The 1,153,433-nt window shown below is 46.3% G+C and overlaps 1 protein-coding gene across 3 annotated transcripts; it reads right to left on the bottom strand.

Annotated features, from left to right (window-relative positions):
* Window positions 1–178,744: 178,744 nt before the first annotated feature.
* On the bottom strand, window positions 178,745–721,596 carry ACER1 (alkaline ceramidase 1). Of its 3 annotated transcripts, XM_069649552.1 has the most exons (8): window positions 634,253–635,393; window positions 634,064–634,152; window positions 531,385–531,488; window positions 272,212–272,326; window positions 208,957–209,095; window positions 206,674–206,811; window positions 204,468–204,605; window positions 178,745–180,180 (listed from the first exon to the last, which is right to left on the bottom strand). In XM_069649552.1, exons 3-8 carry the CDS (start codon window positions 531,475–531,477, stop codon window positions 180,003–180,005), a joined length of 801 nt encoding a protein of 266 aa, XP_069505653.1. In that variant the 5' UTR covers window positions 531,478–531,488; window positions 634,064–634,152; window positions 634,253–635,393; the 3' UTR covers window positions 178,745–180,002. The 3 variants fall into 3 exon arrangements, with proteins under 3 accessions (XP_069505653.1, XP_069505651.1, XP_069505652.1); XM_069649550.1 differs by lacking the exons at window positions 634,064–634,152; window positions 634,253–635,393 and adding an exon at window positions 721,205–721,596; XM_069649551.1 differs by having other exon boundaries at window positions 634,064–635,393.
* Between the last annotated feature and the right edge of the window lie 431,837 nt (window positions 721,597–1,153,433).

Here is a 1,153,433-nt window from a genome sequence, read left to right as displayed (position 1 = left end):
CCCCTTTGGACCTCTCCCACGGCCCTGGTGTCCAGAATCTATACGCAAGTTATACATCGAAGGCCACTTCATCTACCGTTACTAGTACACCAATCTCTAGGTGCTGCCCTTAACCTCCCCCAGGGATGGAGATCCCAGTTCAACATATTCCCCCTCCACCCTGTCCTGATCCGTAGCCTCCCTACACCATACCCCCCATAACTCACCCCTCACAGCACATAACCTGCACTCTAGCACCCAACTTCACGACCCCCCCTTTTATCTCCCACCTGATCGCAAACCACAACCTCTTCCCTCGTACAACAATACACCCAGACGCCGCCCGCCGACTCTGCTACCATCATCCTTCGTCCAACTCTAAGATCAGAGGAGCACTCTGGCATGCCAAATACCTGCCTCCTCAATCACTCATCCCCCACTCCTCATCCTGTCAATCTGGAAAAATGAATACCCTTCATTTGAATGATAGACGTAACTTGATGGCCGTGGGCCAACCGTCTTATGCACCGAATTATAGAAATATAAACTGCTATGCTTGACCAACGAGCGGCCATTTTAAATGTAGCAAGAATCGCCATTTTGCTTGTTAACCATTGCTCATTGCTTTCTGTCTAAAAACTGCTTTGCAGCTTGTAACTCTTGTGGATTCTGCTTACTCTGCTCAACTGTTAACATTGTTGTCTGAATATGAAAGGACAAGGTCGCGGGACAGAAGAGTTTGTTGAAACTCCTCATGAGTAGCCCAGAGAGGAATGCCCACGCTCCCTCTCTGTAGCCTTGGGAGAGAGCTGCAGGGTATTTAATCACTTCACAGCTGCCAACCAGTCTCCTACGATGGTAGAATATGTTAGGATAAAACAGCTAAAGGCTTGAATTATGCTCTTCCTACGGCCCCCCTTCGCAAAACCCTTTAGAACGTGTCGGCTCCCAGGACATGAATAGTACCTCATAGATAGCAAAGCTTGGAATGTGGCTCTTCCCCCGTGTGCAGCTTGCTTCCAAGAACGGAACCACCATGTTCTGTTCAACAACTAAAAGATGCCTCCGCACTTTCTAATTGCACATTGTTACTAGAATAGACATCGAAAGTGTCATAATCGTCATACTCGTCGGATATGTCCATCGTCATCCTGAGTTCAAAGGAACTTAATAAAGAGGGGTGTTAAACATGACATTGCTGATTGTATGATATGCATTTTGTATATATGTAACAGATGTACATAATTCGCTCTCTTGCGTCCCTCGAGGTCTAGGAAACTCACGTCGCGGGGAGTGAGATCAGAATTGGCCAATTGATACTATTTTTTGCTTGCAATAAACCCTAGCATTGGGAATTTGAACCTTGTGTCTGGCGCATCTTTTCGTGTATGGTTATTGCCTTGTTTCCATAGCACGAGGGACCCCTATGGGCCCCTTTCAAGATGGCACCCGAATAGGCACCCTCCCCCACTTGCCCCATCGTATACGTTGTAATGGAGTAAAGGCGGAAGAACGGCGAGGACGGGACGGTCGAGCCGGGATCAAGAAGTGTACAGGGCGCCCTGTAGAAGTGAGGAGAGATTCCTTCCGCAGATCTGCACACATCTGATCCCTGATCGACGTACCGGGCCAGAGGGCAAAGGAGGCGAGGGTCCGGAGACGAGGCAGAAGCCAGAGAAGCGCAGACACAACTTTGGGAGAGGTTGCGTTAGAACAGGCGACTTGTTTTATCAGGTGAGTCATTCCCCGATTCAAAGAGAAACCTGATTTTTGGTAGAGTGTTGATTTTGCAAACTCAAACGTCCAGGTAAAAGTTGGCTAACCAAAGGGGAAGGTTAAAGAAACATGCCTGGAGTACTGTCCACTTTAGCGGGGCTTTTCAGCTGCGGTAGACAGTCCTTGGAATATGGCCAAAGTACACCGCTTTGGGGAACGCCGGCTTATGATATGTATGCAAAATATGGTTTGGATGCTATAATATTTTGTGAAATTTGGCATAGGCAAACTAGAAAGCAACCTGACCATCAGTGGCCGATTAATGGTAGTCTTGAGATTGGGAGGATAGATAACCTAGAAAGGGTGCTAATTAGAAAGAAAGCGCGACCTGCAGCTTTTGACACTGTCAAAGATTGGAGGAGGGAAGCAATGCTCCGACTTAGGAGTAGAGAGAAGCATGCGCGTAGGCACACAACGAAGCTTGAGGTAGCAGAGGAGAAGGAAGAGGAGTGGACGGCAAGTCTAAGACGGGAAGGGAGACGTAACCAGATGAACATAGAAAGAATATACCCGCAGCGGGAACTACACATAGTAGACGAATTAATGGAACATTTGTTAACTAACACGGATCGAGGCCCAAAACCAGAATCGAAACCAAACACGCCAGCAGTAACTGTGCAGGCCCAACCAGTAGCTCTCAAACCCCCTGCCGTAGCCCAAGCACTTCCCCCTCATGCAAGCGTTAACCCAAGCCCCGCCCACAGCGCAAGCACTCTCACAAGTGCAGACCGCGGACACACAATTTCCCAGCATCCAGGAAGGCCCTTCACAGATGCCACCTGTGTCACTTGTCCCATCCGCATCTCCCGCTCCAGAGACAGATTCTGCACCATCCGCCCCTCCCGAAGTCGAAATTGAGACCGGGGAGGCGAGAGGCGGGGCTGAAGGAACAGGATTTGGACGGGTAACTTGAAGCGCGATCAGCAAAGAAAGAAAGATTGATTTACGGCAAGAGGCAGAAATGTACATAGAAGGAAATGATGAGACGGCAGCATTGGCCTCATTGTATGGGTACCAAAGAAGCGACGAGAGACAGGTAGTGTTGGAATGCATGGGGACATTTTTGGTGGGAGAATGGAAAAAGTTACTTGACAAATTACCACCACAATGATTGTTAGATTTGAACCAATTAGCATGTTGTAGAATAAAAAATGAAGAAGTGAAGGAACATGTGAATAGACTTTTTGATCTTAAAAATGAGTTGGATAATGAATATGCTGAAATGTTTGATGCACCTGGGTACAGGGGTTGGGATATTAGAAGAGAGGGGAGAGGGATGGTAGAATCATACATAGAGCGGAGACATTCAACGTCATCTGTACAGAAGGGCGAGGAGTTGAAAGTATGTATACGAGAAGCGGTAAAATGGGTATCAAATCCTAGTATTTCAACAATGGTTATGATATATTTGACGAATATTCCATGCCAATGAAAAGAAAAGCACTGCAATCGATGGCTGAACATTTGATGGAGAAGGATATAAAAAATAATAAGGCCAGCCCACCTGAGATATTAGCGGAATACAGGAGAGCATTTGAGCGAAGTACAGGAGAAACGGGCTTATCACTGGACTTAGGAATACTATTGAACCTAAGGGAAGGGGGAGGGATCGTGAGTGGGGCATTTCCAATGAGGGAGATCCCGCCCACATTTGTACCAAAAGTAGAGATCCCTGCGACGGGTACAGTAGGAGCGCAGGTAACACCAGCCCATTTCACCGCTCAGTATGTGCATGTCCCCTTTTCCAGGCAAGACGTGAATACTATAAAACAGACGATTCCCGATATAAGAAAGAATCCAGCAGGTTTCTACAAGGAAGTAGAGTCAACCGTGAGATCAGCAGTGCTTACTATGAGCGATATAGATTTGATTTTCCCAGTCATTTTGCCAGCAGATATATGGAAACAGATGAGGACGGTAGATGACGCGGGGGCTTTTGGCACCACATGGGCAGAGTTACTATTGGAGGACAAAAATAGGAAAGTAGGGGAAAATCCGGGAACCCGCATGGCAGACCTACCAGAACAGATAATGCGGAGATTGAGGGAAATAATTCCAGAAAAAAGGATTCAGTGGGACAAATTAACTACATGTGTACAGGGCAAGGATGAGCCAGTAACGGATTATTTCAATAGATTTGAAGGAGTATTCACAGACTTCAGTGGGCAGGATGTGAGCACAGAGTCGGAGAAAAGGCTATTTGTTGATAAATATGTGAGGGGACTAATATCACCAATTCAAGATATGTTAATGACGTCGGAAAATTCCTGGGAAGCGAAACCGGTGAGTGAGATATTACACATAGCCCAGTATTACGAGAACAGGGTAGATGTGGCGAAAGAAAGAGAGGTGAAGGATAGAGTAAATTTAAAAACAAGGGTGTTACTGCAGCAGGTCATTGGATACAATAGAGGTAGAGGAAACGCACAAGGCAGAGGAAATTTGAATAATATGCATGGGGTGTCATTGGGATTAAATCAATGTGCGTATTGTAAGGAGGAAGGACACTGGCAAGCGCAATGCCCGCACCTACAGAATAGAGGTGGGTTTGGCCAGAGGAGGCCTCATAGAGGACATCAGGGGTCAAACGGCCCAAGCAGAAATAACATGCAGCAGCAGCAGGGATATACCAATGGAGGTACTCAAACCCAATCCTATGGTCAAAACCAAGCGCAACAGAACCAGGCATTGAACCAAAGTGTTTCTCACCAAAATCAGAGCGGGCAGGGCCAACCGATAAATGATCAGAGTGGAGGACATCGAGGGGGAAATGGGAATATTTTTGATACACAACCAAACATGTATTATAGCAGTAGCGGTGACTACACATCGGACGATGTGTTATTTTCGCGATAGGACAGCCCACGGCAGGGGTCGGAACCAGTGTCTATTCCCGTGAATCAGAGAGGACCCTACGTAGAAATGAGAGTCGGGAATAAGGAGCACCGTTTCCTTGTAGATACAGGGGCACAGAAGTGCTCAATAGACAACCACTTGGTTCCAGAGATACCACTGTCGGGGCAGAAGACTGTTTCTGGTGGGTTCGCAGGTACACCAGTAATTAACCCCATGTCTGAAGCTGTCCCAATTACAATAGGACCATTTACAGAACAGTGTCCATTTCTTTTAACAGACAATTGTGGAGAGAACTTGCTAGGATTAAATTTGTTGAGAAAATTGGGGGCAGTCATACATTGTACGGCAGACGGGGTGTTCCTCACGATGTGGCCTCATGATGCACCGGTGACAGAATTTATGTCAAAAGAGTTGCCAGAAGAGCTAAGTAGAGTACCAAAATGTCTGTGGGCAATGCATGATAACAATGTAGGATGCTTGAAAATAGAGCCAGCAAAAATAACTTTGAAAGAAGGTGTCACACTACCACGAATTCCCCAGTATAAAATTTCTGTTGAAGGTGAGAAGGGATTGAAAAGCATTGTTACTGACCTGATGAGATTGGGGGTGGTTGAGGAAATTGCAGGTAGCACGTGCAACAGCCCGATTCTTCCAGTTTACAAGAAAGGAGGCAATGAGGTACCCTATCGTTTCATAATTGATCTGCGCGCATTAAACAAAGTGGTAGACCCACAATTCCCTTTGGTCCCAGATGTCACAACAATATTGACAATGATACCGGCCACTGCAGAATACTTTAGTGTAGTTGATTTGAAGAACGCATTTTTTAGCATTCCAGTGGATAAAAGCAGTAGATATCTGTTCGCGTTCACTCTAGCAGGTCGATCATTCACATTCACACGCATTCCACAAGGATACACAGAAAGCCCAAGCATTTACAGCAGAGCGCTAAAAGAGCAGCTAGACATGCTAGAATTACCTGAAGGTTGCGTACTCTTGCAGTACATAGATGACTTGTTATTAGCTGCCGACACGAAAGAGATCTGTAAAGAAAGTACTATATTACTATTGACACACTTAGCGACCCATGGTCATAAGGCAAGCTTGAAGAAATTCCAGTATAATCAGAAGGAGGTGTCTTATTTGGGTTACCTACTTTCGAAAGAAGGGAGAAGATTAACACCAGAACGCATAGAAAGTATTTCTAGTATGCCTATTCCAAAAACTCAAAAAGGAGTGAGAGCTGTAATAGGCATGGCCTCTTATTGTCGGCAGTGGATCAGTAATTTTGCGTTGATTGGGAAGCCGATGATAAATTTCACTAAAAAGGATGCAGAGATGCCTTTACAGTGGGATGAGGAATGTCAGAAAGCGTTTCAACAATTGAAAGCTGCATTGTGTGCTGCGCCAGTTTTAGGCACTACTAACTATAAAAAGATCTTTAGACTATTTGTGAGTGAGAGTGAAGGATGTGCATTGGCGGTTTTCACACAGGACCAAGGTGCAAGAAATAGGCAGTGCGGCTATTTTTCTTGCGCGTTGGACCCTGTAGCGCGCGCACTACCACGATGTTTGCGATCTGTCGCAGCGGCTGCTGCATCAGTGAAACAAATGGAAGGAATGGTATTGGGGCACACTTTAATTCTGATGGTGCCACATGCTATAGACGTTCTATTAAATAGGACACAGACGCAACACCTCACCTCAGCTAGACTGACAAGATATGAGCTCATCTTGTTTGCACCCCACATCCAAATTATGAGGTGTAGCGCATTGAATCCTGCAGAATTAATGCCACTGCCCATAGCAGAAATTGGTGACAACGAATCACCACCCCATGATTGTTTAATGATCACTGAAGAAGAAACAAAGGGAAGGATTGATTTGAGCGATATCCCACAGAAAGAGCCAGATGGGGAGTTATTTTGTGATGGCTCTTGTTTTAAATTACCTGATGGCACATCAACGGCCGCATATGCAATTACTACCCTAAAGAGTGTTGTAGAAAGCAGAAGAATCCCCTACAATTCGGCGCAAGCAGCAGAAATAATAGCACTGACCCGAGCCTGTGAACTCTCTGAGAATTTGAACGTGAATATTTATACTGACAGCCAGTACGCCTTTGGCGTGGTTCACAACTTTGGCCGACTTTGGGCTGAGAGGGGTTTCTTGACATCACATGGGGCCAGGATTCAGCATGGCCCTTTGATTGTGCGATTGTTGTCTGCACTCACGTTTCCAAAGCGCCTAGCTATAGTGAAGTGCGAGGCGCATAAGAAAGTAACATGTAGAGTGGGAGAGGGAAACGCATTTGCAGACAGGATTGCGAAGCAAACAGCCACAGATTTGGGGAATAAAATGATGACAGTACAGACTGAGGAAGTACCTTGTATGATAGAGAATGGAGTTGCCACAGTCAAAGAAATGCAGGCTGAGGCCACGACCGAAGAGATTCAGGGGTGGGCTGAGGGCTCTGCTGAGTTAGATTTGGAAGGATGTTGGGTGAACAAGGAAACAAAGAACTGGATGTTGCCAAATTGTTACGTGACTGCAATGGTTATAATGGTGCATAGCCCTACCCACATTTGCGCGAAGAAGATGGTACAGCATTTATCCACAGTATGGAAGAATGAGCACATAAAAAAGAATGCAGAAAGAATAGTGCAGAATTGTATTACGTGCCTGCAACACAATGTAGGGAAGGGAAACGTGACTCCAGCAGGTAGTTTCGGCCCGCCCTCTATGCCATTTGAGGTGGTCCATTTTGATTTCATAGAAATGGAAAGGTGGCAGAACTACAAATATGTGTTAGTGGTAATTTGTGCATTCAGCAAGTGGGTGGAGGCATACCCTTTAAAAGACTGTACTGCCATGTCCAAAGCAAAAGTAATGTTAAAAGAATATTTCTCCCGGTTTGGGTTGCCCCGTGTCCTGTGGTCAGACAACGGCCCGCACTTTGTAGGCGCAGTAGTGTTACAGATCTGTGCAGGTCTGCAAATAGAGAAGAGATTCCACAGTTCCAGGCATCCCAGTTCTGCCGGGCTTGTGGAGAGACATAACGGAATCTTGAAGTCAAAGATGGCAAAAATCTGCGCTGGGAGCAAGTTGAGTTGGGTGGCTGCATTACCCCTAGCACTGTTGTGTATGCGCACGTCTGTGCAGGCTAAGACTGGGCTCTTCCCCTATGAGATTATGATGGGGAGACCAGCAAATGTATGGCGCGCACCGCAGCCCAAAAGATTATGTGAGGTCGAGCATCCTATGTTAAGCACGTACTGTGAGCTTTTAATACAAAAGTTGCGTTTGATTCATGAGCAGGTGCAGGAGGCGTTACCAGTGCGATATACCGGACCGGGGCACTCGCTGGAGCCTGGAAGCTGGGTCTTGATTAAAAACTTCGAACGGAAGACAGCATTAGCACCCAGGTGGCGCGCCCCCTATCAAGTACTTTTGGCAACGCAAACGGCCATCCGAGTAGACGGACGGAAGGCATGGATCCATGCAACACATGCAAAAAGATTCCCAGGACTGCTGACAACTTCCGACGACCAGAGAAAGGAAACGGTCTCGGAAACTAAAGAAACTGTTGCCAGTCCAATGCCACAGCATCAGCCTGAGCGAGAAGTGAAAGTTGAAACAAAGCGCAAGCGAGAAGTGAAACTCGAAACAGGGCCTGAGGAGGCTGCCAATAAGGGGAAAGGGCAAAAAGTGCCCCAACGGTGCTCAACAGAAACAATATCACTGCCGAGCGACACAAACCCTGCATGGCAAACACGAGCAGAAACAATGCGTGTACCCCTTTGGCGCCCCCCAGTTTCTGCAAATGCACCAAAGCCAAAGAAAGAAACTACATTATTGCCACGGCGCTCATCGCTACCCATCATTATGCCACAGGCTGACTCTGAGCCTAATACTGGAAATGCAACAGCACTATTCACGGATCATACAATACCAGGAGTGAATCGGTATAATTTGCAGCCTCGACAGGCAAAGTGATCCACAGATCTTTGGTGCTTTTCTTTTTGCCTTTGGTTCCACTCACGGACAGAGTAGGAGCCAGGGGCGTAGAGGAGAGAATTGTGAGAATTGTGCAAGTTGGACAATTCAAGACTCACAGCTCCTTGGTGCGCTTACAAAAGTACATGTGTCCTAAGCCAGAGCAGGACAAGCTGGATGCACATAATACTCTATCAATAAAGAACTGTTTGGAAATCGTCTGAGCAGTGGGAGAAAGAACCACTAATCTTGCTCGAAGTGGATAAATGATCTAGGCTGTGAAAAGGCTGGCAGAATTGAACTGTGACATTTTTCGTTGAACTTTTCTGGAATCAAGAACGAGAGACATTCGCGACGAACTTTGCCAGCAAGAAGAAGGACGATGAAGAACAAGTCAAGACCGGTTTCAGCTTCCTCCTGCACCCCTGCTGAAAAGATAATAGATTTAGAGACTGTAAATTTAGGGAAAAAGCATGGTAAAAGGAATAAGGTACTGATTTGGACATTGGTCCTGTGTTTCTTAAGTATGATAGTACCAACAATAACAGCTATTACACTATGGTTCCTGGAGTACGTACACCCATTAGAAACACTTTTGCCAAAAACAGCTACTGAAAGCCCGGTTCATGCAATCACTGGTACTTTGGAAGAGAGACATAGAGAAGGATACAGCAACAATACATTGTTGCTCATCATGAACATGACCCATGCAGTTTTAAAGAAAAAAAGATTGCTGGGTTTGCGCCCATTTACCACAGCACGGTGGGAAAGGGATAGGCTGGTATGTACAACCGTTGACATTGATTTATTCATGTGAGGTAACATTAAGTGCAATGTACTTTGGAAAATGGAACAAGAGAAATACGGGTCAGCTAGATGAGACCAATATGAATGAATTTGAGGAAGTGATCATGAGACCTGTGGGTTGTTCCATATTCCAAAAAGCTTGCGTGTTTCCTCTTGGAGACAGCAGAAGTAGCCAAACAAACAAAAGGTAGAACTCAAAGGAGTAGCGAGGATGGAATGATAGCAATGGATATAGCCAAATCATTTATACCGTTCTTGTACCAAATAGAAAATTCTTACAATATAAGAAAACTGTCTGGAATATTACAAAAAACAATAGATTCCACAACGGATATTTTATTGAATATGACGTTAGAAGAAAAAGGAATAAGACTAATGGCACTTCAAAACAGGATGGCTCTCGATATAATATTAGTTGATCGTGGGGGAGTTTGCAAACTCGTAAAAACTGCATGCCGTGTGTATATAGATGACTACTCCCCTACGATATTTAAAGCGATCCGGAAATTACATGTCATAAATTCCACACTCTCTACTGAAGAAGGGGGTTGGGGTATAGGATCCTAGTTTTGGGGATTATTGCGGTCTTGGGGATGGAAGTTAATTTCGATACTAATGATGGTACTTGGGATATTCATAACATGCTGCTGTTGCATACAATGCTTACCAATAGTCTGCACTGAAATAACTGATGAATGTACTAAGGGATGTATGCACATGGTGTCGAGAGGAAAACAAACGCGAAATAACAGACACTGAGGAAACAAAAACAGTAAAACAATTCATGGCGATAGACATTAATGATGAAGATGGTTCAGACATAGATACCCCAGACTTATCCTCATTGGAGGAGGATACAATGAATAAATAAGACATTTGGCATACGGCCAAAAGGAGGGTTTGTCAATCTGGAAAAATGAATACCCTTCATTTGACTGATAGACGTAACTTGATGGCCGTGGGCCAACCGTCTTATGCACTGAATTATATAAATATAAACTGCTATGCTTGACCAACGAGCGGCCTTTTTAAATGTAGCAAAAATCGCCATTTTGCTTGTTAACCATTGCTCATTGCTTTCTGTATAAAAATTGATTTGCAGCTTGCAATTCTTGCAGATTCGGCTTACTCTGCTCAACTGTTAACATTGTTGTCTGAATATGAAAGGACAAGGTCGCGGGACTGAAGAGTTTGTTGAAACTCCTCATGAGTAGCCCAGAGAGGAATGCCCACGCTCCCTCTCTGTAGCCTTGGGAGAGAGCTGCAGGGCATTTAATCACTTCACAGCTGCCAGCCAGTCTCGTACGATGGTAGAATATGTTAGGATAAAACAGCTAAAGGCTTGAATTATGCTCTTCCTACGGCCCCCCCTTCGCAAAACCCTTTAGAACGTGTCGGCTCCCAGGACACGAATAGTACCTCATAGATAGCAAAGCTTGGAATGTGGCTCTTCCCCCGTGTGCAGCTTGCTTCCAAGAACAGAACCACCGTGTTCTGTTCAACAACTAAAAGATGCCTCCGCACTTTCTAATTGCACATTGTTACTATAATAGACATCGAAAGTGTCATAATCGTCATACTCGTCGGATATGTCCATCGTCATCCCGAGTTCAAAGGAACTTAATAAAGAGGGGTGTTAAACATGACATTGCTGATTGTATGATATGCATTTTGTATATATGTAACTGATGTACGTAATTCGCTCTCTTGCGTCCCTCGAGGTCTAGGAAACTCACGACGTGGGGCATGAGATCAGAATTGGCCAATTGATACTATTGTTTGCTTGCAATAAACCCTAGCATTGGGAATTTGAACCTCGTGTCTGGCGCATCTTTTTGTGTATGGTTATTGCCTTGTTTCCATAGCACGAGGGACCCCTAGGGGCCCCTTTCAATCCCACCCATACAAATCGACTTCCACACTCCCTCTGACATCTATTGAGAACATCCTGATACACCACGCCCATTATCAAACTCCCAAGCCAGAGGAGCCCTCTGGAGATACAAACAGCGCAAATCCACCTCCACTACCACACCACCCTTGTGCCCACCGAGGAACGCCCACCCTCTCACCTTACCTTCCATGCCGCCCTCTCCCTCCCCCTTAACCCCTACTCGACCCCGCCAACAAACCCCCCCCCTTCATATTCCTTCCCGTCTCTGAAAGTAGCTTGCCCTGACCTTGCTAGAACAGTATCCTCATCTTCTGCCCCTTCTCACCCCCGCCCACCCTCTCTCACACCCCTATGGCACCAAAACCCACAAAACGCAGACAACGTGACTGGCCCTCTCCCTCGACCCTCCACACCTCACTGCTTCTGCTTCAGCCCAACCTCCCAGCCTCTCCCTCCCATACCCCCAAACCCTCCGCTCTCCCAGTTTCCACCCCCTTTCTCTTGACTTCTCACCCTGCACACCCAATCCCACAGCACCTGAAATTCAACACACAAACAAACAAACAAACCCTACAGGCTAATTCCAAAATCAACTGCCTAAACCCCCACACCTCAAATGATTCTATCACCACTCTCCCAACACCCTGTGACCTACCCTCATGTCTCACATACCTACCTCTGCCCACCTACTCTTTCCGCACCCCCATCGACGTAATCCTCTCACCAGACACTCAAAGTCCACAAACACCCATCCCCCACATACCCTACCATAACCCGTCCCAACCACCCTGAATGTTCCTACCACACCCACCACCCAACCGGGCACCCATGTCCCCCAGACTCCCACTACGATGAGCATCACAAAAACCATCTTCCCTCACAAAGTCGCATGCATCCTTTTTAATGCCTGCTCCGTAGCAAGAAACAGACACAGCATTTTTGACCTCCTATCCTCTGATAATCCCGAGCTCATTTTTATTACCGAAACCTGGTTCTCCGATGACTTCATTCCAGTAGCACACAAAGCTTTCCCCCCTGGCTACTCGCTTATCGCCCACAATAGACCCTCCAGTGGTGGCGGAGTTGCAGTCCTCTTCAAACCCCATTTCATTGTCTCACTTGCTGAATCCCAGACATGCAATGCCTCCTGTGAATCCCTTCTAGTAAAACTCTCTCTACCACCGACTTTCACCCACAGCTTCCTACTCATATACAGACCCACTGGGTATGAGAGACATTTCGCCAACAACCTCTGTGACTCAATGGCTACTATTCAGGTAAATCACCCCTCTCTTGCACTCATGGGAGACTTCAATATCTGGTTCGATATGCCCAACAACCCCATGACTCATCCGTTGGTTGACAGTCTTGATGGGCTCAACCTCTCCCAACATACCAGTGGTCCAACCCACTCAGGTGGGCACACCCTTGATGCAATTTCCAGCTCCCATGACTTAGTTTATATATCCTGTCCCAAACCACTCATCTGGACCGACCACCTTTACATCCCTTTCTCTAGCCACACACCTGCCCCATCTCCTACAGCCTGGAACAAAGTCAAGATCCTTCCTGACCTCACCGAAAGCCCTGCTTCTCTGTCCCCCTGCAAGGCTGCCCCACGATAGACCCTTAACCATTGACTGCTTTGACTCCTGGCTTAATGACTCACAAATTCCTCTCACCCCTCACGCACCGCTTTCTCACGCAAAGGTCCTTTCCCCAAATGGTTCACGCCCCACCTGAGGAATGCCAAAAAACAAAATAACTCTCTTGAACACAAAGGGCGAGCATTTAAAACCGACTTCAGCAGATCCATGTTTGCCCTACACCACCGTAACTACAAATCCGAAATCCGAAAGGCCAAAAAAGCCTATTCCAATAAACAAATTCTCAAATGTGGCAAACGCAGCAAAGAACTCCACATCATCATGTCAGAATTTGTGAAACCTACATGCACCTCTACCCAATCCACCCCCACACAATCACTCTGCGACTCCCTCTCACTACATTTCTACAACACCACACTTGACAGGACGGCAACCCTTAACAGCAAACTGTCCTTGCTCACCCCCTTCCCTTCACCGACCCCTCCTGATCCCATTGCCCTGACGCCCAATCTTCCTACTTTCGACTCCTTCAAACCCATTTTAAGAGATGAGTTCCTTGACCTACTATCAGCCAGCAAACCCTCTGGGTCGCCCCTCGACCCCTGCCCCAACTTTGTCCTTTAAGAAATAATCATGTCTACCTGCACAGGAGAACATGCAAGAGTCATACTAAATGTCTCTGTAACCTCTGGCATCATCCCTGAATCTTTCAAAATAGTGCATGCCAAGTCACTTCTAAAAAAAGGCATCCCTTGATGCCCTTGGCCCCAAGAATTACAGGCTGATCTCCAACACCAGATTTCTCGCAAAACTCATTGACCAGACAGTATACTCCCAGCTCAACTCCTCTGTAGAATCCAACTGTCTCCCCGACCCTGCACAATCAGGCTTCAGTCCACGACATGGAATAGAAACCACTCTGATCTCGATCTGGGATGATCTCAAGGTCACTGCAGACTCTGAAGGCTGCGCAGCACCGATTCTCCTGGATCTATCAGCAGCCTTTGACATGGTTAACCACTCAATCCTCCTTGACCTCCCTCACTCCATAGGAATCCGTGGCACTGCTCTCAAATGGATTGCCTCCTTCCTCAGCAACAGGAAACAAATAACCTTCCTCTCCCCTTTTGCCTCAACTACTTGCTCGGTGCACACTGGAGTAGCCCAAGGCTCTTGCCTATCTGCTCTCCTGTTCAACCTCTATATGACCACGCTACTGACTTAGCAATTCGGGCTGGACTGCCCCTTTTGGGGTGGGACCAAGCCTGATTTGCATACGGTCTTTCCCCTTCTGTAATGGCTTGGCAGGTGAAGAACGATGGTCTGGAGGGTTGCCCAGAGCAACGCCAGTGGTTCAGATTAATTCTAAACCTTCCAGCCATCACCTCTGTGTTTTTGCTTTGTCACCCCGAGTGGCACGGGTGTGCCCAGACGTGGGTCCCGTGCCTGCTGGGCCTAGAGACCCAAGCTACTCTTCACTGATGAGGCCCAACCAGGCCGAAACATGTTTGGGGTTGCTTGAGGTCTCATGCAGAAGGGATGTGACTTAGCAGTTTGGGCTGGACTGCCCTTTTTGGGGTGGTACCAAGCCTGATTTGCATATGGTCTTTCCCCTTCTGTAATGGCTTGGCAGGCGAAGAACAATGATTAAGATTAATTCTAAACCTTCCAGCCATCACCTCTTTGTTTTTGCATCAGCCGCAAGCACATCATCTACTGTTACAACTACGCTGACAATACCCAACTCATCCTAAGAATCCACAAGACATGCTCCAAACCCCGCCCCGACCTTTAAGCTTGTCTCTGCGATATTGACCGATGGATGGCAAAAAACCACCTCCTTTTGAACGCTGAAAAAACTGAAATCATGTTGTGCCGCAATACTGCCCTTCTCCCACATCCGCTACCATCGCCCCTGTCCCTCGACCCTTCGATATAGTTAAAAACCTAGGCTGTACTATGGACTCAGGCCTAACCCTCTCCTGTCAGCTCAACGACGTGTCAAAATGCTGTCTCTACCACCTCAAACTTCTCAGACGCATTTTTCCCTACCTCTCGTATCCGAACAGACTTGCCGCAGTTATGTCTATTGTAATGTCGAGACTGGACTATGCCAAATCACTATACTTGGGTGAACCGGCATACCAACTCGACAAACTCCAAGAGCCCAAAACGCTGCTGCAAAACTGCTCCTCGCCCTGGGTCAAAGAGACCACCTCTAACCCGCTCTACGAACCCTCCACTGGCTCCCAGTCGGACGAGGGGCCACCTTCAAGACCCTATGCATCACTCACCGAGCAGTGCACAAGACCGGCCCGACATTCTTACAGGAAAAGATAAAACCCTACCTCCCATCTTGCACCCTAAAATCAAGCACTGCCCTCTTTCTAGTGATTCCAACCTCTTACTCTGTCAGGAATGGAGGATCCGCTTTCTCAGCCCTGGCCCCAACTCTATGGAATTCACTCCCCCCACATATTGGACACACCCAAGACGATATGACCTTCCGCAAAGCTCTAAAAACGTGGCTCTTTCCTTAATACCCAGTATGGCCATCTGAGGCGACTGAGTCCTTTCAACATGGTGACAAATGCTCAATGAGATCCCGAGCAATGACGCTACTGAAGACGCTTAATAAGTCACTATTAAGCAAACGCGCACTTGAAATCCAGAATAGCGAACTCCTGGGATCATGACTTCAACCAAACACTCATCTCCCATATCACTATGCTTACTCTCTACACCACCACACAATTAGAATGCAGCTACACCCATCGATCAATTTCGGCCTAGCTGCTAACATACAAACATTACTCCATGAACACCTCATCAGTCTAATAAAACGCAGCTACATCCCATGACAACCGGCCTAGCTGCACACATAAGCGTCCTACACAGGCCTACATGGGCCTAACGCAGCCCGAACCCAGTCTTGATGTCCATCCTCCAGACTGCACACATTCAACTGATATCAATACCACCACACCTAATGCTAGGCGGCAGCTACCATCAGGCAATTGCATCAGCTGCACACATAACTGGTGCACCCACGCACCCTATAACACCTTACTCTCTCAACTGACCTGGACTATGGTCCCAGAGGGCATTCAACCTACCAGCACTTTGAGGTCATACCAATGATATATAGAGCACTATATAAATGCCAAATAACATAACATAACAAGGTGATGGTACAGTGGCACTACACGCCGGAAAGATTACATTCAATGTACCCAGGTGTAACTCAGGAATGTTGGCGCGGATGCTCGGAGAGAGGAGACTGGAGGCTTGTATGGTGGGAATGCCCGATAAGTAATGGATTCTGGGAGGAAATTAAAGGGCAGATACAACAAATGGTTTGCAGCCCCCCATATTCCTTGAAGGAATGGATGTGCGATCCCTTTGACCGTGAGTTCCAAATTCCCACGAAACCTCTGTGGAAAGCATTCATGATTCTGTTGATAGCGGCCTGGCTAGTACTGGCTAGAAAATGGAAATAAAAAACACCCCCTACGAACATTGAATGGCTGCATAAAGTTGGGGATTCTGGCCATGGAATAGGTGACTAATGGGAAAAAGGGGAGACAGACACATTTCACAAAGACTGGGGAATGATATTGAGGGGAGAGTATATCCCCAAAACTTGAAAATACTGGACATAATGTAGATACTAATCTATGACTGGAGGTGACAAATGGGCATGGTCTTACTGGACTAGAAGCCGGTCACAGGGATGGGGGGGAAGGAGTTGGGAAAGGGGGAGGGAATGTTTATATATGTTGAAAATGCCAATCATTTTTTTTTTTAAAGAAATCGATGTCTCGTATTAACCATCCACTAGGTGGACCACGGCTGTACCAGTATGCATGACACCCGTGTCCTGGTTGATTATCGCTGACCCATCAACAAAGATGATCTCCCACCCTTTGTGTGCTCTGTCTTGTGCTTTAAGGATGTCATCCTCCTCCCCCTCGTACATCACATAATCATGTCTGACCAAGTCCTCATCAGTGCACATTTCGGTTCTGAATGTCGCAGGGTTGACTGTTTTACATAGTACAATGTGTATATTCAGGCTGGAAAGAATTATCCCATATGCAGATGCTTTTTGAGTCATCAGGGTGATTTCAACCTTTCCAGAATGGCAAAGACGGTATGGTCCACGTAGAGCATGATTAAACAGCCCATTACAATTGTGGAGCATTTTTTGATAGCAAATGCTGCAGCTGTTTCCTGTCCTTGTATTACTGAATCTAACGTGCCACTGCAATAGGCCAATGGCGTGTGGCCCATCGTGCTTTTCTGTGTTAGTACGGCAGTCATGAGTTGGCCGTTGGAGTGTGAGCACAAGTAAAATTCCTGTGTATAATCAGGGGTCGCTAACACAGGTGCGTTGAGATCCCCTTTATTAGGTCATCAACATTTTGTAACATACAATTTTGTCGTCAGTCCTTTGTGCCTCTTTGAGGCCTTGTAAGAATGGCCTTGTGTATGTTGTGTAATCAAGAATCCATGCCATGCCGTAGTTGCACAACCCCAGAACATTTTGCATGTCTTTCACTGTTGCAGGCTGTGTAGTGGCGTGCGCAGAGGCAGCGCAGTCAGGTATTATACGCTTCCCATGTGCTCATATCTACTGCCCTAGATATAACACTTCTTGTAGACAGCATTGCATTTTTGCCTTGTCAACCTTGTACCGCTTGCGAGCCTGAAGCTGTAAGAGTGTGTTCAAGTCTTGTCTGCAGTGTTGCTCAGTGTCGCTGCACACCAGCAGATTGTCCACGTGCTGAACGATCGTGCTGGACACTTAAATGTTGCCTAAATCTGCATTTATTATTCTGTTAAAAATACTGGGGGTCTCACAGTACCCCTGAGGTAATCTTTTATGTTCAAACCTCATCCTTTCCTCTCTCTCTATGGCCGCCCACTGGGGGCCCTCTTCCTGCTCCTACCTGTGAGGCTAAGAACCTTGGGGCCATCTTCGACTCCACCCTCCCCTTCTCTCCTCACATCTCTAAGAAGTCAAACTATCAGCTGCACCTCCTCAGAGTTATTCTTACTTTTCTCTCTTTCCCTCAGAAGCTCACTGTCTCCAGAGCTCTGGTCTTCTCTAGGCTGGACTACTGCAACAGCCTCTTTCTAAATCTTTCTGCTTCTACTCTCCGACCTCTACAATTTATCCAGAAAAGGACAGCAAGACTTGTCCTTGGCCTCAAGCCCAGGGATCGTATCTCCCCAGCTCTGAAATCTCTTCACTGACTCCCTGTGGCAGCAAGGACCAAGTTCAAGACCCTTTGCATTGTCCACACGGCTTTCTGGGGCCTGAGACTGCACTACCCCCAACTCTCACTTCCTAAACATCTCCCTTCTTGATCTCTCCGCTCCTCCTCCAACTCTCTGAGGGTCAGTCGCTTCTCCAAGCAGAGGGGTAGATCTCTGTCTTCGGCTGGGGCCTCCTTCTGGAACAGCCTCCCTGCCTCTCTCAAACTTGAGCAGAACCACCTCCAGTTCCGGAAGCAACTCAAGACCTTCTTTTTCACTTCCGCTTTCTCTCTTCCACTCCTCTGCTGATGCCCGACTGCCCAATTCACTGGTCACCTGGTTACCCTCTGAATTTCGGCTCAGGCCCCTGATGTCCAGTTGCCCTTTGCACTGCCTCCTGGATCCCCAGCACTTGTAGCCTGTATCTGCAACCCAACAGTCCCCCCACTCTGCACTTATTAGCCACCCGCTGCCTGTACTTGAGTTTCCTGCACTTCTCCCCCCCTCAGCGCTTTTCTCCTTCATCTTCCCTGCACTTTTGCAATCTGAGTGACACAAGGCCTAGTAAGATCGTTGTTTTGTCCTCAATCTGTTTTCTGTAAGGTGGCAACAGTAAACACTGACACAAGTGATCACAGTTCAAGGGTGTTTATTAAACTGTATGAATGGGTTAGAAAAATGCCTGCTGGACCAAAATAACAAACAAAAGTTCCTTCGGTGATGTTGCACCTTTTGGCGATTCCTCTTTGCCCCTAGGATCTCCGTCCATCGGGCTTGGATCCTTCTTGTAACGTGGGCCTCTCTCCGTCAGATTCACAACAGCTTTTCACTCTTAATAGCAACACAATGTTCTTGGGTGCATCATGCTTCAGCCTGATTTGCATGCATCTCTCAACTCAGTTCACATTTACCAATTTCTCAGTTCACTTTGTTTTATCACAATGCAGGATTTACTTCTCTTAGCTTTTCCCTTGTCATCTCTCCGTCGGGTTCACATAGCCACTTTAACACATGTTCATGAGTTTCCAAAACAGTTCATGATTTGCTTCAACCCTTCAGAAAGCGTAGTTTCATTTTCTCTAGCTTCCTCTTGGCTTCCCTCCATCGGGTTCATACTAGCCTTAATGCACAATTTCACAACCTTTTTAGAAAGCAGGGTTTTCCTTCCCCTAGCTTTTCTTTGGCATCCCTCCATCGGGTTCACACTTGCCTTAGGCCACAATGTTCACTATTTAATCAGAAAGCGAGAGGGGTTCCCGTCCCCTAGCTTTCTTCCGGCAACTGGTCAGAGACTTTCGATTGTACAAGGGAATTTGACCCTTGTAGGACCACTCTGACTCCTCAGCCCGCCCCCTCCTAGGGCCTTGTGGTTCTGGTAGTTTCAACACAAAATGAAGGGAGCAGTCATAGTCCTTCAAATGAGCACTACTGCTGCACCTGACCGCACTGTAGCTGGCCCTTCTCTAGACTTTCCCAAAGGTTCAAACACACACAAGTTCTTTGTTCATAAGTTTCTTGCCTTCACAAAATGTTGACAATTGCAACCTTGGGCTCAAAACTGTTCGGTTTGCTATCAGCTTTCTCCGACTCACCGGCTGTGCTGAACCCGTTGGCTTGTTTTACTTCTGGAGTCAAGGACGGTACCATGGTAGCCAGCGTGCCTCCATGCTTGTGTTATCAATGCGGGAGGCTCCTGTGCACAATTGATACCTGTCATACCACACACCAGCTGTACTCCCCGGTCTTGCGATTCCCCTTTTGGAGGCTCTGCAGGTCTCAGTTTAAACGGGCAAGGGCAATTCCCTACTCGTCATCCTTTCAGGTCTTGCTGCTTTTTTCCTATGTTTGATTTGCCGGTCCGGAATAGCTGTCTCCTCATGCGTTCAGCTTTGCTTGTAGTGTGCTCTCGTGCTCTGCCGTTTATCCCTGTGGGGGAAGGTAAAGGCCCGCCAGGTGTGTGTGATTGTTGTCAATTGCCTGACTCTGCCTGACCCTTGTGTTGGTACATGTCAGGTAAACAGCTCTGGTTTTAGTCAGTTGTCTGCCATGGTGTAAGAAAGTGTTTGTGTCGGGGCGCTGTTGTGCACGCACAAAATGGCTGCCTCACTGTCGACCTCTGCACCGGCCAAAATCCTTATCTATGAAACATCCTATTTGGGAGCCACCCAGAGAAGCAATTCAGCTTGGTACCAGCCAGAGATGTGTTGAAGAGCTCCCGGCAAACATTTTGAGTAAATCCGTCGACATTTAGCCGAGATATCCACGCCGTGAGAACTGGGTGGGAGAGAGGGAAAGCAGTGGCCGGTTGCAGGCACCATAAGGAAATTACTTTAACCCGCAGGGAGAGCTGTGTCCCTGGGCCGCGCAGTGGGAGGAGCCTAGGTGGTCACCAACTCGTAGTTGAGCGTGAAGAGACCTCTCACCCTCGTGCGACATAGCCTCGATAACGCTCCTGCGGCCCCCACGTGTGGAGGGTGTGCTGAATGAACTTGATTACATCCTGTGGGATTGGGGCGACGTGCCGACCCTGGTCGAGAAAAACGGGTGACCTACTACCCACCGCGGGTGCAACCGGAGTTGCCCTACACACAAAATGCTGGGCCCCACGGAAACGAACGGGCAGTGGCCGCCTATGAAGCCGCGGTATGGTCTGTCGCATCTGCACTTTTGGCCCATGTAAAACTACTGCGGTTGGCTAAGAAGATCCTGAGGCAGAGATCGGAAGAGGAGGTTGGCCCGGCGATGTGCACTCAGCTCGTCTCCACAGGCCCTCCACATCCCCAACGTTGACCCCGGCCCTGGAGGACAATAAGACCCGGCAAAAGATCCGAACCGCAGAGGTAAATGGGCGGTATTGCATCCCCTACATGAACGCTGAGGGTCAGCCTGCTACAGCCTGATACTGCGCCGGATGCACGATGGGTGCAAGGCCCGCCGACCAGCCTGCACCCCGCACATGGGGTAGGGGCTTGCAACCCTAGTTGAGAGCGGGCACCGAACCACAGAAGCCGAATGGATCAACCCTCCCACTGTGGTTGGCACGGGCGCCTGGATTTTTGAAGTACAGGTAGCCATGTGGCAGCCAATGGGGGGAAGAAGGAGTTAGGGAAAAGGGATGGACTAATAAAGGTAAGGAAGGGAAAACAACTAGACAAACAGCAAAAATCACATATTCCTGACTTGATACTGTAACACCCTGAAAACCTAACCTGACTCTCTCTACATAAACTAGTAGGACATAACATAGGTTTTCACAAAACACATGGAGCAATATACATGACCTTTCGAATGTTAGTGACCATGACTTACAAAGCAATGACTTAAAGCTACATCAAACATATAGCAAGCAATGACACTGACAACAACATGCCCCAGTTATGGGTTGACACAAACTCCTGTACATAGCACAACGCTTTCCCCTTGTGGAGAAAACAAGGTGACTGAGGAAAGCAGACTTTAGCAGGCTTTTGGTCGTTTCTGGTTTGCAATCATATCCATGCCGTAATTCAGACCGTAGCATCAAAACATAGGTTTCATAGTAGCAAGTAGCACAAGAAATACGATTAAGAGGGCACACTTCAAGGAAGCACACTTAACTAATGGCCTTGACGTTTTCTCATAACGTCCGGACATCAACGAGTTGAAGCGTTGCTCAATACATGTCGCCGCCGCGGCCCAGGAGGACACAGAACACACATAAACACTTAACTGAGTGTCCGGGCGCCTCCTCCTCTCACTTCGCCGCTCTGCTGCTGCTGCCGCCGGCCGTGCTCTCCAACATCAATCATCAGCACCTGAGCATGGGCGGGCAGCCATTAAGAGCACATTCTCCTAATGCAAAGTGCCTGCAGCTGGTTACCAGCGTGCTTGAGAAAACTACACCCATTCCCCATTCCTGCTGGGAATTGTAGTGTTTTCCCCTATCTAGGCGATACACGTCTTCTCCTGTACCACAACCCCCGATTCCTGACACCTTACAACACGTTACCCGACTCTGATCCTCTGAAACGGAAGGGGACGATACCGAGCTACATCCATCCGGTAAACCAACCTCTGGAGCATTATAAATAGTAGGAGCACAGAGTCTGACCGTATAAAGGACAATCATTTGAAAGCCCTGCCCGCCTCAATGAGTATTCGGCATAATACACATGCTGGTTGCCACTTGTGAGGCCACAGTCTGTCCTGGTCCCTGATCCGAGGATAGCCCTGGGGGATTGCTGAAACCTGTGCTTCGTTGTTTGCAGGGCTACTTAGGCCCGAGTACTGCCAAGTACCGTCTATTGGTGTCATTGCCATGGCGGACACCAGATTATTGTTTTTAAACACGCTGTGCTGCACGCGGGGGATGTAGATGGAGCTGCGAAGCGGAGCCACATGCTGATACTACAAACACAGCAGTAAGAGGGAACCCTCCCGCCCAAACCCCTATGATGGTTCAGACACTTGGAAGCCTACCAGCTGCGTTGGCCTGTGGCGCGTCAGACGGGAGTTTGTTTCAAAGTACGTGCCCCTTCCCTTGCTGACTATTAAGGTTGCTGGGCCCTGATAGCACAAACACTTGAAGTGCAATCAGTAACACACTGGCTCACGGACATACGACGGCACAAAACGCAGTGGTGTTATACAACGTGCTCTGAGCGAGATAAAGGGAAGGCGTGGACGTAAAACATTGTATAAGATATTGGTGGCGGATACAGGGACACAGTCAATACTGTTTGATGTAGGAGAGCACAATCCATCCATTCAAACAGGGTGCAGTGGAGGAGGCATAACGCAGAACAATTAGGTGCCTAATCTTGATTGTCCTACATACTACAAGTCGGCTCTACATACAGGTGCGCCAAAGGCAACACATTGGAAGCAGCGGCAAGACAAGTAAGAGACACTGTGGTGGAACCACATAGATACATCCGATAGGTGCATCATGGTTAGCTGTTTGACGCCCCCTCACACCGCTGATAACACTGCCTGAACAAACCACGGGCCACATCCTAAACTCCTGCACGCAGATACGCAGCCGGGGCATTGCATCTATGCAGATTTATCCTGTGGTTGGCACGGTAGATACCGAGCCAACATCCTTAATCTCGGTCCATACGCAGGACCCCACGGCAGTGCTACAGTCCCGTGTCCCCGACAACTTGGTACCTACCACTTGACTGCACTAGGGAGTGGCTGCTGAAGAGGGGATTTATCCTAGCAATATTAAGGCAGACATGGTGTGGAGAAGCCTCAACGGAGCGTTAACACACAAATACTCTTGTTGCAGTACGCATTCAACCCCTGGGTACATCTCTGCTATTACATAACTATAAGCAGGTGCAAACGACAGCATACGCACCTCCGGAAGGTTCACAAGTTCCGGGGGGAATGTCATCATCGTGTTGGGGTTGATGGTGTGGGCGGGGGAGGGGGTGGGGTTTACGCTGTTCGACCCCTGACATTTTACGGGGTCGAGTTTGGGATGTTAAAGGTTATAAAAATTAGAGTCATGTCGCTGCGAACGGTATTGACCTTGATTATGCATGTAAAACATATGATAAACATTATGAACACAAATGGCACACAACACCCACACGGGCAGCGGGCTGACAGTTAGGCTGCTCTCTTGGAATGTATGGGGTCTTAACAACCCAGGTAAGGCCAGAAAGGTGGCTGCATACGTGACAAGGCACAACCCACAGATATTGATTGATGCTCCAGGAGACGCATGCACTAAAAGTTAAATGTTAACTTCAATACATGCTGGGGCCCAATTCAATAGTATACAGAATATTCCACGCAGTCCAGCGGGGTCCTTACCCTCATTCATCCATCCATCACTAGGCTTCCAGTATTTAAACAGTAAAATAGACGCTATGGGTAGATTCGTATTGGTGTGGGGGGGAACTGGCCGGGCATTCCGTGGTCCTGGTCAACACATACGGGCTGTATGTAGATGATCCGGAGTTCTACCGAACTGTGCTGGACATGCTAGTCCCGCTGGAAGAGACTTCAGTGATTTGGGGTGGAGACTTTAACACAATCCTTGACACTACGCTGGATAGGTCGTCCATTGCCCCCCGCAAGCTCTCGAAGGTGGCCACCACTTTGCAACAAATATTGCTACAGACACCTCTGATAGACGCTTGGCGTATGCTTCACCCGACAGACAAACAATACATATACTATTCCACGATCTATGACTCAGAGTCTCAGATAGACTACTGGCTCCTCACCACCTTGCTTTCAAATGCGGTGTCGGCATGCGACATCCACCCCGCGTACACTCTCAGATCATTCTCCGATCTCCCTATGCCTTGAACTCCCCAATGTCCCCCCGCAAGCTAAGCGCTGGAGGATGCCCTCTTCTACCCTCAATGACCCTAATGTGTGCGAATCCCTACATGCGGAGATATAGGAGTTTTTCAAGATTAGCAAAGGCTCGGGTGGCTCCCATGCAACACTGTGGGAAACATTCAAGGTGTGGGTACGTGGGATCCTTATGGCCAAAACGACTGGGCTACTCAAGTCAGTCAGGAAAGAACTGAGTCAGACAGAGTCTCAACTGCTGAAGCTTGTACAGATCTATAGTGTTACACACAATAACGATACCCTTGCAGGCAGCCATAAACTACTGAGTGAATTTCACAAGCTGGCTGATAGGGAGGTGCAATATATGGCTGCCCCAGTAAGGGCCCGCAGGTACGGTGAGGGCAATAAAGCAGGTAAATCCTTGGCCAATAGGTTGAAAGCGGAAAGCTATCAAAGTCCGATTGCGAGTATTCAAACGACACAAGGTGGGTGGGGGGTGTACCAGGAGGCAGATATAAACACCACATTCACACAGTTTTACACAGCGCTGACGGCTAATCGCGATGAAAGATTTGATGAGGAAATATCCGAAAATCTACATGGACTTGGGCTCCGTGTCCTTTCGCCGGAGGTTCGATCCAATGTAGAGGTGCCTATTTCCCTAGAGGAGATAACGAACGCTATCAAGGTCCTGGCCTCTGGGAAAGCTCCCAGTTCCGACTGTCTCAGTGTTGAACTGTACAAGGTATGCCACAAGACACTGGCCCCCGTATTGCTGAACGTGTGGGAAGAGGCTATGGACCTGAGTATACTCTCAGATTCCATGCGTGAAGCTATAATAACTGTGCTGTTGAAGCCTCGGCGCCCCTCCCACGACATGTCCTCATACAGGCCCCTCTCCCTCATCAACACAGACGCCAACATTTTTGCTAAAATCCTTGCGACTAGACTTCTCCCTAACATGCCCAGCCTGGTACATCCGGACCAGTCGGGTTTCATCCCAATGCAGTCCACAGACCTTAATCTCTGTATAAGGGGTGATGGCACAGATCTACCCAAATGCAAACACAGGAGTAGCTGCGCTCAATGTCAAGAGCGCATTTGATTCAGTCTCCTGGACATATTTGTTCTCGGTGCTTGAGTGCTTTGGCTTGGGGGCGTACTATGTAAAATGCGTCTGATTACTCTACACTGACCCAGGTGCTAGAGTCCTCACTAATCATACTCTATCCGCGTTTTTTCCACTTGGCAGAGGTACCAGACAGGGTTGCCCCTTGTCCCCCATATTGTTTGCCCTTACAATTGAACCAATGGCTGAGTACGTCCGTAAGAAGCACGCTCATAGGGGCATCAGGATGACAGGCCCGCTGCAGATAATATCCCTTTGCGCAGACGATATGCTCCTTTATATTCGAGACCTCAGATGAACCTGGAACCCATCATGGCAGACATACATGACTTTGCACGCTATTCTGGGTATAAAATCAATAACTTCAAATCTGAATTGTTTCCACTCACTCCCATTACCAAGTGCCACCCCAATATCAACAGATTTAAGTGGACTCCTGTGCGAGTCTGATATCTAGGCATAATTGTGCCTTCAGAAAAACATACATTATATGTGGGTAACCATGAAGCTTTTCTACAAGTACTAACAGTCAAACTTCAGCTGTGGGCTAAGCTCCCCATCTCCTTGTATGGCTGAGTGGCACTTCTTAAAATGGTTATTCTTCCCAAACTACTGTATTATTTTGGAAATGTCCCCCTCTGGCCACTTATAGTCCCTAGCCACTTCATTCATATGGGGAGGGTGGGGTGCAAGAATGAAATGGGACAAACTGGTGGAGCCATACTCGAGCGGTGGTATTGCTGCACCAGACTTCGAACTTTATTACTTGACCGCACAGGCCCAATTCGCTAAACACTGGTATGACCCTGAAGATACAGCCACACATATTCCTATAGAGAAGTATGCAGCTTCCCCAACCGACCTCAGATCTGTCATTTCAGCGCACCATAAAGACTCCTGCAAAGTCGACCTTGCAGCACTGCCGCTCATGCATGGTCCAGAATATACAAAAGAATTCAAGTGGAAACACCCTACGACCCTGAGGTCCCACTATGGCATTTCCCTGGCATTCCTCCCACATTCGATGGGGTGCTGCAGAGGGTATGGGACCCAGATAAGCAGTTTAAGATGCAGGATATGTTTCCAGAGGGCTTGAGGGACTTTATGGACACTATTGGGGGTGGACAGCTTAAATTGCTTGAGCATCACCTCATGAAGGCTGCGTTTGCAGCGAGATGGTCAACCTTCCCTCTAGAGCCGGCCACACATGAGTGCACGCACGCAACAATAGCAGTGAATGGGGTAAAGAAGGGGGTTTCCAATTTGTATACCGTGGTGCAAAAGCATTCCAAATCCCTGTATACCATAAAACTTACATGGGAGGCGGACTTGGGCGTAACAATAGGCGAGGATCAATGGCTCAGATACTGCCAACTAATGAAATCTGTGCCTTTAAACGCTGGCCTATGCCTGATCCAGTTCAAGATTCTCAATCAACTCCATTATACCCCTGTCAAGGTGGCCAAGTTCATGGTGACCTACTCCGGGAAGTTTCTGAAATATGGTGAACCAAATGCAAACGCTTTTCATATGTACTGGGCATGCACTCTGATAACTGGGTTCTGGGGTTCTGTTGCAAAGATCCTCGAGAAAATAACATCAATCCCAGAGTCACTATCCCCCTTGAAATATTTGTTCAGAGACATTGGCAAGGTGGCCGAAACCTGAAACCACCAGACGTCTGTTCAATGTGGCTTGTGTTGTTGCATATATTGAAATGTTGGAAAGCCACAAACGCCCCCGAACTGATGATTTCCTTTCGTGAACTTACATTTGTTAACGAATGCGAAGAGCAATATGTGCTTACTATTCCTGTAACAAGTGAGTAGAATAGAATAACCCAGAATGACACTGCGCCCAGTGTTCCAAAGTGGTTTAATAAATTTCACAAAGTGCCCTTTATCATAAATATTTTATTTTTATTTTAAATGTATTAAACCACTTTGGAACACTGGGCGCAGTCTCTTTCTGGGTTATTCTATCATACTCACTTGTACATGTGGTCCTCTCTTGGCTAAACCACAAACCTAGTGAGACGCGAACTACTATGTCTGACGGAGCTAAGCTAAACAAATAGAACTAGTACGAATATGTCGCCATGTTCGACCAGACCCGCATAGCCAAGAACCTGTGTAACATATGCCTGTAACAAGCCACCCTAAGGACATCTGGGCACCATTTAGAGACTATCTGTGTGATATGATATCCGACAATGACTTTTCTTCAACCTCCACACCATGAACTACTGTTTTTCTTTCATGTATTTGATACTGCACGCATGTTGCACTGACGTTCATATACTTGTAATGTGTTGGTACCCATATGACTCTCAATAGAATAACTTTTTTTTTAAAAAGAAAGTGTTTGTGTCGGAAAACGGGGCCAGGGGGGTAGAGCTTCTAAATATCCTATGGAGTAGGAGGGGGTAAGGGTGTTATAGGAAAGGGGGTACTGCGTCTCACCCATCGGTGTCCCACTTCCACTCCCCAACTGGTCCACCCCCAGGAACTGGATCCAATAGCGATGGCTGTATCCTGGCCACCTGGATGACAGATCCCCAGGGACTAGTAAGTGAGACACCGTTCGGTTTCTCACATTTCCCCCTCCTTGTCTTGTCGCGAATAGAAACACTTGTGTACAGGCGCGTTATAAATGCCATATCATATCATATCCCCCCATGAGTAAAGGCAGTGAGATATTGTGAGTTTGGGTGCAATGGTATGGAAAAGAATACACTGAAAAATGTGTCACCACCTTGGGGATGCTATACAAGATCGTGGCAGGGTTGGGAACTACAGGAAATTCCTGCTGTACAATTTCATTTAGGGGACGCAAATTCTGAATCATTATCCAATTGCCCCTGTGCAATTATGCCTTAGTTGAGTAGGGAATTGACGGTGTCCTTAATTCCCTCCTCTGCCTCCCTATAAAGTGAGTATTGTTCCTCTTGTGGTAGCATTGTTCCTGGTTTCAATGTGATGTGTACTGGGGTCACTCCATGTAGGAGCCCTACGTCATGGGCGTTTGTTGTCCATACCTTCTCAGGCATTTTATCCAAATCTGCCTCAACAAACTCGGGTCGGGCCATAAGGGTCATCATGGGACACTGTACCTTTCTGTATTGTACCATTATGCCACAGGGTATACATATTGCTAGTACAATCTCTCTGTCATCTGGCCTGTCTTCGAACAATTCTGCATCAGTCACCTCCTTCAGAGGTATCGTAGGGTCAATGCAAAGTACTGTGCGCCACTCGCACCCGTCCTGGTCAATCCCTATCACAACAATCCTCTTTGCTGAATCCACTAATCCTTGTAAATCTAGGGACCATATTGTACCGGCCGCCATTTCAGGGGACACAACAGGATCAAAAATGTAATCTGTGGGCACTCGCCAGCACCCTTTGCCAATCTTATGCACTGCCTCAACAACCACTGTGATTCAATATACAAATATGTCCGGATCTATGGGAATACCACAAACCATCACTTTTCCTCCCATTGCATGAATAATCAACATTGCTCTGATGGCGCACATCCCTGGCATTGCGCAAACTATGCCACTGTCTCTGAATGATATCATCATGTTGAGCTTGCTGAGCAGATCCCTGCCCAGCAAGTTCACTGGCAAACTTTCTGAATATAGTAAGAGGGCGTGCACCACCTTCCCCCCTATTTTGATGTCAACCTCTTTAGTGTATGGAACCGTGGAGACAGTCCCAGATATGCCCTGCATTTCAAGAGTGTGGCCCGATAGTGGGAAGTCTCCCTCACTGATGCACGATTTTGTGGCACCTGTGTCGACCATAAAAATTATAATGTTTGATCCCTATCTCTGCGCCCACCAAGAGTTCCTCATCAGGGTGGACTGACATAGACAGGACTGGGCACGCAATTGCTCTCTGTGGGCTGTCCTAATCCGGTATGTTTTTGAGCAGTGGAACGTGAACAGATTGTTTCCTATCAAACTCACCCTTATCATGATGCCTGCCCCCAGACATCAGGAGCAGACCGGTCTGCCCAGAATACTGGCACCCATGGGAACCTGTAAGGCCCCAAAGGATTGCCTAAGGGCTTCCTGGACTCAGCCCTGGCATAGTTGGCGCCAGACTCATATTGCCTTTTTCAGGCAAATCAGGTGATCAAGTGGAGAAACCATGTACAGGCCACCTTGAGGCCCTTGAAGGGATTACTTTATTCAAGGGACTATTTCCTTTGGTGTGGTACTGGGACTACTTTACCTGGGAACTACTTCTGGGTGGCTATTTAAACCATGCCCGGAGAACAAAACACGCTTCGCGTTATTCTGCACTCCTGCAGCAAAACACTCACCGTGACTGGAGCTCCAGTATCCAGTCCTCAGCCACGCCTGTCTTGTTCTTCACGATCCGAACCTGCAAAGGAGAAAAGGAAAAGCAGATTAGAACAAGAGCCTTACCATTCGTCATCGCAATCATCCGGGAGTCGCCGCACCTGCAAGAAAAGGAACACCAGTTACCGCGCTAAACAGTCAGCATCAGCGCCGCGGGGTACTCACCGATGCTCCATTCATCCATGCGATCCAGCCCGGAACTCTGACGAGATCGCCGCTCGGAGCATCTGCATCTGCAAAAGATAAGAAAGTTAACAGGTGAGCTGCGCCTCGCTAAAAGACATTCGACCTCACACCGCAAGATTCTTACCCGAGGTAATACTTGCTCGAGGTCTCGCGAGTCACCATCATACGTCCCTCACTCTAGGGAAGCACTGCACCTGCAGAATAAAGAGAGGACAATTGATTAATCACACAAATGAACAATATCGCTTGCTAAGACTTTTTGGCTTGGTACAAATACTGAATCTTACCTTGGCGCTACCTCGTTTCTTTCGGAGAAGAGACACCTGTCTTGGGCAATTCTGCAAGAGAAAGAAACATAAAGAAAAGGTACAAGAGTGAACTATAAGACAACCTGAACTCACTTTGGATTGGCATAAGACTTACCTCCGAGTCATTGTTGTCTGGAACTCTGCCATAAGATTACGGGATCAGTGAAGTTAACTGGATTCCCAAGTTTCAGCGCACCCCTGCATTCCGATGCAGGATGGAGAGCCCATCCTTCTTAAAAATAAGGTGAGACATAATAAGGGGAACACAAGTGGTTACGGAAAGCAGAAGTTAAACCTCCTTCTAGCGGTCGGCTAACTTACCATTTTACCACTCTAGGAAAATCCTCCTACATTCCAGACAGAAGAAACTAAGTGGGCAAGTGCACTCGCTCATCGCTACACTACGAGTCACATTGGTGGAGACCGTTGCAGTCCAGCTTCGCTCGGCGCCCCTGTGGAACCCAGGTGAGCGTAACATCCCTCTGTATGACACTAATGGTGCCATTCAGTACTTGTTGCGCGTGTGCATGTTTCCGTTTTGGGGCATCGTTTGCTCTGCATACTGCTGTTGTGGGTGCTGCTGCTACTATGTGTACTGTTGTTGTGGGTGCTGGTGATGCTGGTGATGAGCCCTCAGCGGCTGGGGTGGGAGTTGTGTGTATGCCTAGTGTGGCTAATAGGGTGTGGAGGTCTTTCTTGGTGTCAGCAGTTGTTGTGTATTCTGCGGTGGTGGATGATAATTATTTCATGTGTTGTACCAAAAATGTCCCCACTTCCCGCAGTTCCAACACTGTGAGGAACCCATACCCGTCCCTCTTGGTCACATATCTCCAAAGCCCCCTCCTCCTCCTAAATCCACCCCTACCGCAGTGCTGACCTCCTTGCTGCCACTCCTGGGTAGGGTACTGCTGTCTGTATCTGCACTGCCCTTGTCTTCCTTCTGGCCAAAATGTCGCTATTCTGACATTTGTGGTTCCCTGCATGCTCCCTGTCACCTCTGTCCACCCCTTCTACAGCTACCTTAGCTAACTTCCTATGTTTCACATAATTTGCCTGTAATTGTTGCGCTGTTCCCTTTTCGCGTTCCTTTATTCGCTTGCAGTCGTTTATTATTATACTCCAAATTTTCGGCCACCTCTTCGCTTAAATGCCAACAATTTTGTCTAGCGCCTTCTGCACTTCCTTCGGTAAGCCCCTTTTGATAACAAAATAGAAAAGAGGAACTGATCAGTCCCAATGGTCCCCAGTCTCCGCTGTCCACAGCTCGTGAACCTTAATAATGTAATGCACGGGGTCTTCGTCTTCGCCCATAACATATTGCATGATCGAATGTATGTCATTATAGGTGCGCTGTAGTGCGCCCCACACCTGCACTCTGATGTTATTGAACGGTGCGCCATCATGCGCATCTTCATCCAACCTCACTCCCGGGTACCCTGCTTTAATCCACACGTTTCCCGCTTGGTCCCCCACTATTGCCACTAGTAAACCTTTCATATCACTGTCAGATAAACTCCTACTTTCTCCCAACTTCACCCCTGTTCCCCATCTTTCTTTAATTCCTTCCTGCTCACCTGGGGGTATCTCTTCCGGTTCTGCTCCAAATCTCCTTCTCCAGACCGCTTGCTCTCTTGTCTGATGATAAGACCTACCCCGAGAGGAAGCCACCCTGCCCCTCTAACTCGGGGCAAAGGGGGCCCCGAACCGGGGTAGACCGGTGTAGGGGAAAAAGCTGAGCAGGCACAAAAAACCCCTTGTTGCAGGTCTTGTAGTAGAGCTTGGCAGGACCACTGGGCAGGGCAAAGGCAGGAGGACCTACTTCAGAAAGCAGAGCGGCTAAGCAAAGAGGAGAGCCAGCAGGGAACCGGGCACAGAGAGAGTGCACGGGGAAAAAACACACGCTAGCCAAGACGAGGGAGAGGAAGAACGAGAAGGACGTGGGAGGCAATGAGGAGTGGAAGGAGAAGGTATGAGAAGGGAAGAGAAGCAAAGGGAGAGAACAGTGGCAGCAGCCACAGAACGGAAAACTGCAGCGTACCAACCCGGAGCCTGACGCGAAGGTTGCAACGCGCGGGCTTCCGGGTTGGATGACGTTAAATGGGCTCCGCAGAGGAGGGGCGGAAGACTAGACCGCTACATGCGGACGCCGGCAGCGTGACGGCCGAATCAATGGCCGCCCCATCGCCAGCGTCTCCACAGCCGCCAACGGCGGCTGAGCGTGACAATCACCCACAGCGAGGGCCACACCTGCAGTCTGTTTTTTTAATGCATATATCCACGTTTCCACCCCCGACGGGAGTGCCTTGATCAAGTTGTTCTTATCCATCTGCGCCACTGTGCCCTGCCTGGGCCTTTGTGTATCAATGGCCTTTGTTACCCTACTTTTGTTGCTTCTCTTCTCTTTACACTTCCCTTTTTCGTTGCTACTGTCATCCGGCCAAACCTCCTTACCCGCTCATCCCATAACCCTTCCACCCGGGGTGTTCTTTCTGGTCCCTGCTGCATTTCCTCTACACCGTCATCCTCAAATTCAATTTTGTGTACTCTGCCCTCTTCACCTGGGTCTCCACCTAAGCATCTCTCCAAACGTATATTGTCATACCCTGTACTGGCTGCTCATCCGTTCTCCTCTTTCGCTATATGCACATCTTTTATTGCCGTACTATCTAATCTGAACAAAATGTCCCCCACGCTCCACTCCTCTAGGGTGCTCACTTTTGCCTCACCCTTCTGCTGTTTGCAGTCACTCTAGCTCTGCTTGCACTGACTCTAGGACCTCTTCTAATTCCCTCTGTCCTGCGTACTCTGGCTGTGGAGCGCTTGTTGGAGTGGGTATAAATGGAGGCAGTGGGACCGTTGCCCGTGTGGACACATAGGTCGGGTTACTGTACCCTGTCGCTGGGAGTGCTGCCAATGGATATACCCCTTTGCGCTCTGTCAAAGTCCGGCCCTCCTCTGCTTGCTTGCCCCCTTCATGGGTGTTCTGTGCCCCTCTCTCATTATGGTCCTCCACGTCCTCAATCATCTTCCACAAATCTAGAATCTCCTTTCTGTTCTGCAACTGTTTACCCTTGTATTTTGCTGCTAGAAATGTCATGTGTTCCATATTCTGTTATTATGGGTGCCTTGCTCTGGCCAGGAGCGTGGCATCCCCCTGTGTTCTTTTCACCCACTGTTTGTGATAGTTCTCAATCTTCTCTTGCAACAAGGGCAAAACCTTGTACATGTACTCAAAAGGCATCCCCCCCTCCCGTTGCAGCGCTGTATGCGCTGTACGGCGTACCTACGCTACTAATTGCGCGCTGCGCACGCTGCAAATATCACAACCAAAAAAATCAATTTGTTGTTCCCTCCTCCCCTTCAGCCCACATTGTCTTTCCTCCCCTTCACACGCCCGGCTCTCACACTCCACACACTATTATTTACACAACATCCCTTTTTGGGTCTACACCCTACACAATAAAAACATGAAAACAATAAGCTAAAATAGCAAGCTAAAATAACAATCACTACTATTCCCCAGCCCACTAATTATGCAGGGCTCCTATTTATTTCCCCTTTTCCCTGTTACACAATAAAAGTGGTACCATCATTTCCCCTCACTCGGGGAGGCTGCTGACACTCCTGTTTTCCTTTTCTGTAATACTCCTTAAAAATGCAATAATAATAAAAAACAAAAAGGCACACCCACATTACACAACCGACTTCGTTCTCCATTTGCTCACAACCCACTCTTTCCCATAAACCCTTGCCCTACTTGTTATCCCTTGCAAGGGTACAGTCACATAAGCGTGTTCACCCGAACTCCTCTGTCACGGGGTTCCAACACCAGCCTGCACTCTCTCCGGAGCTGCGTCCTACTTCAAAGAGCAGACAGGAATTCCGCAAATAAGGCTCCTGCAAACTTCTGTGAGTTTACGCGTTTGGGACTGGTCGCTGTGGGTGGGCATGACCCCTTGGTAGAAGCAGTATGGAATCCTCTGTCAGTGCGGGGGTTGCTGGGATCAGGCCGGGGATACCAAATAATGGCACGCCCCTGCACGCTCACACCAGATAAAATACAGCCTGCTAGGGAAAAAGACCCAAGACACTCTTGCAAGGATAACAAGTGTTTATTTCTACAAAAATAGGAAGCATCAGCTTGCCCAAACGAGATAAATGACCTTCAGTGTTAACTGTTCTGTAGAAGCAAATTATTCACAATACTAGCCAAAAGGTTTACCACTTGAGTTAATCCAGTTGAAAAGGGATCCATATGCCTTGAAAGGCACCAGCGAACCCAGGTCTTACAAACTGTGTCATAGGCTCTAATCCTCATCTGGGCCCAAGATTGTTGAATTAATTCCAAAGCTGATGCTGAAATACCCTTTGGGACCCATTTATGTCTGAGATCATTCAGGCCATGAACTGAAAAAAAGCTCTCCAGTTCTAGAGAAAAAGAGTGGAGGAATGGATCCACCAACAAGTCCCTGAACAACGGAAATAGGAGTGTGCTGACATTGTCATTTGTGCGACCAGACTGGCAAGGGGATAAATCCTGTGGTAGCTTGTGTGGCCAGCCCACACAAGGCGAAAATCCCAGTCTGAGAAAAGCGAAGCAATGACCCAAGGTGAAAGATACAGTGTAAGAGCAGCAGCAATTCACCCGAGTCTAAAGACTGATGGTAGGATGTGGGGACAACACCTCAGGCCTCCTCCCAGTTTTAGGCACGGCATACCTGTTAGCGTAACAGCTAGTACTTTACACATCACCTAGAATGCTTTCGCGCTGAAGTCTCCAAGGCCACCTCAGTGAGAATCTCAGCATCTTTGGAGGGCCTACGATCCACCAGAAGGAGGGTAATGTGCAGCATTGAACTACGCTGGTGCAGGAAGGAAATAACCAGAATGCATACCTTCTCTGTCTACACCCCAAGACTCTGGAATGTCCTCACCAGTCAGCAACAGACTAGCCCCCTCACTTCTACATTTCAGGAAGATGCTCAAAACCCTCCTCTTCATTGAATGACCCCCCCCCCCACCCAACACCTAGGGTCACACACCCTCCTCTACCCACCCAACCAGAGATTGGGTGATCTGCTACTCCATTTCCTCCCCTGATTGCTTGTAGATCCCTTGCTGCCAAATTGTCTGTCCCCTCCACCTGTTGGTAGCTCCCCGGTTCCTTGTGTCTGTTTCGCACACCATGTCCTTCCCCATATGATTTGTAAAGCGCTCCATTGCTTCGCAAACCTAGGTCCGCTCTCAATAAATACCCTAATAATAATACAGATAATTCAAACCTCCTGGCTCAGTATAGGGTTGAATTACTACTTCCCTGTCCAGTGATCAATGGGGAAAATAGTCATCTCACCAGAATGCTTGCAACAAAATGATCCCCTCATCTTTCTAGCAGAGAAGGCCATGACTTATCTCTGGCATCATCAGGTGGATAATCAATTCCTACCTGCAGAGTCATGCTACAATGGCCCTGCAAGAGAAGTGGTTACAAAGTGTGCAGTCCATCCATAAATGGGTAGGTGCCCAGGCATTACAGGCACGGAGTGCGTGGGCCAGAAGCCACAAAGCCACAGACAGGTAGAGCTGTAGAATCCCTATCAAGTTTGGTTAATATGTGCTGCTTGCCTTAGTGAGCTAGCATAATTTGGCTAACGGGTGGCCCTTTACCACCACCATTAGTTTTGGCCTTTAGAGCTTTAGCATCGCCACTAAGTTTCACTCATAGGTGGCTCTTTAGCACAACCCATTGAGTTTACATATTTTTGGCACATAAATGACGCTTTAGTGCTCACATTAGTGTTGGCCCTAAGATAGTGCTTTAGCACCACCTAGTGAGGCTCCATAGTTTTGGCTCATAGATAATGCTTTAGTGGAACCATTTGTTTTGTCTCCTAGAAAAAGGTCTAGTCAAGAAGACAAGGATATCGCTACTGAGATTCTGGATGTGGCATGCAAATGAACATTCTCTGGGATACGGGAGGTGGGCAGGGTAGGTGGAGTGCAGAGATGCTGCACTCCTCTCACGTGGGAATATACTGTTGGCAAAGCAAAGAAGACCAACTTCCTGGTCTTTCTGCCTGGGACCGGGGAGGAGGCGTACATGCTTGAAAGAGTTCTCTTCAGCAAAGCCACACCTGTTGAGATTTTCAATGCTTGTTTTAATAGTGCTGAATTACAAGGCCGAAAGGTAGTACTTCTAGGGAGGAGAAGCTAAGAATGGCTTTTGCTAAGTTTCAACAAACTTTGGCAAATCTAGGGTAGTTGTCACTTCTTCCCAAGTGGGAGCCACCCCCTTTGGGGCTGAGAGGTGAGCCTGCTACGTAATTATAACCCCTAGCAGACAGGGTAAGGGGGATCCTACTAGGGATGACCCCCTCTGGTGAAAAGGAATGCCCAAGTAAGGATTCCATTTCACCTACCCTTACTGCAAAGTCCCAAGCATGTATTGGTTATATGGGAGCTGAACAGTGTTATTTGGTACAAAGCCCCTATAAGGTGGATTACTTCGTTCTGACCTGTTTGTGTTGTACATCATCGTGATTCTCAGGACCAAGGGAATCCTTCCCTCCATTACAGGAAGGGTCCTAAATACACCTGTAAGTCAAGAGAACAGGAGATAATCAGCTGGGGAACGAGAAATGCTGGTTTACGCTGAAGCACAGAGGTGGGAGCCACTCCCTCGCACGAGGAGCTGAACGGGAGAGCCATGCAGTTGGCGCGGTGACTGGAAACCCAGGGCAACCCAGGGAACACTGCGGCTTCGACGAAGGGGGAAACCCTAATGAGCCTGAGCCGATTAAAGAGGAAGCAACATTAAGCAACCAGAGACGTACTGGCGTATTGTACCTCCAGTGTAGGGAATAACCGGAGTGAAGAAGCAGACTGCTCAGTCCACAGCCAGGACGTGTATGTAGGCCCAGCTGGCCAGAGAGACGGCCTCCACAACTGTGCACTGCCACTAGAAGGAAGTTATATGGTATTACGCAAGTGATGGATGGAGGGCAGCGAGGCCACACCATAGCACATGTCGGGCTAATAATCAGAAGACCTCAGAAGGGGGTGACAGAAATTGGAATTAAACCAGGGATGAGCCGGCCCATAGCCCATGCTGGGCTGCTAATCAGAGGCCCCAGGACGGGGTAAGAGAAACTGGAAGACCCAGCTGGTGATCTCCAGGCGACAAAGTAGAGTGGTTATGGAATTGGCTCATTTGCACTTAACTTTCGGTCACCAGGGAGTGACTAATACTCAAGACCAAATACTTTACAAGTTCCATTGTAGCTAGTGTGATATCTGCCAGAGGGCCTCCGACGCCCCTTACAGCCATTGATGGTTATTGATGTATCTTTTTCGACACTCACAATTGACATATTAGGTCCCCTTGAATCATCTAAATTAGGAAATAAATACATATTGGTCATACTAGATTATGCAATTCATTACCCGGAGACCTTCCCCCTCAGAAACCACACCAGTCAGCAAATTCTTAAACACCTCATTCCTTTCCTCTCCCAGGTGGGATTTCACTATAATGGTGTGTTATGGTTCTTTGGAACCTGCCCAAAACATGCACACAAACCCTGCTATAGGTTCGACTCTCATGGAACAGCAATGTATTCACCCGGGAGAGACAATAACTCACGTATTAACTTGGCATTTATTTAGCGATGCATGATAACACCACAATTTGGCATGAATGGGAAAAATGCAAGTTATATGTCACAGATACATAGAGCACAGTCTTACATTGCTTTGGACTGCCAACCCCCAAGGACCCGTTCAGTTTATGAACTGACCTCCCTCTCAGGCACTGGACTGGCCTTGCGCTCTCTTTTCAGGCACTGGACTGGCCTTGCACGCTCTTTCAGGCTCTATTTTCAGGAACACTAGCAGGCTACTATATTAGATTCAAACCTAACTTCTCGTCCATCATGGCTGATCTTACCGATAAGCTGCAGAACACCCACCCAAATAAGCTTATCTGGATCCGCCATGACCAAGAGAGTTTTGATGTATTCAAACAAATACTATGTGCTGAAGCTATATTAAAGATGCAGATTACACCCGAGAGTTAATTTTGCAGACGGACGTGTCCAAAGTAGGCCTAGGAGCCATCCTCTCATAGTTGTATGAGGACCAAGACCATCGGGTCCTGTACACCAGTAGAAAGCTGTTAGCTTGCAAACCGGTATTAAACTGTAAAATGGGTGCGATAAACACCTATTCTAAATCTAAGATGGGAGCAAGCTACGACCATCAAAAAATGATAATACAGTCCTAGTGGAGTCTAGTCAAATAAAAAGGGCCTATACTAAAAAACCTATTGCCAATCCTTACCGCTATGTTACAAAATAGTGTGGATAATGTTCACAAGAAAAGAAAGAAGTGTTCACAAAATGATAAGTCAGGATGTTATGGTCAGGGTCTCCCTTCCCCACGTTTTTTAGCATGGGACAAGGCGGGACTCTTGAGCACAGCACACTCCTGGGCTTCTCTGGTACAAACTTACAGTTCCTTTTCTCTATATCAGGGCCTTTGCCCAAGTCTCTTGTCATGCAAAGTCTCTTGCTTCAGAGGGCCGATATGCTGAAACCAACAAAACAAAAGTTCTTTCTGCTAACCTTAACATTGTGCGCTTACTCTTCACCCTAGGATCCCCCTCAGCCGGGCTTCGATCCTTCTTTCAGCGGCAGCCTCCCAAAGCACTTGCCAATTTAAACAGAGACTTCCGAAGGGCGATCACGTCTCGTTGGGTCACTCTGTTATTCTATGGCAGGTGCATGCTTCACACTATCACAGTTCGCATGGCGTTCCCCTCAGCCAGGTGCAAATGCCAGTTTCACAATTCCCTCAGTCAGGCTCCCACTTACCACAGTTCACAATTTCTAAATCCTATCAGAAAGTGGTGGTTCCCTTCCCCTAGTTTTCTCTTGGCATCCCTGTGTCAGGTTCACATTTGCCACAGTTCACTTTTCAACAAAAATACATTCTAGACCCCTTAGGTTCTTCCTTTTACCTAAGTCTGGGTCTCAGTCCCCAGTCAGGCTTTCTCTAAAGCCCCCAGTCAAGCTTTGCACAGTTAATTCATCACAATGTATACGCAGGCGTCCCTCAGTCGGGTTCACGTCTGCCTCCACAACGTGTCAAAACTTCTACGTGTCAAGGACTTTTGATTGTACAAGGGGTTTGGCTTGACCCCTGTATGACCAGACACTTCACGCCAGCCTTCCCTATGGCCTCTTGGTACTCGTTGTTTCTCCTGGTTAGGGGGAGGGGGCACCAGCCAGAGACCTTCGAATGAGCACCCATGTTGCGCCGGACCATTCTATCTCTGGTGCCAGTTTCTTTCAAAGTTCACAGCGGTCTCCCTCTGCCGGGCTTATACCCTTCTCACAAACTTCACAAGGGTCTCCCTCTGCCGGGCTCGGACTCCTCTCACAAAGTTCACAATCTTCAGAAAGGGTTTTGGGACTTTGCACTGTCAGGATTTTGCTCCCACTTCTCAGCTCCCCAAAACAGCATTTGGCATTGGGAGATGCAGGAGATAAAAGGGGATATTGTGGTAGGGGGAAGGTCTCTTTTGCTGACCCTCAGAGACCTGGGTTCGCCTGACTGGCCCAGGGGAGGAGTCTTACTGTGGGTACTGCCGGGCAACCCCAGCTGCCCCTGGTCTTACCTTCTGAAAGTACAGCTCCCTCCCCCCAATGCAGTCCCTCCTGGACTCACAGGGCCAGTGTCAGGGTGCTGTTCTTCCTCCTCCAGGTTTCCCAGGGTCTCTGAAGCTCTTCTTGTCTTCCTCTGGCTTTGTGCACCTTCCAGCATCCCCAACTCGCAAAGTGTGCTCTCCTGCTCCGCCTTGGGAGTAGTGATTGGATTCAGGTGTGAGTGGTTGGAAGGGAATACCTGACCCTGCCTGTCCTCTTTAGCGGAACAACATGGCGGTCGTCCATAGGACTTAATGGCCCAGGGATTCCTATGGGTAATCCTTATTCCTCCTTGTTGTTTCCTCCTCTTCACAGTCTTTAAAGGACAGAGTGAATGAAGGGGATACTGGGAAATGTAGTGAGTTGCAGACTTTAGAAGAAAATTGGTTGGATATTTAAAAAAAGGTTTGTCAACAAAAGAACAGGGATAATGGGGTTTATAGTATTCAACTGAATAGGAGGGAAGGTTATTGTCAGAAAGGGGAGAATAGATGGGTCATTGTGGATACATATGTTTTCTCATGCCCTTTCTTAAAGGGACGTACTGTGGTAGGTTGGGACTGTGGTGGCAATATCCCATAAAGACAGAGGGGTTGTTGGGTAGAGGTATCACAGAAAAGGGGATAGTGCTTCTCGCCCAAGGGCATTCCTTCCGCGGTCCCCAACGGCCCCTTGTCCAGGTGATCCTCCCTCGCTTGTGCCCCTCCCCAGAGTCGGGTCCAAGCGCAATGAGCCTCCCCTGGCCACCTGAACAAAGGATCCCCGGGGTCTACCAGTGAGAACACCCTCAGGTTTCTGACAGTGCCCACCTGGCTTTCTGGACTATTTAGAGTGACTGTCGTCGTGCTGGTGCTGCTTCTCATCACCTTCTGCATTATTAAAAACACTCTTAAAATATGTTTTAATAAACAAAAAGGACATTCGCTGTTACCCTTGACTTCTGATAAAAATAACTTTGAAATGAAAAGCAGGAAGAAAATAATGGGGCAAAATTAAGGGGAGGATCCTGATGGATGGGTGTTTACACAGCCTGCTGATATCGAAAATTATAATCAGTATCAGATCCAATGCCTAAAATAAGGGACAGGGTGTGTCTGGGTTGGAGAAGACCTGAATGGCCTTGAAGGGACTGGGTGTTACGCTCACCTGGTTCCCATGGGGGCGTCGACCGGAACTGGGCCGCTGTTACTTCCAACAGCGTGACGTGTAGCGCCGAGATGATTGACTGGACTGGCCCGCTCAGCCTGTTTTGTCTGGCTCGCAAGAATATTCTTCTGCAAAGGAGAAGAGGAATTAACCACCCGTGGAATTGAGTGTCAACCCACCTTCCCCACTCCCGTTGTCTTCCCTCTGATCACTCTTGATGTCCCCTCCTTAGTCTCACCTGATGGTTTGGAAGGATGAGCTCTCCATCCTGCGTCGACCACAGGGGCGCGTTGATGACCAGTTACTTCACTGGCGTAGAGGAATTGGTGAGTTCCAGTATTGACTCTAAAGTCCAATTGTTCATAAGAGTTCAAATGTCTGCTCTTCAATCTGTCCGATTCCTTGCAAGCTGCCGATTAATCCACTCGAAGATTTCCAAATGGCACTCGGTAAGATTCAGGTAAGTCTATTGTGTTTTTCCCCTTAGGGGCCGGGGTACGGCGATGAAGCAGAGTTGACTGTGCCAACCCGAGATGAGGTGAGAGCCCCGTGGTAAATCAGGTAAGTTTTGTTGGGGGGTAACTGGTATTGTCCTTGCTTTCTCCCCTTAGGGGCCGGGGTACGGCGATGAAGCAGAGTTGACTGTGCCGACCCGAGATGAGGGGAGACCCCCGTGGTAAATCAGGTAAGTCCTTGGGGGTAGCTTGTATGGCCTTAGAGAGTCCCCTTGCTCACCTTGCTGTCTTTGTCTCCTGAGGTGTCGGAGGGCGGCCGCGAGATGGAGAGAGCGTGATGGAATGCTGAAGTACCACCAAGCAGGTGAGTTCAGCGCGGCGCCGTAGGAATGCGAAGCAATGCTTCAAAGACTTCTGTCTTTCAGTTCCGTGGCGAAATGGATCAGGATCCAGGTAAGGATTAAAGTTAAAACTCCTGTTCTAACCTTTATCCTTTTTGTCTTCTTGTTTCAGGAGTCCCAGGACTGAAGCGGGCGTGGCTGAAGACTGGAGCTGCTGAAAACACGGTGACCGTTACGCTGCAGCAAGCAGAATAACGCGAGGCACGTGTGGCTGTCCGTGCGTGGTTTAAATAGCCTTGGAAGAAGATCCAGGTAAGTATTCTTCCACAGCCCCACCCAAGTAACAAAATAGTCCCTTCAGTAAAATAGTCCCTCCTAAGCCTCATTTGGCTTGAGTCTTCAAGCAGCATGGTCTGCCTCAGGTGAGTATGCAGCATGGTCTGCTTCAGGTAAGTTATCAATAATGAGCCTGGCACCCATAGCGCCAGGACTGACTTTATCTTTATGAGCCTGGCAGCATAGGCGCCAGGACTGTACCCAAACGGCCCCTAACTGGGGCTTTTGGGCATGCTCCAATTGGCATGATGCCTGCTTCCGGGGCTGCTGGGCCTGGTCTGGTCTTCCGGGGGCAGGCATCATGACACTGGGGGCGACATAACCCGGTTAGAAAAGATATGGATCCATAAAGATGAAGTGGCTAAAAAGGAAAGAGAGCCCCAAAAAGATTTACTTATTAATAAATTAATAAAAGGGGGAATAATGTAATAAAAAAGCAAGTCCAGCGCGGTATGAAGGAACGCACTTATGAGCTCAGAGAGTAGCACTCTAAAAGGGGAGGGGGCCCTTTATCATATAGGCAAAGTTCAAAGCCTAATAAGACTAATCCATAAATCCTGGGGCACAGGTAAGTGTAAATAAACTTAGTAGTAGAATGAAGCACGGTAAATAAGCCCCAAAAGCCTGATTTGTTTTAAATGTGTGAGAGCATTTTGTTTGTGGCAAAGGCCACTGCAGATGGTTCATTAGCACAGAGCATGCGATCCTTCGCCAAGTGTACTGAGAAGCAGACAGAGGTTGTTATTTTTCAAGGTGATCTGAGTAGAGAGCACAGGGTTTGCCACTGAAATAGGAATATATGACCATTTTGGAATTCCAAATCATTTATGAAATGTGAGTTTCTAATGAAGTCGGCAAGTCCCATGGCAGTTTCAAATCGCCCGCAGATCATTTTCCCTGGGAAGAGGGCTAGAATGTTCCCAATATGCAACAATCCTTTAAAAGTATGTCTGTGGGTCAAAGCTCTGATGGTGTCATGAGGGGTAGCTATTCCCACGGGAGACAGGAAGAGGCCACCAGGGCAGAATAATAAAGTTCCGCTGGTCGTCTCAAATGTTTCAATCATGTAAGTTTTTGTTGTGAGAATTGGGTGTGGATTGTGACGTCACATTATTGTAATTGAGGGCAGTGTGGAAAGGTTCATGGACCCAATGATCCAGAGTAATGTACACAGTTCCATATGAGTCCAAAGTGCAAGAACCAATCATTTCAGTGTGGGGAGATTTTTTCTATATCACACGATTGCAAAATGCTAATTCTTTTACTGTCTATAAAGGATTTCACTTCGAGGGCGGTTCTTTGAAGGCGCCTTTTCATGCAGTTCTGTTCCACGCTCTGTTTGAATTTGCTGTCCCAACTGCATCTGGGGCCCGGAATAAAACTTTGTTACTTCTTGCACCGGTGTACACTCCTTTTTGACTACTTTTGTAATGATTTGGTGAGTGCTACTAGGCGACCCCCAATACACATGCTCCAATGTGAGTTCTGAAGTGCTACAATTTGCAGTCAAGATTATATTGACGATATGTGGGACAATACACCAGGAGGTCAAGTCCCAAGGAGCTGCAATTACAAATTTAACAAAACTACTAAAGGATGGGTCAGCAGTGAAAACTGGTCTTGCATCTAAGCCAACTAATTCTGCAAATGAAGTCCCAGCGATCCTCTGTCAGTGCCCAGGAGATGTCATAGAGGTGGCTGAAATAGAGGACGAGTCTACAATATTTCAGACGCCAAAAACAGAGGTGGCTAGCTAAACGCAGCCTAGACAGTGGAGTCGAATTATTCACGGCTGTTAACTCCCCTAAGTGTGTAGCGCAAAATGAGTCATTACATTACACCATCACATGGCTCAAATCACGAAAGACTGGGAGGAGAGAGTTTAGATGGAAAATAAGATCTCTGAAGGGCCCTGCAAAGCTTACAAGTTGGCTCATAAAAGACAAGGACACAGACTGTAGTGTGGAACTAGCAGGTGATGCAACTTTAACCTCCTGTGACTCATTTCAGAGCAATTTGAGTAGACCTCCTGTAGCTCTAGCAGCCCTGGACAAAGCTAGAGAAAACAACCAGCTGGGTTTTAGCTTTACGCCTGACATCAAAGCGAAATATGAAGATATCACCAGAAAGGAAAACCCCAGAAACACTTTCACATCAAATTTCAACCAAGAACATCCGAGAAAACCGTCAAACAAGAGACATAACCACTCAAATAACCTTCCAACTGTGTCTGACCACCTTAAGAAGACCGCGGGCCTTAACTTCAGAACTGAATATAATAACGCCACCGACAACAACGGTGATCGCCAAGTCAGACGGCAGCATACCCTAGAAGACAGCATACATAACCAAGACGAAACAAGGATGAGCTACAACAACGATCGTCCGATCAGACGTCAGTATGCATCGGAAGACAGCCTAAATTTCTCAGACTCCATACAGCTGAGCAATATCGCATAACCATCAACCGACGGCTTTCTAGCCTTCCTAAACCCAGCCCCAACAAGAACCAAAGGAAGACCCTCATCAGGTCTACTAACGCTAATCAAGATTGACCCTACATGGTCAATACTGCACACATCAAACATCAACCCGTGGATACAAAATACAGTCATACAAATAACGACAAAGGAAGGCCTAGACTCTACTACGACGACACCCAAACACGAAAGAAAAATTGCAATCATGAATCTGTACTGGAATCCAGTGGCAATCAACAATGAAGCATTCTTGGACGGTGTCTTTCTAACAGTTGACAACCTCATTCTCAAACATACAAGAATTGAATTCATATTATGTGGCGACCTAAACCTACACCTATGGCAACAAGACGGACAACCACCTCCTAACGAAAAACTAACAATTCGTGCCAAAAAATGGATCAAAGAAACCAGCATCCGTAACCTACTATCTATTGATTATCCTAAAGACGAACCAGGCAAGCCGCTTCCCACCTGGTCCCAAGGCAAATCATCCAGCATAATTGATTACATTTATCTTTCCAAAGAGCTAAGAGCTGCAGTACAAACAACAAGCACAATTGCAACAACAAAGAGCGACCACAACCAACTTGTCGTACATGGACAAGACATGCCGCGCCAACCTCAGCCTAATCGTCCTACACGGTTAGAAGTCTGCACAGCTGGGAAAAAACTTTGCATAACCTAACAAGCAACAAGCTCACTCACAAGACAATTTATCCAAACTACTCTACCTGATGACCAGAAATTAAACTACGGATGGTTACTTCAACCTCACTACAAACCAGCTAAACAGCAAACCTTATAGACTCACCAACACTCCTACAACAAGGAGCTACTTGAAAGGAAAAGGGCACTGAGAAACACAGTGCGGCAATTGATGAAAAAAAAAGACAAGGAATCATTCGCCAAAATAAAAGCGGCCAAACAAACCTACAGAAACTGGATCAAAACGCACAAAATGATGCTACTACAGGCAGACGCAGAAGCAATCTTAGAAACTTACAAAACACACAATCTCCGAGACCTATGGAATCTTCTGAACAACAATGCAGCACAACAGCAAACACTGACAGGAAATGTGACTGAACATCGATGGATTGAACATTACACAAAAACATAGAAAGCTTGGCCATCAGAAACTAGAACAAATTCACAAAGACAGAATATAAAGTGGACAGTAAACTGCAGCTATCAAGAAATGTTTGAGATGATCCAAAAACTCAATACATCTCGTGCTCCAGGCCCTGAAGGAACATCAAATGCAATGATAAAGAAAGATCCACACTCATGGGCCAATCTCATGAGGAACATCATCACGCTCATAATTAAGCTTAACCAGATACCAACATCATGGAAAACTGCGACCATCGTACCTATCCATAAACAAGGTCCGAGGGACGACCCGACAAATTTCCCCCCAATTGCGTTACTGGATCCGTTAGGAAAGCTGTTCGGATCGATTCTTCTGGAAAAACTTAATCAGTGGGCAACTGACACAAAGCGCTTCGCAATAAGACAAACTGGTTTCACCGAGACAAACATCAACTTACTATTGCTAAATCTGATAAAACACGAAGCAATCCACAACAAAACGCCGCTTTCATAGACCTCCACATGGCCTTAAATGGGATTTCCTGGCAAAAACTTTGGAATAAACTCGAAAAATGGGAATGTCCTAACGACATACTAGGCCCAGTCAAACAACTTTATTCAAACACCACCATAGCAATAAGACTTACAAGAGAAGGTCACACAACACCAAAAATAAAAGCCGAAAATGGTCTCTAAAACAAGGATGCCCTCTAGCAGCCACATTGTATAATCTCTTTACTGCAGACATCGAGACTCATCTACAGTCCGATGCCCTCAATCCCCCAAAGATCAACTCAACACCGGTAACAATCATGACATATGCGGACGATATCATTCTCCTGGACAAGACACCATCAGGTCTACAAAACAGCCTCAGCCAACTAAGCCTCTATATGAATCTTAACGAACTCACCATTAATACAAAAAAGATAAAAATCATTCAACTGTCCAGACCGACCATTAACAACGGAAAACAACTAAAAATCCAGTTAAATGACAATCGGCTTATTCAAATACTTGGGCATCCACATAAACCAATCCAAATCCGAAAAAGAGTGGACTCTGAAACTGGAACAACGGATTCAATCTCTGGCAAGGCAAGGTTGTGTGATCCAGCGCAAATTTGGCAAATACTCTTTCAAACCAATAACCACATACTACAAGCAAAAGGTGATTCCGACAATAGTCTATGGAGCAGAAGCCAAGATACACGCAACGGACTATAGTTGGACAAAACTAGAAGCCCTTTTTTGGCGTAAGATCTTGCAGCTGCCACCTTCTTTTCCAATGCATAGGATCAGACACGAAATAGCATTACAGTCCATCAGTTCAATTGTCTTATGGAAACAATTAGACCTATATCGCAAGCTCCTCACCGATGAGAGAACACCAGCAATGCAAATCTTGAAGTTCCACGACGGAGCAATGAACAACACAATCCTCGCTAAGTGGAAAGGTAATCTGGATCAACTCATGCAAACAGAAGAAATCTCATATGAAATGCTTACGATGCGACCTCAACATGCAAAAATAAAAATAATGGAAAATGACTGGATAAAAACCCTTGAGGAAAAAACAAAATACACCTTCAACCTACAATGTGACAGACATTCGACCCATTAACGAATTAACAGCCTACCTGACCATCTTTCCTGATGCCAAAATCCGTGCAATATATCTGAAAGTCCAAACGAACACCATACCAACACACTTCTATCTAGCCAAAACCAGACAAATCGCTCCAACAGAACATTTTTGCGGCTTCTGTTCAGACACTCAAAAATCTGAAACACTGTTCCACCTACTAATGGAATGCAACAATCTCTCAGAACAAAGATCTAGATTCGGCAGCCATTATAAGATCGGAGAGCAAATAATGGAGACAGAAGAGAGTTGGATGGAGATGCTCAACGGCAAATCGCAAAAACTTATCTTGACAATATGCCAATTTCGACAAGAAATTCTAAGTCTTGGCAAACCTGTAATAAGTTAAAAAGAAACCTTGGAAAACTGGAGACAAATGAAAAGGTTAAAAAATTAAACTATAAAATTAAAAAAAAAAAAAGAAAACAACCTACGGCATGAAGTTCCTGTGAAATACTAGGATAAAATTGCCAGCACGGAAGTGGTTAAGCGTTAATTGGATGCGAAGACGTTCACGACGGAGACAGGCCACACAGATCCAACCAAAAGGAGGGTTAATCGTACTGAACTGCTATGTATTCTCCACCAAATTCCTTTCCTCAGAGTATTAAACTCGAGATTTTGAGTTTGTGGAGCCTTTGGCTCATAACAGTGGTTCAATCTCTCGCATTCACTGTGTACTTCCAGAAATTCCTCACTTGATACGTACACATGAATCCACTCTGTTAAACCTCAGTTATGCACTGGGTAGTGTGAGAAATGTAAGGAACTCATGGTGGCACCAGTAAAGACAGACACAAGTGATCACAGTTCAAGGGTGTTTATTAAACTGTATAAGTAGGTTGGAAAAACGCCTAATATACATTTAAATCTAAGATGGGAGCAAGCTTCGAGCATCAAATAATAATAAAGCAACACTAGTGGCGTCTTGTCAAATAAAAGAGCCTATACTATGAAAAACCTATTGCCAATCCTTACTACTAAATACAAAAGAGTGCGGGATAGAATTCACAAGAAAGAAGTGTTCATGAATAATGAGTCAGGATGTGGTAGCCGGGAGTCCATCCTCCCCACGTTTTCAGCACGGGACAAGGTGGGATTTTGGAGCACCGCACACACTTGAGCTTTTCCCAGCATGAACTTACAATTACATTCTTAGGTGTCAAAACATCTGGTGATTGAGTCTCTTTACTATAAAAAGTCTCTGGCCTCCGAGGACCTGCTGCATTCAAAATAATGAAAAAGAGTTCCTTTCCGTCTGCTTGCCGGGTGATGACTTCTCACTCCTGGGTCCCCCTCTTCCGGGCTCAGACCCTTCTCACAGATCAGCCTCCCTCTGTCGGGTTCAATGCGGCTTCTTAACACAATCTCATCTGCGACATTCACAAATCTTAAGGTCTTTTTAAAAGTTCACTGTGGACATCCCTCTGCCAGGTTCACTCTTGTCCCCTTGATTGTTAGCCTCCCTCAAACCGGGTTCACTATGGCTTTCCTCAATCAATTTCACTTATGGCATTAACAAATCTCAGTGTCTTTTTGAACAGTTCACTCTGGACATCCCTCTGCTGGGTTCACTCTTGTCAACACACTATTCATTGGGACTTCAGCCTTCGCCCCGTTTTCATCAGATTTTACGATGCAGGATTTACTTCCCTTAGTTTTTTGATCATCTGCCGGCCAAAGACTTTCGACTGTACAGAGGATTTTACTAGATTTTATGACCATTTTTACCCCATTTCTCCAGTGGTCAAAGTGTATGGAAAGAAGTAGTGGAACTATGTTCCCTGCTGGCCTGCACGGCTCCCCACAAACCCCATTGCAACGCCCCCCCCCACGCACAATACACACCCCCAAACACATGCACCTGCTGTTTAGGGGAACGTTCAGTGCAGTGCACTGAAAGTTCAAGTTTCAACTTCTTCCTACACTTTTATTTTAAAACAAAACCATTCTGGAACGGTTTAATTTCAAAATAAAAGTATAGGAACAGTAAAACTTAATCAAAAGAAGTAGAGGAGCACCGCTTGTTAGGGAGAATGCTCATAAATAGCTAATTTCCCTTACCTACTGAGTCCCTCAGCAGCTTTGCTGGATTCCTAGGATTTATTTGTTTCACCTGGTAAGAGTGTGAGCCTTTTTTCCCACTCTTACATGTGTTTTGCTGAGTGTATTTCTACTTTTTGTGTGATCTTGGGCAATGGAGCCTCACCTGCTCCATAGCACCATTTTCTTCATGTGTGTTACACAGCACCGTCAGTGCATTGACACAGGGTTGTCTTTGAGACTTCCCACCGACTCCATTTTCTGAGGCTGACTACTGTTCCCCAGAAAAAGTAAAGTTGCCATTAACTTTACAATAGTCACTTTAAACCACAGACCCAGTACAACCCATCTTACATGGAGTATTGGAAAGGATTAATTCTTATCCCTTTTTGTCTGTGTCTCTTGGAGCATTGTTTCGGTCCCTTTACACTAAGACTTGGCTGGTGGCAGTGGTATCTACTCTATTTTTTGTACCGCGGTTATCTTTAATAACCATGGTATTGTTTTAGGCTATTACATTAGCCTCAAAAATAAACCCGCTTGACCATATATATTTTATTACAGTTCCGGCTGGGTCTATTCGCCATTTCTTTTTGTAAATGTCTTTCTCGTGTTTTACTCTGTGCGCCAAACCAGGTTTGGTCCCTTTGTTCATCGCCTTTTCGCAGGCTTCCACACAGAAGCCCTCCTTTAGGCGCCTGAAAATCTGGGTAGGCAGGATGTGAGAGGGGTTTTAGGATCCCTACCATGGGTTCCCTTGGTAACCCAAGTCACACTCCTGTTTGATTGCCTGCATGGTGTCTGTCCTTGCAAGGACAGCCACCATGCAGTGTGATTGACAGCCAGGCTGTATAAATGGGGGAAAACTGAATAAAAAGCAGGTCTCTGGGACTGGAAAGGCAGAGTCGCCACTGGAACGAGAGAACCAACGAGGAGCTGATGGACCAGTACCCCTACAATGACTGAACTGTCCTGTGAAGCCCTGCTACAGGTCTGAATCTTCATAATCCGACGACAGAGAAGATCCTCCAGGAAACTTCTTCCCTTGAGCTGGTGGGATCAACCAGTTCACCCAAACTGCAAACCCCTCCTCTGGTTGAATTCGCTGTACAGAGCTACAGTGGGCCGGATAGCCAGGAAGGTCGGACCCTGCTTGGGTTTTAAGGAGCGCACCTTTTATTTGTTGCTTTGCTCAGCTGCTGGTTTCTTCCCTGGGTAGTGCAGGACCCTCCAGTCTTCCTACTTCTGAGCAGTCCGACAGTCGCTTCAGGAACCGTGAGCCTGCGGGAACTACCAGGAACGTCTGCCTCAGCTACAGTTCTCTCTCCATTTTAAGGTACTGGGCAAATCCGGTTGTTCGTTTCATTCAGCTCCGGTGAAAGTGTTTGAAATCTTTCTCCAATCCGAGGGCTTGCCCTTCTCTTCTCTTTAAACTAACTCTCTTTTCTACCTCGTCCTGAATCCGTGGCCCGAACTTTACCGCAAACTACACTGAATTGTATTATCTTGAGCAAAAGACTTTTGAACCATTGACTTTGGCCCTAAGCCTTTTCTATCTGATTTTATCATTGTAGTCTCTCCTGTTCAATTGCCCTGGGTACTTACCTGTTGGTGTGATTCAATTTCTGTTAACGTCTGTCTTTCCCTCCCTTTTAAATTGCTGGAGTGCCATTTTGCTCCCACTTCATTTTGTGAGCTTAACTTGTCTGGAACTTATTGGGAGTTGTGTGGTGTATTAAGAGTGTGATTTTTAAACTGCTTATAATAGTGAAATGTTATACAACTGAAGAGTAAAATAAATATATATTCTTTTACTTGAAAACCTTGAGTCAGTGTTTACCTGATTCATAGTAATTGCTGTCCTTTGTGTAACTATTTGATACTGCTCACTTACTCTTGAGATAAGTCTGGCTGCTCAGCCACTGCTACCACTTTAAATGTGTAGTACATGCTTATACCAAAGGTGAATTTGTACTGTCACTTGTAGTCTTAATTGTGTGTGGTGTTCCCAAAGGGTACTGCATATAATTCTGCCTAACAGTGCTTCCGAGCCTGAGGAAATGCAGAAATATGGCAGCAAGGAGGGGAGAGAGGAGGAGAGAAGGCAGGGGTGAAGGTAGAAAGAGAGGAATACGTATTGCTTAAACAGCAAGGAAAAACTAGCATATAGGCGTGGTAAAGAGAAACAAAGCAACGCACCAGTCTCACCTCTGTGACTGCTTGTATTAATTTGTGGACCTATCGGTCTCCACCTAGCAGCCTAGCTCACTGCTGCCATCTTGTGAAACAACTAGAGAGATTTTTCTTGATCAACAAATGAGGACCCACTCGCCGCCATCTTGGGAAAGTGTGAGTGCCATAAGGATGTCTTCTACGCCAACGCTCCCAGAGGAACCAGGACGACGCAAATTCCTAACATGACCAGTGACCACCTTGTGAGGTGACAAATGGTGGTCTTTGCTGGGCTGTGTGCATATACTAAAGAAGGACTGGGTCAAGCAGTGCACCCAGTTCTTATTCAACGTGGTACACAGTTTGGACAGTTTGCTTTTGAGGAGTCTGTTGATCCTCTCCACAATGCCGTTGGCCTGTCACTGACAAATTGAACACGTCCGGTGCTTAATGCCAAGTAGTGCTGTGACGTGCTGAAACAGTGCATTGAAAAAATGTGTGTCATTGTCTGACCTTAAAACCTCGCACTCACCCCATTGAGGGAAAACCTTGCGCACCAAAAATCTAGCAGCACATTTGGCATCCAGATGCGTGCAAGACCCTGCTTCCACACACCTTGAGAAAGGGCAAACCACTACTATGAGATACCTGGAGCCATTGCAATGCTCCCCCATGTCGGCCTAATCTATGTGTAATTCATGGAACAGCCCAGTAGGGTTGGGCAATGTGCCCCGTAACGTCCGTAGTGTCATCCCTGTATTGAAACTTTGACATGTGGTGCAATGTACAACCATTTCTGTGATGTTCTCCTGAATGTTTGGTATGTACCAGTCCTCCTGTATATCTGCTGTGATGTGCTGCTTCAAACTGTGGGAGGGGTAGTGTAACTGGTCAAATAGTACTTCTAGCAGCTCCTGGGGCATTACTGTTTTCCCAGAGCTCTCTTGTCTTCACAATAGATCTGTTGGGATTGCTTGCATCCCCTTTGTAGCCACAATTCCTCTTCCCTTTCTGGTACCCTTGACTGTAATTCAATTATCTGGGAGATAGGCGTTCCCTGCTGTCGATAATGAAAAATGTACTACAAGACGGTAATAATGACAGTGTGCAAACATTTAAGAAAACAAACACTTCTTTGATAAGATATGTTGGTCTCCACATTGGAAAGAGTTTGAAGGACTGCTCTGCCTCTCACTAAAGAAATGTGCAACACTGTGGGATTTGGTGGACAATCATGATTATGTGGCCACTAAGGACTCATTGCTGACCTTCTCTAAGCTATACTACACACTTAATAAACCATAACCTTACTTTAGACTAATTCCTTCTCCAGTTACAAGGAAAATATTACTGTACCTACGGCTTAATCGTTTGAAAATTTGTGAAATCACAGGAGCCTGGCAAAACATACCTGTGGAGAAAAAAAACATGCATGATCTGCATGGATACCAACTGTATTGAAACCGCAAGACATGTCCTTACTTCCTGTGTTAATTTAAAATCCACATATGAATGTTACCTATTAAAATACATGAGTAATCTGGAAGATTTAAGTAAGGAAAGCTTTTGGCTGAGAAGCCTCTCTGGTTCAAGTCGGGGCCTTATGATTGCAGTCACGCAAGTTTGGAAAGTTGTAGAGAAATTGCTACATAAATTCGAAACAAAAGTGAGATTACTGGAAAACCTCTAAACTGTATAGGAGGAATGTGTAGCTTTCTCTACCAAAATGTTAATATGTCAAGTTGATCAGAACTTCAGTGGTGCTATACCCCATGTATGTTTTAATGGGGGTACTTGTGTTAAAGTATTGCTAAATTTTAATGATATTTTAATGATAACTCTTTTGTTGCCTCTGCTTTCTTCTCTTTAAGAATCTTAATTTCATGATACGAATGAGTGAATTATATGCATGATTCAATTTATGCTTTTATTGTGTTTTCTTCTTTTTGTATAGTGTGGTTAGTATGTTTGTTGTATATTTAACTACTCTGTGATTTTATGTAATGTGTTAAAAAGTTTTATTATGAACTAATATACACAATAAATAAAAAAAAATAAAAATGATGTGTAAGGTACTGGATGTTTGCTTGCTGGTGGGGTGATCACGATGTACTCAGCAGGCATTCTATTTGGCAGATATGCCACCATTTGGGCTACCACATCGGCAGCTGCATTTCCCATTGAGATTTTGTCTGTCGCTTTAGTGCGGGTGGCGCAATTGATGACCGCCACAACATAAGGCTGGGATAATGCTTCTATTAGTGTTTCTAGCAGTGCTGCATGCTGCATTGGAGACCCATCTGCTCTCCGAAACCCCCTCCTCTTCCAGCGGGAGAGACCAGCATGCACAGTTGTGATATATGCACAGTCTGAATATATTGGGACATGGCACCCTTGGGACGCTCTCAATGCTTCGATGAGCGCTATGAGTTCCGCTACCCGTGCAGAATAATGCCTAGGCAATCTTTTCATAACCACCGTCTCGTACTCCCCTTCTTCAAGTCGTACCATGGCTGCACCAATATGTCTCTGTCCACTCTCTTAGTCAATTGTGGATGACCCATCAAAGAACAGTACTGCACCTTCCGCCAATGTGGCGCAGTCATGCACTGTTAGATCTTTGGCAGTGGGCATATCTGTTAGGTAGGTGGCAGGATTAACTGTTTTGCATCTACCCACAAGAATGTGGGTCTTTGAAATAATAATCTCATACGTCGAAGATCTCTGTGTAGTCGGGGATTTTGACCTTTCCAGGATGGCAAATAGACATACAGCATAACTGAGCACCTCATTACAATAGAATAACTTTTTTCTATTGCAAATGCAGCAGCTGCTAATGCTTGTTTGCACACAAACTGCCCTTGTATCACTGAATCTAGGGTGCCTCTGTAATAGGCCAATAGTTTATAGCCCACAGTGCTCTTCTGTGTCAACACTGTGGTCATGAGCTGGTCATCTGAATGTGAGAACAAACTGAATTCCTGTGTGTAGTCTGGGGTGCTGAACTAATAACTTCTATTAAATCCTTGAACTGTTTGATCGTATCTGTAGTCCATTGTAGCTTATGATCCTTTGTTTTTTGTGCTTCCTTAAGGGCCTGCAGAAGTGGTCTTATGTATGCAGCATAATGTAGGATCCATGCTCTACAGTCGTTGCACAGCCCCAAAAACTTCTGCATTTCTTTAACTGAGGCAGGTCTGGGGTGGCGCGTACTAACGCTGCCCTATCTGACAATATTCTTTTACCATTCGCTGATATGAACTGCCCCAGATAGAGCACCTCCTGTTGGCAGTATTATAACTTAGCCTTGTCAAGCTTGTACCCCTTATAGGCCAGCAATTGTAGGAGTATAATGGAATCCCATCGGCAGTGCTGCTCACTGTCACTACACACTACCAGATCATTAAAGTACTGGATAATCGTGCTGGTTCCCTGAATGTTCCTTAAATCAGTGTGCTGTTACGCTCACCTGGTTCCACGGGGACGCCACCCAGCAGTTGGGACTCTGGTATCCTTCTCTGCAGTTCCCAGGTGTGACCAGCGGGAGGGTTCTGCCTGGAATACAGGTGGGCTATGTTCAAGACTGGGCAACTGGGTAAACAGTCCCCCGCCACCCCGTATACCCGCGGCCTCACTGGACCTCTCCTCACCTTGTTTTTAATGCAGGTGTGTTCTCCGTCCTGCCTTCTTGGCAGGGGCGCGTTGTGCTTGGTGGGCGTTTGCGATCGAGTTACTGATGCCGGCCTGCTTTGAGTCTTTCAGGTAGGTCTTATTGCTGTGCTATATTATTGTCTTTGCATGCCTTTTTGGTTTAACTAATGTCTTTTCTCTTCCTTAGGTGCGTGGAAGTCCAATGTGTGGCATAGACTGAATTGGGTCTCGCCGGTAAGTAATGGCATTTTTAGAGCGCCTTGATGCGGTGAGTAGGCGCTAAGTGCAGCGCTATGATGCCTTGCCTCTTGCTAACCTGTTGTCTCGTCTTCCCACAGGTCGCGGTGCTCACCCAGTGCATGGAATTCCTGAGGCGATGCTGGTCAAGGAGCAGCTTGCGAGGTAAGCTTTTCGGCACAGTTCATTAAATTGTAAAAATGTCTAATGCCTTGTTTCTTCCTTTTTGCAGATCCGTCGGTTCGGGAGGAGCGCTGGTTCCAGGATACTGATCTCAAGAGCTGTGGACAGCTAACGATGAAATTACAGGTAAGCTGCTGTCGGGTGTGGTTTAAATAGCTTCAAGAAAGTAGTCCAGGTAAAATAGTTCCTATGGTACCACACCCAAAAATACTATACCGCATAGCTTGGTTCCACAGAGCCAAGCTATGTGGATGCCTCCATGTTGATTGACACTGAAATAAAGTAGTTCCCAATACAAGTCCTTTATCAAGTATGAGCCTGGCGCCAAAGGCGCCAGGACTTGCCCCAAGAAGGCCTAGGCCAAGGATGCCTGGTTTTAGTGGAGACCCTTCCTGGCCCATGTGCTTGCCAGGGGGTCTTCTGGATTGGGTTCGTGACACGTGCTGTATTCCGTTAAAGATGCTCGGGCTCTCACAGTACCCCTAAGGTGACCTAGTATGTTCAAAACACATTTGGCCCTTTGTAAATGCTGTGAGGTACCTCGACTCAGGATGGAGTGGAATCGAGAAGAATGCATTCTTCAAGTCCACTACTTACACGTAAGTATGTGGCTTCTTTCGGGATACTGCATAGAAATGTCGCAGGATTAGGAACGACTGGAAATTCTTTCTGTACCATGTCATTGAGGGGGATGTAAGCCCTGAATCATTCTCCAATTGCCCCCTGTGGATTTCTTGACAGGGTATATCGCTGTGTTACACGGGGACGTAGATGGCACGATGATCCCCTGGTCCAGTAGGGCCTGTATTATATTTCTAATACCCTCATCCGCCTCCCTTGATAGTGGATATTGTTTTACCCTGGGTAGCACTGCACCTGGCTTCAGTGTTATATGCACAGGGGTCACGTCTTTCAGTAGTTTCACATCGTGTGGATTTGGAATCCACAAATGCTTAGGCACGTGTTGTAAGTCTTCGTCAAGAAATAGAGGTGGAGTTAGTACTGCCATCAGGGGCCACTGCACCCTTCGGTACTGTACAATTATGTTGCATAGGATAAAAATCTCTAATATCTCCCCATTTTTATCATTGTTCTCAAACAGCTCTTCGTCTGTCACTTCCTTTAACTGTACTGTTGGATGTATACAGAGCACTGTGCCCCACTCACACCTGTCCTTGTCTATTCCTAGCATGACAACCCTCTTGTCAGAGACTAACAATCCCTGTAGATCCAGCAACAATATTTTTCCGCCACCACCTCAGGCGACAACTGGCCAGAAGATGAAACCTGTAGGCATTCGCCAACACTGCTTAGCAATCTGAGGCACCGCTTCCACCAACACAGTAATAGCTTAAATGTGCACGAACCACCACCTCCCTAATCATTGTGTGTATTATCAGCATTGCCCTTATTGCGCACATTCCAGGTGCGGAGCAAACTATACCGCGATTTGTGAATGATATTGTCATGTTTAACTTTCTGAGCAGGTCCCAGCCCAGCAAATTAACAGGGGAACTTTCCGACTATAGTAAGGGAGCCGCCACCACCTTCCCTCCCACCTTTACATCCAGACCCTCATCATACGGAACCATGGAAATAACCCTAGAGAATTCTTGCATGCCAAGTTATTTGCCTGATAATGGGAAATTGCCTTCCATGATGCATTATTTTGTTGCACCTGAGACCCCCATAAATTCCAAGGCGGAATTACCTTGGTATAATGGCTAACTCATGGTGACCCCCAATCCCTTCAATGTGTCCGTTGCAATGATCCATTGGCCTCAACATTTACTGGCAAAGTTATGGGGATTGAGAATAATGCGACAACCATTCATTTTAGTTTGCATTATACAGGATAGTAGGATGGTTGTGTGCATTACTTTTAATATCTCACTAGAGCGCTGAACATCCTGTGCTGCTGTTCTGGTATGCAGAGGCTAACAGGCAGTAGTGACATGGCATGTGAAGTTGCTACTGTTCGAGGGTACTCTCAGAAAAGGAGCATAAAAGCCATCAAAACAGTCCAACACAGACACCATCCATGCCAAGCAATCTCAAAACTAATCTGAATAATGTCTTACTGCCTTCCGTGAGAAACCAGAGGGTGTCTCACTGTCAGGAATCAGGTTGGGTCTGGCCGGAATTACAAAGGACAAATGCCATCCCCATCACATAAACAACAGAGACATGCTAGAATGCGCCCGTTGCACCATACCCCACTGTTACGGATTTATTTTCCCCACCACACCGCAAAACAAAGGTCAACGTCCTGTCGCACCGAATATCGGAAGGCTTGCCCTTCGGCTTGGTGGCATTGGCGGTTGCCATGGCGATTGGGGCAAGCACGCCGAATCCGTACGTCAGACGCACGCTAGGTCATGTGACTTCGGCTTGATAAAACTATGCCGTCTGAGTTGTTCGTTGCTTCTGAATTTGCTGAAGTACGCTACGTATCCTGGATATTGTAACCTGTTATCTCGCTTTTCCTGGTATTCCTTGCCAAGTTCCTAGCCCTTCTGTGTTTGGTGTTTTTGTCTCCATGTCCTCCCTTGAGCGCTCTCTCCCCGTTCCTTACCTACCTGTTCTTCTCTTGTTCTGCCTTAGTCCTTCCCCTGGCTGACCTCCCGGAACTGTCTTTTGCTTTACCTTGGTCTCACGTTCTATCATTGGAAGGATGCCCTGTTGCCGACCCGGACTCCATTTGGACTGCCTTTGCTTCACGTTGTGTCATCGGAAAGATCCCTGTTGCTGACCCGGACTTCTTTTGTACTGCCTTTGCTCCACGTTGTGTCATCGGAAAGATCCCTGTTGCCGACTCGGACTCCTCCTGGACTGCCTTTGCTTCACGCTCTGTCCTCGGAAAGACCCCGTGTTGCCGACTCAGACTTCTTTGGATTGCCTTCCTGGATCCACGCTCTTGGAAGTGTCCCGAAAAGACCGCTGGTGCTCTTCTCCTCCCCTCGCCCTAAAACGAACTAGAGACTGCAGGAGTATTCATGTAGGGTGAAGGGGGGAGCATCCTCGTGCCGTCGGGTGTTCCCTACTGGACTTACTGCCCCCAGGTGTCCGCGTGCCGGCGGGAACAGTCCTAGTCACCTCTGCACCTGGTGGTCTTGCAGGGAGCACTTGCATCTTTTTGGAAGATCATTACTCCTATGGTAAGAGTGTCTGCCTTACTCCTAAATTCATGTCTGTGCATTCCTTCTGGGTTTTCTGTAAGTACTAAGACTTCTTGTTTGTTTGTTGTGACAGAATCTCTGCAGTATTTCTTGGTGTTGATTGATTGTAAAACAAGGGGTTACCTGGAAGATCGTCTCCTTTCAAGAAGAGGTTCTTCGGCATCGCGTCTGGGTCCATTCTTCCAAGTAATTGATCCCTGGTGCTGGTTTGTTTTATCCAGACACAGGGTTACATTGCAGGGCAGAAATTCATCGTCTACACCACGTGGGCAACTTGGATCGGCTACTCTGACACTCACTGTCTAATCCCCCGGGGTCACTTTGTGGGCGCAGTAGTGCTACAGATCTGTGCAGGTCTGCAGATAGAGAAGAGATTCCACAGTTCCAGGCATCCCAGTTCTGCCGGGCTTGTGGATAGACATAACGGAATCTTGAAGTCAAAGATAGCAAAAATCTGCGCTGGGAGCAAGTTGAGTTGGGTGGATGCATTACCCCTAGCGCTGTTGTGTATGCGCACGTCTGTGCAGGCTAAGACTGGGCTCTCCCCCTATGAGATTATAATGGGGAGACCAGCAAATGTATGGTGCGCACCGCAGCCCAAAAGATTATGTGAGGTCGAGCATCCTATGTTAAGCACGTACTGTGGACCTTTAATACAGAAGTTGCGTTTGATTCATCAGCAGGTGCAGGAGGCGTTACCAGTGCGATATACCGGACCGGGGCACTTGCTGGAGCCTGGAAGCTGGGTCTTAATAAAAAACTTTGAACGGAAGACAGCATTAGCACCCAGGTGGCGCCGCCCCTGCCAAGTACTTTTGGCGACGCAAACGGCCATCCGAGTAGACGGACGGAAGGCATGGATCCATGCAACACTTGCAAAAAGATTCCCAGGACTGCTGACAACTTCCGACGACCAGAGAAAGGAAACGGTCTCGGAAACGAAAGAAACTGTTGCCAGTCCATTGCCACAGCATCAGCCTGAGCGGAAAGTGAAAGTTGAAACAAAGCACAAGCGAGAAGTGAAACTCGAAACAGAGCCTGAGGAGGCTGCCAGTAAGGGGAGATGGCGAAAAGTGCCCCAACGTTGCTCAACAGAAACAACATCACTGCTGAGCGACACAAACCCTGCATTGCAAACACGAGCAGAAACAACGCGTGTACCCCTTTGGCGCCCACCAGATTCTGCAAATGCACCAAGACCAAAGAAAGAAACTACATCATTGCCAGAGCGTTCATCGCTACCCATCATTGTGCCACAGGCTGACACTGAGCCTGGTACTGAAAATGCAACGGCACTATTCACGGATCATACAATACCAGGAGTGAATCGGTATAATTTGCGGCCTCGACAGGCAAAGTGATCCACAGATCTTTGGTGCTTTTCTTTTGCCTTTGGTTCCACTCACGGACAGAGTAGGAGCCAGGGGCGTAGAGGAGAGAAGTGTGAGAATTGTGCAAGTCGGACAATTCAAGACTCACGGCTCCTCGGGGCGCTTATAAAAGTACATGTGTCAGGAGCCAGAGCAGGACAAGCTGGACGCACATAAGTACTAAGGCTGATAGAGTACATGTGTCCTAAGCCAGAGCGGGACAAGCTGGATGCACATAGTACTCTATCAATAAAGAACTGTTCAGAAATCGTCTGAGCAGTGGGAGAAAGAACAACTAATCTTGCTCGCAGTGGATAAGTGATCCAGGCTGTGAAAAGGCTGGCAGAATTGAACTGTGACATTTTTCGTTGAACTTTTCTGGCATCAAGAACGAGAGACATTTGCGACGAACTTTGCCAGCAAGAAGAAGGACGATGAAGAACAAGTCAAGACCGGTTTCAGCCTCCTCCTGCACCCCTGCTGAAAAGATAATAGATTTAGAGACTGTAAATCTAAGGAAAAAGCATGGTAAAAGGAATAAGGTACTGATTTGGACATTGGTCCTGTGTTTCTTAAGTATGGTAGTACCAACAATAACAGCTATTACACTATGATTCCTGGAGTACGTGCACCCATTAGAAACCCTTTTGCCAAACGGAGCTACTGAAAGCCCGGTTCATGTAATCACTGGTACTTTGCCCCAATGGAAGAGAGACATAGAGAAGGATACGGCAACAATACATTGTTGCTCATAATGAACATGACCCATGCGGTATTAAAGAAAAAAGATTGCTGGGTTTGCGCCCATTTACCACAGCACGGTGGGAAAGGGATAGGCTGGTATGTACAACCGTTGCCATTGATTTATTCATGTGAGGTAACATTAAGTGCAATGTTCTTTGGGAAATGGAACAAGAGTAATACGGGTTAGCTAGATGAAACCAATATGAATGAATTTGAGGAAGTGATCATGAGACCTGTGGGTTGTTCCATATTCCAAAAAGCTCGCGTGTTTGCACTAGAACTCACGAGAAAGAACACACGAAAGATCACAAGACTAGATAGATTACATAGGCAAAATAGACCAATCCCGCCAGCAGAAAAAACATCAGTAATGACATTTCGAATGAGGGATGAATGGAATAAAGATGCTGTGCCCCCTGCCTATACAGTGGATCACAACCCCAAAACTGCTCCCTATGTCTACAGAAAAAGGGTTCCTATAAAGTAGGAACGTTTAGCAACTGCCTGAACACAGTGGTTTTAAAACACGAAATTGAACCTGTGTACGTAGGAGACCCTGTTTACTTTATATGTGGAGAAAAAGCATATCCATGGTTACCTAGGAACTGGGGAGGTACATGCTACCTAGGTCTACTGTTTCCAGGAGTGTTCCTCTTGGAGACAGCAGAAGTAGCCAGACGAACAAAAGGTAGAACTCAAAGGAGTAGCGAGGATGGAATGATAGCAATGGATATAGCCAAATCATTTATACCATTCTTGTCCCAAATAGAAAATTCTTACAATATAAGAAAACTGTCTGGAATATTACAAAAAAACAATAGATTCCACAACGGATATTGTATTGAATATGACGTTAGAAGAAAAAGGAATAAGACTAATGGCACTGCAAAACAGGATGGCTCTCGATATAATATTAGTTGATCGTGGGGGAGTTTGCAAACTCGTAAAAACTGCATGCTGTGTGTATATAGATGACTACTCCCCTACGATATTTAAAGCGATCCGGAAATTACATGTCATAAGTTCCACACTCTCTACTGAAGAAGGGGGTTGGGGGATAGGATCCTGGTTTTGGGGATTATTGCGGTCTTGGGGATGGAAGTTAATTTTGATACTAATGATGGTACTTGGGATATTCATAACATGCTGCTGTTGCATACAATGCTTACCAATAGTTTGCACTGAAATAACTGATGGATGTACTAAGGGATGTATGCACATGGTGTCAAGAGGAAAGCAAACGCATGGCCGAAATAACAGAGACACTGAGGAACCAAAAACAGTAAAACAATTCATGGCTATAGACATTAATGATGAAGATGGTTCAGACATAGATACCCCAGGCTTATCCTCATTGGAGGAGGATACAATGCATGAATAAGATGTTTGGCATACGGCCAAAAGGAGGGTTTGTCAATCTTGAAAAATAAATACCCTTCATTTGAGTGACAGACGTAACTTGATGGCCGTAACATTGTTAACATTGTTGTCTGAATATGAAAGGACAAGGTTGCGGGACTGAAGAGTTTGTTGAAACTCCTCATGAGTAGCCCAGAGAGGAATGCCAGCGCTCCCTCTCTGTAGCCTTGGGAGAGAGCTGCAGGGCATTTAATCACTTCACAGCTACCAGCCAGTCTTGTACGATGGTAGAATATGTTAGAATAAAACAGCTAAAGGCTTGAATTATGCTCTTCCAACGGCCCCCCTTTGCAAAACCCTTTAGAACGTGTCGGCTCCCAGGACACGAATAGTACCTCATAGATAGCAAAGTTTGGAATGTGGCTCTTCCCCCGTGTGCAGCTTGCTTCCAAGAATAGAACCACCGTGTTCTGTTCAACAACTAAAAGATGCCTCCGCACTTTCTAATTGCACATTGTTACTAGAATAGACATTGAAAGTGTCATAATCGTCATACTCGTCGGATATGCCCATCGTCATCCCGAGTTCAAAGGAACTTAATAAACAGGGGTGTTAAACATGACATTGCTGATTGTATGATATGCATTTTGTATATATGTAACTGATGTACGAAATTCGCTCTCTTGCGTCCCTCGAGGTCTAGGAAACTCACGTCGCAGGGCGTGAGATCAGAATTGACCAATTGATACTATTTTTGCTTGCAATAAACCCTAGCATTGGGAACTTGAACCTCGTGTCTGGCGCATCTTTTCGTGTATGGTTATTGCCTTGTTTCCATAGCACGAGGGACCCCTAGGGGCCCCTTTCAAAGTGATGTATGCTTTTTGTGACAAAATCACATTTGACCGGCAGGTCGATGGGACCAGGAGGCTCTGGGGTCAGGGGTAGCGTGCAGCTACTTGGAGCTACCCTAGTTGCTGCATAAGCGTGCTGTGTAAGAGAGCCCCAGTAGAGTTGAGAGATTGTGCTTGGAGACAGGGTGAGGTTAATAGCAGGCACACTTGACAATCGCATTGGGCAAGGGAGCAAGGTGGTTGGCGCACGAGCCAGCTCGCATTGAGGGTGCACAAGGGAAAGAGCAAGTGTCTCAAGAACCCACTCCACACACTTACAAAACACCAGTGAAGTAACACAAAATATGGCCCCCCCCTGCAAGCTTCTTCCATCCGCCATGCTCGGCAACAAAGCACAGGCCACGCCACACTCTGTACACTCAATGTACATGATGATCATGCTGCTGCAGGGAAAGGTCATCCAAAGCAGTAGGCAAAAGATGGAATTATGTTTTTTTTATTAAAACTTACATCTTTTACCTAGTGTAGAAACAAGGGGTCTGTGCCTGGCTCCCGAGTCCTGTCAACCAAATGTACCAGCCAGTAATACTATGCACAGTTATGATACCATAATAAAACATGTTCATGCTGGCTCTGCCAGTATCCCCATGTATGAACATTTGCTTGTTGGCTTTGTCCTTAATGCCAGTAAAACTCTCCTGCTACAAGAAGAAAACATGTTACTGCTGATGCACAAATTGCTTGCTGAACACCCGTACCACCATGTAAGAATACTCATGTTGACTTTGCCCTCAATGCCAGTAAAACATGCAGAGATACAGTAAGGAACAATTTCCTTGTTTGGCTGCACATATGCCTCCACCCAATATGTAAGAGCGCTCATCATGTTGTCTTTGCTTTTAAGACCAGTTAAGCATGCAATGACACAGTAAGAAAACATTTACTTGCTGACTGCACAAGTGCCCCAAGAACACACATCTTGTTGGCCTTGCCCCTTATGTGAGTAATAAATGCCATGCCAAAGAAAGAAAATGTCCAGTCTGTCTGCCCAATTGTGCTATCAATTCCCACCCCTCCATCTAACATTCATCAAGTTGGCTTTGTCCTAAACTACCAGTAGAGCATGTAAGAAAACATCCATGATAGAATGCCCCTTGCCTGGGCCCCAGCCTTGCATGCACACATTCATACCCATTCACCCACCAGTCACTCACCCATTGGTGGTTGGTGAATAAGGTTTAAGTTACTTACCTGTAACTATTGTTCGCCAGCATGGGTCTGGCATGGATTCACATGCTCATGAATATTCACCGCCGTCAGGCTGGGAATACTCGGTAAAAGAATAAACTGTTTCACTTTCCCTTTAAAACTGTCTTTCTCCTCTAAACCAATCACTGTCCTCTGGATCATACCGCCCCCATGCAATGACAGTCTTCTCGCTAAGGCCCGCCTCTGGCAGCCATCTTCAGATTTGGTAAGCACGTTAAGTAGCAGTATGACCAAGAAGAGTCGCAGAGGGGCCGGAGGGAGGGTTTGCATGTGATTCCATGCCAAACCCATGCAGGAGAAAAATAGTTACAGGTAAGTAACTTAAACCTTCTCCAGCATGGGGTCTGGCATATATTCACATGCTCTTGAATAATGAATACACAGCAGTACATCATCACACAACAGATCGGGGTTGAAAGATCGAGGTAGAAATGTTCGAGGGAGAAAAGACCGAAGATAATTTTTTCAAAATAACCTTTGGTCTTTTCTCCCCTGAACATTACTGATTTGGCCCACACCCCGGCCCACACCCCTACCCACACCCCAACCCACACCCCCAACACACCCCTACTACACCCCCGCTTCTGACTCGTTGGTCCCTGCAACGCCTGTCCCCTTTCACTTCCGTGATCGGGAACCAGCACCGCAGGGTCCTTTCCTTTTTTTTTTGGGGCAGCTGTGGGTCCCCCCCCCCACAACCCCTGCTCACAATATAGTGAGCAAAGGTGCGAGAGACACCCCCATAGCCCCCAGCACCGAATGTGTGATCTGGTCTAACTTTTCAGCCGTTCGGAATTTTTGAACGGCTGAAATTCGGCCAAATCACACATTCAGTAATTTTGTTTCGTCATTTTGGGTAATTCCTCACACAACCACGGGAGATAGCAAGGCTCAATAGAAGCAATTAACACTTACCTCTGGAACAGACTTACCTCAAGTGAACAAGGGTGCGTAGTACTGCTTGGCAGACTCTGGACTCCTCCCTGGAATCCCTCTCGATGCAGTAGAACTTCGTGAAGGTGCACGTAGACCTCCACATAGCAGCCCTGCAGATGTCCAGCAGGGGCACACCAGAAAGGAAAGCCGTCGTCACAGCGATCGCTATGCTGGAGAGGGCTCTCGGACGACCTGGCAACGGTCGGTTCACCAACCGATGACAGTGCATGATGCAGCCCAAGCGCCACCTCGAAATGGAAGCCTTGGACAAGGCCTTTCCATGGTTCACAGGACCAAAGTTCACAAACAACTGAGAAGTCTTCCGAAAACTCTTTGTGCATATAACGTAGAATTTCAAGGCACGAGTAACGACCAGGGAGTTCAAGGCTCTTATCTGCCAGCGACAAAGGTTTTCGGAAGAAAACAAGCCACACCAAAGGCCCGTTGAGGTGGAATTCCGATGGAACCTTTGACATGAAAGAGGGGTGCATACGCAGTACCACCCTTGATTTGTGGAAAGTCAGGTACAATTGCTTGCAGGATAGGGTCTGGATCTCACCCACACATCTGGCAGAGGTGATGGCCACAAGGAAAGCCATCTTCAACAAGAGAAACTTGAGTGCGGCCTGACGCATAGGCTCGAAGGGGGCTCCCATGAGCCTCGTCAGAACCACGTTGAGCTCCCACGCCGGGGCCAGAACCTTCAATGGCGGGAAGGATCGGAAAAGTCATTTGAGAAACTCCTTGACGAGTCTGTGGGAACACAGAGAGGATCTCTCTGGGGATCTGGTGTAGCGTGAGATGGACGCCAGATGTACCTTGATGGATGCGTGAGCCAGCCCAGCTTTTGCCAAGGACAGCAAGTAGGGAAGGATCTCTGGAGCCGTGACCCTTAGAGGGGTAATCTTCTGCGACTGGCACCATAGAGCAAAACGGTTCCACTTATGGCCATTGCAAGTCAATGACGCCCGGGCCTTGTTGAGGACATTGCTACATTCTACTGGCAACCCATAAGCTCCAAACTCTAAGGTTGCAGCAGCCATACCTTCAGGTTCAGCGATCCTGGTTCATGATAAAGGATTGCGCCTCCTTCTCTGGTGAGCAGATCCGGAAACACTGGCAACTTGACTGGGGGCAACGCTGATTGGCTGAGAAGATCCGGATACCAAATCTGCCTTGGCCATGTCTGGGCGATGTGCATCATCCTGCATCGAAACTGTCTGAGTGTGTTGATGACACGTAAAAGGAGAGGGAATGGGGAAATGTGTACAGAAACAGCCCTTCCCAAGGGAGGGAGAACGCGGCTCCTCGGCTGATGGAATCTGCTGGCAAATATCTGGCATTTGAAGATTGCCGCCATGGCAAACAGATCAATCTGGGGTCTGCCCCATTGGACTAACAGGAGGTCCACCTGATCCTGACGAAGATCCCACTCGTGGCAGGAGAGCAATTCCCTGCTGAGGGAGTCTGAAATGGTGTTTTTTACTCCCATCAGGTGGAGAGGGATGAGGAACATCCCCTGTCGGACGGCCCAGTGCCACAAGTCCTGCGCTTCCTTGGAGAGCACTGGGGACAGAGTTCCCCCTTGCTTCCTGATGTAGAACATGGTGGTGGTGTTGTCTGTGAAGATCCTCACCACCTTGCCTTTCAGAGAATGTAGGAACGACTTGAGGGCCCAGAACACTGCTCGTAACTCCAGGATGTTGATGTGCAGATCCTACTCCTTCAGCAGTCACAGGCCTCTGGTGTGCAGACGTTCGGTGTGCGCCCCCCAACCTTCCAGAGAGGCATCCGTGGTGACCGCCTCCTGGTATGGAGGGTTTTGAAATCCTGTACCTTGTGCAATGTGGGTGGACACCTCACCACTCTATCGCCCGCCGGAACACCTCATTGAGAGAGATCTTGTCTGCGAAACTTCCAGACACCTGTATCCAACGGGCATCCAAGAACTCCTGAAGGGGTCGCATCTGCAGCCTGCAGAGACGGACGAGGTAGATGCAGGATGGCATCATGCCCGGTAACGACTTGATGGCTCGCACCGTAGCCGTCTTCGCAGACGACAGTAGTTGCACCTTTCCCTGAATGGCTGCTATCCTCTCCTCAGAGGGCGACGCCAAGCAAGCCACTTTGTCGAGTCTGGTGCCGAGAAACAGCATGTTCTGAGATGGCGTTAAGCAGGACTTTGGATAGTTGATGGAGAATACTAGATCCATCAGCAGTCGGACGGTCGCCGTTGTGTGTTCGGTGGCCAGCTCCTTGTGAAAATAGATTCAGTTTGGTGACTCATAATGTATGCATGTTGGCCTAAGCACATTTGCATCACACCACAGTTGCTGCCATAACGATGGCCATGTTGCCATTTTGTTTTATCCGCCATCTTGCTGCATTATTCAGTACCTTGCTCCTTCTGCCTTTTCCTCAAAGCGCGATAGGAGACCGATGCACAAACTTTCTGACACAGACAGGAATGCACATTCTGCTGCGTGTGTTGTTTGTTTTACACTGTAGAACCTTGAAGTCCTCGAAGAAGCATAGCTAATCTGCAAGTTAGGTGCCTTCCTGTCTTTCCCATGTTTTCCCCGCTGAACTGTTAATTATAATAATGTGCATCTGAAACGTGCTCCTTTAGAGAAACCATATTTCCAAGCTATAGAGCGGACTGACCTTACGCTCTAGGAGCAACACAGATAAGCTGCGCAAAGAATGTTACCTTGTACTAGAGAACACAATATGCCCCATGCACTGCAGTACAGAGGGCCCCTGCAAAAGAGACGTGTTTTCTCGCAAACTGCTACACCTGATCTCCAGCCGATTGCAGCACCTAGAAGCCATCAAGGTGAGGGTTCCCGAATCAAGGCTTGTTTGGAGGGAATCGCCAGCCACGACAATTGTTCATTGGACTTGATTTGAAATCAGGCGAGTCTATTTCAGACCGGAAATATCCTGATGGTTTGATTGGTAATAGTATTTACGCATAAATATTTGGGCCAGGTAAGACAGTGATTTAAGTATGCCTGGTAAGTTGTCATCCTGTTTAGCAATGTTTTGTTGCCGTGGAAGACAATCTAGTAACTTGGAACATGGTCAACCCGCGCCGCCTGAGGGGTCGCCGGCGTATGCATATTGATTACGGCCTTGGCGCTCTTGTGTTTAGTACTATTTTGCATCGACAAACCAAACATGCTCTGAACCTTCAGTGGCCAGAGTTGGGTAGTTTCGAGGTGGCCAGAATAGACTATTTGGAGACTGTATCGTTACGTAAGAAAGCCAGACCAGCTGCATTTGACGCTATTAGAGATTGGAGGAAGGAAGACAATAAGCGACTTAAAAGTAGAGAGAAGCATGCACGTAGACATATGACGAATGCCGAAAGCCTTAATACATGATCAGCAGAAACAAGTAGAAGCCATTAGGAGCATGGATAGAGCCTTTCAATTAGATTTGCAGAAAATATACCCATCACAAGATTTGCATGTATCGGACGAATTATTGAATAAATTGTTGAACGAAAGAAGGTCTGATTCAGGAACTGATCCAACTGCACCACCTCCTTTAGTATCTCCTCCTGTTCTTCCATCTGCACCTGCACCCATTCCAATTGTAGTGGATGCTCTGCCACTGTCTCCATCTGCATCGACAGCGGCATTTCCTCCACCGCCTAGCACACATGATGTGCTTTTGCTTTCGTTGCTGACTAGTTCCACTCCACTTTTAGTGCATGATGTGATTGATGCTGATTCGAGAATAGTGAGCCGCAGCACGATAACGACAGACAGAAAAAGGGAATTTTGTGAATGGGCTGAGACATATATAGAAGGGGGTGATGAAAGGGCTGTTGTAAGTGCGATGTCAGACCATGGGGGTATTCCGGAACAGAAGATATTGATAGAACAAATGGGGATATATCTTGCTGAAGTATGGAGTGATTTGACTGATTCAGCTATTCCACAAGAATTGCAGGATTTAAATTTTTTGTATCGTTCAAGGGATACCGCGACAAAAGTATGCAAGCATGTTGCAAAATTATTTGCATATAAGAGGGAACTTGGTAATTTACATAAAGATAAATTGGATAAGGATAAGCGACAAAAATCGTAGGTGCAGAAACGATTTTTGCCTCTGTTGAAGCCCATTAGTGAAGAAGTGCGCATTTGCACAAGAGACACGCTTAGATGGATTTCAGATGTTTCGATTTCTCCTATTGAAGTGCATGATACCTTTAGTCAGTACACATCGGATATGCAGCGGAAGGTGTTACAGGTGATGGTTGAATATTTACAAGATGAATGCATGAAGAAAAACATGTGTTGCCCTGCAGATATAATGGTGATCTATAAGAGAGCATTTTCACCCGACACCGCGTTGACCTCTTTGTCACTCGATCTGGCTCTATTACTTAATAAAAGTTCAGAACTTCCTACTGTAAAATTGGCGATGAGAGAAGTACCTCCAACACTTGTCCCAAAAGTAGAAATTCCATCTGTAGGGCAGACACTTGCCTCCACTATTCCAGTACACTACATTTCACAATTTGTTCATGTACCGTTTTCAAGACAGGAAGTAAATACTATTAAGCAATCCATTCCCGACATTAGGAGATAGAATCCGTTTTTAATTTGTCGGTCTTTACCTTGGGTGATATTGATCTATTGTTTCCCGTGATCCTACCTGCAGACTTATGGAAGCAGATTAGGACCGTGGACGATCAAGCAGGGATGGGTGATACTTGGGATGCCTTAGCACAAGCTGATGGGGCTAGAAAAGCAGGCGAGAAACCACCTCAGGTTATATTGATGTTACCAAACCACAGTCACCAAACTAAAGACATTGGTGCCTGAGAAAAGGATTATATGGGACAAACTGACAGCATGCATTCAAGGAAAGACAGATGGTGCAACAGAATTTTTCAACAGGTTTGAACAGGTATTTTTGGACTATATTGGGCAAGATTTGAGTACAGAGCCAGGGAAAAGATTGTTTGTTGACAAATTTGTACGAGGATTGTTGCCTGACATACAGAATCAGATCATGACATCTGAGGGTGCATGGCAAGCAAAATCGCAATCCGAAGTACTAAATATGGCCCAGTATTATGCGAATAGGGTAAATACTGAGAAGAAGAAGCTGGAAAAGAAGAAAGGTGACCTGAAGACTATAGTCCTTTTTCAGCAGATAGCAAGAGGATCGAGGGGTGGGAATATACAACCAAGAGGTCAGTTTGTGCCGCAAGTGGGAGTACAAATGGGTCCTGTGCACATGAACCAGTATGTGCTTGTAGACAGGAGGGTAATTGGAGGGCACAGTGTCCATCTCTCCAACAGCGAACGAATGGTACATATGGTACGATAGGGAGGCGATTAAGGGGTCACCCTGGTATAATGGGTCCTGGTAGATACCAATTTGCGCAGAATCAGCAGATTCAACCACAAGATACGAATGTGAATCAGCAGGAAGGACAGCAGCAGAACGCAAATAGTAGAAATGTTTTTGATAATCCTACCCACGCTTACTTCACTGAAGATTTTACATCTGACGGCCCAAAGCAGATTCTGCAACCAACACCTATTCCCGTAGATCAGAAGGAGCCCTACATCGAGATGAAGGTGGGGAATAGGGAGCATGTCTTTTTTTGTAGATACCGGAGCACAGAAGTGTTCCATTGACCATCTGCGGGTTCCAGATATTCCACTGTCAGGGCAAAGCAATGTTTCTGTAGGGTTCTCTGGTATGCCAGTGGTAAGTCTGTCTCTCGGCTGGTGCCGATTGCACTGGGACCATTTACTGATTCATGCCCGTTTCTATTAAGGACGAATTGCGGCGAAAATCTGTTGGGGTTAAATTTGTTGAAGAAATTGAATGCTGTAATTTATTGTTCTCCGGATGGAGTGTATTTGACGATCCCTCCTCAACAAAATTCCGCTTCACAATTCTTGTCTATCCCTTTGCCGAGTGAGTTAAGTAAGGTACCCACACATTTATGGGCGGTAAATGACAACGATGTAGGGATCCTTAATGTTGAACCAGTACAATGAATATTGAAATTAGGTATTACACTGCCGCATATTCCACAGTATAAGATCTCAGTAGAGGGAGAACATGCTTTGAAGAGTATTGTTTCTGATTTGATACACCTGGATGTGATTGAGGAGATTTCTGGGAGTGTGTGCAATAGCCCGATTTTGACCGTATATAAGAAAGGGGACAATGCTTTAACTTACCGTTTTGTAATCGATTTGCGCGCAATTAACAAGGTTGTTGCGCCACAGTTCCAGATGTGCCTGATGTTACCACTATTTTGACTATGATTTCAGTGTTGTTGATTTGAAAAACGCCTTCTTTAGCATTCCTGTACATACTGATAGTGGGTACTTGTTCGCGGTTTCCTTAGGAAGACGCTCTTTCGCATTTACACGTGTCCCTCAAGTTACATCGAGAGTCTGGGCATATACAATAGGGCATTGAAAGAACAGCTTGATACGCTTGAGTAACCGTCCACCTGCACGTTGCTGCAATACATTGATGATCTGCTTATTGCTGTAGACTCTTAGGACGCTTGCAAGGAGGGTACTGTGCTGCTGCTTATTCATCAGGCTACGCATGGACACAAGGCTTCTTTGAAGAAGTTTCAATATTGCCGACAGGAAGTCGCCTATTTAGGCTATCTCCTGTTGAAGGAGGATAGGCGTCTGAGACCTGAACGTATACAAAGCATCTCTGACATGTCTGTTCCAAATGCACAGAAGGAAGTCAGAGCTTTTATTGGCATGGCTTCATATTGTAGACAGTGGATCCCACATTTTTTGCTTCTGATTAAACCTTTGCTGGCACTGACAAAGAAGGATGTTCCTTTGCCTTTGCCATGGGACATAGATTGTCAAAATGCTTTTGATCTGCTCAAAGCTGTGTTGTGCTCAGCGCCAGTATTGGACACACCAAATTATGAGAAGAGTTTTATTTTATATGTGCATGAGAGAGAGAGTTGTGCTTTGGCTGTCTTGACACAGGAACATGGGGGAAAAAGCAGACCATGCAGCTATTTTTCCTCCATGTTAGACCCTGTTGCATGCGCTTTGCCGAAATGTTTAAGAGCTGTAGCTGCTGCCGCATCGGTAAAACAATGTGAGGGTATGGTTTTAGGTCACTCTTTAACCGTGATGGTACCTCACTCTGTTGATGTTCTATTAAACAGAACACAGACTCAGCACCTCACTGCTGCTCGACTAATGAGATATGAGTTGATTCTATTTGCACCGCACATCCAAATTAAGAGATGCTGTACTTTGAATCCAGCTGAACTTTTGCCGTCCCCACAAGAAATAGACTGCACAAATACAATGTCCCATGAATGCCTATATGTTAAAGAACAAGAGACAAAAGGCAGAATTGATTTGATTGATACACCCTTGAAGTCTAGAGATGGGGAACTATTTTGCGATGGTTCTTGTTTCAAACTTCCTGATGGTACTTCCACTGCTGTCTATGTAATTACTACATTCGACACTGTTGTTGAAAGCAAAATAATACTGCATAATTCTGCACAGGCTGTGGAAATTGTTGCATTGACCAGAGCCTGTGAGATTTCTGAAGGGCTTAGCGTAAACATCTACACTGACAGTCAGTACGCGTTTGGAGTGGTTCACAATTTTGGACGATTATGGGCTGAGAGGGGATTTTTAACACTGCACGGCACCAAAATCCAATATGGTATTCTGATAGTACAATTGTTATCAACACTAGCGCTTCCTACACTGCTAGCAATAATCAAATGCGCCATGCACCAGAGGGTGACGGACGACATAGGGAAAAGAAACGTGTGCCGATAGAATTGCCAAACAAACTGCTTCGATCCACACTCAGGGATGTATGTGTTGGATTCGGCCAGATGGGTTGCCGACACCAGTATGATATAGGAAGGGGTTAACAGCATGGAAGAAAGTCAGGCAGAAGCAACAGCAGAAGAGATTAAACAATGGAGTGAGGGTCGGGCTGGGTTGGATGTTGAGGGTTGTTGGGTGGACAATGAGAAACAAAGATGGATGTTGCCCAATGCATACGTGCCTGCAGTAGTTACTATGGCTCATGGGCTAGCACACACATGTGCAAAGAAAATATACCAGTATTTAGATCCTGTATGGCACAATGATAATATTCAGAAAATTGTAGAACGTTTAGTTCAGAACTGTATGATATGTTTACAAAACAACATTGGGAAGGGAACGGCAATGCCAAAGGGTAGTTTTGAACCTCCCTTCATGCCATTTGACGCGATTCATTTTGACTTCATCGAGATGGAGCGTTGCCAGAACTGTAAGTACGTGTTAGTTGTAATCTGTGTGTTTAGCAAATGGGTTGAGGCTTTTCCACTGAAAGATACCACTACTATGTCAACAGCTAAAGCCATGTTATAGGAATATTTTCCTAGGTTTGGCCTGCCGAGAGTCATTTGGTCCAACAACGTACCACATTTTATCGCTGCTGTCATTCTGCAAGTATGTGCGGGATTACAGATTGATAAGTGTTTTCACTCAGCGAGACATCCACAGATTGCCGGTTTGGTGGAACGCCACAACAGTATTTTGAAGAATAAGTTAGCAAAGGTGTGTTCACACAGTAACCTAAAGTGGCCTGACTCTTTACCAATAGCCCTGCTTTCGATGCAGACATCCGCACAGTCAAAGACAGGACTTTCCCCTTATGAAATTGTAATGGGAAGGCCTGCTAATGTATGGAATGCACTACAGATCTAAAACGTTGGCTGAAATTGAGTATCCATTATTGTCAGACTATTGTGACCAGTTGAATCAAAACTTGCGTTTGATTCACCAACAGGTTCGAGCAGTTTTGCCAGTAAAATACGAGGGTCCAGGCCATCGAATTCGGCCTGGGGACTTCGTAGTGTTGAAAGACTTTGAGAGGAAGACGTGCCTTGCACCTCGTTGGAAGGGGCCTTACCAAGTCCTATTGACCACGCAGACAGCTGTATGTGTGGCTGGCAAACGCCACTGGATACACGCTATGCATGTGAAACGAGTGCCATTTCCTTTGCCCCAGGACAAGGGGGACGAAAAGGAGATTGATCATTGTGTACCTATCCTGATCGACGCTAAGAGTGGTACAAAAACACTTCCTGAGTCCGTGAGGCTTGGGGAGACCGCTATTTCTTCTTCTTCATCGACTCACATTGTTTCCTCAGAGATTGACCGTCCCTTGTTCATTGATCATTCTGCACCTGGAGGTTTGAGGTACAATCTTCATACATGAAAACGGATTTAGTTCAGGGATTGACATTACATTTTTTATAGAATAGGAAACTACCTTCTGTAGTAGCAATACTGCACCCACAAGAAATCAACGCTTGTAATCTGTGTGTTTAGCAAATGGGTTGAGGCTTTTCCACTGAAAGATACCACTACTATGTCAACATTCCCTCGTCATTCCCTTTCAGACAGGATAAGGGGCAGGGAACGGCAAAGAAGACTTCAAGCTAGATTGGCCAAGCGGTCCGGTGCCACCAACGGATTAACTTATAGAGCCTATTAGTGAGGCTTCTTAACAGATGCTGAAGGACTATACCCGTGTTTGGGGCTGCTTGTAAGAATGAGGACATGGTACAATTCCAGACTGATGGGCCCGCTTACCAAGGGCCATGGTCCCTGAGGGCCAAATGGATAATAATTCTAGTGATAACTTGTATTATGGTCATATTGATACCTGTACTATGGTATCTGGAGAATTTACATCCGTTGGATACTCTATTAACGACTAGTAGTGCATCCACTATGTCTCCACTACATGTGTGCGCACACACTCTTCGTCCAGGTGAACTCAGCCATAGAGGGGATTATCATAACAACACCCTCATTATGATAATGAATGTCACACATGCTATTCTGAATAAAACCAATTGTTGGGTTTGCTCTCATCTGCCACAACATGGTGAAAAGGGGTTAGGTTGGTATGTACATCCTCTCCCTCTGTCCACTACATGTTATGCCTCCTTTAGGGCACTGTTTTTCAGATGTTGGAACGACAGTGCAAATGGTAACTTCGATGGTAAACATAAATGAATTTGATCGATTTTGTTGCATCTTGGATGTTCGGTGTTTGCGACCAAAAGCACACTCAATACTGCCACTGTTAAGCATTCCGACAAATATTCCAGACCATACCAATCAATTATCTCTTTCAAAATGACTCCAGTAGGGAATAAGGAGGTTGCTCCTCCATCGTACACCATTAATCATGACCCTGATTCTGTCCCATTTTGTTTACGAAAAGAAGGTTCCCGACCTATGGGCTTGTATGATAAATGTATAACCACAGCCGTTTCGGTGAAAGAGGATAGGCCTCTGTATATAGGGGGCTCCATCTATTTTGTCTGTGGGAGTGAAGCTTATCCTTGGTTACCTAAAGACTGGAAGGGTACATGTTATTTGGGAATACTTTTACCTGGAGTATATATAATCTATACCACAGATATACTGAAAGCTCGTCCTAGGAGGGATGAAGAAGGCGACACTCCCCTGCAGATACTGGGGGATATTGCTAAATCCATGGTTCCGTTCTGGGGACAGATAATTAACTCTCAAGACATAGGAAACTGGCTAGAGTTCTGGAGAAACTATTAATGAGACTACTGATATTATGTTCAACATGACAGAGCAAAAGGCTATTAGGTTAGTGGCCCTTCAGAAAAGGATGGTTCTAGACGTCATCCTGGCTGAGTGTGGTGGTGTATGCAAAATGGTTGGGTCCGCGTGTTGCGTTTACTTACCTGACTCCTCCCCCACCATTTTCCAAGCAATCAAGAGACTGCACATTTTGGGTTCAGAAGTACACATTCCTCGAGGGGCCTGGGATCTCAGTAAATGGTTTTGGAGCTTATTGCGAACTTGGGGTTGGAAGATATTTTCTGTGCTAGCTGTTATCCTTAGCATCGTGTTATTCTGTTGTTGCTGCATTCAATGCTTACATGCTCTGGGTTCTATGTTAGGTGATTGTTGTGCACGTACAATGGTCAGATTTAAACCTAAACCGCACATGCCACCTACATGTCACTAACGCACTGATCATGCAGGACGTTGCTATAAAAGAGTTATTCGGGGTGTTCTGATGACGACACTGCATCATGGTCGTTTGAAGATGCAATGTATGGATGATGCTCTTGGCTTAGGCCAAAAGGAGGGTTGGTGAAAATATATTCAGTTTGGTGTCTCATAATGTATGCATGTTGGCCTAATGTCATGATGCCTACCCCCGGTCATCAGGACCAAGGCCCTCAGCTCCGGGAGCAGGCATCCAGACATTTGGCTAAACCTCAGCAGCCCTGGCTAGGGGCTGTCTGGGTTCAGTCCTGGCACCAGGCTCATCATAAATATCAGTCCTGGCGCCATTGGCGCCAGGCTCATAGACTTTACTTACATGATGCAGACCATGCTGCAAAAGAGTCCAAGCCTACATGAGGCCTGGATGGGACTATTTTGTTACAGGGACTATTTTTTACTCGGGCGTGGCTCTAGGGAACTTCTTACCTGGAACTACTTTGGAGGCTATTTAAACCACACCCGAACAGCAGCACATGGTTCGCGTTATTCTGCATCCAGCAGCGTGACGCTCAACGTGCCTGCAGCCAGCATCTAGACTTCTGCCACGCCCGCGTGCCTGAGCCAGCATCCAATCTTCTGCCACGCCTGCCTCGAATCCGGAGCTCCTATAATAAAGAAGAAGAAAAGGACAAGGTTAGAAAACAAACTTATTTCAAATTCCTCACCAAATTCCGGAACCATTTAATCTCCGGACCTGGAAAGTACATCTGTCCTGCACGCGTCGCTTCGCCAGCTCCAGCACGGCGCCATACTCACCAGTTCCCACAGCATCTTTCGATCCGGCACTGTCTCCTTCATTTCTTTGCCGTAATCCGGCACCTAGGGGACACAAGAAAAAACAAGGTGAGCCAAGGGAATCAACAAATACAACCTCTTACCACCATAGACTTACCCGATTTACCCCCAGCGCTATTATTCCATAACTCTCCACATTTTCATATGCTGCATCTGTAAAGAGGGAGAAAAACAACACGTTAACGCATGCAATAGTTACCGGACAGCGTTGGGTAACACAGACTCTTACCTGAACGCCAGCAGCAGCTACGAGACCTTCTTCTCACGAACTCAGTTGCAATTTAAGGAAGGAAGGGGACAAGAGTGAACATCGGGCACATTGAACTCTTTGAACTTGATACTTACCAATCCCGCCAGGGACTTCAGAGTCAATACTTACCGGAACTCTCCCAACGCCTTCAAACCAGTGAAGTAACTGGTATCTACGCGCCCCTGCAAGACACGCAGGATGGAGAGCTCATCTTTTACGAACATAAGGTGAGGTTACTAAGGGGATATCGGAGGTGATTAGTGGGGGAGAGCGAGAACAGTTGGGAGGCCATCACTAAAACCCACAGGTGGTTAATCCCTGTCTCCACTTGCAGGACAATACTTCTTCGGGTCCAGCAGACAAGACTAGGCGGGCCAGTCCAGACAGTCATCTCTGCACTACGCATCACGTTGAAGGAGACCGCAGCTGTCCGGGTCCGATCGACACCCCTGTGGGGTCCAGGTGTGCGTAACAGAACGCAAAGCCTCTCTACAAATACCCACCCGGGTGTTATGGAAACCTCGGAAACCGACCAACTGGCCCAATTATTGGGGGAACTTGGGGCGGAAGTAAATGCCGCTCGCCAAGAGACTAATGCCCTCAGGAGAGAACTGATTGTCTCAAAGGAGCGCACGGATGATCTGGCTAGGCATCTACTGCAAAACCAAGCTGGGCAAACACCCCTACCTGGATATGGGGGAAACCCAACCCCCGTTTCATCAAGCAAACCTGTGCAAGTGGTTTTACCAGGAAATATTCCGTTAGCTCCACCCAAACGCTTTGTTGGGGACCCCAAAATGTTTGCCGTATTTATGAACCAATGCCGCTTGCACTTTTTATGCAGACCGGGAGCCTTTCCAAATGACCAAGCAAAGTAGCCTTTGTATTGTCATATCTTAGTGGCAGCGCAGCGGATTGGTCCATTCCATTAGTCAACCAGGATGATCCTCTTCTCCGGGATTTTCAGGGTTTTCAAAGGAGCATGGAAAAATTATTCGCCAGACACTCACAGGGTCAAGCCCTGGACAACAAACTTTTATCCTTACGACAAGGTAACCAGGATCTGCTAACCTATATTGCAACCTTCAATAGGTTGGTGGTGGAAACCGGGTGGCCGGAGGAAAAACGAATTACATTGTTTCATCATGGACTTCGGGGAGAACTCAAAAATGTCTTGGCTCAAGTTGTGAACCCACCTCAGGATTGCACAGAATTTATAGACTTAGTGGTCCAGCTAGACCACGGACTTCAGAACCGAAAGACTGATCGAGCTAAGTTCGAGAACTGGGTATTGGTTAAACCCAACGTTGCCCCCAAAGGAACAGATGCATCTGAACCTATGCAGATCGGGGGGGTTAAAGGACCCTTAACTCAAAAGGAAGGAGAAAGAAGACGACAGATGCAGTTGTGTCTGTACTGTGGAACCTCAGGACATTTTCTACGGGATTGCCCTACAAAACCACCCAAGAAGGTGCTAGGAGTTGCTGATAAAAGCCACATAGAGCCTGATTCGGGAAACGACCACGCCCGACAAGCGTAGAGGTCCTCTTACCGAGTTTAAAGGTGGACACTCAGACCTCGCATCTGATCATCTCAATGGTCCTACTTGATCCTAGGCAGCCATCACGTATGCACGCAGTAAGGGCATACATAGATAGCGGGGCCATAGGAAACTATATGGACCACGAATTGGTGTCAAGGATGAATCTACCTCTTTGCAAAAAGACCACTTCGGATGTCATCACCACAGTTGATGGAACTGAGATTGCCTCGGGGCCGGTAACTCATTCCACTACAGAGATGACACTGTTGAGTCAAGATGGGCATCGAGAGACTATTGTGTTTGATCTAATCAAAGCCCCACAGTTCCAGATAATACTGGGGATGCCATGGTTGGAAACACATAATCCTTGTATAGACTGGCGAGAGAAGAGAATAACCTTCCCGGATTGTGCACACACCTGTTACCCGGAGACAACTTTGAACAAAGGCCTGGCTACAGTCGTTAACCCAATCGTGCAGTTACCTCAGGAATACCAAGAATTTCAGGATGTTTTTCAAAAAGAACAGGCCAATACATTACCTCCTCACAGATCATACGATTGTCAAATCGACCTCCTACCCGGTGCACAACCCCCATGCAGTAGAATCTACGCCCTCACGGAACCTGAAAATCGTCACCTACGGCAATACTTGGACCAATACCTTGCTAATGGCTTTATTCGTCCTTCCAAGTCTCCTGCATCCTCAGCTTTATTCTTCGTGCCAAAAAAGGAAGGTGACCTTAGAACGTGCATAGATTACTGTGCATTAAATCAGATCACGGTAAAAAAAACAATACCCATTGCCTCTGATCCCCGAATTACTAGACGAAGTAAAGGATGCTTGTATCTACACTAAGTTAGATCTCCAACGGCCATATCATCTCGTACGTGTCAGGAAAGGCGACGAATGGAAGACTGCCTTTCGCACCAAGTACGGATTATTCGAATATCAGGTGATGCCATTCGGGTTGTGCAATGCACCAGCAGCCTTCCAGTATTTTATGAACGATGTCCTTCGTGAACTCATTGACGTCTGTGTCGTCGTATACATAGATGATATTCTAGTGTACTCCTCCTCAGAATCAGACCATGTTAAGCACGTGCGTGCAGTCCTTGAGAAACTACGCCAGCACAAGTTATATGCAAAATTGGAAAAATGTGTTTTTCATGCTATGGAAGTTGAATATCTTGGATTTATCCTGACTACAAAAGGAGTCCGAATGGACTCTCGAAAGGTGGACGCAATTCTCAAGTGGCCATCACCCAGTTCAGTCAAAGGGGTACAAAGCATGCTTGGATTTGCTAATTTCTACCGCAGATTCATTCCGGCCTTCTCCCATGTTGTACACCCCATCACAGCACTTTTGCGAAAAAACAAACGCTTCTTGTGGACCGAAGAGGCTGAAAATGCCTTCCAAGAGCTGAAAGCGAAATTCACATCAGCACCTGTTTTAAAGCATACACGCCCTGAGCTTCCATACATAGTAGAAACTGATGCATCCAGTTTAGCCATGGGAGCTGTCCTTTCCCAGAAGGATCCTGAAACTGGTCAACTTCACCCAGTAGCGTTTTGGTCCAGAAAGTTCTCAGCACCTGAGTTAAACTATGCGGTTACCGATAAAGAGCTATTAGCCATCAAATCCACCTTTAAGGCTTGGGCGCGCTATCTTCTTGGTGCCAGGCATACTATTACCGTAATCACTGATCACCGGAACCTGCAGTATTTAAAAACAGCCAAAGCCCAATCATCGTGACAACTTCGATGGGCATTGTTCTTTGCCGAATTCGATTTCGTGATCACTTATCGACCAGGCTGCAAAAATGGCAAAGCAGATGCCTTATCCCGAATAGGGATGGCAGAAGCATATGCAAACCCGGAACCGGTGCCAATAATTCCCGAGCAAAGAATTCTTGGCAAACTACTCTACAGACACTAGACGATATTCATTCAAAAATCCAACAACTCTTTGATCCAGCAACCCTGCAGGACTGGGTAAAGAAAGGCCCGGACTACTCAGTCGTCAATGACCTACCTTACTATCAAGGACGACTATTTCTACCACACAAGGAAATACAAGAACTAGTCATCTCCAATTACCATGACACCCTGATGGAAGGGCACCCAGGTATCGCAAAAACTGAAGCGAAAATTAAGAGACAGTTCTGGTGGCCCACTTGGCGAAAAGATGTAAAGTTATTTGTGATGTCTTGTGGCATTTAAGCCCAAAACAAAAGCCAGAAGAAAGAACCCGCTGGACTTTTACAACCTTTGGATATTCCACCTACACCATAGCACACCTTGTCTTTAGACTTTATTACAGATCTACCTCCATGTAATGGATTTAACACCATCCTAGTTATTGTGGATCTTTTTTCCAAGATGGCCCACTTTATTCCTTTAAAGGGGTTACCTTCTGCTTCGATTCTGGCCAAGGAGTTCCTCGAAAACATTGTTTGATTACACGGATTCCCTTGCATATTGGTTTCTGACCGAGGTAGTCAATTTATCTCGCATTTTTGGAGGAAATGTTGTCAACTGGCACAAATCGACGTGAGGCTATCAACAAGTCACCATCCTCAGATCGATGGTCAGACGGAAAGGACCAAACAGACCCTTGAACAGTACCTACGCTGCATGCTACACCAGACCGAAAGCAATTGGAAAGATATTTTATGGATTTCCGAGTACGCATACAATAACTCTGTACATTCAGGAACCGGACAAAGCCCTTATTATACCATATATGGACATCACCCTCGAACCTCAGAACTCGATTCGCCTCAGCACTTAGAAATGCCCGCAGTTAGTCATTTGCACTCTACTATTACACAAGCCTTTAAGGAAGCCACAGAACATTTGAAACAAGCAAAAGAGAAATACAAGAAAAATGCTGATCAACATAGAAGTGAAACTCCACAATACCAGATTGGGGATCAAGTTTGGCTGGCTACAAAACATATACCTCTGAAGGGAACTCAGACTTTTAATCCTAGATATTTGGGACCTTACACCATTAAGGCCATCATCAACCCGGTGGCCGTCAAATTGGAATTGCCCTCTAATATGCGAATTCATCCTATCTTTCATGTTTCACTTCTAAAACCAGTTCAACCAGGGACAAGATTAACCAAACCACCTGACCCCATCTTGATAGATGGAGAACCTGAATTCGAGGTAAAAAATATCCTGGACTCCAAGATGATTAAATCAAAACTTTTTTTATTTGATCGATTGGAAGGGCTACCGACCACAAGAAAGATCATGGGAGCCTAGCGACCACGTTCATGCACCTCGGTTGGTGAAAAGATTCCATCGGAACTTCCCAGACAAACCGGGGCCAGGGGGAAGAACAACTTTAGGAGGGGCCTTGGGGGGGGGGAGTGCTGTCATGATGCCTACCCCCGGGCATCAGGACCAAGGACCTCAGCTCCGGGAGCAGGTAACCAGACATTTGTTTAAACCTCAGCAGCCCCGGCTAGGGGCTGTCTGGGTTCAATCCTGGCACCTTAGGCGCCAGGCTCATCATAGAAATCAGCCTGGCGCCATAGGCGCCAAGCTGTAGAGCGGACTGACCTCAGGCTCTAGGAGCAACACAGATAAGCTGTGCAAAGAATGTTACCTTGCACTAGAGAACACGATATGCCCCACACACTGCTATGCCCTGCTCCCAGACAGTAAATTGTCTGTGGGAGGACGGGGAAATATGCAAGCAAGTTGTCATGGTAACACCATCTACGTGGATAGGTCACAAACCCTATGGTCCCTATCACATGAAGGGGCTGAACAAGCACATTGTATGTTCTTCTTATTTGTATATATGACTGATGTTTTCTGGAACTCTCTCACTCTCCCTCCACAGTGTTTGTGTGCATGCATCGTGGGCTGCGCAATTGTAATGAACATTGTTTTTTGACCTCTTGACTGGCGTATTTCCATTTCTTTTGAGTAAGCCTCATTTTGGTCTTTCATCCTGTGAGTGGGCACGTATCATCCAATCATCCAGTTACGGGTATATGTGTATGCCCTGTAGAAGTAGGTGGTCCGCCACCAGTGCAAGGCATTTTGTGAACACTCTTGGGGCCAACTTCAAGCCGAATGGTAGGGTCTTGAACTGGTAGTGCTGCCCCAGCACCACAAAACATAGATGTGTTCGATGTTTCTTGAGAATGGGGACATGGAAATAGGCGTCCTCCAGGTCCAACAAGGTCAAGAAATCCCCTTTTTCCAGCTGGCCGAGCTCATGCTGCAATGTGACCATCCTGAATCGTTGGAATTTTAAGTACCTGTTCAGACGGCGTAGGTCAAGAATGAGTCCCCAACACCCTGTGTTCTTTCTGACTAGCAAGTATCTGCAATAGACTGCGGAGCCCCGGAGCCGTTGGGAAACCAGCTCTATCGCCCCTTTCTGTGGTATGGCTCGTACCTCTTCCAGGAGCTGAGGGATGTGTTGCTTCTGACGGGGAACAGCAGAATACGAGGACACCTGTGTTGGAACGCCAGGTGTGCCCCTGGGTGAGAGTGTGCAGCACCCATCTGTCGGTGGTGATCTTTCTCCACTCGCTGAAGAACCTCATCAGGCAGCCTCCCACCGGGGTGCATGAGTGGGGGCGCAACATCTTGGCCAGTTCAGGCTTGCTTGGGCGGTGGCATCCTGCTTTGCGGGCAACAGCGATGCTGACCTCCACTACCGTATGCCTGGGAGCAGCCCCTGTAGGCTTCTTACATTGAGGAGCGGGAAGGCTGTCTATAGGACGTGGAGAAACCCTTTGATGACCTGCTCAATTTTACCCTTTAGGAGTGAAAAGAAGACAAGTGGTGCTGCATCGAAGGGCATGCCAAGCACCTTTGCTTGGACCTTCTGACGGAAGTTAGTGGCCTTCATCCATCCCTGTCGACGAAAGTGGACACTGTTTCCCATTTGCCGAAAACCTGTGTCCACTGTGATGGCATGGTCCGATGCCACTTCCCCTTCCTGAAAGAGGGCTTCCATCTTCTTATCGTCTGGTAGGAATTCCAGTATTGGTCCTAGCTTGTGCCACAATTCCCTGTCGTACCGGACCAGGATCGCCAAGGCATTGGCCGCCTTGATTGTTGACGCCGCTGTGTAGATCACTTTCTTCCTCATGGTGTCCATCCTTTTTCCCTTGCTGCCTGGAGGGACAGACGACGATGAGGCTGGGTTAGCCAGTCCAGTGATGGTTGCAACCTCAGGCCCTTGTGTGCGGAGTCCGGCACCCTATACTTCTTCTCCACCCTATCCTGCTTGGCTGTAGCCGTGTAAGAGTTCTTCATATGGGCCAGGCCCTCTTCCCAAATATCGTCCAGAAAGGGCACTGCCATGATCGTCTTCCTTTTGGCCTCACGCCTTTGATACAATAAGCCCTCCTTCTTGGTATCTTCAGGCACAAGCTGGAATAGCTCGGAGGCCCTGGTAATCAAGGAGTGAAAAGATCCCACCTCGTCCGGTGGGGAAACTCTATTATAAGGATCATCCAAATGTGGTGATTAATTGTCCGCAGGGACGAAGTCTTCATCTTGGTCCGTACTTGTGGCCGTATCCGGCCCAGTACCAGTCTCTGGGTCCGGTGGAGGAGGTTGATCAGCAGCCTCAGGTACTCCGGTTGCCGGTGTGAACCTCATCTGGATCTCCGACACCAAGGTCTGGAGAGTTGACAGAATGTCCGAGAAAATGTCCCTCGACTGGGAACATAAGGAGGAAAAACTAGGCCCTGCGCCGCCATCGTTGTCGTCGTCCACGTGGACAGTTTGCACAGACTCTTGCTTGTCGTTGTACGTGGACGAGACATCCATAGGTAGAACAGCGACCTGGAAGGCCTATTTTGGGGCCTCCTTGGCCACGCCCTTTTTTCGTCCCTGAGGAGTCTGAGCCGGGACCTGGTCCAGTACATTTAACCCTTCTGGAGTGCCTGCACCCTTTGTCAAGGCCTCTGCGGTGTTGTTGCATCATTGGGGCAGGGACACTTTTTCTGCTGCAGGGGGCCACCCTTGTAGAATCAGCACCCTTAGCTGCCGTAGTAGTAGTAGGTCACAAAACAAAAAAGTGTCCTGACAGGTTCACTAAACATATATATAAATTTAATTTATAATAAACTTCTCAATACCAGAAATATGGCACAAGCTATCTAGTTTTCTGTGTCCACCTAAGTTTTCATAGGGATACATTTTACAAAAATCACCATTTCGTACTTCTGTTTAAGCATTATACAGAAGTGACTTTTTATTATTTCAATTATTACTCATAAGCAAGGTCTGTCAATTACCAAGCACTATTAACTCAACATAAATTCCAAATCAAGCACAATATGTACAAAAAAGAACCAATAAATATCCATGTTCATGTACACAGTATTTCATACAATGCAAAAGACAGTTATATACACACATTAGAAAAAAACATTTGAAAAAACGTTTTCTCAGAATAGTCAACACTATATAAATTTTGAAGTTGATAGGCCCCCACTCAGAGGTTGAAACCATATGTCTCTGGATTATACATTTTCAGTTCCATTGGGGGCATTTTCAATTGGTTAGCTAAACTCAAGGTCTACTAGCTAAACTCGGGGTCAGCAGCACTAACACGCTACTGAAACCAGAAAGTGCAAAACATGTGTGTGTTCCAAAATGAAACTAGTAGAATGTATACTAGGGAAGAAAAAAGAGAAAGAAAAGGGAACAAAAAATGAACAATGGAAGAAAACCCTAAAGACAGCCCTGGCTGTCAGAAAGATAATGCACTAGAGGGTATATCCCTACTCTGTCAAGGACCGGGAAATCACTAAACCACAAAACAAAAAAGTGTCCTGACAGGTTCACTAAACATATATATAAATTTAGTTTATAATAAACTTCTCAATACCAGAAATATGGCACAAGCTATCTAGTTTTCTGTGTCCACCTAAGTTTTCATAGGGATACATTTTACAAAAATCACCATTTCGTACTTCTGTTTAAGCATTATACAGAAGTGACTTTTTATTATTTCAATTATTACTCATAGGCAAGGTCTGTCAATTACCAAGCACTATTAACTCAACATAAATTAGTAGTAGTAGTAGGTGTCAACGAAGTTGCCGACGAGGTGAGCCTCAAACTAAGTGTGCATTGCATGCTCAGAAGGAATGCACATTGTAATTGCTATCATAGACATGTTTGATACATTGGTGGTCATTCGTATGTTCCCAACATGCACTTTGTTTTTTATGCAAAGCAGCCAGCATCCTATAGTCAGGGCACCCCCGTTATTCGACACTTGGCTCGCCCCTTAGTCTCACCCACACCACTGACAATCTGCTTCCAGCCACCTGATCTCCCATATGTCCTTTTCCAGCACTACACACAGGAAAGGAATTCGGCCAGAACAAGACAGAACTGTGCTCTGGCAAATAATATCCTGCCGGTGCGCCGTTCCATGTAGACCCGAGGCCCAAACCCCCTCAAGTTGAGGAATCTCTCTGCCCCTGACTGACACCAGTCTCCTGAATGCACACTGTTAGGGAGAATTCTCCAGAATAGCTAATTTCCCTTACCCACTGCGTCCCTCAGCAGCATTGTTGGATTTCTAGGATTTATTTTTTTCACCTGGTAAGAGTGTGAGCCTTTTTTTCCCACTCTTACATGTGTTTTGCTGTGTGTGTTTAACATTTTTGTGTTCATAGACTGGAGCATCACCTACTCCACAGGCATCCTCTTTTTTACTGTGTGTTACACCGCACCTTCAGTGCAGTGACACAGGGTTGTCTTCTTTCAGGCTTCCCAACTCTAACTCCATTTTTCTGGGACTGACTACTGTCTCCCAGAAACATGTAAAGTTGCCATTGACTTTATTAGACGTTTAATCTCACAGACCCAGTGCAAACTATCTTACATAGAGTTCTGGAAAGGGTTAATAGTTATCCCTTTTTGTGCCTTTCACATGGAACATTGTTTCATTCCCTTTTCATTAAGACGTGGCTGGTGGCAGTGGTAACTACCCTATATTTCCTACTGCGGTTATCTTAAATAGCCCTGGTAGTGTTCTAGGCTATCTTAGTAGCCTCAAACTTAAACCTGCTGGTCCATATGGATTTTTGTATGGTTCCAGCTGGGTTTAGTCGCCATTTCTTTTTGTAAAAGTCTTTCTCGTGTCTTTCTCTGCGCGCCAAACCGGGTTTTATTCCTTTGTTTGCTGTCCTTTCGCGGGCTTCTGCACAGAAGCCCTCCTTAGGCGCCTGAATGTCTGAGAGGGACAGGATGTGAGGGAGGGGTTTGTGACTCCCTGCACAGGGTCTCCTTGGAGACCCATGTCGCACTCTGGCATGATTGGCTGAGGTGACTGTCCCGACGGGACAGCCACCCTGTTGTGTGATTGGGGGAAAACTGCATAAAAAGCAGGTCTCTTGGCTTGGAAGTCAGAGTTGCCACTGGAACGAGAGAACCGAAGAGGAGCTGACAGAAGAGTACCCCTACTACGACAACCTCCCGGTGAAGCCCTGCTGCAGGTCCAAATCTTCATACTCCAATGACAGGGAAGATCTGAAAGGAATCTTCTCCCCTTGAGCTGGTGGGAACAACCAGTTCGCCAAACTGCTCGCCAGGCCTCCCTCCTCTGGTCGAATTTGCTGTACACAGCTACAGTGAACCAGATAGCCAGGAGGAACAGACCCTGTTGCGTTTTAAGGAGTGCATCTTTTATTCGTTGCTTTGCTCTGCTGCTGGTCTCTTCCCTGAGCAGTGCAGGACCCTCCAGTCTTCCTACTTCATGTCAGTGCGACAGTCGCTTCAGGAACCGTGAGCCTGCAGGGTCTGCCAGGAACATCTGCCTCTTCTACATTTAAGGTACTGTTCAAATCCGGTTGTTCGTTTCATCCAGCCGCGGTGAAAGCGTGTGAAACCTTTCGCCAATCTGAGGGCTTTTCCTTCTCCATTCTTTAAAGTAACTTTTTGTCTGACCAACTTCGTTCTGAACTCTTGGCAACGATTTAACCACGAACTACCCTGAACTGTGTGATCTTGAGCAAAGACTCTGTTCCATTGACTTTGGGCCAGGTCCCTTGAATTTGATTGCCTCACTCTAGTTCCTTTTTCTAGATTGCCCTGCTTAAATAACTTGTTGGTGCTGCTCAATTTCTGCCTAACCTTTGTCTTTCCCTCCCTTTTAAATTGCTGGAGTGCCATTTTGCTCACACTTCATTTAGAGCCTAACTTGTCCAGAATCTATTGGGTGCGGTGTAGTGTATTAGTAACGTGAGTTTTATACTGCTTGATAATAGTGAAATGTTTAATAACTGATGTGTAAATAAATGTATATTCTTTTACTCAGAAAGCTTCAGTCAGTGTTTGTTTGAATCATAGTAATTGCTGTCCTTTGTGTAACTATTGATACTGCTCACTTACTCTTGAAATAAGTCTGGCTGCTCAGCCATCGCTACCACTTTACTGTGTAGTGCAGGCTTGTACCAAAGGTGAATTTGTACTGTCACTTGTAGTCTTAATTGTGTGTGGTGTTCCCAAAGAGTACTGCATATAATTCTGCCTAACACTGGTGTACAGCGGTGAGGATCAAGTATAGTGATTACACTTAGAGTGCTGCTATTACCTTGTATCAACTAACCACAAGGCTAAACATCACTAAAAAGCAATATTAATCATGTCTGATATGGAAAGCTACAGGTGACCCCCTTAGTTACACTGTGGATCATCTGAAAAATCTGTGTAGAGAAAGGAATCTCTCTGTTAAAGGCAAAAAGTCTGAATTGATTGAAAGGTTGTTAGAGAAACAAAGTCTGGAGGGTGGGTCTGAAATACCTGACCCCTCGGCAAATGTGGAAAATAATGAGGATGATAATGTGTCTATTATTGATGAGTTAGAAGAGGCAGAGATGTCTAATAATTTAGGCCTCACTGCTCCCTTACCTGCTCAGCAACCTCAACCTTTGTCCACTAAGACCCCTACAAGTCCTACACTCAGTCCTGAATTCATTGCTCTAGAAAAGATGAGGCTTGAATTGGAATTTAAACGTTTAAATGCTCAAACTGAACAAAAGCATCAAGAACTTATGCTCAGAGAAATGGAGATGATCCATGCACTATAAATGAAAAAGTTGTCTATTGAAAATGCTCCTGTCCCAGAGTCTTCTAGGTCTTCCAGTCCTAAGAGACCCAGTATGCCTAAAGAAATTGTGGGTATGTATGAGGTTAAGCTTGACATTTTGGATTGGTTTGCAATGTTTGAATATAAGCATGGGATTCAAGACATTACATGGAATCAGTTGCTTCCCTGGCTCTTCTCTAGGCTACCCACTGCTGCAAATGATGTTGTGATGGAGTTTGGGGAGGTGGATAGGATGGATTATGAGTGTGTGAAGCTAGCTTTAATTGCTAGATTTGGGAGCACCCCATCCCAGTGCCTTAAGAGGTTTAGGACCCTCAAAAAGCATGATGATACCCCTTGGGCTACCTGGGTATGTGAATTTTTGAAAAACGTAGATGGTTGGGTTAAGGGTTACAGATTGAACACTTATGAAGGTATGAGAAATCTTGTTATGTTGGAGTCAATTTATGATGCCTGCTCTCCTGAGCTCAGACAGCACTTGGCGGATTCAAAGGAGATAGATCCCAAGAAGTTAGCTAAGGCTGCTGACATGTGGGTTGCCAACAGAGATACTCACAAGGATTCTGGGGCAACTCAGAAGAAGGATGAGGGAAAGCAGCCAAAGAAAGATAACAAGGAGAATTCTAATACCTCCAATCCAAAAGAGGGCCACACACAGCAACATAAGGGTAAACCACAGAGAAAACCGAATCAGGCTAGTGCACCATCTGGACCCAAACCAGATGGAGGTCAGAACAAACCCCCATTCATCAAGACATTTGGGAAATGTTATGTTTGTGGGTCAGCTGACCATGTGAAAGGGGATCCCAGATGTAAGGGTAAACCTTCAGGGGTCCACACTGTCTCCTTAGCCTTCTCCCCAGAGGAAGAAGTACCTATGGCAAGTGGAAACCTTCAGCTACTGGCTGATGAACCCATGAGAGTCTCAGCTAGTGTTTCTTTAGTGTCCCTGGGCTTGTGGGAACAACAGAATTTAGAGGTCTATAATTCCATCCCAGATAATACTAAAGAGTATTATAAAGATAGAGTTCTTGTGAATGGCCAGGAGACCCCTGCCATCAGAGACACTGGAGCCAGCATAACTGTGGTGGATGAATCATTTTTCAAGGTGGAGGATGTTGCTAAGGCACCCAAACGCCTCACCAAGTTAGCTGGAGGCCCTGTGCAAATGCTTCCCCGGTTACCAGCTCTCATCCAGTGTAATGATATGACTGTCAAGATACCTGTTAGTGTCCAGAGTGAAGTGCCTGGGAGAGTCCTGTTGGGCAATGACCTGAAAACTTTTGGAGTTGTGTCTAGTACCCCCAGGCCTCCCAGTAAAAGGAAACGGGAGCTCACTAGGCCTGCAAGGGAGAGGACTTTGAGAGGCTCTCCAGAGGAGTTTATAGAGGAAACTATCACTTCCATCCACTCCACAGGAGTTGTTCACTGCTATTTATGAAATGAAAGAGGCAAAGGGGAAACCCAAGACCTCAAGGAAAAAGACAGATGGCACCCCTGTGCTACCAACAAGGACATCACCAAGATTGTCCAAGGTCACACCTGTGACTCCTGCACCTGCTGAGGCATAATGTGAGGTACAACCATGTATGGTTGATCCAGTTTCTGAGGAATCAGATCTGGAGGAATTCACTGTTTTGGTTGGAGAACTTGACCATGTTGACCATCCTGAGCTGCAGTCTTTACTGGCAGAAGGTGGACCCAACAGGGCAAACTTCAGCAGAGGACAAAGAGAGAGTGTTCTACTCTCGAAGGTCTTCGACAACAGGCTGCTTCTCAACTTGATGGGCAAGAAGTTGGAAAGCATAGGTTAAGCTGGGAAGATGGCCTCTTCTACATTGAACCGACTGAGTCTATCCCTGGGCACTGCAAAGGAATTGTAGTGCCCCTTGCCAACAGACTCCAGTTCCTACAGTTGGCCCATGAGATACCTTTGGCTGGTCATTTTAGTTTCAAAAAGACCAAGGAAAGGCTCTCCTTATACTTCTACTGGCCTAGGATGGGTTCAGAAGTTGACAGATTCTGTAGGAGCTTTCACCACTTACCAAACCTCTGGCAAGAGTGGAGCCAATAATGTGGCACCCCTGGTGTCTCTCCCAGTGGTGGAAGTTCCTTTTGAGAGAATGGGCATCGACTTTGTTGGTCCCCTTGACCCTCCCACATCTTCAGGGAACAGGTTTATCCTGGTTGTAGTAGACCATGCTACAAGACACCCAGAAGCAATACCTATGAGGACTGTTATGGCTCAGGCTGTGGCTAAGGCTCTACTTGGTATTTTTACCAGAGTAGGGTTTCCTAAGGAAGTGATATCCGACAAGGGATCCAATTTTATGTCCCACTACATGCAAACCATGTGGAAAGACTGTGGTGTCACTTACAATTTCTCTACAGCCTACCATCCACAGACAAATGGACTGGTAGAGAGGTTTAATCGTACTATGAAGAGCATGATAGGTGCTTTAGAGGAACCCCTTAGAAGAAAGTGGGACCTTCTACTGTCATGCCTTCTCTTTGCTTATAGAGAAGTCCCTCAGGAGGGAGTTGGATACAGTTCCTTTGAACTTCTTTATGGCCATCCAGTCAGAGGTCCATTGGCCCTGATTAAGGAGGGGTTGGAGAGTGCTCCTTCCCCCAAGCCAGTCAGTCAGAGTGACTGACTATGTGATAGGTCTCAGGAGGAGAATGTCACACATGACGGCAGAAGCTAATGATAACTTGAAAGCAGGTCAGGCTCTGGTCAAACATTGGCATGACCAGAAGGCCAGCATGGTTGAGTTTACTCAAGACCAGCTTGTATTAGTTATGGTGCCAACAAGGCAGAGGGCCTTGCAGGACAAAAGAAGTGAACTATTTGGTGGACTTAGGCAGACCTAAGGAGGCTCCCAGAGTCTTTCACACCAACCGTTTGAAGGCATATGTTTCGAGACCAGAAGTGGAAGCTTTGCTTCTAGCTTCAGCTCAACAGGAAGAGGAGAGTGAACCTCTACCTGACCTCCTCAGAGGCCAACCCTTGGATGAGAAAATAGAAGGAGTCAATCTCTCTTCTCAACTCACATCTGAACAACAGGAGGAGTGCAAAATTCTGTTAAATCAATTTGCCTCCCTGTTTTCACTTTCCCTTGGCTTGACCCCTTGGGGCCAGCGTGATATTCTCACTGGTGATGGTCTACCTGTGAAAAGCAGAGGTTACAGAATGTCAGAACATGTGAGATCTCACATCAAAGGAGAGGTCAACAAGATGCTTTATATCGGGGTTATAGAGCCATCTACAAGTCCATGGTCTAGTCCAGTTGTTCTAGTACCAAAGGCAGGATCCAAGGAGTTGAGATTCAGTGTGGACTATAGAGCTCTAAATGCAGTCACTAAGACTGATGTCCATCCTTTTCCAAGGAAAGATGAACTGGTGGATAGACATGGTTCAGCCAAGTACCTCAGTACATTTGATCTGACGTCAGGCTATTGGCAAATAGCCCTGACAGACCATGCCAAGGAGAAAACTGCTTTCTCAACCCCATCAGGCCTCTACCAGTTTAAGGTTATGCCTTTTGGCCTAAAGAATGCACCTGCTACATTCCAAATAATGGTCAATCAAGTTCTGAATGGATGGCGGACTTCTGCATGGCATACTTGGATGACAATGCAGTATTCAGCTCTACATGGAAAGAACAAATTGATCACTTAGGATATGTTTTGCAGGCTCTTGAGCAGGCTCATCTGACCATAAAGGCAAGCAAATGTCAAATTGGTCAGAGCAAAGTGGTCTACCTTGGTCATGAGGTAGGAGGAAGTGTAATAAGGCCATTGCCTAGCAGAGTACAAGCTGTACAAAACTGGGCCACCCCTACTACTAAAACCCAAGTGAAAGCCTTCCTAGGTCTCGCTGGGTACTACAGGAATTTCATAGAGAACTATTGGACCATAGCTTCTCCCTTGAATGTGATCTCCTCTCCAAAATTCCTTAAAAGGGTTAGATGGAATGAGGAGTGCGCTCAAGCCTTTGAAAACCTGAAGAAAGCCCTCTGTCAAGCTCCAGTCCAAAGAGCTTCTGATTATCACCAACCCTTCATTGTGCAGACAGATGCATCCAATACACGTATAGGTGAAGTCCTTAGTCAACTGGATGAGAAAGGTAGGGAGCACCCCATTTGCTTCATCAGTAGGAAACTGAAGGAACCAGAAACAAGGTGGGCAACCACAGAGCGTGAATGTTTTGCCATTGTGTGGTCTTTGAAGAAGTTTAGACCATACTTGTATGGATCTACTTTTGTGATTCAAACAGACCACCAAACCTTGAGATGGTTTCACCATTGAGCACAGAGCAGGATGTCACCACCAAAATGCTGATGGTCTCTCTAGGATGATTTAACCGACTAAAGGTAGAGATTAATCCAGGAGTGGATTAAATCCTCCTGTCCCTTAGTCTGGGGGGGGGGGGGGGCGAGTGTTAGGGAGAATTTTCCAGAATGGCTAATTTTCCTTACCTACTGAGTCCCTCAGCGGATTTTTAGGTTTTTTTTTCACCTGGTAAGAGTGTGAGTCTTTTTTCCCACTCTTACATTTGTTTTGCTGTGTGCGTTTAACATTTTTGTGTTCTTAGACTGTGGACCTCAACTACTCCATAGGCATCCTCTTTTTACTGTGTGTTACACAGCACCTTCAGTGCAGTGACACAGGGTTGTCTTTTTTCAGACTTCCCAACGCCGACTCAATTTTTCTGGGACTGACTACTGTCTCCCAGAAACATGTAAAGTTGCCATTGACTTTATTAGTCTTTTTAATCTCACAGACCCAGAACAAACTATTTTACATAGAGTTCTGGAAAGGGTTCATAGTTATCCCTTTTTGTCCGTTTCTCATGGAACATTGTTTCGTTCCCTTTTCATTAAGACTTGGCTGGTGGCAGTGGTAACTACCCTATATTTCCTACCACGGTTATCTTAAATAGCCCTGCCAGTGTTTTAGGCTATCTTAGTAGCCTCAAACTTAAGCCCGCTGGTCCATATGGATTTTTGTATGGTTCCAGCTGGGTTTAGTCGCCATTTCTTTTTGTAAATGTCTTTCTCGTGTCTTTCTCTGCGTGCCAAAATGGGGTTGATTCCTTTGTTCGCCGTCCTTTCGTGGGCTTGTGCACAAAAGCCCTCCTTAGGCACCTGAATGTCTGAGGGGGACAGGATGTGAGGGAGGGGTTTGAGACCCATGTTGCACTCTAGCATGATTGGCTGGGGTGACTGTCCTGGTGGGACAGCCACCCTGCTGTGTGATTGACAGCCAGGCTGTGTGAATGGGGGAAAACTCCATAAAAAGCAGGTTTCTTGGGCTTGGAAGTCAGAGTCAATGGTAACAATGGTGTAGAGGAGCAAACCTTTTTTGATTTTACCTTATGGTTTTGAAATGATTTCTCATACAGTTTTTCAAGTAACTTTCAGAATCACTAAGGTGCTAACAGAGTCAGATTCCGGGCTACAGAATCCAATATGAACAGAACAGTTTTTGGGATCACTTAAGCAAAAATGCCCTTGGCTCCGTGCACACTTTTGAGCATAAAACTATGCAAAATGAGTACTCTCTCTGTTTATCTTGCAATTTTTCTCATATTCTAATTATTTAACCACAAAGTATAAATGATGGTGGCAAATGTCGCATCAGTTTTCAAGTTGCTTGACTACTGAAAACGTAAATCTTTCTACAATTTGGCATTACCTCATGCTTTACAATACTCAATCTGAAAACAATATTAAAACAAAAATACTTGAAACATTTTTATATGGTTCACATATCATGCGAAAACAATGTCACACTTTCTTCATTTTACAGTCCATTTCCTATGGCTCAGAGAAACATTGGTCCATATATAAGACTTTCCTTTAGCTTCAGGCTGAATGCCCTTTTGTTCGTGGAATTCTCTAATGCACGACGCGTTTCGGGCTCTAAACGCCCTTCATCAGGTGCAGACCAATGTCTTGTTTCAATGAAATATGTTCTGAAAATTAAAACATATATTTCTGATCAATACCTTCAAATTATATTTTTTCTTTTTTTATACTTTTTGTGAGTATTCACTTTGACCTGGTGTACCTGTAACATTGAAGTCTTCTTTAAAACACCTTGAACGTATCAGTTCTGCTTGTTCAGTGCAATTTGCTTCTACGCCTGCTCCCTTCCTTAAAGTGCAGTGGCAGTTTTCTGCGTGGTGTGTTGATAAAACGAATACCGTTCGTTTTTATAACTCTGTTGTTTGAATGTGAGTGGGTTTTGTGCTGGGAGCAGTCGCTAGAACATTGCGCTGTGTCCCAGTTACAAAGCCCGGATTAGCTAATACTTAAAGCAAGTTGCGTTTTTATAAAATCTGATTTCAGTTCTCACCTCAGCGTGGCGGTCAGCCCGGGTGGCTTTTTTTGTCCTTTTCACCCGGTCACGTTTCTTCGCCTCGGGTTGTTTGTTTTGGGCTATCTCCTTCTGCTCATCCCCATTCGGTTCTGGCTCCGCTAGTCCTCGCGTGTCCTCTCCTGGAAGTGGAGCATGAAGTGCTCGTATCGCCTCTAGCTTGCTTGGCGTACACGTTGTTTTTGTTTGTTGCAATGGTAACCGTGTAATGCTAAGTCCATTCTTTCTATGTATGCGGAGGTGTCTAATCCTATGCATTTCTCCGGGCGCCCTCTTGTGGTGTTCTTGGATGATGGAATCTCTGTATCGAATTGCGTTCCTACTTTCTCATGATGTGTATTGACGGCACCTTGTCGGGTGTGTTCAGTAGGTTCATATAACAAACTTGTATCTTGTAGGCCACAGTTCAATGTGATAGGAGTTGTCTAAGTTTACACTTATACTTTCTCGTAATGTGTATTGGCAATCCCTTGCCAGATGTATTCAATAGACACATTCTTCTATGATCACTGTGTGGTTGGTGGAATCTCCATTTTTTCATGTTGCATAGTGTTTTTCAAAAAAATACATTTTTTGCTTATATGTTATAGAAAACAACTTAGATCCCATTCTGCATTCATCCCATTCGGCTGCATGGAGTTCAGTTTTTCTATCCAGTACGTTTCTTTCTGTGACAGCATTTTGTTGATGTTTCCCCCTCTCCTTGGTACTTTTATTTGTTCAAGAATAATGAACCTTACCTGGGCGATGTTGTGTCTTTCTTTTTTAAAATGTTGTGATACTGGAGAGCTTTGATGGCTCCAGTCCTTATGTTTGACTTGTGTTCAGACCATCTTGTTTTTGCCTTCCTTGTCGTCATTCCCATGTAATATATACCACAGGGGCATCTAATGCCATGTATTACATTTTTAGAGTCACATGTGGATAAGTGATGGAGGTTTATCTTATACCCTTTATGTGAATGGGTGGTGGTGTTGCCTTTAATTAAGTTGTTGCAGTTATAGCAAGGTGTTGTTCCTTTAAAGTTTTCCTGAGTTTCTCTTTCAGCGGAGAAATCTGCTTTGATCAGGTGTTCTCTGATCGATTTACTTTTATTGTAAGCGAAAAGTGGAGGTTCTGGAAAAAGTCTTTTCATCATGGGGTCAAGTGTCAGAGAATGTGCAGAACTATACCGTATATGAACATCACAGTGTTTATAGATAAGATAGCCGCTGAAGATGTTCCAGAGATTAATTCTCAAGCCAAGAAGGAACAAAACATGTTGTGCAGGCTGCAATTTGGATTATTATCATGTAATGGTTTTCAGTATAAAAAACATTTATCTGATCATTGTTTGATATCTAGCACTTTTTCCCTTTATAAATGTATGAATGTGTATGAATGGAGAATGTCAGTGTTTATTTATAAAACCGTGTAGACATTCTGAGTCGTCTGAAATAGTGGTTGTTTATATATGTTTTAAAGTAATTTAGATAGGATGCTTTGCAGATTATATAAAATAACGGTATGCAGAATTCAGATTGTTTGATGTATTTGGTTTTCGACACCGAGTATTTTACATAATCCGATTAAGCTAATAAAATAATACATACCCCCCTTTCTCAACAGTATTTATCCAGATTTTCCTAAACTTAATAGTGAAAACTACAATACCCATAATTCCTCCCTTCTGTTCTTTGTTAAAGTCACTGAGATGAGGAGGAGAGAGATTGGGAGGATGAACAGGGTACTACGGACAAAGAAAACATACTCTTCCCCTTTCTACAGCAGACTGTCCCATTATTGAGGGCAGGCTATGTCTGGCCTCCCTCTTTAATTACTCGCACCTGACTCCACTGGCTCTGCTATTTGAGAACACACTGCAGTGTGGAGCAGGGAGCTGTACTTCCAGAAGGCAAGACCACGGGCAGCTGGGGTTACCTGACGGTACCTGGGGCCAGACAGGCAAACCCAGGTGCAGGAGGTAAGACCCTGACCTCATTGAAACATCCCCCTTGTGGCTCCTACAGCTCCTAAAACATGGAATGCCGTTTTGGGGAGCTGTGAAGTGGGATCAAAAGTATTACAAGTGCATTCTGGGAAACATACTTTGGATGATTGTGAACTTTGCGAGAGGGGTTCCAACCCCGCAGAGGGAGACCGTGTGAACTTTGTGAGAAGGGTCCGAGACCGGCAGAGGGAGTCCTTGTGAACTTTTGTGAGAGAAACTGGCACCAGAGATAGAGTGGTCCGACGCCACCTGGACGTTCATTCAAAAGGTCTCTGGCTGGTGCCCCTCTCTCACACCAGGAGAAACAACAAGTACCAAGAGGCCTTAGGGGAGGCCGGTGTGAGATGTCAAGGTGGTCATACGAGGGTCAAACCAAACCCCTTGTACAGTTGAAAGTCTTTGACACGTTGTGGAGGCAAACGTGAACCAGACTGAGGGATGCCTGCAAATTGGGGTGAACCCTAACACATCCTAGAACATTGTGATGAATGAACTGTGTGAAGCCTGACTGGGGGCTTTCGAGAAAACTTGACTGGGGCTTTAGAGAGAGTCTGACTGGGGGCTTAAGGGAAAGCCTGACTTGGGACTGAAACCCAGACTTAGGTAAAGGGAAGAATCTAAGGGGTCTAGAATGACTTTTTGTTGAAATGTGAACTGCGGTGAATGTGAACCCGACAGAGGGATGTCAAAAGAAAGCTAGAGGAAAGGAACCCCTGTTTTCTGATGAGATTTAGAAAGTGTGAACTCGACGGAGGGAATTGTGAAAGTGGTGTTTGAGCCCAGCTGAGGGGAACGCTGTGCGAACTGTGATATTGTGAAGGACGCACTTGCCATAGAATAACAGAGTGACCCAGCGAGATGTGATCGCCCTTCGGAAGCTTTTGTTTAAATTGGTAAGTGCTTTGAGAGGCTAATGCTAAAAGAAGGATCCTAGGATGAAGAGTTATCACCTGACTTGAAGGTTACCAGAAAGAACCGTTTGTTTTGTTGTTTTTGGCATATCATGCCCTCTGAAGCAAGGGACTTGGGCACAGAAGGCCTGGATATAAAGAAAAGGAACTGTAAGTTTGTGCCGGAGAAGCCCAGGAGTGTGCTGTGCTCAAGAGTCCCACCTTGTACCGTGCTAAAAACGTGGGGAAGGGAGACCATGGCCATAACATCCTGACTTATTTTGTGAACACTTCTTTCTTTTCTTGTGAACATATCCAACACTATTTTGTAGCATAGCAGTAAGGATTGGCAATATGTTTATTTAGTATATGCCCTTTTTATTTGACTGGACTCCACTAGAACTGTATTTTTATTGTTTGATGGTCATAGCTTGCTCCCATCTTAGATTTAGTTTAGATTAGGCGTTTATCTCACCCATTTTTACAGTTTAATAAACTCCCTTGACCTGTGATCACTTGTGTCTGTCTTGCTTTGATACCCTGCCTTCCTTCCAGAGGGTACAAAAGATAAACCTCTTTCTAATACTCTGGTTTGGTCTGTATTTAGTACAATATGTGAGAGATTAAGGATTAGGGAGTCTGATATATTCAGGAGTGTCCTAGTTGCCAAGACTTCTGGATTCTGCAGGGATTTGATTGCTGGTTCCACCAGGGGCCTCTGCTGCGGGTGATTCACAGTGGATTGTCTTGCCACCTCTCCTGCCATCTCACTCTCCCTCATTGGTGTAAAAAGGCACATTGTTGGAATTTCTTTCTTGAAAATTAATGCTTCCATCTGCTATCTGGTCTATGGGTTCACTCGTAGAGGGACCTGCGCCGCTGTCATCTGAGCTGCGCTTGAGAATGTCCAATTCTGTAATCTAGAACGTGGTTTGAAAGGGCAGTGTTTTTGATTTGTGTTGTTGTTTATACACAGTTGCCATTTTGTTCCTCATAATATGTGTTAAAAGTATATGGATATTTTTTATCATGAGAAAAAACAGCTATATCCTTTTTAAGCTTGATGATTTGTTAACCTAAATTAAATTCCTTGAATACTTTAATGGCTGCATTAAGCTCATCCAGACTTTTTTGTAATTCGCCAAAATGACCCGATTCTGCAAGGAATCATGTTTAGATTCTATTTCACGCATTAATCTTTCAGAGAAGTTTTCTGCAGTGGCGTAATACATCATTTGGGGGCCCCCTGCGAGACATGCTGAGGGTCCCTCTCTCCCCACCCCCGGTTCGGCAACAAATCATGGGTTGCGCCACACTCGGGCCGGCTTAGATTACCACGCTTGAGCAAAACACACTAGCATGCTGCTTCAAGGGTACACTGCACAATTACTAGGAGCAGTACATATATATATTTTGCCACAAACCCCATCAAAGAAAAATCAAAAATGAAACGGGGGGGGGCAGGAGTAACTAAGGAAGATCTAAGCACACTATCCACTTTAATGTTTCTTCAAGAAGGTGGAGAAGCCACCTTTGATGACATTGAGATTGATTTGGAAGACATGGAAATAAATATGGAATGGTACAAAACAAGCAAATTTAAGGCAAAATCTAAATTCAATCCACCCATGATGACAGGTAGCTTGATGGAGACTTTTCAGAACCTTGTCATAGACGATTTGAAGCAAATAATGTCAAGAGAATTAAAGAAATACAAACCTAATATGGTAAATGAACACACTAAAGCACTCAGAGAACTAAGTCTCTTGCCACAGTGCATTATCAAGGTCTCCGACAAAGGCTGAAATATTGTACTTATGGACAGAGATCAGTATATCCATGAGGGCCAGTATATCCAGTGGGTTACCTTGTGAACCTAATTACATCTTGGCTACGATGGACGTAGCATCATTGTACACCTCCATAAAACATGAACAGGGTATGAAGGCCTGTGCACACTCTCAACACCAGATCTTTGAACTACGCCAGACATTCTGAAATGATTCTGGCGATGATCCATCTCTGTTTGACCAATAATGTGTTTTTATTCAATCATAAATACTTCAAACAAAAACAAGGTACGGCGATGGGTACGACATTGGTCCCCCTCCTATGCCAACTTAACGATGGGGTACTGGGAAAAATATGAGGCCTGGAAAGAAGAAAACGAGAGGTTCACAAATAAAGTCGTAATGTGGCATTGCTACATTGACGACTTATTCATTATATGGAAAGGGCCCTCTGTGGAATGGACAGACTTTGTGAGAAACATCTGAATATTACTAATTTAAATCTAAAATGTACAGAGACACATAGTCCGAAAGAAGTGGTTTTCTTGGATGCAATGGTCTCATAGAAGATGGTTAAATCAAAAGTCAACTGTTACGTAAACCGACTGGAGTGAATACTCCACTACATGCTAAAAGTGCACATTGTAATAATCTGATTTGGAGTATTCCCTATGGAGAATTCATTCATTTACGAAGGAATTGCTCCAAGATCGAGACGTATGACAAGGAAAGTAAAATGACAGCCTGGCGTTTTAAGAAACAATGTTATCCCAACCAAATCATAGAACGGGCTTATGTGAAGGCACGACAATGTGACAGATTGTCACTACTACTCGATCAGAAGGGCACAAAAAAGATTGGAGGAGATAAAGAAACAACACGCCTGATACTAACATACGGACAATCAGCCAAGACAGTTAAAAATATCATTCGGAGACATTGGAACTCACTTATGGTTGACAACAAATACTAGGTTGCCCACCCCAACTTTTCATTACGGAAATGCAAATCTATCAAAGATAAGCTAGTGAGTAGCTATACGGCACCCAAAGTGATTCTCAACCAACAGACTTGGCTTAAACAAAGAAGTAGGTTTTTTTAAAAATGTACATAGGGTAAAATCTGCAAATTTGCGGATGAATGCTCCCTATACCAGCACCCTATCCTAAATAAGACCACTGCCATCACAGAAAGGATTACTTGCGAGTCAGAGTACATTGTTTATGCATTAAAATGTACATGCAAGAATGGTATGTAGGGAGCACAACATGCAAACTAAAGATATGCATTCTGCAGCATGTCAGAACAATCAAGAACAAAGATTTTGCATACCCTATAGCTAAGCACTTTTGGGAGAAACACAATGGGAAGTTATGTGACTTTTCTTTCTTTGGATTGCAACAAATAAACATTGGACCCAGGGGAGGAAACAGGGAAAAACTTTTGAGACAACAGGAGACTTGTTATATCATCGATTTTGAGAGTAAGACCCTGTCACGTCACAACATCGATGAGGAACTTTATACTTATTTGGGAGAATAACAACACATGGGTCCCATAGGTAGAGACATTCTTAGATGGTATATCTGCCCATTATTGGTGGTATCTAATGTTAATTCACACTCCATCCTGATTATTCTGACTATTTGTTACCAATTGCAAATCTCATCCTTATGCTTGTGGTTATCCATAGAGTATGGAATTGCCTGCCGACGTATTAATGAAGCTATTCTTTTTTTCTTCTTCTTGTTTTCTAAAATTAAATTTAATGGCTCCCATCATTGAGGTTTAATTGATGGGTGTCTTTTAGATAATGCAAACGGCACGCATTTCATCTCCAATATGGGATTTGGACATTGTATATTTTCTGATTGCGAGGTACTTTATAAGGCATGATGCATTTTATGATGCCATCTAACAATATAGGAAATAGGATATCCAACTAGGGTATTTCTAGCAGGATGCAGTATATGGTCAGATTCAACCTATCGGAAAATACAACCTTAATTCTATAGATAAATCTTGAAAGTATGGGTATGCACTACACACTTTCAATATATGGAACTGCACATTGCACCGTATGACTGAGGGATCTCACTGGCACTAAACACTTTATTATGCCTTTAAATGACATAGGAAATAGGAGTTGGCAGTATTCTTATATTTTTAAATATGTTCTGCTATTTTGCACAGTGGCATTAGCATCATTGAAAATACGAGTCTGGATATTTCTGTATATGTGACTGCACTCTGCACTTTATGATACCACCTAATAATATAGAAAATAGGATATCCAACTAAGGTTAATTCCATTATTATGCAGTATTTGGTCAGATTCAATATATCAGAAAATACACCCTTAACTCTATAGATAAGGTATGAAAGTATGGGTATGCACTATGCACTTTCAATATATGGAACTGCACATTGCACCTTATGACTGTGAGGGACATCACAAGCATTAAGCACTTTATTTTACCAATTAATGACATAAGAAATAGGAGTTGGCATTATTCCTATATTTTGAAATATGCTTTGCTATTTTGCACAGTATGACATAGGAAACCTAAATTTGTACTTTATTGAAGTGTTCATATAATTGCATTAGCGTCATTGAAAATAAGAGGTTGGATATTTCTGTATATGTGACTGTACTTTGCACTCTATGATGCTATTGAATGATACAGATACCTATATCGTACAATTGGAAATACCTGTTGAATCACCATGCCTATCTGCCATATGCCACTAGCTGTGGATAAATGGCACTCTGCATTCCAGGGTTGTGCAGCATGGAACAATAACAGAAATGAATGCCTGTAATTGCGATCTAACAGAGCCAATAGGGATCTGACTATGTCCTCTTTCTGTGTCTATGAGAATTGGACACTTGAGAGAATCTAATGCGTGCCTGATACGTGGACAAAACCATGTGACCAAGCAGTAGCGAAATGCACCATTTTGTTGCTGGCCCTCCGTTGTTTGTATGCTGGGCACCGGTTTCTAGCAATGATTTTAATGCGGTTTAAATAATAAAAAGGAAATTTTAAAACACTATATTATGGTGGACTGAGATGCTGTCTTTCCAGTGAACCGTAACTTTCATTACCATTCTGTGAGTGCGGCTAGTCACTACACCGAGGGATTGGTGGAGAAATTTCGAGATATATATATATATATATTCAGTAAAAAAACTTTGTTAAAGGGACGTTATGGTTCAAAGTAAAACCAAAAAACCCCTGAAATTCGGCAGTTATGGCAACATAAGCAACCGTAACTCGCGCCACTGTGCACTGCTAACACTAACACCCAGGACATCAAAGATGACATCACAAATGTCATTGATGACATCACTGATGACATCACGTGTGCATTTACTTTTCATAAAAACTCTGTACAAGGGATTCTTATAATGCTGACCAAAAACTGTCAAGGATCATTGGGATAAATATCATGAGCTAATTAGTGCATTAAGAAATGCATTGATATAAATAGCATTCTATTATGAAGTTCTATCCAGTATACTAAGCTACTCATGCAGAAACATAGGCAGTGTGTGCAGCATACATGATGAAGGTGCCATATTCATAATCTTGCCATGTTGAATACTGAAATGATAACTGCTTTCTAATTAGAGTTTTGCGTACTGTGAACATGTAATAAGTAGATAATAAAACCCACTTAATACATAATTATTACAGACCAAACACAAAGAGACAACAACACATACAAATATGAGTATATACAGGGACAGTGAAGTAAACAAAAAAGCAGAAATAGTAGCAGAAAGAGTTCATAACCTAACTGATTGTCTTTATGCAGAGAAACTATTGCTCTGTTTCAAAGCTGCTACTTACCATATGTATGTGTATCACATGATGTGACTGCACCCAAAGGAAAGGAGAGTGAGTATAATGTATACAAATATGAGCATATACAGGGAAGGTAGAGTAATAAAAATAAAACTATGAGAAAGTGCTGATAACCCTAATGATTATCTTCATGCACAGAAATGATTGCTCTTTTTCAAGCCTGTGTCTTCTGCTTTGTATATGTTTCATATGATGTGAGTTGACCCTAAGTCTACAAATATAGTACCTTTTCAATTTTTACTTCCTGACTGTTACTGAAGAAAACTATGTGGCTTCGATATGTCAGTAAAGGATAAAAAGGGAGAGCCAGCCATGTGATGTCATCAGTGATGTCATCAATGACATTTGTGATGTCATCTTTGATGTCCTGGGTGTTAGTGTTAGCAGTGCACGGTGGATCGAGTTATGGTTGCTTATGTTACCATAACCGCCGAATTTCAGGGGTTTTTCGGTTTTACTTTGAACCATAATGTCCCTTTAACAAAGTTTTTTCACTGAATTTCATAGGTTTTTAGTAGCACAACTTAACCATAATATCCCTGACTTCATATACATGTAACATAGAACATACTAACCCCCCCTCATAGTGATTTTCATGTCTGCGGACTACCGCCATGTCCGCGGACTACCGCCATGTCCGCGGACATATCGAAAATCTGAGCGTGGTGAATGTAAATTTAAATAGTGTGCCCCATTTCCCCTTTGAAGTTGGCTCTGAAAAGAGCATTTTTTTTTTTTACAGATGCTTGACAGACACCTGTTATTTTGTATTTTTTTTCTTGTATTTTTTTTCTTACTTTACTCCTAAAATCTTCACATAACCTTCTCCAAAGCAACCCTTACATTCCAAAATAGAAAGGCATTTCCCGTAAAAGATAAAGAAATGCCATCTTCTTTAAAATTAACAAACAGCATTACTGGCATCAATATTCTCATTATTACAGAAGAACATACCAGCTCTAAGCATGAAGGCACACATGCCTCGGTTGATGACACACCTAGCAATGTTTTGCAGAGGACAAAAAACTGAACTATTGTCCCATATTGCCCTAGGTAGTAATCCAGAAAAAATTACTTTTGCATTTGGAAGGATCTTCATTACGGCTTGAACCAAGCGTTCCAAATCAGCCAACAAAGTAGGGGCACTGACGTTGCCCAAATGGAAAGCACCATAGTGCAAAACTACCACATGCAGACTGTTCATTGTGGCCATATCCTCACAAACTTGTACAATTCCCTGTACATTGCAATCAGGCACAGTGCTCCACACCACCTCCACTCCTTTCACATCAAAGTTCTTTGCAACATGCCTGCATTGAGCATACTGCTGTAAACCATGCACAAACATATCTCCGAGCACCAAAACCCTGATTTTCTCCACTTCTGCCATCTTCACTACACACAGTCTCTTTCAAGACAAATCCACAACCTCGACATCCGATTGGCTGAGCCGTACAGTTTTCTTTCCATGTTGGATTTCCTGGAAAAACCCGGATGTAGCACGCCCTGTCCACGAACAGCTGTGGTGTCCGCGGACGGCGTCCACTTTACTCTCTGTGCCATTCCCTCATTGCATACAGCTAAGCAATCACACAATACTAATAACGTCCTCAGAACACCCCCATTTTCTGAATTTTCGAACATTTCAGGACAATTATCATTTCATTATTCAACATATTAACATTACAAATATACTTTCATCTTGTACTCTGCACACAATGCTATGTTTCTCCATTAGTAGCTCAGTATACTAGATAGAATCCCATAATACAATGCTATTTATATCAATGCATCATTCAAAGCACTAATAACGGTATATTTATTGCAATATCCTTGACACTTTTTTCGCAACATTATAATAAAAATCCCTAGTACACAAATTCCATGAAAAGTACATACACATGTGATGTCATCAGTGATTTCATCAATGACATTTGCGATGTCATCTTTGATGTCCTGGGTGTTGGTCTTAGCAGTGCACGGTGGTGGCGCGAGTTATTTTTCATAGCTCACCATAACTTGCGATTTTCAGGGGTCTTTCGGCTGTACTTAGAACCATAACGTCCCTTAAACAAACTTTTTTTAACATCACGCAAACAATATACAAACATGGCGTGCAAAAACCAACTTCTCACATATGGCTTTACACAGAATGTTGCAAAGTAAGAATTTATTCTCGTTCACAGTGAAGGTCAGCTGCTTCCATTTTATTCTTGGGCCCCGGAGAGGCTCACGAAGCGGACTGTAAGGTTGTATTGTGTTTTGACCTTGACAGACAGAGATTGTGATGAAAGATTTCTTTTGAAGGAGTGTTGCTAAAACGTAAGAGAAGATAAGGATGAAATTGCTGAAACGAAACCAGTTTTATATATTATATCATTATGTGAAAGATCGTTCGCACACGCGGAGTCGTATTTTGGGACTGCACTACTCGTAGACAATGGAAATTGCAATTGTACTGTAAGTAACCCTTTAGATTATTTTATACCAAATATAATTACAATAGCGTAGCATTAAAGACCGCTCAAGTTGAACTTGTTCGTTGAAAGTGGCATAAAGTTTTCTACCGCGCACTATCACCGCCGAATTGATCCCCTGTCGTTTAGAGGGCTCTGAAAAAGGCAGACAACACAGGGTGGGTTAATAGAAATAATTTAACCGGTCTATAGGCGGTCAAGCGCTCCACTCGCTGTGCCACTTCACTGTAGCCTGTCAAGTGGCACAGCGAGTACAACGCTCGCTTTGACATCCGTGCACACCTTGCTAACGCAAGTTCGAATCCCGGCAAGGCCAAACTCAGCCTTTCATCCTTCCGTGGTCGATAAATGAGCACCACACACCGTGGTTAATAATAAGCACCGCTTAGATACCTCACGGTTCTTAGTGCTATATGAATGGGAAAATATTATTATTTTATTATTAACATACTCCGTTGCACTATCTTCGATAGCAAATAGTTTCACGCCCTAATAAATAAAATGATTTTTAATGAAGATCGGCTGGTGAGACTAATTTATGTTTTTTAAAACAGGTATGTGGCCCCATTTTGCCTGTGTCACGACTTACAGACTCCAGCGGATGGGGTCTTCAACTGCCAGGTGCAGGTCCAAATATGCAACTTCATGTCCCTCACCATTTTATGGGACAATCGCCAAGGACCAATATGCCCTTACGCAGTACTAGCAGCTACAAACAACATACTAACCAATAGGGTGGTCTAATGGCTCGTTGTTGGAGCAACCTTCCGATTATCAGAGCGACCATTTACTGCTTTTATCATAAACCAACAGCCTATCTACCGCAAAGGAACAACGCGTGGCTCAAAATAAACTTTTGGTGATCGACAGCAGAGACAATAGCAAATCGCTGAATATTCACTAAACATTTCATGTGAAATAAATGTACTTTACAAAATTTACAATCTTGCTGTTTACTTTTAAACAACAGTTTCATATTCCGAATTGTGGCGCACTGAGTTGTAAGCTGATCTAACACCCTCTGTACCGCAAAGTAACATCGCGTGCCTCAACATGAACTTTTGCGGATCGACAACAAAGACAAATGCAAATTCCTGAATATTCTCTAAACATTTGATGTCAAATAAATGTACTTTACAAAATTTACAATCTTGCTGTTTGCTTTTAAATCACTGTTTCATATACCGAATTGTGGCGCGCTGTGTTGTGACATAATATGTGTTGTCTTCCGGGTTCTGTGTAAACTCACTTGGGACTGCAGAGGACTGGGCACGTTTAATGACGCACCCTGTAACGTCACGGAGTGAGGCGGGGAATATGAATGCTTTGATAATATCAGGCTTAGGGGCGGGAAATATGATTTAGTGTCGCAAAAGCAAGTCAGCCAGGTCAATAGCGGCAGTCATAGGATTATCACATAATGTCGGCGCACACCAGCCGGATTTATCGTTTCTTTAGTGGACAAAAAGTCGGTTTCCGCCCATAGGAAATTGTACTATTAGCGGACAAAAGGAGTGGTCTTAAAACACTTTCACCCTGACAACGAACAATACAAACAACGTTCTCAGAACACCCCCATTTTGTGTAATTGCAACCATTTCGGGACACCGTGAGTGTTCTTAGAACACATTCAACTAGACATATTACAATACGGACAGCGTCCTGAGGACACCCCCAGTTTGTGTATTTACGAACAATTAAGTACACCGCGAGTGTTCATAGCTCATTTTTACCTTCCTTGCGAACAAAAATGACACATACTCCGTCCTCTAAACACCCCACCATTTAGTTTATTTACAAAATGTCAGAACAGCCGTGTTCTCCGCGGACAAATCGAACGCAACAAAAACGTCTAGCACATAAAAAAACAAAACATTGAACCTATCTCATACTCCACCATCCTCCCCAAACACTCTTACACACCAACACACGGCATTAAATACAATTTTTTATCCACGTTTCACCGCGCTGTACGCGATTGACAGTGAATACAAGATGGCGGGCGCCACAGAAAATCTGACGCGCTCCACGCCCCTCGCCGTCCAATCAGCGAACACGTTGCATGTCCGCGGACATGACGCAAGGCCATGGGCCAATCGGGGTGCTGTCTGCGGAGCGAACAGGGAAGTCCGTCCGCGAAGCGAACACAGATATAACAATTTTTTTTGCCTTACGTTTTGCTCATTATATAAAAAACTACTGGACGGCTTTACATCAAATTTGCAAAAGCACGCTTTCGGGACATACACATGTTTACGTTTTGCTCATTATATAAAAAACTACTGGACGGCTTTACATCAAATTTGCAAAAGCACGCTTTCGGGACATACACATGTGATGTCATCAGTGATTTCATCAATGACATTTGCGATGTCATCTTTGATGTCCTGGGTGTTGGTCTTAGCAGTGCACGGTGGTGGCGCGAGTTATTTTTCATAGCTCAAGCCCCCACTCCTGCCGCAAATTTGGTGTAAATCCGTCAAGCTGTTTGGCCTGTCGCTGTGCGCAAAGTTTTTTCCCATTCAGTCCATGGGAAAAAAAAAGTTTTGGGACCCCCCCTATAACTTTGCCCCCCCTGGACGAATCCTCACCAAACTTTGCAAAACAATTCAGAGTGACCCATATACTTTTTTTGCAAAGTTTGGTGAGGATCCGTCCAGGGAGAGCGAAGTTATAAGCCGCCCAAAAAGTGCTCTTCCTATGGAAACAGCAATTTAACCATAACTACATAGCCACTACCGTGGCCATGTAATATATATACGATACATTACTCACCGTAATCGTATTTCTGATGCTTGTATCTGCTTAGATTCACATGCTGTGCATAGGCCGACATCTAGTGGAAGCTGCGGAGTATTACAGTTTGTTTTTCAAAACTCAAAAATGGGCGTCGACACAGGGCGCCCCAGTAATACTATCCCTAGTGTGACGTCCACTGTACCCATGATCCCTCACGCGTGTAGGACCCTCAGATTGTATTTTTTCTGACATGAGGTAGCATGAGGAGAAGCGCGAGTACAGATAATCCAAGCAGATAGATAGATAAGACTACAAGCATCCATGCGCCTTCTCTCAGAGGGGAGGAAGGGTGGGTCGCATGTGAATCTAAGCAGATCCAAGTATCAGAAATACGATTACAGTGAGTAATGTATCCCTTCTGAGGCTTGTGGAATCTGCTTAGATCACATGCTGTGCGTAGATTAGCGAGCAGTGTTAGAAGAAGGAGGTGGGATGTGAGAAGGGTCATGAGCAAATAAATGTCTTAAAACCCCTTGTCCCACTTGAGTATCTGTCTTGGAATGGGTGTCAATGCAGTAGTGCTGAGTAAAAGTGTGAATAGAGCTCCAAGTAGCTGCTTTGCAAATGGTGTCAAGGGGCACATTTGCATTGAAAGCCAGAGTGGCCCCAATGCCTCTAGTAGAGTGGGCACTTGGCGTGAAAGGCAGAGTTTTTTCAGAAAGAGGGTAACACAGCTGGATACAGTTAACAATCCACTTAGAGATGGCACCTTTAGAGACGGGATCTCCCTCTCTGCCTGTAGCTACGGAGACAAACAGCTGATCTGTTTTCCTTAGCGGTCTGGTTTTGTTTACATAATAGAGGACCGCGCTACGCACATCTAGAGTGTGTAGTTTCACCTCAGCCGAGCTTTGTGGGTCTTGGAAGAAAGCCGGAAGCTCGATGGACTGGTTCACGTGGAATTTAGAAATAAACTTAGGTGAGAAGCTAGGGTGTGTCCTTAAAACCAGTTTATCTTTATGAACTGTAAAGAATGGATCCTGCACTGACAAAGCCTGAATTTGTTTGTTTGTTTGTTTAGTATTTTTTTATGCGCACCGGACCCTGGGGTATAAGGGCGCAGGAAGTAAGAAGATGTACAGCTTAGAGCATAAATTACAGGTTACAGTTACATGTTACAGATAATTACCAGTTACAGATGCAAGTTTACAATGCAAGTTTACAATCATATGGTACAGATGCTGTGTAGCAAACAGGCGTGAGCATTATCATAATTTCAATTAGCAATAGCTGTCGTCAGCCAGTTAATTACAATTTGCCTGAATTTGGAAAGAGAATGTTCTAGCCTCGCGGTAGTGGGTAATTCGTTCCACAATTGAGCAGCTTTGACTGGGAAGCTAGCTCCGCCTATGGTGGTCAGTTTAAAGCGAGGTACTTGGAGGCGATTGGTGTAAGCAAGTCTGGTTTGTCTTGTGGGGTGTGATCTGGTGAATCTGTCCTTAAGGTATTGAGGGGCTTTGTTGTGTAGAGATTTGTATGTGAGAGATGCAGTTTTAAGTCTGATTTTCTCATGGGTGGAGAGCCATTTGTGTTTCCTTCTTGTTTCTGTAATGTGTTCTCTCCTGGGGATATCCAGTGCCGCTCGGAGGGCCTTGTTTTGCTGTATCTGGATTTTGTTGATGATGGATTTAAAGGCTCCTATGTACAGTGCGTTACAATAATCTAGTTTAGAGATGATAAGGGCTCTGGCTAGTGTTAGACAACTGTGCTGGGATAGGAATTGTTTTCCTGCTCTAATGAGCTTACATGTGTAGGCTGTTGAGGAAGCTAGGGAATTTACCTGTTTGGAAAATGATAAGGTAGAATCAAGGTAGATCCCTAATGTTTTAACTTCTTTAGCAACTTGTATGCAGTTCCCATCTATGATGAAGGAAGAGTAATTTGTGCTTAGTTTATTGATGAGGGGTGCGGTGCCTAGGATAAGAAGCTCAGTTTTATCATCGTTCAGGCATAGGCCGTGGGTTGCCATCCATGCCTGAACGATGCTGTATATTTTGTTCACCAGTGCTAGATCTTCTTCGTAAACCCCCGTGAGTGGGAGGAGGATCTGGGTATCGTCGGCGTAGTTAGTATACGTGATACCCAGATGGTCCAAATCATCAAACAGGGGCTTAGTGAATATGTTATATAGCGTTGGTGAAACACACGATCCCTGTGGCACACCGCAGGTAATAGGGATGGGGTCTGCAGCTGCTGTAGGTGAGAAAACCCTCATGGTGCGGTCACTAAGGAAGGATTGTATCCATGCTATGGCCTCAGTGGAGAAGTGTGCTGCTGAATCTAGGTGGTTGCATAGGACTTTATGGTCCACTAAATCAAAAGCGGCCGATAGGTCTAGTAGCAGGAGGAGTGCTGGTTTTCCAGAATCTCGTACTTTGTCTATTTGGGCTTTAAGGTCAGTCAGTGCAGTTTCTGTGCCGTGAAGAGGGCGGAAGCCAGATTGTCGGGAGCCTAATAGTTGGTTTTGTTCCAGGAAATTCTGGATTTGGATATATGCCACCTTGTCCAGTATCTTCAAAAGGAACGGTACCGTAGTAATAGGTCTATAATTGGTGGGTATAGTGGGGTCTAAAGTAGCCTTTTTTAAGAGTGGGAGCACCCAAGACTCTTAAGTTACTGGGGATAATGCCTGTGGTAAAGGAGGCATTAATTAGCTTAGTGATAAATGGTGCTAGATCTCGTGCGGCATCTTTGATGAGTTGTGCTGGACATAGGTCTCCTTTGCAGTTGGACGGTTTTAGTCCAAGTATTACTTTTTCTACTTCTAGTATGGAGACTTTGGAGAAGTGGAATTGCGTAGTGGGTTTGAAGTTAGAAAGTGTCTTAGTAGGCGGTAATATATTGGATGCTAAGGTCTCGTGTTTTAGTTCTATTTTCTTTTGGAGGTTTCGGACTTTGTTAGAGAGAGCTTGCTGGATTTCAGAGCACCACTTTTTATCTTTAAGACAGTTATCTTGAGGTGTTATTGGGTTTTCCAGTTCTCTGAGTATGGCGAACAGTTCTTTTGTGCTTGATCTAGCTTGTGTAATTCTGTTATTGTAAGTCTCTTGTTTAGCTAAGATGATTTCTTTTTTATAATGAGAGGAGATATTAACTAGTTTTAGTTTATTTTCTGGAGTGGGGCTAATTTTCCACATATTTTCCCATTTCCTTTTTTCTAATCTCAGATTTTTTAGGAGAGGGGTGAACCAGTTGTTCAGGTGGCTCTGTGGTTTGCTGTTTCTGAGCTTGAGTGGTGCGATGTCGTCAAGGGTTTTGTTCATGATGTTGTTAAATTCTTCCACTAGGCTGTTAGGGTTAAGGTTCTCAGGTAAAGCGTCCAAGGTGGGCATGATGCCAGGGAGTAGTTTGTCTAGTGTCATGTTTTTTTTGTTTCTGGTAAGTGCGGGTGGTGCACACGGTTGTTTCAGTTTAGGGGTGACGGTGTCCAAGGAGAATGAGATAAGATGGTGATCTGACCAGATTTGGGGTGAGATGGTGAGAGTAGATATATTGCAGTTGTGGTCAGCAATCCAATCGAGGGTTCTCCCTTTGATATGGGTGGGCTCAAACACTCTTTGGGTGTATCCCAGTTCTGTTAGGGTGTTGGATGCTGCTGTGGCGTGTGAGTCGTTGATATCATTGAAGCCAATATTGAGGTCACCTAATAGTATTGATTGAGTAGTATCTTTGAGGTTTTCTGATAGGATGGTAGTTAAGTCTTCTATGAAATTCTTGATAGGACCTGGAGGTCGGTATATCAAGTGAAGGTTAAGAGTTTGAGAGTTAGCTGTTGATGTCTTGGTAGTCATTATCTCACAAGATTCAATGGTTGGTGAGGGGGTGAGTCTCATCCCAAGTTTAGTTTTGACGATGATGGCTAGTCCGCCACCTCGAGCTCCGCACCTATCCGTTCTGAGGATAGTATAATTGTTGGGCACAGCTAGGGATAGTGCTGGGCCTGATGCCTCATGCAGCCAAGTTTCTGTAATGGCTAGGAAGTCGTAGTCTTCTGTCGAGATGACTTCAGATATTTCTATGGCATGGGCAACTAAGGATCTAGCGTTTATTAAGGCTCCTTTAAGTTTAGGTGTGCGGTTAGGGTGTGTAACAGTATTTATTGCTGCATTAGGAGTGGCATTTGTTTCTTTATTTGTTTGGTAATTGTTGTGTTTAATGTAGTTATGGGTGAAAGGTTTGCGAGTGGGTTCCTTTTTGGCTCGAATGGTGTTAGTTTCGTATTTGATGAGCGGATCAAAGATTCTGGGTAGTCTTGCTCGTAGTCTTAGGTTTCTGTCGGCTATGTTACATTGTATGGTGGATTGATGTATTGTGGTTGCTATAAGAGGCGACATGGTGAGTCGTTCCAATAGGGCGAGTGAAGAGGCCAGGTATACTAGATAGGATAGTATAAGGAGCATTGTATAATGTGTGAGAGTCCTGTATCTAGATGGATGGCTAGAGTTCTAGTTTTGGGTAGAGTGCAGGCAGAGTAGCTGCTACGTCTGCTGTGTTAAGCGACCAAAGGGCACAACATAATTACTGTGGTCTATGAGCGACCAAAGGGCACAACACAATTACTGTGGTCTATGAGCGACCAAAGGGCACAACATAATTACTGTGGTCTATGAGCGACCAAAGGGCACAACACAATTACTGTGGTCTATGAGCGACCAAAGGGCACAACATAATTACTGTGGTCTGTGAGCGACCAAAGGGCACAACACAATTACTGTGGTCTATGAGCGACCAAAGGGCACAACATAATTACTGTGATCTGTGAGCGACCAAAGGGCACAACACAATTACTGTGGTCTATGAGCGACCAAAGGGCACAACATAATTACTGTGGTCTATGAGCGACCAAAGGGCACGACACGGTTGCAACGGCATTAATGGGGTGCAGCGCGATATGGCGCATAAGAGTAGTAGCAATCGCACCATGCACATGAGCAACAAAAGTTAGCAAGAGTGAATTCGCCAAGTTTGTATGTATATGCTAGCAATAAGCAGTTGACATTCCCATGAGGACCGTAGGGTAGACTAAGCGACTAAGGGTATTATGCTTTACTCACAGCGGGTTGAGTCCAGACCATGCAGATAAAGAGTACTGGTTCCACGGCTCCAGAGGCGAACAGGGGCAAACAGGAATGGGCCTTACTCTCGAGGGCCTTCCTCGAGTGGGCTGGCTTCCGCCTGCCGGTGGCCTTCTGGGTCAAATGAACGTGTTGCTAGGCAACGCGATAAACAATGATGGCGGCGGCCATCTTAGGATCGGGTGCCTGCTAGGCGGATGCGCGGGGTGGAGCGCACCGCCGGTGGGCTTCAGGCTCACCTGCAGTGGGCAGAAGGAGGGCTACAGATGATGCACGGCTGCTCCAGCAGACCGTGTTGATGTAGGTCGGGCTACAGATGATGCACGGCTGCTCCAGCAGACCGTGTTGATGTAGGTCAGCAGGATTGCAGAGGTGCATCGGGTGCACAGTGAGGGGCTCCTGCCCTCTCAGGCGTCTGGATGGAGTGGGAGACAGGGGCAAACAGGAAGGGGCCTTACTCTCGAGGGCCTTCCTCGAGTGGGCCGGCTTCCGCCTGCCGGTGGCCTTCTGGGTCAAATGAACGTGTTGCTAGGCAACGCGATAAACAATGATGGCGGCGGCCATCTTAGGATCGGGTGCCTGCTAGGCGGATGCGCGGGGTGGAGCGCACCGCCGATGGGCTTCAGGCTCACCTGCAGTGGGCAGAAGGAGGGCTACAGATGATGCACGGCTGCTCCAGCCGACCGTGTTGATGTAGGTCGGCAGGATTGCAGAGGTGCATCGGGTGCAAAGTGAGGGGCTCCTGCCCTCTCAGGCGTCTGGATGGAGTGGAAGACAGGGGCAAACAGGAAGGGGCCTTACTCTCGAGGGCCTTCCTCGAGTGGGCCGGCTTCCACCTGCCGGTGGCCTTCTGGGTCAAATGAACGTGTTGCTAGGCAACGCGATAAACAATGATGGCGGCGGCCATCTTAGGATCGGGTGCCTGCTAGGCGGATGCGCGGGGTGGAGCGCACCGCCGGTGGGCTTCAGGCTCACCTGCAGTGGGCAGAAGGAGGGCTACAGATGATGCACGGCTGCTCCAGCAGACCGTGTTGATGTAGGTCGGGCTACAGATGATGCACGGCTGCTCCAGCAGACCGTGTTGATGTAGGTCGGCAGGATTGCAGAGGTGCATCGGGTGCACAGTGAGGGGCTCCTGCCCTCTCAGGTGTCTGGATGGAGTGGGAGACAGGGGCAAACAGGAAGGGGCCTTACTCTCGAGGGCCTTCCTCGAGTGGGCCGGCTTCCGCCTGCCGGTGGCCTTCTGGGTCAAATGAACGTGTTGCTAGGCAACGCGATAAACAATGATGGCGGCGGCCATCTTAGGATCGGGTGCCTGCTAGGCGGATGCGCGGGGTGGAGCGCACCGCCGGAGGGCTTCAGGCTCACCTGCAGTGGGCAGAAGGAGGGCTACAGATGATGCACGGCTGCTCCAGCAGACCGTGTTGATGTAGGTCGGCAGGATTGCAGAGGTGCATCGGGTGCACAGTGAGAGGCCCCTGCCCTCTCAGGCGTCTGGATGGAGTGGGAGACAGGGGCAAACAGGAAGGGGCCTTACTCTCGAGGGCCTTCCTCGAGTGGGCCGGCTTCCGCCTGCCGGTGGCCTTCTGGGTCAAATGAACGTGTTGCTAGGCAACGCGATAAACAATGATGGCGGCGGCCATCTTAGGATCGGATGCCTGCTAGGCGGATGCGCGGGGTGGAGCACACCGCCGGTGGGCTTCAGGCTCACCTGCAGTGGGCAGAAGGAGGGCTACAGATGATGCACGGCTGCTCCAGCAGACCGTGTTGATGTAGGTCGGGCTACAGATGATGCACGGCTGCTCCAGCAGACCGTGTTGATGTAGGTCGGCAGGATTGCAGAGGTGCATCGGGTGCACAGTGAGGGGCTCCTGCCCTCTCAGGCGTCTGGATGGAGTGGGAGACAGGGGCAAACAGGAAGGGGCCTTACTCTCGAGGGCCTTCCTCGAGTGGGCCGGCTTCCACCTGCCGGTGGCCTTCTGGGTCAAATGAACGTGTTGCTAGGCAACGCGATAAACAATGATCGCGGCGGCCATCTTAGGATCGGGTGCCTGCTAGGCGGATGCGCGGGGTGGAGCGCACCGCCGGTGGGCTTCAGGCTCACCTGCAGTGGGCAGAAGGAGGGCTACAGATGATGCACGGCTGCTCCAGCAGACCGTGTTGATGTAGGTCGGGCTACAGATGATGCACGGCTGCTCCAGCAGACCGTGTTGATGTAGGTCGGCAGGATTGCAGAGGTGCATCGGGTGCACAGTGAGGGGCTCCTGCCCTCTCAGGCGTCTGGATGGAGTGGGAGACAGGGGCAAACAGGAAGGGGCCTTACTCTCGAGGGCCTTCCTCGAGTGGGCCGGCTTCCGCCTGCCGGTGGCCTTCTGGGTCAAATGAAAGTGTTGCTAGGCAACACGATAAACAATGATGGCGGCGGCCATCTTAGGATCGGGTGCCTGCTAGGCGGATGCGCGGGGTGGAGCGCACCGCCGGTGGGCTTCAGGCTCACCTGCAGTGGGCAGAAGGAGGGCTACAGATGATGCACGGCTGCTCCAGCAGACCGTGTTGATGTAGGTCGGGCTACAGATGACGCACGGCTGCTCCAGCAGACCGTGTTGATGTAGGTCGGCAGGATTGCAGAGGTGCATCGGGTGCACAGTGAGGGGCTCCTGCCCTCTCAGGCGTCTGTTATAGATGTTATTGCTACTAAGAAGGCCGTCTTATAAGTCAGGTGTTTGAGACTGCTTTTATGCATGGGTTCGAATGGAGGGCCCATGAGTTTAGATAGCACCTTGTTAAGGTCCCATCCTGGTGGTGGGTTTGAAATAGGAGGGTGAAGTCTCTTTACTACTTCCATGAAAGCTTTAACCACTGGTATCTTCCACCACGACACCTTGTTATGGGATGTGGTGTATGCTGACAGCACTACCAGGTGTACCTTCAGTGAGTTAAATACCAGTCCTGCATCCAGCAGGTGGAGCATGTATGTGACAATTGTGGAAGGAGTGCAATCAACTGGGTTGATTTGCTTATTCTGGCACCAGATAACAAATCGTTTCCATTTGTCAAAGTAGCAGTGCCTCGTGTTTGGCTTCCTAGATTCTTTGAGGATGTTCATACATCTCTGTGGTAATTTGAGATGTCCGAACTCTATGACCTCAGGAGCCATGCTGCTAGGTTCATTGAGTTGGGTTGGGGATGCACTGTTTGACCTTGGTGCTGGGACAGTAGGTTGTGCCAGCCCGGGAGTTTGATGGGTTCGCACACCGCTAGTCTGCGTAGGTCTGGGAACCACGGTTGTCTCGCCCACATGGGAGCAACTAGGACGAGCGTCAGTGACTCTCTGTTCATCTTGTTGACCACCTTCCTGACGAGAGGTGTTGGTGGAAAAGCGTACGCAAACATCCCTGACCAGTTCATCCACAGGACGTTCCCCTGGGAGTCTGGCTGGGGGAACCTGGATGCAAATCCTGGGCACTGCCTGTTTTCGCTTGTGGCGAATCGGTCTATAGTGGGGAAACCCCACTGAGAGAAGACATCTTCTACGATTTCTCTGTGTAGACACCATTCGTGTTCCTCTGGGAGGGGATCTCTGCTCAAAGCATCCGCCAGAGAATTGAGATCCCCTGGAACATGTTGAGATGACAGGAAGATCTTCCGTCTGAGTGCCCATATCCACATTTTCTGGGCAAGCTTGGACAGATTTGGCGAACAAGTCCCTCCTTGCTTGTTTAGGTAAAACATGGCTGTAGTGCTGTCCGTCCAGATCTGCACTGACGGATTCAGCAGGTAGGGCTTGAACGCTTGAAGCGCTCTGAATACTGCTAGAAGCTCTAGCAGGTTGATGTGATTCTTGGCCACTGAGTGAGACCAGAGACCCTGAGCTATGTTGTGGAGGTGGTGAGCTCCCCACCCTGTCAGGCATGCATCGGTTGTGACTACCGCCTGTATCTCGGGATCATAAAAGGGTTTCCCCTTGGACAGATTTTCTCTTGTCCACCAGTGAAGGCTTTGTACCAATGTTGGCGAAACGACCACTAGATCGTCCCACTGACCACTTGCCTGAGACCACTGTTTTGCCAACCATTCCTGCATGGGACGCATGCGCAGGCGCACGTGGGGGACCAGGTAAATACATGACGCCATCATGCCCAGCAAACACATTGCTTTGCGTACCGTTATCTGGCCACCGGCCTGATATTGCGGAATTTGCAGCAGTATATTCCAAATTCTTTCCTCTGATGGAAAGGTCAACCCCTCTTGCGTGTCTAGGATAGCTCGTAGGAACTGTTTGGAGGTGCTTGGAACCAGACTTGACTTCTTCTCGTTTATTGAGAAACCTAATTCGAAGAGGAGGTCGATCGTCCTTTGAATGTTTGTTCTGCAAATTACTGGGGTCTCCCCCGTGATGAGCCAGTCGTCCAGGTAAGGGTACACCGGGATTGCCTCCCTGCGTAGGTGTGCCGCCGCCACCGCCAGTACCTTGGTGAATACCCTTGGAGCCGAGGCTATCCCGAAGGGCAGTACCTTGAACTGGTAGTGCCGACTGTCCACCTTGAAGCGCAAGTACTTTCTGTGCGCTGGGAACATGGAAATATGAAAATAGGCATCTTTCATGTCCAATGTTGCCATGTAATCCCAATTTTTTAGGAGGGGGATTACCTCTTGGAGAGTAGTCATGCGAAATGTTTGGGGCTTGACATACTTGTTTGCAGGCCGTAAGTCCAATACTGGGCGCATTGTCAAATCTTTTTTGGCACAAGGAAGTAAGTTGAATAAATACCCTGGTTTACCTGTTGTCCCGGGACGAGTTCTATCGTGTCCTTTGCTAGAAGATTGACAATCTCCTCGGGAGGATCTTCTGGTGGTCCAAAGAATGTATTCTTTGTCGTGGAGGGTGGTTTTGGGGACGCTCTAACAGTTCTATGCAGTATCCTGCGGACACCGTGGACAGCACCCATCTGTCTGATGTGATCCCTTCCCAAGCTTGGGTGAAGTTGGAAATGCGTCCCCCTACTGGGGATGCGTGAGAAGGGACCCTGAACGGAGCATCACTGTTTTGGTGAAGGCGTGCCGGCGCCTCTACTGGGGCTGCCTCTACCTTTACCACGTCCTCTCTTATTACCCCTGCCATAACCCTGGGTAGACTGCTGGCTGTTGTTGTTCCATTGTGTACCCTGCCCCTGGGAATAGTTAGAACCTCTCTGGGAATTTTGTCCGCGTGGGCGACGAAAATTGCCATTCCCTCTCTGGTTTGGGGGTTTATTGGTTAGTTGGCCTAGGGATTTGAGTGTCTCATACTCGTCCTTGGCATTTTTCAGCACGTCCTCGACCGCCTTTCCAAACAATAGATCCGGCTCCACCAATTTATCTGTCAATGATGCCTGGGTTTTGGCTTTGAACCAAGACTGTCACAACCAAGCATGCCTTTTGATAACAGTACCTTCTGCTATCAATCTGCCGACGTTATCCGCGGCATCAAAGGTTGCTTTTAATATGCAACCGGACATGGCTCTTCCTTCTGCTGAAACTCGTGCCAATTGGCTTTTTAAGGGTTCTGGGGCGGAATATATGAGTGCTGCGACTTCTTCCCACTGGTGGCAGTTGTAACTCGCCAGCAGGGTGGTGGAGTTGGCAATCCTTGCCTGGTAGGCGGAAGTGGAGGCTACTTTCCTGCCCAAGCCATAAATCTTCTTGCTGTCCTTGTCGGGAGGAGCTTCCGACGATGACAAGGGTGTTCCCACCCTCTTACGGGTGTTTGTAACTACCAGGGAGTCTGGTTTCAGATGCCCTCTTATGTACAGTGGGTCTGTTTGGGCTTCCCTGAAAAGCTTCTCAACTCTGGGTTTACCGCCCTAGTGAGATAGGGATTAACAAGGGAAGGGTCTATCCTTCTTTGTATTGACTTAAGGATAGGGATGGCCTGGGCAACAGGTCTCCTTTCTCCCACTAACTCCTCGGCAAAGTCCCTCTCTTCCTGAGCACCCTGGGTGTCAATGTGGAAGTGTTCCGCCGCTCTGGACAGCACTTCATTCAAGAGAGGCTGGTTATCGACAGGGGAGTCGGTAACCGGGGGTTCTTTATCTACCGGGGAATCTAGCCTGAAAGTTTCTGGGTTGTCCTCCTCCTCCTCTTGGTCCTTGTCATCCCCATAGTAGCCGTCCCAGTTTGTTCTTCCAACATGCCCAAATCTGGATCCTCACAAAGGGATGGATCTCCCTGATATTGAGAATAGGGCTGTTTACTGAAGGGGTCTGAAGTAGGAGCTTCAACCCAGAACTTCTTACCTGGGGGTATAGGATCCTTAGAGCCTGAGGGAGTAAAAGAGATAAAGTGTTCAGGGTTTGGGGCGTAGAAATCTGCCAATGATGACATCCTTGACATGACTCTGTCTATGTCATCACTAGACCATTCTCTTGATCTGGGAATGATTCTTTCTTGAAGGCCTTTCCCTGTTTTATCTTGACTAGACCTACTGGTTTGAACAGGGGTCTTTGGGATAACAGAAGACCGAGACTTGTCCATCTGTTTATGTGGGGTAGAGGCTGAGACGGCTTCCTCTGGTGTTTTTCCCCTTCCTGTGGGTGTAAGAGTGTTTACCCTGTTTTTTCGCCCCTTCGGAGCCTTTCGACGCCTGGCGCCGAGGTTCGGGGGTAGTGTCCCTATCTCTGGAGTGTGGTGGTCGGGAACAGCCGTTGCGCGGCCTGTTGACGCCGACTCCTCGAGTGCGGTCTGGGGATAGAGGTCGGCTTTGTCTTCTGACGATCGAACCTCCATTACCTTGGGGAGCGAGGCACTTCTGGCAACAGTGGATGGTTGCCTGGAGTCATGCGGCGATCTAGATCGAGAACACCCAGAGGATAACGATTCGGACCGTTCTCTATGTGCCTCTTTCTGAGTACTCGACGTGCGCGTCGAGTCTCGGTTGGCCTTAATGTGTTTTGTGGAAGTGCTGTGGGTAGCGCTTGTGTTGCCGGGGGTCTTCCCCATAGCCGCCCTGCCGGACGACCTTCCGAGGTCGGGGACTTGCGCTTGGCTGTCAATTGACACCATGTTGCCCTCGCCGTCCGAAAGCACAGCTATGCTGCCATCGCTGAAGGCGCCCTCCGCTACCATGGCCTCTTGACGCCTGGCGTGGTGGGCCCAACGCTTGATCGAACGGTCCTTGAGTGTTTTCGGTTTGAACCTACTACACGCTCTGCAGTTAGCCTCAGGGTGGTCCCTCGGTAAGCAGAGATTGCACGTGGCGTGTCTGTCAACCCAAGGGTACTTGCGGTTGCACTTGGAGCAAAATTGGAAAGGGGTACCCTCCATACACACCTTGTGGCAGCGGGATACCAAAAGAGTGTAGAGTATGTCCACCCCCCACTCTCCCTACTTGCAGGGCCAAGGCCAGAGGCCTTCCTAGGCCTGGGCTGAGGCCAAAGGCCCAAATCCGTCGTGCAGCTCTCGACGGTTGATTCTTTCTCCGTGCCAGCGTCGAGTGTGGATGTTCAGTGACTCGGCGTTGGGGTGGAGAAATGGGGAAATATAACAATATTTTAGCAAAAGTATGGCTAAGGCCAGGGAACTCCGCGGAATGCTTCCGACCAGTATGGCGGAAAAAAACAATCTGAGGGTCCTAGACGCATGAGGGATCATGGGTACAGTGGACGTCACACTAGGGATAGTATTACTGGCACGCCCTGTGTCGACGCCCATTTTTGAGTTTCGAAAAACAAACTAATACTCTGCAGCTTCCACTAGATGTCGGCCTATGCACAGCATGCGATCTAAGCAGATTCCACAAGCCTCAGAAATATGTGTGTGTGTTTTAATGCATTATACAGCACACTTTCTGAGAAAAATTGGCTAAAACGCCAGAGCATTTGCAATTGTTTTGTAGGGTAACACCAGTCCAAAAATCCAATACATGCAAGTCACCAGCAGTGCACAGGAACATTAATGCTTTCATTAATTAAATGCTTTGCTATTAAAAATGCCATGCCACAATCAAAACATGTCCAACTGGCTGTGCAGTGTAGACTAGTCTAGACACGTAATAACACATTACAGTAAAGCATGCCAGGCCATATTTAGACATAACTAGACTGGTTGCACCAAAATGGCAGTCAAAGCAATAACTCTTATCATGGTTGTTTTATCACAGATGCCCAGAACAATATACAATGCCACAGTAAGAAACTGCGAGACTGGCAGCAACCAAATGCCAGTCTAGCCAGGTAATTACACTTAGCAAAACTGCTTTATCAGGGATGCCCAGTTGAAGAAAGTCAAGCCAAACTAAGAAATGACTAGACTGGCTGCACCAAAATGCCACTCTAGCCACTAATACTACATATCATGCCTGTTTAGCCTGGAGATGGATTGCCATTACGATTTATTTGTATTTATTGTTTTAAATAGCGCCTTAATCCGAGGCGCTTTACAGTTAGCAACAAAACACACATCAAACATGGAACAGTAGAAGCAATAACAGTAAACATGAATCAAGCCATAAAGTCAGCATGTAGCACAATTTGCATGTAAGAAAGGAGAGGAGGGGGTGGGGAAGGAAAGAGAAGGAAAGAGTGATGAGTAAAGTGAGTAACAGAAAGAGAGGAGATCTTAGGAGAGACGAGAAGAGATAAAGAGAGAGAGAACAGGGAGAAGGGTATCTGTTACGCTCACCTGGCTCCCACAGAGGCGTTGATCTGAACTGGACAGCTGCGGTCTCCACCAATGTGACGCGTACGGCCGAGATGACGGACTGGACTGGACTGGCCCACCTAGCTTCGTTTGCTTGGCCCTTAGAAATATTCTTCTGCAAATGGAGAAAGGGAATTAACCAACCGTGGAGTTGAGCGTAAATCCCCCCCATCCCTGATGTTGTCCCCACAGATCACCTTTGATATCCCCTTTTATAGTCTCAACTGATGGTTTGAAAAGATGAGCTCTCCATCCTGCATTGAGCGCAGGGACGCGTTGATAACCAGTTGCTTCACTGGCTCAAAGGAATTTGTGAGTTCCAGAACAATATTGACTCCGAAAAGTATGTAGTTCATAAGAGTTCACATGTCTGACTTTCACTCTTATCCGATTCCTTGCAGTTTGCAGCTTGACCCCAGCGAAGAGTTCCTCGTGGTAGCTGACAAAGTTCAGGTAAGGATTTGGCTTATCCTATACAGTTCAATAAAATAAGGCCAGAATGTAACCTGTTGCTTGCTCTCTTATTCAGGTGTGGAGAGAAAATATGAAGTTCGGGGAATAATGCCTCCGACGGTAAAATTAGGTAAGTCTATTGCGGTGAGAATAGTTCCCCTTGTTTGTCCCTTTGTCTCACCTTGTTGTCCTTTTGTTCTCCTTAGGGGCCGGGGTACAGCGAGGATGCAATGGAGACTGCGCCGACCCATGAAGAGGAATAGTACCCCCGGCGGTAATCAGGTAAGTCTATGGGGGTAGTTACTATTGCCTCTGTTTATTCCCTTGGCTCACCTTTGCTGTTCTTGTGTTCCCCTTAGGTGCCAGAGTGCGGCGGGAACGTGCAGAAGGATGCGGTGGATCGTGAGGATGCTGCGAAGGCCGGTGAGTTCAGCGCGGCGCTGCAGCAGGCAAGGCGGCGCGCGTAAAATGCTTCTTTCTTCCAGCTCGAAGGCACAGTGGATCCGGAATTCAGGTAAGGGTCGAAGGTTTTGCTCTTATTCTAACCTTTTCTCCTTCTGTTCCTTCCTTTTTCTAGGAGCTGCAGACTCGAGGCGGGCGTGGCAGAAGACTGGATGCAGGCTTGCAGACACGGGGAGCGTTACGCTGCTGGATGCAGAATAACGCGAAGCGTGTGCTGCTCTTCGGGAGTGGTTTAAATAGCCTCCAAAGTAGTCCCAGGTAAGTATTCCTCCCCAGCCCCACCCGAGTAAAAAAAATAGTCCCTAGGTAAAATAGTCCCTTCCAAGCCTCATTTGGCTTGGAGCTTTGCAGCATGGTCTGCATCAGGTAAGCTTGCAGCATGGTCTGCATCAGGTAAGCTCCACTCAATGAGCCTGGAGCCATAGGCGCCAGGACCGCACCCAAACAGCCCCTAGCAGGGGTTTTTGGGCTTGCTCAAAATAACGTGATGCCTGCTTCCGGGGTTGCTGGACCTGGTCTGGTTCCCCGGGGGTAGGTATCATGACAGCACTCCCCCCAAGGCCCCTCCTAAAGTCGATCTTCCCCATGGTTTTGGTTTGTCTGGGAAATTTCGGTGGAATCTTTTCACCAATCGAGGTGCATGCACGTGGTCACTAGGTTCCCAAGACCTTTCCTGTGGTGCCTAACCTTGCCAGTCGATTAAATAAAAAAGTTTTGTCTTCACCATCTTGGAGTCCAGGATGTTCTTAACTTCAAATTCGGGTTCCCCGTCTATAAGGACGGGGTCTGGTGGCTTGGTTAGTCTTGTCCCTGGTTGCACTGGCTTCAAAAGTGACACATGAAAGACGGGATGAATTTGCATATTAGCAGGTAAGTCCAACTTGACGGCCACCGGGTTGATAATGGCCTTAATAGAGTAAGGTCCCAAATATCTAGGGTTAAAGGTCAGCATTCCCTTGAGAGGTATGTGTTTTGTGGCCAAGCATACTTGGTCCCCTATCTGGTACTGTGGAGTATCACTTCTATGCTGATCAGCATCTTTCTTATATTTCTCCTTCGCCTGTTTTAAATGTGCAGTTGCCTCCTTAAAGGCTTGTGTAATCGTAGCGTGTAGATGGTCCACTGCGGGCATTTCTAAGTGTTGGGGTGAGTTAAGGTCCGAGGTTCGAGGGTGGTGTCCATATAGGGTATAAAAGGGACTTTGTCCAGTTCCAGAATGTACTGAATTATTGTATGCATATTCGGCGATCCAAAGAATGTCCTTCCAATTACTCTCAGTTTGATGTAACATACAACGCAGGTATTGTTCAAGAGTCTGGTTGGTCCTCTCCATTTGACCATCGGTCTGGGGGTGGTGACTGGTCGATAATCTCATGTCGATTTGCGCCAATTGACAACATTTCTTCCAAAAATGTGAAATGAATTGACTGCCCCGGTCAGAGACCAACACGGACGGAAATCCATGTATGCGAACAATGTTTTCGAGGAATTCTTTTGCCAGGATTGAGGCTGAAGGTAGTCCTTTTAAAGGAATAAAGTGGGCCATCTTGGAAAAAAGATCCACAATAACTAGAATGGTGTTACACCCATTACAAGGAGGTAGATCAGTAATAAAGTCTAACGATAAGGTGTTACATGGTGTAGGCGGAATGTCTAAAGGTTGTAAGAGTTCAGCTGGTTTTTTCTTTTGACTTTTGTTTTGGGCACAAATACCACAAGACATCACAAATGATTTAATATCCTTTTGCCAGTTGGGCCACCAGAATTGTCTTTTAATTTTAGCTTCAGTTTTTGCAATACCTGGGTGCCCCTCCATTAGGGTATCATGATAACGGGAAATGACTAGCTCTTGTAGTTCCTTGTGTGGCAGAAATAGTCGCCCTTGGTAATAAGGCAGATCATTGGCGACAGAGTAGTCCGGGCCTTTCTTTACCCAGTCCTGCAGGGCTGTAGGATCAAAGAGTTGCTGGATCTTTACTTGAATGTCCTCTAGTGTCTGTAGAGTTGTCATGCCAAGAATCCTTTGTTCGGAAATTATAGGTACTGGTTCTGGGTTCACTTCTGCCTCTCCCATCCCTATTCGGGATAAGGCGTCTGCTTTACCATTCTTACAACCTGGTCAATAGGTTATCATGAAATTGAACTCGGCAAAGAACAATGCCCATCGGAGTTGATATGACTATTGGGCCTTGGCTGTTTTTAAATACTCTATGTGCCAGTGATCGTTGATCACAGTAATGGTATGCCTGGCACCGAGAAGTAAGTGCTGCCAAGCCTTGTAGGCGGATTTAATGGCTAATAACTCCTTGTCGGTAACCGCATAGTTTAACTCGGGTGCCGAGAACTTTCTGGACCAAAATGGTACTGGGTGAAGCTGGCCAGTTTCAGGTTCCTTTCGAGACAGGACAGCTCCCATGGCTAGACTGGATGCATCAGTTTCCACTATGTATGGTAGTTCATGGCGCGGGTGCTTTAACACAGGTGCAGACGTGAATTTCGCTTTCAGCTCTTGGAAGGCTTTTTCAGCTTCTTCAGTCCACATAAAGCGTTTATTTTTTCGCAAGAGTGCTGTGATGGGATGTACGACATGTGAAAAACCTGGGATGAATCTGCGGTAGAAATTGGCAAAGCCGAGCATGCTTTGTACTCCTTTAACTGAACTTGGTGATGGCCACTTAAGGATTGCGTCCACCTTTCGTGAGTCCATTCGACTCCCTTTGGGGTCAGGATAAACCCAAGGAATTCAACTTCTGTGGCATGAAAAACGCATTTTTCTAGTTTTGCATATAGTTTGTGCTGGCACAATTTCTCAAGGACGGCTCGGACGTGCTTCACATGGTCAGATTCTGAAGAGGAGTATACTAGAATATCATCGATATACACGACAACACAAACGTCAATTAGTTCACGAAGGACATCGTTCATGAAGTATTGGAAGGCTGCTGGTGCATTGCACAGCCCGAAAGGCATCACCTGGTATTCGAATAACCCATACTTAGTGCGGATAGCAGTCTTCCATTTGTCGCCCTCTTTTACACGTACCAGATGGTATGCCCCCCGGAGATCTAATTTAGTGTATATACAAGCGTCCTTCACTTGGTCTAGTAGTTCGGGGATCAGAGGCAATGGGTATCAGTTCTTAACAGTTATCTGGTTCAATGCGCCGTAGTCTATGCACGTTCTGAGGTCACCTTCCTTTTTGGGCACGAAGAACGAAGCTGAAGATGCAGGGGACTTGGATGGGCGAATAAAGCCATTGGCAAGATACTGGTCTAAGTATTGTCGTAGGTGAAGGTTCTCAGGTTCCCCAAGGGCATAGATCCTGCTACAAGGGGGTTATGCACCGGGTATGAGATCGATTTGACAATCGAACGATCTGTGAGGAGGCAAGGTGTTTGCCTGTTCCTTTTGGAAGACATCCTGGAATTCTTGGTATTCTGGAGGTAGTTGCATGACTGCTGTGGTTACTGTGGCCAGGCCTGCGTTCTTATTTTTCTTTGGGTAACAGGTTTGTGCACAATCCGGGAAGGTTATTATCTTCTCTCGCCAATCAATACAAGGATTATGTGTTTCCAACCAAGGTATCCCCAGTATTATTTGGAACTGTGGGGCTTTGATTAGATCAAACACAATAGTCTCTCGATGCCCATCCTGACCCAATAGTGTCATCTCTGCGGTGGAATGAGTTACAGGCCCAGAGGCAATTTCAGTTCCATCGGCTGTTGTGATGACATCTGAGGTGGTTTTTCGGCAGAGAGGTAGATTCATCCTGGAAGCCAATTCATAGTCCACATAGTTTCCTATGGCCCCGCTATCAATGTATGCCCTTACTGTGTGCATACGCGATGGCTGCCCTGGATCTACGAGGACCATTGGTATGATGAAATGCGAGGTCTGAGTATCCTTCTTCAAGCTCATCGGGTGTGGTCGTTTCCCAAGTCTGACTCCATATGGCTTTTAGCAGCAGCTCCTACCACCTTCTTGGGTGGTTTTACAGGGCAATCCCATAGAAAATGACCAGAAGTTCCACAATATAGACACAATTGCATTTGCCATCTCCTTTCTCTTTCCTTCTGGGTTAAGGGTCCTTTAACCCCTCCGATTTGCATGGGTTCTGAAGCATCTGCTCCTTTGGGGTTAGCGTGGGTTTTGACCAACAACCGATTCTCAAACTTGGCTCGATCAGGCTTTCTGTTCTGAAGTCTGTGATCTAACTGGACCACTAAGTCTATATATTCAGCGCAGTCTTGAGGTGGGTTCAAGACTTGAGCCAAGACATCCTTGAGTTCTCCTCGAAGCCCTCGATGAAATAACGTGATTCGTTTTACCTCAGGCCATCCAGTTTCCACTATCAACCTATTAAAGGTTGCGATGTAGGATAGAAGGTCCTGGTTACCCTGTCGTAGGGACAAAAGTTTGTTATCCAGGGCCTGTCCTTGGGAGTGCCGGGCAAATAGTCTTTCCATGCTAGTTTGAAAGCCCTGAAAATCCCGAAGAATTGGGTCATCCTGAGTAACTAGTGGAATTGACCAATCAGCTGCACTGCCGCTGAGATATGACAATACAAAGGCTACCTTGGCTTGATCGTTTGGGAAGGCTCCAGTGCAAGCGGCATTGGTTCATAAACACGGCAAACCTTTTGGAATCTCCGGCAAAGCGTTCGGGTGGAGCTAATGGAATATGTCCTGGTAGGTTTATTTGCACAGGGTTACTCGATAACACAGGAGCTGGATTTCCCCCGGAACCAGGTAGGGGTGCTTGTCCAGCTTGGCTTTGCAATAGTTGCCTAGCAAGGTCATCAGTTCGCTCCTTTGACAAAATCAGTTCTCTCCTAAGAGCATTGGTTTCTTGACGGGCGGAATGCACTTCAGCCCTCAGTTCCCCTAGTAACTGGGCCAATTGGTCAGTCTCCGAGGTATCCATAACGCCCGGGTGGGAATTTGTGGGTAGGCTTCGCGTTCTGTTACGCTCACCTGGCTCCCACAGAGGAGTCGATCTGAACTGGACAGCTGCGGTCTCCACCAATGTGACGCGTAGGGCCGAGATGACGGACTGGACTGGCCCACCTTGCTTCGTTTGCTTGGCCCTTAGGAATATTCTTCTGCAAATGGAGAAAGGGAATTAACCACTCGTGGAGTTGAGCGTAAATCCCCCCACACCCGCTGTTCTCCCCACAGATCACCTTTGATGTCCCCTTTTATAGTCTCACCACAACACAAGAGTAACAGGGGATACCAGGGATATCTATGTACTGTGACCTGGCCTGGAATGAACATATAGAAAATAACATAGAAGGTCAGAGTACTGTTGTGTTCAGATAACAGGTGCTAGTGTACTGTCCATGTCTACAAGGTCGAGCTGATTTATTGGTGCACAAACTTACTGTCAAACACCAACATCCACCAATGAACAAAAACCTGAGATGAAACAATTGAATTCAACCCAGTGGACGCTCAAATATAATTAAATATTTTTATTGACATTATTAAACATATCATTAAAAAAACTGATTTTTCAACAATAAAAACATACAGCAGTATTAGTATCAAAAATTATGTTCATGTGGATCAACCCTGTCAATTCATCATTGGGCTGACCTGATACATCATTCCCATCTAAAAACCACAACCAACCAAACTACACTATAGTCTCACCTGATGGTTTGAAAAGATGAGCTCTCCATCCTGCATTGAGCGCAGGGGTGCGTTGATAACCAATTGCTTCACTGGCTTGAAGGAATTGGTGAGTTCCAGAACAATATTGATTCCGAAAAGTATGTAGTTCGTAAGAGTTCACATGTCTGACTTTCACTATTGTCCGATTCCTTGCAGTTTGCAGCTTGACCCCAGCGAAGAGTTCCTCGTGGTAGCTGACAAAGTTCAGATAAGGATTTGGTTTATCCTACACAGTTCAATAAAATAAGGCCAGAATGTAACCTGTTGCTTGCTCCCTTATTCAGGTGTGGAGAGAAAATATGAAGTTCGGGGAATAATGCCTCCGGCGGTAAAAAAAAGTATATTGCGGTGAGAATAGTTCCCCTTGTTTGTCCCTTTGTCTACCTTGTTTTCCTTTTGTTCTCCTTAGGGGCCGGGGTACAGCGAGGATGCAATGGAGACTGCGCCGACCCGTGAAGAGGAATAGTACCCCTGGCGGTAATCAGGTAAGTCTATGGGGGTAGTTACTATTGCCTCTCTTTTTTTTAATATTTTTTTTTATTTTATTTTAAAATCAAACAAACACACTACAACTGTTTCAAAACATAGAAAGCATCATATTCCAGCACATTTTCATCAAAACTCCCCAACACCCCCCTGCCCCCTCAAACTAGAGCCGATTCTCACATGTCGTTTACGGGAGCATCATTGGGTAGCACAATACTTAGGCAGTCATCATCCGGGTCCTCTGTTTCGTTGTCACCCTGGTGAGGGTTTGCCAACGAGGCCACCAGTTGCCGCCAGGCCAGCAAGGGCCCTACTTCCTCCTCGCCCCCCCTGGTGACCGCTTCAAACCAGACTACAGATTCAGCTTCCGCCCACCTCAAGAGGTCCGTCCACCATAACTCCACCCTAGGCCTGTGGGCCGCCTTCCAGCCCATGGCAATCCTACGTTTGGCCAGAACATAAGTCAGGTCCTTCATCTTGCTTATGTGTTTCAAATGCCGGGGTCTAGGAAAAAGCCCAAGCATGCATGACCAGGCCCATTCCACATCCAGCACCACCCGCCCCACCTGCCAGTTTCGTCTTGACCTCGTCCCAAAATCTATGCACCTCCGGGCAAGCCCAAAACATGTGTAGCAGTCCCGCATTCACCTCCCCACACCTGGGGCATTGCTGTGTAGTTGGTCCCCCAAACTTTGCAATCTTCCCGGGGGTTAAATAAGCCCCGTGGGTAACGTACAATTGAAGCTGTTGGAATCTCACGTTTCGGGACACCTTTTTGTGGTACCTCTGGGCCCGTTCCCATTGCCCATCCGTCATGGGTCCTCCCACCTCCTCCTCCCAATCTTGTCTCAATTGGAGCAACTCCCTCCCTGCCCTTACACGCAGGAGCTCATATATCCCCGATATTTCGTGCCCGCCCTCTGATTCATCATACATGGTTTCCAGGGAGGCGTCTGGGTCTTCCGCTAGCACTGTCTCAGGCCATCTTTCTCTAGTCTTTTTCACAAGCCTAGTGTAGGTTATATATTGGCCACCATGTACTCCCGTCTCTTCTTGCAACCTCTGAAAGTCCAGTGCCTCCCCTTCCTGCCATATGTACCGAGGGTGGCTAAGCCTACCGGTTCCCAGTATCTACGGACCGATTCAAGTAGTTGAGAGTCACTCCCGCACAGCGCCGCCAAAGGGGCCTGCTGGGAGTACGGCTCCGAGTCCCCCCCCAATCTTCCATGTCCTGTGCCAGATCTCCCAGCCCAGCCTCAGTAGCCGCCCCTTGCCCACCTGTTTGTCTCTGCACAACCACACCACTTCCATCAGAAAGAATGGGGCTGTATCTCCACGCAGGAGCCTGGCTTCCGCCGAATCTTCAGCCGAGAACCACCTGGCCACGTACTGCAGCTGCCCCGCCAGGTAATAGAGTTCAAAATTGGGCAGGCCTATCCCCCCCCTGTCACATGGGTTCTGGAGCTTCCACAGAGCAACCCTATTCCTAGAGCTGCCCCACACGAAACCCCTGCACACGCTATGAAGTTTCGCGAATAGGCTCCTAGGTATCAGAAACAGGACGTTTACGAAGAAGTGCAAAAGTCTAGGCAGGACCACCATCTTGAGCAAGGCCGCCCTCCCCATCATGGTCAGGGGCAATCTGGACCATAATACCATGCTGTTCTTGATCCCCTCTATCGCCTTTTCCGTGTTGTGCTTGTGTTCTGCCTCGACCTTGTGGTAAATGTTTATTCCCAAATACCTCAAATACCTAAATGTCACAGGCTGCCATGGTATTGGCAGGACAGGCAGCCTCTGCACCGGGACATTCCTATATCTGCCCAAAGGGAACAGACTGGACTTTCCAGGGTTCACCGATATGCCCGAGAGGATAGCGTACCGTTCTATTACCTCTAGCACGTACTGTAGGTTTTCCTCTGGGTAACGCAAATAAAGGAGCATATCATCCGCATATAATGATATCAGATGCTCTCCACTGGCAGTGCTTATACCCACCTCCCCATATTGTTGTCGCAGGCATATTGCCAGCGGCTCGAATGCCAGTATATATAGCATGGGTGACCAGGGGCATCCTTGTCTGGTACCCCTGCAAAGTTGCCAAGAATCTGAGACTGTGGACCCTGTCTTGACCCTCGCCTTCGGGGTGCTATAAAACAACTGGACCCATCTGAGGTATCCAGGTCCCATTCCGTACCCCTTCAGGACCGCTTTCAGCCAGGGCCATCGTACCGAGTCGAAGGCCTTGACGGCGTCTAACGACACTATAGCCAGCTCGCCCGTGTCCTCCTCAGTTTGGTCTATGACATGGTGTAGCCTCCTGTGTTTATCGGTGATGTTCCTACCTGGAACATATCCCGTCTGATCCAGATGTATCAGTTTCTTAATCAGCCTCTTCAGTCTATTAGCCAGCACCGCCGTGAGTATTTTGCTGTCCTGGTTAAGCATAGACAGCGGTCTGTAAGACCCGCACTCCACGGCCGGCTTACCTGGTTTCAGGAGTGGGAAGATTACAGCCTCACGGAGGGACAATGGGAGTTCTCCCTGCTCATAGGCCTCGTTGAAAGTGGCAAGCAGTGGCTGAAGCAACTCTTGCTGGTATGTTTTGTAGAACTTGCTGGGCAGCCCATCCGAACCCGGCGCCTTGCAAGTGGGCAAGTTCCAAATTACCACCTCCAGCTCATCCGAGGTGACGGGTGCGTCTAACTCAGTGCATTCTAGATCATCCAAGGTGGGCAGCTCAATGTCCCCCAATGTGTCCAGTATGTCTTGACACATATCCTCCCCCGTGTCCTCATAACAAGTGTCTGTAAAACTTAAGGAATTCCTCATTTACCTCTTTCTGGGTGTTGCATATGCATCCTCTGTCGTCCTGAATCTCACTAATCACCGAGCGGGGGGTCTCACTCTTATACAGCCAGGCCAGCAGTCTTCCTGGCTTGTCGCCCCCTGCATGTATCCTGTCTGTATATTTCCTGTAGTTGAGCCTGCACAGTCTATCCCAGAGTGCGCTGCAGGACAACTGTAGCTCCTCTACTTTGGTTCTATTACCATGAGCGGTGCTCTCGCAACGCGTGAGATCCTATAGCTCCCTTTCCACCTCCTGGAGTTCCCTTTCGACCCCCCCCTGTAGCCCCTTAGCTTGGGAAATAGCTACCCCACGCACCACCACCTTAAAAGCTTCCCACAGTGTGCCCACAGAGCTTACGCTTCCCGTATTTATATCAAAGTACTCTTCGATGGCATCCCTCCAGAAACCCCTCGTCCTGCAGAGCTTCGGTCCTAAGTCTCCATGTAGGGATCCACGGTCGTGGGGGCTGGTGTCGCCAGTCTACCACCAAGGGCGAGTGGTCCGATAGTACTCGGGCCTTGTATTCCGCCCCTTCTATGTCTCTCACCATCTCGGCTGTTACAAACATGTAATCTAACCTTGTGTGCAAATCATGTGGCGCTGCGTAGTGTGAGTACTGTCTATCCGTGGGATGCAGCCTTCGCCACGCATCCTCTAGGCCAAGGTCTTTCAGTAAGGTACTCAGCGATTTAGCCGCCGGTGCTGTTTTTCCTGCCCTGTCCTTGGACCTGTCCATTCTGGGGTCTACGGTACAGTTAAAGGCCCCCCCACACTACCGTACTCCCTGTAAGGGAGCCAAGTTTACCATAGAGGGTCCTAAAGTAAGCCGCTGTATCATTATTGGGGGCGTACAAATTTATGATGTGTACATCTCTGTTTTCCAAGAGACCCGTTACCACCACCATTCTACCCTCCGGGTCCACCGTAGAATCAAGCACCCAAAACGGCACATGCGGCGCCACCCAAGTAATAACGCCTCTAGCATACGCCGAGTACGCCGCCCCCACAACAGTGCCCTTCCATTTCCTCCTGACCACCTCCAGCCTTTCCCTAGTGAGGTGGGTCTCTTGCAGCAGGGCTATGTCTACGCGCATCCTCTTTAAATACAACATCACTTTGTTACGTTTAAGGTAGCTGTTGAGGCCCCGTACATTCCAGGTCACAATTCTGAGATTACCCGATGCCATCCGGTCGGTCTATCTCCATCCCATCCCTTCCCATAATGCTCCCTACATAGGGTCGTTCCATGGCTCTTTCCCTTCTATTCACGAACAGTGCCCTCCTCCCCCCTTCCCCAACTTCACACCACTGCACACAATTCCCCCCCCCCTCCCCGCCAACCCCCAACAATAGCCCAGCTCCATCCCTGGATCTCAGGCCTACCCACGTCTGGACCCGTCTCGTGTCTGAGAACGAGGACCCTGCGGGGTGTCACCACTCTAACAGTGACCAACTAAATATACTACTATTGGGTGCAGAGGTTGCTCCCCAGGAGCTCCCAGTCTATTTAGGAGAAGTGAATTCAACGGGACCCGCCGGCAGATACTGTGTCTTCCCCCCACAAGCACAATATCATACTATATTCCAGTCCCAATGTCATAACTATGGCCTCACGGGCGCCTCTGCAATGTGCTACTTATCTCCAGCCGCTTCTGTCTTGGCACCCGATTCCTGAGGTCGACCTTGCATATCCAACCATTCCATCGCTTCAGTCGGCGTCTCAAAGAAGAGGGATCTGTTCTTATGAAACACCTTTAACCTGGCGGGGTAGGACAACATGTAGCGGTGGCCTGCTTCTCTAAGCCTCCTCTTCACCGTTCCAAAGTTCATTCGACTCCGTTGTACGAGCAGCGTATAATCCGGATACGCCGTTATATTCGCGGACCCCCTTTCTATCGTGCCTCCTTTCCGGAAAAATTCGAGAATCTGCTCGCGGTCACGATAGTTCAGGATCTTCGCGATCAACGGGGGGGTTCCTGGGGCCGGTCTCCTGGTCAGGGCCCTATGCGCCCTTTCGACCGCGAACCCCTGGGTCAGCTCCCCGCCTGTAATCTCCTGCAAGAGCATAGTTTCAACGAAATCCGTGGGGTTCGATCCTTCCATTCCCTCCGGAACTCCCACTATGCGAATGTTGTTGCGCCTGGCGCGCCCCTCTGCCTGCTCTGCTCTGTCCTCCAAATTGCCCACTCGCTGCACAAGGGCATGAAGCTCCTTGGCGTGAGTATTGCACGCCTCCGTGGTCGGGGCCAACTCCTTCTCCAGTTCCCCAGTGCGCTCCGCGATCGTTCGCACGTCCTGGCGCAACAGGTTCACCTCTTCTCGGACCGCTCCAATCTTAAGGTTTAGGCCCTCTTGCAGCTCTTTCATGGCCAGGCCTAGCTTCGTCTCCCAGGCTACCTTCAAGTCGGCAATTGCCGCCAGCACCTCCTGGATAGTACCCGGTCGGTCCATTGCCGCCGCGGGGGTGTCTTTGCTCTTGCCCCCTTCCGCGCCCGAGGGCGACCTAGCATAGGCCTCCATCGTGGGCTGTTTGATCCGGGGTCGCACCACCTTGGAGGACATCCTGCTGCGTCGGTTGGGCCCGCGCGCCCAGCTGTATCTTCGGCGCTGCCCGCCACGATCCAGGGCCTCCTCCATGGGGGCTCGCCATTATGTTCTTTCCTTCAGCCAGAGGCTCATGCGACACGTCTATCTGGTTGGGCTCGCCCGCGTTCCGACCAACTTTGTCTTCCTCAGCTCCACGGACCATTTATGGCCCTTTGTCCGCAGGCGGCCATCTTGGGTGCTGCCCTTCCATTGCACGACCACCACCTTCCTCGAAGTCTAGTTCCGTGGCTATGCAGTCTCGCTAGTGGGGAGGGCACTCACCATGTGCCCCCCACTTTCATGCGCCCTTGGATGCACCGTGGGCTCGAAAGTCCGCCAATAACCATCACTTCTTCCCAGGATCAAGATTGGATCATCGGGAGCTCCTCCAAAGAACGTCCTCTCACGTAACCATCAAGCCACGCCCCCTACTATTGCCTCTCTTTATTCCCTTGGCTCACCTTTGCTGTTCTTGTGTTCCCCTTAGGTGCCAGAGTGCGGCGGGAACGTGCAGAAGGATGCGGTGGATCGTGAGGATGCTGCGAAGGCCAGTGAGATCAGCGCAGCGCTGCAGCAGGCGAGGCGGCGCACGTAAAATGCTTCTTTCATCCAGCTCGAAGGCGCGGTGGATCTGGAATTCAGGTAAGAATCGAACGTTTTGCTCTTATTCTAACCTTTTCTCCTTCTGTTCCTTCCTTTTTCTAGGAGCTGCAGACTCGAGGCGGGCGTGGCAGAGGACTGGATGCAGGCTTGCAGAAACAGTGAGCGTTACGCTGCTGGATGCAGAATAACGCGAAGCGTGTGCTGCTCTTCGGGCATGGTTTAAATAGCCTCCAAAATAGTCCCAGGTAAGTATTCCTCCCCAGCCCCACCAGAGTAAAAAAATAGTCCCTAGGTAAAATAGTCCCTTCCAAGCCTCATTTGACTTGGAGCTCTGCAGCATGGTCTGCATCAGGTAAGCTTGCAGCATGGTCTGCCTCAGGTAAGTTCCACTCAATAAGCCTGGCGCCTATGGCGCCAGGACTACTCTCCATATGAGCCTGGCGCCATAGGCGCCAGGACCGCACCCAAACAGCCCCTAGCAGGGGTTTTTGGGCTTGCTCAAAATAATGTGATGCCTGCTTCCGGGGTTGCTGGACCTGGTCTGGTTCCCCGGCGGTAGGTATCATGACAGGTACTAGAAAAAGGGTGAGAAAGGAGAGAGGGGGCAGGTGTCATGGAGGGGAGTGAAGAAGAAGTGATTTCAATGAGGAGCGGAAGGAGGAATAGGTGGGGGAGGAGCGGATAGAAAGAGGTAGGGAGTGCCAGTGTAAGGGGGCAATGAGCTGAAAGGAGCAGAAACGAGAAGAGGCACAAGGTGGTGGGGGAACAGAAAGTAAGAAGAGATGAGCAGAACGAAGGGAGCGAGAGGAGAGAGGAGAGGTAAGGAGGGGCAAGGTCAAGAGATTTAAAGACAAGACAACGGAAGTGAAATTTAAGTTGGGAGTAGAAAGGAAGCCATCATAGGTAAGAAGTGAGTTGGAGATGGAGTCATGGGGAGAGAGTAGACAGAGGGTGCAGATGGCAGAGTGGTAAAGGGACTTGAAGGGGGAAGATGGGAAGCGGGGAGACCGACGAAGAGAGAAGAACAATAGAAAAGGCGAGAAAAGATGAGGGAGGAGATTAAAAGTTTGGTAGCATGGAGGGTGAGATAAGGAGAGACTTTACAGATTTTAAAAAGATGATAGTGACATGCCCAAGAAGTGAGGGAGATATGATGAAAAAAGGAGAAGGAAGAGTCAATGTAAATGCCTAGATTATGAGCCTTGTTGGAAATAGGAAGATTAGAAGGGGGAAAAATGGATAGAAGGAGGTGGAGATGGTAGGGTGTTGAAGGAAAGAACAAGACTTCAGTCTTGTCAGTGTTAAGAGAGAGATAGTGAGATGACATCCAGTCTCTAATGGCAGTAAGACAGGAAGAGAGGTTGAGATGTAAGTCAGAGGTGAAGGAAGAAAAGGAGAGGAACAGCTGGGTGTCATCGGGGTAGAAATGGTGAGAAATCCCAAAGGAGGAGATGATAGGGGCAAGGAGTGAGGTGTAAAGAGAGAATAAAAAGGGTCCGAGAACAGAGCTTTTGGGGACGCCGTATTTGAGAGAGAAGGTAGTAGAGGTTCACCCGCCCCATGAGACGGTGAAAGAGCGGTGGGTGAGGTAAGAGGAGAGCCAGTTAAGGACAGAGCCTTTGAATCCAAGGGAGGAAAGAGTGTTGAGAAGTAAGGGGTGATCAACAGTGTCGAAAGCAGCAGAGAGGTCAAGGAGGAGGAGGATTGAGGAATGCTTAGAATAGCGAGCGGTAAAGAGAGAGTTAAGGACATAGGTAAGAGCGGACTCAGTGGAGTGTTTGGGGGCAAAGCCAGATTGAGAGGGGGGAGGAGAGAGTGGGTTGTGACAAAAGTTGAGAGCTGAGAATTAGCTAAGCGTTCGAGTAATTTAGAGAGAAAAGGTAGAAGTGAAATTGGGCGAAAGAGGCGAGAAGAGGATTAGCAGGCGGCTTTTTCAGTATAGGGACGATAGTGGCGTGCTTGAAGGCAGAAGGGAAGGTGGCCGTGGAGAAACAAGTGTTGAAGAAGGAGGTTAGGTAGGGAATGAGAGGGGGTAAATCCTGGGAATAAGAAGGGTTGGGATGGGATCAGAAGGGGCGGCAGTAGTGTGGGATTTAGTTAAGAGGAGAGAGACATCAGAGGGAGTGATAGGAGAACATGTAGACATGTGAGCCGAGGGGAAGTGTCAGGTGGGGGCAAGAGGGGACAATAAGAAGGAGAACAGACAATTTTATGGCGAAGAGAAAGAATTTTTTCAGAGAAGAAGTTTGCAAAGTCAGATCAGGAGCGGGAGAGGAGATGAGAGAGGGTTTGAAAGATATGAGGATGAGAGGCTTGGGAGTGAAGGAGGTTAGAAAAGTATGCGCGTTTGGCAGAGTTAAGGCAGGAGTCATATAGGGAGTGATAGGAAAAGTAGGAGGTTTGGTTAGGAAGAGTGGGGGATTCGAGCCAGCAACGCTCAAGGCGACGAAGGAGACGACGCATGGACAAGAGGTGAGGAGAGAGCCAGGGTTGGAAAGGTTTACGAGTAGGGCGGAATGAGGAGAGGGGGTAGAGTTGATCGAGACTAGATGAGATAGAGGAGGATAGAGAGGATACGGCAAGGTCACCCGGGAGGGAGGAGAAATCAGAGAGGGGAGGAAGAGAAGAAGAGCAGGTATCAAGGAAGAGTGAAGGGCTAATGTTCCGGAGGTCGGGTCGAGTAAAAGATGTGGAGGAGAGTAAAGGAGAGGGAGGTGGAATGCTGGGAGTAAGGGAGAAAGAGAGCAGAGCGTGATCAGATAGATAGCTGGGTAAGGAGGAGACAGGAGAGGAAGAGTAGGTGGAAATAAAGATGAGATCAAGAGTGGAGCCAGAATAGTGACTCGGCGAAGAGGGAAGCGGAGAGAGAAGGTAGGAGTCGAGGACCGAGAGAAGAGGTGAGGGGAAGTAGGAAGGTGAAGGTTGAAATCACCAAGTACAGTGAGGGGACGAGGGGAGGGGGAGATAAGTGTCACAACTTTCAGGCTTGTCTGCAATGTCCAGATCACTCCCTGCTAGAGACTCCTCCCACTCCTCCTCACCTGAGGGTATGTCCTTGGTCGTCTTCCTGCTCCACTCTTTGACGGGCGACCTTTTTTTTTTTTTAGGAGATACGGCCTACCACGGAATGACGCCACTATGGTTGCCGAAGATTCCGGAAACCCAGTGGCCCCGGATCCGTGATAGCCCGCGGGGAAAAAGCCGAACCGGCAAAAAACCCCGAAACGTCAGCCGTTGGTTAGAATTCCAGAGGTCTCCTAGCATGGACGCGGAACTCCAGCCGCAGGTAAGTCTTGGTGTAGTATGCAGCAGGAGGAGTGCACTGTAGAATTGAGCGAAGGGGCTCCAGAGGAGGATCCGAAGGGCACACCTTTGCGAGGAGAACGCAAAGACAGCGGGAGACCGTAGGAACCACTGCGAGAGAGAGAGAGAGGGAAGAAAGAGGAGAAATGAGGGACCAGGAAGGGAAGCAGCTCCGAGGCAGGGGAAACGAACGAGGAGAAAAAGTCAGTGGGGCAAGGTAAGCCCTGTAAAGGGAAGAAAAGGGGGGCTCAGCAGAGCCAAGGGAAATAATAATGGAGCGTAGCAACAACAGGGTAGCCGAAGCAGTTGCAACGCGAAGAATCGAGTGAAACTGAATGTTGATAACGCCGGCGGCGGCCATCTTGAGAAAGACTAGACCGCAACCTAAGATTACGATCCCAACGTGACGGCACTAGCAATGGCGGCCCAGTCTCCATCGGTTCCATTGTTTGACAAAGAAGGGGCGCATGACAATAAGAGAGAGGAGGTGGTCAAGGTCATCTTAAAAGGGGACAGGGCCAGGAGGTTTATAGATAATTAGGAAGGAAATGGGGTGAGGATAAGTAAAGGATTTGTACAAGTATTCAAAAGAAGAGAAAGTAGGAAGGGACAGTGAAGAAGTAGATGAAAGGGATGCCCACTCCACTGCCATGACCAGTGGGACGAGAGACATGAGAAAAGGACAAGGAAGGGGTGGTAATGGAGGCAGGGACAGTTGAGTTGTGAGGTGGGATCCAAGTTTCATTTAGACAGAGGAAATGAAGATTGAGACGAAAGAACATGTCTAAGACGGCTGCAGTCTTATTATAGAGGGATCTGGCATTCCAAAGAGCAATATTAATTAGGTTGGAAGGTTGGATTGGAGGGTAGATGAGGTTCAGACGATAAGGAAGGGAAGAAATGGAAGTAGGTGAACAGGGAGGGGGTTAAGGAAGGGGATGGACATAAGGACAAGGGAAAAGAGGAGGAGGAGAGGAAGGGGGAAGGTAAGGGGGAGGGAAGGAGAAGGTGAGGAGAAAGGTGGAAAAGAAGGGAGAAATCTAGCGACGCGTATGAGTGGAGAGGGAAGAGGTCCGTAGAGTGAGGTTGAGACGGATGGGGAGAGTGAGAAGAAACAGTAAGGAGGCGGGGGTAAGAAGAGGGGGGACATAGGAGGCAGTAGGTGGGATTAGAACAGGAGGGCTTGGGAGGGGGTATTGGGAAGGTCGAGGAGCAGATTAGTGGACTATAGTATAATGGGATCAGGAGGTGGCAGGTAACCAGTATGATGGAAGAGAAGGGATGGGAGTGGGTAGCAAGCAGACAGGGAGAGCGAGTTGGTAGTGGGAAAGGTAGCAAGTGGATTGCTGAAGGGTTGAATATTAAGGATAAGTGGTGGTAGGGGACCAGTTAGGACAGAGGTCGGGGAGGTAGAGGGTAGTTGTAAGAAGTGGGCGACAAAGGGATTGTTGAAAGGTTGATTATTTAGGACGAGTAGTGGGAAGGGACAGTTAAAGTAGGGGACATGCAGGACAGAGGCCTTGGTGGTAGAGGGTAGCTGCAAGTAGGGGGCAACAATGGGTAAAATGGGTCGCAGCCAGTGGCAGTTAGATTAGGGAAAGTTGGATGGGGCTGGATGTGAAGGCGACCATGAGGTAGTTCACTATCCAGAGGCTTAGATGACAGGACCCAAGGTAATGCTGGCACTGCAATTAGACAGGAAAAGGATTAGCAAGATGATGTTATGTTATACACTAGCAGACCATCAAGAAGAGAGAAGCGAGCGAGGTGCGGAGAACACTAAGGTCACTCTTCTATGTTACCAGGAGCCAGATCAGTCAGTTACAGTAGACAAATGTAGCAAGGGACAGTGACTTCGGAGAGACCAATGGAGGTGAGATAGACTGATATAAAGGGAGAGGCAGTATAGGTGCAGTGAGATCCAGATGTCACCTCAGTGGCCGTACGGGCAGGGGCAGTAGCAGGCGAAGGCTACCAAACAGAAGGACGCTGACTAGCAGTACCCCCAGTAGGGACAAGTCAAACGGATTAGAGAAGACGACTCTCATATGAGGGGCCCATTAAGTTCGGGGCGCAGGATTCAAAGCCAGAGCAGTCAAGGCACCCCGATGACCTGGAGGATGCGCTGGAGTCCCCACCGAAGAGACGGGGTCCAGAGTCAGGCCAGCCGCAGCACCCCCGATGGTGTGAAGGTGGTATAAGAGACCCAACCGAAGAGCCGGGATCCAGAGTCCAGGTGACAGCAGGAAGCAGGCGGAGGAGGACTGAAGGGCCGGGGCACCGAAGAAACTCAGCCAAAGGAGGGGTGACCAGCCGTTGGAAGTAAGGCAGATGGAAGTGAGGCCAGGGTAGTTGCAGTGCCCCTTATGGTGTGGGGGGAGGTGCGGGTGTCAGGAAGGAGCCGCCTGCAGGCAGAGGAGGACTGAAGGGCCAGAGCACCAAAGATACTCAGCCGGAGGAGGGGTGACCAGCCGTTGAAAGTAAGGCTGATGGAACTGAGGCCAGAGCAGCCACGGCACCTCTGGTGGTGTGGGGGAGGTGCGTGAGTTCAGGAGGAAGCTGCCTGCAGGCAGAGGAGGAATGAAGGGCCGGAGCACCAAAGAAGTCAGCCGCGGCACCACTGATGGTGTGGGAGGAGGTACAGGCAGAGGAGGACTGAAGGGCCGGGGCACCAAAGAAGTCAGCCGCAGCACCCCTGATGGTGTGGGAGGTGGTGCAGGCAGAGGAGGACTGAAGGGCTGGGGCACCAAAGAAGTCAGCCGCGGCACCCCTGATGTGTTACGCTCACCAGGACCCCACAGGGGTGTCGATTGGACCCGGACAGCTGCGGTCTCCGTCAATGTGATGCGTAGTGCAGAGATGATTGTCTGGACTGGCCCACCTAGTCTTGTCTGCTGGACCCGAAGAAGTATTTTCCTGCAAGTGGAGACAGGGATTAGCCACCTGTGGGTTTTAGTGATGGCCTCCCAACTGTTCTCGCTCTCCCCCACTAATCCCCTCCGAAATCCCCTTAGTAACCTCACCTTATGTTTGTAAAAGATGAGCTCTCCATCCTGCATGTCTTGCAGGGGCGCATAGATACCAGTTACTTCACTGGTTTGAAGGCGTTGGGAGAGTTCCGGTAAGCATTGACTCTGAAGTCCCAGGCGGGATTGGTAAGTATCAAGTTCAAAGAGTTCAATGTGCCCGATGTTCACTCTTGTCCCCTTCCTTCCTTAAGTTGCAACTGAGTTCGTGAGAAGAAGGTCTCGTAGCTGCTGCTGGCGTTCAGGTAAGAGTCTGTGTTACCCAACGCTGTCCGGTAACTATTGCATGCGTTAACGTGTTGTTTTTCTCCCTCTTTACAGATGCGGCATATGAAGATATGGAGAATAATACCGCCGGTGGTAAATCAGGTAAGTCTATGGTGGTAAGAGGTATTTGTTGATTCCCTTGGCTCACCTTGTTATTCTTGTGCCCCTAGGTGCCGGAGTACGGCGAAGAAATGATGGAGACAGTGCTGGATCGAAAGATGCTGTGAGAACTGGTGAGTATGGCGCCATGCTGGAGCTGGGGAAGCGACACGTGCAGGACTGATGTACTTTCCAGGTCGGGAGATGAAATGGATCCGGAATCAGGTGAGGAATTTCAAATAAGTTCGTTTTCTAACCTTGTCCTTTTCTTCCTCTTTATTCTAGGAGCTCCGGATTCGAGGCGGGCGTGGCAGAAGACTGGATGCTGGCTGCAGGCAGGCGGGCGTGGCACGTCGAGAGTCACGCTGCTGGATGCAGAATAACACGAAGCATGTGCTGCTGTTCGGGCGTGGTTTAAATAGCCTCCAAATAAGTCCCAGGAAAGAAGTTCCCCAGGACCACACCCGAGTAAAAAATAGTCCCTGTAGTAAAATAGTCCCATCCAGGCCTCACGATGGCTTGGATTTATTTGCAGCATGGTCTGCATGAGGTAAGTAATGTCTATGAGCCTGGCGCCTATGGCGCCAGGACTGATTTTTATTATGAGCCTGGTGCCTACGGTGCCAGGACTGAACCCAGACAGCCCCTAGCTGGGGCTGCTGGGGTTTTTGTAAATGTCTGGATGCCTGCTCCCGGGGCTGATGGGCTTGATCCAGAAGCCCGGGGGTAGGCATCATGACAGCACTCCCCCCCCAAAGCCCCTCCTAAAGTTGTTCTTCCCCTTGGCCCTGGTTTGTCTGGGAAATTCCGATGAATTTCTTCACCAACCGAGGTGCATGAACGTGGTCACTAGGCTCCCATGACCTTTCCTGTGGTCCGTAACCTTTCCAGTCGATTAAATAAAAAAGTCTTGATTTAACCAACTTAAGAGTCCAGGATATTCTTTACCTCGAATTCAGGTTCTCCATCTATTAGGATGGGGTCAGGTGGTTTGGCAAGTCTTGTCCCGGGTTGAACTGGTTTCAGAAGTGAAACATGAAAGACAGGATGGATCCGCATATTAGAGGGTAATTCCAACTTGACAGCCACCGGGTTGATAATGGCCTTAATAGTGTAAGCTCCCAAATACCTAGGATTAAAAGTCTGAGTTCCTTTTAGAGGTATGTGTTTTGTAGCCAGCCAAGCTTGATCCCCAATCTGATATCGCAGAGCATCGCTTCTATGTTGATCAGCATTTTTCTTATATTTCTCTTTCGCTTGTTTCAAATGTTCTTTTGCCTCCTTAAAGGCTTGTGTAATAGTAGAGTGTAAATGACTAACTGCAGGTATTTCTAAGTGCTGAGGCGAATCGAGTTCTGAGGTTCGAGGGTGATGTCCGTATATGGTATAGAAGGGGCTTTGTCCGGTTCCAAAATGTACTGAGTTATTGTATGCATATTCGGAAATACATAAAATATCCTTCCAATTGCTTTCGGTCTGGTGCAGCATGCAACGTAGGTACTGTTCAAGGGTCTGGTTGGTCCTCTCCGTCTCACCATCGGTCTGGGGATGGTGACTGGTTGATAAACTCACGTCGATTTGTGCCAATTGACAACATTTCTTCCAAAATTGTGAAATGAATTGACTGCCTCGGTCAGAGACCAATACGGAAGGAAATCCGTGTATTCGAACAATGTTTTCGAGGAACTCCTTGGCCAAAATTGAAGCGGAAGGTAATCCTTTTAAAGGAATAAAGTAGGCCATCTTGGAAAAAAGATCCACGCTAACTAGGATGGTGTTAAATCCATTACATGGAGGTAGATCTGTAATAAAGTCTAAAGACAAGGTGTGCCATGGTGTAGGTGGAATATCCAAAGGTTGTAAAAGGCCAGCATGTTTTTTCTTCTGGCTTTTGTTTTGGGCGCAAATGCCACAAGACATCACAAATGACTTTACGTCTTTTCGCCAAGTGGGCCACCAGAACTGTCTCTTAATTTTCGCTTCAGTCTTTGCGATACCTGGGTGCCCTTCCATCAGGGTGTCATGGTAATTGGAGATGACTAGTTCTTGTATTTCCTTGTGTGGTAGAAATAGTCGTCCTTGATAGTAAGGTAGGTCATTGACGACTGAGTAGTCCGGGCCTTTCTGTACCCAGTCCTGCAGGGTTGCTGGATCGAAGAGTTGTTGGATTTTTGAATGAATATCTTCTAGTGTCTGTAGAGTAGTTATGTCAAGAATTCTTTGCTCAGGAATTATTGGCACCGGTTCCGGGTTTGCATATGCTTCTCCCATCCCTATTCGGGATAAGGCATCTGCTTTGCCATTTTTGCGGCCTGGTCGATAAGTGATCACGAACTCGAATTCGGCAAAGAACAATGCCCATCGAAGTTGTCGCAATGATTGGGCTTTGGCTGTTTTTAAATACTGCAGGTTCCGGTGATCAGTGATTACGGTAATGGTATGCCTGGCACCAAGAAGGTAGTGCTGCCAAGCCTTAAAGGCGGATTTGATAGCTAATAGCTCTTTATCGGTAATCGCATAGTTTAACTCAGGTGCTGAGAACTTTCTGGACCAAAACGCTACTGGGTGAAGTTGACCGGTTTCAGGATCCTTCTGGGACAGGACAGCTCCCATGGCTAAACTGGATGCATCAGTTTCTACTATGTATGGAAGCTCAGGGCGTGGATGCTTTAAGACAGGTGCTGATGTGAATTTTGCTTTCAGCTCTTGGAAGGCTTTTTCAGCCTCTTCGGTCCACAAGCAGCGTTTGTTTTTTCTCAAAAGTGCTCTGATGGGGTGTACAACATGGGAGAAGTCCGGAATGAATCTGCGGTAGAAATTAGCAAATCCGAGCATGCTTTGTACCCCTTTGACTGAACTGGGTGATGGCCACTTGAGAATTGCGTCCACCTTTCGAGAGTCCATTCGGACTCCCTTTGAGTCAGGATAAATCCAAGAAATTCAACTTCCGTAGCATGAAAAACACATTTTTCCAATTTTGCATATAACTTGTGCTGGCATAGTTTCTCAAGGACTGCACGCACGTGCGTAACATGGTTTGATTCTGAGGAGTACACTAGAATATAATCTATGTATACGAGGACACAGACGTCAATGAGTTCACGAAGGACATCGTTCATAAAGTACTGGAAGGCTGCTGGTGCATTACATAACCCGAAGGGCATCACCTGATATTCGAATAATCCGTACTTGGTGCGAAAGGCAGTCTTCCATTCGTCGCCTTTCTTGACACGTACCAGATGATATGCCCCTCGGAGATCTAACTTAGTGTAGATACAAGCATCCTTTACTTGGTCTAGTAATTCAGGGATCAGAGGCAATGGGTATCGTTTTTTTTACCGTAATCTGATTAAATGCACGGTAATCTATGCACGCTCTAAGGTCACCTTCCTTTTTTGGCACGAAGAATAAAGCTGAGGATGCAGGAGGCTTAGAAGGACGAATAAAGCCATTAGCAAGGTATTGGTCCAAGTATTGCCGTAGGTGAAGATTTTCAGGTTCCGTGAGGGCGTAGATTCTACTGCATGGGGGTTGTGCACCGGGTAGGAGGTCGATTTGACAATTGTATGATCTGTGAAGAGGTAATGTATTGGCCTGTTCTTTTTGAAAAACATCCTGAAATTCTTGGTATTCCTGAGGTAACTGCACGATTGGGTTAAAGACTGTAGCCAGGCCTTTGTTCAAAGTTTTCTCCGGGTAACAGGTGTGTGCACAATCCGGGAAGGTTATTCTCTTCTCTCGCCATTCTATACAAGGATTATGTGTTTCCAACCATGGCATCCTGTGAGGCTATGCCTCGGCTAGAGCCGCGGCATGCTTCGAGCACGCCTCAGCTAGAGCCGCAGCAAACACCAAACACGCCTCGGCTGGAGCCACGGCAGGCTACGCCTCGGCTGGAGCCGCGGCGTGCTCCGAGCGCACCTCAGCTACAGCCGCAGCGTGGACCGTACGTACTTGGTCCCAGGAACACGGGATCTATAGTAACGGGACCTCCCGGCAGGTCCCGTCCATTTACTCAGCTACAGAAGCGGGCGGGGAACCCGCTTCCGACGGTACTGGTGACGCCGCACTTGGCTTACCTTGTCTTCAGGCCTGCCCGGATAGGGGTGAGCGAAGGGAGAAGTGGCCGACCCGCCACCACCGTGCTCCTCATGGCGACCCCAGGGCTAACCATAGCGGGAGGGAACCACCCAGCAGCCGACCATGCCCCTAATCGGCGCGGCCACGGGCACGTGACCGACGCGAGGGTCTTCCATTGCTTAAAGGGGAATGGCAATACGCCGGGACGGCGTCCTTTAAGGGAGGTGGGTCAAAGCCTCATGAACCAAAAGAAAGGGGGCTAGGCTGGACGCTCAGTGATTGGTGGGTCCCTGAGCCCAGCTGTTATGATAAAAGTCCGCCAAGCCATTCTGCTGGGTGTTCGTTCTCTTTCCACAGGATATCGGGAAGAGAGAGGAGGGAGAGTCGGAGTGGTGGGCCTATCCGGATACTAAGGGATAGAACCAAGCTGGGACTAAGGCCAGCATACTCTGTGAAGGCAAGACACCCGTGAAGCAAACCGGAAGGACTTGTTTATTTTGTTACTGTGAGAAGTTTTCTGCCTTACCAAGAATAAATATACTTTCATCATCCGCCTGTCTCCCGTCTATAATTCCACACATCCCCAGTATTATCTGGAACTGTGGTGCTTTGATTAGATCAAACACAATAGTCTCTCGATGCCCATCTTGACTCAACAGTGTCATCTCTGTAGTGGAATGAGTTACAGGCCCCGAGGCAATCTCAGTTCCATCAACTGTGGTGATGACATCCGAAGTGGTCTTTTTGCAAAGAGGTAGATTCATCCTTGACACCAATTCGTGGTCCATATAGTTTCCTACGGCCCTGCTATCTATGTATGCCCTTACTGCGTGCATACGTGATGGCTGCCTGGGATCAAGTAGGACCATTGGGATGATCAGATGCGAGGTTTGAGTGTCCTTCTTTAAGCTCGGCAAGCGGACCTCTACGCTTGTCGGGCGTGGTCGTTTCCCGAATCAGGCTCTATGTGGCTTTTATCAGCAACTCCTAGCACCTTCTTGGGTGGTTTTGTAGGGCAATCCCGTAGAAAATGTCCTGAGGTTCCACAGTACAGACACAACTGCATCTGTCGTCTTCTTTCTCTTTCCTTTTGAGTTAAGGGTCCTTTAACCCCCCCGATCTGCATAGGTTCAGATACATCTGTTCCTTTGGGGGCAACGTTGGGTTTAACCAATACCTGATTCTCGAACTTAGCTCGATCAGTCTTTCGGTTCTGAAGTCGGTGGTCTAGCTGGACCACTAAGTCTATAAATTCTGTGCAATCCTGAGGTGGGTTCACAACTTGAGGCAAGATGTTTTTGAGTTCTCCCCGAAGTCCATGATGAAACAATGTAATTCGTTTTTCCTCCGGCCACCCGGTTTCCACCACCAACCTTCCTGTCGTAAGGATAAAAGTTCGTTGTCCAGGGCTTGAGCCTGTGAGTATCTGGCGAATAGTTTTTCCATGCTCCTTTGAAAAACCTGAAAATCCCGGAGAAGAGGATCATCCTGGTTGACTAACGGAATGGACCAATCCGCTGCGCTGCCACTAAGATATGACAATACAAAGGCTACTTTGGCTTGGTCATTTGAAAAGGCTCCCGGTCTGCATAAAAAGTGCAAGCGGCATTGGTTCATAAACATGGCAAACCTTTTGGGGTCCCCAGCAAAGCGTTTGGGTGGAGCTTACGGAATATTTCCTGATAAAACAACTTGCACAGGATTGCTTGATGAAACGGGGCTTGGGTTTCCCCCATATCCAGGTAGGGGCGTTTACCCAGCTTGGTTTTGCAGTCGTTGCCTAGCCAGATCATCAGTGCGCTCCTTTGTGACAATCAGTTCTCTTCTGAGGGCATTAGTCTCTTGGTGAGCGGCATGTACTTCCGCCCTAAGTTCCCCCAATAATTGGGCCAGTTGGTCGGTTTCCGAGGTTTCCATAACACCCGGGTGGGTATTTTTAGAAAGGCTTCGTGTTCTGTTACGCTCACCTGGACCCCACAGGGGTGTCGATCGGACCCGGACAGCTGCGGTCTCCGTCAACGTGATGCATAGTGCAGAGATGACTGTCTGGACTGGCCCGCCTAGTCTTGTCTGCTGGACTCGAAGAAGTATTTTCCTGGAGACAGGGATTAGCCACCTGTGGGTTTTAGTGATGGCCTCCCAACTGTTCTCGCTCTCCCCCACTAATCACCTCCGATATCCCCTTAGTAACCTCACCTTATGTTTGTAAAAGATGAGCTCTCCATCCTGCGTGTCTTGCAGGGGCGCGTAGATACCAGTTACTTCACTGGTTTGAAGGCGTTGGGAGAGTTCCGGTAAGCATTGACTCTGAAGTCCCAGGCGGGATTGATAAGTATCAAGTTCAAAGAGTTCAATGTGCCCGATGTTCACTCTTGTCCCCTTCCTTCCTTAAGTTGCAACTGAGTTCGTGAGAAGAAGGTCTCGTAGCTGCTGCTGGCGTTCAGGTAAGAGTCTGTGTTACCCAACGCTGTCCGGTAACTATTGCATGCGTTAACATGTTGTTTTTCTCCCTCTTTACAGATGCGGCATATGAAGATTTGGAGAATAATACCGCCGGTGGTAAATCAGGTAAGTCTATGGTGGTAAGAGGTATTTGTTGATTCCCTTGGCTCACCTTGTTATTCTTGTGCCCCTAGGTGCCGGAGTACGGCGAAGAAATGATGGAGACAGTGCCGGATCGAAAGATGCTGTGAGAACTGGTGAGTATGGCGCCGTGCTGGAGCTGGCGAAGCGACGCGTGCAGGACTGATGTACTTTCCAGGTCGGGAGATGAAATGGATCCGGTATCAGGTGAGGAATTTGAAATAAGTTTGTTTTCTAACCTTGTCCTTTTTTTCCTCTTTATTCTAGGAGCTCCGGATTCGAGGCAGCCGTGGCTGGATGCTGGCTGCAGGCACGGTGAGAGTCACGCTGCTGGATGCAGAATAACACAAAGCATGTACTGCTGTTCGGGCGTGGTTTAAATAGCCTCCAAAGTAGTCCCAGGAAAGAAGTTCCCCAGGACCACACCCGAGTAAAAAATAGTACCTGTAGTAAAATAGTCCCATCCAGGCCTCACGTTGGCTTGGATTTATTTGCAGCATGGTCTGCATGAGGTAAGTAATGTGTATGAGCCTGGTGCCTACGGCGCCAGGACTGAACCCAGACAGCCCCTAGCTGGGGCTGCTAAGGTTTTTGTAAATGTCTGGATGCCTGCTCCCGGGGCTGATGGGCTTGATCCGGAAGCCCGGGGGTAGGCATCATGACATGATGTTGTGGGAGGAAGTGCAGGAGTCCAGGTGGGATCCACCTGCAGGCAGAGGAGGACTGAAGGGCCGGAGCACCGAAGAACTCAGCCAGGGGAGGAGGGGCCTGCCGTTGGGAGTGAGGCCGATGGAGCTGAGGCCTGAGCAGCCGCGGCACCCCTGATGGTGTGGGGGAGGAGCAAGAGGCTCGACCGAAGCGCTGGGATTAAAATTCGGTGGCGGGCAGAGGGAGGGGCAGATCCAGTCAGGAGCAGGGCTGGGAGGCCAGTCCGATGCCGTCAAGTCCGCGGTAGGGTGGGGCGGGCACAGCAGAGAGGCCCCCGAATCTCACAGCGCAGGAGCTGGATGAGGAGGCAGGAGAGAGGCAGCAACGTTGCCCAGAGAAGCGACCACTGTAAGTGCAAGGCGGATCCCGAGAGAAGGCAGAAAAGAGGCAGCAACAGAGTCTAGAGATGGGACCACTGCAGGTGTAGGCAGATTCCAGGAGGGAGGCAGCAGACCAGTGGAGGAGTCCCGGACAACCAGCAGAGGCCCAGTGCGACTGCCCAGGGACGGGAGCAGGAAGGCCCACAGTGGAGAGGCGGCCGCCAGACAGCGAAGTTTGATCCAGAGGTGCCCAGAGGTGAGAGCACAGGAGTGAAGATAGCGACGCTAGTAAATTGTAATAAAAACCAACTTTAGCAGCTTGACTCAGCCTGAATTTTGGGGAGACCTCGGCTCAAGCAGCCAAGCTTCTGCAATCCCTGCCCCCCACACATCCCCTCTCCCTCCAACCCCCTGCTCCAAGCCCCAAAAGCAGCACATCGGCCCAGAATAACCTCCATGTCCTTCTTCCTTGTCCCAGTGCTGATGTATGAGGCACCTTACCTCATAGGTAAGTACAAGGCCGAGGAAGAGTGGGGCTAGAAGCAATGAGGATTACAGGTAACTAAGCCAAGCATCACTTCCATGTCCCGCTACCTCATCCAAGTACTTGTGTATGAGGCAAAATGCCTCATACACAAGTACTGGGATGAGGAAGAATGGGGTTACGGGTAATGAAGATTACAAATAAGTAATCATGGCATTAAACACAAGCAGTGCCATAACACCATTGATCTGACTGGGCTTCTGTCCTCTCCCTGAGCTCCTAAAATGTTGGGCTATGTTGACTCAACCTGGCTGACCTACAATGAATGCCGTTGCCAGACAGAACAGGACACAGATGTTAAACGGCACCTGTGTTTCGTCGCTAAGGCCCAGCAAATACTAACATAAAGCATTTCAGTGTTCATTTTTAGGCAGTTGAAATCGTGATGTGGGTTTAGTACTTGCATGCCAGGGGAGTGATTGGAAGGGTAGAGAGGGGACAGGAGACTGCTCATTCTCACAGCAGTCCATAAGTGGGTGCTTTCAGACTTAAAGGAGAGAGTTAACTGCTTGTAACATTGAAGCTGCACTAGAATAGTCTCATTAGAATGCGTAAAGAAGTTAGATGCCCCCACACAAATAAGTTTGCCCCTCCCCCATGAAGTTAGCGCCTCTCCCAACATTTGAAGGGTTAGCGGTCTCCTGAAATTTAGGTTTTGTTGAGGCCCTGAACACAAGCACACACACCATTCACATACATGCACACCCAGACACCCATACATTTAAGTGTGTACCCATTCATCATACACTCACACCCCCAGCCACTCATACGTGTGAGTGTGCACAGTTTCACCATACACTTACACAGGCATAACCAGGCTGCATCATGCACTCACTCATTAATTACATTATATACATACATATACATGCACGCACACACCTTTAATCCGTTGGTCCAGGGAATGAGACCTTCAGCTTGCTACAATAGCTAGGAATGCTTGTTCCCGTCTTCTGTAGAGGATGGGGAGCCCCCCGTGGCATGGGGTGAAGGGGAGTCCCATTACTTCAAACAGAAATTGTTTCTTTTTGAAGTCACTCGGACTTCATAAAGAAATTATTTCCGTTAAAGGACCAAACCGGAACAGAAATAATGTTTTTGTGAAGGCAGAGTGACTTCAAACTGAAACTATGGGCCTCATTATGAGTATGGCGGTCTGGAAACAAGGGTGCCGGTAGGCTTACCGGCACCCTTGGTTCCGAACCGCCACACTCAGAGTCTACCTGCTGGGGCTGCTGTGCCTGACAGGTCTGACCCTGGCAGGCACAGCAGCGCCAGTAGGCCGACTCATCACAGAAGCACCGGCACCATTAGTGACGGTGCAGTGCTTCCATGAACTCATGGGGACTAACATTTTCCGGCACCTAGCTTCCCGGTCTGCCGGGACTTGTAATGTCCCAGTAGCACTGGGAAGCTAGGTGTCGGAAATGGTGTTAGGAGGTTGGTGGCAACCCGCCGGTCACACCGGCATGTTACCGCCAACCTCGTAATGAGGCCCTTTTTCTTTTTGTAGTCCTAGGGCTCCCCAACCCATGCCTTGGCTGCCACTAGCCTTTAGGCTTCCATGTCATGAGGTGGGGGAGCTCTCGGACTTCAAAAATAGAATCTTTTTTTGGCACTCTGCCTTCGTAACGAAATTATTTCTGTAAAAAAATCTTTATGAGGGCAGAGTACTCCAAAAAGAAAATTATTTTTTTTCTCTTTAAAAAAAAGAATTGTAAAAATCTGAGGGGCCCCTCCCAGGACATGGACGGGGCCCCTTGCACCGCAGGGGTTGTGGGGCCCCAGTTACACCAGTAGTTGTTTGCTGTATTTATGATTAAGGTTAACCAGTCTCTTGTGCATTTGTTAGCAATATAACTGCAGTCCTTGCAGAACTGGAGCTGATCGAGGAAAATGCATGGTTCTACCCTTATTATGAGGCCATTAGGTGCTGTATGTGAGCAGATATATTCCGTCATATAGTACCGTGCAATTCAGTTCTGATTCGTTTTTGTCTAAGGATCTCAAGTTCAGTCCACTCATCTCCAGAGGTGCCACCTCCTGTTTGTATTTCCAGCTCTAAAATGGACAGATTTGAAGGAATTCCTTCCACAAGCTCTTCCGCATAGGCCAAATTGATTTCGGCCATGTTTGGTTATTTTCTTTATAGTACTGAATAATATGTAACCAGGTAATGCAGGAATAACCAGTGGACATCACTAACAGCACAAAACATATCTCTTGTAGGTGCAACAGAATTAAAGAGAAATAATAAGAAGTAGAGATATTTGTGACTGCACCAATTACAAGCCAATGGTGAGTACTGTTTACATATTTAGAGAGTCTGGAGTGATACTATTTAGATTGCATACTCCCTTACTCTGGCACTACTAAGAGTAAAATTATCCAATTTTTGGTTCTGCCTGTAGGAACATGACAGAGGGTTGTGGGTTGTATTGTTTTGACCCAAGAAAAATCTGAAAGCGACCACAGATATTAAGAACAGTGATTTATATTGGGTCCTGAAGAAAGTGGAAGACAAGAAATGGAATACCACTGAAACCAGTCGACCATCTATGCGAGGGATGCCTAGACACCCACAAAACAGTTGTTTTTAAAAGTGGCAACACAAATATTTTGTTTTTTTAGAATAGAGCAGATATACAGATAGAAATAAATGTATCCTTAACTCCTGCTGTGCTCATATCCTGGGACAACCCAAACATTTTATTGAGCAACATACGCAGTGGCGTTCTTTTGCGTCTGATTGAATCTGTACCCAGAAATATTTCAGGGTCAGTCTCTCTCACTATCTCCTCACCCTTGATAGGCGGCGCTTCAGCGCACCCTAGGGTGAGCTATAGAAAGGACAGTTAGAAAATGTTAGAGGGCAAGAATAAGTTAGCTTTATTCAACATAATTGTATAAGTAAGAATTGCAACCTGAACTCCTATGTGTGCAATAAGTGTGGGCCTTTGGTTCACGCCTAGCGGCCCGCATTGGGTCCCATTTGTGTTTTGTGTCAATTCAAGAAATTAAAAGGTGGATTCTGGCAAACAGACTGCAACTTAATCCCTCCAAAATATAGGTCATCCTGTTTGGCCCCAAACACCTTCTGAAAGATTCACAACATCTTCCCCTTTGCCCTGCACTATCTGATCTGCCCACTGTCTCCTCACACAAAGTAAAACATCTTGGCTGCATATGCAACCAATACATTTCCTGGACGAACCAATACATTTCCTGGACAAGCGCCTCAATGCCCCCGGGCTGCTAGTGCGCTTTATATATGGAAAAAAAAGAAATGGCAGTCTAATTTGACTTAGAATCTGCAGGACAAGGCTGCAGTGTTATGTGCCGCAGGTCGACAGGAGACGCTGGCCGTCTGATATGTTGCGCTATGTCCACGCAGCGCATCCTTTAAGAACCGAGGATCAGACCCTTTGCTGCAAACCCCACGCAGATCAATGCTACTGTATTGTGAGAGGCTGGCTGCCTGATACGTTGCACGTTGTGCTACATCCACGCAGCGTATCCTTTAAGAAACAAGGATCGTACCCTCCGCGGCAAAGCCTGCACAGGACAAGGCTGCAGTGCTGTGCGCAGTCAGCAGGAGACGCTGGCCATCTGATATGTTGCATGTTGCACTGCGTCCACACAGCGTATCCTTTAAGAACCGAGGATCGGACCTTATGCGGCAAAGCTTGTGCAGGACAAGGCTGCAGTGTTGTGCGCATCAGGAGACGCTGGCAGTCTGATACGTTGCGCTACATCCATACAGCGTATCCTTTAAGAAACAAGGACCGGATCCTCTGCTGCAAAGGCCAGGCTGGACAAGGCCGCAGTGTTGTGCACAGCAGAAGTTTGGGACGAAGGGATAGCTGTGCAGAGTGCGAGTACGCTGCGCAGTCGTCGACCAGCAGCGGACAAAAGGTAAGAAAGGTGCGGGCAGTGGGAGCAGCCACTACTGCTCTCTACTAAACTGCCCGGCCTTGCACGTACTTCTACCTACTGCATGGCTTAACATGCTCTGTCTCTGCGCAACCCTAGTCTTTCCGCTCTTGCGGTTAGCTGTACTTTGTGTTTTGGGAGTCATGGCTAACTGCTGTGTTCTAGCTCCGTTCTCCCTCCTCTAGGTTGCCACCCCATTGGTCTCTTTTGGTTAACTGTTGTGCTCTCTTGGACTGTTTTCCCCCTCTAGGTTCCTCTTCCACCGTTGGTATCTGTTGGTAACTGTGTTTGCTGTGTCCACTAGGCTCTCTCCGACTCTCTAGGTTCTCACTCCATGGTGGTTACTGTTGATTACTGTCTCTCTGTTGATCCACTAGGCTCTCTCCCACTCTCTAGGTTCCCACTCCACTGTGGTTACTGTGTCTCTGCTATTCCACTAGGCTATCTCCCACTCTCTATGTTCCCACTACACTGTGGTTACCGATGGAACTGTGTTGTTCCCCTGCCTTGCTTCTTTTTGTGTTCCCTACTGTGTGATTTCCCCCCTCCTTTTCTGCACATCTTGCGTTGTGCTGGGCTGTGCTCCTCTCCCTCTCTCTCTCACTTCCTTCAACTTTCCTCCTTGCACCCTCTATGGTGCTCTCGATTTCTCCAAATTTCTCTAACTGCTACTCTATCTCCTATACTATCCCTCCCACTAAGTCTGGTTGGAAAAAGTTCAAGAGGGATATCCTGGTCTCCAAACCAGGCCTTCCTATCGCTGATACCTACATAAGCGCTTCCTCCAGAAAGCCTCTCACCAACCTCCTCTTTGTCGTTCCCTCGCCAGACCTATGGACCGCTCATATGGTCTCTGTTCTCTCTCATTTCTCCTCCTCTCCCATTGATGGTGGCACCTGTGGGAGGTCCTTTCGGCCTTCTCTCATTCCTCCAAAGCCTTTATCAATGTGTATCTCAATGGTAGTGTCGTGGTCCAGGGATCTCGGTCCAATCTCCTCCTTCTGGATAGGCGTCTGCCTCGTCTGATCAACTTCCTCCCTTCTCCTACTCCTTCTACCACCCCTCTGGCTCCTCTGCCACCTCCTTCCTCCTCTACTGCCTCTCTGGCACCCCCTCCTCCTCATCTCTGGCCCTTATGCCACCTCTGCCCACTCTCAGGATCATCTACTGCTTCGTCTGGGTGTACCTCACTCCTGTACCCAACCCCGGAGGTCTTTCAAATGTGGCAACCTGCTCCACGCCGCTACTCTCAACACTCGCTCTGCTGTCAAACACTCCTGTGATATCCTCCACTGCCCCGAAGGCCTTCACCTCGATGCCCTTGCTCTCACTGAGACATGATTCATGGCCAGCTCTGTCACAAGTTTTGACACTCTCCACCCTGAGGGCTACAAGATCCTCTCCAAGCCTAGAACCAACGGGCCAGGAGGTGGAGTGGCCCTGACTTTGCCAGAGTGGATCCCTGCTTCTGTCATTCCCACGCAGGCCTTCTCCTCCTTTGGATGCCTGGTCTGCAGGCTCTTCATCTCTTGTGACCTCTCTCTGACAGTGGCCACCATTTACAGGCCACCTGGCGAGGTCGCCCTCTTCATCTCAGAATGGGCGGACCTCTCCTGTTCTCTCCTTGTCTCTACCTCTCAACTTCTCCCCGGAGATCTCAACATCTGCCTGGATGCTTCAAATCCCGACCTCTAGGCTCTTCCGCATCCTTTGCGGCACTCTCTCTCTTTCCATTCTATCATCTGGTTAGGCACACTCTGCTGGACACACCTTGGATGTTCTCATATCTTCAGACATCCCCCTCTCTAACCCTCTCACCACTCCTCTCTTGGACCAACCACTTTCTCCTCTGCTCTGTCATGAGAAAAGCCTACCTTCAAGTGCACCTCTTGCTATGACTCTGACCTCGCCACCCTGAAACGCAAGCGCAGGGTGGCTGAGAGAAAGTAAAGGGCTTCCGGCGCATCCTCTGACAAAGTGGCCTGCAGCCCGCTCCACATGCACTACAGACTCTGTCCTCTACAAGCAAGAAGAGGGTCCATATTCAAGCCTGCGTATATGCGGCCTCTAACAATAAAGCTGAACCCTTTAAAATCTGCAAGGAGCTGGCCAATTCTACTGCAGTCTCCACCTCTCCTGTTCCCTCCCAGGCCCTCTGTACATCTCTGGCCTCATTTGACAAGTAAAACTCAGGACATCTTTTCCTCGCTTTCTTTTTCCTCTCCCTCCCTCAGGCCCCCTTTGGCAGCTTCTTCCCCCCTCTTCCTTTTTGCTCCTTCTCTCTGATAATACCGGAAGATATAGTCTGATCTATGAAATTGTCGTCCAAACAGGTGCTCAGCTGCTCTTCCAGAACCATCAAAGACAACATTGCCACCCTTGCTCCAGTATTGGCGATATCTGCAATCGCTCTTTCGCCTATTCCCCTCTCTCCTCAAGCACATCCTTGTGCACCCCTCCTAAAAAATCCTTCTGCCGATTCTACCAGTCTGGCTAACTATCGCCTGATATCTATCACCCCTTTCCTGGGCAAACTCCTGGAAAAGCGGCCATCTCCCACCTTACTCTCCACATTGAATCTGTTAGTTGTCTCCATGATCACCAGTCTGGCTTCAGAGCAGGCACAGAAACCGATCTCTTGAACACCCATGAAGATCTGCTCTCTAATCTTGACTGCAGCTCTCCCTCTGTCCTCATCCTCCTTGACCGTTCCTCTGCTTCTGACATGGTCAATCACGCCATCCTCATCAATCGTCTCAGTGAGAACCTGGGCATCACGGATCAGGCCCTGACGTGGCTGACCTCCTTCCTTCTGGACCGACTCTCCCAGGTGCAACTTGGGTCCTTGCTTTCCACCACCTCTGTCTCTCCACATGTAGTGTCCCCCAGGGCTCTATCCTCTCATCCTGGCTCTTCAATGTCTATCTGGCCCCTTTGGCCCACCTGATCTCCACCTTCTCTTCTAACTTTCAGTGTTATGCGGAAACTCAGCTCACTTTCAGGATTCCTTAACCTCCCCTCCTCCCTCACTCATTCCTGACTGTCTATCCACGATTCAGGATTGGTGCGCCTCAAACGATCTCTGCCTTAATGTCAGTAAGATGGAGATCCGTCTCATTGGACCCCTGCTGCCGCTTCCCCTCTCACTCTGGCTGCCCTCCTTGGGTGCTCTACACTTGCCTTCCTGTGAAGCAAAAAACCTTGGTGTCATCTTCGACTCCACGCTCTCCTTCTCTCCTCTCATCACAGATCTTGCCAAGAAGGCCCACTCTTCCAGCTGCACCTCCTCAGAGTTAGTCTACATTTTCTCACTTTCCCCCAGCTCCTCACTGGCTGAACTACTGCAACAGCTTCTTTCTCAATCTGTCTAACTCTACTCTTTGCCCCCTGCAAACAATCCAGAACAGGACAGGACTGTAAGACTTATCCTTGGCCTCAAACCCAGGGACGGTTTCCCTCCAGCCCTGAAATCTCTCCACTGGCTCTCGGTGGCTGCAAGGAACAAGTTCAAGACCCTCTGCATCATCCACAAGGCTGTCTGGGGTCATGGCCGGCACTACATCCAACGCTCTCAGCCAAAATACCTTCCTTCTGGAGTCCTTCTTCACTCAGCTATCTCCAACTCCTTGAGGGTCAGATGCTTCTCCAAGCAGAGATTCCTGAGAAAGATCAACCAGTAGTCGTTGGGGCACTAATGAACTCCAAACTTGATTGCTGCAATGCCATCCTCGCCGGGTCTCCAGCGTGTCAAATCCACCACAAGCAGGTTGCCCAAAATACAGCTGTTAAGACTCCTTTTCAATTTGCCAAAAACCATGTCCATGTCTCCCCTACGTAGATCACTTCACTGGCTACCAGTACAACAGAGGATCATATATATATGACCAAGCTACAAGCCGTAGTGAAACACGTCATCGTCGTGGGATTTTCCTTTTTGGCTGGGCGAGGGCTGGAGGTTTCCACACGGACTTTTAACATTTGTAACATAATAAAGAAGAATCTTTTAATTCGAACCTGGCTGCAGTAAGTTTTGTGAGAACGTAAGGATTGACTTTTATGCTGGCACACAACTCCGCGAGTGCGGCTCAAGACTGCACCGTGAAGGCGGTGCGGAGGATTGTGGATATATATATATTATATATATATACATATAAATACACATAGACCCCCCCCCTCACACCGAATGGCTCTTGGCTGCCAGGCAACAAGAAATATCTCATCCGCGCACGGCTCCTTTCCCCTGAATCAGAACACGAGATGGGACTGGCAGAGCCAAAGCATGAGGAATAACTTCATCAAACTACAGCTCCTTTCGTGTGGCTCAGGGCTGAGTCTGACAATGAGGAATAACTTTGGCTAGAAATGGGAGCCTGTCCTCCCAGTTCTGAACTTTAGAAAATGAAAACGACAAACAGAGCTTCCTATTGGGAAACAATTTAGTAAATACTGTTTGTATATACCTTTGTTGAAAGGTAGGATGCCTGAAGAATTAACACTCTTAACATTAAATGTCTAGTAATGTGAGTCAATTTGTTACTAAACATAGTTGTAGCAATTCTTCTTATCCAGTTGTGCAATCTTTTATCTAACGCAGCCATAATCTTATAAATATTGTATGAGTTCAACTAAATATACATTGTATCAAATCTGTGGATGTCATCCCTTCTCCCCAAGGGGGAGACCTTTCCCATGGGGCTAGGGCGGTGCCTCCACAGTACAATAGCCCCCATGGGGGTGGTGCACAGGAGGAGGACCACATGGGAAAGGAAGCCCGATATGGGATTAGGGATGACAATCTCCTGAGGACTCCATCCGCGACTCTGGCAAACTAGCCCAAATGCACCAGAGAGAGCTAGTCGACCAGAATATACGAGGCCACTACCGCAAATCGAAACCAACACTTCCACTTCTCTCCTGAAGTCTCCACTTTGATCAAATCGTTTTTCAGAGGTCGCACCACGTGGGTATTCATCGGGGAATCGACAGCCAATCCCATCCCCGCTCCACTAGGGGTCCCGCAAGGCTCTTGTCTCTCTCCTACACTGTACGACATGTACACAAAAATCCCTATTCAATCTTCTGGTCTCTAGGGCAGTGGTCCTCAAACTTTTTTGATCTGGGCCCCCCTCAGCAAAATTTGGGCAGGCCGGGCCCCCCCCCCCAAATGTGCCAGATGAACTTTTGCATGCCGTCACCGCACCCTACTCCCAGTACAGAACCTGGCCTCTCCCCACCCTGCTCCCACCAAAATCCCAGTGCTCCCGCCCATCCTGCTCCCACCACAGTCACATAACAATCATACACGCATCCATACATATTTAAATAAAAAATAAATCACCATAAACGTACCTTCTGCAGCAGCCTGCGCGTGGTTGCTAAAATGCCCCGCTCCATCTTGCTCTGCCCATATGTGCAAGGAGGCGCAGGAGCACCCTCTCGCAGATACATACATGCAATGTCCCAGCCAACATTTCCAATGAGCTATGCAAGGCTGGTGAAGCAAAACGCCCCCAGCATTGCATGGCTCAGTGATCATATGCGGCTGTGGAACTGAACTGTCAAAGGCAAACAGTGTTTCCCTTTGACAGTTCAGCTAGCCCAGGAGCCCTCCCTCAGCTGGAAAAAGCAGCTGAGGGAGTGCCCAGTGTTTCACTGGGCTGGCTCCTCCATAATGGGTGAGGGGGCAAGTGGGTGGACACCCAGTCACCCATTATAGATGAGCCGCCACACTTGGACTGGCCTATAGGGCAATAAGGCGATGACCGTACCAAAAATGCAAAATGCTAGTGTAGGCCAGTCAAAATGAGACACTTTTTTGGCCAATGTGGGCCAGTTTGAGGAGTTACTTCACTATGCAGCTAGTAGTTTTGACCATTATTGCTGAATAAACATTCTTTAAATATCACAATTTGTTTACATTTGAACAAAAAACACCCCCTTAGGTACTATTCAAACAGTCAGTGACTAAAGGTCTGAATATCCATTTGCAACTGCTGGCCACTTTTGCATTGGTGCCTAAGGCCGTTTTATGGTCCAGTCTGACCATGTGAGCTGCTCGTGCCCATTTCCTCCAATCTAAAATTTGTAAAAAAAAGTAAACTTTTTTTTTCACATTTCATGCTGGGCTCTCGAGCTCCCCCAGGCCCCTGCGAAACGGCCGCGCCCCACTGGGGGGGGGGGGGGCGTGCCCCACAGTTTTAAGACCTCTGCTCTAGGGAGATCATTTACACCAACTTTGTGGATGACACCCAAATACGAAACTCTATCACGGGCGACCACCTCCATGACACGATCACAATCAACACACTATACAGCACCATCCAAAACTGGATGGCCACTCACAATGCCTAAATGTTGAAAAAACAGAGCTCCTATGATTGGCTCTCCATACCGGCTCAAACACCTGGATGCTACCTTTTCCTGCTTCTGTATTAACGGCATGACCATCCCTGTCCTGAAATAAATTAAAACCCTTGTAGTCTACCTCGTAGCAGACCTAGCCATGACCAGGCATATTAATGCCCTAGCATTGTTTACTCCTTACCCTGCAAGACTCATCTATCTGAGTAGGCAATACCTCTCACCAAAAACTGCCTCACACTCGCATAAGCTTGGATTCTTACAAAACTGGATTATTGCAATGTCCTACTCATGGGCACTTCAACTGCCGACACGTCCAAACTCCAACTACTTCAAAATAAAGCACATTGCGCTGTCCTTGGGCTAAAACGCTTGGATGGTATTACAGCTACAAAACGTGAGTCGCATAAGCTCCCCATCAAAGCTTGTGTGGATTTCAAAACCTTGTCTATTGCACACCGTTGCATCCATAAGGAGGCCCCCTATACCTCAACAACTGTATCACCAAAATTGTCCCTGTGCAAGCACTCAGATCCACCACTAGCACCTTACTGGTCACCCCCCGCTTTAAGAGCCGACGGTGTCAGCTTCTGCATCACGGCTCCATCTCTTTGGAACTCTCTGCTTGAACACATCAGAAATAAACAATCCTTCACCACCTTCAAAAAAGTAGCAAAAACCAGGCTTGGGAGAGGAGGACCCAGGAGGTTGTGGAGAGGAAGACTCAGAAGGCTGGGAAGAGAGAAAGACCCAAGGAGTAGAAGAGAGAGAAAGACCCAAGTGGCTGTCAAAAAGGAAAGCGAGAGACCCAAGAGGGCGAGGGCTGAAAGTGGCACTGGCTATGGTGATGCCTCATGAAAAGGAGATAAGAGGAATTAAACAAGAAGTGGTAAGAGGAGGGAAGGGGGTGGCGAGAGAGTAAGGAGGAGGACATAAGACGAGTCCAGGAAACGGAGGTGAGAGATGTTAAAGAGGAGTGTTTTTTTAAAATGTGTTATTTATACCACACATAATACAGTCCTCTTCCAGCTTCTAAGTGCAGGATCAGGGATGTAACCTATGTTGCAAGGAATGGCCTTGTTTCCAAAACAAGCACGCTTTCCCTGAGAAATCCTCCCTTCTATAAGAGAAACTAAGGAGGTGGTGGTGAGGGTAGTCAAGCAGGAGGTAGTGAAGAAGGCGCCACTGTGGTGCCAAAGAAAGAGGTATTTAAGCATGAGGTGGTAAAGAGGAAAGTGAGGAAGATGTGAAAAACAAGAGTTGTAGAAGAGAACGTGGCAAGAAGAGTTTGGGAGAAGGAGATTGGAGGAATCATGAGCCCCACTTCTATGGGGTAAGAGTAAGCAGAGTGCAGGAATGAGCACCAGGAAGAACACTGAAGAAGCACAAAAGAAGACAAACCATCTCAAGAAAGTGGAAGAGATGTTAAATAGGAAACCTCAAGTATGAACTTGAAAGGAGATAGCAAGGAGGATAGTTTAGGTTGGAGAGTCAGAGACACAAGGCCCTGAGGGAGGTAGGCAAAGAGCCCCAGAACGATCCCCATAGAGTCTAGAGTAGTATGATGTCTTCTTATGGCTAAGGCCCCCAGCTTAAGGCCATCCCCAGCTTGGTTCCCACTACAGAACAACTATCAGGCTCCAGTCTTCACCATCGTCCTTTAGCTGCACAAGAACATTGCTAAGGAAGCTTTGAGTTCTAGACCTGGAATGCTGCTTACATACTGAGACCGGCAAGGAGGGACCCGGGAGCCTAAGAGAGGAATCATGAGGGACATTTTATTTGGCATTCTTTTGCTTCAATTAACTTACAAATACTTACCATTTCTGTTTTGTTGTGGAAGGCTGGAACCCAGGCTTCACAACAACTGAAGAACATTTACTTTGAACACTGACATCGGAATCTGTCCCAAGATCTAACAACATCCTGGTGAACGCCTATCGCCTATCCTGAAACAGATTTGTGCACAATTTTGTCCTGAGGGAGTTGATTTGGTTTTCCCTCGTAAGATAACCATAATAAAGAATTGTGAAGATAATTTGCATCTGGCCTGTTTTGATACCATTCATCTTCATAAAATCTTCTGGAAGTACATACAGTGGGGTTCTTTCTCACCCACTTTTTCCCAAAATAAGCAGTCAGGGCACACCGGTTGATACAAAACCGGCGTTTTTAGTCGCTTTTTATGTATTTCAAAGTGAATTAAAGAATATGTTCTGTTAAAGTTTAGCAGCCATGACCAATGAGGCAAACTTGATGGCCTTTCAACAAGGATTCTTTCAATTGATTGTGACCGCTTACTCAAAGTAAACATCACCAAGAAGACCCAAGCAGCATGGTACAAGTCTAGGCTTGTCCGCGAAGTCGAGCCTTTCAATAATGCCTTGAGTTTCAGAACAGTAATCGAGCCCTGGTCACCCCCAACTTGGATGGTAGCAACACCCTATTTCAGGAGTCCAAGATGCCACGTTGGTCCCTATGAAAGCCATCCACGATGCTGCATCATGGCTAATCACAGGAATAGGAAAATGTGACCACATCACTGCAACCTGGAGTTGCACTAACTACTCTGATAAGTTTAACAATAGTGTAGGAGCACCTGTACTGAGATCAAACATGGGTCATATTTACCAGGTTACTCACCGTAGTGACCACCTTACTCCTAGTCCATAGTCCCCTTTCCTCCAAACTTATGGGACATCTCTCCGTCCTGTGGGACGGGACCGGAGCACTTTGTAAAAAGCATCCACATTTTTCCAAAAATGTGTCCTTCCTCTCTTTCCTGCGCGGGGCCCGGCACGCGGCCGTAACCCCGGCCACCTTGGCTCCGCCCCGCGCATCGCCCATCAGTCCTTTTCTATTGCAGGGTCCAAGACCCATCAGCAATAACAGAGGAACCTTATTAGAGGGGACGGCGGGCGGTCGTATGGAGGAAAGGGGACTATGGACTAGGAGTAAGGTGGTCACTACGGTGAGTAACCTGGTAATACTCCTATGTCCCGTCCCCTTTCCTCCATACTTATGGGAGATTCCCAAGCACTCCTTACAGGAACTATGGGTGGATGGAAATACTCCTTACTGAAACAGGTTCTTCAGCACAGCCTGGCCGAACTGAGCGTCAGCCCTAGAGCTCATATCGAGGCAGTAATGCTTACAGAAAGCAGATGGGGAGGCCCAAGTAGCCGCTCTAGCGATGGACTCCCAGGGAACATACTCCTGAAAAGCAACCGCAGCTGCCTTGCCTCGCACCTGATATGCATGGATACTCTTAGGAGGTTTCAGCTTTTGGACGGTGAAAGATTCCGTGATACAGGCAGCAATCCGGTTTATAGTCAAAAAGTCGAAAACATAATGTTGAATAGCAAAAATGTCGAAAAAAAAATGTCGAATGTAAAAAAGTCGAAAAAACATACATATAATAGGAAAAGTCATAATTTCGAAAAAAAAATGTCGAAAAAAAATCGAAAACCCAAAACACTTTTTTTTTTTTTTTTTTACCCAGATAGTAACATTTATTATGGGGGGGGGTCCCCCCCAACCCCTCCATCCCAAACCCCTACCCCAACCCCCCCCCCTCCTCCCCATCCCCCCCACCCCCCATAGATATACCTTTAATTATTTTTAAAAAATCTTTAATATATTAAATAATTAATTAATTATTTAAAAAACCCTCCCAAACCCCTATCCCCAACCCCCCCATCCTCCCCATCACCCCCACCCCCCATGGAAATACCTTTAATTATTTTTTAAAAAAAGTTTAATAAAATATTTATTATTAACACATAAAATCGAAAAAAGTCGAAAAAAAGTCGACATTTTTGTTTTTCGACATTTTTGTTTTTCGACTAAATATTTTCGACATTTTTACTTTCGAATATATTGTATTCGAAATTATGACTGGATACCCAGCAATCCATCTGGAAATGGACGCCTTAGACGCCGGCCTGCCCTGGGGTTTACCGAAGGCCACAAACAGTTGGGAAGAACTCCGAAGTTCGGCAGTCCTGTCCAGGTAGAACTTAAGAGCTCTTCGGACATCCATGCAGTGTAGAACCCTATTCGTCTCCGAGGCAGGGTTCGGAACAAAGACCAGAAGGGAAATCGACTGGTTCAGATGGAATTCGGTCACTACCTTTGGTAGGAAAACTGGGTTTGTCCGAAGGACTACCTTGTCCTTGTGAAAGACCAAGAAAGGATGCTCCACCGACAATGCCTGGAGCTCACTCACTCTCCTCGCTGACGTAACGCTTACCAGAAAGGAAACTTTCCAGGACACGTACTTGAGGTCAACCGTAGCCATTGGCTCAAAACGTTTATGGCACAGCGCCGTCAGGACTACATTTAGGTACCAAGGCGGGTGCGGACTACGAACCGGAGGGGAGAGTCGTGTCAAACCAGCAAAATGTCTCTTCACCACTGGGTTAGTTAACGAATAAGAACACCCGTCTGAAGAGAGGTAGGCGGAAATCGCCGAGAGATAAATCCTGCAGGACAAGGCATGAACCCCTGACTCTGCTAGGGAGGAGACAAAGGACAGCACTGTGTCAATCGTCGCCACCCTCGGGTCCAATTCTTTCTCCAAACACCAATGACAGAACCTGAGCCATTTACTCTTGTATTGGGATCTGGTCGAGGGTTTCCTGGCTGCCTCGATAATGCGCATGTTATCCGCAGACAAACCCAAAGGCTCTAGAGCCGTGAACTCGGGCACCATGCCGCCAAGCTGAGCGATTGTGGGGAGGGGTGCCACATCTGCTGTTCCCCTTGGTGAAGAAGATCGGGAGTTACTGGTAACCTGATCGGCGGACACACCGACAGGTGTTGAAGTTCTGAGAACCAAAACCTGGCCGGCCACCACGGAGCCATCAGTAGAAGAGAACAGTTGACAGAACTCTTAAACTTCCAAATTGCTTGTTGAACCAGAGGAAGAGGCGGGAAGGCGTAAGCTCTCATGTTGTGCCATGCGATCTCGAGTGCGTCCCCCAGAGAGGAGGCTCCCAGCCCCCCTCTGGAGGCGTACTGAGGAAGCTTCTTGTTTATCGCCCTGGCGAAGAGGTCCACCTCCGGTGTGCCCCAACGCGAGAAGATCCATGATAGGATCTCCGCCTTCAACTCCCACTCGTAGCTGACCACTGTCCGTCGGCTGAGGGCATCCGCGGTGACATTCAGCCGGCCCGGGATATGCACTGCAAGCAGCCAGACCCCATGAAGCATGGCCCACTCCTATATCTGGATGGTCAGATCAACCAAAGTTGCCCACCCCGCAGGCAACAAAAATTGTGCGGAAGGGGTATCCGAGCATACCGGTCATAAACTGACCGATAAGGATGCGCACAAGGCTGAGAAACCAGCCCTACACCTGAGGCCGATGGCGCAGCTGTAGGGGTAGCGTTCAAAATGGCCGCTGCGGTCGTGGCGGGAACGGGTGCCATTTTGTCATCACCTGAGGGGAACTGCGGCACGTGAGGAAGTGAGGCAGGGGTCCCCGTCGATGGATCAGGGGTCTTAACTTTAGCCTTAACATAAGGAACCTCGGCAGAGCCGGTACTATGAGGCATGGAATGTTTCTGCGACATACCAACCGCCAAATTAGCCTTCTCAGGAAGGACCTCGGCGCTGCCGGTAAAAGAAGACTTTCCCTTCTTTGCCCCCTCAACAGATCTGGTGTCGCCGCAAGAGCAGGAACGGTGAGAAACAACCTTCACCGATAAGGCCTTGCCAGACCCTCAGAAATGTTGGTAGCTTTAGCCACTGTACGAGGGACCTCGGACCCAGGTCCAGTAACCTCCTTACTCGCGCGGGCCTCGAACATCCGTTCGGTAGCACCAAGCCCCACCAAGGCCTCGGGCGCACTCCGGCATAAGAGCCAGTCGTCCAAATAGGGATACACATGGATACCCTGGAGACGAAGATAGGCCGCAATCACCGACATCATCTTCATGAAGACATGCAGCGCCGAGCTGAGGCCAAAAGGAAGCACCCGAAACTGGAAGTGCTCCTCTCCCAAAGAGAAACAGAGGTACCGCCTGTGTGGAGCCCAAATCAGGATATGCATGTACACATCCTGAAGGTCCACCACGCTGAGCCAATCGCCTGCCTGCAACGAGGAGCGAATCTGGCCGGGCGTGATCATCTTGAATTTCTCTTGGGGTAAGGAAAGATTGAATTGGGAAAGGTCTAGGATGGTGCGCAGGCCTGTCTGGTTGGGTTTGGGCACCGTAAACAGCCAGGAGTAGAAGTTTCTGAACCTCGGCCTTGAGGGAGGGTGAGCCTGACAGCTGAAAAGGAGGGATGAGGGGTGGGTTAGGGGGTAAAGGTAAGCAGAAACCCGCCCGAGCGACTGACAAGACCCATGTGTCTTCTGTGATGACCTGCCACGCCTCCCAATGAGACGCAATGCGTCCTCCCACCGGGGTCTTATGCGAGCGCGGAAAACCCTCATTTGACAGGTTTATCAGTGGCGGTGCCACCTGAACATGATGAGGAGGCTGAGGAGCGGGAGAACTACCGCGTACGCTGTTGTCTACGGCGGTTATTCCCCGCAGGAGTATCCACTCTGCGCGATTTGCGGTCGAGGAAGCCCCTGAAACCAGAAGAAGGTCGACTCTGCAATAACGGTCTCTGAGGTTTGAAAGGAGCTTTAACCAGAACAGACAATGATTTAGCCGTCTGAGTGCTATCCTTGGTTTTGGTGAGCTCTACATCAGTAGGAGAATGAAAAGCTCCTTACCATCGAATGGAAGGTCCAATACTTTGTCTTGCACTTCCTTTGAAAACTTAGTGGCATGCAACCACGCTTGCCTCGAGGTATCAACCCCGAGCCTCATGCCCCAAGCCGAGGTGTCTACGTGATGAGCCGAGGCCTCCAGGAGATCCTGGGCCAAGACCCTGGCATCGGAAAGGCCACCTCTGAAATCTTCCAACTTCTCGTCCAGAATGTGCTCCTCAAACTCCGACAGACCTTTCCACATTCGCATGTTAGCTCCCGCCAAAATCAATTCGGCATTGGCCTACCTGAGCTGCAAGCCCGAATTGGCAAAGATCTTCCTCCCTAGGGAGTCCAGGAGCTTGTCCTCCTTTCCCAAGACCTGAGTAGCCGTCGCGGAAGGGGATGCTGCAGGTTTGGACTGCAACGTGGCCGCAGCCACCACTGTGGAGGAGGGAGGTGGACAAGACGACAAGGCCACTTCCTCCGAAGAGTGTAGCCTGCACCTCGCGTCAGTCTTTTTATTGACAAAAACTCCTGAGTGTGGCTTCGCCCAGACTCTTCAGACCTCGGCCAAAACATCGTTCTGCAGGAAAAGGCCGGTACGCTCCGAAGGAGACAGGGTGAACGCCCCAGAAAGCACGCCCTCCTGTGGAGCCTGTGCCTCGGGAACTGGAACATCTAAGAAATTCATCATGTCCAGTACCCGGTCATGAAAAGCTCTAACAGAGCGGGGAAGGTCCTCGTTGTCCTGCTCGCCTTGAGGGTCATCTGACAGGTCAGGATCCTGCTGAACCGTGTCAGGCACTGCCTTGTCCACTGGGGACAACGGTGGCAAAGGCGGAAGAGCAGGGGCAGGCACCACGGGCAAAGGAGGCGCCGGTGGAACCACCAGAGGAACGGGTGGAGCCGGGGGCGCTGGTGGACAAATTTCCTTAAAAAGCCCTTTGAAATACTCCCTCATGGGGTCGGTGCGCATAAGCGCTTGAAATTTACCGAAAAAAGCGTCCTCAGGAGATTGCTTCGGAACCTGAGGCCTCTCATGAGGTGGCCAAACCCAGGGACGTAACGGAGAAGGGTGCCACACCGGGCCCTCCGCCGACGTATCCACATAAATCAGAGGGGCCGCCCCTGCAGGCAACGAAACATTGTGCGTAAGAGGCATCCGGGCGTTCCAATCATAAACGGGCCGGTAAGGATACGCACAAGTGACTTAGGTTCACCCAAAGGACCGAACCCTACACCAGGGGCTGATGGCGTATTTGTAGGGGTAGTACCTAAAATGGCCGCTGTGGTCGTGGCTGGAACGGCTGCCATTTTGTCTTCATCTGAGGGGAACTGCGGCACGTGAGGAGGTGAGGCAGGGATCCCCGTCGATGGATCAGATGTCTTAATTTTAGCCTTAACATAAGGAACCTTGGCAGAGCCGGTACTGTGAGGCCTGGAATGTTTCTGCGACATACCAACCGCCAACTGAGCCTTCGAAGGAAGGACCTTGGCACTGCCGGTAAAAGAAGAACCTTGCTTCTTACCCCCCTCAACAGATCTGGTATCACCACAAGAGCGGGAACGGTGAGAAACCGCTTTCACCGACAGGGCCCTGCCCGGACCCTCAGAACTGTTGGTAGCCTTAGCCTCGGTACAAGGGACCTCGGGCCTAGGCCTGGTAATAGCCTTATCGGCACGGGCCTCGAACATCCGTTCGGTAAACACAAGCCCAGCCAAGGCCTCGGGGCGCATCCCGGTCTTGTTTTTGAGGGAAGCCGAAAGAGGGCCTCAAAGCAAGCTCCGGTACCCTGTGACTCAGTAGAACTGGGTCTACACACAGCCCCCACAGGAGGGGCCTCGAAAGTTACTCCGGTGTACACAGGTCCCTTACTGAGACCCTCGGAGAAAACTCCAGTAGAATTATTAGGCCCGACAGGCACCTCAGGGCGAACCCCAGTGACAGAGCGATCAACGCCCCTCCCGGCTCGAGAGGAACCCGGAAAGGTATCCCCCGGCCGGGGTGCTCTGAAAAGTAAAGAATTTAACGGCCGTTTCTTCTTCTCGTCGAACGCCTGAAAATGAGATGGGGGAGTGCGTCGGAACACCTCCTCCCCCCGTTCCAACCGACGTTGAAGAGCCCGGACCGAAAGGGAGTCACAGTAAAAACAGGAGTCCCAACGGTGTTTTCCGGACCCAAACGCTCTAAACAGAGGATGGGGATCCGCCCTCGCGAAGCGACGATGACACGAAGAACAGTCTGGAAAGTCTAATTTAAAAGACAGACAGACTAGAAGACGAACGCTAGCGAGAGCCAGAGAGGAAAACAGGGAAGAAAGTCTTCCGAGGATGCAAGTGCGTCTGGCCCCGATCGAGCGGAGAAAAGGACTGATGGGCGATGCGGAACCAAGGTGGGCGGGGTTACAGCCGCGTGCCGGGCCCCGCGCAGGAAAGAGAGGAAGGACACATTTTTGGAAAAATTTGGATGCTTTTTACAAAGTGCTCCGGTCCCGTCCCACAGGACGGAGAGATGTCCCATAAGTATGGAGGAAAGGGGACGGGACGTAGGAGTAACCCAGTTCTATGGAATTCCTTCCATTCAGGAGGGTCTACAACCATGTATTAGTTCACTGCACCCTTCACAGAGAAGAAATATTTGTTTGCATATTAGTGCGGTCCCACCCACACGGGCAGTCTAGCACTAAAATGCTAGGCAGTTCTCCTCTGAACAAAAGTACCATCATCAACCCTAGACACGTTTTTCTGCCTTGTTGGGCCTCCTCAATGAGGTGAAGCTAAGCCTCTCTAAAGGCACATTGAGCAAGGAGCCGAAGTCTGGACTACCCGGGGTTACTTAGGGTGAAACCCCAAGTTTTACAAATTAAACAAGAGTGTGGGAGCCGTTCTGAGAATTAACATGGGTAAAATACCCTTTTCTATAAACTTTCTTCCACTGAGGAGAGTGTACAACCAGGTTTTAGCAGGTGCAGAAGGAGGAGACTGAGACACAGGTGGCTTGCTGGTTGGCATATACATTTATAGATAAAATAAAGAGGAAACCTAACACTAAAAAGGGTTTCCCAGCCTCAACTAAGGTACTAATGATTCAGTCAGAATGTCCAAGTGAGTGAAAAGAGTCCACCGTCTTGTGTCAAAATACCCACTTCCGTCATCACACTTGTAACTAAACTAAAGTGAATCTTCTTGGTCCAGAAGAATGGCTTCCTTCTTCTGGACAACAGCTCATAGTTCCAATTGCTAGGTAGGAACTTCGCCTAAGAGAATTACTCCCTTCCACAGGTCTCAGTCCTTTCCAAGATACAAGACAACATTCCAGGTTGTGGTGCTGTAAAGTTCTCTCTTCAAACTCGAAATATAAAGTTCCAGCTCTAACATTAACATTCCTTATTGTCCATACTTTTCCTCACTATTGGGTTCCTGGAGAAGGTCTCCCTTCTCCAGGTATCTTGCTCTCAGAATTTCACAGTGCCAGGGGAATTACTCCATTCCCAGGCCTTAATTGGCTTTGCTTCATGTTACACAACCCCAGGGGGTATGACTTCCTTCCCCTGATCTCTCTTGGCTTGTACTTTCACTGTATTAGGGGGAATGTCTTCCTTCCCCTGGCCATTTTCAGGCTCTTTAACATAGTTCACGAAGACTTGGGGAATGACTCCCTTCCTCAGGCCCTTCCGAGGCTCTTGGTCACAGTTCACAAAAACTGGGGGTTGACTCCCTTCCCCAGGCCCTTCTCAGGCTTCTTATTGCAGTTCACAATAGTTAGGGGAATGTCTCCCTTCTCCATGCTTGTTATTTTGGGTGCAAGCCCCAGCACCTGGTTTACTTTCTTGCCAGGTACTACGATGAGGAAAAGTGATTATGATGTTCTCCCTATGAGGGTGTGTGCGACAGACCTGTGTTGGCAGGCCTGGGGTAGTTTCTGGCCAGGTACTGCAACAAGGAAGAGATTATGATGTCTTCCTAAGAGGATGCAGGTGCCAGACACGTCAAACCCTTCTAAAGCCCCACCAAGCATTCCGCAACCCTGGTACCTGCTAGGGCCCTGCTGGTGGGGTGCGGCTTGTTCAGGTCTTAATCTGAGTCCTTCTAGGCTTTGCTCACTTTTCCATATGTCGCAGTGGCTCTGTAGCCCTTTGCCTCCTGTTGGCAGTATGTTGGTCCCTGCCCGCACCTGCCAGGGGCCTTTGGGTTCTAGAGGTGTTCTCCAGCAACCTTCAGGCTCATCTGCTTTCGGCGAACGGAGTGGGAGCTCCTTAGCAGGCCGGAAAGTGTCCCAGATGTAGTCTTTGGATTCCTATGCTTTTCCGCATTCACAATTGCGGTTCCTCCAGGGAGGGCTTTTCCTGAAAAACTAGACTGATCCATAGTGGTTTGAGCATTGCTCTTCATACCTCTGCACCTCCTCCTCGTCCCAGTACAAACCTGAGAGTTCTTTCCAAGGTAGACCTGACTCTTCTTAGTCTCAGTATCTTTACCATAGATATCTCTTGGGTCGACTATGTTCACACATTGTCCACATTCATTTCTCTGCCCCTCTTCTTTGTCTTGCCTTCTTCTTCGCCACAGACTTTGAGAAGATGTCAAATGGGTATTCCCTATTCTTCCTTGTCTCGGTACTGGACAAAAGGATTGAATTTTCTACCCTACAAACACACACACAAATGGGAGTAGGCATTGCTGAAGAGACTTGTGTGGAAAATGAGGGTGTGGTGAAGTGTGGGAATACCGCGTTCTCTGTGGTTAGTCGTCGCTAGTCCCACAGGGGGAGGGGTTCCTCCCCATGAGATCCTCCCGCTGAGTACCCCCCCCCTCCCCAGGGGCACTATTGGGTAGCAATCTCACCTTTCTGGCCTCATGGGGAGGGGCACCCCCTCTGGGAGAAGCGACGACGTTCAAGGATTTCTCACAGCACCCTTCACAGATAAATAACCATTTGCATATCAGTCTGGTCCCACCCACAAGAACAGTCCAGCACTGAAACGCTAGGCAATTCTCCTCTGAGCAAGAATACCATCAGCAACCCCAGACACGTGTTTCGGCCTTATTGGACCTCCTCAATGAAGTGAAGCTGAGCCTCTGTAAGGCACAGAGAGCAAGGGGTCCATGTCTACATTACTGACAAGTTTGCATCATATTCAAGACAGCCTGCATCACCTCCAAAATAGTCACAAACAAAACATCACTATAACTGGCCAAGAACTCACTTCTCCAAAGTCAACACACTAGCAGAGGCCACTGCATCATCAGGCTGAAATCAAGGAACTGAAAGAACGCCAACAAGGAAAGCGGCACTTTTCCTGCTATGCAACCGGTCTCTGGAACAAGTTATCAACATAGATAAATAAAGTATACTGCTGACTCTGTCCCATCGCCCTCTATAAAAAGACTAAGATAGGAAGCAAGGCTATGCGAAAACATAAACGGGAAAATAATTGGCCCGGATAATCAGCTCATAGATACAATTCTAAAGCCTACTGACTCTCCAGACGCAGCCTTAATTGCTTATTTCGACCCTATTCCTGTAATGTCAAGTTGCGTTTCTAAGCCGATAGGACTTAATAGGAAACCGAAACCAGTAAGCAGGTTTAATAATGACTGTAAACACGGCCGAAAGTTGCTTTACTCAATACATTGAAGCCATCTGTTACTGACAGGGCTGGAATTGTAAGAGCTAGGGCATGGTATACAAGGGTCATTAGTGACCAAAAACTTGAGCGTGAAGCAGCGTGGGAAGAACTTCTGCTAGCTGCCAGTAAAATTAACCCCAGAACTTTTTGGAAACTTGTAAACAAAGGCCCATCAGTAAAGTAAGATCATTATCGGGTATTTACTAATGTTTCTGACACTGCAGGGTTAATCATTTTTCACTACTATATGGTAAGGTAATCAAGGCATAGATTCCAAAGACTAAATGTACTTTCTCTTAAATTGTTATAGCCTTAGCGAAGCAGGCAGCATGGAAGAGTCCTAAGCCCAACATTATACCTACAGATCTTTTTAGATCTCTTGAAGGTTCTGGGCCGCATTTTTGGTATTTACTTTTAATTGCATGATTGTACTGAGCACTTTCCCTAGGTCCTGGCACAAAGCCCTTAACTATCCAATTTTTAATAAGGGCAACAGAGAACCGCTGTCAGCCTAGAGACCAATATACTTGCTTGACTCCCACTTAAGAATATTCTGCCTCCTCCTGAATCTACCATCTTCCATTCTGTGACCCTTCCAGCTAATCCAGAATAGGGCAGCAAGACTTATCCTTTGCCTTAAACCCAGGTACTGCATCTCTCCTGCCCTAAAAAGTCTTCATTGGCTCCTCGTTGCTGAACAGATTAAATACAAATCTGACTGCATCATCCACAAGGCTGTCTGGGCCCGGGGACCACACTATCTTCAACTTTATCTTACTAAATACTCTTCCTCTAGACCACTACGTTCCTCTGGCACCAACTGTTTGTGTGTAAAGCATTTTGCTAAACAGAGGGTAGGTAGTCTCCCCCTCGAGCAGGACTTCCTTAAATTCCGGAAGCTCCTTAAAACTTTCCTCTTTACATCTCCTTCCCTTCTTCCCTCCTATGCTAATCCCACTGTTGCTGTGTTTAGTGTCCGGGACCCTTGTGCATCCTCGGGGTCCCTAACCTCCCACACCCAATCAGCCCAGCTCCTGTCTACCCTCAGCACTTGCATTGGCACACCCTCCGCCCTGGAGGTTCACACTTACACCTAACGCGGCTCCATGCCGTGTACCATTCAACAATCCTAGCACTTCATCTGTGGCTCACTCATGAGCTCGGACTCCCCAGCACTTACCCACTCTGCCTTCTTCCTTGCTGCACTTGCACGTTCTGAATACTCACAAAGCATAGTAGGCATGTCCTTTTTCCTTTTTTTCCTCCCACTGATTAAATATTGCATCTTGTTCCCTCCCTTCACCCTGTGGGCGCTTTGAAACAGTATTTTACTTGCGGTATAAGCGCCTAACGAGCAAACAATAAATAAATATGAGTAGTGCAGGCTCGCCTCCAAGATTGGTACGAAAAAGATAACATTTTAAGCGTTTTACAATTATGTTTTAGAGAAGGATTGTGTGCAGACTCTCAGGGGTATCTCCCATTTTGAAACAATATACAAAGCCCAGCCCATCCCGATTTTATGGAGAATGTACAAAAACAAACCTAAAGCAGTGGCAAAATATGGGGCAGAAATGTGGGGATTTGTAGCTAACTGCCTGTTGGGTACTCTGGAAAATACATATTTCAAAACATTTTGGGCCTACCACAAACAGCCCCAAATTTCGCAGCACACATGGAATAAAACATACTTTATCTTGTAGACGAGCAAATGTTAAGAGACTATTCTTCTCTGGCAGAAGGTTTGGGGCAGGGATAAAGTTGTCCTCACCAAATCTATACTGAGCCACATTTTAAACTTGGTGGGTAATTGCTTGAAAATACCATGGCTTTCCAACATTAAGTGCTCTTTGTTTTTTTGCCCAGTACATGTGGAACCTCGCAAACGCCTTTTATTACATGCTCTCAGATTGGTTAACCAGTACTTTATTATCTGTTGTTGGCTGGTACTCCAATAACTGCTTGGTCATTATTGTCTTTTCTGCGAGGATCGGCACAAATTATAAATAGTCTGTTTAAAAAAAAACGTTTATTGTGAGTGTGAGTGTGTGTGAGAGTGTGTGTGTGTGTGTGTGTGTGTCTGGCTATACAAATCCACACCGTTGAACCCACGTCTACTAATTTTTGCATGGATTTCTCTTTGGTCTGGAGCAAGATCGTAGTCTATGTTTGGGTGCAAAAATCTTATCTGCCAAACATTTTTTGTATGTCTGTGTATGTCTGTCATGCTATACAAATCCACACCGTTCAACCAACTGCTTCCAAATTTTGCATGGCTTACTCATTTGTCTGGGGCAAGATTGTAGTCTATGTTTGGATGCAAAACATTTACTCCGTAGACACCCTCATTTACTGATGCTCACCCAGATTCGCTACAGTAGGTAATAGAAGGAGGAATAATGTGGCAATAATCCATGTGGTGGCGGGCCAATATCGCCCCAGGTAATGCCCCCGGGGACGTTTCGGAACAGAAAAAAAGATAAAAGGCAAAAGAAATGGCCACCGCCATGGAAAGGGAAAATGTAGTTCATTTTCCCTTTCCATGGCGGCCATCGGGAGCGGACGCACGGGGAACAGAAGTGTTCCCAGGACGTTCGCTTCCGAGACCAGAAGAAAAAAGAAGGTAAGTGGGGTCGGGAGGGCGGAAGGGAAGGAGGAAGAAAAAAATAAAAAAATAAAAACGTACCGCGGTCTCTGGCAGGGGACAATGGAAGCCTCCAGCCGTGTGGAGGCTTGGATCGGGGATGGCCCCACACCGAGTCTCCACACGGCTGGGGGTTTCCATCGTTCCCCCTCCGGAAACCGCAGGATAGAAGGTAAGTGGGGTGGGGAGGGAGGTGGGAGGAAACTAGGCTGGGGAAAAAACAAAAATCTTACCTGCGTCCCCGGAGGGGGACGAAGGAAGCCTCCAGCCATGGGGAGGCTCGGAGCGGGGATTGCACCGTTTCGAGCCTCCTCATTGGCTGAGGGGCTGCCACGCCCCTCGCCGGGAACAGAGCAGCCGGCACGCACGGCATGGACGGGAATACCATGTGGTATGGCTCGCAAATGAGCCAATCATCACACAGTATTCCTGTTCAGCCGCGCGTGCCGGGTACTAATTTGGAAAAGTGTCTGAAACAAAATGTTCGATATGTTGGTTATTCCTTTCAAATGTATTACTACTGTATACAGTTAAAAACGGTTCATTAAATCATTTTTAAAGGGAAGTAAAACAAAAAAGAATTTACAATTTTTTTTATCACGCCACTCCAAATATAGGAAATGCCAAGGTTACAGTTTATCAATCTTTCGTGGACATTTTCTCAAATGTGCTGAAGCCATTAAGTGACTGAAACATGCTGCACAAAAAACCAACATCACTTTGAAAAGCTCCATCTGATGCAAAGCGAAAATCAATATCAAGAGCTTCTGAAACACAACAACAAACAGCAGTGCGACTTGCCGACCAGAGGACAAGTGCTACTTTCTCCAAGGAAAATGAGATGCCAGAGCAAACTGAAGGAAGACTTGCTAACATGAGGACAAGAGCAACATCCTCCAGGGCACAAGAGACACCACTCGATCAGGATACAGGCAACGCTGGGTACCCCAGCTAGTGTTTAATATGCCACACTGCTTTTAATTTTTAACACGTTTCATCTTTTAATACCTGTTCTTGTAATGTGTTAAAAACAAATGTATTTGTATGGTTTTATGGAACTTGTTTACCCAAAATAAACTCCAATGACGATCATATTTTCCCCTTCCATCCTACACTTCAGGAAGGACCCGAGGACCCTACCTGAGACCATCTTTCCAATTGCTGATTGCTACACTTAAACATAATTCTCCTCCTTCTGTAGGCCTCTCTCCATGCTCCATCTATCCATCTCAGCTCCTCTGATACTCCAGCACCCTTAAGGGCAACCCCTTGGGTACATGCCCTATGCACAGCAATTTGGTGTGTCCCAGATATGTTTGCGCTTTATAAATCCCATGAATACATAGAAGGATCTATTGACCTATGGATGGATAGTATCCAGTACCAAGACTTTACAGACAGGCATAGAATGGAGCAATACACTGCTCTCCACGAAAACAGGCAGGGATTAAGGGATGACATCAAGGATGGGTTGAAACATTATCAATGGTCTCATAACTGAATCTGCCAACAGTACATAACAGCTCTCTTGCTCTTTTCTCCCACTCAGTCCTACTAACGTACCTGCTTCCCCCTTGCTTTACAGATCCGCCAGAGGGCGAAGAGACCACAAAGGTGGCAACATCGCGCATTTGAAGAACTTTTAACATACCATACCCTGGCCATGGTAATTGAGTTCACCATCAGGATTTATCAGAGACCACAAGAAAGAATCCACTGTGAGGATTTTCTTGCCACCTGGTCCTATGCAAACATAGGATAGCATACATAGCCATTGAAAACAAAGACACAACACCTCAAACCCAGTGCTCATTATTTGCTACTAAACGGTGCTTACATCGCTCGGTACATGCAAAGTATCAACACAGGAGCACAAGCAGAGGAGCAGATGAACTGGACTGCAAGATGCTTGTCTTCTATTTCAAGTTTGCTGAAAAGGAAATAAATTATACATTTGAAAAAAAACATGTTTAATATGACTGACAAAAAAAGGCGCATATGAGCCAAGAAATTGACACATTTATTTTTTCAAGATGGTTGTTGGTGCAAAATTCCATTACTCAAAGTAGAAAACCAGTGCTGGGGCATGTGACTTAACACTTTGGCATGAGTGAGAGATGAGCTTTCTTTTAGAAATCCAAGTCCCACACAACCTTCATGGCTAGTAGTCTTCGTGGCTGCACCTACATCAGCAAAGCCTTAGAAATCTGCATGATCTTTGGTAGCATCAATTGAATACAGGAAAAAATGGCACTTGTATCCCCCCATAGAGACATGGTCGGTGCCGGAAGGGATCTACAAACAACAAATCTGCCAACGTTGCAAAGGGCGATGGAAGGAGCGGGAATGGCAAGATGCCACTTTGTCCGAAGTGACATATCCATAAACCAGTGCGGCATATGCCTAGGCTTTTCCTGTCATGGTCCATAGCATCCTTTGATCACGGCCAACACGCCAACTTCCCATCCATCATTCTCTGCCAGCCAATATGTATGATTTTCCGATGGATTAAGGCAGAAGGTGCGAGATACAGGCCCAGCCTACAGGTTCCTTCATTAGACCGTCCTACAGGGGTTTGGAGAGGCTTCTTGAGAAGGTGGTGCCACAGAAGGCATGTAGATTGGGGATGAGTCAATTACCTCAGCACTGAAACTTGTGAACTGAATACTTCCAAAGGCGAAATTCCATTAATACCACTTCACAAATAACAAATGGCTCCCATAGCTTTCCTAATATATTAAGCATCCTTATTAGTGCTATAGTGATATGTAAACCATGGGCCAAAGACACATGAATAAAGGCTCGTAACGGTACAAAATAAAAAGACAAGTGTCTTAAAAATGGATCTCTTGACAAGAGAATCCAATATGCAAGCTGATTTTAAACAAAGTGGCCATTTTTCAGTCAGTAACATCCTCGAGGTCATCAGACACACTTAAATACAGTGATGCAGTCAGACAGAAGCAGCACACCTGTGCCACTACTCAAATATTCAATAAAACTCCCTTTCCAAGGGCAACGTACAAAAAAACCATTGCATAGTTTTTAAGTTAAAAAAAACCCTGAGAGGTTGTTCTGAAGATTGGTCCACTATGTGTGCACGTCCTATCCAGCTCCGGAAAACTTTTTGGAATGGATTCGACTATGTGGACCTAAAATGAAGGCACACAACATACACGCTTGATCAGCACACACTCGCACGTGAAAATATAATGTGTGCAAAAATGAATTAAAAGTCTCTTTATGCTTGTGCCCTTTCAGCATGATTTCCTGGGTTTTTGGTTTCTGTAAACGGCCAGGTATGGCAGCCCCAACTGCCAGCGACTGCAGGGCCAGTACTGGATCTCAGGCTGGCAAAGCGGGATTTCGTAGATGGCGTCGAAGTAGGCAAACAGGGTGATGCTGTGCACGACGGTTATACTGATCAGCACGTGCCTGTGAAGTAAGCACAAGGGAGCGTTTAGGGATCGTGGGGGCATAGGAACAACACAGCAAACCGTAAAGACTGCTTCAGAGCACAGGGCTCCTTTCCTACGATTGCCTTCAAACCATCATGGTGGTCAACTCACCACCCAGTTTTTACGAGAACACTGAAAACATGCATGTTCAAGGATTCTTTACAAATACCCATATACTGTTGCTGTTGGAACAGTCCCCATCACAGTGGAAACCCACCGCCCTCTACCTTGACACAAAATAACCTTCATCCCATCCATTTCAGACCACACCAGTCCAGCCATTAAGTGATGACCATCATGAGCCTCTTCGTTGCGACAGCAAGTAAATATTTGGCGACTCACCCAACGTGTACTTTAAGTGAATAGGAGTCTGGTCAAGTTCTACAGAATTCTTTATTAGAATCTGTGCATTTTGTAGCAGCCCTACGCACAGGCTTTATGTGGAAATAGAATAACTGCAATAGTTGAAGCTATCATTTCTTACCAATAATTGTATTGGGTATTTTGTCATTTAAAGAGGCAATGCAGTTTGGGCCATATTTACCAGGTTGGTGAAAATAAAACACACTTATGGGTTAAGGAGAGTAAAGCAACCAATAATATTGACAAGACAAACATTCGCCCCATCTCTGTTCACCTTTAGGTTGTACGCTCTCTTCGGTGTAACAGGGAAATGGCTTCTATTGCCGAACAATCCTGCACTGCAATTGTTGTGATACGCAGCAACTCGCCACCGTCATTAATTACATTTTGACATGGCAATGGGATGGCCTCACTAAACAGCTGCTCCCTCAGCTTTCTCCATAATAAAATATTCTGCATCTGTGTGTGAAAAAGGACTATTGTCCACTGAGAGTGGGCCACTGAATTTGCGGTGTCCCATTCAGAGGCTTGACTCGCACAGTAAGCCTTTCACATTGTTTGGATCTCTTTTGAGCTTTGTAAAGATTCTAGGCTGAAGTGGGGGAACTTGAAAAGCCTCTGACCCACCTTTTTTCAGGGCTGTATTTCTCAGGATGGCCCTCTTCCTGAAGCCTCTTGATGTCCCATCAAAACTGTTCTTGACCTTCGATGAGGCAACTGTTTCCAATTTTCAAGAGCCCAAAGGCTTCGAGAGCATGACATGCAACCTGCCTTTGCCAGCAGCTTCTCCTTCTTACACTCCTCCAACCGTGAGCCTTCATCACTGTGATATGGTAGTTTGAAGACACTCCATTGTAAACACAAGTTTTACTATGGAACCAGCAGCACAGGTTACAGTCCCACTGGATGCTATTTCTCAATTTTAAAACCCACTTAATACACATTGGTTATCAGGCAGCTTAATCTAGTAGGAATTGCCCCCATGGCAAACATTTTGGCATTCATTCCACCTGTTCTTTGTGGAGGACCTCTAACGAGGCCAAAAGGACATCCTCTTTTTGTTTGGCGAGATACAACAGCCATGCCCCGTCCAAATAACCCTTCACTTACAGCTCCTGCAGTCGAGGAGAGTCATTTGCAGGAATGCTCTTTATTAACTGGTCCACACTCTTTCAGGAAGTGTGATCACTGTTTGTTGCTAGAGAAACCAGTCCTCACCATAGGGCATCAAGGTATCCATCTCCTCAGAAGTACATTACCTGAAGGCCAGCACAACTGAGATGCCGCCTAAGATGCACCACTACTGAGTTGTTGCTATGGCCACACTGAAAGAATGCTTCAAGTTGACATCAGGTAAGTTGATATCTGGCCTTCTACAAACTTACCTGCACCAACATTGTCAACCCCAATGCTCAAATACACTGTACGCATACCAAATAATGAATTACAATTGTTCTTTTATAGCGCGCAGGATTTGCACCTGTGTTGCTATGGTTGTCTTGCTTTCAAGACACGCGCGTTTCGCCTGAGCTATCCTCCCGGTCCAACAAACCTATTCACACACCCACACGCACACCGAATTGAATAACCTTCCCACAGGCCCACGAGGTTCCATTCTTGACACAAATGCGTCTGTGCTCTCAACACAGAATACACAGAAACGGACCTGCACTTTCTTAGCGTAGTTCTGGTCTGCACGCATCAACACAACTTGCATTTTCCATCACTCCCAAATTAGCCAATCCACTCCTCTCTCTTTCAGGTTTGTAAATGGCAGTGCTGAGAGGTCGCAGTAACATAACTGTTGGTTTGAGTGCCCTTCATTCAAGCAACCTTCACCGTTTGAACAGATGTCACTCGGATCACCCCACCTCAATCTGTTAGCGGTACGGTTTTATCTTTGCGTTCAGAGAAGACCCCCTCAGTTTCTAAAAGAAGCAAGTCCCATTTGAGTTTTTATGACCCTATTCACCATTCAATGCACTGTGACTAAGCGTGGGTGAATAAATAAGTCTTAACCCTGAATCTCCCGAATTTCTACTGTGTTTAGGTTATGCCGAATTTACCAATGCTTTAAGAGATTTGGGTAATGGTTTTCAGGTTCAGGATTGCTTGTCTATATAAGGAACTTCCTTCTAGGGCTCTTCAGCAGTCCCTGTAATCTTTCAGAGAAGGGGGAGGGTGATGTCTGTTGATATTTGAGAGGTAGAGCTTTTTATTTTAGCAAGAGCTTTTAGGCATTGATATTTTTAGTGCTGAACAGAATATACTTATAATTTTGCAAACATCTTTAAAAGAAATTATCTGTATTTCCTAGAAAGGCAGACAAGGCAAGACTTGCTATGGAATACAGATTTATTTGCAACAGATTACACTTTGTCTGCCAGGCCCATCACCAACTTGCTTGCATATTTTGTGACGGGGTGGCATGCATGCACAAACATACTCACACATGGCTAAGCTGACAAAGGCCCATTAATTTATTTGAACTCGATTAGTGGACTTTGAGGAAAGGGAAAACGTGTCTGGAGCATACTGAGAACATAGGTTTGCAGGATTCTGCTGATCATTTTTTTAATGGGGTGCCACGATTAAATGCACATTCATACATGACTTGATTTAGCACAATAGTTGATAGGAGGACCTCTTTTAATTGTATTTGACCCGTTAAAGGAAGGTAAAAAGGGGTTGGGGCATATTAGAAAAATCTATTTGCAGTGTCTTTTCGATCACTCAAGCAGTGGCATTAGTGGCCACTGGGCGATTGGGTGAGTAAAACAACACACCACCTGTCTAGATGGAGAATGAATTTTTGTTGGGGCAGCTTGATTGAACGCATACTCAGACACAGTGAGATATTCATATTTATTTATTTATATTGCGCGTAAAAGACAGGCCCGCAGGCATAGTAGCGCACACATAACAAACGCACATAAAAACAGCCACCTCTCAGTCTTCAGCCTTTGGTTAAACTTCGGGAGGGACCGACATAGCCTCAGGTTAAGTGGAAGGTCATTCCAGCTCTTTGAGGCAGCATAGCTGAAAGACCCTTGGGACACCATCTTCAGCTTAGCCTCAGGAATCTGAAGGAGGCCGGAATTGTTAGACCTCAATGACCTACAAGCCGGCAGCCAGGTAAGCCGGTCAGATAAATGTCCTGGGCTGGTCCCAAATAGGCACTTGTGCGTCAGACACAGTATGCGAAAAGATATCCTGCTGGTAACAAGAAGCCAGTGCAGCGAGCGCCGGGCTTCCAAGACATGCTCCTTTCTACTCAAGCCCTCCACTACTCTCACCGCATTGTTTTGGATAGTTCGTAGATGCCTCATTTAATCTTTGCTGATGCCCTGCAACAAACTGGAACCATGGTCCAGCTTGGCACCAATCACCGCCCTAGCAATGGTAGCGCAGTTCTCCTGTGACAGGACCGGCCTGAATTGTGCCAGACGTTTGAGGTAATAGGATGTCGATGCCACTAGACTGCTCAAGTACGCCCTCATACTCAGTTCCTGATCAATAACTACACCTAGAGTCTTAACCTTAGGAAGAGTGGAAATACTGCAGCCAGCTATCTGAAACACCTGGTAGTCAGGGGTAAATCCGCACCAGCTTCGCATAGACAGAGTACACCTACATATGGAAAAGCAACTTAGAATTCCTGCAAAGCCGCTTGTGATTGAAACTAAAGGAACTGTTGTGTGACGGAAACTAAAGAAATATAAGTTCTGAAATTGGTGAAAAGTAACCAAACCAGTAGAGCTGGGACATAACCCCAGAAGTTGTGTTTTGAAGAAGTTGAAAGCCTTGAAAGATTGGGAAAGGGAACCCTTTGCATTGTGAACTCTTTTGAACCTTAGAGATGAGACCTTGAACAACCAAGAGCTGGAAGAAGCTCTGAACTGTTAATTGAACACTCATTATTTTGATGCTGACATCCCTACACATTGTATACAAATAGATGTAAGGGCAAGCATAGGTTTTGGACACAGGCAGACTTTTACTTCGGACTTCCTGACAAACTATCCTTAGTTTCATTTAGGTAGGGAAATGCCACCTTAGCATAGGGCAAGTTAGGCCTTCGACCAACCCTTATTTTTGTTGAATAAAACTTTATAACCCAAACTATAATTCTGTCGTCTGTATCTACTTCATGATGCCTTCGCAGAAACCCATATGGATTTCTGCAAATGCCATCTGCTTCAGACAGCATTTGCGTTTGTTTTAGGGAAACGGTCTAATTAAGGCACATAAACAGGGACCAACAGGAATTACCTGTCTCAACACTCCTTCCTTAAAACAATCAAAACTGCACAGCAAGGACTGCTGACATCACAGAACGGGCCCGCTCCCTGCTCCAGTATCCACTGTTAAAAAACGTGGGTATTAATATTGCTGTGTCTCTCTCTGCAGCACCATAAGTCAAGTCTAGATGCAGTACCGCTACTTAGCAATGCCAATCTGCTCGTACATCCTAAAACCCTTTGTCATCGCTTGCAGGTTGTGCAAAATACAGCTCCCCGTCTGGCCATGGGACTGCCTAAATTTGCCCATACCTGCTCCGGTGTGCTTCGGAAGCTGCATCGCTCTCGATTGCCAGTCGGATTGAATTGAAAACTTTGTATGGTTCCTCTGGCCTTTTACAGTATTGGGACCTTTTTTTTGCGTCAAAAGATTAAGAGATACTCGGCCTCATTACAAGTATGGCTAGCAGAAAAGAATTTGCAGTAACGGGAATTACTGCCATTTTTCCCGCTCCGCCATATTACAGGTATGTTCCTGGAGTTGAGAATTTACCTCTGGCAAAATGTTGGAGGTAAATCCTCCAGCTCTCCACTGAAAAATCATTAATTCTGCCAAATAATCCCCATAGAGTCCTATGGACTAGAAAAGAAAATGGGCATTTACACTGCCACGCCACTTGTAATCTGGCAGTAATTCCGCCAGACCAAGTGGCGGTAACAGTAATTCTGTTTGGTGGTATCTGGGTGGATTTACCACCAAGATACCAGCAAACTGGTAAACTGGCCCATTGTCCCTCCTGGAATCTTCGTTCCCCAAATCAGTGTTTGCTGCATGGCCCTTGTTTACGTAAATCTACTGCTGGTGGTAGAGCCTTCCCAGTGGTTGCTCCCACTCTGTGGAACTCTCTCCCCCTGTCTCTTAGGACTATGGATGACCACTTGGTGTTTTCGAAAAGCCTTGAAAACTTTCTTGTTTAAACACTGATTCGTTGTGTCTTTTTAGTCTTTACACTATTTTCTTACGGGACACCTTCGGGTCACCACTGCGCTTTACAAGTTTTTCTTAACATAACATAACATAACATAACATAACACACGTGTTACCAATAATGGTCGTCTTCTTGCAATTTACATGAGTAATAAAATTAGCACCATAGTTTATAGCAATGCCACAAAGGACTTCAACCTCAAAACTGGATGCAAAAAAGTGGACATTCTGAAAAGCGATCTGATACGAACAGTAGCCCTTGCAAATAATCCAGTTTATAGGCATCGTTGTGGTCCTGCGACCGCCTATTTCTTGCTTTTCTGTACCTTGCTGGTGACTTTCAAACATATGCAAAGGCAGAAAAAGAATTCTGAAGATGGCCCAGAGGCATGGGGCACTTCTGTTTTCTGGTCAATGCCACAGAGGAGTTTCACTGAAGATGAGGTCTGCTAATTTCCTTGTCATTTTACAGGATACTACATACAATTCCGCATTCTACCACTAGAGGGCAGTATACACCACACAGTAGAACTCGGAAATGGGTCGCTCAAGCAACAACAAAAAATGATTTCCTGGAACAGGGACGCAAAAAAGGAGAGTTAAGATCTATTCCCAAAAATCTATAAACGCTATGAAACCATAACATAATACTTCAAAGAGAACATTTAACTCCAGACGACACGAGTTCCCTAAATGAGAGACAGGGAAAACGAGGGTCAGAAACTAAGGAAAGGTTTACTATAGGACATACAATTTTGGAAACCAGTTTTAAATGGTACATGAGTAGAGGCAGTTTAAATCTGCTGAATATTATGTGAAAAATGTGGAGAAATACTTCTCAAATGTACTTGGCAAGTAAAGTCACATCCGCACCGGCCGGGGGGCGGGGAGGCGGGGGGCTGAAACTCGACAGACACGACTGTGAAAAGGGCCATTCTTTTTTCCGCAACGTGTAATGCTAAAAAAAACAAGCTACATCAGACTCATTCACAATATTTATTTTCAACATTCTTAAATGTTAGGAAAACGGTGTCTGCTGTGTTTCTAGTCCATGTCTATAGCTATGCAAATTAGTTCAAATGTAAGCTTTTCACCACAGAAAAGGATATCAAATCACACTGCACTGATGAGCCCTAATAAGGATGACACGTATATGCAGTTGACTGTATCCTTGAGAGCCGTCTCTCTTGGGTTGAAAAAGCTATGTATAAAATAGTACTACCCAGGGGTGTTGCTAGGTATGGAAAAGATCTGGGACTATGCTAATTTTGGGACTGTCTGGACTGGGAGCTAGCTAGCCATTTTGGGTGTAACCCCTAAGGTTCATTCCGGGGCTATAACCAAAAGACCCAGGGCTACAGCCCCTTCAGCCCCCTCCCCACTTCCTAGCAACGCCTCTGGCACTACCCTTTAGGACAAATAATTTTCTGGAGCAAAAAACGTATATTTGCGCTAATTTGCATGCCCACAATGGAGTGCTCAAGGGGGTCTGAAATGGAGATAAACTTCCAGTGACGGCTACCGAGTGGCGGTATGCTATATGTGACGTGGCTGAAATGGCTTATTCTACTTTCTAAGGTGGAGTCCCCTCCACCCCAAGATTTTATAAACCTACCATAACTTTGCACATACACAAAAACACACACATCCTCCGCCTTCATTACAATTTCCATGCACATCCCAAACTCATCCATGACACAGTCCCTCATTTCCCTTACCCTGAAATCCCTCATTCTTGTCATACCCTCATTACCCCCATATTTGTCATCCTAGACCCTCACCACTCCCACATCCCTCCATTAATATCACAGCCCTCCTCCAGGTCATGGTCCCACATTACCCCCACCATCATCATCCTCATCATAGTACCTTATTACCCATGTAACCCTCATCAAAGTGCCTCATTACTCCACAATGTCACAGTAGATCATAACCCCCATACTCCTCATCTCAGCCCCAAATTATTTCCACAGCTCTCATCATCACCATCCCTCTGAACCTCTGAATCCTTCATCCTGATCACAAGTGTTCATTACCCCCAGCATCCCCTACCCTTGTCACAGCCCTCTCCTCTTAACAACCACTTATTACCCTTGCCTGGCATCCCTCATCTCGAAACAGCCCATCATTATCCTCACACTCCTCCACATCATCATCAAAGTCCCTCATTACCTCCACAACCCTCATCCTCATCAAAGTCACTCATTATTTCCGTATCCCTCATCCTTTTCAGTGTCATTACCCTCCGCATTTCCCATTCTCATCATAGCCCATCATTTCCGCTGCATAACATCCTCATCACAGCCCTCTTTATCTGAACACCCTCATCCTCGTCACAGTCCCGTTATCCATCCCAACCCTCATTACAATCACTTGTTAACCCCCACAAACCTCATCTTCTTCACAGTCCCTCATTACCTCTGCATATCTCAACTTCACCACAGTCTCTCATTACCACTGACTCCCTTGTTCTTGTCACAGTCCCCCATTACCACTGCATCCCTCGGCTTGATAACAGTCTATCATTACCCCTGTTAAAGGTATCCTCCTCACAGTCTCTCTTTACTCGTACAACCTTCATCCTTGTCGCAGTCCTTCATTACCCCCACAAACATACTCCTGCTCAGTCTCTCATTACCTCACAACCTTCATCCGTGTTACAGTCTATCATTATCCCCCATCCCTCATCCTCAACACAGTCCCTGATTATTTCTGTATCCCCTGATCAAGGCCCTCATTAACTCTAACTCTGCTTCCCTAATTCTTTTCACTGTCCCACATTACCCCTGCATTCCTCATTCTCATCGTGGTCCATCATTGCTGCTACATCCCTCATCCTCATCACAGACCTCATTACCCAAACATCCCTCATCCTTCTCAAAGTCCCATTATCATCCCAACCCTTGTCCTCATCATAGCCCCTCATTACCCCCCACAACCATCAGCTTTATCACACCTCATTACTTACACATCCCTCATTCTTGTCACAGTCCCCGATTATCACTGCATCCCTCATCCCAGTTCCCCATAACACCAGCATTCCCCTCCTTTTTAAAGTCCCTCATTACCTGTCACCTGGCATTCCTTCTCCTCATCACAGTCCCTCATTGCCCTTATCCCGAGCTCCATCCTACTCTTCACTACTCTTTTACCCCAGCAATCCCTATCCTGTCAGAGTCCCTCATTACTCTTGCATCCTCAGAACAGTCCAGAATCCCCCTTTCCTTGCCACAGTCAATTATTACCACTCCATCCCTCACCCTTGTCACTGTCCCTAATCACACTGCATGCATCATCCTTATCACAGTCCCCCATTAACCTTATGCCAGTGGGCCCTATCCCTCAATTCCAAATCCTTAATTCTTGTCACAGTCGCTTATTATCCTGACATTGCTCATCCTGGTCAGTCCCTCATCCTCATCATCACAACCCCTCATTACCCCTGTAATGCTCATCATAGTAACTCATTACCCCCCACAACCATTGGACTCATCGCATTCTCTCATCACACCCACATCTCTCATCCATTTCACAGACCCTCAACACTACAACCTCCCTCATCCTCATCACATTCCCTCATTACCGGCTGTGAGACAGGCATGGTATCAAGAGAGGACACAGACAACTGATTTAAATTTTGAAAACATTTATTTTAAATGTCAGGATGGGTGTAACACCTAACTTGCCCCATGACTATGGTGGGGATTGCCCTACCAAAAGAATGCCCAGAAGTCCAAATCAAAAGTCTGTCTGTGTCAAAACCTAGGCTTGCCCTCACATCTAATACCTAAATCTAGTGCATGGATATTCAAACTCAAAATGAGTGTCCAACAAAGTCTGGAGTAATCTCTGGCTCCCTTCTCCAAGTTCAGGATACAGTTCCGGAGAAAATGTTCTCAAGAAACCCGGGCTTCCCTTCCCCAAGCTTCAAGCACAGATTCACAACACAAAGTTCCAAAGGAGCACGGGGTTCCCTTCCTCAAGCTTCAATCACTGGTTCACAACACAATGTTCCAAAAGAGCTCAGGGTTTCCTTCCCCAAGCTTCAATCACTGGTTCACAAAACAATGTTCCAAAAGGGCTCAGGACTCTTACCCAAGCCACAGATGCTGGTACACAACAAATAGAGTTCCAAAGAGAATGTTCCCAGGACGCTCAGGACTTCCTTCACCAAGCTTGTAGTGTTGATTCACAAATAATCTCTCAATGTTCAGAAGGAGTTTAGATGTCTCTTTCCCAAGTTTGTTGTACTGATTCAAACCAATAGACAGCTCTCTCCGGTTTCTAGATGGATTTGACAGTTCTTTTTCATTATAGTTCCTTTTTTATATGTTGGGGCTCTCTGGTCGAGGCACAGTTGACAGAACGCATGGTCCACCCACTACAGGTCACACAACCAGTTAACCTTGCCCAAGCACTTTATCCCCGTAACTTAGGGTTGTTCAGTTATTCACACTTTTTTAGATTCAAATGCAGCTGAAACCTTCGATTTGGCATTTTTCTCCCACTTCGCAGCTCCCTTCGACTGCTCACTTGCAGAAAACTCTCTCTCATAATTTCACTAACTTGCGTTGCTTTAAAATTGTCCTTTAACGGTTTAGAGTCTTTTGAACAGGTATATTTCCTTAGACGTGACCACTCAAACATTGTTATACATTAGCCCTTCGCGGGCCTTGCATTAATCTATTCCATCATTCGGTTTTCACTGGAGGCTTTTGAGAAAGTGCAGCCTGCATGCGACCACTCTGATACAATGTAGCTTCACTATCGTACATATGCACACTGGCTTTCTCTCATTCATTGCCACTCACCGGTCGCCTAACTGTTCTTTTTCGGTTTCAGATACCCCTAGACTGCTGTTTCCAGTCAGGGGAATGAGCACCTCTTGGCCACAGCACAGGTACTGCCTACCTTCTCTCATTCTCTCCGGCTCCCTGGAGACACAGCTCCCTCACCACGCACTGACACTCTGAAAAACAGTGTCTTCCTCCAGCTTCTCGGCATCCCGTTCTCCGGTTTCTTGCTGGCTGGGCTGGCCTTCCTGCTCCTCTCTCATCCCACTGGCCTCTTGCTCTCCTTGCTGTTTGTGGACTCCACCTTTTATACACCTGTGAGCCTCGAACAGGCTCAATTGCCTGACCACAATCACTCCAATTAACAGGACATGCCTGACCTTAAGCTCTATAGCCTTCAAACTCCCTCTTCTTCATCCCAGTACTATAGAGGGGTCACCTATAGGTAATCTGCATTACTCTTGGGGTTAGCTTCTTCTTCTAAGTACTTGTTCTAACTTCAGGGGGAAATGTAGGATGGACAGAAATATCCTACAAAGGCTGAGGGAGGGTAAAGTAAGTCACTGTCAGGAAAGGGGGAATACCGTGTCTCGCCCTCTGACACCCTCTCCCCAATCCCCCTCTGCCTAGGTGATCCTCCCTCGCTAGTCCACCCCCAGTGTCAGTATCCAAAAGCAATAGCTCTTCCCTGGTCACTTGAACAGAAGGTCCCTGGGAAGTAGGTTTGAGAGGGCCTTCAGGTTTCTCACACGGCTCATCCCTCAATCTTGTCAGTCACCCATTACACTGCATCCCTTGTCCTCATCCAGTCTCTCTGTATCACCACATTCTTCATCCCCATTACAGCTCCTCGTTACCACCACATCAACCCTCCTCATCACAACCCATCATTACCCCCTCAACCCCTATTCTAAAAGTCCTCCATTATTCCTGCATCCATTATCCTCACCACCATCCTTTAATACCCTTGTATTCCTCATCCTGGTCACATTCCCTCATTTCCCCCACATCCTTCAACCACTTCACAGCCCCTCAATGCCTCAGCATTCGACATCCACAAAATCCCCATTACCCTCATTCTTGTGTGATGAATTCCTTGATGTTGTCACTTCTGCCCGAGGGGGAGCTCCTTCCCATGAGGTCTAGGAGGTGAGGCTGCTACCTGAAAGTCCCCCTGAAGGTAGTACTCAGTGAGAGGATCTCATGGGGTGGGATCCTTCCTGTGGGACTAGGGACTACTATCCAGGGAGAACACTGTATACTTCCCCTTTAATCCCCCTCACCTAACCATCCCATGTACATGTGTCATGTACATAGTAGTAACAGTACTGGGATGATGAAGTACATAGTCGGCCCAAGAGATCTTTGGTAAAGGTAATGGGACTAGGAAGAGTCAGTTCTAATTTAGAGAGAGCTCTCATGGAAAATACTGGGACGAGGAGGAGGTGCAGAGGAATGAAGAGCAATCCTCAAAACACTATGGAGCTGTCCAGGGTTTCAGGAGCTCCGATTAGCAGGGAGAGAGGCCCAAGCATGGAGAGGGGCCCGTCCTGGAGATACCTCAAGTGCAGATGCCAAACGGAGCAAAGAAGTGACACGGTTGTTAGCCAGAAGCCAGGAGAACTTTTAGAGGGGTTCCAAATCTGCCCAGCGATGAAGGTCCAACCGGTGACCAGAGAAGCCCAGCGTCGAGGTGAGAGCAGTGGAATTACACTGCCGAGGGAAGCTGCACAGCTCCAGAGGAGCAGAACGCTTCAGAGATTCTGCAGCCCCCAGTGAACAACAGGAAGCCGCAGGGAAGCACGCAGGAAAGCCCAAGACTGACCAGGGAGGGCTGGCCAACACCCCAAACGTAGCTGGGTGACCGGGATAGTTGATGGGCTTGCAAAAGAGAGAAGCACAGGTCTGGTACCCGCACCCAACTGAGAAGAGCATCGCAAATCCTCTTCTTCGGCACAGTACCTGGCAGAGGGGTGAACCAGGCTGGCTAGAGCAATCCGAGAGAAACAGGGGTCTGGGACCCGCACCTAGTTGAGAAGAGAACCACAAATTATATTTTTCTGTGCAGTACCTAGCAATAAAGTGAACCAAGACGGCTAAAGGAAAGCAGCTGAATTCTATGGGTCTGGGACCCACACCTACAGACCAGTAAAACAAGGTGAAATGCTAGGGGAAGAGAAGCATTCCCCCTGGTGGAGCAGAACTGTGAGAATACAGTACCAAGAGAAGGGAGACATTTTCTTGGCAACCCAAAGCCAGGGGAAGGGGTTCATTCTCCCTGGTATTACGAACTGCCTCGGAAAGACCCTGAGAAGTGCGTGGGGCAAAAAGTCATTCCCCCAGCCTTCGTGAACTGTTGTAAAGAGCCTGAGAAGGGCCAGGGGAAGGGAGACATTCACCCGACTTCAGTACGACTGAAAGCCAAGAGAGATCAGGGGAAGGAAACCATACCCCCTGGTCCCGTGTACCGTGAAGCAAAGCCAAAGAAGGCCCGGGGAAGGGAGTCATTATCCTGGCACTTTGGAAATACTGAGAACCCAATAGTGTAGAAAACTATGGGCAATAAGGAATGATGTTTGAGTTGGAACGTTACCTTTTTTGCTTGAACTGAGAACTTTACACCACCACAATCTGGAAATTGTTCCTTAGTTGAGGCAGGGAACCCCTCTTGTAGTTAGGAATAGAAAGGTTCCCTCTTTATTTTGATTAAAATAGAACTTTATACCAACAATCATGCCACCTGTGTGTCAGTGTCCTCCTTCTGCATCCTTACACTTGTCATAGGTCCCTTGCTATCCACATCTTCATCACAGTCCCTCATTACTCTCACAACCCTCACATAAATCACATATGCTCATTACCCTTGCAACCCTCATCTTCAACAGTCCCTCATTACTACTGCATTCCTCATTCTCAAAGTCATTATCACTTCATCCCTCCTCCTTGTAACAGTTCCTCATTACCCTTACCTGGCATCCGGCATCCTCATCAAAGACCCTCACCATGCATACCCCGGCAATCCCCCTCCTTGTCACAGCCCAGATTTACCACTGCATCCCCCATCCTTGTCACAGTCCCTAATTAGCACTGCATCCCTCATCCTGGTCACTGTCCCTCATTACACTTAAGCCAGTATCTCTATGCATTACTCTTACCTCGGCACCCCTTATCACAGTCCCTAATTCCCGTTATCCCAGCATGCCTCAACCTTGCCAGAGCCCCTCAGTCATCATCTAGTCATAGTCCATCACCCCCACAACCCTCATTCTCCTCACGGACCGTCATTACCCCTGCCATTCTCATTCTTTTCTCAGTCCCCTCATTTCCTTCGCAATGTGCATCTTCAGCATAGTACTTCTTTAACCCTGCATCCCTCATCCTTGGCCCTCATTACCCCTGCAACCCTCATCGTGGCCCCTCATTATATCATGTAACTGTTATCTTCACAGTCTCTCATTACCCAAGAAAATCTAATCCTGTCACAGTCCGTTATTATCCCATAACTTTCATCCTTGTCAGAGTCCATGGTTTCCCACACATCCCTCATCCTCATCACAGTATCCTGCCACAGCCCATCATGACCCCCATAACCTTCATCCTCGTGACAGTCCATTGTTTCCCATGCATCCCTCCTCATCACAGTCCCTCATTCTTTCTGCATCCCTCATCCTTGTCGCAATCCTTCACTGTCTCTGCATCCCTTGTCAGTCGTTTATTATACCCACATCCCTCACTCTCATCACAGCCCCTCATTACCCCAGCATCCCTCATCTTCGTCACCACCCCTCAATACCACATAACCCTAGTCCTTACCACAGTAACTCATTATTTCTGCACCCTTCATCTTTATCAGTCACTCATTATACTTGCATACCTCATCACAATTATCACTGCATACCTCATTCTCGTCAGCCCCTCATAGCCACTGCATCCCTCATCCTTGTAACAGTCTCTCGTTACCACCACCGGATCCCACATCAGTCTCAGAACCACTGCATCCCAAATCTTCATCACAGTCCCTCATTACAACCACATCCTCATCCTCACAACAGTTCTATATTATCCCTGTATCACCACTCATCGTCACAGTCACTCATTAGCCCAACATCCGCCATCCACTTGACAGCTCTTCATTACCCTTACCCGGCATCACTCGTCCTCGTCACAGTCCCTCATTACTCTTCTCCTGGCATCCATCCTCCTCATTGTGGTCCTTCACTACCCTTTGCCCGGAAATCTCTATTTGTGTCATAGAGCCCTATTACCCTGGCTTTGCCCATCCTTGTTACAGTCCTACATTAACCCTGAATCGTCCATCCTTGTAACAGTTCATCATTACCACTGCATTCCTCATCTTTGTCACTGCCCCTAATTAGCACTCATTACCCTAATCCTCATTACCCTTATCCAGTATCCCTCATCGCCACAGTCACTCATTACCCTGGCAACCCCGTTCTTGTTGCAGTTCTTCTAACTCTTACCCCAATATCCCTGATCCTCGTCACAGTCACTCATTGCCCTGACAGCACCATTATTTCCCTCATTACCCTGCATCCCTCATCCTCATAACTGTGCCTCCTTACACCTGCAACACTCATCCTCGTCAGGACCTCATTATGCCTGCAAACACCCTGATGTTTACAGCCCTCATTACCCCAGCAACCCCCAACCTAGTTACCATTCCTGAGTACCCTACAGCCTTCATCCTCATCACAGTCAATATTGCCCCCTACATATTCAAATTCCCTCATTAACTCTGCATCCCCCATCCTTGTCACAAAACCCTATTATCCTCACATTCCTCAATCTGGTCACAGTCTCACACTGCACCCACATCACCTTACGTCATCACAACCCCTCATTACTCCAGCGTCGCTCATTAACCTTGCAGCTCTCATTTTCATCACATTCTCTCATTGCACACATATCCCCATAACAGTCACTCATTATCACTGCCTCCGTCATCCTTGTCACAGTCTTTCATTACCACTGCATCACTCATTCACGTCACATTTCATCTTTACCCTACACCTTTCATGCTCGTCACAGTCCATCACCCGTACAACCCTCATCTTCGTCATAACCCCTCATTTACCCAGCATATCTCCACATCACATATCCTCACTACCCCGTAGCTCTCATAATCAGTCCGTTACCCACCGGAACCCACATCCCCGACACAGGCATTCAGTATTCCTGCAACCCTCATCTTCATCACAATCCCTCATTATGTTATGTTACTTTGCATTTATCACAGCATCCTTCATCTGCATCAGCTCCCTCATCCCTCATCCTCCTCACAGTTGCTCCTTACCCCCTAAACCGTCATCCTCACAGTCATTCATTACACCTGCATCATCCCTCCTCATGACAGGCCCTCATTATACTTACCCAGAACCCCTCCTATGTCACAATCCCACATTACCCTTACCCTGCCATACATCCTCCTGATTACAGTCACAAACTACTCTTACAATCCCCACCCTTGTCACAATCCTTAATTTCCCTAGCATCACCCATTCACGTCACAGTCCAACATTACCACCATGACCCTCATCCTTGTCATTGTCCCCAATAACCATTCTGACACAGAGCGGTCACTGTGGTTGGTATAAACTTTTATTTCAAAGATAGAAAATTAAAAGCAAACCCTATTTTGCCCTAACTCTAAGATGCGTAGAATTACTAATGTCACGATCAGGATGTCAAAAAACAAAGCGTTCACAGTCCTGTGTCAGAATCCTAGCTCTGTACCTCACACTCGATGTTAAACTAAGTGAAAAGAAGGATGCCTTAATAGTCTGGAGAAATAGCTCTCTTCCCCTGGACAAAAAGGCAGTTCTTATTTTATAAAGTTCTTAAACTTCAAACTCAAGTGTTGGGTGGAATCTCTCCATTCTCCAGCCTTCTTCAGGTCTTTGGTACAGCTCATCAACTGCTTAGGGGTCGGGGGGACCTTTCCCTTTCCCAGCCTTTCTTAGGCTTCTCCAAACAGTGGTGGGTCCCAGACCTGGTTCCATTCTACCAAGCACTGCGACAAAGAGGAGGAGTTTGGATGCTTTTCCAAACTGTGGAGGGTCCCTGATTCTGGTTGTTAGACCTGGTTCTCCCCTACCAGGTAGTGTGACTAAGAGGAGTTTGGATGCTTTTCCAAACTGTGGAGGGTCCCTGACTCTGGTTGGCAAACCTGGTTCTCCATTACCAGGCATTGTAGCAAAGAAGAAGAGTATGGATGCTTTTCTAAACTGTCGATGGTCCCGGACACCGTTTGGCAGACCAGGTATTCCACTCTCCCAAATCTCTCAGGCTCCAACACAGACTTGGTTTACTCGCCAACCAAGCACCGTGTTCATGCATATCACTCTCACAGTTCTCTTCACAGTATCTCTTGGCCTCACATACAGACTTGGTTTACTCTCTTGCCAAGTACTGTCTTCATATATCTTATTCTCACAGTCCACTTTGCCTTCTCTTCTCTTAATTGACAGCCCTGGGTCACCTTCCCTCCAAGTACTGCCACGAGGAAGATTAGGTATCCTTGTTCCGTAATATGTCCCAGGCCCTATTCTCTGTTACATTGCTTTGCTGGTGCTTCTGAAATCAGAGGACCAAAATCAGTAGAGCCCTCTACCTGGTATTTGCCAATAAAGAGACAACACAGAGTGGATTGTGGTATGCCAAATGCCAGGTAACCCAGCTTTATTGGAAGTATGCGAAAGCTGGGCAGAACACAAGATCAATAGCAACGCTGTCTCTCTCAAATTCTTCTCTGTTTTTAACAGAAATTTATACAGGTTATATAATGCAAATGAGTCACTCTGATGTCATAATCTCTGAGTAATGAAAACCTATCTCTACTGCTCATTGGTCCTAATTAATAAGTTACATATAGCATCTATATGCCCCACCCTACTGATTGGGTAACTCTCTATCTAAGGTCCCACCCATAAAACATCCCATACAAATGTAGGACCTCATCATGCTTCAATATTATTGGTAAGCTCTAAATTACTTCAACGGTGAACAGGACATATGCTTATCGGTTAACATGTGGTAACACTCTCCGTGAACTGGCGGCATGATTACATGTGTATGTAGATAGGAGGAGAGGACAAGCGTACCGCCTTTATTCTTAATTAAATAAAACAGGCCATGTTATCTCCGCCATGATGTCTCTGGGTTTCAAGGACTTTGTTCTTGCCCAAATTGCAGTAATTTCCAGCCCTCCCTGTTCATGCAACAGTAAATGCGCCATTCTGTCCTTGATACTCAGTGAGTCATGCTACTTCCACCATATTAAGATTTCGTTGCAGCAATTATTTGCCTTTTTAGCCGCATCCGCGTTTCTCTGTCACGCCTAGCCAATTGTTGAGACATTCATCTGTCAGCCACTTAGGAGATTTCCCGAGATGCTCCTCTCGTCCCATGGACTTCAAATAGTATGCAGTGTTGTCGTAACTGATTCACCTTAATGGTTGAACTGTCAGTGCCCAGATACTGGTACCTTGTTCCATTATGTAAACTTGGTGTCAACTTTTGAACATTCCTTTGAGACAGCTATCATACAGCCACTGCAGAATCTTCTTGAATTAAAATGTATATGTTTCAAATAGCGTGCGTTGCTGGGTGCCCTCTCTTTTTTGTGTTTACGTAACTTTTAATTTGCATTTTTAAACATAACGTTTCAACAATGGTTGTGCCGCTCCCCCTCCCTGCCTTCTCTTAAAGCTACATAGCTTAATTCTCTGCTGTGCAATTCAAAATAGCAACTGCTTCCCACGTTATTATCCTCTGCAGGACATATTTGCTTTGCTATCTACCGATTTCCTGGTGCATGCCTGTCACATTATTTCCCTTCCTATGGATAGTAGCAACCTTATCTACCTACAATTTTCTGACCCACTTGTGTAGTGAGTCCCTATTTTGTGTACACGCCACCTAATCTATTCTAGTTTAAAACACACAAATTGTGCAAACTAATGCCTTATCTGTCCCCAACTTGTGTAGCGCAAAAATAACTATTCTTTGTGCCAGCTGCATTTCCATGAGAATTTAAAGTGCAGTTTCAAATGTGTCCTTTCTTATCTCAATTTTGTTTCTTCTGAGGAAGGAAGGGGGGCAGAGCTTGAACATGCACTCTAGTCAATAACTGCCCCACTACATTCTCCCCTCTGGTCGAGTCATCCACCACTCCTTCATTTTGTCTCATCATATTATAGGCATCCTTGGCTATTCTTACTGATTTTCCATCTGCAATCCAGGAGAAACCAAATGCTTGGAACAATATTAGCATAACTGCTATTTAACTTAACAAATGGCATCAGCCATGGCCATCCCTCCTCCCTAGGAGCCACCACCACCACCTAAAGGGCCTCCACAATGGAAAAAGTGCAATCATGCAGAAAACAATCAAGAGGACCAGGAAGATGAGAGAGGGCAAATACCTACTTCCAGCATCTAGTGAGAATCATAGGTGTGGCAGTTATTTACCACCGTTGGGGATGTACCGAAGGCTAAGGCTACAAAGGTTAAATGCACTGAGTGCAAACTCAGTCGTGGACAACCCGGGTAGTACTCCTACGGGACCACCTCTATGTGAACCACACCAAATCCAACCACTGGGATGCTGTTCCTTTCTCAGGAAATAGTAGGCTCTCTTGCTCTGCCTCATCTTCCTCAGCCGCTACAGCCACAAAACAGGCCACTCCTGTGGGGCTGAAGATCCCACCAGCTACTTTCCAAGTCATAAAAGAGGCTGTTGATCCATATATTTACAAGACAACTGTACTCTGTATATACTGCAACACACCGCTCTGCAGGGGGGAGCAGTACCAAAGTACCTTCGAAGCTGTAATCAATGAGCATGAGAAACACTGCCCCATACCTTACATTTAACACACGCCCAACATCTTGTCCCATGCACTTGCCCCTCCTTATCTGTGGTTGGTGTCCCTTACCTCACTCTCCCCCCCCCCCCCCGACTTTATATAATGGCCTCTCCTGGAAAAAATTCAAAAATCCAAAATAAAACCTTCCCCCAGAAAAAGGTTCCTTTAGGAACCACCTTTCACAGTTAAAAAATAGAATTAAATAACTACTTTACTGAGAAATGTAAAGTAGATGGAGTCAGTAAGATTATTTTATGACTCAATAAGAGTCTCCAATATTTCAATTCACATTTTGTATTATGCTAATGAAAATAATAAGGCCATAAACCCTGAGCCGGCAGGCCATTACCGCGTAAGGTAATGCCCCCGGGGCCTTCGTTAAGGCCCTCGCTGGTAATGGGCTGCCAGTCAGAAGCTTATTGACATTAGTACCTAGGCCCATTAGACCGGGGTACTAATGGTGTGTTTTATGTCGGTTGCGAGACGCCTCGCGTTTCTCAGCCGGAAGAAAAAAAGAAAATGGCTGTCACGGACTGGGAAACATACTCTGTTCTCCCTTTCCTTGGCAGCAATAGTAATCAAAGAAATGGCCGCCAAGGAACAGGGATAAGGGACAACGAAGACAGCCACGAGGGATGCGCAACAACGTGTGCAGGCTTACCATGTGGTAAGGCTCACAAACGCACCAATCAGTGCATTTGTTACATTTATAATAACCCACGCTGGGTACTAATGGACAATTGTATACTAGAGAACAATATAAAAAGGACAAACATGTTCTGTCCCAAATACTTTTCTCAAGCATACAATAGGAACCATAATCCATGGACTTTTATAACTATCCGCCCCTTTCCAGGCCATGCATCCTAGAAAAGACCCGGATTGCACATGAACACCATCACACAGAACAGCCCTTCTATCCTTTTTACTTTTATATTTGTAACACTCTATCATTGCCTGCTTTCAAACAGTCACACACCCATCCACCAATCACTTTAAAAACTCTACATATGACCCTATCAACATATTAAACCTATTACACTTCTACACGCCAACTGCCACTTAACAAATGCACATATGCATTGTACAGTGAGACAGGTACATAAATAGAAGGGGCAATACGGATAGGCAAGTACTCATGGGAGCCCAGGAGATGAGTGCCAATGGATGCCAAGGTGGGAGAAGCCACTGGATAACTGCTGAGGCAGAGGAGTCCCAAGCGTGGGGTGCATCTTAACCATAAAGTCCCTTTAACAATGTTTTTTCTGTCACCTGAATAGGTTTTTATAAGTGAAAATGTTAAATGTTACATCACTGTATATAAGTTATTAATAATTCCTCTTTTAATATATATATATGAAAGAACTATAAACCTCCTTTAACAAACATATTTTTTGCAACTCATACTTATGTCAGTCATTATGAGCAGGGCATGCTAGGGATACAAATCATCATTGAATTGCCTACGGCATGAGGCTCAACCAACCCCCCTATTATTCACTGCACCTACCTTGCATCCTAGCTCAGTGTCCACCCTCCAAATCCACGGGCTTCAGCCATGCCGCATTCCCCAATAAGCAAATCAGAGTACACATTTGCTTTTGCTGAGGGCCAGTCCCACTACCCAGACACCACATTTATATCACTAGTTTTTCACTTACATTCTCACACTTTGAGAAAAATAAAACACAAAACAAATTTGCAAAAACTTGCTTTCAGGTCCTTGCTGATGCTTGTTGCACAGGTTTGTTGTAATCCAGTCCAGAGCTTCAGGCTGCAACCACAAGCAAAATATTTGTTCCCATTCAAACCAACGGCTTCGACCATGGCGCATGCCCCAATAAGCAAATGACAAAAGAAACCCGGCAATCAGGTTTCAGACCACAGCATGGGACTGAAACAGCACTCATTGACCTTAAGGCCCAGGTTGATGAGCTGAGAGACCCGGATAATGTGCCTTATTACTTCTTTTGGATCTGTCAGCAGCGTTTGACTTGGTGGATCACAAGGTACTCTGCAACCACCTAGAGTCAGCAGCGCAGTTCTCGCAACAAGCTATAGCTTGGGTTAAATCTTTCTTAAGTGAAAGAACCATGAGAGTCTTCTCCATTTCAGCAGCAGCTGATCCCATTCCCATCACCTGCGGTGTTCCTCAGGGGTCCTGTGTCTCCCCTACTATGTACAAAATATTTACCAAGCCCCTCTTTGATGATCTGGACTGTCTCAGTGTCACCTACACTAACTATGCAGATGACACCCAGATTCTCATCCAATTTACAGGGGATTACAATCAGGATTTGGCCTTGGTGAATAGAATATACCTCATCATCCAGGCATGGATGGCACTCCATGGTCTATGCCTGAATGATGACAAAACGGAACTCATCATCCTGGGGACTTCACCCAACATTAACAAACTTGGCCATAACTATACCTCATTTGATATTGATAGCAACACGATTAAGGTTGCCAAAGAGGTAGGATTTTACCTCGACTCCAACCTTACCTTGGCGAAACAGGTGAATGCAATGGCATCATCTACAGCTTACACATGCAAGCTGATCAGATCGGCCAAACCCTTCCTCTCAACAAGCAGTTGCACCACACTGGCAAGAGCACTTGTGCTGTCCAAGTTGGACTACTGCAATGCCCTATACCTTGGGTCTAACAAAAACATTACCAGGAAAATTCAAATACTTCAAAATAACGCCTTGTGAGCAGCGTTAGGAATGACCAAAAGAGAACATATCTTGACAGCAAGGAGACAGGCAAACTAGCTTTCCACTATAGACAAAATAAGATTAAAAACTGCCTCACTTACATTCAAGTGCCTTAATAACGCAGCACCTCGCTTCTTGACAGAGAGATTCAATAGAAGACTTACGCTCCGACCCACCAGAGCGGCCTACACTAACTGCCTCATAGTCCCCTCCTTCAAACTCATGACAATCGGCGGCAATAGCTTCCCTGTCAAAGCTGCCCAACTCTGGAACTCCCTTCCACCTATCCTTAGGGCGGAACAAACCTACCATCAGTTTAGACTAAATATCATCAACTGGTTTAAAGTCAATGATCTCTAACCCTAGACCCGTTACTTCCTTTACACTTCTCTCTCCACGGAAACTAACTAGATCTAATGCACTGTTTATAGCTACAATTGAGATAACTTGTATCCTAGCTGCTGCATCTCCCCAGACCGTGCACTTGGTATCTCACATTCTGTATCACATGCTTTGATGACCACTATTGTAACCTACACTGTACCTCTGTATTGTATCTCTTTACCCTTGTAAATTACCCTATATTTTTTATCATACCTGTAACTATGTATATTTTGCATCTCACCTGTAACTATGTAAGCTGAAAATGTCCTTGTCCTCATGCCCTGATACCCTCGGGTCTGGTGCGCGTTACAAATAAATAAACAAACAAACAGTGCACATTACTCCTTGCTGAGGGCCAGACCCATTGCCCAGGCACCAAAGTTCTATCACTGTGTTGTGTACTTATATTTTCACACTTTCAAAAAAATAAAAGACAGGACCAATTTGCAAAAACATGCTTTGAATATTTTCTACAATCCCATCTACCACTTCAGTCTGTAGCCACGAGCAGAATTTCTTTTCCCATTCAAACTTATCTCTATTTCGAAAAACGTTACCACATAGCCGGTCCCTGGTGGCCATGCCCACTTTAGCCCCATAGCCACTCCCTAGTGGTCATGGCCACTAGCCTTTGGCCATGACCCGGACAATCTGGCCACTGCCCATGGCCACAGGCTATACCTCAGTCACAAAAGGTATATCAATATTTTTTTTGCACCTACGTTATAACACTTAAGTCATTGCCAATCCTCCTTGCACAAGTTTGCTGCAAATCCATCCATATTCTAGTTTTTCAAAGGTATCAAAATGTATGTACAAAACATTGTCATATTACTTAGCCATATCTTGACAAAATCCATTCACACTTTGCACAAACATTCAAGGTTGGGTCTATATTCTTTCTGCTAACTTAAACGTCAACAAAGTTATAAGCCATCCAAAATATTGAGACCCCACTCTCTAATGCTGCCCCCTCTTGACAAAATCCCACTAAAGTTTGCAAAAACATTGAAATCTGGGTCTAAAATATGTGTGCAAACATTTGCGCCGATTCGTCAAATACCACCAAACGTATAAGCCTTTCACATATTTTCGAAACCCCTACTCTAATTTAGCCCCTCTTGACGAAACGCTGCAGAACTATTCAGGGTCCAGTCTACAATAATATTGCAAAGTTTCAAGCAGTTTCATGGAGTTGCGTCAAAGTTATGAGCCATCCAAAAACTCAATTTCACTGAACCTGTCATGCAGAAATATATATGAAAGTCCCTGAACATCCGAGATGTCTGCGGACATCAAGAGGAAATAACTGCTCGAATTTAGGCTTTTTATGGCCATATCCCATCCCATTTTCATCACCCCTCAGCTCCCCAGACATAGTTCCACTAGTTTGACAAGTGCAATGGTGCGTTTTTCAATATATTTTTACTCCGCTATCTGCTAGCACCGCCGGCTGTCTGCGAATCCAACATGGCAACCGTTTGAAAAGCTTTGACACACCTCACATTTTTTATTAACCAAACAGCAGGCGCGTTTCATGTCTGCGGACATCACGACAGCCCCAGGACCAATCAGGGGCCTGTCCGCGGACCGGATAGGGAAGTGAGTCTGTTGACCAAACCCAGATATCATTAATTTGTTTTTATCCACTTCTTTGTCATAAAAAAAACCTACTGGACGGATTTACACCAAATTTACAAAAGTACGCTTTCGGGACCAAGTCGCGGTTCCTGCTGCGAATTTGGTGAAAATACGCATCCTTAGCGAGTATTCACTTAGATGTGCTTAGAGGAGATTGAGTTTGCAGTTCTGCATTATAAAAGGAATCCTCATTTGTTCACTCGCAATGAGCTTCAAACTGCTTGAGAACCCCCCCTGCTAGCTTACCAGAAGCTGTGAAGGTAGCAGAAATTGATCCGTCTCCAAAATCCACAGAGTAAGCGGTCACTAAGCCAACAGGAGATGGCTAGCAGCCACAGGCAAACGGACATGAATGCCAGTCGTTGGATCTGCGGGAGAGAGCACCTGCAGAAAAACACAGAGAAGACACTCAAAGAAGAGGGCTATGCAGAAAATGGCTCTTTCCTCAGGATATACGTGTCAGTGCTACGAGTCCTGTTTGGTTATTCCTTTAATTGACCTGATTAAAAGCCCCAGACAACCCAGGTGGCCTGCCTTATGATTTTGCAAGGTAATGGACCCAATATTGTATATAGGGGAACAAGGTAAATATTCCTGGTCACTACACAAGAAAAAGACACTCCTTCCTGTGTCGCTATAGAAGCCTATTGATGGAGGTTGAATATCATCTTGGGTATAAAAGAACTGCACTCCAAAAACCATCAATTATGCAATATGAGCTCAATAATCCCGAATAGCTCTGCATACATGTAATTATAAAACATTTATACATTAAATGTATTGACATATGAAGTTATTATCCAATAGTATTGTCCTATACAACTTGTTCTACCAATCGGCCTGTCATATCCATTTGATATGCAGTAGAAAATAGTAGAGAACACGTGTTTTGAGTCTGATGTACTCTTCTTCAGGTCAAAAAGTATTTAACCACATTCAATAATATCAATAACTTTCATTGAACAATCCCATTCTATCAATATGACAATCATTCTCTTATGAACAAACTGTCCTGCATGGTCCTCCCTATTATTGATGCTATTAGTCATATTTTATTACTCTCCTTTCATGCATAATTAATGTTGAGATGACTTATCACTGTGTTAAGGCTGTCCCCATTTATTTTTGGTTTAATTCCTAGTTTGTCGATTTCCAAACTTCCAAATTCATGGAATGTAAGACAAGGGACAACCGATGACTGAAAAACAATTTGAAACATGCAATTGAGACCTCGAAATCGACAAACTAAGAATAAAAATAAATATTTTTTCTGTCACACTGAACACTAAATCAATCACTCAACTGATATAACCAAAACCACACCACATTGCAACCACATGCATAACAATCTACTGGTACTGGTAAGGAATAGCCTACTGTATTCTGCTGACATGTTAATCTATCCTACATGCAATTTTGTATTATTGCCCATTTGTATAAACATGGCAAACATTTTACCATTTTACAATTGCCATTTATCAGGCACTGGTGAACTACAGCGATTGAAGGCATCTGTGTCATTGCTTCATCCAAAGAAAATCCGAACGGAGAACTAACCTTTGAGCCACCTTATCCAGCACACCACAGCAATATTCCATGCCAAGGATCCTTGACCACAATCTCAAAGTACATGCCCAGCATGCATGAACCCGACAGGGTGCCACGAAAACAAACTGACACTTAACATCTAACATACCCAACCAAAGGCATTCCCAAGCCAGAGAGCTCACCCGAAACTGCACCTCCAAAATCTCCTAGAAACGTACCTTCATACAGATCCCATTCCGAGTTGTTTCGTTCTGCATGCAAGGCCATTTCAGGAGCAGCTTACCTTGCTTTCCTCCTGCTAACTTTCCCCCCAAAAACCAACACCAATTGGCGAGAGGCCATGAACATTGAACAATTTGCCATGAATAATAGTCGATCATGTTTTGATTTTTCTCAGTAAACACATTCCTCCTGGTGCAAGACTGAGCACGTGCAGAACCACATATGCACGAGAACAGAAGTGCAATCCCACAGACAAAGTATGAGCAGAGCTCCTTGACAAATGGTTTACGCTGTGCATTGGAAAGCAAAATAATCACATCTACTTATTTGAAAGAACTGAATGTCCATCATGTCTTAATAAATTTACTTGGATACTATTTGGTCTAAAATACAAGGTTTTGCAAAATAAATGTTTTCAAAGTGTTTGGATTGGTGAGGAGGGCTTTACTTCTAGCATTCTACTTTCAAACGCTGTATATAACACAAGTTTATTAGCACACTATTTCTTTTCATGGGGCGACAGGCCGGGGTGTCACTTGGTAGAGGATAATTAGGGCCTGACCCACCACTGCCCCCAAGTTACCTAGGATGTCCTTTCGGACTTCTTTACCCTCTCACACCCAACCCCCCCCAGCAGACTTATAAACATCTTTACTTTATTCTAAAAAGTGCAGCCTCTTACTTTTTCATTTCCCGCACTAGCACATAGATGATGTGGAAGGTGACGCAGTTGAGCACGTAGGCATTGACTGTTGGTTTGGCAAAGGACATTAAGGTGCTGATGCAGGCAGTAATTGAAACAGCTGAGGCGAACTGTCTCCTGAAAAGCAGAAGAGAGGAATTTAACTCAAGGCGACAACACAAGCGACTCATGAAATACCAGTGACACAGCAGGAAGCAATGCCCCCCACTTTTGGCACTTCATCCTCCTATACGACTCCACATCCTAAAACAGCAAAAAGAAGGGACTGGGAGATGATAATATGCTGGCCACATGAGGTTATTGTAGTCAAAAGATTGACATGTCTCTTTAATTCATGTAATTCAGAAAGGAGCTCAAGACCCTCCTCTTCAAAGAACACCTTCTTCACGCACCGTTCACCCCACCCCCGATGCCACCTCGCCCCTAAATACTGCTCCTGTTGCGTAAATGTAATGTAAGACAGTCCTGGTGAAACTTTGCCCTCTAATGTGTAATCCTTTTAAATTCTGATGTATAGCACTGCACTGATTTTCGAAGCTAGGTTCACGCTCAATAAATACCCAAAATAAAATAAATAGATCTACATTAATATAGCCATCCTACTGGAGGGGGACGGTCAACTGATGCATTACATATTTGTTTATAGCATTGTGCTTGCCCCTATTCAACAGACGTAATAATTAACATTATGTCAGGATAAAAAGTAGCCTTAATATTCAGAAGAAAACTTCAGAAAGGTAGAAAACTAGAACCAAGGAAAGGTTAAACAAAAAAAGGATGCTATAGAGTCGAATGAAGAGATGGACAGACATCATGGGGCGTAGATGTACTTGCCAATCGAGTGTTTTTAGAAAGACATTTCCAGGTGTACAGTCGACTCTCATCTTGGTACATATCTGTGGTTACAGGAGTCCCACTTTGGCGTTTGAGAGTACTGGATGCACTTTGATCCTGAGCCCCAGGACTCTCTGATTTCCCAGTCCACAGACCTCTCAAACTCTAAACATGTACATAACTATTGCTCATCCCGAGTTTCCGCGTGGCTTTTTCCAAAGCTCTTGAATTTGAGGCCGTGGTAACCTCCGCTATACGAGTTCTCTATTGGTCCTTGTCACCACTGTCCTGCCTCCCTGCCATGGTATCAATGTACACCATAGAGTGCAAATGACAATGACACATGTATTATGCGATCAACCATCCGATGTCACTCTTCGACTTTCTGTGGGGCTGTCGTCTGTACACCTGCAGCATCTGTGCAAAAATGTAACACATCCCTTCTGTGACAGCTTTGCTAAATTTCTAACAAGAAAGGGAGCAGGCAGATTTAGCTTGAGGCCCTTTTATATAACGATTTCTGCACTAAGGTCAAAATGGAGCAGAAGTGATTGTTAACTTTTGCTACTTACGTAATAGAAAATGCAGCAAACACATTGTGCTAGAAACTTGATTCGATCTTTCACAGGTGGAAAGCCGAGCCATATTTATTTGCTCTGTTGCACTGGTAAAGATCTATACTAAATGAGGTGCAGGAAATGTTTGGCGGGAAATCAGATTGCTCTATTGACTACCAAACAGGCAGTAAATGTTGAAAAACATGCTGGCTCCAATTTTGCCCGAGTGCAAACATCTTTATGTAATGCTGATTGAAGCGCAACACATTTTCCTAGTTTCCTATTAAGCAAGTAGCAAAAAGGGTGCTTAATGCAATTGCTTTATGTAATGGCAGGTCTTTTCCGACTGGTAAAGCTATTGGAATTGCTTTAGGCTCAATGTTACGATATAAATATCCAAATACACCAGGCCCATACACTGTGCTAATTTCCCAACAGAGCGGTCAACTTGATCTCCAATTCTGCTATTGTTCCAGCATCCCACCTGCAGCTCCTCTCAGTCTGTTGCAACCATCCCCCTCATTCCTGCCCAACCCCAAAGCCCTTTCTGCAATACGATACGATACGATGCCAAAATCACATTACAGAAGATGCAACCAGCTGGCTGTAAAATATCAAGAGATTGCTAATTTCTTGGGCAGAATTGCTATGAGGTGCATTAATTAATAGGTGTACTTCCTATATATTTATGTTATGAAAATGAGCTTTCTTTTTGGTAATGAACAAGTGTGTATGCCCCCCAATCTTTTCCCCAACAGGACACCAGCTGCCTATTTCACATCACATGAATTTACCGCATAGTAAATTGATTTTGCTTCTAAGCGTCGATCCTCGGCCGCGTTCAGCGCCTAAAGTGACTGGCCCACTGTACCTGTCCTTGATGAAGCTGGGGAAGTGGGGTCGTGGAAACCAGATGGAGTATCCCACCGCCAGAATCCATAGGATTGAGATTTCATCGAGCAGCTGTCCCAGGTAACTCAGTGTCATGTGATAGTAGGCAGAGAAGATCCCTAGAGTCAAAGAAACAGAGTGAGGACTTCAACAATACAGAGAAACTTGCAGCAAACTGCATCCTGCCACCATGCTTTCCCTGTAACACGTGGCGCTTCTTCAGTGATGGGGGCACACGGGAGAACGGGGGAGGAAAGAAAACCGTAGTCTTCAAGAGGAGCAAAAGCCACAACAATTTCATGTCACATGGTCACATGTGGAAATTCGCACTTTGTTGACAGAACTTGAATGTATCAATTTACAAACGGGTGATTCCTCAGCACTAAATCCTATCTCTGAAGAAAAGGAAGGGGCAGGAAGTGCAGCAACATCAAGGTTTCACTTCCTGCATTGCTTTCAAGAGTACAGACATAAACTGGTCATGTTATAGCACAGGTTGTGGCGTGGGGGTATGGGGAAGTGCACAATACTGCAGTGGTGCATACGTTTCAAATGTGAATATCACTGCGCATCTAAAGTTGTGGGTGGTCCACTAAAATTAACCAAAGTGTACGAGAAAAGTGCATGAAGGCCCCTGTAACCAGAAAAAGAAATCTCGGTCATGATGTGATTTCAGTTTTACAAAGTCGGTCTAATATTTGGACAGCTTTAATTTACAAGCGCAAGCAAACTTCAGAAAAAGACACGCAAACCCCTTTCGGAGTATCTATCTAATGAGAGCAATTTATTTTTAACTATTATGTCGTTTCCTTTGTTCCACATCGACATATGGATCCGATAAACATCTGCAACTCCCCTCTCCCCAAACACAGACATGCTGCATCTCCCCAGTGTACATAAATAGACCTAGCAATTTCCAATAACGGCTGGTAATTTCTTTCAGTGGAAGGGCTAGAATATTGTGCATTAATGTGCATGAGTTGCCAAGCGTAGTGTCAGAGCCCCAACTAAGAAAGTGGTGTTTCAGCCCCTCTGCCCACCTCACTTCTTTTTAAATAATGGTGCAAAATGAAGCATTTATAGCACACTTTTTGTGAAAAACTGTAAAACGTCATAAAATGTACAATTGGTTTTGTAGGAACATCTGACGGCCTCAGCTGCTTTCTACAGCCAGGTGACCGTCTGAGTCCAATCCTTCCTAGCCGACCAAACCACCCGGGTCTTCTCACCGGGGGCTTCAGCCCACCCCATCCCCATCCCCTGTGGCGTCCCACAAGGTTTGTGCGTCTCACAGACCTTATACAATATCTTCACAAAGCTTTTTTCGACCGCCTTGATAACCTAGGTGTCACATACACAAATTATGCTGACGATACTCAGGTTCTCATCTCCCTATCAGGTTGCTATGAAGAGGACTCCATACGGATCAACAACCTTTACCTGGAGATCCAAGCCTGGATGGCAGAACACGGCTTGTGCCTCAACGACGAGAAAACTGAGCTCCTTCTCGTCGGCTCACAACCACAGCTAAACAAACTGGACTCCTGTTACGCTAGTGCTCTCAAAAATGGACTACTGCAATACTCTCTTTCTTGGCACCTTAGAGCGCAATTTTAACAAACTACAGATGGTGCAGAATAATGCCCTCAGAGCGGCTCAGAGTATCCCGTGGCACTCACACATCTCCAGCTTCAGACAAGACACCCATTGGCTCTGTGTACGAGACAGAATTACCCTTAGATCTCTCGTCACCATCCACAAATGCCTCTCTAATGAAGCCCCCAAATACCTGGCAGACAAGTTCAACAAACACACTTCAACTAGACCAACCAGAACGTTGTACTCTCACTTCCTGTGCATCCCCAAATTCTCCCTAAAAAAAGCAGGCGGCTCCAGCTTTCCTGTCCTAGCTGTCAAACAATGCTACGCTATACCTTTGAACCTTAGAGCAGAACCATCCTTTTGGACCCTTCAGAGCAAAAACTAAGTCCTGGCTTGCCAACAAGAACTCTACCATTGTCTGAAACACTAATCAATGTACTTTTATCCTGTGTCTGCCTCTCGACCACCATGTAAACCCGGTCAACTGCACTTACTGTTATCATCTTGTATGTCTATATTCTGTTGTAACCTGCTCTAAGTCTCCGACGCCCAGTTACCACAGGGTTCGGTGCAGTATAAATAAACTAAACTAGTATAACACATGAAAGAATTCAGTAGATGCAAAGTCAACAACAGTACACAGGAGAATTTCCAATACAGTTTCTTGATACCTTTACCCATAACATATGCCAGTATTTGTCACACTGCTGAGACCGTGGAAGTTATGGGCAAGATGGAGGCGCTACTAGGTCCCAACAGTCTGTCTGTGAGCGGTCCAGTCTTTTTTTTGCTGCTGCATTTAAGGAAGCCACGCCCCCTGCGAGTCGCGTTGCAACTCGCTATGCTGACTTTCGATTTTGTGCCTACTACCGTTCCTGACATACCGAGCTCCTCTTTTGTTTTCTCGGTTAATCTCCGCGGCCCTTCGCCTTCTCGTTAGGCGATGGCCGTTCTCTCTTGCCTTTCCTTTCCTTTCCCCTTATCTGGTCATCGGTTCCAGCCTAGCTTTGCCCCCCGTAGTACCCTCTACCTCGCTCGGCTGGTACCTGTCTTCCCCGTCGGCGAGGTTCCGGTTTTCCGGGTCTTTTCCGGCTTCCCTCGGTCTTGCCATCCCTCTCTTTCACCCCCTCTTTCTTTCGCACTCTCACATTCACTCGCTCTCTCATTCATACTCTCTTGCATTCACTCGCTCTCTCATTCGCGCACTCCAGCATTCACTCGCACTCTCATTCATACTCTCTCGCATTCACTCTCTCTTACTCTCACGGACTCACTACTGCTCTCTATTGCTCACGAGTTTTCTCTCTCTCTCTCCCCATACCTTTACCTGTCTATCGAAACAACTTACCTCCGTTTGCAGTCTTCTGTGCCTATGTTTGATCCTTCGGAAGCATAGAAGTTCTCCTTTGTGGCTCCACACTCCATCGCCTCTCCCAGGGCTCCTTCATCCAAGCCAAGGAATCACAGTCCGGTAGCTGTCATCCATTGGAGTATCAACTGGACATTGACCTCAAGACTTTTAAAGCCTCTGGATCCGCAATTCCTCCAATCTATCCTCGCCTGCAGCCTCACAGGGTTTTTTCTGCCTTACTGGCTTTTTCCCTGTTTTGGGAGGGGCGGACTCCCCAGGGTTCACCTGACGGTTTATTCCAATAACGGTCAAGGTGGCCTCCGGAGGAGACCGCCCCTATCTCTTCGAACGCAAGAAGGGGAAAGGACTCCTTAAGAAGGATACTGAAGAGGAGAGAACCCCGAAAGACCGGAGGAGAAGACAGAAAGTCGCCAGTCACAGTGAAGACCAAGGTGAGGAGACTCCTGGGGAAGGAACTGTGGGAAGTGGCTTTGACAGTATTCTGCTAGTGTAAGAACACACGTTCATGCTGCATGTGGCAACATATGCAAGTAATGTCACATAAGAGCACACTCATGCTAGTTTTGCCCATAATGCCACTGTAAGAAAGCAGGCCCAAGATGGCTGTGCCAATATATACCAGTATTCCCAAGAATGAACTTCGGTTGGATTTGTCCATAATGCACTAATGCCAGTGTGAGAAAACAACTCGATGCTGCTTATGCCACTAGATGAAAGTATACCCACGTAAGAAGAAGTTAATTTGGCTCTGGCCATAATGCACTATGCTGATGTAAGAAGACATGAACAGGCTGGCTGTACCAATATATGCCAGTATCCCCACATAAGAACATACTCATATTGGCTTTCCCCATAATGCAGTAATAAAGCCAGTGTAACAACATAAGTCCACGAATGCTGGACCAGTATATGTCAGTAGTCCCACTCAAGGACATATGTTTGTTTTTACCATAATGCACAAACGCCATAGTTGCGGAAGAAATTCCATGAATTATTGGAGTATTGTATAAGATATATAAACTCTCAAATAAAAAATATGTATATTCATATATAAGATCCTTAAAGGCATGGTCTAGTAAACATTTTTATTGTCCCTACGGGTCGGCCATGTTTTTTAAGCCTAAGTGGCTCGATTTTAGAAAACTTTCCTATGGACCTTACCCGAGTTTTCGTCCATTAAACGCACGCGAAAACAAGCACCAGGGAGCCGCCATTTTCTGATAATCCTATCTTTTCCCCCATCGCCCTGGCTGACCTGCTTTTGCGGCACTAAATCAATTCCCTCGCCCCTGAGCCTGACATTATCAAAACATTCATATTCCCCGCCTCTCTCCGTGACGTTACTGTGCTGCGTAGGCAAACGCGCCCAGTCTTCTGCGCAACTCCACACAGAACCCGGAAGCCAACACAGATCAACTCACAACACAGCGCGCCACAATTCAGAATATGAAACTGTACTTTAAAATGAAACAGCAACACGGTACATTTGGTAAAGCACATTTATTTGACATTCAATGTTTAGAGAATATTCAGCAATTGCCATATGAACTCCGAAAGCCATTTATTTTCTTTTATCTGTATCCGCAATAACTGTTCCGTTTCATCTTGAGTCACGCGCTGTTCCTTTATGGTACACAGGGTGTTCATTTTCGTAAAAAGAATCACTTTGGAAGCACGGTGAACGCAAGGCTGTTCCATCAACTAGGCACTAATCCAGCCTAAAGGTTGATCTGTTGCTTTAAGCCACTAGTAAAGCGTAAGGGCATGTGGGCCCTTGGCGATCGTCCCATAATATGGTGATCATGCTTGAGTTGTTGACACGAAGCTGCAGGTGCCTGCTGAAGAATCCATCCGCCGGTGTCTCAAACAGATGGCAGTGGCAGAATGGGATCAAATACCTGTTATGAAAACAAAAAAATTATAATTAGTCTCGCTAGCCGAACTTCATTAATATTACTCATTTTATTTATTACGGCCGATCAGAAACTATTTGCTTGCAAGGATAGTTCAATGGAGTATGTTCGTCTCTAAAATCAATGCGAAAAGTAACAAGATAAATCGAGGAAAACACACAATGATAAACGACAGTTAGTCTACATGCGTGAGGAATGATATGATATATGATATGGCATTTGTAACGCGCCTATACTCAAGTGTTTCTAGGCGTGACGAGGCAGGTGGGGAACAAGGGCAGACAGACAACGATCCTACTAGGCCAGGTGCCTTTCTGATCGCGCATGGGAAGGGCTGTACATGGTTAGTTGAATACAAATTAAATAATAGGGCCAGCTGGTGGCAAGTGCAAGGTAAATGCCGGGAGAAAGGGCTGAAGGATACAGAGACAGTCCTGTAGTGCAGGTAGGCAGTGCAGGGAAAAGTGGCTGGGCAAAGGACCGAGATCGGTGATACCAGTGGACCTGCACGCCCATGTGCCCACTACAAACACGTTTTACTTGCTTTCCCTAGCTCTTCATTCATTCATTTATTCATGAAATCTTCATTCCGGTATAAAAGCGTGTAAAGATTTACTTACATTATATTTGAAATTTCCATTGTGTCTCTTCGTAATGCAGTCTGTAAAACGGACCGTGCTCTTGACAACGATATTTCGTATACTGATCTAAAATGAAACTCTGTCTAGTTTCTGAATTTTCTGCCTTATCGTCTCTTACGTTATTGCGCACTCCCTTCAAATGTAGTTCTTTCGGCATGGTCCCTGTTTCAAGGTCAAAAAACAATAGACCCTTATACTTCCAGTGCGACTTGTGGGCCTCATCTGGGCGCTGTCCTTCGCATTCTTTATTTGCAACATCAGGTAGTATAGGCATCTGTGAGAACTTGAAGTTTAGAATCCGTCTATGTAGTGCGCCTCAATGTGCAAATGCGAACTGGCTTCTCTCCCAAATGCCACGGCCCGCTTGGCTGGTGCGTTCTAAGTACCCCAATTTTGTCCCCGTTGTCTGCAAACTTTGCAGCCCAAATTGAGACATTTCATTTTTTGCGGAAGGTCAGGGAAAGTATAAAGTACCACAGGAGTTGAGTTAAAAGTGAGATTTATTGTTTGTTTGTTTGTTTTATTATTTGCAATACGCAAGCCTCCCCTCAGTTAACAGTGCGCAGCATTTACATTTACATGAGATGAGACATGAGAAAAATATATACTTACACATATGTGAGGTGAATAGAGAGAATTCAAAGATGACACCCAGCTTGTTCACCACCCATGATGGTGAAGGTAGGGGTTAGGTTTACAGGTACACTGTACAATAACATTTATTTACAAAAAGACAATCGTATTGCAATTATTTAAACCGGGATTTGTACTTCACAATCAGCTGTGCTTCGGGTGGGCATGGCACAATCGCAATGTTCAGTGGCAATGGATCACTGCTCTGCACAGAAACGTCCAAAATTCCATATCTGTGCTTCTCTAACAAAGCAACAATAAGGCCTTTCACAAAGTCGAACTGCATTTCATCATAGATTGGTTTGATCACCCATTGCTTACGTCGTTTTGAAAACACCTTAGTGTAGCGAGGCATCCTTACTTTACCTCTAGTCCTAGATTGTTCACGTCCGACATTGCTGTTATGGACCAAGACCGCTAGTAGAGTGCGATGTTTCATGCCCCGAAAGCTAAAATGCAAGCGCTTTGGCCTGTACTTTAGGCATATATTGTAGAACACCTCCAAATCTCCTGTGTGACAGAATTCTGTCAGTCCTCTCAAATCTCTCGATAGAGATTTGTCGAAAACAATCTTCTCAATGGCTTTGTGTATCGGTGAAGATCGAATCAACCACTTCCTCTTCCATGCCTCCTCTGGGGACAAAGGGCCATGTTCACATTGGTGGAAATGTTCATTAGCTGTCGAGCGGTGAACGTTGGTACAGTGGTGCATCAGTGACCGCCATTTTTCAAGTAGTATTTCCACTGACCCCTCACAAGTTTTTGAGATCCACCAAAGATGGTTGGTGATAGAATGGGACCACTGCAAAATACTTTCAAAACCTTTTTTTTCCCTGCAGCCGAGATTTTCTTATTGATTGATTTAGCAAGATGCCATACGTCAAATTGATGTTTAATATGTGGGAACTGCTCTCTCATTGTCTTGGCAATTGAAACGTGTCTATCCGTGGCTATGAGGTCGATGTGCATTCCCCTTGATTGTAGATATTCCACTGATTTTATAAATCCTAGTTTCTCCATGGCCACTGACGATGTACATTGTGTTACCTGCACGACCACCGAACTCACAATTTTCTTACTATCCATGTCCTGAAAGTGGTAGGTGCAGTAGCTGGCAGATAATCCAGGGCTGTCGCACTGTCCATCGCTGGCTAGCCTGAATCGTTTGCCTTCAAATGTACTTGCTAGAGACAATTGTTCAATTTTCCAAGCATCACTAATGGCCGGAAACAGATAATCACGTTGGTATATGTAGTACAGCGCTTTAGAAATGAAATGGAGTCCCACAAACTGAAAGAAAGCCTCTAACTTTCTAAAACTGGAGCCACTAAAAAGTGATGCAGCTGCACACAGTAGATTGCCTGCTGGCAGTTTCCCCAGCATCGGTTGTGCAGACCATGAGAACCTATGATTTAATCTACAGGCGGCATTAATTTTGACATTACTGCCTTTTATTTGACGAGTCACATTAATCAATGGCTTCCCACATACTTTCCCTCTAATGGAATGCACACATTTCAGCATACTTATAATTTCCATCAAACAACTGTCGAATACAATGTATTTGCTCTCTTTCATTAGACTGTCATCCTGCGTCAACGTTTTTTCGGCCTGTGACGTTGTGGAGATTTCAACTTATTGGAAAGTAATATCGCTGATATCAAGTTCTGATGCGTCTATGGATGCTGCGGCTGGTTCATTCTGTCATTTCGACATCTATTACTTCAACATTGATGGGAGAACACAACAATGTCGACATGTTTTTTGGTGGCAAATTTTTGGCGGGTGTAGATTGTGTAAATTGATCTGCAACTACTTCAGAGCTATCTTCAATACATTCAATAACATCATCTTGTGGTGGTGCGGTCGCACTGTAGCTATGGTCCAATGCAACTTTGCTGTCGTCTCCAAACACAGTTAATTCATGTTCTGGCCATTGGACATGAGCATCTCGAGCCTGAACACGCCTCGCCTCAATTAATAGTTCCTCCATAGTGTACACGGTCTGGCAAGCCACATCTCTCATTCGCTTCACTGTCTGTGTGTGTATAGTTCTGACACCCACGGGTAACTGGAGGAGAGATTGGAAAAGGGATGTTCAGTTTAAACACAAGATGGAGTGTAGTAGAATTGACTGGAAAAAAACATAAAATAGTCCCCAGCACAAACATTTTTTTAAAGTTATGAACTGTTTGTAACAAACCTTTTTTTTTGTTTTTTTTTTTGCAACTTTTTTGACTCGACCTTCAACATCTGCACGCTGTAGCTCCGATTAGTTTCCGCATGTCCTCCCTTCCTCTTGCGCTGCAACGACTATATTTTCTGTATCTGCATAGACAGCACGGAATGAGGCTCCATCGTCTCCCTGAAACATAGTACTTTCATTACTATGTATCAAAATATTGTTAGCATAAAACACATGTGAGGACGAACACACAGGTACATCTCAATAGCCAAACACGATTTAAACATTGTGTGCAACAATCAAAGGACAAGTATTCGACCAGTGATGATCTATTTCGATGGAACTGTCAGTATCCATACCTCTGGCTCTGCATGGATTGCCATTAATGGTTGTATTGGAGAGGAGGCATCCGCATCACCCTGAAGCACATTACTTGCATTAGTATGCTGTTCAATATTCGAAACACAACACACACTTGGGGTCGACGGCACAGGTACATATAAAGAGATAACCACAAATGATGCATTGTCCAAAAGAATCAAGGAAAATCCAAATATGATCACATTTCATCGACTTATTTCAACGATTCCTTTACATCTGCATCATCTAAATGAGATGTTGTGATTGTGGTGGAAGCTCCGTCGTCTTCCTGAAACACAGTACTTGGATTAGTATGGTTTTCAATATTGGAAACATAACACACACCTGGGGTCGAACGCACAGGTACATATAAAGAGATAACCGCAAATGATGCATTGTCCAAAAGAATCAAGGAAAATCTAAATATGATCACATTTCATCGACTTATTTCTCCGATTTATTTACATCTGCATCATCTAAATTGGATGTTGTGATTGTAGTGGAAGCTTCGTCGTCTCCCTGAAACACAGCACTTGTGTTAATAGGGAAGAAAGTATAGCAAATGTAATCACGTTATATGATCACGCATGATGGAGCAGTCATTAGCCATACCTCGTGCTGCTGAAGAATATCTATGGATGTTGCAAATGTAGTGCGCACTTCCGAAAGCTGTTGCGCCGATTCGTATACGCATGGTCCCGCTTCCACTTCCCCTGGAATTACTTGAATGTCAGGCTCTGCATCAAGTGCAGGGGTTGACACTCCATCAACTGCATGAAACATAGTACTTGCATTAGTGAGGATTACAATAGTGAAAACATAACACACCTGGGTCGACAGCACAGGTACATATCAACGGCTAACCACGAATGAAACATTGTGTAGAACAATCAAACAACAAGAATTCCAGCTCTGATGATGACGCTCGATGGAGCTGTCAGTATCCATACCTCCTGCTGTTGAAGAACATCTAGAAATGTTGTAGATTTGGCGGACGCTTCAGTATCTCCCTGAAAGACAGTACTTGCATTAGTATGGATAGCACTAATTATAACCGAAAACAAACACCAGTGGACGATAACTAAGGTGTATATCAATTGGAAAGCACTAACCAAACATTCGGTAAAATGATTACACGATAAAATAAAAATATTACTTGACATGCATAAAACAGGTCTGTAGCGGATTAGCCTAGTAAGATTACCTGATACGCGCTAGAAGTGGTTGATAACTGCAACCACGTCAAGGATGTAGAATGTTCTTGCTTCAGATTCAAGGGATAGTCAAGAAGTTGTAAAGGTAAATTAATGATTGATAATGAAATGTCAATATTAAAAATAGCCATGTAAGGCGACAGAATACTTGTAAAATGCTCAATACAGCACAGTTCCCTGTTCCCATATATATGCATTGCGTTTGTGGGTTATGAAATCGAAAAAAGAATATATTGGTAAATGTCATTATTCAAAAAACTATACAATCATATCAATATCGAAATTATTACAAGGGATAGAACACCTACAATATCAATTAATCCGTTCGGATACCTACACACTACCGCAAGACCTAAAGCTAAATCCGGACACTTGACTCACCAGTGGCGGAATGTGGTCGAAAAGAGTGGGAATAGCGTTTGAGCAATTTCCGTGTCGTTCGCTGTTTATTCTTCTTTGTTACCCAAGATGTTTTGTACATGTCCAAGGAAAAGTGCAGGCTGAAGATGCGGTATCGATCACCCCTCTTGTCCTGTAAGACTTGTTGGACTCTACTTTCCAGCTCATCCAGTGGATATCCGCAATGTCTGACCCATTCTCTTATTCGATCAACAGTTTTCGGGAATACATGCATTGTAGTGCCTTCAGATTTTGCATGGGTCTTCGAAGGGCAGCCGCTAATCGAACAGGCAGGCATTGTTGATAAATCTGAAAAGTAAATATCGACATTATTATACAATCTTCAAGAATAAAGATTTGATACAAAAGTAAATGAATCATACAATGATCAATGCAAGGTTTGTTTTGGTCGCAGGAAGTATACCAGTTCATTATGTGCGGCTTAGTATTTGCATAAGTTGCAGAAATGTATAAATGATGTGACTAAAAACTGAACATGTGACTCATCCCTTGGATGTTCTGTATTGCACGAGAAGGAAACATGCTTACATCATAGACTGGACCCCCGAAGGATGCAATTCGATGACAATTGACACAGATGAAAATAAATAGATCTATTGATAGCATAGCAATGGAAATTCAAGTGAATAGCAATGAGACCAATGAACATACCACTGTTGGGTACTCTACTCGCAAATAGATAGAAATTTTAAAATCTGCGAAATATGACCAGGATACATGGCCTTACCTTGACCAGCAAACAGTTGGATTCAGCAAGCAGAGCAGTATGTTGCGGGAGAATAGGTGGATGGCCACAGGTAGCGCACTAATAGGTATGCTCGAAGCGGTCACAGAAGTTCACGGATAGCACGATGACGAGCAGATTAGCATAGATCTCAGTGGTTCCCAGGTAGCACGTTCAGGAGTTGACTTGCAAAGCACAAAGATGTTCTCATGAGACATATCGAGTGGTTTTTAAAGTATTAGAAACTGGGGTGTGTTTGTGAATGAATGACGTATGTGTCGTGGTATTAGGGGGGCGGCCTGCTTGAAGGGGAGGCCTGCCTGGAGACACGGGGTCTGAGGAGACCATGTGAACAATGGCCCCTTGGCATGGGACACCTTTTGAAGTGTACATGTAGTTTGGCACCTTGGCCGTTTGCGCCCGTCACAGCCCCCCATGCCAGCGCGCATCCACTGGCGCGAACCGCCTTTGATACAGGGGGGTAGGATGGATGGCCCTGGGGCGTGCAGATAAGGCAAAGGAAGACTGCTGAATGGAGACACACTTATGTGGATTGCAGGGGGGCGGCCTGCATGCATCAGGGGAGGCCTGCCTGGAGACACGGGGTCTGAGGAGGCCATGTGACCGATGGCCCCTTGGCGTGGGACACCTTTTGAAGTGTACATGTAGTTTGGCACCTTGGCCTTTCGCGCCCGTGACAGCCCCCCATGCCAGCGCTTACCCACCGGCGCGAACCGCCTTTATATCAATGATAGTATATCATTGCTTATCAATAACAAATGCCACATACCGGAGATTCTTGTGAGCACAGACCCACACTTCAACCGGTGTATTAGTGGTCAAGACCCTAAGGCCTGTATAATCCAATGGTAATTGTTAGTATAGATATATGTGTGACTTTTATAGAGATATAACCTACTGAAAGACTTTGAACAAGTGTTATTTAGTGCATGCATTATCGAGAATATGTTATGTTAGCTTAGATAGATAGTGACCACCCTGATTCACAGCGACCAGACCTTCACCCATTCGGAGCACAGATGTCTGACGTCCATCCTTGAATGGAGACACACTTGATTCATTTAAAAAATCGAAACAAACGTTAAAATATATGTGGTGTTTTATTTTGTATCTTATTTTCATGACACAAAAATACAAGACTTTAAAGATTATACAGGTCAGGTTGCAGCACAGCGAGAGAAAATCCCCTGTACTGACCGCTGTCACTTGGGAACGTTTCTCTAATGGCACGAACGGCACATGCGGGTATCACTCTTCGAACGCGGTGTCCAAGCCTCCCGTGGAGCCACCATGTAAAGGAACGATAGGCCACCAGCCTGTACCACCTGTGAAAAGGAATGAAACAAACTGTTTTTAAATGACCAAGATAAGTTTAATAAACGTTTGTTGTCAATGACAATTCTTGTAACTAATGGCATTCTGCACGGACAAATGCTATCTAGACAATGCACACTATTCAACGACTTACATGCGTTACAATGATATGTAGATGTAATTTTGGATATAGTAGAAGAACATGAAATAGGAGTGGCATGACAAGCAGAGTATACTTACTCGTTACTCGGATTACGAGGACGAACAGTTGCGCGAAGTTCGTGCATAAGCACCATCATTATTCTCAACACGGCCCGTGTGAGGCAGGCTGCCCTGAAGTCTGGCAGCTCGGTGATGCATTGCGGTTGTGGCTCGCCTTCCGAAATGTAGGCCAGGCATCCCGAGTTTTCTCGGCAGCAGCAGTTCTCGTCCTCAGTTGGCATTAGCTTGCACCGATTGCATGTGCACCAGGTGGAGACGCCGTCCATTCGACTAGGCCCAGGCTCTTCATCTGTTGATTCGTCCTGCCAACTGCCGTCCGAATCCCCATCGTTTTCGCGTGCTTCCCTTTCCAGTAGTTCCTCCTCGGTATACTCGGGCTCGTACATGTAGGGCATTATTGTAGCCATTGTGTGGTAAACAAGAGTAAAATAATTTACCGAGATGGTACAGGTGTTCACACGAGCTACAAGCGGCGAAGGTAGCTGACCAGAGCACTGAAACGAGTCACAGAATACTCAAAGTAACACAGAGAGAGGAATGGAATCGAAAATATGCTGCTGTGTGTTGTGAAACCGTCTGTTTATACTCATTGAGGAAAGAGGCGTCCTGCCATTTCCATGGCGACACGTCATTAGCTGAAGCGCAGAGAATGTTGACACGAGACGTGCTTTGGCGTTGGGAAATGGGCGGTACGAGTCTGCTGATGACAGGCTCAGGGGCGGGGGAATTGATTTAGTGCCGCAAAAGCAGGTCAGCCAGGGCGATGGGGGAAAAGATAGGATTATCAGAAAATGGCGGCTCCCTGGTGCTTGTTTTCGCGTGCGTTTAATGGACGAAAACTCGGGTAAGGTCCAGCCACTTAGGCTTAAAAAAACATGGCCGACCCGTAGGGACAATAACATTTTTTACTAGACCATGCCTTTAAAGATATACATTTAAACACAAGCCTGCTTGCTAAGTAGACCTTCAAAAACATTATTAATCTAATATTATACAAATAATCTCAGAAGTACTGAAGTAACTGAAGATCTCACTTCAGAACCAGGTGCAACCTACCCGTGCTTTGCTGTGCACATTCCTTTAAGATTACATGTGCCTGCATTGTGAGACAAAGAAGGGCTCTGTCTTTATTGATAGAATGATCTTCTAGCTTATCGCCTAGGATGAGAACAGGGATGGAGGTTGGCATTCTTGCTGAGGCTAGGCCTGAGGCCTACATCCATTATTTTTTAGTACCGGGTCCTCGCCTGGCCGTGCTGGGCCTAATTTCCAAAATGGCAGTGGTTCAGTATACTTTTTTTACCGCTTGAAAAGCCTACCGTCTACCGACTCTACACTTCCTACAATGTTCTACATACTATTGACCCTTCTATACACCTCTCCCGTCCCCCCCGCCACCTCGTGCCATTAAGTGTGCACACTCTTAGCGTATTGCTCTCAGTCTCAACCACTTGGGGGGACAAAGGGGCTGGGCATGCATCCCAACATTCACCCCCTTTAGTTAATCCTACATTAACTAGCCAGGTCATTCTTTGTGCTGCCTCATACCTGTACATCCCTTCCTTTGGCACCCAAACTCGACATACATCATGCAAACCTTCTCCTGCCTGGGCATACCGTTTCAGAGTACATTTAGGGTAAATGCATCCTCTATCACCTGCTAAATCTACTCAATGCTCAGTGCAATTCTCTGGGTCTGGTTGGGCCGTAATCACTGCTCTGGGAGGGGGGGGTCAATACTTTGTTCGAGCCTCACCATACAGGGTTTGCTAGGATCATCCGTTTGGGCCTGCCCATCTTTTGTACCATGAAGAGTGCCACTTACCCCAATTGTAACCATCATCATTGCGCTATTAAGGAGTGACATTATGCAGCGTCGAAGGATCATCTGGTACGTCCAGAACATCTCCAACAGGAGCACTTCAATAGGGACCAGCATCTTCACCAGTGCTCCCATCGAGGATGGCGCCCACAAGAACATGTTATCGAGCCAATCGTCTGTGCCAATTCCACCCTCGGTTTGCATATTCGTATTCAACTTGTGTGGGGCCCCTATAATGTGCATCAGGGACCCATTTTCTGCATTATTTCGGGGTAGGTAGGTACAACATGATAATCTGATTTTCCTACAAACCCCCTTTCCATTGCGGGGAGCAGGTCAAGGACGTAGTGATTCTGAAGTCTCATCAACCTAATCGCCCTCTTTTCACGCTTGAGGGAATTTAGTTCTTGCTCTGTATAAATGGCCAGGGGGGTCACTTTCCACCTCACTATTTGCCGCCATTTTGCATTTGTGGCTGCCTGCACTCCTGGTAGCTATATTGACATGAAGACCATTTGAGCTTTGTTTTATAGCCAATATTTGTCAGGGATTTATTTTAGCAATTTGGAAGAGTCCTCAGACAAGTAGTTTGAACGCCTCTTATGTTATCTGAGTGAGAGTTTATTTGTTCTTCGTTGTGGAGGCTGGGGTGTTGGGTGTTCGGGTTTCTTTGCGCCACTGTTTGGTGCTGTCACAAGATGCGCCTCAGGAACCACAAGGATCACTGAATGCAGGGTGCACAACGAACATGTGCCCCTCCATGATGGTGGGAGGTGCAAATATGCCTGCTGACTGCACACCAAGTACATATCCATAAGTGTTGCAATACCCTTTTTGAGATCTGGAATAAGCAAAGTCTTGTTACATATTTTATTATTCCCTACAGGAACACTTGTGACTCCTTGGAAGCACACCTGGTATTCTTCTTGCACTTGCACCTGCACTGGAGATTCTTTTGCTTCTAACTATGTTAGTTTAGAAATGCGTGCTGTCCATAGGTCTTGATACAGGTTGTTTACTTCCCATATGAACCTTTGCCAAACCCCACCAGGCCTCCAATAATACACCATCAATCTTTATGAGTGAATGCGGCATACACTATGGGTCTTTACTGTTCTTGGCACACTTTTCACTGTCTTAATACAACACAAGTCGAATCCCATGCGCCTAAAACAAGCTTTGCACTCTGCACAACTCTAAATGGCCTAAGCACTGCATGTCCAATGAGAGCTTTTTTTGGGGTAGTAACCTTTTGGGGGCCCCCAATGCATGGGGGAAATCAGGGAGCACAAATAGCAGCTCCCATTTGCCCTCACTTTCCCCACTGAGTGCATGTCAATGTACCACATATTACTAAATTCAGGATGGTGCACGTCCTCCATTCTAAACCAAGGCCTCTGTATTCATCATCTTTTCTTTTGGTGTACATTTCTCTTTTAATTCTATGTAGCCCTATAACAGTACTACTTCTTTGCACAATGAGTAATGATTCAGAATATATGTCAATTGTTACCTTCGCTTCTATGTCTACACTCACTTGTAAACATTCCCAGCTATCGCACGCCTCCTTTATATGCCTCCACTATATAAAATGTGTAAAACCTATAGACATTGTTAATGCAAAGAAACCTATCATCACTGTTATATACAGCACACAATTGTAATGTGAGCGATACCGCACAGTAACTCTTTTAAAAGTGCTGTACATTCCTGATAGTGAAGGAAAAGAAACACGTGTATTAGTAATACTCATGATGATGTCAACAAATACTAACGTTTGTGGGTACTTGAGTGCGCGGAACATAGGTTGTGTAGATGAGGTATGTTTGTTGTGCTAGAAAAACAAAGCATATATATAGACCTTGATTTTTTCAGTTATTCTTTGTAGAAGAGTGCACCACTTTAAATATGTTTATGCAAAATGATTGAAAACAACACTATTTGTCAGCTGGTATTGTACCAAATTAGAAGAGGAGCGAGCGGCATCAGGGGCTCGTCGGACATCCGATAAGTGCTCCCAAAAAATGCAGCTCCTTTACCTTGACCGCAAATGGAGTTGCCTACACGACCGTGAAGGGAGCGTTATATCTGGGCTCACTCCACCTGCGGACAAAGTTTCTAACATAAATTGAGTCTCCAGGTGACAGCTGAAGGGGTGGCCAGCTTGTGTGTTCCGGTGCAGCGCTAGTTTCTTCTTCCCCTCGTCACAATACTATCTGTTGAGAGATAACTTTGATTGAGTGCATCAAAACCGACAAATACAAATGATACACGCGTGTGTATACACCGGCCCATCACTATTTCGTGGAGGGATAGGTGGTGATCCTTACAGGGCTGCGCTCTGATGCTAAACAGGGGTAAGGGCAAACAATGGACCCAGTTTTTCCTGAGGGTAACACACAACTTGGATAGTTTTGCATTTAAGAAGCCATTGATCTATTCCATTACGCAGTTGGCCTGGGCTTAGTAAATTGAACACATTTTATGCTTTATGCCCAATAAATCAAAAAGGCTGTTCTCTCCTTAAACAGCTCATTAAAGAAGTGCATGGCATTATCCGATCTTAAAGTGTCGCGCACACCCGATCGAGGAAATACCTCTCTCACCAGGAACTTAGCATCTGACCCAGCATCGATCCAACGGGAGAAGGGGCATACCACCACAATGAGAGATCAATACTTGTTGCACTGTTTGCACATGTCTTCGTAATCGATATGGAGCTCCGGAACAACCCAGTAGGGTGGGGCAGGGTGCCTCATATTGTCCAGAGTGTTTGCCCAGTACTATAGCTCTGGCACACAGTACAGTACAGTAAAAAATAAACACATTCAGCATTTCCTGCAGGTTGGGGACAAGCCAGTCCTGTATGTTGTGAAGAATTCTATGAATCACTCACTGAAACCCTGCCTAAAGTCTCCACCCAGGTGGCCAGGCGAAGGCAGATGCTTCCTGATCCCAACACTAGTGGTGGTGTACTTCAGGAGGATCACCTGGGAGGAGACAAGGCTCAGGGTTGTGAGCAGATTTCATGGGGCGAGACACAGTAGCCTTCCTCTGTAAGGAGTAATGTTCCCAAGATACCTAAAGAGGTAAGGGTTTATTGTCATTTTAATATCTGTAAAGCTCATATTAGATCTAAGGTTGTGAACCTACGTTTGTAAAATCTGAGCAAACTTACCAAAAGAAAGGTCTTTTGGGTTATTTTACACTAAACACCTTCCTCAATCCCAAGGGTACGATGTGACGGGATATGGAAATGTGTTTAATAAATTACCTTCCTCTAACAGCTAATCTTCATAACCTATCTCTTAATAACTTTAAGGGAATTAAATCTACCTAACTCAAATGTGGAAGAAACTAACTTTGCTGAAAGAAATTGCAAGTCCCAGAATCCTAGAGGGACTGAGACGAGGAAGAGGGCTGAAGAGGCATGCAGTTGTCAAAGTCAGGCAATTAAGCCTAGTAGCATTTGCAGTAATTAGGCAATTAAGGCTAATAGCCCACACCTGAAGACTATTACTGAACCTGGGAGGCATAAAATGCCCCCCCAGGGAGATAAAGGAGGAATGAGTGAACGGAGCTGGAATGTTGGCTGCAGTGCAGGCTGCAGTAGTAGAAGCAAAAGGAAGGCACTAGGCTGGCAAACCCGGCACAGGTAGGGGAACAAGAAGGGCACCGGAACGTGGAGATAGCAGATTTCACCTGCATGTTCTGAGAGTCCTGCCCTCCCAAACTCTGAAGTGCAGAGGCTGTGCAGCGGGAGACGTGCGGAAGAAACGGTTTCCCTCATGTGATACTGATTGCAGTGGTTGCCGAGCTGCTGGCGTGCCGAACACTGAGGCAAGAAGCAATTATGTTGAGGGTGTCGGGAGTAGAGGAGACTCCCAAGACGTGTGGCCGGACCGGAGACACCTGTTCAGGAGAAGGGCGTGGGTCCCCAGCAAGCCAGAACAAGTAGAAGTTGTAGTAAAAGTCAGGAAAGCAGTGCAACATGCAGAGCAAACACATCAGAAGTCAGTGAGTGAAGCACAGTGTTCTAAAGCATTGCGTGAGCCTTGCTGGTAACAGTAACCAGATCCTTTGCTACTCGCCTGAGACTTTCTGCGAGTAGAAGTGGACCGCTGTATTCAGAGTTCATTGAACAATGGAACTGTAACACATACGTATAAAGTAAAAAGCTTCTTGCTCGTATAGGAAGCTAACGCTATTAAAACCCATTGTTCCACTAACCCGAAGACTATTATTGTTCAGAGAGTGGTCGTGTGTCCCTAGTTAAGAAAAGGGAACACTGCGATGACCATTGCAGAACATTCAACAGTGACAATATCAAAGTCACAATCTTTACTGTTGAAAAAAATAGATTAACGAATGGTCGCGTATGCCTTATTGTGATTCCCCAAGGAGGCCTGAACTCTACCCTTTGCTTCTACAGGAATACAATTATGCAACCACCTTTAAAGCTTGAAAATTACATCAAAGAGTGGTCGTGTGTGCCTAATTGTGGTTTCTCCTGAAAGACTGAACATTATACTTTGTATAAAAGTGACATATCTTTCATTTACAAGAGTATAAACGACTGAAGAGTACAAGCGTTTCCTAAGTTAAGAGGTACCCTATACTAAGCGCGAAGCTGACCCTTTCACAGATTTTAGAGCAATCCACCTACATTGTGAAGTTACTAACAATCAAAAGGCCTAAGATACAAGTGCACCAGTATTACCTGAAGCTAAGAGAGCGGCACCAAGGCTTCTGGGTAATTGTATGGGCTGATAGCTGGGAAAAAGGCAAAGGTGAAGTTGGGGAAAGGGAATTGGCAGCTTGTAAAGACTATCCCAAAGTAGACTCAACCTGTAATGCCCAAGACGGTCACAGACAGAGAAAAGTGAGTCGAGTCTTGAAGACAAACCCAGATTACCATTGTGGCAAGAAAGGCAAAGAAGCTGCCCCTTTGAAGAAAGCTATTCAAAGGAAGGGTGTCTTGCCCACCTGAGGAGGTTGAAATAATTTGAAAATGTATCTTGTCGAAGTCTGTCCAAAGGTCACTGAAGCTGTGGCAGTAATTTAAAGTATTGGAACTATAGAGGTATATCTGATTGGCAGTAGATGCTACATTGCAGTTGGCAAAGCCAAGGAGAAATACTATGAAACAAGAGATGTCTTTTCTCATGGTGAAACAAGTAGAAGTATCATTGTTGGAGTAGAAGTAGCAGTATTAAGAATACGTCCTGACAAACATACCCTTTTGAGTGTCGCAACTATAATACAGTAAGCCCTAACTGTTAACCAAGAACAGTGTGGCTATTACATTTCCTTTGAACTGTGGCGCATCTACCTGTGGGAGTGATAAAGCATTGTGGCCCACGATTACCATTGTGGCTATTTTTCCTAGAAGTGAAAAGTGTTTTTTCTAGTTCTATGCCAAACGCCATCATTAGGCATGACTTGGGACTAATCTCCTTATATACCAGATACCGTTGGAGGCAGCTCTTAGATGGAGCAACATTTCTAAACCCGCCTTGTAATTCACTATTTGTTGACTTGGGACTAATGTTGGTGGAATCATACTCTAAATCTGTTAATTTATATAGGCTGAGGATGTGTTCTCTTCTTCGTGATATTTATTCAAGTGAAGAGGAACTCATCAATCGTCAAGTAGTGGGAAAAATAAATGGTACAGTCATGATTGGCTCAGCACTGTTGAAATCAAAAGGAACCTTTAGTCTATACAGGGAATATGCCCAATTGCCTAGGAAGAGGCACCACCTTTGCACATATATAAAACGTTTCCGATGCAACAAAGCACGCACACTTTGTATGCGCTTTTGGCTCAATCAATTTGCAACCAGGGAATGGACCAAGTATTGGGCATCATTTTAGGCATTAGGTCCAACAGTTGAATTGTCGTTTCTGCCATAATAATGAACACCTGAAAACATTAAGAAACTTGGTAATTGACTGTCCCCACTTTAGATCAACTAGATTCAGACTGTTCAAATCAGAGATATATTTTGAACCTGGATGTGCTCAAAATCTCTTTTGGTCTAGACTTATGTGGGGCGTGAATACTGCCTTGAGTTTATCCCCAATTTGTTTTTTAACCATCATTCAATCGCTAATTATAGGGCTGTGAACCTGTTGGGTACGAAATTTTATTTTGTTGTAGTTCTAGTTGATATGAGTTCTTTTATACATTTGTATTGTTTAGGGATGTGTTCTGTGCTTTTTGATGGAAAGATTTTAAGAGTGAGAGAGATGAATTGAAATATTTTGATAACACTGTTTTAGATTTTATGCTTTCTTGTATATGTTCCTAAAAGTGTGATTTTTTTTGTCAATGTTTAATTAAACCAGATACAAATAAAAATAATAATAAAAGTGGAGGACTTCACCCAAAAGAGATTTGTTACCATTGGAACAATTTGTTGAATGTTTGTTTTGACTTTAAACTAAGTTAAGATATTTTCTTTCCAGGGTTTAAAATTTTTCATGGAGTGAATTTAAATCTCGGGGAAGGGAGATCACCCAGGACATTACAAGGTCATTGAGGACATTTCATAGTTTCAGTGTCATAGTGAATTGCCATACCTTTTATTTATGTGTTTGTTGTTCAGTATGAGGACCAGTTATCCTGTTTTAGAGTGTGTTCCCTTACCTTTTAGAATAGGCAGGGAGTTCCTCAGCCGAGTAGGAAAAGTGAGGCATAATGATATATTTTCTTTAAAAATAAAATGGCATATTTTGAAAGATTTATGACTGCAGCAATATGTTGTTTGGAAACTTGAGAAACATAGTGGAGTTGCTCAAATGCAACGACCATCCACTCATATGGCATAACCACCTTTCCCGTAGTACTCTCCCTCCACAATGAGTCAGTAGGGGATTGTGCACACCCTCTTCTACCACAACAATTTCCCCTCCTGGGGAGCCCGCCCCTGTAATTCAATTACCTCGATGGTTGGTAAGGACGTATATGGCGGCGACAACTGCACTGGCATATTTGCAACCTATGCCTATCTATGTCTATTCAGCTATCTCGGGTATGGGAAGATACGCTGCATGTTTGGCCACTGTGCGTTTACGAGAGACATTTAATCTGTGTGGTTAGTTTGGGTGGCGCACTTCAGCACTGCTACCAATGTGGGCAGGGATAGGGCATATATTAATCTGTTTAGTAGGGTGGCATGCTGCATGAGGGACCCATCTGCTCTATTAAATCCCCTCCTTTTTCATTGAGCCATACCGGAATGCATAATAGTGGTGACGCACACCGGATCAGAGTAAATCTACACCCCTGAGATGCTTTAAGTGCTTCTATCAGATTGCTGCCTGGGCCGAATAATGCATGGGCAACCTCTTTTGTACTAGGGTTTCATACTCTCAATCTACTAAGCGGACCACAGCCACACCTGTGTGTCTTTGGCCTGTCTCTTGATAAATGGTGGTCCACCCGTCAAATAAAAACCCCTCTCCTTCATTTAGGCACATAGTCGCGTGCTGGCGGAGTGTCTTCATCTGGTCCTTCATAGGTGGCACAGTCATCAACTTCGTCATCGTCAGTGATACGTTCAGTCAAAAAGGTTGAGGGATTCACTATTTTGCAGCATATTACGTGGATGTTGGGGCTAGACAATATAATCTCGTATGCGGATGCTCGCTGTTTAGTGAGCGTGGATTTAGAACTTTCTAAAATAGCAGAAAGCACGTGTCCCATAAACAAAGTTACTGAGCACCCCATGGTAATTGTTGCAGGTTTCCCTATGGCAAATGCAGCAGCAGCAAGCGCTTGCTCACATAGAAATGTAATATGCCTGGGGTTTGTGGCCCATTGTGATCTTTTGTGTTAGCAAAGCTGTCATCATTTGGCCGTCAGAGTGTGAAAAGAGATAAAAGTCCTGTAGTGAGGGGTAGCTAACACTGGTGCTGTGGTAATAACTTCCTTCAGCTCTTTGAAACTAGTGAGCATCTCCTCCGTAAAGTCGATACTAGTTTTTGTCCTTTGGGCTCTTTGAGCGCCAGCAAAAATGGTTGTATATGTGTTGAAATTAAAAATCCAGGCCCTGCAATAGTTACATAATCCCAGAAATGTGAGTATTTCTTTGACTGTCGTTGGCTGTGGTGTGAAGTGCACAGTCGCTGCATGGTCAGGTGTAATTAGTTTTCCGTGGACTGAAATGAGATGACCCAGGTACAATACTTCTTGCTGGCAATACTGCAATTTTCCTCTGTCCACTTTGTAACCCATGTCAGCTAGTAGTTGCAAAAGGATGATAGAATCGGCTCTGCACTGTTGCTCACTTGTGCTGCGAACCAGCAAATTGTCCACATACTGGATAATGGTACTGGGAACGTGCATGTTGCCCAAATCTGCACGCAGCAGATTGTTGGAAATGCTGGGCGACTCACAATACCCACGGGCAGCCTAGTCTGTTGGAATTTATTTCCGCCATGGGTAAACGTGGTGAGATATTAAGAATCTGGGTGTAAAGGCACAGAGAAGAACATATACTTGAGATTGATGACCGTGAAGTGGGTAGCTGCCTTAGGTATATTGCAGAATATTGTGGTGGGGTTCGGGACACCGGAAATTCTGCCTGCACTATGTCGTTCGGATGGCGCAAATCTTGAACCATTCTCCAACTGGACCCTTTGATTTTCTAATAGGGTATATAGCCATATTACAGGGTGAATTGGACGGTACAATAATCCCTTGATGTAGGAGCGCATTGATGGTGTCATTTATCCCTTCCTCTGCTTGTTTAACTTGGGGTAACACTGTGCCTGGTTTGAGGGTGATACGTATTGGGACAACTCTTCGCAGAGACCTACATATCATGAGGACTAGTCTTTCACAAAACAAACATGGGGCACGGGTCCTGCTGATATTAGACCATAATCTGACAGGGAACAGATACTGCCATAACCATCTCCCCTACGTCACCCCTGTCTTCAAACAGCTCAGTGTTTAACCCACTATTCCAGCCCTACCCTCCTGTCCACGTAGCAGCTGTTCTCATGTCTGCCTGCACTGCCCTGTCCTTTAATGGCTTGGTTGGATCAATGCATAACAGTGTACGTCACTGCGTTCCATCTGGGTATATCGCTATCAGAACGATTTTAGTCTTTGACACCAACACTCCTTCAATATCTAGCATGAGGATTGTCCCTCCAACGTGCCCGTGGGGTACCGCAGGTCTAAAGATAAAGTCGAAGGGTATTCTCCAGCACCCATCTCCTAGGTTTGGAATTGCGTGCAACAACAGTCAATCCGTAAACAAACAGGTTTGGATGTAGCGGTACTCCTCGAGCTGACAGCTCACTTCCTAGGGCATGAATAATTACCATGGTTCTTATGTGGAGAACACCACACCTCTTGTGGTAAATGAGAGTCATGTTGAGCTTACTGAGCACATCTCGTCCCAATAGGTTAACAGGGGAGGTTTCACGGCCCCAGAGAAGCCCTGCATGTCCATGATTTCTCCTGATAAAGAAGAGAGTCCCTTGATTTGGTGGCATCTGTGCCCACCATGAAAATAAAGGGTTTGCCACCTATCTCTACGCCCACCAAGGGTTCATCTTCTGGATCGGCAGTGACAGACAGGACTGGGGACGCATGAAGTCTCTGTGGGCTGTCCTAATCTGGATAGGTATTTGTCCCAGGGAAAACAAAAGGGATCCCCCTCCCCGCTGGACACTCTCTCCCCGATAGTGTGTAACCATACCATTGGGGATCGTATTACTATTAGGTATTTGAGGCACCGGTGGAGGAGCAGGGTGTGCTGCGTATGCCGCCAGACTGTTGGCACTTGGAGGATGCATCTGTGGAAAAGACAAATACTCCCCATCCTCCTCGGGGGCCTGCAGAACCCCCCTTCCACAAACGTATACTCCCTGGGCCATCCTTAGTATTGGGTTGAAACCCACTATTCCAGCCCTACCCTCCTGTCCACGTAGCAGCTGTTCTCATGTCTGCCTGCACTGCCCTCGTCTCTGTCTGTGGATCTGTAATGCAGCGATCAGGGGCCCTTCCACTGATATCTTTGCTAATTTCTTTTGTACTTGTTTTGCTTCCTCTGACTGAAGTCGCTGGGCCACTTCCTTATCCTTTTCTCTCAACCATTTACAGTGATGTGTAATATTAGATTGTATCTCCACCCAACCCTTTGCTTCTATCCCCATTATTTTGTCGAGTACCTTTTGAACCTCTTTGGGAAGTCCCCTCTTTACCACGAAATAAAAGAATGAAATCGACCTATTACACGATTCCCCCGTTTCAGCCCTCCACATTTCTTGAATCTCTAAAATATATTGGGCGGGTTCTTCATGGTCTCCCATCGTGCGTTGCATAATCGATTGAAGATCGGGCATATCGGGATAAGCATGATGCAAGACTGCCCCGACCTGTGTTCTGATGTCGTTAAAGTGGGCGCCATCATGAATATGTCCCCTAATCATACATCCGGGTACCCTGCTTTTACCCAAATGTCATTTGCCAGATCTCCAAGTATAGCAACAAATAAGCTCTTCAAATTCACCACAACCAAGGTAACCCTCGCCGTTTGTTTCTCAAATGCATGAATCCATTTCCCTGCCCCAGCAGTAAGGGATGGCAAATTATTTATGTCCATCTGTGGCCACAGAATATACTGTGCCCTTCCAGGTCCTTTGGGCAACAAGGGGAACTGTGTCCCCATCACCTTCCTCATCTTCTTCCTCTTCGCACCCTTCCCTTTAGCCACCGCTATGCGCCCATATCTGTTCTGTAATTGGGGCCCCTGTAGACTTTCCACTTGCATTCATATCACGGGTGGGGCCCCTCCTTCCCACCACCTCATCCACTGTGTCCCACTCCTCCTCTCCTGGGTATCCAACCATCTCGTCTTCCAACCTCACTGTCCCGTAATCCAAACTTCCAGTTCGCTGTCTTCCATTCCCTTTATCCTCCCTTTCCAAATATACGCCCTTAATGGCTGCACTATTAATCCTAAACATTTCTCCTACTCTTCACTCGTCCAGTCCACATAGTGCTTTCTGTCCTTCCCTCTTCTCTATTCTCAATCGAGCCAATTCTTCCTGCGCTGTTTTTAAAGCATCTTCTAACTCCTTCTGTGGTTTTGTATCAATGCCCCCCCCTTTCATTTGGCTTTGCTGTGTCTGAAGGCATAATATTAGGAATATTTTGATATGAAGTTTGTGGCAATAATGCGGTCGGGGCAGTGGCAGGCAGGGGAACCTACGTGTGGTTGGTGTTTCCTAGCGGGGACTGTGGCATGGTAGTGGTCTTTTCATTCTCTATACCTGGTCCAGATGGGGTGGGACAAGCAGGCCCTGGTGGCGCTGTGGGGACAGTGTTGCTTTCTTTCGTGGGCGTTCCTGTGGGTGATTTTGCCTGACTGGGGGGTGGCCTCCTCTAAGTCTTCTACTATTTTTCACAATTCCAACACTTCATTCCTATTCTGGAGCTTATTACCCTTATATTTAGATACCAAAAACGTTGGCATGTGTCCCAATATTTCTTTGTTTTTCGTACCCTTCTCGGGCCAGGACTGAAAGAACCCTCCCTGTGTCTCGATCACCCACTGCTTAGGGTATTTAAAAATCTTGTCCTTATACAGAGGGTAAGCGGCAGACATATCTTCTAACGGGGTACTCAGCACCATCTTTGGTGCCACCCCTCTTGTCCCTTTTGTGCTAAAGAAATGTACTCTCCTCTCAGGAGTTGCCTTACCAACTCCCCAATACCTTCCAGTCGCCCCCTCACCTTCAGTCACCCTCCATACGATTACCTTTTCCCCAGCGCCCCACCCTTCTTTTTCCCCCCACTCTCACTCCTCCAAATCAGCACTTTTCCCAGCATCCACCGCACTAACCACTCATACCTCTATCTCACACACCCTATACCACAACATCAACACCATGGACCCCTCCTAGGTCCCGCCTAAACCAACAACAAAATCAATAAAACACAAAAACTACTACATATCGTTCCAACACCCACTTTACAACAGGCGAGGAGAGCCCAGGCGCTCTAAATACATGGAGCCTCTACCCTTTTTCCTTTATTTTATCTCATCCCCTTAAGATACAACACTGTCTTCTTCCCCACTCGGAAAGGCTCCCGTACTCCTGAATCCTTGTATTCCATAATAATAATAATAAAAAACAGTGGTCTTTTCACCCACTCAAATGCACCATTCACCTCACTCTCCCAATCTGAACAGCCACAACCACATGCATCCTGTGTCCCCTCTTTCTCCCTGCCCCACGATGTTCTCTCCTGCAAAAGGTGCACTTATGTATGTTTGTTCTCCTGAGGTCCCATCAACGGCTTGGAACATCTGTGAGCTGCGACACACTCCAAAGAACATACAAGAATCCTGGCAACACGGCTCCTGAAAACCACTCCAGGTTGTGCACAAGGGACTGGTCGCTGTAGGTGGGCGTGGCCCGTCCAGATGTGCAGCCAGGAAACCTTTGCTGCTGCAGAAAATGTGGAATCAAGTCAGGGTCACCAAATTTGTGTGGCAGACCTCCTAACAAATAGACACGGAATAAATGCAACCCTCTAGGGAAAAAAGCTAGGAACACCTTTTCTTTTGCAAGGATAAAGTTTTTACTTCCAAAAAGAAAAATACATGTCAGTAGGGGCATTCAAACCCTACTGCCAGGGAGCGCACTGTTTAGTTCAAGGCAAACAAAGCATTTTAAGAAACAACGTCACTCATGACGCAAATAGTGTACAGTATCATCTCATTATCATCATTGGTGGGGCCCCTATTTGCATACAGTTGTCCCCTTATTGACCACCAGATGATTTGCTGTGAAGATTGCTGGTGCTGATTATCTGCACACGCGGTCATCGCGAACACTCTCTGACAGGCTCCGTGTCACAACAAGAGCACCGCCAGCATTGGGAAGGCCACACAAAAGCAGTAATGAGCTGCAGTGGTAACCGGCTGTTTCGATAGTGAGCCAGCTCAAGATCATCTGTTCGGGGTAGCTTGGAGGCGCCACAAGCCTGAGATAAGTGCTATGTGTAAAATTGTATGCATACCTGTGGGTTATTGTGATGTTGTATATTCGTTACAGTGAGCATAAATGTATGCCCAGTATTCAATTATGCTTGTAAGAGTTATGTGTGCCCTATGTGCTGAAGCACGAGACAGGAGCTGAGAGTTTGTAGCCACCCCAACAGAGTTATTCTGACGTTTAGAGAATGTTGTGTTTTTGGGAAAAGTCTGTGTTTTTGTTGCTCATGTGCCTATTGTTTGGGACTGTGCCAACAGCAACTCATGCATTCATTTTAGTGTGCTAACCCATGGTGTGTCCTTCATTCATCATTACAGGTGTCTTGTGTAGCATGATACGTTATGTTGTATGTTTGGTCACTTTTCTATGATGCTCATACAGGCTCCCTAGTCAGGAGATTGGAGTGGAGTGTGCAAGGAGGTCAGGGGCAAGCAATTTGCATAGAATTTTAGTATGTATTGTATGTTTCCTTCCCCATATTCCCCTTTATATCCAATTAAGTGCCCTAATCATCTTCCCGGTTCCCTAATTTCCACTTACCCATCAACTTCTCCCCTAACCCTCTTCCCCCAATTGGCTGCCTCGGAGTGTCCTTTTTTTTTTATTTGTATTTTACTCTCCTAACAAGTAAGAGAGTCTTTGCAAAAAAAAGAGAAATACAGTCAGATATAGTGGGAAAATCATTACAAAAGAATACCTTCAAACATGGAACATTGCAATATATAATCATATAAAAACCATCATTCAAGTAAAATTACAGACCAGGAATACCTATAACATATTACTAAAGCAAAAAAAGGGAAAAGAAAAAGGTAGACGATAAAAATATCTACACGTTAAAATGGGCATACATCATCAATCTTGTACAGATTTGCAAAGGGTAGAGAGAAAAAGAATGGATGGTTCATGCGATATTCATGTAACAGTCCTTTTCCAATTCTCTTGCAATTACTTTACATAGTTTCGTTAAGGCATATATCTGCGGTGGGTGGTTGCCTTGCATCATTCTGGCCCAAAGGAAAGGCATACAGTCAGTATAGTTAATATTTACGAATTCAATCAATAAAATCGTTCTTTGATTCTTAAAATGGGGACAATATAGAACCAGATGTTTTAATGTTTCAATGGTTTCGGTGCACATAGGAAATCTGCAATGAGGACTCGTGGCATACAACTTATGACCAACCCATTTTACTACTCTTTCTTTGGTATGAAACAAATTGAACTTAAACCAAAGAAACATCCTCCGAGTAGAATTACAAGGAAAAAGCACAATATAATCGTATCTAGGGATACGTTTGCGTGTAAATAAGTGATATTCCTTGTAAAGTTTGTATGATCCCATTCTATCGAGGGTGGTACACCAATCGAGTTCACACAGCTTTTTTTTGGCATATCCTGGTCTAGAGTGAACATCATCCACAGTAATGTTGGCCATCTTAAGTATGGCAGCTATTTTTGTCACATAGAGAGCCATAGAGGACGTAGGCAACAAGTTAATGGTACGATTCAGCTCAACATATAAGGAGTTCGCTATAGGATGTCCAATCTTAGCAAAATTGGTTAAAAGCCGCCATTTCCAACGAGTGGATAGTGCGACTAAACCTAATTCATGCCTCAGGATTACGTTGGGTAAGGACATTGGAAGCGACATGGCACGTTTCAGGGCAGTTCCTTGCAATTGGTCCAGAATTGGGCCCATCTCACCCATACATATGTCGAGAGAGTATAGAATTACACTTTCAATTTTCAAAGTTAAAAACTCGATGAGGGGAGTTAGTGAAAACTTACAGTATTTCGCATAGATTACTTTGGATTGTGATATCAGAGGTCTAATCTTTTTGTTGAGTAGGTCAGTCCAATTACGATAGAGTTTTTCTCTGTTAAGTGACAGCCCAAATAGATCGTTTCTGTAATGAGAGGGATGGGGGTCTGCATGATGTGCCATTGCGACTTGCCAGTTCGCTTCCGAACACCAAATTGCATTACTGCTGTTTTAGCAGGATTAGGCATCAAATTGTGTGCTGATGCAAATTCCTCAAATAGCCGTAGTTTGAGTTGGAGGCCTGACGAGGTGGGATCAAATAAAATAATGTCATCTGCAAAGGCGAGCCATTTGAGATGGATCAAGCCAATTTTAGCAGAGAAGAGATTTTTTGCATCCCAACCTTTATCGAGATCGGAGAGGTATAGATTGAAAAAGGTGGCGGCAAGGTTACAGCCCTACTTTAGGCCTACCTCTGTGCTGATAGCTTTAGTAATACGTCCCTCTGAGGTGAGCTTAATTCTGTAAGAGGTGTTGTTATGTAAGGCTTTGAACCAATAAATAAGGACAGATGGAATTCCCATATTGGTAAGTTTGGGCCATAATAAATTACGGATCACTGTGTCGAAGGCTGAGGACATGTCGATGAGAGCAATATAAACGGGGTTAGATGTTAATTTCTTGGCTTCTGCGATGGTAAATGCCATAATCATGGCATTAAGCGAGGTGGACATACCTTTTCTAAATCCAGTTTGGTATTTGGAGAGTAGTCCTAGTGCTCCGATGTGATTCTCCAAGTCGTGAAGGAGGAGAGAGGCGAATAATTTGGCCGCAGTGTCAATTAAGGCAATGGGTCGATAATTCTGCGGCAACGCAGCATCTCCTTTTTTAAAGATCGGGATGATATTGGCAGTTAGCCATGAGACAGGAATAACTCCTGTATTAAGAATAGACTGAAACTTGGTATTTAGGATACATGCCCACAAATCTGGGTCTTCTTTGTATAGACATGGAGGCAAGCCATCGGGGCCGGATGATTTAGAATAGGTGAGTTTAGATATCGCCCACTTAATGTCAGCGATAGTCCAAACCAACCGCGGCAGGTCATGATATCTTAAAACAGGGATCGTTATATTCGGAAATCGCACAGGAATCTTAAATTTATGTCTGATATACTCATACCAGGTGGATTCCGATATAACATTCGGCGTAGAAAACGATACTTGAAAGGTATGGCTCTTGATCGTTCGCCATATAGTTCGAGTATAATGAGATGAAATGGCTCTAACAAGTTTGCAATTTATTTCATTATGTCTTATTAGCCTTATCTGCTTCAAGCTGCGTTTGTATGCTGACACGATAGAATTGCGCCGCATGAGATACTTTTCCCGTGAAAGATCGGTAGATTTTTTCAAAGCTCTAAGAGCCTTGTTTTTCTCATGCTTCTGTACTTTGCAAAGTGGATCAAAGGAGTGACGATTTTCAATATCAGTTTTTTTCTTTATGCTAAAGTATGTTAGTGCTGCATGCGTTATTTCAACATATCGCTGCTCAAGAACATTCGTGGGCATTCGTTCCGAGTTGTTCCAAAGTGTTATGGCTGACTTTATAAATTGAGTGAATTGCTTGCACAGTGCCATAGACCATCTAATAGAAGTCATAGGACGATCTACTTCACACAATGCAGTAGAATGGTCAACTCCAGTAATGGGAAAGTCGAATTTCAAGTTGCCTAATAGCACAGCGTGGTCACCAAAAGGCAACATGGAGATTCTTAGAGGAGATGATCGTAGGAGCAAGTTGTGACTGACAAATATGAAGTCAATTGTTGACCTTTTTCCATCCCTTGACCATGTAATCCAATTTGACGGGTCAACGGGGGGAATAAGATCTAGATCCCAATCTTTCAAGAAGGTCCTCCATATGTTACCTCTATTTTTCGAGAGTAGGTTTCTGGGAGATCCTCCAGTTTCATTGACGGTTCTGCAGTCGCAGTTAAAATCACCGCCAAGGATGATTTCAATATTATCATATTCATGAGTTACAAATTCTAAGCAACTCTCAACTGTCTCAATCATCTCATCAATGGGGGTATTAGACGGATTCCAATAAATGGTCACGATAATTAAAAGACGATAGTTATAGGTGTTAGATTCCAGTAATATTGCTAGAAGATTGTTAGCATGCCAGACAATTTTTGAATTAAACATGAGAGCATTGTCTATAGCTATCATAATACCACCAGATGGACGGCCGGCCGGAGCTCGTATAGCAGGGATCTGATGCGTTGAGTAATCAGGCAAAAAGAAGGAAGTGGTTTTCATGGTCTCCTGAAACATGAGTATTGATGGACGATTAAGGCAATCAAGGGTTGAGTGCCATTTCATGAGGTTAAGGTAGCCACATGAATTCCACGATTGAAAAGAGAGTAGAGTTTTAGAAGACGGCTATGAAGTGGATGAGCGAACCGTAGTTTTTAAAAAAGAATTGAGCATGGGGACAAGCCATGACAAGTCATGAGAAATGCTTGCTTTAAGCAGAAGCTCAGTGATTAAGTCATTGGCAGCCCCATGATTTTCGGATTGCGATGAAGCATGCGATTTGGGGCTCGGAGCCTGGGGACATTTAAATTGAATGAATTTGGTGGCCTCTTGTTCATTTTCCAATGAGTTTAAGATGAGGCCTTCTTCATAAATACCTTCCCTATTAAACCATAGATATTTCTTTACAGCCTCTGAAGCTAAGTGAATTACAGCACAATAATTATTGTCCGTGGCTAATGACACTCTCAGAATGTCTGCTGATTTAAACATCCGTAGTTGAGGGATGCGACTGAATAGTGCTAAGATAAAGGCCCGATTAATTCGATTCCTACCAAGTAGATCGCTTTTCCCCTCAAATCCTATTAAATGGTGCTTTTCTGGGATGATTTGTTCATTAGTATCAGATGACTGATCAAATGCTTTTATGTGGGGATCAGAGGCGATTTCGCTGGAGGGAACATGGTAAGAGATCATAGATGGATCTTGATGAGAAGTTACATTGAGAGAATTAGATTTCGATGATCTTTCATTAAGTTCCTTCCTAAGGATGTCTAAAATTTCATGATGGGATAACATGGTAGCAGCTTGAGGATCAAAGTTGCAGCTACCTGTTAGAGCGCCCTGCATAGAGGTGCAGTTCTGAACATGAGATGGAGGAATAGTACATTGTGGCTGACCGTTAGGGGGAAGAATAGAAGGTTCCCTAACAAATTGGGGAGCCAGCGGTGTTACCTTTCCTAGTCCGTTGCCGGACATCCCAGAGCTAATTCTACTGGGGAAATCGGCATTGTCGTGCAAGATAGGACAACAGTTAGAATCATTGATCGATTGAGAGAGTGCAGGTAATGGCACCTTATTACTGCTAGAGTGTAAGTCGATCGAACGTACAGGTGCTAAATGCACAGGTGGCGAACAGAGGTTATTTGGTGCATTTTCTCGAGTCTTGACATCGTTCATTGGATTACTAATGTTGACATTAACGTTGGTTCCAGAAAATGAAGTACATACTTCACTATATGTTCTAGAAATGGAATTAGATGGACAATCGACAAGTACTATTTCATCATGCCGGGTAGTGCGATTTCTCCCACAGACCGGGAAGTAGGTGGCCAGTTTCGATTTAGCTCCTACCAATGGTGATAATACTTGTCCTTTGAGAGACGAATTGCTTGGTATTACATTATTATTTTTCGTTTTTCGTTTTAAGGTGGATGTTTCAGTAGAGTCAATTCGCTGTTTTTCGACTCGATTAGTATCAAAAGTAGTCAATCTAGCGTCATCAGTTGTGGGTATTCTGGCGGGTAGCCCAATCGTCTCACAAGAATGAACTGCAACATAACTTGCAGACAAATCTGATATTAAAGGTGAAGTTAAAACATCTTGGCTTTCTTTCGAAAGTTGATTGAGGTCAATATGATCCTCATCTATTAGTGGTTCGACAGAGATCTTACTAGTCGAATCGGTTGGGGGATATGGTCCTTTTATGGCGGTATTCTTCTTTTGTCCTTTTTGTATCACACGATGCGAGGGTGGTACTCCATTTGGCTTCCGTGGTGTGATTGTCTTGTTGGCTTGCGTTGTGGGGCATGCAAGTGCACCCATTAGCTGGCGTTCAGTCTCTACAGCACACCATTGCTCCTGCCGGTGGGGTCTCTTCTCACCAGTAAGCAGGCGGCTAATGTCTCCCTTCTCCGTGGGAGTTCATCCTCTATAGCAGGGGCCATCCTGCATAGAGAAGAAACACTTGGCTAGCATTGTGGGTAACAGGCAGGGGGTAATGCAGCGATATTGCTTGCATGCAACTTGTCACATGGGAGGGGAACAGAATAGGGGCCCTCTTTGTTACCACCACACCTTTTTGAATATGATAGACCCGAGGTCCTTCCTGAAAGGGGGTTGAGCGAGTTCTATATCCCCTCCTGACAAGGTCGGAAGACGGACCTTGCCACACTTAACATATTCATCAGGCGAATATTTGAGCTGAAAATCAACCAAAAGCAACTCCTTAATCTAGCAAACAATGTTATTAGGGAAAAGTGGCGGAGCCTCAATGTTCTCTTTACATTGCAGCATTACAATGATTGCTCAGTCTGCCTTAGTCATCGCCTGATCAACATACGTAATCCAAAATCAATTTGTGGCTCAAAGTAACCCCTCAATTTGGATGTTGCAACACAGGGTTTGTTTGCTGATTTGGTAACATCAACGTTTGCCTGGTTTATTTTCAAGTCCAGGTATTTATCTCTTACCTAGGTTACCTAGGTTTAGCACCAAATGAAAGCATACCTTTGTTTTATCTTCACTTCTGTAAGAAAGGCCTTGCATATCTCATTTGGTGCCATTTCCCCTCCCTTTTGGTTATCACTGCCAGTCCCATTGCTGCATAAGTCTGGGTGCCTGATTGCTAGCTCGGTCCGAGTTGGACAGGGACAGAAAAGAGGCTTGCACACCAAAAAATAGCAGTACCCAGAGGACATGGATTTAACTGCATATTAAACAGATCGACTGCTAATTCCTTTGGGGGTACAAGGACCCTGTGTCCAAGACCTTGCTCACCATTTTGGTCTGGTGGAGTTTTGGAGAACCAAGCATTCTGTTGAAAGAGGTTTCTCCTTCTGGTCCAATGTATATGACATTTACCAGAACTGACTTTGTTTGTATGGGAATGTGACAATCACAGTTTATATACTATTTGGGTAGGACAATTTCGGATACTTTGCCACTGAAGGTAGTGTTACACAATGGAGTGTGGGAGACTTAATGGCATATTTGAAGACTGAATGTTGAGGCTCTTGAATACTTTGGCTTTTCTCATACATTAAGGGACGCCATTTCCAAGTACTGCTGGGAGAACAACAACAATGCTATTAGCAGTGCAACAATACCTGAGGCCTTCATTGTCACCATGAGGGGCATGTGTATTTTCCACCTCATCTACTTCAGCAAGATTGTAATGAATGAGGCTCAGAAATGGACTAAGATGTGTATGCTGTAGACCACCGCGAAGATAGGGAGTGATTAAATGGGAACATTGGCATGCTGTATCTGGCTAGTTCTAGGCTTGAAAAGTTTTAATAAAACACACATTTGACCAAAAAAACCTTCAGTGAGAAAGGAGCAGACAAGTGTATATGGTTTTAAAATAGGAAATAGGGCCCCTGAGGTATCACCTCAATAAGAGGCCACAACAGGGCCTTCATTGTGAGCCACAGTTGAATAGGGCTTTTGTGAAATTTGAGAACATAATATTCTTTTGGAAGAATTAGTAGATCAGTATGGGTACAGAACAAATAGTTAAAATGCTAGAAAAAGGTAAATTGTCACAAATCAAAAGTTAGACAGAGTTAATCTTGGTCAGAAGCTGACTGTGGAAGATGTAAAGTGGGCCATGAGCAACACGTGGAGATGCAAAAGGTGCCCAGAGAAATGCATGGATCTGTTGGCGCCACAGCTGTTTAAAGTATATGCGGAGGTGACTGGTGGGGCAGTAAACAGAATCTATGAGGAAGGTGTTGACAAGCAAATTAATATGTCATTGATAGCTACTCGCCCCTCCCCACCCCAATATCGCACAGGTGAGAAACGATACTCACAAAGGCCACCGTACCAGCCCTATCCCAGGCAGGTACAACAGAAAATTGACCTAATGTAATTAAAGATGCCAAGAATAAGCAAACTCATTGTGAAATAACACACATGCATGCAATAGACACTAAGCAACATGCACTCACCATGAAGAAACACAAAAACACTAGATCAAATATGCATTTATACACAAGGAATATCGATTGCATCCATTTAAACATGGAGAATATTAACATAAAGAATGTATAAGTTGAATGCAACATGAATTATACACCTATCTAGCTCATTAACATAGAAACACAACAGTAAAGGACAGCCATATTTTCCAAAATGGAAGCTGCAGTATGTATTTAAGTAGATGAAAGGCCTTGAGACTCCATAAATAATCAAACGGCTGAATTCACTGAAATACAGATCCGTACAGGGCCCAGAGTGTAGCAATCCAAGCTAAGGTTACAGAGAAATTAGGGAGGGTCTGGGCGGCTCATAGAGAACACGAGATAATAATTCCCAAAGCATAAGCGATATGTTTCTAAGATTAATTAGAGAACAACCGGGCTTGAAGAATTATGTGCTAAAAACTCCATAGGTAACAGACCAAGCAAGCCCCTAGTGGTTGACAAAGTAATAACACTCACACTTATATTAGCTAAATTCCCAATAAATACAGGGTGAAATCATTTCAAAACACGGTCTCAACACACGTGACCCAACTTGAAGAACAACGTCCATTCATTAGTCCCGGAACCAGATAGGACACATGCTTTACTCCTCATGCATATTTCCAGGCCTGAGACGCCTCACAATGTTAACTACAAAGAAGTTGCTCTGGCATGGCCTAGGAATAAGGGATAGCATCTTTTTAAATTGAAAGGAAGGCAGTTTGCGGACTTCTCTCCCCCTACTCCCATTTTGGCGCATGTGTTGACAACCTGTCAGTTGGCCAAGGTTGGTCAGTAGAATGGCAGCCAATCAGGACCTTCAGTGCTAGGCCGCCCCGTACATGTTATATTAACCAATTATATATTTTAGAGAATACATGCATTCACTATTATCAATTTAGAGGTAGTCTCAGCTGAAAACAATCAGATATGTAATGTCAAAAGACGACTAACCCGTATATAGTCAATTCCCCTAACCATGTCCCCTTAACCCCTAGCTTTTTTAGTATTATGTCATCATCATGACATGTTTTTTGTTTATAATCCGTTGTTCTGTATGAGAACCTCAGAGATGTACCTATATTGCTTGTATGCGGTCTCTGCTTTATGTTGGGTTGTCAATAAAGCAGGTTTTGCCTTTCACTTTGACTATTTCCGTCATTGAGTCTAGATTTTACTGGCTGCACGCCTTTTGCATAATCTGGGGTTTTCCAGGCCATCATTACAGATGGTAGGAGAGGATGGTTGGCTAGGACACTCAGATTGTTGAAGTTTCTCTCGCTGTGGCCCGAAGAACTACGAGGTGACCTCTGGAGAGCTGTATCACGTGTGAATTGAGAGAGATTGAGAGAGATTGACAGGAGCCACCTTGGAGAAAATGCCTGTCTGATCCTTGCGGTACTCCCCGTAGGGCAAAGGGCGGCTGACGATTGAGGGGGGACTCGATACTGATGCACTGAAAGTAAGTAAGTATAGCATTGGGTTGGCAAAACGAAACTGTTTGTATATTGAGGGAATTGTGATAAAGGATCACAGAAGACTATGCAATACACATTGTATGAGTTATTAATGGAAATGAAAGGTAGATTGCATAGTACACCTCATGTCGAGCTAACGAAAGGAAAACCTCACTAGGCAATGGAGAGACAGCTGTAGTGGGATTATTTGTGTAGTCACTGCTGGCGCCAGCGTTCTGTTATAGGGCAGTTCAGGTTGTGTGAAAAGTGAATTTTTATCTACATTGATGTATATTATGGAGGAACAAGGAGGAGTGGCTTAGACCCGAAGGATGTGGTCCGGTGCAGGAGCGTTAAGTTGGTGCTGCCCCGGCTGTAAACGACATATCTGGTGTCGTTTGGGAGTACTGGGTGACACGGTAGGAATGATCTTGTGGAGAGCTGCACAGAGAAGACTATTGTTGGGGAAGAGTGTGATAAGGGAGGTAAAGAGAGAGTCAAAGGTGATTGAAAGAAATATTGGGTAAGTATATTGGTAAAGGCATACTTGTAAGATAAAGTGTGACATATTATGATGGGGGATACTCCCGTTATTCAATTGAGTAAAGCATTTAAAGTAGTACCCCGGTAAAAGGACAACATTCTTAAATACCACACCCAATGGGTGCAGGACAGTGCAGGCAAGATGTTCATGCCCTGGCCGCAGGAGGGCACTGACTCCAAATCAGTGCTGCAACAGATGACGATGTTAAGATGGATTTCTGAACTCTGACCTGGTGGGCAGAGTTCAGAAAGCCAGCCTAGTTTCTTGGAACAGGGTAACTCAGGAGGGGTGAGGGTGATCGAAAGCCCACAACGAACATACACAGTGAAGGACACTACAAATTAATCTTAGTCAGGTGTATATCAAAAATACATATACATTTATTAAAGCCCTTTTAAATCAAACACAAGTAAAGATCAGCAGTAATGCTTAAACCTACACAACACTACTATAAAACATATATACAGTTACATTTGGGTAAAAGGAATGGCACACAATAAGGGTCCACAACCTGTAAAGGAAAGGGGCATACAGTACGAATATACTGTAGGCAATTCTTCACTTATCAAATCCTAACTAAGAGGCAGTCCAGACCCTAAGAACAGTGAAGCGTAGCGCTCAATTGTACTTTCAGTGTAGACACACACGATCGCGAGGTAGAGCGAAAATCAGGGTCTCTTGCAGGGGCTGTAGTAACTCAGGAAGGTGGGTGAGGCAGTGAAGAATAAGTTCCCACTATTCATGGAGGGTCTCCCCAAGAGGGCAGAACAGGATACAAGAGTTGGGAATAGGATGGTAGCACAGGCTACCTTGGATAAATGTGAGTGGCCCTCAGGAGACACTTGTGCATAAAAATGGATGGATGTGCCGGGGCCACCGGTAAGGGTTGCAAGTACTCACTGACCCAAGGCACACTCCGGACCAAACTTCGGCAGTCAAGTCCACTTCGATTGCGGGTTCAACTGCTGCAAGTGTGCAGCTTTCAGCGGCTGAGTTCCAGTGATGATTCTGTGGGGGGGGGGGACAGTGACAATTTATCCTCTCCTGGTGAAGAGATCGACTCAATTTTAGTGCAGCTCGTCTCTGGGCAAAGGGGGGGCACAGCAGCAGCGCACCCTCAAAGTTAGTCACCACGGCTGGGCGACACAGTGACCGTGTGCACTCGGGTTCAGGCATACTCTCTTAATTCCAGACCTAGGGCGCCTATGTGTATGAAACTTGGCGCGAGAGTGCCTTATACCCTGTGCTTACGATCTCCAAGTCTCAAGAGTCAACTGGAAACAGCAGCGTTTCAGAGCAAAGATCCTGCACAAGCTGGTCAGTTCACTGTTTGGCCTTGGAACACTTCCAAAAAGGTTTGCTTGCAGGTTCAGGTGGAGGTGCCGTGAATAGTTGTTCCCACTATTCAAATGTGTCGAAGCGCCTTTGCAAACCTAAGTTCGATCCGATGCAGAGGGGTCCTGCGGGACAACAGCGGGCTCAGGGTGCCAAACCTTCCAGTGGGTCACCAGAGGTTCCTCGACTCGGCTTCCTAGTTTGAGGATGCTTGGATCCTATCCTAGGTTCAGTGAGAACTCAAGAGATAGACCTGGTATGGGTGTTTGGGCCCTTCTTTTATCCAAAATCTCCTTTGTGCCAAAACAAAGAGGACCCAATAAGAGACCTGCTCACATACAGCTATGCCAGACGTGGACTAATCACAGACCACAGTGGTCCCAGTAATTTCCAGCACACAAGACTCTCTGGCACCCAGGATGTGTATTAGAACTAGACAGTTCACCCCACATCCTGGAGGCACACACACAAGGCATGCAGAAGCCTGAGAAAGCTTGGCGTTTTGTGGAAGAATGCATGACCAAATAAGTACTGTCCCGGGCCTGCTCGATCTGGGGAAGGCAAAAGGACAAGAAGCCAAAGGACAGAACAAAGGACCTTGTGGAATGGCCATTTTGGGGCCAAGCCACTGTCCAGGGCCAAACACAGTAAACGTGATATGCACCAAAAGAAAGGGTAAAAATATATAAAAAATAACATCTGCCCCCAGCTCTGTCCAAGGCACATTTGTACTTCTACCGAAAAATCCTTTGATGGTGTCTAGGGCCTTAAAAATGAAAGGAAGACCCCAGCGCACTGTACTGTAAGGTACTTTGTGCACTGGTAAAATGTTGCAAAGAACTTGCAACAAAGTGAAAGGCTAAGGGAAACAAAGTCTCCCAGTACTGACTGTCTTTAAGGGCATGTCAGTTTCCCCATAACAGAGTGAGCGAAAACCCAGTTGAGTGCAGCAGAATGCTGTGCTCCACTGGCAAAAATCAGGCTAGGATGGTCTGACAACAGCAAAAAGTTAGGGGGTTCACAACTGGAGGGAAAATTACACATAAATGGGAATCTTTCCTAACAGACATATTTACACGTTGCGTACAAAAGTAAAAATGTGCAGAATAGACTAGCCATTTTAGAATTGTGGAAGGTGTATGGAGAGGAGAGGATGGAACCAGCAGTGAAAAAAATAAAAAATAAAAATTTAAAAAAAAAAAAAAAAAAAAAAAATCGATGCTCAATCAGCATGACGGGGCGACACAGAGCCCACGGCTGCTCTTCCTCCTCCCCAGAGTAATGATCCATCCCCTGAAGTGCAGGTATTATACCCATTACGAGAATTAAAAGCAACGGCAGGATACACTTACCCCACATATGTGCTTCCCGCGTATAGCAGTCAAGTTATTATGAGTGGCTGAAAACAGACAAAGACCAGCGCAGAATATGACAAGTGCTACGATTTGCAGGCAAAATTGGCAGAAGCCGAGGAGGAGGTCCGGAGAGCGAGAGACCGACAAGGTTACAGAGATAAAACGGCAAGGGTGCCGAATGAGCGGGTAGGACAGATAATTCTCAAACTAGATGGAAAGGGCATGGCTGATTTTAAAGAAAGAAAATGGGAAGCCAGAGAAAGGTAAGAGAAAGAAGAAGAGAAAAAGGAGCAGGAAGAGAGCGAAGGAAAGAAGTAATGAAGAAGAGCAAGAAGGAGAAAAGAAGCCTGAGGCAGATAGAGAAAGAGAAAACAGACAAGAAGAAGAGAAAGGGAGAGATGAGGAACGGAAAGAGAAAGATGGAAGGAGGAAGAGAGGGACAAAGAAAGGCACTGAGAAATAGAAATAAGCAGAGAAAGGAGGAGAAAAGAAGTTGATATTATTAGGGGACCTACACTGCCAGACAAGGAGAGGGACCAGAGATGACAACAGAGAAAAGAAAAAGAGAAAGAAGCTTCGAAAGATGCCGCAAGAAAGTAGATGAAATAATTGAGAACCATACTTTTCCACATGAAAGAGAAAACAGGCCATACGAAAGAGGATTAGTAACCTGTACAGGAGCAGAAGGGATGATATTAACAACATGATGGCAAATAGGAAATGGTCTCTGCAAGGTACGAGGAGGATTGTACTGGAGGAAACAATGGGTGAAACATATAGGTTGAGTTCCATTGAAAGACTAGACTTCAAGGACAAGGAAGATAATGAAGGGGGTGAAAGTGATGACACTATGTTTGAAGATGAAGAGAGAGAGGAAAATGTAGTGGAGAGAGACACACAAGTCCCTTCTATAAGCATGGGGCTAGGGAAGGAGATAGCATGGTTATATTTGGAAGAACCAGTAAGGCTGTCAGAGCACAAGCAATATCCTAAACATCTGATAGCGATTGAGCAGTTCAGAGGATAAAAAACTATATGTAAAAAGGTTGAGAAGTTTACTGGGACGGAAGCTAATTAGCACGACAGATGCAGTGACAAAGACGAAGGATGCGGCTGTGCTTCGACAGAGCTGGGGGATTACACAGTTACCCTTACTAGAGAAAAGGGTAGTACTGCCACAATATATTCTGTGTCTATAAATGGACGAAAAATAAATTGGTCTGCAAACTCTCAACCCTGACCTCGGGGCAGGCAAATGGATTTATGAATTATAAAGAATGACAGCTGGGATGACGTTAACAGTAGGTGGCATCAAAAGCTTGCTTGCTGTTATATTGGGGGAGAGGTCAGATGACATTTGGACGTGGGTCCTGGACTGCACAAAACACTGACCATGTCAGAGCAACCTTTAATAATTGTCTAGCTAACGTTTGGAGGGCACTTAGGGTCCAATATCCATACTCATCAGACATGACATGAGCGCTACTGTGAAGCGCAAAATGAGACCGGAAGAAGTTCGGACAGCTTATATTCAGTAAATTCAGGAAAAATGGTGGCTTAAAACAAAAGAGTCGTGGGCCAATAATTTAATGATCTTCTATGATATTTTATGTCGGGCTTCCCGACGTTGTGCAAAGGAAGTTGAAAAAGATTGTGGGGATTTAAGTAAAGCCATGGGCAGAGATTGAAATGACAGAAAGAAAGAGGAGGAGAGGAAGGTGGAGGAAGCAAAACTAGTGCTGAAGAAATTGTCGAAATTGTCAAGGGAAGGGGCAGTATTGACCAGTGGAGAAGTTGTTAACACACAAGGGCACAACAGCCAGCTAACAGGAATTTAGCAGGAAGAGGAGAGTATAACTATTAGCCACGAGGTTGGGGGAGTAGCCTCCGCCTGGGGATTATCTGAAGGGGGACAACCTAGAGTTGGGGGACCACCACTGCAATGTTGGATATGGATATGCAGGAGGGTGGGGCACATTTCACAACAATGTAGGGGCAGGGGAGGAATGCAGCATAACTGGTAAGGGACTGATACAAGAGGGGGGGACAGCTTATCCCCACCATATACAACAGAGCCGCCTGCATATTATGCCAAAGATCGCACACAATATCAGACACAAGCACCACAAATACAGCCTGTACAGCAAAGAAAGCTGACCCATATGCAACCAGCACCAATATAAGTACAGAAAACACCAATGCATAAACAGAAAACTCTGGTACAGACACGGCAGATAAAAGCGCAGACCCAGAAAACACCTGCAAATACACAGGAACTGGTACACCAGAATGCTGTGTCACAATGGAACATGAACACACCGAAGCAGGCACCTACTCCTAGGATAGGAGGAGTAACAGTAGTGGGACAGAATTCTTTCACCAGCATAGGACTGAACATGTACCCACAGGAGGACAGCCCACAGGAATACTTGATGTGTTTCATCCTATCAGTTACACCAGACCGAGAAAATAAACTGAGGGCCGGAGTGACCATAGGTGACAAAACATTCTCCTTCTTAGTAGAAACAGAGGCGACTCGGTCTTGTGTTAGAGAGGGAACATACCCAATGTCAGGCATTGCCATGAATGCACACAGTTTTTCTGGGACGACAAGTATAGTACCTTTCACTGATGACTTACCTATCACCATAGCAGAACACAACCTTTCTATGCCACTTTTATATTCTGGCAAGACACCAGTTAACACTTTGGGGAGAGATTTGATGAGCAAACTCGACAGGAAGATATTCACTGACCAGGGAATAATATGTTCAACTCCACGGATACATCATGTAAATGCACAAGAATTTATAACAGTATTTTATGGTCAAGAAGCACAACGTAGTGTGCCATTAGACCCGGAAGTGTTCCTTTATGGAGTACATATGTTGCTAGCATGGCTCCCGAGGATACAGGATTCAATATTATGATTGTCTATTGAATTTTTTATTTAGACCACAAGTACCCATGGATGAGGAGGAAGGGCAGGTGATTACAATAGAACTGGAATCAGCAATAGTTCCTCTTTATTATTCAAGTAGCATATACCCATATACTCTTCTATCCTCGCTTTTACTTTGCTTTTCGCAATCTCACAATGTTCAAAAATCTTCTGCCCCTTTTAGTCATAAGCAATCTTCTTGTTTCAATTTTGTAACTTCCCAATGTTTTAATTTGATTCAGGGCGTTCGCAGAAATGCCCCGGGGGCCCCATTCTGCTCTGGCAGACTCACCGGCTTACTGTAGCGTTTCAGGCTCCCTCGCGCTTACGCAGCATACCTTCACTGCCGGTTTCCCACTTTGCCTGGATCCGATATCTCTCCAGGTTCTCTTGCGGCTCCGCTCCTGCATGCTGGCTTCCCTCCGGCTCCCAGTAAGGTTGATGCTGCTTCTCTTGGCTGCTGGATGCCCAGGGACCATTCAGTGGTTCCTGGCATCTCCATGACCCGCCTTGCTCACACCACGTTTATTTCCTCCTCCTCCGCTGGCAAGCCCTTACTCTTCACCACAACGACTTGCATCCACAGCTCCTGCACGCCGACTTGCGATTCCAGCTTCTGAGCACTGGCTTGTGCCTCCAGCCTCCGGCCGCTTACCCTGGAGAGGTCACGCCTTCTCCTGAGCCCTTCCTCTCAGTGAGATGACCATTTTAGAGGTCCCACACACTGATGCTTTCCTCCAATGACTCTCACGTTCATTCCGCTTGCTGCTCATTATCAATTCCTACATTCTCCTCGTATCAGTACTTGGGTTCTTGTGGGAATTGAATTCTACTGATATTAACTGACAATTTAGGTGGTTGTGGGAATAAAAGTCCATTGATGGTTTCTGATGCATGAGTCTTGAAAGGTCTTTCTTAATGAGCTCTCATGGAAGATCATTTATACCTGAAGGAGAACTAACATTGCAATAAGCAATTAGGGTATTGAGCAACATTGAATATCCCCATTAGAAAGTGGGGGATAACGCATCTCATCCAATGAAGCCATGACATTCCCCCGGTGGCTATCTCCTCCCATGTGACCCGTCCCTCATAAAGCCGGACCCAGGTTCAGGATCAGATAGCGGCTGCCATCATCAGCCAAAATGGAGGAGGCTACCGCTGGTGAATCCGTGATGACTCTATTGCATTTGCACCCCCTGAACAATATAGATGAGGCAGAGTTCCCATTGGTTCCAAACACAGCTACGATATTGTGCAATATCGCACCCACAGCACATATGTCAGATGACTTTTAAAAGGACTCAAAGAAGCACAGAAGGACAACAGTGACATAGCCTGGACAGGTGAAATGATAGATGCTTTCTATGAATTAGAAATGGCAATGAGCACAGCACCCGTGTTAGGGATCCCTGATTACAATGTGGAATGTTTTCGATTTTCCCATTTGAATAGAGTGGTGATGACAGCAGTCCTCACGCAAAAGACCACCCAGGGACACAAACCATTAGCATATTACAGTGGGATCCTCGATCCAGTAATGAGAGGCCATTACCCATGCAAACTAGCATTGGTGACAGCACCATTTGTGATTGAGAAATCTGCCAGCATAACCATGGGTTGCGCAGTCACCTTCTATGTAGCGCATGCCCTATTCACCATCCTCGAAAATCCCAAAAGTACATTGACCACACACAGAGCCTCCAGGTCTGAGGTAATCATAGCCAACTCCTCTATTAAAATGTTCAGGTGTCGAGTGGTAAATCCAGCGACATTTGTAGCAGAGCCAGTGGAGGAAGGGGATTATGTACATGACTGCACAAAATATACTGAATATCATGATGAGATACCACAGGTTAAAGAGAAAACCCTAGGAAGGGGGACAATCCTTTTCATTGATGAGTCCTCATCGATTGACCAGAGCGACACTGTGGGACAGCAGCAATAAAAGTAACACTGACTGACGACTTTGAGACAGTGACAAGTGTGTGATCGCCATTGCATTTCCCTGCACAGGCAGAAGAATTGGTAGCACAGATTTTGGCACTTGAAGCGCATGAGGATAAGGCGGTGAAGGTGTACTCTGACTCTTCCGCCTACATGACGTCAACAGTACATGCAGGACTGTCACGATGGAAGAGGCGTGGCTTCATACACGCATACAGCACGCCAGTGCAACATGCGGCATTACTGGAGAGGCTCCTAAGTGCACTACAGCTCCAATCAGCCATCCCTATGGAGAAGCACGCATCCGTTTTTGGTTGCAACTTCCATCGTCGCTTACTGGAAGAGTATTACTAACTTAAATTATTGTGCTCACAAAGACTGCTACATATATTTCAGTCGATGTGTGGTAAAATCCCTGAATCTTTTTTTGATCACTGGATTTGCTACTTAACGGTTTGTGTTGGGCGAGAAATGGCTATCCTCTGAGAAAGGGGCATTGGGATTGATTTTAGGGGTTACTATAAGGCAGCGTCAATGCAGAACACCGTTACATTGTTGGTGGGGATGGATATTGACTGGCACACTATAATGGTTCAAAAAGCGGTGGAGCCCTCTATCCTTGGTGAGTTTCTCCCTACTGGCAAGGTGTTAGGTCAGTTTTTCTGAAGTCCAATTAAGGGTTTAGTAAAACCATTCAACTGCGATAATACAAGACTACACTCTTAGTATATGGCTGTACCACCTGAGTTTATGGTACCGTAGACAGAGCAGCCAGGCTTATCTTAGGAGGGAGAGAGGGCTGTAGAGTCAGTATAAAGAAACTTTATTATATATATGGTCCAAAGAACCACTGACACAATATGTATTGTAAAAATAAAATGTTTATGTTATATACAAGCAGGCCAAGAGATTCTTGTATAAGTAAATACTATCATAAAGCATAGAAACACATTATAAAAAAAAAACACTATGCTTTCAATACACAGATCAAAGCACATACCTTATTTAGAACACCTAACAGTATTTCTAGCAAAGTCAGACCGTTGCATGCACAGTCAGTATATGATATGATAGGTTATTTATAACGAGCTTTATACCCAGAGGTTTCTAAGCGCGGACCCAGGGAATGAACCTGTGGTGCTCCATGACGTCTTGCTTCCAAGCACGGTGCCCCTGAGCTATCCTCCCGAGACCACAAGGCACAGCTATTCTTGGGGATTAAAACCAAAAGTTAATTTCAGATTACCTTACATTCATTCAAAGGTAGTAGACCCCCAGCAGTTGTACTGTGACACTCAGCAAGGAGATCACATAGTTAATCAACTGGATAATATACTTTTCAGAATAGTGGGACACTTATTCCAGGAATAGTAAAACAAAAACCTATAACTACATTTGTGATAACACACAGTTTTACTAGGTGAGTAAAACCTAAGGGTGTAAAATACTATCACAGGTGATTTTTGAGATCTGTGAAACACAGATTGAGATGAGCAATAACTCTTGTAACTTATTTTAGGATGACACACAGCTAACTCAAGGCAAGTAAAACTTACACACTTTTTAAAGGAGGTACGGGCAACTTAAAGGCAGGTGCAAACCTAAGACTCTTTTTGTGTCCGTCTAAAACAGACCAGGGAAAGCAAAACCCAGTGTTACACTTTATGAATGACTCAAGGTTATTCTAGATAGGTAAAACCTAATGCCAATTTATTCTGAACAGGCTAACAGCAAGTCAGGGGAAGCAAGACCCAGTTGGGAAACTTGTACACCTATTCTGTGAAAGAAATAGTTAGTGAAGCCAACAGCATTACTTTTGGGAAAGAGGCACATCCAATATACAGGTGAGTAAAATAACCTTACATCTACTTTCTATTACAACGACCAAACAGTTTCTACGGAAAGAAAGAGGTTACATATATTTTTCAGAATGGCAGAACATTACTAAGGTAAGTTAAATAACCTTACATATACTTTTCAGAATAGCAGAATATTTCTAAGGTATTAACTTTTGTAACTGTTACCTCTCAGATTTACAGTTAAAAACCAACTTCTTTTGCAAGTAACTTTTAAACACTTATTCTCTTTTCTTGGTAAAGGGCCCAATCCTTAGAAGTCTTCCCCTTATTCTTGGAGCATGAGTGTTCTCAGGGGCAGAAGGGGGCTCACTAGAGTCTAGTGTCCAACAGGCAGGACAGGATGGGATGGGTTCTTAAGTAGAAAATGCCAGAGTTCCTAAGGAAGATTGTTAGAACAAGTAAGTACTTTACTTTTAGAGTTAGTTGAGGGTCCAGAGGCTTCACATAAGACACCCTAGGAGGATTGCGCAGTGAGCCTGGGTGAACTGGATGAGATATCTCCCAATCACAGAAAACACCCCAAAATTATACAGGAATCACAAGATAAGGTAAGTAAATACCCAAGTCAGCACAGTAACTCAGCACAGAAGACGATTTTGCAGCAGGAGGACTTTAGGATCTGCAGCCAAAAACCTGGTTGTTGAATTCCTTCATTAAGAAGACAGGACACTGGAAGGACTTTTGCAGCAAGGATCACTGGGAAGTCTCTAGGCAAGGTTTTCCTTGCGGCTGGATGTGACTATGTTGATTTGGCTCCTTTTACAGGAGCACAGAAGAAGACAGAATGGCGCTGGTCGGATTCTCGTCCTTTGCAAGGTCCAGCACTCTGGTGAGGGGACTTTTCGGACTGGAATCGTGCCTCTGGAGATCCAGCAGGATGCCCACGAAGTTTCTGCGAGATTCGGAATTTGTTAGACCGTGTACCGCACAATGGCTCGACGTCCCAGGGTATTGGAGCCCCACAAGGTTGCCGCACGGCGTGGGATGGCTCAAAATGTAGGTCTTATTGAGTCTAGTGGGTCTCACCAGGCTCTGGGTTGGGGTCGTCATTTTTGGACTCCCCAGGTCGATTGGAAGGAAGGGTAACAGCAGGCTCTGGTTTGACAGCAGGCTCTCTGGTCGCTGGAAATCATTTCAGTGACAAATCCCTCATCTTCCTCTTCGGTTTTGGTTCCAGTGGTCGATTACCTCTTCAGCTTCCAGGTTATGACTTTTATGCAGGAACCCAGCCATCAAACAGGCTTGCAACATTCAAACTTGGGGGGGTTGGCAATACTTTCAGGCCAGCCAGCCTTCCAGTTTGAACTGGATTCTCGCAGTCAGACTTGAAGACAAAGGGCTGCAGAGTTTTGCACTCCTCCCTTGCTTCCTGCCTTCACAGACACTCTGGAGACTGGGCAGGGAATCCACAGAATTCCTGCCAAAGATACAATCACATAAAGAAATGTCCTGCCCTGGAGGTTAGGAGACGGAACAAGAAAGGACAGGAAACGCTAAAATGGCGAAAAAAAGAGGACGGCCATTTTGGAAAAAATGAGTACCCATGGGTGCCTTTTCTGGGCTGTGGAAACAGCCCGCGGTAAAGGTGCACTGAATTAATAAAAAGGTTCACTGCCACCAGCCATTAAAGGTATGTTTGTCCTTATAACATAAATGTTACATTTAATATGAGAAAGGGGATACTCTGTATCTCCCCAGCACTCCACATAAGGGGTTGGGGGGTGCTGGTCTCACCAAATAAAATTTAAAAGAGATCCAAAAATCCTTTCTACCCTTGGGAACTGTAGTTCTCGCCAGGATAACCAGAGAAAGTTAAAAGGGGAGCCCTGAGGGCAATCCTGCAACAATAGGCACTTATTGGCAAAATGTTGTCAAAGAGGATAACTTTTAAAAGACACTATGGAGAGTCTTAAAATTGACACCCATAAAAAGTTTAAAAGATTCTCTGAGTGTAGAAAAAGGTTCCTACTCACAGAGGTAAAAGCAAAATGTTCTGGCGTTGACCCAGGTCAGGAAGATGTATCATTATTATGAAAGTCTTAACACATGGTGTGTCACAAAGTAAATCAACACAGATGAGGGCTATAGCTTCTGAGACCGGCAATGGGGAAACAAGAGGTTTCAAGGGGAGGCAGCCCACCTGCATCAGTGCAGCTGTTAATTTCGTACAGTTCTGTAAAGATGGGCGGCTGTTGAATGTTAGTAAGGCTTGCATTAAGTGGGGTATGGGAGGCAGTAGATTATTTTTAAAAGATGCCAAGATTGCCACAGAAGTTAGGACTACCTGGCAGGACTGTCCAGAACATCGTCAAGTACACCCCCTAAATGTTACATTGGGAAATCTAATCTCAGGCGGTAGATATAGCTCTACTGTATACACTGCTTGTAGGTCCAAAACAGCAAAAGCAATAACGAGATCCAAGGAAAGGTGAGAGGCTGATTTTGGCGGACCAGTGGAGGAAAATGTATGGGCTACTGCTTGTGCGCACACCAAGGAGGCCCCCCCTAATATCCATTTTAGAGTCATATAACTTAAGCGGTATAACTGGGCATACCACTCTCCTCATACGATACACAAATTAAATCCGGAGATCGTTCAACATGTGCCCGTTTTTAATGTGGGGGTGTCTTCTGTCCTATGTGATGTGTGTGGTTGGTGGTGAAGTTAGCAAGCAGACAGTTAAAACTTCCATCACAGGGCTTGTTTCTTGGAAATCGGCTGCTTGCAACTGCTTGCAGGATCATAGCCCTCATAAATGGACAATGTGGGTACAGAACTTAATAAAGTGGATGTTGTAATTGGATGTATGTGCTGGCGCGTGTGGAATGTTGTTCCAGCTTCATGGATCAACATTTCACACGGGTCAGTTGGTTTATGAGCTTCTCCGGTGGCGGCTGCCCCGGGGGTCCAGGAAATAAAGCTGTTTAATGACCTACCTGTGTCAGCTTATTTCACTGGAGACGAGGCTGGACCCCGCATCCACACGTGCTGGAGTGGGCAGGCCTGTAGCCCTGGTCCGGTTGGCAGGGAGAAGGCACGACGAGGCCAGGCTTGGGCCGGAGGCGCTGCGGATTCGAGTGGCATCCACCCTCGAACTACGTGGGCAGGAGGACCGCAGCAGTCTGCCAGGTCCAGGGCGCAGTGTTGCTCCCAGTGAAGGGGTGAGCGTCCCGCCAGGCGTTCCGGAGGGCTGCGGCAGTCCACCAGGCCCAGGGTGCTGTACGGACACATCGGAAGCTGGGGAATTCGTCCGGAGCGTAGGAGGTACTGCTCCGCTGTGTTGCCTGTGTGATTCGCCCAACTCTCCAGGCTCCAGCGGGGTGCGCGGCTCCCAAGAGGGGCGGCCGCAGATCCACCTGCGAATCATACGCGGCGGGTGCATCGACGCGTGACCATGACAGTGGCAGGGCACCCTCAGCTCTGCTGCGCCGGTGTTTGTTGTCCTGTCGGCCATCCCGTCCCCCTGAGCATTGTTGGTTTCGCCGGCTCCGGTGACGATTTCCTGGGACACGCTCCCTCTGGGTGTGGCTAGCAGGAGCTGGCAGGGGAAGTGTGGCTGGCGTTTGCAGTGCAGCGTGGGAGGGGCCAGCCCTGGTGAGATGACACTGACGTGTTCGAGCAGTGGTGGAAGAGGGTGCCAGCAGAGAGTGCTCCCGACGCTCTCACCGTTTATTTTGGATTGCTTGGCATTTGACTGCCCTTTCAAGGCGAGCTGCATATATCTTGGGGTCTGGCGCAACTTCACACCAGGTGAGCATATGCAAAGTGAGCATAGTGAGGTACATTTTGCCTAGTGTGGCGACTGTTGAACCGAAAGAAAAAAAAATACAGTCACCACTGCATTTGAACACAAGTACCTGGTTACTGAACATGATGCATACAGCGGCCAGACCTCCACTTGCATTTCTGCCGACACCAGGTGAACCTGCTGCTCCTTGGGACCAGTGGGTTGACTCTTTTAAAGTGTACTTGAGAGCAGCTGGTGGTTCCAAGTTTAATGATGACGAGAAGGAGGCAGCATTGTTAAACTGCATTGGCACTGAGGGATTAAGAGTTTTCCGACATCTGCCTGGTGAGGATGTGACCATTCCGGGCAGTGGTGAAGGGGAGAGGATAGTGAGCGCAAATCAAACTGCATTGAAAAAACTGGAAGTTCGCTTTGGAAAAATAATTAATGTGGTACTGGAGCAATACAAGTTCTTTTCCAGAGCACAAGGATCTGGAGAATGCATTGATGCTTATGTGACTGCATTGTGAGCCCCGATGGCTACTTGTAGATTTTCTGGGAACTTGGATGAGTACATTAGAGACCAAATAATGATGAAGACAAGCAACCAGAAAATCAGGGAAAGACTCTGGATCGAAAGTGATCCGCCACTGGAAAAGGTTTTGGAGATTGCCAGAGCAATTGAGGCTTCCAGGGCAAGTGTGTAGATTGTCAACGAAAGAGAAAGCTCCAGGGAGGGGGTTCAAGCTGTTTTGCCTCGGAATAGGGGTGGGGGAATGGAAAATAGAAAAGGGGTTGAAAAGAGTGGCATCCAAGGTGGAAAATGGTCTAAGGGGAAGGAGTTTTGCTGAAAATGTGGTTGGTCAAGCCACTCTACCGACTCTAAATTATTCCCCGCTGGTAACATGGAATGTACGAAATGTAAGCGTACTGGCCATTATGCCTGCATGTGCAAATTCAATGGGGTGGCCAATGTAATACCGGAGGAGGGTGCTTCTATTCAGGAGGTTATGGCTATCAGTAAGCCTGAGCAAGGTGTTATTCTGCATGTGGAGAGGATGGCTCGCAAAGGTCCATGGGTCTCAGTATTAGTGGATGATCATCCCTTACAGATGTTAGTTGATTCGGGGTCGCCTTATACCTTGGTGGCTCCAGAGGCGTATGTGGAAAAATTGGGAAAGGAGATCTCAACATTGCAGGCGGCTGATATTAACCCTAGTGCTTATGGGCAGAATCCCATTGAATTGTTGGGTTATAATTTGTCCAACTTTGAATTCAAGGGTCGACAGGCCACTGGCAAATTGTATGTGGCACACAAAGGTACCAGTATCCTGGGTTGGGAGGAACAAGCGGCTTTGGGTATGGAGATACGCCCGGGAAGGGAAGTGCCCGTACTTAGTGTTCTGGAGGTGGGAGAAGGTGGTGGTCAATGGACAGCAGAGTCACTCAGAGCAGAGTTTCCAGAGGTGCTTTCCGATACCTTGGGTAAGCTCAAGGGATTTTCCCATTGCATTATTCTAAAGAGGGGTGCCATACCCAAGATACATAAAGTGAGAGGTGTCCCAGTGATGGCAAAGGAGGGTTTAAAAGTGGAGTTGGACAAATTGATGGGGGCTGGGATCATTGAGCCTATTCAGTCCTCAGAATGGCTGTTTCCTGTAGTTCTGGTTAAAAAGGGGGATGGAAACATCAGGATGTGTGTGGAGCTCCGAGAATTAAATTCAAGTATTTGGGGTTGATCGCCATCCCTTGCCGAACATAAATGAACTGCTGTTAACTCTTGGTAAAGCAATATGTTTTTCCACGTTGGACTTGTCTGCTGCATACCACCAGATTGATTTGCACATTGACTCTAGACCTCTTACTTCCTTTGTGACTCCATTTGGGGCTCATCGCTTTTGTCGCATGCCCTTTGGACTGGCATCGGCATCTGCCATGTTCCAACGTTTGATGCAAGAGCTGTTTGGAGGTTTGCCTGGGGTGTGTTACTTTCAGGATGACATATTGGTGTGGGGTAGTTGCAGGGAGGAGTATGACATCAGGCTTCAGGAAGTAATGGAAGTGTTGAAAGAAAAGGGTTTAACTGTGAAATTGTCAAAGTGTCAGATAGGAGTGGACAAGGTAACGTATCTGGGCCATACCTTGAGCGCTGAAGCAGTGAGTCCTAAGGCAGGACTGGTTCAGACGATGAAAGATACCCTGGTCCCCACCAGCAAAGATCAGCTGAGGGCATTTCTGGGTTTAGTGGAGTACTATGTAAAATGTATACCTAATTATTCTGAGAAGACCGTGGCCATGAGAGCATTGATGAAGAAATCAGCCAGGTTTGTGTGGTCTGATAAGTGTGGTGAGGAGTTTGTTGCAGTGAAGAACGACGTTGAGAATGCCCCATGTCTAAGGTCCTTTGACCCCAAATTCCAAACCACGCTCACTGTTGATGCTAGTGAAGTAGGATTAGGGGCGGTTTTGGAGCAATGGAGTGATAGGGAGCGCAAGTCAGTGGCATTTGCATCGAGGACATTGAGAGAAGTTGAGAGCAGGTACTCCGTGATCGAGAGGAAGGCGTTGGCTGTGGTTTAGGCATCAAAACACTTCAGGACGTTCCTGTGGGGCATTCCATACGTGGTTAGAACCGATCATAAACCTTTGGTACAGGTATTTTCCACTCGTGGTGTTGTCGCTGCATCTCCAAGGATAGCTAGGTGGTCTGTTGAATTGCAGGAATACAACTTTACCATGCAGTATGTCCCTGGGAAACAGAATGTGGTAGCTGTCTGTCTGTCGTGGCTGCCTATGTTGGAGCAGGCAAGGTGTTATGGTAGTGATGTCGATGAGGAGTAGAAGTTACAAGAATGTCAGATAGCTTGTATCACCCCAGCTGTGGATATGTCAGTTTGGGACGCTGAGAGCGACAGGGATGCAGAACTGAACTGGATAAGAGAGGGTCTCAGCAAGGGCCGGGAATCGATTAAGATAGACCAGAAGGGAGATGGTACATCCAGGTGCTGAGTGAGTTGGCTGAAGGCCCTTGGGGTGTGCCCAGAGGTGTTAAATTGGTGCTGCTGGTTAGTTTGAGGGGCAGGATCGTGGACTTGGCCCATGCTGGACATCTAGGACGTTCCCTAACCAAGAGGAGGCTACGGGAGTAGTATTGGTGGCCCTCCATGGATCGGGATGTTGAGACAGTAGTGAAGGATTGCCTTGCATGTGCCTCTAGCGATAAGAGCAAGGTGGTGTATCCCCAGCCCGTTCACCCTGTTGAAGTTCCTAGGGGGGTCTAGTCCAAGGTAGCGTTGGATATCATGGGTCCTTTCGTGTTTGCAGCAAGAGTATAGGTTTTTGTTGGTCCTTGTAGATTACACGTCCAGGTGGATAGAGGAGGCAGCATTTGGAAGAGTTACCACTGATTGCGCCATTGCTTTTCTAAAGAAGGTATTCGATAGGGAAGGGATACCAGCTAGTCTGGTCACTGATAATGGCGTGCAGTTTACCTCAAAAGCCATGAAGGAGATTTTGGGGCGGTGCGGGGTGGAACACCATTGTACGGCTTTGTATAATCCAAATGCCAATGGCCTGGTGGAAAGGGCCAATGGTACCATTAAGGGTGCCATACAATTGGTTTTGGCGAATGGACTAGATTGGAAAGAGATTGTTTCAGAGTATTTATTTAGCAGCATACCGCAGAACCCCGTCAGTCAGTACAGGGAGATCACCTTTTGAACTCTTGAGGGGAAGAAAACCGGGTACCACCCTCAGACCTTTGGCATTGGGTGGCGGTGGCCCGTGTGGGATGGATTTTGGAAAATGTTCATCGAAGAATTGTGGCCCGCCAGGAGGCTGTAAGATTGTCCGAAAAGAATAGGAAGGAGTTGCAAGTGGTGGTGGGTGATACGGTTTGCATAAAAAATCCCAGATTTGTTCAGAAAGGTGGGAGTGCATTTTTACCTGCCAGGAGAGTGGTCAAAAGTGGGAAAGGGCATGCACGGTTGGAGGATGGTTCCACTTGGAGCAAGAGACGTGTGGTGGTCCTTGATGGTGGTAAGAGCCATGCCAATGAAGATGTTACTTATGAAGCAACTGGTATTTTGGATTTTACGCCCAAGAGTGTGGATGAATCAGTGGGCAAGGAGGTTGGTTGTGGTGCGAGTGAGGCAGGGGCGGAACATGCTGTGGCTGGCCAGGATGGTAGTGATATTGGAAGGATGGCTGAAGAAGAGCGTGTTGAGGAGGGGCGTCCGGCTAGACGTTGTGGACCTCCTGTCAAACTCAAAGACGCACCATTATTCCTTATCATAAAGGGTGATCCACTGCTATTAAGGTGGTGCACAAAAAGAACAAGTTACTTAACCACTGTAACGTTCTTTCGACTGGATGTTCCTCCCACGTATTCCTCATCTTGTGATAATCGTTATCTCCAACTTCGCTGCTTTGGAAAAAAAAATTCTCAGCAGAGGGCGCTGTGCTCGAGGTTGTGGCGTCGATTGTCCCTCGACGTACTCCGTACTCTGTCGACGTCACCGATGGTATAAGCAGCTCGAGCCGCGCCCGTTGCTTCAGTCCTATTTTTTCGATGAAATATATATAGGAGGAACACCCAGGCGTGTCCCATGACCGATACATTCTTCGTGAGAGGAAGTTGTAAGAACATGTAAACTGTACTGTGGGGTTGGATGGGGGAGTCTATGAGGAATACGTGGGAGGAACATCCAGTCGAAAGAACGTTACAGTTGGTAAGTAACTTGTTCTTCGAATGGATTGTGTCCTCCCACGTATTCCTCATCTTGTGATAGGCTCCCATAGCAGTATCAATTTTTGGAGGTGGGAGTACCATTTCAGTTTTCGTGGACAGAATGCAGATCTGCCCTTGCAAATAAACCCTCGTTAGAGGAGGCAGTGTCCAGACAATAATGTTCAACAAATGTATGTATTGTGTTCCAGGTTGCAGCTGTGCAAATGTCTGCTGCCGGAACTCCCCTCTTTAGAGCCGCAGAAGTAGCCATTCCCCTTGTAGAATGGGCACGAAGCCCATCTGGTGGTTCTTTTCCCGCTAATCTATAGCATTCAACTATAGCTAATATGATCCAGCGGGAAATAGTCTGTTTCGTTACAGATCAGCCTAATTCTTGACCAGTGTAACCCACAAACAGTTGGTCATCTTGTCTCAATTTAGCCATCCTTGATATGTAAAAACTAAGAGCCCTCTTGGGATCTAATCTGTGTAATCTCTCCTCTTCTTTGCCCAGGTGAGGAGGAGGATAAAACGTAGGAAGTACTATTTTTTGTGACAAATGGAAGTCCGAGACTACTTTTGGCAAAAATGAAGGTTTAACTTTAAGGACTACCTTATCTTTATAAAAAATAGTATATGGTGGTTTGCATGAGAGAGCCTGAAGTTCGCTAACCCTGCGGGCTGATGATAGGGCCACAAGTAGGACAGTTTTTAGGGTCAAAAGCCTCAATGGACATGAGTGCAGAGGCTCAAAAGGTATGCAAGTCAAGAATTTTAACACTAAATTTAAGTCCCAGGCTGGTACATGAAAAGGGACTGGAGGGTACACATTAGTGAGCCCCTTTAGGAATTGAACTATTAACGGTATTTTGAAATATGAAACCTCTTCCGAGGAGCGCTTAAAAATGGATAGCGCAGCAAGGTATTCTTTTATTGTTCCTATCTGGAGCCCCAGATTAGCTAGATGTAGCAGAAAAGAAAGCACCATTGGGGTGCCACACTGAAAAGTGTCCACATCCTTGTCTTTGCACCAGTTACTAAACCTATTCCAACGACATCGGTACAAAGATTTTGTTGCTGGTCTTCTGGCCGAAAGCAAGATTTCCATTACGTCATCCGGAAGATCCCAATCCTTGTATCTCAACCTCTCAGAAACCATGCGTGAAGGTTGAGTGTTTTGACCTCTGGATGGAGAACCCGACCTTCCTCTTGCGAGAGAAGATCCTCTCTTTGCGGAAGACGTATTGGAGGGAAGATGGACATGTCTAGAAGGTCCGGGTACCACGTCCTCCTGGCCCAATCCGGGGCAATTAGGATCATGGTTTTCCTGAACTTTCTCAACCTCCTGATTACTTGAGGAATCACAGGGACTGGGGGAAACGCGTACAGCAGTGGAAACTTCCACTCCACTACAAATGCATCTCCCAGAGCTCCTCTTTGAGGAAATTCCCTTGAGCAGTACTGATCACACTTCCGGTTGATCGCAGTGGCGAACAGATCCACTTGAGGGGTTCCCCAAAGGGCGAAGATCTCCAGAAGGACTTCCTGAGCCAGCTCCCACTCGTGAGAGACCGTGCTCTGCCTGCTCAGAGCGTCTGCCACCGTGTTCTTCTCTCCGGCTAGGTGAATTGCCGACAGAGAGATTCCTTCTCTTATTGCCCAGAACCAGAGCTGCATTGCCTCTCTGCACATTGGCAGTGACCCTACTCCTCCTCTCTTGTTGAGATAGTACATGGCCACTGTGTTGTCCGTCATTATCAGAACATTCTTTCCCTGTACAGAGGGCAGAAAGGCCTTCAGAGCTAGTCTGATTGCCCTCAGCTCTAATAGGTTGATGTGTAGTTTGGACTATGATGGAGACCAACGACCGCTGATTGTCAGATCGTTGGTGTGTGCTCCCCACCCCGTGAGTGAGGCGTCCGTCACTACCGTTATCTCTGGCCATGGTTGCCAAAAAGACTCTCCCTTGAGAATGTTGTCGTTGCAAGCCCACCATAGAAGATCCTGAGCAACTGCGCTCGGGACTTGCAGAAGATCCGGCATATTCCATGAGAACTGGGACCACTGAGTTCTGAGTGCCCATTGAAGGGATCTCATTCTCAATCTGGCCTCTGGTACAAGAAAAATGCAGGACGCCATGAGGCCGAGCAACCTAAGAAAATCTAAGGCCGGTAGACGTTGGGCATTCTGAAACCTCGTTAACATCTGCTGGATGTGGAGAGCTCTCACTTCTGGAGGCAAGGCTTTTCCCGATGAAGTGTCCAAGACAGCTCCGATAAACTGGAGTTTCTGGGATGGTATCATGTGGGACTTCTTGAAATTGAGGGAGAAGCCCAGTTTGTGGAGGAAGTGGCAGGTGATCGAAAGATGTTCCTGAGCTTGTTCTGGAGAACTTGCTCTGATCAACCAGTCGTCCAGGTAGGGATATATGTGAATACCCCCCTTCCTGAGACTTGCTGCCACAACCGCCAATAGTTTGGTGAAAACCCTCGGGGCAGAGGTCAACCCGAATGGCAGAACTCGAAACTGATAATGAGAATTGCCAATCGCGAACCTCAGGTACTTTCTGTGCTTTGGATGGATTGGCACATGAAAGTAAGCATCCTGAAGGTCCAATGACACCAACCAATCTTGGAGTTGGATAGCCTGAAGGATCTGAGAAAGAGTCACCATCTTGAACTTGTCCTTCCTGAGGAACTTGTTCAAGTTTCTCAAGTCCAAGATGGGTCTCAGTCCTCTGTCCTTTTTTGGGATGAGAAAATATGGGGAGTACCAACCCCTGTTCCTTTCCGCTACAGGTACAAGTTCTATGGCACCTTTCTCTAGCAGGGTTAAAATTTCCTGCAATAGGAGCGGATCCGGAATTTTGATGGAATTGGCTCCCGGTGGATGATTCTGAGGCCTTTTTAGAAAGGGGAGACAGTAACCTTGGGCTACTGTTTCCAGTGCCCAAGCATCTGTGGTAATGCCTCGCCATTCCTTCAGATGTTGAGGGATCCTGCCTCCCACTGGTGTTTTGTGTAACAAGGTCTCAGAGGGATTTGGAGGCGGCTGCAGGAGTGGCTGAGGGTACAGATGCCGCTCCTGAGGCTGATTTTGCACCTCTTCCCCGTGTTCCACGAGGGAAGTTCCTTTTTCCCTTTTGAGAGGCCTGTCCTCTTCCTCTACCAAAAGAGGAGTAGTATCGAAAAGAACGACCCCTCCAGGAAGATGAGCCGGAATACGGTTTTAGAGGCTGGCGCAAAGAGGTGCTAAGTGATTTAGCTGCCGCTTTCGAGGTCTGAAGTTTTTCAAGGCTTTCATCAGCCTTTCTGCCAAAGAGCCTTGAGCCATCAAAGGGCATGTTGAGGAGTCTAACTTGCACATCCGGTGCAAACCCCGACTTCCTCAACCACGCAAATCTGCGTAGCACAACGCTTGCAGCCATGGATCTGCTGATACTATCAGCAGTATCCAGTCCAGACTGGAGGCATTCCCCCATTGCCTCCTTCCCGTCTTTGACTATATTCAGGAAGCCTTCCCTTTTCTCGCCTTCCGGAATATGATCAGCCACCGCCGAAATACAGTCCCACAGGGTATGGGTAAACCTGGCTAGGGTACAGGTGACATTTGCCGACTTAAGTGCCATACTGCCTGACGTGAATACTTTACGTGCCCAGGCGTCAATTTTTTTATCCTCTCTATCTGGAGGGATAGTAGGATAAGCAGTTTGTTTCGAAGTGGATGCTGCTTGAATGAGTAGGGTGTTTATTCAAATATTCTGGATCTGATCCAGTTGGTCTGTATTTTCTTGGAAAAGTGCTGTCTGCAGCAGCAATGGTTTCTGGTTTCTCCCAGTTTTTCTCCACAGTCCTTTGAAGGGCCCTGTGAAAAGGGAGAACAGGATCCTTCTGAGGTCCCTTGACGATAATATCCGTCGTATCATCTTGTTCAAAAATGGGTGAAGTATTACCCCAACCCATGTATTCCACTACCCTGTCATAAGACCCCTGTACCCAGCATCTGCATGCTCTGCAGGATCAGGTTTGGCGAACTCTAATTCTGGGGATGTGTCAACTCCACTGGCAGAATGTAGAGTATCACTCAGGTCTCTCATTCTGGATTCCTGGTCAATACGTTCTTCAGGAACTTGTCTTGTCCCATAAGCAACCCCCAAACGAGTAACTTCGTCTTCTTCTTCTGAAGCAGACTCTTCATAAATTGCAGACATACACTTGAAAAAGTCTGATCTGGGCAAAGGAGTGAATCTCCTTTCTTCCTCTTCCATCTGGAAGGAAATGGCAAATCCCTTGAGGTTTTCGAGGGTGTCTTCGAAGTTTTCAAGATGTCTTCGATAATGGCGTCGATGACGTATGTGGTTTTGGTGTCGAAATTATCGACGTCGAGGGCGTCGACGAAGTCGTCGAAGTCTTCAACGATTTGTGTTTCTTGGCCGGCACCGGAGAGGTGCTCGACTCTCGAGGTTTCTTCGATGGCTTTACGTCGACTCGAGGATTTTTGTATTCCTCGACGCTACTGGTCTTAGCCATAGTAGCCTTGGACTTCCCTTTGTCGTCCAACGGAGCGACCTTAGGGGTATGGCTTTTTCGAGGTTCTTTCGAGGGGGTCGAGGCCGCATTCTCGAAAACCTTCATCATCTTTTTGCAGAATTCTTCCCACTTACTGGGAGAATCCGATTTAGTCGGACAACGAATTTCTTCGGTCGACTCTGATGAAGAAGATGACGAGTGAGATCTATGTCTCCTCTTCATTTTTTTCGATGACGACGAAGAATGTCTCGATCTACTTCTAGATCGAGATCTCTTCGAGTGTCTATGGCGATCCGATCCCTTAGAATCGGTCGCTTTCTTATGTTTTTTCGATGAAACCTTTTTTGAGGCCTCCCTCCCCACAGACAGTTTACCTCTCCTCTCACGAATAGCTTTTTCGGTCATCGATTGACAGGAGCCGCAGTCGTCGGTTCGGTGACTGGAACCGAGACACCAGAGACAAATCCGGTGGGGATCGGTAATCGACATCTTAGATCCACAATCTGCACACTTCTTGAACCCAGTCCTGGGTGTCGAAGATGATGACATTTTCTTCACAGAAAATAGAAGCGCGCCGTTCTCGATAGCGAAGCGATCGGAAAAATGGAACTGAAGCAACGGGCGCGGCTCGAGCTACTTATACCATCGGTGACGTCGACAGAGTACGGAGTACGTCGAGGGACAATCGACGCCACGACCTTGAGCACAGCGCCCTCTGCCGAGAATTTTTTTTTCCAAAGCAGCGAAGCTGGAGATAACGATTATCACAAGATGAGGAATACGTGGGAGGACACAATCCATTCGAAGCCACTGTTTTACCTGAAGTATTTTAATTTTTGTTTCTCTGTTCTTTATTATTATTGCTTCTGCTGTTTTATCTTTGTTGTTCACTAGATGTATTGTGTTTTTGCATTCCATTGTTGTTGAAGGGAAGAGGATATGTTGTAATTGGATGTATGTGCTGGCGCGTGTGGAATGTTGTTCCAGCTTCACGGATCAACATTCCACACGGGTCAGTTGGTTTATGAGCTTCTCCGGTGGCGGCTGCTATGGGGGTACAGGAAATGAAGCGGTTTAATGACCTACCTGTGTCAGCTTATTTCAGTGGACTCTCTAGGACAGATCGTTAAAGAACTTAAGTCACTCTAAGTCAAGTAGAGACAAAACTTCCCTTGAGTTGACAGATTACCGATTGGACTTGATGCCTCCTTGAAAGGTCAGACACTTCAGACAAGTGAATGGTATATATGGGATTATTACTAGACGAGTGGAATCTAAGCGCAAGGTCACAATAGAGTGAGGGGGCAACCACTCTGTACTTAACCCAGGCCCCTGCTGAACTGAGCACACTTGTCCCCCTCCCTCGCACTTCCTGTGCTGCGCACTTGCACGCCCTTGAATGTACTAGGCCTAGCAAGTCTGTCTGTCCCATCCTCCCTCTTTCTTCCCTCTCTAGCTTGGTTGTGCTTGAATTACTCATGCATCGGTGCATTGGATGACCAACCACCAAGTTATCTGAAATGTCGCCAGGCCGGTACTGTAGTTTATTGATCTGTATGTCCCCCCACCTTCTCCCCTCACTCGTCACACACTTCACTAGTAGATATGCCCCTGGCCTAGTATGCTAGTTATTGTTGTTAGATCATTCAGCATCTTGAAGGCCTAAGGTTGAAGGCCTAAGGATGATGACTGCATTCCCTTGTTCCCTTCCCACCTTGAAGCGCTTTGAAGCACTTCCCTTGTGTACAAGCGCTTTACAAATAAACAATTACAATTGAATTGCTTTTAGAACCGTAGAGCAACTTCCGGGGGTGTACATGTCTTTTCTTGAAAAAGAAAGTGTTATGCCAATACGCCTCAACTGCAGAACTACAAAACTGAATGGCAGACAGGGAAAGAAAAAAGGAGGATCGCGGAGGAGAGCAAAGGATCTAAATATGCAGCAGGTACGTTAATTTGAATGTTTCCTCTTAGTTTGGCAGAGAGGGAATGCAGGTAGTGGCACAGGTGGCAGTGGGTGTATGGGCAGCACTCAGACTGTCCTCAATGTTGGTTTTTACCTGGGAAGAATGCCTGCATTCCAAACAGACATGTGTCTGCCACGCCCACCATGGGTACTCGTACAGGGCAACAAAGCCTTTGTAATCTGTATTCCCTTCCTCACAAACGAGAGGAATGAGGTCCCCGGGGAATTACCCTCCCCCACCCCCATAAAGAAGGTGAGCTGTGACACAGTTTCATTATAGAAGTCATACCATTAGCAGTTACCACAATGTAAAGTGTGTGTCATGTGCCTCACTTAACACTCAATTAAGTGGCAGACAGTTTTTCCTAGAAACAAATTTATATACCTGACCCTGGAATTGACAACGTCATGGTCGGCGGTAGTTCATTTTTACCAGCTCCTACAGTGTCTATTACGCAGCAGGAAATGTGGAAACGTGTGCATTTTGTCGGGAGTATTTTACCATCAGTTGCATGTCCTGGGAGGATAGCTCAGCGGCAGCGTGCTCACCTTGGAATCAATAAGACAAGAAGCAACGCAGGTTCGATCCTCGTGTCCACGCTTAGAAACCTCTGCATATACGCAACTAAGACATATTCCTGTAACAGTGCCTCGATGCCGCCGGGCTGTGTGAGCGATTTAAAAATGCAACTAAATTAAAAATTAAATTAACATTAAGCATAGATACATACTAGAAATGCCACACTATACGATGGTGATGCAGGGTATCATCACAGTTTCATGGCATATCAGCAGTAATGGAGATCGAAAATGTACACTGGAAGAAATACTTCCGGAATGAGGACCTAAGTGTTGAAAATTTCACAGAATAATCACATTTACAAACATGGTGCGTAGTTTGAAAGAACACGGCAAGGATTAAATGGGCGTAGAGACCATGCGGCCATTGCAGACATACCCCGGATCAGGTGGAATTACAGTGAGGTAAAATGTGCAGGTAAGGGTTAAATACTGCCATTTTGTGCAGCCAAACATGAGTTTCGAGTGCTTTCAGTAGACACACAAAAGCATTAATCTACACAAGGGCATTGCTATATTTCACTCAGCTGGCAGCATGCGATGGACCGGTCTGCACACTCACTCACCAACAAGCCAACCAGAACCCAGCCTTGGCTTTCCCTCCAATGCATTGAATCGCTATTTGAAATAGGAGAAGATGTGACAAACTTAGATTTAATATACCCATCAATTCCTCCTCAGCCCTCAAACACGAAACTTTCCACGTGGGCCTTCCGTTTGACTTTAACCGTCTGAAGACATACCTACTACCATCAGCATAGGCCAGAAGAGGTGTACCGCCCAGGTCCGCTCGCGGGCATAGGGGTGCATGAGGTACATCATCAAGGGGGCCACAATGAAGAACGTAACATTGCTGATCTGAAGGAAAAGGAAAGCAAAGTTAGATGGGCCAGTATACATCGAGTCAAGCACACAGCAAAAGATACAAAGCATGTGGGTGGTGTTCGGTTATTTGTTTTATGAAAGTAACTGAGATCACACATACACCAAAGAATGCCCAGTGGTATTAACTCAGCATGGAGTTGGGCAGCAAGGGACCTTGAGGCTCCGACTCATGTCCCTCTGTACCCCCACCCACCCAGCAGTGACGGGCATCTGCCAGCAGGCACCGACTCATGTCCCCCACCCACTCACCCACCCAGCAGTGATGGGCACCTGCCAGCAGGCCCCGACTCAAGTCCCCACCCCAACACATCATTACGATCCACACTCATGGCCTATATGGCCACACAAATACCACCCCACGCCACCCCAGTCCAAACACCCAAACAAGTATTCCATCCACCCCACGTTGAAATCCCCATGTCATGATAGATCCCAAATGGCAAGTATGCACATCAATATATGTCCGTCACACACACACAATGGGTGCAAGTGAATGAGAAAACCCACATTGTGAAATGCATGAAACCAATGAGAGAATACCACACAAATGAAGTATGAAACCAAAATGTATTAAATACAAAATCAAGGGAATGAAAGAAAATCACACAATAATAGAAATAATAAACAAAAGGCTGCATGTCCAAAATGAAAGAAAAATATATGAATGCAGAATCCAGATAAATCCAAAAGCAAAATGCTCCAAAGTGTTCGTACATCAAACCAAATCCAAAGGTAAACAAAAAAGAAAACCATTGCTCCATGGTGGTAAAAAAAAAAAAACAAAATCAATCAAGTCAAATCCAGTCCAGAACTATGTACAATGTAAAAATCCAGGGTTCATGAGCCCAACAATCCAAAGGAAACCTACAAAATACCCTACCTAACTAATAACTATATACAAAAAGGTGGGGCATAGTCCATGCACCCCAAAAGAAAGAAAAATAGAAAGGAAACCTAACGCTAATTAACTATATACAATGGTGGCGGGCAAGTCCTACGGCTCACTCGTTGATTTCCCGGGCCAGGGCATCATCGAACTCCCGTTCTAAGTCTTGGAGGCGGCCCTGTTCCCTGGCCCCGAGGTCTTGCAGGGATAATGCCATATCCAGCTGCAACTCGCTGCAAATTCCCTCGAGGAACTCAGCCCGCCTCAGCGCCCTGCACGTGGAGTTCTCCGCCCTGACCATAGTGAGCCGTGCCTCTTCCGCCCGCCGTCACTCTGCATCTATTTGCTGGCCCAACCGCTGCCACACGGAAGACACTGCCAATCCAGGGTCCTCCTGCCCTCCGGCCAATGCCTGCCCCTCTGATCTTGATGGCCCCGAGCCATCATCGCTCCCACCTTGAGCCTGCTGCTGCCGTGCAAGTGCCCTGCCTGTTGATGCCTGCACGTCGTCGTCCTGCTGGGGTGCAGTTGTTGGGGTGGCCACGCCTGCCGGACCTCCGACTCCCGACTGTGGCAGGGATGTGTCCTCCATCAGCCTTGCCGCTGGGTCAGAGGCAGCTCCACAGGGTACCCAGGTGATACTTGGGCCTGAAGATGGCACGGAGGACGACTGGCACATAGGGGGTTCAGTTAAGGAGGGGGTCGGCACAAGGTCCAGCACACGGAGGAACCCAGCAGCGGTGATCCCTCCTAGCCAGTCGACGCGGTCAACGAGGCATCTGAAATAACGTGCAGCGTCCTCACGAGAACCCTGCACATTATCCCGGATGCCAAGTTGACGCAACGCCATCCCAGCCAGGAAAGGCTCAACACGCTCCCGGATTGCCACGTCCGCAGGGAGAGGAAGGCCAGTTGTTGTTAGCAGATCCCCTCCCTGAAAACTGGTCTGGACGAAGGCATCCCTGCTGGTGCGGGATGATGCAGTCACAGGATCGGGGACAGGATTACACACAGGCACCTCCGCGGCCGCCTGTGCTGCCTCCTGTCCCTGCTTCTGGACTGGCACCAGTGGAATCCCCCCCCCCTCCAGACCCTTTGTGTGTCCCTTCCACAGCCTCCTCCTCAACTAAACCCTCCACCAACCTGGATGACTCGGTGCCATCTTCCTCCACAGGCCCCTGTGGGGTCTCAGCTGCCCCTTCGGCTGCCGAGGAGTCCACCTCCGATCTCCGCCTCTTGGACCTACCCTCGGCAGCTGCGGCCGCGGACGCGTCACCAGACCCCTCACTCCCCGACGATATGACAACATGGGAGGAGGGCTGGGCCTTGCATCTCCGGCTGGCGGTGGGATCCCTGCCGCTGTGCTCCCCAGCATCGTCTCCGCCCTCTTCATCAGTTGACGCTGCAGACAGGGAGAGACAGAACACAAGCATCAGGGCACTGTACAATGGTCTGATACACACATGACAGTTGCGCATGAGTGGCAGTCTCAAACTTCACACATGGCATCACACTCCCCAACACACATCATTTGAACCCACACACATATGCAAATCAACAGGAATGTTGCAGCAGGCAGCACCATCCATACACATACAACAGCATGAGCATCCGAAGGTTAGCCTGACGTTACATGCAACATGGGGAGTGCCAAACACATGCACACACGTCACCAGACATACATGCATCTGTACATCTCCACCATCTGTCGCAGTGAAATCATCGGCATCCATGTCACATCTGCCAACCAGCCTCCTACATGGTGTCACTTGCATCCATGGTGTATCACAGTGGCACACAGGTCAAATACACACGCATGCACATGTACATTGTGCACATACATGAAGGTGGAACCAGCATCCATGTGTCACACCACAACCATGCCACAGTACAGCCACATAATTCAAAACACGTGTGTACCGACACATGCATTTGGGCACCATGCATACGAACACATACACCATTGATGTGCCTCACACATGACTGGACTCACATGCGGCAGGCTCATGTCCCTGTACATACACATCCATACATGGGCCTTCCAAGACATATGTCCAACCTGCACACTCATGCCACACCTCGACATGCACAGCGTCCAATCAGTAGGCCTGGTCACTTACCGCTCGACTCCGGACGGGTCTGCCTCTGAAGGATCTGGTGGTGGAGCGCTGGGTTTATGCGTTCCAGGACCCTCATCTGGATGTTGCTAAGGTGGACCCGGCACCCATCTGCATGCTTTCCTTCAAGAGGCACCAGGCTTTGCTGAGGGTCCTGGACCTTAAGATCTCCCAGAGCTTCCGGACGTGTTGCATGTCGCAGGCTGCCACCCCCTCCACGTAGATGGCAGCCATGATGTCCTTCCAGATTCCCTTCCGTCCTTCATTGTCGGCGCGTGAACTTCCAAAGAGGGCATCATAATGCCCCAGGACATGCTCCACCAGGATACCAACTTCTTCTGCACTGAAGCTGGTAGCCCTCTGCCTCTCTGGCTGGGGGTTGCCAGTGGCGCCAGATGGTGTTGTGTCAGACATGGCAACCCCCGAGGCAGGTGTGGGTAGGCAACTGGGTCCTGGGGCTAGGCTGTGGAGTGATGGAATACCAGACGGGAGTCTTCTGTTCCAGCAGGGGTGGTCACAGCAACTGGACCCCTGCAGATGGCTGACGTAGAGGCACCAAATAGCAGGGCACGTGGCCAGCAAGCAGGCAGCAAGAGCAGATGGCAGGTGGGAGCATGCTCGGGGCTCTGGGGGCAGACAAATGGCCTTCTGGGTAGGGGCGTGGTCTTCCGTGTGTTATTGCGTGGCCAGCTTGATACAGAGTAATTTGGCATGTGAAAAAACTTCACGTCAGCGTGTAATTCAAGGAAAGGCCTTTAGTGCGTAAGCGTGTCTGTGAAAATCGTCCGAGTTGGTGCCATAGCTCCTGGCCACTGCAGGAGCAGTGGTCCACAGCTGCCACCTCTAGTGCAGGATTGCACTAAGGTATGTCACCTGCAAAGCAACGAAATTAGCCCTGTATCTTGGTTATTCTTAGCGCATTAGGCGCGGTAACCACTGGCATTTATTTTTTTATTTTTTACTTATAACAATATGGGTAATTGAAAGGCACGTGTTCTTTTCACTTGTGCAAGCTAATGCAAGTTGTGGCCACCCATTTAACTGAGGTATTGCCCATGATCGCCATTGCAACATACGTGTTTGAAAGCACTCCAAGATGGCCTCCGGTGCCATTTGAATCATCCCTTTCATTCTGATTCCTCATCCGACGAGAGGCGCCGGATGATTGGCTTCTTTTTAGGGAGAATTCTCTCTTTAGGCTGAATTTCCTAACCTAGTGAGTCCCCCAGCAGCTTTGCTGGATTTCTGGAGTTTGTATTTTTCTCCTGGCAAGAGTGAGACTCTTTTTCTCCCACTCTTGGACATGATTTATGGTGTTCCTTTGACTGTTAATGTGTTTTATGGGCTCTGGGGTCCTTTACTCCATAGGGTCTCATGTGTTTTTACTATGTGTGTTACACAGCACCCTCCATGCAGTAACACAGGGGTGTCATAGGGACACCCCACCATAGACTCCATACCCTGGGACTAACTACTGTCTCCCAGGGCATGTAAAGTCACCATTGGCTTTACTAGTCCCAAATTATGAACAGAAACCAGTACAAACCATCATATTGTGGGCGTACTGGTCGGGGCAATTCGATTGCCCCGGGGTCTGTTAGTCGAGGGGACACGTATCCGTCCCCCCTGATCGAGTTTTGGCTGGTGGCAGTGGATACTACTTTTTATATTCGACCGCGAATATATCCCCATGGGATTTTCCCATTGTTCGAGGCTACCAACTTTAATTATTTAATTCTCATAGCCTCGAACATACCGCCGGGTTATTTATTTAATATTAATTCGCAGGTTGGTATTTTTTGCCAGGACTCAATTCTAAAATGGCGTTTGTGTTCTCTTCTGTGACTCCAACCCAAGTCGAGCCCTTTGTTCCACTTTTTGGCGGGCTTCACAGAAGCCTCCAAAAGTGGTGCCACTCTGTCTGGGTACCACAGGGAGTGTGGGAGGGGGTTTAGGCACCCTGGACTGAGTTACTTGGTAACTCAAGTCGCACTCTTGTGCGATTGGCCCAAGTGGTGAGCCGGCCGGCTCACCACTTAGCATGTTTGATTGACAGCTGGGCTGAGTGAATGGGGGTGTGCTGCATAAAAGCAGGGCTTTGGGGACTGGAACTTCAGAAGTCGCCACAGGACCTGAGAATCCGACGAGGGAGAAGCTGAGTCGACCTACCACGACGACACCACCGGTGGAGCCCTGCGGAACCGACTCAGCAATTCCCGATGACAGAGAAGATCTCCCGGCTGGGGAGGCTTCTTCCCCTGACTGGTGGGCACAACCAGTTTACCTTCTTCTCTTCGCATCCCAGGCCGTCTTGTGGTCGAATTGCCCGTGCCAAGCACCCCGGTAACCGGATAGCCACTTACCACTGGACCGCGAATAAAGGGACTGCTCCTTTTACCTGAGAACTCCGCGGCTGGTTTCTTCTCTGGCAGTGCAACGGACTCCTGTCTTCCTCCCCGACGAGATCCTCTCTTCCCCCGGACGAAGCACCGACTTGCATCCGCTGCCAGGAACAACTGCCCCCGCTGGAGTATTCTCACCACTTTAAGGTACCGTGTCCACCAGACCTCCCTTTCTAAAGTTTGTGTCATGATGCCTGCTCCCAGGGAGCCGGTTCAAGCCCTGTGTCCCCGAAAGCGGACATCCAGTCCCCAAGGAAGGACCCAGCAACCCCATATAGGGGCCCTTTGGACAGTGTCCTGGCGCCTATGGCGCCAGGCTCATAAAAGACATCAGTCCTGGCGCCATAGACGCCAGGCTCATTATGGGAGTGCTTGGGTGCACTTACCTGATGCAGACCAGGCTGCAGGATACCGGCCTCCTTGAGGCCTGAAAGGAACTACTTTACCTGTGGGACTAATTTACCATCCGGGCATGGTCGGGGAAGGATACATACCTGATTGGAGGAAGGATACATACCTGGAACTTCTTCCAAGGCTATTTAAACCCCACGCGAACAGCCGCACATGCTTCGCGTTGTTCTGCATCTAGCAGCTGGACGCTCACCGTGTCTGCTCCTGCATCCTGACTTCTGCCACGCCTGCCAGCATCCTGTATCACCTGCAAAGGAAGAGAAGAAGAGAACAGAAGAAGGAAAAGTCCTTACCTGCTAAAACCGCATCCTGGAGACATCTCGCCGACAACCCTGAAAAGGAAAACTTTTATTTAAAAGCTCATCGCGTCGATTGCTGCAGCGCCGCATTCCACTCACCTTTACAGGGCGCCTCCATGTTCGGCAGTGATCATCCGGATTCGCAGTCACGCCCCAGCGCCTAAGGAGAAAAAGACCAGAACAAAAGGTGAGAGAGAGAAGGGAATAAGGAAAGCTAAATCTCCATGTTAAGACTTACCTGTTGATTCATTCCCTCTTCATTTGGGGTCCGCGAGCATCCTGGCATTTCCGGACCCCAGCCCCTAAGGGGAAAAAAAGACATCAGTGTTAATGAGCGAATGAAAAGACATTACCAAAAAACGCTCATTAAAGACTTACCTGATTTTTACAAGGATTTCACCTCTCATCTCGGGTCGGTGCCTGTTCCCCGGCATTCCGTACCCCGGCCCCTATGGGGAAAAAGACACTAGCATTAGTACATTAATGCATGGACACAAGGGGAACCTCTTATCAAAAAACTTACCTGGAAGCCAAGCAAGTTTGGTTCTCACCAATCCGAAAATCCAGTGAAGTAACTGGATACCAACGTGCCCCTGCATCAGAAGCAGGATGGAGAGCTCGTCCTTCCAGACCCTAAGAAGGATACTTCTGCGAGCCAGACAAGCCAGATTTGGGGGCCCGGTCCAGTCCGTCTTCCGAACCCTGCGCATCACCTTAGAAGAGGTCAGCAGCGCGAACCAGGCCAGCGCCTCCGTGGGAGTCAGGTGAGAGTAACAGATTGCTCCAAGGTTATAATAACCCCTTAACCTTCTGGACTGGGCTGGCCGTCTTGACCCTCTAACTGGTCCCTTTCTCTTGGTCCAACTCTTTTTGAACCTTTGCAAGACTCTTGTGCACTTCAACCGTGTGACCTTGGACACATTTCGTTCTGATCCTCTTAAATTGGATACGGCCTTCTGAACTCTAACTTCACGGTGTTACTTGCCTTCCTCTCTTGTTTTGTTCTTATGAAAGTGTTGGGATCTGTTTCATATTATACTCTGCTTTTCTCTCCCCTTTAAAACGAATTATTAGAGTGCCATCTGCGTTAAGCGCTCACCGCTGTCTGAAAATAAGTGGGGCTTTGCTTAAGACTTGTCTAAAATTCTTCTAAGGGAGTGTATATCTTTTAGTGACCGTGTTTTTGAATTGCTTACTATTAGTGCCTGTGTGTTTTTCTAGATGTGGTTTTAAATAAATAATTATATCTCTTTTACACCAAGCTCTGGTCAGTGTTTACTTGTTCTATTGTGTTCTTTTGACCTATTGTGAATTCTCTGTATACTGCCTAACTCTTCTTGAGGGAAGTCTGACTGCAGACTGCTACCAAGTGGGTATACTGCCAAACACATGTAGTCTTAAATCTTTTGCAGTGGTCCCAGAGGGAACTGCACATGTTTCTGCCTAACACTTCTGCAGCCTGCCTCTCCACCTATCCGATGCTGAGGTGTGAGCCAAGCCCCTGGAAAGGCTCTGTGAGGCAATCCAACAGTGCCCAGTGTTCAGTACACTCGAAAATCGTCTGAGTTGGAGCCGGAGCTCCTGGCCACTGCAGGAGCAGTGGTCCACAGCTGCCACCTCTAGTGCAGAATGGTCACCTGCAAAGCAACGAAATTAGCCCTGTATCTTGGTTATTCTTAGTGCATTAGGCGCGGTAACCACTGGCATTTATTTTTTTCTTTTTACTTATAACAATATTGGTAATTGAAAGGCACATGTTCTTTTCACTTGTGCACGCTAATGCAAGTTGTGGCCACCCATTTAACTGAGGTATTGCCCATGATCGCCATTGCAACACACGTGTTTGAAAGCACTCCAAGATGGCCGCCCGTGCCATTTGAATCATCCCTTTCATTCTGATTCGTCATCCGACGAGAGGCGCCGGATGATTGGCTTCTACAGCCTACTTCTTCACCTATCCAACACCGGGAGGCGCAAGCCGCCCCTTTCTGGTAAGGCCCTGATGGCAAGGCCAGTAACTGTCCAGAGACTGTCCCGAGCTGACCAGAGCCCAGGGTCATACTCCCTGTTCGTGCTCCTGTGACTGTGAGCTACCTATGATTGACTAAATTCCCTGCCTCTGCACTCTCAACATAACTAGCCACCTGGAACTTACTCTCCCATTCAACACTCAACCTGCACTCACTTGCCGGCCCACTTACTGCGACAACACTAGCTTCAAAAACCTGCGCTCACTTAGACTTTAAATGCTTATTTGCTGACCATGCACAAATATGCCCACTTATTTATCACTCTAAGCCTACATTGTAAAAACTGGATTTAGGTGTTCCATTACTATACGGCTAATACTTTAATACTTCTGAGTGTTATTCAGTGACAGCCCCCACTACATAACCGGAATCCAGATGCACATCCGACTGCACACTCTGCATTTTGCTGTACACTTACACCTTGCCTTTCCGCATTGCAAATATGAATCAAGGTGATCCATTGAACTGCTGCCTTTCTGGCTCCCATTGCTAAAATTGAATCTAGGTGATTCATTGTTTGCGCCTACCGAACCGCTGTCTTTCTGGCTCCCATTGCTAAAATTGAATCTAGGTGATCCATTGTTTGTGCTTACCGAACTGCTGCCCTTCTGGCTCTCATTGCAAACGTATACCTATCATGTGCAGTACTTGCTTAGCCCCCATTGTATTACACTAGGTTTCCATGCATCTTACTGTGTCAGAACTGCTAGTTCTAAGCTGCTGCGTATGCTAACTGCCAGCAGTCCCACTCCATAACTCCTAATTAGCTCCACGTACAAAATGTATCTCCCACTGCTTTACACTGTTGTACTAAGATCACTTTTATATATTTTCAGATTACAGCATCCCAATATCACACTCAACTTACTTCCACTAGTGCCAGTGCACAATTTCCTTAAACAGATCGACATGATCACTATACCTTGTACTGTACTACAGAGGAACCTCAAACTACGCGCTAGACTCCCAAGGCTCTATGACCCTTTAACCAAATCAGCACAAAGCAATGCCACTATTAGTCCTCGTAACGCTAGCCATTCCCAGCACCCCCTCCAATTTAACAGCAGACTTTTCCGAGAGCCAATCATCGCCCCGAAAGGCATTCATAAAATTCAGCCATCACTTTTGAAACCAGTACAGCCTGAGACAAAGGGCGCACTAATAAATGCCTGATCTATGGTAGCCCACGCAACAGATATTGGCGACAATACTACACAATGAAGATTTAGACTTCCTAGCTGTGACCGAATCTTGGCTCCACCCAGCAGCTGGTCCAGCAATTATGCTAGCTTTACCAGACGATTATATCCTACTAAGACTTGATCGTACCACCTCTCGAGGCGGAGGTCTTCCCATAATAGCTAAAACTAAACTAACATTGAAAATCTCTCCTCCTCACAACACAGGTTCATGTGAATCCCAAACTGCTAAGTTAACCTTAACTATTACGCAGTCTGTATTTATTCACCTTATATACCGACCTCCTGGCCCTTTAGGATCTTTTTAAGAGGACCTTACAAATATCCTATCAAACAATCTCAAGAACTCCTCCCAAAGCATCCTACTGGGAGACTTTAACCTTGGTTTCAGCGACCCCACAGATGCTAATGCCACGCTAATTAACAACACCTTAGAGGAATTAGGCTTTACCCAGAAGATCACAGCTCCTACCCACATCAAAGGCAGAACTCATGATTGGTAAGCTGTGCATAATTGCCCAATTTTGGTCTCATCTATAATATCACAGCCCTGGTCTGACCATTACTTGATCACATTCTCCCTAGAAGCTATACCATCGCAATCTGACAGTATAGCTCCAGCTGTCCCGACCAGAAACAAAAGAAACATTACTCCTGAAAACCTTATCCCCTTGATCCTACCTACTCTCAATGCCATTCCAGGCCACGCAGATCCCTCCATTATGGTAGACCTGCATAATAAAGTATTGCTATCTTCCCTTGATGACATAGCACCTATGAAGATGCGAAAGAGTAAACCTCGCAAACATATGAATACCTGGTTCTCTCCCCCATCTTAAGGCAATCAGACAGGAGAAACGACGCTGCGAAAAAATCTGGAGGTCAGATCCTACAGAAAACAATAAGAAAAACCTGAGCAAACTAGCCTCCCAGTACAAAAAAGAAATTATCTTGGCTAAACAAACTTCCTATAACCTTCGAATTTCTCAAGCCAAATCTAACACTAAAGAGCTTTTTGTAATTCTGAAAGAGGTAGAATCCCCTGTACAGACGCCTGACTTTTGCATTAAGGATAAAAACTGGTGCACATGTGTACAAAATGCTCTAGCTAATAATATCACCTCCTTGCAAACTAAGATTAGTCTAAAAAAAGACCCCCTTCTCTCCACCTCCAAACCTAGCATCACTAGCTCCTCATTGTCACAATTCAACTTGACGCCTCCTCCTGTGCCGACTCCCCACTTCAACTTCCGTAAAGTATCCACCAAAGAGGTTGAAAATGTTATTCTCACTCTCAAACCTTCGAATTGCCATGGGTACCTACGCCCTGCACAATTGATAAAAGATGCAGCTCGTGAACTTGCACCATTTATCACCAAACTAATAAATGCATCCTTCACATCAGGCACCATACCTAATAATCTGAAACAATCTTGGGTCCTCCCACTCCTTAAAAAACCTAATCTAGATCCTTCCACCCCCACAAATTACCGTCCCATCACCACAGTGCCGTTCCTACTCAAAATCCTTGATAAAATAGCATACCAACAAATCCAACACTACCTTGAACACTACCACCTTCTAGGAGTCAGGCTTCAGACCCCAACACGGAACTGAGACTGCACTCATAGATCTTAAGGCACAGATAGATGAGCTGAGAGACGAGGGTAAGACAGCATTACTGTTGCTTCTTGATCTTTCAGCTGCATTCGATTTGGTCGACCATGAGATCCTTTGCAATCACTTACAATCGGCAGCCCACTTTTCCCAAGAGGCAACCGACTGGATCCAATCTTTTCTCAACAGCCGCACCATGCAGGCCTTTTCCCCACTAGCAGCTGCTGACCCAACGCCTATCACATGCGGTGTGCCTCAGGGCTCTTGTGTCTCCCCCACCCTGTACAACATTTTTACGAAGCCCCTTTTCGATGATCTAGATGGCCTGGGTATCACCTACACTAATTATGCTGATGATACCTAGATCCTCATCCCGCGGACGGGGGATTATGACAAGGATTTGGCCTTTGTAAATAGAGTGTACCTCATCATCCAGGCATGGATGGCCTCACACGGTCTATGCCTGAATGATGACAAAACAGAACATTTATGCACTACATCCTACCTTAATAAACAATGGCCAAAATTACTCTTCCTTTGTAATTGACAACAACATCATCACCGTAGCCAAGGAGGTCAAAACCCTCGGCTTCTATTTAGACTCCGCCTCTTACCTTAAAAAAACAGGTTAATGCTATGGCATCCGCCACATCTTATACATGCAAACTTATTAGAGCAGCCAAACCATTCCTCTCTCCCACTAACTGCATCACCCTAACCAGAGCTTTGATCCTGTCCAAGCTGGATTATTGTAATGCTCTATATGTAGGCTGCAACAAATACATCACGAACAAAATCCAAATTTTACAAGAGCTGCATTAAGCCTCCCGAAGAAAGCCCACATATCTCAGAGACTAGAAGATCTGTCAACTGGTTCTGAACGAAAGACAGAATATTCCTTAAAACGGTCTCTCTGACTCACAAATGCCTCCACCAAGCTTCTCCTCAATACTTGATAACGAGATTCACTAGACCAGCATCCTGCCGCCCTTCCAGAAAGGTCAACTCTAACCTCCTTCTGGTGCCAAGATTCAAACGCACTATGTCGGGAGGGAATAGCTTTCCTGTCAAAGCAGCACAATTCTGGAACTCCCTACCACCATCCATCAGGGAAGACCTTCCCTACCCTCAATTCAGATCTAATACCATCCTCCAGCTCAAGGAACATGACACCTAACGCTCTTCCTTGCCGCGCTATACTTAACTACTGTAAATTGTGTTTAACTATGTACATCTACTGATCCTCTATGTTTAGACATATCATATAACCTGTAAATATTGTATATTTCCTGTAATTATAATTTGAGGTATCGGCTTTCATTGTTCTTGATGTTTTCCAGCAATGTAATCTCAGTTGGACTCCATCTATTGTGCTCCCTGTAAACTAAGCTTTACAATCCTCTTGTTGCTTTTGCACCCTGCTACCCTTGGGTTAGGCGAGCACTACAAATAATTAAAAAACAAACAAAACACGCAAGGGTTTTTCTCTCAACATGGGTGCATGTTGATTGTACACGTGCAAAAACTGCACGTCCGGGTGTCACTGCGTGTAATTGGAGGAAAGGCCCTAAGTGCGTACGCGCGTAAGTGACGCCGCACATGTGGGCTGTGTTAAAAGGTACGCATAGGATGCCATTTTCTTGTACGTGCTTTTTGTGGAGAGCGAGTGGGTGATTCTTGTACTTCTTGTTGTTTCACACGCGATTACTTCACAACGGTTCCAGTGCGTACCCCTTGTATACTCAGGCGGCGTTCAATTCTTCTTTTGGTGGGGGTGTTGCCAACGCGCACACGCTCATTTTTTTCACGTTCTTTTTCCAGGCAGACGGTGAGTCGCGCACATATTTTTCAACTGTGATTGCACCCGTGTGTCGCGTACCAATTCAGAGGTCATTGTAGCCTGCGTGTACCACACGTACGCTTATGTTTGTGTTTCTGGGTGCCACAGCGTAGTGCGGGTTCTCTATTCCACGCACGTGGGCTACCAGGGGTCGCGTGCATGTTAAATTTTGTTTTCGGGGTGCCCGAGTGTTGCATGACCCGTCATCTTCCCCCAGGGGTCACAGACAGCCTTGCTAGAGCACTAGGGTACATATTCCATCTAGTACCCTACCCCTTTCACCCCAATTGCCCAGGACAATTGTTTACTGCACCTCCCATTCGCACAACAACATCAGTGCCATGGTTGGGAGGCGACCAAGCAGTAAGGGAGGCAAAGGTGGCCGACCTCCAAGAGGTGTGCGCGGTAGGGGACGTGGCCAGGATGTGCAGGGTGGCCCAAGAGGCCAGTGTGTGGAGGACCAATCAGGGACACCTATGCCACCCCCATTCCCCAATGGGTCGGGGAGATGCAGCTGACACCATCCCAGCTCAGGCCTTGTTAACCCGGCCCATATTGTAAACCGAACCGGCACAGGATGACTCCCAGGCTGACTTCCGTGTCACCAAGTCAAAGCCACGTGTGGCGGTGAAAGTTGCTGTCACCAGGCCACGTGGATCTGGGGCAGCAATGTCATCTGCTGCCCCAAGTAGCCAGGGTGAGGAGGCTGCAGGGGCAGCTGCAGCTCAATCCACCCCAGCTCCGAGTCTCCCAGCCGGGACAGTGGTGGTCCAAGTCCATCACACTGGGGTTGGTCCTGCCAACATCACCCAACAGCCAATGCTTGCAGTGAGACCTTTGGTCATCGTGCCTTTGGCTACTTTCAGTGCCCAGTCCACCTGCGCTTCAGCCCCTACCAACCAGAGCGGCGTAAACCACTCAGGGCCCGCACCACCTTCCAAGAGGAAGGAGGGTGCTCTTGCGGTACAGGCTGGGACCCCAGACACGGCTACCCACTCCGGCACATCAAGGAAGCGTAGTTTCAATGATGCAGAACTAGACGCACTTGTGGGCTACGTGTCGGCCCATGGCCGCGAAATGCTGATGACTGCAGGGTGCAAGACTACGACTGCTCAACGTAGGGCCCACTGGCAGTGGATCGCGGACCACATTAGTTCCCTTGGATTTGTGAGGCGCACAGCTGATGATTGCTCTAAGTGGTGTAATGACCTCAAACGCAGAGCAAAGAACAAGCTGGCTTCCAATCATGCCTCTACTCTGGTGACTGGCAGTGGGTCTCCACCAGAGGAGGAAGTACTCACAGAACATTAGTCTATCGCTGGAGGCTTCATCACAGAGGATCAGATCCAAGGCTGGCCCAAGAGGCCAGTGTGTGGAGGACCAATCAGGGACACCTATGCCACCCCCATTCCCCAATGGGTCGGGGAGACCTACCAGATCTTGAGGCAATGTGCGGTGAGTGGCCATGCATGTGTGTGCAAACCATGTGTATGTTGCTTGGGTGATGTGTTCTGATTGAGTGCCAGGTGAGGCTGTGTAGTCATGTCTACTATGGGTCACCCATGTGGTGCCTCCAAACCATACCCCGGCCTTGGGTTTGGGTTTTCAAGTATCCCTTCTGACCGCAATAGACAATTTGCACCAGATTACTGCACTTGCCCTTCAACTGCCATCTTGCCACAACATTGTTCATACTGTTTTCCTGTTCATTCTGCCTGATTGATGAAATCCTTAGCATTTTTACCACCTTTTTGTGCCGTTCTGTCCCAAATGTAACATACTTCAGACATAGATTACATCCCAAAACGGCCCACATTTGTTACCTTATTATGGGAATGATTTCACCAATCAGGCTGATTGAGTAATGTGCACCTACACATGGCCTGCACACAATCACTTCAGGGCTCTGTTTGAAGGTTCAACATGACAATTGTCTTCTGTCATTGTCGAAGTGACCAACCATTGATGTATCATGTGCCTGCCATCACTGCATCAGTGAACATTGGCTTTGTTGCAGCGTGTGGCGCATGTGTGTTTTGTCACACTATTTTGCATTTTCAATTTCATGATGTCCATCTCACATGGATGGGTGACAGTACTGATTTGCTACCATCTGGGTGTCCTTGTCAAATCTGCCATGGCTATGCTAGATGCCATCTGTGTGCTGGCATGTGTCATGTATGTGGATTGTCCATGCCACTCACAGGCTAATGTGTGATGCCAGTGCTATCCAGCATGCAGCACATGTGTTGCTTTTCCATCTTGGAGTCCTCCGTGTCTGCTTTTTACCTCCCCTTCCAACTCATTGCCAGTGCATGCATGCCAGAGTTATTGTCATGTGTGACATGTTTCATTTATGTACTGGATGTCTGCCTCGTCATGCCTATGTGTGTGGGCTATGGTGCTCATGCCTGTTTTAATTACTTTTCTTTTATGTTTTTGCAGGTGATGAGGCACTTGATGCTGTTGAGGAGGAGGAGATGGCGCAGAGGCAGGAGTACTCACAGCCACAACCAGGCACCACTGGAGGACGTGGGGTGGTGGTGGGTGAAAACCCATTACTCCTACAGACCATACTTTCCACGGGTGTCTCTGGGTACACCTCCGGAGAACTCTATGAATCAGGTGCTGAATCGGACATTGAGACATATGTCCCGTCGCAGGTGAGTGTTTCTGGCAGGGATGCTGTTCTGTCCAACCCACCTTCACTGGGGGTAGACCCCTCTACGGGGCATTAAGTGTTGGAATGTCCGCCTGTGGCAGTTACGGATGCCGGGTCACACTCTACAATATTTGCTACTGTTCCTGGGCCAGCAGATCAAAGGAGGAATGCAGTCCTGCAGCCTGAGGCAGTGCCAGCGCAGCAAGGTGCACATCACCTTGCCCCAAACCAGGCAATACTGTGTGGGAAAACTCCATGTACACTATAGCAGCACAACAGGGGGCATCGTGTGAGATGATGGCTCAGGCCGTGGATAGGGTGGCCACTTCCATTTTCCCCCTGAAAGGCAGGTGGAGCTCCAGCAGCAGGCAACAGAGTCCATTTGCCACTCACACAGGGAGGACATGTTGGCGTCCGACAGGGACCGACGGGCTGGACTGGAGACTCTGCGCACAGCCATATCTGCAGAGTCACAGGCCCACAGGGATGCCCTGAAGTTAGAACAGAGGTCCCTCAGAGATACTCTGTGTGAACTTGAGGAGTCCCGGAGTACAAGGTCAGAACAGCAGCTGGAGCAGCTGACACTGACACTCTCAGCTGAGCTCCAGGCAACCCGTCAGGAGATCCGGGCATCAAGCGAGGCCATGCAGGCAGAAAAGCGTGCTACCAGTGAGGTGCTGCATGGGATCTCTGTACCATCATCCTGCAGAACCAAACCTTTCACAACCGCATGCTTGCTGCCATGGAGGAGCATGCCAGGGCTTTGCGTGGTCTGCCTCCCATATCACACACACCTTCTGATGTAGCACCAGAGGGTGATGACAGCGACGGCAGTTCTCCCACTGTAGCGTAGCCGTGCAGGCCAGGATCCCATGAAGGGTTATTTTTTTTTCTCAACATCCTCACATGTGGGTGTTGGGGTGCACCCTGTACCTCGTCCCTCCTGGGTGGCCTCCCCACCCCCCTGGTCCACACATGGGCATTTTTTATTTTATTTTTGTTTTTTTGACATTTCATTCCGATTTGCTAAATGAAAATAGTATTCAATTCATTTGTTATCTTTATTTCTTCTTCTTATTTTTTCTCTGTTTTAAATTTATTTTATTTTCTATCTTGATTTCTTATTTTCATAATTTGTTTTGTTTTGGTTATGCTTCCGATTTTTACTTTCTTATTTTAATTAGTTTGTTTTACTTTACATTTACTTTTGCTTTTTCTATGTTTCATTTGCATTTACATTTTTGTTCATAACCATTTTCTTTACGATTGTGAATTAATGTTACAGTGTGTTCTTTGTGTGGCTCCCGTAGGCATCCACTGTGTATTCCAGCTGGGCACATGCAGGCTTGTCCTGTCTTTGGGTTAGAAACTTGGGTTCCTGACACACACACCCCTCCTGCTTCCCCTTTCCATGGGCTCGCAAAGGGTGTGACCAAGTGACAGTAACTTACACAGAGACACTGGGCTCCCATAAATTGTGTGGGCAGTCTGTAGTCCAAACTGTGTATACATCCCTAGTGGGGATTGTTGTTCATTTCTCCACTGCATGGTGGATTTATATATGGTTTTATATTCAGGACTTTTTCCTTATATACATGTAGCTTGTTCATGTCTTAACAAGCCTGTCTCCTTTGCAGATGCAGTTCATGTTGTATGCAGTACACTGCTACATTTGCCTACCAGCAACACTCTGCAGTTGGAAGGGGTTGATGTGCTGCCTTAGTCAGGTTGTGACACTTGCACTACTTTCATTTTTTACTGTCATATGTTGCCACTGTTGGATCCTGTACTGATGTTTTATCTTGCTGGTAAGTATGTGTTCATGTGTGTTGTTTTTTTATTCATTACTGAGAGGAAATTGTCTCTGGCCTGTTTCCATTTGGGACAGTGCACTTTGTGACACTTGTGGCATGTGTTGTGCATTCATTTGGTTGCTTTCACATTGCATGTCATGCCATAGTGGGTAGTTGAGATGGGGAGGTGTTGGGTGACATGCCACTATTTGGATGTAGTATTTTGCAAGGGGGTAGTCCTTCATGCTGCATCAATGTGTGCCCTTTACTGACACAAAATTGGGTGTCTTTAGCTAGGGATGCACACAATGTAGCTCTTCCAGGTGAACAATCTCAGGGTGGTATGGCTGTGACAGGTGACTGTCCCTTTTGTCGTCATCATCATCATTGTCAGCTGGTATGTACCAGGCCTGTGTGCACTCCGCAGGGGTGGGATTTTAGGTGAAGTAATTTGCCACAAGCTGGGTATGGGCTGCCTCACCACATGCCCTTTCACCTCCCATGCGCAGCAGCCGTGCATGTGGTTGGGGTTCTGGGGGCACCACCATCTCCACCGGCACGCCCCGCCGGGTTGCAACGTTGTGCAGGATACATGCTGCCTCTATGATCCTGCACACTACTGGGGGCGCATATAGCAGCTGCTCACCAGAGTGGTCAAGGGAGCAAAAGTGTGACTTGAGTACTCCGAATGTGTGCTCCACTATGCCCCGGGTTGCAATATGGGCTGTGTTGGATCTTACCTCGGCTGGTGTGGTGGGTATCCAAAAAGGCTGGTCCTGGGTATCCTCCTCCTGCGGTGTCCCACGACCACTGCTGCGAGGAACGGTATATTCATCGTAGCGTATGAGCTTGTTTGTCGTTTGCACGCACTTTTATGCTGCGCGGGGCTGGTTACGCCGTCTTTTTTGGTGCACAGGTTTCCCCTGTTCGATTCCATGAATACGTGTTGTTAGCGCGTGTGTGGGCGTTGCGAGCATTTCCCTCCCGTACTTCCCCATAATGCCCACATTTTCACGCATTGTTCCCCATTCCCCGTGTTACGCCCCGTGTTCCACCCACTTTTCTTGTGTGCGCTACATGATGTGCGCTTTCCCTGTGCGTGTCGCGCATGCCGTTTAGTGACGTGTGAGCCCGCGTGCGCCACCCACGGATTTGGCGCACATCCCAGGTTTTACAAGCGCAGCGCATTCCATGAATCGATGAACGGCTGTGTGCGCTGCAGTTTTTCACGCATGCGCTCCCCTTTTCGGCACACATTTATTCCATGAATTACTCTGTAAGTGTCCCTGGGCATGCAAAGTCATGAGCACACAGGAATGATCAGCGTGTTCGGAATGAGCGAATGAAAACTCATTCCTGTGTGGTGACGATGATGCTGCGGCCGCCTTGTGAAAAATCGAGCTAACGGACAACAGTGCTTACCTTCACAGTGACAAGTACCGAGTCCCCCGGCCCTGATACTGGTAGCCCCTGCAAGACTCGGTAAGTAGTCAGCGGGACGTCTGGCACGGAAGCGCTGCAAGGATTGGAGGAGGGGGCAGAGTGTTCCGCTGCAAGTGACTGTCAGGATCAATGAAGTGGATTGCGGCTGAGAACTGGCAGGGCCGCACACACGGGCGTAAGCGCATGTTTAGCAATGGCTGTAGGGCCAGAGTCCGCGCAGTGCTTTGTGCTGTGGTGGGTACCTTTCGCCTGTGCTTTTGCCTGTGTATGCTGTTTACCGGTGGTCCTCCTGCTGCAAACACGGATGCCTGTTACTCTGAGTTGAGCTCAGGCACTTGATTGGGGGGATACATAGACACTGCCACAGTATGTGGTGAAATAAAGTTTTTTTCCCACCTGCTTATTGGCACCCATTGGCGCAGTCTTTCATGCCTTGCAGGCAAAATAAGGGATAGACCAAGAAAACTAGGGGGGGCATGGTGAACCCAGTGCCATACTACAGAGCATGGAAGGACTGAGGTCGATGGGGCTCTGACTCAGTATGGGATAGCTGCTGTTAAGAAGCAGATAACGGCAGCTGGTTTCTCGGACAGGCAAAGCATCCCAATCATCTAATATGTGAAGACTCTCCATGCATCAAACCACCCACCCTGCTTTTGGCGACCTGGGACGTCCTGTGTACCTGACTTGTCTGCCACTGTCTTGTTGCTAGGCCACCTGGTGAGTTCATAGTGCATTGTGCAGGTTTGTCTCTCTGTCTCTTTCACCCTCTTTGCATCTTTCTGCTCTCTCCCTCCATGGTGCTCTCCATCTCTTCTATTTACAATAACTGCTTCTCTATCACCTATCCTTCCTCTCTCTCGAAGACTCGAAGGAAAAAGTTCAAAAAAGATCTCCTGGTCTCCAATCCAGGCCTGGCCATAGCCGACACCTAAGTCAATGTTTCTTCCAGGCAGACTGACACAGATATCCTCTTTGTCACTCCCTCTCTGGACCTATAGACTCCCCCACATGGCCTCCGTCCTCTCCCTTTCTCTTCACCGCCCATTAATGGTGGCAACAGACGGGAAGTACTCTTGGCATTGTTCTCATCCTCTAGGTGCATCATTAATATCTATCAGAATGGCACTATCATGGCCCAGGGCTCTCCGCCCAAACTTCTTCTTGATGGGCATCGTCCATCTCTCATCAACTTGCTCCCTTCTCCTGCCACTCCTCTGTCTGCCACACCTCTTGCCCCTTCTCCACCACCGACGGGTGTACCACATCCCTGTACCCCTCCTCAGAAGACCTTCAAATGTGACAACCAGCTTCTCCTAGCTAACCTCAAGTCTTGCACTGCAGTAAAATAACTCCTCTGGTATCCATCTCCTTCTTGAAGACTTTGACATTCTCGCTCTCGCTGAAACTCGGTTCACTGCCAGCTCTGTCACTGCTTTTGACACAATCCTCCCTGAGGGCTACAAGATCCCCCCTAAGTCCAGGCCTGACTGGCCGGACAATGGGGTGGCCTTGATCTTCCCTGCATGGGTCCTTGTTACTATCATTCCCACTCAGACCTACTCTTCCTTCAAATGTCTCGTCTGCAGGCTTGGTGTCTCTCCAATCCTCTCGTTGACTCTCGCCACCATCTACAAGACCCCTGGTGCAATCTCCCTCTTCCTCTCGGAGTGGTCTGACCCCAAGTCTTCTCTTCTTGCCTCCACCTTCAAGCTTCTCCTCAGAGACTTCAATATTCACCTTGACTCTCCTGATTCGGCCACTGGTCTCCCCCGCAGCCTGTGACCCTTTCCCTTACCATTCATCTCTCTGTTCCAACCCACTCAGCCGCACATACCTTTGATGCTCTCATCTTAGCAGACATCCTCTTCTCCAACCCTCTCACTACACCTCTCTTCTGGTTTGACCACACTCTCCTCTCCTCAAACCTGGATCTCTTAGGTCCTCCGGCTAAGCTTCTGCCTGCACTGCCAGTCTCCTTCTCCATCATTCGATCAATGAAGCGAGTGTCAGTTGCTGCTTTTGCTGCCACCTTCATTCCCCCTCCCACTCCTGCCACGGACTCCCACACTGACTCTGCCTTTGCTAATCTTCACTTCTCTATCACCAACACCCTGGACATCCTTGCCCCTGTCATTAGGATCCGCTGGAAACCTGCCTCCAAGCCTAAGACCTGGTATGACTCCAACCTAGCCTCTCCGAATCGCAAGTGAAGAGTTGCTGAGAGGAAGTGGCGGGCATCAGGCGCATCTTCTGACAGACTGGCCTGTGGCCTGCTCCAAAGGCAATACAGACTCTCCATCTGAGGGCCCATATCCAAGCCCGCATCTATGGAGTCACTAACAACATAGGCAAACTGTTTAAAATCTGCAAGGAAATCGCCAATCCTACTGCAGTCTCCACTTCTTCCCTGCCATCCCTGACCCTCTGTACTTCACTAGCCTCCCACTTCTTAACCAACACTCAGGACATCCTGTCCTCACTCGTCTCTACTTACCTCCTTCCTCCCGCCCAGCTCTCATGCCTCCCTTGGTCCCCCTGAGCCCTTCCCTCCTATCCTCTTTCTCGTCCATAGCACTGGATGAGGTCTCTCAATGGACAACTCATCTCTATGAAAGTCTCCTCCAAACAGGTGCTCCCCTGCTCCTCCAGAAATATCAAGGACAACATAACCTCCCTTGCGCCAGCCTTGGCCAATTTCTGTAATCACTACTTTGCCACTGACTCCTTCCCGCTAACCCTCAAGTACTCCCTTGTGAATTCTCTCCTCAAAAAGCTCTCTGCCAACCCTGACTTCCTGGCTAACTACCACCCCCTATCTCCATTACCCCCTTCCTCCACAACCACCAGTATGGCTTCAGAGGCACAGAAACTGCTCTACTGAATACCCGTGATGACTTGATTTCAAATCTCGATTCCAGCTCTCCATCTGTTCTTATCCTTCTGGATCTTTCCTCTGCCTTCGACACAGTCACTCATGCCACCCTGACAAATCGGCTCTGTGACACCCTTGGCATCATGGGCCTGGCACTGGACTGGTTGACCTCTTTCCTCTCTGACTGACCTTCCCAGGTTCAACTGGGCCTTTTTCTCTCCCCCATCACACGTTTTCCCTGCAGCAGCCCTCAAGGCTCTATCCTATCGACGTGGCTCTTCAACATTTACCAAGCTTCTCTGGCCCATTTGATCTCCTCTCCTTCTCGCCTCACTTCCAGTCTTATGCAGACAACACACAACTCTCTTTCAAACTTCTCTCTACTGCCTCCTCTCTCATCCCCGAGTGCCTGACTTCTATTCAGGAATGGTGTGCTGCCAATCATCTCTGCCTTAATGCCAGTAAGATGAGATTCTTCTCATTGGTACACCAGCTCCCTTCTTCCTCTGGCCACCTTCTATGGGTTCCCTCCCCTCACCCTCTTGTGAGGCAAAAAACCTTGGTGTCAACTTTGACTCCTCTCTCTCCTTCTATCCTCACATCGCGGACCTTGCCAAGAAGGCCCACTATCAGCTGCACTTCCTCAGAGGCAGTCTCCCTTTCCTGAACTTCCCCAGAAACTCAATGTCTCTATAGCTCTGGTCCTCTTTAGGCTGGACTACTGCAACAGCCTCTTCCTCAATCTTCCTGTATCGCCCCCCAAACTAATTCAGAATAGGACTGCAAGACTTATCCTTGGCCTCAAGCCCAGGGACCGCATCTCTCCAGCCCTAAAATCTCTCCACTGGATCCCAGTTGTTGCTAGGATCAAGTTCAAGACCCTCTGCATCATCCACAATTCTTTCTGGGGCCCGGGACCCGCTACATCCAGCTCTCTCTCCCTAAATAACCTCCATGCTAGAGCTCTTCTTTCTTCTAGCTCCAACTCTCTGCAGATCAGATGCTTCTCTAAGTAGAGAGTGGGGGGTATATCACTCTCCTCCGCAAGAGCATCCCTCTGGAATGGTCTCCCTGCCCCTCCGAGGCTTGAGCCCGACCTCCTTAAGTTCCTGAAGTGCCTCAAGACCCTCCTTTTCTCTTCTTCCTTCCTTCTCACCCTCCCCTTCTTACACCCCTGTCTGCTGCAGTGACTGGCTGCCTGGTTCCCTCCGAGTTCTACAGGGGACCTGCCCAGTCCACCCCCTTCCTCGCACTAGCATGTGAACCCTCACCCCCTGCAATCACTTGCCCTCCTGGCATCCCCATAGCACCCGTCTAGCCCCTGTGGCCCTCTCCCCCGCCATCTCCACCCTCCCTTCACTTGCACTCTTCACTTTACCATGCACTTCCCTTCCCACAATAGCACTTTGCATTTCATGCAGACCGGAACTCCCCCCGCCCAACCCACCTGCGCACTTCTTGCTACCGCACCTGCACGATCCGAATGCCACAAGGCCTGGTAGGACCGTTATTATCTTTCTCTCTTGCCGCCCTCCTCCCGTCCCGCCCTGTTCTTGTCTTGTGGTACCTTGAAACACCTTTTGTTGTATAGGCGCTTTTACAAAAATCCAATAAATAAGATAAATAAAAATAGACCAGCCCACCCCACATCTACCTCAGGGCTCCCTGGCAACACCCGGTAGACAGACAATGGAGCCCAAAATCTGCTGTATGATCCTCTGGTCACAAACTCAGATTTCAGGTTAATGCCTACTCCCCAGTGGCAGGATTGTCAGTGCCTGGGCCATGGAAGCTCCTATAGAAATCCCTAAGAGTTTTTTTTAGAAGGAACACACTGTCCTTTCAGACAGAATGAAAAGCAGAAAATGTAGTGGTACTCAGCTAGAGGGGCAAGTTGGTGGAACCATAGAATTTAAATTCCTTTTAATTTTAAAAGAGATACTGATGAACCGTCTTCAATATTGAGTACTGGGATGAGGAAGAGGGATCTAGAGGTACTGGCTTTACACGTTTGTCCTCAACATTTGCCTCGTTCAAATGTTTTTTTAAAAAACTTTATTATAATTGACATTACAATAGAAGAGCAAGCAATAGGTAGTAATCAGCAATTACAGTAATGAAACAAACAGTTGATGAGCGGTATCAATAATCAGGTAGGGGAGACTTTACACCAGACTACATTCAAAGCACATATGTAATACAGCAGTTAGTGCCATAGTTCAAGTGGAAACCTTGATAGGAGAAGAAGACAAAATTGACCCATCATCATCATTGGTTGAGATAGAGGAAATGTAGGAGCGAAACGGGGACCAGATATTCCTGGGTTTGGACATTGGAAGTTGCTGGACCGCCCACGCCTCCTCCATATCTGAGGCCTGGGTCACGGCGGTGAGCCACTGTGAGTGCGCGGGCAGTCGGGCCGGAGCCAGCATAGCAGAATACAGCGCACTGCTAGAAGCATGCAGAGCCCCGCCAATTTTTTTGGAGTACCGGCCAAGACCAGTACATTCGACACTTTAGTGGGGATGGGGTGATATCTTGATCCAGGATATCAGACAGCGTGGAGCAGATCTCTACCCAGAATTGGGCAAGGCAAGGGCAGGACCAAATCATATAGATATAAGTTGTATCCTCGGAACCACACCTGGGGCACCTGGGGGAATGATCCGGTGACATGCGGTGTAATCTAATTGAAGTGTAGTGAAATATATGTGTCAAATTGTAAATCGAATAAGTTTAAAGCAGGAATTAAATTATACATTGTGAGTGCGAGCACACATCCGATTTCAGCATTGATCAGTCATGTCGATCTCTAGGTCTTCCGCCCAGGAGCGTTTAAACTTATCAAACAGAGGAGTAGCTTTGGACTGTAGCAAAGCATACAATCTGGAAACCTTCCCTCTGGAGACATTAGCATTCAGGATTTCAGTTAAATAGGATCATCAGGGGGTATGATGGAAAAACTCAGATAACTCCTCCTGAGGAAACGACAGAGGTCTGAGTATTGAAGCCAAATGGATGACCATAAGGCTTCCGGCAGGTCCGCCCACTCTAGGAAATTACCTTGGTCGAAGACATCCTGAATGCTTTTGAATCCTGCATCCGCCCAGAGGCGTACTACAGGCGGGGGAATACAAGGGGCTCCCGAGAGGAAATTCCAGAGAGGTAAACTGCTGTGAAAGGGGCGAGAAATGCTGGACAGCGTCCATATTTTAGACAAAGCAAGGAACGTGGTGCCTACAGGATCCAAGGGATTACATTTAGGATTTGGGGGAGAAAGAACCAAAGAGCGAATATCCCATCCTCCAACCGCATGCCGCTCAAGTCTGACATGTGGAGGAGGATTCGCAATGGTAAACCAGTGTGATTCGAATTGCGCCTGGGCGACCAGCCAATATTTTTCAAAGTTTGAAGCTCCAAAGCCGCCGCCATCCATAGGAGCCGCCAATGTGTCAGGTTTGAGGCGAACTGCACCGAAGTGCCATAGCAATGTGTTGATCGTGCGGTTTAGAGACTGGAAAAAATCCTCTACCGGGCCACAGAGAAAGTTTAAGGCAACGATAAAGGAGTTGAGGAAGCACAATCATTTTCAAAATACCGACCTTGCCAGCTAGGGAGATTGGGAGTTTGGCCCAGCCCAAACATTTCTTGGTGAGCGTAGTCAAATATTTCTGATAGTTAGCCTCAAACTCTAATTCGGATTGGCGGGCGACCACTGCCCCGAGATAGGTGAGTACAGATTGTGACCAGGCGAACCCCATAAGGTTGAGGGGGAAGGGTGGCGTCAGTAAGTGGAAAAAGAGTTGATTTAGAACAGTTAACCCCGAGTCCCGATATCCATCCAAAGTGGATGACGTCTTTTAGGACCGGGACAAGGTTGTGCTAAGGTGAGCGAATGAAGGGTAAGGAGTCATCTGCATATGAGGAGATAATGTCCGGTGTCCCCAACAATCTCAGACCCCGGTGTGAATGGATCTGCCGTATCCTGTCTGCTAAAGGTTTTATAGCTATAGCGAAAATCAAGGGGGAAAAAGGGCAGCCCTGCCTTGTGCCCCAGGCTATGTGAAAGGGGGGCGAGCATCTGTCCTCAGTATGGACGCTAGCCACCGGATCTGAATATAATAATTTAACCCAGGACAGAAAACGGGGCCCAAAATTGCATTTCTCAAGCACTCGCCAGAGGTAGTTCCATGCGACAGAGTCAAAAGCCTTCTACATGTCGAGGGCAGCCGCCAAAGCCTGAGTGTTAGGGTCAATTTGACTGATAATATTAAACAGACGACGCAGGTTGAGGGAGGTGGATCTCCCAGGGATAAATCCCGACTGGTCCGGTTGAATAATGTGGGACATATAAGGAGTCAATCGCAGGGCTAAAATGTTTGCATAAATCTTAACAGGGCGATAAGACCCGCACAGAGTGGGAGGTCTACCCGGTTTAAGTAGAACAGTTATAATGGCCTCGCGGAGGGAGGGGGGGGAATATGCCCACCTCAAAGGATTCCTCCCATAGCGCCTGGAGTTGGGGGGACCAGTCGAGATCTATATTGTTTATAAAATTCGATCGGGAGGCCGTCCAGGAACCGGGGGCTTTACCTGAAGCTAGGGAATCAATGGCTTTTGATATCTCTTCGGCCGTAAATGGTGCATCAAGACAGCTGCTAGTTTCGTCGGAGAGAATGGAAAGGGGAGGCCATCCAAGTACGCGTCAACCTCAGACATAGGAACGGTGTCAATGTTTGAACATAAGGATTCATAGAAAGAAAGGAACTCTGCATTAATATCTTGTGGAGGAAGGGCCAAGGAACCATCATATTTCTCTATAGCCGGGATATGAGGAGAACCCATTTCCTGGCGGAGGAGCCTGGCCAAAACACGGCCAGGCTGTTCACCCTCCCCGTATCGGCGAGCGAGCCCTGGGTCGTCAATGCATTTCCTTTCCCGCTCTGCATGAATGCGGAATGTGACTAACTCTGTACCGATATTGGGAAGGATACTATAACTATAACTGAGCGTATTGGGCCTCAAAGGAGGAGAGTGCTGTTTCACTCTTTGAGATGTCCCTCCGGATCACTTTGAGGATCCAGGATTCTTTGGAAATGGCTATGCCCCTAATGTAGACTTTGAACGATTCCCAAAGGGTAGCTCGTGTACGGACCGATCCAGTATTTAGTGCAAAATAATCATCTATGGCAGATTCCAGGTTCGCATTGAAGGCTATGTCTGATAGAGATTGCGGCTTCATTCTCCGTGACCGGGTTTTATAAGGATCTGAGCCCCAACTAAGGGAAATGGTCACCGGGGAATGGTCTGAGTGCGTCCTGAGGAGGATTGACATATGTTCCTAATAAGTATGTCTGATGTGAGCCACCCATTTATCCTGGAATGTGAATCGTGCACTGAAGAGTAGAATGAATACATTCAGCAATCGGGATTTACTAGTCTCCATGCATCCGAGACCGCCAATTGAGAAAGAGCATCCATAATTACTTTAGCTGCTCTGGAACGTTGACGGGCCTGGAACCCAACCTATCCCAGTCCATGTCAAGGATCGTATTGAAATCCCCTCCCGAGAGGATCGGTACAAGGGGAAATCCGTCCAGCAGGGAAGCCAGGTGCATCTGGAACTCAGGGTTATCAATGTTGGGCCTGTTGATGTAGAGTAGCACAACCTCTTTATTGTGTAGTCTGCCGCAGAGCAAGACATAACGCCCCAAGGGGTCTATGTGGGACACAATGTGTTGAAAGGAACAAGTTACTTACCTGTAACTGTTGTTCTCCAGCATGGGTCTGGCATGGATTCACATGCTCATGAATATTCCCCGTCGTCAGGCTGGGAATCCTCGGTAAAGAAAAAGCCAGTATCAGTTTCGTTTCTGATCTGTCTTTCGTAGTAGTAACCAATCACTGGTCTCTGCGTCATACTGACCGCAGCCAATGACTGCCCTCTACCTAAGCACCGCCTCTGGCAGCCATCTTCAGATTTGGTAGCACGTGAAGTGGCAGTATGACCAAGTGAAGAGCCGCAGAGGGGTAGGCGGGAGGGTTCGCATGTGAATCCATGCCAGACCCATGCTGGAGAACAACAGTTACAGGTAAGTAACTTGTTCCTTCTCCAGCATGGGGTCTGGCATGGATTCACATGCTCATGAATAAAGAATACATAGCAGTACACACATGCACAACCACGGGAGGTGGCAAAGGCTCAACATTAAGCATCTTACCTCCTCACCAGGCTCACCTCAGGCGAACAGGTTGCGCAGCACTGCTTGGCCGACCCTGGACTCCTCCCTGGAATCCCGATCGACGTAGTAGAATTTCGTGAAGGTGTGCGTCGACCTCCACGTAGCAGCCCTACATATGTCCAGCAGGGGCACACCAGAAAGGAACGCCGTGGTAGCTGCGATCGCTCTGGTGGAATGGGCTCTCGGACGGCCAGGCAGCGGTCGGTTTGCCAACCGGTGACAGTACATGATACAGCCAGAGAGCCATCTGGAAATGGAAGTCTTCGAGAGAGCCTTCCCCTGATTGACAGGTCCAAAGTTCACAAAGAGTTGTGACGTCTTCCGAAAACACTTTGTGCGGTCCACGTAGAACTTCAGCGCTCTAGCCACATCCAGCGAGTGCAAAGTCCTCTCAGCCGGCGATGAAGGCGGCGGGAAGAACACAGGCAACACCAAGGGTTCGTTGAGATGGAAGTCCGACGGTACCTTGGGCATGAAGGAGGGGTGCGTCCTGAGCACTACCCTCGTGTCGTGAAAAGTCAAGTACGGGGCCTTGCAGGAAAGGGCCTGGATCTCTCCCACCCGTCGTGTGGAGGTGATGGCCACAAGAAACGCTGTTTTCCACGACAGAAACTTCAACGGGGCCGAGTGCAGAGGCTCGAACGGAGGTCCCATGAGCTTGGTCAGCACCACGTTGAGCTCCCACGCCGGGGCCGGAGCCTTCACCGGCGGGAACGATCTGAACAGTCCCTTCATGAACTCTTTCACCAGACGATGAGACCACTGGTGTATCAGGAGATCGCAGCAAGATGAATCTTGATGGACGCGTGTGCCAGTCCAGCTTTGGCCAGCGTCAGCAGGTACGGCAGTACCTGGGGAGCCGTAATCCATAGAGGGTTAATCTTTTGTGCGTGGCACCAGACAGAGAACCTCTTCCATTTGTGTCCGTAGCATTTAAGAGTCGAGGACGCCCTGGCCTTTGCAAGAACCTCTCTGCAGTCGGCCGGTATGTCGTATCCTCCAAACTCTAGCGCTGCAGGAGCCAGGCCTGCAAGTTCAGCGATTTCGGATCGTGGTGGAGGATGGCGCCTCCTTCCCTGGAGAGTAGATCCGCGTCCACCGGCAGCTTGATTGGCGGGGACGTTGACAAGTCCAGAAGGTCCGGGAACCATATCTGCCTCGGCCACGCAGGTGCGACGAGGATCATCCTGCACCGTGACCTCTTGAGCTGGTTGACGAGCCGGATTAGCAGTGGCAAAGGAGGGAACGCGTAGAGGAACAGGCCCTCCCAGGGGAACGAGAAAGCATCGCCCATGCTCCTCGCCTGGGGAAACCTGCTGGCGAACCTCCGGCACTTGGAGTTCGTCGCCGTCGCGAACAAGTCGATCTGGGGTGTGCCCCACCGTCGGAAGAGGCGATCCACTAGATCCTGCCGTAGTTCCCACTCGTGGCACGAGCGCAGCTCCCTGCTGAGTGAGTCGGCGATGGTGTTTTTTTATCCCTGCCAGATGAAACGGCACCAGAAACATCCTTTGGGCGACGGCCCAATGCCACAGGTCCTGCGCCTCCTTGGACAGTGCTGGGGACCTGGTTCCGCCCTGTTTCCTGATGTAAAACATGGTGGTGGTGTTGTCGGTGAAGATCCTCACCACCTTGCCCTTGAGGGACGGAAGGAAGGACCTGAGGGCCCAGAACACTGCACGGAGCTCCAGGACGTTGATATGGAGGGACTTCTCCGTCGGGAGCCAAAGGCCTCTCGCGTGCAGATTTTCGGTGTGCGCTCCCCACCCTTCCAGGGAGGCATCCGTGGTCACATGTCTCCTGGTGGTCTGGGGTCTGGAAGTCCATGCCCGCCGTCAGATGTGCGCGGGTGCCCCACCACCGGACCGCTCGGCGGAAACTCTCGTCGAGTGTGATCCTCTCCTCGAAGCCGCCCGTCGTTTGGATCCAGCGTGCGTCCAGGAACTCCTGCAACGGGCGCATCCGGAGCCTGCACATGGGAATGAGGTAGATGCAAGAAGACATCATTCCGAGGAGGGACTTGATGGACCTCACCTTGGCCGCGTCGGAAGCCAACATCCGCTGTACCTTGCCCAGGATGGACCTGGTCCTTTCCTCCGACGGGGAGGCCAGAAGGGACACTGTGTCGAGCTTCGCTCCCAGAAACAGTGCATTTTGCGCGGGTACCAGGTGGGACTTGGCGTAGTTCACGGAGAATCCCAGGTCCGTGAGAAGTTGGACGGTCCTTGCCGTGTGCTCCACGGCGAGCTCCCTCGTCTTGGCTCGGATGAGCCAGTCGTCCAGGTAGGGGTAGACGTGGATCCCCTCGCGGCGCAGCTGCGCCGCCACCGGTGCAAGGCACTTGGTGAATACCCTGGGTGCCGACCGTAGTCCGAAGGGGAGGGCTTTGAACTGGTAGTGACACCCTTGGACCACAAACCTGAGGAATTTTCGGTGCCCCTTTAGAATGGGAATATGGAAGTAGGCATCCTCCAAATCCAACGGCGACAGGAAGTCTCCTTCCTCCAGCTGACCCAGGACCTGCTGGAGGGTGACCATCCGGAACTTCTGCGCCTCGATGAATTTGTTCAGACGTCGCAGGTCTAGGATGGGGCGCCATCCTCCCGTCTTCTTCTTCACGAGGAAGTATCTCGAGTAAACTCCGGAGCCCCGAAGCCTCTTTGGGACGAGTTCGATGGCGCCCTTCCTGAGCATCGCCCTTACCTCCAGGAGAAGCTGAGGGACGCTTTCCTGGCCACGGGGGGGTTGCGCAGGCACCTTCTTTGAAACTCGAGCGCGTGGCCCCGGGCTAAGGCGTCCAGCACCCAATGGTCGGTGGAGATGGACTCCCACACGCTGACGAAGCTTGCCAGCCGGCCTCCCACCGGGGTGCATCGGTGGGGGCCCGACCCCACGGTCGGTTCAATCCGGTTTCGACGAGGCTTTGCCGCCTTGACCTCCTTGGCGACGACGGCGGGGTCCGCCGGACTTGCCTCGTCCTCTGTAGGCCTCCTGAGACGACGAGCGGGCCGCTTGACGGTAGGCGGAGAAACCGCCGCCGGAACCTTTGGAGGCGCCCTTGCCTCCGCTGCTCCGTCGTTGCTGCAGAACCCCAAGGGCCCGGGCCGTCTCAGTGTCCGCTTTAATGGCCTGAAGGGAATCGTCCACTGTTTTCCCAAACAGGTTGTTCCCATCGAACGGCATGTCCAGGACTCTGGTCTGTACGTCTTGACGGAAGTCCGTAGCCTTGAGCCATCCACGCCGCCTAAGGCACACGCCGTTGCCCAACTGGCGAAACCCAGTGTCGGCGATGTCCGTCGCAATAGTGATGGCGTGGTCCGACGCCACCTCACCTTCCTGTAGGATCTCCAGGGCATCCGCCCTCTTGTCGTCCGGTAGGAAGTCCAGCAGGGGAGCCAGTTTGTACCATAGCTCCCTGTCGTAGCGGGCCACGATAGCCAAGGCGTTGGCCGCTTTAATCGTCGTCGCTGCAGACGAGATGACCCTGCGTCCCATAGTGTCCAATTTCTTTCTCTCGCCGTCGGGTGGGGAAGTCGATGTGGAGGCCGCACCCCCCCGCTTTCTTCCTGGCCGCCGCGGAGACGACGGAGTCTGGGGTAGGCTGCGCCCGGAGGCACAGGGGGGCCGCGTCCGGGACCCGGTACTTCTTCTCGTACCGGTCTCTTCTAGCTGGCGTAGTGGAAGGGTTCTTGAGGAGGGCGAGGCCCTCATCCCAAATGTCGTCCAGTAGAGGCACCGCGAGGATCGTCTTCCTCTTGGCCTCGCGCCGTTGATAAAGGAATCCTTCCTTTTTCTTCTCCTCAGGGCAGAGTTGGAAAAGCTCGGATGCCCTGGCGATCATGGAGTGGAACGAACCAATCTCGTCGGGCGGAGAAGCCCTGGTGGGAGGTGACGACGGTAGATCCTCGTCGTATACCTCGTCGTCCGTACCCGTCGCTGCCGTGTCAGTCCCCGTATCATCCCCTCGGGTGGACTGGGAGGAGGGCTGGACGGTGCGCGACGGCTGAAAAGGAGGTGAAGGGTGAATTCTTCTTTTCTTGGGCGGGGGAACACCAGAAGGTCCCGGTTCAGGCTCCCCCGACGGGAGAGGTTCCTCCGTCGGCAACGGTAGTCTCGTCCTTATCTCTGAGCATAAGGACTGTATAGCCAACAAAATGGCCGCCGAGTTGTCCTGCGGCGCTGGCAGAGGGGAATCCGACGGGCGATCAGGGGCCCCGTCGGCACCCTCGACGATGTCGTCATCACCTGCGTCGGGATCCATCCCGACGGGCCGGTCTTCTTCCACGCCAAGGCCGTGGCTTAAGACCTCGATCAGCTCTTCCTCCGAGGTTGAAGCCGAATCTACGACGACGCCCTGCCCCCCCTTCTTCTTCCCCGCCGGGGATTTCACGGGGGTCCTATCGATGGGCACAAAAGAGGACTCCCTCCGAGGTGGCAGGGAGACTCTGAGCCCCGAGGTCGCCACCACTGGTGTAGCCTCCACAGGCTGAGCCAGGGTCGCCGCGACAGTATCGATAGAGGGCTTGGCCGGATGGATTAAGGCCTTCACCACCTTAGGTGCGCTCACCGTCTTATCCTTGAGGGGGGGGGACACTGCCTCGCTCCCCCTCCGATGGGGCCTTCGAGCTCGACCGGGGCCTCTCCAGGAGCTTTGCCGGGTGCTCGCCCTTCCTCTTACCCGACCCAGAGCGTTGGCTCGTGGTTGATGGTGCCGGGGAGGGTGCGCCCTGCCTGGCGCCCGTAGAGCCCGACCGTTCGGCGCTCCCGGTGCCAGCGGACTCGCGGTGCTTGGCCTTGTGTTGGACCCCCGTCGCCGGGGCGTCCTCAAAGGTCTTAGAAGACCGCTCGGATTTCTTCCTCTTCTTCTCGCCCGACGGTCTCTTCCCTTCCAGCCAGTTGGCGAGACGTTGATGGCGGTCCTTCATGGTCCGCTCCGACATATTGCCGCAAAACGCACAGTCCTTCTCCACGTGCGTCTTGTCCTCATGTAAGCAGTAGAGACAAAAGGAGTGCTCGTCCTCCTTAAAGACGTTCTGCAGCTGGCATCCAGGGCAGACCCTGAACAGCTTTCCGGGCGTCGAGCTTCCCTTCTCCTGGGCCATGTCCGGGCCTGAGAAGCTTCTGGAGTCCTCCAAGCGTAGCTCGACGAAATCTTCACCCTTGAGGGGCGCAGATGAATCAGACACGGGTCTGATTTTTGAGCAAAAAACGTGAAAAAATAGCACTAACGCCCGAGAGCAATAGCACGAGGATCCCAACACATGAACGTGCGGTATAAATCTGAAGATGGCTGCCAGAGGCGGTGCTTAGGTAGAGGGCAGTCATTGGCTGTGGTCAGTATGACGCAGAGACCAGTGATTGGTTACTACTACGAAAGACAGATCAGAAACGAAACTGATACTGTTTTTTTCTTTACCGAGGATTCCCAGCCTGACGACGGGGAATATTCATGAGCATGTGAATCCATGCCAGACCCCATGCTGGAGAACTTAACACTCTTATGAATCGGGATCATGACACCCCTGTTTTGAGTGGAATAATCAGTGTAGTACCTTTGGGGGCCACATATCTTTGCAAATCTTATGCAGCCCACAGATTGGGTGTGCGTCTCCTGTAAAAAAAAGTAACCCCATGTTGCTCAACATATAACTGCACATTCTGCATCTTCCTGTAATTACCGAGTCCCCTTACATTCCAACTCATGCAGACCAGGTTGTGATCAGCCATCAGGGTAAACAAGAATCATGGACATTACTAGATGTTGGATCAGAAGTCGGGGTTCCAACCCAGAAAACAGTAGGTGTGTCTATTAACAGAGTACATACACCATAGTACAATCTCCTACTCCTCTTCCACTTTGTATGTCAAGCATTTTTTGTCATAACCCCCCCATCCTTCCCCACCCACCCACAGCCCTCTCCCAATCAGAGGAGTCAAAACCCAACTCCCATCTAACAAAACCAAAAACAACGGCATCAACGCCTGGGGGCTTGTGCACTGGTTGGGCGGTGATGCTTCCGAGCTGGTAACAGGTTAAGGATTAACGTGGTACTTAGTACAAGTAGTAAACAAAACTGGTGATCAAAGTACAATAGTGAGGTTAAACTATGAATGAATTAGTAAAGATACGCATTCAAAATAAGGATTAGGACGAGGAACGCTCAACACTAAAATTTACAGGATCCAAAGAACACTTGAGCCCAGCATACATTCCTTGGCGATTTACTCAGCATGGACATGGTGGTGTGAGCAAGTTCCGTCAGCCAGGGAAATGTTCATCTATAAATTTGGAGGCCTCCTCCGGGATAGTAAAAAAGAAAACCTGGTTAGAGTGTTTGATCCTAAGCTTGGCTGGATACAGCATTGAGTATTTGACCCCCATTTCTCGCAAACCTTTTCTTGGCTGCTAGGAAGGTTTTGCGTTCCTGCTAGACAGATACCGAGAAGTCGGGGTATAGGTGGATTCTGGAGGATCCCAAGAAGAGTTCTCCCTTAGCTCTCGCTGCTCTGAGCAGTGTATCTCGATCCCGGTAATTTAAGACCCTTGCAATGATTGGTCGCAGCGGTGCACCAGGCTTTGGTTTCGCTATCAGGGCATGGTGGGCCCTCTCTATCGCAAATTGTGGTGAGAGCTTGGGGGAGTCCAACAGCATGTGCAAGGTACGTTCAATTAAGTCTTTCATGGTTCCTTCGATTTTGTCCTCCAGGACCCCGATGATGCAGAGATCGTTACGTCTAGAGCGCGATTCAAAATCCTCATTCATCTTAGCAACATCAAGCACCTGTCTGGAGAGCGAGGAGACTTCCATCCGTAGGGCAGCCAAGTCGTCCTCCAGAGCGGCCACCCTCGTCTTGACCTCTATGACCCGGTTGTCAGTCTTCTCCATGTGGGCTTTGATGGACGATATGGTTCCATTCATATCGTTGAGCTTGGGGTGTAGGGTGGTGAACCCTTCCCGCATGAATTCCATCATCTTCTGCGATTCTGTGGATACAGGAGATGCTGAGGTGGTAGGATCAGGCTCCGGGATATCGTCAGCTGGTTTAGATGGAGCTTTTGCGAATATTTTGATGGAGCTTTGTTTTTTGCCGGTTCCTTTTGTCATGGTCTCAGCGAGGTCCTACGTCAATGACCAGCCAGCGTAAGAGCACCATAAGTGACACCGTCAGGCAGGCCCCTAGTGCGAACCAAAGATCAGTATCCAGTTGAGTGGATTGGAGCGAGTATCAAGAAGAAGTGAATTCTAGGTGATGTTTCAGACACTAGCTTTTATGTAATAAGTGGACCCGGGCTCGGCACCGCAATATATATCAGCTTATCAGCTCATACCGTCAACCAGTGGTTTGTGGTCTGATAGTCTCGTGTGTAGGTCCAGTGTGAGAATTCCGAGACAAGGACTATGCAGGAAAAATATGTGCAGCGACGCCCTGGGCCAATAGGTATATTAGAGACTAAAGGCCGGATGATTATGTACTCCTTGGGCGAGGTGGATGAGGCGAACAGAATAGAGTTCAATTGTGCGGATACTTAAACACAGAGTAGGTGGTCCCCTCATGCACAGGTATCAATCCGTTTTTTCAGTATATACCTCAGAGATGTGTGAGGTAGACAGCGTGATCCACTTCGCTGCCTGGTGTCTCTAGTATGTAGTTAATTCTGAGCAAGACCAGTCTCACCCCGATCGAGATTCGTTAGAAGAGCCCACGTTATGCTGGTTAGTGGCCCAGGGGACTGGATAAGTCAGTGATCGTTCCTTTGTGTTTCACAAACGAAGTTCTCTGCAGGAGCCAGAGTTGCCCAAGAGGTTTCACTGACTGGTAGTGACATGGTAAGCAGTGTCATTTGATCCAGCTGGGCCTAGTTATGTCCGACTGTACTGTGCCCTCTCACGTAGTGTGAGAGGTGCGGCGATACTCAGTCCCTCGGTCAGCATTAGGCTGCTGGTGCGCAGGTGAGCCGCACACCCTCAGATACTTAAAGGTATATAACAGGGAGCTGAAAGGATTCCGGCCAACCCGCCGAGGGAACACACACCAGGAGTGCCGCCGTTGGGAGAGAAGGTGCAGCTGCACGTCCGCGATTACAAGCTAGAAAATGGGTGAGTCAAGTTCAGCAGCAGCATATCGTGAATAGACACGTTAGGTTATGGCAGCAGGATAATCTACCCGCAGCCCAGTAATGTCGCAAGGACTCATTGTGCAGGAGAGGTTAAGGTGCCCTCGCTCATGCAACTTCTTCAAGGCTGTGTCTTCCTCCTCAGCAGCTCAGCCGGGACAATCGATGCACCGTTGTTGGAACTGGCCCCACGGAGCCGCGGCTAGGAGAGCCGCCATCCCACAGGCAGCTGGCCGTCTTCAGGAGGTCCACCAGTGTTGGCCCAGACCCACGGAAAGCCAGGCTGCAGTTCAGGTGGCAGCGGTGTCCGGGGAGCGACGGAAGATGGAAGCCCACCAGTGCTTCCAGGGTTGGTGCCAGTCACCGCCTCCTACCGGCACCCGGGGAAGCGTGGAGCAAGCAGGCACTATGCCCATCCCCCACAGCAGGCCTCGCCACCAAGGGCCGCATCAGAGTGGTGTCACCTCCCGGTCTTTTTTAACCAGCAGTATCTCCGGTTCTAGGCTGAATTTTCGTTCAGGAGTTGGATTAAAGGTGCAGAAGGGTACAAGCAGTTATCCCCCAGCTTTCTTTCTTCAAAAGTCGCTGTACATCCGCGGATATGGATGTAGTCAGCAGCAGGGAGCTTCCATATTAGGCAGCCATGCTCAACCAAGTGCAACAGCGCCCCCCGCATCCTTCCCATGTTGATTGTGCATGAACAGGTTCCTGCACAAAGGTATTTCCTTGCAGGGCTCGACACTGTGCGGGACCTCCTCATGTCCTTTGGGCATCATAGTTCTGATCCCAGCATACCGGCATGATCCCAGCAAAGTGAGCCCGTTTTTCCTGCATCAGGAAAATTCGGGTAAAATCATTGGAATCAATGAGCAACAACGGTCCTTAGGGTTTGTCATGTCAGGGTCCAGTTCAGGTCTTTGCTGTACGCACATCACATTGGACTCACTAAATGCGTGCAGGGTAAGACATGAACATGCCAGTTGGATCTCGGATTTTGCACATGTAGCAACAGGGAGTCTCTCTAGTGCAGTGCATGTTTGTATGCAAGCCTGTAAAGTCTCAACTCCCGACTTACTTATTTTCATATTTCTTTCTAGCCATTGGGCACAGTAAGAACTGAGTCACCCATCGGCACATCTCAGACTAGGCACGCTACGTTATGTCACTTAACCTTGGTGGTAGTTCCAGATGCAGAAACCTTGCAGCCTATGCTCTGTGGTCCCAGCTCTTGTTAAACATACTTATACCCCAAAATGCAAGGGACTGAAACAAAAGATGTAAAGGGAAAGGAGGACCCTATTAAAGGATCTTTGGACAGAAAGCGGGGCACCTCGGGCACTTGCCCAGTAATGTGCATTGGAACCAAGCCACATCAACGGTCCTTGGACATCCCGTAAACAAGATTCCCGAAGCCATACACCATAATGTAAATCTCCTAAAGAAGTATTTATAATGTTTTTTAATGTATTTTATGCATGTGACGTAAAACAAAGTCTACAATGGATTCACCGACTAGTAATAAGAAGGGAGAATGCATTATGGTCTGATTTGGCTTTTTAGAAATGAAAAAAAAAAAACGAAGAGACATCCTTTAAAGATGGCAAGTCAGAATCCAAAGGAGAAGCGCTCATACCTGCCCGCTATTGTTTAGCAAGCCCCGGAAGAGGTTATTGTTGTCTGTTTCACTGCTACACAATCTAATAGCTACTTTTAGTTAAAAAGTCTTCCAACCTACCTTCATGGAATCACCATTTGATATGATTGAGGACCATATGAACTAGATTGTGCCCTTGTTTACCTCCAGGTGTGGGCATATGCACCAATAAACGCTCTCTGCATTAGACGGCTCAGCATTAAAAGCAAAATCAGAGCAAGTATATTGAAGGAAGATTAGGGTAAAGAAGAGTCCTCACCGACAGATGCTGAATTTTTAATGTGAAACTAAATTCCTTGTGAAACTCCTTTTGCAATAGTGATCTACTGTTTTAATGGATTCAGGAAAAACGTATCCACCCTACATATGCCTCTGGAAGTAGTTCCTACAATGCCACCAAGGAAGGAAACGTGTTAGGCAGAAAGACAGCTAAGCCACTTGAAACACAAAACTGGAGTGCCTGGAGCGGACTAGAGTGCCTGGAGCGGACTAGAGTGCATGGAGCGGACTGGAGTGCATAGAATTGCGTGACTTACATGGAACGTTTTGGAGTGCATGGAACGTCTGAAAGAGCATGTAACCCATCATATCACATCACCACGCTTACTCTCTTCTTTACACCACCATTCAACTAGAACACAGAGATACTATGACACCATTCGGTATAACTGTTCTCATACTAACATCCGCCGCATACTCCCCATCACTCTAAGTAAACACTGCTGGTCACACATCCCCCAGCCAGGCGTTCTCCTCAGGCCCATTGCAGCCACATTCGGCCTGGATAAATCCTGCCAGAACGAACACATACTCCTGATCTCTCAACCACCACACCTACCGCTAAGAAGCCGCTATTACACAAATACCACACCAGCTGCACGCATATCCGGTGCTCACACGCACCTTTGACTCTCTCTACTCTCTCTACTGACCTGAACTTCAGTTCCCAAGGGCATTCAACCTACCAGCGCCTTCAGACCATACCAATGTTACATAAGGCGCTATATAAATGCAAAGTAACATAACACAACATAACATAACAAGTCAACAGAAGACATTGAAATGAACTAGAGGCCCCGGTACAGTATGCATATTAACATAATGTATGGAATGTATTGCTTGCAAGAATATGAGGATACAGTATAGGGGTTATGAATTTAAACGGCTAGATGAATAATGGTGATACAATCACCAAAGGTTTGTGTATTTGTTATTTTGTACACCGTTTTTTTTAACCTGTATGAATAAAATATGTTTAAAAAATAAATCAAAATATAAATACGTGTTTAGATACTGGGCATTTCCATTACAGTATACTGTTTCAGAACCAAGGGAAGGTATTTGTTGCTCTCCATGTCTCCCTGTGTCGATGCTGAGTCAGAGGATCCAGTTTTCTCAACGCCCACTTCCATCAGCAGACACGGTGAGTGCAGACCCTGCCCTGATTATCTGCAATATTACACCCTGCCTTCTGCTGAGGGAAACAATCTACAGTAGCACAGGTCAGGGAGACCTTGAATGAACTAGCCTTTTCACGTTAAATACAACAAACATTGTCAAAGCCAATGGTTCTGGCTTTCGTATAGACATTTGTCAGTCACTACCATTATACAGTGATATGATATGGCATTTATAACGCGCCCATACACAAGTGTTTCAAGGCGCTTAGTCTGATACACACACCATTTGCCAGACGTGTCCACCTTATGGCGAGGTTTTACCAACACGAGTCATGTATATTGCCATTATATAACCGTGTGATCACATGCCACAATATCTGGCAGGTATTGCTGTCATGAAGGAAGGATAGCTCTGTGGCAACACGCGGGTCTTGGAAGCAAGACCAGGCTGAGCAACACAGGTTCGAATCCCAGATCCGCGCTTGAAACCAAGCTCATTATAAAAAAAACCTGCAGTTGCACGATCTGAATGTACAATGCCTTGTAGGATCGTTCCACCCTCACACCCGTGTATAGGCGCATAAAGAATTACCAATAATAATTTAAAAAAAAAAAAAAATATATATATATATTTGTTAGGCACTGGCATTCCATGCTCAGGTGCTATCATCATTGGAAGTTATTGCCACTGAAGGTCAGGTAAGAACACCATTGTAATTGCACAAGGAGTGTTAACGTGCATCACCATACGCGCTTGCTGCTGTACAATGACTACCGCCAGTTTGTACATAAATCCTTATTTATAGCTTCACTCGGCACAGAATTAAAAATAGGTGTATGCCAAGTTAGAATGGACAGAGGGGCTATCTGGTTTGCAGCAGCAAAAGCTCGGCAACTTAATGGCATAGATGGCCATCTCATCTTTTGTAGACGCATTACTGCATGGCGGTTTCGCAGTTAACGCGGATAGCCGGTGGTACCAGTTCAGCATGGTACCCCGCACCCTAGTCAGTCAGATTGTAGGGCTATGCACGGCTATGACGGTGAAATTAATCTTCAAATTTGTTTTTTGCATTGTTAAAGAGAACACTGTACAGAAAAGCACACTAACTGTTGCTGCCACGTATTATTTTTCATTTATTTGCTAATTATACACCCTTATTGCAAATTAGATAACACACAACACGAATTATTAAAATCCCTAAATGTTTGAATTATTATTTACATATTGGCTAACAACTGTATACATTTTCCTTTGAAACAATGTGTTCATTGTTCAGTGTGACCGGGACAACGTAAAGTAGAAAATGGAAAACACACATTTAAAATGAGAGTACGACAATATTGTCAGTCGATATCTTGGACTGATAGTGTTGATCAAAATCCACCTTAAACCTGGCAAAGGTGTCAGATCCTTAAAGTACAGCCGGGCGTTTCCATTGGTGACATGTTGCACGTGCCTGGATAATCTGATCTGCAGAGCCACTGGGGCACCAGGTACACACACTGGAAATGTGGACTGGATATTCACAATACAGACACCAATGAACAGCAAGTTACAAGGGTGCCTGGGCAAACCTATCATAGTAACTTGTAGGGGAGAACAAGGCACAAAACACTTAAACCTGCATACTTGCATGGCTAGCCTTCAAAAAGGCAGACAAAAGCCGTGATAGTTCCAGCTGATAACCTTGACAGTATGCAGCATCACACAGATATTTCAAGCATCCCAAGATATACAAAGCAACCCCAAAGTCCACTTACAGAAGTCAGTTTTACTGCAGCAATTTTAGTTCCCACGGTGTCATTAGGAACCAATACGATGTGTTGTCACTTCCTGTGGTGTCATCAGGGAGGATGGCCAAAAGGCAGCGTAATGTAATTTCCACTCCCCATAGCATTTTGGTGATCTGGTGTCCCCGGACTCTCAGACCACGGAAGTTGCGTTTTAAAGCGGGCAGAGTTGATTATAAGCCAACAGTGTTATCCGAAAGGAAAGCTCCAAAAGGCTAAGTTAGTGGGATTTACACACTAAATAAACATAAAAACAACCATCACCCAAAATCATCCTTTACTTACGAGTTTGTTAGAATTGCGACATGATCCTGTGGTGGAAAAAGCTATCTTTATCGGACCCGTGTAAAAGTTAAGCATTAGCTTAAAGGTCGCCGTTAGACAGCATGTGATGAGGTCAGTGTGACACTGGTATTGGACCACTTGACTCAATCTGTGCAGTAGAAACGTTGGGCACCAATGGACAGTCAAATGCTGGACACGTGATATAGGTGGCACAACGACATGTTGCTTGCTTTCCAATATTGCCAATGTGCCCACCATGCCACGTTAGTGAGCTTTCAGACAATGCAGTATCAAATAAGTACTCGGACAGAAAACAGAGCATCATTTCTAAGAAATCTTATTTTGTGTTGTGCCAAAAGCATAAACATACCGACTGCTTCCAGGGTGGCAATTCCCTATGCCAAGGCTGCCTGAAAAAGTATGCCGAGGCATCCTTTGCAATCGAGGGACAAAGAAAGAATGTGGTGCCATCAGACCTGCACATTTCCATTCCCAGGTCTACCAATTACCCTGTGTGGTCTCTAGCTTTACACCTGCTTTGTTGGTGCAATTGTTGTATGAGACTGTACCAGTTTTAATGTACATCTCTTGTTCCAGCACACTTGTGCGGGTTAATTTTGTCAGACAAACAGTTTAGGGCCATGCCAAAAGATTGTATTTAGTAAGAGGGTGCCAATTTTAATGAGCATTTGGGATTACGATGCGAATAATGTCATTGTTCGTACCGGACATGGAATTCCTTCGATTGGTCTCAATGCCATAGTACAGACCTCATTAGTTTTCTGTAAGAGAGCTTTGGCAGCAGAATAACATGGTGCAACGGGTTGTTTGCTCTTAATATTGCCCTGCGTGTTGCTTGCCTGCTCCAAAAATGTGTGCTTCTCGCATCCGTAAGAGGTTTCTATTCTGTTTGGGACGACTTTGCACTTTATTCATCAAAAGTCAAATCAACGATAGCGTTTACATTTGCCAATAATAACACTTTAAATTACAGCGCTGAAGAGTTCACAAGACACGGATGGGGCAAAATGCACTGAAAGGATTTCTAATGTTTTACTATTTGTATACAATAATTTAGGTAGCTTTTTTACACCAAGGTGCACCTATTATATATCCTCTTACAGTTACAATATCTCAAAACGTATATAACTTTTTATTTAATAAATAACTGGTTTTATACTATAGCTAAAGTTGAATACATACATTTTAGTCACATAGTGACAAAAATAAAACCTAATACTTAGAAAAAATGTTAATAAAGCGTCAGCTTTAAACACTCACTCACCATTGCCCGTTATTCACAAAAAATAGACATGTAATTTCGAACCTCCACTTAATCTAAAAAGGTTGGCGTTGCCATCCTACGGCACTGAAAATTTTCCCAGGTATGTGATAGATATATTACTGCTCAGAGTTGTTACATGGCTCAACAAAGAAAACTGTAAATTCTACTTCAGCAGACCATTACCTTGTGCAGGGGTGTGGATCGAGGAGACTGACAAACAGGTGGCATGCTTTTGGGTATAGACTTTTATTTATACCAAAAGAAAGAAACTATCCCTAACTCAAAGAGGGGTTTCCCTGCCTCAACTAAAACTGGGGAAATGTCAGAATGCCCGTAACTAAGTCCACCGTGTTGTGTCAAAATCCTACTTCTAACTCTCACACTTATAATAAAACTAAACTGAAATCATCTCTTCAAGGTTCAGAAGAATGACTCCCTTCTTCTGGATGGTTTGGTTTGCAAAGTAGGGGGAATGTCTCACTTCACCATGCCCTTTTCAAGTTTCTCTCGACAGTTCACTGTGGTTGGGGGTATGTCTCCCTTCTCAGGACTTTCTCAGGCTTTTCCAGGATTCACTGTGTTTGGGGGGAATGTCTCCCTCCCCCAGACCTTTCTCAGGCTTATGACAAGTTGATGTGGTTGGGGAATGTTTCCCTTCTTCAGGCCTCTCTCAGGCTTCTCTAGGCGATTTACTGTGTTTGGTGGAATGTCCCCCTTCCCCAGGCCATTCTCAGAATTATGACAAGTCAATGTGGTTGGGGGAATGCCTCCCTTCTCCAGGCCTCTCTCAGGCTTCTCTTGGAAGTCAATGGGTAGCCCTGGATTACTCTCTCTAAAAAGGGACTGCCTTTCTCAAGTGCCGTTCCCAGACACCTTCTTGGGCTTCTCTTGGATGCTCGATAGACAGCTGTGGTGTGCTCTCCTGCCAGGGGCACCTTTCTCTAATGTGGGTCCATGAGCCCTTCTTAGGCTTTTCATACATGGTCCCAGACCCCCTTGTATTGGTTTCTTAAATGCGGGTCCCAGACCCCTTTGTATTGGTTTCTTATGAGTCCCAGAGGTTCCTGGGCAGCCCCTGGACCTTAGTTCGGGGCTCCCGGTCATTTGCCTCCTTCTCGGGCCTCCGTGCGTTGCTCCTCAACACTTCTGTGAAGCCGTGCTGCGCGTACCTGTTCGCCTTCGTCGTGCGGCTCTCTCCTGCAGCCAGGACTTCTGCCTTGCCAGTTTCCAGCACTTCGTTCTTCGGTAAAATAGGTAGGGACTCCGGAACGCTCCGTTACGTCCTGGTCAGCAGCTGCAGACTCCGCTCTTCCTGGTGCGGGAAAGGGCCTCCGCTCGCAGTGTCTCCAAGGAGGGACTGACTACAATGTTAGTCCCTCTTCCATCTTTAAGCTACTTGAGAGTTGACAACTAGAATATTCAATCAGTTTCTCTGTGTGGCTGTTTAGGTCTCCATGTATCATCCTCGTCACAGTACTTTGAGGGGATGGCTCAGTTGAGTCAGGCCTAATCTTCCTCACCCCATTAGTAGTGGTATCCCTGCTATAGCATAAATACATAGAGGAACTTATATAGTCAAGGGAAGGTAAAGAAGGTGGAGAAGAAAGGCTGGCGATTGTGTTTGTACCGCATTATCCCATGATGTCCTCCTGTATCCCAGAGGGGGAATTCCTCCCCATGAGACCCACCTGTTGAGTACCACCCCTAGGGGGACTACAAGGTAGCAACCTCACCTCCATGACTTCATGGAAAGGTTCTCCCCCTCAGGGAGAAGGGCCAACACATTTGCCACAAATCACTTTAATGTGACAATACTGAGACCAAAATGTGTGATGCTTTATGAAATAAAAAAATCAACTTCAGAGTTTGAAACAGTTCTTTCTATCATAGCAGTAGCAAGGACAACCAATACAAACGACCACACACACACAAATAGCAACAGGTTACAAAACTGGAAATGTGGAGAGGGCAGATTGAATGTTAGCTTTTCCTTTCAACACAACATACCAACAGTACTGGTGCTGATCAACAATAGGCACCATTTGTTCTGCATGCGCCTTGTGGAGAACCATGCCCCAGCCCATTAGGACTCCCACATATTCCATTCATACCCTACACGGTTGGTTAGTACAGACTATCCACAGCTTGTGTGCAGTCAGGTGGGGCCGACAGATTGCTAAACTCTGTCTATTGATGGTTTGATTTTGACAACTGTCCTAACGCCTCACAGAACTTAAAATGAATCTCCAAGCAAGTCTCTGGGAGGCCGCTATTTATTTAAATTAGGTAGATTGGATCCTCAATGGACTATACCACTCTTACTTTTTTAGTATTGGATAATCTGAAAACACGTTTTATAGGTTATTTGATCCATTATGATCATTATATATACATATATATATGTTGATTTAATGTTTTTGTTATGAAAGGTTAGGTGTTACTGATGTTTTAGCCTGTCTACTTGTATGAAATGCATGATTGCATCAAACTTTAATGGAAAGTATTTTTGCAGAGTAAAGATTGATTGACTGACTATACCACCCTCCCAAAGTCTCTCAGATATAGCCACCTTTGCGGATTGACCATGTATTGCCTCTACCTGATCGCTTTTTCAGGGATCTAGAAATGTCTGCTGTATTTACAACACAGTGTCTACTCCACTTTCTAGAAAACCCTAACCATTTCCCTCTGATAAATTGAACCCAATCTTCCTCATTGCCAACACGGGAGTCCAGGGGGCACCTTGGCGTGGCCTACTCCATATCTTAGCACTGACAACCCATTAATTTGTAATTAGCAGACATTCAGACAAGAGCTGAAACAATGTTTGAGTGTTGATTTTCCAGAAAGCAAAAAAGAGAAGAAGAACTAATGGTAATACGCCTTCAGTCGTGAACAATACACTCCAAGAGGTTGAATAATGAGTTTTAATGAACAGCACAGCAAAGGCAGCAAACCAGCTGAGTTACCAGTGAACCTTGAAGAGCGGACAGAAACATAACGTTCTCTTATAAACTATTCAGGGCAAGAGATTAAAGCAGTAGAGGGATCAATCGAGGGAAGAACAACGGAATGCAGAACAATGCACAAGATAAACAAATACAACATATCTCGCTTCCTCCACCAAAGTGATTGCATATTTGAATAAGGTAGGGAATGTCCAGCTGGGTCATGGTTCGAATCGAGTTACTTTTTTGGGAATGTGATTTCTGCTCTTAACCCTATTGGCTACAGACTCTTGACCCTCCCGGGCAATACCTGTATACCCAATGACCACACCTTCAAGCCCGGGAGATCATGGAGTATTTGCTGGCACAGTCATACCCTCCCTATCGGAAGAGGTGATGGACACCAGACTTATCCTAGTAACTTGGATGGGGGTCACTGTAGCAGGATTGACCCATTACAACATGATGCAGTAATCTGTTTATGTCGCTGTCCATCACACGCTACCAAGATAATCTGCCACAGATTTCGTTCCGAATACAGCTTGATGGCCAGCATGAGCATTTCTAACAATTTTGGGACACGGCTCCTCAGGAGGAATACACCGCTCAACTTTCCAGAAGATTGCAGTCTCAATGCAGAGTTCCTCTGCAATATGAGCAAACGGTCTAAACGCGTTGTCAAGTCTTGGCATTTGGCTAGCCTTTGACTAGCCATACCTTTGTGCAGGTGAGGATGGGATCTTTAATCTCTCGCTCAAACCGCTCCTGCTTGGAAATGGCATGGCCATGCCAAATCTTATCCCATCATTTACACACCAGACTTTAATTCTCATTCTGTCCCACATCTGCCTTTGAAGAGAGTTGAAGGCTTTAAAGGCAGTTGGCTATTAGGTTGTTTGTACTCTCTTGTGTTCAATGGTGTACTGGAATTCTTTGAGCCTTGAGGCTATACGGACAAAGCAGGAAGACATGCGAAGTGGGAAGACACTTCTCTAGCCCCATATCTTTAAGATCTGAACCAAGGGTTTACCATTGGTTTTAAGGTGCATTGTGCCACCCAGTACTTCTGCCTCAATCACAGAGTCGTTTCTTTTCATAGGCTACGATTACTTGTCCCCTTTTTGCATTTGGGTGAAGACATCTCCCAGTCCTTTGCCACATTCATGTTCTCCACATATTCAGTAGTCTCAAGTAGCAAAATGTTTGAGTACTGGTGTGTTCCTATGAAAGCCTTTGCACAAAGAAACACTTCTTGTTGTTCTGGGCCCCACAAGAAAGCGGTCCATTTCTTCACAATTCTCTGCATGGACTTGACCACAGTGGGGAAACCCTTAAAGAAGTTGGAGTAATATACACATGCACACAGGAAAGGGAATTTCATCTTTCGTAATGGGAGCAAAGGCTTCCAATATGCGTTTGACTACCGTCTAATTTGGCTTAACCACTCACCTAAGGATTTTACCGAAATAATTTACCTGTTCCACATTCAATGTACATATCAAAGCTTTTAACATGAGTCCATGGTTATGTAGTACCACCGTGACATGCTCTGCAACGGCCTCAGAGTAAACAAAAATGTTAACTTGAACGAACATGGTGTCAATGTGCTTAAAGATCCTGTCCATTAGGGGTTGTAAAATGGGGTGCTATTGAGGCTAGGCCAAACAGCATTCTGATGAATCTGCACATGCCGAAGGGCGTGATGAAGGTGGTGGTGGTCTGTCTGCAGGATTATACCAATTCGACCTGATGATATGCACTCCTAAAATGGAGTTTGGAAATATGCTTGCTAATCCAATCTTGTATAGAAGTTCTCATATGTTAGGGAAGTGATGACAGTACACAATGATGTTGGTATTCAATCCTCTCAAGTCTGCAAAAAGGGTTATGGAATCGTCAGGCTTTGGTGCAATCACTACTGGAGCAATCCATTCTGAGGATTCAGTTTCCTCTATTATGTGATCTGCAAGCATATATCACACCAGTTTTTTCTAAAGTACTAGTGAAACTTTTCTGGCAGTGTGCATGATGGAGTCGCATTAATTAGTTTAGTTTCATGTTTGTAGCCTTTCGAATTTCCCATTCTATCACTAAATACTTCTCTGTATTTGGCTATCAACTCTGTCAAGCATATCTGAATAACTTGCGCAAGGGCACCCAAGAATAGGGTCATCCAAAAGGCAGCTTGGTGTCTCCAGCTAAGAACCAAAGGACCGTTCCTGCACCCCCTCCACTGTTATTAGACAGATAGGATGCAGAGGACTAATGAATTCATTCTCTGACTGGTTTGCCTATGGTTCAGACCCCTTCCCTAATGGCAGGGCAGCGTTCTTCCAGATTCTCATAGTTCACAGAGAGAGTTTCTTGCTCTTCCAGCACTGCAGCCACTCTGGGGGTCTCTTGCCCCTTCCCATCAGGGCATGAATTTACCGAAGGTCTTGCAGAATTTAGCGTCCTCTTTGGCCACATTCCGTCTAAGTATTTGCACGTGCAGGGCACCCCATGTACATTGCAATGTGTTTGGGTTCACTGCATTGATAGCACTTGATGAGGGCATTTTGCGGGAACGTGTTGGGACCTTTTTGATTTGTCACTGTCAGAACAAACAGCATTGCTGGTTTCACTCTTCTCCTTCTCAATCACCATAGGATAGTTATTTGATGTTTCAATAGTCTTTCCGAGATGTATTGCTTCTTCTAAACTTTGTCAGTGTCTCGACCTAATTGTGGGGGTTACGCGTGTGTATGACTAGTTGGTCTCTAATAACTACATCATGGATCTGTTCGCACTTGCGTGAAGCAGCCAAGGCCCTGAGTGCCGTTAAAAAGTCATCCATTGATTTGCCAGATAATTGTTCCCTGGAATAGTAATTGTGGAACACCACTATTACATTTGGTGGAGTATTTCAGATCCATTTTGCCTATGAGTTCCTCGTAAACATTAAGGGATTCTCCCTCTCCTTCCTGGGTCAGAGGCAACAGGTGACTGTAGACATTGTGCCGAGCAGTGCCAAGCCAGTGCATGAAGACAGCCTTCTTACAGACTGCAGTAAACCTGGTAACCCTCTATGGTATTGAGGTAAGTTTGGAATTACTCCTTACATTGTTTACAGGGCATGGGACGGTTTCTGGGTAATGAAGAAACTTTGGGGGTGGCTCTGGGTGCTGCATGGAACAGGCAGTTGGAGCCGTGCTTTTTACTCTTACTCCTTTGTCTCCCTCTTTTTTTGTTTACATATCCACTATTTTGTGTGCTTCTCCGACACCACCACCTTACTGCTGGCTGATGCTTCTGTTCGCTTAGATGTTTTTCTGTATTAAGAGTGCCACTGCCGGCTGCTCTGTCATCTCTGCCTGGGGCCTTGCAGGCAGAAGACTGCGCCTCACTCCTCTCTCTGCCTGTAGAGGTCACAGGTCACCTTTGCAGTTGGAAGGCTTCAATGACAAGATCATTTTTTCTACTTCCAAAGTAGACATTTTAGAGAAGTGGAATGTATTATTGTGAGCTGTCAGTGATGCGCTAGGCAAATGGTTATCTGACGAGCACTGTAGATTTAATGCTTCTTTTTTCTGTAGAATTTTATTTTGGAGCATGTTAATTTTATTAGCTAGCTGTTGAATGTCTGCACACCATGGTTTGTCTTTAATGCAGATGTCCGGTATCGGTATTGGGGATTCGAATTCTTTTAGAATAGAGAAAAGTTCTTTCATACTAGAGTTAGATTTAGCAATACGCTCATCGTAGGAATTACGTTTAACTTTGCAGATTTCCTTCTTGTAATGCGATGAAAGTGAGGATAGATTAGCTTTATTCTCGTTGGAGGGGCAGAGTCTCCAGTTGGTTTCACTCTTTCTCTTCAAAGTGTGAAGGTCTTTGAGTTGTGGCATAAACCATTTGTTTAAGTGAGCTCTTGGTTTGCTGGCTCTTAATTTAGCAGGGGCAGTTTTGTCCAGAGTTGTGAGCATGATGTTATTATATTCATGGACTAGGGTACTGGGATCAAGATTTTTAGATAGAGCAATAAGAGTAGGGAGGATAGCAGGGATTACTTTCTCAGCTGTTACACTTTTTTTTATTTCTAGTGATGCAAGGTGGTGCTTGAGGGGCAGCTGGGGGAGTGGGTCTTGTAGTAGATAAATGGAAGGACACCAGTGAATGGTCTGTCCATGAAAGCGGCAAAATGGATGAGATGGTGACTAGGCAGTTGTAGTCTACTATCCAGTCTAAGATTCTCCCTTTTTGGTGGGTAGGTTTATTTACATTTTGAGATAGTCCTACTGAGCTAATTATGTTGGCTACGTCTAATGCATTTTTGTCCAATTGGTCATTGAAAACCTAAGTTAAAATCACCTAATAGGACTAATTGTGAAGATGGTTTAAGGTTATTTATAAGTAGATTGTGCAGATCCTCCTGGAAGGTGCCAAGAGGACCAGGAGGTCTGCAAATTAAATGGATGGTGAGAGATTGTGAGTTGTTTATCTGGAATTTGGCCGAAAGGAATTCACATGATTGTGACATGAGAGTAGGGGCCAATCTTAAGGAAAGACATGTTTTAGAAATGATGGCAATACCGCCACCTCGGGCACCGTCTCGGTCTTGTCTCACTATCGTATATCCATCCGGGATGGCTATCATAAGTGAGGGTCCTGCTGCATTATGAAGCCATGTCTCGGTAATAGCAAGGAAATCAAGGTTATCTTCTGTGATGTCAGCTATGTCAATAGCATGGGCCACAAGTGATCTAGCATTAAGAAGTTAAGAAGCACCCCTTTAAGATGAGGAGTCTCACTGGCTTCTTTGACTAGGCTGAGGTGAGCCGAGTTGTTATCAACATGTAATTCGTCCTTGCGGTTGTTAATCTGGGGGACATTTATATTAGAATTCAACAAGGATTAGGATCGCTTAGGATAACTCAGTTTGAGGCTGGGCTTGTGATTATTTTTAGGATTTGTAGGTGGTAGAGATCTTCTCAGTGGTTCGTATAATTTAGTTAATCTTGCACGAAGTCTAATATTTCTATGAGATGTGGCACATGGTAGTAATGTATAGGTTACTACCTCAGATGCACAGGGGGCATTATTAGTAACTGTTTGTTGGTGTGAGCAGGTCTGAGATAGGTGCTAGCGGGCGCTCAGCAAATTCTGCTAGGCTTCTAATGCCCATGTTTGTTGTAGCCGTCATTATACAGAGCAGAACTGTTAGCGTTAACATCTTTTCAATTAGGGTGTTAGGATACAAATGGATGTAATTGTCGAGGGAGTTGTGGAAACTGTCGAAGGAGCTTTCGAAGTTATCGATCGTGAACTCGACGTAACTTCCTTCGAAAGAGTTGTCGACTGGAGAGCCTTCGAAGTCTTCGATGGCGTTGATGTCGACTTCGATAGCGTATGATGTTTCAACGCCATTTTGTTTCCCTCTACCTTTGATTTATGCACCGATAGGTCTTTTTCACAAGGTGATCGGGAAGAGTCCCTCGATGACACCCTCAATGACATTTTATCAGCTTTTCTTGTTTTGGACCTTCCTCTGTCATGTTTTTCGTGAGCAGGGGCATGGTCTTCTTTAGCCTTTTTTGAAGGGGTCTGGGCCCGTTCTCAAACATTTTAAGCATGGAAACTCAAAAGGCTTCCCCTTTACTCAGGGAGTCATGCTTTGATGGGCATGCTATCACCTCCTCCGAAGACGTTGAGGAAGATGAGGGAGATCGATGCCGTCTTTTCTTTGTCTTCTTGGATGACGAAGAAGACTTTCTCGATCTACTCCTTGACAAGACTCGGCCGAGTCTTCCCCTTCGAAGAAGACTTCGATGAACCCTCCCCCATCGCCAGTTTACCTCTACGTTCTTTTAAGGTATTATGGGTCATCGACTGGCACAAACCACAGTCTTCAATTCGGTGGTCGGAACCGAGGCACCAAAGACAATCCTTGTATGGATCGGTTAAAGACATTTTCTTTCCACATTTCAGACATTTTTTAAATCCTGTCTTCGGTGTGGAAGGGTTTGAAGAAGACAACATAGTTTTCTTTCACCAAAGATTGAAGCGCCGTTTGAAACGATCCGAAGCGAAGCTAACGGAAAAACGGAACTGAGGCCAACGGGCGCGCTCGAGGCTCTTATACAGTGGATGACGTCGGTGCTCCACGGATGCCACTGAGGGACATCGATGCCGTGGCCTCGAATGGAGCGCCCTCTGGTGTAGAGAAGAAAATGTTTTTCCGAAGAAGCAAGCTGAAGGTAAGGATATATCTAAGATGAGGAATACGTGGGAGGACACAATCCATTTGAAATGCATTTACTTGCTTCAAATCGTTCGATATTCGAGAATGTGCTTTATCTTGCTTTTAATTAGTTCAGTATTCAAAACGTGCTTTCAGTTCATTCGGTATTCATAATGCACTTTAGCTTCATTCAACATCACTACTTGCCCGCCGGGTGTTCTCCCTCTCTCTGGTTTCACTCACCCTTCGTTCTTATGGCTCCTCGCAAGTACTTCCGCCGCCACGGGTACATGGTTCTCTGTGCGGTCGCTCGAGCCTTCTCCCCGCGGTTTCCCTGTGGCTCGCACACACCCAGCAATGCTTCCACAGCGAAGCAGGATACCTCGGACCACTTCCATCGGTCCGGCCGGCCTCCTCACGGCTTGCCACCGATCTACAGCTTCTTCTTCTGCCGCTTCCCGCTGCATACACTATGCACTGCTTCCTGGGCCTCCCGCACTCCTCCTGTGAGGCAGTAGAGGTCTCCCTGCACCCATCTGTCCGCGCTCTCACAGCTGATCGTGCTACAGCCGACAACTCCATTTCTGCTGAGCTTTCCCTTTTTAAAGTTCCTGACTCCATTACGATTACACAAAAGACAAGACTGCTCACCAGCAATGGGGCAGTCCCTTGTTGTTCTCATTTTCCTCATCGTCCCAGTACTTGGCTCGAGCTAATGTTCATTCATTTTCACAAAATTATTTCAGAAAATTAGGATGTTTTGGTCTAGTTGTCCTCTTCTTCATCCCAGTATCAGATTGATGTCATTTGGGGGATATGATAGGGGATTCATAATAAGATGGCTGACAGAAACCTATGAAGGTTTGTGGGATGGAGGGTTCCTGTTCAAGGAGAATGGGGGTACCATGTCTCGCCTGAGGATGCCCTCTCCCCACCCCCCAAGTCTGCTCCACCCAGGTGAGCCTCCCTCGCATATTCATACCCAGGGTCGGGATACAAAAGCAATGGCCTTTGCCTGGCCAGCTGAGCAGAGGATACGTGGGGAGAAGACGCGAGTACGACCTCAGGTTCCTCAAAGTACACACATCATATGCTAGGAATAAAATAAAATTCTAGGTACTCATATGATATGCTGAGTGTTCCCATTAATTGCCCAGGTACTCACATCTTATGGTAACAATTCCCATAAAATGGCAGGTGCTCAAATCCTACACCTAATGTAATAATAGAGAAGAGGATTGCACCAGGTAAGGCCACGCTCCCTCCTGTTCCTGAGTATACACGAAGATACAAGCTGAGAACTGGTCTATAAACAGTTAGTAAAACAGTTAAGTAAAACACTACACGCCTCATTATGAGTATGCAGGTCCGGCGTACTCCGAGTTCTGCGAGCGGGTGCCTTTCAGCCCGCCAGCTCTGACCTGGCGGGCGGAACGGCACCCGCTTGCAGACCTTGACATTAGCACCGGCACCATAAATAATGGTGCGGGTGCTACCATCCTCCCCATTCCCATTCAGTCCAATGGGACTTGAATGGGGAGTCATTTTTTCCGGCATCCCGCAATAGGGAATTATCGGGACCGCCGGGGCTGTAATACCCAACTAAGTCTCCATTGCCAGGCGCCAGAAAAATAATGACTCTGGCGCCAGCCGTGCCGTTTTACCGGCATGGCTACGGCCGGGGTCATAATCAGGCCCTAAGAGCTATGTAGTTATTATTAAGAGTAGAATACACTGTGTGACACAAGAAAGTAGTGCGATAGGTAGTTGTATTTTACTTAATGTACAGACAGGAAATAATTAAATGGCAACACACACATATATGAAGAGAATAATGGACACAAAGAACACTCACACATAGACATGAAGAACACTCACACAGACATGAAGAACACATACATGAAAACACGAAGAACATTAACATACAAGACATGGGCGGTGCTGTTGCGCAGCAGGATGATATAGACTTATTCTCATCTTGCTATGCTCTGGCAAGACTGTTGTGGGGCGCTTTGGAGCCCCTGAACCAGGGCACATCACCCAAAACAGTCGTAGGGGCTGGCGAAATACCCAGGGAGCTTCATCGGCTCCGTGGCAGATGTGGATGGACCCTCATTAAGGGGACAGAAATGCTCCACGGAGGTCACCAAAATGGCAAGATGGCAGCAACACTGACTGTGGGGAGACAATATCGCGATGCAGACGCAGCTGACAAACTGAGGGCTGGGGCCGCAAGCGGAGGACAGTCGAAGAGAGCGGAACCGGAACATCACTGTCTCGAGGATGGAAGTCAGCCAGAGGCGAAGAGATGCCGAGGGAACTACATAACATACTGGTGAGGAGGACATCAGGAGGCATGACTGCAGGATGGCAGCAAATGTGGCTCAGAGAGACCGTACAGGAACGGCGGAGGCAGCCCCTGGTTGCCCAGACAACATTTGGCAAGTGACAGGGGCAGCAGAGGAGGTCACAAGATAAGCAACGCGTAGAGGACTTGATTCAGACACGGGTGGCCGTACGTGACCAGGGACAGGGGAAAAGGCCTGTGAGGCAGTGAGGGAAGGCCGCTCCCCTTCCAAGTCAACTGAAATAATCACAGAGAGCAGCTGCCAGAATCCCCAAACCCCTCTTCTCTATTTGTTGGTCACAGGCTCGCTCTGGGGAGAGACAATGTGTAACATTTCTTACAATCTGCATACTTTCTGTGTGTGCACCTCCCTCCCTTCATGCCGATACATATACCCATATTCAGACCTTGCTGGTGACTCAGGGGGGAGATGTTACAATATTCGGTGGGGATTTTAATGATACATCTCTCCAGAACAAGATAGGTCGTTGTATATTGGAGGGCAGGGTGGACCACATACAAAGCTGTACACCCTCTTAGATGCGCTGGGACTGAGCGTCACCTGGTGAGCTCTACATCCCATGACGAAGGGGTTCTCTTTTTACTCTAATGCACATAACTCCTTCTCCATTATCAATTATCTTCTGGTACCCACCACGATCCTGGACAGGGTGACCAAGGCAGCGTTCCTGCCACTGGGAATCTCAGACCATGCCCCCCTATCTTTGCTACAGACGGGAAGGGGAGAAGGCATATTGGGGGTTGGAGATTGAGAGTATGTTGGCTTGATTATAGAGGGGGGATAAAGGGAACCGATGGGTCACAGATTCGGACGGACACGTGACAAACTGTGACCGAGACCGAGGAGATCACAGATGCCTTTGTGCAATACTATCAGGCGTTATATGGCGAAAGAGGCAGGAAGAGGACGGAGGAGACTGAAAGGTACTTGGAGGCCGTAGCTCTACCTAGAGTGGCAGTGGCAGAGAGTAAGTCCCTGGAGGCAGAACCCACTGATGAGATTCAAACTGCGATTGGGCACCTGCAATCAGGGAAGACCCCAGGGCCTAACGGTTTTTCTATGAAATTCTGGAAGGCTGCACGCCAAAAAGTGATGGCAGCTATGAGCATTAGGTTCCTGGATAGCCTGGAGCCTCGGCAGCTGCCCGAAGACCTTAGGCAAACCGGGGGTTTCACCTTCTTGTGAATGACTACAATATCGGACAGCTAAGGTACATATAGACCAATGTCCTTGCTGAACGGGCAAGCTTAAATCTTAGCAAGAGTATTGCCCAATAGGCCGATTGGGGTTATGGGCAGATTAATCCACAGTGATCAATGTGGCTTTCTGCCAGGCAGGGCTACTCAGATGAATGTTAGGAGAGTGCATAATGCCTCGGGCATGGGGGCGATGTTAGAGGGGCCACATGCCCTCATTGCCCTAGATTCAGAAAAAACCTTTGACTCAGTGCGCTAGGGGTTCCTTTGGGCTGTAATGAGCAGGATGGGCTTTGGCCCTAAATTCCAGAGCTGGGTGAGGTCACTATATGCCAACCCCTCTGCGAGGGTACAGGTGAACAGGGTCTACTCAAGAGAGTTTCTACTGCAAAGATGGACTGGGTCCGGGGTGCCCGCTCTCCCCTCTTCTGGTTTTGCTGGTAGTGTAACCCCTGGTGGCCAAGATCGAGGCGGACCCTAGGATCAGGGGCTTTAAGTGGTCCAAGAACCGGGAAGATCGGGTGTCCCTTTACGTGGATGACATTTTGGTATATCTGGTTGCGCCCATGGTTTTGGGCCCAGTTCTCATGGACATAAAAGAATTCGGGCACTATAGGGGCCTCTGTATCAACTGGAACAGATCGGAGCTGCTGCCGGTGAAGGAGGGGATGGCGCCGGACCCAGTGGGGTGCCCCTTAAAAGGTGGCTCTGGGGACGATCAAATATTTGGGGATCTACAATGCCAGGGACGAGCAATGCTACCTCAGGAATAACCTCGATCCAATCTTAGTGAGGCCAATGCAAACAATGGGCATCCTGCCAATCTCGCTATTGCGGCGGGCCAACCTGTTTAAGATGCTAATGCTCCCAAGGCTGCTTTATGTTGAGTTGAAATGAAAATACCCCCGTAAAGGTTCCCTCAACCCACAATGGTTTTCTGCGTCATCGAGGGATTGTAGGGGATCGAGGTCCCGAGAATCGCTGTCTAGGCTGGTCAGGTCGGTGTGGGAGGGAGAACTGGGGCTCCCTGATGTTAGGAAGTACTATTGGGCATCCAACTTGGTTGCTGTGAACGATTGGCTTTACGAGGAAGGGGGGGGGGGCTTCACATATTTAGCTGGAACGGCACATGATGGGGAATCTCCATCTGCCACTCATGCTGTCAAGACACCCTCAGAGGGTCTCACTGCTACCGCACAGTCGAAGTGTGGTCCGCACCCCTTAGAATGGTGGGCTGGAGCGGGTTGGTGATCTTGGAGGCATTTATCTGGGGTAATCGTGACCTCCCAGAAGTGGGTAAATTGTACTACCATGCTGTGTGGGTCGCAGTGGGCATTCTTCAGAGGACGAAACACATCACCCAGAAACACCTCGCCCCCTTCCAACTGTTGCAGGAGTCCCATGGGCAGCTCAAAAGCGATCACTTCACATATGTACGACTACGGCAAGCAATGGGACACAAGGGCAGGGAAGAGTGGGATCACCCTGAGCACTCCCCTTTGGAGGCCAACTTGCTGGAGGGAAGAATGGCAGAATGGACTACTGCTATGGCATATGAGTGTATAAAGATAGGGGATGCCCCCAGAAACGAGATAAATGCGCAAGGCGAGTTGAGGGATGTTGGCTAAGGAGGGGATTTCCAAAAGGTCAAGTGGGGGTAGAGGTGGGGAAATAATGAAGTTGGGAGGTGGTGGAGATGAATCGGAGGATGATGGGTTATTCGGGAGTATTAATGAGGGGGAATGATATGTGGGTAGGGTAGTTCAAGATAATATGGCATGTTGATTCTCTGTACAGTTCTGTGACTTGGTTTATAAAAGAAAAACATAGAAGACGTGAAGACAACAACGTCGTGGAGCATGAACTACAGTACCGCCATTATTCAGACTAAACTCTGCTAGGCCTAAATTCAGAAATACTGCAGCCTGACATATAATTACTTATGATACTACAGATGCGCGTCTCCCTTCCATTTGGACGCGATACAGATGACCGGAGCTAACAGCGAACTCTGGGTCTCGCTCGAGTAACGGCGATGCACTCTGTGGGATGCTCTCTGCAGATTGGAGCCCAACTGCAGCTATCTGCCTTGCAGGATCGTCTATTAGAAACATTGCCAATTTGTATGACAGTGTTTCTGTTCCGTACAAAAATGACTGAATGGATTGACTCCTACCACAATTGACAAGACAACTACCCTTAATCTCCTGATGAAGACGTACTAAACCATCTTTTACACGTCAAAACCGGTCGAGAAAAACCTAGGATAAGGCCGCTTATGAAGACTCTGTTTGGCCTATCCTGATTGTTGACCACTGCTTTCAAAATCTACTATGGTCATGCATTAAGTGTTGTTGCTGCTGACCACTTAAAAATGTATTGTGGCCTTGCACTATGCGTTGTTTTGCACAAAAATTGATTGTATAATTATGAAATTGTGTATGAATTGTTATATTTCCTATATGTTTTTACCTTGTAATTGTTGATGAGGTGTATGAGCGGGTAAATGTTTGTATGATTTAATAGGATGAATTTTATCAAACTGTTTTGTTTTTAATTATTCCTGCTATGTAAAATAACAATTGCTACAGTACAGATTAATTTGTGACTAAATTCACAAACAAAAAATGTATTGGGTATAATAAAATCCTTAATACGCCCTCCTTTTTTGAGAATTATTTCCTCTGGATTTTGTTTCTGAGATGAAAAATATAATTACTTAAAACAAGTTTTCAGACCTTACGATGCTCAGACGAGCCCCAGATACCAAGGTCAGTGCACCAAGGGGAGTTCTGCTTAGCACGCTGAAACCACTCCAGATAACGTTTCCCAGGGCATACAGCATACAATTATTAAAGTTAATTAGTTTCAATTGGTAACAGTGAGAAATGCACCTGGCATTCAAGGATATATGTAAGTGGCTACCGTGCCAATTCACCCCATAACGAATGAATACACAGCGCCCCAAGTGGTGGCCAAAGGAGAGCACACACTCATCAGGATAATAGAAAATCCAATAAATACATAGAATTGCACTCCGAACAGTGGTCCTCTACCACGTGATACACACAATGGTTATTTATTCCAGGCCAAATTAGAGAAGGAGAATACATTTATGTAGCACATACAAGAACACTATGCATTTATTTCCTTCTTAAAGTACACTGAGAAGGTTACACATTCCACCTTTGAGACCTGTTGTGAGTGGAATTGGAGGGTTAATGAAAAATGGATTAGAATGTGCTGATGGCACATAATAATAATAATAATAATAATAATAATAATAATAATAATAATAATAGGTTCTTTTTAACGCCCTTAATACCCAGGGTTTTCTAAGCGTGGACCCCCGGATCGAACCTGTGTTGCCCCTCGTAGTCTTGCTCCCGAGCTATCCTCAGAGACAAAAATGTGACACAACTTACTTTATACAGGATGGCATACCATTACTTAGAATAATAAAATATATAATCTGAAAATCGGATTACTACTGTGATGAATCCAATAGAGTCATCACAAATTCCCGGTGATAACCTCCTCCCATGTGCCCAGGAGTCGGTAGACGCTACCTGACCGCGGTCAATTCGGCCGTGTGAAATTGTGCCACGGCCAAAACGTATACATCCACTGCAAAAGGAATCTTGGGCATCCAGCAGCTGGGAGAAGCAGCGTTGTCTTACCGGGAGCCAAGAGGAAGCCAGCGTGCAGGAGTGGAGCAGCGAGAGAGGCTGGAGAGACATCAGAGCTGCCCATAGAAGTAAGCAAGCGGCAAAGGTTACACAGAGCCAGTGAGTCTGCCCAAGCAGAGTGGGGATTGTGGGGGCCTTAAGCAACTGTGCCAAACAGGAGTTGCATATTGTGAAGTTGCGGAAAGAGAAATACTAAGAAGATTAGGGCAGAGTGCCAACCCGAACCCCAATAACAAGTGAATGCAAATGTGGGGGTAAGTTTAAAATAACTGAAACAAGCAGATATACCAAACTAATAAAGGTATGTGCTACTTGAAATTAAAGAGGAACTATAATATATAAAAACTCCTGGCAAGCATACACCAGGCAGAAAAAGTGCAAGTAGAGAAGTCCTGGCAGGGGAGTATACCAGGCAGTAAGTACAAGAGAAGTCCTGACAGGAGAGTACATCAGGCAAATTGCAAACTTAGGAGTGTCAAGCAGAAACAATGTTTGTTAAACAAAGGAGGAACTTTTGTTACAGAATAACTTACAAGGCTGAAGAGCTTTTATCTAGCAGGATTGTTGTGGGTCAAGAAGGACACCAAGAACTGTTAGACCCAGACATTTGTGATACCAGTGAAGAATCCAGGAGAAGGGAATCACACTCTGGAATTAAGGTATTTTCTAATTTGGAGAACATTTACGCTGGAGCTATTCTATTTTTATTTAAGAAAACTTTTTGCAGATACCAGTTACATACATTTCCTTGTCACTTCATTATTTTGATTTAGTTTGAGGGTCAGGATAGAACTTTGGACGCAAGGGCGGCTTTTGATTTATGACATCCTGACAAAGACAGATCCTTAGTTTTTCGTTTTTAGGTAGGGACATTGCTATTTAGAATAGGGTCAGAGAGGCATTTTCACAAACCATTTAAGTTGAATTAAAGTCTTTAACCAAAAACATGACTACTTTGTGTCTGGCTTCTATTTCTGATCGCTCACACTACCTAGAAACTATAGATGTAGCAAATATTTATATTTCTATGAACATGAACTAGGAATCCAAAAGGTCCAACATTATCTAGACCAACAGTCGGCCAGTCTGTTTGCAACGAACAAAAGATTTTTGTAAATGATAATTTCATTGAATGTAAGTAGTGGCTATGGGGGCAAAGTGTGCCCATCAGTATAAAGCCTTTTTTATGTCATATTTTGCAGAAATGCAAGAAACACCTTCATTGGAAGATAAATACAAAGAACATGTCATTTTTTGGACTAGATACATTGATGATATACTGTTATGGAGGGGAACATCAGAAAAGTTTGAAATTCTTATAAGAGAAGTGAACAAAAAAAGTTTCGAGATATCATTAAGAAGGCTATTTAACAAAAAAGTATCACTTATTTGGAAATTGTTGTGCAGACTGTCTACATACAAAGAATTTCAGAAAGAAATGTGATGTTAACCCTGTTTAACATGCCCTAAGTGCAGATAAAAGATCAGTAATTGATATTCCCAAAGGAACATTTTTACGGGAAAGCATTTGTAGGACCGAGTTAGAATTTTAAAAAGCAGCTGATTTCTATCACATCAAGGGTTCTAAGAAAGGCTGTGATAAGAAGAAAGTATATGAGGCCAGAGGACTTGTGGAAATGTACCTTGTAATAAACCTCTTGAGGGACAAACTGTACCCAAAGATACACCAGAAAAGTGATATTTATTACTAAGTTCTCAAGGAATAACCACAATGTTTACAAAAACACTGACACATACTCTTATCAGACAGGAGTTATATCCTCATTTAGATATTGATCTGAAAATATCTTACAAAAAGCAGAAACTTTACAGAACAAGATGAGTCCCAACTACCTTAGGCTGATGATCACGAAAAGCCATTTGGTTAAATAAACCAAAAGGTTCTTTAAGTGTGGGGAATGTAATGTATGTATTTGTGAGCTTGATAGTACAACGGAAATTCTATTACCAAACGGCCACAAGATTGTAATCAAAGGCTTCATGAATTGCAACACAACATTTGTGACCTATGGAATCAAATGTATTTGTGTTAAGTATTATACAGCAAGTACTATTTCAAGAACCCACCAATAAACATATGAGGGGCAATCAAAATAAAGACTTAATGGCAACCACTCAGCATGCACTGGGACATTGTGATGTTAGTCTTGCTCATTTGAATTGTTTTAGTTATGCTTGGAATAGACTAAACCATGGGTAGGAAAGGGAACAGGGAACTGAAATGAAGGAAAAGAGAAGCTGCTTGGATCTAAAATTTAGAGTTATTGAAATAGGGTTAAACCAACACCATGAACAGCATGTCTTTAACTAATAAAAACAGTAATCCTTGACAGATGTGGGTAAACTGCACATTTTCTATTGCTACAATATATGAAAAGGTATATAGCAGACATGACAGATAAATGAAGTTGCTCAAAATGTTTAATTGATTTGTCAATTAGGAACTATATAGAATGTGCACCTAATTGGACGCAATAGATTTAACTCATCTATAGAACCTTAAATATGAAATATTATAATTAGTCCAAATTGTAGAAGGCATGTCAAGCAATAAGGGAAATACATGTTTGGCTTTACACAGTACTGTTTAACAAATTGATACAAATAATAGTTTGCTCATATTGACGATGAATGAGAGGGATTTTCCCTTCTAATAAAGTCCTTTGGAAATGTGAGACAATTTTCATGGTCTATGAAATATTGTTTCATTAATACAAATAATTTCAAATTCATTCAATATACATTAGGAAAGATGCTTTTTGTCAAATGAGAGTCCAAATTAAGTTAGCTATGCTTCTGCAGTGCATAGTAAGGTAGAATTTGGAGAAGCAGTGATGATAAATAAAACATTATTCTCACTATACTAGATTTATAAAACATAATTATAAGTGAAACATACAAATCATGGATTACGAAAAAGGTTTTCTTCTGATGCCACTCAGATCTTTCCAAGAGGCGAGGCTTTGCCAGAATGTGCACTCATATTTATTTTGTCATTCATGTTTGCTTGCATCCCTGAAGTAGCCCCCCAAAACATGAGGCAAGGCTTTGCCAGAATGTGCTGTAGCACCTTTGTACCATGAGACGAGGCTCTGCCAGAATGTGCACTCATATTTATTTTGTCACTCATGTCTGCTTACATACCTGAAGTAGCCCCCAATATCATGAGGTGAGGCTTTACCAGAGTGTGTTTTCAAGTTATAACCTTATTTTTGTGACCCTTGGTGCTTTTGCACTTTGTGGACTGTGCTATTGCACTTACTGTAACTAGCGCCTAGATGCCCCAGGGCTTTGTGCGCTGCTATAAAGGCAAAATAAAAAAAAAGTGCATGTGGAGAATGCCATTTTTGCGTCCTCAGAATGCAAGAAATGTAAGTACAAAAGGGGTGGTAAGTGAAGGCATACTTCCACTAAAACAAATGTGTGCTTAACATTGAGAGGTTCTTCATTCATAAAGTTAATAAGGGAAGAAGAAAACAATATTATTTCGTAAGATCACCACAAGTGGTAATAGAAACTACTGTCCTTACAAATGTTGAATTCTACAACGAATTCACACACCAACGTAAAATTATCAATACTCTACCACATTGGAGATTTTAAAAAGTTACTGCCACTTAACAACAGATCTGATGTATAGTTGCTTTTAAGAGTATAAAGGCACTATATTGATCAGTTAGGAAATTAAACTAAAACTTGCTTCTTTACTCCATCTCACACAGCTGAAACTCATCTCTCCACACCAAGGAAGGTCCATTAATATTACATTTATGAGACAAGGAATCAATCAAAATAAGAAAGGTTTGGCTCTCTGGTAAGATGAGGCCAAGTATTCTACTGCTTATCCGTCTGTAATCAATTATCAAGAATTTAAAAATACATATGAAGTCATAGGCCCTCATTACAATACTAGCGCTAAACCATGACGCTATTAGCACTCGGTTGGTGCCGGTATCGTAACGAGTAACCAATGTTCAATGGGGAATTACCACCCGATTCCAAGGTTGGCGGGGCGGTAATTCTCCATTGAACATTAGCCCTTCTCCATTCCCATTTTTGCCCCATAGGGCTCAATGGGACTGGGGAAGGCGCTAAGTACGGTACCGCAAATTGCTGTACCGTACTTAACACCAAGGTCCCTTTGCGGGTCCCTAGTTTAACAGCTGGTCTAGACCAGCCGTTCAGGTCGGGTCCCGCAAAGGGACCTCGTAGTAAGGCTCTAATGGGTTAACGGTGTTGCAGCCTTTTACGGCGCCGTTAACCCATTAGCGCCAGGGTCTTAATGAGGCCCATAGTATAGAAGTGGGTTGTGCTAGGGATTTTTTTAATTTATTTTTTTAGTACTTGCAGCAAAGAAATGTAACTTTTATGGCTCTTAACATACAGAGTAAACAATTGCAGCAAGGATGTTTTGTATTCGAAAAAAAAGTTAAGAAAATTTAGAACCAGCAGAACCAATAAGAGAACCGTATACCCTAAAAAGGAAAATATAGGGTTCTTATGCTACAAAAGTAAAACTTATATTTGCGGGATTTTGTATGGCAACATTTGTTTCTTCTGCTTCTTGATGCCTATGCTTATTCTGCAGAATGGCTCCATTTTTCTTATTCAAAATGCAATGTTCTCTCTAGGGTTATCTTATAAGCCTCTTTGATATTTTAGCAGACCATCTGATCTCACGCATACGGACAAACATATTTTGTGAACCTTTTACTCATGACCACATCTATTCTTTTCGATGCTTGCTTCATCAAAATGGCTCTACATTGAGGAGGGCGTGGGGGGATTGAGTGAAAGACAAAGAAGGCGAACAAAGGGAGGGTGGAATAATGAAAGGAAGGGTAGGATATATGTATTGATGGATGCCCAGATCACTTAATTAACTGCTCATTACTCTAAATACTACTCTTCCTCGGCCCAGTCCTAGTGGAGTGCTATATGCACCCCCGAAACAGGAACTTTGTTTTTTTTAAAAATTCTTTTATTATTGGCGTCCTCCTACTAAATGACAGCATATAGGCCTCACCCTCCACAGTACGATCCGAGTGGTCCATGCCAGTAATCCAAGCCTATCCATATCCCCTGATCAGAGGGGTGGGGGTAGCAGGACGAGGACAAGGAATGTAAGACTTGTAATGAGAATTACTGGTAAGTAAAAAGGGCATTTTCCCTTCCTTCCTTTTCCTCGTCCCAGAGTGCTACTAGCAGTTAAGGATACAGTAACCATGACATAAAGCTGAAACGCAGTCCTTTGCATTTATGGATTTGTTTTGAAATGCATCACATGCATACAGAATACTACAGAGAGCCAGTACTGTTTCATCTACATCGAGATAGATGGTAACTTTAGGAGGACCTAAGCACAAGCCTCTCAGCGCCGGAGGAAACTGGCACACCAGCTGGCACTGCTCAATGCTTGTCCTCAAATCCACAGACTCACAAAGTGATTTTACAGCTGCAGGAATGCATGGGAAACATGCTGCACTATAGACCATCAACGAGTCTTGGTTACCTAACGAGCCTCATTACGAATTTGGCTGTATTTCAGTGGTAAACCTGCCAAAATACCACCAACATTCAGAATTACAGTCACTGCCATTTGGCCCTTTGGATTTACTTCAGGATTACAAGTGGTGGTAAGGCAGTGCAAGTTTCCATTTTTGGAGTCCATAGGACTCTAAGGGGATTTTGGCGGAATTGCCAACCGCTGTAATTCTGCAGATTTTACAGATTTGTGGCAGTAGAGTGGCAGATTCACCGCCAGCTTTGCTGGCGGTAAATCCTCCACTCCACCACCAAACCTGTTGTAGGACGGAGCAGTAATGCAGTGGTACAATTGTTTTTTCCCTGCACTGCCGTACTCGTACTGAGGCCCAATGTGTGTACTGGAGAACAGCAATTATAGAGGATTCCAGTTCATCAATTCAGTGGTGCTGTTTGAAAGACCTGTCCCTCACTGTACCCAAGGAGTAGTCTGCCACACCATGGGGTGGCGGGAAAAGAGAGCCAATTTATGTTGAATGCTGCACATCAGTAGATATATGTACTCTTACCTCAAGTTTAGTACAGTTACAATGTATTGATGCAGTTCAACATTATATGCTCTGCATTTTCCACATATTTAGTATTCAAATACTATATTTAATACAGTGTTCCACCTGCTTAGTAAAGTAATTTAATTGGACATAGCTATTTCCAGCATAACGCAAAACCAACAGTTAGGACCACCTCTCACATCTCTGGCTGGGGGCACCGAGTATTGCTGACAACTTTGGAAAGAAAGAACAAGTTACTTACCAACTGGTAACGTTCTTTCGATTGGATGTTCCTCCAACGTATTCCACATCTTTGACATGTAATGTCCACAGCTGTGTACTTCGGATAACCTTTTCGGCAGAGGGCGTCCTGCATCGATTCGATGTCCCTCGAAGGCCTCCGTCGAGGGCGACGTCACCAGATGTTATAAATAGGACGCACTGCGCCCGTAGCCTCAGTTTATGTTTTTTCCTCCATAACGTGTGACATGCACATATCCAATGCCTGTTTGACTGCACATAACCTTGCAGAAACGTAAGCTGCAATCGCATAGGAAATTCTCCAGAGGGGCAGGCTGGGAGGGCAATGTGGAATACGTTGGAGCAACATCCAATCAAAAGAACGTTACCAGTAGGTAAGTAACTTGTTCTTCGAATGGATTGTGTCCTCCAACATATTCCACATGTTTGACAGACTCCCAAAGCAGTATCAGAAAATGGAGGAGGGAAAAGAATTTAGATTGCCCAATCAGATGGTGGAATAAAGAACCGCCTTACCAAAGGCCATATCTTGACCATGGACCATATCCAGGGAGTAATGCTTAAAAAAGGTGTGGATAGAAGCCTATGTGGCTACATCACAAATATTCCTAATAGGAACTCCCCGTTGTAGGGCTGTGGAAGTAGCCACGCCCCTAGTGAAATGAGCTCACAACCCTTCAGGAGGGTCCTTACCCGCCAACCGTTAACATTCAGTAACGTTGAGGATAATCTACCTGGACAAAGTCTGGTTGTTAACGGTGTCCAGTATATCCCACAAAGAGTTGATCGTCCACTCTGACGCTGGAGATGCTAGAAAAATAAAAGCTCAGAGCTCTCCTAGGATCCAACCTATGGAGATGCTCCTCTTACTTACCAGGATGAGGAGGAGGATAGAAAGATGGAAGAACCACTTTCTGGCTTAAATGAAATTCAGACACTACCTTAGGTAGAAAGGAAGGGCCTACCCTCAGTACAACCCTATCCTTGTGAAATACAGTAACGGGTGTCTTAGATGAAAGTGCCTGCAATTCACTCATTCTGCGAGTGGAAGTAACCGCAACCAAGAACACCGTCTTGAAAGACAACAGTCTCAAAGGACAAGAGTGCAAAGGTTCAAACAGAGCACCTATCAGGAATTTCAAAACCAAATTGCGATGCCAAACCGGCACCTGCAAAAGGGACCGTGGGAACACATTAGTGAGCCCTTTACGAAATTGGGAAATCAAAGGAATCTTAAAGTAAGAACATTCTTCAGATGAGCGCTTAAAGATAGACAGCGCCGCCAGGTAACCTTTAACGGTACCAACTTGAAGGCCCCTGTTGGCCAAAGACCAACGACCGCTGGCGGTCAAGTCTGCGGCATGAGCTACCCATCCTGTGAGGGAAGTGTCAGTCACTACAGTCACCTCCGGCCAACGGTTGCTAAAATGGCTCCCCTTTCATCAGGTTTCCCTTGTTGTCCCACCACAAAAGATCCTGGGAGACCGAGAATAGAATCTGAACGGGATCCGACATTTTGCCCGAGAACTGCGACCACTGCATCTTGGGAACCCATTGCAGGGATCTCATCCTCAGCCTGGCCTCTGGCACCAGAAAAATGCAGGATGCCATGAGGCCGAGCAACCATAAGAATTCGAAAAAGCCAGGAGACTCTGGGCATGTTGAAACTCGTCCACCATCTGCACAATGTGATGAGCCCTCACCTTGGGAGGCGAGCATTTCCCCAAGGATGTGTCCAACACAGCCCTGATGTACTGGAACTGTTTGGAAGGTGTCAGATGCGACTTCTTGAAATTGAGGGAGAAGCCCAGCCTGTGGAGGGAGCGGCAGGTGAGACCAAGGTGATCCAATGCTTGCTCGGGAGAACGTGCACGGAACAGCTAGTCGTCCAGGTAGGGGTAGACGTGAATCCCCCCCTCGCCTGAGATACGCTGCCACCACTCCCATTAACTTGGTGAATGGCAGGACCAGAAACTGAAAGTGCGAGTCGCCAGCCGCAAACATCAGGTACTTTATGTGCTTGGGATGAATCGGCACATGAAAGTAAGCATCCTATAGATCTAGAGACACCAACCAATCCTGAAGTTGAAGCTGCCTGGAGGACATGAGAAAGAGTGACCATCTTGAACTTGTCCTTCCTGAGAAGTTTGTTCAACCAACGCAAGTCCAGGATGGGTCTCAATCCCCCGTCTTTCATTAGAATCAAAAAATAAGGGGAAAACCATCCCTTGTTCCTCTCCGCTACAGGCACCAGTTCTATAACGCCTTTCTCTAGCAGGGTCAAGATTTCCTGCACAAGGAGCGGATCTGGAAGCTTCAAAGAGGGATTCCCCGGTGGATTGTCGTGAGGGCGCTTTAGGAAGGGAAGGCAGTAGCCGCAGGCCATGGTATCCAGAACCCACGCATCCGAAGTAATGGCTCACCACTCTTCGAGATGCTGGGATAGCCTGCCCCCCACCGGCGAACCATGGGACATGGCCTCATGACTGTTTTCGAGAAGGCAAAGAGGCAGCTGCCTGAGCGGCTTTGGCACCTCTATTTCCCCGACCACCACAGGTACTTTTATGCGGACCCCTTTGACTGGTGGCTCCTCTCGCTCTTCCAAAGGAGGAGTAGTATCAAAAAGAACCTCCCCACCACTGCTGTCCCCTAGGGCAAAAAGGCAGAGGTTGACGCACAGCTGCGCTTAAAGATTTTGCCACAGCTTTTGAGGTCTGCAACCTCTCAAGGCTCTCGTAAGCCTTGCTGCCAAACAAATGCGCGCCATCAAAGGGCATGTTCAAAAGACAGGCTTGCACATCTGGAGCAAAACCCGTCTCTGCAACCACGCAAATCTGCGTATAACGGTGCTCGCAGCCATGGACCGGCTAGCACTGTCGGGCGTGTCCAAACCCGAATGAAGGGATTCACACATGTCATCCTTGCCATCTTGTACGAGAGCAAGGAACCCATCCCTTTCTTCCCCCTCAGGAATATGCTCCGCCGCAAAAGAAACACAGTTCCACAGAGTGTGTGAAAATCTTGCCAAGGCACAAGTGGAGTTGGCTGCCTTCAACGCCATACTCCCCACAGAAAACACCATGCATGCCCAACCGTCAAAGCGTTTGTCGTCCCTATGAGGAGGGATTGTAGGGTACGCCGCCTGCCTCAAGGTGGCCGTAGCCGCCTGAACCACCAAACTCTCGGGAGTGGGGTGAGACGAAAGGTAGCATGGGTCGCTACCGGAAGGGCAGTATTTTTTAGTTCATGATTTGTTAACAGCTGGAAGAGATTCCGGTGACTGCCAAGCAGCCGCCACCCTTTTCTGTAATGTCAGATGAAAAGGTAACACTGGGTCAGAGGACGGACCTTGATCTAAAATGTCCATTAGATCATCTTGCACAAAGGCTTCAGGATCACTGGACCAGCCCAGATACTCCGTGACCCTAGCCATGAGCCTCCTATAGGACGACTCAGCATGAGCCCCAGGCTCAGGCCCGCCAAATTCCACTTCCGGAGAAGTGTCCAAACCACTGGTATCATGAAGAGTTTGCCTCAACTCTTCCAATTGACTGTCTCCAGAAAGGACAGGAGCCATATCAGGCTTAACGGGGTCCATATCAAAGTCAGACCTTTCCTCGTCCTCATATATGTCCTCCAGAGGGAGGTAAAAGCCCTGCCTCGGGACAGAAGAGGGCCTGGAGTCCACCACAGGCCTGACAGACTTAGAAGTAGCCTTCCTTGGAGGATCCACAGTATCAGGGATCTCCAACTGTAAAATTCAGGCAAAAAGCCCCGAAGGCGTCAAGGGCGCCGAAGGCTCCGGCATCAGAACGCTGACGGCTTCGGCATCGATAATGGCGCCGAGGGCTGGAACGAAGGCAAAGCTTCAACGCCGGTATCCGATGGGCACTGCACCGACAGAGTCGACGCTGACCGTTAGCCCTTCCCAGGTTTCTGCGGTCTCGCCGGAGACGAGGACCGAGACCTGGAAGCATGTCTCTTGTGACTATCCTGAGCCTTGTCCGAGCGGGACCTCAAAGGTTGCCAATGAGAGTTGCGTCAAGGACCCGAACCCGAAGACGTGCGAGCAACGGTACGAGACCGTTCCTTGCCGGCTTCAGCAGAAGGCACAGACTGAACTGTGGCCTGCGATTGAAAAATCGCTAACATCTGCACTCTATAGGCAGCCCATTCCTGCGGAGTCGACGACTTGGTTGGACAAGCCACTTTCCTCACGGTTCCATGCTCCGAGGAGGACGGGGAAGCGACCGGTGACGGTGCTTCCTAGAATGCCGAGACGAGGACGACGAATGGCGGGAACCACTCCAGGACTGAGATCCCCGGGACTCCTCCCGACGCAGGGAGTTGCCCCTCGAATCGTCGGTGAACATCCCCTTGGACTTAGATTTGCGGGGCTTACTGGGTTTAGAACCCCTACCTACCTGAAGCTTCCCCTTACGCTCCCGTAAGGCCTTAATTGTCAGCGGCTGGCATTTGGAACAGTCATTGGTGTCGTGACTCTAGCCCAAGCACCACAAACAAATGCAATGCGGGTCGGTAATCGACATTTATGACTTGCAGTCCCGGCAAGTCTTGAAGCCAGACAGCGGAGTCGGAGGGGTTGAAGAAGAAGACATGTTCACGAGGAATACACAAGGCGCGCTGAGTCTCCGAAGCAAACACGTTTGCAGAAAAAACAGAACTGAGGCTATGGGCACTGTGCGTCCTATTTATAACATCCGGTGACGTCGCCCTCGATGGAGGCCTTCGAGGGACATCGAACCAACGCCATCGATGCAGGAGGCCCTCTGCCAAAAAAGTTTACGAAGTACAGAGTTCAGATACACTGCTTAACTTGCTATAATGTTCTTTGATGCAGCTCTTTTACAGCTGTTTATTTCTATTAGCCGCATTTTGAAGCACTCTTTAAATAATTCAACTGAAGTAACGACATACATCCTCTTTATATGCCAGCCTCGTTTTGGGGCTGCTTCCTAATACCAGATTGGTAGTAAGGATACATATGTACTTTTTTTCTCGATACGTGGCGCACGTTATACACTTCCAACATGGAGGTTCCACCTCATTTCCACCACGAGTCCCCTTTCCATTGTTAACCTCCAGCCACTACTTAGCCTCTAAAATGGCAGGCAGCGTCTCCTTGGCAACATCCACGAACGCCGGCTGTCTAAACCCGACCCGACAAACAACATTTTGCCGAGCAGAAGGTACGTGCGAATATGTCCCACCCTTTAGGGACCCTCTATAAACTCTCTGACGCTTATCTACTCTACATGTATTTTTTCAGAACGTTGTTTCTAATACGGCGCGTTTCCACGCCTGACGCTCTTCTTTATAAACTCCTGGGCATAACGAGAAACGCAATATACACCAGCTCTTCTACTAATTCAATTCATTTTCTTTAGGTATGTAGTAAGTGTCAATTATATTTTCACATGACATAAGTGGCCACAGGACCTCAATCCATTATATTTGAATGACCATGGTTTATTTTTCAATATTGTTCTAGATGACGTGGACTAAACCAACTACTGGGGATAACGTGGTTTTGGATATTAAGACCCAATTCATACGATTTGTATGAACGGATTTCAACCATTATTGAGATACCAATTAGGTATGCCTCAGCAGGCAGATAGGAGCAGGTGACCCTAAGCTAGATTCCATCTCTGCTAGTTCTTTGTTAACAGCATCTTTCTTAACATATTGCTCTATCTTTTTTAAGGCTGGACCTTACCCGTGGAATTAGCTTATGACCATTCTTGGAGGAATTTTACCCACGTCTGAGCGCGTGTGTCTAATCAAGACTGACACTTAAACTTTATTCAAACTGTGCTTTCTAGCACGTATCTCAACTGGCAACTATGCTCGTTTTTCTACTCCATGAATTTGTGCACTACTTACCTCAGTTCAACTAGAAGATACCCTATCCACAGTACCTACTGAACTACTATGAATTTAGCCCATTCTCCTTCTAGGTTTTACTTGACTATATTATATCTAGAATAAATCATTTATATAGTACCTACACTAAATCGAATCACCTATACAAAACATTACAGTCCTGTGTCAATCCTGGAACTTCATTTGAACTTTGACCATCCAGTTAAGTGCAGTAATCAAGAGTACTTAATTAGTCTCTATTTGAATAGACATGTTGAATTGTTTTAAACACAGTGGAATATTTTGATTGCAATACTCTTACACTACTGTTTCCTTCCTTTAAAGAGTCCGTATTTGCCATTTGAAGAAGAGCAAAGTCACCTCGAAACGCGTCGCCGATTATTACAGACTTCATCTTTCTTTACTTATTGTATCATTTTCTTTATGTACACTGTGATGCTGTATTGTTTTCTTCCTTGCAAAACAAAAAAAACATTTCCATTGAATTTGACATTCAATAATGTACTTTTTTAATGAAAACTATCCTTTGTTAAGTTGTTGTTTTTCACCACAACAGATCAAAATGTGTATAATACTGTACCAGACCTTTCTGATTAATTGCAGTAGTGGACTTTGAGTCCAAACAATTGAAAGTGTGCAGGGTATGGGAGGATTCCTAGGTAGAATCTTCTTTCTCTCATTGTCTTTTGTCGGGGTTTTGTGCCAAGATCACAGTTCCTCCCCCGCACCTAAAACATATAATTAGTTGTAAATCTAAAATATCTATTAAGACTTTCTGTGCTGGATTCCAAGATGGCCGCCGACACCAGATAGACGTGTGTCGACGGCGCTCCAGTCTCCTCCAGCTAAACTATGCGGTTCCACCACCCCTAGCAGGCGAACGAGAGGCTGACAATATCGTGCGGTGTCCCCCACACAGGAGTGCTTCCACGACCGTGGCAACGTCCAGCAAGGACGAGAAACAGGAACCCGAAGTCCGGAGCCCCATGGAGGCAGGGGACACCCCAGGCATGGTGGAGGAGGCGCCCCTGCTCCCACTTCCCCGGACGGCAGGCGGAGGGGAATAAGCCACAGGAGAGTGAACGGGAGCCCCCGCCATCAAGCGTGTGAGCCTGAGCCCCCGATCGTCAGCAGAGGCAGCGGCGGGCACAGAGCCCTGCAGGGAGAAGGAGAGGCAGGCCCAGCACTGATTTTGGGCCGAGAGGGTCCGCTGGACTTGGCCGCGGCGGGGAGGCTCTGGGGCACGGAGCACGCCCACCCGCGGGGATTCGGATCGGCCAGCGAGAGGGCACATGCCAGATCTGGGCCCAAATTGAACGGGCCCCCAGCTGACATCACTGCGCGGGAGGCGGGCAAGGACCTGGAAGCCGCCTGCCGGCGCGGGAACCGGCGGATCCCACCGGAGAATGGAGGACTCCCATCGGGGAAGCGGGCACACTACTGGCCCCAGGAGGACGTCGGCCGGCGCAGGTGAGGGGGTGAGGGCTCCCGCTGGGAAGGAGACCAGGAGTGCGGCAGTGGGCGCGGGGCTCCAGGGACCCCAGCCCCAAAGGAGCACTCTGAGTGGGCCACCCCCCAATCAGCCGAGGCCCAGAGCGAGGCGGCGCGGGAACCCCCTGCGGGCTTGGGGCCCCCCTCGTCCAGCGCCATGAACTAATAAAAAATAATAAAAAAAAAATATTATATACGCGCAACACACCTCGGCCCTGTGCCTGCTCCCGCCGGCCACCAGAACTAGAGCATGGCGCAAAGAGGCTGATAGGCCCCCTCTCCCGTTGCTCGACCATCCAGGGGGCCACGGCACCAGGACTCAAATAAGTTCAAACCCGGAGCGGGGGGATAAGCGCAATACTTCACGGCTCATTAACTGCTATGAACAGTCACAAACAGAGCTTAGCATCCAGCTGTGGAGGGTCTCCACACCGGTGCTGGCTCTCCCCGGATCCGCAGGGAGTCTCTCACTCCGGGTATAAAGCCCAACTGGTCATTAAAGGGAGAGACATTAAGGGGACAATCTGTGAGCCACAGCCAGGGAGCTCGCTTTGGGGGGGCGCCTGCGCGCTCGGGGGGGCTCTCCAGCCGGGGGCCCTACCACTGCAGCAGAGTTGCCTGACCACCCGTACACGGCTGAATCCCATAACCATGGCCTCCAAGAACAAGAGCAGGAGAAACAAAAGCGGAATGCCGCAGGTTGACGCATCAGGCCCCCTCGTAACTATGTGGGCGAATAAAGATACTAACGAAGAGCGCAGGAGTACACAAGAGGGAACCACGGGACAGGAGCATCTTGGGAATCCGGACCTAACAGCACAAATCTCACACCAGGACCTATGCGGGGAGATGCTCTCCCTTCAAACCTCATTGGGAAGAACATTTCAGGATCAATTCCAACTGATGAGATCTGACATAAACCAGGCAATGGCAGAAATTAAGCAGGAAGTGGGTCAGCTGGGAGAGAGAACGGACCTTGTCGAAAAAGGCCTACAGGAGGTGGCTAGAGAAACAACAGAGAATAGCGAAGCAATCGAGAGATTGGACACAGCGACGCGGAACCTGGAAATCAGAATGGAAGACATGGAAAACAGGTCTCGTAGGATCAACATCAGGTTGAAATTTCTGCCGGAAACGGTACAGGACAGAGACTTAAAAGAGACCATCCAAGGGATCTACGCAGAGCTGCTGGGGGAGTCCTCCCCTGACAAGATAGAGCTGGACAGGGTTCACAGAATGGGCCACCTCAACAAGAACCCGAGAGCCAGGCCGCGAGACGTGCTGGCTGCATTCACAAGGTATGCCCAAAAAGAAGCGGTTCTCAGGGCGGCCAGGCAGAAAGGGCCGATATCATAACGGTCAACGGATCGAACTCTACCAGGATCTCGCCAGCAGTACCCTACTCAAACGGAAACAATGGAGCCCAATCACTTCCAAACTTAAAGCACAAGGGATCAAGTACAAGTGGACCTTTCCATTCGGGCTCCTGTTCGAGTGGGCAGGCACACAAAAGCGGATAACTACGATGCAAGAAGGGGCAGACATCCTGCAAATTGAATTGGATCAGGAGCTGGACCAGGAGCGCGGAGCGACCGGACCGGGAAAATCATCGGAAGCAGGGGCTGGGACGAGACCCAGACCATGGGAGTGGACGGTTGTGGGGGAGGGGAAAAGGAGGAGACCCGCCCCGAGGGGGCCTGCCGGGAAGGGAAAGGAAATAGAACCCGCGGCGGAGGGGACGGCACGGGAGGAAGAGGGCTGACATGAAATCGGGACAATCATAAGGGGTGGTGGACAGAAAGGTTTATTCAAGGAGGGGAGGAGAGCAAACATCATGGGATTAGCGAGGGCGAGGAAGCCTGGAGAGAGGAGGAGGGGGGGACGGGAAGACCTAGTGGCAAGGTCTTCAGGGGAGGGGGGGTTGGGGAAGGGAGTCAGAGGGGGACTGGGATCCTCCAGGTGCTGCCAAAGGGACACAGTGTACATTGCAAAACATCTGGGATCTCGGAGCGAAGTGAACGTAGGGAGAGGCAAAAAGTGGGGGAACACACTAAGCAGAAACAGGAGACAAATCACCATTCAAATGGGTAACCCATAATGTCAGGGGGCTCAACTCCCCGCTGGAAAGGAAAAAGCTTGAGCAATTCACGAAAAGGGGAAAACCAGACTTCCTGGGGCTACAAGAAACACACCTTCTCCGTAAAGACCAGGGCCGACTCAAGCTAAGGGGGTTCGACTAGGTGTACCAGGCATCAGGACCCACAAAAACGGGAGGGGTGGCGCTAGCTATCAGGAACTCGGTAAACTTCAGGGAAGAGGAGACCCTCAGGGACAAGGAGGGCAGATACATAATAGTGAGAGGCAAGATAGCGGAAGTGACTTGTACCATTGGGGTCATTTATGCACCCAACTCGGGGCAGGACTCCTTCCTGAGGAGCATCCTCGGAAAACTAGAGGAGTGCGCAAGGGGTCAGACAATCATAATGGGGGACCTGAACATAGCTTGGGAAAAGGCCAAAGATAGATCAGGGGGGGCCAGGAGCACGGGCGGGGAGCAGTGGCCTCGACAGGGCTGAGAGATAAAATGGCGATCATGGGGCTGAGAGACGTCTGGAGGGAACTGAAGGGGAACGCGGAGGGCTACACCTTCCTCTCTGAGGTTCATGGGACACAGCCCAGAATAGACTATAGCTGGGTATCAGCGACCTTGGTGGGAAGGGTCAAGGAGTAGAGGTGGGACCCATGGGAATAGCAGATCACAAAATACTATCAATGCAGCTGGAACTGGGAAGAAAGAGTAGGGGGGTGTGGGGATGGAAATACCCGGAACACGTGCTGAGGGACCCCATAATAAGGGAGGAGATAGAGGGAAAGATGAGGGAATTCTTCAACAATAATAAAAGGGGAGACACGGCAGAAGACATAAGATGGGATGCGTTTAAGACTACTATGAGGGGGGAGATCATAGCACTCAAAGCACAAAGACACAAGCAGCTGCTGGCCCTGGAGACCCGGCTGGAGGCAGAGGTCGAGGAAGCAAGGAACAAAGTAGCCGAGACCCCCAGTAGACCCAACCAGAGGGAATACAGGAGGGCGGTGGGGCAGTAGGGGATCTTACGAACCAAAAAAGCAGAAGGGGGCCCTACTTTACGTGAGACAAAAGTTCTATGCTAACGGGAACAAAGCAGACGCTCTTTTGGCACGCCTCCTCCGGGGAGCGTCGTCAAGAAATACAATCTTGGCCCTAAAGACAGAAACAGGCGATAGGGTTACTCAAACAGAAGATATTCAAGATACCATGGCCAAATTCTACGAGACATTGTACACTTCACAAAACCCCCACGCCCAAGCCCAGGATGCATTCCTGGAAAAGGTAGGCCTGTACAGAATAGACGTAAACGCGCAGACGGGTCTACACCAAGAAATAATGGAGGATGAAGTGAGGGGGGGTTATCAGGAACCTGCCAGCAGGCAAAGCCCCTGGTCCAGACGGGTTCTCAGCAGCATTTTACAAGTCCTTTGCTGGGCTGTTGGTACCACAATTGACCTATCTCTTTACCACCTTTGGAGATAGAGGGCAAATAGCGCCATCCATGAAGGAAGCTAAGATCTCCCTGATCCTGAAAACGGGTAAGGACCCCCTGGAAAGATCTTCCTACAGGCCAATAGCGCTCATCAATGTAGACGCTAAGATCTACACAAAAATCCTAGCCAATCGGCTGGAGGGGCTCCTCCCGGACCTGATTCATCAGGACCAGGCGGGATTTATAAAGGGAAGGCACACAGCGGACAATATAAGGAGGGTGGCACACCTAGTGGAAAAGGCGGAAAAAACTCACACCCCGGCGGCCCTACTATCTCTGGACGCTGAAGAAGCGTTCGACCGGGTAGAGAGGTCATTCTTGTTTAAGGTTATGGAAAAAATGGGTCTTGGAGGCGCCTACTTGCAGATGGTCAAGGCAAACTATGAGGGGCCCCGAGCGAGAGTGGTAGTGAACGGCAAGACATCGAGACCGTTCCAACTCCAAAGAGGCACGAAGCAGGGATGCCCCCTCTCGCCCCTCCTCTACGCAATCTATTTAGAACCCCTCCTACAGGCCATTCGGGAGTCAGAGGGAATACAGGGAATCCCATTTGGGGGCAGACAGCATAAAGTGGCGGCCTTCGCTGACGACATGCTACTCGCCCTGACTAACCCCATAGAATCATGCAGGCAGAGTAGACTATTACTCGAGGAATTTGGGGTAGCGTCCGGATTACGCATAAACATGAACAAATCCGAGCTGATGGACCTGACGCTGGGGAAGGAGGAGAGGGAAGAGCTAAAAAGACTAACACCATTCGCATGGCGGCCTGGGGGGATAACATATTTAGGAGTAATGATTACCCCGACTCTCACAGGATGGTATGCAGCAAATTACCCCCCACCCCCCTAATGAGAAGTATTAAAAAAGACCTCCACAGGTGGCGGAGTCTCCGGATCTCCTGGCTCGGGAGGCTCGCAGCGATAAAAATGGTCACACTGCCAAGAATGCTCTACCTATTTCAAGCCATCCCCCAAAATGTTTCAGCAAGCTTCTTCAGGGAGCTCCAAGCAGCAACGAACGAATTTATCTGGGAGGGGAAAAGAGCAAGGATAAGCAGGCAGCAACTCATGGCCCCGAGGAAAGAAGGGGGACTAGCCCTCCCTAATTTCCGTCAATATTATGAGGCAACCCAGCTAAGGGTCATTAGGGAATGGCTCCATGAGGGGGAAGAAAAACACTGGGTCAAAATGGACAGGGCCGTCACACAGCATGATCTAGGGGAGGTCCTGTGGCTACCTAAGCAGCACCGACCAAAACACATGTACGAGAGCTCCATCACTAAATTAGTGGCGGATAACTGGGACAGGCTGGTTAAACACAGAGATCACAACCTACCCGTCCCCCTTCACACCAAAGAGTTCACTCCTGGGCTGGAGAGGGGGGCATTCAGGAATTGGCGGGAAGGGGGATGCCGGAGAATGAGAGACATGTTCATAGGGGGGGAAATCAGCACCTTTATGGACTGTAAAAGGGACTTCGCCCTGGGGGAGGGCGAGAGACTGAGATATTCCCAGCTGCGCCACTGGCTTCTCCACCTCACAAACAAGGAGGCGGCCACTAGATCTCCGACCCACTTCGAGAAATTCTTAATGACCAATAACGGCTCGAAAGGGCTAATCTCGCAGCTGTACAAGATTCTAGACGAAGCTGTTCCGAGGGCGCAATGGGCATATATGGCAAGATGGGAACACATACTGGGCAGGGACATAGAGAAGAGGGAATGGGAGAAGCTCTGGAGGAAAATCCCCAAACTAGCGAGAGCCTCGCAAACCTAGGAAGCCTGGTACAAAATACTCTATGGGTGGCATTATACTCCTGCCCGCCTGCGCAGGATGTACCCGGAGACAACGGGAATCTGCTGGAGAGGCTGCGGGCAGGAGGGCACAGCGGAACATATCTGGTGGAGGTGCCCAAAGATAGACCCATTCTGGAAGGAAATCCGTCAAGCACAAAAACAGGTGTTCGGATCAGGGGGGAACACGCCCCCGGAATGGACCCTCCTGGGCCTTCGGCCCGAGGAAGCGGCAGGAGAGCCGAGAGGCAGAGAAAGAGCGCGGGCGATACTTACTATAGCCGGAATGACAATGATAGCCCAGAGGTGGAAAAGCTCTGACATCCCGACATTCCAGGACTGGCTGCGTAAAGTGTGGGAAATCGTGGCAATGGAATGGGCCACATATGCAATGAACAATGTAATGCAGAACTTTGCAGGCGAGTGGGGGGAAGTGTTAACTTTCCTCAGAGACGACTTCAGGATCGGATGGCGTCCGCAACGCTTAAGACTGTTAGATCTGCAATGACCCCGAAGGGACACATGGAAATTACGGGAAACAACGGAAAACCTGAGGCAGCACCGCGGGGAGTGGGTGGGAAGGGGGGGGAGCTATGGGGAATGTTATATCTGTTGAAAAAAAAGACTTTCTGTGCTGTTAATGGGCCAAGCAAGCTGACATCGAAAGGAGTAAGTGCATTTTCAGAGGCATTCAACAAACAATGTGGGTACATTGGTTGCATTGCAACAAAAAAAAAAGGAAAGGTGCCATTCCCGTGAAAGCTCCAGTGAGTTTGCATTTATTAATTCACTGACATAAAACGTCCACAACAACAGTGTATGCGCAATCAATATTCAAATGAAAAGTCCATGATATCTTAAAGTATAACAAAAACAATTGCATTACATAAAATCAACAGTTTAAATAACGTGTAGCCTCTCTGCTACCTACAATTACACAAGAGCAAGCCTAAATCGGGCCCAAAAACAATCGGTCATAGGCATCCCTTTCCACATATTACTTTCAAAGATGATTGGGGCAGATGGGTAAAAAGAACGAGTTAGATCTCCGTGCATGCAAATTGCATGTTAGTTTGTGGAAGTTGCTGCAGATGCGCAAGGATGGAATCATTGAGGAGCTCGAACCCCTCTGAGCGGGCAATACCATTACCCAATATAGAAGAAATGTTATTCACGGTCTGGAAGTACTCAATGTTCTCAACGCCAGATTTGCGTGCTATTGATCACCATCCCAGTAAAGGAACTTGACAGCATTTGTCATTTGAATCAAATATCAATAGTAGACTGTCAAGTGAAAATCTGTTACTGCTTAGAACCGTAACTGAACCCGATTGAAGCGTTTCTTGCAAAATGGCTATATCCTAATATGAGGTCAGGTGTACTACCTTTGAAATGCTTTACATCCAAGAGGCAAGTCACGGTATTAGTGATGTGCATTGCCTGTTGCCAAACGTTATTTATATGAACATGTTATTTATTTATTTATTGCATTTGTTATACGCCCAAACCCGGAGGTGTCACAAATGTATCTCATTTTTAGTTTGAGCTACTAGGTGGCGCTTGATCCACCTATAAGCCAAAACTTTTGCATTATAGTACAGATAGGGAGAAATGTAAAATGAGGAGGGACAAACAGCTTGTAGGTGTTTGCTTATTTGCCCACACATTGACTGTCCATGGCCAGGCTAATCCCTATGGCCATTCCCACCCAGTTCCTGCCCAGTCTCCCCAGAAACAACTCCTCATGGGAACTCTTTGACGTCTCTTTAATCAAGCCTTATCATGAATCTTTGTGTATAAGTATTAGGCATTTGCCAGGCACTGCCATTAGATGACTATGTACTCTTATCATTTCACACCTGCTAGTATTAATGTCCAGTTAATACCACTCTGGCAGTGTCTAACAAGTGCCTTTCACATGTCTACACAGAAGTCCAAACTTGTTCACTTATAGGTCCCCCATATTTCTATGTTTGATTATGATGTATGGCAAAACCGATTCTTATTAAAAGGGGATGCTAAACTGTTAATGAGGCAATGGGTTTATGCAGACAAAATTATGATAAAATGGTAACGTTAACGAGTCATTTAAGACATGCCTTGTGGGTAAGAAAGAAGAAAATATTTTGACACAGCGAATAATTGAGGGGATAGGACGAGGTTCATGGATTGCTTACTCATCTTGCAAAATATACACACTGCGAACCTGGGTCCGAAGGAGTGGAAATGAAGCAATTAGGTTTGACAACTGAAAGTAATGCAATGTGGAACATAGAGATAACGTATGAGTTTGGGAGTGATTGTACAATGTGTCCATGAATTTTACTCATGTAATGTTTGCTTTTAAGTTTTATTGAATTTTTTACATATATATATATATTGACTAAAAAAACTTTGTTAAGGGGACGTTATGGTTAAGTTGCACTACTAAAAACCTGTGAAATTCACCAAAAAACCTTTATAAACGTGACATTATGGTTTGAAGTAAAACCGAAAAACCCCTGAAATTCACCAGTTATGGTAGGCTAAGCAACCATAACTGGCCGCACCACTGTGTACTGCTAACACCAACAACCAGGGCATCAAAGATGACATCACATGTCTGGCTCACTCTTTTTTCCTTCACCGATATATTTCGGGCAGTAACAGGCAGGAACTAAAAAGTCACTATACTATAGTACAAAGTACTATGGTGATAGAACAGATTACATTACATGTGTAGCAGATTCTTTTTTGTTCACTGACATATGTAAGCCAGGCGGCTTTCTTCACTGTCGGTCAGGAGTTTAAGAAGGTAAAAGTTCTATATTTGTATTCCTTACCCTTCTCATTTGTTCTAACAATACTTTCCTGAAGTTACGGTTACATCATATCATACATGTGCATAGAAGAAGAAATCCAGAAACACAAAAATGTTGTCTGTTCATGAAGTTAATTAGTTCGGGTATGAACATTTTCTATTAAAACTGCACTTTTTGGTGCACGCTTTACGCTCCCTGTATATGGTTATATTTGTATGCATGGTGCTCTCTATTTGTTTTTGTGAGCAATAGTGCAATTATGCAGTAAAGGAAGCATATGTAGATACTTATGTTTCACAGTATGTAAACATTTGTAAAGGTACCATTTATCAATGTGGTATGCAACATGGGAAGATTACAAATATTCCACCTCGGTAGTGCGTGCTGCAGACAATGCCTACATGTCTTCATGAGTTTGTTCATGTACTGAAAGAAATGCGTAATGGAATTGTTTTTTTCATCAATGCCTTGGTTAATGAACTACGTGGCATATCTTAGTTCTTCAATCATCTCTGATACTTTTCTGGCAAAGATATAATTACAATTTCTTGTGGAGCCTCTGCATGAAAACTAAATTTACATGTGATGTCATCAATGACATTTGTGATGTCATCTTTGATGTCCTGGGTGTTAGCAGTGCACAGTGGTGCGGCCAGTTATGGTTGTTTAGCCTACCATAACTGGCGAATTTCAGGTGGTTTTCGGTTTTACTTCGAACCATAATGTCACGTGTATAACTTTTTTTTGGTGAATTTCACATGTTTTTAGTAGCGCAACTTAACCATAACGTCCCCTTAAAAATGTTTTAGTGAATTTTATGGGTGTTTAGTAGGGCAACTTAAGCATAATGTCCCTTTAACAACGTTTTTTTTACTGAATTTCACAGGTTTTCAGTAGAGCAACTTAACCATACCGTCCCTTTTGCAAAGTTATTTTGCTAAAGATCATCGGTTTATAGCAGTGGCACGTAACCATAATGTAAAGTAACTTCTGACTTATTTACACACCTTGCGGAGAATACCACATGACAATATACTGTTGCATAGCACGGTAACGTGTCCCAGAATCCGTAAGCACTTAACAGTAACACGTTTGCCTTGTGGACAGTGTGCAAACAGATTTTATATTGATGTAGGAACGTCCAACAGCGCCAACACGTATTGTTAGTCAGCCATTAACAATGTAGTACACATTACATACTTTTAGCAAAAGTTCTAGTTATCTGAAAATGACCTCAGCTAAGGCCATCCCTCCTCCCCAAGAAACAGCAGCACTGCTGTAATAAAGGAGCATGACAAACACTGCCCCAACCTTACAAATAACAAACACACAATATTTTTGCACCATCCACCTACCCCCCCAAATCACTGTTTAATGCCGATGTCCTCATTTCCGTTCGCAAATGGCCTTATTAGCTGTCCTACCAAAAAAGAAAGCCATCCGTTAAAGTTAATGTTGCGCTAAGAACCACCTTTCACAGTGGAAGTATATTAAAAAAAAAAGAAAAAAAATCGCATATACTCCATGTACATATTTCTCAGTAAAGGACATACACGCAATAAGATTTGCCAGTAATAGTATAGATTTGCAAAGCAATAACGTGCGCTAACGAAAAACAGGATTTCTGGTTATAGTCCGGCCCGCCGCTTCTGGCCAGATTACAAATCCCTTTTCAAGATGGCCACCATCGTAAGGGAAGGCGGTTGTTCCATACATGGACCATACATATAGAGCATTGCGTTTTACAACAGCCTGTGGAGAGGCCACCCAAGTTTGAGAATCCTACACGTGGAGAAAGAGCCTAGTTTTTTTACAGCACAAAATTTTACATACAGAGCAGTGCGTATTGCAGCAACACCAGGGCAGCACAGCGGTGCTAGGGTGTCTGTAGGGGAGTAGACAGGGAGGCTAGTGGGACTGACCAGGGCGACTGGCTGGCAACTGGCGCCCCCTGCAGACACACAGGAGCTGCAACCGTGAGAGACGCCCTTTGCCTTGAGGCCCTTAGCCGTGGGGGGGCTGCCGGGCAGGGGGCTTCTGCAGTCCGTTGAAAAGCACTCCCCCAGTCAATGAATGTTGCTTCAGGAAACCAGGATCAAAAAGTTGTCTTTATTAAATAAAAGCGCGCAACATATGGCTCATGAAATCCACTAGCATCGTGGTTCTCCCAAAACATACGGCTCTTTTTTTTTCTCACCGCTTGATCACAACAGGTGATCCATGTTTCCAAACATTTAAAATACCTCATGTGGCATGGTTTTAGGCATAGAAAGAGGATCAATTCTTGTGTGTGGTTAGTTGTCTGCCATCTCAGATTGGGCAAAACCAAACATGAAAGAGGGACTAATTACTTGCAATTGCATCTATTTGCCCAAATGTCCGCCATCTTTCACTGTGAAACCCCTGCTTTAAGATATAGTGGTGATCTTTAATTGTTGTCGTAAGCCCATTAAAAAATTACTTAGTGCTTATGCATTTTGCTGATAGGGTAATACGTTGTGTAGGCATAAGTGAGCAACAATATGTTACTTTCAATGTTGCTTCATACTTATAACTATAGACGATATTGTATGTGTCATTTTATGTCTTTGTCATTATCATGCCTATAACTCATTTGCAAAATAAAGTGCATAGTGCCTTAAAAGTGCAACATACTCATCTGCTTCCAGACATTCCTATGTTCATACATTAAAGTGCATAGTGCTCCAGATATTCCTATGTCCATACATTAAAGTGCCCAGTGCTAGCAGCCATAAAGGACACAATCATATACTGGTTGGTAGATACTGGGTTATAGCTACCCAATAAACGCACCATTTACACAAAATATCGAATATTACTCTAATATACATGATAAAAGGCTGCAACAATGGGTTTAAAACAGAGGATCTACAATTAAAAGTCTTGGTGGCCATATTTGATATGCTGGTTAAAATACATGAGAAAAAAGATTAGTTTGTATCCACACTTCCTCGTCACTACCTACTCTCACCATACACATGTAAAATTCGCCAAAAATAGTTAAAAAATCACCATAAGTGTACCGGGGGGGCAAAGTTATAGGGGGGGTCCCAAAACGTTTGTTTCTTCCCATAGACATAATGGGAAAAAACTTTGCGCACGCCTACAGCCCAAACCGCTGGACGGATTTAAACCAAATTTGCGTCAGGAGCGGGGGCTTGGGGGCTTTCGCAAATTTGGTGTAAATCCGTCCAGTAGTTTTTTAAAAAAAATTACCAAAATGTAAGGCAAAAACATGAGTGATATCTCTGTTCGCTCTGCGGACAGACATCCAGGTTCATGCGACGTGTTCGCTGATTGGACGGCGTGGTGCGTGAAGCACGTCAGATTTTCTGTGTCGCCCGCCATCTTGCATTTCCGGACGACCGCGGACAGCGCGGTGAAACTTAGATTAAAAATTATATTTAGTGGAGTGTGTTGGTGTGTAAGAGTGTTTGGGGAGGGTGGGGGAATATGAGATAGGTTCAATGTTCTGTTTTTTTTTATGTGCTAGACACTTTTGTTGTGTTCGATTTTTCTGCGGACAACACGGCTGTTCTGAAATGTTCGTAAATAAACAGAATGGATTCGGTGTCAAGTTGAAAGTGTTCTAAGAAGACTCGCGGGGTCCTGGAATGTTTTCAGGGGGTGTCCTGAAGACGTTGTCTGTATTGTTCGTTGTCAAGCTGAAAGTGTTCTAAGAACACTCGCAGTGTCCTGAAATGTTCGTACATAAATAAAATGGGGGTGTTCCGAGGACGTTGTCAGTATTGTTCGCTGGCAAGTTGAATGTGTTCTAAGAACACTTGCGGTGTCCTGAAATGTTCGAAAATAAACAAAATGGGGGTGTTCTGAGGACGTTCTCCGTATTGTGTGCCTGCTTAGCTGTATCCAATGAGGGAATGGCACAGAGAATGAAGTGGAAATGGTAGAAGGGCTGTCTAAGAGTTATGTGGTCTGCGGACAGGGCGTGCTACATCTGGGGTTTTCCAGCAAATACAGCATGGAAAGAAGACTGTAGGGATCAGCCAATCAGATGTTGAGGTTGTGGATTTGTGTTCAAAGACACTGTGTAGTGAAGATGGCAGAAGTGGAGAAAGTCAGGGTGTTGGTGCTTGGAGATATGTTTGTGCATGGTTTACAACAGTATGCTCAATGCAGGAATGTTGCAAAGAATTTTGATGTTAAAAGAGTGGAGGTAGTGTGGAGCACTGTGCCTGATTGCAATGAACAGGGAATTGTACACGTTTGTGAAGATATGGGCAGAATCAACAGTCCCCATGTGGTAGTTTTGCACTATGGTGCTTTCCATTTGGGCTATGTCAGTGCCCCTACTTTGTTGGCAGATTTGGAACACTTGGTTCAAGCAGTAATGAACATCCTTCCAAATGCCAAAGTAATTTTTTCTGGATTAGTACCTAGGGCAATATGGGACAATAGTTCCGTTTTTTTTTCCTCAGCAAAACAATGCTAGGTGTGTAATCAACCGAGGCATGTGTGCCTTCATGCTTAGAGCTGGTATGTTCTTCTGTAATAATGAGAATATTGATTCCAGTAATGCTGTTTATTTTAAAGAAGATGGCATTTCCTTATCTTTTATGGGAAATGCCATTCTGTTTTGGAATGTAAGGGTTGCTCTGGAGAAGGTTATGTGAAGATTTTAGGAGTAAAGTAAGAAAAATAAAAATAAAATACAAAATAACAGGTGTCTGTGAAGCATCTGCAAAACAAAAACAAAAAAAAGGCTCTTTTCAGAGCCAACCTCAAAGGGGAAATGGGGCACACTATTTAAATTTACATTCACCAAGCTCAGATTTTGGATATGTCCGCGGACATGGTGGAAGTCCGCGGACATCAAAATCACTAGCTAGGTGTTCAGTATGTTCTATGTTACATGTATATAGAGTCAGGGATATTATGGTTAAGTTGTGCTACTAAAAAACATATGAAATTCAGTAAAAAACTTTGTTAAAGGGATGTTATGGTTAAGTTGCGCTACTAAAAAACTTTGTTAAAAGGGACGTTATGGTTAAGTTGCGCTACTAATAACCTATTAAATTCAGTAAAGAAACTTTGTTAAAAGGACGTTATGGTTCAAAGTAAAACCGAAAAACCCCTGAAATTCGGCAGTTATGGTAAGATAAGCAACCATAACTCGCGCCACCGTGCACTGCTAACACTAACACCCAGGACATCAAAGATGACATCACAAATATCATAGATGCCCCTTTAGACCGGTTCCCACGTCGAGCTCGGCGAATGACTTTCCTGCCTGTGATTTCTGTCCTCTTCCTTTTCCTTTTGTTTGGCCGCGACCTCTGCCTCTTTTTTGATTTTTACCATCCTGACATAGAAGTCGCATTTCGTCTAAATAATTCATTTTAGGTATAGGTTCATCAGTCTCTGATGCAGAAATATCCGACTCAGATGTGGCAGGACCTGGGTCGCCAGACGGCGCGAGTGCAGAGTGTGTAGCATTGGTTTTACGGAGAGAGTCAAAATGTTTAGCAAAGGTGAAGACCCGACCCGTCTCAGTCAATTTTGTCTCTGAGAAATGTCCTATGTTTACGTTGTTTTATCTCATCCTCGTATGCAATTAAGCCTTCCTCAATTTTAATGCGTAATTGCTTGCCTTCCTCTGTGGTAGGGACTTTGGTCAATTCAATCTCAATTCTGGCTAGTTCCTTAAGTGCCAACTCACGGTCTAATTTTGCATAATATATATATATATATATATATATATATATATATATGTATATATATATATATATATATATATCCCTATCTCTCTCTCTCTCTCTCACACATGTGCGCTTGACGCACTTCAAAACTCTGGCGCCTATGCTGAACCTTGAGACACCCAGGGACGCCTGTGGCATAGGAGTAAAATGCTGTGGGGAGACTCGGTATGTAGCACCAGACCACACGTGTGTCTGAGGAGCAGGACCGGGTCCCCATCAGGTTGAACCTGCCTAGTCACTCGTCTCGTAGCACTTAACTTAGAACTCTGTGCCTTCTACAATATGTACTATCATGCATGTATAACCAGAATTGAAAACCCTAAGAACCTGAGTTTAAACTGATAGGACTTAAGAAAATAACCATTTGCTGAACGTCTCACTACTGTGGGCACCATGAGGTGTTCTCAGAAATAAAGGACAGTCTTCTTAAAAATATAGGGCGCACACATACTTTAGTTTACCTAAAAACCCACATGTGGTAACAAATCTGCTACAGGAGCATTTAAAAGCACACGACTGGTCATAGCAGAGTGTGAAGAGCAGTCACAAAACCTGCTGGGAGCATGAGTTCTTGATGGAAACTGCATAGCTGTCAAGTGGTCCCATATCATGCCCGATAACACAAGCCTTTTCTTGCTTTTGACTTTACATGCTGGAACTTGTAGGCCCATACTTAGCAAGGGAAACATGAAACTACAAATCCAATCATGTAACGAGAATAGCCAGGAATGGCTCTTAGTGCCGCACATGGCAGCTATGCGCTTGGACATCAAGTAGTGGCAGGGAGTTTGGAAATGCAAGCAAGGCTCAAGAGTGCACTGACTGGACAGCAGGATAGGAAGACGACCATTAAATGGAGCGTGAAGCATATTGGACTGAAACCAATGTTTGGCAGATTAGTTACTGATACAGTGATTGGAAGCATGTGTGTATTTATGCATTGAAACAACTTTCTTTATAACACATAAATCCTCCTTCGTCGTGTTTGAAAATGCCAGCATAGTCAGTTGTATACAACCTCTTAGAAGAGGTCTGCTAAGTAGGCTCACAATGTGCACCCCCTCAACAGACAACTCTGTGGCATTCCTTTTGTAAATGCCTGTGCATTGTAAAGGTATGTGGACATTGGATCCATCAAACACCTGCGATGACGCTTGTATCACAGTATTGCCAAGCAATATGATTTACCCATACCTTTTACCTCTCTCCATCTTACTAGCCTTACATTTAGTTGGTGCAAGATCCACATTTGTAAAGTGAACTGTAGAATTGAAGTCATACTAACATGCCTCTTTCTATAACCAGTTTTCAAGAGAATGGATAACATATTTATGTTGGTGAATAATACATTGTATGGTGGGAATATTCTGCAGGGAAGATCAAGCAGGTGTAATTAGTTTATTAATTATAAACATAGCCCTCCCTGAATCACGCCTGCAAAATGCTATAGTAAGAGGGTCTGTGCTCATCTGCACCCAAGTTATGTTGTTGTCATTTTTTGTTGCGGGGAGGGGCACCGATGATGCTTCCTGCCTGGGGTACAATCAGGTGCAAGACCGGCCCTCCTAATGGAAGACACCACACTTCTCTATATAAACAAATTATTACCCATTACTTTATGTGTACTTTCCCAAATTATTATTTTTTTTAAACACACCATACAGACATTAAAAATAATACAGAAACAGACTTTAGAAAATCATCTGCAACAAATGCATCAAAAAATGCATCTATTAAAATAATAGTGCACAAAATATTATTTTCCCAAGTGTTCGGGCATGTACTTCTAAGCATACATTGATCGATCGTACAAACATTTCCTATGCACCTTACCGTAATTTTCCTCTTTTTTACACATGCGAAATCAGGCAGCAGGGCGCGGCCATCTTGTGATAATCTTATCTGTTCCCGCATCGCCCAAGGTGGACTGCCCTGGCTGCACTAAATCATATGCCACGCCCCTGAGGCTAACATCACCAAACCTAGTGATATGCTCCACCTATCTCCAGAACATTACTACTCAGCGTAGTAAAACGCAGCCAAACCATACTTTTAAAGGAAATAGCAAAACTGTACAATTTGTAAAGTACTTTTATTTCACAATAAACGCTCCGAGAACATCTGGAGACTTACATATGCAAGCAAATAGGTAATTTTTTTCTTCGTTCTCCATCTACAAATATTTATCGAGAGTCACGCGGTGTTCCTTTTCGATATAAGAACCCATTGGACGCACTGTGAATCGCAAGACTTTGGCATGAACTTCGCGCTAGGCCACCATAAACGATATCAAGTTGCTCCTTATCGCTGGTATGGGCCTGTGTCGATCATCCCAAAAAAGCATCAATATGAACCACCCATTGAAGTGTATCTGTAGCTGACGGTTAAAAGAAACGTCAGTTGGTATCTGGAATCCATGACAATCGCAGAAAGTCAAGATGTAGCCGTTTAAAAAAAGATAACAGAAATGTGACTCAGTAACCGATCTTATTTCAGTTTATCATTTTAACCATTAATTTGGGCCCGTTTCAACTACTGATAAACAAGGACGTCAAACAATGATAACTCAAACAAAACAATATGCAAAGTACTCTTCAGTTTGCTGTACAAGTTACTGCTAAGGTGTATGGTCAGCTCGAAATAGGATGCTAAGGCTGACGCTGCAATCAGAGAGCTAAATAAAACCAAGAAGAAAACATACACAGAATTTTAATTAAATATTAGCGTTCAATCACGCGTTTGTGAACCTGGGGGAACCCACTACTGAACTACACCCATCTCGATGCTGCACTGCCCATGTGCCCACGGCAAAACAAACTACACACACAAGTTTTAGTTGCGTGTCATTGCAATATAACACACACAACAAAAAATACAATGCACCCCACCAATAATGTCACCGAGTTATAGTTTGACTACTTTGTGCATAAAATCGTCCAAAGTAAAACTTACATAATATTGGGCATTTCCAGTCTATCGGCGTAAAACACACACTCCGTTCACTTCACCGATTTTTCATAAAATGAAATAACATGTTCCATTGTCCAATATTTGAATGGTGAACATTATCATATTTGAAAGTCTTACATCCCTCCCTTCATGCATTCCGTTCGCAATCCTCCCCTTGTTTCAAGGTCAAAAAACAATTGAACCTTATACTGTGTACCATGTGTGGGTTTGCTCAGCTAGGAAACAAAATATGGCGCTGACCTTCACTCAGAATGGGAGCCGATAACGCTTCACACCACAGTGGCATTACAAATATTTTTGAAAAACATTAATTGTTTGCTACCATTCACCAATGCAGACAATTGTACGGATTTATTTTGTTCCTCTGGAGAACTTTGCACTCTCCCAGCTACTCCCACAGTCAGGCCAAACCACCTGTCACCTCATCGCATCTCCACTTCACACGGCAACTCATGTAAACATTTTTGAAAGGAGCAAGTCTCGAGCCCTGACAAAAAGTGGTCGTATGAGAATGTCCGAACAAACCCTGCTACAACCCCCTCCGACCACGCCGCCGACCCTGACCCCAATGACCGCACTTATATTAATGGCCTATAATTTGCACATGTGTGTTTGTACTATCCCACTTTCGGTCACAAGCGAAATGAACGATGTGGGCTTCTTACCACCTTACAAATACAGACACACAGTAAATACATAATATTAGTGCTTTCACGTTAGAATGCAAATGGTACCAAAAACAACTGCAAGCTAACTGGATTTACAAATAGTAAACTATCACTTGATAGAAAAAACCTTCACACCATTAGGTATATTCTACCACGCAGCAGCCACAACCAATACACGTCACTACACTGCCTATATAGAATAGAATTGTGGATGGGTCAAATATAATGATACCAACATTACTGTAAAACAGAGAATGAGAAGTTCTGCCACCTACCTCAATAAACCGCACCCTACATCATCTTCTTTCCACCTGCTGAGCACAAAAAACAAAACTATTGTCCCATATTCCCCTAGGTACTAAACCAGAAAAAATAACCTTAACATTTGGAATTATTTTCATTACTGCCTGAACCAAATATTCAAAATCTGCCAACAAAGTAGGGGCACTGACATACCCAAAATACAAAGCACCACAATGCAAAACAACTACATGTGCAATGTTTACCCTGCCCATATCTCCACAAACTTGACAAATTCCCTGCACATTAAAACTAGGCATAGTGCTCCACACCACCTCCACTCCTTTAACATCAACATTTTTGCCACATTCCTACATTTAGCACACCACTTCAAACCATGCACAAACATATCTCCAACCATCAACACCCTGATTTTCTCCACCTCTACCATTTTCACTACGCACAGCCTCTTACAACACAAACCACAACCTCGACATCTGATTGGCTCATGCCTACAGTCCCCTTTACGTGCTGCATTTGCTGAGAAACCCCAGATGTAGCACACTCTGCCCGCGGGTAGCACACTCTGCCCGCGGACGCCCATGATGTTCGAGGAGTGCGTAACACTGGGGCAGCCCTTATACCCTTTCCACTTCACACTCTACACCATTTCCTCATTGGCTACTGTTAAACAGTCACACAATCATCCACCAATCACATCCAAGAACTCTACATCTCACATCAGCACTTTAGATGTACTATTGATCACTCTCAGTACAATTCTGCCGTCAATGCAACAGACCTACAACAACAACTACTATAAAACTGGCCAATATTTCTACTTGCAGATTCATGCACATCCACATGCATGAACACAGACTACAGGCATGAATATTTGCTACACAGTACATGTACAGCTCTTCTAAGAATACATATAAACAGAGTAACTTCCACTTATCCTGTATAAACTGTAAAATTACTTTACTTCATTTATCCCATCTGGTATGATGAAGTATCAATTGTAAACCTGTCTCCTCTCCAAATTTTAGTTTACTCACACAGCTATCTAAAAATGTTTTATTTCATATTAAAAGATGGGAGAAATAACAGTATAATTCTGAAAAAGACTGTCCAGTGTGTTATAAAATTACACGCAGCCAGGATGAGTACATGCATGTTCATTCAATCACACACACAGACAATATAATTACAAAGGCTCCCAGCTCAAACAACACCACTGCCTCTATATGAAATCCTACTCCTTTATTTCCCACACCTTCACAAATGCATACATTGCATGCTTCTCTGTACAATCTCTGCCATTTACCATGTAAAAATAGCAATAAATGATTATTTCTTCCACCTCTTACCATCCAATAATAAAACATTAAAAAAACAAGTGTGCTCTATACGTTTACTATTATACTCATTTGTAAAACATATTCAACTAACAGATTCTAAATAAAATATACAAGATACACATGGACAAAGGAAAGTGCATATGCATACTATGCTTAGTTGTAAGAAAACACTACTACTACAAAAACAACAAAAAAACAAAATAAAACAATGTCCACATTAACAAAAGTGCTATAAACACACATATTCACTAACTTCTTTCTTTTACAATTGCAGTGAAGACCACTCTCCTGAAAAGCAGCAGTGTCTAAAGTAAAAACAACGACTTTGAAGAAACCTACTCTTTCCATACAAAAAAGTAAGTACAATACTTACATACTTTTCTAACTGTTAATCAAACACACTAGCATTTTACTGTTGTAGAACAAAGAAGTGTATTAACCCTTTCACATTAGATGCATCATTACTGCTTCCCCTTACCAGTTGTATACTTTATATTATCATTTCAAGCCACACAAATACAAGAATAACCTTCCCAACTTAATATAGCTGCCCATTGCACAATCACACACCTCCACAATCATCCTTACTATCATACTCGGACACTCATGCACAAAGCACGCATACACTGCACAACAACCCAACTCCATAGAAAGCAACACAGAAGTAGAGCAAATCAAAATAAGTGTCCAAAATAATTATCCATCTCTATCAGATTTTGTACAAAAAGTTCAAACAAAACCGCTAATACATTCATTACGTTAAACGAAACAAGCTTCCACTACAGAAACTTTCCCTCCTCTATCAAAATGTAAAACGAAACAAAAAGTGATTAACAAGACTTCACTTACCACTACGTCCAACGCACCTATAAATCTTGAATTGTAGCAACTAACCATACCAAAAAAAATATTTTACAAAAAATGTTCCGCCACAGACTCTTTCAGAACCTTATAAAAACAGGAGAGAAATCATGGACAACCCTTAAAACCTACCACAGAAAAGTAATCCTAAAAACTCTCATAAACAGTGCAATCCTTCTGAAAAGGAAGTTAGTTATTTTATTTTAAACAGAATGAAACCACTAACAAAACTAACTACTAAATTACAAAAAACACTTCTCAATAAACTGAATATCAACAAAAATAACTCCTTAAACATCTGTGGAGGTGAATGGCGTCCCACCACGACCACAGAAACATATTTTCATGAAGAAGCATATAAACAAAAGCAAACAAACCCAATTGCCATACATAGCAGTGAACAAGGGTATGAAAAACATAATAACACCATTATGAAACAAGAAACTCTGCTCACAAAAATATCCCCAAAAAACTCAGTATCACCTCTCCATTCTAATAAACCAAAACGTCCAGTCTACAAATGGCTGTGCACATCAATGTGTAACATTGCCAAAAAATCTTTCAAATCTTTATGCTTCTTCCTCAATCCGTATGTAAAAAGCAAAGACAAAATCAAAATGAAACTACTACAGAATATGGATACCTGTCCAGTGCGCAAATACACAGGACTACAAGCACATTCATTAGCCTGCATTTCAGGAACTATTTGCAAAACCACCTTCCATCATATCAAAATGATATCAACACATCATGCAACTATAAAAATCAGGTCCATAAACTCTACTATGCTAAAAGTCCTGCTTTAGCACTAGTCAATTTAAATAACAATCTTCTACATGGTACAGTTAAACAACTACTCGAAGAAATAGAGCATATCCAGAGAAAATATTTTGGAACTGAAAGCCACTTACAAAATGCATTAGCTTTACCACAAACTACCAACTACTGTATAAATAGCAACATTCTATTAAACACATACGAAAAAGAAATACTAAAGTTTAAAAGTACCTCCGCTGAAGTACCAAACCATATGTGTGTGTGTTGCATAACACACCTATAATACCATACATTTTCAATATGGTATGTTGGCTCCCTATGGGGGATATTAATTACAATCAATCCTCTACTAACAACCCAAAACCAACATCATACTAAAGTGAAATAGCCAGTAGTGCATTGATTATATCCACAGACATCAGGGGCACCTGACACCTAAACAAATACAGTATTTGACCCATCTCTTACTCCCCAACCCTCCCCAAGCACTTCTGCACACCAACACACTCCTCAAAATTGCATTTTGCCTCTGTTCGCCGCAGCGCTGCCAGTACGCCTTCAACAAAAACAGCAAAATTACCTCCCTCTAAATTAGTGAAAGGCATTCGTGGCAAAGTAGTTTATTTACCATTAGATCTCAAAGAAAATGTACACAATCAAACACAAAATTCCAAAATATTTACTTCCAAAGGTATCTTATAACGCAATCCTATTACAAACTCTGCAATCTTAAATGCATAGCCTAGCCAAAACTTCACATACAAACTCTACAAAGAAAACAGTACACAAACTTTTGTGTTCTGGATATTTGATGGGTGTTTGTTCCTATGGGTGTGTTATGCTGCGGTGGTTGTGTCCAGGGCGTACAGTCTAGGGTGCATGGCCTTTGGCCATGCACCTAAGACTCTAGGCCCTGGCCCCAACAGTAGTGCATTGATTATATCCGCGGAAAACCGATACAACCGCGGACATGGTGTACACATCAGGGGCACCTGCCACCTAAACAAATACAGTATTTGACCCATCTCTTACTCCCCAACCCTCCCCAAGCACTTCTGCCCACCAACACACTCCCCAAAATTGTATTTTGCCTCTGTTCGCCGCCATGCTGTCGGCGGATTCAAGATGGCGGGTGCATCGAAACAATGTGATGCACCTCGCGCCTCACCCCAGCCAATCAGATAATATGTTGCCTGTCCGCGGACGGGACGCAAGCTGACTAGCCAATCGGTGTCCTGTCCGCGGAGCTCACCAAACGAATCCGCACCAAACTTTGCAAAAAAAGTATATGGGCCACTCTGAATTTTGCAAAGTTTGGAGGTGTTTGGTCCAGGGGGGGCAAAAGTTATAGGGGGGGTCCCAAAACGTCTTTTTTTCCCATAGACTGAATGGGGGGAAAACTTTGTTCACGGCTACAGTTCAAACAACTGGACGGATTTTCACGAAATCAGCGGCAGGTACAGGGGCTTGGTCCAGAAAGCGTGCTTTTCTAAATTTGGTGACCTTCCGTGCAGTACTTTACTTTAAAATTATCAAAAAGTAGGTCTGAAAAAATTAGTGATATCTATGTCTGCTTCGCGGTCACACTTCCCTGTTCGGTCCATGGACAAGATACCGATTGGCTAAGGGGCTGGCGTCATGACCGCGGACATGCGACGTCTCTGCCCATTGGCTGCTGCGAGACTTGTTCTGCGTCAGATTGTTTGGATGCGCCCGACATCTTGGATCCCCCGAAAGCGGAGCAACAACCAGCGTACATATGCTCTATTTATAAAACTCTTTTGCTGTGTCACAGACCGTTGGGAAAGGTTCAGACAGTAAGACATGGGTGATCAATGCATTTGTTCTGGGGGTCGGTCTTCATGATGTACTTTCCATGGACAGCTTGTACGCACAGAAAATTAGGGGTGTAATAACGATAGCACTTCAGTACATGCAGTGGACAGGAAACGTATAACTGTTGAAAGCACACGCGTAGTGGTAGCCAACATTGAAATTGACAACATGCCGTGATTGCATTACTTTTCCCGATGGCTATTACTATATTCATTAGTACGCCACCATGGGTGTCACATGCTACAGTGGTTGTGACCAGGGCCTAGAGTCTTGGATGCATGGCCGAAGGCCTTACTTCCAAGACTGTAGGCCCTGGCCACAACCACCGCAGCATGTCACACCCATGGATACACCCGTAGTATTGCGTTTCAATTGGCAAGTTGTGGGGAGTGCGTGCAGTCTTTGGTGCATGGCCGAAGGCCATGCACCCAAGAACAAAGTTATAAGTACTAAACGTGGATGCCACAGTACACCCATCCCATGTAAAATGTATGGACATACAGCTAGGAGTGAAGCCTCTGGCCAGAAGCACTGAAGGAGACAACACCTATAGAAAACCCCCTCTACCACACATCACTGAGGTGGTTGTGGAGAGACCCTGCACACATCACTGAGGTGGTTGTGGAGAGACCCTGCACACATCACTGAGGTGGTTGTGGAGAGACCCTGCACTTTTGGGTGCATGGCCGAAGGCCATGTACCCAATAACACAGTTAAAATCTCTTCATGATGTATTTCCTATGCCCACCTTGTACGCACAGAAAATGAGTGGTCCAATAAGGGCAGTATTTCAGTCCATGCAGTGGACAGGAAACTTCTTACTGTTGAAAGCACACGCGTAGTGGTAGCCAACATTGAAATTGACTGCCGTGATTGCATTACTTTTCCCGATGGCTATTATTATATTCATTAGTACGCCGCCATGGGTGTCACATGCTACAATGGTTGGGGCCAGGGCCTAGAGTCTTGGATGCATGGCCGTCGGCCTAAGGCCTTACTTCCAAGACTGTAGGACCTGGCCACAACCACCGCAGCATGAAACACCCATGGATACACCCGTAGTATTGCGTTTTGATTGGCAAGTTGTGGGGAGTGCGTGCAGTCTTGGGTGCATGGCCTAAGGCCATGCCCCCAAAAGTACATTTGTTGGTAGTGTATTTATATGCCACAATGGATGTCATATGGTGTGGTAGTAGTGGCCAGGATGCAGAGTATTTGAACAAAGTAATAAGCACTGCAGTTGTAAGTAACTATGCATTTTAAATACTGCATTTTAAATACTGCATACCCATACATTCATAATGCTATGGCCTCAAACTCACCTCTGTAGCCTGTGGCTACAAACTACTGCACCATATCACAGCTATTTGTACACTTGTACTATGCAACATCATTAAGATGGTTGTGGGGAGGGCGTAGTGTTTTGGGAGCATGGTCTTTGGCCATGCTCCCAAAACCAAGTTTGTTCATAGTAAAATGACAAGGCACAATGGTTCTGATATGCTGTGGTGTTTCTAGCCAGGACCCAGACTCTTGACTACATGCCCAAAGGCCATGCACCCAAGACTGAAGTCATAAGCAGTGGAGTTATAAGTGAATATGGGTGTGGTGTAATGCGCTAGTTGTGTGGACGCCTTAGTGTCTTGCCTGCATGGCTGCAGACGATGGTCCGAAAAGTAAATTTATAAGTAGCTAATTTACAAGGACCATGGTTTTGATATGCAGCGATGGTTGTGGCTAGGACCTATACTCCTTGTACCTTGGTCGTAAGGCTTAGATGGTATGTTACACACCGAAGATGCAAGGGCCAACCTACAGGCACTGCAGCATATTAGTACCATAGATTAGACGTGTAGATTCGCATGTGTAGAAAATGACTGCCAATATACTTACTCCTTACTTTGTTCAGAATCCACATACAATCTGTAAATGGTTGGCGGAAGTATCCCTTTTTCCATTTCTTTGATAAAAGAAACAGGTATGTTAGCCTTTGCATTTTTTGAAAATGTACTACATTGCTTAATAGACAGTTTACCTTTTTTTTCTACCCTCATATTTAGTTTACAAACCAGTGTACTGTGCATTGCGCTCAGTTTCTGTGTTTGCTTTTCTAATCCTTGGGTATGGGAAAAAAAATCCTTGTCGGATTAGAATAAAACATCATTTAATATGGTACTAACTACTTCCTTGTTTCCTTTGAGTGTTTCCTTCATCTTTCTTATTAATGTTATGTTTGTTGCCTTCCTGCCAATTTTTAACAACAGTTATACCTGTAGGCGTATTCTAACTGTGCATTTGTTCCTACAGCTTTGTGATATTCATTTGTGTCGTTGTTATATCCTGTTTCCTTCATCTTTCCCATTAATGTTATGTTTGTTGCCTTCCCGCCAATTTTTTAACAACAGTTAGATACCTGTAGGCGTATTCTACCTGTGCATTTGTTCCCAACGATCTGTGATATTCATTTATTTGTGTCATTCTTACATCATCTTGGGTAGTTAGATACCTGTTGGCGTATTCTAACTGTAGTCTTTCACATAATTTTTTTTTAAATCTTGAAGTACACATTATTTCGTAAATTTTGGCTTTAAGAAAATTAAATACGCATTTGTAAGATTAGCTGGCAATCTCTGTTTTAGAGTAATGGTGCTATCATTACATTCAAACCATCCACAATTCTTTTTAATGTATGCAGTGTAGTGACCTGCATTGGTTGTAGCTCCTGCATGGTAGATTATACCTACTGTTGTAAAGGTTCTCTTTCCAAGTGCCACTTGACCGTGTGTGAATCCAGTCAGTTTGCAGTTGTTTTTGGTGCCATCTGCATTATAACGTAGAAGCATAAGTATTATGTAGGCACTACGTGATTGTATCAGTAAGGTGGAGCGATTGTCTGAATTGCAAATAGTACATAATCTGCCATGGTTTGCATTTTGTACAAGTTGTTGAAATGGAATGCTCTCACAATTTGGTATGGAAACATACACAAATCGCTCATTTGGGATTTCTTCCTGTATCACTTTGCTACAGAGAGTGCATGTATGTTTCCACATGTACGAAATCTGGAAGACTTCATTTACAGGTATGCTTTTCCAATACTAATAGTATGTACATTACAAATTCTTGTGGATCTTCTTGTGAGTTCATAGTGAATCTCACCATTCCAGCACAGTCGTCCAATTGTTGCCTTACTCCATGAACACTGTTTGTGTTGTCAGGATTGCTTGTTGCATTTCTATGCAGCACTAACATTTGCAAACACAATTGGTCTGTACTGTGCAGGTAAATATTGTTAGCAATTGGTGCAATTGAAATAGAATATTCATTGCTACATTTGCATAGCAATTTACCCCACTTTCATTTGCAAATTTGAATGGTCCAGCAAGTTCTGTATCAGAGTGCATTTTTCGGAATTTCTGTTGCTTCTTTGCCGACGTCCCTGGTCTACATTCCCTAATAGGTTCTTCTATGTTTACGGTAATTGATGAAACTTTAGCTTCTTTTCTTTCCGGAATTTGCTGTTGGATTCTGTTGCATTTCTGTTTAATTTAGTTTTCTTTTACCATGTTTTACTTTAATACAATCTATTGTATTCTAGAATGCAAGGACTATCAGCTTTGACTTTACTTGCATCAAAGTTCATTAGCAATAGACCGTCAAGTGTACGTAAACGTGATAATGCTACGTAGCTCATGACTTCCTTAAAGACTGTGTTTCCTATATCTATCAATGCTTTGTCTAGGGTAAGACCTTGGGATTTATGAATGGTAACTGCATATGCAAGAGTTAGAGAAAATTGCTCTCTACGTACAGACATGTCTTTGAAGAGAAGGAATCGAGCAATTGAGCGCCCTATCCTTTTCACTTCTGAAACTTTATCAAAGCGAATATTGACAAACGGAATGTTGCTATCACGTGGGTATGACTGAAAGCCAACAATTGTGCCCAGTGCTCCATTAACTAGCCCTTGCTCTACGTCAAGGTTACGTTTAAGCATGACTCTACAATTTAAGGATAATTTCAATATTTTTTCCTACCCAGCTGTGTTGGAGATTGAATTTTCTAAACTATTTAGTCTTGTTGTGGCTTGCTCACACATGGGTACCGTCATACCCTGTACGTCTAGTTTGTCTGTGGCGCTAATTTCCAGTATTGGTTGCATTTCTTTATTTAACATTGTTTCATTGAATTTGAAACAGCTTGCAAGAGTTGGCATTAAGGCCATACAATTGACATTTTTGTGCGCCATTTGTTCCTTAACATCAGTTGCACATGCATTGTCGCCATAAAGTGCATGTATGTGCCGGTTTTTCAATACAACTTGTGCTTCTTGCGATAATACACCAAATCTAATACTTTTTAAGATGTTGGCATAAGTGAGATCTGGAGATTGCTGCATGTTCTCAGTTAATTCTCTATATTGGAAATGTTGCCAAAGGTTAGCATTACCTATGCTACCAACAGTTTTCAGGCAGAGTTTGTGGTCTAAGGTTTTAAAAATCGGTTCACCTTTTACTGGTGTCAATTGTAGAAGATCTCCGAAAACTATAATGTGTTTCCCTGCAAAGAGTTCTTCGTTGTTACTTTTAAGTACTTCTTGCAATCTGAGATGAATCAAAGCCAACATTAGGTTGGAGACCATGCTCACTTCAATTATTAGTAGCATTTTCATATGTTTCAATACTCTGAGTAATTCCATTGCAGCTTCTGAAGAAAGTTTGTAGTAGTCTAATTTATTTTGATGCTCTACTGGAAGCAGTAGTAATTGGTGTAAAGTGACACCGCCTATGTTGTAGGCAGCTAAACCTGTGGGGGCCGTTACAACAGCTGGCAGTTTTTTGTTTGTCAATTGTTGAAGGAACTTGCTGATGATTTTGATTAAGAATGTTTTCCCTGATCCAGCTTCACCACTGACGTACAGCAGTACAGGTTTGTAATTTTGACAGGTACATTCTTTATTTTCGTGTTGTACACCATGTACAATTGTTTTTGTTCGTCTTCAAAAATGGTGTGCTGAACGTTGTTAAGTTTTGCATGTTGTACAGTTAACTCTTCTGCATCTTCTTGATACTGATACATGGTGTTTTCTACTTCTGCCATAGATACTTCAGACTCATTTGCTATTAGTGGTTGTACTAGTGGTTCTTGACTTCCTGTTACAGAAGGTTGACTACTGTCGGAAGAGTTCTTATCTAGTTGAGCCTGAAGTTCTTCCTGTTGCTGCTCATTGTGTAACATTGTTTTGTACTGCGTAAAGTTCACATCGGTGATAGCGCTTTCATTTGCTTTGAAAGCATCTTCATAGCAGTCATAGTTATCTAGTATGTCTTCCCCTTTTCTCCATGGTTTGAAAAGTTGTAACAGAGACATGTAATATAGTTTTTTCTGTTGTGGAGTTTTTAATGACAATTTTACATGATTAATTAAGCTTCGTTTCACTAAGCTCCCTTCACAATCGGTCACTCTATGGGCCTCATTACGACTCTGGCGCTGGACCATGGTGCTGTTAGCACCATGGTCCATGCCGGAGTCCGGCATGGTGGATGGCGGAATTACCGCCCCATTCCAAGGTGAGTGGGGCGGTAATTCCCCATTCACCATTTGCCCTTCCCCATTCCCATTTTTGCCCCATAGGGTATAATGGGGATGGGGAAGGCGCTAATTACGGCACCGTAAATTACGGTGCCGTAATTAGCACCAAGGTCGCTTAGCGCCTTGGACTTTAACGCCTGCAAAAAGCAGGCGTTAAAGTGTGAATCAGGCGTTAAGGGTTAACGGCGCCGATAAACCCTTAACGCCTGACTTGTAATGAGGGCCTGTATCTACGTTTGCTTTTATCGGGTTTTACATTATTTTTGTATGCAAAGTTTTGAGCTATTTGGTATAGACACATGTTTTCCAGAGTGCTACTCCTGTTTGGATAGTATGTGTCCAGTAAATTGTTTTTTAGAATGTCTTGGCTTTTGGGATCATTTCTGGCAATTGTTTCTATGTCCTCAAATGATTTTAGCACTCTTTCTAGATTTTGCAGGACCAAGACTGAGCCATACTATGTTGTCTGATTTTCCATACAAAGCAGTACCGGTTAAACGATCTGCTGCTTCATAGGCGTCACATTCTCTATGAGAGAGCATTTTTATGGCTAGGCTGTACAATTTCTGTGATAATGTTTTGCCTGATGCTAGGTCATCCCAGAATTCTTGAAGCTATGTTTTTTCTGCTTTTGTTAAGTAGGCTGTAACATATCATGCAACAGCAGTTGAATTGTCTGTAATGTACTGCACATCTATGTTTGCATTCCATAAGAGGGCAATGATTGCATTGTAATCATTGATATATTTTGATTCTTGCCTTCTTTTTATGTAATACGTGTTCTTAGGTGATTTACCTTTAACACTATGTCAAACTGAAGACATGAAGTTGTTCACTTCACCTGTTTCTGTAACTGGTCTAGGGAAACCAAAGCGGCATTTGGTGTAGTATTTACCTTTGGTTTTGTATTTGCGGCGACAATATTTGTCACATTTGTGTCTTTGAAATAGTAAAATCTGCCCATGCAGCTCACTATGTGTCTGTTGAGAAGGGATTTTACAAGTGACATATTTTTGGATAAACTGCAAAACAGTGCTGTCACTGTCGTGACCAAATTTCGGTGCACCTTTGATCCATAAGAGCATGTGAATATGTGGTGCTCCTCTCCTTGATATTCTTTTCTCCAAAAGAAGTGTTGCACCTCTCCAAGGGGAGGAACAGTTTTATTGCAAATAAAGTGTAGCATGGCAATGAAACGATGATGGAAATATCTTGACACATTAACTGGATCTAGAGAGCAAAGTTTTCCAGGTGTTAATATATCTATGTTGTTTTTGTTGCTGTTTGCTATGCATAGGAACTCATGTAAATCTTCACATGCATATTCGGCACAACTTAGCGTAACAAACCAAGTCGGTGGTCCAAGGTTTCTGATCATACAACGGACGTCTCTGTGCCGTCGGAACCAGTATTCCTTTGTACCAGGCAGGTTTGCAAACAAATTTGTTATACTGGATTGTAAAACTTCATCTTTTTCCTGTATTTTTTGTATTAACTGCGTAGCTGACATTTTGAAAGTGGGTACCAGATTTAAGAATGTGTGCAACTCCGTAACATAGTGTTGCCAATTCACATTCATAGAGTAGGTGGAATATGTATTCCACATTTTGTCTAAATCTGGGATCTTGCGAATACATTCGTAATGAACGGTATTCTGATGCCCCAATCTGAGTGGGTCTATCATCGTATCTTCCAACTTTGCCAGTAGGAAATAGCAGTGGAAAAGCACATGCTTCTATACTTTTTTCCCCATATACTCATTGGTGACCCTTTGGTTTGTCGCATTTGATAAGTTTCTAGTGAATCATCTATGCTTTCATTGGAATGCAATGGATGAATTGTGTAATGGTCCAAAAGAGTGGATACTGTAGCAGGATCCAGAAGTTCGAATTGTCCCGTTTCTGATGGATCTTGAATTATTTCAGTTGTTTCCCTTAAGCTTTCATCAATATTTATTACCTTGTAGTACTCATTATTGTCTTTTAGATATTGCAATGCTTGTCTAACTTTGTGTAAGTCCACTAATTGTTGCCAAATGTTTGTGTCCTTTGTTGGTACTCCATTTACCAAGACTATTAAAGAATGCTCTGTTGAACGTTCCACTCCTAGAGTGTGTACATTTTCCGTTAGATCTAATTGCAAATAAACTACTTTGCCACGAATGCCTTTCACCAATTCAGAGGAAGGTAATTTAGCTGCTTTTGGATGAAGGCGTATAATTGCTTGAAATGGGTGAACTGTTGAATTATTATGCTCTCATACAAATTGAGCTGTTGCAGGATTTTTGGTAATGGAAACAATTCCAAATTATTTGTAATAGCACGTGAAGGAGTGTGGTTGTCTAATTTTGTAGTACAGTAACTGCAACATATTAGGCGTTCAGTTAGTTCATATTTGTTTTCTGCTAAAAGGTAGAGAGCTAATTCAAACCATTTAGAATCTTTATTGTCTTCTATTTTGTATGCTATGTCCACATTTTTTTGTGTTCCTTTTGTAAAATGTTCTGCGGCAACAAACACACACATGGTTTGGTACTTCAGCCGATGACCTTTTAAATTTTACTATTTCTTTTCTTTTGTGTGTAATAGAAGGTTGCTATGTGCAGAATTGTTGCTACTATGTTCTAAAACTGTTGCATTTTGTAAGGGGCTCTCACTTCCAAAATACTTTCTCTGAATACGGTCAATTTCTTCTTGTAAGTATTTGGGTGTACCATGCAGAAGAGTGGTATTTAAGTTGCCTAATTCTGAAGCTGGACTTTTTATATAATATATTTTATACACTGGATTTCTTACATTGGAATGATGTATTGATATCCTTTTTATATCATGGAAGGTGCTTTTGCAAATAGGCCCAGAAATGCAGGCTAATGAATGTCCTTTTAGTCCTGTGTATTTCCGCACTGGACAAATATCCATATTTTGCAGCACTTTCATTTTACTTTTGTCTTTACCTTTTACATACTGATTGAGGAACTGACGTAAAGATTTGAAAGCTTTGTTTGGAATGGCACACATTGATGTGCACAGCCATTTGTATATTGGACGGTGTGGTTCTGCTGAATCGAGAGTTAAATCTGAGTTTTCAGGGAATACTTTTGTAAGCAGTGTTTCTTGCTCCATGATGGTAGTATTGATTTTCTCATACCCTCGTCCACTGCTATGGATGGCAATTGTGTTTGTTTGATTTTGTTTGCATGCTTCTTCATTAAAATATGTTTCTGTGGTTGTTGTGTCACTCCATTCACCACCACAAACATGTAAGAAATTATTTCTGTTCACATTCCGTTTATTGCTGAGTTTCTTTTGTAGTTTAGTACTTAGTTTTGTTAGTGCTTTCATCCTATTTAACACTAATATAAACAACTTCCTTTTGAGAAGGATTGCACTGTCCACGAGAGCGTGTAGGATTAACTTTCTACAGCAGGTTTTAAGGGTTGAGGATGATTTTGGTCCTCTTCTTAGTAGATTCTGAAGGACTCTGAAAACATTTTTGATAAAATATTTTTTTTACTATGCATTCTTGTTACACTATCAGGATTATTAGCTGTACTGGTAGTTGTTTTTTTGACAACATTTTTGTGTTTTGTGACACATTTTAATGGCGGATGTAAAGTTTCGGTAGTTTAGACTTCCTTTGTTTTGCTAACCAACTGCATTAGCTGGTTTGTTCCAAAATTCTCTACAAACTCTACAACAGGTGGATGGTTACATTGGGCACTTTTATTTTCATCTGCTCTACTTTTGCGTTCCTTTCTACTGAGTTGCTTTTTGGTAGGCATTCTTTGGTGTCTGTTGAAAGAAAAAGGTTTACTTTGGTCTGTTGTCCAATGTCTGTGTGCTGTGTGCATGTGTGCATGAGTCTGATGGGGAAGCTCTTTGTCATGGTGTGTCGATGTGCATTGAACTCTTGCAATGATTTGGTAAGGCTACTTTATTTGAATACTACTACAATGTGCTTCAGATGAGAGTACAAAGTGGGCTACTTGTGACGAGAACCATTATTAATAAACGGAATGCCATAAACTTGCAACAGCAACTTCTTTTCTAAATCTAACCTTCTAAGGATTACATATGTTATTTGAGTTCCAAACACACAGGGCTTTGTGAGCCATTCTGCCTATTCTGTGTTCAATAAATGGATATTTGTAGGTAGAATGGTTTAGAAATCAATGTTTGCTTTGGCACCCAAAATAAAGAAATAACCCACACAGCCTCTTTGAGGAGTAGTTACAATATAAAGGTAGTACTGTACTTACTTTTTTTTGCAAAATAACCAGGTTTCTTCGGATATGTCGTCTGCAGTGTAGATGCTGTTGATTCTCAGGAGAGTAGTCTTCACTGCGGTGCAAAAAAACAAAATCAATTACAATTGGGAAGTGCCCAGAAGTGCCTGTTAGCCTGGACGTTACGTTGCTGCACCGTGCTTGTGAAGACTGGACTTGTCTATTTGCTCTAAGGATAAGGTCCGCCCCCTGCTCCCAGAATTCCATAACAAGACCGGGCCGCGCGCACCTGCGTGCGTGGACCAAGGAAGTGCCCAGAAGTGCCTGGCAGCCTGGATGTTACGTTGCTGCACCCTGCTTGTGAAGACTGGACTTGTCTATTTGCTCTAAGGATAAGCTCCGCCCCCTGCTCCCAGAATTCCATAACAAGACCGGGCCGTGCGCACCTGCGCGCACGCACCAAGGAAGTGCCCAGAAGTGCCTGTTAGCCTGGACGTTACGTTGCTGCACCCTGCTTGTGAAGACTGGACTTGTCTATTTGCTCTAAGGGTGAGCGTCCTTCTGCTCATATATGGACACACTGAACTCTGATATACACCTGTATAGCTTAGAAGTTGTAGACTATAAGGTAAAAAACAAAAAAGTGTTTTGGGTTACTGTTTTTCTTCTGCGCCCTTATGGATGAAAAAAATATGCATACCAAACTTTTTATTGATTTTATAATTCATAGATATCTTTTATTCAAACATAATGTTATGTATTGTTGAATTGCCCTCTGTGATAACACGTGTTTCGGCGAAACCATCGCCTTTTTCAAATCAGGGCTAATGTTTTAATTTGGATATTCATAATATTTGAAACGTTCATTACTATGGACTCGAATAAGTCATGGGTTAAATCCCTTCAGCCGGGAATACTGTGTCAAATGGTCCTTGCGGTTCTTTGTCGTCTTCCTATTTACTTTCAACATGATGTAAAGACCGGGCCGCGCGCACCAAGGAAGAGCCTAGAAGTGCCTGATAGCCTGTTAGCCGGGAGTAGGGGGCTGGTGGCTGTAAGCAATGAGTGCTTGCTCATTTGTTCGCCCTCTATCTAACATGTGGCGAGGCTTTGACATGAAAGGCCTGACTGATTTCTTTTCGCCGTCTACAATACCTTCCTAATGGAAGCCTTTTTGAGGTATGTGGTAAAAGTAAACACTGTTTTCCCCGCTAATGACCAAACAAGCCTCGTAGAATTGTCGCATTGCAATCAATCTGAACCCGGGTTCCGGCAGAGAAAGTGAATGTTTCAACGCTCTGAAAACACAACAGGGGCTATGCCATAAGGTGGACAACTAAAGTTTAAATTGAAATGCAACCGGAAAGCCTCTTCTTAACTAAGCTGCATACACGTGTGTTTAAACGGTTCTGATATCGAACTAATTAGATTCAATTACGGTGAAAACCACAGTGACTGTAGCTGCTAATCTAAAGGCTTTTGAGTTTGAATGAAACTGGACAGCCGCTGCCTGTTCAACACGCATACATGTGTGACCTGATGGTAGAGGAATTGAGCGGAGTAGATTTTGTTATACTTCTGCCAAAAGTGAAGTAATCTATTGGTCATTTATCTTCTTGCTGTTGCATAGTTTAAGTCGGGAAACCTATTACACATAATACAGCTTGTTGGATGTGCAATTGATGTGTTGTGCTTCTAGTTGAACAGAAAAATACCACACATCAAATAAAAGGTGTATACAAAGAAGGAACTCAAACTAGTTTCTTAGCCTGTAGACTTAGGAAATATCCGCTAGGGGTGTCACGGTATTAATTTTATGACGGTACAATAACCTTCTTGCCAAATGACGGTATATCATGGTTATCGCGGTATAGCAGGTGGAGTTAACTAATCTTAACAAATATTTTCTAAAAGGTCATAAATTGTCAGATTTATCATCACAAACAAAACCAGGCACCCAGGGCCAGATTTGGGCTTTTCAACATGCTTTCCACTGAAATGCCACCCCTTGCTTCCACCAAACACAAACACACGTGTGGAGAGGAGGAGGTGGGGGGGAGCCCTGCTGCCACTGGAAAAGCGAACTGAATAGCTTTTCTTAGGTTATCATTTTTAGGCTTTTAGCTCCCCCACTGGCTACTGGTGAAGATGAACATGTTGCCATCTTGATAACCTGCATGCCACAGATCAATGGAGTCTGGTGGTAGTATATGCTTGTGCGCATACACACACACATGCACATGCACACGCACTCTCTCTTTACGTTACAGCCTTTAGTTTACTTCCGGGCTAAAAGGTGTTCAGTAATCACGGACATGTTACCCTTTGGTATGGCAGCAGGGAATACCCACAGAGATGAGTAAATTTCGCAGTGTGACTTATTATATGTAAATTCAATGATAGAACCAGGGAAATCCCCCATTGTCATATGTTTAGAAAACCTTATCCATTATAAATATATAAACCCCAAAGTCTTGGGAGGATAGCTCAGCGGCAACGTGCGTGCACTGTAAGCAAGACGACACGAAGCAACACAGGTTTGATCCCCGGGTCCGCGCTTAGAAACCTCTGGGTGTTTAAGCACGTTATAAATACGCAACTAAGACAAAAACAATTACGCAACTAAATAAACAAAAATAATTTCTTTAACATCGCCTCGATGCCCGCGGGCTGGGTGAGCACTTTAAAAAAAAATGTAAACAACAAAAAAAAAGCAAACCCTTTTCCTTCTTGGCACCATATTTATTCTTCCTATTGCTAACATACTGATTTTGTGTCAGGCACGTGTGGTTAATGGAATGGCATTAAAAACTGCTCAAACTGAAACTACTTGGCAGACGGCACATCCAACAGTGCAAGACCAAGATTGCGCAGCACTTGCTTACTGCAGCCTTTCCAAATCAGATTGAAAAGCACACTTAACGGTATGAACGGTATACCGGTATAAACAATGTGACGGTTATTATTGTTCGATTAATTGGTTCACGGTATCTTTAACGGTATACCGTAATACTGTTACATCCCTAATATCCGCACTTTCCTTACCTAGCCTTTTCTGAAAAACGATCTAAGATAGTAACTTTTTCCCCAGTATTAAAGTAGGCATGAAGAAAAAGATAATATGTTCTAAAAAGGATACTGGACTTGGCCCCATTGTTTTCAACACACGTAGAAGTACTTTTTTGAAAGCCCTAGCGATGCCTTTACCACCTTCACCAAGCCAAATAATAGACACCTTAGATGTTCGCTCAGTGAGTGAACCTCCACAAAGTACTGATGTTGAATTAGCTAAAATGGCAGAAGAAATGGAGGGAGAGAAAGGTGAATGGGAGGAATTGGAACCTGCCCAGTCCCAGCTTCTCTTTGAGGATGAGGGGGACGGAGGGTGCTTTCAGAAGCAATGCATTGAAAATCTTGCCGCTAGCGCAGTAATTATAGACTCACAAACTAGTCCTATGTCAGACACCCCTTTTATATTCACAAAGGGAAGAATAACACAGTTGGCTATGATGGGGGGAGATATAGACAGCTCACAGCGGGATCTAGTGGGAAGAGAATGGCTCAAAGAGGGCAACTCTAACAATGCAAGTAGGGAAAGGACTTTCATAATTGTTACACTATGGGAACTTAAAGAGTGGCTTCACAGTGAAATTACTAAACAAACAGTATGCTTGGGGCAAATATCTGAGAGATTAAAGGTGATGGAAACCAGAGGTGCCAATGTGGTGAAAGCCCCTTTGGAGAATAACATAGATTCTACAGTAGGAAAAGCGAACAGTGAAAAAGGAGCTGTAAATAATAAGGAAGCTAGCATAATCAACCCACAGGATGATAATAACAATAAAGACGCAGCACACTCTACACACCCAATAGAAGAAATGGTGGTAAAAAGTAAGAATATGGAAGTTGAGGCGGATGACTTAAAGTTAGTAGTCTCATAAAATTCAAAAAAAGGGAGAAAAAAAACAGACTGTTAAAAGCGGCTGAATTAAAAACTGGAAAGGCATCCTCACTAAAATGTTTGCGTAATATAGGAAAGGGTCTTACTGTACAACAAGCCATCAATGAAAATGATGAGCACGAAGTGAAAGCGGGATCCAAGGTAGGAGTTTCCAACGAAAATGGTCCTGAATATGAAAACTCAGACATAAGACTTAGAGACGCATTGAAGTGGAAAAAGTCTGACAAAATGACTAACATTTCCAATGAAGGAAGACCTAAGCCTAAAAATGGAGATATAACATCTAAGGAGTTAACTAAGGGTAAGAAGTCTGAGCAAATAATAAATAAAGTAAATGAAGGCAGACACACGGTTGACATACCCAAACCTCCTACTCCGGTAAAGGAAGGAATAGCTGTATATGACATATTTAAACCCCCTGTTCGCATGCTTCCTAAACAACAGCACACGACACCGAACAGTGACGGGAGGGAGAGCATATGGGAAATAAGTGGAGAAGTTGAAAAAGAAGAGGAATACAGATATCCCAAAGGTAGAGAAATAAAAATGGGTGAAAGTAGTAATGATAAACAGAAGTATGTAAATCCAGAAAGTAAAAAACAAGTTGAGAATATGAAAGTGTCAGGAACATAGTAAGGGATATATTGAAGGATAATAACTGGAATGAACCACAACCTACTATAGGTATAAGAAGTGAGGAACTAAGGAGTAAGAGAATAGAGGGATGTAGAGAGTATGAAGGGGAGATGCAAGGGATGAATTTAGTGAAGAATACCCTAAGAATGGTAACCAACAGAACTATAATGAACTAATGAATGGAGGGGGAGATGTAAGCTATGGTTTGGGAGTTTGTAAACTTCGTAAACCTAAATACCCACATGCACCGGGATTGATACTACAATACCTGTTTGAGGAGGGAGGTCCTGTATCCCTAAATAGGAGAAAAATACTGGAGTTATTTGATGAAATCTCTGAACTCCCTTTAATAACATCTGAGGACATACAACTTGTAGATTTTATACATGGGTGGCGGTATGACTATGTCAGGCTTGTGATATACTCTCGCCTGGTTAGAAACATTATAATGAAGGAGGCGGAGAGCCTTCACAAATATGGTTATGATGTAGGCCCATGGGAAATTGAAAAAGAAGTGATCGAAGGTAAAAAGCAAACACGGTGGAATGGTAAAAAACCTGAAAGGCAGGATGGAAACTATATAGACAAAAATGAAAGTTTGAAATTCAGACAGGTAGCAGAAGTCCTAGAATAATCTATTGCGCAATTGAGAGCTTTAAGCCAACCATTTTAGGACTGAGTCAACATTAAAAATTTTGAGTTGGAATTCTAGGGGAAACAAGCATTTACCATGCAATGGTGAAATTTGTGAATTCCTCAAATTGTCGGACCTCCTATTTATACAAGAAACATGGCTCACATAAAAAGCTTCTCTGGGATAGCTTTGACACTGTTTCTATCCTGACCATAAAAGGTGTGCTGGGTAGACCCAAAGGAGGCATTACTACTCTTGTCAAAAAAGAAATTGGAATGTCAAAGTGTGAAGACATGTGCGATATACATGGGGAAATTCTTGGAACAGTTTGGACATGAGTAGTGGATCATATGAAAGAAACTCTATTCCTGTTGAATGTTTATAGAACTATGGATTCTAATTTCAAAAGCATTTTGGCAAAATTGGACATAAATCTACATGAATGGTTCTCTAAATATGGTGACGCTAGTATCATACTTGCTGGGGATCTAAATGCTAATTGCCATTTGAACGAAGTGGAAATATTGGATTGTTTCTCGACTGACCACTTTAACATCAAAATGTGTAAAAGAAAGAAAGTTGAAGGTGGAATGTAGATGAGTTGGGCTGCAGGATGGGGTTTACAACGCTTGGAAAACGATAAAGCCACTTGGGCTGCTAGGGGTCTAAGCTCTGTAATTGACTTCATCTTTTTATCCGCCAAGCTTCTCTCTAAAGTAAAAAATACACAAGTGCGAGAAACAAGCACGAGTGACCACTCAATGTTATTGTTGGAATTAAAATGGCTTTCGATCTACCCCAATAGGAAGGACAGAAATCTAATGGACCTACGTGTGAATACTAGAGGTAACCGTGTTCGGTGGTCGGAGAAAAAAAATCAATAATTTCAACAAATGTATGTTAACAGAATTTAACACTTGTGAGCTAGAGAGTAAGATTGCAAGATATTCTGTAAAGGGTTTCCCTGTATATCTGAAAAATGTTTTAGAAGCAAATCTTATGCCTCATCCTAACCAAAACATAAAACATAAGCACGAATACTCTATTGAAATTAGAACTAAAAAAAATGAACTTAGAAGGGAGATAAGGAAAATAGCCAAGAGCTCTGACCTTGACATGAATGGTGTAGAATAAATTAGGAAGTTAAAACAGAGATACACCAATTGGTTAAAACTGGAACGTATCCGAATACTCCAGGTTGATGGGGAAAAGATGTTAGAAAGCTTGCAGGGGAAAAACACTAGGGCCTTTTGGGATCTCATAAATCAAAAAGATGATAATAACTGGAGAAGAATGACAAATCCCATAACTGAAGATGCGTGGCTAAAATATATTAAGCAAATATTTACATCTGAAAAGGTAGTAGAGTATATGCAAAAAATGGAGAAATGGGACCTAGATATCACTACTGACATAATTGAGGCAAAGATAAAAAAATCTAATACCTCTCGAGCCCCGGGGCCCAACAAATTTACCAACAACATTCTGAGACACTCCTCTCACCTATGGGCCAAGATTCTATATATCCAATTTCAAGACATAATAGAGTCTCATACTATTCCTGACTCATGGAAGCTCTCTTATATGGTTCCAATTTTCAAAAGGGGCGCAAGGGAAGATCCAGTAAATTATCGAACCTTAAGTATAATGGACGCAGATTCCAGAATATTTGCCTCCATTGTACTGGAACGTTTAAATGACTGGATAGAAGAAATGAACATCTTAGATCCCAGAATAATAGGATTTCGTAAAAATATGGGGACAGATTGTGGAGGCCTCCTGATAAACTGCCTTCAGTCCTTCTTCGCCTGGAAGTCCATGGATGCCCCAATTTATGTAGCATCCATGGATTTAAGCAAGGCTTTCGACTGTGTGAATCGAAACTTGCTTTGGCAGAAGCTGGATGACTACGGAATATCTAAGGGCTTGTTGAGCATGATTATTTTTCTGCATAATGAATCTAGAATACAGATAAGATTAGATTCAGATGGTCTCCTGTCTAGAGAATGTACCACTGACAATGGAATTAGACAAGGATGCATCCTTGGACCAACTCTGTACAATCTATAAGTCGCAGGAGTTGGAATAGCCCTGGACGCTTCGGCACTGGTCTCTCCTAAAATTGGCAACCTGAAAATTTGTTGGGCAAGCTATGCAGACGACTTTCTTCTCATAGATACTATGCCTGTTGGCCTCCAAAGACTAATAACAACTTTTTGGCAAATATATGCTGGGATTGGAACTAAAGATCAACCCAGGCAAATCAGTTGTTATTAAACTCACAAAGCAACAAAATACCAAGTTTGGTGGAACTGGGACAACAATAAACTGATAGTTAAAGAAAACTGTCAATTCTTGGGGTACCCTGTAGTGGCTACGTTTAGTAAGACCTTTCTGGTAAATTATGTCAATTCAAAAGCTAATTTTATGTTAAATCAAATGAAGAATGGATAATAAATATGGTAAATGTTCCCTTAAACCTTGCAGAGAATTCTACAAAAGCAAGGTACTGCCAACAATTATGTACGAAACTGAATTTTGGCCTAAAACAATGGAGATTGAATATAAAGCAGTAGAAAGCAGAATTTGGAAATCAACACTGTTCTTACTCCGAAATGTATCCCAATTGAGGTAATAAGATACCAACTGGGCATACAATCTCTTGTCAGTCTGATCCAGTGGAAGAAACTTTGCCTCATGAGCAAATGTGAATTCTCTAAAAAAAAAAAATACACTATATTTTCAGCTTAGAGTGAACGATACTGATGGATGCATAGCAAGTCTAAGGTTGGAATGTGAAGCTTTACTTGAAGAAATAGGCATGACAATGGACATCCTGGGGAAAAATCCCAATATGGTAAAAGAAAGACTTAAACTGAATGATGGGAAAAAACCCGTTTGACAATTTGTGATTCAAAACTATATACACAAGTATTAACAGCAGGAAAACGAGCAACTGAAATGGAACACTATCTACTGAAATTTCCTAGTAAGAAAATGAAAATTGGCTATATGAGATTTCGTATGAATGTACTGTCAACTAATCAAATTAAAAGTATAAGGGCACAACAAGATGGGGTTGTAGGCTCATGCAGATTTTGTAAAGATGAGGATGAACTGGAAACCCTATGTCATCTGATGTCGGAATGCCCAGGATTGCTAGACAAAAGAGAAATGTATTTTAAAGAATTTGTACATAATGTATGGCTTCTGAGAGAACTTCTATGGACTAAAATGCTACATGGTGAATCCATTTCCATGAGAATAAGAGTGTTAGCATTCATAGAACATGTATGTGAAATAGAGGAAAGTCTGTTTTAATATCACTATGTAAAAAAATGTTTTTCAAAGATGTTATATTTCTGTTTATGCTGTCAGACTTAAGAAATGGTATTCTGTAAAATGTAAACTATGCATTTGCAAAGTTTTCTTTTAACTATGAATCTCTTTTTTATTATTTTTTTTATTTTTTATTTTTGTTAAAAAAAATCAATTACTTTGTGTGTTTACAGCAGTGATGATACTGCACACATTAATTGTGCTTCTTTCGTCACAGCATTGTACTTTCATAATTCAACCCAGTGCATGTGTGCATTTCACTTCACTCTGTGCAGTGTTTGCATGGTATTTGCAATATGGTACTTGAAAGTCCTTCAAAATTGCTAACCATTTTAAGTTTATGGAAATGCCTTGTTTTTTACACGGTGCACTATGCATAGGAGAGAGGTTTGTAAGCGATAGGGCACAGTAGTAGATGGGGAAACATTTTCTACTTGCGAATTAAAAGCACGATGCCGAGAAATCGGGAGACCCTCAGAGGGAGATGTCACCACAGCAATCGGGAGCACTTACTTTTCTCATACGATTACATTGCAAGTACCATTACTGTAGCATAGGTTATGCGGAAGACAGTAAGCAGTCGTGCGGTTTGTCAATGATAAATCGGACATCTTGCACTTAAAAGGGGGGAGCGTTGGTATGTATTGCCTATGCACATTTACCGACATTAATTTTTCAAAATTAAATCATAAGGGTTGCACATGTTCTCTGATTACAATATACATACCTGTATTCTATACTCATGCATGTGCACATGCATGGAGCTGTACGTAGAAATTTGCAATACTTGAACAGTAGCTTGTATAGTAGGTGCTTTGCAATGATATGCGACTTCCATTCAGAAACATCGACAGTCATTTTGAAGTGCGCAATGTTGACAACGGAGTTAGAATTAGCGATGTTTAATGTGTTTGGTGGATGGATGTGTGACTGCTTAGTTGTTTCCAATGAGGGACTCTACTTGCTACCACTGTGGAAAGGGTGGAAGGACTGGGTAAAAGTTACGTGCCGCACGTGGGCAACGCTTGTCCGCAGGTAGGGTGGATCACATACGGGTTTCTACAGCAAATCCTGCATGGAAAGGGGACCGTAGGCATCAGGCAATCAGATGTTCATATTACTCTTTTGTGTCGAAAGACGGTGCGTACACTGAAGATGGCAGAGGTGGAGAGGGTCAGGGTTTTGGTGCTTGGAGACATTTTTGTGCATGGCTTACAACACTATGCCGAGAGTAGGCATGTGGCACACCATTTCGATGTGAGAGGAGTGGAGGTGGTGTGCAGCGCTGACACTGATGCCAATGCGGCAGCAATTCTGCAAGTTTGCAGAGACATGCGTACAATGACCACTCCTCATGTGGTAATTTTGCTCTACAGTGCTTCCCATTTGGGATCCGTGAGTTCACGTACTTTGTTGGCAGATTTGGCACAGTTGGTTGAAGCACTCATAACCATCTTCCCAACAATTAAAGTAATTTTTTCTGCTTAACTCCCTAGAGTAAAATGGGACAACAATTCTGTTTTCTGTCCAGATCAAAGTATTGGGAGGTGTATCATCAATCACGGCATGCGTGCATTCATGTTACGAGCTAGTATGTTTTTCTGCAGCCACGATAACATTGCTTCAAGCAATGTGGATTATTTTGAAGCAGATGGTGTTGCGCTACCTTCTTTGGGAAATGCAATGTTCTTTTGGAACATAAGGCTTGCTTTAGAGAAGGTTCTGTAATGGTTGTAGGAGTAAAGCAAGGACAAAAAAAACAAATAAAATACCAGATGTCTGTACGGTATCTGGCCTAAAATAAAGAAAATGGCTCTTTTCAGAGCCCACCTTAAAGGGGAAAATGGGGGAACAACACTTTAATGTACTGTCGTCACGCTCTGATCCTATACATGTCCGCGAACATGGCAGTACTTTGCAGCCAGCGCATATCACCAACTGGGATTCAGGGGTGGAGACGCATGCAAATGAGAAAGAGCGGAGCTAGGGATTGGTCCATAAAGTTCAGTAGGTGTGTTCTGAATGGCGCACTTTAGTAAGATCGTCTTCTCCCTGACAGGAGACCACACAGCCATGGCTTTCCATGCTCGAAAACAGATTATCTGGATTTTGGGAGACTCATGGATACATTGGTTGAAGGTGCATGCAGATAGCTGCAGTTTATCTGAAGATATCGGATTTCCTCATGTGGAAGTGCACTGGCATGGCGTGCGTGGCATGAGGTGGCTGGACTTGGTACCTCTCTGTGTTACTTTACTGACAAAGCGTCCTCCAGATATACTTATCATTCATTGTGGAGGAAACAGTTTAGGCCATGTCTCTGGAATTTCATTGCAGTTTGCAATGAAGGAAAGACTTGCGAAGCTCATGGACATGTTTCCAAATTGTCAAATACTTTTTTCCTGTATTGCACAAAGACAAATATGGCTGCGTTCTTCTGCTTTTGGTCCACAAATGGAGAAAGCGAGACGCAATGTGAATAAGGCTGTTTGTGCCTTTTAAAGAGATGTTGGCATGTCCTCCTTCCACAATGAAAACATTTTGTTTCGCAGCTCTTTCATTTTCCGCAGAGATGGAGTCCACCTCACATATGCTGGCAATCAGATTTTTCTTCGCAATGTACAAAATGCATTGCAACCTCTTTTGAATTCACACTAACCTATCTGACAATCCGTTTTCTCCAATCCACAGTTTTTGACCCACACAACACACCACCGAAAGGCTCTTTTCAGAGCCACCACTTACTCCCAGCATACACTTCATTGTGTTTGCTCCGCTTGCACCCTCCCTTTTTTCCCCTACGACTGTCCGCGAACTTTTCCACCACTCCGCGGGGGTCTACAACCATCAATTATCTTTACACTGAGGAAGGCGGCTCTGAAAAAAGCCTTTTCAGAAATTTTTGTTGCTTTCACGTTTATTGCTTCACAGCACTCGACACACTAGGAGAAGAGGCCAAAGGAGGGTAAGGAAGAGAACCCAGCCACGGGGATAAGAAACGCCAAGTGAACAGAGAAAGATATAGGGTGAGCTTTATTTAGGTAAGGAGCAGATCTTCTGGTGCTCTGTGACCGTAGCCTCAAAAGCACTTCGAAAACTCCCCCCCCTGCAGAGTACTGCGTCACAATACTTACACACTATTGTCACCTTTGAAAGGTAAGGGTCAACAGCATTACGAATGGCTTGTGAGGCAGCTGGAGGGAGGCGCTCCCCCACAGGAGTGTCTCTTGTGGTGGGAGGATCGGACACGGAGATTGCTGTGGAGGAACTCAATCGACTACGCTCTTCACATGGCAGTGTGGAACAAAGTGAGGTGTCGCTTCATGGTTGTCGTACCAAAGCTGTACGAACCAAGTCTCCCACGACTTAGCACCACCTCGCACTGGTTACACTTCACCAGATTCGCACGTGCTTTTGGTACGTTCCCATAAACGGAAAACAACTGCCACACCCACGACTCCCGGCGAGTGCTCCTAGTGCCGAGTTCCTCCACTTCATTCTCTTCCTCTTTTTCCCAGCTCTCTACATCCTCACCCATATATCTCTCTGCAGGCCCTTGGGGAGGTGGTGGTGGTGGCAGGTTTGGGGGTGGTGCAGAGGCTAATGAACCAACAGCAGCCATGGAAGCTATACCGATTAGTTTCCTTTTGGTCACTACAGCAGTAAAGGCAGTACACATCAAACTGCTATAGCTAGAAGGACAATGAAGATGCGCTCGGGGTGTGGCCATTTGTAGGGGTGGAGGGGTGTGCCTCGTGACCGTCTTCATCAATACAAAGCGGTACAAACATTTTACACATCAAGTCCTCAGGTCAGCTATTGTCTGGGATATGTGAAATTATATTTTTACACTCTACAGTACTTTGCCTTGTGTCTACAAGTTCTTTTGGACTGTTGTGGAAGCACACAAACTGCGCAAGTTAGTCCACACGCTCAGCGTGCGTGCGGTCACATGATTAGGTCCTGAACACATCCGCGCCAGAAACTGGAGTCCGCTAGACAGCAAATGCAGAGTACCAAACGTGCACATGCGCGCAAGTGCCCTACAGACAGTGTTTGGGTTCTCAAACTAATTCAAAGTGCAACACAAGTGAGACGGACAGTTAGGGACAGGCGTGATGTTCGCTATAATTAAGGTTGTACTGCGCATGTACATACACGATATGTTCACTGTACAGTTCCAGTGTCCTTAGGACAACTCCATTTTGTTTGCCTACGAACTTGCCGGCCACCGCGTCTGTTCTACGGACGGCACCATTTTGGCTGCGCCCGATACGGACAGGTATACTGTCCTTCACACACTCCCATTTTGCTTATTTACAGCCATCCCGGACATCTGGTGTGTTCTACGAACATGTTTCATCTCGTTTACAAGCGGTACGGCGAGTGAATGTCCTTAGGACGTCCCTTTCTGTTTATGAACGCACAACTTCAACAGATGGCGCGGTCAAACATCAAGTCCATCTTACTTGACATTAGTAAGGGTAGGTGTACTGCCTTTACAGCACCCACATTCCATTCCTTACGGATAGGTCGAACAGGCGCGCTGTTCGCGACCATTTTACATCTTTTTTAAAAAGAAATGTTTTGACTAACACTCTTTCACTACAACTACTGTACAAAAACATTCCAAACACACACACACACTTCAATCCAAAGAAATAGCGGGGGAAGTGGACACTGACACAAATATGGGGGAATTATGATTCAACACGGGCTGGTTATGAGGAGAAGATTTGTGAGGGGAAGAAGGGATGGATATTTCGTCAAAAACGTCTATTTTCCTCTTCAAGGTTTGGGGGAGGTTCACTACGGAATGGAGAAGCGGGACAGGTACAGGTGGGGCAATGGTAAAAAACTTTTCCTCTCACACAGTCCTCCACAAACTCCCGGAAACTTTTAAAATTCTCAATTCAATGTGTCAATTTTCTGCTCAATCCTTTTTATCCTATCTTCTGTCTCATTTGTTGCCCTTTCTTCTTTTCTTTTCTGGTCTGTTCACAAAAAATATACATATGCTAAATGCCTATAAAATACTGGTCATTTTGCATATGCAGAGCAATGTGTACCATTATTGTCGCCGTCTTCAGACATTTCTCCATGCAGAAAATACTCCTCCAGCCACTCCAAAGTACTAGCCATTTCTGAGTCAAAACAACAGAAAAAAAATTATTATTTCTGCACCACATTCCAACCCTTTTGGGTAATGTTGATCCTGTCCGCCTCCGTCCGCAAACAGGCACTCAGTCCGTCCCTTTCTATTATCAATAGGGAGCGGGTGTTACGCTCACCTAGTATCCACAGGGAAGCCACCCAGCCGGGTTACTCGCTGGTATGCTTCTCAGCTTTGCCCTTATGTGGTCTGCGGGGAAGGTTCTGCCTGAAAATACAGGAGGACTGTGTTCAAGACTGACCGAGTGGGGTAAGTATCCTCCCTCCTCCCCGGTATGATTTCAGTCCCTCTGGCACCCTCTCATCACCTTGTGGTAGAATTAGGCGTGCTCTCAGTCCTGCTTTCTTTGCAGGTGCGCGTTGTCTTTCATGGGCGAGTGCGGTCCAGTTACTTCACTGACGCCGGCCCGTTTGATATTTTTCAGGTAGGTCTTATTGCGGTTCTTTAGTTCTGTTGCTATCCTGCATGCCTTTCTTTGTTTAAAATGTCTCTTTTTTTCTCCCTTAGGTATGCAGGGCTTCAGCACGGCGAACTGGCTTGGTTGAGCCCCGCTGGTAAATGTTGGCGCATTAAGAGCGCTATGATGCGTTAAGTAAGCACTTTGCGCAGCGCTGCAAAGTCTTGCCTTTGCTAACCTGTGTTTTCCGTCATTGTAGGTCGCTGTGTTCTTTAGCGCGAGTGGAATGTCCAGAGTGGTGCCAGCCGAGAGGTGACCAGCCAGGTAAGCCTTTTGAGCAGTTCGTAATTTGTAAATGTCTCAACTGCTTCCTTTAATGTTGCCTCTATCTTCCTCTTTCATGTTATTCTGTCCGGGAGGCATGCAGATTCGAGGAAGGTGTTCTCAGTAGCTGTGAGTGTTTAAGGATGAAGGCTGCAGGTGAGATGCTGCTGCTAATGATGTTCCTTTTGTCTCCTTGCAGGTTCCGCTTCTCTGAGGTTCGAGGGAATAGCTGGACACGGTGAGCGTCACGTTGCAAGCTGCAAAGTAACGCGAAGCGTGTTGTCTTGCTCGGGTGTGGTTTAAATAGCCCCAATAAAATAGTCCAGGAAAACTAGTCCCTAGGCTACCACACCCAAAACACTAGACCGCATAGCTTGGTTCTTAAGAACCAAGATATGTGGATGCCTCCATGTTGGCTGACAATAATAAAGTAGTTCCCAAGCACATTGTTTATTCATGGTGTATGAGCCTGGCGCCATAAGCGCCAGGACTGGCCCCATGAGGGCTTTTGAAGAGGATGCCAGGCTCTAGAGGTCTGAGTCCTGACTCCACCTGGCCAATGGGTTTGCCAGAGGGGGTTTGGGCGAGGGTCGTGACAGGGGGATCTGTATGTTCTATGTTAAATGTATATCAAGTATGTAGATTATACTACATATCTCCCAAAATCACATCATCACAGTGTATATTCCACACAACACCTTCATTGACACACTGGCCCTCATTACGACCCTTGCGGAAATCGACTGACCGGAGCGCCACAGCGTGAATAGCGTTTCCGCCATTGCACGAAGGAGCAAAGTGCGGCCCATTCCGACCCATCGGGCACGAGCACCACGGCATGGCGGAAGTGCAAAGTCCGCGATGGCGGAAAAGACCCCAAAACGGCCCACACCGCCGCCGTACGGCGCCCCAGGTGCAATACCGCCACCCCTCTTAGCGGTCACCGCAGTGTGCGCCTACCGGAAAGTACGGTGTCCGGAAATATACGGAAACGGAAGTTAAAACACGGGCCCGGAACGGGAAACATCCCGGCGTACACCTATAAATACACTAAAACCACACAACCACTAAAAACACTACCCTGAGACACACCCCACCCCGTCAACCACCCTAGCGAAACCAAGAAAAATGGGAAAAGCAGCGAAGAAAGCGTGCGACCGCAAGCGGCAGGTCCACTTCTCCCGTGAGGAACTCACCGTGCTAACAGAGACCCTCCAGGAGAATGCTGCCGTGGTCTTCTCCACGCAAATGACCAGGACGGCACTTGCAAACAAGAAGGCCATATGGGCTCTGGTGGCACAGCGGGTAAGTGCGGTGGGGACCGCACCCCGCACCCCACAGCAATGCCGCAAGCGATGGGACGACCTGCGGATACGCGTCCGCAGCATACTCTCTGCCAACCGCAACATTGCCACAGCCACCGGGGGAGGTCCTGAATCACCCATCAAGTTGACCCCCTGGGAAGAAATCTGTGCCTCCACCATCGGAATGGAGAGCATTGAGGGAGTCGGAGGGATGGAGAAAGGAGTGCAGACATCCGAAGATTCAGGTAGGTGGGCCAGATATATCAAGCCACACAGTCCATCCATGTGAAGCACCATGCGTCCACATAGTGCAACAGAAACACATGTCCAGGATAACGTCCACACACATCGGCCTGATAGCGCACGTTAAAACACATAATAAATACATAAATAATTAAAAACCCCTAACACACGCACTACACGTGCAGCAGGCACACCCAAACTGCAGGCTGCCAAACAACTGCACCCTCACTCCACACACAAATCAAAGCACCTCCAAGGCCCCGACCCAAATCACCCTCAGGTACCACCCCAAAGCATGTGATACAATGCCATTCCAATTCCCACAGACCCATCAATAACCCTCGCCCTCCTTTACTCCACCACAGGGTCCGATCCAAACGACGAGCCACAGGACACCCCTACCAGCACACCTGCAAAGAGGGCCAAGACCAACGGCCAGAGACCCTCCACCTCAGCTGCACGCATCAAGACACGGCAGCAGCACAAATCAGGTGGCAGCACAGAGGAGGGAACATCAACAGGCACCCCAGCAGCCAGCATGGCCACAACACCACCACCACCACAGGTCCCCCCAATGGATGCCACAGAAGGCACTGCCTCTGGTGGCAGCAGCACCATAGGTGACACCCCATTGATGGCAGCATGCTCGGACACAGAAGACGGGGATGTCGAGGTCAGATCCATCCATGACCTGTCCCAATCCCCCTGTCTGTCCCATCCCGTACAACATGAGGATACCACGCAGGTGCAGCCACAAGACGACGACTGGCCATCCCCCACAAGCCCTGTGGCAAGGCAACATGAGGACAACAGCCCCTCTGTGACACCCCCGCAAATGGGCATGGCCCAGCAGAGGCAACAGTCCCTCGACAAGTTAATCGTCCAACAGCAGCAAATGGCCACACTCCTCAAGGACCATGCCGATGAATGTGGGGGCACCAAGGCAGACATAGAAACATCAACAGAGACACTTAGGGCAGAAATGGAGAGAGGTACAGAGACGCTAAGGGCACAAATTGAGAGTAGCACCGAGAGCCTGAGAGTCCAAATGGAGAGTAGCACCGAGAGCCTGAGAGTCCAAATGGAGAGAAGCACCGAGAGCCTGAGGGGGGAACTGCATGCGACGTCCAAAGACGTATGTGCCGAACTTGCCGCAGTGCGCCGTGTGCTCACTGAGCTCTCGCAAACCCTTAGGGACATGCATGGACGTGAGCAGGCAGACACATCATCCGTTGCAAGTTCCGTCCAGGGCAGCCCCCAACGTAGATCTGGGAGGACCCGGCGCTCCACGGCCAGGGGTGCCCCTGATACCCGCAGAGGGGGCATGCAATAGCGACAGCCCACTGACAATGAGCATCTTTGAACACTGGTGTTCGGGGGGGAGGTAGGAGGGTGGAGGGGGTGTGTTGGGCTCACTTGGGTGGCGGGTCGATAGGGTGTACAACATGATATCACATATGCCATAAACAGTGCACGATCAACCAATGAGATGTGTGGACATTGATCTTTGTGTACTAGGCCATCATAGGCGTACAGTCCATTTTGTGCATGTTCCAGACACACACAGTGCCACGTGTCCCGTGTCCATGTATCAGCCACCAGGCATGAGTGCTAGAAGCATACATCAATGAGATGCTGACGGATGTCACGGCCCTCCGGTGCCTCGCAGACTCCTTGAGGTGCTGCCACATCCCCACCCTCATCATGACCATCATCCGGTGCTTGCAGTTCAGCGTCAGGGGGCATGGGCACATTTCTACGTACGCACATGTTGTGGAGCATGACACATGCCATGACCATCTTTGCAACCTTCTCATGGCGGTACAGGAGTGCCCCGCCAGACCTGCTGAGGCAGCGGAAACGAGTCTTCAGTAGGCCGAATGCCTGTTCTATGACTACACGGGTACGTGAGTGGGCATGGTTGTAGTCCTCCTCATGCTGGTCCCGTGGGTTCCGGACTGGTGTGAGGAGCCATCTCTTCAGTGGATATCCAGCATCACCTGTATGTGGACGATAAACGTAGGATGTGGAATGCCATTGATACGTACGCACACCCCCCCCCCTTCCTGCCAGTACATTGCCAAATCACATACCCCACATCATCATGCATGCAATGAGACTCACCGAGTAGCCAGGATCTGTTCCCTGCGTGTCGCTCCATGTAGCGTGGTATGGTAGAGTTCCTCAAGACCATGGAATCATGGGTTGATCCAGGGAATCGGGCACAACAATGCGTAATGATCCTGTTGGAGTCACACACCATTTGTACATTCAGGGAATGAAATTGTTTTCGGTTGCGGTACTGGGCCTCCATGGCATGTGGGACGACCAATTCAACATGGGTGCAGTCGATGGCACCAATGCAACCCGGTATGCCGGCAAGTGCATGGAATCCCACTTTTGTGTTCGTAATTTCCTGCTCCGAGCGTGGTAGGGAGATGTAGTCGTCTGCGTGCTGCAGGAGGGCATCGAGCACTTGGAATAGTGTCCGTGAGAACAGTGGCTGAGAAATGCCATGCAACTGTCCGACTGTGTGCTGGTAGGTGCCTGTGGCCAGGAAGTGGAGTACAGACACCACCTTCAGTAGGGGTGGGATTGCGGTTGGGCTATCTATCATGCCGACTAGGTCAGCCTGTGTCATGTCCACAATGGCGGCTATGGTGTCCCGGTCCAGACGGTAGAGGGTGTGGATCTGCTCATCAGTGAGGTTGAACGGATGTGCACGGAGGCGTGGTATTGCGGGCTGCCTGCGTGGTGGTAGTGGCTGTGCTGCTGGGCCTTGCTGGCCCTGCCTTGGCCTCCTCCTCCTCCTGCGTCTCCTCCGTGCGGCTGGTTGTAGTTGTTGTTCGTCTTCTTCTTGGAGTCGGAGCACTTGCAGTGCTATCAGGTCCCCCAGGGCCAACATCGCGAGTCCTGCCGGTAGCATTTCGCTGTGGTTGTGGGAGGAGACTGGCTGTGCAATTTATGTGTTTTCAGGCTGTATGGCCTCCACCTGTGGTGATTGATTCCACCTGTGCAAACTGCTCTCCCCTTTGGCCGAGCACGTCCCGCGCACTACGCTGCAATTCGGGGATTGGTATCTTGCTATTGCAATCATGTATTTGTACCCGATGGGCGTGTAAGATTGGTGGATATGTTCATTCTGCTGTGGTCCCATTGTTTCCCATACTATCTGTGCAGTCGCGAACGGACTTGTGAAGGGTCAGTGGAACGTAGTACTCGAGTAACGGTGGGCCCTCATGCATCACTGTACCGAGTTGCAACGACGGGCGGGGCGTCCCATTTGTGGGTGAAGGCAGTTGCCATTTTCACACACAGCCGCACTCGATGGAATAATTAGTGATTTCAAACGGCCAGAGATGCCTTTTCGACGTGATGTTGCAAATGAGGAATTCGAAGGGCGGCGCTTTCGGTTTCCAGCTAGCGGCGAGGAGATGCCCACAGGTCTGACTGCAAATATAACGTTCTATTGTTCTATGTCCTTGAGACAGGGCCCATGGCGAGGGAGCAATGATTGATCTGAATAGTTTGGGATGCGCAATAGCTACGTGGGCGATGAGGCCGGCCATTCCCAAATACATGTTACTTCACAACACTGGATTTACGGGCTGGGGCACTGTGGATTTAGCAGGCTGCATTACGCACAGACTCAATGGACGTTTCTAATGTCATGTGAGTAATTATTCAGGCGTTTTGATCCCGGGATGAGGGAATGATGAATGGATGCATGGGCAGGTGATTTGGTGCAGAGTTTGCCATGTACAGGGCTTCTTGGGATCTATCCGCCTCCCCTACGCTATGTGATGCAGGGCTGCCATAGTGGGACCATCGTCTATCTGGCCTTGTTGAGCCCTCCCTGTCTCGACGCGCCCTCAGACACTTGTGTCCATGCACGTTAACATTCCCATCTGATGGATTCTGTTTTGGCAGACGCATGCACAGGTACACTCGTTCGTGATGGTGTTTACACCTAGGTATAGATGGTTATGAGTCGCAAGTGGCTTTGGGGTGTTGATGATCCTTTGGAGTGGGCTAGCATGCATATGGCTGTGGATTTCGTGTGCTCATTGAAGTGAGTTGTTCGAATGTAGTTCTGATGGCCATTCTGTTCTTGTTCTTTTCTTTTGGTTGACAGGTATCTCCTCCCCTTTTGCAACTGCCATCTGTATGCCACTCCTGCAGATGGATTTTACTCCCGACACCTGCTGCTTCGTGTTAATCGGTGGAGCAGCATTACGATCTTATGGGACGATCGCCAGTGGCCCACATGCCCTTACGCAGTACTGGTGGCTCGGAGCAACATTTCGGCCTTTCAGCTGGACTAGTGCCTCCCCATTGGGACGGCCCTGCGGTTGTGTGCGCTTCCTTTTTGCCTTTTCGTACGTGATTGTGGCTCTGTGTACCATGATGGGACAGGGCGTCACACAAGTAGTGGCTGGTCATTTCTTGCGGATGCAGCCCACAATGGTGAAATGTGTTTTGGAGTTCATGGCCTGATGGCTGTATGGGCTTGGTGATTTTGTTGTGCATTAAATTTCTATTCTGATTTGGGCCGTGTAGCGTTTTTCTTTGCAAGTGATGTGGCATGTGCCTATATGTGGGGCGATGTATTGTGAGGAGATCTGCATTGGGTTCCTGCTTCGGGGTTTAGTTGCGTGGTACTGTGCTGGGCGCGTTTGCCTACTGAGCCCGTGAGGTCAGGGATGGGGGCTGCCTATATGACAGTTTGGATGTTGTCATGCTCAGGGGCGGGGGATTGGGTTTTGTGGGACAGATGGCGGTCAGCCAGGTGGACTGGTGGAATGATGTGATTTTCGGAATGTTGCTGGTCACAGGTGCCTGTGTTTGCGTGCGTTTCGGGGGGGGGGACTGTGGTCATGTCCATTGGGATGGCTTCTGTATTCGTGCCATCTGTGCCCTGCAGCTCCCATTGGCCCCTCTTGTGTTTCTTTTGTTCGTTGGCATGCATGGGTGCTTTGTACATTTCAATGGTTGCATTGTGACTTCATTGCACCTACAGGGAGTTGTACTTTGTGGGCAGGGAGCGGTGTACAGGCACTCAGTGGGGCCGTTTACGGTTGATTCGCGATGCCGTACTTCTCGCCATGGCGGAATGGTCCATTCCGCCATGCCTGATGGCGTTAGGTACATGTCCGCTAGGGTCGGAATTGGCGTACCGTTGCACCATGGTGGTGTTTGCGGTTTGGCATGGCGCGCGCGCGCGTGCTTAGTGCAGTTAGCGTTCACTACGGTGTCGCTAATGGCTTCGTACTTTGCGGTGACGGGTCATAGTCGCACCGAGCGCTATTCGATGGCGGTATTGCATTTCCGCCATCGTTTTCCCCTTTCCGCCAGGGTCGTAATGAGGGCCACTGTCATGATTAAGTTCCCCTTACAAAAAAAACTTTGTTAAGGGGACGTTATGGTTAAGTTGCCCTACCAAAAACCTTTGCAGTTCACTAAAAAAAGAATTTCAACCTCCCCTTTATGGTTGAAATTAAAACCGAAAAACCCCTGAAATTCGACAGTTATGGTAACCTAAGCCCCCAAACCTGCCACCGCCCCTGTGCACTGCTAAAACTAACACCTAGACCATGAAAGATGTCATCTCAAATGTCACTGATGACATCACTGGCGGCATCACATGTTCAGTCCCTTTGTTTTCGTACCCTGCCATATATATATATATGTACATTCAGTAAAAAAACTTTGTTAAAAGGAATTTCATACTTCACAGCGAAACCAAAAAACACTGCTCATTCCCCCATTATGGTAAGCTAAGCAACCATAACTCGCACCATCTACGCGCATTGCTAAGACTTAACACCCAGGACATCAAAGATGACATAACAAACATCATTGATGACATTACATGTGAAAAGAATGTTGATGAAAAGTCCCTACCCGCAAGGGGTGCTTTCTATTATGTTGGGAGCAAGATGTCAGGGGTGATTGTGTAATGTTAAACATGTAATAACTAGCCAGTGGCTGAGAAGGTTTACTGTGCAGGGAACTGCAGTGCGCCCCTCTCCTCTTTTTCACCACATTTGCAAGTTTTCTGAAGGGTGGAATCTTATATGGTGCTGCACCGGGGTGACATATGCCCTACTTTGGCGTGCCTCTCTGTAGGCTACTCCCTCCCCCCTTTCCCCACTTAAGGGATTGGGTGTGCGTTTGTTTCTTGCAAACCTGATGACTACAGCTCCCAGAAGTCCTTGCAGCAGAATCATCACTGATTGTTAACACCTGCACTTGCTGTGAACTGCAAGTTAAGACTGCCTCCCTGACGATGTGAATAACACAGAAACCGGTAGGAGGAGAACACCAGTGGCTGAGAAGGTTTACTGTGCAGGGAACTGGAATGCGCCCCTTTCCTCTTTTTCACTATGTATATGTATATATATATATATATATATATATATATATATATATATATATATATATATGTAAAAGAAATTGTTAAAGGGACGTTATGGTTAAGTTGCGCTACTAAAAACCTATGAAATTCAGTAAAACAAGTTTGCTAAAGGGATGTTAGGGTTCCAAGTAAAACCGAAAAACCCCTGAAATTAGCTAGTTATGGTAAGTTAAACAACCATAACTCGCGCTACCAATGTGCACTGCTAAGACTAACACCCAGGACATCAAAGATGACATCACAAATGTCATTGATGACATCACTGATTACATCACATGTGCATTTACTTTTCATAAAAAGTCTGTCCAATGGATTCTTATTATAATGTTCACAAAAAAGTGTCAAGGATCATTGGAATAAATATCATGAGCTACTTAGTGCATTAATCAATACATTGATATAAATACATTCTATTATAAATTCTATCAAGTATACTAAAGTACTCATGTAGAAACATAGGCATTGTGTGCAGCATACATGATGGAAGTGCAATATTCATAATTTTGCCATATTCAATACAGAAATGATTACTACTTTCTTATTACAGTTTTGCATACTGTCAAACATGTAATAAGTAGCTAATAAAACCTACTTACTACAGACAAAACAAAGAAATAACAACACATACAAATATGAGTATATACATGGAAAGTGAAGTAATCAAAAAAGCAACAATAGTAGCAGGAAGTGTTCATAACCTAATTATCTTTACGCAGAGAAATGATTGCTCTGTTTCAAAAGGTGCAACTTACCCTATGTATATGTATCACATGATGTGACTGCACCCTAACAAAGTATTGCGAGTACAATGTATACAAACATAAATACATACAGGTAAAGTATAGTAATAAAAAAAAAGAACTATCAGAAAGTGGTGATAACCCTACTGATTATCTTCATGCACAGAAACCATTGCTGTCTTTCAAGCCTATGTCTTCTCTTATGTATATGTTTCATATGATATGACTGGACCCTAAGAGAATTACTGTAAGAACATACTTGAGAGATAACTCTACAAATATAGTACCTTTTCAATTGTTATTTCCTGCCTGTTACTGAAGAAAACCATGTGCCCTAGATATGTCAGTAAAGGAATAAAGGGGGAGCCAGACATGCGATGTAATCAGTGATGTCATCAATGACATTTGTGATGTCATCTTTGATGTCCTGGGTGTTAGTCTTAGCAGTGCACACTGGTGCGCGAGTTATGCTTGTTTAACGTACCATAAATGGCGAATTTCAGGGGTTTTTCAGTTCTACTTGGAACCCTAACATCCCTTTAGCAAAGTTTTTTTTACTGATATATATATATATTTAGTAAAAAAAACTTTGTTAAAGGAACGTTATGGTTAAGTTGCGCTACTAAAAACCTATGAAATTCAGTAAAAAAACTTTGTTAAGAGGAAGTTATGGTTCCAAGTAAAACCGAAAACCCCCTGAAATTGTAATGTCATCTTTGATGTCCTGGGTGTTATGTCTTAGCAGTGCACCGTGGTGGCGCGAGTTATGGTTGTTTAGCTTACCATAACTGGCGAATTTCAGGGGTTTTTCGGTTGTACTTGGAACCATAACGTCCCTTTAACAAGGTTTTGTTTACTGAATTTCATAGGTTTTTAGTAGCACAACTTAACAATAATCAGGGTAATTCATAGAATTCAGCGCACAAGTGGCGCACGCGGCTGGCGCACAGTGTGCGCGTGCAACTTTCTGCGCCAGCCGCGTGCGCTAAAATCCATTTCCGCGCACAGCGTATTCATGGATTTTAGCTTCCAAAACCAGCCGTGGCGCAGAGTGGCGCAGCGACCCTGCAGCAGCGTCAGTTACGCCCCGAACCCCTCCCCGTGCGCCATGCACAGCGCACAAATCCCGTACATGGCGCACAGGCCCCCAACCACGAAAACGCCTGTAAAACTCCCTGCGCACCCCTCTGAATAAACGTACCCTGCTGCAAGGGGAGTCTCACACGCGATTGGAGCGGGGGTACGTGTATAACTGGGGTTTGCAGGAAGTTTCACACGCGATTGGAGCAGGGTACGTGTATTTTGGGGGTGCGCAGGAAGGTTCACACGCAATAGGCCGTGTGCAAGTGGGGTACGTGTATTACTGGGGTGTGCAGGAAGTTTCACACGCGATTGGAGCGGGCTACGTGTATTTCGTGAGTGCGCTGGAAGTTTCACACGCGATTGGAGCGGGCTACGTGTATAACTGGGGTTCGCGGGAAGTTTCACACGTGATTGGAGAGGGGTACGTGTATAACTGGGGTGCGCAGGAGGTTTCACACGTGATTGGAGCAGGGTACGTGCATTACTGGGGTTCGCAGGAAGTTTCACACGCAATAGGCCGTGTGCGAGTGGGGTATGTGTATTACTGGGGTGCGCGGGAACTTTCACACGCGATAGGCCCTGTGCGAGAGGGGTACGTGTATTACTGGTGTGCGCGGGAGGTTTCACACGCGATTGGCCCAGTGCGAGTGGGGTACGTGTATTACGGGGGTGCGCAGGGAGTTTCACACGCGATTGGCCCAGTGCGAGCGGGGTATGTGTATTTCTGGGGGTGCACGGGAAGTTTCACAAGCGATTACGCTGTCACAGCGGGGTACGTGTATCCAGTGGGGTGCGCGTGGAGTCCCACACGTGAATTAGCACTGTAGGTCCTCCCAGGTGTCCCCTCTACCCCTTCCACGGCCCCTGCAGGCAGCCCACACCTCAGGGGACTACCCTGCACCCTTGGTCATGTGCCGCAGCCAGTCCATCCACCATGGGCATGCCCCCCAGCCAGGCCACATGTCACCTTGCACTAGTGATCACCAACTCATGTCCCCCAGCACCCCCACCCCCCAGCAGTCAGGGGCACCTGCCAGCAGGCCCCCACTCATGTCCCCCAGCAACCCCATCCCCAGCAGACAGGGGCACCTGCCAGCAGGCCCCCACTCATGTCCCCCAGCACCCCCACCCCTCAGCAGTCAGGGGCGCCTGCCAGCAGGCCCCCACTCCTGTCCCACTCATGTCCCCCAGCACCCCCACCCACCAGCAGTCAGGGGCACCTGCCAGCAGGCCCCCACTCATGTCCCCCAGCAGTCAGGGGCACCTGCCAGCAGGCCCCCACTCATGTCCCCCAGCAACCCCACCCCCCAGCAGTCAGGGGCACCTGCCAGGAGGCCCCCACTCATGTCCCCAAGCACCCCCACCCCCCAGCAGTCGGGTCACCTGCCAGCATGCCCACACTCATGTCCCCCAGCACCCCCACACCCCACCAGTCAAGGGCACCTGCCAGCAGGCCCCCACTCATGTCCCCCAGCACCCCCACCCCTCAGCAGTCAGGGGCGCCTGCCAGCAGGCCCCCACTCATGTCCCACTCATGTCCCCCAGCACCCCCACCAGTCAGGAGCACCTGCCAGCAGGCCCCCACTCTTGTCCCCCCCTACATGAAATACAGATGCACAATCATGTCCCACTTCTACACCAAAATACCACAGCACGCCACCCCATTCTTAAGGCGCCACCCCCACCCACCAGCAGTCAGGGGCACCTGCCAGCAGGCCCCCACTCATGTCCCCCAGCACCCCCACCCCCCAGCAGTCGGGTCACCTGCCAGCATACCCACACTCATGTCCCCCAGCACCCCCACCCCCCACCAGTCAAGGGCACCTGCCAGCAGGCCCCCACTCATGTCCCACTCATGTCCCCCAGCACCCCCACCCCTCAGCAGTCAGGGGCGCCTGCCAGCAGGCCCCCACTCATGTCCCACTCATGTCCCCCCGCACCCCCACCCACCAGCAGTCAGGGACACCTGCCAGCAGGCCCCCACTCATGTCCCCCAGCAACCCCACCCACCAGCAGTCAGGGGCACCTGCCAGCAGGCCCCCACTCATGTCCCCCAGCAGTCAGGGGCACCTGCCAGCAGGCCCCCACTCATGTCCCCCAGCAACCCCACCCCCCAGCAGTCAGGGGCACCTGCCAGGAGGCCCCCACTCATGTCCCCCAGTATCCCCAGCCCCCAGCAGTCAGGGGCACCTGCCAGCAGGCCCCCACTCATGTCCCCCAGCACCCCCACCCCCCAGCAGTCGGGTCACCTGCCAGCATGCCCACACTCATGTCCCCCAGCACCCCCACCAGTCAAGGGCACCTGCCAGCAGGCCCCCACTCATGTCCCCCAGCACCCCCACCCCCCAGCAGTCAGGGGCACCTGCCAACAAGCCCCCACTCATTTCCCACTCATGTCCCCCAGCACCCCCACCCTGCACCAGTCAGGGGCACCTGCCAACAGGCCCCCACTCATGTCCCACTCATGACCCCCAGCGCCCCCACCCCCTAGCAGTCAGGGGCACCTGCCAGCAGGCCCCCACTCATGTCCCACTCATGTCCCCCAGCACCCCCACCCCCAGCAGTCAGGGGCACCTGCCAGCAGGCCCCCACTCATGGCCCCCAGCACCGCGACCCCCAGCAGTCAGGAGCACCTGCCAGCAGGCCCCCACTATTGTCCCCCCCTACATGAAATACAGATGCACAATCATGTCCCACTTCTACACCAAAATACCACAGCACGCCACCCCATTCTTAAGGCGCAATGATTTCCCAATCCACCCCACACTGACATGCCTATCTCAAGACACAAACCAATAGTCAACTATGTACATCAACACATGTCCGTCACACGCACACACACACACACAGGTTGGCATTGATTGTGTAAACCCACATTTTCACATGCATCAACCCAATGAGCGAATCCCACACATGGAACTAAAATATGAAAATGTATTATGTACAAAAAAAAAATCAATGACATGAAAGCATAACAAAACAGCAAACATGAAATGAAAAGCATGTGCAAAAGATGAGTAAATGAAAAGTATAACCAATCCAAACAAATCCGAAAGAAAAATAGTTCAAACTCTCCCTCCAACAACGCAAATCCAAAGGAAACGTAAAAAGAAAAATCCATTGATCCATGGCGAAATCAAATAAAAAAGGTCAAAATAATCCATTGTCCAACTATGTACAATCCATTGTCAAGGGTCCATGAGCCCAACTAAAGAAATGAAACCTACCTAATAAACTACCTAATAAAAAAACTATATACAAATGTGTGTGGCATAGTCCATTCACCACAAATCAAAGAAAAAGGAAAAGGAAACCTAACTCTAAAATCTATTTACAATGGCAGCGGGCTAGTCTGACGGCTCACTTTTTGATGTCCCGGGCCAGGGCATCATCGAACTCCCGCTCAATGTCCTGGAGGCGGTCCTCTTCCATGGCCCCGAGGGTTGGCAGGGACGACGACATGTTCACCTCCAACTCTCTGCGAATTGCCTCGAGGCACTCGGCCCGCCTCAGTGCCCTCCGCATGGAGTTCTCCGCCCTGACCATTGTGAGCCGTGCCTCTTCCGCCCGCTCTGCATCTATGGCGTGGCCCAACCGCTGCCACACGGAAGACACTTGAAATCCTGGGTCCTCCTGCCCTCTGGCCGATGCCTGCCCCTCCGATGTTGAAGGCCCCGAGCCATCATTCCTCCCACCATGTTGCTGCTGCTGCTGTTGTGCCTGCGCCCTGGCTCTTGCTGCCTGCACGTCGTCCTACGGCTGGGGTGCAGTTGTCGGGGTGGCCACCCCTGCTGGACATCCGACTCCCGACTGTGGCATGGATGTGTCCTCCACCAGCCTGGCCGCTGGGTCAGAGGCAGCTCCACAGGGTACCCAGGTGATATATGGGTGGGAAGATGGCATGGAGGACGACTGGCGCGTAAGGGGTTCAGGTGAGGAGGGGGTCGCAAGAAGGTCCAGCACACGGAGGAATCCAGCACCGGTGACCCGTCCCAGCAGGTCAACGTGGTCAAAGAGGCATCCGAGATGACGTGCAGTCTCTTCACGAAAAGACTGCAGGTCACCTCGCATGCCCCGTTGATGCAGCGCTACCCTGGCAAGGACAGGCTCAACACGGTCCCGGATAGCCATGTCTGCAGGGAGAGGAAGGCCAGTTGTTGTGTGCTCATCCCCTCCCTGAAAACGGGTCTGGACATAGGCATCCCTGCTGGTGCCAGATGATGCAGTGACAGGATCAGGGACAAGATTGCACACAGGCACCTCCGCGGCGCCCTGTGCTGCCTCCCGTCCATGCCCCTGCACTGCACCACTAGCACCTGTGGAAACCCCACCTCCAGACCCTGTGTGTTTCCTTTCCGCGGCCGCCTCCTCCACCAAACCCCCCACCAACCTGGGTGACTCCGTGCCATCTTCCTCCGTTGGACCCTGTGGGGTCTCAGCTGCCCCTTCTGCTGCCAATGAGTCCACCTTCGACCTCCGCCTCTTGGACCTACCCTTGGCAGCTGCGGCCTGGGACACAGCACCAGACTCACTCCCCGACGAGATGACAATCTTGGAGGGGAGCCGGGCCTTGCGTCTCCAGCTGGTGGTGCGATCCCTGCCGCTGTGCTCCACAGCACCCTCTCCGCCCTCTTCATCAGTTGACGCTGCAGACAGGGAGAGATAAAACACAGACATCAGGGCACTGTACAATGGACTGATACACACATGACAGTTGCACATGAGCGGCAGTGTCAAACTTCAGACATGGCATCACACTCCACGAGACACATGTCATTTCAACTCACACACATGAGCATTTCCACAGCAATATTGCACCAGGCAGCACCATCCATACACATACAACAGCATGAACAGCCGAAGGTGAGCCTGACATCACATGAAACACAGGGAGTGCACTAGACATGCACACACGCCACCACACTTACATGCATGTCTACATCTCCTCCAACTGTCGCAGTGATGCGATCGCCATACATGTCACATCATCTGGCATTCAGCCTTCTACATATCAGTGTCACATGCATCCATGTTGCATCACAGTTGCACACTTGTCAAATACAGACACATGCACATGTACACAGTGCAGATACATGGAGCAGGAACCACCATCCATGTGTGACACCACAACCATGCCAACGTACATACACAGAAAATCAAACATGTGTGCTCCCACACCTGCATTTGCACAGCATGCTTACCAACACATACACCATCGATGTGTCTCACACCTAAGAGGACTCACATGTGGCAGCCCCACGCCCCTGTTCATACACATCCCTACATGGCCCTACAAAAACACATGTGCAACTTGCACACTACTGGCACACCACCACACGCACAGCGTCCAATCAGTATGCATGTACACTTACCGCTCGACTCCAGATGGGTCTGCCTCTCAAGGACCTGGAGGTGGAGTGCTGGGCATATGTGTTCCAGGACACTCATTTGGTGGTCGGACAGGTGGCCCCGGCACCCCTTGGCATCCGCTGTCTTCACGAGGCACCGGGCCTTGTTGAGGGTCCTGGACCTGAAGTCCTCCCAGCGCTTCTTGACATGTTGTAAGTCGCAGACTGCCACCCCCTCCGCGTTGATGGCAGTCACGATGTCCATCCAGATCCTGGTCCGTCCTTTATTGTCGGCGCGCAAACTTCCAAAGAGGGCATCATACTGCCCCAGGACTTGCTCCACCAGGACACCAACTTCCCTGGCACTGAAGCTGGTGGCCCTCTGCCTCTCTGGCTGGGGGTTGCCAGTGGTGCCAGATGGTGTTGTGCCCGACATGGCAACCCCAGAGGCAGGAGTGGGTGGGCAACTGGGTCCTGGGGCTGGGCTGTGGAGCGATGGTATCCCAGTCGGGAGTCTTTCGTTCCAGCAGGGGTTGTCACAGCAACTGCACCCCTGGCTGAGGTGCAGGCAGCAAATAGCAGGGCACGTGGGCAGCAGGCAGTCAGGCAGCAGCAGATGGCAGGTGGGAGCGTGCTCGGGGGTCTGGGGGGCAGTAATTCGGCCTTCTGGGCAGGGGAGTGGTCTTCCGTGTGTTGTTGCGTGGCCAGCTTGATACGGAGTGATTTGGCACGTGAAAATCTTGCATGTCAGCGTGTAATTCGAGGAAAGGCCCTCTGCACGTAAGCGCGTCAGCACACGTACGCGGTTTCATTGGACCGAAGGCCCTTAGGGCGTAAGCGCTTCTGTGACGTGACTCACACGGGCGGGTCCCTCGTGACCTGGACATAGTGGTTCAGCGCGCGTGAAAAAACTGCACGTCCGCGTGTGAATGCGTGTAATCCGAGGAAAGGGCCTACGCGCGTAAGTGACGTGACGCGCGCAGGCGTTTCCATCAACACGGGTGCATGTTCATTGTCCACGTCCAAAAACTGCATGTCCGAGTGTCAGCTCGTGTAATTGGAGAAAACGGCCTTAGCGCGTACACGCGTGAGTGACGCTGTACGTGTGGGCTGCTTCAAAAAGCTACGTGTAGGACACCATTCCCTTGTACGTGCTTTTCGTGGAGAGCGAGTGGGTGAATTCTGTACTTCTTGTCGGTTCACACGCGATTACTTCACAGGGTTTCAAGTTCGTACTCCCTGTTACCTCTGACTTCGTCCTTTATTTTTTTTGGGCCCGTTTCCTCAAACAGCGTTCACTTCTTTTGTCCTGCCTCCTCAGACAGCGTACAATTCTTCTTTTGGCGGGGGTGTTGCCTACGCGCACACGCGTGTTTTTTGCACGTTATTTTTCCAGGCAGACGGCGAGTCGCGCACGCATTTACCAACTGTGCTTGCCCCGTGTGTCGTGTACCCCTTCAGAGGTCATTGTAGGCTGTGTGAAACACGCGTACGCTTGTTTTTGTGTTTCTGGGTGCCACAGCGTAGTGCGGGTTCATTTTTCCATGCACGTGGTCTATGAGGGGTTGCGTGCACGTTACTTTGTTTTTGGGGTGCCTGTGCGTTGCGTGACCCGTCATCTTCCCCCAGGGGTCACAGACAGGCTTACTAGAGCATTTAGGGTACGAATTCCATCTAGCACCCTACCCCTTTCACCTCTAATTGCCCAGGACAATTGTTTACTGCAACTCCCATACGCACAACAACATTAGTGCCATGGTTGGGAGGTGACCAAGCGGTAAGGGAGGCAAAGGTGGCCGACCTCCAAAAGGTGGGTGTGGTGGGCACGGTGGGGGCATGGCCAGGATTTGCAGGGTGCCCCTAGACCCCCATGTGTGGAGGACCAATCAGGGATACCCATGCCCCCCCCATGGTTGAGGGAAACGTGGCTGACACCATCCCAGCTCAGCCCTTGTTGGACCAGCCCACTGTGGCACCTGACCCGGCACAGGATGACTCCCAGGCTGACTTCCAGGTCAGCAAGTCTAAGCCATGTGTGCCGGTGCAAGTTGGTGTCACCAGGCCACGTGGATCTGGGGCAGCGATGTCATCTGCTGCCCCAAGTAGGCAGGGTGGGGAGGCTGCAGGGGCAGCTGCAGCTCAATCCACCCCAGCTCTGAGTCTCCCAGCCGGGACAGTGTCGGTCCTGGTCCATCAAACTGACGTTGCCCCTGCCAACATCACACTTCAGCCAATGCCTGCACCAAGACCTATGGTCTTTGTGCCTTCGCACACTCCCCCACCTGCGCTTCTGCCCCTAATGACGAGAGCGGCGCAAGCCACTCAGGCTCTGCTCCACCTTTGAAAAAGAGGAAGAAGGGTGCTCTGGCACTACAGGCTGAGACCCCAGACACGGCTACACAGTCCGGCACGTCAAGGAAGCCTAGCTTTAATGACCCCGAACTTGATGCACTTGTGACCTATGTGTCGGCACATAGCCGCAAAATGGTGCTGACTGCAGGGTGCAAGACCACACCTGGTCAACGTAGGGCACACTGACAGACCATCGCGGACCGCATAAGTGCCCTTGGATTTGTGAGGCACACAGCTGATGCTTGCTACAAGCGGTGGAATGACCTGAAACGCAGAGCAAAGAACAAGCTGGCCTCAAATCATGCTGCTACTCTGGTGACTGGCGGTGAGTCTCTGAACATGAGTCTGTTGCTGGGACCTTCGTCACAGAGGAACAGATCCAAGGCGTGGGAGAGCTACCGGATTACGAGGCATTGTCCGGTGAGTGCCCATGCATGTGTGTGTAATCCATATGTATGTTGTTTGGGTGACGGGTTCTGATTGAGTGCCAGGTGAGGGTGTGTATGCCTGAGTGTAATGGGTCACCCATGTGCTTCCTCCAATCCATTCATGTGCCTTTGATTTGGGCATGACATTATCCCTTCTGCACACAATAGCCAATTAGCCCCACATTACTGCTGTTGCACTTAAACTATCATCTTGCAACAACATTATTCTGATTTTTTCTGTGTTCATTCAGGCCGATTGTTTAGATTATCCCATTTTTCATATGCTTTTTTCATCCCTACTGCCACATATGTGACATGCTTCTGTCATTGTTTACACCCCACATTGTGCCACTTTAGTTACCTGGTTATGTGAATGTTTAAACCATTCAGGGTGAGGGAGTATTGGGCTGCTGAAATTTATTTTTAGGGCTTGTTTGCATGTGGAACATGATAGTTGTTTCCTGTCATGTTGAAGTGACCAACCATTGATGTGTACATCTGCCTACAATCACTGTCTAATTGTACACTGGATGTGTTGCAGTGTGCGGCACATGCATATTTTGCAACACTATTCTGCATTCATCTTCTCATCATGTCCATGTGACATGGATGTGTGACAGTACTCATTCTCTGACATATCGCTGTAGTTGTCTAATTTACCATGGCTATGCTACATGACATCTGTGTGCTGGCATGTGTCATGTATGTGTATTGGACATGCCACTCACAGGCTGATGTGTGATGCCAGTGCTACACGACATGCTGCGATGGTGTTGCTTTTCCATCTTGGTGTCCTCATTGTCTGCCTTTTTGACTCCCCTTCAGAATCATTGACAGTGCATGCATGCCAGGGTTATAGTCATGTGGGACATGTGTTAACCATGTACAGGATCTCTGTCTTGTCAGGCCTATGTGTGTACTATGGTGCTTATGCCTGTTTCCATTTCTTGTGTTTCATGTTTTTGCAGGTGACAACGCACTTGATGCTGGTGAGGTTCAGGAGATGGTGCAGACCCAAGAGGATTCTCAGCCACGACCAGGCACCAGTGGGGGACGTGGTGCGGTGGTGGGTGAAAACACTTTGGGACTGCAGACCATACTGTCGTGGGGTGCCTCTAGGTGCAGCTCCCCAGACCTCTATTCAGGTGCTGAGTCGGATGATGAGACTTATGTGCTGTCGCAGGTCAGTGCATCTGGCAGGGATTCTGTTCTGTCCAACCCACCTGGACCAGGGGTAGAACCCTCTATGGGGATGTCAGTGTTGGTAGATCCGCCTTTGGCGGTTACGGATGCAGGGTCACACTCCACAGCATCTGATCCTGTTCCTGCCCCAGCAGATCAGAGGGGGATTGCAGTCCTGCAGCCTCAGGCAGTGCCAGCACAGCAAGGTGCAGATCGCCTTGCCCCAAACAGGTGTGGTGCCCACGGACGCGGTGGGCGTGAGCCACCAGGAAATACTGTATGGGAAAACTCCATGTACGGTATGGCAACCCAACAGGCAGCATCAAGTAGAAATGATGGCTCAGGCAATGGAGAGGGTGGCCACTTCCATTATCCCCCCTGAAAGGCAGATGGAGCAACAACAGCAGGCAACAGACTCCATTTGCCAATCACACAGGGAAGACATGTTGGCGTCCAACAGGGACCGACGGGCGGCACTGGAGACTTTGCGCAAATCCATATCAATAGAGTCACAGGGCCACAGGGAAGCCCTGTGGGTGGAACTCCATAACCTCAGGCAGGGTCTGCTTGAACTTGAGGCTTCCCGAAATGTTAGGGCAGAACAGCAGCTGGAGCAGCTCACACGTTTGCTCTCAGCTGAGCTGCAGGCAACACGCGAGGAGATCCGGGCATCCCGCGAGGCCATGCGTGCAGAAGTGCAGGCAACCCGTGACGTGCTGCATGGGGATCTCCACACTTTAATCCTCCAGAATCAGACCTTCCAGACCTGCATGCTTGCTGCCATGGAGGACCATACCAGGGCTTTGCATGGCCTGCTTCCCATAGTGCCACCACCTCCTGATGCAGCAGCAGAGGGTGAAGAGACCAACAACAGTTCTCCCACAATGGCATAGCCGTGCAGGCCATGAGCCCATGAAGGCATTTTTTTTTTCGCAACATCCACGCAGGTGGGTGTTGGTGTGCACCCTGTCCTCGAACCTCCTGGGTGGCCTCCCTCCCACCCCCAGCCCCCACATGGCCATTTTTATTTATTTTTTTTTTTTTCACAGTGTGTTGCCTTGTGTGGCTCCAGTGGGCATCCACTGTATTCCGGCTGGGCAGATGCAGGCTTGTCCTGAGTTTGGGTTAGATGCTTGGGTTTATGACGCACACATCCCTCCTGCTTCCCGTTTCCATGGGCTTGCAAAGGGTGTGACCAAGTGACAGTGACTTACACAGTGACCTTGGGCGCCCATGGGCTGTGGGCAGTCTGTAGTCAATACTGTGTGTACATCCCTAGTGGGTAATGTTGTATTGTACACTACATGGTGTATTGATATGTGCTTGTGCATCCATGTCTTCCTCCTAATTTGCAAGTTCCTTCCTCATGTCTTCACAAGGCCATCTCCTTTGCAGATGGAGTTCATGTTGCATGCAGTACACTGACACATTTGCGTGGCAGCAACACTCTACAGTTGGAAGGGGTCGATGTGCTGGCTTATTCAGGTTGTAAGACTACCACTACTTTGACTTAGTACTGTCATGTTTTTGCAATGATTCATGGTGTGTTGCTGTATTGTGTTGGTGGTAAATATTTGTGTGCTGTTTGTTATTGATTACTGGGAGCATATTATCTGTGGGCAGTTTCCATTTGGGACAGTGCACTTTGTGACACTTTTGTCAGGTCTTGTGCATTGCTTTGTTTGCTTTCACATTGCATGACATGCCATGGTGTGTTGATTGGCGGAGTTGGGGAGGGGTTGGGTGACATGGCGCTATTTTCATGTTGTATTTTACAAGGGGGTAGTCATTCATGCAGCATAAATGTGTTTTTTTTTGTGACACAGCATTGGTTGTCTTTCGGCAGGTAGGGATGCACACGATGTAACACTTCCAGGTGACCAGTCACAGGCTGGTATGGTTGTGACAGTTGACTGTCCCTTATGTCATTATCATTGATTGTCAGCTGGTATGTGCCAGGGCTGTGTGCACTCCACAGGGGTGTGATTTTAGGTGAAGTAATTAGCCACCAGCTGCGTACGGGCTGCCTGACCACGTGCCCTTTCCCCTCCCATGTGCAGCGGCCGTGCTTGTGGTTGGGGATGTGAGGGCACCACCATGTCCACGGGCAGGCCCCGGCGTGTTGCAACGTTGTGCAGGACACATGCTGCCACTATGATCCTGCACACTACTGGAGGCGCGTATAGCAGCTGCCCACCAGAGCGGTCAAGGGAGCGAAAGCGTGACTTGAGCACTCCGAATGTGCGCTCCACTATTTCCTGGGTTGCAATATGGGCTGTGTTGTATCTTACCTCGGGTGGTGTGGTGGGGTTCCGAATTGGCGTCATCATGTGGGTGCTCAGTGGGTAGGCACCGTCCCCTGGGGAGGTGATGATGAGTATCATTAGTGGGGTTGTGACACTTAGTATCTGACATGATTGCATGTGCTGGGGCATTTATACTCACCAAGCAGCCATGTATCACCATGCCACCCAGCTTCTATGTCCCGGATTAGGGTTGACATTCTGTAAATGAAACTATCATGGGTGGACCCTGGATAGTTGGCATATACTGAAGTGATGATTCCCTTGGCATCACATACTACCTGCACGTTGATGGAATGCCAGTGCTTGCAGTTTCTGTAGATGTGCTCAGTTGCCCTGGGAGGACGTAGAGCCACATGGGTGTAGTCAATGGCACCTAGCACTTTGGGGAAGTGTGCCACCCCGTAAAAATCCTGGACGACAGCCTGCCTTTCTGCAGGTGTTCTGGGCAGGTATATGTGCCTGCGGACTGATGGGCGTGCAGTCATGATGGCCAACACCTGCTGCAGGCAGCGTGACTGCGTGGCCTGTGAGACCCGCCCCCACTATGGCAGTTGTCCGCTGGAATGAACCAGTGGCCAAGAAGTGCAGTACATTGAGCACCTTTTCGAAGGGGCTCAGTGCTTGGGAGCACAGGGTGGGTGATGTGAGGTCATCCTCCCACTCGCTCACCAGGTTCCAGTATTATGTGAGGTGGAAACCTGTACCTCCCATACACCTGGTCATCAGGCATCCCAAAAAGGCTAGTTCTGGGTGTAAAAATTCTGGGCCTGACTATCCTACTCCTCCTCCTGCAATATCCCACGACCACTGAAGCGACGAACGGTATATTCATCTTGGCGCCTGAGCTTATTTGTTGTTTGCGCACACTTTCATGCTGCGCGGGTCCACGTACGCCTGCTTCCTGCTGGCGTACATGTTTCCGGATTAGTGCGTCTTTTTTGGCGCACGCATTGGCCCCGTTCCATTCCATGAATATGTGTTGTAGACGCGCGTGTGACCGTTCCGTGCATTTGGCTCCTGTACTTCCCCCTGTGACGCCTACATTTTCACGCGTTGTTCCCCATTCCGCGTGTTACGCCCCCTGTTCCGCCTACTTTAGTTGTGTGCGCTGCGCTATGTGCGCTTTCGCTGTGCATGTAGCGCATGCTGTTTGGAGACGTGTGCGCCAGCGTGCGCTACGCAGGATTTTAGCGCACATCCAGGGATTGACACGGCCACTGACTTCCATGAATCGATGTGCGCGGGTTTCGCTGCGATTTTCGCACTTGCGCTGCGATTCGCACGCTTGCGCAGGAATTTTCAGCGCACATTAATTCCATGAATCGGCCTCAATATCTCTGACTTTATTTACATGTAACATGTAACATACTGAACCCCCTCTACTGAATTTGATGTCCGCGAATTCTACTAATGTCCGCGGACAGGTGCGGACAACAGCAACACTACCCAAAAAGTCTAGGGGGTTTGTTTAATTGTTATATCATAACATATGAACATTGTACAAATTCACAAACCAGCACACATACACATTATATGCAGTAATAAATAAGAAGTGTAACCCATATATATATAACACATCAACCATTCATTTAAATACAATATGTTCTGAAATGGAATATACCAAAAGAAGAAAGATAGGCTTCCAACATGATTACCTCACAGAAACTCCACAACTAAGAGCAACAGCAGATCTACAGACCAGTAAGAACACACCTTACCAGAAGCTAGTAAGTGTACTGCATTTTACTCATATTTCTAAACTTTCTGTATTAGATACAAAAAAGTGATATTTTCTTCTCTCACAGAAATGTCTAGTACTCTGGAGTGGCTAGAGGAGCTTTTCCCACGTGAGGAAATGTCTGAAGATAGTGAGCCTAATGGTAGACACCTTTCTATATAAACCAATTAATAAATATTAATTTATATACATTTAACATATACATTTTATTTTTGTACAGACCATACAAACATTGAAAATAGTAAACAAAAAGAAATATTGGATAAGACACTCCAGCACATGGAAGAAAAAATGGACCTACTCATGGAAAATTTCAACAATTTAAAAAACTTTGTGGAGGATCACTTGAAACAAAAAACTAGATATCATTGTCCCACATGTACCTTTCCCCCTCACCATATCCCAGTCAATTATCCCCAAACCCTCTCCATGAACCAAAACTTTTGATGAGACTTCCATCCCTTCTTCACCTCATATGAATCCTCTTGAAACCCCCAATTCTCCTGTGTTTGTCTCAGTTTCTGCTTCACCTTCTCTGTCATAAATTTAACATCCATATATAAAGTAAAATTTTTATATTGTGTCCCAATTCATTTTTTTTTTAAAAGCAGTTCAGATGTCCGTGGACAGCGCGGGTGTCCGAATGTCCGTGAAGAAACGAAAATGGAGGTGTCCTAAGAACACTATACCTGTCCGTACTGTTCGCTAGCAAGTTGAAGAACACATTCTGTATCCGAGATGTCCGTAATCAAACTAACACACGCAGTGTCCTGAAAAGTTCGTAAATAAACAAAATGGGGGTTTCCTGAGGACGCTAGACCTGTCCGTGCTGTTCGTAGGCAGGTTGAAACTGTTCTAAGAACACATCAAGTGTTCCGGAATGTTCGTAAATAAACAAAATGGGGGTGTCTTAAGGACGCTGTCCGTATTGCTCGCAGGCGAGTTGAAACTGTTCTAAGAACACAAGCAATATCCTGAAATGTTCGTAAATAATCAAAATAGGGGTGTCCCGAGGACACTATGCCTGTCCGTATTGTTCGCAAGCGGATTAAAACTGTTCTAAGAATAAATGCCTGTTCGTAACTGTTCGTTTCGCTTGTGTCACACTTTTAATTAGTTTCAGGACCCAAACAGTGTCTGTAGAACACCAACGCGCATGCGCAAAACATTTCCCGTGCATTTGGAGTCCTGTGGACACCGGTTCCCTTCGCGGACATGTTTGCGAAGCTATCATGTGACCGCGCCCACGCTGAGCATGTGTTCTAACTGCGGACACTGTTCGTGTCCCCGAACAATTTAAAACGACCTTTTCAGGCAATCCACAATATTTTTCAATAATAAATCCATATAGCACAAGTCCCAGACAGTAATCCTGACTTTCTACATACTTTTTGGGACTTTTCGATCCTTTTTTTGGTGTTCAATCTGTCCAGGGACAGCGCGGGAGTCCGCAAACCGCCCCTATAAAAGGCCACACACCAGAGCTCATCCTCATTGTGTTTCTGGCTATCTTACAGAACACAGTGCCTTTCTGCTGCCAATTTTCCAGATTTATTTCCGAAACCTGATGGCATCCATGGCTGCACTACTGCCACCTGGTGCTACATCTGCCTCAGAACCACCCGTACCCCCTCCACCACCACCACCTCCCCAAGGGCCTGAAGAGAGGAACAGGAGTGAGGATGCAGATGAGGATGAAGAGGATGATGAGAATGAGGTAGTGGAAGTCCCTACTACCAGCACTTGCCGTGAGTCTTGGGTGTGGCGATTATTTACCATTCATGGTAACGGACCTAAGGCGTGTGCGAACCAAGTCACCTGCAAATATTGCAAAATGGTGCTCAGTCGCGGGAGGGATGGTTCGTACAGCTTTGGCACGACTACTATGAAGAAACACCTAAGGTCGTTCCACACTGGGGCCATTCGCAAGGTTGTACCTTGCGAAGAGTGTAGTAGGTTGACTTCCTCTACTACATCCCCCATTTCCAATCCTGTCACCACATGAAACACTCCTCTGGGACAGTGTATTTCTCCAGCTGCCTCACAGGCCATTCGCAATGCTGATGACCCTTACCTTTCGAGGGTCACAGTTGTGTGTATGTACTGTGACGCAGTACTCTGCAGGGGGAAGATCTGCTCACTACCTAAGTAAGACCCACCCTACATCTTCCTCTCTCCACCCGCCCTTTCTTATCCCTGTGTTTAGTGCCCCCTACCCTCCTTTTCCCTCCTCTCCTAGTGTGTCGTGTGTAAAAAAACAAAAAAGAATTATAAAAAACAAAAATAAAAAAAAGGCTCTTTTCAGAGCCACCTTTCACAGTTTAAAAATAGAAGTGGAAAATAAATGGAGCAGGGCCTTGTGTATTTTTTAGAAGTCCGCGGACAGTCCGCGAACATCTAAAATTTTGCGGTGCTGCCCTATCATAACCATTGCAGTTTTGTCTGGGAGGAAGTGGTGGCTCTGAAGAAAGCCTTTTTTGGTGCTGTTTGTTTGCATTTGAAAAACTTGAAATGGTCAACACCTACTACAAAATGGATGCTGTAATTCCAAAAAAGGTCACAAAGCATTTTGTACATTTCTCAGAAAAATCTGATTGCCAGCATAAGTAAGATGGACTCCATCTCTAAGAAAAATGTATGTACTACGAAACATAATATTTTCATTATGAAAAGAGGACATGCCAACATCTCTTAGAAAGGCACAAACAGCCTTATTGACATTGCGCCTTGCTTTCTACATTTGTGGACCAAATGAAGAAGAACGCAGCCACATTTGTCTCTGCGCAATCCGAGAAAGAATTACTTGAGAATTTGGAAACATGTCCATGACCTTCCAAGTCCTTCTATCATTGTAAATTGCAAAGAAATTCCAGACACATGTCCTAAACTGTTCCCTCCACAATGAATTACAATTATGTCTGGATGATGCTCTGTCTCCAAAGTAGCACAGAGAGGTAGCAAGTCCAACCACTTCATTCCACGTACTCCAGGCCAGTGCACTTCCACATGTGGGAATCCAAGATCTACAGCTACTCCACAGCTTTCTGCATGCACCTTCAACCAATGTATCCACGAGTCTCCCAAAATCCAAACAATCTGTTTTCTGAAACACACAGCCATAGCTATCTGCTCTTTTCTCAGGAAAAAGAGTATCAGACAAACTCTCTCCTGGCACAACACACCCACTTAACTTTACTGACCAATCCCTTGCTCTGCTCATTCTCATTTGCATGCCTCCCCACCCCAAAATCCCCGGATGTAACACGCGATGTCCGCGTACTACCGTCATGTCCGCGGACATATCGTAACATGGATAGTCCTTCTACCATTTCCATTTCACTTTCTGTGCCATTCCCTCATTGGATATAGCTAAGCAGCCACACGACCATCCACCAATCACATCCAAGACCTCTACATCTAACTGCACTACATCTAACTGCATCATCATAGATCAGCACTTCAAATGTACTGTTAATCACTCGGAGTACAAGTGTCATATCATTGGAAAGCACCTTCTACAAGAAATACTGTACAAGTCTCCAAGATTTCTACTTGCAGCTGCATGCATATCCATATGCATGAACACAAACTACAGGTATGCATATTTTATGTATAGTACATGTACAATTCTTATACATTCATATAAACAAATTAACTGACTTTAAGCTTGTATAACCTATAAAATGAACTTACTGTCATTTTTTCCATCTGCTATAATCAACTGTCACTTTCAAACCTATCTGCTATTTAATTTCTTTTTACACACACATTTGCAAAGCATCTTGATCTAACATATTTAAAGTAAAATATAAAAAGTGCACATAAACAAAATTGCATGCACACATTTTGTTCAAATATCAAACAACAATACTTGTACAAAAACATAAAAATCAATGTCTGCTATATACAAACAAAATTACTAATTTGTTTCATTTACAATTGCAGTGAAGACTACTCTCCTGAAAACCAGCAGCAGAATTTGAAGTACAAACAACAACTAAGAAGAAACCTGCTCATTCCACAAAAAAAGTAAGTTAAATACCACCATAATATTTGTATTATTACTCAAACACACTTTAGGGTTAATTCATGCTATTTCTGCGCCTAAAAACAGAGATTGGGCACCATTCTGTCCACAAATCCCCATTTGTTAAACAGAGATTTACAGGCAGAAGGGCGCACAAATTCCCATTTTTCGGCGCACAAATTACACAACTCAGCCCATAGAATTTTGATATTATAGAACAAACAACTGTTTTAATTGCATATCATTAGATTTACTATTTGTGCTTCTCCACATCACTAGCTTACTTTCTACTGTCATCTGAACCCCAGTTTAGTAGCACATAAATTCAAGAATACCCATCCCAACTATTTGTAGTTGCCCAATGCACAATCACATACATCATTATCATACTCAGACACTCATGCACACAGCACACACACATTGCAGAAAACCCCAACCCATACATTCTTTATTTTTTTTCAACAGACCCTAAAGAATGCCTACCAATAATCAAGTCCGTAGAAAGCGACGCAGAAGTAGAGCAAATGAAAATAGTGTCCAAAATAAGCATCCATCTCTAGCAGAATTTGTAAAAAAAGTTCAAACAAAACAGCTAATACAGTCATTTAGCGAAACAAAACAAGCTTCAAGTACAGAAACTTTGCCTCCACTATCAAAATGTACAACGAAACAGAAAACCACAAGAATTCAGCTACCACCACTGATAAAACTGCTCCTATAAATCTTGATATAGTGCCAAGTAAGCATACCAAAAAAAGTATTTTAGCAAAAATGTTCCGCGACAGAGTCCTTCAAAATCTTATAAAAACAGGAGAGAAATCATGCACAACCCTTAAAACCTACCGTAGGAAATTAATCTTAGAAGCTTTGATAGACAGTGCAATCCTTCACTAAAGAAAGTTATTTATTTTAGTGTTAAACAAAATGAAACCACTAACAAAACTAATGACAACATTACAAAGAAGACTTCTCAATAAAGAAAATGTCAACAGAAATAACTTCTTAAATATCTGTGGAGGTGAGTGGAGTCACACTACAAGCACAGAACCATATTTTAATGAAGAAGCATACAAACAAAAGCAAACAAATACAATTGCCATAAATAGCAGTGGACGCGGTTATGAAAAAGTTAATAATACCATAATGGGACAAGAAATACTGCTTACATAAATATCCCCAGAAAACTTAGAATTACCTCTCCATTCAACTGAATCAAAACGTCTAGTATACAAATGGCCATGCACGTCAATGTGTAACATTCCCAAAAATTCTTTCAAGTCTTTACGCCAATTCCTCAATCAGTATGTGAAAGGCAAAGACAAAATCAAAATTAAACTACTGCAAAATATGGATACCTGTCGAGTGCGCAAGTACACAGGACTACAAGGACATTCATTGGCCTGCATTTCAGGACCTACTTGCAAAACCACCGTCCCATCATATCAAAATGATTATCAACAGATCATTCAACTATAAGAAATCTAGTCTATAAACTGTACTATGCTAAAAGTCCTGCTTTAGTACTAGCCAATTTAAATAACATTCTTCTACATGGTACAGCAAAAGACCTGCTTGAAGAAATCGACTATATCCAGAAAAAATATTTTGAAAGTCAAAGCCATTTACAGAATGAAATAGCTTTAAAACAAATTAGCAACAATTCTATGCATGGCAACCTTCTACCACACACATGCAAAAAAGAAATACTGAAATTTAAAAGCACATCTGCTGCAGTACCAAACCATGTGTGTGTATGTTGCCGCAGAACTTTTTATAAAAGTAACACAAAAACTGTAGACCTAACATACAAAATAGAAGACAATGAAGATTCTAAATGGTTTGAATTAGCTCTCTACCTTATAGCAGAAAACAAATACGAAATAACTGACCCCTTAATTAATTGCAGTTACTGCACTACAAAACTTGACAACAACCAAACTCCTTCATGTGCTATCACAAATAATTTGGAATTATTTCCGCTACCAAAATCCCTACAACTAAATTTCTATGTTATATGAGAGCATCATAATTCAAACAGTGCACCCCTTTCAAACAATAATACGCCTTCAAGCAAAAACAGCAAAATTACCTCCCTCTGAATTGGTGAAAGGCATTAGTGGAAAAGTAGTGTATTTACCATTAGATCTAAAACTAAATGTGCACACTCTGGGAGTGCAACGTCCAATGGACAATTTAATTATCTTAGTAAATGGTGTACCTACAAAAGACAAAAGAATTAGGCAACAACCGGTAGATTTACATAAAGTTAGACAAGCCTTGCAATATCTAAAAGACAATAATAAATACTACAAAGAAATTAATATTGAAGAAAACTTGAAGGAAACCACTGAAATAATTCAAGAGTCACCAGAAACTGGTCAATTTGAGCTTCTAGATCCTGCTACAGTATCCAATACTTTAGACCATTATACAATTCATCCATTGCACTCTAATGACACCGTAGAAGATGCACTAGAAACGTACCAAATGCGACAAACAAAAAGATCACCAATCAGCATATGGGAAAAAAGTATAGAAGCAGGTGCTTTCCTTCTACTCTTTCCTACTGGCAAAGGAGGAAGGTACGATGATAGACCTATTCAAATAACAGCATCAGAATACCGCTCGTTACGGATGTATTCTGAAGATCCCAGATTTACACAAAATGTGGAATACATACCTACTCTTTGAAAGTGAACTAGCAACTCTATGTTACGGAGTTGCACACACATTAAAATCAGGAACCCACTTTCAAAATATGTCAGCTACACAATTATTAGAAAAAGTGCAAGAAAAATATGAGGTTTTACAATCAAGTATTACAAATCTATTAGCAAACATGCGTGGTACTAAAGAGTACTGGTTCCGACGTCATGGAGATGTATGTTGTATGATAAGAAACCTTGGCCCACCCACTTGGTTTGTTACATTAAGTTGTACAGAATATGCATGGGAAGATTTACATGATTTCCTACGCATATCAAACAAAAACAAAACAAACAGATGTACTAACACCAGGAGAACTTTGTTCTCTAGATCCTGTTAATGTTTCAAGATATTTTCACCATCGCTTCATTGCTATGCTACACTTTATTTGTAATAAAACTGTTCTTCCCCTCAGAGAAGTGCAACACTTCTTTTGGAGAAAAGAATACCAAGCCAGAGGAGCACCACATATCCACATGCTTTTATGGATTAAAGATGCTCCTAAATTTGGTCAAGACAATGATGCCACTGTGTTACAGTTTATCACAAAAATATGTCACTTGTGAAATTCCATCGGAAGCAACAAATAGTGATCTTCATGCACAAATTTTACAATTTCAAAGACACAAATGTGGCAAATATTGTTGTCGCAAAAACAAAAACAAAGGGAAATACTACACCAAATGCTGCTTTGGTTTCCCTAGACCAGTTACAAAAACAGGCCAAGAAAACAACTTCATGTCTTCAGTTAGACATAGTGTTAAAGGTAAATCACCTAAAAATACATATGACATAAAAAGAACAGAAGAAGAAAAATATATCAATGTTTACAATGCAATCATAGCCCACTTATGGAGTGCAAACATAGATGTGCAGTACATTGCAGACAATTCCACTGCAGTTGCAAGATGTGTTACATCATACTTAACCAAAGCAGAAAAACAGAGCTCCAAGACCTCTGGAATGACCCGTCATCAGACAAAACACTGTCTCAGAAATTACACAGCTTGGGCATACAAATGCTCTCCCATAGAGAATGTGGCTCCATTGAAGCAGCAGATCGTTTAACTGGTGCTGCTTTGTATGGAAAATCTGAAAATATAGTATGGCTAAGTCTTGGTCCTGCTAAATCTAATTCTGAAATCATACGACGATATAGAAACAATAGCCAAACATGATCCCAACAGCCAAGACATTTTAAAAAACAATTTGCTGGACACATACTACCCAAACAGAAGTACCACTTTGGAAACCATGTGTCTATACCACATAGCCCAAAACTTCACATACAAAAATAATATAAAACCTGATGAAAAAAAAAAGGTAGATACAGAGTGTCAAATTGTGAAGGCAGCTTAGTAAAACTCACCAAACCAAATGTAATTAATCATATCAAATTGTCATTAAAGACTCCTCAACATAAAGAACTATATTACATGTCCCGGCTACAACTATTTAAACCATGGAGAAAAGAGGAAGAAATACTAGATAACTATGACTCCTACGAAGACGCTTTCAAAGCAAATTAAAGCGCTATAACCGATGTAAACTTTAAACACTACAAAACAATGTTGCACAATGAACAGCAACACGAAGAAGAACCCCAGGCCCAACTAGATAAGGACACTCCTGACAGTAGTCAACCTTCTGTAACAGGAAGCCAAGAACCACTGGGACAGCCACTAATAACAAATGAGGCAGAATTAGCTATGACGGAAGTAGAAAACACCATGTGTCAGTATGAAGATAAAGAAGACTTAACTATACTACAATCAAAACTAAACAATGAGCAACGTAGCATTTTTCAAGAACAAAAGAAATAGCACATGGTGTACAACATGAAACCAAAGAATGCACCTGCCAAAATTACAGACCTATACTACTGTACGTCAGTGGTGAAGCTGGTTCTGGAAAAACATTCTTAATCAAAATCATCAGCAAATTACTTCAACAATTGACAAACAACAAACTGTCAGCTGTTGTCACTGCCCCCACAGGTTTAGCTGCCTACAACATAGGCGGTGTCACTTTACACCGATTACTACTCCTGCCAGTAGAACACCAAAACAAATTAGACTATTACAAACTTTCTACAGAAGCTGCAATGGAACTACGCAGAGTATTAAAACAAATGAAAATGCTACTAATAGATGAAGTGAGCATGGTCTCCAACCTAATGTTGGCTTCGATTCACCTCAGATTACAAGAAGTACTCAACTGTTGGCAGCATAGGAAATGTCAACCTTTGGTAACATTTCCAATACAGAGAATTAACATAAAACATGCGGCAATCTGCAGATCTCACTTATGACAACATCTTAAAAAGTATTAGAGTTGGTATACTATCTCAAGAAGCACAAGCAATATTGAAAACCCGGCACATTCATGCACTTTATGGCGATAATGCATGTGCTACGGATGTTATGGAACAATTAGCCCACAAAAATGTCAATTGTATGGCCTTAATGCCAACTCTTGCAAGCTGTTTCAAATTCAATGAAACAATGTTAAAAAAAGAAATGCAACCAATAATTGAAATTAGCGCCACAGACAAACTAGACATACATGGTATGACACTACCCATGTGTGAACAAGCCACAACAAGACTAAATAGTTTAGAAAATTCAATCTCCAACACAGCTGGATTAGAAAAAATATTAAAATTATCCTTAAATTGCAGAGTAATGCTTAAACGTAACCTTGACGTGGATCAAGGACTAGTTAATGGAACACTGTGTACAGTTGTTGGCTTTCAAACATACCCACGTGACAACAACATTCAGTTTGTCAATATTCTCTTTGACAAACTTTTGGAAGTGAAAAGGATAGGATGCTCAACAGCTCGATTCCTTCTCTTCAAAGACATGTATGTACGCAGAGAACAATTTTCTCTAACTCTTGCATACGCAGTCACCATTCATAAATCACAAGGTCTTACCTTAGACAAAGCAATGATAGACATTGGTAACACAGTCTTTAAAGAAGGCATGAGCTATGTAGCACTATCACGCTTACATACACTTGACGGTCTATTTCTAATCAACATTGATGCAAGTAAAGTAAACGCTGATATTCCTTGCATTTTAGAATACAATAGACTTCGTGCACTATACACCCCCCATCTAAAAACATATCCTGTTCCACAAAAAGTAAAATGTTGTAAAAGAAAACTAAACCAAACAGAAATGCAACAGGATGTCACTGCAAATCCTCCAAAGAGAGTACAAAAAACAAATACTTCATCAAGTACCACAAACAAAAAAGAAACTGTCAGGGAAAGTAAACCAGGTACTTCTTCAAAAAAGGAAGACAAACTCAAAAAAAAGCACTCCGATACAGAACCACCTGGTCCATTTAAACTTTCAAATGTAATTGGTGTAAGTTGCTACGCAAATGTAGCAATGAATATTCTCTTTCAATTACCACCAATTGTTGACATTTACTTACACAGTACAGACCAATTGTGTTTGCAAATGTCATAGAAACGCAACAAACAATCCTGACAACACGTATAGTGTTTATGGAATAAGACAACAATTGGACTACTGTGCTGGAATGGTGAAATTCACTATAAACTCACAGGAAGATCCACAAGAATACTTACTACAAGTACTGGAAAACAAAAATATACCTATAAATGAAATCTTCCAGATTTCATACATGTGGAAACATACATGCACTCTCTGCAACAATGTGACACAAGAACAAATCCCCAATGAGCGCTTCGTGTATGTATCAATACCTAATTGTGAATCTGTTCCATTTCAGCAGCTTGTACAAAATGCAAACCATGGTAGATTATGTACTACCTGCAATTCGGATAATCGCTCCACCGTACTAATACAAACACATAGTAAATACGTAATACTAATGCTTCTACGTTACAATGCAGATGGTACCAAAAACAACTGCAAGCTGACTGGATTCACACATGGTCAAGTATCACTTGGTAAGAAAACCTTCACAACAATAGCAACAATAGGTATAATCTACCACACACGAGCCACCATAACCAATGCGGGTCACTATACTGCATATATAAAAAAAAAAAATGGTGGATGGTTCGAATGTAATGATAGTATTATTACTCTAAAACAGAGATTACCAGCAAATCTTACAAACGCTTATTTAATCTTCTTAAAACCAAAATTTGTTAACTAAACTGTACTTAAACATTAACAAAACTTATATTAAAAAACTATAAACTGTTAGAATATGCCAACAGCTATCTAACTGCCCCAAGATTCTACAACAACTAAACAGATAAATGAATACCACTAAATTATATCATACAATAGACAGTTAGAATACGCCAACTGGTATGTAACTGCCCCAAGATTTTAAAATAACCAAACAAATAAATGAATACCACTTCATTATAACAAAAGAATAGTGTGTTAGAATATGCCAACAGGTATCTAACTGCCCCAATATTCTACAACAACTAAACCGATAAATGAATACCACTAAATTATATTAAAAAATAAACAGTTAGAATACGCCAACTGGTATCTAACTGCCCCAAGATTTTACAATATCCAAACAGATAAATCAATACCACTTCATTATAACAAAAAATAGACAGTTACAATATGTCAACAGATATCTAACTGCTCCAAAAATCTGCAACAAGCCAACATATAGAACATTAGCCAGAAACAACGAGAACACTGAAAACAAACAAATAGACTGTAGCATAACAAAAAAAGTTTTTTTTTTTAATCCAACAAGGATTTTTTTTCCCACAGACCCAATGATTTTAGCAACAAACACAGAAACTGAGCTAATTGCACAGTACACTGGTTTGTAATCTACTAAATTTGAGGGTAAAAAAAAATGTTGATTATTCAATGTTATAAGTCGTTACAAACTACCAATACTAACATGATCTTTTCTTTTATCACATAAATTAACAAGTAATACATGTACTCCAGTTACTAAACCAAAGAGTAAGTATATTATAATAAGTATAACCATCGCAGCAAATCACACCCACAGTGACTTATAACTTCAGTGTTTATAAATTTGGTCTTGACCATGCACCCAAGACTCTAGCCCCTGGCCACAACCACCGCAGCATACCACACCCATAATAGTTTATAACTTTGGTGCTTATAAATTTGGTCTTGTCCATGCACCCAAGACTGGATAAAGCAACTATGGGTGTGATATGCTGCAGTGTTTGTGGCCAGGGCCTAGAGTCTTGGGTGCATGGCCATACAGCCATGCTCCCAAGACTCTAGGCCCTGGCCACAACCACCGCAGCATATCACACTCATAGAGTCAAACATTTTAACTATGCCATATGGGCACTTTTAATGTCCGCGAACATGACGAGTGTTCTTAGAACAGTTTCAACTTGCCTGCGAACTGTACGGACAGGCATAGCATCCTCAGGACACCCCCATTTTGTTTATTTACAAACATCCCAGGACAAATAATGTGTTCTTAGAACAATTTCAAATTGCCTACGGACAATACGTACAGTCATAGCATCCTCAGGACACACCCATTTCGTTTATTTACGAGCATTTCTGGACACCGTGTGTGTTCTTAGGACAGTTTCAGCTTGCTTGCGAACAATTCGGACCGGTCAAGCGTCCTCAGAACACCCCCATTTTGTTTATTTACAACCATCCCAGGACACTGTGTTCTTAGAACAGTTTCAACTTGCCTACGAACAGTACGGACAGGCTTAGTGTCCTCAGGACACCCAATTTCCTTTATTTACGAACATTTCAGGACACCCGTATTGTCTGTGGTCAGAACGAACACAACAGGGGTGCCTGCCACCTAAATAAATACAACATCGAACCCATCTCTTACTCCCCCACCCTCCCCAAACAGTCTTACACACCAAAACACTTTACTAAATAGTATTCTTCCACCAAGTTTCACTGCCCTGTCCCCGGACGTCTGCGAATCCAAGATGGTGGGCTTTTCCAAAAATCTGATGCACTTCACGCTCTCCACCGTCCAATCAGTGAACACATTGCATGTCCGCGGACATGAAGCAAGCCGATTGGCCAATCAGGACACTGTCCGCGGAGCGAACAGGGAAGTGTGTCCGCGGACCGAACATAGATATCACTAATTTTTTGTGACCTACTTTTTGGTCATTTTTTAAAAAACTGCTGGACGGATTTTCACCAAATTTGCAAAAGCATGCTTTTGCGACCAAGCCGCTGCTCCTGGTCCAAATTTGGCGAAAATCCATCCAGAGGTTTGGGCTGTAGGCGTGAGCAAAGTTTTTTTCCCCATTCAGTCTATGGGAAAAAAAGAAGTTTTGGGACCCCTCCTATAACTTTGCCCCCTGGAACAAACCTCACCAAACTTTGCAAAATTCAGAGTGACCCATATACTTTTTTTGCAAAGTTTGGTGAGGATTCGTCCAGGGAAAGCGAAGATATAAGCCACCCAAAAAGGGCTCTTCCTATGGAAACAGCAACTTACCATAACTACACAGCCACTATTGTGGCTGTGTAATATATATATATATATATATATATATATATATATATATATATATATATATATATATGATGGGAAAAATTGCTGCCATTCCTTCAATATACTTTATTTCCCTCCAAAACACCATAAAAGCAATTATATATATATATATATATATATATATATATATATATAAAAAATTGCTTTTATGGTGTTTTGGAGGGAAATAAAGTATATTGAAGGAATGGCAGCAATTTTTCCCATCATTTGGGTTGTACGAATTAAACTGGATGCCCTTTGTACTAACATTAATGGTCTCTTTTTTTTAAGGTTGATGGGGGAATGTTTTTAAGGGTTTCATGTCTGTGAAAAAAAAGGTGCTTGCAGGGAACTTCCAGGGGCGTTAGGGAGCAAGGCAGTAATGAGACAGCAGGTGATGGTGATGAAGGAGGAGAAGGGGCGGGCCAGCAGCCGGGGAAGGGGGAAGAGAGTAAAGAGGTGATGGGACAGGCGTGAGGCAGTGAGCCTAATAAGAGGACTGCTTTTTTGTATTCAGGGGGACAGCAGGAAAGCCGGAGGAAGAACGCAGCAAACAAGACCCAGAGGCGAGTGCCGGCGAGGAGGCGTTCGGGTGGGCATATTAAGAAGAAGCCGGCCGTCCAAGAGTAGGAGTCGGTCAGGAAGCCCACAGCCAGGGACACCAGGAAAGGAATTGGACAGCAGAAGCAGGCACCTGCAGCTGAGCTGGCGCCTATGCGGAACACCTCCACCGAGGGACTACAGTGTTGTTTTTATTCTTTGGGCAAGGAAAAAGAGGGACTGGAGGGAAGTGATTTCTAATTCCCAGGCGAGCTACGTGAAAGAACCTGGAGGAGCGGAAGCCACAGAACGCCACCCCTGGGGGAGGTCGAGCCAGGCCCGACGAGGGTAGGACTGGTCTAGAAGGCTGGACCAGACATACCCCGCTACCGAGAGGGAGGGGATGAAGAAGAACCCTCTCAACCACGGAAACCCGTCTACCTGGGTGTTACAGTAACCCGAGCTAGAGAATGGTCTACCGCAGAAAGCGGGAAAGGTGGGGTGGGGGCTTATTGTGAATTAACAACAACCCCATCCGGACTGGTACCTAAATAACCCCTACTGTGTGAGTGGTACAGCTAATAAACCTGAAAACCGAATTTCCCTTGTCTGTGTTTTCTCTTGGCCAATCCCAGCCAGTAACAAGTGATGGCAGTAGTGAGATTGAGAAGAGAAAGTCCTGGAGGCCATATTAAACGCCCTGGGCGAGGGCCAAAACCAACTACAGCAGGTATTGCAATTACAGAATCTGCAGGCTCAATCTAATCAGCAGACCTTTCAGCAGGCATTACAGATGCAGCAAACAAAGTTATTGGAGTCAACTAAAATAAGGAGACAGGCACAGGTGCCTGCCAACAACATGCAAAAATATATACCGGGGGAATTCCCGGCTCATTTTTATTTTTTTTTATCTCGAGAGCGTAGCCCGGAATGCACAGCGGCCTCAAAAGAGATGGAGTCATTATATTGCGCCCTTGATGACTGGGGAAATTCAGAGCCCCTACCAGGCCCCCAATCCCACAGGGGACACAGCGTATGTCGACATGAAGAAAGTTGTCTTGGAAACACTTGGCCATGACGAAGACACTTACGGGGTGAAGTTCCGGGAGACGAAACTACTGCAGAATGAAACCCCCCCCAAACTATATTACCGGGAAAAAGAGTTGGCCACCAAATGGCTCCAGACGGCCACCACCACTAATAATGAGATGGCTTACAGGATAGTCCTGGAGCAGTTCATAGAAGCTCTACCAGATCCCGTCCAAAGGTGGGTGAAGCAACATCATAGACCTATCTTGGCAGAGGCAGTCAACATCGCCTCGGCTTACCAAAAGGCTGGCCAAGGAAGAATGATGGTGTACAGACCGGTTAACCGTGGACAGAATATGACCGACTGGCCCACCCAGATCCGGACCTTGGCGAGAATGTGAATGGGTGTGTGGTGTATTAGAAAAATTCAAATAAATAAATGTCTTGCCTGGTAACTGTTCACTCCGTTACTCTTCCTCCAGTTCTTTTTGTTGTTGTTAGTCTTGTTCCTTTTATGTGCACACTGAAACCTTTGGGTGTGTGGCGCGTTTGAAAAATTAAAATAAATAAAATGCATAAATAAGACTAAGGCTAAGGCATAAATAAGACTAAGGCGGACCAATGGAAATCGGGCTCTTTGATGCGCCTAGAGGTGGATCTTATTTAGAGGATGTCCAAACCCTTCAACGATCAGTGTATCAGTATACATGCGAGGCTGAAGTGGACGGGATTCCAACCAGAGCGATGTTGGATTCCGGAAGTTTGCAGACGGCGGTCAGCGCCCAAATGGTAGGTGGGAATGCAGGGGCAGAGGAAGAATCCCAACTAGATGCGTGCATGGGGATGTAAAAACCTATCCTACCAAAGAGATAAGGGTTAAACTAGTGGGGAACAGTTAAAGACCAACACTACTGTCCTGCGCGTGCTCCCTGAACCTCTGGTGGTGGGATCAATATGGCTGCTATGCCAAGAATCATTCAACAGATCGAAGAAAACTGGTTGGACAGTGCACCCTGTCATGAAGCAGCCATCGAAGCCAGGCCAGTGGGGTTGAGGAAATGTCGAGCGGAGTAGAGGGACTTGGAGGACAGGTGGCATTAGAAGGTCATGCTGCCAGTGACGGTGGACTGGAAACTCAATAAGCAAGGGGACAGTTACCGGTTAGCCCAGGAATTGGATCCCACCTTATGGAATGCTAGAATGGCAGTACAAGAGGAAAGAAATTGCAAAGCCTGTATTTCACTAACAATAAAGGCCTCTACTACCGAGTGGTACCACAGACAGACCCCAGTCTGTCTTTGAGACAGTTACTGGTGCCCATCAAATTTCAAACCACCATTTTAGAAGTGGCTCATGTGCAGATAGGAGAGGGTCACTTGGGAACGGAAAAAACAGTACAGAAGATCCTGGCACGTTTCTTTTGGACTGGGATATATGGACAGACTGCTTGGTTCTGCCAATACTGCAAGGAGTGCCTGAAGAAGAGTAAACCTAATGTGCCAAGGGCCCCGTTACAGACCATGCCTTGATACTGGAACCTTTACAAAAGATAGGAATGGATATCATGGGACCCCTGGATCCAACCAGCCGAGGTCATAAATACTTACCAGTCATCGTCGATTATGCCAATCGGTACCCGGAAAGCCTTTCCATTGAGGTCCATCACCGCGCAACAAATTGGTGAAGTGTTAATGTCTTTTATTGCCAGAGTGGGAATTCCCAAAGAAATCATAATAAATCGAGGCACTAACATTATGTCGGCCATCCTCAAGCACACATAGAAAGGCTGAAGACCTTGCTATATCATCCCCAGACCGATGGGCTGGTGGAAAGGTATAACCAGACAATCAAACAGATGCTAAGGAAAACTCTGACTCCTGCGGAGAAGAATTGGGACTAGCTGATTTCATGGATCCTCATGACCCTGTGAAACACCCCATAGTCGTTTACCGGGTTTGCTCTGTTTGAGGTATTATTCGGAATAGCAGTCATTATCTTGCTTGACACTCTGAGAGAGGAATGGGAAGAACAACCCCAGCAGAGTACACGAACCAGTTAGCGGAAAGAGTGGAAAGGTTGCAAGAGGTGACCCACACTCATCTACAGCAGGCCCAGTGGATACAGGAAGCACAGTACAACAAAGGAATAAGGATGCAGAGCTTCCAAGTGGAAGACAAGGTGTTAGTGCTACTACCCACCTCAGAGAACAAGATGTTAGCCTCTTGGAGGGATCCCTATACAATAGAACAAGTGGTAGGACCAGTTACATACAAGGTGAAACAAGAAGACCTAAAAAATTCCTGGTTCAAACTTACCATGTCAACCTTAAAAAATTGGGTAGAACCCACTCCTACGATAGCCATCATCGGTACAGGAGTTTGTATGCCTTCGGAGAGGCCTTTTGGATAGGACAAAAGATGGAAAAGAGGCCTGGCACATCAACCTGGTACTACAGAAGCCAGAACGTGGACACCCTTATACAGGAGTTTAAGGAGATTGTCTCATCCTTACCAGGATGCACCTTACAAACATATCACAGGATAGACACAGCTTCCGGAACCATAGTGACACTCCGGCCGTACTGGATCCCAGAGGCTGGAATTTAAGCAGTCAACCAAGAAATCCACACAATGTTGAAGTTGGGGGTCATAGAGCCCTCCTGCAGGAAATGGTGCTCGCAGCATCAGATTCTGCATGCACTTCAGAAAAATGAACGAGGTATCCAGATTTGATGCCTACCCCATGCCCCGTATTGAGGATCTCTTGGACAAACTGGGACAGGCGAAGTACCTCACGACTAATGACCTTTCAAAAGGGTATTGGCCAATTCTGTTACGAACTAGCGACAAGGTGAAGATGGCCTCTGCCACACCCACTGCTCTTTACCAGTTCATGGTACTTCCCGTTGGCTTGCTTGGGCCACCCGAGACCTTCCAATGGCTGATGAACTCAATTCTAAGAGGACATGAAGCCTACGCTGGTGCATACCTGGATGACATCATTGTCTATAGCACATCGTGAGAGGCACATCTGAAACATATGATGGCCGAATTTGAGACCCTTAAACAGGTCGGACTCAATGTCAATCCCAAGAAGACCTCTGTGAACTTCGCTCACACTAAATATCTGGGATATTATTTGGGACAGGGAACTATTTGACCTCAGCAGGATAAACTTGAGACCATTAACAGACTGCCTTTTCCAGCTAATGTCAGATAAATCCGGCCCTTCCTGGGCTATGTGGGATACTACAAAAGATTTATTCCACACTTTTCGACCCTGATAGGTTACAGTCTTCCAAGCCCGGAAGAGGGACGACGAACCTAAAAGACGTCGAACAGGCCTTCGAGGCCCTTAAGAAAGCCCTGGTCGACTATGTGGTGCTGCTTTGTCCAGATTTTTTGGCACCCTTCTTCCTTCATACTGATGCCTCCGGAGTGGGTGTTGGAGCGGTGCTGTTCCAGAACAAGAATAATGTGGAGCAACATATCCTCTTCATCAATCGTGAGTTGTTGTCACATGAACAGTCCTATGCTATGATTGAGAAAGAGTGTCTGGCAGTTAAGTGGGCCGTTGAGTCGCTGAGGTATTATCTTCTGGGTCGGCAGTTCACTCTGGTTACTGACCATGCCCCACTGGTCTGGATGTCGAGGAACAAAGATTCTAATAAACGTATTCTGAGGTGGTTTCTGTCGCTACAACCCTTTTCTTTTGACACTGCACCGTTTGGGGAGACTATTGGCTCTGGCGGATTTCCTTTCTCGACCCCATGCCCTGCCCGAAAACCAGGGCTTGGTGAGGGGGGGTCTGTGAAAGAAAAGGTGCTTGCAGGGAACTTCCAGGGGCATCAGCGAGCACGGCAGCAATGAGACAGCAGGTGATGATTATGAAGGAGGAGAAGGGGCGGGCAGGTAGTCGGGGAAGGGGGGGAGAGAGGAAACAGGTGACAGGAGAGGCATTAAGCAGGCAGCCTAATGAGAGGACAGGTTTTTTTTGCATTCAGGAGCAGGGGTGAGGTGTGTGACAGGGGAGAAGCCGGAGGAAGAATGCAGCAAACAATACCCAGAAGCAAGTGTCAGCATGGAGGCATTCGTCTGAGCATATTAAGAAGGAGCAAGGCCGGCCGTCCAAGAGCAGGAGTCAGTCAGGCAGCCCATGGCCAGGGACACCAGGAAAGGAGTTGGACAGCAGCAGCAGGCACTGGCATCTGAGCCGGCACCTATGCGAAATACCTCCACCGAGGGACAACAAGGTTGTTTTTGTTCTTTGGCCAAGAAAAAGAGGGACTGAAGGGAAGTACTTTCTAATTCCCAGGCGAACTACGTGAAAGAACCCAGAGGAGCTGAGGCCGCGAAACGCTGCAACCGGGGGAGGTCGACCCAGGCCTGACAATGGTAGGACTGGCCTAGACCAGACATACCCAGCTACCGAGAGTAGGGGAGGAAGGAGAACCCTCTCAACCGCAGAATGCCACCTACGTGGGAGTTGCTGTAAGGACTGCCTGGATTCATTTGTTTGAAAGGGGGTTAGGGGGTCTGGAGAGGAGAGTCATGGCCACTTGTGGAGAAGATGGGGAAGGCGTGGACTAGGGTTTAACAACCCCGAGCTAGTCTGGTCTACTGCAGAAAGATGTGGGAGTGCTAGTAAGGACTCTCTGGATTCATTTGTTTGGAAGTGGGGGGTTTGGAGAGGAGAGTCATGGCCACTTGTGGTGAAGACTGGGAAGGCCTGGACTAGGGGTTGACAACCCGAGCTAAAGACTCGTCTATTGGAGAAAGAGGGAAAAGGGGGGATGTCATTGTGAATTAATAACTACCCCACCCAGACTGGTACCTAACTGACCTCTACTGTGTGGGTGGTACAGCTAATAAACCTATAAACCGAATTTCCCTTGTCCATGTTTTCTCTTGGCCACTCCCAGCCGATAACAATGTCCCTTCAAGATCATAGAAAGATCTGTGAACTAGTAGGATACCCCAACCAAATATCTGTATGTAGCCAGGATTTTACGTAGTTGAGCAATGTGGTTTCATGAAGACAGGAAGATTAATCATCACAGAATGTAACACAGAATGCATTCTGATAATCGCTGGTGAGAACTGCACATTTCTTACTAACCACTGGGCACTTTCTATAGGTAAAGACTATATTTTAACTGAACATTTGTAAGTGTTCAAAATACAAGAGGAGTCAGTAAAGAGATCAGTACAAATGTACTGGATTCTGTGATGATTAATGCTTCGGTCTTCATGACAGCACATTGCTCACCTTTGTAAAATCCTGACTACATACAGATGTTTAGGGTGGGGTATCCTACTAGTTCATAGATTTTTCTGTATAGTACCCCTACTATGCAGGCAGGATCATTGAATATGTGGTTTGTTTATGTTTGTCACCATACTCATTCTCATCATACAATTCTTGAGAGGGCTTAAGCACTACTATAAACACATGACTTCAACTTGAAGGAAAGGCAATATACATTATTTCAAACTGAAGTAGAATATCTTGAACACACAATTATGTGAGGGAGAATTACGCCCAAGCAGAGTTTAGTGGCGCCAATGACATTGAAAAAGGTGTAACAGTTATTTGCCTTTGCGAGTACTATTCAAAATGTCTGCCTAACTTCACCAGCGAGTGTTGTGGAGTACCAGCAGAGTTTACCAAAGAAAAGGGCGAGGCATACTTTGTTGATACCTTCGGTACCGTGCAAGAGTGCGGCGGAGCAACACCACACAACACTGGTTCATTTTTGGGAGGGCGTTTTACAGTGGTAAACTGAGTGTTCTCAATGCCTCTACACTCCCTCCACCCCACACTTCAAAAATCTTTCATGTTAAATGCATGTGAGAAGGGGTGAACGTGAAGTTGACTCAGGAAGCTGATGGCATCAAAAGTTACTATATCCTTTGCTTAAACCTTTCTGCTTAGTGTGGAAAAAGCGACATTGTAATATGGCGTGGGGCACTTCTTCCATTTCCTTTGGACGGTTTGGTAAAATGGTGCTTAAAACAAATCACATACTGCTCATGGATGTGCTAAAAGCTGTAGGGGAGGAAAGGTATGACCAGGGTTAGCACACATTTCGTCCCCTCTGTGAAGAATTTCACCATTACCTAGTACATAAAACAGGAGACAGTAATTGTATGGCTGGTTGCCTTTCCAGGTTTCCTGTGACCTCAGGTAATGAAAATCAAACAGAACAAGTGACTGAATTTTGTTTGAACGACACTGTGAGTGGGAATGCAGTGTCCAAAGAGGAGTGGCGAGACATGGAACTAGCTGATCCAGTTATTAAATCGGTAAAGAAATTTGTTGTAAAAGGTTGGGCATGTTTGAAATATGCAGATCAAGCGTTGTGACTGTTCATGCAGGTGGCAGGAGATTGGGTGGTTGAAAGAATCGAACTCTTGAGGCATAAGGCTTGGTTTCCTGAAGTAGCAACGCTGTGAAGAATAAAAATTACCCATGTTGGCCATCCAAGAATTACAGCCAGCAAATTACTTGCAAGAGAACTTTTGGTGGCTGGGCATCGGTAGAGAAGTTTGTTAGAAATTGCTCCAATCACAGAGAAAAACATTGTGTTAATCAGAAAGCATGTGTAGTACATGCACAAGAGGGACCACATCACAAGATAGCTTGGCTGTAGCAGTACTCTTAAATAAACTACTGGCAGGCCACATATTAGATTTCAAACACAGGAATTCATTCAGGAGTCTCCCGTAACTTGGGGAGTTGGTACATGTACACTTTCCCGTACAATATTCCTTTTTTTGCACAGCGGAGCACAAAAGGAAAGGGTAAAAAGGCAGTATACACTCTGCCGTGCAAATTGAGTAAATGCCAGCTGTCATGTACGCATGGCAGGCAGTGTTTACAAAGGATTCCTAAGGAGTCCGCCTACTTTTAGCTCCTGTAAAAAGCTGACAGGCTCCACAAGAATCCCCAGAATTTGTGCCAGCATGAAAATCCACATCGGCACAAATGATGGAGAATTTGTACGGCGAACAGGAAGGGAGCGGCGCAAGGCTTTTACATCTTTCATTTATGTTATGCCCCATTCAAAATGAGCTCCATGCTGTTACTGTAGCAGTAATGTTTCATCAGATAGAAATAAAATATCAATATCAATCCCGTTTGCTATCGATTACAAGAAATACTGGAATGGTTTAAGTTACTTACCTGTAACTATTGTTCTCCAGGATGGGTCTGGCATGGATTCACATGCTCATGAATATTCCCCGTCGTCAGGCGGGGAATCCTCAGTAAAAGAAAAAAAAAATGTTTACTTTCACTTAAAAACTGTATTTCTCTTCTAAACCAATCACTGTCCTCTGTGTCATACTGCCCCCATCCAATGACAATCCTCTCCCTAACCTCTCCACTGGCAGCCATCTTCATATTTGGTAAGCAGGTAAAGTGGCAGTATGACCAAGAAGAGCTGGAGAGGGGCCTGGAGGGAGGGGACGCATGCAAATCCATGCCAGACCCATGCTGGAGAATAATAGTTACAGGTAAGTAACTTAAACCTTCTCCAGCATGCGGTCTGGCATGGCTTCACATGCTTATGGATAACAAATATATAGCAGTACAACATTACACAAACACGGGAGGTGGCAAGGCTCAACAGAAGCAATTAAACTTACCCCTGGAACAGACTCACCTCAAGCAAATAGGTTGCGTAGCACTGCTCGTCTGACTCTGGACTCCTCCCTGGAATCCCTGTCGACGCAGTAGAACTTCGTGAAGGAGTGTGTGGACCTCCCCGTAGCAGCCCTGCAGATGTCCAGTAGGGGCACACCAGACAGAAATCCCATTGTCGCAGCAATCGCTCTAGTGGAGTGGGCTCTCAGACAACGGTTATTCACCAACTGATGACAGTGCGTGATGTAGCCGCAGAGCCACCTTGAAATGGAAGCCTTGGACAAGGCCTTCCCATGGTTCACAGGACCGAATTTCACAAACAGCTGTGAGGTCTTCTGAAAACTCTTTGTGCGTACCAAGTAGAACTTCAGGGCACGAGCAACATGCAGCGAATGGAAGGCCCTTTCTGCCCGCGACAACGGTTTTGGGAAAAAACAGGTAACCCCAAAGGTTTGTTGAGGTGGCATTCCCACAGAACCTTTGGCATGAAGGAGGGGAGCGTACGCAGCACCACCCTCGATTTGTGGAAAGCCAGGTATGGTTGCTTGCAGGATAGTGCCTAGATCTCACCTACACTTCTGGTGGAATTATGGCCACAAGGAAAGCCGTCTCAATGAGAGGAACTTGAGAGGGGCCTGATGCATAGTCTTGAAGGGAGTCCCCATGAGCCTCATCAGAACCACGTTGAGTTTCCACGCCGGGGCATTAGCATTCACCGGCGGGAAAGATCAAAAAACTCCTTCGAGAAATTCCTTGACTAGTCGGTTTGACCAAAGCAACGATCTTCCTGAGATAGCCGCCAGATCCACCTTGATAGATGTGTGCCCTAGTCCGGCCTTGGCCAAGGGTAGCAAGTCTGGAAGAACCTCTGGGCAGTCACCCTGAGAGTGGTAATCTTCTGAGACCGACACCACATAGTGAAACGCTTCCACTTGTGACCATAGCTCTTCGTGATCGACTACGCCCTGACCTTGGCGAGGACCTCCCTGCAATCCGCAGGCAACTCATATCCTCCAAACTTTAGGGATGCAGGAGCCAAGCCCACAGGTTCAGCGATCCTGGGTCGTGATGAAGGAACATGCCTCCTTCTCTGTTAAGAAGATCCGGAACCACTGGTAGCTTGACCAGAGGTGATGCTGACAGGCTGTGAAGGTCCGGATACCAAATCTGCCTCGGCCACGCGGGGGCAATGAGTATCATCTTGCATGGACACTGTCTGAGTGTGTTGATGACTCGTAGCAGGAGCGGCGGAACCATGTACAGAAACATCCCTTCCGACGAGAAGGAGAATGCGTCCCACCAGGCTTCTCGGCTGGTGGAATCTGCTGACAAACTTCTGGCACTTGGAGTTCGCTGCTGTCACAAACAGAAAGATCTGGGGCCTGCCCCGTTTGACGAATAGGAGGTCCACCTGATCTTGCTGGAGCTCCCACTTGTGGCAGAAGTGCAGCTGCCTGTTGAGGGAGTCTGCGATGGTGTTCTTGACTCCCGACAGGTCGAGAGGAATGAGGAACATCCCCTGTCTGACGGCCCGGCACCACATGTCCTGCGCTTCTTTGGAGAGCGACGGGGATCGATTACCCCCTGCTTCCTGATGTAGAACATGGTGGTGGTGGTGTTGTCCGTGACGATCCTCACCACCTTGCCTTTTGAGACAGTAGGAACGACTTGAGGGCCCAGAACACTGCCCGTAGCTCCAGGATGTTGATATGAAGATCCTTCTCATCGGCAGCCACAGGCCTCTGGCATACAGACGTCCTTTGTGTGCTCCACAGCCTTCCAGGGAGGCGTCTGTGGTGACGTCTCCTGGTATGGGGGTTCTGAAATCCTGCGCCTTGACCGATGTTGGAGTGGACGCCCCACGGAACACATGGTTGAGAGCGATCTTGTCCGTGAAGCATCCAGATACCTGTATCCAGCGGGTATCCAGGAATTCCTGTAGAGATTGCCTTTGCAGCCTGCAGAGCCAGAAGAAATAGATGCAGGACCACATCATGTCCAGTAACGACTTGATGGCCCGCACCGTGGCCATCTTCATCGACAACAGCTGTTGCACCTTTCCTTGAATGGCTGCTAGCCTCTCCTTTGAGAGAGATGCCAGGCAGGACACCGTATTGAGTCTAGTACCTAGGAACAGTGCGATCTGCTATGGCGTTAAGCAGGACTTTGGATAGTTGACGGAGAATCCTAAATCCGTCAGTAGTCGAACAGTCGTCTCCGTGTGACCGTCAGCCAGCTCCAGATACTGGTATACATGTATGTCTTGTAGACACAGATCGGCCGTTGCTGGAGCCAGGCATTTCGCGAACACTCTGGGTGCCAACTTCAATCCGAAAGGTAGGGCCTTGAACTGGTAGTGCCGTCTCTGCACCACAATACACAGAAACCTCTGATGTTTCTTGTGAAAGGGGACGTGGAAGTAGTTGTCCTCCAAGTCAAACAACTTCAAGAAGTCTCCCTTTTCCAGTTGGCCGAGCACGTACTGTAACATGACCATCCTGAACTTCTGGGACTTTAGGTATTTGTTCAGACATCGTAGGTCTAGGACGGGCCTCCAGCCCCAGTCCTCTTTCTGACCACAAATTATCTGGAATAGACTCCGGAGCCCCAGAGCTGATGGGGAACTAGCTCTATTACCCCTTTTCGGAGCATGGCCCGTAACTCTTCCAGGAGCCGAGGGATGTGCTGCTCCTGCCGGGTTACAGGTGTATGGCCTGGAGAGACTCGTCGACGACCTTCCCAAATAGGTTCACTCTGGCGAAGGGCATGTTCAGCACCTTCGCCTGGACTTCCTGATGGAAATTCGTGGCCTTCATCCAGCCTTGCTGACGATGGCAGACACAGTTCCCCGTTTTCTCTGTCTGCAACGTCAAATGCCACTGTAATGGCGTGATCAGTTGCCACTTCCCCTTCCTGGAAGAGAGTGATTGCCTCCATCTTCTTATCGTCAGGGCGCAACTCCAGAATAGGCCCCATTAGGTATTAAAATAAAATCACTTATATTTTTCTGTACATTATTTCTTCTAATTGGATAGCCATTCTCTTTGAGCCTGACCAGGATCCTTCCCACAATGCAAGACATCATGTCCTGGGCATCAACGGACTGTGTGCCAATTGGTCAGCACCACAACATGCTGACAATGTTACAATACTGGTGCCTGTTACTGATGTGGCCTTGGATATTATACTTATCCACAACAGTCCAATTAACTTTTGGTGGGAAAGTAGAGATTGAAACGCTGCCCTGGCCAAAGAACTATCAAACGCACTTCCATCTCATTTTCCATGCCGGGCCCCAATCTCCAAAATAGTTTGCTCAACCTTGGACAACTTGTCCTGTACTCCCTTCCGATACATACTGCTGCTTGCAGGTGTTTGATCTAAATGGGTCATGACGTGCATAGCTTATCCATTGTAATGTGAGGCCAATGTATGAGATTTTGCCTTCAATTTATTCAACCTGGTAATGTGTTCTTTGTGCACGCGTTTTCACCATTGGAGGCGCTGTGAGTATATCTTGCTGGCGTGTTATTGGCAATGTTAATGCGTGCACCTGGCAATTAAACTTTGTGTATTTCTATCTGGTAGCAACAGAACTAACTCAATTGTTGCTTATCTAAACTGGAACCATGAGAGGGGTAATCTTCTGAGACCGACACTACATAGTGAAACACTTCAACTTGTGACCGTAGCTCTTCACGATCGACTACGCCCAGTTTCAACCAGTTTCAACTATTCTTCCTTTTTCTTAGCCTTGGCACTTTCAGTCGGTTGAACACCTCCATGAACCAACTCAAAAATCCCTATCAAGCCATTTAAACCGTAATGATGTGCTTTCTTAACCATGTGCTGTGCATGGCCTTGCAAACTTAAAAACTGTGCTTCACTTGCCATTTATAATGCTGCTTTACATATATACCCTACCTGACTGTGCATACCACCATTTACTATATTTCCTCTCTGTATTCAGCAACCTATCCCTCCCTATAATGAGACACACTAGCTCACTACAGTGTGGCAAAACTAACTCTATCCTGCTTGTGTTACATTCTACATGGCGGAAGCATACACAAAATGATACCTTATTCTAGTTTTCTTATTCTATTGCTCTCATTTGGGAACAGGTGGGGCGTGGCCTTGGGCAGCACTGGTTTCATCTCCACCATCACATTCCCTCCTATGGTCAAGGCATTGACCAAAGGTCCTTTATCTGCCATCCTGTCATACTCATCTTTAGGAAACCAAGCTCCACAGACCGCACTAAAGCTTCTTGTTCTTCTTACATATTCGCCAGGTCCACAAGTCATAAAACAACCATCAACATCGCTGTCACAATCTACCCAGTGTTGTGCATAATTCTCAGGATCATAGGGGGGCGTACACCTAGTTCCACGTAGTCCACGAGGCCTCCCTATCGGAACCATCCTACTTTCACCAGAGGCAAATAGAGCATCTGTCTGTGTATCAGTGCACACCAGGCCTGCAGTACCTTCTACAGTAGCAATAGTAAAGGGATAGCATGTTACTTTCTTCCATCCCCTTTTTTACTACTTTACAATAGCCATTTATAATGTGCAGGATGCACATACTTACTAGTAGTCCAACAAGAGAGGTACTACAACTTTAAATATCTCACCCAACTATGTAGGCACCCATGAGAATATTCAAAGCTACCAGTCCTCATCTACAACTTTAGTACTCTCCTTCTCCATAGTCGTGTGCAGGGTGTGCAAGTCAGACATATCTTCTATTAAACTGTCATTCTGTCATCGTATGCCGGTAATAGGGTGCATCAACTTGCCCCAATTTCTGCACACACCTCTCCCTCCATAGTAGTGAGGAGGTCTAGCACATATCTATTCTGGAGAGCAGTTAGACCGACAGCCCATAATTCTTCATTGATGGCGCTCAGACCTCTGTGTGGCATTTGTCAATTGCAACAACTACCCCCTAGTTATTTGGATCCATTTCGCATTTGCAGCCACCTGTACACCAGGGGCTAGCAGGGATGCAAATAATACAGCTGTCTTACTGAACAGCCTGTATCTTGCCGGTATTGCTGCTAATCTGACTGCGGAATCTTGTGAGAAATAATTCTCCCTCTTACTCCTTTGCAAGCTTGTATTCTAAAGACCACCCTTCTTGTTGACTTCCTCCATTACTGAGGGATTCTCATTGATAGGCACAACGTGGCTTTGGGGCACCACAAGTGCTGGTGAGTGTAGGGTGGTAAGGGAAAAATACTGTTCCACCATGGCTGGAGGTGCATGTATGCTCGTCTGCCACAAGACCAATAATGGTCCATCAGTACTGCAGTGCCCAAGTGCATACCTGGCAAATTCATAAATCGTTTGCATCCTGTATTTTCACTATATGTATTGTGCTGTTATTTCCGAAACATAACAGAGTCGTCATTCTTAGTATATGCATGGGCATTCTGTCGAAGTCAACCCATGTGTTCAAACTAGCGTACTTCCTCAATTCAGCAAGGCACTTACTGTTCAGGAACACAACCATTTCTTCCGCTAGCCCAACCATCACTTCTGCAAGACATCCCATCACTCCATCCGTCCAACCTGGTTTTGTAAAACCGTTCACCATTAAACCGAGCTGTGGCCTTGTCCAACACCATGGCAGCAAAGCTCCTGCGACATAAGTGCATTTTTTAAGTTTGTGCCGCTGATAAGTAACCTCCCCTCAATGTGGCCCTTGCAAAGTGTATTTCACTACTGTGTGTTTTCCCGCTATACTAGCCAGCATCCTCTGTTTCTTAATATAATCATCTGTAAAAACGTGAAAATAATCATCAATGGCTACCCATTTAATGTAGGCCCAGTGGCCTTAGAACAGCCCTCTTGTTTGGCAAACTGAGATATGGACCAAAGAATGTGCTGTAATGTGCCTAGTTATGGAACCCTTAGGTGGAACTCTGTTATGCATTCAATGTTGGAGTTTTAAGGGAAGGAAAGTGTTAGTTGGAGATCGAAGAGGTGGCTACTACCTGTGCTGGGGTTGCTGCGCTGTATGATCTTAATAAAGATGTCTGATGACACAAGCCTGTGTGTGAGGGACATCATTTCAAAACTCATCACCCAAAATAGTGGCGGTACGGTGGTGTGGGAAACCACAGGTTGTCTCAACTGCTAGTCCCCGAGGATCGCTCTCTCAAGTGACCAGGGCACAGCCATCGTCTTTGAATCCAGACCTTTGAGGGTGGACCGGTGCGGGTGGATCACCTGGGTGAGGGGTCTTCGGGGAGTGGGGGTGAGACAGCCGATGGTGAGATGCGCTATTCCCCCCTTTTTTGTTCATCTACCCCATCCTATTTTGTAGGATTTTCCGAAGTCCCAACTCGCCCCCCCTTTTTACACAAACACTGGGCCGAGGAAGACGGTGACGAAGAGTAACCAGACTAACTCTCTCACATTGTACTGGACATGTCCCGTTATTCGGGTCAGGCAAAGTCAGCCACTTTACACTAAGTGCATACACCTGATACCATATAGCTGTCCTCACATGAATAAAAGGAAACACATAAAGACACACTCCGAGCAAGGCAGAACACGAGTACAAGCAGAACTTCCGAGACGAAAACCCCAAGGGTTCCCTACTGGAGGTTGTTGCTTCCGATAGACCGTGAAAGACACTTGGAGAAGGCCAGATAACACAAGTGAAGATTGCATTGTGTTTCAAGGATGCCAGCAACCCTCCCGGGTGAACGTCAGAGTTGGGGAGACGAGGCCAAGCCTGTTGTACTAACCCTTGACTAGTGAAATTGGAAATAGAAAAACAAAAAAGCAGCGGACAAAGCCGGTGAGTTGGTAGGTGACCGGAGAGACCTGTGTGTGTTAAAGTGAATGAAGTAGCAACATTATATCACAAGTGAAGGCTGAACGCGTGTGGATGAGACGCGAAGATAGGCAGACCTGTGAATGAACTTTGAAGTAAAAGGCAGCTGTGAGAACAGCGATAGTAAGTAACAGAGTGGTCCGGTGAAACGAGGGAGCCCATTCAAAAGTCTCTGTGAAAGGTACATTGTTTGAAGTTGTAAAGCGAACAAACCGCAAAAGTGAATTAAGCGAGAGTAAACATGAGCATTGAGTCGAAGTGGTCCTGCGGTGGTCTGTAAAGAAAGCCACGCACATTCGAAAGTCTGACATCCGAAAGGGGTACGAGCCCGATTGAGGGAGACCCTAAGTACAATAAGCTTGGCGAAATGAGCACCCTTGCAAGTTTGCGTTGAACTGTGACATGAGAGGTCTGAGCCCGACAGAGGGGGACCTTTGTGAACCTCGATGTTGGGAATGCAATTTTGAAAGTCAAGAAAGAGTCTTTAATGTAGAAGGCCAAGCAGGCAAAAATCCTGGTTTAGAACTGCTTAGAGTGTTAGAAACTGAGCCAGAGTGTGTCATCCTGCCTACAAGGACAGCCTTACTCTGTGATGTTTAACCTGAGGAGGAGAGCTGGTTCAACTACCTTTAATCTTTAGAACACTTATTTTTCCTTTGCATACATTTATCCTTTTTACACTTTTTGTACAAGAGATAGGGCCGGCATTAGGTTTTGTTAGCATAGGCCATTTTGATTTGACGGACTCCGCTACGACTGTATTGTTTATCGTTTGATGGTCAAGACTACTCCCATCTTAGTTATGGGCAAAATAGGAGTTTCTCCGACTCCAACATTTTCAGCAAAGGTTTTACAAATTGTATTCATTGTGTCAGTGTCATACTTGTGATACCATGCCTCCCCTACATTGGGCATTAAAATTTACTAGGTGCAGAAGCAAGGGGAACATTCATTCTTCTGCCAGTAACAAATTCAGGAGGGGCGAGGTGGTGATCTGAACCTGGCTGATTGCATATGGCAAAAAGAGCCTGGGGTAAACAATAGAAGCCATTTTTGCAGTTTAGCGATGCACTCTTATAGTAGGCCGTTGAGACGTTGTACTACGCTGTTCACCTGGGTGATACAACATAACTTATGGTTTATGCCCAATAAGGTGACAATTTCTTTAGCCAAATCATTTTTAAAGTGCTGTCCATTATCTGATCGTAACACTTCACATACCTCCCAGAGGGGAAACACCTCACGTACGAGGAATTTGCCTGCTGATTTTGCATCTGGATGAACATACAGACCTGCCTCTATGCAGCATGAAACTGGACAAACCATGACAATCATGTACTGATAGCCGTTACATCGATGTGTCATATCAGCGTAATCAATATGTAAATGCAAAAATGGCCCTGAAGGGCGAGGTAATATGGTCTTCACAGTCCTCAATATATGCCCCACTAAAATTGCTGACAAACTGCACAGTTAACAAGAACATTTTGAAAATGCTCATGCAAATTGTGAATAAACAACTGCTCATGCAAATCTGTGGCAATATATTCCCTAGACACATGTGCAGGATAGTGTAGCTGTTCTAATGCTATTGCCAACAATTCCAACAGCATAACAGGCTTTCCCATGATAATCTGCCGCCACATCAAGTTTGTAGGGGACAATGAACAGCCCCTCTTGGTCCCAATTCCTGCTCTTCCTGTGATGCGCGTCCGTCTAATTTTATAATCTGTGTCAGGGGTAATGTATTATATGGTTCCGCTATTTCCTTTTGCTGTACCTTCTCATCAAATGTTAATATCACTAACTCTAACATGTCTGTTAAATATGCTGCTTCTTTGGCCGCCATGTCTGCTGCGTCATTGTCACGTGCTATAAAATCAGTACCATTGGAGTGGGCGGAGCACTTTGCGACTGCCACTGACAAAGGTAGTGAGAGCGCATCAATCAATTTAGATATCAATGCGGAATGCTGCACTGGCGTGCCTTCTGATTGCTGGAACCCCCTTCGATTCCAGCAGGACAATCCGAATGTATAGTGGATTTCACATATGCGCCATCAGAATCGATCATCACCTCTGTTAGCGTACAATTGTAGGAATGTTATTAATGCCCCTAGTTCCGCTAATTGTGCCGAGTTGTGCAACGGCAATCTCCTTCTCGCTACTACCTCAAGGTTTCAATCCACACTATGTACAACTGATGCACCCGTGTGTCTCAATCCCATGCTCTGATCGATTGTCAAGGAACTGTCAACCAACGCAATCTCTCCCCCCATAAGTTTATTTTCTCTAACCTGGGGTATGTCATATACATCAGTATATGTGGAGCAGTCATGTATACATTTGTCTTCCTCTACCGGTTCAGCGATAAAGGTGGCTGGATTCACAGTGTGAAACCTTACAATCTTAACTGCAGGATTGGATGTGATCACTTGATGTTTGGTTTCTGCAAAATCACAAACATGGCATGCTCCACATACAGCGTCACTGCACAGTCCATCGTTATTGTCGCTGAATAGCAAAGGCTGCTGCAGCCAATGCTTTCCCACATGGGAAATGTCCCTTCATCACTGGATCTAACAACCCGCTGTAATATGCTAGGGGTCTGTACCCCATTGAGGATTTCTGTGTGAGGACAGCCATCGTCACATACTCATTTGAATGGGAAAACAACAAAAACTCCTCTGCATAATTGGGTATTGTTAAAACTGGGGCAGTTAATGCTTCAATCCTCTCTCCTGTCCATTTGAGTGATTCATGCTTTTTCTGTGCCTCTTGTAATTCTGGAAACAGGGTCTGATATATGTGGTATAATCAAAAACGCAGGGTTGACAATAGCTGCACAATCCCCAAAACAGTTGCATTTCCCTCACCGTGGTTGGGCGGGGCATATTATGACCAGCTTCTGCTCGTTCTGGTGTCACCTTCCTTCCTTCTGCTGATATTATTTGTCCCAAAAACGTATCTTTTTTCTGTCAGTACTGTACTTTTTCTTTGTCATCTTTGTATCCCTTTTCTGCCAATAACGTTACGAGTGTCACTGAATCTGCCCTACAATGATCTTCCATGATGCTACACACCAACAGATAGTTAACATATTGTATCACTGTGATCTGTGTCTGTATGTTTGCCAAATCTATCTGTAACACTCTTTGAAACACACTAGGGGATTCACAGTACCCCCGTGGTAAGCTTGGATGCTAGAATTCTTTCCCTCTATAAGTAAACAAAGTGAGGTATTGCGAGTCTGGATGCAATGGAATGGAAAATAAGTTGTTTTTTAAATTAATAACTATAAAAGAATTTGGCAATAGTATGTTACTCAAAATTATTTCTGGATGTTAAACAACTGAGAACTCAGCTTCCACAATATTATTCAAGGGGAGCATCTCTTGTATCAATCTCCATGACCCTCTTGCTTTTTTCACTAGGTATGCAACCGTGTTACATGGGGAATAGGATGGTACTGTTATGACCTGCAGTAGCAGTGCAGCTGTTGTCTTGTATATTCCTTTGTCTGCCTCTCTTGACATGGGATATTGCCTTACTCGGAGTAATATTGCTCCCTTCTTCAATGTAATTCTAACTGCCTCTATGCATTTAAGGAAACCTATACTGTGGGGGTTACTGGTCCATAATTCTTTTGGCACTGAATCCGATGGCGTCATCACTTCTTTCCCGGCGGTGACTTCTCCGCATGTGGCTGGCAGCCGCTACCTGATTCTGATCCTGGGGTTTGCTATATGCGTGAGGATCATATGGGGGAGAACCCCTCTGGGAGAGTATCACAGCGCCATCAGATGAGACATTGTGTCCCCCATTTTATCTTGGAAATAACCCTCCCATATCCAATTCCCTCATGGCCTATCGTTAGAAATCATTCTCTTCAGTTGCAAGTATCATTCATTCCGAACCAATTCACCATTTGAAACCACTAAGAATGTTTCTTCAAGTTTTCAAAGACAGTTCTCAAAAGTGGGCTTCCCTTTCCAGAATGACTGAACTACTTGGAAGAGAAAGCGGGAACGATTAGTGCAGAATGCAGGAAGAAACAACCTCAGTGAGCATTCTAGTGGTTGTGTATACACACCAGTGCCCGGGTAGTTTAAAAGGCAGATGAAGCAAAGTTTGGAAGTCGGCTGCAGCTGGCGGGAGAGAGCTAAGTCTCTCTGTGAGGTTGAGAAAACCAATAGCTGATTTTTGGCGTGGTGGAGCCAATAGGCTCGCTATAGAGGAAAAAGGAGCGCTGCCAAGAAAAGACACGCTGCGAGAATGCCAGAAGCGGGCGAGGGACTCCTGGGCATTCGCAGGTGATTGCAAGCAGCATGTTGCTTAGCACAGAGAAGCAGATTTGTGGAAGGAAAGTCACGAGAGCCAGAGAAACCAGGAGGAAGCGTTCAGGACAGAAAAACTGATGGAAGCGCTTTACGGGCTGACCACGACAGAGCGCAGTAATGCAAAGAAGTGCAGGTGAGCCTGCCCAGAGGCAGTGAGACCCCAGGGTGTATCAGTGGCTATACTGAATGAAAGTAAATTAAGTACTAGCAACCAAGAAAGAATTGACTTAATATCAAAATAGGAATTTGAATTACGAACAAAACCCTTACAAACACATAAATATGAATTCTACAACTATAGAAGGAACCTGGAACTGATAATGCATCCGAGGGACATAGTGAGAGATAAACTATATTTTGGAGAATGACAGAGAGCCTGAGTGATTACAAGTGTGAAAACAAGAAGCCCTGGCAGGAGATTTTACCAGGCAAATCACAAGGGTGTAAAAACAAGAAACCTTGATAGAAGAATATATCAGAAGGCTAAACCTGTGTGTAATAAAAGAGGCCCTGATAAGAAACATCAGGACTGAGAAAGATTGTGATGATTAATAAGGAGCTGCTGGGAAAAGACAAAGAGGTCCTGAGAAGGAAGATCAGCACTAGAAAAGAAATTGCGTGAACCAAGAAGGAAAAAAGCCAAAAGCCGGTCAGGAAGGCATACCAGGTGTTCAGGAAGTAACATTGCAAAGTCAGACAAGAGGCATAAGGAAATGTGATATGTGAAACTTTATAGACCAAAGAAAAATCCTCTGGAGCAGAGACCTCTTGTCCCCAAAGAACATTTGTGTTGGAACCATTTATTCTCATTTTGTGAATACATTTTAGAACCTCCCAAAGATTAAAGACATTTTCAGTTTCACCTTAGAGTGTAATTTTAGCACTAGATCAATCGCTAGAACGAGGCCTCCAAGTAAGGTGCGTACAAGGCCTTTTTACGCATGAAAATCTTGTAAATACGACAGCTTTATTATTTTCCTGTGTACATTTACACACATCCTTAGAGCAGAGGGCAGTGCAAAGGTCAGGTTACTTGACAGAAACCAGAATTCTTCTTTTGATTTTTATCTACATGGATGTAATTGCAAGCCATGGAGAAAAGCCTCTGAAACAGAATGCATTTCTCTGAATGCATTCTCTGAAGCCTTTCAAAAAAAGAAACAGCACACTGTCATAAGTGGAATGGTTTCTTTCCATTCAGCTTCTGCTGCGTTGATGCTCATGGAGCAAACAGAAGCACTGTGCATATTTATTCTCCTAGCATTTTAGGATTGTATTATTAATAAGATGTAAGACTAAATTGCAATTGTGAAATTATCTTTAGTAACAAATTATGCTTTTTTTTCTCCAGTATTGTACAACTGTATTTTTCAGAGTTCCTGTGCTTTGTGCATAATCATGCAGAGGCAGATAATTTTTGTTCTTATCATTTATTTTACACTCTAATTAAAAAATATAGTGTGTAAAATGATGAGTATGCACGGTGTAGTTTACATTCATTCAACCTTGCAGTCAATGGGGTACATACTCCTATTTCCTGTCCCCTTTCCTCCATACTGTATGGGCGTCCCTCGCTAGGGACAGGAGGCAGAACCCTTTTCACCAGTAAATCATAATCGCCTTTAAATTTAGATGCGCCCACCAGTGCCACTCCTCAGTCCTCTTTTCCGCATCGACAGGAACGGACCGCTTTCACTCGCGCTCCTGGGTTACGCCTCCGGCCTTGTAATTCCAAGTGCTCTTCCCCGGAGAAATATTCTCTTTTTCTCCTCCAATTGTTAGGTACTGCTCTGTCCTCTGGCGCTACGCTCCTCCCAGGCACATGTCGATGACGGCGGGCTTCAGCAGGTGTCCAGCCTGCTAGGGTCCCTTTCCAACGTCCGACCCTCACATACTCTGCCTCTGGTGCCTTGGCCCAGACCACGGCTGGGACGGCTGTACCGCATGCAACGCCTTCAATCCGCGTGCGCTGAAGAATCGACTAGCCAGGTGGCAGGAGCACTTGGAAAGATCGCCGCCAGAGGACCTTAAAGCATACGTGAAACAGAAGACCGGGCCCAAGGCAGGTGCCCTGTTCTCCTCTGCACCCCACAAGAGTGACTCCTTCCCATCGAAGTGCCCAAGCAGGAGGGGCCTTTCAGGTTCTAAAACCAGAAGGAATACGGAGGCTGCCCCAACTATCGGCCCACGGGCCAAGGGGCCGCAATATCCTACCGGTGCTACGGCTGAGGGGCTGCAAGGCTCTATTACTGGGTCCAGACCCGAGAGTCTCTGCCCAAGTACCAGACCCATGTTTCGACCTGAGGTGCAGGGAAGGCTGCAAACACCGCTGCTCAGCATACTGGTGGAGGCCGGACCCAGCTCAGCAAGCACAATGAAAGGCATGTGGCGTGTAGCAAGACAAGATGACCGCCAGACCGGACAAAATGGCGCCCTTCCCATTCGGAGATCAGGCAGGGGAGCACGCTTCCAGGTGGGATTGGACAATGCCCATCACCTGGTTCACATCCTATTCCTCCGCTTCGTAGGGAAGATGCACATCCCCAACTTGGCGAGACAGGGCACGCCCAGGACATCGCAGGCTCAGGGCCCGACGCCTGCGCCCGCTGGTGCTCCTATCCCATTAAGCACACCTCCTGTGTGCCAGGACAGGTTCTTCGAGACCCTCATGAGATCACTGCAGATGATACCATCCTCAGGGACGTAATCAGGAACATGCTCCCTCCGGTACAGCCACAAGCACCCACTGCGGTACCACCCGTGGGTCCAGCTCAGCCTCTGGCTCCCATGCCTGTACCAATCACGGCAGCTCCGGCTCAGCCCCCTCAGCAGCCTCAGGCACTGATAATCAGCACGCCACAGCTGCCTGCGCTCAGCACTCATCCAGCTCTCCCAGATCCGCAGGACACAACAGTGGACACAGACGAGGAGGAAGACCCGGACACTCCATTGTCAGCCAAAGCATTCCATGAGAGACTGGCAGGCCTTGCTGAGTACCTAGGCATCATGCAGCCACAGTTGGTACAACCCGAGGTGGGGGACCTGGCTGAGGTATTACCTTACGTCCTCCTATTAGAACTGGAAATCCACTTGAAAAGGATGTCAAAGCCTTAGCCAAATAAGGCTGAGTCAAGCCACACTCTACCCAGCCTACCAACAAACGTTGCAACGCTAAGTACAGGCAAACGGAAGGGATTCCCTTCTATTGTTGGTGCACCCCCAACCGCACTCCTTGGTGATAGCAGCAGCATCACTATACTCCAAACCGCAGTCTTCCTCAGCGGCTTTGACATCTGCACTCCTGGGCAAGGAGGAAAAGCTCTTGGAAGCATTTGGAAAGAAAATGTACCCAAAACGCCACTCTCCACCTGCGCCAGGCCAACGCCGATGCAATGTTGGTGGCTGTCAAGCAGAAACTGTGGCGGGAGATTGCAGACTTCCTTCCAGAGCTCTCAACCCACAGCCAGGCACGTTTCAAGGCTGGGTTGGAAGAGGCCAAAATCGTGGTCCAGGATATGATGGAGTCCACTGTTGCCCACATTGACACACATTAGGCTGAGCCATTTGTATTGCCACAGGCATGAGAAGGATGGCCTGGCTCAAGGCGACAAAATTCAACCCTGAAATGCAACAGCGCATTCTCGACCTGCCTTTCGAGGGGGAGCGACTTTTTCCATTCGACAACGGATGAGGAACTTGATAAGATAAAGAATAGCTCTGAGACAGCGAAATCATTATCTATTGTAAGTCCACACCCAAGACCTACAGCCAAACGCACCAGCGCTTGGATAAAGGGCGGGCTTTCGGAGGCTTTAAGGTCTTCCAGGAGAGACAGTCCGGACAAGCGGACAGATCCCCTAGCCAGCATAGATGCAAGCAGCTTAAGGCAGATGACAAGGGCTTTTTCCAATCCCCCTCCTCAGCACCAATCTCAGAGGGAAAAAAGTTGCAACGGGTCCATCCGTATACACGCGTCTCCTGTGGGGGGCAGGCTTGTCCTTCACTTACACTGCTGGTGGGAAAAGTTTGCGGACCCATGGATCCTCTCAGTGGTATCCATGGGCTTCCGATTCCTCCTTCCTCCCCTACCGCAGACTGGTACAGCAACTCTATTGGCGGAAATCGGCTTGCTTGCAGCGAGCCAGGCAGTGGCTGAAGACCCAGCCTCACAGCGGGGCGAGGGCTTCTATTCACAAATTTTCGCCATGCACAAAAAGAACCAGGCTGGCCTGAGAGTTGTGTTGGACCCTTCTTCCTTGAACTTTTCCCTTTCCCTGCAAAAGTTCAAGATGGTTACCCCAGCCTTCATTGCAGAAACCTTGTGTGTGGGAGACTGGATGTGCTCCGTGGATCTGAAGGATGTCTACCTACACGTCCCGATCTGGGAACCCCATCGGTCCTTCCTGAGGTTCAGGATCATGGGTTTTCACTTTCAATACAGGGTTCTATCCTTTGGACTAAATTTGGGGCCCCAGGGTCTTTACAAGACTAATGATAGCAGTGGCAGCCCCACTCAGGGCACAGGGCCATCACGTTTATCCATACCTAGACGACTGGCTAGTCAGGGTGAGATCTCCGAAGGCGATGCAGTAAATGGCCTCCGTCCTCATGGACACGCTATACAATCTGGGATTTTCAAGAAGTCACAGTTGTTGCCCACGCAGAGTCTGACCTTCCTAGGTCTTATATGGGACACAAGGGCCAAGAAGATCATCCCCTCATCGGACAAGATCACAGATATCAAGAGGGCCACTGGGCATTTTCTCAGCAGACCAACGACCTTGGTGTGGTGGTACCAGAACCTGTTGGGAGTCATGGCGGCATGTCTCCTCGCAGTGCGACATACAAGGCTCAAAATGAGGAGGCTGCAGCTGCACTTCTCAGCCTCCTGGAATCAGGAGAAGGGTTCACAGGCGGAGCAAGTCAGCATACCTCAACATCTCCACCAGGATCTAGTCTGGTGGGGTACAGACACTAACCTGTGGATAGGCAGGCCCTTCTGGCAGCCGGCACCAAAGGTCAGCATTGCCACAGACTAATCTCTAGAGGGATGGGGGGCTACCCGGGACAGCCAGAGTGTCCATGGAGTATGGTCACGTCAGGAGCAGCTGGAGCACATCAACTGGCTCGAGATGATGGCTATCTGGATTGCCCTCAAAGCCTTCCTCCCAATGATCACAGGCAAGTCCATTCTCATTTCATTCAGACAGACAGCTCCACCTGCATATATTACATCAACAAGCAGGGTGGCACCAGGTCTCCTCCCCTCTGCAGACTGTCGATCGACATTTGGGAGCAGGCTCTGGCGAACAACATTCACTTGTCAACAATCCACCTCCCTGGGGAGTCCAACCTAGAGGCAGACAGGCTCAGCCCCCCAGTTCATCTCATGGCTGTGGCGAGGCAGGGGTTCGTTAGACGAAACGATGCTGATCCTGTGGAACAACATGAACGTGTACGCTCCCCTCTCCCTTGGTGCACAGGGTCATCTGCAGGGTCAGGGAGTCACAGAGCCTTCGGCTCATCCGGATAGCGCCATGGTGGCCAGCAAGACCCTGGTTCTCCGAACTATTCAGCCTGTCAGATCAGCCCTCGATTCACCTCCCGGTAGGCCCAGCCCACTTACTCTCCAAACAAGGGGGCACAGTGGTTCACCCCGCTCCGCAAAAGTTAGCTCTCGCAGCTGGGTTCCTGAACAGGTTACCCTGAAGCATCTGCACCAGTCCCAGACTAACCTGTCCATCAAACAAGGGGCCAGGAGCGAAGCTACAGGAGTCAGTACAAAATCAAGTGGACAAGGTTCTGCCACTGGGCAGAATCAAAGGAAATTGATCCATTGACTTGCTCGTTGGACGACTTTCTATCCTTCTCAGCGCACCTCACCCACTCAGGGGTGCAGGTAGAAGAACAAGTTACTTAGCCCTAGTAACCTTCTTTCGACTGGATGTTCCTCCAATGTATTCCCATCTTTGACATGTAGTGTCCAGAGCTCGGCAGCTTCGGAAAACATTTCGGCAGAGGGCGCCATGCGTGGGTGGCGTTGGGTCGATGTCCCTTGGAGGCCTCTGTCGAGGGTGATGTCATCAGATGTTATAAGTAGCACGCATGGCGCCCCTAGCCTCAGTTCTTGTTCGCCCCCTCTCCTCATGCAGCAGAAGTGGCCACAAATCGGGCCTGACCGTACCCAGCCTTGTTGGAACGAAAGCTGTAATAGCATGGGATATTCTACAGAGGGCTAGGCTGGGAAGGCGATGAGGAATACGTTCGAGGAACATCCAGTCGAAAGAATGTTGCCAGGAGTAAGTAACTTCTTTGAATAGATCCTCCAACGTATTCCTCATCTTTGACAGACTCCCAAAGCAGTATCCGTGATTGATGGAGGGTGAAGAATTTAGCAAAATCGGAAATTAAAGGACAGAAGAAAGGAATGCCTTACCAAACGCCACATCCTGAGCATAGGAAGTATCCAGGGAATAATGCCTGGTAAACGTGTGTATGGAAGACCATGTTGCAGCATCACAAATGTTTTTTATATGGACACCCTTTGCAGGGCTGTCGACGTAGCCAGACCTCTAGTGGAATGAGCACGCAAGCCCTCCGGTGGGATCTTGCCTGACAAAGTATAGCATTCAGAAATAGCGAGGATGATCCATCTAGACAAGCTCTGTTTGGACACAGCCTGGCCGAGTTTGTGTGTGGTATACCCCACAAAGAGCTGGTCATCCACTCTGACCTTGGACATTCTGGAAATATAAAAGCTCAAAGCTCTCCTAGGGTCCAACCTATGAAGCTTTTCCTCTTCCTTACTAGGATGTGGAGGAGGATAGAAGGCAGGTAGTACAATTTTCTGACTCAAATGAAAGTCTGAAACTACTTTAGGTAGAAAGGAGGGTCTGACTCTCAACACAACCCTGTCATTGTGGAACACAGTAAAGGGTGTCTTGGAAGAAAGTGCCTGCAACTCGCTCACTCTGCGTGCAGACGGAAGAGTAACCAACAGAACAGTCTTGAAGGTTAACAACCTTAACAGGCATGAGTGCAATGGCTCAAATGGAGCACCCATCAGAAATTGTAAGATCAAGTTAAGGTCTCAAACCGGAACCTGAAACACATTGGTCAGCTCTTCCAGAAATGGAGCAACCAAAGGAATCTTAAAATAAGAGCATTCCTAGGACGAGCGCTTCACGATAGAGAGCGCTGCTAGGTAACCTTTAATGGTCCCCACTTGAAGGCCCTTGTGGGCTAAAGAAAGCAAAAAGGATAGAACATCCGGGGTTGAACACTGAAAAGGATTAACATTCTTTTCTCTGCACCAGTCGCAGAACTTATTCCAACGGCAACGGTACAGAGACTTTGTTGCCAGCTGCCTGGCCGAAAGCAGCACCTCCATTACGCCATCGGGGAGGTCCCAATCATTGTATCTCAACCGTTCAGAAACCAAGCGTGAAGGTTGAGAGCCCTGACCTCTGGATGGAGAACCAAACCTTCCTCTCGTGAGAGACGATCCTCTTTTTGGGGAAGACACATGGGAGGACAGATGGACATTTCCAGAAGATCCGGGTACCACAATCTCCTGGCCCAATCCGGGGCATCTAGTATCATGCGAGATCCGAACTGTCTTAACCTCTTGAGAACTTGAGGAATGACGGGGACTGGAGGAAACGCGTAGAGTAGCAGGAATTCCCAATCCATCACAAATGTGTCTCAAAGAGCTCCTCTCTGAGGAAATTCCCTTGAGCAGTACTGCTCGCACTTCCGGTTGGCCCAGTCACAAACAGATCCACTTGAGGGGTACCCCAAAAAACAAAGATCTCTTCAAGGGCTTCCTGAGCTATTTCCCACTCGTGAGAGACTGCGCTCTGCCTGCTCAGAGCATCCGCCGCCGTGTTCTCTTCTCCGGCCAAAGCGATCCCACGCCTCCCTTCTTGTTGAGGTAATGCATAGCCACTGTGTTGTCTGTCATTATCAGGACATTCTTCCCCCGCACAGACAGCAGGAAAGCCTTCAGTACTAGCCTGATTGCTCTCAGCTCCGAAAGATTGATGTGCAGTTTGGACTCTGATGGAGACCAACGACAGCTGATGGTCAGATTGTTGGCGTGAGCTCCCCTTCCTGTGAGGGAAGCGTGCATCAATACAGTGACATCCGGCCATGGTTGCCAAAAAGGTTCTCCCTTCATTAGGATTTCCTTGCAGGCCCACCACAGAAGATCCTGTGCGACCCTGACTGGAACCTGAAGGTGATCCGTCATCCTGCCTGAGAATTGTGACCATTGAGTCCTGAGCACCCATTGAAGGGACCTCATCCTCAGGCGGGCCTCCGGCACCAGAAAAATGCAGGATGCCATGAGGCCGAGCAACCTTAAGAATTCAAAGGCCGGAAGACTCTAGGCATTCTGAAATTTGGTTACCATCTGGAGAATGTTCTGAGCCCTCAGCTTGGCAAGTGAGCACTCCCCCAAGGTCGTGTCTAAGACAGTCCCGATGTACTGGAGCTGTTGGGAAGGAGTCATATGGGAAGTCTTGAAATTGAGGGAGAAACCCAGTCTGTGAAGGAAGTGATAGGCTACGCTGAGATGATCCAAGGCTTGTTCGGGAGAACGTGCCCTGATCAGCCAAACGTCCAGGTAGGGGTAGACGTGAATCCCCCTCTCCTGAGATGCGCTGCCACTACCACCAACAGTTTGGTGAATACCCTCGGGGCGGAGGTCAATCCGAATGGCAGGACTCTGATAGTGTGAGCCACCAACCTTAGGTATTTCCTTTGCTTGAGATGGATCGGCACATGGAAAAAAGCATCCTGAAAGTCCAATGACACCAACCAATCCGGAGGTTGGAGGGCCTGAAGGATCTGAGAAAGAGTGACCATCTTGAACTTGTCCTTCCTGAGAAAAGCATCTCAAGTCCAAGATGGGTCTCAGTCCCCGTCCTTCTTGGGAATCAAAAAATAAGGGGAGTATCAGCCCTTGTCCCTCTCCGCTACAGGCACTGGTTCCACAGCACCTTTCTCTAGCAGGGTTAATATTTCCTGCACAAGGAGCGGATCTGGAACCCTCAAAGAGTGTGCTCCCGGTGGATTGTCATGAGTCCTTCGTAAAAAAGGAAGGAAGTACCAGTGGACTATTGTTTCCAGAGCCCAAGCATCCGAAGTAATGGCCCGCCATTCGCCGAGATGCTGAGACAGCCTGCCCCCCACGGGTGAGCTGTGACTGAAGGCCTCAGAGCGGTTTTGAAGTGGCAGTAGCAGAGCCTGATGTCAAAGTGGCTGCTGCTTGAGCGACTTTGGCACCTCTACCTCGTCCACCACAAGGAAACTTACATTGGCCTCTTTGACTGGCCATTCCTCTCACCCTTCCAAATGAGGAGTTGTAACAAAAGGAACTACCCCTCCATTGCTGTCCCCTAGGACGATAAGGCGCAGGCTGCTGGACAGTTGCGCCCAAAGACTTGGCGGCTGCCTTAGAGGTCTGCAGCTTCTCAAGGCTCTGGTCAGCCTTGCTGACAAAACGGTGAGACCCGTCAAACGGCATGTTCAGAAGACGAGCCTGCACATCAGGCGCAAAACAACACGTCATCTGCAACCACACAAATTTGCGTATGACGGAGCTCGTAGCGATGGATCTGCTGACACCGTCAGCAACATCCAACCCAGACTGAAGGGATTCACACATGGCTTTTTTGCCGTCCCTAGGAAGCCCTCCCTTTCCTCCCCTTCGGGAATATGCTCAGCCGCCATGCAGATGCAATCCCACAGTGTGTGCGAAAATCTTGCCAAGGCACAAGAGGATTTGTCTGACTTCAGTGCCATACTCCCAGCCGAAAATACCTTACGAGTCCATCCATCCATGCGCTTATCATCCCTATCCGGAGGGATGGTAGGGTATGCTGCCTGCTTCGAGGTAGCCGTGGCTGCTTGGAACACCAGACTCTCAGGCGTGGGGTGAGTTGACAGATAGCCGGGGTTGCTACTGGAGGTGCGGTATTTTCATGTTAAAGACTTGTTCACCGCCGGATTAGTCTCCGGGGTTTCCCAATTCTTAGCCACCAGGTTCTGCAGAGCAAGATGAAATGGCAATATGGGATCTGTAGGAGGACCCTGATCCAAAATGACCGTAAGATCATACTGATCATAGTGGGCAGTAGGCCTGGCCCAGCTCAAATACTCCACCAATCTCGACATAGACGGCGTCGGTAACAGGAGTCGGCAAGCTCACCAGGATAAGGCCTGCCGAACTCCAGCTCCGGAGACGTGTCAATACCACTAGCATTATGCAAGGTATCACAAAGGTCCTGCATACGACTCTCCTCCGAGATGAGGCATTCCGGCACATTAGGAGTCCCAAACTGGAGACCAAAAGGAGCCTCACCCTCATCAGACTGCTCCTCCTCCTCAAAAACGGAGGGGAGGGACTTCAAAAAAGTCTTTCTTCGGCAGTTGAGCACACCTCTTCTCAGGAACCACAGTCAGAGGCTTCCGAGTCGGCTTGGAATTAGCCACCGGGCTGAACTGGTAACTTTGGCCCCAACGGCTCCAATGACATTGAGGGCCTGAACGGGGTGGTGGACCCAACAGGCACTATAGCCTTCCGTGGCGCCGAAAGCTTCGACGGAATCGAGGATTTCGATGGCGACGAAGACCGTGACCTCTCCCCACGTCTCGAGCGATCCTTATGCACCTTGTCTGATTGAGGCCTTGAAGGCTCTCAATGAGGATTGCGCCGTTTACCCCGGGCTCGAGGGTGTGCAAGTATCCGGCTGAGAACGTTCCCTGCCGGCTTCACCAAAAGTCGTGGACGGGGCTTTGTGTTTGTTGAAAATGTCAAGCATTTTCAACCAGAAAGCTTCCAACTCCGCTGGCTTTGAATGTTTGGACAGCCAACTCACCCTCTTGGGGGTGCCCCAGAAGACGAGGAAGTCGACTGGCGGTGCCTTCTCCACCAGCGCTTCCACGAGGAAGACGATTGGCGGGAGCCACTCCTGGACCTTGAGCGCTTCGCCTTCTTTCTCTGAGGAGACTCACCTCTTGACTCATCGGTCGAAGGCCCAGCAGGTCGGGATTTATGGGGCTTGGACACCTTCGCTGCCTTGAGGTTCACCTTTCGTTTCCGCAAGGAAATTCCGGTCTGCCTTGAGGTTCACCTTTCGCTTCCACTAGGAAATTCCGGTCATCGACTTGCACTTAAAGCATGTACATGATGCAGATCCATGATGGACATCTTATATCCGCAATCCTGGCATTTCTTGAACCCGGACTGAGGTGTCGTCGGAGTGGAAGACGAAGACATATTGAAGAAAATCTTCACAGCAACAGCAGAAAGTACGAGGCACGTCGAGTTTCACGAAGCAAGCACGTTTGTGGAAAAAGAAAAAACGGAGGCTACGGGCGCTGTGCTGGCTACTTACAACATTCAATGACGTCACCCTCAACGGAAGCCTCTGAGGGACAATAACCCAACACCATCGAAGCAGGGTGCCCTCTGCTGAAAATGTTCGGAAGCAACCGAGCTGTGGACACTACATTCAAAGATGAGGAATACGTTGGCGGACACAATCCATTAGAAACACGCTGCACGTATCTGGCAGCCATTGGGGCCTACAACAAACCGGGAAAGCAGGTCTTCTCATCCTCAAACCTGGTGGTTAAGAGGCACTTAGCGGGTCTGACCAGACTGTATCCACAAACCACACCTAGTCTGGGACCTTAATGTGGTTCTGGGCGTCCTGGTGCATAAACCATTTGAGCCAATGGCGTCCGTGGACATCAAGCTAGTTACCATCAAGACGGCCCTGCTAGTGGGCCTAACCTCGGCACGCCGAATCAATGAAATCCAGGCCCTTGTTGCATCAGAGCCATATACTACATTTCACAGGAACAAGGTGGCGCTTAGAACACACCCCGCATTTCTTCCTAGGGTTGTCTCATCTTTTCATCTGAATGAAGAGGTAGTATTAATGACATTCTTCGTGGACACTAAGGCTGAGGCTCAGACGGTATTGCACTGCCTGGATGTCAGGCGTGCGCTAAGATTTTACTTGGACAGAACCAAGAGCTTCTGTAAATCTAACACCCTCTTCATCACCTTTGGGGGATCAAAACCAGGCTATCGGGCCTTCCAAGACTTCCATAGCAAGCTGGATGATTATGGCCATCAAGGAGGCGTATGAGGGGCAGCAAAAGCCCTTGCCAGCAAACATGCACACCCACGCCATCAGAGCCAATGCCACGGTGGTAGCTTTCCAAAGACACGCCCCGTGGCAGACTATCAGCAAGGCGGCGACGTGGGCTATCCAGTCTGCCTTCCGCAAGCCCTACGGCCTGGATGCCAGTGCCAGGTCGGACGCAGCATTTGGCCTGACAGTGTTGAAGAACTTGTTTTCGTAAGAGGGGCAACTCTCCAGCCGGGGCTACATTCAGTTGTAATCGCCCATACAGTATGGAGGAAAGGGGATGGGACGTAGGAGTAATTATAAGTTACTCACTCTAGTGACTAACGTACTCCTAGCCCATAGTCCCCTTTCCTTCATACATCCCACCGCCCTACCCACTTATAGAACTAGTGTCATTAGGCAATGTTAATATTGTCGACGCATCAAAGGGGACTGAGGAGTGGCGCAGGTGGCCGGAGTCAGGGAAGCGCATGCTCCCAGGGCCGCACCCCTGCGCACATCTAAATTTAAAAGGGGAAGATGATTTTTCTGGTTAAAAACGTTCTGTCTCCCGTCCCTAGTGAGGAACACCCATACAGTATGGAGGAAAGAGGACTATGGACTAGGAGTATGTTAGTCACTATGGTGAGTAACTTATATAATTTACTATAAATGGTGAGTGGCAGCAGAGTCTTTGCTCATAAAAACATCCAAACCCTGACCCTCCAGGAAGTGCAGGCGCTGTTCAAAAACAAACAAACAAATGAAAGTTACATTTGTAATTGAAATAGAAATTCAGCTAAACCTGTACCTGTGATAATCCAAACAGGTATTTAACTTTATATAGCACTTCATACATGGTTCATACCTCAGTCAATACTACAGTTTACCGACCCCCTGAAGGATGGTAGCCAATAACATAGCTCAGCCGATTGAGCGCTCTTGCTGCGATCTGTGTGTGATCTGTAGGTTGCAGGTTTGAATCCCGGCAAGACCAACTCTGCCGTTCATCCTTTCGAGGTTGATAAAGGAATACCGACTTCGGTTGGGTGACAATAGTAATATGTTCCATCTACAGCGCTTTGTCAAAAGCGCTATATAAATAACCATTTGACCATGAGATTAGATATAGAATTTAGCATCGAGTCCTTGCCTCTCAGAACTGTTGTATCAAAACATAATTCTGCTATCGAACCTCAAAACACACAATACAATTCATGTTTGCTTTACTATGTATTTGGCTAGGTTTTTTGTTAGCTATCCTAGGCTATGGAAGCTGTGAATGGCCGTAGAGGCAGGATTGCATGCACACTAAACAAATCAGCTTCTAATCTTATCTGCCATTAACTACCACACCCGAAGAGCATGAACTGAGAGGGGAAAGAAAATGGGCAGGACCTTGGGAAGAACCTGCAGCAAACAAGATTCCACAGTTGGCACGGAAACGCAGATATGCAACTCAGTACATCAGAATCAATGCCAGCCGGGCTCCAACATCAGGGCCTTTGATTGCTGATGTCATGCACATGATCTAATTCTCTTCCAGGTAGCAACTTTTATGGGCATGGGACCCCAAATGACAGCCAGAACTGCAGTTAAACCACATGACCTATGAAGAAGTGGGAGATACTGGTACAACCAGTGACTTGCATCGGTGTCCAATATTGAAGCAAACCCAATGCCTAGAGCACTCCACCCACAAGGAAACTATGATGGTCAGAAGAACACAACATGGGAGCGCAAATCAAGGTCACACAATGTCAAACATCAGCAACAACAAACACTACTCACCGAACAGGATGTGTGGAAGGGTAGTGTATCCAAGAGTCGGCTTCTTGTTAAAGCGTTTTGAAGAGCTTTCCATCAACATTGTTCAAGGAACGAGGAAGGACATTATGTGAAGTGCCAGCAACTGCTCGGCCCTAAAACCCATGTAAACAAATCAGCCCAAAATATGCAGGAAAAACAGACGTGGATACTCACTGCATGTCATAACTAGACATGCAAGCCCTGAAAAAATCCTCATAAAATGTTTGAGGGAAGCAACGTGCAAGCTACATAAACGCTCCTGAATTTGGAACAACACAAGCCCAGTCCCCACAATCCCTGAAGAAGGGCCAAAGCACTAAGTGAGAATTTGAGGAGGTGAATGCACCATTACACCTGTGGCGCGATGATGGCCCCTATAGGGACTATGATAGCAAGACATGAAGGCCTGCAAACAAAAACTAGCCAAGGTTCCTTGACAGCAAAAACAAGACATTGGCCTCCCAAACGAAAGAACCCTTTGCAGAAATAGATATGGGACCATTTTGGAAGTGCTTAGCAATTGTAAGCATTGCCAAAGGGAGCCACCAACAGTGCCTTCAATGGCAAGTCACAGCAAGGACAAGCCAGTGGAACCGCTTCTCTGTTATGGCACAGATGGCTTGAAATAACTGGAGGATTTGGGTGCACAGTTGAGGGTTTTAATTTATTTTCCACAGGAACACATTTTTTTGACTCTTCAATGATGGTTGGAAAGCAAGACTGGGGGGTGTTCCCTGAACTAATCCCTCGATTACCGTAGCCCATGATTCCCTTTTACCCAGCAGGATATAAGGCACAGTCTAGCAAGTAACCCCTACTGTTTAAGCAAATCCTATCCTTTTGATGATGACCTAAAGGATTAAGCCATTTCTATCTTACTCCCTTCAGTGTCTCCCTATTCTAATCATTTCCCACATGGTCGCAAATGATGGGCAACGTGGTCCCGCTAACAAAAAAGAGAGACTCTGGTCAGAAAAGAGGCTAGAAAGCATGGTGCAACAGTCAATGGAACTAATGCTTGAATAGTACAAATGCTGCTGGGTGGGGGGGGCAGGGACAGGGCCCCCAACTCCCTCACCACGCCATTGGGGTAGATTGTCTCTGGCATGCTCCCTGGTAGCCCACAAATGACAGTTCCTGCATCAGCAAGACAAAGATTGCCTTCAGCCAGTATGTCCTAGTGGGGCCTGCAAATGAAAAGCCATAGCACAGTTAATGCTTCAACCTTAGAAAGACAATAGAGATTGCAACAGAAAACCTATTGGAGTGGCACGTCTTCTACACCATAAGTAACCACTAGCAATGATTGCAAATGCAAGTTGCAATAGCCATTTATAAGCATTTTCCAAATAGGCCAGTGGACAGGTACGTATTGTGGAGTCAATGGACACAGTAAGAGAGATTCTGTAGCGACTGTGGGCATACTAACATACACTGAGAGTCCCAGGCAAAAGAAGGGGCCTCCTCATCATAGATTGGGCCAAAATAGGGACTGGCTCTACAACTATAAGGTCCTACAAATAGTATGCAGTGACAAAACCAATTGAACTGGCTTATAAGCAAACATTGTTGTTTATTAATGGGTTAGTTTGTGTGTGTGGATGGGAAAGTGAGCTGATGGGTGAGTGGATATGAGTGGATCTTGGGCAAGAGGGTGGATAGGTAGTTTAGAGGGTGAGCAGAACAATGCATGAGAGGATAGGTGGGCGTGTGAGTAGACAAATGGGTGTGGGAAGATGATGCTTTGGTTGATGAATGGGCGAGTTTGTGGATGGCTTCATGGATAAATGGAAGAATTAACTGATAAGTGAGGGGACGCATAGACATGTAGTTGGTTGGGTGAACCATAGAAAAAAGGCCTTCTCAGTCTCCCGGAATATCTAAACCTCAACACAGGAAATCTTCATGCATCGACCAAAGCAAACACTTCTTACCATAGCGCAACCAACAGAAGAAACAATTTGAAAGCATTATGGTAACCCCAGGAACACTCCAATTTTTTTTTTAAATAACTCATTTTCTTTCCACTTTAGGCACCACACAAAAATGCAAACCGCCCACTTGCACACAGCTTTTAAAAAATACCTTCTCCCTGGACTTCAAACATCAGAGACTTGCACCTCAAACAACAACTGCCATACTCAGTCCATGACCCACACCTGCCCACACTATGGGCATGAGACCGCCCCTCTGAACGCAAACCTTCAATCGACACCTCACACATAAAAAGCTTAAAAACATGCAGAGCTCAGGGTACCCCCGATCTGCAACCTCATCACAAAGCACTGCAATCTCAGGTTTCCCTCTAACCAAACCCACCCAATCTCTTCCAGATGTGACACAGTGCCTGGAGATCATGCAAATGGCCCTGAAGCACGGTACACATCCTTATATCATATCATTTATGGGGGAGCGGTTGGATGGAGCAATGGGGATGTGTGTGATGGATGCCTGAATCAGTGCACAAGTGGATAAATGGAATGATGAGTGGGTGAGTGGTTGAATAGATAAATGAATGGGTTGGCCATGTGGATGGCTGGATAGCTAGATGGCTGGGTGAATAGATGGTTGACTGGACAACTGGATAAAAACAATGGTGGGATGGGTTAGTAGAACACCAGGGAAGGTGCAAGCACTAGGTAAACTAGGCCTCTGCTAGGGTGCTTGTCAGCAGGGCATGCAAGGAGCAGGTTTTCCCCTCTGCTTTCATGCAGTACACAGGAGATGTAAACCAATCTGAGTTAAAATAGCTGCATAATGACCTTCTGTAATTAGGGGGTGCTCTGATGTAAATCACAGTGCTCACATTTCTAGGATTCTCTAACATGGCAGTGGTAGTAAAGAGTCATGGTAGAACCCTCCTGGAACTTCTGCAAGCAGAGCATAGGTCAGGTGAAGTACACCTCACAGGTAGGAACAGTAGAGAGATGGGATCAGTGTAGGGGCATCATGCAACTTCAGCAACAAGGAGTTACAGGGCCTTATTAAGATAATCTCAGAATAGGTCAACCTGCAGCACATTTACTCTGAAACATTTTTAGCAAGAACAACCTGATATAGATATGACTTTGGGCAACGGTGGAAGGGCTAACTGAGTACTGACCCTACAATTGATTTTCTGCAGTGTTTCCTCTTAAGTGGAAGTATTGCATATTTATTTATGCAACTTTAAAAGTAGTTCATGAATAAATAGAGTTTATTTTGGGCAGACACGCTATTTGAAACTTAACATTCTTTGTATCTGGGTGAATTCACAGCGGCAAGCATAATCTAGCATTTCTTGGAAAGTTAAAGATGCCCAATTCATTATTAAATTGTTGTGCTAACCTTTAAAGACATACTGAAAGGAAGAGGTCAAGCCTTTCTGTCTGTCCGTAAAACCGTAAAACCTGTCAATGGTTTATGTGGGTCTTCTGGGGTTAAAATGCTTCAAAGAGTAAATTACAGTAAAAGGAATTAGGCAAATTGAATATTTTGGAAGGTCATGCTAGCAATTTGATGATAGAAAAAAGGCCTGACCCTCCAAATTGATGTCACTTAAAAGCAGGACCGGAGAAACTAATAATACATTGTGAGTACAATTGAACATGAAGAATGCTGATGGCACTTTGTCTGCAGTGCCATTGCGTTCCCTATGCCCACACATGTTATAGCCAAGCTGCACTGCCCTGTAGTCTTAGGACTAGCCTGAGTTTGGTTAATGGGCATACTTGGGAGTGGAGACTTTCTGCAATGGGCAGGTGTATGTGCATGGGTGTGTGTTGTGCTGTCCAACAACAGCTGCACTTACCAACCCATCGTTTCCACATGGCCCTTCCACCCCACACAAGTACATCTGGTAATTAGCCATTGATTACACCACTGCACATTGTCCAATACCGATATGTTCTAACTGGTCAAAATGTTGACATGTATGTTTTATCTCTAGTTTACATTTTAACTAATGTTCTTTTATGATGATGCTTCAATAAAATGTGATGTGTATATGCACTCCACCCACTGGACCATTTTTTAATTTAATTAACATTAAGGTACAGTACTTCCCTTGTGACTCTTCCCCTCCACCCCTCTATGAAATAGCCGGGTAGCTATCTGTGGAAACTGTGTACATACTACAATACATTCTCTACACCATGTCTCTTCGATAGCAAACAATTTTCTAACATCAGTAACAAACGTTATCGAACCCTTAGTAAGGCATAGCCACTTCTCCTAGATGGAAAGCGATCCAGGTATGGGACGCATATGCCTAATCTTTTATGTACCCTTACCAGGTCAGGAATAGGTTTATATTTAGCCAATTCTTCCCTGGTTTCATACCAGTCGTGTCTCCATAACTGGGCCTTGTATACTGTGATGAATCCTGCAGAGTCCTCACAGAAATCCAGAGCAAGGCATACGCTTCCTGATCCAGACCCTGGGGGTGGTATAAGCTGGTTGGGTCCCCTTAGAGGAGAAGCACCCCAGGAGAACAGGAGGACTTTGTGGGACGAGGCGCGGTTTTTGCCTTCCTCAAGGAATGGAGCTATTATCGGAATATGTAATGGCTTGTTGTCAGCAAGAACCTTTATTTTCTCAATCCAACCGTCAGACTGGAGGTGAAGATCATGGTAACCGAACAGGTGTTAAGAATATGAAACACCCTTTTAAGATCACTGGCATTTATAGAAGTGTGAGCTTTTATAAGTCCCAGAAAAATGAGGAAGAGAAGTCTGTAACTGCCACCTTTTTGAAACCTGAGAAATCCCATTCTTTAGTCAAGCCAAACACTTTGTGTAACCGTTATGGGATTCCATTAATATATATGTATGAGAAGAGTAGTGAACGTAGTGATGTTAATTTCACTGGGAAAACTAAACTTCGGGGACTTCCAATCCCATAATTCCCAGAGTACTGGGACGAGGAAGAGGACTGAAGAGGCACAGGACTGCAAGTTGCAATTAATTAGGAGGAATGACCTACAATTGAGGAGGCTGGGAGGCGTAAAACACCCCCTCAGGTGGAGGCCATAGAAGGAGAGAGCAGTAGTAGCAGGTGGAGTAGTGTTTCATCCTCCACGTGGCAGTAGAAGCAGAAGGCAAACGTGTGCAGAGACGCCATGGCCATAGCAGTGTGTAATTGTGATGCCGGTCCTGAGCAGGTCTCAGAGGCTCAAGTTTGCAGCTGCAAATGTCACTCAGCCGAAGGCGCACCATTTTTCAGCTTTTCCTACCGTCAGATAAGCACCGGAGGCAGAGGAGCTGCGAATTGCTGTTGGAGCCAAGCAAACGCTGAAACTGACAAACATGAGCCGCATGAAGCCGTGCAGAGGAGATTGCTGGAACGCGGAGGGAAACCAAAGCAGAAAACCTGGAGATGGCGAGGTGAACAGATGCGCACGCCAGACCCAGTAAGTTCACTTCTACATTGTGCATCTGAAGCACTCCATAACCGCCTGCTGGCCAAACCAAGGCAATTGAATCTCACAAAGCGGAATAAACTACCTTTTGAATATCGAACGAAGACAAAGCAGCTTAATACTTCTAGTGTGTACCAAGCTGATTTAAGGCGGCGCAGGAGCCAAATTAAGAACTTCATAATCATACCAGAGAAGGGTCATTGTGACATTGTGGGGGATAAAAAGAGCCAAGAACCAGAGAGGGCAATATTTAAATGGAAAATCAGTGACATTGTGTGGCCTAAAGAGAACCAACAACAAGGGGGTGCAATATGCATAAAAGAAAGGAGACATTAGAGAAATAAACCTAGGCAAATGCGAAAGAACCAGAATTGCCCAAGCCAAAAAAAGGAAGTTAGGCATTATGGCAATGATCAAGACTGTTGCCCATATAGAAAAGTGGTCCCAAAAGAAAATGGTTTACAACCACATTGGCAAAGACAAACGAGTGTGGAAGTGGAGCAGAATCCTTATCAGCAGTTGGTTAACAGTAAATGGGAGAAACAAGAGTGGCAGGCCAGCTGCACATCTGAGCAAAGCTATTCAGAGAGAGAGGAGCATTACCTGCAGATAGTGTGGCTCCCACACAGGTGGAAGAAACAGCACCAGTGTGGTTCTTGTTTACTTAAAAGAAATGTGAAAGTGGAACAGAATCCTTATCAGCAGTTGATTGATGCACAAAGGGGAGAAACAAGAGTGGCAGGCAGGCTGCCCCTCCTGAGGAGAATATTCAGAGGGAAGGGAGCATAACCTGAAGAGTGTGTGACAAATACACAGGTGTACAAAACAACACCAATTTGGTTCTTGTTTACCTTAAAGCATTTCTTATACTTGACATTGTTAAACAAAAGAAATTGCTTACCTGGTTGACTTTTACTACTGAAGTACTTCCAAGTGGTAGGTTGTTCTGGCATGGTAGGAGAGTACACCAGGTCAGAGAATGTCATAGTACATTGATCTGTGACGACAGTAGAACACTCCAGTACAGAGAACCTTGTAGTAAGCCTGGCAGGTGAGTGTCATGACCCTTGCCTCAGGCCCTCACTGGCAAGTCAGCCTTCCAGTTAGGGCCAGGTCAAAGGCCTTAAAACCTCATCCAGGACTCTCTTGGGTGTCAGTCCTGGCGCCTTTGGTGCCAGGCTCATAACCATCATGAAGGCCAACATTAGAATGGGACTATTTACTTGGGACTATTTAACTTGGGGGAGGGTTCAGCCAACATGGAGGCACACACATAGCTCAGTTACAAGGAACTGAGCTATGCGGTCTAGTCTTTTGGGTGTGGCAGGCCTGGGACTACTTTACCTGGACTACTTTGGGTGTGGCAGGCATGGGACTATTTTACCTGGACTACTTTACCTGAGACTATCTAAACCGCGCCCAAAGAGCAGAACATGCTTCGCGTTATTCTGCTGTGGGCAGCGTAACGCTCACCGTGTCCAGTTCTTTGATGCCAGCTTACCTGAAACCAAGGACCTGCAGAGAGAGAAAGAAAACTACGAAACTTACCTGGAACAGTATCCTGTCTTCAATCCATCGCCGACTTCAGTTCCACTCACCTGAAGGTACGAACTCTGTCATCCGGCACCGCATGCATCCTGGAACACCATAACTTGGAAAGAGGAGAAAGAAAGACAGCATTAGTAAGCGTTTACTCACGTTTCCTCCCGAATGAAGAAAGCCACACAATTCTTACCTGGGTAGTCATCTCCTGGTCAGTATCATCGCTGGAACATTACGGCCGCTCGGCGAGGAACATCGCAACCTGCAAGGAGAGGAAAGACACAGGTTAGCAATATAAAAGGCGAAACAGCGCCGCACATCGTGCATTACTCACCGGACAGCATCGCGCACACTGCGCTTTCGCCTACCGGCCCATGCTCATCTTCAAACTGCATGACAACACCAAAATACCTTTCCATAACTAAAAGGAAAGAAGCAAGACATTATTATTGGAACTAAGAGGAACATAAGAACTGCATATTAAGACTGTAAAGCAGCAAACCTACGGAGTCGCAGCAAGCCTGGATTCCCAAAGGGTGGCTTGCACCAGTGAAGTAACTTGGTCGCTGATCGCCTCCCACATCTACGCCTCCCTGCCACGAGGAGCAGGATGGAGAATCCACCTTTTCCAAAATTAAGGTGAGGAGAAGGCCCAAGGGGGAGAAGGAGTTGAGGCCAAGGGAGGTGGGAAAACAAAGACAATGTGGTATTGAATCCAGCTCTCCTATATTGCAGGCGCATCTTTAACCAGAGGCCTTACCAAGAGACCGGGAGAGGGTTTGAGAGTGCAAATCATCCAACCAGGGCTGGGTGGCATCCCCATGGATACCAGGTGAGCGTAACAGTGAGTGGACCTGGTGGAAGCCATTGAAGTACTGTGGTGTGGTTAAAGGATAGTTCCGGGACTTTTTTTTTATTGTCCCTACGGGTCGGCCATGTGTTTGTAAGCATAAATCGGTAGATCGTAGGAAACTTTCCTATGGACCTTACCCGACTTTTCGCCCATTATCGCACTCGAAATCAGCCTCCATTTTGTGATAATCCTATCATTCCGTCGCATCGACCTGGCTCACCTGCCTTTGCGGCACTAAATCAAATCCCCCGCCCCTGAAACAGACTTTATCAAAACATTCATATTCCCCGCCTCTATCCGTGACGTGACTGTGCTGCGTAGGCAAACGCGCCCAGGCGTCTTCTACGCGACTCCACACAGACCCCGGAAATCAACACAGATCAGCTCACAATACAGCGCACCACAATTCGGAATATGAAACTGTACTTTGAAATCAAACCGCAAGATTGTAAATGTGGTAAAGTACATTTATTTGACATCAAATGTTTAGAGAATATTCAGCGATTTGCATTTTTATTTGCTCATGTTCCAAAAAGTTCGTATTGAGGAACGCGATGGTCCTTTGCTGTACACAGGGTCTTAGAGCATCTCACAATACAGCACCACAATTCGGAATGTGAAACCGTGGTTTAAAAGCAAACGGCAAGATTGTACATTTGGCAAAGTACGTTTATTGGACATCAAATGTTTAGAGAATATTCAGCGATTTGCATTTTTCTTTGCTCTCGATCCAAATTAGTTCGTCTTGAGGGAAGCGATGTTCGTGTGCAGTACACAGGGTGTTGGTTTACGATAAAAATAAGCTCTTCTGTCGCACTGATAATCGCATGGCTGTTCCAACAACGAGGCACTAGGCCACCACAACGGTAGGTATGTTGCATCTAACCGTTAGTACCGCGTAAGGGCATACTTGTACTTGGCGATCGTCCCATAAAATGGTCAGGGTGGTAACGTTGTTCACGCGGAGAAGCAACTGGCGGCTGTAGAAGCCGTCCGCCGGTGTCTGGTACTCGTGACACAGACAGTAGTGAATGATGTACCTAAAAACATAAAAAATGAAATTAGTCTCACCATCAGATCCTTATTAAAATTATTCATTTCATAGCGAGGACAGCGCTACTGGGTGTACACAAGTGTTTAAAGGCGTGGCGAGGCATGGAGGGGGGGGGAGTGGAGTACAAGGTAAGTAGCATAAAATAATAAATAAATAGGACCAGCTGGTGGCAAGTGCAAGGTAAGTGCAGAACAAGTGCTGGGAAGGGGGGGCTGTAGGATACTGAGACAGTCCCCCAGTGCAGGGGTTGACAGGGAGGCAGTGCAGGTGGAGAGTGGAAGGGCCCAGGACCGAGGTCGCAGACAGTGGACCAGTTGTAGCAGGGGAGAGGGAGAGAGAAAGCAGAAGCAAAGAGGAAGGTTTTGAGGTGCTTCAGTAAAAGAAGATGGTTCTCCTCCAGATAGTGCGCGGTAGAAAACACTATGCCACATAGAACGAACAAGTACAACTGAACCCGTCTTTAAAGCCACTGTATAGTAATGAAATTGCGGTATAAACTCATCAAAAGTTACTTACATTATATTTGCATTTTCCATTGTGTCTCTGTGTAGGGCAGACCCGAAACACCACTCCTTCTTTGCCGACGTTACTTCTTCTAATGAACGTGGCTCATCGTTTCGTTTCTGAAATTTTATTCATTATCTTTTCTTAGTCTTTCAGGATGGTCCCGGCCTGTCAAGGTCAAATCACAATAGAACCTTATATTGGGTCGTGGGCCGTTCCGCCACCCGAGCAAAACATCAAAGCAGCTGACCTTCACTTTGAGCGAGCACACATTTCTAGTTAGCTCCAGTTAGTGTAAGGGCATCTTGTCTGCGTGCCTTTTTTTTTATTGTCCCTATGGGTCGGCCATGTGTTTGTAATACGGAAACATTCTATAATTTTTGTAAAAATGATTTATATTACTGTTTGGTTTAATTGCAATGGGCCTGCAACATGAGGAGACTCGAGAGAACAGACAATCGAATTACAATCATTTAAACCGTGATGTGTATTTCTCAATGAGCTCTGCTTTTGGTGGACATGGAACAGAGGCAATGTTGGGTGGCAATGCAGTTGTCCCCTGCATAGGTTCGTTCACCACTCCATGTATGTGCCTATCGAGGACATCTACGATAAGTCTCTCAATAAACTCATATTGCATATCCTCAAACACTGGTTTGATCACCCATTGTTTACTTCTTTTAGTGAAGGCCTTATTGTAGCGAAGCGTCCCTAAAGTTCCGGTCGTCCTACTTTGTTGACGGCCAACATTATGGTTATGTGCCAAGACCGCTAGAAGAGTCCGATTTATCATGCCTTCCATGCCAAAATGCAATCTTTTGGGCCTGTACTTTAGGCACATATTGTGGAACACCTCCAAATCTCCTGTGTGGCAGAATTCCGTGAGTCCCCTCAAATCTCTTGTTATAGTTTTATCAAATACAATCTTTTCAATGGCCTTGTGAGTGGGTGATGAAGGAATCAACCACTTCTTCTTCCGTGCCTCCTCTGTGGACAAATGGCCATGTTCACATTTGTGGAAATGCTCATTTGTCGACCATTGATGTACGTTGCTACAGTGCAACATTACTGACCGCCATTTTTCCAGTAGAATTTCCAACGACCCTTCACATGTTTTTGAGCTCCACCAAAGATGGTTGCTGATTGACTTGGACCACTGTGAAATACCTTGCATATCTTTTTTTTTTCCTGCAGCCGACAATTTTTTATTGATTGTTTTTGCAAGATGCCATACGTCAAATTGGTGATTTATATTTTTGTACTGTTCTCTCATTGTCTTGGCAATTGAAACGTGTCTGTCCGTGGCTATCAGGTCGATCACCATTCCCCGCGATTGTAGTTCTTGCAATGATGTCACAAAGCCAACTTTCTCCATGGCCACTGAGGATGTACTTTGTGACACCTGCACGACCACCGAACTCACAATTTTCTTACTTTCCATGTCCTGAAAGTGGTAGGTGCAGTACTTGGCTGAAAATCCTGGACTGTCGCATTGTCCATCACCGGCTAGCCTGAAGCGTTTGCCCGCGAATGTACTTTCCATTGACATTTTTTCCATTCTCCAAGCTTCGCTGATGGCTGGAAATAGATAATCGGTTTGGTATTTGTAGAACTGACTTTTCGCAATGAAATGGATTCCCACAAACTGAAAGAAATACTGTAACTTTTTAAAACTTGAACCACTAAAAAGTGCGGCCGCTGCACAAAGTAGATTGCCTGCTGGCAGTTGCCCCAGCATGGGTTGTGCAGACCATGCGAACGGATGATATTGTGTACAGGTGGCATGTATTTTAAGGTTAGTGCCTCGAATTGCACGAGTCACATTAATCAATGGCTCCCCACATACTTCCCCACCAACCCAATGCCCACATTTCATCATCATAATAATATCCATCAAACAGCTATCGAATACAATGAATTTGGCCTCTTTCCTTATACTGTCACTCTGCATCCCAGCTGGTTCGGCCTGTAACGTTGAGGACATGTCACTCGCATGAAAGGTACAATCTCTGATATCGTCTTCCGCTATGCTGAGTGATATTGATGGTGTTTCATTGTCGTCCACTTCATTCTCTTCCATTGCAACATCTGTTCCTTGTCCGGAGATGGGAGAAAAAAACAATGTCTTCAACTTTCGCGTGCTCTTATTTTTTGCGGGTGTGGATTCTGTGAATTGATCTACGACTGCATCCAAACTACCAGGAGGACATTCACTATCAATGGCTGGTGGTGGTATAGCTCCGTTGTCAATCACTTCATATTCTTCCCATTGGCACGATGCATCTCCAGTCTCAAGTCCCTGCCAAAAGGTTTGACAAGCAACATCTCTCGTTCGCTTCACTGTCTGTGTAGATCTAGTTCTTACACCCACTCGCAACTAGAGGACAGATTAGAAAAGGGATGTTCAGTTTAAACACAACTTACAGTATTGAACTATTGACAGTGAAAGACAACATAATATAGTGAACAGGACACTAACCTTCTTTTGCTTTCTTTTCTTTGAAACTTTCTTTCCTCGAACTTCAACATCTGGACGCTGTTGCTCCGACTCGTGTGTGCATGTCTCCACTTCCTCTCGCGCTGCAACGACTATACTTTCATGATAAGCACATCCATCACTCACTGAGGCTCCATCGACTCGCTGAAACATAGAACTTTCATTAGTATGTATAATAATATTGAAAACACAAAATGTACTTGGGGACCAATACCCATACGTACATCTCAATAGCAAAACACGAATGAACGCATTGTGTAGAACATTCAAACGACAATAGTTCACGCATTGTTGATCTAGTTAGATTGAACTGTCAAGATCCATACCTCGGGCTCCGCATAGACTTCCATTGATGATATTATTGAAGATGACGCTTCAGCAACTCCCTGAAACACAGTAATTGCATTAGTATGGTTTTCTATTTTGTTTAAAAGAACATAAACTTTCTGCAGGCGTCAACGGCTCATCTAAATAGACCTGCACAAATGATCAGTTGTCTAAAATAAATAATGGATATCTAAATATGATTCGATTTGCTCCATCGTTGGAAGTGTCACCACCCAGAGATCTGCATCAACTACTAGGGGTGATGTTCTTGTTGAAGAAGCTCCGTCAGCTCCCTGAAACATAGTACTTGCGTTAATAAAGAAGGAAGTATAGCGGATGTAATCACGTCATTTGATCTCGCATGATTGATCTGTCAGTATCCATACCTCGAAATGCATAAGAACATCAAGGGACGCTGTAACTGCGGTGCACACTTCTGCAAGCTGTTGCGCCGACCCGTAACTGCATGCTCCCCCTTCCTCTTGGACTAATGCTCCATCGACTCCCTGAAACATAGGACTTTCATTAGTAATGAACACAATATTGAAAAAAGAAGACACATAGGAGGGCGACGACAGAAGGACATACCAATGGCTAAAAACGAAAGAAACATTGTGTGTAACAATCACGCTACAAGAATGCAAGATCTGATGATCTCCATCGATGGAACTGTCCGGAAACGTACCTCGAGCATCTGAGTGACATCTACGGTTGTCGTCAATGCGTTGGACTCCTCAGCATCTCCCTGAAAGACAGTACTTGCATTATTTTGGATAACAATAATTATAACTGAAAACAAAGACTAGAGGACGAGTACTGTGGTGTACCATTAGGTAAAATAATTACACGATCAATTAAAACTATTGATTTACATGCCTAAAACAAGTCAGTGTCAGAATAGCTAAGTAAGATTACCCGATAGGCGCTTGAAGTGGCTGATGACTGCAATAACGACACGGATGGAGAATCTTCAGCCTTCATATTGAGTGGATACATAAATGGGGAAATTATTGTTAGCTAATGCTACACACTACCGCAATGCCGAGAGATAAATACGTAAACTTGACTCACCAGTGGAGGGATGTGGACGAATAGAGTGGGAATAGCGGTTGAGAGCAATTTTCGCCTCGCTCGCGGTGTTTTCGTCCTTATTAGCAATGATGTGGAGTACATGTCTGGGCTAAAGTGCCTGCTGCAGATGCGGTATCGATCACCCCTCTTGTCCGCAAAGACTTCTAGGACTCTACTTTCTATCTCAGAGGCTGGATATCCGCAATATCGGACCCATTCTCTTATCTGATCTATTGTCTTAGGGAAAACATGCATTATAGTACCTTCAGATTTGTTATGGGTCTTCGAAGGGCAACCGCCAATGGAACAGGCAGGCATTATGGAAAGTTCTGAAAAGTAAAGATCAACAATTCTCTATGAATACCAATGTGTTAAAACATTAAATGACACATAAAAGGTTCAATGCAAGGTCCGTTTTGGTTCTTGGAACTATACATGTTATTCACATGCGGATAAGTATTTCAATAACTTTCAAAAAATAGAAAAAGTAATTTGACTAAACTCAGAACATGTGACTAGTTCCTTGCATGTACTGTCGTGAACGAAAAGAAAACATGGATGCAATTTGATGACTACTAGCAAATAGATATAAATTAAAAAATTGGACGCAAAATGATTATGGTACATGGACTTACCTTGACGAACAAACAGTTAGATGCAGGGATCAGAGTAGTTTCTTGTCGTAGAACAGGGAGCAGTTCACAGGTTGCAAACTGACGAGTTTGCTCAAAGTGGTCACGGAAGTTCACAGAGACGAAGAGCAGATAACCAGCACCTTCACGGGTTGACTAGCAAAGCGCAAAGAAGTTCTCATTAGAAATATGAAGTGGGTTATAAAGAATTCGAAACAGGGGTGTGTTTGTGAATGAATGACGTGTATATGTCGTGGCATTATGCGGTCTGCAGGGGGCCGTCCAGCGTGAGGGGGGATGCTTGGCAGGAGACACGGGGTCTGGAGGTAGACATGGGAACAACAACCCATGCTCTATAGACCACTTTGAAGTGTACATGGTCTTTGGCACCTCTTGGCCTTTATCGCTCCCTGACAGCTCCACTTGCCAGCACAAGTACCCCGGTGCGAACTGCCTTTGATAGGGCGGGGGGTGGATCGGGGCGGTGGTCGTGCAGACAAGACACAGGAAGACTCGTGAATGGAGACACACTTATGTGGATTGCAGGGGGCCGTCCAGCGTGAGGGGGGATGCTTGGCAGGAGACACGGGGTCTGGAGGTAGACATGGGAACAACAACCCATGCTCTATAGACCACTTTGAAGTGTACATGGTCTTTGGCACCTCTTGGCCTTTATCGCTCCCTGACAGCTCCACTTGCCAGCACAAGTACCCCGGTGCGAACTGCCTTTGATAGGGCGGGGGGTGGATCGGGGCGGTGGTCGTGCAGACAAGACACAGGAAGACTCGTGAATGGAGACACACTTATGTGGATTGCAGGGGGCCGTCCAGCGTGAGGGGGGATGCTTGGCAGGAGACACGGGGTCTGGAGGTAGACATGGGAACGACAACCCATGCTCTATAGACCACTTTGAAGTGTACATGGTCTTTGGCACCTCTTGGCCTTTATCGCTCCCTGACAGCTCCACTTGCCAGCACAAGTACCCCGGTGCGAACTGCCTTTGATAGGGCGGGGGGTGGATCGGGGCGGTGGTCGTGCAGACAAGACACAGGAAGACTCGTGAATGGAGACACACTTATGTGGATTGCAGGGGGCCGTCCAGCGTGAGGGGGGATGCTTGGCAGGAGACACGGGGTCTGGAGGTAGACATGGGAACAACAACCCATGCTCTATAGACCACTTTGAAGTGTACATGGTCTTTGGCACCTCTTGGCCTTTATCGCTCCCTGACAGCTCCACTTGCCAGCACAAGTACCCCGGTGCGAACTGCCTTTGATAGGGCGGGGGGTGGATCGGGGCGGTGGTCGTGCAGACAAGACACAGGAAGACTCGTGAATGGAGACACACTTATGTGGATTGCAGGGGGCCGTCCAGCGTGAGGGGGGATGCTTGGCAGGAGACACGGGGTCTGGAGGTAGACATGGGAACGACAACCCATGCTCTATAGACCACTTTGAAGTGTACATGGTCTTTGGCACCTCTTGGCCTTTATCGCTCCCTGACAGCTCCACTTGCCAGCACAAGTACCCCGGTGCGAACTGCCTTTGATAGGGCGGGGGGTGGATCGGGGCGGTGGTCGTGCAGACAAGACCCGTTTGCCGCAGGGCCTCACCAAGGAGAGGCCATCTAACTGAATGTAAGAGGATGGCTGCAGGATCTACTACATGGAATGCAGGGGGGTGAGTTTATAAATACCTCACCCTCCCAGGAGAATATACACTAGATTCATTTAAAAAATCAAAACAACCATTGTTAAAATATATGTTGGGCTTTATTTTAGATTTTAATTAAACATAAATAATAAACATTACACATTGTAAAGTTGAGGTTGCAGCACATCGAGGGAAAATCCGCGGTATTGTCCACTGTCACTGGGGAAATGTTGTCTAATGGCAAGTACCGCACAGGCAGGTATTACTCTCCGAACGCGGTGTCCGAGCCTCCCGTGAAGCCACCAAGTGAAGCAACGATAGGCCACCAGCCTGTACCACCTGTGAAAAAAAAAGATGCAAACTGTATTAAACTGACCAAACTTTCTTATCAATGTCGATTCAGGTAACACATGTCATTTTTCTTAGAAAAAAATTATATCTAGAAAATGCACTATATGGAACAAATTTACATGCGTTCGAATGATATGTAAATGTAATTTTATATGTGGGAGACGACCATGAAATAGTGGTGGCATCACTGACATCACAAACAGAGTATACTTACTCGTTACTCGGATTACGCGGACGAACAGTGCCGCGAAGTTCGTGCATAAGCACCATCATCATCCTCAACACGGTCCGTGAGAGGCAGGCTTCCCTGAACTCTGGCAGCTCGGTGATGCATTGCGGACTTTGCTCGCCTTCCTGCAGACTTTGCTCGCTTTCCGAAATGTAGGCCAAGCACCCGGAATTTTCACGGCAGCAGCAGTTCTCCTCCTCAGTTGGCATTAGCTCGCACCGATTGCACGTGCACCAGGTGGAGACGCCGTCCATGCGACATGGTCCAGGCTCTTCATCCGTTGACTGGTCCTCCCAACTGCCGTCCGAATCCCCATCGTTTTCGCGTGCTTGACTTTCCAGTAGTTCTTCCTCGGTGTACTCGGGCTCGTACATATACGGCATTATTGTGGCCATTGTGCGGTAAAGATAGTAAAATAATTTACAGAGATGGTACAGGTGTTCACACGGGCTACAAGCGGCGAAGGTAGCTGACCAGAGCACTGAAACGAGTCACAGAATACTCAAAGTAACACAGAGAGAGGAATGGAATCGAAAATCTGCTGCTGTGTGTTGTGAAACGGTCTGTTTATACTTATTGGGGAAAGAGGCGTCCTGCCATTTCCATGGCAACACGTCAATAGCTGAGGCGCAGCGATTGTTGACACGAGACGTGCTTGAAATGGGCAGTACGCGTCTGCTGATGTCAGGCTCAGGGGCGGGGGATTTGATTTAGTGCCGCAAAGGCAGGTGAGCCAGGTCGATGCGGCGGAATGATAGGATTATCACAAAATGGAGGCTGATTTCGAGTGCGATAATGGGCGAAAAGTCGGGTAAGGTCCATAGGAAAGTTTCCTACGATCTACCGATTTATGCTTACAAACACATGGCCGACCCGTAGGGACAATAAAAAAAAAGTCCCGGAACTCTCCTTTAACAATCTTGAAGAAGTTGACGAATCACTAAAGTGTTTTGTGAATAAATGCTGAAACATCCTGACAGATTAATAACGTTGATGCAAGGGTTGTGTGAACTGCTGCAGAAATATTTAACATTGTCAACCAAGTGGTTTAGTGTACTGTGGCTGAAATATCCTAACAAAGACCTTTTTGTTGAAACCAATGAAGAAAGGAATTATTCTGTGCTGATGAGAAGAAGTTGTTTTCAAGGTCTTTGCCACAAGTAGAAAGAGGAAACTTTGTTGAACACTTATGAACTGTTGGCTGAATATAATATTGGAACCTTTACTTTGAAAGTGGAACAAAGAGACTTCAGCTGGAACTTTGTCACGAGACAGGATTTCCTCAACTTTTGTTTGGTACTTTTGAATCCTGCTTAAATCTGGGGAAGGGGAATTTACCCCAATTGGAAGGATAAACATTGATGGTGATGTGAATTTAACTATTACGTTGATTATTACTGAACTGCCATATATTACCTTGTTAAGTGGGTGTATGTTAAAGTGTGAGGGACAGAATCCTTTGTTAAGAGTGTTTTAGTTAGTTTATTTTAGGCAGGACAATACTTGTCAAGGTACGGACAGTGAGCCGTTTATCCACCCTTTTGAGTTAATAAAACAGAATCTTTTGAAAAACCTTCACAAAGTTGTCCGCCTCCAATTTCTGACCCCTCACAATGGCCATGGGTTAGATAGCACCCTGCCGGAATTAGACCCCAAGGCTTCTAGTTCTTGTTGACAGAAGTTCACATGGCAATTTAATGACTTTGGTTAACTTATTTTGAAATAGGGAACCCTGCAGTGGTTCCAAAAATGTTCTACGCAACAAAATACATTTTCATACCATGGTCCTTTTTAAGAATAGCCAACCTAGTTTGACTCGTATTGCTGCCATTGGGGTTGAAGCTGGTAAAGAAAGGACAATTTTCCAGAATATTCCCTCCACCAGAGTAAAATCAAATGAAAACAATGAATGATGAATTTCCAGACCGTACAAAAATGCACCATTTTAGCATCAGATAACTTAAAGGGGTAGTTCGGTCAGGAATGTTATTGGCCCAATCGATCGGTCATGTATTTTAGAGCATATATCGATCGTTCTTAGAAAAATTTCCAATGCAACGTGCCCGTGTTTTTCTCAATTTCACACATGCGAAAATGAGGGGACGGGAACCTCCGTCTTGTGCTAATCTTATCCGTTGATGCATCACCCTACGTTCAAGTGCGCTCGCGGCACTAATTCAGATCACCCGTCCCCTAATGCGGACATCAATTGAAGCACACAATGAGCTCCACCTATTTTTATGACGTTAGTGGGAAGCATATCCAAACGTACCCTGTCATCACCAACATCATAACGTTATCTAATGCAGAACCATGGAACATAAACACACACACACCCAGAACAGATGCAAAACGATAAAAAACGTTTTTTTTTTAAGAAAACAGCAATAGTCGGAAGCATAACAAGTACGTTTAATTTTGACACGCTGAAAAGAGGTCATTAAGTCCACAAAAACATGGGTAACTTTTTCCAATAGAGGCTATAGCCAGCGAACATCGCATGTTTCTCATTTTTTGTTTAACAGTGATCTTATCATGCTGATTACGTTTGTTGGGGTAGTTGATAAGGGTCCCACGGGTAAAGAGAAGTTTGAATTGCATGCCCCATATTGGTGGCTGGGGTGACAGCGATGTTGACATGATATGGCAATTTAGCATGAATCCAGTGTGCCTAATGCGAATGAGATTATGTGTTATTTGTAGTGTTGTTTGTGTTTTAGTTGATACATTTTCAAATTGTATGTGCGCAGCAAGATAATTGTCAAAACTGCTGATATAATATAAATGCAAAATAGGTGTGTCATGCCACATAGTGCTTAACAACCAGGCAACAAGGAGCTCTACTTGTGCATGCGAGGTAGGAGATTTGCAATGGGAAAATCAGTGTAAGAGGATGCCGCTGTCCTGAACATAAATGTATAGGTACACATACATGGGGTCTCTAGGGAAACAGGTTTTAGGCAGTATGAATAGACAGGTCTGTTTTGCCGCAGAGTTCTCTGATAAATCAGGAATTGTGCTGGCTGAAAACCTGGATTGGGAAATTGAACTCCGTTTGACTGAGAAACTAGTTTTACAAGGTTGGGGAAAAACAGCAGAAGTTGCAATGAATATCAGATGGTAGATTTCGGACAGGCCCTTTTTTATAGCCTAGGTGCATTGTGAAGGGGAGATGCAATCTCTGTAAGTATATGGGAGTCTGTTATTGAATCACTGAGGGATTCCGGACACCTGGTAGGGCTGGATTTTAGGGTGGACAATTAAACCTGAAGCAGGTTGCTTGCGGGGAAAGGAGCACCGATAGATCATGGATTTTCAATAGAGTTGTCAAGGTGTGGGTTGGGACCATGTGGGCTGGAATGCTAAGTCGCATAGTTTAGAATGGAATGTGGACAACAACACGTTTGGACGATAAAACCAGCAACATCAGAACAAAAGGAAATTTGTTTATTCCCCTCCTCTTCATATCAATGGAATTTCCATAGAATAGTGGTGTGCGTCACAAGTAGGGGTAAAGGTTTCCAACTAGATGGAAACTGATAATTGAAATTGTTTGTAAGTTGTGTAAACTGTGTAACTAGGAGATGGGGCTATGACCAAATATGGAAATGCCCCAGTGTAGTGTAAATATGAAACATGCAATTTTAAGTTAAAGAGTATGGTGCTTAGATGAATATATCCAATAAGAAGTGTGGGTACTGAAGGGAAGGAGGTTACATTTGTATAGGTTTAACCAATCATGTATGGGGGTTGACTCTGTAACAACCTCTGGGAGTGTTTTAACTGTTGCAAATTGCATAAAATGTGTGCGCTTTGTGTGGTTCAGGGAGACAGGTTAGTTTGACTCTAGGTTTGTCATCTAACCCCACCCGGCCGTTTGTAAAATAAACTTGCTTTAAGGACAAACGGTGTACTTACTCTTTAAGGATGGGCCTGCTTTGAGTTATGGTAATCTAAGGCCCACTCCTACACGTTCATCGATCGATTAATCCCAGTCTTTGCATTCTTCAAAGAAGGTTATTATCTTCCATCACTGATTTCTGATCGAGGAACATAACATTCCATTACAGAGAAGAAATTAGTGATTTAAATTTCAAATGCAACACTTTCACATCTGCATGTTTTCAGAACCTATAGGCTGCCATGTTGCTCTTTATTACTGCAACTAAAGGACAGACTGGTGTCTGGCGATCGTCCCAGATAATGTTTAGCACACGTGCGTTGTTGATGATTATTGTCCGCTTGCAGTTAAAGAAGCCGTTGACCGGTAAACTGTACCCATGACAGACGCACATTGGTATAATATAACTATGGAAAATCAAGAATGGTAAAATATATTTCAGTACCGAATTTATGATTGTATATAAAAAGTACATATTCATTTTAGCTATCAATTTAAGTTACAATTAACACGCACAAGGTCTATTTGCATCACATTTAACATTCATCCATCACAACGTAAAGCATGTAGCATACAGCATGCTTGCCATCCTCACTTGCATAAATATTATTGAAATGTTTGCTTACATTGGGCCTCATTACGAGTCCGGCGAGAACCCTGCCAGTGCTACTGGCGGGTTGCCGCCGGACCGTGTCTTTTTACCGGCCCCTAGCTTGCCGGTGCCACCTGGACATTACAAGTCCTGTTGGACCAGCATGCTAGGTGCCGGTAAATGTTGTTCTCTATTCCCGTGGAGTCCCATAAGGCTCCACAGGAATGGTTTCACGGAAGCGCCGGCACCGTTGGTAACGGTGCAATAGCTTCCGTGAAGAGTCTGCATAACATGGCCGCTGCTCCCGGCAGAGTCAGGCCTGTCGGGCGCAGCGGCCCCAGCAGGCAAACATGTAATTTGCCGGTCAGGAAACAATGGTGCCGGTGAGCTTGCCGGCACCCTTGTTTGCGGACTGGCGAAGTCGTAATGAGGCCCATTGTGTCTTGATTTTCCATTCTCCCTATCTGACGGGTGACCAACCTCTTCAAAAGACAGATCTCAATAATAGAAACATTACATTCCTAAAAGGTTTTCAATATAGTGATCCTCATCACTTCTTTGTGGATATTCGACATATTTTGGCCTTCAAATTGTTAGTGTGGTGGATTTAAGGGCACATAACAATGCAACGCTTCCTCCAGCGTTAACAGCGTGTCAGAGGAAGTTTCATTTTGAACAATATTAATTGCAAGCTGTGCAGTGAAAAACAATGAAATATTTCAAGTATCCCACAAATGAAAATATTGAATTACATTTCACCGGTATCAAAGCGCCTGGACCCACAACATGTACGTATTCTTTCAAAGAGGACACTAGGCGAGGTGCAAACAGGCTCAGATTTCCCTATACTTCAACAGGGCAATGCACGAAAAAACAAATACATGAATAGTGTGGGGCAGTTTGTTTGGCCAAAGTGGGCCACTTCTTTTCTGAAATAGAGAAAATGTGCATACAAAAGCAGTGGAACAGACTGTGAAGGGCAGGGGGGGCGATTTCACACCAGGCTGGGTGGACTGTTGCAGCCAGGACAAAATGTGAGCAACAATAAACATTAAAAAGTTTACATCACTAAAATTCCAGCATGCCTCGAATGAGTGCAGTTTGGAAAGGCTTACTGGCTTCTTTGTATATCTATTACAGCAATCATATTAGTTTCTGCATTGATGCATGCACGCCTGGATGGCCTCCACATGTGGGCAACCCACAGTGAGATGTAAATGTGCAAAGGCAATAGGCGCATGTTCATAGTGCACATTGGCACGACATATTCCTTTGCTTGTTATTTCAATGTTGGCTAACACTGTGGCACATAAACCGTTGGTATATTGCTACCTGCAGCCACTTAACATGATTCCTCCTTTCCAGAGAGGTTAGACTTCATTTTATTTATTTATTGGTTATTTGTAAAGTGTCTATACAAGAAATTGGTTTTCAAGGCGTCACAAGACAAAAGGGGGGGGGGCAAGGAAGAAAAAACCAAGAACAGTCCTAATAGGCCTTGTGTCATTCGGCTCATGCAAGAGCTGTAACAAGAAGTGCAGGGAGGAAGGAGTAGGGAAGGGGGCTGGTGTAAGTCGGGCAGAAGGGAAAATGCTAGGGTGGGAGGGAAGTGTGTGGCAAGAGGAGGTATATGAGTGCAGGGGGAGAGGGGAAGAAGAGGGCCAATGGGGCTAGGCAAGTGCTAAGGGGAGGCCATGTGAGCGAGTGCCAAGGGAATCAGGGAGTGAGGACCACATGTGAAGCACAAGGACAGGGGTGGACCAGGCTCGGTAGGGATACACACCCAACCAGGGAGGTCAGGGAAAAGGGGCCCGCGAGGGCAAGTGCAGGTTGTAGGGGTGTTCTGCTTGAACTAAAATGGCGCTGGTGTGCAGTGTATTCTGGGAGCGCTCGGAGCCATGATGGATATTTACTTCATGCCGCAGTGAAAAGCTGCACACATTTTGCTGAGTGTTAAATTTATGGTGCTGAGGAAAACATGCTTTCCAAACCTGGTATGCGGTCAAGGACATTTCTGCTGGGAAAGCTAACTTTGTTATGCTTTGTTACTGTTCTCTGTGGAGCGTGTTTTTAGAGGAGGGAGGCACTCTGCTCCTTGAGGGTAGCTCTCGATTGACCCAGCTGGCAACCGACGGCTGCTCATCAAATGCGCAAGTGCCATTTCCAGAAGGTTCGAGAACTGCCACCCCTTTGCGGAGTGTGTATATATGCGGAAACCCGGAGGTGGTCAGGTGAGACTTCAGCCGGAGGAGGACGCTTACGTCCGGCACTCCTGTGAGCTGTGGTGCTCTCGGCCTGGCTGTTCCCGGAGACTTCCAGCCGCTTCTGGTCGAGATGAGGAATCCAGTTACGCTCACGGTGATGTATTTCCTTTTTAATTCTTTGCTTCTTCTGTGATTTATGTCTATATTATTTCTGTGAGTTATTTCTATGTTATTACTGGTTGCTTTTAAACTTTGAATAAATAGCCGTATAAGTGCTGATTATCTTCTAAGAGTGTGTGGAGTTATTGCGTTTTTCTGCATTCAAAATATTGGCTCTATAATTGCATTGGTGATTTATGAGTTTCCGTGCACTTTGGGGAGAGCAATACATTTTTGGCGTCACAAACAGGATACTTGTGATGAGTTGTTCCGAGTATTCAAGAATCTGTTTGAACGTAGATAGGATTCGGTTATCTTGCAAGTGAAAGTAAGTGGGTAGTGAAGAAGTTTTTTCCTTTGCCGGTGTGTGCGTGCCTGTGGGAGTGATTGCAGCGCGGAGAGAAAAAATATATAGATATAAAGAGGTTTTATTTTGTTTGTGATGATGAGTAGTTTGTTCAGGAAAAAGAGTGTTACCGCTGGCGGTGACTGTTCTGATGTTGTTATTCCAGGCTGGACTAAGAGTCCATATGATAAGTTGGCCCAGGCGTGGGCATGTGGTGCAGGGCTAAGTGAAACATGGGATCAAGGATTGGGAGATGCCGATCCATCTGATGTAATGGCATGCTTGCAACAAGTGGCAGAGAATGTGCGGCATTGGGCAGGCGAGGTTGGGTTCTTTTGCATCCTTAGAGGAAAATACATCAAATGAAGGTGGAAATGAAAAATGAAGTTTTGCGATTAGAAAGAGAGTTGGCTGCAGAAAGGCAGACTGCGTTAATGCAGCAGATTCAAATGAAACTGTTTAAAGATAAGGCTGACACATATCAGGCTGTGGCCGAGAGGGCAGCAGTCCGAGTAGCCCGGTTTAAGTATAGGAAAAGACGGGGGGGTCAATAAAAGAAGGGTGGCAACTATAATCGCTACCGCTGGTGTGGACTGGGATCCGGATAAGTGGGATGGTGATATTTTTGATTCAACCAGTCTATAAAGTAGTTCCGCAAATGAGTCTGACCCCAAAATGGAAGTGAAACAGAAAACAGTAGCGGCTAAGCCCGTTAGAAGACGGCGAGCCAGACCCCACCTGCAGAAATCTGCTGGTGGAATGGTGGATTTAACCACGCTGGAGGATTACACACAACAGGAGGTTGGGGGAATTATTACCCGTTTGAGGCCAAAATCAGGGGAAGCTTTATTGACATGGATGGTGAGATTACTAGATGGGGTGCTGCAGGGTTGTTGGTAGATTCTACGGATTCACCGCGTTTTTTACCCCTGTCAATTGACACCAATGTACAGGAGGTTTTAAGGGCAGGACCACCCCCTGACGGAAATGGTCAAGATACAGAGGTGTCTTTGTTGCACCCGACAGCCCAAGCATGTAACCGTAAATACCCTAGTACCACAGATTGGCCTAGCGAAGAAACAAAGTGGTATACGTTGAGAGAGGCAATTCAAAAAGTCAGAGAGCATGCTATGAAAGAGTCTATTCACATAGATGCTCCTGATCACATGGGAGCCGTGCCGCTCTCAGTATCAACTCGAAACATGGTGATTAGAACCGCACCACCCGCATACAAAAGTGTCATTATGACTTTGCTCGTAGGTATGACGGGCAAAGCTACTGATGAGGTAGTGGATGCCATTCGGCAACTTGTAGATTTAGGGGAGTGGGATAAGAGCGATAACAAGCCACGGGAGAGAGAGGGGCGTAGTGAGAAGAACCGAAGGCAGGTGGCAAGATAGCAGAGACTCCCGCGTGTCCCGAAAAGACATGTTTTTGGCTTTGTTAAAAGATGCTGTGCCACACGAAGAAATTGATGGCATTGAAACCAGAGTAATGTATGAATTATACAAAAAACGAGGACTTTTAGCCAAAGAGCGCTATAAACAGGTTAAGAAACAGGTGGTCACCATGCCGCAGGGGGACACCTCACCTTCTGCTCCCCCTGCGGAAGAACAAGACGAAGGGTCTATGGGGGCACCTTCCCCGTACCAGCCAACATACGCTGATTTGAGAAAGGTGGTGAGTGCGATGTTAGAGGCGGAGTCGAGTCACACTCATTCGAAGTTTGACTAGGGCTTCGACCAAGCTCCGGCAGCGTCTGCCCGCATAAAAGTGGATAGGCGGCCTCATGTTGATGTTAAGATTTTTTGGGGGCCAGGAAATACACAAGGGGTGCGAGCATTGATAGACACCAGGGCGGAGGCCTCTTTGATTCATGGTAATCCAACACGATTTAAAGGCAAACAGTTTACTATTACAGGTCTAGGGGGAAAGGAGACCCCGCGGTACAAAGGAAAGTGGAGATGAAAATAGGCAATTTGAATAGGCAGAAATACCAAGTGTTGATTGTCCCAATACCTGAATATATAATTGGCTTTGACATTTTGGAAGGGTTAACCTTGGGACTTGGCAGTAAAACGTACCAGTTTGGGGTGAGTGCATTGATCTGTACACCCATTACCGTGGGCAAATTGAAGATGCCCCCAGTGCCAGTGGCAACCAAGCGGTTAGCAATGAAACAATACCGCATTCCTGGGGGACACAAGGAAATTTCAGACACCATCAAAGAGTACGTGGAGGCGGGTGTATTATGCCCTATTACCATCGCATGGAACAATCCTCTCTGGCCTATTAAAAAGGGAGATGGGTCGTGGAGGATGACGGTGGATTACAGGGAGTTGAATAAACACACTCCTCCCTTAGTGCCCGCAGTCCCAGATGCCATTACCTTGATTGAGAATGTCCAAAAGTTTGAGGGGACTTGGTATGCAGTGATCGATTTAGCCAATGCATTTTTCTCTGTGCCAATTGCTGGTCCAGTGTGCCAATATCAACTGCATAGACCTATCCCTCAGATTGTTCAAGGCACATTGAGAAGAGGAAAATTACCAGGTCAAATTTGGCAGATTGATTACATCGGCCCCATGCCAATCAGTAGAGGTTGTCAGTATGCATGTACTATTGTGGATACATACTCAGGATATTTGATGGTTTTGCCGTGCAAACGTGCAACACAACTGAACACCATCAGGTTGTTAGATCAGATCATACTACATTATGGAGTGCCTTTGCAGATTCAAAGTGACAATGGGTCACATTTCAAAGGCAAATTAATCCAGGAGTTTTGTCAGGAAAAGAGCATAGAGTGGTTGTACCACGTACCCTATTACCCAGCTGCTTCAGGGTTAATTGAACGAATAAATGGGTTATTGAAAGAACAGCTGCGCAAATCTGGAGACGGCAGTTTGGTAGGCTAGCGTGATCGTGTGTTTGATGTGGTGCAAATATTAAACAATAGGCCTGTGTATGAACATGAAACTCCTTTGATGCGATTAATGACTCCTACTTTACAGGTTCAACCCAATTCAGTCAGAGAAACACTATTGTACTGGGAAATTACTCCAGGTTCTTTAGCTCCCTATCGAGCAACTCCAGAATCAGCAGGGGTAGACTTGCATTCCCATGAAGAAATCAGATTAGACCCAAGAGGGATAGTTGTAATTGAAACAGGGATTGGAGTACAAATTCCCCCAAAGCATATGGGATGGATTGCCCCTAGATCTGGCCTAGCATTGAAGGGAGTTCAAGTGTTGGGAGGGGTAATTGATGCTGATTTCCAAGGCGAGATTAAAGTCATCCTAATGAATAGTGGGGACCAATTGTTATCAATCCACAAGGGTGATCGAGTGGCCCAATTGATCATTATTCCCGTTAAGTTGTCCATGATTAAGAAGGGGGAGCCTCATACAGTGTTAACTACCCGTGGGGACTGCGGTTTTGGCTCTTCAGACAGTATGGTACCGGGTGCAAAGGTGTGGGTGGAAAAGTCAAGTGGCCCACCAGTGCATGCAGATGTCATTGCATCAGGCAAAGATCAAGTAGTTTTAGTTACGGAGCCTGGTAGAAAGAAATGGCAATATGTGCCCGCAGACAAATGTTACCTGAGAGAGTGATGTGCAACACTGAGATCTCTTTTCTGGGTTTGCCTTGTAGATCCTGTGTCTGGCTGGTGTAATTGTGGTACTAAATGGACTCCATTTGGGAGAGTTAAACAGCCTGCTGCTACCAACGAAAAATGTCACATCTGTGCCAGTGATCAAGGGGATACTGATAGTGATGAATAATGTTGTCCCAAAGCAGCCTTATGCGATGCCGAAAAGCCAGCCAGACCGAAGACATGGATTCGTGAAATGCGGCAAACACATCAGGTGCAAGTGAAAACAACCTTGATGCCAGTCATGCAAGACGTATTTTCAGGAAGGCGAAAACATTCTCCTATGATCACCCAGACGGAGAATATGTGGATATATCTGGCACAGCAAGTACTCAACATATCACACTTTTGTCTTACTGATGTGCCCAATGCTGAAGCTTTATTGACTACATGTTTAGTAGCAGTGCCGACGCCTGTTCCGGTTTTAAAGCATATCTTCGGCGTCACACACAATGATTCTTTGGTTCAAGACTCGGATATTAGGCAATCATTTTCCGTTTAGTATTGTAGGTTCTGCAAAGAGACCGATCGTAAATGGAGAAATTTGACACGTGTTATTACTTATAATATAACCCAAGGTGATGTATGTTATTTTATGACCTGCAATGCACAAGAAATTGGCAAATGCCGACATATCGATTTAACCAACTAGCACAATCATACAATGTTTGAGAGACGACTATGTTTGCGAGTGCCACGCAAATGCACTAGTGTAAATAATACAATGTCTTGTAATCATACAGTGATAGCTGCCAGTCATTTGAATCATGTGAAACTTCCAACAGGATGGCTCTTTTCATGTGGTAACATTACATACACTTATATTCCAGCTAACATTTCCGGATGTCCATGTGCTTTAACTCGATTAGGACTAATGATGTTTCCTTTACACCCCGCGATAACTTGAGGTAAAAGGTCAACTTTCGAATCTGTAGATCTATCTCCTGATTGTGATTCACATGTACACTTGTTATCAGAAGCTGAGGTTCTAGCATTAACCCTTTCATTAGTGGGAGTTTGGGGGTTTAGCTGCTGGAGGGTACAAATCTTTGATGAAATTAGCATGTTTAGTAGTCAAAAGCCTTAATCATACTTCTCAGGCATTAGAAGAATTATTCCTTGATAGTCAAGTTATTAGAAAAGCAACTTTGCAGAACAGAGCTGCTGTTGATTATCTATTGCTAAAGCATAATTTAGGGTTTAATGCATTTGAAGGTATGTGTTGTTTCAATTTAAGTGACCATTCACGATCTATTGAAAGTCATATTTGGGGTTTGAGGGATCTCATTTCTCAAGTGTCTCAAGATCGTACTGGGAATTGGTGGGATTGGTTATTTTCATGGATACCTGATATTGGGTTACACTACGTTACGCTTTTGCTTGCATTTTCATTATATTGTCTATCATAATAGCTTGTTGTTGTATTCAATGTATTCCCAACTTAGTTTTAATGTTTCGTAGGTTTCAGAGACCAGCTCCTTTGCCACCGGGCTATGGAAGGTAAATATCCAAGGGTGGAATTGTTATGCTTGAACTAAAATGGCGCTGGCGCGCAGTGTATTCTGGGAGTGCTCGGAGCCATGATGGATATTTACTTCATGTCGCAGTGAAAAGCTGCACACATTTTGCTGAGTGTTAGATTCATGGTGCTGAGGAAAACATGCTTTCCAAACCTGCTATGCGATCAAGACATTTCTGCTGGGAAAGCTAACTTTGTTATGGTTTGTTACTGTTCTCCGTGGAGCGTGTTTTTAGAGGAGGGAGGCACTCTGCTCCTTGAGGGTAGCTCTCAATTGACCCAGATAGCAACCAACGGCTGCTCATCAACTGCGCAAGTGCCATTTCCAGAAGGTTCGAGAACTGCCACCCCTTTGCGGAGTGTGTATATATGCGGAAACCCGGAGGTGGTCAGGTGAGACTTCAGCCGGAGGATGACGCTTACGTCCAGCACTCCTGTGAGCTTTGGTGCCCTCGGCCTAGCTGTTCCCAGAGTCTTCCAGCCGCTTCTGGGTGAGATGAGGAATCCAGTTACGCTCACAGTGGTGTATTTCCTTTTGAATTCTTTGCTTATTCTGTGATTTATGTCTATATTGTTTCTGTGAGTTATTTCTATGTTATTACTGGTTACTTTTAAACTTTGAATATATAGCCATATAAGTGCTGATTATCTTCTAAGAGTGTGTGGTTGCGAGTTATTGCGTCTTTCTGCGTTCAAAGTATTGGCTCTATAATTGCATTGGTGATTTATGAGTTTCCGTGCACTTTGGGGAGAGCAATACAAGGGGTGAGAGTTGTGCAGGCAGGCAGGGTGCTGGGGTATACTGGCGAGGAGGACCTGATGCCCTGTGGAGCTCAGAAGGGACCAGGCAGCCAGTCAATGCAACATAGGGGGGCATTAGCAGGGGAGTTGAAGAAGAGAAAAGTTGGGTCTTGAGGATCTTCCAGAACTTAAGGAGATCAGTCAGAAGCCTGAGGGGGGCACGGAGGCCATTACAGAGGCATGCTCCTGCCGAAGAAAGATCTACCTCACACTCTCTGCTTGGAATAGCATCTGATCTGCATAGAATCACAGCTAGATGACAGAAGGTCTCTAAGAGGGAGGGTATTTAGGGATAGAGTTGGATGCAGTGGGGTCACTGACCCCAGAAAGCCTTGTGGGTGATGCAGAGGGTCTTAAACTTGATCGTTGCAGCCACCGGGAGCCAGTGGAGATTTGTGCTTGAGAGATGTAGTCCCTGGGCTTAAGGCCAAGGAAAAGTCTTGCAGTCCTATTCTGGATTAGTTGAAGGGGGCGAAGGTAGGATTTAGGCAGATTGAGGAAGGGGCTGTTGCAGTAGTCCAGCATGGAGAGGACCTGGATGAATTTCTCTATATCTGCTGCTCTAATTTTCTGCTTAGATTCTTCAACTATTGTGAGTTCATTACAAACATGGCTCGAAATTACGATTCGATAAATAGGAATTACAAGCAGTGCCTCAGTATCCATCAGTAACTGGTCACCCGGAGCTACCATTGTGGAACAAGGAGCTAGCTTATAGCGTTACATTAGCTGACTTGGGGAGCCAAATGTAGCTCCTGGTAACTGTTGGTTTTAAGCTCAACAGTCTCTTCTACATTTCATTTCATTTGAGTTACATACTTGAAATTATCAGACTGACATTTATTGTTACAATACAAATCAATTATACTGATGGTAATAAATACACAAATCAAATAAAAATAGACATTTTATGGCCTATCTAGTGACATTACTTCAAACAGTAATTAATTTAAAAAATATTATTTAACAATTACATCTCAAGTGACATACTATTCCATGTATTGTACAATGAAAACAGTTTCCACACATTGTGCAAAAGCTTGAAACTGGATTTGTCAAACATTGTGAAGAGAGCCACACAATTTGAAACGTTAAGTCAACCTTTCAGTAAGTTCAAGTTTGGGTTGCTATCACAAGTATGACACTGACACAAGAGGTAGTAGTTTCAAAACCTTTATTCAATTCTTGGGGTTTGAAAAATCTACTTTGCCCTATAGCTATGATGGGAGTAGTCTCTAGCATCACATAATAAGGAAAACACAATCCTAGTTAGTCTATGTCAAATCAAAATGCCTATACTAACAAAACCTAATGCCTGCCCTATCTCTTATACAAAACGTGTGCAACAGGGGAATGTCTATGCAAAGGAAATTCAGCGTTATAACATAAAAGATCAAGGTGGCCGAGTCAGCTCTCCTCCCCACATTGGAGAGCATGGAGTAAGGCAGACCCCCGTAAGCTGGATGACACATTCTGGCTCAGGGTATCAAAAAAAGGCAGTTCAAAACGTGGGTTGAAGCCCCGTTGGCCTTCCACATTATATTCACTTATTCCAGTTTTCCAAAAGTTCTTTCACAGTTCAACAAAAGTTCACCTAGGTCTCCCTATGGCGGGCTCAGCCCCTTAACCACAAAAAGTACCTGATTCAACGTCACGTATGTCTGCTACAGTCGGGCTCGGACCTCGCAATCACAGCACTCGCAGGGGTTCCCTTCCACAAGCTTTATCCAAAGTCCTTAGTGGTTCCCTTCCCCCATCTTATTTCATATTCCATGTCTCCCTCGGTGGGGCTCAGACCTTTCACGGATGTCGAAGACTTTCGAATGTGCAAGGCTTTTTCCACAGGCCTCTGCAGGACCACTTCAGCTTTCACTTTATCTCTCCCTTCCGGTATTTTCCCCAGTGTCTCTTGGTCTCAGTAGTTCCATAACACAATCAACCAAGTTCAATGAGACCCTTTCTCTTAAAGCAATCACCCTTTTAACCTCCACTTTGACAGGGTTAATCTTGACCATTGCGTATTTCAAAGTTCATTCACTTTGTCGCTTGTTAGCATGACATTACACATTTTGCAGAGGTTTTAGAGTGGGTTACTTCCTTTCGCCGGACCACCCCGCTACTCTGTTATCACTGGCTTCACAGTTATCAGGATCTTTAAAGGTCACTACTGATTTGCTTTCTTTTGCGTCTCATAAGCACATGTGCAACCTTCAATTGTAAGATACACTGTTGAGGCTTCAACATTTCCTTGATATAAACCGGCCTTCCATTTCTTTCACTAACTCACCTGCTGTGTGTAGTCCTTTCTTCTCTCTGCTGCTTTGATTCATGAGTCAAAGTTGATACCACAGGCTTGGCCTCGCATCCCCAACTCTGCCGTTCACCCAGGAGGGTCGCGGGCGTCCTTGAAACAAAGTAGGCTTCTTCTCATCTGGGATTTGGCTTTCTCTGCGTATCCTTCAGTTTCCCTGAGGCAACGACCTCCTGCAGGAATCTTTGGGGTCTCTCTATCTCTTGTTCTAGTCCCTCATCAATCATCCTGCCCCAGTGGGTTCGCCTTGCCCCAGAAGATCTGCTCGTTCTCGTGTCTCACCTTCCTCAGAGTGTGTCTCTATGTTCCGCCTTTTATCTGTGTGGGGGTGAGCTGATGGGTATAAAATGTATGTGATTATGGTTAAGTGCCTGACTTTGCCTGACACGATTAACAGGACATCTTATGCTATGTTATTTGGCATTTATATAGCGCTCTATATATCATTGGTATGATCTCAAAGCACTGGTAGGTTGAACGCCCTCGGAGACTGCAGTCCAGGTTAGTAGAGACAGAGTGTCGTAGGGTGCGTGGATGCACCAGTTGTGTGCAGCAGATGTAATTGCCTGATGGTAGCTGCATCCTAGCTTTAGGTGTGGTGGTGAAGATATCAGTTGAATGTGTGCACACTGGTGGGTGGACACCCAGACTGGGTTCTGGCTGCGTTAGGCCTGTAGAACGCTTATGTGAGCAGCTACGCCAGATTGTCATGGGATAGCTGCATTTTAAGTGGGTGATGAGGTGTACATGGGGTAGTGTTCGTATGTTAACAGCTAGGCAGAATTTATCGAGGGGTATAGCTGTGCTCTAATTGTGTAACGGTGTATAGCAGAGAGTAAGCGTAGTGGTATGAGCAGATATGATGGTTCATCTTTAATAAGCCCGAGGCCAGGCAAGTGAATAGGATGGCAGGGGTACGCAGCGACACACGTGGTACGCAGCGACACACGTGGCAAATCTGACAGAGGGCTGGGCTTACAGCAACAGGAGGGGGTGCCAGAGGGATATATAGCGGCATCATGGGGAAACAGGAAGGTAGGGTACACCACGGCATCACGGGGACTAGAGGGTACGGCAGCACAGTGGGATACATAAGGGCAACACAGGCACACAGCGACATCACAGGGACTAGAGGGTAGGGCAGCACAATGGGATACATAAGGGCTACACAGGAACAGGAGGGCAGGGTACACAGAGACATACGGGCAGAGAGGGGCATCCAGCGACAGAAGGCTGGGCTTACTGCGACAGGACGGTGGCGGCAGTGTCATACATAGCGACATCATGGGGAGGAGGTCTTCACGGCTGTAAGGACCAAAACAGTTGTGATGGAGTCGCGGTTGGTGGGTGGGTATGTTGGGGATGGTCCTTAGTGGGGTAAGTTAGTTGGGGCCTGGTTGGTTGGTTGGTTGGTGGGTACATTGGGGAGGCACGTGTGTACTTGATTTCTATCCAATTCCCGTCACCCTTGTTAACTTGAAAATATACTATTGTGAAAATGCAAATGACGAGTGGACAATCTTGATTTCTTGTCTCTACAAACCATTTAATGTTGTGCCACCACATGAAGTGCTGAATGTGCTTAAGAAGTGTATCAAAAATAATTGTATATGAGTGCTGCACGTGCATGTTCTCCATCAATGGCACCCCGGACTGGCAGTGCACCCATCCCATCACCATCATCATCATCGTTATCATCATCCTCGTCAGCATTGATGTCCGGGGGCAGTGGAATGTTCCTGCGTATGCACATATTGTGCAGCATCGCACATGCAATTTCTATTTTCCCTGTCTTCACCGGGCTGTACTGCAATGAGCCACCAGATCGGCTCAGCAGCAGAACCTGGCCTTCAGTAGTCCAAAGGTATGCTCTATCACGCCACGTGTGTGTATGTGTGCCCTGTTGTAGACCTCCTCATGCCTGTTTCCTTGGCCTTCGTATAGGGCGTCATCAGCCATGGTGTGACTGCATATCCAGCATCACCTGCATGGGAGTGTAAGCAAGGGCACATGTCAGTGTTTGTGGCATTACTGTCTGAATCAGATGCAGTACAATGATGCCCCATTTGGTAATCCGTTGTGCGATACATCTGTTGAGCACACTTGGATCACATTAGCATGCAGAGTCAGTGATGGTTACATTTGTGGATTGATATTGGGCAATGACATGTTGCGCACATGTCAATGCCCATGGGTTCAGATGCGGTGGGTGACTATGGAATTGTGATGTGATGGGCAGACCTGCATCTGGCAGACACAGGTCACTGTACAGATGCGAGCAATGCACACTGCACGGGGGGAGCACACATTGTGTGCATGGAGGAAGCACAGGTACATTGGGCAGGGGAGGGACTCACATCCTCATGTCGATATTGCATGTAGGGCCACCCCATGGCTAGGGTGTGCATGGAGGTAGGCACGGCATGTACTTGCGCGTTGTGACAATTTCAAATTGTACGCGTTGAACTGTGTGGAATCTGGTGCTTGTCCATTACATTGAGCAGGGGTCATGCATTGGCAGTTGGGACACTGTGGGCCTTCACTACCCCCTACACCGCAATACACAGGGTTCATGAATTGGCAGTTGTACTCACCCAATAGCCATGTGCTTTGTCCCGCATAGCGTTCAATGTAGCGTGGCAATGTAGAATTCCGCAAGACCATAGAGACGTGTGTAGAGCCCGGGAAACGTGCACAGCAATGGGTGATCACTTGTCCAGCATTGCAGAGCATCTGGACATTCAGTGAGTGGAATTGCTTCTGATTGCGGTACACCGCCTCGATTGCATGTCCAACTGTCAACTCCATGTGCGTGCAGTCTATTGCACCTATGCAATTGGGCATGCCTGCAATCCCATGGAAGGCTAACTTGGTGGCAATGACCTGGGCAGGAGTACGGGGTATGGAAATGTACTCGGACGCATGGCGCAGCAGCGCATCCAGTACCTGGACCGGTATTCTGGAAAAACAGGGTTGTGACAGCCCGTGCAGCTCCCCAACAGTGGGCCGATATGTTCTGGTTCCGAGGAAATGCAGTACCGAGACTACCTTCAGCGGGGGGGGGGGGTGATTGCAGTCCGGATGCCAACGCGGCTGCTGATGTCATCTTCAATCAGGGTGACGATGGATATGAATGACCCGGTCAAGCCTGTATAATGTGTGGATTTGACCTGGGGTCAGGTTCCAGGATGAGGCCCTGATGCAGGGTATTGGTGGTGCCTGCTGCACATTTATGTTTGGGATGGGCATTGGGTTCACGTTTTGCCTCCTGCGCCTGCGCCGCCGCCTCCTCCTCCTCCTCTGCCCCATGTGCACTGCTGCTTGTAGGTTCCCTAGCCCAAATGCTGCTGCGGCGGCTGATAGCATGGTTGTGCTGGAAGGGGGCGTGGGTGTGGCCTTTTTGTAGGCTCCCAGTGGCCTATCAGGTGCTGCTGGCCTCATTTTGCACACCTGGGGCCTGATTCAGCTCACCTGCCACTGTTTAACGACATGTCCGCGGTGCCGGTGATACCGGCACGATGTTCACTGTGTTTCCACCATTTTCATGGCGGTGTTTCCATGTCCGTGCTACTTGTAATGTGCGCGGTGTTGAGCATTGCCAGTGACTGGGGGTGCGCCAGCGAGTCATCGTGCTGTTTTCGCAAACAGAGCTACCGGGTGCGTTGACACCGCGGGAGTCGCTTTGCAGTGATGGTGTTTCCAGGTGCACGGGTCGGGAATGAGCCAGTCCGGTACATGTTGCTGGTACGGTTTTACCGGCAACTTACAATCCGGACCAGGCAACTCGTCATGAGGCCTATGTGTCTTAACTAAGAATTTGTCATTGTTATATCAGAATATATTTTGTAAAGGTTTATTGTACAAACCAAACAAAAATAAATCTTCAGCTGTATGCTGCACAGAAGACCATCTTGCAGCCAACGTTAGACAGGTTTTTGCAGCCTCTTTGTCGATGGTCAACTATGATGTAAAAAGGGGTGTACCTGACCTTTTCCGAGCTGTTGAAACGTCTAGAGAGTCGGGAGGTAGCTGACCTCTAATGTACCCTTGATCAGAGGGTAGGACCTTATATTTCTTTTGTAGCCAGACATTTGCTACCCAGCGAGAAGCAGGTTTTAGACGAGTGGTGCTTGTTTGCAGTTTAACAGAATTTAACAGGGGGGATTCAGTGACCGACAAGATGCTGCTCCTCCAACGTCTGCTCAATGAAATCCTTTTCCCCTTCTAGGTCTTACACCTTTATAGTAAACCTATCTGCAGCTCTTTTTAAGAGGGAAGCGTCAGATGCATTGTTCTCCAAAGGTGAATAGGTTACTGAGGGCATTGGATTATAGAGGGAATATATGGGTTACTTCTATGGATCAAAAATAGGTTACATTTGCACACATCATTCAAAAAAAGAACGTATGCATCAATTGTTTTAAATAATTGTTGATGCCGGTATTATTAGTCTTCAGCTATTGACTAGTCTAATCTATATCACAAGGTTTCACAGAATAACTGTGCAATCGATACCACACTCCTATTGCGAACTCACAAATCACACTGCCGGGTTACATTCATATACAAATCGTTATTAGGAGAGTGAAGCCTTCTAGAAGATGGCAGTGCTTTCCTAATAACGATTTGTATATGAATATCTGAATATGAATATAACCCGGTAGCAATCCAAAGATATTTTCTAACCAAGGAAAAACAGGTCTGTTTTTTGCAAGATGCACTTGTATTTTAGGCAACTGCCGAAACTGTACAGTGACATTATGATTGCACAAAACAAATTAATTAATGTGTCTGAACCTACCAATCTGCAACAAACCTTGACAATGCTTTCAAAAATGGTTTTACTAACACAATAATTGAAAATAACTAGACCACCCAATGGCTAGTGTCATATTTTTTTCTTTTATTAAATGATATAGTTTATAAATAAACTTTTCATTTCTGCACATCATACAAATCAATTTTCTTAAAACCAATAATATATCACCAAACAACATTATTAAGGAGCAAGCAGAGAAAGTAGAAAAAAAAGGAAAAAAAACCAGGCTCCACATCGTCATTCCAAGTCTCCCAGTGAACATAGTCAGTTAACTTCATTAGACTGTTTCATGACCAAGTCTAACATGTTAGCAATTAATTGCGTGAGTGTAAAAATTGATTTTTGTCTTGCCCACTCAGCAATTGATCCCATCTTGAGGCAGGCTCTAGTTGATATGTTGCAATTCCAAAAAAAAGTACCAAATAGGGCTCTAGGGCTTTAGTGTCATATAAATTGTGAAGTAACAGTTTATAAAGAATAGATTGATGACAAATCGACTGTGACTTATACAACAGGCTTTTCTGTTTATAACATTGTTTTGATTCTGTAACGCCATAATAAAGCCTGCTAAAGGGAGAAACATTAGCACGGGCCACAATTAGGTTAATGTTGGCTCAAAGATGGGTTTCTAATAAGGTCGAACGCCTTCATAAAGCCTGCTAAAGGGAGAAACATTAGCACGGGCCACCATTAGGTTAATGTTGGCTCAAAGATAGGTTTTTAATAAGGCCTAACATGACTTAGGACTGAGGTCCAGTACCTAATGATTCTAGATTGATGATTAATAAATCGACTTTAAATACAACCATCTTGTTTTGATTTTCTATAACCATGGCGGAGTACTTCACCTAAATATTTGTGTACTATTCTTATAAACAATATTCCTCCAATTTTATATAAAACATGACTTAATTTTTTTTTCCCAACTAGATCTTTAATCGCATTAAGAGTCAATGTCAACTTCAGCCACGCTTTCAGTATGGCAACCTTTCTCCATTAAAAAATCATACAATTCATCAACATTAACTGTACCATCCCTCCCCACATAACTGCCCGCCCACTCCCAGGTCTAGGGGGAAAGTATGTTTAGTCTCGACGGGATATACAAAGGAGTATAGTCATTCAGAGCATAATTCAGAAAGGGCGACCACACCTTGCCCAACCTCCTCACTGATTATTGCCATCATGTTTTCCATGCTTATAGTGCCCCATATTGCATAGTACCATTGAATAATGGGTGGTGCCTCCCTCTGCTTCCACTGCTTATACAGCGCCTGGTGCTCATTAACAGGTGTGCACACAGCGTTCCTGTTCTTTCCCCTAGTCTTAGTTCCCCTTCCACCGTAATGTTAAGGAGTGCTAAAGCTCCACCCAACTCCAAATCAAACCCTAATCTCCTAATCTCCTGCCAATTCTCGACTTCACCGCTTTCCAGAAATGCTGGTGTTGTGGGCATCCCCACCAAACATGCTTGGTTGTTCCCTCCTCCCTGCATTGCCACCAACACAATGGAGAAATAAAGTTGTACATTTTATGAAGCCACTCCGGTGTGTAATCTCACCTATTTAGCATCTTATATTGTAGCTCTTGGTGCTGCGCTGAGGTACCCCCACTCCCTGCCCGTGAACTCTCCCCAAGCCTGCTTCCCATTTGCCCATGCCCCCTTGTTCTAAAAGGATCTTGTATATGGCTGAGATTAGCTCCCTATTAGTTTCATAAAATGAGAGTAGTCTTTCCCACTCAAGTCATGTCCCTCGTGGCTCCTTCCATTATTGTTGGGGTGTTTACCCAATGTTTTATCTGCTGGTAGGCATAATAATCCTCCTTTCCCAACTCATACTCTCTAGAGCACTCCAAGAAGGTCTCAAGATGCGCTGCCTCAAAGAGATCCCTGATTTCCTGCACTCCCCCTGTTATCCACCTCTTAAAACTATATGTTCCATCCTTGTGGGAAGGCATGGTTTCTGAAAAGAGGAGTCGGTGGCGATGGCCACGGTGCCAGATGAAACCTCTTAATTAGCCAGTCCCAGATTCCTAGCATATTTTTTGTTATCTGGTTCTCCATGAGCCCTCTCAGTTGGTCAATCCTCTTCAAACAGTGAATCTTCCAAAGATATTCTCCCACAACCGCCTGTTTCATGTCCACCCAATGCTTCTTGTTGTCCTCCCTACCCCATTCCAGTAAGGCTCTCAGCTGTGCCGCCTTTTGGCATCTCACCACAACAGGACACAGCCCACTCCCCTCACCATCTGCGTCTATATAATCTTCCTCCCTATTTTTTTTTAAAGTTTTATTGGTTTCAAACTAAAAGCAAGTTATAGTACAAAAGAAACCTTTAACACTTTAAAAGAATCAAAGCAAAATGTTCAAGATTCCACAATTTCAGTCAGAAAAAAAGCATTTCACTATCTTCACAGCATACCCTTTTTTCAATCCGGTCAGCCCTGGTTATTTCACCCCCAATTTTTGACCAATCACTGAGTTAATAAATTTGAGCATAGCCAAAATATGCCCAATTTTTTGTCCAATCAATAGCCAATCCCAGTATTTTTCCAAGGTTAATGATCCCTTCAAATAATTTCCCATGTGGTATAATCGTTCCATAGGAAGACTTTCACATTCCATTGCGATGTGGTAGAGCGATTCCACCGCATCTTTCGTCTTGCGGAAGCGACAAACATTCTCAATACCACTCTGCTGGTGTTCGAACTGAACTTCTCTTGTGAGCATTATGTTCATACGACAACGGAAAAGGAGATCCCTATAGAATGTAGATGGGAACTTAAATAGATACATAGGGGTTACCATTTAAACATTTTTTTTCAACCCACCTTTTGAATGAATGCAGGGTGATTGGTCTTGCTTCACATGTTTTTATCAAATCAGCTCTTTCCAGAAGAGACTTTACTTTCAAAGGGTTTCCCCTTAACAAATCAATATCCACCTCAAGGGAGTGTAGTGTCTCCCATATCACTTTGGACCAGTGTATTAGCATTTTTCATTTGAGTCCTTATCTGGGCATAAGACAGAAAAAGGGGCAGGGGAATCGAACGATGCATTTACTGAAAAAAAGGAATTTCTTTCCACACTACAATGGAAGCCATTGAAGGGAGGCGCAGCTCATGATGGATTTTTGCTGTGGATAGACACACAGGTAGTCATAAAATGTTCTGCCAGATGTAGCCTTCCAATTGTGGCCATTTTTTTTACTTACATTTGTTAAAGTCTCTGCACCATAAGTGAGAACTTGTATATCTTTTTGCAGATAAAAGGTCAAGATTGGTAACATGGAATAGACCCCATAACATCTGTGGATAGCAATTCCTTGATTCGTCAAGGTTTGTAGTTTCATTTTCAACCAGGTCACATGAGCAATTTCATTAATATTTCTATACAGTTTTACACCCTGGTATATGATGAAATCTACGACATCCATGCGCAGGTCTTCAACCTTCCATGAGAAGTCTGTTATTTTCCTTTTCCTAGCAGTTACCATGATTAGAATTTGGGATTTCCTTACATTCATTTTCATTCCATTGGTGTTCAGATAGTTGTTAAAGGCTGTTAATCTGCACTGTAGACCAATATCCGTTTATCGTCTGCATAGAGTACCCATGGCAGCTCACATCCATTCAGCTTAGGAAGAAAAGCATGAATGTCAGTTTGTGAGATGCCTAGCTCAGATAGATAGAGACTGAATAAGATGGGTGCAAGTGCACAGCCCTGCTTTAGGCCGAAGAATGTCAAGATTTTTCTAGACATTCGGTCATCCGATCTTAGTCTCATCTGTATAGAATTATCAGTATACAGTGCTTGTATTACCTCTAGAATGTCAGCTGGGCAGTCCCAGGCCTTCAATTTAGCAGATAGGCGATTCCTGTCAACTCCATCAAAGGCTTGATGTTAGGAATGCCATATATATTGTAGTGTTACTGGCCAGCGATCTCCGTTTCAGCAGATTCAAGATGTATAGGTTTACAGAGGTCCCCGACCCCTTCAAAAAGCCTGTTTGTCTAGGGTCAAGAATTCCCTTTGCGGTTGCCCATACATTGAGATCTCGAAGGATCAGAGAAGCAAAAAGCTTTCCTAGGGAGCCCAGGAGGGCGATAGGACGATAGTTCTTAGGATCAGTCCCATCGCCCTTCTTAAATACAGGTCACCCAGGCCTCTCTCCAAGATTTGGGCACCTGCTGGTTTAACATTACCTGTTTAAACAGGGAAAGGGTGGATTTAGCCCAGGCCTCGGGGTTGCTTTTCATCTCGCTGTTAGAGACCCCATCAGGACTTGCAGCTCTGGATGGGCTGAGCTTCTTGATCACAGACCTGAGGTCCTCCTCGTCAAATTAAAAAATTCAACCATTAACACTCCTTCTCTTTGGCGTCAATAATTTACCAGAAGGATCCATAAACAATTTGGTGTAATGGTTGACCCAGCTTTCTTCTGTCACGCCCCCTATCAATTGGTGTTTCTTGCTGCAACCCCCATTATTAAATCAGGTCCCACAGATTGCGGAAATTTTTCTTGCATACTGCATGCAGCATTTTCTCAGCGTCATTTTGAGCTAGCATTGGTCTGTGACTTTTTACCCAGTTTTTATAAGCTTCCTCCATATCCGAGGCTTATTCCCATTCCAGATGAAGTCCATTATGCCCTCTTGGATCTCGCCTAAGGTAAAGTTCTCACTGGCAATGGTATTGCCTGAAAGAGATACAAAAGACGGGGAAGAATATTCATGTTCACAAATGCTATCCTCTTTAACCATGAAACTAAGAGCCCTTTCCACCTTGCCAGGTTCGCTTTAATTGGTTGCACTAGAAGGGGGTAGTTTGCCTTGAATATTTTACTTATGGTTGGGGTCACATTTATCCCTAGGTACCTGACTAGTACTTCTGCCCCCTTTGAACGGGGTATTGGCTACCAATCGCTCTCGCTTTTCCTTTTCCTCTGACAGTTTCAGTATCTCAGTCTTCAAGAAATGTACCTTAAATCCAGATACTTTGGAAAACACTGCTATTTCTTTCATTATCGCCAGCAGTGAGAACTTGCCCACCTAACCCTGTGCACATCCACATTCTCCCTCACATTCCCCCTCACTCGTTGCACGCACAGCTCCATCACAACTGCACAATTCACAGGGAAAGGGAGCAACCCTGCTTGGGTCCCCTACTAACTGGAAACGGATTTGTCAGCCCACCGTTGACATTAACCCTTGCCTTTGGGGATCGATAGTCTGCCTGGACCATCCTGCTTAGCGTTTGAATCATAAAGCTCCAAGTTACACGGTCGAACGCCTTTTCAGCATCAAACATGAAGGAGCTACTGGGCAAAAGGCGTGTAAACTGCTGCTGTCAACCCATCCTCTGCCAGGCTTTTATGAGGCTTCAATCTAGTAATCTCCCATTGCACCTCCTCCCATGATATCTGTCCCTCCAGTTGCTCTCTCTGGGCCTCAGTCAGCCTTGGCCCTGTCCACCCTGCCAGATATGCCTGCTGCACCTCAGTATCATATGGCTCCTCCATGAAAAAACAAGCTTGACCAAAGTTGAATTATCAGAGAGACTACATCACTAGGACAGTCCGAGGGATATCGGGGAGACTGAGATATTAATGCCAGTATATCATTACCTTCCTGTGCTTGATGAAATCTGCCTCAACACTGAGAATCATCTTGTTCTAAATATTTACCATTAACCTCATTGAAATTATGTCAGGTTTTCTTGTTCATCTATCTCATTTATTGGGAGCCGGGCCTTGCATCTCCTACTAGGCAAGTATTCTCTCCTGGTCTCCTGCCTGCCTAGCAGTCAGCTGGTCATAAGGACCACCTTCTGGCACTTATGGCTCTATAGCCAACAGTATTTAGGACTCTGGGAAGTCTAGATTCACTTTTCCTATTGTAAGAATGGGGCTACCATTTCTGGAATCATATTTCAGCTCAAGGACGTGCCCTTATTTTAGGACGCTGTTAATAGCTTTGCATTTGAGCCTGATGATGTTGAGACAGAGGGTCCAATTTACATGGAGCCATAATGAGGTGATATGCTCAGAGGCTGGCAAGTTAAGGGTACGAGGGGAGTGAGGGTCCCTTGATGAGGGCGGCATTACCGTTACCAACAGGGTTGGCCTGCCGCTGAGGAGCATATCGCCATTAGGACCCATGTAGTCCCCAGCAAAATATGTGTTTTGCAATGTGCTTATATTTCCGCATACACCTCTCAAGCTTGGAGCTAAACACAACCATACCTCTACAGCACCACAAACCGCACGTAATTCAGAACAGCACAATGAAACACACCAGACCTAATCTCGCCCAACACCACATGGCAGCCACCAACTGAAAATCACACCTACGCTCAGTGAACGGTGGGTGTATCCGAACTGAAGCTGCCCACAGCGCATCACAGTTCTCTTCTTGCTCTTTGTTCCCGTCAATCCCCGTAACCACCCCCCTCCCCGCCCCCTTGCATTATAGATCCGCCAGAGTGCCAAGAGACCACTCAGTTGGCAACAGAGCGCGGTATAAGAACCTTTAACATAACACATTTTTCGTAGAGACCCCAGAACAAAGGGGGTTGGTGGTTCCAATCTTTTAATGGGTTAGGCAGAGTCTGATGAATAAATCAATGGAGAAATACAAAATAAAGATTTACAATATCAATATTTTAAAGTTCTGAAACTGTAACATTCTGGTCGTCTTCAGCCAATCGTAGCTCTGTCCTCAGATTGCATTACGGCTGCCTCCATGGGTGCGCGCGCACCTTCATGGTGAGCCAGTGTAGAGTAGACTCACCAGCTCCCGCTGTTATCAGTGTAAGATACTGATCAGTGAGTCCCACACACGCCCAAGTGCATAATCGAAGGGCGCGGCTATGACCGAGGGAAACACAAGACACCTTTAACCCAGTGGGCGACTTTTAGTCCTATATCTAAACTGCCGCTCCCTTCTTTTCACTGGTCGCCAGGTTTGCATAACACCTTTTTGTGACCCTTCTCCCCATTACAATTACCCGACGACTGCCTTCACCCTTCGGTGTACATCTCTTTATGCCCTGTCTGCAGGGCTTCAAATGAGCCGGTCCTACAATGCCCCAGTACCTGAACTTTGTATTTTCGAGCATTTGAGTACCTACACTTCTCAAAGCCTGAAAGACGGTACCAGTACTCAACAACTGTGGCGAAGTGAAAATAAAAGCTTTTCATTTCACCTTATCGCAATGAAAGGCGAGCTGCTGGAACCTTTGCTGTGGAAAACAGCGCCGTCTCCCTCCTGTGCCCACCTCCCGCAGTGCCCCACCCAGCAGAACGAAAGGATATAGACAGACATCCATCCCTGTCTGCCCCTGCAAATAAGCAAACCGTCACAACGGACCCTCTCCAAAAAACGTTCAGTTCCCTTTCAGATCTGAAGACCCCTGACTCAATCGAAACACACAATGACCAGATACTCAAAACGCAGCAATAAAAGTCGCCTCTCCACCAAAAAAACTCGCCGCCATTTAATTGAGAGACAGCGCGAGGCGTGCGTGTGCATGGAAGTCAAGCGCTGACGGGAAATGGGCGCTACAGCAAGAGCCTGTCAAATCCCTCACCTCTGAAAGCAGAGGGTTTGTGTATACACATATTTAACAGTCAGCAACAATAAATATGCAGTGGCAGAGGACAGAAGCTTCCCCCCCCCCCACAGCACATGATGAAGTCACAGACCGGCGGCGCCAGAGGTTAGACGGCTCACACATCCGTATTATTAGCACATATTTGTGAAACTAAATATCGTCTCTATTGAGGTGAAAGGTGGATCCAATGGGTGAAAGGAGGTTTAATAGATATTAACACCTGGCGAATGGCGCTCGGCCAATCACGTGGCTGCAAACAAGGCGGAAACGGCCAGTGTATGTCTGGGTTCCATCCCTTCCCCGGCGCTGCCATCTTTGTCTCAGCGAATTGGTCCTAATCCCTCCCCTAGCCCTACTTCCTTCCCACCGCCCCAGTCCACAGGTCACCCCCTCTAATTTATCTGTAGGCCCGGCGCTGCAATAGAAGTAGGGCAGGCACAGTTTAAAGTGTGCATGCAGGCATATTTTTTAATGGGATTTTGGGTACGATCAAAACGTGCGCAGCGCTTCTCCTGTTAAAAAAACGCATTAATATAGTCGCACCCCGGATTAAACCACGGGGCACAAATAGCTATCACTCCCACATCCCCTCGTCCAGGGGTGTACTCGGCCGATAACAGGCATGAGGGAACGCAGGAGGGAGTGCTACATTCAGTCGCCTGGTCTCAGAAGAAAGGGGCGGGAAATGTGGTTTGACAGCCCAATGGTTTATTACACCTAATGTAGCTATATATATGGTATCCATTTATTATAACTAATAGAAAAGAAAGAATTACACTTTAACGAATCAGAAAACAACGAACAAATACCGATTTTTTAAATAAAATATATGTGGGAGTGTGGTAAGGGGCTAAATCTGGTGGTGAGGGGGTTGGGGTGAGGGTTTTAAACACAGGGAAACTGGGAGTTTGGGGGGGAACACGCCTCCTCCTCCCCCCAAGAAGAAAAAAATTGAAATTTGATTTTTTCCGAGATTTTGGATTCGTTAAAAATGCATTCTCCATTTTTAAATTCCCATCCCAAGTGACTTAACACTGACCTCAATTTGTTTAGGTCAGTTGGGAGTAGAGAGGAAGCTTATATACGAGAATTACCACAGCTAGTGTGCATGCAGGTACTTGGTGGGGCATTGAGTGTTCACTTATGGCCCCACTCGCGGCCAGCTCTATAAACCTATCCTCCAGCTTTCCTACATTTGGAGGCTGGCTCTGCCTCTGATGCAGTGTCCGTTGGCGGCCATTCGGTGAGGCCTATACATCATAGTGTCTCCTTTTCCCACCATCACTATGGCTCCGTGGATAGGAGTTGAAGGATTCCTCTCTCCCCGTGGCCTTGCTACACTTTCAGGCTCTACCGGCTCCTGGCTCCCGCATTTAACATATCACCAGCCAAGGAATGTTCTCTTCCATTTCCAGCATAGCAGCGCTTTTCCCGAACAGATTAATTCAAATACAGAACTTTCACTCCTACCTCCCCATTTGCAGTTTATCACTGCTAAGTGTTCAAGGAACTTTCTCTCCAGGTTCCATAGCAACAGCACTTTTATCAAAACCTTCATTCAATTGGTGAACTTCCTTTTCCAGCTCCCGCTTGTAGCATATCGCTAGTAAGTGCCCTGGTAAGTTTCTCTTCCAAAAACCGCCTGGCAATGCTTTTCACATTTCTGGGGAATGCTTTGGTTCCTCTGACTTCGCTTTGCTTCAACCACTTCTATCCACATATGTGTCTTCTCTATCAACAACAGCACACCATTTAACCACTTCTCTCTGTTTTCAAGGGATCTTGACGTCTGGCTCTCACTCCCTTTCCCATTGTTTATCACTTGTGTCCAGGATCCTCAACAACATCAAGCTGGTTGTGGCATCAACGCCTTACTGTTTTTTCTTGTGGGCTCCAAATAGGACTCTGTCTCTGCTGTATCCTGGCAACCTTTTCCCCAGGTGTTCCTTCCTTGCCTTCAACCTTTTGTGGTGCCCCACAGATAAACCAGCCTTGTTGACTGATACCATCTTCGGTATTCGTCCTCATTGCTCTCTGCAGAATCCATGTCAGACACTGAATGGCCTCCTTCCAGTAGGTCAGGGTCTCCAGACACCATCTCTGATGTTCCTGTTGATTGGGATATCAGTTTAGCCAGGACTACACATCAAATTGCAATTCCAACACTGGCACCAACATCAACTTGCCCTCTCCTATCTGTTACTTACCTTTCCAGTCCTCGCAGAGCTTTGTTCCATGTCAGCTGACCACTGAAAGGAAAGAAATACTTATTCATCAGCTTCCATATGGGTGTTTCATCACACGTGTTTTTAACACATACGAGCTAAAACTGACAAAAGAGCAAACATTATTAATTGGAAGATTACCTCATGGCATAGGAAAAAGAGAAAAACATATTAAAGACAGATAAAAAAAAGAAGAAAGGCAGAGACCAACAGAGAGGCTAGCAAAAGGCCTTTACCTGGAACAACAACAGGTCTCCTGCTTGGGTATCTCCTATAGAGTCACAGGATGTATATATTTTCCACTGCCACAAGTGATCCCGGAACACTTAAGAGGTAAAGTCTTTACATCATTTCACAATCCTATATGGTGTTTTTCCTTTTGTCACGTCGTATGAAGACTTAAGGTCATGCATTCGTTTGCCCCAACACATCTTAGTTTCCTTAAAAAATTGAACTATGTACAGAAAAGCCTGTGGGTAGAGGAGTAGTGTGGGTGGGCGCGAGGAAGTGATTGGAAGGCACTCTATTGTCACGTATAGCGTTTGGAAAACCTTTATTCAACAATAAGTCATCAGGTTCAAATGATATTAATATAATAAAGACACACACAAGTAAGCATTAAAAAAAATGAATTCATATCTCAGGTTACAACATCAAGTTCTATGTTTAAAAATAGGTTTAAAAACATAGCCATAAAAGGTGAATGCAAATATTTCACTTTCACTTTAAAACTGTATTTCTCCTCTAAACTAATCACTGTCCTCTGCGTCATACTGCCCCCATCCAATGAGTCTTCTCCCTAAGCCCCTGCCCTGGCAGCCATCTTTTGCAAGCACATAAAGTGGCAGTATGACCAAGAAGAGCTGCAGAGGGGCCAGATGGAGGGTTTGCATGTGAATCCATGCCAGACCCATGATGGAGAACAATAGTTACAGGTAAGTAACTTAAACCTTCTCCAACATGATTTCTGGCATGGATTCACATGCTCATGTATAACGAATACATAGCAGTACAACATTACACAACCACAGGATGCGGCAAGGCTCAACAGAAGCAATTAACTCTTACCTCTGGAACAGGCTCACCTCAAGTGAACAGGTTGCGTAGCACTGCTTGGATGACTCTGGACTCCTCCCTGGAATCCCTGTCGACGCAGTAGAACATCGTGAAGGTGTGCGTGGACCTCCACGTAGCAGCCCTGCAGATGTCCAGCAGGGGCACACCAGACAGGAATGCTGTTGTTACAGCGATCGCTCTGGTGGAGTGGGCTCTCAGACAGTCGAGCAGCGGTTGGTACGCCAACCGATGACAGTGTGTGATGCAGCCGGAGAGCCACCCCGAAATGGAAGCCTTGGACAAGGCCTTCACATGGTTCACAGGACCAAAGGTCACCAATAGTTGTGAAGTCTTCCGAAAACTTCGTGCTTTTCACATAGAACTTCAGGGCACGAGCAACGTCCAGCGAGTGCAAGGCCCTTTCCGCTGGCGAAAAAGGTTTCAGGAAGAAAACAGGTAACACCAAAGGCTTGTTGAGGTGGAAATCTAATATAACCTTCGGCATGAAAAAGGGGTGCGTACGCAGTACCACCCTTGACGGTTGCTTGCATGATAGTGCCTGGATCTCACCCACACGTTTGGTAGAGGTGATGGCCACAAGGAAAGCCATCTTCCATGAGAGAAACTTGAGTGGGGCCTGATGCATAGGCTCGAAGGGGGCCCCTATGAGCCTTGTCAGAACTACGTTGAGTTCCCAAGCCAGGGCAGGATCCTTCACCGGCGGGAAATATTGGAAAAGCCCTTTGAGAAACTCCTTGACGAGTCTGCAGGATCATAGCAAGGATCTTCCTGGGATCTGGTGTAGTGGGAGATAGCCACCAGATGCACCTTGATGGAGACATGCGCCAGACCAGCCTTTGCCAAAGAGTGCAAGTATCGAAGGATCCGAGTAGCTGTGACCCTCAGAGAGGTAATCTTCTGAGACCGGCACCACGTAGCAAAACGCTTCCACCTATGTCCGTAGCACTTAAAGGTCGACAGCGACCACCCTGCAGTCCGCTGGTAACTCATAACCTCCAAACTCTAGGGCTGCAGGAGCCAAGCCTTCAGGTTCAGCGATCATGGGTCGTGATGAAGGATTGTGCTTCCCTCTCTCGTGGGAAGATACGTAACCACCAGCAACTTGACCTGAGGTGCTGCTGACAGGCTGAAAAGGTCCGGGTACCAAATCTGCCTCTGCCACACCGGGGCGATGAGTATCACCTTGCATTGGCGCTGAGTGTGTTGATGACTTGTGGCAGGAGAGGGAACAGGAGGAGGGGTGCATATAGAAACAGTCCTTCCCATGGGTAGGAGAACGCGTCCGAGCTCCTCGGCAGGTAGAACCTGCTGGTGAACGTCTGGTATTTGGAGCTCACCGCCGTCGCAAACAGATCTATCTAGGGTCTGCCCCATTCGGCGAACAGGCGGTCCACCTGATCCTGACAAAGCTCCCACTCGTGGCAGGGGCGGAGTTCCCTGCTCAGGGAGTCTGCAATGGTGTTCTTAACTCCCGCTAGGTGACGAGGGACGAGGAACATCCCCTGTCCGACAGCCCAGTGCCACAAGTCCTAGGCCTCCTTGCGGAGCGCCGGGGATCGAGTGCGCCCCAGCTTCCTGATGGGGATTGAGTGCCCCCCTGCTTCCTAATGTAGATGTAGGTGTTGTCTGTGAAGATCCTCACCACCTTGCGGGTAGGAACGAATTGAGGGCCCCGAACACCGCCCGTAGCTCCAGGATGTTGATATGGAGCTCCTTCTTGTCCGGCAGCCACAGGCCTCTGGCGTGCAGACATCCAGTGTGCGCTCCCCAACCTTCTAGGGAGGTATCGCTTTGGCCGATGTGGGAGCTGACCCCCCACCATTCCATCGCTCGTCGGAACCACTCGTTGAGAAGGATATTGTCCGTGAAACATCCATACACCTGTATCCAACGGGCATCTAGGAAATCTTGTAGGGGTCGCATTTGCAATCTGCAGACGAGGCAGATGCAGGATGACATCATGCCCAGTAACGACTTGATGGCCCGCACCGTGGGGGTCTTCACCTGTGCACCTTTCCTTGAATGGCTGATAGTCTCTCTTCCGAGGGAGACGCCAGGCAAGACACTGTCGAGTCTGGCGCTTAGGAACAGCGCGTTCTGCGATGGCATTAAGCAGGACTTTGGATAGTGGCCGAAAAATCCCACATCCGTCAATAGCCGGACGGTCGCCTTTGTGTGCTCATCGGCCAGCTCCCGCAAGCGGGCGTTAATCAGCGAGTCGTCCAGGTATGGGTAAACATGTATGCCCTGTAGACGTAGATGGGCTGCCACTGGTGGCATGCACTTCGTGAATACTCTTGGGGCCGACTTCAAGCTGAATGGTAGGGTCTTGAACTGGTAGAGCTGGCCCTACATCAGGAAACGTAGAAATTTCCAATGTTTCTTGTGAATGGGGGCTGGGAAATATGCATTCTCCAGGTCCAACAACGTCAAGAAGTCTCCTTTTTCCAGATGGCCGAGCACATGCTGCAACGTGACGATCATGTCACAGGTCCAGGATGGGCCTCCAGTCCCCTGTCTTCTTTCTGACTAGAACGTATCTGTAATCAACTGCAGAGCCCCCAGCTGAGGAACTAGCTCTATCACCCCTTTTCGTAGCATGGCAGAATAGAATGACACCTATGTTGGAACTCCAAGGTGTGCCCCTGGGCGAGAGTATCCAGCACCCATCTGTTGGTGGTGATCTTTCTCCACTCGCTGACGAACCTAGTCAGCCGGCCTTCCACCGGGGTGCATGAGTGGGAGCCCGACATCTTGGCCGGTTCAGGCTTGCTTGGGCGGCGGCGTCCTGCCCTGTGGGCGAAGGCGACACTGTCCTCTACTACCTTAGGCCTTGGAGCGGTCTCTGTAGGCTCCTTGCACTGAGGATCGGGAAGGCTGTCCGTACGACGTGGAGAACCCTTTCGACGACCTGCTCGATTTTCCCCTGGAGGAGCGAAAAGATGAGCAGTGCTGTTGGAGAGTGCAGAGGGTGTGGGCTGTCTCTGTATCCACTTTGAAGGCCTGGAGGGACTCGTCAACAGCCTTCCCAAACAGATTTTCGCCCATCGAAGGGCATGTCCAGCACCTTCTCTTGGACCTCCTGACGGAAGTTAGTGGGCTTCACCCATCCCCGCCGACAAAGTCAGACACCGTTCCCCATTTGCCAGAAACCTGTGTCAACGACGTCCACCGCCACTGTGATGGTGTGGTCTGATGCCACTTCTCCTTCCTGGAAAAGGGTGCAGGCCTCCATCTTCTAATTGTCTGGGAGGAACTCCAGGATCGGTCCTGGTTTTGTACCCCTGCCGTACTTGGCTACGATCGCCAGTGCATTGGCCGCCTTGATTGTGGACGCCGTGGTGTAAATCACCTTCTTCCCCATGGCGCCCATTCTTTTTCCCTCACTTCCCGGAGCGACCGAAGACGACTAGGATAGGTTAGCCGACCGTTTCCTCGCGGCCACCAACACCACCAAGTCCGGCGATGGTTGCAACTTCATGCATTTTGGTGCAGAGTCTGGCACGCTATACTTCTTGTCCAGCCTATCCCGCTTGGCTGGAGCTGCGCAAGGGTTCTTCACGAGGGCTACACCCTCTTCCCAAATATCGTCCAGAAAAGGCACCGCCATGATTGTCTTCTTCTTGGCCTCTCGCCTTTGATGCAAGAAGCTCTGCTTCTTGGTTTCCTCGGGCACCAGCTGGAATAGCTCGGAGGCCCTGGCCATCATGAAGTGGAACAAACCCACCTCGTCTGGTGGGGAAGCCCTATGCGGGGATCCAGATGTGGCGACTACCCGCCCGCTGCGATGATGTCATTGTCGTCATCCGTCGTCATACCTGTATCTGTTCCCATACCCGGATCTGGGTCTGTTGGGGGAGTTGGGTCCCGATGCAGTGGAGGAGGTTGATATGTGGGTGTCAGATGATGCTTCCTCTTCTTTGGCGGAGGCTGACCGGGGACCTGGGGGACAGTGCCAGAGGCATTGTCATTTGGTGACACCAAGGTGTGGAGAGTCGACAGAATATCCAATGAAATGCCCCTCTGTTGAGAAGGCAACACAGGGAAACCAGGCCCTGTGCCGTCATCGTCCTCGTGGACAGTATGCATGGACTCCTGATCTTTGTCGTCCGTGGACGAGACCTCCATGGATTAGGAGACAACCTGGGAGGGCTGTTTTGCCCCCCCCCCCTTTTTTCCTCCATGAGGATTCTGTACCAGGACCTGTGCTGGTATCTTCCAGCCTTTCTGGCGTACCAGCAGACTTTGCCAAAGTCTCTGCGGTTCTGTCGCACTGTGGGGGCAGGGTCACTTTCTGCGCCGTGGGAGCCACCGTCATAGGATCAGCACCCTTTAGCTGCCGTGGTAGTAGTAGCCATCGACAGAGTCGCTGATGAGGTCGTAAAACACGAAAAACATACAAATAGTTCAGAGACAACTCGAGGACTCCCAACACTGAAGCGTGTGGTAAAAATCTGAAGATGGCTGCCAGGGGAGGGGATTAGGGAAAGGATTGTCATTGGATTGGGGCAGTATGACCCAGAGGGAAGTGATTGGTTTAGAGGAGAAATACAGTTTTAAAGTGAAAGTGAAACAGTTTTTTCTATTATTGAGGACGGGGAATATTCATGAGCGTGTAAATCAATGCCAGACCCCATGCTGGAGAAACATTGTAATTCTAGGAGTGCTGTGCTCGCAGCCTAAAACACTATACATTTCAAAACAATAATACAACATTGGCAATGAACATCATCACATTATCAGCGCCCTCCTCCTCTGCAGCCAAGCTCTGTGCATACAAAGAGCAGCAGCAAAGACTACTAAAGGAAGGGAACTTTGGATTAAAAATAGCAATGCAGGACTAAGCGAATAAATACCAGCCTCCAGCAAGATAGGACTCAAATACACATTTCTTAATCGAAATATATTGTTATCAATAACCACATTTCTTCTGCAGCACTGGATTTGCAGCTTCTAAATAATTACGGCCATCCTCACTATGGGTGATCACAACTGTCTATTCTATTTCAATCTCCTAAGGAGTGCACCTTCGCCTGCAACAGTGAAATGAATTAAAAGATGAAAGTTAACACAACGTAAACAGTGTTGTGTCAGGAGCTGGCAGGATTTGGGCCCACAAGATGTGCTAGGTGGTTCTCTTCTTACACCAGTCTATATGTTTTATGTGCACAGGTTTCTATGGATTACACACCCTAGGCATCAGAAAAGAACGAAGACAAGGCTGCCATGCATAGGTCAATAAAAGAGACGTTACAGTGTATGCAGCAGTAGCAACTTTACCTCCGATAGGCTTGGTCCTCAGATGACCAGGTAGAGGCGAGTGTCGTTTTGTAGAATCTGGGATACTTAGAGCTAGCCTGCCTTCATCACATTGCCCCCTCACTCCTCCTACTCAATATGGAACAGACTTCCTACAGAGCCTACTGACAGAGGAGAAGACCTTTCAATCCAAAGCTGTAGATTTCCCTGCACTTGCTGCACCTGTATGTGTGTGTGTGTGTCTCAGGGAGTGGGCTAGGGCACTTGAGAGGTTATCATGAGGGACAGTTGACATTACATTATCTCGTTTTGGGGCAAACGATGGGAATGGGCTGTTTGGAGGGAAGTGGGCATGGCAATGGGCAATTCCGGGGACAAAGGATGTGACATGGGTACTTCTGGAGGCAATGAACATGGCAATAGGTAGTTATGAGGGGACAAAAGAGGCAATTCTAGGCGCAAAGGAGATGGCATGGACAGTTGTGGGGCAATGGACCTGGCAAATGACAATATGTGACATGGTGGCTCAAGATGTTTTCAGTCCACTGCTATATGGAAAATACATCATGGTTTAAATCGAAGAATTTGCCACTTTTCTAATAATCGGGTACTTGGGATCAACCAGTTCTTAGAAAGTAATTTCAGCTCTAGAAAACATGTTCTTGGCCTGGGAAGGACCTGACACAGGGAAGACAGACACTCGCCCATCTTTCAGTGGATACAAATTGATACAATTCAAAGAAAACATGAACGTTCAACTGAGGAAGATCACACCTGACTGTCCAGAAATGAGCTAGAAAAAGAACTATCATCACAGGGTCGGAATCAGGGAGCAAAGTAACGCACAAAATATCACAATTAAAAAAAGACATACACCAATACAAGTAACCGTCACGATTAGGAAGCATGAATCCTACCCAACAACACCACAGATATATAACTGTCAAAAGAGCGCCAACATACACCACCCACTGCAACACGCATGTCAAAACGCCTAACTGAAAGCATGCAATGATGAGACGCATGGCACCGTAGATCAAATTGTAAGTAAGACGATCTCATGTCAAAAAAAGTTTTTTGAAGGGCTGGAATCTAGGACCCTACAGAAGGAGAGGGGACAAACAGTACAACATAGCAGACTGTAAGGAAGGCATGGTATCAAAGCAACACCGATACAAGTGATCACAGTTCAATGGTGTTCATTATACTGTAAAAATGGGTGAGATAAATGCCTAATCTAAAACCTAAATCTTAGATGGGAGCAAGCTACGATCACCAAATAATAATAACACCCCAAGTGGAGTCTAGTCAACTAAAAAGGGCCTAAACTAAAAAAATATTGCCAATTCTTACCGCTACGCTACAAAAGAGTGTGGGATAATGGTCACAAGAAAGAAAGAAGTGCTCACTAAATGATAAGTCAGGATGTTATGGCCGGGGTCTCCCTTCCCATGTTTTCAGGCTGGGACAAGGCGGGACTCTTAAGTACAACACACTCCTGGGCTTCTCCAGCACTAGTTTACAGTTCCTAGTTTACAGTTCCTTTTCTCAATATCAGGGCCTTCTGTGCCCACGTCTCTTCTCATGCAAAGTCCTTTGCTTCAGAGGGCCTGATATGCCAAAACCAACAAAACAAAAGTTCCTTCTGTATCTCCACGTTGGGCGATTACTCTTCACCCTAGGATCCCCCTCAGCCGGGCTCGGTTCCTTCTTTCAGCGTTAGCCTCCCATAGCACTTGGCAATTTAAACAGACTTTCGAAAGGCGATCACGTCTCGCTGGGTCACTCTGTTAGCCTATGGCAAGTGCAGGCTTCATAAAATCAGTTTGCACGGCGTTCCTCTCAGCAAAATCTCATCAGAAAGCGGGGGTTCCCTTCCCCTAGATTATTCTAGGCATCCCTCCGTTGGGTTCACATTTGACACAGTTCTAGTCATTATAGACCCCTTAGGTTCTTCTTTTTCCCTAAGTCGGGGTCTCAGCACTCCGTCAGGCTTTCTCAAAAGCCCCCAGTCAGTCTTTCTCAAAAGCCCCCAGTCAGGCTTCACACAGTTCATTTATCACAACGTTCGAGGGTGTGTTAGGTTACACCTCAGTTTGCAGGCATCCATCAGTCGGGTTCACGCTTGCCTTCACAATTTTAGACTGGACAAGGGGCTTGGTTTCACCCTCGTATGAATACCTTGACACTTCACGCCACCCTCCCCTAAGCCCTCTTGGTACTTGTTTCTCCTGGTTTGAGAGAGGGGGCACCAGCCAGAGACCTTCGAATGAGCACCCACGTGGCGCCGGACCACTATCTCTGGTGCCAGTTTCTCTCCCAAAAGTTCACAAGGTCTCCCTCTACTGGACTTGGATCCTTTCCACAAAGTTCACAAAGGTCGCCCTCTGCCAGGCTCGGACCCTTTTCATGAAGTTCACAGGGGTCTCCCTCTGCCAGGCTCAGACCTTTCTCACAAAGTTCACAGAGGTCTCCCTATGCCGGGCTCAGACCCTTTTCACAAAGTATGTTTTTGGACTCCCAGTCATAGAATGCATTCCATGTCTTGGGAGCTGTAGGGGGCACAACAGGGATGTTTCAATGAGGTCAGGATCTTACCTCCTGCCCCTCATGGACATGGGTTTGACTGTCTGGCTCCAGGGGAGGAGTTCTGCTGTAGGTACCGCCAGGCAACCCAAGCTGCCCCTGGTCTTGCCATCTGGAAGTACAGCTCCCTCCACCACACTGCAGTCTCCTGTCAAATAGCCGGGCCAGTGTTTGGGTGGGTTTCTCCTCCTCCAGGTCTTCCAGGACTTCTGCAGCTCACTAGGGCTCTCTCCTTCTCTCTGGCACCTTCCAGCATCCCTGGCTCGCTCAAAGTGTGCTTTCCTGCTCTGCCTTTTTATGCTGCATGGGAGAGACAAGTGAAGTCAGGTGCGAGTAATTACAGATGGAGGCTTGACTTAGCCTGGCTCCATTAAGGGGACAGTCTGCTGTAGAAAGGGGAGAGTCTGTTTCCTGTCGCTGTGGCTCCCTGTTTGCAATCTTCATCCTCCCAATCTCTCTCCTCCTCATCTCAGTGACTTTCGAAAAGAAGAGAGGGAGGAATTATGGGGATTGTAGTTTTCACTAGTAAGTTTAGGAAAATAAAAAGAAATACTGTCGTGAAAGGCGAGTAGTCCTGTTGTCACTCACGGTGAGATGTCCGTGAGAAAGTGTCTGTCGGTAAGGGTGGGAGAGGGGGGGGGGGTTGAGTTCCTAAATATCCTACTGTGCAGAATGGGGAAAAGGTGTCACAAGGAAGTGGATACCACGTCTCACCTGGGGTATTCCCCGGAGTGTAACCCCGTGTTCCCCTACCCAGGTGATCCTCCCTCGCTCATCCACCCCCAGGGTTGGGATCTGAGAGCGCCAGCCCTTCCCTGGCCACCTTAATAAGGGATTCTTGGGGTCTACCTGGGAGAAAACCCTTAGGTTTCTCACAAGACGGAGAAAGGGGCAGTGTGGCGAAAGGAAATCCCCCTTTGTACTTGATTGACATTCGATATTACATGATGGATTCGGTACTATCTTTGGGTCGAGGTGGTGAGGATGGCCCTATAGACGATTATTTTCACTTCAATGTGTTCTATGGGCCTCTAAAACACAACATAATAGCAGGTGTACTGCCCTTGATCAATTCCACTGTTTAAATATGAACCATTTCTTTGGGGTGCAATTCTGGCACTAGTTTTCAATATTATCCAAAAAAAGGTGTTAGTCCCGGATTTATGGAAAATGGTGGAAACAGGTCCCTTTTTAGATATAGGAAGGAACACATACTCAGGCTGCTATCTGTTGATTTACTTTTAAGATAGACATCTCAAACTACTTGGGAAGTGCTGCAGGGAAGGCTGATTATGGTAGCCTGTCTATTGCACTTAGAACATTTATGAGTTAGCCAATCTATTGCGCATAGAAGACCTATGCGAGTAGCCTTGGTATTGCAGTTAAAAGATTTCGGAGGGTAGCCTGCCTATTGCACTCAGAAGATGTATTATGTCGCTTGAAGATGGACTAGGATAGCCTGTCTTTTCATGTTTAGTAGATGCATTAGGATAGCCTGTTTGCTGCACTTAGCCTTGGTATTGCACCTAGAAGATTCATGATGTTAGCCAGTCTATTGCGCTTGAGGATGTATTAGGATTACCTGTCTTTTGCACCTAGAAGATTTATAAGGGTAGCCTGTCTATTGCACTTAGAAGACATATGCGGGTAGCCTTGATATTGCACTTAGAAATCTTTAGGAGTGTAGTCTGTCTATTATACAGACGATCTGATCACACAGCTACATCAAAGGCAAAGCTCCACCTGAGCCTCAAGATACGTATTCACACACCACTTCACTGGACATTTTCTACATGCACGGCTACCCACCCGCATACATCAGATCGAGCGACGGCCTACGACAAGAAAATAATGCGGTCCAGCTGGAAACACAATGATTAGTCTCCATACACCAGACGAAAACACAAAGCACACCACCTCTGCCATCAGAATGCAGCAACGACCTATGACATAAGAATTCGGTCTAGCTAGACACATAACAAGCCTCTTGTACTTGCACACTCTCCTGACCACCTCAGCACCCATCCACATGCCTGACATTCATGGATAGCTTACTGGAGCTCGGCCAGTCCACATGTCTCCCTATCATGGCTAAATGCACACACTCATGGGATAAAGGTGCTATATAAACAACAAACTAATACTACTACTACTACTACTACTAGAAATGCAAAAGAAATGCATATCCTTCACTTGTTATTAGAAAAAAGCCAGCATAGCAATGGAGGAAACTTGTTGGGGTTTTTCCTAGACCTCCACACACCTGGTCAATATGAGTAATAGGCTGGTCTGGAATAACAGGGATGTGCCAGCGGCCCTCTAGAGGTGTATTGTTGCCCTTTATATTGATAACACAGAATGTGTAAAATTCAGTCCAATTGGGCAACACACCAAATCCTTACGGTCACACAAAGGATTGTGGCTTTGCTACTCTTTTGCTTTTATTGTAAATCAATGGTTTAGAATTAACTTTGCGGTTATCGACCAGAAAAATCCCAAAGATTAAGAGGGGGAAACATTGCTTCTTCTCTTTGCAGACAATGCTGTTCCCCTGACAAAACAGTAATGGTCCTGGTTAATCTCTTGAGAGCTGTGATGAGTTTAGTTAGGTGATCTATATACACAAACATGCATCATGATTGTGGGAAAAAAGGAAGTACTTAAAGGTGAAAATTATGAGGAAGGGTCCTGCCCTGGATAGTGCCCACCTTTGAATATCTTCGAGTCTGTTTTTCTGCTAGTATGTCTTAGGCATCCCCGATTAGGTATGCAAAACTGAGACTGAATTAGACTTCAGCAGCAATCTTGTTTTTTCTTTACAAGAAAATGCGAGTAGATCTGTCCAGGTGGCTCTAAAGGTGTATAATGCCCAGGCTTTACCACACACACAGTTTTTGAGACTAATTTCCTAGAGCAATTGCTGAGGGTTACTGCCTCAGTTGCAAAAATATTTATGCAAAATGAATCAAAAATGCCCAGGCTACTTGATAGGCTTTAGCTGAAAGGAGCAAATCAGTGGATTAAACTAAAGCACGAGAAAAGGACTTCCTTTTGCAGTGACCTTATGATGGAACTATATCCCCAGGATCAGCCACACAAGATATTATGGCTACTCGTGCAAAAGCCATGGGTAAGGCAACAGTGGTAGCAGATGGAGAGAATGTGAAATGGCGTCTTTCAAAACTGTTCTGTTAGATACCTCCAGGTGACAGAGAACAGGTTTTCCTGCCCTGTTTGTGTGTAGAATCTCAGCCCATCCTCAATGAACAACAGTGGCGACCCCTTTAAGTATCATGCTCAAGACAGCATCACCTACAAAGCAGTCGCAAACAACCCACCATTATCTGGTTGAGAAACTCACCATCTCCATTGGCCAGCCCACCACCAAAAGCCACAACAACGCCAGCTTGGAAGAAGGAAACAACTAAAAAGAGACCTTTTCCTGTCACAAACACCCTGTCTCTGGAACACAATACCAATGCAGAGAAGACTGCCCCCTCCAACCTACACTTCAGGAGGGTTTTAAGATCCCAGTCTTCAAAGAACATCTTGCCAAACTCTAAACTTCCCACTCAACCCTAATTCTCCTCTCCGGAACCTTTTTCTCCTCTCCTGGCTCCCCCAATCCATCCCAGCACTTTTGCTAGCAACTCACCTTTACTTGTAATGCGTTGGTTGCGTCCCCCATGTACACCGGTCCATTGCTTTCCAGGTGGGTTTGCGCTTCATAAACCCCATACATACATAAAATCTGGATAATAGAGCTCTGCCTCAATCAGATAATTGTATTTAGAAACTACGGCTAGCTGGCATGCTGGTCAAAAGATCTGTGGCATAACTGCTTGGAATTGGTCTGCCGTAGAACAGAATGTATTGGTCTTGTTCTGTGTCTGGGGCCATTAGATTAGATAGTCCCTTTACTGGTGGCAGGAAAATGTTGGAAATATAAGGTGGCCATCAAATGTTTGTTAACACTGAAATGCTATGGTGATTGCTATAGATTAGTGAAACATAATGTGTAGTAAGAAGTAAGGGTACAAGAACATTTTTTGCAGCTGATAACCGTCTAACTCGTGTTGCACTTTTGCCTAGTATGTAGGTACGGGATCTGCGTGAAATGACTGAGTTTAAAAGTCCAACCACCAAAAGTCCGATTTTGTTTCTTCTTTTTCCCCCCATTTTTATTATATATATATATATATATATATATATATATATATAGAGAGAGAGAGAGAGAGAGAGAGAGAGAGAGAGAGAGAGAGAGAGAGAGAGAGAGAGAGAGAGAGAGAGAGAGAAAGAGAGAGAGAGAGAGAGAGAGAGAGAGAGAGAGAGAGAGAGGCCCCCCCACCTTACGCTTATACATTTTATATTACCTTTATCCCCCCCACATATATCTATGTGAACAAATGAGGGTCAGACTTTTGGTGCTTAGACCTTTTAACCTCTGTCATTTTGGCCTAACCCTAGGTACGTACGCACGCATGTATGTATGTATGTGATTTATAAAGCGTGAGCCTAGCTGGGAAGCAATAGAGCACTCTACAAAGCAGACGCACCCACGAGTTCAAGTAGGGTGCAAGGGTAGCAGAGGGCAATGGATGGGTACTAGAGGACGGGTGGAACTGTAGGGAGGTGAATCATACAGTGGAGTAACTTTGCTGAAAACGTTGGGGCGATATGACATCTAAAGGAAACGGGCTCCTGCCAAATGAGGGGGACAAAATGGTGTGCCACGAAAGATGGTGGTTGGGGGGGACAGACAAACACCTAAAATGACACCCATGGGTGAATGAGGTTTGAAATAGGGTGGAGTGAAGCAGTCAGTAATTGGCAAGATGTTCTTTGGAGCGTGGGGTCTTTCAGTCCTTCCTGAAGTGTTCAATGCGTTGGAGCCTAGAATGTATGGCAGCTTTTAATGTTGCTCGGTTTAAAGTTAATTGTTGCTACCCTTGAGCTTCATTAATGATGACTCGCCTTATTTATTCATGAATTCAGCAGCTGTGCTAGCTACTAGTCTCCGCAGGTACCAGTATTACTAAGACGGTCTTCCTCTTTTTCCCTAGCTCCCCATCTCTTGTCTGCTCATTCCTTATAATACCAAGTTCTGCTCCTCCTCCCTGCGGCCATTTTTTAATTCTGACCGCCCACTCCAATTACACGTCTTTTAGTCGTAACAAATTATCTCTTTGTAGGATGCTACACTTAGCATTTGCACTTTTTTATGAAAAGTCACATTTTCAAAAGCAATTTTTTTTTCATTCATGGTTTTCCCCTTGTAATTGATTTGCATTTTAGGTTTTACCCAGGTGTGGGTTGATGCTATTCGAATAGAGAATCTATGCATTCATAACATTTGACCGATCTTAACATGATAGAAATAGTGATATTGGTCAGTTTTTATATGTGGTTGTTAAAAATATTGTGCTTAGTATATTTTAGTGTAGGGTTACAACAATTGTTTGTGCCAGAGGTTTTTGTAATGATTGGAAACAATCTTATGAACTACAACTAGAGTAGTGGTATTCAAACTGTGGGTCGCGACCCCCTAGGGGTCCGCGGGTGCATCCCAGGGGGGCCCTGAGAGCTCAGCATGAAAAAAGATTTTTTTTTTTTTTTTTAGATTGGAAGAAATGGGCAGTGGTGGCCCACATGGGCGGGCTGAAGCATGAAACTGTCTCAGGCAACAATGAAAAAGTGGCCCACAGTTGTAAATGGATATTCATTCCTTTAGTCACAGACTGGGCCTCATTACTACTATGGCGGACCAGTAACAACGGTGCTTGTAAGCTACCGGCACCGTTGCTACCGTTCCGCCATAGTAAGAGTTGTGCTCGTGGGTGCTTGACAGCCCCCGCCAGGTCTGACCTCAGCTCGTCGGATGCACCGGCACCGTTATTAACGGTGCCGGTGCATCCGAGCTCCCCATTCCCATTTGAGCCATATGGGGCTCGAATGGGGATCTACCGGCACCTTCGAAAGGGCAATTATCATGTCCGCCTACCTCGGCATGACCTAGTAATTGCCCATTCGCGGGTGCCAGACCCGGATGCAACTCCAGTGGCAGCCGTGCCGGTTTTACCGGCACAGCTACCGCCAGAGTAGTTATGAAGCCCACTGTTTCAATAGTACCCAAAGGGGTGCTTTGTGTTAAAATGTAAGTAAATTGTGATATATTCAGCAACAATGGTCAACATTACTAACTGCATAGTTAAGTAACTCATCAAAATGGTCCACATTGGCCAAAATGGTGGCCCATTTTGATTGGCCCAAACTAGCATTTTACATTTTTGGTACAGGCATTGCCCTATAGGCCTGTCCGAGCCTGGCGGCTCATCCATAATGGCAAGAGGCGCCCACCCAGTGGCCCCTCACCCATTATGGAGGAGCTAAGGAGCCAGCCCAGTGAAACAGTGAGCACTCCCTCAGCTGCTTTATCCAGCTAATGGAGTGCTCCTGGGCTGGCTGAACTGTCAAAGGGAAACACTGTTTCCCTTTGACAGTTCAGTTTAGTTCCCCAGCCGCACATGCTCACTGAGCCATGCAAGTGCTGGGGCGTTTTGCTTCGCCAGCATTGCATAGCTCATTGGAAATGCTGGCTGGGGCACTGCATGTCTGTATGTCCGAGGGGGAGCTCCTGCGCCTCCTCGCACATACGGACAGAGCAGCTGGAGCAGGCCGTTTCAGCACCCACACACAGGCCAATGCAGAAGGTACGTTTATGTTCATTGTTTTTATTTAAACATGTGTATGGATGCGTTATGAGTGAGTGTATGGTGATGGATGCTCATGTGAATTATAGAGTGATTGCTGTATGAATGTGCAGCGCCTTGCATATACACATAATCATGTTCATTGTGTTAGGACCAGTGGGGCCCAGGGGACAGGGATGGTATCTTTTTACCGGACATCTATCATTCAAAACCCTCTGCCTTGTCCACAAGGCTTTCTGGGGCCTGGGTCCAAAATACCTTCAGCTATTCCTCCGCAAATACCTCCCCTCTCGAGCTCTTCACTCCTCTACCTCCAACTCCCTCAGGGTCAGTCGTTTATCAAAGAAACGAGCTGGGGTAGATCTCCGTCTTCGGCTGGGGCCTCCCTCTGGAACAGCGCCCTGCCACTCTAAAACTTGAGGAGAACCATCTTTCTTCCTGCACTTATCAGACCTACTCTGTCTGCTGCCTTAAACGTAGCACTTGCAAATTGCTGGCTGCACTACCACTGTTTGTTGCCTTTATTATTTATTTATTGTTATTGATCTGTTTCTCCTCTGCTTCGCACTTTCCACTTCTCCCCCCTTCCATGCACTTTTCCCCTCACACTTGCGCGTTCTCAATGTCACTGGGCCTAGTAAGATCGCTGTTTTATTCTCCTCTGTTCCCCTCCCTTGCCTTGGCACGCTCTGAAACACTTGTGTACGAGCGCGATAGAAATAAAATATCAATGCCTGCCCCCTGGACTCCCAGCAACAATTGCAAACTGTTTGGCTATTTACCCATTTTTTGTTAAAAGTATGCTCTACAATGCAACATTTTAACCTATTATTTAAAAAAAAATTCACAGGGGGAAACCCCCCCGAAGCTCCCCTTAATGCCCCTCCACTTAAAAAAGATTCACCAGCCGCCACTGGCCCTCAGACTGTGTTGGGAACGGGATGGGGGAACCGAGGGACTATGGTGGGAGCACAATGGGCGGGAACCATGGGATAGTGATGGGAGCAGAGTGGGGAGAGCCCTGGGTGTGTGATGGGGTGGGGAGAGACCAGCGACTGGGTAGGAGTGGGATGAGGGAGCCCAGCGACTTTGATGGGAGCAGGTGACGACGCGCAATATATACTGTCCATTTGGCATTTCTGGGGGGTCCCGACCTGCCCAAATTTTGCTCAGGGGGGGGCCCTGGCCAAAAAAGTTTGAAGACCACTGAACTAGAGGGACATTTGTATTTCGAGAGGCACTGCTAACACAATGAAGTACTGAGGGTAACTATGTCAGTGTGTGAATGAATGCTGATGAAAAATGCTGTTGGTATATTCCAATACAACCACCTCCACTAGAGTCCAAGAGGCAGCTTGAATTTTACTAAGCGATAATATTCATTGTAACCTGGCAACACGAAGCCAGGCCGGGACACACCCGTTACCAAGAAACTCTGACAGTCAGATAAGCTGGTGAGCAGCGCTTATCTTATCTCCATATTTTTTCTGTGATATGCATTGCAGGGAGTGGTGCAAAGAGTCTAAGAACTTCCACAAACAGGCCTTTGGAAAACTCGGCCTACGTTTTACCCTTGTGCATGAACTGCGGGAGGTGGTATTGTATTGTTATTCTGTAAAAATAAGCACCGACAAAAGTGATTGGATGGTATGGCAGCGACCGCTTCATGACAACCTTTTGTTTGCCACAAATTCTAGTTGAGACAGAGTAAATGGTGGATTCAGGATTTCGTATTACCATAAATGGAGGGAATTTTACCAGCATATAATTTCTGAGGAAATACCGGTGTTGCCGTGGAAATTTAAAGTACAAAGTTTGCTGCAGAAAATAAACATTCCCCATAATCATCCATTTGCGACCTCCTACCCCCCATTACCGGTCACCATTCACCAAGTAACTGGAATAGACTGCAACTACCGTACTACGGAAAACAGAACTAAAGAAAATCTGGCACCCTGGTCCAAGCCGCTCTGCTAGAAATGCAAACAAAAGAAGCAATAATCGAGGCACGTGCAGAAGCTGTGGGTACACAGCTGTTCTGGGGACGGCTCAGAAATTATAAAATTCTGTGTAGGTGTCATAACCTTTTCAATATGCGCAGTTGTAAAGCAAAATAAAGCCTCAATAGTGCAGTAATTGACACCATCCTAGAATGAAGTGTTTTACACAGTTCTGCAGTACTTAAGGATTCAAACTACTTGCATTTTAAGTTGCTTTTAGAGCGCTTATTGGAAACTACTCAAAATATAAAATAAAATGAAGACTCGAAAAGTTGAATGGCTACTCTAGTAAACGGAGTTTTGAATTCCAAAATCAAAATTAACAGGGAAGTCGAACTTTAAAATAAACAGTCAGAGGTTGCATGAAGAGGCCACCCGAACAGTATTGGTCTATAGGGGTTAGATGAGGTTAAGACAGACACGGGGCGAGGGGAAACCTATTACAGAAGGAATGTAAACAAAAAGAAAGTTAATTAGTCCATTTGTGATTGAGGAGAACCATCTCCGGTTCCGGAAGCACCTCAAAACCTTCCACTTTGCCTCCGCTTTCTCTCCCTCTCTCCCCTGCTAAAATCACTGAACCTGCACTGAATCTGCAACTGGCCACTCACCGATCTCGGTCCTTGGCCCTGCCACTCTTCCCTGCACTGCCTACCTGCACTACGGGACTGTCTCTGTATCCTACAGCCCCTTCTCGCGGCACTTACCTTGCACTTGCCAACAGCTGGCCCTATTATTTATCTTGTATTCTACTAACCATGTACTGCACTCTCCTTGCACTTGCCACCAGCTGGCCCTATTACTTATCTTGTATTCTACTAACCATGTACTGCACTTCCCCTCTCCCCTTCCCCTTGCACTTTTCCCAGTCCCCCTACCCTTGCACTCGCGCGATCTGAATGACACCTGGCCTAGTAGGATCGTTGTCTGTTCTCCACTTGTGTATAGGCGCGTTACAAATGCCATATCATATCATATCATTTGCCTTTTAGAGGATTTTTCCAATTAACCACACGTAATACTACCCTGAGGCTGTAGGGGACCAGGGTAAAGTGTTGTACGGCAAAAGGTAAAAGTTAAGGGGAAGAACTAAAGGCAGCACTAAGAAGTATCAATCGCAGATGATGCCTAGTAGTGTTCTGAAGTTACCTCAAAGAACTAGTAGGGAAAAGCAGAGGCAGGTCGAAAGGTTAGGCGGAGAGTGAGGTAGAGCAGGAAGGAGAACAATTATGAGTCTTGAGTTCCTTCCTGCATTGAAGGCAGGTTGGAGCCGGTCCTACCGTGATGTTGCTCCAGAGCCTGGGAGCATAGATGCAGAAGGCTTGTTTGCAGGATTTTCCTTTCCTACAGTTCTGGATTTCTGATCAATGCTGGAGTTCCGACCTCCCCTTTCTTGACCTCCAGTTTCCTGACTAAAAGATCTAATTTTTTGTCTTCCTCTATGGACTTTCCCTCATGACGGTTGAACCCTAGAACCATCCATTTTTACCCACCACTATATCTTCACCCCCGCAACCCTTTGCACAGATGCCCAACTGGCCATATATATATATATATATTTTTTCACTGTTCACATTAACAAACAGCATTTCTTGGCAAAGTATTCTCTTAAATGTAATTTGTTAACATACCATTGGGTTAATAACAGCATTGGATGAATATCTGACTGATCTGTCTGTGGTGGTTAGTGGTGTTTAGGACCAACAATGGAGGGTTTACTATAGCCTTGTAAATGATTCTGTAGGATTTCTACAGGGTACAATGTGCAGGGGGAGCCAATGAAGTGTCAATTTTATTGCATGTGGTCAACCATGCCTTGTCCTTTTACCTAATGGATAGCCACAGGCAAGACTTCTTTTGTAGATTCAACAGTTATGTTATGTTACGTTACTTGGAGTCATACCACCTTAGTATGGTCTCCAGGCACTCTGGCAGATCTGAAAGTGGGGGGGGGGGGTTATGTTAGTGAGGAGAAATGGAAAATGCTGAGTAAGAGTTTAATGCCATGCAACTGGGAGAAGATAATGGCTTGGACAGTAGACAAAGTTGATTGTGGGTGGCAGCAGTTCATTTTCAAGAATATAGTAATTTTGAATCGGGGAGTCTAGTTTTATTTTTGAGATCTGCCTATAGAAAGAAAGGTAATGGGCCAGTCGTGGGAGTAGTCTCACTGGCTCGCTCCAAAGAGCCAGGCGTGGGTTGCCATTTGTAGTTCAGTCTTTGTTGGGTTTAGTTTTAGGTAGGTACGGACATCCAGTTTAAGACAAGAGACACGTCATATTTAAAGGTGGTCAATGTCACTGGGTGACAACATTTTGCGGTACAGCTGTGTGTTGACAGCAAACTGGTGGCTCTAGATTCGCCGTTTGATTTGGAGAGTTTCCAAAGGTTGCATGTTCCATGAAGATGAAAGTCATGGCAGGCAGGGATCTGTAGGGTGCATCTGAACAACTGGTGGCGATTTATTGGGAAAGAATTCATCCAGTTTACGACTGTGCCCGTGTGACTTCAGAGCTGGTTGGGCAATAGTGTTGCATGCTGCCAGTAGGTCTTGTTGAAGGGAGGGGGTTGAGGTGTTGGGTGCAGAGAATTCGCCTGCAGTATCTCCGGCCAGTGCCATTTCACCTCCATCCCAGACTCTGCTGCTCAGCTTTTGCTGTTTTGTTAGGACCTTTAACACTCTTCCACCCTGTAACTAGCGTGTACCAAAACAAAAGGAAACAATGACGGGAAGGCATTGTTCTGTCAAAAGTGATGAGAGCTTTAGATGCTGCTTGGGAATCGGGAGACGGTGGCGGAGGGAGGGGGGGGACGGGACAAATGCTGCGCTCACGCACAAGGATTAGTCTGCAAAATGCATTTTAAAAAAAGTGAACTTTCTTAAATGTGAAACTTTATATAAATAAGTGTCATTGATTTAGCTGTCTTGAAGCACATGGAGTATTAACATTTCTTCCATTACATCAAGCCTTGATTTGATGCCAAAGACAAAGCATTGGTCAAAACGGATGAAATGCATTGAAATAGAATAGTTGTTCCTTGGAGGCATTTGCTTTCCAGGCTGATAATCAGGCACTCTGCAGCTCATGATTCAAAGGAGAAGCAGTGAGGCTCAGAGGCAGACTGGCCTTGAGGGGAACCACAACACTTGCCAACATGAAGGTGCCCCTTAAAGACCATTTGAACTGGGGAGGATCCCACATGCCAAGCAGACCCTAACATTTGACTGGCTCTGGGCAGTAGTAGCGTGCCCACCTAAAAGTGGATGATGGGAATGTTATTCCCAAATGGACAAGGGCGAAGCATCCCAAAGTGAACCTAAGGAGTTTAAAATGCTGCATTTCTACAGTGCAATGTTTGGCGGCAAACGTTGGTAAAAAGGCAATTTACAAGCAATATTGTATGAAAAATTAAATATTCAAACACTTCTGATGCCAGGGCGGAAAATGAAAGCACAATGCCAATTGTGCCCCATGGGTCGGTATGAATTACACCAGTTGAGTGCTGTCAATTCAGGGTGACCCGTGTTGCTCTAGCGAGTTGCTAATTAAGGTACCAACCTTCCCGGGGTAATGTTTAAATACACCATGGTTCTCACAAAAACTTCAATATTCAGCTAAATGATCCAGCCTGCAAGTTAAGCATAGCCTTACCAGTTTCAAACAACTCTGCTTAATAACGGTGAACATAAAACCAGGTCCAACAGTCCCATGCCAGCCTTGCCGAAGCCTGCCCCTGCATGACATCTTCTGATGTAAGTTCAGCCTCATATCCACCAATAATGCCATCATATCCCTGGTCAGCCACTATACGTAATGTATAGCCTGAGCTGCAATCATTTGCCAAGTGCAGCTTCAAATGCACCAATAAAGCCATTTTATGGTTGGTAGAGTCAACATATGTAAGGTAAAGCACCATAAGTCCAAACTGAAGTGACCCAACACAGACCTTGCATACTCCCCCCCCCCCGCCACCACCCACAGCATATGCCCTATACCTGGCATCCTGCCCCCCGCACCTCCAAGCAAGACTGCAAGGCCCATACCTGGCATAATGCCCCTCCACCACCCAGGCCACACGCCCATACCCGGCATTCCCACCTCCTAGAGCTCAAGTCCATACCTGTCATCCAGCCACCTCCCCACCCCCATCACCCAGCGCACAAGCCCAATACCTGACATCCTGCCAACACCACCCAGTACACAAACCCTATGTCTGGCATCCTGCGCCCCGCCATTAGCAGGATTTGAAGCCCTATACCTGGCCTCCAACCCCCTTCCACCTAGAGCATAAGCCCCTTACCTGTCATCCTGCCCCACCACACAAATCTGCCCGCCTACCACCAAGACTGCAAGTCCCATACCTGGCATCCTGCCCCACAACACTAGAGCAGAAGCCCCATACCTGGCCCCCGTTAGCCCAAGGAGTCAGCCCCGAAGCGCATTCCCCATAGAGAGGCAGCAAGCACAGCAACCTGAGCCCACACATGTCTCCAGGGGAAGAGGGCACAACATTTTGTAGAGGAGGCAGGTTTCCCACCCCACCTCCCCCCCCAGCCCCGGCCTAGCCTAGATGTGCCACTGCTCCCGAGGGAAAGATGGCAGCATTGACAGGCAGACTATGAAAACAAGCGACTACAGACAAAAGTAGACAACGTATACAATTAAATAGGGACAATGTACTTGCGGTCCCTCGCGCTGAATGCCTATACTTCATGGCAGTCAATTGCAATCAAGTAAGAGACATCATCGGTCAGTACTGGCTTTTTAGTCAAGGGCCAGTTGGATTCTGGAGCTTGTAGTAGCATATTTACCATCAAGTCCCAGCGTGCAAGGGGCTGTTATCTAACAAAACGGGACTGGCTGAACGTGAGCCTGCCGACAGGGGGTACCGTGATTGTTCTGCGGAATGTGATCAAGCAGGTGCATCTGGTTTAAGCGGCTCGAGCGAGTGGGAAGGACAACATGGACCGGCTGGGGCCCTGAACAAGTAGCCCCCCCTCGGGATGCTCACTCACCGTGTTGTAGAATTCCGCCACGTGCAGCGAGTGCTGGAAGTTGCCCTCACACCAGTCGATTTCGGAGCTCTGGTACGTTAGGATGTGCCCCATCGTGAGTCCCTCTGAAAAAGAAAGAGTGATCACTCACACGAGAAATGCATAGCCACTGCAAGCCCAACCTGCCGGCCTGCTCCAATAGCAACAAAACCATCCACACCCTGCCCTGTCATTATCAGAGCCTGCAAGAAGCCAGGTGTCTGCTCCGCACATTCTAAGAGCAGTCCAGTACAAAGTGCAAACCCAGGCCGAAACGCATTGGGCATCATGTTGACAAGGAGTAACATAACATGCATGGATGTGTATACGTTCTGCATAAAACGTTTATGCATTCATTTCACGCTGCTCCTCATTTTCATGCATTTCAAATGCAGAGAGGGGGCACAGATTGCATATGTACGATTCCACCCCCTCCTTGCACTCCACCATACAAATGCGATAGGATTTTTGCCAATATGCCATTTTCATGCTGTGGGAAATGCGGTGGGTTCCTCTACCTGCTTATAAACGCTGGCGTGCCTAAACGACGGGTGGCGTGCCTAAACGACGGGTGGCGTTTACTGAATAGGCAGTGTGGAGTGCAAACGGGACGTGTAAAGGCATATCCGTCCCCTTACACCTCTTTTTTGCAATCCAACATGCAAATGATGAAAATGAGGCAGAGGGGACCTGTTTTCAACAAAGTGTAAAAGCATCCGGTACCTCAGGGTGATTTGTGGGGTTTTAAAAAAAAAAGCCAATTTTATGGAAAACAGAAGCTCAGGTGTTGGGGCCACCATTTGAAACCGGCAAAGACGTATCTGGGAGGTGTCCAATGACGTCAAAGTCTGCAGAGAATTCACGCATCTTATTTTATACAGAATTTGATTACATGGAGGGGACCACCAACGTTAGCACTTGTGTACTATGGCAAGTGTCGTCGCCAGGAATCAAATGTAGGAGGCGCACAGAGGGGTCCACTGACAAAAGTAGGGGGGCTGCCTATAAAAGGGCAATGTGTGATGTCAGAAGCACTCATGTGGAGAATCTTTTGTGCACACCAACTACCACACCCCTTTTGTGCACCTCCCCTCCCATCACAATGTAGGCACTAAGCCATTAAGTCACTAATGACACATCATTAGCGGTTTTGTGAGCTACATTGGAGGGGCTGCTTTTGGCTGCAGGGTGACTTCTCAACTCTTCATTGTTGTGCAGCAGCATTCATTGCGGCCCTGTGTGTGCTGTGCTGGCGGACACAGCAGTGCAGAGAAAGTAGCCCAGTTGAGTTGGGGAGGAGAGAAAGGAGGGGATGGGGGCGCAGGATTTCAGAGGAGGGGCCCAACCCCCACCCTCCAACCTAGCGACGCCACTGACTGCGGGTAATTTTAAACATTCACAAGGTGGAGTGGAAAAGTACAAGGCAAGGCAAATTACGCCGTTTGCCTTGTTTTGAGCCGGTGCAAAACCGAGGTGGATTCTATAGGAATCCATTCGTAGTACGCCTGCATGAAAATGTTATGCAGGCATGAAATGAAACGCACAGGCAAGATGGACTAGGAATGCATGGCAGAGATCTGGTGTCTGCTACATGCTCCATCTCGGTCTTGTCACTGGTTCAAAATGGGGGAGGGCATTGAATGGAGGTGTAAAAGCATTACGCTTTGCTTTAAACTGCCCTTTTATTGCACCTCCCAATTAAAATGAGGCCCAGTGTATTCACAGAAAAGTGGTAAATAACTTCAGAGTAACACCAGGCTCTCTTCATACCAGTACCCCCCTTCCCCAAGGACACAGGCAATCAGAGGCCACTGGCCGCTGCATTCCACCTTCCCATCACTATGCAAGTCCTGGAGTTGAATACCAATGCATTCTGAAAGTTATAGTCTTCATCAAGTTCTATTCAACATCCCCAATACTAATTAATTTTTATTTTATTTTTTAAAAAGGTGTCTCTGAAAGCTTGTTGGGCTGGAGCAAAGTTTTTGAGTCATTCATGTGCCTTACTCTGTCTCTGCCCTGCACATACATGCACACATGCCCCATTCCCCTATGGAGATACCAGTCCACTCCTGTTTTAACTTTGCATTCTAGGTCTTGTACTCGTGAATTTCCCCATTATGAATCCAGGACGCAGAATGCAAAGTAAAATCAGAACGGGCCCAGCATCTCCCAAATGGATTAGGGCATGTTGCCATGTACACTTCAGGCCTTTCGTTGAGACGAAACGACCGAAAAATATTCAAATTTTCCTACAGTTCAACCACCTTGGGAATCAATTATACATAAATAACTTCGATCTTAAAATAATGCTCATTAAAAAAACGGAAGGTCCTCTGGATGTTTTGATAGGCGATGCAAGGATTTGTGCGTCCCAAGTGAAGTGACATTCAGCCTGTGGGTAATGTTGCCTACCATTTAGACACATCTGGTGCCTCCTGCTATCTGCACCAAGACAGTGAGTTGGTCTTGCCCTAGAGATGCTAGGATAGTCCATCTCAGTGGGCATACTGAAGCTGTCATGTCCCTAGAAGGTGATCCTTAGCTACCATGTTACAGGCGTTAGTAAATAAGGTGGATTCTGGTTCATTACAGACTTCATCCCAAAGATCCCAATTTCTTACATGATCCCCACTCGGTGTACAATCCCACTATTCCCTTGTATCCCGGACCTGTACCATTTGCAAGCTCTGTAGTAGCCAAAGCTGCTTTCCTGGAAGGGCCAACAGGCAGAGCCCTAAGGACAGAAGAGACACAGAAATATTAGGACTAATGAAGCTTCTCGATCAATCCAGGCATTACCCCCACGTCCCACCCCCTCATTCATTCCTTTCTAAAATAGGTCTACTCATGGCTGAAACAGAACCCATATAGTAAGTGTTATGATGTGCTGTCAAGAATGTTGACAGCAAGGTTCCTAATGGGACGTGGAATGATTGGAATAAGGGTCAGTTGATGGAAGCTGTAGATGAGGTGTGAGCATTTTACCTGTGATCCACAGGGTTAATAAAGAACCTACCTTTCAACGCTTGGCAGACTCATCATTTCATTGGCAACGAGGATGGGATTGTTGGTACATCGGACCAATTGATCTCTTATTAGTGAAATGTCAAGAGGCCCAAACCACATGTGGGGCTCAGAGACCGAGTGCGGCCACAGCATTTTCTACCGGTTCTTACAGATCTTGAACCCTCTCTCAAAATTGGTGTTCCTCTTTGAATCAAAACGGCTCAGAATTTTCTAAACTGCAACGCAGTACTCAAACCATTCACCTTGTCCTTCAATAGGTTCTGCGCCCCTCTGCACCCAGGCTATGTAGAAGAACTGCCTGCTTCCTCGCAGCCACAAATTTGTCCCCACCAATAGCCACAAGGTAGGTGTCAAACATGCGCTTCCACCTATCCCAACAAATAGGGGGCGCACCAGGTTCAGCAAGAAACGGAGGAGGGGGAACATGCTGGCCGCTGCCATGGTTGATGTAAATACTAGAAATATGAATTTTCTTTTAATTTCAATATTTCCTTGAGGATTTCTTTAATAATTCTTGAATCGTCCCAATACCCTGTAAACACCTATACTGGGTAAAATGACTGGGACGAGGCGTAATTTATCGTCATGTCCGTGTCAATCCAGTACGTATGAATGCTCAGCGATCCAAAGTAATCAGACTTGTTGTATCCAATTAATCTCTCTTGTCCGAAGCTCGTCTTGAAACAAATTTGCATTCAGTAGAGTACACGCAGCGCCAGTCTCTATTGCTATGGGTGCTCACTAGAGCCAGTGTCCCAGTTGCTATGGACGCTGTGTGCAGGGCAGTGCATTTGCCATGCGTCTGCAGCCTTTCCTCTAAAGCTCACCAATACAGGGCCAATTCACTGCCTCCACAGGGCCACTGCATTGAATCAGGAGCATAAATCAGTGCCAGCGGGCTCACCGCACAAGGGAGAGCTGCTGAAGGGTGCTCCGGGGCCACGCCAGAGCACAGAGCACCCCAAGAAGCATCAACAGCATAGCAGAGCAACAAAACCATGGGACACAACCACAGGGTGATTCTCAGGCACTGACCATCCCCTGCACAGCCTTCCGAATCGTCGCCAATGAAATAGCTTCCAACGCCTGGTAGATTCATCATTTCAAGAAGGCATTATACTAGTGTTATCAATGTGAAATCCATGATTTATTGGAACAGTACATCATCCTGTTTTCATGGTCCTCTCGTACAGGCACGTTGTAGTGTAAGACAAACTTATGGGACACAGTCCTCGTTGCTGCCATGCAGATGTCAGTCAGTGGAACTCTCTGGGACTCAGCCGGAGAGGCCCTCATCCCTAATGTTGATGGCCCCTGAATACTCCTGTTATGGTAGATTTCTTCGAATAGCATTTCACCTAATGAGATTTCACCGAATTTATTTCACCAAAAACGGTAGGCCAAATGGTAAATGGGTAATGCATAATAGGTGGGGTAAGGTTATAAATTAGGGTAGGGAGGGTTGAGGGAGGATGTCGGGGGTCTTGCCCGCATTAAAAAAATAAAAGTCGAAAAAGTAAAAAGTAGATTTCGTTTTTCGGGGAAATGGATTCAGTGAAATCTCCATTAGGTGAAGTATTTTTGAAGAAATCACATACACCCGAATACGCCTTGGAAGGGGAGCCTGATATAGGAAGTAGGCTGACAACTTGACAGTTGATCTGATCCGCCTGCTGAAGGTGATGATTAGTTTCTCGAACCCAAAGAACCACGTATTACAAAATGGTTTTCTGAATTCTGAGGAGAGAAAGTCTTTTGCTGAAAGATTAAAACCCCCCTCTTCACATCAAGGGAACAGAGAAAGTCCTCATCATGTGAAGAAGATGGGAAAAGGCAAAATAATCTCCTAAAATCTGTGGTAATTTGACTAAAATCGTATTAAAGGTCAGATTGGGGTGCTTCCAGAATGGCAACCAGAAGTGGGTCCATTGGTAATAAAGCCCCCCAACTCTCTGATTCGAAGAAACGAGGCAATGGCTACTTCAAACAGGGTTCTTAAAGAAAGAAACTTTGTTGAATCCATTAGTTCAAAGGGTGAACCCTGCAAAGAACTCAACAGCATTCGGGAAACCCAGGAGGTAGATGTCCCAGAGAAAAACTCCTCACCAGGTCTGCACCCATGTAAACCACGCCTCTGAACCACCTCGTCCCATTATCAAGGACAACTCAATGCCCTAAGGGAAACCCATTGGCTTCTAAAGGTTAAAACTGTTAAACCCAAAAGGGGATCCGTATTGGTGGAATTGAAGGCTTGATGGGGGAAGAACAAGAAAGACTAAACCACCTGTAGACGTCCCCATTTCCCAAAGAACTGATCCGCTCCAACCCAGAAGAAATGTTAGCAAATGGTCTGGACCGTCGGGGTAAGTAGGTTAACTACCTTTAATAACCCTATCTCCGTAGAGCCACATGCTGTATTTCCAAGTGGCTACCTGAAGGGGCTTTTGAACCTTCCCTTTGGCCTAATTACCTGGGTGGAAGGCAACACACTGGACCTTTGGGATCAGGCCTCTCGTGATGCGGAGTACAGGCCCTTTCGTAGGTCAAGGGAGAAGGGGCCAAGACAGGGATTGCCTTATACCTTTATGCTCCAATGACTACACTCTATGATGAGAACAATACTGGCACATTGTCTAACCCAGTGGTGCATTTTAATCTCAAACATTGCAGGTAGTGCACACATCTATATAAAGTTATATGCTGCCCAATCTAGAACTGAAAGTAAGGGAGTCTCTCGTCAAAGCAGACACTGATGTAGATACTCTTATATGCAACCCATTGAAGACAAAATCATTGGAGGTGTTGGATTGGATCACAACGATTGATCACATGCGGCTATAACACCCGTGAATCAATTCCTGAAAGCAGAAAAGAAAGTGGGGACCCTTCCGAGATACCTCATTAAGTTCCCAGATTGGAAGATCAGGAATGCATTCCTCAGAACTCATCTAAATGAGTTGCACAAAGGTGAGGTCTTAGCAAGAAGGGGGCAGGGAGAGCTGACCATTACTTTGTGCAACATATGTAAAGACCCAGAAAATCAATCACTCAAACACCTGTTGATGGCCTGTGAAGGCACTTGGCTTGCGAGAGCCTCCTTCCTTATGAGATTTGTACCCAGTGAAGAGAGGATCCTATCGGAAATGTTCTAGGATGGATTGAATTCTGGGCACGATACAATGCTGACAATTGCTGTTGTACAAATGTTGGAAAGATGTAACATCATATCTCGAAACTGATACGAAAGCATTAATTGAGTATAGGTGTAAGAGAAGGAGGAAGGTGAGCTGTGTTAATTGACATCATGGGCAAATCTACTATCTGCTCATGATTATTCTTTGCTGCCATTAAGGCTAACTCAAGTGAATGTTTAAGGAGTATAGCTCACTCTGACCTTTATTGCGATTAGAATTGAGGTTGTGTGGTTCGGTTGTTGAATTCTCTTGCTTTATTGTTTTTTAACATGGTATATGTATAGATTGGGACTCTGTACTGCTTTTCTCTTTTTCGTATTGTTAGTTTTCTTTTTATTAGCATTTTTGATATTATAAATGTGGGATATGTAAATCAGATGAAATAGCTTTTCTGTATATTTTATGCTCTTTTTGTAAAAGGTTATGTTAACCAGATACAAATAAAACATAAAAAAAAAATTATAATAAAGTTAAAAACACAATTACGTTCCTCTTATCATGGATATTCCAGAGTGTGGAAAATAACCAGAATTTGAAAAAAAGATTAAAGTAAAAGGAAGATGGACTATAGGCACAAATATTGGTGAGAACCTTGACAGTCCTTCATTGAAAGTAAAGTACAGCGATTCCTGAGGCGCACCCTTCATTTAGTGTGTCCATCCTGTGAGAAATCAGAAGGTGTCTCACCCACTAGTACCCAGGCATCTGTCAACCAGGTGGCCAGGACACGACCATCGCGTTTGGCTCCAGTTCCTGGGGATGGAACAGTGCGGGAAGATCACCTAGGTGAGGGGTTTTTGGGGAGAGGGACACCGGATGGCGAGACGCAGCGTCCCCTTCCCTGTAACACCTTTACCCCATTCTATCAGATAGGATATGTAGAAACTGTACCCTCCACCCCCTTTCCTATACGAAGACTTTCACACGGACAGCCCGTTCTGGGAGAAAACAGACTAACACCCGAGCAGTCTACGTGGAGGAGGTTCGGAGACAGAGATAAACAGGACAATGGGGAGGAGGCAGAAATTGCATCGAATGGGGGGTTAGGAGGACAAAATGCTCAAATTAGATGGAAGGGGCATGGATGATCTAAAGAAAGGGAAAAGGAAGTAACAGAAAGGCAGGAGAAAGAAGATAAAGAACGAGAGAGAGAAGTGAGAGCGAAGGAAAGAGGATACAAAGAAGAAAAGGAAAGAAAAGAAATGAGAGGCAGAGAAAAGGAGAGAAAACAAGGAGAGAGAAAGGGAAAGGCAAAGCGATGCAGATAAGGAAAGACAACGAGAAATTGAAAGAAGCAGAAAAAGTCACTGGAACGAAACTGATGAGATTATCAGGGGATATACGCTCCTAGACAAAGGGAAGAACCGGAGACAGGAAGAGTGAGAAAGATATGATATGATAGTTTATTTATATAGGGCCTATACACAATGTGTTTCAAAGCGCTTCAAGGCAAGGGAGGCAACAAGGGAAAATACAATGACATTCTTACAGGCCATGAACAGTAAGGATGTGAAATTAACTATCGTACTCGGCCTGACTAAGACCCAGATAAGGAAGGGAGGGGTGAGAGTAGGAAGGAAATGGAAACAGACAGGCGACTACCGTGCTAGGCCTGACAACATTTCTGGTAAAACCAAAGAAAAACAAAAGGTGAGGGAGAGGGGTGCCGAAAGGGAGGGGAGGAACAAAACAAGTGACTATCGTACTAGGCCTGACAACATTTCAGATAGTGCTTGAGGGGGGAAACGAATAAGGGGAGGGGAGAGGCGACAGACGAGGTTGCTATCATACTAGGTCCAGGGACAATTCTCATAGAGTAAGTGCATAGAGGGGAGGAGGGGAGGAGATAGGAAAAGGGAGAGGAGGAGAGAACAGGGAGTAAGCAGTCAAAAAGAGTGGAGAAACAAGAGGGGAGAACAAATACAATTGCAGACGTCAGTAGTAACACACAATGTTGCAAGCCAGGATACAAGATGAAGATGGGAACAGCATAGTTCAGGGTCACCATGAGTACAGGATGCAAAGGAAGTCCAGCATGAGAGTTGAGAAAGGGTAACGCACCGTGAATCAATGAAGTCCATAAAAGTAAAAACCAGCATTGGCCACAAGACAGTGATGGTGAAACCAGAATGTATCAGGACAGACTCCTGCAGAAGTACGATGGAGGGGGGCTGAGGGGGAGCAGGGTAGAAGAATTGAGCAAAACAGGAAGCACCCGTGTGTGAGAAGGAGGGGGGGCATGAGGGAACATCACAGGGGGAAGAGAGGGGGTCGGGACGGCCTGTGGGGACAGAGGGAGTAAACACATGTTGGTGCATGCTTACCGGTTGACCGAACAGGGGGTCGGGCCCTGGGCCATGCTGGTCCAAACAGGAATTGCTCTTTTCTTCGTCAGCCCTTCGCATCGGATACCCTTGATCTAAGAGTTAAGAGCAGGAAGGAAGAGGCAGGGCTAAGAAGGTGGGCGGGGCTTAGGCCAGGTGACCTAGATCCACTTGCACCTGCTCCCCATCTGCAAAGGAAAAGAGGCTGGAGGGAAAAGAGAGGAGTTTAGAAAGATGCTGCAAAGAAGTCGATGAGATTCTTAGACAGCATACCCTTCCAGACGAAGGAGAGGGAGAGGCAAAACGAAGGAGGATTACTAACTTGTACAGGAAAATATGGGATGGTACTGGCAGTATGATGGAGCGCAGAGGATCCTCACACAGTGGGGGAAGAAATGTATTGGAGGAGGTGATGAGTGAAAAGTATATATAATTAGTCCCCTCAGAAGATGTGATTTTGAGGACAGGGAGGATGATGAAGAAGATGAGTGATAATATGTTTGACGATGAAGAAAGTGAGGAAAGTGGAGAGGAAGAAGCTGCACAAGTCCCTTCTACAGGTATGGGGCTAGAGAGAAAGATAGAGTGGCTAGACGTGGAAGAACCAGCGAGGAGGCCAGAGCCCAGTCAATAACCTAAGCGTCCTAACAAGAAATTTGGCAGTTCAAAGGATAAAACACCACATGTAAATACTTTGAGAAATTTACCAGAATGAAAGAAAAATAGTATGACAGAAAGTGACAAACATGAAGGGTGCTGCTGTGCTCGGACAGGGCGCTGGGTTTACACAGTGCTCTTTATTAAAGAAAGGGGAGGGGCAACACAATATGTACCACACATGGATACAAATAATTTGGTTTGTCAACTTCCAACACTGGCTTCAGGAGCAGGTGAATGGATTTACAAATTGGAGACAATGACAGCAGTAGGGGACATAAAAAGCTTGCTAGCTGCCACAATAGGGGAGAGATCAGATGACATTTGGACACAAGCGGGCTATCCTGGAGTGACTGCACAAAACACGGACCATGATGGAGCACCCTTCAATAATTGTTGAGCTAATGTGTGGAGGGCCCTTGTTCAGTACCCAGACTCATCAAATAGGAGTGCTATTATGACGTGCAAAATGAGAGCAGAAGAAGACCCGACAATGTATGTTCAGGACATTCAGGAAAAATGTCGGCTAGAAACGAGAGAACCGTGGGACAAAAATACAACCATGTTTTAACATATAATGCGAGAGGATGCCAGAACCAGTACAAAGACAGTTGAGAATGATTGTGGGAATGGACACGAAGCCATGGGCAGAAATTTTGCTGACAATCGTTAACCATTGCCGACTACACCAAGGGAAGGACAGAAAGAAAGTTGAAGAGAGGAAGATGGAGCAAAAAAAGATAGTTAAGAAAAATGCCGAACCTCTCAGTGGAAGGGGCAGTATTGACAAGTGGAGAAGGGTTTCATACACAAGGGGCACAGCAGGTACAACCACCAGCTAACTGAAATAATTGCAGAAAGATGAGAGTATAATTATTGCCCACAACGGTGAAGGGGGGCCGCCCAGAGGTAGATGGTACAGATTTCAGGCTCCACAGGAGGTGGATTTAATAGAGGTCAACCCAGGTTTGGAGGGCAGACACAGCAATGCTGGACATGTGGTAAGATGGGGCACATTTCACACATGTGCAGAAGCAGAGGTGGGATGCAGCAAAATTGGCTGCCGGCCTGATCTAAGGGGGGCGGGGACACATATCCCCCACCATATAGCACAGGGCTACCTGAATATTATGCCCAAGATCACACGCAGTATTAGACTCAAGTGGAACAAATACAACACACACAACAACGATTGCTGACCCACATGCAAATAGCAAGATTCAATGGAGGCACAGCAGATACCAATGCAGATGCAAGCACCTGTACAACAGAATGCAGTGGGGCTGTGGAATGGAAACATATTGCCACAGGCACCCACGCCTAGAATAAGGGGGGTGGCATTAGTGGGGGTAATTCTTTCACCGACACATGAATGGATTTATAACAACAATAGGACAGCCCACAGAGAGACATTCTCCTTCCTAGTAGACACAGGGACAACTCGGTCTTGTGTTAGAGGGAAAATACCCAATGTCAGGCACTGCCATGAATGCACAAGGTATTTTCTGGGGCGACAAGTATGGTTCCTTTTACTGATGACATACCTAATAATGTAGGAGCACATGATCTTTCCAGACCAGTAGTATAATACTGCAAGACACCAGTCAACATATTGGAAAGTGATTTGATGAGCAAACTATACATGACAAGATCATTCACTGACCAGGGAATACTATGTTCCACTCCAGGGATTCATTATGTGAATGCACAAGAATGTATAACAGCATGTTATGGTCAGAAAGTACAAAGGGCTGTGTGAGGGGACAGAAATGGGAGACAAACAGAAAGATGATGTATTCCAGGTTAAAGACATTTTTATTAAATAAAAATGGGTTGGGAGAATGCCTCTCTAGCCCTATTCTTAAGCAGAACCTCCCTACCTAGAAACTCAAACTAAGGATCCGTCTGTCAGGATGTCATTAACTGAAAAGTCGTCCTTGTGTCCAAAACAACCGATCCTGACCTTTACATAAGGTTCAAGGAAATGTCTTTGACTTGATGGTAGAGAAAGTATTCAAAACCAAAAGTATAAGAATAACTCAAACGAAAAGGTTCTCTAAAGTAAAGACCCTGGGATTCAGAGTGCGGTTCCCTTCCCCTGTGTTCTTAAAACAGAATGGCAAAAATGTCTCTTTAGCTAACAGTTCCTTTGTGTCTTCAAAAGTTGAAGTCCATAACTTTCTTTGGGCTGATAACTCTGGATGGTTTTTCTCAGGGATTTCACACAAAGGCACATCAGAAACAAAAAGGTGTAATGTGTGAGTTGTGGGGGTTTGAATGAAAGGTGGGGGCCCGACTACAATACTGTAAAGAAAAGGGTTCTTGACTTCCTCTATGGGGAGGGACTGTTAGCGGACAATAGATAGATGATGTTCTCATCATATGGACAGGCAATCATAGCCAACTGAAGGCTTTCAACCTTTGGATCAACACCTTAGATACCAATTTAAAGTTTATTCAGATGGAGAGCCAAACCACCATCTCCTGTTTAGATCTTTTGATTAAAGAGAATCACAGCGAGCTTGCGGCTACCCTTAATCGCAAAACAGATAGGAACACCATCTTGCACCAACTAAGTCAGCACCCGACCAGTTTGAAAGTCAACATTGCATTCAGCAAGTATTTAAGAGCAAGAAGAAATTGTACCAGCCTTAAAGACTTTCAATATGAATCTGAAATCATCACAAAACATATGACCAGAACAGGATAATCCAAACACATTCTCAAATGGGCTTCCAAAAGGGCCAGTTTTTACAATCGAGAAACTCTGTTTGAGCCAAAAGAAAAAACAGCCAATCAGGGAATTACATGTGCCATTACGTACAGACCAAACAGCAACAAATTCTGCAATCTCATCCTCAACAATTGGAGGATCCTCCAAGTGTACAAACCTCACCTTCCCAAGCCCTTATTTGCTTTAAAAAAAGGCAAAAATGTAAGGCAGTCATTAGTACACGCAGTTAGAGAAGGAGAAACAACAACCATGGGTTTACATAGTCACCTTAAATTGCAACCCATTACAGGCCACTAACTATGGCTTCAGAGCGGCTAGAGGCACGGAAACTGCTCTCCTGAACACCCGTGAAGATCTGCTCTCTAAACTTGATTCCAGCATTCCTTCTGTCCTCATCCTCCTTGATCTCTCCTCTGCTTTCAACACGGTCAACCACACCATACTGATCAATCTAGAACCCGTGAGAACCTGGGCATCATGGGTCAGGCCCTGGAGTGGTTGACCTCAATCCTCCTGGACCTCCCCTCCCAGGTCCAACTTGGTTCCTTTCTCTCCGCCACCTCTCTCTCCACCTGTGGCGTTCCCCAGGGCTCTACCCTCTCACCCTGGTTCTTCAACCTCTACTTAGCCCCTTTGGCCCACCTGATCTCTACCCTCGGCTCTAACTTTCAATGTTATGCTAATGACACTCAGCTCTCCTTGAGGCTCCCCTCAGCCTCCTCTGCTTCCTCGCTCATTCCCAACTGTCTATCTGCGATTCAGGGTTGGTGCGCCTCCAACAATCTCTGCTTCAATGCCAGTAAGACGGAGAAACTTCTCATTGGGACCCCTGCTCCCGCTTTCCCACTCTCTCTCTGGCCGACCTACTTGGGCCCTCTTCCTTCGCCTTCCTCGGAGGCAAAAAACCTTGGTGTCATCGTCGGCGCCACACTCTCTTTCTCTCCTCCCATCTCGGATGTCGCCAAGAAGTCCCACTACCAGCTTCACCTCCTCAAAGGTACTCTTTCCTTTCTCGCCTTCCCCCAGAAGATCAGTCTCCAGAGCCCTGGTTCTCTCTAGACTGGACTACTGCAACAGTCTCTTTCTCAATATGCCTTACTCTAATCTCCACCCTCTGCAACTATTCCAGAACAGGACTGCAAGACTTGTCCTTGGCCTCAAACGCAAGGACTGTAGCTCTCCAGCCCTGAAATCACTCTACTGGCTCCTGGTGGGTGCAAGGATCAAGTTCAAGACCCTTTGCATTGCATTATCCACAAGGCTTACTGGGGTCGGGGCCTGAACTACATCCAAAGTTCTCTTCCTAAATACCTTCCTTCTCAAGCCCTTCGCTCATCTACCGCCTTTTCTAAGGGTCATACGCTTCTCTAGACAGAGAGTGGGTGGTAGCTTTCTCTCCTCTTCAAGTGCCTACCTCTGAAATGGCCTCCCTGCCCCTCTCAAACTTGAGCCGGGTCACCTGACGTTCCGTGAACAGCTCAAAACATTCCTCTTCTCTGCTTTCTCTCTCCCCCTCCCCTGCTGACCAACCTGACCGACCTGTCTGCTGCACTGACTGGCTGCTTGGCTACCCTTAGACTCTTACTGGGTACCGGATTCTCTCTTGATCAGTCACTCCTGCACTGCCTCTGGGCCTACCATGCACTTAGGGGCTGTAACTGTAACCTCCACAGTCCCTTGCCTCCTTGCACTTACCCAGAGCCGTGCTGCACTACCTAGAGCATTGCTCCCTGTTCCCCTTCCCTCTCCCAGGCACTCCCTCCCCTCCCCTTTCCCCTTGCAATTCTCATTCTCGTACGATCTGATGGACACAAGGCCTAGCAAGATCGTTTGGCTTGTCCTGTTTTCTCTCCCTTGTCTTGTCGCGCCTAGAAACACTTGTGTACAGACTCGTTATAAATGACATATCATGTGGGAACTGTACAACTGTCAATATTCTATGAAAATCAAAGAGTTTTATCATGACGATAAAACATGGAGCATAAAAGGACACACCAATTGCAATAGCAGCAATATAGTGTATATCATCCAATGCCCATACAAACAAATCTATGTGAGGAAAAACTCAACATCCAGTTAATTTCAGGATCAATAAACTGGGATTACTTGGGGTTTGTCAGCCTATCAGCCACTTGTGGCGATCCTGATTTTTAGTCACTTAGTTGTTTTAATGCTCGTTAGTCGGAATGTGTCTGGCAGCAGATATGGATAATGACGGTTCTTCAGGAGGGTTAAGTCTTAGTTCAGAATGTAATACATAACTACTGAATAATAAAAAGGAAAATAAGAAAGGATAAAGTTATGATTGATACATAATTTATAGTTCCATATCAGTTGCATGAGTACACTGTAGTTACTTTTGAGCTCTGGACTTGTGTAGTAAAGTTATACTCACTATTTTGGGTGTGCCGGTAGCTTCCCAAAATAACTTGTTGTTAGAGCTGTGCTTTGGTAAGTATTTCTTTTACTTTGTACTGGTAAGCGTGCCTATGTCGGCAAATTGCTTGTTCTAAAGTAAAATACATATAGACTGAAATCAAATTACCTAGTTTGCTTTTGTTTTGCTAAATTTGCCTTTACTTTTGCCAGTAGAAACATTCATGGAATTCAAATAAGGCCTGTAATGGATACATTGTAGACCCAGCCTTTCGCTTACCTCAGATTTTCTTCTGTATCTGTTTAGAAATGAGAGTAGCATTTTGGAAGAATCGCAACATGATAACCAGCGATATTTTTACAAAAAGGATGCTTTTTAAAATCTAAGTGATGATGTGTTCGCACGTAGTGCAGAATCATGTGATCGCATGTCCGCCATCTTAGGTTGGGGTATAGTGGCTGCTAGAGCGTGCCTTGAAGTTAATGAGTATGCAATCTAATGCAAACAGTTAGTCCAGAATTCAATAGTATGTGTTTCAAGCTAAATTCAGCAGTGTTATTAATGTGTGTACACAGTCTATAATAGAGCTGAAATAATTTGCTAAAGAAAAAAGAACCAAATTAAATAAGTTTTCAATTCAATTAATTATTACGTGCAACTGATTGACATTATTTCTTGTTCCATTTTATAATGATATAACTGGAGGCTGCACAGTCAATATGTCCATTTGTTAACTTTGTAAGGTTTCTTTAAAGAAGGTGATCATCTCAGCATCCACATTAAGACCGCTTTGGCACGTATCCAGAATACATATCCAAAAAGCCTCTCTGGATCTAAGAATTTTCCCTATGTTACCTCCTCTTGGTGGCATACTTATTCTTTCAATGCCAAAGAATTTTATATTGTTTTTTGGTTCTCCTTTATGTTCTTGTTGATGGAGGTATCCTAAAGGGAATCTTGTGTCTTCCTTAACAATTGTTCTGAAATGTTCTCAGATTCTTATTTTGAGGGGTCTTATGGTACTTCCTACATATAGTTTTCTGCATAAGCATTGGATGGCATATAAGACATATTTTGAGTTGCAATTGATGAATTGTCTCACTTTCTTTTACTGTTCCATTAGGTAATGTTATTTCTTGTTTGCCATTGACTAAATTGGGACACATTTTGCATTTGCCGTGCTTGTAGCTCCCTTTGAGTGATTTGGAATTCTATAATTAATGCAGACCCGATTACGTTTTTCTTGTTGAAGAAGTGCAAATGGCTTAATGAATCCTGAAAGCTTTTTGCTTTTCGAAAGGTGATATTTACCTGGTCAACGAGGTAGTCAGCAATGTCATTGTCCAATTTTAGCATATGCCAATTTATCTTCAATGCCTGTTTGAGATCTTTAGTATTAGAAGTATATGTGGTGATGCATCTTATTTTGCTGAAGTAATTGGGAAGAGAGTAGGTCCGCTCTTGGCCTATTTATGGTTTTGAGATATGTTTTATAAAGATGAGACTGTTCGTAACCTCTTGCTTTTTTCATTGATTCTATGGCATGTTTTTCATATTCTTTGTATTCTGTACAGTTCATCTTTAACCTGAGTAGTTCCCCATAAGGAATGTTTTGGATTACGTGGTTAGAATGATTGATGTTTGCATGTAGGATTGTGTTCCCAGCTGTAGGCTTTACAAATAGAGTTGTTTTTATTCTTTCGTTTTTGATGTAAAGTTCCAGATCCAGAAAGTCTATAGATGTTGTGATTTCTGTAATGGTAAATTTCAGATTGTATTGATTATTATTCAAATAGTCGTAGTACTTTTGTTAAGCAGTTTGGTCTCCATTCCATATTATCAAAACATCATCAATGTAGCAGCCCCAGTAGATGATATTGTTGGCAGTAAATGCTGTATGTTGCCAGGCGTGTACTATCTCGTAGTGGCCCATATAGAGATTTGGGTAAGAGGGCGCACATTTTGCACCCATGGCAGTTTCCTGCCTTTGCCTATATATTTGTTAATTGAACGTAAAGATATTGTTATTCAATGTGAAGTGCTACATTTCTAGTATCATTTTGTTTTGCCGAGAGAAAGAAACTGATCTTGTTTTGAGGAAATCGTTGGTTGTTTCGAGTCCTTTTGAGTGTGCTATACTGGTATACAAAGAAGAAACATCTAGCGTGATGAGTCTATAATCTTTTTCCCAAATTATTGCTTCCAACTGTTGGATTACGTGTTTAGTATCTTTTATATAGGAGGCCAGACCCGATAATGGAGGCTGTAGGTGTTTATCGATATATTTTGAAATGGGTTCAGTAACTGAACCTATGCTATTAATGATACGTCAACATGGCGGAAATTTGTTGAAAGTTTTATGTATTTTTGGGATGAAGTATATGGTTCCTAAAATTGGATAGGGGTTACGTAGAAATTCTTTTTAATCTTCAGTCAGTAAACCTAAATCCAACCAATGCAAGATCATCAGGTTCCAATCATGCACTAGTGTTGGTAGGGAATTGGTAGTAAGTGTTTCATAGCAGCTTTGTTGGTTAAGGTGTTCTTGTGCTGACTTAAGATATTCATCTGTTTTCATCAAGACTAGATTTCCCCCTTTGCCTGCCTTCTTGATTGTGATCTCTAGATTCCTGCTGAGTTTATCAATTTCCATTCTTTCTTTGAGTGACATGTTATGATATATTTTACAAATGTTTCCTGAAAGGTATTTTTCCTTAATTCTTATAAAACAAGTCAATGACGTTATCCTGGGCCAAGTATGGGGTACATTTTGACTTTGGTTTTCATGCCGTTTCTTCACTGAGGCCCGTTTCTATAGCTAGATCCTCTGAAAGTGATTGAATTGTATATATATCATCTTGATCTCCTCCACAGTCCCTTGCATCCTTGCACTTACCCAGAGCCGTGCTGCACTACTCAGAGCATTGCTTCCTGTTCCCCCTCGCTCTTGCACTTCTCTTTCTCGCACAATCTGAATGACACAAGGCCTAGTAAGATCATTTGTCTTGTCCTTCTGTTTCCTCCCCCCCTTGTCTTGTCACGCTTAGAAACACTTGTGTACAGGCTCATTATAAATGACATATGATGTGGGAACTGTACGACATGTCAATATTCTATGAAAATCAAAGAATTTTATCCTGACGATAAAACATAGAGCTTAAAAGGACACACCAACTGCAATAGCAGCAATGTAATGTATATCATCCAATGCCCATACAAACAAATCTACGTGGGAAAAACTCAAGGTCCAGTTCATTTCACGATAAATGAACATCGGTCCAGGATGGATCCGCACAGGTAACGAGCAAGCGCATTTGGTATCCCACTTTTTGGAAAAGGAATATCAGGTTGATGACCTTTACTGGTTCATTATAGAACAAGAAAAGAAAGCCAATGCACACACTAATATCCAAGCAGTTCTGGCTGAGTGTGAACAAGTTTGGATATCAACTTTGAGATTGTATCTTAACGGTCTCAACAAAAAGTGAAGATTGGGCACCTGTAAACTAATTAGACTTTGCACTGTATTCCATCTAAGATTAACCCACGCAAAGAGTGAATCTTTTGATCTCTTCTTACAGGTTGTTCACAGGCGGATGGATAGCCAGGTCTCGCACCTTCCCCCATAGCCCTTTAAACTTAATCAGCCAAGTTTGGGTAGCTCCCATACGATTGCTTCATCTCAGCATGGCGTACGTCTGAAAAAAATCAAATCTTGTTTTCTAGTATAGGGGAGCAAAGCAACATCCATAGGCCCCCAATTAAGCTATATCCAACAGACAGCTAGAGAACCAAGTCGATCCAGCGTTCTCTCTATTAAAGGACATGCACGAAAATACTAGCAGCAGTCCTTATCCATAAGTCCTTTTATTTAATAAATTGCAGGTACTTTTCCAAAAATACAAGCTCTGTCAGCAGCCCTGTATATAGGCTAGCATTTCATTGCCACATAATGCTCCGTTAAAAGATGGCCGCTGGCTTGTTTCCTCTTTTCCTAGGGGCCATAGAGACCCCGGTATCGAATCTGAACATGAAATGAGCAAATCTAATTTCAGTCAGTCTACAATAAAGACGCAAGCGCCTGCTTCCAGGCATAACACTACACAGAAATGCTGGGACTAGCTGGATCGGCATAGCCCAGCAGGTAAGCAATCAGTATTCTCACGCAAGCCTGTTAGGTCTATATTCATACACTTACTGGCCCTTAACAACTCGTGTCACTTTGCAGCAACACGGAAGGCCCCATAATTTTCAATCACTGCGCCACACCATTGAGGGGAGCATATTTGCACGGTATCAACGCAGTGTTCCTCAGTTGAACCAAGTTTAAAAACCAGCAGGTAATCACGAGACAACATGTACATGGCGATATATTTCACCAAAGGAATATTCAAACCGTATGTACTTTAGATGGGTTCATTCGATATATTTGTGAGCCCAGTAATCTGAGGCTGTATATCTTGCAGGGGACATTATTTCATCTTGCCACTGGGAAGGCATGCATTAAAAAAAAGATATGACCAGAGAGAAACCAGCATTCCACAGTGAGAAAAGTTTGCAGCGAGCCATTTAAATCCATCCTGCAAAGAAAATTACACAAAAAGGCAGGTAATTATAAAGCCAATTAGGGCATTAGCTAGTCACTGCTCTGCAATTTAGCGACCAAACAAATTGCAAGAGGGGGGTTGATGTAGTTGCTGTTCCTTAAGGGTACATCAATCCCAAGGTAATATTAATAGCACCCACCGGGTGATCCAGAGCACAGCAGTAAATTGCTATCGCAATGAAGCTAAACTGTTACTTATTCGTTTAATAAGTCTACCTTATGGACCTTTGAGTCCTAACGCCCATGTATTCTCTGCACAGAAATCAACACTTGGTCCTAACTGTATGCAACAAGACTCAGCATGGAAGAGTCCCTTCCAGCCAGTCTTATCAGAATCCAGAAGGCAGCAGTTCCTTCTGGACACCAGATGAGTATCATAAAGGCATAGGTACTCTATGTATTTTTTTTATAAAACTCACATGAGTCCAGTAGCAGTTTTAGATAATTGACTACATTTATTCATCGTGCCATTACTCAAACAAACACACGCTTTTGTATTTCAGCACAGAGGAAGATTAGCCTGGTGAAGACGAGGTTCTCGTCAAAACTAGCCCATGTTCAGACCAAGAGACCAGTACAATCTGAACGCAGCCAGTCATACTATAATTAATTTACCTAGTAGGCATTGTGCACTTTAATACAGGCACTTAGCACTTCATTAGATCTTGGACAATTCTGCAACAGGTCCAAGACGTGCTGCAGTATGAACATTTTACCTCCTAAGGAAAGGAGCACTGGCAAGCACTGAAATTAGTATCATTATGCATGGGGATTACAAAGAATCGGGAATGGCATAGAGATTCATCGAGAAACAAGACAGAGACTCAGCACCCATGCAGTTTTAAACATTGTATGCATTTCACACAGTATATATTGTATCCATGTATTGATTATGTTGTCTAGCAGCTAATGGAAATAATCGAGTACGTCAATATGCACTTTATCTGATGAATAAAAAATTAATTTATGCTACTCTAGTTCTTCATTTAGAGTAGAACTTAGAACAATGCTGGATGAGCCACTAGAGATCACTTGTCAGCATTTCTAAAATAAATATAGAACCAGATCAGAGGGCAAAAGAAATATAAAGTTATAAACACTCCAAAATTGAGTTCAACAAGTTCATCCATACACTATTACAGTGTGGTTCTTCATGAAAGGGTTTCTTGACATCCTCGGCAGGGGGAACTGTTAGCTGACAATAGGCCATTAAGGTCTTGGGTGTTAAGGGGTCTTTTTCATGGAAAAGCAGGGAATACTGTGACTGATCCAATGAAGTCATAACATCTCCCCGGTAGTTATCTCCTCCCAGTGGTCTTCCATCATATAACCGCTCCCAAAGTCAGGAACAAGTAGCGGCTGGTAACCCCTAACCACATGGGAGGAGGTTCCCGCCGACGAATCTCTGATGACTTAATTGGAATCATCACATGTGTGCCACCGGACCCGGAAGTATTTCTTTACGGGGTACACATAGTATTAACAGGGCTTCCAAGAAGACTGGGCAGATTATTAAGACTACCTACATAATTTTTGGTCTGACCAGAAATAACTATGGACGAGGAGGAAGGGGAGATCATTGCAATAGAACTAGAAGAAGCAATAGTAAGGGAAGACCAAGTAATTCAGCACAGAGTTGACGAGGAAGGGATAAACTGGAGAACAGTGATAGCTCTTGATGAAGGATCTAGGCTGACTGACCCAACAGATGATGTGGCAGGATTGTTATGCTACACTATGCTGTAGCCATTACACCTAAACATTAGACCTCTGATCCTCCATCTTGCCTTGACCTAACACCACCTCCTGCATGCAGCTCCTCTGACATGCCCACACCCTGCATTGGGCAGAATACACCAGGGCCTAGTTACAGCTACAAGGGACGCGTCAGACTCTTACCTCCCATTGCTCTCAGCATGTGCTCCAGTATCACAATACAGGGTATATACCAGTTCTTTTGCCAATGCTGCATATCAATATTACAACACAATGTACTCTGGTTATGTAACCGCAAGGCTTCTTCAGAAGCAGCTGCTTTCAGTTATGACAAAATATCTGCAACGTCAAGGAAAGTACCACCTACCATTGTGAAATTGCTTGAACATATTAGTGATATGCTTATGGCATGCTATATAAGATAGGCTCTGGGGCCATCCCCTCAGAGCTCTGTGTGACAACTGCCTGACACTTTTCATCCTGCATTATTTCCCAATTATCAGCTGATAATTCAGTGTATGCTGCTTATTTTCTATCTACTACAAGAAGATTGTTATACCTATCATGCTGGTGTCCTGTCTCCTTATTGCTGCAACGTTATGCCGAAGTGACTCTTGGGAGGCGTCCGCCTGGGCCACCTCACAGATGAAGACCTGTTTACAGACGATGAAGTGATGTTTCACATAAGTCTTAAATATCGGCTAAAAATTGAAGAGAAATACCCCATAGAATGTCAATAGTACGAAAGACACCGACCTTCCTCCAAGAAAATTTGGCACATGCATCAAGTACGTTGTGGACCAACAGCCCATATGATGTTGGTTTACCGAAAGGAGTGGGGCAGTCAAAATTAAAGTAAAGCAAGGAGCTAGTTTACCAATGTCAAAAGAAGCGGACAAGAGCATTTATGACACTATTGCTACCCTGATGAGACAAGGGATATTAGTGCCATCAGAGTACCCATTTAACACTGCTGTGTAACCAGTGAAAAAAGCGACATGGGGTCATGGAGATTTATTCAGGATTTACACCCCATAACAATATTGTTGAGGCTGAGTTCCCATTGGTCCTGAACCCTTCCAAGATCTTATGTAATATTCTGATCAAAGCCAAATACTTTACAGTGATTGATTTAAAGAATGCTTTCTTCTCAATCCCCCTCCATGAAGAGTCCCAAGATTTGACCTTTTTTACCTATCGCAGGATCAAGCTAAGAGATACTTGTTTACCTCAGGGGTACTGCGAGTCACCCTCGGTCTTCAACCAAGTGCTCCAGATGGATTTGGGGAAGTACAAGTACAGTAGTACAATACGTAGATGACATTTTAGTGTGCAGCGAAATGGAGGAACAATGCAGAAACGACTCAGTACAGCTGATGACAGTGTTAGCGGAGAAAGGTTACAAGGTTCACAAAGAGAAGATTCAATATTTTCAGGAAGAAGCCCTATACACATAGGACAGCGGATATCACAGGAAGGAAGAAAGGTAACCCCTGAAGGAGCGAAAGCAATTATGAAGACAACCAAGCCAGATACAGTCAAAAGATTACAGCAATTCTTAGGCCGTCGTAATTAATGCAGGGCATGGGTCTTTGATTACAGCACATGTGAGGCCACTTTTAAAAGCACTTAAAGAAGCTCAGAAAGAAAACATTCACATCGCCTGAACAGGCGAAATTATAGATCCTTTTGATGAATTGAAATAAGCCATAAACACAGCAGCTGTATTAGGAATCCCTGAATACAATGCAGAATTCTTTCTATTCGCCCTTTCATAGTGGGGTTGTAATGATAGCTGTCCTTGCAGAAAAGCTACCATTATAGATGCACTACAGCACCCATCGCCATCGCTGTGGTGAAGAGCGCAACGCACACCAAAAGGCGCAGACTTCATTTCTCACAGTAACAAAGCCGCTAATCTTGAAACCAAAAGAGCAGCATATTTCCCCCAAAATATCTGAATTTGAGACAGCACCGAATAAACACACACGTGTAAACAATATGGTAATAAGAGAGGGGTTTAATACATTGCCAATAGCACAGATTACAGAACTACAGGCAAGAGCACCACCAAATTATTATGGAAACGACAGGGGTGATCATTGTCCCCCACGGATGCAATGTGGCCGCAGGACAGCACCGGGAAACCAGTTAGGCCTTTAGGGCTGCGTAAAGGTAGCATTAGACAAACTGCATTTTGTAAGTTTACCATACTGCATGCTCGCTCCACGCTGCTCGTTATTTTGTGTAGATAGGCTTGTTAGCATTGTTTTAGCATCCAAACCGATTTTAGACCATTTTAAATTGGAATTTTATCTATTATCAGTTTTTAGAAAAATTGTGCAATTGCTTGTTATTTTTTTTAGGAAACTGCATAAGATTAGCAAAGAACTGCAAAGTAAACTTTTGCGTTACATCAGAGCACACACCGCCCTACAAAACGCTCTGCTTATTCGGTCTACCAACCACCCTATAAAATGCTCTGCTTATTCTGTCTACCCAGAAAGGTTGAACTTCAACTCCCAAGAGAGTTGTAGTCTGCACCTCTCCTATTGGCCACCAGGCGTGACAGCGCAAGTGCGACAGAGACCATCCAGTCTGTGTCTGTCTGTGCCATCCCTGATGTACGGCTCGCTTCTTTTCCACCATTCGCTAGTTGGCGATCTGGTGAGTATTTATTTGTCGCACCTTTGCTTAATCTTCTTTAGTATTATGCTGCACTAATATTATTATTCTACACTAGTGAAACGTTGAACTCTTTTAAAAACACAATGCATGGGATGCTCTTATTGCGTGCTTTGAACAAAATCAGGCAACTCAATATTGCTGCCAACAAACCTTCGGCTTAACACTCTATTGCACCACCCACAATAAAGTTGGCATTAATTAATGCTCGATCTGCCATCAAGAGTTCAGTCGCTATAAATGAGCTCATTTATGTCATGAAACTTGATATGCTGTTTATAACAGTCTTGGTTTACCAATAGTTGCACCACACATTTTCATCTATTAGTACCTGAATCTTTTCGAACTAAATGGAACCAGAAAGGAGGTGGTGTTGCCATCCTGACCAGATCCTCCCTTCAGGTTACCAACTTCCATTCTCTTAACTAGGATAAAACATCACAGGTACTGGCTTGTACCTATTATTCATCCCTTAATGAAGCTTATCGTCTGGTACTTTGTTATAGACCTCCAGGCCCAGCTGCCTCATTTCTGAAACCCTGGGATGCTTATTTAGGTTCAGAAGCACTCCATCACTCAAAAATGATTATTTTGGGTAATCTAAGCATACGGTGCAACGTCTCTGAGGAAGTGGAATGCAAGTATCTTCACGATATTTAGCAATCCCACGATTTGCAATTTTTATCCAAACTTCTGACACACACAGGTTACCACTGTTTGGATGCTGTTTTATTTAGAGGGCTGAAACTGTGCTATTATGAGCATACTCCAGACAGCTGGTGAAATCACTTTGTGGTGAGCTTTTGAATACCTCTCAATCACGCATCTTGCAGCAAGACTGCAAATACCAGTGTTCAATTGCTCTGACGAAAAAGGACCTCAACCTCATTTCAAGCAAAGAGTTACTGGGGGATTTGGCACATGCACAGCCTAACACAAACTGTATAGAATGATATACTAATCTTATGTTACATCTTCAAACTAGCTGTGACAACATCGCGCCTATAAAAATTGTGAAAACAAATCACTGGGGAAAAATAATCAATGGTACAATGACAACCAAAGAAATCTTCAGAAAAACTATCAGAAAAAGAGTAAAAATGGCTCAAGACCAGAGAGATAGCAGATGGCCATGAGGCCAAATTGTCCTAAAAGAAATATGATAAATAAATTATAATCGCAAAATACTCTTCTTTGAAAAAACAAATCAATCTCGCTGACAATAGACCAAAAGCCCTTTTTCCGGCTATCAGTAACTTCACTAATCTGACTTGTACCAATGTCAGTCTGCCAGCATCATATCAAATGGCCAATGAGTGTAATATTTTTTTTCTGGACAAAATTAAAACCATCAGAGATAATATTGACCCCCAATTTACTCTCTCAGATTTTGATTCAGTCAATGAAGAAACACATTCCATTCCAAGACAGAAAATATCACCCCCAAATTTATGTTTTCATAGGCAAATACAGAGGATGTTTCCAATTTGTTAGGCAAAGTTAAGCCTACTCATTTCGGCTATGATCCGATTCCAGCCTATTTGGTCAAGCGACACGCATATGCACTGAGTGAGTCTGTTCAAACTTTATTTAATGCAGGGCTGTGTCCCACTAAACCTAAAGAAATCCTATCATACACCTTTGCTAAAAAATCAATTTGGACCATAAGATTATGTCTATCGCCCAGTTGCTGGAATTATATGGCCTGCAAAAATCCTGGAAAAAACAGTAGCTATTCAATTACAGAGTTTCTTGGAGGAACACAATTTCCTGGATTCACATCAGTCGGGATTTAGACCAGGCCACAGCACTGAGACGGTTATTTTGGCAGTCTGGGATGATTTGTTGGGGGTTGCTGACAAAGGTGACATCAGCATGCTTGTCATGCTGTACCTGTCGGCAGTCTTCGACACAGTCGATTTTTAAATTCTTAATTTTTAATTCTTCTGTCATCGGTAGCACAAGTCTCAGATGAAGCCCTTAGGTGGTTTATGTCTTTTGTAACCGATCGTAGCAAGCAGGTTCAGGTTGGCCCATATTTCGCAGACTGTCTGTTGACTTTGGGGTGCCCCAGTGATCTTCCTTGTCCCAATTGCTGGTCAATGTTTATATCTGTTCACTGTTGAACATTTGTTCTGAGTTTGAATTGTGTCATCACTCGTATGCAGATGACACTCAAATCTATGTTAGGCTTAAACAACTATTGGAGGCAATAGATCGAGTTTTATCCTGTGCAAACAAAATCAAAACCTGGATGCTGGAAACCAAGCTCCAATTAAACCCACAAAAGACAGAGGTTATTGTGCTTGGCTCTAAAAAAAAGGTAGCAAACATTTTACAATCCATCCCATGTCCGACCCCGTTTGATGCTCCGACAAAATTCACTGATGCAGTAAAGACATTGGGCTGTATTTTGGCAGTCCACTATGGACTGCAACTTACATGTTAATCAAACAGTTAAATCTGTATATTATCAATTAAAATGAATCAAGCCCCTTCTGCCTCTCATTGTAGAGAAGGATCGGCCAATGATGGTCAGCACACTTAAAAATTCCAAATTGGATTATTATAATGCTCTTCTTATAGGTGTCCAAAAATTTCAACTACAGGGATTACAGGTAGCACAGAACTCTGCAGTCCGTCTTATTTTTGCTCTGTCAAGGAAGTCAACTGTTTCACAGTTTTGGAAAAGTCTTCACTGGTTGCCAGTGCAGTAGAGAATCCCGTTTAAGGTCTCTGCTTGGTCTTTAAAAGTGTCAATGCCCTTGCTCCATCATACCTGACCTCAAAAATTGGAATCCACTGCCTGAATCAATCACTTCGATCTACAGGACAGGATCTTTTAATGGTCCCCTTCTCGAAAACTACAACATGGGCCGACAGAGGTTTCTCCTCCTTTGGCCCTCGCTCCTGGAATGCTCTCCGAATCACCTTTGGACAAATTATATATCTTTCTATCTTCAGGAAACAATTAAAAACATAACTTTTTCAGTAATATGTCCTCTAACAACTAACATCAGCATCAAACTATAGGGCCTCATTACAAGTCCGGCGGTAACCCTGCCGGTGCTACCACTGGATTTGCAAGATTTAACGGCGCCTTGCTTGCCGGTAACACCAGGGGGTTACAACCCTGGTGTTCCGGGAAGTCAGGCGCCGGTAAATTGTAAATCCCCATTCCCATGGGAATGGGGACAACAGAAGCACCGGCATCGTTAATAACTTCTGTGAAACTCTGCGGGCGGGTGCCGTTCCGCCCACCAGGTCTGACCCTGGCAGGCGGGATGGCAACCCGCCCGCAGAGTTGTACTATGCCGGTCTGGTAACAACGCTTATCGGCACCGTTGTTACCGGACCGGCACAGTGATAATGAGGCCCATAGTCTTTATCTATAGTCTTTAGCGAAGCGTGCAAATAGCTATTAACTATCATCTGCACCCAGATGCTGTCTGGGCCAGGACCAATAAGGTACGCACGTTAGAAATGTAAAAATCAAACCAGAACACACATCAAGAGAATGCCTTACAGCATTGATTGGGGATGAATGGTTCATCCCAAACCTGACTGAGTATTTATTTATTTTGATATTTGTACAGCGCACAAAGCCCTGAAGCATCTAGACACTTTTAGCTTAAGAAGGTTGGTTACATTGGTTACTTACACAGTTAACAGGTTACATTGGTTACTTGCAGAGGTAACAGGTTACAGTCATTGCATGAATGGCTTGCAGAGGTAATAGCATGCAGAGATAGCTCACATTAGTTACAGGACATATGCACAGGAGAACTTCACCTCGTGGTAGGGATCCTACGTCAAAACATACATTTGCAAATAGGTAAACAGCAACATAAGTTTAGGTGCACAGATTGGAAGGTCTCACCTCATGGTACGGGGAGCTACATCAAAGCTGCATGCAGTTGCAGATAGGTAACAAGCGACATCATTTTGGCTGCACAAATTGGAAAACCTGACCTCATGATACGGGGAGCTACATCAAAACATGCAGTTGCAGGTAGGGAACAAGCGACATACGTTTGGGTGCACAAATTGGAAAGCCTCACCTCATGGTAAGGGGAGCTGCATCAAAGCAACAGTTGCAGGTAAGCAAAAAATGTCGCTATGTTGCAGATTTTGTTATAAATTGTCTAATTTGTCAACAAATCCCTGCTGGACACACTTTGCGAACAGTGAGAGGAGCAGTCCCCCGTCCTACTGCAATATTTATGCATTTGCATATAGACTATGTTGACATGATCCAAATTTGTACATTAAGCAAGTCCATGCACATATCCTGATGCCAGAAGTGCTGCAAAGTTCCTCATACATGAGGTCTTTCCATGGTGGGGAGTGTGCAAAGCACTCCGATCTGATTATGGACCACATTTTGGAAAGGAATTGTTTGAACACATCATAATTCTGTTAGGTATTAAGCATTAATTTTCATCTGCGTATCACCCGCAACAAAATGGCATTTGCAAACGCCTCAACGGCCTCCTAAAGAAGTGCATTGCAAACTAAAAGTGATGCTGAAAAAAGTCTGGCTCCATTGCCTTCCTTTAGCATTATCTGCACTAAGCAATCAGCACCGGGTCAGACCATCACCTGACTCCACTTGAGCTGGTGACGGAACGCTGCATGCACACACCCCTTTCTCCTTCCTCCTCGGCTCTCACTGATGCAGAAAGTGCGTCAATTTTATTGGGTACTGAGTTGCATGAGTATTTGATGGCTATGGCAGAGTCTGTTAAATGTATGTCTCGACAGCTTCGAGCACAGCAGGGGGGGAGAAATCAGGGATGATTCATAAAGATACTGAACAAGTTGATGCAGCAACATTGCTAAAACCTCTACTGTTATTCCCAAGGGACAAGGTCCTCTGCAAAAGCCACACTTTAACAGACTCTTTGTGGAGAAACATGTTTCTCCGAAAGCAGTGAAGCTCTGGAGAAGGCGAGCCTGGATCCACCTCGGTGACGTCAAGCTCTACACAAAGGAGAGACCCCCCCTGCCAGACCCTCCAGAGCATGAAGGTGAAGAAGAAACAATAAGAGTTCAGACGAGGTCTGTGGCAAGAGCTAATCAGCAGCAAGAAGTTTAAAAGTACACCGATTCCCCTAGAGAAACAGAAGCACCGAGCAAACATTTCTATAGGGAAATAGAAAGTGACATTTACACTTTGAAAAAAAGAAAACAAAAATATAAAACCAATACTTCCTCTAACAATTATATTTTGTATAGCTTTACCTTATTTAGTGAACACTTAACCTTCTCTAGGAGTGTGGACTATTAGCCTTGTTGTTGTTCATGAATATAAAAACTCTTTTGAAAGACATTTTCTTGCCGTATTAATGACATTTTTCCTGTGAACAGTGACCTTTTGAAGAAACGGAAATGAACTTTCTGGAGGAGAACAATGGGACCGGATCCACTCAAGTAACTCATTATGTGTTGAATCAGCAGAGAGACGTCTGATGAGAGCTCTTACATGTGCTCCCTTGTCCCCTATTCCATGAGTGCATCCAGAATTTGTATAGCAACTGACGTACCCACGAACACAGCACATTGCCTAACATACGTTGCACTTTGACTAGAGGGCAATTTCAGGGTCAGACGGCTTCACTAGTAGGGGTGAATAAAGCAAAATCCACAAGGGAATATAATTACATACAAGAGATGAAGATGATGATAAAGGCCGAGACACGGCACACGGTGATAAAATATATACCATCCGAGGCAAATGGAGCAGGGACAGAATAGAAGGAAACACAATATTGAAGTGCAGTGATACGAAAGGGAAGGAAATACACAGATGTTGGGAAAGAGGCCAGTTACAAATAAAAGGGACTGTACTCACAACAGAGGGATGGACTGAAGGATTGGTGGTGTGCAAGACACTAGCACTATTGGAGCAATGGGAAGAGGTTGTGTTAAATGCAAATAAAGCATGCTCGACCTATGGGCCAAAACACGAAGTTACTCACGTGAGGAAAATGTGGGGGACCAATAGAGATACTACTGTTGAAAATGCCACTCTCTGCTTCCAAAACAATGGTATAGTAAAGGTTGGAAAGAACACTGGGTGCAGATGCATTTTTGATGTACCAGGAATGAAATAGGAACTGCAGTATTAATGGAACACTATTGGGCTTGTGACTCCAATGTTTATATGCAATTGACCCTGAAATGGGGAGGTCTATGTTCCATAGTACTAATAAATTGACCAGCTCTAGTAGCCCCTCAGAGTGAAATACAAATTCCCTCGAATGGATGCACACCTAAGAAGCAAAAGGTCCTTCAAACGCAGTAAAAGAGAACATTATTTCTCATCCAAATCAGTAGAGGCATATGATGACATACCAGATGAGCATAAGCTGTTCAGCAGGATGGCAGTGTTCTATACATCATTCTTTAATCCCGGTTTGCAGGCATCAATGAATGCAAAATGGTTACAAATAACCAGATGGGAGTTGCTACAAACAATAAACGCAACCGTGAAAGGGTTTAGTGCCATAAAGAAGGAAATGAGGGCCAAGAAAGTCATGACCCTCCAAAACAGATATGTCCTCGATTTGATAAAAACCATGTAGTGTGTATTGTGCGCAAAAATCAGGCCTTCTTTCTGCACGCACGTACCTGCCCACGATGGGGAAAATGGAACCCACACAGAGGCCATAGCCACTTGAACAGAATTGCACACACAAATGGTGGATGAACCAGAACATGATGATAGGTTCAGCTATCTGTTCTCATGGATACCCACCTGGTTGGCTAAATCTTTCAAAATATTAACTGCCATAGTAATCCTCATACTTCTGGCCTTCTGTGTTTTAAGAATAGCAATAAACTGTTGCAAAAAGGCTGCCAAAGGAGCAGTTGGAATGGAAAAAGTGATAAATCTGAATGCCCAGGTTCATGAACATACACACACTGATGTTCTAACTCATGTTCATGTAAGGGAAAGTCCTATTACCCCTCCAGGTAAAAAAAATGTACTTATCCCCAAGACCCTCGTAACTATATTGGATGATGAGTATACTGCAATTTCAATAGGGAGTGGGGCTATATGAACTGCAGTGTGGAAGAAAGCATAAGACTTGCAGGCAACCTGAGGGGGTGACTAAAATATGGACCACCAGAATACCCTATGCGGGGGAGGATATGAACGAGGGAGTGGTCGAGAACTTGACCAGAGGGGGGGAATGTTGAGAGACGGATGAATATGTCATCCATAGCTCCTACCCCCTCCACTGACTCTATATCGCACAGGTGAGAAATGTTACTAAGACAGCCGTACCACCCATATCCCAGACAGGTACAGCAGGATAGAAACCCGGTGATCTAAACTAAACATGGCAAGAATAAACAAACTTACAGTGGAACCACACATATGCATGCATTACCCAAAGCAAATATGCACTCAACAATAAGAACAAACACTATGTCAAAAATGTACCTGTACAAGAAGAATATTGATTGCATCCATTTAGACATGAAGAATACCAACATAAGCAACGTATATAAGCTGAATGCAATAGAAACGATATGACTATTGTGAAGGCATCATGAAGCATACACAGAAAACTGAACAGAATTTTGGGATACAAACTTTATTAAACATTTTCCTTCTGCAAGCTTTCACGTCTTCCAATATTCCAAAATAACATAATTCCTTGGGATATTAACAGCTCTTCGGGTTTGGTTACCTTGTACCAATTCATAAAGTTCAGTTCATCAATTTCAGTTCACACAGGATGTCCTTTATTGAATCACAAAGTGGCTTTTCCTTAGGTGGGTGTATTAGGTCTAGGCACAGTTGTCGGAACACGCGGTCCCCCATTATAGGTCACGCAACAACACACCTTACTTGAATCCATTTCATAGATATCTTGCCACAGTTTCATGCTTCACAGTGAGGCTTGACTTAGTATCCTTTCAAGTGCCCTTGAAGCTTTATTATTGCTTGTTAGTAGCTTTCACTTGCAGGACCAACATAGGCTTTGAGTACACTTTCCTGCTAGGAAACTCAGCTACTGTTATAGTTATTTTGCACAAGCCATCATAAGCTTCCCAGTAAACTCCCCTGCCAGGAAACCTATTCTCTGTTTCAGGTTTCTAAATAAAAGCATCAGGCGTCCTTTCGCCAAGTTTCTCTTGCATACAGGCTTTGGTACTATTATAGTTCTTTTGCACAACTATTCTTGGCTCTTGGCAATGCTTGCTCATTTGACTCTTGGATATGCTTGCTTTTGCGACTTTTCATCATGTTAATTACTTTTTCATTTTGGTTTCTTTATATTCAATTCAGGGATTCAAAATGAAATGTATTTTGAACTAAACCACCCATCCACCTGGTCCGGGACCCTTTTTCACACAGGCAAACTCACTGCCTTCTCACGGTCTGTTTTCCACTTTCTGTGGTTTTCTCGAGAACCATCTACACTTGCGGTCTGCTTGCACTGGTTCCATCTGGCGTACAGCGTCTTCCATGGCTTCCTTGCTTCCCCGCTGCTTACTTCGGCGCTCTGGTAAACTGCAGTCAGCGGTCCTGCACCTGTGAGTGTTCGGGAGTCACTCCAATGCTCCTGGTACCTTTGCTCCGTACTGTACTGCTTTCTCAGCTCCACCTCTGACTGCCAACAAGCCCTTCTCGCTCTCTGCACCGGATCACGCTCTCTATACCTCCCCGCGTCTTGGGAAGGTGCCTTCTTGCCGCCATAACTTCTGCCCTAGAACTCTTCTTAGCACTTTTCTCTGTGCTTCTTTCCGTGCCTCTCTCCAAGCCTCTCAGCTGAGGCAGGTTGTAAAGTTCCCAGGTCCATGATAATGAGTCCAACAACTAGACCACTCAAGTTTCTTCTTCTAGTCCGTCTTCTGTGTTAATGGTGGCCTCTTTGTCTCAGTACCTAAGTGGTGTTCGTGTGAGTAAAAATCAAAAGAGAGGATGTATGGCTCTGGTGTGTCTCTTCCTCATCCCAGTACCTGACTGGTGTTCACTGGGAGATGATTTATATAAAAGATAGGGAAGGGACTAGTAATAACCTACACAGGCCTGGTGGATATTAAATTCATTAGAAAAGGGAAATGGGGAATATTGTGTCTTACCCAAGGGTGCCTCATCCCCACTACCAAAGTCTCCTCCATCTAGGTGATCCTCTCTCGCATATCCACCTCCAGGTTAAGGATCCAAAAGCGCTGGCCTTTCTCTGGCTCCCTGGAAGGAGGATATATAGGGGAAATCAGTGGGGACTCCCTCAGGTTCCTCACATTATATAGTTTACTAACATAGAAATGCGATTGTACTGAGCAGCCATATTTTCCTAAATGGAAGCTGCAGCACGCACGGAAGTAAACGAGAGGCCCAAAATGCCGAATCCACTGAAATACATATTCGTGAATTGCCAGACAAATAGCTACGAAAATAGGGAGGGTCCAGACAGCTCAGAGAGAGCAAGAGATAACAATTCCCAAGGCACATGCCACATATTCTTAGACTATTTAAAAGAACAAAGAGTCTTTGAAGGCCAGGTGCAGGATAATAATAAGCTAAAAGACTTCACAAGGAAATGGATCAAGCAAGTCCCTAGTGGTAGAGGAAAACATGACACTCACATTAATTTTAGCTAAAATACCCATTAATACCAAGTGAAGTAACTCCAAATGTGGTCTCATCACACGTGACCCAACTTGAAGAACAATGTCCATTCATTAGCAAAAGACACAGATTGGGCACTTGCCTCAGTCCCTGCACATATTCCCAGACAATGCCAACTATCGAGGAATCACTCTGGCTCAGGTCCTAGGAATAAGGGATTATATAATTTTTAATTGAAAGGAAGAAAGTCTGTGGACCCCTAGCCCCTACTCCTGTTTTGGCTCATGTTTTGACGACCTGTCACTTGTCCACGGTTGGTCAGTAGAATGCCAACCAATCAGAACACTCAGTACTAGGCCACCTAGTATGTGCTGTGCTAATCAATCATTTATTTTAGAGATGACATGCACTTACTATTATCAATTTAGAGATGGTTCCCGGTGGAGCTATCAGATATCTGTAACCCAATCAAAACATTTAACAGATATGGAGTCTATAGTTAGTCAATTCCCCGAATCTATCCCCTCGTCCCATGGGTTCTTTTGTATGATGTCGTCATTATGATGTGTTTTTGGTTTATAAAGGTACTGTTTTGTATGAAAGCTCTGAGAGCTGCAACCTTTTGCTTATATGCTGTCCCTGCTTCATTTTGGATGTTAATAAAGCTGGGTTTTGCCTTTCACTTTGACTATTTCCATCATTGAGCCCGAGTTTTACTGGCTCCACACCTACTGCTTAAATCTGAGGATTTCCAGGCTCTCATTACTAGGGTGGCGGTTGGTCACCATCCCATAAAACAGGTTATTTGGCCGTGTTTGTTCTCGGAAGAGGGGCTCTGATAACATTTTGTGCATTTTTAGGAACTTTGGGTTTCACCGTAAGTTACCTAGGGTTATCCAGACGTGGACCCATTGCTGACTGTGTTTAGGGAGGCGCAGCTTCACATCACTGATGTGGCCCGACTAGGCCAAAACACGTGTTTGGGGATGATGTTGGTACTCTTATTCAGAGGAGAATTGCCTAGCATTTCAGTGCTGGACTGCCCTTCTGGGTGGGACGAAGACTGATATGCAAATGGTACTTAGGCACCATGTGGGTGCTCAAGCAGGAAACTCTACCGTAACCAGAAGGCTTTGGGAAGAGGCGAAGAAAGGTCATAGTGGTCACACAGAGGTCTTGTAAAATCCTCTGTACCGTCGAAAGTCTTTGACCGGGATATGATTGCGAGAGCTGAGGGAAGTCCATCCCGCATGGTGAACATTAATGCATTAACTGTATTTTGTAAAGATTAGCAAGAGTGAACCCGGCAGAGGGGTGCTAATGAGAAGGGGCGAAGTCTAAAGTCCTGTGATGAATTGTCTATAACCATCGGCGAGAGTGAATCCAGCAGAGGGAAGCTGACAACCAAAGGTTGGTGAGAGTTAACCCGGCAGAGGGACAACAGTAACGAGGGGCAAAGCCCAAAAACCTGTTTAAAAAGACATTAAGATTTGTGGAAGCAAGAAATATTGCACGACAAGGGGAAGGGAAGTGTCCCCCTTGTCATTTGGGGTCCGAGCCTGGCTGAGGGAGATCCACGGGTGGAAGGCTGTCACCCAAAGTTCACTGAGAATGGAACTATCTTGCAAATTTGTTGAATACAATTTCTTAGGGGTCTGCGTCCAGAAGAGGGGGACCCAGAGGGGAAGCCATCACCCAACGTGTTTGTAGAACAGAACTTTTGTGTTGGTTGAAAGCATCAGACCTCAAACGGCGAGAGACTTTTATTCAAGAAAATAGAGTACCCATTATCAAGGGGAACTCCCGTCCCCTGCGCACCTATGTCTATTGGAACAAACTTCCAATCAAAATTAGTTGCAATACTACAATAAATGTGTCGGTTATTTCAAAACCACAATTTATATAACTGGATCACATGTTTATGTTATATGTAATTCAAGGTGAAACAAGTCAAACAACGTTAGCGCATGATTTATTTCCACAATTCAATCTCATAAAATATAAAAACAAATAAATACATTTCCTTCAGAGCTCTAGGCGTTTCGAAAGCAAACCTGTCTTCTTCAGGAGCAGGAATGTGTTTTTATATTCAAAACATCTTCCAAAGCTTTTTCATCATAACCAAAAATGTCTTTCAATATTCATCAATTTCGTTGTGCATTAATGGAAACTTCATCTATTGTCGTCACAATTTTGTATCAGTGTTCAGATTCTCAAGTTGTATCGTACACCTGTGGAGTGTATATTGAGTATTAACTAGTGATTGACAGTAACTTTCAAGTTAAAAAAATAGTAACAGCCCGGCAACTTAAAATTCCTGTTACTTGGCAAAAAGTTGATCATCCTCTCTCATTTATTAGGGAAGTAGCATCATGTCTTGATTGAGTGCTGATTCATATCTCCTAAAATATATTCATAAACAACCATTACGATGTGTCCTATTCTGATGTTCAGTTGGATAGAGTGAGTTATCATAAATTACTCACCATGCGGGTTGCCAATGTATGGATAAGACTTCAGACGTAATATCTGACTTGTGTGAAATCATTAGTTTCATAGGGCCTTCTTCCTAGTGATGAGCATAACCTGTAGTGTCAATAATATATTGCCAATAAGTGGTTCTATTCATCATAGCTGATGGTACACATTTCTGTGTAAATGCAACAGGCGAGAGTACTCACCATATTTTCTGTAAATGAAGGGACTATGATTGCATTCCGAAATCCTAATGTCTTTTGCTGTGACCGTTCTTTGAACAGTATAGGTGTCTGTAAGAATATCTTAATGTTAGTGGTTACACCGTTACAGAGTACTATCCTGTAACCTATCGAATTAAGTTCTTTTCACTTACCCGATTGAATCGTAAAACACGATTCTTGAGCGCGACGCCTGATGAAAAAGTTTTGGAAGATGTTTTGAATATAAAAACACATTCCTGCTCCTGAAGAAGAGAGGTTTACTCTCGAAACGCGCTCCTCGCCGACTCACAATCATCAAATCCAACCTTCCGGCTCTTCCCTCAGCTGCCTTCTTCCTTGAATTAGATAAAGCAATTTGGCTCTTTCCTCTACACCTTTCTTTCCACCTCATTGGAGGGTCCACTCCCATACCCTTTTCGACTGCCACCGCCCCTCTTCAATTTGGGATTAAGACTCTCCCAGCACGAAGTTATGCTTTAGGAAAGTAACACTGTTCTGTGTTTGTTTAGTCTGCCTGTCATTAGGATTCCCATCATGCATGTCTAGCACTCTGCTTAAATTCGGGCTAGTGCCAATATTTGAATTTTGTATCGTTTGTTTATTCTCCTTTTAGGGATTGTGAAGAATGCTACGGATTCCTCACTGAAACTCTGCCTAAAGTCTCCTCCTGTGTGGCCAGGAAAAGGCACACACTTCCTGATCCTGACCTTGGGGGTGGTGTACTGTGGGATAATAACCTGGGAGGAGACAGGGCCCAGGGTAGTGAGGAGATTTTGTGGGATGAGACACAGTATTTGTCCTCTAAAAGAAAGGGTCTTTCTCGGCTGTCAAAACAGGTAGTGACACACTGTTGTTATACTGTTCCTGACCCACATATACGATCTGTGACCCAAGGTACAAGCTCTCTTAAATGTGAGCATGCCTTGCCAACAGAAATATCTTTTAAGAATAAATACCCTCCTTAGTTATTTGTTGCTTGTTATATTGTTAAGGCTAAACCGAAAAGCATTGTAAAAGAGTATGCACAAGACGCATTTGCAGAACTTGTAAGTGATATTACTGAAAATGGCAATAAACAAATTTAAAAATAAATACCCTCCTTACTTCCTAAGGTATAAGGTAAAAGGATCTAAAGAAAAAGCCTTAAATCCAACTTCTTCCTCTGTAATAACTAATTCTGACAGTCCACCTTTTAATGAGTTTAAGGGAGGTCAATCTGCCCTTAAAAGTAACTCAATTCTTAAAAAGAACTAACTTTGTCGAAGGGCACTACAACACCCATTATCCCATGAGTACTGGGACGAGGAAGAGGGCCGCAGAGGCAAGCTGTAGCAGCAGTCAGGCAATTAAGCTTAACAGCCCACACCTGAAGTAACCTGGGATGCATGCACGGCCCCCTCAGGTGCAGGCAATTGGAAGGAGTGGAAGGAGCTGGAACTGTGTCCGGAATGCAAGCTGTAGCACTAGTAGCGGAAGGAAGAAAGCACAAGGCTGGCAAACCAACCAGAAGTGGGAGAACAAGAGAGACGCCGCAATGTGGAGACATCAGATTTCACCTGCTTGTTGTGGGAGGGTCCTGTTCCCCCAAACTCTGAAGCGCAGAGGCTGCACAGCGGAAGACGTACACGAGAGCTGGTTTTCCCCATGTGACCCTGATTGCTGTGGTTGCCGTGCAGAGAATGTTCAGGAGACCAAGGAGAGGACCAGTTGTCAAGCCGTGGGTCTCAGGAGCGAGAGGGCCTTGTGAAGGCATCATGAAGTAGACACAGACAACAGATTCAAATTTGTACTCAAATGTTTTAATTAACTTAAAAGGATGGAGTAAAGCCTAACTTGCCCTATGCCAAGGTGGGCTTTCCCTACCTAAGGAAAACTAAAGATAGTCTGTATCAGAATTTCCAAATCAAATAACAGTCTGTGTCCAAATCCTACACTTGCCCTCACAACTAAATGTATACAATTTGTAGGGATGTCAGCATTGAATGATAGTGTTCAAAAGAAAGTTCAGAGCTCCTTCCAGCTCTCGGCTTATAATCAACTTCCCCTTCACAAGTTCAAGACAGTTCACAAGATATTAGGGGCTCCCTTCCCCAGCTGTTCAAATCTTCCTGCTTTTTAAAATACAATTCCATGGGACATTTGCCAGCTCCCTTGTCATCAATACTTTTCACTGGTTCACACAAATAAGTCTGCTTCTTGACTTCAAAAATCACATAAGCGGCTGTTGTAAAACACAAGCTTCTTTACGGATACTTTTATAGGTTTTTCCATAAAGGGGGCACTCAGTTTAAGCGCAGTTGTCTGACCGCACGGTCCACCCATAACGGGTCACGCAACCAATAACCCTTCTTATCTGCTTTTCATCAACAATTGTCCACTGCTTTCCTCTGTCAGAGAAACTTGCTTCTTTCATCAGTGTCACACTCTTCCAACACTTTACTGTAGCTTGGTTGGCTACCATGCACTTTGCTACACCCTTCTATATTCTTCTGGCTCTTGACAATACAGGATTTCCCTTAACCTGCAGCTCCTTTAACGCTTACCTTTGCCCAATACTTGGTATCATAACTATCATAACCCTATTGGTATTCTCTTGGCTATGCAGCACTTGTGTCCCAAACAATTCAATCCATCCGTGGTATCTGCTATTTGCACCACTTTGCTTCCATTCTATTGCCACGTACTCATAACTTGCTTTTAAGTGCTTAGAACGCTTTCCCATTCATTCAGTATTCAAAAGAATCTGTGTGAGCCTTCACAATTGCTAATAACAACTTTCAGTTTGTTCAATTTTCTAAAGCACTTTTCTCAGCATTCAAAAGTGCTTTTAACCATTTTCAGTTTATTCGATAGTCAAGAGTGCGTGTTTCAGGCACCCAGAGTGCACTGGTAAGAGTGTTTACCTGTTTTCACTCACTAGCTCCACATGGCAGCTCCCTTCAGCTCCCCTCTGCTCCTCGCACTGCTTTCTGGCTTCCCGTGACTCTGCTTTCTCTTCAGGGAGGTAATAGAGAGTACTGCTTGCTCTCCAGGCTCTTGCTTCAACTGGAGTGCTTTGGCACGACAGCTCCCGCTGCGTACGCCCGGCAAGGAGGGCTTGCAGGGTTTCCATACCCTCTTGCGTCCACTCTCTGCCACACTGCCCTTTTCTCCTGCTGGATACGGCCTCTAGTTCCCACGTCTCCCACTCCTCTTTGTCCTGCCTGCGTCTCCCCAGCCTGCTTCTGTGTTCCCCTTCTTGCTGGCCGGCAATGCTTTTTATACTTATTGGAATTGTAAAATGACCACAGGTGTGGGTCATCAAGTTCAATTGCCCGACCATAGTGAAACTCATTAGTTGGACATTCCTGGCTGTTGCATCGATACAACTTCATAGCCCTCTTCTTCGTCTCAGTACCAGATTGGTGTTTGGGGCTATCTGAATTTTAAAAAAGTGTGCATAACTCTTGTGTGGATTCTTCCTCGTCTTGGTACTTGACTGGGTTTACAATATAAGGTTGACACGTGTTTATCTCACCCAAATGAGGATGTAGCCTCCTAATTGGTCTCTTCCTCGTCCCAGTGTTATGGTTGTGCTTTGGGGGACATTTTGTAGGGTAGAAAAGGCAAGGGCTGACAGTAGCCTGAAAAAGGCTTGAGGGATAGAGGGTTCATTCTGAAATGGAAATGGGGGAGATCATGTCTCACCTAAGGAAGTTCTCTCCAGTCTCCCCAGGTTTCCTCCACCAAGGTGATCCTCCCACACGTATCCACCCCCAGGGTCGGGATCCAAAAGCAATGGCCTTTCCCGGGCAACCTCAGAGGAGGATACAAAGGGGAAATTAGTGAGTATACCTTCAGATTCCTCACAGAATCCAGAAACATGTGGCCAGACTGGAGAGACCTTTACAGAGGAAGGGTTTGAGTCCCTAAGGAACAGAAGCAGTAGAAGTTGTGGCAGAAGTCAGGAAAGCAGTGTGACCCGCAGAGCAAGTGTCAAAGAAGCCTGTGAGTGACGTACAGTGTTTTTATAACGTGCGCGAGCATTGCCGGCAACAGTATCCAGTTCCAGATTCACTCGCGTATGGTTTAAAGCGAGAAGTTGATTGTTGAAGCTGAAATATAATATGAAAGTTCCATTTACTTGCGCGAGAAACTAACCCTGCTTAATTCCATTGCTCAATCTCTTAAAGACTGTTACTGTCTAAAGGACTGGTCACATGTACACTGCGAAGACCATTACCAAATACCTAACATTAACAATACAAGTGTTGAAACCTTTAACTTGTGAAAACTACATTAAGTAGGGGTCGCGTGTCTTTAAATCTTGAACACTATATTAAGAAGTGGTTGTGTGTGCCTTATTGTGATTTCTAAAGAAAGTCTGAATGCTATTCTTTACTTTAACAAGGCATACGTTTCATTCATAAGAAATGAAAGTGTATAAACGACTGAAGAAGAGAACACGCATTGCCCAAGCCAAGCGCCTCCCCATATGAACAGTGAAAACAGCCTTTCACAGCTAGACAAAGCAATCTAACTGTACTGCAAAGGTAATAACAGCCCATTGGCATAATATACACGTGTGTAAGCATTACCTCAATCTAGGAGAGTGTCACAAAGGCTTCCGGGTAATTAATTGGGATATTTTTTGTTTTGTTTGTTTTAATATTTATAATGCGCGCCAGACCCGGGGGTATCAGGGCGCAGAAGGCAGAAGAGGGTTGTTCAGCTTCGGTTACATTGCTGTAAAGTAACATACATTGTATACACATTAAGGCATTAAAGGTTGTTCAGCTTTGGTTACATTTATGTAGAGTAGCATACATTATATAGATAGTGAAGGCAGGTTACATCAAGAAAACAAATATATACAGTATATACAGATAGGGAAAGTAGTGATGTCTGATTGTAGCCGGTGTCAAATGTCATTTTCCTTGATCCAGTGGATAAGGTTAGATCTAAAGCAAAGATATGGTAGGTCTTCTCTTAATGTCGATGGGAGCGAGTTCCAGCATTGTGCTGCTTTGACCGAAAACTGCTTCCACCAGTCTTTATGCGATTAAATCTAGGCACTAGTAGGAGGTTGACGTTGGCTGTTCTCGAAGGGCGATTGGAGGATTGTCTGGAGAATCTAGCAATGAGGTATTGAGGGGAAGCAAGGTGTAGGCATTTATGTGTCAGGGATGCTGTTTTCAGAAGAATTTTATCTTTTGTAGAGAGCCAGTTGTTAGATCTTCTGAAGTCAGATATGTGGGCGTTCTTGGGGATGCTTATGGCTGCTCTCATGGCGTTATTTTGAAGAATCTGGATCTTACTGGTGATGTATTTATTGCTCCCCACATATAAAGCATTACAATAATACAACTTGGATAACACAAGGGCGCTAGCTAGGGTAATGCAGTTATTAGGTGAAAGGAAGGGCTTGGCTGTTCTGCTTAGCTTGGAGGTGTAAGCTGTAGCTGAGGGCATGGAGTTGACTTGTTTTTTTCAGTTTAAAGTAGAATCAAGATAGAATCCAAGGGTTTTGACTTCCTTGGCTAATGTGATGTCATTGTTGTCCATTTTAAAATTTGAGTAGAGATGGCCTAGTTTGTAGATGTTAGCAGGGGTGCCGAGAATGAGGAGTTACATTTTGTCATCATTCAGGCATAGACCAGGAGAGGCCATCCATGCCTGGATGAGGAGGTATACTCTGTTCACGAAGGCCAAATCCTTGTTGTAGTCTCCCGTCAACAGAATGAGGATCTGTGTATCATCCGCATACTTAGTGTAGGTGATACCCAGGCCATCTAGATCATCAAAAAGGGGCTTTGTAAAGATGTTGTACAAAGTAGGAGAAACACAGGAGCCCTGAGGCACACCGCAGGTGATGGGTATGGGGTCAGCGGCTGCTTAGGGTGAGAAGACCCGCATTGTTCTATTGTCGAGAAGGATTGAATCTATCCTATGGCTTCTTGTGAGAAATGAGCGGCAGAGTCCAGATGGTTACAGAGAATCTTATGGTCGACCAAATCGAAGGCCGCCGAGATCAAGTAGCAATAGTAGTGCTGTTTTACCATTGTCTCTCAAGGCGTCTATTTGTGCTTTGAGGTCGATGAGCGCAGTTTCCATTCCATGTAGTGGTCTAAAACCTGACTGGCACACTCCTAGGAGATAGTTACATTCCAGATATTGTTGGATTTGGAGGTACGCAACCTTGTCTGAGATTTTCAGCTGGAACGGAACTGTGGTGAGGGGGCGATAGGTTGTGGGTATGGAAGGGTCAAATGTTTGTTTTTTGAGGAGTGGGAGGACCCATGACTTTTTCAGGTTGTGGGGAATGGTGCCAGTGGAGAAGGAAGCATTTATGAGTTTGGTAATAAATGGAGAGAGGTCACGTGCGGCATCTTTAATGATTTGTGCTGGGCAAGGTTCTCTGCAGCAATTAGATGTCTTGAGAATAAGGATGGCTTTTTCAACTTCAAGGATGGATACTTTCTTGAAGTGGAAATGGGGTGTGAGTGGGGTAGGTGAGTGGGGTAGGAGGAATGGTAGGTGTGGTGGTCAGGGGCACGGGTGTGGTTATTTTGTTAAGTTTAGGGGCGAGGAGATAGGTTTCTTTTTTATTATTAATCTTGGCTTGGAGGGTCGATATTTTGCCAGATAGGGCATTCTGAATACTGGTGCACCAGCTTTTGTCTTTAAGGCAAGTATCTGGGGCTTGGATAGGCGTTTCTATCTCTTTGAGGATAGTGAACAATTCCTTAGTGTTAGAGTTGGCTTGAGCGACGCAGAGGTTGTACGATTCTTATTTGGCAAGGATAATCTCTTTTTTGTAAAGGGAAGCTAGTTTGCCAAGGATGTTTTTGTTGGTGTCAGATGGCTCTATTCTCCAGATTTGTTCGCATCTGAGTTTCTCCAGTCTGATTGCTTTCAGGTGGAGAGAGAACCAAGTATTCACATGTTTTTTCGGTTTACTCCTTCTAATTTTCAACGGTGCTACGTTGTCTAGGGCAGATAGCATTACTTTATTGTACTCTTCTACTAGGATGAATGGGTCTGTGATGGCAGGAAGAGAGTTCAAGGTGGGTAGAAACAGGGGGATGAGTTTGTCAAATGTAATATTTTTTTTGTTTCTAGTGGGAATGGTAGGAGCTATGCTATTGGTTTGTAGGGGGGCTGTCATCTCTAGGGAGAAGGAGATCAGGTGGTGGTCGGTCCAGGGCAGCGGTATTGAGGAGGTAATGGAGGTCTGGCAATTGCACTCTGCTATCCAGTCGAGGGTTCTACCTTTAGTATGGGTTGCACCTGTTACCTTTTGGATGAACCCTAATTCCTCAAGGGAATAATTGATCTGCGTAGCATTATGATCTGATGGGTCTTTGAATCCAAGGTTAAGGTCTCCTAAGAGAAGGCATTGTGAGGAGTTTTTAAGGTTGTGCAACAGGATGTTAGTAAGATCTTCTTCAAAGGAGCCTAGTGGGCCTGGAGGTCTGTATATGAGGTGAATGGATAGGGTCTGGGTATCAGAGATGGCCAGTTTGGCGGTGAGGGATTCGCAGGAGTCTACATTTAGAGGGGGTGCGAGTCTCAGTGCTAAGCTAGTTTTAGCAACTATGGTAAGACCTCTGCCTCGAGAGGTGGTGCGATCTATCTTAGAAGGGTGTAGTCCTTGGGGATGGCTAGCATGATCGCTGGGCCGGCTGCTGAGTGCAGCCAAGATTCAGTGATAGCCAGGAAATCCATTTTTTCCGTGAGGAGAAGGTTGGCTATTTCAGTAGCGTGGGCCACCATAGCACGGGCGTTTATTAGAGCTCCTTTTATACCAGTCTGTCTGGGCTCCAAGGGTAGTGTCTGGGTGTTGAGGTAGCGCTTAGGGTGGGTGTTGTGGTCTCAATTAATTCAGCTGGAGTGGGTGCTGAGTGTTGGTAACTTTGTGAGAGGGGGGCTTTGGAGTGAGGCTGCTGGCCTCTTAGGTTTCTAGTTTTGTTATTAGGGAGAGGATAGGAGATTTTGGCTAGATGTTCATAGATTTTGAGCAGAGTTTGAGGTTTCTTTGGAGGAGACAACAGGGTCTTGTAGTTGGGCCATTTAGACAGAGGGGTTTGTTGTAGAGCGCTGCACATGCATGCGTTGATGATGGCAAGGTATTTGGCATGGTATGGTCTAGTATCCTTAATAGGTATAGGATAGTCCTCAGTAGGACAGTGTAAGTCAGAGGCATATACATAGTCAGTGTGTGACGTGGCTGACTAGTGGTAAGTGTGGCATTAAAGGGGGGGTGTCAAAAAGCGGGTGTCGCGGCTGTGTGAGGTAGTATCGCGGAGGCTTTGGCAAATGTGAAGATGGAGCAATCTATCTAGGGTAGAGTGATAGCAATGAGTCAATAGTGGCACAGATGTTTAGGTACAGCGATTTCACAATGGTGTGGGCACAAGGGTTAGGTTCAAGGTATGCACAAATGTCTGAAATCAGTGTGAGCACAGATGCACAAAGTTCTCGATTCAAGATGGACATAGATATCTAGGTGCACAATTGATGCAATGGTCACAGAGGCAATTGTCAACATAGGCATAGGAGCTAGATTCAAGTATGCCCAGCTATCCAGGTTTGAAATGGGCACCAATACGCCAATATCTAGATTCAGAGTAGGCACAGATGCACAAATATCTAAATTTGAAATGGGGACAGATGCACAGATATCTAAATTCCAGATAAGCACCAATGCATGTATATCTAGATTTAAAATGAGCACCAATGCACACGTATCTAAGATCGCAGTAAAATAAGCACAGAAGCCTAGATACAGTGCAATTACATTATTCACAGTAGTCTCAAGGTTAGGGTTAGCATGGTTACAACAGGGCTAGGTGTAATACGTTTACACTAACTGGGTATTATGCTTGATTTATGCTTGATTCAAAATGGCGAGGGCGCGCAATGCATTCTGGGAGCGCTCGGAGCCATGTTGGATATTTACTTCATACCGCAGTGAAAGGCTGCACACATTTTGCTGAAGTGTTAAGATTCACAGTACTGAGACAAACATGCTTTTCCAAACCTGGTATGCGGTCAAGGCCATTTCTGCTGGGAAAGCTAACGTTGTTATGGTTTGCTACTGTTCTCCGTGGAGCGTGTTTTTAGAGAAGGGAGGCCCTGCGTTCCTTGCAGGGAGCTCTTGATTGACCCAGCTGGCAACCGACGGCTGTTCCTCAACTGCGCAAGTGCAATTTCGAGAATGTTCGAGATATAACTCCCCTTTGTGGAGTGTGTATATATGCGGAAGCCCGGAGGGAGTCAGGTGAGACTTCAGCCAGAGAAGGACGCTTACGTCTGGCCTTCCTGTGAGCTGTGGTACTCTCGGCCTGGCTGTTCCCGGGGTGTTCCAGCCGCTTCTGGACGAGATGAGGAATTCTGTTACGCTCACGGTGATGTATTTCTTTTTGACTTCTTTGCTTTTTCTGTGATCTATGTCATTAGTTTTACGAGTTATTTCTATGTACTTGTAATCTTTGAATAAATAGCCGTAAAGAGCCGATTATCTTCTAAAGAGTGCGTGGCTGTGAGTTATTGTGTCTGTCTGTTTATGGGTTGAAGTATTTGCTCTATAATTGCATTGGTGATTTATGGTTGTTCTGTGCACTTTTTGGGGAAGAGCAATACACTGGGTTGACCAAACATGTATGGTAAACAGTGAGTGCTGCAAACAATATTTTGGGAACAAGCAAGCAGATATGTAGGATATGTTTTAAGAACGTTCAAAATAGACATGTGCACGCCACATTTCATATTCGTGCCGTGATGGGCACAGGCAGAGTGACATATTATGGCAGGAGGCAACAGTTAGGGGCTTGCAGGAGGCAAATAAACAGGTGGTCTGGGGTCGCTGAAGTTAGGAAGTAAAAGTAACGCCTTACCGGATTAGAGCGAACGTGTGGGGGCCCAATGCCCATACAGCCCCAGACAGGCACAAGACAGGGCCTTTAACTGACCTTCAACAATGGCCGGCTAGCAGAAAGGTGCAGGTAAAGTTGGGGAAGGGAAACTGGATGCTTGTAAAGACTATTTTGAAGTTGACAACCTGTAGTGCCAAAGATGGTGGAAGACGGAGAGAAGCGAGTCTTAAAGGCAAACCCAGGTAGTTATTGTGGCAGACAGACAAGAGAGGCAAAGGGCCTGCCCCATCTGAATAATGATATTCGGAGGAAGGGTGCCTTGCCTACCTGAAGGTGTGGAGGTACTTTGAAGTATATCTTGTTGCGCCTGTCTAGAAGTACAGATCACTGAAGCAGTTGTAGTAGTCCAAAGTACTGAAGCTGTGGTGGTATATCCGGTTGTCAGCAGCTGCAACATTGTAGTAGCCTAAACAAAAGTGGAGTACTGAGAGACAAAGTTTACTGTTCTCATAGTGAATCAAATAGAACATGAGTTGTTGAAGTGGAAGCAGCAGCACTGAGAAGTCATCCTGACAAATATACCATTTTGAATTCTAAAACTGTAATTCAAGAAATACCGTTAGCCAAGAACTGTACATCACTGAGAGCTGTGGATATTGCATTTCCTTTGAACTGTGGCAAGACCTCAGGAACAGGTGACATAGCCTCATGGCTGGGATTACCATTTGTGCTATGTGGTGAAAGTGGAAAGTGGATATTTCACCAAGGGGAAGGGATTGGCTACCACTGAGTAACAAACTTTTTCTGTGACTTTGAAATATCAAGAACTAAATTTGAGACATTTCTTCCTTTGGTTGAACACTAACAGAACTGACCTTGAATCCTAGGGAAGGGAAATCACCCAAGACATTAGAAGGTTATTCAGAGACTGTGAATGTTGTTTATGTTATGCTGTATTGCCAAATATTTTCTCTGTGTATTTGTTGCTTAGTGTGAGGGCCAGTTATCCGTGTTACAGTATTTCCCCTTAGCTTTTGTTGGGCAGGGAAATCCTCAGCATATAGGGATATTGAGGAATTTTCCATATTTTCTTGAAGAATAAAATGGCCTATATTGATAAATTATCAAACAGTTGTCCACCTCGCATTACCAACACCTCCCAGGATGTAGCTTCTGGGAGTCAGCAGGTTAATCTCTTTCCGTTTCCTGAATTGCAGTGACATCACTCAAGGAGTAAACTCCTGCGTTCTGGTTTTGCAATTGGGGAGAACCATGGGGGATTGACAGGTGTTGCAATCAATAAGGTACGAGGATTTTTACAGTTGGTGCCAACAGATGTTTTGAGGAGGTTGAATGCTGGCAAGGGATCAGACTATAATCAGACTATAATGCACCAGAACTAGAAGGTTTACATTCCAAATCTCCTGGTGCTCCCTCCACTTACATATGAAGAGGGAGCCCCACAATAAAATATTGTTGTATCTGACATTGTATGGCCCGCTGATAATCAGGATGGGCCTCTGAGAGGTAGAATCCACCAGTAACAAACTCAGCATAGTTTTGAATATGGACTGTGGGGTGCTGCTGTCGGGGACGAACTGAGGAATACTGGCCCCCTGCCTGCCTGGATCGTGACGCCGCTCCTCATTCATAGCCCTGCCGATTGACGCGGCGGGGGCTGGTGTGTCGTGGGAGGACCGCCGTGCCGCCGCGAAGCCCATACTGGTGCGCGGGTCCCGCCGGCCCCCCACCGCCCACCTGCTGCTGCTGTGGACCCCCACGAGACCGGAGTGACAGTAGGCCGCCTGGGAGGGTTGTGGGGTCCGGGCGACCTGCGCCTTTACCTACACCAGCTGCCCTGGAGGCCTCTTGATCCTTTACTTGCCCAACTGTGATGGGGATAACATACAACAAGCTTTATCAGTGCAACGCACCATTTGCTCCACGCATTCTGCTGAGGGCAACCCCCTTGGTCGGCTGATGAACCACTTAACTGAAGCTGGGGTGAACTGCCCCCCGGCGCCCACTGATACTATTGACTGATTACCCTGAGCGGCGTAACACAAGTCTCCCACTATATAATACACACCCCATGCCCGGACACTTGGCGGATAGCAGCCTACAAGTTGGACCTTGTTTGCTGCTACTCTCTTGAACTACCGCAGGAACCCACCCACACACCTTTGGCCCCTGGGGCACCACCTTTGGCACACAGGACCCGCGTGGTGCTCCCTCTGGGTAACCCCATGATACCACTGTCACAGATCTGGATTAACAGAACTTTTAATGCCAGTAGCTCAATCGAAGCCAAGGACATGTAGGGCGGAGACACAACCTCTTCTGGGTCATAGCCACAAGCTCCAAGCTACGTCAAAGACATTATTTGTCTGAGTGAATCCACTGCGGCCCTGTAAGATACTCGAACAGCCCGGCCCCGGCTGCTCTGCTGCACTTTACGACCCAACGGGACTCCTGCACGCTATAATCACCCATGGCTACCCATACTTCCAGGATCCTCATCGGCTGATGCCATGACTAAAGGAGCTGGTACGGGGAAAAAAACTGAGCTCTTTGGCTATGTTTGCAAAAACTCTGTCTAAGTCAACGGGGGAAACGCTGGAGGATGTGCCCACCACATCGGCCCCACCGGCCCGCGATGATTCGCAGAAGATGCTGGAGTATATTCGCAAAGGGTTTACCACTCTGCACACCAAACAAGATGATATGAATGGCACCATCTCATCCATCAAAGCACACATCGAGAAGACTGATGGCCGGGTGGCCGAGATTGAAACAAGGGTGGGTGCCGCCGAGGATGATCTAGGCTCTCTGCGGGCTACAGTCTCCTCGCTCTCCAATTGGGTACTGGCAGTGGAAAAAAAGAACGATGACCTTGAATCCCAGTCAAGACGTAATAACCTTCGTATAGTCGGAGTACCCGAGGACGTCATCAAGGAGCCCATGGAAGACTATGTGGAGTGCATTCTTCTAACACTTCTGGAGTCACCGAAACTTTCCCCACAATTTGCAGTGGAAAGAGCCCATCGGTCCTTGACTGTGAAGCCCAGACCTGGCGCACCTCCACGTCCCATCATAGCCAGAATCTTAAATTTTCGGGATCGTGATGCCCTCCTGAGGGCGGCCAGAGTCAAGGGGGAGCTGCATCTAGCAGCAGCAAGGATCCATCTCTACCCAGACTTCTCTCTAGCGGTGCAACAGGAGCATAAAACTTTTCTGGCAGTCAAAAAGAGACTCTGAGACTTAGGGGTCAAATACTCCATGCTGTACCCTGCCAAGCTAAGAATTGAACACTCCAATCAAACGTTCTTCTTTACAATTCCAGAAGAGGCCTGTAAATTCATCTATGAGCATTTCCCTGGCTGAGGCTACCCCCTGTGTTGCAGCTATGATTATTGTTCTGTTTTTGCCAATTAAGCTCTTGCCTGTTAATAGGCCTATACGGGGCCATGCGCATAAGGTGTTTTTTGTTTCCCAAGAGTGCATTGATAGTTGAACTTGTGTTATATTGGTCTGCTGATCCTCAATCCACGTGTTCCTCCATAGACATACTGGTTCCCTTTGCTTAAACTGCAAATATCCTTATACATCCCACAGTCCGGAGCATTACCGCCAGGCCAGCTATCAGGCCCCCAGGCGTTGATGCCATTGATCTGGTTGTTGTTATAGTTGTACTGGGTTCTCATTCCTCTGTTTGGGGGAGGGATGTGGGTGGGGTGGGGGGCTGGGAGTTATGTTAAAAAAGGTTTGACGACCGCGAGAAATGCCGCGCATGTAGCAATATCTGGTTATAATCATACTGGTGGGGGGATATGCCCGCTTCAAATATGTAGGCATGGCCCATCACTCTGCCGGGAATTAGAATTTAACCAATCTCTCTATACAAATGGGGGATAACAGCCTAACGTTCATGAGCTGGAATGTACGGGGTTTAGGTAATCATAAAACGATGCGGCAGATACAACTTCATGCTGAACGCCACGGCATTAACATCCTTTGCTTGCAAGAGACCCTCGCCCACTCGGAACAATGTGAGAAGTTTGCTAAGCAGTGGGGGCCCCAGAGGTTCTATACCAATTACTCCACGCAGAGTCGAGGTGTAATGACTGATCCATAGAAGCCTTAAATTTACCTGCAGTCACTCACGGGTAGACCCACAGGGGAGATATGTGCTGACCCAGGGCACCCTGCAGAATAAAGAGGTGGCCGTATTAAACATCTACGGTCCTAATATTGATGATCCTGACTTTTATCTACACCTGGCCTCTCTGTTGGAAAGTTTCCCCCTGGTCCCGATCCTATGAGGCGGGGATTTCAATACAATACTGGACATCAACCTTGATAGATAAGGCTCTAGACCCCGCCAGCTCTCCAGAGCAGCCCACTGTATCCTGACAACGCTCCCTCGCTTGTCGGTTGTGGTCGCGTGGCGGCTCGTGTACACCGACCCGCGAACATACTCCTACTATTCCTCAGTGCATGATTCACATTCTAGGATCGACAGGTGGCTCATATCGGACATATTGATAAGGAACCTCTCCCATCTGTCGATTCTCCCTAGAACTCTCTCCGACCACTCGCCAGTGATCATCTCCCTGAACTGGGGTCAGGACGATGATGGAATGAAACCATGGAAAATTAGGTCTCACTCACTACTTTATGCAGTCTTTAGCTCTGATCTTGAATCCTCCATCGAGGAATATTTTGAACGCCAACTCTGTCTCATCACAAGCTACCCTATGGGAATCCTTTAAAGCATACATCAGGGGTATCGCCATCTCCAAGGGAAGTGGTATCCTGAAAGGGATCCACTCGGATATTACAAGAAGTGGGTCGATACTAGCTACCCTTGAGGCCCAATATGTTCTGGATCATTCCCCAAAGACCTTAGCACTGTTGGGTTCAGAGCTGGACATATTCCGTAGTCTGGCCGAACGAGAAGTTACATTTTTAGACAGCCCCCATCTAGTAAGGAAATACTGTGAGGGTGAATGACCAGGTCCAATGTTAGCCAGGCTAATACGCCTAGAATGAAGAGCCCCCAACATACCGGCGATAGAAAGACCCAATGGCACATTGGCCACATCACCACAAGACATTAATTCGGAGTCCCTAACATTCTATAGTTCCCTACATTCGAGAGCCGATAGTGTCCCGATAGCTGAGATTGACTCCTACTTGGAGAGCCTCCTTTCCATTGACACCAGCATCACCCTTGAGAGGACGTTCACTCCCGAAGAACTCTCGGACGCCACTGAGTCTGTCATCTGGCAAGGCCCCTGGTCCGGATGGCCTCCCCATCGAATTCTATAAACAGTTTAAATCCCTTCTGGTCCCTCATCTGATGGCCCTGTGGGAGGAGGCATGTGAGGAAGGCATACTCCCTCCCTCACTCCGTGAGGCAGTGATAACGGTCCTACTTAAACCTGGCAACCCCCCCACCCAATGCGGCTCGTAATGACCCCTCTCACTAATTAACTGTGATGTCAAAATCTACCCCAAATTATTAGCCCTACGGCTAGCCTCATTTATGCCTCACATCATTCACCCGGATCAAGCGGGATTTGTCCTTGGCCGATCCACCTCCCTCAACCTGAGACGTCTATTTAACGTGATCAGTAGGATCAGCCCGAAGGTGCAGGCAGTGGCGGCCACCTTGGATATGCAGAAAGCATTTGACTCAGTATCGTGGGAATACCAATGGCGAGTCCTGGAGAAATGCAAATTCGGACCCAACTTTCGATCCTGGGTTAAGCTGCTCTATTCAAGACCGTCGGATAGGGTCCGCACGGAGGACAGGTGCTCCTTCCCTTTCCAAATAGCCAGGTGAACGTGACAGGGCTGCCCCTTTTCCCCCGCTAATATTCGCTATAGCCATGGAACCCTTTGCTGACATGATGCGTCAGTCACACGTTCATAGAGGCTTGCGAACAGTGGGCCAAGCCGACAATGTTTCCTTATATGCAGACGATGCACTGCTCTATATCCGCTCCCCAGATACCAACCTCGCCCCGATTCTTGAGGATGTGGTCCGCTTTGGACACATATCCGGGCTGAAGGTGAACTGCTCTAAATCTGTCCTCTTCCCGCTCACTGACTTCACGCGTCCCCCTTCCGACCTTATGGGGTTCACATGGTCCCAATCTAAGTTTACCTACCTTGGGGTGGTGGCGTCCCATTGTTCTGAGAGGTTACGTGAGGACAACTACCAGAATTACTTCATAAACCTGGTCATCAAAACTGCAAGCTGGGCTAGACTCCCCATCTCACTAGCAGGCCGAATAGGGATACTTAAAATGGTTGTGCTGCCCCAACTCCTCTAAAGATTCATTAACCTTCCCCTATGGCCAGGTGATGACTTCTTTCGGACGCTACTCCACACAATAAACACTTTTTTTGTGGCATTCTGACGCAGTCCGGCTTAAACTAGCGACAATGACCACCCCTATGGAGTATGGTGGATTTGGCGCCCCGGGCTTCCTTAGGTACTGGTTGGTAGCACAATCCCAATTTGCTTCCCATTGGTTTAACATCACAGACCCTCCACCTCATGTTAGATTAGAGAAGCTGACAGTGATCGTGACATTCACTCTCTCGTCCTCAAACCCGCACCGGCTATCCCTGGGTCGGCAGATCCGGTTGCCAATACATCTCTTGCCCTTTCCAAAATCTGGAAATTACTAGACACGCCCCACCCCTTCCACAGGGATCTGCCGCTCTGGAACTTCCTCCCGGGGGTCCCACACGTCCCACGGTCTATCGTGTCCTGGTGGGCCGACAAAGGATTCGTGGCGCTTCGAGATGTCTACGTACAGGGTAACTTTCTTGAATGGTCGGATCTCCTACTTTCCCTGAGACGGAGACCATCAGCATGGCTGCAATTCTCTTCTCTACGGAAAAGTCTCGAAACTAAATACCCTAACTTCCCTACAGTACCACCTGATGAACCCATAATTGGGGAGCTATGCTCTTTCGATTCCTCAAGGGGGAAAAGTGTCCAGGCTTTATACCCTGCTGCAAACCAGAGCTACCCCCTCATTCACTGCGCTGAAACGCAGGTGGGAGGAGGACCTAGGGGTGGAGGTAACTGACGAGCGCTGGTACCGTATTAGGGTTGTACCGAATAGCATGTTTAGTATTCTGCCGAATACCGAATAGTTTGTCAACTATTCGGCCGAAGCCGAATATGAAGCCGAATAGTTGCTTTATCTAATAAATCATGTTCCAAACTTCAAAAAACACACTTTTTTTAAAAAAAAAAAGCACCATTTTAAATGCATTCTATACTTTTATTTCTCTTCATTGTAATTAATGTAACATCTTTATTTAAAGTATAAAAGCCAGAAATAAAGCAGATTTAACCAAAATGAAGGGACAAATGTACAGAAGAATGTTGCATATTCAGTGCCAGTTAAAGAAGGAGGCTTCACAAATGCAAAATAATTGCCTTTGTGAATCAGATGCACTGCATTCTCTATCCAGTTGCAAAGTCGGTGCGGTCAAGTTTCCAAACTTCTTTGCAGCTCACATAGAAATGTATAAAATGGTTCATGTCGGATCATGCAGCAAACAAGTCAAGAGGAAATCTGAAATGCGTGAACTCCATCTCACAACTATTCACCCCACCCAAACACTGCAACGCTTACCTTAGGCTCCGCGGGAACACCTCTACTACTCTTCTCGGGTGCGTGGTTCCCTCACTACTTCCCTGTTTAGAGTGCTATGAATTGAGAATCTGTGGAATTGAACAACCAGTCAACAATGGAATCTAAGATAACTTAGAATTGTCTCCTCACCAACCAACACTCCTTCCCACTGAGTTCGCCCTGCTCACCTCTTTTTATGTTTTGATGAGCTATCAGTCCTGCATCTGTGCAGGGGCGCAAGACCTGAAGATGGGATTGAATGAGAGCGGGAAAAGGAACCAACTAGAATGGAAGGGCTACGGGAGTACTAATGCCTCAGGAGGTAAGTTGTATGCTAGAAAAGGTTCAATGACTGAGAGACGCTGGGTGCCAAGAACAGGAGAAAATCACTCCCAATTTGAAGGGAAATGTCACTGAAACCTTTAGTAGAGAGTGCGTTGCTAATACACAAATGTTAACCAGACACCTCTGTCAGGCAATGCACCAAGCAATTGTATTCCTCCAATAACACCAGACGGACTCAGGGAACCGGCAAGGTGGGACTCTACATATACTGCATGTTCCTACGTGTGTGTGAAAAAACCATGTAAAACAACAGAGCTGCTGTGACAAGACTGCCCAACTACGGAATAAACAATTAATGTGCAATACCACAGCCACAGTAAATTCCTAGTGACACGAGCGACTAAAAGCTCGCTTACTAACCCAACAGGCTAACGAGAAAACTAGATGCCCAAAATAATGCTTCACAAGAAACTGTACTTGCGATGAGAAGAAAAAACACAGACAGCTTCTCCTGTTAATTCCTGACAGAAGAACGCTCCTCCTCACCGGACACTCGGAAACTGTGAATTGACGGAATTCAATTGGGAACTAAGAAATCTACAACGAATGTGAACTGAGAGTGACACAGGCACAGGAATTTTCAATGACTAAAGGGAAAACTAAGGGCAAGAAATTCCTGCCAGAAACGTGCTGAGGTAAGCGTCCGCTAACAGCAAGAGGACGCGAAGCGCAGCTCCACCGAGGGGAGGGGCTTAAATACTTGCGGAGCCTGTACCACTGGAATGCTCCGCAGGATTCAGGGATGCATGTTGCGTAAAGCGGGATAGTCTGAATCACAATTGGCCACTGGGTTCTCCCTACTCATAGCCCAGGAATGATACACAGCAGCCCAAGACCTTTTGGGGGGGAAGTCCTATGGAACGGTCCTGTGATCATGACAGTATTCCCCCCCAAAATCCCTCCTAAACTCGTGCCTCCTCTCTTGGGTTTGCACGGGTTGTTGCGGTGATAGGCCCTTAACAATCTGGGGGCATGAATATTTTCCAAAGTCTCCCATGTTCTATCCCGAGGGCCGTACCCTTTCCACTCCACTAAGTAGAACAATTTGTTGCGTATTATCTTAGAGTCCAAGATTGCCTTAACTTCATATTCAAGTTGATCTTCTACTTCCACAGGAGCTGGAGCATCGGGGATGCGTGTGTTTGGATGAACTGGTTTCAAAAGGGAAACATGAAAGACTGAATGGATTTTCATAGTCTTTGGAAGTGTTAGTTTCACAGCGACAGGATTGATCACTTTCTCAATGGTAAATGGCCCCAAAAATCGTGGAAGAAATTTTCGTGACCCTTTTAAGGCCAGATTCTTGGTGGCCAACCACACCAAATTCCCCACCTTATAGTCTGGAGCATTGCATCTTTGATATTCGCAAATTTTTTTGTGCTTTATCCACTGCCATTGTAATTTTTTCGTGCAGAGACTTCACAGCTGGCATTTCCAGCGTTTCACGTGGGTCATAGGCCGACGTGCATGGGTGTCGGCCATGCAGAGTGTAAAATGGGCTAAATCCTGTAGACGCATGGACCAAATTGTTATAGGCATACTCAGAAATCCACAAAACATTTAGCCAGGTGTCTTCCAGTTGGTGCAGCATACATCTCAGATATTGTTCCAAGGTTTGGTTGATTCGTTCAGTTTGGCCATCTGTCTGTGGATGATGGCTGGTGGACAGGCGCACATCGATTCTTGTTAACTCACAACATCGCTTCCAGAATTTGGAAACAAATTGACTTCCCCGATCCGAAATTACTATTGAAGGGAAGCCATGCAGCTTCACTATGTTTTCCAAAAAGGTTTTTGCCAAGACCGAGGCGGTTGGTAATCCTTTTAATGCCACAAAATGCGCCATTTTGGAAAATAGATCCACCACCACCAAGATAGTATTAAAACCTTCACAATTAGGTTAGTCTGTAATGAAGTCCATGGAAATTGTGTGCCAGGGAGCAGGTGGAACATTCAAGGGTAAGAGGAGGCCATCAGGTTTCTTTTTATGAGTTTTATTTTGTGCGCAATTACCACAGGTCTTCAAGAATTGGACAACATCCTTTCGCCAAGTAGGCCACCAGTAGGATCTCTTCACCTTCTCCAAAGTCTTGGTGATACCTGGATGTCCTTCCAACAGAGCTCCATGATAATTAGCAATCACTTGTGCTTGCAGCTGGGAGGTGGGCAAATACAGACGTTCCTGATAAAACGGCAACCCATCCTGTACTGAAAAACATTCTCCCTTTGACTCCCACCGAGACAATTCCTCCTGCGAGATGTTAGATTTAATCTGATTTCTGAGCTCTTCGAGGGTCGGGTCCGAAGTATCCATGATTCCCAGCACCTTCTCTCCGGAAATTATCTCCACAGGATTCACAGGCACATAAGCTTCTTCCCCTTTTCCAATGCGGGAGAGGGCATCGGCTTTTCCGTTACGCACACCTGGTCGAAAGGTAATGACAAAGCGTATTCCGCAAAGAAGAGAGCCCATCATAACTGCCTAGAGGATTGTGCCTTGGCGGAGCGTAGATATTGCAAATTTCGATGGTCGGTAAAGATGGTTACCGTGTGCCTTGCTCCAAGCAGGTGATGCCTCCATTCCTTAAGAGCACATTTAACAGCCAATAGCTCCTTATCCGTAATCCTGTAGTTCAATTCTGCGGAGGAAAATTGTCTTGACCAGAACGCCACAGGGTGCAGTTCTTGGGTGTTCGGGTTACACTGGGACAAAACAGCTCCCATAGCCACATTTGAGGCATCTGTTTCCACCACAAAAGGAAGATCAGGTTGCGGGTGTTGAAGCAAAGTGTGCTGCAGTAAACCGTTCTTTTAGCTTCTCAAAGGCGTCATTAGCTTCCTTGGTCTCAAACCTTCTATTCTTTCTGAGCAAGGTGGTGATGGGATGGACCAAACGAGAAAAGTCAGACGAATCGCCGATAAAAATTTGCGAAACCAAGGAAACTTTGAACTCCTTTAATCGATGTGGGCGCTGGCCAGGTAAGGATAGCATCAACCTTTCTGTTGTCCATCTTGATTCCATTTGCCGACAGGATGAATCCCAAAAACTCCACTTCAGGAACATGGAACTGACATTTTTCTAACTTGACGTAAAGAGAGTTGTCCTTGAGGGTATGAAGTACCGCGGTCACATGCCTTATATGATCAGAAAGGTTTGAGGAGAAGATTAGGATGTCATCCACATAAACCACCACACAGATGTCCAACAGTTCTCTGAAGATGTCATTCATAAAGGACTGAAAAGCTGCTGGAGCATTGCAAAGCCCAAAGGGCATTACTTGGTATTCGAAGAGGCCGAATCGCGTTTTAAAAGCGGTCTTCCACTCATCTCCCTGTTTGATTCGAATAAGATGATAGGCGCCACGGAGGTCAAGCTTGGTGAATATTTGACCCTGTTTCACCTGATTTAGCAAGGTAGAAATGAGGGGAAGAGGATATCGATTCGTCACAGTGATCTGATTCAATGTTCGATAATCAATACAAGTTCTCAATTCACCTTCTTTTTTGGGCACAAAAAAGAGCGGCGAGGCCACTGGAGACTTGGATGGCCTGATGAATCCGTTGGCCAGATATTGATCCAGATAGTGCCTCAAATGGACATTTTCCTTTTCCGTAAGGGCATAGATTCTGCTACACGGAAGCTGTGCTCCCGGCATGATATCGATTTGGCAATCATATGGCCTGTGTGGGGGCAAGACTTCAGCCTGCTTTTCTTCTTGGAAGATATTCTGGAATCCACGATACTCTTCTGGCAAGGAACCGATAAGACATAGAGTCATCTGTGTACTTGGATCTGGCTGCGACAGTGTCACTGGGTCTTCTGAGAGCATACAGGTATTTTGACAACTAGAGGCAAAGGTTAAGGTTCGGGTACGCCAATCAATTTGTGGATTATGTTTTTCTAACCAAGTCATTCCCAAGATGATCTGAAATTGTGGGGCTCGAATAAGGTTGAAAGAGATCCTCTTCCTGTGTCCTTCCTGACAGAGCATGATGAGATTATTAGTGCACTGCGTCACAGGACCTGACACCAAGGGAGTGCCATCGACCCCTGAGACATTCTCGGCTTCTAATTTCTCCCTTAAGGGGAATCCCAATTCACTTGCCAGATTTAGTTCCATGTAATTGCCAATAGCTCCACAGTCAATGTAAGCAGTTAGTGCATTCTTCTTCATGGGAGTATCGGAACTAAACAGGACAATTGAGAACACAAAGTGTGAGGTCACAGCAACCTTTTTCATGCTCGACAAGCTGACCTCTACGCTTGTCGGGCACTGGAGTTTTCTGCCACCTGATCCTTCTTATCTTGATTTACACCCCCCCAACAGTTTCTTCGTAGGCTTAAATGGACAATCTTTCAAAAAGTGGCCAGCCTTGCCACAATGCAAACACAACTGGAGTTGACGTCTTTTCTCTCTCTCGGCTTGGGATATGGGACCACGGATTCCCCCCAACTACATAGGTTCAGGATGCGGGCCTAAGCCTGGTTTTAACAAAGGCTCTTTTGGGCGAACTAAAAACGCTCGGTTATCTTGACGAGCTCGATCTGTTCTTCTGTCCTGTAAACGGTGATCCAATTGTATGGTCAAGTCAATGAATTCTGTGAGGTTTTCAGGCAGATTTACTACCTGAGCTAACACATCTTTCAACTCGCTGCGTAATCTACGATAAAATAATGTAGTTCTTTTTTCTGTGGGCCAATTGGTTTCTGCCACCAGCCTCTTAAAAGTGGCCACATATGCAAGCAGTTCCTGGTTACCCTGCTTAAGCGACAGCAATTCATTGTCCAATGCCTGTCCTTGCGTGTGACGAGCAAACAGTTTTTCTAGCTCTTGTTGGAATTCTGCAAAGTTCTGTAACACCGGGTCGTCCCTATTAACCAGGGGAATAGACCAATCGGCTGCACATCCCCCCAAATACGACAATACAAATTCTACCTTGGATTGATCTGTGGGAAAAACCCCGGGTCTACACAAGAAATGCAATCTGCACTGATTCAAGAAGACTGCAAATCTTTTAGGATCCCCTGTAAAACGCTCCGGGGGTGCCAGAGGAATATTCCCAGGAATGACTACTTGGACTGGAACCGAGGATGATGCGGAGGTGGAAACTTGGGGGTTACTTTGGGGTAAGGGCACTTGTCCCGCTTGATTTTGTAATAATTGATGAGCCAGCTCCTCAGTGCGCTCTCTATTTACCCCCAATTCCCTTCTAAGGGCACTGGTTTCGGACCGAGCTGCATGGACTTCAGCCCTTAGTTCCCCCAGGAGTTGGGTTAATTGATCTACCTCAGAAGTTCCCATGGTGTTCAGGCAGAGCACTTTTCCGTACGGCTTTGCGTTCTGTAACGCTTACCTTAGGCTCCGGGGGAACACCTCTACTACTCTTCTCGGGGTGCGTGGTTCTCTCACTACTTCCCTGTTTAGAGTGCTACGAGTTGAGAATCTGTGGAATTGAACAACCAGTCAACAATGGAATCTAAGTTAACTGAAAATTGTCTCCTCACCAACCAACACTCCTTCCCACTGAGTTCGCCCTGCTCACCTCTTTTTATGTTTTGGTGAGCTATCCGTCCTGCATCTGTACAGGGGCGCAAGTCCTGAAGATGGGATTGAATGAGAGCGGGAAAAGGAACCAACTAGAATGGAAGGGCTACGGGAGTACTAATGCCTCAGGAGGTAAGTTGTATGCTAGAAAAGGTTCAATGACTGAGAGACGCTGGGTGCCAAGAACAGGAGAAAATCACTCCTAATCTGAAGGGAAATGTCACTGAAACCTTTAGTAGAGAGTGAGTTGCTAATACACCCAATGTTAACCAGACACCTCTGTCAGGCAATGCACCAAGCAATTGTATTCCTCCAATAACACCAGAGGGACTCAGGGAACCGGCAAGGTGGGACTCTACATATACTGTATGTTCCTACGTGTGTGTGAAAAAACCATGTAAAACAACAGAGCTGCTGTGACAAGACTGCCCAACTACGGAATAAACAATGTGCAATACCACAGCCACAGTAAATTCCTAGTGACACGAGCGACTAAAAGCGCGCTTACTAACCCAACAGGCTAACGAGAAAAGTAGATGCCCAAAATAATGCTTCACAAGAAACTGTACTTGTGGTGGGAAGAAACAACCCGGACAGCTTCTCCTCTTAATTCCTGACAGAAGAACGCTCCTCCTCACCGGATACTCGGAAACTATGAATTGACGGAATTCAATTGGGAACTAGGAAATCTACAACAAATGTGAACTGAGAGTGGCACAGGCACAGGAATTTTCAATGACTAAAGGGAAAAAAAGGGCAAGAAATTCCTGTCAGAAACGAGCCGAGGTAAGCGTCCGCTAACAGCAAGAGGACGCGAAGCGCAGCTCCACCGAGGGGAGGGGCTTAAATACTCGCGGAGCCTGTACTACTGGAATGCTCTGCAGGTTTCAGGGACGGCCGCCTGGCGGCGATGTTGAGTAAAGCGGGATAGTCTGAATCACAATTGGCCACTGGGTTCTCCCTACTCATAGCCCAGGAATGATACACAGCAGCCAAAGACCTTTTGGGGGAAGTCCTATGGAACGGTCCTGTGATCATGACAAACACATGCTCATCACTTTTCCTAGCCACTCTTTCTCACCAATACACAAACATATGCAACTTATTATTCCTGATAAAATATCAGATAATGTAAAACTCAGGACTCAAGTCCTTAAAAAAAGAAAAGGGGCAACTACGATGTACCCAATGGGAAGTGACATGACAGGAACTGAAAGTATCTATGAACATTTCTTTCAGTTTGTTTTTTCCAACTGAAACAAGTGCACATTGCATATAAACATTCTACAAAAGAAAAGATGTTCCTGTATTGTTGCAGGCCAACTATAAAAGATGAGCACCTTTTTGTCTAAGAATCTGTAACAATACATGCCCTAAAGAGCAGATTACAATACAAGATGTTTTTCAGCTGTGGGATAGCGATTTGTCTGGTCTAATTCTATTCAGTTATGCCAACTGAAGTCTACATTTGCCTTTCTGAGTTTATGTTGCATTGTATTCAAATGAGAATGTCAAAGTATTCTGCAAGAGCCTAAATAGCAATAAACTATTCGGCCGGAGCTGAATAGCTTTTTTTCAGCCATAATTCAGCCGAATACTTACTCGAAGCCGAAGTTCAGTACACCCATATCCCGTATGTATCCTTCAACTCTCGATTCAAGCTAATACAATTCAAAGTGTTGCACCATCACACCCTTAGTAGACTGCACCATATGTTCAGTGGGCTCTCCTCCAGCTGCCCCAGATGTGGCTCTGATCGGGCTGCATATATCCACATGATTTGGTCTTGCCCACGGTTGACACAATTCTGGATCGAAATATGTTCCACACGGTCTAGTATACTAGATCACGCTATAGACCCATCCCCTTCACAATGCCTGTTCCATGACTTTCCTCAATTAGGGCGCGATTCGAGGAAGCTAGCTGTCCTCTGCATGCTGATAGCTGTACGCTGCATATTAATGAACTAGCTCCGACCTGGAGCACCCACGTATACACAGTGGCTCAGTGAAGTCACTTGGGTGTCAGATACTGAAGAAGTCTGGGGTACTCTGCAACATCCACACTCGAGGCCAAGGGATATCTGGCGGAAGTTTCACTCGAGGCCAAGGGATATCTGGCAGAAGTTCCGCAACTATATGTCTACTATGAACACGGACTTGGAAGCTGAATCCTCCGTCCCCACCCCCCCTCTCCTGTGGCCACCCCGTGAGCAGTGACTCTTCACCCTCTATCTGTAATATCACCTGGTCCCTGGCTCTTTAATGTGTGTGATATACCCACTATTTACCAGTATTGTATACACTATATATGATTGTATCTTGTTTCATACCATGCGCATGTCTTGTTTGTTTGCGTGTTGTCAAGAAAAATAATTAAAGGTTTAAAAAAAAAAGAAAAGTCTCTCATCACTGGGGGAACGGAAACGATCTGTCCTGGTCCAGAGCCCACATCAGGTCCACAGGCCATAGCTCATGTTCAGGGGCCATTTTGGGAGGTTGGCCAGTGAGAGTGGTCAATTCCCTCTAGGTGGCCACAGACCATGGTGAGCAGCCCTAGCAGGTGTCTCCCAGCCAGGCCCAGTGATCACTTTCCACCACGACAAGTCCCTGGACCACCACCATCCTCACGGACCACTGTTTATTCGCAAGCCTCAATCCTGGTCTGAAGCCTGTCTTGAACCCACAAACTTGCTCCTCTAAAACGGTTCAAGGGTTTTAATTAAGATTTCAATGGGCCCTATTGCCATCCCTCTCTCCCTCATCTCACTCATTTAGAAAAGCAACTCCTCCCTTACCCAGGCATTCATAACGCCAGGTTAGTATATACCGATTTACCCCTTCTGTCTAGGTTTTCAGTTGTAATGGAAGTGAAGACCTGAAGGCAGCATTCCTTCTCTGTCTAAACATTTTCCGTGACTTCCTAAACTTTCCCTACTCTAGCCAGTGGTTAGTAATCTAAAGAGGGATGGGATTGTGCCTTACAGACACTCTGCCTGACTCTGTCTCCTTTCTATCATGCCCTCATAGTCCTCTCCCTTTCACAGGTGTCCTCCTCTTACTACTCACTTCCCACAATTCCTCCCACCTGTACTTTATATACTCCCCTATTCATTCTCTTCTGTCCCTCCGAGGTCTCTTCCTCTTTCTAGGCATCACCCCCACCCTTTGATGTGCTTATTCTTAGCACAAAACTACTACTCCCTCCTCCATACTACAACTCCCTCCTCACTACTACTCCCTCCTCCAGACTGCTACACCGTTCTCCACACTTCTACAGCCACTTCACCCCACCGCTTACTCAGACACCCACCTTTCATTCACACAATCACTTCACATTCACTCCCTACACTTTCTATTCTAGCCACATTAGTTACCCTCTCATGCACACTCGCAACACAATACCACATGCACTCACTAACCAATACCTCACCTGCTCCAGAAAACTACCTCCACACTCCATTTCTCCTTCTTGCCACCTGCTTCTCCCTCTCTGACCTCACCCAAACAACTGGCACATCCTTGCTTCCTGTTGACCTTGCTATGGTCTTCTTCTTCCTCCTGCCATTGGATCACTTAACCTGGACAATATGCCCCTTGCTTTCCTGCCAAGGAGGTTTAACAAGCAGCCAAAAAGTTAAATTGAATGCTAAGCTTTGCCCTTTTCCTCAGTGCGATCTGTCACAGAATTGTGATGGCGGCCCAGGTAGTACAATGTCCAAGTTGTATTAGGGGGCTTGGTCTGAGACCCCTTAAAGTAAGTACAGTATGGGTGGGTGTCTGCTCCCCTTGGTTTAGTGCCTGGTGGTCTACACAGCTTGCCGCTGCCCAACGGTGTTTGCTGCTAATGCAGGGAAGTGCTGCTTGGTCTGTCTCACGGTTCCATGTGATTTCATTGCGGGATGTTTTTTCGCAGGGTTTTTTAACCACAATTTTTTTTTACGAAAAAACCCATCACATTTTTTTTTTGAGGGGGTGGGGGGGTTCACACCCCAACCCACCCATTTTCTTTATTTTTAATTTATTCCCAAACACCCACACCCCATATATATCATTTACTAAACCCAACCCTAAAGAATTTGATGGGATTTTTCGAAAAGAAAAAACGCGGTAAAAAAACCCATGAAAAAACATCCCGCGACGAAAGGAGTTTGAACCTTTCTCACAGCCATGTAGGCAATGTGGTTCCATCCCCACCAACTCCATCTCCTTTCGCTGGTTCTCAGCCTCGGAATCAGAACACAGGCAGCAGGTGATGCTGGAGGGTTGCTCTGACTCGATGGTTCCAGGTTTCCGGTGTCTTAATGTGGCTCTGGAGGGATATTCTCGCTGTGCTTATTCTTACCATTGCCTTGGTTCTGTATGTTGGTTTTAGGCAATTTTCACTGGTTTGTCGGCAGTCAGGTCCCACCCAATCTTCACTCAATATCCTGTAAATCCCATAGATTCCTGCCGTATACCAACTTGAACTGTGATAATCTGGTGGAGGCCTGAAGCATTTTTCAAACTGTAAACTGAGTCCATGGCATTAGGTCTTCCCAATTCCACCCATCTTCATAAATTAGCCTCCTTAGGATAGCTTCAGTGTTTGGTAAAAACCCTTCAATAGGCCATATGTCTTGGGGTGGTAAATGGATGTCTGAGGGTTTTCATTTTCAGCAATACCTTCATCTCACTTATCAGTCTCGACATAAAGTTGTTTCCCTGGTCGGTCCATTATGTTTTCTGCCAGAAAAAAACACTCTTGTAAAGAAGGGTTTAAGGACCTTCAAGATCGCTTTAGTGGGGTAACTTTTCATGGCCTTTAGGATATTGGGTTTCATAGTCAATGTCACCAAGGTATACTGATTTCCTGATTTTGATGGCTGCAAGAAGCCAGAGTACTTCCATGCCAATCCGGTGGAAGGGTGCCTTTATAATTGGTAAAGGTTGGAGTGGTGCTTGGGGTACATCATCAGGAGACTTCGAACTTCGAAAATGTTGAGCAGCAAGCACAGAACAGCATATAACTGTGGCCAATAGAACTGTCTGAACAAAAACAACAAGCTCCACCGTGCTGGAAGACTAAGTTCAATTATTCATAAAGTTAGAGTATTGTGTGTATCTTTTATGATATCACAAAGTCTATAATTTAGGCCATCTTAAATTCTGAAAGCAATCAGATCGGTTGTATCATAAACTGTAAATGTATTCAGAAAGATAGTAGAATTTTAATTAACTTTGTAACAACAGGGGGGGGGATGTGGCCAACTAGCCATGGAGTAGGATGTGCTCCGGTGTAGCTGCTCCTGTCAATCCGACGATGATCCGCGCTAAAGCACTTCAATGGACTTGAGAGTGCCTGAAAATACGAGCAGAGATGTCGGAACGTGTTCCCCACGACGGCAGCAACAGGCTACCAATTCGCAATAAGCATGTCAAAGATATGAGCTTTTTTGTGTGTGCCTTTGAGAATATGAAGTCTCCCAAAATGGCGGACAACAAAGGCATCGGGACCCCTGACCACCAGAATCTCTAAGCCGGGCTGCCAGCAGTGATTGAAGAGCGCCCTCCAGACGGGGCGCTCGGCAGAACATCTGATCCTTGCAATAACATCTTGCATTGAGCTGCAGTGTGCGGTAAGCTTGGGAAAGGCGGATTACTGGGATACAGTAGCGCGAGTACTCCAGACGAAAAGTACTTGAAGAGCTCGCATCAGACTGAGCGCCCGGCGGAATATCAGATCTTTGCAATGCCAGTTCGCGTCGCGCTGCAGTGTGCGGAAAGGCTGGGAGAGGGGAATCAAATGGACACAGTAGCGTGAGCAACTCTCTGCAAATAAATGAGGAGCTCTCTACAGATGGGGCGCCCGGCGAAGCAACTGTTCGTTGCAACAATCGTTCACGCAGTACAGCAGGCTGCGGCAATGCTCGGCAGGGTGCGGCAATGCTCGGGAGCGGCAAACTGATACTGTAGCGCGAGCAGGGCCCCCGAGTGTTCCAACGGAGGGGGCGTGCTGTGCAAGGCAAATGAGGCCGGGCGCCGCGGGACAAGGATTAACTGGAGTGGCCACCCAAACGCTTCTTTGAATGAAAAACAAGCGCCGCGCACCTGCACCAATGATACATTGTAATAGGAGCGCGAGGCAACAATAACAGTGCGTGCGAGCCGAGCTGGAGGATACAGCATTGTGCTTCAGCAGAAGGGGCAGCTGATGCAAAAGGAGGCTGCTCACCAATAGTTTAAGCAGCCCGAACGGTGGGATCGTGCACTTATTAACAACAGCTACTGGAGGACACCTTGATATACCGCTGGGCTGGCACTGATGGAGGTGGTCCTGCACTCCTAGGGGCAAAAGGGTGTGCAACACTGGAAGCTGGGGGTACGCTGGGAGGTTGAAGACCAGCAGATTACCCCGAAGGAGTCACAGAGCCAAAAAGTAAAAGCCACCAAAGAGGAGCACAGCATATGGGGAGTATTCAAGAAAGACTGCTGAGGATATATGCAACGGTGCACAGTGTGCACAGAGCCCAAAAGCCAGGGGACCAAGGCAGAAGAAAAGAGTGATCTCTATGATGCAATAAGACAAGTCAAAACGTGGGAGAACACAACCCACTCTAGGAAATAGCCCAGCAAACACAAGCCTATACAGAGGTTCTTCTGGACAACTGCCTTGGACCTGAAGTGCTACACTGGGGTCGCATCAAAACAGAAGTGCAGGATCGATACGTCAGAGACCAAGAAACTTCAGACACCTAACTGCGGCCCCAAGATGACAGGGCGAGGGGCCATAAGCAAGAACAAGAACAATCCACAATGGAAGCATTTGTCAAGACGCAACTATCTCCTGCGACCATAGCGCCTAAAGGTGCGACAGCACCGGTGGAGAGCACCGTAGCGATGGAAAATCACCAGATTTTAGCAGCTATCACGGAGCTGAAAGACTCATGGGGGATAGCGATGGCGGACTTGCACACTTCCCTGGAGGCCAAGATAGACGCAGTAGGCATTGACGTCACCCTACTGAGACAGGATGTTAGGGCGTTGGCAGAGAGAACAAGCAGCCTGGAGAGTACGGTGAAAACCAACATGGACACTAGCTCCAACAATGCAAAGGAGGTTCATGTACTGAAGCAACAGGCAGCTAACCTGGAGAATCGTGCGGAGGAAGCGGAAGGGAGAGCGAGGAGGAACAACATCCGCGTGGTCGGCCTTTTTGACACCCAGGAAGACGCAACGACATGGCTGGACCTTCAGGGCTGTCCGGAACGAGTTATGGAGCAGACTCGAGAGGAACACGATAAGTGACGGGGACATGGCATGTATATTGAGGGGATGCAGAGCGAGTACCCCAGCAGTGATAATGATAGTGATTACGATTAATGGAGGCGACTGAGCAAAGTTTATAGTCAGCTGGGATACCTTTGACTGTGTTGAATTTAAGAGACTGGAATATAGTAGTGCGCATACATGCGCAGATTGAATAGCAATGTGTGGTTGAACTGTAGCAAACAGGAGCGGCAGGACCTAAGCACCCTACCACCCGCCCCCCTCACCCCCGAGTGATAGTAGTAGTTGTAGCAGGTTAGCCACTAGGGCGACCTCACCCTGCGGAGCTTCGAGTACAGGCGAGAGCCAGAAAGAGCTAGATGCGGGGGTGCCTGAGATCCAGGGATGGAGCTGGGCAACAGTTGAGGCCGGTGATGTTGGGGATGGGAGGGGAGGTGGGAGGTGGGAGGGGGGAGAACAGGGAGTTTGGGAAGTTGGGGAAGGGAAGGGTGGCGGGAGGGAGAGAGGGAGGGCTGTTTGGGGTGTTTGCAGTTAAGGGAAGTTTGAACTGGAGAACAAGCCTATATAGACAGAAACGGGAAGGGGAACTGGTCTGCACTGGCAGGGGGGGAACAGGAACTCTAACAAACCATGGGGGACCTTAAAATAATTACATGGAATGTCAGGGGCCTCAATAGTTATTTAAAAAGAAATAAGGTGATGTTATACCTGCGCAGACAAAAGATAGATATCGCGCTGCTACAGGAGACTCACCTGACACGGGAAAAGCTGGGAACGGTTGTGAAAAAATGGAAAGGGGTCGTGGCGGGCTCGACATATTCTGCCTATGCTAGAGGAGTGCTCATCTGGGTGGCGCCGCATGTCCCATTTCACCTGTTGCAGGAAACGGCGGAAGCAGATGGGAGAATGGTCACACTGAGGGGATTGGTGGAGAAAAGGGAGATAAGTATTGTGAATACATATGCACCCAATCAGAATACGGCAACATATTTCAGAACCCTGAGCACTAATCTTGGCATGTGCATGGGGAGTGCGGTGATCTGGGGAGGGGATTTCAACTGCGTACTGAACCCTAAGATGGACAGATCAGATTGGAAGTTTGATAGACCTGCCCCAGCGGCAAAAGTGCTGCAGTCACTGCTAGACGACTTTGGTCTGTCGGACATGTGGAGAATAAAACACCCCCAAGAAAGGCAGTACTCGCACTATTCTGCCCCACAACAGTTGCATACGAGGCTGGACTATCTCTTCGTCACGTCGGAAATAATGGTGGAGACGGCGCAGGCAGAATATAAGGCGTGGGTCCTGTCGGACCACTCGCCCCTGGTAATTGGCTGGCAATACTGCCCCCCAAGAGCGAGGATTCCGACATGGCGTCTCCGGGCAGAGGCGCTTAAAGACCCCCTTTTTAGGGAAGATATAAGGGAGGAGATTATAAACTACCTTGAGGTGAATACGGGTAGCGTGGACTCAGCGAGCACGCTATGGGAAGCTTTTAAGGTGGTGGTGCGGGGCGTAGCCATAGCAAAATCTAAAAGCCTGCAAGGAGGAATCCTGGCTGATCTACATGAAGCAGAAAGGGAATTGGAAAAGGCGCTGAAAGGGGGAGATGACACTGGAATAGACATGGAGCTGATACTTAAATTGCAACAGACATGCGCGGAGCTATTGGATAGACTGTGTAACCTTAACTATAGGAAATATATAGAAAGACAGCATGCAGGAGGAGATAAAATAGGAAGGCTTTTGGCATGGTTGTATAAGAGTGAGATCCCCAGACCCACCATCAGGACAATAACAAGAGAAGATGGCAGCGTAGCTGACACCCAGGAGGAAGTTAATCAGGAGTTTGCAAATTATTACAGGGAACTATACGGGGATGTGGAGAGAAGCAGTTATGAAGAAATAAGAGAAACACTAGAAGACATAGGTCTGCCCACAATAAGTGCTGAAGAAAGAGAGGAGCTAGATGCACTGATTATCATGGAGGAGTTAGAAGTGGTGAGGCAGCTACCTACTAGTAAGACCCCGGGGCGGACGGGTTTCCAAGTGAGTTTTATAAAGTGTATAAGGCAGAAGTGCCCCCCCCCCGATGTTGGATATGCTAAATGAAGCGTTTGAGATGGAGCGGCTGCCAGAGTCACTTAGAGAAGCGATCATAATACCGCTTCCCAAATCTAATAAGCCTGGACATAGCTGTGGCTCCTATAGACCACTCTCAATGCTGAACCAGGACAGCAAGATATTGACAGCTGTCTTGGCAAGCAGACTGCGAAGAGTCATTGGCAAACTAATACACCCTGACCAGACAGGCTATGTCCCGAATAGGAACATAACTCACAATCATAGGCGACTATCGGGTTGTCGAATGGGGATGCAGGAATGATGGCGAAATGGCAAGTGTCCCTAGACGCTGTGAAGGCCTTTGATTCCGTCAAGTGGCCATGGCTGCTGGCAGCCTTGCCGGGCTATGGTATGGGGCCTGGATACATAAGATGGGCAAAGATGCTATATAGTGAGCCGTTGGCCAGATTCAAAACAGGAGCAGTGATATCCGAGAGATGGCAACTAGGCAGAGGTACTAGACAAGGGTGTCCATGGTCCCCTATGCTGTACATATTAGCTTTAGAGCCTTTTGCTATATACTTCAGACAGCGGTACGATACTATAGGCATCGAAGTGGGAGGGGAACGACATTTGATCTCCTTGTATGCGGATGATTTGCTGTTGTACCCGAGATACCTGGAGGAGAATCTCCAGTACATCTTGGAGGTTATGGATAGGTATGCGGGGCTGTCTGGCATAGCGGTGAACCCTCAGAAATCTATTATTTTCCCGCTAGGTAGTTATAAGGGGATCCCTGTCGGGCGGTTGCCGGTGCTGCAAGCTCCTTGGGCTGTTGGTACTTTTCGGTACCTTGGGATAGATGTGTATCACACGGTGGAAGAAGAGCATAGGCACAATACCGAGGTAGCCATAGGGAAAATCGAAAAGAGTATGAAATTTTGGGTAAAGTTGCCTCTAGCAATGATGGAGCGAGGTGCAATGCTCAAAATTGTGGTCTTGCCCAGGCTCCTGCATTATTTCGGGAACATTCCATACCCAATACCTAAGAAGTTCTTCACCAGACTGAACGACATGTGCAGGGATTTCCTGTGGCAAGGTACCAGGAATAGGGTGGCACTATGGAAGTTACAGAACTTTTATGAAAAAGGGGGAATAAAACTGCCTAACTATGAGGTCTATTACGTAGCGAGCCAACTGCAATATATCGCTAAATGGCTCTCAGACGAAGCGACCCCTGAATCTAGGTTGTTTAGAGCAGACTATGCCCCATTCTATTTAAAAGAGATGATTTGGCTGCCTGCGACAGAAATGAAAGCGCGTCCTAAGATGATGATGCTTAGGTGGAGGATCTGGCGCTGAGCATGCCGGATGATGGAAAACCCAGTCGCATGCTCCCCGCAGATACCGCTGGTTGCGTTGGCTGGGGGAGATGAGCAGCTACAAAGGGCAATTAGGAACCACTGGGAATCGGTGGGGTTGGTACCTATGGGAGATGTTTGGCGGGACGGGACTATCATAAATTTCGAAGAGCTAGGAGAAGAAGTGGGGTTACATGTGGGTCAATATATTACATATCATAGAATGGTGCAGGAAATTAAAAAAAACTTGGCCTGAGACAGTACTGGAAGAAGAGCCTGATGTTACCATAGACATGATATATGATATAACAGAAGGAGGGCATGAGATTTCTAGATCGTACGAAATGCTGATGTCCAAGGTTGGGAAAGAACTAACGCAATTGAGACTAGACTGGGAAGCGGAGGTGGGAGCCTCGATGGAGGACGGGATGTGGGAACGTGCCCAGGGGTACCATAAAAAGGTGTCAAGAAACACCAGATTAAAACAGATACAACTATATATCACGCACAGGGCATACTTGACACCCCTGAGGATATCAAGGTTTGAGAACGCCAGCAGACAGGCATGTCCCAAATGCGATGAAGAAAAGGCTGATAAGGTACATATGTTCTGGTCCTGCCCAGTGATTGAGCGCTTCTGGAGCGAAGTAGCGGGGAAACTAGCGGAAAAGGGGGTCACTATTGTCAGAGACTCAGTCTGGGCCTGCTTACTGGGGGGGGGGGGAGGGTTCCCCAGATCGCCGAAACTTAAGCATGTCAATAAACTGAAGGATTTAGCATATGTGCTCGCAAAAAGGAGGATTGCCATGGGATGGAAGGCTTGTCATAGGCCACGGGTGAAGATGTGGTGGAAAGAGTTGCAGAAGTGGGCGGAGGCGGAGAACATGGTGTGGCAGGAAGCAAGTAACATAGGGGGAGAGGAAGAGGTGGGAACCCTGATGGCATGGAAATCGCTGGTAGCGGAACTGTTTGGAACAATACAAGATCTGACAGAATCCACTGGACATAAAACCACACCACGCAGTGCGGATACAGAGTGAGTGGAAAAATAGGCTCGTAGGGGAGGGTGGGACAAGGGGAGCAGTGACCAATATTGTGTAATGAACAATGTGAAATTGTATTATTGCTATTTGCACTGCGTGTTTGGTTGGTATTGGCTTTGTTTATTTGAATGTGTAATAAAAATTGTTTAAAAAAATAAAAAAAACTAACAGAAACGTTTTACATAGGAGAACACGCATTTGAAAAAACACAAAAAAAACACATGTTGGAACAATTCGACAAATTCACAATAGAAATGGAAAAGAGATTGTTGAAGACACAAAGGACACAAAATTGTATAAAAATTGCGATTTTTGCGAGAGATAGTTGACAATGAAATCGATAATTTCTGAACTAAAAGTATTAAATACATGACTCTCATAGTAAATAATGGAGAAACATAATGAAATAATTCCTCATCACAGTGCCAAAAATCCCTAATTTTGTAATTGGCTTATTGGTCACTTGGCAGACCTGCTATGTAGTGGAGCTTGTGGTTTTTGTTCAGGTTCGTGTCCTATTCCACCGTGCTCTATAGGACTCTCCCCAATCATTTTGTATGCAATAGAACTGTCTGAGCAAAGTCTTCTGGGTCTTTTCCAGCCCAAGATATCCCACCATCAGATTGGAGTAGGCCAGTTCCAATACAGCCATTGGAAATACTTAATCAGCAATAATTAATGATAGCTGGTTTTGCGTCCTCTCAGACTAACATTGACTCTGTACAAGAATCTCCCCTTTTCTATAAAATGTGGGGTCTTCAGGGTTCGTCTCTCTGCTTCCAAGACCAAGATTTTTCAAACTTGTTCAAGAAGCGGATCCGATCTCTGAACCTATGCCATTTTGATGGAAGGTGGTCCCTGGAGCCCTTTGGACTGTACAACCTCTTTATGTGCTTCTGTCATTTCACCAAGCCAGCCTCTGCTCTTTCAGTCGGTTCCAACGTATCCACTTCTTCTATATCTGAAACCAATATTTTCTCACACGGTTTATTAGGGCTGTAATTATGGGTGGAGTCTGAGGAGCCCAAGGGCATCCTAACTTCTTTCCCCAATAAATTACCCCCCCATCCCAGGAGGCCAGGGAAAAGCGGTCGATTTCTGATCCCGACAAGGAGACTTGGGGAGTGGGGATGAGGCACCTTTGGGCGAGACATGGTATCCCCCCCATTTCCCTTTTCTAATGAACCTAATATTCCCTAGGTCTTTGTAGGGTATCATCAATCCCTTCCCCATTTTCCTAGGCAACCTACTCTCAACACACACCACTTGGTACTGAGGCCACCATAGAAACAGAGGAAAGACTGGACGAAGAAACATGAGCGGTCTAGTTGTTGGGCTCATGACCATGGAGCCGGAAACTTTAAAAACAGGTTCAGCTGAGAGGTATCGGGGGAAGCACAGTAAGCGTGAAAGAGAGTTCTGTGGCAGAAGCTGTGGCAGCGAGCAGGCAGTTTCTCGAGACCCTGTGAAGTTTATGGAGCGCAATACGGTGCAACGAGCGAGGGGGGCACATTGGCAGTCTAAGGCAGAGTGGAGAAAGCAGTGCGGTACAAAGCAAAGGTACCAGGAGCATTGGAGAGGCTCCTGAACGCTAGCTGGTGCAGGACCACTGAATGCAGCTGAACGGAGCTCCGCAATAAGCAGCTGGGAAGCAAAGAAGCTGTGGAGGACGCTGAGGGCCAGAAGGAACCACGCAAGCAGACTGAGAATTGAGATGAATCTCCAGAAAGCAGACGTAAGCCGGTGAGTCCGCCTTGGTGCAAATGGGTCGCCGGACATGGTGGATGGGCGATTTTGGAGCCAGAGAAATTTGGTTTTGAATATCTGAATTGGATATAAGAATAAAATGAATGGGAATCAAGAGACAAGTTTGTCTTGAATATCTGAATAGAATAAGGGAAAAGTGAATGGAAAAGAAGCATTGAAAGAGTCAAATAAGCCGGCATTCATAAGAGTCAAGTACACTAACATTGTTAAGAGTTCAATGATGAAGCTTTGCCAAGATCCAAGAATAATTAAGCACAAGAACTAAAATAGTAGCAAAGTTGGTATGCAAGAGAATAGGAGTGTGTACTGGGAAGCTTATGATGGATTATGAAATCTGAACTATAAGAGCAACAGTGTTTCATAGCAGGAGGGTATACGAGGAAGCCTTTGTTGGTTTTGCAAGCGAAAGCTACTGAAAGAGTGAATGTTAACAAAACCTGAAATAATAAAGCTTCAAGGATATTGGAGAAGTGAATGTTCACAAAATCTGTGGGAATAAAGCTTCAAAGGCAGTTAAACGGAAATTTGTGTCAAGCCTCATTTTGAAGTTGAAACAGTGGCAAGAAACGTATGAAACAGAACGAAGTGAGGTGTGTCGATTGCGTGACCTGTAATGGGTGGACTGTGTGGTTGACAACTGCGCCCAGACCGAATACCCCCACCTAAGGAAAAACCACACTGATTAAATAAAGAAAGCCTATGAACTGAGAGCGATGAGCTGATCTTGAAAATAGTGGCAAGTAACCAAACTCGAAGAGCTGGGGAAATATCCCAAGGAACTCCATTATGTTGGAATCTGAAATACATCCAGGAATTGTGTTGTTTTTTTAACATTGGAAGACTTGAAAGCCAGCGGAAGGGAAACCCTTTGGTGTAAGTGAACTATTTAAATCATGGGGAAGGGTAAACCCTTTTCCACTTAAAAGCTGGAAGAAGCTCTGAACTATTGTTTGGAACACTTATCATTTGATGCCGACATCCCTACACATTGTATTCAGTTAGATGTGACGGCAAGTCTAGGGTTTGGACACAAACATTTGCTTTGGACTTCCTGACACAGACTATCATTAGCTTCATTTAGGTAGGAAAGTCCCACCTCAGTTTAGGGCAACCCTCTTTTTCAGTTAATAAAAGTTTATACGATTAACTTCGATTTCGTTGTCCGTGTCTCTTCCATGATGCTTTTACAGGAGGTATATAACAAAACTGAGTGCAACAAAGGGTGCGGATGGATTGCATTTCTGTCTTCTTAGGTGGGACTAATGGAAGATACTCTCCTATGCTATGTACACCACAGCTTCCTTGTTATTCCTAGGGATATAGGTCACTATGTGTTTCATGGACTGCTAGGTATATAGCGCCGGATGCTCTCATGCTAGTGTCCGATGAAGAGTACACATTTCCCCCTGTGCAATCCATTGTCCAGATGACTCCAAGTACCGGTGCAAGGCACTGTGGGATTCTGGAGAACATTGGCTGCTTGAAAGTGAGTTTTCCTTACATGTCAGTTATATTTCCCTGTTTCCTTATGTTTTCCTTTTCTTTAAGTAAAGCTGTGAAGCATTTGAAAGCTAGCAGTGGAGTACTGTTTTAAAAAGAGAGTTATCTACAAATACTAATGATGTTCCCTTGATGAAGAAATACAACAGGTCAAAGTGTCTCGCATTTGGTGGCTGGGTGGATATATAACCAAGTAGGTAAGCAATGTGCATGTTCCATACCAAATGTGCTTCTTCAGTGGTACTTTATTTTGTGGGGGAGGGTGCCCTGGTGGGCCGTCACTGAACAAAAGAGTAGGCAAACGCAGCGTATGGTTCCCCGCTACGTCACTGCAATGCCAGCTTCCGGCATGGGCGCCCTTTTATTTACCAGACACTGTGACGTGTCACGTCATGGTTGCCTCAAAAGTGCACAAATCACACTCCTCCTTTTCCATAGCAAAACAACAAACACTTACAGATGCAAAGTAGTACTACGAAACATGTGGTGACAACAAAAGTACCAAACTGTTCTAAGTTGATGGAATGTCCACTTCTGCCAGTGCAAAGGACGCCTAAGACCCTGCCAGCTAAAGTCTGGCAACGGGCTTGGCATTCAGCCAATTTGGAAACCCTGGTATCATCTATTAGAACCAAATGTGCAGCTGGTACGGCCCCCTCTTTATCACTCCTGTCGGCTTCCTTAATGGCAGCAGCTGATGAAGTAGCCCCGCTTCGGCTTGTTCAGACTCGCAGGCTTCTTTCTGAGCCTTGGTTCTCAGAACAGTTGAAGTCTGCAAGATTGAAACGGAGACAAGCTGAACGCAAATGGCATACATACTATGATCCACTCTCAAAAATTCTGTATAAGGCCAGGTCTCTGGCCTATTCAGCTGCTATTTCTGAGGCAAAGAAATCTTACTTCGCCATCAAATTCGAAACATCTCTTTGTCAGGCCAAAGCCTTATTTGCAGTAGTTAAATCCATGTCCTCTACAGCCAACTGTACATCTGTGGTCAAACCGAATCAGGAACTGTGCGATTCTCTAGGAAGATTGGGATTAGTCGCACCAATATCTCAGTGAACACCGCCTCAGCTGTTGCTATCGCCGGTTCCAATTCCCTTGACCCAGTTACTGACATTACACGCCCCAGCTGGTCCTCCTTCCCGCTCTTTTCTGAAGATTCACTCTCGAAGGCCGTGCAGCAGATCAAATTGTGTGCACCTTCTGATGTGGCACCTTTAAGAGTTCTGAAGGAGATCACACCTGACCTTCTTGGGGAAATCACAGCTGCTGTCATGTCTCCTTTCAATCAGGACTTATACCATCAGAGCTTAAAGCTGCAACAGTCATTCCTCTTCTACAAAAACCCTCACTGGATCCCTCTCTGCCATCTAATTTACGGCCTATTTCTCTTCTTCCTGCTCTGAAACTTTTGGAATTACTGGCTTCTCCTCCTCTGTCCTCCTTTCTTGAATGATCTGATTGGCTTGACTCAGCCCAGTCTGGTTTTTGCCCTTGCAGGGACACAGAGCAACATGGTCTCTGTCCAGGAGGACCTGGCCAGGCTGGTGGATGCAGGGGGTGTCGGAGCCCTGATATTACTTGATTTATCAGCGGCTTTCGACACAGTTGATCATCCTACCCTGCTATCCCGTCTGGTTGGTATATCAGGTCAAGTATTAGCCTGGTTCGCTTCTTTTTTGGTGGATAGATCAATCTCTTCTTCTTTCACCTTTCTCTTCTAACTCTTGTCACCTCCGTTGTGTCCCTCAAGGCTCCGCTCTGTCCCCTATTCTCTTCTTCATCTATATCTGGGCCTTAGTGTGCCTCATCCAGTCCCTCGGCGTCAGATGCTATTCTGATGCCGACGACGCCCAGATCCTGATCCGTTTAGATCTTGATTGGGACAAGGTGTCGTCTGGCCTCCATCAATACCTGTCGGCCGTGGGGAGTGGATGGGCCTTAATTGGCCGACGTTGAATGGGGACAAAACGGAGGTGCTGGTGGTGGGTTCTCCCCCTGATCCTTCACTCTGTATTGCTTCTTTCTGGCCCTCCTCCTTGGGCACTCTTTCTGTTCCTTCGGTGAAGGATAAAAATCTGGGAGTAATTATGACCGCAACTTTAGCTATGAATGCTCAGGTTTCATCTGTCTGTCAGACTGGGTTTTTTCACTTGAAAATCCTGAACAAAGTACTCCATCTTACACCACCTCCCCTACGTCCAGCGGTTGTGGCTGCGATTGTGTCCAGTTGGCTGGATTACTGCAATTCTCTTTATCTTGCACAACCTAAGGGCCTGGTCCTTTGCTTGCAATGCCTCCAGAACCTTGCAGCACGGGTGACGACGGAGTCCCCTTATGGTGCCCATATCTCTCTGACTCTGCGCCGGCGGCATTGGCTGACGGTGCTCAACACATCGAATTTAAGGCACTTTGTATTGTGCATCATGCTCATCATGTCCGAAGCGCTCCCGGAGGTCTGTCTGCTGGCCTGCTGTGTGTGCCATCTTTTCGCCATTCCCGGATTGGGTGGGGGGGGTTTCTCTACTGCTACAGTGCAGCTTTGAAACAGCTGCCCTTGACTCTGAAAAAAACATCTAGTCATCTGGCCTTCAGGAAGGCTCTGAAAACCCACTTGTTCTAATTCATGGGCAGACTATGGCGTTCTTTTTTCCCCCTTCAGGACCAGTTCTCCCTCTCCAGCACCATGATGCCTCTGGGCGACTGTGCGCGTTATAAGCAATCTTAACATAACATAACAAAATACTGGAGGTCTGTGGGACGGCATTGGGAGTCTCGCATGGGGAACCAATGTTCCATGCTCTCCTAAGGGACGCCCCTACTCTAGCTCGTGCCTCCTCCCTGGTCAGTCGGACCAGTTGCATCATCTTCTCAGAAGCTTTCCAGGTCCAGATCATCTTCTTCGTCTCCCTCCAACGACGGTTGTGCTTCTGCCCATCTTTCTGGGGAGCCTTCCATCTGGACTGGTGATTCCATTACTTTCGGGAAGAAACTGGAGTTCCGGGTGACCGTGTCTTGTCCATCCGACACTGTGGCCATTGACCCATGTACATGCACAACGCGGAACCGATGTGGCTTGTGTGGTTGAGACAACTTTCCTTTGGATTGTCTGTACCACAGTAGTACCTTGTGTAAGAAACACTAGAGATTTCTCCCAAGCAGACCTCTAGAATCCCTTATTCAGGAGGCCAGAGAAGGGCTGGCGCTCTCAGATGCCAACCCTGGGGGTGGACGAGCGAGGGAGGATCGCGTGGGTAGGGGAGCCTGGAGTGATGTTCGGGGGAAGGCCCAAGGTGAGACACGGTATTGCACCAGGGAGGAAGACGAAATTATGAAGACCGTTATGAGATACCCCAAATCAACCTCCTTTCCTTGTGAAAGTTTTCCCTTATCAAAGTCTACCAACCCCTCTGCATCTGGTAAATCCCCTAGGAGCACAAACCCCATTATACTCGAAAACCAAATCTCCCAGAATCCCTGTTTTTCTCATTTTCTACCCGAACACTCACAACCATTCTTCTTCACATCCCTCCGATTATCCTTTCCAGAAATCCCAGTATACTGCATTTCCGAACATTCAATCTACCCTGACAAAACAATACCGTTTCCACAATCTACTCTGTTCAGTTCACGATCCCGGTCATTCCCGTTTGTTCCACAAACCCTACAAATCTTGCCCTTCTGAATTTACCAAACCCCCCATACAAAGGCTATAATTTCATATAAAACCTTTTCCCCTCTCCTATCCCATACGATACCTGGAATATCTACCACCCCCTTTTCCAACCCGAACACTTTTCCACGCCATGATAAACAATAGACTAATACAACTGTTTCACTGACATGTCCCAACTCACGGGAGGCAAAGTCAGGCAATTGACCAAAACCTCACACACCTGACGGCACTTTCCTTTCCCCACAGGGATAAAAGGTGGAGCACAGAAGCGCAATACAAGCAAGGCAGACCGCACCACGAGACAGCTATCGAGGCACGGCAGTTCAAGAGGAGGATAAAGACAGTGCGAACCGAGAGAGCGACAAGGAGAAAAACGACCTTGCCCTTTCCGACCAAGGCCCGTGAGACCTCCGCGGAAGGAATGGAAGACCACGAACAATAGCCCAAGTGTGTTGCAGCAGATGTCAACGGAACATGGAGTGTGCCTACGCTGATAAGCAGGCCAGAGGAAGACACCTGCTACCGTGGTACCGGCCTTGACTCCCAATACAAAGGAAGCCAAGCAGTTCATCACAGCCAGTGAATCAAGGGAAAGATCGATAAAGAAAACGAACTGTGTAGAACAAAAGTAGCAAACGGCTGATTGCAGAATGTATAAAGAACTGTTGCTGAAAAGCGGGAAAGCCAGCTGAAGATGAGCCAGGCACCACATGGGTGCCCACTCGAGAAACTCTGAGCCATTACCCGATTGTTGAAACTTCTATTACCAGAAGGACTTGGGAAAGGCGAGAAGAGGGTCAAAGTGTTTATTCGGGGGTCTAGTTTTATACTCATGCTTCTAATGTATTCTTCTTGTTGTTGTGTAAAGCGCTTTGGCGTAAAGCGCTACATACAATTTAATAAATACAAATACAAAATCCTCTGTACAGTCAAAAGTCTTTGACCGGCAGATGATAGTGAATAAGAGAAGTGAATCCCACATCATAAGAAAGTAGAAGGAACTGTCAGATTGGCAAGAGGGATGCAGATAAAAAGGGGCAATGTCTAAAGTCCCAAAGAACAGTGTGTTGACAAGGGTGAACCCGGGATAGGGCTGTCCACTGGGAAGTGTTTAAAAAGACATTAAGCTTTGTGAATAGCATAGACGGGAAAGGCAAGATTGATAAAGTTAGCAAGCGTGAACCCGGCAGAGGTATGTTGACAAGAAGGGGCAAAGCTTGAAGTCCCTACGAACAGAGTGTTGACAACAGGAGGGAGCCCGACCGAGGGATGTCCACAGAGAATTGTTTGAAAAGACAAAGACTTGTGAAAGTGAAAAAAGCCATAGTGAACCCGCTGGAGGGAGACCGACGTCTAAAAGTGGTCCGAGCCCGAAAGAGGGGGATACAGTGGTGGAAAGTTATCACCCAAAGTTAATTGAAAAAGGAACTGTTTAGTGGATTTGTTGAATACGATTTGTGAAGGGTCTACGCCCAGAATAGGGGAACCCATGGGTAAAGCCATCCTCCAAAGTCTACGTGGAAACGAACTTTGTGTTTGTTTGTTGAAAACATCACGCCCTCAAAGGATAAAGACTTTTTATTGAAAAGATATTTAACCATCGAAGAACCCGATAGCTGAAAGCGGAGCGGTCGTCTCATGCTGGGAAAGCTTGAGCGTGTGCTGTGCTCCAGAGTCCCGCCTTGTCCTGTGCTCAAAACATGAGGAAGGAAGACCCTGACTACCGCATCCTGACATATTGTTTGTGAACACTTCTTTATTTCTCATGAGCCTTATCCCACACGCTTTTGTATTTAGCGCAAGGATTGGCAATAGGTCTTTCTTAGTATAGGCCTTGTTCATTTGACAAGGCGCCACTAGCATTGCCTTATTTTGATTTGATGGTTGTAGCTTGCTCTCATCTTAGATTTAGCTTTAGATTATGGGTGATTATGAAACTATACAGTTTCATAAACACCCTTGAACTGTGATAACTTGCGTCTGTCTATTCTTGATACCATGCAACCCTTATATATGGTGTCAGAGGTGGGATACGATTCAATTGATACTAGTTGGAGAGCCCACTTGTATAACAAAAGACCGAATGAACATTCCTGTGCCCTATCCGCAGTATTCGGAAAAGAACAAATGAACAACTCCCTCCGAGATTCCTCAAAAATCTTCGGGTCAATAGGTAAATCCAATCAAACCCCTTTTTCTACAGAAGGGGTAAAATATAGAGAAAACATACCACCTCCCTACAAACCCATGGAACAGCAAATGGGAATCCAATTTCTTCCCCTGACCTTTAAAGCCATCCCACCTGTCCGGAAGAACGTTGAGGGCAACACCCATTATCTTTTCTGCCCTCAAGACTATGTACTACAGGGAAGGGGCAAAGCCTTAATCTCTTTACGGGTAAAGATAAAATATCCCATTAGCTGGCCCTTTTACATTCTACCCTGGAACTAAGGTAAGGCGAAATGGTTACCTCTTTTTTTCTGGCAAAGATGAATTAATCTTCGTTGTCCTAAAGTTCTCCCCCAACCTGATATAATTCTATAGGGGAGACAGAGTAGGGGTCCTGGTATATGAAACTCTTTGGAAAACACCCCGGGAGAACCCAATCTATGACATCTTGGGGGAAAGTTCATATAATAAAACATCAGGAGGAGACCAAGAGGTCCCTCCTACAGAAAATGAAATCCTAGAAACTCATTCACACCGCTTAAAGGGAAAGGTAGAGAGAGAGAGAAGGTGAGAACCCCAAATGGGAAGATACCCAAAGAACCCTATATTGACCATGAGGAGCAGAACTTGGAGGACAGTCATGTTCCCAAACATTTCTTAGCCTCCTGGCTAAAGATAGGAGAGGGCCAACATCCACTATATCTCTGAGTGACTCACAAACCGCTCCATTAGAACAATGCCTATTTTGTGGAGAGTGGAGACACATTAGGGAGATCTGTTCTGAAAGTAAAGAGGAGAAGTTGACGACGGCTCAGGAAGGAGTGAGGAAGATCGAAAGAGCAAGGGCAGTGGGAGAACTATTGAACCCATCTTCTAGGGGCAACCGCTGATTGACCACAAAGGGGTTAAAAGGCCCCGACGATAACCATCCAGGTTACATGGTGGAAGGGTTGGACCAGCAGTCTGGATGTTACATGAAACACTGCATTCCAACCAGCATGGGGGAAGGGCACATAAGAAACCTGAGGGTATTCTCCCAAGCAGACCGCTATAATTTCAAATAACACCTTTCCCCCTCCTATCCTGTAGGATACCTGGAATCTCTACCACCCCCCTTTTCCAACCAGAACACTTTTCCACACCATGATAAACAATGGACTAATAAAACGGTTTACCTGACATTTCCCAACTCAAGAGTAAGGCAAAGTCAGGCAATTGACCAAAAACTCACACACCCGACGGCCGTTTCCTTTCCCCACAGGGATAAAGGGTGGAGCACAGGAGAGCAATGCGTGCAAGGCAGACCACACGAAGAGACAGCTATCCAGGCACGGCAGTTCAAGAGGAGGAGAAAGATGGCATGAACCGAGAGGGTGACAAGGAGAAAAAAACCTAGCTTTCCCTTTCTGACCAAGGCCCGTGAGACCTCTGGAAGGAATTGTAAGACCGCGAACAATAGCCCAAGTGTGTTGCAGCAGATTATATCGGTACACAGAGCGTGCCTATGCTGATAAGCAGAACAGAGGGAGAAGCCTGCTACCATGGTACCAGACTTGACTCCTGAAAAGAAGAAAGCCAAGCAGTTCATCACAGCTGGTGAGTCGAGGGAAGGATTGATAAAGAAACTGAACTGTGTTGAACAAAAGTAGCAAACGGCTGATTGCAGAACGTATAAAGAACTGTTGATGAAAAAGGGGAAAGTCAGCTGCAGATGAGCCAGGCAACACAAGGGGTGCTCACTCGAGAAACTCTGAGCGATTACCCGATTGTTGAAAACGTCTAATATCAGAAGGCCTTCGGAAAGGCGAGAAGAGGGTCAAAGTGGTCATACGGGGGACTTGTAAAATCCTCTGTACAGTCTAAATTCTTTGACCGGCAGAAGATCGTGAATAAGAGAGGTGAATCCCACATCGTAAGAAAGTAGAAAGAACTGTAAGATCGGCAAGAGCAAACCTGAAAGAGGGATGCCGATGAAAAGGGGCAAAGTATAAAGTCCCAAAGAACAGTGTGTTGACAATAATGAACCCGGCAGAAGGTTGTCCACCTGGAACTGTTTAAGAAGACATTAAGATTCGTGAACACCACAGACGGGAAAGGCACGATTGATAAAGTTAGCAAGAGTGAGCCCGACTGAGGTATGTCCACATGAATTGTTTGAAAAGACATTAAGACTTGTGAAAGTGAGAAAAGCCATAGAGAACCCGAAGGAGGGAGGCTGACTTCTGAAAGGGGTAACCCCACGTGCGGATTATGACTTGTCCACCAGCCACCCATGCGCCTGTGGCCAGGGATGCGGGATGGCTGCAGGGCGATCCATATGCATGCACACAGTGACCAAAAAGCTGATCCCAGACTCCATTTTGTGCTACAACTAGGCTCCATTTTGTGCATAGCACCAAAGGCCTCATAGACAATGGGTGCCTGCAGAGCTGCAGCTCTCCCCTCGAGAATCGCACAGCAAGCCTGTCATCTCCTCACCCTCCTCCCCTCTGCGTCCCTGCAGAAGGCCAGTTCCAATGGGAGACTAGGCGCGAACAAGCTACATGACAAACACTGTATCTTTCACCTTCCGCAGTCTATCACTGACCTGTGAATGACCGGGTAAAGGCTTGGGTTTGAAGAAAACAATTCATCTCCACAAACATGTCCCGTCCCCTTGCAGACCCCACATTTATGATATACACTGTGGATAACCATCCAACCTTGTTCTCCCTTTTTAAGTAACCAATGTGGATTTTACGCCTGTGTGCCACCCTGGTTCACCCATGCTGCTAATCCCTCTGTGAAGGTTATAAATCCTCTCATGTAAATGTGTAGTAAGGGGCTAAAATCCTGAAAACTAAACAAGAAGATCCTCACCTATGTTCAATGCGCATAAGCTATTAGTCATATGCCCAAGCCCCATAGTACTGAACACATTTTGTCTTTTTCTGCATGATATGTTGATTTACTCCTTTAATGCAATACAAGGCACACCTTCCAAATGTTAACAGGCTTTTCAAATATACGTGTGTTCACAAAAATGATTACTTTGCATACTGCTCCCATTGTATATAATTTAAGACAGTAAAGCTACAAGACTGTTGTTGATAGAATTGACTTTGTAACATGCTACTCATGATAAACGTAAACGTGTAACCTATAACAATGTTCATAAGCTCGCATATTGTTCGATGTACCTGTTACTATACTGGTTTAATCCTACCCCGTATTCTAAATGGCATGTATGTAACCCTGTAAACGAGCTAGGAGCAACAGGGCTCGCTCTCTCTCTCTCTCTCTCTCTCTCTGTGTTTTCCTGCAGCGCCGCGCCCGCAGCCCCCACCTTCCTCCCGCCTCAGGTCAGGCTGACTGCTAAAGGCCCTTATTCTCATTTACAATGTGATGCTGTAACTGTAACCTCTCACCCCTCCACCAAGCCTGCACCAGGCATCCACCCTCCCCTAACCCTGTCCTAGACCCACAACACCACCATAAAACTTGGTTCACACCCCGAGACCTTGGTTAAAAGAAATATAGGCAACACGCCCATCATCCCACCACCTTTTGATGTAGCAGTCATGTGCCCTTTGACCAGATAGTATTCAAGCTCACCCCAACCCCGACTGACCATGGTGGCAGTATATTTACTCTTGTACTAACATACTATAAAGTTGTCCACCACTAGATTTAACAAAGTAGAATGATAAAGGAATCCCTGACATGTGCCCCTTGATAGAGTACCTGAACCCATGAAGCAACCCCTTTATTGCATAGTGTTTTTATGATGCAGAGATAAGGGCACCCAGAGTTATGTGCCATTTCTCTTGTGATGTTAGATTAACAACTTGTAGGATTTACAGGGCATTATGAATTATAATGAACACTGAATGAGTATGTGTGGCCTCAAGGGCAAATGTCAGTACAGCTAAAATGTATCAATCCTAACATCTCCTCATCCGCCACTCCACCCCGATGAGCCCAGCTGACCTCCAAGCATCACTGTGACAGCACGTGGAGCCTCATCAATCCTGGAGCTTCGACATTAAACATTGCATACTGTCCAGTCCCCAATGCCCAATCTCATCGATTCATGTAATCCCTAGTTCCCACGTCATAGCTTACGTGGATTTAAACAAAATCTGAATGTTTTCTGATGTCTGGCAGAGCGCTCTCGGAGTTTGAAGAGTTCTCTGCTTGCCCTATTTTGATTTTTGGATAAACTTACTTTTTATCTTCACCCGCACTTGGTCTTGGTCTCATTCCCTCCTTGGATGTGTCCATTATTGACTCTCATTGGGGAGTGATTGCTGTATTTCTGGGGACTCTCACTTTCAAAGGTTATCACCCAAAGTTCATTGAACAAGGAACTGTTTAGTTGATTTGTTGAATATGATTTGTACAGGATCTACGCCCGGAAGAGGGGGGTCCAGGGGTGAAGCCATCACCCAAAGTATGCGTGGAACAGAACTTTGTGTGTGTTTGTTGAAAACATCAGGCTCTCGAAGGCAAAAGACTTTTTATGGAAAATAGACTTAACCATCGAAGAACCTGAAAGCAGAACAGACGTCTCGTGCTGGGAAAGCTTGAGTGTGTGCTGTGCTCCAGAGTCCCGCCTTGTCCTGTGCTCAAAACGTGGGGAAGGAAGGCCACGACTACCGCATCCTGACATATTGTTTGTGCACACTTCATTTCTTATGAGCCCTATTCTACACTCCGTTGTATTTAGTGGAAGGATTTTTCTTAGTATAGGGCTTTTTATTTGACAAGACTCCATTAGGACTGCCTTATTTTGATTAGATGGTCGTAGCTTGCTCCCATCTTAGATTTAGGTTTAGATTAGGTGTTTTTCGACCCTACCTATACAATTTATTAAACACCCTTGAACTGTGATCACTTGTGTCTGTCTATTCTTGTTACCATGCAATCCTTACACTTGTGCCCAACTTCCAACAAATAGACATGGAGACCTTGACCATCACTCTCATTTGCAACTCTCCTCCGCTCAAACACCTCCTGGTCATCAATGACCCCTGGGCTGCAAGTTGCCGATTCAGTTATTAGCCCCCCTCGGGATCCATTGAAACACTACTTCCGCTGGTGGCATCCCGATGGAACAATGGGAGGGAGGGTCATGCGATATTCAGAAGGAAACTGGTACAGCGCCCCTCTTTCACATTCACCTTGGCTATTCGAAAACATCTTCTTCGGGGTGCGCATAAATCTCCTCACATCCCCATTTGCACGTGGCCAGATGGGTGTTATCTTCCGATGACGGAGTCCTTGTGTCTGCAGGAAATCGGAGAACTCCCCGCCCTGGAGCGGGGGATCGTTGTCAGAGCATACTTCCGTGGGTAACCCATGAGTGGCAAATACTTTCTCAAGCACCGGAATAACATCAGCCAGGGATGTTGACTCCACAACTCTACCTCAGGGTACCTCAACCATTGGTCCACCAATACCAGAAAATGCGTGTCTCGACAGATGGACCCAAAGTCCATGTGCATAATGTCCCATGGCAGGCAGCTTCGGTCCATGGTCTCAATTCGAGGTACTTTGCAATGGGGGGCAGCCAGCTGACACCAGACACAGCTCTTGATGAATGCATCCACTTTGTCTTCTAGTCCTGAAAGCCAGACTTGCATGGAGAGACACACCTTGGTCCTAGCTGCTCCGTGATGTCTTTTGTGTGCTAGTTCCATCACCCTTGGGGCCAGCTTCTCCGGTATCACCATCTTGGACCCTCTCAGGACAAACCAATCCATAGTGTACCTGAGCTCATTCTGCACCTACCAGAGTTGTTCCAGAACCTGGGGGCCTCGCAAGTACGTTTGTCCAGTTTTGCAAGTACTCTCTTCCACTCGCCGCTCCTGCCTGCTCTCTGCATGATCTAGAAGCACTCACCTTCTGCTGATGCTGCCTTTATGTAGCCCAGAGATATGGAATTGGGAGTCGCTGCCACTGCAAGCAACCGTACAAATTCTTCTGTCTCCTCTTCCTCGCGACTGCCCTCGGCCTGATCCGACATAAGGGGGTGTCTGGATAAGTAATCTGCTACATTGGCCTTTCCTGGACAGTACACTAGCTCCACATTGTACTCCTGGAGGAGGAGCATCCATTTTCGATACAGGGTGGTGGTTTGGACGATGAACCAGCCATGATTGGTATCAAAGGCTTATGGTTTGCAGCCCCAGAACACTGCCGGGGCCTACCTCTCGATCAGGGAGTACCTCTGCTCTGTCGCAGACAATGACCTGCTAACAAACGCCACTGGCCGAGCCTCCTCATTGGTGTCAGGCTGTAACAGCACTGCTCCCAGGCCAAACAGATTTGCGTCCAAAATGATCTCTGCCTTTTTCCCTGGGTCGAAAAATGTCATTGTGCCGTTGGCCGTGAAGGTGCCCTTGATGCTCTCAAACGCTGTCTGTTCCAGTAGCATCAATCTCCATGCACACACTTTCTTTGTTAAGTTCCAGAGAGGCTCAGACAACGTGGCTAGACCTACCACAGTACGTGGCCATTCCCAGGAAGCAGCGCACCTCGAATGCGTTGCTGGGGGGCTCGCCTCCTGAATGCCTTGCACCTTTGCCGGGTCTTTTTGTTCAAAAATTCACCTTTGTCCTTGTGCAGGGTCAAACCCAGCTGTTGTATCCTGTTGAGGTCTTTCTCTAGTCTGTCTAGGTGTTAATAGCGCCACTGATGCCCACCAGAGCTCCTGTAATGGTGCTTTTAAATACTTCTGTGGCTGAAGAAATAGAGGAATTTGCCGTTTATATCTGTACAGACCCTTGTGTGTGGTGAATGTTGTTATATATCGGGATGCCGGATAGAGTACCAACTGATGGCAGCCTGCTCTTAGATCAAGTTTGAAAAAATACACCACCCCTTGCAGATCTGCGACAAGATCATCCAATGTCAGGGTAATATGCTTCTCTCTCTTGATAGCCCTGTTCGGGAGTCTCATGTCCACACATATGCGGACAGAGTCTGGTTGTTTGGGCTACCTTGCGATCACAGGGAGATCCATGGGGAGGGCCCCTCTACTTCTTTGATGATGTCCAAGATCATCAGGTTGTCCAGCTCCCGCTCTACCTTTTCATGCAGGTGAAACGGGACTCGTCTGTTTTTCGGCACCACAAGCTGCATGGTGGGGTCAATATGGAGCCAGATGAGATCACCCTTTAGCTTGCCAATAATAATAATAATAATTTAACAATAATAATAATTAAATCACGGTGAACACCTCCTGAAACCTATCCAGCAAGGACTGGATGATCTCCAGGTACACACCAAACGTAAAGTTCACTATCCGCAGGGCCTCTGCTGACGAGTAGCTTAGCAGGATCACATCCTTCGCCTTGGTGATGAAGAACCTGGTCTTGGCTGTCATCTCCTCTGCCGGTTTGGGGCAATTAACGTTCCTTCAAAGGGCAGGAGCAAGGGAGATTTCCCCCAAACGTGAATGTGCGTACTAGCATGTCTTTCAATTGCGGTGCTCCTTGCAACGGTCGGTAATGGTCATCTGCCATCACACTCACTGATGCACCAGTGTCAATAAGTAAAGGGACTTTTGGGCTGCATTAGTATGCACATACTAGAGATGAAGAAAACATCCTCCTCCTCTTCAGTAGGTGCTTCCCCAACTGCTGATTGCTCCAGCTGTGCCACTTTCCTTGCCGGTCACTGGAACTGCTGCCGAGGCATGATCTGCCCCTTCGAGTGGGTTGATGGTGCAGGGGCCCTGCAGACTCGTGCAAAATGATTTTGTATTCCGCACCTGCCATAGGTGTGTCCCTTTGCAGGACAATCTCTCACATGGGCGAGATCGTAGCCACATTTGGGGAACTGGGCCAAGCTGGCACCTTGGTTATCCTTCTTGGGCCATGCCTGCTTCTTGAAAGGCCTCTGGGATTGCTGACAGCTCATGCGTCTTCCATTTTAATGGACCTAAATGCCACCCCCATTTTAGCCGCTCGAACATCAGCCAGCTCACACGAACTTCCCATTTCCATGATACGGGCCAAAGGTATGCACGGCTCCCGCTAGATCTGCCACCCCATCTTCGTGGATGAGCAGTCATGAATTTGTGTCCAGTCAAAGGATCGAAAAAAAAAGGATCGAATGCCCTTTTATTCGAATCCAAAAGGGCTGAAAAAAAAAGTATTGAATGCTTTAATATTTATTTATGTTTTTTGGTTTAGTGTGCGTAAAAAAAGAAATAATAAAAAAAAACATTCAGAACTTTTTTTTCCGGCACTTTTGGTGTCGATAAAAAAGGCATTCGATCCTTTTGTTTTCGATGCTTTCACCTATAACCCATGAATGAGCTGAATAAGTACCTCGTCCTCATTCGGCCAGCCGCATGTGAGGACCAGATGGCACAACCTACCATAGAAAGCGTCCAGTGATTTCCCTTCTTTTTGCATCGCGGACCGCATCACAAACCTCTCATAGTCCAAATTCACCAAGGGCGTGAAGTAGTCATGGAGGACACCCTTAGCAGCCACATACGGTTTGTCGAAAGGACGTAGTGCCTTGAAGATCTTGGCACAGAGGGGCCAACTGAGTACAGCAGCAAAGACTTCATTGCATTGCAACTCGTCTCCCCAACATCATCATGGAACATCGCTAGACGCTCAATCCATGCAGAACACTGTGGTCCCAAAGACGCAGGGGCCCATGACACATCAAACTCTTGTAACCGAGCCATGGAAAGGGAACCCTGCTTGTGCAGACCTCTGCTGTCCATTGGCGCAGCAGTAGCATCATCTGCCATTCTCTGCCCCACTCAGGGACAAGGCATCTTTAACTTGAACGTCCAGGGGCACCACATGAGCTCTCTGCAGCCTTCCTGGGCCTACCTTCAATGGCTAGTGGGGGTAGAGAACCAAGGTCAGGAATCCTGGGTCACACTGCCCCTCACAGCCTTTCCAGGCCGAGTTAATACCGGTAGGCGGGGCTACTACACAGCCCTTCGTTCAGATGCAGAGTAGAATGGCAGCAGTGTGCGGGCCCAGCCACCTGATGACTTGTGGGCTCAGGGAGGCGCACAAGCACTCCAAATAGGAGATGCAACCTCCTGGGCACGCAAAACCTACTTGAAATGTCCCCCAATGTCTGAACAGGGCTCCTGCCGCTCGACGCAGCTCTCTGCTCCTGCGAGCGAGTGCCGGCATGCAGAGCGCAACGAGCAACGGCCCGCGTGCCTATCTGACGGCACATCAGTATAAATGCTAAGCGTCACGTGGGGGCCATTCATTTGGCGGGCAAGTCGACCCACCAGCCAGACGACTGCCTCTTCGACAGTTTTGGGGAGGTGACGGACTGTATCCTGGTACAGGCCAACCCCTCACTGTGAACAAAGGAATATGCAGACACAGTTTATGGTTCCGGGCTCCGTCACGCCAATGCCGACATCTTGCACAGTCCAACCCATTATTTACCAGGTGCTGTGAAGTGTCACATCAGGGTCGACTTAAAGGTGCACACAACACACTTTATACTAGCCACACTAGCCTTTCAATCGGCTCTGAATCAAAGAAGCTGTTGGATAAGCAATCCCCTCAAAGCTGAAATGGATTGTAGGAACAGCAGATCTGCAAATTACCTGACCTCCAAAGTTCAAACATCCACCAAAACAGAGAGCTTATTTCAGCTGGCTTAAGGGGCAGAAATATGGTGAGGGTATCAACATATTTGGAGCCATCTAGAGAGGGCCTGATGCAGACTCCAGAAGACAAAGCCTGCTTGGGCACATAAAACTTAATCATAGGTGCTAAAGGCAGCCCAATAAATAGTGAAACAAGCAGGCTCAAACAGCCCTGTGGTCTTTTTTGGCTGCGACCTTCTATAGATCCATGGGGCGTGGGTAGGTGAGTTGGTGTGCATTTAATGGACAAAATGCACATTACGCTCCATCGAAACATGGGGCCCAAAAGGCAAATCGTAAAACATTTCCCACCAAAAATTCATGGGTCCCACATAAGCTGGATCCTCTATGCAGATGATCTAGTCCTGCTTGATGCTACACCAATAGGGCTTCAACGAAAGCTAAGCTGCATGCCCTTGAAGAATATGTTAATATCAACGGGCTGTGTATTAATACCTGCAAATCAGAAATCCTGACATTTCAAGACCTAAGGAACAATAAAGCATGCTCAAAAACAACATTTCAATGGCATGTGGGAAAGAGACCTTGAAGATTGCACAGCACACTAAATACTTGGGCATGACTATCAGCTCAAGTTGGAACGACGCACCCTGGGTAGAAAACGTCAAGGCTAAGCAATTCAAGCTGCTGTGCTAAACAAGAAATACAGCAAGTTTTCATTAAAGCCTGTGATTGACTTTTACAAACAAAAAGCTGTCCCAAAGTTGATTCGTGGTGCAGAGAGTGCTCTAGGTTGTCCATTTGCACTATGGGCCACGTTGGAACAAATCTTCTGGTCAAAGGTCGTATGGCTCCCTAAGGGAACTCCACAGCTTGTATTCATTACGAACTCAATGTAGTATCAATAAATGCAAGAATCTGTTGGAACATGCTTACACTCTATCGCAAAATGAGCATGGAAAACATTCTACCTCAATTTAAAATTCTGCAAGACCCAAACAGTGGAAACAAACAATGTATGTTGACGATGTGGGCACATTGGTGTGAGGAAATAATAAAAGATCTTGATATTGATAACACTATTCTCCAGACTAAAAACTTTGGTTGCAAGATTGGATTGCGACAGGAGATTGGAGACTGAAACACACGATAATGCAGCATGTGTCGAGTGAAGAGAAAGCTTTGAATAAACCACAGGTATATTTGGTGAAATTTCCCGATCGGCATCATAGACTTCTATATATGAAATTCCGCCTTAACCGGTTTAAGACTAAAGAGACACTAGCCTATGGACAAAACACGTTGGCATTAAACGTACATGTAGGCTCTGTAATCACCAAGATGAGTTCTTGAAACATCTCACTTTATTCTATAAAGCCCTCCAGGCAGAAACAACTAAGCACATGGGGCGTTTTATTGCAGGGAATCAGTCGTTAAGTGCTGAAGAATGGTGGCTGGTGGCGGTTGCTTTTTGATGACTAACAGAAAGTTAAGTGCTTTTTGATGACTAACAGAAAGTTAGCAATTGATTAGACTTTTTTTTGGAAGATATGACAAAACGATTAGCAGAAGCGAATGATGAATCAAACACATCGTTATAAGTTGTTTGTTTATATATTGTAAAGTGAAGTACGATGTGATAAATGTATTAAGTTGGAATGGATGAAATTGGGGAATTAACCTCAACTTCTTCTTTTTTTCTTTTAAAGGTTTGTAACATTCGCAAGAAGGGATAATTTGATCTTGGGTTGATAGGATATCTTGTGGGATGGGGCAGCAATTGGCAAGGCTGATATGCTGACCAGTCCTTTGAATGCACAATGATGTCCCTTGCAGGAAGAATGAGCACTTTCATTAAAAATAAAAAGGACTTAAGCAGTGAAAAAAGGAAAATCACTTCTCGGCATGAATGCCACCGCAGTGCACTAACAGCATCCACTCGGGAAGCAGAGGACGTAGGTTGACTTCCACTCCCACACCAGTCAGTAAGCTCGACAGTGTATGCCCTCCCGTCTGAAAGACATATCTGTGCAGAGAAAAACTCATAATCACAGAAGCGTTTCAAACTTCTCCTCTGTCCAATATAAAGTTTAATGTATTTCCTTGGTTAGCCAGATCTTAAACGTGTACACATAAATTTGAGTCAAACGTTCCAAACATATTTAAATTCGACATCCAATTAAAAATTAAATGTTGCAGGCAGACATGTTGATATAGAATTTTGAGCTATTGGAACCCAGTGAGTCATGGGCAACCAATCACAATGTTCAGAATTCGGCAATGTTCAGAATTCGGTGTTACCCACGAGGACCACAATGATCTCAGGTCTGCTGCCAGCTTCGCCCTCTGTTGCTCCCCATATGGAATCCTATAGCACATCCCTCCACTATCACCGGCCTCCAGTCACTTCCCCAAACCAACGTTTACCTCTGCTCACCAGGCTGCCATCGCCCGCGCCGTCTGATGGCCCTCAATGGAAATAGAGATGGGACTGACAATGGTAGTGAGAGAATGAAGGGTCCCATCTCCATTTTCATCGTAGCCATCTTATTAAAACGTTTTCTGTGTGTTACTTATGCAACTGCCATCGCAATGTGTGCACCTCATTTCTCAACTAAACAAAAAGGGCCTATTAGCTTCCCGAACATTATGCCAGTGGTCCAATAATACCATTGCAGGTGGGGTTTCCCAGGACGTAATGGCACTAAAGGCCCCATTAAAGGCAAAGCACGTCTGCAAGGGTATTATTGCTAGGATTACTGACCGGTAATTTTCATTACTCGAAGTCCTACTCTTCCTCGTCACAGTACTTACCTGCCCTGCATCCGCTCCAGAAACCCTTCTTCACTTGTTTTTTTCTTTTGAGGTACATTACCTCCTACTTACTCACAAGTCCCAGTTCTTAATAACTACTCACAAGCCCCGGTTCTTAAAAACCAAGCCGGTACATGGGACCCTCCGCGCAGGGAGGTACAGGAGGGCGGTCAGTACTGTGACAAGGAAGAGTAGGACTAGGAGTAATGAATACTACCGGTAAGTGAGCATAGCATTAAGCATAGCATTACCTCCACGTCCCTCTTCCTCATCCCAGTACTTACCTCTGAGGTATACCAAAGCATAGCCAACAGGGAGAGGTCCCAATGAGACACAGAGAGACTGCTGAAACACAAAACACCACTTTAATCCCCCAGATAATCACATACCAACAGACAAAACCCCAACCCCAAAGGAGCCATCCCTGGTGTGAGACATGTTCAGCCTGTAATGGTTGAGAAATGTGCTCTGGTACGCTCAGACAGCAGCCCTACAAATCTGCAGAGACACCCCCTGGGCATCTGTCCAGGAATCTGCCATTCCCCTCGTGGAGCGACCCTGGCCATGTTCAGGCACAGTCAATCTAACAGACATAAACCATGGAGATGACAGTGCAGATCCAATGGCTGATGGACACCACCGAGGCCTTCTTCCATGCCCGAGCAGCGCCAAATGTAACAAGCAAGCTATCGGTACGATGGAACTGCTCCGCATGCCAAGCCACCTTGTCAGAAGTCTGGGGATTCTGGAACAAGGCCAGGAGAACCAGATCCTGGGATGTGTGAAAACAAGACACCAGCGTTGGAAGAAACTTGGGGTCACAGCACAAACAAATTGAATCAGGTAGCTCCCGCAGAAAAGGAGGGTGACACAACAAAGCCCCCACATCCCCCTGTCATCCGGCAGATGTGATGGCAATCAGGAAACCGTCTTGAGAGTGAGGTACCGGATGTCGGTGTCCGCAAGGGGTTCAAAAGCAGGACCCTGGAGGAACCGAAGGAGAAGAGGAAGATCCCATGGAGGAACACACTTATAGGCACAGGGCAAGGAGCATTCAGACCCATAAGGACCCTCCGCACCAAAGCATTCCCCACCATACGGCCCTCAGAGTCCCCTTGGAGGATCTTAATAGAGGCCCACTGGGAGCGTGGGCCTCTGACTCCGCCAGCCCTTTATCGAACCCCTGCTGGAGGAACTGGAGAACAGAAGGCAACACACACTGAAGTGGAGAGGACTCCAGACCGCCCACACTAATCCAGAAAATGCCCCTAGTGTTGATCATAGGTCTTTAAGGAAGAAGGCCATCTAGCCTGGAGAATAGAATCGACCACCAAACCAGAAAACCCCTGAGAAGTCAACCGAGACCGTGCAAGATCCAAACTGCCAATTGAGTCTACCGGACCGCGAACCACAGACCAACTTGCAGAGGGCAAGGCCACCTTGGAATCAACCACGGCTCCTGATATTAGAGCTCCAGAAGAGAAGGGAACCAAGCCTGTCGAGGCCAGAAAGGAGCAAAAAATGTCAGGGCACCCTGCATCCCCTGATCCACTGCACTACCCGGGGAAGAAGATGGAGAGGAGGAAAACCATTAAGGAGACCCTGTGGTCACTCCAGATTTAGGGCATCCACTCCCCAAGCACACACTGTCGGAAACTGGGAGCAGAAGAGAGGGACCTTTGCAGAGGCTTGCGAGGCAAAGAGATCCAAAATCGGACACCCAAACCTATTGCAGATCTCTTCAAAGACCCTGTCCGATAGGACTAGATCCAGGGATGAAGGGAAATCCGGCTGAGGTGATCTGCCTGAATGTTGTCCACCCCCCTGATGTGTGTGACCTCCAGAGACACTAGATGTTTCTCCCCCCAGGCAGCGATCTGAGAGGGTGCAACCTGAACCTCCCAGACGATTTACATAAGCCATGGCCGTCGTGATATCAGTCCTGACCACCAACAACTGGCCCCCCAGAGACTCCCCGAAAAACAACAGGGCGCAGTGAATGGTACACAATTCTTTCCAGTTGGACGAGCGACTAAGTTCCTGCAGTGCCCAGACCTCCTGTGCTGAACGGGCACCCAGAATGGCTCTCCACCCTCGCCCGCTGGCATCAGTAGTAAGAGTGAGCCTCATGGGTCGAACTAGGGCCAGCCGCGCACAGAGATTGCGGACCTGCAACCACCACGGCAGATCCACCTTCAGAGTTCAAGAGACTGAGACAGTGACTTCATATGCCTGAGAAGCCGGAAGCCAGTGGCCCAAAAGATAGGAGACCAGGGGACGCAGATGCAGGTGGCCCCAAGGGTCCAGAAAAATACAGGAGGCCATGTGCCTCTGCAGAGTAAGCAACAGGTGAGCAGGAACCCTCAGCTCACAGAGAACTTTGCGGAAAACAGAATGAAGCCACCGGACCCTCTCCAGATACAAGAAGACCTTCCCCGCCCTTGTTGGGCCCCAATACCAGATCTTGGGACGGCCTCAGGTGGGACTTTTGCCAGTTGATCCGAAACCCCCAGTCTTGCAGTAGCCGCGCAGACCAGACGTAGATGAACCAGGACCATCCCCCACTCTACTGCCTTGACTAGCTAGTCGTCCAGGTAGGGGAAAAGCTGAATACCCTGCAGGTGGAGATGAGCCACCAGGGAAGCCATCAACTTGATGAACACCCTGGGGCCTGGGGGGGCCGAACACAACCCAAAAGGGAGGACCCGGAACTGAAAATGCAGATTCATCACAGAAAAATGGAAGAATTGGGCCTGGGAGGCAAACCATGCCACATGGTAATAAGCGTCCTGGAGATCCAAGGACGCTAACCAATCTGTAATGCATCCCGCCGGCTGCCCTAGACTGTGGTGTTTCTTTAGTCAAGCGTCCCTATGGAAACGTTGGAGAAAGGGATCCCAAACCAAGATGGTGCCCAACAGCGCACAGAGCGTGGTGACGTCACCACACTTGCATCCAGGTGGGAAGCTCTTGATCAGGAAAAAAGAGAGGACCAGGACAGGTATGATGTGCATTACAACGGTTACCCGTGGTTGCCATACACTCAGTTAATTTTTCTTCTTCACAGCTCTGGCCGCGCTTCTGCTCTCCTGCCTCGCCCGCCCTCTCTCCTGGCTTCCAGCCTCTGGTCTCGCCGGAGTACGGCTCCTATGGTTTCTCGCTCTCCTTGTCTCTGTTCTGCCTTCTCCCCAGCTCTCTACTCTCTCCTTGGCTCCTCCCCATTCTGCCTTCAACTGGGGCTCATTCCCTCTACTGCTATTCAGTCCTGCAGTTCAGCTTGCTGCTGTAGTGGATCCTTACTCTGCTTCAGCAACTCCTCGACATTAGTCGGGTTTATTCCTTCGTCAGATGCAAGTGCGAATCCTCCACGCTACGCTACCAGCTTCAATACTTTGGACTGTATCATAGCTCAAGTTTTTTTTCCCCTTGCAACCTGGCTCTCTGTGTGGCCCCTACACCCCCCGGATATATATATATATATATATTTGGGTTGCACGGTGGCATCTTGGAAGGACAGGCCTTGCCTCTTTTCGCCTAAGGACACCAAGCCTAAGGAGGCAAGTTCTGCCACTGACAGTTTGCAATGCCAGAAAAAGAAGAAAAAGGTTACCATGGAGCAAGTCCCGGAATTGCTAGCAGCCGTTCAAGGGCTATCTTTAGAGGTACAGAACTTGAAAATGGCAATTGCCGTATTAAGACAAGCCTTGCTCCAATGTGAACCTCCTGGTGAGGCTGGTCAGTATAGGAGGACCTCCGCTAGAGAAATACGATGGCGAACCTAAGAAATACAGAGAGTTTCTTGATGCATGCACCGTAGCGTTCACGTTCAGACAAGCTGTTTTCCATCAGAACGTTCTAGAGTGGGGTTTGTGATATCTCACCTGACAGGAAGTGCATTGTCATGGGCCACACCATTGGTGGTGTCAGCGAGACCTTTACTGGATGACTACTAAGTATTTATAGAAGCCTTTGCCCGCATATTTGACAGACCCGAACTTACCTACACAATACAATATACCTTGTTGGACTTTACTCAAGGTGCCATGGATGTTCTCACCTATGTAACGAAATTTAAGCAATTGGCACATCAGACTGCTTGGCCATAAGAGGCTTGCATAACCTTATTCCGAAGGGGGTTGACAGAAGAATTGAAGGACAAACTCGCACGCGTACCACGCCCTCCTTCTTTTGACAATTTAGTCAAACTGGTGCTCCAAATTGATTATCGTCTTCAAGAAAGAAGACAAGTATGTAAGCGTTCATGAAGTCTCAATCCTCTGATCTATCCGGCCTTACCTGGTCCAGAGCAAAAGGGCATCTATAAAGAGGAACCCAATCCGATTGGAACAGCAAGATGCCCATTGTCAGAGGAGGAACGGTTAAGGCGCAGAAGCAAAGGCCTGTGTATGTACTGCGCATCGGCAGAACATCTGGTTAGGATGTATCCTCTGGCCCCACCTCGCAAGGCAGGAAACGTCAATTCCCGCTCGTAGTAGCAACCTACTTTTTGGAATACAATTCAGGTCCCAAGAAAGAGGAAACTGAAATCAATTCCAGAACTGGAATGTTAGTCATACAGATTAATCTGTCCATTCCCGGGCTGGCCACCATAATAACACAAGCCATGGTAGACTCAGGAGCAGAGGGTATGTTTATGGACCATGGTTGGGCCTGCAAAATGAAGATACAGAGGGAGAGAAAAGAACAAGCCATACCTTTGGAAGGTGTTACAAAATCATACGGTTCTACTTGTTCTAGTCTTAGATCTAATAAATAACGCACATTAACCAGTCATATTGGGCATAACCTGGCTGTCCAAGCATAACCCTTATATTAATTGGTCCGCTCAGACTCTGTTTTTGGCATCAGAGCACTGTATGCACTCTTGTATGGCCTTTGACTTCGAAGAAAGAAGAAAGAGCTGTTCCTCCATCCAAGGTATTGGCGCCGTATCCTCGGTGGCTACTGTAATACCTGCCAAATGTGTCATATCGGGAGATCTTTGGAACTTAAGATAAGAAGATCTTTCCACCTCACAGGTCTGACGATTTCTCAATCGACCTGATACCTGGTACCACAGTTCCCTTTAGCAGGATGTATTTGTTAATTCCCGTTGAGAAGAAAGCCCTGCGGCAATACCTTGATGGAACATATTCACAATGGGTTAATCACGGAATCCAAATCCGCAGGAGGGGCTTCCTTATTTTTTCTACCCAAGAAGGATACAACAGAATTAAGGCCCTGCATCGATTACAGGGGATTAAACAGGATCACAGTGAAGGATAAATACCCATTACCCCTGATTCCTGATATATTGGAGGCCGTCCAATTTGCCAAATTCTTCACAAAATTAGACTTACGAGGAGTCTACCACTTGATAAGAATCAAAACCGGAGACGATTGTAAGACAGCGTTTCGCATGCCATTCGGTCATTTCCAGTATCAAGTAATGCCCATCCGTTTAGCCAACACGCCAGCAGTATTCCAAAGGTAGATGGGCCATCTTTTTGCCAATCTCCGGATGAATTCAGTGGTTATCTATCTGGATGACATTCTAGTGTTTTCAGCCACTCAGGAAGAACATGATGTCCACGTTTGTCAAGTTCTGGAAAGACTACAGGCACAACAATTGAAGGTCAAACTGTAAAAGTGCGTGTTTAATGTCTCCACGGTACCCTATTTGGGTTACAACCTTTCTGGTAAAGGAGTCCCCATGAACCCCAGAAAGATTAAGGCCATACTACAGAGACAGCTCCACACATCATTAAAGAACTCCAAAGGTTTTTGGGAATGGCCAATCGTTACAGAAAGTTAATTGTTAACTTTTCGTCTCTGGTCTTATCTCTGACCAGACTCGTCAAGGAAGACGTTCCATTTTGTTGGACTGAAATCCCCCAAAAGGCTTTTGAACTCCTTAAAGACCGTTTTATATTTGCCCCTCTTTTGTGGCAACCGGACTACCAACGGAAATTCATCCTAGAAACAGATACCTCTGATGCGGCTATTGGAGCGGTCTTAAAACAGCGCCAAGAGAATCAAGTTGAACATCCCCTGGCCTTCTTCTCTAAGACCTTAAGCCCCACAGAATGCAATTACTCAGTCCTGGAAAAAGTTACTCGTCATCAAGATGGCTGTTAAAGAATGGAGACATTTGCTGCTCGCTGCTTCTCAGCCCACAGAAATAAAAACACATCATCGCAACCTAATGTCATTACAAAAGTTTGATTGTCAAAACAGTAGGCAGGCTCGATGGGCTCACTTCTTTTCTCATTACTCTTTTGTCATGACCTATATTTCTGGATCTAAGAACATAATTGCTGATCTTTTGTCCAGAAAAGGTCATCAGACGTTAGAAGAACCGGTTTGGGGGAAGATGTTCCAAACATCTACTTTTATACTCACCTTCGATACAGGGTTGCAGCAGTTACAAGCCGACAGTACGAGAAACCCTCTGGATCCGAGATTACATTCTCTTCTGTCTCATAAGGACGGTCTGTACTATTACAATTCGGCAATTCATGTACCCACGCCTGAATTTCGGTTGAAGGTTCTTCAATTGGGATACGGTTCATTGGTGGCGGCTCACCGTGGACAAAAGGCTGCCACGGATCTCAAGAGATACTTTTGGTGGCCCAACTTAGCTTGAGATGTAAAAGTTTACCTTCTGGAGTGTTCAGTATATGCCCAAAACAAGATGCCTTGTCGACTACCAGCAGGTCAACTCTGTTCTCCCTCTTTGCCTTCTCGGCCTTGGCAGAACATTTCTACTGATTTCATTGGGGAATTAACAGAATCCAAGGGCTGCACCGTGATAATGGTGACTGGATTCTTTCACAAAGCTGGCTAATTTTTCCGGCTTAAAGAAGTTACCTACTGCTGAGGAGATGAGTGCAGTTTTCCTGAGGAATGTGTTTTGATTACATGGCTTACCAGAGTCCATAACCTCTGACCGAGGAGTTCAATACACATCTAGGTTTTGGGGAGCCTTATGTAAGCATTTGGGAATCTCACGAAACCTGTCATCAGGATACCATCCAGAGACCAATGGACAGACGGAGCGCCTTAGTCAAACCCTTGAGCAGCATTTCTGATGCTTCACTAATAGATCTCAGGACAATTGGGTGTCTCTTCTGCTCTTAGCAGAATTTTCCTATAATAATGTTATTCATTCAGCTACAGGAAAGACCCCTTTTCTATGATCCTATGGTTTTCATCCCACAAGGTTCCCTAAACCCTCATCTGTTGTCACTCATGTACCTTCTGTAGAAGAAAATATCAAGAACTTACAGGATATACAACAACAGACTCTCCAAGCTCTGAAAGAGGCTCAGCTAAGTTATAAGAGATTTGCCCATCTAAAGAGGAGAAAGGCAGAGGACTATCAGAAAGTCGACCTAGTCTTGTTATCCTACACACATCTAGCTAGATGACTTAAACCTGGCAAGTTCTCGCCAAGATATTTCGGACCATTTCCTATTGAAAAAGCCATTAATCCAGTAGCATACAAGCTCAAGTTGCCAGCATATTGGCACTGCATACATCCAGTATTACATACTTCCCGACGGAAGTCTTTAAAGGGAAGACACCAAGAACACATCATTCCCCCGCTGGAGGATTATGCAGGTGAATTGGAGGGGGGGCCCTGACGGCTGCCTGATCTGAAGAAGTAAGATTCTATTGTTTACCAGTCTTAAATAGCACACGTCAGGATATTTTATGGCGTGCTGCTGAGGCTCTAAACCCATTGCCTTTCTGTTTTAAAAAGTACATTCTGCCTTTATCAATTCATCACGTATTCCTTTCTGTGTTCACTGTTGTATACATAGTTTGTGTGTTCCTTATGGCACAACTATGTAGCATTCTTTCCTTCCTGAGGGAATTATGTTGATAATGTGCAATAGGGAACAGTGAAATGCATATTGATCAACTGAGTGCCACAATGGTTCAGAACGTTAAGAGTGTGAAGCACCCATTGTAGAGATATGTGTTCATATGCAAAAATAGATTATCACATTCCAGCAAGGCTGGCTGAGCCTTTCCTATGCCTGAAGTTTATAAACCTGCCTGCATATGTACTTGGTTTTGCAGAACATCATCTGCTATTATCAGCAATGTACCTGCACCAGATAGGGGTTGTTTTATCATCCGTACGGTGAAGGTCTAGAAATTGGTTTGTTCAGATGCAGTGTTGAAAAACCTAGTCAATCGCCTCCAACAATGGCATAAACTGTTAGTCCGAGAGGTGAATAAGTATCCAAATTCAAGACTATGGAACTAAAGCGTTCATGATTGTATCCTGGATTTACCAGCAGACGATACAGTGATCCTAGTCAAATCATCTACTATATCTTACATTGCTGTGCTGTCTTCTGTGAGGTTTGCCTTCCCTCATGCTGCTGGTATCGTTTAGCCCATTATTTGATCTTTCTTCTTATGTAGGCCATATGGGTGGAAGGGTTGGTAGACAGAAGAGAGTGGATCAGATGCTGCAGGCCCCAGGCAAGCATTTTTAAATGTGTGCTTGTTTGACACAAAAAAAACGGTTTGCTTTTTGGTAAAAGTCAAAAGTTTTGTATGCACGTTTATAAATGAAAATGACACAAGCCATTGTTTTGGAAGTATTTAAAGCTTTAAAATACAAAAGACAAACCCAGATTAAATTTGTTAAATCACATCAATTGGTATGCTGGTACTTATATACTTCCCTTGATGATGGAGAGAATGAAGCTAAAATCATTCCCATTTTGCATAACACCCTTTTATAATATTTTGTTTAAAAATGGTCAGGTTTCGTAATGTGATTTGCAAACTTTCCAAATCTGTTTTTATACAATTAGATTATTTTAGTTCATGGTAAGAACTAGAAAAGAAGGTGTTCAAATTTTGAAATTGCAGAGTTGGCACAAATCCCAGCCTCACCTCTTCACCCCTTAACCAATGTGTGTTCCTGGGCATCTCATTTAATCTTGTATTGCCAAACCTCTCAATGTTGCCAATCCCTAAACCTTTCAAAATCCCTTCAGAGTGATTTCCTCCTCATAGTATGATCTTCATAAAAGCCTTATTCATGGTTTCATTGGCTATTGGGTTGCTTTCACTTTAATAGTGAGCATATTTATATCGCACACCACAGGCATTTGTTCCTTTGATATCTAATGGCAACACTATTTGAAAACCATACCCCATGTCTAATCTCAGTTTGTATGGATAAAGACACCTTCCTGGTAGCTTCTAATCTGCATCCACAATCCATGCTACGGTATGTGTTTCTTTCTCCTTCCTTCCAATTGGTCTCTTCTATCCATGTATGAGCACTTTTGCATTCTGTAAGGCAGATAATGTGATTTCTCTGTCTTTTATGGGTTACATGTGCCTTTTACATACAGTCCTGCATTATTACTACAGGCTGCATACCTTCCTGGATGCTACTGATAAAAAGTATCCTGTATGTACTAGCACAGTAACCTCTTCGTAGACTGCTAATGTTGGTCTTCAAATGCTACTTGTTTATCATTGAGATTAGAGCAAGAACGAAGCGGGTAAGGGGACTTAAAAGGAGTAAACATGCTTATTATGCTGCGAGACAGCATATCAATTTATAGGATGTGAGCGCGAAAGAGGGGGCGCGACAGTATTCTTGAACCCTTAATTACTTTGTTTTGGTGGAGGGGGGCCCCAAAAGATGTCCATGCCCAGGGCCGTAAAAGTGCTTAATGCTTAAGATGGCCCTGGTCAAAATTGTACATGATAAACCCGTAAAGTAGCTACTCTGTCTCACAATCACTAGCCTCCCCCACCTATGCTGAGGAGTGCCAGGTCCTCTTCAACAGCTGGGAATAGTCTTAAATGAAGCTGAGAAGGTTCACATCACAAAGACCATCTGTGTTTAATATATGTTGATCCACAACACATTGCCCTAACCGCAGCAGTAGTTACACCTCAGTCTACTAAAATTGCAACTACACAGAGGGCGGTGGGAGCATGGGGTACTGCCTAGTCAAGACAATGACCAAGCTTTATCCAGCGCAAAACTATTTTGCTTGTCTGATCTTGGGCCTGAAACGGTTCAAGCATATTAGCCAAATTCAGATGGTGGCACACTGGATGACAATTAGTCAACAGCTTTCAACAGGCCTCGTTTGGTTCACAGAGTCCTACGCAACAGTGTACCAATTCAGATTTTCAACACATTTGTTCAAGAAAGGCATAATTCTATTAAAGACATGAAGACAAAGGATTATGCTTTCTCTTAAACTTTACTTCTCGAGCAGCTTCAATAAACACCAATAATGACAGTAACAAAGTCAAAAAGCTCCATGTCCCACTTTTGAGTCTTTGGTAGTCCAGGATATTATTGGTCCATGAAAACTGTTACTCTCACCTGGTATCCACAGGGACGCCACGCAGCAGGGTTACTCGCTGGTATGCTTCTCAGCTTTGCCCAGATGTGGTGTGCGGGGAAGGTTCTGCCTGAAAATACAGGAGGACTGTGTTCAAGGCTGACCGACTGGGGTAAGTATCCTCCCTCCATCCCCGTATGATTTCAGTCCCTCTGGCGCCCTCTCCTCACCTTGTGGTAGAATTAGGCGTGCTCTCTGTCCTGCCTTCTTTGCAGGGGCGCATTGTCTTTCATGGGCGTGTGCGATCCAGTTACTTCACTGAAGCCGGCCCGTTTGATATTGTTCAGGTAGGTCTTATTGCTGCTCTTTAGTTTTGTTGTCTCTTTTTTCTCCCTTAGGTATGCAGAGCTTCAGGGTGGCGAACTGGCTTGGTTGAGCCCCGCTGGAAAATGATAGCGTATTAAGAGCGCTATGATGCGGTAAGTAAGCGCTATGCGCAGCAAAGTCTTGCCTTTGCTAACCTGTGTTTTCCTTCCTTGTAGGTCGCAGTGTTCTTCAGCGCAAGTGGAATGTCCGGAGTGATGCCAGCCGAGAGGCGACCAGCCAGATAAGCCTTTTGAGCAGTTCGTAACTTGCAAATGTCTCTACTGCTTTCTTTAATGTTGCCTCTATCTTCCTCTTTTAGGTCGTTCTGTCCGGGAGGCGTGCAGATTCGAGGAAGCTGTTCTCAGTAGCTGCAATTGGCTAAAGATGAAGACTGCAGGTAAGATGCTACTGCTAATGATGTTCCTTTTGTCTCCTTGCAGGTTCTGCTTCTCGAGGGAATAGCTGGACACGGTGAGGGTCACGTTGCAAGCTGCAAAGTAACGTGAAGCGTGTTGTCTTGCTCGGGTGTGGTTTAAATAGCCCCAACAAAATAGTCCAGGTAAACTAGTCCCTAGGCTGCCACACCCAAAACACTAGACCGCATAGCTTGGTTCCTTGGAACCAAGCAATGTGGAAGCCTCCATGTTGGCTGACAACACATTAAGTAGTTCCCAAGCACATGTTTTTCATGGTGTATGAGCCTGGCGCCAAAGGCGTCAGGAGTGGCGCCAAGAGGGTTTTGGGAGAGGATGCCAGGCTCTAGAGGCCCGAGTCCTGACTCCACCTGGCCAATGGGTTTGCCAGAGGGGGTTTTGTGGGAGGGTCGTGACAAAAACCCACGTGACAATATTAACCAATCCACCTTCCTATAGTCCCATAAACACTGGTGATCCCTTAAAACCTCCTCTTTCTTTTGCTTATCCAATATTGCACCCCAACAGGTAAATGTGAAACTCCAATGCAAATCCTCCAACTCTCAGTTCCCCGCTGGTTTGCTATCCACATTGGTACAAACGACAAAGAAACATATCACAGTAAACTCAATGAAAGAGGGGGGAAAATCATGTCATGCCATCACATCATATCATTACATTAATATCACTGTATAATATACAATATAAACATTGACTATCACAATTGCAAGGGTGGGATAATCCTTCGCCTCTGTGTCTTTAAAAGAATTATGACTTTCTGGAACAAATGTGTTCAAAATATAAATTCTATGTCAAGACCGGCGGCTCGGATTATACTTTCAAAGCTTACTTAACACCAACGTTACCATTTTCTCAATTGGTTTGAAATAAAAAGTTTTAAATGTTGACTCATTCGACAAATCTGCTGATCTCATGATGTGTTCCAATCTGGCTCCTACATTATAAGCTTTTGTGACCACTGCTCCCCTCACTGAGTGTGCACCATAACATTGTCTGTCGATACCAGCCTGTGCCATCACATATCTTAATCATCTGGCTAGAGTCGCTGGTGACACAGCTCCAAACAGCCTACATAAGGGTATGAATAACTGGAATACTCCCAAAGGTCTCACCTCCCTCGTAACATCCTCATATACTGCTAAGCATCTAATTGGACATAGTTTGGGTTGAGCTTGAAATGCATTGTATGAAATAGACTTCAAGGCTGTTTCTGTCCTTTTCGAGATGAAGAACGTCACTTCCGTCGGAGATGGTGACTTCTAACTCTGACATCTGAAGTTCTTTACACAAAAGAAGGCACAAGCGCATAGCTAGCATGGCAGATAAAGCTTTCCTAGACAAATCTGAATTATCTGGCCACACTAGAAATAGTTTCAATATTTTATCTAGGTCCCACAAATGTGACTACTTCTCCTTGGGAGGTCTAATCATTCAACAATCAACATATCAGTGGGTGTTCCCCTATCTGCACCCCTTCAATCTTAGGGTGGCCCACTGAGATCGCAGATCGGGCTTTATTAATGGTCCTATACGCTTTCGCCTGTGCTGCCATCTGAGCTAACAAATTGACTTTGTGAACTACATCTGTTCCATTGGGATGTACATCCTTTTTCCATACACCAACTACGCCAATTTGCCCATGCAGATTTATATGCTCCATGGGTCCCTGGTGTCCAAAATTCATTGATGACAGAGTTCAGCCTCGCTCGACAGGCCTGGCCTAACCCAGGATCCCCCGAAATCGCCCAAGTGATCAGGTTGCGTTTGCCTGCACCAGTGGGTGGCTGCTTCCTCTGGGGTCCTGTATAATGAACTTGAGCTTGGTAAGAGCCACCGGGCTGGTGTGTGTCAACTCCAGGAGCCTGGGAAACCAAGCTTTGCCCTTATAATCCCGAGTAATCATCGGAATTAGAGAGGTTTCCTGCCTCCTTACTTGAGCTAGGGTTGTCGCGATCGTCGAAGGGAGGGGGGTGGAATGCGCAATTCACACCTTGACCCCATGACTGGTGGAAGGCATCCGTTGCTTCCGTGTCCGGACGCGCCCTCCAACTGAAGAGCCAAGGTAGTTGGTTGTTCAATCCCGATGCAAATAGGTTGATCTGACACGGTCCCCATCCCGCCATCAGGTTTTGAAACACTACCTCATCCAGCTTCCAGTCACTGGCATCCCTGAGAAATCTGGAGTTCCAATCAACTATCACATTCTGGTGGCCTGGTAGATATTTTGCCGTCACTGAAACTTGTTTCTGTAGACAGAGGTGCCAGACAGAACTCCTTTGTCATCTCTGCCAACATTCTGGACCTTGTGCCACCCTATCTGTTTATATACCCGACTGCTGACACATTGTCCATCTTGAGGAGCACACAACATTGCACCCTCCCCTGAGTCCAGCCTTTCACAGCAAAGGACCCTGGCAGTAATTCTAGGCAATTGATGTGGAATGACATTTCCTGATCCGACCACCTGCCCCGTCGACAGGACCCCGCATCGGGTTCCCCAGACCCATCTGCTAGCGTCGAATTCTATAATCAGGTCCTGGGATGAGCCAAATATAGCTCTCCCGTTCCATTTGTTGGAGCCCCCATTCTAACTCCTCTCTCGCCTCTTGAGAAATCGGGAAGCTTTGCTCATAAAATGCACCCCTCCTGAGGTGTTGGATCTGTAGCCTTTGTAGGGCTCTGTAGTGTAATGGCCCTGGAAAGGTTGTATACGAATTGTTCGAACTACAATTGTTCGAATTACAATTGACCTTTGCACAATTAACCGAATTGTGAAGGTCAATTGTTACATATATGCGGGGGAAACCTCCCGCAACCCCCCATTATATATATAAAAATATATATATACATATATAACCAAACCTATATATATATATATATATATATATATATATATATAGTCAATTGTGCAAAGGTCAATTCGGACCCTCGACTTTCGGTCAATTAGGTAATTCGAACAATTGTGTTCGAACAATTTGGGTAATACCCCTGGAAATATGACTTGAATCGATGACGCCACACGTCCCACCAGTCTGGCAATCTCTCGTAACAGCATCTCTCTCTTCGTCAGAGTATGTTTGATCTGCTTCTTGATGTCGTTGACTTGGGCGATTGGTAAACTGGGCGATCCTCGATCGGGTCTACCACAAACCTCAGGAATTCCACGGACTGATCTGGTTGAATACTGGATTTCTCCCAGTTTCCCGGAAACTCCAGACGTTGAAGTAACTCTAGTGTGATATTCACTTGAACTTTGAGTGTTTCCTTGTCATGGCACATTATGCAAATGTCATCCAAGTATATTATCAGTCGGATGCCCTGTTCTCTCAGATGTGTCACTACAGGTTTCATCAAATTGGTGAAACACCATGGTGCCAACGACATGCTGAAGGGTAGGCAACAAATTCCCATGTCGATTCCCCCCAGAAAAATCTTAGGAATCTCCAGTGCTCTACTGCAATGGGCACAGTCAGATATGCATCATTGAGGTATATCCTTGCCAGCCAACCTCCCTGTGATAATATGTCCCTTAGGAGGTGAATCCCCCTCCATTTTGAAATGTCTGTAAGTCACAAAATTGTTCAGCCCTCTCAAGTTGATAATTGGCCGCAGCTTATGTTTCCCTTTTACCAGGAACACATTGCTTATGAAACCTGTCGAGGAGCCTGTCACCTGTACTATGGCTGCTTTGCGCTCCAAGCCTTGCCATTCTGATTCTAGCAACTGCTGATCTTCTACGCTTAGGCATATATGATTTGGGAGATGTGTCTGCCTTGGTGCCGTGTAGAAATCTAAGTGAAACCCTTGGACCGTGTCAAAGACCCAAGCATCTTTGGATATGGTCCGCCAGTAGTCTACATTCTTTGCCAATCTCCCACCTACTGCAGGGAGATCTACGCTTACTGTACGCTTGAGCTTGCTCGCTCTCACCAGTGTTATTTTGTCGGCTGTCTCCTTGTCGTCAGCCTCTGCCCCTTCCTCTACCTTGGGAGGGAAAGAAGGGGTTCTGTTTACAGTCTTCTTGACCTCTCTATTGTGTTCTATCACTGAAGGGCCTGTTGTACGGGTAGTGGCTAGTAGAGCGGCCCAGCCCTACCGAAAATGTACCTACCGAAAAGCCTCCTCAGGGAGGCTTGCACTTTGTCGAGGACCGCATACAAGTTGGTAAATTATGTCAGTTCCTTTATAAAAAGGAGTCCCCGAACAGTTTCCCCTTCACAGCGGCTGCTGACTCTGAAGATGCCAGCTCGCCAAGTTTGGGATCTATTGTTACTAACAGCAACCTCCCCCTTTTGGTCGTAATTGCGCACATGGCATTTCCCAACATGCAAATAGCGCTTTGTGCCCAAATCCGATTAACACCACCGGATCTACTGCCTCATTTTTCTTGCGGGACTCCTCACCCATCTGAAGTATTTTCGTGAGTGGACCCACGATGTCCAACATCTTGTCTTGGCAAAATCGCCAGGACCTGTCCAGGCCTTTCCTCACATCTTTCACATACTGCCCCATGAAAGTGACCATTTTATCGTCGATCTCTGGAGTGTCAGCGACCCCCTCAGGGAAGTGCTGTCTCTCCTTCACCATTGGTGCCCTAAGGCGCTTTTTAAGTTAAGCTGCTATTTTCTTAGGTGGCTCCCATTCTGAAGACAGAGGGTGGATGAATGCTTCTGGGTCACAATCGTCACCCTCTGCATCTTCTTTGTCATCAACTTTCCTTTTCTTTGGGGGCTTCTTACGCTCGTCCGAGGATGATATTGAAACCACCTCCTCATCAGAAAGCTCATCTTGCCATTTGTCATCTCCTTCGTCTGAACTATTGGATGACCTGTCTTGCCACCTGCTAGATCTTACTCTGGATCTCACCTTCTTTCTCTTGCCACCCTTCCTCTATTGTGGCATGCCCAGGGGGGTTCTGGGCCTCTTGTGCCTTGCGGGCTATTTTTCTTCCCCCTTTTACTCTTCTATGCCTTATTCCCTCAAGCTCTTCCAAACCCTGGGAGAATGTTAGCCAATCCTCCATCAGTGTAAACTGTTGGGAACCATGTCCCAGAGTGGCTCCCAAAGCCTTCTGCAATACCTGTCCCATGCCCAGGTGAATTCGATTCCGGCTAATGTTGGCCTTCCCTTCATCACTGGAGGAGTCCATGCTATACTTAATAGGGAGGTTATAAATATGTATGTAAACTCAGTACAGGAGTCTTGGGCCTGTTTCCCTGTCAATGCATAAACTGTATATAATTAGTGAGTCCAGAAGCTGATCATTCAGCAACAGATTTTGCTTGGGACTGTGCTCTTAACTTGTAAGGAGCTGCTGTGGCTCTTCAGATCAGCAGGAGTGCTGTGCGCACTTGGCGCGCGTTTAGCTTCAAGTGAAGAGCGTATATCTAGCTCCGGTCACAGTAGACACGTTCTGCTCGTTGTCTGATTTAACGTGTCTCTGTGAGCTATCGCTCGATCCTTTGAGATATGACGGCCACGAAAGTGTAATCTGGGGCATCAGAACTTAAACTAAACTAGTCTGTCATAACCCGATCACACTCCGTGATCGTTGTGCCCCCCTGGCAGCTGGCTGGCCTCTATGATTGCGGTCCCCTGGACCAATAGTCTATATAAACTAAGCAGACATGATCCGCCACATACTCACTGTACGGCGCTCGTGCCAAAAGGTCCCCGTCAGCGCAAGCGCAGTTAAAGCAAATATACACCATACATGAAATGTACGAGAAATAAATGCATACTTATCTCGCTTCAGAACAGCAAAGAAAAAGGAGGTTTCAAGGGATCATCAGTGTTTATGGCACTATATGAAGGTGGATCGGTTAATATTGTCACGTGGGTTTTCATGGACAAATAATTAATATCCTGGACTACCAAAGACTCTAACTAAAGTGGGACTTGTCGTTTTTTTACTTTGTTACCGTTATTATTGGTGTTTATTGAAGCGGCTCGAGAAGTACAGTTTAAGAAAAAGCATAATCCGAGCCTCCAGTCTTGACATAGAATTTAACTTTGAAACTTTCTGGTGCTATATGAGCCAACAAGATGCCTCAGATTAGCTTCTCAAAATCATCCGGCTCTCCTTGGGTGAGCTACAAATGCTTTGGGTGATGAACATTACAATGCATACACAAGGCTGAGCCCAACAAGAGCTCACGCCCCTTCCCCAGTCACCTGCAAGCTATTTCAAGTTCTGCAAATGTCCGACAACCTGCTTTTTCAGTCAAGCGTTTGCTCTGCAATCTATCTACCCTTCTTTTACTTGCAGCCACCTTGCCACGGAGCCACTTGCACCTCATCCCTGACTTCTATGCACCTTTTCTGAAAGTGTCCCGAAGCAGACATTGGGAGCATGTTGCAAAAACAGAAAAGCAAAAAATAAGTGAAGGCAATAAACTGGGGGACAGCTAGACAGGTCCTTACTTGCAGTGAAGGCCGGGACATCCACACTCATTACGACCCTGGCTCTCCCGGATTGAAGGGGGCCGGTACAGCTCCGCCCCCCTTAATTCCAGGAGCGCCGATTAAAAGCTTCCCATCGCGGGACAAGGATTGCACGCCTGGTAAAACGAGACTTGCTTTCCGTTGTCCCGTGAGGGGAAGAGGGAGGCAATAATGGGCCAGATGTAATCTGCCCGTTATTACCTCCCTCCCCATTCCCATTGAGCCCTATGGGGGCTCAAATGGGAATGGGGAAGGGTTCCTGCATGGAGGACTTACCGGGTCCTCCTATCTCGGAGTAACCCGGTAAGTCCCCATTGCAGAAACCCGGTAATGGAGCCCGGAACGGTGGCAGCCATGGAGCCGGCGTTCTCGTAATGTGGCCCATCTATTTCAGAACCTCAATGGCTGGATTATTTACTGGTAATCTTCATTACTCCGAGTCCATGAGCCTCATTATGGGTTGGCGGGTTACCTGCAAACCTGCCTTACTGTTACCGGAGCCCGATATACCGGTATTACTGGGATATTTCGGGTGCTGGCATCCCACTCCATGCAGTCCCATCGGTCTCCACAGAATGGGTTTGCCGCAATCACCGTTATTACCGGTGCCAGTAATTGACTACCGGCAGGTGGATCAGAGCACCTACCGGCAAACTCGCAGTGTCTTCTTCTCTTCATCACTGTCCTTGACTTCCTAATGACTGAAGAGGACGGGTGCTAGAGGGTAATGGGCTTCATTCGGTGCGCGGTGCAAGGAAAATTGCAGCCCATTTCAGGGCGGTTTCATCAGCCAGCGGAAAATGAAGAACATCTGGACTTTAAAATGAGGCGATTCATTCCCCTAAAAATAGTAGGAGCTGGTATGTAATTAAAGTTCCCGCCCAAGGTTACCGCACAGAAACGGAAACAGTAGGAGGAAAGTGCACAGGTCACACAGCGTGGTGGGAATCTCAGACTTTGGTGCCAACCCGCCGCTGGCAGAAGCTTGGATCCACAAGAGGCACAGATCTCCCCTGTAGGTTTGTGGTGCCAGCAGTGGCACAGTGCCATTGAGCAGATCGGGCTCTAGCCCCCTCCAATCCCGAAACGTTGGGCTATGTTGGAGCAGGAGACCGGTGTTAAAGTAAAACAGCGCCTGGGCTTCGATTTCAACCGCCCTGCAACTACTAACTTTAACCATGTCGTTGTTCGTACCTGCATTCAATTGCATACACTTTAGGAAATTGAAATCGTGATGATGTGGGGATAGTACTTTCATGCCAGGGGAGTGATTTGAAAGATGGGGGGAGAGGGGGCAGAGGGGAGGGGGAGGAAACAGTTCATTCTCACAGCAGTCTTAGGTGTTTCAGACATGAAGGAGAGTTATCTTCTTGTAACATTGAAGCTTCGCCAAAACAGTCTCAGAATGCGTAAAGAAGTTAGATGCCCCCACACAAGTAAGTGTGCACCTACCCCACCGTCTCTGAAGTTAGTACATCTACCAACATTAGAAGTGTTAGCTCCAGCCCCCCGCCCCCACGAACTCCCCAATCCGCCCCCAAAGGCCCCACCACCGAAATGTTAGCCTAGGTGCAAACCTGGGTGCCAGCTATCTTTCTCGGGTATGTTTTCAGGGCCGTAGCAGTCCGAGACTAGAGGCAAAGGCACACGACAGAGGTGAACCCTATAGAAAGTGTCCAATCTAACTGACGCTACGAGTTTAAACCGACTAACTTAAAATAAGAAATACCTTCTGTTGTGAAACACATTTCGCAAGTTCGATAATACCCCCTTCTTTGCCACGGTCCTCTGAACACCACTGTAGCCCGAGAAAGCAGGGCATGAAAGGCGAAGCTTTTTGTGGCTTTGGTACCTGTGCGGGCGCTCCTAGTGACAAAGGGGAAGCACAGACCATGCCTTTTCTCATCTTTCAGAGCGAAGCAGCAGCAGCAGCACGGGTGGGGTCATGGTCATCTATGATGACAAGATTTTCAGAGCAAATTAAGCCATTTTGTAAAGTAAATATTCTAAAGAAAAGAGACAATACATGAGGAGCACTGAAAAATATAGAATGTCCGTTATAATATCAGGGTCCTTTTAAGCGGAGTACAGTTATAATGCGTTTCGAAATATCTAACAGCTAAAATGAAACGCTGCAACCATAATTTAGTGGAATAAAAAATTGGCCATCGACTTTATTATTTACAAAGAAAAATACAGATTTTCCACACATTCGTTATAGAAAGTCATGATTCTATTAAAGACGTGGAGGCGAAAGATTATGCTCTGATCTTCTCTTTACTTCTCGAGCAGCAAGGTATAACCAAACAATTATGAAAAACAATATAACATAAAACTACAATTCCCAAAAATTGCAGCAAATTTGTAGTTCGTTTTTCATAAGTCCACAAAAACCATGTGATCATTCCAGTCCAATCACATTTCACTTTCCCTTATAAACACTGCATATTCCCAACTCTCCTCTTGCTTGCGCCCCAACCGGTAGACGACTTCTTTATTCTTTACTTAGATCTCTCTTCACGCCGCTGTTGGCTTCTGCTCTGCTCCTGTTAAAAAATATAAACTCCATGACATATGTCTTCTTGAAAGGATGGGCAAACGCATAATAACAAACATTAAATTACCATTTACAAGTTGATAATAATATTCTTCAAAACATCTGTTTGCTATCATTCATCTATACAGCGATTGAATTGGGTGGAATAATCTTTCGCCTCCAAGTCTTTAATAGAATCATAACTTTCTGTAACAAATGTGTGGAAAATCTGTATTCTATGTCAAGACTCGGAGGCTCAGATTATGCTTGTTTAAAGCTTACTTACCACCAACAACGCTATCTGATCTACTGGTCTAAAGTAAACATTCTTAAATGTTGTTTCATTAGACCAGTCGGCCGCCTTCAAAATATCCTACAGGCGAGCCTCTGACATCAAGGCTGATGACGCCATAGCACCTCTAGTAGAATGTGCTCCAAAATGTGAATGCCTGCCTCTGCCATGCACCATCTCACCCATCTGGCCAAAATGGCTGAAGCTACTGCTTTCCAAGGCTTCCTGATCGCTATTAAAAGCTGATATTCCCCTCCGGGTCTCCCGATATCTGCCTTAGCTTCATAAGCTTTCAGACACTTAACTGGACATAATATGGGCTTTTCAGGAAATGCCATGTATTCTACTGTCTTAATACCCATCTTCGTCCTTTTTTCAATGTAAAATATAACACCTGTAGGTGAAAAAGACTTCCTGTTCGTCTCGAACGCCTTAACATCTGACACTCTTTTGCAGGAAATTAAACATAACAAAGTGGTTAATTTTGCCCACAGAGCTTTCCTAGAAAGACTCTCATTGTCTGGCCAGGACTCAAACATCTTCAAGACCACACTCGCGTCCCAAAGACGCGAATACCTAGGCGAAGGTGGACTCATGCACCTGGCACCTTTCAATAGTCTGCATATCAATGGATGTTCAACTACAGGTTTCCCTTCAATGTACTCATGTCCTGCAGATATCGCAGATCTGTAGGTGTTAATAGTTCTGTATGCTTTAGCCTGAGCTGCCTGTGCTGCAAGGAAATTCACTATATGAATTACATCAGTTCATATGGGATTAACTTCCCTCTCCATACACCAATTATTCCATCTTCCCCAATCCACTCTGTAGGCCTTCCCGGTTCCCAGGGCCCATGACTCTTTGATAAATTCTTGACCTGTCCCCGAAAGACCTGGCTTGGTCCAGGCCTTCCTGAAATCCCCCATGCTATCAGGTTCAAGTTCCCTGATTGTAACAATGGGTGAATTTCTCCTGTTGGGCTTAAGACTATGTCCTGTCTGTGTGGCAATAGGATTGGAAAATCGTACGACATCTCCAGTAGGTCTGGGAACCATGCTTGACCCTTCCAATAAGGTGTAACTAAAATTACTGTTGCTTCCTGTCTCCTGACCTGTGCCACAGTACGTGCAATCATGGGAAAGGTGGGAAAGCGTATTCCTTTGCTGGTCCCCATACCTGGAGAAATGCATCTGTCTCTGCCGCTTCTGGATCTGGTCTCCAGCTGAAAAATCTGGAGATCTTCTTGTTCAACCTCGAGGCGAACAGACCCGTCTGACACGGACCTCTCCGATGCATGATCTCCTGGAATACTGAATCCTCCAGCTGCCAATGCTGGAGTCCCTGAGATGTCTCGAGTTCCAGCCTGCCTGCCACCTGATTGTATTCTCCTGGCAGATGCTCTGCCTTCACGCTGACTCCCCTCTGGAGACATATGTGCCACAACTCCTTGGCTATCTCTGCCAGCATTCTAGATCTCTTCCCACCCAGTCGTTTTATGTACCTGACTGCCGAAACGTTGTCCATCTCGAGTAATATTGCACATCTCGCTTCTTCCTGTGTCCAACACCGGACTGCAAAGGATCCCGCTAGGAGTTCAAGGCAATTGATATGCAGGCCCAATTCTTCGCTCGTCCATCTCCCCCCAGCCGACTGGTCACCACACCTGGCTCCCCAGCCCCATCGGCTGGTGTCCGATTCTATTACCAGACGAGCCAAATATCGCCTTGCCATTCCATGCCTCCATGTGGTAATACCACCATTCTAGCTCCGTTCTTGCTTCCTGAGAAATGGGCACTTCTTGCTCGTAAGATAGGCCTGATATGTTCTATCTTCAACCTCTGTAATGTAGAGGTCCTGGAAAGATTGCTTGTATCAATGATGACAGACGCTCTACCAATCTCGCTATCTCCCTCAGAGAGATCACCTGTTTTGTCATCAGACTATTTCTTTCTTTATGGAGATCACCTTCCCAAAGGTAGTCGGAGAGTACCCTGAACTGTCTCCAGGATGAACCCCAAAAATTCCATAGACTGTGCTGGTTCTAACTCTGACTTCTCCCAGTTTATCAGAAAACCCAATTGTTGAAGCAACTCTGTTTTCTGAACCTGGTTTATCAGTATCTCCCTGACCTGGCACATCGGGCAGATGTCGTCCAGGTATATAATCAGTCCGATTCCTTGCTCTCTGAGATGACTTACCACTGGTTTCAATAGTTTGGTAAAGCACCATGGGGCTGATGCTAGACGGAACGGAAGGCATGTGAATTCCCATTTCTCTCCGCTCCAGATAAACTGTAGTAATCTCGTCTGGCTCTGCTGAATCAGAGTTGTTACATAAGGTCTATTCTTGCTAGACAATCTCCTTTCTGTAGGATGTCCTATAACAGGTGAATCCCCTCCATTTTGAAATGCCTGTATATGAGAAAATGATTCAGACCCGAGATTTATCACCGATCTTACCTTGCGTTTGCCTTTTACTAAAAACTGGTTGCTTATGAAGCCTCCCTGTCCTTCTGTGGCTGGTCTTATTGCGTTTTTTACTTTTAACAATTCTATCTCCTTGTCTAGTAGATCCTTGTCTTGTTTGCAGAACCTTATCTGTCTGGGTATGCCCTCTTGTGACGGTTCTTGTCAGAACTCTAGTTGAAACCCTCGAACCGTATGCATACCCCACGCATCTGAGGATATCTCCCCCCCCATTTTTCTAAATGCAGCCTCACTCTCCCTCCTACTGGAGGTATGCGTGTTTCTATCCCTTTCGCCAGCGCGGTTATCTTTCTCACCTGTGGTATTCTGGTGTTGCTATCTGCCGCTGCCTGTCCAGCTTCTACCTCTACGTTCGCTCTGCGGTCCTTCTGTTCCTTCCAGTGGTATCTGTCTCTGTAGGACCGGTTATACTGATATCGGCTGGATGAGCGGCCCTTTCCTCTCCCAGCCTTGTCAAAAACCTTCCTTCCGAAGATCTTTTTTTAGTGAGGACTGGGCTTTGTCCATGGATGCATAAGTGTTGGCGAATTAGGCCATGTCTTTGATGAACAAATCGCCAAACAATTTGCCTTTAGCCGCCGCCGCTTGCTCTGATGAGGCCAATTCCCCCAGTCTGGAATCCATCTTCATAAGGATGGATCTCCGTCTCTCCGTCACCAATGCTGTGTAAGCATTCCCCATCAGGTATAGAGTCCTCTGTGCCCATCCAGCAATGATCTCAGGATCAATGGCCTCTTTCTTTATCTTTGCCTCTTCCGCAAGTTGCCATATCCTTGTGATAGGGCCCAGCATGTCAAGCAGTTTGTCTTGGCATGATCTCTAAGACCTGTCAATGCCTTTCTTCACATCCCTGCTGTATCTCCCCAGGAATGGGAGTATTCTTTCCTCAATATCTGGAGTGTCTGCTACCCCGTCTGGCACTCTAGGCCTGGGGCATTCTGCTCTCAACTTGTTTCTAGCCGGTTTGCTCAGGGGTGTCCTAAGCCTTTTCTTTATGTATTCAGTTATTTTCTCAGGGGGTTCCCATTCATTCGACCTCGGGTGCACCAGCACATCTGGGTCGAATTTGTCTCCTCGAGACTCTTCATCTGCCCTCCTGCCTCTTTTGTTTTTGGGCTCCTGCCCTTTGCTTTCTGAGGTGGTTTGATCTCCTGACGCACTATGTTTGTCAGATCCGCTACTGCTCTTGCAGTATTTATCAGATGACTCATCGGAACTGCAATTATATTGGTCACAAGACCGCGCATTCCTCTTGTCAGATTTAACTCTGTGCGGTGAACCTGGGGGGCGGTGGGACTCTAGGTGCTACAAACTCTGCGGGTCTTCCTCTTCCTTCCTTCCTCTGTCCCTGCGCGCTCTGCTCAGATCTGAGATACTCTGAGACAAAGCAGCCAGGTCCTGCATTATGTCTCCTTCTTCTCTGTGGAGTCTGCCAGCACTGCTTGGTTCATGCGCAGGCCACTAACGTGTGGACCTTCGGAATCATCAGAATATCCACTCATATTGCAGATGTGCCGTGTATTTATTGAAGCAGATTTCTTGGGTTTACCCCGTCAAATATAATGTACTTTTTGTTTGTAGATAGGCGGGTCTGTTTAATTCTTATAGGTTAGCCCGGGACTGTTGCTGTCTATGTGATTATTCAATTCTTAAAATGCCCCTTACTGGGCTCTACACCTCCTGTATCTGGCAGCTATGAGGGGTCAGAACAACAGTTCATCTTGGGAGTGTGCCGTCACTCACTGGTGCGTAGCTGAGGCTAATTGAGCCTTTGGTGCTGTTATTTGGCCACCAGGTGGTGCTCGATCTCTCCTCCGAACGGCACGCTTCTCGTAATAACGTGCACCGTGTAGATCAAATTATCCGATAATCTTAGTTTGTTTGATCATAAAAATAACTAATGTGCCCGATGCAACAACTCCTATCCTCTCTCCCACATAAGTCCCCACTGGCACTGGAACCCCAGAAGCCCTGTCTCGCTGTTGGGGACTTCCGTGGAAGAGTGCCCCCTAACGAGGTCTACGAACGCCAGAGTGTAAGCCCCGTCGTGTTCCTCACTCTAAATGCGGATATGATCCGCCAAATCACCCTTGCCACGCAAAGTGTTTGTAAACACAAGCCTACACGCGTACTAGTTATCAACTAAAAACACACACACACACACACACACACACACACACACACACACACACACACAAATAAATTGTTCAGAAATAAAATGTACTTAGCTCTGCTGCTCTAGCAGCAAAGAAAGAGGAAGGAGTTGGGAATATGCAGTGTTTATAAGGGAAAGTGAAATGTGATTGGACTGGAATGATCACATGGTTTTTGTGGGCTTATGAAAAACGAACTACAAATTCGCTGCAATTTTTGGGAATTGTAGTTTTATGTATATTGTTTTTCATAATTGTTTGGTTATACTTTGCTGCTCGAGAAGTAAAGAGAAGATCAGAACATAATCTGAGTCTCCGAGTCTTGACAAATAATCATAGAACCGAATAAAAAATTACTCCAGATGTGTATGCTTTGGCCATCTCGCGGTGAGGAAGAGCGATGCCCCTTCTCGCCAGCTTCTTCCATTTTTTGGAGTTCACTGAAGTCCACTTATGCGTTTGCAAGTGGGACGCTTACTATTAAGCATGACCTGTCAGCCTTGTTCTGGCTGACACCACATATTTATCAAGTGGGCATCCTCCATCTTGACCCGTGTGCCACACCTGAGTGGGTTTATGTAGGGTGACAACAGTTTCAAAATAAAAAATGGGGACGATCACAAACATAAAAGAAGGACTACCAATGCAGACCCCCCTGCCACCATTCTTCCCGTATGTGCATGCAATATTTCCAGGACTGAACTGCTATCCTGCAAATGAACTGTGCGGTTTTGATTTTTAATGTAAGCATGTCATCAACAAAGGAGTTTGGGCGAGGAGACAAAGGGGCCCAATTCCGTGACGGTCCTGGCAAAACCTGGTCACCCTAGCTTATGGCCGATCAGGTTCCCCCAAAAGTACTGTCAAACACAGCACCTATCTTCTAATACCTTGAAGATGTTATAAATGAAATGATCAATGCTCTTGATTGACAAGTGTACTCCGTTCTGATGGAAAAGATCAGGTTGTTTAATGATAGCCCCCCGGTCTGATGAAACTTAAACCATTGTGCTTGCAAAATCTTGATAAAGCTTTGTGCAGTATCCTCCTCCTAGTTGTCTCCACTGCATTTCTGGAGACGGCTCCCTGCCAGTGCCATATGGGCATTACTTCTCATAACAGAATTTCTGTGTCCCTCCAGTAAAGTGGTATACTTCCCAGCCACTCAGACATGTCTTTAAGCAACTGTTTTCTTCCGAGCTTTGGCAAATCATCCTCTCCCAGTTATTCCGGGGATCCTGTGAGAAACCTGAAGGTGTCTCCCCGACTAGTCCCCGGGGGTCGGTCATCCAGGTGGCCAGGACACAGCCATTGCTATTGGATCAAGTTCCTGGGGATGGACTAGTGAGCGAGGATCACCTGGATGTGGGTTCCTCGGGACACCGATGGGTGAGACACAGTATCCCCCTTCTTCCGACACCTTTTCCCCATCCTACCACGTAGGTCATTCGGAAACACTGCACCCCACCCTTTTTCATGAAAGACAATGAACTAACACCAGAGATGTTTACCTGACATGCCCCAATACAAGGGTCAGGTAAAGTCAGGCAATTGACCAGAATCACACACACCTGACGGCCCTTTCCCTTTCCCACAGGGATAAAAGGTAGAGCACAAGATCACAATACGAGTAAGGCAGACTGCACGACGAAAGAGCTATCCAGGCACGGCAGTTCAAGAGGAGGAGAAAGGCAGCAAGAGGCGAGAGGCTGACAGGGAGAGAAGCAGCCTTGCCCTTTCCGACCCAGACCAGAGAGACCTTGTGGAAGGAAACGTAAGGCCGCAAACAATAGCCCAAGTGTGTTGCAGCAGATGTCAACAGTACACAGAGCGAGCCTATGCTGATAAGCAGGACAGAGGGAGACGCCTTCTACCGTGGTACCTGACTTGACTCCCGATACGAAGAAAGCCAAACGGTTCATCACAGCCAGTGAGTCGAGGGGAGAACAGATAAAGAAACCGAACTGTGTTGAATGAAAGTCACAAAGTGGCCCATTGAGGAATGTTCAAAGAACTGTAAATTGTTAAGGGAAGACCAGCTGCAGAGGAGATCGCCACTACATTGGTGCTCACTCGGGAAACTCTGGTTAATCCTTTGTTTAATGGTAACTACTGATCCCAGAGGCTGTAGGCCATAGGAGAGCCACCAAGAAAGGTCAACGTGGTCATACAGGGGTCTAGCAAAATCTAGATCTAAGCGCGGAAGAGGAGAATCCAAGAGGGAAAAGCCACCACCCAACGTACCTTTGAAAGGAACTTTTGTTTATTATTTTTGGAGCACATCAGGTCCTCAGAGGCAAGAGAACTTTGTAGAAAAAACACTTAACCACCAAATGTCCTGATAGCTTAAGCTGGAACCGTTGTCTCGTGCTTGGAAAGCTTGAGCGTTTGTTTGTTTGTTTTATTTTTTTTTATAGCACACCAAAACCTGGGGTATCTGTGTGTGTTAGTGCAAAAAATAAAATTCTTACAGACGCAAGCAAATTGTAAATTACAGTTACACTTGTTGAAAAAAGGCAAGTGGCAGGTTACAGATTACATTAAGAGCAGGAAAGAATTTCCAGAAAGCAGAGACACACAGGGACATGACACCAGGTTATAATTTACATACCATGGCAGCGGATCGTTGGACACTAGAGGTATAGATCTGCAATAGTGTCTAGAGGAGCATCATGTAGGAAGGGTACAAAGAGAGTTGTGTGGAGATGTTCAGCTCTTAGGGAGATGGCACTAGCGTGTGCTGTGCTCAGGAGTCCCGCCTTGTCCCGTGCTCTTATCCCACAGCCTTTTATATTAGCAGTAAGAATTGGTAACAGGTTTTTCTTAGTATAGGCACTTTTTATTTGACAAAATGCCACTACGACTGCCTTATATTTCATTTGATTGTCGTAGCTTGGTACATCTTAGATTTAGGTTTTGATTAGCCGTTTTTCCACCCTACCTATTTCCACCCTACCTTTACAGTTTAATAAACACCCTTGAACTGTGATCACTTGTGTCAGTCTATTCTTGATACCATGTCATCCTTACACTCCTTAAAACGAATTAGGTGATAGAGCCCGTCATGAATGTTTTCCCACAACATGCCTAGGTTCCCCCACCAGGCAGTGATGGTCTTTTGGACATCTGCCTGCCTGTGTCACAAACAAGCAGATCTGAAAGGGTCGCTACTCGCTGGAAAGAACACTCTGTGTTAAATAAAAATGTGTAGAGCTCACAGACCTCCATCCTCCTATCTGTTTCACCCCCTTAGGTCCAAAACCGCCAAGCCATGCTGATGTGGCTGCCCCTATGCGAAAGGAGGGGGTTCCAAACTCTGCTGGGTTTCAGCCTACCCGTTTGATAGCCTTCTTTAAAACCGCCTGAAACTGAAACCCGGTGAGCGCCCTGCCGTCCTTGTGGATCCACAGCTGTTTCCCTAGCTGTGGCCGTGATTGGAGGAATAGCTTTGTGATACATATTAGACAGTGAATCTTTTCCTCTATGCCATAAAGGTTTATTGACCTCCCTTTTCCTTGTTGATCTAAGTTTTCCATAGGAAAATAGTCAAACTATCCTTCCCTATGCTGAGGTCGTCTTTTGCTAGCCCATAATCGGCCGATGTGTTCCTGGCGACTAGCTAGCCAATCCTAACAGCCCCAAAATAGGGTAAAGCAAATGCTGCCCTAAACAGGGTAGGTTCACACCGCTATTGCATGTTTCCTGCAACCCATCCAGAAGTTGTATTACTTTACCAAAATTCAATAGATGTCTTGTGTCTGGTTTACTTCCTTCAAGCACAGCCCAGCCCTTTAGTGCATACCTCATCTGTGGGCTGTGAGTTGGATCAGGCCACCCTGCCAGCTTGACAAAATAAGCTACCGCAGATACATGTGCAACTGGCCACGACCTCTTTTTGTTTTGTACAAATGCCCATTCCAAGAATTTATTAATATCTACTTTTGTAATTTCCAACACATCTCCAAACTTTATTACTTCCTTAAATTGTTGCAGGCACTTATTGTACTGCTCAGCTGTTTTTTGGGCCAAAGCGTTTTTGGCCAGGACCAAGATGATGTCACTGGGCTCTTCCCTTTTCTCTGTACTCATAACACTTGCTAATGAACTGCGTTGTCGTCCCAACGCGTTCTGCCTTCTGTCCCGCGCATCCATCGACATGCAATCTGCTTTTCGATGCTTCATGTGCTCTTTCAGCACTGCCGATGTTTCTGCTGGTACTACTGTAATCCCCCGTTGCGTGTCTGGTTTTAGAAGCCTGAATGGTTCCCACTGCAAACGAGATAATGTGTCAGTAACCTCATTCACCTTGCCGGTGATATGCCAAGCTTTTAACAAAATATTGTTCCTTAATGAGGGTTTTGTCACTGCCCTTAGAATTTCCAAGACCAATAGGGCATGTTGTAGAACCCTTGTTGATTACATGGACCACAATGTTGTCTGACCATACTATTAGCTCTTTGTCTTTTAGCTCCCTGCCCCAAACAAACGTAGCAATCCAAATAGGAAAAGTCTCCAGCAGGGTGATGTTCTGGTCCACCTTTGTGTGTGCCACCGTACAGGCCAAGCCCCTGCGCAATTTGTTTTGTCAAGGATGGCGCCAAAACCTCTACTGCCAGCTGTGTCTGTCAATAATTCTCTTTTTCGTCCTCTTGGTTAATAGGCATGCGCCAAACAACCGTTCCCTTGAAGTTCTTTAGAAACTCTTGCCACATTGCTAGGTCTTTTTTAACATTCCTGCCCAGCCTTATGCGGTGGTGTTTCTTCGCTGACCCCCTTGTCTTTAACCCTATGCTCCTCTGAAAGACACGCCCCCTGTGGCACTACTCTTCCCGAAAAAGTACGCTTACCTGGTAATGACTGCAGCTCTTTTACGGTTACCTTCTGTCTTTGTTTTAATGTCCTTGTGGTTCTCAGTAGATCTTTCACCTTCTCTCTAGGAATACGGCCCCTCCCCTTTTCTTCAATCAATCTCTATACCGAGGAACTAGATGATGCGTGCGGGGGCCCACAGGCTTACCCTGAGCCAGAAGGATACCCCAATCTTCCGTTAGCTTTTGAAATTCCCTTAGTGTTTTTTTGCAGTGGGCAGAATCTTAGGGTCCCACAAGTAAAATGATCATCTAAGTAGTGCACCATCGCTGCCTCAGGCATAATTCTTTCCAATGCCCATTGTAGGAATAAAACTTGTTGTTGAACTGAAAACAGTCGGGGTTGCAGGGACGTATGCACTGTGAGTAGCCTAAAAGCTGATTGTATGTCTGCTTTTGCCATCCACGCCCCTCTGCCTGCCCTTCCTACTGCCTCCACCGCTTCTTGAAAATCCAAATCTACCACAGCCGCTTCCACGCTTGAGATGCCATTGTTGACTGATCTGCCCAGTGGTATAGGACAGGTGATGGATGAGTCTAAACTCCCCTTCCTCTTTTTCGGGGACTAACCCTAATGGAGAGCAGATATACTCAAGAAAACAGTATTTTATCAAATGGCCTCCCTACCAAGGTCACTTTCTTTCGGAATTCTTGTTCAAAGTCAGGACTGGCCCTGGCTGATTTGAGGTTGAGAGGCATGTCCTGTGAGCTATGGCTCTGGAAAGGGATGGAAAAGGCATGTGTGAAGCCTTCTAGAATGAAACTGCCAGTCTCTTTGTCTAGGAAAAACTGCACTCATACTTTCATTGCTTCCACCTTTACCAGCGATTTCCCTGGTGTAAAAATGCCTTTGTGGATTTTGGCCTTGAACTGCCTAGAAGTACCTGTTGTGCCTGTTTTTGTGCACTTGGTACTACTTTGCTCGGGCACCACACTTGCTGTATTGATGCTTGAATCTGAAATCTTTTCCCCCCAATTGCAGAATTTTTAAAAATGTCAACATATTGTGGAGTTCCTGAAAAATGGCTCCCCCACCCCTCCTTGCGGTGTGAGTGGTAAGTGGTATTGTGCTGCTCATTCCGCTGTCCTGGGGTTGCTTACTCCGAAAGTACTGCATCCTAAACTGTTGGTAGTTGCTGTCACTAGACTTGTAATTGCCATTCCCAAAGTATTTGCCGGAATGACCGCCTGTGCTGTGAGGAGGGGGCTGTGCCGCTTTTGCCTTCAAGACATTGCACATTTACAAATTTGCTCCCTCCTCTTCCCAACCCAGACCGGGATAACTGTCCATAAGCTTGTAGAACTCTTTATCGTAATTGAGCCATGCATCCCCGCCAAATGTCCTATGGACTTTCATCACCCGGGGTTCATAGGCTAGCAAGGCTGTACCTTCCTCAGGGAATTTCTCTAGCATTATGGTTGCTAACATGTGAAATGCTGATACCCAGTTTTGGAAGCTCTGCTCTACTAGTGTTTTCTAAATCGTGTTTTTTTTTAATCCTCCTTCTTGTCTTCTCTATTAATGTCAAAACCCCTCTTCAGGAATTCAAGGAGTGAGAACATTTCGATACATTCTTTATGCCAAATATTCCTCTTGACCGTTCTTTCAATGTGCCATGCTAGTGTTTTATTGATTGTTCTGTGCACATCCTTACCCACTGTATCTCTCCCGTATCTTGTTCCAAATACTCTCACATTTCTCCACCTTTCTTTCTCACACGGTTATTCTTATTTTTACCCCCTATTTTGTCTTTATTTCCCTCAAATGCCTACTTTCTTCATCCTCAATGGTGTCTGTGCTGTCATTCTCACTCTCCCCTTGTCAGATGAAGTATTGTTGGCCCCTTTCTCCTTGTTACTTTTCTTATGTTTTGTGGTCGTGCCTCTCTTGATGCGTTGTGCCCTTCCTAGATCTGCACGAGCGTAAGGCTTTTAACAGAGACTTTTCCATTTCCCCCAGTCCGTACCCGCGTTGTTGTTCTTCCTGCTCCTTTTTCATGTGTTGTTCTTTTCTGCTGTGCTCTAGCACCTTGAAGCGTTTCCTGTGCTAACCGGACAGACTCAAGGAATAATTAAGTACTACTTAATTCCCAATTTAATAAAGCTGGGTCATCTGGCAGACATCGGACTGATGCTTGCACACTCAAACACAAACTTGATTACACAGGGGTCGTACACCACAATATGCATCATCTATGATGTAATTCTACGGAGGGATTGGATTAGAGGGAACATATCTACTTATAGAATGTATACAGGTTAGTACTTCATTGGCTGTTTTATTTGTAAGACAACCCTCAAACTACCTCTTCACAAGTATAATACCGATTATAGCAAATAAAATGACAACTGATTGGTCTATGCAACATTGTATAGAAGGTTGCCCCAGAGACCCACTGATTGGTTGGCACTCTCACCCAACCTTGGACTTTCGACTCGGCTAGCAGCACGTAAGGAAACCGAAACCCAGGTGCTTGGATTACATCAGATTATTCCCTACTTTCCCAATTAGTCCATCATCTCTCATGGGTTTGCCCATGAGCCAAAGTTTCCCATCTGTAGTTGACCTTGCAGCCTGTTCTCGATCTAGGACATTCAAAGGAGTGAAAGCACATCACTATCTTCATACGAGGCTTAATGAATAGCCCTTGTTTTTCACTTTTCAGTCACATGTTTGCAGCGACCACAAATTTGTCAATTTCAGCCTTTTATATACTGCTATTTGATTTAATAATATTTAAAATATTAGTCATGGGCGCCCCTCTATGAGAGCAAACACAGCAAAAATGGCCTGTCCTATGGGATGGTACCCAGTCTAGAGTCCGCAGCCACATTTTAGCTCACTGTACCTTTCACAGATGGTAAATTACCATTTGCATATCAGTCTTTGTCCCGCCCACATGGGCAGTCCAGCACTGAAATGCTATGGCAATTCCCTTCTGAACAAGAGTACCAACCCGCCCACATGGGCAGTCCAGCACTGAAATGCTATGGCAATTCCCTTCTGAACAAGAGTACCAACAGCAATCCGATACACGTGTTTCAGCCTTGTTGGGAATCATCAGTGAAGTAGAGCTGTGCCTCTCTGAGCACAGTGAGCAAGGGTCCACGTCTGGATGACCCTGGGAAACTTAGGGTGACTAGACCTAAGGCTCTTGAAAAAAAAAAAAAAAAATGTGTCATAGGCGCCTCTCTATGAGAACGAACACAGCAAAAATGGCCGGTTCTATGGGATGGTACCAATCCCCTTACATACTGCTCTCAAGTCATCCATATGAAGGATGAGCAAAGGGAGAGCTCCTGCGTTACCCCTTCACCTTGAGATCCTAGACGGGCATATCACACCTGATGCTCAGTTCCCAAATACTGACTTCTAGTGCCCTCCCTACCCTTCTGCCAATACGTTGCTTAACCCCAATTTATAAATCATTCCTAGTAACAGTGCTCACAATACTTAAATATATCAATGAAAAAAAAGGGACGGTATGGTTTGGAATCATTGAAAGTGATTTCCCATTTAATCTACATCCGTTAACATCAATAGACTGCTATTCCCATAACCACCCAAGTACTGGGATGAGGAGGAAGAAAGGAACAATGCGAAGCTGTAGGAGCCTCAAGTTTAGTGAACGTGCTAGTTGTTTTAAGAAGGCACCGCGTGTGCGACATTTAAAGATGGAAAACAAGCTATTAGTGGCTGCTGTTCAGGAGAAGATGTTGCATCTCCCTCTGAGGCATGTGGAAGCTAGAAGCACGAACTGGTGTTGCGTAGCCAAGGGGCACACCAGCAAATAGGAAAAAGAACATTGCGTGAGCCGGACGTGCCGCAGAGATGCCAGGAACCAAAGGAAGATTCATGGGCATTCGGCAGCTGGCGAAAGCAACGTCCCGTTACACTTACCAGGACCTGGAGGAAAGCAGGCGTGCAGAAGCAGAGCTGCAAGAGAAGCCAGAAAGAAGTGGACGCAGTCCAAATTGGAAAGCAAGCAGCAAAGCTGCACTGCGTAAGCGCAAATGGGACTGAAGACACCACGCGGAGCCAGTGAGTCAATCCAAGCAAAGTGGGGATCCTGGGCCGTTTCGGCAACTGCGGCAAACACAGTATGTGAAAGCAACAACATTTTTTCAGATGAAGAAGGCAAATTGCAAACATGACCCCCAGCCATATATGAGTTCATGGAATGCTGATATGGGGGAAACATAAAGCAAATGTTAAAACAACCAGATATACAGAAGATTTATGCAATTGTGGATGCATAAAAGAAACTGTTATCTATGGAAATAAGAAGTCCTGGCAGGCGAGTAAAACAGGCAGTTGCAAATATATAAGAAGTCTTAGCCGGGGAGCATACCAGGCAATTGTAAATCCACAGAAGTTCCAAAAGGGCTTTGTTGAACAAAGGTTGTGGAGGTAAAAGAGGAACTGTTATTTATAAATATAAGAAGTCCTGGCAATGAAATATACTAGGCAGTCACAAGTGCATAAAGAGTCCTAGCAGGGGAACATACCAGGCAGTTGCAAATCTATAAGAAGTCCCAAGAAAGGATTGTGTTTGTTGATCCAAGAACTGTCAGACCAGGAATAATTGATATATAAAGAAGACTCCAGGGGAAGGGAATACACCTCTGGAACCAAAGCTGGTTACTCTTGGTGAAGTTTGTGTTAAGAAGGAATGTTTTGAAGAAGGAACCTCAAAGCCAAGGACGTTTATAAGTAACAGGATTTTTGTGGGCCAAGAAAGATGCAAAGAACTGCTAGTATAAGAAACATTGACACAACATTGAAGAATCCCTGGGAAGGGGACCACCCTTTGCAACCAAGGTTCTGTTACCTTGGAAAACTTATTTTGGAGCTGCTCTATTTTCACTTATGAACACTTTCTGTAATTAACAGGTTAAAGACATTTCCCTTTTCAACTCATTAGTTTGTTCATAGTGTGAGGGTCAGGATAGAACGTTTGTACACAAGAGCGATTTGGATTTTTGCCATCCTGACACAGACAGAACATTAGTCTTTGATTTTAGATAGGGAATTCCTGTTAGAGCAGGGTCAGAGAGGCCTTTCCCCTAGCCGTTTATGTTAATAAAACAACTTTAACCAAAAAACATGGGCACTTTGTATCCGGCTTTTATTTCTGACCACTCACAGAAAGTAGACAGGATATTTGCCGAGGGATGCAGTGGGAACAATGGAGTATACAGCAGGCAAACTCATTTCCATGTACATTTTGAATACTTCAAACAAAAAAAGTGTCTAAATCTAAAGACACTCCTGTCACCCTGCACACGTTTGGAACTGATACACAGTCAGTCAAATGTAGTTAGAATTTTTACTTCAAAAAGGTGAGTAAATATTTAGGCAAGACAAACAGGTTTCACAATATTTTGACCAGGACACTTCTGGTGGGCATTAAAATATATACACATACAAATATTCAAATAAGGCCATCATAAAGGAGAATGATCTTGAAAACAACAGAAATAGAATATTTTTTGTAAAGTTAAGCAAACAATAACAAAAAATGTTATTCTTGTGATGTGCTGAGGAGCTCTACGCGTTTCGAGCAACAACCCCTTCTTCAGGAGCAGGATAGTCTGTAATTATATACATTAAAGAAGCATCAGTGTCAATATCATATTTACATTGTACACAAAATTGGAGAAATCCAGAAAAAGAAGATATATATAAGATATAATTTTTAGACAATGAGACAATCCACATATATGTAGTCACAATAGTACATTTACAATCAGAGAAAGTATTTATTGACATAACCATCCACCATCTCATCGGTGTGACTCCAAGAAAGAAAAGTAATAAGGCCTCAAACAGGCACTAGGATTTTATAATAAATCAAAAGAAAATGTTACCTGTAAAACAAGCTGATAAGGAACAAAAGATTGATAAATTCACAGCAACAAAGATACTGAAGAAGTAATGGAAATACGGATCCAATTCCAGCTAGGATACATGTTGGCTAATTCCAAATGGATAGTGAATACCCTGTAAAGCGAGAGTAAATAGGAATAAACAAATTATGTTATGTAAATAACCTAGGGGTAACGAAATTAAAGGACACTAAAATGGATTGAATACCATGCTTACCAATGAAACAATTAAGGAACAATTCCGGGGTCCAACAAGGACCAGTCAATAGATAGTCAACAAATTCCCAAGGAGGTCCACTTTTACTTCTGAAGCGCCCAAAGAATGTCAAAGGCCAGATAGGTCTGGACAGCTAAGGCCCTGTATCTGAGAGGTATGCCTTTACATTTACTCTCTGAGCTCCATTAGCTTGCTTTCGCAGGCTATCCATTAGCATTTTTGAATATGTCTCAGAACATACACCTATTCATTGGAGTTTGTAAGTGACATTCTGTTTTAGTCAGTTCAGACGTTATTATTATATCATATGATTGTTCTTTAAACATTTAGATTGCCGCCCTGACAGAGAAGTTGTTCACTCGTCCTGAATTTTGAGGACCGACACCCGCACATCACGCCCTTGAGGCTGTCAGTTTTTCTTTTCAAGAACACTATTTAAAGGTATGTTAGTCTCTACCTGTGCTTTCTAATCCGTGTCCTGTAACAACATCTGGGTATTTTCTGTGATGCTTTCATGTAGATAATTAATATGTTTGTTCACCTCATCTTGGCTATAATTCAGACAAATCTACTGTGAGGATTATTTATTGGTCACATTGCCAACTCCCCCTTGGAGGATAGGTGCCTTTGAAAGAATATGTAACTGGTTTAATACATATGATCGATATTTTGGTTCTTTAAAAATATAGGAATTTTAATGGATCATTCCACAATTAATGGGTTTTGCCTTTGCCTTTTTACATGCTTGGTGAGCGCTTTTGTTTAGGAGTATTTACTAGTCAAAAAACCTGACATGCGCTTTCTTCATTTCATTTTTCCTACAGTTTACAATTCACTTGGCTCTAGAAGAAGGGACAGGATCCCGAAACGCGTCAGCCATTTTTTACTTGAGTTGTGATTATATATGCACTGGGTCCACAAGGTCCCAAACAATTTGTATATTGTATATCATTTGACATTTGGTTTTGGTCTCAGCATCACAAGATTTATTGATGTATATTTCTTCAATTAAAATGGTCTTTTACCATTGAACTCTAAAATTTGAAGCATTTGTTTGTCTTGAAATTATATGATTAAATATTTTACATCACCATATATCTATGCTTTATTTTAGATTTATTCTAATTGTTATTATATGAGATACCAATAGTGTGCAGGGGACGGGAGGGCTCCTACCTTTGGATCCTCTTTTTTCTCAGTACGGATAGGTATTTGTGATCCTGTGCCAGGGTCACGTTTCCTCCCCTGCACCTTAAAAGATTACTTAAAATTATCTACACTCACTTCTTAAAGATTTTGAATACGTTAGGTGTGTGCATCTACATTCCCCTCTAAGGCCCTGTATCTAACCAGAAACCGGAGAAGAAGAAATCATAAAATCAATCTGTTCATCTGGTATAGAGACTTAAGAAAAGTCAAAACAGAGTATCAAGACACTAAGTTCACACAACACCAAATCAAAACACGCCACTGCATGTGACCAAAGTGAATCTATTCATGTAGCATAGAGACTTTAAAAGTCAAACCATGTATGGAAACCATCTAACTGATAAACAGCTCCAATTGGGGAGGAGCCACTGCATGTGGCCAAAACGGATGGCCAAACAGCAGAAAAATATTTTTATTGACATGAAATATAGACTCTTAAAGTAGAGGTCAAACGGTATTAATCACTAGTCTAGCAAAAACTAACAACATAAAGAAATACGAAAAAAGTGAACCAAAATTAATTACAAAAAATACACGGAAAGATCACTTCCTTCAATTCAACTCACCGGAGTATACACAAAACCTCTCACGGACGTGACGACTCAAACTGGTTAGGCGTACTGCAGCAGCAGACGCTCTGTTTATACCCAGATAATGATCATGTGCTAAAGGCACGTGATCTGGAACGTTGAAAAAGTAACGTGTTAAAGAGAAAGCAAATGTCAACGCCATGATGCTGGCAACGTTAATAATATTGAAGTAGGCACGAAGTGAATATACATAGTATTACACGTCGGAAATCCAACGTGTAAAAAGGAGGCTGCCAACCCCAAATTAGAATGAGTTGTGAATGGTGTAGTAAGCCAACAGTATTAATTGGAACGGAAAGTCAAACTAAAACAGAGTACCACCCTTAGGCGGAATAACTGACACTAAATAAAAAATGAAAAAACAAACGAAACAAATTAATAAACTAAAATATAGTGAACCACATGAGTTCAATACGGTGATGGAATACTTCTGTCCCTGGCTAGTCAATGTCAAGCAGGTAATCTATGACAGAGAAGAATAAAATAAATAACCTAATACACTGAATACAATAAATATAACAAAAGACACTAAATCAAACGAATGCTATGAAAATGACTAGTCCACAGGAATATAGTCCATGTCGAGTGTTTTACCAAGTACCCAAATCAAATCGGATACAAACAAAGCAATTCAGAGAAAATTCTTCATTCACACCTTTTGGTGAAATGGTCTCTAGGGTATCTATCCAAAATATCTCCCTTTGAGCAAGGGTCCTCATAAAGTCCCCGAGAGAGATAGACTGAGCATAAATCAAACATTTGTTGCAATAATATTGCAGCGGCACGCCATACTATAGCTCAGATCAGGTTCACTATTTTGGAGGTTGTCAGACGTCCAATTAGGGGAGGGGACTATGAGGACCCTTGCTCAAAGGGAGATGTTTTGGATAGATACCCTGGAGACCATTTCACCGAAAGGTCTGAATGAAGAATTTTCTCTGAATTGCTTTGTTTGAATCTGATTTGATTTGGGTACTTAATAAAACACTCGACTTGGACTATATCCCTGTGGACTAGTCATTTTCACCGCATTCGTTTGACTCCTTGATTTAGTGTCTTTTGTTATATTTATTGTATTCAGTGCATTAGGTTCTTTATTTTATTCTTCTCCGTCATAGATTACCTGCTTGACATTGACTAGCCAGGGGCAGAAGTATTCCATCACCGTATTGAACTCATGTGGTTCGCTATATTTTAGTTTATTAATTTGTTTTGTTTGTTTTTTCATTTTTTATTTAGTGTCAGTTATTCCGCCTAAGGGCGGTACTCTGTTTTAGTTTGACTTTCCATTCCAATTAATACTGTTGGCTTACTACACCATTCGCAACTCATTCTTATTTGGGGTTGGCAGCCTCCTTTTTACACGTTGGATTTCCGACGTGCAATGCTATGTATATTCACTTCGGGTCTACTTCAGCATTATTAACGTTGCCGGCATCATGGCGTTGACATTTGCTTTCTCTTTAACACGTTACTTTTTCAATGTTCCAGATCACGTGCCTTTAGCACATGATCATTATTTGGGTATAAACAGAGCGTCTGCTGCTGCAGTACGCCTAACCAGTTCGAGTCGTCACGTCCGTGAGGGGTTTTGTGTATACTCCATTGAGTTGAATTGAAGGAAGTGTTCTTTCATGTATTTTTTGTAATTAATTTCGGTTGACATTTTTCGTATTTCTTTATGTTGTTTGTTTTTGTTACACTAGTGATCAATACCGTTTGACCTCTACTTTAAGAGTCTATATTTCATGTAAATAAAAATATTTTTCTGCTGTTTGGCCATCCGTTTTGGCCATATGCAGTGGCTCCTCCCCAATTGGAGCTGTTTATCAGTTAGATGGTTTCCATACATGGTTTGACTTTTTAAGTCTCTATGCTACATGAATAGATTCACTTTGGTCGCATGGAGTGGCGTGTTTTGATTTGGTCTTGTGTGAACTTATAGTGTCTTGATACTCTGTTTCCACTTTTCTTAAGTCTCTATACCAGATGAACAGATTGATTTTATGATTTCTTCTTCTCCGGTTTCTGGTTAGATACAGTGCTTTAGCTGTCCAGACCTATCTGGCCTTTGACATTCTTTGAGCGCTTCAGAAGTGAAAGTGGACCTCCTTGGGAATTAGTTGACTATCTATTGACTGGTCCTTGTTGGACCCCAGAATTGTTCCTTAATTGTTTCATTGGTAGGCATGGTATTCAATCCATTTTAGTGTCCTTTAATTTCGTTACCCCTAGGTTATTTACATAACATCATTTGTTTATTCCTATTTACTCTCACTTTACAGGGTATTCACTATCCATTTGGAATTAGCCAACATGCATCCTAGCTGGAATTGGATTCGTATTTCCATTAGATCTTCAGTATCTTTGTTACTGTGAATTTATCAATCTTTTGTTCCTTATCAGCTCGTTTTACAGGTAACATTTTCTTTCGATTTATTATAAAATCCTAGTGCCCGTTTGTGGCCTTATTACTTTTCTTTCTTGGAGTCACACCTATGAGATGGTGGATGGTTATGTCAATAAATACTTTCTCTGATTGTAAATGTACTAGTGTGACTACATATATGTGGATTGTCTCATTGTCTAAAAATTATATCTTATATATATATCTTCTTTTTCCGGATTTCTCCAATTTTGTGTACAATGTAAATATGATATTGACACTGATGCTTCTTTAATGTATATGATTACATACTATCCTGCTCCTGAAGAAGAGGTTGTTCCGAAACACATAGAGCTCCTCAGCACATCACAAGAATAACATTTTTGTTATTGTTTGCTTAACTCTATAACAAATGTTCTATTTCTGTTGTTTTCAAGATCATTCTCCTTTATGATGGCCTTATTTGAATATTTGTATGTGTATATATTTTAATGCCCACCAGAAGTGTTCTGGCAACATATTGTGAAACCCGCTTGTCTTGCCTAAATATTTACTCACCTTTTTGAAGTAAAAATTCTAACTACATTTCACTGACTGTGTATCAGTTGCAAAGGTGTGCAGGGGACGGGTGTGTCTTTCGATTTAGACACTTTTCTGTTTCATGTTGGTCACAAGCCCCGTGTCAGGGCCTGTACTCCTCCCCAGAACCCATAATATTTAAGTTGTTAACTTACTAATTAGAAATTGATTCTTAAAATTGGAGTGCACCTATTGATCTCCCTATTTTCCATTTTGAATACTTCAACATATTTATTGGGGGCTATAGCAATATGACTACAGAGGGAGACTCTTTTACTGCATCAATGCATGTTAGCCTCTTCGAATCTGGATTTGTTTTTGTGCCATGGCCTTTCCACTTCTACGTTCCATCTCTTCATAGTAGCCAGTTCAGACTCAAACTAGTTATTACGTTTAGGGGTGGAGTCATCTTCTGCCTAACAATAGGGGCCAGTATATACAAAGTCATAGACAGAGAATCATGTAAAATGTTCATAAACATGTCTGGACAAGGAAGAAGGCTGATCAAAATCCATGAGGAATAAAGGTGGAGGCAATAGTGGACTCGAAGACCCTTTTCTTAGGCGAGAGAGAGAGAGACAGAGAGAGAGAGAGAGAGAGAGAGAGAGAGAGAGAGAGAGAGAGAGAGAGAGAGAGAGAGACTCTCCCAGAGCAGTGCAACACAGGCAGACGAACACTGAGACGGATGTGGGTCCGGACAATAGTATATTAAGCGCCAGCTAAAGCAAGCAGGTGTCCCCCGCCAGGGAATGCACAACGGCTGGTCCCTTGGCGGGAGCTTGTCCCGCTTTGAAGCAACACAGATCCTAATGGCTCTGCTGCCCCACATACGAACATACTAGTACAACATGCAACCCCCCCACCCTCTCCCGGTGTGCGGACGGGCCTGGGTGCATCAGACGGATCACGTGCCTAGGAAGAGGCCCATTCACGGTACTGGACGGACACCCGCCCCAAGAGTACAGCAAGGACGACACTGTGAAACGGAGCAATGGGTGGGAGGAAGATTTAGTTCCCTGACAGGCACAGGCATGGACCATATCTCAAGGTGCAAAGTGAGGGCACACAATCACTGCAGCCCACCTCGAGAGCCTGAGAACTCCTAGCCCCTTCCCCTGCTGCATTGTAGCGCCCCTGGAACTGTGGAAGTGACCATGGTAGGAAGAATCAACACAACCCCTCACCCAACACACCCTAAACTAGAAAAAAAAGAGGGACTCACAATCTCGCAAGCCTGTGAGAGGGGGCGGAAAGCAGAAAAGGCGAGTGCCCCCCACCTTCATAGCTGGAGGGGTGAGTTGTAGCCGGAGCTGCGGTCCCCCTCTGGGATACAGACTTGTGCACTACTGGACGTGCTGTGTAGCCACCACAGACTAGGCCAGTAACTTAAGACATGGAAACTGGACAGCCTTGGCCAAGCTGAGGCCCCCCCACCCTGTATATCTACTAAGCTGTAACCTAGCTACCCCGTGTGTGGAGATGGAGGCCAACCCTCAGGGCCTCATTTCAGGAAGAGCAGGACAAGACTTCACATATCCTTACTGCCACAGCTCACAAATTGACCCCACAATAGTCAACAAGACCCAGCAGACCGTCGCATTCTCACAGGTGAGGACGCACGCTGGCTGGCTGAAGGGTCGTTCCTGGTGGCAAATTGCTAACCCCTACACAAAGCTAAGGAAAACGGAACCCACAGGTTCTGGTCCAGCAAACAAGAAAACAAAATAGGCATCATAGCAAAGTAACTGCTATAAGAAACTACGCCCAGTACAAACACCACGCAGTGCGGTCTGTGGTGCCGGTAGCGATCCCCCCCACCCTCCGAGGACAGACCAACTCTAAAACAGCTTTGCCATGGTCAATCCCAAAAAGCAGGCCGAAATGGACCAATTTGCTTATGTGGACCCGTCACAGCCGGCTCCACTCCACGAACAGAGCCAAGCACCATCCCAACTGGACGTTGCAGCCCTGAATCAGAAATTATTGGCCCCAAAGAGCAGCACAGATAGCCTAGGATCCAAGATAGATGCCCTGACGTGTAAGGAGGACATTTCGGCCATACAAATAGATAAGTTATGTGGGAGGACAAAATGGCCACCTTACAGTGAGAAGTGATAGAGCTACAACACTCTGTCAAGAAAGTCCTGGCCAAGAATGAAGACCTCTAGGGGTGATCGAGGTGGAACAATATCCAGATCCTAGGCGTGCCTGAATCTACCCCGATCGACAATAAAGAAAAGTTTGTGGAAACCATGCTGTTGGAAATACTAGGCAATCTCCCGCTCACGTCAATGTTTATGGTGGAGCGGGCACACCAATCACTGGCTGCCAAGACCTTCCCCCCTCCCCGGCGCACCAGAACGCCCGATCATAGCCAAGATGTTCAGCTACAGAGACAGAGACATACTGCAGCGATCTGCTAGAGAATCCGACCATTCCAGGACTTCAGTCCAACGGTCCAGGAGCAGCGCAAAACTTTCCACGCTGTCAAAAACATCCTGCACAAGAAAGGAGTAAAATATGCAATGTTATACCCTGCTAAACTTAGATCACAACATAATGAGACAACAACCTTTTTCACTTCTCCAGAATCTGCTGAACGCTTCGCAATGAACCTCCTCAACTCACCGAGACATTCGCGCTGCCGGCCCTAAGATGGCCCCTAATGGAAGCAAATCACGAAACTTGGCCCCAACCCAAGAGCAACGTTGGTTTCGGAGGAGACGGAGGGCGCTGATGAGCGACACACAGTGGCCGTAGCCAAATGGAGCTCACTAGCCGCCCTTAGTGCTCCATTGCACGCAGTCACTGCGGCCTAGTTACGCAATGTTAATGTGGGAAGTTGGGAGCAGGGGATGGGGATGGGAGCCGGTAGGTTATGGTTTCTGGTGTGGGAGAGTGCAGGAGGGATTGGGGGCACAACATAGTTGGTTTATTTCAAAGTTAATGAATGTTGGTTTGTACAGAGGCGAACTAAAGGCTCATGCACGGCATACATCTCAAAGGCACATGGTTAAAGAGGACACTGTATTGTTAATGCTCACCTACATACTACATACACGTTACTGCGAAACTGGCAGGAAATATGATACTCGGCATGTAACATGGGTACAACCACCGTGAGAGGGAAAGCGGATGGGGCACTATTCAAAATCATGGAATGTAAAGGGACTTACCAACCTGAAGAAGTCCTGCTTAATTGCTAACTATAGCAGAAACCTCAGAGTAAATATACTATGTTTGCAAGAGACGCATCTGGCCTGGGGTGCTCCCCTCCCCAAACTAGCCAGATGGGGTATCCATAGATATGAGTCATCATAAACTACGCAATATAATTGGATCCCTACAGTACAAATTGCACAAGCAGATTAAGGACGAGGAGGGGCGGTACATATTCCTGGTGGGGGAGGTGCACGGTACAAAGTTCCTACTCATAAATGTTTATGCACCCAACACAGACTCCCCAGAGTTTTTCCATCAGTGCGCTAAGTACATTCATAAATTCCCAAGCTATGAAATCATATGGGCAGGCGACTTTAATATGGCCCTCACGTTGGAACTAGACCGATCCTTAACGTCCCAACAGTCTCCTCCCCAAGCAGCCAAAGCATCGGCGTCCATCGACAACTATCACAGCCTCCACGACATATGGTGTGGAGCTCACCCATCCATAAAGGAGTACAATTCTTTTTCTGGGGTCCACCGCAGCTCGTCTAGGAAAGATTATAGTATGGCCAGTGGCCCATTACTAGGAAGGTATCTGAAGCCATCATCCTCCCCCAGACATTACCTGACCACTCGCCAGTATTGGTCTGCATTACTGAACTCACAAGGCCCCCCGGTCAACTCCGGTGGCGGTTCAGGGCTACAGCCCTGGATGATGTAGCCTTTAAGGCAGAGATGGACACGATATGGGAAGCATTTAAGGTTTATGTAAGAGGATGCTGTATTTCTGAGGAAGGTGGGGTATTGAAAGCGCTGCGTAGGGCCATAAAGTCACTAGAAAGGACAATTTGTGACCTAGAGATCGAGCAGGGAGCCCAGGAGACCCCCGAACTGCGCCGAGATTTGAGGACACACAGAGAGGAACTTTTACACTTGGGAAATAGGGAGGAGAGATTTCTGGGCAACCCAATAGTGGCAGCGAAATACGAGGAGGAGAACCGGCCTAGTAAATCTCTGGCCTGGGCCATTAAGCGGGAACACCACGCCACATACATATTGGAGGTTGAAATGGGGAGCTTACTAAAGACCTGGAAGGGATCAATAAAACATTCTGTGAATATTATGACCTGTTGTACACATCGCGGCCCAGCGGGGGACATGATGTGCTGACGCAATACCTGGACGAGGTAGCCCTGGGCTAGACCAGGTACAGGGGGAGCCCTGAATGACCCGATAACAAAAGAGGAGCTCCGTAAAGCAATATTATCCCTCCCTAATGGTAAGGCCCCCGGGCTACATGGAATAACTGCGGAATTCTACAAAACATACGTGTACTTGCTGACACCCAGGGAATGTATGAAAGCTTGCTATAAAAAACAAACCCTTCCAGAATCCACTAGATCAGCGCTGGTGATGGTGCTATTAAAAAGCAAAAAGGATCGCTGACAGGTATCATTGTACAGCCCGCTATCATTAATTAATACGGACAATAAAATACTGGCGAAGATACTGGCGGAGCGTTTACTCCCGCAAATACCTGCACTGGTCCTCCCGGACCAAGCTGGATTTATTCCTGGCCGATCATCCCAGAACAATCTGAGAAGCCTATTTACCCTGATGCACAGTGTTGACCCACAGATACCTATGGCGGTTGCGGCCCTTGATGCTGAGAAGGCCTTCGACTCAGTCGAGTGGCCTTTTCTCTTTGAGGTCCTCCGACGCTCCCGATTCGGCCTCATATATATCCGCTGGGTTAGACAGTCTCCAGGGCAACAGTGTACACAAATGGAGTGGTCTCGCAGTACATATACCCCACTTGGGGTACACTCCAGGGCTGCCCCTTCTCTCCAATCCCGTTTGCCCTCGCAATGGTACCCCTGGGCTGCCATATCCATGAACTAGACGCACACCGTGGGATCCAAATACACTCGCACCTCACCATAGTCTCAATCTACGCTGACGATATCCTTTACATAAAACACCCTAGGCAGAACCTTCTCCCCATAACTCAAGAGGTCACCAGATTTGGCGAGCTTTCTGGTCCAAGTCCGAGGTTCTCCCCCTGACTCCCGGGGTTCAGCAGGCGGATGTCGGAGACTTCCGCTGTTGCCGCCAGGGAATACGCTATCTGGGCATTAGGGTTTCCACAATGGTGGGTGACCTGTACAAGGATAATTATGTGAAAGTACTCGACACCTTAGAACAAAAAGTTGAATCATGGATCCTACTGCCCAATTCCCAGGCCGCTCGTATAGCACTGGCCAAAATGGTTATTCTACCAAACCTGCTGTATATTTTCAATAACGTGCCAATATGGACCCCCGCTCATTACTGGACTCATTTCAGGAGTCTAATGATTCGGCTGGTTTGGGAGGGAAGGCAGGCCAGAATAGCCCATGATACCCTCACCAGATCTTATAAGTCTGGCGGACTAGAATACCCCGACGTTTATCTATACTATCTGGCAGCACAGGTACAATACATTGCAGGATGGAACCCCCCCCATGGCTGACTCGGCCCATTCTCTCCTGGCCAAGGGAATTACTAGCCCACACAACCTGTTCGGTATGACCTGGGGCAATAGAGGGGCAGTGCCACGATGCAAAATCCAACCTGTGGCTGTGACATGCAAGGTCTGGGAACGAATGATCTGACTACTAGGGACGGAATCCTCCTATCTTCCCAATCTCCCAGTGTATAATGTAGCAGGAATCCCTCTTACACACAGAAGTTCCTTCCAGGCTTATTTCCAGTCTCTAGGTGTCAGGAATATGGGAGATTTGGTGCATGACGGTCAATTTGTTAAATGGGAAGTATTACAAACAAGAGGGGAGTACAACGCCTTGACTCTATTTCTCTATTACAGGCTCAGGGAAGTACTGAAATCCAAATGGCCTAATTTCCCACTAGCCCCCATCCCCCATCCAGTTCAACACAATGTGATTAACCCTGTATCCACCGAGAAACTAGTTTCAACTATTTACAGATTAATTAGGGGAGGGAAGACAACACAGGGACAGTCATATAAAAGGGTATGGGAGAATGTGTTAGATGCTCCTCTCAGTAATGATCAATGGAAAATTGCCTGCATGCAAACCTGTAACCTGTCCCTGAATTGTCAGTTCAGATTGACCCATTACAAGTTTATATACCAACTTTACTATTCCCCACCTCAAATTTAGTAGGTTCTTCCCGGAGAGATCCCCTGGATGTAAATGCTGTAGTACGGAAACAGTGGACTTTTTTCATGTAGCCTGTACCTGTCGACTCATTAGGAAATTTTGGGAGAAAATTGAAGGGGCAATGTCCGAAATGCTCACCTCAACACGAGTGCACCCGCCAGAGGTCTGGCTATTAGCATTGATTAAAGAAGGGACCCCGCACTGAGAAGAAACTGCTGGGAATGACCACAGTAATAGCTAGATATCTGGTGGTGAGGACCTGGGGGAAAAACCATGCCCCCACCTTCACGAGATGGTTGGGAACCATGAACACCTGTGAACAAACGGAAACCAGATATGCTTTGACACTCCCGGCCAGTAGCCGCCGTTTTGATTACTGGCCCCCTTTCCGGCAATACTACTCAGATGCAGTACAAGGTGCACAATCCCCAGATGTGACTGCATAAAGAACGCCACTGAACGGGCCGGAAGGCCCCTTCTCACTGCCAGACTGAAGAGACAGGGCACTGATTTGTGACTCATTCCATAGATGGCACTGCATAGTAGGACAAATGGCAGAACGAATGGCAACACTCCATGTAAACGATAAATGTTCTCCACCGCCACCTAGAAATATAAACGCCCATGCAATCACGATACTGTACTGTATGGTAGGAGGCTTACAGAGCTGATAACCGGTATTACATGTTCGCGCAAAACGTGAGCCGGGAGGAATGGGTTTTGTTATAAGGAGTACAAGTTACTGTGTTGTATACTAGTTGTCAGAAAACTAATAAAGAAATGTTTTTTTTTAAAAAAGGAAGGTGGTAGATGCTGTTAGCAGGGACGCTCATCCCCAATGTTCTTCCAGATATTTGTTTATTTATTTCTTATTATGCGCCTCATGCCCATGGGCCTCGGGGCGCATGAAAAATAGGACAATGGAACACAGGACAGAAACAGATAATCAGATAGTCAGAAGAGTAACAGAGGTCTAGAAGAACAGATATGTTTTGACTGCTTTTTTGAAGCTTGTCAGAGAGTCAATGGTTCTTATTGTGAGTAGTAGAGCATTCCACTTTATGGGTGTCCGAGCAGTAAAGCTGCAGCCACCAAATTTGGTCAGCTTGAAGCGGGGCTGTTTGAATTTGTAATGGTCCCTTGAGTGAAGTGAGCGAGCATGGTGGTCAGGTAGCAATCGTTTTGTTAGATAAGGAGGAGCAATAGAAGACCAGCATTTATAGGCCAGGATTAGGATCTTATGGGAGATCCTATGAGCCACAGCTGACCAATGCAAAACCCTCCTGGAGTCAGATAAATGATCTTGTCTGCGGAGACCAAAAGCTGCGTGAACTGCACTGTTCTGGACCAGGTGAAGGGCTTGTAAGTTAGCCTTAGCAGTCCCAGACAGAAGGCTATTGCAATAATCAAACCTTGAATTTACTAATGCTGAGGCAAGAATAGATCTATTTTCGATGGAAATACAAGGCCTGATTTGATTCAGGAGTTTGACCACGTACCCGCATAATGCTCGAGTGTGGGATCATGGATTTTCTTGTTCAACTCTGCATCCAGATAAACACCAAGTGACTTGACATTGGTGGACACTGGAATTTGACTGTTGGCGATATCAAAGCTTTGGTATAAGGGGTTAAGTTAGATCAGTCATTGGCCAGTGGCCACAATGAGAAGGTCAGTTTTGGTGTCATTAAGAGCAAGTGAGTTGGAAATCACTCAGGACTGAATAGCTTGATACATTACATTAAGAGCTTCAGAGTCGTGTGTGTAGTTCCTTGATAGTTCAAAGACCACCTGGGTGTCATCAGCACAGTTGGTATAGAGGACATCCAGGCACTGCAGTAGGTCCATAGTGGTCTTATGCAGATATTAAATAGTGAAGGGGAGATGCTCGAGCCCTGTGGAACTCATTAATAATGCCAGGAAGTGATTGTGAATCTTCCACTGCTACGCCTGACACCCGTGGGCCAAGAAAGGATGCCATCCAGTCCGATGCCCCCGGGGAACAGCCTGCCAGGCGCTTGAACCGGTCTACAAGAATGGAATGGTCGACAAGGTCAAAGGCTGCCGAGAGGTCTAGGAGCATCAAGAGTGCTGGATGGCCTGTATCCACAATTCTGGCCAAGGTGGTTTTCAAATCCAAGGGGGCTGTCTCAGTCCTGTGTCGAGCCCGAAAACCGGACTGATATATGCCCAGAATGTTGTGCTGCTCCAAGAATTCCTGAAATTGGAGATAGGCCACTTTGCCCAAGATTTTTAATAAAAACGGGACGTTTGTGATAGGCCGATAGTACTTTGTTAAAGAGGGATCAAGTGAGCTCTTTTTCAGTAGGGGGGTTATCCAGACCTCTTTGAGGGAAGTCAGCACCACACACTCTGTAAATGAGAGATTGAGCATCCTTGTAAACCACGGAATGAGAAACAAAATAACTTCTTTAAGAATAGTAGCAGGACATATGTCATCCTTACAGGAGGTTGGTTTCAAATTGTTCACTATCCTAAGTATCTCAGTCTCTGTGCACTGTTTGAAACTGAACTCTGGTGTCTGTGAGCCCATGGAAGAGGTATCTGGTGCTACAGAGTTTTGAAAGGGAATACATTGTTTCAGCTGTATAGTGTTTTTATGACCAAGTAATTCCTCTTGGATCATTTGACACCAAGTGGAATTATGCTTAAGGTTACATGTGGTAGTATTTATCCCTTCTACTTCTTTCAATACTTTGAAATGTTCCCGAGATCCTGACTTGGCTTTATGGATTTGTGTATTGAAATATTTCGATTTTTCCTCTATCACTTTTAGTAGTTGTTCACCGCAGTTTTGCATCTCAAGAGTGTTTCGGGGTAGAGCTTTTGTGCCATTCTCTCTCACAAGTTCTTTTTCATTAAACCAGATGTTTTTCATCATCTCAGGATTGAGGACTTTGGTTCTCTCAGGGGCTAGCACCTCAATAACTACAGCAATGGCTGCTGAAAGCTGAGCAACCAGGGTGGTAACAGTCCAAAATGAGTTGGGATGGAGAGGTTTGGGTTTGATCAGCTCAGTAAATTTAGCTGCCGAGACATTCCTAAAGATACAAGATTTTTTAGTAGTCCTAAGCAATTTGTCCAGACGAATGGGAGCCGCAGGGAGACAGATTGTAAAGCAGACCAGCAGGTGGTTGGACCAGTCGCAGGAAGAACCGACAGGATTAAGAACCTCCAGCTTATGCGTAAGGACCCTGTCAGTGACATGGCCTTCCTTGTGTGAGGGTTCTTTAATCCACTGAGAGAAATCAGTGGCATTCAAGGCTGAAAGTAGAGATTTTGCAAGTTTGTGTTTTTCATTTTCTGCCCAGTAGTTAACGTCACCAATGATGACAATGATGCATTTAGGTTTAGTAATGCTATTAATGAGGGCTAAGAACTGCTCCTCAAATACAGGCACATCCTTTAGAGGTCTGTAAATAATCAAAATTGCCACAGTGGTATTGGAGCTAGTCTTCAACTTAACAAGTGAGCTCTCGCAGCAATCTATACCTGTATGAAAGACTACATGGCAGTCAGGATGTTTCCTGATAAGAAGTGTGACTCCCCCCCTCTTTGATCGATACGATCAGTCCGTAGAATGTTAAAAATCTGAGGGACAGAGACGGATGCCGCCATGTTGGTGGCGTCATTCAGCCATGTCTCTGCTATACCCATTACGTTGATGTGAGAGCTATTGAGATAGTCTTCTACCTCGACCCCATGTTTGACTAGGGAGCGAGTATTCAGGAGGGCCATTTTAAGATGGGCCACGTTGGTGCCCTGGGAGGACTCTGAACTAGTTGGCCCTGTCCTCTGTGACACGAGCGGTTCGGGGGAGATGTAAGACAAGAACTCGAGTGACTGAGGTTTGCCAGTCACTACGGAAGCTGCCTGTATACGTGGGCAAGTAGTGGAATGGGGATCATCAGTATTAATTAAATTAGCCCTGAGGACAGCATGTGTAGAGGTGTTCTTGCAGGAGCTAGAAATATCAGTTGTAGCTGGTCATCAGACAGTAAGTGCCAAAGATGCCGACTCAGAGACCATATCCACTCAAGCTTGCGTGCCCCTGCCGGCAGTCACTATATTTTCATTTTTAGACCTGCCAACGGATGATGTTAAATTACCCACGCAATCATTACTAAGATATCGTGCCACAATACCTTGTTTTTGTTGGCAAAGCGGGCAGTGTTGTAAGGGTTGCAAGTGTGAGGGGCACGGAGTGCGTCGAACAGGTCATTCAAATGAGTCATGGTGGACGGTGGTAATCACTGAGCTGAAATGTGCACCCACGAGATCAGCAAGAGATGAGAGAGAGAGGGAAACACTATTACGTAGCCAAAATGTTCTGGGTGATGCGCCCCAAACTCCCGGACACGAACCAGCACATACTGGCACCTAAGCTGATGCGCCACTGAGGGTCATAAGAGCCCTATGGAGTGCTGGGAAATGGAGTTCCCGAGGACTACTGCACAGTCTGGTTACAGCGTAGCAGCGTGTAATCAGAAGCTGGCAGTGCACGGTGAGCGGGATATTCTCGCTTTAGTCAAGAAGCAGCTTGCAAATGAGTCAATAAGTGCACAATAAATCGAAATGGATTCAGAGGCAGATTATAATTTCAAATCTAGATGGTTTTACAAAGCTAGCACAAAATCGGATCTACAGTTTTGTCGTCACAGAGTAGCAGATTTGTAAAAGTATTCTATCGGGGAAATGCAAGGATTTAAAGCCAACTTTGGTCTTAGGTAGGTGGGCGGACCTCCTAAAATGGGCGGAAGCAGAATCAGTAGTATGGTTTGAAGCAGTTACCGGGGGGGGGGGTGAGGAGGAAGTGGACCCCCTGATAGCCTGGCGACAATTAGTGACCTCTATGGTAAACCCCCACCAGGTTAACTACGAAACAGAAGACTCAGATGAGTCTACAAGTGCTGCGATTCCCGAAAACGCTCCTGTAGATGACACGGATGAGCCGGCTCAAGTTTATGGGGGGGTGGGGAGAGGATGGAGAATAACACTGTATAATGTGATGGTTTGATATTGATTATGTACGTCCCGAAAAGCTGGATTGTTTGTTGGTTTTGTTTGTTTAAAATAATAAAAATACATTCAAAGAAATTAAAAAATTAATAAAAAAACTTTGGTCTTAGGTTTAGTGGCTAGATGTCAAAAATATATAAGCCAAATGTAAGCCAAGCGCATACAGGCAGTTAGGCAGGTCAGGTGGTATAAGGCAATCGGAACAATGGAAAAGTAAAACTTCTTTCAACAAAATCAAGCAAACAAGCGTCAGTCAAACACTTACCAAGCTATGAAGGCAGCAGGCTGGGTCCTATAAATAGTAGGCCACAAACCGGCACTTACTCCAAAGCGCCGTCACTGAGGCGCCGCCGAGGGTCTTAAGAATCCTATGGAGTGCTGGAAATGGAGGTTGCGAGGAACACTGCACAGTCTGGTTACAGCGTAGCAGCGTGAAACCAGAAGCTGGCAGTGCACGGTGAGCGGGATACGCTCTCTTTAGTCAAGAAGCAGCTTGCAAATGAGTCAAATAAATGCACAATAAATCGAGATGTTGAAATGGCCTATGACAAGGATGAAGTTGCGAATAGCGTCGATGCTGGCAAGCAAGTCAGGTCATTTAGTAGCAAAGTGGGCAGTATCCCAAGCAGCCAATAGGCTATGATGCTCAGTCTGGTTTTGGGTCTAGCAGGCATTTGCAGACCAGGCTCTCGTAGGAAGAGTTTGGGAGAGAACCGTTTACTGATGTAATGGTGGCATCAGGAAAGTTTCAGCAATCCCCATCCCATCCATTCTGTTCAGTTTGTTTTTCAACAAGATTTTGAAACTGTCATGGAACGTGTTGTTGACAGAGGCAGAGAATTTACCAGAATGACAGAGCTCAGTCCAATGTCTTGGTCTCAAGCCAAGGAAGTCAATGTCTAGATATTCTAGGTTTGGGGATGTTTGGAAGTGTTTGTATATGTTAAAGCAACTAACCAGAATGTAGCTACAAGTGTTTCTGGCTTTTCTTGGAGTCGGCAGTTTTGGGTACATGAGAGGCAAAGGATTAAAGCAAGGCAGAATGGGGGGCAGCCCATCATGCTGGAGGGTTTGTATCATGAGGTGTAGGCTGAGAGACAGGAAATACAGGAGCTAAACTGATTGGACTATGTGAATCATCCTGGCATAAAAGCTAGGGAGCATGTGTTTAAAGTGGTTGGAATGATTGTCTAGAGCCATGCAAGTCCCATTTAGATAAACAGTGATGATTATATATCTTCGTGCCAGACTGAAGAGCCAGCCTGATGTCCCATCTAGTGTCCCGGTTAATCGTAGATGGGCCAGTAGGGGAATACAGAGAGCATGAAGAACTAACAGGCCTGGGCATTGTATGAAAAAGGTATGGGACTTTCTATCGCTGGTTATGCCTTTTCCTAATGGAGAAACATTGGTTGTGTTTCCAGTATTCTAGAAAAGATCTCACTAACTGGTTTTACTTGTGCACTTGTTTTGGGATGTAAGAAACCAGCCTGGAGAAAAGCGTTTGGGCCGTGACATATTTGGTTCTCTGGGGGTGGAGAGGACTTGAATGGACAGTTCCAAAAAGAAGGACAGTTGTAATGCAGACATTTTTGGTCCTCTGGGAAGGGGAGTGCTATAGCACACTGGCTTAGGGGAGTACCTAAAGGGGATGATATTATTTTATACTGTGTTCTGTCATTTATCACTGGATCATCATGGATACCTCCCTATCTCCTGTTTGGTTAAAGTGATGCTTGTTGCATAGATTGGGGATACCACTTTGCTGTAGCAGAGTGGAACGCAGGCACTCCTTAAATGAGGAAGCCCTCGGTCATAAGCTGTTCAAGGGACCTTACCTCGTACTTCGGATACATACATGAACTCTTGCTTAGCCCTCTCCCGCTCACTCTCTGAGCTGATCTATCTTTCTCACCAGGATCCTCCCAAAGATCCATGCCAATTCACCCACCTTCTCCAATCGACCCATCGGTTGCTAAGGGTATAACATCACCTCACTATCTTACATAGATGGGCTGAGATATACTCAACTATTGGCTCACCAGATCCCCCCTTCCATGAACTGTAAAAAGAGCTTGTCACTCCTTTGAACCCCACACACCGCCATGGGTGGACTGGGAGGCCACCCACAGCCTAGTCAGTACCTCCTCCATGCACACCACTGTCAACACAGGGTTTAAAATTGAGGGGAGCATATTCGAGCTTGGTTCGCTTGAAACCGACAGCTACCAGGAGCTACTTTTGGCCAACTGGTGCTTTCCAAACAGGTAAATGTGACATTAACTTTGAGGATTTGATAATGTTAATAGAAACAAATAAGAACACATATAATACATATTTAAACATATTGGTTCATACAAAATGGACACATTTTTTTTTTTTTAAAAGGAGCATCTCTGGTAGCTCCTGGTTCCCCTGCGATAGCTCCTGCTGACTGGGTGATGCCCGACACCCAGGAGCCGGTTTGAGCTTCTGCCCATTGAATCTTAATTTCGAACCATGCAAAGCCTATATGCTTAGAAGCTCTGCCACAGAAGAGACTTCTAAAACCTCTGCGAACATAGCTGTGTATGTAGGTAGTGAAGTGACTCAAACACGTTGCTCTGAATCAGCCTGCAGAGGTATTGTGCACATGGATGATTGTACAATTAAACATACCAGTTAACAGTGTTTGATGTAGTGCTACTTACTATGCTTCACATCATTGGTGTTATTTATGTTCTTGTTGTTGTTGTGGTTATTACACATTACTACCCAAACAGAAAAACTGATTGGACCCGCCCTGGGCTTTAACATGGTGTGTACTGTGTGAGCATAGATCTCAGCAGCAAGAACCCAAACCTTTGTCTGTCCTTCAGGTGACCATGAACTGTGCAGATGTGGCTGACTAGTAACCAGCCCAGTGTTTACACTGAAGGCTGTAGGCGGAAGGTTCTACAGAAAGTCTCACAGGACGTAATTGTTATGTTGTTGTATAATCATATGTATTATTATTTCTATTTAGTTCATAAGAACTTTTACAAAAGTATATAGAATACATTAAAAGAACTTTTAAAAAGAAACCTTTAAAAAACATACCGTACAAATTCCATAAGAAAATAAAAATAAAAATACAGCAGCACCAATTTGTTCAATTCAGTTGTTCAATTGTTCATTTTCTTAACCTGTCTACAACCTTTCTTTTCGGCCTTTCACCATTACCTCGCTAAATGCGCCTCGTCCACTAAAATGCTTACTAAACAAGTTATAAGACCGTTTTAAAAATGTCCAATGTTACAGTAGCGTGTGATACAATGCTAATACAATGTTAAAAAAATCAGCAAAAATTAAAAACAGAAAAACCACAGACGAGTAAATACAAAAAAGGTACAGCTGGAGCTCATGGCGAGTGGAAGCCGAGACGCCGTATCTCGATCCTTTTGCCTGCCTGAAATTGCACCTGAGACGGAAAGAACCAGTTCCGAGGGAAGGGGAACCGACCCCAGACACGATACAGTGGTCTTCTCCTGGATTCGGATCTCCAAACCCACGGATTCTTCCCGATAAAGGTCCCCTCTGTTGGCGGGACCTAAGATGGCGGCCATCTTTTGAAGCCGATGCCGGAGGAAAACGCTAGCCGCCTTCGCAGCGAAGCCGATCCATAAGCTGCTGCCACGACTGAAACAAGGAAGAAGAACCTCCCCCTCCACCCAGGTCCGTACCACTGCTGCGACAGCTACCGACCGGGGAGACCGGGCCCGGGCCCTGGACTACGGCACCGCGAGTGGCTACGCCGACCCCCCGGTGCGGGGAGCCCCGCCATCGACAGCAGAAGAAGGTGGAGGTGAGGAGAGCACTGGGTGAGGGCATAAACCAATGGAACATATGCCGTTGTATATCCCCCCGAGAACTTGAACACTGACCCCGCGTAAAACGGACCACCCCACCTCCGGAACCATAAGCCCCCCAGCCCACACACTGAAATCACTGGGCTGGTGGGGGCATTGCTGAGGAAACAACACCCACCACCATCTACCCCCACACAACCGAGTGGCGTCTCCGAACGCCCCTCATCATGGCGGCCAGGAACAAGACGAAGACAAGCACCATGGACATGTATGTGTCTGCCAAAGCGAAAACTCCTCCGCAGCCATGCACTTCCACTCCCGAACCTCCCCGAGCAAAACCGGCAGACTCCCCCGAAAATCAAGCACAGGTACTGGAGGCAATTGCATCACTGCGCACATTTATAGATTCCAGAATCGGGGAGTTCAAATCCGAGCTACAACTCATGCGCCAGGATGCCCGCAATCTAACAGAAAGAGTAACCACCGCCGAAACAACCATAAAAGAGACGTCGGACGACACAGCGGAGCTGAAAGCTAAGGTACTGGACCTGGAACGGATGGTGTCCACACTCGAGGTCAGGGCTGAGGAGGCCGAGGGCCGGGCCAGACGCGCCAACATCACAATACTGGGGGTACCGGAGTATTGTGATGGAAGGAGGGAAGTGAGGGCCCGAATCCGACGGCCTATATAGAATCCCTGATACAACAGGAGGTGGGCGCTGGAAGGCTAACGCAAGGATTCTCGATCGAAAGGGTGCACAGATCACTCCAGAAGAGACCCCCGCCGGGCTCACACCCTCGCCCTATAATCGCTAAAGTACTCAACTTCCAGGATAGAGAGACCATCCTCCGGCATTCCAGAGAGGAGGGCCCCATTGAACGCGGGAGCTCGAAGATCACGATCTACCCCGATTACACACCGAAAGTCCAACGGGAGAGGAACTCATTTGTGCCGATTAAAGCCCGACTCAGGCAACTGAACCTGAAGTACATGCCGTTATACCCCTCCAGACTGAAAGTGATTCACAAGGGGAGGGCGATCTTCTTGGAATCCCCGGTAGCTGCAAACATTTGGCTGGAACAATCTAGCCGCAGACAAGGACTCTCAACCCACGGAAAACTGAAGAATCCCCTGCGCCTGAGGCATGGACAAAGCCATGACTCATAAAGCCAACTCGGACGCAAGGCAAATAACCTAAGAGAAAGTAAAATCACTCAGCAGTTAGCAACGAAGATGTGGCCCTCGCTCGGCCCACGCCAAGCACAGAGCCCTACCCCCACGAACAGTACAGGACAGGCCAGTTGCCTTACCGCCCTCCCTTTTGCCCGACACCCGGATGGGTCCTGACGGTACGAGAGCGCCTGAGCACCAGCAGGAACTTGTCATTGCTGGGCGCATGTAACGCTCACCTGACTCCCACAGAGGCGCTGGCCTGGTTCGCGCTGCTGTGACCTCTTCAAAGGTGATGCGCAGGGTTCGGAAGACGGACTGGAGCCGGGCCCCCAAATCTGGCTTGTCTGGCTCGCAGAAGTATCCTTCTGTAGGCGAAAATAGGGGATTAACTGTCTGCGGGGTAATGCAATCAGCCTCCCACGTTGCCCTCTCACCCTCCTCGAAACCCTTCTGTGATTCCTTGTAGCGTCTCACCTTAGGGTCTGGAAGGACGAGCTCTCCATCCTGCTTCTGATGCAGGGGCGCGTTGGTATCCAGTTACTTCACTGGATTTTCGGATTGGTGATAACCAAACTTGCTTGGCTTCCAGGTAGATTTTTTGATAAGAGGTTCCCATTGTGTCCATGCATTAATGTACTAATGCTAGTGTCCTTTTCCCCATAGGGGCCGGGGTACGGGATGCCGGGGAATAGGCACCGACCCGAGATGAGAGGTGAAATCCTTGTAGAAATCAGGTAAGTCTTTAATGAGCTTTTTTTGGTAATGTCTTGTCATTCGCTCATTAACGCTGATGTCTCTTTTTCCCCTTAGGGGCCGGGGTCCGGAAATGCCAGGATGCGGCGCAGACCCGAAATGAAGAGGGAATGAATCAACAGGTAAGTCTTAACATGGAGAATTAGCTTTCGTTATTCCCTTCTCTCTCTCACCTTTTGTTCTGGTCTTTTTCTCCCTAGGCGCCATGTAAAGGTGAGTGGAATGCGGCGCTGCAGCGATCGACGCGATGAGCTTTTAAATAAAAGTCTTTCTTTTCAGGATTGTCGGCGAGATGTCTCCGGGATGCGGATTTAGCAGGTAAGGACTTTTCCTTCTTCTGTTCTCTTCTTCTCTTCCTTTGCAGGTGATCCAGGATGCTGGCAGGCGTGGCAGAAGTCAGGATGCAGGAGCAGGCACGGTGAGCGTCCAGCTGCTAGATGCAGAACAATGCGAAGCACGTGTGGCTGTTCGGGTGGGGTTTAAATAGCCTTGGAAGAAGTTCCAGGTATGTATCCTTCCTCCAATCAGGTATGTATCCTTCCCCGACCACGCCCGGATGGTAAATTAGTCCCACAGGTAAAGTAGTTCCTTTCAGGCCACAAGGAGGCCGGGATCCTGCAGCATGGTCTGCATCAGGTAAGTGCACCCAAGCACTTCCATAATGAGCCTGGCGCCTCTGGCGCCAGGACTGACGTCTTTTATGAGCCTGGCGCCATAGGCGCCAGGACACTGTCCAAAGGGCCCCTATATGGGTTTGCTGGGTCCTTCCTTGGGGACTGGATGTCCGCTTTCGGGGACGCAGGGCTCGAACCGGCTCCCCGGGAGCAGGCATCATGACAGCTCTCCCCCCCCCCCCCCCCCCCAAGGCCCCTCCCAAGGTTGTTCCCTCCGGGGGTTTTGGTTTGTCTGGGAAGAGTTGGTGGAATTTCCTGACTAATCGAGGTGCATGCACATGGTCGCTGGGTTCCCACGACCTCTCCTGAGGTCCGTACCCCTTCCAATCAATTAGGTAGAACAGTTTTGACCTAAACATTTTTGAGTCCAAAATGTTCTTCACTTCGAATTCAGGCTCCCCATCTATTAGAATAGGTTCTGGAGGTTTGAGTAGTCGGGTTCCGGGTACCACTGGTTTCAGAAGTGACACATGAAAAACAGGGTGAATTCGCATACTAGCGGGTAAATCAAGTTTAACAGCCACTGGGTTAATTATTGCCGTAATAGAATAAGGTCCCAGATATTTTGGGTTAAAAGTTTGAGGCCCTTTGAGTGGTAAATGTCTGGTAGCTAACCACACTTGATCCCCAATCTGATACGGCGGTGCTTCGCTCCGATGTAGATCAGCATTCTCCTTGTATTTTCTCTTGGCTTCTTGTAAATGCGTAGTTGCCTCTTTGAAAGCTTGGGTAATTGTAGAATGCAGATGTTCTACTGCAGGCATTCCGAGGTTCTGAGGTGAGTCAAGGTTTGAGGTTCGAGGGCGATGCCCAAACAAAGTATAAAAAGGACTGTGGCCAGTTCCAGAGTGTACCGAATTATTATATGCGTATTCGGCTATCCAAAGAATGTCTTTCCAGTTGCTTTCAGATTGCTGTAACATACACCGTAAGTATTGATCCAGGGTCTGATTTGTCCTCTCGCTCTGACCATCGGTCTGAGGGTGGTGACTGGTCGATAATCTTACATCGATCTTCGCCATTTGACAACATTTGCGCCAGAAGTGGGAAATGAATTGGCTTCCCCGGTCAGAGATTGGTATAGATGGGAATCCATGTAGCCGAACAATATTTTCGAGGAATTCTTTGGCTAGGACAGAAGCTGAAGGTAAACCTTTCAAAGGAATAAAGTGGGCCATTTTGGAAAACAAATCCACAATTACCACAATAGTATTGTACCCCGAACAAGGAGGCAGGTCCGTAATAAAATCCATTGATAGGGTGTGCCAGGGTGCTGGCGGTATGTCTAGAGGTTGAAGGAGACCGGCTGGTCTTTTCTTTTGACTTTTATTTTGGGCGCAAACACCACAGGACATCACAAAAGATTTAACATCTTTTCGCCAAGAGGGCCACCAAAATTGTCGTTTCACCTTTTCCTCTGTCTTGGCAATACCGGGGTGTCCCTCTATTAATGCATCATGATAACCGGAAATAACTAGTTTGTGTAATTCCTTATGTGGCAGGAATAAGCCTCCTTGTAAATAAGGTAAACCATTATCTATGGTAAAGTCTGATCCCTTTTGTATCCAATCCTGTAAGGTTGTAGGGTCCAGGAGTTGTTTCACTCTGGCTTGAATGTCTTCAAGCGTCTGTAACGAAGTCATGCCTAGAATCCTCTGTTCGGGAATTATTGGTACGGGTTCTGAGTTTGTATCAGATTCTCCCATTCCAATTCGGGATAAGGCGTCTGCTTTGCCATTCTTGCAGCCAGGTCGATAGGTAATCACGAAATCAAATTCAGCGAAAAACAAAGCCCATCGGAGCTGCCGTGATGACTGAGCCTTGGCGGTTTTCAAATACTGTAAATTCCGGTGATCAGTGATCACTGTGATGGTATGTCGAGCACCAAGCAGATAATGCCGCCAGGCTTTAAAAGCGGACTTAATGGCTAACAGTTCTTGGTCCGTGATTGCATAATTAACCTCGGGTGCCGAGAATTTTCTGGACCAAAATGCTACGGGATGCAGTTGGTTGGTTTCGGGATCTCTTTGGGACAGGACAGCTCCCATGGCTAGGCTGGATGCGTCAGTCTCGACGACATAAGGGAGATCTGGACACGGGTGTTTCAATATAGGTGCGGAGGTAAACTTAGCTTTTAAATCCTGAAAGGCCTGCTCAGCTTCTTCAGACCATTCAAAACGTTTATTTTTCCTCAAGAGTGCAGTAATGGGTTGTACCATGCGTGAAAATTCCGGGATAAACCTGCGATAGAAATTGGCAAAGCCGAGCATGCTTTGAACCCCTTTTAGAGAGCTAGGTGATGGCCATTTGAGGATGGCATCCACTTTTCTTGAGTCCATTCGGACTCCTTTGGGTGTCAGGATGAAACCTAGAAACTCGACTTCTGTGGTATGGAAAACACATTTCTCCAATTTAGCAAATAGTTTGTGTTGGCGCAGTTTTTCAAGTACTGCCCTGACGTGTTTTCTGTGATCAGATTCCGAAGAGGAGTACACCAGAATGTCATCGATATATACGACAACACAAACATCGATGAGTTCCCGAAGGACATCATTCATGAAGTATTGGAAGGCAGCCGGCGCGTTACACAATCCGAAAGGCATCACCTGGTACTCGAATAATCCGTATTTAGTACGGAAGGCAGTTTTCCATTCGTCGCCTTCTTTAACTCGTACCAGATGATAAGCCCCCCGGAGATCTAACTTGGTGTATATGCAAGCGTCCTTCACCTGGTCAAGGAGTTCAGGGATCAGAGGCAGAGGATAACGGTTTTTAACCGTTATCTGGTTCAATGCGCGGTAATCAATACAAGTTCTAAGGTCGCCTTCTTTTTTGGGCACGAAGAACAAAGTCGAGGATGCCGGGGACTTTGACGGGCGAATAAAACCATTAGCTAGGTATTGATCCAAATATTGTCTCAAATGCAGATTCTCAGGTTCGGTAAGGGCATAAATCCTGCTACAAGGGGGTTGTGCACCGGGCTCCAGATCGATTTGGCAATCGTACCATCTGTGAAGAGGTAACGTGTTGGCCTGCTCCTTTTGGAAGACGTCCTGAAAGTCTTGGTATTCCGGAGGTAGTTGCATGGAGGCAGAGGTTACAGATGCTAGATTAATCTTCAGGTTTTCTGGGTAGTAGGTTTGTGTACAATCCGGGAAGGTTATTCTCTTAGCTCGCCAATCAATTCGAGGATTATGTGTCTCTAACCAAGGGATTCCAAGAATAACCTGAAACTGTGGAGCCTTGATTACATCAAACACAACACCCTCCCGATGGCCGTCGGGACCAATAAGAGTCACCTCAGTAGTGGAATGTGTTACCAGTCCAGAGGCAATTTCAGTTCCATCGACTGTGGTGATGACATCTTTGCTGGTTTTAGGACAGAGAGGGAGGTTAATCCTAGAGACCAATTCACGATCCACATAGTTTCCAATAGCCCCACTATCGATGTATGCCTTTATTGCATGCAACCGCTTAGGCTGTTCTGGATCTACGAGAACCATTGGCACAATGAAATGCGAGGTCTGAGAGTTTGTTTTCAAGCTCAGCAAGCGGACCCCTACACTTGTCGGGCAGAGTCGTTTCCCGAAACAGAGTCTTCATGGTTTTTATCAGCGGCTCCTACTGCCTTTCGGGGCGGTTTTGCCGGGCAATCTCGTAGAAAGTGTCCAGAATTCCCACAATAAAGACATAATTTTAACTGCCGCCTCCTTTCACGTTCCTTTTGAGTTAAGGGTCGTTTAACCCCTCCAATTTGCATAGGCTCAGAGACATCAATTCCCTAGGGATTAGCATGGGTCTTGACCAACACCCGGGTCTCAAACCTGGACCGATCTGCTTTGAAGTCTGTGATCCAATTGGACCACTAAGTCTATATACTCAGTGCATTCTTGGGGCGGATTTACAACTTGGGCCAAGACATCTTTAAGTTCTCCGCGTAGGCCTCGATAAAACAACGTGAATCTTTTATCCTCTGGCCATCCCGTTTCCACAATTAGTCTATTAAAGGTTGCAATATAGGATAGGAGGTCCTGATTGCCCCGTCGCAGGGATAGAAGTTCGTCATCCAGAGCCTGCTCCTGAGAGTGTCGAGCAAATAACCTTTCCATGCTTGCTTGAAACCTTTGAAAATCACGGAGAATCGGGTCATCTTGAGTAACCAGTGGAACTGACCAATCGGCAGCGCAGCCGCTGAGATATGACAATACAAAGGCTACCTTGGTCTGATCATTAGGGAAGGCCCCAGGTCTGCATAGGAAGTGCAAACGACACTGATTCATGAATACGGCAAATCGTTTGGGGTCCCCAGCAAAGCGTTCGGCATGTTTCCAGGTAGATTAATCTGCACAGGGTTACTGGAAACCACAGGAGCGGGGTTCCCTCCGGAACCGGGTAGAGGAGTTTGCCCAGCTTGACCTTGCAAAAGCTGTCTGGCCAGGTCATCAGTTCTTTCCTTTGATATTATTAATTCCCTCCTGAGGGCATTAGTCTCTTGACGAGCAGCATGTACTTCGGCCCGTAATCCCCCCAGTAATTGGGCCAACTGATCAGTCTCAGAACTTTCCATAGCGCCTGGGTGGGAATTTGTAGGAAGTCTTCGCGTTCTGTAACGCTCACCTGACTCCCACGGAGGCGCTGGCCTGGTTCGCGCTGCTGTGACCTCTTCAAAGGTGATGCGCAGGGTTCGGAAGACGGACTGGACCGGGCCCCCAAATCTGGCTTGTCTGGCTCGCAGAAGTATCCTTCTGTAGGCGAAAATAGGGGATTAACTGTCTGCGGGGTAATGCAATCAGCCTCCCACTTTCCCCTCTCACCCTCATCGAAACTCTTCTGTGATTCCTCGTAGCGTCTCACCTTAGGGTCTGGAAGGACGAGCTCTCCATCCTGCTTCTGATGCAGGGGCGCGTTGGTATCCAGTTACTGGATTTTCGGATTGGTGAGAAACAAACATCCTTGGCTTCCAGGTAAGTTTTTTGATAAGAGGTTCCCTTTGTGTCCATGCATTAATGTACTAATGCTAGTGTCTTTTTCCCCATAGGGGCCGGGGTACGGTATGCTGGGGAACAGGCACCGACCCGAGATGAGAGGTGAAATCCTTGTAGAAATCAGGTAAGTCTTTAATGAGCGTTTTTTGGTAATGTCTTTTCATTCGCTCATTAACGCTGATGACTCTTTTTCCCCTTAGGGACCGGGGTCCGGAAATGCCAGGATGCGGCGCGGACCCGAAATGAAGAAGGAATGAATCAACAGGTAAGTCTTAACATGGAGAATTAGCTTTCCTTGTTCCCTTCTCTCTCTCACCTTTTGTTCTGGTCTTTTTCTCCCTAGGCGCTGGGGCATGACTGCGAATCCGGATGATCGCTGCTGAACATGGAGGCGCCCTGTTAAGGTGAGTGGAATGCGGCGCTGCAGCAATCGTCGCGATGAGCTTTTAAATAAAAGTCTTTCTTTTCAGGATTGTCGGCGAGATGTCTCCGGGATGCGGATTTAGCAGGTAAGGACTTTTCCTTCTTCTGTTCTCTTCTTCTCTTCCTTTGCAGGTGATCCAGGATGCTGGCAGGCGTGGCAGAAGTCAGGATGCAGGAGCAGACACGGTGAGCGTCCAGCTGCTAGATGCAGTACAACGCGAAGCACGTGTGGCTGTTCGGGTGGGGTTTAAATAGCCTTGGAAGAAGTTCCAGGTATGTATCCTTCCTCCAATCAGGTATGTATCCTTCCCCGACCACGCCCGGATGGTAAATTACTCCCACAGGTAAAGTAGTTCCTTTCAGGCCTCAAGGAGGCCGGGATCCTGCCGCATGGTCTGCATCAGGTAAGTGCACCCAAGCACTTCCATAATGAGCCAGGCGCCTATGGCGCCAGGACTCTGTCCAAAGGGCCCCTATATGGGGTTGCTGGGTCCTTCCTTGGGGACTGGATGTCCGCTTTCGGGGACGCAGGGCTTGAACCGGCTCCCCGGGAGCGGGCATCATGACAGCGCACCAGTTCCAGTTTTGTTAATTGTTTTGTTCACACCACAGTCCTCGAAATATTAGCAGAGCGGAAACATGAGACCGGAGGAAGAGAAAACACCAGAACCCAGAGGGAGAGCCTCACCACCTGGTGAAGGACCGCCCCGTGAAAACGGGGGCAACCGGAAAGATGAAACCAAAGCTACTGGACGCGGAAATCACTCCAGAGGACGTGACGGAGGCGATTAGATCGCTAACCACCTGCAAGACCCCCGGGAGTGACGGGCTTCCGCCAGAATTTTACAAAGCGTACGAAGCGACCCTTGCCCCAACACTCCACAAGGTGTATATGGAGGCATACGAAAACGGAAGCCTACCCAACTCCATGAAAGAAACAATGGCACTCCAATTTAAGGTGATGACGTGGAATGTGAGGGGCATGGGCACGTACCTGAGAAGGAATCGGATCCACTCTTACCTGCGCAGGAAAAGGGTGTCGGTAGCGATGCTTCAAGAAACTCACCTCACAGAAGAAACCACGGCCAAATTATCCGAAAGATGGGGAGGGATCGGGAAAGGGGCGCCATACTCCAAATTCGCCAGAGGAGTGTTTACGTGGGTGAGCCCGACTGTGCCCTTCCAGCTACTGGGCTATGAAGCCGACAAAGAGGGCAGATACCTAATAATATGGGATACCATTGAATCCACGCCAGTCTGCCTGGTGAACTCATACTTTCCGCAACACGGAATACCCTCACACCTCGAAATGCTCAGTGCTAAAATGATTCTTCGCAGAGAGAGTGCCTTCATATGGGGTGGCGACTTCAACTGCATCAGGAACGGAGCTGTGGACAGATCAGACCCCCCCCCCCGTCATTCAAATAACCCTGCATCTAACGCACTAAACACTGCAATAGAACAGCTCGACCTAGCAGACATCTGGAGGGAACAACATCGCACCGAGAGGTGCTATTCTTATTACTCGGCCCCGCACAAGGTCCACACGAGAATAGACTATCTGTTCATAGATCGTGAGCTGGCTCAACAAGTAGGCGGCACATTGTACCTAGTAGAACCATATCCGATCACTCACCGCTGACCATGCAATGGGCTCCTAGAGGACCCATAACGCCAATCCCGCTATGGAGAATGCCACCCGCAGCACTCACAGACCACGCATTTAAGGAGGAACTTGGTACCAAACTTGAGGAATACCTAGACACTAACACAGGCTCAGTGTCAAGCTGGAGCACACTATGGGAGGCCATGAAGGTTGTAACACGAAGTTATATCAGGTGCAGGTGGCATCCGTAAGCACCTGAAGCTGGAACTGGAGGAACTGGAGAACAAGATCACGCACCTGGAATCCGACATCAACACCATGCCGGACACTGAAACAGAACTGAAGGGCACCCGGGAGGAGTGCCTTTTGGCCTGGAATAGACTGTCTAAATTCGACTACACGACCTCCATAGCCAGGGCACACAAAGAAGCAGATAAACCTGGTAGAATGTTGGCCTGGCTATGCAAACGCGAGTTCCCAAGACACCTCCCAACAGAAATAACTGATGAAAGGGGGATAACCCACAGGACGCAACAAGACATGAACTCAGCATTTGCGCCCTTCTACTCCAGATTGTACACCCACGACACCAAAATACCAGTGGAGGACATAAGGGCCACACTGGCTGAGATTGAGCTCCCAAGACTGACGGAGGCCCAAAGAGAGCTACTGGCCGCGGAAATCACTCCAGAGGACGTGACGGAGGCGATTAGATCGCTAACCACCTGCAAGACCCCCGGGAGTGACGGGCTTCCGCCAGAATTTTACAAAGCGTACGAAGCGACCCTTGCCCCAACACTCCACAAGGTGTATATGGAGGCATACGAAAACGGAAGCCTACCCAACTCCATGAAAGAAACAATTATCATTCCTATACTTAATCCCAACAAACCAGTCGACAACTGTGAATCATACCGCCCAATCGCCATGCTAAACTATGATTGCAAGATCCTGACCACAATCCTGGCTAAGAGGCTGGCGAGGGTGATAGGAACCCTGATTCACGAGGACCAGAATGGTTTTGTACCAGGACGCAACACCACCGCGAACCTGAGGAGGCTCCAACACATCATGGCAGAGACCTATGATCGAGACGAGGACCTAGCAGTGCTATCCCTAGACGCTATAAAAGCCTTCGATTCCATCTACTGGGAGTGGCTGATCGAAGTGCTAAGGGAATTCGGCTTTGGTGAGAGCTTTGTAAAGTGGGTCGAGGTATTGTATAATACACCGACAGCGAGAGTGAAGACTGGAGGGACGGTGTCCGAAGCCTGGCCGATACAGCGGGGCACGCGGCAAGGATGCCCGTTGTCCCCGATGCTATACATACTGGGCCTGGAGCAAGTGGCTGCCTTTTTCAGGAAACAACACTTCGACGCGGGCATTGGGCTGGGCAGTGATCATGCCATAATATCCATGTATGCAGATGACGTCCTCCTGTATTTAAAAAACCCTCAGCTCAATGCACAAGTCACGTTGGACATCCTCGACAACTATGCCCGATACTCTGGGATAACATTTAGCAAATTAAAGTCGTGCGCGTTCCCACTGGCCAGACTCAGGGGTCTGGATAAGTCCGACCTTCCAGACGTCGGGATACAATGGCAACCGGAGCAGTTTAAGTACCTGGGAATCGAAGTGTGTCATACCCCTGCGCTCACGCACGAACACAACACAGAAAAAGCAGTAAGAGCCCTCCGCAAATCTATTAACTTTTGGTCGAAGCTACCACTGGCAGTAATGGGCAGAGCGGCAATAGTCAATATGATAGTTCTCCCCCGTTTCTTATATCACTTCACGAACGTATGCTTCTACATCAGACCTCCCTTTTTCAAAAAACTAGACTCTCTAATCAAGGACTTCATATGGGGGTCGTCCAGACACAAGCTCTCTTTGCCTACACTCACGCTCCCGTACAAAGAAGGAGGGATACAACTACCCGATCTGCAAAGGTACTACCTAGCTGCGCAGCTCAGTCACGTGACGAAATGGCTCTCCGATGACCTGTCAGCTGAAGTGGGGCTCCTGCGACATCCGACCTCCAAGCTATTCCCTAAAGAAATGCTTTGGAACCCGACGAAATAAACTTCTGAAGTTCCCATGATTGTTACCCTGGGTAGGCAGATATGGGCCAGAATTGGCTTCCTTCGACAACTGAAACATCCCTACAATCCCAATACCCCCATCCTGGCGGATGTATGCAAAACTCGGGCAGACTTAGCGACAGCCAGGAAATGGGAGAGAGCCGGAATCTACACATGGGGAGACCTGTTTGAAGACGGCATGTTCAGAGAACTTGAATCGCTACAAGCTAATGAAGGCATCTCGAACACCCAATTCCTGTGGTACCACCGCCTCAAGCGGACAGCCAGGGAACAGTGGCCTGTCTGGCGAGAGGAACCCTCACCGGACCCCCTCCTTCAGGAGATGTACGATTTAGCAGACGGTTGGAAGCCGGTCTCCTGCTTATACACCAAACTAAATCATAGACCCAATCCAAAAAGCACGTCTCTGAGACAAAAATGGGAAACCGAATTAGATACCACACTAACTGACAGTGAATGGGAGCGAATACTACTATACCCCAAAGAGGTGTCGAGGAACATAAGATTCAAACAAGTTCAATTGAATGTGCTATACAGAAATTACATGACCCCATTAAGAGTTGCTACCTTTAACAAACAAGCACCGCCGAACTGCCCCTGGTGCGGAAATGATAAAGCGGACATGATCCACATGTTCTGGACCTGCACCAAAACGGCGAAATTCTGGTCCATGGTGGAAAGCACCTGCCCCAAAGCGGGACTCACGAGATATGAGTGGAACCCAAAGGAATGCTTACTGGGAGCCCATCCCAGACTCAGCAAATACAAACACCTGGTCAAACTAATGGACCTAGCCTGCATCCTCGCAAAAAGGTCCATAGCTATGGCATGGAAATCACCAGGGGGCCCGAGGCACGGATGTTGGCTTAAAGACCTGGAAAAGTGGACGGAGGCAGAGACCAGAGCCTGGCAGGATGGAATCCACTCAAACGATGATGACTCCAATGACACCCTAGAATCATGGAAGGCCCTGGTGCGTGACATCCAATATGCCTCGGACCACAAACCCCCCTGAGCTCTCATCCTGGCTAGAGACTTGCCTGAGGCTTACCCCCAAGAATGGACAACCCGAAAACCCATCCCCCGTGACCTTGGGTACGCTGACTATCGACCCCTCTCCCCCCGCTACAATTATGAACAACATATTGAGATACGAAGACTGTGGTAGTTATTTAGTTGTAGTTTGTTTGTTTTGTACTTATATAAATGCCAATAAAATACTTTTTAAAAAAATACAAAAAAAGGTACAAACACAGTGACACAAAACAAGACCAAAAATAATACTTCTGCTGCTTATTCATGCAGTTGCCTCTTTATGAGACATTGCACATATCGCTGATACTCCCTTTTTATTCTATGCTTTTAAATTAATAAATACTGATCTTCAGATGCTTTACTACCTGTGACCATATTTGGAAAAGTCCAATGTTCATAAAGTTAGACCATGAATTTAAGAAATAGTTCCAGAAGTCATCAGTTTCAATAGCATCGTAATTGTGCACAAACTTGTCAAACGCACACATATATACTGATCCTAACATCCTGCACTCAGTAAACATATGCCTTGCTGTCTCAGGTTTCTCCGAAATTCTACATATTTGGCAGTATCTCAATTCCAATGATATTTTTAATTGGGCTCCACGAATAGTGAGAAGCGGAAGTTGGTAAGTGTGCAGGAGCAATACCAAATTTAGAATTGCTGGGCTTGGATTGCGGATGAGGTATGGCTGGATTTTCCGATAGCTATGAGTCACGTTTGCTATTTGAGTATAATTTTGCAGTTTAGCTATGGGTGTGGTATTTATTCCGATTCCATAAATCTGCCTCCCGTTGGAAGGATTTTTTGCGGTCCTCATAGCTTCTACCATTATCAAAGCGTGGAATCCAGCTTATACTCTTTAAAAAAAATAAAAAATAAAAAAATCGGAGGTTTAAATCTTCATAATTCCAGCCCGACTGTTGTACTCATTGTCCATACTTTTGTCCACTGTCTTCAACAGCGGGCATACCGGGTAGGACATAGACTACTTAAGAAATTGAAGGACCCCCTTGCGATCAGAAGATTTCCACACAGTCCGATAGAGAAAAATGAAAAGACAATTGTCCAAGATCTTCCTCAGTCAATTCCTACAATGCAGGCAAGGGGTGCTTCATCAACTATGGACTTGGATTCCGAAAGCCCTAACATCCCATCTAAGGAAGTAGCAATGCGAAACTCCTCTTCACCCAGATCGTAATGACAATTTTACAACCTTGCGAAAACCATTGACGAGGGTGGTGAGGTTTGGTTCTTGAACACCCGAAGCTTTTGACATTTGATGGAAATGGGAGGGGTGGACCTGGGCGTCTATGACATATTATGCCTGCAAGAAACTTGGCTGGCCGAAAAACCTGTACTTGACGGTTACGACTTAGTCCTTTCACCAGTCAAAAAAGGAGCCCAAGGCCGCCCCTCCTCAGGTCTTATAACTGCGATTCGCTTGGCAAGCGGTTTCCACCTGCAACAAATCTTAGTAGTAAATGGAAGCCACCAGGGGGCGCACAGGTTATGGCAGCCTGATTCCCGAGCTCCCGCCGAAGCTAGGCCAAAAAGGGGTTTGAGACCCCCCTGAGAGAACAAGCCTGCGGGACGGTGAGGTGACCCCCCGATTACCCCCCGACTGCAGGAGCGACAATCTGGGACCCCTGTGAGCCAGAGTTTTGAGGCCGTCGGAACAGGCGGGAGGCGGTCAGAGTTTCGGCGGCTCAGGAGGTGCGGGAGGAGCCATTGGAGATCGGGGCAGCGGGATCTTGCTGGCGTGTTCGGGCCCCTTTTCTGCCCCCCGCCCGTGGGTGCCGGAGGATTTCTGGGGAGAACAGCTTTTTCCCGGATCGCTGGCGGAGCGTGAACGGAGCTTCCCCCTGTCCGGGGTAGAGCTGACTCTGGAGGCCCTGACCCGAAGCGGGTGGAGACGCCCCGCCCGGGCGCTGGAGCATGGGTGCGGGAGCAAGGGGGCAGACGTTTGGAGTGTTGGGGCCCCAACTCCGGCACCGCTCCTTGGGGGACCGGAGGAGCGCAAGCCCCCCCGGGGAGAACACCAGCCTGAACCGGGAGGGGCACCCAGAGGTGTGGAGGCATAACCGCCGCAGAGCGGGAAATTAGAGGTCCTTGCCCAGAGACCCCCCCCCCCCGCAAGAGGATTTTTGGATAGACTGGGGACCCGGGAGGGGTGCGAGGGCCTGAAGAGTGGCAACCCGGAGGGGGGTGCGGTGACAAGCCCTCTTGGAGAGGGGCACCTGGATGGTCATGAGGCCCGTAATTGCTGGTTGGCTTAAGTGAAGGTGCGGAGCGCAGGCAAGCCAACTCCGCGTTGGGTGGTTGCCCCGGGGCATGTGCCCGCAGCGAGCACCCTCCCACGTGTGCGTGGGAGGGGTGCCTTGTCCCCCAGAGAGGACTGAGAGGCCGGACTGGGGGTTTTTCCCACAGAGTGCGAAGATGATCTTGGACCTCCGCAGTGGTGTGGAAAGGGTGTGAGGCCCTCACCTGTTGTTGGTGGGGCATGTGCCCTCCCAGGGGTGTATGTGAATGGTTCTCCCCCCGGAGGGCGAATAGGACCTTGGACTACCGCAGTGGTGTGGAAAGGGTGTGAGGCCCCCGCCCGTTGTCGGTGGGGCATGTGCCCGCCCAGGGGTATATGTGATATCAGAGGACAAGCCAACCCCTCTTCGGTAGCCCAGTGGCTGGAATGGTGAGGAGGTCTCACAGCGGGGCCTGGGGGAGACGTCCCGTGGTCCCCTGGATGGCGGCAGATTCAGCCGTGGGGCATACGGGGTGGCCGGATGAGCTGGCGGAAAACCCTTCAGGAGTACCGCTATCGGGAGGGAAGCAGCTACAGCAAAGGCCTGGATCGAGACAGCGGAATGTCCCAGCCGGAGACCTTGTCGTAGTCTGCCTCTGCAATGGAAAGGGGTTTTGCTGCAGTCCTGCAGGAAATCAGGGACTCGAGATCGGACATTGCCCAAAAAATTGAAAAAATGGACCAGAGGGTGAGCAAAGTTGAGGACAGGCTGTTGCATTTGGAAACTAATCAAACCTCATCAGTGACTCAGGAGGTGCAAATGGACCTGAGGCTGAAGGCCCTGGAGAAGAGGGATGAGGAAAGGGCCAGGCAACTGGACGATTTTGAGAACAGGGAAAGAAGGAATAACCTTAGAATTTTTGGGGTCCCAGAAATGGAGGGCGAAACAGAGAGAGAGTTGGGTCAGTTGGTGAGAGACATTAATCTCCTCTTTGCGGATGGGATGACAACAGAACCGATGTTCGACCACGTTCATAGGGCGGGGTGCAGAGCGGGAGGCCTCCGGTCGATATTGGTCCGGTTCCATTACTACACTGAGAAGGCCAAGGTGCTGGAGGAGGCTAGGAAGGCCCGGGAGATCACATACAACAACGCGCAAGTTTCAATTTTTCAAGATCTCTCAGTGTACACATTGGCTAAGTGCAGAATGTGCCGCCCACTAACGCAGCTGCTGAAGGAGAAGGGTGTGCGCTACAGATGGGGCTACCCCTTCTCCCTATCATTCGAATATATGGGGCAGCGAATGACTTTGGTCACTGAGGAAGATATAAAGGGAGCTATCCTGGACTATGTAACGGAGCCGACCCCCTGGAGGGGGCCGATAGGGTCGATCACGGAGGGTACAAACGGTCCCGGGTCTCTGGGAAACAGGAGGAAGAAGACAAGCTCAAGAAAATTTTAAAAATTGAATACGCCCTCACCGACCAAGAACGACCCTGTAGGAGGAGCGGGTCGCCCCGACCAATAATGGAAAGAGAGGTGAGGATCCGGGGGCCCTTTCAAGAACAGGGTCCCCCTGAACAGCATGTATAAGGGGATCTCGGAGGGGGCGACAAGTTGTGGAGGTGGGGGGGGCTCAAAGAGGTGAACACGTCAATGATAGCCCAGCAGAGGTGGGTAGGCTGGTGGTCCGGCCAAGCGCCTGCGATGGTGGAACTATTTGAATGGACGCCGGGGACGGGGGGAGTAGGGAAAGGGGAGAGTTGGGGTTGTTAAATTTGGGGTGGGGAATGGGGGGCAGTTGGGGGAAAGCTTAAGGCCCACCCAGGGAGGGGGGAGGGGGCGTGAGAGGGAGCACAGTAAAAGCCATAAAGAGCTGTTAGGGAAAGGTGCTGTGAGGGTGCTGACTGAGAGAAAAGGAAACCTAGATAATGGCTGAAAGTCTGCCTGCCCTGGGTGTGGGTTCCCTTAACGTACGGGGCCTGAACACCCCTACCAAGAGGTCCTTGGTTTGTAGAGAGTTTAGAAGGGCCAAACTTGACTTACTTTTTTTTTTTTTTTCTTTTTTTTTCTTTTTTTTTTTTTACACAAGAGACGCACTGGGCATGGGGGAAGAAACCCAAAATGCGGGGGGGGGAGGAATTGGAGAGGTATTCTGTGCATCGCACAAGACCAAAAAGAGGGGGGTGGCCATCTTAATGGCGAAGGACGTGGGCTTTGACAAGGAGGCTATAATGAGGGATCCGGAGGGCCGATATTTATTGGTTAGAGGTTCTCTACAGGGCTCCCCACTGACTCTTGCTGTGGTGTATAGTCCAAATGAAGGCCAGGCACAATTTTGGGAAGAAATGGGGGACCGGCTAAAGTTATTTGTTCAAGGCTCGGCAGTGGTTGGGAGGGATTTTAACATGGTCCTGTACCCATCCACTGATAGGAAACGGTTGGGACCTCAGGTAACTAGGGCTGCGGACGAAGCCATGGCACAAACCTTCCAGAAGGTTAATGCGGAACTGGGCCTGGTGGATGCAATTCCGAGCCCCAGGACCGGAGACCCCTCTTTCACATACTATTCTGCAATCCGTGAATCATATTCTAGAATAGATTACATCCTGGTTGATGAGCTCCTGCGCCCGTACGTCTCTGGCCACAGGGTCGACCCTGTTCCCTGGTCCGAGTTACCATAGTGGATGGATGGCGGGGTGACCGCAGAGGGCATTGGAAATGTAATGACTCCCTGTCGAACAATGACGTTCTGGCTCAGGAGGTTTCGGAGGCCATAGTGGACTATTTCGCACTAAATGATAATGGTGAGGTAGGCATGCACACACTGTGGGACGCCTTCAAGGCGACCATACGAGGTGTCCTTATTCAAATAGGAGCCCAGAAGAAAAGGGAAAGGGAGGCCCTCGAGAGGTCTTTGAGAGAGAAAATAGCTCAACTCCAGTCGGGGAGACCCTCTGAGGTACCTTTAGAACGGGAGCTGGTGGCCACCCTGGAGGATTACAGGCTCCAGTTGAAGGACCTCCTCCTACATAAAACAGAGCAGAACCTTCAGCTGGTAAAGCAAAAATATTATGAGAAGGGGGACAGAGCACACAGTATTTTAGCTTGGAAACTGAGGGAGGCCCAGAGATGTAGAATGGTGAAGGCAGTGAAAAATGATCGGGGGGTCGATGGTTTATGATACCACAAGTATAGGTGGGGCCTTCCGTCGATTTTATGAGAAGCTATACTCGTCTGAATATGAAGGGGTGGACGCCCAGATTGAGGGGTTTCTGAGGAAATGGCGGAGGGTTTGGAGGGACCTGTAACAGTGGATGAGGTGGAGCAAGTGATTAGTGGGATGAGCGGGGGGACATCTCCGGGTGAGGACGGCTTCACTGTTTACTTTTACAAAAGGTTCCGCTCCACCCTGGCTCCGTACTTAGCGAGGGTGTTTAATGCGGTATTAGAGGGGGGAATCCTGCCAGAATCCATGATGGGGGCTATAATAGTGGTGTTGCCCAAGGAAGGAAAAGACCCGACGGAATGCCCCTCCTACTGGCTAATATCGCTTCTTAACACAGATGTAAAGATCCTAGCCAAGGTGGTGGGGAAGCGGGTGGAAGAGATAATGCCAAAGCTGGTCCACGGGGATCAAGTGGGCTTCATAAGGGGGAGGCAAGGTTCGGACAATATCCGAAAGACGATAGATCTGATCCACTATGCCCAAGAATCGGACCTTGAGGCGAGCTTGCTTTCTTTAGACTCGGAGAAAGCTTTCGATAGGGTGGAATGGAGATATATGGAACTACTCCTCCAAACAATGGGCTTCGGGGTAAACATTAGGAACTGGGTGGCCGCATTATATAGAGCCCCAACAGCAAGGGTACAAGTGAACGGAGGGCTATCAGAATCATTCTCCCTTTCACAGGGGACGAGGCAGGGATGCCCATTCTCCCCCTTGATATACGTCCTCACTATGGAACCCCTTGCCATAGCGGTGAAAGCCCATCCGGAAATCCAAGGGATCAGAAGAGTTGAAGTGAAGTTTAAGCTCCCTCTGTTCGCAGATGACATCCTGGTATACCTGGTGCAGCCTCACTCCTCGCTCCCCCCTCTCCTGTCCTTGATGACCACCTTCGGGCAATTTTCGGGGTTACAAATTAACACAGCAAAGTCAGTGATACTCCCCATGAGGGCTCGGGACCCGAGACTGGATCCCTTGGATAGGTACAAGGGAGTTGTAGTGGGGAAAGACTCCATTCGCTACCTGGGCGTTCTCATTACCAGGGACCTTTCTAAGCTAGCTCCAACCAACTATGGCCCCGCAATGGCAGGGATTACATCGCAACCTTAGGAAATGGGGAGGGATGATACTGTCTTAGTACGGTCGCATGACGGCGGTAAAGATGAATATCCTGCCTAGGCGCTGTACCTCTTCATAGCACTCCCAACGATTGTCCCTGAACAAACCTTTAGGGACCTACAGAAAGTGGTACGAGGGTTTATATGGCAGGGGAAAACCCAGAGGATCGGGAGGGCTACTCTAACTCCCCCCAGGGAGGAGGGGGGTTTTGGGTTACCAGATTTTCTTTTCTATTACCGTGCTGCCCAGTTGCGAGTCCTGTTGTAACACATGAAAGAAGGGATGGGAACTTACTGGTCCTACCTGGAAGATATGGATGCCCACCCCCTTAAGGTACGTGATCTCCTGTGGATTCCACGCAGGCTCATCCCGAGTAGGTTGAAGGCCCATCCAACCTTGGGAGTGCTTTGGGCGACTTGGAAAGAGGGGCCCTCAACTGCTTACCTCACTTCGTGGTCCTCTCCGATGACCTCAGTCTGGGGACACCCCCTCAAACTTGGTAGTAGGGGGTTTCGGAATGCCCAATCTTGATCGGACATGGGATTGGAATGGGCTGACCAGCTGATGTTTAGAGAGGGCGAGTTCCTCTCATATGAAGAAATGAGGGAGGCTCTTGGGCGGGGGTCAATTTCCATTTTCGAGTACCTTCGACTGAAGGGCATTCTCTGTGATCAGTCATAGGGACAGAACTTGAGAAGACAGTCGACTCCTTTTGAAAAACTACTGGACACGGCGACGACAAGAAAGGGGACAGTGTCCAAGATGTATAAAATCCTGAACACCAACAACCTAGAGGAGAGGAGGTGATTCCGCAAGTTTTGGAATGGGTTAACAGGGGAGACCCTTTCAGAGGACGCTTGGGCAAAGATATTTAAAATAGCGTTCCATGGGAACTTATTTACATCAGATATGGAGCATAATTTTAAGGTCTTGCAGGGGTGGCAAAGGGACCCATTGAAACTGTCAAAGATGTTCCCAGGGGTGTCACCCAGATGTCCAAGGGGATGTGGCCAGGTGGGATCAAGGGACCACATGTGGTGGTTCTGCCCAAAAGTCCACAAGTTTTGGAAGGATGTAAGGGGTTGGATGGCAGAGGTGACTGATGAACTACTCCCACAAAATCCGCTGACGATGCTGCTAGGTCTCCCCCCGGAGGAAGCAGATATACACAGGTACCCAAGAACGTGGGAAACAATGTTGAGGGCGGGAGGGTGGCTCTGGCGCAGAAATGTAAGAGCCCGGTGACCCCTTCCAAGGACGATTGGTTGAATAAATTAAAGAACATGTTCCTCATGGACAAATTGACGGCCATGGTTAACAATGACTCTGGTGCCTTCCAAGCGAACTGGTACGGGGTGCGACAGACATGGGGATGGGAGGTTTAACGTCGCTGAGGGGATGTTTGTGTACAGGGGGGGTGGGAAGGGGAATGAGTGGTGTCTACTCCAAGGTGGGCGACCTACGGTCCGGGGCACAGCAGATGCTACAAAGCTGACAGAGATGGCGACAAACAATTCAGCACCCAAGCACCGGGGCAAATAGGTCTTTTGGATGCTCCCATAGTTAAAGCTCTGAAGGGGCAATTTAATTGGGGGGAGGGATCTGGTTGGGGGATGAGGGGGTTGGGTTCAAAGGTCCGATGAATGTGTTTAATCTGTACCTATAATGGGCCCGCTTGTTGTATTTAGAAAAGGCTAATAAAACCAAAGTTTAAAAAAAAGAAAAATCTTAGTAGTAAATCTGTTCTTGCTGGCTATATTAGTAAGGTGGAAACAACAAGCAGAAAACACAGGAAAGCCTCTCAATACTCCTATAATTATCACAAACACCTATTGGAACCCTCAAGCTCTAGAAAACAACACCTTTCTTAGGATGTTGGAAGAAACAATTGACGACGCATTCGTGGACCACAAAGTTATACATACAATTTTGGGAAGAAATTTAATTGTTATTAGAATTGAATGATTGATAAAATTGTAATAATTGAAAAAGTTGATTTATTTCAACTATATTCAATAAAAAAAAAATAATAAAGATACATATAATTATTAGTGGAGACATGAATGCAACTTGTAGACATGAGGAGGCATAGAGAGCTCGAAATGAACTAAAAACCGCAGCTGAAGCAAGAGGAGTTTTGTTGGCAAACTTGATGTCTTTGAGAGAGTTCATCAACCTAGATACTCTATTTATACAACCAGCACGTATACCAACATGGGAGAGAGAAAAGTCCCACGTGACAATTGATTATATCTTTGCATCTTGAGCTCTCACTTCCCTAATAACTTTTCTTGAGATCACGAAGACCGAAGCGAGTGACCACAATCTATTGTCCACAACTTGGTCATCATCCTAGGTACAAAACCCAAAAATGAACATGCAATTGGAAAATAACATTCAAGGTACTAACCTGAAGCTAAGTGCAGGAAATATCTTAGAACTCCCCAAAAACTATAATGACCTAAAAGGGGCTAGCGACGTTAGCAGGAACTTAACTACCATTTGCTCATCGCTTACAAGATCAAGGCAAACAGAAATCGAGTTTTAATAAAGCCTAAAAACCATAACTTCGACAAAATCTTGACGGAAAAAAGACGCAAAGTTCGGAAACTCAAAAGACAAGTTCATGGCTTAAATAACAAAACAAACAGAGATAAGCTGTGTGATGTGACAAAGAAATACAAATGCTGGGTTAAAAGTCACCATCTTGTCATGTACCTACAGGACTCGGAGGAGATGTTAAGGAAGGTGTGCGCGAAGAAACCAAGAGAATTTTGGTCTCTAATAAAATCCCTCGACACTCCAGTGGAAGATGCTCTGCTAAACAGTATTTGTGAAACAACTTGGGTAGATTACTTTAAAACGACATTCCACCGTGTACCAACGCACATGACGACGATACAAAGTGAGTCTAGTACTTCGTGGGTCAAATTAGGTGACAAACAAAAAATTGTAGATGGGATCCGAAAGCTGAAACCATCAAGAGTCCCGGGCCTAGACGAGATAACTAACATGGACTTAAAAAGCCACCCAGAGGAATGGGCACCTTTTATAAGTGCAGTCTTCAACAAGTGTACTGCGTCAAAGTCGATACCATCATCTTGGACCTCAGCTACAGTGGTTCCAATTTTCAAAAAGGGTAACAAAGAAGATCCAAGACATTATCGGGACATTATCATCCAATTACACTATTAGATGTAATTGGGAAGGTCTTCGGTTCCCTTCTTTTGTCCCGATTTCAACTATGGGCAAATAAAGCGCCCTCAATCCTCTTCAAATGGGATTTATGAAAAATATTGAAACCACCGCAAACATCATGCTCTTGAGCATCCTCAAAAACAAAACCTTGGAAGGGGGTCCCAGGGTGTTCATTGCGTTCATTGACTTGGCTCAAGCATTTGACCAGGTCAATAGAGAAAAACTCTGGGAAAAATGTACATCTTGAAAGTGTCCCTTGGAAATTCTGAACCAGATCAGAGCTCTTCATACGAACACCACAATGAGAGTACGTCGGAGCCAGCAAGGCCTGCCGTCTGAAGAGATGGCTACGACACGAGGAGTCGAACAAGTTTGCCTTCTTGCCCCTGCACTCTTCCTAGCATGCTTGGGAGACTTCAAGGACACAGAGGAAAGTGTAACGCCTTTTCCACCAACGTTGGGTCAAACACAAACATCACGTTTACTCTATGCTGATGACATGATTTTAATAGATGACACCCCTATTGGTCTCCAGAGAAAACTTGATAATCTGGTAAAATATATCCATACTAACAACTTAGAGATAAATAAGGCGAAGACCAAAATCATGTCGCTGCAAAGATCTCACACGAAAGTTGACAAATTCAAATGGTTCCTTGAAGGATCCGAAATTCAAAAGGTCCTGAACTTTAAGTATCTCGGAGTGACTCTTGACAGTACAAAATCGGAAACATCTATGCAAGAAGTTCTCCAGGAAAAAACGAGAAAGCTTACTGCTCAAGCTAGAGCGGTGGATAAAAATGTGGTCGCTTTTCTCTACTTCCAGTCACAAGCTTCAACAAAGTAAAATGTGTCCCTTCAATAACATACGGAGCAGAAGCGATGCCAAATATTCTCAAAAAAATATGGACTTTACTGGAAGGATACTTCTGGAGATCTGTTCTTGGTCTGCCTAAATCAACTCCCACGATTCTGGTTAGACAAGAACTTAGCCTTCTGTGACTGCAAGCAACAGTGCAGCGGAACAGCATGATACTCTATAGAAAAACGTTGCTGGAATTCGTCCGCATATATTCAACATGATCCAACTAGAAACTATGGGAGGTCGGTGTCAGATGCTTAACAAGTGGACCCAAGAAAAAAAGAATCAGCTGGTGGAAATACAAAGTTCGGAAAAAACCTGATTGAGAACCCAATGAAAGTAAAAAGGCAAATGGGAGAATTAGACTGGACTGTTACATTAGACACAGCCGCAAAATACAAACTGTTATCTCATTTGCCGAGTCAGACAAGAAACTAAATTGTACGCAGGATTTCTTGAAAAAATGTTCAAACAAACCTTTAAGAAACATCTTTTTAAGAGCACGCCTTAACCTTTTGCAAACCAATGAAATTCTAGTCATCAGAGGTTTTTCAAACACAAATAAGTGTTGCTTCTTTGAGGACAAGGAGCAGATTGAAACTATAAGACATTTATTTCTGACATGCCCTGGCACAGAGAACATAAGAGCCAGTTACTTGAGGCTGCTCTCTGCTTCTTCTTATATTTATGAAGAAACCCTGTGGTGGGAGAGACTTATCTGCAGAGTCAAGACCAAATGGCTAATAGCGACGGGCCAAATAATGAAACACGTTTTAACAAACACTGAGTGACTTAAGGTGTTCATTTGCTACTGACAAAGGACTTAGTTCTTTTTTCCTTTCTTAGAATTGAAGATTTACGAGATCATGAACTTAGAATGCATGGATTTTGTTTTCATCGATAATCTTGTAAAAAACGTTAAATACAATATCAAGTAAATACAATTTTTCAAAAATAATGGTTCGCCAAAAAAAAAAAAAAAAAAAAAAAAAAAAAGGCCTTCCACGTGATCTTGCCAAGATACCTCACATATAGTCAAAGCCTCTAGGCCATACAACACCATAGGACAAAAATACTGCCTATAAAGAATGAAAATGCCGTCTATGGTGTATCCCACCATCTCCCTGATAGCAGATACATATATCTGAGTAGGAGGCCTCATTCTCTAGGCGAACATGCGTTTGGCGTTATACTGGAGAAGTTGAATTACAAATTGTAGCCAGTGTGGGCATCCCAGAGCTGCCAATTTCTCCCACAAGATGGTTTGACCAACTCGATCAAACACAGATCGAAAGTAGGTGACAAATAACGTGGGTCTATCTTTTCCCTTTGCCCTATTTATCAGCCTATCGAGAAGCCTTAGGTTATAATCAGTAGAGGACCCAGGCCGAAAACCAATCTGGAAGGGGTACAGGATGTCATTGGCTTCCCCCGGGCTTGGCGTTCCTTTAATATACAAGATGAAAAAAGCTTTCCAGTGACATCCAACATGGACAGCAGCCTATAATTATCTAGTAAATTCCTGTCACCCTTTGTATAGACAGGTACCAGTATAGTCTGCTGCCATGATGTTGGAATAATGTGTTCACTGCAAATCGTTTCGAATAGGAACACAAGGATCTTTACCCACCCTACGGTGTCTTTGTATTTAGATTATTTATATAGCGCACCTGGCCCAAAGGCATCTGGGCGCATTTCTTTAACAGTTACATATACAGTAGCACAAATATACAGAGGATCCATATATAAAACATTTACAAATCCAATTTACATACAGGAGATATTTACAGTGGAGAATGACATGACATAAACAAGGCATAACAAAGCAGTAGAGGGCAACGCAGGTTGCGGTGGGTAGTATGACAAAAGATGGCTTTAGTAGCCCTGTGCTGAAAGCCAGGTTTTAACTTACTTCTGAATAAGTGGAATGAGGGTTCTGATCTCAGTGGGTTAGGTAGGGAGTTCCACAGTTTAGTGGCGAGCACCAGGAAGCTGCCACCCCCTGCTTTCTGCAGCTTGAACCTCGGTAATGATAAGCAATGTGCTTGAGCAGCTCTGGGTGGGAGGTTGGAGGTGTTAGGTGTGAAGCGGTTCGGCATGTATTTCGGTGCCTGGTTGGCAAGGCATTTATGTGCAAGTGAGAGAGATTTGAGGCTGAATCTTTGAGTGACCGATAGCCAATGCATGGTGTGCCTGGTGTCAGAGATATGATGATTTCTCGGGATATTTAGTGCTGCCCATATGGCGTTATTCTGTGTTACCTGTAACTTATTTAAGTTCCGTTGACTAGTTCATAGATAGAGTGCGTTGCAATAGTCGAGTTTCAACATGATGAGTGTTCTAGCAAGGGTGGTGAAGTTGGCTTTGCTGAGGAATGATCGACAGGCTGTGATAAGTTTGCTGGTATAGGCTATTGAGGATATTACGGCATTAGTTTGTCGTGATAGGGATAGTGTAAAATCGAGATATATGCCTAGGGTTTTAGTGTTGTAGACACCTTCATGAGGTTGCCATCGATGGTGAAAGATTTGAAGGCTTGTTATAGTCTATTGAGTCTAGGTTGGGATCCAAGGAAGAGTAGCTCCGTCTTATCGTCATTAAAACAGAGCCCATGTTGTGCCATCCAGGCCTCGATCATGTAATGCTTTGGAGTCAAGTGTGTGGTTTCCGGTGATGGGGATGAGTATTTGGGGGTCATGTAGGAGACACCCAAATAGTCAAGAATGTCGAAGAGGGGCTTCTTAAACACATTGTAGAGTCTTGGTGATACACATGATCCTTGTGGGACCCCATACAACACTGGGGACAGTTCGGCAGAGGCAAGTGGGGTGAAGACCCTCATAGATCTGTTTTCCAAAAATGATCTGATCCAAGAGGTACCTTTGTCAGAAAAGTGGGCTGCGTAAGTGAGATGTTGGCAGAGGATTTGGTGGTTAGCCAAATCGAAAGCCGCTGATAAATCCAACAGTAGTAGGAGGGCCAGCTTGCCGTTATCTTTAAGGTCTTTGATTTGAATTTTTAAATCGATTAGGGCTGTTTCAGTTTCATGCCTGGGCCGGAAGTCATACTGTCTGAGGCCAAGGAGGTTATTAGTTTCGAGGTATTCCTGGATCTGCAGGTAGGCAGCTCTGTCAAAGATTTTGAGTAAGAATGGGACGGTGGTGATGGGCCTATAATTGGTAGGGGTGCTAGGGTGTAATGAAGTTTTTTTGAGCAAGGGGAGGCCCCAGGCATCCTTGAGGTTATCGGGCACGATACCTGTATTGAAAGAGGCATTTATAAAGGCGGTTATGAATGGAGATAGATCATTGGAAGCCTCCTTAATGATAGGGGCTGGGCATGTGTCGCCTTGGCAATTGGATGGTTTGATATTAAGGATGATATTTTGTACTTCTTTGATGGAGAGTGGTGAGAAGCTAAAAGGTTTATGGGCATGTTGAGGGAGGTCCGACATCCCAGCGAGTACTATGCTGTGGCTCTTTTTGGCATTAATTTTAGTTTGTAGCATGGCGGTTTTATCCAGTAGAGCTGTTTGAATGTTGGAGCACCAAGTACCATCTTTGACACAAGTATTAGGTGGAGCTGATGGCGATTCTAGTTCTTAGGGTCCTTTTTCAACACAGCATTAGCTAAGCCGTTCGGTCCCGGGGCTTTGAAACACTGTTTTTCAATGGCTAGCACAATCACCTCCTGAGATAACATCAGAGGCCAACAAACTGATGCATCGTTGTCCAGGAAGGTGGACCTTTTCAACCAATCCTCTAATTCATTTGCCGAAAAGTGAGTAAGGGTCAAAATTTCATGATGGAGAGTATGCTATGGCAGTCATGAATTTGGCTATTTTATTTGGCGATCAACGTATGCGGTTTCCCGCATGATTGGTTTCCACCTCTCTGTTACAGGAATATACAGAATCCTTGTCATCTCTTCTAAGAATCAATTGGACACTCGCATGGTCACTGTTTTCATTCGGGGAAACAGTCATCTCCAATACTCTTTCTAGTAAAGTATTACTACCAAACAAGTAGTCGAACGCTGCACAGTGTGAAGAATGTTCTGACCTGAGGTGCCAAAGACTGCTGAAGCTAGAGGGAAGTGAGTCTTGTGAGCAGAAGCAGGTTGTTATGGTGGTAGACAATAAGAGGCAAAGAGGCTGCCCCTTTTTGGGAAAGTCATTTAAAATGAAGAGTGCCTTGCCTACCAGAAGAGGTTGAATTATATCTTGTCGAAGCCTGTCTAACAATTCAAAGTACTGAGCTGTAGTAGTAGTACTTAGACTGTGGTGGTATACTAAGTTGTCAGCAGATGTAACCTTGAAGTGGTATAAGCCAGTAGCGTACTCTGGGACAAAAGTGACCGTTCTCATACTACCACCAGTAGACGTATGGTTGAAGAGGTGGAAGAAGCAACATAAAGAAAACCTCCTGACAAATATACCAATGTAGGGTTGTAACTAAAAGAAGTCCTAAAGAATTGCGTATTATTGAGTTTGGGGAATATTACACCTTTTCTTGAATTGTGGCAAACTATCTGGAAGAGGGGCAATTTCAAATAACCAGGATTACCATTGGGAGCGTGGCTTGGTGGCCATGTAGAGAGGAGCTGCAACTCGGAGCTCCCGAGAAGCTACGACAAGCTGGCATACAACATGTCGGCAACCAGCAGAAACATGACAATACGTTGTCTGAAGGTCTGGTGACCATCAGGGGAGAGTCTGAGGAGGAATCGGACTGTGCTGAGCTCGTGGAACAGACAGAAAGGAACGCTGCGCCACTGTACAAAATGGCAGCGCGCCTTAACTCCACCACGGCGTCCCCTGGGGTGGAGCTGCAGGGTAAGCACAAGGCGTGCATTGGCCCACAGCAGTGCAGAGGGACGCCAACAGCAGAAGCAGAGCACCCCCTCCCAGAGGACTAACGCCCTTATAAACATCCTGCGGGCCCCGAGCTACTCTGGACTTTCACGCGGTGAGTGCGGACACAAAGGAGGAAGGCACTCTACGAGAGCCCAAAAGTGGCCAAAACATCAGAGGGGGAGCCAAGACAAGGAGGGCACGGATCGGAAGGATCCAACAGCAGCATCCCGGATCCCCAGCCTTGTTGACAGGACGACGTGCGGACGCAGATTGTGCCCCAGGGGTCCGGCCAGGTCTGGACGCGGAGCCTCGCCAGGGATCTAGGGGAGGAGCAATCGCAGGATCCGAGCTTTGAACCTGTTGGAGCGGGCCATGGAAGTGCGAGGCTCTCCAGTGACCTCACCAGAGTAGGGCGTAGGTCTGCGGGGTCCCGGGTCAGTGGGGACGCCCGAAGCAAGAGAACCGCCGGAACAACAGAAGCCAAAAGGGGTGAAGGAGAGAAAGAGGCTGCGGTGACCAGCCCGACCTGAGACAGAGCATCCTGCTGGGGCGATCCCGAGGCCCGGTACGTGAACTGTATTGGCTGGATCCGGGGGCACGAGAGATAGGGCCTGGACAAGGTCGAGGTTATCAGAGATTTACGCGAGGGACATGTCACAAGGCACCGGAGAGAGGGCAGCACGTGTGAAGGACTGAAGAGCAGAGAGGACAAGAGGCAAGCGAGAAGCCGAGCCCCCACGAACGGCAACTTCTGGCAAGGTGGACTCAACACCCGCACAGGCCGCCATTGACCCCCCCGGGCACCGAGAGAGCAGATCGGCAGACGGCAGCCTGTACTGACATTGAGTGTGTGCAGTCAGCACCGGAGGGAACGCCAGGAGCCGGGAGAGGCCTGGGAATTCCCAGCAAGCACAATTTAGGGGAAGGGCATACACCATTGTCTGGTACATTATGATCCTTGCCGTGAGGGGAGTCCTGCATTGATCCGTAGAGGATCCAACGATGGAGGTGGATTCATACAAACATCCGGTACATGGGGGAGCACAGTCCACTCGCCAACAACAAGGCAAGTTACCTCCTTGAAGGGGGGCCTGAAAGCAGGCAGACACGGATATAAGGAGACAGCAACGACCAAAGTTAAACAAGTGGGGCCCTGACCCATCCAGAACCGGTCTGAGACGGCAGAGTGCGGAAGAGCCAAGATAAGAATATAAGTGAAGCAGCAGGGGGGTGCTTTGCTGGGCACAGACAACAGAAGCATCGAACAGAGGCAACATCGCAGCCTCAGTGATGCACAGACGGTGGGAGCAGCTGGCCTCAGGGGGCCGCCACAGCAGAAGTGATCTACACAAGCGGGCAGGGAGAGGGCGGCACTGAACTTTCAATGACCTGACCGTGGGAGGCTACAGCCCACCGACCTGTCACTAAGCAAGTATCCACCTCAAAGGGGGATCATGGATTACACGCGCATCGACATAAGAAGGCGATTGTAAGCGACAAAACGCGGCGTTGCCTCATTGCAAACAGAGGTGATCCAGAAATGGCCGCAACGAAGGAGGGGTGACTGTAACACAAGAGACGTAACAACTGAGCACATCACCTGCATTGAACACAAGTGCAAACTGCGACAGTGCAGCCTCTGGCTTATTTACTGAAACAACGGAGAACCCTACAACCCAAGAGGGAAGACAGTATACCTGCGGAGAACATCGGAACGCAGGGTGGGCCCCCCCCCCGGGGGAAGCTTCCACAAACCCCGGGCGACAGCCAGGTAGAAGAAAGCGGCGTAGAGCACTGAAAGCGGGACGGTTAGCTGCCGAAAACAGAGCTCAGCGTGCAGAGAAGAAGCTGGGGCCCCAACAAAGATGCAAAGTCCTCTGGCGCTGGCATGCCGGACAAACAGATGGGAGGCAAGGGCAGGCGGACCAGCATGGAGGAGTTTGATTGCAAAAACAAGGAGCCTCAGTCCGAGACACCAGTGGCCGGCACGAGCACCCCCAACCCCAGACAGCTAAAAAATGGGCAGGCAGAGGGCCCCATACTGGAAGCCATAGCAGTCCTAAAGGCATAGATAGAGTGCAAGCTGGATGCAGCGATTGTGGATGTGGGGCTCCTTAGGCAAGATACGAAGAAACTAACAGAGAGGGTGACAACGGCAGAACAACAGGTGCAAAGCAACACAGCAAACATCACGACCACCCAATCCCAAATGGCAGAGGCACTGGACTGCATCCGCACACTGGAACACAAAGCAGAAGATGCGGAAGGGAGAGCCCGACGCAACAATGTGCGCATAGTGGGGCTGCCAGAAGGGGAGGAAGGCAGAGACCCCACGAATTGCATAGAAAACGTACTGCTCCAAGAAGTGGCGGCAGAGAACTTATTTCAGGGCTTCGCCGTGGAGAGAGCGCACAGAGCTCTGATCAGGAAGCCACGTCCGGGGGCACCTCCAAGATCTATGATCACGAAGATGAGCTTGACATTCTCAAAAGAGGGATGGGTGATAACGAGAAATGCTTCTAGAATAACCATTTACCCAGACTACACAGCACATTTTTACAGAGGCAAGGGCTGCAATTTTGGCCTACCAAGGAGCGCCTTGGGGCTGCCAGTGTCAGATTTATGCTACTATATCCTGCCAACCTAAAGGTGTTACACAACGACAGGTTATACATCTTTGAGACCACAGCTGACGCCTAGGAGTGGATGGATCAGCAAGGGATCCCACAACCAGGAGGGGAGAAAATCAGAGAAACAAAAGAAATGCACCCCAATGAGGCACTGAGCGTGATGAAGAAGAACGAGTTACATATAAGAGACACAGACAAGCAGTTAGATGGACGGGAGCCTGTATAGCCAGGGTTTTCCGCCAATTGCCACAAGGAACCCCACAGAGGTACAGAACTTGTGATGCCAATTTTGAAGCCTCACGCTGCAGCGAGTGCGCCCACGGACAGGAGGGCGACACGAAGAAAGCAGCGTAGCCCAAGCAGGGGCAGGGTCACTGGGTGTTTGTTGGAAGTTGTAGTTAGTGTGTGGTTGGGTTGGTTGAAAGAAGGCACAAATGGAGGAGGAAGCACCAAGCAACATGGTCGAAGCGCAAGTGGCAGACTGAAAAGATATACCCTAGAAAAGGCAACCAAAGAAGCACAACGAGGCGGTGGACCTGCTGGGATTCCGCATTAGCAAGACTTAACATGGCAAGGAAAGGACAGACCCACCCCATCCGGGTGGAATCAAGAGAGGAAGAAACCAGCACGCCTGACGCAGGATACAAGACAACATGCAGGCCTTTGGGAACAGACGGGCCACGGAACACAGCAAACAAATGGGCAAAGAAAAAGCCATCATAGCCACCTGGAACGTCAGGGGACTAAATGCCTACGTTAAGAGACTGAGGGTCTAGGCCTGGCAGAATAGGGCGAAAGTACAAATCACTATGCTGCAAGAAACGCATCTGATGGCCGAAAAGCAAACAAAGATTGCCAAGAAATGGGGCGGGCAAATGTACAGCTCAACTTACTCGAATTATACCAGGAAGTCCTGATATGGATAGCCCCGAGAGTGCCCTTCAAACTGATAAAACAAGAGAGAGATTCAGAGGGCAGAATGGTGATTGTACATGGAATGCTGGAGAACAAAGAGGTGTGCCTGATTAACACAACACATACGCCCCTAACCATGATGCGACAGAATTCTTCAGGACTATAATTCCCAGACTAGCCCCGTACAGAGAAGCTTCATTCATCTGGGCAGGAGACTTCAACTGCACACTGAACCCACAAATGGACAGATCGGACAACAAGAAGAAGAGGAGGCCAGCTGTGCCGGCCAGGGCACTACAGAAGTCTGTAGACCAGCTGGAACTGGAAGACATCTGGAGGAAGGTACATGTCAACACCAGGGGATACACACACTATAGTGCCCCACACAGAACATACACCTGCATAGACTACCTATTTACGGGTAGGGAGACTCTTGGGGAATTCAATTGGATACATGTTAAGGCAAGAACACTGTCTGACCACGCCCCACTAGTAGCAACGTGGACATACACATATAGAGGGGCCCCCATATCCACTTGGAGACTGAGGGCAGAGGCACTAATGTATGGGGACTTTCAAGAACACATTAGAGAGACGATAGACGACTATTTTGACCACAACGTGGGGAGCTTGGACAGCACTCGAACGGTCTGGGAAGCCTTCAAGATGGTGGTCAAGGGAGCACCGATAGGGAAGGCGGGAGGACTTAAAGGGAGCATTTTGGCAGAGCTGGGGAAATAGAAAGGGAGGTAGAACGCGTAGAGGCTTGAGTGGAGAAGAACCGGGGGAACTCACTGCGCTGCGGCTGCAGTGTAGTGCCATTTGGGAAAGACTGGGGTGACTAGACTATGGGAAGTACATACAGAGACTACACGTGGAAGGGGATAAGCCTAGTAGGCTCTTAGCCTGGCTCACCAGGCAGGAGAGCAGACATGAACCAATAAACGCAATTAAAGATGAGGAAGGAGAGGAAGTCCAGACCAAGGAAGGGATAAATGGAGTATTCTCACGGTTCTGTGAGAGATTGTACTCCAGGAAATAGGAGGTAGAGAAAGACGATATAGCCGAGGCGTTAGGGGGGATTAACCTCCCCAAGCTAACGGAAGAGCAGGTACAGATACTGGATGCACCCCTTACGGTAGAAGAGTTAACGACCGTCATAACCGACCTCCCAACAGGCAAATCCCTGGGACCCGAAGGGTTACACAGGGAATTTTATAAGAAATATAAAGACACCCTGGCCCCACGGTTGCTAGAGATGTATGAGCAGGCATACAAGAGAGAACGGCTAACGCAGACCCTATCGGAATTGGTTATAATACCTATACTAAAACCCAGAAAGCCGCCTCTTGAGTGTGACTCCTATAGGCCGTTCTCCCTAATAAACCAGGATTCTAAAATCCTGTGACCAGCCTTAGCGAATCGACTCAAGAGAGATATACCCACAATGGTGCACCCTGACCAAACGGGATATGTGCCAGGGAGCAACACAACATGGAATCTACGTAGACTTCACCATGTAGTGGATAGCACGAATCAAAAATGGGGATAATGTGAAGTGGCGTCACTTGACGCCATTAAGGCATTCGATTCTGTGAATTGGGACTGGCTCCTGGGGCGCTCGGCCATTTTGGGATTGGGGAGGGTTACCTCGTTTGGATAAGGCTCCTTTACAGGGAACCCACAGCAAGGATGAAAATGGGCAGACACATTTCAGAGGGGTGGAAAATTGGCAGGGGCACAAAGCAGGGATGCCCACTATCCCTGATGCTATACATATTGGCTCTGGAACAATTTGCGGTCTTCTTCAGGGCGGAGTACAAGGATGCTGGAATAGGGATTGACGGGGTGGCACACCAAATTTTGATATACGCAGATGACATGCTCCTTTATGTCGGGAACCCGAGGGAAAACCTGCCAGACCTAATGGAAGCCCTGGGGGCATTTGCCAGACTGTCGGGAATCACAATCAATAAGGAGAAGTCTTCGCTCTTCCCCTTAGCGGACTTTGGGAGGGCTACCCCTGACCAGTTGCCAAACCTAGGACTTACATGGACACCGGTCACCTTCTGCTACTTAGGAGTGGACATACATCACAATACTACAGCGACGCATACTGCTAATACGCAGGCGGCCCTAGTCAAAATAGGGACGGCAATGCAGTTTTGGAGGACGCTCCCATTGGGGATGGTAGGGAGAGCGGCCTTACTGAAGATGACGGTTTTGCCCCGCCTACTATATCACTTCACTAACATCCCATAAAACATTCCCGGGTCTTTCTTGAGACAACTTCACACAATGGCGAGGGAATTCCTGTGAGGCGCGGGAACTAACAGGATAGCGATAAACACACTACAGATGGATTACCAGAGGGGCGGGATCAGGCTGCCGGACTTTGAATACTACACCCTGGCGGGACAACTCCAATTTGTGGTAAGATGGCGTGGGGAGGACACATCCATAGACACACTGCTTTTTCAGCTGGCAATACGACACTACTACCTGAGGGATCTCTTACGGCTAAATGAAGCTCTAGTCAAACCACTCCCCAATATGGTCAAACTGGGCCAGACCCTAAGGAAGAGGGCATGGAAATGACAAGGAACACAAATTTCCTTTGCGGGGCTAGTCAACACCCGCAGGGAGACCCTGACAACTTATCGCGCACAGTGGGAAGATAAGGGAGTGGCCCAGATTGGAGACCTATGGAAGGAAGGACAATGGGTAGACTTTCAGACCCTGATGGAAGAACAGAAGTACGCAGAGGACAATTCCTGCTGTACAACAGTATGGTCCGGAGGATCATGAAAAGGCGGAGAGCATTACCTGAAGGGGGAAGATAACAAGGGGGGAGCTGGACACGTGGTATGATGTGTCAGAAGGAGAACACACAGTATCCAGACTCTATGAACGACTCCTGGGTAGCAACAACAGGAGGGAGCCACAGGCCAGAGCTCGATGGGAGGAGGAACTCCACAGAACCTTCACGAATGAGGAGTGGAGCAGGACACTTTGGTTTGCCAAGAAAGTCTCCAGGAACGCAAAATTTAAGCAGATGCAACTCTACCTCATACACAGGGCATACCTCACACCCAAGTGAATGTCAAACATGGGAAACAAACAAACCTGTAGCTGCCCACGCTGTGCGGCAGAAAAGGCGGATATGCTACATATGTTCTTGTCCTGCCCGGTGATAATTAACTTCTGGGACACAGTAAGAGACAGGGTGGTGGCAGGAGGGATTCAAATGCAGGAGTGGTCGCTGGAATCTTACCTACTGGGGCTGTTCCCGAGGGGCGGCAAACAGAGGACACACATAGCAAAAATGAAAGTCCTAATGTGCATACTGGCGAAGCGCCGCATAGCAATGGCATGGAACACAAGTACAGGACCATTAACAGAGATGTGGTGGGCATACCTGAAGAAATGGGCGATAGCGGAAACATCAGTGTGGACCAGAGCGAGACAGAGGGGAGAGCGAGAAAGCAAGGCTATGCTACTTGCATGGAATACCCTCATACAGGACCTGTTCGATAACACAGAGGGGCACAGCTCTACAGGTCCCAGCGGGCCGGAGGAAGAATGAACTACTGGGGGTAATGTGGGCAAGAGCAATCAGCGAGAATGTAAGCAAGGGACCGTGGCCAAGTCGGAGGGGGCCAGATCTAAGGGACGGAGAGTATAAGAGGTTAAACATTGGGGACAGACATGAAGATGGCCATGCCAGCGTGCCAAGAAGACGGACAACAGTGCAGATCCCAACATGTGGTGCCAGTTGTACAGTGAAGTTTGTTTGTTATGTGTTGAAAATTAATAAAGAGTTTAAAAAATAAAATAAAAAAATAGGATTACTATTGGTGCTATTGCTTTTCTGGAAGTTGGAAGGGGGTCTTTCATCAAGGAACAAAAGATTGGTTACCAGTGGAATTTGTTTGTTGTTAGTTTAAAACATTTCTTTCCCTTGAACATTTTGGAGTGAACTTTGATTCCTGGGGAAGGGACCACACCGAGAACTGGTGAAGGTCATTTAGATATTGTATTCATATTTGTTTTCACACATTTTCTTTAATAAAATGGCATATTTTGGTAAAACCACAAGCAGTTGTTCGCCTTTCATTACTGACCCCTCACAACAGCTACGACCGTTTGACCATGTTGCTGCCCCAGACAATCACCTTTCACTCACCCATTAAAAATGGTCAAGTCCCACTCTTTCAAGAACGAAACCCACTGTTTCCTGTGCTTATTTACGCTATTTAATGTCAACACACTTTTGCTGGATACATTACTATAGATTGCACAGGTTCGTCATCCTTGCAGAGCGCATTGAGATCACCCCCCCTCCCAACAAGATTGCCACGGGAGTGGTTTTCCCCTAGCCGATCTGAGCAGTTTAGATCAATATAAGAGAATATTTTTTCAACATTTAACCTACAGGTGGGGCATGAATGTTTAGCACCAAAATGCGCCCCCCTTTTTCCCCCTTTGTTGCTATTCGGCTGCACATCCAAAAAACGTGCATTTTCCTCCTTAGGTGTTGTGATAATTGATGTTAAATCGTGCTTCACACCAATAATAGGGCCCCCATAAGGTCGTCCAAGGGGGCCTTTTTAGCTAGTACTTGGTAGAGTTGGAACCCATCGATGTGGATGTGAGAAACCAACCAGGTTTCTTGTAGCATGATGACACTGTACTCTAGGAGAATATTGAGAGAACCATTTTCAGATAGTACATGAGCAAAGCCACGAGTGTTCCAATAGGTTAAAGACAGTTCACTTAGTTTCTACTCCGTGGACCGGCAAGAATCTTTTCAACCATTCCCATCCCATTGCATTTTTATTTACTGTCTGAGGAGGTGTCGTGTTTGTTGGTCTGAGGACCTTTGATCTATTCTTTGGCCCAAAGTCGCATTTATCACAGCATCCAAATTCTAGGTTTGATGGCATTTCTCTGTCCAACACGTAGCCTAAACTGGCTAGAGTAGAATGATGTGTTTTTCTAAGAGCTTTCAAGATTCTCCTCCAAAAAGCGCCCTCCAATGAGGGCCAGGTTTCCCAAGGAATAAGCGGAACCCCTTCAGCTCTGTATATTAGAGAGGGGACCATTTTCAGTTTATAGGACAGTACCAGCAAGATAGAGAATGTGCCATCCTTTTTTGGGATCCTCCTACCTTGTCAGGATTTTCAACCTGGATTTCAAGGACTTCTGGCAGGGTTGATCACATCTACTGTTGTTAATGAGGGACCCTAAGTATGTAATCTGGGCTGTGTAAGAAACTCATGGTGGCAACAGTAAAGACAGACACAAGTGTTCACAGTTCAAGGGTGCTTATTAAACTGTAAATGCAGGGTGGAAAAACATCTATTCTAAACCTAGATCTAAGATGGGAGTAAGCGTCGACCATCAAATGAAAAATAAGACAGTCCTTGTGGCGTTGTGGCAATATAAAACGGCCTATACTAAGAAAATCCTATTGCCAATTCCTTACAACTAATTACAAAGTGAGTGTGGGATAGGATTTCAATAAAGAAAGTATTATTAATAAGTCAGGATGTGATTGCCAGGGGTCTCCCTTCCCCACGTTTTCAGCACGGGACAAGGTGGGACCTTGGAACAGAGCACACGCTCGAGCCTTCTCAGTACGAGCCGACAGTTCCATTCCAGCCATTATGTTCTTCGTGGTTAAGTCTCTTTTCAATAAAAGGTCTCTTGCCTTCGAGGGCCTAATGTATTCAAACCACAAAAAAAACAAAAAGTTCCTTTCCAGTGGACTTTGGGTGAGGACTTTTCACCCTTGGATCTCCCATGACCGGGCTCGGACCTAGTTGACAAGGGGGACCATTCACTTCCCCTGATCTCCCAATGATTCTTACTGTCATGAGTCTTAATGTCTTTTTAAACAGTTCTTCAGGCTTTGCCCCCAATTGTCTGCTTCCCTCTGCCGGGTTCCCTTCCCTCAAGCCGGTCAAATAGCAGAGCGAGTAGAGCGCTCGCTTTGACATCCGTGCAGAGCCTGCTGATGCAGGTTCGAATCCCGGCAGGGCCATCCTCAGCCTTTCATCCTTCCAAGGTTGATAAATGAACACCAGACACACTGTGGTAAGTAAGCAGCGCTCAGATATCTGAGGGTTTGTAACTCTATATAAACGCACAAATAAAAAACAACAAAAAACAAACAACTCTCGCCAACTTTACACAAACACTTCACTGTGAACACCCGTTGGTCAGGTTTACTTCGATCCACGCACTATTCTGGCTGTCGGCTTCCTTCTGCCGGGTTCACTCTCGCCAACTTCTACAGACAGTTCATTATGGGACTTTAGACTTCGCCCTGCCTCGTTAGCATCCCTCCGCCAGGTTCACTCTTGCCAACTTTGCAACGCACTGTTCATGTACTAGTTTTTACCATGCAGGATTCATTTCCCTTTCTTTCACAATCATCTGCCGGTCAAAGACTTTCAACGGTACAGAGGATTTTTACAAGACCCCTGAATGACCACTTTGACCAGTCTTCGCCTCTTCCCAAGGCATTCTGGTTATGGAAGTCTCTCATCATCGGGTAATCACCCAGAGTTTCCTGCGTGAGCACCCACGTGGTACCGGACGCCTCTGTTGTGGGTTTTCCCCCCTCTTTCTAAATAGTTCCTTTCAATCTTTCAAAGTTCAAATTTAGCTGCTTGCTACTTATCGTTCAACACAGTTTGTTTTCTTATCGACTCTCCCCTTGACTTACCGGCTGTGATGAACTGCTTGGCTGTCTTCTCCTTCGAGTCAAGGTTAGTACCACGGAAATCAGCGTCTCTCCCCGACTTGGTTATCAGTGGAGGAGGGTCTTGTGTACCATAGACATCTGTTGCAGTACACGCTGGCTATTGTTCTCAGTCTTAGATTTCCACATGCGAAGGTTTCACAGGCCTTCGTCAGAAAGGGCAAGGTCGCTTCTCTCCTTGTCACCCCCTCTGTATGCGCCGTCTTTCGCCTCCTTTTGAACTGCTGTGCTGAGCTGGCTCTCACGTTGTGCGGTCTGCCTTGCTCATACTGTGCTCTCTTGGTCCACCTTTAATCCCTAGGGCCGTCAGGTGTGTGCGATTGTGGTCAATTGCCTGACCCTTGTATTGGGACATATCAGGTAAACCGGGTTGTACTTAGTCGGTTGTTTTGCGTGGGGTGTGAGTGTGTTTGTGTCAGAAAAGGGGGGGTTAGGGTATCCGAGTATCCTACATGGCAAGATGGGGAAAAAGTAATTATAAGATTGGGGTTGGTTGGTAAACTCAGAAGGATGAGATTTATAGGGTTTGTGAAAAATACGGGACTGATCAGGATTATCATCGTGAAAGGAACAGGAGGAATTGTGGGAATGGTAGTGTTGTTTCAATGCCGTTTGAGAGTTCGGAAAATGACAAATCAGAGGGACGGGATTGGTAGGGTTTTGTCAAAGTCATTGAGTGTCCAGGAAAGAATAATCATAGAGACGTAGAGAAGAATGGTTGGGAGTATTCGGGGAGGTAACAGAAGAAAAAGTATTCTGAGAGTTGTGGTTTTTGGGTGTAACGAGGTGATAGGATTTTATTAAGGGAGCTACTTTGTTTGGAAGGGAGGTGGATGCCGAACAACCCAGAAAAGCTTCAGGGACTTCGTCCCCGATAGAATTCTGCATCTCTCCTGGGGCATTCCTCCAAGTATAACCCCTGGTTCCCCTACCCAGGGGATCCTCCCTCGCCCGCCCCCAGGGTTGGGATCTAAGACTGCCAGCCTTTCCCTGGCCACCTGAATAAGGGATTCTTGAAGTCTACCTGGAAGAAAACAGGTTTCTTACATGCCCTTCGCCCATGCTGGGTGGACTGCAGTGTTTCATGGAGTGATTCAACCATGAAACACCCAGACTGCTCGATTGTCAGGACTTTTAACCCCTTCTTGGTCGATCAGGGCTTGCCTAAAGGAAGGGTATAAGAGTTCACTTCTCGGCCCTTTCGATCTTTCTTACCATCTGGCCCTTTCGATCTCTCTTCTGCCTTTGACACAGTCAACCGTGCCATCCTGCTCAACCGTCTCCGTGATAACCTGGGTATCACCGATCAGGCCCTGGCCTGACTGACCCATTTCCTCTCTGATCAACCCTCCCAGGTCCAACTTGGGTCCTTCCTTTCCTCCAAATGGGCATTATACAGGATGTTGAATTGTCTTAAGGCCTGGAATCAGTAGCATAGCGTCACCTGCTCTTCGCATCCTTATTCATGCACCCAGATGTGGATTTATTTTGTCAAAAGCAAAACTACAAGTTCCATGATGCAGTGAAAAAGAACACGGCAGAAGAACTAGCTACTCACACCTGCCACGAGACACCTTTGTGAGCTGCATCAAGGAGGTCATTTGTTTTTAAACACAGTGATACGAAATAAAGTAACTGCTGAATGTTCTGAAAGCTCCGAACAACGTTTCAGTTTGTGGTGAGGGGGGGGGAGCTTGCACAAAGAAACAGGAACAACATATGTACCTCGTTAATAATAGGAACAGAACACGTTTGTAATACCGGTCCCGACCTCATGATACATGGGAAGGGTGCAAGTTGTCATAGAGAACCGCTTTCATTACACTGGCCCTGTATCGAGGCTCGTGAGTTGCCCGACGGCTCATGCGTCTGAACCACCACACCGCCGTACTAGTGTCAAAGCGCCCTCGGAACACATTGCATGTTGGAACTTGCAGTCTTTTGTATTATAAGTATGAGCCCATACATCCCAGCATACAATTTGCTGCACACAACAAAAGCAGGACTGGAGAAGTCGGTTGAGATTTAGCGCATCTCATGTAAATGACAAAAGTGCACTAGGAGTGGCCGGTCCTTTTCCGTGGGTCCTTCTGCTCATGGAAGTCCCTGCTGAGCAATAATCGTCTCCTCAGAGACCGTTTTAAAAAGTACTCTTTTGCGCGTTCATCGTCTCATGCTTAGTTGGGGGTTCACACTATCTCCGTGCGGGTCTCTGTGTGTACACCTTTTCTTCATTAGACCTTTTAAAATCAGTTGTAGCTTTTGTTTTTCCCTGCTTTACCTAGAATGCAGGACTACAACTCCCACAATGCAATACAACGTTTCCCCTGATACGGGCCATGTAGCCACAGACCGACTCGGCGGCGCGCGTCCATACATTACACCCTGTACAGGCTGTATTACACTGGCAGCACACTTCCCCCTTTAAATGGAAAGTGCCGCTGGGGAAGAAAGCTGTCGAGCGCTGTGGGGTGTCAGTGTAAAGTATGAGCCGCCCCTGCCTGAACGTCGTAGAGCAGGCATGGGGCAAGGGGCGAATGTGGGTTGGTGCGGCATGTATCTGCAGCCGACAGATAACGGAAGAACGCGCCCCTAGGGCCAGTGCTTCAAAAGCATTGCCACGGGGGCAAGGGGGATCGAGCGAGTTAGAGGCAAACACTTATTTTTCAGAGAGCAGACACACGGGTGTTTTGAGCATGGCTCTAAAGTACCGACAAGCGCTAGTATTTACTTCTGCGGGAAGCAGTGCGAGACTGCAAGTTTGAGCCCTATTTTAGCAATCGTCAGAATATTAAAATGTGCAACATACTGCTCCCAGCAGTTTTGGATAACAGTCCAGTGGCAGCAGCATTGTGACAAAATCCAAAATGCATACTTTAATCACTTTCGGACACCATCATTTCGGATGACTTGACTTAATAGAGGAAGCAGGATGTTCACTCACCCACACTTGTTGTCTGTCGCCCAGCTCCTCCCTTCACCGGCTCTGCAGACCTTTACCCCGCTCTTCTCTTCGGCTGTTTGCTCAGTCCCCCAGTCTCCGTTTCTGCGCTCATGCTCCGCTTTCTGCCAGCATCCCCTCCCAGGGCTGTCCGACAGCTTTCCCGAACTTCCTCTTCCTGTCCTCCCTTCCCCCGTCCTATCCTTCTGTCTTTCTCGCCGTTTCTCCCCTCTTCCCAGTCACTTCCCCCCTGTCATGTTGCCTTCTTCCTTCCCTCTGCCCGTGCCTTCCTCGTCTCCTCTGACCCGTTCTTTTAGCCTTGTGCTCGGGTGCTATTGTGCTCAGTTTCCTGTTTGCTTGTCTTCCCCCGCCACCCCTCTCTGCCCTGTCGGGGCTTCTCAAAGCTGCCAGCTCGTGACATATTATGTAAATAGGAGCTGTTTTTAAATACCACAAATGCTGGCCCATGCAAAAGCTGTTCGCTTTTAGGGAATCGAGGAAAATCTAGAGAATATTTGTAATCAGTTTGCAACGAAATGATTTCTGCTCTCCTGGAGTATAAAGATGAGTAGTGGTCAAACTGACTACTCTGTCTCCACACTTCTCCAAACCCAAAGGGATCCCAATCATAAAGGAAACACTCGCATACCTCCTTCGCCTTTGGTAGTAATGTGGGCAGAGGGAAGGCTATACTCTCAGAAGGGGTGTGAATGTGATCGAGTAGCAACCCAAACAGCCAAATACAACAATCCAAGATAAAGGGAATGTCCAATCAAGGTGCTCTAAAATATATATTTACTTAAATTATTTTTTATCTAGTATCATACAGTCAACAAAATCGTTTGCTTTTAATGCATGTCATTATAATAATCATAAAACATTAAGACAATCCATTTGTACAGTAAAAGTGAAACCAATAAAACAAACCATAGAATCCAGCCTGTACTTATTCGTGCTCACACACAGGGAGACAATTTGAGAATATTTTTTTTAACATCTCTTTATTGATTTCAATATATAAAACATAACAATTCAATACGAAGAAAACCAACAAAATTTCCCTCCCGCCTCCCCCTGCCAACCCCGTTCGTAGTGTAAATAGAAACCGTAGTTCAATGTCCCCCTTCCACCTCCTCAATAATGGAAGTCCAGCAGCTTCAGTCTTTGGGGCACCATTGCTCCATGAACTCCTCCTTCAAATAGTCCAGTGTCTCGCCCCAATCGGCTGCAAAACATTCCAACTTCCCCAGTGCCGCGTACGCGGCCCATTCCAACGAGACAATATCCCATATTTTCCTAAACTAGTCCTGCTCCACGGGAATCACCAGGCTTTTCCAGTTTTGAGCAATTAGCCCCATCGCGGCAAGGGTAAAAACCACTTTCGCCTTGCGACTCCCCCGACCCCCTCCCTCCCCTTCCTTTACATCTTCCCCGACAAAATCTCCCGAGGGTCTTGACCGTCTCCCGACCCCAGGGCTGTATATTGGGCAGGCGCCTAACACGCGGGCAATCCCACCATATATGTGCAGCCGTGCCCACCTCCCCACATCCCCTCCAGCAGGCATTGGAGGTCGTTGGGTACATTGCACACAACCGGGCAGGGGTATAATGCCAGCCATCGACATACTTATACCATGCTTCCTGTAATTAAGAATCCCTAGCCACCTTGGGGATTAACCTCCACAGTGCCTCCCAGTCTCTCCACTCCATTTCCCCCCCCCCTGCTGCCCCCATCTCTTCATATTTGGCCAAGGAACCTTTGGGGTCGAGCTCTCTAACAGTTTATATAAATCTGAAATAAGCCCTCTGGAACCATCAGTGGTTAGGAGAAAACGTTCAAATTGTGTCAGATCGCGTGTTGCTGCCTTCTTAACTTTCATTGACATGACCCAGTGTCTAATTTGAAAGTATCTGAGCCTTTCCCCCTCACCAACTCCAAATTGTAGCTTACATTCCTCAAATGTTTTTAATTTGAGAATATTAAACATGTTCTTCCCCAGTCTAGTAAGGAAGATGATACATCCTTCATGGTGTCCTGACATAAAAGTGCACCAAAGACTTTCCTTAGCGAGGGTTACATCAAGTCCTCCAGCAAGTATTGATTTCTCACGTGCCTCCCTCTGCCAAGGCTGAACAATCCTAAAGAAGATGGAACACAGACTCCAGGTTTGATTCTCCACACAACCACCATCGTCTTTCACTTCCGTGACTCCTCAGCCAGTCACCAGTGATTTAGCCAGGCACCAGTGATTTCAAGGGTTTTCGCACAGTTGAACTTCAATCTCATATATTCCCAGACGAGTGAATTCCTGATGAAATGATGAACATACGTCGGCAAACTCTCGTTCCATTACATATGAGGTGAACCTCCCTGCATTTGTTTTGGTGGCTAAATTGACCAGCAGTTGATCCTTCCTTGGTGGACCTATGGGTGCTTTCATCATTCTTTTATAGGAGACCAGAGACATAGCGAAGGAATCAACTGTGAGTCTGTCGTTCCATTTGTCTGCCACCATCTTAATTTGGCCCAAGACACTTGACTGCATGAACATAATGTTGTTAAAGAAGACTTCGAAGAGCCGACCCACGAGTGAATCCCTTGGCGCATTGGACTTCTTCCAATAGATGTTAAGGCAATTCAGTTCTAATCTCTCTTTTATATGCAGGATGTTGAATTACAAATATGGGATCCCAACAGATGTATATGTGGGTGATCTTAAAAGTTTCCTTAACATGCCTGATTCCAGTCTAATAATCTTGGTTTGTAAACCAAAGGCCCAAGTCTCGGCTGCGTACAGCACAACTGGCGAGATCTTAGTGGAATACAACTGGATCAGAACTCCAATAGAGTATATGCCTCCTGTGTGTGCCAGGGAGCCAATACCCCCATAAGGTGGGCTGTTCTGAACCTCAGCTTCTCCAAATATTTCGAGCCTTTAAGATGGCTGCCTAAGGTTAAACCCAAATAGGTGTAATGGGTGACTTCTTCTATTATTACCCCCTCCACCTGCCATTTAAAACATACACGCCTTCTACCAGATTTGTGGAAGACCATGACTTTGGTCTTGTTAGTGATTACTTTTAATGAGTTAATCATGGAATATGCATGAAGATTGCTTAAGGCAGCCTGTAGACCTCCAGGTGTTAAGTCCAATAAAACAAGGTAATCAGCATAACCCATCCATTGCAACAGCTGATTTCCCAATTTGGGCGGGACACATTTAGGGCTATCAAGGCGTCCCCATGTCTGATAAATAAAGATTGAACAATTTGGGGGCTAGGATAGACCCCTGATTGACCCCCTTGTGTGTCCCTATCCAGCTTGACGTCCCCCCTGACTCCCCAACCGCACTTTGACTCTAGTTTGTTCGTGTAGCATACCCATTTTAAGCAGGGCTGTTGGGATACCCCAATTAGCCAGCTTCCCCCACAGTCTGTTTCTGGCAACAGTATTAAACGCTGCCCTGTATTCAATAAACGCAGCATACACATGTCTTTTTCATATAAGCCACGCCTGTTGTAGTAGTGGAGCAGCCTCTAGGATAGCCAGTTTGATTTAAAGGAGTTAAGCTTTTGGCATTCGCGCATGTGTGTAGCTCCTCCAGAACTACCCATGCAAAAATCTTTGCCGGGACATCTAACATTGCAAGCAACCGATAGTTGTGAGGGTCAGCGGGGGAGCCTTTTTTAACACAGACACCAGAATGCCATCACGCCACGACGCCACGAGGCCCTAGAATCCTTGCTCCGAGTGATCAATTTAAGGATTTCCTCCTAGTTCATCAAGTAAACCCAAGTGCCTAAAGTAAATACTAGGTCACTCGGAGCAGGCTCCATTCCCCCAAGGGTACCAATGACGTCATCAATCCACACCTGCTTGGTCGCCCCATTTTGATATCCCTATGTTGAGGGGTGTTTCCATTGATTATTCGCCAGAACATGTGAGAGTCGTTAGTAGACGTGGTTTTAACTAAGTCTCTCACCGTTTGCATTCCACTTTATGCCTGTGTAGTTTCAGCCACTTAGAATAATGACTCTTAATAGCTTTACATCCTAATGCGTACTTAGGTGGATCTAAGGCATGTCTGGCCAAGGCACGGAACTGCCTATGGTCGTTCCTTTTTTTCCCCTTGATTTCCTGATTGTATATCTGACGATGAAAATCATTAGGCCTATTGGCAATTATTTTAGTGCCTGTGGGTCCAGGATGGATACTTTTCCTGATCAGATCAAGACAACAGTTGTATCTAACCAGGAAAGAACTGTGTACTTTAATTCAACACACCAATGTACAAATAACTATGCAAAGAATATTAAAACCCACCCTTTAAAGGACAGAAAAATGCAGAATGTAATAGTGCAGAACTCTGGGTTTTCAGCAGGGAGGAAAAATAAGCAAGAAATGCAATGCAGAGTTTAAAAAGAACATGTTCTTGGAGTAAAACGGTGCAAAGGGGACCTAGCCAATCTTTTAGGGGCCCCAAAAGTGGACCCGGGCCTCTCCCCAACGACCTCATTTCGATGCTTGGCAATTCAATGGTGTCGAGCGGGACTTCGGGCGGAACTGCTTGAGGGTCGAATTGGGTCTGGAGGCGTTGAGTCACATTAATCCAGGCAGCTAGTCGGCATCAGGTCAGGTTCGAGCAGTTGCAGGATGCAGTTCTGAAAAGTCAACGAGCAGTACATGTTGAATGGATCAACATGAACAGTTTGACAATGAGCTTGTTTCAAGATGATGAGTACCTCTGGTTTGGGTCGATGAGTGATGCAATGATCCAGTGGTTCAAGTCAAGCTGCGATGCAAAGTCCTGGTGGTTCGATGCTGTGTCTGCTGCAGTGATTCAAAGTCGAGTAGGTAGCGCGCTGGTGCTCGAGCCAGACATGTGATGAGACTCTGTTGGGGCGCTATGGTGTTGAGCCAGTTCGATTTGAGCACAGTATGAACTGAATGGGCCCCAGCCGTCCATAAGACTGGGGTTCTCCAAACAGCCATTTAAGATGAGGCGCAGCACCCTCAAGATAGATGGGGATGCAGATTCAAACTCTTGCATCAAATAATAATGACAACTCAATAGTTTGGCAAAGGGAGTTTGTTTAATGACAAGTGCAGAACACAGGGAATTCAATGAACATCAGCAACCACTGGATCTTCCTTGTCGCTTAAACTCCAATTAATTTCAGAAAAAACACAACATTTATACCAAAAACTCATCATCATTGACGTGTAATCTTAAAAACCTAACATGCAACTTGATTGGTTATAGGAAGGTAACTTTAACATAGGTAATATATCTGTATATGGTAACAGAGAGAGGGGATTGGATAATAATGTCAGGTGGGGCAACTAAGCCCTTCTTCAAACTGGCCACTGTAAACATCACTACAAGTACAACGTCCCATTGGCTTAACTCTCTATAGGACCCTAGATTACATGGTCCACTATGATTGGGTTGGCATCGATCCCACTCATACTTTTCCACTTGCACTTAGCCATTCATCACCTCAGTGGCCGTGTGTCAATTACTGCTTTGTAGTTTGGCCTTGAGTCTGCTTCTTGGTTCTGAGAAAGTTAAGGAGTATGGGTATGGCAAGGCTCCATGCGTAGGTGTGAAAGTCTCAACCCTTTCTTCCTGCCTTGCCACGTGACTAGGATACCCTGAAATCGGCCTCTTCTTCATACAATTTTGTGTATTTGATTTAATTCTGCCAGTCGTTTACCATTTGCGGCTTGTCTCGACCTTGGTGAACATGAGAGACTGGTATTTTTCTCTTTAATTGTAGGCATTGCTAGCCTATTACAGCCTGATACGACCTTGCCTTCTTTGCATGGTTACTTTCAGCTGGGTTTCTCTCCGTCTTTAATTCTTGATTTGTTTGCTGCGGCCCTCTCCTCTTGAGACTTTTAGTAACCTCTATTCAATTCTACTCATGTGCGTAGTGGATTTTCACTTATCTATAAAGTGCTTTTGAGGTAGATATATGTATAGTTGGCGCTTGCCGCAATCTATTTTATTACCAAGCATGAGCAAGCTTCACAAATTCTTTGCTTCTTGCGGTTTCTTGCGTATGTACACGTTTAAACTGACTGAATGTCTTCATCATGCATATGGCATAAGTTTCTTCATCTTGAAATCAACTGCTTCACCTTAGGCTCAAGATGTCACTTATCCATGGTATTTCGTTTCTTTATCAGCATTCTTAGGTCATTATATACTCTATATGTGTGTCAGTCCGATCTCTCATGACGTCACCAGTCGTCTTCTTTTAGTATCTTCTTGGCTACTTCGAGTATTCCATTCTGACAAACGTCCTTTTGTCGTGTCTGTAGATATGGATTTCTCAGTGGGTACCTTACTGTCCAGGTTTGCTTAGGTGTCGGTACTTCAATAGGTGCTGTTATTCTGATAGGCACTGGGCAGTGCCCAACTGCGGCTCTCTGCTGGTTTATCTGTTCTTCATACGTCACATATATAGGCATCAAAGTGGCGGGTACTACGAAGGGGGCGGCTCGAGTGTGGATGACACTTGGCACTTCCTCTTCCCTCCCCCCTCTGGGCGATTCATCGACCACTCTTCTTTTTGTTCATTCATTTTCCTGTCATCCTCTGGATCCAGACATCTAGGTCTGCAGAAATGTTCCTTTGGGCTCGATATCTTTATCACTCCCTTTAAACATCCTGCTGTTCTTATGTGCTTGTCTTTGTTCCATGTCATTAGTTGACATTCTCCATTTGGATTTCAATAGATCCATTTTCCCCACATACTTTCTATGTTTCTTAGGATACCGAAACTTAGGTTCCTTCTGGTGCACAAATGCTGGCCTTCACAAAGTCTCTTATTTCTTCATCAGTCAGGTCTTTGGGCTTCCATCCTGACTCAACATCAATCATGATTTTCATCGATATGGCCTTTTTTGCAGATTGGCACTGAGAGATTATTATCTTGATAACACAGAATCCAAGCAATATCATCACCAACAGGGCTACTAGGAACTTGACTGCATCTGCCATCCATTGTGGAACCCATGAAAACAGTGATCCAAACCAACTGTCATCGTTAACTTCGTCAACTTCATCAATCATCTGATGATTCTGTAGTTTTGTCAGCATACCTATGGCTTCTGTGAAAGTTCCATTTTCGTCATCGTGAGATGGTATAAATGTGCAACATGATTCTCTGATTTTTGCACAAACGCCTCCATCCATAGCTGTGATCATGTCTAGGACATATCTGTTCTGGAGAGTCATTAGTCGAATCGCTCTTAACTCTTCTTTGATTGCATTGAATCCCTTTATGGTTGTGTTGATGGTCTGCAATAACTCCCATCTGGTTATCTGCAACCATTTAGTATTTGCTTTAATCTGAACTCTTGGCATCAGGATTGTCATGAACACTGATAAGGTCAAGCTGAACAACCTGTGTTCATATGGGATTGCATGAAAGGCTTCTTCTGATTCGGCAGAAAAGTAATTCTCTCTCTTCATTCGGCTTATCAGTTCCACAGATCTCTTCTTCCTCATGTGAGCTTCTGCTTTCAGGAAACAGTCAATATTCAGGTCAGCTTTTGGAATCACCAACACTGGAACATGGACATTTACCAATGTGCATATACCTCCCCAATTCTTCGACAACCTGATATATGCTTTGGATCCACATGCCCAATAATGATCCATGATCACTGCAGTACCATGTGCCATTCCTGTAGCATCAAAAATAAATCCACAGTTCTGGTTTTCTCCCATTTTTCTTGTACCATTGATTCTGAAGCACAGTTTGCAATTCTGCAATGGCACTATCTTTAGGGGTCCTCCTCTGTCTTCGACCCATGTTAGCAACCTTGCCAGTCTCAGCCATAATGGTTTGCACACCATCTGTGCATTTTCAATGGTTTCCTTATAGTGTCCAATGATCATCCATGCTCTGCAGATCACTACTCCTTTCGCCCATCCATCTGGTGAAAGCACTGTTCGCAGATTTGCATTTGACCTCTGTTCTTCCATCTACACGCTTCTTCTGGAGATTTCCCTTTGAAGTTCATTTTTTTGTTTGTTTCTCTTCTGATTTTTGCTCTTTTAACTCCAGGCTTTTCATATCTTATCACAAAGTTTTTTGTTTTACCGTTGTTTCTTGACTTTATGTCTTATACATAATCATCTTCATCTGGATCAGTCGCTTCAGTTGCCCATTTGAGTGAAGCATCACTTCCCATGAACTGACCTCTGGTCTTGCACATTGCTATGTGTGACAGACAGTGTCTGCACATCTACTTCAACAGCTACGAAGATTTTTGACTTCCCCATGCTTTAAAGTAGAAGTGCACACACAAAGCATTCTTCCTCAGAAGTTTGTCTTCCAACTTCCTTCATGTGTTGGTACCATGGGCCTCATTACAAGTCACCCAGTCTGGAAATAACAGTGGCGGTAAACCGGCCGCCACCGTTGTTTACGGACCGGGTGATCTCGAGTTCTGCAGGCGGGAGGTGTCATTCCCGCCAGGTCTGACCTGGCGGGTTTAACACCACCCGCCTGCAGGCGGATGTGGAAACACCGGCACCATCACGAGATGTTGCCGGTGTTTCCACTTCCCCATTCCCATTGAGTCCTATGGGAATTGGGATTTACCGAATTCCGCCTCCGGAATTCCCGGGTCACCGGGGTCGTAATGCCCTGGTAATTCCGGGAAGCACGGAGGCGGAATGGTAATACGAGTCCGGCGGTAACCTGTTGGAATTTCAGGCACGGTTACCGCCAGACTCGTAATGAGGCCCCATATGTTGTTTCCCAAATGTGCTGTGCTGTCCAAGTAATCGTTAAATACCTTATTGTCTTCTTGTGTGCTCCTTCTAATTCTTAAGGTCTTCCTGTAGTTTGCTATAACCACACCCTTAAACACATCTTTATGGCTTCTTCTTGCTGGAGGATTCTCAGGTATCTTCATCAATGATCCAGGCATTTTCATCTGTATTATATGAGTAGGAGAAAGTTCAGTAAGTCTTTCTTTATCCCTCTGGTTCTTTCTGGCTCTGTTTATAAACATCCATATGGATTCTTCCAGTATCTCAGCACTTGATTGTATTGTAGGGCTGAATCTGGACCCTTTCATCACTGGATCAGGCGTGCTTCTCAGTGCTGTCTCTATTTGCTTATTCTCTAAATCCTTTTGTCTCTTTAAAAGTTCAGCTTTCTCCATCTGCCTCTCAACTTCTCTTGGTGTGGAACCTCTCATTGTTGTTTGTCCAAGCTTCCCCAATTCTCTGCAATGTGATTCTGAACTTATTGACACTAGACCAGGTGTGTATGTTCTCATTATTTGTGTATGTGTACCTTCCCTCAACCCCTTCTTGGGTTTACTTTGCAGACCCTGTCTCAGGCGTTGCAATTCATTTGTTACCCCGAATTTCATGCATGTGTCATTATTTATCACATTCATTTCAAGTTCAGTCACTCTGTCATTCCTTTTAGGAACTGGAATGGCTATGTAAGGTCTGGGTAACTTTGTAGGTTGCATGCGTAAATCATTAGGTGGGTGCACGGGGACCTGAACGCTCTGTGCACCAATGAAAAATGCAGTTCTAATCGTCAATGACAGTAATATGATAATGAATACTATGCATATGTAAGTAATACATTTGTAAGTAAGCTTACAGCATTTGCTCCTTGGCCAATATGTACGCCTCTCCTCATGAGGGAGGACAACGTTACTGCTCTGATTTCCCATCTCAATCATTTAAGGAAGTAAAACAAACTTCTTTTACATGCTAAACATTTGCCATTTTTATCTGGATTCTACTGTCTCTGTTTGCAGGTTACAAATGCTAGACTGCTTATCCTCCTTGTCTGAATAATGGACTGTCTCTTGTCTCTGGAAACAGTTCTTTTTCTACAAACGAAAGTTCCAAATGAGGCAATAAGTTCAGCAAGTCTTTTAATTTGCGTGTTCAAAATAGACCAGTTCCCAGTCAATGTCTCTCATCTTTTTCGCTCCAGATGACATGTCATTCCTTTTTGTCAGCATAAACAAAAGCAAAGTCCTTGGCAATACCTTCACGATCTGTCCCTCGAAGGAAAGTTTTACAATCTTCTCAGTGAGTCTGCTGATGATTATAAAGTTTGACCTGCATTATGATACCATGTAGAAGCATACTCATCTGTACAGAGTTTGCTGGGTCTCTAATGAAAGTGAGGACATCAACACTGGCATCTCTCCACACAAGTTCTGGAAAGTCTTAAATTAAGTGAAAGAAAATCTTACTAGCTAGTCTGCTATCTTCTCGTGACAGGGACATTTGTCTTGTCCTCGCTGTATTCCGGATGCAAAAGAAACTGCTCTGCAATCACTGTGAGCAGCCTCCTTATTGTCTTTTCATTTTCAGGATCTTGAAGAAACTCTGTTATGCTTGTGATTCTTCCCACCAACGACGGGTATGACTTCAATACTAACTCGAAATAGATCAGAATGTCTTTGGTGAGGTCACTATTGCGTGACACAACGAGCAAGTCCATATAAGGCTTCTGTATAGAAAGAGTCAGGATATTGTATTCTCTTCCAATTTACGTATACTCGATCAAAATCTGGCATACCTTTTCTTTTCACTGCTTCAGTGTGCCTCAGCCCAAAGTCTAAAATCAACAAGCTATGTTTGTGGCTTATACGTTTAATTCTTCTTCACCCTGCAACTAGGATGCACATAGTGTCTGTGTTTTTATGTTCCCTTTTTTTCCCCTTATTTTGCTCAAAGGAAGTGTCCAAAACTAAGCCACAACTTGCACAAAATGTTCCTTGTCTATGCTTTGCTGGTTATGCATCCTTCTTCCTCGTCATGGATCTCGTCTGCACGTTCTGTGGTTCTTCCCCGTTGTCTGTAGTCTCTACACGGTGGGGTGCGGGCAGAGGGTCTTCTCCGATGTATGGCTTGATGGCACCCAGAAAGATCCACGCTCTTCTTCCCTGTAGCTTGACTGCAGAGGGTGTAACATCCTCCACTCTAAAGGGGCAGTTGAACCTCGGCTTGTCCCACTTTTTTCTTGTGTGGTTTCTCACCAGGACTGTGTCTCCAGGGAATATGGGAGGAACATGTAATTTTGGAATTGGGTCTGTTGCAGTATCTCCTTCTGTGTTCTGCGCTACCCTGCACCCTTCTTGTCGTTGCTGCAGCTGTCCTAAATTACAGTAAGACAAGATGTCATGCAATTCAAGTAGTTTTGCATTTCCCATCCTAACACTTCTCCTGTTGGCTGGGCATCACATATAGCTCTATTTTGAGGTGTCAAGGGCGTGTACATCCTTCTGCCTGTCACGATTTTGTGCGGCGTGATATGATGGTCAAAACCAGGCTGGTTTCTGAGTGCATACAGTGCCAGTGGAAGACAATGTAGCCATCCCCTTTTCAGAGTAAACTTCAACTTAGCTATCCTTTCCTTTAACAAGCCTTTGAGCTTCTCACATATACCGTTCCCTTGAGGATGATACGCCAAAGAAAACCTGTGCTTTATACCAAGCAACAAGCTAATCTGTTCAAATACTGCATTAACAAAATGAGGACCATTGTCTGACCTCATGACTTCACACACTCCGCATCTGGGAAACACCTCCCTCACCAAGAATTTGGCCGCACAGGTAGAGTTTGGGTGTGTACATGGACCTACTTCTATCCATCTAGAGAATGGACACACCACAACAATTAGGTACCTGTACCCGTTACATACTTGAATCATATCAGTATCTGTCCTGTACCTGTTGTTTGTGACAGTTGCATTGGCGACTGTTGAGATTGTCCCTGTGCAAAATTAGTCACATTCTGGGGTTGCAAACTTTGCTGTACTCCCGGTGCTTGCTGCTGCACCGTGTGATTCTGTGCAACTCCATTTCCACCCTGCTGCGAGAACACAGATAGATTCACCATCCCTTCTCTTGTGAACTGGTCATTTTGCACCATGCCTTGACTTCTGCATGTGCGTGCTAGATGCCCTGTCATTCCACACGTCCAACATGTTGGAAGTGGTCTGATTATTTGCCCATTTTGCATACCCTGGTTTCCATTTTGCATATTTTGAAAACCTCCTAGATTGTTTTGAAAACCTCCCTGATTACTCTGCCATCCTCTTCCCCGAAAGCCTCTTCCCCTTGGGTAAAGCCTGTTATTGTTTTGATCAAACTGTCTTGGGCTATTGGCCTGCTGCATGTTTGATCCATCTGTATTAATTATCATTGCCTCATCAATGGCATACTTTGATAATTTTTTCTGCACCAATTTAGCATTTTCACCTTTTCGTGCAGCATCCTTTTTGCGATTCTTTTCTTGCAGCAGCCTGCAATAGTGCGTGATGGTGAACTGTATTTAAGACCATGGATTTGCCTCAATACCTACCAATTTCTTGAGCTGCTTCTGTACCTGTTCTGGCAGCCCTTGGCATAATATATGGTAAAACACGGGTATAGATTTCCCCAGGATTCATGAGTTTCCAACACCCAGGCGTCTTGGAAAAACTGAATGTAAAGCAAAGGATCATCTGACTCCTTCATCTTGCGTGTCATTAAAGCTCCCATATCAGAAGTGTCCGGGTATAACACTTGAAGCGCTCTCCATACCGTGGTTCTGCAATTGTTAAACGGTGCTTTGTCACGCACGGTATTAACTGTAGTCACTCCAGGGTAACTTGCTCGTGCCCACACATCGTCAGCTCTATCATCAAGTATGGCGATTAAAAGACCCTTAATATCCCCTATAGCTAATGTGTTCCCTCCTGTCTTTTTTTCTAATTCATATATCTATTTTCCGTCTCCCGATGTCAGCATTGGGAGCTTATTTTTCAGGTTCTCTCTGTCCACGTGAGGCCAGGGTATATATTGTGGCGTCGCTCCTCCTTTTTCTAGTAAAGGAAACTGTGACATATGACACTCCTTCTCCTCTCTCATCATTTTCCTGTCTACCGCAGGGGTAATATTCCTGCATCGCCGTCCACCTGGCAATGTCCTTAGTCTGCTCACATAGGGTGGTGGAGGCACCCCCCTCTGACCATGTGATGCTCCTTCATGCCAATCTGATGGTGTGGCTGACTCTGATGTCTTAGGTGCAGACCCACTAGAATCTGACCATCTTACTCCCTTTCCCCTGGAGAAGCATTTTTCGCATCTTCTCTCGTCTTCCCTTTCTTCACATTCTTCTACTTCTGCGTCCGATATTGTCTGTGCCCAACTCGTGCAACTTCTCTCATCCTTCTCATTACTGGTTAGGGTCAGCCTATCTAATGACAGCTCTCTATTTCTACTACTTTGTGAAGCGTCCTCAGTATCGTACAACTGAGTGCACTCCAGACGCTCATCCTCTCCTTCCCTTTGGGGTACTCTTTCTAGCCCCATCTCATCATATATTCTATCGATCGTCTCTCAGATGCGTCTGGTGTCGAAGTCATCTTCGATCTTTGCCCTAGACGTGCCTGGTACTGAATCGTACTCAGGGAAGAATTCTTCTATATCTTCCCAGCCCACTACTGGATCAGGTTTTTTAAGCTCTCATTCCAGATATTCAAGATCCCGTGCTCTCTGTGTTCGCTTACGTTCTATGTCATCATCAAACTCTCTACTTTTCCTCGCATCCTCTCTGACCCTATATTCTTCTTGTTTCCTCACATCTCTTTGTTCATTTGCCCTTTGCATTTCCTCATCCCTTTGTCTTTTTATTCTCTTCTCCCGTATCTTTTGGTCTTCTTCTTCTATCCTCCTTTGTTCTCTTCTATCTCGATCATCAGCTGTTCTCTGCTAATGATAGCGTTTTCTCTGGTCTTCTGCCTTTTCCTGTTTTTTTACCTGTTCTTCATTATATAATTGCTCTCGTTTATGTCTATCCTTTTTCTTAGCACCTTTGTCTCTTGCTCGGTTTTCCCTTTACCTCCTTTCTAATTCGTCTCGTTCTCCTTTTTGTCTCACATCCTCAATGCCTTTACCATCGAGTTTCAATAAAATCTGACCTCCCATCCATTCGTTCTGTGCGAATGCCATCCCATCAGTCCTATCCTCATCTCCTTTCCATCTCTTTCCCTCTCTTCCCGTATCTGGAGATATATTTGCTTGTTTTAGGTCTTCTTTTTCCTTTTCGTGCCTCTCCTTGTCCTTCGGGACTTTGGAGGTAATATCTCTGTCTCTCTTTCTCTGGGCTTTCATCACTACTTTGCGTAGGTGACTCATATGCTGGGTTGCTATATCCCGTGGCTGCTTTAAGTTCCCTCAACGGGTATAATCCTTCGTCTTTACTAGCTTCGATTTTTGTTTCAGATGGGGCAGTTGGCGCTGAAGGCTCTTTACCCCCCGTTGTGCATATATTCAGTATCCAATCTAACGGTGGCTCCTCCTCCTTTTCTTGTTGGTACATTTTCCAAAGTTCTAAACTAGCTAGGCGTTTGTCTAACATTTTGCCTGTGTATGTGCGTACAAATATGTCGCCATGTGCTGTAGACCGTTTTAGATAGCGATCCGCCCTGGTTACATGGCATAAACATTTTGTTTGCTGTCCCTTTAACCCATTCTGCACTGTACTGTTTAAGCTTAGGTGCATGCTTCGGCAGCTGTTTGCACATATGTGCCAATGGGGTAATGTCTTCCCTGCTTAACTTGTTTATCTTCTCTTCTATACAACACTTTATTATGCTTTACGTTCACAACCAAGGTCAACAATATGAGCGAGCACCAATCCTCACAAGCTCCAGTCTCTTTTATTTTTTCAACAAAAATGTCAATTTTACTTTTGTTAACTACAATCATCAATACATGCCATGCAACATCATATTATCACAATGGTGTACTATTCATGCTATTTTTAAAAGTTTTTGCCTTCTGAAGTTATAGATAAAAAACATGAAACAGACAAGACACACTCCGGCCGGCACACAAATCTCATGCCATCTGCTTCCTCAGATGCATTCTGCCCCTAATTGTAATCCTATAAGGAAGGGTGCCTGGTTACGTCCCTGCTCTACCCCGGTAGGTGAACATTTATATGATAAAATTGAGCAAGGTCATGGGAGCCCACAAGGAAAGGAAAACACAAAACCTGACAGTCATTTAACGAACAAATAGTGGAAATGACTGCTGAATGTGATTACATTTTAATGCATCAGCGCATATGTCATATATACATAAAAAAGGAATATAGGACATTCGATAAAATATATACAGTGTACATAATACAAATACATGTGGCAAAATTAATTCTTTTGGACTAGTTTATCAACAATTGCGAACTCTATGTTCCCTTGTAGGGGATAACATGAGATCAAATAGTGCAAAGGCAGTACATTAGGTACAGGTCAAATGACTAGACTGTTGCTGGGTGAAAATGTTGTGACACGGACAAAAAGGTCTGCACAACTGTGTTTCGGCCACAAAGCTGTTCTTATGTAGTTGTGACTTGATCAGCCTTCATCAGGATGGAGAAGATTTGTATATGCAAAGCTTCTATGTAAACGTAATGTGTTGCACGTTGGCAAGAAGTTTAGATGTCGAGGTCATCAAGAGAAAGCCTGAGATTTCCGGAAAGAGTCACATGCGTAATGGTTCGCAGTTCCTCAGAAGTAGGGTACTGTGGGTCGCGATTAGGAGTAGTGAATACACATGAACTGGCAGATTGAACTTGTCCAGGGACCCGTGGGCAGCGTGCCAGTTTTGCTTTGAAGACAAAAAGCTTTTCTCCGCTGCCCACTGACGTGCAATCTTAAAAACCTAACATGCAAATTGATTGGTTATAGGAAGGTAACTTTAACATAGGTACTATATCTGTATATGGTAACGGGGAGAAGGGATTAGATAATAATGACAGGTGGGGCAACTAAGCCCTTCCTTCAAACTGGCCACTGTAAACGTCACTAAAACTATGACGTCCCATTGGCTCTACTCTCTATAGGACCCTAGATTACATGGTCCACTATGATAGGCTTGGCATCGATCCCGCACATACTTTTCCACTTGCGCTTAGCAGCATGCAGAATAATTGGCCAGGTGCAGGGAGTATGCACCCCAGCTTCCCTCCAATTTATGTTACAACCATTCATCACCTCAGTGGCCGTGTGTCAATTACTGCTTTGTAGTTTGGCCTTGTGTCTGCTTCTTGGTCTAAGAAAGTTAAGGAGTATGGAAACGGCAAAGCTCCATGCGTAGGTGTGAAAGTCTCATCCCTTTCTGCCTGCCTTGCCACGTGACTAGGACACTGTGAAATCGGCCTCTTCTTCATACAATTTTGTGTATTTGATTTAATTCTGCCAGTCGTTTACCATCTGCGGCTTATCTTGACCTTGTTGAACAGGTGACTCTGTTATTTTTCTGTTTAATTGTAGGCATTGCTAGCCTATTCCGGCCTGATACGACCATGGCTTCTTTGCATGGTTACCTTCAGCTGGGTTTTTCTCCGTCTTTAATTCTTGATTCGTTTGCTGCGGCCCTCTCCTCTTGAGACCTTTAGTAACCTCTATTCAATTCTGCTGATGTGTGTAGTGGATTTTCACTCATCTATAAAGTGGTTTTGAGGTAGATATATGTATAGTTGGCGCTTGCTGCAATCTATTTTACTACCAAGCATAAGCAAGCTTCACAATTTCTTAGCTTCTTGCGGTTTGTTTCATATGTACACGTTTAAACTGACTTAATGTCTTCATCGTGCATATGGCGTAAGTTTCATCTTGAAATTAACTACTTCACCTAGGCTCAAGATGTCACTTATCCATGGTATTTCATCTCTTTATCAGCATTCTTAGGTCATTATATACTCTATATGTGCGTCAGTCCGATCTCTCATGACGTCACCAGTCGTCTTCTTTTAGTATCCTCTTGGCTTCTTTGGGTATTCCATTCTGACAAACGTCCCTTTGTTGTGTCTGTAGATATGGATTTCTCAGTGGGTACCTTACTGTCCAGGTTTGCTTAGGTGTTGGTACTTCAATAGGTGCTGTTATTCTGATAGGCACTGGGCAGAGCCCAACTGCGGCTCTCTGCTGGTTTATCTGTTCTTCATACATCACACATTTTGGCATGAAAGTGGCGGGTACTACGAAGGGGGCGGCTGGAGTGTGGTTGACACTTGGCACTTCCTCTTTAAGTAGTTTGAAGTCAGGTGGGTACCAAAAGCAACACTTGTGGGTCCCGTTGGCTTGGAGGCGTCACAGGTAGCTTGAGGTGATTCCACATCGAAAACAGAGTTCCTGGCTGCTCAGGCACTCAGGATGCTATGAAACCCACTACAGGGCTCTTGGACAAGGTAAATCATTTTAATCTCTGTACCTTCAGCATAGGGAGGTTTGTAGCAGAGTGGCAGGCCTTGTTCCTCAGCAAGTGTCACCCCCAGTGTTTCCTTGGAGTGGATAGGGGGCAGAGGGTGCCTCTGCCTGGGAGAACCCCTTCACCTCAATAGCTGAGGGGTTTGGAAAGGTCAAACACTTCCCAAAAGAGGTCCTCATTAATCCTTCTTTATGTCCTGGATGGTCCAAAAGTGAATCGAAGAAGGAGTGGGAGAATCCCCCTTTTATAGGCAAACGTCCACAGGTGATTGGACAAAAGCAACCCTGCCCTAAGGGGTCCAAACCATGCCCTTGTAACAAGAGGTTCTTGCATCATACCAAAATTGTTTTGTGCTAAAGGAAGTGTAGGGGACAGGAAGGAACGTGAGGCACAGAGAGAAAACAGATGGTGGAACCCTTCCCCAACCTTGTGTAGCACTCTCTTTCTGCAATAACCTCACCTCTTCTCTGATTCATAGCATCAAAGGCCTTTTAGTATGCAGCACTCTGGTGAGATGCTAGTCCATTTGTGTAGAGTGTCCCCCTGGTTCCTATCCTGCTGAGTACAGCAAAACAGCCAGTCTAGGGAGAATACACATAGCCTGTTGACGACTGGGCTCACAGGGCTGACATAAGTATGATACCACTTTGAAATACCATCCACAATACCTAAACACAGGTATGGCATATGTTTTAAGATTATAACAGCCACCAAGATGATGATTTCTTATAATTATGTAGTTTTGGAACAGGGGAGCATGTTTTAAATGCAGCCCCTGTGCTGAAGTGACTTGGGTGTCACTGCAGCTGTCAGGATGGCGCATTTCAACTCTGAACCTGCTCTGTGCCACTGGAGATCAGTCACTCAAGATCCATCAGGCACTCAAGATCAGGCTACTAACGTAGCAGGGCACAGGTAGACAGGTTATTAATTATCACCTCCAGGTCCCTCTTCCTCGTCCCAGTTTTTACCTTTGAATACGTTCCATGCTCACGTGAAGGCTTTTATTTCAAACTGACCTCCTCCAGCGCCTCCCTTCCCCTTCCAGGAGGTATGACCTCCCACTTACCCACCTCATGGAAATTCATTTGTGCCTGCGGGAACTGGATCCTCTCTGTGCTGGGCAGGTAAAGGGCAACAGCTGGTGGGCCCAGCTCGGCGGCTCCGCTGCAGGGTTTGGATGTTGACCGGCATGCAGGAAGTCCACCGGGCCACCTGTCGGGCTATAGGGTCCGGGAGATGGGGTCCGGTGTCCTCAGGCTAAGTGGGGTGTGTCCGTTGGCCTCTGGACATGGGCCGCATCTGGTCTTGGGGCCCGAGGGTTCTGGTAAGTGTGGAATGGGGCAGGGGGATGATATGAGGGCTTCCGTCTTCCCCCACTTTCACTGCATTGACCGCCGCGCCTCCTGGCACCACGTGGCTCATGTTTGACGGAGGCGGGGTGGATCCACTTCCTGAGCTCCTTTTGGCGTGGTTCCCGGGGAGCCAGTGCCTGCTGGGGCCCTGCCTCCCCCGATCCACATTCAGGTGCCCGCTAATTCAGTCTCCCGTGCAGCCGAGTCTGCTGATGAATGGGCTGGCTTGGGGACCTGTCTGGGAGTGCACAGGGATGCAGCAGCTCTCCGGGGTAGCAGTGCAGAGCACCACGCAGGAATTGTATCCCTTCCCCTGAGGCGGGCCGGGGCGTGCCTGCCCCTTTATGGCTGTGCTTTCGGCTCGGGAAGCCCTGGCAAAACTGCCTTGTTTCTGGGCCACAGGGACACCAACCAGGATTTTCCCAGGCTGTTTCATTTCAATGACAGTCGGACACCGTTGAGGTGTTTTCTGGTTGCTCTGCCTCTATTTGCAATGGGGAAACACAGCTAAGAGGAAACATAAGGAACTTGCCTCTTCCTCTTCCTCCAGGATGGTTAAGCAGAAAAAGGGGGCTGCATCTGACCCTGGGGCTTCCAAGAAGGACTTCAAGGCACTGTTTAAAGAATTCCTGGGCAGTATGCAGTGGAGCTGGGAGGGACGAAGTCTGTCCCAGTGTCTTATTCATCCTGCTCTTCTTCCTCTTCCTCGGATGCAGGGGTCCTCCCTTTCTTCTGAGGATGAGGATGCCACAGGGAAGTGCTTGGTCCGGGCCAAGGTCAAGCTGGTGCTGGATCAGATCTACCTGTCTATGGGGTTTCAGGAGCCGTCAGTGGTGGAGCCGTCATAAACATGCTCCCAAGCTGGGCTTCCCTTTGATTTCGGACATGCGAGAAAAGATCCGGCAGGAGTGGGATCGGTTGGAGCAGATCTCCATGCCGCGAATATTGGCAAAATTATATCCCCTCAGGGGTGAAGAATTTTGGCTGTTGGCCAGTTTGGAAGTGGATGACATTCTGGCTAGCCTAGTCGGCCGTTCCTCCCAGTCAGCTGAAGAAGCAGCTGTCAGGGACCCGGTGGACAGGAAGGTGGATTCTGCGCTCAAGAAATCCTATGTGGAATCTCATCTGGCTTTGCGGTCCAACACCTATCGGTTTTAGTCATGGTCATGAAGTCAGGGGCAAAGGCATGCAGAAGACCTGGGTGGACACTGTCCTGGCACCTTTGGCGCCAGGCTCATGAACAAAAGTAAACAAGAACACCCATTTAACACCAAAAAGCTTTTATTATGGACATAGCACTTCAGATGCATTAACCTTGGACATTCCATCCATTAAGCAGGATGCATTAACCTTGAAAATTCCATCCATTAAGCAGCCCCAAGTGTATTCTTGGGTGTGGCTGCTAATGGATTGCCTTCGCACGTGCTCACTCTCTAGGAGTGGCAGGGTGTGGCTGGTAAGCTGGCCCTAATGGGCGTGCACATGATCTCAGCTATCTAAGCTGCCCCGATCCTCAAGACAGACGCTTCGCGTTATTCTGCACTTGCAAGCAGCGTAATGCTCACCGTCACCTGAGTTCAGACTTTCCTGCTTCCTGGATATCCTGCTTCCTGCCAGCATACTTACCAACTGGGGGAAGCTATTCTTACCTGTACATCTCTTCAGCGAACCAAGTATTAATCTTTACACTTTCCAGAACGCCGAAATCTTCATCTTGGCACCGCAGCACGACACGCTCCATTGTCGACAGCAGCGCCTGGAAGGAAAAACAGAAGACAAGGTTAGACATCGAAAAAATGGTCTGTTTAAGGTTGCACTTCGCCATACTTCTCGCTTTTTCTTAAACCATCACTTACCTGTGTTGAACATTGCGGTAGCATTCATCTTCCATTCGGCCGCGTCTCGCATCCCACAGCTGCATTGAGGCCGCATTTCCATCTAAGGGAAGAAAACAGAAGAGAGACATTATTGCGGGTATAAATAGGAGCAACATATAAAGACATTAAACTGAACGAACAGCATCACAAGAGCTCAAGAAAGACTTACCAATCATAAGGAGAAGCATAGTCGCACCTGGACTGGACTAATCCTTATCAGGGATCAGTGAAGGAACTAGATCCCATTCGACGCGCCCCTGCCAGAAGTAGCAGGACGGAGAGCTTATCTTCCATAATTCACAGGCGCAGTATCAAAACTTACCACCACTCACAGCTTTTCTACTGAGGGAGAGGCCTGAAGGGGGTGATTCAAGTTCAGGGAGGGCTGCAACCGTGCCCCAACGCCTCCGCAGAGACCATGTGAGCGTAACAGTTTTATGCCGCGGACACAGTGTTGGCTGGCTTTGAGATACCGTGCCAGTCTCTGGATGATGGCACTGACTATTCCCAGCTCCTGTCGGACTTGCAGAGGCAGACCAAGTTCATTTCAGATCTTTTTTATGACAGGGTACGGGGTACTGATATGGCCGTGGGCGCAACCATCTGGCAGGATGCATTTGTGGCTTCGGGATTGGAAGGCGGAATGGTCCAAGAAGCCAGCAGCATTGAAGCTTCCTGTTGAGAGTAGGAAGCTGTTTCGGGATGCCATGGAGTCAAAAGTTCAACAGGCTTTTAGGGGGATAAACATGCAGACAAATTAAGGAAGATGGTGGCATCAGCATCCACTGGGGGTTTTCGGCCTTCCCGCAAGTTTCATGTTCCTCGTCCCTGGACTGATCATGAGAAAGAGGGGTTCAGAGGTCTGTTCCATCATCCCAGGTCCCCTCCTAAGCCTCCAAAGTCCGGCACAGTTGGCCGGTGGAAGGGCGTTTATCTTGCCTTCCTTTGGTATGGAACCTCTTGGCCTCCGAAGCCTGGGCCCGTTCCACGGTTCGCCAGGGGTACTGGCTGGACGTTGTTTCTCCTCTGGCTTCCGGTATCCGGGGACAGCCGTCACCATCTGGCTATGTGCACCGCCCTCCAGGACCTTTTTCGGAAGCAAGTCATAGTCCCGGTGCCCTCGAGCCAGTGGGAGATGGGATTCTACTATAAGGTATTTCTGGTCCTCAAGCCGGTGGGCTCTGCTTCGGGCTCATCCTCAACCTATGGGGCCTGAATGTTTTTGTATTTACTTGCCACTTCAAGATGGAGACGCTGCAGTCCATGAGGTTCCATGTATTAAAATCGCGGCAGAAAATTGCAGCGGTTACAAAATATTGCGCTAAAAATGCAGTGGTTTTGCCACCGCAATCCATGTAAAGTATGCGGGGGACACCCCCGCAACCCCTGGACCCATTATACCATTTAAGGGGACTGGCGGAGACCCCCGCAACTCCACTCCCCTTAAATGGTATAACAGGGTTCACCTTTACTGGGTCAAACCACAGCATTTTTGCAGCGATTTATTTGTATAGGCAACATTTTTGCCGCAGTTTTATCACTGCATACCATCCATGATCCTGAACGTGGTGCGGGGCGATTTTCTGGAGTTATCACGGCTTCCTGCAGTTTGCCGTGGGGAAGGAACATTTTCAATTCCGGGTTCTCCCCTTCACTCTCAAATCTTCTCTGCAGCTCTTCACAAAGTTGTTGGCTACATTGCACCTGGCTGGGATTCCGGTGTACCCCTACTTGGACGATTGGTTGATCAAGGCTGGGTCCCGGCTACAGCTGTCGGCCCATCTTTGAATTATCTGCCGGAGCCTGGTCAGGTGTTTTTTTGTGCTCAATCTACCAAAATCCCATTTGTCCCCATCCCAGACTCTACAGTTCATTGGTGCACAGTTCTGTACCCTGGAAGGGATGGTTCTTCTCCCGCTGGACAGGTCCTTCCAGCTCTGGTCACTGTTGATGGGTCTTTTTTTGCAAGGACTGGGCTACGGCAGAGGAACTGTTGTGTCTTCAGAGTCACAAGGCTTCCTGTGTCTTTGTGGTCCCCTGGGCACGGCTGCATTGAAGACCGTTGGTGCATCACCTCTTGACTCATTGGCCACCGGCATCCCTTCAGTACGACTCTTTGATCTCAGTAACGCCTCCCCTCTGGAAGTCCCTTCGCTGGTGGTTCGTCAGGTCCCATCTCCGGATGGGTGTGCCCTTCTCCCTGGCCTTGCCGATCATTCTTACCACCAATGGCAGTGACCTGGGCTGCGCGGGAACTCTTCAGGGCTTGTCTCATCAGGCAAGGCGGTCTCTTCAAGACAATGGGAGGTTCTCCAATTGGAAGGAGTTGTCTGCTGTTCTGAGGGCTTTGGTGGTATTCAGACCTTTGATCCTGGGTAAGGATGTTCGGTTTGGATGGACAATAAGGCTGCTCTGCCTTATATCAACCATCAGGGGTAACGGGCGTCCGCTCCCTGACGGATCTGGCATTGTCCATCGAGCCCCGGGGCGAGGCTCACCTGTTCTCCTTGCGGGCAGTCCATATCCGTGGGCGGTGGACAATGTGACTGCGGACTGGCTCAGCAGGGTGTTTCCAGTCTCGGGGGAGATGTACCTTCGCCTGAGTTTTTTCAGGCGGCTTTGTGGTGGTTTGGGCATCCCTGGATGGAACTCTTTGCCTCCCCCTTCAATGCTCAGCTTCCCCCATTTTGTTCATGGACTCTGGCCTCTGGGGCCGGAGGGGTGTACACCCTTCCTTTGCTTGACCCCCAGAGCTTCTTTATGCCTTTTCTCCGGTTTCCCTGATTCTGGGGTTGTCAGCAGAATCAGGGTGTCTCTGGTGGTGTTTATCCTGGTGGTCTCTTTGGTCCCTTAATAGCCTTAGAGGGGGTAGTTCCCGAGTCTTCTGGAGATGCAGTTGGCTCCTCCGTGGGTGTTGCCCAGCTTGTCATCTCTGTTTTGGGGGGTCAGTCCCCCCTTCTCCTCTCTCATCCATTGAGGGATCTGGAAACTGAGTGGAGGAGTCTGAAGGCGTTAGGCCTTTCGGACGCAGGGCTGGGATGGTCCAGAGGGCGCATCAGTCCTCCATGCTTAAGTCTTATGACCTTCATTGGGCTAATACTCTGGCTTGGAGTTCCCCGAGGGGTGTCTTGGCACTGGTCTGTGGTCTTCCAGACATTTTACAGTTTCTCCATTACGGGGCTGAGAAGGTGTTGACGGTCTCTACTTTCCATTCTCAGTGTGCTGCCATTCTGGCGTTTAAGGATTCCTGGTCCCCTCCGGTGGAGGGAACTGGGGGGGATGCTCTGGTCTTGAGGGTGTTGAAAGGGGTGGCGGATTCTCCTCCTTTGGGCCTGGTTGGGGATTCCCTTGGGACCTTCCTTTGGTTCCGGTCTATGTTTCAGAGGCATCAATTTGCGCCTATGGAGGGTGTGGAGCTGAAGTGGTTGATGCTGAAGACTACCTTTTTGATTGTGGTTACTTGGGCTCAACGTTTGGGGGAAATCAGGGCCCTCTTGTTTAGGCCTCTCTTTCTGGTGACCGGGAGGAGGCTCTGGACCTGCAGTGTGACCCTTCTTTTGTTCCTAAAGTCTCCTCTGGGTTCCATCGGTCTTAGGAGGTGGTTCTTCCAGCTTTCTTTCCTGCTCTGTCCTCTCTAGAGGAGTAGGCTTAGCATTGTCTGGATATCAAGTGGGCGGTCTTGCAGTTTCTTTCCCGGACTGAGTCCTTTCATCCCACTTAACATCTCTTGGTCACCTATGGGGCGGGAGGCGTTGGACGCCGAGCTTCCACTGCTACAAACAGCCAGTGAATTAAGTCTTTGATTCTGCAGGCCTATGAGTATGCAGGCCTCTGCCCTGTCGGGTGGGACCAGGGTTTGTCGCCTACTGGGCGAGCTTGCAGGGAGTGCCTTTGCTGGACATTTGCCGGGCTACCACCTGGGCTACTCCTAACACCTACATTAGACATAACCTACTCTCCATGGAAGTGCCCCGGTCTACTTCCTTTGGCGTGGGGATCTGTGGGCTGTGTCTGGTTGAGGTGGTGTCAGGGGTCTTGGTCTGCCTGCCTCCTTTCTTCTGTACCTTGAATAAATTGGTGTTGGGTTGGTTGTGCATTACCCTTGGTGTCTGTGTCTTTTGTGGTGGGCATGGGCATCCTTCCTGTTTCTGGTATGACTCAAAAGTAAGTACTGGAAAGAGGGACGTGAAGGTAATGCTCGGATTACTTACCAGTAATCTTCATTACTCCTAGCCCTACTCTTCCTTGTCCCAGTAGGGACATCCATTTCCTCCCGCCCTGGGGTGGAAGGTGTCCATGTCTTGGCTTTGTATTACTGTCATGAGCTCGATAAGTGGGAGCTTAGACTACCTGGGAGGGGAGGGGCCAGAGGAGGTCAGCTTAAAAAAAATAGTTCCTGTGAGCACGGAACATGTGCAAAGGTAAATACTGGGGCAAGGAAGAGTAGGGCTAGGAGTGATGAAGATTACCGGTAAGTAATCTGGTCATTAAAAACCCAAAACACTAGAGCTTCTGCACCCTTGGCAGATGAAAATTCCTCCCAAAGTCAATATCACATCTGAAGACTACTGGTCAGGTATGTGCATCTGAAAAGCTGATAGTGCTTGAGCCTTTTGATGTTTAGCACAGAGGGAGTGTGGGGCAATAGAAAAGGTCTGGTTTTTATTATGAATGAGGTCTTCCAGATGTGTGGTTAAAGAAGGCAGCGCAACCTAACCAGCCATCCTTTTGCGATACCACACCTAGTGCCCAGGGCAAATCACTGCAACACGCTCCCAACCCCCTACCTCAAACCCTCCACTGCAACTCGGGCCAACATTTTGAAATCATTGCCATATAAATACAAACTGGTTTTATTAACTTGCAATTAAATAACTTAAATGTAAGAAGTAGACAGCAAAGTAGATAATGTTAGAAAAGAAAAAATGACTTTTAAATAATTTTGCTTTTATCTTAAAGTATAAAAAAGAGGCAATAGCCTCTCTACATCCATTATATACCCTGATTTGTTTTTTTAATCACTTTGAGTTTTCCGAAACACCCATCATAATCAGCAGCGGAACATGGATATGATCAGGGCGACCCCCCACATAACTAATAACTAACAAATGGTTCTTTGAATGGTTGCATCATAGGTAATAATACTGGGCACCTGGCTAGGTCCTGATATGCTCAGGAGGGTGAACGTATATTCAAACAAAAAATCAGGATGGGAGACCCACACTTTTGAGATTCAGGATAATTTTAGTTTAATCTCTGAATTTTGGTGATGATACATATAATATATCAATTGTTAGCATAATAACAGACAGGCGGACAGTTGTACATTTGATATGTAGGTGTACCACTAGGTACCACCCTCAAGAGCGTGGAGGGTGCAAGCCTTCTGATGGTGCAAGATCTCTTGGATACACAGTTAACAAGGGTTTACAACACAAGAGTGAATGCAGCCCAGGACCTCAGTTGGTCCATGGGTATTGTCATAGGGAAAAAACACAACAACAGGTGTGTACAAGTATGCAAGGGGTGGAGTTGTGTCATGGATCGACACTGTAGTGATTCGGCCACAGGGTACGAAGACTGGACGTAGGTGACTGGGATGGCCTTCTTCAGGATGGAGGTGAAGGGATGAAACACTGTCCGTGGGGTATCTGTGGGATTCAATGACAGATAGTTTAGGAGGAGTGGGATCTCCAGAGTTAATTGATGATTTGCGCAACTTATTAGTGACCAATTAGTGTCAGGACAGGTGCAAAGAGTAAGCACCAGAGAACAGAAGCTTACCGTGAACCGACAAGCGGTGCGGCGGTAAGGGCTTCTGAGAGTCTTCAACCATGCGGGAAGTCAGGTGACGGCGGTGGCCCAGTGGCCACTGTTGCTGATGGAATTAATCCAAAGAACTGTATCTGGAACCAGGGTCTACAGATGGCGGTAGCGTCAATCAATGGCGCCAGCAACTGGAAGGAAAAGGCAAGAGCTACTAGTGATCTTGGTCTAGTAACAGAAATGGTTAACCGGTCAGGGGTGGTACATACCTGATCAGGGGTGAAGGAGCCAGGAAGCCGATTCAACAGAACCAGAAAGTGTGTGATGTCCGGTTCGAGTGGAGGCTAAAATAGCCTATATGCGCCAAAGTTGACTACAAGACAGGAGCCTCCGTGAGGTGCAATGCGTAGGAGACGCATGGAGGGAGGCATACATCGTGGTTTATGGTGCCTGTGTGGTTGAGCTGTGTGGTCAAGGTGATCCAGAAAAAATGACTAACTGAGGCAGTTCCGGTGACGGTGCCTATGGGTCCCAGCAATTGACATGGTCACTGTGCAGTAGAAATGAGAGCAGTGAATTGCCAAAATGTAACAGGCATGAGGTTGAAAGCTGAGTGAAATCCTTTGAGGGACGTGGAGTGTCCCGAAATAGACTATGGGCCAGCGAGTAGTTGAGAAACAATTCACAATTCTTAAAAAACGTACTTAGCTACTGGAGCAGAAGCGTCTAGCTGTAGCGTTGCGGCGTGTGCAAATGAAAGTGAAACTAAAAAATTGCAAGTCACAGGACGTACCCGCCCCCAGATCGGGTGGTCCAATCAGCTGTCAGCACGTGGGCCAATGGGAGTGCCTGGTGTTGGAGAGGGACAAGCCCTGTCCATCAACGTTGGCTACGGGCAGAGGGTGCTGGAAAATGTAGTCCGGGGGGTGTCCGTGGTGCAAATGCACCAGAATGCATGGTGTACTGTGCAATGTAATGACAGTTCATAGCAAGTCCAATAGTGACGTGACTGACTATGTTGATGCCGCGAGTGGCAGCTGTGCAGAGGTGTGTGCAGCGATTCAATGCTGAGCATGAGCAAGGTTATGAAATTACAGTACAGGTGCAAGTCCATAGTGACTGACTTGGATGGTGGCTGGAGTGACAAATACAAGCACATAAATGTGGGTGAGCGTGGCATACGTTTTAAAAGCCAATAGATGTTCAAAAACCAGCATGCGCATATTCAGGGTGACAGTTTGCAATTCAATGTTGTAAAACAGCATGTGAATATTCCTGATTACTAATTAAAGAATTAAAGAATCACTCAGGGTTGAAAGGAGACAGTGGTGGCAGTTATGTTCAGAAATGTTTCCATTCAACGGTAATGTTGAGACGGTTTTTTACTGTATTCCGTCTGTGGACCCTCTTTTGTTCAAGTCGGGTGAGGGCCAAATTGATGTCCCCCCCTCGTTTCTGTGGGTTAAGTTGCTTAAGGACCATCCACGTGAATTGTTTGTTGCTGTGTCCTTTTTTGTGAAAATGGTCGACTAGAGGTTTGTCTGCCACACAATTTCTGATACAAGACCTGTGTTCGCTGATGCGTTGTTTAATAGGCCTGATAGTTTTGCCAATGTATAGTAAATTACATGGGCATTTGATGACATTGATCACGTTTGCTTTCACAATTTGTGTGGTTCTGTAGGGTCCAATGGAAGTCATTGTGGTCAAAGGTTTTACTAGTTTTGGTGAATTTACAGGCCACACAATGTCCACAGCTGAAATGGCCGACCACGGGTGGTAGGTTCTATAGGGTGGAAGTCTCCTTTTCAGGCTCGAGAAAGGTATGGAACAAGGTGTCTCTGAGGTTTCTGTTTTTCTTAAAGGTGAAAAGCAGGATCTTGGCTAATGTCCCTTCATTCTTAATAAGGTGCCAGTGTTTGTTGATCGCACATTTGGTTAGGTTGCTAATAGGACTGAATGTAGTGACACAGACAGTTCTTTCCATGGGTTTCTTCTCTTTTGTGGTGAGGCAGATGGTACGATCTGTGTTAGCTGCTCTCTTTTTGGCCATTTTCACGGCTTTTTTGGGATTTCCCCTGTCGGTGAGATGTTGTTGGAGTTGATGTGCATGGATCTCAGAATTTTCTCTCTCGGTGCAATTTCTTCGGACCCGGAGAAATTGGCCATAGGGTAAGTTATATTTGAGGCCGACTGGGTGGTAGCTGGAGATATGTAAAAGGGAGTTCCTGTCTGTTGGTTTTCTGAACAGCTCAGTCTTGAGAATGTTGCCAGTGCGATAGATGTGTAAGTCCAGGAAGTTGATGGTCTGGTGGTCCCATTCTTGAGTGAATCTGATGTGGGGGTTCCTTTGATTGAGCCAGTGATGGAAAGAAATGAGTTTGGTCTGACTTCCTTGCAAGATGAGCAGGACATCATCTATGTATCTGCGCCACATTAAGATTTTGTGGAGATAAGGATTGTTGCTGTTCAAAATGTGGTCTTCTTCATATTGTGCCATATATAGGTTGGCCACGTCCGGGGTGAAGGTGGCGCCCATGCTCACCCCTTTGACTTGTTGGTACAGCTGTCTTTCGAAGAGGAAAATGTTTTCCGTCATAGCGAGGCGTATGCATTCGAGTATGAAGTTGGTGGGCGTGGTAGTGATGTCTGGTCTCTTGTTGAGCAAAATCATGAGTGCTTCTAAGCCTTCTTTTTGTGGAATCGATGTGTAAAGGGACTCCACGTCCATGGTCACTAAACTGCAATCCGATGTTAGAGTGACTGTTTGTAGGATCTTGATGGTGTCTGTTGTGTCTTTCACATACGATTTCATGGTCCCTATGAAGGGTTTCATAAAGAAGTCTGTGTCGAGTGACAGTGGTTCTAGCAAAGAATCACAAGTGGAGACGATGGGTCTTCCTGGTGGTTTTTCAGCATTCTTATGTATCTTCGGGAGGATGTAGAAGGCGGGTATCCTCGGGTGGGTTTTATTAAGGAATCTGCGCTCATCTTCGCATATCCAACCTTCTTCCTCTGCGTGTTTTCTGAGGCTAGAGATTTCTTCCTTTAATCGTGGTGTTGGGTCTCTGGCGAGTTTTTTGTAGGATGTAGTGTCAGCCAGGAGTCTGGACATTCTTGATTGTAGTCTTTGGTGTTCATGAGAACGATGCAGCCGCCTTTGTCAGCGGGTTTGATGGTAATGGTGCGGTCGCTGTTGAGTACTTTCAAGGCTTTCCTTTCTTCTTGTTTCAGGTTGTCTTGGTAGAAATTCTTTTGTGAGAGTCCTTCAGTAACTGTTTTTAATATCATTTTTTTCAAAAGTGTCAAACTCCCCTGGGATGGTATGCGGGGAAGGTACAAAAGTGGATCTGGGTCTGAGGCCAGTGTGGTTCTCTGGAGTACGTTCTTGTACGGGTTCAGCAGAGTTGTCTTGTCCAGGGTTTTGTGGGATGTACACCTCCAAAAAATATTTTAAGCGGATGGTCCGGATGAATTTCCTGAGGTCTGCTTCAGTTTGGAATGAATCAGCTTTTGTGGCAGGGACAAAAGGAAGACCTCTTTCCAGAAGGGCTTCTTCTGCATGGTTGGGGGTTCTTGTAGAGAGGTTGAAGATGGGCATAGATTTGGAGGTCGTGGTATCATTTCTTGGAGTTGGTGTTGGTATCATGGTTGATTCGAATACCATTGCCTGGTCCGCACATATTGACCTGATTGTTGCGGTTGCTTCTTGGGCCGTCCCCGTTGTCCCCCTCTTTGAAAAAAAGGATGTTGGGGAGGTGCTGTTGTTCTGCTGCCACCTGTTGGGCAGGTGTTACTCCCACTAGAAGATCCCGAACTCCCTGAGAAATTGACGATCCTGTTCCGTCTATTATAGTTGTTGAATTGTTGTTGTTGTAATTCGACGTAGTAGTTCTCCATTAGGTATGGGTAGGTTTTCTCTTCTCCGTAGTTGGTCAGGTCTTTCTTAAATGTTTGAACTTTTCAATCTATTGTGATTTTCTTGAACTTCTCCTCTTCTTCTTCTAGTTTATCAAGTTTGAGTTTGGTGTCAGTGATGGTGGTATCACCTGCAAACTTTTTTTTCAAGGGCTGCTAGTTCTTCTCCTTGTTTCTTGCATTCCTCTTCTGCTGTATCGATGATAAGGATTATCCAATCATGGCTACATTTGTTGCCCACTCCGCTGAAGTTGATTTTAAACTTAGGGTTGTCAGTGAACACTCTCGGATATTTTTAACCTGTATCCCCTCTGGTATGATGCCCGCTTTAAGGTACTCTAACATAAAAGTACTGTGTAGCTCTGTGCGGATGAGCTTCTTCTTTTACTGGTTGATGGCATCTAGTGCATCTTTGTTGGATCCTTGTTCTAAGGCACCTCCTTGTGTTCCAATGGAGGTGGTTGTGCCTAACAGTTTCCTGAAATATTTGTCAGTGTAAGACACTATATTAACTTGTTCCATTCTTGTATAATAGAGTATAGTTGTTAATCCATACTTGGGATATAACTAGCCCTACAACCGTGGGTTGTGCTAGGAATAGGTAATAATACAGGATGCCTGGTTAGGTCCTGATATGCCCAGGAGGGTGAACGTATATTCAAACTAAAAATTAGGATGGGAGACCCACACTTTTGAGATTCAGGATAATTTTAGTTTAATCTCTGAATTTTGGTGCTGATACATATAATATATCAATTGTTAGCATACTAACAGACAGACGGACAGTTGTACATTTGATATGTAGGTGTACCACTAGGTACCACCCTCAAGAGTGTGGAGGGTGCAAGCCTTCTGATGGTGCAAGATCTCTTGGATACATAGTTAACTAGGGTTTACAACACAAGAATGAATGCAGCCCAGGACCTCAGTTGGTCCATGGGTATTGTAATGGGGAGAAAAACACAACAACAGGTGTGTATAAGTATGTGAGGGGTGGAGTTGTGTCATGCATCGACACTGTAGTGTTTCAGCCACAGGGTACAAAGACTGGACGTAGGTGACTGGGATAGCCTTCTTCAGGATGGAGGTGAAGGGATGAAACACTGTCCGTGGGGTATATGTGGGATTCAATGACAGATAGTTTAGGAGGAGTGGGATCTCCAGAGTTAATTGATGATTTGCGCAACTTATTAGTGACCAATTAGTGTCAGGACAGGTGCAAAGAGTAAGCACCAGAGAACAGAAGCTCACTGTGAACCGACAAGCGGTGCAACGGTAAGGGCTTCTGAGAGTCTTCAACCATGCGGGAAGTCAGGTGAAGGTGGTGGCCCAGTGGCCACTGTTGCTGATGGAATTAATCCAAAGAACTGTATCTGGAACCAGGGTCTACAGATGGCGGTAGCGTCAATCAATGGCGCCAGCAACTGGAAGGAAAAGGCAAGAGCTACTAGTGGTCTTGGTCTAGTAACAGAAATGGTTAACCGGTCAGGGGTGGTACATAGCTGATCAGGGGTGAAGGAGCCAGGAAGCCGATTCAACAGAACCAGAATGTGTGTGATGTCCGGTTCGAGTGGAGGCTAAACTAGCCTATAGGCGCCCAAGTGACTACAAGGCAGGAGCCTCTGTGAGGTGCAATGCGTAGGAGACGCATGGAGGGAGGCATACATCGTGGTTTATGGTGCCCGTGTGGTTGAGCTGTGTGGTCAAGGTGATCCAGAAAAATTTCTAACTGAGGGAGTGTCGGGTGACGGTGCCTATGGGTCCCAGCAATTGACATGGTTACTGTGCAGCAGAAATGAGAGAGCAGTGAAATGCCAAAAAGTAACAGGCATGAGGTTGAAGGCTGAGTCAAATCGTGTGAGGGACGTGGAGTGTCCCGGAATAGACTATGGGCCAGCGAGTAGTTGAGAAACAATTTGCAATTCTTAAAAAACGTACTTTGTTACTGGAGCAGAAGCGTCTAGCTGTAGCGTTGCGGCGTGTGCAAATGAAAGTGAAACTAAAAGACTGCAGGTCACAGGAAGTACCCGCCCCCAGATCGGGCGGTCCAATCAGCTGTCAGCACGTGGGCCAATGGGAGTGCCGGGTGTTGGAGAGGGACAAGCCCTGTCAATCAACGTTGGCTACGGGTAGAGGGTGCTGGGAAATATAGTCCGGGGGGTGTCCGTGGTGCAAATGCACCAGAATGCATGGTGTACGGCGCAATGTAATGACAGTTCATAGCAAGTCCAATAGTGACGTGACTGACTATGTTGATGCCGCGAGTGGCGGCTGTGCAGAGGTGTGTGCAGTGATTCAATGCTGAACAAGGGCAAGGTTATGAAATGACAGTACAGGTGCAAGTCCATAGTGACTGACTTGGGTGGTAGCTGGAGTGACAAATACAAGCACATAAATGTGGGTGAGCGTGGCATATGTTTTAAAAGCCAATCAATGTTCAAAAACCAGCATGTTCATATTCAGGGTGACAGTTTGCAATTCAATGTTCAAAGACAGCTTGTGCATATTCCTGGTTACTAATTAAAGAATTAAAGAATCACTCAGGGTTGAAAGGAGACAGTGGTGGCAGTTACGTCCAGAAATGTTTCCATTCAACAGTAATGTTGAGACCGTTTTTTACTGTATTCCGTCTATGGACCCACTTTTGTTCAAGTCGGGTGAGGGCCAAATTGATGTCACCCCCTCGTTTCTGTGGGTTAAGTTGCTGAAGGACTATCCACGTGAATTGGTCGTTGCTGTGACCTTTTTTGTGAAAATGGTCGACTAAAGGTTTGTCTGCCACACAATTTTTGATGCAAGACCTGTGTTCGCTGATTCGTTGTTTAATAGGCCTGATAGTTTTGCCAATGGTCGGCCATTTCAGTTGCGGACATTGTGTGGCCTGTAAATTCACCAAAACCAGTAAAACCTTTGACCACAATGACTTCCATTGGACCCTACAGTACCACACAAATTGTGAAAGCAAACATGTGATCTATGTCATCGAATGCCTGTGTAATTTACTATAAATTGGCAAAACTATCTAGCGAAGAGTTCCTCGTGGCAACCAGTAATATTCAGGTAAGGATTTGTATTATCCAACACAGTTCGATAAAATAATGTCAACATGTAACCTGTTGCCTTCTCCCTTATTCAGGCGCTGAGAGAAAATATGAAGTCTCGGGGAATAATACCTCCGGCGGTAAAATCAGGTAAGTCTATTATGGTGGGGAGGTTTCCCCTTGTTTGTCCCTTTGTTTCACCTTGCTGTCCTTTTGTTTCCCCTTAGGGGCAGGGGTTCGGCGAGGATGCAGTGGAAGCTGCGCCGACCCGTGAAGAGGAATAGTTCCCCTGGTGGTAAAATCAGGTAAGTCTATGGGGGGTAACTAATATTGCCTCTGTGTATACCCTTGGCTCACCTTGCTGTTCTTGTCTTCCCCTTAGGTGCCGGGATGCGGCGGGAGCATGCAGAAGGATGCAGTAGAATGTGAAGATGCTGCAAAGACCGGTGAGTTCAGTGCGGCGCTGCTGCAGGCGAGGCGACGCGTATAAAATAACTTCTTTCTTCCAGCTCGAAGGCGCGATGGATCGGGAATTCAGGTAAGGATCAAAGGTATTGCTCTTGTTCTAACCTTATCTCCTTCTCTCCCCTTTTTCTAGGAGCTCCGGACTCGAGGCGGGCATGGCAGAAGACTGGATGCAGACTTGCAGGCACGGTGAGCGTTACGCTGCTGGATGCAGAATAACGCAAAGCGTGTGCTGCTCTTCGGGCGTGGTTTAAATAGCCTCCAAAGTAGTCCCAGGTAAGTATTCCTCCTCAGACCCACCCAAGTAAAAAATAGTCCCTTAAGTAAAGTAGTCCCTTCCAAACCTCCTTTGGCTTGGAGCTCTTGCAGCATGGTCTGCAGCAGGTGAGTTTGCAGCATGGTCTGCATCAGGTAAGTTTTAATCTATGAGCCTGGCGCCTATGGCGCGAGGACTGACTCTCCATATGAGCCTGGTGCCATAGGTGCCAGGACTGCACCCAAATAGCCCCTAGCAGGGGTTGTTGGGTTTGCTTAGTATAACTTGATGCCTGCTTCCGGGGTTGCTGGACTTGGTCTCGGTCCCCGGGGTAGACATCATGACAGTACACACCTGTTGTTGTGTTTTTTTCCCTATGGCAATACCCATGGACCAACTGAGGTCTGGGCTGCATTCACTCTCGTGTTGTAAACCCTTGTTAACTGTGTATCCAAGAGATCTTGCATCATCAGAAGGCTTGCACCCTCCACACTCTTGAGATTGGTACCTATTGGTACACCTACTTATCTTATTATGCTAACAATTGATATATTATATGTATCATCACCACATTTCAAAGATTAAACTTAAATTATCCTGAATATCAAAAGTGTGGGTCTCCCATCCTGATTTTTTGGTTGCATCATAGGCATTTTCATTATCGACAAGTCATAATTGTTGGCTTTGTCAGTGCTACATCATAGGCTGTTTTGTTATGTTACTGAGATTTATACCACACACTGCTGCCATTTAAATTGTCTGCAGGATCTCTGGTGGATCTGAAAGGGAGAGGGAAGGCTTGGATTAATGGGGAGAGTTAAAAATGGCAAGACGGCTTTGCTGCTGTTTTGGGGCATGCAGTGTTCAATATACCTGAGATCTTGTGGGGTGGCTAGTTCTCGGTGGTCTGTGTTGAAGGCCAAGAGGCATTTGAGTCCAAATGGGAGCCTCACGTGCCAGTGGTGCAGTGATGCTAGAGTGCATTGTCTGGGGGTGTGTTACGTAAAATGGTTGTAGAGGTGTAAAGTAAAGTTTGATGTCTGTAGGGAGGAATTTTAGATTGTTTGCAAGTGGCATAGTTCGTCTCTGGGTAGTGTTTGTGCATGAACAAGAGAGCATTAGTTTTGAGGCAAACAATTCGTACTATGAGCAAACACTCTAGGATGATAAGGAGCAGATCACAGTGGGGCAACAATTTAACTATGTCAAACAATTCAACTATAGCAAACAATACAGTGCTTTGGAGCATTATACAGTAGGGCAACAGTTAAAGAAGGGCACCAAATGCATACAGTGGGACAACAGTTAATCTAGGATTCTAAAGAGGCAAAGAGAGCGAGGCAACAATTTACATAAGGAAACCAATTCAATTAGGGCAAACAATTCATACAGTGGTGGTCAACAATGCTGCAGCTATCCCACTCCCTCTAAGTACATGCTGCTAGTCTGCTGCACCATAGTGAACACAAAGCAATGCAGATACGGTCCCCAACCTGTACACAAGTTAAAACAATCACATGTATAATCTGTGAAATGGCACACACATTCAAATGACGGCATATGCAATCCCTTTTCATAGGGGTTAGGGTTATTTTCTCTTTACATAATCTAATCTTTATTTCATGATGTATTCATAAGTGTGAGGAATGCTTACCGCTATACAGGGATGAGTATTGAAAACAACTCCTACTCAGTCCCACACTATTACTAAACCAGCAATGACCTCAGTCATAATAGTGAAACGGGTGCAATGCGAATTTTATACCCCTCTAGCCTCTTTAAGTGTTGAAGGCAGACAATACACTTTAAGCGGGATGAAAGCTAACAAAGAAGTGTCCGAACAACAATAGCACTGGGGTACCAAAATAAAAGAATGTCCAACCAAGGTTTGATAAACAATGGAGAGTTTAATTAATCTAAAAATGCAAATACACGAATGTATCAAAAACACTATAACCCACTCCTGCAAGAGAAGAAAAAGAACATGCAGACTTTAAGATGATGAAAGAGGCACTCTGGGTTTGGAGACAAGGTGAGGCAGGAAATATCTTTTACAGATATGTTCATGTTTAATGAAGATGTCTTTAAAAGGATCATGAACGGGGTCTTATATGTCACTAGGGCCCTTTTAGGCAGGCAAGGGGGGCAGAACCACTACAAAACTGAACCACTACAAATACCTCTTAGGCCTGTTATTGGGTCTCAACAGCATAGAGACCGGTTTCTATGCACATTTCTGCAGATCGAGACAGTTCCATGTAATAATGTCCCATCAAAAATGTCTCCTGACAAAAATGTCACAGTTTTTTTGCAGAGACATTATTACATTAAACTATCGGGGGACACCCCTGCAACCCCCATATTTGTTTAGTTTTTAGAAAGTGAGCAGGGGACATCCCTGCAACCCGTCCCCATACATAATGTCACCATGTATAATGTCACCAATGGCTTGTCCCACAACATTATGTATGGGGATATGATTACCTGATACCTTCGAGACAGGATCAAGACAGGTTGAGTCAGCTTCCCAATGGGTCGTGTTGGCATGCAATGGGATTGAGTCGGCTTGAGATGGTCCAGCAATGTAAAGCAGTCCTATAGAAGCGATCAACTTCAAGCGGGTGAAGAACATGCAGATGATGGTTCAGTCGGCCTCTCAGAGCAGTCGAGTTGGTTCAGCAAGGTCCAGTGATCCGATACAGTTCTTCAGTGGTGATCGGCAAATAAGGGTGTAGCATAGACATGCACTGGTCAAGCCACCAACTTGAAGGCTCAAATAGGATCGAAAAGCAGTGAGTGTCAAAGGCAGCTCCGGCTGCTTGTAGCTGTTTAAACGACTTCTGGTAAAGTCACTGCGAAACCACATCAAACCGGGAAAACAGTACTTGACTTCTGGTCGCTGTAGGACCCTGTCCAGGGTTTCCAGGGGCACAGTTCCCAGCCAAGAGGTTTGCCAGAGAGAATGCACAGGGGCAGTCACCACCAGTGAACAGGATCCTGGGTACCAGTAGTCTCATCTGCCGGCATGCCTGTCAGCACGTCACCTCAGATGGTCCCCTGAGATGGTTGAGGGAAAGGTCTTGCTCCTTTCTTGGAAGTTTTTATCTTCACCTCTAAGGAAAATGACTTTGGCACGGACTGTACTACCAATAACGTTAGCGGTAAAACTCTTCTTCTCTAGTTCAAAAATTACTAAATTAAATGGGTGTATAGGGAATGTACACCGAAAAGAAGGATGCAGAGAAAATCGCAGAATTTAAAAACCAAAAGTCTAGCTGAACATGACACCTGCAAGGAAATGTGAGATGTTAGCAGCCCATCTACCACAAGAGTATGGGCCTCATTACGCGGTAGGCGGTAAGGGATTACCGGCACCAGTAAGGGCACCGGTGCCGGTAATCCCTTACCGCCCTACTACGAGGTCCCTTAGCGGGTCCCTTCCCGTTATGGAAGTGACCCGTTGAGGGACTTCAGAGCTAATAACGGGCCCATTATTAGCTCCATCCCCATTCCCATTGAGCCCTATGGGGGCTCAATGGGAATGGGGAATGGTTCCCGGAATGGGGACTTACCGGGTCCTCCAAGGTCGGAATAACCCGGTAAATCCCTATTCCGGCAACACTGACCCGGAATGCGGTAAGGAGGTAGCCATGGCGCTAATAGAGCCATGGCTACCGCCTACCGCGTAATGAGGCCCTAAGTGTCCAAAATAATTGATAAGGCACAAAGAGAAATGTTTTCATGGAAGAATCCCACACTCTTTTGTTAATTGGAGAACAGGCTAATATGGGATTACAAGTACAGTGTTTCATAGGAGAGTCAAAAACCAAATTTGGGATTCTATTCTTCTGTCTATTTCCTCACAGAATTTACGATCGGCATTATAAAACCTATGGATACTAAAAAATGTAAAATGTTGACAGGAGTTTAATTGCGATGAAATTATATAATACTGCTCTGTTTTGTGGAAATGTAAATGAAATTTAATGGCTGCATTTGTGGATAAAAATCCAGCAACAAGCCTGGATAGCTACATTACATTCCAACCCCCAACAGATACCGGAGGGGAATATTTGCTCCCAAGGTAATGCAGCCAGGCCTTGAAGGTGATCATCCAACTTTGACACACTCTGAGATTCAGCAAAGGTCCAAATGCTTTTGCTTTTGTTCTTAAAGGAAGGCCTTGCAGAGGAAGACACATGCCTTATAAGTGCACAGTATTGATTTGAACAGCGGCCTGCTCTCGAAATGATCGGATATTTCCATCAGCTAGTTCTTCCAGGGAGAATGAAATTCGAACCTCAGAGATTTGGAGTCTGGCTCAAGTAATGGAAAATGAATGTAATCACTCAAGGGGAAGGGACCTGCATCAACAAATGGCAGGGGTGCCTAATTTCAAAGAGCCTCCGTACATTTGGTGCCACAACGACTAGACTTCTTTGAGTCATACGTGGCCTAGCTCTAAGATGCAAAGGAACTCACATTATATGACACCAGGGGCCTCATTACGAGGTTGGTGCTAGTCATGGCGCTATTAGCGCCATGACTAGCACCAATAACGGGACGGTGTCCGCCCTCGTTCAATGGGGACTTACCGGTCCAGTCCGACCTTGGCGGGACTGGTAAGCCCCCATTGTAAAAGCCATTCCCCATTCCCATTTGAGCCCCCATAGGGCTCAATGGGAAGAGGGAAGGCGTCAATAACGGTACCGCAAATGGCGGTATCGTTATTGACCCCGGTATCACTTAACGGGTCCCGTCCATAACGCCTGTTAAAACCAGGCGTTAAGGGAGGGACCCGCTAAGGGACCTCGGAATAGGGTGCAAAGGGATTACCGGCACCGGTGTCATCACCGGTGCCCGGTATCCCTTTGCGCCCACCTCAGAATGAGGCCCTAGATGTTTTCAGGCAGGGGATGGTATGCCATTTTAAATTGTGATTCATCCCATGATAACTTTTGAACAAAACGTCATAGAGACTTAATTAAAAAGAATTGTTCATGGTAAAAATCTCTATCAGTGGAATGTAAAACATTATGTTTGTCATTTGTTTAATTATGTAAATTAGACAAATCTAGATAATCTTGCATATCACTGATTCATATATCCTAGGGTCTGTGCCAACGAGCTTGGTATTCTGAGATGGAAACATACTTTTTTGTGTAAAGTATCAGTGAGTAAAATGAAACAAAAAACTTAATCACAGACATTACATGTCATGCCAAGATGAGAATCACATGATTGGATTCACCTGAGTAAAGCAAATCTGACAAACTGGGCCTCATTACAAGTTTAGCGGTAGCCTTGCCGGTAAAACCGGCAGGCTGCCACCAAACCTGGGATTTTTTCCGGCACCCGCGAATGGGCAATTACCGGGTCTTTACAGCCCTGCCGGACCCGGTAATTGCCCATTCGCGGGCGCCAGAATGGAATGCGCCCCATTCCCATTTCAGCCCGATAGGGCTCAATGGGAATGGGGAGGTCAGATGCACCGGCGAGCACAACTCGTAGTTTGCCGGTCCGGTAACTACGGTACCGGCAAGCTTACTGGTACCGTAGTTCCCGGACCGGCAAACTTGTAATGAGGCCCACTGATTAGTAACATGATCACATGTGAGGGACATGATGTTTTAGAAAATTACTATTGTTTAATGTAGACATTTCCAGGATGACAGCACATCAAGTGAGAGGGAAACTGGGTTTTGAAGTTATACACATTAGACTCCCCTCTTCATTAATATGCCCAATGAGTACATTATCCAATCACATACACTGACCAAGCCGGATACTGAAATTCGACCCACCTCTAAAGCGAGGGGGTTCTAATCTATAAAAAGTGCAAACCCATACATTCTGGGAACTGTGAGGAACCTGAGAGCATCCTCACTTTTTTCCCCAATATATCCTCCCCCCAGGTGGCCAGGGAAAGGCTGTCCCTTTTGGATCCTGACCCTCGGGGTGGAGATGCAAAGGAGAATTACGTGGGTGGAGGAGACGTGGGGAGTGGGCAGGAGGCACCCATGGGTGAGACATGGTATCCCCATTTCCTTTTTCAAAAGAGCCTAATATTCCCCAAGTCTTTGTAGGGTATTATCAATCCTTTCCCTATTTTCCTAGACAACCTACTCTCAACGCACACCACTTAGGTACTCAGACGAGGAGGCCACCATTGAACAGAGCAAAGACTGGATGAAGAAACATGAGTGGTCTAGTTGTTGGGCTCATTACCATGGAGCCAGGAACTTTAAACCAGGCTCAGCTGAGAGGTATCAGGGGAATCACGGCAAGCACAAAGGAAAGTTCCAGGGCAGAAGCTGTGGCAGCAAGCAGGCACCTTCCCGAGATGCTGGGAGGTTTATGGAGTGCGATCCAGTGCAACGAGCGAGAAGGGCTCATTGACAGTCTGAGGCAGAGCGGAGAAAACAGTTCAGTACAGAGCGAAGGTACTGGGTGCGTTGGAGAGGCTCCCGAAAGCTCACCGGTGAAGGATGGCTGACTTCCACTGACCGGCACTCCACAGTAAGCAGCTGGGAAGCGAAGGAAGTCGTGGAGGATGCTGAATGTCAGAGGGAACCAGCGCAAGCAGACCATGAATGGAGACGAGTCTCCAGAAAGCCGCTGAAAGGGGAAATCTGACTGTAAGAAAGCCAGTGAGTCTGCCTCGGACACAGTGGATGGGCAGTTCTGGAGCCAGAGACATTTGGTTTTTAATATCTGAATTGATTATAAGGAAAAGGTGAATGGACATCAAGAGACAGTTGGTTTTGAACATCTGAATTGAATACTAGGAACTTCCCGAGATGAGAATAGTGATTCAAATCCACTGGCTGAACATTGCATTTTTGCAGTTCAGATGTATTGGAACTTCACAGAAATTCAGCTTCAAGTCTGGCTCTGCACCTTATATAATTGTAAGTGCTTCCCTTTTGAGGTTGAAGTTCTTAGAAATAAACAACCCTGGAACTGTATGTTATGATATTTAGGGATGGGTTGCATTTGAGTGCTTGTGTGCCTGCTTCCCACTTCATTTGTCCCGGTTGCTTCCTTGTTTGTTGGCCCTCCCCCGTCCATTCCTCCCACCACGCTCCAATTGGTTGGCAGGCCCTTTAAATCAGACACTCAAGTCACCCCCTGCCGTGGCAGCCCCCTCGGCCAAGGACTAGAGGCTAGGACAGCTCCATTGGTGTATTACTTTGCATTGCCTGCATGCTTTTTCTATGTTTCTTTTATGTTCTGTTCCCTGTTGACTGTATTGACTTGGTGTTTGCTCTCTACAGTTCTTGATATTGTGTTGCTACCCACGGTTTGTGACATCACATTGTAATTGCCTGCATTCCTCACTTCTAGGTTCCCTGCTGACTTCTGTGTTTTGCTTTTGGTCCTATATTGCATCTGCTTTCTTTACTTCCAGGGTACCTGTTGTGATTTGTGCTTTGCCTTGGTTCTGTACTACATCTGCATTCTCTACTTCTAGGTTCCCTGTTCTGCTGTTGCTGTACTGCATCTGATTTGTAGGTCTGTTGTTCTTGTTCTTTGTTGTGCCGCCCGCCCTTTCGTGTCCCACCCCGTGCCTCCCTCCTGTCTGCCTCCCCCGCATGACCTCCCCTCCCCTACCTGGGCTCCCCTGTCCCTACCCCCCCTTTCCTCCTTGCACCCCCTATGGTGCGCTCTGTCTCACCTATCTTTTGTGACTGCTTTTCTATCGACTATCCTATCCCTCGCACTATATCTGACAGGAAGAAGCTCAAAAGGGACATCCTGGTCTCCAACCCAGGCCTCCCCATTGCTGATACCTATATCAGTGCTTCCTCCAGACAGACCCTTACCGACATACTCTTTGTCGTTCCCTCTCCAGGCGTATGGACCGCCCATATGGTCTCTGTTCTTTCTCCTCTTTCTTCTTCTCCCATTAATGGTGCACCCGGTGGGAAGCCCTCCTGGCCCCCTTCCACTCCTCTAAAACCATCAGTAATGTCTACTTAAATGGCACTTGCTCCAGGGCCCCCAGGCCATTCGCCTCCTCTTTGATAGATGCCTCCCGCGGCTTATAAACTTTATTTCCTCCTCTTTCCTCCTTTGCTATCTCTTCTTACCCCTCTCTGGCTCCTCTGACGCCTCCTTCCTCTGCTACCTATTCCGCACCCCCTTATGCTTCTCTGGCCACGCTGTTGCCTTCCTCCTCTGCCACCCCACTGGCACTCTCTTCTCTCTCTGTGACTACCCTGCCTTCTCTTCCTTCCTCCTCTGCCCATCCTCGGGTACCTCCAACACTGCCGCGGAGTGTACCTCTGGCCTGTACCCCGCCCTGGAAGTCCTTCAAATGTGGCAACTTGCTCCACATTGCTACTCTCAACTCTCATTCAGCTGTCAAACACTCCTCTGACATTTGCCATCTCCTGGAAGAGCTTGATTTGGATGTACCCGGTCTCACTGAGACTTGGTTCACGGTGAGCTCTGTCGCAGGTTTCGATACACTCCTTCCTGATGGCTACAAGATCTTCTCCGAACACGGAACCAACCGCCCCGGTGGGGTTGTAGCCTTGATTTTCCCAGAGTGGATCCCTGCTTCGATCATTCCAATGCAGCACGCCGCCTGCTTTGAATGCCTGGTCTGCAGGATCTCCATCTCTCCTGGCCTCTGTCTCACTGTGGGCACTATATACAGGCCGTCTGGCCAGGTCGCCCTCTTCCTCTCTGAGTGGGCTGACCTCTCCTCCTCGCTCCTTGCCTCTACCTAACAACGTCTCCTCCACAGAGACTTCAACATCCACCTGGATGCTACCAGCCTTCTTCAGGACTATTTTGCAACCTCAGGAATTCTCTCTCTGTCTCTATTCTTCCCTCTGGCCTGACTCACTCTGCAGGGTACACCCTAGATGGTCTGATCTCCTCGGACCTCCCCTTCTCTAACCCTCTCACCACTCGTTTCTCTTTGAGTGATCACTTCCTCCTTTCTTCCCACCTCTCTCTCTCTTCCACACAGGTCAAGCCAACTCCAGCACTGCCACCTACCTTCCAGTTGAGCCTTTTACCACTACTTTCTCTCCTCCTCCTGCACCTTTGGCTGACTTACACCCTGACACAGCCCTCTCTAACCCTCATCTCTAACACTCTGGATGTCCTTGCCCCTGTCATGAGGATTCACTTGAAGCCCAAATCCAAGTGCAACTCTTGGTACGATTCTGACCACGCCACCCCTTAAACGCAAGAGTAGGGCGGGCGAGGAGGAAGTGGAGGGCCTTGGGCGCACCCCCTGACAAGCTGGCCTGCCGCCTGCTCCAAAGACAGCTCCAAAGACAGCACAGACTCTCTGTCCTCTCTAAGAAGAGAGCCTACCTCGAAACACCCATCTCACAAACTCGGCCAAACATTTCAAAATTTGCAAGGAGCTGGCCAAGCCTGCTGCAGTCTCTACCTCTCCTGTGTCCCACGACACCTGCACAGCCTTGGCCTCTCATTTCACTACTAAAACTCAGGATATCCTGTCCACCCACTCATCCTCTTCTTCCTCCTCCTGACCACTCCTGGCCCGTATGAGGCCGTCTCTCCTTCTCCTTTCTCCTCCTTTCCCCTGTTCACCCCTGACAATGTTTTTAGACAAGTCCGATCTATGAAAGTCTCATCAAAGCAGGTTCTCCCCTGCTCATCCAGAACAATCAAGGAACACGTCGACAACCTTGCTTCAGCCTTGGCTGATTTCTGCAATCACTCCTTTGCCACTGGTACTTTCCCCTCCACCCTTAAGCACTATCTTGTGCACCCCCTTCTAAAGTAGCCCTCGGCCAATCCTTCCTCTCTGGCTAACTATCGCCTGATTTCCATGAACTCCTTTCCTGGGCAAACTCTTGGAAAAGCTGGCCATCTCCCACATTAATCTACATACTGAATCCTTTGGTTGTCTCCATGACCACCAGTCTGGCTTCAGAGCTGCCAGAAGCATGGAAACTGTTGTCTTGAACAACCGTGAAGACTTGCTTTCCAATCTTGACTCTAATCTCCATTCTGTCCTCATTCTCCTTGATCTATCCTCTGATTTTGCATTGGTCAACCATGCCATCCTGCTCAATCGTCTCCGGGACAACCTTGGTATTACTGATCAGGCCCTGGCCTGGTTGACCTCCTTTCTCACTGACCGACCCTGTCAGGTCTAACTGGGATCTTTCCTCTCTTCTATCTATCTCTCTTCTTCTCTTCTTGTGGTGTTACCCAGGGGTCTAACCTCTCTCCCTGGCTCTTCAACCTCTACCTAGCACCTCTTGCCTACCACATTGCTACTTTCTGCTCCAATTTGCAATGTTACGCAGATGACACTCAGCTTTCTTTCAGGTTCCCCTCAGCCACCTCTGCTGCTTCTCTCACAGCAGACTGTCTGGCTGCAATTCAGGAATGGTGTGCTGCCAATTATCTCTCCCTTAATGCTAGTATGACTGAGATCCTCCTCATTGGGACACGCACTCCCTCCTTTCCTCTGTCTCTCTGGTCGCCCACTCTGGGCCCTCTTCCTGCTCCTTCCTGTGCGGCTAGGAACCTTGGTGTCATCTTCGACTCCACCCTCTCTTTCTCTCCTCACATCTCTGACATCTCTAAGAAGTCAAACTATCAGCTGCACCTCCTCAGAGGTATACTTCCTTTTCTCACTTTTCCCCAGAAGCTCACTGTCTCAGAGCTCTGGTCCTCTCTAGGCTGGACTTTGTCCTTGGCCTCAAGCCCAGGGATCGTATCTCTCCAACTCTGAAATCTCTTCACTGGCTCCCCGTGGCAGCAAGGATCAACTTCAAGACCCTATGCATCGTCCACAAGGCTTTCTGGGGCCTGGGACCACTCTACCTCCAACTTTCTCTTCCAAAACATCTTCCTTCTCGAGCTCTTTGCTCATCGGCCTCCAGCTCTCTGAGGGCCAGACATTTCTCCAAGCAGAGAGTTGGGGGCAGATCTATCTCCTCGGCTGTGGCCTCCCTCTGGAACAGCCTCCCTGCCTCTCTCAAACTTGAGCAGAACCACCTCCGGTTCCGGAAGCAACTCAAGACCTTCCTTTTCGATTCCGCTTTCTCTCTTCCTCTGCCCTGCTGATGCACTTGCACTGCCTCCGGGCTCCCCAGCACTTAAGGGTCTGTATCTGCAACCCTACAGTCCCTTCGCTCTGCACTTATGAGCCATCCGCTGGCTGCACTTGTGAGTTAACTACATTTCCCAAACCCCTTGGAACTTACCTCTTCCCCGCACTAGCGCGATCTGAATGACACAAGGCCCATTAAGATCGTTATTTTGTCCTCCCTTGTTTCCCCCTCCTTGTCTTGTCACGCTTAGAAACACTTGTGTACAGGCGCGTTATAAATGACACATCATATCATATAAATATAAGGAGAAAATAAATGGAATGCAAGCATTGCCAGGAGTCAAATAAGCTAGCATTACTAAGAGTCAAGTAAGCTAACATTTATAAGAGTTCAATGATCAAGCATTGTAACGAGCCAAGAATAATTAAGCAAGAGAACTAAAATAGTAACAAAGCTGGAATGCAAGAGAATAAGTTTCCTTGCAGGAGAGTGTACTGGGAAGCTTATGATGGATTGTACAACCTGAACTATAACAGCAACTGTGTTTCCTAGCAGGAGGGTGCACTGGGAAGCCTCTGTTGGGTTTGCAAGGGAAAGCTACTGAAAAAGTGAATGTTATCAAACTCTGTGATAATAAAGCTTCAAAGGCAGCTGAAAGGATACTGAGCCAAGCCTCATGGTGAAGCTGAAAAGGTGACAAGAAGCTATTGGAAAAGTGAATGTTAAGAAAATCTGTGATAATAAAACTTCAAAGGCAGTTGAACGGACATTGCGTCAAGCCTCATTGTGAAGCTAAAACTGCGACAAGAAACCTATGAAGCAGAACCAAGTAAGATTTGTTGGTTGCGTGACCTGTAATGGGTGGACCATGTGGTCCGACAACTGCACCTAGACTTAATTAACCCACCTATGGAAAAGTCACACTGTGATTATATAAAGAAACCCCCTCATTCCGACCCTTGCGTTAACCATGGCGCTATTAGCGCCATGGTTGACGCCGTTATTTTTTCAACTCCGCCATGGTGAATGGCGGAATTACCGCCCCATTCCAAGGTTGGCGGGGCGGTAATTCCCCATTCACCATGGGCCCTTCCCCATTCCCATTTTTGGCCCCATAGGGCTCAATGGGAATGGGAAAGGAGGTAATTACGGTACCGTAAATTGCGGTACCGTAATTACCTCCAAGGTCCCTTTGCGGGTTCGTTTTTTAACGCCTGCAAAAAGCAGGCGTTAAGGACCAACCCGCAAAGGGAACTCGGAATAGGGCGGTAAGGGTTTAACGGAACCGGTCTCGTTACCGGTGACCGTTAACCCTTACCGCCCTACTCGGAATGACCCTGTATGTGAACTTAGCTTATATGAGCTGAACTTTATAAATTGATGACAAGTAACCTAATTCAAAGAGCTGGGCAAATATCCCAAGGAACTGTGTTATGTTGGATCCTTATATATCCCAAAGAACTGTTTTATGTTGGACCCTTAAATATCCCAAGGAATTTTATTGTTTTGAAACATTGGAAGACTTGAATGCCATGGGAATGGAACCCCTTTGTTGTAAAGTAAACTATTTGAATCGTGAGGAAGGGAATCCCTTTTCCTCTTAAGAGCTGGAAGAAGCTCGGGACTATTGTTTGGAACACTTATTATTTGATGCGAACATCCCTGCACATTGCATTCAGTTAGACGTGAGGGCATGTATAGGGTTTAGACACAGACAGACATTTGCTCACACATGATTTTAATTACACAAAGGCATTATACCTCAATATGCGACAGCTATGACGCCATCCTATGTGACAAACATAAAACCTATAGAAGGGAGGGGTTGGTTGAGGGAACATATGTACCTGTAGTATGTGTAAGTGTTAATAACTTCATTGGCTGCCCCTTATCTACTATGCACACCTTGAACTACCTCTAAATACTTTTAATACTGATTATAACAGAATACAGTAGTGGATTGGCCTGTGCAACTTTGTATAGCAGGTTGCTACATAGACCCATATGATTGGTTGGCAGTCTCTCCCAACCTTGGACTTTCGGCTTGTTAGCAGCACGTAAGATAAAGGAAACCCAGGTGCAGAGAACAACGTCAGACTACTACCCACTGGCTCCAACTAGTCAATCATCAGTCAAGCCCTTAGCCAAAGTTTCTCCTTTGTAGTTGACCTTGCATTCTGCACTTTGATCTGGGATCTTTGAGGGAGTCTGGGTACACCCTTATCTTCATCCGGAGCTTAAGGAATGGCCCTTGTTTTCACTCTCGGACACACGTGTGAGGAATCCACAGATGTGTCCATTTCGACCTCTTATTTACTACTATTTGATTTAATTGTACCATGTGCTATTACTCCTCTTGGCCTCTGGAGACTTGATCACTCCATCTCACATATGCTTTCTGCAAGTTTCATTATCCAATACTTGGCACTTGTGGGTGTTTTCTTCTTAGCTTAATCTAAGAGAGATATGTGTCATGTCCATGGCTTCTCCTCTTGACCTTTGTGCCTTGCAATTATTCCTTGTTTGACATCCTTGATACCAAGCTAAGAGGCTCCTCTCTATCCTTCACACAATGCTGTTTTTCCAGCGTCTCCTGTACCTGCAGCGTTGGTCTGTTTTCTGAGGTAGCTCAGTTAGAGTCAATACGATTCCAACATCCATCTTTTTACTCATGGCCGATTTAGTCACATTATAGGTTACATCGCAGCACCCTTCTATATGTCTCCTCTGTACCGAGAGACTCCCGGCCGGCCCATAGAGTCAGGGTTTGCTCTGCAGTACTTTAAGACGAGATAGCTGCACCTTGAGATGAATGGGGTGTAGGTGTTCTTACTCCAACACCAATCAATAAGGACAACCCAATGGTTTGGCAAAGGGGAGTCCGTTTAATGACAAGTACAAAAAACGGGGAAACATGGAAACCAACAGTGATGCGATAGCCCGTCTCGCTTCAACTCCCAACAACTTCATACAAACAGTAACATTTATACCCAAAACTCGTCATCATTGACGTGTAACACTCGAAAGTTAACATGCAATTCTATTGGGTACGAAAAGGTAACTTTAATATAGGTGCTATATCTATATATGGTAACAAAGTGAGGGGATTGAATAAACACCATCAGGTGGGCGTCTAAACCCTTCCTTCACAAATGACTACAGTAGATGTCACTAAAAGTATGACGTCCCATTGGTTCTAATACCTATAGGACCCAAGATTATTTGCTCCATTGTGATTGGGTTGGCTTCACTTCATGCATAAATCTCCACTTTAATTAGCAGCACGCAGGATGGTCAACCAGGTGCAGGATGCCCTAAGATTCACCCGGCCTCCCTTCCATCAATCATTACTTTAGTGGCTATGTGTCAATTAGTTGGCTATTTTCGGCCTCAAAACTGTATCTTCTTGTCAGAAAAAGTTATGATATCCCTGTCTGGGTGACAGCCAGGCGTAGGTGTGAAACTGTGCCTCTTCTCGCTCGGCCGGTCACGTGCTAGCACACTGTAAATCTGCCTAGTTTTCCTTCTATTTGCGCATTTAATTCTTATTCGGCTTGCCACCTGCCTGGGCCTCCTTATCTCGGCCTTCCTGAGATAGGCTGTTCTGTTCTTAAGTTTCGATTCCGTGAAGCTACTGTTCGCTCCTTCTCTTGGTCTGACCTTGGCTTCCCAGGAACGAGTTGCTCTTGCTGAGTTTCGATTCAGCTCTCTCTTCTCGTTTTGGCTGCAATACGAATCCTGTCGTGTTTGACCCCTATTAACCTAAGTTAATTCTGCTTTTGTGTAAAGTGGACTCGCACTTATATAGTGTGCTTCGTTGAGGTAGGTATGTATAGGTGGCGCTTGCCGCGGTCTATCTTCTACTAAGCATAGCAAGCCGCACTGTTTTCTTAGCTTCTTGGGGTTCCAAGCATATGTACAGGTGTTAGCTGGTTGAATATCTTCATCCTGCTTACGGCTTAAGTTTCTTTATATTTCAACATTGTCTCTCCTTCTAAGTTCACGATGTCCGTATTCTTGGCGTTTCCTCTCTGTGTGTCATCTTTGGTTGTCGTTTCTTACATCTGTGAGTCTGTCCGGGCCCTCGTGTCGTCCCCATTCGTCTTCAATTAAGGCTTTTTGAGTTTCTTCCGGGACAGTGTTTAAACAATCTTCATTTCGTTTCATTTGCTGGTAGGGTTATCTCAATGGATACCTGACAGGCTTTCTCAAATCTGATGTTGTCCCCGGAAGCTGCTGAACCCCCGCAGTCCCCTTTGGATGCTAACCTCTTAACTGGTATCAAACAGTTCAGTTGAGAGCACCCCCAAGGGAAAGGGGGAACATGGGACAAAATAATAAACTTCAGGTTTTGCTCAGCTTCTTTATCTGTCAACCTGTTGGTGAAAATAACAACAAATTCACTTTAGTCACTAACCTTGGAATTCCTTGGCTCTGACTTCTCTTTATAAATTTAAGTAAATAAACACGCCACCATACCTGATTATCCTCTGTGAATAACGTAGAGGACGTGTGTGAATTCTACTGAAGAAAACATAAAAAATAGAGTCTCAGATGCTCTTACTAATTTCTTCAATTCGGTTTTGAAAAAACTGCTAATCTCTCTCAGTTTAATGAGTTAATCTTCAAGCAGTTCAAATGTCTTTTACCCAAACAACCCGCTGGAAATATTATACATGTAGTTTGTATTGGTTTCTAGCTTCAACACAAATTCCAAGAATGACACTCTGGCTATTCAATTTAAAATTGTTTGTTTCCTGAATATATAAAAGTGTTCATTAATTGGATCTTTTGCTTGCAAAGAAGATCGCTCATAAAAGAAGCGTTCCTTTAACCAGAATATGCGCATGCGTGAAGATATTGTTTACTCCTTCTAAAATGGAAGCGCACATGAACAAGGAATTGAGTTCAAAAACGAAACTGGCATGGGCGCATGCGTAAAGGAATAGTATTCCACTCTTCTTAATATAAATTGTTCAAACATGAAAGAAGAAATTCCTCAGTTCCAGACACTAATCCTTGAAGAGGCAGCCCAGTGATGATCACGCGCCAGGTTAGAATGTTAGTAAATTAAACATAACGCCTCGGAGACGCGTGGCTACCACACTGTCACTTGCGCAGACAGTGTAAGATTTCTAACGCTAGTCCGACGCTAAGAAAAGCACTGTTACCGTCAAATGGTACAATACTCAATAATCTTTTATACGGCCGAAAAAACACACGACGCTAAAATGATAAACAGACCTCCACACTCCAACTTGCCAGGTGCAAAAAATGTGACGCAGTTCAATAAATTTAAATACAGTTCTAGAAGTTCAAAAATAAATTCTCGAAAGAACGAAATGAACTACTATTTAAACAAAAACTAAGAAAAACAGGAACAAGTTAATTAATGGTATTGATATTTAACTCCTGCTTGAAAATCATAAAATTCCATAAAAGATAATGAATTCACTTAGCTTGCTTCTTTCTTTCACCGGAACGTTTTCTAAGTTTCTTCTTAATTCTCCAACACTTTCCTGGTCCAAATAACTAATTTTAGGCACAAGGGCCTAACTAAAGTTTTCTAAATCTTAAGAGCTTCAAACATAAGACCTTCCAGCTGGGCTTCTGACAATGAAAGGCGGTTTAGAATGTTCCAACAATGCTTTTCTTTTACTTCTGACCAATCACTGATCCTTTTGGAATTCTCCATTTTGACTTGGGAAGCTCTCCACACTCTGCACAGAAAGTTAAGGCCCAAACCATACTTTATGTTAATCATATCCTCATTCCACCACATTCATCCAAATCCCACGAAACCTGACAGTACCTTACTGTCCATGGTTATCTGGTTATTGGTTCTTCAATAGGTACTGTTTTTCTGATCGGTACTGGGCAGAGCCCTACTGCGGCTCTCTGCTGGTTTATTTGCTCATCATACGTCACATATCTCGGTGTAAACGTTCCTGGTACTTCAAAATGGGCGACTGAAGTGCAGGCTATATTTGGGACCTCCTCTACACTCCCCTCTCTGGTGAATCCTCCTTTGGATTCATCTTACTTGGTTCTTCTGTATTCATTTATTCTTCATCTTCTGGGTTTGTATATGATGGTTTGAAGAAGTGTCTTTCTGGAGTCCATATTTTTATCACTCCTTTCAGGCTTCCTGCTGTCCTTACATGTCCATCTTTGTTCCATGTCATTAGCTGACATTGGCCATTTGGGCTGCAATAGATCCATTTTCCCCTCATAATTTCTGCGTTTCCTGGGATTAAGAAACTTTGTGCCTTCTGGCGCATTCTCGCTGGCCTTCACAACGTCTCTTATTTCATCATCAGTTAGATCTCTGGGCTTCCATCCTGGTTTGACATCAATCATGATCTTCATCCCTATGGCTTTCTTCGCAGTTTTCTGGCATTGCGAGATTATTATCTTGATAACACAAAATCCTAGTAATATCATTTCTAGCAGGGCTCCTAGGAACTTGAATGTATCCGCCATCCATTGCGGAACCCATGAAAACAGCGATCCAAACCAGCTGTCATCAGGGCCGGTCTTACAACAGATTGCACCCCAGGCGGGAAGCATCGTTGGCGCCCCTCCCTCCCCCAACCTGTGATCTCAGCCATGTGTCATGGGCTGAGCAGCGGGAGTGGGGACTATGAGTTAACAAAATTGTCAATGCTGACATCTGCTGAATTTCATGAACCTCAGAAAACAGCAATAAGAGGGTCAAACCAGAACAGGCCTGGTTATGTTAGTCTGCTTTTGCTCTTCATTTTTAGTAACAATGACCAGTTTGCTGCTGTGACTCAGGTCAGAGAATCGACAATTTCAGATCTACACTAATGCCATTCGTATGACCTCAAACATTTAGCCACTCTTAAAAGGTGATGAACTGGTCTTGAACAGTGTTACTCAAACCTTCAAGAACAAGCACCAGCAACATACCCACCGATAGATGTACAAGCCCGTCTATCTCAGCATTAAAATACATGCATTTATGCAATATGTATTGCATCAAATATTTTACGTGAAGTTAAGTATATTTAGGAGGGACACACGTAAACAATATCACTACTCCATGTGAGTGGTAAAGTCTACTTTAAACATATGCAGAGAGTTAACATGCATGTAGAATTCAACATAGATCCCAATGTTAATGTTGGAGAGGTGGCGTTCTAAAATTATGACATTACAATGTGGACTTTACATTGAAACACACTGCAGTGCATTACCGCGGAAGAGAAATGGCAGTTCGAGTATTGGGGTTTGTTTCGCTCATGCTTGTGAACTCTCCAAATTCTTAAATGTTTCCTTTGTGATCACTCATTTTAGCTCCCGACAGCACCATGAAACTGTGAGATCGCAAAGAAAAACGATGTCTACCATCCCACCATAAAAACAAAAACAGTCAAATTCTTAAAGGGTGGAAGATGACCTTTTCTTTGGACTCGTTAAGTTTACTTTTTGCAAATTACTAGTCGCGTGCTGCTTGAGTACCAATGGCCCTTGCATATTGTGCAGTGTATAGGCAAATTTAATTTCAAGGGACTCGGAGTACTACAGGTATCAGGGGAAGCATCTCCAGTGTACCCCAAGCGTAGTGCGCTTTGCCCTCTACCCTCACCGTAAAGAACATTGCCCCGAGCTTGGGAGAGAAATGGACTATGCAGAAGGAGCTGCCTCCCCAGGGTGTGTTTAGCTGCTGGTGTATCAAATGCAGAAATGGGTGGCATCAAGAGCCCCACGCTCTGAAACATCTTTTGCGCACTGGTTGGTCACACGACAGAAAGTGTGAGCAGGTGATTCCCCAACACTTGAACCATTCTTTAGAGACCTGGCTTTGATTAATGTGGCGTAGCTAGTGATGGCCATATCCCAGCGTTAGTGTTAAAGGCGATCGGAATCTGCACCGGGCAGGGTATTTTAAAGGCCATGAATTGATGCTACAGCATGTCACCCCCAATGGAACAAAGAAAGTGAAGCATGCATCCTACAAGTCTGGATATTTGCATTATACGGAAGACGGGCTAACCGTCCACGGAGACGGTTTCTACTGTAGTTGCTGAGTCGCTTTCCCAAGCCAGCTGCTGTGCAGACTTCGCTCAGCTTTTGGTCCAGCGCCTGCATCCATCCTTCACACCATCATTCACAAGGCGCGTTCGTGTAGGTGTTTTTTTATCTCGTTAGGCTAGCGTGATTGCTATTCCAAACAAAAGAAGCACAAAGACAAAGAAGAGTATAAGACAAGTCTGAGCGAACAGTGAAATGTATGAAACTCTTGCACTATAATAAAGTCAGCACTGCATGCCCAGGAAAGAGAAAACGATGAACAATATGCTCGGGAGCGGGAACTAGGGGGCTTATTAACCCCCAAACCGGCCAAAGTGTGGTAGCGGCCCCCACCCAGGGCCTCACCCTCGAAGTGATTTTGGCCCGGCCAACGGACCGACCAATCCAACCCTGCTGGAACGTGCAACTGTCTAAGATCTGCTGACAGTGACACTCTGCGCAGAACCGGCCTTTTGATCTCCTGAGGAGAGTCCACCACCAGTGCTCGCTTCCTTTTTCATGACTACTTGAGCCTTGACAAAAGTATCTAGCTTTGTGGCCTCCAGAGGCTGTTCTTGGATGGCCCAGTCATCTCCGCAATACCATTTTAAAATTAATAAAATGCCTATGCAGCAATAGGCCTCGCCTGCGGGGACGGGAGCAGGAGGAAAGAAGTGTGCTTGCCTCGGCAGGCTGTAGTTACTGCCAGGTTTCCTGAAACAAGGCCAATCAGTGAGGGCAGGATGCAGAAACTGTTTGTATTTGCTGATTCTGCTGCTACTTGGTAGTGTGTGCTTGTGATGGGAACAACTTCAGAATTTAGTGAATCACTCGCTCCTCTTTTCTGTAATGGCCGGGGCCGACAACACCAGCCAGCCCCAATCGATCCACACTTCAGTGTCTGTGCGTGCCCATAGCCTAGAGGAGGGCACACGGCACGTGCGCCCATGGGCCTGGCTGGCGCCAGCAGCGCCGGCGCCCCCCGGGGCCGGGGGAAGGTAATAAAGCAACAAATGTTGCTAATTTATTTGCCAATTGCCCTGCCTGGGGGCCGAGGCCAGGCCTGTTTCTTGGCCCGGACGAAGCGGGCAACTGCCCGGGGCGCAATAGCCCTGGGGGACGCAATTGCCCCGGTCCCTGGAGTCTTTGGAGGGGATGGAATTCCCTAGTTTGTGGGGCGGCTCATTGATGTGGGGAAAGTTCCTCAGGTCAGGTGCTGGCGCTGCCCCTTTCGACTGTAATGTCACGTAAAAGTACTACGTGACATTACAGACGTCAGAGGCTCCCTCTGACCACTTTTGCGCCACTTGGGGTGGGGGCATAAGCACACCAATAAAAACACTTTAGGTCCCCCTGCAGCTAAAACCAGCCACGTCCATCACAATGCCGGCAGGAAACTGCTAATGGTGGCCCATTAGTCACTAAATGGTTTCGTGCTGGCATTGAGATGGGAGGGGAGGTGCAGTGGGCTGTGGGGAGTGTACGTGTCTTGCAGGGACGCACCGTGGGCCCCGACCCGTTTCGGCCCATGATGCGTCCCTGCAAGCCCAGAAAATGGCCAAAAAAATAGCTTAAAGCAGCGCTATTTCTTTCATGCTGCTTCTTTTCCAAACTATATATCAATTACACTTTAAACCCCTTCCATGGCACTGGTGATGAGTTACTTCACTATGCGGATAATAGTTTTGACCAGTGTTGCTGAGTACATATTCTTTAAGCTACGAACCGGTTTATTTATCTATTCATGCAATGTTTGTCGGGTACATGGAGACGGATAATTTATTTATTTATGCAATGTTTGTCGGATACCTGTATCCGACACACATTGCATAAATAAATAATTATGCAGGTACCCGACAAATATTGCATGAATAAATAAATAATCCTGGTCCATGTATCCTTACAACAGTCAAGACTTTACTTTATCAAAGCATAACCCTTGATTCCCATTCAAAGAATGTTAAAGTGATTGTTTATTGGGTTCAGGTGTCTCCCTGTCATTGCCCTTTTGGCTTAGGTAGCCTCCAAACCCCCTTTAGCATCTTGTGTTCTTTGTTGGTTGTATATACTGCATCCTGTGCCATATTCATGGTCTCTTGGTTGGTGCGCCCAGTCCTCATTATCTGCAGCCTAAGTGGGACTGGGGCATAAAATTGTCTTGGGCACCAGTGAAAAAGTGGCCCACCGTTGCAAATGGCAATTCATTCCTTGTGTGACAGACTGTTTGACTTTGGGTAGGAGTTCCTTAATGGTGTAGTTTGGGAATGGCGCGCAGGGTGCGGTGGGAGTGGTGCGCGGGGTGCGTTGGGAGTGGTGCGCGGGGTGCGGCGGGAGTGGAGCGCGGGGTGCGGTGGGAGTGGCGAATGGGATGGGGTGCAGGGAGGGGCGCATTCCTAGTGTTTTGCCCTGGGCACCAAATGGACTAGAAACTGCCCTGGCCGAGGCCACAGCCTGCAGCAGTGCCAGTGGTAGAATACACATGTAACACGTTTGTTTCCTGACATTATAAAAATGAACAGGCACATTCACTTTTATAATGTTAGGAAATTAACGTGTTACACGTGTATTCTAGCACTGCGCGGCCTGGGGGCCGAGGCCACAGCCTGCAGCAGTGCCAGTGGTAGAATACACGTGTAACATGTTTGTTTCCTAACATTATTAAAATGAACAGGCACATTCACTTTTATAATGTTAGGAAATGAACGTGTTACACGTGTATTCTAACACTGCCCTGTCCGAGGGCCGAGGCTGCATCTTGCATCAGTGCCAGTGGTAGAATACATGCGTAACACGTTCGTTTCCTAACATTATAAAAATGAACAGGCACATTAATTTTTATAATGTTAGGAAACTAACGTGTTACACGTGTATTCTAGCACTGTGGACTGCTGGTACAGTGCCCCCTAGAGGCTGACTGACGTCAGGCAGCCGCCTGGGCTGCCTGATGCAAAGACCGGCCCTGGCTGTCATCATCAACTTCATCGGTTTCATTGATCATCTGGTTCTGTAGGTTTGTTAGCATACCTATAGCTTCTGTTAAAGTTCCATTTTCTTCGTCGTGAGAAGGTATAAATGTGCAACATGATTCTCCAATTTTTTCACAAACTCCTCCATCCATAGCTGTGATCATGTCAAGTACATATCTGTTCTGGAGAGCCATCAGTCGGATGGCTTTTAACTCTTCCTTGATCGCATTGAATCCTTTTATTGTCGTGTTGATGGTTTGCAGTAGCTCCCATCTGGTTATCTGCAACCATTTAGTGTTTGCTCTAACTTGGAATCTTGGCATGAAGATTGTTGCAAACACTGATGAGGTGAGGCTGAACAGCCTGTGTTCATATGGGATTGCATGAAATGCTTCTTCTGATTTGGCAGAAAAATAATGTTCTCTCTTCACTCGAGTTATCAGTTCCACAGATCTCCTCTTCCTCAGGTGAGCATCTGCTTCTGGGAAACTGTCAATATTCAGGTCACTTTCGGGATCACTAGTGCTGGAACGTGGACATTCACTATTGTGCATATGCCTCCCCAGTTTTTCGGCAGTCTGATGTATGCTTTGGATCCACATGCCCAATAATGATCCATAATTACTGCAGTCCCATCAGTCATTCCCAGAGCTTCTAAAATGTGTCCGCAGTTCTGATTCTCTCCCTTCTTCCTTGTGCCATTGTTCCTGAAGCACAATTTCGGGCTTGCTAGTGGCACTATCTGCAAGGGTCTTCCTCTGTCTTCGACCATGTCAGTAATTTTGTAAGTTTTGGCCATAGTGGTTTGCACAGTCTCTATGAGTTTTCTATTGCTTCCTTGCAGGCACCAAGGACCATCCATGCCCGGCAGATCACTACTCCTTCTTCCCATCTGCTTGGTGAGAGCACTGCTCCCCAAATCTGCATTTGGCCTCTGTTTTTCCAAATTTGAGCCTCTTCTGGAGTTTTTCCTTGGACATTCAGTCTTGGGTTTATTTCCCATCTTATTCCTGCACCTTTAATTTCAGGTGTCTCGTACCTGATCACGTGATTCCTAGTATGAGCTCTATTTCTCATCTTAATGTCCTGGACATAATCATCTTCATCTGGATAAGCTGTTTCAGTTTCCCATATCAATGAGGCATCACTTCCCATGAACTGACCTCTGGTGTTGCACATTGCTATGTGTGAGAGATAGTGTGCTGTCGGGACATCGATTTCTACAGCCACAAAGATCTTGGATTTCCCCATGCTGCACTGTAGAAATGCACAAACAAAGCATTCTCCTTCTGAATTTCGTCTTCCAACTTCTTTCATGTGCAGGTACCAAATGTTGTTTCCTAGATGTGCTGTGCTGTCCAGGTAGTCGTTTAGTTCATTATTATCTTCATGCATGCTTCTCTTGATTCTAAAGGTTTTCCTGTAGTGTGCTATAACTACATCTCTGAATGCCTCTGTGTGGCTTTTTCTTGCTGGAGAGTTCTCAGGTATCCTGGTCCATGGTACAGGCCACTTCATCTGCACCGTTTGAGTGGACAAGAGTCTGGCAGCTCTTTCCTGGTCCTCATGCATCTTTTCTCTGCTGCGTGCAAATGCCCATGCCAACCAACCTGACCCGGTCCGGTATATGGCTGTATTGTAGACCTGGTACTTGTCCCTTGTGTTAGAATATGTGTGCTGGGTAATACAGTCTCTGTCGTTTTGTTCTTCAGTTCCTCTTGTTGTTTCCTCGCTCTGGCTATGTATGGGAATAGTAAGTCTACTAACATTTGTGTCCTTGCGGAGAGTTATTCTGAGGCCACTTCTGTTTTCTTAAGTGCTTCTGATATGACTACTTCTGTTGGTCTTTCTTTTCATTCTCCTTGTTTTCTCCCACTACCTTCTGCGACGGTGCTTACGGTAGGCAGTCTCATCTTCTCTGCTGCTTTCGTTTGTGGTTCTGCAGTCATTGACACTAGGCCTGTTTCGTGTGCATTCAGTGTGGGTGTGGGTGTAGTTGTCAGTGCTTTTTCTTCATTCTTTTCATGCCGACCCTGTCTCCGGCTTTCCTGCTCATTAGTTACCATAAGTGTGTGTGTATCACTATAAATCACGTTAATTTCAAGTTCATTTACTCTACCATCAGATTTTCTAGGGACTGGGATGACTATTTAGGGTCTGGGTGCTCTTGTGGGTTTCATGCGTGCATCATCATGTGGGTGCACTGAAACTGGAACGCTCCGTGTACCAATAAAAAATGCAGTTCTGATTGTTAATGACAGTAAAATAATGATAAATACAATGCATAAGTACATTATGGTTCGATATGTAAGGTGACAGCATTTTATTCCAGAGAAGCGGGGGTGCCACTCTGCTTGTGGGAAGACCAGGTTGCTGCTCTGGGCCCCCATCTCGATCATTCGCCAAATGTCAATGTTGTTGTTCCCCCACCCAATATCGTTCTTCGAGTTCTGTGTCAAAAGTGTCAGCTGCTTCATAAGTGTCCCCCCTCTTGCGAGTGACAATTGTCTCTTAATGCAGGATACAGTTTCTTTGCTAACCTATGGGAAAAATAGATTAAAATACTACGTCAATGAGTCACTTTCATTGTGCATGTTCAAAGTACGTGATTTCCCAGTCCACTCCTCAAATCTGCTTCAGTCAGGAGGACATATTGGACACTGGTCAGTATGAAGAAATAGGGAAAAAATGACAACAAATATAACATATAACAAATATTTTTTTTAAAAACTTTCTTTATTGGTATTTTCAACATAACATACAGTGAGGCCACGCGCTGACCAAAAACTTGAGACCCGCTCCCTCCTCCCACTCCCCTTCCCGTACCCTTTGGATCAGCATAGGCTTTTAACCAAAAAAGTTATTTGCGTGGTGCCGCCTCGGTAGCCTTGGCGTTGTGGGGTGCATTGGCAAACGGACTCCGTGATGGGGGTGGCGATTGTGAGTCCAATGTGTCCGTCGTTGACAACAGGAAAGCAATGGACGGTAGAGTCTTTATGAAGTCCGTCTCTATGTCCTGGCAGTATGCAATGTCTTTAAGCCAAAGTTGCGAGCTTGGTGAGGGGCCTCTGCCCCAGGTGCAGGCGACTCTTCTTCGTGCTAACATAAGCAATAAGTCCGTTAATTTCCTGACAGCATCCGTTAGTGATTGGGTCAGGGTTAGCATCGCCATCCTCGGGTCCATGTCAAGGTCTGTTCCTATTATTGCCAATTCTTTTTCGAAGATTGTGTTCCAGAAGGTGGCGACAGGAGGACAGGACCATGCTAGATGAAGAAAGTCTGCTTCTGATGCTCCACATCTGTGACACTCTGCCGATATTGATTCTCTTTGCGTATGGAGTCTCTTGGGGGTGTGGTATGTTGGTGGAGGAAGTTGAAGTGAATCAGCTTAAATCTCGGGTTTATCGCAACCTTCGGCGTAAGATTTAGTATGTAGGCCCAATCGTTGTCTGGGATTCTGGTATCTAGTGCTTTTTCCCATCTTTTCTTTGCTTTCGAGCAAGGCATTTTTGTTCGCTTGGGAGGGCTTTGTAGATCGTCGACACTAGGTGTCCCTCTCCCTGGGCTTGGATTGTATTGTGTAGCAGTGGCCAATCCGGTGGTTGAAGCGGAAAGGTCAGAATTGCCGCCTGTAGCGAGTATTGTAGTCTTAGGTAGACAAAGGTATCAAGGGCGTTGTTATTTCCCCTTTCTCGTGCTTGTTGCAAGGTCAGGAAGGTTCCCTCTGGGAAGAGATCGTGCATGGAATTTAGCTGGAGTTTTGCTGCCCATAGCAAGAATACTTTCTCAGACGTGACTGGGATTCCTGGGATGTGTTTGATTGGGAGAAGCGGGGAGAATCTGGTGGTGACGTCATTTTTCTTAGCTATCCTTCACCATATTGAGTAGGTGGTAGCAACCGGATTCATTGATTGTTGGCTGGTTGAGAATTGGCCGAAGATTATGGTGTGAAGGAGGTATGGAGTTGCAAGCGCCCTTTCAATCTGTACATGGGGCCTTATAAACTGTGTTGCGTACTAGTAGCTCAAAAATAGTGCTTGGGCGGCCCAGTAGTAGGGTTCCAGGTCTGGGAGAGCCAAACCTCCCTGCCGCATTGGTAGAGTTAATGTGGAATATGCAACTCTCGCAACTTTACCAGCCCAGATGAGGTCAAGGACCATGCTTTTGTTGCGTCGCAGGAGCCTCTGAGGGAGCAGCAAAGGGATATTGGTAAATAAGTACAGTAGCTTTGGCAGGATAATCATTTTTACCAATGATACTCTGCCCCAGAGGGTCAGTGGCAGCGACATCCAACTGTCGATCCTGGATTGGATAGAGGACAAAGTGGCCTCGTAGTTGTCGCGTACAATGTCTTCTTTCAGTCTGGACATGTAGATGCCAATGTACCTCACGTTTGAGTGTTGCCATTGGAAGCCAAAGTCGTCTGTGAATTCGGTGGTCGCGGCGGTGAGTGGGAAGATGACTAATTTGGCGTTATTGATTCTTAATCCTGAGAAGCGTCCGAATTGAATTACAGCTCTCATCACGGGGTTCAGGTTCTGCTCTGCGTTCTGGAGAAACAGGGCTACGTCGTCGGCGTACAAGGAAATTATCATCTTGTGGGGGCCGAATGAAAGGCCTCTGTGGAGGTGATGTAAGTGCAAGTCGGAAGCCAGTGGTTCCATTACGAGAGCGAATAACAGGGCGGAAAGAGGACTGCCTTGTCTGGTCCCTCTTTTTAGGTGAATGTCAGCTGATCGCAGGCCTCCTAATATGATGTTAGACATTGGCTTTTTATAAAGTAGTGAGATCAGGCGTATAAAGCATTTGCCCAATCCCATCCTCTCCAGAACCGTGAAGATAAAGGGCCTTTTCGGCATCTAGTAATGCTGCGACCGCCTGACTCCCCGAGTCGAGTGCTTCTATTGCTCCGAACAATCGTCGTATCCCGTACGAGGTGTTCCTTCCAGGGATAAAGCCTGCCTGGTCGGCCAATACCATGGCGGGCATGAGAGGTAGTAGTCTCTTAGTTAGGATGTTTGCATAGATTTTGTTGTCAAGGTTTATCAATGATATGGGCCTGTATGAGGCACATTGGGTTGAGCCCTTGCCGGGTTTATGCAGGAGTATGATATTGGCCATGTATAGGGTTGGCAGCAATTGGTCGTTGGTCAGAGCTTCCTCATATACTTGTAGGAGTAGTGGGGCGAGGAGGTCAGCGTAGAATTTATAGAATTCGCTGGTCAGGCCATCTGGCCCGGGTGCTTTCGTGTGGGGAAGCTCTTTAATGGCCTCGAGGATCTCGTCAATGGTGATGGGAGCGTTCAAAGTTTCTCTGGGCTCCGAGTCGACCCAGAAGAGTTCTACTGTGTTTAGGTATTGCACCAGCTCAGTCGGGCTTACAGAGTAACTTGAATCGTACAGGTCCTGATAGAAACAGCGAAATGTTTCGATTGCGGAGTGGACAGTGTTGCCGGTGTGTTCAGTCACTGATTCAATTGACGTGGGTTTTCTGTCGGCTGCTATAAGCCTCGCCAGGGGGGCCTTGGGTTGTTGTCCTTCACCGTACTGGCAAATTTTATGGTGTCGGTCCAGGAACCTCACCTCCTTTTCAGCTCCGTTCTTGAAAGTCTCCAGTTCCTTTTTGATCTCTGCGAGGACCTGTGGGTTGTTGCTCACCGAGAGGGAGCTCTCGAGTTCTTTGAGACGAGTTTCGCTAGTATGCAGTTCTCTTCGTATTAATTTTTAAATTCTGCATTTTCTTGCCATGCAGACTCCCCTGGTGAAGCACATGGACTCCCACAGAGTCCTGACTGAGGATACTGATCCTTGTTTGATGTCTAGGAAGGATTGTATTTCTGATCAGAGTTTGTCTGCGAAAACAGTGTCCTGTAACGCTCTGGGTTTAAATCTCCAGTGTGGAGTAGATTTGATGGCTTGTGTGGTGGTGCATTCTAGGGACACCATGGAGTCGTCCGACAGTGCTTGTGGTTGAATGTTGCACTCTCCCCATTGCAGACAGCTGTGGGCGGACACCAGGAGATAGTCTAATCTTGAGCTAGTTTTATGTACCTAGGAATGGAAAGTGAAGTCTCTGGTGTCGGGGTGTTTATTTCTCCAGATGTCAACAAGGTGGTAGGCGCTGCAGATCTCCCTAATTTGCATGCTTGCTTTGGAATGGGTCACTGTCGATATATGCGACTTATCGCTAGAGGGATTAAGCGTTGTGTTGTGATCTCCGCCCCAAATGATCCTGGAGAGCCCTACTGAGTTTAGTTGGGTCATTACCCATTCAAAGTTGTTGGGGCTGTCGGAGTTTGGTCCGTATGAATTTACCAGGGTGATGTCTTCGCCCTCGATTATTCTGAGTATTAGTAGTGATCTGCCCTCTGTGTCTTTTCTTTCAGCGATTAGCTTAAAGTTTATTGTTTTATTGATGAGGATAGCCACTCCTCTAGCATACGATTAGAATGATGCGAAGTAGAAGTGGCAGCCCCAGTCTTTTGCCCAGGGGCTGGCGAAAAGTCAGGGTAGAAGTGAACTGTGTCGCCGTCATGCTGTAACTCGCCTTTCTCCCTCGCCAGACGAAGGATCGTATCTCTGTCCTTATAATTAAGGAGTTTTGCAATTACTGGTCTGGGAGGCGCTCCGATGATGGGTTTTGATGCTGGTATTCTTTGGGCCCTTTCTACGACGAACACATGTGAGAGTGCCTCTGGACCAAAGAGGGACTTGCACATCTCCTCCACGTGGTCTTCCATTTTGACTTCAAGTTGTTTCTCCCCTACCCCAACTATCCTGATGTTATTCCTCCTAGAGCGCCCTTCGAGGTCTTCGTTCCGTGCATTGGCCGTTCTCATCTGGGCTTCAAGAATCGCCGCTCTAGTGGTGAGGGACGTCATTCCATCGTCCAGGTTGGATATTCTTTGCTCTGCCACATCCAGGTGCTCGCTGTGGTTGTCCAGCCTGTGTTGTACCTGATCTACTTTGGATGAGAGGTCGTCCAGTTTACTATCTAAGTTGCTGATTCCATTTTTCAATTCTAGGAGCAGTGCTCTAATATTGAGCGTGTGAGATTCGCACTCTTCTTGACTGGATATCTGTGTTGGGGAATCTGGTTTGCTGTTATGTCTTGGTTGTTTGGACGAGGTGCCCCCTTCAAAGTTCAATTTGCGTTGCGATTTATCGGATTTCCCCATCGCAAGCTTTTGTGCACAGTGCGGATGCTGTTCTGCTGGTTCGACTGATTGGTAGACTGAGGTATTGGTGCAGGGCGTTGGTTCTAGATGACCACTCTGTTTGGTGGGGAGGCGTGTGCCACAGAGAAGATTTCTGGATTGCTGTGTTGCCTGGGGTGGCTGAATGGCACGCTTCGTGTGGTTCAGCGCGAGAGTCCGAAAAGGTGCCTAGTGGGTTGGGGTGGTATCATCTCATCAGATTAGTGGTGTAGCCCAAAATTGCGTGATCAGTTGTTCTGTGTTTTTTTTGTAATTTTTTTAAAATATATTTATTTATTTATTTGCTGGTTGGTAGTGGCAGGGGGGCTGCAGAGCGAGTTTGGGAGGCTGGGCCAGCAGTGATGTATGCTAACCGTGTCTGTCACAGCCCCCTCGCAGCGAAGGCAGTGTCTCTTGTGGTGAACAGTGGGAGAAGGTTATCACCCGGGCGGGCCCGGCCCCCCAGCCAGGAAGCACAGAGGGTCCCACGCGTGGACTCTGGTGGGCTGTGTCCCTGGAGTGCCCGGCTCACCCCCCGCCGTGCTGCACGCGCCGTACCTGGGTTTGCTGTTCTTTTCTCACAGCGGCTCGGGAGTCCCTCCTTCCTCCTGTGTGTTCGGCCAAGGCTTCGACTGTTGGGCGGCCCGCACCTCTGGAGTGGTGCCGGGCGCGGGCGCAGGGGGCCTCTGCCGCCTTCCCTCCCTTGAGCCCAGCGGGGCCCCGCGCCCACGACCTCCGTGAGCCGCCAATGGATTGGAGCGTTGTATGGCCAGCAGCGCCGAGCAGCCGGGAGGCCCGGCCCGGGCGTCGCGCACCGGCGGCCTCTGCACCGCTGGGGGGACCTCCCTGGACGGTGTCGCACTGTGCCCAAGCGGGGGGGGGGCAGAGATGTTGTCTCGCAGGCCTCGGGTCCCTCCGCAAACCACAGTTCACTGCTGAGCTTCAGGAGTTTGCGCCCGCGGGGCCGGCCCGACCTCCATGTTCTTCCCGCCGCCGGGCCGCGTGCTCCAGAGTCGGCTCCCGCTGCAGGCGACAGCGGTGCCCAGGCGCTCCCCAACTGCCAGGGGCCGGTCGGGGCCGCTCCAGCCCCTCTGTGCTCGGGGTCTCACCACGGTTGTTTGCTGCAGTTGCAGATGCCTCGTTGGTGGGTCCGATGGCGGCAGGCGGGTGCTGGTGGGCCTCCGGGACTCCCCCACCACCCGGACGTGTCGGTCAGGGTTTCGGCTGCGTGAGGCCCCAGCAATTGCCAATTTTTCGACGGGTCGATACCAGGGGCTTTTGTGGCAACGTGTGCTGCAGTTTAAGAGCAGTATTCCATCGGAGTAGTCAGGATTAATCAGGATCTTGTAGGGCCGTGCGGGAGCTCACCGGGGAGCGGCCATCTTGTTTGGGTCACTAGCACCCTCTCACAAATAAAGTTCTTGACTCTGCTCCCTCGATCTGTCCCTCAGCGGAAATTTTCACGATCTTCTCCTAAGGATTCGATGGATATTGGAAGTTTTAATTTGAGCTATAATAGCATCTAGGAGCATGTTTACCTGAGTACATTTTACTGGATCTCCAAGAAATGTAAGTACATCAACATTGGTTGGTCTTCCAAGAAAACCTTGTATGCTAATCTACTGTCTATTGGTGACAGGGACATCTGTTCTGTCTTTGTTGAGATTCAGGATCATATGTTCTTTCCTCGATGTAAACAATGTCTGCACTGTCCAGTCGCATGGAGTGCGACCAAAATGATTACTTTATTTAAAAGATGGCTTAAATGTTTAGTGTTCGCTGGGTCTCGAAGGAATGTGAGAGTGTCTGTCGTCCTTCCAATAAAAGTTGGACAGTCTTCGATTATGCAAAAGAACAGTGTGTTGATGAGCTCATCTATTTCCGCCTGTGTTGGGAGCATTTGCTTCTTTCTCGCTGTACTCAGGGAGTATGATGAATTGTTTGGCAATGACAGTAAGCAGTTGTCTTATTATTTTTTCGTTTTCAGGATCCTGGAGAAAGTCTGTGACACTGGTGAGCCTCCCTACCAATGGGGGGTGTGATTTTAGCACTAGGTTAAAATATGTGACCATGTCCTTTGTGTTGTCTCTACTGTGGGACACCATAAGTGCTTCCAAACAAAGTCTCGGTTTTGGATGAATCTGGATACTGTATCTGTTTCCAATGTAAATATCCTTGGTCAAAATTTGTCATAGTTTTTTTCTCATCACGGCTTAAGTGTGCCTCAGTTTAAAGTTCAAATCAACGAAACATGTTGTGGCTTATATGCGCAATTTTCTTTTTCACCCTGTAACTAGGATGCACAGAGTGTCCGTTTTTATGTCCTTATCCCCTTTTTTGCTTAGAGGAAGTGTCCAAGTTAAGCCACAACCTGCAAAAAGATCTTTGTCTTTACTTTGCTGGTCATGCGTCCTTCTTCCTCGTCATGGATCTCGTCTGCACATGCTGTGGTTCTTCCCCATTGTCTGTAGTTTCTTCTTGGTGGGGTACAGGCAGGGTTTTTTTTCCGATGTATGGCTTGATATCACTCAGGAAGATCCAAGCTCTTCTTCCTTGTAGCTTGACTGCAGATGGAGTAACGTCTTCAACTGTGAACAGTCTGTTGAACCTTGGCTCATCCCACTTTTTCCTTGTATGGTTTCTCACCAAGACGGCGTCTCCAGGGAAGACGAGTGGAACACGTAGACCTTGAGCTGAGTCTGGTGTAGTGTCTCCTTCTGTGTTCTGTGCTGCACTGCACCCTTTTCGTCATCGCTGCAGCTGGTCTGAAATTACAGTAAGGCAAGATGTCATACAGTTCAGATAGTTTTGCATTTCAGACCCTAAAACCTCTCCTGTCGACTTGGCATCACATCTAGCTTTATCTTGGGATGTGAGGGGAGTTCTCATTCTTCTTCCTGTGGCTATCTTGTGTGGCGTAAGATGATGGTCGGAGCCAGGTTGGTTTCCGAAGAGCATATAGTGCCAGTGGAAGGCAGTGCAACCATCCCTTCTTTAGAGTAAGCTTCAACTTGGCTATCCTTTCCTTTAACAAGCCATTGAGCCTCTCACAGATTCCATTACCTTCTGGATGATACGCCAATGAAAACTTGTGCTTTATACCAAGCAGCAAGCTAATCTGCTCAAAGACTGCATTTACAAAGTGAGCCCCATTACCTGATCTCATGACTTCACACACCCCCCACCTCAGGAATACTTCGCTCACAAAAAATTTGGCCACACAGGTAGAGTTTGGATGTGTACATGGACCTGCTTCTATCCATCTAGAGGATGGACACACCACAACAATTAAGTATCTGTGCCCGTTGCATACTTGAATCATGTCGACGTAATCGACATGCAAGTGCTGAAAAGACCCATTTGGCCTGGGGATGACTCCTCTCATTACTTTTAATGTGTGCCCTGCGGTGAATTGCTGGCAGATTATGCAGTTTACCATAAAGAATGCAACATGCTCAGCTAAATTCAGTATGAACCAGTCTTCCGTGAGCGTTGCTGCTAGATTCTCTTTTGTCATATGCGCCGGGTAATGTAGTTGCTCCAGCACTATTTTTAATATGGCTACAGGCATTACTGGTTTACCAGTGCTGTCTTGTCACCACAAGCTGTCAGAGGGGTTTAAAGAACACCCTCGATGTTTCCACAGGTAGCTGCACCTTGAGATGGATGGGGGTGCAGGTTTTCTTACTCCAACACCAATCAATAAGGACAACTCAATGGTTTGGCAAAGGGGAGTCTGTTTAATGACAAGTACAAAAAACGGGGAAACATGGAAATCAACAGTGATGCGATAGCCCGTATTGCTTCAACTGCCAAGAACTTCATACAAACAGTAACATTTATACCCAAAACTCGTCATCATTGACGTGTAACACTCGAAAGTTAACATGCAATTCTATTGGTTAGGAAAAGGTAACTTTAATATAGGTGCTATATATGTATATGGTAACAGAGTGAGGGGATTGGATAAACACTATCAGGTGGGCGTCTAAACCCTTCCTTCAGAAATGACTACGGTAGACGTCACTAAAGTTACGATGTCCCATTGGTTCTAATATCTATAGGACCCTAGATTATTTAGTCCATTGTGATTGGGTTGGTGTCATGATGCCCGCTCCCGGGGAGCCGGTTCAAGCCCGGCATCCCCGAAAGCGGACATCCAGTCCCCAAGGAAGGACCCAGCAACCCCATATAGGGGCCCTTTGGACAGTGTCCTGACACCTATGGCGCCAGGCTCATAAAAGACATCAGTCCTGGCGCCACAGGCGCCAGGCTCATTATGGGAATGCTTGGGTGCACTTACCTGATGCAGACCATGCTGCAGGATCCCGGCCTCCTTGAGGCCTGAAAGGAACTACTTTACCTGTGGGACTAATTTACCATCCGGGCGTGGTCGGGGAAGGATACATACCTGATTGGAGGAAGGATACATACCTGAAACTTCTTCCAAGGCTATTTAAACCCCACCCGAACAGCCACACGTGCTTCGCGTTGTTCTGCATCTAGCAGCTGGACGCTCATCGTGTCTGCTCCTGCATCCTGACTTCTGCCACGCCTGCCAGCATCCTGGATCACCTGCAAAGGAAGAGAAGAAGAGAACAGAAGAAGGAAAAGTCCTTACCTGCTAAATCCACATCCCAGAGTCATCTCGCCGACAATCCTGAAAAGGAAGACTTTAATTTAAAAGCTCATCGCGTCGATCGCTGCAGCGCCGCATTCCGCTCACCTTTACAGGGCGCCTCCATGTTCAGCAGCGATCATCCGGATTCGCAGTCACGCCCCAGCGCCTAGGGAGAAAAACACCAGAACAAAAGGTGAGAGAGAGAAGGGAATAAGGAAAGCTAAATCTCCATGTTAAGACTTACCTGTTGATTCATTCCCTCTTCATTTTGGGTCCGCGCCGCATCCTGGCATTTCCGGACCCCGGCCCCTAAGGGGAAAAAGAGACATCAGCGTTAATGAGCGAATGAAAAGACATTACCAAAAAACGCTCATTAAAGACTTACCTGATTTCTACAAGGATTTCACCTCTCATCTCAGGTCGGTGCCTGTTCCCCGGCATTCCGTACCCCGGCCACTATGGGGAAAAAGACACTAGCATTAGTACATTAATGCATGGACACAAGGGGAACCTCTTATCAAAAAACTTACCTGGAAGCCAAGCAAGTTTGGTTCTCACCAATCCGAAAATCCAGTGAAGTAACTGGATACCAACGCGCCCCTGCATCAGAAGCAGGATGGAGAGCTCGTCCTTCCAGACTTTAAGGTGAGACGCTACGAGAAATCACAGAAGGGTTTCAAGGAGGGTGAGAGGGGAAAGTGGGAGGCCGATTGCATTACCACGCAGACAGTTAATCCCCTATTTTCGCCTACAGAAGGATACTTCTGCGAGCCAGACAAGCCAGATTTGGGGGCCCGGTCCAGTCCGTCTTCCGAACCCTGTGCATCACCTTAGAAGAGGTCACATCAGCGCGAACCAGGCCAGCGCCTCCGTGGGAGTCAGGTGAGCGTAACAGTTGGCTTCACCCTATGCATAAATCTCCACTTTAATTAGCAGCACGCAGAATGGTCAACCAGGTGTAGGATGCCCCAAGATTCACCTGGCCTCCCTTCCATCAATCATTACTTTAGTGGCTACGTGTCAATTAGTTGGCTGTGGTGAGCCTCAAAACTGTATCTTCTTGTCAGAAAAAGTTATGATATCCCTGTCTGGGCGACAGCCAGGCATAGGTGTGAAACTGTGCCTCTTCTCGCTCGGCTGGTCACGTGCTAGCACACTGTAAATCTGCCTAGTTTTCCTTCTATTTGCGCATTTAATTCTTATTTGGCTTGCCACCTGCCTGGGCCTCCTGATCTCGGCCTTCCTGAGATAGGCTGTTCTGTTCTTAAGTTTCTTCTCTTGGTCTGACCTTGGCTTCCCAGGCAAGGAGTTGCTCTTGTTGAGTTTCGATTCAGCCCTCTCTTCTTGTTTTGGCTGGAATACGAATCTTGTCCTGTTTGACCCCTAGTAACCTGAGTTAATTCTGCTTTTGTGTAAAGTGGACTCACACTTATATAGTGTGCTTCGTTGAGGTAGATATGTATAGGTGGCGCTTGCTGCAGTCTATCTTCTACTAAGCATACAAGCCGCACTGTTTTCTTAGCTTCTTGCGGTTCCAAGCATATGTACAGGCGTTAGCTGGTTGAATATCTTCATCCTTCTTACGGCTTACGTTTCTTTATATTTCAACATCGTCTCTCCTTCTAAGTTCACAATGTCCTTATTCATGGCGTTTCGTCTCTGTGTGTCATCTTTTGGTTGTCGTTTCTTTCATCTGTGAGTCTGTCCGGGCCCTTGTGGTGTCACCATTCGTCTTCAATTAAGGCCTTTTGAGTTTCTTCCGGGACAGTGTTTAAGCAATCTTCATTTCGTTTCATTTGCTGGTAGGGTTTTCTCAATGGATACCTTACTGCCCATGGTTGTCTGGTTATTGGTACTTCAATAGGTATTGTTTTTCTGATCGGTACTGGGCAGAGCCCTGCTGCGGCTCTCTGCTGGTTTATTTGCTCATCATACGTCACATATCTCGGTGTGAAGGTTCCAGGTACTTCAAAATGGGCGACTGGAGTACAGGCTATATTTGGGACCTCCTCTACACCTCTACCTTGCATTTCTGTGAATATACATTTAGTTTGCCTCTTCTCACTTGTTTCTTTGATACTCATGAGTTCTTCAGACTTGATTACATGTTTCTCTTGTTTCTTCAGTTACATCTTTTATTCTTTTTAATATTCATAGATCGTTTCAGTGCGTCTATGTGTCTTTACTTCAAGACGTCACTCTGCAGCTGTTAGATGTTCTTTACAGTTCTTCAATGTACGTTGCGGTATGTCAACATCTGTCTGTCTCAGTACAAGGGTACATTCAATATGGTTGTCTGAGTGCATAATGTCTGGTATCACTACATATTATCCCCACCAAAATTATCGACATATGTATGGTCATCAGGAACGGCCATAGGCGATATTTTTGGGTGGATAATTTTGGGTTTTTTGGGAGCAGGGGATTTGGGGGTATCCCCGCTCCTTTAAAAGTAATGCAGGGGTTGTGGGGGTGTCCCCTGCAGGTTCCATGCCTTAATATTGCTGCAGAAATATGGCAATATTTTTGTATGGCGATATTGTTGCGGAGATATTAACACATGGAACCTGATTTCTCCCATATACTCAATGCGGCATTGGGACAATGCTTGGTGTCATCCATACGACACTTTCACTGTCGTTCCAACATGACACAGGTGAGGGGGCGTAGCTTAACAATGATGTATTTGTCTGCTCCTCTACATTCCCATGCTGGTCAAGTCCTTGATCAACTCCTTTTCCTCAATCTTCTTCATCTCTTCTGTCCATCTTGACTTCTTCGGGATTGTGAGAAACCTGAAGGTAGCTCCCTAGCTAGTCCCCAGGGATCTGTCATCCAGTTGGCAAGGACACGGCCATCGCTATTGGATGCAGTTCCTGGGGGTGGACCAGTGAGGGAGGATCACTGAATGGGGGGGTCCTTGCGGAGTGGGAGTGGGGCATTGACGGATGAGACACTGTATCCCCCCATCTCTCAACACCTTTTCGCCATCCTACAAAGTAGGATATTGTAAAACGATGCCCCCCATTTACCGACGCAAATGCTTTTGCACAACAAGGAAGACAACAAACTAACATCAGAGCTGTTTATCTGACATGTCCCAATGCAAGAATCAGGCAAAGTCAGGGAATTGACCAGAATCCCGCACACCTGACGGCCCTTTCCCTTCCCCACAGGGATAAAAGGTGGAGAACTAGAGCACAGATCAAGCAAGGCGGACCGCACAACGTGAGGGCTAACTTAGCATGGCAGTATAAGAGGAGGAGAAAGATGGCGCATACAGAGAGGGTGGCAAGGAAAGAAGCAACCTTGCCCTTTCCGACCAAGGCCTGTGAAACCTCTGCAGAAGGAAACATAAGATCGCTTACAATAGCCAGCGTCTGTTGCAGCAGATATCAACGGTACACAAGACCCTCCTCTGCTGATTACCAAGCCGGGGAGAGACGCTTGTCTCTGTGGTACCAACCTTGACTCCAAGAAGAAGACCGCCAAGCAGTTCATCACAGCTGGTGAGTCAAGCGGAGAGTCGATAAGAAACCGAGCTGTGTTGAACGAAAAGTAGCAAACGGCTAAATTGAACTGTGAAATGCTTGAAGAGTGATTGATGGAAAACGGGGGAAACCAGCAACAGAGGAATCCGGCACCACATGGACGCTCACGTTGGAAACTCTGGGTGAGTACCCAATGGTCGAAAATACCCTAACCAGAAGGCCTTGGGAAAAGGAGAAAGAGGGTCAAAGTGGTCATACGGGGGTCTTGAAAAAATCCTCTTTACACGCAAAAGTCTTTGACCGACAGATGATTGTGAAGATAAGGGAAATTAATCCTGGCGAAATTCAGTGCATGAACAGTGTGCAGCAAAGGTTAGCAAGAGTGAACCCGGTGGAGGGATGCTAACAAGACGGGACAAAGTCTGAAGTCCGATAAACAGTGTGTCGACAGGCGTGAGCCCGATCAAGGGACTTCCGCAGTGAATTGTTTGTAAAGACATTAAGACTTGTGAAAGAAGAAGTGTAAAGACCAGGGGAATTGGATTGTCCCCCTTGGCACTAGGATCCGAGCCCGGCAGAGGGTGATCCAGGGGGTAGAAAGTCATCACCCCAATGTTCACCGGAAGGAGCCTTTTTATTTGTTTGTTTTGTTGAATACGTCAGGCCCTCGAAGGCAAGAGACTTTTATTGAAAAGAGACTTAACCATCAAAGAACCTGATAGCTGGTACGGAACTGTCAGCTCGTGCTGGGAATGCTCGAGTATGTATTGTGCTAAGGAGATCCACTTGGTCCCATGCTCAAAACGTGGGGAAAGGAGACCCCTGACCATCACACCCTGACTTGTGAACACTTCTTTCTTTATTGAAAACCCTATCGCATACTATTTCTGTAATTAGTTGTAAGGATTTGGCAATAGTTTTTGTTTAGTATAGGCCTTTTTACTTAGACGAGACACCACAAGGACTGCCTTATTTTTCATTTGATGGTCGAAGCTTGCATGAGTTCCTTACATATGGTGCCAGAAGTGGGATGCAACTCAATTGAAACTAAGGAAATTGAGTTGCATCCCTACTTTTCAAAAGCTTAGTCAGAGAGCCTCTAGCCCTTCCATCACCACCAGGGAATCAATAGGGTTTGATATCTGTAGCAGTAGGGAAGCAATTATTCCCCCTGAAAAAAGAGGAATGATTCCTACATACTTGGTTTTGATACCCCCTCCAGGGTGTTACATTCGATTGACCCCAAAATCTGGCCTAGCATGGAAGTTCAGGATAGACATCTTAGCAGGCATTATTGATCCAGACTTTCGTGGTGATGTCAAGGTTCTCTCACAAAACCATGGCGAGATCCCTTTTGAGGTACGTCAGGGAGTTCAAATTGCCCAGGGTGTTTTGGAAAGAGCTCTATTTCCTCAGTATAAAGAAAGTGAACCAGATAAATCAGAAATAGGTAACTTAGGCTTTGGGGAAGGGGCGTGGCTGCAGAGCCATGTGAGAGGACGCGTTCTTGGAGGAGCTCCCATCAATCCGATATTGATCCGTAAGAAAAGTGCCCCCTTATGCACCAGTGGTGGACAGAAAGATAGGCTCCTGTGCGTGATCCTGTGCAGACCAACGTGGGACTGCCAAAAACTAGATAAAAGCAAAGGAGCGGCACCCCGGGACAAAAAGAGTTTGCAGAGGGTCATGTCCGGGAAGAAAAAAGATGGCGGACGGTGCGAGGACAAAGGGCTTCGACAGATAGCCACAGCGCGGCTATGCAATGTAAAGAGTTGGGGCCGGATGGACCCCAGAACACGTAAAGGTGATCAAGAAACAGGTCGGAATGTTAGATAGCCCCTCAGCTGCGGATCGGGTACCTTCATCGAAAAGAGGAAGTATTGGCGAGTGTCCGGGACCCCACGATCAATGGCCAATGGCGCAAGCCATTTAACCCCACAGGACGGGCGCCTAGGCAGGCGGCTCTGACCAGCAGTCAGAGCTGCAGTTTACAGAGGTGCTGTTCTCACTGCCGAAAGAAGACAGAGCAACTGTTGCAGGAGAACCCAGGAGACGCCACAGCTGCCACATTGTAGCCACGAAATGGTGTGCGGAAAACAATCTCCACGGCATCACAATCAGTACCATGACCCAAATGCGGGAAGGCACCCTGAGGAGAGAGGAACGGGCAGGATAGTAGCTGTCCATATGCCTGTGGTGAGGGGGCCAGAGTAATTGCCTGCCACATAGGAGCGGACTGCAATGAAGACAAAGGACCTCAATCTTGCCCCAAGTAGAACCTCGCACATAAGGCTTATAATTCTGCACCGAACGTGAGTAACGACGGAATACAAGCAGGGGAGGCACTGATCTGAACGAGCACAAAGAACACAGTGTGCCCAGCCCCACTCTTGAAAGCTGCATGTGGGTGAAGCAGCTACGAGGGGCACAATAGCCACAACACTGGAACAATGAGAAAGAAACGGCATGCAAGCCGCACCACAATTAATATCAGTGCCAGGACCCAATAGGAAAGGTACGTGCGTGCGGACACAAAGGCACACGGTAGTGAAGAGCGGACCAGAGAGATTGCCCGCTATAAAACGGCAGCCAGTCAGGTGGATTAAAGGACTCCAGGTTCACCCCATCAAAGTCCTACATACACGAGATCAGCAGGAAAGGCACCACGGATGCCCAAGTGTGCAGAAAGACCCCACAACCCCGCACACTCTGCAAAGCACGAGACAAGACGGAAAGGGGGTGTAGAAGGCAATTGCCCAGGGTGGGCACAAGATAACGAGGGGTGCTCAGCCCTACACCCAATATTGTCGTACAGGACAAAGACATTACTATACTTGGGGGAACGGGCCGTACCTGAGCTACAGGACAACGAGTGCGGCACACGCCACAGGGGACACACGCCATAAGACCGATAAGGAGGTCCTGAGACTGCACAAGATGCGCGCACCCTGCACAAGGGGGACCTACTGGCGCTGAGACCCACGTCAAGGACTAACTGATCAACGGAGACACGCCACCCAAGGGTGCCTCAAGGGAGGAGAACCAAAACCCACAGACACGCACGCCAGGAAGCAGAACAGACCAAAAAGCAAGATGGCGTCCAAAGTCACGAAGGCGAAAGTAAAGCAGTCCTCCCTGGACATTTTCACCAAGCCCAACCAGCCAGGGGAAGGAGCAAGTCCATCAGTTTACCCCGCACCAGGGACAAGAGATCCACCTAGAGACGATCACGCATTCTGAAGGCCATTGCGGCATTGAAGATGGCCTGGGAATCCAAACTCGACGAAGTGAAAATCTCCCTAGAGGCTAAGATAGACGCGGTCAGTGGGCACGTCAACCTCTTGAGGCAGGACGTCAGAGCCATAGCAGAACGGAATGGTACGCTGGAGAGGAATATGAACGCCATCACAGAAACCAGTAAGGAGAACTGCAGGGAGGTACATATCCTGCAACAGAAAGTAGAAAACCTGGAAAACAGAGTCGAAGAGGCAGAGGGAAGAGCGAGAAGGAACAACATTCGCGTTGTGGGGCTTCCGGGAGGAGAAGATAACCCCGACCCCACCAAGTACATTGAAAACATGATCTTACAAGAGATAGGTGCGGGCGCACTGTCCCAAGGTTTTGCACTTGAAAGGGCGCACAGAGACCAAACAAGGAAGCCTCCACCCGTAGCCCTGCCCGATCATAGCCAAGATATTGTGCTATAGGGACAGAGAAAAGATTCTCGAGTTTTGTAGGAAAGGCGGAACAATCTCCAGAGCTTCAGCAACCATCACTGCATACCCGGATTATACATTCCTGGTACAAAAGCGACGCCTGAACTTTGTTGCGATCAAGAGAAGACTACGAGACTCCTCTATTCGGCGAGGCTTAGCTTAGGGTCTTGCAGGGCGGCAAAGCTCTCTTTTTTGAAACTCCGGAGGATGCAGCCAGGTGGATGGAAGGGATGAACTGCCCAGATGGATCTGCCTACTGAGAGTCAGAGGCGAACGATAAGTGAACTAATGCTTTTTACCAGGGGAAGGTCGGGAATAATGGGCCGAATGGGCCGAATAATATGAGAGGACGCTCCATTAGAGGGCGCGTGCCAGGAACAGCGCAAAGGCCCCTGTTAGAAAAGGGGTGGGGCAAAGTGCACAATAAGATGGTCTGGGGCTAACGCTGCGAAAGGAGATTGGCAGCAATAATCAGGGTGCACCGCGAATGAATAGAAATGGGAGCAACACCGAAGAGCGCGATTTCATCCCCTGTTGGGTAGTTTAGATAGGATATTGTAGTATAGTATCTACCTGCAGCGACCCTCGCGCCTGCACTAGCAGGGTGGAGGTCGAGAAGCAGGGGAGCCTGAGATCCAGGGATGGAGCTGGGCAACAGTTGGGGCGGAAGGGAGTTGGGAGGGTAGTTGGGAGTAGAGTGTGGTTTAGGAAGAGGAAGGGAGGGCGGGTGGGAGTATCGATGACAACGCAAGGTAACAACTCGGTATGTTCACAAATAGAGGTAGGGTGGTGTGGGATATGGTTAAAATGGGGGACTTGAGAATTGCGACCTAGATTGTGCAGCGACTAAATACCTATATCAAGAGTAACAAAATCATGATGTACTTGAGGCGGCAAAAGATAGACATAGCGATGTTACAGGAAACCCACTTGACAAAAGAAAAACTACAGTTGATGAAGAGGAAATGGAAGTGGACCACTATTGGGGCCAGGTACTCGGTGTAGGCTAGGGTGGTCCTCATATGGATAGCACCCCATGTTCCCTTTAAATTGTTACAGCAGGAAGTGGGAGCGAGCGGATGGGAGAATAGCGGTAATCAGGGGGGTGCTGGGCAAAAAAATAGTTAACATGATTAATATTTACGCCCCAAACAATGACACCGCGCAATACTTCAGAAACATATACACCACTGTTAGCCCATACATGGTTGGAACAGTCATAATTGGTGGGGACTTTAATTGCACACTATACCCCGTGATGGACAGGTCTGATGACAAGATGACCAGACCGAATCCAGCGGCGAAGGCCCTTGCTTCCTTTAAACAAGATTTTCAGTTGACCAAGATATGGAGGGAGCTGCACCCGCAAAGCAGAGAGTATTCACACTATTCAGCTCCACACGACCTGCATGCTAGGTTGGATTATATATATGTGTCTGATTCCTTAGTGGAGGAGATCAGAGAGGCGGAGTACAAATCAGCAGTCCTGTCGGATCATGCACCTTTGGTCGTGACATTGCATATCTTGCCGCCCAGACCGAGGATTCCGTCATGGAAACTTCGAGCGGAGACGCTCAAGGACACCATCTTTAGGAAAGACTTAAGGAAAACCATACAAGAATGTTTTGAGATAAATACGGGAAGTGATGAGTCGGCTGGAACGCTGTGGGAAGCATTTAAGGGGCTAGTGAGGGAGGAGGCGATCTCCAAAGTGGCTAGCTTACAGGGGGGTATAGTGGCAGACTTGCAAACTACAGAAAGGGAGATCGAAGATATAATGCATGCATGGCCGTGAACCCCAGAGAGATCGGAGACCGTGCAACGTCTAACTGAGAAGTGCAAAGCCCACTGGGAGAGATTGTGTAACCGAAACTACAGGAAATACGTGGAAAGGCAACACACAGAAGGAGATAAACCAGGCAGACTACTGGCCTGGTTTTGCAAAAGCGAAACCCTGAGACAATTGATACGAGAGACGAGCCGCGAAGACGGCACACTCGCAGACACCCAAGAGGGGGTGAACGAGTGCTTTCAAAGATATTACCGCAAACTGTACAAAGACATGATAGAAAGGAAGGACACGATATGAATGAAGCATTAGACGAGATAATCTTGCGCAGGTTACGGGACGCAGATAGAGATAGGCTGGAAGCTCCACTTGAATTGGAGGAACTGGAACATGTAATTCGTACCCTACCCACCAGCAAGGCCCCTGGGGCGGACGGTCTCCCTAGTGAGTTCTATAAAACATACATGTCGGACCTGCTCTCACACCTGTTAGCTATGCTGAATGAGGCGTTTGAAAAGGGCAGGCTACCAGAGACCTTAAGGGAGGCGGTCATCGTCCCACTCCTCAAACCAGGCAAAACAAACACGGACTGCGGATCCTATAGACCGCAATTGATGTTGAATCAGGATAGCAAGATCCTCACTGCGGTGATGGCAAATAGGCTAAGACCACTGATCGGTTCCCTAATACACTACGATGAAATGGGATTATGTCCCCCAGCGGTGTATCTCCAACAATCTCAGAAGACTGCATCACATCATAGATCAGACCACAGAGAGCACTCAAGAATTGGCAATAGTCTCACTGGACGCAGTCAAGGCTTTTGACTCTGTAAAGTGGCCATGGCTGCTGGCAGTCTTAGAGAAATTTGGAATGTGACCTGGGTACTTACAATGGGTGAAATTAGTGTACAATGAACCAACGGCCAGAGTCTGGACAGGACCCGTGCTTTCCGAGCAATGGACTCTGAGCAGAGGCACTAGACAGGGATGCCCTTGGTCTCCGATGCTATTTATCCTGGCGACGGAACCAATAGCAGCATACCTCAGCTACTATTACGGGAAGGTGGGCATTAACATGCACGGAGAGCAGCACTTGATATCGCTGTATGCAGATGACATGCTGCTGTATTTGCAATACCTGGAAGAAAATCTGCAATACATACTAGAGGTACTAGAATGGTTTGCACAGTTGTCAGGTATAACAATAAACCCACGAAAATCTAGCATATTTCCTTTGGGCAGATATATAGGCGTGCCAAAACATGCTTTACCCGTGTTACAGATCGATTGGGCGGTGGACAACTTTCGATATCTGGGCATTGATATATACCATAAACCTGAAGATGAACATGAAAACAATACAGTGAAGGAAGTGAAAGCAATCCAACGGAGTATGACATTTTGGGTGAGGTTGCCCCTAAACATGATGGGGAAGACAGCTTTGCTCAAGATGATAGTACTACCTAGGTTGCTACACAACTTTGTAAATGTCCCATACTTAATACCCAAACGATTTTTCTCCAACTAACGCAGTATTTGCAGGGGGTTCATTTGGCACAATACCAGAAACCGGATAGCCCTCTGGAAATTGCAGAAGCCACATGAACAGGCAGGGATAAGGCTGCCCAACTTTGAGGTGTATTATCTAGCGGGCCAGCTCCAGTACGTAGCTAGATGGTTATCTGATGACAGTAACCCTGAGTTAATGCTACTGAGGGCGGAATGTGCACCTTGCTTCCTAAACGAGTGGATGTGGGTGACAGACCCCCCGAAAGAAAATAGATTGGCATTGCTGGCCCTGGGTAGAAAGATCTGGCACAGAGCCTGTGCTGTAATGGGGAACCCGCAGCCGTGCTACCCACATATCCCTCTTGTAACACTAAGGGGCATAGACGAACATTGAGGAGCGCTATTCTGGAATACTGGGAACCAGTGGGTGTGACAATGGGAGATGTGTGGCGGGAAGGGGAAAAGATGGAGTTCAACATATTGATAGAGGACACAGGCTTACACAATGGACAGTACATCACATATGCTAGGCTGATGAAGCTATTATTGAAGATGTGGTCAGAAACAGAACTGGCCCAACAGCCAGACGCAGCTATAGAAACTTTCCAAGTGGTGTCAGAGGGAGGTCACGAAGTCTGCAGAATTTGCGAGATACTGATGTCCAAGGTGGGTAAAGAGGTGGTCAAGATCAGGCAGGGATGGGAACAGGAAAGTGGGGAGACCATAGATGATAGACTATGGGAAAAGATGCAAGAATATCATAAGAAAGTCTCAAGGAATGCCCGGTTGCAGCAGATTCAGTTGTACATCACCCACAGAGCATATATGACCCCAGAGAAAATCGCCAAGTTCGCGAAGGTGGCTAAGCAACACTGCCCAAAATGCGGGGCAGAAAATTTGGGGATGGTACACATGTTTTGGGCCTGCCCTGAAATCACAAGATATTGGGAGGAGGTAGCAGGCTGACTGGCGGCCAAAGGGATCAGACTGGTGGTGAACTGCTTGTGGGCATGTATGATGGAGGGCTTCCCTAGACCGTGTAAACTTAAGCATGTGAGCAAGCTAAGAGACCTAGCTTACATTTTGGCTAAGCGCAGGATTGCCATGGGGTGGAAGGCACAGGAGAGACCCAACATAGAAACCTGGTGGAGGGACTTCCTAAAGTGGGCCGATGCAGAAACGGTGGTTTGGAGGGAGGCGGCTTGCAGAGGGGGTGAAGAGGAAGCAGGAACATTAACAGAGTGGCAGCACCTGGTGGCATTTTTGATGAGTACGGAGCCTGAAACACTGGACACGGATAATTCAACGGATGATGATACAGGAGAGACAGTTGTGGACTAACATACTGCGGTTTTTCAACGTAGAATTGGTGTGAGCGGGGTATAGTTTTTATGCACCATGTTTAGGTGCACTGTTTATTGTTTGTTGAAAACCAATAAACATAAAACAAATAAAAAAACGTAGGCTTTGAGGAAGCTGATCAATCAATTAACATTGAAGAAAGGAAGGAAGAAGAACCCACAATCTATCCCGACCTAGCCTTCACCCAGCAAAATGAACCAGCTCTCGCTGAAGCGTTTTTACAAGCAATTCCAGAAGAAGAAGTCTTAGAGAGTGGGAGTCCCTTTTTCTTTATAAAACAAGGATTGCTTTACCGAAGAGAAACTTCCCCAGAAGGCATGGTAAAAACACAATTGGTAATACCCAAAAGCCACCGAAGGGTTGTATTGGAAATCGCGCATTCCCATTTTACAGGGGAAGGGGGCATTTAGGACAATCTAAAACCCACCCAGGCGCATATTAGTGGAAAGCTTTACTGGGCAGGTATCCACAATGAAGTACAAACTTTCATCCAGACATGTGAAATATGTCAAAAGACCAGCACACAAATCCCGTCACCTGTCCCTCTGAGCCCATTGCCTATCATAGAAATCCCCCTTTCAAGAATTGGTATGGACAAAAGTGGACCACTTGAAACATCCAGATTAGGCAATAAATATGTCCTGGTGATCGTGGATTATGCAACCCGATATACCGAGGCATTCCCAAAGCAAAATAATACCACGTAGCAGATCCTTAAGCATCTTCTACCGTATTTTTCCCTGGGTTGGTTTTCCCAAGGAAATACTAACGGACCAGGGCTCGAATTTTATGAGTAAGCTTATGGCGGAAGTCAAAGAGTTACTCCACATTACCACCTTGCAAACTTCTGTGTACCATCCCAAAACTGATGGCTTGGTAGAAAGATTTAATCAAACCCTAAAACTTATTCTACAAAAATTGGTGGGCAAGGATTGGAAAGACTGGGACCGAATGATCCCATGGGCACTATTTGCAGTGAAGAAAACCACCCGAGCTTCCACAGGTTTCTCTCCCATTGAATTACTCTATAGAAGAGAACCAAGAGACGTCCTGGACATGGTCCGGAAAACCTCGGAAGAATGAAAGGAGGCACCTATTCCCATCTCACAAACCGCCACCCGAATGCGAGAACATAGGAAGTTGGTCCGAGACTTAGTTTGTACTCATATGGTAAAAACCCAGAGCCATCAAAAGACCTCTTACGACAAGAAAGTAAATCTAAGATCATTCTCCATAGGACAGAAAGTACTGGTCCTCTTACCAACCTCAGAGAACAAGCTTGTCTCCAAATGGCACAGACCTAACGAGATAGTACAGCGAATGGGAACCTGTACTTATCGAGTAGCCCAGCCGAACAGAAAACAGAAAATCCAATTATATCACGTAAATCACTTGAAAGAGTGGAAGGAGAACCCGTCAGCCACCCATGACAAAGTATTAGCCTGTCTGGTTCCTGAAGACATAGACAACTTTGATTTAATTCCCTCTGAGTTGTTTACTCAACACCAAAATGATCTGAAAGATGTAGTTATTTACTTTCCCGATCTATTCTCAGAAAAACTAGGATGAGTAAAAGGTACATACCACTATATTAGAACACCTAAAGGTAAAGTGGTACACTTAAAACCATATGAACTCCCAGAATCCTGTAAACAGATAGTGATCGAGGAAGTCAACAAAATGTTGAAAGCCAACATTATTGAGCCCTCCTCAAGTCAATGGTCTTCTCCTATCGTGTTGATCACTAAACCTGACAGTTGCTGGAGATTCTTTATAGACTTCTGTCAAGTTAATGCCATATCAGACTTTGTAGCCTATCCCATGACACGCATCGACAACGTAATCGATAAACTCGGAGCAGCCACCTTTGTATCTACCCTAGATTTATCCAAGGGGTACTGGCAAGTTCCTGTGTATTGACCAGGTAAGGAAAGAAACGCGTTTTCCATGCCGCTAGGATTGTTCCAATTTAAAGTCCTCCCTTCCGATCAACCCAGTGCGCCAGCCACTTTCCAACACTGCATGGATACAAATCCTACAACCCTATACTGATTTCTGTGGAGCTTATATTTATGATATCGTCATTTATAGTAAGACTTGGGAAGACCATCTCTTCCATCTTTATACCATCATGAAAATCCTCAGAAACGCTGGCCTATCTGCTAAGCCAGCTAAGTGCAGGTTGGCCCAATCAGCCGTGAAATATCTTGGCTTCTTCGTAGGGAACGGGAATGTACAACCCCAACGTGAGATGGTAAAAGCCATCTTAGATACTCCAACTCTCAAAACCAAAAGGGATCTTACAGCTTTTCTCTGCTTAATAGGATACTACCAAAGGTTTATCCCCAACTTGTTTAAAAAAACTGCTCAGCTGACAGATAATCGTAAGCATGCCGAACCTCAGAAACTTCATTGGAATGACGAAGACGAGACACTTTATAACAACTTGAAGTAGATGTTGTGTAGGAACCCAATCCTAAAGGTAGTCGACTTCTCTAAGGAGTTTGTTTTACAGGCAGATGCATCACTTACAGGTTTAGGAGTCGTCCTGTCCCAGGTTTGCGATGGATTGGAACATCCCATATTCTACACCAGCCGCAAGATGTTCCCACGTGAAAACAATGACTTTGTGTTGGAACTGGAGGCCCTGGCCATCAAGTGGGCCATTATCTATCTTAGGTACCACTTATTGGGACAAAGGTTCACATTTGTTACAGACCACTCATCCCTAGTTTGGATTAGCCAACACAAAGACTCCAACCCTCTGGTCATGCAATGGTTTCTAGACCTACAACCCTATTGTTTCACTGTGGAACACCGAAAAGGAAAAGACCAGAGAAATTGATTTTCTTTCCCGGTTACCCTGTGAAACAAATGTGGCTACATTGCATGGAGGAAGGGTATGTGAGAAACCTGAAGGTGTCTCCCTAGCTAGTGCCCAGGGATCTGTCATCCAGGTGGTCAGGACACGGCCATCACTATTGGATCCAGATCCTGGGGGTGGACCAGTGAGGGAGGATCACCTGGATGGGGGATGCTGGGGAGTGGGAGTGGGATACCGATGGGTGAGATGCGATATCCCCCTTCTCTCAACACATTTTCCACATCCTACCATGTAGGATATTCTAAAACACTGCCCCCCCTTTACGACACAAACACTTTCGCACAACACGAAAGACAATGGACTAACACCAGACCCGTTTACCTGACATGTCCCAATACAAGGGTCAGGCAAAGTCAGGCAATTGACCAGAATCGCACGCACCTGAAATCCCTTTCCCTTCCCCACAGGGATAAAAGGTGGAGCACAAGAGCAGAGGTCAAAGAAGACAGACCGCACAATGTGAGGGCTAACTCAGCATGGCAGTGCAAGGGGATAATAAAGACGGCGAATACTGAGAGGGTGACAAGGATAGAAGCATATATAATATGCACAAAATGTGTCAGCGGAAAAATCAAGTTAAGGAGGAGTCCGGCAAAAGGACAGGGAGAGGGACACCCAAATTCGGAACCACAGATCAGACCATACAAAAACCAAATTAATTAGAAAACATGAATATTTTATTTGTATTTCATTGTTTGTTCAAAACATACATATTAAATCATGTTTCAAGCACATTATCTAAGTAGCAACATTTAATTAGAAAGTAGAATATATAACCAAGCAAAGTGCTTATTTAAAAACACGACTGATAATTCAGTCAGTACTGGCTTAATATAGCCAAGCAATCTGAACATCAAGCCGGTTGAAGGGGATCATCCGGTTGGTGGTCAGAGGCTACGCCCACATTTAATAATGTAAGAACAACCACAAATACATAAACAAGGTAATATTGGTTACTTCTAAAGTTGGAACTAAAAAGGGGTGCCGTACGTCAACTACTATACTGTCATGACCTACTTTATACACTTGGTCTGACATGCAACCAAACAGTAGTTTCGATTGTACAGAGCATCTAAGCTGTTTCACGATTAATGCCCATCTTCTTCAGGACGGTGCACTCCCATCAAAATATATGCCACTGGAATTTATAATGTGGAAAAATGCATATATGGAGCGATAGTGCATTCAGCTGTGGAGATTTGTGCAGGCTAAATCCATAATTTTGCCTAAAACATCAGACAAAATAGAAAAACACAAACCACAATCAAACAAATTCACAAATGGATTGTACAATAAATATAAAACAAAACTTGAATACTAACACAATAAACTAAAAATATGGTTTTGATAAGAATGATCTTGTGAATAGCGAACAGGATGGTTGCCTCCCTCCAAAATATTCCGGCAGAAAATCCTCCATACTTATTAACGGGAGAAAAAGGTTTAGCAATTAAATTCTCAATTTACCATTATCTCAACCTTTAAACTGGTCACCTATTCCCGAATATAAATCCTGAGATGTAAATGTAGACCAACAGGGCAAGTTCTCTACCAGGTAGAACTGCAAAATACAGAAAACAAAAGCAGGGACATGTTATAATCCGGGGGTAGTAAGTAACTAAAAACCTCTCCAAAAAACAGTAAGGAAAGAAGCAACCTTCTCCTTTCCATCCTAGGCCTGTGAAACCTCCACAGAAGGAACCATAAGGCTGCAAACAATAGCCAGCGTGTGTTGCAGCAGATGTCAACGGTACATGAGACCCTCCTCTGCTACTTACCAAGCAGGAGAGAGACGCTTGTCTCTGTGGTACCAACCTTGACTCCAAGAAGAAAGACAGCCAAGCGGTTCATCACAGCTGGTGAGTCGAGGGGAGAGTCAATAAGAAACCGAGCTGTGTTGAACGAAAAGTAGCAAAAGTTTAATTTGAGCTGTGAAAGGCTTGAAGAGCGATCAATAGAAAAGGGGGAAACCTGCAACAGAGGAGTCCGGCACCACGTGGACGCTCACGTAGGAAACTCTGGCCGATTACCCGATGGTTGAAACTACCATAACCAGAAGGCCTTGAGAAAAGGCAAAAGAGGGTCAAAGTGGACATACAGGGGTCTTGTAAAATTATCTGTACACTCGAAAGTTCTTGACTGACAGATGATTGTGAAGATAAGAGAAAGGAATCCCACTTGGTGAGTACATGGACAGTGTGCTGTAAAGGTTAGCAAGAGTGAACCCGGCGGAGGGATGCTAACAAGACTGGACAAAACATGAAGTGCCATAAACAGTGTGTCGACAGGAGGGATCCCGATCGCGGGACGTCCACAGTGAATTGTTTGAAAAGACATAAAGACTCATGAAAGAAGGAGTGTAAGACCAGGGTAAGTGGATTATCCCCCTTGGCATTAGTGTCCGAGCCGAACAGTGGGAGATCCAGGGGGTTGAAAGTGTAAGGAACTCATGGTGTCAACAGTAAAGACAGACACAAGTGATCACAGTGCAAGGGTGTGTATTAACCTGTTAATGCAGGGTGGAAAAATACCTAAACTAAGCCTAAATCTAAGATGGGAGCAAGCGTCGACCATCAAATGAAAATAAGCCAGTCCTAGTGGTGTTGTGTCAAAATAAAGGGCCTATACCAAGAAAAACCTATTGCCAATTCCTTACGCTAAATACAAAAGAGCGTGGGATAGGATATTCAAATAAAGGACAAGTGTTCACAAATACTAGGTCAGGATGTGATTGCCTCAAGGTCTCCCTTCCCCACATTTTTAGCACAAGACAAGGTGGGACTTTGGAGCACAGCACAGCTTGAGCCTTCCCAGCACGAGCTAACAGTTCCGTAGCAGCTATCAGGGGTTTTGTTGGTTCAAATAAAAGTCTCTTACCTTCGAGGCCTGATGCTCTTAACAATCAAACACATTCTGCCTGATTCATGGAATTATTTGCATGAAAAACGCAGATTTGCGCGCCTTTCTGCCCGAAAATCCCCATACTTCAAACAGGGATTTTCAGGCAGAAAGGTGCGCAAATCTGCGTTTTTCACGCAAATAATTCCATGAATCACCCATGGCTTCACCCCTGGGCACCCCTCTTCAGGGCACTGACCCCTCGCAAGTCTTATTCAACAACTTATACGAACACTTTGGGTGATGGCTTCACCTCTGGGTCCCCTTCTTCTGGGCACTGACCCCTCGCAAGTCTTATTCAACAGTTCCTTTCTTAGTGAGCTTCGGGTGGTAACTTTCCACTCCTGGATCTCCCTTAGTCAGGGTCAGAATCAAAATGATAAGTGGGACACTTACTTCTCCTTGTCTTGCAATACTCCTCACTTTCACAAATCTTAAACAGTTCTTTGGGCTTTGCCCCTGGTCGTCGGCTTCCTTCTACCGGGTTCACTTTCGCCAATTCTTACCAACAGTTCCTTACAGGACTTTAGACTTTGCGCCTTCTCGTTAGCATCCTTCCTCCGCGTTCACTCTTGCCAATCTTTATGAAACACACTTTCTTACTGAACTTTGGGCAGTGACTTTCCACCGCTGGATCTCCTTCGGCCGGGCTCGGATCTCAATGGAAAAGAGGGGCAGTTCACCTCCCCTTGTCTTGCAATGCTTCTCGCTTTCACAAATCTTTGTGCTATTTTCAACATGCAGGATTCACTTCCCTTATCTTTCAACCCATGGAATTCACTTCCCTTAGCTTTCACAGTTCTCAGTCGGTCAATGACTTTCGACGGTACATTTTACGAGACCCATGTATGACCACTTTGACCCTTCTTTGCCTTTTCTCAAGGCCTTGTGGTCACAGTAGTCTTTTACCATTGTGTAATCACCTAGAGATTCTTGAGTGAGCACCCATGTTGTGCCAGACTCCTCTACTGCTGGTTTACCCCCTTCCAAAATATCAACAGTTCTTTTTTTGTTCAAAGTTCAAAAAGCCACTTTGCTACTTATCGTTCAACACAGTTCCGTTACTTATCGGTTCTCCCCTCAACTCACCAGCTTTGCTGAACTGCTTGGCTTTCCTTCTCCTTGGAGTCAAGGTTGGTACTATCGAGACAAGCATCTCCCCTTGGCTTGGCAATCAGCAGAGGGGGGTCTCATGTACCGTGGACATCTGTTGCAACACACGTTGGCTATTGTTCATGGATTAGCGTTCGCTCTTTGGAGGCTTCACAGGCCATGCTCGGAAAGGACAAGGTCGACTCTCCCCTTGCCACCCTCTCAGTCTGTGCCGTCTTTTTCCTCCTCTTGAACTGCTGTGCTGAGTTAGCTCTTACGTTGTGCTGTCTGCCTTACTCGTAGTGCGCTGTTGTGCGCCATCTTTTATCACTGTGGGGAAGAGAAAGGGCCATCAGGGGTGTGTGATTCTGGTCATTCTACTACTACCAGCATGTACCTATAACCATTGCATACTTGCAACATATCCACATAATTTATATGTGGATGCTGAAAAGGACCATTGGGATTGCTCCACTCACTGTTCTTAAAGTGTGTCCTGCAGTGAATATCTGACACACAATGCAATTTACAATAAACTATGCCACCAGTTGTAATACATTTAGTGTGAACTAATCCTCTGCGATCATGGCAGCAAGACTCCCTCTTGTGATGTGCGCTGGGTAGTGAAGCTGCTCCAGCACCACTTTCAATAATGCTAGAGACATGACTGGCTTTCCAGTACTCTCTTGTCTCCATAAAGCCTCAGTGGGGGATAAGGAACACCCGAATTTGTTCCAAAGATCCTGTTCTTCCTGTGGTGCACGACCTTGTAACTCAATTCATTGTACAATGGATAACATATTAAACACTTCCTTGATTATCATGCACCGTTTCATACTCTCTGTATCAAAATAAGGAATGGTTGGGAAAAGCAGAGCCTTTTTGGCTTCTATCTCCACAGCTTCATTACCGCGAGAAATCATGTCTGCTCTTTTAGTATGGGCTGCACACTTCATGACTGCGATAGCCAATGGAAGCGTTAGTACTTTAATGAACTTATCGAATAGTGGCGCATGTTGCACGTGCGAGCCGTCGGCACCGAGCGAACACCTCCTTTTCTAACATGACAATCCTGCGTGTACGGTTGCCATCACATAGGCGGAGTCAGAGTACACTGTCACTTCCTCATGCTTGTATCTATGGAGTACGGCGCTAAGCACCACTAACTCTGCAGCCTGTGCTGAACAACGCAAAGGCCATCTCACACTTGTCACTACCTCAAATTCACACTCCCAGTTCAGGGGGTAATTCATGGATTATTTGTGCGAAAAAAAGAAACGGGATTTGTATGCCATTCTGCCCGCAAATCCCTATTTGTTAAACAGGGATTTGCGGGCAGAATGGCACAGAAATCCAATTTTTTTCGGCGCAAATAATCCATGAATTATCCCCTCAATGTCACTACTGCTGTCCCAGTATGTCTTTCGCCAGTTGTTGGTCAATATTTGAAGAACCATCAATAAATAGAATGTCCCCGATGCAAGAGCATTTTCTCCAACATGGAGAATATCATCATAGAATTCAGTATACATTATACAATCATGGATATAATCCTCTTTCCCTACTAATTCTGCTAATAATGTCACTGTATTCACTGTTTTGCATCTAACAATTTTCATTGTTGGGTTTGAAATGACAACCTCATAACCTGATGCTCTCTGTGTAGTCAATGTACTTTTAGGTTGCTCTAAAATAGCAAATAAGGAGTTCTCAACAAATAACATCATTGAGCACCCCATTTTAATACTTGCAGCCTTTTAAATCACAAATGCAGCAGCAGCTAAAGCTACACAAGGGTAATGACCCTGCATTACTGGGTCTTAAATCCCACTATAATATGCTAGTGGTTTGTGTCCATGTCCTAAAGTTGTTTTCTGTATCAAAACTGCTGTCATCACTACACCATTGGAGTGTGAAAATAAATAGAACTCTTCATTGTAATCTGGAATTCCTAGCACAGGTACTGTACGAATCACCCATTTTAATTCTTCAATACCTCAGTCATTTCCTCCGTCCATATTATCTTTTTCTTTTCTACCTGTGCTTCTTTAAGTCTCTTTAAAAGTGGTCGAATATATGTACTGTAATCAAAAACCTAGGACCTACAATAAGTACATAGGCCTAAAAACTGTTACATTTCTCTTACAGTTTTTGGTTTGGGAGTCTTCTGAATCTCCTCTGCTCTTTCGGGTGTCACTTTTCTCCCCTCTTGAGGGATCAACTGTCCTATGCATAGTACCTGTTCCTGACAATATTGTAATTTCTCCTTGTCCACTTTACATCCTTTTTCTGCTAATTTAGTCATGAGCTGAACTGAGTCTTTTTTGCATCTTTCTTCTGTCGCACGACACACTAAAATGTCATCCATGTATTGAATTATTGCACTCCTAAGCTGTACATTACCCAGATCCATTTGGAGGACTCTGTTAAGGATCGAGGGGGACTCACAGTAACCATGGGGCAAACAAATATGTTTTAGGCATATATTTCTATGTGAAAATGAAGTCAGATCCTGTGAGTCCTCATGGAGGGGAATTGAGAAGAACGCATTTTCTTAATCTATTACAGTAAAATGCTTGGCTGTTGGTTGGATATTACATACTATTCTAGCTGGGTTCGGAACCAGATGAAACTCTGCTTCAACAATATTATTAAGAGGTCGGAGGTCCTGGATACATCTCCTTGACCACTGTAAGGAACTCATGCTGGCAACAGGAAAGACAGACACAAGTGATCACAGTTCAAGGGTGATTATTAAACTGTATGTGTGGGTTGGAAAAACACCTAATCTAAACCTAAATCTAAGATGGAAGCAAGTACCAACCATCAAATAATATTTAAGGCAGTCCTAGTGGCATCTTGTCAAATAAAAGGGCCTATTCTAAGAAAAACCTATTGCCAATCCTTATGCTAAATACAAACAAAGAGTGTGGGATAGGATTCACAGGAAAGAAAGAGGTGTTCACAAATAACAAGTCAGGATGTGGTAGTCAGGATCTCCCTTCCCCATGTTTTGAGCGCGGCACAAGGTGGGACTCCGGAGCACAGCACACGTTCAAGCTTTCCCAGCATGAGCCAATGGTCCCGCTTTCAGCCATCAGAGCCTTCGGTGGTTAAGTCTCTTTCCTACAAAAAGTCTCTTGCCTCCGAGGACCTGATGTGTTCCAAAAATAATAAACAAAAGTTCCATTCTGCTTGCACATTGGGTGATGCTTTTTCACCCCTGGATCCCCCTCTTCCGGAATCAGATCCACAATAAGTTCTTAGCAATATCAAGTCCTTCGGTATGTAAACTTCTCACTTCTGAGGGTCTGATGGACTCAAAATAATAAACAAAAAGTTTAAAAAAGTTCCAAAGTTCTTCTCTGATTGTCTCTGCTTGTATTTGGGTGATAGCTTTTCACCCCTGTGTCCCCCTCTTATGGGCTCAGATATAACAGCCTCCCTCCCTCAATTTCACTCTGGCATGTATTCAAAGGACAATCTCTATTGCACTCTTCTCTGTTTCATTCACGGATTGGTGGGTGATGGCTTTTCACCCTTGGATCCCCCTCTTCTGGGCTCAGACCCCTCTCGACTGGTAGCCTCCCTCCGTACTATGGCTTTCAACCCAATCACATCTGTGAAAGTCACAAATCTTAATGTCTTTATAAACAGTTCACTGTGGACATCCCTCTGCTGGGTTCACTCTTGTCAACACACTATTCATTGGGACTTCGGGCTTTGCCCCCTTTTATCGGCATCCCTCCGTCCGGTTCACTCTTGCCAACTTTGTCAATCATACAATTGCATGAACAGTTCTTACGATGCAGGATTTGCTTCCCTTAGTTTCACAATCATCTGTCGGTCAAAGGCTTCTGACTTTACAGAGGATTTTACTAGACCCCTGTTTGACCACTTTGACCCCCTTCTCACCTTTCTTCCAAGGCCTTCTGGTAATGGAAGTTTCAACAATAGGGTAATCGCCCAGAGTTTAATGAGTGAGCACCCACGTGGTGCCTGACTCTTCTATAGCTGGCTTTCCCTTTGCATATCAACAGTTCTTTGTACTTTCTTTAATTAGTCACTTGCTACTTTTGTTCAACACAGTTCGGGTCCTTATCGGCTCTCCCCTTGACTCACCGGCTGTGATGAACCACTTGGCTTTGCTTGTCTCTGGAGTCAAGGCTGGTACCATGGGCCAAGCATCTCTTCCCGGCTTGGTTGCCAGTGGAGGAGGGCTCTGTGTAGCGTTGACATCTGCTGCAACATACGCTGGCTATTGTTCGCGGTCTTACAATTCCTTCTGCAGAGGTTTCACGAGCCTTGGTCGGAAAGGGCAAGGTTGCTTCTCCCCTTGTCACCCTCTCGATTCGCACCATCTTTCTCCTCCTCTTGAACTGCCGTGCTGCGTTAGCTCTCTCGTCGTGCGGTCTCCCTTGCTCGTATTGTGCTCTCGTGCTCCACCTTTTATCCATCTGGGGAAGAGTAAGGGCCATCAGGTGTTTGCGATTCTGGTCAATTGCCTGACTCTGCCTGATCCTTGTGGTTGGACATTTCAGGTAAATGGCTTTAGTGTTAGTCCGTTGTCTTTCTTGTCGGGAGAACGTTTTTGTGTCGAAAGGGAGGGGTGTTTTCATGAGAAATTATATTCTTCATCCTAGGGGGATTGGTAAATTCAGAAGGGTGAGATTGGTAGGGTTTGTGAAGCAAACAGGAATGACCGGGATTATTATCATGAAATAGACAAGGGTGATTGTGGACACAGTAGTGTTTTATAGAGAGGTAATTTCTGAATGTAACAGGGTTTAGGGTCCAAGGGGATTGATTATATATAGAGGGGTTGATGGATTTCAGCAAGTGAGATGCGGTGCAAGGAAGGGAGGTAGATGTGGCACAACCTACAAAAGCCTCAACGACTCCTCACCTTCCTCTTCGGTACAATACAGCGTCTGACATGGGGCATTTCCCAGAGCACACCCCGGGTTCCCTCATCCATGTGATTCTTTCTCGCTCTTTCGCCCCCAGAGTTAGGGATCTGAGCATGTCAGCCATTCCTTGGCCACCTGAATAAGGGATGCTCGAGGTCCGCTTGGGAGAATACTGCCAGGTTTCTCACACCCCCCTTTTGATTTCTTCACAGAGTACATAACCGTGTTGCATGGAGAGTCTGATGCTACCAATATTCCTTGCTTCATTAAAGCGGAAATGGTATCAAATTTGCCTTAATCAACTTCTGTGGACATGCAATACTGTTTTGCTTGTGGCAAGATAGTTCCAGGCTTGAGCTTCATTTTGACTGCTCCTACCCCCTTCATTAGACCTAAGTCATAAGGACTACTAGTCCACAAAATGCTTGGCACCTTTCCTAAATCCTCCTGAAAGTATGGCGGTTTCTGTCTCACTAATGCCACCCCCCATGGGATGTCTCTGTTTTCTACTTTAATCCAATAGGTGAGGCGTATGAAAAATACCAATTTGTCATCTGAATAATTGGCTCTGAATAATTCCTCTTCTGTCAAATCTGTCAATCTGCATCCTTCCCCGAGAGCTATTACTGCTCTCCATCCTCTTCCTTCATCATCTGTCCCATGAACACCACCATTTCCTCTCTGACCACTGCTGCTTCTAACTCTAGGGGAATTACCTGCTCATATCCACTATTCATAGGCATTTCTGGTCTGAACAAAAATTAATCAGGTATTCTTAATATTTTACCCACTATTCTGGGGAGCCATGTCAACAGGACAGTTACTCCATACAAAAATACTTCTGGATCTAGAGGAACTCCTCTCTATGCTTTATGTTTTACAAATGTTAATATTAGTTCTTTTACATTCATCAAATGTATTCCTGGAGTAGAACACACAATCCCTTTGTCCGTAAAAGATATCGTACTGTTTATTTTCGTCATTAAGTCACACCCTAGTATGTTAACGGGCGTTTGTCAGGAGAACAACAGTGGCATAGATACGCCATGTTCTCCTATAGAAATTGGTAACTCATCAGTGAAAGGAACTTAAGTTGTTGCCCCAGAAAAAACCCTGCGCATTCATGGCAATGCCAAACATTGGGTATTTATCCTCTTGAACACAGGAACAAATCGCTCCAGTGTCTACACCCTGACTCTTGGTTCCTCTTGGTGATCTGGTGTCACTGATAGTACTGAACACATCAGGTCATTCTGTGGGCTGTCCTATTGTGGGTATAAGTTCATCCCAGTATCCGTGAAAGGATTTCCTCCTATCATGAGCACACTCCCTTATCCTGGGTGTAGATGCATGTGGAGGCCCTGCATTCTTGTTCCATTGTGATGCCGCTGTTTGCTCAGTCTGTGCTTGCTGGGTTTGTATAGGCACTTGCTGCAGATACCCTTGTGGCACCTGCACTTGTGCTGGGCTTTGTTGTACTTGCTGTATTTGCGGAGTATGTGTGTGATCTTGGACATAATATTCTTGTGGTTCTGGATTTGTGTTGTCAAGTACTTGTTTTGTATGGATGTAGTGGAATGTTTGGTGTTGAATGTAGTGTCAGGGTTCCATCTTAGGTCATTTGAGCCTGGGTGATGAGACCCAATGGTGCTGTTCTTAACAGCCTATTGTAACCTGTAATAAAGCCTATGTAAGAAGACTACAGAGGACTACAGAGTTACCTTATTTCACTTATACTGTGGAAAGTCGTCCATCCCCCCTCTTGGAGCCTGCCAGTTCTGTTGCATGCCTCCTCCTCTGCTCCTACACATTCAGGCTATATGCCCCATTCTCCCACCATTTCAACATTGCTGTGGCTGTCATCAATTAAAGCCTCCTCCTCCTTGAGAGTTCTGAAATCCCCCTCGCCCTCATCTGAATGCATACCCTCTTCCTCGTGGCCAAAGGTTATATCCACCTTGATCCTTAGGATACCCCACATTACCTGCCTGTACTGGCTCCAACCCTTGTGCTACCACACTTTCACCACTTGTCAATACCGCTCCTTCTATGGCAAACTTCGACAATTGGTTTCTGGACTAACTTCGCTTCCTCTTGCTTTCTACCTTCAAATTTATTCCTTTTCTTTTCTTGCAATAATCGAAAATGATCTAAAATGGTCAATTGTATTTCTGTCCAATGTAATCTGGCAAAATGTGGTAAAATGTGGTAAAATAATGCCACTGTTTTGTCCCATGGTTCACGAATCTCAAGCCTCCAGCATTCTTGAATCTCTTGAATAAAGTCAAAAGGGTCCTCATTCTCCCCAATTTTCCCAGTCATAATTGCGCCCATATCTGATGTGTCGGTATACTGTACTGTAAGTGTTCTCCATACATCTGCTTGTCGTGTGTCATGTTTTGTACTGTTACACTTGCATACCCTACTCACTTCCAAATGTCATTAGCTCTCTCCCCTAGAATGGCTGCCAGTAAGCCTTTTATATCACCCACTGCTAACGTAATTCCTGCAATCATTTGTTCCAAACTCATAAATCAATTTTCCTGTGCATGCCGTCAAACTAGGCAATTTACACTTTCAATTTTCCTTATCCATCTGTGGCCACAGAATATATTGTGGTCATCCTCCCCCTTTATCGAATAATGGCAATTGTGAAAACCCTCGCCCATGATCATACCCACCTACACTCTTCATTCTCCAGCTAGTTTCACCTGTCTGTCTTCAGGCTATGGTGGGGATGTATCCCCTGTACTGCACGATCGTGCTGGTGGTCCTTCAGAATATGGTGCTGGTTCTGATGTTTTTTTCTTTAGGAACTTCTAAATCTGACCATTTCACTCCTTTTTCCATGCTTGGGTCCATTGAAAAACCGCATACACCTTTTCTTTGTGCCCTGTCGTTTTGTTCCCTCTCTTCGTCTGACATCATTTTACCTCAACTCGTATGACTATCGTCCCTATTGTCCCTTGCCTTGCCATCAAGATCCAACCCGCTTAAGGACAATGCCCTATGTTCATCTGCCACTGTGCTCCCCAATCTGCCGTCTGCTTCTTGTGGCACTGACCCTTCATTATTTCCCTTAGTTTTGTAACCATCCTTGTCCATCATTTGTCTATATAGATCTCCAATCATTTTCCCTATGCCTTCTGCCCCGTGCGCATCAGCCCATGTCTGTATTCTTGGTATTCCATGCAGCTCCCTCCGGGCTGCTATGACCCTCTGTATTCTTCCCACCGTTCTCGTGCTTCAATTGGCACCATACATCGGTTAACCAAATAGTCTATTTCATTGTCCCTGTGCTCCCTGCTCCTTCTCATTTCCTCTTCCCTTTTCTTCATTTCTCTATTCTCTTCCTCCTCTTGCCTTCTTTGCAACTTACGTTCTTTCATTATCTGAGCTTCTACTTCACTGCGTTTCTTCTCCTCCATTCTCTCTTTCTCTTTCTGTTGCTCCTCATACCTTCTTTGTTGTTCCTTTTGTTTCCTCTCTCTCTTTCTCCTCTTTGTATGCTCTTTCTTGTTTCTTCTCATTCTCTTCCTGTTCTTCTCTTTCTTCCCTCTCTCTAATGCATTGATTGCCTTCCCATCTAACTTAAGTAATTTCTGTCCTCCCAACCATTTGTTTTGCACTACAATCCCTTCCTTGATTCTGTCCTTCCCCTCCCTTTGTCTCTTGACTTCCTCTTCCTTGTCTATCTGTGGCTTCGTTCGTCACTCTCCTTATATTCATTGCGTGTCGATGTATGTTTTACCCCTTGTCCTTGGCCTCAAGCCCAGGGATCATATCTCTCTAGCACTGAAATCTCTTCATTGTCTCCCAGTGGCAGAAATGATCAAGTTCAAGACCCTCTGCATTGTCCACAAGACTTTCTGGGGCCCGGGACTGCAATACCTCCAACTCTCCACCAAGATATCTACCTACTCTGACCCTCTGCTCCTCCACCACTAGCTCCCTGAGGGTCAGTCGCTTCTATAAGCAACGAGTTGGGGGCAGATCTCTTTCTTCGGCTGGTGTCTCCCTCTGGAACAGCCTCCCTACCTCTCTGAAACTTGAGCAGAACCATCTCTGGTTCCAGAAGCACCTCAAGACCTTTCTCTTTGCTTCTGCCTTCTCTCTTCCTCTCACCTGCTGATCTCCTGCCTGATCCATGCACTGGACACCTGCCACCCTCCGAATCCAGGCCCAGGTCCCTGCCTGTTCTGCTGCAAACCCACACTGCTTCTTGTTACACCCTGCACTTGTGGTCTGTATCTGTAACCCTACAGTCCCTTCTCCTGCACTTACTAGACACTCGTTGTCTACACCTCTGAGCACCTGCACTTGACACCCTTTGGCTGCACTAATTGTTATTTCCATTTTCCTTGTCCTGCACCTTTCCATCCTCCCACCCCCGGCACTTCTCCCCTCCATGTTCCCTTGCACTTGCACAATCTGAATGTCACTATGCCTAGTAAGATCATTGTCTTTTTCTTCCCTCTGTTTCCCCTCCCTTTCCTTGTCACACCTTGAAACACTTGTGTATAGGATCGTTATAAATGCCATATCATATCATATCATATCATATCATATCATATCATATCATATCATATATCATATATCATATCATATCATATCATATCATATCATATCATTAAAATCATATCATTAAACTTACGTTCTTCAATACTGTCTTCCTTCACTATTATAAGTGGGAGGTGCATATATTGGATTACATACCTTGCCGCTGCCTTCAGTTCATTTAAGGGATAAATTCCCTGTTCCTCTTCCGTGACGCTATTAGTTTTGGAAGGAGTGAGAGGAGCCGAGGGCGTTACATCCGTCTCCTTATGCTGATTAAGCATCCACTCCTTGTCTGCCGGGTCTTACTTATCGTTCTGATACATTTTCCACAATTTTAAAATGGCTAACCTTTTCTGCAACTTTCTCCCTTTGCATATAGCATGCAAACACGTTGTTATATGTCGCAATGCTATTTTTGACACCAAACCTCGTTGAGGCCACAGCATTGATACTGCATTCGCCATATCCTTAAGCGACTCTTCATGATACTGTTTTATCTTAGCCATATAGCCTGGTAATGTCCTGCATAGGTGTAAAAGAGGTGTATCTCTCATAAAGACAAGTCGATTTCGACTGCCAATACTTACCAGGTTCTTAAAACACTTATAACACAAAATTAATTTGGGCAAGCACCCTCAATCGCCACCGTCTTAAAATAGAAAGCCCAATATTTATAACCAGTTTTAGAATCCCTATGATGTCGTTTTTCTTTATTTCTTTGTTTTTAATTTTATAGATTCTTGATTGTTCTATTATTGCCACTGCAAAAACCTTTAGTTTTTATCTTTATTATTTATTCTTAATTTTTATCTTCCTCTGATTGACATCAATCACTTGATCTTAAGGTCTGATAATTAGTGAATGTTATTACTATTGTTTTATGTTTCTTAGTTTACACACAATAAAAGTTTTATACTGCCATGTTTTTAACTCCAAAACTTGTACAGATTTCTTCCCCAGTAGTTGTATCTCATCACATTGTTTTACTCCATTTTTGAGTGTAATATGTACTCTTCATATTTGCACTAGCCTCAGGAATCCTTATCACATACTCTATTTAGAGTTCAGTACGTATACCTGGGCCCCCCTTTGAACCCGTAATCGAGGTATCTATTTCTTTAAACAAAATTCCCTTTATATTTACACTTATACTAGAGCCCCTCCCCATTGTTTTCCACCTTCGAAGCTCTACTTACACCCGTGGCTCAGCTCGAGTCCCTCGGTATCGACTCTCCCCCAATCGACCAGTTCGGCGTCAGTCCGCAGGGCACACCCCTGGGGAACAGGTAGGGATTTCCTCAAAGGGGCCCATGCCAACCGATTCTTCCACACGTGTGATTATTCTCCAATCTCCACAGGAAGCTCCACGTTCTTCTGGCTAATGGCGGGAGTCGCCAATCATCTGAGAGTCTAGCTCTGGGCCTAGGTCGATTCGATCTTGAGCCATCCACACCGCTACCAAATGTGCAATAGCACCTGGAAGTGTTTATTATGCGCAGAATGGAATTACCATAATAAATGACCCAGACTCAAATAACCGGACAGACCCAAAGAATATTCCAAAATACTACTTTATTGTCATTTCTATATAAAGTAGGACAATCTGGTGGACCACAAGCAGGATTCTGGACACTCACACAAGATTTTAATTACACAATGGCTTTATACCTCAATATGCGTCAGCTATGATGCCATCCTATCTTGCAAACTTAAAACCTATTGGAGGGAGGGGCTGGTTGAGGGAACATATGTACCTATTGTATGTGTAAGAATTAGTAACTTTATTGGCTGCCCCTTATCTAGTAGCCAGGCCTTGAACTACCTCTAAATACTTTTAATACTGATTATAAAAGAATGCAGTCGTGGATTGGCCTGTACAATTTTGTATAGCAGGTTCCTACATGGACCCATATGATTGGTTGGCATTCTCTCCCAACCTTGGACTTTTGGCTTGTTAGCAGCACGTAAGCAAAATTAAACCCAGGTGCAGAGAACGTCGGACTACTACCCACTTACTCCAATCAGTCCATCATCTCTCAGCGGTCAGGCCCTTAGCCAAAGTTTCTCCTTTGTAGTTGAACTTGCAGCCTGTTCTTTACTCTGGGATCTTTGAGGGAGTGTGGGTACACCCTTATCTTCATCTGTAGTTTAATGAATGGCTCTTGTTTTCACCCTCTGAGTCACGTGTGAGGGGACCACGCATGTGTCAATTTCGACCTCTTATTTACTGATATTTCATTTAATTGTACTAGGTGCTATTACTCCTCTTGGCCTCTGAAGACTTGATCACTCCATCTTACATATGCTTTATGCAATTTTAATTATCCAATACTTGGCACTTGTGGATGTTTTCTTCTTAGCTTAGTCTAAGAGAAATATTTATCATGTCCATGCTTTATCCTCTTGACTCCCTTTGTGCCTTGCAATTATTCCTTGATCAACATCCGTGATTCCAAGCCAAGAAGCTCCTCTCCATCCTTCACACAAAGCTGTTTTTCCAGTGTCTCCCATCTCTGCAGCCTTGGTCTGTTTCTGAGGTAGCTCAGTTCGATTCAATACAAGTCCGACGTCCATCTTTTTCCGTATGCCCGCTTTAGCCACATTATATGCTATATCACAGCAAGCTTCTATATGTCTCCTCAATCCTGTATTTCTGGGTATATACATGTACTTCGCCTCTTCTCAGTTGTTTCTTTGATACTCAGACTTGACTACATGTTTCTCTCTTTGCTTCAATTAAATCTTTTATTCTTTTGAATATTCATAGATCGTTTCAGTTTGTCCATGTGTCTTTACTTCAAGATGACACTCTGCAGCTGTTAGATGTTTTTTACAGTTCTACAATGTTCATTGAGGTATGTCGACATCTGTCTACTGTCTCATTATGAGGGTACATTCAATACGGTTGTCTGAGTGTATAACGTCTCTCATACACTCGATGCAGCATCGGGACCATGCTTGGTGCATACATATGACTCTTTTGCTGTTGTTCCAACATGACAGAGGTGAGGGGGCAGAGCTTAACAATGAAGTATTTGTCTGCTCCTCTACCCTTTGGACTTCCTGACACAGCCTAACATTAGTTTCATGTAGGTAGGGAAATCCCACCTTAGCTTAGGGCCAATTAGGTATGTTCCCAACCCTAATTTTTAATTAATAAAAGTTTATATGTTAAACCTCTATATCATTGTCTGTGTCTTATTTATGATGCCGTCACAAAACTCACTTGCTCACTCACTGACTGAGATGGCTGGCTGACAGACTGAAAGAAAGAGAGAATGGAGAATGGATTAGATTGCTTTCCTTTTGGAACAGTTTTTGCACCCCTCGCACTTCTTCCCCTATTTCGGAGCTTACCGGCACCCTTGTTTCTGGACTGGAAAATTACGTGTTTGCCTGCCGTGGCCGCTGTGCCTAACAGGTCTGACCCTGGCGGGCCCAGCAGTCCCAGTAGACAAACCCTTCACGGAAGCCCTGGCACGGTTAGCAACGGTGCCAGTGCTTCCATGTCCCCACTCCCATAGAGTCACATAGGACTCTATGGGGACTTACAATATAACGGTGCCTGACTTCCCGGGCCGCCGGACTCATAATGAGCTGGTGGCACCGGGAAGTCAGGCGTTGGTAAATTATTACGGGTCCGGCGGCAACTCATTGGTAGCACCGGCAGGGTTATCGCCGGACCCGTAATGAGGCCCAATGTCTTTTAAGTCCTTGTATAGCAGTCTTTGCCTATGCCAACTGAATTGAGATTCCTCCAATGTAGAGCATGGTTTCTTTCAATCGACCTTGGGGTCATATGCCTCTCTCACCACCTTGTTGTCTTGCTTCTTTCACCCCTTTTTGGAGTTTTGTTTCTTCCACCCTCTCTTGGGTCTGGACGCACTTGTGCTGTCTTGGTTTATTGTGTATCTTACCTCCTCTTGCAGTTTTTTGGCTTTTACCCTGCCAAGGATTCTCTGGTCACTCTGCCGCCTGTGGGGTATTGTGTCTCCTACCACTTCTTGTGGTCATTTGGCTTTCACACCACCTAGGGTCTTCTAGTTTCTCAACCGATACAGTCTATTGTATCTCTTACCCCTTCTTTGGGTTGTTTGGCTTTAACCCTGCAAGGATTCTGTGGTATCTCACCCCATTGTGGGCTATCATATCTCTAACCGCTTATTGGGGCCATCTGGCTCTCTCGCTGCCCAGGGACGTCTGTTTCTTATACCATTGTGGGGTATTGCATCTGGCTGCCCTCCACTGTGCTGCCAGAAACAGTTGCATATCATTTGTGTCGTGGCAGCATTCATTACACGAGGCGGTCACTTCGGCAGTTGCAGAACCATGGTTTGGCCTCTTACTGGGTTCGTCGTGTCTGTTCATCATAACAACCTCCTCTACGGCCATACACTTGCTGGTGTATCAGCACCATGGACTGCTGGCGCCGGTCAACCACTTCTGGGTTGGCTGTGCTCTTCCATTCGCTCGGTTGGGCCCAACTGACTCCTAATCAGTTTGGATCGGTTTGGACCTCTTGTGGCTCGCTCTGCGGGACTCTCTCGTTCCTTTCCTTTTCCATTGATGTTGCTCCTGTGGTATGTTTATGTTTCAAGCTGAAATTACATTGGATGATCTTCTGTCTGCGTGTTTCTTGTAATGTGTGTGTGCTCTGTCTCCATGGGGTGTTAAGCTTAGCAGACACACCTCCCTAGTCCCAAGGGGGTTGGCGCCCCTTTGGGGAGAAGAGAAAAATTCCCTGGATTTGTCACAATTCCTATAAAAATAAGGACATTGAAGTAATTTCCTGATTACATCACCAAGCAGATTTCTGTTACTGATACCTAACCATTGAAGACAAAGGGGAAAGGGTGAATAACCGATACCTATTTTCCTGTCTTTAAGTTGTCCATTAAATATGAGAAATGTACACTTTTACACATTTATGCAATAGAAGCACCATTGAAGGGAATCTAGTGAACATACATGTTAAGCAGGCATTTTTCTCTTTACAAGTGATTTATGTGCAGGAATGTCAAGTAGCCAGTATTTCAAGTGAATTTTCTAGAATGCTATTTGAAATTCTGGCACATCCATTTAGTAAGGAGGGATGTATCTAATTTCAATAAAGGGGAAGTAGAGAGCTTTAGGCAGAGAAGTTCTGAGTTAATTTCAATTTCTATAAAATGACATCTTTATCTTGAGCCCCATATACTTTTCAATGCATGGTGGGTGCACACTCATAGTAAATGAAAGGTACCGTGGCGATGTGTGTGTTTACAAAAGTCCACATTCATGTGAACATAGAATAGAAATGTGATGCGACAAGTGCATTGTTCATTCTTCATTGTAATCACCATTGACATTTGAATTTCATAGGTGCATAGTTTGTTGATATTCAAATGTATTTACTTATTTCTATTTTATTGATACATAGAGCTTTTGTGCAACTCTGTGTTTCTTGTACCGAAAGAGGAGGGAAGCTGTAGGGAATCAATGTTAAAAAGGAGGTCCATGGTTCATAAAAATAACTTTATTAAATAAATAAAAATTGTGCGTGCTTGATTTGGGGTGGGTGGAAAATTCACCCGAATTAGATGTCACCAGATTAAAACTGCGTACAAACAGTCTCAGCCACTTATATAGTCTATCCGTCACAGCAGATCGCTCCATTTGAAGTATTCTGTATGGGTCAAATTCTGGCTTCTCTGATCAGTGTCCTTTCCTGGTGATGCCAGTCCCAAGATGCTTTCTCTACAGGATGTGGCAGAGGGCACAGGACGTGTCATATCCCTAGGAGATTCCAAGATGGTGGGACCCTTCTTTGGACTGATTCTCCTCTTCTGGCTACTCTAACTCTGTCCTCTCCCCTGTGTGAAACCGGAAGGTGACTCACCCACTGGTCCCCGTGAATCTTTCATCCAAGTGGCCAGGACAGGCATCACTTTTTGATCCAGTTCCTAGGGATGGACCAGTGCAAGAGGATCACCTTGGTAAGGAGTCTTCGGGGAGTGGGAGTGGGACACCGGATGGTGAGACGCAGTATCCCCTTCCCTGTAACACCTTTGCCTAATTCTACCAGGTAGGATATTTAGGAACTTAACCCAACCCTTTTATAACACAAACACTTTCTCATGACAGCCCGCTATGAGAGAAAATGGACTAACACCCGAGTCGTGTACCTGACATATCCCAATACAATGGTCAGACAATTACTGACCATCACACACACCTGACGTCTATTACACTACCCGAGAGCACACTCTGAGCGAGGCAAAGCACACGAGGAAATAGCAGTTCCAAGATGGCAGTTTAACAAGAGGAAAAAGACAGTGAAACAGAGGAGAATTGCAAGGAGGGAAGTTCCTGTCACGCTCACCTGATTCCCACGGAGGCGCAGGTCTGGCTTCGAGTGCTGATGCTTCTTCTATGGTGAAGCGCAGGACTCCGAAGATGGACTCACTGGCTCGCTGGAATATTCCACTGTGCGTGAAAAGGGAGTATTACCTACTGACGGAATAATGCTCAAGCCTCCCACTCCCTTCCAACCCTCCACGATACCCTTCCTCGTTTCCCCGTGAAGTCTCACCTTAGGGTCTGGAAGGATGAGTTCTCCATCCTGCTTCTGATGCAGGGGCGCGTTGAAACCCAGTTACTTTCACTGGATTGAGGTTTAATGGGAGTTCAAATAAGCTTGACTATTCAGGTAAGGCGCTGTAAGAGTTCTGTAGCAAGTTCAAAAGTTCAAGCTTAATAATAATGTTCATTGTCTTATTGCAGCAAGCACTAACGCTTATGTCTTTTTCCCTTAGGGGCCGGGGTTCGGAATGCCGGAGATATGGCGCCGACCCGAAGTGAAACGTGCAGTTCCAGTAAATGACAGGTAAGTTCTGGATGAGCGTTCGGGTAATGTCTTTGCATTCGCTCATTCACTGTCTTTGTCTTTTTTCCCCATAGGGGCCGGGGTCCGGAATGCCAGGAAGCGGCAGGACCCGAAATGAAATGGGAATGACCCAACAGGTAAGTCTTAGAAGGAAACTGAGCGTTTCCTATTCACTTCCTTCTCTCACCTTGTGTTCTTGTCTTTTTCTCTCTAGGCTCTGGGAAGTGGCTGCGGATCCGGATAATCGCTGCTGAAGATGGAGGTGCCCAGGAAAGGTGAGTGAAATGCAGCGTTGCAGCGATCGAATCGAAATGCTTTTAAAATGATGTCTTCCCTTTCAGGATCGTCGTTGTGAAGTCTCCGTGATGCAGCTTTAGCAGGTAAGGTCTTCTTTCTCTCCAATTCTCTCTTAGCAGTTGACCCAGGATGCTGACAGGCGTGGCTGAAGTCCAGATGCAGGAGCTGACACGGTGAGCGTCCAGCTGCGAGGAGCAGAACAACGCGAAGCGTGAGTTGCTGATCGGGTGTGGTTAAATAGCTTTGGAAGAAGTTCCAGGTATGTATCCTTCCACCGATCAGGTATGTATCCTTCCCCGACCACACCCAGGGGAAAGTAGGTCCACAGGTAAAGTAGTTCCATTCAGGCCTCAAGAGGGCCTGGATGTAGCAGCATGGTCTGCATCAGGTAAGTGCACCTTAAAACACTTGAACACATGTCTAGCTTTATGAGCCTGGCGCCTAAGGCGCCAGCACTGTGTCCAAAGGGCCCCAGCTTGGGCCCGCTGGCACTTCCCTGGGGGAAATGATGCCTGCCTCTGGGGTTGCTGGGTCGGACCTGGCTCCTTGGAGGTAGGCATCATGACAGTACCCCCCCTCAAGGCCCCTCCCAAGGTTGTTCCCTCCGGGGGTTTTGGCTTGTTCGGAAATCTCCTGTGGAACCTTTGTATTAATCGAGGTGCGTGAACATGGTTACTAGGCTCCCACGATCTCTCCTGAGGTCCATATCCCTTCCACTCAACAAGATAGAAGAGTTTGGACTTTAACACCTTGGAGTCTAAAATGTCTTTAACTTCGAATTCTAATTCCCCTTCAATTTGAACTGGGTCTGGAGGATTGGACAGTCGGGTCCCTGGTTGTACTGGCTTCAAAAGTGATGCATGAAAAACTGGATGAATACGCATGTTAGACGGTAAATCCAGTTTAAAGGCCACGGGATTGATTATAGCCTTGATGGGATAAGGTCCTATGAATCTGGGATTGAAAGTTTGCGGGCCCTTGAGGGGTAAATGTTTCGTTGCTAGCCATACCTGATCTCCTACTTGGTAAGGAGGAGTTTTACTTCGGTGCAAATCAGCGTTTTCTTTATACTTTTTCTTGGCTTGCTGTAAATGAGTTGCAGCTTCTTTGAAGGCTTGGGTTATTGTGGAATGCAGATGATTTACTGCGGGCATTTCCAGGGTCAGAGGTGGATCTAGATCAGAGGTCCGAGGATGGTGACCATACAAAGTATAAAAAGGAGTTTGTCCGGTTCCAGAATGCACTGATTTGTTGTATGCATATTCTGCGATCCAAAGGATGTCTTTCCAATTTAACTCGGATTGGTGTAACATGCACCGAAGATATTGCTCGAGAGTCTGATTGGTTCTCTCGGTTTGTCCGTCGGTCTGGGGGTGGTGGCTGGTGGATAGCCGCACATCTATTTGTGCTAGTTGGCAACACTTCTTCCAAAAATGGGAGATAAATTGACTTCCACGATCCGAGACTAATATGGAAGGGAAACCATGTATGAGAACTATATTCTCCAGAAATTCCTTGGCCAAGGTGGAAGCTGAAGGCAAACCTTTTAAAGGGATAAAGTGGGCCATTTTGGAGAATAGATCTACAATTACAAGGATAGTGTTGTAACCAGCACAAGGAGGCACGTCAGTTATAAAGTCCATTGACAAGGTGTGCCATGGTGCCGGTGGAATATCCAAGGGTTGAAGTAGGCCGGCTGGCCTTTTCTTTTAACCCTTGTTTTGGGCGCAAATTCCGCAAGACAAAACCAAAGACTTTATGTCTTTTCTCCAAGAAGGCCACCAGAAGTGGCGTTTGATTTTTTCCTCCGTTTTAGCGATACCAGGGTGTCCTTCCATTAATGGTTCATGATGATGGGCAATAACAAGTTCTTGCAATTCTTTACTAGGCAGAAACAACCGCTCCTGGAAGTAGGGTAAGTCATCCTTAACGGTGTAATGAGGACCCTTTTGACTCCATTCCAGTAAGGCTGAAGAGTCTAGAAGTTGTTTTACTTGCGTTTGGATGTCCTCAATAGTTTGCAATGAAGTTAGGCCTAAGATTCTTTGTTCTGGTATGATTGGCACAGGTTCTAAACTCGAATTGGGTTCTTCCATGCCAATCCGGGATAAGGTGTCCGCTTTACCATTCTTGCAGCCAGGGCGATAGGTAATTACAAAATCAAATTCCGCAAAGAATAGAGCCCACCGGAGTTGTCGTGAAGATTGAGCCTTGGCCGTCTTTAAATACTGTAAATTTCTGTGGTCCGTAATTACGGTGATGGTGTGTCTTGCCCCGAGAAGGTAGTGACGCCAAGCCTTGAAAGCAGATTTAATAGCCAGTAACTCTTTGTCGGTAATTGAGTAGTTGATTTCAGGAGGAGAAAATTTCCTGGACCAAAAGGCCACAGGGTGTAGTTGGTTAGTTTCTGGGTCTCTTTGCGACAGGACAGCTCCCATGGCCGAACTGGATGTGTCGGTTTCCACAATGTAAGGGAGATCTGGGTGCGGGTGCTTCAATATAGGTGCAGAGGTGAATTTGGTTTTCAGGTCCTGAAAGGCTTGTTCGGACTCAAGAGTCCATTCAAAGTGTTTGTTTTTCTTTAGGAGAGCTGTGATGGGTTGGACTGTTCGGGAAAATTCCGGGATGAATCTTCGATAGAAATTGGCGAAGCCGAGCATGCTCTGAACTCCCTTCACCGAGCTAGGAGATGGCCATTTGAGGATGGCGTCCACCTTTCGCGAGTCCATTCGGACTCCTTGAGGTGTCAGGATAAATCCGAGAAACTCCACTTCTGTGGTAAGAAAAACGCATTTTTCGAGCTTTGCAAATAGTCTGTGCTGGTGCAATTTCTCAAGAACTGGCCTAACATGTTTTCTGTGATCGGATTCTGAAGAGGAGTACACCAGGATGTTGTCAATATAAACAATGACACAGACGTCGATAAGTTCCCGAAGAACATCATTCATAAAGTACTGAAAGGCGGCAGGTGCATTGCACAAACCGAAGGGCATCACCTGATATTCGAAGAGCCCAAATTTGGTGCGGAATGCAGTCTTCCATTCGTCGCCTTCTTTTATACGCACCAGGTGATAAGCTCCTCGGAGATCTAACTTGGTGTACACAAGCGTCTTTCACCTGGTCGATAAGCTCAGGGATCAGGGGCAGAGGATAACGATTCTTAATCGTTATTTGATTTAGGGTGCGATAGTCTATACATGTTCTAAGGTCACCCTCTTTTTTCGGCACGAAGAACAGAGCTGAGGAGACAGGAGACTTGGACGGGCGAATAAAACCATTGGCTAGGTACTGATCTAAATACTGACGCAAATGTAGGTTCTCAGGTTCCGTAAGAGCATAAATCCTACTACAAGGTAGTTGAGCATTGGGTACCAGATCGATTTGGCAATCATAAGACCGATGGGGAGGTAACGTGTTAGCCTGTTCCTTCTAAAAAACGTCTTGGAATTCTTGGTATTCTGACGGTAGCTGTACAGGGGTGGAAGTTGCTGAGGCTAGAACCATTACTGGATTTCTTGGGTAACAAGTTGGTTCACAATCAGGAAAACTTATCTTCTTTGCTCGCCAGTCAATTCTGGGATTATGTGTTTCTAACCAAGGAATTCCAAGAATTACTTGAAATTGTGGGGCCTTGATCACATCAAACACGATTGCTTCCCGATGTCCATCCTGACCCACCAGTGTCATTTCAACAGTGGAATGCGTTACAGGCCCTGAGGCTATTTCGGTTCCATCTACTGTAGTAATGACATCTTGGGTTGCTTTCGGGAAGAGAGGGAGCTTAATCCTGGAAGCCAATTCACGGTCTATGTAATTTCCAATAGCTCCACTGTCGATGTATGCTTTTATAGCATGCAACAGCTGAGGCTGTTTTGGGTCCTCGAGCACCATTGGCATGACAAAATGCGAGGTCAAAGAGTTTGTTTTCAAGCTCGGCAAGCGGACCCCTACGCTTGTCGGGCTAGGTCGTTTCCCGAATCAGGTGTCAATAAATCGTTATCAGTGGCTCCAACCACCTTCTTAGGTGGTTTAACCGGACAATTTCGAAGAAAGTGACTGGAAGTCCCGCAATACAGGTAAAGTTGCATTTGCCGCCTTCTCTCTCGTTCCTTCTGTGTTAATGGTCCTTTAACACCGCCGATTTGCATAGGTTCGGATACGTCGGTACTCTTGGAGTTAGCGTGGGTTTTGATCGGTACTCAGGTTTCGTACTTGAACCGATCTGCTTTTCTATTTTGAAGTCTGTGATCAAGTTGAACCACCAAGTCTATGTAGTCTGCGCAGACCTGGGGTGGATCTACTATCTGAGCTAGAACATCCTTAAGCTCTCCGCACAGGCCTCGATGAAACAATGTGATCCTTTTGTTTTCTGGCCATCCAGTTTCCACTACCAGTCTATTAAAGGTGGCAACGTAGGACAGAAGATCCTGATTACCTTGTCGTAAGGATAGCAGTTCGTTATCAAGGACCTGTCCTTGAGAGTGTCGAGCAAACAATCTTTCCATGCTGGCCTGGAAACCCTGAAAATTCTGGAGAATGGGATCATCCTGATTTACCAATGGAATAGACCAATCGGCAGCACTGCCACTGAGGTAAGATAGTATAAAGGCTACCTTGGTCTGGTCGTTAGGGAAGGCCCCGGGTCTGCATAGAAAGTGTAAACGACATTGGTTCATAAAGACGGCATATTTCTTGGGATCCCCCGCAAAACGTTCAGGCGGGGCCAAAGGCATGTGTCCAGGTAGATTGATTTGTACCGGGTTATTCAAACCCATTGATGTGGAAGTATGTCCGGAATTAGGTAAAGGAGTGTGCCCTGCCTGGGCCTGCAATAACCTTTTGGCCAGGTCATCTGTTCTTTGCTTGGATAGGATCAGTTCTCTTTTGAGAGGGTTAGTCTCCTGGCGGGCTGAGTGCACTTCTGCCCGTAATTCCCCCAAAATATGGGCCAGCTGATCTGTCTCGGAAATCTCCATAGCGCCCGGGTGGGAAATTGTGGGTAGGCTTCACGTTCTGTCACGCTCACCTGAAGCGCAGGTCTGGCTTCGAGTGCTGATGCTTCTTCTATGGTGAAGCGCAGGACTCGGAAGATGGACTCACTGGCTCGCAGGAATATTCCCCTGTGCGTGAAAAGGGAGCATTACCTACTGACGGAATAATGCTCAAGCCTCCCACTCCCTTCCAACCCTCCACGATACCCTTCCTCGATTCCCCGTGAAGTCTCACCTTAGGGTCTGGAAGGATGAGTTCTCCATCCTGCTTCTGATGCAGGGGCGCGTTGAAACCCAGTTCAAGCTTAATAATAATGTTCATTGTCTTATTGCAGCAAGCACTAACGCTTATGTCTTTTTCCCCTTAGGGGCCGGGGTTCGGAATGCCGGAGATATGGCGCCGACCCGAAGTGAAACGTGCAGTTCCAGTAAATGACAGGTAAATTCTGGATGAGCGTTCGGGTAATGTCTTTGCATTCGCTCATTCACTGTCTTTGTCTTTTTTCCCCATAGGGGCCGGGGGCCGGAATGCCAGGAAGTGGCAGGACCCGAAATGAAATGGGAATGACCCAACAGGTAAGTCTTAGAAGGAAACTGAGCTTTTCCTATTCCCTTCCTTCTCTCACCTTGTGTTCTTGTCTTTTTCTCTCTAGGCTCTGGGAAGTGGCTGCGGATCCGGATGATCGCTGCTGAAGATGGAGGTGCCCAGGAAAGGTGAGTGAAATGCAGCGCTGCAGCGATCGAAGCGAAATGCTTTTAAAATGATGTCTTCCCTTTCAGGATCGTCGGTGTGAAGTCTCCGTGATGCAGCTTTAGCAGGTAAGGTCTTCTTTCTCTCCAATTCTCTCTTAGCAGGTGACCCAGGATGCTGACAGGCGTAGCTGAAGTCCAGATGCAGGAGCTGACACGGTGAGCGTCCAGCTGCGAGGAGCAGAACAACGCGAAGCGTGAGTTGCTGATCGGGCGTGGTTTAAATAGCTTTGGGAGAAGTTCCAGGTATGTATCCTTCCACCAATCAGGTATGTATCCTTCCCCGACCACACCCAGGGGAAAGTAGGCCACAGATGAAGTAGTTCCATTCAGGCCTCAAGAGGGCCTGGATGTAGCAGCATGGTCTGCATCAGGTAAGTGCACCTTAAAACACTTGAACACATGTCTAGCTTTATGAGCCTGGCGCCTAAGGCGCCAGGAAAGGGGTCCAACATGAGCCTGGCGCCTAAGGCGCCAGGACTGTGTCCAAAGGGCCCCAGCTTGGGCCCGCTGGCACTTCCCTGGGGGAAATGATGCCTGCCTCTGGGGTTGCTGGGTCGGACCTGGCTCCTTGGAGGTAGGCATCATGACAAGTTCCCTTTACCTTTCGGACAAAGAACCGTTGCTTTCATGAGTCCTCGAGATTGGAAAGCGTAAGACCAGGAAACCAGGCTGAAGGATCATGCATTGTGCCGGAGGTACTGCGGGCCCTCCCCGTCGATAATCAAGGCGGAGAGAATCACCAGCTGCTATGGTAAAATCCTTGGCTACAACAACAAAGCAACGCCACATCGAAATCAACAAAGCCAGTGAGTTGGGAAACCGATGCAAGACCGTTCTGTGTTGAAGCCAGGGTTGCAAGCAGCAACATTGTATGGCAAGCACTGGAACGAACATGGTTTGAAATGCGTGTGATAACCAAAGCAAGTAAAGTCAAACCTAGATGAGTGATTGAACTTTGAAACCGAGATATGATACCTTTTTCAAAGTGTCCGGCACCAGGTGTATCGCAGGTGTCCCACTGATTTCGGCCCTTCTGGACTTCGTGTTTCATGATGCAGTGTGGCATGAGGTCAGTGATTCTTCCAACATGGCCGACGGCCCAGAAACGCTGCACTCTAGTCTTTGCGCACAACACTCTGCTTCCTAGAAAACAGGCACGCCCCGCGGCTTTGCGTGTCTCAACACAACTGCTTGGAGTTGTTAGGTGTATGTTTCGAGTCCGTATACCGTACCATCTCCAGTTCCTTACCCCTTTTTTCTTCCTTCCTGGAACCCGCTCCTGATTCCTGCATTTTACCCGCTAGCCTATATCCCCTCATCCCGGAGCCTGTTTTGTGCTCGTTGCCGCGGTCCCCCGGGCACTCTCCGAGCATAGGACTCTTGCTCCTCCTCCTTCCTGGATCCATCGATAAACATCCCTGGATACTGAACGCTATCCGGCTTAGCCAGCCGGCTACCTCACGCTGGAACCCGAAGACTCGCGCTCCAACCTGTACAAGTGTTAAGGAAAGCGTCACGAGGGCGCTGCATACCTGTTCGTCCGGTTGAGGGCCTCGAGGAAGATGCCAGACTGTCCTGTAGAGATGATGTGGATGACGCGGGAACCCAGCCCAACTCCTGCCCGAATGGAAACCGGGTTGAAGGTGAACCAGCTCCCAACGCCACGGGTGCGCTTTCCCCTGATTTACGTGACATCAGGACAGTGCAAGCACTGACAGGGGAAGCGTATTTTATAGACAGTTCAAGTTCCACTGTAGACAGTTCAGGCTTCCACTGTAGACAACGGGATCCGGAAGATGGAGGAACCGTCGACCAGAGGTGGTGAAGTGTAGAACCCAAAGGGCAGTGTAACAAGGCAGAAGGAGGCAGAGCAGGCAGGAAGGCCAGGGGATGTTAAAGATGGAACAGAATAATCCCAAGGGCCAGCTCTGAAAGATGGAATTGGAGGGGAACCACCCCAAGACAGGAGAAGGATCTGGGACAGGGGCAAACCAGGAGGGGAACCCTTCCCCAGGACAAGGAGGAAGGAGGAAGTCAGGACAGCACAGCCAACAGGAAAAATAACCCAGGAAACCAGGAAGAACAGGAATCAGGCAACAGGTAAGGCAGGAGCACTAGGAACCAGCGTGGACATGATCTGAATCAAACTGCGTTGAGACGTGGTTTGATAGAATGGCCGGGCTCCTTAAATAGGGCTACCAACACCTGTGAGGCTTGAAACGCAAGCCGTGCTGTCTCCCAAGCGTTGGTATGCCCAGAGAGAGGCTCGGACCGCAGGTCCATTCACCCCGAGCGGCCAGTGCACTGCGCATGCGTAGAGAGCGGGACATAGATGCCCGTGCATGCGCAGTCCAGTGCGCACGGAGAACCCGGAAGCACCCAGGACCAAAGACAACCCAGGACCCCCTAAACTGAAGCGCGGGTACATTCGCCAGGATGGGGCACGCCGTCTCTGGCAGGAGTACCCCAAACCCAAGGTAAGCAGCGTTACAACAAGTCTCGGACAGTGCGGAAGAAGGAACGCGCTTCCAAGAAGACCACAAGCAAGGAAAAACAGGTGAGAAAGAAAGAAGCTTGTGACAGCACGTATCTGTAAGGTATCCATCTGAGAATTGCAAAAGTGAAAGAGCAGCAAAGGATTGTGAATCTAAGTGGTCCTGCGACGGATCAAGCAAAATCCTGCGCACAATCGAAAGTCTTCGATGTTGATACAGTAAAGAAAGTTTATGGCAAAGTGGACAAAATTGGTCCGAGCCCGGCAGACGGAGATCAATTGAAAGCTTTGTATTAAAGCAAGTTTGTGTTAAAGTAGATAAATTAGCCCAAGCCCGGTGGAGGGAGACTCATTGAAGATTTTGTGTCCAAGTGGATCTTACTGCCGGGGAGCATGAGGGGGGATTTGGGGTGAACAGTGAAACACCAGAGAAATTGGATACGTGAAAATTCTGAGAAACACTGTGTTAAAATGGATCTGAGACCGGCAGAGGGGGATCCAAGGCGAATAGTGAATCACCTAAGAAATTGTGTCTATGTGAAACCCTAAGGAGAAAGGAACTTTGTTGTTTATTGTATTGCATCAGGCCCCCTGAAAAAGAGACTTAGGCCCTCATTACAAGTTTGGGGGTAACCATGCCGCTATTGGCGGCATGGCTGCCGCCGAAATCGTGTCGGGTCCGGGTCCTCGGAATGAGGACTTACCGGGCCATTCGGAGTTCGGAAGGCCCAGTAATTCCTCCCTCCAAGGACCCGGACCCGGTCCTTCCCCATTCCCATTCAGCCCCAATAGGGCTGAATGGGAATGGGAGAGGGAGCAAACAACGGGCTATTATGAGATGGCCCGTTGTTTGCTCCCTCTTCCCCCCGCGGGACCCGGTAAGCACGCCTGGTTTTCCCAGGCGTACTTACCGTGTCCCGTGAGGGGAACTCGTAATGCGGTGGTACGGAATGAACGGCGCCGGCACCTTTTACGGCGCCGTTCACTCCGTACCGCCAGGGTCGTAATGAGGCCCTTTGAATGGCAAGAGACGTTTGCACAGAAGGCCATGATGTTGAAGTTTTTAACTGCACTGTCAGGAATAAGGGCCTGTGGTGCAGGAGGAAGCAGGTACGGCATATCTAAAAACTACAATTCCCAGAAGGCATGGGGAAATGTGTAGTTCCTTGGGCCTATCGGTACTCAGCTGCCGGCACTTTGCAATTAGGGATTGGGCTCTTAACGGCCGCCCGCCCATGCTCATGTGCTGTTGATTAATGTTGGAGAGCATGGGCGGCGGCGGAGACGGCGGCAGGAGCGAAGCAGGAACGCTGAAGGTGTAAGCGAGTGGCGGGAAGGAATCACGCCGGTTATGTTGCAAGGCATCTTTTCCCGGGGTGCGGCAGCACACGCTCCTTAATCTGCTCCAGAGCTACAGGTCCGGGTCAGCCGCAGTAGGCTCCCGGACCATCAGTTAAGTTTTTCTATGTTTGTTTACTTGGCCGGTTTACGGCATTAACATGGAGTAAATCAAAAGCTTCAAGTATTTATGTCCGGACGTCTGAGGAAAACGTCCGGACCAAAAGTTAAGTGAAGGCACATAAATCCTTGGTTTTTGGGCAAGATAAACGCCAGTCTGGTAGCCGGCACATTGTTTACCTCACGTTCTGAGCACCAGGGAAAATTCAACTCTTCTAATCCGCATTTCCAGTTATTAAGTTTTTTCTATGTGCAGTGTATTATGTTAATCCATGTTTTGTGAGGCATGTGAACGTCTCAATGTTCTCTGTTCATTATCAGTGTATTATGGTTTTAAGTCATTTCCAGTTATTCGCTTTTCCAAATGGAGAAAAGCGCCTTTCTATGTGCATTATGTTGTGCTAATCCATGTTTGCTCACGATTTGTGGAGGGTGGCGTGTTATGTGTTAACTAATTACTGAAGATAGAGTCAGGTCAGGTTGCAGGAGTATTAAGATATCTAGTCAGAAATTGTAGGGGTCTTTTGTCGTTTTATGTCTTGTTGTCTTCCCTTCCTTCCCTTTATTTGTCCATCCACTTTCCCTAACTCCTTCTTCCCCCCATTGGCTGCCACGTGGCTACCTGTAATTCGAACATCCAGGCGCCCGTGCCAACCACGGTGGGGTGGGTCGATCCATTCGGCTTCTGTGGTTCGGGAGAGGGGATTGAAATCCTCCTCCCTTAAGTTCAGTTGTGACAGAATCAACAGCCCCCGATTTCGGGATTACTGAACCACCCAGGCCAAATGGATAACCCTCCCTCGTTAGCGGAAGTGCTAAAGGCACTTCAGGATATTCAGGTGGAATTGATACATGTCAGACAGGAATCTAGTACTCAAAAGAATCAAGTACAAGGATTGGTAGCACAAGGGACTCCTTTGGAGGAAGCAGGGTCTTCTACCAGTAGAGCAGGAACAAGAACGCCCACTCTGGTGGTTCAAGCTCCCAGTAGTGTACCATTGGCTGCGCCTGAAAGATTTTCTGGGGATCCAAAAAAATACATGACGTTCTTGACCCAGTGTAGGTTACATTTCCTGTGTAAACCATCGGCCTTTGAGACTATTCAAGCAAGAATTGCCTTTGTGATTTCATATCTAACAGGAGATGCGGCCGCTTGGGCAATGCCATTGGTACAGAAAGATGATCCATTATTGTATAATTGGGATAATTTTCTGGCAGAATTTGGTCGATTATTTGACCGAAGAGAAGTGTCATTGGCATAAGACAAGGAGTTATTGGCACTAAAACAGGGTACCAGGGATCTGGGTTCTTATGTGACACACTTCAATAGACTGGTAATTGAAACAGATTGGCCAGAAAATAAACAGACAGTTTTATTCTATCAGGGATTGAAAGAAGAATTAAAAGACGCTATGGCACAGGTGGAGCCTCAGCCCAACACATGTACAGCTATGATTGATTTGGCATTAAGGTTGGACCATAGGATGAATGAACGAAAAGGAGATAGGAAAAAACCAGAGGTGGTACCTTTTGTACGATTGGATAGAGGAAGGGTGAACAGAAACGGTGAAGGGGAACCTGTGCAGATTGGAGGGGTGAGGGGACCTTTATCGGCTATAGAAAAGGAGCAGAGGAAGGTTAATAATTTGTGTTTGTACTGTGGTCAACCTGGACATTATATTCGTACTTGTCCAAATACCCCCAAGAAGATAGGTGGTGGAGATAAGAGCAAAAGCGAGTCGGGAAAAGGATTGGGCCGGCCTTAGGGGGAACACAGGTGTCAGGCTCAGTGGTTGAAAAGTTCCCCACTTGGGTAGCAAATACTTCACGAAAAGGTAATTCTCATTTGTATATCTTGGTTACTTTATTTTTTGCTTGTACAAAACAGATGGTGTCAGCCAGGATAGACTCAGGGGCAACTGGAAATTTTATTGACATTGATTTGGCCAAAAGACTGGGGTTGCCATTGCGAGAAAAGATTCAGGTGGAAGGGGTGCAGTCGGTGGATGGGTCGCCTTTAATTTCAGGACCCATTTGTCAACAAACTCAACTCATAGAAATGAGGTGTCAGTCTGGATATGTGGAGGACATTGTACTGGATCTAATTGCAGCTCCCCAATTTGGTCTTATTTTAGGAATTCCTTGGTTGACTCAGCATAATCCAAGAATTGATTGGGTAGCTAGAGAATGAATTTTTTTTTGAGAATCCAGAATGCATTGGTCACATTGAGGAGGAGGTGAGTCATGCATTGTTTTTGGCAGATCAGCCACGGGCAGTGCAAGTGGTGGGGGCTGTGGGGTTACAGGTTCCGGCTCAATATCAAGAGTTTGCAAATGTGTTTGACAAAGGAGGAGCGGAACAATTGACTCCCCATAGACCATATGACTGTGTTATAGAGTTAGAACCCGGGGCTAAACTGCCATGTAGCAGAATCTATGCATTAACAGAAACCGAAAACCAACATCTGAGAGAGTATTTGGATGATATGTTAAAGAAAGGATTCATTCGACATTCCACATCACCAGTGTCATCTCCATTGTTTTTTGTGCCTAAAAAAGAAGGTACGTTGAGGACATGTATTGATTATCGTGCCTTGAACAAAGTGACAGTAAAAAACAGATATCCACTCCCTTTAATTTCTGGATTGCTGGATCAAGTGAAAACAGCAGTGGTATACACAAAACTTGATTTACGTGGAGCTTATCATTTGATTTGTGTCAAAAAAGGTGATGAGTGGAAAACTGCATTTAGAACTAAGTTTGGACTATTTGAATATTTGGTTATGCCTTTTGGTTTGTGTAATGCTCCTGCGGCATTTCAATTTTTTATGCAGGAGGTTTTGAGTGAGTTTTTGGACATTTTTGTTATTGTATATATTGATGACATTCTAATTTATTCTAATTCACAAGAACAGCATGTGAACCATGTAAGGGCAGTGTTAAAGAAATTGCAAGAACATCAGTTATATGTGAAATTGGAAAAATGTGCCTTTCATGTGAAAAGAGTGGAGTTTTTGGGTTTCATTTTGACCCCGGAAGGGATAATTATGGACAAAAGTAAGGTGCAAGCAGTCCTGGACTGGCCCAAACCCCATTGTGTCAAAGATATTCAATCTTTTTTGGGGTTCGCCAATTTCTATAGATGATTCATTACTAATTTTTCTCAGATTGTGGCACCGATAACGAGGTTATTAAGAAAAGCAACAAGTTTTTGTTGGGATGTGGGGGCGGAAAAGGCTTTTCAAGAACTAAAAATGGCATTTACCACATATCCAGTATTACGACATCCAGATTTGGATAGGATGCTTGAAGTTGAAACTGATGCGTCCAATGTGGCCATAGGAGCAGTATTATCCCAGAAGGATCCAGAAGGGAGTTGGCATCCAGTAGCATATTATTCACGAAAGCTCACTCAATGTGAACAAAATTATTCCATCAGTGATAAAGAATTGTTAGCTATCAGGGCAGCTTTCTTGGAATGGAGACATTATTTACTGGGGGCTAAACATCAGGTGTTGGTAGTGACAGACCATAAAAACCTACAGTACTTTAAGACGGCTCACACATTGAGTCCTAGACAACTACGGTGGTCTCAATTTTTCAACGAATTTGATTTTGTGGTGACTTTCCGCCGGGGAAAAGAAATGGAAAAGCAGATGCCTTATCACGCCAACAAAACATAACATGGACAACACGGTATCTGAAACTAAATCTATAATTCCGGCAGAGAAGGTGGTAGGGGCCGTAGTCTCTAAGTTGATGAAGCAGGTGAAACAGGCAATGAGGATTCAAAAGAATCAGAGTTGGGGAATGAATAACCCTTTGGAAATATTTAAAGAGAATCTCCCTTATTATGATGGTAGATTATATTTGCCTACTGTGGAACTCCAAACGAAGGCTATGCATTGGTGCCATAATTCCCCTCTGGCTGGACATTCAGGGAGTAAAAAGACACAGGCCCTCATTACGACCCTGGCGGATTTTTTCCGCCATCGACGGACTTTCCGGCCATGGCGCAAAGTCCCTTTACGCCATGGCGGATGGCGGACTTACCGCCCCATTCCGAGGTCGGCGGGGCGGTAAGTCCCCATTGACCCATTTACCCTTCCCCATTCCCATTTCGGCCCCATAGGGTATAATGGGAGTGGGGAAGGAGTTAATTACGCCACCGTAAAATACGGTGGCGTAATTAACACCAAGGTCCCAGAGCGCCATGGTTTTTTCCGCCCGCAAAAAGCGGGCGGAAAAATGACCATGGCGCTCTGGGAACTCGTAGTTGGCGGTAAGGGGTCGGCGCAGCTAACGCTGGCGCAGACCCCTTAGCGCCAGGGTCGTAATGAGGGCCACAGACTTTAGTGGAAAGATACTTTTGGTGGCCCAATTTGAAACAAGAGGTAATCAAGTACGTGCAGGAATGTGAAACATGCGTACGAAGTAAAGCTGATCACACCAAGAAGTCAGGGTTACTTAAACCCTTGCCCACTCCCACCAAAATATGGACACACATATCAATGGACTTTATCACAGACTTACCACCGGATGATCAGTATGATACGATTTGGGTGGTAGTAGATTACTTATCTAAACAGGCTCACTTTGTGCCTTGTAGAGGCATTCCAGGAGCAGGGGAATTGGCAGAATTGTTTTTGCAGCATGTGGTTCGCCTGCACGGACTACCACGTACTATTGTGTCTGATAGGGGACCGCAGTTTTCATCAAGGTTTTGGCGCGCTTTCTGTCAGATGTTAGGAATCAATTGTTCCCTGTCTACTAGTTACCATCCCCAGACGGATGGACAAAGTGAAAGAGTTAACCAGACACTGGAGCAATAACTGCACTGTTATTTACATGAAGGAATGGAGTCGTGGGTTCAAGCCTTATGGTTAGCGGAATTCACTTATAATAACGGGGAACATGCTTCCCTGGGAATGGCTCCCAATGAGTGCTTGTATGGGCAGGCACAGGAAATGTTACCAGAACAGCTACCAAATGTTGAGAATTTTCCAACGCTTCAAAACAGAAAACAATTGCTTCTAACCATCAGACAGAAGGCGCGAGATAATTTGGAATATGCAAAAACTCAATATAAGTTGTATGCAGACAGAAAGAGAAGGGAGGCTCCGCAGTACAAGGTGGGGGATAAGGTATGGCTACCCACACGCAATTTGCCTCTAATTGGATCTCGAAAATTTGCTCCCAAATTTATTGGACCCTATGAAATAGTAAAAAGTGTGTCAGAAGTTGCTGTGAAATTGTGTTTGCCTAAATCCCTGAGAATCCACCCGGTATTCCATGTGTGTCTGCTTAAACCCGCAGCGCCTGGAACACGCGTGCAGACACCTCCAGCTATCCACAAAGAGGGTCATGCGGAATATGAAGTAAAGCAGATCTTGGACTCAAAAAGGAGGAGACAAGTGTTATGGTATTTGATCCGGTGGGCTGGTTATGGACTGGAAGATTGCTCCTGGGAACCTGCTAGTGCAGTGCATGCACCTCGACTGGTAAGATTGTTTCATGCAAAGTACCCGGAAAAGGCAGGTCCTGGGAAGAGCCCTGGAAGGGGAGGTAATGTCAGGAATAAGGGCCTCTGGTGCAGGAGGAAGCAGGTACGGCATATCTAAAAACTACAATTACCAGCAGGCATGGGGAAATGTGTAGTTCCTTGGGCCTGTAGGTACTCAGCTGCCGGCACTTTGCAATTAGGGATGGGCTCTTAACGGCCGCCCGCCCGTGCTCATGTGCTGTTGATTAATGTTGGAGAGCATGGGCGGTGGCGGCGGCGGCGGCAGGAGCGAAGCAGGAACGCTGAAGGTGTAAGCGAGTGGCGGGAAGGAATCACGCCGGTTATGTCGCAAGGCATCTTTTCCCGTGGTGCGGCGGCACACGCTCCTTAATCTGCTCCAGAGCTACAGGTCCGGGTCAGCCGCAGTAGGCTCCCGGACCATCAGTGAAGTGTTTCTATGTTTGTTTACTTGGCCGGTTTACGGCATTAACATGGAGTAAATCAAAAGCTTCAAGTATTTATGTCCGGACGTCTGAGGAAAACCTCCGGACCAAAAGTTAAGTGAAGGCACATAAATCCTTGGTTTTTGGGCAAGATAAATGCCAGTCTAGTAGCCGGCACATTGTTTACCTCACGTTCTGAGCACCAGGGAAAATTCAACTCTTCTAATCCGCATTTCCAGTTATTAAGTTTTTTCTATGTGCAGTGTATTATGTTAATCCATGTTTTGTGAGGCATGTGAACGTCTCAATGTTCTCTGTTCATTATCAGTGTATTATGGTTTTAAGTCATTTCCAGTTATTCGCTTTTCCAAATGGAGAAAAGCGCCTTTCTATGTGCATTATGTTGTGCTAATCCATGTTTGCTCACGATTTGTGGAGGGTGGCGTGTTATGTGTTAACTAATTACTGAAGATAGATTCAGGTCAGGTTGCAGGAGTATTAAGCTATCTAGTCAGGAATTGTAGGGGTCTTTTGTCGTTTTATGTCTTGTTGTCTTCCCTTCCTTCCCTTTATTTGTCCATCCCCTTTCCCTAACTCCTTCTTCCCCCCATTGGCTGCCACGTGGCTACCTGTAATTCGAACATCCAGGCGCCCATGCCAACCACGGTGGGAGGGGTCGATCCATTCGGCTTCTGTGGTTCGGGAGAGGGGATTGAAATCCTCCTCCCTTAAGTTCAGTTGTGACATGCACCCTCATGCTAGAGAAGCCAGAGACTGCTAAGCTCGAGGGTGCCGCCCTGCCCGGCAGAAAACATGGGGAAGGGAAGCCTACGGCTTGAATATCCTGACATATTATTTCTTGAACACTATTCTTTTGCCCATCATTGTTCCACACACTATTTGTATTTAGAAGTAAAGATTGGCAATATGTTTACTAGTATAGGCCCATTTATTTTGACAAGACACCACTAGGCTTGTGTTATTATTATTTGATCGTCCTTGCTTGCTCCCATCTTTAGATTTATGTTTAGATAGGCATTTTTCAAACTCAATTGAAGTCCAATAAACACCCTTGAACTGTGGTCATTTATGTCTGTCTTACTGTTGATACCATGCCTTACTTACATGTGGTGTCAGGAGTGAGATTTGATTCAATTGATAAAAATTGAGAATCCATGCTGATTATCGTTGTACCACCAGAAGGGGAAAATAGAATTGTTGTGCTCTGACCGTGTATCCTCTCTTAAAGACGTTTTGCTTTGCAAGCTACACGTCCAGACTGGTCAACAAGATTTGTTCTTTAAAACCCAGTTGTTATTAGATACCCTTTCACTGTTCCACTATAACATCCAACAGTGGGATTTGAATAATCTTAAAATCACAGCCAGCACACACCTTCATTAGACCTAGTGCTCTAAATCTCCCTTGTCCCAAACCTTTTTTTTATACCATATTAACCTCGGTCCCTGGTCCATCAGGTTTAGAAACCAGTCTATCTAGTTCTTTCCCTTCAGTGAAATCAGACTCAGAGGAGTCAGATGACTTCTAAACTCTGTCAGAGGGAGTCGAGACCTGTTTCTTTTCCAATTCAGAAAAAACCACAAAAGGAACCCATGCCCCGCCCGAAGAAATGGCTGATCATGGCCCAGCTGGCCAGCCATCAAATTCGGGCCGAAGCTAGGCTTCAAGAGAATTTAACAAAATTAGTTGAGTTACAGAGAAGACCCCAGCTACCTCAAGGGATACTCCAGCCATAACTAGAGGGAAAAGATCTAGGGAATTCCTTTCTGAATTTTGACTGATTAGCCGCTGACTTCCCATATGAAAGGCGTGGATAAATAGGAAACAAGTAAAAACATCAATTGACTTAGGTAGCAAACAAACCGTCATAAGTGCTGATTTGGTCACAACAACAGACCTCGAGAATGCCTCCCTAGTTAGAGTTACATGTGTACACAGAGATAACGAAATATACCCTAAGATACCTGTATACATTAACAACATGGGCTATTCATATCAGATATTATCAGCCATCATTCCTGGGCTCCCCGAAGAGTCATTGTGGGAAGGGACTTCCCTTCATTCTCCCCACTTTTGCAGGAATCCCCAATTCCCCAAAGGGAATTTATACCTCAAGACTACTGGCACTCCAGCTGCTGCTCCCAAACCTCTCCAATGTGGGATTGGACAGAGAAACTGTGTTATCCCCACAACTTTGTCATAGTTCCCTATTTCTTTCATAGCTGTGAATGCTCTTGTCATGCTAGTTGTCTTTCATCCTGGTAACGCTCTCAATGTCTGCACATATGGAGTAACTTTGTCTGCGCTATGCGAACTGCCTTCGGAGCACTTAAGGCGCCCCTCAGGTTCTATCTTTCCCCTTTCTATATCTTCCTTTTTGTTCCACTGTGTCTCACGCTCTGAGTTTATCCCCTCAGAGGAGTGTTGCAGCATCCCCCTTTCTTTGTCATCGCTCTTCCCTAGTTCATCATCTAATCCCATTATCCCTTAGCTGTCATCACTGCCTTCATCCCCTTCGTCCTCAAGGTTAAGTTGCCTCCACATATTGTTCCCCTGCTCTGTCCAGTGAGTCGCCTCCCCTAATAGGTGGGGACCCTGCTGTGCTCCTGCTTGCTTTAGGGGAGGAAGCGCTATACTTCCTGCTCCTATACACCATCCCGATTCTCCTCCATATTCCCTCTTCTTTGTCGTCATCTAAAAGTCTTAGTCCCATCATTTATATCCTCTACTTCCTTAAGGCGCCTTTCTCTGCTTCTCTCTCTCTCTCCCGCTACTGTGTTTTGTCTCTTACTTCTTTCTCCTTGTGCCGACATTCTTTAACGATTCTCTCAATCTCCATTTTCCTCTTCTACTTACACAATTGCAACTGCCTCACCCTTTCCTCCTCAGCCTTTCTCATCACTTTCACCTCTGTTTCTTTCTGTCTTCTCCTGCTTTCCCTTTCCTCTCGCTCCTTCTCGTCTACCTTCTCTGCCTCCTGTCTCAACTAATTCCGTTTAAATCCTTTCCTCCCTTCCTCTTCTCTTCACTTCCTCCATTATCTCTGCCCATTCTCTGTTCTCTTCCACTTCCTCTTTCTCCTTTTCTCTTTGTTTCTTAGCCTCCTCGTCTGGGTTTCTGGGCTCTGTTATGCCCCTTCCATCTAATTTGAGCAATATCTGTCCCCCTACCCACTCATTTGGTAGAACTGTCGCCTCATCGTCCCCCCTTACGTCCCTGGATCCACTTTGTGGCCCCTGTCACCTTTGCTTGCAGGTTGCTGCGCTCCTTGCTTTCATTAATGATAGTCTCTGTTTTCTTATTCGCCAGCTTAGCGCCACTAAGTGTGTCTTCGCTACCATACGCAGGAGGTGCATACACAGGGTTAGTGTACCCTGACGCTGCTTTTAACTCCTTCAAGAGGTACAATCCTTGGCCTCCTGTCGTCGAGTTTGGGGTTTGAGGAGGAGCCGTGGGCGCTTCGCCCCATGCATGATGCTGGTTGAGCATCCATTCCTTCTTGGGTGGGTCCTCTTCCCTGTCCTCAGACATCTTCCATAACTACAGTATTGCTAATCTGCTGCTTAGTTTCTTTCCCTTATATGCAGCATGTAAATATGTGGTTATGTGTGTTAGGGGAGTTTTCCTAAAGTCCACTTGAGGTAAGACTTCATAAAACTATCGCAATGGTATACACGTCCCCATCTCTTAATATCAGTCTGTACTACTCATGGAACCTTGGTAGAGTGGCCGAGCAGTCAAGCATATCAGAAGAGGAAGATGTGAGCTGTAGGTAAGTACACTGAACCCAGTTAGTACAGTTGTCCAAGGAAACACTTACACCAATAAATCTATATTAAAATCAAGGGTGTACCGAACTTCGGCTTCGAGTAGGTATTCGGCCGAATTTCAGCTGAAAACCAGCTATCCGGGTTCGGCTGAAGGTTCCTAGAATACTTACTCGAAGCTGAAGTTTAAAAAAAAAAATATATACATATTTTTTTTTTTAAATGTCCTCTTTCTATGATTGCCAATCTTCTCTCAGTGTGAGAGACGATAGCCAATCCTAGAAAGAGAACATTGGCAAAGCAGCAGTAGCCAGTAAGCTTGTAGCTTACTGGCTACTGCAAGCAACACAAGAAAAAATACCCATAAACTGCACAATGGCCGAGAAAGGAAGGAGCCGGTTCCTACAGGAGGGTGAGCTTGCGGCAGCGCAGACGGGTGAGTGTGAATTTTTTTTTACATCGCCAAAAAAGGTAAGGTAACGGCCGCAACATTGTGGATTATCGAGGGAAAAGGCATGTTTAAGTTAAGTGCATGCGTTTACATTACGCGTGGCTGTGAATGTAATAATGTGTGATTTCTAAATTATGTTTGGCTATTTCAGCTGTTTTGTATTCATGCTGCATTCAATACATGTTATGGACATGTATGAGGATTGTGCTTGTAGTCCTACCTTCTATTTTCAATATTTGTTTCAGTAAGTTAATATGTTGTATGCTGTTTGTAAAACACGTAACAACATAGCTGTGAGCTGTTGCTGTTATTGTGGACGCAGGCCTGGAGCAATGTGCAGGTCATTGCAAGCGCACAGCACCCATTCTTTCTATCATTCCATTGATGGCTCAGCTGGGTCTATTTTTAGTATGCTCATGTAGGCATTCAACCACCAGAAGGCTTGCACCTGTTTGTAGAACATCTGGCAATTTACATGGGTGGCAATAGATCACCGCCAAGGCCCATCAAATCTTAGGTACCGAGGCTGACTTGTTAATGCAGCACTTCAAAGAAGTCCGCATTGGCACCACTTGTGTGGAAAAGAGTGCAGCCAACACAGCCATCTGAAGTGCTCACAGAACTCTAACTCAACGAGAGCATGCAATCACTGTGCCCATGGCAATAATGTGAACTGTATAAAGGGCACACTCTGCACTCGGCAGTGTCCTGGAACACAACGCGAGGGCCAATCCACACGGTTTTACACAGCATTAAACATCAATTCCCCAGCCGTCCAAACCAATCACATCCATCCATTGGCCAAGACGAGCATTGTGCCGAGTGCTCTGCTCATGCCGTGTTTACTCCGCTTGACATTGATGGAAAAAGGCAACAGTACACTGTCCGGTTGTACAACCAGGAGTACCGAGGGTGGGGGGACACGAGGAATGCGTACACAGCACAGTGTAGGTCATATTCCATTCCATCGGCTGTTCTATTGATGACGTTGAAGCAAAGTTAATCGAGTGCGACACCCCATTCAAGGCATCTAGTAGAACACTGTGCTGCCTGTGCAAAGAAAGGACCCACAAAATGTCTGCCATGGTTTTTAGTTCTCATGACGCAATCACAACCTCAAACTAGACTCACTACGCAACTATGCAGTCATAGGCGGAACGTGCACAGCAGCGAGAGGCCATATTGAGTTTGGCTGGGCTGCATCTCAGCTCAGAAAGGAAACATTTGAATATATCTTTGGAAAGGTCATGCACATGATATTCATGGTAAGGGGGTGCTTGTGCCCGGAAAGGTTGTCTTCCTAAATGATTTGCATTTAGTCATCTCATGATAACTCAATGGGATGGCCTGGGATTATTTTTTTTTATAATTGCTTCAGCTTGACAAGGTAGGTGAATGGAGGGTTGGGTATGACGTGTGGAGGGAGGTGCCATTTTCAGTGCCATTTTTAAGTGGGTATTTTCAGGAAAATACCCAATAAACATCACACACTCAATTGTTGAACAGCCAGTTCTATATGTGGACATTAAGGAGCACTTTTCATGTTGCCTTTGAATAATGTAACCTTGATTATGTGTGCTTATAAAAGGATTTGGCATACAGTTAGTGGTGTTTAATGGTAATGTATAGTTGCTTTCCGTATAGGAGATCCAGTGTATGAGATGGATTTGATCATTTTTTGGAAACTTTTAAATGATATGAGAAAAAATGTTCTAAAACATGCTTCCCCCTCCTCTGCTCTCTCTCTCGTCTCTCCTCCCCTGCATCTCACACTCTCCCCTCTCCCCTCGCTCTTCCACTCTTCCAAATTTTCCCATAGGAAAAGGGTTAGGCTTGCTGAAAATGTGTAATATGGGGCCAATTTTAAAATGATTTCTAGGGCCTCTTTTGGTTGGGCAAATGCTCAAATGGGGTTGAAAAGGGCAGCTGAATGTGTGCATCCATGATACGTGCATTTACATGCTCTTTACTGTCTTGCGAAGCAGTATTTCTCACGTGCTGGACAATGTATTAAAGAAACCAACTATTCGGCTCACTATTCGGCTTCGGCCGAATAGTTTTGCTAACTATTCGGTATTCGGCCGAATAGTAATTTCACTATTCGGCACACCCCTAAGTAAAATGTATATTTATTATATTTACACAAGGAATGTCTTAAAATTCTTAGCTCAATTGATCAACATACATAGAAATACTTATAAACACTTTTCAAAGGCCGCTACTTAGTTGGTATTTGCTCACAGTACAATTGTTACAGAGTTTGACGCTAACAAAGGTTCTACCGTATTATCGGTACGACCACGTGCAACGACGAAGATATATGTAATTGTATTTAGTTAGCAAACGCACATTAGATAAAGTAGTTTAGGAAGGAAAGGGGTTGGTTTTGTCATACAGTAGCAGAGCTTAATATTCGAATGCTTTTAAAGTCCAATCCCTAACTCTGTTTAAAAGTCAGTTGGGAGAGGGCTCAAAGTCTTATGAAGCAGCAGAACATCAAAGGATCCTGGGGATACGTTCAGTCTCAAGGAAAAGATAACACAACATTGGAGACCCTGTTAAAGGACTCGCAAAAGGGACAGAAGCTGGCCGCTTGGGCCAGAGGTAAGAGTGGACACCCCGGACACCTCTTTGTGCACTCCAACACTCTGTAGTGACTTTTTTGTTGATGGTAAGCAATACCCTTTCACCCCACAGTACCTTATGTTAGAAGAAATGTTTGTGGCTGGATTTTCCTCTGTGTAGCAGTGATGAACCAGGTCTCTGGATTCCTCGGTACAGTGACGAGAGGGCTGTCAATGACGGGGAGCTCTCAGCAGCAGTCTCTCTCTATTTCTCTCTTTCTCTCTCTTTCTCTCTCTCCCTCTCTCTCTCTCTCTCTCTCTCTCTCTCTCTCTCTCTCTGTCTGTCTCTCTCTCTCTCTCTCTCCCTCTCTCAGAGAGAAAAAGTACTCTTGGCATGTATTGCTTCTCTAGTCAGTCTGTGGTTTTGGCACCTTTTTCTCAGCACCAACAAAGGACGGGATTCACCCGGTCCATCTTCTCCAATTCCTGGAGTCATGCACTTGAGTGAGGGGACTTGGAAGAGTCAGATAGTGTCTCTGGAGGTTCACCTGGAGCTCATCAAAAACTTAGATGGATTCAGCCTCTCTAAGATGATGCACTGTAATTGGGTCAGAGGTCTCCTGGTATTCGCAGTCAGCAGCTCTGGGAAGGCACAGCACATGGGGAGATGGCTCAGATTATAGTTCATCTCAGGGCTGGTTGGTCCCTCCAACCAAAGGGAAGGAGTCATCCTCTTTGGAGCTCCTATGTCGAGTGGAATATGGGGTCAGGACAGCAGTGGTCGCTTCACAGTGTTGCAACGGGTCTGCAGACATCTTTGTTCGTCTTCTTCTTTGGTTACTTAAGTTTCCAGTTGTCGACTTGCCTTTCACCTTAGGAACCTCACCTTTTATTCAGTTTCAGCCCACACTCCTCTGCAATCTCTCTTAGCAGTTTACAGCAAGGGGCGGGTGGCTGTCCAATCAGGACAGCCAACCCGCCAGTGGGCACTGGTTCCATTTAGGCACTCAGGCAGGCAAAGGGCAGGGGGTGAAAAACTACACCCCCACTTCCTGTCTGCCGAGACACTCTGGTGTCTAGGCGGGGACAACCAACGGTTCCCACCAAAGGCAAAACACACACACACAGACCTCCCCACCCCCAGAATGGTAGAAGAAGGGCTAACAAAGAACAACCACACTAAAATGGCAAATAAAGAAAGGAGCCACCATGTTAGGACATATGTGACCGTATTGTGCACAACTGAGACTGTGAATACAGTCTGCAGTAAGAAATAGCCCAATAGTTGCTAGAAAACGTCCACTGCCACCAGCCATAACTAGAAGGTTGTCTATGCGACTAAAAAGTCACAGGAGCAGAGAGAAGGGGGATACTAGGTATCCCCTTAGCACTCCACATAAGGTGGTGTGTGCTAATCTCTCATAGTATAAAGCTTTAGGTGGGATACAAAGTATCCCCTTATCCTTAAGAACTGTAGTTACTCGAGAATAAATAAATAATCTCAAAGGAGAACCCAAAGGGTTCCCAGCAACACTGCCCATAAGGAGTTGTGTGCTGCAAAAGTAAAATACATATGCCTTCAAAGAGATGTGGAGGAAAGTAGACTCAATAGTAAAGGTAAAACCCAGAGAACACAGTTCCACAAGTCAGTGCAAATAAGAATGAATGAGTGGAAAAAGGCTCCACTCATTCCTGATAGAAAGAGAAAAAGGTCCAGAAGTCCAGCAAAAAGTGCTGGGGGTCTCACTAGGAGAGGGGATGAAGGATAATAATGATACGTTTCCCTATTGCTCACCACCCGCCTGCCCAGGGATAGGAGGATCTCATCCACCCGCATGAATCTATAAGTCCAGTCGGTCATACTTTCTAGAGACACCATCAGCATTCTTATGGTGGGTACTTGAACTGTGCTCAATTGAGAAATCAAAGCCTTGAAGGCTTATGGACCACCTGAGCAATTTTGGGTATTCTCCTTTCATCTGCATCAACCACCTTAAGGTTTGGTGGTCAGTTTGAATCCTGAAAGTAGTTCCGTAGAGGTATGGCCTGAACATTTTCAAGGACCATACAATAGAAAAACATTTACGTTCAATTGTGGCCCACCCTGGTTTCCCTATCTTTTAGTTTTCAACTAATAAAGCAGATGGGATGCTCCCTACCTTTGTCAGGAAATTTACTTAAGACTGCTCCTATCCCACTGTTGGAAGCATCAGTCTGAATTAAGAAGACCCGAGTATAATCTGAAGCTCTCAGCACTGGAGATTTACGGAGGGCATCTTTCAGCCCCTGAAATGTTGTTTCACAGTCCACATTGCACTTGGCTTTTTTACAGTGCTTGGGAGAGGACACAGTATTCAGAAGAGAAGCTATGGTCCCAGAGCTCTCAATGAAGTTCCTGTAATAACCAGTAAGTCCTAGGAAGGCTCTTACTTGGGTTTGGGTAGTTGGAGCGGCCCAGTCATGTACAGTTTGTACTTTGCTGGCTAAGAGCTTGATCTCACCTCCTCTTACCTCATGTCCAAGGTAGACCATTTTACTCTGACCAACTTGGCACTTACTTGCTTTGATAGTCAGATTGGCCTGTTGCATTGCCTGCAACTCTAGTTCCAGGTGGATAATATGTTCTTCCCAATTTGGGCTGACAACTGCAATGTCATCCAAGTATGCCATGCAGACGTTCTCTAACCCATTCAGAACACGATTTACCATTCTATGAAAAGTGGCAGGTGCATTCTTTAATCCAAAGGGCATGATCTTACACTGGTACAAGCTTTCTGGGGTTGAGAATGTTGTTTTCTCCTTGACATGGTCAGTCATGGCAATCTGACATAACCCACTTGTCAAGTCGAATGTACTGAGGAATGTTGCTGAATCCAGCTTATCCACAAGTTCATCTGTCCTTGGCAAAGGATGTGCATCAGTCTTGGTGTCTGAACTCAAGGCCCTATAGTCTACACATAACCTATGTTCTTTAGTACCTGCTTTTGGAACTTTTTGTTTCTTTTCTTTTCACTAACACAACTAGGCTAGCCCATGTACTTTTGGAATGTTCGGTCACTCACCGGCCAAGCATCTTGAGGACCTCTTATTTAATGTAGTTTCTCACATTATCCGACATTCTGTAGCCCCTGTTTTTCACAGGTACACTAACACCGGTGTCAAAGTCATGTTGGCCCCAAGAGGTAAAGCCTGGTGTAAGTGAAAACACAGGGGCAAACTGTTGTAACACAGATTTGAACTCCTCCTGCTGCTGCAGTGTCAAATTAGAAGAGAGTTTAACTCTTTCTATAGACCCATCTGAATGAAGTCCACTGAGAGGATCTGGGAGATGCTTACTATTCCTCTTCTTCTTGATCAGAAGCTAAGAGCAAAGCTCCTATTTCTGGTCTAGAGATATAAGCCTTCAGGCGGTTGGTATTAAAGACCCTAGGGTCCTCCTTCAGGTTGCCCAAGTCTAGCAAATAGTTGTTGACCTCTCCAGGTTTGCCTACAACCTTGAAAGCTTCTGTCCATTTGTCCTGTAAGACCCTCTGTTTTACTGGAACCTTGATAAGAACTTGTTGGTCTGGAGTAAACTCCACCATGTTAGCCTTCTGGTCATGCCACTGTTTGACCAGAGCTTGACCAGTTTTCATGTTCTGAGAAGCCTCGGTAATCATCTGCACCATCCTCTGTCTGAGGCCTAGCACATAGTCAGTAATTCATACTGGCTTAAGAGTTGGAGCACTCTCCAGGCCCGCCTTAGTCAGGGCCAAAGGGCCTCTCACAGGATGCCCATAAAGTAACTCAAAGGGGCTAAAGCCCACTCCAGCTTGAGGTAGTTCTTGTGAGACAGGCATGGTATCAAGAGAAACACAGACTTAAAGATGTTACTGTCTAACCTTTATTTACTAAGGTTCCTGGGTTGGTGCAATGCGTAACTGGCCCTAACACTAAAGGGATGGTTCCCTTAACTGTTTCAAAGGGCCGTCGATGTCTGAAAGTCCAAAGTAAAAATCTGTCTGCGTCTAAATCTATGCTTGCCCTCACTCTTTGACAAAATGTGTTAGGAAGTCTCTTAAAAGAAATATATACTGGTACAACAGAAAATAGGAAACCATTGTTGGTTTCACGTGGTTTTCTCACTAGGTGTAGGATGATACGTTTCACAGAAATGAGTTCTATCAACAAGTGCTATTCGTAAGACCTTCTACACAGGGCCCTAGAAGTATTCTCAAATAATTTCAATGTCTTTCGTTCTTTGGGATTCCCTTCACCAAGCTTCAACTTGTCCAAGTTCAACAGATCAAAAGAAATAAAATACAGTTCCTCTTTCGACTTCTCGAGGTTCCCTTCCCCTCGCTTATGTCTTCTTGTTTCACCAAATAAAAGTTCACCTCTGTTAGGCCTCTTAGGGTTCCCTTCCACAAGCTCAGGCCCCTTCGGTTTCAAACACAAAATTCAACTTGGTTAGGCCTCTCAGGGTTCCTTTCCACAAGCTTAGGCTGCCCCAGTTTCAAACACAAAATTCAACTTGTCCGGGTGTACCTTTTCCTCTGTAAACAGTTCCTTTCTCAAATAACCTCTCATGGGGTAGAATCAGGTTCCTTTGCTCCTCCTGAGTTTGACTACTCTGATCTTTGGCCTGACTCTGTATTTCCTGTACTTGCTTTTCTTCTATTCTTTCATCTTCAGGTGCTTCCTGCACCCCTTTGTTATCCTTCACTGTGCCCACTGGCACCTAATTGGTTTTCTCTTCGATCACCTTGTTGTACCCCTTGTAAAAAAGGCATGGTATCAAACAGTAAGACAGACACAGGTGACAACAGTTCAAGTGTGTTTATTGAACTTCAACTGGGTTTGAAAAACGCCTATCTAATCCTAAATCTAAAGATGGGAGCAAGCTACGACCATCGAATAATAAGCCCTAGTGGTGTCTTGTAAAAATAAAAGGACCTATGCTAATACACCTATTGCCAATCCTTACTTCTAAATACAAATGGTGTGGCAAACAATGTTATACAAAAGAAGTGTTAAAAAAATGATATTCAGGATAGTTGAGCCATTAGCTTCCTTTCCCCATGTTTTCAGAACGGGACAAGGAGGCACACTCGGGCTTTGCACATTTTCTGGCTTTTCTAGCACAAGGATGCAGTTCAAAATCTCAATATCAGACCCTTCTGTGCCAAAGTCTCTTTCCCATTCAAAGTCTCTTATTTCAGAGGGCCTGATGCGACAAACAAACATTCAAAGTTCCTTTCTCCTCCGGATTCTCACATGCACAACTTCTCTTGCGATTCACTGTTCACCCTGGGTTCCCCTCTGCTGGCCTTAGACCCACTTATACACAAAACTTTCAATTGGACTCCCTTCGCTGGGCTCGGACCAAATTTATCTCATTTTCCAAACTTTCTTTACTGTATCGAAATCGAAGACTTTCAACAGTGCGCAGAATTTTGCTTGACCCGTCGCAGGACCTCTTCGATTCACAATTCTTTGTTCTCTTCTTAATACAACACTTTAACTTTCTTTTCTGCCACTTCTCAGCTGGATACCTTACAGAGACCTTCGATTCTGTACCCATGCGGTGCCGGACCACTCTGTCAAAGGTATTGTATCTTGCTTTTCAAAGTTCAAACACTCATAAGCAGTTCAACTTTACTTGCGTCTTTTATCAAGCACGTTTTAACAATGTTCATTCTAGCACTCGCCATACAATGTTGCTGCTTGCAACCTTGGCTTCAACACAGACCTGTCTTGTATCGGTCTCCCCAACTCACCAGCTGTGTTGATTTCACTGATGCTGCTTTGTTCTTCTTGATTAGTGATGCAGGAGGACCCGGGTAACTCCATCACACAATACAGGATTCTTTAGCTTGGTTTCCTAGTCTTATGCTTTCTAATCTCGAGGGCAGTTGAAATGAATGACTTCTTGTCGGAAAGGTCAAGGGAACTTCCCAACTTTTGATCGCCTCCTGTTTTGTTGTATTTTGTCTCTCTTTCCGCTGCCATCTCGAAACTGCTGTTTCCTTGTGCGCTTTGTCTCGCTCAGAGTGTGCTTTCGTGCACTGCCTTTTATCCATGTGGGGAAGCTTAATGGAAGTCAAGTGTGAGTGTTGGTCAGTAATTGCCTGATCTCACCTGCCCATTGTATTGGGACACATCAGGTATACTGCTCGGGTGTTAGTCTGTTTTCTACCAGAGCGGGTTGTCCGTGTGGATGTGTTCATGTAGGAAACGGGGGGGGGTAGAGTTCCAATGTATCCTACCTGGTAGGATGGAGAAAAGGTGCTACAGGGAAGGGGATACCGTGGGCCTCATTACGACCCAGGCGGTAAGTTACCGCCTGGGTCGTACCTTTACCGCCATGGTGTAAACTATGTTTACGCCATGGTGGTTGGCGGATTTACCGCCCCATTCCAAGGTGAGTGGGGCGGTAAATCCCCATTTCCCATTTACCCTTCCCCATTCCCATTTTTGCCCCATAGGGCATAATGGGAGTGGGGAAGGAGATAATTACGCCACCGTAAATTATGGTGCCGTAATTATCTCCAAGGTCCCTTAGCGCCATGGATTTTAACACCTGCAAAAAGCAGGCGTTAACCTCACCATGGCGCTAAGGGACCTTGTAATCAGGCGTTAAGGGTCGGCGCCGTTTACGGCGCCGTAAACCCCTTAACGCCTGGGTTGGAATGAGGCCCCGTGTCCCGCCATCCAGTGTCCCACTCCCCGAAGACCCCTCAGCAAGGTGATCCTCCTGCACTGGTCCACCCACAGGAACTGGATCCAAAAGCGAAGGCTGTATCCTGGCCACCAGGATGACAGATCACCGGGGAGTAGTGGGTGAGAAACCTTATGGTTTCTCACACCCTGGCACTTTCCTTTTATTCTCTTTACTCTTGTGCACCCTTGCACCTGTCCTTTTCATTATCATGCTTCTTGTACACTTATTTTGCTCTTGCACCTTTCCTTTACTTTAGGGTTTCTTGCACCCTTCTATTCACCTTTATGCCTCTCGTTGGAACAATACTGGTTTCCTTTTGGCTGAGGCAATTCTTGTGTTTCAAGTATTTCTTCTTCTACATTGCATTGGTCCCAGACCCCTTTAATTTTCTCACATATGTGGGTACCAGAACCTTTGGCTTTTTTATTTAACTTGGCTCTTCACTACACATCCCACAATGCCCCTCTTCCTATGGACAATAGTGGACTTTAAGTTCACAAAAGGATTATTTTCTGTCTCTTTCCTGCTTCGTGTCACTTTACACTCTTTTCACTTGCTTTCTGTTTCATGCTGTCACAGGCTCATCCTGCTCCCCACGATACCAGTGCTCATCCAGCACACCCACGCCTCTCAGGCATTCCATGCAATCGGCACTCGGACACAAATAATACACAGAGACCAAAAGTGGGGTGAAAAGCAATGTAATGCTAACACACAGCAATGCTTGGGAGGGCTGCATTCAGTCTGCCCCACCCAGGCTTGGCTCATACTTATGCACAATGCAGAAGCTACATATAACAAAACAGGTCATTTCGTAACAGCAGGCTGTCTCTGCCTGGCAGCCTCTAGCTGCCTTGGGACTTCAGCCAACACCGTCAGAACTGTGTACTTCTCAAGGGAGGGCTGTTCATGCCCATCTCCGAGGCCTGACGGCATTCCACAGATCAGCTGTGCTCTGCAACATCGTTGTGATGGCTGTTAGTTGTTAGGTCAGTCCTTTGGCAAGTCTTTAGGCCAGTCCATTTGTATCCGATAAATCTGAAATTAACCAAGAGAGAGTGCAGAATCAGAAATGTAACATGTAACATGTGCCCACTTTTTTTCCTCTCTTCTCATTTTATCTATGAATCGCTAACCAAAGCCTTGCACTACTTCTACACAAAGCACACTGCAATAACACTATTCTAACTCAATAAGGAAGCAAAAATCAAACTAAGACAACTTATTTATTTCTTAACTCATCTAAAGCATTCATTCATTAATAATAATAATTTAGCATTTATACTGCGCTACGAACCCTGAGGTATCTGAGCACTGCTTTGTATTACCCACGGTGTGTGGTGCTCATTTATCAACCTCAGAAGGATGAAAAGGCTGAGTTTAGCCCTGCTGGGATTCGAACCTGCGTCAGCAGGCTCTGCACAGATGTCAAAGCAACCGCTCTACCTGCGTCAGCAGGCTCTGCACAGATGTCAAAGCAACCGCTCTACTCGCTGTGCTATCAAGCCAGCTTCATTGTACTTTACTGCATAATCACCCTACCTATTAGCATCAGCCACAATCTATGATGCATCTAAAACACCAAAAACAGTCATAACTACATGTCCCGCCCTTTCTAGCTCTGAGCATCCCTGTCACTCTCACATTCAGCACCGCCCCTTTCAGGTGTATGTCATGTTTGTTTGCACTGTCCAAGTCAAAGTGAATGTTTATGTTTCTCTTACTTTCCAGTATATAGTAAGCCTCTAGTACTTCCCAGTACCTAGGTGCATACGCAGTCAGTGTCAGCAACAACTTGTCAGTGCTTGTCATATGTCTCCTAAGTAGCATCTTGCATGGTGAATACCTGGTCGCTGACTGCTCTCCCAGTAGTCCGCGGAGAACAAATTACAGCCAGTCTTCCCACTGGGTGCCTTTCACATCCATCTGCTTGAAATGCTCCTTCTTTTGCTCCTCTTTCTGTGTTTTTTCTTCCAATGAACCACACAAATGTCCATGTGCTCCTGCCAGCCTTCATTTGTCATGGGCCACCAGGCCACCTCTGAAGGGCACTGAAATGCATTGTCTTGCCCTTTCTCTGCATTGGTATATTGCATTATTTGTTCATCTTCCCCTCTGCAATCTGCATGCCTCTTTGCAATCTGTCGCTTGCTTTTCATTCCGTGCCACTTTACAGTTTGTGCCTTTTTCCTGCTGCGCTGCCGTCACACGCAGGTTCCTGAGTTTATCTCCCATTGACTTTCACAAATCTTACCGGGCAGCATTGCATTGACAGGCAGTCCCTTCAGGATACACAGGGTTGAGGTCAGGGTCTCACCACCTGCCCCTCAGATATCCTTGAGGCCGGCACAGGTCCCAAAGGAATGAGCATTCCACTGAACACTCTCAGCAGGATGCATGCAGACGGGACTCTGGCTCCTTGAAGATTCTGCTCCCTTGCCATGCTTCAACCACTCACAGACACTCAGCCAGCGTATCGGTGCACCATTCTCCTCCAGCCTTCAGCTCCTGCCACTCTCTGCTCCTTGGCTTCTCTGGTCCAGAGAGCATTCCCAGCTCGCTCTCTGCTTCTGACAAAAATTGGACTGAGAAGGGATCCCCTGCTGGACTCAGCCACACAGCTTCCCTTCTGCTCTCACAACTGCTGCTCTCCATGCTCTCTCAACAGTCTCCTTTCATACACCTGTGTTGTATCAATGGGCTGCAGGTGTGAAATCAGAGCTGGGTTTGCCTGACCTTCAATACTCCAATTAACAGGACATACCTGTCTATCAGTCCTGAAAAGAGAGTAAAGTGAAGTCAGGTGCAAGTGATCATTATTACATTCCTGGCCCTGCCTGACTCTTTTAGTGGGACAACTTGGGAGTTTCTATAGTAGGTTTCCCTTACTTTCCCCATGTTGTTTTTTATGGGTAATCTTCACTACTCTCGGCTGCCTCTTCTTCTTCTAGTATTAGTTGGAAATGGGGAGGAGGAGATGAAATGGGATTGAAAATGATCTTTATAGGTGGAATAATCATAGCATGACTGACAGAGGAAAGAGGGGAATCTGTTGGCCCTATATTTATACCAATGGGGTGATTGCCATTCCCAATTGTGTTTCCTACTCCTGGTCCCTTTCCATAAAGGTACTGATCATGACGGGCTCCCCTTGGGTCTGAAGTGTGGGGGGATAAATAGGTGTTAGATTTAAAGTCATATTGTTGTTTCCTCTGACCCATCTCCCTATCTACTTTTGTTCTAATACGGAATTCCCGCCTCTCTCTTGGATCAGGGACAATGGGGCCTGCATATCCCATAAAGGCTTCAGGGATTTCTTCCGCCTTGCCTATTATCCTGTTGGGATACCGCGTCTCACCTGGGTTATTTCCATGATCACAACCCCAGACTCCCCTACCCAGGGGATACACCCTCACTCGTCCACCCCCAGAGTTGGGATCCGAAAGCAACGGCCTTCCCCTGGCCATCTGAATAGAGGATTCTCGGGGTCCACTTGGGAGGATACACCTAGGTTTCTCACACTCTCTATTGGCAAAATGAAGGTATGGCAGTAGAAGGTCCCACTTTCTTCTAAGTTGTTCTTCTAAAGCTCTGATCATGCTCTTCATAGTCCTGTTAAACCTCTCTACCAAGCCATTTGTCTGAGCGTGGTAGGATGTTGAGAACTTGCAGGTGACCCCACAGGTTTTCCACATAGCCTGCTTGTAGTGGCATATCAAACTTTACCGTGTCAGATACAACCTCCTCAGGAAATCCTACTCTGGTAAAGATACCAAGTAGGGCCTTAACACTGCCAAAGCAGTAACAGTTCTCATTGGAATAGCTTTAGGGTATCTAGTGGCATGGTCCACTACAACCAATATAAATCGTTTGCCTGAAGAGGTTGAAGGGTCTAGAAGACCAACAATGCCAATCCCCACCCTCTCAAAAGGACCTCCTACTACTGGGAGAGGCACTAAAGGTGCCACATTATTGGAACCAATTTTACCAGATAACTGTCAGGTGTGTCAACTCCTACAATGTTTCTCAACCTCTGCACCCATCTTAGGCCAGTAGAAGTACAATTATATCCTCTCCTTGGTCTTTTTTTAACTCAAATGACTAGCCAGGGGGACTTCATGTGCTAATTGTAGGAATTTGGATCTCAATTCTTGGGGTACTACCGGTCTCCTGAGGTCCCCTGGAATGTATTCCATAGGTTTACTGTAGAGGAGGCCATCCTTCTAGTAAAACCTTTGCTTCCCAGGTTCTTGCCCTACACTTTGGGAAGCTGCCTGCTGATGCAGACCTTCTAGAGAGGGATCCCTGCTCTGTTCCCTACTGAAGTCTGTCCTTGAGGGTCCACCTTCTGCAAGCAAGGTCTGCAGCTCAGGATGGTCTCTAGGATCCAGATCTTCCAAACAGGGTTGAATCTCCTCCACCTCTGTCTCATCAGAAGATGGTTCTTTGGTGGATTCTTCTACTGCTTTGGTAACACCGTGAAGTGACCACTGCTATTCTGACCCTGTTTTCCACTCGACAGGAGCTCTGAAGGGGACGACTCCTTCCCTTTGGCTGGTGGAACCAATCAGCCCTGAGACGAACTACAATCTAAGCCATCTCCGAGGTGCTGTGCCTTTCCAGAGCTGCAGACTGCGCATACCAGGAGACCTCCTTCCCAATTGCAGTGCATCGTCTTTGAGAGGCTGAATCCATCTAAATCTTTGCGGAGCTCAGGGTGAACGTCCAGAGACAGTAACTGACCCATCCAAGTCCCATCACCAGAGTGCAGGACTCCATGAACCCAAGAACGTTTGACCAGGTGAATCACATCCTTTGTTGGTGCTAAGAAAAAGGTGCCAAAACCGCAGACTGACCACAGAAGCTGAAGAAATCCATGCCAAGGGTCCTCTCTCAAAATTGCTGCTGAGACCTCCCTGTCAGGGACCGTCCTTTTATCAACGACAGAGGAATCCGGAGACCGGGTCCATCACTGCTACACAGAGGAGAGGGGTGAAAAGGTATTGCTTACCTACAACCACGAAGTTGCTCCAGAGTGTTACAGTGCACGAAGAGGTGTCCAGGGTATCCACTCTTACTTCTGACCCATGCTGCCGGCTTGTGTTCCTTTTGAGGGTCCTTTAACAGGGTCTTGAACATTGCATTAACTCTTCATGGGCCTCATCACGAGTTGGGCATTAGTGTCATGGGCACTACCCCCCGAGGGGCCAGGACTGGCCCAGCGCCCTCGGAAGCAGACCCGTCTTCCACTACTCCGGACCCAGCAGACCCCTACAGGGGCCCTTTGGACCGTGTCCTGGCACCTTTGGCGCCAGGCTCATGAAGGGTTTCAGTCCCGGCGCCATAGGTGCCGGGCTCATATTGATAAACAGTGTAATAATGCTTGGGTGGACTTACCTGAGGCAGACCATGCTGCATATTTACCCAGAACAATCCAGTCTGGTTGAAGTCCCCAGCCATCAGGGCCGGGAGGAACTATTCCCTCCATTCAGGAACTCTTTTCTTACCTGGGTGGAACCGGTGGAAGAACACACACTGGAAGCACTTCTCTGCTATTTAAACCATGCCCGATGGAAAACACGTGCTTCGCGTTATTCTGCAGCAGCAGCAGGACGCTCACCGAGTCGGCTCCTGCATTCCAGGTCCAGAGTCATCTTCAGCTTCCGCGCAGCAACCTGTGGATGAAGAAAGACACAGAACAATACTTACCAGATCCCGGAATCCAGTCACCGGCAAAACCTGCAAAGAATAAACATAAGGTTAGAAAACTGCAACTCGCTCGCAGCCGCGCCCGCTTACCTGATCCATCCGTGATTGCAACGGAGCTAACCGCGGCCTTCTCTTCGGCAGCTTCTCTGCACCTGAAAGGCAAAGGACATAATTAAAAAGGGGTTCGGGTGAAGGCAGTCGCATTCATCTTAACTTACCAGTTTTTGCACGCGCAGAAGCGGCCGCATCAACCGCAGCATCCCGGCACCTGAAAACTAGAAAAAGGACATTATTAGAGGTGCCATTAAAAGCAGCCAACGATCATTATACTTACGTGCATCGGCACGTGCAGTGGCAACGGATATAAAGCCCGCAGCATCCCGGCACCTGAAAACTAGAAAAAGGACATTATTAGAGGTGCCATTAAAAGCGGCCAACGAACATTATACTTACGTGCATCGGCACGTGGAGCAGCAACGGAAAACTACGCCCACAGCATCCCGAGGCCTGAAACAAAGGAAAAGGGACATTATTGAGGTGCCCATCTTTTAAAGCCTAAAGACTACAGTATACTTACAGGCATCCGCTCGTGCAGTAACGGCGGCATTGCTCTTCGGCATCCCAGCACCAGTGCCACAACTAAGGCTGCAAAAGACTTGAGCCTCAACACTGAACTCATCCAGTGATGTAACTGGAATCCACGCACCCCTGCACCAGACACAGGATGGAGAGCTCAGCATTTATACACCTAAGGTGAGAGCTCGCCGAGACAAGTAGAAAGCTAGGCTGTGGGAGAAACTGGCGATTGGTGGGAGAAGGAATCCCATCAAACGGTGATTAACCCTTTTTCTTCCACCTGCAGAAAACTTACCCTGCAAGTCAGACATTCGATAAGAGGAAGCCCAGTCCTGAGAGTCGTCCGAGCTCTACGCTTCTCAATTGAAGAAACGATAGCAGCCCAGCCGGGATCAGCGCCTCTGTGGGAATCAGGTGAGCGTTACAATTAGCCCTTAAATCCGTCCGTAACAGTATTAGCAGTGCCAATACCGCTCCGCCAGATCACAAATACTGCCGGACCCAAAACATACTGACGCTATTACAGCTGGCGCAATTACAGCACCGACAACACAAAGTTCAATTACAGCTGTATCACAAGTGCATGCATGGCGGTATTAGTGCCGAAAACCGGCGTTAATACAAATGACAATTAACCCCAGCCTCCAACTGAAGGTAAATGAACCCAGGTGCCAGGAACCAAGTCACAGGTGAACACAATGCACACCAGAGGGCTACATAAGACCCACACAGGCCTCAAACACTGTTTCTAACACCATGCTGCCATTATTTGCTGCAAGCTGCGACAGGCAACTGCTCATGCTGAGTCTGGACCTTGAGATGCAGGACAACCAGTCCAGGACACAGGGAGTACAGGAGGGGAATGAGGAGGAGGAGGAGGAGGAGGAAGAGAGCAGCCCCAGCAAGGCAAGCACCCATCCCCAGGGTCAGGCCATCACCCTGAGCCCTCAGTGACACCCAGTTGGTAACTGAGTACTGCCTGAAGAGGGAGACCATCACTGAGCTGCTGGCCACAATACATGAACATCACTGAGCTGCTGGCCACAATACAAAAGATATTGGAAGCAAGATTAACATCTGTACCGCTGTGCCCCCACTGGTGAGGCTGGTGGCAGTCCTCCCATTCCTGGGGACGGGGACATAACAGCCCTCCGTGGCCATGATGCATGGCATGGCACAGTCAACATTCAGTGCAGTCCTGGGCCAGGTGCTGGATGCCCTCCTGCCTACCAACACTTCGCACTGACCACCACCCACATGAACCACAATGCATCTTCAACGTGGCACAGCGCAGATCCACACAGTAGCACCCAACAGCATGTCCACCCATGCCACAGCCATCTGCCCATGTGCAGTCAACCGGGACACACTACAGAACACCCACCACAATGACATAGGGTGCATGCACAGGACAAGGAATGTATGGCATAATATACAAAGGACGCACACCCATCACACATACACATTGCATGGGCCGATTGCACACAAGAAAGATCACAGCTAATAATGGCCAGATACATTGAGACTGCAGACCCATGCATGAGACAAATTACTGACGTCCACATTCCACCCCATGCAGGTGACTCTGGATATCCACAGCTGGCGTGGCTGATGACCCCTGTGCATGATCCACGTATACCAAATGAGACCACATACAACCATGCCCACAGCCAGACCGGCATATGCCTAGAGCGCAGCTTTGGACTCCTGAAGACACAATTCTGGTGCCTAGACCGAACAGGAGGGGCCGTAATGTATGATCCTGACAAAGTAGGGAAAATAGTCTTGGTGTGTGCTATGCTCAATAACATTTACCTGAGGAGGAATGTGCCCCTACCCCAGACACTGATAGGCCACAACCAGAGGAAGAAGGAGATGACGACCATGTGGCAGGAGCCAGAGCAGACACCCACAGGGATGAAGTGAGGGATGAAGTGAGGGAAGGGAGAGTGGCCTGATAGGCACTCATAGACAAATACTTCTAGTATGGAGACCTGACTTAGTACACAACCAGCACAGTGTGAATAAAGAGCACAAGAACACAATTATGAATGTCCTTGCATGTTTTGAGGTGAACAGATTTCTATGTAACTTGCTCAAACTCCTTCCCCCTGAGCCCCACCCACCACCAACACCCCAGCATACTATCCCCTCTCCCCTCACCCACCACCAACACCCAAGCACACTTTCCCACCTCTCCCACCCACCACTGTGTCCATGGCAAGGCCACTCAGGTCAACAAGAGTTATGACATTCACAAAGGCCTTTCCCTCTTCTCCCAACTCCCAGCATCCGGGGAACGTGAGCGCAGCTGGCGCTGTGACCTCCGCCGATGGGTGCTCTGACATAATCCCTCCATGGGGGTGGTTGAAGGAATTGATGCAGTGTAAGGAAGGCATAGTATCAAACAGTAAGACAGACACAAGTGATCACAGTTCAGCGGTGTTCATTGACCTTCAATTGGGTTTGAAAAACACCTATCTAATCCTAAATCTAAAGATAGGAGCAAGCTACATCCGTCAAATAATAATAAGGTAGTTCTAGTTGAGTCTGTCAAAATAAAAGGGCCTATAGTAATAAACCTATTGCCAATCCTTACTTCTAAATACAAATAGTGTGGGAAACAATGCAAAAGAAAAGTGTTCAAGAAATTATATTTCAGGATATTGAAGCCGTTGGCTTCCCTTCCCCATGCACAATTTCAGCATGGTACAAGGCGGCACACTCGAGCTTAGCACACTCTCTGGCTTCTTTAGCACGAGGATGCAGTTCAAAACCTTAACATCAGTGCCTTCTGTGCCAAAGTCTCTTTGCGATTGAAAGTCTCTTATTTCAGAGGGCCTGATGCGACAAACAACAGTGAAGTTCCTTTCCTCTTAGGATTTTGCAGGTGCACAATTTCTCAGATGATTCACGATCCACCTCGGGTCCCCTTCCGCTCGGCTCAGACCTACTTTAACACTTTAACACAATGTTCTCAGGATTTCTCACATATTCAATTTATCTGGTGGTTCACTGTTCACTCTGGGACCCCCTCCGCCGGACTCAAACCCACTTTAACACAAAACCTTCAATTGGTCTCCCTCTGCTGGGCTCGGCCAAATTCATGTACTTTTCCAAACTTTCTCTACTTCATCAAAATAGAAGACTTTTGGCTGTGCGCATGATTCTGCTTGACCCGTCGCAGGACCACTTTGATTCACATTTATTTGTTCTCTTTCAATCAGTCTCCCTCCGTCAGGCTTGGACCAAATGTATCTACTTCTCTCACTACTCAGCTGGATACCTTACAGGGACCTTCGATTGAGCACCCACGCGGTGCCGGACCACTCTGTCAAAGGTATTGTAGCCTGCTTTAAAGTTCAATCACTCATTCACAGTTCAACTTCACTTGCGTCTCTTATCACATGCGTTTTAACAATGTTCGTTCCAGCGCTCGCCATACAATGGTGCTGCTTGCAACCTTGGCTTCACCACAGACCGGTCTTGTATCGGTCTCCTCAATTCACCACTGTGTTGACTTCACTGAAGCTGCTTTGTTCTTGGAGCCAAGGACGGTACCACAGTGGCTGGTGATTCTCCCTGCCTTGATTATTGACACAGGAGAACCCCGGGTATCTCTGACACACAATGCAAGATTCTTTAGCCTGGTTTCCTGGTCTTACGCTTTCTATTCTCGAAGTGTCAGGAAAGTAATGGTTCCTTGTCGAAAAGGTAAAGGGAATTTCCCTCCTTGCCATCCCCTTCGGTTTTGCCGTTTTCCTCACTTGCTTAACTGCCATCTCGAAACTGCTGTTTCCTCATGTGCTTTGCCTCACTCAGAGTGTGCTCTTGTGCTACGCCTTTTATTATCCATGTGGGGAAGTGTAATGGAAGTCTGGTGTTTGTTTCGGTCAGTAATTTCCTGACCTCGCCTGACCATTATATGGTGACACGTCAGGTATACTGCCCGGGTGTTAGTCTGTTTTCTCTCATAGTGAGCTGTTCGTGAGAAAGTGTTTGTGTTGTAAAGGGAGGGGGAGTAGAGTTCCTAAATATCCTACCTGGTAGGATGGGGTAAAGGTGTTACAAGGAAGGGGATACTGCTTCTCACCATCCGGTGGCCCACTCCCACTCCCTGAAGACCCCTCACCCAGGTGATCCTCCCGCACTAGTCCATCCCCAGGGACTGGATCCAAAAGTGATGGCCTTGTCCGGGCCACCTGGATGACAGATCCCCGGGGACTAGTGAGTGAGACACCTTCTGGTTTCTCACATGCTCTTCCCCTGTGCGATGTAGCCGCATCTGTTTCACCAGGAAACCGAGAAAGGAAATTGACGTTCCCCTGGTCCTAAACCTTTTCGGTGTTCCACAGTGAAACAGTAGGGTTGCAGGGCTAGGGACCATCACATGACTAGACGGTTAGAGTCCTTTCGAAGGCTTTTCCACACTAAGGAAGAATGATCTGTGACAAGTATGAACTCCCTTCCTAAGAGATAGTATCTTAGATGGGTGATGACCCATTTGATGGCAAGGGCCTCTAATTCTAATACAGAGTAGTTCTTTTCATGTGGGAAGTGTTTTCGACTAGTAAATAGTATAGGGTGTTCTAATCCATCACAAACTTGTGACAAAACTGCTCCTAACCCTGTAAGAAAGGCGTCATTTTGTCACACAAACTCTTTTGAAAAATCTACTACTTTTAGGATCGGTTCTGGCACAGGGTTTGTTTTAAGCTGTTGTAACATACATCTTGCACCCACACACTGGAATGCCCTACCTCCCACTATCCGAGGTGAGGCCTCCCTCATTGCCTTCCGTAAAGCTATGAAAACCATCCTCTTCACATAAGGTCCCTCGCATCAGCACGAATACTATACATTTGACCCACTGCATAAGCTGGAATGTAATGACCAATCGCATAAACTGTAAGTATTGTATTATGTCTGTAATACTTATAATGTACCAACAACTGCTACCATTCCTGTACCTCTGTAACTAAGCTCTCACAAGTAACAGTGCCTCAATGCCCGTGGGCTGCTTGCGCGCTATATACATTTAAATAAATAAATAAAATAATATAAAATCATCCTTGTCAGTCCAATGAATCTTCTGGGGTTCAGCGTTCTTTAATTTGTCTGTGAACCTAGCTGTTCTGTCTGAGAAATTAGGGATAAACCTACGGTAATAAGCGATTATTGGTTTTAGGTGTGGGGGGTAACTAGGACAGCTTTCACTTTTTCTCTTTGAGGCTGGACATTGCCATTCCCTACAAAGAAGCGAAGGTGTTTCACAGCTGATTGAGCCAGCTTACATTTGGATGGATTGGCAGTTAAGCTGGCTTCTCTGAGGGCTCTCATAACAGTAAAGAGGTGGAAAAGATGGTCTTCGCAAGTCTTACTATAAATTACTATGTTGTCAATATAAGCCTACAGAAAACGGAGTACGGCTGTAATATCCTGTCCATAAGCTGTTGGAAAGTGGCCAGGGCCCTATGTAAGCCAAAAGCGAGGACTTTGAAATAGAACAGTCCAAGGGGCATCAAGAAAGCTGTCTTTACTTATCAGGTCCATGTACTGGGACCTGCCATTGTCCCTTGGTTAAGTCTAGGCTTGATAATAAGGTGGCATTTTCGAGTTTATCAATTAATTCTTCAATGGGATAGGCATTGTAGTCGGAGATGGCGTTGACATGTCGGAAGTCTATGCAAAACCTCCAGAAAGTATCAGGTTTTGTGACCAATACAATGGGGGAGGACCATGGGCTTGAAGAGGGTTCGATAATATTTGCCCTTAGCATTTTGTTCACTTCCTCAACCACTACCTGTCTATGGGCTTCTGGGAGTCTATATGGTTTTAAATGGACCACTTTTCCCTTTGGAGTTCTGATATAATGATATACATGCCTTGCATTTTCCATGTTTTCTCACAGAATACATTGGGGAATGTCGTGACTAAATCTTTTAAGTCTTCTTGTTGTTGCCTAGATAGCTCTTGGGGAATCAATTAAAAATTATCTATTTCCTCTGGTACCAAACAAGACAGTATCATGGCAGTGGCTGCGGAAGGATGTTCTTTCCACTCTTTTAAGAGATTTGCATAGTAGAGGTGGGTCTTTTGTTTCCTGCCAGGTTGCGCTATTTTATATGTACAGGTTGCTGTTCGCAACTTCATATGGTCCATGACACTTTGAGACAAGTTTGTTTTCTGAGGTAGGTAAGCTGACTAATAACTTTTTTTCCTATTGAAAAATATCTTAAGTTTACCTTGCTGTTATATGCAGACTTTTGTTGTGCTTGGGCTTATTCCATGTCATTATAGACTAGATTTCGAACAGGTTTCATATGCTCTCGCAATCGGGTTGCTGTTTGTGAGAGGGGAATAGGTACCTCTTCTCTTTCTTCCCAGTTCTCCCACAGCATGTCTAGGACATCTCTTGGTTCTCTACCATAAAGTAGTTCGAAAGCAGAGTATCCGGTGGATGCCTTTGGGTTCTTTCTTACTGCAGATAGGGTCCAGTCCTTCTAGTCCTTTCTTAGGATCATTTAAAGTGTTTTGTTAAATCTTTCTACCAATCTACCTGTTTGGGGGGTGGTAAACTGAGGTTCTTAAGGTGGCAATATGGAGAAATTCCTTGACTTCACCCATGAGTTTGCTCATAAAATTGGATCCCTGATTCGTTAGAATTTCCTAGGGAAACCAACTCTGGAAAAATATGGTACGTGTCGCCCTGTAGTATCTCTACACTTTCATTCATTGGACTAAAGGAGGGGCCTCTGAGCCCTGAACCCAGCAGCAGGACTCTTAAACATCATTCCGCCGCGGAACGCGGTGTGAAAAGTGGGAGGAAAGTGATCTGTGGTGATCTCTGGACTTGAGGGAGCCGAGAGCCGCATTTCGCTACCTCCTTGCCATCTATCAACCAACAACAATTGAAAGACTCTGGCATGTCCCACATCTTCCTGCAATACAATTGTGGACATGGAGCCCCATGCTATTCGCAAAACCACCAAATCCTGCAACGAAGGAGAAGGGCGGTGTTTGAGAAGCCACCGCACCCTCGTAGAGCCTCCTCCACAGGATCTCCATAATCACACGCCCAATTCACCTCCCGAAGCGGAGCTTGCAAGCCCTCGCGGCGGAGTAACAGAGTCGCCGTTTCCTGCTTGCATTGGGTGTGACATCAGCGTGCCCGGTCCTCCCCACTGGGGAGCCCGTCCAGAATGGGAGGAGGCCCAGGAGGAAACCGTCGACCCAGCAATCCCGAGGAGTTCGGGCGAGTCTCTGCGACCCTGTCCGGTACCCCTCCTGGGTGATCTTCCCGGGCAATCCAGCAGGGGGGGGCCCTGTGGCCCTCTTTGTTCCTCAGGGTCCTATGGTGCCTGTCTCACCCTCGAACTGTGGGCCTGGCCGCAGCTGACACCAGCGGGGCCACGCCGGTGCAGACTCCTTCTCGAGCAGCGAACAACTCTATCTACCAAAGTGCCAACGACGCAGCTTCCCACACAACTCAGCTGCCACCTGCAGTTAGTGAAAGCAAATGTGAAACGTTGAGATCTTCGTTACCGCCCGCTACTCCGCCTAACCACAGCACAATCAACTCTCTAAACATACTCAAGGTCACGGCAACCATCCATACTGTACCTGAATCAGTATTAGCCCACGTCCAGACCGTTGACCTTCAGGATAAAGATTGGAGCCCTTCCCGTGGAGAAGAAGCCCAACGTCATTCCAATAACAATCTGCAAATTGCCGAGGTCAACTACACTCAGGCCAGCGGTCCCGCTAGCCAAGAAAAATCAGAGCTCAACCTAAATCCGGGTACAGCAGTCGCCAACAGTCATTCAACAATTATATCTCCTAAAACATTGCTGGAACCGCAGCCTCCTAGAACCCAAGGGCCGATAATAAAACAAAGACAAGGGCATCCAGACATCTTAACACGATGGAGCACACAGTGGGAATTCGGCAAGTTTTTGATGGCAGGAAAATCTCCTCAAAAGGGTCTAACCTGCAGAGAAGGAAAATGGGAGGCCCTAAAGCAAAATTCCTTCCGACTCCACTACTATCAAAGGCCCTGAAAAACGTCTTCCAAAAACAATGTAAGAGAAAACTCGACTCTTCCTCTGAACTTCGAGATAGTGAAATACACAATGCCATCCAAGATTTACCATCTTCTAAAGAGCGAAGAGTTGAGTCCTCCCCTTTGAGAACGGCTAGTTCTCTGCCACTTTCTGACTATCCCCCCTAATGTCACCCCCCCCCCCGCTACCTTGGAAGTTAGCACCCAAGCCCTGGGTCAGACTACTAAAGAACCAACTTTGGAAATGCGGGCTGTGTTTGGCCCTGGTGAGCCTCTCTTTCAGGGCCCTCAAACTCTGACATCACCCATATATGCATCCTCCGCCCCCTGCAATGAGGACCCCCGTGGCCAAACACATGGGGGGGCTCACCCCAGCCTCGACCACATGCTCCCACACTTAGCCCGCCACTGCAGAGGCCTCCAGTTCCAATTCATCTTCCAGTAAGGGAAGAAGTACAGTCATCGCAAGATGAACTAGCTCCTGAGCAACAAGACCTTGATTGCTGTCAGACCTCGAGCCCCGAAGCCATTTCCAAGAAAGCGTCCATCCAGGGGCGATACCCTCAGACTTTGCTTTCTGCTCACCCCCTCGTCGGTCTTCCTGTGGCTCCAGTCCAAAATCCAGTAGACGGGCAAGTGACTTCCATACTGCAACTCCCGGCGCAAATCAAAACAAGAAACCTGACCTTATGCCCATAATGACAGCGGTAACCGTCGCCTTAGCACCGTTCAGTAAGCTCTATGAAGCTTTAAATGACTAGCTTAAGGACCAGACAACTCTCCTCGTGATGACTCATTCAAAGATGATCTACTTGGAGGGATACATTACTGCCATGGAGTCAAGGTCAAAAGAACACCAGGCCGTATTTGATCTCCAAATAGCAGACTTAAAGAAGTCTTGCTATGTTTCAACTCACCTTAGCCAGTCAACAAAAGGCACGCAATGTAATCTGAGCCCAGCGGAGAAGGCAGGTTCTGACTCATTCTACCTAAGTCTTCCGATATCCAGCACCAGTCCACCACGACAATCGACCTAACTAGCATATCATCCAGTACCTCACTGCCGGCTGCACCTCCTAATGATGGACCCTTTAGGCGTTTGTCCTCAGGCTTGGTGCCATCCATCGACCTTTCCGCAGGATACCCGATTTTCGAAAACCCGAAAACCAAATTGAAAAAGCCCACTGCCGAGGGGCGCTGTTGAGCAGCCGAGGAAAATGGCTGCTTAGCTGGTGAGCTCCGTTTCTGCCCACCAGAATCTGCTGGATATCGGCGCCAATCTGCATTTCTGCCTAGAGAAACTGCCACGTTTCTTCTACCTTCACTCTCCTGCTTAAGTGGCCGAAATTTGGGGACAAATTGGTGCCTGGGGCTGGCACAACGAACATCTGGTCCTGCGGCGCTGTGCGGCCTCCTTGCGGAACTTGGCTGTAGCTGCTCGCAGCCTTGGATATGCCTCTCTGCCGGAGGTGCTCCCTTGCCTGCCCCTGGTGTGCCGTTGCACGCGGGCTCCCTGCGCTACTTCATCGCGAGGGAGGACCGTTCCCCTGCTGTTGCCCTGAAGAGCGGGCCTTGACACCAACATCGCCCACCTGCGACCGAGGGCTGCGACGCCTGGGGCTGCTGATCCGGCGGCTGCCGGGAGCGTGTGGCGGCCCGATTGGCTTTCGTTCCCGTGGGAGCCCCCCCGCGCCCACATGTAACCGCTGCCGCCCCTGTCCTGGAGGGGCGGGGGCCACTCAAACTGTGCTGTGCCACGGGGCGCGGCGCTGGTGGGCCGCCTTCATCGCCCCATAAGCAGCGACATCCTTGCTGGCACCAGTCGCGCGGCGCGGGCGCTGCCCCCTGTGGCCCTCTTCAGTTGTGGGCTCCATCGGGGGCCCACCAGCGCGGCCCTGTCGACTGGTAGGCCTGGGAGGCACTTGGCCATAGGACTGCTGCAGGATACATCGAACGCGGCACTGACTGCCGGCCGGCTGCTCCCCCATCGCCGCGTTGGCCCTGGATCTGGGCCTGGCCTGTGGGGTGGGGTGCGGCCCCCTGGGGAGTCAATACCACATTGAAACATACGGGTCCAGCCGCCCTGGAGGCTCCAAGGTGGGTGCCTAGGGCTGAACTGCACCCCTCTCCTCCAGCCTCCTCGGGCCCTTGCCCACCCATTTATGTACATCTCATCCAAAGTGTTTGCATGAGAGCTTGCCCTGCCCTTCCCCAGCTCTAGCTACCCTCAGCGCTTCAGCCACCTATGGTCCCCTTCCCTGGAACTAGCTTTCTCATTACCCCTTTGGAGTGGTAATATTCCACGTGGCTGCCGCCCCATAGGGCTCCGCATATTCACGGGCTGGAGCCTGTATGCTTCAGTGTTGCTGCTCCCGAAGAGTGCAGTGGAAGGGTGGACCCCCGCACCCAAACAACGTACACAGCTGAATGCGGGGATACCTCCCTAGCCTGTAGGGACCCCGCTTGTCTCACCAACGACTCAGCGCCCTGTGCACCCAAGCATACTTCAAAGGGACGCTCACCATGCACGGCTTGCGGGCCCTCCCCGGCTAATCCCCCCCGGCTCCTCCCTGCCGCAGCAGGCCCGCCATCACCGCTTCGCTATCAACGGGCCTCCTCCAACCTGGCTAGATAATATAAGCCATCCGCTCTTGAGTTCCTCACGCACCGCGACCACCGTCCTACTGCCATCCTCCCTTCTGGGGGCCAATCCTGGGGCCACCATCGATCCTAACTGATCAGGCGCTGTCCTCCACTACTGCGATACCCGGCAAGGCGCGGGCTAATGGCAAAGTAGGCGCCATGGACAAGTTTGCCAAGATGGCGCCTAGAGTGGACCAGGCGTCATTCTCTGCGACGCAGGAGAGGGACGAAGACCTGCCAGTCCCCCCACAACCAGACCTATCTGCAATGATGGAATCTATGGCAAACATTTTCACTGCTTGTCATGAAAAGCTGGACGACATTAACGCAAATGTAGCCTCCCTGAAAGCGAAAATCGACCAACATGGGGCCAGGATCACTGAGGCGGAGCAAAGAATGGGAACTAATGAGGACAACGTTCATACCTGTCATGATGCCTACCCCGGGCATCCGGATCAAGCCCATCAGCCCCGGGAGCAGGCATACAGACATTTACAAAAACCCCAGCAGCCCCAGCTAGGGGCTGTCTGGGTTAAATCCTGGCGCCGTAGGCACCAGGCTCATAATAAAAATCAGTCCTGGCGCCATAGGCGCCAGGCTCATAGACATTACTTACCTCATGCAGACCATGCTGCAAATAAATCCAAGCCAACGTGAGGCCTGGATGGGACTATTTTGACTACAGGGACTATTTTTTACTTGGGTGTGGTCCTGGGGAACTTCTTTCCTGGGACTACTTTGAAGGCTATTTAAACCACGCCCGAACAGCAGCACATCCACTGCATCCAGCAGTGTGACTCTCACCGTGCCTGCAGCCAGCATCCAGTCTTCTGCCATGCCCGCCTCGAATCCGGAGCTCCTAGAATAAAGAGGAAGAAAAGGACAAGGTTAGAAAACAAACTTATTTCAAATTCCTCACCTGATTCCGGATCCATTTCATCTCCCGACCTGGAAAGTACATCAGTCCTGCACGCGTCGCTTCACCAGCTCCAGCACGGCGCCATACTCACCAGTTCTCACAGCTTCTTTCGATCCGGCACTGTCTCCATCATTTCTTCGCCGAACTCCGGCACCTAGGGGCACAAGAATAACAAGGTGAGCCAAGGGAATCAACAAATACCTCTTGCCACCATAGACTTACCTGATTTACCACTGGCAGTATTATTCTCCATATCTTCATATGCCGCATCTGTAAAGACGGAGAAAAACAACACGTTAACGCATGCAATAGTTACCAGACAGCGTTGGGTAACACAGACTCTTACCTGAACGCCAGCAGCAGCTACGAGACCTTCTTCTCACGAACTCAGTTGAAACTTAAGGAAGGAAGGGGACAAGAGTGAACATTGGGCACATTGAACTCTTTGAACTTGATACTTACCAATCCCGCCTGGGACTTCAGAGTCAATGCTTACCGGAACTCTCCCAACGCCTTCAAACCAGTGAAGTAACTGGTATCTACGCGCCCCTGCAAGACACGCAGGATGGAGAGCTCATCTTTTACAAACATAAGGTGAGGTTACTAAGGGGATATTGGAGGTGATTAGTGGGGGAGAGCGAGAACAGTTGGGAGGCCATCACTAAAACCCACAGGTGGCTAATCCCTGTCTCCACTTGCAGGAAAATACTTCTTCGGGTCCAGCAGACAAGACTAGGTGGGCCAGTCCAGACAGTCATCTCTGCACTACGCATCACGTTGACGGAGACCGCAGCTGTCCGGGTCCGATCGACACCCCTGTGGGGTCCAGGTGAGAGAAACAATACCCTACAAAACACAGTTGCAGAACTCGTACGTGACATGAAACAGGTCAAAGCTAAGTGCGATGACCTCGAACCGAGGTCCCGAAGAAACAATATTCGCATAGTGGGGGTTCCCGAATCTGCACTAAAGGGCCGCATGGAACTAGCAGTCGAACAACTCATCAAAGACCTCCTTGGTAACCCAGAGTTCTCATCTTTCTTCACAGTGGAAAGGGCACACCATTCCCTGGCACCCCGGCCTAAACCGGGAGACTTTCCCAGACCAATAATTGCAAAACTACTGAGTTATAAAGACAGAGACCATATATTCCGATTGGCCAGGGAGAAGGGGGAATTGAGGCTGGATTCACAAATCATCAGGATCTTCCCGGATTTTTCAGTGTGTGTGTGCAGGCGGAGAGGCGACAATTTGGGGGGTGAAGAAAATGTTGTCTAAAATTCACCCCTCACAACAAACTCTACTTTTTCACGGTCCCGGACGAGGCTGTCAAGTTCATCGAGGCGCAGATCCCACTGGTGTATCCCCCTGAGGACAGATGGACAACGACTGATCTCAGGACTCTCAGGCTCCTCGGTGGACCCCAGAGGATGTGGTAGACTGACTGTTGGCTTCCTTCTTGGGCTCAGAGCTTTCCCTCTTGGTCCCGTAGCGGCCTATCTTGGCCCAATATCACTGTAGCAAGCACACAACTCCTTGAGGGGGTGGCACCCTTAGTTCACCTAACTATAACACCACTCACTAGGCCCGAACTTCGCAGAGCTAAGCGTCACTATTGTACTCTGACTAAGGTAGTTCAAGCTATGACCTTGCTATTCTGGAACATGTGTGTCCTTGCTTCGTAACCTAAGTTTCTTCAGACGTTCAAACGACTAATGATGTATCATTCAAATAATGCATTAACTAATGTGGGCCGGACGGCAACGGCAGCGCCCATTGCAGCTGCAGTGCCCTCTAAGGCGAAGTGTTTGTGTTCATGCCCCGGTTGGGCGTTTTCTCAGGTGTTGCCGAGTTGGGGTTGGCACACAGCTGTTTGCTTTAAGGGTGGGTACCTCTACACTGCTAGGTTATGTAGGGCGGTGATGGTGGGGGGTGGCGAGCTGGGGAGGGTTATACACGAAATGGCAGGCTGGTTGTGACTGGTTTTACAAAGAGGCGATCTTACGCCGCTGCAGTGCATATTAGGGCAATGAGAGACAGAATCTACACTAGGGATGTCCCATAAGGTACCTGCATGGCTATTAAAATAATGACATGGAATATACAGGGACTGACGAATTTTACGAAGTCCCGTGAGATCACGGCATACGCGCAAAGACATTGGGTCAAGGTGCTTCTATTGCAAGAGACACACGCTCTGAAACTCTTGTCCTCTAAACTTGCACAAACCTGGGGCCCCAACAGATACTACACCCAGTACTCCACTCAAGCCAGGGGAGTTCTTACTCTCATCCACAAATCGGTAAACTTTATACTCCACACATCCCACATTGACGCAGAAGGTAGATATGTGATTCTACATTGCACTCTAGCCAACGAAGAATGCTTGCTTGCTAACTCTTACGCGCCTAACACCGATTCCCCTGAATTTATAGACACGGTGACTGCCATCCTTACGAGATACGTAGGGATACCCATTATATGGGGAGGGGACATGAATCTCATACTTGATAATGTTTTAGATAGAACAACCACCACTTGTAGGGCCACAACTTGAGCTGCCAAACGACTTCATATACACATGAGTTCCCTGAATTTACACGATGTATGGAGAACGCTCCATCCTCATGAAAGAGACTATACTTTCTACTCAACTGTCCATGACAGCTCCTCAAGAATAGATTTGTTCCTCCTGTCTGGTGACCGCATGGGCAGGGTCTTGGAGGTTAAGATCCTTGCACGCACGCTCTCTGACCACTCCCCCGTACTGATGCAGATCCAACTGGGTAGTACACTGTTGGCCCGACCCGCCTGGCGCTTTAAATCGGACGCCCTATCTGATATCGTCTTTAAGGCTGAGATCCTAGCAGATGTCAGCACATTCTTCGACACTAACAATACGTCCGATACACCAGAAGGGATCCGCTGGGAGGCATTTAAAGTGTACATCAGGGGGATGCGTATCTCTAGGGAAGCCGGGGTCCTCAAATCCATAAGGCAGGCCCTAAACAACTACGAAACCAAGCTCAAAACCCTGGAACAAGAGTACGTCTCCACACCGGCTCCAGCAACCCTAGCAAAGATTAGAACAGAACTGGAACAATTTGAGTTGCATGCCTTAAGCGAGGTGCGATACTATGCTCGCCCCGTAGCTGCCCGTCGATATGGGGAGGGTGACAGACCGGGTAGAACCCTGGCCAGGCTGGTGCGTGTGGAGGATGGCAGGACCCAAATTGACAGCATAATTGATGAAAAGGGTGTAAGACATTGGTCGGACTAGGCCATTCTTGACACCTTCGCCAGTTTTTACGCCAATCTATATGGTCCCCAGACTGAACACACTGCCCAAGACCTGGACGACCTGCTGGAGAACATTCCTATGACCCTTATCCCTCAGAACACCAGGGGCTGCCTCGATGCTCCGTTCACCTTGGACGAGATAGTCCAGGCTATTTCTGACCTTCCTAAGAACAAGGCTCCGGGCCCTGACGGGCTCACATCTGAGTTCTATCAGGAACATGTTGCCATATTAGCGCCTGTACTGTATGGGGTCTGGACCAAATCACTCCGCTTGAACCTTCTCCCCCCTCCTTAAGAGAGGCTGTAATAACAGTCCTCCCCAAACCAGGGAAACCCCTGGACGAGTGTGGGTCCTATAGGGCCCTGTCCCTCATCAACACGGACATGAAAATTTTTGCCAAGATAATCGCCAACAGGTTCCTTCCATTTATGCCCCATCTGGTCCATGCCGATTAAAGTGGATTTGTCCCTGGTCGCTCTACGGCGCTTAACATCCGTCGCCTATTTAACGTACTGTCCAGAATAGATCCGGATGCAGTTGCAGTAACTCTGGACGCCCAAAAGGCATTTGATATGGTCTCATGGCAATACTTATGGGCCGTACTGGGAAAAATGGGAGTGGGACCAAATATGATTTCCTATACAAAACTACTATACACGGGGCCATTGGCCAGGGTGCTGGTCAACTCTATTCCCTCCTCACCTTTTGCGCTACATAGGGGCACTCGCCAGGGATGTCCATTCTCCCCCATCCTTTTTTTGCTTGCCATTGAACCTATGGCTGATCATGTAAGGGAACGACACTCCAGTAAGGGTATTCGGTTGCAGGACGCGCCGGAAATCATCTTGCTATACGCGGATGATGTACTCCTGTATGTCAGAAATCCCTCTACATCCTTAGACCCGATCATCCGCGACATAACAAAAATAGGCACATACTCTGGTTTCACCATCAACTATTCTAAATCAGAAATGTTCCCTCTCACTACAGCAACTCAACAACCGGCATGCGAATACCCCCTACGCTGGTCCCCGGGTGGCATCAGATACCTCGGGGTGCAGGTGTCACTGACCAGAGCTTCCTTACTGGCGGACAACTATGAGACAATGGCACAGCTCATTGAATCCAAGATGCTCAATTGGTGCAATCTCCCACTATCCCTTGTGGGCAGGCTCTCCCTAATAAAAATGGTATTGGTCCCCAAGCTCCTATATATCTTGGCTAATGTACCTGTTTGGCCCGGAAAGCAATACTTCAAACGGCTCCACTCAGAGTGCACCCAATTCCTTTGGCACTCCGGGGCGGTCCACAAGAAGTGGCAACAGATGACTTTACCCTATGAAAAAGGGGGTTTCACGGCCCCGGATCTATCATTGTACTGGAACGCAGCGCAGGCCCAGCATGCCTCCCACTGGTACACGCACCTAAACCCTCCCCTGCATGTCAAATTAGAGAAACTTGCAGGGGATGGGACCAACATCATGACCCTATTACTACACCGTTCATTCCAGACAGATGCTCCATCAGACCCAGTGGCCACCACGATCAAAGCATGGAAGAGTATTCTGCATCCTAAGCAAGAGCAATACCCATATTATAAGTGGCTCCCCATATGGCAATTTCCTGGACTCTCCCCCACACAAGACCAATAACTCTTGCGGCACTGGGAAAATCTGGGCTATCGGGCCCTAACCAACCTATTCCCTGATGGTACATTGATCACCCCTCAAACATGGCGGCCTGAACACTCTAATTCCGCGCTCGAGATGCTACAATATTACAGGCTCAAAGCAGCGGTACGGGCAATGGGGCCTTCATACCCAGATGAACCCCCAGACTCACCTGAACTCCAATACATAGCAAACTCCGCAGGCAACAGGGGCATAATATCCACTCTGTACAAAATGCAGCTGGTGAAGGAGGTAAACACATCCTCCAAACCATGAGAAGCATGGGCTAGAGAGCTGGAAATGGAAATTACTGAGGTGCTGTGGAGCAAAATGTGCGCACATACGCGCAAAGTTTCCCTCAGTGCCAGATTCCGCTGCATACAATACAAACTCCTCAACAGGCTCTATTACACACCGCATAGAGTGGTGAAATTCTCACGCACCCCGACTCACACATGCCCGAAGTGTAGATCAGGTGAGGCAGATCATGTACACATGTTTTAGTCCTGCGCTGTGCTTAATTCATTTTGGGTGGAAGTGACAAAAGCGCTCTCAGAAATAATTGGGTCCCCAGTAGACCTGGACCCATTAGCCTTACTGTTTGGTAAATGGGTTGGGGAAAATGAATGGAAGATGTCAAAATTTTTAAATGTGAGTACAATTGTTGCCAAAAGATGTGTACTACAATGCTGGAAGCGTCGCTACACCCCCACCCTACAAATGTGGTTGAAGGCCCCCACCTGGGTACAAAGGTGTGAAGAAGAATATATCGGATCCCTGCCCTTAACTTCTCGCCCCAGAAATGTGTGGTCAGAATTCTGCAGCTACTTGAACAACAGGGACGAGGTTGAATGGAGCTCCACCCCCCCACCAACCCAGCCCAACTCCTCATAAGAAACGTGTCATGTATACCTTCTATGCTAGTAATCTCCCTCACCCGGTGATGTCTGAAATGGACATGTTGTAATACCTTTGTACGCTATTATGATGTTGATTGTCTCTGCCCGCACTGTACTGCACCTGTCTTAACCTCCTGCCAATAAACAAAAGTTTAAAAAAAGAAAAAGCCCACTGCCAATACGTGACAAGTGGTCTTGCAACTGCCTACTAAGCTTCCGGTAGTCCCGGAAAGGGTCTGTCGCCATCAACGGCAGTTAACACCGTGCAGGAACTTACTACTAACATACGACAAAACCACCCAAAGCCTACAGTCTCTGGCCCCAGTACAGGCTCACTACCACCTTCACCCATCACTGTAAATTACTTCTTACAGGATAAAGACTCAATGGATTTAACCATCCATTTAGATCTTGATGAAAGCCAGCAAACAGGAACAAAGTCGTCAGTTTTGGTACCTCGAATAAAAAAATCTCAGGAACAAGAACCCGAGCAGGAAACAACAGTACCAACAACCCCAGCAACAAACCTCAAAGGCATCACTTTGGCTCGCTCCGATAAGGATAGCGTCCGAACTTCTCTCAGATCTCACGATCGCATTCCTGTCTCACATCGAGGGCCCCGACCCAATACTTTTGAGAGCTCTCCCAAGGCGGAAAGATGGAGATCTCCTGCGAGAGACCGAAATGGAGAGAAAAAGGCAACACTCTTGGAACTCTTGAAAGATGGTAGACTAACCAATGACCACTCTTCTACAAAGAGGTCCCGGGAAAACCATCTCACACAAGGATTCTAATTCAAGTCTAACGATGAAATCAGAGACCCAGCTCTTTAAGCTTGAACAAACCCTAGAGATAAAGGAGGACTTGATCCTTAACAGGCGGACTATCCTACAGCTGCTCTCTGAAACAACCAAGATGAAGACTTTGAAAACTGAGGATTTCCTCCTTATTGAACCATACCATCGACAATGGCTGACCAAGGCTTATTTGCACATTAAAGCTCCATCTCCTGAGAACATACCGTCTGACGCCTATCGTGACCTCGAAAGCCAAGGCTTCTGACTGACTGAACTACAAACCCACAAATCCAATAAGACGATCCGCAGGGACTCAAGCAGACAGAAAGGCACCCACAACCGATACATCTCAAAGACAGAAGAACTGTACAAACACTCAAGATGGGGAAGATCTCCAAGAGGGCATTCCAGAACAACAAAGGAATCCGTGACCTTCAGTAACCAACGACACATCCAAAACTCTGCAGAATTTTTCCTTGGCGAAAGAGATCACTGAGGATCGTGCGGCTCACCTTTGTCACATAGAAAACCTGGGGAACCGGACCAAGTATTTAGACACAGACCAACACGTCGGAACAGGAGCCCGCATTTCCGCAGAAGATCAGACCGGTCGCTGGATCAGAAAACTACCAAACCAAAATTACCAGAAAATCGCCGAGATGTAAGTCCCAGGAAAGGAATATGGGCATGGCTGCCAAAATCCTTTGATCCAATGAGCAAGAGATAGCAGCCACTGCAGCTCAAACAAATACTTTCCATAAACTCTGACAACTCAAATGACCAACCCAACCTGTCCAGGTTAAAGTTGGGATCATGGAACATAAGAGAGCATCATCACCTTCCAAAACCTGGTGGAACTGATCTAGACACTTTCGACATGCTTTGCCTCCAAGACACTTGGTTGGAGGAGATCCCACTCCTCGACAGCTTCACGGTAATCGTATCTCCTGCCAGCAGAGGCCCCCTAGGCAGACCCTCATCTGGTTTACTTTTGGCAGTTCGCAACGGCTCGGGAGTAAACCTCATAAAGAAAACTTCTGAATCTTACGGCCACATAGCAGCCCTTCTAACCTGGGATGTTTGTGACAACTTGAAATCGACACCTAGAAAAATAAAATTGGGGATAATCTCTCTCTACTGGAACCCTTAGAGAACAACAACCGAAGCGTTCTGTGCAACCGTGGGTGAAGTGATCGACAAATTCCTGGCAGACCAACTACTGTCCAATATTCTCATCTGCAGTGACCTGAACGCTACCTGTCCTAATTCTAACAACAGACCAACATCGAAACAAGCAAGGTCTGCTACTGACGAAAGAGGATCAGAATGGTAGGCGCTTATGAACTCAAGATCTTTACACAACGCCTCGTCCATTGGCTTACCTGACCAACTGATTCCAACATGGGAAAGAGCCTCATCTTTTGCAACCTTGGATTACATTTTCGTCTCTACCACCTTATTGGCACAACTCGACTCTTTTAAAGTTCTGAGGACTGATGAAAGTGACCACAATCTTGTGACCACAAGTTGGTCCATCAGCTGCATCCAAAACCCTTCATGGAATGCTACCATTGAACCTAACCAGCAGCAAACGAGGCTTAAGTTAACATCATACAAATATTGCCGAACTTGCAAAACAATACACACGGCAGTGCGAAGTCAACGTCGGCAAAGGGAAAGAACCCACAGTGGATTACCAACCTCTACTGTCAAAATATCGCTTGCCAACAAAATCCATCCAAGCGAAAGGACCTGACGTGTACAGCACAGCCCTCTTCGAATGCCGCTGCAAGCTAAGACAGTTCAGAAGATTTACTCTTAAACAAAACACTCCAAAAGCATGGTCTCAGTTTCAGACTGAACATAAGAACTATAGATCATGGCTCAGATCAAGACGCGGAGCGAATGCTCCAGATAGTGGCCTTAATAAAACAAAATAATTTTGGTCGTTAATCAGACCTTTGGGTTCTCAACCTAACGCAAGAAGAGTATCACTGTGGAGAGACTTATCCCAAACTTACTCCCCACACTCAACACACTACCTGATAACCTGAATCCAGAGATTCTGGTCGAAGAATACAACAAAATCATGTCCACCTCAATGGATCTAATCACCCCCCTCAAACCTAGACCAAGTAAGCCTAAATCCCATCTGAACAAATGGTACACACCATTTCTTAAATGTTTAAGACAGCAAAAAATAAATTGCAGAGCCACTTGGAAAAAACTCCCCTCAGTAGCTAATAAAATCAAACTTTCGAAACTAGCTGCCCTCTACAAAAAAGAAATCTACCTTGCAAAACATACCTCCTTCGATTCCCGCATATCCCAAGCAAAATCAAACATGAAGGAATTATTTTCCATCCTGAAAGAAGTAGAAACTCCCATAGCTCCTCCAGATACCTGTGCCAAAGATACAAATTGGTGTTCAGAAATCCAAAATGCCTTAGCCAACAAGATTGCTACTCTACAAAACAAAATATCCTGCAAAAAAGCCTCCCTGAATGACCCTCTCCCTTCCAAATTGTCTGAAAAGCCTACCTCAAGGGAAACTACCCGCTTTAACTTCACTAAAGTCACCACACTGGAAGTAGAAACAATTATTTTGTCATTGAAACCGTCCAACTGTCAGGGTGATCTGTGCCCTGCACAGCTCATTAAAGATGCTGCCCGTGACCTCTCCCCTTTCATCACGAAATTAATCAATGCCTCTTCTCCACTGGCTCCATCCCCACCAACTTAAAACAATCCTGGGTACTCCCACTACTAAAAAAACCTACACTTGACCCAGCCACGCCTACAAACTATAGACCCATAACGACCGTACCATTTCTCCTAAAAATATTGGATAAAGTTGCTCATGTACAAATACAGAAGTATTTGGAAGAACGTCACCTACTAGGAGCTAGACAATTAGGCTTCCGTCCGCAACATGGGACTGAGACTGCTCTCAGACCTTAAAGCACAGATCGACAAGCTTAGAGATAATGGCCAAGCTGCCTTACTCCTCCTCCTAGACCTCTCTGCAGCATTTGACCTGGTCGATCACACGGTCTTATGTACGCACCTACACACCTCAGCTCACTTTTTAGTCGAGGCCATCACATGGATCAGATCATTCCTTAACGGCAGAACCATGAGGGTCTTTTCACCCACAGCTGCAGCAGACCCCATACCCATTACCTGTGGTGTACCGCAGGGCTCTTGTGTCTCCCCCACATTGTACAATATATTTCCCAAGCCCCTTTTCGATGAACTGGATCATCTCAGTATCACCTACACGAACTACGCAGATGATACCCAGATCCTCCTTCCGCTTTCTGGAGATTATGGGAAGGATTTGGCTTTGGTGAATAGAGTGTACATCATCATCCAGGCATGGATGGCCACACATGGACTATGCCTGAATGATGATAAAACTGAACTCATCATCCTAGGTACTACCACCAGCCTAAAGAAATTAGGCCCTGCCTATTGCTCTTCCACGATTGATGGCAACAACATCAAAGTAGGACAAGAGGTCAAAACACTAGGCTTCTACCTGGACTCTATCTTCTCCTTCAACAGACAGGTGAACTCCTTAGCCTCTTCCACGGCTTACACGTGCAAACTGATCCATGCAGCCAAACCCTTTCTATCTGACACCAGCTGCTTGACCCTCGCTAGAGCACTAATACTGTCCCGTGTGTACTATTGTAATGCTCTTTATCTTGGGGCTTCTAAAGCCATCACTAACAAACTTCAAACTCTCCAGAACAACGCTCTTAGAGCAGCACTGGGCATCTCCAGAAGAGAGCATATTACAGTACACTGCCAACAGAATAATTGGCTCCCTATCAAGGACAAAATTCTCTTAAAAACTGCCTCACTCACCCACAAATCCCTCAATAACGCTGCCCCTATCTATCTGATCAACAGATTTCATAGACAGACCTCCCTGAGACCCACAAGAACAGCCTATAAAGACTGCCTCTCTGTCCCCAACTTCCAACGCTCCACTATAGGGGGTAACAGCTTCCCAGTGAAAGCAGCTAAACTGTGCAACTATCTACCGCCAACTCTTAGATTGGACTTACCTTATCAGAACTTCCGATCCAAGTTTGTTCTTTGGTTGAAAACGTAGGCCTACTAACACATCCAGGCGCATAGGCTCCATACTCCTGCCATCTGTACATACTGTACGGCCCACTGCCTGTACTTACTGTTGCCTATCTGCATATATGTATATATTCCTGCTATTATTTCTATGTGTATGTATATAACTTTTGTTGTTGTAACTAAGCTTCGCAATTTCATGTAAATGTTGCGCACTGTTATCTGAGGGTATGATTGCGCATTACAAATAATAAAACAAACAAACAAACAAACAACACGATTCTAACGAACTCTGTAGTAAAGAGAAATGGGTAGACCATTTTAAGAACCTCTTTGCTTCAATTGAAGACGTCGCGATACGTAGCAAAGAGACCTCGTTGGTTCCTTGGGAAGACATCACAGACAAGGAGGATATCCTCTAAAAGATCAAGAAGTTAAAAGCCTCCAGAGCACCGGGCTCGGATGGCCTTACCAACTTTGACCTAAAGCAGCACCCGGAAGAATGGGCGCCTATGATCAGCCTAATCTTCGCACATTGCAATGAGTACAAAACCCTCCCCTTATCCTGGACCTCAGCGGTGGTGGTCCCAATCTTTAAATAAGGCCCAGGAGAAGACCCGTCTAACTATTGTCCGATAGCGCTATTGGATACCATCAGCAAGGTCTTCGTCTCGCTATTGCTCAGAAAATTCCAACACTGGGCCAAATCATCGTCCTGTGCGGACCCGTTCCAAACTGGCTTCTTGAAAAACGCCAATACATCCGCAAACCTCATGGTTCTCAACATCTTAAAAAGCAAAGTTCGAGCTGGTGCTTCCAAGTGTATTTAGCCTTTGTGGATCTAACCCAAGCATTTGACCGCGTGGACCGGAACAAGCTTTGGGTGAAACTAGCGGCCTGGAACTGCCCCCCTACTATCTTGGCGTCTATTAGAGCCCTCCACAGGGGAACACGCATGTGAGCACGCCTAAGTCAGAATGGTTTGCTTTCTGCGGAGATACCCTCTTTCAAACAGGGTTGCCCTCTGGCTCCTGCACTTTTCATCGCCTTTCTTGGGGACTTCAAAGACTCTGCACTCAAAGTTCGGGCGTTTACTCCAAAAATCGGTTCCTCTGAGGTTCCGTATTTGTCGTATGACGACAACATGATCTTGGTCGATCAAACCCCGATCGGGCTCCAGCGAAAGCTTGACTACCTGGAGTCCTATCTTTCCCTTAACAACTTAGAGATCAACAAGAGCAAAACTAAAATCTTGACCATGGAAAAAGCGCCATAGAAAAAAGTAAAACCAACGTGGTTCCTGGAAGGAACAAAGTTAGAGTCAGTCGACCACTTTAAATACTTAGGTGTTACCTTTGATTGCTCCAAAACCGAGGCCCACATGCAGTGCTCTGGTCTAAGATTTGCAACCTTACTGTCCAGACAAGAATGCTTGACAAAAAGTACGGAAGGTTTTCCCTGTTGACGGCCATCCAATTTTATTAAACCAGAGTCTTCCTGTCAATAGTATACGGCATGGACACGTGCCTTTGTTTGGCACTCGGTCCTGCAAATCCCCAAGTCGACATCTATCACAGCGATCCGACATGATCCCGGCTTGCTTTCTCTATCGGCAGCGATAAACAACAGTCAAATCCAACTATTCAGAAAACTCCTGCTTTTGGACAGTCCGAGCATTTACGTTCTGATCAATGAGGAAGCCGTCAAAGGGACCTGCGCTCAATTATCTGGCTGGTGTGAAAAGAATAAAGCTCTCCTAAAAACAATAGCCTGTACAGAAGAGGATCTGAAGGTCAACCCTTTGAGGATAAAAACTAAGATGGAAGATCTTGACTGGATGAAGACATTAGATCAGGTATCATCTAAAAGACTATTGACTCATCTTCCTGCAATAGTGCGTAAAAGAAACGAGGTAGCGCTATACACAAAAAAAATGTCCCAATAAATCCTTGAGAGGAACATTTTTCAGAGCACGACTCAACCTCTTACTCACTGGGGAAATCCTGAAAATCAGATCCCAATAGGTCACGAGTGATTGTAGACTCTGTCAGGAAACCAACCAGCCGGAAACCCGACGCCATCTAATGATGAAATGTCCCGCAACGCAAAATCTTAGAAAGACGTACCTTTCACCTCTGTTTCTGGACAGTGATCTCCGTGAAGAGGACCTTTGGTGGACTCATCTTCTATCTGGTGACAACAACAGATGGACCATCAAAGCTGCAAGAATAATAAAACTGGCAATGGACAAAATCGCAAATCTTTAAAGCAATGTTGTCGCTAGACTTCTAAGACTGTTCACAACTCTATGTTTTCGATATACTGACCGGGATATCAAACTGCAAAGCTTTCTTTTATCACATCCTTTTAAAAGCCAATATTTGGCTATAAACAAGTAACAAACCCCCCCCCCCAAAAAATAGATATTTTAAAATCTGTTGAGCTGTGTTGTTTCCAGACGGGCAATGCCTCTGGGTATCCGGTAGCATAATCAACGATTATGTGGACATATTTGTTACCCAGTCTAGAGTTTTCCAACAGTCCAATGATATCCATCCCAATCCGAGAGAAAGGGACTTGTATTGTTGGTGAAGGGTTCAGAGGGGCAGGCAAGGGAATATGACTATTGGTTTTCTGACATATTTCACATGTCTGAATGAAGTTCTTTATATCAGTGCATGGATACCTGGCCAGTAAAACCTCCCACTGATGTGCACCTGGGTTTTAGATTGTCCTTAGTGTCCCCCTGTTAAATGAAAATGTGCAATCTCTAGCAAGATCTTCCGATGGGTTTTGTGGATTACTAACTGTGTTTTACTTAAGCCTTCTGTGGAAGTTTCCTTTCTGCACAGTAATCCCTGCCTTAGGAAGAAAAAAGTACTTCCCATCTCTAATCTTTCCCCTTCAGGAATCACCTGCAAGAAAGCCTCTGCGAGTGCTAGATAATTCCGCTGGGTGAAGGCTAGGTCAGGAAGAATGGTAGGTTCTTCTTCCCTTTTTGCCTCAGGGGTAGATGGTTCATCAGCTCCCGCAAAGCCTAAGGTACCTCTTTCAGTTTATTCTGGTTCACTCTCTATAAAATCGGGAAATAGAGCCCTTTCAACAATTCCCAGTGCAATTTTGTCCCCATGATGTAATTCAAATGGAATTTTGCCATGATTTTGTAGGAGAACCTGTATGTCTCCCTGGGAGTCGGGATTTATGACGCCCGCTAGGACATCCAGACTGAACTTCCAGGTGAGGACAGATTTTTGAGGCAATAATACCCGGGAGGGGGTATTACGACTACATCTGTTGGAATCATTCCTCTTTTCCCTGGAGGGATAGTAGTTTCTGTTGCTACAGATATCAAAACCTATGTATTCTTTCATGGCGATAGAGGGATCTGAGGCTCTATGACTAAGCTTCTGGAATTTTAGGGATCCCCAATTGTTCTGAATTGAGTTGCATCCCACCCCTAATACCATATGTAAGGAAGGCATGTATCAAACAGTAAGTCAGACACAAGTGATCACAGTTCAGGGGTGTTTATTGAACTTCAATTGGGTTTGAAAAACACCTATCTACTTCTAAATCTAAATATGGGAGCAACCTACGACAGTCGAATAATAATAACGCAGTCCTAGTCGAGGCTGTCAAAATAAAAGGGCCTATACTAATAAATCTATCGCCAATCCTTACTTCTAAATACAAATAGTGTGGGAAACAATGTTATGCAAAAGAAAAGTGTTCAAGAAATTATATGTTAGGATATTCAAGTCGCTGGCTTCAGAACAAGAACAAGGCAGCACACTCGAGCTTAGCACATTCTCTGGCTTCTTTAGCACGAGGATGCAGTTCAAAACTTCAACATCAGGGCCTTCTATGCCAAAGTCTCTTTGGCATTCAAAGTCTCTTATTTCAGAGGGCCTGTTGTGACAAACACACATTAAAGTTCCTTTCTTCTTAGGATTTCGCAGGTGCCCAATTTCTCAGATGATTCACGATTCACCTTGGGTTCCCCTTCGCTGGACTCAGACCCCCTTTAACACAAAACCTTCAATTGGTCTCCCTCTGCGTGGCCCGGACCAAATTCATGTACTTTTCCAAACTTTCTCTACTTCATCAAATTCGAAAACTTTCGACTGTGCGCAGGATTTTGCTTGACCCGTCGCAGGACCACTTCGATTCATATTTATTCGTTCTCTTTCAATCGGTCTCCCTCTATCAGGCTCGGACCAAATGTATCTACCTCTGTCACTTCTCAGCTGGATCTTTTATAGAAACCATCGATTGGGCAACCACGCAGTGCCAGACCACTCTGTCAAAGGTATTGTAGCTTGCTTTAAAGTTCAATCACTCATCCGCAGTTCAACTTCACTTGCGTCTCTTATCACAAGTGTTTTAACAATGTTCGTTCCAGCACTCACCATACAATGTTGCTGCTGCAACCTTGGCTTCAGCACAGACCGGTCTTGTATCAGTCTCCCCAACTCACCGGCTGTGTTGACTTCACTGAAGCTGCTTTGTTCTTGTAGCCAAGGATGGTAACACGGCGGCTGGTGATACTCCCCACCTTGATTATTGATGCGGGAGGGCCCTCGGGTATCTCTGACACACAATGCAGGATTCTTCAGCCTGGTTTCCTTGTCTTACGTTTTCTATTTTCGAGGTCTCGGGAAAGTAACGGTTCCTTGTTGAAAAGGCCAAGGGAATTTCCCTCCTTGCAATCCCCTTCAGTTTTGCTGTTTTTCCTCTCTTGCTTAGCTGCCGCCTCGAAACTGCTGTTTCCTCGTGTGCTTTGCCTCGCTCAGAGTGTGGTCTCATGCTCTGCCTTTTATCCATGTGGGTAAGTATAATGGAAGTGAGGTGTGTCTGACAGTCAGTAATTGCCTGACCTCGTCTGATCATTGTATTGGAACACGTCAGGTATACTGCTCAGGTGTTAGTCTGTTTTCTCTCATAGCATGCTGTCTGTGAGAAAGTGTTTGTGTTGTAAAGGGGGGGCAGAGTTCCTAAATATCCTACCTGGTAGGATGGAGTAAAGGTTTTACAAGGAAGGGGATACTGCATCTCACCATCGGTGTTCCACTCCCGAAGACCCCTTAGCCAGGTGATCCTCCCGCACTGGTCCACCCCTAGAAACTGGATCCAAAAGCGATGGCCATGTCCTTGCCACCTGGAAGAGACACCTTCTGGTTTCTCACAGCGGCCACCTGCATCTGCTGACGCTGGACGGCATTGCCCTCCCTAATTTGTTCTGCTATGGCAGAGACCCCCTCGCACAACTCATGCACCCTTTGTTCAAACCCAGTCAGTGAGGCCTTGCATGCTGTGATGACACGCCTTGTCCTCACATTGTCACAGGCCATCCTCTTTGTGGCCCCTTGGATGGCGTCACGGATAACCTCCACATAGCCACTGTGTGTAGTGGCAATTGCCTCCATTTGCCTCTGCCTTGCCTCCATTTCATTTAGCCGCTGCATGACCCAGCCAAAAGTGGCCGTAGGCGGGGATGTGGTGGGATTTGTTGCCTGATGGGGATGCCAACAGGGGACCCATAGGAGCTGGTGTTGGTTTCATGTTGCGGGTGTGTGTGTGCACCGGCATCGCAGGACTGTGTGGGCATGTGCTGCGCTCCCTTACATGAGCTGGACTCTCGGTTGTGGTGGGTGTTGGATGGCGCAGCCTGCAACCTGGTGTGGTGGCTGCTGCCACATGGTGGCTATCTCTGCTGCTTCTCTCCCCTCGTTCCTCCAGAGACACAGTGTGCAGGGTTGTGTGCTCCCTGGCGGTGTTGACTTCCACAGTGGTGTCCTCAGTGGCAACTGGTGTGCTCCTGGCAGGCTAGGTGGCTGGTCTAGGTGTGGCACTGCCTCAGCAGGGTGTGGTGGGATGCGTCTTGCACCTAGAGTAGATTGTCATCCCCTATGCAGGGTGGTGGTGGTGCAGGGGGTGGCGTGGGAGGGCGCACATGCAGATGACTCACAACATCCTTTGAGGCCTCTGGAAATGTTTGTGTGCCTGTAGGGGACATAAGGGATGGCATTAGGACAAGTCTCTCACATGTTTTGGCATACACAACGGTAAATACATGGTGATGGGTTCCGCCCTGGGCTGTCGGACTGATGCATGGGCCTGATCTGGTTGCGTTTGATAGGGGGTTTACAATGATGGGGACATGTGCTGGAAGGGGGCACATTGGGGGATTGCATTTTGGCCATGGTGACAGGTCAGGGGTACATTGCTGACCTAGCTGTTGCATGCATCTGATCCCCATGACCAACTTCACAGTTATACGTTATGTTGGGGGTGGGGTCTGGTACTTGTCACTGCCAGGTCCCAATGGGGCACTGCTGTGCCCCCGCCATGGATGTGTGGTGCATGGTGCTTGGAAGTCCCTTGGCTGCCCTCCCCACTGCTCTGGCACAAGGGGTGGCCTTGGTGCACTGGCACATAGGTGCTGTGGTAGGTGTCTGTAGTGGCTCCCACGCACTGCCCCCAGTTGCAGTCTCCCGCTCATGGGTCGTTCCACTGGGGGATGCTGTGGTAGGTTGTTGTAGTGACATGCACATGTGGGGGGGTTAACTCATGTTTTGCCTCCTGGCTGCCAGCACCCACTTCGGCTCCTCCCACTCCCTCAATCCCCTCCATGTCCATGATTGTACTGCATCTCTCTTCCCTGGAGGTGAGCCTCCCCCTGTGGCCAGGCTGTCCAGTCTGTGCTCGGACAGGAGTCCCCGGACCTGCACATGCAGGCCATTCGACCTTTTACCTCAGTCCTCCCTGTCCCGGGTACGTGGCCGACTGCCGGCCCCTTCTGGCTCACCACCTGCCAGATTTGAGTGCAGTGCTGGGGTGATGTCTTCCTCTGTCTGGCACCATAGAGCTCTGCATGGTGGGCCACAACCTCATCCACCAAGACATTGCCTCTGTAGATTTGGGCTTACGCAGGCGATCTTGGGCTGCCTTGCCCCTTACCCTCGCCTCCCGTGCCTTGAAACACTTGTGTATAGGCACGTTATAAATGCCTTATCAAATCATATCACATATTTCAGATGCTCTAGAAGTGTGGATGGCTGCTAGGGGCTCTGAATTTTGATGGATTGTGATTTTCAAAATAGCTGCCGCAGTGCTACCCGTTCTGGCGGTGACACATTTCCCACCAGTGGTAATAGCTCCAGCAGCAGTAGTGCTATTGGTGCTGGGCTTTTGGGCAGTAGCCCGTTATCAGACACTGTTTCCGCTGGGCGCAATTAGCGTTACCACCGGGGCCATGTGCGTGTGCATGTATACTTGTGATACAGTGCTATTTGCGCCAAGGGTCCCGGCAGGAATGCTATTTCTGCTTGGTGGAAATAGAGCCTGCTTACCGCCCAACTTTTGATGAGGATGTTAGTATCATATCCTAGAGACTGAAAGTATCCTCAGGAACCTTTGCTGTCCTGCTGCTTCGTAAGACTTTGAGCCCCCTCCAAACTGACTTTTACAGAGTAGCGGGGAGAGAGTCGGGGAACAATATGGTGAGGCCACTTAACTTTGAGGTAGAGATCGGACTTTAAAAGCATTAGTTTGCTCTAAAACTGCTTTCACAAGTTTGAGCTCTGCTACTGTATGACTAACCAACCCTTTTACCTCCTAAAATACTTTATCTTATGTGCTTTTGCTAACCAAATACAATAACTGTATATCTTCGTCTTTGCGCAAGTGCGCGGTCGTACCGATAATACTGTAGAATTGTTATTAGTGCCAAACTACCAACTAAGCAGTGGCCTTTGAAAAGTGTTCATAAGTATTCCTATATCTGCTGATTAAATGAACTAAGTATTTTAAGTCATTTCCTGTGTAAATATAATAAATATATATTTTAATATAAATGTATTGGTGTAAGTGTTTCTTTGGACTGCTGTACTAGTTGGGTTCAATGTACTTACCCACAGCTCACATCCTCTGCTTATGATAAGCCTGACTGCTCTGCCACTGTACCAGGGTTCCATGAGTAGTACAGACTGATACTAAGAGATGGGGACCTATATACCATTGGAATAGTTTTATGAAGTCTTACTTCAAGTGGACTTTAGGAAAACTCCCCTAACACATATGACCACATATTTACATGCTGCATATAAGGGAAAGAAACTTAGCAGCATATTATCAATACTGTACCACCCAGGAGAGAATGTATGCTCAAACAGCATCATGCATGGGGCGTTGTGTCCACGGCTTCTCCTATTCCTCAAACCATCGACCCACCAACAGGAGGCCAAGGATTCTACCCCTTGAAGGAGTTAAACGCAGCGGCATGGTACATTAACCCTGTGTATGCACCTTCTGCATATAGTAGCGAAGACACACTTAGTGGCACTAAGCTGGCGAATAAGAAAACAGGGACTATCATTAATGAACGCAAGCAGCGCAGCAACCTGCAAGTGAAGTTTGACGGGGGTGATGAAGTGACTCAGGGACGTAAAGAGGATGATGAGGCGACAGTTTCAATGAATGAGTTGGTGGGAGGACAGATATTGCTCAAATTAGATGAAAGGGGCATAACAGAGCCCAGAGACCCAGAGGATGAGGCTAAGAAACAAAGAGAAAAGGATAAGGAGGAAGAGGAAAGAGAATGGGCAGAGATAATGGAGGAAGTGAAGCGAAGAGGAAGGGAGGAAAGGAAGGAACAGGAACAATTGAGACAGGAGGAAGAGAAGGTAGACAAGAATGCGAGAGAGGAAATGAATAGGAGGAGAAGACAGAAAGAAACAGAGGAGAAGGTGACGAGAAAGGCTGAGGAGGAGAGGGAGAGATAGTTGCAATTGAGAAGGGAGAAAAATAAAATGGAGATTGAGAGAACTGTTAGAGAACATCGGCGATGGGGGAAGAATTGAGAGGCAAGAGACAGGAGCGGGACAGAGAGAGAAGCAAAGAAAGATGCCTTAAGGAGGTAGAGGACATAATGATGGGACCCAGACTTTTAGATGATGACAAAGAAGTGGGAATACGGAGGAGAATTGAGATACTGTATAGGAGCAGGAGGCATAGCACTTCTGTCCCTAAAGCAAGCAGGAGCACAGAGGGGTCCCAACCGATGAGGGGAGGTGGCTCACTGGACAGAGCAGCAGGGAGAGAGTAGGGGAACAATATGTTAAAACCACTTAACTATGAGGACTAAGGGTGTGAAGGCAGTGATGACAGCTTTGGGACAATGGGACCAGATGAGGAACTAGGGAGAGCGATGAAAAAGAAATGGGAGACACAGTGGGATGAAAAGGAAGATATAGAAAGTGGAAAGATAGAATTTGAGGGGCGCCTTAAGTGCTCCAAAGGCAGATCGCAAGCGCAGATGAAGTTACACCATATGCGCAGAGGTTGAGAGCGTTACCAGGACGAAAAAGAACTAGCTTGATTAGAACATTCACAGTTATGTAAGACATAGGGAAATATGACAAAGCTGTAGGGATAGCACAGTGTGCGCTGGACGAGAAGGGTGGCGGGCGACCACCATGTATACTGTGGCAACAGATGGACAAGGATAATTTGAGGTGTAAGTTGCCAGGTTTAACTGCAGGAGCGGGGAACTGGACTTATGAACTAGAAAGGTTGATAGCAGGGATGATGCTAGCAGTGGGTGACATGAAGAGCTTACTCTCTGCCATTCTTTGGGAGGTAGCTGACAATGTTTGGAAATGGGCAGAGTATCCCGGAGTGACAGCACAGAACACAGGGCACGATGGGGCTCCATTTAACAACTTCAGGGCAGTTGTATGGCAGGCTCTGAGAGTGCAGTATCAAGACACATCTGACATAAGCACAATTTGCCACGCAAAATGCGTGAGGACAAAGGTCCACTTCAATATATTCAGGAGCTACAAAAACATTGGTGTCTCGAGACACGTGAACTGTGGGACAAAACTGTGGGCTTATTCAACCACATATTAAGCCAGGGTTTGTCAGAGCAAGTGCAGAGGCAATTAATAATGTTAGTGGAGAAGCCATGGTCAAAATATTCAGTTGACCATAGGACATTATTGTTGACTGATGAAGGATAACGCGAGAAAGAAACTTGAGGAAAGGAAAGATGAAAAAGCGAAGTTAGTGCAGAAAAAACAGTCAAAATATACAACGGAAGGGGTGATGCTGACAAGCAGAGACCGAGCGGTTACCCAAAAAACTCAGTATCAGCAGCAACCGACAGGGGAAAGCTTTGCAGGAAGGAGAGACATTAAATATTGACTTCAGAGGAGAAGTCGAGTGCCCAGGGGTAGAGGAGCAGGGTGGAAACAGATTTAACAGGGGAAAGCCCAGACCCACAGGAGTTCCCCCGCAATGTTGGTTATGCAGACATTTTTCGGCCACATATCATGAGTATGTGGAAGCACAGGGGAAATGCAACAGAATGGGGGGTGACATAACCACAAACATACAACACTGAGCAACCCGACTATTATGCCCAAGATCACACGCAGATGCAGACATATGCACCGCAAACAGCGCCAGCACAACACACATTTGTCCAATCACAGTGGCCCATGACACACACACCAGAAGCACAGGTGTACACACAGCCACTGAAGCAGCATCCCAAGCACTGGCGCAGCAGAACATTGCAGCCACGAGACACCTGGACACCATGGTGCAGACTCCCACACAGAGGCTGGGTGGTGCTTCCGTGGTGGGAGGTAATCCTTTTAAGGGGACACGGATGACTTCATACCCACAATAGGACAGCTCACAGACTGTTCAATCCTTTCTGTTACACCTGACCGGAATGAGAAACCATGTGTAGGGGTAACCATAGGTGACAAAGTGTTCTCTTTTCTCGTTGATACAGGGACAACTAGATCCTGTATTAGGAAGGGGAGATACTCCATGTCAGGCATGCCATGAATGCTCATGGTTTCTCAGACACTACAGATCTGGTTCTATTTACCAACAAAATGGCAATTTCCATTGGAGAGCATGACCTTACCATGCCATTGTTATATTCCCACCAGACACCAGTTAACATAATGGGAAGGGACATGATGAGTAAGCTTAATATGACCATCTCATTCACTAACCAAAGGATAGTGCGTTCTACCCCAGGAATCCACTATATGAATGCACAGGAATGTATTCATGCATTCTGCAGTCAGACTGTATAGACGGGGGGCCCTCAGATTCTGAGCTATTTCAACATGGCTTCCAGGGATAGATGGCAAGCTACTTTGCTTGCCGAACAAGGTTTTGTTTAGACCAGAGGTTCCCTTAGACAAAGAAGAAGGACCCACTAGGTATTCTCACTAGAATTGGAAACAGTTGTAGTAAGGGACAAGAGAGTAGTTCTACATGGGACTGATGATACGGGAAGAGCTTGGAGGGTAGTAATAGTAGAAGGTGAGGGACACAGACTGACTGACCTGACAAATAAAGAAATGTTACAGAACGACTATTCAGATATTGAGACAGTGGGCCTCATTACGAGTGTGCCAGTCCGGTAACAACGGTGGCGGTAAGCGTACCGGCATTGTTATTACCAAACCAACACACTCTGAGTTCTGTGGACGGCAGCCACCCACAGACTTTGATGGAAGCACTGGCACTGTTGCACATGGTGCCGGTGCTTCTGTCCTCCCCATTCCCATTGAGTACTATGGGACTCAAATGGGAATTGGGAGTAACATTTTCTGGCGCCTGATTTCACGGACCGCCGGGGCTGTAAAGCCCCGGTGATTCTGTGAAGTCAGGCGCCCGCAAAAATGACAACTTCGGTGGCAGCCTGCTGGTTTTACCGGCACGGCTACCGCCGGAGTTGTAATGAGGCTTAGTGTTCTTTATGAGCATTACTGGATGAGAATCCATTACAGGGAAGTCCCACAAAGGATGGCCCTAATGAAAAAGGCACCACCACCATTTCTTGAGGAAGACCTGGCACAAGTACAGAGTGTACTATGGACCAACAGCCCATATGACGTTGGCCTGTTGAAATGGGTAGGAGCTGTCAAAATCGAGCTCAAGCCAGGGGCTATTCTGTCAAGGGCAAAGCAATACCCTTTTTCCAGAGAGACAGACAAAGGCATTTTTGAGATACTCTCCACACTAGTGCAGCAGGGAATACTAGTACCATCAAAATCTCAATGCAACACAGATGTGTATCCGGTGAAGAAGTTGAAGGGGGATTGTGGTGTTTTATTCAAGACTTGTGCCCTTTGAACAATGTTGTCAAAGCAGAATTTCTTTTAGTTCACAATCCAGTGACAATATTATGTTGTATCCCACCAGAAGCCACTCACTTCACAGTGATAGACTTGAAGAACGCTTTCTTCTCTTTCCCACTTCATGAAGAGTCACAGGATTTGGCATTGTTTCTATATAGAAATAAAAAGTAGAAACACACGAGACTGCCACAAGGGTACTGTGAATCCCCTTCTATATTTAATAGGGTCATGCACATGGACCTGGGGAATCTTCATTTAGATAGCATGGTTATTCAATACGTGGATGGCTTCTTAATATGCAGCAGGACAGAAGAGCAGTGTCGAAAGGCCTCAGTACAGCTATTGATAGTTTTGGCAGACAAGGGTTAAGAGGTGGACAGGGCAAAACTACGATATTGCCAGAAGGAGGTCCTATATATTGGACGGCTAATGCCCCATGAGGGTAGAAAGATGACTGCTGGCAGAGCAGAGGTAATTTTCAGGATGCCGCCACCAAGGACGGTGTCACGATGAGCATACCAAATTGCCCCAGCCCAGCAGCATTGGGAACATTGGGGCACATTAAGGGCCCTGACTGGATCAAGCCTCAAAGGAGGGCCACCCGGACCCAGTCCTGGTGCCTCTGGCAGCAGGCTCATGTAGCTAACCTCAAGGAAGCACAGGTATAGTTGGTCTGCCAAGTGATTGCCTTCTGTGCTAATTGCATTTAAGGGCATGGGGCTAAGCCATTAGCTTGTGCATTAGTCTGCAATCATGGGTGTGGCAGAGAGCTTCTAGAATTAATTGCACAATGGGAGTGGCAGGGCGTGGTTGGCTATATAAGCCCCACCCAAGCCCTAAGGCATGCTTTGCGTTATTCTGCAGTTAGCAGCATAACACTCTCAGAGGAACTCCTGGCAGCAATCTTCTGCAAAGAAAAGCCGGAGACCATCGGGCCTCACATACACACCTGCTCTGACTTACCTGTGCCTCCAGCAACGACCCTATTGTTCGTCGAGGACTCCAGCTTACATTGGGGACTCCAGCTTTCATCGGTCGCTGGCACCTGCAGAAGCAGAGAAGAAAAACAAGGTTAACCGCTGAGCTCATTCATCGCGCCCTGTCACCGCTGCACATTACTCATCACTTCAGTCACCATCGACCGGATTCATTCATCACACTGGCTCAAAGGTACCAGGAATAGAGAAAGAAAGAACAGGTTAGATCACGCAAACCGCACCTGAGCTCGCGCGGGACCCTAGACACAAGGAAGGCCACCCTGACCCACTGGCTCAGCCACTCAGATGCGTTGCACCAAACCAACGCACAACCGAGGAGGGCTTAGTGCCAAAACAGCGACACAAGTGTGCAGAATTGTATTTGTTTTCACACACAAATGGAGTAGTAATGACAGCAGTGCTCTTACAGAAGACTACCGTAGTGCACAAACTGATATCTTAATACAGTGGACATTTAGATCCAGTGATGAAAGGCCATTATCCTTGTGAACAAGCATTGGCTGCTGCTGCCTTTGCAGTAGAGAAATCAGCGAGTGTCACAATGGTCTGTAGCACCATCCTGTACCTGGAGCATGCACTTTTTGGCATTCTTGAAAAGCCCTAGAGTGCTTTGACCACACAGAGAGCATCCAGATACAAGGTGATTGCCTCAAATCCAGCGATAAAAGTAGTGCGGTGTAGGCGTAAACCCGGCGACATTTATAGCAGAGCCAATAGAGGAGGGGACTATGTACACAACACTACCACATGCACAGAATATTAGGATGACATCCTACATCATGGGAGAATTCCCTCAGGGAATGGCAGGTACTCTTTATTGATAGGTCCTCAATAATTGACCAGACAACAGGAGAACGACATACTGGGACGGCAGTCGAAAAGTTAAAACAGAGCGGGACATTTGAAGTAGTGGCGAGCACAAGATTACCCTCTCACTTTTCAGCACAAGCAGCAGAATTAGTTGCACTCACAATAGCACTAGAAGCACATGAGACAAGGAGATCACAGTGTACTCCGACTCCACCTACATGACATCAACAGTACATGCATGACTGTCATGTTCGAAAATGAGGGGTTTTGACATGCTGACGGTACTCTAGTACAGCATAGGCTTGATAGGCTCATAGAGGCACTGCAGCTCTCATCAGCCATTGCAGTGGTAAAATGCCAACCCCACATGAAAGGGGAGGGCATAGTTTCCCGCGGCAATGAACCCGCAGATCCAGAAGCAAAGCGAGCAGCTTATTGTTTATGAATAAAAGAGTTTGACACTCCACCTAACAAACGCACACAAGTGCTCAGCATGATATTTCGAGATGGGTATAGTTCATTGTCCATTACCCAAATAATAGAACTACAGGGACAGGGACCAACAGAGGAGAAGGAGCTATGGATGAGAAAAGGGTGTTCGGTATTTCCCACAGATGCGATGTGGTGACAGGAGAGCACCGGACAGCTGGTTATTCCACTTACATTATTGCAAGTAGATCTCACACAGCTCCATTATCCAACCCACCTTAGCAAAGACGTTCTTGCAGCACATATAGTGGAAGATTGGTTCTGTCCCAACTTGGCAGAGCATGTTGCCGCCTTTATGAATAATTGCATTATTTGTCAAAAGTTTACTGTGGGACACACATGGCGTGTAGAGAGAGGAGCAATACTGCGCCTTAATGGAACCCTTCCAGCACCTCCATATCGATTATGTGGACATGATTAAAAATTGTAATGGCCTCAGGTATATGCTTGTAGTGATGTATAGAAGCTAAACCCTGCTCACATCCCGATGCCTTCTGTGCGGTGAATTTCCTCATCAGAGAGGTTTTCCCATGGTCGGCGGTGTGTGAGGTCCTACGATCCAACAACGGAGCTCATTTTGTAAATGAAGTATTTGAGCATATCACAGCCTTGATGGGGATTAAGCATACGTTTCCCTGCACTTATCACTCGCAAGTGAATGCAATTTGTGTACTCCTCAATGGCTTACTCAAAGAGAAAATTGCAAAAGTAAAAATGACACTGAAAAAGGGCTGTCTTCATTGCTTATCCATAGCATTATGTGCATTGCACAACCAGCCTGCATCTGAACACCATTTAACTCCTCATGAGATGGTGAAAGGATGACACGTGCGCCTCTCACTTGCTCCTCCCACTAGAGCGCTGACGGACACCCATAATGTTGCTACTGTTCTTGCTAATGAAATGTATGAATATCTTGTTTCAATGATGGCTAGTGCTTCTTTTATATCTCAACAGCTGGAGTTGAGGCAGGGGACGTCGAAGAAGAATGAGGAAGTTGACACACCAATAGAACCACAAAACTGCTTCAAGCACCTCCTCTTTACCCTGGACACCAGGTTTTATTGAAGAACATTACTAGGGAGTGGCACAAGCCACGTTTCGAGGGTCACTTCACCGTACAGCAAGCCACATATAAGGCTGTTAAATTAATAGGGAAGAAAGCTTGGAATTATCTAGGCGATGTCAAGCCCTGCAGAGGTGAGACCCCCTTGGCCCAACACATAGATGATACACCGCAAGAAGAAAAAGAAAAAGAAGAACATCGACAGATTCAGACATGTTCAAAGACTAAAGCTAGACATCAGTATATGGAAAGCTAGATTAGGCACAATAGGTCTCATTATAAGTGTGCCGGGCCGGAAACAACAGTGCTGATAAGCTTTCACGGGAGCACCGGCACCGTTGGCAACAGTGCCGGTGCTCCTATGTCCCCATTCCCATGGAGTCCTCTGGGACTCTATGGGAATGGGAACTAATGAAATGACCAACGCCGGACTTGGAATAGCCCAGTGGCACCAGGAAGTCAGGTGCTGGTCATTTGTTACGGGACCGGCGGCAACCCGTGGGTAGAACCAGCAGGGTTATCGCTGGACCTGTAATGAGGCCCACTGAGGCCCTTTCTTCCCACTAGGTAATCATTGCAAATGTGTGAACTGGTTTTCCCAGTGCCTTCAGTGATTTTACACTTGCATGATCATAGAAAAACACTTTATGAACTCATAGTAACCAAAGGGCGAATGATCCCAGAAAAAGATTTTGTTTATGCTTTTCTCCTTTACGTTGCACACAGTTACCCAATATTGACAAGAAGTAACACGCCCATTATTGCTTTGCTCAGTAATTCCAAGACTCAATTTATTTTTGTATGGCTCTTTATTGCCGCATTAGCACACTATTATCTCAGAAGAGCCTGACGGTTTCAACAATGGTAATGTCAAATTTTATGAGTTTTGGTAAAGGTTTATGTTGAATTCATGTACAACGACAAGAGCGTACACCTATAGAAGACATGGAAGCTGCAGCAAGAGCCATTGTGTTGACATTTTTCGCATTCTGCTGTCTCTATCTCTTTACCCTGTTTGCATTGCAGAACGAGGCATTGTATCAGACACACACTGAAGTGTATGCTAATACAACCCCAATTCCTGTTAAAGCGATACCTGGGCGGGTCACCAGTGCTGCCTGAGAAGTAAAAAGACTCAGGCAAAGCCCAATCACTGATTTTGAACATGTAAATGTGTATCTTACTGATTCGGACTACGTCTCTAACAATGGGTGGTATCAGCACATGACTCTGGTGGGAAGAGAGACCACACAAGAGAGCTGCTATGTGCGCTCTCTCATCCTCTATGCAATGAGTGTCTTCAGAACATTCATAGCTACAGATATTCCAGCAACCAGAGCACAATGCCTTATGCACTTAGCACTTTGCTAGGAAGACGGGCCACACTATGAAGGATGTCACAAAAGACGTTCCGGTATGAAGACAGCTATATCAAGACTCAAGCAATGATGGACGATTATTGGAGTTCAGACAAAAGAATACAGCATATTTTGGATGGTCCAAACAAAGGCAAAGCTAGGATACTAACACAAAAGGAATCGCAATGTCTGAAAACAGGGAGAAAGAGACAGGGGTACTGCCAGAATGTTGGGAGAGCCCTCAACTGTTGGTGTATGGACAGGTGTTCACAGGAGAAGGATGGAAACAAGGGATGGTGGGGTGCAAAACAGAGGCACTCCTGACAGTTCTAGGAGAAGTGGTACAGAAGGAGAATGATGACTGTCTCAAGGAATGGGCGGCAAGTGCCAAGTTGTTCATGTGGGTAGAGAATGAAGCAGGTCCGATGTCAATTATACCACTCGAGAATGCTTCCCTGTGTTTCCAGAATGACCGTCCAATGAAGTTCCGGTTGAACAAAGGATGCAAACGGATGTAAAAAATACTAGGTATGAAGGTCGGTACCGCAATGATAATGGACCACTACTGGGCCTGTGGCTCCAAGGCATGCATGCAACTATCTCCAAACTGGGGAGGGAGATGTTCACTAGTACAGTTGAGTACACTAGCATTAGTGGTGCCTCAAAGGGACATACAAGTAGATGGGTTACCCAAAATGGAAGCCCACCAGAGGAAGAAAAGGTCAGTGGAGTTGATAAAAGTGAAGAGAGGAAACTACATTTCAACAAAGATGGAAGAAGCACTCGATGCAATACCACCACAGCACAGACAGTTTAGCAGAACTTAAATGTTTTTTATGGCAGTTATTCCAAGAGTTCAGGCCAACGTGAACGCCAAATGACTCCAGATTACAACATGGGAACTGTTGCATACAATACATTTGACTGTCAAAGGGTTCAACGCTATCAAAGAAGAACTGAGAGCTGTTCAACTGATGACCTTACAGAACAGATATGTTTTGGATCACCTCACAACCATGAAAGGAGGCATGAGCACAATGATAGGGCTGTCCTGTTACACATACATGCCTTCTCACGATGGAGAGAATGGAACCCTCACAGAAGTAATCATGCAATTATCAGACATGCATGCCAAGATGAAAGTGATAACAAGCCCAGTAGGGGAAGATGAAGATTGGCTGACATATATCTTTTCCTGGATGCCATCATGGATGGCCAATGGCTGAGGGTACTCATAGCTGCCTTAATGCTACTACTGCTAGCATTACATGTCATTAGAGTAGCTGTACCCAGTGGAAGAAGACCACCGAAGGCAATAGGTATGAAAATATTATTGGACGTGGAGACAAAGGCAGATGGAGAAACACAGACTTTTGAAGTGCTACAGTCACACCTGTAGCAATGTCCCCAGGCACAAGGTTCTCATTTACCCCAGATCCATGCAGCTATATATGGCTATATTGTGAAACGGCATCCAATTTGGTTAGTCTAAGCTCTCCCATTTTTTGCATACCATCCAACTCCATTTTTGTGTCTCCCATTTTCAGCTTAGAATGTTCACAGCCTGGAAGTTGGTGACCTCTTCACAAAAACGTGTTTTTGCAAGGAATGATTAGCTCAATGTTTGTGCAGGCCTCAGACCTTGAACAGCCAGGTGCAAGTAAGATAAGAGATAAAATATGTCTCGCTGTCTCCCTTCTCCCAAAGTTAATTGCGCAGGCCTGAAATACATGTACCAATGATTGACGAAAGCATGACATGTTCTGTACATTCCAGGAAGGAGGTATTCTAAACAAACTACCGAGCTACAGATGCACAGCAACCTTTGGTCAGGCAATACATAGATTAGGTGCATGAGAATGTCTCCTTGCGGTGGGAACAGTTTGAACTTTGTGAAACGTTAATTTGTACAAACATGACAATGATGAGAAATGTATGTTTTCTGCAGAAAATGTATATGTTGCAGGAAGTCATAAACTGTCTGGAAATTGACAACCTCAGCAAACCAGAACTGTATATAAGGTGAGCAATGTAAATTGCTCAATTTCTCTATGGCTGTTCTCGGTCCTAGATGAACCTGGGTCCGCTTGAAGTGAATAAACTGTTCTTAATATTTGACTCGTGACCGTTTGTCTCTTCTTTACATTTGCAGTGCCAGATTTTGGCTTCACAAATTGGTGCCCAATGTGGGGATCTCCGAACGATGATCCATTACTTTTCGAGGACTGAGAAAACAGACTGGGGACCAGTGAGTACTGGGGCCCCTGCTAATCTGAAACAGAGTTTCTCGCAGCTGCTGCTCGTGACCCACGTCCGTCTCGTCAGCCAGAGGTCATCTCAGAGACCTGAACCGTAAACTGTGACCACCAGCCACAATGGGGTTAATTTGATGGGGGATTGTTTTTCGTTTTGAATCAGATGAGTTTGTTTCAAAATGTATATAAAAATATTTTGCTAAATATTTTGCCAGGTAAAACCATTTTTGAGTAAAGTAAAATGCCTGGTTTTAGTAAGATGCACACATGTTGGGCAGCACTCTGCTGCAATAGAAAGCAATCCCATGGGTTAGGATATGGTCAGCCGAGCAATATTTTTTAATAGTATTTGGCACCACCAGACCAAACATTGGAAGACCTTCAGCGGCTGAAGGATGGATCTTTTGAACTCACTAGAATACAACACTTAGAATCAGTGCTTTTACAGAAAAAGGCTAGACCCGCTGCTTTTGATGCGGTTCAGGATTGGCGCAAAGAAGCCACCCATCGCCTCAAAAGTAGGGAGAAATTTGCTCGCAGACACATTACCCAAGCAGAAAAGGCTTTAGCACATGCCCAGCAGAAGCAGGATTAGGCTATTAGGGCAATGGATAGGAACTTCCAATTAGATGTACATAAAATATACCCATCAAAAGATTTGCACACATCTGATGAGTTTATAGAGAAACTGCTGAGTGAGAGGCAAGCACCTCCTTTAGCACCACCACCCCCTCCCTATGTTCCTCTGCCACTTGCGCCGGTACAGCCACAGCCATTAGCTCTCGACACACACCCTGAGTCTTGGCCCACACCCCTTCCACACTGGAATTCCGTAAATCCTCACCACCAACATTTCTTGCACCTTCCAATATTCCTCTTCTACAATATATACGCTCCCTCAGTGACCAGAGAGCTGTGACTCATAGTACAGTACCCTTTGTGCCAAAAAGGCCTTAAAACGATTAGCAGAAATATACATATAAGAGTGCAATGAAGCAGCTGCTTCCAGCTCTCTAAATGCTCATGAAAACATCCCTGAACAGAAAGTATGGGACAATACCTCGTCCAGATTTGGGGTGACCATACCGACACTGCGGTCTCCCAGGATTTGCAGGATTTGAATTTTCTAACCTACACCCGGGACACACCACTAAAAATATGTGAACTCATGTTAAGATTATTTTCCTTTAAACGAGAACTAGACCAGCTACACCAATCAAAATTAGACAGAAAGACAGGTCCCACACTCACTACATACTATGTCCAGAAAAGAACTTTACCCGTACGCATCTGGAATAGCGAAGAAATGCACATCATCACAAGAGATGCTCTCGGTGGATCTCGGATGCCTCTATCTCCCCTATGAAAATCCACAACACTTTCACCCAATATTCCCCGTCCATTCAGAGGAAATTGTTGCAAGTCATGACTGAATATTTGCAGGACGAATCTCTTAAAAGAAATTTTGCTGAGCGGCTGATATTATGAAAATTTACAAACACAGGTTTTCTGATGACACCCCGCTGACTTCACTGTCTCTCAACCTAGCTTTGCTCCTAAGTAATAGATTTGAGAATCCCACTGCACAATTACCAATGAGGGAGGTTCCCCCTACTCTTGTACCACAGAAAGAGGAACCAGCCGATGACAAGAGACCTGCGAGGATTATTGCCGCGCATTACATCTCACAATTTGTACATGTCACCTTCTCAAGGCAGGCAGTTAATACTCTTAAACAGTCCATCCCAGACATCCGATTTTATAAGGAAATTGAGTCCATTTTAAACTCCTCAGTTTTAATTTTAGGGAACATAGATTTGTTATTCCCTGGCATAATACCATCAGATTTATGTAAACAGGTCAGAACAGTAGTCGATGCACCTGCATTTGGCTACCCATGGGCTGACCCTGTGCAGGCAGACAATACAAGGAAGGCAGGAGAAAAACCTCCACAATGATTACTGACATTACTTAACCAAATTATAAACAAACATAAGTCATTGGTGCCGGAGAAAAGGATTATTTGGGATAAATTGACCGCCTGGATGCAAGGTGATAGGAGGTGCCAAGACCTCGATTGTGCTCTTTTTCACCTCTTCCATCCCATTAGGCTCTCATGGACGTTCTGGGGCCCTCTGTTGCTCTCTGGGGCTCTCTGCTACCCTGTGGAACCCTCTGGCATCTCAGCAAAAGCAATTCAAGCAGCAGGCAAGGAGGCAGAGTCAGGTTCATCAGATTTTATTTAATTCCAGGCTGACACAGAGCACAAACAACATGGTTGTCAAGTACACAAACTCCTCCACCTAGCTAAAAATGGAGCTCCCTTTTATATCTTGTAAGAGAAAGAGGATTCAAACCCCCACCTTTTCTAAACGTGTCCAGGCAAACTCTTCGTTGAACATTCGCACACGGGGCAACTATTTCTTATCTTGTTTAAACCTTCAAAATGAAATACATTCTGGCACACATCCTACGTTTTTCCCGGTGGCACTGCCGAAATATGGTTATGCAGCTGTTTCTCTTAGCTACATTTTCAGACACAGACCAATTAACCTGTCTGGTTTCAGCGCATTTATCTGGTTTCTGAAGGCACAGTGGCCTTGAATGTTTCAACTTCAGGACTGACTCATGCTAACACACTCTGCAGAATATCTTCATTTATGCATCTTTTTCACCCATTTAGCAGCATTATCAGTTAAAGGCATTGCCAGTTAAAGACATTGTCAGTTATATAAATGTCAGAGTTCTTTTCTGTCTGTGTATAGAAAAAAACATAGTCATTTTCCTACTCAATTTTTTTATAATATACATTCTGTACCTTGCCTACTTACTAAACCATGATAAATGCATTTTCGACTTTATAAACATGACACCCTTTAGAATACCAAAATCTTTTACCATTATGAATACTATTTTCACCTATTTACAACACTAAATCATTCCATATGAATTTCTCTGCTTAGCTGTAAGTGGGGGGGGGGCTGCCCCCTACTGCATTCAGTGGTTGGTACCTTATCTTCATCTCAGCACCCCCATTACATTTCCCCATCTTTAAAGTTCTTGTTTGTTAAAAAAATGACTTTCAATTATATCCATGTCCATCCTCCTTGATACTTATCTAAAAACATCCTATAACAATCTTACAATTTGTCACATACTAACATATTGTTATTTTTAAAACAAAACATTTGTGTGTTTTAGCTTCTTCCATTTAAGCCCCACTTCCTGTCTCCATTTGCTTAAAACTAACTGCATGCCTTAGATAATTTCACAGCCATTGTGAGACTCGAGAGGTTGGTCAAGCTTTGAGATAACCCATTAGCCAATCGTCTCTTCGTATGTCATATCTTGCCTGCAACTCCCACCCCAACAAAATATAACAAAATATAATCTCTCCTTCATTTTCTTCTTCTGCCCATGCATATATATATATAACTTTTTTAAAATGTTGTCTTCCCCTCTTGTTTCACACATTTTCTTCTTCCGCATCTTCCACTTTACTCGTCTTTAGTTTGGCATTCGTGGACCGTCTGTGACCTGTCGCCTTTGTCCTTTCTTTTGAGCTGTTTTCACAGTCAGTCTCCCAGGTTCTTTTGATGCGTAGACCAAGAGTCCATTGTCTCTTTTTCCTTTTTCACAAGGAGTTAATTTTTACTCGAGTGTTTCAATAAATACATTGTTCAAATGAGTCCAAAAGAGGGGATGGTTCAGCATGGGGACACAGGGTTGTAGGAGTCTTTTGCAGACACAGCTCAGACCATCATCTTTGTCGGGCTTCCACTGGGTTTCTCTATGATCTCCCTCTTTTCTCTACGTTAATTTCCCAAGGCATACAGGTCCCTCGAAGTATACCTGTAATATAAAACTGAATGAGTTTATTTTGTAAAATAAACATGTCTCTTCTATTTAATAAATTTCCTACCAAACTATTTCCTTAAAACCTCTCTTGTCCACATTCCAGCTCTCATACCCTACCTCCTAAAAAATCATGAGACATTTCCTCTTATTGAACACCCCCGTCTCCTAGAAACAGATACAAGACATTTTCATTTAAACATTTCCTTTTTATGGGTCATTCCTGACTTAAAACAAAACACACCCCCATCTTTCACTCTGTCAGCTGGATAGAACCTGAGTTTTTTCTTTTTTTTCCATAATATACAATACATGTCCTTCATGGGACACATTTTTCCCTTTAGGGTGACACATGCAACCCTAAGGAGAAAAAAATAACAATTAAAGGAAGATGTCTTCTTCTGTTCTGGTCTTCTAGGCATGTCCGTAGCATATGACAGAAACGTCCTTGGGGATCCCCGTCGTCTGTAGAAAGTCAAAATAGGGACAAAAATCATTTGGGCACTGGGAAGGGGTCAGGTTTTCTTCCCTACTTCAACCCGTTCTTCCTTTTCTGCTATCAAAACTACTTTCTGGATCATTCTCCCCTATTCGTTGGTGCAAATAAACAACTATTTTCCAACCACCCCGCAGGATACTTAGTTTAGGCTTGGTTCTTTGCTCAGCTTAGCTGCACGTGCTTCCTGGTTAGCAGTAAATACTTGCTGGTTAGCTGCAAGTGCTTCCTCAGCTCAGCAGCCATTCTTCCTTTTGTCTTCTTGTCTTTTGTTGGACCATGGCCTTTACTCATGCTTTGCATTCATCCTATGGAGACAAAACAGAGGCGTTTCGCTGCACACCGTCCCTGCCTGACTTAACCTAGTCTACCCCTGTTTTTCGAGACTATGGCACCAATTCTTACTATGTGCCTCCATTTTTTATCGTACCCAACAATGTTTGCCTCTTCTAATAATTGCATACCCCTATCTCAACAGCACAAAATTACTCACCTTCAATTTGACTTCTGTTTTCTGTGGTTGTCTGATGGGCCATGCTGTCATCTATTTCCTACTCTTTCCACACCTGTTTGCACCTATCTTGGGAAAACAGCGAAACACTTGAAGTCATTGTGCCTCTTACTATCTATTTTTCCTGTTACTCACCTGGATCCTCGTACTTTTAGTGCTGATCAATTGTGTGTCCACACCCCTTTAGCGTGAACTTGTACTTACCTTTTTTTTTCTCCCTAATTTTAAGGCCATGCAGACATTTCTCGTGCTTCCACACCAAGGTCCATAACTTTTATCTGTAAATAAAATTAAAATCGTTACAGGCGCTCAAAAAATTGTTCTTTACTTACCTCACTATATTTTTTTAAAATGGCTTGTGTGATTTTCCCTTGTTTGATTGACACCATTTTTTTCAGCCATACTCCTTTTCTCGATCTTCATGGTCGCTGATGCTTTTTATTGCCCTACGCTCCTTTTTTGCTGTTGGCCAGGAAACCTCATAAGTGCTATTTGTTTTCAAATGTTTTGATTTCTTGTCTATTTTATGCTTTTGAGTTTATTCCCTATCCTTTTATTCATTTGCCCAATTGTTCCCTTCCTCAATTTTTCTTTTATTCATTTTTTATTTAAGATAATCGATAATTTTCATCTTTTCCATATTTATTTTTTGTAATCCTGTGTAACATAGGCCCAAAGTCTCCCCAACGTTTTTAATCCTTTATCCTAATCATCTCTTATTTATGTTGGGCATTTATTTCATTATTATTTTGTTTTTCATGTATACTAAAACACACTTCCTTTCTTTTTCTGCGTGATGCTGTAAGGAAAGTACCATTTCATACTCCATTAAGCCCTATATGGCTGCATTGTCATCTATAGTGTTGTTTAACCTAAATCTTTTTATGTGAACCATTACTGTCCTTCATGATCCTTATTTCATTTTGTTTGCTCCTTAATCATTTGCCATGTTTGCCTACCTTATGGCTGCCTCTAATTTCCTGGAGGTCATCTGTTTCTTCCTTTTGTTCATAAATGATCATGGCCTGAACCTGAATTTATAGAATATTTTCATTATTTCTCCACCAGGTCATACAGCTGGCTATTTTACCATGCTACCACAATAATAAAATCTTTTAATTTTCACCCAAACAATCTCATTGGCTTTCTGCCGCTTTCATGCCTTCACAATTGTGCTCGTGTCTAAATGGGGCATGTCTCAAATAAACAGACATGCTTTCCTTGATAACCTATATACCATCATCATGCTTTCATGCTTTGTCATTCAATCCTTTCTTCAACCATCTAAATCCTATAATACTAGAATCTCAACTGATCATCCTGAATTAAAAAGGTTTTTCACTATTTTTTCAAAAAGATTTCTCCACGCCAGCTGCCAAGGCTTCAACAATTGTAAAATACCACCCCTGTTATAACGCCATTCAGGCTGTGCTATCAGGCACGGTGGAGCTCCTGAAAAAGGACCTTTAGGAGCCCCCAAAAATCCCCATTCATTGTATTATACTTGTCCTCAAAACTCCCCAAAAAGCAGGCCACAGGGGACCCAATAACCCTTTTCACCTTCAGAGGGCTTCCTGTGTCAAAAATAATAGAGGACATGAATAACATAAGACCATTCAGCTGCAAGGCGATGCCTGCCCCTGCCCGCATGTTAGTTTAAAAACCCCATATAAAATCACTTGCTCCATATCTCATAACATTCACCAATACCTCCTTCAATCCCAACACTATTTCTGCAGCTGTAAAACACCCTTAAAAGTGTTCCTCCACTCACCCTTGTCCATGTCATGCCAGGCTACATGCTAGAATCTGTTCTGTTGCACTTACATTTGAGTGCCATTGCTTCCGCTTCACTATCACATTCACTAATGCCATTGGCCCTTCTCTTTCCCCACAATGCTTGCAAAAATTGCTCATTCATTTCCTGTGTCATTATCAGAGATTACTACACTACCATCCTTGCAGACATCTTAGCAAAAAATCTTCACAGGCTCTAAGAAGTGCAGGGTGATGCTGTGTGCAACTCTCAGTATTCCCAAAAGGATACACATCACACATGACATGCGAGCTGCTCATTGGCTACCCGTGAAGGAACGGTCAATTTAAAAATCCTAACCATTATGCATAAATGTATGTCTCACACAGCACCAGTATCTAACTGATGCTGTTGATAGTCAGTTCAGCCTGACCCAAAAGAAGTCACCATGTCACTCAACTACAAGTCTCACTAACCAAAAGACCTAATGCCAGAGGTCTAAGCTTTCCCGTCTTGTTCCCAAGCCATGGAATGCTTCCTCTAGCGAACTTAGAGCAGAACCATCCCTCCTCATATTTTCACCAGAAACCCTCAAACCTGCCTTATTTAGCTACCCCTATTAGTTCCCCCAGCGGTGTCTATATGTGTTCCCCCTGCTGTTTAATTAACCTCTATGCCATGGGTTTACTCAATTTCTACTCTATCCAATGTGAGCTAAACATGCAGCTCATCCATTGTAACTACAATATGTATGTATCTGTCCTATAACTACAGGCAAAGCTGTGGCATGCAACCACTTGTACATGCCATTTTCATTGTAATCTGCAAGCCTCTTTTCGTAACAGCACCACGATGCCTCAGGGCTTCTGTGTGCTCTATAAATTCTAATACATAAATAAATAAAGGGTTTTCATGCATTCAAGCCTTTCCTTTCTTACTAGGAATTGCTCATTCTTCACCAAACTACAGTAGGCACTACTGTTGGATCAATACATTGCTCCTTCTCTGGGCACTCATGGACAACTCAAAAATAAAAAATATGTATCACACAGAATAATGCCTCTAGGCAATACTGAATATTCCCATACAGAAGCCTCTCATAAGCCAGGAGAAAAGTGCACTGGCTATAAATAAACAAATGCATTCCTTTATTAAACTCATGGGCAGCACGCAAAATATGCCTTTTTGTCCATGCCCTTTCATACTTATCAGAGTGAATCACTTTTGTCAATCCATCAGATCCTCCTGGCCAGTCCAATATATATATAAACCTTCCTTTAAAACTCCACAACTGGGGGCACAGCTCTAGCCATTCGACTCCTGAAAACTGGAATGCCCTCCCACCAGCACTAAAAAATAAAAGAATCTTACATTGCTTTCCTCAACATGCTGAAAGCATTAATGTGCAACCGAGCCCCTTCCTAATCTCATCCTGATAAATAGCTAGGCTGGCTATGACAATGCCATCCATGTGCTAATTCTTCTCTTGTTCAATGTATTCCTGTACCTGCACCATTGCATCCTCTGTACTCACCCCAAAAAATGCCCCTGGGCTAATGTGCGCCTACATGTTTAAATAACTACCACTGAAAGGTGCCTATTTAAAGCACACCACAGCTGACACATTTTCCTCAAAAGACTGCTAAACCAATGCCACATCTATAATCTAAAAAGCCATCTTTGCTACATGAATACGCAGTCCCAATGTCTTATCATTAGACCAAAAATCGTTTTTTTCTTGCCATATTTCTCCATGCATTCCAACACCCTAGTGCCAAATTAACTTTCTAAACACATCTGATCATCGGTGGGGCTGTCCCACTGTGAAACACATTCATTTTCTGTTTTGCAAAAATATATCCTATTTTTAGGTTGACACCTTTTATTCCCAGGTGCCTCTGTGTATCCTGTGTTTGCCTATTGCTGAGCCTACATGTACACTCACTGACTGGTCCTCTGTACCAAATTCCTTTTACATGTAATGCACTTTATAATAAATGCAACGTATAACCCACACTCACTTGAGCATTTTCCAGATCACTAAAATAGCTAAACAATTACACCAACTGTATACGTAGCTGAAACGTCCATCCATCATGCACTGCTGTCTCTCTCGACTGACTTAATCTATGTTTCTCGAGGGTGTTCAACCTATCAGTGCTTTAAAATAACACCACTGAATATGTAAGGCGCTATATGACTGCCAAATAGCATGACATGACATCTTTGCTCCTTTTAATGTGTCTTTTTTGCCGCTCTGCTACAAAATGACCACCATGAGTCATAATGAAAAATGTAATGACCCAACCAGATCTGAGCCCTGCGCTTACCAGCTGTCCCACTAAAATATTCAGCTGCTGTCTCCTTTAATAAGTATCCCCTTACCGCTGGGTTATTAAATGGGTAAGCTGCAACTACACTTATGAATTTTTCAAACTTCCAAGTGTGGGCATCTATTTCATAATGTGCAACAATGCTCAGAATGACCCTTTGCATCTGCAATCTGTATTTGACACATTGTTTCTAAATAAAATAAAGCCTGTCTTGTACTGCACTCGCTTGTGTGCGATAAATACGGTCTTGCAAAGCACACAATCATTTTGTTTTTCTTTCACCATGGAGCGATCGCTAAGCTTGCCAGTGCTTATCTCAAAGAACTACCATCACACATTCCTATCTTGATAAATCACTGCATTCACTTCTCGTGGGCCAGACATAATGAAAGCATTTTTCTTTTCTCTTGTATTACTTAGTTGCATCCTGCTTAAACATTAATTCTCAATTGCCTGTTTTCAAGCAGCTGCTCTGACTTTATTTTTCAGGCTACACAAAGTATGTTAATGTTTTTGTCATCTAACAAATATAAGCTAATTAAAATATAAAAACCAACTATCTTTTAAACTACGGCATGAAAACCCCAAACAAAACATTCCAACAAAAACAGCTTGTTTCACTTCAGCATGACATCCTTATCAACATCCTTTTGAATTTAGATGCAAATACAACCTCAACTAACATATCACCAGGCTCTGTTTTTGCATAAAAAAATCGTTCACTCATTTCTTGCCTAAAAAACAATTATCTTGCACACCTCACAGGCTCACAGTTAATAATTTGAACTAGACTTTTCTACCCATCACAGTTAAAAGACACTTTTACACAGTGCATTCCTTCGCTCAGCGGGCTTAACGCATGACAATAATACTTCTATAAATCACTATAACTCAGTCATTTTAATGCGAAACTCTATTGTTCTTAGCACGATTCATCAGTTATCTTGTCTAGTATGAGGAAATCGCAAATTTAACTCCATAGTTGCTGGTTTGAATTTTTGTGATGGCTTACAAGTGCTACAGCTTTTTACACTTATCTCAGAACGTTTTGACTTTTTTTTAGATGAAATCACCACGAATTTCTGTGTCTTAAGTCATAGCATCTGATCATCTACATTATTGTTATTTTTTGGCATTTTCAAAACCTTGGCTGAACGCCAATTTGTTTGTAGCTTGAAAATATCATTTTTATATTATTTCCAATGTTTTACAGTGCACACAGACAGTTACACCATAAAATGAAACAAATGAACAGCCATAGCATATAACAATTAGACACACAACATAACATGACATGTGGCAAAAAAATCAGACAGACTCCTGCCGGCTACATTTAAGTGCACTTCCTAGTGTCATTTTCCTCTGAAGGTATACTCCTACCCTTATATCCGTGCGTTTCTTTACAAAATGCGAGTTCACCCCTTTCAAGGAATCTTTAAATTCTCGTGGTCTCCTAATCACCCTATTTAACTGGGCTCTCGGTCCAAACTCCAATCAGCCATTTTTAATCGCTAGGCAAATGGGCGTATCCTCTCTCTCTCAGGTATCTTCCTGGTATCTCTCTCTTCTCAGGTATCCTCCTGGTATCTCTCTCTATTGCTTGGGCACCTTGAGTCAAGATTTTTTCCCTTATATATACACATTATACTCTTATTCTGATGTTATGTTTTGTTCATATCCCAGCTCCCTCAGTTACCTTTTGCTGGGGTCCCGCATGAATATTTTACTCTTATGATTTTTTTAATTCTGTTAATTTCTTTTTTTTTTTCTTCCAAATCTGGACTGCCATTGTTCTTTTTCCCTGAAACGTTACCACAAATATTACACAGCCACGTTAGTGACTGTGTAGTTATGGTTAAGTTGCTAATCCCATAGGAAGAACACTTTTTGGGTGGCTTATAACTTCTCTCTCCCTGGATGAATCCTCACCAAACTTTGCAAAAAAAGTATATGGCCCACTCTGAATTTTTTTGCTTGGTGAGGTTATGTCCTGGGGGCCAAGTTATGGGGGGGTCCCAAAATGTCTTTTTTTCCCATAGAGTGAATGGGGAAAAAACTTTGCGCACGCCTACAGCCCAAACCGATGGACGGATTTTCACCAAATTTGCGGCAGGAGCAGCTGTTTGATGCCGAGAGCGTGCTTTTGTAAATTTGGTGTAAATCCGTCCAGTAGTTTGTTTTAAAACGATCAGAAAGTAGGTCTAAATAAATGTGTGATATCTATATCCGCTCTGCAAACACACTTCCCTGTTCGCTCCACGGACAGGACACCGATTGGCTAATCGGCTCATGTCATGTCCGCGGCCATGTGACGCGTTCGCTGATTGGATGGTGAAGAGCGTGAAGTGCGTCAGATTGTTCCGATGCGCCCGCCATCTTGGATCCATGTTTGGTATCGGCGGACATTGCGGCAAAAACATATCAAAAAACACAACATTGCACTTGTTAAACTTATCAAATAATCTCTGGGGAGGTGAGGGTTGATGAGGATGGGATGGGATATGGTTGCAAGAAGCAAAAAACTGATGTTTTTTGTCACAAAAGTCACACGGTACATTTGGAGGTGTTCCACAATATGTGCCTAAAGTACAGGTGAAAGAGATTGCATTTTGGCATTCAAGGGATGGAGATGTATAATCATGGAATTGTGGACTTGTAAATATAGATTGTTGCTTCTGTAGTCTGCAACCCCAACTTTATCTTGTGGTATTACAGAGTAATACTACATTCCGAATGCCTGTTACTTTTATATTGTTTATATTGGTTGCCCAATATTTATTAATATTAAATAGAAGCAATTTTGGGTTATTTTACACTCTTAATTAAAACGCTTGATGTTTATAAATTGATGTGCTGGTGGTACACCCAGAGCGCGGCAAATAAAGGACTAATGTGTCTGTGTTAAATGTAATTAAAATAATAATGGAGTCAGACTAGCGCCCCTAGAGTCTCGCATCTCAGGCACCCACCTGCAGTGCCTGATGGACGTGGATGAGAATAAGAGTTCTCATGGATGTGGTGAGGCAAGTTGTTGCAAAGTGAGAATGTATTTTGATTCTGAGTGAAGGTCACCAGCTTTGAATTTTTGGTTGCGAAATAAGGAAGCCCACGCATCGGACACACAGTATAAGGTTCAATAGTTTCTTGACCTTGAGAGAAAGGGACCATTCCGAAAGGAATTCAATGAGAGGAGGTTTGTAATAATGAAGATATGATAAGGTTATGCATTCCAAAAGTGTGTAAGGAATTCAGTTTATGAAGAATCGTTGGTGCGAAAGCAGTGAGCGTTGCGGTCTGACTTACGCCAAGAGAATGGAAATGGTGAATATAATGTAAGTTTGATTTTCAACGATTGTATACCGGAAAGAGCATTAACTTATTATTATCTGAAGATTATTTTTGGGTTACATTCTATTCATCTGTTCTGTGTGGCTTATTGCAATGAAATGCAAGTACAATCTTTGTGTGTAGTTGTCTTTTTAACGTGGTTATGGGGAGTGCAGCACCGAGGTGCATGTAGACCACCACTCGGTTCACCCAGGTTCAGTGCTAATATTTAATTAAAATGTCATGTATCACCATATCGAATTGTGTATCACTTTCCACGTTGTTTTCTCTTTCTTGAGATTGTTTGATGTCTGTGCTAATCGTTAGTTTAAACTCTATGCCGAATTAATAAGTCAATAGATAAATTGTAATAAAGTTCAGGTATTGAGACACATTTTCTGTTATGTTTTTGAAACGGATACATTCTGCCTTTCTGCGATTGTCATAGATTCCAGATGCCAACTGACGGCTTCTTCAATCGGCAGCTGAACATAGTTGTCAACGCCTGGATACCAGTGACTCTTTTTTGGGACGATCGCCTAGGGCCCATATGCCCTTTTGCTGGAGTAACATAACATCCTTTACGGTGGTCTAGCCCCAAGTTGATGCAGAAGCCCTGGAATTCACTGTGCGACCCAAGCGCTTCTTTTACCGAAAAGGTACACCTTGTGTATGCGAAAAGAACAACGCGCGCCTCACGATAAACATTTTGGATCGCAAGCGAAGAAACAAATTTGCAATTTGATTGAATATGGCAATAGTCAGATGTTCTTGGAGCGTTTATTGTGAAATTAAAGTACTTTACAAATTGTACAGTGTTGTTGTTTTCTTTTAAAGTATGGTTTAATATTTTGAATTGTGACTGGTGTGTTGTGAGTCGATGTGTGTTGATTTTCGGGTTCTGTGTCACGTCACGTAGGTGATTATGGGCGCGTTTGGCTACGCTGACGAGGAACGTCACAGAGAAAGGTGTAGAATATCACTGGGTTTGGTGATGCAGCAATGGATAAGAATAGCACAAGATGGACGCGCCCTGCTGCCAGATTTCGTATGTTTATAAAAAAGGAAAAGTGAGGTAAGGTGAATTGGAAATGTTTGCGATAGATCAACCTATGTATAAAAATACATGGCTGAACCCTCAGTACAATAATATTTTCTGAGCATTGCACTTGTGAAACCTATGAAATAATGTCTGGGGAGGTGAGGGATGATGACGATGGGTGGGATATTTCTGACCTGATTTCGAATGAGTTTACAAAGTTTGGTGGGATTTTGTGCATAGCTTATATGACGAATGTATGTGCATTCATTTGACAGTTTTGAAAAATTAAAATGTGGGTGGATTTCCAGCAAACTTGCATAAGGTACATTGGCAAGGATCTACAAGCATGGTTTGGAAATGTGGCAGTGTTTTCTTATTTGACAAGTTATAAAAAGTAGTGATATAGTTTTAGTGACTGAGGGGTAGCCTGTGGCCATGGGCAGTGGCCAGAATGTCCGGGTCATGGAATAAGGTCATGATCTGGACAATCTGGCTACTGGCCATGACCATAAGGGACAAAACATAGGATTAAAGTGGATGTCCACCTGGGACTGGCTTTGTGGTAAAGATATTCGAAATTAGGATAGATTTGAAAGGGAAGAAAAATGTGCTTGTGGTAATACGGTTATTTGGTGTTTTTTTTGCCTTCTTGATTGATTGATTGATTGATTTATTTATAAAGCGCTTTGCACCAAAGCGCTGTACATTGGAACAACAAATACACAGAAATAACAACAATTAACAATGTGAGCAAAAATTACAACTTGAATCATTCCATAAAACAGTGTAAAGAGCAATTACCTGAGAGGGGGGGAAGTGGAGTGGGAGTTGGAGTGTTGAGGGGACCATGAGAAGGATTGAATGAATGTAGAAGGAAGGGAGCGAGAGTGTAAAAGGAGAGGGGAGAGAGGAATTGAAGAGGTGAAATCAGGGGGGGAGTTGAGGGGGCAGGGGGGCCTTCACGGAGGGGAATGGAGGAGAAGGGATTTAAGGGAGGTGCGAAATGAGGTGAGGGTGGTAGAAGAGCGGATTGGGAGGGGCCATGGAAAGCAAATAGGGGCCCTGTATGGAACCTCCGCCTTCCTCTTCTGTGGCGGCCATCTTGGAAAAGGATTTTCCTTCCTAAACCGGGACGCCACTGGCGTCCCGGTGTAGGACAAAAAATCCTCTTTTTCAGTACCACAGGTTCCGCTTTGTGAACCTAGGCTGATAATGGCCTTCACCTCCCATTTCAGGGGCTAGATGGGTGGGATAGTGGTCCAGAGACCTCGTTATCCACCCTCACTTCGCTTGGGCTGATAACTTGGGCTGCTGGCCGGTATCCACCGTTCCAGTCCCTGGAACGGAGGATGAACACCCCAATATTGCCAAATGCAAATGGAAATGTTGGAAAATCTTATTGAGTCTAAGTACTTTACAGAGAAATATAAAGTAGATGGAGTCTACACATTTTTTTTAGTTCTATTTTTTAACTGTGAAAACTTCTTTCCCAAAGGAAAATTTCTTTTGTTGTTTTTGGATGTATTTTTTTTTTTGGCTTGAGAGCTAAGAACGAAAGGTGGGGAGGGAAATGAGGGAAGTGGCACCAAACACTAATATTGGCGGGGCAGGTAGACAGGGGAAAACATTGAGCGTGTGTTATTTCTAAGGTAGGGGGCAGTGTTTCTCATGCTCCTTGATTACAGCAGTGGTGGTGTCTCTTGGGGAGGAGGGATGGCTTTAGCTGATGCCATTTTAAGATAAATAGTAGTTTTGGTAAAAGTATGTACTGTGTACTAGATTGTTAATAGATAATGAGTAGGGATAGGTGTTGGAGCGGTGCAAAGGACATTTTGAAGTTGAAAGTTCCTAGATCAGTAGAAAATGCAGTTCTGAACTGTCCGCGAAGCAGAGATCTTATCGTGAAGTGTGGATGGGTTCTCAGACACGTCATCATGCCGCGCGCCAGTCATGTGGCACTGTCCGGAAGGTCTGCTATGAAGTCAGATGTTCGTAGACGTCTACGGATGCAAAACTAGTTGACATAGTTGCAAAAAGTGTATGGAAGTGTTAGAAATGATTCCAGAAGGTGGTAAATTGCAGAGTTTTAAGGTGACACTTTGTACATTGGACACAAACATTGCTATATTGGGTAAGTATGATATTAGTAAGTTGTAGAAAAATAGCATGCACTGGTAAAAACCTATGAAATTCACTGAAAATCCTTTGTTAAAGGGGCGTTATGGTTAAGTTGCACTAATAAAAACCTATGAAATTCAATGAAAAACTTTGTTAAAGGGACGTTATGGTTATGTTGGACTAATAAAAACCTATGAAATTCAAAGAAAAAACTTTGTTAAAGGGAAGTTATGGTTTCAAGTAAAATCGAAAAACCCCAGAAATTCACCAGTTATGGTAAGCTAACCAACCATAACTCGCGCCACCACCGTGCACTGCTAAGACTAACACCCAGGACATCAATTAATGACTCTACAAATAAGGATTAGCAAGAATGTCACCCCACCTACTACTACTCTTAAGCCTTTATAATACCGCCTACGGCTCCAGCCCACCCAATTCAATGGACAGCACAATCATGAACCACCAACAGTATCCCAACCCTGCACCTTGTATTAAGTTAACAATGTCATGCAACCTACCTCCTTCAATAGATATCCCACCAACCACATTTTTAAAACCTTGTTATAAAAGGACATCCTCTCCACGCCGTACGCACCCTCCATTCATCACCAACCACATACACCACAACTCTCCAAAGCCAAAATTAACACAGCCAAAAACCGGTCATAAGGATCACCCACTCGAAAATATCAACAGAGCCAACCACAGAAAACCTCACTGCCTTCCCACCAAGAAGACTACCAACCCTTGCAACACTCCACTACGCAATTGGAGATTAGGATCCAGAACTCAACTGCACCTAGCCTCCAAAACACATGAGAACCACACAATAGAACACATTCACGAGGCTACATCAGACACACCAATTAAACCGGCAATCAAAACTAAATGCCTCACCTCTCCTAATAATGCTAAACCTAATAATATCAAAGTTGGACTCTTAAATGTTAGATCCCTCCAAGCCCATGCATTGGACATATTCGATATTCTAACTGCCAACGACCTAGATATCTTTGCATTAACAGAAACCTGGCTGAATCCTACATCAGGCCCAGCCTTAGCACTATCCCTACTGGACAATTACTCCATCCTCCGAGCCGATAGAGACTCCAATCAATGCAAAGGAGGTGGAGTAGCTATTATTTACAAAACTATGCTAGAACTAAGAATAACGAATAATAATCACCTTCCATCAGCAGAACTACTGACGGTCAAATTGGCCACCTCTGCCACAGACACCATTACTAGGCATCTGATCTACCGACCTCCGGGAGGAGCTACCACCTTTGAAAATGACATTTCACAACAACTATCCGAAAACACCAAATGTAAATCCCAAGTGATAATCCTAGGCGATTTCAACCTAGGTCTTGACGATCCAAAAGATGGCAAAGCCTCCTCACTCAAAAACACTATATCAGAATTGGGGTTCACACATCATATAAACAACCCAACTCAGAACAAGGGCCAAACTCCCGACTGGCTAGCAGATCTCAATTGCTCCATTAAGTTATTAGGAAACACACCATGTGCTTGGACCGACCACCACTTAATTACCTTCGCCATCGACCAATCAGTCACCCGCACCTGCCCCACAAAGGCACCAGCCTCAATGGCTAGAAGTAAACAAACCTCACCCTAGGAAAACTGATACCACTACTACATCCTCTCACACAGAACAACCCTAGACATACCGACCCATCCGACTCAGTGAAGTTTGACGTTCTGGGGCCCTATGTTGCTCTGTAGGGCTCTCTGTTACCCTCTGGGACCTTCTGGCATCTCAGCAAAAGCAATTCAAGCAGCAGGCAAGGAGGCAGAGTCAGGTTCATCAGGTTTTATTTCGTTGTAGGCTGAGACAGAGCACAAACAGCATTGTTGTCAAGTACTTAAACTCCTCCACCTAGCTAAAAACGGAGCTCCCTTTTATATCTTGTCAGAGAAAGAGGATCCAAAACCCCCACCTTTCTAAACATTTCCAGGCAAACTCTTTGTTGAACATTTGCGCACGGGGTAATTATTTCTTATCTTGTTTAAACCTTCAAAATGAAATACATTCTGGCACCCATCCTAGGTTTTTCCCGGTGGCACTGCCTAAATATGGTTATGCAGCTGTTTCTCTTAGCTACATTTTCAGACACAGCCCAATTAACTTGTCTGGTTTCAGCGCCCTTATCTGGTTTCTGAAGGCAAAGTGGACTTGAATGTTTCAACTTCAGGACTGTCTCATGCTAACACGCTCTGCAGAATATCTTAATTTATGCATCTCTTGCACCCATTTAGCAGCATTATCAGTTAAAGGCATTGTCAGTTAAAGTCATTGTCAGCTATATAAATGTCTGAGTTCTTTTCTGTTTGTGTATAGAACAAACCTTAGTCATTTTCCTACTCATTTTTTTATAATATGCATTCTGTACCTTGCCTATTTACTAAACCATGATAAATGCATTTCGACTTTATAGACATGACACCCTTTAGAATACTAACATCTTTTACCACTATGAATACTATTTTCACATATTTACAATACTAAAACATTCCATACAAATTTCTCTGCCTAGCTTTAAGTGGGGGGAGGGCTGCCCCCTACTGCATTCAGTGATTGGTACCTTATCTTCATCTCAGCACCTACATTATAAAGGGAAAACAGGGTAGGACATAAAATACTTTAATAAATTCAAGCAAGTTTTTTCAGATTGCAGCAGCCAGGATTTGAGTATTGAACCAGGAAAAAGATTGTTTGTTGATAAATTTGTACGTGGACTATTGCCTGACATTCAGTCTCAAATCACTGCCTCTGAAAGTGCCTTCCAGACTAAATTACAATCCGAATTGCTACATATGGCCCAGTATTATGAGAATAGAGTGAACAGTGAGAAGGAAAAGATTGTAAATAAAAAAGAGTCGGGTGCATTTGCAGCAAATAGTAAGGGAACCTAGATGAGGGAACGGCCAACCCAGAGGGCAGTTCACCTTACACATGGGAACTGTGAATGTGAACCAATGTGCCTATTGTCAACAAGAAGGCCATTGGAGGGCACAGTGTTTGATCCTCTAGCAGAAAGCGAATGGGATGTCCAGTAGAAGGTCGAGAGCATGTAGCAATGGTATGCATGGGCCAAATAGAAATCAGTTCTCCCAGAACCAGCAATACGACAATAATGCAAGGAATAAAGATGGGCAACAGAATACTAGGGGAGCAAACATTTTCAACAACACTACCCACACTTATTTGTCTGAAGATTATACATCCAACAATATTTCATTCCACTAGGACAGCCCGAAGCAGGATCTGGAACCTACCCCTATCCCCATAGACCAGAAAGAAACCTACGTAAAAATGAAAGTTGGGGATAGGGTGCACACTTTTCTAGTGGACACAGGAGCTCAAAAATGCTCCATTGGCCACTCAAAGGTTTCAGTCACCCCCCTGTCAGGGCAACAAAATGCATCAGTAGGGTTCTCTGGTACTTCAGTGGCAAGCCCGGTCTCCCAACCGGTGCCAATTTCTCTGTGGCCTTTCACTGACTCGTGTCCTCTTTTGTTAACAACCAACTGTGGTGAAAATCTGCTGGGGCCGAAGTTATTACAAAAATTACACACAGTTATTTACTGCTCTCCAGATGGAGTTTACTTGGCCATTTCTCCCCAGTGGAATTCCACCTCTCAATTCATGGATTTGCCTGTACCCAGTGAGCTGGACCAAGTACCTATATATCTGTGGGCAATTAATGACAAGGATGTGGGAATTTTACATGTCGGCCCAGTGCGCATAGTTTTGGAAACCGGTGCTACATTGCATTCTCCAACATAAAGTTTCAGTTGATGGAGAGCAAGCACTGAAAAGTATTGTCTCTGACCTTGTATATCAGGGTGTGATAAAGGACATTTCTGGTAGCACATGTTATAGACCGATTTGCCTGTTTACAAGAAAGGGGACAATACATTACATTACATTACCGTTTTGTTATTGATTTGAGAGCTATTAATAAGGTTGTTTCACCCCAGTTTCCCTTTGTTTCTGACATCAATACCATTCTAGCAATGATCCCCGCGGAGGCTACTCATTTTTCAGTAATAGACCTGAAAAAAGAATTTCTTAGCATACCCATACACTCGGATAGCATATATTTGTTTGACTCTACCCTTGGGGGACATTCCTTTACTTTCACCAAAATCCCACCGGGGTACACAGAAAGCCCCAGTATTTACAGTAGGGCCTTCAAGGAACAACTAGATGCACTTGAATTACCTTCCTCTTGCACGCTAATACAATACCTAGATGTCCTGCTTGTCGCTGCAGATTCTGAGAGCGCTTGTAAGGAGGGTACCATATTGTTGTTGAAACATCTAACTGACAACCGACATACAGCATATTTAAAGAAATTCCAGTATTGTCAACGGGAGGTCACCTGTTTAGGTGACCTCCTGTCGAAGGAGGGTAGGCGCCTCGCACCTGAAAGGGTACAAACTATCTCTGACATGGCGGTACCAAATACTCAGAAAGAGGTTAGGGCTTTTATCAGAATGGCTTCCTATTGCAGGCAATGGATTCCACATTTTTCCCTTTTAATTAAGTCTTTGTTAGCACTAACAAAGAAAGATGTAGCTCTACCTCTACCTTGGGATAGAGTTTGTCAAGACGCTTTTATCTGCTCAAAACTGCTTTATGTTCCAAACAAGTGTTGGGCACCCAAAATTATGCCGAAGAATTTGTGTTATTTGTGCATGAAAAAGATGGTTTGTGCTTTGGCTGTTTTGAGACAGGAACATGGAGGAAAGAACACGTCATGCGGTTATTTTTCCTCCACGTTAGACCCTTTTTCATGCGCTTTGCCGAAATGTCTCAAGGCTGCGGCCGCTGACGCTGCCTCAGTAAAACAAAGTGAAGACATGGTTTTGGGTCACTCCTTAACCGTGATGGTGCCTCACTCGGTAGATGTGCTACTGAATAGAACGCACACTCAGCGTCTCATATCTGCTCGGCTCACAAGATACAAGCTCATTCTATTTGCATCCCACATCAAAATTAAGAGATGCAATTCTTTGAATCCGGCCAAACCTTTACCTCCTCTAGATGAGTACAGTACTAATGTCAACAATCATGATTGTCTCTATTCCACTGAGCAAGGCACCAAAGGAAGAATTGATTTGAGTGCCACACCAATACCATCTCCGGATGGGGTAATATTTTGTGATGGATCTTGTTTTAACCTTCCGGTCGGCACTTCTACCGCTGCCTATGCAAACACCACCTTGGACACTATTGTTGAAAGCAGGAGAATTCCTCATAATTCTGCGAAGGCTGCAGAAATAATTGCTTTGAATGGAGCTTGTGAGATATCCCAAGGGCTCAAAGTAAATATTTATACTGACAGCTAGTGAGCCTTTGGAGTAGCTCACAACTTTGGGAGACTATGGGCAGAGAGAGGATTTTTAACATCTCACGGCACTAAGATTCAACACAGTCCCTTGATAGTGCAACTATTGTCAGCATTGGCTTTTCCTAAACAACTGCCCCTAATGAAATGCGCAGCATACCAGAGAATGACTGATGATATTGGGAAAGGGACTGTATTCGCAGACAAAATAGCTAAACAAACTGCCACAGATCCACATTATGGAATGTACGTATTAGGACCTGCCATGTGGGTCACTGAAAGTGGTGGGATGATGGAAGAGGGTATTAGCAATATGAAAGAAATTCAGGCCAAGGCCACAGCAGAGGAAATTAAACAATGGGGTTCTGGACGAGCAGGGCAGGATGATGAAGGATGTTGGATTGATCATGACAAACAAAGATGGATGTTGCCCACATTAGTGCGAAAGCCATTTGTAAACATTTAGACCCAGTATGGAGGAATGACAACATCCCCAAAATTGCGGACTGACTAGTTCAGAGCTGTATGATCTGTCTGCAGCATAACATTGGGAAGGGAACGCCAGTACCGAAGGGTAGTTTTAGACTACCTTCCATGCCATTTGAAGTAATACATTTTGATTTAATTGAAATGGAAAAATGCCAAAATTACAAATATGTGTTAGTAATAATATGTGCATTTAACAAATGGGTCGAGGCCTTCCCTCTGAAAGATAATACTGCTATGTCGACCACCAAAGTTATGAACAAAGAGTACTTCCCTAAATTTGAGTTACCCAGAGTAATCTGGTCCGACAATGGGCCTCATTTCATTGCGCCATAATACAACAAGTGTCAGAATCTGTGGTAGGAGAACAAGAGGTTGGACCCGTAGTGTAGCCGTTGAGTTCTTCCTACCAATTTAACCCTCTGGAACACAAGGTAAAATACAGAGGGATCTATTAGTCGAAAGATATGGAACACCTCACGAACGACCAGGCACTGCAAAAGGCACAAGGGCAAGTTACTTGGAGAATCAATCTCAAATTATGCAATGAATAGCGTAGGAAAGACTAAAGCACTAACCAGAGGAAGTAACAATTCTTCCTGACTGCTCTGGGTCAATTCGGAATACAAGACTGGATTGTAGTATGTAATCTAATTAGACACAATGGGTAACATTAGACAAGGATAGAATAGAGGATCAGGAAATAAGGAACAACAATTACAGAGACTTACCAATCTTCTTCCTGATGGTATTCCTACACCAACGTGTCACCCAGTGTATTCTATTCCTAAACCAAAGGGCACAAGGACGTCTAAATGAATTGATGCAGTCTCTAGTCCCAGTTCTATCCTGCCAGCATGAGGACGCCTAATGACTTCAGCGCAGATGGTGGCAGTCTCAAGTTCCAGCGCTTTCTGGTAATACACTCGGATGTTGTTGGTGTCCTAGCAATCCAGATATGAAGTTGCTGTGTGTTTCTGATCAGAGGAAAGTGGGCGTGTCGGAAGAAGACCTGGTTCATACACAGGTAAGCAGACAGTTCCAAATCAGCAGACAAAAGGGAGTATCAGAAAGCAGATCGGGTTCGGTACCCAAGTAAGCAGACAGTTCCAAATCAGCGGGCAAGTGGGAGTATCAGAAAGCAGACCGGGTTTGGTACACAGTTAAGCAAATAGTTCCAAATCAGCAGACAAAAGGGAGTATCAGAAAGCAGACCAGGTTCGGTATTCAGGTAAGCAGTCAGTTCCAAATCAGCGGGCAAGTGGGAGTATCAGAAAGCAGACCGGGTTTGGTACACAGGTAAGCAGACAGTTCCAAATTCGGCAGGCAAGCGAGATGTCAGTATAACGGTCCGGGTCACAAGGAATACAGGGGCAAAGGAAACAGGAGAAACTCAAAGGTTCACAGGAACCAAGGAATGAAACAAAGCAAGAGCCGCAAATAATTCAAAATCAGAAGCGGCGAGACAAGCAACCCGGAAGTGTTATATAGGTTACCATGGGAAGAAAACTCGATGCCTTCCGCGTAACACATTGTAGAGAGAGCATAATGGATGCCAGAGTCGTCATGGTAACCCATGTCCCTTAATTCTATGGAATCTGGTACGGCATAGATGAAGCGGGAGATTGGACAACCGTACAAGCAACGGTCTTCTCCTATCCAAGTACTGTTTAACACCCCGATATTTATGTTTGTAAGTACGGGAAGGGTTCGGAGTAGGGCGAATCCTGACAACAAGTGTGTGATGGGTTACAGATCAAAAAGAAATTCCACTCGACCCGGCACCCCCAACTTAGTGGGCTTGGTAGAACGTCACAATGGAATACTTAAGAACAAGCTGGCGAAGGTGTGTGCACAGAGTAAACTGAAATGGCCTGATGCCCTACCTCAAGCTCTATCGTCCATGAGAACAACAGCCCAAGCAAAAATAGGCCTTTCTCCCTAAGAGATAATGATGGGGAGACCTGCTAATGTATGGAATGCACACAGACCTAATAAACTGTCTGACATTGAATACCCATTATTGGTTGATTATTGGGACCAGATGACTCAAAATGTGCTTTTGATTCACCAACAGGTTCATGCAGCACTGCCCCATAAATACTTGGGCCCAGCTCACCGCATTCGACCTGGGGATTAAATGTTAGTAAAGGACTTTAAAGTGAAAATCCAGTCTTGCAGCTCACTGGAAAGGACGCTATCTGGTACTATGGCCACTCAAACGGCTGTTCGAGTGGACGGGAAGAAGCACTGGATCCATGCTGCACACCTAAAACGATTGCCCTTCCCATTGCCCTAAGACCAATGGGTAAAGGAGGGGTTAGGAGATTCTGAACACGAGTATGTACCCTTCAGTGACGGCAAATACACTGAACCGGAGTTTCAGCAGCCAGATTGTTCACCTCCTTTGGATACTGACACATTGTTCACGGATCACTCTGTGCTCAGAATAACCAAATATAACCTTTGACAATGGGAATAGCTAGGGAAGAACATCTTTGCAAGTAGGAAAGTGTGGTACAATACTGCATCCACAGGAAAGCAATGATATTCCCTCCATAACCCCCAAAGACACCTGGAGGTGGAGGACGGAAGGGAAAGGAAGAATACAAGCAAGAGCGGCCAATTGGTCAGGTGCTACCCAAAGATGAACTTATAGAGCCTGTATCAGTGAGGCTTCTTAACGGACACTGAAAGACTATGCCTCTGTTTGGGGCACGTAAGAGTGAGGAAATGGAAAGTATTGCCACTGGAGTGACCAGGTTCAAATGATTATGGTCAACTAGGGGCAAATGTGTAATTATAACTATTGTAGCATGTAATGTGCTCATATTAATACCTGTGTTATGGATTCTGGAGAGCTCCCACCCCCCCTTAGCTCACTATTGCCTACGGTCAGCTCCACTACCCTGTCTCCTTTTCATGTGTACTCCTACACACTTTGTCCCCTTGATCTTGGAGCACAGAGAGGGCTATCTCAATAACACCCTCATAAGAATAATGAATGATACTCATGCAATACTAAACAAGACTAATTGTTGTGTATATTCTCACCTTCCACAACACAGTGAGAAAGGTTTAGGTTGGTAAATATATCCTCTCCCATTATCAACTGCTTGTTATGCTTCCTTTAGGGCTATTTATTTGGTAGATGGAATAATAGCACCACTGGTAACTCTGAGGGGACAAATATAAATGTGTTTGGTCAACAGGTGCTACTGCCTTTTGGATGCTCTGTTTTTGCTAACAAGAACACCAATACCGCTTCTACTAAACGTTCAGACAACAATTCTAGGCCGTATCAATCAATGATATAATTTCAAATGTCACCAGTAGGAAATAGGGAAGCAATTCCCCCAGCATACACCATCAACAATATTCCTGACACAGAACCATTTTGTTTAAGTAAGGAAGGGTTGAGGTATAAGGGTACATATGACAAATGTATGCACACTGCACTGTTGGTGAATGAGACAAGGCCCTTGTACATTGGAGGGTGCATTTACTTTGTCTATGGGAAACAAGCGTATCCATGGTTACCCAATGATTGGAGAAGAACATTTTACTTAGGAATACTATTACCTGACATCAACTTTAGAAATATTAAAACACCGCCCTAGGAGGGATATTGATGACGACATGCCAGCCCAAATATTAGGGGATGTGCCAAAAGCAATAGTTCCATTCTGGGGCCCAGCAATAAACTCCTGAGATATTAGAAGGTTGGCCCGAGTGTTGGAGAAAACAATTAATGAGACCACTGATATATTATCCAATATGACGTTAGAACAGAGAGCTATTAGACAGGTTGCACTTCAAAATAGGATGGTGCTAGACACCATGCTTGCTGAAAGAGGAGGATTTTGTAAAGTAGTCAGGTCAGTTTGCTGCGTATACATAGTTGACTCCTCCCCTACTGTGTTTCAGGCTATCAAAAGGTTACACACACTGGAATCTGAAATTCACATCGATAAGGGTAGTTGGAACATTGGGACATGGGCTTGGAATCTGTTTACAGCTTGGGCCTGGAAAATATTCTCTGCTCTTGCAATATATGTTGGTGTAATTTTATTTTGTTGCTGCTCCATACAATGTCTACCAGTTTTAGGTTCCATGCTGTGTAATGTTACAACCTGAACACTGCCCTCCCGTCAATGTAACTAATGCACTGATTATGCAGGATATGGAGATCCAACAATTTATGGCCATTGATATAGATGATTATGATGATGTTTGAGCAAAATGTGTTAGATTAGGCTAAAAGTAGGGTTTGTGAAACGGCATCCATTTTGGTTAGTCTGAGCTCTCACATTTTTTGCACACCATCCGACTCCATTTTTGTGTCTCCCATTTTCAGCTTAGAAAGTTCGCAGCGTGGAAGCTGCTGAGCTCTTCAGAAAAACATGTTTTTGAAAGAAATGATTAGCTCAGTGTTTATGCAGGCCTCAGACCTTGAAGAGCCCAGTGCAAGTAAGACAAGAGATCATATATGCCTTCCCGTTTCCCGTCTCCCAAAGCTAATTGTACAGGCCTGAAATATATGTACCAATGATTAACGAAAGCATGACATGTTCTGAACCTTCCAGGAAGGGGGTATTCTAAACAAACTACCCAGCCACAGATGCACAGCGACCTTTGGTCGGTCAAAACATAGATTAGGTGCACACGAATGTCTCCTTGCACTGGGAATAGTTTGAACTTTGTGAAAGGTTAATTTGTGCAAACATGACACTGATGAGAAATATATGTAATCGTTGCAAGAAGCTGTCCTGCGGAATAGGTTCCGTTGGTCATTGTGGCATAGGTGGAAGCAGGTGAGTTCTACCCTGTGGAATCCTCCCAAGATGGCACCTATTGGTGAATGCAGCGTTGCAGACATTCAGAGTTCAGCATACTCTTTGCTCCACCCCCCACACAGGAGAATGCTTTTCAGGCTACGAGGATCGGAATTCACTGCATTGCTACTTGCTTTAGCGAACGTTCCGTTTTTTTCGCATACTCTCTGTCCAGACTTTTCATGTCCTTTGGTCTCTCTCTTTGACTTGTGACTTCTAATCTATCCCCTTTTGTAGAATCACATTGCCTGTGTTCCAGCTCTCCCTTTCAAGGCAGACCATTCTGATTTCCTGTCTGTTTCTGGGTAGGAAGGCTTTGCTCTGTATCCTAGCAAAGGTTACTTTCTCTGTCTCGCATTTTCATACTAGGTGCTTTCTTTCTCGCAGACGCTTGGCGATCTGCAGTTTAGAACCTCACTATCTGGGTCCCTGTTAGGGCCCAAGGACTAAATCCAGCATGTGGTGGCTTAACACGTCGTGATGCAATTGAGTCTTTCTGACAATATACCCCTCAAGAGTACAAAAGGACAGATTGAGGTGAGTATTGGTACCTAGACAGCTGGCTGCAAGAAAAAGTAACCAAGTATTAAAATATGACTCAAGACGATGCAATAACTAAGCTAGATGATGAGCAGATACTCACAAGCAAGAAATGCAGACTGGGACTGATACTTCCAAGCTAGATTGGTGAGTATCCTGAAACAAGAGAGGTAGCTATTCCCACTATTACAGGATAGTAAGAAAAGGAAGAATCAGGCAGATGTGTGCTTACCAATGATTGTCCTGGGGGAATTCTGAAGAGGAATTTGTTGTAATTGAATGGTAGTCCTGGGAACGTAAAGTCTTGCTTTCCTATTCCCGCCAGCATGTCCTTGGATCCTTGTGCCGTTGCGCTAGTGTGCGTTTAGTTCCTTAGAGTCTTTGGGCCAAAAAAGAAAGAAGACTTGACGATGATCTAGAGATGAAGCAATCCAATAGACGTTCAGGTTTGGCAGCAAGCGGGTAAGATGTGAGGGGTGAGACAAATGCAATCCAATAGACGTTCCGGTTTGGCAACGAGCAGGTACGAAGTGAGGGATGAGACGAAGGCAGTCCAACAGACGTTCCGGTTTGACAACAAGCAGGTAAGAATTGAGGGATGAGACAAAGGCAGTCCAATAGACGTTCCGGTTTGGCAGCAGGCAGGTAAGACGTGAGGGATGAGACGAATGCAGTCCAATAGACGTTCTGGTTTTGCAGCAGGCAGCTAAGACGTGAGGGCTAAGACGAATGCAGTCCGTGGGTCAACAACAGATACCAAGTAAGCAATGACAAAGAACGGGGCAAGGGAGGTCAAAGAGCAGACCAGGAAATCGAAGAACTGGATAGCAAGGCACAAAATACGTAGCTTGGAATTACAAATTCAGAAGCAGCGCCGTGCAGCGGAGGCGGAGTTAATATACAGATCGGCTGACCGCACGCACAACGTGCCGCCGTAGGCTTGAACACCTACGTGAATGCAAAGGGCGCCAACGTTTCCAGGGCAACCCATAGCGTTCTCTGAAGGAAGGTGTAAACAGGGACAAACAAGGGTTCCGAGGGTTTAATGAGAATCCCGAATTCAAATTTATACTGCTAAACCTACTGGGGAGTCGGGAATGTTTCTTCTTGTGTGTACCAGATCTATGAGAAGAAAAAGAGGAATCAAATGGAACCCTGACAGTCCCTCAAGTCTCCACTCCCATTCTTGCACGGCTCCAGCAGCACAACAAGGAACGTTTCAGCTCTGTGATCACTGCAAATCCAGAATTGCATTGCCCTGCAGCGGGCAGGTAGGGCTAGACTCTTGAATTTCCTTCTATGTAATTTCAACACTACAGTCCTTTGCTCTCATACTATTACAGGGATTCACAGACATACCTCTGCTCCGATTCCACATTCCATCTTCGTGATCTTCCTCCGTGGACATTTACCTAGGTATACGCTCCAGTAGCATTCCTTTTCATATGAGAATGCTCAACCTTCCGCTTCACTCTGTTTGCTAATCTCTTCCTCTATTTCATCCCCTTTCAGTCTCCGCATATCATACTCACAACATTTGAGGATTCCTCTTCAGCACACGTCCTGCAGATAGCGGTTCATCAACAGAAGGAAGTAAGCTGTCCAGAGAAGATTACAGGGTTTTCTACCCCAGACGGTTTCCCTGGGAGCCCTGTTCTCCTGTCACTGTTTACTGGTGCAGGGGCGTAGGGTTACCGGGGGGTTCTCACATCCACTAGCTGCCTCTGATCCAAGTCATCCATAAGGTGGGTCCTCAGCCTTTATCATGTGTATCATTGTATACAATTTATCACAGATAGCAATGCCAGTTTAAGACATGGATCAGATGCAACAGTTGATGGCTGCAGTTCAATCCCTCACTGCAGAGGTGCAGTCCTTGAAACAAGAAAACGTTGTCTTATGACAGCAGATGGTCCGCTCACCACAAAGTTCAGAAATCTGTCCCGCGCCCCTAGCAGGTGGCAGATATGATGGAAATCCCCACAAATTGGAGGAGTTCATAGTGTCTTGTACTGTTCAGTTCACGTTTAAGGCTGTATTTTTTCTGACAGACCGTGATAGGGTTGGCCATATGATCTCACATTTAATAGGACCCGCATTGGCCTCTTGTAACCACGAATAACCCCATTCTTGATTTGTACCCAGCCTCCGTGAGTAGTTTAAAATCTATGTTTGGTAGGCAGGCGATCACGATCGCCTCACAAGAACACCTGTTGGACTTTAGACAAGGCTCACAAGACCTACTTTCCTATATAACCTTGTTTAAACAGGTGGCCACTGACACCTCTTGACCGGATGATGCTTTAATAACGCTATTCCGAAGGGGCTAGTGGAAGAGTTGAAAGAGGAGGTCTCATGAGTACCTCAACACCCCAATCTGTCCGAAATGATTGCATTAACAATGCAATTAGATTACCGTCTACATGAACGGCAAACGGAAAGGAGACAACATCGAAACATGCATTTCCCCTTGGATTCTACACCCCCAACCAACAGACCCCCATCTACTGGGAGAAATGTTCCCACTGAAGAACCCATGCAGTTGGGTGCAGCTCGAGGTCCATTGTCTCATGAAGAACGTGCCCGCAGGAGGTCTTTGGGCTTGTGTATGTACTGTGGTGACAACAGCCAACTTTTGAGGGATTGTCCTGTGGCTCCTCCCAGGTGATCGGGAAATGCCAGTGTCTGACCATAAGAGGAACTATGGCCCGGAGTCATACAGTCAGTTCCCCAATCACAAAGATATCAGCTCACCCTTCAGGCCTTTCCGATCCAGTTATGGTAGTCATCCTCGTATCATTCTCCTGGGGTAACATAGTAGTCATGCAAGTACTGGATTTGATTGACAGTTGGGCTGCAGGCACCTTCAGGGACGACAGATGGGCTACGCAGCATGGTGTTCATCACTACTCTAAGGCCATCGCTATCCCAGTGGAAAGTGTAGATGGTAGCCCTATCAGTGAACCGACACAGATTGTGAAGATGACAATGTCCACTCACCAAGAGCACATCGTATTGGATCTCATTAAAACAGCACATTAACTGATTATTCTGCGACTGCCCTCGTTGAGGGTTTAGAACCCTTATGTCAACTGGACGGCGGGAACCTTTTTTCTGGGTTCAGAGTATTGTTTGGCTCATTGCTTATCCCATGGGGCAGTCGGATTCCCTACCTCCTCTTCCACAGCTAGAGAGTCGACCATGTCTGTGATACTCAACCAAGTACAAGAAACTCCTGAAGCCTATCTCCATTTTCCCTTTTGAATACTCAGAACTGCCACCTCACCGCAAGGACAACTGAGCTATAGCAGAAAGCAAAGAGAGTGGGCACCACTATACGATATTCACATTTCTCAAATAATTGTTTCTGTGTAGATGTTTTGTTGCTCTGAAGATTCCTTGTTGTCAAATTATAAAATTATAAAAAGAAGCTGGCTGTGACGAATAAGGAGACACCCTAATTCAAAATACACAAAAAGCCAAAGACCAAGTGGGATGCAAGGTCACACAGACGCTCTCTTAGAAGACCCAATCAGGGTATGTAAGTTATGTGAACTCTGCAAAACTTGATAGACTCCAAAGTAAAATTGTTTACATATTCAAAAAAATATAATGATAATAATGAAAGTTCAGTGGTATTTCATAAAGATTTTTATCAATCGCTGGTTTTGTGAAAAAATACGTCTCTTGGTATGAGGCGTCACTAATATCTTCTTAGTGAGGAAAGCCAATAGCATTTTATGTCAGACCAAAACAATCTTTTGCCAATGCATTTCGGATTTACAAATCCTTCGTCAGGGCAAGTCTGTAGTTAACATGTATATTTACATAACATCCAAAAGAGAGTGTATCACAATGCACATTCATAAAAAAATAATATAAATAACATACCAATCATTGTAGTGGTAGAAAGATCGGTTGATACATAAAAGAAAAATAGAAAAAGAGAAAGAATGAGCAATAAGAAGTCTGTGAGTAATGAGGTTAGCGATGACAAGAAATGCAGCCCAGGTTTACCTGAGAAAATGGCAGAATGCTTGCATGGATAGTGGCTTGGAGAACCAGAACCATGTGGTGGGCAAAAAAACTGCCCGGACAAAATCAGCGCCAAGGCGCAGATAAGCTTAAATATAAGAGAGACATTGTAAGGAACCCGGGTGGGATCCGTGTAAACAGTACGTGTCCTAATGTCAGGGGAGCTTACCATGAGACCAGCGAGGAGTCGGACTGTTCCTCTCCCTTGCCGGCGTGTAACTGCGGTGTTCGCATCGGAGCGTTGCCCGGACAACGTTCCTTTAATAAACCACGTGATCGCGGCCTGGCGAGGCGCGCGCTCCGGGACAAATGACAGCAAATAGGTTTCTAAGTGATTATTTAGAGCTATAAACTAATTATACGCCTTAATGGGAATATGTCAAAAATTGTGAAAACAAAAAATTGTAAAAACAAGGAAACTGAAAGCATAGAGATAAAAGAAATACTCCAATGCAAGGGTGGAACTAGTGAAAGCAGATAAGAGAGTCATAAAAGAGAAATGGCAAATACAAAATAGCCCTAAAGAATGCTGGGCTAATAAAAGAAAATTGCAAAGTAAACACATAGTAATAACATCTATATCAACATTATTATATATATATATATATATCGAAGAAACTGGAGGAGAAAGGACGGACCGCACTCACCATGGATCCACAAAGGTCCTACAATCCCGAATAGGGAGAGGACCCAGAAAAAAATGCGCAATGCTCACACGAGACGATGTGGAAAATATTTTTAATAATAAAAACAGCCTGCACGGTATGTGCAGAGCAAGAGGGGGCTGGGGAAACAGCAAACAGACAAGAGCAGGACGCCTGGTAAACGGCCCACCCACAACGCGTTTCACGCTCAACTGAGCGCTTGATCACGTGGTACAGCAGAGTACACAGACACAAATAACAATAGCATGTAGTCCGTCATCTATGTTGGTTGAGTTAAAAGTACCATGGAAGACTGTTTTGCTGGCGGCCATATTGAGATGAAAAGTCAACAGTAAACCAGCAGTATAGCACATATATCGTACTGGAATAAAGTACAAAGATAATAGTACAGAAATAAAAATATGGTTATATACAGACTGCCAATATACCATGATGTAAATACCCGGTTATGGAATAACAAAATTGCATTCTGCCCTTACTAATAGTATGAAAGATTTATAATTTCTTCAAAACACATGGTCAATCTGAGGGGAGGCTAAAAGAGCTAAAAGAGAAAACAATGCCATGCATAATCAACATATGTACAAATCGAAGAAAGCCAAAAAATCGTAGCATACATATGCACGATTGGACTTTGTGCAAAGAAGCAAAGAAGCAAAATAGCAGCATGAATTTGTACAAAATAGCAGACATTGTGACTCATGTGTCTTAATAGACAGTTTAACAGGCTCAGTGCCGGAAAAAATAGCCATGGAAAAGCCATCAGATGATCAAACAAATGAAGATGTTTACAAGTTAGTCAACATTATAAATATGATAATAGAATGCAAGGCAGCAATCAATGTACCATATCTGTTTAAGGGTATTATACATTCAAACCCATAATAACATAAAGTGCAAGTGCAAGTTGATAAGGAACAGCATAAAAAGATATGCAGCAAGGCAAGATCATATAAGCCCTTCCGGCATAAAGTGCAAATGCAGGTCGACCAATGGGCAGCATAAAAATTATTTAAGCCAGCAAGAGATACAAATAACATGATAAAAACTAGTCTACATTGGTACTATAATAGTAAAGTGCAAGGCGACAGTCGATGTACCATATCAATCTAAGGACATAATGACATAATGAGATAAAGTGCAAGTGCAAGTTAGTCAAAAACAGCATATCAAAATGTACAAAGAAGCAGGATCACATAAGTGCGAATGCAGGTCAACCAATAGATAGCATAAAAATAGTATAGGTCAACAAAATTATGTAGACAAATGTGATTAACAATCATTTAAGCGGTTAACTGGCACATATTATCACAGCTAACATGAGTAAACATTTTTATGCGGTTGACTGAATACCTCAAACTGAAGCATGTAAGCTTGAAGTAATCTTGTAAGACCAGATTAAAGAACACCAAAAATTGGACATGATAGACTACAGCGAAAATTGTACACAGAAAAAGTGTCAATGTGCAAAGAGGGTCGTGAAAATAACAGCTTAAAAAATAAGACTAGAGGTATGACCAATCTCACTTGTGAACCTTAGTGGTGATATATCCGTGATGGCAAAACATGAGAAAAGGTCAGAACCGAGCACAGGTCATGAATTGGAAAAAAAGAAAAAAAAAAAAAAATTGTTTTTAATATATATATATAAATAGCGGAAAACCACATGTATACTCCAAACGACAAAGGAAGGGAAAATGGAACAATACTCATAAATGAAACAAGATACATTCTACTCGTCTGGGTAGGCTGAAGGCCAAATCAATGATTTCGGGAACACTACTCCAAAACAGACAAATACCATGTAACGTCATCTATGTACCTATAAACGTATGAAGCTCCTCATCGAGATTGTGGCCATTGGGGAACTTGGTATCAAAATCCAGAATAAATCTGGTCTCTAGCTGCCTTAATTTGAGCACACGATTCCCTCCTCTGGGGTGGATAGGAATATGCGCCACTGCAAAGAATTTAAGGAGAGAATGGTCATTGTTGTGTTTTTCTTTAAAATGCTTAGCCATGGGGTATGCGGGATCAGAATTTTTGATTGCCCTGAGATGCTGTAATATTCTAAGCTTAAGCTTGCATGTAGTACTCCCGACATACCATCTCATACAGGGACAGGAGAGCACATAAACAACAAAGGTGGTATCACAATTCATTGAATATTTAATCGGCTGATGGCATTGGGTAACCGGATGCAAGAAGGATTTGCACGTGATGGCATGAATGCAGGCCTTGCATTTGCAACATTTCGAAAATCCTATTGGGGATTCCATCAGCGATTTCATATAAGATGGATTGGTATTGATAGGTGACAAGAAACTGGAAACCAATTTGTCCCTAAGAGAGGGTACGCGTTTGTATGTAATGGTAGGACTTTTGGAAAGTAGAGGACATAAGTCCTTGTCAATAGTGAGGATCCGCCAATGTCGTTCGATAATTTTACAGACATGATTAGAAGCATTGTCAAATGTTACAATCAGGCGGGGTTCATCATTGACAGTAGTTCTGACGGGCTTGGTACTATATAGTAAGTGATCCCTGGAGAGTCCACGTGCTTTAGTGTAGGCCAGTTCTATAATTCTGCGCTCATAACCTTGCTTAATGAAATCTTTGGCCGCCAAGGCACAGTGATGATCGAAGGAAACCAGATCTGTGCAGTTCCTATGAAAGCATAGAGATAAAAGAAATACTCCAAGGCAAGGGTGGAACTAGTGAAAGCAGATAAGAGAGTCATAAAAGAGAAATGGCAAATACAAAATAGCCCTAAAGAATGCTGGGCTAATAAAAGAAAATTGCAAAGTAAACACATAGTAATAACATCTATATCAACATTATTATATATATATATATATATATATATATATATATATATGTCCACACTGGATCATGTCATCAAACGACGGCATCTGAGGCTATTTCATGTAGTCATTGGAAAAATCATAGGGGAAATCAGATGCATAAGTCATGTTTGCAAGTACCAACCCACTGTAATGATGTCGCCACCAGACGGCACCTTGGGTCCCAGACCGAAGTCCAGGAAACACAGCGGGGTGGTCTAAGTCCATAACACATAAGATATATCACAGTAAATAGTTGCTAGAAATTGTACCTTGAAAGCAAAGAGATTACAAAATTAAAGAAAACAGTGATAATTAATCTCCTCGTTAATCCCATTGGGAACCAGACCCCCAAGTTTGTCAATCCAGAATGACTCACTGCGATTCAACCGCTGGTTAAGGCCTTCATGTGGGTTGTTTCTTGTGAGTACCTCTAAAACCACAAATCTAATCTGAGTCAGATTATGTCCATTCTCCAACGGCAGAGTTGGTGTTAGCATTACGAATACATGAACGATGCTCATTCCATCTTGTTTTGGCCATTCTTGTGGATTGGCCCACATAGAATTTTCCACACGGACATTTAATGCCATAAATTATGTTGGTGCTGTCACCGGTTCCATAGTTTTTGAGCAAAATCTTTTTCCCTGTTCTGGGATGGTTAATGGAATCTCCCTTGATGACTAAGTTGCAGTTGGTACAGTTCAGACAAGGGTATGTACCCGTCCGTTGGGTTATCGGTTCCTTAAGGGGTGGTCTTGTGTGTGCAAGTTCATCTCTCAAATTCCTGCTACGTTGGTAAGCAAACACCGGTAATTCTGTGAATACATTTTGTACTCTGATGTCATTTTTAAAGATCCTCCAGTGTTTACTGATGGTCTTCTTAATTCTGTTGCTCTGGATAGAGAATTTTGATACAAAGACAGGTGTTTTAAGTTCTCTCTTTTTTATAGAATTTTGGGTAGATAGCAAGGTCTCTCGTGTCAGGCTGTTGACCCTAGCTGATGCTGTGTCCAGTTCTGCTTGTTTATAGCCCCGGGCTAAAAACTTCTCTTTCATAATCTGTTGTTGGGCTAAACAATCATTGGGGTCGCTGACAATCTTCTTAACCCTTAGGAGTTGACTATATGGGAGATTTTTGAGTAAACTGGGCTGGTGAAAACTCAGACGATGTAGAAGGTTGTTACGATCAGTAGGTTTACGGAAAATTGAAGTACTGTAACACGTGGTCTCTTTTTTGATGGAAACATCCAAGAAGGTGATAGTGTCATGAGAAATTTCTCTCGTGAATTGGATCCGTTTATCTATGTTGTTTAGATATTCAAAGAAAGTATCAAAGGATATCCTTGTGCCTCTCCACATTCCAAAAATATCGTCAATGTACTGAGTCCAAAGGTGAATGTCATTCTTCCAACGTTGGTTATTGAGCACATTATTGGTCTCAAACTTATACATAAAGCTGTTGGCATATGAGGGTGCCATTGTCGCTCCCATAGATGTCCCCGAGGTTTAAAGGTAAAACTGATTGCGATATTGGAAGTAAGAATTTTCAGAAATGAATTGTAGGAGAGCCAGTATGAATTCTTTCTGTGCTCGAATTTCTGATGCTTGTAGCAATAGCCATTCTACTGATTCTATACCGAGGTCATGTAGTATAGACGTATATAGGCTTTTGACGTCTATGGTGAACATCAAATCATCCTGTGTAGGAGTTATAGAATTTAGTTTCTGTAGAAAATGTGTGGTATCACGAGTATATGTCGAAGTTTTTTTAATCAGAGGCTGTAGAAAAAAGTCAATATAAATACCCAGCGGTTGGTTGATGCTTTCCATGCCTGCAACAATGGGTCTTCCTGGTGGGTTGGTGGGATGTTTGTGAATCTTTGGTAAGGTGTAGAAGTTTGGAATCCTTGGGTGGTCTTTAAACAAAAATTTTTGGGTATGTTCGTTTATCCAATCTAGTTCGAGAGCTTTATCCAGTAAAGTCTTTAGGTTCTGCTTGATCGTAACAGTTGGGTCTAGATCTAAGGTGGCATAAATAGTCCTATCTTGGAGTTGCTTGTTGCATTCTGCATCATAGTCAGCCGTATTCTGGATGACCAACACTCCACCTTTATCCGCTGGACGGATAGTTATGTTCTTGTCACTATACAAGTCTTTGATGAGTCTCATCTCGTGAGGGTTTAGATTTTTATGTGGAGGATTCTTGTAACTGATTCTCTCCAAGTCACGGGTCACCAATTTTTGAAAGATGTCGATGGATGGAACAGTTATAGGAGGCACGAAACCACTCTTTTTTCTAAATTCTTGGAAATCTGGACCGTCTGGTGGTCTCTCTTGGACTTCTAATTCTTCAAAAAAGACCTTCAATTTCAATTTCCTAATGAATTTGTAGAGCTCAATTTTGGTGTCGAACAAAGTGGTACCATATGTAGGTACAAAACTCAGACCTTTTGTCATGATCTCTGCTTCCAAAAGGTCAGGGTTTTCCCAACTCCCTTGGAAGCAGATCCATAACCCAGGTTCCGAGTGCCAACCAGTCCCAATTGGGACCTTTTGGACCCAGTCCTGGCGCCAGTGGCACCAGGCTCATAAATATGCCCAGTCCCAGCGCTGGAAGCGCCGGGCTCATAATGCTTGGGTGGACTTACCTGCAGCAGACCATGCTGCTTACTTGCCTGCCAGTTGAGCCTCTGATCCTCTTCTGTTTGGAACTACTTTTCCTGTTGGGTGGGGCAGGAGCCACTCCCTAGGTTCAGAACACTGGAACTCTTCTGGAAAGCAGGAACTCTTTTCTTACCTAGGCGTGGCTGTGGAAGGAGACACCTAAGCACTACAGGAGGCTATTTAAGCCACACCCTATGGATGAATCTTGCTTTGCATTATTCTGCATCCTCTGCAGCAGAACGCTCATCGTGTCTTCTGCATCTGGTCCTGGGCCTAAGGAAAAAGGCTTACCATCCTGAATCCAGTCTTCAGCAACACCTATAAAGACAAGAAAGAACAGGTTAGCATTACGGTCTTCAGTGACAGCGCTTCACTTACCTGGTCCATCGGCTGTCACCAACGCCTCGCGCTGCATTCCGGCATCTGAAAGACAAAGGCTTACCTACTCTTCGTGCGCTCCGGAGGTCTTCGCACTGCATTCCGGCATCTGAAAGACAAAAGCTTACCAGCTCTTTGCACGCTCCGGAGGCCTTCGGCGCTGCATCCCGCAACTGAAAGACAAAACAAGGTGCGTTTAAAGACATTGGAGAACTTTAATACTCACGTGCCATTACTCCTTTCCACATCTAACCCAGTGGGTATTCCGACACCCTGCAGCCGCTCCGAACTTGTACCTGCAAAATAAAAAGACAGTTAGAGCGCATCGTGAAGCAGGCAACAAGCGCTTACTTACGTGCTTCCAGGCGCTTCCATTCATCACACGGGCTCCATCTTCAACTCACTTCAGCCCGTCATCCGCCATCGCCGGAACCCTGCAAAAACAAGAGACATCATTACTAAAGACTTTTAAAGACATTAGAATTACTCAAAACTTACCGTTCGTGCAGTAAACGACGGACAGCAGTCCTCTGAAGTCAAGAGGCCTGCTTCCCTTATCCAGTGAAGAAACTGGTTACAGCACCCTGCCCCGAGGCAGATGGAGAGCACGGCGTTCACTTACCTAAGACATCTTACCCTTCGAGTCAGACATACAGTGCACAGAGGTCCAGCCCAAAGAGCCAGCCGTGTGTTACACATCACCTTTGAAGATACGGTATACGCCCAGTCAAGACCGGCGCCTCTACGGGAATCAGGTGAGCGTTACAGAATGCAAAGCCTACCGCAAAACTCCCGTCCAGGCGCTATGGAAACCTCGATACCGACCAGCTAGCCCAGTTACTTGGGGAACTAAGGGCAGAAGTGCATGCAACTCGTCAGGAAACGAACGCTCTAAGAAGGGAACTGATTATTTCCAAGGAGCGAACAGATGATCTCGCTAGACAAGTGCTACAGTCACAAGCCGGACAGACCCCGTTACCCGCATCTGGGGGAAATCTTCCTTCTACATCCTCTATGAATCCAGTGCAGATCAACCTACCTGGGAATGAACCTCTGGCTCCGCCCGAACGATTTTCTGGTGACCCAAAGAGGTTTGCAGTATTTATCAATCAGTGCCGGTTGCATTTCTTATGCCGGCCAGCAGCCTTTCCAACTGATCAAGCTAAAGTAGCTTTCGTGCTTTCGTAACTTAGTGGCAATGCGGCAGACTGGTCGATCCCTCTAGTAAATCAAGATGATCCGGTCCTCCATGATTTTCAAGCTTTTCAGCTCAGTATGGAAAAACTGTTCGCAAGACATTCACAGGGGCAGGCCTTGGACAATGAGCTTCTTTCGTTGCGACAAGGTAATCAAGACCTTTTGGCTTATATTGCGTCTTTCAACAGACTGTTAGTGGAAACTCAATGGCCTGAGGACAAAAGGATTACGCTGTTTTATAGAGGTCTACGTGGAGAGCTCAAAGGTGTGTTAGCCCAAGTAGTGAATCCCCCACAAGATTGTTCGGACTATATAGACTTAGTCGTTCAAATAGATCACAGACTGCAGAACAGGAAGGCCGATCGTTCCAAGTTTGATGCTCGAGTATTTTCCAAACCGCCAACTCCTTCCAAAGGAGTAGACTCCGGGGAACCCATGCAAATAGGGGGCCTGAAAGGTCCTCTAACACAAAAGGAGCGGGAAAGGAGAAAACAGTTGCAATTATGCCTCTATTGCGGAAACTCAGGGCACTTTCTTCGAGACTGTCCGGTGAAACCTGCCAAGAAGGCAGTAGGAGCTGCAGTTACCAAAGTTACAAACTCGGAGTAGGGAAACGACCTCGCCCGACAAGAATAGAGGTCCTCTTGCCGAGCGTGAAAACCAGTTCCGTGACCTCGCATTTCGTGATACCTATGGTCCTCATTAGCCCTGATAATCCGGATCGATTACATGCAATTGAAGCTTACGTCGACAGCGGTGCCATCGGCAATTATGTGGATCATGAAATGGTTTTGAGGATGAATCTAACTCTTTGTCCCAAGGCTGTAAAGGACGTCATTACTACGGTGGATGGAACGGAGATAGCCTCCGGACCAGTAACGCATACCACTCAAGAAGTGACGCTAGTAAGTCAAGATGGACACCATGAGAAGATCGTGTTCGATGTGATCAAGGCTCCTCAGTTTCAAATTATTCTAGGAATACCTTGGTTAGAGAAACACAATCCTCTGATCGATTGGCGAGCAAGAACGGTCCAGTTTCCAGAATGTGTCTCTACTTGTCACCCTCCACCTGATGTTGCACTGGCAGCAATTTCTTCAGAGACTCCCCAGTTACCTCCCGAATACCTAGAATACCAAGATGTTTTCCGGAAGGACCAGGCTAACTCTCTACCTCCTTATAGGTCTTATGACTGCCAGATAGACCTGATACCTGGATCTACTCCTCCTTGTAGTAGAATGTATGCCCTCACCGAGCCTGAGAACCTTCACCTTCGACAATACCTGGATCAATACCTGGCAAATGGGTTTATTCGTCCTTCCAAGTCCCCTGCTTCTTCAGCTTTGTTCTTCGTTCCAAAAAAGGAAGGAGACCTTAGAACTTGTATAGATTATCGCTCCCTGAACCAGATCACCGTCAAGAATAGATATCCGTTACCTTTGATCCCTGAACTCCTGGACCAAGTCAGAAAAGCATGCATATATACAAAGCTGGATCTTAGAGGAACCTACCACTTGGTACGAGCAAAAGAGGGCGATGAATGGAAGACGGCCTTCCGCACCAAATATGGGCTATTTGAATATCAGGTCATGCCCTTCGGACTTTGCAATGCCCCGGCCGCCTTTCAATATTTTATGAACGATGTCCTCAGAGAGCTCATAGATGTGTGTGTTGTGGTTTACATTGACGACATCCTCGTTTATTCTTCATCGGAATCTGAACATCGGAAACACGTGAAAATGGTCCTCGAAAGATTGCGTCAACACAAACTTTTCGCTAAGTTGGAAAAATGTGTTTTCAACGTGACTGAAGTTGAATTCTTGGGATTCATATTATCACCTGGCGGAGTGCGTATGGATTCAAAGAAGGTCGATGCAGTTCTCAAATGGCCATCACCATCCTCCGTAAAAGGTGTGCAAAGCATGTTAGGCTTCGCTAACTTTTACCGCAGGTTTATCCCCGAATTTTCTCGAATAGTCCAGCCCATCACTGCCTTGTTAAAGAAAAACAAACGTTTTGAATGGTCTACCGAGGCGGAACAAGCTTTCCAGGATTTGAAGACTAAATTTATCTCTGCACCAATCTTAAAACACCCTCGCCCCGAACTCCCCTACATCGTGGAAACTGATGCTTCAAGCCTTGCCATGGGGGCAGTTCTATCACAAAAGGACCCGGTAACCAATCAGTTGCATCCCGTGGCATTTTGGTCCCGCAAATTCTCGCCTCCTGAAATCAATTACACGATTACTGACAAGGAACTTCTGGCTATCAAGTCTGCCTTTAAGGCTTGGCGGCATTATCTGCTGGGGGCCCGACACACCGTTACTGTGATTACGGATCACCGAAACCTGCAATATTTGAAAACCGCAAAAGCCCAATCCTCTAGACAACTCCGTTGGGCATTATTCTTTGCCGAGTTTGACTTCATAATTACCTATCGACCTGGTACAAAAAACGGTAAAGCTGATGCCCTTTCTCGGATGGGAGTGGAAGAACACTTGATCAACCCTAAACCTGTACCAATAATTCCCGAACAAAGAATTCTGGGTGTAATCGCCATACAATCCATAGAGGAAGTTAAGGATAAAGCCAGGCAACTTGTAACTCCAGCAGACATACAGAATTGGCATCTGCAGGGAAAGGACTTTGCAGTAAAGGACAACTTATTGTATTTCCAAGAACGATTATACCTGCCCAGCACAGATTTACAGAAAAAAGTAATCTCTTGTTATCACGATTCTTTAATGGAAGGACATCCCGGTATGGCCAAGACCTCAGAAAAGATCAAGCGCTACTTCTGGTGGCCGTCTTGGAAAAAAGATATCAGAGACTTTATAATGTCCTGTGGAGTATGCGCCCAAAACAAGAGTCAAAAGGAAAGACCAGCAGGCCTCTTACGCCCTATTGACATCCCACCTCGCCCTTGGCATACGCTTTCTATGGACTTCATCACCGATCTACCTCCATGCTCCGGCTATAATACGATTCTAGTAATCGTGGACTTATTCTCCAAGATGGCGCATTTTATTCCGCTCAAAGGCTTGCCAACAGCAGCAACTCTGGCCCGAGAATTTCTCGAAAACATCGTCCGACTGCATGGTTTTCCTTCGGTTCTAATTTCGGATCGAGGTAATCAATTTATTTCTCATTTTTGGCGAAGTTGCTGTCGGTCGGCTCAAATTGATGTGAGACTATCGACCAGTCACCACCCTCAGACCGACGGACAAACCGAGAGGACCAATCAAACTCTGGAACAGTATTTACGCTGCATGCTGCAACAAACTGAAAAAACTTGGAAAGACATCCTTTGGATAGCCGAATATGCCTACAATAACTCTGTCCATTCGGGAACTGGGAAAACCCCGTTTTTTCTTTTATACGGCAGTCACCCTCGAACCTCGGAGTTGGATCCCCTCCAAGATCTTGAAACACCAGCAGTAGACTACCTGCATTCTACAATCACCCAAGCCTTTAAGGAAGCTATTTCTCACCTTCAAAGGGCTAAAGAACAATACAAGAAAGGAGCAGATCAACATCGGAAGGAAGCCCCTCAATATCAAGTAGGGGATCAAGTCTGGTTATCCACCAAATATCTACCTCTAAAAGGGCCACGCACATTCAACCCAAGATACCTTGGTCCCTATTCCATCACTACCATAGTAAACCCAGTAGCGGTCAAGTTGGACTTGCCCCCGCACATGAAGATACATCTGGTCTTCCACGTCTCTCTATTAAAACCCGTGCAACCTCAAACCCGACTAACTAAATCTCCAAAACCCATCCTAGTTGATGGAGAACTCGAGTTTGAAGTCAAAAGCATTCTGGACTCCAAGATCTCCAAATCTAAACTATTTTACCTAATTGACTGGAAAGGCTACGGCCCCCAAGAGAGATCCTGGGAACCTGCTGAATATGTCCACGCTCCTCGCCTAATCAAAAGATTTCACAGAATATTTCCTGACAAGCCAAAACCCCCGGAGAAGCCCGGTTTGGGAGGGGCCTTGAGGGGGGGTACTGTCATGATCTCTGCTTCCAAAAGGTCAGGGTTTTCCCAACTCCCTTGGAAGCAGATCCAAAACCCAGGTTCCGAGTGCCAACCAGTCCCAATTGGGACCTTTTGGACCCAGTCCTGGCGCCAGTGGCACCAGGCTCATAAATATGCCCAGTCCCAGCGCTGGAAGTGCCGGGCTCATAATGCTTGGGTGGACTTACCTGCAGCAGACCATGCTGCTTACTTGCCTGCCAGTTGAGCCTCTGATCCTCTTCTGTTTGGAACTACTTTTCCTGTTGGGTGGGGCAGGAGCCACTCCCTAGGTTCAGAACACTGGAACTCTTCTGGAAAGCAGGAACTCTTTTCTTACCTAGGCGTGGCTGTGGAAGGAGACACCTAAGCACTACAGGAGGCTATTTAAACCACACACAATGGATGAATCTTGCTTTGCATTATTCTGCATCCTCTGCAGCAGAACGCTCATTGTGTCTTCTGCATCTGATCCTGGGCCTAAGGAAAAAGGCTTACCATCCTGAATCCAGTCTTCAGCAACACCTATAAAGACAAGAAAGAACAGGTTAGCATTACGGTCTTCAGTGACAGCGCTTCACTTACCTGGTCCATCGGCTGTCACCAACGCCTCGCGCTGCATTCCGGCATCTGAAAGACAAAGGCTTACCTACTCTTCGTGCGCTCCGGAGGTCTTCGCACTGCATTCCGGCATCTGAAAGACAAAAGCTTACCAGCTCTTTGCACGCTCCGGAGGCCTTCGGCGCTGCATCCCGCATCTGAAAGACAAAACAAGGTGCGTTTAAAGACATTGGAGAACTTTAATACTCACGTGCCATTACTCCTTTCCACATCTAACCCAGTGGGTATTCCGGCACCCTGCAGCCGCTCCGAACTTGTACCTGCAAAATAAAAAGACAGTTGGAGCGCATCGTGAAGCAGGCAACAAGCGCTTACTTACGTGCTTCCAGGCGCTTCCATTCATCACACGGGCTCCATCTTCAACTCACTTCAGCCCGTCATCCGCCATCGCCGGAACCCTGCAAAAACAAGAGGCATCATTACTAAAGACTTTTAACGACATTAGAATTACTCCAAACTTACCGTTCGTGCAGTAAACGACGGACAGCAGTCCTCTGAAGTCAAGAGGCCTGCTCCCCTTATCCAGTGAAGAAACTGGTTACAGCACCCTGCCCCGAGGCAGATGGAGAGCACGGCGTTCAGTTACCTAAGACATCTTACCCTTCGAGTCAGACATAAAGTGCACAGAGGTCCAGCCCAAAGAGCCAGCCGTGTGTTACACATCACCTTTGAAGATACGGTATACGCCCAGTCAAGACCGGCGCCTCTACGGGAATCAGGTGAGCGTTACACCTTTTTGTAACGTGTCAACCTCTGGCCTGCTCAATGGTCGGCTGGATATATTAATAACTAGGTTCTCCTTGATTGAAATCTGGTCTGTGGTTTATTTTTTGGGTTTCCTCCTCCCCCTGCGGGTCCTTTTGGGCGGGCGCCTAAAAAAGCCGAAGAGGAAGGTACTTGTGCTGCAGGACCAGTTCCTGTGTTGAGCTCCTCAGCCGTCTGTTCCGTGGATATTTCAGGTTCTCTGTGGGCTTCTGAATCAGAACTGCTGGTATTATCTGATGTGTATTTGAAAAGTTTCTTAGGTGCTACAGGGCCATACCGTTCCATCCACGTATAAACTTCATCGTTGATGTAATCGTAGGTGTCTCGTTTAAATTTTTTAACTTTTTTCTGTTCCAATTCCGTTTTGTAGTCTTCAAGCTTGGTGTTAATGTCTAACAAGATGGTATCGTACTCCTCCTTTCCTAGTGTACCAACTAGTTCTTTCTCAATATCTTCGATCTCTATCTTAAGCGTCGTCAAGTTCTTGGAGAGTTCTTGGATGGTTAATAGAATGAGATCTAATGAACATTTGTTCAAGATTGCCTCCCATTTACGGACAAACTCCTTGCTTTCCTTACACAGGGTTGGTCGAAGTTGTATCCGAAGGCCTCTAGGGATTCGTTGGTTCTTAAAATAACGCCCTAATGTGATTTCATGTAATTTTCTATTGAGGCACGCACTTTCCTTAACATTTAAAGGATAGAAATTATATATTACTATGTCATTTGAGGACAGTGAAGGATTATCGAACAAATGTGCAGAGACCTTAGGGTTTTCAACTGAGGAAGCGAATACCATTTTGGGATTAATCAGTGACACATCGATTGGCACGCATGGAACTTCACTTAAAGATCCGGCAAAACGGATTAGACAGCTAGAATACCTTATACGCGAAGAGATCAATAGAAAATTACATGCAATCACATTAGGGCGTTATTTTAAGAACCAACGAATCCCTAGAGGCCTTCGGATACAACTTCGACCAACCCTGTGTAAGGAAAGCAAGGAGTTCGTCCGTAAATGGGAGGCAATCTTGAACAAATGTTCATTAGATCTCATTCTATTAACCATCCAAGAACTCTCCAAGAACTTGACGACGCTTAAGAGAGAGATCGAAGATATTGAGAAAGAACTAGTTGGTACACTAGGAAAGGAGGAGTATGATACCATCTTGTTAGACATTAACACCAAGCTTGAAGACTACAAAACGGAATTGGAACAGAAAAAAGTTAAAAAATTTAAACAAGACACCTACGATTACATCAACGATGAAGTCTATACGTGGATGGAACGGTATGGCCCTGTAGCACCTAAGAATCTTTTCAAATACACATCAGATAATACCAGCAGTTCTGATTCAGAAGCCCAGAGAGAACCTGAAATATCCACGGAACAGACGGCTGAGGAGCTCAAGACAGGAACTGGTCCTGCAGCACAAGTACCTTCCTCTTCGGCTTTTTTAGGCGCCCGCCCAAAAGGACCCGCAGGGGGAGGAGGAAACCCAAAAAACAAACCACAGACCAGATTTCAGTCAAGGAGAACCTAGTTATTAATATATCCAGCCAACCATTGAGCAGGCCAGAGGTTGACTCGTTACAAAAAGGTCTGAGTTTTGTACCTACATATGGTACCACTTTGTTCGACACCAAAATTGAGCTCTACAAATTCATTAGGAAATTGAAATTGAAGGTCTTTTTTGAAGAATTAGAAGTCCGAGAGAAACCACCAGACGGTCCAGATTTCCAAGAATTTAGAAAAAAGAGTGGTTTCGTGCCTCCTATAACTGTTCCATCCATCGACATCTTTCAAAAATTGGTGACCCGTGACTTGGAGAGAATCAGTTACAAGAATCCTCCACATAAAAATCTAAAACCTCACGAGATGAGACTCATCAAAGACTTGTATAGTGACAAGAACATAACTATCCGTCCAGCGGATAAAGGTGGAGCGTTGGTCATCCAGAATACGGCTGACTATGATGCAGAATGCAACAAGCAACTCCAAGATAGGACTATTTATGCCACCTTAGATCTAGACCCAACTGTTACGATCAAGCAGAACATAAAGACTTTACTGGATAAAGCTCTCGAACTAGATTGGATAAACGAACATACCCAAACATTTTTGTTTAAAGACCACCCAAGGATTCCAAACTTCTACACCTTACCAAAGATTCACAAACATCCCACCAACCCACCAGGAAGACCCATTGTTGCAGGCATGGAAAGCATCAACCAACCGCTGGGTATTTATATTGACTTTTTTCTACAGCCTCTTATTCAAAAAACTTCGACATATACTCGTGATACCACACATTTTCTACAGAAACTAAATTCTATAACTCCTACACAGGATGATTTGATGTTCACCATAGACGTCAAAAGCCTATATACGTCTATACCACATGACCTCGGTATAGAATCAGTAGAATGGCTATTGCTACAAGCATCAGAAATTCGAGCACAGAAAGAGTTCATACTGGCTCTCCTACAATTCATTTCTGAAAATTCTTACTTCCAATATCGCAATCAGTTTTACCTTCAAACCTCGGGGACATCAATGGGAGCGACAATGGCACCGTCATATGCCAACAGCTTTATGTATAAGTTTGAGACCGATAATGTGCTCAATAACCAACGTTGGAAGAATGACATTCACCTTTGGACTCGGTACATTGACGATATTTTTGGAGTGTGGAGAGGCACAAGGATATCCTTCGATACTTTCTTTGAATATCTAAACAACATAGATAAATGGATCCAATTCACGAGAGAAGTTTCTCATGACACTATCACCTTCTTGGATGTTTCCATCAAAAAAGAGACCATGTGTTACAGTACTTCAATTTTCCGTAAACCTACTGATCGTAACAACCTTCTACATCGTCTGAGTTTTCACCAGCCCAGTTTACTCAAAAATCTCCCATATAGTCAACTCCTACGGGTTAAGAAGATTGTCAGCGACCCCAATGATTGTTTAGCCCAACAACAGATTATGAAAGAGAAGTTTTTAGCCCGGGGCTATAAACAAGCAGAACTGGACACAGCATCAGCTAGGGTCAACAGCCTGACACGAGAGACCTTGCTATCTACCCAAAATTCTATAAAAAAGAGAGAACTTAAAACACCTGTCTTTGTATCAAAATTCTCTATCCAGAGCAACAGAATTAAGAAGACCATCAGTAAACACTGGGGGATCTTTAAAAATGACATCAGAGTACAAAATGTATTCACAGAATTACCGGTGTTTGCTTACCAACGTAGCAGGAATTTGAGAGATGAACTTGTACACACAAGACCACCCCTTAAGGAACCGATAACCCAACGGACGGGTACATACACTTGTCTGAACTGTACCAACTGCAACTTAGTCATCAAGGGAGATTCCATTAACCATCCCAGAACAGGGAAAAAGATTTTGCTCAAAAACTATGGAACCTGTGACAGCACCAACATAATTTATGGCATTAAATGTCTGTGTGGAAAATTCTATGTGGGCCAATCCACAAGAATGGCCAAAACAAGATGGAATGAGCATCGTTCATGTATTCGTAATGCTAACACCAACTCTGCCGTAGCACGGCACTGGTTGGAGAATGGACATAATTTGACTCAGATTAGATTTGTGGTTTTAGAGGTACTCACAAGAAACAACCCACATGAAGACCTTAACCAGCGGTTGAATCGCAGGGAGTCATTCTGGATTGACAAATTTGGGAGTCTGGTTCCCAATGGGATTAACGAGGAGATTAATTATCACTGTTTTTTTAATTTTGTAATCTCTTTGCTTTCAAGGTACAATTTCTAGCAACTATTTACTGTGATTTATCTTATGTGTTATGGACTTAGACCACCCTGCTGTGTTTCCTGGACTTCGGTCTGGGACCCAAGGTGCCGTCTGGCGACGACACCATTACAGTGGGTTGGTACTTGCAAACATGACTTATGCATCTGATTTCCCCTATGATTTTTCCAATGACTACATGAAATAACCTCAGATGCCGTCGTTTGATGACATGATCCAGTGTGGACATATATATATATATATATATATATATATATATATATATATATATATATATATATATATATATATATATATATATATAATAATGTTGATATAGATGTTATTACTATGTGTTTACTTTGCAATTTTCTTTATTAGCCCAGCATTCTTTAGGGCTATTTTGTATTTGCCATTTCTCTTTTATGACTCTCTTATCTGCTTTCACTAGTTCCACCCTTGCCTTGGAGTATTTCTTTTATCTCTATGCTTTCAGTTTCCTTGTTTTTACAATTTTTTGTTTTCACAATTCTTGACATATTCCCATTAAGGCGTATAATTAGTTTATAGCTCTAAATAATCATTTAGAAACCTATTTGCTGTCATTTGTCCCGGAGCGCGCGCCTCGCCAGGCCGCGATCACGTGGTCTATTAAAGGAACGTTGTCCGGGCAATGCTCTGATGCGAACACCGCAGTTACACGCCGGCAAGGGAGAGGAACAGTCCGACTACTCGCTGGTCTCATGGTAAGCTCCCCTGACATTAGGACACGTACTGTTTACACGGATCCCACCCGGGTTCCTTGCAATGTCTCTCTTATATTTCAGCTTATCTGCGCCTTGGCGCTGATTTTGTCCGGGCAGTTTTTTTGCCCACCACATGGTTCTGGTTCTCCAAGCCACTATCCATGCAAGCATTCTGCCATTTTCTCAGGTAAACGTGAGCTGCATTTCTTGTCATCGCTAACCTCATTACTCACAGACTTCTTATTGCTCATTCTTTCTCTTTTTCTATTTTTCTTTTATGTATCAACCGATCTTTCTACCACTACAATGATTGGTATGTTATTTATATTCTTTTTTTATGAATGTGCATTGTGATACACTCTCTTTTGGATGTTATGTAAATATACATGTTAACTACAGACGTGCCCTGACGAAGGATTTGTAAATCCAAAATGCATTGGCAAAAGATTGTTTTGATCTGACATAAAATGCTATTGGCTTTCCTCACTAAGAAGATATTAGTGACGCCTCATACCAAGAGACGTATTTTTTCACAAAACCAGTGATTGATAAAAATCTTTATGAAATACCACTGAACTTTCATTATTATCATTATATTTTTTTGAATATGTAAACAATTTTACTTTGGAGTCTATCAAGTTTTGCAGAGTTCACATAACTTACATACCCTGATTGGGACAACTGAGCTATAGACCTCATACCAGATCAGCCCATACCTTTTGGGCGAATGTACATTTTATCTGCTAAAGAGAAGGAGGTACTACGTGAGTACCTACAGACAAACCTCTGTAATGGTTTAATAGCAGAATCTACTTCACCCACAGGAGCGTCTCTATTTTTTATTCCTAAGAAGAACACCACGGAGCTCCGCCTCTGCATAGACTTCCGCGGGCTTAACAAGATAACCATAACTGACAGATACCCTATGCCCCTCATCCCGGACATCCTAGAGGCAGTAAAACATTCATCGATCTACACTAAGTTGGACCTGCGAGGAGCATATCACCTTATAAGGATACGGCCGGGGGACGAGTGGAAGACGGCTTTCCGGACCCTGTTTGGGCATTTTGAGTATTGTGTGAAGCCCTTCAGTCTGTCCAATGCTCCTGCAGTATTCTGACGCTTTTTGGACCATATATTCGCTGATACACTCTTACACTATGTAATAGTATGCGTGGATGACATTCTGGTTTTCTCACCCTCCCTGAGGGAGCATACCCGACATGTGCAGGAAGTCCTGAGACGTCTACAATGTAATCACTTATTTTGCAAAATTGAAAAATGCGAGTTCAACAAGACATCAGTTTCATATTTAGGATATATACTCTCAGCAGAAGGTATTTTGATAGATCCTTCTAAGCTTACAGCGGTTCTGCACTGGCCTCCTCCTACCTCCGTCAAGGAAATTCAGCGATTCTTAGGATTCGCTAACTTTTACAGGCGATTCATTCCCGACTTTTCCAGCATCATTCATCATCTCACGCGATTCCTGAAAAAGGTGTTCTTTTCCTATGGACTGATGAGGCACATTCCTCATTTGACACGGCTACCTTCACGTCTGCTCCTGTCCTACTCTCCCCAGATCAGCACAAGAAGTTCATTGTGGAATCTGACATCTCGCACCATGCCCATGGAGCGGTTCTTCTACAGAAGAATGCCCAGGGGATTGAAGGTCCAATAGCCTTAGAAGGGGCGTCCCATTGCTGCGCCTCCCCCAAACCCCTACTCCGCATAGTGTATGTCTCATTGATACACCCCCTGCACAACAACCCGCACCCCCACCCCGGGATGGATATCCCTGAATAAAAGACCAAACACGTTCTCAAGTTGGAAATCACAATGCCACAGCAAGCTTTATGTGCATAAAGTCAAGGAGTTATCTTACAGGCGATCCATGTATCCACCACACCAAAGGTTCTTCTACGCCGGGAGTGGCTTCTTAAGTCTGTAATCCACCCCCCCATCGTCCATGTCCGGTGGACCCTTCCGATTGAGCCCGGCCCTTGCTACCGATTTCTCTCTACACATGGCCATTCGTTGTTAGCATTTTTAACTTTATTCCAGACACTTTTCCCGGTGTTCTTATTCCCAGTACACATTCCCCAGACACTTTTTCAGTGTCCTTAATTCACAGTACACATTTCTAACTCACAGACACTACTTTTTTGGTGTCCAAATATCACAGTACACGTTTCTAACTCACAGACACAACTTTTCGGTGTCCAAATATCACAGTACACGTTTCTACTCTGCTCTGTGCTACCGTCCCCCTACTGTGCAAACTCTTCATTTGTTAGGTTCCTGTTCCCTTGTTCTACCTGCCCAACCAGCCAGCCATCTGAGTCTAGTGCTAAGTGATCCCGGCTTCATTTCTATCTCCCATTTCCCGTCTCTGTGTGCTCTGTTCACCTTCATTCCATTCCCCTTGTTCTCTCTCCCCTTTTTCCATCTTCAGGGATCTTACCCCGGTCTACCCCGTTCCGTTTATCCCTTGCACTTACACTTCCATTCCAGAGGCTCACCACTCCTCCCCCTTCCAGTTCTCTTCTCTTTTGCTGCCCCCCCCCCTTGCCTCCATGGCCTATTCCCTGTAATCCCCGGCCTCGAAGTTATGTTCTCTCTATTCCCCAAGTATCCCAGTCGCCCCCCCGCAACCTTGCGCTTACTCCCCCCATACCACTGGGACCTTTCCCCCCTGCTCCCTCTTGTCTCCCCCTGAGCCCTTCCCAGTCCCCACTTACCCTTCCCTTAGGTATTTTCCTTCAGTTATCCCTTCCCCTACTTGTTTCCTTACCAACCTTGCTGTGCCACCTTCTTCTTGTTCCCCCCCGACTTCCCTTCTTGGCCTTTAAGTTTTCTTCGTTCTCCTCTTCTACCCCTGCCCCCCCCCCCCGGCATTTGGGGTTGGAATGCCTTCCAAGCCCCCTAACCCCTCCGCTTCTTCCCAGGGCCTCCCCTGAGTCTATTACTCCTGGGCGCCGTAGATTCTAAGCTGTTGGCTGAGCAGCCCCCTACGGGTCTGCCAGTTCTTTGCTAAAGGGATTGCAATGTAACTCTGCTGGGTGACCTGAAACAGAAAAAGAGAAAAACAGAGTGAGGTCCACCCTGTAAACCCAGTGCTCCTCCTTGCTCCTTAATAGGAGCAAATTTCATTCCTTTGTAGGTTCCAAAACAATATAGCTGGTATTTAAAGTTTAGTTATGTGTAATACTCAATGTTGTAGGATTCCAAATTTAATGATTGCAATGAAGTTTCAAACTCATTCTGAAAGTAAGTAGTTTATTTAAGACGAATAAGCAATTCCCAGGCTTCAGGTATAAACTATTTGCCAATGCATTTCAGTGCATAGCACCATCTTCAGGGCTACACTAATCAAAAATCAACATAATTGTAATACATTAATATTGAAAAAGAGATACAATTATACATACTGCCATGATGCGTCAATCCATAAAGATGTGTAAAGAAAAGAAAAAAACACAGTGCTTCAATAAGTGTCCTAAACTGCATTACATTACCGGGTGAACTGTTGTAACATTATCATGAGTGTGCCAAACACGTGTTTCATTGTTACCTTAGCTATATCCTAGCTTTGAAGTTGGAATCGCCTTGTAGTCAATCACTTAAGTGCATTGGGAAACAGTCATCCCTGTTTTAAGAAACACATAGTGAGCTACACATTAAGTGCTACTCTAAAGAGTACTTCTAATTCAGCTGCAGCATGCAGTCGAAGGTGCTTACCTTTGCAGTGCTCTGGTCCGTTTATCTCGAGGAGCGGGTTGCGAGTGCTTGCTTCCGTTCTAACTTTCGTTTTTACTGTTGCCATGGTGATCGCTGTGACGTCCCGTGTCCAGGATTGGACACAGCGGCCATGCCTCCAGTCCCCCCCCTTGAACATGAGAGGGCGAGACTGGTGATCACCATGGCAACTACTCTTGCGTGCGAGCGTAATGTGTGAAACAGGACCGTGCGTCCTTCGTTTTGGATCAGGGCACAACCTGTATTGCTGCGGGTGGTTGTGAAGACTGGAGGGGGGTGTCTGTACTTCCGCTCTCTCTATATGGAAGAGGAGAGGCACAGAGGACCCCAGCCAAGATTCTCTATTATTGGTAACGTAGTCGAGCAATCAAGGCATAGCTTCTCAGGAGGTGATGCAGGCTGCTTCTTAAGTACAGTGTAGTCTCCGAATCCCCACAAAGGAATGTCCACACACTGTATTACTGAAAACACAGTCTTTATATAATTAATATTCAAAGGTATGTACACGATCACAATAACGCACTTTGTACTTGGAAATCAACAATGATAAATATATACAATTCTAAAGTGGTACCACCAATGTTATCAAATCTCATTAAAGTGCATCAACTGTATGGTTAAAATGTCACACAGATCAATAACGAGGAAACCAGCAATAGAGATAGGAAGGGACGTAAGATGGTTGAAACAATAGGCAGAATGCTGGCATATACTGATAGACACAGTTCTGTGTGGAGATCCCCCCACCTGGGCAACCTGTAAAATAAAGATATATAGCACAAGCCCAGTCCATATATTGTTCAATAGCCTTATTTCCTCCTATTAAGGTTTTACCCCCCCGATGTACCTGGTGGAGTAGAGTTCTTCGAAGACACGTCGAAGGATCCTTCTTGAGTGACTCCCTTTAAAGCAGGAGCCACGGATCGTCGAGAGGCGTCGAAGATGGTGAACTTGTCGTCGATGGCGGCGATGAGAAGTTCAAGGGTACCGAGACCCCGATGTTGATCCAGGCGGTGCTCGTCAGCGACGTCCTGCGAGGACGAGGTGTGCGGGGCACCTCGGCGATGGATTGTTCAGGGCCGCAAAGAGTTTCAGAAGAACTGTGGCCCAACAAGGGCGTCGAGTCATCAAAGTCTTTGTGGCCTTCAGGTGGCGGGAAACCCACCGGCGGATTCTACTCGGCGCGTTGGTCGTCCTCAACTTTCTCCGGCGGGACAAAGCGGTCAACGTTGCGGACAAGGGAGTCCTTGGATTAAAATGTTCTTAGGCAAAGGAGCAGGCGGCTCCGGTCGTCGGCGGCACGGCGTCAAGTGGTCCCCACGGCTGGGCAACACAACTTCGACGGGCCTCCAGCGGTTACACAAACCTGCGAACCCTGGTTGACGGCAATAGTCTTCGACAGCGGCGAAGTCCGGGTGCTTTGCTTCATTCTCCTCAGCGGTCCCGTCTTGGGTCGCCAGCCTTTCGAGGGTCTGACTTCCAGGGAGCTTCGGCGAAGGTTAGCGGTGCTCGATGGTCCCTCGGAGCACAGAAAGAGGGTGCCTTACCAGGTCCTCTCTCGGATTAGTCCTTGACGAGTTCGGCAGCTTTCAGATCAGGTCGAAGCAAATGCAACAGCAAGTCTTCGTCTTCCAGCTGGGCATCGAGGATCAGTAGTTCCAGTTACTCTTAAAGTGTAGACACAGCTTCTGAACACTTCTGAACAATTTCCAGTACTGCGAGGTCCCCAGATATACTATCTTGTCTTTCATCCACACTGCTGGGTCACTCTCAGCGGCCAATCATACAGAAGGGCATTCATGCAGTCAGTCAGCCAATCAGGCACACCGTGCATTCAGGCCATCCTCCTCCCTCTCAGACACTCACAACAAGGAATGTGGATTGGGACAAGTACTCAGCCATTCAACATTACACACTGCATTCAGGCCAGTTTCGGGCAGGGCTGTCTCAGTCTTTGTCTCTCATACCAGAAACCAGACAGCCACAACAAGAAGTGCATATTGGTCACACACTCCATTCACCCAGGTCCCACCCACAGGGCGTACCCACAACATACAGTGACTGGGAAGGCTCCAGTCAGTCTGGACTGGACTTCACAACAACACCATATATGGAACTTCCACCCAACAGCCAGTCAGGTGGAAGGGACAGAGTTGGGGCTTCCCAGGACTTTGGGAAAACAAGGTAATAGGTAATAGAAAGCAAGAGGCCACAGGGGCCATCTTGTTGTCCATCAGGAATCAACTGATTCCAATGGCAGGGCCTGGGGATCCCCAAAATGGAGGATACTCAGCGCACCTGTCAAAGTCAGCATGGAGCTGCCACCAGCCCATACCCTGCTCTGCGGGCCACCCACAGGTGCCCAAAAACATACACTAGGGGCACAGGGTTGTACCCCCACCCATGGGTGCCGTAAGGGTATCCCACGGGTCTGTTCACCAAATCAAAAGAGAGAGAGCTGCACCGCCAGGAGTCCCACATGAACTCCAGCGCGGAAAACACGACAGAACACATGATAAAAAGGCAGTAAAAGACAAGGATACGGAGGCCCTGTCCCTCCGATGCATTTCCAGCATCACAGTGGTAAAAGATAAAGTATACAACACATTCGCATACCGACATTAAAGATGTGTTTACATAGGATTTTAGGAGCTAAGCAGCACATACTCCACTCCCATATGGATAGGGAGACACATCACTGACTAGTCCGATATGTAAGGCTAATGCTCACCATGGTAGCTGATAATACGAATCTATTGGGACATGGATGTGTTGAACGTACCGGCCACATACTCACACTAGTACAAGATCTCTCTGTGTTCATATAAGCGCAATTTTCATGTACCAACCTATGTATCAACCACATTCATATACGCAGTTTGAAAAGAACAAAGAGAACAATCCTAAAGATCCAACATATGTGTCGACCAAATTCATTGCTCATTCCAACCAATATATGCAGTTTCTAAGAGAACGACCCTAATGCTCATTTGTATCCATAAAATTAATAGCTTTTAACAACGAAAATACACAATTTTAAGGAAAACAAGCAAAATTGATCTTGTTCACAATAGATGTAAAAAGCCTCTATACTTCGATCCCGCACGACCAAGGAAGGTCGGCAGTAGAATGGCTGCTGCTTCAAGAAGAGGACATTCCAGCTCAGAAAGAATTCATCATGGCTTTAGTTGAATTTATTGGTGAAAACTCCTATTTTCAGTACAATGAGATCTTTTTCCTACAAATAACAGGGACAATGGTTGCAACCATGGCACCATCCTACGCCAACGTATTCATGCACAAATTTGAAGTGGATCACGTCTTGAAACACGAGAGGTGGAAAAGCAGGATTGGACTGTGGATCCGCTATATTGACGATATTTTCGTAATCTGGCAGGACACTGAAGTAGAACTCAAAAAGTTTTTTGAATATCTGAACAATATAGACCAACATATTAAGTTTACATCAGAATTTTCCACAGAAACCATACACTTCCTGGATGTAAAGGTCACCAAGGAAACTACAGGCTATAGGACCAACATATATCAAAAACCCAATGATAGGAACAACATTTTACATAAATTGAGCTTTCATCAACCCAGCCTGATAAAAACCTACCTTACAGCCAAATGTTAAGAGTGAAGAGGATTGTCAGTGACCCTGCAGATTATGAAGAAGAAATAAGCAAAATGGGAGAAAATTTTCTGAACCGTGGGTACACTGTATCTGAAATAGAGGAAGCAGAGGCGAGATTGGAGAACAAAGAGAGAGAAGACCTTTTGAAAACACAGCAAAAGACTGAAGGAACACCCCCTATGGTGTTTGTTTCTAAATTTTCAAAACAAGTAAACGTATTAAAGAGATAATCAGAAAAAAAAACTGGAGCATATTAGCCCTAGACGAAAGAGTGGAACCACTTTTTAAAGAACTCCCTACGTTTGCTTACAAAAGGAGCCAAAACTTGAGGGATAAACTAGTGAAAACAAGAAGCCTCAACTCTAAAAAGGACAGGACTAAAAGTGGAACATTTCCGTGCCTTAACTGTACCAACTGTGGATACATACTCAAGGGGAATGTAGTGAATCATCCACACACTGTAGAAAAGATAAAACTGAGGCACTTTAGAACACGTAATTCCAATAACAATTTACTCCATAAGATGTCCCTGTGGACTATACTATGTGGGACAATCGACACGCACTGCTAAAGTGAGATTGAACGAGCACCGCTCGTGTATACGCAATCACAACAAAAATTCCGTGGTCGCTCTACACTGGGATGCAAGAAAACATAATTTATCCCAGATAAGATTCCAAATTCTTGAAGTGGTGAAGAAAAGAGAACCACATATGAACTTGCAGCCGAGTCTTGACCAGAGGGAATCCTTCTGGATCGATAAACTTGGAACTTTAACACCAAGAGGATTGAATGAAGAAATTAATTTTGCTAGTTTTCTTTAAAATTGTGTGTTTTTGTTGTAAACAGCTATGAATTTGAGGGACACAATCGATCATTAGGGTTGTTCTCTTGAAGAGATTAATTTTGCTTGTTTTCTTTAAAATTGTGTGTTTTCATTGTAAAAAGCTATGAATTTTATGGACACAAATGAGCATTAGGGTCATTCTCTTTGAAACTGCATATATTGGTTGAAATGAGCAATGAATTTTGTCGACACATATGTTGGATATTTAGGATTGTTCTCTTTGTCCTTTTCAAACTGCGTATATTAATGTGGTTGATACATAGGTTGGTACATGAAAATTGCGCTTATATCAACACAGAGAGGAGATCTTGTACTGTTACGAGTATTAGGCTGGTACGTTCAACACGTCCATGTCCCACTAGATCCACATTATCAGCTACCATAGTGAGCATTAGCCTTAGATATCAGACTAGTCAGTGATGTGTTTCCCCATCCATATGGGAGTGGAGTATGTGTTGCTTAGCTCCTAAGATCCTCTGAAAACAGATCTTTAATGTCGGTATGCGAATGAGCTGTATACTTTATCTTTTACCACCCGCAGCAATACAGGCTGTGTCCTGATCCAAAACAAAGGACCATGGTCCTGTTTCACGCATTAGACTCCCACGCAAAAGTAGTTGCCATGGTGATCACCAGTCCCGCCCTCTCATGTTCATGGGGGGTGGGACTGGAGGCGCACCCGCTGTGCAAATCCTGGACGCGGGACGTCGCCGCGATCACCATGGCAACAGTAAAAACGAAAGTTAGAACGGACGCGAGCACTCGCAACCCGCTCCTCGAGGCAGACAGACCGGAGCACTGCAAAGGTAAGCACCTTCGACTGCATGCTGCAGCTGAATTAGAAGTACTCTTTAGAGTAGCACTTAATGTGTAGCTCACTACGTGTTTCTTAAAATAGGGACGACTGTTTCCCGATGCACTTGAGTGATTGACTACAAGGCGATTCCAACTTCAAAGCTAGGATATAGCTAAGGTAACCATGAAACACGTGTTTGGCACACTCATGATAATGTTACAACAGTTCACCTGCCAATGCAATGCAGCTTAGGACACTTATTGAAGCACTGTGTTTTTTTCTTTTCTTTACGCAACTGTATGAATTGACGCATCATGGCGGTATGTATATTTGTAACTCTTTTTCAATATGAATGTATTACAATTGTGTTGATTTTTGATTAATGTAGCCCTGAGGATGGTGCTATGCACCGAAATGCATTGGCAAATAGCTTATACTTGAAGCCTGGGAATTGCTTATTTGCCTTAAATATTGTGTGATTAAAACACAAACTACTTACTTTGAGAATGAGTTTGAAACTTCATTGCAATCGTTAAATTTGGAATCCTACAACATTGAGTAATACACATAACTAAACTCTAAATAACAGCTATATTGTTTTGGAACCTACAGAGGAATGAAATTAGCTCCTATTAAGGAGCAAGGAGGAGCACTGGGTTTACAGGGTGGACCTCACTCTGTTTTTCTCTTTGTCAGTATTTTGCATTGCCCGAGTGTCATTGGGCTATTCTCAACCTGGTAGCTCCACATAGAAGCAACAAAGTACAAAGTACTGTATAGCGTATCAACCTATTGTTAAATTAAATATGACCAACAGTGGTGCCCACCTCATCTCCTCTCTTCGACCTGAAACAGAAAACAGATGTTAGACAGCAAAACCTTGGAATTGGGCTGGAGGGTGGGAATTCCAATCAGTTGCCGGGGAGAGGGCGGGGACAGAGAGAGAAAACCACACGTATGAAGGCCTTTATAGGCCCAATTCTCTCTCGGTCCCTCGCCCACTCCCCCTTCCGGTGTTGTCGTCGCTCCTCTTCTGGGGCAGGCCCCCCCCCTTGGCCCACCCAGTACTCTGATTGGTGGAGGCTGGCTAGGAGCCCCCACTAAGGGGCAGCACCCTCCATGTCTCCTCCGTCGTTGCATTCGCCCGCCACAGCGGGGGCATCCCATTGGTGCGGCTCCCCCAAATCCCTACTCCGCATAGTATATGTCTCATTCATACACCCCCTGCACAACAACCCCCCACACCCTGGGATGGATATCCCTGAATAAAAGACCAAACAGGTTCTCAAGTTGGAAATCACAATGCCACAGCAAGCTTTATTTGCATAAAGTCAAGGAGTTATTTTACAGGCGATCCATGTATCCACCACACCACAAGTTCTTCTACACCGTGAGTGGCTTCTTAAGTCCACCCTCCACCCCCCCCCCCCCATCGTCGTGTCCGGAGGACCCTTCCGATTGAGCCCGACCCTCGGTGCCGATTTCACTCTACCCATGGCCATTTGTTGTTAGCATTTTGAACTTCATTCCAGACACTTTTTCTTGTGTTCTTATTCCCAGTACACATTCCCCACACACTTTTTCGGTGTCCTTAATTCACAGTACACGTTTCTAATTCACAAACACTACTTTTTCTGTGTCCAAATATCACAGTACACGTTTCTAACTCACAGACACAACTTTTCGGTGTCCAAATATCACAGTACACGTTTCTACTCGGCTCTGTGCTACCGCCCCCTTACTGTGCCAACTCTTCCTTTGTTAGGTTCCTGTTCCCTTGTTCTACCTGCTGTGCCAATGACCCAACCCTTTATTACTGGGCGTGGCCTCGTCGCACCCGCCAGAGCACCCCACTCCCCTGCACCTCTTTGCTCAGGGAGAGAGGGATCCAGCGAATGCGTGGTGCTCTGTGTGGTCTTGCTTCCAACAGGGGCCTGTTGCCCAGAGCCCTTGATAGACCCTGTTGAAACGAGCGAGCCAGCAACCCAATTCCGTTTGCGCCGCCCTATTGTGGCTCAGCTGCCTGAGGGTTCGTAGCGCTATGAGAAACACACTTTAACAAAACCGTCCGCTATCCGAACTCTCCTTTTGCCCCCAACTGTACTGTATGTCACCCGTTACTCAGTGCCCCCTGTGCCCCTATGCGCTTGGCCCTTTTTGCTGCACGCATGGCCACTATGCATGCCTGGGCTTCCTGGAAGCGATTCCCGCCTCTAAGCCTGAGTCCCGCATGCGGGTATTATAACTTGCCAAATGTGAAATAGAAAAAAGGTACGGGAACCGCATTTTACAGGTTTTCAGCCCACATTACAACACAAACCTCCACCACGGATATATTGCCCCCATAACTCCTCTCTCAAGTATACCCATTTTACACCGCAATCTCAATGTTACTCCACCAGAGTCAGTGCTGGTCATTGGGCCGGCTCTCGGCGGATCCGAGATCCGGCACCAGATGTGTAGTCAGCAAACCAAGCCCATGAACCGCGCTGTAAAAAAGAAAAAGAAAAAAAAAGCGTCCGCGACGGCATCATTTGCCGTTTACCGCTGGCTTTGGCACTGGTGTGTAATGCACAATTTCAGAAGAAGCACTACTCCCAGCAAAAGCATAGCTTTGAATTAATTAGGGGGTCATGTATGATCTTCCTCAGAAGCTCAGAGACCACTACATTCTACTCCAGTGGATGTGGGAAAGAAGGCACCTCGCAAAGAGAAGGCAAGACCGAGGGGATCCTTCTTTAAACCTTATAAATCAGGTGGAGGTATTTTTCTTCCCCCACCAAGTGTTTATCCATCAGATGATCAGGCACCAGCTGGCTCGGGTCTGGAGGATTCTCTATCGCATGGGGAGGACCTGTCAACGCCTTTAAATCAACCCAGCTGTGCGCTTTTCCATGGTGATATTGACTTTACCCTGAGGACCTCCACCATGAAGAATGTGATTTTAAACCATCTAGTCTCTTCAAGTGAGCCTCCTTTGACTAATATTATGCCTCCTTTGTTAGTCCCTAGGATGGGCTCAGTCCAATTAGAGAATTCTTTGACTCGTCAGTGTGAGGACTTTAATGAGCCTAGAGAAGAGGACATGTTGGAGTTGGAAGCTGCAGCCTTGGCTCCCGACATGGGAATGACTTTGAGGCCGGTCGCAGTAAGTTCTCACGAGATCCTTCAGGATCTGCCAACCTCTTTACCCGAACATGAGAGACCGGTTGACCTTGTTCAGAATTCCCCTGAAGTACTAGTGCCACCGACTATAACAGCTTTAAATTTTGTTTTATCTTCTTTGGTTAAAGTTTTTGAAAATTTGAAAACAGAGGTCTATCAGAATACAGGTATACTATTAGAGATTAACAAGGATTTGGAATTAAACGAAATTGCCATGGTAGCCTTAAAATCAGCAGTCAATGAATCATTGGGAGGGTTTTTGACTGAGCTCCATAAAGAAGTAAAGGATCAATCGTGCAAAATGGCCCTTTTGACTGATTTATGTGGGGATTTAAAAAAGGTGACTATGATCTTACTAGAAAAAGTTGATCGCTGTGATAACCAGACACAGGAAGGTCCGTTGGGTCCTTCTATTCCCCCTCACGCTGAGGCCATTTTTGTTGATACTCCCCTCTCGACATCCGTGATGGAGGAGTTTCTGAGATTGGCTGCTCTGGCTGATAGTGACTTTTAAGTTGGGGCCCCAATTGTGGGTTCTCCAATAGATATCTCTTCTTCGGTCTCGGATTTACCAGTCCCTCAGAAAAAGAAATCAAATGGGAAGTCCAAAAAAAAGAGAAAAAATAGGAAGTTAATAGCCAATGAAGCCATCACCCCCATAACTAAAAAGGGGTAACGAAAGGAAAAACAGATTAATTCTGGAATTAATCAGCATCCACGAAAATCAAATGATGGCTCTGAAACCCTTGAGAAATCTCAAAAGGGTTTGGCTAAGACTCCTTGCTCGAAAAAGGGGAAGAAAATTCCCAAATCAAAAGCCCAAAAAGTACATCTTATGGATGAAACGATAGTGTCTGGAGGTAAATCTACTGTGGGAAATCAAACTGACTATGTGGACCAACCAAAAAAAATTGCACCGATCTTTCTAATGGCTAAACAGAAAAAGCTGCTGCCTAACCCTCTGGTTAAAATTGCTCCTATTTTCTTGAAAAAATCAGCAAGGGTGGCCGTAGATCATGGTGCCAAGGGGGCCACTTCTAGCTATGGAAATCCGCAAGCAAATACTGCTGCTATAACGAAGCATCCATTTGATAGACTGGCTTCCCTTTTGTCTGATGGTGAACCACGGGCCGTAGGATTTTATGCTCCAGCTGGTTTAGGAATTTTGACGGAGAGTGGAAACTTTGATACATCATCCCAGGTGCATGATGAATTGTATAAACAGAACCTAGATTTGAGAGTTTTTCTATCAAGAACTGTTGCATCTTCCCGTTTTGACTCTCCGTTAAATCGTTCTGCAATTATAATGGAAATGAAGTCAATCCCAGCCTTGAAGTACTTTTCTTCAGACGATATTGAAGCAGTGAGCTTCCCATGTGACACTGATACTAATATAGCGGCAATAGAATTGAAATCAAGATTGGGTTTGAATATAATTATGGGTGAGGCGGTGGCATGGGAGCAGAGGGGACTGAAGATCTCTCTGACTTGCCCAGTACTTACTCCCACCGACTCCCGCCAGATAGTCAAGCAAGATCATTGTCGGGGGGCAATCAGTAAGGATATTTCCCCAATTATTACAACGAATATGTGGGACATGTTACCTGAAGAGATCTCTCAAGTCTTTCTTAAGATGGGGATGACCCATCCGAAGCTTTAGGGTCAACTCAGGTCAATGTGTTATCTTGGAACACTAGAGGCTACACATCCTTCACTGAGGACCCTAGGAGATTGGAAATTTTTAAAACTTTCGATCTAATTCTTTTTCAAGAAACTTGGCTAACTGGTCTAGTGGGTATTGATGGATACTCAATTTTTCAACAGTTTGCTTTGGCTCCTGGGGTGGGCAGACCGATGGGTGGTTTGTTGGTAGCCTCTAATAACGAGATGTTCAAATCCTTGATGATTGTTTCAAATAGCACCCAGGGGATCCTCATGGTGAGAGTATCTTTGAGAAACTCCAATGAATGTTCAAGCTGGATTGTGGCAAACCTGTATTGGAACCCGGGTATTTCTCCACTTTGTGAGTTTCTGTGGGCTCTCTCAGAGGGTTTACTTGATTGATCTATCCGTTACCAAGCGGATGAAATTCTTATTGCCGGGGACATTAACTCCCAATGTATTTCCACTGTGGATCCCAGATCAGGCAATTGTAAGCAGAAGTCTATTAATGGCAAAATATGGTTAAAATTTATGCAGGAATGGAATTTATATATGTTGAATGGAAATATTAGGGGGGTATTCCTAATTCCCCCTCCTGGCATAGAGGTTCCTCTTTCTCCACGATAGATTATTTCTTTGTTTCTAGAAATATCTTCGAAAATTGTAATAGCTTGATAGTTGGAGATGGGAACCCTGATGACCATGCTATGCTGAAGGTGGCTCTGTTTTATGATTGCGCTCCAGTAACTTTTCGCTATGATCATGAGCTACTTGTTAATAACTCAGGAAATGCCATTAGAAAATTTCAAAAAGGAGGTCAGTTATTAAATAGCGAGTTGCGTTTTAGGACGAGCCCTTTATCTACTCAGAACCTGTCTGAATTTTGTATCCCTAGTGTTTTTTTTGAATTTTTTGTCTGTACAGGCGTCGGTGGAGCCCCCCGCGCAGAAACCACACAAGCTGCATAAACATTCTTTTAATGTGCAAATTATAATTCGTAAAAAAGAATTGAGGTCTCAGATATCTATCCAAAAGAGATCAAGCCTATGTGAGAAAGCCTGTGGGGAGGGGTTAGTAAGGCTGAAAAATAACTATAGGAACTGGCTTTGTACACATAATCATCTGGTAGTTCAACAGGATGCTGAGAGAATGCTTTACGCCCTGTCTCTTAGGAATTCTCGAAATTTTTGGACTTTAGTGAATCTGAATGAGGTTACTCAACATCAGAAACAAGATTCAATTATTCAAGAGGGGATCTGGATTGACCATTTTTCTAAGGTTTATGGTTCTGACGCCTCGATATGCTCGGTTGCGGATGCATTCCGTAGTTGGTTTCTTGAGTTTAACGTTCTGGATATAGAATTGTTAATTAAAAAATCCTCAACTTCCAGAGCTTCTGGTCCGAATGGTTTAAGTAATTCGATCTTGAAATCGGATCCAGAAATGTGGGCGAAGATCCTTAAAGCCCTCTTTGGCAACATAATTGTCCAGAGGAGAATCTCTGACTCTTGGACTCATTCAATAGTTATTCCCATTTACAAGAAGGGTGATAGGCTACTGGCTTCTAACTATCGCCCCATTTCTCTCCTAGACGCCGATAGTAAAATCTTTACGGGCATTGTTCTAGGTGAATTGGAATCTTGGGCGAAATTAAAGGGAATTATTCCAAAGCAGCAATCTGGTTTTAGAAAGGGTTAGTTGTCTTGCGGCGAAGTCTTTCACCAAGGGGGGCCCTGCTCTCTTTGGAGCCTGGATTGATTTATCCCAGGCATTCGATATGGTTGATAGAGATCTATTATGGGGTAAATTGGATGCCTGGGGTATTCCTGCTGGCCTACTTTCTATCTTAATAGAGTTGCATTCTAACAATTATATGCAGGTCAGACTGGGCAGGTCCGGTTTGCTCTCTGATCCAATCAGGATAACTAAAGGGGTACGCCAAGGCTGTTTATTAGCTCCCTTGCTTTTCATCCTTTTTATTTCGTATCTAGCGGCTTGGCTACAGAATACAGGGTTAATATCTCCTTACATCGGTAATGTAAAAATCAATTGGCTAGCTTACGCCGATGATATAGTAGTTTTGGACTATTCACAAGTGGGGTTGCAGCGTTTGTCAACTGCTTTAGAATCTTATGCCAGGACTAATAAATTAAAAATAAATCCCTCAAAGTCCAAGATTCTTGTATTTAGGAGGCCTAATAAAATAGTGAAGACTTTGATCTGTAAGTTAGACTTCTCCCGGGTAGAGGCTGTCTCCGAATTAACCTATCTGGGAGCTGGATTAAGATCCTCCCCATCTAGGCTTACTTTGATGGCCTCTATTGATTTAAAAGTGATCAAATTGGGAGCTCAGATGAAAAAAATCTACTCAAAGTTTGGCAGATTTACCATCCTCCCCCTTATAAGATTTTATATTGGGAAGGTAGTTCCCATAATCCTATATGGCATGGACTACAATCCTTTAGCCTTCGAACTAGACTGGGATGCTATTGAATCAAAGATTTGGAAAAGTACTTTGGGCCTCCCTGATTGTGTTCCGATTGTTTCTTTACGATATGAGCTTGGCTTGTCTTCACTTAGATCATGGCTAGCCTGGAAGTGACTTACTCTCTATAGGTCAATTCTTGATCCCCCTAGGAACTCACTTTTTGAGGTAATTGATGTATAGCGGGAACAAGGAAATAATGTTTTTTTGTGTAGGCTAGAACTAACTTGTTTAGCACTATTGTCTGGCTGTGACTCTGATGTAGAGTCCCTTTTACAGAATCCTCTAAAAGTAAAGGAAACATTGAAAGTGACTGATTGGATTCACACGATTGATAAGATGCGGAGAACTACAAGATCAGCCTCTCTGACACTGTTAGATAAGCGTTTATTGTTTCTTTCGGCTTATCTTAAGAAGTCCCCCAGTTTTTGGTTTAGATCTGCTTTTTTGAGATTTCGTTTAAATTTACTCCCTACCCTGGAATTACTTGCTAAAAGCGATAAAGAAGGGGGTACTGCACCAATATGTGATAGATGCTTAACTATGGAAGTGCAGACTACTAAGCATTTACTTTCTAAGTGTTCCGGGACTTGGAGTATCAGGGCCAGTTCTTTTGGTAGATTTGTTCATGAGGAGTCTCATTTGAATACTGATGATTTTTGGGTGAGACTATCCTCCGGTAATGAGATGGCTTTATCAATTGAAGTGGGTAGAGTTTTAAAGGAATTGAAGTAAGTAACAACTTGATTTTTCGTTTTGTGAAAAAATGTGTTGGTTAGATCTTTTACTCTTCTCTTTTCTCTTATTATGATATATGTTTTTATCTAGAAATTGCAAATGTTTGTTTTTATTGTTTATGTTAATACTGTTTATGAAATGTGTTAAAAGTCAAATTTTGGCTAATGCACTTTAAATAAAAATAAAATTTAAAAAAAAGTAATGCACAATGCTCGCTACATGTACAACTGAAAGGAGTCAGTTGTACATGTAGTGAGCATTGTGCTTCACACACCAGTGCCAGAGCCGTGTAAAAGGCAATGCTGCCCTCGCGGACGTTTTTTTTTTCTTTTTCTTTTTTTCGCACAACAAAATGAGCCAGGGCTCATCAAGGGGGTCTGGCCTAACTGCAGGGGTCCTGCGGGCCCCGGCTCAATGGGCTACTGGCACCCCTGCCAGGCAACCTTTTGTAGTGATCAACACCCTCTCCCCACGGGGGAGAGGGTGTTGATCTCAGCATTTATATTCTATAGGTTTGCCTGGCAGGGGACAGGGCCTTGCCTATTCAGCCTTAATGGTGGCGCTGCCCCTTGCCAGCTGGGTAGGGGCAGCGTCACCATTAAGGCTGCAAGGGTGTGGCCATTGGAAGCAGAGGCCGTTTTCCTGAAAGGAAAACGGCCTCTGCTTCCAGCGGCCTCGCGTTTTCTCCATAATGGTGGCGCCGGTCCACGGGCATCTCCTGCTTAAAGGGATGCCTCGTGGGTGCGGCGCCACCATTATGGCTGAAAGGCATTTTTTTCTGGAGCCTGAAGCTTTCGCACACGAGCGAGAGCTTCAGGCTTCAGAAAAAAATCCTTTTCGTGTAGTGGCTGGGGCTGGCAGGGGCCTCAAATCGAAATTTCGGAGCCTGCTGGGGCTGTCCCACTTAAAGCCCTGGCCGGCAGTAAAAGGCAATGTTACCGTTGTAGGCGCTTATTTTTCTTTCTTTTTTTAAAGTATTTATCTGATCGGATGGCCACTACCACCTCCGCCCCCTCTAGACCATGCCCCCTCTGCCCCCCCAACTCCTCCCCCACCCCGGCACTTGTGGGATCCCCCGCCACATTTTTTCCATTTCCACCACTGACCAGAGTCTAAAACATAACGCCCGTTCCATCCTCGCCTCGTCTCCTGTTACCGTATCACCCCACTACCTTCCTGCAATGATGAACTACATAGACAGCACCCAACCCCCATGTCGCGCGGTGACACAACCCATGCTCTTTTTTTTTTGGCGCTTTAAAAATGTGTCAATTTGTCCTCAATGGATGCAGTAAATAAATTGTCCTGAAGGACAATTTCTAATGGGCCGTAAATTTCAACTGCTTTTCACAGTTCAGACGCCTTCAAATGCGGTTGGTTTGTTGTTTGCGCTGCACGTTAGGATATAATGGGTATTCATAACGTGGCTGTAAACAAGTTTCAAGGCGAATATTCCACTCCCTCATACACCAAGACAGGAAAAATGACATTTATTATGTATCTGTGTTCATTGGTGAATTGCTAAATATGTTTATTATGCGCTATGTTTTATGAGTATTTGGAATTTGTAAATTGTTTTTGTATCAATTGTGAATTTATCATTGAATATTTGAAAAGTTGGTTTACCAACTGTAACAAACAAAAAAAAATACACCAAGACTGCTTAACGCCATCATTCCAGGTCATCCGCTGCCAATCACTGCACTCCGTTAATACCCCATTACCCAAGCCATTTCTAATGCAGCCGCTGCATAAAAACAAGTACCCTATCAGACCTTTCAGAAGTGCTAAACCGCCAATTCCCCATTGATGGCATGTCCCCAACCCATGCACGTGTTGTGCCAGCTTCGTACTGGAACAGGAACCCACCACCAATAAACGCCAATAACAGGGCAACACGGATTAAAAACCCCTCGGCATTAACCATAAAATAAGTCATGCAGTTTCAATTTCCAGGAGTTTGCCGCCACAGCTGATAAAAACCCCACTTCGAAAGTGCATACCAACCAGGCGTTGGATAAATTGCATTCTGGGACATGTGGTCCCAGCAGGTACACAGGTGAACCAAACGACAACACATTGGATGAAAACAGGGGCGTTGCTAGGGGGGGGCTAAGGGGGCTATAGCCCCTGATCTTTTGGTTGTAGCCCCGGATAGAATCTCGGGAGCTACAGCCAAAAGACTAGCTAGCCCCCAGTCCCAACAGTTCCGACAGCAGCTTAGCCCCGGGTCTTTTCCAGACCTAGCAACTCCCCTGGCTGAAAAGGAAACCTCACTGGTGCCATTGTTCACCTTTCAACATCACATACGCATTTTTTTAGGCTTCATTTATTTAAGGCCTTCCTTGAAGCCCACGTGACCGTGACAGAAACCGCCTACCCTAAACCAGCCTCATTTGTGCCGCAATTGCTCTTGCCTGTACAAAGCTTACTTCGGCCTGTGCATCCCATGCGTGTGGGAAGAGCGGGCGACCGTCCACGGACCGGCCGACGGCTTACGGGCCAAGCGCTCACAACAGAGCGAGTGTTCAACCCTACCTTTTCCTTCCACCTATTAACTGCAACCTACTGCCTAAACCTTCCCTGCAAACGACCTGCCATGTGGCTTGCCTATGCCTATGAACCTCATTCTAGATGATTCTTCTGAGGCACGGAATTACCTGTGCAAGGCTTGATATGAAATTAAACCTGTCAATGCAACCTCGTTATGGAAGTTGCGCATCGCGAAAAGGAATGCTTGTGCATATGCGTGTTATAAAATTTCCCCGGACAATGAAACACACCCACTGCCATCTTTCCTAATACCGCAAATACCATCAACCCGCGGCCCAGTGGGTGGTAGAAAATACCATTATACACATTTGAGTTCTAAACCATTCATGTATGCTCGTGCTGCACCCGTGGCCACCGCTTGCCCCTTGATTCGCTCAGTTTAGTTTGCCTACGAATTGTATTTTCCCGTCCCAGGTCCTTTTCCGCTTTGCCCCACTGCATTGTGGTGTTTTGTAGTACCGGGGGATGAGGGTATGACATCAGGACTAAGTATAAGTTAAGTAGTCAATGCGAAATTAAAATGCCCGCCGACACATGCAGCCTCCATTTATACCATTAGTAAGCCCGCCAACCTGCATGTTCTTACCCCGTGTCGCAAGCAACAGTGCTGTTTAACACCTGTAAAAATTATTATTATTTTTATATTTTTAATTTTTTAAAACCAGTCGTCCAACCGCGCGCATCCCTGCTGTTTCCCGCCCGTAACTTCATGTACGTGACCTTTGCAACATGCCATGTGCCGTGCACATGAACCCGTTTGTAACCTCACTTGCTTGTACTATCCCATCCCACATTCGTGTGGCTGCTCCCCTATCCCCTGGCCCCTGAATTCTCCAAATGCTTGCTCTCTTTCCGTGCCCGGAGCCGCCCATTACTTAACCTGCTACTGATAACCTGTAAACCCGCGGCCTGCCCGCCGGATCCTATCCTTCCCAATTCATTCAGGCTTCCTAGTTCAAACGAAAGGTAATTCTCACCTCTCCCTTCGCACCAACCACTAAACCCAGAATGTCGGCCCTTCTCGAATTGCCGCATCCCGCCCCTCACAGTCCCTACAAACACTTCCCCATGTAGGCATTTTGGGGTGGTACCATAATGTTGTACACTAGGCTGGAATACGCGCAACACCCAACTGCGTACTAGTTGTCGGTATTCGGAACGCCTCACAATTGCCTTAACAAGGCCCGGCCCATAGTCATTCATAGTCCAGGCCGTTGATGGTGCATTCACCCACATAAACACTGCACTGTACCCTCGTAGTTCGACCCAGCCGTACAGTGGCTTCCGATCAAGACACCCAGCTTTCCCAGCAGGGTGGTTCCCACCCTTGTGACTCCTGACTATGGATGGGTTTTAATAATTACAACACACAAACCGGCCCCCCGGTTCCCACCATAACACGCGGCTTGTTTAGTTGAATTGCTCACATGACGTTGCCACAAATAGAGCCTCAAGATTGTACCTTCTTCCGCGATACTCATCGGCCTATTTGCCCTTATTTATTTATTTATTTATTTATTTATTTATTTATTTATTTATTCACATTTGTTAAGCGCACATCAGACTGAAGGCATCGTGGCGCTGGTTACAGTGTTTCTTAAACTTAGTTACAATTAGTTGTATCCTTGGTTACATTGGGCAATGGTTATGCTTGAGTACTTGTACATAGAGATAGTAGCGGTGGTCAGGTGCATAAGTTAGTTGAAGAGAGCAGTTTTAAGTTGTTTCCGAAAGGAGAGGAGGGATGTTTCTGCTCTGAGTTTGGTGGGCAGTGCGTTCCAAAGCTTTGGTGCCAGGTAGGGGAAGCCTATACCTCCGGCCTTGGATCTATTGATGCGTGGTATGGTGAGACGGTTAGCGGATGTGGATCTGGTGGGTCTTGTGGATTGGGATCTAGACAGTGTGTCAGATAGGTATGATGGTGCTGTGAGGTTGATGCATTTATGCGTTGTGGTCAGGATTTTGAAAGCAATCCTATCCTTAACTGGGAGCCAGTGGACGGCTTTCCTGGCTATGGTGATGTGCTCTCTTTTTGGTATGCTGAGAGCTGCTCTAAGAGCATTATTTTGGGTGGTTTGGAGCCTTGCTAGGTTGTTCTTGGAGGTGCCGGCTAGGAGCGCGTTGCAGTAGTCCAGTTTGGCTCCAATTGTGGCTCTTGCGATGGACAGGCAGTTATCTTTTGTTAGGAACGGTTTTATTGCATTGATGAGTTTAGTGCTCAGTGCCGAAGCCGAGACTATTGCGCTTACTTGTTTGTCCATAGATATTGTGGCATCTATGTGAACACCTAGTGTTTTAACTGATGATAGGACTGGGATGGTGCAGTTGTCGATGTTAAAGTTGGTGTAGAGTGGGTTGAGGTTGGCAAGGGTGGGCTTCTGGCCTAAGATGAGGATTTCAGTTTTGTCCCCATTCAAGAAGAGGCCGTTGGTGGCCATCCAGGCTTGTGTGGTGGAGTAGATTAGTTGGAGGGATGTGGAGTCTTGATGATAGTTGCCAGTCAGGGGCAGGAGTATCTGTGTGTCGTCAGCGTAGTTCGTGTAGGTGATCCCCATAGCGTCCAGTTTGTCGAATAGGGGCTTGGTAAAGAGGTTGTATAGAGTTGGTGCCGTGCAAGAGCCTTGAGGAACCCCACAGTGGATGATGGATGGTGCAGCATGAGCTATGTTAGAGAAGACTTTCATAGCTCTGCCTTTGAGGAAGGAAGTTACCCAAGAGGCCTCGTCATTGGAAAAGTGTGCTCCGTGTGTTAGATGGTTGGTGAGAGTGTCGTGATCTAGTAGGTCAAGTGCTGCTGATAGGTCGAGGAGGAGGAGGAGGGCGGGCTTGCCCTTGTCTAGGATGTTAGTGATTTCGTTTTTCAAGTCTAGAAGGGCAGTTTCGGTTCCGTGTCCCCTACGGAATCCAGATGGCCTCTTACCTAAGATTGCGTTGGATTCCAGGTAGTGCTGGATCTGTATATGGGCGGCTTTGTCAAGTAATTTTAGAAGGAATGGAACTGTGGTTATGGGGCGATAGTTGTTAGGGTTTTCAGGGTCAAGTGAGTTTTTTTTAGGAGGGGGCGCACCCAGGCCTCTTTGAGTGTGTCTGGGACAATGCCTGACTTAAATGATGCATTAATGAACACTGTGATGAGAGGAGTGAGCTGCTCCGCGCATTCTTTGATGATTTTTGGGGGGCATACCCCTTACAGAGTGAGGGTTTGAGATGTTGAAGGATGTTGATAGCCTCACTATTGGTGATTTCGGAGAAGGTGAACTTGGGAATGTTGTTCGCTTTGAGACTATGATTCATATGTGGGTATGAACTTTGCTTAGGTAAGGAGTTGTAGTGGTGTGATATCTTTTTTTGGAGGAGGTTTATTTTTTCTAGCGTGGCTGTTTGTATGCCTGTGCACCAGGCTTCATCCTTGATGATCTCATCTGGGCAGGTGGGCGGTATGGTTAGTTCTTTAAAGATACAGAATAGCTCTTTAGATTAAGAGTTGGCAGCAGTGATGCGTTGGTTGTAGGCTTCGGATTTGGCTAGGAAGATGGCCTCTATGTATGTTTTGGCTATGGTTTTGAATATATCTTTTGTGTTGTCGCTGGGGTTACGTTGCCAGTTCTTGAGCGCTTGGCGTTTGTCTATGCGCATTGCTTGAAGATCCTCTGAGAACCAGGAGTTGGAGTGGAAGGATTTTTTCTCTTTTTTGCTTTTTAGGGGGGCGGCAGTGTTGACTGCCCTTGTGATAGTGTCTTTAAATATATCAGCGAGTGTATTAGGGTCTGTTGAGAAGGGGGGCTTGAGGCAGGGCAAGTTGAGTAGTGCACTGATATTGGCTGTTGTGAGTTTTTTGGCACTTCTGGCTAGAGTTGCCGCAGCCTTGGTGGGCACTCTACTACTTATAGTGCAGGGGATATCGAACAGGATGAGGTTATGGTCTGTCCAAGGGAGGCTGGTGTTGGCGGTGATTGATATGTTGCAGTTGTGGTCAGAGATCCAATCTAGGGTGCGCCCTTTAGCATGTGTGGGCGTTACGATTTTTTGGGAGAATCCTAGGTTATGGAGGTCCTTGGCTAGATATAGGGCAGCTTTGTCCTTGAGATCGTTGAGTCCTAAATTTAAGTCTCCTAAGAGGAGTGATTTAGTGGATTTTTTAATGTTGTTTCCTACGATGTGGTTAATTTGGCCTAGGAAGTTGGTGGAAGGGCCAGGTGGATGGTAGATGGTATTAATCGTACAGTTAGGTGATGGAGCTAGTTTGGTAGAAAGGATGTCAGCATTTCCGTCCTCTTTGTGAGGTATGGTTCTAATGGGTAGGGTTTCCTTAAGTATAAGGGAAACCCCCCTCCTATTTTGGTCATTCTGTCTTGTCTGATGATGGCATACCCTGGGGGTAGGGCTAGAGTGATGGCAGGGCCGGACGCTTGGTGAAGCCATGTCTCGGTGATGGCTAGTATGTCTAAATCATTTGAGGTAAGTAGGTCATGTACTTCAATGGCGTGAGCATTGAGGGATCTAACATTGAGGAGAGCGCATTTGTATGGAGTATGGCCGGAGTTCTGTGGGCCTCTGGTAGGAAGATTTGGTGTGTCTGTAGCGTTAATTTAGGCGCAGGGACTACTGATGGGTATATTGATAGTAGATAGTAGACTTACTACTGTGGTGTGAGGTCAGTAGACTTACTACTGTGGTGTGAGGTCATGTTCCTTTGATAGTGTGGAATACTAACTTTCGTGGTACGTGAGCTGAGTCTATAATTTCTGAGTGTTTTGTGTGCAGTGTTGGCATGGTGTCGGGAGGGAGCTGTGCGGGCTCTGAGTCTGGCTAGTCTGAGGTTGGCATCTGGTGTCAGTGCCGTGAGTAGAGGTGGAGGTGTGGGCGAGTGCAAATGGTTCATTATAGTTGGGTGGTGTCCCAGTGAATGTTGGTCGAGCGTGTGGTGCTGTCTGTTGTGGCTGAGTAGTGTGATCATGAGGGTTAGTAGCGCACAGAGTAGGCGGATGTGGAAGAGCCAGGAGGACATACTGGGCATGAGGTAGCTACACTTGGCAGGCTAACACAGTGGAGGCAGGCTAACACAGTGGAGGCAGGCAGTTTCGGTGCTGGCTAGGGGGACGTTATGCATTATCATTTGCAGCAGCGGTGGTGACTTACGATTGCTCTGTCTTCTGAGTGGTTAGCCTGAGCGCATTGAAGTCCATAGTTCTTAGCTCGATAGGTGGCAGGGCAGCGTCTCGCACCGTAGCGCAGTGGTGGACAGGGGCAGACAGGAGGGGCCTTTGGCTCACGGGCCTTAGGCAGCAGAGGGCCGGCTTCCGCCTCCGGTCGTCTGTGCCGGGGAAAATGATGATCTGGTTGCTAGGCAACCGTGGGGAACGCTTCTGGTGTGTTCGCGATGGCGGCCATCTTGCTGCAGCGTCGCTCGTCGGGTTTCCCTTGCGGGGATGCGTGTGGACGGTGCAGGCACAGGGAGTAGGCCCTATAGTGGAGGGGGCTGGCTGGCTCCTAGATGTTGCGGCGGGTGCCGAGAAGAAAGGAATGTCGGGCGGGCGAGCGAAGCGCTTAATGCGCCTCACGATCAGCTGCTCCTGCAGCCTGATCCAGCTTGGCTCTGCCCTTCACATGGCTCTGCCCCCACTACCCTTCCCCAACCCTGCATGCTGAACTATATAATTCCAGGCCAGCCTGTGCCCCTGACGTTGCAGCTACATGACCCGCATACCGCATGCACTCCGGTATAAACAATGCACTGTGACCGTCCCCAACCTGACGTGCCCGCCAAAGCTGCATCAGGCTACACAACCCGGGCCGACACCCCTAATAAGCCCACCCCCCCGTCGCGTATAAACATCCAGCCGCACTACAAATACCCCTCTATCATATGACCGTTATATTATAGTTCGACCCTCTTTCTTGGCCCGTACTTTCTCTTTGGCTCCAACTGCTACATGACCACTCCTTGCAGACTGGAACCGTAAGATTCTTCCTAGAACCGGAAAAATTCCTGCTGCACGAACGCTGGAAACTCCTTCTCCACATGTTCATATTCCAACACGAACCACGACACCCCTTCACTGTAACCGAAAACCCACCCTTCGCTGGAAATCCAGTACCCAGGAACACACAAACCGAATTCCAATCAGTTCCCGGGGAGAGGGCGGGGACAGAGAGAGAAAACCACGCGTGTGAAGGCCTTTATAGGCCCAACTCTCTCTCGGTCCCTCGCAGACTCCCCCTTGCGGTGTTGTCCCCGCTCCACTTCCGGGGCAGGTACCCCCCCTTGGCCCACCCAGTACTCCGATTGGTGGAGGCTGGCCAGGAGCCCCCACTAAGGGGCAGCGCCCACCATGCCTCCTCCATCTTCGCGTTCCCCGCCAATCTGTCTAAGACCCTCAGTCCTTCGGAGTTAAACTATAACGTCTTGGAAAAGGAACTGTTGGCCATCAAGAGGGCATTAGAAGAGAGGAGGCATCTCTTGTTAGGCACCAAGTATCCCACTGAAGTCCGTATGGATCATCAAAACCTAACGGCATGACAGTATGTCCAAATGCGTAATAGCCGCCAGGCATGTTGGGCCCACTTTTTCTCCCCGTTTCATATTGAATTCACTTTCATTCCTGGCCACACTAATTTATGGGCTGATGCATTATCAAGGAAGGAAACAAATTGATTCCCCAAAATCCACTCAGAGCCCATCTTTCCAAGGCCATATTCGTCAACCTGATCCGAGACTTCCTACAGAAAATTGAAGTGGAAACTTCAGCCTTTGTACATCAAAAACCCCCAGTTCAGGACGGACCACACTCTGAGGAGAAGAGGTGTCTTTACTGAGGACCAAAGATATTTCTGCCTACCCTGGATATCCGGAAAGAAGCTCTCAGTTGGTGTCATGATTCCCCTGTGGGAGGACACAGGGGAGTGGCAAACACAACCAAGCTACTACAGAGATATTTTTGGTGGCCCTCTCTCCTCCACGATATCAAAGATTACGTTTCCTCCTGTACCATCTGCTTACAATCTAAGATCCTGCACCAACCCCCATTAGGGGACCTGGTGTGGATGCCCCTTCCTGACACTCCATGGCAGATCATTTCTACAGATTTCATTCTGGATCTTCTGGTTTCTCAGGGGTGTGACACCATAATGGTAACTTTTGATACTCTCATGAAACTGGTCATCTTCATTCCTTTGCCTGGGATTCCGTACGGCTGCTCGGATGGCATGCCTGTTTATTGAACATATTTTTTCCCGACATGGGCTGCCCGAGATGATTATTTCAGACCGGGGACCCCAGTACACGTCTCGATACTGGAAACACATCTGTTCCATCCTGCACATCAAACACGCTCTCAGTTCATCCTCAGACAAACGGCCAGACTGAGAGGCTTAACCAGACTCTGGAAGGTTATCTTCGATGCTACATCTCAGCTTCACAAGATAATTGGACTGATATTGTACCTTTGGCGAAGTTTGCGTATAATAACGCCACACATGCCACACTTAAGACAAGCCCTTTCTTTTGTACATATGGGTTCCATCCTACTTCTTTTCCGACTGACAGGTCATCTTCCAAGCCTCTTACCGACCTCAACCGCATGGTTGCCAGGGTACAGCAGGGTCACAAGGCTGCTAGGTCGGCATTGCAGCATGCACAGTATTGCATTAAGATGCAAGCTGATCGTCACTGGGCACCCATGCCCAACATCTGCGTGGGGGACAAGGTTTGGCTGGCCTCTCCATTTTTGCCCCGTCATCTGGTTCCGTCCAAAATGTCTCCCAGATTCTTTGGACCTTTTTTCGTGTGTTGGACCGTCGGACCTAGCTGCCTTTTTGTTGCAATTGCCCCCTTCCTGGTCATCCGGTGTTCCATATCTCTCAGCTGAAGCCGGACATTCCGGATCGCTTTGCTCATGGGTCCGGCAGTTGTCGTCCTACAGTCTCCTCCTTTACTGGTCCTGAATATGAGGTCACTGGCATATGTGACCCTAGATGTCGGAGAGGAACTTTACAGTAGCTGATCGATTGGAAACGCTATTCAGCAGCGGATTGGTCATGGGAGCCCACCTCTGCGGTTCATGCCCGCATCTGGTGTGCTGTTTTCACCTCTTTCACCCCTTTGGCGGGGGCATACTGTCATGAGGAATAGGTTCAGTTGGTCATTATGGCATAGGTGGAAGCAGGTGAGTTCTGCCCTGTGGAACCCTCCCAAGATGGTGCCTTTTGGTGAATTCAGCGTTGCAGACATTCAGAGTTCCCAGGAACCCTTGGCTCCAACCCCCACACAGGAGAATGCTTTTCAAGCTACGAGGATCAGAGTTCACTGCGTTGCTACTTGCTTTAGTGAACGCTCCGTAAGTTTGCATACTCTCTGTCCAGACTTTTCATTGTCCTTTGGTCTCTCTTTGACTTGTGACTTCTAATCTACCCTCTTTTGTAGAATCACGTCGCCCGCGTTGCAGCTCTCCCTTTCAAGGCAGACCATTTGGATTTCCTGTCTGTTTCTGGGTAGGAACGCTTTGCTCTGTATCCTAGCAATGGTTACTTTCTCTGTCTCGCATTTTCATACTGGCTGCTTTCTTTCTAGCAGACACTTGGAGGTATGCAGTTTAGAACCTCACTATCTGGGTCCCTCAAGTCTCCACTACCATTCTCGCACGGTTCCAGCAGCACGACACGGAACGCTGCAGCTCTGTGATCACCGTGAATCCAGAATTGCATTTCCCTGCAGCGGGTAGGTAGGGCTAGACTCTTGAATTTCATTCTATGTCATTTCAACACTACAGCCCTTTCCTCTGATACTATTACACGGATTCACAGACATACCTCTGCTCTGCTTCCACATTCCATCTTTGTGATCTTCCTCCGTGGAGGTTTACTTAGGTATATACTCCGGTAGCATTCCTTTTTCATATGAGAACGCTCAACCCTTTGCTTCACTCTGTTTGCTAATCTCTTCCTCTAGTTCATCCCCTTTCAGTCTCCACGTACCATACTCATGACATTTGAGGATTTCTCTTCAGCACACGTCCTGCAGATAGCGGTTCATCAACTGAAGAAAGTAAGCTGTCCAAAGAAGATTACAGGGTTTTCTACCCCAGAGGGTTTCCCTTGGAGCCCTGCTCTCCTGTAACCGTTCACTGGTGCAGGGGCGTAGGGTTACCGGGGGGATTCTCACATCGCTAGCTGCTGCTTCTGATCTAAGTCATCGATAAGGTCGGTCCTCAGCCCTTATCACATGTATCATTGTATAAAATTTGTCACAGAAGCCATAAACTGTCTGGAAATTGACAACCTCAGCAAACCAGAACTGTATATAAGGCGAGCAAACCACAATGTAAATTGCTCAATTTCTCTATGGCTGTTCTCGGTCCTAGATGAACCTGGGTCCGCTTGAAGTGAAGTGTTGTTAATATTTGACTTGTGACTGTTGGTCTCTTCTTCCATTTGCAGTGCCAGATTTTGGCTTCACAATATGACCTGGAATTTGGATGAACAAGTGAAGTATCATGGTCACCTGGGAGGAGTTGCAAAAGTATGGATTCTGAAGCCGCTGAAGAACAGGGATAATATCCAAGTAGTAATTATATTGACTAGAGGGGGTATTGAAGAGGGAGAATTTGGCCCTTGTTGCCCCTATCCCACCCTCTTCTCGATGAGAGAGAAATGAAAGGTGTACATTGTTCCTGGTTCCATCCTCTTAACGTCAATGTATTGCAGATGAGAGAAACGCTATTCACTCAGACAGCCATTTAGACCCTATCCTGATGATCCCACTGATTAGACAAGTTTGCAGTTGATGGTGCAGGTGGACTGATTGTGACCATGAGAAAGCTGATGATGTCACGACTGAGACTGACATAGATGCATTGGACATGAAGCACATATGCACTCCTGCAGGAAGCTATGCAGACACTTAGATCAAATCACTAAGAACATGCTTATGACCCACTTAGAGGACAGACACACCTTTGCTATGCAGTCCCTGCACGTTGAACAAGAATACATATGAACTGCTTTCTGATGATAAATGTAACTAACAGGAGCGGCCATGTAAATCAAAATGGAAGCCAGAGCCGAATTGACACAAATGCAAGGTACTGAAAGGACTTGAGAATACAGAGAGAGACCTGACATGCTGATTTCGCAGAGACGCGCAGACCAGGCTGTCAGTGCAGGCATTGTGCACATTCTTGCCAAGAACACAGAGGGAGAGAACGTTTCCTATTAGCAGACGAGATAGGATGTCTGTGTGTGTAAAAGCAAAAAACCCTCATAAATGCAAGCAGGAAAATCATGTTTGTGGTCCCTACACATGTTATCTGAAACTGGGAGACTAACCCTATTCATTTGAGCCAGACGGAGACCGCTGTTCCCATCCAACTGAAGGCAAGATGATATATAAATAATACCAGGTTCGAAGCCTAATGTTCTGTCTCAAGGCCTAGGGGATTGGAGATGGTAACTTGTTGGGTACAAGCAGCGCCTTTGGGGCTGTTCGCACCACCTTGAATAGTTGCACATGGGCTGCAACCTTAAGGCGGTGGTCAAAGGAGGAGCCACCAGGTATGATTTAACCAATAAGGGTACTCATATGTGCTATATGTATCCCACTTCACTAACCAATCCCAGCCCACCTTAGGTTTCTGCAATGTATCATTGTTTTGTGACATCACACTACATGACAAGCCTGTAACCAACGAGAAAGTATTGAAGAATGCTGCGTTGTTTGTAACTTGATCCCTGTTATGAACGGTTTCAATAAACAGTCAAATTTGGCCCATTCTTGGACTCTTCCGTTTTTTAGTGCAAGCATTTTCCCCAGGCCCAGTTCCTTGCTTGTAATTGGGGAGAGTAACAATCCGTTGTCTTACTTCAGTGTAATGCCACTTTTCAAAATATAATTTTTTCAAGTTAAAGGATAGTTCCGGGACTTTTTTTTTATTGTCCCTACGGGTCGGCCATGTGTTTGTAAGCATAAATCGGTAGATCGTAGGAAACTTTCCTATGGACCTTACCCGACTTTTCGCCCATTATCGCACTCGAAATCAGCCTCCATTTTGTGATAATCCTATCATTCCGCCGCATCGCCCTGGCTCACCTGCCTTTGCGGCACTAAATCAAATCCCCCGCCCCTGAGCCTGACATCAGCAGACGCGTACCGCCCATTTCCCAACGCCAAAGCACGTTTCGTGTCAACAATCGCTGCGCCTCAGCTAATGAAGTGTCGCCATGGAAATGGCAGGACGCCTCTTTCCCCAATAAGTATAAACAGACCGTTTCACAACATACAGCAGCAGATTTTCGATTCCATTCCTCTCTGTGTGTTACTTTGAGTATTCTGTGACTCGTTTCTGTGCTCTGGTCAGCTACCTTCGTTGATTGTAGCCCGTGTGAACAGATACCAGTACCACCGCTATAAATTATCTTACTTTCTTTACCACACAATGGCTACAATAATGCCGTATATGTACGAGCCCGAGTACACCGAGGAAGAAATACTGGAAAGGCAAGCACGCGAAAACGATGGGGATTCGGACGGCAGTTGGGAGGACCAGTCAACGGATGAAGAGCCTGGACCATGTCGCATGGACGGCGTCTCCACCTGGTGCACGTGCAATCGGTGCGAGCTAATGCCAACTGAGGAGGAGAACTGCTGCTGCCGTGAAAATTCCGGGTGCTTGGCCTACATTTCGGAAAGCGAGCAAAGTCTGCAGGAAGGCGAGCAAAGTCCGCAATGCATCACCGAGCTGCCAGAGTTCAGGGAAGCCTGCCTCTCACGGACAGTGTTGAGGATGATGATGGTGCTTATGCACGAACTTCGTGGCACTGTTCGTCCGCGTAATCCGAGTAACGAGTAAGTATACTCTGTTTGTGATGTCAGTGATGCCACCACTATTTCATGGTCGTCTCCCACATATAAAATTACATTTACATATCATTCGAACGCATGTAAATTGGTTCCATATAGTGCATTTTCTAGATATAATTTTTTTCTAAGAAAAATGACATGTGTTACCTGAATCGACATTGATAAGAAAGTTTGGTCAGTTTAATACAGTTTGCATCTTTTTTTTTCACAGGTGGTACAGGCTGGTGGCCTATCGTTGCTTCACTTGGTGGCTTCACGGGAGGCTCGGACACCGCGTTCGGAGAGTAATACCTGCCTGTGCGGTACTTGCCATTAGACAACATTTCCCCAGTGACAGTGGACAATACCGCGGATTTTCCCTCGATGTGCTGCAACCTCAACTTTACAATGTGTAATGTTTATTATTTATGTTTAACTAAAATCTAAAATAAAGCCCAACATATATTTTAACAATGGTTGTTTTGATTTTTTAAATGAATCTAGTGTATATTCTCCTGGGAGGGTGAGGTATTTATAAACTCACCCCCCTGCCTTCCATGTAGTAGATCCTGCAGCCATCCTCTTACATTCAGTTAGATGGCCTCTCCTTGGTGAGGCCCTGCGGCAAACGGGTCTTGTCTGCACGACCACCGCCCCGATCCACCCCCCCCGCCCTATCAAAGGCAGTTCGCACCAGGGTACTTGCGCTGCTGGCAAGTGGAGCTGTCAGGGAGCGATAAAGGCCAAGAGGTGCCAAAGACCATGTACACTTCAAAGTGGTCTATAGAGCATGGGTTGTTGTTCCCATGTCTACCTCCAGACCCCGTGTCTCCTGCCAAGCATCCCCCCTCACGCTGGACGCCCCCCTGCAATCCACATAAGTGTGTCTCCATTCACGAGTCTTCCTGTGTCTTGTCTGCACGACCACTGCCCCGATCCACCCCCCCCGCCCTATCAAAGGCAGTTCGCACCAGGGTACTTGCGCTGCTGGCAAATGGAGCTGTCAGGGAGCGATAAAGGCCAAGAGGTGCCAAAGACCATGTACACTTCAAAGTGGTCTATAGAGCATGGGTTGTTGTTCCCATGTCTACCTCCAGACCCCGTGTCTCCTGCCAAGCATCCCCCCTCACGCTGGACGCCCCCCTGCAATCCACATAAGTGTGTCTCCATTCACGAGTCTTCCTGTGTCTTGTCTGCACGACCACCGCCCCGATCCACCCCCCCCCGCCCTATCAAAGGCAGTTCGCACCGGGGTACTTGCGCTGCTGGCAAGTGGAGCTGTCAGGGAGCGATAAAGGCCAAGAGGTGCCAAAGACCATGTACACTTCAAAGTGGTCTATAGAGCATGGGTTGTTGTTCCCATGTCTACCTCCAGACCCCGTGTCTCCTGCCAAGCATCCCCCCTCACGCTGGACGCCCCCCTGCAATCCGCATAATGCCACGACATATACACGTCATTCATTCACAAACACACCCCGAATTCTTTATAACCCACTTCATATTTCTAATGAGAACTTCTTTGCGCTTTGCTAGTCAACCCGTGAAGGTGCTGGTTATCTGCTCTTCGTCTCTGTGAACTTCCGTGACCACTTTGAGCAAACTCGTCAGTTTGCAACCTGTGAACTGCTCCCTGTTCTACGACAAGAAACTACTCTGATCCCTTCATCTAACTGTTTGTTCGTCAAGGTAAGTCCATGTACCATAATCATTTTGCGTCCAATTTTTTAATTTATATCTATTTGCTAGTAGTCATCAAATTGCATCCATGTTTTCTTTTCGTTCACGACAGTACATGCAAGGAAAAGTACATGCAAGGAACTAGTCACATGTTCTGAGTTTAGTCAAATTACTTTTTCTATTTTTTGAAAGTTATTGAAATACTTATCCGCATGTGAATAACGTGTATAGTTCCAAGAACCAAAACGGACCTTGCATTGAACCTTTTATGTGTCATTTAATGTTTTAACACATTGGTATTCATAGAGAATTGTTGATCTTTACTTTTCAGAACTTTCCATAATGCCTGCCTGTTCCATTGGCGGTTGCCCTTCGAAGACCCATAACAAATCTGAAGGTACTATAATGCATGTTTTCCCTAAGACAATAGATCAGATAAGAGAATGGGTCCGATATTGCGGATATCCAGCCTCTGAGCTAGAAAGTAGAGTCCTAGAAGTCTTTGCGGACAAGAGGGGTGATCGATACCGCATCTGCAGCAGGCACTTTAACCCAGACATGTACTCCGCATCATTGCTAATAAAGAAGAAAACACCGCGAGCGAGGCGAAAATTGCTCTCAACCGCTATTCCCACTCTATTCGTCCACATCCCTCCACTGGTGAGTCAAGTTTACGTATTTGTCTCTCGGCCTTGCGGTAGTGTGTAGCATTAGCTAACAATAATTTCCCCATTTATGTATCCACTCAATATGAAGGCGGAAGATTCTCCATCCGTGTCGTTATTGCAGTCATCAGCCACTTCAAGCGCCTATCGGGTAATCTTACTTAGCTATTCTGACACTGACTTGTTTTAGGCATGTAAATCAATAGTTTTAATTGATCGTGTAATTATTTTACCTAATGGTACACCACAGTACTCGTCCTCTAGTCTTTGTTTTCAGTTATAATTATTGTTATCCAAAATAATGCAAGTACTGTCTTTCAGGGAGATGCTGAGGAGTCCAACGCATTGACGACAACCGTAGATGTCACTCAGATGCTCGAGGTACGTTTCCGGACAGTTCCATCGATGGAGATCATCAGATCTTGCATTCTTGTAGCGTGATTGTTACACACAATGTTTCTTTCGTTTTTAGCCATTGGTATGTCCTTCTGTCGTCGCCCTCCTATGTGTCTTCTTTTTTCAAGATTGTGTTCATTACTAATGAAAGTCCTATGTTTCAGGGAGTCGATGGAGCATTAGTCCAAGAAGAAGGGGGAGCATGCAGTTACGGGTCGGCGCAACAGCTTGCAGAAGTGTGCACCGCAGTTACAGCGTCCCTTGATGTTCTTATGCATTTCGAGGTATGGATACTGACAGATCAATCATGCGAGATCAAATGACGTGATTACATCCGCTATACTTCCTTCTTTATTAACGCAAGTACTATGTTTCAGGGATCTGACGGAGCTTCTTCAACAAGAACATCACCCCTAGTAGTTGATGCAGATCTCTGGGTGGTGACACTTCCAACGATGGAGCAAATCGAATCATATTTAGATATCCATTATTTATTTTAGACAACTGATCATTTGTGCAGGTCTATTTAGATGAGCCGTTGACGCCTGCACAAAGTTTATGTTCTTTTAAACAAAATAGAAAACCATACTAATGCAATTACTGTGTTTCAGGGAGTTGCTGAAGCGTCATCTTCAATAATATCATCAATGGAAGTCTATGCGGAGCCCGAGGTATGGATCTTGACAGTTCAATCTAACTAGATCAACAATGCGTGAACTATTGTCGTTTGAATGTTCTACACAATGCGTTCATTCGTGTTTTGCTATTGAGATGTACGTATGGGTATTGGTCCCCAAGTACATTTTGTGTTTTCAATATTATTATACATACTAATGAAAGTTCTATGTTTCAGGGAGTCGATGGAGCCTCAGTGAGTGATGGATGTGCTTATCATGAAAATATAGTCGTTGCAGCGCGAGAGGAAGTGGAGACATGCACACACGAGTCGGAGCAACAGCGTCCAGATGTTGAAGTTCGAGGCAAGAAAGTTTCAAAGAAAAGAAAGCAAAAGAAGGTTAGTGTCCTGTTCACTATATTATGTTGTCTTTCACTGTCAATAGTTCTATACTGTAAGTTGTGTTTAAACTGAACATCCCTTTTCTAATCTGTCCTCTAGTTGCGAGTGGGTGTAAGAACTAGATCTACACAGACAGTGAAGCGAACGAGAGATGTTGCTTGTCAAACCTTTTGGCAGGGACTTGAGACTGGAGATGCATCGTGCCAATGGGAAGAATATGAAGTGATTGACAACGGAGCTATACCACCACCAGCCATTGATAGTGAATGTCCTCCTGGTAGTTCGGATGCAGTTGGAGATAAATTCACAGAATCCACACCCGCAAAAAATAAGAGCGCGCGAAAGTTGAAGACATTGTTTTTTTCTCCCATCTCCGGACAAGGAACAGATGTTGCAATGGAAGAGAATGAAGTGGACGACAATGAAACACCATCAATATCACTCAGCATAGCGGAAGACGATATCAGAGATTGTACCTTTCATGCGAGTGACATGTCCTCAACGTTACAGGCCGAACCAGCTGGGATGCAGAGTGACAGTATAAGGAAAGAGGCCAAATTCATTGTATTCAATAGTTGTTTGATGGATATTATTATTCGGATGAAATGTGGGCATTCGGTTGGTGGGGAAGTATGTGGGGAGCCATTGATTAATGTGACTCGTGCAATTCGAGGCACTAACCTTAAAATACATGCCACCTGTACAAAATATCATCCTTTCTCATGGTCTGCACAACCCATGCTGGGGCAACTGCCAGCAGGCAATCTACTTTGTGCAGCGGCTGCACTTTTTAGTGGTTCAAGTTTTAAAAAGTTAGAGTCTTTCTTTCAGTTTGTGGGAATCCATTTCATTGCGAAAACTCAGTTCTACAAATACCAAACCGATTATCTATTTCCAGCCATTAGCGAAGCTTGGAGAATGGAAAAAATGTCTATTGATAGTACATTCGCGGGCAAACGGTTCAGGCTAGCCGGTGATGGACAGTGCGACAGCCCAGGATTTTCAGCCAAGTACTGCACCTACCACTTTCAGGACATGGAAAGTAAGAAAATTGTGAGTTCGGTGGTCGTGCAGGTGTCACAAAGTACATCCTCAGTGGCCATGGAGAAAGTTGGCTTTGTAACATCAATGCAAGAACTACAATCGCGGGGAATGGTGATCGACCTGATAGCCACGGACAGACACGTTTCAATTGCCAAGACAATGAGAGAAGAGTACAAAAATATAAATCACCAATTTGACGTATGGCATCTTGCGAAAACAATCAATAAAAAATTGTCGGCTGCAGGAAAAAAAAAAAATATGCAAGGTATTTCACAGTGGTCCAAGTCAATCAGCAACCATCTTTGGTGGAGCTCAAAAACATGTGAAGGGTCGTTGGAAATTCTACTGGAAAAATGGCGGTCAGTAATGTTGCACTGTAGCAACGTACATCGATGGTCGACAAATGAGCATTTCCACAAATGTGAACATGGCCATTTGTCCACAGAGGAGGCACGGAAGAAGAAGTGGTTGATTCCTTCATCACCCACTCACAAGGCCATTGAAAAGATTGTATTTGATAAAACTATAACAAGAGATTTGAGGGGACTCACGGAATTCTGCCACACAGGAGATTTGGAGGTGTTCCACAATATGTGCCTAAAGTACAGGCCCAAAAGATTGCATTTTGGCATGGAAGGCATGATAAATCGGACTCTTCTAGCGGTCTTGGCACATAACCATAATGTTGGCCGTCAACAAAGTAGGACGACCGGAACTTTAGGGACGCTTCGCTACAATAAGGCCTTCACTAAAAGAAGTAAACAATGGGTGATCAAACCAGTGTTTGAGGATATGCAATATGAGTTTATTGAGAGACTTATCGTAGATGTCCTCGATAGGCACATACATGGAGTGGTGAACGAACCTATGCAGGGGACAACTGCATTGCCACCCAACATTGCCTCTGTTCCATGTCCACCTAAAGCAGAGCTCATTGAGAAATACACATCACGGTTTAAATGATTGTAATTTGATTGTCTGTTCTCTCGAGTCTCCTCATGTTGCAGGCCCATTGCAATTAAACCAAACAGTAATATAAATCATTTTTACAAAAATTATAGAATGTTTCCGTATTACAAACACATGGCCGACCCATAGGGACAATAAAAAAAAGGCACGCAGACAAGATGCCCTTACACTAACTGTAGCGAACTAGAAATGTGTGCTCGCTCAAAGTGAAGGTCAGCTGCTTTGATGTTTTGCTCGGGTGGCGGAACGGCCCACGACCCAGTATAAGGTTCTATTGTGATTTGACCTTGACAGGCCGGGACCATCCTGAAAAAAAAGATAATGAATAAAATTTCAGAAACGAAACGATGAGCCACGTTCATTAGAAGAAGTAACGTCGGCAAAGAAGGAGTGGTGTTTCGGGTCTGCCCTACACAGAGACACAATGGAAAATGCAAATATAATGTAAGTAACTTTTGATGAGTTTATACCGCAATTTCATTACTATACAGTGGCTTTAAAGACGGGTTCAGTTGTACTTGTTGGTTCTATGTGGCATATTGTTTTCTACCGCGCACTAACTTGAGGAGAAACATCTGCTTTTACTGAAGCACCTCAAAACCTTCCTCTTTGCTTCTGCTTTCTCTCTCCCTCTCCCCTGCTACAACTGGTCCACTGTGCCTGCACCTGCACTGCCTCCCTGCCAACCCCTGCACTGGGGGACTGTCTCAGTATCCTACAGCCCCCCCTTCCCAGCACTTGTTCTGCACTTACCTTGCACTTGCCACCAGCTGGCCCTATTTATTTATTATTTTATGCTACTTACCTTGTACTCCACTCCCCCCCCTCCCTGCCTCGCCACGCCTTTAAACACTTGTGTACACCCAGTACCGCTGTCCTCGCTATGATTTTAATAAGGATCTGATGGTGAGACTAATTTCATTTTTTATGTTTTTAGGTACATCGTTCACTACTGTCTGTGTCACGAGTACCGGACACCGGCGGACGGCTTCTACAGCCGCCAGTTGCTTCTCCGCGTGAACAACGTTACCACCCTGACCATTTTATGGGACGATCGCCAAGTACAAGTATGCCCTTACGCGGTACTAACGGTTAGATGCAACATACCTACCGTTGTGGTGGCCTAGTGCCTCGTTGTTGGAACAGCCATGCGATTATCAGTGCGACCGAAGAGCTTATTTTTATCGTAAAACAACACCCTGTGTACTGCACACGAACATCGCTTCCCTCAAGACGAACTAATTTGGATCGAGAGCAAAGAAAAATGCAAATCGCTGAATATTCTCTAAACATTTGATGTCCAATAAACGTACTTGGCCAAATGTACAATCTTGCCGTTTGCTTTTAAACCACGGTTTCACATTCCGAATTGTGGCGCTGTATTGTGAGATGCTCTAAGACCCTGTGTACAGCAAAGGACCATCGCGTTCCTCAATACGAACTTTTTGGAACATGAGCAAATAAAAATGCAAATCGCTGAATATTCTCTAAACATTTGATGTCTAATAAATGTACTTTACCACATTTACAATCTTGCGGTTTGATTTCAAAGTACAGTTTCATATTCCGAATTGTGGTGCGCTGTATTGTGAGCTGATCTGTGTTGATTTCCGGGGTCTGTGTGGAGTCGCGTAGAAGACGCCTGGGCGCGTTTGCCTACGCAGCACAGTCACGTCACGGAGAGAGGCGGGGAATATGAATGTTTTGATAATGTCAGGCTCAGGGGCGGGGGATTTGATTTAGTGCCGCAAAGGCAGGTGAGCCAGGGCGATGCGGCGGAATGATAGGATTATCACAAAATGGAGGCTGATTTCGAGTGCGATAATGGGCGAAAAGTCGGGTAAGGTCCATAGGAAAGTTTCCTACGATCTACCGATTTATGCTTACAAACACATGGCCGACCCGTAGGGACAATAAAAAAAAAGTCCCGGAACTATCCTTTAAGGGCATCAATTGATATTGCAGCTTTCATGCTCACTTTACATATAAATTCACTATTGTATCTGCACCATATCACTGATATATTGATTTGCATAAAATGTTGACCTCTATTTATCTAAAATCCCCACATGCTTTTAATGCAGGACTGAGATAAGTGCACCTCATATATGGCACACCACCATAGAATCAGCAGGGGTTGAGCGCTCACATCTGGGAGTTCTTTGTTATTGGTAGCACACAGGTTCTGACTGGATGTGGGTCAGCAGATGCCGCATAACTATTGTAAGGGATGCCAGATTGATGCTGCAAACAAGAACAGGAAAGATAGTGGGGTGCCTTCCAGTTCTTTTAAAAAAAAATGTTATTTATTTGTAACGCTGAAACCCACAGGCATCAGTGCATGCACAAAGACTAAAGACAGACATGAAGCACAGGACAAGCGGAGGCATGGTGGCTTAGGACAGTGCTGTTTATGTGAACAAAACAATTTTCAGACGTTTACGAAATTGGAGTGAGTTGGATTCTTGCTGAAGGTTCAGAGGCAGAGTGGTCCATTCTTTCGGGCACATAGTGACAAAGGATCTTATTTATTTATTTGAGAATGTATAAGGCACACAAATGCCCAAAGGCAACTTGGCACTAGACGACAGATATCAGTAGAGGGAAAGGGACTCAGAACAAGTGTGTGTTGCCCGCACGTCTGAAGTGAAGATGTTTTTCATGGCACGAAGGAAGAAGGGAAGGGAGTTCCAAAGTTGGCTAGCTACCACAGAGAAGGAGCGCTCACCTCTACGCATGTATCTAAAATGTGGTACTAGCACCAGCCTGGATTCAGCCGAGTGAAAGGGACGAGGGAATAACGAAGGGGCTGGGAGGGAATCTTCCATTGCCCAAAGCGCTTCTTGCTTTATGACAAGCTAGAAGCCAAGTACCTGATGATCCTTAAGTTCTACTTTGTTCGTATTTGGCCATTCTATCCCAGAGGTAGATAGGTGCAGTACCCTGAGTGCACTTTTGGGCCAAGGTGAGTATCTTGAACTGTACACGAGCTGCCAAAGGCAGCCAGTGCAGTTCCTTCCGTATGCCAGAAATGTGGTACGAGGTTATATTTTTTGTGATGCAAATAGTATCATTTTGTATTACTTGTAGTTTCTGGATGCAACTCTTGCTCGCGCCTCCCAAATGAGCATTATAATAATCCATTGTAGGAAGGATGGTAGCATCGTTTTTCAGAGAGAAAAGGTCTTATTTTTCTCAGCAACTTAAGTCATGTGAATTTGTAGAGACATGATACTCTTGAGCATCCCAAGGTTTTTGCTTTGTTAAGAACTGGAATTAAACAATCCTCAATCATGACATTGAAATAGTTTGCAGGGAGTTTTGACCTAGAGTGGTGATAGCCAAATATTAGCAACTTTGTTTTGTTGCTGTTGAGGCACATCCAGTTAGTTGACATCCACTCCCTAATGATGCCATAGCTGGACTGTAGATTATCCAAGTCTATTTTGTGTGTTTCCTCAAACTCAACCAGCAGCTGAACATCATTGGTGTTTGTAAAAAGAATTCCCATGTCAGTCAGTGTGTCACAAAGTGGTTTAATATAGGTGTTAATAACACTGGTAACAAACTTTCACCATGGGGACACCGTAGGCTGTTTGAGCTGAAGTGGAGGAGACATCTCTTGATCGCACGGTTTACCACCTGTTGCCCAGAGAAGATTGAACCCAGCAGATGGCATTCTCTGAGCAATGTAAGACAGTGGGTAAGGTGGTTGAAAAGTGGTCATGATCCAGGAGGTCAAAATCTGCTGAGAGGTCCAACAGAACCAGTAATCTTGCTTTCCCTCTATCCGTGATGTTAAGCAGGTTGGGTTGTAGGTCTAGCAATGCACTCTCTGTCCCGTGCTGCGGCGGAAGCCATACTGCTTAGGATGTAGAAGAGTAGCCTCCTCAAGATGTTTTTCAAGCTGTATGCAGGCAACCTTGCCGATTACCTTAAGTAGACATGTGAATTGGTAATAGGCCTAAGGTTTACTGATTCCCTTGGAATATTAATATCTTAATGTTGTCCAGAATTAACTCTGTCTGGATAGCATCCCCAAAACATGAGGTAGGGTGTAATTTTCTCAGAAAATCTTCCATCTCAAGCAAAATAATTGAGTGCAATGAAAGTTTACTGTGGTGAGATTGATGCTTAGCACCTACGTAGGTTTTACCCAAATCAACAGTTGTCTCATCCCTATATGGCGCTGGGCTAAAGGATTGACCCTTTTTTATTTTATCTCAAGCGCTTTTTACTTTGTCCACTAAGGCTTTTTGAGCTGTAACACAATCCGTGGTAGATGGAGTACATTCTTGAAGAAAGGAATGAACATGAGCAGAGGCAAAAAAAAATCAAGCATTGATAAAGAGCCAGGTATAATAAGAGCAGGTAGATAGCTGGGAAAATTTCCAGAACTGGGAGCCACAGGATACGGTTGTCCATTAAGAAATCAAATGAATAAATTACCATTTTTGGGGGGGGGTTATGCAGGGGGAGCCCCCTAACCCCTCTGTCCCCTCTACCTTAGCTATTACCCTTACCCCATCCCAGACCCCAGATCTATATTTTATTAAAATGTCCCCAAATTCCAAACAAAATCAGTAAAACATGCAGTCATTTCTTCATTCGATCTTTTCAATTCGATCATCTCTAGGGACACCACAGGATACACTTCAGTTCATGAACTAGACAAATACCTCATTAACTCGGCGACTCCTCATTGAACTGGGCCTCGGCTGTCAGTACACTCCCCAAAACTGCTTTTGATGTATACATTGGATACTTCTGAGTTTGTTGTCATGTATTTATTTATTATTTATTGTTTTAATAAAACCCCTTCCTTTCTTTCAATGTGTTTTTATCTAATCTTATTTTGTGGTGGCTATGTGAATTAATCACAGGAAATGAGTTCAGTATTTATTGTTACTTATTTATTATTTATTGTTTTTATGTATTCCCTGCTTTTTCATGTCAATGTACTGGTCCTACACTTACAGGACAGTAGGCACAGAAGCCCAGTGAACGTTTTCAGCAAACAGTACATTTAATAAAGACAGGTGAGTTTTAATTCAATGTAATATTTTTGGAATCCGAGAAATAAGCACAGAATGCCAGTGAATGTGGAATTTATTGTTACATATTTCTCATTAATTGATTGTATTTATTCCCTGCTGTTTTTACAGTACCACTTATACAGTAGCTTATGAATACATCCTATAACGCGCACAGAACAATCTGAACTTCTCAATTAAACTGATTTTTCTTTATCCCATTACGCAAAACGTCGGCTTCTTCAAAATCACCTTTGAGCTGGTGCTGCCGTTCCCTCTCTCTGCCTCCTCTTGCCCACCCATTCACATCTGAATGATTGCTCAATGACATGCTGGGCGCACACCTTAAGCACTCCCTTTTGCTGCATATATACAGTAGTATTCAGGCCATCTATTAAGGGCACTTTGTGTTGCCCTGCACCCAGTGCCCAGGCTGATTGTAAATGGACTGTGGACAGTAAAGCAAGAAACAATGTGCACCTTTTAACTGAGGGTGTCTCTCTGTGTATGTTTTCCACATAGTCTTATTTGTATAGCAGGCATTTTATTTTATCAACGCTATTTATTTATGTGAATATTTCAGTGGGATATCAATATTTATCTGTACTTGTATTGCTCCAATCTTAGCCTGGACTGACAATGATAGGATACCTAATTCTGCCCTTTATTATTACCTGCAGCCTTGTCCATATGTCCTAAACATGGCTATTAAGATGGGCCAGAAAAGTCCCAGATTACCCAAAGGATATGGAGTCAGTCAAAACATAACTAAATAACGGAAGCAGGCAGAGTGCAAGGCAACACCCAGCTTAATTGACATCCGAAATAAAGCGGGGACAGCATACAAGCATCAAAATCTTGGATCTCTTGATTAATGCAATACAAACAATGAATTAAATACTCAAAACCCATCATTGCTGACTTCACAGCATGATCCCTTGGTATATAACCTACAGGGACTAGGGATTGGTTAAGGAGATTGGTTACATATAGACTCTATAAGTGTAAAACATTTCCTTGGGTTATAGCAATCTGATGGCTCTACCTGGGACCACCTCTAAATTGATCAAAAATAAAAGACATTGTCTCTACACCCCATTATTGTTTGGCAAATAATTTGCTGTGTGGCCTAACACAGGAGATTCTAATTGGTTGGAATTCTGCTAAACAACCTTGAACGATTGACAGGTCCTGAAGACTTGAGCCAGACAGGAGTAGGGGGAAAGAGGTCCACAGGCTGCTTTCCATTCAATTAAAAAAGATGTCATCCCTTATTACTAGTCCATGAGCCAAGGTGATTTCTTTGTACTTGGCCTTGTACGATGTCTCTTGCCCTGCATTTATTAGGATTTTAGCTAATATTAATGTTAGTGCTATGGTTTCTTTTACCACTAGGGACACTAGCGAGTTATTCTGCATGGGCTTTTCTTGGCTTATATTTTGTGTGCTCCTGGCTAACAATGGGCGGTTGTGCTCGTATCAACTTTGATTAATATGGGAGTATACTGGGGGCGTGGCTAGCAGCGCAATGAGGAGGACGTAGCCCTTCGTCGCTCCCGCGATCGCCGCATGGATCCTGATAAATCGCCTGATATCGCTAATTATAAAACTTTAAAACTACCTCTGTGGTGCTCACTCGGTCCAGGCGGTGAAAACATTCGAAAGCCGGGCACGAAGATACGTCGAGGCGAAGGTGGATGGAGAACCGCCCAGCGCTTTCCCAAAATGGCCGCCTGAGTGAAGAAGCGTACCGAACAGCACACACTGGGTGATGAGGTGCAGCTACGGTTCGGTTGAGGGAAAGACCGCGGAGGGAGCTGGTGTGCTCCTGTGCGATCCTTAAGAGGCAACCTCACGACGAACCAGACCGGGAGCTGAGCGGAACGATGGGGGAGGCGGGCGACTCGCCCCGGCCCAAAGGACCCGGGCCCGGGTCAAGGCGACCGAAGCAAGATCCTGCAACGTGTGGCCCGGGCGCCCCCCGGGACTCGGACTGGTTTCCCCACCCGTCACATTGGGGAAGAAGAGCCGGGCCTCGCCGAAAGCAGCTCCCGGGCCTCCCCCACCGACGAACGGGAAGGTCCGGAGTACAGATCCTGGAACAACACACTGGGCCGAGACACCAACCCATATATCATTTGGGCCGAGGCATCTAACACGTCGTGCCTTGCGCTGCAGAACCAGTGCTCGCAGAGGGGGGCCCCCCGAGAAGGAGAAGAACCGGCAACACCGGCCTGGACGTCGGACGCCTCCTGCACTCAGACCACAGCCCCGAGACACAGGGCACGCAGAGTGGGAGTGGTACACCATCGGGAAGAACCCAGCGGCGCCGTGGCTGGTGAGCAAGAGCGTTCTACATTCCGAACCCCTGATACACTGTCATGATCTCTGCTTCCAAAAGGTCAGGGTTTTCCCAACTCCCTTGGAAGCAGATCCATAACCCAGGTTCCGAGTGCCAACCAGTCCCAATTGGGACCTTTTGGACCCAGTCCTGGCGCCAGTGGCACCAGGCTCATAAATATGCCCAGTCCCAGCGCTGGAAGCGCCGGGCTCATAATGCTTGGGTGGACTTACCTGCAGCAGACCATGCTGCTTACTTGCCTGCCAGTTGAGCCTCTGATCCTCTTCTGTTTGGAACTACTTTTCCTGTTGGGTGGGGCAGGAGCCACTCCCTAGATTCAGAACACTGGAACTCTTCTGGAAAGCAGGAACTCTTTTCTTACCTAGGCGTGGCTGTGGAAGGAGACACCTAAGCACTACAGGAGGCTATTTAAACCACACCCGATGGATGAATCTTGCTTTGCGTTATTCTGCATCCTCTGCAGCAGAACGCTCATCGTGTCTTCTGCATCTGATCCTGGGCCTAAGGAAAAAGGCTTACCATCCTGAATCCAGTCTTCAGCAACACCTATAAAGACAAGAAAGAACAGGTTAGCATTACGGTCTTCAGTGACAGCTCTTCACTTACCTGGTCCATCGGCTGTCACCAACGCCTCGCGCTGCATTCCGGCATCTGAAAGACAAAGGCTTACCTACTCTTCGTGCGCTCCGGAGGTCTTCACACTGCATTCCGGCATCTGAAAGACAAAAGCTTACCAACTCTTCGCACGCTCCGGAGGCCTTCGGCGCTGCATCCCGCATCTGAAAGACAAAACAAGGTGCGTTTAAAGACATTGGGGAACTTTAATACTCACGTGCCATTACTCCTTTCCACATCTAACCCAGTGGGTATTCCGGCACCCTGCAGCCGCTCCGAACTTGTACCTGCAAAATAAAAAGACAGTTAGAGCGCATCGTGAAGCAGGCAACAAGCGCTTACTTACGTGCTTCCAGGCGCTTCTATTCATCACACGGGCTCCATCTTCAACTCACTTCAGCCCGTCATCCGCCATCGCCGGAACCCTGCAAAACAAGAGACATCATTACTAAAGACTTTAAAGACATTAGAATTACTCGAAACTTACCGTTCGTGCAGTAAACGACGGACAGCAGTCCTCTGAAGTCAAGAGGCCTGCTCCCCTTATCCAGTGAAGAAACTGGTTACAGCACCCTGCCCCGAGGCAGATGGAGAGCACAGCGTTCACTTACCTAAGGTGAGAGCGTTAACCTTTGGGGTTCTACAGGAGAAGAGAAAGGGAAGAAGAGAGAGCCATTCAATAACCCAGTTCCTTAATCCCATATTTTCTATCTGCAGACATTTTACCCTTCGAGTCAGACATACAGTGCACAGAGGTCCAGCCCAAAGAGCCAGCCGTGTGTTACACATCACCTTTGAAGATACGGTATACGCCCAGTCAAGACCGGCGCCTCTACGGGAATCAGGTGAGCGTTACAGAACGCAAAGCCTACCACAAAACTCCCGTCCAGGCACTATGGAAACCTCGGATACCGACCAGCTAGCCCAGTTACTTGGGGAACTAAGGGCAGAAGTGCATGCAGCCCGTCAGGAAACGAACGCTCTAAGAAGGGAACTTATTATTTCCAAGGAGCGAACAGATGATCTCGCTAGACAATTGCTACAGTCACAAGCCGGACAGACCCCGTTACCCGCATCTGGGGGAAATCTTCCTTCTACATCCTCTATGAATCCAGTGCAGATCAACCTACCTGGGAATGTACCTCTGGCTCCGCCCGAACGATTTTCTGGTGACCCAAAGAGGTTTGCAGTATTTATCAATCAGTGCCGGTTGCATTTCTTATGCCGGCCAGCAGCCTTTCCAACTGATCAAGCTAAAGTAGCTTTCGTGCTTTCGTACCTTAGTGGCAATGCGGCAGACTGGTCGATCCCTCTAGTAAATCAAGATGATCCGGTCCTCCATGATTTTCAAGCTTTTCAGCTCAGTATGGAAAAACTGTTCGCAAGACATTCACAGGGGCAGGCCTTGGACAATGAGCTTCTTTCGTTGCGACAAGGTAATCAAGACCTTTTGGCTTATATTGCATCTTTCAACAGACTGATAGTGGAAACTCAATGGCCTGAGGACAAAAGGATTACGCTGTTTTATAGAGGTCTACGTGGAGAGCTCAAAGATGTGTTAGCCCAAGTAGTGAATCCCCCACAAGATTGTTCGGACTATATAGACTTAGTCGTTCAAATAGATCACAGACTGCAGAACAGGAAGGCCGATCGTTCCAAGTTTGATGCTCGAGTATTTTCCAAACCGCCAACTCCTTCCAAAGGAGTAGACTCCGGGGAACCCATGCAAATAGGGGGTCTGAAAGGTCCTCTAACACAAAAGGAGCGGGAAAGGAGAAAACAGTTGCAATTATGCCTCTATTGCGGAAACTCAGGGCACTTTCTTCGAGACTGTCCGGTGAAACCTGCCAAGAAGGCAGTAGGAGCTGCAGTTACCAAAGTTACAAACTCTGAGCAGGGAAACGACCTCGCCCGACAAGAATAGAGGTCCTCTTGCCGAGCGTGAAAACCAGTTCCGTGACCTCGCATTTCGTGATACCTATGGTCCTCCTTAGCCCTGATAATCCGGATCGATTACATGCAATTGAAGCTTACGTCGACAGCGGTGCCATCGGCAATTATGTGGATCATGAAATGGTTTTGAGGATGAATCTAACTCTTTGTCCCAAGGCTGTAAAGGACGTCATTACTACGGTGGATGGTACGGAGATAGCCTCCGGGCCAGTAACGCATACCACTCAAGAGGTGACGCTAGTAAGTCAAGATGGACACCATGAGAAGATCGTGTTCGATGTGATCAAGGCCCCTCAGTTTCAGATTATTCTAGGAATACCTTGGTTAGAGAAACACAATCCTCTGATCGATTGGCGAGCAAGAACGGTCCAGTTTCCAGAATGTGTCTCTACTTGTCACCCTCCACCTGGTGTTGCACTGGCAGCAATTTCTTCAGAGACTCCCCAGTTACCTCCCGAATACCTAGAATACCAAGATGTTTTCCGGAAGGATCAGGCTAACTCTCTACCTCCTCATAGGTCTTATGACTGCCAGATAGACCTGATACCTGGATCTACTCCTCCTTGTAGTAGAATTTATGCCCTCACCGAGCCTGAGAACCTTCACCTTCGACAATACCTGGATCAATACCTGGCAAGTGGGTTTATTCGTCCTTCCAAGTCTCCTGCTTCTTCAGCTTTGTTCTTCGTTCCAAAAAAGGAAGGAGACCTTAGAACTTGTATAGATTATCGCTCCCTGAACCAGATCACCGTTAAGAATAGATATCTGTTACCTTTGATCCCTGAACTCCTGGACCAAGTCAGAAAAGCATGCATATGTACAAAGCTGGATCTTAGAGGAGCTTACCACTTGGTACGAGTAAAAGAGGGCGATGAATGGAAGACGGCCTTCCGCACCAAGTATGGGCTATTTGAATATCAGGTCATGCCCTTCGGACTTTGCAATGCCCCGGCCGCCTTTCAATATTTTATGAACGATGTCCTCAGAGAGCTCATATATGTGTGTGTTGTTGTTTACATTGACGACATCCTCGTTTATTCTTCATCGGAATCTGAACATCGGAAACACGTGAAAATGGTCCTCGAAAGATTGCGTCAACACAAACTTTTCGCTAAGTTGGAAAAATGTGTTTTCAACGTGACTGAAGTTGAATTCTTGGGATTCATATTATCACCTGGCGGAGTGCGTATGGATTCAAAGAAGGTCGATGCAGTTCTCAAATGGCCATCACCATCCTCCATAAAAGGTGTGCAAAGCATGTTAGGCTTCGCTAACTTTTACCGCAGGTTTATCCCCGAATTCTCTCGAATAGTCCAGCCCATCACTGCCTTGTTAAAGAAAAACAAACGTTTTGAATGGTCTACCGAGGCGGAACAAGCTTTCCAGGATTTGAAGACTAAATTTATCTCTGCACCAATCTTAAAACACCCTCGCCCCGAACTCCCCTACATCGTGGAAACTGATGCTTCAAGCCTTGCCATGGGGGCAGTTCTATCACAAAAGGACCCGGTAACCAATCAGTTGCATCCCGTGGCATTTTGGTCCCGCAAATTCTCGCCTCCTGAAATCAATTACACGATTACTGACAAGGAACTTCTGGCTATCAAGTCTGCCTTTAAGGCTTGGCGGCATTATCTGCTGGGGGCCCGACACACCGTTACTGTGATTACGGATCACCGAAACCTGCAATATTTGAAAACCGCAAAAGCCCAATCCTCTAGACAACTCCGTTGGGCATTATTCTTTGCCGAGTTAGACTTCATAATTACCTATCGACCTGGTACAAAGAACGGTAAAGCTGATGCCCTTTCTCGGATGGGAGTGGAAGAACACTTGATCAACCCTAAACCTGTACCAATCATTCCCGAACAAAGAATTCTGGGTGTAATCGCCACAGAATCCATAGAGGAAGTTAAGGATAAAGCCAGGCAACTTGTAACTCCAGCAGACATACAGAATTGGCATCTGCAGGGAAAGGACTTTGCAGTAAAGGACAACTTATTGTATTTCCAAGAACGATTATACCTACCAGCACAGATTTACAGAAAAAAGTAATCTCTTGTTATCACGATTCTTTAATGGAAGGACATCCCGGTATGGCCAAGACCTCAGAAAAGATCAAGCGCTACTTCTGGTGGCCGTCTTGGAAAAAAGATATCAGAGACTTTATAATGTCCTGTGGAGTATGCGCCCAAAACAAGAGTCAAAAGGAAAGACCAGCAGGCCTCTTACGCCCTATTGACATCCCACCTTGCCCTTGGCATACGCTTTCTATGGACTTCATCACCGATCTACCTCCATGCTCCGGATACAATACGATTCTAGTAATCGTGGACTTATTCTCCAAGATGGCGCATTTCATTCCGCTCAAAGGCTTGCCAACAGCAGCAACTCTGGCCCGAGAATTTCTCGAAAACATCGTCCGACTGCACGGTTTTCCTTCGGTTCTAATTTCGGATCGAGGTAGTCAATTTATTTCTCATTTTTGGCGAAGTTGCTGTCGGTCGGCTCAAATTGATGTGAGACTATCGACCAGTCACCACCCTCAGACCGACGGACAAACCGAGAGGACCAATCAAACTCTGGAACAGTATTTACGTTGCATGCTGCAACAAACTGAAAAAACTTGGAAAGACATCCTTTGGATAGCCGAATATGCCTACAATAACTCTGTCCATTCGGGAACTGGGAAAACCCCGTTTTTTCTTTTGTACGGCAGTCACCCTCGAACCTCGGAGTTGGATCCCCTCCAAGATCTTGAAACACCAGCAGTAGACTACCTGCATTCTACAATCACCCAAGCCTTTAAGGAAGCTGTTTCTCACCTTCAAAGGGCTAAAGAACAATACAAGAAAGGAGCAGATCAACATCGGAAGGAAGCCCCTCAATATCAAGTAGGGGATTAAGTCTGGTTATCCACCAAATATCTACCTCTAAAAGGGCCACGCACATTCAACCCAAGATACCTTGGTCCCTATTCCATCACTACCATAGTAAACCCAGTAGCGGTCAAGTTGGACTTGCCCCCGCACATGAAGATACATCCGGTCTTCCACGTCTCTCTATTAAAACCCGTGCAACCTCAAACCCGACTAACTAAATCTCCAAAACCTATCCTAGTTGATGGAGAACTCGAGTTTAAAGTCAAAAGCATTCTGGACTCCAAGATCTCCAAATCTAAATTATTTTACCTAATTGACTGGAAAGGCTACGGCCCCCAAGAGAGATCCTGGGAACCTGCTGAATATGTCCACGCTCCTCGCCTAATCAAAAGATTTCACCGAACATTTCCTGACAAGCCAAAACCCCCGGAGAAGCCCGGTTTGGGAGGGGCCTTGAGGGGGGGTACTGTCATGATCTCTGCTTCCAAAAGGTCAGGGTTTTCCCAACTCCCTTGGAAGCAGATCCATAACCCAGGTTCCGAGTGCCAACCAGTCCCAATTGGGACCTTTTGGACCCAGTCCTGGCGCCAGTGACACCAGGCTCATAAATATGCCCAGTCCCAGCGCTGGAAGCGCCGGGCTCATAATGCTTGGGTGGACTTACCTGCAGCAGACCATGCTGCTTACTTGCCTGCCAGTTGAGCCTCTGATCCTCTTCTGTTTGGAACTACTTTTCCTGTTGGGTGGGGCAGGAGCCACTCCCTAGATTCAGAACACTGGAACTCTTCTGGAAAGCAGGAACTCTTTTCTTACCTAGGCGTGGCTGTGGAAGGAGACACCTAAGCACTACAGGAGGCTATTTAAACCACACCCGATGGATGAATCTTGCTTTGCGTTATTCTGCATCCTCTGCAGCAGAACGCTCATCGTGTCTTCTGCATCTGATCCTGGGCCTAAGGAAAAAGGCTTACCATCCTGAATCCAGTCTTCAGCAACACCTATAAAGACAAGAAAGAACAGGTTAGCATTACGGTCTTCAGTGACAGCTCTTCACTTACCTGGTCCATCGGCTGTCACCAACGCCTCGCGCTGCATTCCGGCATCTGAAAGACAAAGGCTTACCTACTCTTCGTGCGCTCCGGAGGTCTTCACACTGCATTCCAGCATCTGAAAGACAAAAGCTTACCAACTCTTCGCACGCTCCGGAGGCCTTCGGCGCTGCATCCCGCATCTGAAAGACAAAACAAGGTGCGTTTAAAGACATTGGGGAACTTTAATACTCACGTGCCATTACTCCTTTCCACATCTAACCCAGTGGGTATTCCGGCACCCTGCAGCCGCTCCGAACTTGTACCTGCAAAATAAAAAGACAGTTAGAGCGCATCGTGAAGCAGGAAACAAGCGCTTACTTACGTGCTTCCAGGCGCTTCTATTCATCACACGGGCTCCATCTTCAACTCACTTCAGCCCGTCATCCGCCATCGCCGGAACCCTGCAAAACAAGAGACATCATTACTAAAGACTTTAAAGACATTAGAATTACTCGAAACTTACCGTTCGTGCAGTAAACGACGGACAGCAGTCCTCTGAAGTCAAGAGGCCTGCTCCCCTTATCCAGTGAAGAAACTGGTTACAGCACCCTGCCCCGAGGCAGATGGAGAGCACAGCGTTCACTTACCTAAGGTGAGAGCGTTAACCTTTGGGGTTCTACAGGAGAAGAGAAAGGGAAGAAGAGAGAGACATTCAATAACCCAGTTCCTTAATCCCATATTTTCTATCTGCAGACATCTTACCCTTCGAGTCAGACATACAGTGCACAGAGGTCCAGCCCAAAGAGCCAGCCGTGTGTTACACATCACCTTTGAAGATACGGTATACGCCCAGTCAAGACCGGCGCCTCTACGGGAATCAGGTGAGCGTTACATACACGTTAAGGGCCACGAAGCTGCGGATGCCCACCTGGGCAGGCGGTGTGCCCAACCACACCACCCCTCGCCCGACCGAGACGGGACCGACCCAGCGGACGCTACCGAAGGCCCTTGGCAAGAACACTGTTATCGTGCTACTGCCCCAGGATCGGGGTGCGACCATGGGTAAAGAAAGAACGAGGAAGCCCAACATGCAGAACAGAATTGAACAATATACTGTGCCCTCATCACAGCAGACGGATTCCCAATTGCTACATCCCGACGGGATGGAAACTGAACACGAGCTCTCGCTTAAAGACATTATGGCGGCCATTGCGGACTCCCGCTCATCTATGGAGCAGAAGATAGATCGCATAAGCCTCGACGTCTCCCTCCTTAGACACGACCTCCAGAAGCAGGCAGCGCGTACTGGAGAGGCAGAACAACGGATCGCAATGACAGAAAACGGCCTACACAATGTGCAGCAACAGATCCAAGGAATCTCGGCCACACTCAAGACGCTGGGGGCCAGGGTGGAGGAGAGCGAGGGAAGGTCCAGACGCAATAACGTTCGCATCCTTGGTATCCCCGAGAAAGAAGAAGGGCCCTGCATGGAACTCTTTTTGGAACAATTGCTAACAGATCTGTTTGACTTGCAATCCTTTTCAAAGTTCTTTTCCATCGAGAGAGCGCACCGAATGCCCGCAGGCAGACCACTGCCTGGCGCTCCCCCACGCACCGTGATCGCGAGATTCTTAAATTATCGAGACCGGGATGCGCTCTTACAACTTGCAAGATCCAAAGGTACAACCACATTCAACGGATCTAGACTGGCCTTCTTCCCCGACTACACCAGGGAAGTACAGAACGCGAGACAGTCCTTTGGGAAGCTTAAGAAGCAACTACAGACATTGGGAGCCAAGTACGGCCTCCTCTTTCCCGCACAATTGAAAATTTATCACAGAGGCACAACGGTCCATTTCGATGATCCTGGAGATGCGTGGCGCTGGGCGGAGCAGCACATTGAAGGAGACTGGTCCGCAACCCGGGGTAACAACAACAGAAATAGGAACCCTAGACCACCACCGGAGCAACACCCCAGGCCGGACCGGCCACCACGACCAGATCCGCCAGAAGATGGGGGAGATGAGTCACCGCCCTGAACCCGCTGAGGGCCTTGCCCATGGGGTAACTACCTTGTGGTCACTGTCAACACGAAGCCATGAGACTACTAAAGGCGATTTCACACGTTTGTAACGCGGTAAGCGGGGGATCGCTGCCCTCCCACTTGGGTGTTTAAGAGGGGGTACACCACCATCACAGCCCCCCCCTTGACTTTCTAGTTAAACTTTAGTAAGGGCAGTTAAAGGTGTCAATCTACTCCTTTTGATTGTCAGCAATGTTGGGTCGACAGGTACTTCAAGTTGGGGTGGAGTATTGGGAGGGGGTGGGAGGAGTTAGTTGGGGAACTTTGTTTGGTATCTCAGGACCGACCCTCCCTGGTAGTTCTCCAGGGATGGTGGAGTTCCTGGCCGGTTGGGACCACACCACACAGGATCAGCGCTTCAGACCTGAATCTTTATCTTTCGCGTACCGCATGCTCACACGCCGGGGCTGCACCCCTAGGGGCAGCCTGCCTATCCCTCTTATACCTCCACCAGATGTCACTTGACCAATCTCACCCATCCACGTCTACGCGCCGCAGCTCTCTCAAGGTTCTCACCTGGAACGTGAATGGGATGGGTTCCGCAATCAAAAGATTTCTGGTCAAGCAGCTACTCTCCAGATATTCCCCGACGTGGCTTTGCTCACCGAAACACACCTTGCGGGGGCACAATGTAAATGTTTTCTACGCACCAATTACCAGACCGCCTTTCATGCGGGATACACTATGGGATCCAGGGGTACCCTTATCCTTATACACAAGCGGGTCCCGTTTGTCCTACATGCACTAGAGCAGGACCCTCGCGGACGCTACTTGATGGTGCATGGGACACTCCGGGAAGAAACACTAGGACTTGTTTCCATTTACTCTCCACCTGGGCTGGGCCAAGAACTTCTTGATGACCTGACCTTCTTGTTGGGTAAGCATCAATCAGACAAGTGGTTCCTGGGAGGGGATTACAATGATGTCATGTGCAATACCTTAGATCGTTCGCACCTTAGACAACGCAACCCGAACCTCCCCACGAAGCTGTTTAACTTTGTGTCTGCCCTGGGTCTTGGTGATGTATGGCGGGAACTACACCCGGAAACCAGAGGCTACTCGTTCCACTCCGGGGCCCACGGCTCCCTTTCCAGGCTTGAATACCTATTTGTTCCACACACAGACCTGTCTAATATGCTCTCAGCAGACTTGCTCCCCCGGGGGGTTTCGGACCACTCGCCTCTCCTGGTGGAGAGACGACTGCACGGAGAGGCCCCCCCTAGAACGTGGCGATTGAACACTTACTACCTAGGCAGCTCGGATTTGGTGGACCGCCTCACTGAGGCCTCAACTGAATACTTCGAGTTTAATGGCTCTGACGAAACCGACCCGATTGTGCTCTGGGAGGCCTATAAGGGCCGTGCTGCGGGGAGAAATAATCTCCTGGACAGCGAACAAAAGAAAGGAGAGGCTCCAGATAATAACTGAGGCAGAGGAGGAAGTAATCCACAGAGAAAACGAGCATACTCTAGACCCTACCCCACAGACCCATAGGTCCCTTCAACGTGCCAGTGAATGCCTCCGAAACCTTACGTTAGACAATGCCAAAGAGGCTCACTGGGAATCCAGAGCCCGGATATACGAACTTGGGGATAAAGCCGGTAAGCTGCTGGCTTGGCTTGAGAGGAGGGACGAGGATCGGCGCTCAGTCCGTGAGATCATCACCCCGCAGGGCGAGATCTGTCGGTCAGACGCCGATATAGCAGAGGCCTTCGCCCAATTTTATGCCGAATTATACCAGGCCCTGGAGCTACCGCTGGACCGGACCCTCCTCGATGAGGTGGAGCTCCCCTCCCTATCGGATCAGCAACGCGAAATGCTGGACTCTGATCTTTCTGAGGCCGAACTGGTAGAAGCCCTGGAACAGCTGCAAACGGGGAACACCCCGGGCCCAAACGGATTCCCCATAGAGATATGGCAGAAACTGGGAGGCAATAACGTATCACCTCCCCTGCACCAGATGCTGCTGGCCGCGTTAGAACGGGGCTCCCTCCCGGACGACCTATGTAAGGCCACCATAGTGGTCATCCCCAAACCCGATAAACCCCAAGAGCAATGCGCGTCTTATAGGCCGATCTCGCTAATCAACGACGAAGCCAAGGTCCTGGCCAAGCTCTTGGCTAACCGACTACAACGGGTAGCGGACACACTTATACATCCAGATCAATGTGGCTTTATGCCTCATAAATCAACCAGGATGAATCTGCGCCGACTCCACCTGGCGCTAGAACGAGCCCCCATCCTTGACACCCCATTGGCACTTCTGGCAATAGATTTTGAGAAGGCATTTGATTCTGTCCGTTGGGATTGCCTTTGGGAAATCATGGCCCGTATGGGATTTGGGGAAAGCTTCCTAGGTTGGGTGAAATTGCTTTATACAAACATCTGGGCAGAAGTCAAAGTGAACGGATGGACCTCCAGGGCCTTTCCCCTGGGTAGAGGCACACGGCAGGGCTGCCCCCTCGCCCCTCTCCTCTTCGCCCTCGCCATTGAACCACTGGCACTGTGGCTTAGTCAAAGCGGAGCATGGAAGGGATTCAAATGGCCCGAAGGGCATGACGACTGCATATCTCTTTATGCTGACGATCTTCTACTGTACCTGGCTGAATCAGTTCGGAGCTGCCCCATAGTAACTCAAATGCTAGTCACTTACGGGGAATTCAGTGGGTTGAAAATTATTTGGAAGAAATCCGTAATGTTCCCGGTGAAGGGGGGGGAACAGGCAGAGGTACCAGGATGTCCACATCGGCTCGAACGGCAGGGCTTTAAATATTTGGGGATTTGGGTAACACCTGACCTCACTAGATACACAAGACACAACCTCCAGCCGATCGTGGATAGGCTCGTTAACGACGTCCACCATTGGAAACTCCTCCCTCTGACCCTTATGGGGAGAGCCGCGCTCTTTAAAATGATGTCATTGCCAAGATTCCTTTACGTTTTGCAAAATGCCCCGCTTGCGATCCCTGCCCCCGAATTCAACCATATAGAAACCCTTCTTAGGGAACTCATTTGAGGGGGAGGCCGCTCACGCATTGCACTAAGTACCTTGCAGAGGTCAGTCTGGGAGGGTGGGATAGGCGTACCCCGTCTCCAGATTTACTATTGGGCTTCACAACTCTCGGTAGTCAACGACCTGCTTCACGGGGACCGGGCGCTACCTCACATTAGGGCAGAAGTGGAACCCATACAAGGCACGGACCTGCTGCAGGAACTGTACCAACCTCCGGGTAGGCCCCCCCGCTCACAACTAAGGCTCACATTACTACGGTCTGGAGGCAGGCACACTCGTTTGTTGGGTGGGAAGACAAAATAACAGCAGCACAACCCCTATGGCACAACATCAACCTGAAGGAAATCGAGAAAATCGAACCATGGCCACGCTGGGTAAGAGCGTGAATCCTTAGAATTAAAGATGTCCTAAAAGAAGGGAAACTAACCTCATTTGAAGACATCCAGGGTAGATTCCAACTGCCCAACACCGAGCGATACCACTTCACGCAATTGATCCATGCCCTCCGAACCCATATACCCCCAGGTGATTCAATCCCTGACTATACTCCGATCGAACGCAATATGCTACCCGAGTATATCCCCAGCAAATGTACATCCACTCTCTATAACGCTATCACCTCATTCGCAACTCCCGAGCTATTGGGATTAAAGGCCAAATGGGAAAGGGAGGTGGGGGAAATAGACCCTGAGGACTGGATCCAGGTCCTAATGCACCCACGGGAGGTAGCCATCTCCTCCAGACTTAGACTGGTGCAACTTAAAATCCTGCATAGGGTGTACTACCCTCGAACTCTTTTATACAGCTGGAGGAGAGTACTGAGTCCGAACTGTCTTCGCTGTGGAGAGGAGGAAGGCACCTTCTTTCATATCCTCTGGGCATGCCCTTGGATCCGTGACTGTTGGACTGCATGCTGTACGGAATTGTCCAGAGCCCTTACTTGCCCTGTTGAACTAGACCCGAAGGTCTTAATATTGGGGGTACCGGACATGTCTGAATTCAATAAATGGGAAAAACTGCTATTGAACACTGCCATAGCCCTGGTGAAACGCAACATTGCTCAAAAATGGGGAGCGCCTGACCCTCCGACACTGTAACAATGGATACTTGACATGGACTCATGTGCCATGACGGAGCACCGAGTCTATCGCGTAAGAGGATGCCCGAATAAAGCATCCAAGATATGGGGGAAATGGGAAGAGACTGGGCCTTGACGTCCTAAGCAGTGGTGGTCTCCACATGAACAGAAGGTGGGCTTGATGAGTGGCCCGCGACCCACGGCGATGTGAGATACTAAAATACCATGTAAACACATGACTGAAGAAGCTGTACTGGAGTGCTTTTAATGTGTTGTCCCCTCTTTTTTCGTTGTTTTGTCGATTTTGGCCCCCGATTTGGTGCTTGCTTTGGTTATGTCAAAATTCAATAAAAATGTTTTATAAAAAAAAAAATATGGGAGTATACTTCTGCATCCTGGGAATTGCTATCTCATGCCTTCTCTGCAACGTCATGAACCTGCCTTGTTTCGCTGTAACTTTGGCTCTGGTTCCCGGCTACTTCCTGAGCTCTGCACAGATCTGTATTTCTGTGATTTCAGCATCTTGAGTTCTCGGGAAGCATTGAGGTCTTTCTTTTAATTAGAAGCATGTTGCGGCTTCCATTTTGGAAAAGATGGCTGCCCAATCCTGTTGCGTTTCTATGTTAGTGAGCTATATTCGCGTGTCCTTCATGTAGCTCTCAGTTTATACATTGCTTATGTTATTATTCTTCAAGTCTTATGGATGCTATGTAAACATTCGTCATGTATAAATGCATATATTACCTAGTGTCCATGATCTTCGTGTTGAGTGCACATTTGCTTTGTGTCTAATGCATGCACATGTATTGTCACAACGTTAGTTTGGTTACTCTTGCCACCTTCAGCTTAGATCATGACCATCTCCTGCTGTACCTGTCTGGGATAATGGCGGCAGGTTTGTCTTAGTGAGTACTGTTTCTCACCTGTGCAGTATTGGGTTGGGGGAGGAGCAGAAGCTATGGGTGACCTATTCATCTGGCTCTCAACATGGCCACAAATGAACGTGGCAGCGATTAGCTGTTCCCGCCTCAATGGACTGTGCCACCTAAAGCACCACATGTGCCTCCCAAGAAACAAATATGCACCTTTCAACAGAGACTTACACTTATTCTATGTCTTTCCAGACTTATTTTAGAATTAACTTAGAACCTGCTCTTTAGAGCGACGCCTCCCATTTGCATTGCCAAAGCCCCCCCACCCCATGTCCCTCTGAATCATCCCACCACACCATTCCCTCACCCCAAAAGGCTCCAAAGTGAGTAACACTGGATCACACATTATTTATTTTATTAATGTTTAGGCAAGAAAAACATAAGCACATTCACAGAGCATGAATTAATTTTCACGCACAAAATTCACCCACAATGCATATTTGTCGCTGCTCCATCTCTTTCGGTGACCGTTGGTAGGGCCTTTTTAACTTGGAAATTGTTCTGCAGTAAATGCCTTGTGTAGGTAATTAAATCGAAAACTTCCAGATTCAATAAATTAGTTTTGCCTTTTTCATGGTATTTTGAACCAGTTTCTATAACTGCATGAGTTGTGCCCACTCTATTCTGATAGCATTTAAATCTCACAGAGTTTGAATTAAAAATAAGCGGGGATCTCAATGAATCGTAGCATCCATTTAAAAAAAAAAGAAACACTGTTAGAATATTCAGAAGTGTCATGTGTTAAGCAAGTAGCAAGGCAATTGCTGTGACCCAAACCAATCCCACAACCCAAAGGAAGAAGCACATTTTAAAAACGCGCCACAAACTGTTTGTGGAGTGGGAACAGAAAAACGGCATTGCAACGCCAAGAGGTTCTGAATCTGTGCATTTTGATGCATCGAAGGCCTACTTCAAAATTATCCAGCTTCTTTGCACAGGTTGTGACATACCCTTGGCCACCAAGTCATGAGGTTAATTATTGCACCAATAATATTGCACCAATTGTAAGTAAGCTTTGAGCCTAACAGACAAACAAAGGCAACACAATGAAATAAGAAGTGACAGCTTGCAAAATAGAATATGCAGACTACGTCACACAAACCAGGCCTTAGCACATTAAGGGACAAGCCCATTGTAATAGGCTAAACCATTGTTAAGGGAGTTGCTGGGACCCAAGCGCAACCCACAAATTAAAGGAAAGACATTTAAAAAGGCGGCCCAACAGTAGTGCACATTTCAATAAAGAGAAACCATTGGAATCTTCAGAAGTGTAATGTGAAAACTGGGTTACTGTGACTCAAACCCAAAACCCAAAACTCAAAGGCAAGAACTAAAAAAGGGGTCCGTCCCGAACATAAGCACACATTTCAATAAAGAAGTGCATCCTTATTTTAAATGGTGAAGCAATCAACAAGTATGACCGTTTGCACAGGGGCAACTAAAAACGGCATTCGATGTCGAGGGGAGCCACACCTGGGCTCTTTGATCTATGGATGGACTATCTAAGCCTCTCCAGTGTAATTGCACAGGCTGCCACATATGCTATTGTCCACAATGCTGCCACAAGTGTACCTGACCTTTATGCCACCATTGCCTACAAAATGAGGAATTCAGCTCATTATTGTTAATTGTAAAGGCGAACATTAAATTATCAAGGCACTGGGACCGGGTGAATTTGATAAATGGGAGGACTTATTTCAGCTGTGAAGTGAGTGCTCATGACCCCTCGGTCCCCAAGTTGTGAGGCTAATTGCTCTCCTGAGCATTCATACAATATTGACCAACAATAAATACAGAAGGTGTTGGGAAAGGGGCAGCCCCATCCCCCCCAGGCGTATTAAAGTAAGGCTGAATTTTACTCTTTGAGAGTGTGCTGATACTATTTCTTTGAACTTTGAACCTACCAGCTGTGCTTGTCCACACGCAGCATTGCGAGCACCTGCTCCTCCTGCCGAACCGTTCCCAGGATGGGCGGTCCATCATACGGTCACGGGTCGGATCACGTGATTCTCTAGGAAGCATTTAGCGCTGGCACATCCACCCTTGTGGTATTAAGCCCTGGAGGTTGTAAGGGCTGGAGCTAACTACTGTTTAGCTGTTTTGCTGTGACCTGTGCCCCGGCCCGTGGGATCCTCTCTCAGACCTGTTGACGGCTGATTCCCGCTCAGAACTAACTGTGTGAGTACTTCAAGACTATACAAAACTTACAGTTTGCTATTCAGGTTATCCTCTGTACCTTAATTCCTTACATATAAACAGGGTGAGGGAGGAGAGTCGGACTCTGGCAGCTCCTCAAGCTGTCGGGCGGTCCTTACCCTGTGACTTTGGACAACATAACTTTCCTTGGTTAAATGGCTGCTGTCCAGGAACTTCGGTGCCTCTTCGTCTTCAAATACTGACACTTATTTGATATCCAGAAGTAGCAATTCAATATTTCTTAGTTTCAGATTTATATCTGGATGCTCCATTACTTGTGCTGCAATTGTACATCCCTCTTTTATGATCCAACCTATCTCTTACCCCAACTCAGTGCATTTGTATTGACATAATCTGTTTTTATCTTTGATATTACTGAAATCTGTGATTTATATACTGTGGTGAACTGTTTTTCCCCTGCTGGTGTGAGAACTGTTTATCTCTATCCCTAGCTTGTTTCTCTGGCTCTCTAGTTCTCTGTGTGGATTAGTATCTGGATGACACGTAGGGGTCTTAGGAGTCAATCAGCTATGGAGGCTACCCTTGATTCTCTGAAATCTGGTGAGGATTTTCTTTCTCCAGATTCCAAAGAAGGTATTCTTCCTCAATCCTCCGCCACTGTCCTCCTAGGCAAACTGGACACTACCCAGGCTGAACTCCCTAGTACCCAAATCCCTGGTCCCTTAGAGACTATTGTATCGAATAGCATTGTACATGCCTAGATCTATCCCCAGGACAGGATTGAGATTTTTAATTCTATGAGCATTACTTCACGCATTCTGGAAGATAACAGCTGTATTTTCAATGGAAATCATGATATTTCGATTGATGCTCGAGAAGATCAAATAGCGGCTACTCTAGCCCTAAATCTGGGTGATAGGGGTAGCTCCTCTGGGGGGGGGGGTTCCCCATATTGTTGAAGCAGTAGATGCAATGGTGAATGCTACCCAAATGACTCCTATTATTTTACGGGCAATTGCACCGTTGCATGTCGCTCAGTTGGTTGCCCCTGAACCTAAGTCTACAAACATCTCTGCAGTTATTAGTGTCCCTAAAGCTCTACAACCCACCCTCTCTCTTGAAGGGTTATAACAATCACACAACTTCTCCCCCTAATTAATTGGGGGGGGCCTCCCCAGATGGGATGCCAAACCAGACTTCGGATACACATATGAATTTCTCTACCTGTTCAACTGGGAACCTCGATAGTTCGAATCTGAAAGGCCCCATTTTTAAAACTCCCTTAAGGAAACCAATGCTTAATATCTCTAAAAGCAAATCTAAGTATGGCTCCTTGGGGGAACCCATTCTGGGGAAATAAATGTGTAACTATTTTGGGAAAAGAACAGCCACTAGCACGCTAATTAAACCTCCTCCTTTGGCCCTTTCAGTGGTCACTTTAGATCACATGCATTTGGCAGAGGTAGTGAAAAGACTGGACACTGAGGAGGCCTCACATAATGATATTGATGACATTAGTATCATTGAATGTGCAGAAAAACCAATTGCGGAAAGTAGGTTAGAAACTAGACAGACTGATACTAACAATGTTACTCAGCAGACTTGTGATGCTTCATTTATGGGTTCTCCTTCTGAACTCACAAACTTTATTGATGAGTATACTGAAAAGCAAAATTGGTTGAGAGAGAGGGGTCTTCTCCCAGAGCCGATAAAGGAACATCCCAGCAACTCTATGCTGCATCACACCCTTAAGGAGGTGGATGAAAGGATAAGGCTTACCCAACCGACTGTTTCCGCTTTGAATATGGTTTTGAGCTCTTTTGTCAGTCTGTCAGTCGTTATGATAACATCTGGGCAGAGGTCAAATCTCATTCCCTCCTACTATCGGAAATCTATGTCAGGTTAGAGGGGCTTGACAGGTTAGAAGAGTTGGTGAAGATTATTAGGGAAGATAACCCTACAATTATTAAACATTGCTCTGCTTCTCCAATGCCGCCTCACCCAAATTCTGAGGGGAGACCTATTTCAACAGCCACGGGTTTGCAACGGCTAGTGTCATTGGGGAGGATCTATATAAGATCCCTCACCCTTTTCCCTCTCACGCTTCTGGGATGCCTGTATCCACTCAAGTTTCAACGATATCCTCTCAGCAATATGAGGGAGATGTCATTGCTTCTATCCCAGGGGTTAAAAAACCGCAAAACATAGAGAAGGTCGTTGCACCTTTTGATCTAACTAATTCAGCTGTCATGTCCAAGGACATTTTAGACAGGTTGACTCCTCAAACTTCCTGCGTATCTGCTTCTGCAGATGTGTGTTACCTCAATACTTCTGAAGAGTCTAAACGTGATAAGGGAGCTGATGCTATTTCTACTTGGGCTCAAAAATTGTACAAAATCTGGAGAACACCCCTGTTCTCATAGACTTGACGAAAGAAATTCTCTCCTCTAAGCCCCTTGTCCCAGTAGGTAAAGCATTTCTTCAACAAATTAAGAAAACCAAAAATCAGAAAAATACTTAAAAAATGCATTTATTTACAAATAAATTCTTTAAAAATGTGGTTTTACCTGCTCTCTCTTTTCCCCCTGGTGCGACTATACCTCCTAAGGGGGCTCTGCCTTCTGGGTAGAAGGGGTGCCTTTCCCCATGGCTGTTACTACTGTTTTTTTGGCTAGTGGGGTTACTCCACTCCCTCTGAAAACAGCTATAGGTATTCAGACAGATTCTTTTGCCGATATACCTGCTCCAGATGACAGTAATGGCTCTATGGTCCCAGGCAGTGCTGTCCCGGTTCAGGGTTTTACTACTCTCCCTATTTCTAATGGCAACCCTGAGGTCTCTGATCCTGCAAATAGTGGTCTGGGTATTTCTAATTCCCAAAAAGAAAACCCTACTGAAACTATCTTCTCTGTGAATTTGTCATCTATTTCGATCCCTGTGGACTCCCTAACTCCCACAAATACTTTCCCCCCGACTTTGGTCAATATTGATGTGGCAAAAGAACTTCTTTTAGATTTATATAGAGTGAAGACCACCCCTTTGGTGGACGTCAACTGACTGTGGGTCGGGATCAGCCCATTGGTGTTGACACTTGCTCTTCTCACACATCCAACCAATCCACTTTTCCCTCAGATGCCCATACCAGCCTCCCTCAATCGGTAATGGGTATTCGTATGGTGGGATCCAGGGCACTGGGAGATCTGTATGTTCCCGGGATTTCGGGTTCTGCTCACTTAAAATCCACCAATCCAGGCCCATTGGGTAGACAGGAAAGATTTCCATTGGGTCCCCATTTTGTTCAGAAAGGGACTATGCTACGGGATGCAAGGGGCCCCGAATCCTAAGATAACCTACTAAATCAATTTAGTCAGGATATCTCTGACTCTCTGCCTCAAACCTTAGGAAATATAGAACCCCTGGAGATCATACAACTTGTAAGTCTCTGGGGTAGCGACATGCTCATGTGTCTTAACCGAGGGAATATTGTTAATATCCTACACCAAATTCCGACACTATCTCTGGTTTATAGCTATGATCTAGAAAGGGTTTATTTTCCCTATAAGGATCGTGTTGATCTCAGTAATATTGTCATGAAATCAAGAGTGGTGCTGGACTTGATAATGGGTGAAAAAGAGGGCTTTAGGGAGCTTGGTTTTGAAATAAAATTGGTAAAACCAAGCCAACCTCTCTATATGAATGAAAGATCCGAGGAGTATAGGGGAAATCTGACTATGTTCTACCATCCTGAAAGGCTCTCCCAACCTCAACGGAGGCATTTCTCGGCCAGAAACTACAGAGACGCTCGAAATTGGGCCCAGGTGACCTCTGGACTTTGGAACTGAGCTATTTAGTATAAGTCTGGTCTCTGTGATAAAGAAAACAGACTCTAATAAATTGGGTTTCATGTCCTGGAATACTAGGGGAAATTTACATCTCCTCACTAATTTTAATACAGTAGCCATGATTAAAGGTACTGGCTGCTTCTATCTGCATGAAACCTGGTTACTCTCCTTTTCCGTTTTTTGATGGCATTGAAATTTACTGCCAAAATGTCAAACCCAGTCTGGGTGGGAGAGCCTCAGGGGGTTTATTTATTGGGCTAAGGTGTTCTCTTGGCTTCCGAAGTACGATTAGCGCTGATACGCCATTTGGGATTTTGCCAGTTGAGACTGTATCTAGAGAGGGATCGATTGACATTCTATTAATTAACATCTATTGGCATCAAGGAATAGCTGTCCTTGAGTCCTTTTTGGACAGCCTAATGGTTTTGATCCTAGCCTGGAGATCTGTGAATATTAGGGGGAAAGTGATTCTGGCTGGTGATTTGAACTCTGACTGTTCTATGTCCGCTGACGTTGACTATGGGGACCTGGGACAAGACTTGGAGGAGTCTGATCGAGGGGGACAGAAATATGTTTGGGGTAGACTTTGGAATCTCTCCATGGAATCAGTGGGTCTGATGTGTCTAAATGGTACCTATGACTCTATCCATCCTCTCCTCCCTACCTGGCAGAGAGGTTTTTCTACCACTACTATAGATTATTTCTATGTAGACCATTCTCTGCTACCTCTCTCCTCAGATGTTGAGGTACTCTTTAATCCCTGGAGTGATCATGGGTCCCTGACTGTTTCTTTTTCTCTTCCCTGCAAAAAACTTCCCTTTAGGGGGTTCCTGTAATCTAAAAACAGTGGGACAAGGTACGGGGGTACGCTGGTCGCCCAGAAATATCAATCTTCTCAATGGCCAACTCCTCTCCTCGTTGAACCATACTTCTCTTTTGTGGAAACAAGTGGTCTTTAATACTCAACAGTATGATACATTTCTGAATGTTCTCCATAGTAGTGCTCATGATACACTAAGAAAGGGATATTCCAAAAAAGACCACCTCCACAGGTTCGACGAGGACCTTGCTAGAGAAAAGTCCAATGTTTGTAAATCCCTTAGAGAAATCCGATATCTCGATATCGACCAGGCCGCTAAAAGCGCTAAGATTAAATCTATATGTCAAAAATATAAAAACTATTGTATAGCAAGAAAATCAAGTATGTTGCAAAATGATGCGGAACTGATGCTCAGTGTCCTGGTCAAGATGGATCTTAGGGCTTTTTGGGCTCTCTTCTCTTCACAAGAGTCAGTTTCTGCCATTGCCCAACTGAATTCCATTGCTGAGGTCCAATGGGTAGATTTCTACACTGAGGTTTTTGGCCAAGGGGAAGAGGGTTTGCTAGAAGCTATAGCGGGGGAGGCTGTACTGAACAGCGTGTGGGACCCTTGTATTGATTATGAAACAGTATTTGGGCTAATCCTCAAGGCTAAGAACTCTAGGGCACCAGGCCCGAATGGTTTGACAAACAATACACTGAAAGCTTTGCCGGAAATTTGGGCTAACTTACTCTGTATGCTTTTCCAAGACATAGTGAGAACTGGCATTATACCAACTTGCTGGCAGACTGCTCATATGGTTCCCATCTTTAAGAGAGGTCAGCAGACTCTTGTTAAAAACTATAGACTGATCTCTCTTATTGATGCAGACTGCAAGCTGTTTGCCTCTCTGCTTTCTTCTCATGTGAATGTCTGGATTAAAGAGAATCATATCTCAGAGAAATTTCAAACAGGGTTTAGGGCTGGCCATTCTACCAACCTAAATGGTTTTATTTTAACTGCTCTACAAGGTTCAGCATGGAGCGAATTTGGTGGAACACTCTATGTTGCATCAATTGATCTGTCAAATGCTTTTGATTTGGTGATTCGGTCCCGTCTCGGGGCCAAACTCTATAAGTGGGGGCTACCGGTAGGCCTACTAAATTTGATTATGGCAATGTATAAGAATTCGGGGGTCCATATAAGGATTAATCTAGAGGGTACCCTCTCGAGAAGAATAAGAACACGTATAGGGGTAAGACAGGGCTGTTCTTTGTCCCCATGCCTTTTCCTTTTATATTTGGCAAATGTGGGGGAATTTCTTAGGGATGCAGGTCTGTTGAGCGCAAAATTGGGTTCTCGTGGTTGGCATATGCTGACGATTTTCTCCTTTTTGATCAGACCAAAGCCGGTTTACAAAGAATTATATGTAAATTCAAAGCATATGCTGTATTAAATGGGTTAAAAATCAACCCTAGTAAAACTCGCACTATGGTCTTCTCAAAGGGAAAAAAGGAACAAACAAGTCTGGAAAATTGGCGGGGAACCGATTGTCAGAGCGCAAAGAATTGATTTCTTGGGATTCTTGATCCTGGCCCAACCCTCGATTGGTGAACTCTGACAATCTATCAGATATAAAGCCTTACCTCTTATCTCTCAGACTATTAAGTTGGAAAATAAGTATGGTAGGTTTTCTTTTAAGCCAGCGGTAGATTTCTTTGAAGGAAAGGTTGTTCCGAAATTAATATATGGCATGGAAATACACTACTTGGATATCTATACTTTCTGGGATTCTCTTGAGGGTATCTTCTGGAGAAAGGTTTGAAACTTCCCAATAGTATTCCAACAGTGGCTATAAGGTTTGAATTAGGTCTGGTATCACTGCGAGCCAGAAACCTTTGGCGGTTTCTGGCGCTCTACCGTTTCCTGATGTGTACTAAAGATGACTCGCTTTATGTCGATCTGGGCAATATTCTTTCTCACAAGGTTTCTTGGATCGCAATGTTTACCTTCTGAAATTTAGAGACCTCTGCGATAGGACTCTATTAGATCTGTCCACAGACAGGGATACCTTGATCACTAATCCGGACAAAGTGAAAAAGCTCCTCTGTTCCTTTGATTGGATTAATACAACCGAAAAATTCCATTCATATCCTTCGCTCTGTGATCAAAAATTCGAACATAAGAAGAGAGGAACTATGCCCTTTGTCCTGACACAATTTCACAATCGTTATTATTGCTCGCTCCTGTTGAAACTTGGGTGGAATATTCTTCCTACTAAAAAAGTCTTATAAAGAAGTAATGCAATTAAAGATTTAAATAAATGTCCTCTGCCGTTTCTGCCATACGACAGGGGACATTGAAACTCTTCGACATTTGTTTCTAGATTGTGTTGCACTGAAAGATCTAAGGGCACTTTATTTGGGAAAATTGAATACTTTGGGACTTCTGTGGGAAGAAAGGTTTATATGGTCAAGATGTCTCTCCATCTCTAATGTTACGGAGGGCCTTGTGGTTGCAGGTTTTTATCAAATCTTTAGATCTCTATGCATCCATGGTCTGAGTCTTGTGTCTGTCTGCTTTTCTCAACTACATTTTTTCAATCTCTGAGCAATGACTGAGTTTGTACCCAGAAGTCACACTGAATTTGCATATTGAATTTTTACAAACTTGGATTTTTTATATCTTTCTGCAATGATTTTATATGTTGTGTATACATTTTAGAAGGTGTTTACGATTGTTGTATTGCTAATCTACAGATATGTATTTTTCTTTTTTTTATTCATTAAATGTAATTGTAAAGATTTCTTATGTAAACCATATACAAATAAAAAATATATATATATATAAGGCGAGATGCATTCGAGGCACTGTAATGAACCAGGGGGGGGGCACTGAAAGGGGGGCTTTCCCATCCAGCAGGACTCCATGCTAACATCATCAATTATAGCATATTCATATGGTCCAAGGTGCGGACAGCATCGCTATTTTGCGTAGATATTAATGTTCCTAGGTAGAAGAGAAAGGCGGCATTGCATGCACTGGGCCCAAATCCAGGCGGCAATGCAAATCTCCAGTCATGTCTGAGGTCCCATGAGGACATTTGGCACCCCCACCGGCCACACTGGTTGTCCATTGTTCTTGAGAGTGTTGCGAAGATGTGTCTTTCACCCAAGAGGAATGTGCCCTACAGGTCTGCAATCAGAGGCCGGCTCCTGGTGGGCATGTTATCTCACTTTGGCCATGAGTTATAGCTAACTAAACCCTAAGATCCCAGAATTCCATGACACCCGGTGCCCTTTGACCATCAACCCCAAAATAACAAGTCCTTAAATGTTCAAAGAGGATGGACAGGTTGTATCGTTCCAGCGACAATCGTGTGACTTCTATTGCGAGGTGCTGGGAAGGATAAATTATAGTTGAAAATGAGGGTGGAGACCTTGGAGTCGGATGGCTCAGAGGGAGTGAGTGAAATGTGCGGGTGAAGGTTAGAATGCCCTGGAACCTCCTTTGTGCCTTTGTGTCTGTTCTGAAGCCTGCCAAGTGTACGGTATGAGTGATAAACAAGCTGTATTTATTGTCTGACCTTTGACGTGAGAAGAAGATGAGCCCTGCAGAACCCACGTGAGGGAAGATGGACGGGCTTGCTTTCAAAGTCTGCGACCGCATATTGTGTATCTTGTTTTCCTTGCTTTTTACTGTTGGAAAAAAGCAGAAAAACTGGCTATTCTAATGGATGCTGGAGGAACACTCTTTTTTTAATAGACGAGCATTGTAACCTATTCACAACCAATGCTAGTAGCATAGCTACGGGTCACTAATCACCATATGTAACAATGTACTCAGCTCGGACAAAACATTACACTTCCGCAGCATGTTTCCCATCTAGCGCCACGCCATGGAGAGACTGCAGGCTGCTGTTGGTTTCTTTTCACACCTATTGGCATAGAGAAAAATAAATAATGAAACCAGAGGTCACTTGCGTAAACAAAGGGGCTCAAATCAGGGTAAAGAATGTCTCATGTGTCAGTCAATATTTCAAATGATAAAGTCGGGATTTCAGACCACTCTGCAACTCAAAGCACTTGACCATATACATTCCCAGCGGTAGTTGGTAAAAATATGTGTTTGGCTTTCAACAATTCTCTCTTTGACACAGAGGACTTGAAAATTACACACATCATAATAAAACACTCCAACACGTATATAAATGCATATTCTGTTTGGCAAAAAGTGTATGATTGTAGCATTATTTTTGCCATCTGAATGGAAGACTACAAATACTAGAATGCAATTCTGTGCGACGCTAAAAAATGGTCTCTGAGTCCTATAAGTGTACTCTCAACACTTAAAGACTTGCAAGAAAATATAGGGGCTGATTCATAGAAAAGAGTGCATAGACCCCGCAAAGTTTGCACAGTGAGAAGGACTTTGCGTGCCCCCTCACGCATGAGGCACCTGTGCGTGATCTGTGTATTCATGGAATATTCCCCGCAAAGTAACCCTATGCGCAAGTCGCAGCCGCAACGCCCCGATACGCCCCCGCAAAGCAAATGTAGCCACTAATACTTACCCATGCGCGGTCCTCAGGCGCAAACTCATGCAGCCCGGTAATCCTGCATGCGGTCCCCCGCAACGAAGCCAACACCCCTGCGACACTGCGTAGGGCCACCTGTAACTGTTCACAGTACCCCAACAACATGCGTACCATGTATCATAAAAGTTGTAATTTCCCAGTAAATATGCATCTGAACCCCCGTAAACCATGCTTGCACCCTGCTCCGCTGCTTACGCGCAGCCTTAACTCTGAACGGAACCCGACTGCATGCATGCACCCCTAAATACAACATTCAATCTTACCTCTCCAGTGTGATTTCTATGTGCAAGTGTCTGTATGCCTGCATTCGTGTGGCGGTTAGATTGGGAGCTTTGCGTGGTAATTTCCTTGACGTGAGGTTGCGCAGTCAGATCCATGAATACGACTCGTTCTGCGCATTTGTTGGGCAATCCTCATTTTGCATGTTCTGAACCCTATTTTGGACTCTGCATTGGCCCAACCCACACTTTGCAAGAAGTCTAGACTGCTCGCAGAGGCATGCCAGTCCCGGAATAGTCTAGCGCAGTTGATTCCATGAATCAACAAACAGGGTTTTTTAACGTAAAATGGCAGACAAAGTCCTGATTTAATGCGCAGATAATTTCATGAATCAGGCCCATTATGTGTGATGCGGTTATCTGGTCGTTTTTATTTGTTTGACAAAACCATGCTTCATATGCGATGTGAAGAAAATGGGACATTCCATGAAATGTGTCAAATAAGCACACATAATAACAAGGGAAGTTTAAAACACTTTTTGTGGGACACATTGTGTCTCATTACGAGATTGCCGATAAGTGTTTCTCATTTCCATCATGCCGGTGCCACTGTTTCCGGCCACCCTGTGATTCCGGAATCACCGGATGATTATGGGTTGTCGGGCATGTGCATTCCAGCACGACGGAAACAGGGTTACCGGCATCACCAAAACTCCATCTAAACAACCAAAAATTGACAACACCAATGCCAGACCCAGCGGTACCAGAAACTGCAGTACCGCAATTACTGTGACCGGAAACAAAGTGATCGCTGAAACAGGAAACTGGCCGGTGGCCATTACAAAAACTCAATCCATTGCAATCCTCAAACCACAGGCAACATCCACTCCTCCTGACCAGACAAATTACACCAATATCATGTCATCTCAAGTGTGTGAGTCCCGCAAGCAGAAGCCACGCTTGTCAGAGCCTGAGCTCAACATGCTTGTGGACACCATTGTTCAGCATGTAGTTGAGTTTTTCAGAAATGATCAGTGCAGGCAAACACAGCTGCGTAAGAGGAGCATTTGGGAGGAGGTGGCCCAGAAGGTGTCAGCAGTAAGGACAACACCACGCAAAGTGCGAGACTGCTACAAGCGCTGGGACGACCTGTACTTGAGGGTACAGAACCTCCTCTCTGCTCATCAGAGACAGGGCATGGCCACAGGTGGCAGGAGCGCATCACCAATACGCCTGATGCCCTGGGAGGAGAGGTGCAGCAGTGTGCTGCACCTGTAGTCAATCGAAGGGGTCGGTGCTGCAGAGCCCGTAGGCGGGTCACCAGAAGATACTGGCTAGTAAATGTAACCCCAATGCAACAATCACAATCCCTGGCCACCCTGATCCCACCACTCTACCAACATATCACAGAAATGGGAATTGCAGTGTCCACACCCCAAAAACACCCTGCATGCACTCCCCCATGCCCCAATAAACAACATCCATGGTACATACATGGACATACACCCTGGACACCTAACAATGACCCATTCCAGAAATTTCATTGAACCAGCCAGCCTGACCCCAGAGCACAAATGCACATACTGTCCCTGTAATTGGTCCAGGCTGCACGCCCATGCTTGCCCCATCCATACCACAACCCTCCCCACCCCAACATCCCACATTGGGACCGCCCCCCCCCAATACCATACCCAGCAAGTGGCAGTACACCACAACAGTATCCCGAGCGCAGTACTCTACCATGTGCAAACATCACACATCCTGCAGCTCAGTACACATAACACAAGCATGTGTGCACCATTCCATGTACCACACCATGTTCCCGACACAGCACAGCCACGACCAACATAATGCATGTATCTGTGCTTTGTGAATCCACACTGCTCACTGACAACATGCCTTTCTGACTCCCTCAGGCACATCATCTGACAGTGAGGTGGCCCATGCAGGCATTTGAAGGGGCACCAGCCGCCGTCGGTGCGGCACAGCACTGACCGCCACCACCACCCAGGACACCGCAGCCTCCACTGGCACAACTAGCTGCGGCCCTCCCACCAGCACCAACTGCTGTTGTTACACCACCACCAGCACAGCAGCCATATGCACATAGTCAAGAATCAAGTTCTGAGGACATAGCTGACAATGCTGGAGACAACACCGGGGAGACCAGCAACCACAGAAGCTACGAGCCTTCAGAATTCAGCTCGATAAACTTAATGAGCCCACAAAGCCCGTCTTTCCCAGTGTCAGAGAAATGGACTTCTGACTCTGCCGTATTGAGGAACGGCAGGAGCCTTAACTGGCCTAGTGCAGCAGCACCTCCAAGAGGCACAGTTGATGAGGGAGAGCGTACAGGCAAGCGGCCGGCGCAATGCACATGCCCTTGGACGTGCCACAACTGCCATCATCCTAATGGACGACGTGACACAAGTTGTTGAGGGATAGGTTGGGATGGGGAGTGGGGAGGGATAGTTGGGGAGGGGCAGTGGGGAGGGATAGTCCAGGAGTGGCAGTGGAAGGCATAGTTGAGGAGGGGGGTGGGGAGGGATAGTTTGGGTGGTGGGTGTAGTTCCATATTTGTTTTGCATTTCATTAATTACATCACAATTGGTGTTGCATAGAAATCATGACTGGACATTCATTTTTAGTGGGAGTTTTTAATATCCTCTGCAGTGCTCAGTGCGTTAGCTGGCCTAGGCCATGTGCTTGTGTGATGTGCTCAGAAATAGTGGTTAATCAGTGCATCGCGTGCATCACAGCCTCCCATGGCATCCCTGCGATGTGTCAATGGCAGTTCCTCATCACTGTCATTCTCATCCTCTGCATCAGTTGGGTGCATGTCCATGTCCGGGGGGAGTGGTATGTTGCGCCTGATACACATGTTGTGCAACATGGCACAGGCCAGGACTATCTTGCCCACCTTCACGGGGCTGTACATCAGTGCACCCAACGATCTGCTCAGGCAGTGGATCCTTGCCCTTAACAAGCCAACTGTCTGCTCAATTGTGCGCCGTGTCCTGATGTGAGCACGGTTGTATCCCTGCTTGTGCTGGTTGCCTCACGGGGGTCATCAGCCCATGGGCATAATTATAAGGGGGGACGGGTGGTTTTGTCCCCCCAACTTTTGTGGCATGCCATTTTGTCCCCCCCATCTTTGGTAGGAGGGCTGGGGGCTGCATTGTGACCACCGTGTTTCCCCACTGGTCACGTACCTTCTGCCTTGCCTAAGTTGCAGTGCAGGTGCCCGAAGGAACAGGGATTTGAATTAAAAAAGTCAGCCGCCCGGATTCACTCACACAGCAGGTAAGAGTAATTGTGATGTACCGACGGCTGTGGCCTTTACCAACTAAATTCCTGAAACGACCATGACAGCAAGCAAAAAATATCTCAATGAGATGTCTGTTATGCGGATATTCCCATTTTCTTGGCTCAGTGCATATCATGTTAATAATAAAAAGCATCCCGGATAATGAGAGGAGTGAAGCGTGTTAACATTAGTGCATCTTTTTAAAATGTGACTTGCATTTGAGTGGCTCATAAATGAAGGATTTCGTTTTTTTATGATGGATAAAGCACATTCCACACTTGTGGAAGGCAACAGCACCAGAGAGAGCAATGCATCCTTGCATTCTGGGTCAATTACTTCTACTGTTTCTGACCCTTTTTTATTGCAGTGTGTTTTCGACAACTTGAAACAACATTGTGGCATGGAGGGCCTTACATGTTTTTATATTACCATGTTCTCTACTTCCCTTTTCGGCACTAACACACACAGGTGCCCGCACTGAACGCAGCGGGATGGGCGCACACGCCACCTTTTCAATCCACAATGTCTTGCTGCCATTCTTCGTCTTGTGGCCCTCGCTGCTGCCCCGGACCTCTCCCACCTGCATCCTGCCTCGCTACCCTCCCTTGCTGCATTCCCTACAGCTAGCCTTGTTGCCCCCACTATGTCCTCCGCCTTGTTTTCCGCCTCCTTGTTGCCCTAGGAGCGGCTGCTCCTTGGACGGTTTCTGCTAAGTTAATATCCTGAACGCTTACTCCCTTTTACTGTACTCTACACAAGCCGTTCAGTGCCTCATACTCTTACAGCCACCTGTCCCATGTTTCTTGAGGTTAACTGCCCCCAACCCATCAACCGTATGAGACTAGCGTTATCTTCCTCCCGTGGTTCATCTGCTGGTGAATCATCGTTCTGCAGAATCTGCATGGCCCAGGGACTTAACTGTGTGTCAACTCGACCCAAACACTGAAAGGTTTGATGTACATCTGTAGTTTTACCACATAATAAACCAGGTCACTATGCATCACCTTCATTGAAGTTAAAGTCCTGTAAAAACACGCATTGGCAAAGCCAACAGTTTCAGCTTGTAAATAATTATTATCCATTTGCCAGGAACTGCTATTCTATGCCCAGGTGCTCCCACGATTTTGCAGCGGCTACCATTGATGGCCTGTTATTACCATTATGGCAGTGACTGGCAAATGTGTGCCCTTTTCCCATGCCTACAAAAAAGCTAAATCTGTTGCCATTGCCAGTGCTTGTTTTTATTTGGGGGTTGTACTTTTGTGTGAGATACAGTACAGCACGGGTGAGATGTGTTTGGCTAAACGGTGCCCAGAGAGGTGGGATTTTATATTTTCATTAAAACGTGTAAATGCCATACATGCAAACTGCTTTAACTGTTTTTAACAAAATTCTTTACTTAGTGCAAACTCGCAGTAAAGTGCACAGCTCCAGTCCAAACGAGCATTGCTGCACACGTTATTTAATTTCTTTTCGTCCTTCTCTGCATAGAAGAGGTAGCTTGTTCTACTAACTTGAGCGGTGGGCACACTTCCCAGGGATCTACTGGATAGGCTTCTTGCATGTGTCTAGTTGTAGGACCATATTGTAGCATATGGACCGGTTGTGTGGCTTGTTGATATGACCAACCTTCTGAGAGGTAGGCATAGGGGACCATCAGCCCTCTGTAGGCATTGGATCCAGGCTTTCAACATGCCAGAATGGCTTTCTCAGGGATGGGTCTTGTGTGTATCTTTGCAGCATTGTTTCTCCTTTCGTCATGGGGTTAGGGAATGGAGCAGTCGGCGGGAGCAGGAGTGGGTAGCCTGCTTCCTCTGTATCCATCCAGTGACCCAAGGGTAGATATTTCAATTAGTAGCCGGACATAGGGCCTCATTACACGGTAGGCGGTGGACGAAGGTGCTAATAGCACCTTGGTCCATGCCGGTAAAATACCGGCACCGCCTTGGTGGAAAGGGGAATTACCGCCCTATTCCAAGGTTGCCGGGGTGGTAATTCCCCCTTCCACCATTGCCTTTCCCCATTCCCATTTTTGCCCCATAGAGCATAATGGTGATGGGGAAGGTGCTAATTACGGCACCGCAAATTTGCGGTGCCGTAATTAGCACCAAGGTCCCTTAGCGGGTTGGTTTTTAACACCTGCTAAAAGCAGGCGTTAAAGTACCAACCCGCTAAGGGACCTCATAGTAAGGCGGTAAGGGTTAACGGTCACCGGTACAATTACCGGTGACCGTTAACCCTTAAAGCCTAACGTGTAATGAGGCCCATAGTCACTGTCCCCCCAATTCTCAACATGCACACAGCACACCATTTCTTACTTGCCATTACTCTGATATCACTTGCCAATAACACCTGGCCAGTCACATTTTGAGGCCGGGGATGACCTGTCACTTTTAGCATGCTGATAGTTCATGCAATGTTACAATGTACAGTTTGTAAATATTTTGATTTGCACCTCTTGTTATTGCAGGGTGCATGATGTAGCAGACCCTTTACCCATCACCCTTAGAATTGCTGCCAATCCCTGTGCTTAACACTACCCAGTGGATCACCACTTTTGTCCCACTAACTACTCCCTGTTTGCTTACTTAGGAGCCAGGTCATTTGTCCCCTTTGTGTGGCAATGTAACCTGGTAGGGCACCGTTGCACAGGACTGTAGTCGTGTGTCAATCTTTCGTAGTGTGCACAATCATGTGTCATGGTCTTGCCCACCTTGCTGGCTATTTGCATTGAGCATGTTCAGCTGTTTCCTTTTATGGTAGAACTGTAATCGGTGGCACCAAAGGCACATGGCTACTGTTTATTTCCCTTTTAGTTTTCAAAACGAGTTTCTCTAGAAATTTAGGATTTCAGAAAGACTCCCCTTTTATTTATAAACGTTCCTTTTGTATGAAAATGCTGCGGGGGAACTCAAACTCCAAGAGGGCACTGCCGCTATGCTGAGCCCTTGTGAGATGAAGGACTTCCAGAATACTCTGCATCATAACAGCAATTTACTTCAATGTTTGGGCATATGACTTCTCCATGTGACAATGCTTCTTATTAACGTTGGCAGCAAAAATACAAGCTGCAGCATTACAATTTGTATTTTTGTGGGGCGGGGGTTGATAAAATAGGATGCAAATTGTGCATTTTAAAATTTTAAAGAATATTTATTCAGCAATACTGATCAAAACTATTAAACCACAGTGAAGTAGCTCATCAAACTGGCCCACTTTCACCAAGAAACTGGCCCACACCAGCCTTTTGCTTTTCTGTTTCAGCCATGGGCCTATTGTCCTATAGGTCAGCCCGAGCCCACTGGATCGCACACAGCCCAGGCCCCTGCAGCATAGTGAGATCATGGGAGCAGGCCCTGGGATCAGTCATCACAGGTAAAAGAGTGGATTTAGACGTGTCCCCATTGCTGCTGGCATGCAAGGCGGTAAGATTTATAAATAGCCTGCTGCATCCCATAAAGGCTGTATCAATTGCACTAGGACTGCCTAAAGAAAGGACTTTGGTGCGTAAAGCCAGCACATTGACTTAGCATATAATAAGGGTATACTCTGCAAGATTGCCTGTTGCCTTTCTTTTGCTTTTTTGAACAAAAAATGTAACATAAACAAGGGCGGTCTGAGCTATTAAAGCCTGACACTGACCCCTTCCTTTCACAAAGTGCCCCTTTACATAATTCTCGCTCTACCAGTTTCACAGTGTCTACTTTAGTCACATAATACTCTTCTCTCACAATACTCTCCACCCTGCTTGCAGGCCCTCTTTAGGTAGAGGGGCTCAGGCTTTTTTACTGTTGTCAATGCACTGAATTCTAAAGACCAACTGTTGTTATACGTTTCAGAAGTCTGGCTTGTCTTTAGAATTGAATTTTAAAGATACCCACCAAAATTATGAAAGTTATAACAGAGCGCATCGGCAATGGACTCTTGTCGTGCAGTAGTTTAGTCTTATTCCTCAATGCCAACGTCCGACCTCTCCACCCTGCCCTTTTCTTTCAGTTGTCATGATATCCCCCCAACATTTTCAGCAAAGTTACTCCACTGCATCAGCCATGGCATCAAGGGGTATCCAACATCACCTGCACAGGAGGGACAGAAAGGGGGAGAAATCATTGTGGTGCCAGTATCATGTTGGTACAGTCTGTATATTGGTTGCTTACAAATGCAAGTTATTACATGCGATTTGGACAAGACGTAGCATATGTCATAAATGAGCCTTGTACCATGAGCATTGGCAATGGAAATTGCTGTGTCTGCATTGTACGAATAGTTAGGCGTAGAATCTGTGATCTGACGGCTTTCTGTCTGCATTCATCAATGTCAATGGACTGACACGGTCAAACTGTTAATTTTGCTTCTTCGGGTCAAAGTGTGCCGGTGGCCTTACCAGGTGGCTTGTTTCGGGCCGACAAAATACAAATCTGCCTGCCACAGCTGGTGTGCACGACAGGTCTGACCCTGCCGGGCGCCGCAGACCTGTTAGGCAAACCTGTCACAGGAGCTAACATTTGTTTACGTGCACAAATTGCAATTGCTCTTATTTAGGGAATGTCTACATGCGTGAAGTCATACTTGGATTTTGATTTACATGATATGCTGCATGGGAGTGGTTGATGAGAATCAGGCAAAATGATTAATGTGGATGTATACACAGAAAGGTAGCATTACAGGATTTGATTTGATTGAGAAGGTGATGGCAGGATAATGATTGCCATGCAGCCAATATGCTTGGTATCTATGCATGGTGGATGGGTGGTTTGCTGTCACTTTTCCATCGTCCATTCACACCCAACTTGCCCTATGACCCTATGCCTATACCACCAACAACTTTGACTAATATGTGTGCCAATCTGGGTTCTATTTGCATGTCGTATGATTGTCATATCACCCATCTATTCATGTGTCTATTTTGTTTCCATTCATGTCACATGCATATGGGTATGTGCACTTGTAACAGGCATGTGAACTGGCTACCTGCTGTGGGGTATGCTAGTGGTTGTGAGGTGGGGTGGTGGACTGCATTTGAATGATTTGTCTGTGCTGCAGGCGGTGTGGGTTGTGTTCAGTGTGTTTTTGCAGGGGTTTGTGCCATTGGTGTGATGCATGCTGGTACCTGTAGTGCATTTTATGTGCCAGTCCAGCTTTGCTGTTATACATGCGCATGCTCCGTCTGGCCATTTTACACACGCGAGTCATGCCCTTCAACTCATGCATGCAATTTGTGTGTCTGACATTGCACTGCACATACACATGCACTGGAGACAGTTCTTGCCCCACCGAATTCCACAGTGCACATGCTTTGGTAATTGCTCTCACCCAACAGCCATGTCCGCTCGGGTGTGTTATGACCCCCCCCCCCCACCAATTACACAGTGCACATGCTTTAGTAATTACACTCAGACAACAGCCAGGTCCTCTTGGGTGTATTATGCACCCTGTCCCAATTCCACAGTGCACATGCTTTGGTAATTACTCTCACCCAACAGCCAGGTCCGCTCGGGTGTGTTATTCCCCCCCACCAATTCCACATTGCACATGCTGTGGTAATTACTCTCACCCAACAGCCAGGTCCGCTCGGGTGTGTTATGCCCCTATCCCCCAATTCCACAGTGAACATGCTTAGGTAATTACACTCACCCAACAGCCAAGTCCGCCCTCCGCTGTGAAGTGCCATGTACCCTGGCAGCATGGAGTTCCTCAGCACCATAGAATCGTGTGTTGATCCCAGAAACCTTGCAAAGCAATGGGTGATGAGGTGGTGTGTATCACACACCATCTGCACATTGAGGGAGTGGTAAAGTTTACGGTTCCTATAGACTTCCTCAATGGCATGCCTGGCCACCAGCTCCACATGTGTGCAGTCCAATGCACCAATTACATTGGGAATGCTGGCCAGGCCATGGAATGCGACTTTGGTGGCATTAACCTGGTCAAGTGTTCTGGGTAGGGCTATGTGATCAGACACATGCCACAGGAGGGCATCCAGAACCTGGAAGAGGACCCTCAAAAAGCAGCGTTGGTATAGCCCATGCATTTCATCTACAGTGTGTTGGTCGGTGCCAGTGGCAAGGAAATGTAGCACAGACACTACCTTTAGCAAGGGGGCTTGGCAGTACGGATCTGGATGAGGCTGACAAGGTCATTGTGGATCAGGTCCACTATGAAGGTGATGGTGTCCCTGTTTAGCCGGTACAGGGTGTGGATCTGTGTTTGGCTGAGGTTGAAGGGTGTGGCTCTTATGCAGGGTATGGCCAGTAGGTAGTACAACAATGCTTGCAGCAGCAGTAGCAGTAATGGAGCACGAAGCCCTGCATGCAGGGATACAACTGGAAGAGGCAGAGAGGCAGAGGGGTGGTAGAGGCGCAAGAGGAGAAGGAGAGTCATCATAGCCATGCAAAATAACAGTGGCCTACCTGCTGGCCGCTGTTATTTTGCTTTTTCAGAGCTCATGGTGGGCACCTGGGCTGATCTTGGCCACCTATGGCCTGACTGTTTAACGCCTGGTCCGCGATGCTTTATACTGGTGTTTCCGTGAAGTTGGTACTTGGAATGTGCACATGCTACTGCCATGCCAGTATTTCAGGCACGTCTGACATGTCATTGTGCAGATTCCGTTCACAGTGCTGCCGGATACGGTAGGTCGCTTGTGGTGACAGAGCTTGCGGGAAACCGACTCGGAGTGTGCCGATCTGGAAGAAGGTGCTGTTACGGAGTGACCGGCACTGCTATTTCCGAACCGGCATACTTGTAATGAGGTCCATTGTAATTGTGCAGAAAGAAGGCACAGATTTGGGTAGCTAACTGCTGGTTCATGTGGGCTACTTAAATTCTGGTCGAAAACAATGCGAACTCAAACGAATCGTCACTTATAAATAGCTTCCCATTTAAATTATCTGCCATAACATGGAGAGTTAAGTCCTAAAGTATTTATGAGGCTATAGTGGGACCTACTGTGTTGCATCTGATTGGCTGATGTTGAGGTTGATCAAGAGGAGTTATCTCTCTGGCCTCACAGGAGTGTGGGTAGGTGACAGCACGGCCGCAATGACAGTGGCGTGTCCAGACTCCTTTGAGTGAGGTGGCCTAAGTGGGGCACTAATTTATGAAGGGGTGGCATGAAGTATGAGCGCACACACACACATAATGATCATAGTTTTGGATAATGGGGTGGCCAATCAAATTCCAGGGGTAGCATGTGTCACCTCAGGCCACTCCCTGGACACGTCCCTGCACGCTGGGGACTTTCAGGAAAAAGAGTCTGGTACCTAGAAGCACTGTAGCTCCTCTAGAACACACTCTTTATTACTTAGTATGCACATGGCTGCGAGTGCATATGTGGCCCTCAACAATGCAGGGCCTAGGGCCTGACCTGCCACCATAGCTCTTCGTTTAAGTAACTTAAGCTTCAAATAATGTGATCCCAGGTTCTCTTCAACCAACTGCGCCTTTCTCGTGCACCCTTTGGGTTGAATTGGATTCTTGTAGTTTTGGGGGACATGATCCGGAGAGCCCCAGATAGAAGATGCTTTAATCCAACTGAATAGGAGGAAATCGGACAACAGGGGAGCAAAGAAACCCTGTCAATCAATAGTGCCGGCATAATGTCAATTTGAAGCTATTTGGCCTGTCTCTTTTTGACCTGTAGCTTGCAATACCTGTTGGTAATGTGAATCGTGTAAAGTGCTGTGGTGCCCTCGGGGAGTGGTCTGAGCACTACAAAAATAAAATACTAAGGGCCTAATTCACAGAAGCGTTTTATAATGGCAAAACCCCATTGGAAAACGCTCTGTGAATAAGGGCGTTAGGATTATGAAGGGAGTCAGAGCAATAAATGTATAATTTCGTACCTGAGACAGACTTCAGGTAATGTGTTCCAAAACCATTTCATTCTATTGCAGTACAGTGTTTCATTTACGGTGTCAGGGGCTAACTGTACATTTGCAGAAATGGGGTAACTTCCAGATCCTGTGCTTTCTCACGGTGACTTTGAGTTCTTGAAATTGGAGTCAGAGCCAGAAACTCAAGCTCGATAATAGACACAATGTAGCAAAGAAGTATATCATTAAACTAAGTATCATCAGTACATGACAAGGGTTTCGTGAAAACTTACACCGTGTGCACTTCTTCCTATCAATAATTCACACTGTTTCCAATGATTGGCACCTTGTAGGAGAAATTGATACCTTTGTAGCAATGCCACCAGTCGACAGGCTGTGCCTGTGGCCTAGCGTCTTCTCTAGCACCGGTCCTATGGGATTTCTAAACCAGGCCTTTTAAATAGGCTCTGAATTATTTTGCGCGTTTGGGATTAATGCACTCTCTAGATCGCACATCAGGGGCCAGATTACCGAAACTTTGCACCGGTGCAAGTGCAGAGTTGCATCGTTTCAGCACAAGGGCAAGTTTGCCCTAGTTTTAAAAATATTGGGGCCATATTCGAAAATATTTGCATCGTGATAAGTGCCATTTTCATGGTATACACATTAGGGCAAACATTTCCCTAGTGCAAAAAACATTCACTTTCAATGTACTTTTGAAGCAGAGCGAAGTTTGCAAAATATTGTTTCGTATTAGTATTAGGGCAAACTTTGCCCTGTTGTACAAATGCTTTGAAAGGGCATGTTTCTGCACTAGGGAAATGTTTGCGCTAGTGCATATACCATGAAAAATGTCACTTGTCTCGGTGCAAATATTTTGAATATGCCTCCAATGTTTTTTGCACTAGGTAATACGGTGCAACTTTAAACTTGCACCCGTGCAAGGTTTCTGTAATCTAGCCCCAGATTATCAAAAAAACACTACTACAGGTCCTCTACCTTCCCATTAAACACCTCTTCACTTCCAGGGTCAGATTAGACGTCCAAAAGTATATGGACATATCACAGCAAATGGGCCCTCATCACCAATTTGTGTCATTGCACCTACATTTCAAGAGTTGTGAAAGTGTACTCAATTATAAAACAAGCGAGGGCACATAGTGATCCACTCTTTAAAAAGGCAGATCATTGGTTAACCTCAATCTGAAATATATTTAGAAAATGGAGCCAAGTGGTGTATGCACATTTTTCAAATAAAATTTGCACAAGAATGTCATAGCTTTTCAAGACTGTTCTGAAGAGGATTTGATGAAAGAACAAAATATCGCAGAGTACATAAGCATGTATGTGCCCATTAGGAAATGGTATGTTTGCTAGAACTGATGAATACACAGGAGGCTCGTCGTGGCTATCAGATGCATTGTGCTGCTGGTTATAACATTTCATAATTAATGTGAGGCTAAGAGGAATAACCTCAGCCTAGAATACTCACAGAAAGGTACTGAGAACGAACACTGCCAGATGACCTGTTCTTTGTGAAGGTGCCCACTCCTGAGGGTTTACAACCACGTTTTAGCTCACTGTACCTTTCACAGAAGAGTAATATTAATTTGCATATCAGTCTGGACCCACCCACTTGGGCAGTCCTGCACTGAAATGCTAGGCAATTCTCCTCTGACCTAGAGTACAAACAGCAACCGCAGACATGTGTTTCAGCCTAGTCGGGCCTCATCAGGGAGTTAGAGCTATGCCTCTCTAAGCACAGTGAGCAAGGGGTCCATGTCTGGATTACCCTGGGTAATTTAGGGTGAAAGAGGGGAATTACCTAGCAGTTCGGTGCTGGACTGCCCAGGTGGGTGGGACCAGACTGATATGCAAATGGATATTTCTCCTGTGTGAAAGGTGCAGTGCGCTAAAACGTGGCTGTAGACCTTCCTGAGTGGGCACCTCCAATAGAACAGGTTATTTGAACCGTGTTTGTTCTCAGTAGAGGGGCTCCCAGAATTTTGTATAAGCCTAGAATACTGTACCCGGAAATAGGACTGTCATCAGTGAGCCCTTGCTAGTGGGAATGCAATGAAATATACAGTTATATGTAAGCGAAGGGTTGCCCTATAGTGTTAGGACTGTAGGCAAAAAGCACTGTTTATAACAAAAAAAGTGTCCTAACACTTATAATTCCATCAAGCATCAATTTAGCATATTACTTAATTCATCTGGATTCTGAATCACTCAATACCGCCATAAAACGACTTGCTATACATACATGTTGGTGAAAAACAATCACTTATTTTTTGCGACTTTTTGGAGGGCTTTTTACATTGCCCTGTTTTTTTGAACCATAACAATGAGCAGTGTCTCTTTTACCTTTGTGTGGTGTGCTGTATTTCATTTACAAACAAACAAGTACAAAAAGTGAGGGGGGAACAGAATTGCAAAAATGGACGTGGTGAATAAACAAACATGAAATTGAACTTGAGAGCTAAAATGATAATTTCTTCTTGTAACATGCTTCTAGTTTTAGTCTATTTAGACATTTTCGCAGTCAAGTAAAACAAACATCCTATTGCACATACTCTTAATTTGTAAACAAAGGCTCTTTCTGTTTTGGGCATCGCTTAAATCTTCAGAACCAAACTGTCGTGCATACTATGTTGTTCCTATTAAAATAGAGGATTCTTATGCTCACAAAATTGGCAAAACACACTTAGTTGCCATAACAGTTAAGTGTGTAGGTTTTATCTATTGTTGGCAGTTGGTGAGTGGCTCTTGGTCACATGGCTTAAGCTGCGCCCACCTTCTTAGCCGTGCCTCTTCCTATCTGCTCTTAACTCTTCTCTCACCCCGGCGTCTGAAGAAAAGGACAGACGAAGAAAAGGGCAATTCCTGTTTGGTCTTGTTCCAACCAGGAGGACCCAGGGCCCAAACCCCTGCTCAGAGAACAGGTAAACATGCACCAACATGCGTTTTCTCCCTCTGTTCCCACATGCCATCCCCACCATCATCAGGCAACGCCAACGTCAACTTCTCCGTTGCTGGGGTGAGGACAGGTGCTCCGTGGCACATACGTTGTGCTCTCTGGCCTATTGGTGTCACCCCCTTGCTTACTGTTCCCTGCCCATTCCACTGTTTGTTTACTGTGCCTTTGCCTGCACCCCTAACTTCTAGGTTCTTCAGTTGTTTACTGTGCCTGGTGGGTTGAGATTCTGCTTTGTACTTTGACACTGTCGTTGTGTTCTTCCCAATTATATTGACATTGTGGAGTTCTCCATGGTTTTTTGCATTACTTGCATTGCCTGCATTCCTACTTCTAGGTTCCTTGTTGTGGTTTTGTTCTCTGGCAATTGTTTTTGACCCTTGTTGTGCTCTTGGTTTTGGCATTACTTTGCATTGCATGCACTCTTGCTGTGTTTTGTGCTTTGTTGATGGTCCTTGGGTATCTCTGATTTCATGGGTTTGTTGTTTCTTGTTCTGTGCCATTTCTCCTCCCTGTTGTTCCTTCCCTTGGGCCTCCCTAGTGTCTTCCCCCTGGGTTAACCTGAACCTGCTTGGGCCCTCCCCACTTGCCCCCCCCTCTCTCTTTCCCCCATACCCTCTATCCTGCTCTCTGACTCACCTGTATTCTCTTACTGCTATTCTATGGACTATCCGATCCCTCTCACTAATTCTGGCAGGATGAAGTTCAAAAGGGACATCTTGGTCTCCAACCCAGGCCTTCCTATCACTGATGCCAACACCAGTGCTTCCTCCAGACAGACCCTCACAACATCCTTTTTGCCATTCCCTCTTAGGCCTATGGACCCCCCATATGGTCTCTGTTCTCTCTCCCTTTTCCTCTTCTCCCATTAATGGTGGCACCCAGTTTGAGGCCCTCCTGGCCCCCTTCCATTCTTCTAAGACCATCATTAATGTCTACCTAAATGTCACCGTCTTGGTCCAGGGCCCTGAGGCCAATCTCCTTCTTTTTGACAGACTTTTCCCACACTTTATCAACTTCTTTTCTTCTCCTGCTATCCCTAGTTACCCCTCTCTGGCTCCTCTGCCGCCTCCTTCCTCCGCCACCTCTCCGACATCCTAGGCTGCTTCTCTGGCGACCCTGTTGACTCCTTCCTCAGCTACCTCTCTGGAAATCTCTTCTTCCTCTCTGACTACCCTGTCTTCTCTTCCTTCCTCCTCTGCCTATCCTTGGGCATCTCCAACACTTCCGGAGGGCACACCTCTGACCTGTACCCCTCCACAGAAGTCCTTCAAAGGTGGCAACCTGTTCCATATCGCTATTCTCAACTCTCTCTCTGCTGTCAAACACTCCTCTGACATCTGCTGTCTCCTGGAAAAGCTTGAATTGGATGTACTCTATCTCAATGAGACTTAGTTCATGGCCAGCTCTGTCATGAGTTTTGACACTCTCCTTCCTGATGGCTAAATGATCCTCTCCAGATCCAGAACTAACCGTCCCAGCGGCGGTGTAGTCTTGATTTTCCCAGAGTGGATCCCTGCTTCTGTCATTCCTACATAGGGCTACTCCACCTTTGAATGCCTGGTCTGCATGCTCTTTATCTCTCCTGGCCTCTCTCTCACTGTGGCCACTATCTACAGGCCGCCTGACCAGGTCGCCCTCTTCCTCTCTGAGTGGGCTGACCTTTCATCCTCCCTCCTTGCCTCTACCTCTCAGCCTCTCCTCCTCGGCGACCTGAACATCCACCTGGATGCCACCAACCCCTCTTTGGGGATCTTTCGCAACCTCAGCGACTCTCGCTTTCTCTCTATTCTTCCCTCTCGCCCGATTCACTCTGCAGGGCACACCCTGGATGTTCTGATCTCCTCAGACCTCCACCTCTCTAACCCTATCAGCACTCCTCTCTCTTGGAGTAACCACTTCCTCCTCTCCCCCCACCTCTCTTTCTCTACTCCTCAGGTCAAGCCGTCCCCAGCACTGCCACCTACCTTCTCTGTCATCTGACCCATGAAGTGTGTGTCAGTGGAGGCTTTTGCCGCTACTTTTTCTCCTCCTCCTACACCTTTGGCTGACTTACACTCTGACACAGCACTCTCTAACCTTCATCTATCTATCTCTAACACTCTTGATGTCCTTGCCCCTGTCATGAGGATCTTCTTGAAGCCCACTTCCAAGTGCAACTCTTGGTACTATTCCGACCTCGCCACCCTTAAACGCAAGTGTAGGACAGCTGAGAGGAAGTGGAGGGCATCATGTGCACCCTTGGATAAACTGACCTGCAGATTGCTCCAAAGGCAGTAAAAATTCTCTGCCCTCTCTAAGAAGAGAGCCTTTATCCAAGCCTGCGTCTCTGTTGCATTTAACAACTCGGCAGAACTTTTCAAAATATGCAAGAAGCTGGCCAATCCTGCTGCAGTCTCTACCTCTCCTGTTCCCTCCCAGGACCTATGCACGGCCCTGGCTTCTCATTTCACCACTAACACTCAGGACATCCTGTCCACCCTCTGTTCCTCTACCTCCTCTTCGTCCTCCTCTGCCACCCCTGGCCCGTCTTTGGCTGATTCCCCTCCACCTTGCTCCTCCTTTCCCCTGTTGAACCCTGGCAATGTTTCTAGACAAGTCTGATCTAAGAAAGTCTCGCCAAAGCAGGTTTTCCCCTGTTCATCCAGAACCATCAAGGACTACATCAACACTCTGACTCCAGCCTTGGCCGATTTTGGCAATCACTCCTTTGCCACTGGAACCTTCCCTTCCCCCTTAAGCACTCCCTTTTGCACCCCCTTCTTAAGAAGCCTCTGCCGATCCTTCCTCTAACTATCGCCCAATCTCCATCACTCTTTTCCTGGGAAAGCTAACTCTTCGAAAGGCTGGCCATCTCCCAGCTTATTCTGCATACTGAATCTGTTGGTTGTCTCCACAATCACCAGTCTGGCTTCAGAGCTGCCAGAAGCACGGAAACTGCTCTCATGAACATCTGTGAAGACTTGCTTTTTAATCTTGACTCTAATCTTTCTTCTGTTCTCATTCTCCTCGATCTATCCTCTGCTTTTGACACAGTCAACCATGCCATCCAGCTATATCACCTACGTGACAACCAGGGTATCACTGGTCAGGCCCTGTCTTGGTTGACCTCCTTTCTCACTGATCGACCCTCTAAGGTACAACTGGGGTTTTTCCTCTCATCTATCTCTCCCTCTACTTGTGGTGTTCCCCAGGGGTCTAACCTTTCTCCCTGACTATTCAACCACTACGTGGTACCTCTGTCCCACCACATTGCTACATCCTGTTCTAACTTTCAGTGTTATGCGGATGACACCCAGCTCTCCTTCAGCCTCCCCTCTGCCACCTCTGCTCCTTCTCTCACACCAGACTGTCTGGCTGCAATTCAGGAATGGTGTGCTGCCAAAGATCTCTGCCTTAATGCCAGTAAGCCGAGTTCCTCCTCATCTGGACATCTACTCCCTCTTTTCCTCTTTCTCTCTTTCTCTGGCTGCCCACCCTGGTCCCTCTTCCTGCTCCCTCCTATGAGGCTAAGAACCTTGGTGTCATCTTCGACTCCACCTTCTTCTTCTCTTCTCACATCTCTGACATCGCTAAGAAGTCACACTTTCAGCTGCACCTCCTCAGAGGTATTCTGCCTTTTCTCACGTTCTCCCAGAAGCTCACTGTCTCTAGAGCCCTAGTTCTCTCCAGGCTGGACTATTGCAACATCCTCTTTCTAAATCTGCATGTCTCTATTCTTCGACCTTTATAACTCATCCAGAACAGGACTGTGAGACTTATCCTTGGCCACACGCTCAGGGATGGGATCGTATCTCTCCAGCTCTCAAATCTCTGCACTGGCTCTCTGTGGCTGCAAGGATCAAATTCCAGACCCTTTGCATCGTCCACAAGGATTTCGGAGGCCTGCAGCCACACTACCTCCAACTTATTATTCCTAAAATCTTCCTTCTTGAGCTCTCCGCTCATCCACCTACAATTCTCTGAGGGTCAGATACTTTTCCAAGCAGAGAATGGTGGGCAGATCTCTATCCTCGGCTGGGGCCTTCCTCTGGAACAGCCTCCCTGCCTCTCTTAAACTTGAGCAGAACCACCTTCGGTTCCAGAAGCAACTTAGGACCTTCATTTTCGTTTCTGCTTTCTCTCTTCCTCTCCTTTGCTAATGTCCCTGCTAGCTCCACACACTGGTCACCTGGCCACCCCTGAACTCAGGCCCAGACTCCTGCATGTCCAGTTGCCCTCACACTGCCTCTGTGCTCCCTCAGTACTTAAGGGTCTGTATCTGTAACCCTACAGTCCCTTCTCTTTGCACTTAAGAGCCACCATCTGGCAGCAGTTATTGGGTCACCTGCACTTCTCCTCACCCCCCCAAACCTCCTTGGCACTTCTCCCTTCCCCTCTTCCCTGCACTTGCACGATCTGAGTGACACAAGGCCTAGGAAGATCGTTGTTTGCCCTTCAGTTTCCCCGTCCTTGACTTGTCGCGCCTAGTTACACTGTGTACAGGCGCCTTATAAATGACTTATCATATCATATCATATCAGTATTTTGAGGGTATCTCATGTCGAGTTATTTATTTCCTATGCTGGTCAGTAGGCCCATCCTGGGTCGACTTCTCTAATAATTAGTTGTACTTCTACCCTCCCTAGTGCGGTCCTGGATGAACAGGACCTGAAGTATGTTCAAGGGGGCTTGGCCGGGCCTATATGAGTCTCTTGAAGTGCTTGTGTGTATTTAGCGCTCCTATAGTCACAGATGGTCCCGGACAGTTGAGGGAAACTGTAGTCTGGATGTGTGTTGTGAGTCTAGATACCTTTGTTGGGACACTAGTTCCGCCACAGGGATGGGTCACATATGGGGTGGAATGCTGCATGTTGTTGGGGTCCTGGAAGTGTCAAAAGTCAAGAGATGGTTTGGAGCGCAGGAGGCGTGTCTGTTATTCTAAGAGTTATCATGTTAGGCAGAAATAATTGGGTGGGGTGTGGTGGCCACAATATATTGCCAATATTCTGAGTAGGTGGCCACATGTTTTCTTGGCCTTGCTCAGGCGGTTGACGATGGAATCCGGGTCCTCAGGCTTTATCTTTCAAAGTGTGGAGACAAGGCTTCGTTCAATCCATGCGTAAGGGTCTTCAGTTGATGGATCCACCAAACTTCTTTGTAGAGTAGTGCATTATTGACGTTTGTATAGCTGTTCACTGTGTCCACTACCAACCAAAGTATTTCATCTGGGCGATGTTGGAATTCCTTGGAAGTATGATACCAGGGTAGCTGAGTGTGTTTTACATCTGATTCTAGATCTGTGTTCACCTATTCTTTTGTTGACCCGGCGTGTAATTTGCCCGCCATTGCGGACCCCACAGGGACATTCCATAACGTAGATTACTTTGCAAGATTTGTAATTGGAAAAATATCTGATGGTCCATTCTTTTCCTGCTATGTTAAATGTTTTTCTTTTCTTTGTGAAACGGCATATTGTGCAATTGCCTCATGGGTAATGCCCATTCATTCCCTGCATATTCCACAGAGAACTTCTTGTTTCCTTTTTCCCTAGGCGTGCATGGGTGAGATGTTCTTTCACGTTCTTAGAATGCTTAAATGCCGTTTGTTGTAGTGGTTCTTCCGGTAGGCTCATTTGGAGTTTTTTATTTCCTATGCTGGTCAGTATGATATGATATGATATGATTGGTTATTTATTACGTGCTTAATACCCAGAGGTTTGTAAGCGCGGGCCCGGTAGCGAACTTGTGTTGCTCCGCGTCGCCTTGCTTCCAAGGCGAACACGTTGCCGCTGAGCTATCCTCCCGAGCCTCCCAGTAGGCCCATTCTGGGTCGACGCCGCTAATAATTAGTTGATGCGGAAGGCAGGAGTTGGAGTTGTGGTGTCCTGTCCTTTTGGGATTTCGGCAGAGTATGGTATAGTGCTGCCTTCTTCTGGACCATGGGTTAGGAAGTCCCTGTTATAGGGAAAAGAAGCCATGTATAGCATTACTGGATGTGTAGTATGGGGGCCCAGAATTTTAAAGTCAAAGTTAAAAATGGCATTGAAAAGGGGGCCCGTTTGGGCAAGGAGCTGAAAGGTTAAAAGTTAAAAGAAGGGGAGGGGGTCTTTGTAAGGACCCGATTACACACTGACCTGAATGACCTACCCAAGGGCTGAGACTGGTCTGAGTGGTAATCTGGACGGCTGGTGGGGGACTTCTATGAGGCAATCTGATGGATGATGTGGCTGTATATCGGGAGAGAGGACGGAGGGGCTGATATACACATGATGTTCATTACATTAGCTCTTGTACCAAAGAGACTGTCAAATTATTAACTTGCTAACGAGGTAGTAAGGCCTGGTTGTCAAATACCTGGTATTTACACCGTCTCTTGTAGGCCGCGGTTCTTTGACACAATGCATTGGTTTGGGCTTGCGACTGGGTCATTTCTCAAGGTCTGCTAGTTGTGTGTGATCACTCTGTAGGGGATGACAGAGGATAACGAAGGAAGGGTAAGGGAGATTGGGAGCATGGGCCCTCTTTTCAATCCCATTTTTAACTTTGACTTTAAAATTCTGGGCCCCCATACTACAAATCCAGTAATGCTATGCGTGGCTTCTTTTCCCTTTAACAGCGACTTCCTTACCCATGGTCCAGAAGATGGCAGCAGAACACCAAACTCTGCCGAAACTCCACAGAAGGACAGGGCACCACGACTCCAACTCCTGCCCTCCTCACCAACTAATTATTAGAGACGTCGACCCATAACACAGGATACTAATAGATAAAACCTATAAACTTAACCCGTGTTTTTACCAATATTGTGAGCATAAGAATCCAATGTGTAGACTCTGTTGTAATAGGAACAACACGGTATGCTCCACAGTTTGGTTCTGAAGATTTAAGCAATGCCCAAAACAGAAGGAAGCTTTGTTTACAAATTAAGAGTATGTGCAATAGAATGTTTTGTCTTGCTTGACTGCAAACATGTCTAAATAGACTAAAACTAGGAGCATGTTACAAGAAGACATGATCATTGTAGCTCTCAAGTTCAATTTCATGTTTGTTTATTTACCACGTCCACTTTTGTAATTCGGTCCCCCCACCCCCCTCACTTTTTGTACTTGTTTGTTTGTAGATGAAATCTAGCACACCAAACAAAGGTAAAAGTGGCAGTGCTCATTGTTATGGTTCGATAAAAAACGACAATGTAAAAAGCCCAAAATAAAGAAAGTTGTTTCATGAAGGGGTCTAGGGATTCAGAACCCAGATGAATGAAGTAATAAACTAAATTGATGCTTGATGGAATTATAAGTGTTAGGACACTTTTTTTGTTAAAGACAGGAAGTGCAGTTATATCAGAATTTCTGTTCTGCTGCTCCAATCCTTAACCCTAACTAGCCCTCTCTCTTCTCTGCAGTCTTACTCTAGATATTCCTGATAGTTGAGATTTGTTTAGTTTTATCTCATAGGTGGTGCTTCAGAGACACATAGCATGAGAGAAAAGAAATGTTATAGAGCTGGTGTTTATAGTGTACAGAAGAGATAATGGCATTGGGGGATAGATACTGTGGTGGGTCGGAAGAAGGAGACATGCTGAGGATATTCTAGATTATGTTAAAATAGGCCCAAATACACCAACAAAGAGAAAAGAGTAACTCAAAGTGCACGAGAAAACCCAGCTTTATTCCGATACAAATGGCTGCTGGGAAATCTCAAAATGGTGTTCGGAACAACAAGGTTTTAAACCAAATATACGTCATAGCTGATGTTATAATTAGAAATCCTCATTAAAACCTCTGCTCTATTACTTGATTGGTTAGTGGAATAAAGAGCATATAGTTATCTATAGGTGAACCTTTTACTATTGGATCTTCTATAACAAATAACTCCTCCTAAGTTCATACTTCTACAAATGATACATTTCAATCTATTGTGCCATTGGTTGGCACTCTACTATGCTAGTCGATAAGAAGAACATAATTTCATCAGCCAGTTATTTGCTCATCTGTCTTCGAGCACTTTTAAGCGGTGACAAGTTACGAGGTGAGGAAGGAGAGATGGGTGAACCACTATGATCCAGTTTAAAGAAGTTACTCCCTTCTCGTTCCCATGCCGGAGGCCTTATCTGCAAGCCTGTTCATAGCTTTGGCATGCCGTGTCTGTGTCTTGATGTGCTCACAAAGCGGCAGGTGCACTAATTGCCCCTGAAATAAATGACCATTGTTTCAGTCACGTGGTAGAAGACCACTGTTCAGAGCTCAATTTCATCTATTTATTGGAGTTGCTGCCATCCTTACGTGTGTGTGCTTTCTTTTGTAAACCACTTGGGGTGCTGTATATTGATTCATTATAAGATCAATTGGCACGGTGCCTACTTGCACCTGGCATTCAAGGATATGTCTGTTTTCTCAATGCTACCAACAGAACTAATTAACTTTAACGATTGCATGTTGTGTGCCCTGGAAAACATTATGTGGTGTGGGTTCAGCTTCGAAGCAGAACTCTTCTCGGCACACTGACTTTGGCGCTTGGGCTTACTGTCTAAGCTTTGTGAAGCCTAGAATTTCGTTTTAAGCAATTTTATGTTTAGATGCAGCATTTCAGGATTGGGCCTTGCAGGGTTTGGTCTGAGTAATGGCTATATTTCAATTCTCTCTCCACCATGTTAGTGTTCTTTGTAACTTTGCGTGCATGCAGGCATTCATTATTCCTGGCAAGTGTATGCTGCAACCTCTCTCTGCCTGCTCATGTCTATACTACTTGTGTAACCCTGTCTCTGTATTCTGCAACTGTAAGGAATGCATGGTATCAAAGTAAGACAGACACAAATGACCACAGTTGAAGGGTGTTTATTGAACTTTATCCATGGTGTGATAAATGCCCACCTGAACCTAAATCTAAGATGGGAGCAAGCTACCACCATCAAATAATAACAATGCAGTCCTAGTGGAGTAGTGTCAAAATAAAAGGGCCTATACTAAAAAACGTATTGCCAATCCTTACCACTAATTTACAAATAGTGTGGGGAAATGTTCATGAAAAAGAAAGAAGTGTTCACCAAATGATAAGTCAGGAAGTTCAGGTCGTTGGCCTCCTTTCCTCACGTTTTCAGCACAGGACAAGGTGGTTCACTTGAGCATAGCACACTCTTGGGCTTCTTCGGTATGAGGACACATTTCCATTACAGGCATCAGGGCCTGATGTATCAAACAAATGAAAATTTCCTTTCCAAGTATTCAAGTAGGGCGATTCACTCTTTACCCTCGATTCCCCTCAGCCAGGCTCAGATCCCCTTTTCTCGGGTGACTCACGGTTCACCCAGAATCCCCCTCAGTCGGGCTCAGATCCGTTTTACACAATTAGTCTCCCTCAGTGGGGTTCGGATCAATTTCCATTTGTATATCTTTTCTCGAGTGACTCACAGTTCACCCCGGATCCATCTCAGCCAAGCTCAGATACCTTTTACACCATTAGTCTCCCTCATACACCATTAGTCTCCCTCAGCCGGGCTCAGACAAATTGCAGTTCGTATTACCTATCGAAGACTTTCGAATGTAGATGGGGTTTAGCTTGAACCATTGCAGGACCACTTCGATTTCACAGTTCAACCATTTTGCACTCTCATCACAAAGCAGATGTTGCCTTCCCCTAGCTTTCTCTTGGCATCCCTCCGTCGGGTTCACACTTGCCTTTGTAATCACAGGTCACAATGCAGGGTTCACCTCCCCTAACGTTCTCTTGACGTCCCTCCTTCGGGTTCACACTTGTCTTCAAAACATACAATTCTCTTGATCAAAACTTAGCCTCCTCTACCGAGGCCTTCTGGTACTCATAGTTCCCTTTACATCACATTCGCAATATTATCATAGTTCATTCGCAGTCTTTCGACAAGGCAATTCCTATTACCAGAACATTCCACTATTATGTATCTTCCTTCTCTGAAAGCGATTATTCAGTTTAGCTCACTCGCAGTTTGCCGGCACACGTGCAGCCTTCACAATGCAACTGTATGAAACGATTGTCTACACACACCAGACTTTCGTGACTTCCTTCACTCACTGGTTGCGCTTTACATTGTATCACAGGTTCTTGTGAAGTCAAGGCTCTTGATACCTCAGCGTCTGGCTCCGTCCAACTCGATCGTTCAACCGAGGGAATTGCTGGCTATCCTTCCACAAAGCGAAGGAGTTTTCTTTGAAGTTTTCTGCATGACCTGCATACTGATACGGCAACAGCGTTGCAGTCACCATCTCACCGGTTTGTCTCTGCACTCAGGGTCGTGCCTTTCAGGGGGCAACTACTCTCCTGCTGCTCTGCTCGCCTTCGCTTAAAGTGTGCCTCTGAGCTCTGTCTTTTATCCAGGTGGGGTCAGTTAACAGTCTGCAGGTGTGGGTTTTGGGCATGGTTAGCTTGACTTGCCTGACTCTTGTTAGTGGGGAAGAGCCATGGTAAGTCACAAAAGACAAAGCTTGCATGGGCTATCCTTTCTTTACTTACCATAACAGTGGGGTTGTAAGGATTGTGGGAGTGGTAGTTGTTTACCAGGATTTTTAGTAAGATGATATGACTTGCTGTCAGAAAAAGAAGAATAGATGTGTTGTTGTGAAAGGGGAGTACTTTGGTGGTCAACATGGAAATAGGGATTCTGGGAGATGTAGTTTTCCAATGCAACTGGGTATGGGTTTAAGTTGTGTGGATTGGTTGTGATATATGTGGAGAATGACAAAGGGAAAATGGAACAGGAACAGAAATGTCCGAAAAAATGTAGACGGGGAACATGGTGATGGATAACTGAATAGAGGGGACTGATGATATTGTGGATTTTGGGAAAGGTAGTTTCCTTGCTCAGGGTAAAAATGAACTCTGTTAGAAGGTGGTATTGCATAATGATTAAACACTGGTTGATTTCTATAGTGAAAACAGGAATTATGGGAGTTGTTGGATTTTCCTTTTGGTAAGGGAGATTCAATGGTTGAAGGGATGATGAGTGGGAATAGCTTACAAAAGCTTCAGGGACGTCCTCCTCACCTTCTTCCCTGTTGTGTTACCGCATCTCACATGAGGTATTCCCCTCAAGCGTATCCCCGGGTTCCCCTACCCAGGTGATCCTCCCTTGCCGGTCCAAACTTAGGGTTGGGATCTGAGAGCTCCAGCCCTTCCCTGGCCACCTGAATAATGGGTTCTTGGAGTCTACTTGGGAGAATACCCTTAGGTTTCTCACACAAACCTCCTACTTTTGTGAATGCAAACTACTTGTTGCCCTGCTTGTGTCAGGTGACCTATTCTACTCTTCATGGCTGTTTGCGTGACCTGGAGGCCCTGATTCATGTGATTATCTGCACATAAAATCAGAACTTATCATGCCATTCTGTGCACAAAACCCTGTTAGTCGATTCATGGAATTGACTGTGCTGTACTTTTCTGGGACTTGCGTGGACTTCGTGCAGGTCTGGCACACCTCTGTGAGCAGTCGAGCGCCTTGCGTGAGACTCCTCGCAGAAACACTAGACAGGTAAATTCGTAATGGTGTCGGCAATGTTGGGAGTATGCTAGAAAGGATGTTGCAGTGTTTGATGGACCATGTAGTCCAGAAGGGGCAGAAACTGTAAATCATGACAGCATGCCCCCTCTTAAACTGTGATGCACCAGGTTTATCTGGATGGGTTAGATCGAACCTTTGTAGCAAACGGGGGCATTCATGTTGGACACAGGTTCCCAAGTGCATTCGCTAGGTGGATAACCTTTCCATTCCACTAAATATTGCAGTCGACCTCTTCTATATCTGGAATCGCATATCCTGGAGACTTCAAATTCGATTTGATCATTGATGAGTATGGGGGTAGGTCGTAGAGCTGTCCTGGTGGTTTGAGAATAGGGTTTAAGCAAGGACGTGTGAAAAACGGGATGAATCTTCTTCCAGGATTCTGGTAATTGAAGTCGAAATGCCACAGGGTTAATGATCTCTTTTATCGCAAAGGGCCCATAGAATCATGCAGCAAGCTTGTTGGGTCGTAGGTGTCAAGGCAAAAGTGTAGAGGAAAGCCAGACCTTGTCGCCGATGGCATACACATGACCATGTCTCCTCCTGGTATCAGCATATCGTTTAACATCCATCATGGCCTTTTCTAGATGTCCTTTCACGTCCTTGTGTACAGTGACCAAGTGCTCTATCCAGGAATCAACCTAAGGAACCGGGGTGGAGTGAGGCAGGAGTGTTGGCAGAACAAATGGATGGAATCCTTGACTGCAAAAGAAAGGACTTGTCTTAATGGCAGAGTGGTCAGGATTGTTATATGCAAATTCTGCTACTGGAATCAAAACTGACCAATCATCCTGAACCTTGGAGGCAAAACATCGTAGGTACTGTTCGAGGGTCTGATTTACTCGTTCGGTTATCCCGTTGGTCTGAGTCATCCGGTAGTGATTGAACAATAGCTGATGAGAATACTTCTGAAAATTGTGGGTATTTTCTCAGGCACTTGGGTAATGTTGGACACACTAATGGATTATTGTTTGGAAGCCTGGATTTCTGCGGATATGGGAAGCATCATATTCTGGGACAGACAATGAGATAGACAAAATTCTGAGCCTAGAAACAAAGAACCGGCTGCCCAGTTGATATATGGGTTGTGTTTTTTTGAGCCAGGGCATGCCCAATAACATTGGGTAATGAGCTGCCTTTATTATGTCAAAACGTAGTGTCTCCTGGTGGTTGTTTATTGACATTAGTAGGTCTATGGTTTGCTGGGTTATGGGTCCCAAAGATAATGGTTTCCCATCTATTCCTTCGACAGCCTGTATGACCTCTCTGGATTCTCGGGGTTTATGGTGTTTCAAAGCCCACTCATGGTCCAGAAAAATACCCATAGTACCACAATCCACCAGGGACAGGATGGAATGCTTCTCCCTATTGGTGGCTGACAAGAATACCGAAAGTATCACCGAGCTATGTGAATGTTGACAGTTTAAGGATGGAGAAGAATCGGAGCATGTACCTTTCTCCCGAAGCTGGGCTCTGTTCAAGATTGGGAGCTGGTGTTTCCCGAACGCCGACGTGGGGCTATTGGGCAATTTCTTACGAGGTGTTTGTCAGAAGCACAATACATACAGAGTCCAGTGTTGATCCGACAAATTTTTTCCTGTGGAGAAATAGGTCCCCGTAAGGAACCAAGTCGCATAGGCTCAGGATCTGGAAAGTGAGGGGAGGCTGTTTCTTTAGGGCTAGGATAATCCAAGGGAACCTTCGGTGGTAACAACCGTGTCTTTCTCTTTTCTGCCTTTCTCTATTGGATACGGAAGTCAATTTGTAATGACAAGTCTACAAAGCCTGGAAGCAACCAGGACGGGCAACTCTGGCCAGTTCATCCTTGATCTCGTCATTTAATCCACGATGAAACAATGTAAAACAAGCTTCTGGAGTCCAATTTGCCCCCTTGGCCAATTGTTTAAAGCGGGTTACGCAAGATAACATATCTTGATTGCCTTGTTGGAACTCCAATAGTTTCTCTTGAGCACTGTATACTTGTTCATGGCAGTCGAACATGGATTTGAAGGCGTCCACAAATCCTTCATAGTTTTCCAGGAGTGGGTCTCCCGAATTCACTAAAGGAGTTGCCCAGGCTAAAGCAGTTCCAGAAATGTGAGAGCTTATGAATCCCACTTTATCCCTTGGTGTAGAGAAATATGGTTTGAAGGTGAAATGCACTAGACATGAATCAAGGAAGGAACGTAGTGCCTTGGTGGTTCCATCATACTTGTCCACTATGCCCCCAACCATGGCACTTTCTTGAAATGCAGAGTCCCAGTCTGTTTTAGTGCTGCATTTTCGGCTTTAAGATTATGTACTTAGGTTGTTAACTCTTGCATTCCTCTCATGAGATCCGGAACAGGGGCCTCCATATTTGTTTCAATATAAAATCCTTTGCGTCTCAAACTGTCACACTTTTCCCCGAATGTCACCTGTTTATCCTTTCAAGTCTTGTTCTTCGGAGGTCTTTCCTTCTTTCTGATGGCTCGGGACTTGTACAGACACGGGCTACTATCCTCTGTCGCCAGTGTGCAGGTAGGGTGCCAGTCTCGTAGAGATGTTGGCGTTCAGTACTCCAGGGAGAATCAGTTAAGTATAGACTGAGTCCGGGAAGGGTATGGTAATCAGGAAGGAACTGGAACGCTCGTACCGTGCAAAAAGGCAGAGTACGAGTGCAGTACGGATCTGAGCTAAGGCCCCCAAGGAGAAGGCGGAAAGGACAATAGCACAAGTGGGAGGTAGCGGGCAAGAGAGCCAACAGAGGTTACCAGCACTATCACCGTGGTTTGATAAGCTAATGGACGGCAACGGACAACTATTTGGTTTGTGAATGCCTAGCCCCGCATCCACATTCAAAATTTGAAGGAAGATAAAATAGTTGAGCCGCGCCACATTAAGCACTTCCAAGTTTGTACAGGTATGCAGATTTTTAATTATACTGAGCAGCCTTAAACAGCCTGACACGTGTTTCGAGCAAAGCTCTTCATCTGAGGCTGTTACAATAAAAGTATATGCAAATTAACACATGTCCATGGATAGATACAATATACATTAACATGGTGCACATAATAGAGGTTGCATGACAGGGGCAAGAAACCATATGTTTCGTAATTAGTAAAGAGAATAACATAATCAATAATAAAAAGATGTTAAGATCCAATTGATTAAAAAGTTATGCATATTACCAATTCAGGTAGTGACATCGCGGATATTCGCATCATGAACAATGAAAGAAAGAAAAAAGGGGAAAAGAAAAATGAAAAGAACAAGCGGTTAGCCCAAGCAGTAGATAAACGACCATGAGTGATATCTGAGGCATCCTCCAAAATATTATAAATAATTTGACATTTATCTATTGATCTGAAGAGAAAAAATAGAGATATATATTTACCTGAAAGAGACTTATTTCAATTTGAAGATGCTGGCATGATAAACAAAAGATGTATAAGTTATAACTGAATAGAAATTCTAATAATTAATAATCTTTCTTACTATTGCGGATTGTATACAGACTCACCAAATATATGCAATTTGCCATGCATTAACAACGTATCCAATTATAGAATCTAAAAAATATAACCAAAAATGCAATTACAGAGGTTGTCTTAACTAAAGGAGCAGGTAACTTTAAACTCTATATGCACACAAATGCAATTAAAACCGTATTTACCTTAATTAAACTGCAGTTGCAGATACACAATTAATATTTAAAGGACTGCAGCATATCCAAATCATCGTCATTGAAGCATCGGGAAGTAACGGATTAAAAAAGAGCCGGACTTGTAATAGGCCAATTAAGGAGAGAAAGAAAGACAAAATAGAACCTAATTAGATGCGGGCTTGTGCTTACTCATCCGCAGTCAAATGGTCCGGTTAGGGACCATGTAAGTTTGAAGAGGCATCTTACTTACCAGCCTTCCGGCACTGCACTGAGCCTATCAAACCACGGTGATAGCGCTGATAGCGCTGGTAACCTCTGTGGACTCTCTTGCCCACTACCTCCCAGTTTCTTTTTTGTCCCAGATATCAGCTGCGTCACATGTTACTCTATTTAATTTAGATGGCAGAAGCTGCCGAATATATCCTCACTAGGGATGAGGATATTAAAGCACTTTTTGCTCTCAGGGTCAAGCCTCAATCCTTTTAAACGACTAACCAGTACAACAGAGGACCTCAAATCCAAATTTATCAAATTAGAAAGGTTGAGCATTAGGGAGATAAACACATTTTGGGAGTTGACAACGCTCAAACACTACTTACAGGAACAAAAAATACCAAGAGGTTTCCGTATTCTTATTCTACCTGACTTTGAGGATCCTCAAGATAGTGACCTAGCTGCAGAGTGGGAAACCAACCTGACCTCCAGCTCAAATAAAATGATGCAACTGCTTATTGAACATGCAGAAAGGGTTCATGCTCGCATAGTCAAACAAATAGATGAACTTAAACAAGAAATTGAGCTTTATGACGCTCCGAGCGCGACTATTGATAAAAACTTCAAAACCATGTACAATATTTTGAGAAAACATCAAGATGAGGTCAAGTTACGCAAATCTAGGAAGTTATCACGAGATGATAGGGACTATAGAGTGTCATGATCTCTGCTTCCAAAAGGTCAGGGCTTTCCCAACTCCCTTGGAAGCAGATCCATAACCCAGGTTCCGAGTGCCAACCAGTCCCAATTGGGACCTTTTGGACCCAGTCCTGGCGCCAGTGGCACCAGGCTCATAAATATGCCCAGTCCCAGCGCTGGAAGCACCGGGCTCATAATGCTTGGGTGGACTTACCTGCAGCAGACCATGCTGCTTACTTGCCTGCCAGTTGAGCCTCTGATCCTCTTCTGTTTGGAACTACTTTTCCTGTTGGGTGGGGCAGGAGCCACTCCCTAGGCTCAGAACACTGGAACTCTTCTGGAAAGCAGGAACTCTTTTCTTACCTAGGCGTGGCTGTGGAAGGAGACACCTAAGCACTACAGGAGGCTATTTAAACCACACCCGATGGATGAATCTTGCTTTGCGTTATTCTGCATCCTCTGCAGCAGAACGCTCATCGTGTCTTCTGCATCTGATCCTGGGCCTAAGGAAAAAGGCTTACCATCCTGAATCCAGTCTTCAGCAACACCTATAAAGACAAGAAAGAACAGGTTAGCATTACGGTCTTCAGTGACAGCTCTTCACTAACCTGGTCCATCGGCTGTCACCAACGCCTCGCGCTGCATTCCGACATCTGCAAGACAAAGGCTTACCTACTCTTCGTGCGCTCCGGAGGTCTTCACACTGCATTCCGGCATCTGAAAGACAAAAGCTTACCAACTCTTCGCACGCTCCGGAGGCCTTCGGCGCTGCATCCCGCATCTGAAAGACAAAACAAGGTGCGTTTAAAGACATTGGGGAACTTTAATACTCACGTGCCATTACTCCTTTCCACATCTAACCCAGTGGGTATTCCGGCACCCTGCAGCCGCTCCGAACTTGTACCTGCAAAATAAAAAGACAGTTAGAGCGCATCGTGAAGCAGGCAACAAGCGCTTACTTACGTGCTTCCAGGCGCTTCTATTCATCACACGGGCTCCATCTTCAACTCACTTCAGCCCGTCATCCACCATCGCCGGAACCCTGCAAAACAAGAGACATCATTACTAAAGACTTTAAAGACATTAGAAGTACTCGAAACTTACCGTTCGTGCAGTAAACGACGGACAGCAGTCCTCTGAAGTCAAGAGGCCTGCTCCCCTTATCCAGTGAAGAAACTGGTTACAGCACCCTGCCCCGAGGCAGATGGAGAGCACGGCGTTCACTTACCTAAGACATCTTACCCTTCGAGTCAAACATACAGTGCACAGAGGTCCAGCCCAAAGAGCCAGCCGTGTGGTACACATCACCTTTGAAGATACGGTATACGCCCAGTCAAGACCGGCGCCTCTACGGGAATCAGGTGAGCGTTACAGAACGCAAAGCCAACCACAAAACTCCCGTCCAGGCGCTATGGAAACCTCGGATACCGACCAACTAGCCCAGTTACTTGGGGAACTAAGGGCAGAAGTGCATGCAGCCCATCAGGAAACGAACGCTCTAAGAAGGGAACTGATTATTTCCAAGGAGCGAACAGATGATCTCGCTAGACAATTGCTACAGTCACAAGCCGGACAGACCCCGTTACCCGCATCTGGGGGAAATCTTCCTTCAACATCCTCTATGAATCCAGTGCAGATCAACCTACCTGGGAATGTACCTCTGGCTCCGCCCGAACGATTTTCTGGTGACCCAAAGAGGTTTGCAGTATTTATCAATCAGTGCCGGTTGCATTTCTTATGCCGGCCATCAGCCTTTCCAACTGATCAAGCTAAAGTAGCTTTCGTGCTTTCGTACCTTAGTGGCAATGCGGCAGACTGGTCGATCCCTTTAGTAAATCAAGATGATCCGGTCCTCCATGATTTTCAAGCTTTTCAGCTCAGTATGGAAAAACTGTTCGCAAGACATTCACAGGGGCAGGCCTTGGACAATGAGCTTCTTTCGTTGCGACAAGGTAATCAAGACCTTTTGGCTTATATTGCGTCTTTCAACAGACTGATAGTGGAAACTCAATGGCCTGAGGACAAAAGGATTACGCTGTTTTATAGAGGTCTACGTGGAGAGCTCAAAGATGTGTTAGCCCAAGTAGTGAATCCCCCACAAGATTGTTCGGACTATATAGACTTAGTCGTTCAAATAGATCACAGACTGCAGAACAGGAAGGCCGATCGTTCCAAGTTTGATGCTCGAGTATTTTCCAAACCGCCAACTCCTTCCAAAGGAGTAGACTCTGGGGAACCCATGCAAATAGGGGGTCTGAAAGGTCCTCTAACACAAAAGGAGCGGGAAAGGAGAAAACAGTTGCAATTATGCCTCTATTGCGGAAACTCAGGGCACTTTCTTCGAGACTGTCCGGTGAAACCTGCCAAGAAGGCAGTAGGAGCTGCAGTTACCAAAGTTACAAACTCTGAGCAGGGAAACGACCTCGCCCGACAAGAATAGAGGTCCTCTTGCCGAGCTTGAAAACCAGTTCCGTGACCTCGCATTTCGTGATACCTATGGTCCTCATTAGCCCTGATAATCCGGATCGATTACATGCAATTGAAGCTTACGTCGACAGCGGTGCCATCGGCAATTATGTGGATCATGAAATGGTTTTGAGGATGAATCTAACTCTTTGTCCCAAGGCTGTAAAGGACGTCATTACTACGGTGGATGGTACGGAGATAGCCTCCGGGCCAGTAACGCATACCACTCAAGAAGTGACGCTAGTAAGTCAAGATGGACACCATGAGAAGATCGTGTTCGATGTGATCAAGGCCCCTCAGTTTCACATTATTCTAGGAATACCTTGGTTAGAGAAACACAATCCTCTGATCGATTGGCGAGCAAGAACGGTCCAGTTTCCAGAATGTGTCTCTACTTGTCACCCTCCACCTGGTGTTGCACTGGCAGCAATTTCTTCAGAGACTCCCCAGTTACCTCCCGAATACCTAGAATACCAAGATGTTTTCCGGAAGGATCAGGCTAACTCTCTACCTCCTCATAGGTCTTATGACTGCCAGATAGACCTGATACCTGGATCTACTCCTCCTTGTAGTAGAATTTATGCCCTCACCGAGCCTGAGAACCTTCACCTTCGACAATACCTGGATCAATACCTGGCAAATGGGTTTATTCGTCCTTCCAAGTCCCCTGCTTCTTCAGCTTTGTTCTTCGTTCCAAAAAAGGAAGGAGACCTTAGAACTTGTATAGATTATCGCTCCCTGAACCAGATCACCGTTAAGAATAGATATCCGTTACCTTTGATCCCTGAACTCCTGGACCAAGTCAGAAAAGCATGCATATATACAAAGCTGGATCTTAGAGGAGCTTACCACTTGGTACGAGTAAAAGAGGGCGATGAATGGAAGACGGCCTTCCGCACCAAGTATGGGCTATTTGAATATCAGGTCATGCCCTTCGGACTTTGCAATGCCCCGGCCGCCTTTTAATATTTTATGAACGATGTCCTCAGAGAGCTCATAGATGTGTGTGTTGTTGTTTACATTGACGACATCCTCGTTTATTCTTCATCGGAATCTGAACATCGGAAACACGTGAAAATGGTCCTCGAAAGATTGCGTCAACACAAAGTTTTCGCTAAGTTGGAAAAATGTGTTTTCAACGTGACCGAAGTTGAATTCTTGGGATTCATATTATCACCTGGCGGAGTGCGTATGGATTCAAAGAAGGTCGATGCAGTTCTCAAATGGCCATCACCATCCTCCGTAAAAGGTGTGCAAAGCATGTTAGGCTTCGCTAACTTTTACCGCAGGTTTATCCCCGAATTCTCTCGAATAGTCCAGCCCATCACTGCCTTGTTAAAGAAAAACAAACGTTTTGAATGGTCTACCGAGGCGGAACAAGCTTTCCAGGATTTAAAGACTAAATTTATCTCTGCACCAATCTTAAAACACCCTCGCCCCGAACTCCCCTACATCGTGGAAACTGATGCTTCAAGCCTTGCCATGGGGGCAGTTCTATCACAAAAGGACCCGATAACCAATCAGTTGCATCCCGTGGCATTTTGGTCCCGCAAATTCTCGCCTCCTGAAATCAATTACACGATTACTGACAAGGAACTTCTGGCTATCAAGTCTGCCTTTAAGGCTTGGCGGCATTATCTGCTGGGGGCCCGACACACCGTGACTGTGATTACGGATCACCGAAACCTGCAATATTTGAAAACCGCAAAAGCCCAATCCTCTAGACAACTCCGTTGGGCATTATTCTTTGCCGAGTTTGACTTCATAATTACCTATCGACCTGGTACAAAAAACGGTAAAGCTGATGCCCTTTCTCGGATGGGAGTGGAAGAACACTTGATCAACCCTAAACCTGTACCAATCATTCCCGAACAAAGAATTCTGGGTGTAATCGCCACACAATCCATAGAGGAAGTTAAGGATAAAGCCAGGCAACTTGTAACTCCAGCAGACATACAGAATTGGCATCTGCAGGGAAAGGACTTTGCAGTAAAGGACAACTTATTGTATTTCCAAGAACGATTATACCTACCCAGCACAGATTTACAGAAAAAAGTAATCTCTTGTTATCACGATTCTTTAATGGAAGGACATCCCGGTATAGCCAAGACCTCAGAAAAGATCAAGCGCTACTTCTGGTGGCCGTCTTGGAAAAAGATATCAGAGACTTTATAATGTCCTGTGGAGTATGCGCCCAAAACAAGAGTCAAAAGGAAAGACCAGCAGGTCTCTTACGCCCTATTGACATCCCACCTCGCCCTTGGCATACGCTTTCTATGGACTTCATCACCGATCTACCTCCATGCTCCGGATACAATACGATTCTAGTAATCGTGGACTTATTCTCCAAGATGGCGCATTTCATTCCGCTCAAAGGCTTGCCAACAGTAGCAACTCTGGCCCGAGAGTTTCTCGAAACCATCGTCCGACTGCACGGTTTTCCTTCAGTTCTAATTTCGGATCGAGGTAGTCAATTTATTTCTCATTTTTGGCGAAGTTGCTGTCGGTCGGCTCAAATTGATGTGAGACTATCTACCAGTCACCACCCTCAGACCGACGGACAAACCGAGAGGACCAATCAAACTCTGGAACAGTATTTACGCTGCATGCTGCAACAAACTGAAAAAACTTGGAAAGACATCCTTTGGATAGCCGAATATGCCTACAATAACTCTGTCCATTCGGGAACTGGGAAAACCCCGTTTTTTCTTTTGTACGGCAGTCACCCTCGAACCTCGGAGTTGGATCCTCTCCAAGATCTTGAAACACCAGCAGTAGACTACCTGCATTCTACAATCACCCAAGCCTTTAAGGAAGCTGTTTCTCACCTTCAAAGGGCTAAAGAACAATACAAGAAAGGAGCAGATCAACATCGGAAGGAAGCCCCTCAATATCAAGTAGGGGATTAAGTCTGGTTATCCACCAAATATCTACCTCTAAAAGGGCCACGCACATTCAACCCAAGATACCTTGGTCCCTATTTCATCACTACCATAGTAAACCCAGTAGCGGTCAAGTTGGACTTGCCCCCGCACATGAAGATACATCCGGTCTTCCACGTCTCTCTATTAAAACCCGTGCAACCTCAAACCCGACTAACTAAATCTCCAAAACCTATCCTAGTTGATGGAGAACTCGAGTTTGAAGTCAAAAGCATTCTGGACTCCAAGATCTCCAAATCTAAACTATTTTACCTAATTGACAGGAAAGGCTACGGCCCCCAAGAGAGATCCTGGGAACCTGCTGAATTTGTCCACGCTCCTCGCCTAATCAAAAGATTTCACCGAACATTTCCTGACAAGCCAAAACCCCCGGAGAAGCCCGGTTTGGGAGGGGCCTTGAGGGGGGGTACTGTCATGATCTCTGCTTCCAAAAGGTCAGGGCTTTCCGAACTCCCTTGGAAGCAGATCCATAACCCAGGTTCCGAGTGCCAACCAGTCCCAATTGGGACCTTTTGGACCCAGTCCTGGCGCCAGTGGCACCAGGCTCATAAATATGCCCAGTCCCAGCGCTGGAAGCGCCGGGCTCATAATGCTTGGGTGGACTTACCTGCAGCAGACCATGCTGCTTACTTGCCTGCCAGTTGAGCCTCTGATCCTCTTCTGTTTGGAACTACTTTTCCTGTTGGGTGGGGCAGGAGCCACTCCCTAGGCTCAGAACACTGGAACTCTTCTGGAAAGCAGGAACTCTTTTCTTACCTAGGCGTGGCTGTGGAAGGAGACACCTAAGCACTACAGGAGGCTATTTAAACCACACCCGATGGATGAACCTTGCTTTGCGTTATTCTGCATCCTCTGCAGCAGAACGCTCATCGTGTCTTCTGCATCTGATCCTGGGCCTAAGGAAAAAGGCTTACCATCCTGAATCCAGTCTTCAGCAACACCTATAAAGACAAGAAAGAACAGGTTAGCATTACGGTCTTCAGTGACAGCTCTTCACTAACCTGGTCCATCGGCTGTCACCAACGCCTCGCGCTGCATTCCGACATCTGCAAGACAAAGGCTTACCTACTCTTCGTGCGCTTCGGAGGTCTTCACACTGCATTCCGGCATCTGAAAGACAAAAGCTTACCAACTCTTCGCACGCTCCGGAGGCCTTCGGCGCTGCATCCCGCATCTGAAAGACAAAACAAGGTGCGTTTAAAGACATTGGGGAACTTTAATACTCACGTGCCATTACTCCTTTCCACATCTAACCCAGTGGGTATTCCGGCACCCTGCAGCCGCTCCGAACTTGTACCTGCAAAATAAAAAGACAGTTAGAGCGCATCGTGAAGCAGGCAACAAGCGCTTACTTACGTGCTTCCAGGCGCTTCTATTCATCACACGGGCTCCATCTTCAACTCACTTCAGCCCGTCATCCACCATCGCCGGAACCCTGCAAAACAAGAGACATCATTACTAAAGACTTTAAAGACATTAGAAGTACTCGAAACTTACCGTTCGTGCAGTAAACGACGGACAGCAGTCCTCTGAAGTCAAGAGGCCTGCTCCCCTTATCCAGTGAAGAAACTGGTTACAGCACCCTGCCCCGAGGCAGATGGAGAGCACGGCGTTCACTTACCTAAGACATCTTACCCTTCGAGTCAAACATACAGTGCACAGAGGTCCAGCCCAAAGAGCCAGCCGTGTGGTACACATCACCTTTGAAGATACGGTATACACCCAGTCAAGACCGGCGCCTCTACGGGAATCAGGTGAGCGTTACATAGAGATAATCGAGTATACACCTACCAATCGAAATTTGATGATGTCTCCAGATCTCGTTACAATAGCGCAGCCTCATCACCCGTTAGTTCTGATATCGAAAGTGATTAGACAGACCGAATAAGAAGACTACAGATAAAACTGTACTACCGGGTGCTGAGACCTCTAATGTAGATGAAGTAGAATCTGCAGAATCAACAGAACTTCCTACCCCTCAACCTTTTTTAGAACAAATCAGGCGGTTCAAAAAGGGAAACAGACAGGAAGCCATGTGAAAACAGGTCAGGTATCGTCTACCACCCACCGGAAATATGTCAATGCAAGGACCAAACCAAGAGGCACAAGGGGCGGCTAACATAGGCGCAGGAAACAGCGCCCCACAAGGCCAACGCCTAACAAGAGCTTCTTATCAGAAATCCCTACAGAACCAGAACGCTCCCAATCAGTTCAGATAGATTTAGTGCATAATCTAAGTAAACATCAGCTCTCTTCAGAAGAACACTCCTTACTTAATAAGGGTCTCTCTTTTGCACCATCCAGTGCCAATGATTTTGTCCAGATTCAGATAGATCTTTTCAAATTTATCTGAAAATTGAAACTTAAAACATATTTCACCACATGTTAAAAAATTCCGAGCTAGACCGCCAGTTGTTGAACCATCGGATTTGTCTTTACAAGTAATGTTGAGTACCCATATTTTGATGTCCATTGATGATGCTATGTCAGATAGAGAGACCAATGTACTGGATACACTGAAAGAATTGGATATTCAGCAACGTAATTTGAAAATTAAAGAATTCTCTAAACAATCTAAGTTTACGCCTGTCTTTCTTGAAGACAACATTATTGATACCTTCCACCGAGCTGTGATAAATGATATCTACTTACTCAGTGATCAGGGGTCCAGACAAACAGACCCTTATTTATCTAATTTAACCAAGGCTCAAATACTAGCCCTACAAAAGTCAGCATCAAATGATTCCCTGGTGATTAAAGAAGCCGATAAGGGAGGCAATGTAGTAATAATGGACAAAGAGGACTATATCACCATGGCATTATCCCATTTAAACTCGCCAGGTTGCTATGAAACACTGAAAAGTAAAACAATTTTGACGATACGTACTCAAGTACATTCAATTATTGACAAATGGTATAAAATGGGTATCATAACAGATGTAGAGAAGACCTTCCTGACTCCTGAGAAACCGACCATGCCAACAGCTTATTTTTTGCCAAAGATTCATAAGCTATATGATACAATACCGGAAGGTAGACCTATTATCAGCGGAAAGGATGGCATTTTAGAACCAATTTCAATTTATGTGAATGAATGCATATCACCGCTAGTGTGCACTACCCCGACACACGTTCGTGATACCATGCACATCTTATGTATTTTTGAGGATTTACCTCTACTTTCTGACGTATTATTGGTCACACTCAATGTTAAGGCATTATATACATCTATAGATCATCAAAAAGCAATAGCCAGTATAGACTACATTGTCCGCCAACAATCAGCATCATATCATCTACACATTGAAATGATTAAGGATTTACTACTTTGTGCTTTGCAAAATAATGTGTTTTTATTTAACAATACATATTATCGGCAGCTAATTGGGATTGCTATGGGGGCGAGTTTTGCTCCCTCGGTGGCCAATATTTTTATGCATCAATTCGAACAGCAATATGTATTCAAGAATACTAAATTCTCTTCATCAATATACCTATGGAAAAGGTATATTGATGATGTACTTATGATCTGGTTTGGCACTGAAGAATGTCTATCTCAATTTGTCAAATTCCTTAATGACAATAATTGGGGTCTACAATTTACCCACCAATCTAGTTCTCATTCGATTGACTTCTTGGACCTCAATATTTCCATCTCTTCAACTGGTTTTCAAACTAAAACATTTCGAAAACCAACATCAGTCAATGCTGTGTTACATTCCTCTAGTTCCCACAAAAAAATCTGTGATTAACAATATTCCATTAGGTGAATATATTCGAGCTAAGAGAAACTGCTCACTGGATGATGATTTTATGGTGGAAAAAGAGTTTATTCATGACCAATTTATAACACCAGGATATAAACCCTCCATCTTGTGTAAAGCTGAACGTAAAGTGTCGAGTATGAAGAGAGGTGATTTGTTAATACCTAAAACTCTAATCAGTAGTACTAATGAAAACAAAATTAAATTCATCACACGTTAAAACAGGGACAGTAACAATATCTATGAAATCCTTAAACGTCACTGGCACTTACTCCATTTAGATGCTGACTTGGACAAATGGCTTGAACCGAACCCTGCCATTACTTTCAGCAGAGCACCCACTTTGAAAAACATTTTGTGCCCCTCTTTCATGTCCCAATCGGTTAGTGGGGTGACATGGCTTGCACAGGGGCAACTCAAAGGCTTCCATAAATGTGGGAGCTGCAACATGTGTATGTATGCTCTGGAAACTGCCATAGGTGACTTTGGTATAACAGGCAAACATCAAATTAATACTTTCATTAACTGTAATAGTAAATCTGTCGTTTACTGCATTGTATGTGTCTGTGGACTGATGTACATTGGTAGTACAATCAGACCCCTTAAAATACGTATATGTGAACATTTGGCCACATTATCAAAACAGGAATCTAAATATCCCTTGGCCTTACATTGGCAGACCTGTCACCAATTGGACAACGTTAAAAATATTCGATTTACTGGCTTAACCCAGGTCTGCCAAAAGAAAAGAGGCGGCAACACTGAACTCCAACTTAGACAATCGGAAGCACGCCTCATATGTAAACATAGGCTTGTAACCAGGGGTTTGAATTCAGATCATGAGTTTCACGTTTTTCTATGAATATGATCATTAGATGTAGATATGCATAATTATTTTTATGTTAGATCGCGGTGCTGTTTGAATTCTATCTTGTGCAGAATGGAAAATATTTTTTATTGTTAATAACCTTGCTGTATGAATTATTTATTAACTGTTCAGTTCTATTCTTGAACCGTGCTTGAACGATAATAATGATATGGTGTTTCTTGGTTAAATTTGTGTGGTGCCATTGATGCATGGGATTCGCTTTTAAGACATTAAATGTTGTAATATTTCCTATCAGAATTATATATGGCAAGGGTGGATAGACGATCATGGCTGCCTCTGAGGCATTTTCCAATATTTTTCGGCAACCCGAATAATTTAATAATTCCGTCCTTTGCATTATGCACAAAATAAAGTGAAAACATTTCTGCACGCTAATTTATTTACAATAGTACGTCTATGTATCCCCTCATAATGCGTTGATTCACTTTGGAGCAGATATCTGTTGTTAATCCTTTGTATAGAACACCTTAGACAGTACTTGATTCACCCAATATGGCGGCTATTCTAGACCGCGGGTTTCGGTACTGTTGACTGTCTAGTGCCGGGTTAAAGTTACGGATTAGCTTAGCAATGCGTTCTCCCTTTGATTCAGTGCAGTGCCGGAAGGCTGGTAAGTAAGATGCCTCTTCAAACATACACGGTCCCTAACCGGACCATTTGACTGCGAATGAGTAAGCACAAGCCCACATCTAATTAGGTTCTATTTTGTCTTTCTTTCCAACCTTAATTGGCCTATTACGGTCCGGCTCTTTTTGAATATGTTACTTCCCGATGCTTCAATGACGATGATTTGGATACGCTGCAGTCCTTTAAATATTAATTGTGTATCTGCAACTGCAGTTTAATTAAGGTAAATACGGTTTCAATTGCATTTGTGTGCATATAGAGTTTAAAGTTACCTGCTCCTTTAGTTAAGACAACCTCTGCAATTGCATTTTTGGTTATATTTTTTAGATTCTATAATTGGATACGTTGTTAATGCATGGCAAATTGCATATATTCGGTGAGTCTGTATACAATCCGCAATAGTAAGAAAGATTATTAATTATTAGAATTTCTATTCAGTTATCACTTACACATCTTTTGTTTATCATGCCAGCATCTTCAAATTGAAATAAGTCTCTTTCGGGTAAATATATATCTATTTTTTCTATTCAGATCAATTGATACATGTCAAATTATTTATAATATTTTGGAGAATGCCTCAGATATCACTCATGGTCGTTTATATACTGCTTGGGCTAACCGCTTGTTCTTTTCATTTTTCTTTTCCCCTTTTTTCTTTCATTGTTCATGATGCGAATATCCGCGATGTCACTACCTGAATTGGTAATATGCATAACTTTTTAATCAATTGGATCTTAACATCTTTTTATTATTGATTATGTTATTCTCTTTACTAATTACGAAACGTATGGTTTCTTGCCCCATGTCATGCAAACTCTATTATGTGCCCCATGTTAATGTATATTGCATCTACCCATGGACATGTGTTAATTTGCATATACTTTTCATTGTAACAGCCTCAGATGAAGAGCTTTGCTCGAAACACGTGTCAGGCTGTTTAAGGCTGCTCAGTATAATTAAAAATCTGCATACCTGTACAAACTTGGAAGAGCTTAATGTGGCGCGGCTCAACTATTTTATCTTCCTTCAGTACCACAAGTGGTAAGCGCGGGCAGGACCGAATATTACAAGGAAGGAATTGGAACTGCTAAACAAGGGGCATAGCACGGGAGTAGAGGAGAGTTAGACACACACTTGCCGGAACTTCGGAAAGGTAGTGTTAAGACGCGGAGAGGAAGTGGCAGGTCAGTTGAAACACTAGACAGGTAACTTTGTAATGGCGTCGGCCATGTTGAGAGTATGCTAGAAAGGATGTTGCGGTGTTTGATGGACCATGTAGTCCAGAAGGGGTGGAAACGGTGAATCATGACAACAGGGTCCTTCCAGCGAAGCACAGCAATAGTTGGTGGGATATCACAGGCCACACAATCCTGCTATATGCACCAGGTATTGTCATGCATAACAGCACATGCACATATATAGGCCCCAAACACTGGTGGAAAGGCAGACAGTGATCCAGGAATTCTATGCAGTAGCACACTTCTCCCATGTAGTAGGTGCAATTGACTGCACACATTTTGCGCTATGCCCCCCCACCCCCCCGATTGACGGAGCAAATCTACTGGAATTGAAAGCACTGGCACTCTATTAACGTGCAGGCAGTGTGTGGTGCTAATGGAATTACCATGGAGGAGCATGCCAGATTTCTGGGCAGCACACATGATAGCTACATCTTCTGCCAGTCACCACTGCACCGGGCCCTGGCATCTGGAAAACGTGGCTATGCATGGCTAATCTGTGAGTATGAACTGTCAAGCACATGCATGCACATGACACACTGAACAACAGACCCTAAGAATAAAAGCCAATAACAAACATGTACACATTTTCTGGGGACAGTGCCTACCCACTGTCAACATTCATGATGTCACCAATCTGGAATCCTACAACACCATCTGAGGTGGGATACAATACAGAACATGTAGCCACTGGGGCCATAGTTGAACACATAGTCGGAGTGCTGTAGTCACAGTTCCACTCCCTTGACCACTCTGGTGGGGTGTTGCTATTTGCACAACCAGTAGCATGTAAAATCATAGTGGCGGCATGTGTACTGCACAATGTCACACACCACACACACCCAGAGGCACCACCCTTGCGCTTGGCTGGCCTAAGGGCACCTGGAAGATTGCAAGTACCCAACTGGTGCAATCATACTTCACATAAAAACCTTCCCCTGTGGAGCACACACAGTGAGGCCACAACCCAGGTACCATTCAATGTTGAATTGGGACCTATCCTCCGTGCCCATAACAAAACCCTGAGAATGTGCCTGGAACAGACAAATTGTGTGCATCCATTAGATATAAAACAACATGCACAAACAGATCCACAGATAAGATTTATAAATGGGAGTATTGTATTCCCTATTTTGGGAGTGAAATGATTTTGGAGGCATCCAAAATGTAAGTCCAATTCACAAATGAGAGAAATGCATAAGCAAGTCAAAATATGTTGTAACAGAGAAAATGCATGAACTTGGTAACATTAATTTCCTAGCACCGAGTTATTCATGACCATCAAAAGCTACATGTTTACTTCTTCCAATCCGGCAACCAAAATACAATTGTCTTCCTGTGGTACTATGTGCACTACTGGCCCAGAACTATCCATGTCGCTGTGAGTGTGAAAGCAGGGGTGCAAGATTGCACATGTCTTTTTCATACTGTGAATGGGGAGTATTTATACTCCATATTTTAATTTCCAGTGAGTATTTGACAATTTCTAAGGGAGGGAGCAAAACTGGCAGATACACCCCATATCTGCTGTGCACAAATCACCAACACAGTCATAGCAACTTCAACCAACAGTGTCCACGTAGAACACCCAAAAGCAGACAGCACAAGCAACAAAGTGCCTGACCACCGTCACATGGACAACAACAACTAATCTGCATGTAGACCCCAAACTACACACATGAGCCCACAAGTAGGAAAGCATAGTATATAATGCAAATGAGCAACAAACACATGTGAGGACCGACCTGGACCCCCTATGCATGTTCCACAAGCAATATACAGGTCGAGCGGCCAACCCATTCCCTGACAACAACTATGCTCACAATATACAATCACATCAAAACAGTCATGCAGATTTTGAAAAAGGCAAGTGTACTGCAAGAAAGATGCACATCTCACCTCACACCGTATCCCTTGTGAGCCTGCACCAGCAGGACCCTCTAATCCCTAGATGTCCCCCTCTGTAGCCCTGGAAACCAACCAACTCTGATGCTGTGTTCTGTACACGCAAACAGCAATGTCCCCTTCAATCGCAGCAACCATCTTCCCCTGAAGAATGCCTCAGTAGAGAAAAACAACACAATGTCAGGGCAGGCAACAAATCCATGCGCCTGTTATTGTTGCTAGCCCTTTTGGATGCCATTTTGATCATTTTCTCGGGGTAGCCTTTCTTGCGTAGTTTGGTCGTTAGTGTCTGGGCTTCTTCCTCAAAAATGGGGTTCTGTGAGCTGTTTCTTTTTAATCTAAGGAATTGACCGAAGGGCAGATTATTACATAGATGTTTAACATGATGGCTGTATGATATGGTTTTGCTATTAGTTTGCTTTCTTGGTGGAAGATGGTAAGGTCCAAAAAGTTAGTTGTCTGGTTATTCACTGTCATTGTGAATTTTAGGTGGGGTTTGAGCGAGTTGAGCCAGCTGGAAAACTCGGTTGTGTCTTGTGTAGAGCCCTCCCTAATCCACATCATAACCAAGGGCAAAAGAATCTAATGAAAATATAAGGTAATGCACCAGCAGCACATCTCACGCTCGAAAGTACCGATGGTAGACGATACGCTCTGATACTATTCACTGTGACAGTAGCTCTGTCTTCCCACAGCCGACTAGTGTGGACACAGACACTTAAGAGAAAGCGCAAATTAAGAAAGAATCCGAACAACAACACAGCGCACCCACATGAGATTGCGCCCCCGAAGCCGTAAGGTATGATTTAATAATTCTCTATCCTGCCCCCTCGGTTACAAAGCACAAACGCGTGCCCAGCCAAAATATAAAATATCTATCTCGACCACGTTTTCAGGAGATCACCCCAATCTACAATCCTGCGCTAAGCAAATAAAGCCAGAGGACTTTAGTAGAAAACTTCAGAGAATTCTGGTAGCAGGTGCTACCAACCCTGTGCACAACATCCGCGCATGACTCTTACATTTACAGCAATAGGTGGGTACATCATGACGGCAACTAATTTAACCATAAGAAAAAGGTTTCTGTTTTAGTATGGTTTTTAACCCTGGTAGCCCTATGCAGGCGATAGTAAAAGCATATTTTGATGTTTTCTCCTTAACAGGCACAATACAGGACACAGTTGGGTCCTCACAACAACTTATAAGAGTGTTGATCACCCCCACAGAACTGATGCAGGTAAATTATCTACCTACAGAGGTCTTGTGCTCAAATTATAGAGCCAGATTAGATTCTAAGCAATAAAAGCTCATACTATTCATGTTTGTTTTTATCTGACAGGCCAAGATTATTTACAAAATACACAGATTGTGAATGATTCCAAACACCACTGCAAAACGATTTATAAACAATTCGTTGGGTGATGAAACTCCTGATGAATGTTCAACATTAATGTTTATTGGAACAGAAACATGTTGAGATGATAACCTGTGATGTATTACACAGTGACAACAGACCTAGGACAATAATAAGCTAATGCACTACTTTTTGTTCTCATGTTAGTGAACTAGAAGTCAATCATGTTTAGAATATGAAGTACATTGATGTGTACATTGTTACCCATCCCACCATCGCTGAGATTGTAAACGAATGTACTACTTAAAAGTGCCTTGTGTTTTAATATATAAGGTATTGATTTATTTATATGTTGTGTTAACAAATAAATCAATTTTTACAGTACTGAATGATTTAACCTAAAATCGCTTCCGTTTCCTGACCTGTCAGAACAGTCTCTATTTCATTGTTATGAACAGTTATAGGCACCACGAGATTAATTGCATCCACCAAAACAATGCATCCGCATTGAAGTGATACTGCACATGCACACACATGCATGTGGACAGACACACATCTGCATTGACATTTACCATGACTCAAGGATTACACCCAGCTAACAAAAATGTGGCATGCATGCAAAGACCTTGCTGACCAATAATATAGATACAACATGAGAGACAGTGCACGTGCTTACCTGCTGACAGAGCTGGCATGATGTGATTCCATCATCACCTCCACCGGAGACTGTACCTCCAAATTTGTGAAAGGAGGGTCAGTGCCTGGCAGATGGCATGCGGACTAGGGACATTAAAGGGTTCAGGGTGGATCTCCCATGGCATGGAGTGCAGTCACCGGATGAATCAGGATCACTGCAACATCATGGGACATTGCATTTCACCAGCCATAGTCGATAATCATGAATACAGCACATATGTGTCAAGATTCTCTCAACCCTTTGTTACCTACACATGCCATCCTGTCGTCCTCAAGGCAACCATGGCAGTTGACACCATTGTGCATCGCTGCATGTCCATTACTGCACTCATCATTCCTTTGAGAGGGAAACAGCACATCTCACAGAAAAAAAGAAATAAAAGAAAAGAAGTCCATGTTGGAATGGGCTAAAAACCAACACATGCCTCTATCCCGGGCAGGGGTGTTAGGGGGAATTCTCAAAATTTGCTAATTTCCCTTACATTTTGAGACCCCCAGCAACTTTGCTGGATTTCTAGTATTTGATTGATTTTTTAGCTGGGAAGAGTGAGAGCCTTTTTTTCCCACTCTTCCATGTATTTTGATGTGTGTTCTACTTTTGTGTTCTTTGGTTATGGCGTTTTAAAACAAATCCATAGGCAAAACCTTTTGTGGCACAGGGATGTCTTTCAGACTTCCCAAGGTTTAAATACCTTCTCTGGGACTGACTACTGTCTCCCAGAGCATGTAAAGTTAAATTGACTTTGCTAGTCTCTTCAAATGTACATACCCAGGACACACTATCTTCCTATAGAGTGCTGGAGGGGTTGCCTAGCTTCCCCTGAGTCAAAACACTCATGTAACCGTCAAATGTTACCCTTTCCTACTTTAAATGGCTGGTGGCAGTGGTTTAGATCAAACTACCATGATTTATCCCGACCGCGAACAACGGTAGCTAAAAATCAGCCGTGTTTTTCAATATGGCGCCCAGGACCTATCTGTAAAAACAGACTCCGGTCAACTTTTTTTGCCATTTCTTTTAGGAAAGGTCCTTCTTGTGTTTGTCTCTGCGTGCCAAACCAGGTTTGGTCCCTTTGTTCGTTGGCCTTTGGCAGGCTTCAGTGCTGAAGCCCTCCTCTGGTGCCAGGGTGTCTAGGGTGGACAGATGTGAGGGAGGTGCCCGAAGCTCCCTGTGCCTAGTCTCCTAGGAGACCTGAATGCACTCTGGCATGATTGGCCGGCTTGCTGTCCAGCAAGGACAGCCACCCTGCTGTGTGAGTGACAGCCAGGCTGGAATGAATGGGGGAAAACTGTTTAAAAGCAGGTCTCTGGGACTCAGAAAGCAGAGTCGACCACTGGAACGAAAGAACCGAAGACGAGCTGAAGGAAGAAGACTGCTGCAACTCCTGGACAACCGGTAAATGCCCTGCTGCAGGACCAAATTGCCTGAAACTCCATCGACAGAGAAGCCCTTCAAGGTTAACTTCTTCCCTTGAGTTTGGCTGAGAACAACCAACTCCTAAACTGTCTGGACACCGTCCACTCCTGGTCGTATTTTCTGCAGAGTGCTGTGGAAAACCGGATAGCCAGTGAGAAGGATGCCAGTTTGTGGTCTTTAAGGCACTCATACCTTAAACCAACGTTTTGCTAAACTTGTGGCCTCATCCCAGAGCAGTGCAGGAACCTCCCAACGTCCTCCTTCTTGTCCCCACGACTGAAGCTCAGGAACAGCGAGATCTGCTCGAACTGCTAGGAACAACTGCCTCAGCTACAGCGCTTCTTCAATTTAAAGGCACTGTGCAAACACGGTCTGGAAATCTTTTCGGCCATTGCAAAAGTTCATGGACCTTTCCCAACTTCAAAGGCTTGTCCTTCCCTAAACATTTGTCTAACTTTTTGCCTAGCCAAATTCTTCTAAACTCTGTGGCAAAGACTTAACCGTTTACTACCAGAAATGTGCTATCCTATTCAAAGACTCTGAACCATTGACTTTGGTCCAGGCCTATGAACTGAATTGCTGGTTGTAGTTTACTGAAACCCTTTGCCCTGCCTATGAACGTATTTGTACTGTCGATTCTTATAAACTTGTCTTTTTACCCCTTCTTAAAGTATCTGAAGTGCCATTTTACTCCCACTTCAGGGGAGCTGAACTTGTTCAGTAACTTATTGGTTGTTTATTTGTAGTGTATTAGTATATGATATTGACCTGCTCTTGCTAGTGTAATGTTTTCACACTAACTGTGTAAATAAATGTATATTCTTTTACCAAGAAACCTTGAGTTTCTTTGAATCACTGTATTGGTTGGCCCTTTGCGTAACTTGTTCTACTGCTCACTTAACTCTTGAGATAAGTCTGGCTGCTGAGCCACTGCTACCACATAACTGTTTAGTACAGGCTTGTACCAAAGGTGAAATTGTACTGACACTTGTAGTCTTAATTACATGTTGTGTTCCCAAAGGGTACTGCATGTAATTCTTCCTAACACTGGTGTACAGTGTCTACATGGCCATGCAGCAAAGTCTTAAACACATACATTTACTTCACGGCATAGAGGATAAAAAGGCCCAACGGTTATTCATTTTCTTCTACATCCTTGAGGTGGTTTGGGAACCACATTTCTATTTTGTTTGATTTTAAGAGGACCTACTGACAAAATAAAATCTAGCAAAACTTATGAGGGAGTGCAACATTTTAATTTCCACCCAATCCAAATTTAGATCTAGACATAGCAAGAAAATGAGCTAACTCGCTACGGCAGATTACCTCGGGGAACTGTAGGGAGATGCCTCTTGCTGCTTTGTGCCCTGGCAGATGAAATTCCTCAATTACAGGCTCCACAGCAAGTGGGTACCTTGTCTGGCAGACCTCGGGTGATGCCATTTTCTTAATGCAGAACATGCACACATACTACATGTACAGGTTTTGGTCAGAAACCCACAAATAAACATTAACAAAACAAAGCACTGTTGCTGTGGGAAACAATGCTGGGATCTCGGAGCCAGTAATGACTATGTTAATCTCCCGGGCGATATGCTGGCAATATCAGCACAAAGGTAAACCCAACAGGGTGGACAGCCCCTCTGACTGTTGAATTTTTTGGACAGACACCTGAGAGTCCTTCCTGAATTTCCCACTGTCAAGAACAAAACAAATCTTCCCCAAACAGCTTATCCGCACCTAAATAATTCTGCACCCTCACTCAAATGAAGACCAGACACCCGAACTCAATGGGCACTCCATCATCTGCTCCTGTCACGTATGGCCACAAAGATGGCAACTTAAATGCACTCGAAAGAGGAACAGCACCTGTACACCTTAATTATTCGGTTAAAAATGTGTGCCTCAGACAGTGGATGGGTAAGAGTTCCAAATGGAGTGAAGACTGATCCATCAAAACTATCAAAGGAAGCTATGTTCTAAATATGTCACCTTAGTAGGACATGACATTTGGAACACCTTTCTTCCACGAAACAAGTCTATCGATGGACTGAATTTGGAAGATCAAGCACAGACTGGGACAGTCCGATACAATGAGACCAAGATTAAATAAAGCCTAATACACAAGCCTATGCAGTTTTGTGACGAGGCTCTTCTACAATGGGTCTTGACCTTCTGAGGTCAACGCTGATCTACCATTTTAAGTCTCTTTTTGGAGGGCATGGCCACTCTCACCACAACAAACAGTGGCCTCAAGTGCTTGCGCGGGTTAATGAAATCCTGCAGGACTAATCACCCACCCTATCGCCTAAGTCTTTCTCCACATTAGTCACTGCACGCAAACTCAAACTAGCCACATGCACATGGATTTTAAAACACCCTCCCCCAGACTCCAAGCAACACAACTCTAGAAGCCATAGCGCCACCTGACATAACCAACCCCAGGCCCATGCACACCCACACTTCAAGCATGAGGTTGCCTCTCTGGACACAAATCTCTCACTGCTCATAACACATCACACCTATAAAGCTGTCACACATGCACAGCTTGGTGTACTTCAGATCTGAAGCATCATCACAAAGCACAGTAATCTTGATTCTCCCTTGCTTCCCAACTAAGCCAACAGCCAACCCTCTTCCAAACTGGCCAGAGCGCTTGGAGATCATGCAAACGGCAGCAGTGAGTGGTACAAATCCTAATAGCGTAACATACTGAGTGTAAATCCCAGTGCTGGGGTTTTCATGTACAACATATAGTAATTTGGTCATTTCATCCAAATAGCTCAATTGAATTGTAGCTAGTTTACAGCTTCCAGAATGCGTTTGTTTAGTGAAAGCCCTCTGTAAACATGCTGGCTGTAATGTTCTGATGAGCCAGACAGCCAATTATTTCTGCCCAGTGACAAAGCATAGGCAGCGATGGATGATTCAACGAAATTCCATGCTGTCCGAGTATTTGGAATACTGGCAGGAAAATCCTCTACCTGGGCCTCTAACAGTCTCATGTCAGTAGTGGAGGCTGCTTTTGGTGCTGGCCAGTAGGGCTCCAGTGGGAGACTGGGGGGCACACTGGGCATCAGAGTGGAGATGGGGGTGGGTGGGTGCCGCCCCCCCTGCACCTCCCCTGGCTCTGCCACTGTCTCATGTCTGCTGCCCCCTGAGAAATCTTCCCAAGTTAAGACGTAACCAAATCTGGTGGGAAATAGCGGCATTTTCTCCCAACTCCACCGCTTGTACAATACTTGTTTGGTATTCAGAGCAGACTACTCAGGAATTGGCCTCTCTTTGCTATGCTCAGCGTCTGACCTCAGAGGACCAATCTGCACACAGGTAACGCTTTCTGCAGGAGTTCTGAGTGCAGCTTGCAGTGTGTTCAGGAAGTCCTGCTAGTTCTAACACACTCCTCCTTCTCACTCATAGTCAGGATTGTCTTGCTACCGCAATGCCTCTCCCATGAACCATCTGTGTCTAAGATGTATGCTAATCTTTGCAGTATTTACACCGACTTCCTCTTCTTCTCATGTATGTGTCAATTTCAGTTTCCTGCGCTTTTTCCTCTTTCTGAAATAATGTGCTCATGCATAATTTTTGGGAAATATATCAGATTGTGAAATTCAACTACTATACATTTTGCAATGCATATTCGGAGCACTTTTTATCTTTATATACGACCCCATGATGGATTCTTCCAGCTTCTAGGCGCTGTCCGGTAGGTTCTGAAATTGCCCAATTTAATGGCCGTCATTTAATGGATTTGTCAGTCTTTGTGTCTCTGGAGCAAACTTACTAGTTGGGTGAGCATTCATCATCAGGAAATTATTTCAGGGACTAGTGTCAAAGCAAATGGTGCAAATTAAAGCTCATCAGGTCACTGATATTGCCTGTAAACATGATGTGACTTGAGGGCAAAATGCACATTTCTATTGGTACCAACCGCCATGGTAATGCTTTGGCTATGGTGTGGTTAGGCCACCTTTGCAAGTTGCTAGTTTATTGAGCATGTCCAGCTACATTGTACAATAATCCAATTTAAACCCGAGTGGTGCTACGGTTGGAGTGTATTTGAAGTGTAAGTGGGCAATCAGAAGGACGACTTTGGGCAACTGATTACAAATTGTGAGCCATGAATTTGTGCCACGGCATGACTTTTCATGACTTTGCGTAACTTACCAGAATATAGCATAACAAGTCATAAAAGGTTGAAAAAGAATATTTTGCATAGCTATACAAAACAAACAAACGTTTGTCCTTTTCTGTAGTCATGGGAAAGGCGCTTGGCAGGCACTATCAAAGTGGTGGTAACTGGCCATTGATGGTAGCAGGTGCAAAGTACCAGGGTATCTAATAGTATTGCCTGGCAAATGCCTAATACTTATACACAAACTACAACGGTTTGCTTTGGCAATGCGTGTTTTTAACAGGACTTCAGTGAAGTACACGGATAGTGTTTATAAATCGAGTGGCTGAAGGCAGACCTGGTTAAAGCGTTTCATTACACCAGTAGCGTATTTACTGTTCCAATTAAGTCATTCAATCTCAGAAGACTTCTTTTAAAAAACACTGGCAGGCGCTTCTAGTACAAAGTGTGATGGTAAGGCTTGATTAAAGCGAGCTCAAAGAGTTCACATGAGGAGGTGTTTTGGGCAGAGAGGGGTAGGAACTGGGTGGGAACGCCATAGGAATTAGCATGGCCATGGGCAGTCACTGGGTGGACAAATCAAAAAACCAAACAACACCTGAAAGCTTTGTGTCCCTCCTCATGTGCCATTTCTCCCTATCGGTACTCTAATGCAATGGTTTTGGCTTGTAGCCACCTAATAGCCCAAACTAATTAAAAGTGGCCACTGTAATGTCGCTGAAAGTAAAAACGGTTGACCCTAGTTGATGATTGGTGGTCTGCTGAGTAAGGTATAGTATCAACAGCCCACTTGCATTAATTCTACCTCCCACCCTAACCTACAACATATGTTGGCACCAGAGGCGTTGCTAGGGGGGGCCGAGGGGGCTATAGCCTTGGGTCTTTTGGTTGTAGCCCCAGATAGAAGCTGAGCGGTTACAATCAAAAAGGCTAGCTAGCCCCCAGTCCCGACAGTCCCAAAATGAGCGTAGCCCTGGATCTTTTCCAGACCCAGCGACACCACTGATTGGCGTACACATCCAACACCCAAGCCTCACAAGTGAACACAATGGAATATACACCACACAAAGGCCCATGTGTCTACACTAAATTTACATCAACACAACTCTCCACGTCCGACTTCAATACCACTCTGCCAGACACTGCAGACACGCACACAATCCATTAACATTAGCAGCACAAAGCACGCTATAACCACCACTGCTCCAGACAATTCACAAAGTGTCTAAAATGTACACACTACCCACAGTGAACCCTATCTTTTGAAAACTGCACACACCACTGCAACAAAGTAACCCTGCCTTGCTCCCTCTGATCCTAAATTAGCCTCCTACCCCTCCTCTTGAAAATCCTGAAGCAACAAGAAACTGTGAACATGACAGAAATTGTGCTATACAGGACTCAGCAATAAAGCATAGTGGGGGAAAGCAAAGAGTTCCACTGATTCTCCAGGGGGTCTGATCTCGGTCAGCCCAGTCAGATCTGGTGACTGTCAGCAACAGGGGAAGACATTAATATCAGTTCTGCTGCAGTCAGTTCGCTACACTAGAATCTCTGATGCACTGGCTGGCTGGTGAGAATATAGGTCATCCTGGCAAATCAAGTGACGTGTAAAGCGCCGAGAAGGCAGAATCAACATACCTAGCGTGGTGTTAGTATACCAGAAGGAAGTAGGTAGAAGGGAACATGAAATAAGTAGGATCTAACTGAAAACTTCAGTCTGCAGAGCCTCGCGAAAAGACAGCATGCGTGCCTTGTCTGTGAAGGGGCGGGATGGAGTTTCACAGGTGAGGTCCAAGAATTGAGATCTCCTCTGTTCCTGCATCTAGTCTTAGGAATCACAAGCAACTGGCTGCTTCGGGAACAGAGAGTTCTAATGGTCTCGAAAAACCCATTTTCCTGTGTAGATATTGGTGGTTAAGTCCGCGAATACACCTAAAGAAGACTACACACAGCTAAGAAACTGCATAAGAAATGTAACCGAGGAATGTCCGAAGTCCATGAAGACTGCTTAGTTCTGGACAGATTGCAGATGAGCGGGTTGGTATTCAGGGGTTCCAGCGTAGAGTTCATTATTATAGCCCATCTGTGAGTCAACCAGAGAGCCAACCACACCAGCATGCTCAATGTTGGAATTTAAAGGAAGATGTTGGCGCAATGTACAAAAGGCAGACTTGGCTACTCTACTGATCTGGGATTTAAAGCCCGGATGACAGTGCCAAATAGATCCTAAATGTTTATTTAATTGAATCTCTCCATATAAGCGGTGGGCAGCCCGAAGAAAGGAAAGGTAGGAGTGAAGACAAGTGAGGTCCTTAAGTAAATGTTTGGGTTCCAATACGAGAATGTGAATTGCGGTCAGCAGACTGCTAGCGGGAAGCACCATGCCCAGAAGAGAGCTGAGAAAAGGCCGCCCCACCCACAAAAGTGTCTACGTGCTTCCCCCTAACGGAATTCGGAGATGCGTAGCACCTGGGCGGGCAGCAAACACTTAAGTGTTGTTGGGGGATCAGATGGGCACGATGCTAGGGAAGGTGCAAAAGGGGACGACTAAAACTGACACCGTGTGTCGGGCGAGCCCCCCGAAAGTAGAAAGGAGGAAGGAGAGACTGAGCGGACGGCATTGCAGAGGACGGTCTTCGGCAGGTGACCCTGTTAAACATTGGTCTTCTGTGAGAAATCTTTGCTCATAGATTCAACGTTTTCAGTCTTGGGTGAATTCACCTGTAAACCGTTGAAGAACATCCAGCTATTGATCTAATCCAGATAGTTGGATAAGATGGAAATATTGTTACTTGGGCCCATGCTCTTAAGGTATACCTGAGTGTCATCCATGTAGGGGTGCTAGTGAATCCCAGGTATATCAAAAAGAAACATCAGCCCATAGCTATAGATGTTGAACAGGGATCTGTGACACCTTGTCAGGTTTGCTGTTTTGCAGATTTTTTCTGAGCATTTTTTAAAGGGGCAAGAGCCGCCATGCCCTCCTCCCACCTTCACTAACCCCCCACTAACCTAGAAATCCATAACACATGTTCAATTTCCCCCATAAATGGGCACAAAAAACACAGCAAATAGAACAGCAGGGGAGAACCGGCTGTGCCTTGGGGTGCCCTCAGAGTTCATACTAGCAGGAGTGGAAAGTTAAGGGCTCTATTTGAAGGCCTGGGATCTTCCAGATAAGAATGATTGGAACCAGGTAGACTTGGAACCCCCAACTAAGGCGTCCAGTCGATTTAGGAGAAATTCATGATCAACAGAATCAAATGCCACAGAGAAGTCACAAGCAACAAAGAAGACCAGGCATTTTCATTTACAAGCCTATTGCCCCAAACGGCTGCCAAGGCAGTTTCAGTCCCATAATTAGGGAACACCTGGGGCCTCATTACGAGGCTTGCGCTGACGGAATGAAGGGGGCTGGTACGGGACCGGCCCCCTTCATTCCGTCAGGGCTGATTACAAGCTTCCCATCGCGCGACCCGGATCGGACACCTGGTAAAACCAGGCGACCTTTCAAGGTCCCGCGAGGGGAAGAGGGAGGTAGCAACGGGACACTTGTAATGTGCCCACTGTTACCTCCATCCCCATTGCCAATGCGCCCTATGGGGGCTCAATGGGAATGGGGAATGGTTCCTGCAAGAAGGAATTACCGGGTCCTCCTATGTCGGAATGACCCGGTAAGTCCCCATTGCAGGAGCCCAGTTTGGAGGGCTACCTCCAAACTCGTAATGAGGCCCCTAGACTTGAAACTATACAGACAGCCAGATGGTTCTGTAGCTGGATGGTTACTTTTTCCCCAGATTCTTGGCCGGTCAAGAACTATCGCTCTGGGGTGATAGTTTTACAAAATGGACGGATCAAGTGAGGGTTTTTTCAACAACGTTGTGATGATAGTTTCTTTTAAGCTGCAGGATGTACTTCCCTGTTGCCGCAATGGGTTGATCAAATTAGCAACTGTGGTTGCCAAGTTATTGGCATGACGAACTGCCACGGATAGGTGTCAACGATGGCAAAAGTAGATACACTTCCTACGGGTGATTGGGTGCATCCTTAGGACTAGTGGAACGAACTAAGAATTTCTATTATCTTCCAAATGTAGAAATCATTTGTATTTTCTGCCAGTGAAATTATGGAGTTAGAAGCATAACACGGACTAATGAACTATTGCACTTCTTAAAACAGTTCCGTAAAATTATTATTAGATTGCAAAATGTATTGGTGGAGAAAAAAACTGTTTCAGTTGTAAATCACTGCACTTCTTTCCAATGTCTTACATTTTTCCGATAAACAGCCGTTAGTAACTGATGGAAGGCCAGCGCTAAAATGGCATCATTCAAGACAGTGGCCTCAGGGGCCAGCAACAGAGGATAACAAGGGGACAATATTTTGTCCTTAAAATCATTCCATCTGCCCTACTGTAAGGGAGGCTTTGTTTTAGAAGTGTGGACGTAATCCCTTCTAAGGACTCCAATGTTTGCAGAGAGGGCACAATGCGATTACATTGTTTGCCCGGATCCCATACTCTGGCTATGAAGAAAAGCCAAGCTTTTAAACCCCTCTGCAAGCTAAGCACTTGACCACATACCTTCCAAGCTCTAGTTAGTACACATATCGAAGATTTGACTTTCAAGAACTACAATAATAATAGGGTCTTATAGTATTTATGTGCAAAATGCACTAATCACCTAAAGCCACCTGACCGTATAACAATCTTTATGGAATCATGTGAATGCAAAAGAGTATAGTTGTAGTTCTATTTTCCACACTCTGAATGAAGCAGTACAAGTCTCATAATGCAAAGCCCTTTTTTGCCTGTCTAACTAGTAGGCATATATATAAACTACCAGACGTGGACCCCTTGCTCACTGTGCTCAGAAAGTCACAGCTCCACCTCACTGATGAGGCCCGATTAGGCTGAAACACATGTCTGGGGTTGCTGTTGGTACTCTTGTTCAGAGGAGAATTGCCTACCATTTCGGTGCTGGACTACCTATGGTTGGGACAAAGACTGATATGTGTATGGAGATTACTCCTCTGTGGAAAGCACAGTGAGCTAAAACGTGGTTGAGACCCTCCTAGGGGCCACGCAGTCAAGAACAGGTCAATGGGCCGTGTTTGTACCGATAGAGGGTTTCCCGGGCCTCTTTATGCAAATTTTGGGTACTTTGGGTTCTCACTCTAAGTTACCAGTGTAACCCAGACATGGACCCCTTGCTCACTGTGCTTAGAGAGGCACAGCTCCACCTCACTGATGTGACCAGACTAGGCTGAAACACATGTCTGGGGTTGCTGTTGGTACTCTTGTTCACAGGAGAATTGCCTACCATTTCGGTGCTGAACTACCTATGGGTGGGACAAAGACTGATATGTGTATGGAAATGTTTCCTCTGTGGAAAGTATAGTGAGCTAAAACATGGTTGAGACCTTCCTGGGGGCCACCCACCCAAGAACAGGTCAATGGGCCGTGTTCGTGCTGGTAGAGGGTTTCCCAGACCTCTTAATGCATATATATATATAAACTAGGTGTTAAAATGTAGCTTTATTTTGTGTCTCACATACTTTATTTATTAATTGTTTGCTTGTTTGGCGCTTATACAATAAGAATATACTGTTTCAAAGTGCCCAGAGGTCAGGGAGGGTGGCAAATACAATTACAGCACAATATTAAGAGCAGAGGTGGATGAGGGAGAAGGGTGATCCTACTCTGCCTTGTGAGTATTCAGAACGTGCAAGTGCAGAAAGGGAGAAAGTAGAAGTGATAATTGCTGGGGCGTCCGAGCTCAAGGGTGAGCCATGGAAAAAGTGCTAGGAATGTTGAGTGCTACACAGCCTGGGCCGCGGGAGGTGTAAGTGCGAGTCACCAGGGCGGAGGGTGTGCAGATACAAAGTGCTGTAGCCAGTGAAGACTTTTTAGTGCAGGAGAGATGCAGTCACTGGGCTTACGCCAAAGATAAGTCTTGTTGTCCTATTCTGGATAAGCTGAAGGGGTTGCAGAGTGGAAGAAGCCAGATTCAGGAGGAGGCTGTTACAGTAGTCAAGTCTAGAGAGAACCAGTCCTTGAGTCACATTGAGTCTCTGAGGGAAAGTGAGAAAAGGTAGAATTCCTTTGAGAAGGAAGAGCTGATAGTTGGACTTCTTGGCAATGTCCTGAGTGTGAGGGAGGAAGGAGTGAGGGTCGAAGATGACTCCAAGGTTTCTGGGTTCAATTGAAGGTGTAGAGGGAGAGCCCAAGGAGGAAGGCTCTGGGCATTCTTGGCACAGTGTGGTGTTAGAGCTTGACAAACTTTTATCTGCTACAGAGAATCTCCCAGATATTTTGAAGCAATAGTAGATAGATTCTGCTGTGAAAATCAGATCTGCTAAGCCAGTCTCACTTTCAGACAGCATTCTGGAGCTTGTATTGCTCCAAATCATAATTTGGCGTGGGGGCTGGGGGTCGTTATGTGTAGACATACACATAGGCCGACTACTGGCCACCAAATTTTGGTCATTTGCACAGTGGAGTGCAAATGTGCAGGGCAAAAGGAAGGGTACATGCCTGTATGCCAACCTTTGCCCTGCACATGTGCACTCCGCTACGCAAATGAGTGAACGCTGCCTACCATGATAGTGAGCGTTTACAATTACAATTAAATGCTGCTGGCCATGCACGCATGGCTGGCAGTGTTTAATTGTAATGGACAGCACTGCATACCATTCAAGCAGGTTAGGCTGTGTTTCATTGTACACGCTGCCTACCGGCAGCGTTTAATTGTAATTGTAAACACAGCATGACATTTGAGCATGGTAGGCAGCATTTATTTGTAAACACTGCCTGCCATACAGCATGGTAGGCAGTGTTTAATTGTACACACTGTATGCGATGGGAACATGGCAGGCAGTGCATACAATGGATCCCTATGCAGTCCGCCTGCTTTATGCTGGCACATAAAGTCAGCCGGCTCCATAGGAATCCCCAGCATTTGTGCCGGCACAAAAATGCATGCCGGCGCAAATGATTGAACATTTGTTTGGGGAAGAGGAAGAGAGGTGGCGGAAATGCAAGTTACTTTCTGATGGGCATCAGTAATTGGAATTCCAGCTTCTCTCAGGGGACACAGTAACGAACATAAAAGTATGCACAGAAAGAAATATGCAAATGCAGAAGCTGAGTAACAGTTTCCCAGGTAGGTTCTCTTTTGGATGTGTAATTGCCCCTAATGCAACCCCTTAATATCATAGCGCTGTCTATTGACACAACTCACAAGGGTGCAGTCTGTGGGGTGTGGTCCTTTGCTTGTGTTTGGCCTTTTCCCAGTCCCACCCACCTCCCTCCAACCCGCCCTGATTGGTACATTCACCTGGTCATAACTGACCTTCCAAGGGCAGCCCTCTGCCCGGCAGCCCCTGCGGCTAAGGACAACAAGGCAAAGGGCGGCTCCTGCAATGGCAGCTCCAGAAAGTGTCTGCCGGTGTCAGCAGGGGAAGTCAGTGAAGCCAGCAGTGAGCAGACACCAACAGAACTGTGAGTGTGGCATGGGTGGGGTGTAGAGCAATCACTCTACTCCAGAAAGCCCCCGCCACTCTACCTTATCTTTCCTTAACGTAAACTGCCATAGACTCACACCATGCACACCTAGAGAGATTTGACCACCAAGCTAAATCCATTCAAGGCTGGACTGTAAATGTTGTCCTGAATAACATACTAACATACTCATCAATGTTAACTTGTGCCACTCCCAGAGACAATGATGAAGATTAACCAGCCTCACACTAAGACAGATGCAACAATGTTACCAAGAGCCACACTTAGATGGAATCATGAATGATATCATGGCCCACACTTAGATGGCATTGTAAATGATAGCATGTACCGCATCTAGACAGAATTATGACCGGTAGCATATAGCTCACTTAGTTGGTACTGTAAATGATAGATAGAATTGCGAATGATAGCATGTGCCAAACCTGAAAGGAATTGTGAATGATAGCATATCCCGCACTTAGATAGACTTGTGAATGATATCTAGAGAGTGTGCCCGCCCTAATAGCGTCTCTGTGTTAGAGCTAAACTTGGAAGGTGTGCCCTAATAGCGTCACTATCTTAGAATTAAACTTAGAAACTGTGCCCTAGTGCCGTCTCTGGGGTAAAGTTGAACTTAGAAAGTGTGCCCTAATAGAGTCGCTGTGTTAAACTTGAACTTAGAAAGCGTACCCTAATTAGCGTCACTGTGTCAATGTTAAATCTAGAAGATATTCCCAACATCAATGTGTATGCCCTAATAGCGTCATTATCTTAAAGTTGAATCTAGAAAGTGTGCCCTATTAGCGTCACTGTGTTAAAGCTGAACTTAGAAAGGGCACCCTTATAGCATCTCTGTGTTAATGTTAAATCTAGACGGTATTCCCAATATCATTGAGTGTGCCTCAATAGCATCACTGTGTGAGAGCTGAATCACGATGGTATTCCCAACATCATTGAGTATGCCTAATAGTGTCGGTGTGTTAGAGCTAAATCTAAAAAGTGAGCCCTAACAGCGCCACTGTGTTGAGGTTGAACTTAGAAAGTGTGCCCTAATAACGTCACTGTGTTAAAGCTGAACTTAGAAAGCGCGCCCTTGTAGCATTATTAAACTCGCAGCAGATTGTGATTTCTTGTGATTGTTAGCATATCCCACTCTTGGTTGGAATTGTGAATGTTAGCACATCCCACTCTTGCAGAACGCTCAATGATAGCATATCCCACTCTTAGTTGGATTGTGATTGATGGCATGTGCCACACTTAGACACAATTGTGATAAATAGCATGTGGCTTAATAACGTCACTGTGTTGAAGCTGAACTTAGAAAGCGCACCCTTGTAGCATCTCTGTGTTAATGTTGAACCTAGACGGTATTCCCATCATCATTGAGTGTGCGCCAATAGTGTCACTGTGTTAAGTTAAATTTAGTAGGTAGATTGTGCCTGATTGCACACACTTCACTGATTACCACAATATCACACTACTATGCTTACTCGCTCCTATACACCACCATTCAACTAGAACACAGCAGTACTATGACACATTCGGTAAAGCTGTTCTCATGCTAACATGACCCATCAAACCAGCCATCATCCTAATAAAACACAGCTTGCTAGCACACACCGGCTAGCTTAAGCGTCTCCTCAGGCCTAACGCAGCCATAACTGAGTCTGGTTGTCAACCCTCCAGACTGAACACATTCAACTGATCTCCTCAGCACCACACCTACCGCTAAGAAGCAGCTATCATGCAACAACCACACCAGCTGCATACATACCTGGTGCGCCCATGCACTTTACGACTCTCTCTCTCTTAACTGACTTGAACTGCGGTTCCCGAGGGCGTTCAACCTACCAGCGCCTTGAGATCATACCAATGGTACATAATGCGCTATACAAATGCAAAATAATATAACATAACATTATTAATCCAGTATTACAGTTTAAAGGAGAGAATGGTGTGGATTTACATTGCTGAAACTAAATGTATGTTATTGTTATGGCAATCAATTTTTTCGTCCATTAATGTATTGCTGATCAGTTTTTGTAAACTTATCAGTTGTCTCTGTAGCTCAGCCAGATTTTCCCCTATTGACAACTGTGTGTTTGTCCTAATCGTTATAAACATAACTTTGTAAAGCGCTCCAATGCCTGGTTCACGCTATAAAAGAACTGCCTCTTCTCTGCTGCCATACTACAAGTACGAGGGACACTATTCACTAAGACAACCCTACCGACCTTATCCCGGAGCAATCAAAGAAGTGATGGATTTGCAAACTCTAGCAGACATGAACATTCTGTAACCAACGATGATGAGAGCAAGTGACATCACTGCCGAAACTGACACACGTAGATGCACTAGACACGAAGAAGATATGTACCCACAATGAAGATACACAGACAATAGGTCATAACTGTATTTAGACATGAAGAATGTTACCTGCACCAATAGACACTAGAAAACATATCATAATCAATGAATACGCTAAGACGCAAGGCAAATGAGATTTAATTTTTTGAATTCTTTTTATATAGCGCTACAAACCCTCAGGTATACGCAAAGCTTGCTGAATGTAGAAATGCAACAGTAACGAGTGGCCATTTTGGATAAAATGGACGTGGCAGCCACGTTCAAGTGAATGGGAAGCATTGAAGAAACCTCAAAGCTGCCGGGAGGTTCGTCTTGCTGAATCAGCTGAAAATACATATCCGAGTAGACCAGACAATAGCTGCACAACTTCTGCACAACTCCTGCCAAGGTTACTGTGCAAAAGGAGGATTGGGCTGGCACCGAAAAAAGAAGATAATAATTCCCAAGCGTAAGGCACATTTCTCTAGGACTAAGTAAAGAAACAAATAGCCCTTGAAAGCCAGGTGCCCATTAATTATGGCTTGATATTTGAAGAAAAGTAGCTCGAACAAGTCTACGGTGGTCAGGAAGGGTAAGGTCATCCATATTAAAATGTGGTAAAATCCTAGTAAAAATCAAGCAGAAAAATTCCAAACGTGGTCTCCACACACATGACTTTTATCATTGGAGAACAGTAGCTATTCATTAACTTCAGACAAATATAGGCTGAGGTCTTCACTCCCCTCAAGTTGTCGGAAACAAAAAATCCAGACAAAGCCAAGTTTAAAGCAGTCTTGTGGCCTAGGAAACCAGAGATGGTGTCTTATTAATTGGGGAAAGCAGGACCTTGATGTTGCTCCCCCTACCACTATTGTTGCTCATGTGATGATGACCTGCCAAGTAGTCAAGGTTGGCAAAGCTAATGTCAACCAATCACCATTCTCAAATGATGCTGTCTTGTAACTTTTGCAGTAGCCAATCGTTCGTTGTTTTGATTATGTCTTTTTATCTGCATTCAATTTAGGGGTGGACTCAGGTGACGCCATCATATAAAGAGCATGACCAATGAGAAAACTAACCCCTATAGGTTCTATACGTATACAATTCCCTTAACCAATCCCTCATTCCCGTAGGTTTTTGTAACCATGATTGTAATGAGGCATCAGTTGTGAAGTATTTTATATTCTTAAACTGTTGCCAAGCTCAAGAAGGACGAGAGCGTGGAGAAGTTTGGTGTTTACTGCTGTCCCTGTTTTTTCTGGAAAGTTAATAAAACAGGCCTTTGGCAATTACCTTGACTCGTCTGTTATTGGGTGTGGGATTTCCTGCCCTGTCCATTTTGCTCAGGACTGGGGATTTCCAGTCCTCCATTACAGAACTGTTAATAAATAAATACATAAGAAGTGGATCTATACTTTTAGAAAGTGCCCAATCTGATTTGTTCACTCACAAAACATAAATCCTGTCTGTAGTTTGCAAACCTGCTACAATTGTGCTGGCATTCTGCAAATTTAGAAGGTGAATTCCTGACCATTCCAGGAATGTGGCCTCCAAGGATTTCCTGCTAGCAAGTCTAGAAACAAAGTTATTCTAAATTTCGCATAAGCCATTTTTTAAATAAAAAATGCAATCCATTTGAAGATAAACAAACAGATTTCAATGGCTAACTTTGTATACCCATTCCCTGGTGACAGAATTGTAATATATTGTGATGGGCAGGTGCAACATCATGCAATGCCTCCCAAGCAAGAGGAAAAATATCATATTTTTTTTAGAAATGGTTTTTTAATGCTTTTTGGTGTTTGAGAAGTTGCCAAGCTGTTTTGTAGATCATGGACACAAGTAGGATAAAGTTAGTTTTGCCACACTTTAGGGAGCTAGTTGTGTTGCACGTAAGGGAGCTTTAGGTTGCTGAAAACACAGGCATATATAGCTTAACAGGGTATAGATTAGAACATTTTTTTTGTGGTGTTTCGTCTGCAACATTGAGCAAGGGTATCACATTTTGAGACAAGGCACCCATACGAAGCTGCACAATTTTTGTACATTTTTTTTAAAACTCTTTATTGTTTTACAATAATTAACTAACACAACAACAAACATAACAGTCACCCTAGCACGTCTTCGTGGATTCCACCTTGCATCATCCTTTGTCGTGGCGCGATTCCGTGGCGTTCCTCCCCGGTTGATAACCATCCGTCCCATACAATACCATATCCAGCTCATGTCCCCTTTTTTTTCTCCGTGTTGGGGTTACCCTGCTCTTCAGAGGGTTTCCGTATAAGGTTCCTCTGCACCTCCTCTGGCTCCTCTGCACCTCCATCAGTACCGCTTCCTTGTCCTTATCCGAACAAGCCCTGTATCAAAGAGTTGCATGCAAGTATCTTGTGCCCACTCTCCCCCTCTCCCATCTGCACCGCTCTAGTCCACACTACTGTCTCCGCCACTGACCATTTCTTGAGATCTGTCCACCATGAGCCTATGCTCGGTCCCGAACTGGAGTTCTATGCCATTGCTATGCACCTTTTAGCCAGGATGCTCACCAGATCCTTCATTTTGGCCAGATGTCTTCTGTGCCTGTCTTCCCTGGGGAAGAGGCCCAATAGGTACGATTCTGGGGCCCATGCTCGCATGTGTATTCCGCCCTTCCCTACCCTTTCTTTGATCCCCTCCCAAAATGTCTTTATCACTGGGCATGTCCAGAACATGTGAAGTATGTCGGTTTCCTTCTCGGCGCAGCGTGAGCAGCCCTGGGGCTCCCCAATCTTCATTGCAGTCATCCTCCTAGGTGTGAGATACACTCTATTCATGAGGTATAGCTGTGTCTGCCTGAATCTTGCATTCCTAGATACTTTCATTGGGTATCGCAATTATCCACTCTCAATCTCCCTCTGTGCCCCCCGGGTAGGGCGGGGGTGAGTCTCTCCCTCCCCGGCGTGTCCTTTTTACCAAAGGATACACTCCCCCCCCAGTGTGCAAGCCTACTGCTTCCTGCTTTGTTGCTCATCGAGTAGGCTGTGTTCTCCCATGCCCGCCAGCTGCCGCCCTGCATTTCTTATCCTTTAGAGCCCTTCAGGGTGGCAGTCCGGTGTGTATAGGTCTTGTATGGTGGCTCCTCTTCAGCAGCAGCAGCGCTCTGCAGACAGTCCGCATGCTCAGATGGGGTGTTTATTTACTGCGTACGTGCGACTGTGTTACTGAGCCCAGTCCAGCTGGGTGTCCAGACATTTGGTCGACCTAAAACTGGTCGAATGACATTTGGTCGACGCAATTTAGTCGAAAACCAAATGGTCGATTTTTTTTTTTTAATTATATATTTATTTTTCGGGTTTTCATTTTTTACAAAAATGGGTTTTTAGAAAATAAAACGGGGTTGGGGGGGGGGACCCCCCAAAAAAAAAAAAAAAAAAAAAAAGGTGAAAATAAAAAAAAAAAAATTCGACCATTTGTCTAGTCGACCAATTTTTTTCGACCAAATGTCTGGTAACCGTCCAGCTGTTATAGTTCAGTGCACCGCATGTACATCGTGGATTATGTCCCCACCTAATGACTCAATGCCTGTCTTGCATGTATCATTCATTCTCACCAGCACTGTGAGTCTCATGTACCTCTGCACTTGATGTGCCTGCAGGCTTCCCGGTGCAAACTGCCTCCGATGTAGGCCAGGGCTTTGACTGTTCCTTAATGCAGCTCTGATTTTTGCAGCATGATAAATCCTTCCAATGTCACAGAGTGCAGCACCAATGTGCAGACGTTCGCTGCAGTGATGCTGCCTGTGTCATGACTGTTCTTCACGGCCGGGCCACGGCGGGAGCTGGCTAATTGGGTGCTGAGTCAGCTCCGTTGTTCTTGCAGGATGAGTGTTTACAGTCCTTCCCTGCTTGCTGTTTTACCCATATGGGCGGGCTGCGCTGAAGCGTGGAACGCAGCCATGTATGTCTTACAGCTGCCTTCCCACTTGTTTTCGTTGTATGGCAGGCAGACCCTAGGGGGAACCCTTCTCAGCACTGCACTGTCTGTGCCGGCAAGGGGCTCTCTACGCTGTAGCAGGATTGTTTGTATGCCGCACTTCTTCGTGGGCGGACCGCAATGGAGACAGGCAGTCCCTCTCTGATGCGAGTTTATGACTCCGACTGCCTTCTCTGCACCGGCCCAACTTCTGTGCGCTCTACACCCGCAATAGCTGGATGTTCTTTTGCTGCGCTGTCCCTCGGTGAAGTCGACAACCAGTCCTTTGAGGCAAGTCCCTCACTTTGGGTCACTTCATACTCTTCTGTTGTATATGCATCCGAAATCCTCCGTAACACATGCCTTTGTCCTTATAGGCGAACCACAGTGGAAGCTGAATTTTCCACATATGCACCTAAGATAGCGCTGCCTGTGTATTACTGCTGCCTCCCCCTACACTATGGGTGTGTTGAGGACTTCTCTCCGGGGGACCAATGTTCCGTTCTTTTATGATCCTACCGACTCGGGGCTGCTCATACTGCGGCATCTTACTTTGTTGCTGTGTTCCCCGCCGCGGGCGGACCACAGTGGGAAAGAGCAGTTTTCTCTGCTTTGGCTCCTATCCGGTCTTCAGCGCGTCCCGTTGCGCTTCTTGCAACACCACCTACCTTCTTTGCACAGGCTGGGCTTCTGCGAGCCCCAAGCGCTGTGTCCGCTATGATTCGTTTCTTGTTGATTCTGCTCTCTGCTCTGGTGTTATGTTGTTGTTTGCACCTCCGTACTTCACGGTGGCCGCCATTTTGTTCTTTCTGTCCTGGCGGGGCTCAAAACTTCACGCGATTGTGCCAGCCACTTTCCGACATTCAATGAAGTGTTATTTGTGGGTCCCTGCGAACTGGGACCGCTGTTCCAAGCCAGGATAGTTACGGATCATCGGGAGCTCTGGCAGTGAACTTCCTCACTGCATGGCTGCTTAGCCATGCCCCCCGAAGCTGCACAATTTATTCATTTTATTAAAAGTTTTCCTTTTCACTCCTGCTTTGAAAGCACCAGACAGCCATGGCCAAGAACGAAGGGAGGATAGGACAGTGTTAGCTGAAGCTGTGAGAGGTGGCTGTTAGCAGGATTCAAAACCAGATATACAGCAATTATTTTCATTACAGACAATAACTAGATGAATACACAGAACTTTGATCGCCAGGTGCACAAGGAGCTGGTGCAGCCCGGACATTACCCCTAACAGCCCGTTGCAGGCTATTCTAATCCCCATTATATACCCTTAGAGGAAGAGAGTAAAGAGGCAACAGAACCCTTAAAAGATACTACTAGAAATCCGGTTGTTTTACAAGTAGAAAATGATGGGCTCTGAAATTTAGAAGCAGAATTACATATGGCTCAGGAGGAATTGGCAAGAGCAAAACAGAAGCAATGAGAAGGACAGAGTGCAACGACTGCTCCAGACGAATGGAGAGCAGGGCAGATTATGTTTAAGACTGATAGCAAACCAGTTCAGGACCCTCAATCATGGCTGCAGGGTAGTGATAAGCAATTAGACAAACGAGGGGGAACTTCACTAGATGTAGAAGTGCCCTGAAATAGTATTGATTGACACAGTATATGGTTCTGATGAGGAAGATTGGGAGAATGAGGACACAGGTGATGAACATCAAATGGATGAACTCCCAAATAACGAACCCCAAGGGAGGACAGAAGAGGTACACCCCACAGGGACAGACTTGAAAATGACTAGGTTGAATGACTTTAGCAACAGGAAAGAAAAAAACAAACACAGTATTGGGTAAGAAGGTACCCATTTTCCCCTATTACCGAAGCGCCCAGGGGTACTGCAGTATGTCCCATGGCCCCATATTGTTAAAGAAAATGTTATGAACAACTTGCCGTCTCTCACAGCAGGGGCTGACAAATGGATTAATTCATTTTAAAAAAGAACAGCAGGAATTACTTTAGCTGTAGGTGACACAAAAAGCTTGTTTGCCTCCCTATTGGGTACACAAGCAGATGATCTTTGGAAGAGGACAGGGTACACAGACATTGCATCAAATAATAATGTGCATGACAGCTCGCAACTCAATAACTGCCGAACAAATGTTTGGAAAGCATTAAGGGTACAATACCCTGACACATCTGATATGAGTGTTATTATGACACAGAAAATGAAAATAGATGATGACCCTGCACAATAGATCCAGGAAATGAAGGAGAAATAAGGGAACAGTGGGACACGTACATTCCAGTTTGTTATCACATATTGTGCCCAGGTCTCCCTGCTGATGTGCAAGCAGAATTGTGCAAAATAGTGGGTATAGAGACAAGGCCATGGCCTGAAATACAATCGCACATAATCATTACCCCAGGTCAAACGGCTACCATAGCCAGGGCGAGTAACGCAATTCGGTTGAAGGAAATTGGAGCTCTAGAATTGAATGTGGCTTCTTACAAGAATAGGCATCCCCCACTAAATAGGAGAGTGGTTTTCAGGATATTAAATAGTGTGGTGCCACTCAGAGTAATCACCTCAGACGACATTAAAATAGCTGATTCAGTGGAAGATACTAGCTTGCCCACAACTAACATATGGTTTAACTCAGAGTTATGAGAATGAGGCCTTTAAAAGAGTATACTTGTGTTCCCTGGTTAAAGTCCCCAGTGAGAAATGTTGCAGGCACGAGTACAGAAATGTTAGTGTTCTACAAGCTGAAAAGGTGATGGGGGTGCAGAATAGGTTTACGGACGCAAATAGCTATCAATTTTACCATCAGTCCCCTACGGGTCAGAACATGAGTTCGACTTGCGTAGCCAATTCTGCTATGAGAAATAATGTTTTAACTACTGATTCTTTAAAATTGAAGGGTATTGGCAGTGACTCCTCAAATATTTCCAAGCCCATTTCCTCACAGGACCCTGATGATACATCGATCATGTGTAGTTGGAACATGAGAGGTTCCTCGCACTACATTGACAAGGGGGGATTAGTGGAGTACATTGACCTGTTCAACATTTTGTTGTTGCAAGAGACATGGTCAGTTGATATCATGGAGTTCGATGAGAGATCCACCATACCGTTCCTAGCGACCAATTGCCCCAAGGGAAGACTTAAAGGAGAATTATTGTGTTCAGTTTGTCATCCATGGAAGATCACACATTGTATACTTCAGATTGACACAATGTTGGTAGTGATGATTAGTTTATGTCCGGTTGGCACTAATGAGTTTTGCTAGTGAATGTGTATGATCCACCTAGTAGTACATTTAATAAGCATATTGGGACCATGGCTAACGCTCTTGTGGTGGGTGTTTCGGAAAGTATACCTGTCTTTATGGCAGGAGATTTTAATGCAGATTTAATTCTAAGGCTAGATAATTTTAGGGAGGATAAGGTTTCATCACAAATAGATTTAAAATTATTTAATGCTAAAGGAGTTGCCTGGGCTGAAGTGCTCTACACAAATATGCTATTCATGCTGAATGGCTATTGCAAGGGGGATAAACATGAAGTGTATACGTGGGTGAGCAATACTAGTTCATCGACTATTGACTTTGTTTTTATTCATCAGGTTGCCCTCTCCATGATAATGGACATGGCAGTGACATGGCGGAAAGAGCGCAATCATTTTCCGCTATGTGTTTGGTTTGAGGGTGATACTAGGGGGGCAGAATACGATTTGAATATGAGATATATATATCTCCAACAGTAAAACCCATATTGGATGGAATCAAAGAAAATTAGACTGGATTACACCTGTGGCTGAAAAAGACACTTCTTGAGTTTATTAGGAGCCCCATAATGGGTCAACATAAAGGACATCCGATGTTATCAAAAATGTTGAAAATATGGGTGTGACTATATGTGATAACCTTTTAGGCCAAAGAAACTATAAATCCTGGGAGGAAAGATGCAATATTGACAGGCATAGAGATAGAAGCTATGACAAGACGATACAAGAGTCTAAAGGCAGTTGCATCTTGATATAAGTAAATTAATCATTGATGTAGCTGGGTTTCAGATTAGTGACTATCCGAAAAGATTTCAAAACTAAAAAAGAATGTTCAGAAGTGGTGAAGGAACTATTGTAATGACGTGGAAAATAATTGATGGAAGCTATTAGCAGAAAGAGCAACAAATAAGGATTATAAGGGAGCGCCAGAGGTCATTCACCGCTCCACTAAATGTGCTCTTCCGTTGATTAGTGTTGAGGTGGGCAATTGTAGCAGGTATATTGGTGCCTGTTTGGGTGGTGACACGGACGAAGAAAAGATTTACATGGGCAAAGATTCAAGCTGGAACTGTACAACAGGGGTGGACTATGTAGAGAAACTCACAAAGAACCTAAAAGGTTTCTTGGGCCGCCGGCCCTGATGGGAGCTGCAATGTTTTGATTAAGCATCACTCCCGTCTATGGGCCATAGCATTATATAAACTGTTTGTTGAAATTGGGAAGGATGGGATTGTTCCTGCATCATGGAACCATAGTAATATCGACCCAATTCATAAAAAAGGATGTTGGGATGACCCAGGGAACTACTGTCTCTTAGCAATGCTAGGAATTCCAGCTAAATTGTTTGCAAGTTGTATTGGACGAATTGAGGGAATGGGCCGAGTCTAACAATATGGTGCCTGCCAACCAAACTGGATTTAGGATAAAGACTAGCACCACTCATAAGATAATGGAATTGGTTGCTCTCATAGAACACGTCATGAAAATAATAAAATAACTGGTAAATGGGGTATTCATAGATTTCAGTTCTGCTTTCGTTACCGTACTTAGGAATCTGTTGTGTAAAAAATTGGTATCTTGGAAAATTCCAACTTACTTTTTATCTCTGTTTTTTTTTTCAATTAAACATTTTATTAGAGTATTCATAGAAAACACTTTGACATTGGCATAATATTACGTAATCACACAATTTGACAGAGATGACACCCCGCATGTTCAGGTGGTAGCAAGCTGGCCGAGACTCTGGTAATAGTCACTTTCCCCTGGGGCCCCCTGGCCATGGATCAATATATCCCGGGCCCCCATTGTTGCCAGTTCGGACATCATTGGAGCCAGCGCGTTGGAGGGGGCCTTCTGGCGAGGCATGGGTATTTTTCAGCATAATCCATGAATGGCGCCCAGGTGTTCATAAAACAATTCAGGTTTCCTGTCCGAATATCCGTTACTTTTTTGGCTACCACAATTTCCCAACACTTTGACCAACATAAAGGGATCGAGGGACCGCCCATGTTTTCCAGAGCCTGGCCATTGCAACTTTTGCGGCTAGTAGGAGATGTGTGCAGAGCCGCGATATCTGCCCCGATAACAGATATTCCCCCTCCCTGTGTCCCCCAGGAGCACAATTCCGGGGTCCCACAGGATTGCCAGCCCGGTGATTGCCCTTATGTGGTCTGTCACCTCCCTCCAGTATGACTCTGCTTTCGCGCAAGACCAGGAGGAATAAGGAGCCATTAGCAGAACACCCTCTCCAACAGCTTGGGGGAATTTCGGGGTTGGCCTTGTTTTGCTGAGCTGGGGTAACATAGTATCTGTAGCAGAATTTGTAGCCTCCTTGCCTGTTGGAGGTGCATTGTGTGCTCTTATGAAGTCTGGTCCAGATCTTACCCCATTCCTCAAACTCTATCTCTCGGCCAAGGTCTCACTCCCAATCTAGCATGTACATTTCCTTCTTTTCAGGGTTCGTTCTGTCCAGCAAACAATAAAGTGTTGAGACCCTGCCCTTAGGGGCAGCGGTTAGCAGAGAGCTCTCCAGTGCCGTTAACTCTCTGGCCCCATTCTCCCTGACCGTTCTGTGGGAGACCCAATGTCGAAGTTGGGCATAGTGGAACCTCTCGCTCTCCCCAACCCTGAACTTCTCTTTACACCGTTCAAATGAGATGGGGGAGCCACCCTCTAACATATCTGACAGCTTCCCTAGCCCTCCCTCCTTCCATGCTGCAAAACCAAGCGAGGGATTTCTCGGGGAGAAGTCAGGATTATTCTAGATGGGGTGAGTGGCCCCCTGGAGCCCTTGCCACCCCATTTTCATGCTACTGCCTTCCAACTGTGAGCAGTCACAAGTGTTGCCGAGCAGGGCCCTGATTTGTGTGTGCCTTTATCGGAGGTAGATGAGGGAGCTCAGATGGGGGCACAGGGCACCAGGCTTCTTCCAACTGATTCCACAGTGGTTGATCAATGGACTGGGACCATGTGTATGCATGGGAGGTTGGGCTGCGTGTGCATATCTAGTCACGTCCAGGACTCCCATTCCTCCTAACACCCTCCCCCGAGCATGATCTTTTTTCCTATTCTGGGCTCCCCTCCCCCAAATGAATTTTTGGATTCTTTTCTGCAGGGTGGTCACTTCGCTTGCTGGGACATTTACCGGGAGCGCCGCGCATTGGTATAATAGTCTGGGGACCAGATTCATTTTTATAGCGGCGATACGTCTGAATCAGGAGATTTCTTGGTACTCCCACTGCTTCAGATCTCGTCGGAATTCCTCCAGAAGTTGGGAGAAGTTACACGAATATAGGCGGCAAATGTCCTTGGGGATTCGCACCCCGAGGTAATCGATTGTAGATTCCTCCCATGGGATCAGTAATGTGGGACTAAGGGCTGACTTTTGTTTTATTGTGAGATTGATTGGTAGCACTGTGGACTTATCTAGGTTCCCTTTGAATCCAGAGACCCGGCCAAATTCCTCAATTTCCTCCCATAGGGGCCCCCGGGATGAGTTCAATGCAGTTGCGGTGATGAGCACATCGTCTGTATTTAGAGCAATCTTGTACTCGTGTTTCCCCACCATGAGCCCATTTATTTTTGGGTGTTGCCTAATCCTGTTTGCAAATGGCTCCATGGATAAGGCAAAAATCAGTGGCGACAGCGGGCAGCCTTTCGTGGTGCCTCTAGTTATATTGATCAGCTCAGACCTAGCGCCATTGACGCAGAGCTGTGTGGTGGGGTTATGATAGTTCGCAATTACCCATTTTGAGAATTTCGGGCCAAACCCAAAGTGTGTTAGTACCTTGCTAATATACCACCAGTCCACCAGATCAAACACTTTTTTTGCGCGTCTAGTGATAGTACTGCTATTCCCTCCCCAATCCTGGACGCACTCTCTATAAGATCTATAGACCGTCTGATATTGTCTAGTGTTCCCCTTCCCGGGATGAACCCTGTTTGGTCTCGGGCGATTGTGTCTGGGAGATGTGATCTCAGCCTTGACGCCAAAACATTAGAGAAAATGTTCCCGTCATTATTCATAAGGGCTATAGCTCTGTAAGAGTAAGTCTGCTTCGGGTCTTTCCCCGGTTTTTGAACTTGAATCGTTAATTACTCAGCCATTGATTTGGTGACTGAACTCGTGGACAGAAAGAAGTTAAATAAAGCAGTTAGTTGCGGGCCCAGTATATAGGCATAGGTTTTATAAAATGTTGCCGTCAGCCCTTCGGGGACCGGAGCAGTGTTTTTTAGAGACTTAATGGCATCCCTGATTTCCTCCGATGTAATCGGATTTTCTAGGACTACCAGAGAGGTGGCGAGGTGTGGTTTATGGGAGGGTAAGTAGCTGGGCAGGTTCTCGCGGAGAGCGGGAGGGCCGGACATTACTGCTCTGTGGTGATTCACCAACTTTTCCATTTTGTCCTTCTCAGTAAAGAGAGTTCTACCATCGGCTCTGATAAGACTCAGAATGTTATTCCTGCTGTGAACTCTTCTCAGTTTGTACGCGAGAATTTTATTAGCTTTATTGCCTTTACTATAGTAAAATTGTTTAGTGTAGGCTAGCGATTTGGCAGTGCAGTCAGCCCAGTGCATTTCAAGTGCCATTTTAGCTCTCTTCCATGCTTGCTCGGTTTTCCGTGACCTCTGGGACTGTAACTCCTTTTCCAGCGATACAACCTCGCTCTCTAATTTGGCTGCAGCTATTTTCAAGATCCTCTTTTGCTCCGCCCCTGCGCTAATGAGGGTACCCCTAATCACTGCCTTCATGGCGTCCCAGACAATATCTAAAGCTGTGCCAGGAGTTGTATTCTCAGTGAAGTAATTAATGAGGGTTTTGCCGGTTTCCCTTTTTATACTCTCGTCCAGAAAGATAGAGTCATATAGCTTCCAGAATCCCTGGGGGGGAGGAGATGAACCTGTTATGCTAAGATTTGCAGTGACTGGGGCATGGTCTGAGATTGTCCGAGTGTGAATGGCTATTTTGTCCAGGCTTGGGTAGATAGTGCCCGAGACAAGAAAGAGGTCTATACGTGAGAAACCCCTGTGTGCATGAGAGTAGTGAGTATAGTCCCTCAACCCGCCGTTATGCAGTCTCCATGCATCTACGGTCTCCGTTTCCCTGAGGAGAATGGCCAGGGAAAGGGCGTGTATGTAATCTGTTCTGGTTGGGGGAAGAGTTTTGTCTACCAGGGGATCCGGAACCAGTTTAAAGTGCCCACCCATTATCAGGACCCCCTCCGTGAAGGTCAAAATCATAGGGATCAGGTCGGCATGTCCTGGGTGGCGTTGGGGCAATAAACCGTGACTATGGTAATGGGGCGCTGCACGAGGTGTCCCTTCACCAGAAGGAATCTCCCACCAGGGTCTCTTGACTGTGATGCGTGTTAGGGGGACCCTCTCACTTAGTAAGATTGCTTCCCCTCGCTTTTTCTCCCCGGATGTGGCGAAGAATCCCTTTTTGTACCTGCAGCATGTGGGTCTCCTGGAGCAAGACCACATCTCCCTCCAAAAGCCCCGGTTTGTGATCCACGGACCTGCGCTTCCCTGGGTATTTAAGGACTTGGACGTTCCATGTGAGGATCCTGATTTCTCTCTCATCATCTGTCCCCATTGGGTTCAATAGCAGGATCAGCTATGAGTGCTGCACTGCACAGGATTATGTAAGCTGATATCGGGGGAATACTCTGATCGTGAGTGCCTAGGATAGTCGTCAGTGTCAATGTGCTGCATTTCGTAGCTGGATATAGGAGGCGAGGTAAGCTTGTACCCACACTCTCTAATCTAACCCTATTTCTCCCCCTCACTCCCCCCCCAAATTTGCCAACTGGTAGGATGGACCACATCCCACCTAATAGGGCAACTGGTGGAGCTCCAGCACCGAGCAACTGAGATCAACCAGGCCCAACGCAACCTAGACAGGAGTGGCAACATCTCTGTTTCGGCAGAAGGAGGTGCAGTGGGCAGCGGATGTTTCCCAAAGGCCGACCAGACCCCTGCAGACCCCTCAGAACCCCTCCTCCGCAAATCCTACCACACTTTAGAGCCGATAACAACCCTTTAAACCCCTGAAAAGATGGAGCGAGAGCCTGTGTGGGGGAAACCCCAAAGTCTCCCATTGGGTCTGCTCTAACCTCAAAAATGTGAACAGCAAGTGAGGTGATCAGACCGGCTTGGGGGTACTCCAAGGGGGGCCACGGACCCTGCGTCTTCTGCTGGCCCTCGTCCATGACATTCCCGAATGTTTCCTGGGGGTGCGCTGAGGGACATCCTCCGCCTCTGAAGCTCCACTTCCTCCACAGACGCCCAAGAACTTTTCAGCTTCTCTCAGTGAATGGATCTGCTGCTGCAATCCCTCCCAAGAAATTTTAACTGATGTTGGGAATCCCCAGTGGTACGGGATACCTTTGCCCCACAGCCATTCCGTTAGTACCTTAAGGGCCTTCTGGTTCTGAAGGGTGGAGTTCGCTAGATCTTGGCAAAGCTGGATAGTCGAGCCTCTGAAGTTGATTTGTTACATCGATCTAGCTTCTTTCATGATCTCCTCCTTAACTTTGTAGAAGCAGATCCTTACCAGGACGTCCGGCGGAGAAGTGATAGATTGCCTCAGGACCATTCTGTGCACATGGTCCAACTCAAGCAGGGCACCATCTGAGAGCCTTATGATGAATCTAAATAGGTCTGACACGCATCCCTCCAGGTCTGAGTCCAAGACAGTTGTTGGGATGCCCCTGATGCAAATGTTATTGCGCCTCAACCTATTTTCTGCGTCCTGTTTCACTTGCAGCAGTTCGCACCTTGCCTCCAGGGCAGCGATTCTGTCCTGCCCTTGCTCCCATTCGAATGTCTGGTCACACCACTCATTTTCCAACTCCACCTTGCGGGATTCTACATCCGCCACTCTTTTGTCCAGGAGGTTGATCTTCTTGGAGATCTCTTCGGTGCCCTTCTGGATCTCTTTAGTCAGGGCGTCAAGCAGGTCTTTTAAGTCTGATTTAGTGGTGTATTTTTCTGGGACCGCGGCCGACTGGCTAGGGCCGATCCCAGAGGATGATTCCTGTGGCATGTCCCCCTTCCTCGCCTTTTCCAAGGTGGAGCTGCTCATGAACACTGCTATGTCCGCCTATTTGGTTGATTTGCCTCTTTTTGCCATTGGGCCTGATAATGGAGGGTGTCCAAAGATGCAGCAAGTTCAGTTGTGCGACGTTCACTCCCTCCCCCTTGTTAGAGGTGATTCAGGTCTTGCACAGAGTGGCAGCTAGACCCCCCCAGTTTGTGCAGGGCTGTCTTGCATGCAAGTGCATTGAATACATGGGGTGGGGGGGTGCTTTGTCCCTTGGTGCTGCCCGGAAGGCCCTCCGATGAGAAGACAAGACCCGCTGGCAGCTCCCTTATCGTAATGCCGATAGTGGTTCTCCGTTAGGAGGCAGGGAGATTCGCGCCACTTTCCTGACAGATGACTGGAATGGGCCCAGAATGTGCCACAAGGATGGGACCACTTCGTGTCTGTGCTGTCTCTCAGCAGTGGGTGCACATGAGGTTTCTTCTCCCCCCGGCTCTAATGGGCGTTTTGTGTGCACTGTTCCAGGTCACCTCCGCAGGCCCCTGCTGGTATCCGCTATCTGTAGCTTAGTGTGAGGCTCCAAGATCTGAGTCCAAAACCTCAGTGGATTGCCAAGTTAGGGTTGAGCACACCTGGCTCTGATATTTCGTTAGTTGAAGGAGGCCGTTTGGGGGTCGGCACGTTAATTACAGGCCCTCGCAGCGGATGCTGGGAAGAAAGTGTGCTGGTGCGCCAAAGCTGTGTGGGCACAGTCGGCTTCCATCTGTACTGGTGCCGTAAATAGTCCAGGCGCAGCTAGGGACCCAGCCTTCCATGGATTGCCGGGATTGCCAGGGCTAGACTATCCTGCCTGTGGTATTCCGCTTAATGAGGGAGAGCCCTCTGTGCCCAGTGTGCTATTTTACCGGGCCCAGCGAGGGACACCGGGGGGAACGGTGTGCCCGTACAGCAGTCTTGCCAGCGTTTTAATGCTGTGGTGAGCGCTCTGCAGCTTGTGGTCCCCACTCCCACTCCCGCCGCAGCGCAGCTCCGATGAGGGACACCCCGGGGAGAGCAACCACTCCTCCAACTCCACCCTTCTGAGGCCCCATGCGATGTGGCACAGTCGACCCTCCTCACTGGTCCAGAGGATACTGGCTGCCTGCCACCCGGGTCTGCTTCTTTCACCAGTCAGATGCCCTTGTGCCGGCCCCTCTGAGGAGTCTTTGCACAGGGCCTGGCTCTGCTACTGCTGCTTACCGGAACTCCCTGGTGGGAAGGCTGCTGCTGAGTAGGTAGGTTAGGGGCCTCTTCACGCTCCGCTAGGTGCCCCTCGGGTGGAGGATTCCAGCACCAGCAGCCCTCTCACCATGCATCGGTCAGGGCTGCGGTGGGACAGCACTGCATGGGATCCCAAGTGGGAGTCGGTTGCCACTCCGGTCAGGATTCAGCCGCGGACCGCAGAAACCTCCAGCCGCTGCGTGGGTGTAGGGGCCGCCGGGGAAGACCCCCCACTGCAGCTGCCAAACCCCAGGTGCTGCTTATGCTATGCTGAATCGACGTCGGGACCGGATGCTTGGTTAAATGCGGTGGCTCCCCCTCCATGCGTTGTCCTTAGAACTCTGGATAGTTGCGGCCGCCATTTTCTTTCCATCTCTACGCTGGGACATAAACTGCACTCTGTCGTTGCTCCACAACCCCAGCGGTTCGGGGGCAAATTTTTCTAGTGGCACCCGCTCCATTCCATCCTCATTCCGACCATGTCTTTTATGCAGGCAAATGGAGAGATAAGCCACTGAAGGTATGCTCGGTGCGTGGAGCCAGCAAGGAACTTCTAAGGAGCCATGCCACTCGCGGCAGCTCCAAGCCACTCCACTTCTTATCTATGTTACTTCATTTATATTCTGATGCGTGAGTAAGAATACGGTTAGATGAGCATGGTAGGGTCACTGATTGGATTGCTACGAGTAGGGGAGTTAAGCAAGGTTTCGTTCTGGCACCTACTCTTTTTAATTTATATCTAGCCAATTTAAACAAGGTTTTATCCAGCAGTTCTGTGTGTCCCGTCAAATACAGTGGTTTGAGAGTAGGTTGGCTGGGATACGCAGACGATCTTTTAATACTTGGCCATACGCCACATGGTCTGCAACTTCAGCTAGACGTACTTTGTAGCTACGCTGTGGACAATGGTTTAAGAATTAATATAAATAAGATGAAGGTTATGGTCTTTAACATGTACTAGGAAAAGAAAAAACAAGTATAAATGCAATATAAATAATGCTCTGATGGAACAAGTTCCAATATATGAATATTTGGGGGTTTTGGTTGACAATCAATTATGGTGGCTTAAGCACTGTGAATATGTGGTACACAAGACCATGCAGGAAGCCTAAATTATGAACAAATTCATTAGAAGACAAGGTGGATAATCACAACGTACGATTTTACTGCTATACAAAATGAAAATCCTGCCGGTGATACTATATGCAATGGAGATATGGGCAGTTAAACATTGAAGGAGGCTTGAGATTTTGGAAGGGAAAATATAAAAGCTAGTATTTAGATGATCCAAATCTCTTTCCTTGTGCTATATGCATTTGAAATTTGATCTTCTGGGTTTTGAGTTTTTGAACATATATAAGAAAGTCATGTGTTATGGCGCATTGATGGAACTTGGAGACAATATTATTACTAAACAATTTCTCAACTCATTTGTAGCTATTCATGAAGCTGACAAACCCGGGTGGGTCAGATCTATTTTTGTAACATACAAAGAATGGGTGGGCCAGTGTTTTCTACCAGCTGGCGAGGTTACTCGTCAATTTTGAAAGCGTAGTATTATAAATGTTTTGTTATTTGCTAAAAGCATTGAGTTTGTGTAATTGAGGACTAAGGTTAATAGCGGTAACTATATCCAATATAGGTTGACACGTCAGAAGTGTCTGAGTTATATTGATGCATTTCCTACCTGTTACACTTTAAAAAATTACCTTACAATCAAATTCAACAACGCCCGGCCGCTTGAAATACTGGGGGCTATAATGTATATCCCTCGAGCAGACAGGCTGTGTAGATTGCGTGGAGATCAATGTTTGGAATCAATTGATCATCTGTTGCTTAGATGTGGTAGCTTAGACTGCATTCGTGTGAAAATGTGGAAGAGGTGCGACAATTGCATCCCGCAAGAGCTTGAGATTTTATGGGACATCTTCATGGAAGGCAATGATCTTAATTGTATTCATTATATGGTAAAATTGTATTCCGAAATTATGAACATTTTAGATGGTGTAGCAGAAGGAATGTTTTGAACAGATGTTTGTTATTTATTGGTCTTCTGTCTACACAGGTTTTATCTATGTTATTTGATATTGTAATGTTGATTCTTTTGATTTGTATACATATACAAAGCCAATGTTTGGCTGAAGTATATTAATAAAACAATGGAAAATACAAATAAAACAATCACATATAGTTCATTATTGTAGAGTGAAGCGGGAGAAAGAGCAAAATAAAGTGGACCTGAGAGAGAAGGAATAAGCAAAGCTAGTGCAGAAGAAATTAGCTAAGTTAACAATTGAAGGGGCAGTAATTGCTAACTCTGATGAGGGCCAGTATGAGTAGGACTATTCCCAAGTATGATCAGTGGGATATATAGCGGGGAGGGGAGACAATGTATTACTCCAGAGGAAGGGGGCTTCCAAAGGGGTAGGGAAGGTGGATTTGATGGTGCAGGCTCAAAATCCGGTGGCTTTTGAGGGGATTGGAGTGCAATGTTGGGTGTGTGGAAGAACGGCACACTTTGCACAAGCATGTAGGAGTAGAGCAGTGACATTTTATGGTTTGGTACCCTATAAGCCAAGGAGGTGTCCCAGCATATCATACACTTACCTATCACCCACAGTCTCAGACAGAGCACACCTCTAAGTTTCAGGACTCCATACAGCAACATACACAATATCGCTTTGCGAATGTGCAGAATACCATGCAGCCTCAATGGGTGCAATACCCCACATCGAATAGACCTGGTTTGACACAGACGCAGAGGCAGCAGGTTCAGTACCCTGCTCCAGCACTTCTGAATATAACATCACAATCCCTGATTTAACAACGCACAAACGCCCTCTAAGCACACATACTATAATCAACACAGCAGTGGTACTTCAGGTACGGGTGTCTAGGTCAATTGGGGGTAGTTGTTTTCCTTATGTTTGGTTTTACTGTTGATTATTTTACTTTGGCCCCTCTGGCCTTTGGATTACATTTTTATTTCCTTTTATTGACTCGCAGTGCAAGTCGGCGGGTGACTAGATGCCTCTTTTAAAATTGTGTTTGTGGTTATTCTTATTTTAATCCATGTGTTATTTTAGTTTCCCTGGTTTCCTTGTAGCTGGATTATCCAGCAGGAAGGTGCGTGTTTTCCCCCTCCATCTGACAGGGTCTCGTGCCTGGCAGCTTGCGGCTTTCCTTTCTCCCTACATGCAATCTCATTCAGCGGGAGTCTCTCTTCACTGTTCTTTGAGAGTCGGAGGGTCCTGGCTATTGTGATACTATGTGCATAAATAATAAATTTGCCCAGAAGCGCAGCAGGCACACGTCTTCCGTGCCGAAGTTAAGCCTAAATCAACCCCATCTGTGCTCGTCCGGGCTGAAAATGGGCCTTGGGCTTATTGTTCATCGGATGCTTGTGCAATCAAGGTGGCTTTGACTGTCTCTTGTCAGCTCTTGCTTCGCTTAGTGCCCACGGACACCATTTGGACGGTCGTGTTTTCTTCATTTCCTGCTGCTGGAAGGTTGGGTGCTTCCTCTGGCAGGCTGGCTTCCTTATGGTTGCTAAACAACCCATTGTTTGAATTACCGCCGAGATCCGCCGGCAAGCGGAAGAGCCGGCCCACCGAAGGCCATCTAAGGCCCTGTTTGCCCCTGCAGCCACCAGAATCACCTCCCAGGTGTCGAGGGCAGGAGCCCCCACCTACATCGGCACCGGAGGATTAGCGGATCCATTGCCCATGCCACGCCGTGCACCTGCTATCTAGATGCCCTTCTCCTGTGACTAGCTGCCCCCTGCTGCTCAACCCACTCATTTGGTGAGTTTTGCCCCATACCTGGCCACTTTCACCCCTGGCAGCCCGGGTCCCGCGCCTGCATCCGCGCTGACATTCATTTCGGAAACAAAATGTCGGGCGCAATGCGGCGCCACAACGAGGCTGGCTTCCTTATGGTTGCTAAGCAACCCATTGTTTGAATTACCGCCGAGATCCGCCGGCAAGCGGAAGAGCCGGCCCACCGAAGGCCATCTAAGGCCCTGTTTGCCCCTGCAGCCACCAGAATCACCTCCCAGGTGTCGAGGGCAGGAGCCCCCACCTACATCGGCACCGGAGGATCAGCGGATCCATTGCCCATGCCACGCCGTGCACCTGCTATCTAGATGCCCTTCTCCTGTGACTAGCTACCCCCTGCTGCTCAACCCACTCATTTGGTGAGTTTTGCCCCATACCTGGCCACTTTCACCCCTGGCAGCCCGCGAACCGCGCCTGCATCCGCGCCGACATTCATTTCGGAAACAAAATGTCGGGCGCGATGCGGCGCCACAACGAGGCTGGCTTCCTTATGGTTGCTAAGCAACCCATTGTTTGAATTACCGCCGAGATCCGCCGGCAGGCGGAAGAGCCGGCCCACCGAAGGCCATCTAAGGCCCTGTTTGCCCCCTGTTCGCTCCATGGTGCTTCAAGTGGCAGACTAACAACCATTCGCTCAGCACCCACGGACACACTAGTGCAAGGCACTATAACTTATAAGGTAACTTCGAAATAATGGTCACTCTCTAACTCACTGTGAATATGATTGACAACAACTGCAAAGACTCTGCAAAGCCTCGCCCTAATCAATGTACAATATCTACCGAATCTACATCATGTGCCTAACATGTGTCAAATATGACATGCTGCTAATCAGTTTCCCTGCATGAGTACTAAATCTGTATTAGAGCTACACTATGTTCTCTTGCTATCCAGTCAGATTTACACCAATTGTCGTATTGCTCAAATAGCATCTGATATCTCGAATTTATATGTATCTAGACATGTTGCCAGCTCTCGAATCTAGTCATATTTAGACATACTGTTCAAAGATTTATACAAGATGTATTCAGCCAACCTGCGCTATCTCTAACTCTGAGATACTTAGACCGACTGCCTTGTCAAACAGAGAAGCACTCAGCCTGCTGGCACGAGGTGACCTTAGTTAGCAACTTTGTGCCTAAATCACTGTGCAGCCTCTCTCCCAAGCTCAAAGGGCTTACACACGTTCCCTTACTAGCACCTATTCAGTTAAGACCTTACCTCCAACTCTATTTAGAATGCGTCTACCTACCATAAGTTTACACGCCTCCGTCCTCATCCTCCTGAACCTCGCTACTTATTGTAAGATGGCACCACAATCGTCCACATTGCCCCCTCCTTCTAGCCTCACCAACCAGACTCCACCCCTTACAGAGCCAGCCAACTTTCAGCTACTACCTAGTCTCCCCCGTACTACCATAGACAGAAACCTAACACTTAGAGCTAGACTAGCCAAAATTTATGAGCCACTGGCCCGATCGCTGCCTACCTTACATAAATCCTCAAAGCAGTCTCCCCAACTCAGCCCCAATATCAAAACTGCTAACTTACATCACAACCTCACCTCCAGCCCCATACTCATACACCCTTGCCAGAGTACATCTGGACCAACTCAAGACAAACGACACACAAGTACTACTGAGAATACAACTACTACTACAAATACAGTCAGCCCTAAAATCAAAGGAGCCTTGATCAATGCTAGATCCTTAGTAGCACATGCTATAGAAATAGCAGACTTGATCCTCAAAGACGACCTAGACTTCCTGGCTATCACCGAGACCTGGTTACACCCTGCAGCAGGCCCCACGATCATGCTAGCAGTCCCAGATAAGTACAGCATCCTGAGGCAAGATCGCCCTAACTCCAGAGGAGGGGGTGTCGCTATTATACATAAACTCAGCCTACCCATGAGACTTGCTACACCCAACATTGTCCAATCCTGCGAAAACCTGTCAGTCAAAGTCCCACTCAATAACACCCAAACACTTACCATACACCTAATTTACCGTCCGCCAGGACCCATCAGTACCTTCGATGAAGACCTCAACGCCATCTTAACTAATAATCTTAAAACCTCATCTCAAGTCCTCACCATGGGGGACTTCAACCTAGGCTACAACGACCCAGCAGACCCTATATCTAATTCTATTGCCACCACCCTTGCTGAACTAGGCTTCGCGCAAAGAAGCATGGCCCCCACTCACTCGAAAGGTAGAATACTTGATTGGGTGGCCGATTACAACTGTGTAGCAAACATCACCAATATCTCACCGTTAATCTGGTCCGACCATCACCTAGTCTCATTCTGGCTAACTACCGATAGACCGACACCTACGCCTTCCACTACAGCCCCACCCATCCTCACCAGAAACAAGAAAAACATTACCGCAGAAAGACTCATCCCGAACCTTCTCCCCATCCTTGATTCACTTCCGGACAACACAGACCCAGAGATCCTAGTTGAGGAATATAATAAAGCCATGGCCACAGCACTAGACCTCATCGCCCCTCTCAAACTCAGACCCAGCAAACAGAAATCACACCTCAACAAATGGCATACACCATTCCTCAAAAATTTGAGGCAACAAAAGAGAAATTGCGAGACTACATGGAAAAAATGTCCCTCAGCTGCTAACAAACTGAATCTATCTAAAATAACTGCACTCTACAAAAAAGAAATATACATGGCCAAACGAACTTCCTTTGACTCTCGCATATCATCTACCAAGTCCAATATGAAAGAACTCTTTTCCATTCTCAAAGAAGTCGAAACCCCCATACTACCCCTTGATACCTGCACTAAAGATAAAAACTGGTGCTCAGAAATTCAGAATGCCCTGGCCAATGAGATCAAGACCCTCCAAACTAAAATTTCTAGCAAAAAAGCGACCTTAAAAAACTTGCCCCCCTCCAGAAGACCAGACAAGTGCGCAACCACAGGCCCCACCCGCTTCAAATTTTCAAAAGTCAATACTCTCGACGTAGAAAAAATTATCTTGTCCTTGAAACCCTCTAACTGCCAGGGAGACCTTTGCCCAGCACAGCTTATCAAAGTCGCTGCTCGCGATCTTTCACCCTTCATTACGAAACTGATCAACGCCTCTTTCACCACTGGCTCCATCCCCACGAATCTAAAACAATCCTGGGTACTTCCATTACTAAAAAAACCTACTCTTGACCCAGCCATACCTACCAATTACCGACCTATAACAACTGTTCCCTTTTTACTAAAAATCCTAGACAAGGTCGCCTACGTCCAAATACAGAGGCATCTGGAAGAACACCACCTCCTAGGATCCGGACAATCAGGATTCCGCCCTCAACATGGGACTGAGACTGCACTCATCGACCTGAAAGCTCAGATTGACACACTCAGGGACAAAGGACAAGTTGCCTTGCTCCTCCTCCTTGACCTTTCTGCTGCTTTCGATCTGGTCGACCACTCTGTCCTATGCTCACATCTCCACACAGCAGCACACTTCTCGCCTGAGGCCATCTCTTGGATCACCTCATTCCTTAACGGTAGAACTATGAGGGTCTTCTCGCCCACAGCTGCAGCAGATCCCATACCCATCACCTGTGGTGTACCACAGGGCTCCTGCGTCTCCCCTACACTGTACAAAATATTTACCAAGCCCCTTTTCGATGATTTGGATCATCTTGGTATCACCTACACTAATTATGCAGATGATACTCAGATCCTCCTTCCGCTTTCTGGAGATTATGGAAAGGATTTGGCCTTGCTAAATAGGGTGTACATCATCATCCAGGCATGGATGGCCACTCACGGACTATGCCTGAATGATGAGAAAACAGAGCTTATCATCATGGGCACAACACACAGTCTAAGGAAACTTAGCCCGGCCTACAACTCTTTCAAGATAGATGGGAACAACATTAAAGTTAGTCAGGAGGTTAAAACTTTGGGCTTCTACTTAGACTCTAACCTCTCCTTCAAAAGACAACTGAGCTCACTGGCATCCTCATCTGCATACACGTGCAAACTTATCCGCTCAGCTAAACCATTTCTGTCAGATACCAGCTGTCTTACAATCGCTAGAGCCCTTATACTATCCCGCCTTGACTATTGTAATGCCCTTTACCTGGGATCCTCCAAGGCTACCACTAGCAAGATACAAACTCTCCAGAATAACGCCCTGAGAGCAGCCCTAGGGATCCCCAGAAGAGAGCATATATCAGGACTCAGTCAACAGAACAATTGGCTCTCCACTAGAGATAAAATTCTCCTAAAAACGGCTTCACTCACCTACAAATCCCTTAACAATGCCGCCCCGATCTACCTGATTAACAGGTTCCATAGACAAGTTTCCGCGAGACCCCTCAGAACGGCTTACAAAGACCGCCTCTCTGTCCCAAATTATAAACTCGCCACCATAGGAGGTAACAGCTTCCCGGTAAAAGCAGCCAAACTTTGGAACTCTTTGCCCCCTAACCTTAGAGCAGACATGCCCTACCTGAACTTCCGCTCTAAGGTCATCTCATGGCTGAAACTGAAGGACCTCCCAGACAATTAAATGCCAAGGTTATTCCTCATGTGATCCGTACTGGTATGCATGCCACTTCTATTGTGCATATATTGTATATATTGCTTGATTTCTCTGCTGTTCTGTACATTCTCCCTACTCCAATTCGTACTTTTACACCTTGTAACCAAGTTTCGCATATTCTTGTACATGCTGCGCCCTGATACCACTGGGTATAACTGCGCAATATAAATAATAAACTAAACTAAACTAAACTAATCTTCTGTGTCTGCTTTAATGCTGCTCTCTGGTTGCGCGTTCCCTAGAATGTTAGGACCTACTTTGACTACTTTGTGATTACTCTCCTGACATTGCCTGTATCACTGAGATTTGGCTATGTGACCATTCTGGGCCTGTGGTGGTGCAGGCGCTTCCAGCAAATTATAATATCATTTGTGCGGACCGTGTGCCCTCCCGCCCTGGGGGTGGCATTGCTGCGACCCATAAATCCACCCTGACTGCCAGCGCAGTACCGTTTGACCACAAAGTTCCAATGGAAGCACGGTTAGTGCGTTTTTCTATTAAGGCTTCCACCTCTCTCTATGTTTTAATCATCTACCGACGTCCTCGCTATGATTCGACCTTTTGTGATGTGTTTCTTGAACTTGCCTCTGAACTTCAACCTAAATATACCAAGCTTGTGATAGTTGGCGATTTTAATCTGATAGCCAATAGTGACAAGGGTCAACCCACCTTGCATTTTCTTTCTGCACTGATGGATTTGGGCCTTGTCAGTGAGCCTGCCCATCAAATGGGGAATACGCTTGATTACATTTTCTCTTCTCAAGCGCTGGTTACCATTTGCCCAGCATTGCAGCTTTTGTGGTCAGACCATTTCTTAATACCTTTTCCCATCATTGCTGAGATCGACTCTGTGGTCACAGCTGAGGTAGTACAGAGTACAGGCTGTCTGACTTTATAGTCTGTGGATGTGTCCTCTCTTGCCCAAGTATTTTCCGTTACTGCTGATTATTTGGCTAAATAAATAGTCCATAGGTGCTCCTCTGCGAGAACGAACACTGCCTATTGACCTGTCCTTTGGGAAGGTACCCACTCGAGAGTCCGCAGCCACACTTAAACTCACTGTACCTTTCACAGATGGGAAATATTCATTTTCATATCAGTCTTGCTATGGCAATTCCCCTCTGAACAAGAGTACCAACAGCAACCATTATTTATCTCTGCTTAACTTGTGTAAACAGCAGGGCCATCAGACTGAGCCCTGGTTTGATGAGGATTTAAAGTTACTGGGGCTCACACGTAGACAGGCTGAGCGGAAGTGGAGGAATTCCTACAGTCAGTGTGACCGCATCGTGTTATGTCTAGCCACTGTTTCGTATCATTGAGCCATTGTGGCAGCGAAACGCAGGTTCTATTCTAGTAAAGTGGAATTGGTTCTTAACCAACCCAGAGAATTGTTTGAGTTTATACACTCTCTATCCCCGGCTCCCTCTACTACTCAGACAGGGATTATTCTCTCTCAGGGTCTGTGTGATTCCTTATCCAGTTTTTTTGCGACAAGATTGTGTCTACTCGTGACAAAATTGTATTATCTGGTCTAAAGAGAGGTGGGTATGTCTCCATCCCCTTGGAGTGTGTCTCATCTTCTTCTTGGTCTTTCTTTCCCTCATTCTCCACCGAGGAAATAGTGTTAGCCACTTCTAAATTGCAATCTGGATCTGCCCTAGAGTCTATCCCATTGGAAATCAGTACAGATATTATGCAAGCCATTGCACCTTGGGTTGTTGGGGCAATTAACCATTCTTGTCAATCCGGCTTCATTCCACCGGATTTAAAACACACGTTGGTGATCCCTCTTCTGACAAAACCCTCACTTGACCCTTCCTCTCTTGCTAATTTATGTGCTATTTCTTTGCTTCCATTTCTTATGAAGTTATTGGAATCCTTAATTTCTCTCCTCTTCGTAGCTCATTGTTGGAACTTCTCACTTCTTTGATATATTCGAATCCGGCATCCGCCCTGGCTACAGTACTGAGAGCATGTTGGTCTCATTGAGGATGACTAAGCCTGGCTCTCTGATCAGGTTAGAGTGGGGGCACTGATATTGCTAGATCTATCAGCTGCCTTCGATACTATTGCCCACTCCATCCTGCTCGACCGGTTGGCCGCGGCTGGTTTAGCTGGCCAGGTGTTATTTTGGTTTAAATCATTTTTGTCTGATCGTGTTCAATATCTCTCTCTCTTCCTCTTTTCATTCTCCATCTGTGTCTCTCTGCTGCGGGGTCCCCCAGGGTCTGTGGACACCCAATTTTGTTTCATGTTCTTTGCTCTGACAAGTAGACAATCCTCTATTTATTGAACGTCCTTGTCCCTACCTAACCTACCACCTGTTCAAATTAAAATAAAGGCTCTTATATTGCAACTGGTGGTTGTGTGACTGGTCTGTTTCTCCTACCCCATGACACTGCCTCTTAATGATTTATGTGACTTGGCCCTCAAACCTCACCCCGTTACCCTGACCTTTTGTTCCTTCCCCTCTGTATCCCCTTTTTCCCCCTTTTGATTTGTAAATGTTCTTCTTTTGCTCACCCTTACTTGTCCCTCTTCTATTCCTATCAGCATCAGGGAGAGAAGTCATCTGAAACATGCTTGTCAGCTTTAGTTCATCATTTTGTTTCTCTAAAGCAGTTGTATTCAAACGTTTTTATGTTGACTCCGCCCCCCTTGGTTACAAATATTGTATGCTTCCCCCCAAGTGCCATTTCAGTTTATATTTCCTATTAAAAGCAGTCACTGTCCTCCCTTTTGGAAGGCCCTTGCGATTCTCCCCCCCTCGCCTCCCCGCATCCTCCATGTGGATCCAGGCCCACAGTTTGGAGACGACTGCATTTAAGACACTAAACACACAGGCAGCTCTGCCAGCTGCCGCACCACAACCAATGTTCACCCAACCTTCACCCCCAGTGACTCCACCTCATCCGCTGTGCCTAGCCCGGCTGCATGATCCACTGCAGATTGCCAACTCCCAGGAGAGGCTGTGCCAGCAGGGAGAGTGGTGGAGATGCTGTCCTCCCCCAGGCACTGGGACAAGGACATGTGAAAGAAAGGTGGGTGCGGGAGATGAGCAGCACCTATGGTGTTGCATTGGGGTGGGGGCTACGGGGAGTCGGATTGGGGTGGGGAGCACCTGCTGAGGTGATTTCGGGTGGACTGGAGCATCTAGTAAGCTAGATTAGGCTGTTGGTTTGGGGCCCAATACATTATTAGAAGAGAAAGAACACACAGGTTCGATCCCTAAAGTGGAAGGCACTAGGGCCCAAAAAGTAATTAATGGGGTGTGAGGCCGCGTGCTCCAAAACACATAGACCACCGGTATAGGCCTATAATGAGTGTCAAACTGTGAAAAAGGAGGAGATGGGTCTTGGAAATTGATTTCCAAGACCCAGCTCCTCCTTTCCCAATGCATTATTAGATTGTTGTTACTTAGCCAAAATTAGCGGCTTCAAAGTGTTACTGTGTTCTGCAGAACAGTTTATTTCCACAAATGCAGCAACACACTAAAGCTGCTGGTTTCAGGAAAGGCTTCCATCGCTGCACTGCCTTACAAAAATGCAATGCACACATCAGCCCTCTACCCACGGATGCGAGCGAACATGTATGTGTTCTTTCACACCCGAGGGGGGGGGGGGCTGATGCGCGCACCTGCTTTTTGTTAGGTAGAGAGGCGAGGGAAGCCTTTTCTGAAACTATGTTTGGTAAAGGGGGATTTCACTAAACATAACATTTTAGTGGACATCCATAATAAAGTAAGCCTGATGTGTTATGTTGCTGGAATGGCATTTTGGTACAGCCAGTCTAGTCATTTATTGCTGTGCCATTACTTTTTTTTACTGCGCATCTATAACAAAGTAGGCATGTGTTTGTTATTCCGTGGCTAGACTGGTTTTTTGGCACCACTAGTTTAGCCATTTCTTTCTGTGGCTTCATATTTTTTACTGGGATGGACAGTATTATTACTGCCATTATGCACAAAGCAAACGAGTATATCAATATATGGGAATATTGGCATATTTTGGTGCAGCCAGAATGGAAATGTATGGGCACAGCCGGCGTGAACATGATTTTATACTGTCATATAATGGTATATTGAACAGAAATCTATGGCTTGTATCTCATGTGGAAGTTGGATAAGGGGCACACTGTACTTCCGCCTAGTCCCCGGGTGTTTGCTTTTGCCTAAAGGGTGATGCCTGACTGGATACATGGGCTTTAGATTTAAAAATGAACAAAGCAACTAACTGTGTATGCTATCTTTAAATCCAATCACTTTGTCATTCTCACTGGCATATATCGCTTTAAAATGTAGAATTTGACAGGGATGTCATTTGGGTGTTGCAAGGGGTTGCAAGTGCGACCCCTGGGAGCCACAGTTGCAACCCCTGGGGACTCATTGCGACCACAACTTTAAAAATAAAAAATTAAACGGGTGCTCCTGGTGTAGCGGCCTCTCCCACAGCGTGGGCGCCCCACCACACCAGGTCTGGTGGGTACTCAGCCCATTCCTCATCCATCAGGGTGAAGGCTGGGCCGGGAAGGCACTCAGTAGGGGTTGTAGCTGACCGTGGAATTTGGCACATGTCACATGCCACGTTCAGCTCCAACCCCTTGGCCCTTGGCTTCCTTACTGCTGACATACAGGAGCCAGGAAGCTCCCACAGCTTCCTGGTTCCTGTTTATGAGCAGCACAGAGGAGCCGAGGGGGCCAGGAAGGACGGACTGAAGCTGCAAGAAAAAGGTACGAAGGTTTTTTTTATAATATGATGTGTGTTTTGCATGTGTGAAGTGCGTTTCAGATGTATGTATGTGAATGGTGGGTGAGTGAGAAGTGATGTGTGATTTTGAATGTTCTGGATGGGTGGGTGGGTGTGTGCCTGTGTATAGAATGCAAGGAATTGATGTAAAAGAAGGTGTGAGTGAATGGTGTGTGAATGAGAAGTGATGTGATGTGAGTTTTTAAATGTTCTGGGTGGGTGTGTGCCTGCGCACAGAGAATGTAAATGTGAATTTCCAAAATGAAGCACCTTTACACGAGAACGTCGGAGGCAACGGCAACCTTCTGTTGTCGTACGGCTTGACCTTGATGAAGGTCCCTTCCTCTAAAATGTTTCACTTCGCAGGCGAACTGGTTGCAGGTACCAGCGGCTTCCAGCATTATGATGCGGGTCTCACGTCAGATCCACACGCTACTCTGGCTCACCAGCTGCCTTATAGCCGTCCTGGGCGGGTGCTGCCGTGTTAGGCAAGGCACCCCGGTTGGAAGTCTGTGAGGTCCTAACGGTTAGCATAGTGTGGCGCTAACCGATGTGGTAAGCCTTAATCTTAACTACGGATTCTGGTGTAATTCCCTCCTCTTGTGGGAGGTGCATCCTACCTTGTTTTATTCTGGTTTGTTCTGTGTCCGCTGATTGCGGATTTTGGTCGACATTATGGCCGTAAGGAAGAAGATTGGCATGAGTAGTCTACCATTTAGGAACCAGGATTGCTCAGACTTTACCCACATACTGGGGGCTAAGTCGGTCGCGAAATTGGCAGATGTGGGTTTAGTGGGTTTAGCAGCCTCCTCTCTGCTATCCAACAGAGACTGCGTTTTGGAGGTCCGGGCTTTCAGTTCTCGTAGGAGACAGAGACTGCAAGGTAGCCACCTTGTCTCGGAGGTTTATAAAACCGAGGACTCTACCTCCCCTAGTAAATGCCTAATCCAGGAATTGGTCTTTCCATCACCGAAGTCTGGTCCTACAGGACTTGTAGTCCCAGATAGCATACAAAGAACTGGTATCACTGATTCTTCAGAGCCAATTCCTCCTCCAGCTGTGCCCTCAGTCCTTGGAGGGATTGAGAAATATGCAGGAGGAATATAGCTCATATAATATCATCTCCTGTTGTTCCACAATGGGCGGCTAGGCCCAACCCCTCACAATTAGAACATACTGCTCCATCTCAATGGCCTCTTCTCATAGCTAGTATTGCCAAAGAGCTTCTTCTATGTACTAGTCCCTTTGATCTTGGTTTACTGGTGGACTCATTGAACGATTGGGTGTCGGAATTACGTCCGCCTAGAGTGAATATTGCCTCTCAGACAGACATGCTATATAGCCCAGTCACCTTGAAACAGCTACCTAAATCGGACAACGTCTGCCAAGTCAACATGCTAAGGGAGATGTCAGATCAAGCTTCACAAACTGTATCCTTCAGTGAGGGGTCCTTGGTGGCCATTGGACTTACACCGGCTATTAATGAGAGAGCCTAAAACCCCCATTGTAGATAATAAAAGGCTCAATACAGGAAAAACCCCTATCTCTCCCAGCACCTGATTCGAAATCTGCCCAAATAGCAGCTAAACAATCCATAGTAGCGAATGCTAAACCCAAGATGGCAGCCTCACGAACTTGCATTTAAGAAAGTCACAAATGCCAAAAATAAATTACATGAGTACCCACGATTTTATTATGGACCAAATGAATTTTGTTATTACTAGTATTCCCATGGTTGGAGGAAAAGAGTCTAGAGAAGCACTACGTAATAAGGTCCTCGCCTGGCTACGACAGAGAACAGGGCCGGGTGTAGTCAGATTGTCTGACTTGAAAATTCTTTGTAGATTGGACCTGAGTGACTGGTGCTTGCAATCGAATAGTGACTGTGTACTAGTGGGTTGTGGGCGCAGCACCTTACCCACTTTTTTAAGACGGTGTAAATATCTTCTCAGAGGGTCATCGAATTGCAAATTGATACTTTGAGGTGTCTCTTTTTAGGGGGTTTTCTTTCTCTTCTGTTTCCTCATTATGCTTAAATGCTCCTTTTAGCTCTTTTGATACTTGCTTATGATGAGGTTTTTCATCTTCTTCCTGGCAGTGCTTCATGTATCCATGCTGATCTTATTTTGTTATATGTTATACTGTTTGTTTTATGTTGTTTGTATTGTATGCGCCCTCACGCCCATGGGTTTATTGGTGCGCGATATAAGTACAATAAAGTAAAGTAGAGTAAATGAGTGGATGTAAGAGAAAGTGTGAGTGACTGGTGGGTGAATGAGAGGTGATGTGTGTTTTTGAATGTTCTGGGTGTGTGGGTGCGTGCCTGTGTAGAGATGCAATGAGTGGATGGGTGGGTGGCTTTGTAGAGAATGCAATGAGTGGATGTAAGAGAATGTGTGTGTGAGGGACCGGTGGGTGAATGACTATGAAAGTGATGGTGTGTTTTTGAATGTTCTGGTTTGGGTATGTGCTTGTGTAGAAAATGCAATAGGTGGAAGTAAGAAAATGTATATGAGTAAGTGACTGGTGGGTAAATGAGTAGGACTGTGATGGTGTGTTTTTTTAATGTTCTAGGTGGGTGGGTGTGTGTCTGTGTTCAAAATGCAATGAGTGCATGTAAGAGAAGGTGTGAGTGAGTGACTGGTGGGTGAACGAGCATACATGTTGTATTGGGTGTTGGAATGTTCTGGGTGAGGTGTGGTGTGTGCCTGTGTGGTGAATTCAGTGTGAGTGAATGCGAGAGGAGATGTATGGGTGAGTGACCGGTAGATGAAAGGGGATGCATGCGTGCGTAAGGCCCTTGGAGAGTGGGAATGCCTGGAGCATTTTTTGCCACATCCTTTATTGACTTTGCATGTTTTACTGGTATTTTTGGGCAAAGGCAAGTTCATGTGTGCCATTCCCTGGCTAGACTGGCATTTTGGCGAAGTCAGTCTAGCCATTGCTTACTGTGGCATGACATGTATTACTCAGCATCTTTAAAAAAGCAAGCATGATAAGTAGTGTTACGTCGCTAGACTGATGTTTTGGTGCAGCAGACTGTATATTCTTCACTGTAGCATGACATTTTATTAACTGAGCATCTATGATGAATCAAGCAAGATAAGTGTTCTTATGGGTCTAGACAGGCTTACATTGGAACCAGTTTGGACAGGTTTTCATATTGTGACATGTCACTTTTAATGGGCAAACCAACTGCAGTATGTACTTACATAAGAGTACTGGCATATATTGGCAGAGCCAGTTTTGTGCACAGTGCCAGCAATGATACTATAGAAAAACATCTTAAAGGGAACATAAGTATGGTCTTATATGGGAATACTAGCATATGTTGGTGGAGCCAGCATAGAAATTTATGGGCACAGCCAGCTTTAAAAAATGTTTTTATACTGCATATATTGCAGGGACAGGCATGATAATGCATTGGGAAATGCCCTGTGCACTTTTGGTGACTTGCATCTATTGTACTTTTTTCATTATTTACCGTACACCCTACAAAACAAATTGTTGGCCTTTTACCCACACTGTTGGCCTTTTTCCAACATTTTTCCAGAAAGTGTGCTGTGTAATGCACCATTTTAACCCATAATTCAAAACATTTACTCTGCGGAGGGCGAAGAATCCCCCTGCACCCCTCCAACCCATTTTCGTTAGTTCGGGCTCCCTCGCTCTGCTCAGTCGCAATCACATACTTGTGGCAAATATTTACAACCTCCAAAAAAACATCTCACCAACCATCACTGGTGGCTGGTATATTTCTGGACCAGGCACCTCCCCATTCTCTCTATGTTACGTTAAAGATTTAAGCTTTGAAAAACATATTTACTTCTTGCAGTAGTGCAAGTCCCTGCAGCGACATAATCATCATGCACAATGCGCACACGTGGTGGTCCGATCTGGCCCGGGGTGTGTCCTGCCCTGTGCTTTGTTAAGGAGCTGCCAAATGTTGTGCTATGCCATTGGGCACCACTGGGTCTGACAAAGGGGTAGTGTGCAGTGCGCGCCTTAAAGTCTGCCAGTGAATCCCCGGGTGATAAGCAACTCGTGGGTGTTTTCTATTTTAAATAACTGTCTGGTGCTATGGATTGATGTGTGCAGCAATGATATTACTTTAATGGTGTTTTTTTTTAAAGTCCTTTGGCACCCAGTATTACGCTTAGACATTAAAAACTATGGGGGGGTTTTGGGTACATTGAAAGAACCTTTCCCCGGTATTATACTCCAGTAAAGATAACATTATCAGGTGCACTCCCCTCTGTGCATGCAGACCAGTCTAATAGGTTTCTTCTATCGTAGTGGTAGCTGACTCATAGATAGGCCTTGCACGTACAGCATTTTTCTCCTGGTTAAGCAGCAGCGCACGCCTCCCCAGCTAAGTGCTTTTTGGGCTTGTTTAACACAGCAACACCACAGCCAACACGTACTTCTGTGTCCATTGATCTATAGATGTTTCATACTCCAGCTGTAGCCTGCGTTACAGATTTTGGTTACCCTGTTCCACATACTGCATTATGTATGTTTTACATATAGACCACACGTCGAATCTGGGAAATGGCATTCCCCAAATGTGTAATCGTGGACACATCATGCTTCCCTCTGTGCCTTGGTTCTTCCATCTGGCTGAAATGAGAGCACCTGGAAACACGGGAGCTAAATGCATCAAAATAATCTGAAGGTTGTTTGCCATCACTTCCTGTGATGTCACTTGGGGGGTAGGGTCAAGTTACATCACTTCCTGTGATGTCCTCAAGAGGTCAAGGGTTGTGTGATGTCACTTCTGCTACCCCTGGCATTTTGGTGAAATGATGTCCCTGCCATTTGATACTTGGGCCCCACGCCAGACAACCCTTGGAATAGAAGAGAGGGGATGGAGCCTCCAATTTTACCCCACCCAGTTTCTGAAGTGGCCCCTCCCATCACCAGTTACCCCACCCCCGGGTTTCGTTGCACCCTTGACCGTGGACCGTGAGAAAGTGCTGTGCTGCTGGTTCCATGTCCAAAATTCGAATCCTGAATTGAGATGGTTGCCTAAATGTCGATTTTCTATCTCTTGTACTAATTGCACTTAATGGTGCATGTTAAAATTCCGGCTTACCATGTCAACTGGTGGAGTCCCTTCATTTTTTGATTTCCCTTGAAGAGCTGACTTTTACTTGTGATATGGGGGATCCCTTCTAAGGCCCATTTACACCTATCCAGAGCTCACCCTTACCTACACTATTCCATGTTCTTTGCTGGCGAGTACCACCTAATTACAGTACAAAAGCATTAAAAAAATGTCTATTAATATAATGATTATTATCCATTGTAATATTATTACTATTATTATTTTTATGTATTTTAAAACTATGGGTAGTATACACTTATTTCTTTTATTACATGTTATTGTATCCAATTCAAATTTGTATTATAATATGAGTAACATTAATATGTTTATTATACAATTAATTGTATTATGAAGACAATTATTTCTAGCTGTGTCTGTTTCTACTTTAAACCCTACACCATTAAATCTGTTTAACCATGCTGCCATCTAGCGGTGACTTTTAGATTTTAAAAAACTAGCCATTCTATCCACAGTTGTTTGAACGTGTCCATTTTTGAAAGTCCCACAAATGGATTTTGTTATTTTCTGTTGGACCTTTATCCCGTTCTGCAGCGCTGTGGCATTGTGCATTAATCAAGGAAACCGGATACAGTAGTGGCGGATGGTGAGTTTTGCATCGCGTCATCTGGAAGTTCAGCGTAGCCTTCAGGATTTCATTTTTTCAAATTACATTTCACCTGTTTGAAGCGTTTGCCGCGGGGGTGCTTGCCCATGTTGCATCGGTTACCCATCCCAGAATTGCCCCCTACCCATAAACTTTTTCACAGCCGAAAGCGGCCACCCATTCAGAAATGGTTCTCCAATCCTACATTTTCGCCGCCCCAATACTGAGACAGTTGCTAGTCTTACAACTGCCACGCACCACTAAATATTCATCTCTCATGCAACTGTTGTTGGCTCTTAATGTTGTCACAATTTGAATAGGATAGGATGTTGGCCCTTGTGTCCATTCTATAGTTTCCCCACACACTCAGTCTGCTACCCAGCCCGAAACTGTCGCCTGCTTTGAGTTATGAGCCACACATAAATAAATGCCAGACACCAGGAGGAAGTCTGAAACATTGTCTGCGTTGAATGTATGCGCACTCTACACAATGTTTTTCCCAACCCGTTTCTCCTCGAACCTTGAGTCCACCAGTTGTGTTTTCCATGTCCCATGTATTCATCTGTCAACGTATTGCTGACTGCAGATTATCTTGTTTCAGTCATCTTCATGAAATGCCATTGGAGGAAGGGGCATGCTTCAAAATGAGAATGTAATGTGGCTTTTTCCACATTTCTGTTGCCTGTAACATAAGTGCCAACATTATCCATTCCATTCGGAAAATGAGAGTCCAGGGCTGGTTTGAACTGTACATTCTGGGACTTTTAGTCCTGGATTTCGCAATTATAAATCTAGGACTACAAGTACCAAAATTCAAAGTTTAATCCAGGACTGGACAAGCGTCTCCTGAATGCAATGGATAATGCCGGCGTTTGTGCTGCAATGTCATTTTGCTCCTTTTGGGTACCAAAGATATCACAACAGGCCATTACACCATGCAATATGAAATAGAAGTGTTCTTGAAAATGTGGGGAGCCTTTTTTATTGGGTATTGGGTGGACCTCAGCGCCCTTTTAATGATAGTTTATTGTTCACCAATTCCGGTCGCATGCCTGGGTAACAACGGAGTCTTCCTGGCCCCCTTGCTCCGTTCGAAAATGTATATAAGAATTGTGTTACTCTTACTAATATCATGCGCCCTTGTCGTAACGTTGTAAGAAAGGATCAATCAATTTTAATTTAATTTTAAATAATTTTAAAATTTTTGTTATGTATTGTGTGACTAGCCCTGATTTGAAAAAGACATAGAATGTCGAAACACGTGTTATCATATAGGGCATTTTTTTTAAGAACTAAATAAAAGATCAATAACTTGACTTGGAGTACAAGAAGCATTGATTGATCCTTTCTTACAATGTTACGACAAGGGCGCATGATATTAGTAAGAGTAACACAATTCTTATATGAAATAGAAGTGGCTAGCCTTGGAGGGTGTTGCATGTCACCCCTCCTGGTACTCCATGGTACTGTCTGGTGGTGGCGTCATGGTCACATGGGTAACCATGTCACCATGTCAATAAAAAGAACGAGCTGCTTCTGGCTCGTCAGTCAATCAGAAACCGACTCCGGTGTCGTTCATTGTGTGCACCAGGCTGGTGCCCCACCGCGTGGAGTAGACCCGGGGACGGGGCCCTCCACGAGGCCGGCGTCCCTGCTGGGCAACGCCGACCTTGACTGCTGCCTGGCCATGTGACCCTGGCTGGGGCTGCAACCCTGGCCTGGGTGCCCCCAGAGCCGGGGCTGCCGTGTGCTGGGTGATCTCGGCCACGTGGGTTGCTCCTGTGACCCGGAGCGTGTGTGACCCCCACGCTGGTGTCCGCGGCGTGATCACCGCACTGAGGGACTGTGTCGGGTGCTCCCGACACAGGTAGGGGCCTGCCCGGTGGTCCAGGGCAGCCCCCCCCCGCCCAACAGAAGGTAACAGATTTCCTCGCCTGGAACCTGGTATTCAAATCCTCTCTCCATGTTGGTGTCATGAGGCAGGCTGACAAAGAGTGTATTCCCAATGGAAGCCAAAATTACCGTAAACCAGCAGATAGTAGCGTGAAGGAGACCTGCATATATGACCGGCTGAATGACGTCATTTAAATGAACTGCGGGAGTCGGCGGAACCTTCAAGGATTTCATCGCAGCAGTCGGTACTTTGCAAACGTTTGCAACGCCTGAACCTTTGCGAAGGCCCGCTCTGGAGGCGCTTACCGTCTGGCCATGTGCCCTGGTCTTCACAGGCAGCCTGTGAGACACACAGGCTAACAACGAACACGGACTGAACCGAAAAGGGTAGGTCATTGGTGCTAAAAGGGGAGTGGGTATCAAAGCAAAGCAGCGCTGGAACCAGCTGGGTCGTGACCTTTGAACAGAGGGTGCCCAAATAACAGGGGGGAAGACAGAGAAGTCAGCGATAACAAACGAGGAGGGCACCCCCAGCCCTGCCACATGGAGAGACGTGCTACTTGCGAAAACCCACCAAAACAAGTGCTGAAATGCTCTTAAACTGCAATTTTTAAACTCTGCTTTACTATAAGTGGACTGGTGGGGTCCCTTCACCTTTTGATCTCCGCTCATTGATTTTTTAAACTGAAATGAGGGAATTACCTCGATAACCCCTTTGCTACACTCCGCACCCCACCCAGGCTCCACTATTCCATGTTCATTGTTAGGGAGCACCTCCGAATTACAAAAAATGTACTTACTGTCATTATTATTATTCATTTTATCATAACTTTTATTATAATTACTTGTATTATTTTAACACGATTGGTATTATTTTTTGCATTCATTTTATTTTTGTTATGCAATTGTTATTATGACTATTATATGTGTAGCCCTCATTGCCCGAGAAAGTCCCTCCATTAGAGAAGTAGAAGGGAAATTGGTCCACAACTCAGACTACCTCCCACTTAAAATATACTTCTCCCACAACTGCTCTATCAACCTGCATATTGTCTACAGACCTCCTGGTTCTATTACAGACTTCCATGACGCCCTCATCCACTCTTCGTCAGACAACATTAAAAAGACCTCACAAGTCATCCTGCTGGGCGATCTTAACCTAGGGCTCGATGACCCCAATAACTCCCAAGCCAGATCCCTCAAAAAGGCCCTCTCCACCTTGGGCTTCACACAATCTATCACAGACCCTACCCACATCAAAGAACGCACCCTTGACTGGATCAGCCAACATAACTGCTCCATCCAAATGGTTGCCAATAGTCCCCTCCCATGGTCTGATTACCACTTTCTTCAATTCAACATCGAGGCTAAAAAAGGCCCTACCAAACCTACTACCCTCCTCCCTGCAGCACTCACAAGGAGCTCACGCTTACTCACAGCCCAACATTTAGCACCCTTCTTACAGGTGCCAGGTCTTCAAGCCCCCTTCTCTAAAGACCCAGAAACTCTAGCCAACACCTTCAAAGAAATCGCCACCCAAGAAGTTGACTCCATAGCTCCACTTACCCTAAAAAAAAGCCAAGAAAATCAAACACTCTAATGCCTGGTTTTCAAAAGAACTGCTTGACCAGCGCTCATGGAAGAGGGCTGCACTCTCCGCGTGGAAAGCTAATCCCTCAGAAGTCACAAGGAATGCCTTTAAAGCCATATCCATCTCCTATAAAGCCAACATCAGCTTAGCCAAATCCTCAGCATTCAACTCTAGGATCAATGACGCCAAATCAGGGTCCAAAGAACTATTCACTATCTTCAGGGAATTGGAAAAGCCCTCTGCGCCACCTCCCTCTCTCCTTAAAAATGAGAACTGGTGCAACAGCATTCAGTCAGCCATGCTTGATGAACTCAACCTACTCCAAACTAAAATCCGCGGCCACCAAAAAGCTCTCAACAACCTCATAGCCAGCCTACATAGCGTTACACCTAAACCCCCCATGACTAGATCCTCCCCACCCTCCACCTTCCACTTCAGAGATATAACTGAACCCGAAGTGATCTCCCTGCTCAAAGCCATCAAACCCTCTAACTGTAAAGGTGACGCCTGTCCTGCCCAACTCATCAAAGAGTCGGCACAAATCCTAGCTCCTTTCCTTACTGCATTCATAAATTCGTCCTTCCAGTCTGGACACGTTCCATCTGGCCTTAAGGAAGCATGGGTTCGCCCGCTCCTCAAGAAACCTTCCCTTGACCCAACGGCCCTAGGGAACTATAGGCCCATCACCACCGTCCCATTTTTACTAAATATTCTTGACAAAGCAGCCTACCTGCAAGTCCAAGAATTTTTAGAAGAGAACCGTCTTCTTGGACTACGCCAATCCGGCTTCCGCCCCCGACACGGCACTGAGACGGCCCTCTGAGACCTAAAGAACCAAATGGATGATATTAGAGACACAGGCAAACCTGCGCTCCTTCTGCTCCTTGACCTGTCAGCAGCCTTCGATCTGGTTAATCACAACAACTTGTGTCGCCATCTAGCTACTGAGGCAACTTTTCCCCAAAGGCATGTGAATGGATCACCTCCTTTCTCCAGCAGAGAGTCATGAAGGTATTGTTCTCTGTGCCACCCCCAGCCACATTAAATATGGCGTCCCAGAGGGTTCGTGCATTGCACCTACCCTCTACAACCTCTTTACAAGACCCTTATTCAGCATCCTTGATTCAATGCACATCTCATACACCAACTATGCTGATGATAAGCAGGGGCTTATTCCACTCACAGGAGACTATGACGCTGATCTTAACCACACTCACCTCCATTTACTCCACCATCCAATCCCGGATGGTGGACAATTGGCTCTGCCTCAACAGGGAAAAGACTGAGCTCTTGCTCATAGGATCACCCACCACGGTTTATAGTCATAATATCGAAAAAATAATGTCGAATTACAAAAATGTCGAAAAAAAAATGTTGAATTCAAAAATGTCGAAAACACATACATATAATAGAAAAAGTCATTAATTCGAAAATAAAATGTCGAAAAAAAATCGAAAAACCAATGTTAAAATAACTATGTAAAATGTCACACATACTAACGTTTTTTATTGGGGGGGTCCCCCCGCATACCCCCCATCCCAAACCCCTACCCCAACCCTCCACTCCTCCCCATCCCCCCCAACACCCCCCATGGATATACCTTTAATTTTTTTAAAAAAGTATTTAATAAAACATTAATTAAATAATTAATTATTTAAAAAAAACCATCCCAAACCCCTACCCCAACCCCCCCCCCTCCTCCCCATCCCCCCCACCCACCATGGATATACCTTTAACCATTTAAAAAAATTATGTTTTATAAACTATAATTAATTAATTATTTATTTAAACATTAATTCGAAAAAAAAATCGACATTTTTGTAATTCGACATTTTTATTTTCGAATAAATATTTTCGACATTTTGACTTTCGACATTATTGTATTCGACATTATGACTGGACACCACCCACCACCCTGGGCAACCTCGATGAGCAGTACTCTTCCTTCGCTATTGACAGAACTCCCATCAAAGTCTCAAATAATGTCAAGACCCTGGGAGTCTACTTGGACGCCGACCTGACCATGGATAGACAGGTTAATGCCATTGTCTCGTCCTCTGCGTACTACACCAAAGTGCTAAACGCAGCCAGACCCTTCCTTTCCCATGAGAACTGCCTTACTATTGCAAGAGCAATAATTGGGTCTAGGCTTGACTACTGCAATGCCCTCCTCATTGGGACATCACAAAAAAACCTCAACAAATTCCAATTGGTGCAAAATAACACACTCAAGGCATCCACTGGAACATCCAGAAGAGACTACAACTCTGAAGTGAGAAAACAGGTCCATTGGCTTCCAGTCAAAGAGAGAATTGTCTTTAAAACCCTCGCCATCACCCACAAATGCCTCCATGAGCTCGCACCCCCATACCTATCACAAAGAATCACCAGGCATATTGCCTCAAGGCCCCTCAGAAAAGGCTATTCCAATACTATCCTCACACCTAAAATCCGGAAAGCCCGAGCAGGCAGTTCCAGCTTTCCGACACTGGCTGCCACACATTGGAACGCACTCCCACCTCACCTGAGACAGATCGAATCCCACCAAGTGTTCCCGAAAGCCATTAAAACTAAGCTGTTCAACTAAAAGCTATAAATTGGTTCCCCCCTTCTTAGGTAGAACCAGCATATTGTTCTCTATCATTCTGCATGTATGTAACCTGTAACCTGTCATGCTATGCTGTATCCTACGGGTAAGCATAAGGCGCCTCAACCTGTATGTCAAACTTCTTACATATTCACATATTCTTGTAACAGCGCCTCGATGTCCCTGGGCTGCAAGTGGCGATACAAATGCAAATAAATAAATTAAAATTATTATTCTATTGGTGTTCATTATGCAATTTATTTTCATATAAAAATGACATTATTGCTTGCTCTGTTTCTACTTAGGCCTTGTGCCAATCTACCTGTTCGACTATGCTGCTATCTAGGGCCAGCTTTTCAATTTGATAAAATAGGCCGTCTGATCTTGCAATGGGTAGTACCATTTTCTGATGGCAACCTCTGGACTAGATACCGGCCTGCAGCATCACGGAATCAAGGTAACCTACGGCATCAGGAGGGACTCTCTAGTGTTCGGGTTGGGGGCGGGACTGGGGGGGCAGGGTGGGACGGAAGTGATGTGAGGGAAGTCAGTACTTATGAAGGGAAGCTGGAGTAAAGAGAAGGTGCTCCAGTGTCTGCGTCTTCATTAAGACTCTGTGCAGGTCTTACCGTCTCCACATGGTGGTCCCCTGAGGTGAGAACACTGGCAACAAGAGGATTGCGGCGGTGAGATAAGGAGAGAAAACGTAAATAAAAAGGAAAGCGATCGTGCGACGAGCCGACAAATTCCTCTCGGTCCAAGCAGTGATATGATATGACATTTATAACGCTCCTATACACAAGTGTTTCAAGGCGCGACGAGGCAAGGGAAGGGGAACAGAGGGAAGACAGACAACGATCTTACTAGGTCAGGTGTCATTCAGATTGCGCAAGTGCAAGGGAAGGGGGAAACAAAAGTGCGGGGGAGGGAAAGTCCAGTACATGGGATAATAAATAATCACATAAAATAAATAAGGAAAGGCCAGCTGGTGGCAAGTGCAGGGTGAGTGCAGACATAAGTGCTGGTTTGGGGACTGTAGGGATACAGAAAACAGTCCCCCGGTGCAGGTTGCCAGGGAGGCAGCGCAAGCGTGCAACTGGCAGGGCTAGGGCCCGAGTTCAGATGGGTGGCCAGGTACCCCGTGCAGTTTCATTGTCAGCCAGGACTTCAGCAGGGGAGAGGGGGGAGAAAGCAGAAGCAAAAAGGAAGGTTTTTAGGAGCTTCCGGAACCGAAGATGGTTCTCCTCAAGTTTCAGGGGGGCGGGGAGGCTGTTCCAGAGGGAGGCCCCAGCCGAAGAGAGAGATCTACCACCAACTCGTTGCTTGGAGAAGCGACTGACCCTGAGGGAGTTGGCGGCAACTGAGCAAAGTGCTCGAGTGGGAAGGTATTTAGGAAGAGAGAGTTGAAGGTATTGAGGCCCCAGAAGGCCTTGTGGACGGTGCAGAGGTTTTTGAACTTAATCCTCGCAGCCACAGGGAGCCAGTGCAGAGATTTCAGTCCTTGAGAGATACGATCCCTGGGCTTGAGGCCAAGGACAAGTCTTGCAGTCCTGTTCTGGATGAGTTGCAGAGGGTGTAGAGTAGAAGCAGGCAGATTTAGAAAGAGGCTGATGCAGTAATCCAGCCTAGACAGAACCAGAGCTCTGGAGACAGTGAGCTTCTGGGGGAAGGAGAGGAAAGGAAGAATACCTCTGAGGAGGTGCAGCTGGTAGTGTGACTTCTTAGAGATGTCAGAGATGTTAGGGGAGAAAGAGAGTGTGGAGTCGAAGATGACCCCCAGGTTTTTAGCCTTGCAGGTGGGAGCAGGAAGAGGGCCAAGAGAGGCCGGCCAGAGAGCTATAGGAAAGGAGGGAGTGGGTGTGCCGATGAGGAGAATCTGAGTCTTACTGGCATTAAGGCAGAGGTCATTGGTTGCACACCACTCCTGGATAGCAGACAGACAGTCAGAGATAAGGGAGGTGTAAGAGGTGGCTGAAGGTGGCCTGAAGATGAGTTGAGTGTCATCCGCATAGCACTGAAAGTTGGGGCAGAGAGTGGCAATGCGGTGTGCAAGGAGTGCAAGGTATTAGTTGAACAGCCAGGGACAGAGCTTAGACCCGTGGCGTCACCACAGGTAGAGAACAAGATAGCAGAGAGGAAAGACCCAAGTTGGACCTGGGAGGGTCGGTCATAACGGAAGGAAGTCAGCCACGACAGGGCCTGACCGGTGATACCCAGGTTATCACAGAGACACTTTAGCAGGATGGCATGTTTGACAGTGTCAAAGGCAGAAGAGAGATCAAACAAGATGAGGATGCAGGGGGTGTTAGAGTCAAGGTTGGAGAGCAGGTCTTCATGGATGTACAGGAGAGCAGTTTCCGTGCTTCTGGCAGCTCTGAAGCCAGACTGATGGTCATGAAGACAACCAACAGATTCAGTGTGGAGATTAAGCTGGGAGATGGCAAGTTTCTCCAGGAGCTTGCCCAGGAAGGGAGTGAAGGAGATTGGGTGATAGTTGGCTGGGCAGGAGGGATCAGCATAGGGTTTCTTAAGAAGACGGTCCACAAGGGAGTGCTTCAGGGGGGATGGGAAGACTCCAGTGGTGAAGGAGTGGTTGCAGAAGTCAGCCAAAGCAGTAGCCAGGGTGTCAATGTGGTCCTTGATGGTTTTGGAGGAACATGGGTGAACCTGTTTTGATGAGCATTTCATAGATCGGACTTGTCTAGAAACCTTGTCTGCGGAGAACAGGGGAAAGGCAGAGAAGGAGGGAGGAGGGGTGGCTGCAGAAGGTCCAAAGGAAGAGCAGGGAGTATAGGGGGGGAGGGGAGAGGAGGAGAGTGAGGACAGGATGTCCTGAGTTTTAGAGATGAAGTGAGAGGCCAGTGCCAGAGCAAAGACAGAAAGGGTACCTGTATGCATTGGGAAACAAACACGCTACTGAACACAGTACCACATTACTCATGCACCTAAACGAGAGGCATATGGAATTTCTAGTGGACACTGGTGCCACTGTAAATGTCATCAGTGAGCAAGTGTACAGGACTCTACCACAAATACCTAAATGTTGCCCGTCGGAGGTCGATATCTACATGTATGGGTCCAAGTCCTTGCTACCCTGCATAGGATACTTCCAGGCAATATGCAGGTACAAAACACAAGAAAGAAGAATACCTGTGCATGTGATTGTGATGGCGACAGAGTGCGGGTGCATTCTACGTTTTAAAACTGCCATTGACATGGGATTGATACATGCCCTACACGGGCTGATGGGCAATAAGTATACATAAATACAGTGGACACAATAGGCCAACTATTTCCAACACTAATTATAGTTTTTGGGAAATTGAAGAACAGACAGATTAGGCTGCATATTGACGAAGTACCACCAGTGGCTAAGCACTACCGAGGCATTCCCATCAACATACAAAGACAGGTGGAGGAGGAGCTCTTCAAACTCTTGGAGCAGGACATAATAGAACCAGCATCAGGACCCACCCCATGGGTGTCACCCATCGTACCAGTGTCAAAAAAAGGATCAGATGCTATACGACGGTGTGGATGTGAGGACAGCAAACAAGGCCGTAAAGAGGGAACGTCACCTAGGCCCCTGTATCACTAACATGATACATTTACTAAATGGTGCTAAAGTATTTTCCAATCTCGACCTCAACAGGGGCTATCATCAGCTGCTCCTAAGCCCGGAAGGCCACTACATCACCACCTTTGTGACTTACCTTAGCCTCTATAGGTACAAGCGATTGAGCTTTGGAATCTATACAGTGGCGGAAATGTTTCATGCTGAAATACATAATGTGATCAAGTACGTTCCTAATTGCATTAACTATAGCAATGACATCTTGGTTTTTGGCACCAGTCTGGAGAAGCACAATGACACGCTGTCCAGGGTGTGCATGGCACTGTAGGCAGCAAACCTCCCCCTCAACAAAGACAAATGTGAATTTAGGAAAGGTACCTTATCGTTCTTTGGAAATATCTCTCTTAAAAGGGAATGACATTAGATCCTGAAAAGGTAGCGGTACTAAATGAGACGCCCCCCCAACAAATGTATCAGAGCTCAGATCGTTCTTAGGGCTTGCAAGGTTTTGCACAAGGTACATAAAAGACTTTGCAATGATTAGGGAACCATTGAGGGCACTCCCAAAACATGTGCTATTTCGCTGGTCCACGCAGTGCCAGGAAGCATTCAACACCATCTATGATTGCATATCTGAAGCAGAAAAGATGGCATAGTTTGACATCACGAGAGACACAGAATTAACTGTGGAAGCAAGTTCAGTGGAACTAGGTGCCATTTTAGCACAAAAGGCAGATGACAACACTCAGCAAAGCCACATCATCTCCTACGCCAGTAGAAGCCTACCGAGAAAGAGAGTCTAGCGGTAGTCTGGGCCTGTGAACACCTTCCTATATGGGAAGCCTTTTACAATAATCACGGACCACCAGGCATTATTATTTCTATATGGTAACCCCCAAGCGAAAATTCCACCTTGCATAGCTCAATGGAGTCTTTGCCTGCAAGACTATGCATTTGACGTCATTCACTGGCCTGGGAAGGAGGGAAATCCTGCCAATTTCATATCATGACACCTGAGAAAGGCTGAAACAGGTGCATAAGATATGTCGTACAACAGGTGATGCCTTAAAGAGTGAATCTGATACAAAATTGCTCAAGAGGCTGAAAAGGATGTGGCATTGCAAATCATCATCGAAGGACTTCAATCGGGAAAGTGGAAAAGGGATGAAGGATAGAGGTCAGCAAGAATCAGCAGAGTTGAAGCAACGGGACGGGGATAACCTACTACTAGTAAAAGATGAACCGGATGCATCGGATGAGACACTCTCACTCAGGGGAAACAAGCCAGTCATGCCTGTCTCTTTGAGGCGACAAGTGGTGGAGATAGCTAATGAGGGGCACAGAGGGATTGCGTCAACCAAGAGAATGCAACAGCAGGAAGTGTGGTTCTCGAGACTGGATGCGTTAGTTGAGGAACTACTAAAAGACTGCCCCACATGATGCCTTATCACTCCGGCAAGACATTGCAAACCGCTACAAATGACAGAGCTGCCGGACGGGGTGTGGGAAGTAGTCACCATTGACTTCTTTGGACCCTTTGAAGGGGGAATATATGTTCTGTCCGTGATGGATGAATATTTGCAATTCCTGGAAGCACAGATAGTGGTATCCACGGCAACACATCATGTTATACCAGTATTGGACAGAATATTCACTGTTAATGGTACCCATAGGAATGGAAAGTCAGACAATGGGTCTCCATTTACAAGCCAAGACTTTAGAACATTTGTAGAGTACATGGGATTCCTTCACAGGGAAGTAACTCCATTATGGCCACAAGCGAATGGGACAATCGAAAGATTCATGGCCAATCTAAAGAGGGCACTCGAGGTCTGGCATCTGACAGGACAACCCTATGAACAGGTGCTACACCAGTTACTTCGGGACTATCAGAGCACGCCACACAGTTACACAGGAAAATGTCCTGCCAAAGTAATGTTTGGAAGAAACATCCACTCCAGTATACCACATCACACCAGTGAGTCAGATCAGTACGTGGAAAACCACACCATGATGGCCCAGGATGAAGTTGCTAGGGAGGAAATTAAATGAAACACCGACCTCAAGCGAGATGCAAAGAAGTCTCAACTAGACATAGGGAATGTGGTGGTAGTGAAGCAACCTCAAACCAGCAAACACACTACTACTTTCCATGAGGATCCCTTGATAATAACCAGGAAGAAGGGTTCCATGATAACAGCAGAAGGGATCAACGACGAGTGACCAGGAACTCCTCACATTTCAGGAAGCTACCGAATGCAGACTGGAGGCAGAAGAGCACCAGTCTAGAAGAGAACTTCTATCCATCCAATGAATTCTACCAAGGAGATGGAGAAGATTTGGACTGGACTGAGAAAGTCGATCCTTAGCCAATGAACATGTCTGAACATCCAGAGCTAAGGTACGAGAGATCTCAAAGGGCCAGGATGTGACTGAATAGACTTATTGAAGAAATGGGGTAAAGTGAACAGGCGTATTGAAGAAATGGGGGGGTGCAGTTGTGGCATCAGGAGGGACTGTTTACTGTCCGCGTTGGGAGCGGGGCAGGACGAAGGCGATGTAATGGAAGTCAGTACTTATGAAGGGGAGCTGCAATAAAGACATACTTGAAGCTGCTCCGGTGTCTGCATATTCTTTAAGGCGCTGTGCAGGCCTTACCATCTTCACAGGGTGGCCCCCTTTGGTGAGACACAACAGAACCGGATACAGCAGCAAGTGGTGGTTGCTCAGCGTGTATATCCCCATCATTACGATCTTCAGGATTTTGTTCCTCCATATTACACCAGCCATGTGACCTCTTTGAAGTATTTAATTGCATTATGTAATTTACACCCATCCTGAAACTTTCTCCCATCTTGAATCTGCCACCCAACCCGAAATTGTTGTCCAATCTGAAATTATTGCCCATCCAAGACTGCCACCAACACTGAGACTCTTGCAATCTTACAACTACCACCCACTGCTAAACAGTTACCCTACCTAAAACTGTCCTTGTCCCTGAATATATTTCCACCAGGAATTGATGCCCATAATTAAATTCTATTCCCATTTTAAATTGTCGCCATTTTGAAAATTGCTATGCATCCTGAACATATTGGCCACTGCGAAACTGTTGTCGACCTGACGTTGCAACCCACCTTCATACTGTTGCCTGTCCTGAAACTGTCACACACTTTGCGTTTGTAACTTCCTTGAGCTGTCACCCACCTTGGATTGTATCCCATCCTGAAATTGTTACCCATCCTGACATTAATGCCATTCATGAACCCGAAATTGAACCAAACGGTACAAAAGTAAATCTTGAGCAGTGGCCAAAATAATGCTCAAGAAAAGCCCTATCTGGAATGTTAACGCCCGCAAGCATCACTTCCTGGGCTTTTACTGGATTCAATCCAACCCGGAAAAGCCCATTCCACTAGAAGAGAGCAGCACTGTCCAACTTTCCCCATTGAAGAAAGTAAATGTTTGCATAGGAACGCCTGGAGACCATGCAAATGGCAGCGGTGCGCAGTATAAATCAACATAACATAAAGAAAATCCTACCTTCTGTAGTTTTAAAGCATTGGCAAAGTCAACAGTTTGGGCTTTTGTTAGGCATTGGTTGGGCTTTTGCCAGGCTGTGCCATCATATACCCTGGCACTCAAACCATTTTCTAGCTGTTACCACATTCCAGGTAGCACCATCTTTTCATATATATATATATGTATATATATATTACATGGCCACTGTAGTGGCCATGTAGTTATGGTTAAGTTGCTATTTCAATAGGAAGAGCACTTTTTGGGCAGCTTATAACTTCGCTCCCCCTGGACGAATCCTCATCAAACTTTGCTAAAAAGTATATGGCCCACTCTGAATTGTTTTGCGTGAGGTTTGGTCCAGGGGGGGCAAAGTTATAGGGGGGCGTCCCAAAACTTATTTTTTTCCTATAGACATAATGGGAAAAAACTTTGCTCACGCTTACAGCCCAAACCGCTGGACGAATTTACACCAAATTTGCGGCAGGAGCGGCGGCATGGACCCGAAAGCGTGCTTTTTTTTAATTTGGTGTAAATCCGTCCAGTAGTTTTTTTTTAAATGACAAAAATGTAAGTGGAAAAAAATGTGTGATATCTATGTCCGCTTCGCGGACACACTTCCCTGTTTGCTCCGCGGAGAGGACAGGGATTGGGCAAGCGGCTTGCGTGATGTCCGCGGACATGTGACGTGCTCTCCCATTGGCTGCGGTGAAGCGTGCAGTCTGTCGTATTTTCAGAGACGCCCGCCATCTTTGTTTATCATTCGCATCGGGAGGCTTTGTCAACAGAGACCCTGCATACAACCAGTCCCGGGCTGCTGCAGACTGCCAGGAGACACGCCATCATCACATGGTGGCCCGCGGAGGGCCGAGGAGCAGGATCTGCCGCCTGCACAGTAAGACACCAGCAGCCTTGCGTATTAACAGCAGGACTGACCCAGAGGGAGAGGGACGCCAGGCACCGGCACCAACCATCAACCGCTCAGGTGAAAGTGGTGTAAGCTGTCCGAGGAGCGTGCATGGTAGAGTAAGACAAGTCTGCAAGTCCCTCCAGCATCCACTATGGATAAAAAGCCTGTCGACCAACCTGTGCCACCCGGAGGAGGGAGACTGCCGGACAAGAGCTCTGGAGGTAACGGCTGGGGGCCCTGCCGGGAAGCACTCGGGAGGAGAGGAATCAGTGGGGTCCCCAGCTGCCCGTCTGGGTCCGCAAGACGCCTTCCCAGATGCAGTTTCAGAATGGCACAGACTGAGAAGGGGGAGATAGAAGAGGAACGCTGAAAGGATGTCTGAGAGTGAAGGTAAGTGGGAGATAGTGGTGCCGTGTACCCATGTCCCAGATATCGGTCTGTTCTCCCCAGCCCCCGCTCATGCCCCGTGTCTCTCTCCTGTTCCCCCTACCCCCCGCTCATTCCCCGTGTCTCTCTCCTGTTCCCCCCCCCGCTCATGCCCCGTGTCTTCCTCCTGTTCCCCACACCCCCCGCTCATGCCCCGTGGCTCTCTCCTGTTCCCCTCACCCCCGCTCATGCCCCGTGTATCCCTCCTGTTCCACCCACCCCCCGCTCATGCCCCGTGTCTCCCTCCTGTTCCCCCACCCCCCGCTCAGGCCCCCTGTCTTCCTCCTGTTCCCCCCACACCCGCTCATGCCTCGTGTCTCTTTCCTGTTCCTCCCACCCCTCGCTCATGCCCCGTGTCTCTCTCCTTCTCCTGTTCCCCCACACCCCCGCTCATGCCCCGTGGCTCTCTCCTGTTCCCCCCACCCCCGCTCATGCCCTGTGTATCCCTCCTGTTCCCCCCACACCCGCTCATGCCCTGTGTCTCTTTCCTGTTCCTCCCACCCCTCGGTCATGCCCCGTGTCTCTCTCCTTCTCCTGTTCCCCCCAACCCCCGCTCATGCCCCGTGACTTCCTCCTGTTCCCCTCCACCCCCCGCTCATGCCCCGTGTCTCTCTCCTGTTCCCCCCACCCCCCGTTCATGCCCCGTGTCTCTCTCCTGTTCCCCACCCCCCGCTCATGCCCCGTGTCTTTCTCCTGTTCCCCCACCCCCGCTCATGCCCTGTGTCTCTCTCCTGTTCCCCCCACCCCCGGTCATGCCCCGTGTATTCCTCCTGTTTCCCTGACCCCCCGCTCATGCCCCGTGTCTCTCTCCTGTTCCCCACCCCCGCTCATGCCCCGTGTCTCTCTCCTGTTCCACCGACCCCCCCGCTCATGCCCCGTGTCTTTCTCCTATTCCCCCACCCCCGCTCATGCCCTGTGTCTCTCTCCTGTCCCCCCACCCCTGGTCATGCCCTGTGTCTTCCTCCTGTTCCCCCCACCCCTGCTCATGCCCCGTGTCTTCCTCCTTTTCCCCCCACCCCCTGCTCATGCCCCGTGTCTTTCTCCTGTTCCCCCACCCCCCGTTCATGCCCCATGTCTTCCTCCTGTTCTCCCCACCCCCGCTCATGCCCCGTGTCTCTCTCCTGTTCCCCCCAACCCCTGCTCATGCCCCATGTCTCTCTCCTGTTGCCCCCACCCCGCTCATGCCCTGTGTCTTCCTCCTGTTCCCCCCACCCCCGCTCATGCCCCGTGTCTCTCTCTCCTGTTCCCTCCACCCCCCGCTCATGCCCCGTGTCTCTCTCCTGTTGCCCCAACCCCCTGCTCATGCCCCGTGTCTCTCTCCTGTTCCCCCAACCCCCTGCTCATGCCCGTGTCTCTCTCCTGTTCCCCCCACCCCCAGCTCACGCCTTGTGTCTCTCTCCTGTTCCCTCCACCCCCCGCTCATGCCCCGTGTCTCTCTCCTGTTCCCCCAACCCCCTGCTCATGCCCTGTGTCTCTCTCCTGTTCCCCCCACCCCCCGTTCATGCCCGTGTCTCTCTCCTGTTCCCCCCACCCCCCGCTCATGCCCCGTGTCTCCCTCCTGTTCCCCCATCCCCTGCTCATGCCCAGTGTATCTCTCCTGTTCCCTCCCACCCACTGCTCATGCCCCGTGTCTCTCCTGTTCCCCCCATCCCCCGCTCATGCCCCATGTCTCTCTCCTGTTCCCCCCACCCCCCGCTCATGCCCCGTGTCTCTCTCCTGTTCCCCTACCCCCGCTCATGCCCCATGTCTCTCTCCTGTTCCCCCCACCCCCTGCTCATGCCCCGTGTCTCTCTCCTGTTCCCCTACCCCCGCTCATGCCCCATGTCTCTCTCCTGTTCCCCCCACCCCCTGCTCATGCCCCGTGTCTTCCTCCTGTTCCCCCCACCCCCGCTCATGCCCCGTGTCTCTCTCCTATTCCCCCCACCCCCCGCTCATGCCCTGTGTCTCTCTCCCGTTCCCCCACCCCCCGCTCATGCCCCGTGTCTCTCTCCCGTTCCCCCACCCCCCGCTCATGCCCCGTGTCTCTCTCCTATTCCACCCACCCCCCGCTCATGCCCCGTGTCTTCCTCCTGTTCCCCCACCCCAGCTCATGCCCCGTGTCTCTCTCCTATTCCACCCACCCCCCGCTCAAGCCCCGTGTCTTCCTCCTGTTCCCCCACCCCGCGCTCATGCCCCGTGTCTCTCTCCTGTTCCCCCCACCCCCCACTCATGCCCTGTGTCTCCCTCCTGTTCCCCCCACCCCCGCTCATGCCCCGTGTCTTCCTCCTGTTCCCCCACCCCCGCTCATGCCCTGTGTCTCTCTCCTGTTCCCCCCACCCCCTGCTCATGCCCCGTGTCTTCCTCCTGTTCCCCCCACCCCCTGCTCATGCCCCATGTCTTCCTCCTGTTCCCCCCACCCCCTGCTCATGCCCCGTGTCTCTCTCCTGTTCCCCCCACCCCCTGCTCATGCCCCGTGTCTCTCTCCGGTTCCCCCACTCCCGCTCATGCCCCTTGTCTTTCTCCTGTTCCCCCCACGCCCCGCTCCTGCCCCGTGTCTTCCTCTTATCCCCCCCTCCTATGATGCCCCTTGTTGACCTCTTGTTCCCCCCACCCCCTACTGATGCCCCGTGTCTTCCTCCTGTTCCCCCCAGCCCCCGCTGATGCCCTGTGTCTTCCTCCTGTTCCCCCCTCCGCCCGATGATGCCCTGTGTCTTCCTCCTGTTCCCCTCCACCCCCAGTTCATGCCCCATGTCTTCCTCCTGTTCCCCCACCCCCCGCTCATGCCCCGTGTCTCTCTCCTGTTCCCCCCACCCCCTGCTCATGCCCCGTGTCTCTCTCCTGTTCCCCCACTCCCGCTCATGCCCCTTGTCTTTCTCCTGTTCCCCCCATGCCCCGCTCATGCCCCGTGTCTTCCTCTTATCCCCCCTCCTATGATGCCCCTTGTTGACCTCTTGTTCCCCCCACCCACTGCTGATGCCCCGTGTCTTCCTCCTGTTCCCCCCACCCCCCGCTGATGCCCTGTGTCTTCCTCCTGTTCCCCCCACCGCCCGATGATGCCCCGTGTCTTCCTCCTGTTCCCCTCCACCCCCAGTTCATGCCCCGTGTCTTCCTCCTGTCCCCCCCACTCCCCGCTGATGCCCCGTGTCTCCCTCCTGTTCCCCCATCCCCTGCTCATGCCCAGTGTATCACACCTGTTCCCTCCCACCCACTGCTCATGCCCCGTGTCTCTCTCCTGTTCCCCCCACCCCCTGCTCATGCCCCATGTCTCTCTCCTGTTCCCCCCACCCCCCGCTCATGCCCCATGTCTCTCTCCTGTTCCCCCCACCCCCGCTCATGCCCCGTGTCTCTCTCCTGTTCCCCCACCCCCCGCTCATGCCCTATGTCTCTCTCCTGTTCCCCCCACCCCCTGATCATGCCCGTGTCTTCCTCCTGTTCCCCCCACCCCGCTCATGCCCCGTATCTCTCTCCTATTCCCCCCAGCCCCTTGCTCATGCTCCGTGTCTCTCTCCTGTTCCCCAACCCCCCGCTCATGCCCCGTGTCTCTCTCCTGTTCCCCCCACCCCCTGCTCATGCCCCGTGTCTTCCTCCTGTTCCCCCCACCCCCGCTCATGCCCCGTGTCTCTCTCCTATTCCCCTACCCCCGCTCAAACCCCGTGTCTCTCTCCTATTCCCCCACCCCCCGCTCATGCCCCGTGTCTATCTCCTGTTCCCCCCACCCCCTGCTCATTCCCCGTGTCTTCCTCCTGTTCCCCCACCCCTGCTCATGCCCCGTGTCTCTCTCCTATTCCACCCACCCCCCGCTCATGCCCCGTGTCTCTCTCATGTTCCCCCACCCCCTGCTCATCGCTCATGCCCCGTGTCTTCCTCCTGTTCCCCCACCTCCCGCTCATGCCCTGTGTCTCTCTCCTGTTCCCCCCACCCCCCGCTCATGTCCCCTGTCTTCCTCCTGTTCCCCCCCACCCCCCGCTCATGCCCCATGTCTTCCTCCTGTTCCCCCCAACCCCCGCTCATGCCCCATGTCTCGCTCCTGTTCCCCCAACCCCCCGCTGATGCCCCGTGTCTTCCTCCTGTTCCCCCCACCTCACGCTGATGCCCCGTGTCTTCCTCCTGTTCCCCCCCACCCCCGGTTCATGCCCTGTGTCTTCCTCCTGTCCCCCCAACTCTCTGCTGATGCCCCGTGTCTTCCTCCTGTTCCCCCCCACCCCCCGCTCATGCCCTGTGTCTCCCTCCTGTTTCCCCCACCCCCCGCTCATGCCCTGTGTCTCTCTCCTGTTCCCCCATCCGCCGCTCATGCCCCGTGGTTCTTTCCTGTTCCCCCCACCCCCTGCTCATGCCCCTTGTCTCTTTCCTGTTCCCCCACCCCCTGCCCCGTGTCTCCCTCCTGTTCCCCCACCCCCCGCTCATGCCCGTGTCTCTCTCCTGTTCCCCCCAGCCCCTGCTCATGCCCCATGTATCTCTCCTGTTCCCCCCACCCCCGCTCATGCCCCTTGTCTTCCTCCTGTTCCCCCACCCCCCGCTCATGCCCTGTGTCTCTCTCCTGTTCCCCCCACCCCCCGCTCATGCCCCGTGTCTTCCTCCTGTTCGCCCCCACCCCCCGCTCATGCCCCATGTCTTCCTCCTGTTCCCCCCACCCCCTGCTCATGCCTCGTGTCTCTCTCCTGTTCTCCCCACCCCCGCTCATGCCCCATGTCTCTCTCCTGTTCCCCCACCCCCGCTCATGCTCCTTGTCTTTCTCCTGTTCCCCCACCCCCCGCTCATGCCCCGTGTCTTCCTCTTGTCCCCCTCCTATGATTCCCCTTGTTGACCTCTTGTTCCCCCCACCCTCTGCTGATGCCCCGTGTCTTCCTCCTGTTCCCCCCACCCCCCGCTGATGACCAGTGTCTTCCTCCTGTTCCCCCACCTCCCGCTGATGCCCTGTGTCTTCCTCCTGTTCCCCTCCACCCCCCGTTCATGCTCCGTGTCTTCCTCCTGTCCCCCCCACTCCCCGCTGATGCCCTGTGTCTTCCTCCTGTTCCCCTCCACCCCCAGTTCATGCCCCGTGTCTTCCTCCTGTCCCCCCCACTCCCCGCTGATGCCCCGTGTCTCCCTCCTGTTCCCCCATCCCCTGCTCATGCCCAGTGTATCACACCTGTTCCCTCCCACCCACTGCTCATGCCCCGTGTCTCTCTCCTGTTCCCCCCACCCCCTGCTCATGCCCCATGTCTCTCTCCTGTTCCCCCCACCCCCCGCTCATGCCCCATGTCTCTCTCCTGTTCCCCCCACCCCCGCTCATGCCCCGTGTCTCTCTCCTGTTCCCCCACCCCCCGCTCATGCCCTATGTCTCTCTCCTGTTCCCCCCACCCCCTGATCATGCCCCGTGTCTTCCTCCTGTTCCCCCCACCCCGCTCATGCCCCGTATCTCTCTCCTATTCCCCCCAGCCCCTTGCTCATGCTCCGTGTCTCTCTCCTGTTCCCCAACCCCCCGCTCATGCCCCGTGTCTCTCTCCTGTTCCCCCCACCCCCTGCTCATGCCCCGTGTCTTCCTCCTGTTCCCCCCACCCCCGCTCATGCCCCGTGTCTCTCTCCTATTCCCCTACCCCCGCTCAAACCCCGTGTCTCTCTCCTATTCCCCCACCCCCCGCTCATGCCCCGTGTCTATCTCCTGTTCCCCCCACCCCCTGCTCATGCCCCGTGTCTTCCTCCTGTTCCCCCACCCCTGCTCATGCCCCGTGTCTCTCTCCTATTCCACCCACCCCCCGCTCATGCCCCGTGTCTCTCTCATGTTCCCCCACCCCCTGCTCATCGCTCATGCCCCGTGTCTTCCTCCTGTTCCCCCACCTCCCGCTCATGCCCTGTGTCTCTCTCCTGTTCCCCCCACCCCCCGCTCATGTCCCCTGTCTTCCTCCTGTTCCCCCCCACCCCCCGCTCATGCCCCATGTCTTCCTCCTGTTCCCCCCAACCCCCGCTCATGCCCCATGTCTCGCTCCTGTTCCCCCAACCCCCCGCTGATGCCCCGTGTCTTCCTCCTGTTCCCCCCACCTCACGCTGATGCCCCGTGTCTTCCTCCTGTTCCCCCCCACCCCCGGTTCATGCCCTGTGTCTTCCTCCTGTCCCCCCAACTCTCTGCTGATGCCCCGTGTCTTCCTCCTGTTCCCCCCCACCCCCCGCTCATGCCCTGTGTCTCCCTCCTGTTTCCCCCACCCCCCGCTCATGCCCTGTGTCTCTCTCCTGTTCCCCCATCCGCCGCTCATGCCCCGTGGTTCTTTCCTGTTCCCCCCACCCCCTGCTCATGCCCCTTGTCTCTTTCCTGTTCCCCCACCCCCTGCCCCGTGTCTCCCTCCTGTTCCCCCACCCCCCGCTCATGCCCGTGTCTCTCTCCTGTTCCCCCCAGCCCCTGCTCATGCCCCATGTATCTCTCCTGTTCCCCCCACCCCCCGCTCATGCCCCGTGTCTCTCTCCTGTTCCCCCCACCCCCGTTCATGCCCCGTGTCTCTCTCCTGTTCCCCCCACCCCCGCTCATGCCCAGTGTATCTCTCCTGTTCCCTCCCACCCACTGCTCATGCCCCGTGTCTCTCTCCTGTTCCCCCCACCCCCCGCTCATGCCCCATGTCTCTCTCCTGTTCCTCCCACCCCCCGCTCATGCCCTGTGTCTCTCTCCTGTTCCCCCACCCCCCGCTCATGCCCCATGTCTCTCTCCTGTTCCCCCCACCCCCTGATCATGCCCCGTGTCTTCCTCCTGTTCCCCCCACCCCGCTCATGCCCCGTATCTCTCTCCTATTCCACCCAGCCCCCTGCTCATGCCCCGTGTCTCTCTCCTGTTCCCCCACCCCCCGCTCATGCCCCGTGTCTCTCTCCTGTTCCCCCCACCCCCTGCTCATGCCCCGTGTCTTCCTCCTGTTCCCCCCACCCCCGCTCATGCCCCGTGTCTCTCTCCTATTCCACCCACCCCCCTCTCATGCCCCGTGTCTTCCTCCTGTTCCCCCCACTCCCGCTCATGTGCTGTGTGTTCCTCCTGTTCCCCCCACCCCCCGCTCATGCCCCGTGTCTCCCTCCTGTTCCCCCACCCCGCGCTCATGACCCGTGTCTCTCTCCTGTACCCCCCACCCCCACTCATGCCCCGTGTCTCCCTCCTGTTCCCCCATCCACTGCTCATGCCCAGTGTATCTATCCTGTTCCCCCCACCCCCCGCTCATGCCCCGTGTCTCTCTCCTGTTCCTCCCACCCGCGCTCATGCCCCATGTCTCTCTCCTGTTCCCCCCCAGCTCATGCCCCGTGTCTCCCTCCTGTTCCCCGACCCCCCGCTCATGCCCCGTGTCTCTCTCCTGTTCCCCCACCCCCTGCTCATGCCCCGTGTCTTCCTCCTGTTCCCCCCACCCCCGCTCATGCCCCGTGTCCTCTCCTATTCCACCCACCCCCCGCTCATGCCCCGTGTCTTCCTCCTGTTCCCCCCACCCCCGCTCATGTGCTGTGTCTTCCTCCTGTTCCCCCCACCCCCTGCTCATGCTCCGTGTCTCCCTCCTGTTCTGCCCACCCCCCGCTCATGCCCCGTGTCTCTCTCCTATTCCACCCACCCCCCCGCTCATGCCCTGTGTCTTCCTCCTGTTCCCCCCACCCCCCGCTCATGCCCCGTGTCTCTCTCCTGTTCCCCCCACCCCCGCTCATCGCTCATGCCCCGTGTCTTCCTCCTGTTCCCCGACCCCCCGCTCATGCCCCATGTATCTCTCCTGTTCCCCCCACCCCCTGCTCATGCCCGTGTCTCTCTCCTGTTCCCCCCACCCCCGTTCATGCCCCGTGTCTCTCTCCTGTTCCCCCCACCCCCCGCTCATGCCCCGTGTCTCCCTCCTGTTCCCCCATCCCCTGCTCATGCCCAGTGTCTCTCTCCTGTTTCCTCCCACCCACTGCTCATGGCCTGTGTCTCTCTCCTGTTCCCCCCACCCCCTGCTCATCCCCTGTGTCTCTCTCTCCTGTTCCCCCACCCCCCGCTCATGCCCTGTGTCTCTCTCCTGTTCCCCCCGCTCCCTGCTCATGCCCCGTGTCTTCCTCCTGTTCCCCCCACCCCGCTCATGCCCTGTGTCTCTCTCCTATTCCCCCCACCCCCGCTCATGCCCCGTGTCTCTCTCCTGTTCCCCCACCCCCCTCTCATGCCCCGTGTCTCGCTCCTGTTCCCCCACCCCCTGCTCATGCCCCGTGTCTTCCTCCTGTTCCCCCCACCCCTGCTCATGCCCCGTGTCTCTCTCCTATTCCACCCACCCCCCGCTCATGCCTCGTGTCTCTCTCCTGTTCCCCCCACCCCCTGCTCATCGCTCATGCCCCTTGTCTTCCTCCTGTTCCCCCACCCCCCGCTCATGCCCTGTGTCTCTCTCCTGTTCCCCCCACCCCCCGCTCATGCCCCGTGTCTTCCTCCTGTTCGCCCCCACCCCCCGCTCATGCCCCATGTCTTCCTCCTGTTCCCCCCACCCCCTGCTCATGCCTCGTGTCTCTCTCCTGTTCTCCCCACCCCCGCTCATGCCCCATGTCTCTCTCCTGTTCCCCCACCCCCGCTCATGCTCCTTGTCTTTCTCCTGTTCCCCCACCCCCCGCTCATGCCCCGTGTCTTCCTCTTGTCCCCCTCCTATGATTCCCCTTGTTGACCTCTTGTTCCCCCCACCCTCTGCTGATGCCCCGTGTCTTCCTCCTGTTCCCCCCACCCCCCGCTGATGACCAGTGTCTTCCTCCTGTTCCCCCACCTCCCGCTGATGCCCTGTGTCTTCCTCCTGTTCCCCTCCACCCCCCGTTCATGCTCCGTGTCTTCCTCCTGTCCCCCCCACTCCCCGCTGATGCCCTGTGTCTTGCTCCTGTTCCCCACCACCCCCCGCTCATGTCCTGTGTCACCCTCCTGTTTCCCCCACCCCCCGTTCATGCCCTGTCTCTCTCCTGTTCCCCCATCCCCCGTTCATGCCCCGTGGCTCTTTCCTGTTCCCCCCACCCCCTTGTCTCTTTCCTGTTCCCCCACCCCCTGCTCATGCCCCGTGTCTCCCTCCTGTTCCCCCCACCCCCGCTCATGCCCCATGTCTCTCTCCTGTTCCTCCCACCCCCCGCTCATGCCCCGTGTCTCTCTCCTGTTCCCCCACCCCCCGCTCATGCCCCATGTCTCTCTCCTGTTCCCCCCACCCCCTGATCATGCCCCGTGTCTTCCTCCTGTTCCCCCCACCCCGCTCATGCCCCGTATCTCTCTCCTATTCCACCCAGCCCCCTGCTCATGCCCCGTGTCTCTCTCCTGTTCCCCCACCCCCCGCTCATGCCCCGTGTCTCTCTCCTGTTCCCCCCACCCCCTGCTCATGCCCCGTGTCTTCCTCCTGTTCCCCCCACCCCCGCTCATGCCCCGTGTCTCTCTCCTATTCCACCCACCCCCCTCTCATGCCCCGTGTCTTCCTCCTGTTCCCCCCACTCCCGCTCATGTGCTGTGTGTTCCTCCTGTTCCCCCCACCCCCCGCTCATGCCCCGTGTCTCCCTCCTGTTCCCCCACCCCGCGCTCATGACCCGTGTCTCTCTCCTGTACCCCCCACCCCCACTCATGCCCCGTGTCTCCCTCCTGTTCCCCCATCCACTGCTCATGCCCAGTGTATCTATCCTGTTCCCCCCACCCCCCGCTCATGCCCCGTGTCTCTCTCCTGTTCCTCCCACCCGCGCTCATGCCCCATGTCTCTCTCCTGTTCCCCCCCAGCTCATGCCCCGTGTCTCCCTCCTGTTCCCCGACCCCCCGCTCATGCCCCGTGTCTCTCTCCTGTTCCCCCACCCCCTGCTCATGCCCCGTGTCTTCCTCCTGTTCCCCCCACCCCCGCTCATGCCCCGTGTCCTCTCCTATTCCACCCACCCCCCGCTCATGCCCCGTGTCTTCCTCCTGTTCCCCCCACCCCCGCTCATGTGCTGTGTCTTCCTCCTGTTCCCCCCACCCCCTGCTCATGCTCCGTGTCTCCCTCCTGTTCTGCCCACCCCCCGCTCATGCCCCGTGTCTCTCTCCTATTCCACCCACCCCCCCGCTCATGCCCTGTGTCTTCCTCCTGTTCCCCCCACCCCCCGCTCATGCCCCGTGTCTCTCTCCTGTTCCCCCCACCCCCGCTCATCGCTCATGCCCCGTGTCTTCCTCCTGTTCCCCGACCCCCCGCTCATGCCCCATGTATCTCTCCTGTTCCCCCCACCCCCTGCTCATGCCCGTGTCTCTCTCCTGTTCCCCCCACCCCCGTTCATGCCCCGTGTCTCTCTCCTGTTCCCCCCACCCCCCGCTCATGCCCCGTGTCTCCCTCCTGTTCCCCCATCCCCTGCTCATGCCCAGTGTCTCTCTCCTGTTTCCTCCCACCCACTGCTCATGGCCTGTGTCTCTCTCCTGTTCCCCCCACCCCCTGCTCATCCCCTGTGTCTCTCTCTCCTGTTCCCCCACCCCCCGCTCATGCCCTGTGTCTCTCTCCTGTTCCCCCCGCTCCCTGCTCATGCCCCGTGTCTTCCTCCTGTTCCCCCCACCCCGCTCATGCCCTGTGTCTCTCTCCTATTCCCCCCACCCCCGCTCATGCCCCGTGTCTCTCTCCTGTTCCCCCACCCCCCTCTCATGCCCCGTGTCTCTCTCCTGTTCCCCCACCCCCTGCTCATGCCCCGTGTCTTCCTCCTGTTCCCCCCACCCCTGCTCATGCCCCGTGTCTCTCTCCTATTCCACCCACCCCCCGCTCATGCCTCGTGTCTCTCTCCTGTTCCCCCCACCCCCTGCTCATCGCTCATGCCCCTTGTCTTCCTCCTGTTCCCCCACCCCCCGCTCATGCCCTGTGTCTCTCTCCTGTTCCCCCCACCCCCGCTCATGCCCCGTGTCTTCCTCCTGTTCGCCCCCACCCCCCGCTCATGCCCCATGTCTTCCTCCTGTTCCCCCCACCCCCTGCTCATGCCTCGTGTCTCTCTCCTGTTCTCCCCTCCCCCGCTCATGCCCCATGTCTCTCTCCTGTTCCCCCACCCCCGCTCATGCTCCTTGTCTTTCTCCTGTTCCCCCACCCCCCGCTCATGCCCCGTGTCTTCCTCTTGTCCCCCTCCTATGATTCCCCTTGTTGACCTCTTGTTCCCCCCACCCTCTGCTGATGCCCCGTGTCTTCCTCCTGTTCCCCCCACCCCCCGCTGATGACCAGTGTCTTCCTCCTGTTCCCCCACCTCCCGCTGATGCCCTGTGTCTTCCTCCTGTTCCCCTCCACCCCCCGTTCATGCTCCGTGTCTTCCTCCTGTCCCCCCCACTCCCCGCTGATGCCCTGTGTCTTGCTCCTGTTCCCCACCACCCCCCGCTCATGTCCTGTGTCACCCTCCTGTTTCCCCCACTCCCCGTTCATGCCCTGTCTCTCTCTTGTTCCCCCATCCCCCGTTCATGCCCCGTGGCTCTTTCCTGTTCCCCCCACCCCCTTGTCTCTTTCCTGTTCCCCCACCCCCTGCTCATGCCCCGTGTCTCCCTCCTGTTCCCCCCACCCCCCGCTCATGCCCCGTGTCTCTCTCCTGTTCCCCCCAGCCCCTGCTCATGCCCCATGTATCTCTCCTGTTCCCCCCACCCTCCGCTCATGCCCCGTGTCTCTCTCCTGTTCCCCCCACCCCCGTTCATGCCCCGTGTCTCTCTCCAGTTCCCCCCACCCCCGCTCATGCCCCGTGTCCCACTCCTGTTCCCCCATCCCCTGCTCATGCCCAGTGTATCTCTCCTGTTCCCTCCCACCCACTGCTCATGCCCCGTGTCTTTCTCCTGTTCCCCCCACCCCCCGCTCATGCCCCGTGTCTCTCTCCTGTTCCCCCACCCCCCGCTCATGCCCCGTGTCTCCCTCCTGTTCCCCCACCCCCCGCTCATGCCCCGTGTCTCTCTCCTGTTCCTCCCTCCCCCTGATCATGCCCCGTGTCTTCCTCCTGTTCCCCCCACCCCGCTCATGCCCTGTGTCTCTCTCCTGTTCCCCCACCCCCCGCTCATGCCCCGTGTCTCTCTCCTGTTCCCCCCACCCTCTGCCCATGCCCCGTGTCTTCCTCCTGTTCCCCCCACCCCCGCTCATGCCCCGTGTCTCTCTCCTATTCCACCCACCTCCCGCTCATGCCCCGTGTCTTCCTCCTGTTCCCCCCACTCCCGCTCATGTGCTGTGTCTTCCTCCTGTTCCCCCCACACCCCGCTCATGCCCCGTGTCTCCCTCCTGTTCCCCCCACCCGCGCTCATGACCCGTGTCTCTCTCCTGTTCCCCCCACCCCCACTCATGCTCCGTGTCTCCCTACTGTTCCCCCATCCCCTGCTCATGCCCAGTGTATCTCTCCTGTTCCCTCCCACCCACTGCTCATGCCCCGTGTCTCTCTCCTGTTCCCCCCACCCCCGCTCATGCCCCATGTCTCTCTCCTGTTCCCCCCACCCCCGCTCATGCCCGTGTCTCTCTCCTGTTCCCCCACCCCCCGCTCCTGCCCCGTGTCCCTCTCCTGTTCCCCCCACCCCCTGCTCATGCCCTGTGTCTTCCTCCTGTTCCCCCCACCCCCGCTCATGCCCCGTGTCTTCCTCCTGTTCCCCTCCACGCCCCATTCATGCCCCGTGTCTTCCTCTTGTCCCCCCACTCCCCACTGATGCCCCGTGTCTTCCTCCTGTTCCCCCCACCCTCCGCTCATGCCCCATGTCTTCCTCCTGTTCCCTCCCACCCCCCGCTGATGCCCCGTGTCTTCCTCCTGTCCCCGCCCTGCTCATGCCCTGTGTCTTCCTCCTGTTCCCCCCACCCCCGCTCATGCCCCGTGTCTTCCTCCTGTTCCCCCCACCCCCCGCTCATGCCCCCTGTCTTCTTCCTGTTCCCCTCACCCCCGCTCATGGCCCCTGTCTTCCTCCTGTTCCCCCCACCCCCTGCTCATGCCCCATGTCTCCCTCCTGTTCCCCCCACCCGCGCTCATGACCCGTGTCTCTCTCCTGTTCCCCCCACCCCCACTCATGCTCCGTGTCTCCCTACTGTTCCCCCATCCCCTGCTCATGCCCAGTGTATCTCTCCTGTTCCCTCCCACCCACTGCTCATGCCCCGTGTCTTCCTCCTGTTCCCCCACCCCCGCTCATGCCCCGTGTCTTCCTCCTGTTCCCCTCCACGCCCCATTCATGCCCCGTGTCTTCCTCTTGTCCCCCCACTCCCCACTGATGCCCCGTGTCTTCCTCCTGTTCCCCCCACCCCCCGCTCATGCCCCATGTCTTCCTCCTGTTCCCTCCCACCCCCCGCTGATGCCCCGTGTCTTCCTCCTGTCCCCGCCCTGCTCATGCCCTGTGTCTTCCTCCTGTTCCCCCCACCCCCGCTCATGCCCCGTGTCTTCCTCCTGTTCCCCCCACCCCCCGCTCATGCCCCCTGTCTTCCTCCTGTTCCCCTCACCCCCGCTCATGGCCCCTGTCTTCCTCCTGTTCCCCCCACCCCCTGCTCATGCCCCATGTTGTCCTCCTGTTCCCCCCACCCCCGCTCATGCCCCGTGTCTTCCTCTTGTCCCCCCCTCCTATGATGCTCCTTGTTGACCTCTTGTTCCACCCATCCCCCGCTGATGCCCCGTGTCGTCCTCCTGTTCTCCTCACCCCCGCTCATGCCCTGTGTCGTCCTCATGTTCCCCCATCCCCCGCTCATGCCCCGTGTCTTCCTCTTCTCCCCCCTCCTATGATGCCCCTTGTTGACCTCTTGTTCCCCCCACCCCCGCTGATGCCACGTGTCTTCCTTCTGTGTCCCCCACCCCCTGCTCATGCTCTGTATCTTCCTCCTGTTCCCCCATCCCCCGCTCATCCCCCGTGTCTTCCTCTTGTCCCCCCTCCTATGATTCCCTTGTTGACCTCCTGTTCCCCCACCCCCGCCGATGCCCTGTTGTGTTCTCTTTATACACCCTGCCTTCCCTTTCCATGGTGTCCATCTTGGTAAAAGATTTTCCTTCCTACATCGGGACGCCGCAGGTGTACCGGTTTGGGAAGAAAAATCTTTTTTTTACCACCCCGGGTTCCCACTTTGAGGACCTAGGATGCTGGTGGTCTTCAACCATTGAAAAGGACGTTATGGTTACGTTGCACTAATAAAAACCTATGAAATTCAGTAAAAAAAAATGTGTTAAAGGGACGTTATGGTTAAATTGCACTAATAAAAACCTATGAAATTCAATGAAAAAACATTGTTAAAGGGATGTTATGGTAAAGTTGCACTAATAAAAACCTATGAAATTCAGTAAAAAAACTTTGTTAAAAGGACGTTATGGTTAAGTTGCGCTACTCAAAACCTATGAAATTCAGTGAAAAAACTTTGTTAAAGGGACGTTATGGCTCCAAGTAAAACCGAAAAACCCTTGAAATTCGCCATTTATGGTAAGCTAAGCAACCATAACTCGCGCCACCACCGTGCACTGCTAAGCCTAACACCCAGGACATCAAAGATGACATCAGAAATTTAACTGATGACATCACTGATGACATCACATCTCTGTCTCCCTCTTTTTTCCTTTACTGACATATCTAGGCCACATGGTTTTCTTCAGTAACAGTCAGACTAAAAATTGTAAACGTACTATATTTGTAGAATTATCCTTCAAGTATGTTCTTACAGTAATTCCCTTAGGGTCCAGTCATATCATATGAAACATATACATAGGGGAAGACACAAGCTTGAAAGACAGCAATCCTTTCTGTGCATTAAAATAATCAGTAGATTTATCAGCACTTTCTGATAGTTCTGTTTTTTTTTTATTACTACACTTTCCCTGTATATGCTCATATTTGTATACATTGTACTCACACTACTTTCCTTAGGGTCCAGTCACATCATGTGATACATATACATAGGGTAAATAGCAGCTTTGAAACAGAGCAATCATTTATTAGCATAAAAATAATCAGTTAGGTTATGAATTGTTTCTGCTACTACTTCTGCTTTGTTGCTAACTTCACTTTCCCTGTATATACCCATATTTGTATGTGTTATTGTGTCTTTATGTTTTGTCTGTAATAATTTAATTATATAATACGTGGGTTTTATTAGCTACCTATTACATATTTCACAGTACACAAAACTCTAATAAGAAAACAGTTATCATTTCATTATTCAACATATCAACATTATGAATATTATACCTTCATCATGTATACTGCACACGATTCCTAGGTTTCTGCATGAGTAGCTTACTATACTGTAAAGAACGTCATAATAGAATGCTATTTATATCAATGCATTGTTAAATGCACTACGTAGCTCATGATATTTATTCCAATGATCGTTGACACTTTTTTCTCAACATTATAATAAGAATCCCTTGTACAGAGATTTCATGAAAGGTAAATGCACATGTGATGTCATCAGTGATGTCATCAATGACATTTGTGATGTCATCTTTGATGTCCTGGGTGTTAGTCTTAGCAGTGCACGGTGGTGGCGCAAGTTATGGTTGCTTAGCTTACCATAACTGGCGAATTTCAAGGGTTTTTCGGTTTTACTTGGAACCATAATGTCCCTTTAACAAAGTTTTTTCACTGAAAATATATATATATATATATATATATATATATATATATATATATATATATATATATATATATATATAGGCATGATATGCACTGATACACATATCATAGAATATATGGCACATCCTGTGTCAGGCATTGCCATTGTTTGCACATGCACTGACATCATTGGCAGTTCCTGCCATTGCAAGTCAGGTTCTCACACCTTTGCAAGCAGAATGGCCCAGCGAATGCGCATGTGCATCATATTGTGCACACGGCACCACTTTACACAGTCTTGCCCTCACTTTCTTATCGATAGGTTCCTTTGATATGCCATCACCAGACATTTAAAACCTGCACAAGGGTTAAAACAAAGGTTTCACCGAGTTAGAATGGGAGGCAGGACCTCCGTGCTTGCATCAGCAAAACATCTCTGCAAATTACTACCATAGACGGCCATTCCATCTTGTGCAGACACCTTAAGACATGGGGTTTTAACCAGCAAAAATCTCCCTTAATAACTTAATGAGAAGTCTACAGACGTTCATGCTGTCATGAAAAGATGATTTATAGAGTGGCTAGATTCTTACATAATCGAAGCGCTATTACCCTGGAGGAAAGCGCCAAACGGCCACTATCGTTGGATTAAAGTAATATATGAATATAAAAACAATCATCAACCAAGACGTACTTTTTATTTACGTTTATTAATAACACAACCATGATTCAGAGGAGGTGAAAGCACTTTTCACGGGACAAACACAAATGTACAGACCTCTAAATCTCTAGATTAGCTTTCAGGTCCAATCCTTCAGCTAGACAGCCCGTCATACATCCTGTGATGTTAATATCTAACCACTCGTCCCTGCCTTTGGGCATCAGCAGGTACAACCCTCCACCCTGTCAAATGTTTGATCTGTGGTCTGCTGTTCGCACAACCTTCTGGGTGGTGGTCTATAGATTCATTGAGCTACCTTGATTGCGTTCCGATAGTGCCAACATGCACACCTTCCTAATTTAGAGATCTTTGGGGGCAATACAGTATCAAGCAAGGACTCAGGTGGGAAAATAGTACAGTTTCACAACATGTGCCGATGTTGGTGTGCCAAATGAATAACACTAGTGTTTTGTTAATGAAAGTTACACTGAAAACAATGCATTTGTGGCACAAAAATGCCTACAAAACATTTGAACATTGTTTTACAGAGCAGATGAACAGCGTCCTTGTGTGAAGGGATATGAATATAAAACCAGATGAGGCTGTGGTGATAGGAACATAAACCAGGGACAAGGACATTAGAGCATAAAATAGGAACAGGATGGCGGAGGAAGTGCCAAGTTCTAGGATGATGGGGTGGTTGCACTTACATTCTTCTCTTCTTAGCACTTCACCCCGAGCACTTCTCCACAAGCACCACATCACCTATCCCTTACCCCCTGCCCGCTGCACTTGCACATTCTGAACACTCACAAGGCACAGTAGGTTTGTCTCCCCTCCCTGTTAGCTTCACTATTTGTTTGTACTTTTAATTCAATTATTAATGTTTGATGTAATTCATTGTCTACCTCCCCTGTGGCCACCCTGTCGCCTGTGGGTGCATTGAAACAGTTTTGCTAATTGTATAAGCGCCTAACAAATGACCAATAAATAAAATAAATAAATAAATGCTGTGCGGCTGTCATAGAGAGGTAGGGGGAGAGGAGAACTGGGCGATGTCATGGCATAGAATGCTATGCAAGTCGTCATTCAGAAAGGAGGAGAGTTAGGGGGTTGGATTTAAATAGAGATAGAGTGGGAGAAGTGCGGAGAGGGATAGGAAGAGCATTCCAGAGTAAGGAAGCAGGGTGAGGAAGAGAGCAGAAACGAGAGGGAGTGCAAGGGGCACGAGAGGTGGGAAGGAGGGCTGTCAAGGATGATAGTAGGCAGCAAGGGGGAAAGTAGGGAGTGAGATGGGCTGATGGTTAGGGCGTGGCAAGTCTGTGCGTTGTTTTGAAGATGATGAGAATGTGCCTCTGTCTCATAGATAACCAGCCTAACCGCCAATGGGATGAGGAGGTGGAAGTGAAGCGGGTAAGGTTGAAGAGTGAACGGACATCAAAGTTGAGGACTTTGTCGAGAGCTGAAAAAGCATAGGTGGGAAGGCCATAGAGTAGACCGGAGCAGAAGTCAGATGAAGCGAGTACTAAAGAGGAGATTAGGTGCTTAGCAGTGTTAAAGGAAAGAAAATGTTGTATTCTTCCGATGTTGAGGAGATTAAGTCTATCCGCAGTGCCAAATTAGGTGATGAACAGCGAGAAGTTGTGACATGGGTCGAAAACAACACCAAGGTTGCGAACCGAAGAAGAGTAGAAGAGTAGATGAGTTAAAAGTTTTTAAAGATTTTTTTTTAAAAATCCTTTGCAGAGGCCAAAACAGCCCTTTCTGTCTTTTTTGAGTGTATTTGTATTTATTTGTATTTATTGATTTATAAAGCGCCTTACACCAAGGCAGCAACACATGAGAATGCCAGGAAACTGAAGATGGCGCACTTAATGTTATCTTCTCATCTCTCCCCTCCACACCAATAGTTTTGGCACATCGCCTATTAACCAAAAATAAAAAGAGCATCAAACTCTTATGAAGGTAAAAATGTAATAGCCAGGTTGATCATTGAAATATCATAATCTAAGCATTTTGGCTCAGTCTTCAGGACTCTTCACTCTCTGCATGTGGAAATCAGCCTCACATTCAAATGTTTAGCTGATGTTTGCAGAGTCAATTGTCATGGACCCCACCCTACCTGACCACAAAACCACCGCCTGCAGCAACCTAACGCTCAGACAATCCCTTTCTCTTCTACCGCTCTTCAGACATCGACCGAAACTCACAACTGAGCCATTGTCAAGCTGGAGCGAGTGGCTTATCCCTCACAGATACCTCAGAAGGAAAGATGTACTTATTTTCGAATGCAAAAGAGCATACGGGTACAGGTTCTTTGTAAATCATGCTACTCATGTGTTCATCAATGATGCATTCGTTGTATGTACTGTACAGCAATCTATGTTTGCTCTGTATCGCTGAACTGGTCTGCAGTACTTCGCTGTTCCCTAGGTGTCTTGGCCACATTGAGAAAGACTTTAAAATAAAAAATGCATTCAACTGGAGAACCCAGGAGTTTGGTGGTTTGACATCAGGGATTACGCTGCTGTGAGTAAATGAGTTGTGTTGTGCAAAGACAGATATTATTGAGTTAACTCGGTGCATTGACATCTGAGGCGGCGAGAAATTTCCCTGCTCAATATGGAGTGTTGGGGCCCGGGGCATAAACCAACAATCCCAGCAGCAGAAGAAATATGCATTTGCGTGTGGGTAGTGTGAAAAGGGACCCGTGTTGCAGTCGCCAAAGTCACATCTGAGGAGCCATCTGTGGAGCGTAGGTGGACCCTGGGGTGCCCGGGTGCCTTCAAGCACAGTGGAGACCCACCCATGGAGGAACATGGTGGACCTACCAGGGTCGCTCTGCATGCCCATTCTTCTCAGTCATATAGTGCTCCAGGCAAATTGTGATGGGAGCAGGGATAGAAATGTACACTATAGCAGGGAACCACGCCCACGGCAAGCTCCCGCTGTTACAAACACTTCCCTAGGCGGGAACGGACCCTACCCCTGTTCAGACACAGATGCTGAGTCTCCCCTGCCTCTGCTTTGTCCCCTGGAGTAATTGGCGATGTCATAAACAGATGGCAAATCAGGCTACAGCGGTGGAGAAGCACACATATAGTAAATAGCATATAGTAATAAAATAGTTCCTCATAGCAAGGTGGCCCCGCCTCCCGCAGACATTGTTTACATACTCACACAGTCTGGGAATACTCACCCTTATAACCAGAACCAATCGCTGATGCCAGCAGAGTAGCTCTGAGACATGCAGTGCTACGTCCACATCTGCTTGACTGCAAAATCACAGACCTTGGCATTATGCCCTCCAGCCACACCTAGGAAGCTCACCAGCTGGCCGGATGGGGCAAGGAGAAGGAAGATGGACAACACCTAGAAATACTAAAGGTAGGAGGTTTAACACCAAAAAGGAAGGAGGGGAAACCTGGAAAGCTCCAATCCCGCAAACCGCGTTAAACAGAGAAAACAGTGAACCAATTCCAAGGGATTACTGAGCAATCAAAGTCGAACAAGACCTATAGATTGTATGGTATTGTTCTTATCTGCATATCCCGCTGAACAAGGAACCTCACAGTAAACTGCATCTGGGTGCAGATAAAACGTAATAAGGACTCAAAGAAGGAGCATTATTGAAAAAGACAAGTTTTTAGCATTTTTCGGAACAACTAAAGGGAGGTGGAATGCCAAATGTCCAGTGGGATCTGATTTCAGAATTTAGATTCCAACGCAAAGAAGCATCTGTCGGCACGCAAGCAAAATTGCGAGTGAGGCACCATCAATAATTGCTTCTCCGTGGAGCTCAAGAATCTCGTGGGGAGGATAGGAGATACCTTTGAACATAGGTAAGATGGATACAGTTTGTGAATTCACTTTATAAGTGAGGCATAGAAGCTTGAAAGTAATCCTTTGTTGAACTGGCAACCAGCGAAGATCTGTGCGGTAACTAGACACCAAAACAAATTTGGAAAGCTTGGAAATCTGCCAAACAGCTGCATTTTGTATCATTCTACTATATACGGCAGGCTATTACAGATGCCTGCATAAAGGGTGTTGGCATAATCCAAATCAGAGTTTATTAGGGCACCAACCATCAGGGGATGGAGTTCTCTAGGAATAAACAGAGGGAAGCTTCTAAGCAGATGATGTCTTAGAAAAGAGGCTCTGGCAAGTTCATCAACTTGAGCTGTGAGAGACATCCACATCCCCTCAAAAAACAAATTCATTACCTTTCTACAAAAAGATGACAGAAAGTGAAAGACAATAGATAAGGGCGCGGCATGAGTCGAGTCATTGAGAAAATATGATGGGCCTTATAACAAGACTTTCGTTTTGGTCGGGTTCAACTAGAGGCCATTAAGGGTCATCCATTGATGAACTTTTCCCAGACATGTGTCCAGTAAAGAGAAGTTTTCAGGAGGGCAAACAGCTTTAACATATATCTGAGTGTCATCTGGATACGAGTGACATTTAAACTGGTAAGTGCAGAGTATAGTCATAAGTGGTTGGAGATATATATTGAATAGTAAGGGGGTCAAAGGGCACCCCTGTGGAACCCCCATCTCACTCAGAACACATTGGAAACACATGTTCCCCATCTGGTTCCTAAACCAGGATAAGGTGGCATCTTTCATTGCTGTTAAATTCTTTAAACAGGAGAGAAGGGGGCATGGTCCACCGTGTTGAATGCTGGCGAGAGATGAAGCACGACCAATAATTTGTTGTTCAACAAACAGGAAAAAGCAGGCACTGGCACAGCCAGGAGAGTGTTCCAAAGAGAAGGTGGTGACGCGAGAGCCTGCTAGGGCTGCCACTCATGTGTCGGGCATACCCAACATACAAGGGAGGAGGAAGAGCATCAGCCTGCTAAATGCAGTATCTCAGACCGAGGCACAGTTTAGAGTGGAGCAAGGAGAACAATGTGCTTATTGGGGGCCACATTTCAGGTCCGGGATGGAACCAAAGACCAGAAAGAGAAATGCAGAGCGAGCTGAGGGCTTAACGCCAGGAGGGTGACCAGGGCCTAGTGGGGGACTGTAACTTCAGCCTGAAAACAAACAACTGTAGCAAGTGGGAAGAAATACATACTTGTAAGCTAACGGTAATACCCAGACAAAGGGTGTTAAATTCCTGCAAGTGAGGAAATCCCTTCACCAGGGGGAGTAGGAAGGATTTGCTGTTAGGTATTTTCTACATCAAGGAGCCTGGGACGGGGACCCACAGGCAGATGGTGACACCATCTGGACCAAGAGAAAACCCAAGAGAAGACGCAGCTGAAGAACTACAGCTCTCAGGCTCTTAGTGGTCCAAGAAGTAAGTTGGGTGCTATATCCCCAATACTTTATCATTTAGACTAGAGATTCTGGACCAGGACACTAGGTTTTCACCTGTTCTCCATCCTGCCACCTATATTGTAGCCATCTAGTGGTCCTTCGTGAGTTTTGATTTGACCCAAAACAGGGTTTGCTTAAGAGGACCAGAGGTTTCCATTGAATGACGGGAAAGCACAGATCCTGGAAGAACCGTCTCCAGTGAAAAGATCATCTTTTAATAAAGATCTTTTCACTGAAAGGTCGATTTACATAGACCGCTCTGTGAATGTACAGAGCACCCTTTCTAACTCGAACTGTCATGCCTCTGCCACACACGAGCATAAGTAAGTGTGTGTGCGCGCATGTGTTGTATGTATGTGTTTCGGTTTAGGGGGCAGGGGAAGGGGGTAGGCGGCTGGGGCTGTGGATGAAATGCCGAGGGTGGGGTTTGGGTCAGGGGCTGGTGCTGAAATCCTGCGGGAGAGGGTGGTTGTGGGGGCAGGGAAGAAAAATAGGGGGTTCGGGCGTGGAACCCTCAGAATATATAAAAAAAAGGGAAAACGTATTTTAAAGGTCTCAAGAGAAAAAGACCTTTACAATGCTGGTTTTTCTCTCAAAAGAAAATCGGTCAAAGTAAATCAGTCTTTTTCTCCAGAAGAACTGGTCTCTGTGCACTTTAGAGAGAAAGCAGAGCAGCACAGTGGTGGAGTTGGCCCCTGTGAGTCTGACCTTTGCGGGAGATCTTTCCATAGGTATGGGATAAGTGCATAGGCCAGCCCAGGTTGCAGGGGTGCTGTGGACTTCGGGTCCTTTTCTAGGTCCTAGGGTCTGCTAACAAACCACCGGGAGCCAGTTAAGGGACCAGAAGAGGTACAATTTCCCGATTTCCTCATCATGCAGGGAAGCCGCTGGAGGGCGAGACTAAAGGAAAGGTAGAAACTCTACTAGAACGGGAGGTGTGAGGGTGTCCTGAGAGTGGGGCATTGCAATGGACACAGTGATTTGGGTGGGAGAGTCCTCGGGAGCCCCTATGTCTAACAGTGGGAAAGTCATTGGGAGTGGCTCTGGGGTTGGCTGTACATAATCATCCCAGAATGTTATGCCTAGGGATGGGGCTGGGTAGATTAGGAAGGTTCCTGTCTACACTTAGGCTGTATGGATTCTGATCTCCTGGCCCTGGGAAATACGTTTTTTTTACATATTTGTGGCACATGTTCCATAAATACGTCTTGTTCAATAAATGAACTTGTTATTCAAGCATGGTGTGGACATTATATTTCTCTGTTCTCGGTTTCCTCGTTTGGTCCAGTTTGTTGCCCCACAACTATACACGAAGAGAAGAAACATAAAATGAATGTTTTCCATTGGCATTGCACGTGGCGACCTTTACACTTGCCACCACCAGCAATGCTAATAGTTTAATTGTTTTAATATTCTCAGTTATCTTACACACACAAAATAGAAAACTAATGAATCCAGTAAAATGACAGTAATAAAGTAATTTGCCAGGTGTCTTTAGAAAAGCGTCCACACGCCTCCGCCAGCAGCATTTGCTTTCCTAATGCAGCAGCACTTGCATAACTACATACTCACAAAGTTTAACATTACCTCAAGCATCCAATCACATAGTCATTGCCTCAGGACAACATCGCACTTGCCTAGAGGGCAAATGAACAGAGAATGCGTCAGGTGCGCTGGGCTGCAACTTGCGCAAGTGCATCCATGCATACAAGGCGCAGGATCTGGGGATACCTCTTTTAGGCACCCAATGATATTTTATAGCTGTCAGATATGTCTTTTTTTTATTGCATCTGGTTAAAGAAAACTATACATTAAAGAAAAAATCCCATTAAATGATCCGCCAATTCAAGCAATTAAAAGACAAATACACGATTCAATACTTATATATACAAACATTCTAAATAATAATCAGTATACATTTCTGAAAATCTTTATAGTTTAGAAATGATGATAATAAAAATGATATTAGTTGGTGATGCAACTTTAGTAGCGACGGCCTGGTCTCTTAATTTTAAAATCAGTGACTGCCACACCCAGGGACGTGGGGAGCCACTCAGACAGCTCAGCCATAATGCATCACAATCTCTTAAAACACCGTTCTGGGCTAACTTAGTAAAGTGCAAAGT

Source organism: Ambystoma mexicanum, chromosome 1p (genome assembly GCF_040938575.1).
Source record: "Ambystoma mexicanum isolate Mex_15411 chromosome 1p, UKY_AmexF1_1, whole genome shotgun sequence".
NCBI lineage: Eukaryota > Metazoa > Chordata > Amphibia > Caudata > Ambystomatidae > Ambystoma > Ambystoma mexicanum.
The sequence above is the reverse complement of the archived record's forward strand: the minus strand, read 5'-3'. Positions and strand labels throughout refer to the sequence as shown.

Excerpts from the sequence above, each read along its gene's own strand:
- ACER1 (XM_069649550.1), bottom strand. The coding sequence starts at position 531,477 with ATGGGGCACATCCTAACGTACCAGAGCTCCGAAATCGACTGGTGTGAG. Across the intron at positions 209,096-272,211 it reads GCCTATGCTGATGGTAGTAG|GGATCTTCTCTGCCTACTAT; the intron begins GTATGTCTTCAG and ends CTTTGACTCTAG. Across the intron at positions 206,812-208,956 it reads CCCAGCTTCATCAAGGACAG|GAGACAGTTCGCCTCAGCTG; the intron begins GTACAGTGGGCC and ends TCTGCTTTTCAG.